The sequence below is a fragment of the Vidua chalybeata genome, chromosome 23, assembly GCF_026979565.1.
Source record: "Vidua chalybeata isolate OUT-0048 chromosome 23, bVidCha1 merged haplotype, whole genome shotgun sequence".
Lineage (NCBI taxonomy): Eukaryota > Metazoa > Chordata > Aves > Passeriformes > Viduidae > Vidua > Vidua chalybeata.
The window spans coordinates 4,145,456-5,286,676 of NC_071552.1; the positions used below are offsets into that span (position 1 = coordinate 4,145,456).

The 1,141,221-nt window shown below is 50.5% G+C and overlaps 7 protein-coding genes and 5 long non-coding RNA genes across 29 annotated transcripts in view; 5 read left to right on the top strand and 7 right to left on the bottom strand.

The window, feature by feature from the left end:
- Positions 1-16,353, bottom strand: part of JAM3 (junctional adhesion molecule 3) — a 32,336-nt gene extending 15,983 nt beyond the window's left edge. Inside the window, exon 1 of the mRNA XM_053963337.1 lies at positions 16,287-16,353. Coding sequence (XP_053819312.1) covers positions 16,287-16,338 — 52 coding nt within the window. The 5' untranslated portion in view covers positions 16,339-16,353. The remainder of the gene's footprint in view (positions 1-16,286) is intronic.
- A 35,983-nt stretch (positions 16,354-52,336) lies between these two features.
- Positions 52,337-91,868, top strand: IGSF9B (immunoglobulin superfamily member 9B). Of its 4 annotated transcripts, XR_008434657.1 has the most exons (22): positions 52,337-52,414; positions 60,047-60,244; positions 61,538-61,684; positions 63,121-63,272; positions 64,375-64,492; positions 65,341-65,482; positions 65,612-65,757; positions 68,106-68,248; positions 69,032-69,172; positions 70,371-70,487; positions 72,111-72,203; positions 72,307-72,457; positions 73,003-73,126; positions 75,830-76,005; positions 76,594-76,820; positions 77,655-77,739; positions 79,032-79,193; positions 79,920-79,965; positions 81,276-82,907; positions 83,274-83,599; positions 84,396-84,441; positions 91,037-91,076. XR_008434657.1 is itself a non-coding variant. In XM_053963375.1 (21 exons), the coding sequence occupies exons 1-21, from the start codon at positions 52,351-52,353 to the stop codon at positions 91,767-91,769; spliced, it is 4,410 nt and encodes a 1,469-aa protein (XP_053819350.1). In that variant the 5' UTR covers positions 52,337-52,350; the 3' UTR covers positions 91,770-91,868. The 4 variants fall into 4 exon arrangements, 3 of the variants coding, with proteins under 3 accessions (XP_053819350.1, XP_053819351.1, XP_053819352.1); XM_053963375.1 differs by lacking the exons at positions 83,274-83,599; positions 84,396-84,441 and adding an exon at positions 91,546-91,868 and having other exon boundaries at positions 91,037-91,158; XM_053963376.1 differs by lacking the exons at positions 83,274-83,599; positions 84,396-84,441 and adding an exon at positions 91,546-91,868 and having other exon boundaries at positions 73,003-73,114; positions 91,037-91,158.
- Positions 91,869-129,256: 37,388 nt separating this feature from the next.
- On the top strand, positions 129,257-466,623 carry OPCML (opioid binding protein/cell adhesion molecule like). 10 transcript variants are annotated; one of them, XM_053963647.1, is made up of 10 exons: positions 129,257-129,342; positions 173,388-173,579; positions 243,983-244,102; positions 360,220-360,304; positions 443,396-443,628; positions 452,876-453,001; positions 453,278-453,424; positions 453,502-453,622; positions 454,009-454,160; positions 463,731-466,623. In XM_053963647.1, the coding sequence occupies exons 2-10, from the start codon at positions 173,519-173,521 to the stop codon at positions 463,829-463,831; spliced, it is 1,146 nt and encodes a 381-aa protein (XP_053819622.1). In that variant the 5' UTR covers positions 129,257-129,342; positions 173,388-173,518; the 3' UTR covers positions 463,832-466,623. The 10 variants fall into 10 exon arrangements, with proteins under 10 accessions (XP_053819622.1, XP_053819626.1, XP_053819629.1 ...); XM_053963651.1 differs by having other exon boundaries at positions 453,290-453,424; XM_053963648.1 differs by lacking the exon at positions 129,257-129,342 and adding an exon at positions 168,168-168,222.
- LOC128799332 (uncharacterized) lies at positions 164,455-168,082 on the bottom strand. 2 transcript variants are annotated; one of them, XR_008434703.1, is made up of 3 exons: positions 167,885-168,082; positions 167,492-167,615; positions 164,455-165,163 (listed from the first exon to the last, which is right to left on the bottom strand). It is a non-coding gene; the product is annotated as an uncharacterized LOC128799332 (long non-coding RNA). The 2 variants fall into 2 exon arrangements; XR_008434702.1 differs by lacking the exon at positions 164,455-165,163 and having other exon boundaries at positions 167,396-167,615.
- On the bottom strand, positions 219,966-223,526 carry LOC128799334 (uncharacterized). Its single transcript, XR_008434705.1, has 3 exons — positions 223,322-223,526; positions 220,427-220,648; positions 219,966-220,160 (listed from the first exon to the last, which is right to left on the bottom strand). It is a non-coding gene; the product is annotated as an uncharacterized LOC128799334 (long non-coding RNA).
- LOC128799333 (uncharacterized) lies at positions 275,113-276,292 on the bottom strand. Its single transcript, XR_008434704.1, has 3 exons — positions 276,164-276,292; positions 275,467-275,640; positions 275,113-275,184 (listed from the first exon to the last, which is right to left on the bottom strand). It is a non-coding gene; the product is annotated as an uncharacterized LOC128799333 (long non-coding RNA).
- Positions 466,624-469,356: 2,733 nt separating the features above from the next.
- Positions 469,357-825,607, bottom strand: LOC128799329 (protein CEPU-1). Of its 4 annotated transcripts, none has more exons than XM_053963658.1 (9): positions 825,293-825,607; positions 608,126-608,210; positions 519,275-519,507; positions 497,088-497,213; positions 478,307-478,441; positions 477,348-477,468; positions 475,623-475,774; positions 472,701-472,733; positions 469,357-471,165 (listed from the first exon to the last, which is right to left on the bottom strand). In XM_053963658.1, exons 1-9 carry the CDS (start codon positions 825,366-825,368, stop codon positions 471,065-471,067), a joined length of 1,062 nt encoding a protein of 353 aa, XP_053819633.1. In that variant the 5' UTR covers positions 825,369-825,607; the 3' UTR covers positions 469,357-471,064. The 4 variants fall into 4 exon arrangements, with proteins under 4 accessions (XP_053819633.1, XP_053819635.1, XP_053819632.1 ...); XM_053963660.1 differs by lacking the exon at positions 825,293-825,607 and adding an exon at positions 609,166-609,198; XM_053963657.1 differs by lacking the exon at positions 825,293-825,607 and having other exon boundaries at positions 608,126-608,487.
- On the bottom strand, positions 758,831-759,997 carry LOC128799330 (uncharacterized). Its single transcript, XR_008434700.1, has 3 exons — positions 759,867-759,997; positions 759,117-759,201; positions 758,831-759,005 (listed from the first exon to the last, which is right to left on the bottom strand). It is a non-coding gene; the product is annotated as an uncharacterized LOC128799330 (long non-coding RNA).
- Positions 760,070-763,278, top strand: LOC128799331 (uncharacterized). The gene is made up of 2 exons (XR_008434701.1): positions 760,070-760,254; positions 762,689-763,278. It is a non-coding gene; the product is annotated as an uncharacterized LOC128799331 (long non-coding RNA).
- Positions 825,608-940,711: 115,104 nt separating the features above from the next.
- SNX19 (sorting nexin 19) lies at positions 940,712-964,481 on the top strand. Of its 2 annotated transcripts, XM_053963378.1 has the most exons (11): positions 940,712-942,580; positions 942,893-943,031; positions 943,527-943,627; positions 943,775-943,894; positions 944,151-944,278; positions 945,402-945,498; positions 945,737-945,923; positions 948,055-948,184; positions 959,099-959,283; positions 960,016-960,103; positions 960,898-964,481. In XM_053963378.1, the coding sequence occupies exons 1-11, from the start codon at positions 941,057-941,059 to the stop codon at positions 961,028-961,030; spliced, it is 2,832 nt and encodes a 943-aa protein (XP_053819353.1). In that variant the 5' UTR covers positions 940,712-941,056; the 3' UTR covers positions 961,031-964,481. The 2 variants fall into 2 exon arrangements, with proteins under 2 accessions (XP_053819353.1, XP_053819354.1); XM_053963379.1 differs by lacking the exons at positions 959,099-959,283; positions 960,016-960,103; positions 960,898-964,481 and adding an exon at positions 952,401-952,499.
- Positions 964,482-1,103,602: 139,121 nt separating this feature from the next.
- ADAMTS15 (ADAM metallopeptidase with thrombospondin type 1 motif 15) lies at positions 1,103,603-1,115,994 on the bottom strand. Its single transcript, XM_053963541.1, has 8 exons — positions 1,115,066-1,115,994; positions 1,110,757-1,110,889; positions 1,110,085-1,110,252; positions 1,109,410-1,109,693; positions 1,108,031-1,108,208; positions 1,107,753-1,107,934; positions 1,107,020-1,107,195; positions 1,103,603-1,106,613 (listed from the first exon to the last, which is right to left on the bottom strand). Exons 1-8 carry the CDS (start codon positions 1,115,978-1,115,980, stop codon positions 1,105,833-1,105,835), a joined length of 2,817 nt encoding a protein of 938 aa, XP_053819516.1. The 5' UTR covers positions 1,115,981-1,115,994; the 3' UTR covers positions 1,103,603-1,105,832.
- An 8,703-nt stretch (positions 1,115,995-1,124,697) lies between these two features.
- The window catches only part of ADAMTS8 (ADAM metallopeptidase with thrombospondin type 1 motif 8), a 17,799-nt gene continuing 1,275 nt past the window's right edge, over positions 1,124,698-1,141,221 (top strand). Inside the window, exons 1-9 of the mRNA XM_053963546.1 lie at positions 1,124,698-1,125,475; positions 1,132,556-1,132,795; positions 1,133,299-1,133,431; positions 1,134,285-1,134,452; positions 1,134,654-1,134,952; positions 1,136,469-1,136,652; positions 1,136,965-1,137,137; positions 1,137,400-1,137,575; positions 1,138,992-1,141,221. The exon at positions 1,138,992-1,141,221 is cut by the window's right edge and continues 1,275 nt beyond it. Of these exons, the coding sequence (XP_053819521.1) occupies positions 1,124,882-1,125,475; positions 1,132,556-1,132,795; positions 1,133,299-1,133,431; positions 1,134,285-1,134,452; positions 1,134,654-1,134,952; positions 1,136,469-1,136,652; positions 1,136,965-1,137,137; positions 1,137,400-1,137,575; positions 1,138,992-1,139,724 (2,700 nt within the window). The 5' untranslated portion in view covers positions 1,124,698-1,124,881 and the 3' untranslated portion in view covers positions 1,139,725-1,141,221. The remainder of the gene's footprint in view (positions 1,125,476-1,132,555; positions 1,132,796-1,133,298; positions 1,133,432-1,134,284; positions 1,134,453-1,134,653; positions 1,134,953-1,136,468; positions 1,136,653-1,136,964; positions 1,137,138-1,137,399; positions 1,137,576-1,138,991) is intronic.

Here is a 1,141,221-nt window from a genome sequence, read left to right on the forward strand (position 1 = left end):
AGCAGCAAGGGCTCGAGAGCTTCCAGCATGTCAGATTGCATCTCTTTCTGGAATATACTTCAGGCCAACTTCAGCTCAGAGAGAAGATGGAAAGAGTCGGAATTTGCCCCTCAAAATCAGGGATGAAGGGAAGTGCAAGGGGAGCAGAAAGGCAACGTGAACAGGAACGCTGTTATTACCATTCCCTGCATTCCTGAATTGCTTCTTCCTTCCCAACAAACCTGAGGCTGAACTGGAAGTCTTATTTCCCTTGTGTGAGCAACAGGGAACAGGGCATGGAGCTTCTGCCAGGGGACTGAGTCCTGCCCAGACCACCTCTCTGCCTTGCTGCCTGCCTCTGGGGTCAAGCCCTTCACAGATGCTTTGAGCTTCCAGTGTTCGGCTGAGTCTCCAGGAGGGAAAAACAGGGCAGGTGGCCTTGCTGTGTGGTTCTGAGGCAGGAGAGCTTCTCCTTACAGCTGCACCAAGGTTTTGGCAAAACAACAGAGGAGAAATCCCGGATCACTTCGCCAGGAATGTATCAAACCAGCCAGGATGTGCTCAGTGCTGGTCTTGCCATTTTCATTAACAAATGGGCAGCCTAATTACACCTTCAAACTGGGCTGGCTCATAGCCAACACCAGGGAAATCAGTGCAAAAAATGGGACATGAGGGGATGCCAGGAGGGCAGCTCATCCCCATCTCTGTTTAGGGCATGAAAACCCCAGGGATCCTGGCCAGGCCCCGGAACCCCGAGGAAGCCTGAGGGTCTCCCATGCAGTGCTTCCCCCCATCGTTTCCATCTGCCCAAGTGCTGTACATTTCTCTGCTGAGCCTCAGTCCCTCCACATTCAGCGTCCCCTTAACTCAGTAAGGATGTACAGTTCCAGTTCACTGGAGGAAAAAAATGAGGAATGGAAATCACAGGAAGAGCCAAGGCACACGCTATCTCAGGCAGCAGTGGATATGCCACTCTGTGACCTGTTTACCAGATGAGAAAGCCTTGCAGCAGCAAATCCCAGGAACAGAGATGGTGAGCACTGGAGAGCAGTGGGAACTTTGCACAGGGCAGATTTGAAACCAACCCTTCCTGCCTATTCCCACTTGCCTTCCATTGTTTCCTCAGCCAGCCCTAGGAACTGCCATGCAGGCACATCCTACGTTATTTCTCACTTCAGCAAGTCCCCTTCCTCCCCAAAGTGGCAGATGCTGGTACCAAATTAGTGCAAAGTAGGAGGGAACCAGCAGATAACTACCACAAAAGCCAGGGGCAATGGTGCTCCTGCTGTCCTCGCCCTTCCTCCCAGTAGGACTCTCCTGGCAGCAGACAGATGCTGAGGGATGAAATCCAGGACAGAGAGGGGTCACCGAGATGTGACAGGGATCTATGACCAGTGTCAGGAAGAGGGAATGAACTGCAATGGGAAAAGGGGCAAGTTCCTTTATTTCTGGCTCATGTGGGAATTTGACTCAAGGATTGCTGAGAATCTCAGAAGCCACGGTGACATTTTCCAGGCTGAGCGCCAGCTGAGGCACAGACTTGATCTCAGCAGGTATTTGACTTCCCTGGGAGCTGGGATGCTCGGTACCTGCCTGACCCTGGCTTTTGATGAGGACACACATCTCAGAAGCTGCCTGCAATGCAAAGACAGGAAATAAGCGGATATGCTATCAGCACCAGGCTTTGCAGTGCTCCTTAGTGTCTGGCTGTGTCCCAACCATCAATACAGAGACTTGCAGGGGTTTAGCCTATAATCCTCTATTCCTCTGTCTGTGACTCTAATCTCCTGATCCTCCCTTCTCCTCCAGCCTAGAGCTTGACCAGCAAAACACGGATCCAAGTTCTGCTTATTGAAGACCAACCATGTCATCTTCCTGTGGAAAATGGGAGTTGGGAAGAGAGCAGCAGTCATCCGAGCCAAGAGCCGGGAGTAGGCTGGAGAAGGGAACAGGAGAGGGCGTGAGCAAGCACACAGAGAAATCATTTATGACAAGACTGAAAGCAGCTCTCATTTTAAGAACATTTCCTCCAATTTTACAGTGTAATTTTTGCCTTTTTTTTTCCCCGCGTGCGTATAATTCTAGCCTCGGGTACAAACCACAGTTGTCTCGCTAACGAAACACGCACAAATGAACGCTGCAGGAGCCTGCTGCAGGCACCCGGGGAACATCCCCAGCTGCCTGTGAGCACACCAAGAGCTCACAGAGATCCCACTGCCGTCATTCCAGGCGGGAGAGCTGGGGCCGGCCTCCGCCAGGCAGCTTTGAAGCTTTGCAGCGAATCCGTCAGAACAAAGGACGCAGCCCCACAAGGGGGGAAAAGCGCTCAGCGAGCCGTGTGCAGGCCCAGAGATGTGATTTTAGGGGCAGCCCTGGATCACAGGAGCAGATCTGAAAAGACTTCCCTTGTTAACATCAGCCTGAGCAAGCACAGGCTGCCAACCTGCTCGGGGAGAAGCGCCGCAGGGTTCAGGGGAGATTATTTTCTTAGGAATTAAAGGGAGCCCAAGTGAAGTCACAGACAGATAAAGATGAAAAGCGTGACACACAGAGCTATTAGGAAGATGCCAGCATAAATGAGCAGGGGGAGAGGGAAGGGAGTAATGCTGTGTCAGAGCAGAGAGGACAAAACCCATCCTGGCTCATCCCAGCCTGGATTCCTGACCAGGGCAAGTCTGTTTAACAGAGCAGAAACGAGCCTTGGCACAGAGGGGTTAAAAGATCACTTGTCCTGGGGGAGTTGAATTAGCCACATATCTGAGAACCAACTTCTCCCAGACCCTGACTTGTTTTTCTCCTTAAACATCATCTGCTGCTATTTTTAGCAGAGAATTTTCTCAGCCGAATGCTCCCAGCGGAGTGCTGGTCAGAGGCCCTTTTCCCAGGGAGACACGGCCCCAGCAGCACGTGCTGGCCCCTGGTTCAGCTCAGCTCTGTGCCACTGTCCTGCCATCTCTGGGCTTCGTGTGTCACACTGCCAGCTCTCTCCTGAGGCATGGGGACAGTCCCCACCCCAGCCTGGGGCAGGCGTATTAAACAGCCTCAAAAAAACAGGAGAGGCTACAAAGTCAGAAACAGCTAAAAGGGGTAGAGTGGACTTGGTAACTTGCCTGGAGGCTTTATCAGCATGAATGGCAAAAAAGGTGGGAAGGAGATCGAAAGAAATTATTAGGCTGCCATTAATAACAGGATCTGCTTCTCAGGACTAAAATCTGTTTGGATTCGTTCCAGTTCCTCCGAGGGAAACCATGGAAGCCTTTATTGTTCATAAAAGTTGCGACTAAATTCGGACTGTATAAAGCTTAAGGAAATACCTCTCAGAGGACAACCCTGCTGAAAACAAATGAGGTAACTCCCTTCCTCTTCTCTGCTTTTCTTGGGGCCTTCATTCTTCCTTGGCCAAGACCCCAAGCTGTCCATCAGCCCATCAGCCCCTGGCTCCTGGCTGCTCAGCCTCCAGCACTGCTATCTGTCTGCCTGGCTGCAATTAGCAATGTGTCACTGGATGTCTGGGCTGCTTCTCAGGGAGGCAACGCTTGGAACTGCTTTTATCTACAGCTTGATTTAATACCTGCCTGCCAGAGATCAGCATGGAAATCAAAGGGCCAGATCAGGGCACACGGATGGACAAATTGAGTAAAGCAGGAGCAAACCCTGCCTTGTCTGTGCTAATGAGCAGCTCAGGCTGGGGGACTCGGGAGGACTGAGCTCTGTGGATGCTGGGGATGAAGCACAGCAGAGGCACAGTCAGGAAGGTCCCTGTAACAATGGCCCCTTCTTGGTCAGTGTATCTGTTCCCTGTGTGTCTTGGAGTCATGTCAGCGAAGCAAACAGATTGGGAACATATTTGCACTCCCCACAGCAGTACAGAAGCCAGCCCTGACACAGAGGAGCAAGCTGGGCCCTTGGCTGCTCCGTGCCTCGGTGCCAAGTTTCCAGCTCTGCTCGAAACCTGTGGCCGAGCCTGCTCTGGCAGGGGGAGAGGACAGGCAGGGTCAGGGAACGCTCAGCTCACAGAACCTGGCAGCTGCAGGACAGGGGAGCCAGGCTGAGCTCACCTGTGCTGCTCTGAGGCTTCCCAGGTGACACCAAACCTGGCACAGAGTGGCTTTGCTCTCCTCATGGCCATGCTGAAACAACTGGGGCCCAGGGCAGCAGGAGCCCAGACAGCACGCAGATGCTGCACAGGGCCTCGTCCCTGTGGCAAGAGCTGCCTGCAAAAAGCTTCCCCCAGCCCTGCAGGAATCCCAGGAGCCCCAGATTTCTCTCCTGGCCTTCCTGTACGCGTTCCAGCACATGGCACTTAACCTTTGAGGCTCCTTTGAAAACCCCAGTGCCAGCATTTCACGGATCAGTGTGCTTCCCCTTGCATCTGCCCCTGTATCAGATGCTGCCAGCACCTCTCTCTCTCCTGGCTCTGCTCCCAGCTGAAGGACAGACAATAGGCATTTGAATCCAGTCTCCACTTTCCCTCCCAAACAGCCCGGGGAGATGGCATATCAGAGACAGCACTGAGAGCAGCGCTGGCCAGCCAGCCACAAGTCTCTCCAGATCCCAGCCTGCCTTCCCTGCCCTCCCACACCCCATCCACCGCTGCAGCGGTCACTGGGCACCCAGGCCGGCTCTGCTGGGCAAGTCCTGCCTCCCTCCAGCTAGCCAGACCAAGGGAGTCTTCTCTCAGCACTCTGCTGCTGCCAGAATCGACTGGGTCGCCCTGGATTCCCAACCCGCTGGCCACAGCACTGGTCATGGAGCTCTCCTGGACCTCTCTGCCCTGCCAGCTCACTGGAAACACACTGGCCACCTCCTGGGCCTCTCTTGCTCACTCTTAGGAGCATCTACCTGTAATTAAGTGATCCGGGTTCCACCTGCAAGAGGTTCAACCAGGGTCTGGTGAGAGCTGTCCTGGATTCTCCTGAAGAACCATCTTCCATCTTTCTAGAAATAGCCCTGCTTCTGGAGCCATTCAGCCTGTTTGGCACCACTCCTGCTGCTTCAGAGATAACAACAGAGAGTGAGAAAAACCTGTCTAGACATCGCTTGCCTTCCATGGACTCCCATCGCCACATCAAAGCACCTCTTCAAACAAAACTGCAAACTGGCCGGGGAATACTCCCCAGCCCTCCTGTGCCTGCTCCAGCCAGAGGCAAGGACTCATCCCATCATGCTCTAGAGTTTATCTTTAATCCAGGCCCTTCTGACAACAGGAAGAGAAGTAGGATGAAAAATCTCATTACAGGCACATCAAGAGAAGTCACCTGGCGTCCCACTACCCAGGTGGGGGCTGCATCCCTTCTGCTCAGTGCCCAGATACAAGCTGAGATCTCACCTGTCTCCTCTGGGCAGGCTGCAACCCCCAGCTCCTCTCAAAAGCTGCCACACACTTGTCACACTTGTCCCTTCTGCTCAGCTGCCTTCCCAAAGCCGCGTGTGTGAGTGCTGGGCCAGCTTTGCTGCAAGCTGGGGATCACAGAATATCTTCCTGTGACACCCAAGGAAAGGGAGGTCAGCACCCAGCTCGTCCACCGAGTCAGTGTCACAGCAGGACAAAGGCACGGGAGCTCAGGGAGCTGCTCAGGATACCTTGAAACCAAGGAGAGAATTTCAGGTTTCCTGAGCACAAGTTAGTAGAAGTCCCTGCTGTGGGGAAGCACCTGGCACTGGCATCGAGCACTGACCCCACGCAGCCACCACGAGAGCAACATCTATCTCATTATTTTAATCAGGGTCCTTTGAAATATCTCCTGTGTGAGAGACAGCTAAGAAAATCCCGTCTGGCTCTATTCTGTCTCAGGCAGAAACAGCCTTTATTTAGCAAACTGCTGCTAACAGCTCTGTCTCATTAGTCAGTGTTTAGGGAACCAGGCTGCAATTGTTCTGAAGTCTGGCATTGCAGAAAGAGCCTTGATAATGAGGTCTGCAGGAGACGATTCCTCCTGACAGCCCCACAATGACCTAGAAATCCTACTTAATTCCCTGTCAGGGAAAAGTGCTGAGTAACAGCGAGGTGCAGAGGCACTGGGGGCTGATCCGAGAGGGAGCTGCAGCTGCTGCTCACACTTGGGGCTGGGATGCAAGTCCAGGGTGGCAGAGCCAGCCCTGCCCAGCTGCAGCAGCTCCCCAGAGAGAGCCTGAGGGGCAGGGACACGGGGCTTGCTGTGGGAACGTTTGTAGCCTCATCTGGAGAGACTTGGCACCACGCAGAGAGCTGGGAGCAGAAGTCCCTGATAACACAACAGGAGGAGGCATTTGGAAAATCAACAGCAGCACCTGGATCTGGGCTTCTCAGGGCACTGCCTCCTCTGGATCGTGCTCGCCTGCAAACTGTGCCAAAACCCTGCCAAGGAACTCCCTGGCTCAAGTGGCTCCACTTTTACCTCTGTTCTGTAGGTCTGGCATGGCTGGGAGCTCGGCAGCTCCACTGCTCCCAGCAGAGCCTGTGCAGTGTCCTGCTGTGGAGCTGCACCTGTGCAGCTGCACAGGAGCCATCCCCAGGACGTGGCACAGGCAGCGTGTGTGCCCTGAGGCGCTGGGGAGCATCTGACACGTTCTGCCCCAGCTACTTTTCCCCCATTCCCTCGGAGGAGCAGGCAGCAGGCTGGGGCAGGCTTGGCCCACAGACACCCCACTTTCAAGTGGTTTGTTCTCCACAAGCAGCGCGTGGATGTGGCCAGCAACCTCTGGGCTGGGTGGCCAAGGGCCAGCTGGGCCAGAAGGTGAAGCAGGGGGATGTAGCAGGAATGTGGGCTGGACACAGCTGACCCTGAAGACCACCCCCAGCACAGACCCTCACAGGCATGTGCTTGCCACCTGTTCCAGGCAGCAGACGAGGGGCTAAGGCAGGAATTCTGGAGCTGAATGCAGAGTCTGTTCAGGAGGGCTCTGGGGACTCCCACCCACGTGGGGCTGAGGGTGCTGTCTCGCAGCCCCTGGCACAGGAATGCAGCTCAGCCCATCACGTGCGAGGCTGCGAGCGCGGCGCTGTTTAAAGCGCAGCCCAAATGTGCAAAGGACTGCTGCAAAAAAAAAAAAAAAAAAAAAAAAAAGGAATGTGCAAATGAAATCACCAGCCGAAACAGTGTCTAGAGACAACCCCAGCCAAGTCCCTCGAATGTCAGCAGCAGAAGGAGGGCTCAGAAATGGAGAACCCAGCTCAGTCTGCTGGCACACACGGAGGATCTGCCTCAGAGACATGAGGAAAAGACATATGCTGAGAAGGGAAGGCCCAGCTTTATTTTACCAGCCTCTCTTCCCACCCAAGATGTGCCTTGCAAAGTAGGAATTAAATCCAAAGGTGCCTATGCATCTTCCTCACTGTCATCCCCTTATCAGTTATCTCCAGCCTGCTCTGAGCCAGGAGATGAAAGGATCCTAACACCACTTATCTTCCCACTTAAGAACACGCTTAAAAGCTTGCTCTTAAAGAGCAGGACACTCAAGCCTGGGGTAGCAGCTGTAAATTCTGCAAATGGGCTTCCTTGCGTGTCTTTGAAGGAGCTACTGCTTCTCAATGAGGGGCAAAGATACCAAGAGGGAACTTGGGAGGGAGGAAAGAGGGAACCCTTTATAGCCAAGAGTCTTTGCCTCATGTCCAGGACATGGAGCTGAGTGACAGATGTGAGACCTACGGCATGTGTGCCTCAGAAGTGACCGAGGATGAGCCAGGAATTGAAAAGCTCTTGGGAAATATGGAAGCAGCCAGAATCATGGCTTATTTGTCACTGCAAAACTGCGCAGTGTCACGGCCAGCAAAGCTTAGGGATGCCCTTGCACGCTGCAGGCAGAGCTGCTGCATCCAACCCTGCTCCAGGACCAAGCCTCAAGGCCAGGACCTCTCCCACACAGCCCCGTGTCTGAATTTGACCCTCAGCTCCCCTCTTTGTAGAGCTGCTTGTAACCACAGTGAACCTGGCTCCAGCTTGCTTTTGTCATTTAATAGCTGAGTCAAACTGTCAAAACAGCCAAAAAGGATCTGTTCCAAATATTTGCAGAAAGAGGAGGATCAAGGAGCCTGCAGCAGAACAGCAGGAGAACAGCCCAAGCAGGGAGAACAATCCCTATTGTGGACCAGCAGCAGGATGCTGGTGGGCAATGATCACGCCTTGGGACGTGGGCAAAGAGCCCTCAAATCCTCCCATGCCCAGGAATAAATTGGAATCTGGAGTCCCCTCTGCCCCCTGGCAAAGCCCCAGCCCTGCAGGACGATCAGCCCTGGTGGCAGCTCAGCTGTTGGCTCGGAGAAGCCAGGGAGCAGTTGGCAGTGGGAGAGGGGGGTACCGGCGTGCCTCGGGAGCTGCTGCCAGCCCCAGCACGGACTTCAAAGGGCTCGTCTCGCCCTGCTGTGTGGGAGAGGACAGCTGTGTGTTGGCCAGGCCCACCAGAGCATTTGGGGTTGGTACCTGGTGTAAGCTCTCCTCCAGCACACGCCAGGCAGCTCCAGCAGGCAGAGCTCCGTGCTGCCCTGAGATTTATGGGATGCTGAAAACTGGCCAAAATGAAGGGAAAACACCAGCTTCAGAAGGATGTTTACCAACTCAAACAGCCAGTTCTGCTTGAGGGAGAGCCCACGAGGCTCAGTAGGCGATTACAAGGCACTCTGCCAGTTCAAAGGCAACTCCATCAGCTCTGAAGGAGATAAGGCATCGCCTCCCTGGGAAATCAGAGCAGCCCCATCCACATCCACTACCTGCAACCTCAGCAGAGCAGCTAAAAGCAAAGAGGGAGGGAAACCAGCACCTCCTGTGCTGTGTAGGAGCCTCTAGATCAGCAAGGAGATCCGTGGTGGGTGAAGCCAACCTGTTCCATGGCTCATGTCTCCAATCCCAACAGCAAAGCATGGAGCAATCACACTAATAGGGGTGCCTTACTCCTTCCACTCTGCTGGTACCTGGATGCCTCAACAACCCCTTCTTCCAAGGGCTCCCAGAGGCTGGGCTAGAGCAGAGTTCCAGAGCACAGAGCTGGGACTTCCCTTTCCAAGATGCCCAGGAGCTCCCTAGCACAGAGCGGATGTTTTCCAGGCTCTAAAAATAACCAGCTCCAAACAACGTGGTGGGCATGAAGAAATATTTATCTTCAAGCTTTTGCTGAAGATCAGTCCGGAAGAAAAAGATTAAAGCAAAGGTTTAAGTGTGTATTAAAAATAGCTGTTGGTAAGTTCCCTTTGAGGGGATAAAAGCTATTTTACAGAAGCAGCAAGAGCTGCAGGACTTTGCAACACCTTCCCTGCCGTGTGAGCTGCCGGAAATCATTCAGGAGAGTGTCAGCAGCCAGAGCCTCAGGAGGAAGTCCATTAGCAGGCAGCAATCTCCTTAATGGACCCTGGGGTACGTGGGAAAAGCTGCTGTGGACACAGGGGTTCTTTCCAGCACCATGATTCACACAGCCAGTTATCATCCCATACTCCCAGGAATGCTCCTCATCTTTATGGCAGCCTGATAGCGCCATGAATTAATCTTTTGGGGAGCTTCCAGTGAGTTTTTGCTCTATCTTTCTCTTTTTTTTTTTTTTTTTTTGTCAGCCCCCAGCAAACAGCTGTGAACAGAAGCTGTTCTGTAATGCAGGTAACAGCGGCAACATCCATCAAACCTCTGTTTTCCAAGGATAACATCCTGGCAAAACAAAAAATGCTGTCTCCACGGGTGATTTTGGGGCTGAAAGATCTCGTCCATTTACACACAGACAAAATCATTAAGTTCTCTGCTGTGCAGCCGCCTCCACTCCAGGTCTGAGAGAACACACAGCCACCCTGGAGGGATGGAAAGTGGCAGGAACGTTTCCACTGGGAACAAAAAGCAGGAGCGCTGTGCAGAGCTCTGTTTCTCTGTTCAAAGGTAAGTCTGGCTCTCAAAAGAGCTCTCCTCCATGACCTTGCTTGCCAGCCTTATTCCATGTCACTAATGAAACACAACTCCCAGCTTCCCTTGGATACGTGGGATTTCCATGGGCTCCTTCAGCAAGCACTGAGGGACCTCATGGCTGTACATCTTGAGATTTACTGGGCAAGAGTAATTAGATGTCTCAAGGGGAGAGAGCAGGGAAATCAGGTGCTTTCAAATTTTAGAAGCATTTTACTCCCACCCCTCAAAACAGAGCCTAAAAGTGTCCTGATTTACATCCTCTCTGTCAAATACTGGCCACTTATATAAGAAATTGCCCAAAGTTTATTAAGGCAGGGATTTTCAGAGGAGGTCACGGGCATTAGAAACCCAGCCTAGTAATAGGAACAAAATCCCCTTAGATTTCAGTGGATTTCTCCAGCTCAGCAGAAAATCTTACCTAGGCCACTGAAATATATTTTTAATAGTGTGATTAAAAATCTTGAAATACTGCTAAACATTGTCCACTGCTGCCTTTTAGCCACATGCCAAAGATAAAGTCCCTGGCATGCTGCAGTTTTAAAGCTCAGTGTCTTCAAATGAGCCAGCTGTGCCCAAACGAATTAAGAGGACTCTTAAAAAACCTGCTGATCTCACATTTGTGTTGTAATAATCAGGTACACTGAAGGGAGTAGGTTCCAGCGTGTTCTGACTTTAGCTCTGAAATCCCTAGGATTTATGACTTAAAAAAAAAAAAGAAAGAAAACCTTAAGCATTATCTGAACACAATTTAATTTCATCTACTTCATCTATTGGTGCTCTGAAAAACCTTCATTTCCCCTTGTAACTGAGTCTTAAGCCGTGTGCTCCAGCCCACGAGGGGCACCACAGAGCCCAATACCTGGGATTATTTATACTGACAAGCAATTCTTGCATGACAGAACAATTCCCATTAATTTTTCGAGCTTATCTGAAGTACCTGTGGGCTGTCAGGTTACAACACGTATGTGGCTCAGTTTCTCTTTGATTAGCCAATGCCAGCCCAGAACTGACTGGACTCTCACCTGACAGGTCTCAGCATTTTACAGGTGAGTTCATGGGAATCCAACCCAACTGCGCTCTCAGGAGCTGGAGAAATTTCTGAAATATTTGTTGTTTTGGAGGATTTTTTTTTTTTTTTTTGGGCAGGGGGGAGTTGGAGTTTTTCTGTTTTGCCCTTTTTTTTTTTGTTTGTTTGTTTGGTTTTTTGGGGTTTTTTTTTTTGGGTTTCTTTTTTGGTTTTGGATTGGTTTTTTGTTTTGGTTTTTTTTTGTTTGTTTGTTCGTTTTTTTGTTGGTTTGGGTGCATTTTTTTTGTTTTGGGGTTCTTTTTTGGTCAACTCCCATTTATAAATTTTGCTCCTGCCTCTGCTGCTCTTTTCTCTGCCTGTTTTCTTGTCTGGAACATGCACCTAAAGCAATTCTCTCCAATCTCCAGCACAGCAGAGAAGCACCTCTGACAAGACACTGAGGAACTGCAGAGGAACTCTCCCTCCAAACCTCACTTTTTACATATTGGGGGTTTTTCCTAAGACATTTGAAGGCCTGGCTGAGGATGTTGCTCTGAAGAACAGGACTCCAGCTCCATTTGCAGCTGTCTTGGTGCTGCCCTCCCTGTGCTGGACAGCTGAAGTCCTGCCCAGGAGCCACACAAAGCTTCCTTCGAGGGGCAGCAAGGCCACCAAAGCGACAGCAGGACCTCAGCTGGCTGTCCCTGAGCAGAAAACACCTTTAAAATCCACCTCCCTCAACGTTTATCCCCCAAGGAAGCTGCCTGACCCCTGAAATGAGAAGCAGGAGTTTGTGAGAAGTTGATAATCCCTGAGAGCAGCATTCTGGTGAAGGCCAAGGAATGGACTCCATGAACCCCTTGCTGTCCTGCTCCCCACAGATTTATTTTGGTGAAAGCCAAGGAATGGACTCCATGAACCCCCCTGCTGTCCTGCTCCCCACAGATTTATTTTGGTGAAAGCCAAGAAATGGGCTCCATGAACCCCCCGCTGTCCTGCTCCCCACAGATTTATTTTGCTAAGTCCCAACAAAAAAACAATTGAAACTCTCCAAACCACTCCTCTCCCCTCAGGTTATTCCTGGTGGTGCTCTGGAGGGTCGCAAGCAAACAAAGGCCTGAGCTTTCCAGCCAAAAAAAAGTCCAGTTTTTATGTTATTATTTATTCTTCTGAAAAGTGAAACCTCTGATTTCCAGCAGGGAGCTGGAGCGCTGTGACCCAGCAGGTATTTCCTCTGCCCCAAGCACAGCTATTGCCAGAACTGCACCCAAACACCAATCCAGCCCCTTTGGGGGAAATTTCAGGCCGTGTCCAGAACATTCATTAGTGCAATTAAAGCCATTAGCTGGTTCTGAGGCCATGTCCTGACTCAGCGAGGGACTGGGGTTTGTTGCACACGCCCTGAACTCCTCCAGCACCCAGGAGTGATGTTTAGTGTTTAGATGGGGCTTGAGCTGTCTCATAAAAACATGATACTCCCTGGGGGTTCTGAGGGAAGGCAACCAGCCCTTATCAATCCGGAGGAGACGCTGCAGCTCAAATTCCCGTCGATAGAGAAGCCAGATTGAGAATGTAATTATCCTAATTAATTTTATATCTGGAACTCATCTCCTTTTGCACAAACAGCAGTTTCCAAGCAGGCCACCGGCTTTCTTTTTGCACAGAGCAGTGGTTTTATCTTGTTGAGGGGCGTGTTGGCAACACAAGCACTTGTTGTGCAGACAAGGACTCTTGAGGACTCAGGATCCTGCTGGCCTGTGGAAATCTTTGCCTTTGCTAACTCCCTCCCACCACTTCAGGCTGGCTCCGTAAGGAGTTCACGAACCTTCTCCGGATCATCAGGGCTTGATGCAATCAACTGTGAGGCATTAGCTCTAAATATACAACTGGGAGGCCAGTTCTGCTTCAACACACAAACACTCAGAGGATGAGCACAAACAGCAGAGGATGAGCGAGCAGCCAGCCCAATTTGCAAGAGAAACTTCACTAATAATCCAAGCAAGCTGCAAGGAAAGCAGGAGCAAGTGGGGACTGACCATTGCTTTGCCCTTTGGAGATGGCTAAAGTTAGGGGCAAACTGGCAGGAGGCCACCCACAGCTTTTGTCCTTGTTGGTGGAGCTAAATGCAGCAGCTCATTCTGCTTTATTTACTTGTTTAGGTGATTTTTTGGCAGCTCCAAGCGTGTCCCTGGTGCAAATCCTCCGTGTGTGGACAGATAATTGAAAAACAACTGCAGCAGGCCAAGAGACCCAGAATTCAACTTGTACAGGGAAAATAAATACTGAAAGAGCCCAAGCTCACAAAGCAGAGCAACATCGCAGTCCACAGACTAAAGCAAACACATTTTACTCTTTGGATCTCCTCGTGTTTCAGCAACCAAGAAATTCTCAGAAGCATTCAGGGCAAGAGGGAATGTGCTGGTGTCACGTTCTTTGTCAACAGCTGTAAAGGAGATGTGCATCCAACCACTCTTTGGTGGCGATGCCAGACCCTGCTTACCCAAAAAGGAACACCAAGCCCTTCCTAGGAATTTTTTGGAAGATGTTATTAAGCATCTGATTTTGGCAGGGCTCTCAAAGCCGTTTGTCCCGGTTTTTTACTGCCTGTTGAAAAGAAAGCAATACTACAAATACTTCCCATCAGAAAATACCAACAAGCAACTTATCATCACTGCAAGAGAGCTAACAACATTTCCACCGAGTGGTTTTTGGCACTGACAGCTGACTCAGAACAGTTGTTGGTAGCTGGGACAGATGGACTTCATATATTAAAAAAAAAAAAAAAAAAAAAAAAGGAAATGAGAACTTCTACTCCGTAGATTTTAAAAAGCCTTTTGCGAAATCCAACCTATTACCAAGCCCTCGGAATTAAATCAAAAGGAGATTTGAATATAATGAGCTTTAAAACTGAAATGTGCCTGGGACTTGCCCGTATCTCCCCATCAAGGACTACAAGGTATCAGCGTGTTCTATTTTCAACAGGAAACACTTCAGAGTTTTGGGAGGGTCTCCACAGCTCTGCCCTCAGCCCAGCATGTGAAATCCTCTAAAATCCAAATATTTGTTTCCACGGGGAAGCTGGCAAGGAGAGAGCTGGAGGTAGAAGTGATGTCAGCCGTGAGCCCCGCTCTCCATCAGCGCCGCCGAGAGCCTCCGCTGCTTTAATCATGGCCATGGCATTTCCCTGATGTGCAGAATCTTCAGAGGCTTTCAGTGCCTGGAGCTGGGAATGCACTGAACACTCCATGCTTCACTGGCTCCCCTTCCAGGGCAATGTTTTAAGGCCACCACCAAGAACAGGGGTTGTTCTGGCAGTAACACACAGCAGGAGGCAAGCCCAGCTAGAGCAGGTCAGACTTGGGATCTCACATCTTGGGAGCTTTGTCTCCTTCTTTTCATGCTTTTTTTTTTTTTTTTTTTTTTTTTTTTTTTTTTTTTTTTTTCTCCCCTAAGAGTTATCAGTTGGCACAAACACATCCTTCCAGTCACACTCCCATCCCACTATCCAGCACCAGCCCTGCAGGCTTCAGTACATGTCTAATTTTATGTACAGCTGGCAGCATAACCCTATTTTAGTGGGGTGCCCCCCAGTACCTCAAGTCAGGCATGGTGGAAGAAACCTTTTTATCCTCAACCTCACTCTGCCCCATCCTTTGGGCTTGTGACCCCAAATTTAAACATCACTGGAAATCAACACAGGATGAGGCACTTTGACTTTGAATTTAAAGGAAAGCAAAGCCTGGTTCCACTGGGTTCACTCACCAGGTAAATGTTCTCAGGCAGAGGTGTGAAACCAGTGGGGTTTGGCTGCTTTTAGCAACTATTCCCTGTCTGAAGAAACAGAGAAATATCATAGAGTTTGTTTCCATTCCTCCTATCTTTTAGGCCAGATTCAACAGGACACTTGGCCTTTGCTCATGTAACACAGGAAGGAAATGGGGCACCTCTCTACCCTGCAGCCCCACTGCCAGGGAAAGTCGTGTTAAATCCATGGGTTTTCCCATTCAAAGGGAGCAGCTGAATCCAGAGTTAGCACCGGGCAGACCGTGTGATGCTCCGGGATCAGGCACTCCTGATTTCTCCTGCTGAAGCTGTTTCTGCTCCAAACCACAGCAAAGCAAGTGAACACCAGAGCCTGGAGCGCGTGACAACCCTCTGCTTGTCGGGGATGAGTGTCAGAGTAATCTTCACACCCCTCCGCTGACTGACTGGGTGAATAATGCCCAAATCTCACTTTATTTGAGACCCAAAGCGACTCTGCGAGTTCTCTGGAGTCACTGGAGGACTGTTTTTTGTCCTTAGATAAACTGTTTGGAATATTTCCATTCACTTCTTTGAATGTTGACCCAAAACAGTGACTGGTGAGTGTGTACACACTCAGCCCCGTGTATTTTGGTACTCAGCTGTAGGCTGGTTGTCAGCCTAACCCCACTCCACCCCATCTTCTCCTCCTGCCATCTGGGCAGAGGGGGGGAGGACAACGCGAGCCCACCGGCTGCTGTCCCCCTCCTCATCCCCCCAGCTATTAATAGCCAGACAACAAATGAGCCCAAATTCATTCCTGAGCGGAATTAGCAAATGTTTTTGCAATTAAAACTGCAAACATTCATGCGGGGCCCCCCGAACAATAGGCGCCTGTGCCTGGTCTTGAATAGGCACTAGTGTCCGCCCTGCCTGCCTGCCGAGCCTGCACATTCCTGGCACCCTCAGCCCTGGACCCGCTCCTTGCTGAGCTGGGTTTTGGGATGTTTCCCCCCGTCCTGTGCGTGTCCCACGCTCCCTGCAGCATCCGGCGGGTCCTTGCTGCCGGCCGGCCCCGGACCCGTGTGCTGGCCCGTCCCCCATCCCGGCGGCTCCCACGCTGTCCCCGCATCCCCCCGCGCTCGGCCAGCGCATCCCTCCCCTCCCTTCCCCGGGGCGAGGGTCGCGGCAGCGCATCCCTGCCGGGGCAGGGGCAGGGGCAGGGATAGGGACAGGAGCAGGGGAATCCCTGCCCTTCCCCGGGATGGTGACTGGGACAGCGCATCTCCCCCTTTCCCTGGGATCCCAACCGGGGCAGCGCAACCCTCCTCCTTCTCTCACTCCAGGATGGGGACGGGGGCAGCGCATCCCTCCTCCTTCCCTGCCCCGGCATCCCGACCGGCCAGCGCATCTCCCCCTTTTCCTGGGATCGCAACCGGGGCGGCGCATCCCTCCTCCTCCTCTCTCTCCGGGACCGGGACAGGGACACCGCATCCCTCCTCCCTCCCTGACTCCGGGATCGGGACAGGGACACCGCATCCCTCCTCCCTCCCTGACTCCGGGATCGGGACAGGGACACCGCATCCCTCCTCCCTCCCTGACTCCGGGATCCGGACGGGGTCAGCGCATCGCGGTCCCCGGGTGGCGGGGCCGGCGGCGGGCGGTGCGGGGCGGTGCGGGCGCTGCCGGCCGGTACTCACCGAGCAGGGGCAGGAGCAGGAGCCGGAGCAGCTCCGGCCGCCGCAGCGCCATGATGGGGTGTGCGGAGCCGAGCCGAGCCTGCGCACTGCCCGGGCGGCGCCGGCCCGGGGGCGGGGGTGCCGCCAGCCCGGTCCCGGCTCCGCGGGGGCACCGGCCGGGGGGCGGGCCCGGCACGGCACGGCACGGGAGGGGAGGGGGCAAGCACCGCACCCCCGGGCAGGGCGCGCCCCGGGCTCGCCGCGTGGAAGAGGAGATAGTCTCGGCAGTGGGACCCCCGTGAATGGGGAGAGAGGATGGTCCCGGCAGTGGTCTCCCCTTGTGGGTGTAGAGAGGGGATGATCCTGGCAGTGGGACCCCCGTGAATGGAAAGAGGGGATGGTCTCGGCAGTGAGACCCCCGTGAATGAGGAGGGGACATGGTCCCGGCAGTGGGATCCCCGCGGGTGGGGAGAGGGGATGGTCCCGGCAGTGGGATCCCCGCGGGTGGGGAGAGGGGATGGTCCCGGCAGTGGGATCCCCGCGGGTGGGGAGAGGGGATGGTCCCGGCAGTGGGATCCCCGCGGGTGGGGAGAGGGGATGGTCCCGGCAGTGGGATCCCCGCGGGTGGGGAGAGGGGATGGTCCCGGCAGTGGGATCCCCGCGGGTGGGGAGAGGGGATGGTCCCGGCAGTGGGATCCCCGCGGGTGGGGAGAGGGGATGGTCCCGGCACTGGGATGTCCGGATGGTGAGAAGAGGGGCCATTCCTCCCCGTGGGACCCCCGCCGGATGGGAGAGATGGAGATCCCGATAGTGAGACCCCCGGCGAGTGGGGAGAGGGGCGGTCCCGCTAGTGGAACCCCCAGCCGGCGGGGAGAAAGAGTGATCCCACTCTTGGGACCCCCATGGGTGGGAAGAGGGGCTGATCCTGGCAGTGGGACCGTGACGGGAGGGAAGAGAGGCCGGTCCTGCCCGTGGAATCCCCAGCAGGTCGGGAGAGAGGGAGATCCTGGCAGTGGGACCCCCGCGGGTGGGGAGAGGGGATGGTCCCGGCAGTGGGACCCCCGCGGGTGGGGAGAGGGGATGGTCCCGGCAGTGGTGCTGAGAGGGGCCGGTCCCAACCGCTGGTTAAGCTCTGCGGAGAGAAGGAAACTCACCCCGAGTAAAGCGCCGGGAGGACTTTAATGTTTTTGAGCCAGGATATTAGCAACATTGTGGTTACAATTTTGCTCTAAAGGAAGTGTTTCCCCCTTGTATTTAACAAGGTCCCCTAAGAAGAAATATCGCTGAGAATTTGCCCTAAAAAGCTAACTCTCATTGATCTGTGAATTTCACTATAAACTTTCAACAGCTTAAAGTAAGCAAGAAACATAAACAAGCACCTGGGCAGAGAATGATGCTCTTGAGGAACTTCCTGAGCTATAGAATCACAGACTGGTTTGGGCTGGGAGGGATCTTAAAGATCATTTAGTTCCAACCCCCATGGGCAGGGACACCTTCCCCCAGCCCTCGTGCTGGACCAAATCCTTTCTGACACAGCCAAATGTTTGTTTTAGTGATTTTGCCCTGAAAAATGGCTTTGCACAGAGAGCATCCCGAGCTGCTGTGTGATCCTCAAAAGTGCCTCAGGATCTTTTTCTTTGATTAACAGAAAGCAACAGAAATTATCGGCGTGGGACAGTGACCCCGAATAGAGTGAGTTCTGTGTTAATGCTGGCTCTTGCGCCACTGCCAGCAGAGTCTGATGAGGATGTAATTAAGAAGCTGTTGAAGATCAAGCAGATGGAAAGAAAGCCAGAGCTCTCCTCTGCTCTGTAAACCAGCTCGGCAGAGCTGGCAGAAGTTAAGGGATGTAAAAATGTATTTAACCTGATAATGTAGCAGATCTAACTCGAGATGCTAATGAGTAGATTTAAAGGGCTGATCTGAGCCCGGTGAAATTAATACAGGGAGTCTCATCAAGTCTGATGGCCAGATGGGACATTTCCCTGAGGAGGAGGGGGAAGGAATTGCCTAATAAGGCTGTATGGCTTAAAACCTGACTCTGGCAGTCTTTGGGCTGGGTCCCTGTCGAGTAAGGAATCATTTTAACACAGTCCGTTTGGGCTGCTCTGACAGGAGAAGTAAAATGTGATGACAGTGAATATAATCAGCGATAAAGTGCAATCACTGAAGTGTCAGGATCCTCTTTAGCTTCCAGCAGCAGCTTGATCAGGGCAGAGAGGAGATGAGACAGAAAAGACAAAGAAGGATGGGAGGTCTCTAGCTGCACTGCAGGGAAAAAAAAGAAAATTATTTCGGTTTGGGTGATGCTTGGAGCAACCTGGTCTGGTGGAAAGTGTCCCTGCCTGTGGCAGGGGGTGGAACTGGATGACTTTTGAGGTCCCTTCCTACCCAAACCATTCTGTGCTGCTGTGGCTGGGGATGAGCCATGCTGGACAGGCACAGGACTGTGCCGAGGTGTGTTGGCTCCCCCAGGCCATCTGGGCCACTCAAGGGGGAGCTGGATCTGCTCTGAGGAGCTCTCCTAAGCCTTGATTCCCTTTGCCAGGCTGCTGGAGCTCAGCCTAGGCATGCCCTGAGAGTGTGCTTGTGAGTAATCAATGCAGGCAGAGGCTGGGTTTGGAGTCAACTGGCAGAGCAGATATCACCTTCATGGATAACACCAGGGCATGAAGCCTCGGGGATCATCTCAGACATCCATGCTGCACCTGAGGGATGTGCCAATTGCTGTCTCAGGCTGATACAACCGGTGCCAGCTCTTCTCTTTGTGCTGCCCCTGTGCTCTCACGGCAGCCAGGTCCTGCCTTTTCAGCTGCCATCGCCTGTGAGGAGCCCTATGAAATGTGAAACTCAACAAGCTCAAGGAGTCACAATAAATATTATACAGGAATTGTAGCGCCCATCAGCCTGGGACGGCAAAGCACTGCTGTGTAAAACATTGATTTTCACACACTGATGGAGCTCCCTTTTCCTTATTTAATGTTGAAACAAGTAACTAGAATAAAATTCATGCTGAGGGCAGCCCTGTGTGGCACAGGGTTGTATTCAGGAATGAGGGACCTCTTCCTATGATTTCCTTGTTGTTTGATGGGTTTTCCAATCCATGCTCCAAAGAAGAAGAGGAATCTGCAGGATGATAGGAAGGGAGCACAGGTCCTGCCAGGGAGCCTTCCCGAGCTCCAGAACAGCCTGTGTGGGGAGTGATGGAGAACAAAATGTGGGATAAGGCAGTGGAGCCTCACTCCTAGCTCTTGTAACAACAGAGGGAGGGTGAACAAGGACTAAACTGGGGAAAAAAAAATCCCTTAGGGATTTCTGAAGGTTGTATGGAGCGTGTGGTACATCAGGTGTTTGGGATCTGAAGGCGACTCAGAGAAAGTGGATCCTTTTGATGCTTGCAGTGCCTGGAGGCCCAAACTGAGTTTCAAGCCCTGCTGGGAAGAAGCTGCTCAAACCTGTAATAACAGGCTGCGCCTGTCACGATGGCTTTTCAGCAGCAGTCCACATGGCAGGCAGGAATGTGATTATCCCAGGCACCGGGGCTCCCAGGGCTCTGCCAGCGAGCCGTGCCATACCTTGTGTGAGGAGGAGCAGCCTGTCTGAGCCCTCAGGGCTGTCCATCTGGACCCTTCCCAGGCAGCAGCTTCTCTCCAGACCTCTTTAACTTCGATGCTGTGATTGTGGCAGGCCTCTGCTGGCCTGGGATGAGGGAGGTCCTGGCAGACTGCTCCACCAGAGAGAGGGTTTGGCTGCTCTCAGAGGTGGGAGAAGCAGCACTGGGGGGAATCTGTTCTGTTAAAGAAAAAACATTACACAAAAGAGGAAAATACCAGCAGATGTGATTTTGTTGGATGGTCTGAAGTGTCTCTAGAGCCACCTTTGCATGTGACAGATGGAAGGTCACAGGTGATGTGTAACTGGTGGCAGAATGGCCACCAGAGAGGAAAAGTCTCCCTGGAGCTGCACTGGAGTGAGCAGGAGATGTATCCCAGCCTTGGCTGAACAGGACAAATAAAATTTAAACTTTTGGGGAAGGTAGTTAACAATGTATGCAAGGTTAAATGTTGTTAATACAAGTAAAAAAATTGTGATTAAGCTTGGGTGTAGTATGTACAAGTAAAAAGTTGCAACTAGGCTTGAATGCTATAGATACAGGTAACAAATGTGGGAATAGTTATACTAACAGCCAAGTGTGATTGTACATGTGCAAGGGGGGTGGATCCAGGGAGGAGATGGGGTGGCAATCTTCATAAAATGACAGAGAAAGTTCCAGAATACATCACATCATGAGGCATGGCCACAACTCGAGCCAAGATTGGAGGAGAGACTGCCCAATGAACAACAAGAATGGCAGAATGATTGGTCTGGGATGACCCAAGTTATAAGCCAAGGGACTAGAAAATGTCACAGCGCGGATCTTGGGCGCTCCAATCCGCTGGTTACAGAGAGACTTTAAAAGGCCTGGGGTGTCTGACACCCGCATCTTTCCTTGGAGCCAGTTTCCCTGGAAACACCCCTAGATTACAATTATTTAGTTACTAAATTGTTGAAACAGTCTCCGGACTCGCCGGAGGCTTTGCTTCCAGTTGTTTGTTCTGTAATAACCAGGCTTATTTTTTTTTTTAATCAACCAGCCTCCTTTTTTGTTATTTTAAAGCTTTCTTCCTAAGCCTGTCCACAACAGGCCTGGTTCCCTTGGTGGGACAGGACCTCTCAGTCCTACCCACCCTGGGTAGGGTGTTTGGAAGGAAAGTCCTGCCTTGTCCCGGAGGCTTTCTAGGGTCAGTTTAGGCTCTGCAGGTATGTGTTTGTGCACATCACTCCTGATCTCAGGAGCCATTTACCCCAGATCGTTCCCAGCAGCTCTGGGGAGAGATGCAGGTGTCTGGCCTGTGTCCATCCCTTTTTCACACCCCTCCTGCTGCTCGGGCAGCTTTTTACGGATGGCCTCCGTGTGGAGGCTACAGTGCCTCTCACTCCTAGCTGAAGACAGCATCTCTTTTTTTGTCTGCTGGAGTCTAGACAAGCTGTTGATTCCCTGGTGTCACAGACCATGACCCCACTCCTACACCAGTCCCATCATTTCCCCCTAGTTCATTGCTCAGGCATATGCTCATCTATTTTGAATCATTTGTATGTGTGAGGCTGAGTGGCTCCTAATCTCGTCTCCCTCCCGGGGCGTCAGTCACACTGGCATGTGCCTTTTCTCTGTCTGCCTCCCTCTCTTTATGGACCATGGGTATTTTTAACTCTACCCTCTAATTAGAGGCAGTATTCTCGGGATATTTTGTGCTCAAGGGCTCTCATGTCTGTGGTCAGCAGGGCAGGCAGCGAGCACTGGGGACTGGCCATGCTTGGAAACCTTCCTGCTGAATAAACAGGGTCCAGCAGCAGAGCCTGGGACGTGGGGAACGCCTGCATTCCTCAGGGCTGCCTGCAGCAGCGTGCTGGGGTGACAGCTACACAGAGGAGCCAGCTAACCCCCAGGGACAGGGCCACAGCTGCCTGCTCGTCCTGCAGCACAGCACGGGGCCTGCTCAGAGCTCCCTGCAGCTGCCTCCAAGCTGCACGCTCATTTCTCCTGACCTGGAGCAGCCACATCCCTGGGGACATCCCCGAGCTGAGCTCCCTTACCCTGTGCTGGTGCAGGCATGGAGAAGACAGCAATACTAATTAGAGGTGGCCTTGAAGCAGGTGTCCCCAACCAGGACCTTCTCTCTTTGTCCTTCCAGCACGGAGCAGCACTGCCAGCCTGGCTCCAGCACCCTCCAGAGCCCCAGCCTGCTGGAAGCTGAGGTTCCCCAGTGCAGAGGCAGCTGTGGTGTGTGGTTGGTGTGAGCAGGGCTTTCCTCTCCCTGCCCAGCAAACATCTGGCTGGCCCAGGGCAGCCCCCGGGCAGCCTGTGGTGTGCTGCACATCTCCTGTTCACAGCCAAGTCCTCACTGCCCTGCCACAGCCCCCAGCAAACCCAGGCCAGCTGGTCATTGCACGTCACACTGACTGTGCCCTTGCCAAGGGGGTGGCACCAGCTCGGGAGTGGCAGGGTGGGTGCTCGGGCTGCTGACCCAGCTCAGGTCTCAGCACTACTGAGAACAGCAAGCCCTGCTTCCCAGGCTGGGGCTGCCTGGAAAAGGTGGATACAACTCCCTTTCCTCCGCTGGGGTGTGGGGCTGTCAGTGGGAAGGGGAGGCTTCCTCTCTGTCCTGGTCCCATGCAGACTCTGGTGCACAGCCTAATAACTGTTAGAGATAAGGCTCTGTCGAATTTATCTCTGTTCTTGAAAGACAATGAGGAACATAGAGGGAAAAACATTTGCTTCAGGACAGTGAGGATGTTCTGCAAAGCTCAGGGCTCCCGCAGTCCTGATCTCAGGCTGCTCATGCCCTGGGGCAGAAGGAGCTGCTCTGCTTCCTCAGCACCATGGCAGGAGGCTCTTCAAATCCAGCCTGTGCAGGTGAGAGCGGGCTCCTTTGGCAGTGCCCCTCACTGGCTCCCTGCAGACCCATCTCCCTGTGATCCCCTGTGCTCCTTCCCTTCCTGAGTCACTGTTTACCCTGGCTCCGAGGGCTCCTGCTGCTCTGCTGGGGCAGCCTTGTCTGCAAGCTGGATTTTCCAAGCCCTCCAAGGTTGTTTTGACATGCCTGACTAACAGTCCAGTGTCAGCCAAGGGTCTCCCACCACCCAAGCAGCACCTTGCTGGCCAAACAACACACGGCCCGGGGCAGGCAGCTGGCCATGCAGACACCCCCACACACGCACACACCTCTTGCACTGCTTCATTGTTTAATAAGTGCCTTGGGTTTCACCATCCCAGCTCTTCTCCACGTGAATCCCTGGATAAAGCTGGTTTTCATGGCTTTGATGGAAACCAGTTGCTTTCTGCATTGGCAATGTGCTCAAGTGCAGCAGTTGCTTGGGAAGGAGTCAGGGATTTAGTGCTAGTTTAAAAAAAAACAAAGTAACACTTGTTGGTCTCTCGAGTTCCTCTTGGTGCTTATTTCCCTGTCCCATCTACCTGATGGCTTATCCAGGTGATGGCACCCCACACCTTTGGGTCTGAAGCAGTCCCAGAGGAGGGCTTCTCTCATGAAGAGAGCTGCTCATGCTCCCTTGGAGGAGCAGGTATTCTTGGTCTGGGGCCTGGCTGCTTTAGGACTTTGGGACTTTCTGGAGAGCTGTGAGGCAGGGGGGATTGCTTTGTGTCACTGAGTGCCATCCTTGGTCCCTCCCTGGGCAGCCTGGTGGAAGCAGTGTCCTGCTGCCTTGCGGTGGAGTGCAGTGGGTTTGGAGGAGGAGCAGGGCCTTAATCTCTGCCAGTCGAGTGGTGCTTGCAAAGACGATTAGACATATGCCAGCTAATTCATAGTAAACAGGATGGAGGGAGAATTTGCCACTTATAAATGGCAGATGAGCAAGCCCATCATTGCTGTCACTCCCGGGTAATACAGGCTGACATAAGCCCAGTTTAGCTGCAAGTTTATCATTGCTAATCCTGCTGGCCCATGCCTCCCTGTTCCACCCTCCTGGCATCTTTCTTCCCCTTTCTGTTTTGTGTCTCTCCCTTGCTCCTGGTATTCCATCCAGTCAAACTCCTCAGCATCCCCCACCCTCTTCCCAATACATTTGTCTGCCAAGGAATGTTTTCCTTTCTCCTGAAAGTGTCCCTGTGCAGCTATAGGGAGATCTGTGGGGACATCTTGTCACCCCAAGGTTTTGGATAGACTTCCCAACCCCACTGCAGCTCTCATCACCTCCATTTGCCTCTCTGCCCCCCTTGGTGCTACTTCTTCACGTGATGCAGCATTGCAGCTCCCTTCCAGGTGTGCCTGTCTCCAATGTCATCGATGCTCCTGCATCTCCCACAGGTGGGGTTTGGGCTCAGGCAATGGGCTCAGACCCCCCTGGCTTCTGCTCAGTGCTGGATCCCACCCAGCCTGGAATTTATCCGATACTTTCCCCCAAACAGACACTCCCGTGGGCTCTGTGTGAGCAGCACCACAGGAAATTTTATCTTGGAACCACCCTGCTGTTTGGAGAGCCACGTGGCCAAGACAAACACCTCTGCTGCTGGCTGTGGGGGGGTTTGGAGCCCTTGAGGAGGTGGAAGAGAAAGTGAATGTCCATGTGGGAGAGCAGTGGCCACAAAACCTGGCTGTGGAAATACAAAGCTGGATGGCACCAGCCAGACGTGGAACCAGGCTCAGTTTTACCTCTGCCCCAGTGAAGGACTCTGGGCTCACTCCAGAGTGTGGCAATTCCAGCTGGGATGCAAATCCTGCTCCCTCTGTACCTGTGTGGGTGCTACAGGACAGCAGTGGGAGCCAGACCAGTGACATTTTTCCTGGAAGTCCTGTTGGCTTTCCTTCCCAGTGACAATACAAGTGTCCAGGCTGTCCTTGCTTGACCGAGCCACCCACGCAGAATATGTGAGGGTTTTTTTGTGGTACTCTCAGCGATGTCTCAGAAACGTTGCCCTGCTAGGCTCCTTCATTCAGTTCAACTCCCGCCCCCTTTGTGAGTGGTGTGTCCTGCCTGGCCTTCATCCCTTGGATTGGATCAGCTGGAGAAAGGAGGTCAGAGACAGGAATCCCATAAACCCAACCCCTCCCCTGGGGCAGGGTGATGGGAGGTGCCCTCAGGTGGTTTGGGGCAAGCGAAGGGGTCCGTGACCCTTTGTGCTGAGCGAGGGCAGAGCACATCCTTCCCTGGGGAAAAACCCTCCTGGGAGGGCTGAGGGTGCAAAGCCGTGGAGCACCTCTGGATGAATTTCTCCAGCCCAGGAGTTCCCCCTTGTGGCAGGAGGCTCGGGCTGGTGCGGGGAGCTGCCGGAGAAGGCTCTGGATGCGCTGCTATCTTCCAGACGATGCTCTGGGTGTGCGGTTATCACCCGCCAGGCTGCGGAGAACCGGAGCTGGGTTTGCCCTTCCTGTGACCACAGGCGTGCCTGGAAGGGCTCGGCAGAGCTCCAAGCTCTGCAGCTCCCGCAGTTTGCCCCTCACCTCACAGGGGGTGCTGCTCCAGGGCACCCAGCACCGGCTCCCTCTGCTCCCCGTCCATGCGGGCAGGCTCCGTGTGAACAGCCCTCGATCGCGGTGCGGGCACAGGGATGTGAGTGATGGAGAGCCCGTTCGTGGTGGGTGACCCTGAATTCACAGCTGTGCGTGTGACACGGCCAGGAGCCGAGTCCTGGCCCCTCTCCGAGCTGGTCGGAGCCAGGGCTTCCCTCTCACACGGGGAAAAGGGAGCGAAATGCTTTGCAGCTGCCTGCTGACGTTTGTGGCTGCTGCTGCAGCAGGCGGGCATGAAGAGGAGGCCTCCACAGGCTCCCCTGCCCCAGAGCAGGCTCTGAGCAGCCTCTGTGAGCCCCGTGCCCGCCCGGGGAGCCGAGGGCAGCTGGCTCCCGTGATGAATCAGCACCTCTCTGGATGCTGAGCCGGGCTCCTCTCGGCGCGGAGGCGACAGCGCCCGGGCGGCATCGATGTTTATTAATGACTGTATTGGGGATGCAGTTTAGTCACTGCTGCCACGGAGCCCGAGAGGCAGCCGCAGGGGGGGAAGCGGCTCCTCTGTCCTCGGGGGACATCTGAGGCACCCAGGCACCCGCAGCATTTAGCGCGCTGGTAGCCGGGTCCCACGGGAGCGATGTCACCGCCGCTGCTGCCGCTCCGCCTGGCACACGGCTCGCTGCCTCCGCTCCCTGCGGAGCCACAGCGTGAGCTCTGCTCCGGAGCTGGGGAAACTGAGGCACGGCGGGCGGCGAGGGGTGACAGAAGGACACGGCCTGGCCGCGCTGATCTGATGGGCAGCGGGGCAGCGGGCTCGTGCCTGCATCTGGCACATCCAGGGGGATTTATTCGTGCGAGAGGGCTGCAGATTTAACTGGCGACAACGCGAGCAAAGCCATTAGGGGATGAGGGGGGATGGTCCTTAAAATGCTGGGCAGCGTGGGGTGTGCTCAGGGTTTACAGTGGGGACGTTTTGGCACAGCGAGGGAGCAGTTTAAGGGCTGGGTGCTGTTATTAAACTCTGTGACGGGCGTTTTCCCACTCCGCCATCTGCAGTGCTATGAAACTTGCATGAGATTTGAGATGAAAAGTCTATTTCTTTGAATGAAGTTTTAATAAGATCAAATTGGAAAAAGCAAATAGTGCCTCTTCCCCCTCCCGTCCTGCCCCCCTTCCCTGACTGCTGTTGGATTTATTCTGGTGGAGGCAAAAACCCTCGTAAATGGGCGGGGGCCTGGAGTGGGAGCTGGGTGTTCAGGGGGTCTCTGCAGGGGATGGGGCTGAATTTGAGGGCTATAAAAGCTGTGGGGGTGCAATGGAGGGGCTGTCCTGGTGCTCGGGGTGGTGGGGAGTTCACAGCCCATATCAGGGGCACACACTGACACGGGCTGCAGGGACTAAATGACCTTTAAAGGTCCCTTCCAACCCAAAGACGGGGGGAGGCGAGCCCCTCCTGGTTGGTGTGCCAGATCCCTCAGGATGCTGGGAAGGGCTCAGGTGCGAACCCCTTCATTACCCCTCTCTTTGAAATATAATTAAGATGGGCTTAAGCTGGGTGGAGATGGGCTGGGGGGAGGGGGAATTCTGCAAGGGGCTGCTCCCGGCTCGGGGCAGCACAGAGGGCAGCTGGTGCCTGGGGGACCCGGGGACGCTGCCGGTGTGGGATGTGGCCAGTGTGGGACGCTGGCAAAAGGGAATGCTGCTGCTGTGGGATGCAGCCGGTGCGGGATGCTGTCGGTGCGGGATGCTGTCGGTGCGGGATGCAGCCAGTGAATGATGCAGCCGGTGCAGGATGCTGTCGGTGCGGGATGCTGTCGGTGCGGGATGCTGTCGGTGCGGGATGCAGCCAGTGAAGGATGCTGTTGGTGCGGGATGCAGCCAGTGAATGATGCAGCCGGTGCAGGATGCTGTCGGTGCGGGATGCAGCCAGTGAAGGATGCTGTCGGTGCGGGATGCAGCCAGTGAATGATGCTGTCGGTGCGGGATGCTGTCGGTGCAGGATGCTGTCGGTGCGGGATGCAGCCGGTGAATGATGCTGTCGGTGCGGGATGCTGTCAGTGCGGGATGCAGCCGGTGTGGGATGCTGTTGGTGCGGGATGCAGCCGGTGAATGATGCTGTCGGTGCAGGATGCTGTCGGTGCAGGATGCTGTCGATGAGGGATGCTGTCGGTGCGGGATGCTGTCGGTGCGAGATGCAGCCAGTGAAGGATGCTGTCGGTGCAGGATGCTGTCGGTGCGAGATGCAGCCAGTGAAGGATGCTGTTGGTGCAGGATGCAGCCGGTGAGGGATGCTGTCAGTGCGGGATGCAGCCGGTGTGGGATGCTGTTGGTGCGGGATGCTGTCGGTGCGGGATGCAGCCAGTGAATGATGCTGTCGGTGGGGATGCTGTCGGTGGGCACGCTGCTGATGGGAATGCTGCTGGTGGGAATGCCTCCGATGGGAGATGCCATCCCTGCCCGTCTCCGGGCGGGGCGGGGCCGCCAGGGGGAGCCTGCAGCCGCGGCGGGAGCTTCATCCCCCGCTGAGCATCATCATCATCATCGTCATCAGCAGCACCATCCTCCCGCCGCCCCGGGGCTGGGACGCGCTGCCGGGCTCCCGCGGGATGCTCGTCCCGGAGCTGCGGCTGAGCACGGTGCGAGTCCCATCTGCCCCAGCCCCCGAGTGCCCGGCTCCCCATGGCATTCCCAACGGGGCAGGTCCAGCCCCGGGGCCCCGAGGGATGCAGCGGGCAGCTTCAGCCAAGCCGGATGGTGAGCAGAGCTGCGTGGCCCGGTTTGTTCTCCGAGAAGCACGAAGCCCAGCTGGCATCTCCTCATTGCCTGGGGAATGGCTCACAGCACATGGCTGTGCCCCGGGTCCTGCCAGCGCCGGGATGAGCCAAACGCCCTGGAGCTGGAACCCAGGAGCTTGCCCTCTGCTCCTTCTGTACTCAGCAGTTCCCAGGATTGACAAATGAGACAGGCTCCAGGAAGAGGGTGGGCAATGCCTGACAGCAAGGGGAAACTGAGGCACAGCCCAGAACCCGTGCTGGGGACAGAGAGAAGAGCAGGTTGCAGCCCAGCATGGCTCACCTGGAGGTGCCAGCCTCAGGAGCTGTGCCCAGCTGTGCTGTTAGCCCTGAGCTGAGCTCAGCCCCGTGCCAGCCAGGCAGGACAGGAGGCTCTGGTGTTTTGCAGTAGCCCCCAGGCACAAAGGCCCCTTCCCCTGCAGACCCTCGTGGCCACAGATGCCAGGAGCCAGGTGTCCCTCTGGCACACAGGCTGTGACATGCCACTGCCCCGCTGCAGCCCCACCAGCAGTCAATAAACCGTTTCTCGGGTCTTCCTGCCTCTGCCAGCTTCTGTTCCAATACCAGAGGGCTGCCACTGCCCCAGCTGGGGGAGGAGTAAACAGGCACCTCCAGCTTCACCTCTTCCAGCAGCTGGGAAGGCCGAGGGAGAGGTGAGAAGGTACCTGGAGCTCAGGGAGTGTGTTAGCATGAGTGACATTCCTGGAAAAGCAGGCACAGATTTCATTTGCTCGGCAGCGTGGGCTGGATCCTGCTGCTGGATCCTCCACCATGGATCCTGAGTGCCTGAAGTGTCCGTGGAGGTGGTGCTGCATCCAGTGCCAGCTATTTTGGGCAGGTGTCAGTGCCCTGCTCCTCATCCTCCCCCACTCCACGTGCCCTGGCTGCTCCGTGGCATCATCCCTAAGCAGTGGGTGGCTGGGGACTGGTGCAGTCCCAAGGAGCAGGCTGAGGGTGCCGAGCAGTGGGGCTGGGAGGGACTGGGAGGTGCCCCAGGACTAGCAGAAGGACAGAGCAGGGTGAATGACAAGTCATGGCTGGCCCTGCCTGTCCCTGCCCACGGGGGTGGCCCCGCTGGGTTCCCCCTCTCCATATGGCTGTGGATGTCTGGAGATGCTTTTGACACCCTTGGATGGGTAATAAATAGAATCAGGCCCGCTGCCTTTTGTTTTGATTGATTCCATTTGTTCTGCATAAGCAGCTCCTTCCCCTTGCCAAGGCTCAGCTCCCGGGGAAGGAAGATGCTGAGAGATGGAGGGGCCCAGTCTGGCTCTGCTGGGAAGGTCCCCAAGGCTGAACTCTGACAGAGGGGACACTGAGGCCCCCAGCAGTACCAGGTTTTGGTTAAGAAGGGAAACTGAGGCTGGGAAAGGTGATGCGCTGTGCCCTGGGGATGCACAGCGAGGCAGGGGCTCCTCTCAGATCTAGAAGTTCCTTCTCTGATGCTGGGTAGGGATGAAGCCACCCAGACTGGCAAGCAAAGAGTGATCCAGTGACGTCGGCCACCCTGTGGTGCCACTGGCACAAAGGGAAAATGACTTCATAAATGAGCTTGGGAGGAAAATGTGCACAGGAGCCGGGACTCTTGGCTTCCTTTGCTGGCTTGGCTGGAAACAGCAGCCTCGGGCAAGTCTGGTGCCTCCCTGCCTCAGTTTCCCCAAGCAGGAGAGGCTGTTTATCCATCAGGAGCTGGGGAACCGGCAGGTTTGGGAGCAGGTGGGACGAAAGGTTGGAAGCTCAAAGCCGGGGGGCTCCTCCATGGGCTCCCTGTGGGGCAGCACAGCAGTGAGAACCCAAGCGGTGGGCGATGGGTGGGGGGCTGGTGGGACCCCAAAGCCATCATCCTGGTGGTTCCCCATGTGCACTTCTCCCTCACCTACTTGCCTGGAGACCTCCATTCCTGGCAGAAGGAGGGATGGGGTTAAAATAATCGCCCCACCCCGGTTCTGCCGTGCCCCCCGGGTGAGTCAGAGGGCCGGGGGTGCGTGTTCCTGCACCGCAGCTGAGGTGCTGCGTCAGGGGGAGCGGGTGTGGGCCCGAAGGACACAGCTGCCTCCTCTCCGCGTCCTCTCACTGCTCCTCTCCTCCTTCTGATCTGCCTCATTATCTCCTGAGTCATCATCGCTCCCACCTCCGCTGCAGCCACCGCCGCCCGCAGCCGGCACCGCGCGGGGCTGGAGCTGCCGGGGAGGAGAGGGAAGCTGCGGGCTCCTGAGTGTCACCTCTCGGTCTCCAAACGTGTCCCGGTCATTGGGGACGGAGAGCATCTCCCCTGCACGTCCTGCTGGGCGCTCAGATGGACACAGGGCAGTGTGGCTGCTCCTGCCCGGCACGGAGAGATCCCTGGGCATGGTGCTTGTCTTGCAGTGATGCTTTAGGGCTGGCAGTCAGGCTCCGGTGTGCCAGGCAAGGCTGCAAGCTGCTTCCCCAGCCCTGCACGTGTCAGGAGCCAGGAATAGCGCTGGTCTGCTCGCTGCTGCCCAAATAGGTCCTGATCCAGCTGCTGGCATCGCTGAGCACACGCCGGCGTGTTCCAGATCCTGGGTTTGGCATGAGCAGGCTGTGGTGGATCCAGGACACCTCTGTGCTCCCCAGAGAGCCCGAGGGGTGCTCAGAGATTTTGCCTCCGAAGGTGCTGGGATAAAGCAAGGCCGGGGCTGGCTCCATTTTGCTGCTGGGATGAGAGGCACAGCTCCGAGCTGAGCGGAAATCCGAGGAAGTGCCTCTCTCTCCCCGTGGCACTTGGCAGCCTCTCCGCAGCATTAATTCCTCTTGCTGCTACCAATTTGTGGCTTATTAATTCTCATTTGAGCTCTCCGGTTTTCTCTCGCAGCCGCCGCTCCGCTCCTCGTGCTGCCTCTGCTCGGCAGCCCCAAGTGCCCACAGTGGAAGTGCTCCGGGGGGATGGCAGCCCCCATGTCTCCTCTCGGCTGCGTGGGTGCAGCAGTTTAGGTCTCTTGTCAGAAGGTGTCTTCTCCCAGATCTGGGAATGTCTCCGTGGCTCGTCGCTGGCTTGACATGACCGGTGGGCTGAGCTGTGGTGGCTCACAGCCAGGCTCTGTCTCGCAGACTGTTCTGGAAGTGCCCTGCGTTAACCTGTCCATCACCCACAGATTTCTGCAGATCTGAGCCTGGGCTCTTCCCCCCATCCCTCTCTGCTTTGTGCTTTGCCTCCATGGCTAATAACTAGGTCAGGAGTCCTGGAGGCCAGGGAGCAGCAGCCGGGTGGGTGGGTGGTCATGTCCCATCTGCTCCCACTCCCTTTCTTCCTTTTCCTCTTGCCTTCTTGGCAGGGAGACCCTCCAGCCCCCTCCTCCTTCTCAGCACTGCAGAAGGGTGAGAGCTGCAATATCCATGGGCTGATGAAGACCTTTTTTCTGAACAGGAAGGCATTTTCAGGCAATAACTGGATTATGGCCCCACAGCCGGGCTGTCAGCTGTAGCCAATTGAGCCCTGGGCTGTGGAGAGCCTGTCCTGGTGGGAGCATCCCTTGGCTACAGACATCCCTGGAGCGGGTTCCCCACCCCCAGCACTGCTGTGGCACTGGGGGATCTGGTGGGGCACCTCTGGGGCGGCGGTGGCCATGGCCATGGCAAGTAGGAAGCGCTGGAGCTGCGTGGGAGTCACCGAGTCGGTGCAGAAGGTAACAAGCAGCTGAGTGACAGCTACGAGAGCCCCCCGGGGCCAGCCACACGCTGCCGGAGGGTCGGGAAATCAAAGGCTTGGGAAAGCTGATGTCTGCAGGCTCCGAGGAGAAAGGCTGCTCTCGAGAGGAAGGGCTCGGCTGGGGATGATGCAAAGGCCACCTGCTCGCAATGCCCTGTGCCAGCGAGGACCCGGGTGACATTGAAACAGCTCTGTCCCTTGAAGCACTCGGCTCCCAATGCCTCCGTTTCCCTCCGAGGGGGCAGAGCTGCAGCCCTCAAGGGTTGTGGGGGTCCCGAGGCAGCATCCGCTCATGCTGCCCCCCCCCGGGACGGCGCCGGCATCCCGCCGGCAGCGCGGGTGCCTCGGAACAGGCGGCCCTTGTGCGGGCGGCTCTGACCCCCCGAGGGGAGCGGGGAACAAGGGCGGCTGTGTGCGCCCATGGCACTGCCTGGCCCACTGCCCTGACACGCATTCCCGACACGGGCAGCGCTTTCCGGGCTGCCGGCGCTGGGATGCGCAGGGAGGGGTGCTGGCTTCTATAAGGGGCTTGTTGTGGGGTTGATTTTTCTTTTTTTTTTTAATCTCCTTCCCCCTTTTTTTTGTTTTATTAGCAGCCTTTGGGTGTCTTTTTGAGCAATTAATCTGGGTCATGACATTCGCTGAGCAGATCGGAGAGCCCGGGGCTCATTAGCACCCGGCCGAACGTCGCTGGAGAGATTTTCTCGGCAGCTCCGCGGCTCCGCCTGCTTGTTATTCTGGGCGAGTCGGGGGCTGCGGCAGCTCAGAGTCCCCTCAGCAGAGACCCCAGTGCACTGCTGTGGGCAGGGGGGCACTGCGGGGTGGCCGGGGTCCCCTCCTGCCGTGGCGGCGTGGCCAGAGCAGCTGGTGATGCTGTGCTGGCGCTGGGGTCCGCGGTAATCAGCAGGCGGCACGGTGCTGCAGGGCTCAAGGACTTTTGAGGGTCTCAGCTTCCCTGCTTCGGCTTTGGATTTACTTCATCCCCTGCCCATCAGCTGCTGGAGTCTTCAGAAGTGACCTGCAGCTGCTGCTGCATCGGCACCAGGAGCGGTGTTTGGTCCTGCTGGCCCTTTGGAGGAGCTGGTGCTGCTCTGCTCCCCTCTCCAGCCTGGGGAGGGGAAACTGAGGCTGGAGAACTCACCTGGCCCAAATCCTGTTGCCCACCCTGCCTGTCCCTGCCAGCAAGGGAGGAAGCATCTCTTCTTGGTCAAATCCAGCCCAGCTGTCATAGGGAAAAGGTCTGTGATTCCCCGGCAGGGAGTCACCTCCATCTCATGGATGCTTCCTCTGTGCCTTTGGCCGGATTTTGCTTTGGGTTTCCACAATGCCCCATGGCCATAAGCAGCACTCCAGCTGCAAGCCCCAGCCTTAGACCTTCCCAGGGTTTTCACCCCAAGCCTCAAGCCTTCACCCCATCCTGTTGCCCACCTCCAGCACGGCCCAGCCCCGTCCATAGGCCTGGGGAGCTAGAATGGCGAGGAAGCTCCCTGTGCCTGGCTGGCTGCAGCACAGCATATGTGCTGGGATCTGCTCCCTGCCTGCTGTTTATCCGCTTCCTTCGAGTTAACTTATGTTTCCATCGCTGCCCATCTGTCTCCTTCTCTTCCTCTCTTCTTTCCACTCCTTCCGTGCTGGCAGGCGCCGGCGGAGCGCGGGGTCCCCATCCCCAGCAGCTCCGGGCGACCCTGGGGAATGACAGGCATTCTGTTTCCATCCACTGCTCCTGTATCCCTGCGCGGCAGTTTTTGGGGGCATCCCAGTTTGGATGCACCCAAGGCTGAGCTCTGGCAGTTCCCTCCATCCACCACTAAATCCGGTAGGAATTCTGTCTGGAGGACCCCCTTCATCCATTAAACCTGAAGCCGCTGGGGCTGTGTGGGTGCCGGCAGCTCCCTTTCAGCCTTCCATTTCCTCCCTTCCTCCCTCTTCCTCGGCTCTCTTCACTCCCCAGGCTCAGCGACGTCGCTCCCATCCATCCTGTGCAGAATTTGCTCTTCAGATGTCTGTGCCTTCCCAGCTCGCGGGAGGGAAGCCCAGCCCCGCTCCCACCCGGAGCCCGGCTATTAGGGATACCCAGGCTTCTTCGGGAAACACAAAGGCATCAAGAGCCAGAGCCAACATGCACCTGCTTTTCTTGCTGCTTCAGAAAGCCCTTGTGGCTGCTGCTTCCCACTTCTCCAGCTTTTATTTATAGTCTGTCTTGCTCGCGCTGGGGATTTTTTCTTTCTTTCTTTCCCTCTCCCCGGCGCAGCTGAGCTGCTGAACTCTTAGCGCTGTGAGGAGGCTTCTCCCTCAGTTCCACTGCACGGCCATGGAAAAGGGACTGAGGGAGAAATTGGAGCCCCACAGGAGCATTCCAGATCCTCATCACCATGGTCTTCATCAGCGCTGGTCACTCCTGTGGGTAGCCGGGGGCTGGTGCACGAGGTCACTGCTGGTGGCCGTGACCCACATTTGGGGCTTTGCTGGGTGCTGTGGGCACAAGTGGCATCATCCTCACTGTGGCACCAGACTCTCAGGGCTCCTGGAAAGGACAGATCAAGCCCTGAGGAGGGACATCCCTCCAGCTGTGTGTGCTGCTTGTCACATCAGTTTGGTGACACCAATCTCTTGCCTGCTGGGAACTGGGTTGAGACCCAGCAAACTCGTCCTGCCCATGTCCCTTCAGGGAGATTGCGGACAGAGATGGGGCTGGTGTTCTCTTTGCCAGCACTGTCCCCTCCCCAGGGCATGGCAGGATGTCCCTGTGCCCAGAGGAGCCCTCAGCCAGGGGACACCAGCATCATCTGCCCGTGTCAGTGCCATGAGAAACTTGGGGACTGGTGGGGACCAGTGCACCAGCCAGTGCTGTTCCATGTGGGACACTGCCAGCCTGCCATGTCCCACAGGGAAGCCACCAAGGGCTGTAGAGTCACTGAAAGCCAGGCTCCACTCCTTTGAGCAAAACCACAATGTTCGCCACAGCCGTCTCTGCCCTCCCAGGGAGGAGGTGGCCAGGGGACACAGCAGGAAGAAGGGAGGGGAGAGGGGGCTGAGGACCGAAATAACAGCCAAAAATTACAAAATAAAATCCAATCACAAGGCGAGAGGCTCGCCATCTGCCGTGTGGGTGCCAGAGCAGGAACCACCCGCCAGCCCCGCGCCGCTGCCACAGCCTGGGTGCCACCAGTGCCAAGTGACTCCACACTGGGAGGGAAGAATGCTCTGGGAACCCACGGGGCTTGACCTCCGCACCCCAAAATGTGCCCTGGGGGGAAAGCCAGGAGTGAAACCCCTCCCTCCAGGGGCAACTGCTGGCAGGAGCTTTGTGCAACCCATGGCTACTGGGGTCAAACCCTTCGCACCTTGGGGTTTCCTAGAGAAGGAGGAAAATCCAGGTGGAAGAGGAGACTCCTTTGTTCCAGGGGAGCCATGTTTCCATGGCACCCAGTGGGAATGTGCTTCTCCACAGACCTGATGCCTCACGGGGTCCAGCAGCACGGTGAGGGGAGCCTGGGGTGCCCCTCCACCATGGCCATGGCAAACCAGGGCACCCAACCAGCAGTGCCTGGGCCAGGTGTCCCTAGACGGGCACAGATGCCACGACATCATGGGCAGAGGTGGCATCGTGTGCGAGTGCCACACCTGAGGTGTCGCCCCAGGACGCCGCCGCAGCCGTGGCTCTGCCCGGAGCACCGCTCCTGGCTAACGCCGCGTTCCCGGCTAACGCCTCATTCCAAGCTAACCTAACTCCGCATTCCTGGCTAGCACCGTGTTCCCGGCTAACACCGTGTTCCCGGCTAGCACCGTGTTCCCGGCTAACACCGTGTTCCCGGCTAATGTGGTGCCGGCGCGGGAGACAAAAGCGGCATTACTCACTGCCGGGGAGGAGCGGCTCAGAGCATTACTCAGCCCCGCCAGCAACTGGGTCTATTCTTTGTGCATCAACCTGGGGGACCGGGAAGGAGGAGGAGGGCAGGGGATGGGGGACTCATTTTTCCTACGGAGCAATGACCGCCCACTCCTCTGCAGCCCCCTCCTTCCCCCGGTGTCACTGGAGGGACGTCAGCGGGGCGGGATGCTCGGGCGGGGGCTGTGCCAGTGCTGGTTCTCCGTGTGCCGCTTCCTCAGGGCTAATTGGAGATGACTGATCCAAGGAGAAGGTGGAGGAGGCTCATGTGGCTGTGGGTCGTGACCTCCTGCACTCCTCTCCTCCAGGTATCTCCAGATGGCTGGCAAAGAATGTCCCCGAGCCCCCCAGATGTGGAGCACAGCTGGGGCTGGGGTTTTTGCTGAAGTCTGGTGGATCTGGGCACAGCTCCGTGAGGGCACTGGCATCATGCTGGTCTGGAATTCTCTGGTGTGGAATTTTCTGCTGGGCCAGGTGCACACATTGCCCCACTGCTGGGGAGGGTAGCGAACACATTGCCCCCCTCCTGGGGCAGTTTACTTCTAGCTTAGAGGATTTTTTAGGGAGATCTTGGTGAGGTTGATGCTGGGATGGATGGATGGATGGATGGATGGATGGATGGATGGATGGATGGATGGATGGATGGATGGAAGCACTAATGGAAGAGCACTGGAGAGGGGAAGCAGGGGTGAGGGATGAGCCGCTGGCAGATTTGTAGCCACGGATGCAGCTTCTTAATGGAGGAAAATAATCAATGTGGGCTGAAGGGAGGAAGAGGATTTTAAGTGGGGGGAGGACACTGCTGCTCTGTGTTGGGAGCATGGGCATTCCCATGGGTGACGGGAATGAAGGGGGACAGTGTTCCCAAGGGCATGGCCATGAGCAGAAGCAGAATGTGGGGTGGAGAATGGTGCAGGGGCAACAACTGCCCTGATAGGAAACACCTGGAGCCTTCCAAACCAGGGGAAACCCCAGCTGCAGAGCATGAAGCTTTAAATAGGGGAGGGAAAGCCCTTCCAGCATTCCAGCTTCTCTGCCCTGGTTCCTGCCCGTTTTGGTGACGCCGTGGCTCTCCTGGCCAGGTACTGTCAACATGGTTGGGCTGTGTGGTGGGGGTTCTGGCTGCAAGAGGATGTCCCCTCCCCTTGGAGGTTTGGTTGGGAAACCAGCCTTGGTGTGTGCATCAGGATAGGGCTGGCAGAGCCCTACCCCCAGCAGGACCTGGATTTCTGGTGGAGATTCTGCTTTGAGCTCCAGGGAATGCAACTTGGAGGGCTCTGGGCATGGAGTGGCTGCTCCTGTCTGTTAGGGGAGTCCTGCTTCTCCCCGGCTTTGTTCTGGGCAGAAAAACGTGCTGGTGTTGCTCAGTACGCAGGGAAATTGTTTCTTGCTCAGTTCCCAGGCACAAAAGGTAATTTTGGGCTGGACCAGACCTTTTCTGGCTTTTTCAGCGTTGCAGCTCCTATGTCTGTCCGCAGGGTCCGTGCAGAGCCCTGGCAGCTGTGTGTGTCTCCACGTGGCTTTGCAGGCACTAATGAACATCCCCCGTGCTGTGCTCCTCGCTCCCAGGGAGGAAAACCTCGTTATCCGGGGAGATGGATGCGGTGGCGTGTTCCCAGATACCCCGTGGCAGAGCCAGCCTCTAGGTCTGGATGCCTGAGTTACAGAGATGCCTGGGGAGACGCTTTTGTTCCAAAATCAGTAGTGAATTTAGGGGATTCGAGTCCCACCACCCTGCTGCAGGATCCCTGGGGGTCTCCTTATTCTCTGCATCCCTCATGTTGCTCCTCTAAATGCACCCTCAAGCCTCTACAAAGCAATTAAAACTGCAGCTACCCATAAAAATTAATTGTGCCGTGTAACGCTGCTCTCTGGCCAATGAGCTTGTCCCCACCTGACCCTGGGACCCCATCCCTATTGGAGCCCCTCCGAGGGGGGGACCGGGTACCTCTGCGTGTGGTTGCCCCAGCAACTGTCAGTCTCACACAGCATCCATCACACCCAACATTTCGGAGCCGTTATCGCGCCTCGGGTGCAGCGCTGATGGAGCGCTGCCGCGGGATCAGCGTCACCCGCCTCACCTCGCTCTTTATCTCACAGGGGTCATAAATATCCACAGGCTCCTGCGTGTCCCCCTGCTCTAATCCCCTCCTGGTGCTGCTCGTGGGAAGAGCTCCCTGAGCAGGGACCTGTGTCCGTAGGAGACTGGGCAGAAAACCAATTAGGAGTTTCCGAAGCGCGGTGTCGTTAATTGCCTCTATCTTTGCGAATTAATAAAGCGTCGAGGCCATTGTTTGACTCTGCCTGTGCGTGCGTGGCCTCAGGTGCAGCCTAGGAATGTTGGAGGGAGTCTGAGGGATGGGAAGAGTCGTGGGGTGATGGGTAGAGGGGAGCTGTGGGTTGTGGAGCCAGGAGAACGGCTCGTGGGTGCCCAGCTGCTCTTCCTGCTCCTTGCCCAGCGTGTCCTCGTAGGGCAGAAAGTGGTCTGAAAGCTGTCCCAGATCTTTCCTCTACCCATTTTTTCCCTCAGCCTTTATCCTGTTTTCCCTGTTCCCCAACATCTAACCTGGCTCGTGCTGGGGGATTCCTCCTCCTTTTCTGAGCCTGCACCACCATCCTTGATCTGTTGCTTTGCATCATCTAAGGACTTAATTTTAAAGGCAAAAAGATGCTGTTAAAATAGAGTTGACTTTTTTAGGGCTGCCTAAAACAAAGCAGGTCTGAGGGTCGGAGCTGCAGGTGTCTGGGGCTGGGCTGGTTTATCCCACGAATGCTTGGTTCTCCTTAATTCATAAGGCCTGCTCTCATGTTTTTACACAAAACCCCACGGTTTTGGCTCACAGCATCCCTCCCGAAGGGAAGCCCAGTGTGGGGCTGTGGAAGACACCCGCCCAGCTTGGAGTGATGTCCTCATCCAAGGTTTTGCAGGGGAAGCCTGGAATAAGCGTGAATCAGCCATTCTCTGAGCAGAAAGCAGAGTGAGCACCAGCATCCCCCCCCCCGGGGGCTGCCTGGGATGGCTCCCTGCCTGCTGCAGGCAGCTTTCCTGCAGGGAATGCATAATTTCCTTGGACCCCCTCAGGCAACCAGCTGGGAATCTCCAGATTCCCCAGTTTCGATGACAGCGTGGGGAATTTGGGAGCAGCGTCTCCTGCCCTGTCTCGCTGCTCTGGTGATAAAAGGCGAGTGACAGCCGTGGATGTTTTGGGGGAGGAAAACATGTAGGGCAGCGCTGCTGCAGGGAGGGGATTGCTCTGCCTTCCCTGCTCCCAGAGGATGCTCAGGCTCTGTCAGGCTCTCCCAGCTGACCAAGGATGTGTTGGTCCTTTCCCTGCCATGGCTTGCTCTCCAGTGGGACTGACCCCAGGGATTAGAAAGGTGCTGGAGGGTCCCTGCAAGTGTTTTCCTGCATCCTCCTCAGCTTTAGGTTGCAGGGATGCTCTGGCTGTGCCTGGAGCTGCATCTCCTTTCAGTGCCTCAGAAGATGCTCATATATTCAAATGCTTCGAGGAGCTGGGGCTCTGCACTTGTTCCCAGGAAAAGAAATAAAAAAAATCATCTGCTGGGATTTTCTTGCTCCCGTTTTGCTGGTGGGGAGTCGGGCCCGGGTGGGAGAGGGAAAAGCCGGTGGTGGTGGGGGAAGGAGCACGTGGGGATGGGGTGATCAGAGGAGGGTTCCTGCCGTCTGGGCATGTCCTGGTGAGATCCCAGCGCACGGAGCAGAGCCCGGGGGACCCTGCAGAGGCTGTGCTGCCTCGTGCAAGGCCACCGTGTCCTTGTCAGCGGGGGTGACGCAGGTACGTGCGGCTCCGAGCTCCGTGTCACCTTCCCCGCCGCGGTGCCGGGAGCCGCGGCCGTGCGGTGACCGGAGCGGTGCCGCCGGAGCCGCAGCACAGCAGGGAACCGGCATTTATTTGCTGCGACAGCTTTGCAACAGATTCCTTGGCGGAGCTGACTGCAAACTGCAATCCTAAACTGTCGGACGGCTCCTTTTTCCAGCCTGGGAGTGTGAGAAACAAATTTGTTTGGGTTATAAAAACATATTAAAAAGCAACACATTTTGTTTTGCAATATACATAGTTTTTCATGCCAATTTTTTTTTTTTTTTTTTAATGACTGCCATTCTAATCCCTTCCAGACAAAGACGTTTCTTAATAACTTTTTGTGGAGGTAATTGCTGGGGAGCCGTTTCAAAGTGGCAGGCAGGGAGCTGTGGGTTGCACAGCTGCAAGTGATGGCTGTGCATCGCTCAGGTACGGAAGGAGGAAGGATCAAAAAAAGCTCTTGGGTGTCTCTAGCTTTGAAAAGGTTCCATACCTGGTGATGCCTGACACCAGGATGTCTGGAACAACACAGAAAAGTGGCTTTTTGTTCATCACACGTTCCCAGATGGTTGGCGTCTTCATGTGCATGTGCTCTGTAGTTCTCTGGTGGTTCACTGGCTGCTTGGCTCTTCCCAGATCCTGAGTTTGGAGTGTCTGGCTCTGAGGAGCATCTTATCAGTACCAGCAGCTTCCTCTCCCCCTGGATCAGGGGATAGCAACCTCCTGACGGGCATCCAGATACCGTTCAGGACCTCCAGCAGAGGGTTTCCCTGGTAGGATCAATGTGTTAGGGATCCCTGGGAGCTGCAGGTGGGTTTGGATCCCAAACCACTTGGGGTCCATCAGCTCCTCATACCTGGGCCGGTGATTGTGGAACATCCTGGGGTGTCTCCAAATCTCCTTTGCAAATGAGGAGGTCCACGCTCGTTTTTCCAAGTCGGTGTCAGCTGCTCTTCAAATCAAGGCAAATTCCTGTGGGTTATTTTTTTAGAAATGGCACTGTTTGATGTGTAATTAAAATGCTCCATTTAATTAGACAAACACCAAAGAACCTTCAGAAACATGACTATTTTTCTATATTTACTCCTCTTCTGTTTTTCTTAGTGACTATAGTTCCAATTAAAACAACCTCCCCTATTAAACTGTTGGCTCTTAAACCCAGGAACTAAAAATACAGCACGACCATGAAGCTGCCCTCCCTACCCCCACATCTTTACCTTGGACTGCTGCCTCTGCGTTGCTTTGCTCCCTGAGAGCTTCTCGAGGCACTTGCTGGAGCTGGTGGTACTTGACTTTGGCTTTGCTCCATCATTTCTCCTACCTTGTGCTAAAAACTTGCTGCCTTTGGGCAGAAATATGCCCAGAGCAGCCCGATTAGGATGGAGGGATGGGTTACTATGGGGATGGGAAGGCATTTGCAGCAGGTTTTCTCCCACCCCATTAATCTGGGGAGCCTTTGGAGGTGGTTTCATCCCAAAAAGCCCTGCTTGATGTGCCTCCAGCTGGGAGCTGACACTTGCTGTGGTGGGGCTGGGGGGGAACAGCTTGCAGCCACCCCAAACATGTCTGTGCCATCCATGCGTTCGCAGTACAGGAACAATAGCCGGCCTGCCAAGCTAAACACGAGCTGTTCCCCAAGTTATTGGCATTTTGCGTTGTGCCAAGGGTCTGGAGAGGAGGCGGGTAAGCAGCCATCAGCTCTGAGCTGCAGCTCGGAGCTGGGAGAGGCGCTGTGAAGGAAACCCCTTCCAACCATCCGGGTTGAGGCAGCATCAGCAGCTGTGCCTGTGCTCAGGGAAACTGAGGCACAGGCCCTTGGTTTGTATGCGCTGGGCACCCCCAGGGGCACCTCCCTGCCCTGCTTTGCCCCAGCTGCTGAGCTCAACCCCCAGGCACTGCGCCTGGCTCTGTTTAACGGGGAGGTAATTTCCCAGAGGTGCCTGAAGTTGCCTTAATGCGAGCTGTCAAAATGATGTACAACTGTGCCGGGCTGCCTCGCTGCCCCTGCCTCTCCGGTGACAATTTTGTCAAAGATCCTTTTTGAGATGCTGTTTTGACGGGGTGCTAATGGCTCCTTCCTCATCAGGCGCTCGCCATGTCCTGAACGTGCCGAGTGAAAGCCGCTTGTTTCTGTGGTAATTAAGAAAAATGATAATAACAGGTTTAAAGGAGAGCAGCTGGGGGTCAGGGCTGCTGGGTTGTTGACAGCTTGGTGATGCTCACAGCCTGCAAAGGCCAGAGGTAGCATCTCCTCCGTGGGCTGGGATAAACCAGGTTTTTGGGAGCCTTTGGCATTACAAGATGCCCCTCCGAGGGTTTACTGGGATGAGGCAATCCCCAGAAATAAGGAGCTGGCTCAGCTCATCTTAATAACATGAGAGGTTAAAAATAAAAATCAATAAATACCAGATTATCGAGATGGGATTAATATCAATTTTAAACACTCCCCAACATCAATAATGACCCAGCGTAGTCCAACTAATGAGATTGGGGGCCTCAGCAATCAAGGCGGAGGATTAGAGATGATCAGAATAAATCCCAAATGATGAGGGACATTGCCCAAGTCTATCCTTGGAAGACCCCACTGGCATGGACCTGATCCTGGGGGATGCTTGGGGCTGACGTTGCTCGACCCCAGGGCTGGGTGGTCTGACCTGGATGTGGTTTTGGGCACAGGCTGCAGCTCTTGGTGCCTGCTTGGGGGTTGGAAAACACCGTGACACCTCACTTTAGCACACCATGGTCAAATCCCACCTTTCTGACAGCATCCGTGGATTCCCACCTCTACCAATGATGCCTCAGACTCCAAGCCTACATCAGGACACTGGGACACTTGGACATTGCCTAAAACCAGTTTGCCCACAGCCCTTGGATAGCCCCAACCATCTTCTCCCACAGCTACCCATGGTCTCCAGCTGTGCTCTCCCTTCCCAGTTCCCAGCTTAATCCCCAGGCGTGTTTTTAATGCCTCTGCATGTCTCTAAGCTCCTCTATACCCAGAAGCCAAATGCTCCTTGTAGGATTCAGATGTCTCCCCTGTGGATTAGATGGGATGGCTGCAAATTCCTTGTAATTTGCTCACACGGGGTCTATTATCTGCTCCTGAGAGGAGGGGGCTCAGGGGTGGCCCCCCTCTGTTTCCCATCTGTGTAACGCTTGGCCAGGGGGGATTTTAGCCAGTGATCCCTTCTCCAGGCTGTGATTCAATTATTCCCAACTGCAGCCTTGCTGGTGGCTACTGGGCAGCACTGGAATTTCTTCCTCATGTGGTGTGATGGAGGATGGCCCATCCCTGTGCCAGGCAGGGCTGGATCGTGTTCTCCCTGTTTGTGCAAGGCTGGACCAGAGCATCCCCAGCCCACCCAGAGCTGGACCAGAGCATCCCCATCCCACTCAGGGCTGGACCAGAGCATCCCCAGCCCACCCAGAGCTGGAACAGAGCATCCCTGGCCCACTCAGGGCTGGACCAGAGCATCCCCGGCCCACTCAGGGCTGGACCAGAGCATCCCCAGCCCACCCAGAGCTGGAACAGAGCATCCCTGGCCCACTCAGGGCTGGACCAGAGCATCCCCAACCCACCCAGAGCTGGACCAGAGCATCCCCAACCCACTCAGGGCTGGACCAGAGCATCCCCATCCCACCCAGAGCTGGACCAGAGCATCCCTGGCCCACACAGGACCATGGCATCCCTGTCCCGTGCAGGGCTGCCCCACTGAGCTCTCCCAGGTTAGCTGGCTCATCAGCTGCCCCTGTTGTTAAATATCACTGCTGCTTAACTCAGGTGACTGGGATGCAGGCTGGATTTGCTGATTCAGCAGGTTAAGGGAAAATCCTTTCTTTTATTGAGAAAGAGTGGGAGCTGGGCAGAAGCAGGGGAATTTTTGGGAGGGAAGTCCTTTCCTGCCAGGGATTTCTGGCTGATCAGGGCTGTGTGCTCCAGGAGTTTGATCCCTGCTGTCGGTTGTCTCGTGTCCAGCAGCTGGAGGACAACTGAGTCGGTGCTTTCAGGTCCTGGGAGGTGTTTGCTCTCTCCGTAGGGATGGAGAGCATCAAGCGAGGGCATCCCTGTGCCTCCCACATCTCGCCATGCTCGGAGGCATCCCCCACCCCCGAGGCTGCCGCCGCCTTCCCGGGCCGGGGAGCCCGGATTTGTCTTTCTAATGCCTCAGTCAATGGCATCGATTGGGCTGGAGCAAAGGATCGATCGTAATTTGGTCGGAGGGCCCCGGCGCCGGGTGCGAGAGGAGTAATTAGAGCAGCAGAGGCGGCGCGGGCTGGGAGGTCGGGACGGCCGCCGGAGCCCATCGCCTGAGGAGGGACAGAGGGACGGACAGGCAGCAGGGAGGGCGAGGGACTCCTGCTCTTCCAGCAGCCGGGATGCCCTTCCTGGCACCCAGACCCCCCACCCCAGGCTGGCAGGAGCAGAGGGGTTTGCACTGCAAAGGGATGGATGCTGAAGCTGCGTGTTTTCCAAACGTGCTTTCCCTCTCTGCTGGAGCAGCCCTTCCAGCCCCAGAGAGCAATTTTTTCCCAAACTGGGCAGAGGTTGGGTGCTGGAAGGTGCCTGCAAGGGAGGGAACCCACTGCACTGCCCAAGGAGAGAGCGATGGGGGACCCTGGCGGGAGTTGGGTCTTGCCACAGTCGGGCAGAAATGGGAGAAATTCCCCTGCAGCCAAAGGGAACGGCACCAGAGCCCCGAGCCGGGCTGCAATGCAAATTTCCCTGCTCTGCCTTGGCCTTCCAGCCTGCAGCTCGCTGGCAAATCCCACCCACACGGCTGGAGCCTGCTGCTTTCCCCAGCCCTGCCTTCGCAGGGGGCTGCAGTGAAACAGACTTTCTCCTCTTCCCCAGCAAGAATGATGGACCATCTGGATTTCAAATGCAGCTGCTTTAACTGGAAGCTGCTCCTTGCAGTGGGAAAGGAGGGGGCTCGTGCCTGACAGACACCCCCAGCTTTGTCCTCCCGTGCTGCCCATGGCCATGCTGGGGAACCCATCCCAGCCGGGCCCTGGGGATGGCTGCACACAGCTGGGCTTGGGAGCATCCCAGGGATGGCTCCCAGAGTTGGGTGGGTGGAAGGGAAGGGAGAGGAGGATGTAAACTTGGGGAAAGGTCAGGCATGCTATAAATAAGTGGCATCCGGGGAAAGAAATGTCAGCGACACACCAGTGCCCGAGATGGGAGGGAAATGTTGTTGTCTGGGGAATCAAATCCATGGAAATCAGGGCTGGGATGACAGGGGAGGGGGCTCTCCCTGAATCTGGTGGGTCAAAGCATGGCTGTCATGCTGCCCAGGTTTTATTGGGAGTGCTGATGCAGCCAGGTGGGATTTGGGCACACATCAGTCACGAGTCTCCCAGGCTCTCAGCACTTGGAAAGTTGTCCTGCTGCTGTCTGACAGGGAAAACAGGCTGGGGCTGTGAGGCTTTCCAGCTGCTCCACTCCCAGGACCATCTTCAGTGAAGGCTCAGAAATGAGGGAGAGCTTTCCATGGTCCTCCTGCCCAAGCTGTTTCTGGAGGATGTTGCAGGAGTGGGCGAGCACACTGGAGGGTTTTTTTTTGGGGGATGGGGGAGCATCAGCAAAGCAAGGTGCAGTACTACCCATGCCCACAGCATCTTCAGGGCATTCCCTGGAGCTCTGCCGGCCTTCCAGGGGAGCCAGGCGTGTTCCTGGGGACTGATTGCACATTTGTCCCCAAAGTGGTCTGACTCGCTGCCGAGTCATCTTCCCGCAGCCCTGTGAATGCAGGGCTGATTGCTGCCTGGCAGGGAGGGAGCCTGGGGAGGGGGAAGCTGACTGGGAGCCAAGCCCAGCTGCGGGAAGCGCTGCCGACAGCCGCTGCTCCCGGGCCGGGCTGGCTCGCCGGGCTGGTTTCAGTGGCAGCTGAGCACTGGCCAGCTCGTCTCGCTGCTTTGTGCCCGTCTCCATTGGAGGGATGGTTTTGGGAGCTGTGTGTCCCTGTGTCCCATGTCTCCAAGAGAACCCTGAGGGGCTGTCACCTCTCCCTGTGTCCCCTGGGAGTGCCGTGGCACTAAAGGGTGACCTGGGGGCCCCTGGACCTGCAGGCTGGTGTCACTGTGACTTCTGGATGGGGATGTCCTCCTCATGGCTGGCTTCAGTGTCACCTGCTCGTTGCACCTTCACCCCCAAGTCTCTCCTGATCCAGGGAGGGTTTGGGGATGTTGTGGTGATGCCCTGAGCTTGGGGGCACAGGGTGCTGAGCTGGGAGCCTCCAAAGCCACCTGTCCTGAGCACACTGTCTCCTTCAGCCTTTCGTTGTGGCACCTGGGCAGTGCCTGGAGAGGACACACGGAAGGGCCAGAGCCTCTTTTCACTGTGCCTGGATCCTGTGCACGAGCAGACAGCTTGGAGGGCTGTGGCCTCGGGCAATCCTGTTACAGGTTGTCAGGCTGTTGTTCCCGGGAGTTGAGGATTTGCCCACCTGCTGCGGGGCAGGGAGCAGCAGGAGGGGGCTGGGGCTGGAGGGACACGGGGGCGGGTTCCCTGAGAGGTTGGACTCTGCTTCCCCATCCATGATGTACCCCGGTTTGGGGTGTACCGGGGATGGCTACGGGAAAAGCAATCCAGCAAAGGACGGGTGGTCTCTGGCTGTTGGGTCCTCAGGGGCCACCCTGAGCCCCCCACCCGAGATGATCACTTTGAGGGAGGAGAAAAACAGTAACTGGTTCAGTCTGGGCAGGGAGGTGCGAGGCTGCAGACCCTGCAGCCATCATCTTCTCCCCTTGAACAAAGGCGGCTCTGAGGCTCCCCTGCCTCTTGGCACTGCACAAGAGATCCCTTCTCTCCGGCAGCAAAAGCCTTTTCTAAGCCCGGCCCCCCTCCTCGGGAGGGCTGCAGTGCTCTTCCCTGCCCTCGGCCAGCCCAGCCTGGCACCTGCCTGCCCGTGCCCTTCCTGGGGTGCTGTGGGGTCTGGCTCTGGAGGGGACCCCGACAGGCTTGTCCCCTCCTGCAGCAGGGCCAGCACACGGTGGTGGGATTTTGGGGGGCAAGGCTTTGATTGCAGATGGTCCCACATCCCGGGGACCCTGCCTGGAACCAACAAGGCTCCTGGGGAGGCTTGGGGTGACGACCAACCCCCCCAGTTAGGGTGGGACTGGGCTGAGGCGGGCTCTGGCCACGGACATTGGGGAGCCCGGCACGGCAGCAGAGAACAGGGAGAGGAGAAGAGCTCCTGCGCCGGTAATTACGGACGAGGTTGATGCCACATGATCCGGGGACGTCAGCAGAGTGTCACAGCTGATGACACGCTGCTTGTGCAGGGGCTGGAAAGGATGCCAGGGGGTGAGAGGTTGGAGCACCGGGACACGGCGTGTGCCCACAGTGCTGAGCCAGCCTGGCCGCCCGAGCTTCACTGAATCACCTCTCGTCCCCAGGCTGCCAGAGCCCAGCCTTTTCCCACTCCCTCTGGGAGCTCAGCTGTCCGGCATGGCCGGATCCCCGTGCCTCAGTTTCCCCCGGTGCAGGGAAGTGAGCAGCTGCCATGGCTCTGTGCCTCCCTCCCCCCCCCCAGCAAGGGGAACGGCACGCTCCTGGCTTTTTGGGGATGTTCTCGGGGAAGCCAAGGCAAAGTGTGGTTACTCATGGCGATGACAGCGCCGATGACAAGTCCCGCAGCCCCCAGAAGCACGTGCTGTGCCTGTGCTCCCGCGCAGGGAGGTGTGTTCCCGGTGCCAGAGAGCCCCAGTGAGTAATGGGGTGGGCGGCAGTGCTGGGGTGCCGTGGGGGGTGGTGCTGCCAGGCTGGAGGGGGCTGCAGGGTACGTTCTGTTATCCTTTTAGGATGGAGGGCTGACCCCCACCAGCTCCAAGAGGGCTGTGTCCCCCCATGGGGCAGCAGGATGGGGGGCTACAGCACCACACTGCTTTGTGTGAAGGGTGAGACGGGTCCCTGGGGAGCTCAGCAGTGTCCTGCTGCCCCTTGCTTGGGGGAGCAAACACCAGGTCACGGTGGCTGCCGTGGGTCTGGGGGCTCCCACCCACCCCCAGGCTGCAGCTGCCCCAGCCGAGATCCCGCGGAGCAGCACAACAAGGCTTCCCCTGGCTGGTGTTTGGACAGGGATGCTCCACGCTGTGGAAAGACATATTTAGGCTGGAGAAGCAGGTGATGAGATAAGGATGGGGTATCGCGTTACCACAGTCGGATCTTTCTTTGAGGTTAACAAGACAAGACAGACAATCGCTGCTGCTTGATCCAGGGAGTGCTGTGTGAGTGAGTCTATTAGTGGGCTGATGAGTAATTAGCTCTGTTGGAGACCTGCTAACGGGAGGAGAAAGTTGTTACCGTGACTCAACTGACCCCTCTTCACACAAGTTTAGTGTGTCTTTTCTGAAATACCACAGGTGGATCATTCCACGACTTGGATGTGCAGCCAGGAAGGCATGGCAGGATATTCCTTGTTTGCCATCTGGAGTCACGCGCCGGTGATGAGCCACCGGCGAGGGGAGAGGGGACGAGGAGGGAATGAGCCTAACCCCAGCTGGGTGTGAGGCGAGCCCATCTGCCTGCTCGTCCTTTGAGGGGGCTTGTTTTGGTCTTTCCGAAGAGCAGGCTCGCTGTGCATGCAGCGACACTGCAGGCTGGCACAGCCCTCCCAGGTTCAGCTCCTGAGTTTTCAGTGCTCCTGCGGGCCCCTGCCCTGCTGCTCTGCCTCGCTGAGGTGGCAGGGATGGGGTGGGCTCTCCTGGTCCCTGCACAGAGAGGGGAGGAGGTGACAGCTGGGCCATGTGGGATGCTGTGAGACACCAAGTCCCACTTTCGGAATGTGGGCCGTTCCCTCCGAAGTGCAGGAGGCAGCTCTCCCGGGAGATCAGGTGTTGTGAGACTCGTGACTCCACCATGCAAATGCTGGAGGCTGTGAATAATCATGTACTTGTTCAGGGAGACTCAGCCCCGTGTGGGTTGGAGCATCCCTCGGCCAGGTGGGAAGCAGCTGGGTCCAGATTCCTGCTTTCCTGGACTGGTCACCAGCAGTGAGGAGCTAGAGGGAGAGAGGCAGCAATCCATACCCTGGCAAGTCCCATTTTCAAGTCAACCCCTCTCCAGTGTTGAGTATTTTTGCTGCCCCATATGAAGTCTGATCCAGGTCCTTGCTGCTCCAAGTGCTGGAATTCCCTGTGTTTCCAGCCTGAGTTGTAGTTCATTCTCACTTTTCTTGCGGCACTTCCCAATCCAAAACCTCTGTCCCTGATCCTGAGAGCCAAGTCTCAGGGAGATGGCAGCAGGGCTCAGCCAGGGCTGCATATCTCCCAGATGAATGTGTGTGATGGGGAGAGCTGCATCCCCCAGGTCTCTGGTGCTAATCTGAGAACTCCTGCCTCATCTGTCAGAGCTGTTTCCTTTTAAAAAGCAACACGTTTTTAATCCCTCTCGTTAGACAGAGCAGTGGAATTATCACTGGGCAGTTGTCAGTGACCCAGCTGGGCACGGTGGGCTCTGCTGGCCGTGGCTGTGTGGAGGGCAAGGGTATGCCTGGGTCAGTAGCACAACACACAGGTACAGCTCAGGTCAGCAAGACGCTGCTGCAAGAGCAGCTCCAGCTGGGAATGTGGGGCAGGAGGGTGCCAGCTGCAGGGTGACCTGCACCCCACGGGAACTGCGGCGCTGTGCCCTGCGGAGATGGGGACAAGACATCTGTGTGGGTCTGGGGGCTGTGCGGCTGATTTGGTTCCAGCTCATCCCCGTGGCATGGAGGGCTGCCCGCCTGCCTCCCACGTGCTGGGCAGGAGGTGGCCATGGCCAGGGACTGGCGTGCTCCTTGCCTTGCCACTGATTCCTTCACCCGCTCCCGGCTCTGCCACCACAGACTGACGTGCAAGTACAAGGAGTGCCCTGCTCATGTAAATAAACCCAGCTATAAATAGAGAGGGAGAGAAGTGTGAAAACAGTGGGGAATGGATTTCATGAAACCAGCAAATTAGTCTGGAGAAACAAGGGTGTGAACTGACAGCCATGCTCCAAACCAAGCCCATATTTCCAGTTTCTTGAGGGATGTTGGTGGGGCCCCTGTGCTGGGCTCGGCTTGGGGATGAACACACTGGGATCAGGGCTGGGTCCCCCCATCCACCACGGGCTCCTGATGCCTCCCAGGTTGGGCTGTGTTACCATAGGTGCCATCAATGCCCTTCATTTTTTTTTTTTTCCTCTTTGAAATTGTGGCAAAACCAGGTAAAGACATGGAGATGATCTGACTGGTGACACGGAGCCTGGCTAGACCAGATTGTGTCGTCTCTGTCTGGCTGAGCGAGGGCAGATGGAGCCCTGCCAGCCTTGGGCTGGCTGCTTTGCAGGCAGTGAGTGATGGCTGGGAGTTTTTGGGTGCTTTGAAGGTGGCAGGACTGGCATGGGGAGGGTGCTGGACAAGGGGTTTTGCCCTCCCGGGGCACTCCTAACCAGACTTTCAGGAAATAGGAGAGCAGCTTGGAGAGCAGAACTGCCCCAGCACAAGGGTCAGCCTTGGCTGTGCCAACCCCCTGTGCAGATCTGCAAGCTTTCACTTCAGGCCTCAGCACTAGGAGCTGAGTCAGGCTTTTATGAGGTCTTGGAATTTGCTAGGGAAGCAAAGTGCCTGGGAGCTCGCGTGAGCTGGGGCTGGGCTGGGGGATGCTCTTGTCTCCTGCCCAGGGCCGTGCCAACATCTGATCCTCCAGGAAAGTAATTCCAGGCAGAAGCTGTGGGATGTTTCTCCAACTCCCACATCCTCTGCAAGAGCTGGGTTTTGGTTTTGTTTTTTTTTTTTTTTTTTTGCTTCTTTCCTGAACGTGCATGGGAAGAGGTGGGAAGAGCAGCTGCTCAGACCTCTTCCAATGGGCAAGGGGAAGACAGTGAGTGCTGGGGACAAAACGATGTGTCCCCCTCTGCGTGCGAGCCTGTCCCCTCCCGGGCTGGCTGTCATCTAGGGGAAGTTCAGTGGCCTGTTTTCCATGGCTGGCATGCTCCTGGGGGAGCCAGCCCGGCTGTTTGCCCATCTGGCATCGCCGGGTCTTTGCAGGGAGGATGGGTGGGCTGAGATGGGGGAGCACAGGGGCACTTGCTGTTTTCTGCCTGTTTTCCATTGAAACGAATCCCAACTCTCTCTTGTCAAGTGGGCTGTGCCCAGCAGGGGACAAGGAGCTGTCACAGTGGGCAAATGGTGTGGAGCAGGAGCAGGGGAGGTGCCACAGGTGGTGCAATGACAGGAGGAGGGGACACAGCTGGTGCTAGAGGTGACAGTGGCACTGAGCCAGTGCCAGGTGAATGTGACACCAAGCTGTGGTGGTGGCAATGATATGACTGAGCAGGGCAGGGTCCTGGCAGAGGTGACAGCAAGCTGGTGCAGGGGGCAGGTGACATGTCGGTCCCAGGCTGGTGGGGCGATGACCCTGGGCAGGGCACAGATGGTGGCAGCTGTGTTACCCTGAGCTGATGTGCCGTACAAAGCTGCAGTGGCACCAAGCAGCTGGCAGGGAGGTGACCCTGAGGTGGTGCAGGGTGGCAGGGACAGATGGCACAGCTGATGTGGAGCTGGTGCAGGGGGCAGGTGGCTCCTCCTGTGGTAGGGAGGTGACCCTGCCTAGTCACAGCTGTCACTGGCGTGTCAGAGAAGTGGTGTATGGCAGCAGGGGCAGGTGGCAGCTGGGGCCAGGGAGGTGACACTGCACCAGGGTGATGCTGAGCTGGTGTAGGGGCCACACCCAGAGACAGGGAGGTGACATTAAGGCTATGCAGGGGCACAGCTGGGGACAGGAAAGTAATGCTGAGCTGGTGCAGAGAATGCATCTGGGGACGGGGAGTGACACTGAGCTGAAAGTGATGCTGAGCTGGTGTAGGGGACACATCTGGAGACAGGAAGGTGATGTTGCCCCACGGCAGGGACACTTCTGGAGACAAGGAGGGAACAGTGAGTAGGTGCAGTGACATTTGGGGATAGGGAGGCAATAATGTGTCGGTGCAAGGGCACATCTGGACACAGGCAGGTGACATGGTACCAGTGTACGGGTCCATCTGGGCATGGAGAGGTGGCACTGAGTAGGTGCAGTGACACATCTGTGGACAGGGAGGTGACACTTAAACAGTGCAGTGACACATTTGGGGGTGAGGAGGTGGCACCGAGCTGGTGCAGGGGCACATCTGTGGACGAGGAGGTGGCACCGATCTGGCGCAGTGATGCATCTGGGGACAGGGAGGTGACACTGAGTAGGTGCGGTGACACATCTGGACACGGGGAGGTGGCACCGAGCCGGTGCAGGGGCACTCCTAGACACAAGGAGGTGACACTGTACCGGTCCAGGGCACATCTGGGGACAGGAAGGTGACACTGTACTGGTGCAGGAGCACAACTAGAGACAGGGAGGTGACACCCATCCGGTTCGGCGACACATCTGGGGACGGGGAGGTGGCACCGAGGTGGCGCGGTGGCACATCTGGACACGGGGAGGTGGCAGCGAGGCGGCGCGGGGGCCCAGGCGGGCGCGGGTCCCGGCGGGTGTCGGTGCGGGGAGGTGACCGTCCGGCGGAGGTGACCGCGCCGCTCCCGGCAGTGCGCATGATACTGCGGCGCAGGGGCCCCGTGCGCGCCAACCCACCTTGAACCGGCCCGGGCCGCGGCGGCGGCCAATCACCGCCCACTCCGCCGGGGCGCGGCCAATGGGCGGCGGGCGGGGGCGGTGCCGAGCCGCTAAAGGGCGCAGGCTAGGCTGCACCGCGCGGCGGAGCGCAGGTGCGGCGCGGCGCGGGGATGGGCGCGGGCATGGGCGCAGCGGCGGGCGGCCGGCCCTGAGCCGCCCCTCCGGCCCCGCCAGCCCCGCCGAGCCCTGCCCGGCCACGGCCAGCCCGGCCCGGCCCCGCCCCGCCCCGGCCGGGCCGCCCGGCGGGCGGAAGATGCTGCGCACCGGGGGCCGGTAGTACTATGATTTGGTATGTGGCCGCTTTGGTAGCAAGTGTGCTCGGCGCCCGCGGGCTGCCCGTCCAAGGTGAGTGCGGCCGCGGGGCGTTCTCCGCCGGGATGAGCCCGGGAGGGGCGCGCCGGGGTTTGCGGGGCGGCGGCGAGGCCGCCTTTGCGTGTCCCCCCCCCCCCCCCGGTCCTTCTCCCGGTGTACCGGATGCAGCGGGGGGGATGCGCATGGACCGGGAGGGATGCGCGCACCGTTGGGGGGGGGGGGGAGCATCACATCCCGGGGAGAGGGTACCGGGAAGGGGCTGGGGAGGAGGGTAGGAGGGGGAACTGCGGCTGCCAAGGGGGTTTGCGGGGTTCGCGTCTTCCCCGCTGCCGGTGCGGGGACCGAGCGCTTCCCGCTGCGGCGGGGCGCTGGCGATTCCTTCATCCCCCGCTGCCGGGGGGAGCCGGGAGCGCCCGGCGCATCCTCCCTCCGCAGGCGCTCGGCGGGGCTGGCTGTGACCTCCCCGAGGGCAGCGGCTGCAGCTGGGGAAGTTCGGGAAGCCGCGCTCCCGGTGCGGCGGAACCTCTGCCCGGGGGTTGGAAATTCCCTTTGGGAGAAGGCAAGCGGGTGCGAGTCCTGGCGGGGAGGGAGCACGGCTGCCTGAGTGTCCCCGTTGATCAGGGATGGGCAAGCTTTTCTCCGCATTCGGATTTCTTCTCTCATCCTGAGGAAGCGCCTGCGGCAGCTCCGCGGGGTGCGGGCAGCGTTTGCCCTTCCCTGCAAGGGTAGCCCGGCTGGGCAAGGAGAAATGCAGGAGGGATTCGTCGCCTTCCCCTGCAGCGCCCCGGCTGCGGGTTTGGGGGTGACTTTGCTGCCACCCCCCGCCCAGGAGAGGCTGCCCTCCTTCTCCCCCCACTGCAGACTGGATGCTCTGCTGTGGTAAACTGAGGCACAGGGTTGTCCAAGGTCAGGACGGAGACGGCAGCAAGGAATAACCCTGATTTTCCTGCTCTAGCTTCTTTCCCTTCAGCTGCCAGCCCCCTCCCATCCCTCCGAGCCACCCCTGCAGGTAGAAGGGAGCTGCCTGCCGCTGGTGCAGCACCGTTCCCCATCTCTGCCGCTGGCTCCTCACTGGGCACAGGGTTTTCCCTGCGTCCCGGTGGTCCTTACCCGGGATGAGACCCTGGAGCTGTGCCCTGGGTCACCCACCCTGCCCATGGGGATGCTCTGGCTGCCGGCAGCAAGCGATGCCTGGCTGGCAGCTGCCGCCTCTCCCCTCCCCGTGGTGTGGGGGACACTGCCTCGGGGGGCACGGGTGGGCTGGGAGGGGGCACGTACCGGGGTGCTGCAGCCCCCACCACAGCGCTCCTCGAACCCACCGGGTCACATCTGTGCCATGCCACAGTGCCTTGTCTTCCTCACCTGGCAGGCGGCTCCTGGAGGCGGGGGGCGTGTGTCAGGACGGGGCTGTCCTTTCGGGGGGTTCAGGATGGGGCTGCCCCATTTGGGGGTACGTAGCCCCTCTTACTGAGCCGTGGCCGGCTGCTGCCTGCCTGAACTGCGTGCTGCAGTGTGGTGAGGCAGTGTTTGCAGCAGCTGCTTGTACGGGGATGCTCCGCCGGGGAGAGGAGCAGAGCAGCGCGTTCGGCACCTGGGAACTTGGAAATACCCTGGAGCTCTGATGGAGCTCCGGAACTGGTGCCGGGGTGGGTGGGTGCCGGGAAGCCCCGGCACGGGGGTGCTGCGCGTGTGGAGCAGCGTGTACTTGATGAATGAGCGTGCCGTGAGTAATGCGTGGGTGGGTGCCGGGGGAGGGGGTGCTGCGGGCCGGCGCAGCCCCCGCAGGGGCAGGGAGCCCACGGGACTCCTCCAGCTGCTGCGACCCTTTGGTCCCAGCACTGTCCCGTCCCCAAGGGGAGTTGTCACCCCGCATTGCTTGGGGACAGGGCTTCGGAGGAGAGCTGGGGCTCACCGTGTGCCGGTGCCCTCGCTGGGGCTTTTCCTCTTGCCGTGGCCTTCCTCTCACACCACTTCCTCCTTGCCGGGCTGAGAAGCAGCGGTGCTGGCCCTGGGCAGCCTTCTTGCCTGGCTCTCCAAGGGCTTTCCAGGCGTTAATCAGCTCAGAGAGGGAAGGAGGATGCGTTATCCCCTCTTATGGCATGGGGGAGGAGAGCCAGGACGTGACCGCACCAGGAGTGGGTGTCAGAGGAAGGATCCGGCCTCCTGGCATTCCCAGCACTGCCGTCACACCGAGGGGCTTTTCCTCTCTCTCCCACGAGTGTGACGCCGTGGCACCACACAGTCAGTGGGGATGCTCGGGGATCCGGCAGGAGGCTTTGCCGAGGGAGGATTCGGCTCCGTTGAAGAGGTTCCCTGGGCACCGCGGCGGGCGATGCTCCTGGCACTGACCTTGGCCGGTTGGAGGGGCTCGGGGTGGCAGTGCCAGCGCTGCCTCCCCTGCTCGCTCGCGGTTTTGCCTCTTTGGCCGTGGAGGAGTCTGGACTGGGAGCCGAGGATTTGGCACATGTGGCTTTGGCCCCGCTCTCTTCTGGCAAGGGGATGGTTTGGCTCCAGGAGCAGCCAAGGGCGTTGGCCGGGCTCCCATTTCCATCATTCCGTGGAGGTTTTCTGCTCCTCTGGACCTGTTGGATGGGCAGGCGTGCGCGGGGCAGGGAGGGACGTGAGCGGCTTGGTCGATGACTTGGCTTGCCGGAGGGTCCTTGCGGCGATGCTTTGCCGGCTCAGTTGCCTTTTGACTTGGAAGATGCAGCTTTGCTGGTGATGGGTGAGCCCTGCAAGTTCCTCTCCAGAGCTGTGGCAGGGTGGCACAGCTCCCGTTCACCTCTGGTCCTCTGTCTTGGAGGTCGTGCCTTCACGCTGGATGAGAAGCCCTGCAGATGGGCAAGCAGTGGGTCCAGCCCCATGCTGTGCCGATGGAGGAGTCCTTCCCTGTCCCTTTCCCTGCGGTAGGAATCTCCCAAGCTCGGAGCCCTGAGCGACCAGCTGGCCTTTGGAAAAACAACTCGCTTCCTCCTGCTCCTCCGTGGAGAGGCTGGCGTTGGTGGGAGGGCTGCCTGAGCCAGGAACAGCGTGATTCAGGAGCTGCTGGCGGGCAGCTCGGAGCGCTGCCTGCATCCCAGTTTCCTGCTGGAGGGCTGTGAATGCATCGGGATGGTACCCACTGCTCCATGGGGAGGGTGGTGCCAGCCTGGTGTGATGTGGGGCTGGACTGGGGGCACAGTACCCTGGCAGCGCTCTCCAGATGCCAGAGGTCTCTTCTGGGATGGGTTTGGTGCTCCAGCTCCCACCACAGCTGCTTGTTTGTCCCCGTGGTGCGTGGAGGGAGCTCACGGGGAGCGCACAGGTAGCTGCTGGTCGTTGCTGGGAGATGATGCCTCCCACGAGGCAGCTGCCAACACCGGATGCTCAACACCGGGCTGGTGGAGATTAGAGGGAGGGGGCACAAGGGACCCCCAGGTAGGAGTAAGGTGACCTCAGGGAAGTAATTTTGTTTCCTGCTCCATCTCTGTGCCTCTCAGAGCACCAACCTGTGCTCCCACGTGCTTGCTGAGCCGCTGCCCAGCCAGGCACATTCCCACCTGTGCCATTCCAGGGAGCAAGGACCTGCTGTGGGGCTGCTGTGGGGCAGCATCCCATGCATGCATTCCCTTTGGGATGCCAGGGCAGCTGCCTGCCTGCGTGGGGAGAGTGGTGGTGGTCCCACAGGACACCCCTTGTGCCCAGGAATGGGGTTCTGAGTCCCCATCTTGCTGGGAATGGGGCACCAAGCCACCCCTCAGAGCTGCTAATCCTTCTCCTCCCTGGCCCCGTGTGACCTTGAGGCATGTCACTTGACCTGCGCATCGCCCTCCATCCATCTGGAAAATCGGGTTTAAAACGCAGGAATCGCACTGAAAGCCCAGATGCTGCTTTCCAGCTGGGGGAGGGGGTGAGGGCTGTGCTCCCAGCCCCAGGGCTTCCCCCCATCAGGGAACAGGCGGGTGCTTTCGGGGGGCTCTGGATACCCCAAGATAGGCAGAGGGGCTGGGTTTGTAATGGGGGGTGCAACCCCCACTGAGATATTTAGGGGGCTACAGTGGTGTGGGTCAGGCGATCTGCCGGCACCCCACACCCTGCCCTGGCAGTTGGGGTCCCTGCACACGTTGTCCCTGTCCCCCACCCTGGGCTGCAGTCTCCCCCCATCTTCATTTCATGGCGATGGCTGCCTGCTCTCCTTCCCTGCTGGCCTCCATATGCCATGCTGGTGGCGTTGTCCTCAGAGATCCCTGCCATATCCCGCCTCCACCGATGGGAGCGGGATGTGTCAGAGCACATCTCGTCTCGGCTCACCAGGGAGGAGAGGTCCACAGGCTCCGGGCCTTGTGCCTGCTCCCTCAGCCATCCCCATGGGGGCACAGGGGTGATGATGAGTGCCAGGGGTGTGGGGCAGTACTGGAAATGGAAGTGGTGCCTCTGTTAGCAGGCTGCAATGCGATGGTGGGTCAGGACAGGATGCCCTCTCTGCCCCAGGGCATGGGTGTCCATTGTGGCAGGAGGAGAAGCCTTCCCAGGCATTAATGCCTTTGGAAACCTCTCTGCCGTGGCCACGTCCTTCTCACAAAGCACCTGCAGGAAGGGTCCTGCTTCAGCGAGCGCAGCAGAGATGCTGGATGCCTTCAGCCTCACCGAGTCCTGTGGCACCTTCCACCTCTGCCCTTGGGACTGGATGAACTGGATGCCCAGATCCAGGTGAGGGTCTCCCCATCCTTGGCATCGCCATCCTGGGAAGCCCCGCGGTGGCACCGTCTCAGTGGCGGCAGCCTTCCCTCCTCTCCTTTTGGGATGCTGTTCAACTCCACCTCCGCATCTTGTATTCTTGCCTCCTGGCACGCGGCGTGCTTTTATTTTTCCTGGATCTGCTTGGATGACGAAGCCTGTTGATTACTTGTTTTTCTTTACGAGGCATCCCCCAGCTTCACGTGAGCCCCTGCACTGAGGCGGATTTGGGGTTCACTTCAGTGCTGCCGTTCCCTGATGTTGACCCTGTTTCCAAACTGCAGATTCAGCCTTGAAACCTCTCTGAACTTGGCTGGGAAAATCAAGTGGGTTTAAAAATACCCAGTCTATTTGTGCTCTGTTTCTTCTGGCGTCTGCGGGTTGTTTTCAAGCGTTTCCCTACAAATGTGGGGGTGAGAAAACACTTTGAATCGAGAGCTGCAGTCTCCATTGCTCGCTTTCCTCGTGGTCTGGACTTGGAAGGAAAACCTGGTCAGGGTTGGGACCCCGCAGGGTTGGTGGGTTGGGAAGTTGAGGAGACCCAAAGAGGGTTTGTGAGACATCTCCCCATTGCCTTCCTGGCGCTCTGGAAGTGGGGACAGGAGGGCACGGGGCGGGTGGCAGCTGGGGAGAGCCGGGGGCCGGTTCTCCGCCGTGGCTTCCAGTCGGCCGTGCGCTGGGGAGGTGATGCTCAGCCGTGCGTGCAATTCCCCACCGGCCTTGCGATCAGACACCGGCGCTGCGAGCTGCCGGGGATGACCTATTTTCCTGCGCCCGGGCAGCCCTGGCCAGGCGTGGGTCCGGCGGAGCGGCTGGCTCGTCCCCTCCCCGGGGACGTCACCCACTGCTCTGCCAGGGAGCCAGTCAGGGGATCCTGGCGTAGTGTGACTCTCTGGCACCCATCCCCAGGGTGTCTGGGTGGCCACTTGGGCAGCGGGCTTGCTCCAGCTGGGCAAACATTAGCATTCCAGGCTCCAGTTGGTGGAGAGGTGCCGGAAACCAAGATTCTGTCTTGGTAGCCCAGGAGCTGGAGCGCTGGAGCGGGTGGGGGGGCTTGGGAAAGGGGTTTGGGTGGTACCGCTTCCATCTTCTCCTGCTGGTGGGTAGAGGGTGTCACTTTGAAGGTGACGAGGTGCTGGGGACCTGCTCGCTCGGGCAAGGCGCCCGGGGAAGCACGTCCTTGGATGCTCTTGAGCAGCACGTGACAGCTCCGTCCCCGATCAGCGCAGCAGGACCACGGGCAGGGAGGGGGGCTCCAGCTCTGCAGCGCAGCCCCCCTCACCCTCCCGGCTGGAGGGGTCAGGACGGGTTCTCACAGCTCAGTGCCGGGGTGGCAGGGGAGGGCTGGTAGCGTCCCTGCTGACAGGGTGCGAACGGGAGCTGATCGGCGATGCAGCGCTAACGAGGGATGGAAAGGTGCAAGAGTGTTGTCGAGGCGGTGCAAAGCGTGTGCGGGGGTGTGCGTGCACACCGCACGTGTGTGCTCAGCGATTCCCCCCGCCCCGCTGGGGTCCGGGCGGATCCGTGGCCGTGCAGGACCCCCAGCTCTGCAGGGCCCCAGAGCGGGGCCGGGTGCCTGCAGTGGGTGTGCAATGCAGCATCTGCTCCTTGCAGATGGCTCACGGCTCTGCACCCCGGCGTCACCCACCCCTCTGCCACCAGCCAGCCCTCCCAGTTAAAGAGCCACTCGTGCCCAGTTTGCTGGTGGCGTGGGGGCTTGGGTGACCCTCAGGCTGTGATCCTCTGCAGGGACGCACCTTGTGCGTGCCATGTGCGAGCCTCGGCCAGCTCTGCCCGCTGCCCTTCCCGCGGGGACACTCGGCTGGTGGGCCCGTGGGGTGGCACATCACGGGCCTCTCGCCGGTACGCGCTTGTGCCAGAGCCAAAAATAGCCGGTGATGCTCGGCTCCCGCGGCGGGGAAGCGGTGATGTCACTCGCCGCCAATCACCGGCGGCCCCGAGGAGCAGCGCGGAGGAGTGGGAACGTGCTTCCCCGAGCATCCCTCCCCGAGCATCCCCCCCAGAACAGCCAGCGGCCGCGTGTGCCAGGAAAACGGGGGCCCTTCCTTGATGGGAAGGGCGATGTGGGTCTAAACCTGGTTTTGGGGACCCCCTGTTTGGCTTCCCCCCAGCCCTGGGTTTCCCTCTCTCTCCCTCTCTAAACGCCGTGCTGAGGATGCAGCTTTGCTGCTGCTGGCAGAGCAGGATGACGCCAGGCTGCAGCGAGCAGGGCGGCACAGCCGGGGTGGAGCAGCCTTGGAGCTGAGACCAAAGTCCCCTGTAATTAGCCAGCTGGGAGGAGCAGGGTGACAGACCCGACGCGCAGGTCGCAGACGGGTTTCAGGCTTGGGGCTCTCGGGGATGCCCGAGGACATGTGGGCTTGGCTGGAGCATGGCGGCTCCGGGGGCCCAGCCCACCCTGGCACCGGCGGGAGAGCTGCGTCCGTGGGCTGGCACAGCAGAGCTGTGGCCAGGGGTCCCTGCATGCTCAGTCCTGCCTGCTGGAGGATGCAGGGGCACAAGCTAAAAGCAGCCTTTTCCCTGCCACAAGGATACAGGGTAGCCCAGATGGTGCTGCTATGTGGGGAGCAGTGCTAGGCATACTCTGTGCCCCTCTACTGAGAGCAGGGGGTCCCCAAAACCCCTGTGGGGGTCACTGGGCATCACCTTTGCCCTGGTGCAGAGGTTGGGAAGCTGTCCTGGAGCATTGGGGTGCTGATGGCCACTGTCCTGACCCCTGTGGTAGCTGAGGGTGGCCTTGGAGATGAATGTAAGGACTTGGGACCCCCTGTTGCTTTTTGGGGCAAGGGCGACCCATGGGCTGCCCTTGTTGGAGACAGGTGGCTGGGGATGGGCATTACTAGTGCTGTTTTTCTTCTGGGCATCCTGGTTCAATGCTGGGGACCAGCAGTGGGATCAGCCACAGATTCTTCCTTCGCCCCCTCGCAGGTGCCCTTGGCTCGAGGGAGGAGCCCGAGTTCGTGACCGCTCGCGCTGGCGAGAGCGTGATCCTGGGATGCGACGTGATCCACCCGCTCACGGGACAGCCCCCTCCCTATGTTGTGGAGTGGTTCAAGTTCGGCGTCCCCATCCCCATCTTCATCAAGTTCGGGTTTTACCCTCCCCATGTCGACCCAGAGTATGCCGGTGAGTCCTGGGGGCGCAGGGGGACGAGGGGAGGGTGCCAGGTCCCGGCTGCGGCACGGCCTGGGATGCGCAGCTCCGCTCCATCCGTTCCTCCGTCGGAAACCACGCGGGCTCTGCCTCTCGTTGCTCGCTTTCCACCCAGTTGGTTTTAATTAAGCAGCAGCGTTAGGAAGCCAGCTGGGCTGCGTGGGACGGGAGCAAGCGAGGCAGAGAAACCCAGGGTGACGCGTGGTGGCGGTGGCTGCTGCTGCTGCCGCTGTGCCCCAGAGCAGCTGTGAGCCCAGGGAGGGGTGCTGGGGGACAGTGGGGATGGAGTCAGGGCCACGTGCTGGGCGGAGGTGACAGGTTGGAGCTGCAGAACTCATGTGGCTGCTTGCCAATGTGCTGCCTGTGACACGTGGCCGGTGTCCTCTGGTGGGATCTGTGAGCTGGAAACCAGCCCTTGGAAGGTTGGTGTGGCAGGACAGACCCGTTGTGGTAACTCTTTCCCTGTGGAATGCTGTCCCGGGAATCTTCCCTGGGTCTTATGGGACTCTGCCTGAATTGCTCTCTAAGAAATGCAGCAGCAGGGATGATGCACCAGCTGAGCCCTGCCAAACTCAGCTCAGCAATGAGCGATCCCACAGCCCGGTGGCCACTGCACCAAGGTGGAGGTTTAGGCTGCTTTGCTCCTGACCCAGTTTTTGGGGCTGTGCACAGGGTCAGCTCAGGGCAGCCCTGCTTTCTGGGAGTCTCCCAGGCGGGGAAAAGCTTTGGGGCACGCCTGTGTGCCGGCTGTGCTGCCGCCAGCCCCCGGCTGGGAGCAGAATGCCGGTGTCGCTGCGGGCAGACATTGCTCGAGGCACCTTGCCTGGCCCTGGCAGCTTGGCTCTGCCATCCCCAGATGGGCGAGTGTGTCACTGGCCTGGCACCACCGGCTGCAACCACGACGTGGGGCTCAGCCAGCCCCAAACCGGGACAGGGCCCACAGAGGGATGGGGTGTCCCCTGTGGTGATGTTCTGGGGGGTTGCTCTGGTGTCAGGATGGGGGTGTCCCCTGCAATGATGCTCTGGGGGCTGCTCCAGTTTGGAATGGGGTGGCCCCTGCAGTGATCTCTGAGGGGCTTTTCTGGTGTCAGGATGGGGTGTCCCCTGCAGTGATAATTTGGGGGCTGCTCTGGTGTGGGGATGGGGTGTCCCCTGTGGCCACGCTCTGGGGGCTGCACCAGTTTGGGATGGTTTGTTCCCCGCAGTGATGCTCTGGGGGCTGCTCCAGTGTTGGGGACATGGTGCCAACGCTGTGCTCTCCCACAGGCCGGGCCAGCCTGCATGACAAAGCCTCCCTGCGCATTGAGCAGGTGCGCTCCGAGGACCAGGGCTGGTACGAGTGCAAAGTGCTCATGCTGGACCAGCAGTACGACACCTTCCACAACGGCAGCTGGGTCCACCTCACGGTCAATGGTGAGCGGGGCGGGGGCTCGGCATCCCTGCGGTGCCAAAATGGGATTTCTGGTGGATGCTGGATGTCTGGTGGATGCTGGGCCTCAATGGCATCTGTGCCTGGCAGACACGCGAGCCTGAAGCCATCCAGGCTGGCTGATCCAGCCAGGGTGTGACTTCAAAAGGGACAAAGTTTTATTAGGGATTCCTCAGTTTAATTACGCGGAGCTTGTTTAAAGGAGGGACATCAAGAACCGGGGCTGGGAATGAATCTCCTCTCAACAAACAGATCAGAAAATCAAATCTTTGTTTTCTTGAAATTCAGATTTACTCAAATTACTTTTTCATTTTATTAAGGCTGTATATTAAACTAATTAACAAATTGTCATTCTCTGCATCAGGAGAGAGATCTTTATTTTTAGCCTAGCAGCAGGGTTGTGCCTCTCCTGCTGCAGTGGGGTGGCTGGAGAGATGTGGCCACTGGCAGCTCCTCGCTGGTCTTGCCTTGACCTTGTGCAATTAATTTAACCTTTGGGGGGATGGCTGTGCTGTGGCACAGAGCAGAGCCACCTAATTGAGCCCAATTAGTGAGCGGGAGCTTTGCAAGCAGGGCCGTGCAGGCCACCAGCCCCATCCCTGCCTGCTGCTTCCTGCTTTCCCCCAGCCTGCTAATGAGCTCCGAGGGCTTGGGAAGGAGGGCAGGAGGAGGAGGAAGGAGGAGGATGGTGGTGCCTGGCTCACCTCTGCCACGTGCACGGATCCTGCAAACGCCAGCCAGAGGGACTGGAAAATGGCCCCAGATGCCCTGTCCCTCCCCTTGGCAAAATGGGCCAGTTTTGGGGCTTTTATGCAGCACGGGGTGTGCAGGGGCTTAATAACAACATAATAACCATAATCCTCCCAGCCCGAGGAATTGCTTTCAGGGTGAGGGCTGTGGCTTTCCCCCAGCGCATTACAACGCTTAATTTTCTTAGGGGGAAAATAAAAATCATTTGGGGAGAAACAAAATATAATTCCTTTTCTTTTTTTTTTTTTTTCCCCAAGCAGATTAAATTGCCAACCTGTCTTCCTCTAAAGTGGGCTTTAACAACCGCGGGTAATTAGGGGCGGGCTGTAATCTTGCCAGCCTCTTTCATCAGGAAGGAGCCTTTCGATCTGCACTGCGGTGTTTTCCTATGTTTTGACAATAGCGAGTTAATGTGCAGCGGGGTGGGGGGAGGACGTGGTGCTGCTGGGGAGGAGAAGGAACAGGGCTGGGGTGCGACGTGGCACCTCTTGGTCCGTGTCCCCAGGGACACCGCTGTCCGAGCAGCCCCATTTGCCTTTGGGGTGGTCCCAGCCCTGCCGTGGGGATGTGCAGAGTGTCCCCTGTGTGCAGGCAGCAGCTTCCCCTCTGTCCCCGTGTGCCCCCAGACCAGAGTGGCCAGGGGTGACCCGGTGGTCTCCTGTGCCCCCAGCTCCCCCCACGTTCACGGAGACCCCGCCGCAGTACGTAGAGGCGAAGGAGGGCAGCAGCGTCACCCTGACCTGCATGGCATTCGGGAACCCCAAGCCCATCGTCACCTGGCTCAGAGAGGGAGACCTTTTGGGTGCCAATGGCAAGTACCAGGTAGGTGGGGGAGGGCTGCCGTGGGGACTCCTGGGCTGGGAGCTGGCAGGGACGGTATTGACAGGACCACGGTGGCGGCAGCTCCGCCGTGCCTGGAGCCAGCCGAGCTTTCTCAGCACTTCTCCTTGGTGAGATGCCCATTTTCCCCCACCCCATCCCTGCTGAGCAGCAGCCTGTAACGCTGCCAGCCCTTGGGTGCAGGCTGGAGACCCTCCAAGTGCTTGGGACAGCCCTGCTCCTGCACCTGACCTGCTCCCTGCAGACTCAGCCCAGGGGCCAAGACCCTGGAGATGGGGTGGGGGCTGCAGCCAGGGGTAGTGTTCCCCCGGGCAGGGACGGATGCAGCAGGGCTGGAGTAGGGCAGGGTTGAGCAGGGAGGATTTCCCCTCCTCCCCTCCCCTTCAGGACCCTTTTTGCATCCCAGAGGCTCCCAGGCAGAGATTCCCCCCTGAGCTGTAATTGGTAAATCAGGCATTGGAATCAGCGCAGGCACTAATGAGAGTAATTAGGAATCATTTGTTACTAATTGAAATAGAAGGATGAGGCAGAATGAGATGGGGGGGGAAGCCTGGCTGGGAGGCCTCCCTGTGCATGGGGGTGCTGCTACCCCAAAGGTGACAGTCCCTTGTCCATCCTTCTGCCGTGTCCCCAGGGGGAATCCATCTGCTCCTCTTCCAGCTAAGAGGTGGCCCCATAGGGAGGACAGTGGCCAAGCTGGGGTCTCCCCCTCATCCCCCAGCGATGGAGCAGGTCCTTGGGGGGGCAGGGAATGCTCCAGCAAGGCTCCTTGTGAAGCTCCAATGGTGCCGGGGTGCTTGGCAGGAGTGGTTTGGAGCCTGCTGCCTGCCAGTCACTTCTGGGAGATGAATGCGCTGGGATGGTTATTTATTTATTTCATGATTTTTTTTTTCCTTTCCCCTTGGCGTCGAGCAGAAAGGCGTGTGTTGGTTTATTAATATCCCACGTCTTGCAGAGCGGGGAAACCCGTCTCTCATCCGGCCCTAAAAGCGCCGGCAGCTCTCTGCCGTGGGAAGCAGGGAGGGTCTTTCCCTGTCCCCCTGGGGGTCCCTGCCCACGCTCCAGGGCCTTCCCTTGTTCCCAGGTGAGCGACGGGAGCCTCACGGTGCTCTCGGTCAGCCGGGAGGACAGAGGTGCCTACACCTGCCGGGCCTACAGCATCCAGGGCGAGGCTGTGCACACCACGCGCCTGCTCGTCCAAGGTGAGACCTTCCCGCTCCTCAGCATCCCCTGGGAAGCCACGATGGGGGGGATTCCACGGGCCACAGGGCTGTGGTGTCACCCTGGGGCGACCCCCCAGGCCTCTGTGCCTGGCACGGTGCTGGCTGCCCCATGGCTCTGCATCCAGTTTGTAGGATGGAGGAATCTGCTTAATTGGGGCGCAGTGGTGGCCATGCTGATGAGCAGCCAGGCCCTGATGGCAGCTTGGTTTTGTTTGGGAAACGGGGAAAAGATTGAGGCTGTCATGAAGCGCCTCGTCAGACAGCGGTGATGCATGACAGGCCTCCTGCTCCTTGCTCCCTCTCTTATTAGATAAATCTTTAATTAGGTCAACAGCTACCAGCAGAGAGAGGAGCACGGGGTGTCCTCTGCTCTGCTTTTGTGACAGTGGTGAGCTGCTGGCTCCTGGCAGTCTGTTCCCCCTGGATTTTTCCTGTGGGTGATATTATCCTCCAGAAGTGCTGGGGATGAAGGGAGGTGTGTCCTTGTGTGCCCTGGGAGAAGCACCATGGGCGTGGATCCCCTCCTCAAAACTGTAGAGATTAGGGACAGGGCTGGGAATAACAGGCTCACTGTGGTTCTCAGTCAGCCCAGAGATTAGGGACAGGGCTGGGAATAACAGGGTCACTGTGGTTCTCAGTCAGCCCAGAGATTAGGGACAGGGCTGGGAATAACAGGGTCACTGTGGTTCTCAGAGGATGGGAGCCAGCCCTGCCCCAGAGCCATCCAGCAGCTCCCAGCCAAAACGCTGTGATGGAGCTGAACCTGAGCAACCTTTGTGGGGACAGCTGTCGTGGTGGGAGTGACACCTTCCTCTTCCCCCCTCCAGGACCTCCCTTTATAGTTTCCCCTCCGGAGAACATCACAGTCAACATCTCCCAGGATGCGCTGTTCACCTGCCAGGCCGAGGCGTATCCCGGGAACCTCACCTACCTGTGGTACTGGGAGGAGGAGAACGTCTACTTCAAGAAGTGAGTTTATAGCTGGTGGGGCAGCGTGTTCTCCTCCTCCTGCTGCTCCTGGGTTGTACTGGGAGCTGGGATTGTCTTGGGTTTTGCCCCTGGCTCTCCTTGTGATCCTCCTCTCCTCTTCTCCTGCAGTGACTTGAAGCTGAGGGTGCGGATCCTGATCGACGGGACGCTGATTATTTTCCGTGTCAAACCAGAGGATGCTGGAAAATACACCTGTATCCCCAGCAACAGCCTGGGCCGCTCGCCATCAGCCTCTGCCTACCTGACAGTGCAGTGTGAGTGCGGGGATGGGGCTGGGATTGGTAACACCTGGCTCCCAGGCAGCCCCAGAGGCTCGCTTGTCCTGGTGTGACACTGGGAGAATCAGGCTGATGTGACAGCAGCCTTTGGATGAACACGGAATCATCCTCAGCAAAAAAGCTTAAGAGCATCTCCCACGTGGGTGTGGGAGGCAAGAAAACAAATGGTCTGAGCAGCCTGAGTGACACTGCTCAGCAGGGACCGGTGTCCACCTGGGCTACAAGTGTTTTTTAATTGGGCAAGCATCATCCCATGGCTGCTCCCTGGCTGTCCTCACCCTGCTGGGGTGAGGTAAGGGCTCTCAGTGCCAAGGTGTATTTTTTGGTGTTCATTTCGGGGGCTTATTCCTGTGAACGGCGGGGCCGTTCTGCGAGCTCGGTGTGTCACATTTTTCAGGCGGTAAGTGATCTAAACAAGCGGAGGAGAAAGGGCTGTAGCAGGAGCGTACTTCCCACGCTCGCTCGTTCTCCTGGAATCCCCGGGAGGTAATGGGTAGTGTGCCACCGGCATCCTGTGGCATTCCACAGTAATGGCCTCAATTGCCGCCGCTCCAATTGCAATATTGCTCGGCTAGGAAAGACTTTGGCGTTTTTATTTCATAATGAAAGACAGGCCTGAGCAAAGTGGGCTCTCAGCGTGGATTTTCCATGGCTGCCTTAGAGCTGCTGCTGCCTTTAGACCTGGTGCTGGTTAGTGGGGAGCTTCTGAGAGAAGGGCTGGCAGGTGCCTGTGGGGATGGATGAAGGGGCAGAGCAGGCAGGGGGACGGTGTGAGTAGTGCTGTGCCCAGGCACAGGCGGGATTTGGGGCTTGGATGTTCCCAGCTGGGTGACTCTTGGGAAAGCCTGTGGCCTCAGGCCATTAAATCTGCCCTGCCGCTAATCCAGGGCCGCTTGTCAGGGCTGATAGTTGTTAAAAATAGCTCTAATGGCAGGGAGAACAGGCTCGGACAATCTGCTGCTCAGCCAGGCTTCGGAACAAGGAAGGGTGCTTGGCTTTTGGTGCCACAAACCCTTTTCCTCCTGAGCAAACCTCATACACACGGGGGTGATGCCTCCGGAGGGGGATTCCCATCCTCCAAAAGCAGATGGGGACACAGCTCTGGGTCATTAGTGGGCCGGGCTGGCCCCTGGCCAGTGACCTAGTAGTGAAAGGCTCGATCCCATTACCCTCTCCCGCACTGCTGGAGTCCTTGATTACATTTCCTAAGAGGTGGAGTTAAGCAGAGGGGGGTAAAGCCTGCTCCATATGTGGCACTGGGCAATCTGGGTTATGGTGCCACTGCCGGGGGCATGCGGTTTTGGGGAGTGGTTGGGGTGATGTGCTGGGAGCAGAACTCCCAAACTCTGCTGGTTTTGCCCCAAGAAAACAATAATCTTCCATCTTCCATCCCTTCCTATTAAGGACCTTAATGTTTACCCCCCACTTTGCATCAGCAGTGCACCCCAAAACCCCCACCCCAAAACCCTTGCATTTATCCCTTAATGCAGAGTAAGCCCCATCAGGATTTTCCCATAACCTCGTGTTGCTGGTGTCTAGACGAGATTGTAGAAATACTCTTCTTATTAAAAATAACATTTTTTAAAAAAGCTTCTTATTAAAGAAAGTCTAGATTCTCTTCAACCCACTCGCACTTAATTAAAAAGCTCTTAGAAGTGCTGTTAATGACACATTCTAGACTGGAGGATTGCGAGACACCTCTCTGTGTGGGTGGTGCAGCGTGGAGGGGGGGTTAGATATGTATTTTAAGGTATTTGCATCTTGGAAAGGGTGAGGTGGATGCTGTTCAACATGACCCAGCCTCAATGAGGCACGAGTACAAGCAGATATGGGAGGTAAAGGACTCGTGGCAGCCTGGACACAGATCTCTTTTCCTATCTGGGTGTGTTTTAAAGCCTTTTAAGTAGTTTTGATTGCTTGTATGTAAAAACAGGCTGTGTCTTTTTACATACAGGCTGTGTGTGCTTGTATGTAAAAACAGGTGTTCATCACACCTGGCACATGCTGTGCTGTAATGGAGCAGTGCAGGCTTCAGCAGGATGCAAATTGGTGTGGAATTGGGAGCGGGCATATCTCCCATTTCTTCTTAAATGCAATCTTTAATGAGCCCCAGGTAGGAACACCCTGGACATGAGCAAAGCCTCCCAGAAATGCCAGGTATTCCAGAGGATTTATGTGTAGCAAACCTGGCTTAACAGCCTGTGGGAGCCAGGGTGGTGCTGCGTTTGGAATTCATTACAAAAGTGAGGCAGATCCTCTGAAGCCAGGCTGGGAGGAGAGATGGGCTCTCTCCCCATGCTAACGTGGTGCTGCTGCCCTCCCAGATCCTGCCCGTGTGGTGAACATGCCCCCCATCATCTACGTTCCCATCGGGATCCACGGGTACATCCGCTGCCCGGTGGAGGCAGAGCCCCCGGTCACGCTGGTCAAGTGGAACAAGGACGGGCGTCCCCTGCGAATCGAGAAGGTAACGAAGCCCCGGGGGAGGGGAGAGGGGGGCACAGAGGGGTTTGGACCCTCATGTCCTTGGCAAACACCAGTGAGCACCACCAGGCACCCTGTGGGTCCCTTTCTGTTGGGAGAGAAGAATCTCATGAATGGAATGGTGCTGCTTTTCCTTATCAGCTGTAGGCAGAGATAATTCCAGTTCTTGTATGGAGCCCACAGTGCCTGTGGACGTTCTGTGTCTCCCACATCTGATGCCTTCTTCCCCCTAAAGTCACCTCCTGATGGCCCTGTTTTATTTTCCCAATGGCAACTGGTGGTTAAAAGACCCTTTTAACAAATCTACATCTTCCCCTAATCATGGTTTGACAGTCAGAGCAAGGATATCAGCCATTAAATATTTAAAGAAAACGCTCAATATTTTAAATTTTTTGCTTAAATATTAACGATTTGAAGTTTTAATTCCATTTAAAGCTGTTGCTGCTGTGGCCTCCTGGTCCTTGGTGCCCTCAGCTCTCCAGGTGGAGATGTCTTGCTGACTCCAGAACAAGTTTTATTTAGTGTTAGATTCTGATCTTAAATCTTTTGGGCTACATGAAGGAGCCTGGCTGTGTTTGGACGGGCTGATGTTGCCCAAGTTTCCTCTCTCTACTGTTGAGGAGATGCTTTGGATGTTGGCAGTGGGATTGGGCATTTCCCAGAGATGTGACAGCACCCTGGGCATGGGTGGGGGCTTGGCTGAGGGGGAAATGAGGAGCTGTGGTGGGTGTTGGATGCATGAGCTCCCTGGTTCTCCCTGCTGCAGTATTCTGGCTGGAACCTGCTGGAAGACGGGTCGATCCGGATCGAGGAGGCCACTGAAGATGCTCTCGGCACTTACACCTGTGTGCCTTATAACGCCCTGGGTACGATGGGCCAGTCTCCCCCTGCCCGACTGGTACTGAAGGTAACTCTTCTGCCAAAATCCCATGGGTTTGCTGGGAGCAGTGTCCTCCTGTGCCAGGAGCAGCTCCCGGGGCTGTGTGGGGAAGAGCAGAGGCTCCAGGGTGAGGGCGTGTCTGTGCTGTGGTCGGAGAAGTGCTTCCCACCAGCACAGGCAAACCCCCGGGGCACCCTGTCTGGTGTAGCTGGAAATATCCTGCCAGAGCAGCAGCACGGGTTTTGACACTGGACTGGGGTAGTTTGAGGAAACATCTCCCTGGAATGTCTCCTTTGCCAACAAAACACTTAGCCCTGCTGGCCCGGGCTTGGGTTCAGGAGGATTTTAATAAATTGATGATTTGAACTCCACGTGCTCCTGGGGCGCGCTGAGCTCCCAGTGCAGTTCCCGGTGCAGCTGGGGTGGGAGCTGCTGCCTCTTCCCTCCCTGAACACGGAGTCCTGTGCCTGGGAGGGAGCCGTGGTGATTCATGGTGTCTCGCCGGGGTTCAGATGATAACGCTTTGTGTACCAGACACACACATCCGCTGGGGCGGCTGCCGGGGCGAGGAAATCAGGGTGATGGCTGATGTGATGTGGGTGGGTTTCTTCCTGTTTCAAGGAGGTAAAAAGCAAGATGCTGCTCAGCCTGAAGAAGAGAAGTTGTGTGGAATTGTCACAACAGCCTTCCTGTGTCTAAGGGGGCCTGCAAGGAAGCTGGAGAGAGAATCTTTGTCAGGAACTGTAGGGATGGTACAAGGGGTAATGTGATCAAACAGAAGGAGGCAAAATTTAGGTTAGAAATTAGGAGAAAGCTCTTCTCTGTGAGGGTGGTGAGGCCCTGGCACAGGTTGCCCAGAGAAGCTGGGGCTGCCCCATCCCTGGAAGTATCCAAAGCCAGGTTGGAGCAATCTGTGATAGTGGAATGTGTCCCTGCCCATGGCAGAGAGTGGAATGGGATGAGCTTTAATGTACCTTCCAGCCCAAACCATTCTGTGATTCCATATTTCTATGCTCCAGTGTGGTGGCTCTTTGGAGAGAATCTCCCTCCAGGTGTGTAATTTGGTGTGCATCGAGGCTCCTTAGCACACGTTCTCCACACAATTTTACTTGCAATGCCTCAAGCTTACCCAGAATGGGGATTGGGTTGGTCTGGCAAAGTCTTGCTTTTGGTGATGGGGGTTTGGACAGGCTGACACTCCTTGTTTTCCCTTGTTTGGCTGCAGGACCCCCCCTATTTCACGGTGCTACCAGGCTGGGAGTACAGACAGGAGGCAGGGAGGGAGCTGTTGATTCCTTGCGCTGCTGCCGGAGACCCCTTTCCCATCATCGCCTGGAGAAAGGTACCCGGCCTGCCAGACAAATCTGCAGTGCCTTTGGCTTTTGGTGAATTTTGCAGACAGAGAAGCCACACTCTGTCCCGGTAAGAACAAACTGCAGGTACAGCTGCTTCGCTTTGGGCTGAGCCACTGCCGTCCTGTCCCGCAGGTGGGTGGGGGAAGCCCGGCTTGTGGCCGCCGAGTAATCCCGGGAAACCGACACGGCAGCATCCACAAAGCTGAAACACTGCCCCCGCCCCGGCCCCCTCCTCTGCCTCGCCAGCACTGCCCACAGGACACCCTCCTCCTTGCCTGGCTCCCAGGTGGTCACCAGCAGGACATGGCAGTCGTGGCAATGCTGTTCTCGCAGCACACACCTCCTGTGGAGGGAGGGGATGTGTCACCGCAGCACATCCAGGGGTCTCTTGGCTCTGGACCAGTCAGCACCTGCTTTACTGCCCCAAGACTTCAAAGGCCCTGGGAAGAAGCTGTTTTAATGATCCTGAACTGGATATAAAGACTTCAAGATGTCCCTTGTCATAGAGCGGGGTGTGGTGGCACAGCCTGGGAGCAGTGAGGGCTTTGCAGTCCTCCTGCAGCCTTCCCCTTGCTTCCCACCTTTACTGCTCCCATAGGAAAGCCACTGTGCAGGAGACCTCCTGGGCTCTTTGTTGTGCTGTCAGGAACTTCTTTCCAAGCCTTTCACCTTCTTAGGGCTCTTGAGAGTGATCTGGGTCCCTCTGTCAGGGAGGGACTCCCAGTGGAAGCATCCCCAATCCTTGTGTCTTGAGCTGCTGCATCTCTGGGTCCCTTTTAGCAGCACGAGGAGGACCATGACTTGTATGTCACATTGCTAGTGACCTGCCTAAAGCTTGTTGGCTGTTTAGTCTTTTTCTCCATCTTATTTTTCTTTCCATGCCCTCACCACTTTCAGCCAGGTTTCTTTCCAATCCCACTTGTGTCTTCTGCTGGTCCTCCTCATTTTGTGGTTCTGGCTTATCTCCTCCAACTCCAGTCAAGGCTGGCTTGGGCTGAGCTCAGTTTGCCAGTGGCAGAAGCCAACTTCCTCCCTCCCCATCAGCCCGCCAGTGCTGACCAGTCTCTTGAAGAACTCCTTGCCTTGCACTGGTAACCCCACGTGTCCGTGGGCTCCTCTGCTTCTCCTTTTTTGCGTCAACATGTGGGTCCTGGTGTTGATCAGCAGAATCCCTCACATGAAGAACAGCTGAAGAGGACTCAGGACAACGTGGGATTTGCACAACTTTGGCTGATGGACATAGATGAGTTGTTACAAGATCCATCTTTCCGCTCGGCTTGAGAGATTCCAGGCACCTCCACGCACGCCATCCTCCCACATCCCCATGGGGCCCTCGCTGCCCAGACCTCTGATGTGAAGGGTCCAGCCTCTCATCTGCTGCTAACTGAGGCAGTTTGGGCATCTCCTGGGGCAGCCTATGCCTTCCCCATCCCGGGAGGGGGTTTGCTGGGACGGCCAGTGCCCCTCCTTGCAGCAGTTTCAGCTTTGGATGCCGGAGGTTGAGCCCCGGCGCGGGGCTCGGTGTCCGTGCGAGTGCCGTGGGGTTTCCCGCTTGTGTGTGAGTGCTGAGCAGCAGCCTCCTGACGCATGCCTCTCGCGTTGCCCCCCAGGTCCTCTCGGAAACGGGGGAACCGTCTGCCTTGCCACGACCGGAGAGACCAGATCCCCTGCCGGTGGCCGGCGGTGTCCCCTGGGCCGCGCAGGTAGCTTAGTGACCCCGCCGCCGCCTCGCCCTGCCCCACAACCCGCTGCTGAGTCGTGTTTTTTCTCTCTTTGCCTGGCCCCCCACCCCGCTCCTTGCCCAAGGTAGGGAAGCCCAGCAGGAGCAAGCACAACACGCTGCCCGGCGGGACCCTGCAGATCCGCTCCCTCGGCAAGGACGACCACGGCGAGTGGGAGTGCGTCGCCACCAACATCGTCGCAAGCATTACTGCCAGCACCCACCTGACCGTCGTAGGTACGGGCAGGGGGGGAAGGGGCCTGGGGAGAGCCCCCCAGGCAAGGCAGGAGATGGGACTGCTCCCCACAAGGAGAACTGTGGTGACAGGACAAGGGGGAGTGGCTTTAAACTGAGAGATGGGGGGTTTAGATGGGATATGGGGAAGAAATTCCTCCCTTTGAGGGTGATGAGGCCCTGGCACAGAAGCTGTGGCTGCCCTATCTCTGGAAGTGTTCAAGGTCATGTTGAACAGGGCTTGGAGCAGCCTGGTCTACTGGAAGGTGTCCCTGCCCATGTCAGGAGGGAGTAGATGTCCCTTCAAGTTCCTTCCAATCCAAACCACTCTGTGATTCTAAGAGCAATGTCTCCTTTAAATGTTATTTCCTGGTGGAGTTGCCTTTCTCTGTGCTGTTGTTCTGACCACCTGTCCTGCTGCCATTTCCAGCAGAAATGGCCTTGGCCATTGGCTGGGTGCAAGAGGAGTCCCCTTGGACCATGGCTTGGGAGAAGAGCCCTTCCAGCCCTGGTGCTGCTCTCCTCTAAGCTGTCCCCTGTCTCTGCAGGGACAAGCCCTCACGCCCCGACCAGCGTGCACGTCGTGGCCGCCATGACCTCAGCCAACGTCTCCTGGGAGCCCGGCTATGACGGTGGATACGAGCAGACTTTCTCAGTTTGGTACGGCCCTCTGTGAGTCATCCTGGCATGCTTTGCTCTCTGCTTCTTTTCCTTCCTAGCCGACCCGAGCTTCGAGCAGCGGGGGGAGGAGGGTGGGGAGGGTGGTGTGCCCAGCTCTGTGCCTGTGGGGCTTACAGGGCTGAGCTCCCTCGGGGCTCCTCGGAGAGATGGGTGGTGGTGGTGCTGGGATCGCGTAGTTCCCGTATTTCCTCTCCCTTCTGTGCTGGCCTCTGCCTCCGTCTGCCCCAGCAGGTTTTACTCTGCTTGTGGTACATGGGAGATGCTTTGCATTCGTGTAGCTGTGCCTCTGGCATCTAATTTCAAGATAAACTGTTTATGAGGCTTAACAGCCAGGGAGAGGATGGAAAATTCAACCTTTAGAGAGTGTGTCCTGGAAGAGCTGTGACTAAGCAGAAATGTTCTCTCCTTGCTCTGTGGCTCCCTGGAGGTGGTTAAATCCCAGCTGAGATCATGACCAGCCACTGTGAGATCCTGGCACTGGGGCTTTGCTCCCATAGCTCCTGTGCTCCCCAGCACCCAGGTGCATCCCACCTTCCTGCAGCAGGGGCAGGCTCAGCCCTCTGCCTTTCCCCTGGGGCAGGGGAAGGAGAAATGTAGGTGCAGCAAGGCTGGGGTTTTCTTTGGGCTCTGCTGTTGTCATCTTCTTCTAAAGAATCATCCTTGGAAATGTGGAGGGGGTGATGTGTTCCCTTTCCAGCCTTGGGCTGGCATTCTCCAGCCCTTCCTCTCTCTCTCTCATTCTTTCCTTGCCTTAATTTGCCCTGAGGCTGCTGATAGAGAGGATAGAGGGAGACGCTGCCTGTAATGATTTCTGCTCTGCTCCAGCCTGGGGCTGAGCTGTCTGTCTGGAGATGGAAAGAAAGAATGGATTGAACAGAGAGGGGGAAAATGAGGGAGCAAGCTGAGCAGTGCAGACCTTGCTTTGATGAAAATGTCCTTGGGAAGGAGTGGTTAAACCTCTCTGCTCTGGCTGCATCAGCAGCTGCTGCTGCTCTTGCTCTGCAACCTACTCTCGGATTCCTGCCTCCTTGTGGCTCTTCCAGACTCCACAGGGAGAGAGCAGCCAGCAGGGAAGGGTGCTTGCACCAAGCTTGCATTAAGGAATTCATAGGGAGCTGTGGGGACTTTGTACACGGAGGCAGTGACCTGTCTTGCCCTGACCCTAGGGTGTGATCCCTGAGGGATGTGCTGTTCCCTGGGCCCAGGGATCTGGGACACAGCTGGCTCATGTAGTGCCATCCAGAGTGCCATCGTGTGCTTTCCTCCCTGCTGTGGCTGCGGGATGCTCAAGCAAAACATGGCTCCATTTTCTCTGGATTCGTGCTCTCCTCCCGCATCTGCTGTTGCTGAGGCTGGAAATGCAAACCCCGCTCCCCAGGAGTGGCCAGGGCCAGCACAGCATTCCAGCTCCCTCAGCAAGGGGGTTCTCCCAGTTCAGTGCTGCATTTACCCCCTGCCTTCCCCACCCTCAGCCCCTCTCTTGTGTGCCCCTGCCCGCAGCAGTGCCGGGAAGGAGGGATGTGAGGGCAGTGGGATTAAGCACTGCAGGGACCTGCCCAGGAGAGGGGCTGCCCTGCTGCCCTCCTGCCTCTGCCACGGTGGTGAGGGATCCTGGGATCTGCAGTCCAGCTGGAGCTGCAGTGATCCAGAGGCTTTCCCTGGGTTTGGCAGAGGCACACAGCACATGCATGGCTCTCCACTGACCTGCTTGTTTCCATGGCTTGCTGCTGTTTCTCTGCCTCACTTTCTGCTCCCTGGACAGCAGCGTTATTTCTCTTTCCTTTTTTCCTGTTGGGTGGATTCACCTGGCTGTGTGCTGGTGGCTGCAGATGAGCCCCCTTACCTGTCCAGGACAGACCATCTGCACTAATCCTTCCCAATTCCTCCATGTACACCACCAAATCCTGCAGCTGAGGGCTCAGACTCCCTAAAACATCTTTCTAACACGAGCACCTATACTTGCAGTATAGCAGTCATGCAGTGGTGCTGCTTTGGGATGTGGGATCCTGGTGGGATTGATGGCTTGTGGAGGTGGCTGCATGCTCCTGGGTGGCACTGGGATGGCTCTGGGGGTGTTTTTCACCCTGGGTTTGTGGTTAGACCCCAGCAGAAAGGTTGTGTCCTGCACTCCCTGCCAGTGCCTCTGCTGCTCTGCCAAACCCTGAGTGGTGCCCCAGGGTGTGCTGGCAGCCCCCGACTTGTGCAAATGTGTCAGAGATGGGGATTTAGTTAAATGTCTCTCGTGGGATGACATGTACAGGGCTACAGCTGAGGGAGAACTTGGCTCTGGCTCAGGAGATGTCGAGGTATAAATGGGAACAGGGCCTGTCTCCTGCGTCAGCCGTTCCCTTTGCAGCACTCACCAAAATGCTCCAGCTCCCGCTTTTGCCCATGGGAATCTGGTGGAGATCGCGTCAGAGCGGGGCTGTTGGCACTGCTGTTATCCCTGACCCCGCTCAGGGCAGAGGGGAGAGCTGGTGGCAGTGCCCCTGAGAGCTGGTGGGACACGAGGGGATGGTGTCCTCTGCCAGCTCGTGGGTGGCGAGTGGCTGCCCCATGTTCATCCACATCACTGCTGTCAAACCAAACCATTGCTCGGGAAAGCTCCATTTTTGCATAAGAAATTAATGCTGCCTCTTTGTCCTCCCTGTCAAAGACACCTTCCCCTGAGGATGCTCCCTTTTCTCTCGGCAGGATGAAGAGAGCCCAGTTTGGACCCCATGACTGGCTGTCTCTCCCTGTGCCAGCTGGTTCCAGTTGGCTACTGGTGGATACCTTGGAACCAGAGACTGCCTACCAGTTCAGTGTCTTGGCTCAAAACAAGCTGGGCACCAGCTCCTTCAGTGAGGTGGTCACTGTGAACACTCTAGGTAGGTCCTCCTTGGGAACAGGGGAGGGCTGGGAAGGGATCTGGGAGGTCTGTGTGGAGAAGGGGCTTGCTCCATGTGTCCTGTCCGCTGGAGATGGAGATGGAGATGAACATCGTCAGCAATAGTTTCCAGCCATGTAGGAGATAGTTTGTGGAGGGTCCTGGATGAAGCTTGCAGACTTTGCTGGATGCATGAGGCTCTGGAAGGCTTGTCCTGAGAGACAGCATGGGAGAGCTGTACTGTGCCAGTCACCTTTCAGATCCTCCTTAAGTTCAGCTGGGATCAGGGGGTATTAATAGAGCACGAGATCACTTGTTACAGCTCAGAGCCTTTGGGCTCCCAGGTGGAGGTGGGAGGAAGCAGGAAGGCCTGGAATCACGGCCTCATTAGTCCAGTGCCTTTTGAAAATCCACTTTTCTATTTCTGTGATAAGAGACCAGACTCCCAAGACGTGCCCTAAACTCCTGGAATGTGGGAACAGCCACAGTGGTCCTTCTGCTGCTGCTGGGGGCACGTGTGGAAGAGGATCTCCTGTGCTTGCCCTGCCCCAGCTCAGAGGTGTCCCTGTCCCTTCTGCTCTGTCCCCAGCATTCCCTGTAACAACTCCAGAGCCTCTGGTGTTGGTTACCCCACCGAGGTGCCTAACAGCCAACCGGACACAGCAAGGCGTCCTCCTGTCGTGGCTCCCTCCCGCCAACCACAGCTTCCCCATCGACCGCTACATCATGGAATTCCGCGTGGCGGAGAAGTGGGAGATCCTGGATGATGGCATCCCGGGCTCCGAGAGCGAGTTCTTTGCCAAGGACTTGTCCCAGGTGAGCAGGGGCTGCCCACGCCACACCCAACTCAATGATCTTTTCCAGCCTTCATGGTTCTGTGATAATATTGCACCACCTGCTGCAGCTCCTGGGAAGTTTTGGAATGGCTCAATCAAGGAGCTGGGCAAGTGTTGGAAAAGATAGAACATTTTAATAATTTTAGTTGATGGTGTTAAGTAATCGCAATCAATATACATATAAATGATAGTGTGTTACTCTTCAATTACTCTTAGCTAGCATTTGGCAAAGTTGTTATAAGCTACTTTTGTAGCAACACAGCTTGAGAAAATGGCTGAGACTTAAAGTTTTGATAAAGTCAGTCTGATATGCTTCAATGAACAAAGGGAGAGAAGGATGTATTGTTGAGGTTGGAATGTAGGATTTGTGGACCACAAGGACATTTTACAGAAACCAGAAGCTAAAGAGATTAACCAAGTCTCAGTATACATTAGAAAATCCCTACAGGAGGAAAAAATTACTAAAAATATGCACTAATTAGCATAAGAAGCGAGAAATCAATAACCAATAGAGGATAGAATACTAATTAATGAAAGAGAATTGTGTAACTTAGAACCAATGAACAATGATTTTTGTTTGATGAAAGCCTATAAATAGATGAAAAAGTTTTGTATCTGTGTCTGGGTGGAGGCCAGAATTTTGGTTGGCCACACAAAATGGCCACACACCCCCTGGGCAAGTTAAAAAGCCTGACTTGCTAACATTAAAAATGTGTGGTTAGAGGGTTTTATTTACCTGGGGGATGTTAGAGGTTCTGGTAGGACGAGGCTGGAGGCTGTGTGGGGGCCCTGACAGGTGTGTTTGGTGTTGCAGGACACCTGGTACGAGTTCCGTGTGCTGGCGGTCATGCAGGATCTCATCAGCGAACCCAGCAACGTCGCTGGCGTGTCCAGTACAGGTGAGGGCTGGCTCCTCTTCTCCCCATGGCTGTGGGGCTGTGAGCTGGGCTGAGGGGAGTGCAGGGCTGTCGTGGGTGTGCTGAACACTGCGCTGACCCCAGGCTGCCCTGATGGGAGCAGGCGAGGACAAATCCCAGAGCCCCGCAGAGCCCAGCACGCGCCGGCTCTGCGGTGAGCCTGGAGAACAAAGCTCCGAGCGGGCACTGGCGCAGCCTGGGAGCGGGAATGAAAGGTGGAGAGAGGGAAACGTAGCACTGCAGTGCAGAGTCCACAGGGAAAAGAGCTTTGCAAGCAGGGAGACTGCAACGTGCTGCAGTTCGTGCGTGTTCCCTGCATATGCAGCTCGGAGAATGCTCCTCGAGCCGCGGGGCAGGCGGAGGAGGGTTGTGATGGCGCTGGGGAAGGCGAGGGCAGCAGGAAGGGATGGGGATGCGGCGAGCCCGGATTTTCTGGCTCTCGTGGAAAGCCCAGCCCGGCTGTGCTGCGATGCCGCGGTCTCTCTCTGCCCCCAAGTGGTGCCGGCGTGGTGAGGAGAGCTTGCTGCAGCCTCCCTGCTCGCTTCCCTTGCTCCTCACGCCCAGGTTTTCTGATGGGGTTTGGCAGGTGCCCGGCCCCAGGCAGCTGCTCTCCCAGGCTGAAAGCCCCGGCTCCATGGGGGAATGCTCTGATCCTGGATATGGCACAGGGCAGGAGCACCGAGTGTGCAGGGTGCACATCTGCACATGCCCCCAGCTGAGGTCTGCTGGGGATTCACATGTGCTTCTGTTTAGCAAGGGGTTTGGAGCCCGGTTTTCATGGGAACGCTGAAGTGAAGCACTGGCAAAGAGGTTGAAATACCTTGTGCTGCTGCCGCAGGTTATTCAGTCAGGAAGTGACTGCAGGTTTGCTGCAGTTGTGTCTGTTTAGACATAAATGTGTATTTGTTTGGTGTGGAGGCTTCTTCCCTGGGTGTCCATCAGCTAACACAGAAAGGTTTATCAGGTTGCTTTGGGCAATTGATCTAGTTGAAGATGTCCCTGCTTATTGCAGTGGAGTTGGACTAGACAGCCTTAAACAGCCCTTTCCAACTCAAACTATCTTATGATTCTGTGATCTGGTGTGAGACCACCAAATCCCTTGGCCCTGAAGCAGTGCTGATTGCTCTCCCTGGGTGGGCTGGCTTGGAAGCAGGGTCTTTACAGAGATTATCTTTCCTGGAGACTATCACTGCCTCCACCCTGTGGAACACTGTGGAGTTCCCTTTCTCTGTGGAAGGCAGCAGGTATAACACTAAACTGTGTTTTTTCCCCAGATGTTTTTCCTCAGCCTGACCTGACGGACGAGGGCCTAGCCCGCCCGGTGCTGGCTGGCATCGTTGCCACCATCTGCTTCCTGGCTGCTGCCATCCTCTTCAGCACACTCGCCGCCTGCTTCGTCAACAAGCAACGCAAACGCAAGCTCAAGCGCAAGAAAGGTGAGTCCATTCCCGGTGTGCTTCCTCCCTCCTTCCTGTCTCCCCCTCGTTTCTCCCCCCTGGTTGTGTTGTGGTCGTAACCTTCTTCCCTGTCTGTCTCTTCTTCGTCCGTGCGCGTCCTCAGGTGAAGCCCTGACTTCCTCCCTCGGCTGTGCCTGAAAGCGCTCGTGGTCGGGAGCGGGAGAGGCAGGGTGGGTGAAGAGGCGCCAGAGAAACTAGCCTGGGAATTCCGAGGGAGCTCTCCCACGTGGTGATAACTCCTAGAGCCGGGGATTTAGGGCTGGGCTGTCCTCTGGGATGCAGATGGGGGGGCACTGCTCACCTCCTCCAGGTCCCCCTGGAGCTGGGCTCTCCAGCTGCTCCCAGCCTGGAGCGGGCAGTGCTGGGCTAGAGAAGACCCCAAAGGAGACCCTGCTGCTCTGCTTCCCAAAAGCTGGGACTGCAGCCTCCATGCAGGAGTGGCTGGTAGGGAAAAGGGTGGCTGGGGAGCTGGAGAGGGCAGGGAAGCGGCTCCGTCTCCTCCAGCCTGCGGGGCTGTGGCAGCAGGACGGGCAGGACCCTGTGACGGGAGCTGTTTGTTGTCAGCAACCATTAAAGCACTGGAGCAATGAAACCTTGGCCTCTTGTTGAGTGTCTTTTGTTGTCGTGATGTTGAGTCTGTCTTGTCTCTGTCATGTTGCGCCTCCTCAGCGTTCTCTCTTCTTTCCCCTTTTTATTCTCTTCCAGACCCTCCTCTCTCGATAACCCACTGCAGGAAGAGTTTGGAGTCCCCGTAAGTATCTGTCTTAGCTGCAGCACCAGGCTGAGGGGTCTTCAAGGTGCCTCCCTCCTACAGTCATTGCAAAGCTCAAATGGAAATATCTCATCCTTACTTGGTTGCTCCTGATGAGCTGGTTTTGGGTGTTCCCTGAACTTTTGGGAGCACAGCAGTTCACAAGAGACAAATGGGCTTTGGAGCAGAAAGCAGCAGGGACAAATGCAGCAAACTGAGCTAAGAGATGACCCCGCTGGATCTGTGAACATTTTCCAAAGCTGGAGTTGGCTGATAGAACTCAATTCCACACCAGTTGGAAGGGGCTCCTTAGGACAAGGACTAGCCTGCTGCATATGGAGTCCTTCCTGCCAGCTCAGTGTAGTTTTTGAATCATTCTCTGTTGGCTCTTTTTTTTCCTGGGAAATTCATCTTTTCTCCTGAAGAATGCCCTGCTGAAGCCTTTTTCCACACATGCCCAAAGGTGGTGGATCGTGGTGCTGCAGAAGCCACTGCTCCTTGCAGAGCCCATCAAAAGCATGTGTAGCTGCAAATCAGCAGGAGCATCTTCCCGGTGGGAGTGCAAGAGTCTGGGATGTGGACACCTCATTCTTTGGCTCCTCAACTGTTGGAAAATGTCCTGGTGCTGGTGGATCTGAATCTTACTTGTTTTCAGTTCATCCACTGCACTGAAATAACCTGCACTGTCTGTTGAATCTGCTGTCTTTTGCCCCTCCATCCTGTTTGTCCAAGGCTCTCTGGATGGGGATGAGGGAACTAACCTGATGCTCTCTGCCTTTTGAGGTGCTCAGCCTAAAGTCTGAGTGTCGAGAATGGGCGAAAGATTTGGTCTGAAATGATCTGTCAGCATCTCCAAGTAAGAGGCTGAGTTCTGTGGGAGGGAACATTTGCCTGATGTCCCTCTTCTCAGGGCCTTTCCTGGGCATGGATAGTTCAGGAGGACATAAGAAACCCCAGAAGGAATTGGAAGTGAGCTCTGGTTGTGTCTTTTTTCCCTGTGGGGCTGTGGAGCTTGTTGGAAGGTCTTGGTGGAGCTTGTTGTGAGGTGTTGGGGTGTTGGTGGAGCTTATTGTGAGGTGTTGGGGTGAGCTTTCAGCCCTGAGTGTTCCGAGCTGCCCTCCCAAGGAGCAGGGATGTTGTGCACTGCTGCTGGCGAGACTCTGCCCCTGCCAATTTCTCCCAGAGGTTCCTCTTTTGAGAGCTGGTAGCACTTTGTTTCCAGGATCCAGAGTTGTTCTTCTGGGCGAGAAGGGCTCCTTTCCGCTCCGGGTGACCGTCCCCTCTCTTGGTTTTTCTCCCCTGTGGTCCAGGTTGTCTTCCGGCAAGGTGAGTCCTGAGAGCATCCGCACGCTCCGTCCCCCCTCGGAGTCCTCTGACGACCAGGGCCCTCAGGCCAAGCGGATGCTGAGCCCCACCAAGGAGAAGGAACTCTCCCTTTACAAGAAGACCAAACGAGCCATCAGCAGCAAGAAGTACAGCGTCTCCAAGGCGGAGGCCGAAGCTGAGGCCACCACTCCAATCGAGCTCATCAGCCGCGGGCCGGACGGACGCTTCGTCATGGACCCGGCGGAGATGGAGCCCTCCCTGAAGACACGGCGGATCGAGGGCTTCCCCTTCGTGGAGGAGACAGACATGTACCCCGAGTTCAGGCAGTCGGACGAGGAGAACGATGACCCCGTCGTCCCCACCTCCGTGACCGCCCTGAAAGCCCAGCTCACCCCTCTCTCCTCCAGCCAGGAGTCCTACCTTCAGCCACCAGCATACAGCCCCCGGTTCCACCGGGCTCTGGAGGGTCCCGGCACCCTGCAGGCCACCGGCCAGGCCCGCCCGCCGGCCCCCCGGGCTTTCCACCACCAGTTTTACGGTTACCTCAGCAGCAGCAGCCCCGGGGAGGTGGACCCGCCGCCCTTCTACATGCCAGAAGTCAGCCCACTGAGCTCGGTCATGTCCTCCCCACCGCTGCCCCCCGAGGGGCCCTTCGGACACCCCACCATCCCCGAGGAGAATGGGGAGAATGCCTCCAACAGCACGCTGCCCCTGGCCCAGACCCCCACGGGGGGCCGGTCCCCCGAGCCCTGGGGCAGGGCCGAGTTCCCCTTCGGCAGCCTGGAGCTGGCCCCCGCGCCGTTCCCCCACCAGCTCCAGCCCTGCGAGGCGGCCGAGGGCTCCCAGCCCACGGGCTGCCTTCCTCGGGGGCCACCACCTTCCTCCCTCCAGGTGGTCCCCGCATCCTACTCGGGCATCCTGCCCCTGGAGGCACCAAAGAGCTGGACCGGCAAGTCACCGGGCAGGGGTCAATCCTCCGTGCCCACTACCACCAAGTGGCAGGACAAACCTATGCAACCCATGGGATGTCAAGGGCAGCTAAGACATACCAGCCAAGGTATGGGCATACCCGTGTTGCCTTACCACGAACCGTCCGAGCCCGTCGGCCCCAGCGGCACAAGCACATTCAGCCTGGACACCAGGTGGTACGAGCCCCAACCCCGACCTCGGCCCAGCCCTCGGCAGGTCAGGAGGGCTGAGCCCAGTTTACATCAGGTGGTGCTACAACCTTCAAGGCTTTCTCCTCTGACCCAAAGTCCCCTGAGCTCCCGCAACAGCTCCCCGGAGCTGACTGCCCGCGCCCGGCCCCGCCCGGGGCTCATCCAGCAGGCGGAGGTGTCGGAGATCACGCTGCAGCCGCCCGCGGCCGTCAGCTTCTCCCGCAAATCCACGCCGTCCTCCACGGGATCTCCGGCGCCGAGCAGCCGTGGGGACAGCCCCAGCTTCCGACCGACCACCGCCTTCACCCCCGTGGGCACCGGCTTCTCCAACTCCCAGGGCTCCTCCCTGCCCGTGGACACCATGGATGTTTTCGGAGACATCCCTTCTCCAAGGAGGGCTGACGAGGAGATTCTCCAACCGGAGCCGACATCCACCACCACGGTAGCCGCCACAGGGTAAGTGCGTGAGCCCCATGGTGATCCCCCCCAGCCCCTTCCTGGCTTCCCCCACCCTGCCTTACCCACTCCCTCTGACTCCCTCCCTGCCATCACCATCCCAACTGGTAGGGTCTCTCTGGGCACGCTGCAGCATCCCTTTTGGAGACGGCGTCCCGCGGGCTTTGCTAGGCAGAGGCTGGTGCCACGGGCACGGGTTGCATGGCCGCCGCCCGAGAGCGCTGGGTTTTAGGCAGGCGACCTTCCCGGTCCCTTGGGAATCTGGAAGCGCCACGACTTGGGCTACGGGCCGTCTACCAGGTGTACAAAGACCTGGCTCGCTTAGGTAAGTGTCCTGGTGTCACTGGAGGTTGTTTCCTCTTCTAGCTGCTGGCTCTTGGCTTTCTTCGAACGTTAGGGCCGCCGCCGCCGCGCCTCTGTCTTCCTCCTCTTCCTTCCCGCGGAGTCTAGAGAGCTTTAATGCATGACAGAAACAGCTATCACGGTCACCGCCCCACCTGCAAAAGGGATGCTGCAGCCCCAGGACGCGGGCAGGGAGAGATCAAGGACTTAGCCACACCAGCAGCATGTCAGGAGAGGAGCAAAAATAAAAATAAACTAAGCCCAGCGGAGATCGGGAGGCTGCCGGCACGCTCAGATCCTGCCCTAAAGAGGGATGTGGCTGCACTAGACAGTAGCGGCTGGTTTTCCAGGTACCAGGGTTGCTCCAGGCAAAAGCGTCTCTCTCTCTCTCTCTCTTTCTCTCTATTTCTCCTCTTTCCTTCCGTCTTTCACAGCACCTTAGACCCCGTAGCCGTGCTTTCGTCCCATCCTTTCGTCTTGCTTCATTCTGGCTTCTTGTCTGGTGGGGTTGAGCCCCCTCCTCCGGCTTGTGGCAGAGAGGAGTCGGGGGCCGGGGCTCCCAGCCCCGCGGAGCCGGCGCGGTCGGAGGCGTTTGGAGAAGAGGCTGTGTTCTGGGGAGGGGGGAGGCAGCGTTTCACCCCGCAGTGCCCTCCGCATTTCACTCCCGCCCTCTGGTACCTGGAAGCGTTATGGCCTTAGCAAATCCCTCCGGCACTGAAGCGGAGGAAGGAGGGCTCAGGGGAGAGAGGATGGGGAGGGAGAGCAGCTGGATGAGCCTGAAATGACTTCTGTGTGCCTCTGGAAAACCCAGCTATGGAGCGATGCAGTCAGGGATGTAGTCACAGGTCCATGTCTCTAGCAGGGCATGCCAAGGAGAGCCAGCTCCAGGACAGAGCCGTGTTAGAGCAGCACTGTTGTCCGTGCTTTTATGCAGTGTATCCATTCGCTTTGTTGATTATCGTTTTTGTTTCTTCTTTTCCTTTCTCTTCTGTTTCTTTCCCCCTTTCTTCTCCAGCCTCGTTTCGTTTGTGTTTCAGTTTGGTTTCTTTCCCTCCTTTTTCCTTTGGAGTTGTTGACGTGCTGATGTGTTGCGGAGCTCGGCTCCTTGCGGGTGTTGATAACTGCTTTGTTTTTGATTAATCTCAGCTATCTGGGCAGTGTTGTCGAGACAAGCTTCTCCTCAGCTCAATAGGTAAGGGTGATCCATGTCCGAAAGGATGGTGTGGGTGCTGTGGAGGGTGGCCGGGAGCGGGGCATGACAGGGGACACGGAAGGGGCTTTTCCAATACCATCTCTTCCTTTAAAGGGGAATATGGAATGTGAAAACACTAGGAAACACCTCTGGACGCACAGTCTCTGTGGCTTTTGGGTTTCCCCTCCCAGCAGCACACGCTGCTCCCCTGCCTTCGGGGCTGGGGTTTGGGATGAGCCGAGCTGCCGTCTCCCTGGGCCACCCTTCCTTTCTTGGGGGGTGGTGACACACGTGGCACTTTTGGCCCTGGCAGGGTGCACAAGGGTTGTGTGGTGTTAGGGAGGTGTGTGTTGAGGGGTTGTCCCAGATGATCCAAACCAGGAAGAGTCCACAGCCACCCCCTGGAGCCAGGAAAAACAGCCACCTCTGGAGCCACCAGCTTTACACAGCATGCTCAGAGTGGGCTCCAAAAATCAGTCTCCAGCTGCAGTCCAGCACACGGAGAATTTTGTTTCCAGCAGTATCTGGATCTGTTTTCTTTTCCCAAGTCTCTTCAATCACAGAAAATGGAAAAAGTCTTTCTCTCAAGATGGATTGTATGCTTGGCAGCAGCAGAACTATGATCTCAGGCTGCCAGAAAGGTGTTTTTTCCTTCCCATCACAGGTGTAGTCATGGGAAAATCCTTGAAATTCTCCTTGGAGAAATCTTTGACTTCTTCTGACCCAGCTGTAATTAAACTGCACTAAACAGATCTTGAAAGACTCTTCCAAGAAAATTCCTCCTGGGCTGCCTTCATGGGGCTGGTTTCCTAGATAGCCATGGGCATTTCTGGAACTGGGATGGAGTAATCTGGAGATGGTTTTCAGACCGTAGAAGCAGAAGAATATCACTAAAGCTGCCAAATCCAGATGGAATAATAGTAATTTGTGACCCAGAGAATTGGCAACACTTGTTTGGCCATCAGCCAGGCTGGTTGTGAAAGCAGAGATGGGATTGTAGATGTGCCTGTTTCTAAGAGCATGGCCATACCCAAACTTCCTTAGGACAGGTCTTACAAAAGGTTAAGCTTTGCTGCCTTGGTTGGGAAGAGTGAAGGTCGTGGCTGATTCTCTCCAACAGCCTGAGAAGCCTTTTTGGGCTGGGAGAGAGCCTCGTGAGAGAGAGTTGGGATGCCTAGAGAAATCAGGGAGATGTTTCCAGGAGAGGGGAATTCCTCCAGCTGACCTGGAGGTTTGTCCTGGGGTGGGGAGAGCAGGATTGGTGAGGAGGGGGTGCTGGATGTGTGTGCTCCATGGAGGAGCCATCCTCTTGGCGTGACAAAACCCATCCTATTTGAGCCTCCAAATCTCTTGAGCACTTGGCCGCCTTCTCCTTCTGTTTTTCCTTGCTGATCCCAGAGCAGGGCATCCTGTGAGGAGCAAAGCTGGCACCAAGCCTTGCTGAGATCTGGGCCGTGCCAGGCTTTTTGGGAAATGGGGAAGCCCTCAGAGAGGAAGTGGCTGTTTGTTCTTGCTCTGTGGCACTTCCCTGCTCTGGCAGCATTAGGGACACGAGCAGTCATGGCTTTAGCACAGCAGAGGTGAGTCCAGGCTCGTGTCTGAGTTTGGTGTGGCTTTTGTTTAGATCCTGACTGGCTCCAGTGCTGGCTGCTGTGGGCTGATGGATTTTGAGAAGCAGGGTGACACTGCCCAGCAAGGTGGGAGCAGCCGTGTGTCCTACTCCAGGATGCTGCTGGGAACTGCAGTCACAGGGGCATCTCCAGAGTCATTATCCCCAAAAAGGGGAAAACAGACCAATAAATCTCACTTCAATAAGCGAAGAATCCCGTAGAGAACCCAGCTGAGTAATTTCTTGATTTGGGGTCATAAAATTGTCAGTGCATGCGGAGCACAGGGATTTTACACCAGACCAGACAGATTTCTCTATTGCAGCATTAGAAGCTGAGAGGAGAAGGAGAGGCAGCATGTGAGCTCCCTGCTGCAGCATGGTGGCTTTTACTAGGTGAAGCTCAGGTAATTTTTATGGATGGGCAGGGATAAATGATACAATTACTGAGCCAGCACGAGGAGTTCTCCCATCCTCTTTTCTTAGGATGCGGCGCGCATCTTGGAACAGGGAAAAGGGGGCTGTCGTCTCCCTGCAGAGGGAAACCCAAAAACCACAGACAAGGCACCAAGCTCCCCTGCCCCTCGGCACGGCAGCCTGCCCTGGGTGGCCTCCCCAGGCCCTCCTTGCCAGGGCAGCACTGCCAGTGCTGGGAGCTTGGGGGGCTTGGCAGTGGCGTAGCGTTGAGTGACGAAGGGACGTCGGCGCCAGGCGTGCGGGAGGAGCAGCAGCCCTCGCTCCCTGCTTGAAAGAAAACAGGTTCCCCTTTAAAGACTGTCCATGTGCTGATCCTCTGCATGTGTTCCATGCCTCCTTCCGCTTGGAGAAGTTGTGAGTCCGCTTGTCTGAGTGCGTTTTTCTTTTCTTTCTTAATTATTATTATTATTATTAATTTTATTGTTACTTTATTTTTCTTTTCAGTCTCTTTAATTTCCTTACATATTTTCTCACTCCTGTTTTTCATTTATCTTCCTCTCTCCCTTCCCCTTCCCCATGACTGTATCCCCCTCTTCCTGTCCAGCCCGGCCCCGTTTCCCTCGCCTTCTCTCCTCTCCGTCAGCATGGTGGTGAAGTCCGTTGTGTAGATGAGTTGTGGTGTCTGCAGACCTGTAGAAGGGCACCCCTTCTCTGGTGTGCTCCCCACTGTGACCAGCCCCTCCCTCCCTCCCTCCTGGCGGTGCCTTGGCAGCAGCAGCAGCCCTGGCCTGGGGCTGTCACCGCGGTTTCTCTGGCACCTCTTGTGCTGAAGGATCCCAAGCGTTCCGGGATGGAGGCAGCAGCCAGCACTGCCTCGGAGCAGAGTGGGAATCCTGACTTGCAGGAGCCTCGTGTAGGAGAATTGAGCTCTTCATGTGAGGAGGATGAAGGGTTGAAGGACACAGTGGGCTCCTTTCAAGTGGATACTCTACTTTATCCAAGTGGATGCTCTAACATGCCCGAACTATTCCTGGATGTCAATGTCTTGGCTCAAGGAGACAAAGAAACAGGGAGGGTGTGTTCAGACCTCCATGAGGTTGAATATATATGAATATATGTATAGGATCCTTGAATCTCCTGGACTCTTCCTTTATATGGGTTCTCCTTCTGAGTGGAAAGAGGTCAGTGATGATTTCAGGTGTCTTCTTCCTTATATCTTTGCTTTGTACATGGAAGGACATCTGAAGAAGAACACCTGCGATGTGTGTTGTGCTGGATACTTCTCCTCTACTTCCTTTTCCTGTCCTGGGACTCTTGAAGGTCCTTCAGTACCTTTGTGGCCTCTCCAGTACCTCCCAGTCCATGCAGTCCAGACACTTGCTCATGCAGAAGGGTTTTCCTTTGAAGACTCAAGGAAAACTGCTGCTCCAGGTGTTGGTGGTGCCTCGCAGAAGGTTGGCGCCAGGAGTTCACATGGGCTTCTCAAAGCTCCTTTGCTTGGCTCTACACTGAAGTTTCCAGAAGAACTTCGCCCACCTCCCTGAACATCTCATCTGTTGGTATTCAACAGCTCCTTCATGTGTGGGCAGCTGCCCAAAATGTGAACTCTGGGGGGCAGGAAGAGGCTTTTGGCTGAGCTTAAAATGAAAATTAATTTGGAAGAATTGGCGCCCTTTGAAGAGATAAAGGGTGGGTAGAGCAGATAAAATTTGGCTGCTGAGTAGCATCGTTTTGTCCTCTGTATCTCTTCCTTGCCAGAGGTCAGACAGTATTTATGGTGACACATGGGTTCAGTGCACTCACTGTTTATGTTTGTGTGTATAAATACGAGTTCAATTACGGAGAACTAGTGGAAATGAGCTTCAGGCAATTTCCTCATAATCCCTCATGTAAATCTGTTTAATTTTGTCAGCATGCCACAACAGCTTCTTCTTAGAAAGAAAAAAGAGTGGAAAGAGAAAGAGACTTTTACAGGCTGAGCTTTAATAACAGTGGCAAAAGCTGTCTGGGTGGTGGGAAGAGGTGGTAGAAGGCAGGTGCTGGTGGGAAGGATGGTGGCAGGATCACCAAGCTCGGTGCTGTCCAGGGCTTGGCACGTGTGAACTCTGTGGGTGATGGAGCAGCTGAAATCACCGTTTGCCAAGTACCTGCAGGAATGTAACTCATGTGCACCCCACAGAATGTTGGCTGTAAGTGGGAAAGGCCTCTCACTGGCCACTCAAGCAGGAATTGCTGCAGGCAATGCCATGCTGTGACCTGTGGGTCACTGTGGTCCTACCTTCAGCCAGCATGTGCATGGCTCAGTTGGTTCAGCTCAGAGGGCAGAGCTGCTGCTGGCAGCTTCTCTCACAAGAGGCTGATTGCACTTGGGAAGGCGTTTGAGCTCTGCAAATGTAAATGTTGTCTTCTGGATGAGGAAAAGCTTGGATCCAGCCAGCGGGACTCCCAGAATGTCTAATGAGCTGCTTCATCTTCAGCTGATGTGATGCTCTGCTGGGAGCTGGAACAGACTCTCTCCAGGAACTCTCCGCACCCTGACGTCTCTGTTGCATTGGAAAACATGAAAAGGAGCTTTTCTGTGCCCAGTGTTTGGGTTTCTGTTGCGTCTGCTGTGCCTCAGCTGCTTCTTCACCTCACGCTGCACTTCTCTGGGTGCTCTCCCGTGCTGCCAGCAAAACTGAGAAGCTTCGCAATCACACTCATCTTCAAAAAAACCCAAAAACCCTCCTGCTCCCCAAGGGGAAAAATCTCCTGGGAGCTCCTTGCCTGTGCGCTCCAGCTGAAATTTCAATGCTCTGGAGACCTTTGGGATGTCGGATGGGAAGCGCTGCTGTCACACTGTGCTCTGCAGTGGTGGCACACATGAGACCTGTGGGGGAAAGCCTGCAGGGTGTCTTCAGTGCCAGCCGGGCTCTGCCTGGACCCCAGGGGAGATGAGGAGCTCCAGACTCTCCGTGGGTGGGTGTACTCTGGTACCACAGCCTGGGACTGTGGGGTCTGTGCTCCAGCCCACGTCCTTGTCCCTTCCTGCTGCTCCTGCCAGCAGCCACGGTGGTTTTGCAATGCTGGATGGGGCACACCTTGCTGACAGACAGGGGGACATCATCCTCAGTGCTTCTGTGCCCAAGCAGGAGTCTGAAGGCACTGATGTTGCCTCTTGCAGCCAGCTGAGGTGGCTCCTCCTGCCCTCCTGCTGCCCGTGGCTTGCGGGATACGCTGATCCCTGCCCTGGTCACAGATGGGTGCAGGAGCTGCCATCAGTGCTGTCCTCTGTGTGGCTCCTGTGACAAGGTTTGGTTGCTGACCTCTGGTGACCAAGTTGTGAGAGCAGAAGAGAGTCATCTCCTCCTCTGAAAGTTTAAATCTCCTTTCCTCATTGGAGCCTGGCTTAAAGTGTTTGCTTTATCGCACTGAAAGGTGCTTTGTGGACGCTTCCTGTCTTCTCTGGACACCTTGTCTGCAAGTGGCTTGGGTTTATCCCAGATGGCCTCAGACTTCTTCTGTGGCAATAGAAGTTGGTGACTCTTGGAGGGTCGTGGAAGTAAAATGGAGAGGGGGAAGGAGATGGGAAAGCAGCAAGCAGGGGGGATGCTGTGATGTGCTATAGATAAGAGCTGGACTGCCTGCTCTCCTAAGGAAAAGGTTTTCCTCTAATGCTCTGCTCTCTACAGCAGTCATGCTTTCCAGGCCTTGGATGGGAAAAACAGGTACAGTGAAGGAAATAAAACAAAAAAATCTCTTTGCAAAGGGGAGGATACTGCACCTTGAGCTGGTTCCTGTAGAAGAGTTCCTCAGGGGGTACAGCTGATAAACTATCCCTTGCACCTGCTGGCTCTCCTGCAGGAAGCACCCCTTTGCAAATGTCCTCCTTGTCCTTGCAATGAAACCTTGTCAGTGTTTCCATTTCCAGCTCCCAGCCTCTCGCTGTTCCAGGAGCAGATGCTCCTGTGCTGTTGCGTTTCTGTTGTCGCTTCTCACAGGGACCTGGGAACGAGGTACCTCTCCCAGCTCTGTCGGTGTGTGCCCTTGGCGTCCCTGTCTGTCGTGTGGCCCCTGGTTTTTCTGGCTGTGGGAGCAGGGCCAGCAGGATCCTGCCTCCCTGCTGTTTGTGGTGCAGGTGTTGTCCGCCCCGGGTGGCTCGTGGTGCCCGTCTCGATGCTGCCGTGCCGCTTCTGCCTATCTCTTTCTCTTCTCTCTCCATCCCAAGGGGTTTCCTACCACTTCCCAGAAATGCCTTATCGGACATAGGATCTGCCCCGTCCTGTTTTGTTTAGCAGTGTTGGCATGGCAGGCAGGTGAGCTGGGGGTGCCTGTGCTGGACGTGGCACCGGCCGGGTTGCGGTGCCGCTCGAAAACCTGGAGGAGACGTAGGGGCACAGCGGGGACGCCTCACTTCCTCCATCCCGTGCTCTGGCACACCTGGCTGGCCCTGCTCCCTCAGCCCCAGGTTTCTCACCTCTTCCTTTTCCACGGCAGAGCCAGCTGGGATCGGCCGATCCCCCACCGGGGACGTCCAGCGGCCCGAGCGTGGCCGGGAGCCGCTGATGGCGCTTGTCTGCTTTTCCTTCCTAGAAAACGTCCATCTCCGCCCGGGGACACTGCTGCACCTGAGAGGCTCGAAGCTCTGAAATACCAGCGGATAAAGAAGCCCAAAAAGTCATCCAAGGGCTCCTCGAAATCCAGAAAACAACCCAGTGAGTGCGAGGACCCCACGGTCCCCAACAGCATTCCCTGTGTCCTGCTGTGAGCAGAGCTTGGGCAGATCCCTGCCGGCTCCAGCGCTGGGGTTCTCCAAGCCCGTTCCTGGATGCTGCCCTTGTTCCCTGCCTCCCAAAGGGATGTCTCCCCGGGATGCTTGCCTACAGGTTGTCCCTCCTTTGCTCCTCCAAACCGAGTCCTTTCCATGCATCTCCCATATTTAGTCATTTGTTTGGATTTTGAGTGTTAATTTCATTTCCCCTCTTGCCACGCTGTGGGTTCAGGGCCAGGCTTGCTGTCACCTCCCTTTTTCAGCAAGCAAAGCGCTCTGCTCTGCCTGCTGCTGGCCCCAGTCCCATCTGCCTTCTCTCCCCCCTTCCCAGATGGCTCTGCCTCCCAGGTTCAGCACCCTCCCAGCTCTCAGGTACTGTCACCTGACGAAGCTGTCTGCCTCCGCAAGAAGAAGAGACACCCTCGTCAGGACCCCTTCGCCCGGCTCTCAGCGCTGAAGGACGACCTCTGCCACCGGCAGCTCCCTGAAGACCAGACAGCCATCCTCAACAGCGTGGACCACGATGACACCAGTGGGCACGCCACCCTGCTCTAGCCTGGCGCCGGTCCCAGGAGGTTGAACAGGAGCGGTGGAGGGAGCTGGTGTCACACCACGGGGGGATGGAGGTGATGGGAAAGAGGGGGGGACGCCCCTCAGTTGTCACCTCTCTGAGGGGTTCGGTGGCTCACGGCGGGGACAAGCTGGGGGGACCCGGGGGATGCTTTGGGGAGAATGCTTTGGGCTGGGTGTTCCTCAAATCCACTTCTCCCCCACCCCAAACAGTTTGGGTGGGGTGGGAAGGGGGGTGTTGCACCTCGGTTTTGGAAAAGATCTCTAGGCTTCAAAGGCATGGATGGAGCTTTTGACATCTGCGTCGGCAGCGCGCGTTTAGGGGGAAAGTGTGGGATTGAGCAGCTGGCCCTCAATTGCCAGAAGAAGTTGAATGACACGGGGTGTAATTAAGTGACAAGAACCTAACAACCCAGGTGGGAACTGGTAATCCCATGAATCTGATTATGATAAAAACATGACCAAATAATCCCAGGAAAGCTGTAATTGTGAAAATCTCCCTGCCTCCCCCTTCCCAGCCTCCTTTGACGTGAAGGTAACAGCAGCAAAACCATCCGTGACATCTTGCCTTACCTATCTCTGAAAGGGAAAAGCCAGAAAGACCCCAAACCTTTGAATCAATGTGAGAAGTCACCATTTGTCTGTGTGCAAATGCACTTGAGCCTCGGTAACGTGTGCTTGATGCCGCGCGAGCGCGCAGTTACGGGGCTGATGTGATCTGAGGGTGTTTCCCCCTCCAGGTGTGGTGTGTGCCAGCTTTGATGAGGGTGGGTTTGATTAATTCTGCCCGACGCTCTGTGTATCTCAGGCAAATGTTCTTCAGCGCCGCGTGGTGATGTGATTTCTTACTGTGTGATGTGTAATCTCTACCGGTAACTGCAAAGCGGGGAGACGCAGACGTGCGAGCAATCGGGGTTTGGCTGCGTGCTCCCCAAAGCCTCCGTCAGCAGGTGCTGAGCCCCAGGGAGAGCATCTGGAAGTGCCCAGCTCTGCGGATGGACGTGGATGGCTCCGTGCAAAGCTAAGCCCAGCGTTTCGTGCCAGCTTAAAATATGTTGCTGCTGGTTTCACCGTTTTTCCCTTTTTCCTTCCTGCTCCAGCCTGGATGTGTCGGCTGTGACACCTGCCAGGGTTGTGTCCCTCCCTCTGCCCCCTGTTCCCCTCCAGTAATGCTGTTCTAACTCTTCACCAGAATGTATTTCCTCTTCAGAATAGGGTAGGTTAGGTGGCTGGTGGTTTTCTGGATTGCATAGGCCTTTTTTTTGGTTTGTTTTTAGCAGGCAAGGTGTGACCTGAGAACAGCTGGGCTCACTTTCCTGCTCTGCCTCCACTCTCTGACTGCGTGGCCTTGGGCAAGTCACTTGACCTCTCTGTGCCTCAGTTCTCCCATCTGTAAAATGGGGATAAGTCATATTTGAGCACTTTGGACAAGCACTTGGTGGCATACAGACTGCAAGTGCTATGTAAATGCTTAGTGCTAATACCAAGCAATCCCTACCTTTAAAATATTTAGATTTGTTTTTTTTTTTATTATTATTTTTTTTGTTTGAAGTGGTAAAATCAACCACTGCATCCAAGTTTGCACAGTTCTTCCTCTGCGGCAAAGTGCTAAACCCTCCAGCCTGCCTGAGAATAAAACACCGAGTGTTTCATGTAGATGTTCTTGCTTTGAGTGGATTCAGGCTGTAGAAAAAGTGTCAGGAGAGCTGGAGAGCCTGCAGGCATGTTTTTAGCCCCAGGCTCTCTATTTGCATATGAAACTTTTGTTTATTCCCAGGTAGAATTGCCAAGAGATTCTCTGCAATCTCGCCTTTAATTCTGCTTTGCCTTGGTTTTTGCTCTTGCTGCTGGTTGAGCCTACAAGGGCTGAGATGTTTGGAGGAAGACGTGAACTCTTGGTTGTGATCTGACTCTCCGACCATGCCACACTTTTAGGTCGGAGCCTGTTGATTGCTCTGCCTCCATAATACCTGGTTTTAGAGGTTGTGCTTCCTTTCCCAGCAGGATGCTCGGGAACCTGTGGCCACCAAAAGCAGAGCACCGTGTCTTTTCCAATCTCCAGGCCCTAAGTAAGGTTTGAACCACTGGACAATGAATCCTCTAAATCAATAACCAGATATTTCTGAGCTTTAACAACTTTCTCAAACCATCACCAGGTTTGTCTTGGGAAGGAGGGAGGGTCTGGCAGAAATGCCCCTCTCTTTCCAGCCTGCACCAGGGCTTTTTATTGACGTGACGAGTGACCTGACATAAGAACCTCAACTCTCAGAGTGAGAACTCAACCTTGCTAACAGTATGACTGCGAATTTCTTTTCTTTGGGTGTGTTTTTAGGGTTTTTCCCTAGAACGTGCTCGGATCTGAATTGATTTAATGCCATTCTCCCGCTCGGCAGCGGGGAAAACTCTGCCTGGCTTGGCCAACTTCAGCTCGCCAGTCACTCCAGCCGGGCTGCTCCTGATGGACAGGTGACCCTCGGGGCCGGGGGAGGCGTGGAGGCTCTGTGCTGCCCGTGCCGTGGCCAACTTGCTCTTCCTTTCGCTCTCATCGCCTCAGCCTCTTAAACAGAGGGTTGCTTTTCCATTTGAGTGCTTTCCAAATAATTTACGACACCAGTTTGGATGGGCCAGGCGCTGTCTTCAGGCTCTTGAGGTTGCTACCTCAGGACTATGCCCCATCCCATCTTAAGGAGCTCTAGAGGACTTGGAGTGCAGGGCAGGTTGACGGAGCATGCCGGCTGGCTGGGTCAGTCTTTTGAGAGTTGTTTTCCTTTTGCAGGTATTTTGAGCCACTGGGCTTTTCATGGTCTTCGACCTTTAGAGGCTGGAGCTGCAGCCCTCTCTCTTTCAGCCGTGTACCTGCCACGCTGCTGGAGTGGGAAATCCCGCCCGGGCGCCTCGTGGAAGCAGCTCCTCCCTAAAACCATCCTTAACTCCTTTCCCTGCTAGACCGAGTTACCTTCCGATAGACTCGGGCCGTGCTTTGGCTGACTGGCTCTCCTCTTGCTTTGGCAACCTCCTCGCTTCTCCCAGCCCTCTGGTTTCCATGCCCTTCAGGGTTGCTCCTCTCTCCTTCCGTGGACCTGGAAACATCGAAGCCGTGTCAGACGATGCCAAACACTTCCCCCATTTCACCCCCGTTTGAACTCCGTGTCGCTTTGGTGGTTTGCAAACACAGCTGCTGTCGCTGCTGCTGCTGCTTCTCCTTCATTTTTTATTTTTTTTTTTTCTTTTCATGCTGCAAAATATATCTTGATTTTTATCTTCCTGGGCCAAACTCTCTTATTTTCTAAGCTGGTCTGAGGTAGATGGCTCTTTCTGTATCAGTAACTGTACAATTCCTCCTTGCACGTTGTGAACGCGATGTTCCGTTAGGTCCCTTGGCAAATCCTGGCCCACGGTGAAAAAATGTCTCTGAATCACAAGGTTATTTGTCCCTGGGCTCTGCTGAGGTGTCAATGCAGGGGTGCCAGCCCAGTTTTGGGGGGCTCCTTGCTGATGCTTCTCCCTGTGAGGTGGCCATGGTGGGGATGCTCCAGCACCGGTTTCATGCCGCCTTGGGGATTGCAGGGTTGGGGCACCCTGAGCTGGGGAGGTGACATGGAGAAGTGGGAACAGGATGCCACTGAGATCCCGTGGAAAAGGGGTGCTCTGGGGTGCTGTCCCTTGCAGTCTGACAATGAGTCCTGGAGCAGGCGGGGGAAAAAGAGCAGGGGAAAGTGCTTTGCTTGCTTTTCCAGCAGGACTTGCTGAGCTCTCATCCACGTGCTTCTAAGGTGACTTTGCCATGCAGCCCCAGCAGCGTTTTGGTTCTGCGGTGTTGATGTGAAGGAAAATGCAAGTTAGTGCAAGGGGGGGAGAGAGAGCATTCAAGGCTTGTTTGTGGGGCCCCATTTCTGTGCCTGCCACTAACAGCACCCACAGGCACAGGGAGTGGTGAGTTTGTGAGATGGGGGAGCTGCAAGGTCCCAGGGTCCCTTCCCAGTCTGAACTTGGCGTGGTTTGCAGTCTGGCCCCTGAGCTGAGAGGTCTCCATGAACCCCCAGGGTGTCTGTGGGAGCAGGGGAAGTTTTTCCTGGGAGGATTCTCATTCCTGCTGCCCTGTGCTGGTCACCTGTGACTTGGAGGCTGCTTTGGGCCACTGGGGGACCCCAGGCTGTTCATCTGGTGTTTGTCACCTTGTCAGCTGGCTCAGTGCCACCTGCTTTGGAGGAAGGCTGGAGGTGATGCTGTTTGGATATATAAATGTAATGGGAATATAAAGGGAATAACAACTTGCTGAACCTGCCTCTGGGAGTGTTGAGAACGCTGGATTTGGGCTCAGCAGCCCAAGCACGGTCCTGGGCAGGGCTTAGTCATGTCTGGTGGCATCCAGACGTGACACACATTCCAGACTCATTTCTGCTCCCACCTTGCCTTCTGCATTAGGACAAAATCTGCCTGGCATTTTGGTTTCTTTTCCTGCTGCAGGCAGTGACGTAGATTTGGGAGTTATTGGAGTTTTGGGTTGGTTTCAGCTGTAGCTCTCGTCTGGAGGTATTTTTCCATGAGGCTGGACCTTCAGGGATTTCCACACGCCCCACATGGGCTCGCTGCAGCCCCAGACTGAAGTCAGGGCTTTTTTGGAAGGAAATCTCAAGGAACTGGAGTAAAACCCACTGTACATATGAGATATAAATAGATAGAGAAGCGTAGGACAAAGGTAGATAGGTTTGCAGAATTCAGTAGATTTGCATGTCGGGGTATGTGTGTGTCATGGGGAGAGGTTAGAGCCGTGCTGGAGTGGGGGATCAGGATGGGCAAAGCCGGGAAGGGGCTGGGAGCAGCTGCAGCCTGAGGGGAATTTGGGGGTGGCGTGAGCTGCTCTGTGGCCCTGCTGCACATGACAGATCGCTCAGTTTCATTATTTCATCCCCAGTTTTTAGCTTTGCTTTGTTTGTTGTCTGTGACTCACCCCTGGGCCGTGACATGATGGAGGAGCAGGAGGGACAGGTCCTGTGCTCTGCGTGTCCGAGGCACGTGGGGCGTGACACGGGACATGACATGGGAGGGGGATGTCACATTGCCTCATCTCTGGTGCCATTGCTTAAAGAAAAAACTGCACCACGCAAAAACCCTTCCCTCAAGTCCCTCTAGATGCTGCTCTCTGGTTACTCGTGTGAAAGCATTTTGCTTTGCGTCTGTTCTTCCCAGAGAAGCGTGAGTCAGAAGGGATGAGAGAGGGATACAGCTAAATTTGTCCCCTGAGCTGAGGAATGCAGCACTGGCTGTGCCAGCCAGCCCCAGCAGTGCCTCCTCGGAGGGACAAGATGTTCTCGACAGTGTCTTTTTATTTTAAACCTCATTAGCAGGTCTTTGAGGATCTGAGGCAGAGAGGGATTTAGTCACCAGTGATGCCAGAGCTGGTGCTGACCCCGGACATGGGGGCAGCTGGATTCAGGCTGGATTCCCACTCCTCTCCCAGAGCCACCCCTGTGCTGTCTGGGCATGGGGTAGCCCTTACAGAAAGCAGGATATTTACTTCCATTTCACCCCTTCAGCTTAATTCTCTTGGGTTTTTTTTTCTGTTTCTGAGTCTCTTGACTCCTCTCTGCCCCTGTTTGTGGGAAGGAGAGGTGGGAAGTGCAGTTGTTCCTGTCAGAGATCTGTCAGGGAATGCTTGATCCAGGAACTGAGGGCTGGGAAGCAGCGACCAGATTTGGCAACACTGGTGCCAGCAAAAGAAGAAACTTAACATTGCACTTTATTGCCATCAGTTGGCACATCCCCAAGCAGGGAGGACCAGTGTGGTTGTGGGAGAGGACTGGAGATGGGAGCCTGTTCCCCTGCCTGGGTGACTGGGCTGAGGGGGAGCTGTGTTTGCCCATTTTCCCCAAGTTTAGGTGTTTTGGCACAGCTGGCTGAGCTCTTTTCCTCGGCATTGCGTGGCAGCAGGACGAGCATCCCTTGGGGCTCTGACTGACTTTTGATACGTGCATGGATGGAGGAAGGACCTGGGGAGGGGGTGGGCAGAGGGGCTGGTCCAGGCTCGGGGGCGTTGGATGAGGCAAGCATGCTCTGTAGAGGTAACTAAAGATTTTTGTACTGGTTGCAGCGGGGTGGGAAATGCAGGATGGAGGGGCTGGCATCCCCCATGGAGGACAGTTTGCCCAGATTTTATATTTACCATCAAAATGACACTTTCCCTCCCAGGAGGGCTTTTATTCTTGTTCTCCTGAGGTTGCAGGGCTGCAAAAGAGGGTGCCCATCTTTCCCGGGTCTGAAAGCTCCTCACATTTCCACCCACTCCCCCCCCCCAGCACTTAGATTAAAATAAAACACAAAAAAAGAGACTTGAGCAATGAGCCCCAGTATCTCTATCTAAAGAAATGATATTGGTGTATTGAAACCGCATTGTATATAAAATTAAACAAATATATATTTACTCTCTATTTTAGAAGGGGGGGAGAATAAATATTTAAATTAATTCGTTAGTAATAGGTGTCAGAAACTTCTGTGCAGCATGAGAGAGGCTGTCAGAGGTGGGGAGAGTCTCAACAGCAGGAGCAGAGCGAGTATTTTTACATTATATTGCGCTTCAGCTTCTCTGCTTCTCCATCCACCTATAAATAGACAAAAATATATATACAAATATATATATATATATATATAAATTATATATATCTAAGTCACATAGCTGTTTTATTTTTGTATCCATGCCTAGTGCTGTTTGAGCAATATGGTGGCGAGGGAGAGGAGGGCTGGGCCAGGCTGGGGGGCTTGCAGCGCTCCGGGGGATCCGCCCGCTCCGGGCCCAGCATCACCACTGTTTGCTGTTTCAATAGGGAAAAAACACTAAAAAGGGAAAAAATCCTGGGATGGGGAAGCCTGGGCTCACTGCCAGCTTGCCCAGGGCCGTGGCGAGGTGGTGTTTCCACTGAGGGCTGTCTTGGACTTTTTTTTTCTCAGAGAAAAAAGACAAATTTCAGCTCCGAGGGCGCTCGGGGAGCATTGGGCAGCTGCAGCCTGGGGGTGGCACAGGATGGGGACACGCTGTGGGGACAGGGTCCCCACGCTGCTGCCTCCCTGGTCACCTGTCCTCACTGCCCTCTTAAACCTCGAGGGTTTCTGAAACCCTCCTGCAGTTGGTGGAGCCCCTCAGAGCCACCCAGGTGGCCACAGTGGGGTTCTCCAGGTCCCTGCACCCGGCTGGAGCGGGGAACCTTCTCCGTAGGGAATGTCAGTACCTCTCCAGGAGAGTCCAGGGCTTACTGGTGCTCTGGGGGCTGCTGGTGTCCACTGGGGCAGGATCTGGGGCTCTCCCTGCCTGGATGGGTGGGATTTGAAGCTCTCCCTGCCTGGATAGGGTGAGGGGCTCTCCCTGCCTGGATGAGTGGGATGTGGGGCTCTCCCTGTCCCTGTGGATGGGATGTGGGGCTCTCCCTGTCCCTGTGGATGGGATGAGGGGCTCTCCCTGTCCCTGTGGATGGGATGGGGGGCTCTCCCTGTCCCTGTGGATGGGATGGGGGGCTCTCCCTGTCCCTGTGGATGGGATGGGGGGCTCTCCCTGTCCCAGTGGGTGAGGTGGCATCGAGCCCCAGCGCAGTGGGGATGTGCTGTGGATATTTGGGGCTTTTCTGCCAGATCCCTGCTCCCTTCCCCCTGTACTCTGGGGGGACAAGGAGCCAGTTTGGGACTGAGCAATGCCAGGGAGCTGCAAACCACCCCTCTGCCTTTGCTGGGGCACGATTTGGGGATTGTCTTTGGGCAATGGCAACCGAGGCTTCACTCCCCTTGGTTTGTGTCCTGTGATCCTGGGCTCTGGGAGGGTCCAGGCGCTGTTGTTGGGGCTCAGATGTCCCCAAGGGGACGGTGGCACAGCCCTGGAGTGCTTACACCCCTCCAGAGGCAGGCAGAGGTCCCTCAGCGTGGTCATGCCATGTCCCCATGGCTGAGGCACAAATGTGCTCCCGGGAGCAGCAGCCCCGTGTCCTCCGTGGGTGTCACCTGTATTTTCCATGGTATTTCTCTCTCTTCTTCGTCGGGTCGGGGGGGCTGGGGTGGGGGATGTTTCTAATATCCAGCCGAGATTTGTTCAGCACCAATTCTTGATATCGAAGCAAAGCATGTTTGATGGGACTAACTTGCATTTATTAGCGGTAAATACATGAGTGAGTATTTTATATGTTAAAAAAAAACCCAAACAAATGAAAAAAAAAAAAAAAAAAAAAAAAAAAAAAGATGTCAGGAGAAAGAGAAGGGATGAGATTTCTCACCACTCAGTGTCCGGGCTGGGGGGCTGCCTTGCCCCCCACCTGTGGGGCTTTGGGTATTGCTGGGGGTGGGCAGGGGGGCGGGCAGCTTTCTCCTTTCCCCATCTCCCCTGGAATCACTTACAGAAAAAAAACAGGCAAAGGAAAGCTAGAAATGTTTACAAAGCACACTTCCCACAGTACCGTTAACCCTCTGGATGCCAAACAGACACATCAGGAGCTGCTCCCTCCCCCCTGTGCTCCGGGGGGCTCAGGGGTGTGGTGGCTCCCACAGCATCGTCCTGCTCCCCGTGGTTTCTTTGGTTTGGTTTGGTTTTTTTTGGACACCATCCCCGCTGCCTCCATCCGCGTGCACCTGCCCGGGGCTTGCTGTCCAGGGGGGTTTGCTTCTGCCCCCTCCCTCCCAGGCTCTTCCCGCTCGGCTGGCAGCTGTGGGAAGTGCCTGTCTCTGCTCGGGAGGTTCTGGCTCGGTGGGAGATGCTGGCACTCACTCCTTGCCCTCCCAGATGCACTTTAAGGCCAAACTTCCCTTTTTTTCTTTCTCCGGGGCTGGCACAAAGCAGGCAGGGGATGCTCCCGTGGCCCCAGGGGGTGCAGGACCTTCCACATCTGTGCAGGCTCCAGTCCCTTGGCATTTCCCATGTGGGGAAGCCCTTTGGAAATCGTGGGAATGCCCACGTTGCCGTAAGGTTCATCCTTTGGGCATTTGGGGATCGCACCTGCACGCCAGCTCCTCGGGGAGCAGCCCTGGATCCCCCCGGGAGCATCTCCAGCTCTCCCATGGGAGCATCGCTGGCTCTCCGGGGGGAGCCCAGACTTTTTAATCCCCTTTTAATAGGTTTGTAGACTCTCTGAACTCTCATAGACCTCCACAGGTAGCTCTTGATTTAATCCCCTCCTAACCCCATAGTGTTTTCCCCTAAGGCAGGATTTTCTTCTGGACCCAACGTGTCTCTCGTTGTGTGGGACAACTTTTTCCTCTTTTTATGAAGAATTTCTTGCCTCTGGATATAAAGACTAGACCATCCAACCTCGTTTCCATCTCTTGAATGTGGAGTATTACGATGTATAACACACGTTAGGGTGCTCTTTGGTGCTGTTTCAATGGTAACCAGTGGAACTGACTTTTTAAAATAACAATAACAATAAAAGAAACTTTAGTGCCACTGGTTCCATAACGTTCGTTGTCGTGACTTTTTTTTTTTCCTTCTTTTTATGGAAGTTTTGTTAGGGTTCTGTTTTTTTTTTTTTTCTTAATTATTTTTTAATTTTTACTAAACAGTGAGTAGCGATCAACTGCCGGGTTTCTGTGGTGTTGATTTTAGTGACTGGTGGCTGCTGTGAGCTGGGCGGGCTGCGTCACAATTTAGTGGGATTTGGGATCGCTTCATTTTGGAACTGCACACAGCAAAACGAGCATTTGATGGGAGCCCAGATGGCAACTAGAGGGTTAATTTTTTGAACTTTCAGGTATGTTCCTCAGAAGAAAATAAAAATAATAAAAAAAAAACAAACAAAAAAAAAGATAAGAGAAACAAAACACTATTTTTTCAGTAAGCTTTTTTTTTCTGTAAACGATTTACAAATAAATCTGACATGATGGTGCTGTACCAAAGCCTTATACGAAACTTATTCCGCTCTCTCTATAATCTCTCTGTATCTGTATTGTTGCTCTCGGCCTCCGCCAAGGCCAGGAAATGCCAGCAGGAGGGACCGATGGCCGCGCTCGGCATCGGCATTCCTGGAATTCCCCGGGATGGGAATCGTCATTCCCCGGAATTCCCGGCCCGCGGGGAGGGAAAGCCAAATTTCAGCATCGCTCCCCAGGCGTGCGATGAGGGGCACAAGTGGGGGGTCCCTCACCCCAAACTCTCCTTCCGACTGGGTGCTATCCTGCCCTGGGCAGGGATCCGAGACCTCGCCGGGAGCGCTGCCCGCTGCTCCCGGCACCCCCGCGGCGGCTCCCAGGGGCTTTTACCCACCGAGCCCCCTCCTCCGGGGGATTTTACATCTTCCAGCTCAGCCCGACCTCCGCAGTGCTTAGCCAAGGCAGACCCCTGGCTCTTGCCCTCTCCCAGCCCTTCCCCTGGGGCCGGCCGGGAGCTGGGGCTGCTTTGATAGCTCGAAGCAATAATCCCACCCTGCCAAGAAAGTTGGGTCCTTTTGGCTCTTGGACTGTTGTCAGTTAATGAGTAAATGCTAATAAGCCAACAAAAAGTGGAAGAAATGAGAGTTTGAAGCCCTGCCTTACTGGGAGTAGCTGGCCCCTCGGTCTCTGCCTGTTGGAATTTTAAGGCCTGCTGAGTACTTAATTTATCGCCGGTAACATTGCATGTTCATAGATTGACTTCTTGAGTTGATTCTTCTTATTTTAATGTACCCACTATAAGAAATTCTGGCAGTGTTGCAATGTTACGTACAACTAGCCATGCTGTAGGAGAATGATGGGTTTTGGAATCGATTAACTTGCTCCTCATGTAACATTACCCTGCTTCAGAAATGTTTTGTATTTTGATATAAATAAACATTTGCTAAAAAAAAAAAATCTCTATAAAAAGGCTCGGTTGCTGTCATTGATTTGGTCAGAGGGGCTGTGGGGAGGGGCTGGGCTGCCCCAGAGGTGTTTGTGGGGGACGCTGGGCTGTTCCTTGCCCTGAGCATGCCAAGTTGTGTTGTCCCCCTGGGATTTGCAGCATGTCCCAGCTGGTGCTCCAGGCCGAGGTGGATACTGGGATGGACACAGGTCCTGGCTTTGGGCAAGGAATAGGAGGGGAGACAGTCCCAACCCCATCTGCAGGGTGATGATGGACAGTGAGCCCTGTCCCTTGCTGTCCCCTCCCAAGCTCCTCTTTGTCATCCCCTCCCCTTTACCTGCTTCCTTTGGAGTTTTTTGCCATCTTTTTTCACGGATTCATCCCGCAGGAGCCCCAAGATAATAAAATCCCTGTAAAGCCGTGGAGCGTGTCCGGGACAGTGCGATGTCACAGTGTCCCCAGGCTGGCTGGTGGCCGTGCCACGAGGTGGCAGTGCCGGCTCGGCAGCTCCCGGCGCTGCTGGTGCGCTCGGAGGGAGAAGAGGCTGCCCTGACCACCTCCAGCATCGCTGTCCTCCGTGTGTCCCCCTCCAGGCCGGGATGGAGGGGATGCTTCTGTCTGTCTGTCTGTCTGTCCTCCTGCTTGCCCTTGAGCTACCCCCCAGCGCTGGGGTCTGCACGAAGCCCCCCCAGCCTCCCTGCAAGGTTTTTAGGGGCTGGAACCTGTGCTGCCCTCACACCCCTCAGCACGCTGGGGACACACGTCCTTAGGGTCATGTTAAGGGTTAAACCCCGGTCCCAGCTGCCCCCCCCCAGCGAGCAGGGATGCAGCTCAGGGCACTGCAGCATCTTTGGGGTGCCAGCTCTGGGGCTTCCCAGTTAAACCCGCTCCAGGGGGGAGCAGGGATGTGGAAGCAGGCTCTTCTCACATCCCTGTCCAGCTGCTCCCCAAAACTGGGGGCTGAGGCAGCCCCGGACCCTGCACACCTCTGCTCTGTCGGTGCAGGAGTCAGGGACCGTCCTGCCGTGCTCCCAGCACAGGTGGGAAGATGCTGGGCAGCTGTTCACGTGCTGCCCTCCAGCTTTGTTCCCGGCTTGGTGAAACCCTGCGGGAAGGAGGAGGAATCCTCCCAGCTGGATCTACAGGAGAAATGATCCATGCTGCTTCAGAGGGAGTGAGGGGGCAAACACAGGGTGGGTGGGCTGTGACTGAGGATTGTGCAGTTGAATTGATGCCTAAAAACAGAGGCCAGACAAAATGAAGAGAATAAAAAGCAGTTGTATTTATTGAAGGACCTTCAGGTACATTTAGTCCCCCACCCTGCCCCAGGGGCTAAATCAGAAAATGGACAATGGATCACAAGTTTTCACACTTTTATAAGTTTGGTCCGTTCGCATTTTGGGGCTTAGTCTGCCAATTACAGCTTCAGCTAATGAAGTCATTTACCCCAAGTTTGCTCCCCCAACTCACTTTTGTTTCCATCTCTCAGGCCTGAGGCAGTGAGGGGTCCTTGATTGCCAGGCCTGGAGAGGAATTGTTGTGTCTGCCCCAAATGGGGAAGCAGCAGCTCACACTGGGTGTGGAGTTTGGAGTTCTACACTAAAGAACTGCAGGTTACAAATAGATGGAAAATAGAAAAGCTGAAATCCTAAGGCACCAGAATGATGCTGCTGGAGCTCATGCAGGCTGTGTGGGTCACAGGGATGCTCCCTGGGCTGGGGGAGGATGGCACTGGTGTGCATGGCAGCTGTGGGCCCCCAGTATCCCCAGTCCCCCCAGTGCAGGTGGGCAGCCCAGCTGATGGCCTGGGGCACGGTCCCCTGGCAGTGCTTTTAAGCCTCCCAAGGACAGCTGACAATTCCTAAGGGCAGTTTGGATTCCCTCCAAGGGTGCAGGGGCTGAGAAAAAGCCTTGAGCTGCAATCACCGAGCCGAGGTGTTCCCAGCACTTTGAACACCCGGCCCCAGGTAACAAATTTATTTCCCCTGCCGGAGCCAGGCAGCATGCCCCTCCTTTGGAGCCCTAGACCTGGCTCCTGGCTCTCTCCCAGCCCCACTGGGGGCCAAACCTCTGCTGCCAGGACGGGAGGCACCGGCAGGAGGTGGCAGGGAGGCGAGGGGATGCACCTCCTGCTCCCGGGGGAGCTCCGTGCCCTCCACAGGTGGCTCTGGCTGGAGGCACAGTTTCTGCTATCAGTGAATTATTGATTGGATTTACCGCCACGGCTCTGACAACACCATTACTGCCTTTGACTTCATGTTTAAATCATCACTCCAATAGCTCTGAAAGACGAGATCTTTTATTTAAAGCACACTCAGTGGCTCTTTTTGATGCCCTGGCTCGATGTGCTGCTGGCAGGGGCGGGGAGCGCTGGGTGCTCGGCTGGGGGAGCGCAGTCCCTGCACCGGGGGCTTTGGGGACACTCAAGGTCACTCTGCCGATGGCAGAAGGAAAGAAACTTTCACCTCATGCTCCAGATGAAAGGCTGCAGGTAACAGGGAGCTGCAGGGGGCTGTGCCATGCCCTCTGCCCCCCATTCAGCCCCATCCCTGCTGCATCCACACAAATCCCTGCGGCTGGTGGAGCAAGCAGGGAGTGCCTCCAGGGCTCTGTGCCCCCAGCTCACCCTGCTGTGCTCTCCCACACACCCCCTGGCCACTGCTGTGTCCCTGCTGCCCATCCCCAGTGCTTCCCCAGCTCCCAGGCTGAATCCCAGACGTGTCTGTGTCTCCACAGCCTCTTCCCACCCTGACCTGGCTCGGGGGTGTGCAGGGCAGCTGTGCTGCTCTGGGGCTGCACGTTTTGGGGCACAGCAATGGGTGTAGCAGGCCAGGAGGCCAAAATTCCCCCACGCCCAGCTGTGGGGCTGTTGGGACGCTCGGTGCCAGCTGGGAAGCTGCACTGCTCATTCCAGCAGGATGACAGGGCTGCCTGCATCCCTGCTTGTGTTTTTATCAGCTTTACCATCCAATATTCCCAGGCTGCTTTGTCTTTGCTTTACATTTATCAATATTACCAGCTGATCCCGCAGTCCCCCTCCGTGGGTTTATTAATATTGCCCTCTGATCTGCGGGAAGCGGCCGTGCTTTATATTCCTGCCCCATCCCCAGCTCCTGCAAGCCCCCACGCCATGTTTAATTAGATTTTCTCCTTGGCTCAGGCAAACACAAATTGAGCTCCTGGTATCTCTGTGCTGTGCTGGAGCTGGTGCCTGGCTGAGGTGGACAGCATCCTCCACCACATTAATATTCGAGAGCTGGTCTCAGCATGGTGCAGTCAGGGGGGGTTTGCCTGGAAAAGGGATTATTTCTAACGCCCCACCCTGTTTTCCATGGATGACAATTAACTTGGCAGGGAAATATCTTTTCTTACTGGGTCAGGGTGGGCAGGTTGAGGATTCATGATTAGGAAGCAGCGCAGGATCCCTGGATCAGAAATCAGAGCTGCTGCTTCCCCCTCTCCCATTGCATTCCCCCCATCCTGCTGCTCTGGGCCATTAATGTCATTTTTCAAGGAATCCTTCTGGGCTTGGCTTTCCCCAAGTCAGTGGGGACCAGCGTCGGCCTCTCCCACTGCTCCATGGCAGCTTTTCCACATCAGAGGGAAAGAAAATTGTTTATGCAAAGTTTGTCAGTCCCTCCAGGCACGGAGGGAAGCACTGATTGTTCTCCAGCTATCTCAAATCTTTTGCCAGTTTCCAAAATTAAAAATTTTCCCTGTGTCTTGCAGACATATTTGGTATTCGTGCTTGGATTTCCAGACTTATTGTCCAGCAGCTGCATCATCATCATCATCATCATCATCATCATCATCATCATCATCATCATCATCATCATCATCATCATCATTATTATTATTATTACAATTATTATTACATTATATTTTATTTTATTACCCCCCCTGAAAATAAATAAATAATTTTATTTATTGGATTTCTCCTCCTGCCATGGTCTCAGCCTTTGTGTGTCCTCTTCTCCCAGGGAACACAGGATGGAATTTGCTCCAGGGATGCTCACACGGATGCTCATGCAGGGACCAGAAACCCCTCCTGGGGCTGGATCTGCCTTTCTCAGCTGTGATTCCATGGGGCAAAGAGCTTTCCATCCTGGCAGCCCGTGGTGCTGCTGGGCTGCAGGATCTGCTCCCCGGGCTGCTGCTTCTCCTTTCCCAGCCCTGCCAGAGGAATGTGCTTGCTTGAGTCAATAGGCAGCTAATTAAGCCATTTCTCTGGGAAAAGCAGGCACTCCTGGTGAGCTGTGCTGGCAGGATGGAGGAGGAAGGAGCACAGAGGTGGGGAAAGCAGGAGAAGGCTGTGGGCAGCCCCTGGGAAGGGAGAATCTCAGCTGGGAGCTGAGCAAGGTGGGTTCCATCCACAGCATTGCCTGGCAGGACCCTGCCAATCCCCAGGTCAGATCCTGGTCTTGCACGTGTGTTGGGGAAGGTGAAACAGGAAAGCCTTATAAATATGATTGCCTGGCAAAGGGTTTTGAGAATATGGAAACTGTAAACGAGAATGAAATGAAAGCCAGCTTTGAGATACCAAGCCTTGGTTACTGAACAACTGGAAAACAATGGTATGCTAAAAGTAATCCCCTTCTGATGGAACAACACCCTCTGCTTGCAGACAGCTCCAAGGGTCAGAGCAGACCCTAGCAGCTTGGCAGGAGGGGTCCAAAGAGTCGTTTTTAGGGCTTAAAATGTAACACAGTATGGTAATGCCATGATTCTTATAGGCTGTATGTAAATGCTATAGAATTTGTATCCTGTACTGGATTGCTTAGTGAAAATTAGAATATTCAGCACAGGAGAAGATTTATTGTATTGTAATGGGAACTTTGGTCTCTTACTCTTACTCTTACTCTTGCCCTCTCCTGCTCTTGCCTCTCTCTGTCTCTCGCTCTTTGGGGCCTGCTCCGAGCTGTGGCTGGCAGCTCTAAGCAGGGCCCTGCACCCACACCCTTTGTAATAAACTGCATGTTCCAAGAGCTGACTGCAGAGATCTCTCGTCTCCATCCATCCCAACCATCCTACCAACCAAGGCTCCGACACCCGTGCTGCCTGAAACAAGCCCTGAGGACGCTGCAGTGCTAAAATCACCAATAAACTGCTTTTCTAGCTGAGAAGTTGGTGCTGAGTTCTATAACACCCATCATTCTCACCCATACTGATGAACAGTGTTTATTCCCAGCTCCCCCTCAGCTCTGTGCTGTCCATGCAGGGGACCCAAATCCCATTTTTTCCCCCCAAACTCCCCTCTCCAGGCTTGCTGTTTGCAGAGCACGGCTCTGCACTGAAGCAGGCTGCACTCTAACTTTAAATTGACTTTTTTAGTGGAGCCCTGGGAGGTTTTTCTGAGGAATGCAGCTTATTCTTCAGGGCTTTTATAAGCCTTTAGTAGCTTAAGACACAACTAAGTTGGCTTTAATCCCTCATAAAAGCACGTAGGTTTTCTTGCCCTTCTCCTGCATCAAGGTCTTAGCCGGGTGCTTCCCTTCACTGTTGTGTTTGTCTGAAGGATGGGAAAGAAATGTCTGTGAAATTTTCCTTTTTAAAGACCTGGATGCTCAGATCAAACCCATCCAGGGGGGCTGTGGGCAGGAGATGTGTTCCATGGGACAGGGGGGATGTCTCATCCCTGATGTGATGGCACAAATCCTTTTGGTTCCATGAACGTGCAGCACCTGGGGAAATCTTTGGCTGGATCATCCCCCCAGTGACCCAGAGTGAGGGGGGCAGTGTAAAAATATGGAAAATAAGGATTTCTCCAGCAAAACAACAATAACCCTGCAGTGGGAGGGGCTGTGCAGCTCTGCCCCCACAAGGAGTTGCCCAGCCATGGGTGAGCTGGCTGATGCAGCATTAGACACACACAGAGTTTTATCCTTCACTCTGGAAAAGTTTCTTGGGTTCTGCCTGGGGTTTATTCTCAGAGACATGGCTTTTGTGAGGAGTGCTGCCTTGCAGGTTTGGAAATGGGTGGATGCAGAGCTGGAGGGGTCTGTGCTTGGCCGGGGATGGGCAGGAATTTATTCCCCAAGAGAATTCTCCTGGGCACTTGCAGGCTGAGCTGTGCCTCGTTCTCCAGCCTTTTCCAGACCTGGGGCTGTCCCAGGATCACTCTGTGGTGAGGTGTGTGAGGGTTCCAGACCCCAAAATGAGGATTTCTGCAGCCAGGGCAGCCTGTGGGGGAACGAACCCTGTGCTGGATGTTATCCCTGCACTGTGCCAGGGAGAGAAGTGTCTTTGAAAACCCCAAACCCCCAGGGAGCCTTTTGGGGTGACACCAGGGATTGCAGCAGGGACAAGCTGAACACAAACAGGGGGAAGGAATATTTTCTCACCCCACAGCCCAGAATGATGTGAGCTGCAGGAAGAGGTGGATCACACCAGTGCTGAACATGAAAACACAACTCTGCACCCCAAAACCACACACAACAGGGGCTTGTCTGCCAGTGGGGGAAAATTCGGGTCCCTCTGGGCCAGCCTGGCAGGAGCTGCCCCATTTGCATATTAGGGGTGAGTTTATGAATTATGCAGCCACCACAGCACGTCCAGAGGAATCGGCTGCAACATGGAAAGCATATTTATCTTCATGTCTTATTGATTTATTTTTCTTCTCCTGTTTTTTTCAAGATTGAGCAGCTGCAGCGAGGAAGGGAAAACCGCCCAGGCAGCCGAGGGGCTGCAGTGGGGCAGTGTCCCCTCCCTGCAGCCATCGGTCCCATGGGGTTTCTCCTCAAAGCTGGGAGCTGCTCCATAGACACCAACACGTTCTGAGCACTCTGATGCTTGCTTTGGTGGAGCAGGAGCCTGGGAATGTTTCAAAGAGTGAGTGGAATCATTTTTGGTGACAGCAAAGGTGCTCCTGAAGGGTGACACGGACCATGGGGTGGTGAGAGGGACAGGGACCAAGAACTGTCCTCTGTGGGCACCATCACAGGTCCTAGAGAGGAGCCAGGCTGTGAGGACACATCAGAACATTCGTCCTCGTCAGGGTAGAAATGCAACCATCCATTATTACATTGTCTCCATTGTCTCTTTGTCCATCCATCTACCCTTTCCACTCATTAACTCCACCATCTGCTCCTTCATTTATCTCCCATCCTGGCCAGTAAATCATCCCTGTCTTCTCTCTCCATCCATGCATGAGAGAAGAACCCTCCTCATCCCAGACCCCAGGGCCATGACCCTGCTTTGAGCTCAGAATTCAAGGCTCCACCCAGGAGGGAAGCTCCCAAATCCCTTGGGGCTTTATTTTGTCTCTTAGATGGCTCCAAAGCGCTCAGGGACTGCAGAAGGGAACTGGGCCTGCTCCATCCCCAGGTGCTGGACTGTGGGTACCATCACATCCACACCTCACCTCCTTCTCCTGTATCCATGGAAGCATCCCCAGGTGCTGGGCTGTGGGTACCATCACATCCACACCTCACCTCCTTCTCCTGCATCCATGGAGGCATCCCCAGGTGGTGGACTGTAGGTACCATCACATCCACACCTCACCTCCTTCTCCTGTATCCATGGAAGCATCCCCAGGTGCTGGGCTGTGGGTACCATCACATCCACACCTCACCTCCTTCTCCTGCATCCATGGAAGCTCTCAGCCCTCCCAGCTGTGCCCTTTTCCCCCCAGCAGCAAAGGTTGGCCGAGATCACAGAGCCAGCCGGCTGCCCAGATTCCCGCTCCCTGGGGCTAATTATGGAACAACATTAGATAAAAGTCAACATATGTTGTAAAAGGCACTATGTATCAGTGCCTGACAGCTCCTAACAATGTGCTCATGTAACAGCTGTCAGGCTGCAATGCTTGGAAATGAGGAATATGTTGATTTATGGATATCAGATCTGCCCTCACGTTCGCCGACGGCAGCGTGGAGCGGCGGCAGCGCCCGCCAGGACGGGCTGTTCCCCACGCCTTGGCTCGGCCTCCTGCTTTGCCCAGGGATGGGTCACTTCCAGATGTGCCCACGTTTGTGTCGCTGCTCCTACAGAGGAGGAAAATCCCCAAATCCTGTTGTTTGAGAGGCAGGAGGAACTGGCCTCTCTCCATGGGCTCGGACAGCAGAGAGGTTCATCCAGCTCAGGGAGGATGTGGAGCTGCTGGAGAGAGTCCAGAGCAGGCACCAGGATGAGCAGAGGGATGGAGCAGCTCTGCTGGGAGGAACAGCTGAGAGAATTTGGATTGTTCAGCCTGGAGAAGGGGAGCTGAGGGGTTTCACTGAGAATTTCAGCCTCCCAGTACCTGAAGGGGACAATGAGAAAGATGAGGAGAGATGAACAGGAAAAGGGGAATAGCTTCAGCCTGACAGAGAGTAGGATTAGATCAGATACTGGGAGGGAATTGTTCCCCGTGAGGGTGGGCAGGCCCTGGCACAGGGTGCCCAGAGAAGCTGTGGCTGCCCCATCCCTGGAAGTGCCCAGCTTGGTTGGACAGGGCTTGGAGCAGCCTGGGACAGTGGAAGGTGTCCCTGTCCATGGTAGGGGCTGGAACAAGATGATCTTTAAATTGCCTTTGAATCCAGGCCATTCTCTGATTCATTTCTATATAGGACTGAAGTTCATTTCTATGTTAATTGTAATATTTTATTTAAAATGCAATCAATAAATATTTGCTGGCCCAACCTTCTTCCCCCCTCATCCCTCCCTGTTTCAGGGTTCTGGCTGCTCAGACCTCTTTTCTTTGGTTGAACCGGTTGCTGGGTGTTTTCAAAGTCTTGGGCTCAGAGGGCAGCTTTAGACATCAGCTCACGGCCCCAAATCCCCCCTGGGAGATGTGGTGCTGTCCCTGCAGCTGGGGTGGCCTGGCAGGATGCACCCAGGCTCCGACCATGCTCCCCAAATCCTTGGAGCTGAGAGCAGAGGCTGCTCTGGGGTCAATCACAGCTATTGGTGCCTGTGTTCTTCACCTGCTGCTTCTCTGTCCCTTCATGACCCCCCTGCACTGTGGCAATACCCCAGGCCACGTTCCTTCACTTTCTGTGCCCTCTGGGGCTCTGTATTTTGGGGTCAGCCAAATTGGGATTTGGGCTTGAGCAGATTTTGGAATGTGGGAAGTGTGGTGAGCCAACAGCGGGGGGCAAATCCCCAAATCCTGCACCCTGCTCTCCTCCAGCTCTTGGGGTGAAGCTCAGATTTTTACTGCCCTATCCCCAGCTAGGATCTGGGGGGGGTGGATCACAGACTTTCCCACTGCAGCAAAAAGCAGAGGTGCCAGCCAGCTGCTGGCAGAGTTCGTTAGTGGCTCCCACTAATCAGCTTTGATGGGAACAGGGAAGGAAATTCCTCCTCGGCTTTATTAGGCACGCTCGGCTGGATGCTCCCAGGTACAGCTGTGCCTGAGGGGACCCTGATCTTGTTGCTGCAGTGATTCTGCTCAGATCTGTGGGGCTTGGGCTCATGTTTGGCAAGAAAAGAGCTTTTGGGAAGTGTTTTTTTTTGGCTCAGGTGGGGTTGTTGGGGAGGCAGGAGGGGATAAACCAGCCCCAAACTCATGTAATTTAAAATATGGGAGTGCATTCCCTTTCCTTCCTTGTTTTCAGCAACCCTCAAGGCTTGAGGAGCTGTGTAATGGAGATATTTCTTCCTGGGAATGGGGTGGGACTGGATGTTTTTGGTGCAAGCTGGGTTTGCTCCCCCGTGGGGGGTGGCAGCCTGGCCAGGGATCCAGCAGGACTCCGAGATTCCTCTTGGGAAGGCAGTGGATCCAAAATTAATTTGAAGTGGGGATTTTTTTTCAGCTCTTAATGTCAAGAGACATCATTTTAAGTTTCCTTTTCCAAATGCTGATCCCTAGCAGGATTTGCATTGCTCTTTAATTTATTCCAGCCATGTTTTCCTCTATGTGCACTCTGTTTTTCCTACATTTTGTGGGGCTGTTTTCCTGATTTTTTGACAAATATGAGTAAAGATGTGATCTGCAATCGCTCTATTTTTTTTTTTTTTTTGGGTGCTGGGGTCTCATCCCCTGTAACAACCCTGCCAAGCTCCCCCTGCTGCAGGAGGAATGTGTAAATCCCTGTAAAAGTGCTCATTCCATTGAAATTTGAAAATATAATAAAGCTGGTTATATCACTTTATAAAAAAATAATAAAAAAGAAGGTTAATGTCCTTCCTCAACTTGCTGCCTGTGTGTTTTAATCTGCAAAACAATAATGGAAAACTCCATTTATGGAGCTGCAGAGTGGGTTGGACTGAGCCTTTACAAAACCTCACATAAGACCAAATAAACTCCGGCTCCATTGCAATTTGCTCTTTATAGGCTGATATTTACCAGCCTAACAACTCTTCTACTTCCTAACTTGAATATATTTCATTTTTTTTAATACATATTCATTATTTACAAACTTGTTTCCACTCTCCAATTTCTGCTGCTTTGTGTGATTTCTCGTGGGAATTCCTTTAATATGCAGATTTCATAGGAAATATTTTTATATATAGATATTTTGGCTATGTAATTATCTCAGGTCTATTGTGTTTAACTCCAAATATAACTTTGCAATTCCCCAAAGGATGACTCTATTTGAGGTTTTACCCTCTTGGGGGAAGTTTTATTAACCGTAGGTGCATGTGTGGATGGGGGAATTATCCCAAATTCCTTGTGCAGGGCAAATCTGTGAGGAGGAGATGGGAAAGCAGCTCCAGGATGTTTTATTTTGCCTCAATGGAAGGAAAAAAATCTCTGGGAATCTTTGCCTTTCCCCTCTTTGATGCTCAGATGGGGAACAGGAACTGGTGGCTGCTGGAGGAGCGAGAAGCTCCCACAGACCATATCAAAAGCAAGTGCACATTAATGGGCTTTTTTTTTCCTTTTTTTTTTTTCTTTTTTTTTTTTTTTTAATGGGGTTTGGACACTGAGCCTGGGATTCATCCAGGCTGGACCAAGAGCCCTGTGGCATTTGGAATGCAAATCACCCAGCCATGCCTTAATCATTACCACCGGGAGACAATTAGGGTTAAAATATAGATTTTTCCACAACAAGGCCAAACTGTAGAGACATAAAAAGAAGAAAGTCTGGCTATGATTCATTTATATCAGCCTGTTGCTTTGAGGAAGTTGTTAGAGGCTGGGAAAGAGCCTAAAACCAGAGATCTGCTCCAAAATAGGGGAGAAAAGTGGGGTTTAGGTGGGTTCCCCCTCTGTGGAATTCAGGGCTGGCTGATCCCACAGAATTCCCCACAGCAGCAAAAAGGGTTGGAAACAGGGAAATGAGTCAGCTGTGCTGGAATCTGATCGAAAGTGCAAAGCAGAGGATGAGGGAGGTGAACAGAAAAGGCCATTTTTGCATTTTTATAATCTTGTGGGGTTTATGAGCAAGGTAAACTTAATAACATGGGACAAGAGCCTTGCTGAGCACTGCCCGGGGTTACACAGGGAGGGGGGTGAGGAAAAGGGCTGGGAGAGCACTGGGGGCACATGGGGGGCACTGGGAGCACATGGGGGGCACTGGGGGCACATGGGGGGCACTGGGGGCACATGGGGGGCACTGGGGGCACATGGGGGGCACTGGGGGCACATGGGGGGCACTGGGGGCCCCCAGGAGCTGGGGGTGAGCAGCTGGTGCCAGGCTGGGCTTCCCCTTTGCCCCCTTGGCTTTCTTCCAGGGATTTACCCAACACTGATCCCACTGGCGGTGTGCAACTGCAGGAGACATTATTTCATTTTTTTTTTTTCACAATTTCTGGCCTTGGAGGAAGAAAGAGGGGGAGAAAAAGAACGAAACAGGTTTGATTTCACCAGTTGTTCCCAATGCCAGCTCCCTGTGGTGTCTCCTTGCCCTCCTGTCCTGCCTCAGCATCATGACTGGGGCCTGTGGTGGGAGCCAGGCTCCCCCTGGTCCCACACAAGAATTTTCCCTGCCTTTCTCCTCCCTCTTGCTCTCTGCTTTCCCCAAATCAGCACGGAGGGTGAGGAATGGGGAGCAGCATGCCCTGCCCCTCCTCTGCACCTTGGAATGCCCTTTCCAAACCCAAAGCCCGTGGCCAGAGCCAGCACACAGCTTTGGATAATCCTTGCCCAGATTGTGGTACTGTCCCTGTGGGGAAAACCCAACAACAGCCACGCTCTAATCTTTAATTAGAGTTAATTACCCTTGGAAGCTTGCGAGGGGGCGGCTGGACATGGAGGGAAGCTGCTTTGTGAGTGTAATAGGGGGTAAAGACCTTTGGGGCTGGGGGTGCTGGTGGCTCCTGCTTTTAGCTGGATGAGGGGTGGGCACCTGTCCTGTCCCCTTGTCCCTCCTCTCCTGCCCCAGGGATGGGTCCCAGGTGATCAATGCTGGGTTTGCCTGGACTGAGGGGTGGACATCTGTCCTGTCCCTCTGTCCCCTCTACCATCCTGTCCCCAGGGATGGATCCCAGCCTAAGTCCAGCTCTCCACCCCCTGTGCCTGGTGGTGTGGGGGTCTGGGCATCACCACCCTGGCACAGGGGCTGCAGCAAGTGGCACACTGCTGGGGAGCTGTGGTGGCATGGGGACGTGGGCACTTGGTGGCCTCTCTGTCACCAGCTTAGGCTCTAACACTGAAAGCAAAAAGCAGGAACACACACGGTGTGTGAGAGTCCAGTGCTGAGCAGGGCACTCTGAACGTGGCACATGGGACAGGGCACACGGGACAGGGCACACGGGACAGGGCACACTGAACGTGGCACATGGGACAGGCACATGGAACAAGGCACACAGGACAGGGCACACTAAACGTGGCACATGGGGCAGAGCACATGGGACAGGGCAAAGTCTGCATGGTCCTGAGCGCAAGGCACAGGGTATACAGCACATGGCACATGGCTCATGTCTCACAGCCCATGACACAGAACCCATGTCACCCAGCCCATGGCGCATGGCACACAGCCCATGGCACATGGCACACAGCCCATGGCACATGTCACACAGCTCATGGCACATGGCACACAGCCCATGGCACATGGCACCCAGCCTATGGCACAGGGCACACAGCCCATGGCACATGGCCCACTGCGTATGACACACGCCACTCAGCCCATGGCACACAGTACCTGGCACACGACCCATGTCATACAGCCCATGGCACGCGTCACCCAGCCCATGTCCCCCAGCCCATGTCCCCCAGCCCATGGCCCATGTCCCCAGCCCTGTCCCATGTCCCCCAGCCCATGTCCCCAGCCCTATCACACATCCCCAGCCCTGTCCCATGTCCTCCACCCCTGTCCCATGTCCCCCAGCCCTGTCCCATGTCCCCCAGCCCATGTCCCCAGCCCTGTCCCTTGTCCCCAGCCCTGTCACACGTCCCCAGCCCTGTCCCATGTCCCCCAGCCCATGTCCCCAGCCCTGTGTCCCCAGCCCTGTCCCATGTCCCCCAGCCCATGTCCCCAGCCCTGTCCCCTGTCCCCACCGCTGTCCCCTGTCCCCACCGCTGTCCCCTGTCCCCAGCCCTGTCACACATCCCCAGCCCTGTCTCCTGTCCCCACCCCTGTCCCCTGTCCCCACCGCTGTCCCCTGTCCCCAGCCCTGTCCCACCCCCTGCCCCAGCACTGGGGGTCCCCGCGGGGCCCGCAGGGCTGTGACCAGCGGCAGTGACCAGAGGAGGGCGCTCTTGGCTCAGAATTGCCCCTCCCAGCCCCTGCCCCGCCCCACCTGCAGCCCCCCAAAATCCCCCCTCCCCCAGGTGCAGAACAGCCTCCCCCCGTCCCCCTCCAGCCCTGCGGCCCCCCCGCGCTCCTGACTGCCCCCAGCTTGGGGGGTTCGGGCAGGGGAAGGGGGGCTCCCCCCAGTGCACCCCGGCGTGGCTCAGTCCCCCCCCGGAGCAGTGGGGACCCCCCAGGTACCCAGGGAAAAGACAAAACCAGCAAAAGGGACTCGGTGCCAGGGAAGGGGCGTGAGTGTAATGATGGGAAAATAAGGGGAAAATAAGGGAAAGTAGGAAATCAGCACAACAAAGTTGACTAAAGCAAATATTTCCATCCCTGCAGGAGGGAGCCGGGCTGACTGGAATGCTAAAAACGCCCCTATTTGCATCTTTTTAAATGGGAGCCGATAAAAGCAAATACTCCACCGCCAATAATTATAATATTTTAATTGCCTTTCTTCAGGGCTTTTGTTTTTCAGCGAGACACAAAAGCTGTGTGTAAACTGGCAGAAATAAATATCCCTGCTGGCGTGGGTTTGGGTGAGATTCCAAGGTCCTGCGCGTGCTCCTCAGGACCTGCAGCACCCCTGGGGTTCAGCTGTGACCTGGGGGTCAGGGGGTGATCCCTGGGGAGATCAGGGGGTGAATTTTGCTCCCCTCTCCTTCCCAAATTCCTGGTTGCAGTGTCCCCCCATCCCTGTGCTGCTCTTGGGATTTTAGAGCACTTCTAGAATAATTTTAGTTTCTGGACCCCCCTCCCAGAGCCCAAACCCCCAGGGCAGGATGGGGAGCTCAGAAGGTTAGAATCAATGACCTAAGAGGTCTTTCCAACCCAAATGATTCCAGAAAACTCCTCCCCACTTCCATTATGGTATGAAAAAATGAGCCTTTCATTAATAAATATGTGCTTTTGGTGTTTGGGGGTGATGCATCCATGCTTTTCCCCCATGTTTTTAATTCACATCACATTTTTCACTTGTTAGCAAGGGCCCCAACCAGAGATTCCCTTGCTCTGGGGAATTTGGGATGGTTCCCCCAGCCCAGCACACCTGGGTGGGTGCTGCAGGTGGGCTGGGAGCAGCCAGCATCCCTGAGCCCCTGCAGGAGGAGGTTCATCCTGCAGAGTGGCAGAGCTGGAGGATGTGGAGGAGGCTGAGGGTGAGTCGTGGATGTCTTTATTTTTGGGTTTAATTCCTTAGCTACAATAGAAAGACTGGGGTTTTAAATAGGTGAATGGAGCTGTTGCTGTGTGCAGCTGCCTCCTCTCAGCTCTGCTGGTTCCGGAAAAGGAATTTTTGTGTTTTTCTCCCTCTGAGATGGAGCCACGTTGTGAAAATCACCCTCAAACTCTGCCGTGGGGTATCCGAGAGCTGCAGTGAAACAAACTCCACTCATCCACTCCTGATACCCCACGGAAAAATGATTTACAAGGAGCATTCCCCAAAATCACCCCCCTGCAAGTGTAGGGCTTGTGTTTAGTGTCACCAAATGTCCCTGAGTGTGCCCAGTATCACCCAGCTCCCCAGAGAGCTCCCCATGTGGCTCAGCCTGGGGCAGAACACATTAATGTCGATTTCCCAGAGGAATTAAAGTCTTTCCAAGTTGGGTTCTGAGCAGGACTTGCTTTGGTGGCCCTGGAGCTGCTCCAGCACAGAAGGGCTGGGTCCTGTTCTCCTTTGGGGGTCCAGGGAGTGTCCTAGGGGGGAGAAGGTCCCCCCATCCCCTGGGCACCCCCAGACTGCCAGGGAAGGAGGGAGAGTGGAGCTGCTGAGCCCTGAATTTGGAGTGCACCGAGGTGAAATCTCATTTTTCCAGGGGGATGGTGGGGCTGGATTTTCTGTTTGCTGCCCAGGAAGGATTTTTCTCCTGGTTTTTGTCTGGTTTGGCTGATGCTGAGGTGTTTGTAGGGTGAAAGGGGGGCTGGATTGCCGGGCAGGGGTCCTGGGGAGGGTGGGCTGACTGGGAAGAGTAGGAACAAGGTCACCCCTGTGGGATGGAGGCTCTCAGGCTGGGCTTTTGGGGTGGGAAGGAGCTGGGCCCAGCTGCTTCTGTGGGGAAAGGCAGAGAAAGAGGGAGGGAAGCAGAACAGGAGGAGCGTGGTTTGACCCAGGTTTAGCCTCCTGCTGTGTTGCAGGATTTGACTGGGATTGGGGGATCCCAAAAGTGCAGATCTTGAACCCCTCTTTGGGGGAAACTTCCCCCAGCCCCAGCTCCACAGGCTGTTTCCTCTGTCATTCAAGCTCCAGGCATAAATCCCGAGGGAAGCAGGGTTCATTGGCTCTGGTGCTCCTGGGATGACTTGTTTTATTTAGATTTTCATTCCTGGAGAGAGAATGAGACCTTTCCCTCCTCTTGTGAGTGTTTCACTTTGATATAATACAGAATTTTTTGCTGTTTTCTCTGTGCCTGGCCCCGAAGCAGTGGGGAAGTGGGGATGGAGCAGGAAGGGATTTTCCCTTCTGTTTTCCCAGCTGTCAGAGGGGGACACAGCAACATCCCCTGGCATCACCCAGAGCTGTTGAAGCCTCTCCTGGCCCTTCCCCATCCCATTTCCAGCCTGTCCACCGAACCAAGGGGTGCTGAACAAACAATCCTCAAACTGGCCTCTGTGCTGGGGGGCATCACCAGAGTTTGTTTCCTTGGAGTTCAAATTAATTTCCCTCCCTCTGGCTCCAGGGCTCTGCTCACAAGTGCAAATAAACCTCGGGCACGTCTCGCTTGTGTGCCCCAGGATCCACGTGCAACAAGATATTTGCAGGGTCAGGGACTAATAATTTAAACTGCTGAGCAAAATAAATAAGTGTAAAGCAAAACCCAAACCCAGAGCGCCACAGGAGCAGGCAATATTGTTTGCTTTTCAAATAGACACACGAAAAATACAAACAGTAGCAGGAGGGATACAGAGATTAAAATTTTTATAAAAACAAAATAGCAGCAATCCCACCAGGAAGCAATGTTTCCATTTTGTATGTGCATAAGATTAGCAACACTTTGCTGACTGCTACGAGCATCCCTCTTCCCCTCCTCCTGGGAAACTTTGACCAAAAAAAAAAAAATCTTTTGGACCAAAAGGAAAAAAAAAAAAAAAAACAAAAAAGATGATTGAGATTTCCTGCAGAAAATATTGACTTTTTAAATTGGATGTTGCCCCTGCTCTGGCCTAGGGGGCAGCCAGGAAACATTCCCTTTTTCTTTTCCTACACAAACCCTGAAAAGCTGGAATTAGATGCCTTCCTTGCAAATCTTGATGCGTCATAAACCTGAAATCCGTATGGAGGGAGGAGAGGGATGTGCTGGCTCTGTGACAGGGAGTTCTGAGCCAGAGGAGAGCGAGGGGTGCATCAGGGTGGGCACTGTGCAGCCACAGCTGATGCTCCTGCTGGGCTTTGAGTCTTCCTGCTGTAAATTGTGATTCCAGGGGTGTCACCACGGGGATTTTCAGTGGCAGGTCCCCAGGCAGCTGTGCCTGAGCACCACAGGGAGCCCTGCCCTGAGCCCACTGCCATTCCTGCAGGTGCTTTCCCTTGCTAAGGGAATGTTTTCTGCCCGATATATTTTAAGGATCTCCAAGTGTTTGACTTTTGCAGTTTCAAAATTGAAAAGAAAAGGCTGAAATCAGTGGTTTGGTCAATAAAAAGCTCCAATCTATTCCCTTTTCAACTTCACTTTTGCCATTTAATGCTTGGACTGGCCCTCAGTGCTCTGGTTTAGTTGACAAGGCAGTGATGGGTTAAACAGACTCCACGATCCTGGGGGTGCTTTCCAACCTAAATGATTCCATGATTTGGTCCAGTAACCCCTTGTCCAGGTGCTTGGAGTCGCTCCTGATTCCCCAGGGCTCCTCTCATGTGCTGTCATGTATGCAAAGTGAGCTTGGAGCTGGAATTTGGAGTTTTTTGGACCTGGCATGGCTGGTACTGACCACATCCCCAGCTCCCCACAGCCCCCCAGCTTTGCTCCCCTCAGACACCCCCATTCTCCCGGCATCAAACCTGAGCCAAGGCATGAGTGGGGTGGGAACTACAGGGAGCTGCAGGGGTGGCTTTGACAAGCAGATCCCACCACATCCTCACCTTCCCCACGAGCGTTTGTCACCGGCGGCGGCTGTGGGGGGCCGGCAGCGCCCGTGCCCACCCCCTGCAGAAGGCTGGAGCCAGCATTTGAATAATGAATTCTGCTTAAGACTGAAAGCTCCGAGATCCATCTGTAACAAGACTCGAAATAATTACAGCTGATGATTGCCTGGTACCTCAGCCAGAAAAAACAGAACAGATTTTGGCCGCCAGCAATTACAAGCAGCACCCGCTCGAGCACAGGGAGAACTTTCTGAGCGAATTCATGAATACATTTGTGCGGATCAGGAGCGGTGGGGATGGGGTTTGGGGTGCAGGAGTGTGGGGAGGAGGTGTCTGTGCTCACATGGATCCCTGAGAACTTGTCTGGGAGAGCAGTGGGTGTTCCCTTGGGGTGTGTGTCTGTCTGCAGCATCGTTCAGGGCTGGGAGGAGCAGGGAGCCCATACCCAGACCAGTGCTTGGGCACTGTTACCCACACCAGGATAAGAATTGGTGGGGAGATAGGAGAAAAACAGGGAAAAGTGTGGCCAAAACGAGACCCTTCCCCGGAGCAGAGAGACACGTGGAGGTGGCAGAAGAGGGAGATGAATTTTGGACCCTGCCTAACATCTTCCCCCTGTTCCTTTGGGTTTGTGGCTTCACAGGCAGGGGCTGAGCAGAGCAGGGTTGTTTCTCCATCCTCCACAACAGCGCTCCCCTTTGGGGCTGCCAAAAGCGCCCGTGCTGTCCCTGCTCAGATTTGCCTCTTGCATAATGGGGATAATTTATCAAATAGTGAATAATACGCTTCCCTTCTTCCATGTCTCCTCCACATATCATTTCAACTGACTGAAAATTGTCAAATTAGACTATTTTCCTTGACTGTTCCATTTATGAGCAGGGGCAGCCGAAGGCTCCGATAATTGCGCTGCGCGCTCTGCCAACGTCTTATAAAGTAACAGCGAATAAAATTGTTACTGCCCGAGCTCCAGGAATGCCCTCCTCGGTGAAGCGTGGGCCTCTCTCCTGAAACTGGATTCTGATGATCCTTAAAAGTCTGTTTTCTTTGCCTCCAGAGTGTGGCTGGCTGAGGCTGACTCGGGGAAACCTCCGCTCGGGGACTGTAAGGACGCGGCGCTATCGCGTTTTCCCATCCGCCAAAATTGCGTGTGCTCAGAATTGTCCCCGTGTAATGTGCCTGTATTAATCATTGCTGCCTTATCTTGTTCGCCTCCAATCTACAAGGATCTGCTTGGTTCTCCTCTGCACCTTAAATTCTCTTTTATCTCAACTGGTGTCACCGCCGAGCCCGCAGACAGCTGGAGCAGCTTTCCTCCTGCAGCTGGAAAATGCGGGTGGACTCCCTGCTCTGTCCCCATCCCTGGGTTTTCTGTGGGACGTGGGAGTGTTGTGTGGACTGGCTGGAGCAGTGTTGGCATTTTGGAGGATGTGACGGGTGTCTCTGCTCTGCAGCCATCCTGGTGGCAGGGATGATCCTGGTGGGAAGTGTGATCCTGGGGAGAGGGACGCTCCCAGCCTTTGGAGTGGCCATTCAAGAGCTCCAGAGAAATTCTGTGATGGGGCAGCCACGTGCTCTGTCAAGTTGTTTCCCTTCCTCCTGGCCAGAATGACCTCACTGACCCCCTGTTTCTGGAAGTGAATCCATCTGGGAATAGGAAAGACAAAGCTGTGAGAGCTCGTGCATCCCTGGGTATTTCCACAGGGTGTACAGCAAGGGCCTGGGGGCTTTTCCTCAGGGAATCTCTTGCACTTGCATTTCCCACCCAAGCTGAGGTGGATGCCAAAGCAGAAGCACTTTATCTTATGCCAGAGCAGCCTGCCAGCCCAGAGCAGGTACGCAGGGAGGGTTTGCTGGTCCTTTCCTATGTCCTGAGCTTATCTGATGTTGCCAGTGGGGTTTTGTAGGCTCTGTATTTCTGTTGGTATTGGGATGTTGGGATTTCTTCTTCAGTGATTCAGGTTATTTTCTCCCTTTCCATCTTTAGCACTGGAGCTGGTTAAATAAAACAGGAGCTACAAAATGCCTACTGAGTACAGGTGCCCAATTTGAATGATGATGATTCTGTTATAGAATCCTAGAATCTTTAAGGCTGAAAAAGACCTTTAAGATCATCGTGTCCAGCCATTACCATGTTCACCATTAAACCATGTCCTCAAGTGCCACATCCACGTGTTTTTTGAACATTTCCCAGGATGGTGATTCCACCACTTCCCTCAGTAGTCTTTTCAAATGTTTCACAACGTTTGCCATGAAAAAAAAACCTTTTCCTGATATCTAAGCTGGTGAAACTCGAGACCATTTCCTCTCACCCTGTCTCTCTGCACCACCCTGATTTGGGATGAAACGCGAGGTGCCGAGTCTGCCATCCCAAATTTCCCACAGCCTCTCCTGAAAATCTCCATTTAAACCCAGAATATAGGAGCTGCTTGGGCAATATAGACTGTGCAGCGTGGCTTAATGGGGCCCCAAATAAAGGGAACAGCTGGGTAATCAGTTCGAGTGGCTGCGAACCAGTTTACCGTGCATTAAGTATTCTTTGATTCCGTTTAATTGGGACATTGCAGAGACCCTGACGTCCAGTAATAAGGACAGTGGGAAGCTGATCAGACAGCTCGTTAACACTCAATTAATGTCGCTCTGTACCGCACAGCAGTAACTTTTAAAAAATGTATGTGCTCAGCCGAGGTGGAATGGGATTGCCAAGGCAATTTCCAGAGGGCCTGAGCCCGGGTTGCCACGCGGGAGCGGCGCTGCTGCGGTGCCCGCGTGCAATTGAAGTGGAATTAAAAGTTGAAGTGCAATTTTTTTAGGTGAATGCAGTCACTTTACACAGAGCAGAATCAGTTCATTTTTAATTTATAGGCGCAATTAAAGCGCACTAAGAATAAAATTAATAAATCTTTAGCTAACTGACCGTGATTCTTCTGAAAACTCTTTTTGTTCCTCCTGAAGTGGGTGATAGGGGCACCTGGCGTGCCTGGAATTATATTAACAGCCAGCTCTTCCCCTTCAGCCTTTCCTTGTCAATCCTCCAGGCTTTATTAATCCTCTCTGGATGTGCCCTGGCTGTGCTGGGGTGTTTGCCTTGCACCCACAGCTGAGCAAAGCCTCAGCAGGAGGTTTAATGTTGGCTTTGGCTGAGGGACCTGAGCTAGGAGGGTGAATTCCTGCCTGTGGGATTTGTTGAGATGCAGAGATGGAGCAGGGGGTGCCAGATGCCATCCTTCACCTTGCTCCAGGGATCTGTCACCTCTGCTAGGCCTGTGCACCACCTGAGAGGCAGAGGGACAAAGGGACATGGCCCCAGGCATCTCGGGGCAGGGAGTGGGGGCTATTGCTCCACTGGAAGCCCTGGAAAGGACTTGGATGGAGAAGTGTAGCCTGGCAAAGGAGGGAAGGAGCTCTCAGAAGAGGCATCTCAGCCTTCAACAGCTCTGTGGGGTTTTCCTGTGGCATGGATGGAGGAAGCTCTCAGTGGTCTGGGTTCAGCTTTTCTCTCTCCCAGTCAGTTTCCCATCATTTTCCCTCCGGCCAGACGGAGTCCATGTTTGGTATAGCATGGCTGGAGGGGTAATTGTCGTCTCTGCATTTCCCTAATGAGCTCTGGGTCTGCTAATGAGCCTATTGCTCCTCACAGAGGAGGTCTGACAGGGCACCTCTGCTCCGAGGGGGGCACAGCTTTGATCAGTTGATGTCTCTTGCCCCCTGTGTGGTCAGAGGGGGATAATTCCCTGCTGGCCTCTTTGTAACTCAGCTCCTCCAACCATTCCTTGCCATCAATCACAGATTCATTTAAGGGCCTGATTTCCTCCTTCTTTCTTTCCTTTTCTTCCCTTTTTTGTTTATTTTTTTACTTTTTTTTATTACATCTTCACACTCAGTCATGCAAAAAATTACATTATTTCAGAGCTTCGGCTGACTCTGGTCTCAGAGCACAGGGGCTGCTTAGCGCTGCCATCACCATTCAATTAGTCCTGTGCACAAAAGGGACACATGGAATAGCACAGCCTTGGGCTGACAGGGGCTCTGTCCCGTGCAGAGCACTCCGTGGGGAGTGCTGGAGCTTTCCCAGTTCGTCCTCAGCTCATCCTCTGCCCTCATCCATTGGGATAACGATGGGTTTCCAGAGGCTGAGTTGAGCCTGAACATGCCAAGAGATGCAGCAGGTGGGGATGGAGGTGTTTAGTGCTGCTGACTCCCAAACAGGTGCTTCGGTGCTGCCTCCTTTGCTGGCTGCGTGTCTGCTGCAAAATCCAAGTGGATGGAGCTGCTCTGAGCATCTTCCTCCTCCCAGGGGACAGAGCAGCCTCCTTGCAGCAGCAATCCCAGCGTGTCGGGATGGAGAATTCCCTCAGCTCTTCAGATGTTCCCTGGAGGATGCTGAGCTGTAGGAAGGGCCCCCAGCCCTGCTGTGGAGTCACCCCCCAGCCCAGAGCTGCATTCTTGTCCTGCCTGTGCAGCATTGGCAGGTGGGCTGCAGAGACGGGGGTGAGATTAAACACATGGCTGGAGCCAACTCGGGGAGGCGGTGTGAGCTTTTCCTTGCAGTTTATAGACCACAAAAACCTGCCTTTCCAACACTTCCCCTCCTTTGCTGTGGAAAGCCCCAGTTCTGCTGCTAAAACGTGGTTGGCAGGAGAGGCAGGTGAGCACACGTGCCACTCCCAGGACTCCTCTGGTCATCCCTTCCCCAGGGAGATGAAACACCACGTCACCTCTGTCATTCATGACCACAACCCCTGTATTATTAGGCTGGTGATGACTGAAGATAAATCTGTAGCTTTGAAAGGAGGGGCAGAGGGTAAAAGAAAAGTTATTCCTTTCCTTGCACCTCTGCCCTTGAGTAGGAGCTGATAAAATCCAAAGGCTCTCTTTGGATCAGACTCCACTCCAGCTTTGCCCAGGAACCACGTGGATGAAATATTAAGCACTGGGGCTGGAGCAGGTAGAGCAGGAATAATCAGATGAGTAGCTAAAGGTCTGGTATCCTGTGGGGACACATGTGATTGATCAGCCTTGCAAAAATAAATAACCTGGCCCTTTAGATCTATGTAGCAATTTTAAATTTTTAATAAATCTGTGTGTATGGTGAAGGATAAGTCGTCACCCTGCGCTCTGTGCCTCTGATTCTCTGGGTGAATTTATCATGCTCTCCCTTTTGGAGGCTTCACATCCTGCTGATAAACAGTTTAAAACTCCTGTCCCGTCTTTATCTCCTTGAGGCGTGACAGAGCCTGGCTGGGGATGCTCCATCTCTGAACAGGGAGAAGGGAGAGCCCAAAGCTGCTGCTTTTGGCTTTTCCAGCCCGTGGTACCCTCAGGTTTGCTGCAGGAGGAGGGAGAAGACCAGGAGTGCAGGGGAGGGGTATGGAATCCTCCAAAGCGTGTGGAGCAGAGGGACAGATAACACAGCAGAGGTAACACAGCGGCCTTCCAGACACGGGAAATGATGGCAAAGGTGAACAGCACCTGCAAACCAATCCTGGCTGGCTCTACAGAGCAGGGTTTGGGCTCTCTCCCCCTGCCTGCTTGGAGGTGAGGCACTTGGGAATGATGGAGCCTGGCAGAGCTGATCTGTTTCTGCTGGAAAGAGCAACCAAAGGCCTGAGAAAAGAGTTTGCTCCTCTGGGAGAGTGGAGTTGGAGGCAGAAGGATCCGGGTGCAGTTGAATTGCACATCTGAGAAGCACAGGACACATTTGAAGGCAAAAAATGTGCCTTTCCTGTGGCTTGGTGTAGGACTCCTGGGAGGGGCTGTGGGTGGCAGTGCTCTCCTGGCATTCCCAGAGCTTTGCCAGAAGTCTTTTGTCACTTCTGTGCCATTTTTGTGCTGTGCAGCTGTTCAGTCACATCCCTCTGTGTCCCACCTGAGCTGTGGAGTGAAATCTGCTGCCATCCCACCCCTGAACATGCAGGGGTCTGCCATCCTCTCCTGGTCGTGGTTCCAGCAGCCCTAGAGGAGGTCTCCCAGGTCCCTGATCTCTGCCAGGCTCTGGCACACCCAGCCCAGGGAACACACTCTGCAATGCCAGGGCTGTGTCCTTGCCACTGGCTGTCCCCTGTGGCCGGGGTGTCCCTGTCCCCCTGGGAAGAGCTGCTGTTAAGGACCACATCCCAACTCGGCAATACAAACTCCGTGCTTAGTGGGGACGCAAATCCGAGCCGGGAAAAATCCGAGCTGGGAAAAATCCGAGCCGGGAAAAATCCGAGCCGGGAAAAATCTGAGCCGGGAAAAATCCGAGCTGGGAAAAATCCGAGCTGGGAAAAATCTGAGCTGGGGAAAATCCGAGCTGGGAATACTTCTGGATTTTGTTTTTGCCATTGCTGTGGGAAAGCCTGTAAGATCTGCAGAGCCATGGCAACGTGGATGCTGCCGTTCCCCCACGCTCAGTGGGAACAACACGTCTGCGTGTGTCACCTGCGCAGGGCCTGCGCTCCTGCTGGAAGCTCGTGGTGGCTGCAATTAATTTCTACTTAAGCCCAGATAATTGCTGATTTTGGTGGGTTTTTGTTTTTTTTTTTTTTTTTTTTTTTTTTTTTTGGTACCGTGTGTCTAACAGCCATCAGTATTTTTAAAACTTGAGCTGCCAGCAAATTTCAGTCGTGGTAGAACCTCTGGAGGAGGTGCTGGTGCCTCACTGATGCTCTCAGTGGCTGCTGTCAAGGACAAGGCACGAGGAGGTGAGAGCTGAGCTCAGCTGGACACGAGCGAAGGGAAAACCTTCCCCTGCTCCCCTAACAATGTGGCACCGTGCTTTGGGCTAGGGTGGTGGATTTGGAACTTCCAGGAGGAGGTTCTGGTGATGCCTGGAGGTGTGGTCTGGCCACGATCATCATCGGCAGCGCCGAATGTCCCCCCAGCCAGGGGACAGTGGACAGCAAGCACAGCGCGGTGACAGGCAGAGGGAGCCCCAGGCTAGAGAGCCAGGGATGAGCAGGGAAAGGTGTCCAAGCCATCCAGGGGGTGTGCACAGCGGTGGGAGCCGGAGCTGCCGCCTCGGGGTGGTCCCAGCCTGGCAGAGCTGTGATATCCATCCCTTTCAAGCACCGCTGCTCTGCTCTTTAGGAAAACTTATTAAAAGCAAACATCTCCTGGCTCTGCAGTAATTGAGAGCTATCAGTGGAGCACCAGGATGCTCTTTAAAGCATTATGGGGGAGGAGAGAAGGTAAAAGCCCGGGGATGAAGGCCAGCCAAGAAGAATGAAATAGCATTTAACAGTGAGCAGGTTTGCCTTGGGCATCCTGGCAGGCATGGCAGCTCTAGGTGGGAGGCTGCTGGCACCCAGGTGTCATTTACTTTGATTTCCTGATGGTATTTTTAACCTTTCAGGGGCCAGGACAGCCAGCCCTGCTATCAGCACAGATGAGGATGGCTGTGGGGGCTTTGGTACCTTTGATGATCTACATTAATTTGTTTTCCCTCTTCATCTGAGGCAAACCCTGGTAACATTCTCTGCGTCTCTTCCTCTGCCACAGCTAAATGGGAAGCCAGGGATCTTTTTCTGGGGTGAATTTGGCCCTGTGAGCATTGCAAGCCTTCCCACTGGTTTTTAAACACTCTCATCAGCAGAGCCCAGATCTGGCAGCCAGATTCCTCGCTCAGGTTTAAACGAGGGATTGCCTCCCTCCTGTGCTCTGTTTGTTGTCTCAATTTCTCTGATCACCAGCAAAGATGTTTTTTTTAGACATTCTGCTTCTTGCAGATAATATTCCTCCTTGAGCAGACCTGCTTGGACTTAAATAGGCAAAGTGTTGGGGGCTGCGTGTGCAGATTTTGCTGAGCTGCTTGGTGGTGAAGGTGTGGGGCCCAAAATGCTGCTCCTGGGAGAAAAAAAGGATTTGCAGGGACAGTGGGTAGAGGTGAGGAGGTGGAGCAGAGCTGCCAGGGAGGATGATGGCTGGGGAGAGCACTGAGGAGGAAGGCAGTGCCTTCCTGAGGTGGTAACATCAGCCTGGAACCGTGCAGGAGAAAAGTTAATCCCAAGCATTCCCAGCATGTTGTTCTCCCAGTGTTTTTGGATGCCACAGTGCTTCTGGGCATGGCTTTGCTCTGCTGCAGCCCTTGAAAGCTGTTGTCCAACACCTCTCACTCCTGTATGGTTGAAATAATTGTGTGAGTGGCATCCAATGCTCTCTTCACTCCTTTTTGCATCCTCCCTCTTGTGAATAAAAGCCACTTTCATCTCCTGCCTCCTTTAGCATTTTCCATCCCATTCTCTCCCTCTCTCTTTTTTCCCTCCACAAAAAGCAAAATTTTTGAAAATGAAATGAGAGAGAAAGAGAGAAAAAGAAAGCTCAGATGCAAGTTTTTTTTTTTTTTTCTCATGAAAAGGAAAGCGTGGAATACAACAAATTAAATAGCCACCCGGTGAGAAAAAAGGGAGTGGAGTGAAAAATGGGCAGGGGGGGATAAAACCCAGATGAAAAAGGCAGGCTGGTGCTGGAAGATGCCAGACAGGTCTGGGAATAGAGGCATAGCATGGCGGTAAAATAATTGTACCCCTTCGGCTGCAGTCCAGCGCTGCTTTCTGCCTCGCTACCCCAAGCCTGCCATCCTCTGTTAGCTCCTGCAATATTTTATCCGCCAGCTCGGGCTCTGTTTCACCAGCGATGGAGAGGACTAGATTAATTAGGAGAGATCTCTCTCCCACAGCCAGCCCGGCTCTGCGGGGGGAAGGCTGGGAACTATTTAAAGGGATGAAGATGTACTGCAGCAGCTGCCATCTCTCTGGCTGGTAATGTGCTCGCTCACCTAGCTGAAAATTCATCTCCTTTTGCCCTCTGCCAGTAATTCCCAGCAAATAAAAGCTGGTGAGCTCCAGGTTGGGCTCCAAGGCCAGCTGGGCTGGGCTGGGGGTTTGGGGAGAGCTGGGGAGAGCAGGTGTAAGGGAGGAAATGGGAGCGAGATGTGTCTGGATGGAGCTTGGAACCTTGCAGAACGTTCAGAACCTGAACATTGCTCTTGTTTATGACAACACTGCCCGTCGTGGGGACGGGGCTGCAGGAATCCCAGGTATCCCCACAGCCAGCATGGACCCTGCCCAGCACTGCTCCCCCGTGTCTCAGCTCATTAAGGCCCAGCCCAGCCTTCGAGTGACACAGGTAATGAATCCTCTGCAGGGTGCCTGCTGGCTTTAATAAACTGGAATGAACTGAGGATGAGAATTAACCTGGCAGGATTAGCTCTCTCTGCAGCGGGATGCTGGGGACGGCTCCTCGCGGGCCGTGACGGGAATTTTAACACCTCTGCTGCCCGCACTGGCTCCCGGCTGCTCTTTGTAGAGCATTCAGCAGCTTAAAGCCCCTGCGAGGCCGAGGGGGAGCAGGCAGGGGAGCAGCACCCGGCTTGGATGGCGCCTGCTGCCCGTTTTAGTCCTGAGCGTGGGACAGGAGCGATGCCGAGCTCTGCAGCTGCCAGATGTGCAGCATCCCGGCCCTCCCGCTGCCTCCTGCCACCAGCCTCCGTCCTCCAGAGCAGGAGAGGAGCAGGGAGGATTTGAGAAGCCATGTGTGTGTTTGGGAGGTGTTTCAGGCAGCGCATGGGGTGGGTTTTGGCGAGGGCTCCCGGAGCCTGGCTGATCACAGCACTGTGAGAGCCTCACGCCTGAAAACCCTGCAATTACCCTGCATTTGCTGGGGGCTTCGGGCTTTTTATTTTCAGTAAATGGCTTTGTAATGCAGCCCCCCTGCAGGGCACGCTCCGTGGGACACAACACGTGCTAACAGCCACAGGGATGGCAGTGTGGGGATATCCAGGGGCTGTGCCGGGGATCCCGCACCACATCCAGGCCCTCGCCTGATCCCTGGATCAAGGATCCTGATAGGATCCAGGACAGGGGGCACTGTGCTCTTGCTTAGTTCAGCACAGATGAGGAGCTTCCCTGCTGTCCTGCTGTCGGCTGGGGTAGAGTTTAGTCCCTTCCTAGTCCCTGGTGGTTTGGATTTAGGATGAGCCCTGCTGTGACACATCACCCTGCTGCCTGTCACCCTCCCCTCCACGCCGTGGGTCCCTGGGCAAAGCTCATCCTGGCAGCTGGGTGAGCCCTGGTACGTGCCCAGTTGCATGAAAGATCCCTTGGGTTGGGGGGAAATGAGGGGAATGGCTAACTGGGACACACCTGGCTCCAGGGGCACAGGGATGCGGGAAGGTGACGAGGGATGGCACCACTGTCTGCCAGCCTGGCAAAGCCATCATCCAGGGAGCCCTGCTCTTTCCAAGGCTGCTTCACAGCCTGTGGTCTCCTCCATGGGCATGGCACATGCATATCAATGTGCTTTTCCTGCCTTACAGGAGCCTCTAAGAACAGACACGGAGTTTGAGAAACCCTTGATGGCAATGCTTGTAATTAGAATGTAATTGGAGTAATGGGGAGCCCAGGGGCTGATTTTTGTGGTTTTGCTTGTATTGAGGCTTGTGTGGTGTTTTGCACCTCCCCAGGCCTGGTTTGTGGGGGTTTAGTGATGCTGCTTTGGTTTGGGTCCTTCCTCCTGTCCATGGAGAGCAGGAGAGGAGGGGGACAAGGAATGGCAACAACTGACAGAACCAGAGGACACAGCCTCAAGCCAAGGGAAATACAGGCTGGATATTAGGAAAAGTTTTTTTACAGAAAGGGTGATAAAGTTCTGGAATGGCTGCCCGAGGAGGTGGTGGAGTCACCATCCCTGGGTGTGTTTAACAAAGCCTGGATGTGGCACTGGGTGCCAGGGTTGAGTTGAGGTGTTGGGGCTGGGTTGGACTCGATGACCTTGGAGGTCTCTTCCAACCCAGTGATTCTGGGATTCTGTGATCCTGTGATTGCAGGCAGGGAGCAAACGTCTCCTTGTGATGCCACAGCCTGGGTTTGAGGGCCACCAGAGCCATCTCTCATTGCTGACACTCAGGCTGGAACGAGCTCCCAGTCGGGGCTAGGAAATCATTTGGAAGCTGATCTGGATTTCCATGGAATGTCCTTGTCTGCTGAAGGGTTTCTGGCTTTTTCACCTCCTAGTAAGAGCGTGGATGTTTTTATCTCTGCATGGATGGTGTAGCAAGGAGAGAGTGAACACCACATGCCCGAGTGTATTGTCCCCAAGATGCTGAGATGGGGACAGTGCTCCTGTGCCTTGGCATGGGGACAAATCTGGTGGCAGCCACCAGCTCCAACACTGGAGGCTTGCAGGAACAAAGCCCAAGTGTGGAGCTGGAAGTGGATGGAACCTAGATAACCCAAAGTGTTTTGAAAAAGACAATTAATGGTGAGAGGAGACGGCTTTCAACCACTTGGATTTTCTAAGGTTAAACCTGGATATCATGAGGGTATATCCCAAATTCCATGCAAGGCTGGGCAAGGTGGCTGTGCCTGCCAACCTTTAGCCTTAAATCAAAGGTGCAGTCCTTGATGAGAGAGCAGCCAGGGAGATTTTTATTCCAATGCTGGATTTCAGGAACTCGCAAGAAGGTGTCTGTTTTTTCTCCCAATTCACTTTGTGAAAGAAGAAAAACAATCAAGAAAGCAGGGAGGGTAATGTTCTTAAATCCGCCAGGGCTTTAGGAAGATATTGTTTGTGCTTCTTGAATAATGGCTTTTGATATGTAATAATATTGTGTGGGGGTTTTTTTTGATGGCCAATATTACATTTATTTTAAACGATATAATCAGCCCTCGGCGTCTCAGCTGATTTAGTCAATTAAGTTTTTAACCTCATGTCTTCAATCTCGTCTGTGAGTAATTTAAATGTGGTGATTTTAATGAAAGTACATCTACCTGTTCATTTATCCACACACACCATTGCCCTTTGGATCTGTGGTGAGAGGGACAGGAGATGCCTTTTCTCTTCTGCATGGAAATGTTTAGCAGAGCTGAGGAGACAATGTAGTGATTGGCATTAGGGAGCTAAAGGGTTTATTTTTTTTTTCCCCAGAGCAATCCAAATACATCAGATGCAGCAATTCCCAAAATGACTGTAAATTAGGGCTTTCAGAAGGGACAGTGGGATTGCCTCAGATTCTGGGGTGGTGTTTTTTGCCCCAGGAGATGACAATGCTGCACCACCCAGAGCTGATGGATGCACAACATCTCAGATGCTCGTGCAGATGTTGTGCAGATAATTACAGCAGCTTCAGGATCAGGCACTGCTGGGGCTGAGATTCAGCCCCAAACCCTTCTGTGCTGTTGGGGAAACTCATGAGAGTGATGTCCTCAGGGAGATGGCTCTGGGGATGCCCTTCCTGGCAGGATGGTGGTTCCTGGGCTCCTGCAGCCCCTGGAGTGGCCTCGCAGTGCTCGTGGTTTTTGCCTCGTGCAGAATTCAAGCCCAGCAAACACAGCTGATGTTTTTCAGCCTTCACCAGCACTGAAAAGAGAAATCAAGATAAATGACCTGGGGCTGCTCAGAGCTCAGCTTTGTGTGCTCCTGGACACACTCGCTCCTCCCCATGGTGTTTTTTGGCTCACAAGTGAGTCCTCTGCAGCACCAGCACAGCCCAGGCTGGGGTGGGTGATGGGGGTCCTTGGGCACACACCCTGGAGAGATGGCTGCTCCAAAGGGGATGTCTGGGGCCAAGTTCTTTGAAATCAAGCCCAGAAGCAGCAGTAACAGCTTTTTGTTCCTATCTCATAGGATGACATACCTAAAATTCATTTTTTATTTGTTTTTGAAGTAAAAATATTCCAAAGGGGCATTATATGTGGTTTTCTCACAGAAGGCAACCTGCCTCCCCCTGAAAACACTTGTTTCAAAATTTTCAGTGGAAAATGTGAACAGTTTTTTGATAAAAGCATTTCTATTCATGAGCATAGCTCAGAGAGATTTGCAAGAAATAAATAGGTTTTGGCAGCATAAAAGTCTCTGTTGAACAAGGGGATGGGGAAGGTGTGAAACTTGATTTGGTATCGTTTGCCCATGGAATTTCAGCAAGTTCTTCAGCAGAAGTGTCAGGGGATATTTTTCCATCAAGCCCCTGTCCAAATCTCCTGGTGCTGGTGAGAACCACAATAGTCCTGTGTCAGTAATCACTTTCTTGGCTGTTGCAGTGCTCTGCTCCTTGGAGATTTGTTCCCATCCCACCCTGGGCCATGTTTGCTGCTGGCTGGGTGTGTTGGAGAGCTGGCCTTGAGCTCCCTCCGCATTTCAGCTGGTGAAGGTCGCTGTGTCTCACAAAAGCTGATTTCTCCTGCACTTCCAATAAACATTCCGCCTTATCAGTGCAGGTTTTTAACAAACTCTGTGCATATCCTAAAGCAGAGAAGGCAGGGACAGGGCCTGTGTTTGTCTGAAGCAAAAGAGGGGTTTTTATTTTGCAGCCCTCTTCCTGCTCACCTGGGATGGAGGTGCCTGGGGCAGGGCAGGTTGGCATTCTCCTGTCTGGTAGAATTGGTCAATAATTCCTGGCTGGGCATGAGTGATTAGCCTGTCAGGAATTCACCAAGGTCCAGTTTCCAGCGTGATCCCTGCTTCCATCAAATTCTCTGCCGCCGTAGGGAGCAGCTCATCTTGGAGACAAACCATGTTTGGGTGTTCTCTTACCAGGTTTTTGGGCTCTGTCCTGCTCTAACTCTCCGAGCTGAAGTTTGGCTCTCCTCTCCTTGCTCATCTGAGGCTCTTCCCCTCCTTGCTGCCATGGATGGGGTAAAATTGATAATATTTGGGAGTGTGAGCTGGCCCTGCACGTCCACACCACCTCCCCTCTTTATTCCTTCAGAGCTGCATATAAGAAAGCTCAATTTTCTTGAAAGCTGCCTAAAAAAAAAAAGGTATTTCCATGTCTGGCAAGGAAGCAGGAGGATGCAGGGATGCTTGGAGCTGCCTCTCTACCTCCAGCTCTTCCCCCACGTCCACGTGGATGCAGCTCCACTCCCCTGTGTGAAAGGGAGAGGGGAGGAGAGGCGCCTGCACCGCTTCCCTTTAAGCAGAGATTTGGCTGTGGCTCTGAAAGCAGAATTAGAGGTAGGGTTTAATCATACAAGCTCTGAAATATGGGAGATTAAATCTTTTTAAGGAGGGCAGCTAAGCACTTTATTTTCTGTGCAGGAATCTTCAGGGGGTCGGAGACCAGAGAACTGGATTTAAAGCTTTTAAATTACTTTTTTCTTCTTTTCTTTTTTTTAACAAGTTTTTTTTTTTTTTTTTCCTCCCACAATACATGGTTGGACAGGAAAGACTTTAAAGTGATGGTTAAAAAAGAGAGAGAGAGAAAAGATGGGTGGAATGGAGATGCTTGTTGAAAATAGACATTAATAATGTTGTGTTGAGTTGTCCAGGCACATTTAATCCTTAAAGCACACATCTACTCTGGGAAGTGATTTTTGTGGAAGGAGGGAAATCTTTCAGGTGCTCCTTGTCATTTCTTGCCACATTTGATGACAGGTTTACTCCATGGCAAGGGGATTTGCAGCCCCTCTCCTGCAGCAGCCCCCAGAAGCCCTGGAGGTGCTCGTGGGTGCCGGCAATGCCGGGTGCTGTGAGCCCCCTACCCGGGGCTCCAGGGGGATGTTTAAGCTGAGATTGGCATTCTGGCTGGAATTGGGTTTTGTTTTTCCCAGCCAGGCGCCGGCCCAGCCTTGCTCGGGGGAATTGGAGCTGTTTGGTCGCCTCTCACACAGCCTGCTCGGGGACCTTCACTTGTGTTTGTCTTGCGTTTTTCTTAATTTCACGGAGCTGAAGAGATCGATGGGAAGGTAGACCTGGGATTTAAGGCTGCCTATAGCACAACTCAGTGACTGATGACCCCAGCTCTGCTGCTGCTCTCCAGGCCAGGAGTTTGCCGGGCTGCCAGTGCCAGGGCCAGCTGATGGTGACATCCACACGAGGAATGTTGTGTGCGCCATACCCGAGTGGCTCATGGTGACCACCCTGGGAAAGGAGTGCAAAGTTGAAACCTCTCAAAGGCTGAGCTCCGCTCTGGGAGTCCTGCCTGGGCTCGGTGGGACCTTGCCGGGGGTGTCAGCAGAACGGCGCTGGAATCTCGGTGCCGCCGGCTGTATCGGCTGCTTGTTGCCATAGAAACACCCTGTGGCACCGCGCTTGTTTGGAACGAGGTGGCACTAGCGTGTTGGCAGGACATGCTGCACTTTCCCCACCTGGAGCGAGTGCCTTTGGCCACTGGAAGTTGTGTGTGTGGGGAAAAGAAGGGTTGGCTTGGGGGACTGTGCTGGAAGGGCTCCAACAGGCAGCGCTGAAGGCGATGGGAGAAGGTCCCCTCGGCGGTGCTCCGGTGCCCTCAGTGGTGCAGGCAGCACCCACTTTCTCCGCTCCAAAGGCTGCGCCACACCGCTGAAATGGTTTGTGCAGCCCCGGGTGTCCCTGCGGAGATCCCGCTGCATCCCTCAAGCAGCGGCAGCCTCTGCAGCCCACCCTTGCTTTAATGGCCCAATTCCACCGAGCAAATGAGGCAGCGCCTCCGATCCCTCCCCTCGGTCTGCCAGCTAATTAGCACTCCATTAACTTAACGAGGCTCTGCCGGCCACCCTGGACGTGGCCAGGAGAGGGAGAGGCGGGAGCCAGGCTTGGCTGGACCTGGGGGCTGCGGCAAAGCCTTTGTGCCTGAGCAGGGAGGGCTTTGCCCTGGGGTTTTAGGGCTGCCAAGGCTTTTCCGTGCCTTTGGGTCCGTGGTGGGAATGGCCACGACAGGGAAGGGTGATGGGAATGGCTGGTGCTGCTGGAAGCTCTGGGAATGAGTTGTGACGTTTTGTAGGCTGTGACGCTCCAGCATCCTGTACAACCCCCTCTGTGCCACTGCCCCATGGCCAAGGGGGAATGAAGGGGGTGCAGTGTCCCTCGGAGGAGATTCCCTCCCTGCTGGAAAGGCTCAGACAGCGGCAGCTCCCTGCCAAAGCTTTGTTTGTTGACAGAGTTAAATTTGCAATTTCATGGTTTGGTTACAATGAGTTTAGTTTATAAAATTCATGAGCTGTTAGGAAGTGTGGAGAGGAGGGGTGAAAAACGTGTGGGAGTCAGCAAGGACGTGGCTGCTGGCACATCCAGCAGGGTCCTCCTTTGGGGACCTCATGGGGCTCAGAGATGGGGTGTGAGAGCTTCATGTAGGACAGAGGGATGAGTCCCCACAGGAGGAGAGGTGCTGCTTTCTCCTGGTAACAACCACTGTGTCTTTACCTGCACAGTGTGCAGAGCTTTCCTTGCGTGGCCTTCAGAGAGCCACTGGAGAAACAGGAATCCTTTCAGGGATGAAGCCCAGTGTCTGTCCTGACAGGGGCTCAGTCTGTTCAGAGAGCCTGCTGCTGGTTTGGAGTTTGAATTTGTGGTTCTTTGGAGCTTTGGTTGGGAATCCACAAGATGAGCTCATTCCCTGGAATTCAGAAGCACTGTGACGGAGAGAGGCAGTTCCCTGGAGTGTCACTGCATGGGCAGCGTGCTCCAGTCCATCTCTTGTGAGATGAGCTGGTTGACACCCTCACATCTGACTTTTCCAGGAGATTTCTTTGCAGCCTGTCCTGTGTGTTTGGGGACTGACTCGGAAGCAGAGCAGCCCCCCAGTCCCACCCTCCTCCCTGGCTGGAGCTGCATCCTCCATCCCCCCAGCAATGGAGATGCTCCTCCAGGAGCCTGGAGCTGTTGATGAGCTCAGAGGGAATCAAAAGGCAGTGTCAGGAAGGATCTACACAAATATTAGCTAATTAACATGGAGTGCTGGGGAGCCCAGGGGGAGCAGGAAGGGGAGGATTCACTGAGGATACAAAGCCATGAGGTGCCTGTCCAGCATGGCAGTATCTGTGAGCAGGAGCCAGCAGCCTGTGTGTGTTGCCACTGCTGGGGCTGATGTTAATGTGACATCAGCAGGAGGCTGGTGCACTCCCAGATTCCTTACAGGTCATAAAACACCAGCGGATTCCATTGGAAATGTTAAGCTGTTGATTTTTGGAGTTTTCAAAAGAAACCTGGTGTTAGTCACTGCATGGTCTGTCACTCTGTGGGGTTGATCATGGAGACAGGCCATAAATAGACACCAAACCCCCCTTTTCCTGCAGTGTCTGTTGGGTTTTTGACTCCCCAGGACCAGTGATCTCTAAGGTTTGGCAGAATGTGCTCATGCTGAACACACGGATGTGCTAAGCAAGGCCCAGAAGTCGTTGGTGGAAATGGAACTGAAGTTCAGGGACGGTCACTAGACCTGACCCGGGCATCCAAAAATTGAGGGGAAGGTGATTCAAGCTGACTCCTGGACCTCATGCTGATGACCTCTCCAGCAACATTGTCCATGAGGAAGCCTCTCAGTTCCTCTCTGAGTTCATTACAGCCTTTGGGCTGTAATTAGCACATCCTTGGCTTAGTGAACATCTCCACTTGAAGCCATTCACGTGTGAATGTTTCCCTGTGAAGCTGCTGGACTTTCTGGGAATGCTCATGGCTCAGGTGAGGGTTTCTCTTTCTCAGCAAGCCCCAGCACATGGGTTATGTAGATATACAAGATGCAGGACCCAGGTGGGGTTCATGGTCCTTGGATTTGTACATGGAGCCTGTCTGGAAGGAAATCCTCCTCTTCCCTTGCTGGTGGGACACCTCTTTTCCATCCAAAGTGTTTAATCACCTAATTTGTGTTAAGGAGCATTGGCTTTTCATTTCCAGCTGTGCCAGCACAGAAGATGCTTCCTTTTTAATGAATCCTGGACTTGAAACATCTCCTGTGTATGTGTGGGGACATGAAAGCCCAGGGAGGGGACAAGACTTGAGGGAGCATCAGGAAATTGGGAGCAAGGGCAGGACGGAGCACAGCGACGAGACCACCCACAGATCCCGCTGCATTGTGTCCAATCCAGTATCCAAATTTCAGACTTTTAAGAGGATTATCAGGTGTCTGTTTGAATTACTCTGAAATGAACAATCACTCAGAAAATGTACATTCATTTGAAAGGTCAAGCACATCTGATTTCTGCCTTTGGTATGCGGGGGCTTATCCTTTCAACTCTCCCTTCCTTAATGAGATTCTTGTTTCAAAGAGTCGCGCTGTGCCCAGGATTTGACGGAGTCAAGTGTGCTGGAGATAGTTTTTGTTATCATGTTTACCCTTTTATCTGCCTGTCCTTTGAAAGCTCCCTGGCACACAATAAGGATGCAGCCGGATGGCCACTCGGGGCAGCTCTGCCAGCAAAATCAGCTTTTTAGGGGCGGAGAGATGGAGATGTGCTGGCGGGGAGCTGCAGCACCAGGAATTTTGATTTCTGCATGGCAAAGCATCCAAATGGAGAGAGGGTCTTTGAGAAGACCCCCATCACCAGTGGGGGCTGGGCAGGTACCAGGGTGTCATCAGCTCCCCCAGAAACCTCGGAGGAAATAAAGCCAAGTTGGGCTTGGCATGGCAGAGTTGTGTTTCTTGATTAAATTAATGTGTATTGATATTTCTCCTGTTGTTTTGACTTCACAGGCTGTTTAAATTCAGGCTTGTCACAACAAAATACAAAGGAGGTTGCTCGGAGATTGATTTTTTTTTTTTTTCCCCTTTAATCCTGTCTCTGAAGAAGAGTATTTTAAAATTTTATCTTTTCCCCCCACTATTTCCAGGTTGACAGCCAGGGAAGGCTGCAAACATTAAAACTGTTGCGCAAATAATTATGTTAAAATGCCGAGCATACATTATGGAGGAGGGCGCTCCTTGATTGTAACGTACGAATCAATTTTCTGCGTCACAAAATTACTGACACTGGAGTTGGCTTTGGTGATTTATTCCCTGGAATGACGATCCTGTGACTGCCTTTCCCTTGGAGAGGGTTTGTTTTTTTCTGGTGGGTGAAGCTTTGGTCTCCTCTTTGCTGTCACTGCTGTCTCCTCCCTGCCTCGGTGACAGTCCCCTCCGCTGCTTAAAAATAGCGGCTTTTATGCAAACTACGTCCCAAAGCGCTCTGCCAAGTTAAATAATGTAGTCACAAAACCAAATATTGAATAATGACTGAGGCAAGGATTAAGGGAGACAGGCAAGGAACAAAAGAGAGATTCTCAAGTGTTTTGAACACAAAATTGAGACGACACAGATGTGCAGTGGGCTTTTTCTCTGTGCAGCCAGAGGACACAGATTAAAGGGGTCCTCCAGGACTGTGCACACCCAGCCAGCTTAAGCTGCCTAAAGACCTCTTTAAATCCAACCTTTTCAACAAGCCCAGCTGGCTGGAGGAATTTCTGCTGGGGATAAATTCAGAGAATCATGGAGTGGTTTGGTTTGGAAGGACCTTGGGGGCCATCTCGTTCCAAACCTCTGCAGGGACACTTTCCACTAGAGAACCTCCCACTGGACCTTTTTAAATGGATTTCTGGGGAACATGGATTGTTCTTTTTTTTTTTTTTTTTTTTTTTTCCTAGTGGAAAGTTCCCATGGGAGCTTTCCTGTGCTTGCTTCTGGAAAGAAAACATAGTTTCTCTTGTTTTCCCTTGAAAGGCAGCAGCCCAGGCAGCGCCATCAACCCCAGTTCTTTACGTGACTCTGGTTTTGCGGGAAGATTTAAATAAAAAATGCCAGGGATGGGGGAAAAAAAAAATCACAGGCATGTAATTTCTCATGCAACTCGTGGGATTTTTCAAATCCACCTCAAAGTTGTTGAGTTGCAGTAACTCAGTGGGTAGCTGTTGGCTACTCATATGGTGAGAGAGGAACAGGCTGAAGGAATGTTGCACAAAAACTTATGTAAATGTCTTCTGTACAGCTCAGAGAAAGTCTAGGACTCCTTTAAATCTAAGAGTTGGAAATTCATCTGGGAATCCATAAATTCAGTAGATGTCTTTTTCTCAATAAATTCAGAATATTGGCCAGGGAAGAAGCATCCATGTTTCACAGAAGGAGTTACTGGACTTTCTGAGTGTTTCTTCTTTTTTTTTTTTTCTCCTGGTCCAGAAACAGTTGAAATGTAGCTCAGGATAAATTGCAAGGTGATGATTTACATGACAGGTGACACTGGCAAGCACATTATTCTCAGAGGAAGCATGAGATGGGATGTATTTACTGCCTGTCTGGGCAAATTATCCACTCTCAGATGTCTGGCATGTGCTTGTGTAGGAAATGCGTGTGTCCAAAATAGCTGATAAAGGGGATGCAGGGCACAGCAGTTAATAAATGCAACCCCCCCGTGGCTGTTGCTGCATCCCTCCTGCTGAACTCTCTCTAACTGAGAGATTTAGAGATGCTCTGAAGCTGGGAGTGAGGGAGTGCAGAGGAATTTCCTTGCTGCTGCAGAGGTGAGATGGACACAGCTTTGCTGAGGAAAGAAGGATCTGTGTTTGAGGGGATGTCAGTGCAGGGAGCCCAGTGTGTTTAGATTTTGGAGCTGCAGGAGCCAACTCCTTGTCTCCTGTTCCTTCCTGAGGTTATAACATCCTCCAGGCAAACTCCTCATTTGAGATCAAGCAAATTACCCTGCTACTGTTGCTTGGTCTTGTCAGGCTGGCTGTGATTTACTCTTAATATTTATCCCTCTTCACCTTATCTTTCCTACTGATGAGTAAAGCAGAATAATGAAGTGGTGATGTTAAACCCTGAGCTCATGCTATCCAAGGGGACTGCAGCTCACAGGCAGGGATGGATTGGGAATCTCAGTGCGGTTTTGGAGCCCTGATGTCCCCCATGGTAGCTGGTCATGACCCTTCCTGTGGAGACTGCTTTAGGCCATGTCTATTATGGCTTATTTTGTTTCCAGAAGGTTTTTTTCTCCCTCACCATGGGGAGGGGTGGGGAGTTGCAGGATGATTGCTTTTTATTTGTGTGTGTGTGCCCACAGAAAGCTTGGGATCTCATCTGGCTTTTAAGGATCTGCTTCTGTTACCTAGCAGGTATTGTAGGTGGATGTGTAAATGAGGATCCTTCTGTTTACAAAGAAATGGATATATAGTATAAAAACAATTTACTTGTAAAACACTCATCCTGCCTCCAGAATATGTTTGAATCTTAACACAAGACAAAGTAATTTAATCCCTCCCAAACCCATATGTTGTTTGCTTCTCATTTTTTCCAGCAAATTTTACCTTCATCAAAAGATAAATCAATTTGTAGCAGCTATCGGCAGCTCTTTAAGCTGCCGAATTGAACAGCTTAATTAGGGAAAATATATTGAAAGATCTGAGAGATGCTAACCCACTCAGCCTCCTCTTGGTACATCTGCATGGTCCTGCAGATGTGTGAGGCTGCAGACTCCCTCCAGTTTGCATTTGCTGCTGCTTTTTCGTGATGCTTTGTGGTGTGGTCATGGCATGAAAGGTTTTACTGCCCTTTAAAGCCTGGCAGGACTTTTCTAGGCCTTTCCCATTTGAGGACTTTGAAAATTTGTTCTCTTAAATTTTTTCTTTTAAATCAAAGCAATAATAATTTTAAAGATTCCTTCTTCTTCTTCCTCCTCCTTCCTCCTTCTTTTATTCTTCTTCCTTCTGTTATTCTCTTCTTTTCTTCTTCCTTCTTCCTTCTTCTTCCTTCTTCTTCTTTCTTCTTCTTCTTCCTTCTTTCCTTCCTCCTTCTTCTTCCTTCTTTCTTTTTTTTTCTTCTTCTTCCTTCTTCTTCTTTCTTCTTCCTTCTTTCCTTCCTCCTTCTTCCTCCTTCTTCCTCCTTCCTCCTTCCTCCTTCTTCCTCCTTCTTCCTCCTTCTTCCTCCTTCTTCTTCTTTCTTCCTTCTTTCTTCTCCTTCTTCTTCTCCTTCTTCTTCTTCTTCTTCTTCTTCTTCTTCTTCTTCTTCTTCTTCTTCTTCTTCTTCTTCTTCTTCTATTATTATTATTATTATTATTATTATTATTATTATTATTATTATTATTATTAGAGGGCTCTTCCCAAAGCACCAGGAAGCTGTCCAGTGTCTGTGAGCACCCCGTGCTGACCCCTGCCTGCAGCATGCGATGGAGTCATGGTCTCAGAGTTCTCACAGCCAAATAAATAGAGCAGGAATGCTTTGGAGCACCTTTCCCAAAGATCACTCTCGTTCAGCGCCGTTCCTGCGCGTTATTTTTACTTTAGAGGGGGATGGTGGGAAAAGGCGCCCAATAAAAGTACAAACTGCGTGAGTCAGCCTGAATCTGCTGTTGTGCCTCGTCCTTCCCATTAGCAAATACCACGGATGCGTGTGTGGGGAGGTGGGTATCCCCTCTTCCTAAATGACAGCTTGTTTCGGGCTAAACTCCTTAGTGGTGCTGCTCTGGTGAACATTCCCAGCCTTCCAGCCTGGCTCAGCCAGTGCTGAGCACATCCCTGCCTCTCCCAGATCTCCTGGACAGGGAAGTGGCTGCTGTTGATCTTGCCATTGCTAAGATGAGGACAGACCTCTGCTAGACCTGTGTTGGTGGGACAAAGCTGCTGTGGCCTCAGTTCCAGCCTTCAAAAACCTGCTAGGAAATGGATTTTGGCAAGGAGTTTCCTGCTGCTCCTGTTGGAGAGGATGAGCATCAGGTGAGGATTTCAGAGCTGTGTTTTGCAGCAAAGCTTCCAAACCTGACCTCTCTTAGGGCTCTTCCTTGGGTGATGTTTGGGTCCAGATTCCTAGAGATGAGCAGGCTCTGCACTGGCTTCAGCAAATAAGAGAATTTTTTTTGCAAAGGCTGAGAATTCACAGATCTGAACTCCCCAAGGCTTGTGTGATGGGCTACAACAAAAAAGCAATGTTTGGTTAATTTAAGCTTCAACTTGAGGTGCTGAGATAAAAGAGAGTTGATGTCAGGGTAGTCTTGCTTCCAAAGCAGAGTATTGTCAGCGCAGAGCGAAGTGTTCTCCATCTGTTCCCGTGGCTGTCAGGAGCCAATATTAGATAGCTCCACTGCAGGCTGGGAATCTGCGAGTGAGGGCTCGTGGCAAAAGCTTCATGTGGGAAGTTTCATCCCTCCTTTGCCTTGCCTTAGGTTAACTCGCACCCAAACCAGTCAGGCTTTGCAAAGCTGAGTGTTCCTGGTGATGTCTAGAACTCGTTTAACATCCTCCACGTCGCCCTGGAAGGACAGGGACCAAAAGGAAGCTGGAACATCAACTGAAGGATCTCCTTGTCATCATCCTGAAAATCTCCTAATGACCCAAGGAGTGGTTTCCTTGCTCTTGGAGCTTGTAACACATGACAGACCTTGAGGTTTTTCTTCTCCCACCTCGTGTTTTTTTTGTGCTCCGCAGCAACAGAGACGAGGTTTGGCTGCTGAGGGAAATGATGAAACTTAGAAAACGAGAGGTCTTGTGACAAGCTAACACCTCAGCTTGCTTTGAACTTGATAGTGAAATATATAGACACAATTTTTGTTGCAGGTGGCTTTTTCCACGGTAGCATGTGGGTATCTGTGCCCAGCCCCACACGTGTGTGTACATGCACAGTTATTCTTGCCTCAGCACAACGATTTCCTAACGATCTCTTACCCATCCAAGACAGATTGCTTTTCATGGTTCAGTGGCCGCAGCTCAGGCATCCATTTTAATCAATAAAACAGTCAAAAGAGAGAATAGATTTACTTGTTTCTGGTTTTTTACATTTAATTGAAAATTTTCAAGTGATTACAAACATAGCTATTGTATAGATTGCGGAGTTTAGAAGACAATAAGTGCCAAAAGAAAAATGTCCCCGGAGCCCAACCTCTTCCCCTCGTGATGCACAATAGATGTTGGTGGTTTGTGCCTGGCCTTGTCCTTTCTTCTCCTTCCTCAGGGTTTGCTAAAAGCGGGATGGATTTAATGGGGTTTTACCCAGACATCGCAGGGATGTCTGTGATGAGCAGCGTTAAATCCTCTTATTTGTCATGAGGGAGAATCTCCCTTCACATAGAATGTGGAAGTACCATGGGAAACCTGGAGATGCATCATCCTGTGAACCACTTGGTCACCCAACATGTGTGAGGATGGGCCATAAAAGCTCTCCAGATCCAACAAAAAGGGTTGAATTTTAATGAGAGCTGATTGAAAAGCAGTTTCAGCAAAAAAGAGCTTTTGGTCATCAACAGGGGAAAAAAATGTATAATTTCTGCCATGTTTTCATGTCCAAACCAAGCCCCTTCTTCTGAAGAAAACTGGGGATAAATAATTGGAGAATAGGAGGGTTTGGGGTATTCCCTAGTGCCCAAAGGTGCTGCTGTGGTATTTATCCCTTGTTAGCAGGTAGGTTAACCTTCCCCACAGGAGATTGCATTTGATCATTTAATCTGTTCAGTGTTGTCAATGCGAGTGTCCAAAGGTGGATGTGTTTGTGGGGGTACCACATACATAATAATCCTTTTGAGATTCGAATAAATGTGTGCATTTGTTGTGTGGTGTTAGGAAAGGGAACTCCTGGACACCCATGGTTTCCGAGCTTGCAGCTTGCATTGATGCCTGATAAACTTTGCCTTTCTTCTGGGGATTCTTTGGAAAAAAATAACAAGCCATGCTGTCTCTCTGGCTGTAAATTTAATAAACCTGGAAGCAGCACAGCAGCTGAACATATCAAAGCCATAGACTGCTAACTCCAGTGCAGGAAAACTTTAAAAACAGTCCTCGAGACCCCTGCGCTCTCTGCAAAATGAGATCTGAGTCCTCTTTAAGTTGTTTTTAATAGCTGGAATTACTGAAGATTGGTGTTTACCAGGGAATAGGTTTGTGAGGGAGCTGCCTGGTGGGTGCCCATGGTGATATCATTTCCAGTGGTATTCCTGGGATAACCTCCCGAGGACACAGGTCTCCTCACAAATTAACGCTGAACCCTTTGTGCCGCCTGGCTCTGCCTCCCAGACCGACAATTTCCTCGGTAGTTTTATTTTCATCTCTGATTTCCTTAGCTTCGTTGCCTGCTGGAAGCAGATTTGTTCCGGCATGGGCCAAGATGTGGCTCTGGAGGAGTGGTTGTCACCTTCCATCTGTCACAGGTAGCGCCCCTGTCACCTCGCAGAGAGCGTGGCTTTGTCCCCAACAGCCCAAACCTGTGGAGCAGCTCTTAGGAATCCAGAAATTCCTGGTTTGGAGATAATCCATCAGAGAAGAAAAGTGGCTCACGGGGTGGTTTTGTCCACAAAATGAAGCATTTTTGTCCTTTTTATCCCTGATATAATGTTGCAAGCTGGACAACCCCAAATGTTGGATTTTGTGCAAACCCACCCCGAACGATTTGCAGCAAAACTGATTTTGCTGCCACCAAAAAAAGTTTATCGATTATGGCTATTCCTTTCTTGGCAGCATTTTAACTCTTCCTCCCTATCAGTTTTATAGATTTTGTGGGATTTTTTTCCCCATTGCATATCCCTCACCAGAAGGAAACAGCCATTTTGAGGAAGAACAGATCCTTTTTGCAATTTTCTTTTCAAACGGAAAATCAAATTCTCCATCAGGGAAGGCTTCAAATAGAAAACTCTGACCAGCCCAAATTAGGGGGGACTCAATTTACTCTGGCAGAATACTTTGAGAGCTGCAGATGAAAACTGCAATTTAAGTGCCTAATATTATAATTATACACCGATGTGTTTTATTAATGGGATTGAATGCTGGTAGCTTTGTAGTAATGAGCTTTTTTGAAGATCCGTGTAATAGAGTTTTCTGATGGTGAGGACCCTGCCACACTGTTCCCTCTAAAAAGCACCTTGAAACTCATGGAGTAGCCAAGGACAGGGTTAATTCGTTGACTTGAGCAGTAATTAGTTGCCCTTCTCCTGGAGTAGCCCTTCCTGGAGGGGAAGAGAAACCCAAACCTTCGGCTTGCACTGCTGTGTGGATGATCTGGAATTTTATTGTGGGTGATTCTTGAGCAAATGAAACGTTGGGGGAGCCTTGGAGATGAAAGGTTTTGTCTTGACAAATTAGCACTTAGCAGATTGCTGGTATTAAAGAGCTGTGGGTTTGAGCGATGTGTACGGCTGCGCCTTTTTAACGCAGGAAAAATCATTTTCCCATTCTCTAACAGCATTTGAATGCACTTCTGGTAATAAATAGGGAGAAAAAAATGAAACCTTTGAGTCTTTTCCTGGGCCAGAGCATCCCCTCCCAGCAGGGTTAAGCTGGGTCAGTTAAAAAGATTCATGCTTACGGCTTGCATATTCCCTGTGGAAAAACCTGGAACAATCCTAACATGGGTTCTGAAATAAAGTCTTTAAGACGAATTTCAGTTTTAAACAGAATGTTGATATGGCATATTCTGATACTTTAATTTTTTTTTTTCTTACAGTGAATTTATCACAACTCGCTTCCCTCGGAATGAATTTTGGATAAATCAACAGCTTGTGTTAATTATATTAATAACCACATTAATTATATAACAGTGCATAAGAATTCAAGGCCTTCTAAGACTGAGTAGGGAGAGCAATGAAAATAAAATGGCAAATTCTAGAGCTGTTATACTGTGAACTCGATGTTTCTTACTTGGTGTCTTTTGACAGGGAAAAGTAACTCTTCAAAACCCACTACAATGTTCTTTACAAATCCTGCTTTCCTCTAAATACTTCCTTTCTATGCTAGAGCATAATTAGCTTTTGTCAACTTTTCTATGGGCAGTTTTCATTTTGCACTTTCTTTGAATGCTGTGGCTGCTTGTCTGGAATAGCTGAAGTTTTGTTTCTTCCCCTGTCATTTTTAGCCTGCAATTTTTGTGGAGACAAAACCTCATGTTTGGCCTCCCCTCACTAGTTAGGTGTCCTTGATGCATTTATTTAGGAAATGCAAAGCCAGGCAAGTGTTGCCCCTTCTCCCTTTGTTAATTAACCCAGTGTGTACAATCACATTTTATTTGGCAGCTTGACTGGAGGGCCCAGCTGCTGGGAGATGAGCCATGAGAGGGGAAACAGGAGCTTTGTGCTGAGTTAATATGTGGATTTTTGGAGCTTGTTGATGTTCCCTAGAACATCTGCTCCTCGGCACTTGCCTGTCCAGCTCAACCTGGATCCTTCCAGGAACAGTGGAACAAGGAGGGGTGGGGAAATGGGGGTGCAAATAGGAAAATGGGATGGAGAGTGAGAGACTTCCCCTACTGCTGATGGATGCTGGTGTCTGCATGGAAGAGCAGAATCTTGGGGACTTCTTCAGGACAAAACCTCCCTCCCAAGGCCAAGCAACCATGTCTGGCTTCCAGCACCATCCTCAGTGACTTGTGGCATGCTGGGTTTCGTGTGGGAGGGGTGGCAGGAGATGGGAAGATCTGTGTCCCGTGCGTTCTCCATCCTGTCCTGCATCCCTCCTGCCCTTCTCACTCATGGTCCCTGTCAGTAACGAGGTGGGAAGAGTGGGCAAGGAGACAGCTCCAGTGCCACCCTGTCCACCCCCACATTATCCTGCCTTATTACATTGTAATAAATTGAACCATTCCACTTCATTATTTCATATTTGAGGAGATTTATAGATTGTCCTGGTGGCTGAAGAGGCAGTGATTAAAGGAGCAGTGTGCTAATGAATGAGCCTCAGCACAAAGCCTTTTTAATTAATGCACAGCCCAGGGGCTGTAAACGCCTTGCTGATAACAAGCCTGGCCCATTCAGGACATGAACTGACAACTTTGCAGAGAATGAAGGCTTATGTGGAGACATGGGTATGGTATTGAAATGGCAATTAAGGCTAATAAAATGATTCGTCTGCCCATCCATCGCCCTCCTTCCCTGTGCCCGGCCCTGTCTCTGCCTCGGAAGTAATGGCAGGTGGAGATTTCATTTGGCTCCTCCAACCTTTCTTGGTGATTTAATTTACAGGCTGCATCTGTTCCTTCACAAGGCTCTTTCAGTCACATTAGAGATGGATTTTTACTCCAGGCTATTCTGAACTCGCTGGAAATTTCCCTGAGTCAGATTATTTTGCTCAGTGTTTACGGTTGCTTTTCTTTTTATTTCTAAAAAAACTTTTCTAATGGAGTGTCTTGCTGGGAGGGGAGGCAGTGAACTTGTTGGCAGTGCTGTGCATCCATCCACACGTTCAGCATTGACTCTGGGCTGCTCAGAGCCCTGGGATAAACAGAGTGGACTCACAGAGCTCTGGGAAAGAGGGAACCTGCCAGGGTGAATTGTCACCTTCTTTCAGGATGGCCTCAAAACTATTCCTGATTTTTGATGGGTTTCACATCCCCTTCCTGCACATCCTGGGCTTGGTGGCGTTGGTACATTGGCACACTGGAAAAAGTGACTTTGAAAAAGTGCATTAAGGAAAAAAAATCAATGCTTAAATAAACAGTGGTGACAAACTGGAGGTACTCGTTGTCCTTGGGAAGTTATGGGGCAGATGAGCAGCACGGACAGGTCATTGCTGCTCCACTGAATTCTGAAGAATTGCCCTGGTTTGTGCCACATCCTGTGTGGTGCTGCTTAAATGAGTTCAAGCCTGAGTCAACCTTGTGGAAAAACACCCTTGGGGTGCCCAGGAGCACACAGAAACCAGGCATCACTGATGCCTGGCAGCTCTGGAGAATTTGGGAATGCCCTAATCCTGTGAGTATCCCCTTGTGGCTTGGGAGTGGCGACCTCAAAGCCTGGCACCATCCCTTCTTCTCAAGGTTCAGCGTCTGCATTTTGCCTCATTGAATTCCTGGCAGGTGGAAGCACTATTTTTCAGAAAGGGATGTGGGAAGAGGAGGTGGCAAACTTTTGAAACAAAGTTAAAAAAAAAAAAAAAAAAGACCAAAATATAAATGATGCTGCTTGTGGCCTGCAGATTTAATGATATTTGCCCATTTGATTGATGAAGATGATGAACGGGGCTTTGTGGCCTGTTGAGGGTGAAAAGTCTAAGTACCAGGATGGAGAGTAAATCAATCACTTCCCTCTCCCGTGCCAGATGGGATCATCAGTTACCTGCGGATCCCGGCAGCGCTGTACATTACCCCGGCTGAGGGACGGCACGTCAGCCGTGGCTGCTGCCTCTTCTCCCCAGAGATCAATAATCCATGGCCAGGGGAAGCAACACCACAGAAATAAAACTGCTAAAACTCCTCGCCAACTTTATCCCTGCGTCCGGTTTTGTTTGCTACTAGACACATTCTGGCTCCATGTCTCACAGGGTTGGACTGGACACTGGCCCTGCAGTGCTGGGCTCTTCAGGGCAAGGTAGACATGCCTTAAGATTTTAGCCTTTAATGTTTTTCAAATCCTGTGTACTGCATTAGTGCATAACTCTAAACTCCTTATAAAGTGTAGTTAACGCTTCACATTTTAAACAAAACAATTCCTCTAGGCCTGAGATCCATGGACACCCTACAGCTTCAGGCCCCAAAAAGTATAAACAAAAGTGAATTGAGGAGGGGAGAAAACTGAGGGCATTTGACTTCATTACCTGAAGCTGTAATTGGAGGATTAACCCCTGATATGTAAATGGACCAAACTTATATCTGTCTGAAAAACTTGTGACCGTCATGCAAATTGGGTTTAGCCCCTCTCAGAGGTTTTTGACTGCCCAAGGTGTATCTATTGAAGGCCTTTAATAAATACCTACTCTTATTCTTTTAATCTTGTCTAGCCTCTGTTCTAGGTATCCACTCCAAGACATCAGTAGGACACAGGAGATGGAGCACATGGGGAAAGTGCTGGTGGTTTGTTGAAGAATAATCTTCTGTAGATGCTTGCAGTGCCCATGTTATTTTTTGCCCTTTTTTTTTTTTTTTTTTTTTTTTTTGGTGCGTGTGTGTGTATTTTCATGGCCTTTATTTAGTATTTGAGCACTTCCTCGTCTTTACATGCTGAAACCCACAGTGTGGGGGTAAAAAATGGTTCTTTGGGCAGAGGGGTTTGGGTTGCAGGGCTGTATCTCAATGCTGGACTCCTACAGCAGTCAGAGATCTCATTTCTTGGGCATTACAAGCCATGTCCTCCACGTGCCATCCCCATGTTACACCTGCTTTGGGCCAGCACTGTAACTTTATTATTTTGAGTAGTATTTGCCTTACACTTGGCAGAATCCAATGAATTATTTGAGGGTGTGTTGGTAAACAGGGTCTGACAAACAGTGGCTCAGAACCATGTAACAAGCTCAGGACTTGGGATGTTCATCAAAAGTTTTGGGGTTTTATATTTCCTGAGTTCCACCAACCTTGTGAGCAGAGCCAATGTGATTTATGGCTTTGTGTTATACTCCTGTGAAACTTGCAGGATTTTGATATAAAATTCTCCTGGCTTTAACTATCAGGTTTCACCTGAGCCCTGTTTTGGAGGCCGTTAATTCTTTATGTTGTCATTTCTGAAGACCCTTTTACAGCAGGAACTTGGCATTATATAGCACTTAATAATGGGCATGTTGCACTCCAGAGTAAAGAACATTCTGCTGTGTTCAAACCTCTTACAGTGATCACTGCAGCTGCTGATGGCCAGGACAAATGCACCCAGTGTTTTGCAATGTATTTGTGTAGGGAAGCATATTCTGCTCTGGTAGTTTTTGGGTTGTGATTTATGCTCAGAGGTGCAGCAGGACTTTCACACTCTCTGAGTTCTGTTGTCTAAATAAAGTCCCAAGCTGTGTCAGTGGAGAAGGAGAGCTGCCCTTGGGAGGAGTCCATCTCTCTTGTTGACTTGGTCCATTGACCTCCCCAGTCTATTATCAGGACTCATTGGAGAGCTGGCCTTAATTACCTGGCCTCAATATGATGAGTTTAAAGTCCTGCTCGGACAGAGAAGCTGTCACATGCAGAGATCCTCGCCAACCATGAAGAACACGGTGGGAAGCAAAGGAAGGAGGATGCTGTGGTGCCGCAGGGAAGGAGGAGCTGAGATCCTTGTAATGTGTATGGCCTGAGTTTTAAGATCTTAAGAAGGGAGATGTGATGGGCCAGGCTTGGCCCTGTCACAGCAGAGGCAGAACCAGCACGTTAAATTTACAGCCACAGGTGATGTGAAAACAGGAGGACGGGGTGAATTTCAGACAGGAACAGGAAAAAACAGAATCTCAGCACTGTTTTTTTTCCCCTGGATGTGCTGCAGATTCCTTCTGTGACCTTGAGGATGTTTTCAAATCTTTCTTTTCTTCTTGTATCTGGGCTTTCTAGGGCAGGGACCATCTCTTACAATGTCTACTTAATCGAGGTTTGCCTCTTGTTTGAAGTCTCTGGGCACTGCTTTTGATATCAATAACAATCATGATAGTGAGAGACCAAAGACAAAGGAACAGTTCCCAGGAAAAATAGACCAGTGGTGCTCTCCTGTATTGGTAATTCAGGGGTAAGGAATATAGATGAGTTTTGACAAGAAATAAGAAGTACTGGGGAGCTCAGACTGCAGTTCTAGTGTGGACTGAAATCTGATGTACAATGAACAAGCCTTCCAGACCTCCCTGTGCTCTTTTACCTGGCTGGGAGGGTAGGAAGGGAAGCACAAATGTTTCCTAAGAGGACCTGCTTGAATTCATAGTGCCTAGAGCAGGGTTGTGAGATGGGCCCTGAATCCAGGCAGGAGCAGAGGATTTGGGGAGAACAGTCTCCCCTAATAAATCCACACAGCACCTGACTTGCAAATAGGTGAAGTAGAGTTTTTCAGGTTGGAATTGCTGGGTAAATCCAGGACTTCTATGCAGCCCACTGCAGTCATTAGAGAGGGCCTTAAACTCATTCTCTCCTTTTCATTAGCATTGACCATTAGCTCTGGAGAGCCGTGTTATTGATATAAATGTCTTTGAAACCTCCCGAGCTTCAGGCTTTGACGGATTTCATAGGCTGGTTAGGGAAAGTGTTTCTTTTCATCAGTTTTGAATTTGTCACTATTTCAGTGGAATCAAACGGGACTTCTTGTGTTGCAAGGCAGGGAGGGTAGAAATACCAGATGTACTTTATCTCCCTCACTCATTAATTCACATACATTTATCATAAGACTTCCTATTTGTCTCCTTTTTAAGATAAATAATCTCAGCCCTTCCAATCCCTTGTCATATGCAGACAAGAATGATTTAAGGAGCTGGAAAAGTTCCATATGACAAGGGATACAGAGATTCAAGTGTTGAGTCTGGTCCTTTCATTTGTGGAGGACAGATCAGAAATGGACATGACTGGCCTGAATATCCTGGTTTCTCTGCAGATGTCCTGTGGCTAACACAGGGACAAGTGCATGGAAACACATCTGTCCACCTCATTTTGATGCTGGTAACACATTCTGGGCTGTGATAAGTTTGAATTTTGTACAGAATAAGCTACATTTGACAGGAGCTGTCTGTATGGCCTCTTAGTCCCGAACTCAGAAGTGGATGCTGAACGTGTTTGAGTCATTCCCTCTGCAGGAATTTTATAACTTGGCCGAGGTTGTAGCCGTAGTATTTGCTTAAGATCTGATCTACATCTCCTGTAATTGCAAGGTGTCTTCTGGAGGATTTGGAAGAGCTAGGCTGCCTTATTCCCTACTCCCTAATTTGAAGGTTATGCATCACTGTTTTCCCCCGGAATACAACAGTCTTTCCTGGGATACTCGGGAGGATCAGAGGAGGAATTGCAGCAGTCCTGTTTTAGGGTACTAATCCTCTTGTAAATCCCAGCATTTGTATATCTCTAATAATAATTCCTGGCACTTGAATGACGGTTTAAGCACACCCATAAGGAAATAAACACTGAGCTAATCCTCTCAGCGCCCGGGGAGCAGCAGGGTGAACAAGCAGTTAATGTTTGTGGCGTGGGTGGGGCTGCTCTCGATTCCCTGAGCACGGAGAGGGCCCTGGGGGCAGCTGATGCCAGGAGAGGTGTGGGGACAGGAGGCACAGCTCACCTGAGAGATGTCTCTGCAGATAATCCTCACCTTACCCCTCGCTTAGGAGCTGCCTGTGAGCTCAGACGGAACCAACTGCTTGAGAAATCTCTCCCTGCAGCCCAACCTAATTTGTGCTGTCAATCCCCCTCGCTTCCCGCGCTCGTATTTAGCACCATTGATTTATTGGATTGCAGGAATATTAAGAACCTCAAACTATTAGTCCTGATTATAACTTCTTGGCGGCTTCATCACTCCATGTGTCTTGCCGTGCTTGGGAGGAGACAGACTGGGCCCTTCCCTTGCTCCCAGCAGCTATTGAGCCTCAATTTACCACTCTCCTCCTCTCTGCCTTTCCCTGCCCTCCCAAACTTTCCCAAACATGCTTTCCTTACAACCACAGGTGTTTTTGGGAGGGCATGGAGGAATGGAATAACTTTCCCAAGCTGAGATGAACTCATGCACAGCAGAGCCAGGGAGCTGAGGTTGCTTTTGCCCTTGCCCCCGATGTTCCCAATGCACTGGATCACCCCTAATTTCTCCTCTACTGCTTCCCATCCCTTTGCTCCCTTCAGAGCTGTTAACACTGCCTTTTCTTTCCTACCTTCAGTGTCCTCTTTGAAAAGCTCAACATCTTTGGCCTCAGAGCAGCCTGCAGACTGTCTTCCCTTCCCATCCCTTTTCCAAGTCCTGGGTGCTTCCAAAAAGAAATGGGGTCATCCCGAGCGCAGATGGGAATGCATTTAGAGGAGTAAACACCACTTGCAATGAGATGCTGCAGTGACTCTGGTTTTGAAGCTGGCCTGGATCAAGAGAAAAACAGCCTCTGGCAGTGAGGGAGGGGGAGAGCAGGGAATTTGGGGTGAGAAAAGTGCTGAAAGGAACAGTCTGTGCTCCACACTGTGCCCGGGGCGTATGGTGTGTGCAGATGGACCAGGTCCCCCCGGGCTCCAGCTGGGGCCTGAGTGCAAGGACAGTGCTTGGAGGGGCTGTGTGAGCTTCCCCTGTCAGCACCAGGATTTTGGGAGTGCACTGAGGTTGGGCTGTGGGGCATGCAGCAGAGTTTGTGTTTGCTGGCTTTGCGACTGTCCTGTCTTTCTGCTTGGCTTTTCCCTCCAGTGGGAAGGTGTGGGCTCATAAAGGAGTCCCCCGAGCCTTCAGGCTGGGGTCACTGGGGTTTACTGCTCACTGGTACAGGCTGGTGGGTCTGTCAGCTTCCACATCAAAGCTGTGCTTTGCAACTGGGGCCAAGACTTCATGGGGGAAATGGCCTAAGAGGAGTTCATTTGTGGGGGAAACAAATAAAGAGAAATGGCTTTTAGCTGAACCTGAGAGTTCCACATTCTTAAGATCAGAGCTGCTCTTACCTCTGCAGTGCCCTCTAATTGATGCTGGTGCTGCCAAGGTCTCCCAGAATCTGGATGGCTGGGAGCTCCCTGCCTGGGGCTGCCAGCTGTGTGATGCTTTGGAGAGGGTGTCATGTCCCACGGTGACTGTAACAGGTGGGGGTAGAGGCAGCAGGATCCCACCACTCCCATCCCTCCTCGTCTGCATCCAAGCTGCTGGGAGTGATGTCCCCACTCCTGAGCCTCCTTCCCTGCCCTCCAGAGGCTCTGTGCTAAGATAAGAGCTCTGTCTGCAGCCCTGTCCATCTTCCATCACTCAGGGCCTCAGGAATATTTCAGAGGAAGGGTTTCCACTCTGCTGGCTTGAGGCTGGATAACGTCTGGGCGAGCTGCAGCTGAGCAATGGCTGGGGTGTGCTCCACAAGGACCTGGCCCTTTCCCAGGAAAGGCTTTCCATCACTGCTTCCCAGCCCTGTGGCCACGCTCTGCTTTAGCCTAATTACAGCACTGCTGCTTAATAGACTTCAGAGCCTCGACCACAGCTCGCGGCTTTTACTGCCCAAGGAGCAGCCACAGAGGGCTCCAGAATCACAGGGCATCCTCAGCTGGACAGGACTGTGGCAGCAGCTCGCTGGCCACAGAGAGAAACACAACTTTCCCTAGCATCAAGCTGGGAAAGGCTGTGAGAGGATCAGAGAAAAGGATGAGAAACAATTCTTATCTTCCCTTGCTGCACCTGGTTATTGTGAACATGTGGAATGTGTTGTGGAGATTTCTTTGCCAAAGGGTGCTTTCTTAATTAGCCAATGGTAATAGTATTTAGATTGGAAGACCAATTAGGTCCTACTGTAGTGAACTAAGGTATAAAAGTATAGGTTTCTTAATAAAGATTATTGATCAGCCTTCTGTAATGCATGGAGTCTATGCTAATGATTACCCAGCTGAGGACCCATTACTTAAATAAGGGCCCACAAGGCTCATCCAGTGCAGTTCCTGACCCTGCACAGACACCCCAACAATCCCACCCTGTCTCTGGGAGCATTGTCCAACCCGTTCTGGAGCTCTGGCAGCCTCAGGGCTGTGCTCATTCCCTGGTGAGCCTGTTCAGTGCCCAGCACCCTCTGGGGGAAAACCTTTTCCCAATCATCCTAAAATCCACCCTAACAGGATGGATCCTGTTTCACCACTCATCACTTCCAGGGTAGACAGCAGCATCACTTGCAGCTGCAGTTTTAGGTGCTGCTCTCACCTTCAGCAGACAGAAGCAAAGCACAGTCCAGGTGGATTTGGATACTTAAATTAGTACTGAGCAACTCCTCCATCCACTTCCAGCCCTCATCCTTTCCCTTCTCCAGCCTTGCTCCCTGCTCCTGCAGCCCAGATCTGGTGCAGGGATCACAGCAAACACATTACTCATGGAGCAGCCAGCCTGCTTAAGAACCTAAATTTATTTCATTTTCTAAACTGCAGCTGGGAAAAAATAAGAAGCCATTAGGCTGTCAGTTGTCAGAGCTTTACAGGAGCATCAACACATCATGTTTTTCTTTACTGAGACATTAAATGTGTCAAGACCCAGTGATGGACTGTGTGGATCAGATTCAGAGGGCAGAAGGGATGGTGAGTGAGGGCAGGATGGTTTTCTCTGCTCTCCCAGGCTCCAGAGTCTTGGGAACACTGTGCTTTCCCAAATGTCAGAGTCCTTTAGCTGCTTCACCTTAATAGAGCCAGTCACAGGGGTCTGCAGGGATGTCAGCAGGGAACTGAAGCTCAGTGCTCGCCCATCACTGGATGAAGTGGATGAAGCAGCACCACAGGTCTCTGGTGCAGCCCTTGTGGGGAGGATTTGGATGCTGCTGGCAGCCAGGAGCGTTTCTCCCCATTTTCTCCCCGTCAGGAGGTTAATGACTGCCTGACCACGGCAATGTGCCAGGGCAGGGAACTGACAGGCAGAGCAATGTGGAAATCGTGACTTAAGCTAAGGAGAATTCAATGTGAATGGAGGTTTTATTATTTCCCAAAGTACAGCTGAACCCGGGATTTTTATTTTGTTTTTCCTGCGTTTGTCAGATGCCCAGAAACTTCCCAAAGCCTTCAACATCCCGAGGCTCTTCCGAATGCAGTGTTTGGTCTGCATGTACACGAGAAGTGTGGCAAATATTTTATTTCAGATGCTGGCATATTTGCACTGGCACTCACTGCGTTCCATGTGAGTGATGAAAGGCCCTGTATAAATACGGTGTTTCCATTGGTATTGATTGCATTATGATTGCAATTACACTTGCAATGGAGCTGCCTGCATTATGTGTGTTATTAGATTGGCACTCATCATTAGTGCCTGCCTGAGACCACTTTCTTTTTCCTCGAGTCGTGTCTGACACAGCAGGAATGGAGCTGTGGAGGCAGAGCCAAGGCTGGGGTTGGGATGTTGGGTTTTCCTGCAGCACTGACCTGCCCAGGGCAGTGCCTGGGTGGTTCTGGGTCTGAGCAGCTCTTCCCACTCGTGCAGTGGAGTGGCTGATGCTCTCCTGGCACTGCTCAGTGCCTTCAGCTGGATATCCCCTCTCACATGGGGTGGTCGAGCAGCTCAGCTCTCCTGGCAGCTCCTGCTGCACTCCCTCCTGGTGTGTTGAGATCCCTAAAATTCCAAGATGCCATTTAAAATTCCTTCTTGCTCTCTGTGCTGACTTCCTCATTACAGACTCAAATTTCCTTGGATATACTGTGTAGTAAAATATCTCTTCTGTGATTCAACCTCTGTCTTTTTTTGTTTTGTTTTGTTTTTTTGTTTTTTGTTTTGTGAGATGAGGGTGCTGCAGGCTCAGAGGCGGTTTTGATATTTTCCAAGTCAATATCTCTTCCTGCTAGGAACAAGATGTAATCTGTGTGTGTGTGCCTTCACAGGCTCACACAGAGCAGCATCAGGCTCCTGGAACAGGAAGAAAGGGATGTGCATTCCCCAAACGCAGCAGGGAGCTCTGACATTGCCTCTCCCTGGCCTCTGAAGCTGGTGAGAGGATTGCCCTTTGCTCCCCTGCCCTGGAAATGTCATCCTGGCTGGAGAGGGAGTTCTGTGCCTGCTCCTCGCCCGGGGCCGAGGCAGCTCCGTGGCAAATTGATGAGGAGCAGATGCTTTGAGCTCAGGAAGGGTTTTCCCTGCCTGGGCAGGTGTTAATGGGAAAGGTTACAGGTATGATGGGGAGTGAGGACCAGAGTGGGAAGGGGCAGATGGATAAGGCAGGAGGTGGAAGGATGGGGGAAGGAGAGAGAAGCAGGATGTCTGTGCAGGGCTTTCTTCATCCACTCACTTAATTAGAGAGGAGACCCCAACCTGGCCACCCCTGAGCCTTTGAGGAGTGTGGGGGTTTGCTCTGGGCTCTGCCTCTGGCCTCAGCCACTGCCCCAGGGAATCTGCCTAACACTTGAAGAAAGCCAAAATAATTTTTAAAAAACCACAAAGGGGTAAAAATGGGGAGGGAGAGGTGGGCATGAGGAAGGGACACAAAATACACTCCCTCTCTGACAATCCACATGAGTTTGAAGTCAAAACATTCTGTGCATGTCTGTTTTTTCATTCCCTCACCACCTGGTAGCTATTATCAGATGACAATTTATTCCAGGCATCCTCTTGGGGAAAGATTTCACAAGCATCAAGATTTTAAATCCAGAAAGGGCCATGTTTGGCATGGTGTGTGTCTAAGCCAGAGTGTTTGGCTCCCCTTCTCATCTTGGGTTGTGCCCCTCGCTGGGGTTTTGTGTGTGTTCCACTGGCAAAACCTCAGGATTTGGCTCTGAAGTCCTGGATCCTCCACTGGCCTTTGAACCACCTCTTCTGGAAGAATCTCCAGCCACAGCTGGGAGAGGGAAGGACTCTTGGAGTTTGGCTGGGAGAAGGTGGGCGAGTTGTGCCTGGGCTCTGGGACATGCTAAAAAAGGAGTTTTATTTTGTGTAGCCTCAGGAGGTTTGCAAGGCAGATGGAGATGGCTGCAGAGGAGCAGGTAGATCGAAGGAGCACCTGTGTTTCTTTGGAAGGAGAGGATTCCCTCAGCAAACCTCAGCATGCCTCAACATGGCTGTCTCTGATTCAGGAGTTTATCACCAGGATAAATTAGTGCATCAAGCAGACACTTTTGTCTTTGCTTTTCCTTTGTCTTGGAGGCTTATTAGTCAAATTGGTAACTATTAGAATATTACTTTGCTGCTAATGACTTAGTAATAGGTTGCACTGGGATGTTGCAACTCCAAAAACTGCTGTATTTTATGGGAGAGGATGGCTTTTCCCTGTGCATTATGGCTTCCTGAGCTTTCTGCCATTAGAGAATTCTTCCCCTGGTGTAAAATCCCATCCCAGCTCCTCTTGCAGTCCCCCTCTGGACATGCTGCTTCCCACATTCCTAAAAGTGCCTTCCTGGTGCCGCAGCCAGGCGTGACACACGGGGCTGTGAGCACCTCGGTGCCTTGCCAACAGTGAAAATAGACTTGTCATGTTTCGTTTGGTTTGGTTTCCAGCAGATGTATTCACAAATAACTTCATTTGATGGCAATGATGGGGAAAGAAAAGAAAATCATCCCCATGATTTTCTGAATGTTATCCAATGATCTATAAAGCTAGGCAGAAATTTAAAAAATAAAAAGGGAAAGAGAAAGGAGGAATTGTGAAGAGTATGACAAGTGTGTCAGTGTTTCTTGAACACATTACAGCACATAATGCAGTTGGCTTGGGCTCCTAAAGCACTTCAGTGCTGGCTCCTGAGTGCTGAGCTGGGCTGTGCTGCCTGGGTTCCCAACACACAAGGGACACAGCATGCAACAAAACACAGGAAAAATCAGGCAGCCTTTAATGCTCCTAGGGCTGGAGTGATGATGTTTGAGGAGGGAGGGGTGTGACCAGATCACTTGGGTTGTCCCTTGTGCTGCCAGAGCCACAAACCCCAGGGTTTACAGGGCTCAGCATGATGGGATCTGCAAAATCCAGGGAGTCTCTGTCTGGATTTGCTTCTGGTCTGCTCCCGCTGTGAACCCAAATTTCCCAAGTGCGCTGAACACAGCAGGAGGAGCTGGGCAGGTGTGATGCAGGGGGAGTGCCAGCGAGCACCCCAGTGCCCAGGGTGTGCCAGAGCTCCTGTCCTGCACTGCAGCTGCAACAGAAACCTGCTCAGGTGCTGCTGGCCGCAGGCAGCCCCAGGTGTGCAGATCCAGGGTTCTGGGAGGAGCTGGGCCAAGCCATCCCTGCCCGCAGAGTGCCACTGGAGTGGTGCTGGTGGTGGTTTGTAACCTGTACAATCAGAGGTGCTTGGTCACTTCAGCCAAGCAGCTGCTGTTCAGCACCCCCATCGCTCTGGATTTTGGTTTGCTCTGGTTTGAAAGGTGGATTTGTTTTGTTGGCAGGCGGTGGGTGAGGAAGCAGTGCCTGAGCAGAGGGGCTGTGTCACTGCAATTCTGGATAAGGCAGCATGAAGCAAGAAAGGGGAAAATACAAGCAAATAATAATAATAAGAAAAGCAGAATAAAAAATGATGTCATGGGAAGATTTAATGCAAATTCCCTTATTGTCTTGACTGTGTCTGGTGACCAATTCCATGATACTGGGTTGGGTCACCAGGACTGGGGCTCTGAGATGGGACAAGGGACATGGAGCTGGGTTGCTGGAGCACTCCAAGGAGCCTGGTGACCATCTGAGGGCTTGTCTCCAGGTGCCTGGAGGCACAGTGCGAGGCTTTGTCTCTTGTTTAGAGAGAGCCTTGGCTTTTATAAGTTCCAAAATGAGATGGCAAATTGAATTTATTCATGAGCATGGAGGCTCTCTGGGGTTTCCTCTTTAATTCAGTAGACTTGCTTTAAGGGACTCTTTTTTAGCAGTAAAAGGATGGAGTTGGTGCTTTCACCTTTCAAGCTCCCTTTACTGGTGTCCCCCCCTTGCTCCCGAGTCCTGCAGAGTCTGTCCCAGCGCAGAGATGTCCCTTTCTGTGGTTCCCATCCCTTTGTGTGTGGGATGCTGTGCCGGGTTTTTGGGACAAGGCTCCGCTCCTTGTGCAGGGGTTTGGGAGGATCCCTGGGAGGGGGTGCAGCAAAGCTCACCCAGGACCCACCAAGGTCCTTTCTCCTTCCTCCCCATCCCCTTCGCAGCAGGAGCTGTCCGGGTGGGGCGATGCCTCCGCACCTGGCTGGCAGCTGGCTCGTTCCACGCTGTCACTGCCACCCCAGCTCAGGCTAATGGGTGCCACATGGAACGAGCCTCCCACCCCCCGGGAGCCCCGAGGGGTGTCCAAGCAGTGACAGGAAGAGTCACAGGCACAGGGACCTGTTAGTTGCTCTTTCATGGTTCAGCAGGCTCCGTTTCCACCTGCTGCTCTCCGGGGAGTCCCCGCGAGCTGCACAAGGTGCCGTGGGCAGGGAAAACAGGGTGTTTTGTGGGATGTGGGGTGTATTTGTGCAGGATGAAGGTGTGCGTTGGATTTGGGGGTTAAATATCCCCTCCCCAGGTTGTGGGAGATGCTTGTTTCGCTTGTTTCCCTCCCTTTTTCGTTGGCATTGCTGCTAAAAAAGTGAAGGTGGGTTCAGGGAAGGAGGGGAGCCAGAGGCTCTTTCAGCCTGTGAGCACAGCTTGGGCTGGCAGTGCTTTTGTCTCTTGTTTAACCCAACCAAGCACTGTGGGCTGATAACCTCAGAGGGCTGCGCGGCAGCTCTTGTATAAACCATGGAAATCAGGAGAATTTTGCTGTGGTTTAAGTTCATTATGAGCTGAATGTCAGCCTGGGTTTGTCGTCCCTCTGGGAGCGTCGGGAGCCGGCAGGTGGGAAGGTGCAGCACTAAAATTCATTGCCTGCTGAGCTGGCTGCTGTGTGTGCGCACACCTTGCGCTCCCAGCGAGTCTCTGGGGCTGTAAAACCCCGTGGAAGGAGGTGATAAACCCCCCGAGACTCCGGCAGAGCTGCACCTCCACAGCTGCTCCCGCGGTAATGGGACCTCCTGATGCACGGCGAGATCTTTACTGGGAAGGTGCCATTGAAGGACAACGTCTGATGATGTTTGGATCTTAAAGTTTTACAGCTCCCCTGCCTTCGAACAATGCCTAAAAATACTAGTGTATGCAAATTATAAACTAATTTAGATGATGGAGCAGGGGAATATTGCTCATACTCCCCAAGCATGGCATTTCCAATCATATCTTCGTTTCATTTTTAAGCAAAGAAATCATAATCTTGACATGTTTATCATTCAGTGCCTGCACCAATTATCTCTTTGGGTTCATTCTATAGTTCATAGAACTGATAGATTATGATCATGTTGTTAGGAGAATTGTGCAATCATTATTCCTCCAGCTGGAGGAGAAGTTGCAAAACAATTATAAAGAACGATTCTCCTTTGGATTGCTTTTGGAGTTCATGGAATAGGCAAGTTCCCATTACCAGGGACCAGGAGCTGCAAAGTTCCTGCCACTGGTGGGTTTGAACTCTTGTGATCCAAGCCCCGTGTCTTGAGATGCTCATTTCCTCCAGCAAGCTCCAGTTGTAGTTATTATTTTTTTATGGGTTGATATCAGAGAGATGAATGCCATTGGCTGCACGAGGGCTGCGACTTGGAATGATAATTTCCAGTTTAATTACAGTGCAGGGCGCTGGGGATGCACCAGTGGATACCTTTTGGGTTAGAAATTGAGACTCGAGGCTTTTGCATCCAAATAACCCAGTGTGGAATTTTGACTTCAAATCAGGGGAAGTGTGGTTCCCCCAAATTAAGCATTGTTTTCTTTCAAGGCCCTTAATGAGACTCATGGGATTGTGACCCTCCCAAAGAAAATATTTGCAGGAGATGCTGCTAAAGGAGTCCTCTGGGAATTTGGAGTTGAAGGCAGCGTGCTCCTGGGGGAGAGCTTTTCTTTGATCCCCAGAAGGAGCTCTCTAATCTCTTCCATAAACACACTTGGGCAGCTCCAGGGTGATTTGGCAGCCCTGCCTCTGTGATGGATTGTCCCCAGAGGACCACGCCGCCTCCCCGCTCCTCCCCACCCCAGTTCTCCACTCACACTATCGAATTTTCAAGTTACTTGACCAGAAGGCAGCAGAACCAGAAAAACAAATGTCTCGTCAAGACATCATTCCCATGCAAGCATTTTGCCTCCTTGTCTCTCCAGGGCTTTTCTTTCCCTCCTCATGTCCCAGCTGGTGTCAGGACAAGAACAAAGGGCCATCCCCAGTGCCTTGGCTGTGTGTCTGTGCTTATCCAATTTGGGGCTGGATGAAACCCCCTGTCCCCCAGGCCTTTTTGTTTTGCCTTCTCCAAGTGGTCAATATCGACTGCTCGAGCAGAGCTATTTATTTAAGAATGCACCTTGTCAATATTTATGTAGCCTGCAGCTGGCTGAGTGCTCCAGAGCTGTGTGGGGAGTGATGGACGGGCAGGGGGAACGCTCCAGCTGGGACGGGCTCTGTGCTGGGGAAGGAGGGAGCAGCCTTTGAGGGGCTCTGGTGATTTTGCTGTGCTTTGGAGCAGCAGTTTCCTCCCTGTGCTGGTTACACTTCCCTCCTCCTTCTCTGAAATTCTTCCTTTCCCTCTTCAGCCCCACTCTGGAGGGCTCAGATTTTCCTCTGGGGAAGGGAGAGGACAATCACATGCTTGCCACGAGATCCTCAGTTCCTTTTGGGAGCAGAACTTGCTTCTGCTGTTAATTACCTGTTTAAATTACGTGGCCAATAACAGAGAACCTTCAATTAGGTTATTCAGGTGTTGCACACCCAGGGAAAAAGTGTGAATGTCCTAGACCCAAGCTTATGTTTTAATATGAAAACTGTTTTTATATGCTGGGTAGAGGTGCCAAGAGTCCTTCAGCTTTAGAGGAAACATGGAGAAACTGGAATTATTATTTATTATTTTGCAACACCTCCCACCCCAAGCTCCCAGAGTTAACAGGCTCCCTGTAGCTCTCCACTGGCTGGGATTTAGTAGATGGATAAACACATTTTATTTCTTTAGAAAGGGGAAAAGTTGTTTACAAATTTTAAACCAGAATGGGAATGTTGTTTTTTGTCAGGACCATTTAATGAACAAGAACAAAATAATGTTTAAAAAGCCTTTGAAGTGTCCCTTTCAAAAGCAAAACTGAAGTGCTGGGGGGAATATTAAATGCCACAAACACAAGGTATTAATGCTTATTAATGAGCTAAGAGAAGAATAAAATGCAACTGAAAGCAGAAATTCATGCCTGACACCCAAACCTTTGTGAAGGCTCTGCCACATCTCCACAGGAGAGGGTCATATCTTTATTTAAAAACAAATAAAGCCACAAAATGTGTCTTTAGGGGAAAATCAGCTGTGGGGCTTCCAGATTTACATTGATGTTATATTAGTGGTGGTCAGGGGAAGACCCTTCTGGGTAGGAAACACTCAAGAGAACACTCTGAGGCTCTTGCATCTTCCTTAAGCAATATCACAAGGATGAGCTTAAGTGCTGCTATTTCTGCTTGACAGTGCTTTTCTCAAAGTGTGTTTGACTTTTTTAATATTAGATAGTGGCAAGGGTATTATTTTTGGTCAATTCTCCTTTTCCTTTTAATTATTGTAGCAAGGATGCAAAAAAACCCCCCTGTTTTAAAAACAGGTCCTCTGATGAGTCAGAGCAAGATTTGCTTGTCCTGAAGAGCAGCTCCAAGGAGATCACAGGACATATTTCCAATTACTTCATGGTCAAACCATTACAAAATAAAAATATTTCTAAGTGCCAGAGGAGGGAGCCAGCAAAACACAGGAAATCAGAACATTTCTGCCTTTTTAATATCTCTTTTCCTAATGAAATCAGAAGAAATTGAGTGGAGCAGCACCAAACTTTGCTGTCAGTTGAGAAAGTTGATGAAGTGGTGTCAGTGTGTGATGGATGAGTTGGGAACACTCACTTTAAAAATCAAAAGTCTGTGGCTCTGGGAGGATCGGGCTTTCTCCTTTCTGCTCTGCCCACCTGTTCCAGTCTGGTTTTTGCAGTAACCTCAGGGGTTATTTCTGGCCTTTTCCATGCTCTTACAGCATAGAACAATCCATGGGGATAGCTTGAGAATTTATGCTTGTCCAGGCTTGTCACTGCTCTCCCCACGAAGCAGAGCTGGATTTGGCTGATGGGCTCTCGGATGGGCCAAGGCACACGATAATTCATGGCCTCACAGAATGGTTTGGGTTGGGAGGGACCTTAAATCTCATCTCATTCCAACCCCCTGCCATGGTCAGGCACACCTTCCACCAGCCAGGTTGCTTTAAATCCCATCCAACCTGGCCTTGGACACTTCCATAGGTCGGCATACACGTTCTCCCTGGAAAAAGGAATGATGGCAGGGATAGTGCCAGCATGGAGCTGCAGCATCCCTCCCTGGGAGGACGTTGGGTTCGCAGGGGACACGTGCTGGAGTGCAGCTCATCGCTTCCATGGGGAATGTGGGGACCACGGTGCTGCCTGGAAAAGCTGGGGGAGGCAGGGAAAAGGACATCTGTGAGATGCCGGAGGCGTCTCTCCACCCCGCAGCGCTGCTGTGGGAGGCAGGGAGGGATGGAGAGAGCTGCGCTCTGCCCTGGGCAAAGCAGGCGAGCTGGGTGACCCCAAACACCCCTGTGCAGCCCCAAAACTCCTCTCCAGCACCTGGGATGGTTGGGAGCTGCCAGTGCCGCTCAGTTTTGGGCCTTGCCTTTTGGTTTGTGTGTGCTCCGTCACTCCACAAATTCCCATTCCCCGTCGCCTTGCAAAATGCCTGCGCCGCATATGAAATGGAGGAGATAAAATTACAGGATCTGAGAATTGGCCGGGCTCTGTGCAATATATAACATACCAGATGGTCCTACAGGATGCCTCTGAAATATCTGTGCAATAGCATTTTAAGAAACTGATATAACTGATCAGGCAGCATATGGAAAAGACTTTCTGTGCTGTGTGAGAGTGCGGTGCCCCCTCTCCCAGCACCTGCTCTGCCTCCCCAAATTAGGGGTGCCACGCAACAATGAGCATCTCCCTTATTTAATGGGAGATGTTCCCATCACACATCTGGGACAGGGCCCTGCAGCTGGGAGAGCACCATTCCAGTAGGATCCTGTAAAAAAAAAAAAAAAAAAAAACAATAGTTGTTGTCAATCAAGGGCAGAGTGAGAACACGGTGGTTTGGTGGCTTCTTCACAACAACAGCCTTCAGGATGGCCTTTTCCTGGAAGCGTCCCAAGGATGGGGCTGTTTGCACGGAGTTTCTGACCACCCAGGCTCCTTCCTGCTGCTCTGCTGTAAATGGGGTTTTGGTCACATATTTCCCACCTCTCAGTGCCTTAAGCAGAGGGCAGTGGGTTTGTGGGAGCTGACAGACCCCCAGAAAGCTCCTTCTGGAAGGGAAGGAGCACCTCCCTCATCCCTGGGCAGCATCACAAGCCCTGGGTCTCCAGCTGGAGTTTTGCCCCTGCTCTTCATCCTTTGAGCCACCCCAGTCCATCCAATTTTGGATGCACCTCGTGTGCTCATCTTGCCTGTGGTGTCCCTGGGCTGCCTCTTGCCCTGTGCACATCCAAAGCCTCTCCTGCCTGTTTGCTATTCCCTGCTCCTCTGCCTGGCCTCACACGTGGGCTGACCCCTCTGTCAAACAGAATGGACAATATTTCCTCTCCACAAGGCTTGGCTCATATTCTTTGAGGTACTTCGGGGTCATGGGATGAAAGGCTCCTTGCTGCTTCTGCAATGAGTCCAAGTCGAGCTAAGAATAGATCTATAAACAAGCCAGCAGGGAAGGCTTCCCTGGGGAACCTCTCAGGACTCTCAGAGAATGTCATTGCTGGAGTCATTGTCACAGGAGATGTGGACCCTGCTGAGCCCTTGCTCTGGGGGGTGCCTGCCTTTCCTGTGTGGGGGATGGCTCTCAGCAAATCCTCTCCCAAACTGCAGATTGCTTTTGGTCCCAAGGAGCAGTGCTGGGGTTGGACACCCCAAAGCTGAGGCAGGAGAGGGAATATTGCATCCAGTGGCTGCAGGAGCTGTGGTGGGCGATGTTGCAGGACACAGCTGGTGGGCTCCTGCTGGGATCTGGAGGGATGGAACCAATTTTCCTCCCAAACCTTTCTCCTTGGGTGCCCTGGGAGGGGGGTGAGGGCTGGGATGAGCTGCAGGGATGGGTTTTTCACCGGCACGTGAAATGCTCTGGCAGGAGGCTCCACGCTTGGTTGCTACCCACGCTCGTGCAGAGAGGTATTTCGAGCTGTCAGTCTGGCGTGCTGTCTGTCTGTCCACCCACCCAAGCATCTATAAAAATCCAGGCTGGATTAAATGTCTGTCAGAGCCCTGCTGCTGGAGCCAGGGCTCCTGATGTTGATCATTGTCCTGGAACCCAGCGTCCAGGTGGAGAGGGTCAGGATTGGAGCCCAAAATGTGCAGCCTCATCAGCTTGATCCCTGTTTCTGGAGTAATCTACATAAAAGCTGAGAGTGAGAACCTTGCAGAAAGCAGGCTTCCCTCCTTTGTCTTTCCTGACTGTCCTCTCTGTTATCTTGACGGCTTCTGCTTGGCTGCTGTGTTGCTCTTTAATCTGGAGCCCTCTGTTCTTACCTGAGCTACAGAGGCTTGACGAGGAAAGCCACTGAACTTGGAGAAAAATGAAAAGGAGCAAAGCTTAAAAAAATGTTTTCTTTTGCTCTCATTATTAAGAAAAAAAATAGAAAAAAAAAAAAAGAAGAAGAGAAAACCCAACCCCCAGAAGTGCACAGACAGTGAGCGATGCCTGGATTCATCCTTGAACTGTCTCCTGCTTATGGATCAGGGATGCATCATTTCTGCTCTGTTTTCTTTCTTTTCCCCCGCTCTTTTCCTGACATTCAATCATTTTGATCAAAGCCAAGCACACAAAAAACTCTTTGCTTTCAACCCATTGACTGGGAGAAGGAAGTACTGCCCCGGTCCTGAGGAGAGCACCTTTGGAGAGGGAGGGATGGGAAGCCTGGAGCAGGGAGGCGTGAGGGGATGGGGGGTGGCACAGAAGGAACTCGATGCCTGCGTGGAGATAATGTTTTGTACATGACAACAATGGGTAATTACTGTAATCAAAGATCTGTGTGAGGGTATCTTGTGTTTCATCGCTCCTGGCGCTGGCCCATCCTCCTGAGGGCTGAGGAGGGGATCAAACTCCCTCGCTGGCTTTTCCCACCACCCTCCTTCCCATGAGGATTCCTCCCAGGAGATGGGGTGCTCCAGAGGGTGGTGGTGTTTTGGGGGGTGGCTGGGAGCACCTGGGGTGCACAGGGGACGGGCTCTTCTCAGGAGTGCCCAGAGAGGGCAACGAGCACAATCAAAGTGCAAGAAGTTCTCTTTAAATGTAAGAAAAGCTGTTTCAGGGAAGTGGTGCTCCAGCACTGGAATGGGCTGTCCAGGGACACTGTGGGGTGCTGACCTCCTGGTGCTGCCACGTTTTCCAGGGCTCACAGCACATCGTTGGAGGTGCCTCATCCAGCATGCAGCAGGTAATGATTCTTGATGGGAATTAGGACCCTGTCCATCTGGCCCTGTTCTGCCATCTAACAAGAGGAGATAAGTGCACTTAACAACACACCAGTTCTTGTTCAGGCCCCTTCTTCCCAAGCCAGAATCAATAGCAGGTCTCTACAGCTTTTAGAGATTTAGATCCCATCTTTTCATCTCTCATTTTTCCCAAGCAGCATGAGCATGATTTCTCTTTTTTTTTCACTCTGTGGAAATTTTCCCATTCCACCTTTCATCTGCACCTGCGTGGCGCCGGCCCAGCCGGGGCTGCAGCTTGCACACCAGATAAGAAACCACACCATACCAGGCTCCCTGATCCCCATCTCCCCCTCTCTCCTGGTCAGGAGCTCTCCCACAGTCTCATTTATCTTCAAAGTGCTTTACAAACGCTAATTAATTCCCTCAGCAACCCGCTGGGGGAGGTGAGGCATCGCTGTTTGCCCTCAGCCACTGATGCCAGCACCCTCATTTCTCGCCCTCGGTTTCTTCCCTGCTTGCTGTGCTTGCCCTGGTTTGGAGGAGTGGGACACTGTCCCCATGGAATGGAAGGGTGGCAGGACAGTTGGTGTCTGTGTCACAATGGTTGGGGACCTGCGTGGAAGGAGCCTGACTGATGGCACTGCAAGCCAGGACCTTCCAGAGGTGAGCAGTGCTGCTTGCTCCATCTCCTCCCGAGCCCCAGCCTGCTTCTCCCTTGCCTCTTCCTGCTCATTTAGCTGCCTTAGGTCCGGCTTAATTGTTTTGTTCGCCTTCCCCCCGGGGCTGGGTGGATGCTGCTGGCCCAGCCTGGGGTAACTCGCAGTGTTTGCCCTTGGGGAGGCCTGCAGGGATGAAGAGGCACCTGGGGAGGATGGTCGGGTGGGTGCTCGTGCTCTCCCTGCAGAGCTTGGGGTGTTGGTGCTCAATTCATAGAACCACGGGATGGTTTGGGTTGGTATCATCTCATTCCAACCCCCTGCTGTGGGCAGGGACACTTCCCACTAGACCAGGTTGCTCCAAGCCCCATCCAGGTTGTTTATTCTTGCAGGAGCTCTGAGTTCAGAGAGTCTTTAAAAAAAAAAAAAAAAAAAAAAGGAAAGGAAAAAAGCTAGGTTTTTTTTTTTCCTCTCTCCTTGCACGAAATGCAAATCAATAGCTGTTGTATTCACATTCTAACAAGATGTCAAGGAGAAAAGGGTAGCCTTTCATTCAGCAGAGCACACACACACCCCGAGGGAGGGGACAGGCAGGAGGGAGCGGGGCGGGAGGAGGCTGCGGGGGGCTGCGGGGGGCTGCCTGGGGCGGGCACTGCCGAGAGGGCACGGGGGAGAAAGCCACAGGCACGGCCGGTTTGGGAGGCTTTCTGTTTCCCTGGAGCCCTCTGCTCTCCTTCCTGCCCATCCCAGAGCTCCTGCTCCCCATCCTGCCTACCTCAGCATCCCTTTCATCCCAACCCTTCTGCACCCCTTCGAGCCCATCCCAACCCTCCTGCACCCCTTCCAGCCCATCCCAACCCTCCTGCACCCCTTCCAGCCCATCCCAACCCTTCTGCACCCCATCCTGTCCATCCCAACCCTTCTGCACCCCTTCCTGCCCATCCAGACTCTCCTGCTCCGCTTCCTGCCGATCCCAGTGCTCCCACTTTGCTCCCCTACACCTCCCAGTGTGAGCAGACACCTCTCAAGGCACCGCACAGGCTCCTTGCAAAGTCCCAGCCCTGCAGAGAGGTGCCATCCAGTTCCCTGGCACTGGTCCAGGTGGGATGGTCCGTGGGGATGTGGGATGCTGGGGTTGGGAAGGAGAGTGGAGGTGGCCAGGGCAAGGATGGTCCTCAGCACCTGGAGGAGCAGGACAGCACTCTGTGGCATGAGGTGATCTGTGGCATGAGGTGATCTGTGGCACAAGATGATCTCTGGCATGAGGTGATCTGTGGCACAAGATGATCTCTGGCACAAGATGATCTGTGGCATGAGGTGATCTCTGGCATGAGGTGATCTGTGGCATGAGGTGATCTGTGGCACAAGATGATCTCTGGCACGAGGTGATCTGTGGCATGAGGTGATCTGTGGCACGTGGTGATCTGTGGCACAAGATGATCTGTGGCACGTGGTGACCTGTGGCAGGAGGTGATCTGTGGCAGGAGGTGATGCAGGACTCTGTAGGGATCACCTCTGGCAGATGGGGTCAGCCCAGTGGAGGCTGCTCTGGTGATGGAGCACCCGGGATGGATCAGGGATGCTCCTCACCCTGCTCTCCTGCGCTGCTCTGCCCCCTCTCCCCAGCTGTGCAAGCAGAGGGCGAGGAAACCTCTGCTTCACTGAAAATGTGTTATTTCCCCCAGAGACTACTCTGGTCCCAGATGTGAATATGCATTGAGACATCTGGGGAAAAAAAAATTCTGGAAATACACACAAAAATCATGTCTAAATGTGCCCAGCGGACCAGAATGTCTCCTCTCCGAATGGGGGCTGCCTGTCAAATTTAAATATGCATTTTAGATTCTCTGCTTGATATCGGAAAGCAAACAACCCCAAATATCCCAGAAAAGCTCCACCAGCTAAATACATATTTATGCACCTTTTTATTATGTGTCTTGGAAATCAAACAAATGAAACAGGCCAGTGCCTGCTTGGTCCTGCAGAGCTGGTGAGCAGTGATGGATTTGTTGGGCTGATCAAAGCACATTTGTTCCCATTTTGCAGATGGGAAGGTAAAGGCAGCAAGGTACCAAAGGTCTGCTCTGAGGTCACCCTCAGAGCTGTGTTTGGCAATTCGGGTGCCAGCCTAATTGGCCAAAATATATGCAAAGAGAGCAGCTCAGTGTGTGCTGGATTTGGGCAATAATCACTGCCAGGTGAAAAAAAAAAAAAAAAAAAGCAAATGGGAAAAGTGTGGTGGGAGAAAAAAAAAAAAGTAAGAATGTGTTGTTTTGAAACTTACCCAAATATAGCTTTTCAACTCAGGGTTTGAAAGCAGAGCAACATGTTTGTTCTGAGTCCATCAAACATTTCTGTTAATTAGAAATGATTTCTTTGTTCATTTCCTTTAGTTCCTCCAAGATAACTTTATTTCTTTTTGCCTGGGGTGGATTCAGAGCTTGCTGTGTGCATTTGGAGAATGAGCTGCAGCCACAGGGTTCAGCTGAGCCCCAAAGCAGCTCAGTTTCCCCTGGGGACAGATGTCTCTGTCCTGGGCTGGCCAGCAAGGATGCAGCCACATGCCTGGCAGCCCTGGGAAATCCCAAATGTCTCTTTGCAGCTGTTTTCCCAAAATACTTGTGAAGCAAAGGATAAATTTGCTTGGTGTCATCTGTTGGGGTGTCATTTAGAGGGAAATTCAGGACAGAAATATCCCTGTCCTCATCCCAGGCTGAAGGAGACACTCTGCTCACTGGTTTTTGCTCCATGTGATGGTTTAGCTCTTTCAGAGGTCAAACAACATAACTTTACTCTTATTAAAGGAATGAAATCCTTAGTAATGTTTTCTTTGGTGCTTTCCTGAGGATGCAGGAGATGGGATGCTTTCAGCAGATAATGTGGGAATATGGTTGAGTTAAAAGCTTTTAAAATCTTGTGGTTTGTTCGTGCAGAGTAGAAAATGAAGAAGGATTAATGGTTAAAAGCCAGAGGAGTTTGTGCTGGCAGTGTGTGCTTGGCTCTTGTCCCCTCTCTGGGTGAGGACATCCCTTCCAGAGCACAAGGGACATGGCTTTGTGCTCCAAACCCACTATTCCTGCTCCTCCCAGTATGGAAACAATGCCAGATAAGAGGGATGTGTGTGGACGGGGATGTGCTGGTATCGAGTTCTAACAGGTGGGTGAGACAAAAGGGAAAAAAGACCAGAGAGGAGGGAATGATCAGGGGTTTGTGGATTTGGATGCCAGGAGAGCTCTGGCCCCAGCTCTGTGGCAGGTTGTGGGAATTGGTGTTTGTGGATCCATCATTCTTCCAGGATTCCTGCACCCCAGTGCAGAGGGCCTCTCAGGCAGGTGCTCCCTGAGATGATGGTTTTATGCAAAAAGGAGCCTCGAGGGAAAATAATCCAGGTAAAATGGGGATCCAGGGATGGTAAGAACAAGCCCAGGTAGATGAGAACAGAGACTAAGGTGAGGAGCAGGTGAAACCCTGGGGTGTGGGATGTGGAGGGATGTGTGGCCACTGGTACCTGAAAGCTGTGGTGAGTTAGCTGGAAATCCAAAGTGTTGGGCTGAAAGTTCTCTTGGACTGGCCTGGAACTCAAAAAGAGACCTTTAACCCTGAGTTAGTGGGGAAAGAGATTGCTTTGAGAAAAACTGAAGGTTTAAATTTGTCCTGAAGCATAAAAAAAAACCCGATCTTACAGTCTGTTTTTAACAAAGCTGCAGTTAATGAGAAATAAGAAACATCTTTTTGTTTAGAAAATGTCAAAAATAAGTACTGTTTATTTTGGAAACTAACCTTTGCAACATTTCTTTTTTTTTTTTTTTTTTTTTTTTTTTTGGCAATGCAGCAAACTCTAGCCCTGACTGCTCAATGCCTTGGTCTGAAGGTGGCTGTGGGAGGGGGACATGGCAGGGGCAGCTGTCCAGGGGATGCTCAGGGCTCAGCAGAGGTGTGGGAATGTGCCAGGGAGGGGGGTCTGGGGACAAGTAGGAAAATTGTGGCATCCTGGAAGGAAGGGAGAGCCTGAGGAAAACTCCTTGGTATGGGATGGTGTTGGGTAGGGGGTGTGCAGGAGCAGGTACTATGAACTCAGTGTCTTTTTGTGAGCTGCTAAAGGGAAAAAAACATGTCTCCAGTTGGGATGCACGGGGAAGATTTGCTGCCTGGTTTCAGAGATTTTGTGTGAAAAACACCCACTCATGCAAAAAAGCTTGGATTGCTCCCTGGTTTGCCTCAGCAGTAGGAAGAGCTGCTGCTGCCTTCCCGGCGAGGGAAGCAGAGGGCAGGGTGAGCCAAGGGGCTGAAGCCCGGAGCTGCCCCACCAGCCAGCAGCAGGCTGGGGAAGAAAAAAATTCCCCTTTGCAGGCGGCTGGTGCACGAGGAGCTGGTGCGACCGTGCTCGTGTCCGTGCAGGGCTGCTCCTGCATCCCAGAGCTGCTCCCTGCATCCCGGGGCTGCTCCTGCATCCCAGAGCTGCTCCCTGCATCCCGGGGCTGCTCCTGCATCCCAGAGCTGCTCCCTGCATCCCAGAGCTGCTCCCTGCATCCCGGGGCTGCTCCTGCATCCCAGACTGCTCCCTGCATCCCGGGGCTGCTCCCTGCATCCCGGGGCTGCTCCTGCATCCCAGAGCTGCTCCCTGCATCCCGGGGCTGCTCCTGCATCCCAGAGCTGCTCCCTGCATCCCAGACTGCTCCCTGCATCCCGGGGCTGCTCCCTGCATCCCGGGGCTGCTCCCTGCATCCCAGACTGCTCCCTGCATCCCAGAGCTGCTCCCTGCATCCCAGAGCTGCTCCCTGCATCCCTGAGCTGCTCCCTCCATCCCGGGGCTGTTCCCTCCATCCTGGAGCTGCTCCTGCATCCCAAAGCTGCTCCTTGCATCCCGGGGCTGCTCCCTCCATCCCAGAGCTGCTCCCTGCATCCCGGGCACCAGCTGGTGCCGGGAGGGATGCTCGGGGGGGTCGATGCCTGCGTTTAACTCCCTGGCTGCGGAGTGAAACCCGCAGGAGAGCGAGTGTGCCTGTGTCAGTCAGCATCCTGAACCAATGGGTGCCCGGTAGGAGGTCTGCGCTCCCGGTGCACGCACGGAGCCTGGTGCTCCTTCTGCCAGTTGTGTGCGAGTGTGTGTGCGTGTGCAAGGGGAGATCAGACACACTGACTGCCTGCTCCCGTCTCTCCCCCTCTCTCCAGCTCGCTAACTCCGTCTCCCTCCCTCTGCAAACATTGGATTTAAACCTGCTCAGAATTCAGCGCAGACGGAAAGCAGCGGCGGCAGCAGCAAGCAGCAAGCAAAGCAGCCGCTCGCCTACCGCAGCTCCAAGATGTACCATCCTGCCTGCTGGATCGTCTTCACGGCCACCACTGCCCTGCTCTTCATCCCAGGTAGCGCAGGAAGCTTTTTCTCCGGCGGATGGGAGGGCAGGGGCTCGCAGGGTGGGAGAGCCGAGCGGGCTCTGCGCGCAGGGAGCCCGGGCTCCGCGCACATTGCGCACGAACGCGCGCATGCAGGCAGGCAGCGAGTTGCTCTGCAGCGGGGGATTGCCCAGTGCTCCCAGTGAGGGGGCTCCGGAGCCGTGCTGGACCCCCAGGAGGGCACCGGGCTGCCGGTACCTGAGCGGTGCCGGCACCTGCAGTGGGGCTGGCCGGGATCGCGCAGCAGCCCCCGGGCTGGGCAGGGTCTGTCCCCTCGGGCAACCTCTGCCTCGACATGATGCATGGGCTCGTGCAGTTTTTCCCCTTCAGAGTTGGGCACCCGCTGTGCCCTCCCTCTGCTGAGGGCTGTCATGCTATTCCCTGTGCTCCCCTCATCCGTGCTTCCCTGATTCCTGCCAGCCAAACTCGGTGCCTTCCCCTCGCTCCCTTTTCCAAAGTGAAAATGACCCCCCCGCCTCAATCCAGGCACTCGGGGGGGCCGTGACGGTGCCGCAACCTCGGTGAACTGAGCGGGTGGCTCCCGAAATGCGGGTTGGCCTCGTCCCCTCGGCTCAGGGGGAGATGCTGGGTTTGGATCCAGCGCTGCCTCCGTGCTGATGCTCGCGGGGCAGCGAGCGCTGCATCCAGCGAGGGCGATGGGGGTGGGCAGCAGAGCTGAGCGCCGGGGGGAGGAAGTCACCGGCGTGTTTTTGATGATGATGTGCACTTTTAGCAGCTGGGAAGATTATCATCCCTGTGCAAGCAGATGGGGACTGGGTGTCGAAGCTTGGATCCCATCTTAACCCAATCTGTGTTTTTCATGACTGCCAGCAGAATTCTGTTGGACCCGTGAGGGCAGAGAGAGGCACGGCTGTGATTTCAGCAGCTGAACCACGGGCTGTGCGGGGCTGGTGTGTGTAGCAAGAGGGTGAGGCTGGCGGGGGAGAGGTTACTTGTGCCACAGCTGGCGAACAGTTCTGCCCAGAGCAGTGCTGAACAGGAGGGTTCTTGGGTTAAAACTTGCTTGTGGAGGCTTGTGCCATGGGACCAGCCACATCCTGGGGTCCTGTGGAGCTGTCACACTGCAAACTGAGCAGATCAGTGGGTACAAGACCCCCTGGAATGGGCTGGGTACCCCTCTGTGGGATGGCAGGGGGCTGGAATGTGCATTAGCACTGGGGTCAGCCCTGTCCCCTGGGCTGAGCTTTGGCTGTCGGGGAGCAGTAGTGGAGAAGCAGAGCTTCGAGCTCCTCAGAAACACCAGAAACCAAAATGGTGCATCTGTAGTTTAGCACGTGAGCATGAGGGAGCCGTGGCTGTGTGAGCTGCCTGGCTTTGTGCGTGTAAAGGGGTTTTTTTGAAAACAGATCTTCAGCAGGACAGGGTGGGTGTGCCTGGGGTGAGGGCAGGCGTGCCTCAGCAAGGCTGTGCTGAGTAGAGCACTGGCTCTTTCACCCTGCTGCTGGACGAGGTTCTGTGGCTTGGAATTGCAGAGAATGGATGGAAGCAGCTGTGTGGGCCAAATGGGAGGACGTGTGACACTTGATGGGCTGTCATCGAGATGTCCTTAAGCTGCAGGAGCTGGCAGGAACCTGACAGGGCACATTTGCTCTTTGCCAGTGCCCTGCTCAGTTTCCTCAGGATGTGGCTGTTTGGGCCAAGACCAAGCCAAGGCCTGGGCTGGCTCTGGCCGCTGTGTGTGCCAGGGAAGGAAAAGGCCCCTGCATTTAAGCCCCTGGAAACTTGGGAGAGGCTTCTTGATCCACACTTATGCGGTTGTAGCTCTCCCTTTTTATTTCTATTAAGCAGCAATATCTGCTTTGGCTTTGGATGTCCCCTGAGCTAAACCAGCCCAGGACTCTGCCTGGTTGGGCTCAGCCCTTAATCCATCAAGCCAAACCCTTCTGCCTGCATTAGAGGAAGGGAAATACTCTGGGCTGCTTGGTGCTTTGCTTTTCTGCCCTGGATTTGAACATCTCCAATCCTTTTTATTTGTGCCTGGCTTGCAGAGGTTGGATGTTTTCCCTCCCTGCCCAACCTGTCCCAGCAGTGATTTCAGTCATGGTTTCACTGCCGTGGGCTGGAACACGAGTCATGTTGGCAAAGTCACGGTTGGCAGAGGGAAGGTGAATGGTCCCTGCTGTCCTTTGGAGCCTGCACCTTCCCAAAGTGTTTTTCTTGGGCTGTTTATTATTCACAGGCGTAATCCCAAGGGTTTTATGCAGGTGACTCTCCCCTGGGATATGCAGAGGCTGTTTCTGAAGTGCAAACTCTTTCCCTTTCCGTTTTTATCCGAATCCTGCGGGAGTTTCACACGGGGTGGTTAAAGTGAGAAGGGAACCTGCTTTTAGAAGGTGTAATTAGAGTGAAGGGAAACATCACAACTTGAAGGCTCCTGCAGAAAATAGCATCGCAAAGTTATTATTAGCTGTAATAGCTTATTTGCCAGTTTTTCCTCTTTCTCCTGCTCCCACCTCTGTCTTTCCCCTCTTTTCTTATTTTTGTTAGGAAGGATGCATTTTTCCCATTGGGTCTTGTGTCATCTCATTACCAATTTACTCTCGTGGAATCTAAAGACGTGAAAGGTTAATGCAATAATGAAACCCTGACCCCTCTGGTCATGGAGACTGTCTTAGTTTGCAGCTTTTTACTTCTTTGTAAGACAAGTTTCTATCTAAAATAATTTCGAAGCCTTAATGCTGTTGTCATCTGGAGCCTTGGGAGAGGCGGGTTCCTGGACATGGGTTGCTCTCTGAGGTGGGAAGGATGCTGAGGGTTTTTAATGAGTCCAGCACTGCAGGACAGGGAGGTGAGTGGGTAATTTAATTGCCAAGCTGTTGGCAAATGCTTTGAACTGCTGGGCATTGTGGGTGCTGCTGTTTTGAGATGAGGGTGGGCTGTGATGGAGGATGAATTTGGGGCAGAGGGGAATCTTTGTCTGAGCTGCAGTTACAGGGTGACATCATGGCTCTACAGGTGGCAAAAATCAATGCTCATCAGCCTCTTCAGACATTTATATCGCTGCCTTTGCAGGCTGGGGGAAATTACTTGTCATGGCAGTGGCCAGAAAATCTGGCAGTGCAGGGGGAGATGGACAATCCTGTTTTTCACTGCTCCAGAGCATGGGATCAAGGTGAAGCTTGTAGAGCTTGGGGTGTCCCCCAGTGTGCCGCTGTCACCCTTGCACCCAGGACCTGCTTTCTGCATCCTCCCAGAGACTCACTGTGACTTCATCCTTGCTGGGGCAGCCTGGCTTTGGTGGTGGTTGTAAAACCCATCTAAATTTACAAAATAGACATTGCAGGCATTACAAACACCCTCCTATCCCCTCCTGAAAGGGTCCCTGCTGCAGAAGCATGCTTTCCTACTGCCCGTGACATGACTTGTCACCTCTCTCCAGTGGGGGATGCTGGGCTGGTGGAGGGCTGCTGATCCCTGCGACTAAGCCTGAGAATAAGTACCTGGAGCACATTAGTTCTGCTTTAGTGTCATTTCAATATGAGCAAGAGGGGCTTAAAGGGATTTTCTGTGCTCTCCCAAAGGCTGGGGATAGGTGTGGATCAGGCACTGCAACCATCAGTCTTCCAGGAGTCAGGGAAGCTGGGGAAGGTGTCCCAGCAGGATGGGGTGTGAGCCCAAAAACACTCTGTGGTCTTCCTCTGCCTCTCCCTGAGGCTTGGCCTGTAGTTTCCCTGTCAGAGGGTGATTTCTCCATCTCCTGGCTCCCAGTACAGGGAGAAGGTTGGTGTTGGCCTCTTAGAGGATGTTTAAATTCTGCTGGGGTGGAACAGCACTCGCTGTCATTTCCAAACCATGTGGGGAGGGAGCGTGACGGGAGAGGAGGCACACACAGCTCTCACTCCGTGCAAATCCCCCTCGGTGCAAGTTCCCAGAACAATTTGCCCCGCGGGGAGTGGCTCTGGCAGCTGCCTTTCAGGATGCCCCAAAGTGCTGAACCTTGCTTTGCGTTTTCCAGCAGCTTCCCTTTGACAGCCTCTCCTTTGTGCATTCCGTGGTTGCAGACAGCCGGGTGGAGGAGCTTTTGCTGGTGAAAAACTGAAAAGAGAGAGATGTTTCAAAGGCACCGATGGGAGCTCTGTGCCTTAACTGGCGCCTTTGAAAATCTTCTCCAAAGGCTTGAATATTTGGTTATGGCGAATTTTGAGCTGCATAAACAGCTGTGTTCATATTTTACACTTGAATATGAAATTCAGAGTTTGTGCTTTGCTTGGTAAGAAACCAAAGTCCCTGAGAAGAGCTGTTGGGGTGCTGCGATGAACCCCGACAGGTTTGTGGGGGAACAGGGTACCCAGGAGGATCCTTCTGCTGCAGTCATGTGGGGATAGAGGAAAACTTGTTGGATTTTATCTGTAATCTCCTTCACAACCCTGGGGTCACCCTCAGCTTTGCAGCCCTGCCTTTTCCCTCCCCAGTTAGGCAAAGCTGAGCGCTGATCCTGAAACCCTTCTTGCCTTCTGAGCATCCCCTGAGATGCTCTCCGTTGCTGGCATGTGCAGAATGGGGAGTGACTTCAGCTGTCACACTCCTCCTTTTTGTTTAAACTTAAAAATAATAACAGCTTTGCTGCAAATCTCCTTGCCTCCCAGTCATCTTTCCCTAATGAAGGCACGGTACTTATAATTACCAATGCGGCAACAGCACATAACAGAGGTGGCTTTGACACTCGCTGCTCCGTGGGTGGGTTTTTCCAGGGAGCTCCTCTTCGTTTCATGCTTAGAGGGAAGAAACACTTTCCTGCCTGCTTCTCCAAAGTCCTGGGATTGTGTTTTCACCCTCTCCGGGTGACCAGGCAAGGTGGTTAGGCCGGTGGGAGTGGCAGGGGATGTGTCACCCTTGTGAACGGATGGAGACGCGAGCCCAGGTGTTGTGGGGGCTGAGTGGGAGCTGGGGGATTCTCCCTCTAGTCCCACCTTAGGTTCAGACAGTGTGGGATGGCTGAAGGCAGTGGTTTGGGATGCTCAGGTACTGCAGGGACCCATCAGAGTCGAGAGCCACCCCCTTGGGAGGAGCTGCTTTTGGGAAGTTGAACCTGTTGCCTGTGCGGCAGAGTCATGTGCGCCAGGGACACGTGTGAGATGAGGCAAGGAAGGGGGAAAAAGAGGAGATATTTTTAGGTTTACTTTTCTGTGAATTCAGCGCTAGTGAAAAGTGCTGGATTGACTGCTCTGGAGACTGAAGCGGGCTGCAAAGTGCAGGGAAGGGCTAGCCCAGGAAATCTTCCCTGTGAACTCTGCACTTTAGGATGGCATGGTTGGGCTGGACCTCATCAGCTCAGACTGCCTGGACAGCAAAGCCATGGGGGATGTCTGTAGTGTTGAGCAGAGCTGGTGCACTCGTGGGGTTTTCCAATGGATATGGGATTCCCAGGAGGGCAGCTGGGGTTACCTGTGCTCCACATGGCTTTGTCCTACGTGATTCACCCCATGGGCTGCTCCTCCTGGCTCCTCAGCCACACGAGGACCAGCTGACCCTGCAGCAGGAGGGTTTGGGCTTCCTTCTGGTACTGCCTTTTCCACTAACCAAGCTTCCCAGGCATGTGTATTCCCATGCTTTTTGCAGAGGGTGGAAGAAGAGGTCTTCACATGGGGCTTTGGCCCTCAGAGCAGCTCCAAACTGGTGAGACTGGGCTGAGCCAGGCTGTGCCCCACAGCCGAGCAGTGTCCCCCTGCCGTCCCCCTGCCAGCCCTTTGCCTCCTCTCTCCCAACTGTTTACTTCTGGCTTTTGTTTCCTGGACTTGTTGCTATGCGTGCAGCATGTGGAAGGAGCTCCAGCAAATATAGGCCACACTTTGATTGTTCAGCAAGCTGGAAAATGATGATTATAATTTTTGACAGAAAGGAAGGAGGGGGAAGGAGATCTCTGGGCTTTCAAATCTGCTCTGTCATAAGCAGGATCTTGCAAGGGCCTTCTGATGACTTCTCCCGCCCCAAAGGAAATGGCGTTTGCATAGCAAGAGGAGTTAGAGGAAAAAATCCTCTCTCTACAAGGACAAGGTGGCACTTCTTTCACCAAGCCTTCCACCCCGTGTGGCAGTCCTGTCACAGAGCATCAGCCATATGCGGTTGGTGTTGCCCAGTAATTGACTGGAAGCATCCAAGAGAAACCTTGATGCTGCTAAAAAAATCCTCCTTCCTGTTAGAGCAGCCCACGGGTGCACCCTTGGATTGCAGAGGTGCTGGCAGAGCAGTGCCCGCAGCGCCAGCCCCGGGGGACATGGGCGTTGAGGTCCTTAAAGCCAACCTGGAACTGTCTGGAAGCTCCAAAAAGCCCACAGACCTCTCCTAAAGGGGCAGCTCCATTTGGGGCCACACCAGCAGTGGACTTGTCTATCACAGTGCAGGGTGGCAGCAGAGCCCATGGAGATGTTGGCTGCTCCTGCCCTTTCCCAACTCACTGCTCCGTTGGCATCGGCTGCGCAGTCCTCGAAGGATCTCCCCGTTTATTTATTTTATTTAATGGCATTGGCTAATTTCCACTTCATTTTTTTTTTTTTTTTTGTGGTTGTTTATTTTAATGCGATCACTTCTAATGAGGCTAATGACATTTAGTCTCTGTGGCGGTGCATTTTAATTTGGTCACCGAAATGTCAGCGCACGGCAGCCTCCTCCTATCTCCCCGTGACAAAAGGCACCTCAGACAAAGGCACCCTGTCCCTGGCTGTCCCTCGCCCTCCTTATCTCCATCCTCCCAGGGATGGGCCAGGACTTTTGGCAAAGCCACCTCCTGCCATCCCCTCCTCTGCTGGCACCAGGGGAGAGGATTTGGCCACCAAGGGCTGCGAAGAGGAAAAGTGAGGGCTGCTGGAACCTTGGGATTTTCAGGCGAGCCAGCGCCATGTAATTAATCAGATGTCAAAAGCTCTCAGCAAAGTTAGCTTTGATTGGCAGGGAAATCTGTCAAATAGGTCGTTCTGCTGCCCCTGGTGCTTTTCTGTCTCACTCTGCCCATAAGTCTACCTGGCACTTTTCCTTTCTATGCAGGGGTGGGAACTTCCTAGAGCAAGGTAGGACCTTCCTGCTTGGAAAGCTGGACCAGCTTCTCCTTGCCTGCACCAGGGCTGGTGCCAAAGGCATTTCAGGGCTGGAAATGGGAAAAGCTGAGAGGGCTGGGGTGGGAGTCACAGATACTTGGAGAGGCTGAGGTGCTCAGATGTTGTGTGTGAATTTGGAGAGGGCTCTGGTCCAAGCTGGGGGGTCAGGAGCAGCCTGAGCCCCGGGGAAGGTGGCACTGGGATCACAGGTGGCTGCACTGGAGAAGTGGAAACTTCTCTACCTTGTGTTGTACTCAAATCTCTCAAGGTGCTGGACCTCAGAAGCCTGAGCCAGTTTGCTTAAGAATGAGTCCTTTTTTCTGCAATCTGGGTCCAAATGCAGCTGAATTTGATATGTTCTCCTTTGATCTGTTCCTCCCTTGCTATTCTATGTACCAGGAATGGATGAAGATTAAAGTTTGCAGTTTCTGAGCAAACTAGGTTACTCATCACTGCACGATACCCAATTACCTGCTGATACCTCAGGAGTGAGAAGGTATTGATCTTGCTTGGATTCGAACTTGTTGAACCAAAGACTCTGGATATTTCAAATCCGTTGTCGAGGACGTGTCATTTCCTTCAGGAATCAAAGAAGGATGCAGGCTGTGTTTTTGCAGCACATGGACTGTGGGAGGTGGGTCTCTCCTCTCTGCCACAAGGGAGATGACCAGTAAATGATAAATAATATTGTCTGTACTCTCCACAGCACAGGAGGGATGTAGACATAATGACTTTTGCGATGTGCATGAGAATAGCTTAATTTTGCTGGGAAGAAGTCCTCAGAAGCTGATTTTTGCCTCGAATGGGTGGGTTTTCTGTGCCCTCTCTGCTCACCACTTCTTTGTGAGCACTGCAGGATGCAGAAGTGCCTTTGATGGCATCCCCTGTGTCTGCCTTCCTCCTGTCTGTCGTGTTCCCAACCAGAAATAGCCCATCAATTCAAAAGAAACCCAAAAATTCTTCCAAAATTACCTGGTGAGACGAGGCCGGGGGGCCTGGATCAAAACCTTTATTACTGAAACTCGGTGATATCAGGCCTCACTCTTACACAGTGGTTGTTTCCAGTAGATCTTAAAATAATTCACGGAGAAGAGAAATTTCATTGTACCTGTTTTTGTAGACAGGGGAGCCAAGGAATAAAGAGGGAAAATGACTTGCCCAAGGCATGTGCAGAGACAAGTGTTAAGAGACGTGTCCTTGCTGTAGCTCCAAATCTGAAGTGCGTTTTTCCTTGTGAAACAGTGGAGTTCAGCTTCCTGCTTTGAGAAACACAAGAGAAACAGTGCAGGATCAATACACTGGGTGCTAAAATCCTTGTACTGGGCTGGCAGGGAGCTGGAGCACCACCAGACTCTTGGACCTGCACTTAGATGCCCCAGTTTGTGTCCTGGCAGGAAAGTCTGTACCACAGTTTAGGCAGTGATGTCTGGAAGAAGGAAAATGTGAATTCACGATCAGCCTGACTTTGTGAGATGAGGGGCACCCTCTGCTCCTCTCCAGGCTGGCAGGAGGGCAGCACGTGATTGATCCCCCTGCCCTTTCACATTGCATCTTTGACTTTCTTTGCCCTGAGGTTAGAGAGTGATGATCCCGGAGCTGAAAGGAGGAGATGAACAGAGGAGACATTCTCAAGCACGCTCTTCACTCAGCCCTTGGTCTCCAGATGGAAATGCTCTTTGGAATTTCAGGGAGAGCACGCATTTGTCCTGTCAATGGCAGCCCTGCCTCGGCTGCGTGCGCTGCGGCATCCGCCGGCCGCTGCGAGGCCGAGAGCCGCTGCCTTTGCCAGCCTCTCCGTGTCCTCGGGACACTTTATCTTTATAAAGTCGCAATAAGTGGACAGTATAATATATTTCACTTTTAATAAGGTGTTGCCAGTTGCACACACTCTGCAGAGCAATTAGTGTCAAAGGCAGCTAAGCAATGGCGGGGCGCCGTAATTCCGCTGTTTACCGGGCTGCAGGATTTATGGGCAGTGCTGGAGGAGCCGCGGCCACGGCTTGGCTGGAGGCACAGGAGGTGCCGTGCACTGGCTTGGAAGCCACGCTCCGAGCTGCTCTGAGTCGTGGAGCTCTTGGGAGAGAGGCAGGAATGAGCCACTGCTTTGTTTTGGTGGCCCCCCACAGTTCTCGGATTCGGAAAGGAGATGCTGATCCTGCTTGGATGTGCCAGCCAAAATTTTGGGCAGTTGCTCAGAATTCAGACTGAGAGGACCCCCTTGCTCTTTGGGTGTTGGCATGGGAGGCAGAGCTTTGCCATGTGAGGTTTTCCTCATTAAGGAAGGGAATCATAGAATCACAGAATGGATTGGGTTGGAGGGGACCATAAAGATCATCTCATCCCACATCCTTGCCTTGGGCAGGGATATCTTTCACTAGGCCAGGCTGCCTGGCTTTGAACATCTCCAGGGATGGGGAGAAGTCTGGAGAAATCTCCAGTGTCTGGATTATAGAGAGCCCCTGGGCTTGGTTGGCACATGGGCATTGTGCTGATGGTCTGACCTTGGGTGGAGACAGGACAGGAGAGGGGAATTTTCAGGTCTGGGGGAGGCTTTTTCAAATCCTTACATCCCGTGAGGTACCTGGGAGTATCCAGAGATGGTGGGGACCCTACTCAGTGGTTCTTCTTCCCATAAGAGTAACCCCATTTTCTGTCCTGGGATCTAGCACTTCTTACTTCAGCTTTTTAGGTTTTTTTTTTTTTTTTTAGAATCAGGGCATGTTAGGCAAAGAGCTCCAGTGAGCTCAGCTCAGGGAAGTGCTTATCCGTGCCTCCTTCCCATGAACTGAACATTCCTGCTTTTGTCTGGGGACTCTCTGATCATCACAGGCTGTACTGTGCAGTTTTTATAAAGTCAGTCCATGTGCTGATCTCACTGCTGAGGCTGTCAGGCAGTTCCACCACCTTGCCAGAACCCTCCTACCCAGATCTGACCAGGCTCGTGCTGCCACTCGTGTTTCCAGAGGTTTGACGTCCAGTCCTTGGCTGTATGGGAGGACAGAAAGTGGTGTCACACCAAGGGCAGTGTGGAAGGAGGTGCTGCTGGTTCTAACGGCTGGACTGGGCTGCAGATGCTGCAGAGTCAATCCAGCCAGGATCTGCTGCTGGGAAGCAAACTCAGTTTGTGTCAGATGTGTGGGATGTGATTCCAAGGGTCTGGAATCAGCCCGCTGGGGGCTGCACGCACACGCAGCCGCTAATGAGTGAGACGGCGTGCCAGGGATGCAGCGCTGGGTTCCACATCCCTCATCTCCAGGTGCCATCAGCTCTGCACACCTGAGCCTGCACCTCTCCTGGCATTTGCCACCCCAGCCCCTGGGGATGCCTTCGTGCCTGGAGGGATCAGCCCCAGAATTTGGTTTTTAGAGTGAGCACAGTTGATATTGCTGAGCCCATGCCCCTGCCTGCTCCCCCTTCCCCACCCCCTGATTCTCAGTTCAATAAAGTCCCAGTTTCTTGGGTTTGTTCTCCGAATTGAAAGCCTTCCATTTTCACACCTCTGTAATTGGTGCTATCTGTTGAGAGAAACTCTGCAACTCCAGCCAGCCAGGGTCAGGAGGAGCTGAATTGAATTAAAAGAAGCAGAAATTGGTTCGAGGTGGGCAGAGGGCCGCAGGGAGAACTATGCAATTTCTCTCCTCAGGGCTCCTGATGAGCAGAGCAAGTGGCAGCTTCCCATCTCTGCCCATGGGGGGCTGACACTGGCCCACCCACACCTTAATCTGCACACGGAGGTGGGCATCTCTCAATTGAAAACAAGGAAATGAAACCCAGCATCTCCTCCTTTTATCTGACCAGCAGGCCAGGGCTCTGCTCCTCTGGTTCCTTGGCCAGGATGCTGACAACTGCCACTGAAATGACCTTGCCATGATTAAATACAGCTAGAAGTGATGTTTTTAATAAAAAACTAAAGCAGTGATACAAGCTGATGGCTGGGAGATTTGAGGTGCCATGTGTTAATCCTACCTATATCTCAACCCCAGATTGAAAACTCCTTGTGCTGTTGGACTGAGTTAAGGGCGAGCATCCTGGCCTCTGGATCATGATTCCCCAGCTCAGTCTCTGCTGGCTTAGGCTGGTGTAAAACCACAGCAACTTCAGCCAAAGCCAGTGGATTTATAGCCCCGTGGTAAAGCTACGGATGGAGAGTGTGCTGGGAAGTGCCAGATCTGGAGTTGTCTTAGGGGAATGGATGTGATGCTTACAGCTCTTAAGGAGCTGCTTGGAAATTTTCCCACATTTTTTTTCCCCATGAAAAATGTTTTTTTTGTTATCTTCACTCACAGAGTGTAGGAGTGCTCTTTGCTTGGCTCTGGGAAGCTTGTTTATCTTAAGGATGCTGTTTCTAGGAGCAGAAGGAGACCCATCTGAGGAAGGGAGTGCTGTGACCTCTGATCCCCGTGCTGCCCTTATCCCTCAGCCCACACAGAGTTCTTCCCCAGGCCAGGCTGGGCTGGTTTTCTCTTTTGTAGCCCTTCTAGTGGGTGTATAATTAGTTTTTATAAGGGATTTGGCCCCAGGTCTTCCCCAGCCCAGCTAAATGCCCTTGGCTTTTCAGAACCAGAGCTGCTCTTGCTTTGGTGCTGGCTTGGTGAGCACTCAGAGTAGAGTGGATCCAACAGGACAGTGCAGAAAGGGGGAGATATTTCAAATGGTGAAATTTCAGGCAACAAGGGAGCAATTTTCCACCCACTTCTGAGCTGGAGTGAAGCCCTTCCCGTCTCCCTTTCTGTTGCTCCCCAGCTGGGCTGGCACCAGGGATGTGCCATTTATTAGAGGCAGTAAGAAGGCACGTGGCCAAGGTAGCCTTGGAGGATGCCAAGCGTGGTGCCCTGCCTGCCCAGCTGTTTGGAGGATATCCCCAGCCCCATTTCTCCCCCCAGGGGACTCAATGCTCCTGGCCTTGCTGTCCCCTGCTCCTGTCCCCAGGCAGCAGAGGGGACAGTGGCACAGCTGGAGCTGGCCGAGCGCCCTGAGAGCGCCCTGGCCCCCTGCTCTGCCTCTCTTGTAATTTATACAAGCGCAAGCCGATGTTCCCTTTTAAATTGACAAAGGCAGAGACTGGAGCCCGGGAAGCCCTCTGACCCCGGAGCCCTGGTCCATGAAAATTACAGGCGCTGTACAGCGCGTTTCCTCTTGATGTACTTGCAGTGGGGAGATGCTGGTTAATTTGCCAGGACTCAGAGGTGACCCGGGTTTAATAAAGAGGATTAATGGATTTGAGCTAAAGGTCTCGGCTGTTTGGAGCTGATAGCCTTCTCCTTCGAAGACACTCTGGCAAGGCACGGCTGAGCCTCCTGCGGGGAGAGGTGGGGGCAGCTCTGTTGGAGGAGCACTGCCGTGTGGGCAGGGCATTGCCTCGGGGTTAATTAGCAAACGCAGGTACCCCGGCCCATCTCCCGGGGCTGGGCAGTGCTGCTGTGAGGCTGCCAGCCTGCCCTGTGTCCTGCCTGTCATTCCTGCAGTGGAGCAAGGAGGCTGGTGCTGCCCTGGCATGTCCCCTTCCCACCTCCGGGGGACACGATGGAGCGAAGGGCATGACAGCTGGGACACAGAGCTTGTGCAATGCCTTCTGCTCCAGTTTTGGGATTGGATGCTGAATTTGGGCTCAGATTCCTTGTTTCATCAGCTTTCCCTGTGGATGGTTTAGGATGGCAGTGCCCTCCAACCAGTGGATGCCAACAGCAGTGCTGATCTTACTGAGAGGGGTCTGTGCTTTGTACCAAGTCCAGGGATTTACACTCTTCCCTGGGGAAGACAGGCAGGGTTTTAGGGATGGACATGGTCACACCAGCAGACCCAACAGTGGTGGGCAGCTGGGGAGCAGCAGAGGAGGTGACTCAGGACTGGACCCCTGAGAGCTGTCACAGCTGGGTGCAGGGATGGAGGGAGGATGGAGAGGGAGTTTCTTGCCTGGAGGATGCACATGTGAGGTGTGAGCAGTGAAAGGGCTGTGGAGGACAGGAGCAGCCTGAGGACAGTTTGCTTCAGCACATCCATGCTGCTCTGCTGCCTGGAGTCCTCCTGTTCTCACAGGGGTTAAGGACAGTCCTGTGGGAAGGATCCCACGGGGCTGGCAGAACCCTTGGCAGGAGTGATTGGCTGCCAGGGGCTGTGATGGGGAAGAGGCTGAGCTGAGCCCTGCCATACCCCCCTGCTCTGCCTTCCACTTAACGTTCCCAGCACGCAGAGAGCAATGAATTCCCTGTAGCGTCCCGCTCCCTGGCCCTGGAGTCTCTGGCGATATTCCCGTAATAAGTAAGTGGAGTACTTTGGACAGGAGCAGCCAGGGACTGGGCCAGTTTCCCTGCCGGGAAAATGCATGCACGATCAATGCAATCAACTTACCCTTCAGGTCCTTTTTGGGTTGGATGGAAGAGATGCTCTGACTGAAACCCATTTATTGAGTAGAGAAGGTGCAATGGAATTACAAGCTGTAGCTTTTATCAGCTCCTGGCTTCAGCCTTGTCTTTACCTTATCCAACAGAATGCTGAGTGTTATGAAGCATTATTCTTTTAAAACCCCATTATTCCTCATTTCAGAGGGGTGAGTAAGCACTCAGTGATTCATCCTTTGCCAACTACAGGTGGAAGTGTTCAACAGGAGGTCCTGGCATGGAGCTGGGTCCTGTTTAAAGTATTATTTATCCCTCTAGGGCTGGGCACTGACCTCTCTTAGCTCTCTTGCTCAGCAGGGAATTCCAAGTGGACAATTCCCTTGCAGAGCTGAGCATCAGGTCAGAGCCAAAACCATTTGTGCTCCTCCCAGTGCATCACACAGCTCTTTAGGACAGGAAGGGAAGGTATTTAATGTATCATGGAGAAATTAAGTCCAGGAGCTGGAATGGATGATTCAGCAAGTGCACTTAAGGGTGATGGGCTGTTGTAATGGATATAGTGGAAAACCTGGAGGGAATTTGTAGGGATGTCCATGGCTGCACAAACTCTGAACATCGTTAGGAATGAGGCCAAATTTTGCCCATCTGTGCATGTGTTTTGGTCACTTCAGGCTGATGCTGGCAATATTTTTTTGGTCTGAATAGTGCGTGACTCATGGGGAATTTCTCCCTCTATAAACAAGCCTCTTTTCGAGTAGCTGCTGAAATGGAAAAAAGGAAATAAACCCAAGAAACTGTGAGTTTGCTCTCATTTAATCTCTTTAAACCAGCCACCATAGAGGTCAGGGCAAAAGCCTGTAGGCAGATAATATTTAATGCTCACAGGGGGCCAGGACTTGGGGTTTATTTCACTCCAGCTTCCTCCAGCAAGAAGCATCACCTGCGTGCCATCCTCTTCCTCTTGGCACGCTGTGTCCCTGCCTGCCGCAGTGAAGGGTCCCTGATGTGACACGAGCGATCTGGCTAACGGCCCCGTGCTGCTTCCCTGGATCCGGGGGGCTGGGCACCGAATTTAGCTGAGCGGTAGCTGGGCAAAGACTCTATTTCGGTCAGTGCCGGGGACTCCGCGGCGCGCGGAGCGCAGCGCTCCGGCCCCGCAGCCGCTGCATCCCAGGAACGCCCTGGCTCGGGATGCAAAGAGCCGGGATGCAAAGGCTCTGGATGCAAAGAGCCACTCTGCAGTCAGGTCAGGCTCTTTCCGTGCTGCTCAGCCCTGTGCAGAGCTGTCCTCGCTGAGGACCTGGGGTTGCCACAGCGGGGCCCCCCCTCTGCAGCGGGGCCTCGCAAATGAGCGCGGCCACACCGGGGCTGCTGCCTTAATGCATTCAGCCGGCATTGTCTTCCCTGCGCTCCGCCTGGAATTCATCCCTGGGATCGCCATGTATTATTTAGCTCGGCGCTGGAGATGCGAGATGCTGTTTTCGGGAAGGAGCCGGGCAGAGCATCCCCAGCTCCGGGTGTTGCCTGGCAAGCGAGCAGAGCATCTCCGTGGTCCAACCCTCCAGCCCTGTGCTGCTTTTCCTGGGAGAGCTCTCATCCCGGGCAGCAGACCTAGCGCGAAATTGCTGTTCACCCCTGCAGCAGGAGATTTAATTATCATTAGCTGAGCTTGCACAGCTCCACGTGCTGTCGTGCAGCTGCAAGTTTAGCTGGGCCTTTTAAAAATCCAGCTGTAATATATATATATATATTTTTTCCCTCCCTTTTCTCCCTGTGTTTTTTTATTCTTTGCCTCACACAAAAGCTTTGCTTTTATGTTTTGGGTCAATTTGGCAGCCTCTGAGCAGAGTGCACGCTCAGAAAGGGTGGAAAATGAGTATTACAAGGATTGCAGCCAGGCAGAGCAACCTGTGGGCATGTTTAAAATGTGCAAGTCCCATTCCCAGGGATTGGGCAGTTTTTGCAGGATTTGGTGTTTATTTTATACCGTGTCAATTTACACTGGGGAAAAAAAAATAAAGTGCTAAAAAGTTCCCTTTTTCTTGAGAACAGGAGTCAGGATCATGGTGGATGTGAGAAGAAGGAGAGAGATCCCCAGGGAATTTCCCCCTGTGGCCTGAAAAAGTCAAACTCCCTGAATTGCCCAAGATTTCAATTGTTTTTTAAAGACTCCTACCTGTGGCTACCTGTGCAATGAACTGACAAAACCTAGCCCAATCTTCCACAAAACTGCTGCTTTTTAGGAGAACTTTGTTTCCATCAGCATTTCCTGCAAACCTCTTTTTTAATGCCAAATTTTTTTTTTTTTTTTTTTTTTTTTTTCACCAATATTTCCCCTTTTCTGGGAAGTCCTGGTCAAATCCCCATTTTGTGGGCCAAATTCCTGGCATGGTGACCTTTCCCCATGACTTTTCCCATCCCTGGCCTACCCAGCCCTGGAAGCCACTTTCCCCCCCATTGCCAATAAAGGCAAACAAAAATTAAATCTATAATTATCATTACTAATTCCACTTAATTAGTCACAAGCCAGCAGCCAAATTGGCTTTCTCATAATTATCAGATAAGCAGTAAGCACATCTCATAGATTATAATTAACACTGCTTAATTAAAATCTAATATACATACACCCTTTCCTCAACATATGCCTAATTGGGTTCACAAACAGAGGGGGTGTGAAGCCCCCGTCCCTGTTACTCCCCCAAAGATTTGTTGGATGCCACTTTTGTGTTAAGTTGGTGGCACATGGGATGTTCTTCCTGTGCTTTCCCACACCGTGACTCCCAAAAAAAGTGAGTGCCTGATGCACAGTGAACTCACACAAGATGCTGTCCCGACTTCACTATTTTTTCTTATTATTGTTATTGCTCCAGCTGTGACCTCTCCATAATCCCCTGTCGAGGCTGGGCTCTGCAATAATAAAGCAGCTTGAATAAATTACGCTTTCAAAGGCGAAGGCCGGATTTTGGAGCAAAGCTCTGGAAATTGATGTCTCTCTTACTCCTTCTTTTCCTGAGCAGCGGTGTTGGGAGATGCTCTGAGGCTGCAGTGAGGCTTTTTGTGTGGAGGAAAACTCTCAAACTTTCACTGCTCATTGATATTTCACTGAAATCTTGTTGATACCTCACTGAAATCTCATTGATACCTCACTGAAATCTCATTGATACCTCACGGAAATTTCATTGATACCTCACTGAAATCTCATTGATACCTTGTGGCAAGCACATTTCTCTCTCTCTCAGGATTTTTTATTGAGGTGCACAGAGAGAAATGAAAGAGAAAACAATTTCTATTTCTGCTCCGTGTTTTTCTCTTGTGTAATGTGTTTGGAGAATTGCTTACCCTGAGTGAGTGCTTGCTTGGATCATGGTGGATTGTTTGGTCCTGACAGCCAGTCGGATCCACCTGTGTCTGGGCTCTGGAGAACAGGGTCACAAGTTGTGAGTTAGTTAGATATGATAGTTAGAGAAAGTAGCATGTAGTATTTAGTATCCTCTTTTATATAGCATATTAATGTATTATAACATAATTATAATAAAGCAATCATTGAGCCTTCTGAAATGGAGTTAGACATCATCATTCTTCCCATTGGGTTCGCCGACATCTACAACAATACCTCACTGAAATTTCATTGATACCTCACTGAAATCTCATTGATACCTCGCTGAAATTTCATTGATACCTCACTGAAATTTCATTGATACCTCACTGAAATTTCATTGATACCTCACTGAAATGCTCTGGGTGTCACAGCAGGGATGGCAGGGAGGCCCTTGGTCTCCTCCAGGGCTTGGTTGAGGGGTTGATGCTCGCAGGTGAGAGCCCACACTATGGTTTATGTGCTGGGGGGGGTGGTTAGCTCTTCTTTCCCTGGATTTGGTGGAGGGGCCACTCCTGGGGATGAGGAACCCGGCTCTGAACCAGCACAGACATCGTAAGGGGCCACCAAAGCTTTGGTGCCCCCTTTGCAGGTGGCCTGATTTGTGAGCAGGGCACTGCCTGCCAGCACAGCTGCCACTGTCTGACCTTGGGGCAATAATTACATTGTGTTCCAGGTAGCTCTGCTCCCATTCCCAGATAAATTCTTGCCTGTTTGGCTGCCTGAGAGAAGCAGAAACTCCTGATAGTGCTGATTATTAATGAGATCATTTGCCTGCCAGTTTTTGCTGAGCTCATATCTGACTGGGGAGTTGATTCACCGTGGGAGATTTACAAAATGTGATTTCTGTCTCAGAGATGCTGAGCCGAGCTCCTTTAGCCGGGATGGAGGGGGCTCCTTCTCTGGGATTTAGTCCTGGCCAGGGCTCCTGGCCGCACTGCCAGGGCTGGAATCCCTCCCTCTAGGCAGGGCAGGGATGGGGCATTTTCCACACCAGTCCTTGGGGATCAGAGGCTTCCATGTCTGGAGATTGGTGGCAGTGGGCGATGCCAGGGCATCCCGGCATTCCATGATGTCAGCTTGTCTCTAAAGGCTGTAAATGCGGCGGCCGTGGAAAGGAAAGGCTTGGCACGTGTTCCAGCGTCGGGGGAGGATTTGCGGATTAGAGATGTGTAATTGTATGTAGTGCATGACAAAACAAAATAAGTGGCAAAAAGAACTCAGTCGTATTAGGAATTCAAAGCGAGCGTTAAGCTTTTCTACATTAAGGGAGGGGAAAAAATAGCCAGGAAAATGCACGAGGCAAAATCCCCTTTGCTCGGTGCTCCCGCTCCACGCTGAGGCACAGCCTGGCTGCGGGAGCTGCGGGATCTGCTCAGAGGGACGCTCGCCATCCACGGGAGACAGGGGCCAACCACTCCTGAAAACTTTTCCTTCCCAGCTGCCAGCCTTGGATGGATTTGCTGGCCGGGGAGAGACGTGCGTTTGGAAAACGAAGGCGAAACACGGCTGGGCCTTCCTGGCTGGTTTTCCTGGAAATGCCATGCAAGAGCCAGCTGCTGTGGGCTGTGGTGGTGGCTGACCCTCCTCTCCACCCTGTCCCCGTGCCCACAGCATCTCCACAGCCTCTGCTCGTGAGGTTCTCGCCCGCCCATGCGAGTCAGCTGGAAGCTTTTGTCCATGGGGATTTTTCACCATCATAAGATCTTCCCAGATTAAGTAAATAATTTCACATTAGCTTAATTAAGTCTAATAGACTCATTAGTTCACTCTTTGCCTGCGTTCCCAAGGGAGGATGGCCAAGAACCGTGAAGAGTTGCTGCGGAGAAATCCTGTGGCATCTTAAAGGCAGGAGCCAGCTATGGGAGTGCTGCTGCTGGGTCAGGGTTGGCTCTGTGAGGTTCAGGAATTAAAAATTTACATCCTCATGGTGGCTTGAATCATGGGTAGGTCTTTTCTGTCCAAAATGCTGCTGGGTTTTGGGCTGGCTGGTGGCTCAAGTGTGGCTGTGTTGGTATCTCAAGCAGGAACATGGTCCAGACCATCCCCTGGTGCCACAACTGCCTCCGTGTGCTTGGGAATACGTTGCCCTGCTTGGAGCAGGGTGGTTCCATCAGACCAGTCTGGCAGTGCCACAAGGGCACACTTCAGAATGAGTTTTTTGGTGCTTTTGCAGCATTTTTCTTCCTTCTCCCACTACCAAGAGGTTTCTGAGCCCGCCATGCTCAGAAGGGTGGAGAAGAGCAAGGGCTCCTGATTCAGTGGCAGGGTTGGGATGGTCCCTTTGGCTGCTGCATGGGATGGCAGGAGTGGCTCCTGGATGGTGATGTGGGACATGGAGAGATCGGTGGGGGACAGATGTTGAGCAGAGAAGCAGATGTGGGGGAAAAAAGGCTGTGGCTGCTGGCTGCCGTGGGCAGAGAATGATGGGGAAGGGAATGGCTGATGGAAGCTAAAATCTGTGTGTGTGCAGGTTCTGCCAGGGTGGGAATGTGTCTGTTTGCAGCAGGGGGAGATTTTGGCTTTTCTCTTATCTACTGGTGTGTGGTACTGAATTATACTGCGGCGTACAGGGCATTTTTATGATGCATTTTAAAGTTACATCAAGGGCATTGAGAGCATTTGGGTAGGTGACCTCTTTTTTGCATTTGCATAAATCTAAATAAATAAAATAAAACTGAGAGCGTGAGGCAGGGACCTGCAGATCTCTTCATTCCGGTGGCGTGTTCCCATCTCCTGCACACAATGCTGAGGAGCAGAAAGCACAGAAGCCCGAGGTAGACATCTGGTTTCCCTTTCACAAGTGTTGCCTGTTCTTTATTTATAAAGAAATTATTGTATTTAAAGCCAATACTCATCTCTTGTACCAGCAGAGAGCAGAGATAGATGGAGAGATTAGAGGGAAGTGGGTTGTGCATATAAATGGGGGTTAATTTGCTGACTCTTTGGAGAAGCGAAACCTGGCTGAGAGCTCCCGGGTTTGGAGGTTCCTGGGGGTGTTTTTGATTTCAAAAGCAGCGTGAGAGGAGCCAGTCCTGGCCAGGGGGATGCTGAATCACACCGTGCTGGGTACCGTCCTCATTCCTGCATGGCAGAGGGGCAGGATGGAGGGAGAAGGGGGAGCTGACAGCATCCCCTGGGCATCGGAGGGGACGACGTCTGCTCTCCTTGTGGTTTTGGGATTTGTCCCTCCACATCCCACCCACAGCATTTCTCTTTGCCTCACTCCATCTGGGCAGCAGGATTTGGTGCTGGCCGTGCAACAGCTCCAGCAGGGATGGGAATGGGAAAAGAATAGATTGAAACACTAAATATACCCAGCAGGAACCAGCTGGAGCCGGTGGAAACCTCAAACGTGCACATAGAGAGGAAGAACACAATGTTTCATTTGTTTTGTTTTATTTCACAAGAAAAATCTTCACAGCCCAAACTGTCACTTTGGAAGTAATTTGTGGCTGAGGATTTCAACACCCACTCCAATGATATTTTATTCTGACCCTAAACAAAATCAATAGCTTTTTTTTTTTTTCCCTCCTCCTTTTTCTTCTTCCTTGAGAAAACAGTATTTTTCAGCTCAGTGGAAGAAGAAAATAGATTCTGCCCAGTGTTGTTAAAAAGATATTATAACCAGTGTCTCTGGAAGTGTAAAAAGTACATGATCTAATGTGTCTGCAGCAATTTTGAAAGGCTGCTTTATTTAGGATAATGGAGAAGCAGCAGTAAACCTCATAATCTTCCTGGATAAGGAGTCCAGCAGGAGGGATCTGAGCCGCAGCGTTGTGCCCTGGCTGCTTTCCTCCACCTGTCGGAGCCAGGGTTGAATGCTGGATGAAGCCCAGTGAGGTGGTGGAACCCAGCAGCAGCCAGGGAGGATGGGGGGGCTCCTATTTTAGGTCTGTAAAGCCCCTGAATATGAGAGAGAGGCTCTGAGATGCAGGAGCATCCCTGGGAGGGTTTAGGACAGCAGGGGTGCTGGTCAGGGGTGACTCTGGCACTGCTGCTCTGTCTTTTCATGTTCCCAACCTCTGAAAGCAGAGAAGCCTTCAGCAATGTTGTCCCTATCGGTTGCCCTCCTCGGGAATTACAGAAAATCTTGTTTGTCAGAAGGGAGGCAAAAAGGAAAAAAAAAAAAAAAGAGGAGTCTGATGAATTTTAAAATAAATTATAAATTATTTTTTAATAAATTATGAATACATTTTCTCTGTCAGGATTTGAGGCTCTGATCAAAAAGTTTCCGAGTGTGTTCTTTCCCCACTTAGTCAAATGTAGATGTGTGCATTTCTGCTCCTGATTTTATTTTATTTTATTTTGATGAATTTTTTACTCCAACAACAACAAATACTTTGTTTGTTCTTGACGGGCATTGGGGGAGAAAAGTTCTGAAGCGCTGCTCAAACACTTCACTTGCAATCAGGGTGAGCGCTCTGAGGATGCTCTGAGCCTCCACAGCCCCTCCGGCGCTTGGCCAGGGAGAGGAGAGGCAGCAGGAAAAGGGGGTGGAGGATCAGGGAGGGTGGATGGAGCTGGAGCAAGGTGGGCTTGGTGTGCACCACCAGCCCCAGTGACACAGAGGCTGCTTGTGGTGTGAAAACAGTTCTTGAAGAGCTTTCCAAAAGTCTAAATCCTTTGAAGGAAGGAGATGCAGTGAGTGATGCACTTCCCTGCGTGGTTTGCATCCTCCTGTCTCCACATCCAAGCTTCCACATACCCAGGTTTGGTGTCCATGCCATGTTCTGGCTCTGCTCAGCTGAAGGCAAGGACCTGGCTCCTTACAGACACTTCTGCTGCCACCCAAAACTTCTGCCCAGCGTCACGTCCTTGGCCACTCGTTGGACTGGATAAAAGGGCTGTGATTAGCCTTCCCTTCAGAGGATGACAGGGCAATCACTCTTGCAGATTTTAATTAAAATGTTTAATTACACACAGTTCTAGCAGGCAGAAAAGTTAACACCAATCCTGACAGGTCCCCAAACTTGGGGTTAGTGGGAGCAGGGGAGAGGAGGAGATGGGCATGGAGGAGATGGCTTGAGCTGCCTGTCAGTAACATGATGGACTCTCTTCAGTGTTCAGGAAGGCAGGAGGTGAACCTGGTCACTGGGACAGAGCAACAAAGTCACAGGGAACACGTGTGTGCTGCTTATGCATTTCTCCTTGGTCCAGTTAGGGGGGAATGGCAGCTTCCTTGGATCTCCTGCAGCTGGAGGCTGGTTCATTGCTTTTTCCATAGCAGTGGCTCATCTTCTTCATCCTGCACACAACCCCAGGTCTTTCTCAGCAGCTCTTCTGCTTAGCTCATCCCCTCCCAGCCTGTTCCAGTGTGTGGGATTATCCTGCTCCAGGCGCTCAGCTTGGCACTCTGCTTGATGTCATAGATACTCTTCAATATTTTGAAGAACAAGCTGCTACTGTAAAAACAAATCCCTGAAGTCTGTTGAGGTGTTTAAAACTCATTTTCCATATGGAGGTCCCTGGGATAACAGTGCCTAAAGAGGCAGGAGAGCCAAGGCAATGGCTGGACTAATTGGCTCGTGTTAATTGTTAGTAACTAGGATGAACAGATCAGCAAGGCAAGACCTATCTGTGCTGGGTTTGGAGCCCTTTTTGTCCATTGCCTTGGAAGCACACGTCTTCCAGGCAGAGGGGCAAAAAGCATCAGCAATCAGTTCCTGAAATAATCTGTGAGGAAGGAAGGAGTGGAAAAAATAAAATGCAGTGTACAGCCTTTCTCCAGGGAGCAATTACCAGCCTGAGAAAAAGCTCTTGGTGCTACACTCCCTGAAACACCTTTCCATCTGTGTGTATCCTCTTCCCACAGCAGCAGGCACAGGAGAAGCCACCAACCTGGGAAGGGGCCACCCAGCCCCTCCAGAACTGCCCCCTGAGAGCGTGGAGCTCCTGCCTAAAGCTTCACCCTATTCTCCTTAGCCCGAAGGGGAAGGAAAACCAGGAGATCCCCAGGAATACAGGGAGCTGTTGGAGGTCTCCAGCCTTGGCTTGCTCGGCTTTTATCCCAGGATTCTGCTGAATCTCTGCTGCTGCTCAGCCCAGGGGGATTCCAGCCCCCTTCACTCCTTGTAATAGTTTTCCTCCCACTGCAAAATCCCATTTTGTCTGAGCTGTGTGAGGCAGCAGAGATACCCCTGGCTCTTGGCCCTTTTCTGTCCTGCTGCAGCTTGGGACTATCCTTACCTCATTGCCAAGATATTTCCTCCACGATGCACCACTCTTGTCTCATGATGTGTGTCCAGGAAGCCACACATCTCTTAACTTCACTAATGCCTATTAGGATTCAAGCCATTTTCTTTCTTTCTAAGTGTTTTAACAGACACTCTGTGTCCTGACATAACATGGAAGGTGCTGTGTTAAAGCTCCAGTTTTCCAAAATTTGGAGAAATGATGCCCTAGGAGGGCTGGGCTTTAGGTCTTCTAGCAGTGGGGTGAGTTCTTAATTTGAGAGTGATTGTTGTCGCTTCAGAGCTGGTGGCCAGGTTTACTGAGAAGCTGAGGAGCCTTTCAGCAACAGTAATAAACTCCCAACCCATGAGAAGCTGAGACTGCAGGGGAGTAGCAGGACTGAGAGGACTGGAGTTACCAGCTGGAGAGCGACATGGGCTTGTTATCCAGTTAACACCTCGTGGAGCTGGGGAACATTTAGCTCTGCTTAGCAGGAGCCCCGGGGTGAGTGGCCGAGGGTTTCACAGCTCATGGTTAGTGTGAAAAGCCGGGGCTCACCCCGAGCTGAGGAGGCAAACCCTGTCCCCTGTCCCCAGTCCCTGGCGAGCCCCGGTGCCGAGGTCGGCCTTCTCCATCTCCAAGGCAGGCTCCTCTGCTTCCCCTCTCCGTGGCGATCGCTGACGTGTTTATTTCTCTGATTAATGAACTCTGCAAATTAACCTCCTCGCTGCTCTGTAATTGCCATTAAGGCTTCAAAAATCACTTAAGCGTTTCCGGCGCCGGTGAGCCCATTCCGTTCGGCCGGCCAGCGCCGCGTGCTGATTGCAGGGAGATAGAGCCCGGCTCCTGACCTCCACGTTTACAATTAATTATTGCATTCAGCACCCAAATTACCCCCGCTCTCCACGTGCTCAGCTTTATCTCTCTGCACACACAGGCTTGGCTTTTAATTAAAGGTCCTTCAAATTAAATGAAAACAAATTCAATTATTGCCTCTCATTGGAACAGCTCACCGCAGACTCCTGACTATACTTCTTCTGTGGAGAACCTGGAGACTGCTGGTCTCCCATAATCCAGTCTGACTCAATTTGCCTGATCTGCTGTTTTCCTTATCATCACTTGAGCTGTTCTCTCACTGCCAGGTCAGACGTGGACTTGACTTGCAGAGAAAGCGAGTTTTAAATGGGCTTGTTCTCTCTTTGTGTTGTTGCCCTTCAAGGAGAAGATGCTCTTGTACAGTGTGGATGGGTGGGACCATCATCATTAGGCTTCATTTTGGCAGCAGTAAAAGAGAGAGGACCCCAAAAATGAGGGTTTGGCCTCTCTGGTGCTGGATACCTGAATGCCAGGTGGTGGGCTGGGCTCTCACCCAAGGGCACTACAGTGTTTAGAGCTCTTTGTTCAAGCATGGAGCCCTCCAAGCCCCAGGGCTTCTCAAAACGGGATATACCTCGTGTGCACAGGGGTGGAGTTTTTCCAGAAGTGTGACTTGCATTATTATGGTTGTGAAAGCATCACAAATCAGTGTTATTTCTGATGGCCTTTGGTTTGGCAAAACCCAGGTGGTCGAGAAGGTTTCACAGCAGGTGGATACCTTGGGAGAGCTTGGCTCAGATACAAGCTCTTGGCTGGAGATGAGCTTCATTTCACCCAAATCATGCCTTCTAATGCCCAGCTGCTCCTTCAAGTGATGTCCTTTCCTGCCTCCAGGCAGGATGTCTTAGCCAGAAAAGCATCTCTGGGTCCCCCACACATGAATGGTCTCCTAAAAGGTCCTTGCTCATCTCCCATGTGAAGGAGAGAGACAGAATATGGCTCTGGCACTGCTCTGCCAAGTGGTTTGGTCCTGGTTATTATTTTTCCTCCCTCTGTGCAGTTTGTGCCATCATCTGTGCTGGCACGAGCTGGCAGGAGGGATCAGCTCCAGCCTCGCTGATGCAGAGGGGGAAACAGTCCAGCGTGCGGAGGAGGGGGAACCAAAGTCAGCAAGCGTGCTCAACCCCCAGAAAGATAATGAATGTCTGGGGTAAGACTCTCTGGTGGTGTAAATTAGCAAAATATCCGCAGCGTTTTGCCAAGCAAGAGCAGCCGATGGTCAGCCTCATTAGCTTCACCTATGGAAACCCTTCCCTGGCTCCCCGGGGCAGCGTGTGCCCGGACAGGGCACTGGGCAGCGATGCCAGGAGCGGGTGAGCCGGGGGGATGCTCTGCCAGCACGGTTCAAAAAGCACCAGCCTGCGCTTTGCGGAGCAGCCAAACTCCTCGTAAGTCTCCCGCTGTGCCGAGCTCTCTCCGTGCCGCTCTGTATGGTAATCACCCCAGATTATATTGCTCTTTAAAAGGCCGCAGCGATCGCTTTTATTTTGCTCGCAGCCAAGCGCGGCTGCCTGGCGGTGATTGAAGGTTAGGCTGCTGTGACCGCCCGCTCCCCCGGCCCGGGGCTCGCCTTTCCCCTTCATCCCGGCCCTCCTGGGAGCTTTCCCTGTGTCCTTTGCTTACGGCCGCGCTCTCTGCTCACTTGTGATGTGGTAATTTTGTGACATCTCTTTTCCCAGCGCTGCGCAGGGTGAGGATGGAGGGTGGCAGTGCACTGGGAAGTGGGATGGACGCTTCCCGGCACCCAACCTCAGCCTGGGGTAGGGAGCATCCTGCAGCACCTCCCTGGAGGCATTGTCCCCTTTGCTTTTCCTGCCCAGCCTCTGAGCACTACAAGGACATCGTGGTGACACGAGCAGCCTGGCTGCCTTTCCAGTCCGCGGAGGGCTCCGTCTGGCTTTGCTCCTTTGGAATTCTGATAGAGAGGGAGGGAGAAGCGCCTGTAAATAACCGCGATGCACACGCGGGCTCTGTCCCTTGCGCCACTGCTGCAAGGGGAGACAGGAAGGCAGAGCCCCTGGGAAGGGCGAGATTCAAAAGCCGGGAGGAAGAGAGGCGAAGGGATGAGAGGGGAGGCGGTGCGGATGGATGCACGGGAGAGGAGTGGAGAGGAGCGAACACCGGAGAGCCGGAGCGAGCTCATCTCTGCTGCCCGCGGGGTGCCCGGGCTGAGCGAGGCGGCTCTGTTGGCATTTAATTTGTTGCTGGACACCGTGTCCCGCGGCTCACTCGCCCCCTCGGGGCGGCAGCAGAGCCGCTGCCTCCGGGTCGAGGAGCAGGGCTGGTTTCAAAGCCAGGCATCGCTTTGTGGTTTTTTTTTTTTTGGGTTTTTTTTTTTTTTTTTGGTTTTTTTTTTTTTTTTTTTTTTTTTTTTTTTTTTTTTGCCACCACCCGGCGTTTGGGCAATTATTAGTCTAGAGCAGTCGTGGAGGATTTTCTGCTTCAGTTCACGAGTTCCCTCTTGCTGCACAAACACTCTGGTGGGGAACCGATTTTCTCTGTGATGTTCCTGCAGCCGCTGAGATGTCAGCTTGGTGTCTGGGGTATTGCAATGAATGTCTCTTCCCCATCAAAACCATCTGGAGTGCTTTAATAACACAGGGTGAGATCCCAGGGTAGCGCTCCTGTTGCAGCTGAGGATTAAGATAGGATGTCAGAGTTTGTGTCCAAGGGAATCGCATTTTTCCCTTACCTGCAGCATCCTTCCGTCAGTGGATCTCGAGATGTGTTAATCCTGTAAGGCACAGCAGGGTCAACATCCTCAGGCTGGGGCTGGGGGGAAATCAGGGGAGACCTCACAGCAGCCTGCAGCTTCCTCGTGATGGGCAGTGGATGGGCAGGCATGGATCTCTTCTCTCTGGTGAGCAGGGACAGGACCCAGGGAATGGCTGGAGCTGTGCCAGGAGAGGGCCAGGGTGGATCTCAGGGAAAGGTTCTTCCCCCAGAGGGTGCTGGGCACTGCCCAGGCTCCCCAGGGAAGGGGCAGGGCCCCGAGGCTGCCGGAGCTGCAGGAGTGTTAGGAAAACACTCTCAGAGTCAGGGTGGGATTGTTAAGGTGCCTTTGTAGGGCCAGGAGCTGGACTTGGTGATCCTTGTGGACCCCTTTCCACTCAGGATATTCCATGGTTCTCTGAAATCACTTCTCTGAAGATGGGTGGCTGGAGAGGAGTCCTGACTCCCATCACTTCTGTGGCTACCCTTTGCTTTTCCTTAAATAAATGCAGCATAGGAAAGAAAATTCTCGGTGCTGAGCATCAGAGGGCTGCACCAGCTCCCAGGAATGCAGCTGAGGGTCTTATCAGGTTTGCTGGGTTTTTTTTTCCTAGAGGTTTGAAGCGTGTGGCAGAAACAGCAAGGTCAGAGTTCAGGTTTGACTGCAGTCAGGTGGAACAAAAAAAGTTATGAGGCGTTTAGAAAAGTGTTTGTTTTGGGCTTGCATTTGCCTTGTGAGGCCCATTACTGAGTGCAAGCCGTTCTCTGCAGCATGGTGATGGCAAAGTGTGGTTTATAGGCCTAATGGAGCAGATTTGTCACTGGAGCAAGGAGGTGTGACTCTACTCAAGTCTGCAAATTGCCCCCCTGTTTCTGCAGACTGCTGTTTTTTCTTTCCTTTTCCCCCTTTTCCTCCTCCATCCATCACCATTCTGGCTCGCCACAGTGATTTCCCCAAAGTCATCTATCCCCAGGCTGTGCCATTAACGGGCAGGCTTCGGCGTGATGGCTTTGTTTGTTCTTGGAAAACTATAAATATTGCTGGAGTAATGGCTTAGAGGATGAAGCTGGGCCATTTTGGGGTGTCTGAGTTCTGGAGGGCTGAAATGTATTTTAAAAAATGAAAAAAAAAAAAAAAATAGCCGATGCTATGAAAGGAGTGAAGGAATTGGGTGGGGTTTTGCTTTGTTCTCCATCAGACACTTTGTCCCTCCAGCTCCAAATGTTTGGCACTGCTGCAACATCCAATCCTCATCCTGCCCCATGTCCTGAGCATTCCCTGCCCTCAACAAAGCAGGGAAGGGCTAGAAGTATCCTAAAGAGAAAAGTTTAGTAGTTGTAATACGTAATTTGGCTGCCATTTGGAATTTACCAGAAGAGAGCCTCTTTTTCTGGTGGGTTGTTTTGTCTTGTTGTTTTTTTCTTGTCTGTGTGTGTAAGTATGTCCATAAAAAGTGCTATTTGGGATGAAGGCACAGCTTGTTTTAAGCCAGCTCACCTTCTATGGCTGCAATGTAGATGCAATTTTAATAATTAGACTCGGTGCCTCTGTCTCCTGGCAGAGGGATGTTTATGTGGAGCAATGTTCCCGCTGTGGTGTTTCAGCAGCTTTCTGAGCTTTAGAAGCGATAGGTCAAAATATTAAACAGGGTTTTATATTAAAAATGAGGAATTACTGGTCTGTGGGTGCTGGGGTTCCCACAAAAAGCTGTGGATGGGAGATGCTGGAGGATACCTGTCCTTAGGCTGGGTGTTCTCATCCCCGCAGTACCAAAACATCCTCTTTATGTTTAAGATGTCCTTACAGGAATTAGAAACAAAGATTACTTGACTTATCAACATTCCACTAGAGGCAGAGCAAGGTATTTCCTGGATTTCATTGTGTGGGGTGGTTTGGCTGGACTCAGAGGTTTGGCTGGATGACCTTGGAGATCTTTCCCAATCTAAACAATTCTATGACTCTGCCATGAAAGCTGGTAATGGATGTGTAAGAAATAGGAAATGAGGATTGGGCGATAACCTATTTTCAAATGGGAAAGAATCTGACTTCCCTGGATAACTTTCAAATGGTTTGGGATGGTTTTGTTGCTTGGGGCGTGGGTTTTCCCAGCCATTGAGGTCAGGAGAAGATGAGTGTCAGTGTTCTTGTGAAATGCTGCTCTTCTCAGCCTCCCTGAGACCTAACAGCTCTTTTTGCTGAGGGCAGAGCAGCTTGTCAGGGGTGAGAAACACAATAACCCTGGAAAAGGAGAACACAGGTGGAAAACACAGCCAGGATTTGGCTCCTCTTTGCTGACAGAGAGCAGAGGTTAATTGTTCTTTGCAGCCATCCCCACCCCTGGCTTCAGCAGCACCACGAGCAGGGCGACACAAGATGGATGGGGCTGTGCTGCACCTTGGCCTCCTTGGGAAGGCATTTTTGCCACGAGAGGTGGGATTACACACAGGGGGTTTTGCTTTTCCCATTCTCCCAAGAAGCTCCAGAGCCCACAGCTGTGTGGTGAAGCAGGGAACAAAGGGAGATAAGATGGAAAGAGAGTGGTGGCTGGGAATGAGTTAGACCTGTGATGGAGCATTTTCCTTGAGAGAGGCTGTTATTGAAAATTGTTGGCTGTTACAATGCACGGAGAGGAGGGATGAGGCAGTGGGGATGGAATAGTTTTGCGTGGGGAAACATCATGGAGCAAGGCTCTTAAAAGGGGCTTCTCAGCTTTGTCAGGAAAGCGAGGAGCTGGCTTTTGCCTGATCCTGGCAATTTTCCATGTGTACCTTGAGCCCTGGTGATGCCTGGGAGTGTGAGCCCTCGTGGCAGGGATGCACACGCAAGGATTTACATCACACTAAATAAAAACAAAGCCAGGAAAATCTTCCCACTGAGGCCAAAATGTTTTTCTGCCCAACCTGAATTCTGCCCAAGGCATGGCTAAGGTTAAATCTTTCCTTTTCATCCCTGTCTTCTGTGAAGACTGGACGACTTCGCTAAGTGTGATTGGAGCAGTTTGTTTTTAAGCTCCACATAAGCACTATGCTGGATTTATAGCGTTTTCATTCTTTTGGAATCGACCCACTGGGAGCCATTAAACTTTTATTGCTCTCTGCAGTTGCCTGGCCGGAGCGGGATAGAGCAGCCCTGCTGCTGGAAACACTCTGTCTTCAGCTGCCAGGGTTGTGATGCAGAGGAGGGACAGCAGGGAGAGGCCTCCCAGGGCCACCCAAGGATTTGCTCATCAGCTGGAAGACGCTTTGGATGTGGTGATGGTTGTCACAATCCTCTGCAAGGCAGAGGAAGTTCTACCAATACATCCTCCCCTGGGTCTTGCTGTTTCTCACCTCTCTTGACTGACAGTATCCCTGCTCATCCTTAAAAGCTGAGAGTGCAGGAGGCTTAACACTTATTTTTGTTGCATCCTGGGACTATCCAGGTTTTTAAGTACATGCTGTGCACCTTGCCTGTGCAGATGAGGACCTGGAAGCGTGTCCTCCAAAGGGTTTGTGTGGGAATGTTGGGTGGTGCTGTTTTCCTGTTTCATCCACAAGCCTCATGCCTAAATATTACCAAAAGGATCCTGCCTTTTTAGGGATGGGAAAAATTTATCACATGTGATAATGTGAGGGAGACAGAACATGGATGTTGCATCCTGAGCTGCCTGACTTGACACTCTCTAGGCACAGGGAGAGAGAAGAGCTGCCTGTGGAGGGCATTCTTCATGGAACAGAATTTCAGGGCAGGTGAGCTGAGTGCCTTGTCCAGGGGCTGGCACCCCTCCAGCCATGCTGAGGCTAAAGCTGGGGGAGATGTTTCCTTCCCAGAAGAGATGGGGGAGGTATTTCCTACCCAGGAGAGAGGGAGCAAACTTAGATCACACCCAGAAGATGGTCCCAGACCTAGATCTTGTGTTGTGGTGGATGAACCTCAAATGCAGCAGCTGAGAGAACTTCTGGATGGAAATTCTCTTGGCATTGCAACCTGTGGCTGCTATCCCACTCATCCCAGACCTTCACCACTGTGGGCTTTCCCTTCTTCAAGACAAAACATCCTTTTTGGGTTTGTCTTTCTGGCTGAACCTTCTGCAGCCCTTTCCTTGCATTCCTATGGGAGCCCTCCTTCAGCCAGGGCTCAGCCACCCCCGAGGCTCCAATATTCAACCCAAAACTTTGGGCAACTGGAATTCTGCAAACAAAAACTGAACATCCCAGCATGGCCACTTTTCCCTCCTGAAGGGAGGTTTGCATTATCTCCTTGTAGCTCCAGAAGGCCAGGCTGGGCTACTTCTGTCGGCATGTTTTCTAATTTAATTACTTATCCTTGTCTCAAATTGTTTATGGTACACTAGGCTATTAAATGTGCCATAAGCAAATGGCTCTTGAAAGAGGAAGAGGATTTATTTGTTTTAGCAACCACTCCAACAAAAGTCTATTTCCTCAGCTAATTAAGATTCCATTCGCTAATTTAAATGTTATGCTAATTAAAGCATAATTCTGAAACTGTAAAAAGGAACTTAAAAAAAGGGGGGGGGAGAAAAAAGAAGCAGAAAGTAAGAAAGAAAACTGGTTGGCCTTTAGAAATTACATTAAATTTATTGTGTTGTTGTAACAATGGTGAATGGAGTAATTATTTCATTTGCCTCTCATGTGCTATTCATGCTGTTGCTTTTATTCATTTTCCCCCCATTCTCACACTTCATCTCATTAACACCCCTTCTCTCCCCTCTAATGGGCATCATCTTGCGATGGCTTAAGATGAATTGTGAGCGTGATCCCTGTGCTTCCCAGAAAAGGGCCACACTGAGAGTATTTGAGCCTGTTTATCTTCCATCCCGAGCTGAGACAACGCTCAGCGGCCAAACTCACGGAGTTACATTGTGCTCACTTTAATTAAAATATAAATAACCTACTTTTGGGGAGAAATAAAGAGAAAAAACAACAGGAGCAAGGTCTGTTTTGGTTTGTGTTTTCTTTTTTAAATGTGGCTGTACGTGCAAGGGACTGGCTCCTTTTCTCAGCTCAGCTTCTGGCCTCGTAACTTGGGAAATAGAATCATTGAGCACTTCAAAAGAGATTAATTCACCGCAGACTTTACTAGGATAAAGTCTGGTACTTTCAAGGACAGGTTGAATGGATCTCTGGTTCCGTGGAATGTGTCCCTTCCCATGGCAGGGGGTGGAAATAAACGGTCTTTAGGGTCCCTTCCAACCCATGCCATTCTGGGATTCCATGATTGTTGAGCTGAAACAAATATATCAGGGAAAAACTTCACCAGAAGTAGGGAAACTGGACTTGCTGTTGTAGTTTTGGCTCTGTGTTGTAGTTTTGGCTCTCAGCTGAATGCCAGGTCATGGAGGTCCACTGCCCACCTTCCATCTGGTTGATCCCACCAAGACTCATCACCCACCGGAGCTGGCAGGCCTTGGGACAGCCTGGGAGCTGCCAGGCTCATGGGCATCAGAACCCCAGCCTGAGCATCAGCTCCTTGCTTTGATGTTTGCTTTGCCGGGGCCAGGGCGAGACTTTGAGCTTTGCTGGAGCCTCTGGAGGCCGGGATGAAAGGGCAGAACCATCCACAACGTGGAGAAAAACCGAGCTGCTGAGAGCAAGTGCCTGCACTGGAGAGGAAATAAAAGGAGAGAGGGAGATGAAAGATGATCATAAAGACACCAGGCTGGCAGGAGCAAGACATGAACCCCAGCAAAAAGGAGGTTGTAGCAGCCCCAGTCTTATCCCCCGGGATGTTATCCCAGCAGTTAGGATCCTCTCCTTTCTCCAGGTCCCGCTTTGCCCTGGGAGCCAGAGCCTTCCCACACTCCTGGCTGCTCCATCTTGGGAGAGAGAATTTGGAGAAAGTTTCTTTGCAGTGTTGGCTCGCTCTGTTCATATTATTAACACTAAGAAACAGGCAGGAATTTATTATATTGCTTTAATTTATGCATTTGGAGTTTTTTAAGAGAAAACCAATTAAGATTCTCTGATGAGCCCTCCAGCTCCCAGTGGCTTTGGGAAACACTTCCATGAGATGCATTCAATCTGTGGCCAATACCTTTGTGTGTGGTCCTGATAAACACTTTTGGGTGATGCTGAAAGAACTGCAGTATCTCCTCCTGCCTCATCTCCTGCCTCCCCAGCCCTAATCCTGCTCACTGCCATCGCTCTGCCCGGCAGGCTGAGTCCCTGGGAGGCAGAGGTTCAAAGCAGAGTTTGTGGAAAAGCCAGTGTGACATTCAAGGCACAGCTAGATGACTTTCTGCTCTTCTCATGCTGTGGATTGGGAGTTTTTAGTTGTTTCAGAGCTGGGGAATGTTGTCTGCATCAGCTGCTCTGGATGTTCCAGTTGGATGAAGGAATTCTGGGGTGTTGTGCCATACCTGTGGAGGGATAGGACTGAGGGATGTGTGTTCTGGCTCAACCCCTTTCCCAATCCCCAGTCTCTCTATCCATCCCTAGTTTCTCCCTGCAGCTGTGCTCCAGCTGTGGCTCATCCCATCTCCATCCTCGCTCTGGACCCACAAGCAGCACCTGCTTTGCCCGTCCAGGTCCGCAGATATATTTAAACTTTGATCTTGATGGGAAGTGACTGGTGCTACATTAAAGCCATATGTTTTAGAGGGAACGGCGAGGACGTGTAAGCTCAGTGATATTCACATCTAGAGAGAGCTGGGAACTTGTAGTGCCACCCACGCTTGGTATTTCTGCCGGCTCTGCGAGGCTTACACAGCTGGGGAAGGCAGAGTGGGAGCGAGATCTTCTGCTTAAGGGATTTTGTAGAGAGAGATGGATTAGATAGATTTGATGGAAACTGATAGTTTATGAAAATGAATTCACCTGCATCTCAATTTGGTTCTTGATGCCAGGAGACAGAGAAGAAAAGGAATAAAAAAAGGCGAGAGGGGGAGAGGGAAAACAATCCCAAGTTAATTAAAGTGCAGTTTTGATGTACTGTGCTGGGCTGTTTTCTTTTTAACTGTTTGGCAAGTGGGATGGATCCCTTCGTGTCAGCTTCCCTGAGAGGAGTGAGCAGAGGGGTGCTGCATCTTGGGATGTCTCTTCCTCTCCTCTGACTGTCCGATCAGAGGCTTAGGGGAATGAAGTGGGACTGTGTCAGAAGAAGTGAGGAGAGCCATGTTGGCCACGGGTACTCAGCAGCATGAAAAAAACTGCTTACGATGGCTGTGTTTATCTCCGAGTTTTTTAAAAAACACAGGGGTGTTTTCATCCCCTGACAGGAGTGGAATTAGCACTGCTCATTCAGCACCCAGCTGGAGCAAGCTGCCACCCCCACTGGCTGTCACACCACTCCCTCATGGTTCGGCCACTGGAAGCTTTGGGAGAAGCCAGATGTTGGGTGGGAATAAACAAAAATTTTACAAACCCCTTTTTTAACTTCCCTGTCAGCAGGAAGGTGACAAACCATAACATGGTGTTTCTCCTGGAGGCAGGGGAGTCAGGGAGGATCTTTCCATCCCAAGTCATGGAGTTATGAAAAGCTGGGGAGGAGATAGGACTGTCTCTGTTTTGCAGAGTGCAGGAAGAGTCCCAGCCTGCTTTTCACAGGCTTTGGATATACAAAGTGCCCCTGTCTTCAGTCAGACAGGGCACAGGCAAGAATTTGCAGAGAGCCTAACTGGAGTGGGGGTTGAGCTGGATCTTGGACCTTGGTTTGAGGATTTCCAGCTGACGGAGGTGTTGGGACAACTGGCTTTGGGTGCCAGGGGAAATCTGGCTTTTCCTTTGATCTGGGTGCTCCAACAGGGCTTTTCCTTTCTTCCCTGCGATGGAAAACTCTCTGAGCAGCCTCCCACCCCAGCAGCTTGTGCTCCTCTGTGCTGCCAGGGCAGTGAAGGTCAGACAGGTTCTTGGAGTACCATCAGAGCAGCAAGATCCAGGATCTAATCCGCGTTCCTCTTGCTGTCTGTTGATACTCTGATTGCTAAATAATTATTGGCATTGGTGAGCACAGGCAGCTCCTCAACTCCCCGTGGCTGTAGGGAAATCTCTTCATCTCTGTGCTTTGATTCCTTCATCTAGACAACAGGGATAATAATCCTTATTTTCTCTCTGTTTATGTCACTCTTTCACTGTAAATATGAACTCCTTTGGGCAAGAAGTGTCTCTGGGAACACGTGAGGAATAACCAGTGTTTGGAAGTGGGATTACCTGTACGAGCAGGACCTTTTTAACAGGGCTCTGTGCAGCTCCAAGGGAGCATTTTTCAAAAGAAGAAGGGAAAAAAGCCAACACAGAAAGTTGAAAACAAAACATGTGGGTAAATTAAGGCATGTAAGACTCGCTTTGGAGTGTGAGGGAAGCATTTCTGCCTGGTTAGTTTATCAGAGGGAGGTTAAGAGGTGATTTCGTTGTGGTCTACATATTTCTCTGTGGGGGAGAAGCTGCTGAAAATGGACAGATTTTTAATCTAGCAGCAGAGAGTGTGTCAGGATCCAGTGCTGGAAGGTGAAGCTGGACTCATTTACAGTAGAAGCAGTGTCCGATTTTTGAAGGGAAGGTAATTAATCATTGCAACGACTTACTCTGAGCCACAGCAGGGCTGCCATAACCCATGAGCTCTACACTTAAGAGAGACATTTCTGAGGGGCTTTCAGGAGCCACAGGGAAAGCTGGGAGCTGGTGCAGGATCCACTGGTGGCAGCACCCTGCCATCCATGGGATGGGGACAGTCTCTTGCTGGCCTCTCCCCTCCAGAAAGCTGGACAAGGGTTTTTTTATCCCAGTTTGGATGTCTGCACAGTGCTGGGGTGTCCCCAGGTGCAGGGAGCAACCATGGACACATTAAGCACCAATCACTGCCAGACCTCCAGGGATCAGCAGAGTCGTTGTGCTTTTTTTTTTTTTTTTCTTAATTCCTTTCAAAAGCATTTTTAAAAATCAATACAAATAAATAAAGAGGCCATAAATCTAGGAAGACACCCGCAGCTCCCTCTGGAGCCCTCTGTTTGGTGGGGATGGGTTGAAGGGTGACAGAGCATTGACCTGCCTGAGACAGATGGGAGGATGCTGGAGCCAATGTACCCCCTAAGGATGCAGGGGAGGGGGCTCCAGGGGGTTGCAGGGGTGAAGGGCTGCAAGATGTATATTTTAAGGTATAGGATATCCCCAGCTGGCCACTCACCAAGGGAAAAGCCTGGCTTTAGGAGCGTTTTGTTGACTTTGAGGCAGAGGTCAGGAATTGCTTGAAAAACAAGACCAAGCCGAGGCAGACCCAGCAGCAGCCCCTTGTCTTGGCTCCCCTGACCTCATCTGCTCAGACTTGATTTCCCCGTGCCTGTGTTTCAGCTCTGGGGGCAGGGGTCACTCTCAGCCTGAGCTATTTGTGCTGAGCAGCATCCCCTGCCTCTGCACAGGCAGGGGGAAGTGACAGGCTCATTTCTGCAGGGGAACCCATCCAAGCTCCCTCTCTTTTCATCTCAGCAGGAGGGGTGTTTCTTTGGGAACGGTTTGGGAAACATTCTGCGTGACCCTGGGAACTTGGGGTGGATAGTGAAGCTCCTTGTTCTGCTGCTGAAAGCTGACTAGGAAATCTCAGATGAAATGTGCAGTGGGTCATTTCCAGTGCTCATCCACGCTTGGAGGTACAAGCTGGTTAAAGCCCTTCCCAAGGGACAAAATATTCTTATAAAACACAAGATGCTGCGTGTACCCCTTCCCATCCAGGCCAAACAAATTGTGTGTTGGGCAAAGAGAGCACAGAAGGGTGACAAAGGCACTGTCCTTTACCTGAACACTGTCCTCATCCCTGTGGTGTGCAGCAGAGAAGCAGCTCTGCCTTGGCAAGGATCCTGCTGAGGGGGAAAATTTATGCATGGCACCTCCAAATTTGTATTCGTGGGTGCAAGGTGGGAGCAGCAGCATCTCAAGGGATCCTTGCTGGGTCCCTGGGAGAAAAATTCATCTCTGTGCGCCTGGTGTGATCTCAGCAGGTTCTGTGGCTCTCTTGTCCCCCTTCCCCCCATTCCCCCTCGAGGGGGGCTGGTTGTTTCTGGCACAGAGGGTCTTCCTCGGGCAGGTTTGCAGGAATTCTGCACTCCTTGGTAATCATGGACTGTCAGCAGCCCAAGGAGGGGAGTTCAGCTCAACACCGACACTGCAAGGAGAGATAATGGTAAATAACCAGCAGCTATTGGGGAAGGTTGAAGTAAAATAAATTGATCCAATTTTCAGTCTTTCTCCTGGGTTTTTAATTTTTTTTTTCTTTTTCTTGCTCTATCCTTTCTTCCTGTTTGTCTCTAGAGCAGCTCAGGCTGGTGCAGCCCCAGCAGGGCTGGAGAGCACTGCACTTAAAACTGAGGGGGCCCTGGTCTTTTGGTCTGCACCCAGGCCTCAAGTTTTTAGGTGTTGAAGGGGGAAGCAAAAAGTCAATTTGGCTTCTTGTCAAGGGATAAGCTGGGAAGGAAAACTCCTGGTCACTGCTAAATGGATGGGGGAGGAGAAAAGGGGCTCAAAACCCCTCCCAACACCTTAAATAAATGTTTTCCCTAGTCTAGCTGCCCACACATAAACAAAATGCATTTTCAACCTGTTCTTTCTCTATCCTTGACAGCACAGTGGCAGTTTTTACCAGAAGTCCTCGTGGGCTGTTGGTGGAAGTGTGGTGGTGGGAAGTGAAGGATGCCCGTGCCCCGCGGGGGCTGCGGGAATCGCTCCAATCGCTGCTCGCTGGCCTCTGCTTGAGGCTTGAAATCCATGTGAGAAAACCATAACAGCTCCCCACCTTGCACATCCTCCTCGTCAAAACAGAAACATTTCTTGCAGGACCTCATCCAGGACTTAAATACCTCCAGAAATTCCTCTGCAGCAATTCACTTTTCTGTGCTGCATCCAGGAGCTCTGCTGTCAAGCTGCTTTTCTTCCTTCCCAGCATCGCCTTCTCAACACTGCCTGCTGGCTTTGGGGACTGGGAGGATGCAATCCTAATTATCCTCGTGGTGTTTGCTGTTAATTCTTGGGATTACATCTTCCCATCAAGGAAAAGCAGGTGCAGTAACTGGCCCTGCTGCTGGCACAGAACAGGGGAACGCTGAGCCTTCCTTTGCAAAGTGTTTTTGGGGCCACATTGAGGTGCTAAAAACAATTCGGGTGCTTGAGCTGGGTGCACCTTTGGAGCTCTGGGTGCCTGCAGGTCATGCCAGCCTCTTTCAGCTCTGCTGAGTTTTCTGGGATTCAGGAATGACAAACATGCAGAGCACGGTGTAATTAAACACACCCTGTGCTGCCTCATTAAGTGGTTGCTGGGAGTAAAGCGAAAGCCTCGCTGACAGCCTGGCCTGGCAGGAGCAGGGGCCGTGGAGATGACTCAAGGCCAAGCACAGCTTGATGGCGAGCGTGTTTCCGACCCTGTGCTGAGCTGGGATCCAGAGCATCCGCAGCCTCTCCCCCGCCACATCCTGCTCAGCTGTCCGGGGCTGCAGATGAGAAATAAAATAAACAGCAATTTTCCAGCCGTGCAGGCTCTTTGAGCCCTCACTGCAAGCAGTGTGCTGTCTGCTTTTTCAAGTTCTCCTGCAAAAGCATGTCAGGTTTCCTTGGAAACTTCTGAAACTTCCTGTCCTTGGCATGAATCCTCGGTGGTGTTGAGGACATCGCGTGCTGCAGAGTGGGTTGAGCTGTTGAGCGGTGGTGTTGCCCTCCCTGCACCTGGGTGTTGCTCAGGGGGAGTTTTCAGGGCTTTTTGGGATGCTGTGTGTGGTACCCCAGGGAGAGCTGCCTGTGGGGACACCATTCCCATTGCAGGAGCTTTACCTGGATTTACCTCGCAAGGCTTCGGCCTTTTGAACCCTCCAGAATGACAAGGGGAATCACTAAATCAATATCATCAGGGAATCTTTTCAAACAGCAAGGTCACCTCCAAAAATAGGGAAGATGGAGAGGCTCTTGGACACCTTTTTACAGCTAAATTGTTCCTCAGCTCAGAGCAGGCAGCCTTGCTGACCTTCCCACCCTCCATTCCAAAGGAAAAGTCCAGGTGGTTCTCACGGCTGTGGTGAGTGATGCCCCAACCCTTTTCTTCTCCCCCTTTTGAAATCTGAATTTTCCATAAAGCTAAGCCGAGACCTCCAGTGAAAGGTGTCTTCTGCTGCACAGTCGTGGGGAGATGAGTAAAAAATGGTCCTCTCTATCTTCTTTAAGGCTCTTCTCTCGCCTTTTATTTTCCTCAAACCTTGGAGTGAAATTCCGTAAGGGCTCTGTGAAAGAGCGCTGACACAAGACTCTAATTTCAGGTGTGAATATGGAGACGTTTTTCATTAGGAAGCATATGGCGTTAAGGTTAAAAAAAAAAAAAGAGATGAAGTTTGACAGCCAGGAACAAAGCAATAAAATAATAACTACAGGTGGGCAAAGCCTCCAGCAGCGTTTGCAAACAACAAAACCAAGCCAGGGGTGGCTCAGATCTAAGTGTTATTGTTACTTACTAGAGTTAGTGGAAAATTTTTCAGGGGAATCAGGGTTGTTTTCTGACAGAAACTTGGGTTTTCATCAAAAGTGAAATTTCCATGGGAAATGTTCACCTTCTGAGGGAAATTTGGGCATGTGGTAAGAGACAAAGAAAGAAAGAAAGAAAATAGCAAAAAAAGATGTCAGAAAGCAGCTGAGGAATTTTTATGCTGAGTGATGGATGAAGTGTCCCCCTTCCCCAGTGCCAGTGCCAGGCAAATACAGATTGAGAAGGGCCTGCTGGGTGACTGGTGTTGGTCACCTTCAGCTCAGGGGGTGCAGGCTCCATCCCTGCTATCAAACACTGGACTCATCTCCCCATTAAAGCAACTTCATAAATACACAGCAGCTTCTCCATGCATAAGAAAATGTTCCCTTGATTCTTTCCTTTGGGACTTCGTGGAAGTTTTCTGCCTCCTCATCTCCTGATTTATCCTTAGCTCTTGAATGTGTTGCCTAATGGCATGAGATCCAGATTGGGATGTGCGAGAGGCAGCTGTTCTCTAAAACATCTTTTATTTCTCCTTCTGCCTAGTAAAACAGGGTTAAAGGTATTAATACTCCTGGTGAAATACTGGGGGAGATGCTGATTAAAAGTCTGGGATGGGAGGTGGATCTTTGCTGTGGAGTGTTACGTCTGGCCTCTCATCTCCCCTCAGGGCTTTGGGAGAAAGTTGAGCTCCGGAGCCAAATGTCATTGCTGAGGCTCCGCTTTCTTCTCTGCTCTTTGAATGCCAGGTCCCGAGTGGCCTCGCAATTTATGGTGAATATTTTATACCTCTAAATGATGTTTTGTGGGATTCCGCTCATCTTGCCTGCTGTGCCTCCGCCAGTCGTGGAGGATGGAGCCTTTGTTGTATGTGTTAAGCTTGACAAGGCGCCGTTTTTCCAAATGGATAATTTTGTTCCTCTGCTGTCGAGGAAATTGTTTCCTTCCTGGAGAGGCTGATCTGTGGCCTGAACGAGGCTTTGGCTGCCAGGAAGACGCCTGGGTAAAAGATGTAATGTGGCTGCAGGTGACCTTGAGATAAGGAATATAGGAGGCATTGCTTGTATTTTTTCCTAGTTGCATTTTGGAGCTTGTTTGTACTGGGAAAAGCTTCAATGCAGGGGAAAGTGGGGGTTACTGAACCCCCTCCTCACTGATCACTTCCCATTAGCAGGCAGGGCAGTGCAGAGAATGAGCGGTCTGAGCGGGGAAGAGTTTTCTCCACAGAAGAGAAAAAGAGCACTTAGAAAAACTGGAAAGTGGGAAGATAAATGGCATGGGAAACAAGCCACTAAAGAACTCGAGTCAGGAGATCAGATTGGGAATATGCTGCTCGTTTTCCAGTTCCAGCCATTACCTTCTGCTTTGAGCTGGCTCAGACAGGCTTGGTGCTGCGTTTCAGCCCAGGGATAACCGAGCTGGTCCCACCGTGTATCCCTGCAAGGCAGGAGCAGGATGGAGCCTGGCCAGCCTTGCTGGCTGCCTTGGAGGCTGGAGCATCACGCTCCACAAGTGGCTGCATCCCAGTACCCTCGGCGGACACGCTCCCACCACGTCTGCACAGGGCTGTGACTTTGGGGACCTGTGGGAGGAAAGGTGCCACAGAACCACCGGTTTTATTAACGCCGTGGAAGGTTGCCAGACATAATTAAAGCCGTGAGAAGCTTGGCGGTCTCCCTTCACAGAGCCTGGTACAAATATTTCTGTTGGGTTTGATCCATGCTGCTTCGGAGGCTCTTGGTTTCACCTCGCGCTGCCGAGCTGCGTGAGGTCTCTGCAAAGAACGTGGTGAGCCCTTGCCGAGGTGAGGCAAGGCAAGGCTGACGTGATGTGAACACTGATGAGGCGACCAAGTTTCCCTCTCAGCAGGCCACGGTTTGCCTGCAAAGTTTGGATAAATTGGATGGGAGTGAAGTAACTTGGAGAAGTCAGTTGAGTAGCGCCTTGTGTGGGATTCACCGGCATATTTCCCGCATCTTCTCTGTCTCGGGGAGGAGGAGTGTGGGGAAGAGCAGACTAAGAAGAGGAGGCAACCTTTCGTAACTGCGTAGAGATGTCTCTCCTCCTTCCCCACTCTCGCAGGAGCCATCTGCTGCAGCTCAGCAGGCTTGAGCCCAGTCAAACTGTTTTCCCCCCTGCCTCATAAATTGCTTCTTGCAACTTCAGGCAGGTGTCAAAGTCTTGGTTATAAATGCACCCTTCGGAGAACCTCTTTGCAAACATGGTTTCTCTGGGGACACAGAGTTACTTCATGGCACCTGTTGTTAGCTCCATAAAAATCCAGCTGTGGTAGGTGCCCAAGTTTCTCCATAATCACTCAGGAGATATGAGGGACCTAAGAGTTACTGCTCACTCTTTGCACCTCTCTCGTGGAGGAAACTTGGAGGATTTGCTTGGCTGGCCACCTTTTAAAAGGCAAGAACTTCCTGAGATGATACTTGTCGAGGTTTTAGGAGAAGATCTTCCCATTTGAGCAAAATCTGAACAGAGGGACTAACTTAGAGCTCTCTTCAGGCTCTTACCCTTAAATTTTGAAGGTGACTTTAATCAGCTCCTGAAGGAATTGTCCCATCCTTAGCAAACTCAAGGGGATTGAGATGATGATTTAACCACTGTACAACAGAAACATTTGGTACAGGACATAGTAACTATGATATCATCCTTGTGACAACAGATGACTCACCCCCAAGATGATGAGAACCTCCCCTGAATTCTTTAAAATCTTCTCTCATCCACACTGTCGAGCCCAGGCTGCTGGATCCAGCCTACAGACACAGCTCTCCTGTTCTGTGAATTAAACACACCCCAGAGCGCCACAACCACGGTTCGAGGGCGGCTTTCTTGAAAGCACCGCCGTTTTCCTCAACGGCACCTCCCCAGCTGCGTGCAGCAGGGTTACAAATGGAGAAAGGGGTGAAGAGCTCCTTCCATCTGTTGCCCACCTGTCCTGGCAAACCCGAGGGGAGGCGAGCCGAGGCATCGCAGCACCCCCCTGAGCCAAGGGGGCACAGCCGAGCGCACCCGTGGGAGGCGGCACGGGGAGGGTGTGGGCACGCGGGATATTTTTAACGCTGCTCCCTGAACGTGCAGTCGGCACTGGCAGAAAGTGTCAGATTGCCAGCCCAGCCAAGAATTCCGGGCTGGCGAGCTGTCGGGGAGGGAGCCGAGGCGTGAATTCAGCGCGCCGCGCTTTTTTCCAGAGGGTGCACGGAGAGGGCTGGAGCGTTCCTCCATAGAAAAGTGCTCCTGCACCATGCTGGGACATCCCTGTTTGCCCCATGTGTGTGCTTCGGGTCATCCCCTCCAAAATACCTCCTGTTCACCGGTCCCCTCCTCATGGCCACGCAGCGGGGTGGCCTCAGCCCGTCTCGGGTCCCTGAGGGTGTTTGTGTGCTGAAGCAGTGCCAGCCCAGCTCCTGTTTGTCCCCCACGGTGCCAGCCCAGCTCTTGTTTGTCCCCCAGAAGGGGACAGCTGACAGCCAGGAGTTGAATTCAAGCTGGCTGCTTCCTCTGATGCAGCAGAAACAGGTTTTGTGCTTGTTCCTGACCTAGAAACAGGGCCAGCCACCTCGAGGTGAAGAGCTCTGCATCCTCTTATCCATCCCTGGAGCCTTTTAATCTTCTGAGCTGAAGATCTTTTGATCTGAGCAGCTCTGTAGTGCAGGCCAGGCTGGCCAGAAGGTGTTGAATGTTTAAAAACCTTGGGCTGCTCTCACTACAGGGGAGTGAAGCAGGCTTAAAAACAGGTCTGGTTCCTCCTTTGTCTGCTCAGGGAATAGGGAGAGGACAAGGACACCTGGCAAACCCTTGGGTGCCAGGTAGAGGTGTAACATCCAAAAGTTTTTCCTGTGGTGTCACTCAGAGAAGTGCCTCAGGCTAGAGCAGCATCCCTGAGGCTTGGGGCTGCTCTGCAGCAATGGGACAGGAGTCAGGACTGAATTCATCCCTGCTAAACCTTTGATTTCCTTAGGAAACCCCTGCCTGGTTCCCAAACTGGTCAGCGGTGCCTGAGTGTCCCCAAGGGTGGAGATAAAAGCTTGGAAAGACCACCAAGGATCGGGGGCTGCTGTCCTTGAGGTTCTGGCAATGCACCCCCCTGAACTGTGCTGCTTGGGGGAGAATCTGACAACCGATGCCACGACCTTACAGTCACCACAGAATGCTCCATTTCCTGCCTCCCAAGCTGCACATCAGTCACCTCTTCAGCAGCCAGGAGGACGTTTTGGAGAGCTGTTATCCTCCTGTTCCTGGTGCACTGGATTTGAGCAGCCGAGATGTTTGTCTAATGCTTCTCCTCCTGGCTGCACATAGGCCCCATTTCCTGGCAATTCAGTGGTTTTAGGGGATGCTGCTGTGGCTCGAGGAGGGAGCCGTGGTCTGGCAGGGCACAACCTTGGACTCTGACCTCGCAGAGCCTTTGAACAGCATTTGCTGCCTAATGAGGCTTAGGCAGCAGCCTGAGAGCTGCGTGGCAGATCATTGCAGGAAAATCAGCTATTATTGGAGTTGCTGCAGATGATCTGAGCGATGATTTGCTCCTCTCTCAAAATACAATTAGTCACTTCCACAAGCTCAAAGGAGAGCAAGGGCCTGAACTATTTGTGGCTTTGTGCTGAGGGAGCAGAAGAGTGAGTCCTCCTGGTCTGGACAGCTCCAGATGAGCTTTGCCTCGTGGTGGCTTTTGTTAGCAATGCTCAAATTGAACTCTGTGTTATGTGTCTACATTTTTAGCACCCTCAGATTTGCAGCTGTGCCCTGGGTGTTGGGTGAGGTGCTAGAGGCAGAGGATGAGCATTGAAGGAGCCAACTGGGTCCATCTACAATATGACAGCAGCAAGGAAGGGGGAGAAAAAATTGACTTGCCAGAATCCAGCACGGAGAGGTTGTTATTTTGTTCACTAGAGTGGGAGAAAGGCTGTACACAGCTGTATTTCTTCCCTTCTCTCTGCCTGGTGGGGATGTGATGGTTTGGGCTCTGCCCCCAGGACTGTTTCTCTGCTCAGCAGGAACTAAGGAGCAGGTTTGTCAGCTGGCAGGTTTCCTCCTGGCCTCGCAGAGGTGTGCTGGCTGCAGCCTTGCTCCTTTGCAGGTGAGCTCTGCCTCATCAGGAGCCAGTACCATGCCAAGAACATGCTTCTGTGAGCTTATTTACAGTTTGGTACCCAACCCCGGGTGCCTAAAGGAGATTTCCTCTCTCTGCACGGCACTTCGCCTTTAAACACTCCTGCTTGCTGGAAGTGTGAAAGCACCTCAGGTCAACTGGTGTTTCTGAACACCAAAATTAAGTGCTTTTTCCTTCTATTGAGCCCCTGTCCTTAAAAACCAGCCTTGAAACTGCAACATATAACCAACACCTTAAGGTTGCTTCATCATCTTAACTTTCTGCTTGCAGGTTCTTTCTTGCTGGAGCAATCACTTCTCCCTGTTCTTCCCTCCCTGCCAACCACTGCTCCTACTGGGATCTCCTTGGGATCTCCCTGGAAGGGCTGCCCCACATCCCATCCCTGCTGAAACCTTGCTGCCCCTCTTCCTGCCAGGCTGTCTGTGCAAACAGGATCAGGGGAGTGTTTTGAGAATAACGGGGTGTGCTTTGGGCTCCCGAGGCTTTGGTGTGGGCAGCATCTTTGGCCTGTGTTTGGTACCGTGGTGAGATCTGCATCCAGGGAAGATTTGTAGGGCTCCTACTCCTCCCTGCCGTGGGTTAACCCCATGCCATGCCATGATGCACAACGCTGTCCCCAGCTCTCCCTTCCTCTCTGCTGATCAGAGCACTTGCTGTGCTTCAGGCTGTAAGCACCGTGCATTGTGAATTTCCATAAAGGACGTGTTGTGGAAGGGAATTATATTGTATATGCCGGCTGCGTGCTTCATTTTAAACTATACCCCTGTCACCAGGCAGCTTTCTACAGGTTGGTTGCAGAGTGAACAGCTGAGAACCTGTGGGAAGACCCAAATGGCACTTAAATTATATTTGCTCTTTGATTTTGAAGACATTTAGTACCATTTAATAGAATCAGAATGCAATTTAACTCTGCCAAGTGGGGGAGGCCGCCTCGGGAGAAGTGACACTGCCATAGCTGGGGAAACAAAAAAATTTAAGTGAGCAAAACAGCAGGGTCGCATTTACTATCCGGGTAATTATTATTAAATAAAGAGCAGAGTGGGACTGTGTCTGTCAGCCTCCCCGAGCACTCCAAATGGCATTAACCACTTCAGCGCCGTGGGATGCTCTGCGTTAGGGGCACTCCGGGGACACCCCAGGCGTGGCAGCTGAAGAGGCTGTTGATCGTCAGCCGGAATTAACCCGGGAGCGTTTAAACGGAGGCTGATTTTAGTGCTAATGGCCCCGGCTGGGCTCTCTCCCCCGAGCCGGCAGTAGCACTTCAGTGCCAATATTGTTTTTTCCACCAGGAGCAGGTTATTAAAAAAATAATGCAGGGAAAGGGACAGGAGCTGTGCTGTGCTGAGCACATCTTGGAGACAGCTCCACAGGGAAGTCTGGCTTTCCTGCCTCCCTGTCTGGCTGAAAGGATGATGAACACTTCTTGTTTGAGTTTAAGCTTTCTTTTTTATTCCCCTCCCCCGCCAAATTTATTTTTTTCCACCGTTTTCTGGTGTTGTTTGTTTATTTGGTTGGCTGCTTTGTTCCCGATGCTGTTGGGGGTTTTGCTTGCATTTTTGATTTTATTTTTAACCTTAAACTGTCCATTTCAGCCACAAGGATGCCTTAGCATTTGCAGCACTAAGTTCTCTGCAGTGAGGAGCAGTTAAGACCGGCCTGGCTGCTTGGCAGTGCTCTGCTTAATTTAAAGTTTTTGGGCAGGTCTCCAATGCAGCGAGACAACGCCGTGGGCGGCCGACTCCCAGCCGTTGTTCCCTGCCTGTTTAAAGGAGATAATAGCACTTCCCAGCCTCACCGGGGGTTTGCAGAGGACGAGTCTATTAAAGATTGCGAGGTGCTAAAGATGCTTTGCTGATTGGGGTATACAAGTAGCTGAGGTATCTGGTTTAAGGGAAGCTTTGCGGCTGTGAAATCAGAAGATTGTCTTTTTTTATTGCCTGGTACCTGGAAATCAGATTGAGTTGTTAGAATTTTATTTTTGCCTGAAAAAAAAAATTACAGTAAACTGGGAGATAACTTACGTGTGGTGATGATACATCACATTCCTCAAGCGTGTTTTGGCTGAAGCTTCTTGCACAGCAGAGAAACGCTCTCAAATTGCAGATGTGGTAGCTGAGACACTGAGGATCGAGGTGATGGGGATCCCCTTGACCAGAAGGACGTTGGAGCAGTTTTTATCCTGCCATCCAGCTGGGGAGCAGCAGGTCAACAGATCCCAGGATGTGTTGGATGGTTGGGAGTTGTGGGGAGGAAAGGTCCCCCTTAAAATGGCCAGCAGTCATTTCTGCTTCGTCCAAGCCATCCAAAATCCCTGCTCACAGCAGCTCTGGCTGTCAGTAGGGATGTGCAGGCAGAGGCTGCTGCTCCAAGATGAGTTTCCCCTGGAAAACCTGGAGCCCCCCATCGCTCCACTAGTATTAGGTGTGAATTTATGTCTGCATCTCTCAAACAGCTTGATATGTCCAATCCTCCTGGATAAAGGCAAAGCATTGAATTATTTCCAAAGGACAATATTTCATTTCCTATAAGTGCCTTAATCTCGTGAGTAAATATTACAGCTTTGTGCTATAATCCCTAAGCTGGTATATCTCTTCCCTTCCCAGTTACCTTTTGTGTTGATTTACATTTAATATGTTGCCATTAAATCTCTTTCTCTCCCTGAGGCCTATTATAAGTGCAGTATTTATTCTGTTGAGTCTTTTTTAGTCACATTTCTATTGTATTCTAATGTACTCACACAAAAGACTGCTGGGCACATTCCTGGGATATTTGCATCTTTTTCTTCCCTAATTTTGTTTGGGCTCCTGAAAACACGTGCTGGTTTGGCCCTGCACCCAAGGATTCCTCATACAGATGAGATTCCTTCAGGAAATCTTCTCTGCTAACTCCTGGGCTTTCCTGGTCTGCCAGTCCTGCTCCCAGGAGGAGCATCCTGCCTGGTAGAACTGAGCATCCTGATCTGTGGAGAAAAATCCCTGAATCAGCCAGGGAGATCTCCATCTCATTTCATCCTTGGGTTCAGGCTTTGCACGAACCACCTCATTCATTAGGCTGCTCAAGGAGAGATGTTCTGGAATTTGCAGGCAGGAGGGGGTGGTTTGAGATCTGGCTGGGGGTGTTTAAGGGCAGGACAGAGCAGGGCGTGCGAAGACTGCAGTAAGGTTTTGGGAGACAATGGGTATTTTTGGCTCCTTGATATAATGATGGGTCTTTCTAACGCTCTCCTGGGATATCTGAGGGTCTCTGCAGCCAGCTGGCAGTTTGGGGGGGAAAGGGTGGGGTAACAAAAGTTTTCCTGAGCTGGGGAACCTCCCCTGGGTGGTGGTGTGGGGGTGGGTGAGGGATGGTGGCAGGCTTGGGCTCCAGGAGGATCAGAGGCTGGGGAGGTGGGGGAGAGGGACAACTCCATGCCCTTCGTGGGGTGGGGAAACTGGGGGACATCACCCTCCTTTCTCATGGGAAGGGGAGGGTTCATCACCCCCGAGAGCAGCGTTCTCAGGGGCACAGAGGAAAGCAGAGAGCATTCCAGCTGGTAAGGGAAACCCCTTCCCTCTCCCTGCTCTCAGCACCTGCCCTCAGTGGGCACTGCTGACCCGCTCATTCCTTTATCCTGCCTGATTTTGGGGGACTGTGTCTGTGTTTTCCAGGCTTTGGAGGGAGGTGTGGGAGACTGGGGCTCTGTGCTGCCTGGGTGGCTGATTTCCGTGTGCAAATCCTTATATTTTCCTGTGTCCCTGTTCTTTTCTCTGCTGTCCCCTCGATATAATAGATTTGCTCCTCTCTAAAGTGCCTGGATCTCTACAGATTAAGGGTGCTCAGCAGAAGCTATTATTATTGTGATGCTTTTATTGCATAGAGAGACTGAGACATTAAAGGACTCCTTCAGCTGAGGCTTTTAGAGGTAGAGAAGATTGGCCAGAGCAGATTTGGGTGCAAACATCCACCCCAAGAGACAACCTGAAGCAGCAAAGAGCTGAGCTCATCTGCCTGGGTTGGAGGAGAGGCTCATGCTCAGACTGCAGATTTCCACCAGCACTCTGAGTGTCAGCTCTCCTCTGGAGCATCCTTGCCCACGGGAAGGAGGGATAAGCTTCCCTCACTCCCTGCCTTTGCAGAGGGTGGTGTTGAAAAGCAGGAGGTCCCACAGACTCTGTTCACTGGGCTGTAGTTAAACCCTGTCCCACCTGGCTGGGAAAATAAAAAAAATGATGCAATTATTGATTAATAGTCTTAATCAGGTTAAAAGTGTGCTCGAGCCTGTGTGTCTCTTGTCACCTCACCACCATCACCTCTGCTAGGGACAAGTCTTGTGGCAGAGCCACTGCCAGGTCTTTTCTGGAAACATTGGCATGGATTAAACATCCCAGAATAGCCAGCCTTTCCCTATGAGACTCGAGTCTGGGATTAAGGTTCTGCAAGATGCAAAAGCAAAGGAGCATGTACAAATATCCAGGGGTAGTGACAAAATGGCTGCATTTGAGCTGTGCCAATGAGGCGAACAGCAAAGGAAGGAAAAACAAATGTTGGCTGTTGGGGGACACGGGGAAACGATGCTTTTATCTCCTTTAAAATCACTCTGCTCTGTTTGGTTTTTAAATCTTTCTTCCACACTGGAGTCATTCTGCTACTACGTGCAAAGCTACCAGGGGAGTTGGGGGAAGAGGGAAAAAAAATTAATTGAATCCTTAGGTTTGAGTGATGGCTACTCTGAGAGCTTGTCAACCTGATGGTAAATCTTGGGGGTGTTAATTGCTCTGAAATCCCTTTCCTCTTGTCAGCAGTTCCCCACCTTCCCCGCAGTCCCATCTCGCTTGTTTGCAGCCCACGGTGAGCTGCCCGTGCACAGCTCTGAGCATCCAGGGGAGACTCGGGGTGAGAGGGAGGGATGCCTTCTCCTTATCCCTTTCCAATGGCTCCTGTTTGCTGATAAGGTTAATTGATTTCTTTTGCTTTAATTAACGAAATTCAATTTCCGCTTAATGAGAAAGATTTCGGTGTGACACGTGTAAATGGCGAAGCGAGGAGTGCCAGGCGAGAGGGGAGGGAGGGAGCAGCCTGTGTGTGGGCAGGCAGCTGAGGGAGGTGGGGTCCCTCATCCTGGGCATCCTCCTGGGGTCCCCAGAGTGAGGTGCAGCCCATTGCTGCATCCTCTGTGGTAGCCAGGAACATCAGCAAACATCCTCTGCGCTTCGGTGCACCTTTGACCTTTTTAGGGAGAATTGACCCTGAGATAGAATCATGGAATGGTTTGGGTTGGAAGGGACTTTAAAATTCATGTCATTCCACCCCCTGCCATGCACAGGGACACCTTCCCATATCCCAGGTCGCTCCAAGTCCTGTTCAAACTTAGACACTTCCAGGCATGGGGCAGACACAGCTTCTCTGGGCACCCTGTGCCAGGGCCTGCCCACCCTCACAGGGAAGAACTTCTTCCATAGATCTGACCCAGCCAGCAGCACGTGGGCTCCTTTTCGGGCCCTTGGCTCCCTTGTTTGTGCTGAAATTGGGATCAACAGGAGAGGAGCGTGGGGGGAAGGAGGATGGCAGAGAGCGAGTCACTTCTCATCAGGTTGATCAATCTTTCTGCTGTTGAAGCCTCTCAATGAGTTGAATGTGATTTTCTCTGCCTTACGCGCAAGGTGGAAGTCGATCGCTTTCAATTTTCAGCATGCAGAACTGGCACTCTGTCAAGCTCCTGCCTTGCATAACCATGATTGCTGCTGGCGAGGGCTTCCAGCACACCCCGAGCCGTGCTGGGAGTGGGGCTGGGTGTGGGCAGCACCCCCTGCCTGGGAGCTCCAGCCAGGCTGGCCCCTCTGTGACTGTGTGGGGCGGGCTGCTGGCAAGAGGAGGGTGAAATCTCTGCGTGGGGCTGAAAAAATGTTGGGCTGGGCTGTGAGGGGACAGTTGTGACAGCACAATGGACTTGATCACCCCAGGATTCCAAACTCAGAGCCCTGAGCCCGTTAAACTCACTGCACATCAGCCAAGGGCTCTGCAGCTCCGTGGTCTGGGAATGGGGTAGTACTGAGTGGCATCAACTTGTCTAGGACTGTGGAGAAGCTCTTGCTGCCTTACAAATTCCCATTTCCCATGAATGAATCCGGAAGGAGGATGCAACAGGTGCTGGCAAGGGGTTTGGGACATTGTGTGGGGCCTGTTGTCAGCAGCCTGGGGTGTGAATGTGGCCCCGGAGCCTCCTGCCTGCCACAGGGGCCAGGGGCTGCAGATAAGGGAAAGTGATTTCTGGTTTTAATTAACTGAGCTTTCATTTCAGGATAAACAAAGGCCGTGTTTGTGTGCTGACAGCTGGCTGTCCTTCTGGGTCAGATAAGAAGGCAAGTTATTGCCTCCAAGCTCTGGGAGGGACCAGGAGAGAGTCCAAGGAGTGAGAAACGTGAACAAATGCCGGGTGAACCTACACGGGCTGCCGGGCTGGGCTATTGTGTGTGTTAAATAGGGATTCTTGTGCCTATTCATCCTCCTGCCCCTGGGTAGGAGCTGCTGTCCTGCCATTGTCCCAGCAAATCCCTAAACCAGTGGCAAGCATGTTGTGGCGGGCGTCCAAGGTTTCTTCTGCAAAGCTGGAGTGCTCCCGGGGGCTTTGCTGGCTTTGGGAAGGATGGCTGCCCATCCCTGCATGAGCTCCGTGATTTCTGAGTCTCCTGGTGCCCTGAAGATGAAACTGTCCCTGGGATGTGTTCCAGGGAGAGGAGGGAATTGCCCTGAGGCCAGGCACTGGTTTGCTTTGGCAGCCCCAGGCTTGGCTGGAGCAGAGGCTCCTTCGGGAGGGTGAGGCAGTGCCAGGGTAAATGCCAGGCTCCCCAGCTCAGTATCCCCTCTGAGGTGATTAAAGCGTTCAAAATCCTGAGAAATGCCGCCATTCGCAGCCTCGTGCCCTAACCGACACAATCCATGGGGAAACCTCGGAATTCCATGGGTGCTCCCAGGCACCTGCTGCTGCAGGGAGGGAGGAGCAGTCAAAGCGGCGGAGGAGTGAAAACGCCTCTCCACAGCCGATGATTCAGAGATTCAGCCAACCTCCGTGGCACCTCTCCTCAGTCTGGTGGGGAGAGGGTGTTCCCAGCATGTGCTGCTGTTTCCTGCTGTGTTCTGGCTGAGCAGAGGCTGGGGAGAGCCGGATTTTGGCGAGGATGGGCACAGGGCACTGCTCCCTGTGGGTGCCAGACCCACGTGTGGGTGTCTGTGTGCACTTCTGGTGGATCCAAGCACCGGGACGGCACCTCCGGCTCTCTGGAGCTCTGCATGGCAGAAAGCAAACAGCTGGTTCGGCAGGGTCAGCAGATGTGCTGCACATCTGGGCAGGGGACAGGGAGCTGAGAGCCTCCTGCGCTGCCTGAGAGCTCTGCAGGTGAGGTCAGCTCTTGTCGGAGATGCTGAAAGGAAGATGGTGCTGGATGTTTTCTCATTTAGAACATTTGCAGGAGGTCTTTTGGTAGGTCAAAGTTTTCCATTACCTCTGTGAAAACTCCCAAAGCAAAACCTGAGGTTTTCAGGCTGTGGCTTTTGCACATCATCCGTTCAAAACTAAAGTAGGAGTATGTTCATTTCTTAGCTTAATTTTTTTCTGAACTTTTTCCTTGTTCTTTTTCACTGGAGACGCAAAAGTAAAAAAAACTTAAATGACTTTGTGGGATGTGGAGGGAAAAAGTTTGGTTTTCCTTTAATCTTTAGCAATACAAGTTGGCAGTTTCAGTCCAGTTCCAGTCTTGGCACATTTTCTTTTTGTGCCTAATTTGAGGTGACCGCTCTAAGATCTGCTCTGGTTTCACATTCCTCAGCCTTGTGTTTTTGCACTTCCAAGACTGTGTGATGGATCTTAAGGAGTCTGCATTATACAGCCCTGTATCCATCTGTTGTCCTTACAAGTTAAACAGCCTGAAAAAAAAAATGGATTAGAGCCTCAGCTCCTATAATGAAGCAGCAGTTTGTCTCCAGATCCTGATCCAGGTGTAGCAGAGCTAACGAGCCGGCTGGCCTTGAGAATCAGAGAACGTTAAATACATTTTTTTTTTGGTGGAGAAAAAGCTGGAGTGAGGAGGAGAAAGCAGCATTGGGAAGAAGGAGGGAGGGAAGGACAGCAAAGGTGGGAGAAATTGGGAAATGGGATTGGGTTATCCCTTCTGAGCACTGGTCATGGAGCCAGGGAGGGTCTCTGGTCAGGTTGGACGTGCAGATTGTGCCTGGTGTCATCTCCAAGGTGTCTTTGAAGCAGTTGTTGACCATCCAGTGGTGCCAGAGGTTACTGGAAACCTGGAGGGGAGGGGAAAGTCCTGCTAAAGCCATCTGGCTGCTTTTCCGATGAGAGGATGCCAAGGCTTGCGTGGGCTGAGCCGCTCAGCGTCTCTCGCAGGGTGGGGATTAATGGGAGGGACCCCCAGTCCCTTCCTGCTGCTTGCCAGGGGAGCTGCAGGATTATTAAGGCAGGTAAAAAATGCCGCCGAGAAAATGAGAGGAGAAGGTCTCATTCCATTATGTGGGAGAAAATATTCCCCAATTAAAGAGAATGAGCTGAAAGTGGGATGTGGAGGGGAGAGGGAAGGGGGGGAATCGTGCAGCTCCCAGCAGAAACAGTCACATTCAGTGGGGCTGATTTCCTGGAGCAGCAAGAGGATGAGGAGGATGGATGGATGGATGGATGGTTGGGTAATTTTTTTTTTTTTTTTCTTATGGTGAGGAAGGTTTGGTTCTGAAAGCAAGAGGAGAGGGAGGGGAGGCCAGGTTGATGGAGATCACGTTTCATTCAATTTGGAGAAAAGGAGAGGGAGAAAAGAAGATGAGCCTGAAATGAGGCTTAATTTTAATGAAGAAAAATTCTCTGCTAAGTAAGGAGAGTTGAAAGGGAGGGGAGAGGAGGGTTTTGAAAATGATATGAGCCTGACACACTATTGTGGTGGAGAGATTTCCTTTTCTTCCTTTTCCCTTTGGTTGGGAAAAAAAAAAAAAAAAAAAAAAGATAATAAGGACAGTGAAAGGTGGAGGAGAAAAGAGAGGAGAGATCTAATAAATGAGTTGCAACACCTGAGAAGAGGTGGCCTCGCTGCTGGGGGAGGTGGCTCAGGGGTCTGCTCAGCACTCCTGGATGCAGATGGCTTTTTTCCCTGTTTTACTCCCCACGGTGTGCCAGACCTGCAGGGGCAAGACAGGGCACAGCCTTTTAATTGATTTTTAACTCAGAAATTACTCCTTCAGTGGGTACCAGAGAGGCTTGAAGCACCCCAGGGGCCACCTGATGGATGGGGCCACAAAGAATGATGAACATGAGCCCTTTGCTGCTGCTTTGGGTGTTCTGTCTCTCCTGGGGGAGGATTTGGGGACTCGCTGCCAGCACGATGATGGGAAGGACAGATCCAACCCTGGGCAGTCATGTATTGTAGCTGGCACATTAAATCAAATCCCTTCCTGGCACCCAGGATGGATTTCTGGGCCCTTGGGACTTCACTGCACTTAGGATGTGCATCCCTGCTCATTCCCAGCTACTGATTTCCATTAGAAGTTGTTAAAAATACATGAATGGTGTCATTTGCATTATTTTCTTTGTCATCTAATTGCAGAACCTTGCACACAACTGAGGCCCAGTCACCACTGAGGGGAGGTTCACGAGGGGGACTGGTGCCAGCTGCTGCCTCAGTGGGGTGGTTGGCAGCACTGACCCAGTGAAAATTCCTTTTGCAGAGGAATTTTCTTGCTCTGGGCACTGTTTTGAGTGTGTCAGGAACCTCTTGGGTGGCACAAGTCTTTCAGATACGCCGGAAATATTTGGCTGAGCGTTTCTTGCTGTTGTCATTCTGGCTGCCCTTGGTTTGGTGAGAATTACTGGGTATTTCATAGATTTTTTTTTCCATCTGTTTCCCAGATTTTTGCTCATTCCCCAGATCTCCTGTCTGGCTTGTAGCTGGTGGGTACACAGGCTGAGAGCACCCAGGGAACTGCAGTTAAAAGCTCATCTCATCTTCTGCACGACTCACATTGCACAACTCGCTTGGTTTAAGGCTTATTAAAAGAACAACACATCCTCTGGGGATAAAGAAATCCATCTTGTTTCCAAATGCTTTTGTGGGGACAAATCCAAATGCTTGGCAATAGCAGGCCTGGGTGAAGCTCACATTCACTCATTTATTTCTTGCTCAGGTGACTTTGGCTTCATGCAGACTTCTTGTTCTTGATGAATAACACTTAGGTTCTTAAAGCAGTGCTTGTGCAAAGCTGCTGAAGAAATAGGAGGCAAGTTGCCTGCAATTGCTGGATCCTAATCAACAAGCAAACAGGAGAATTGCTCCCTCCCCTGTCCAAGCTGTCACCCTTCCTCTCCATGGAAGTGTTTGATGGTGCTCCTGAAAGCAGTGAAACGGTGACAATTCCATTTCCTGTACTCCACCATTTTCCCCCTTGCCAGGACAAAGCTGAGTGGGGAGTGCCAGCCTATTCTGGAGCAATTTCTGGAGGGATGTGGGGAGGCTGGGACAGTCTGGAAATCTCTGCTTCTGTTCTGGGAAAGTGTTCCCTTCCTTCTGATGGGGCCTGAAAAGGCGTTAGGAGAGTAACTGATCCATGGCTTCCGGGAGGCGGCTCTGAAATGGGCTCTGTAATCTCAGACTTTGGACCTTTTTTCTCCATAATCCAAGGCTCAGATCCTTGATTTGTTGTGTTTGAGTCCCTCCTGCTCCCCTCTTCCCCCAAATCCCTTCCCTTTGAAATAACACCTGCTCATATCCTTGTGTCTGTCATGGGGAGGCAGGAAGATCTTCTCATCACAAGGAAACGTGGTTTCCTTCAATCCCCCCCACTGCCACACATCCTCTTCCAAAATACTGCATAATGTCAGACTAAATCCTTATCAGAAATTTTAATGAGCAAAATAAAACCTGAAATCTGTGTGATTAAAATCAAATCTTCCCTCTTCTGCTCTGCTGGAGCTGGCTGCCAAAACAGAGGCACAACGCTGACAATGGGAGGCCCCTTGTATTTAATTACCTCCGGCTTCATCGGTGCTTTAGAGAGATGTCCTCTGGTCCCTGCTGGGGCTCTGGAGAACCTCAAAGAACAAACAGAGGGTGGTTAAAGTGGTATCCACTAAAATGTGCCCAGAGAAGTTGTGGCTGCTCCATCCCTGGAATTGTTCCTTCCAGTGGAAGGTGTCCCTGCCCATGGCAGGGGGGTTGGAACAAGATGATCTTTAAGGTCCCTCCCAACCAAAACCATTCTGGGATTCTGTGTTTGGTTGCTGGTCTGTGCTGTTGGAGATGACCCAGTTCTGGCTCCCAGGAGAGTCTGGTATCTCTAGAGATCTCAAGCTGGCCAGCGTTGATCCCAGGTCTTGTTTTTTCCTTCCCCCAGTGATGGTCTTAATATTTGTGGAGTTTTCCATGGGTGGTGGCTGCTCCTGGCTGCCCTGAGGACACTCCATCTGTCCACTCACCTCTCTGCCAAATTCCTTTTGACTTCCTCTGTCAGCCCTGCATCACCTGTGCTGCTCAGTGCCCAGCTGTCCTTTCCTACCTCCTAGAGAGCCCTTTTCCCTGCTTTGTCTGTCTTTGAAGTCACATCACAGTCCTTTGTGGCTGCTGTTAGGCACACTGTGCTGCCAAATGCCATCACCCAAGGGACCCCCTTCAGAGCCAAGGTGTGGCTCACCAAAGAGAGGAGAAAAGGTGAATCCTGATGGCTTTGGCTCTTGCCCACCTCCTTAGCGCTGCTCCAGCTCCACATCCTCTCTCTCTGCATGAAAAATCACCTTTCAGCCTCTTTTTAAAAAATATACAATGTCTGTAGTGCCTTTCAGCCTCCCTGGGCACTCCTTGCAGCTGACTTCCAGTCAGAGGTCCAAGCAGTGCTGCAGTGAATTAATTGACTTCCTTCTCTGTTTCTTTCATTTCTGGATTAATTCCTTGAGTACCTTTCAAAATCACCATCCTACTTTCCCAAAGTCTCTTGAATTATGTCTTCACCCGTATCCTCTGTCGTTTGTCTCCTTCCAAGAGGCTGTTTCATTTCATTTGTCCTTCGAAGGAAGCGGGAGCATATTTCATGAGCCGGAGAATTGAATCAAATAGAAGAGAGCAGGGAGCACTCACCTGAGCTCAGACCTTTCCCCACCAGAAAGAGAAAGAGATAATTAAGAGATACTCAGGAGGTGCAGCCAGCCTGTGTTTCTGGCAGGAATCCTGACTGGGTATCTCTGTCTGCTTTGCCCAGAATGCAGGATGCTTAAATTATCATAATTTAATGGCAATAATATGAGTATCCAGATAGGAATAACTGGAACGAATTCTGGGAAGCGAACGGGAGAACTTTGGTTGCAATGACCTTGCTGCGTCGTAAAACCTGATAAGCCATGGTGACTTGAGCTGGAGAGACAGTAATGAGGGGAATATATGCAGATGGCCAGTGTCCTCCTCAGTTCCTGTGACATTGTTCCCAAGCAGGTGGACAACGCTGCTGTCGTGACTTGTCTCGTGGACAGCTGGCTCTGAAATGGTGGCGTGACAGTGGGACACCGGCTCCTCAGCACTCCTCCCCTTTCTCTTTCCTTTTTTTTGGTGTGGTTTGAAAGGCAGGAGTAATTATGCCAAGATTAGAGTGTTAATCATCATTTGCAAATGGGGGAGTTGTTCTGAGGAAGCAATAATATATTGAGGGAAAGTATGGATTGACTGACTTTGAGTCTGAGAGGAGCCATGCAACTGCCATCCTTCAAGCATACGTCTCCTTGACCTCGTGAATGTGCTGTGCGATGCCGGGTCAGAAATCTGTAAAACTCATTCGAGAAATCCTGTTCTGATTAATGTCAGCGTGGCCAGACACTCCCCCCTCCTCCATAACCAGCCATGCAGTTTGCTGAACGTGCTGGGAGAAAAATACTCAGCAACTGGTTTGTGGCACAGGTTGCAGTGTGCTGCACTTGATGTTCTCCAAGGTGTATCCTAGGGAAGCTGGGCTGGAATAAAGCAGCTCCTCTCAGAAAAGCATCATGAAATGGGGTAGGAGTGCACAGTTCCATGCCTGCAGTCCCCTCGGTTTTGTGGGTTTTTGCAGGAAGCATTTTTTAATGAAAAAAGAACAGAAATTAGACGTCTTATTGACATTTATTGTCTATTTGCCCTCTTCCAGAAGTTAAAGCTCTCTGGGAGTGGAAATACAGATGCTCCCCGGAGGACCAGCATCTCCTTCCTCCTAATTTCATTTCACTTGACAATAATAAGATATAAACCCACAATTAAATCCATACTAATAGATACAGCTCCACAAAGTCACGGGGGCTGTTGAATTAAGGTTCAGCCCTGCCTGGTCCTGAGTGCCTTTCCTTTCTGCTCAGCTGCACTGGGAGCTCAAGAGTTTGCAGGCTCTCACGTGGGATCCTCAGCATCTTGCAGAGTTGTGGCTTTTAATTTTGCAGATCATCAAAGGCAAGCCAATCCATCAATTATCAACGCTCCAGCTTGATGCTGAGTAAATGAGAGTATTACGGTGTATCAATTAGCAGCATTGGATGCCCTGAAATGATAACAGAGGAGCTTTCCAGACATGCCTGGCATCCCAGGCTGCAAATTGAGAGAGGAGGTGCCCGGATGTGGCAAAAATTGGTGGGATTTTGGCTGTTGGGGAAGGGAGCATGCTGGGCTTGGGAGCTGGACTTCAGGGGAAAAGAGAAAGGGATGCTCCTGGGTTGGTCGAAATCCCATCTCCTGTTCAAGGGTTGTAGCTCTTGTTTTTTGTAGGTGGTTGTAGTGGTTGACTGCTGAGAATCTAATTGTGCTTGAAATGCAGAGAGATTTGGGATGTATGGGCGATTTTAAGGTATTGACTTCTGTAATTCCAGATCAGTAGAAAATCCAGCTAAAGGAGCAGCACTCCTGACCTTGTGTTCTGCAGTCTGTGCCCTCTTCTCCCTTCTTTTCCTTCACGTTCAGGGTGTGACATGAACAGGCTTATTGTAAATGTTCCTCTGGATTGTCCACAGCTGCAGAAGCCATCCCTAATTCCTCAGCATCCGTTGGGGAGTGTGTGTATGGCACAACAATGAATCCTGGTCCCTACACAATTCTCAGTGGTGGTTTGTCCTGCATTCCTCAAGTTCATCACCACCAGGCTCTCATTATCTGTTCAGATTGATGCACTTGTACTCCTTTTATTTATTATTTTTTATTCAGCACATTAAGTAGAGCTCAGTGAATAACACATTTTTCTGCTCATTCGCTGGATGACAAAATTCCTATAAAAAAAAAAAAGGAGTGAAAAGCTCAGCCCCACTCCCTGCAAACACCACTGTGTTGTTTAGATTTCATTTATTTAAATATATTCCCAAAGGGTTTGAATAAAACAGAAGGAAACCCTGTGATGGGCCTTTGAACCAAATGCTCTGCATGTTTTTGTGTTTCAGCATCTTTTGAAGTTGTTCAATTCTTCCCTTTCTGAAACAATCCAGTGGGTTCAACCCAAGAATTGTTTGGGGTCACCAAACTTTTGGTTTCGAGAGAAATATTTTTGATAGTTTAAGTTTCTCTTCCTCCTAGTTAATAAAATGAGTCTTGCAGCCTTTCGTGGTGTGAGGATGGAAGGATTTTGCCATTTCAGGTTTGTGTTGCGGCTGCAAGAAAATGTGGAATGGAACCAGAGTTAATAAGGAAGGGTCTGGAGATCCTATGAAGAGCAGAGAAGGAACTGGGAGGGCTCAGCCTGGAGAAAAGGAGACTCGGGGGGACCTTGTGGCTCTGCACAGCTCCTGCCAGGAGGGGACAGCCGGGGGGGTCGGGCTCTGCTCCCAGGGAACAGGGACAGGAGGAGAGGGAACGGCCTCAGGCTGGGCCAGGGGAGGGGCAGGTTGGACACCAGGAGGAATTTCCCCATGGAAAGGGATTAGAAGGGGCTGCCCAGGGAGGTTTGGAGTCCCCATCCCTGGAGGTGTCCAAGGAATGCCTGGATGTGACACTCAGTGCTCTGGGCTGGGGACAAGGTGGGGGTCGGGCACAGGTTGGACCTGATGGTGTTGGAGGGCTTTTCCAATGATTCCAAGAGTGATGATGCAGATATTAATTTACCAGCTGATGTCTTAATTCCTCAGATACATTTTGCAAACAATTCCCCCTTGAATTCCTCTCACCATTGGCTTTCAACATCTCTGTCTCCATGGGGAAATAGAGTCACAGTGGCCAAACTGCCCAGCCTCAGACCATGACTTATGGGATAAGGTTGCTTTGGCTTGCATCCAGCTGTTTGCAGCTGGCCAGCTGTGTGTGTGTGTGTAGGGATGTGCTGAAGTCAGCCTGGGAGGATGTTTTGGGACGTTTACGGTGACCTGGGGTGGCAGGAGCTGATGCTCCCTCCTGCATGTCCAAAGGCAGCTGGCAGCAAGTCCCAGACCTGCTGCCTTATGCCTAATATGTGCAATAGCTTTAAATATTCCAGGCCTGTGATATTTTAAAGGAGTATTCATCTAGCACTTCTCTTAACAGCTACAGCAGTGCACCTGAGGGATTAGAGCTGATCTTTGTCACAAGTGTTTAGTGCTTGATACACATGTTTATTATATATTTCAACTAAATTGGAGTCAATAAACTCTCTGCATAAATATAATGTCTCTGAACAAAACACACATCCCCTCCCCAAATAGGCCATTTGCTATGCAGGAGCTCTAAAGGGTTGCAGGGATGTCTGATTCTTACTTCTGTTGTAATTGGCATTAAAATATAATACCTTTCCTTCAAAGACAGGCTCCCATACTGTGAAAATGCCTTTTCTGTCCAGGCAGGGGCCAAATAATAGCAAATTATAAGCATGGAAAATATTTAGGGAAAAAAAAAAAAAAGGAGAAAAAGAAAGAGGAAAGAGGACTCTGAATTATCAGAGCTGATCCATAGCTTGCAGTCTCGTACAATTTGTCTTTTGAATACACCATACGAACCAGCTATGAATAAAATCAGTCAATTTAACCCAAAATCAATGTTCTTTTGTAGAAGTGCTTAAAATCTAAGTGGAAGGGAAAGCTTTGAAGCTGCCTATCCCTTGGTAAACGCTGCACTTACTCCCCATTTGATTTTAGCAGAAAATCCTTCTGTCTCCCAGTGCTCAGCACAGCACCTTCATTAGAAAATCTGATGAGTAATTAGCAAATGTGTGGAAAATGGCTAATTTTTTTTTTTTTTTTAAAGAAAACAGTGTTTTTTCTTGCCATGGTTGGCATGCATGGCTTACATGAGCCTCGTTGCAATGAGGTTGTGTCACAGCTCCCTTGGAGGCGTGTGGCCCGACAGGGAATTGTTGGGGACACATGTCTTCTGGCAAGGGCCACGCACGCCTTGTAGGAAGCACGGAGCTTCCTTTGTCTGCCTGGTGCCTCCAGGGAAAGCCCATTGCTTCTCCACCTTGGGAGAGCTGCCAAGGCTGGGAGTGCTGGCAGCCTTTGCTTCTCAGCAGGTTGGCAGGCTCGTGTCTCCACGAGGGATCCGGGCGAGCCAGGTTGGCTCCTGCTGCTGGATTAGAGGCTGTGGCGTGATAAAGACGTGCAAAGTGTTTCCCTCCCCTCCTCTGGGGAGGGAAGTGCCCGGTCCCTGGGATAACAGCACCATGGAGGTGCTGCTTGTGCTGCTGTGGCTCTCCTGGCCCCAGGCCATTGTCCCCTTGGCTTCACTCGTTGGCTCCTGCCAGTTTTATCTGAGCCAAATTTGCAGCCCAGGCTGGAGACAAGTCCCTGTGCAGTGCAGATGGTTGAAACCCCACTGAATGAGATGTTTAGAAATGGACGGGATGTCACAGCCAAGGAATTGAGCCTGACACATCACCGTGGAGGTGCCCAGTGACCCCAAATTCTCTCTTTTGAATCCCAGTCAAGAGTGCTGTGATTCAGCAGCTGTGATCTGCTGCTTGGAGGATTAAAAGGCTGCTTGGGTCTCACTAAAAGGATTTTGCCCATTTTGCTGTCATATCTTGGCATCCCAGACTTGCACATGTGCTTTCTTTCCCCTAAAAGAGATACCAACTCTACTGGGGATGAGACCAGGGAGCCTGGTGATGTGTCAGGCCTCCCTGGGAGGCCGTGGCAGAGCAGAGAGTGAACCCTCTTATCCAGAATCCCTGACCTTGTTTCCATCAGTAACATCTCTGGTCTTCCAACCTCTTCCAGCTACTTCTTACACTGAGGTCATCAGGGGGTTTGTATGATTATATTACAAGGTCAAAGGTGGAGCTTGAGCAGGTCCATGAGATGTTTTTTTTTTTTCCTTCTGTGGTGTCGGCTCTCCTGAAGATTCACATTTGGTGAGGTGCTTTAATGGAGTGAAGTCTTGGGGGTCAACTAAGCAATCTGCAGTCTTGAGGGGGAGGTGGTGGACCTGCTCTTGTCAGTCCTTAGGTATCAATTACTGACGTGAAAGGTTTTGTTCTCCCTCTTTGTTTTGATCAATTGTTGATAAATAGCTCAGTGCTTGTGATGGATGTTGTGATCAGAAGTTTGAACTTGCCCCAGGCCTGTCAAATTTGATGTATCTCAGATGTCTGCACTAATTTATACAAATGCTTTGCAGCGCTAGAAGAAATCAAAACCTTGAAAACACAAGAGTTTGCTCAAAAAAGAAGGAACTTTCCTTTCTTGTCCCCAGAGACCTTGTGTTATTTCAGGTAAATGTTAAGTTAATGCCTGGGAACCCCAGCCCCAGTTGGGGTCCTGCCGCCCAGCTGTTGTATCCAAGTCAGATTCTTTCTTTCAGAAAGCTGAATTCAAAATAAACACAGGTCTTGAAGAAGAAAATGGGAAATATCACGGTACCGTGGCTTGCAGAAGGACGTGCAGGTGGTTGATAGTGTAGCCATGAGTGTAACCTGGTCACCTGCGGCTTTGTCTTCACTAATCTCCTGCTTTCATTTCCCAGGCTGGCATTTCAAGCAGGTTAAACACAGAAATCAAAAAGAGCTCTTAGCTCTTGCTAAATTCCCTAAATAAAAACATTTTGTGCCTTAGCCTATTTATAGCTGGCTGAGTGAAGGTAGCACTCAGTGAGAGGGACATCAGGAGGTTAATATGCGTGCAGCTGGTTTGGCCAATTGATTTTTGTGACCATTAAATTCTGCTTCTGAGAGCTTTACATACACATTTCAGTTGATCCATCTTGGATGGTGGAGTGCTCCAAAGAGTGCTTGAAGCTTTGTTTTGCCTGGTTTGCAGGAAACAAGGTGTTGCTGGTGAAAGGTGCTGCAGATAAACTCACAAGGGTTTGGTGTTTTGTTTTTTATCTCATTGTTTTTGTGTTTTAATTGGCTGGCAGCTCTCCCCATGTCTCCCCCCACCCAGTCCTTATTTAGTTCAGTGTGTAATTCCGCACACAATGCGCACACGCTGAGGTGTGGTTTCAAGGTCTTTGCGTGTTTAGCAAATATTTCAGCCGAAACGATCTGTTCAGCTGTTACATTGATTGCCAAGATTACAGCACGACAACAAACATTATTTGGGGGATCGGAGACAAAATTACAGCCCACTCTCGGCGGCGTGTGCAGCGAGGAGCAGATGCACCGTTAATTTGGTGCTGCAATGGCCATTACCCGGCGCAGCGGTGTGGGATGCAGCAGCATCCAGCCAGCTGTGCCTGCCGGCGCTGCCACGGAGCTGCAAACCCCGCAAGGATCCGCGCCACGCCAGGGCCTTTTCTGCCCACCGAGGGCTGTAGTGGTGCAGGCCAAAGCAGAACAGGTGGTAGAGGTTGGCAGAGTTGTGTTGGACGGTTGGGATGCAGAAAGTGGCTCTTGAAACGGCGACAGATCCGCAGCCGGTCTGTGGAGTGTGGGGTGGTGGTGCTGGCCACGGTGCAGGCTGGGTTTTTACATGACAGTCTTGGACTGATGGAATGATGGCGTGATCATAAACTTGTTTATTTTGGAAAGAGTTGCGATGGGCAAAAGGGTGTTTGCTCCATAAGCTGGCATTGCGTCCCCTTTGGACAGGATGGGGCACAGTTGTGTTAGTTTGGGACTCAAACTTTTGCTGGAACCCAAATCCATTGGCTTGCAGATTGCCTGTGACTGAAGTTGGTGGAGGAATTGGGCTTTAGCTTGTGAATTCCATCCCTGCAGGATGTGAGTGCTGCTGGCACATTGACCTTGGAAGCAGCACTGAAGGTACAGGAACTCATCTGCCGTGACCCAGCCTGCCTCAGTTTCCCCATTGTTACAGTGGGGAGTGTCATGGATGTGTGCAAGGGGAGCGCCGTGGGATGTTAGCACGTTGTGACACGTGACGTTGGGGCTTGGGTATGTGCTGGCACCCACAGCACCAGGGAGGAGCCATCTGTGAGGGTGAGGAGAAGGCAGCAGGGTTCTGTCCCATGTCCTCCTTCCTGTGAGCACTCCCCATGCAGCTGAGCAGGCCGTGGAGAAGGAGGACACTTCCTTCATGGAAAGAAACAAAATGTGACTTCTGTGCCATCCTTCCCCACGGCTCTCACTGTGATGCCTCCCCTCAACACACGCTTTTCACCTCACATCTGCAAAGAGTAAAATATCTGCTCTAACATGGGAAGCTGGTGCATGCAGAATGAGGTCACTGCGCTTGATCTCATCATGAACATTTTTTTTTTATGGTTCAAAGGTGAATATCAACTGTTCAGTGGCCACCAAGGAGCTCAAAGGAAGGACATGCAGCCTGATATATGGCACTGCCTTTAAGTTTGGGGCTCTGCAGTCCCAAGGACAAGGCTGGTTGAGGACTCTCTGACCTTGAACGTGCTGCTCTGTCCTGCCTGATGCTCCCAGGAGATTTCTGGCAGAGGAAAACAGCCCAGCCAGAAAAGTTGATTGAATGACATTTCTGTCCTGATGCTGGCTACGGGGTCACCCTTCTTATTAAAGTTAGGGTTATTGATAGCACTTCAGGAGTCTGTATAGAGTTAATAAGTGGTTAGCAGATGTTAGAAGCATATTGCAGATATTAGTGGTAAATTGGGATAAATTCATCAGTGGATGATGCTGCTGGTGGCTATGGACATGAGCTGAGCACTGCCTCATCGGCTGAATATTCAGCAATCCATTACCTGCTAACTATTTGCCTTTATTAAGCCTTGTTTAACTCTCTGTTAACCAGCCAGAGTCCCTCTCTGGGAAATTTGGCCTGAAAAAGCCAAATCTCTTGACATCTCTGCCAAAAGCTTGGCTAGCGAGTAATTTGTACATCTGATTTCTGCCTTTGCTGTGAATCCCTCTCAGAGCAGCCTCCTCAGCCCATTTCTCCAACTTATTAAGCCTCTTTGTCCTTGGAGTGGTAGAGGCACAAAAAAGTGATCAAAGAGGAGGTGGAAGATCAAATATTAAATTTCTGAATGTTTTCTGCTAAGTGACAGCGAGGGAGCCAGGAATTGAGTGTCCAGTATTGCCGCTTTCAATGGCTTTCTCTTCCAAATGTCACCACGTAAAAATAAAACTGAAGGGAAAGGGAAAAGCCAAACAGCAAGAGGGACATATCACAGCTAAATGACACACACCCCAAATGCTGGAGTGGTTTCAGTGGCTTTTATGGGAGCTGCTCCCATCTTGGCAAAGTTAATGAGTAGCCAGTTTTCCCTGCCTGCTGGGTAATGTCAGGTCTAAAATACAGTAAAGCCTGTCTGAGGCAGCCACTCAAGGGAGCAACAAATACAGGTTGCAGGCAGAAACGGCTCAGAATTGCTCTCCATGGCCCTGGTCCACTGCAGTGACCAAGGAGCTTGTCTGCTGGACAGGGAAAGATGACAAAAGTGGTGTGGAGCTGTGTCCTTTGCTAGCCAGAGAGATGTTTCTGCTTTTCTCTGGTTGCCTCTGGTTCCTGGTGGCCCTGTCCCTCCACCCTAGTGGAGATCAGTGTGAGGGTGTCCCTCACTGGTTTTGTTCTGCATTGTCAAAATCTTCAGGCATTTGGACCCCTCAATTTAGCCTTGATTTGGGATTTGCACAGGGTAGAAAGCCAGGGAAAAATTCTGCTGTAAAATTATTATCTGAAATTGTTACGCAATTATTACAGACCTGCTACTGACATTTCTGATTTTCTTTGTCTCCTACCAAGCTGGCCTGTGTGACCTGGTCTGCAGCTCAAATTTCTGCTCTATTGTCAGTCTTATCTCTTATTAAGCCAATCATGTGCAGATGAACCAGCGTGACCCACATGGTCCCATAATTTCCCAGGGCACTCCTGGATCCTGCGCTGTGGCTCAGTGCTACCCCTCCTGAATCACTGGTGGCTATGGGCTCTAATTACCTGTGGTGTGGCCAGTTGGGATGTATTTGGAGAATTGATAGCTTGGCACAAAGATGAATAATTCTTGCAGCTTGGTGAAGGTGGGATGAGTTACAGGTCAGTCCCTCTCCTGCTCAGGGAAGGCAGTGGAGGAGAATGTACGTAGATGGGATTGGACTCAGCTTTCAGGAGAGGAACATCTTCGTTCCACAGACATTTTAGCAATCCTGCCTGGGGTTTTTAGCATGTCTGTGCAATATGGGAGTCTTTTGCACCTTGGGGATGTGCTCCCTTGCACTTACATGCAGGGTTTTGGGTCCCAACAGAGAAGAATATCTAGAGGAGAGCCCACAGGTGGCATCCAGTGCTCTGTCCTGGTAGGATGGCGTGAGCTGGGAAATATTTCCACAGGACAAAACCCAGACAGTGGCTGCTGACACCCCGGTGCTCATAAAACGGAGTTGGGAGCAGAGGTTTGCCAAATGTTGCCCATCCTTCACCCAGGAGGACGAGGTTTCCTCTGGGCCAGCTGCTGGTCCATCTGCATTTCTGCTGAATAACGGAGCTGGCTTGGGGGAGCGTGGGTGGTGGAATGCCGCCCGTTTCCATGGCATCTAAGTGCTTCTGCAACGCTCCAGCTCGGGAAATGGGGCTGTGTTATAATTCCCATTAGAGAGATGGGAACTGACGTGTGGGGAAGTCGGGAACCAAATTGGGCTTAGTGATGCTGTCACTGTTTTGGGGACACACATCTTTAAAAGAGGGACATGGTGCTTTGCAGTGGGGGTTCTGAAAAGCCAGGGATGTGCTTTTCCCATTTGAAACAGGTACTGAAGTTCAGGTAGGAACTTTCAGAAATGTTTTTAGGACTGCAGTTGTTTGTAATAACGGCACTGCCCTTCTCTGGCTTTTTAAACCATGCTGTGCCTCTTGTGTTTGCTTTCATTTGTTTATTTATTTATTTTGATAATCCCCACTTCACAGAAGGGATCTGCAGTGAAGGAATTAGTGGCCTGTCAAGGCAATTTCTCACCCTCTTCACCCAGGACATCTGGTTAGTTTACATTAGGGATACTTCAAAAAATAATTGTTTAGAGCCCACAATTCATTTATTATTCACTTCAAAATATTTGTGTATGACTTTGCCTCTTTTGAGTTTTCTCAAGTCTTAGCCAGTTGACATTTACTGGAATTATTTTGTCCCTAATTGCCTCTAGTTCTGATGAAAGAGAATTAAAAATATAATCAACATCCCCAAAGTATCTGAAGTCAGACAATTGCAGAATGGGCTCATTCCCACCAATCCTATATATCATAAAGACAGCTTTTTTTTTAATCTTCTTATTTCTTTATTGTTTATTTATACAAAGCTCATTGTATATTTTACTTTAGCATTTTTTATACATATTTCATCTGTTTCTCTACCACGTTCAGGATGTTTATATTAAATTTCATGCTCACTTATGCCCAAGCATAGTTTTTGCTTAACTGACTGACATGGCTTTAAGAACCATGGGTGGTTACATATTGTGTTTCCAATTTCACTCGGTTTTTTTATTATTATTTTGAGCCATTTCCAGTCATTGTAGCACGCTGCCGGTGTATTGCACAGACACTATTTAAAGTACCCATGTCTTGTTAAAAATAATAAAGGTTTAAAGTGTTATTCTTGCAGTATCTTTAGCTGGTAATGACCTTTCTATTGCCGAGCACTGAGGTAAAGAAAAGACACGGTGGTTCTTTATTACCAGAGGAGCCTAACTAAGCTGCAATTGCCAATGTCAAATTGCTTGCGAGCTGTTTGACCTCCTATTTGCTTCTAATTTCTGCAAGCTGTTAGTAAGAGCTGCACTAAATCAACCTGTCATTTGATTTTGCCTTTTGCAACTATCACTGAAAGATTTTATACTTATGAGCATTGCAGAGGAGCTGCCTGAAATGGCTTAAGAGAGAGTGTTGGAGTTTACAATGAATGTGGGAATGTTTGAGGATATAAAGGGTAGAAATTATAGGGTAAGGGCTATGGGAGGGGAGAGGAGCTGGTGCTTCTTTCACAGGAGAGATGTGGGAAGCAGCAAGGAAAACACGGACCTAAAGCAAGATGTCACCTGATGGGATTCCACATTTATTCTTACTCCGTGGTTCCGATTACGGATTTACACAATTTGTTCTTTCCCCTAAGTGCTGGAGCTGCAAAATCAAGCTGCATTCACCCTGCTTCTTAGCTCATCACTAATAATAAAGATCCTTCACCGGGAGTGGAGTTGACAGTTGTGCTGAGGACAGTCATCGCGGGGGCCGCACCGCGAGCGAGGACACGTTATTGTTCGGCGTGAACCACTGTTCCCACATTGTACAGCTCCTTCAAAGGCCTGCAGAACGCTGCTCAGTTGTTCAGATTCTCAATACCTCTGGTAGGGAGCCGGCGTTCAAGGTTTCCTGCAGCGGGGGAAATGGAGGCAGAGGGAGGATGAAAAGGGAGATGGGAAACAAAGAGGTGATCGTGATTCCTGTTTCCCAGTGGGGCGTTGGGACTTGCTCCATAGGAGACTTAGTCCCGAGCTCTGCTGTTGAAAGTGTCTTGATTCCCCTCTTTTGCAGCAGAAATGTGAGTCTGAGGAGTACTCGTGTGTTCTGGTGTGTGGGTGCTGGGTAATGGCACCAGCAGCTTCTCCTGAGCAGCTTTTCCTGAGCATTTTTAAGAGCCTGATGATACACTGATGTATCTGCACTTGCAAAATAGCAGCAAAAGGTGTTGTACAGAAAACTGCCGCTATTACAGTATTTACTGATCTATGTATGTATAAAACCACTGCAGAAGGAAAAGCCATAACAGGCCCCTTTAACAGGTATTTATAGCCAGGTCCTGCTGTAGTGTTGTTCCCATTCCTCTTCCTGTCTCCCAGGAGTGTTTTGAAGACACAGTTCTCCTTGGAAAAACAGCCCAGGGAGCAGTGTGCTTTATCTTGGTGTGGTCACTTGGCTGGATTTTGGGTGCAGGGTTTGCCTGCTCCCACAGGAGGAAAATAAGTACTTTAGGGAAACCTCTGTGTGCAAGGCCTGCTTCTTTCACAGCATCAAAAGAAGGAGATCAACAAAAGGCAGAGCTGAATAGCAGATAAAGCTGGTCAGAATAATTCCTGACCTGTTCCATTGTGAGGATAAGTGACGTATAAAACTGGGTCCATATTTAAGTCTGAGAGGCAATTGGTTTCCAGGGATAAGGCCATGCTCTGGCCAGCACCTACTGAAGTGTTGCTGTCTCCCCTAATTGGGCTGTTAAACCCTAGGGGAGCAAAAACGTGGTAATGACCTTCCTGGAAACAAAGCTGGAGAGAGGAGGAAGGATGGGGAAATGTCTCAGCAATCTGTGACCGAGTGCTTAGCACCAGGTGCTTGAATGTGGAGAAGCTGAGGGTGAGATCTGTCTCCAAAGAGATGGCAGTGTTGTGAAAACACACCAAAGTAAATCACTGCTCCCTAAGCAGAGCCAACCCCCATAAATCAACAATAATATCTCAGCCCTCGCTGAGCGCACGTCTGAGACACTGCACTCAGCTCCAGTCACCGCGTTACGAAGGAGGAAATTACAGAATAAGAGAAGGTGAGAATTAGGGCAATAGGACCACAGCTCTGTGAATATCAGATATTTTTTTCATAGTACTTCTGGACAATTGGGGTCAGATTGGTTTTGATTCTTTCTATAAAATCAAAGTAACACCCAAAATGAAATATCAGACAGTAGGGGGGAAAAGAGCCAAAATTGTTTGAAAAAAGAATCTCGCTCTTCTCCAGACATGCTTTTTATTTTTCTTGAAGTCAAAACCCATGCAGTGGGCTTGGTATAAATTCACTCAGAATTTCAGCAGAACCTGGGTCAGATTTCTGGTGGTGCTAGTTCTCCCTGGCTTGGGACTCCAAAATACATTGGAAAAAGGGCAATGGATGGAGGACCAGACAAACTTGAACCTCCTCCTCTGTGTAAGATGAAAAGGGTTAGAATAGCTGCTGGATGCTGTGGTAGAGGAGAGCAGGGCTGGCTGCTGCTTTGGTGGGAGTATCTTCACAGGAAGAACTGGTTTGGACTGCAAGGGGGTCACACGAGGCAAGGGGAAGGAGAGTATTAAAAGCTGATTTGATGCATGTAGCTGTCATGACTTTCAAGTAAGATGTGAAGAGATTAAGTAAGACATGAAATGCTGGAGTTTGTCCAAAGAAGAGCAACAGTACTGGGGAAGGGTCTGGAACACAAGTCCCGTGAGGAATGGCTGAGGGAGCTGGGAAGGCTCAGGGGAAACTTCCTCACTCTCAACAAGTACCCAGTGGAGCTAGGTGGGGATTGATCTATTTTCCCAATTAACAAATGACAGAGCAAGAGTAGATGGCCTTGAGAGAAGGTTTAGATTGGGTATTACAGAAGATGTCTTCACCAAAAGGGCTGTCAAGCATTGAACAATCTGCCCAGGGGGGTGGTGGAATCCCATCCCTGGAGGGATTTAAGAGACATGGATGTGGCACTTGGGGACGTGCTTTAGTGGTGGCCCTTGCAGTGCTGGGGTAACAGTTGGACTCGGTGATCTCAGGGGTCTTTTCCAACCTAAATGGTTTGATAATGAGCATTTCTTAGGAAGACAGACTTGCCCCAGGGGTTTTCCATGGGGCAGCTTGACTCGCCTGGCCATATTTAACCTGGGTGAGCAGCAGCAAAACCCAAACCCTGCTGCTCTGGGGCCTGGGGTGCTGTGGCTTTCTTAGCAGCGAAGGTGAGAAAGGCTCTGCCACTGAGTGATCTGTTCATAATAAGGTTCCGTTATTAATGCTCAGTAATGACCTTGCTGGGGCACAGTTGAGTGCCTTGTCATCTGTCCTGATCTTATTAGAGGCGTCGGCGGGATTTGGTGTGTGCCGGGTTCCTCTTTATCTCGTTGCTATCAATACCGCGCGCAGTCATGAGGGCCCCGCTCCCAAGGGCCTCCCATATGTCTAAAACCCTCTTCGTGACTTGCTATTTTAAGAGTCACATTTATAAGAAAAAAAAAATAGACAGTTACAGTAGACCAACAATGTCTTTCCTATCACCAGCAGATATATCAGAGATAAAGTACCCTGGCTCCTTCCTTTTGCTGGTGCCACGGAAGGGAAGAAATCTCGGTGATTCATGGGCTGGTGGTGGCTGTTGGCTCCAAGGCCTACTAATCACAGGTATTAATGGAACCAGCTGGAGAAGTGGGTCAGTGCTCGGCCTGAGTTAGGAGCAAAGCGTGTCACCAGGAAGAAAAACGAGGGGAAAGCTCAGAGATGATGTTAGCAGAAGGATTTCTGCAGACAGAGCTTGGGAGAGAACTGAGAGGAGAAAAGATTCTGGTATTTCCAGGGCAGATATGAGCAAACATCTTGTGCTGTTGTAAATGGGAGAGAGAGAATTGCTTGCTTGATTGTAAATTTAAAAAGATAGTGTGTTTCTATCAATAACAGAGGCTTAAATAATAGACCTTGGTCTGACTACCAATCTCCTTTCCCCATTTAGGGAGAAAGCCTCTTAGAGCAGCGAGGAGAGTCTCCATGCAACATCTTGTAGCTCTATCTATCACCTGCCTTATCAGTGGGTGTAGTACAACTTCTTGCTCCAAGTCAGCTTTTTCTTTGTCTCTTCAACCTCTTCTTGACTTCTATTTGTGGTTTTTAAAATGTTATTTCCAGGCAGGCAACACGATAGCTCAGACCCAAAGCGTTGCTCAGATCCAGCCATTGCAAAGGAGCTGGAAGCAATGCCGTGGGTGTTTGTGTGCGTGGTGAACAGGATCCACACCCATGTCCATCCCAGCATGGCTTTGGGAGGCTCTGAGGGTCTAACTAAGCTGAGTCGTCCTCCTTTTAGCCACTCCTTTGTCTAAAAGGGCTTGGTAGCATTCCCAGCATTTACCTGCAGAATGTTTTGTGTCCCATCACCGGCTTTCCGCTGAATTTGTTGAAGTGAGGGAAACCCATATGGTGGGGCCTTGCTGCACACTTGGAAAATGGGATTCCAACCAGGAGCCCTCCCGTTGCTGCCTCAGCCGAGCCATTTTGTGCCCTGCTGCCGCACTATTAAAATAAGCACGAATTGAGAATTAGTGCAGCACAGTGGAAGGGACAGGCAAAACAAGTCCGAGGCTCCAAACAACAAATTATTCTTGAATCAAACATCTCATTAATGGCTGCAGTGTCGCCACTCTGCTTTGCATAATTAAGTTTCATGGGGCGTTACAATTAACAGTTGTGCCGCAATGTAGGTAGGAACAATCTCCCGTTTATTTACCCTGGCTGTATCTGAAAGTGCTGTGTGGTGAATAAGACGCATTTACAAGTAGATTAGGGTGCATTCTGGGTCATAAATTGAGTAAGGCTGTAATTGCTTTCCAACAAAGGAGAGCTGCAAATAAGACAGGCCGCCTCTCTTTTTTTTTCCCCCCCTGAAACCCCTTTTTTTCCTGTTGATGTGTCTGAAAATTCTCATCCCCAGCTAAATAACACAGTTATGGCATTGAAAACCATGTAGAAGCCTTTTCAACTTGACAGCTCCTACTCTGTAATATTTCAAGGCATGTTTTCCCCCTTCTTCTTCTCCCTTCTTGAGTCTCTGCTGCTGAGACTTGTTTTAAAACCACACATTCTGGCTTTGTATATTATCAGTTAAATATCCGCATGTGCATCCATGATGGGGAGGGAGAGAGGGGAGATGCTTGGGTTTCAGGCACTTGGAATTAACTGGGAAAGAAGCCAAAATGTCATTAGAAGCTCTCGGATACGGCAGAATGCGAAGCACCTCCAGTCTATATTCAGATACGAAGGCAGGCCCAGGAATTAAACATTTATCAAGGCTGGGGGATTAAAGCCTGACCACAAATACTCTTCTTGGTGAAGGGCTTTCCCTGCGAGGAAGGAAGGATCTGGAGTGTTAGCAATGCCGATTGCAGGCTGTTGAGGAGCAGGAGAAGCTCTCGCCGCCTAGAAACTCTCTAGGCCAAATGAGCTTTTCTTGCTTCAAATATTTCTTAATCGTACTTTCTTATAGGATTATGAAGAGGCTGGTGGAGAATGTAAAAAAAAAAAAAAAAAGGGTTTTTTTCAGCCTCATGAGTATTTCTCGGGTGGTTGGTAAGACTTGGAGCCGGAGTAGCTCAAAAAAAGGAGAGAAAGATTCAGCTCCCAACCAGATCTGTTCATCGTTATACACTTAAGGAAAAGCTGCCATTTCCTGCTAAAAACCCATTTGTCTTGCAAATTTCTATAATGAGCAGATTTTGGAATAAATACCATGTAATCTGCAGTGACAGTTCTCTCATTTCTTTTTTATTAGTTCAATCTTCTCAGCATCTGAAACACGTAGCAGTGGAGTCTCAGAAGAGGTTTAGGCAGCTCTGTGGGAGTTTTTTTAACACCTTGGCACACAGCTCTGCCACTCGCTCTCCCATGGCATCGCTCCCCTCTCCGTTACCTTCCATTTATTTATTCAATTGTGTGTTTTAGCAGCATCTGTCCATAGCCCCAGGCAACTTTTTAGTCATTTAGAGTACACACAGCCGTGCATGAGCCAGACATGCCCTGTCCCATCATCCTCAATTCCTACAACAGCCTATGGAGCAACAGCTGGATGGGCACAGCCTCCTTCCTTGGTTTTCCACGCTTCCAGATGCCTGTGGAAAAAAGGGAAGGCCTTCTCATTTATCTCCAATTAATATTTATTGTATTCATGAGGCAGATATTTTGATTGGGGTTGGCAAAGGTGGAAATTCTTTGTCCTAGAGAAGGTCAGACTGGTCTTTCTGGAAGGAAAGTATGAATAGTTGTGTTTGTCCCATGTCTGTGGTCTTGCCTGGTGGGCTGGAGATCAGGTAGGGCATCCCCACATGGAATGAATTGCTGCAGCTAGAGCTTGGGAAAGATGGATTCTGAGCTGTTTTTTCCCACGGAGCATGGAATCAGGGCTGATGTTGGAAATATTTGGTGGCATTACCTGTTTGAGACTTCAGAGATGGAAAGGTTAGCGCCAGACCTTGACCAAGGATGGGTAATTTTGCTGTTGGGAAAAAAAAAAAAAAACAATGTAAGAAAGAGCAGGAAGCACCTCTCTGTAGGGATTTAAATTTTGGGATGTGAAGAGGCAACTCTTGCCTCTTGAACTGAGGCCTGTTCTAAAGGCTTGGGTAGGGGGGTTGGAAAAAGCCGAGACTGTGAGAGGCAAGTAAGAAAACAAACAGCTCATAGGATGGCCTTGTGCCCCTGTGCCATTCAAGCTGACCTTTATAAAAGTGTATTAAAACCTGGAGTTTTCCCCTTTGTGTTTCCTCCAGTCTACAAGTGAATTACAAATTCCATCACTTTTAAAATGCGTCGCGTTAAAATACTTGGTGAACTTTAACTTTTTCTTCTTTTCCCTCCTAGGTAAGTGGCATTTACTTAATGTTGAAGTACTTGAAGGTCCAGAGCGGGGATGTAAAACATCCTTGCCCAGTTGAAGGTGACTTGTCAGGTAAATCCAAATCTTTTCCTTCCTTTTTTCACCCCGTGTCCAACCCAAGCTGTTTCCTCTCCCTTTTGATGTTACTGAGGCTGGCTGATAAGCAGGGGAAGAGCATGAAGGTGTGTGAGCTTCATTTCCAGTTCATTGCTTTGAGGAGCTGAGTTGCAGTTTGGATTGGCAGCTCTGACTGTCTCCCTCAGGGCTGAGCATCGCAGTGCAGCAAGGTGTGAGGTTCAAAATCCCCTGGAAAGGTGAAGGTGATGCTGAGCCACGCTGTGCTCCATCCAGCCAAGTATTTCAGCAACGCTGGAAACTGTCACGGAGCCTGTTGCCATCACGCAGTTTTGGAAAGCTTCAGAGCTGTGTTTCCAGAAAAATGATGCTTGTGCTTGCTCTCACCTCCCTCTGACCTTTCAAAGCATGGTGCCTGCCTCTGCAAAAAAACTGTCACGTGCCTGACTTTGAAATATTTCTCTCGTACGGTGGTTTTCACACTCAATAGCAATTCAGAGCGATTTTCTCCCTCAAACCCTTTCAGCCCCAAACCCTCTGCGAGCTGGTATTTTCTTTGCTCAAAGAGTACCCCTTGTTTCCTACAGAGCCCCAAAAAGCTTGGGTGAGCCACAGCAAGAGCCACCCAAGGTTGGAAGCGATGTGCTGAGCCAGGTCTCATGGTGTCGTATAACTCCCGGCAGCTCATTCCCTGTGTGTCACTTTTCCTGAGGTCGCTGTATTATCTCACCCTGGCAGATGCAGCGAGGTAGAAATACAAGGCTATTTGCAATGCAGTTTATTAAGACATGTTTTAGAGGTGGTTTGAGGGAGCACTGGCTGGAAATGTTAATCATCATCTCTGACAATGTATTGACCTGCCTTCTGCCTTACCCCGCTGCCTCGGGAGCCGGGGGGAGCGTGGGCTGGGATATCGGTGTGCTCCAGCCGTGCCTCCCCCCACCCCCTCCTGCACCACCTCTCCTGTGCCAAGCAGGGAGCATCACTGCTGGCACACGGAGGAGAAACTTTTTACCTGTTGAGAAGCAGCTCGTGAGTGGAGAAAGCAAAGGAAAACAGGCACTTTTTTTTTTCTTTTACTTTTTTTTTTTTTTCCTTTGGAGCTGGCAGTGTTCTTGCAGGGAAGAGGGAGTAATCTGGCTTCTGTGGAAACAAATGATATTGCACGACTGCCTTGTTGCCTTCTCCTGCTCCGACAGAAAACGTGTCATTATTTTTCCCCTTTTGTTTTAGACTTCTGTGAACCAAAAGGGCTTGAGGATTTTAATGGTCTATCTCAAAGATTGAGAGGCCCTTTATATGTCAAGCCACAATCCCATCCTAGGCTGTACTGGCCTCTGTTTGATTTTATGAAGCTTATTTTGGATAGATGGTATTTTTATAGCTCCTGCCTTGCTTCACCGATGGCCATATTGATGTAGCGCTACAGGACAGGGCTAATAAATAGTTTATAAAACTGTAGGTTCATTCTCCCAAGTGATGTAGGGCTGTGTCTGAGCAGACTGCAAATCACCATCCCGGTGATGCCGAGCTTCTGTACGGCACAGCCCTGGGCACACCGTGGGGAGGGAGGGTTTAAAGCAAAGCACAGCTTGCTCCAGCTGAAACTGCTCCAAACTTCCCCTTGCAGTGATGATCTGTCCCTGCAGTGGATGCTGGAGCAGCCAGCTCTGTGCTGGGTCAGCAGCAGGAGCATCCCTGCCTTCATCCTGCCCATGGGCCCTGTGAGGATGCCATCACTTTGGGAAACTTTTCCTTAGGCTCCCTAGAGCCAATTGCATGATGTGACATTCCTATTAGCAAAATTTGGCTGGCAGCAACTTCCCTCATATATGGATCTTCCTGAGTCTTCAGGTGAAATGCCCAGAGTGATGCCAGTCTGAAGTGCCAGGTCACATCCATGACCTGTATGTGACCACGGTGTCAGTGAGGGCTGTACCTGTGGGCTTGGTAGGAGCTGGCTCAGGTGGAGCCCTTGGGAAACTCCTACCCTGTTGTTTTACTTCTAAATGTTCATTAAATGTCTTCCAGTCTGTTTTAAGTGCTGAGGTCTGGTTTCTGCTTGGCCTGTTCTTCCTTCTCCAGAAATGTCTTTTCCCTTGTCCCCGGGAGCAATGTGTGTGTGAAAACCCTCAGCTGGCTGCTGGCATTCTCCTGTTGCTTCCTTTTGGTATTAGAAATATGAGCCTCCCTCATTTCTCCCACTTTTCCAGTCTTAAGATGCTCAGGATGAAAAGTTGATGAGGTTTACTCTGCCTGGATGTTGGCAAACTCAGTTATGGGATCCTAAAAGGGACATAAGGCATCATTATTTGCCCATGTGGAAGCTGGGTTTGGTTTCTAGAAACACAGGAATTGATTCAAAAAAGGGAAGGGAAGCAGTGAGGGTGCGAGACGTACCCACACGCTTATATATTGATTTTTGCCATGCATCCCCTTCATGCTCTGGGCTGGCTCTGGAGGGGTCTCTGGGCAGTAACTATCCAAAAGAGCTGTCCTGTCACCACTAAGGACTTCATTCACTTTCAGATATTGCTCAGAAGGAGGAAAAAAAGCAAACCCAACTCACAGCCTTCCCCGCACCCACTGTCCACACCCCGCCAGCATTTGGCAAATGAGAAAATATTAAAGCCATATATTTTCCTGCTGTGCTCAGTTACCACGTTGTCCTTTTCTTTAGAAAGGAAATGCAGTTGGGAAGACATATGGAGGTGCTTGTTCTTCTTGTTGCCATGGGTATGTCTGTGGTGTCTTCAGACATGCGGCTCTGGGTGCCCAGTTTTGGCTTGGTCCCCTCAGCTCCACCACTGCCAGATGCTTGTCAGGGGGTTTAGGTCCACATTGCCAATTCCCTCCTTCTCTAAGATGCCTCTTGTACTATTTTAGGATAATTTTCCCTGTCAGCTCTATAATTTGAAGGTTAATTTGGATATTACTATTCTATTACTACTGCTCTGAGGCTCCTTTGTGGGTTACTAGGATCACTCCAGCAACTCGTATGTCTTTAGGTGCCACAAGCCTGGCTTAGGGACACTCAAACCGCTTTATCCAGGCTGATATTAAAGCACCCATAGCCTGCAAAAATGTGAGGGAATGGCTAGGCAAGAACCGGAGCGACTCTACAGAGGTGATGCATCCAAAATTGAGATCTCCTGAAGGACCTCTTGGAGTAAGTTTGGGCTTTTGAGGAATAACTGGATAAGTGGGTGATAGAGATACAGCCACATGCAAAGATGTATCGCGTTTGATGCCAGCTTGCACAAGGAAAGGTGGGAAAAGACACATGGGGCTGTCGTGTCTTTTAATTTGTTCCTTGAACCAGTCTAGGACAAATTGTCGTGTTGGTGTAGGAAACCTTAGGCTGTCCCTGCTTGTTTTGTTCCTCATTATAAGTACCTTACAGTTAACTTTAAAAGACTTCATTCTCCAGATAGCTCAGCTGAATGGCTTTTTTTTCCCTTTAGTACGGAGCATAAAAGAGAAGTGCAGCCCTTCAAGCTCCACAGTGGAGTTCAATGAGAGAGAGAGATTGAGAGTCGATGCATTTATTAGAACCATTAGGGCAGAGGAATGTGCACAGATACATCGCCAGCTCCATGCTTGGAACTGGCATTTTTTTCCCTGGATTTAGATTGTTCTCAGTCTTCCTGCGCTGATACAGGAAAGTCCCAGCATGGGATGATGAGATCAAGTGCACATTGGTAGCAAATGCAATTTGTAAAGCGTTGGTTGGATAAATGACATTGTGTATAAAAGAAATGTTGCAACACAGCCCTACTAATGCAGCCATGTGACACCAATTTAATGCATTTTCCCCATTAAGCTGCTTGTTCAAGACATCTTTCGACCATTTTGAGTGCAGCAGTGGTGTGTAAGGCCTCTATTTTCTGAGTATTACTCATTTTGCAGCTAACAGATGTCAGTGTCTATTTGTCCCTTATGGAAAAGTCCCTTTAAAGTTCAATAGGGATTAAATTTGTCAGGCTCTATAGAAACATAACAGGATTCTATGGAAATTACTCTGCAATCCTATAGAATGTAATAGATAATCTCCTCGTCTCTGGAGGTATTTTAACTCTTGCATAATTGCAGACCAGAATAGAAAATCTCCATTAAATTCAACGAGATGGTTCACAAAAATCCTATAGGAAAATGATAATTTTCTATTAAAATCAGTAGGATTTTTTCATCAGCACGTTGGTATTCATAGAGAGGTTTTATTCATTTGCCAATCCTACTAAAAAGTGTTTTGTCAGGAGGCTGATACTTGCTTTGTTCTAGGGAACAGTGATTTGTGCATAAACGATGCTTATGTCCAATGCTCGTATAATTTATGGCGAGGCACTAAATTCCCTTTCAAAATAACTGGAGCAGGATGAGGCTTTAAGCCCTGCGGGGAGGGGAAAAAAAGAGAGGTAGCCATGGATTTGGAGAAGGGGTCTGCCTGTGAGGACCATCCTGCTGTTGTGTTACACGGGTCTCTGGAGCCCACAGCGGACCCAGGCAGGGTGTTGTGATCACTCACGGATGTGCCACAGTCACAAGCTTGTCCCTGTCATCTCCCTGGCTCCGGCGCTCCTTATCTAAAGTGTTCAGCCCAGGATGCTGCAAATTAATGTTGGATTGAAGCTCTGTTTCTGTGAAACTGCCCGTGGCTGGTTTGAATGGCTCTGCTGTCTCCTGCATCAGCAGGCTGGCTTCTCGTGGTGTGGCCTGGGTGGTGGGGAGCAGCGGCTCCGCCAAAATCCAGGGCTTTGCTCTTGGAGGTCACTGCCTCTGCCGTGTTGCTGGTGGAGCTCAGCCAAGACCGGCTGGAGCAGTTAATTATGGAGAGAAAGCTCTGCTTGGCTGCGGGGGGTGAGAAAAGCCACCCCTTGAAAAGATCAGCCTCCTTTTCTCCAGCCTTGGAAGGTGCTGCTGTGCATGTTGATGAAGGCAAAGCACCCAGGTCAGCAGCGAAATGCTGCCTGCAGATGGATCAACCCCCCTGTCCGGGTGGCACTGCACTCAGAGGCCACCCCATGAGGGAGCTCGCTCAGAGGAGGGGACACGGGGGTGGGCGATGCTCTGGGGAGCAGGCAGGGCTGTGCCCATAACCTCTCTCCTGGCCGATGCAGGGAGGTGAGCGTTGGCTCTGCGGCGCTGACACGCAGCGTGATTGCTCTTCTCGCCACCGTCCCTTGTGTAGGAGGATGAGTCATCTTGGAGAAGAGAATTGTTAACTCCTTGGGGGGTATTTACAAAGGATAATTCTTCAAGGAAGGTTGCCTTGTTTTGGCAAGACGTGCTTAGAAGGACTTTCTTAGAGGGATGGTGAATTAACTCCTCAGCTGAACATCAGCTCCCTTGGTGGCATTGCAGTGGGGACAGTGTCCTGCCCTGTAGTTGTGGTGGCCTCAGCAAAGCACAGCTGGCCCTGGGCTAAGGGTTAGTGCAGGTTTGAGTTTCATTCTGAGGGCTTGCATCAGCATGCACCTAGCAAAACTTTGGGGCAGATCCCAAGGTTTTGGTCCATGGGTGAAACATGTCATGGATGCCTCCCTCCCTTGCAGTGGGGAACAGCTCAGAGAGAATGTCTGCATAGCAGGGGTGGCATCAGCTGATAGAGCTGAGAAGGTCCATGGCCAGGGGAAATTTAATGTCTCAGGGTAAAGGTCAGAATGTGCCTCAGGATGGGGCGATGCCAGGAGAAACCAGGAGCCAGCTCCAACTTCCAGTGCCTGGGTTCCTTTGCACTTCCCCGGTGCCAACGCTCACAGCTCAGACTATAAAAATCAATTGACACAACATATGTAATGGTCTCATTTACTGGCGAATAGAAATGTGTGTAAATCTGGCATTAAACATGAGTTTACACTGTTCCCCTTCTTGGGAGAGCAGTGATTGACGGCGCTGTGTAAATGACAGGAATATGCCGGTAGAAGCTGGGAAACATTTACCCTTCGGAGAGCCATGTGTACATTGGAGGATTGCCTCGCCTCGCCGGGCGTTAAACACATCTGGAGGGATCACTTCTTGCACGGATCCTTGCTGTTGCTTACAGTTAATACCTTTTGTGGAAAGAAGCAGTGTGTGGAGAAGGAACCCTGTCTTCTATAAATTATTCCCGGTGGTTTTGTCCTTCCTGAGCCATGCTGTTCCCTCCTAGAAGGTGCTGAAGCAAAAGCTCCTGCAAACCCTTCGTGTAGCAGCAGGTATTCTAACTCCAGAGGCTGGGAGGCTGCCCGGGTGAGTAGGGGCTGGCTTCTCTTGCTGTGCCCGTCAGCCAGCTAGTCCGAGAGAAAATTCAATAACAGCCATTTGAGATTAAATTCTGAGTACTTGAGCAATCCAAAGCCAGCGAGGAGTCAGTGTCTCAGCAGTCAGTCAAATGGTCTGGGCTGTCATCTTATTAGAAGGAAAGAGAAACTTTGATTTAACCCCAGACCCATAATTTTCAATAATGTTTCCCGATTCCCACTAGCTGTTACCATTTCATGAAATCTTTGGGTTCTAAAATTTGTGATTTGTGCTCACAGTTTGGACTTCCCAGGGAATTTTCTTTGACAGGAGGATCCATGCAAATCAATTACTGGAAGTAGGGGTGGAGAGCAGTGGGTTGTGTGGGTGTTGGAAGGGGATACTGGACCAAACTCCCTGGGATGAAATACAAAGGAGTTGCCATTTGCAGTGTCAGTGGATAATGATGTAGAAAGGAAAAAAAACAACCTAAACAACAGAACTTGGTAAAAAAACCTGACTAAAGTTCTTCCCAGCTCCATGGGTTTTACAGCTTTGAGTCCTGGTGTGGATTTAACTTCCCCCTCTCCCTTCCTGCTCCTCCTGTACTGTGTTCAACTGCTGCCATCTGATCACAGCCTTCCAAAATACTTGGAAATTAATTGGAAGGTTAAATACTATCTTGGCCTTTAACTCTGCTCCAGACTGAGTGAAGTAAAGGTTTTATTTCATCAGAAAGACATCTTCCTGAAGAAGGGGAAGTTGATCTTTTTCCGCTGGAATCCATTTTTCTTCTAATTGCGCAAAGCCCCGGCCCCTTGCCAAACATGAGAAACAAGCCTTTTATTTATGTAACTATACATTTATTTATATTATTGCAACTTCCCACCTTCTGGCTGAGGATGTTTTTTACCCTTGGAGGCGAGCTCGAAAAGTAATCCTGGGTGCTCTCTCCACGTTTTTCCTGTGCTTGGGAGCCGCACGGGCAGGCAACGCAGAGGTGTGAATTAGATTTCGGTGTCGCGGCGCAGGAGTTCTGGTTATGCCACCTTCCCTGTTCAATGCAATCCTTCCCCAGCTCCTCTCACCTCCTTCCCTGCTATTCTTCCTGCATTTATTGCCTTCATTTCCATAGCTCGTCCGGGGCTGCATTCTCCTAGCCCGCTCCCCTGTAATGTGTGACCCAGATAGCGCTTTCTTTCCGGACAAAGCCATAAACAATGACTTCCCTGACAATGTGCTCGACTGCTGCTCCACACTGAGTGGGGGCTTGGATTTAACATTAGGAGAATATTCTCTCGAAACCAGATTATCTCAGGTACTCCATGCCCCCTATTACCATAGGATCTGAGCACCTTGCGGCTTTTGAAGACGCTTATTTTCCCGTTAACCCTGTGGCGTTATCATTTTTTATAAAAGGCTGGGAGCTGAATCGTCAGGAGTGTAAGGAAAGCTCTGGGCACAGGGCCTGGAGTGGCTTTTTTAGTAGGATTGCATTGATTTTTGGATACTTAAGCTGGGATGAGTTACAGAGGCGGCTGGGCTGAGTGAGGTTCTGTGGAGTACTAACATCAGGACTATTTTGTGCTCTGCCCCTGCCATCATTTTCCCTTCACTAGGAAGAGCAGATATTCCCTCCCCAGCTGGTGGAAATCAGTGGAGTCCAGCTCCATTGCCATCCATGCAATTGCCCCATGTCTGTGAAAATTTGAGACCTTTCAGAAGCTCCAAAGTCCCTTAAAAAATGCATTCTCATTCCTGATGGGAAATGACCATCTCCTTGTTGGTCCCATGCACTGAAGATGTGCTTCTCCCACCTTTGCAGGGACAATAATTTACAGTACCATGCTGCTTCTTTATCTCCATTTATACTCTCTTAATGTGGTTGGGAATCCACAAATTCCCTTTTACGCTGTTCTGAACGTAACCTACTAAACCTTAATCATGGTTTGGGGAGTAGTAATTCTTTCTTTTATATGGCTCTCTTTTATTTTCTCTTATATGATTTTTTCCTTTAAGAAAAGATCATTAATCCATGTTTCTGAGCCTTCCCATCAATCTATAATTGAATCATATAAAAAAAGACTTGATTTTACATCCCTATAAGAAAGAATTCAATTCTCCTTAATGCCTGTAGATTTATAGGTCTAAATTTCCAGATTTCTCTTAATTTTATTTTACTTTTAATAACCCAGCTTGTCTGGACTTATCTAAATTATTAGTGAACCTGAATATGCTGTGATCTGAGGATATCAGTTATCTTTTCCGCAGAGGAAGAGCCAAAAGCTGAACAGGCCTATCTCTCCGGGAAAACAAAACCACTTCTGAGAGCTGCCTAACCTTGGTGTGTCGGGAAGCCCCTCTCACCGGCGCCTTCAAAAGGTGCTCGCTTAATTATTGCATTTTTAACACCGTCTTGCCCTGCGGGGCTTTCCCCTCTCAAGTCTCCTCTCTGCTATCACCTCTCCCTTTAAAGCACAAAGGGAGCAGAGCAAAGGGAGCACCGTGCCTTGCTGGCTTGTGGGGCTGAGAGGAAAACTCTGCTTTTCCAGCCCCGTCTCTGCCACCAGAGTCGCTTTTAAACCTGGGCTAAGTTGTTGCTGTTGCCTCGTTCAAAGCATCTTCTCCGTCTAATGCAGGCTTTGGCTTGTCTTGGATGGGTTATACCTGCTGGGGGTGCGTACCTGGTGCTGCTCCCAGTCCAGATTTTGGATTAATGCAGCTTTCAACACAGTTTTAGCACATTCAGAGGGATTTGTTTTGTGCCTGCACTAATGGGAAAGGGAGGGAGATAATTTCACTTTATGTCTTGGAGTCCTGTGCCAGAATCCTTTGAGCTGCAAAACACCACTGGGCTTTTTATTGTGATGTTGGGGTCCAGCTGGACTCTCTAGGAGTGTAAGGCCTGCAGACACACAATGGCTTTTGCTCATTTCATAATGCTCCTAAAAAAATATGGGGCTTGGATTGATGGAAGACCTCCAGTGCTCTTGGGCTTGCACCCTGATAGCTCAGGTGGCCCTGCTTTTAAAGCTAAATGGTGTCAGCTGAAATGTGATGCACTTTGACTGTCCTTGTGGGTGCTTTCCAGCTCAGGATATTCTGTGATTCCAAAGCAGCTTTTCCCTCACTGACATCACATCTCGGAGTTGCTCAGGCATCCTGCAGATCTGGCTGCTTCACCTTCTCCTTCCTCCTCCTCCCTGCAGCACAGGAGAAGACAAAGGCAGGTAATTGTGCTGTCTCTGCACACAGCAGATTCCAGCTGGGGTGTCCATTTTAAGCACTGCTTGGAGCCTTGACAGTGACATGTGTGTGGGAAATTGCTCTGAATTCCTCCAGCCTCCACTGTGTTTAACTCCTGGAAAAGGTGTTTGGAAAAGCAACACATCTGATATTTGCTCTGAGTTTCTTGCACTGGGAAGAGGAGCACATCCCAGGTTTTGCTGTCCGTGCATTTACCAGCCTCAATCCCTGCCTTTCCTTGCAGGCTCCCAGTCCCATCTGTTCGAGCTTTCTTGCACTGATGTGCTTTTTCTCTATTTTCCTTCCATGCCTGTGCTGCAGATTCCCCCTCTTTAAATGAGACTCGGGATCTGTTTTCTGCTCTCCTGCTGCGTCTCCTCGCTGTCCGTCTCTCCTCCCAGACATCCCCGCTCCCTTTCCCTCCCTCTGTGCATTCCCTCCCTTCCCTCCTTGGCCAGCAAGGGAGGGCTGGTGTTGAAAGAAGGGATTTTGGGGTGCTCAAGAGATGGGAGGATCACGAGTCATTATTGGGGTAGGTCAGCCCTCTGGAACCTCCTTAAAATGGAGCTCCAAAGTAGGATTAAAATCCTGGCCGAATTTCCCCTCAAACGGACCCCTTCTGGTGCTGGTGTGCAGGTCATGTGATTTCCAAAATATCCCAAGGATCCCCTGGCTCCCAATATTGTGTTACTAGGAAATCTCCTGGGTCTGTTGGAGCACTTGGAGGTAAAACTGCTGCTTGGAATGGCTGCAGACAGATTTGTGCTCCTTTTCATTTTATTCATTACTATTTCTTCCTCCATTCTCCTTGTTGCTTTCTGAGTTTCAGATGGATTATCCAGATTGCAGAGCCCAAACCTTGCCTGCCTGCCAGTTCCTTCTGTTCCCTTCCAGTTCATTTCTTACAGCCAATGTTGCAACCCTTTCTTTTCGTGGGGGTTTGAAGGTGCAGGAGCAGCTCTGGAGGCCCAGGTACCAGTGGGTCAGGGCTGTGGTCACCTCCAGGACACCAGTTTGACCCACCGAGGCCTCTGCTGGTGGGGGAGGATTTGTCTGGCTGCAGAAAGAGGCCAAGGCTTTGCAGGAGCCACTGGGGTGGTTTTGCAGAAGGTTTTTTGGGAGGGGTGTCTCGTGCAGGGATGTCTGTGCTGCTTCCCCCAGCGCAGTCTCGGTGTTTCTCCCTCCTGATCGGCCCTTCCAGGGTTGTGCTTGGAATGTTTCTGCCTGCAGCCATTCCTGAGCTTGCTTCCCACATGCCCACGTTCTCTTTGGAGAGCTCTAGGAAACAAAGTGGCTTTGGATGGTGTCTGTAAATTTAGAAAAGGAAGGGAATAAAGGGGTAAATCTATCCCAAAGTAACTTTATGTCCTCTTGTCCATCCAGATGGCAAACTGCTCCTGCCAGAGGCTGTCAGGACACCCCTGGCACACGGGAGTCTCACTACTCCCCACTAGTAAGTTCTCCTGGATGTCACTTTGAAAACTACAGGTTTGGAGACACTGAGTGATGTGGCAGTGAGGAGAAAAGAAAAAAAAAAAAAAAAAAAAAAAAGAAGAGTATTTTTCCCCCTTTCATTTTGGAAGTAGGTTCAGGAGTCTGGGAACGTGATTCCTCCCTTGAGGAGTTCACTCTCCAGCTCTCACTTTTGACTTAGCACACAGGGGATGTTTTCTTGCCTTGGAAGGGAACAGACATACCATTTTCTTCCTGTATTGATTAAAACCAACAAACATCCTTGAGTGATTTTGTGCTTCCTTAGGTGGAGGGAGAGAACAAAACCCAGGTCTTTGTTTGCTCATCAGCATCGTGAGGCTTTGCTCTGGCTGCCTGCAGTGCTGGGAAGGAAGAGCATTTCATAACTGCTGCCCAGTTATGAACTGGGGCCCACCAAAAATGACCAAAGAGGGTCTGCTCTGTGTTATAAAAAAATAAAATTACTTTCCTGGCCGGGATCAAAGGGGTCAAAAAGGCAATGCCTGTGGCCAGTCTGGGAATATAAGATCTGGTTTTCAGTCCCAGAACACCGGACAGGTCCCTTTGATCTTGGCTTGCCTCAGTTTCCCCCTCAGCAAACTTTGGCATGCTCATCGCAGCACTTAACCTTGTGCTTTGTACCCGGGGATGAATCTGCTTCTAAAATGCACCTGAAATGCATAATAGGCAGATGGATGTGAATTAGAGCACAACAACTTTTCACTCTCTGCATCTTCAACTCAAGGTGATGTCCCTGGGGATTTTACCACGGCTGTGAGCCAGGTTTGGGGTCCCAGCCCACGAGGACCCCATGGAGATGAACACAGGTGTTAAATATTTCCTGTGATCCCACAGCCCTGGCTCGCTGGGGTTCCTGGGGATGATGGATGACTCCTGGACAGGTGAGATTCTTTGAAATGTTCTGCTGGCTGTCAAGCCTGTCTCTTTCCCTGTCTATCCATCTCCTCAGAATAACTGTGTTCTGCACACGTGTTCTGCTGCTCCGTGGGGAGATCCTGGAGTGGGATAACTGCAGGACTGCATGGATTAAGTTATTAAAAGCGGTGTTTATGATGTTTTTTCCTCCTGAGCGTCTCAGAGCAATTTACTGAGGTCACTTTTACACATGGGAAAAGTGAGGCAAAGCCCCAAATTGTGCAGCAAGTCAGGAGCAATTTGGAAATGGAACCCAAACATTCTGCTGTCCAAGGTTGTGCTCCTTTCTTGGGCTCAGAAGAGCAAAATGTGCTTCAGAGTTCAGTAAAGAGGTGTGTGGTGGGCCCTGGGGGGAGGCTGGAAGCTGCAAGATGACAGAATCAGTCATCATGTCTGAGCGCTGATTCTGGCTCCATCCTCCTCCTCTTGCTGCATTTCTCTCGTCTGTGCTACCCCTCTGGGAGTCCAGCTAAGGATGGAAGAAATTGCCTGGAAAAGCCATCAGCCCACGATTAATTCCCTCCTGAATTGATGTTTCAGGCTCTGAGAGTTTGTATTAAGCCTGCAACTTTTGAATAACAATTTTGTTTTCCATCCAGAGTTGGTTCTCCCAGCTCAGAAGGCTCTTGTGGCACACCTAGGAACATATCTGAGATTTCAGCTTGATTTCCCTCCTCTGGTTGTCTGGAAGAACTTTTCTAGGTGTTAAGACATGGGGTTGTCCTCTCCTGACAGCCTTTGCTTTCTTGGAACTTCTCAGGAGCAGCAGCTCCTGGTGGGCAGCAGCTTTGTCTGCTGCTGAGGTGAAAGCACAAAAAGGACCAATGCTCCTCATCTCTGCTCCACACAAGTCCCTCAGGATATTCACCTGCCCCAAAATGTAACAAATCAACTGGAAGTGTTAATATTAAATATGGTGAGGAAAGTAGCAGCCTTGGTTTCAGAAACCACTGGGGACTTCTATTTTAAATTTAGGGTGAGTGCTTTGGTTTGTGTCTTATTTGGGTAACTTTGTACGAGCAAAGTTAGGCAAGAGTGTTTCTCTGTGCTGTGGTTTATTTGGCAAAAATCCTGAATATGTGGAGACTGTAGACATCGTTATTCTCCCTTTGAAATCCTGTTTTTTAATGGTTGGGAATAGCTGGGGTTACAGTCAGGACAGAGCTGGGGATCTGCAGCATTCTCCAACACCTTTTCTTGCTCTTTCAACTGGAGGTGTTGAGCCTCCCCTTTCTCGCTCGGGGTGACGTCTGCACTTTAATTAGCAACTGCCACTTCCCTTGCAGGAAAGTCCTGGAGAGTTTCATGGCAATGATATTAATGAACGTCTGTGGAAGTTGTTCCCGAAACATATGGCAATGAATATTTCTGTTGGGTTTGTGTTGCTGTCCCGCCGAATGCTGTGCTGGGGAAATGCTTCCCCGGTTTGCTTTGAAAGTCAAACACTTGTGCAGTCTGTAAAGTCTGCAGGATTTTTCCATAAAGATGAAAGGTGTGAAGGAAAAAGAAAAATTATTATTGGTGCTTAATTATTGTTTGGTTGTAATGACAGAAGACCAAAGAACAAAGTTTTTGCCTTCTGCTCCCTCTCTACCCCCTCATACAAGAATTTGGAGTCCTCTGTCATTTTCAGAGTTCCCATAAACCCCACAGATTATCCCAAACCCAGGGATAACCCAAACCACTATGTGTTTGGCCCTATTATGGTGTAACTTCTGGGGTGAACCATTCCCTGTGCCATCTGTTCTTCCCTTTCCCTGCAGACCCCAGTGCAGAGCAGAAGCCCCAGCACAGCAGGAATTTCCCTGTTGTCGTGGCACAGGAAAAGCTCTTTCCATGCAAACAGCCACTGTCTCCTGGCCTTGCTGCTGTGGTCCTTTGTCCAGGAGTTAAACTTCAGGGTTTTCTGCATCATAGGCAGGGTCTGACCCAAACCCTGGGGACACCAAGGGGTCCTGCAGAGGCAGTGCCTGGGAGAGAGCATGGGAGGGATTCCTGGGACACAGGGCACATCCCACAAATTTGCACCATCCCAGGTCTCACTGTGGGTAGAGCCACATCTCTGGTGATCTTGTGTTGCAAATCCAAAGGAAATGTATTTTCTGTCCCTTTTTGGGCTGCTGAGCAGTGGAGAGCCTCATTTGGAAACTGTGATGGGAAGCTTGTTCCAGAGGCTTGAGTTTCTCCTAAGCTGCTGTGAAACACTTGGGTCCCGGGAACACGAACACGAGTCTGTGTGACACTAACCAGCAGCCCCATAGCACTTTCAGCAGCCCCATAGCACTTTCCTGCAAGTCAAAAACTCCTTTAACCGTGGTTTAAGGTCCATCATCTGTTGGCTGATGAGCCCTGTGCGCATCACAGGATTCAGTGTGCATATTCAGACCCATAATTGCCTTTTGTGGGATCCTCTCACTCCTCCTTTATCTGGGATCTCTGTGCTGACATCCCCAGCCTGCATAAAAATTTAGCAGGGAAAAAGCTGTTCCCTGTGCACCAAGCCCACTTCTGAAAGATGTTGTGTAAGCGACTTGGCGAGCAAGTAACTTTTGCATTTAGACTGTAATTGGCTTTAAATTCCAAAGGTCCATTGCTAATGATATTCAGAGCGCTTTAATTAAAGGGACACTGTCAAGTACTTCCTTTATAGTTTTCCTTTCGCGCGTGCTCTCGGTTGTAATACCAATTTTTTTTTTTTTTTGTAAGCTTGAAGGTAATAATTAAAGTAATTCTCTGCTGATTTTGTCCTTTTCTATTTGGCAAACTTTGATCCATTATTATTTTTCAATGGAGATGAAATTAACATGGCCACTTTTGTTCCTCGATCGTTCCGGTTCAATACGGCCCCAGATTGCGCTGGGATCTCGCCGCCCTCGTGCCGGTGGCATTGCTTGGTGGTGACATTGATGCTGCTTTGGGGAGGGCAGTGACATTGATGCAGCTTTGAGGGAGCTGCTGAGGCAGCTGCAGGAGCTCGTGCTCCACCTTAAAGAGTCTCTGAGCTGTCTGATCCACTGTCGGGAAAAACCCGAATCTTTGGTGAAAGGTGGGGTTTAGAATTGCTCAAAGTGAAATGAAGATAAGCCTCTCCCTCACTAGGAAAGCCCATCTTTTGTATATGTAACAGTGTTTTCTGATGGAAAAAAATGTATTTGCAAGGTGTCAGCTCATAAAAGAAGCCATCTCATGATCTAAGTTACAAAGACGCTCATCTCTAAGCTGTCTCTTCAGTTTTCAACTCCAGATTTAAATTGGGGATGAATAATTTGTCTAGGACTTCAAACTCCCTGGCTTTCCTGCTTGTTAAAGAGGAATAAACAGGGCTGAGGGATGGCAGCTGCCTGGCCTACAGTCATGGGCTGCTGCAGCAGCTCCTTCTGCTCTGTGCTCTTCCCTCTCCACACATCTCTGGCACATTTTAAAAGTGAGGGATGCTCGTCCTGCCCGTGGCCTTTTCCACGAAAGTGCTGCCTTGAGCAAAACTGTGCTTGTGGTGTGAACATGAACCTCGCAGGGCATGAGTGGGATGGAGCAGGAATATTTTGCCTGCTCCAGACAGTGATGTGCCTCTCATTAGCCTTGGGACCCCATGAGATGGATCAGGAGAGAAACAATGACCGACCAAAACTCGTCTGCATTCACCAGACACTCTTTAGTCTTCCCTGGAGCAGCCAAGTGTGGAGAGGGCTATTTAGATCTGAGAGGATAAGGCAATAACCATTTTAAGAAAGATATTTGCAGTGGGTCAAATTTTAAACAATGACAGTGTTTCCACATGGCAGCCTCTGCCAATTATTGCTTGTAATTGCTTTCCTTCCAGTGCTGCCTTTGCCCTTTCTCTTTTACAGGAGCTGCCGTCCCCTGGCCACCCCATGTAGCTTTCCCCACCTTCTGCTGGGCTGGAACACATTTGCAAGTTTTTTTCAGACACTGTAAATGGCTCAATTGCATCTAGAGTGATGCAAAAGGGTTCCTGCTTTTCCTGAATCCTTGGTTATTTGGCAGCTGGTTACTGTGGCAGCATTGAATTCACTTAAGGTTCATGTTGAGTTGTGGCTGAGGCCTGAGTTGAGGGAACCAGCAGCTTGTGTTCTCCAGGCAGGGACTGAAGGTGCCAGGTGATGTGTCTGAGGGGGTCAGGGCTTTCTGGAGAGTCCTGTGGCACCATGGATAGGGAAGACTGCTCGGTGTTCTGGTGTTGTGGGTGAGCACACAGATCCTCACTGCAGTCATGCCAGAGGAGTATTTATGACAGACAAGGAAATTACATGAAGCTACACCAGGACAAGCCAGCTGGGCTTTGGACTGGGCTGTAAACACCCACAGCACCCTCTCTGAATCCAGCACTGCCAGGTTTGTGAACGCTTCCCTTGGTGGGTGAAGTGACAACCTGCCTCTGTCCTCTGCTGAGCCACCAACCCTCGAGACCACGCTCCCGTTTAGCCCATTAAAACTGGCTCTCATTTACCCTGCTGAATCAATTTCTAAGTCTTTAAATGGTACCTTCCTTGTGCTAATCATACAATAGGACTACTAATGAATGTCTCAATTATTTAATGTTTGAATCGAGCAATTATTTTCTTGAGGTAGAAAATTGAAGTTTTCAGGAGGAAAAAATACCATCTCGCCCCCCCCGCCTTTTTTTTTCCTTTTTTTTTTTACTGCTACATAATTAAGTAATTCTCTAGCCAGTGATTTAATAGCTACAAGATCAGGAGTGACATATTTTATTCATTTTAAGCAGGACTGTTTCTCTTTTCTCCTCTTTCTGCCTAGGAGGAGCCCTTACCAGCCTCTGGGAAGGCTGGGGAAAAGCTGCAAAGCTTTACCCTTGCCTCTGTCACGTTTCTCTCTGTGTTTAAAGATTTTTCTCCTCTGTGCTGAGCTGCTTTTGCCACTGGCTGCCAGCAGGTGCTTTCCCCGGAGTCCGTGGAGGGTTGTTTTGGAGGATGGATTTGCTGCCTGTCACCACCATCAGCTCGTGTCCCACCCTCTCCATGTGCTGTGTCTGATGCACTTGGCTGCTCCCATGTTTTTGGGAGCATATTTGGAGGGAGGAGAAGAGCTGAGGCATTGACTGTTGTTTAACTGGGAGCTGTTGCTGCACCAGTGGTGGCAGGAGCCCCCCAGGGAGTGCCCTGGTCAGGGGATTTATCTCCCTTCGGAGCAGACACCCAGCCCTGGCGCAGAGCGTTTGTCACACATCATCCCCGCCGCGCTGTCGGAGAGACACGCGGAGTGACAGTTGCGCTGGTGGAAACCTCTCTGCTTGTTTTAAATAAATAAAGAAGTTAATCACTAGGGAATTACCGTGCTCAGATGTTGAGACATCCTGGGAATGAAAAGAAATGTCTAAGGAACAAGAATATTTAGTGTCGACTGAGCGTCTACCTGAATTCCCCTTATTTGTGTGCATGTCAGCTGTACAGGGGTATTGGTGCTGGAGAGCAGAAGGGCTGGGTGGTTGTCTGGACAAATAATTCACCTTCCCTGCTTTTTATCCACTGGTGGACAGACTGTGGTTCCTTCAGAACCAGTTGCTGTAATTTCTGCAAGTGGGACTTATCTGTAGCTTGTTTGTAGGTACCTGCTTGGGAGTAGAGACTTCTGTAGCCATAAAATGCCCTGATAAAAAATGGTTGATGTGTGATATCCTTGTTCTCCTGCCAGAGCCAAAATCCTGGGCAGGCTGTGATTGCTCCCTCCTTGGATGGATGCAGCGTTAAGCTGCGCTCCTGGCCTGAGCGTTCATGACCACGAAGCCGAAATGGGCCTTCCTTGGCACCATCCTCCAGATTTCAGACAAGTTCCCAACAGCACGGGTTGGTGAGAGCGCTGGCAGGAAGGGAGCACAAATGTGCTGTGAATAGGCATCAACGGGAATTCATTAACAGCACCTAATTAGCAAATTCTAAGTGGCAGCGCTCGGCTGAGAAGCGAGGCTGGACCGATCCAGTCACGGTGAGCATCCCATCAGCCGGCTGGGGGTGAGGTAGGGATCCGGGAACACGCACCGCACCCTCTGGAAAAAGCCACTTTCGGGAGGAATGAGGTGTGACCTGCAGCGGCACATCCCCCGCCCGGCCGGCAGTGACAGAGCCGCTGTCTCCGTGACAGGGTTAAACTCCTGTGACGGTGAGTGATTACTCGCCAGATGACAAACGAGCCGAGGGCTGCCGTGGCATTGCAAGTAGTTTTTCAAGGGCTCGGTCTTTTGTTAAAGAAATAGTGACTTGTAATTATTTAGTTAAAACTTTGTGTCAGGGGCTGCTGCTTCTGCAGCATCACGTGTCTCTCGCCAGCATCACCTTTCCCACTCTGTTTGAAGCCCCCTTAGATCAACCTTGGTGGCCTCATCACCAACCCCCGGGGGTGACACAGCCCTGAGAGGTGGTGGCCACCCTTAAACCCAAGCAGGAGTGGTGGTGATGTCTTCACAGCCTTTCCCAGGTAGTTTCAGCTGCTGCTTTCTGGTGTCCTTATTTAACACGCACATTGTAATTAAGAAGAATTTCCTGTACTCCTCTGGGGCTTGCGAGAAATTTGAGAGCTGGAGGGTTTTGTGTGTTATGTTAACACGCTTGTTAAAAAGGAGAGGTCCCCTCATTGGAGCTGAATGGACCCCAGATACCAGCTGGGACAGCTGTAATGTTGGAGGACCTTTGGGAAGCACAAATATGGGATGGATTCGTGTGTGCAGGAGCGACTGCTGGTGGAAAAGGAGGTGGGGAGGTCAGGATCCTTCACTTTGGGTTTGATGAGTGAGCTCAGGAAGCCACATCCAGCATGTGGGTTGGCTTTACCCCATGGCATCTGGCAGGGTGGCTCTCCTTCATGGTTGGCACTGAATTTGGGGAGACCTGGATGCTAAATGTCCTGGCTCTCCATTCCTGGTTATCCTGGACCACTGGGCCACATGCACAGCAAACCTTCCCATAAAAACCATTGAAATCATTCTGCAGCCTGGGCATGGCTCTGTGTTCCTCTACCTGAAGGAGTTTCGCTGGTCAGTTTGGTGGCTGTGGGCATGGCCACAGCACCACACTGGTGGCCTTTGCTTCCCAGAGCCTCGTGAGAGGTTTGTGGCTGGGGATTCAGCCCATCCAGGTGCTTGTTGTGAGCTCTCTGGCCCTGGGGACTCCTGAGCTGTGGAATTTTGGAGCCTGGCCAGGAGGGCACAAATGTCCTGCTGGTCCAGGCTCTGTGCTGGTGGCCTGGCACCTTTCTTTAGCTGGAAACTTTTAGAGTCAGTCAGCACAGGCAGATGTGGAGTCACAGAATTGTTCAGGTTGGAAAAGACCTTTAAGATGATCAAGTCCAACCACCACCAAGTTCACCATTAAACCATGTCCTCAAGTGCCACATCCACATGGGTTTTTTTAACATTTCCAGGGATATTGGCTCCACCACCTCCCTGGGCAACTTGTTCCAAATTTACAACTCCTTCTGTGAAGAATTTTTCCTAACATCCAATGTAAACATCCCCTGATGCAACTTGAGGCATTTCCTCATCTGTCACTTGTTACCTGGGAGCAGAGCCCGACACCCACCTGGTTCCACCCTCCTTTCAGGAAGTTGTGGAGAGCAATAAGGTCTCCCCTGATCCTCTTTTTCTCCAGGCTAAATTTCAGCTGAAATCTCAGCACATTGCTAATGTTTGGGCAGAGGAAGGGGCTGTTTTTTCCCTTAAGTATCAGCTTACTTAGGTTTTATTTTTCCTTTCTTTTTAGTTCAGCTTTCCACAGCAGTTATTGACAGTGTTAGGAGCTACCCAGGGACAAGGTAGGAAAGAGAACTGTGGTGAGGCTTCACCTGGGACCAGTCTGCCCTTCCCCTCATGGTTCTGCTGCTGCAGTTGTGTACAGCTGTGTGCAGCTGTGCTTCTGCACCGCAGTCCCAAGACCCCGTTGTGCTGCCAGCAGGACTCCCACAGCTGCGCTGTGACAGTGACAAAGCCTAAATTTATGTGTTGTGACTTCCCCTGACCTCTTCTGCAACTGGTTCTTGCCTCTTGGCTATGAGTGACCCCATCCTCGACACCTCCCTGAGCGCCTCTGCTGCCGCCAGCGCCGCGCGAGTTCCGGAGTGTCCCCAGCCATAACCGTTACCAGATGTTGACACGTCTGGAGGTGCCATCGCCAGGGCTCCATCCCTCATGGCTCATTTCATAAGGAACAGTCGCATTTTGCAAAGTTCACTCCACTCTCTGAATCTCTCTGTGGCCTCGCTGTGCCATGCGCTGGCGTGTTGCAGCAGCCGCTTCCTGCGGTGGGGCGCTGGGATATGCACTGGGAGCATCCAGCTGTGCTGGGAGCATCCAGCTGTGCTGGTCTTGATGCAGTGCGACCCCCCCTGCACGGGGAATAACACGCTCTGACTCCATGTTGCAGAAGGTTGAATAAATTGCTTTTATTAAGCTAAATTATATTACATTAATACTATACTAGAACTATATCAGACTAAAAAGATACTAAAGAAAAACCCGTGACTGTCTCCAGACAGTCACGACACAGCTCTGACCCAGCTGGCCAATCAATCCAAACACCCATCACCAGTGTCCAATTAACAAATCACTCTTCTGTAAACAATCTCCATAACACATTCCACATGTGCCAAACAACAGGAGCAGCCAATAGAGATAAGAATTGTTTTCTTCTTTCTCTGAGCTTTCTCACTGTGTCTCACATCTTCCCAAGAAAAATCCTGGGAGGGAGAATCATGTCTCTCTCTGTTCAGAGAATGTGAATACCACAGTGCTGGGAGCATCCAGCTGTGCTCATTGTCTCTGTTTTGGGTGTCTGAGTGGTGGTTTAGTGGGGCCTGTCAAAGGGAGGCTGCAGTGACTTTGCCCCCAGCTGAGCTCCACAGGGAGCAGGTCTGTGGTGACACCACTGTGCACAATGGGCAGTGTCCGGGTGGACAGAGGTGACCTGTTTGCAGGGATAGAAAGGACAGCCTGGAAATCCACTCTGGTGCCAAAGAAAAAAGCAACACGTGTTTTTAAACATTCCCCACACGCAAGGCTTTTGCTTGCCTGTGTTGCAGTGATCTCAATTTAAACCCTAAATAGATGTGAATTAAATAACTTCTTGGAGTTGTCATTAAAGGCTTCTTCTCAGGTTTGTTTCTGTTTCTCCCTGAAGGTGAAAGCTGCAGGAGTCCCCAGTTATCTTAATTTCACCTTGAGTGTTTTTGGCTGCAAACTTGTGGTGTTTGGCTTCGCAGGGATGATAAAATCTAAGATTTCACTTGTGAAGGCTTCACTCTGCTGAAAATCCCTGTTGAATGAGGAGTGTGGGATCAGACCCCTCATTTAGATCAATGGTTCAGGAAGAAAAAAAAAATAGAGATGAACTTGGAGCCTCTGAAGAAAACCTGGTTGGAGGAGGAGGGAGGAGGGGGAGAGCTGAGTTAATGGAAGAGAGATATCTCCAGCCTGGAAATGGATGAAGGGAAAGGGAACGTATCTCACTTCGTCCTCCTGGGATTAATTTTGAATATCAAACGCCTGATCTCGAGCCGTTCCTCAGGCAGCCGGTCATGTTTCTGTGAAAGCTGTATTTTGAAAAGAATTTTTCTGAAGCTTTAAAACATAGGAAAGCAAAGCAAATGACCTTATCCTGCTTTGCATTATGTCACACTCAATGATATTCTTTTGCAGTACTTGCAGATAGCTTGACACATCGAGGCAGACAGCCCCTTATTATTAAATCTGTTTGCAAATGTGCTCAGATTGCCCTTCACATCCACCCCTGGTTATGAGCGGTGGCAGCCCGTGGCTGCAAATCCCAGGTCCCCACAAACACCCACCTTCTCCCCGCCTCCCCACCGAGCTTGTCAACACTTTAGGAATTAATAAAGTGTCCTATGAGAAAAGGAAAGGGCTTTCTTCCCCCGCCTGGCAGGGACGAAGGGTAATGCCTCCTTCCTGTGGTTCTTCTCCTGCACGGCTCTCTGGGCTCCACCCTGAGCTGCTGACCTTAGGAATTGCCTGTGAGTGGCACGGAGGGACCCAGCCCCTGTTCAGCTGTGTCATGTCTCCCCCCGGGTCACATCAGGCCAGCGCCGCTGCTTTCTGCGGTGGGTGAAAGCTGAATCAATAGTGCCTCACGCTGCTGAGCCGGGCTATTGCTGCGGCACAGCAGGCAATGCTCTCCGCATGCTGCAGGGATCCTGCTTCCTTGCTGAAGCGAGCACTGACAAACAGACGGCCGGGGGGGAGAGGGATGAGAGCAATTTGGCATTTAAACCCTGAGTGGTGACAAACTCCTTGCTGTGCCTGCCCTGGAGGTACCTGGTTCTCCAGCTGGAACTTTCCTGTCCAGTGAAACACCATCAGCATCTTTTCCTCTGGGGTTACTCGGAGAGAAGGAGAAAGGCTGTGCTGTTTGTTCTGATTTCCAGCCTTTTCCCGCTAAACCCTCTGTGCAAAGCATCCCCGTGGTCAGCATCACCTGATTTGCCTCCAGCCATGGCAGGGATACAGGGATGCCTGGCTTCCTCGGGAGCTTGGAGGGAAAGTTCTCCCAGGAGAAAACGGAGGGAGAATTTCCTTTTCTGAATACACGCCACTGGTAATTGGCCTCAAAGACATATAAGGACCTGTGATTAAATAAATACCAGGCTGGCCAAAGCCACAAATGGGTCAGACTCCCAGAGGTTTTTATTTAGCCTCTATTCAGAACCTAATGGATTTTTATCCTACAAAGGGGTCTTTGGGATTTGACACTTGTGTTCACATCTGATGCTATTGCAGCACACCTGATAATCCCTGTGGTCTGTGGAATTGCTCCCTGCACCCCTGGGAGCTCCTGGACGAGGCTCCCAGGGCAGTTTGGGCATTTCTGCTGAGGCACTCACTGTCTGTCTCTTCCAGATTTCAGTGTCAGTGAATTTGTGCTTTTCCGTATGGGAGGATGAATAAAAGGCACCACGTAAACTTGGTTTCTTTTGTTTTGAAATGATTTTCTTCTTTCTCATCCTCATGCACTTGAATGATCCACTCACAACTTTTTCATTAGGTATGGAAATGTGTTTAGGACCACATTTTTTCATTGTTATTTTCCTATTATCCTTACACACCTCTGTCTTTCCAATGCTGAAGGTGAAACTGCAAGCTGAGAATGTTGTTTTCTTCCATGAAACCACCACAGTATTTTCATTTACTGTTCTCTCTCCCTTTCTCTCCATGACTTGCTTTCTTGGCCACCACTGGCTGTTGATCAGATGTTTTTGTTAAGTTGTCCAGAGTGATGTGTGGGTTTTTTTCCTTCCCCTGAGTGGTTACAATTAAGTTAGAATCCATCAATGTGTATGAGTTGTTGGCAATGTTGCTTTTGATAGGCATTACCTTGTACTTGTCTGTATTAAATTTCAGCTGTCATTGTTTTCTTAATTGCCTGTGTTAGATAATGTTGAATTTCCCACAGTCCTCTCCTCCTGACTAAAATGAACAGCATTTGTATCACAAATGCTTCAAACTTGACACCTTTTTTTCTCCATGCCATTTAAAACTTCACCTTGGCTTGGCTGATTTAATTTGCTATCAATTTCTCATATTTTGAGGCATTCCTTTCTTTCCTTTCACTCTTTCTGTCCCTCTGCTGTCCTGTCAGCTTTGAGGGGGTTTCCTCTGTGGCAGGAGGGGCACACCTTGGATTTAGCCAGCATGGGTAGGGAAAGGCCCATTCTCCTAAAGGTGAAAGGGTAAAGATGTAGCCCAGGTGGTATAAACCCTTCAGGAGCTCTGGGATAAGGGTTTGGGTTGTTAAAGCAGGATTTTCTCAGCCCTGGTGACTCAAATCCAGCTAATCTGTGTGTGGTCTGTGTCCCCCTGGCCATATCAATGTCATTTTTGGGATCTGCCTGATGCAGGAGTGGGAGAGCCGTGGTTCACATCAGGTTTTTATTTTTCACTCTCCCACATCCCTGCTTTGTATGGATCTTGACAAGCTGCTGTTCTTCTCCAGCTGCTGTTCAGTTTCCTTGTTCAAATGACATCCCTTCACAAGGCATCTGCAGGAAGATGGTTTTCATCTTTGGAGCCTGCTGCTTCTTCAGGGGTACTGGTTATTATTAATTAAGACATTTTGAAGGACTAATAAATAATAACAGCTTTTCTTGAAAGTACTGTTGCCTCCCTCAAAGGACTCTGATAGATTAGAGAGGGGACACTTTATTTTCTAAAAACCACACTGTGCCACATCACGTTCATCCAGATAGTTTATTATAACTTTTAAACTCCTAATTTAACAAGTTTACTTACTGCTGAAGTGAGCCTTTCAAGTCTGGAATTATCTGTTCACTTCGAAAGCATGGAATGATCATTTCCATGCCAGCAAAAATTACTGAGTGAAATTGGGTGATAATTTTAGTCTTAATTTGGTTTTCAATCTATGAAAGTTTCTCGATATTTTTAAATGATGTGAAAGGATCTCCTCTATTCAGTGTTGCCCAAAATAGTCTACTGCAGCAAATTAAAGCATTTGGTAATTTGGCCTTTATGAGAACCCTGTATGGCTTTTCTCCCTTTGTGACACCTCTTTGAGGAAGAACTGGATGCCACATTAACAGGTTGGCAGATCAGACCTTCAGAAGGGGCTGGAGGACCATAAAGAAGTGGAGAGACCTCTGGCATTGCTCCCGAGGCAGATGAAAGGCAGAGAGAGAGTTTATGAACCCATCTGCAGGAGGAAGGCAGCAAACTTGCCAGTTCTGCGAGCTCAGTTGAATCCTTCCCAGCCAGGGTAGATCCAAAGTTAATCGCTCAGAGGTCTGATGGTATTTTTATCCCTGCATTTATATTTTATGGAACCATCTGGTCCCATTAAAGCTTTCAAAGTCAGCTTAGATTGAATTGAGTTTCCCGGGGACTGAGAAGAGGAGGAGTAAGAGTAGGTGGGGTGTGGGGATGAAGGAGGTCTCATTGCAGAGCAATCACTGACAAACAGACGGCCGGGGGGAGAGGGATGAGAGCAAATTAAATTTGGCTTTTAAACGCTGAGTGGTGACAAACTCCTTGCTGTGCCTGCCCTGGAGGTACCTGGTTTTCCAGCTGGAACTTTCCTGTCCAGTGAAACACCATCAGCATCTTTTCCTCTGGGGTTACTCGGAGAGAAGGAGACCTTGTAACTCTTTGTGGAAGCAGTGGTGGCAACTTGAAAAATGGCTCCACCAGCAGCGAGTGCCCTTCTCGGGCAGGAGCTGTGGAGAGTTGCTCCAGGACATTAAAGTCTCCAGCTGGCTCCCATCAACCACCCCAGCCTGGTGCTGTGCACAAAGTTGTCCAGGGCCTCATTCCCACATTTCCACCCCTCTCTCAACAGCTTTGCAAAGGTGGGAGTGATCTGCCCTCAGGAGAGGAGCTGCAGCCCTGGCAGGCACTGCTCCATGCCCGGGCCATCACTCCTGTGCTCCAGTGGTGCCAATCCTGACGGCAGAGCAGCTGCTGAGCCATCCAGACTTGGAGCTTTCCCCTCCTTGTTTCGATGTTTGCTCACTTGGAACCTGCCTACCCCTTCCCTGTCCTGCATGTTGCCTTTCCAGGGTTATGGTCTGGAAAAATGGGAGCAGAGAGGCATGCATGGAACCATTTGCCTTCTGTTCAAAAGCTCTGGTGGCTTTCCCAGCTCACACCGAGCCTCAGTGGCACCCAGGAGGGTTTGGCTGGGGCAGAGTTCTGCTGTGCCCACTCCAGATGTGAATGGCTACCATGCAAATCATCTGCTTTTCAGCGTGTTCCCAACCTGTTTGGAGATGGGGAAGGAATTTATGGGTGTTCTGGTTTTCAGGAGCACCTCATGTGTCACAGCAATTTGGGAATAAAAATCTTTTCCTTTCAGCTGCAAACAAAACTGGCTCTTGTTAGATGAAGCCAATGTTTCCCTACACATCTGAAAGGCACGAGCCACCACTTTTATTGATCACCTCCAGAGAATAACTTGTATTTGCTCTGTAAATGCTCCTGCAACCCCTTGTGATTTTTTTCAAACACCCCTAACTTGAATTCATCACTTGCTGCTGCCCAAGGATCTCACAGCACCGTTGGATGGCAACTCCTTGCTCTCCAAAGGATTGGAATGAGTGTCTGAAAAGCCCCTTGAGATGCAGAAGGAGATGCTTGCGAAGGAACCTGCTGTTTCTTGGGCAGAGTGAGACTTTTGCAAACCCAGGGCACCTCCTGTTTGCAGTAAGGGATGTTTCAGGGTGATAACTCAGCCCACTTTATCGTGGTCACCATTTTTCTTCTTGCCCCCAAGTGTCTCAGAGCTGCTGATAATGCCGTGGCTTTGGGACAGCTGCTCTTGAGCATGTTAGATTAGAGTGAAAAATTCATGGAAGTAATTTATTCATTGAATTCACCAGTCTCAGGCTTGGGGTATGTCTGCTGGGCAAGTTGTTATTTCCTTCAATTTATTAGTCGTGGAGTAATATGCCAATATACATTGAGGCTTCTGTGTCAGAAAACATTTGTAATTCAGAAATCAGGGCTGGCTGGTGAGCTCAGAGAGGCAGATGAGGGGTGAGGTCCTCCCCTGGGAGGTTGCCCTGAGCTTTTTGGGGAAAACACCCTTCGGAAAACTCTTTGCTGAACCACCCTGCCCTTGCAGCCCTGCTCTGTTGGGTGTGGGGGGTTTGGGTTTGGAAGAGGGGCTGAAGCTGTTAATAGCCTTAAACTAACGTGTGCACAGGGCTTTTCATTCACCCTCTGCTCCTCAAGGGCTGGGGGCATTGGAGCTCCTGTTATTATTTAAGTGGTTCTCCAGCTGCTCCTTCTCATCCTGTCATCTCCTTGCCTGTCTTTGATTAATGACTGGACCATCCATTCCAGTGCTTCCCTCTCTCCTTCACTTAATTCCCTATTTTTTCCCTACTTTCCCCTCCAATTCTGTTTTTTTCCTCACACAAACTGCTGATCTAAATGTTCAAAATAAATTATGCTGAATAATGGATGAAGGCAGCTGCATAATTTATGGTGCCACAGGGTGAGGCGAAGCCCTGTGTGCTCTTCCTCTGCTTCGTGCCCTCTGTGCCATCCCATGCTCTTTCTCTGAGCAAACTGAGGTGGTGGTGGCACCAGGTTTGCTGGTGGCTGCTCTTCAGGTCCCACTTTTGGTCAGAGAAGGGATTTAATATCGCAGGATTCCGCACCCAGGGGTGTTGTGGCCATAGGAGGTGAGAGGTGCTGATGTTCAGCCCATCAAAGGTCGTCCCTGCTGGGGCAGAGATAATGGGCTGAATTAGTTACCCCATGACCCCTCCTGCCTTTCTGCAACAGGATGGTGCTGCTGGAAAAGGCTTTAAAATCAGATGGAAAGGGTGGATTTCTTCCTTTTGGGGTCTTGCTTTGCCCCAAGTGTAAGTATATGAGAAAGTCTGGTGTTGGTTAGAGTGATTCATTCTGGCAGTCTGAGGCAATTTCTTCTGACTTTTATATTATATTCAGAATTTCTCTCCATAAGGATATCAGATATAATTATAATATGTTGAAATGAAGTACTTCAACCTTATCAAAAATAACATTTTGATAATTTTTCGCTGAAAATGTCAACACAATCAATAGGTTCTTGCAAATGTTTTCATTTCATTAAACTCAGCAGATTGTTCTGCTGGCATGTTTTAACCCACACTAAATATCCTTTTTTCCATATTGGGATGAACTTAGATAATAAGGTTACCTTTACAAAGCCACATGGTGATGAAGTAGAGCTTTTTAGCAGCAGCCCTCCATGTTCCTTATAAAAGGATGAAAGAGTGGCAGAGATGACTGAGACAGCGAGGGAAAGAAAAAAGGAGAGATGGAGAGACATAATTTTTCCCTCTCCAGGTTTATTATCCCATCTGTTTGCCTCTGTCTTCAACTGATGTCTCGTCCGTCAGCCACTAAAACCTAATTCTGTAAGAAATAAATACAACTTGAGTAAATTAAGTGAAAAGGCTGCACAGAACCCAATTACTCTCTGTCCCCCAGACACTCGGGAACAGAGTTCATTTCCCTGTAATGAACAATGTGCTGAGTGACAGCCTGGCAAAACGAGCCGTGGCTTCATCCAGGGGCAAATGTGAGGATATGGAGTAGTTAGGGATGGTTCTGTCCGGGGAGGTGGAGGTGTGGGGATGCAGGAGCCTTCCCCTAGGAGACTCCAGCTGCTCTGTCTGGCTTCCCAAGAGAGATCACCTTTGTGGAAACCATTTGTTGGTAAAACTGGGAGCAGCAGAGGTGGTTAAAGGTACCCCAGTGTTTCCTTTCAGTGTCTCCCAGTTTCATTTGCTTGAAGGTCTCGGTGTTGTGCAGGCAGGGCCATCCCCTGCCGGGAGAAAAGTTCACGACCATGGCAGACATTTGCAGCCCCTGGAAGGAGTTCAAAAAGAGGTAAACCCAAATGTATGTGGGATCTGTAAAGTGGTGAGGCTGAGGAATTAACCTGGGACTCAGGACTCAGCCCTGCTCTGTTGCAGCCCTGACTGCGTGACCTTCAGCAAATGGCTTTACAGTCTGCCTCTCTCTTCCCCAGCAGCACATCATTTTGTTCACTCCTCTCCTCTGATTGCAGGCAGCTTTGGTAAAAGATTTTGTTCCTCTGTGTGTATTGAACTTGGCACAAAAGCTGCTCGTTCCAGCTGTTGCTGTAATGCGTGTGGGGAGCTTTGTGAGGAGTGCTAGAGCAGGGCAGGAGGGAGCCTGCAACCTCCGCTTGGTTTTTCTTCTGTGCTTGTAGGACTAAGCCCAAGAGCTTAAGTCAAGCAGAGGTGAGAGAGTGTGCTGGCATTAAGATTTCATAGGGCAGTGGATGGGATGCCAAACTCGTGTAACACAGGGATCAATGCAGTTGCTGTGGCACTACTTATGCAGAGTTGATGGTGTCTGCTGTTACCATAAATGAGGATGAGCAAATTTTGCCTGTTCTCTTTGCCTCTTTGCATACACAGACTTCTTCATACAGCTTCCTGAATGTTCCTGTGGCTCCACAGGGATTACCCAGGATACTGGACTAGAAACTTATGGCTAGTTTTAAGCTGGGGCTGCCTGTGGCACGGCTGAGCCAGCACAGCTTGTTTGCACGAGCCATTGTGATGCAGCGGGTAATGACTGCTCGGGGAAGGAACTTGCAGTGCTTTATTATGCGGAATATCCAGGCAGTGAAAGACAGCTGCTGCTGCTCTGTGCAGTATTATACCCCCATAATCAATATCGGGGAGGAGGAACGGCTGGGCAACCTGTTCCCTATTATGGGCACTTAAGCAATGCTTGGGTTGACAAAGAACCTTGTACCAACTGCAGGCAGCACATGTTCAACATGCTCCTCATATATCAGGGAGTGATCCAGCCAAAAGCCCAGATGCTCTTGACAGCTAACTTTGGAGAGGAGCTGGTGACAAAGCAGCCTTTCAAACACAGGAACTTCCTTTTCCTCTGGATACTTGGGGATCAGCTTTGCCTGAGCCTTGAAACCCAGAGCAGGGAGACTGATGGTGGTGTGCAATTAAGTCCCTAAATATCACCCGAGCAGGTGGCTGGAGCGCTGAGATCTGATGTCAGGTGTGAAGGACCTGGAGCCAGGACTGCTGGGTTGTTTCTCTGGCGCTGCCACTGATTCATTTTGACTTTGAGCAAGTCATTTAATCGCTCAGTAATTAATGCTATTCATACAGCTAAATTGAGTACTGCTAGGTACGTGAGCTCTCGCTGCAGGCACACCGTGGCCATTCAAAAAAATCACAGCAACACCTAGAATAGAAGAGAAGGTGTTTGATTTCAAAGCGTCCTGGGCTGCCACTTGAATCCTTCTCATCATGTTCCTAAAAAGGGCCTGTGGCAGATCTCTGAAAGGCTCCACTTCCTTACTGCAGGAAGGAGTGATACCCACGGGCCAGAGCTGGGAAATCCATCACCTACCTCAGCAAATAAGTGTTAATGCAGTTCACAGGGAGTCTGGGAGGGATGGTAGTAGGAAACAGATGATTCCTGCTATTTTAGCATTGATCTCCTCCCTGACCCACTGGTTTCAAGCTGGCACAGCAGCCCCATGACCTTGGAGCCCATGCTGACGTGACCTCCTGCTCTCCTGGTCCGTGCCTGTTTAACTGAGGAGCTGCTGGAGTCAGTCAGAGCCAAGTGTTTGCAAGCAGGGCCCGTGCCTGGTGCTGAGTGTTTTTATTAGCTCAATACAAACTGCAGCAGAGCACTTATTGATTCCTGTGATCCACTGCCCTCAATAACATCATTTGTAAACTTTTGGGGAAGCGGGAGTGGTAGCAAAGGCTGCTGCATGATCCCAGTCACTGGGGCATTCAAATTACCTTTACTGAGTGAAGTATTTGCTGTCTAAGACTCCAGGCTTGGCTGGTGGGTCAGAAAGGGCTTGGAAAGCAGTGAGTGAGTACAGAGAGCTGCAGACTCTGTCTTTGCCCTCGACCCAAGACACGTGGCTTTGCCCAGGGGTTGGAGGCCACGTGCGTGCTGCTTAACCTCTGTGTTACAAGGCAAAATGAGAGACCTCTTGTGTTTTTATCTGCTCTGCCTTGAAGTAACGCTGCCTGGAGAGGCTTTCTTGTGCTCACTGTAAGTAAAATGAAAGATCTGTGGACCTTTAGCTGCAGGGCTTTGCTCAAATTCCCCTGTACTTATTCTTGCTCCTGGCAGACCCCTGTAATTGCACTGCGTCTCTCTGTATTTATGTAGATATATTATATATCAATCTGCTACCAAGTGCATCAATTTCTTGACTAAACCTGCTGTTTGGGAGTCCATTAAGGATGTTTTGTTGACTGGACGTGGCCCCAGAATGGAAGAGTTCCCCCTTTTCAGCTGTTGTGGGTGTGGGTGAGGGATGTGAGTGAGCTGAGATGGAAATATCTGCGGTTCTGCATGCACACAAAATGACTTCTGGGAAGCTGGGATAAGCATCTCCTTCCTTCAGCTTTTGAAAATGACAGATCTCTATCATTCAGAGGAGTTCTTCACCTAAATAGTGGCAGTAGATCCACGGAGTCCTCTGGGGGAGCAATGGACTTACTGCAAAGTCAGGACAGTTTAACTGGAATTTACAAACCCACCTGGGATTTTGGGTTCATGCTTCGTTTGAATGGGAATTTAATATCCCGCATTCCCCAGATGGCTTAGAAAGTTTTGCTGTGTATTTTCCAAAAGGAGGTTTTACAAAAACGTGGAAAACCACCAGTTTTTTGCCAGAAAAAAACCCATTGAATTTTGGATGGCTGGCTTTTAACTTATTAGCAGCTATGGGATGTTGTGGCCCAACAAAGGAAATAAAACTCCAGTTATCCCCTTCAGTGCAACTTTTACCTTCTAAAGAGATGTCAAATTGTCCAGTACAATTTAAGAACACATAAATCCATGTGTATTTATTTTTTCCTTGCTACATCTGTAGTAAAACTGTTTAGATGGTGGGACAACATGTACTTTTAGAAATGCTAAACTGCATTTAGAGGGAGGAGTTAGGGAAAGGAAGAAGGGGGAAAATAGTAGCAGAGATAGAGGCTGTGAATTAGCTGGGCTGGAGGGAACAATCTGGGCTACTGACTCATCCTTATTAGCCACACATCCACTTTCTGTCCCCAAGGCCACACTGCCAGGCCATTTCCATAGTGTTTTCTTCAAATATACCTTCCTGTGCCTCCAATCTCTCTCCTGGCTGGAGGTGTTGATGTCTGGAGAAGTAATTACTCCGGGGTAATGCTGGACTCTGAGATGGACTGGGAACCACCTGACATTGTCTTGCCTCTGGTCCTGCCCTCCATGGGGAAATTTTAAGCGGAGTGACGGCTTTGCACAAATTCCCAGCTGACGGGACGCGTGTTTGGGCTGCCTGGATGGTTGGGAATTCATTAGGAACTTTTGTGTTTGCAGCTGTCTCTCGGATTATATCTTTATTGATCCTGCCTGCCCATGGCCAATGGGAAATATGTGGAAATGATGAAGCTCTTCTGAAGGGGAGTTCATAATCTTGCTCAAACAAAGCCAGGCCCCCAGAGAGAGGGATGAATGGCCTGTGTGTAGCCTATTTTGAGATGATATGGCTATCACATCTTGTTCCCCTTGTTTTCCTGGGATAACATTCAATTACCCCTGCCAACAGCAGCTTCCTGTAAGGGTTGTTGAGAAAGCTAATTGCTTACCCCACTTACTCCAAATGAGAAATACAAGGCAGCTCTGAGACTGTGTGGGGCCAAGAGGATCACTGGGAACGGCACCAGTTTTAGGACTGCACAAGTCCCCTAAAGACCTGGTGTCCTGAGGAGGTTGTGGAGCTGGAGGTCAGCCTTGAGCCCAGCTCTGCCATGGCTTTGCTGCTTCACCACAGGAAATTCACTTTATTTTGTGCCAGGGTCTGAGAGAAAGGCCATGGATACTGTCTGGGAGATCAGGGAAATGCCAAGTTAAGCTGGAGTTTGTGCTTCCTAAGCAAGCAGTGGGTGGCCCTTCCTGGGTCTTGCTCTGGGGACACATAGGAGGGTGAGATGGTGGCTCTGTGGAGTGTAGAGGATTATTTGGGCTCTGCTGCCCTCCCTGCCAGGTCTGCACAGCCGATGCCAGTGTCAGCATCTTCAGCAGGGAAGCTTCTCGGCAGCCCACGTTGTTCTGAGCGAGCCTGGGCAGAGCTGTCAGCAGGTAACAGCTTTCACTCGCTATTTTGTGCAGCACCCCAGAGAGGCAGAGCCCGAGCAGCCCTGCATCAATTCCTGACAGCACCTTCCTGCTTGTACACCCGAGCAAGGAGACAACTTGTGAGACAACTGCACTTAGCCCCTGCCAAAGCCAAGCACCGGAGAAGTCCCTGATGTATTTAGAGAAACACACTGTCTTGCTGTGTCTGCTTTGGAGAAACCTTGCTAATCCTTCCTGAAAAGCCCAAAGGGGGATCCAGAGTAGCTTTCCATTAGCCAGACAAGCCCTACAAGTTCTCCAGCAAAATACATACAAGGGAGGGATGCTGCTGCAGGTGGAGTGACAGAGGGGAGGGGAGGAATGTGCTGGGCAGGGAGAGGGATGTGAGTGCCAGCATCATATTAGGAAAGGACTGGGAGATTTGGAAGAGGCTTGCAGGCTTTAGGAAGAACTGAAAGCTTTGCATTGCAGGGAGAGGCGAGAAAAAGTGGGGTTCCTCCCTGAGACTGCACCATCTTCCGGGTATCCCCTGGGGCTGTGAACCTTGGCCAGAGGTACCTGCTCTTTTCCCACTGGAGGAAGGCTCATTCCCAGATTCCCTAATAATGGATAGCCCTCGCTGCTGCCTGCAGCCAGGGTTGCCTGGCATGTTTCTCTGTGCATGTGCAAACAAGCTCTCCCTAACACAGCGCCTTTATGGCAGAATAACTCCATCCCTCGCGCTGGGCTGTGCTGTTTCTTGCTGAGCCAGTACAGCTCGTACAGGAACTGTGTGTACACAAGCCCAGAATGTGTGGAAAGCACTTATTTAGACTTCCTGCTGCATTAGAGAACGGATGGGAGTTCATTTCTCAGTGGGGCTGGCTGATCCAGCAGGGATGGGGGTCTACAGTCAGGACCTGGGACGAGTGCAAACTGCAAGGTCATTGATGCTGCTGTGCCCATGTAAATACTCTGCTGCTGCTTTGCCTCGTTCCTGCTGAGCATCCATCCCTGAGCTGCTGTCTCTGCCTTTCCCTGTCTCTCCCAGCAGCAGAGCCCTGAGCTGCAGCGGGTTAGATCCCACCTGGGATCAGGCTAATACGTGGTGCTAACAGGTTGTCAGCTCTGGGGCTGTAAGGGGATGTGTTTCCCAGGCTGAGGGAGCTAAATCCGGGTGGACGTGACTTGCATGTCCACAATTCCCCTCTTGAGTTGCAAGACTTGCAGGAGCTGAGAGTGCTCTGGTGATATCTGCAGGCATGGCAGAAAATCGTTTTCGGTGGTGGAAAGTGACTTTGCTGTATGGATAAAATCTTGTGAAATTACTCTGGGCTAAGAACAATTTGTTTCAGTCTCCATCTCCCAAGATACTGATGTTGGAAATGTCCAGATTTGCCAGACCTTCTGTCTCTGCACCCATTTGGAATGCTGCGTTCGGGTGTTTTTCTGTTGTTTTGCCTGGGTGTGCTTGGGGTCTCAGGGACAGGAGTTCCACTAAAGCAGATAAACGACTTTAAATAATAAGCACTTGCCAAAGTGTCAGGAGAATACCTGGGTGAAATTAAATTCCTGCTAAAGAACTGGGTGCATGAGTTCATATATGAGAGCATCTAGATATGTAGGTGTCACTTAGGTGACATGGTGCAAGTGTTCAAACCTGCCCTTCATATGCAGAGGACTGACACAGGCAGAGGAACTCAGGAGCAATATTAATTTAGATGGCTCTCCTTCCCATTCCAGGCCTGTTGTTATGGTGCTGTTGGTGTGTAATAAAAGACCTTTCAGTGCTGGGGGAAATCAAATAATCCTACACAAATGTGAAGGCATTTGGATGGTGATTGTCCTAATGAAATTGGTGATTCAGCTCTGGCTCTGTGTGTCCCCTTTCCTCCTCTTGAGGTGCTTTTTGCCAGCCTGTGGATTGATAGATTGATGCCAGAGTGCCTTTGTTATCAGGAACTTGCCATTAAGGGTTTGTGCATTGCTTAGAATTGAGACTAACCTGGGCTTTTCTGGCTGGGGGATATTTTGGGAAAGATTTATGAATTTTATGAGATGGACTTAAGTAGTAGATACTGAAGGCTTTGGGATGGTAAAAGAGTATTTATCTTGAAAAATAGGAAAATATTATGAACCTTGACATCTCTTTCACTCCAGAGGCAGCCTGTGAACTCTTAGAGCTGGAAAATTACATGGAGAATGTGCCACAGGGCAGTGTTTTCTATACTCTGTCGTGCCTCTTCCTGTCTTACACCCTCTCCTGGCTTGACAGGGCAGAAAAGACTGTGAAGGAGAGCGAAATGAATTTTCTGGGTTAAGGGAGTTCCAGATCTCCTTCCTCCCTTCCCACCAGCCCTGCCTGTGTCAGTGTCCTTGGCCCAGGCAGGGGGAGAGGGGATGCTCTGGCAGCCCTGGGCACTGGGATGCTGGTCCAGTCAGGTGTACCTGATGGTTCCCAGTCCCAGACACTTGGGAGAGAGGTGCCCAGGGCCTGGGATGATCTCTTGCCCGGGAAGGGTTTTGTCTGCACATCTCAGTCAGTCAGTGATTGACGCGTGTGCCAAAGCAGAAGCGTTTAGAGCCCCGCTGCGGTTTCATCTCTCCTAATAAAACGAGGAGCTTCCTTGTGGGTCTCCTCCAGCTCTGAATTCTGTGAAGCCCCATTTCAGCTCCTCCGTCATCGCAGAGCTCAAACCAGCCTTGTCAGAGGCAAGGGGGATAAAAAGCCACAGACCTCTCTTGTTAGAGACATGCTTCCCTGGCTTTCCTGAGGGCTTGGGGACTGCATTACCAACACTCTCCTAGAAGCAAATGCACTTTGTACAAACCATTTAACCTCTCCGTGCCTCTGTTTACCCTTTTAAAAAGGTGTAATACCCACAGAGATGCCGTGAGGATCAATTACTGTTTCTGTATTCTGAGATCCCTGGATAAAAGGGTAGAGAATTATCCTTGCCAGTCTGCCTCAAATATTGTTTTCATTAAGATTAACACTCTTCAGTAAACAGAATCATTCAAGCTGTATTAGGTGTTTAATAAGTAATATGGAGTTGTTATCCATCACCGTGTCTTTTCAGAGCGAGCTGCCAGGGAATGCTCAGTTACAGGGCTGTGGAAGTGAAGCATCCTGCTCTAATTGCTCGTTTGATTAGCAGCACTTAGGGTTACGTGAGGATGATTGGGTGGACATCATCAAAATTCTTCGTCTCAAGGGTGTAGAAGCAACAGAAGACACGGGAAGTACATCAGCAAGATCGTTGAGACTAAGATACAGAACCTCTACTCTGTCTTGCAGGCAGCCTCCAAAATTGGGGGAGAGGCAGCTTAGGGCAAATGGGGGGACTGGCAGAGGCCTGCAAATCCTGGTAAATCTTGCCAAATCTGTAAAAAAACTAAATAAATTAATCAGGTGGTAGGGTTTCCCATTGCCTATAGGCAGTACCTCTGCATCCTTGGCATGTGGTTATGGAATCAGGGCTGCTTTACACGGAGCACTTGGGCTCCACCAGAAACAGGGAGTCCTGTGGAGCTGCACTCCCACTCCCCATCCCTGAACTCTGTGGGGATGGTAGAATTCACAAAAGGAAGATTTCCTGGCCTGAGTTATCAAGTACTCCTTAATTTCTCCTTCTATTTAGCTGTTTCACATCCTCCCAGACCCTTCCAGGCAGGCACCTCTCAAATCTCCTCCTCACCTTTGGTCACTATCCTTGCAGCCCTGACCATGGGAACAGGTCTCTGTCTGCCCCATATTTTTGGCTTTTTTTTTTTTTTTTTTTTTCCCAGATGTGGCTGGCAGGAGCAAGAGAGCTGAAGAAAAATAGAGTTTTAAAAGTCAACAGCCAGAACTGGGTCCTCAGCTGGGTCAAGTAGTGTGCTGATTTACACTGGCTGAGGTTCTGGCCCATAATCTTTTGTGCTCTAGCATAAATATTACATTGATTTAAAATGAATAGATCTGTCTCAAACTTGGCTGAGCCTCCAGTGTAAATAATGCAGCCTTTGGAAGTCCACTTCCATGTTGTCCTTGCTGCCTGTGAGGACATAACTCTGTCTTAACACTTTGCTAACAGAAGGGATTTTCCTTGCCTCCAATTTTGCTTAGATTTGGAGGAATTTCTTTCCAGTGGGCTGGACTGGGAGGCCAGCAGACCTTGGTACATCTGGCTTAAAGATGCTGTCTTATTCCCTCTGCTCTGGAAAAAGCAGTGCTAGAGCTTCATGGTCAGTTGTGCTGGGGCATGTTCACAGTTGTTGATGGCAAACGTTGGACACTGATTTTGTCGTGTGCAAGCCTGGAAGTGATGGAGACATCACATCTTTGATTCCCAGAATGCCTGGAGTTATCCACCTTGGAAACTCAGACAGCTTTTAGCCAAGACTGACACGTGAATAATACATATGAAAACCAGTTGAGTTTGTGAGGAATTACCTTAGTCTGAAAGCATGCCCTGACCCAATTTGGGTGCAGCAGGCCTGTCTGTGGCTTGAAGAATGGATGGCATTCCCAATCCGTTCAGAGCCATCTCTGCTGCGCTCCAAGGCAGGCGTGAAATGACAGTGCCTGTAAGCCCTTGGCTTCACGTCTCTTCCCTGGGGAGGTGCGTTCTGAGTTATCAGTGCCTCGGAGTGCTGCTCCCTGCTAAGTCCTGAGGAAATCCCATTCTGCCCACCAGCCAGGAAAGGAGTCTGCAGGATTTCTACCAGCCTGGAAATAATGGGAGAGTAACACCAATTAAGAGGACAGGCTCAGTCCGACTCCTGCTGTTCCGCGGAGGAGATCAAGGCGGGTTTGTCGCCGTTTGAAGAGTGGCCTTTGAGGAAATTGTCAGTGAAGATGTTCTGAAACCGCTCCAAACGTTGCAAGTTGCTGCTGCTCGGATACATAGCAGGAGAGTGGAGTCTCCTCTGAAGAGGAACCAGCGGGGAGTCTGGGGAAGGGCGGCAGAGCCAGAGCCCCATGGGAGGCCAGGGGAACCGACTCCCAGGATGATGTGCCAGGATGAGAAGGTTAAAGCTGGTGAGAGCAGAGGTGAAGAAGGAAGAGGTTGAAGCAGGAGTTTGTGGGACTGGAGCAGGAAGAGCAAGGCTGTTCTTTGCCTTAAGCTGGGGATGAAAAGAGAAGGGCAGCGTTTTTCCCCTAGGATTGTCTCCTTTCTTATAGCCCCAATCTTCTGGAGAGGGCTGAAGCATGAGGAAGGACAGTAGGATGGTACAGGTGCTCAGACAGCTCTGCCCCAGGCTGGTAGTCCAGTACAGAGCCAGAATTTAGCTGGGGCATTGCATGGTGAAAGCTGTCTGGGAAGAGAAGAGGTGTAGGAACATTTCCATCACATCAGTCTCTCTTCATTGAGGGCCCATGAGCAGTTTTGGCTTTTGGGCTGACAGCAGCCTGGCACAGTGTCCTTAGCTGGGCCTCTCCAGCACTGTGTTGAGGGATGGAGCATGTGAGTGAAACCACAGGGTTTTGTCCGTGACACAGAGACCCAGCAGGCACAGCTGTCCCTGGGCTACCAAGCCATCTTCCCACCTTCTCCATCACCCAAGCTGTGGGGTTTCAGCAAGGGGCTCCTCGGGCAGAGTGTCAACCTGCAGCCCCTGTGGTTTGCAACCTTCTGGCTTGGATGGGGCTGCCTCGAGCTCCTCGGGTTCAGCAGATTTTTAACAGTCTGTTTTCTGCTTCTGCAGTGCCAGAGCAGCTTGATCTTCCAGTGCTCCAGCAAACTCCTGCCAGCCCCTGGGGAGCAAAGAGCCCAAGTCCTCCAACCCAGCACCTGGCACTGATCACCACCAGGATTTGGCTGCTCTGAACAAAGCCGTGCATCTCACAGGAAGCTTTATCTGAGCTCCCTTTGATGCTAACCAGGCTGCACCAGGTTAAGCTATTGAACTGCCTGTGTCAACTCCTGGCTCTGGGATCTGGCAGAGGGAATGCTCATGGAGGACAAGAGCAATGGCCATGTGCATCAGTGTCCGGTGTTTCTGCACCTCTGACCCAGTGATTTATTTAAACCCTTGTTACGGAGGAGGCCAAGCCCAGAATACGGCTCCAGCCCTCTGCAGGACTGAATTAAACATGTGCCATTGCTTCTAGCAGGTTCTTGCTAATTTTTTGTGCAGGGAGGGAGGAGGTAGAGCTCAAACAGATGGCCCAAGTATCACTCTTGCTGTCTCCTACCTCCTTCCTCCTTCCTCCTTCCTAAATAAATGAGTGGTTCACAGAGAAGTTTGGAGGGTGTAATGTGCTTTCAGGGAGGACACTTTCCAGGCAAGGCTGAGGCTGCTGAGGCTGCTGGGTCAGTGTGGATGTTGCTCTTACACCCTCTTCTCTTGAGACACCAGTTAATTTATGCAGCACTTGATCAGACTCTCATTTCTGGAGATTCAGCAGGGACAGCTAGCATGGGTATTATTTTATTTCCTTGCTCCATGTTCATTTAGTTCAGTAATTTCTTTCCCCCAGGAAAGTGTGGCTCAGATGAAGCATCTGGATTTTCAATAAGGTCCATCTTTATTTTCAGCTGGCAACAGGCATTTGGTTTTCCTGTGAAAAACAACCCCATCACCCCCCATTTTAAAGGACAGAGTTTTTTTTTATATATTGATGCTGGATTCTGTTGCTGAGAACAATATGTGGGAAAAGACCAGGATCACAAGGAGTCTCTACCTGTTGGGAAGGTGTTCAAAAGTGTCTTCCATCAAACAGGTCCATGACCAAGGAACATCGGTGGCTCTGCCCTGGGGTGCCAGGTGGGTGTAACCACCATATCCAGGGGTTTTTGGCAGAGAACAGGAGATCAGGCTTGGTCAAGTCCCACGGAGATCTCTTTGGATGGGGCCTGGCTGTGTCCCCTCCTGGCCATCCCTCCTGCCTGGAGCCTGCTGGATTGTCCAGAGGAGCACGGAGGCAGAGGCAATGCAGGGAGGGACAGCAGCTGCCGGTGGAAGAGAAAATGCTGACATAAATTAATCAAACGAGGCATCTCACAAGATTGAATTAGATCCTGATTTATGACTGCAGTGCTGCTGCTTCTGCAGTTCTGATGCTCCATGCTTATTCCTCACCCCCTGATTTATAGGGAGGCTCCTGCTGGAAGGGGGCCCCTGTGGAAGGAATGGATGGATGGATGGTGTTACCATCTGGGCTAATACCAGCCATCACATCCTGCTGCTCTTCAGGACTTCACCTATTCAATTGCTGTATCAGCTCATTTTTGAGGTGTTTTGGATGCATCACGTAGCTGTTGAAAGGATGATGCCTGGAACAGGAGGGAGCCTTTGATCCTGCATCTTGTTCATCCTCCACTTCCTCAGCATGCCAAGAAAACCCATACCTGCTCTTCCTGTGACCTGAAAGGTCTTTCCAACCCCTTCAGGTTGGGTTTGTTTGTGAGTGAGGCTGGTTTATCTTCTGAGAGATGCTTCTACTGCCTGGGATCCCATTCCCTTCATTTCTGTTCCACTCGGAGAGCTCCTGTGGCTCCTGGCTCCCTTGTCAAGCCTGTCGTGGGGAGCCTGATTTGTCTGGATGTGTCCAATACGTTCCCACACTGCACAAGCAGTAGGTTGGCAGAGCACGAAGTGGCTGAGCACAAGTGACTCCTCAGCCTGCGCAGAGGAGCCAGAGTGGCTTTGAGGGACCCTGGTGCCAAGGTGGCTTCACAGAGACTTCTGGGGACCTCGCCCCCAATGTGGAGGAAGCAAGAGAAGATAAAGGGAACAGGTGAAACTTGAGAGTGCTGACAGTGATCAGCTCCGAGCTGCAAGTTGGGGTGAGATTGCTGATGAGCAGGCAAGGGGAATCCCATGGACAGCATGGGAAACAGGAATGTGTGGGTTGTGTGGGATGAGTTAGAGGAGGAATCTGAGGAGAGAAATTTGGAGGATTTGGAGAGAAATTAATACAGTCCTCCCTTCCTTAGGGCTGTTTTTTTTTTGCCTACCACCCATATAGGATTCACTCAGCTTTATCCATGTAGGGACAGCATTTTCCAAAGAGCCAACCCCTTCTCTGGCAGTGAGCGTATCCCTTTCTGGGATGACTGAGGTGGGGAATTGGAGGACCTGGTTTGAGCAGGAGGGCAGTAGCCCTCGGCCTTGTTTGCAATGATGTTCCCTGGGTACCCAGCACCAGAGACGGAGAATAGAAACAGATCTTCTGTCTTCCTGCAGCGTATTGATTTTTTGATCCCTGCTCTGGCCTTTTGCTCATCCTTTTCAGCAGCTGGCGGTGAAATGAAATACAAGGTTTGAAAAACTAAAAATACAAAATGTGACAGCTTCATTGCTCCGAGTGATGGTATTTCGAGGGGACTCATGACCTGAGAAAAATGGAGGCAATGCCATCCCGGCCTCCCTCTACTCACGTGGTGAGGAAGAGAGCAGAGGAAAGGAAGGATCTGGGGCTTGGGTGTGCAGTTGTGTCACTGACGTGTTTGGCAGCGACCCTGCCCCTTCTGCAGAGGCACCTCTGGCTTGCTATGGAGGTTTGGGAAGGGGAAGGGATGTCTGCAATCCCAGGACATGGAATGTGTCATTTTTGTCCCTGCCACACGTTTACAAGGGACACATCATCCTGCTGTACCCGTGTCCCCGTCTGAGCAGGGAAGGGAGCTGTGGGACCCTGAGTGATGGGAACAGGGATAAACCTAGGAGCAGGGATAAACCTAACAGCCCATCGCTGTCGACACTCGGAGAGTGTTTTAGGGCTATTTACAGGCTTTTGAGTGGTTACTAATTAGCAAGTGCCGCAGCTCACTGCGACACGGCAGCCGGCTTCGTCGGAGAGTGCCCAGCAGGGTTTAAATTACTTGTCATTTGCCTTGTTTTGCTTGGCCATTTGAATGCTTGAGTCTCTCCTAATTGGCATCGTAACCGCTGGGGTGACACGCTCAGAGGCTCTTGATTGGATTCCTTATTTTTTTTTGGAGGGGGGGAAGCCTGGCAGATGCCACAGAAATTAAGCAACAGGGTTTAATTCCTCTGTGTTGTTCAAGAGACACGCGATGCAGAAGGGAGAAATCCCTTGGGTTTTCCATGTTAGGGTGAACTCAGCCTGGGATTTGGACGGTGCAGGTAGAGTTTAAGCAAAGGGAATTCATCCCTTCCCTTCTCCCTCGGTGCTGTGGGCTCCTGGGCTTCGGGAAGGTTCTGCAAAGGTGGAGGAGCAATTTGCACGCTTGGGTTGTACCAGCAGAGATGGATGGTTCTGGAAGGTGTTCCAGGGTTGTGAATGGCTTAATCTGTGTGTGCCTACAGGGAATTACACAGCCCAAACCCCAGGGCAAGCATAAAAACTTCCCCAGTACCACAATGAACATCACGAGGGCTGTGGGGTTGGAACTAGAGCGTAGAATCCCAGAATGGTTTGGGTTGGATTGGACATTAAAGACCATCGAATTGCAACCCCTCTGCCATGATCTTTCAGGTCCCTTCCAAGCCATCCCATGACTCTGTGACTGTAGGGGATGGCTGGGTGAGCCCTGGTGCCCATCTCCTACCTCTGGCTTTGCTGTGAGCTCACAGAGCCCAGGGGTTTGGGATCCCCATGCTCTTGGGCAGTTTCTGTGCCCACTGCAGAGCCAAGCTCGGCGGTGCACTGTTGTGGTTATTAAATCCGATGGCGATGAATGGGACATGACACCTGTGTATATGATTCAAATCGAGTCATCCCATTACACGGTGTAAATCAATAAACAAAATGTAGCCGCTGACAGCATTTACAGTTCCCCCTATTACTGCCAACCAGCCCATTTTCTGTGCATGAAAGAGGCATTTACACCCCATTTAACTGTGCTTTGATGCGGGATCCTGTTCCCGGGAAGAGGGGAGGCTTTGACAGGTGGCATTAGGAGAAGGGGAGATCTACAGCGCTCATTTGCAGAGACCTGAGCCGAGGGTTGTGAAACACATCTTCACCTGTTTGTGCTGTCCATCACCCTAATTGATGATGTGCAGGGTTGGCAAATAGAGCTTGGACAGGGGAGAGGTGATGCTGGTGGTGTTGGAATACAGCTGGCTGGCCTTTCCCGACGGATCAGGAGAGAGGGAATGTTGTTTTCCCTTTTGTCCTAGCTGGGGAATGGTCTTTCTCTCAAACTGAGTGTCAGGGAGAGAAAGGATGAGGGAGAAGCAGGCTGGGACACGCTCTGAGGGACATCGCTCTTAGAACACCTCAACTGTCTGACTTGATTTTATTTAATGGGCTTTGCAATCTGGTGATTAATCTGGTAATCACAGCAAATGTTACAGTCACGGCTAGCAATAAAAATATAACCTAAAGTAGATAAAACCCCTCTTTTTCTTCTATTTTCCATTTTTTTCCTCACTGAGAAATTGTCAGATGACATCTCTCCCCTTTATGAGAGGCGGCAGGAGGGAGAGGGAGATGCATGTGAGGGGAAAACCCGATCCTTGCTGCATCTCTGCAGGGCTCAGAAAACTTCCAGCTCCTTGCTGGTGCAGAGGGGCTCAGCAGTTCCTCCACCCTGAATTTAGGCAAAGTGATTTTTGGGGGAGGCATGGGCAAGGATTAGACCGCTGCCCTTGGAACTGCAAATTGATAGTTTTGTCTCGTTTCCTGGAACTCCACCAAATCGCTGGATTACTCCAAAAAGCACAAGAAAGGCCTGTCTTTTCCTCTGCCTGCCTTTGTTGTTGCTTGATTTTGTTGGTGTTTTGCCACTGCAATTGGCTACGTGGATGAAAAGGGCAGTTTTGTGACCAAGAGGCAGAGACGTGGTTAGCAAACAGCAAACGGGAGGAGGGATTTTACAAAATGTACTGCTTGAACATCCTTTTGTCAGCATAGAGACATAAATCCAGGCACATTTTTCACGTTTTCCTTCAGATTTCCACGAAAAATGTCCCTTAAGCCCCAAAACACGGCTTGGCAGGAGACAGCGCTGGTGTTGATTCTGGAGGAACAGCATTCCCATATGCTTTGTTTAGTCCAGATCTGCTTCCAGTAAATATCCTCAGCAGCCAGGATTGGAGTTCGATTCTCTGCCAGTCATCCTCATCTAAGACTTGCATTTATTTATCCTTTATCACTCCCTTGGCCGGTGTCCGGCGTGACTTCAGCCCTTTCTTTCCCCAGCTCCTCGAGCTTTTATCGTAACTGCCATGGGAATGGTGAGGTGAGGAGCCTGTGTCCCCTGGTTCTGAGGGATGCAGGGGATGGGGATGGCATTTCCAGACTGACTCGATGCCAGACCTGCAGGCTGGAGCCCATGGAGATGACAGGGAAAGGGCTGGCAGATAGGGAACAGTGCTGCAGCTCCTGGAAGAAATGGGAAAGGGGATGTTTCAATGCAACTTCTCATTAGCAAAGGTTAAATATATCAACCCAGGATGTTTCTTCTTATTAAAATGGTTGGGTTTGATGCTTCCTTTCTAATTAGGAACAAGTCAAGAAAGATTTTGAAACCTTTTGTGTTTGAGTTGTTTCCCCGTAGACTCGGGAGCAGTTGGTGTTTGCGTGGAAGGGCCTTGGGGCTCTGGGTGGGAACAGTGCCATGTCCTGGCCTGGGGAGGCCAACAGGAAAAAACAGCCTTGGACTTGATGAGTTTCAAGCCAAAAAAAGCTTCATGTGGGCCAGACAGCACCTCCAGACTCATTACAGCTCAGGGAAGGTGACCTGGCTCTCCTGCAGCCAGCGGGGAGGGGAGCTGCAGGTGTGTTTACCTGCAGGCACAGGGAACTTTGCACCCTCTGGCACCGAGCTGCATCATTAGTGTTGCCTGATTTCCCTTTGCCACCTTGGGAAAGCTGGTTTTTAATGCCTCGGTGTCCTGTGTGCCCTCCTGTGCCCTTCCCCGGGCTGCTGAGCACCATCTTTTAACTTTGAAGGAATTGTCACCCTTCTTACGCATCTTCCCCGTCTTTCCTTGGCTGTCTGTCACCTTTTGCTGCCAAATTTTCTGGACTGTGAAATGAAGCTTTTATTATCTTCCGAGAAGAGGGGGGCAGAAATTAAATTAGTGAAATTAAAAAGATGATGATGATGACGACTGTAACCTGACTTCAACCCTTTTCATTCCGCCTCACATAACGAGGCAGTCAGCTCTGTTCTGGGGCTTCTGCTTGGATTGCTGGAAAGAACCAAACTTTTACTTTCAAATTAACCTGTCAAATCATATATTTATAAGGGAATTGAAGGCAGGAGAATGAGGGTCCCGGATATTCCCACGCATCAATTAGGGGGGAAAATTAATTACAATTTACTGGCATTACCACATTAGAGCTCCCTTGATTAGAGAGCAACTTGCTCTGTGCTCTGGAAAAAGTTAAATTAAGGAGTTTGGAGGGAGGGGGTCCTGGGCTGGTTCTGTGGGCAGAACCTCCAAGAGAAGATACTTGGATTTGGTATCTCCTCAAAAGAGATCTTTTGGGATTTGAGTGCATTGGACACTCCCAAAATTGTTTGTTTGACTTTGACAGAGCACTTGGTTTGGGGCTGAGTGATCTCCAATGCTTGGTCAGGGAAAAGCTGATTCTCCTTGTCAGCACATCTCACCCCTTCCTGGTGCTGATGAGATCCCTGTTTGATCCCATTGCCAGGGAGTCCCAGAGACCCCATCAGATCTTCTGTGGGGTTATTCTGGGGGTTATTGAATATTTCATGGGCCAAAATTAGCGCTGGAAGGAGCCCCTGGGCCGTGGTTCCCCCGGTGTCCCTTGTGCGGCTACTAAATGGAGAAACCTGAAGTAATGGGACCTGGGGGAATGGCTGCAAAGCTGATTTTCCATGGGAAAGCCAATCTCATTCCTGCTCCAAACAGCCAGGCCATTAACAATTTGCTGCTGCAATAAAAGGCTGTGGCACGGGCAGAAGCCACAGGGTGAGGTGAGGCACAGCCAGGGCCCTGCCACGGGAATTCCCTCCAATCCCACTTTTTTCTGCAGGGCAGCTTTGTGCCGTGGAGGCAACAGCTGTGCAGGGAGAAGGTCTGCAGAGGAGGCTTTGATGGGGTCCAGGGAGGAGGAGAGGCAGATTGTGTGCTGCAGGGAGAGGGAGGGATTTCACAAAACTTTGAGGAGTTTGGGAACAGATGAACCTGGCACACGGCCACCTCCCAAAGCCTGTTGTGGGTTGTGGTTTTTTTAGTATTCCTGGCATTACCCACCAGCAGAGATGAAATTCATAGGCTCAGAAAGCCCAGATTCTGAGGTCGAAACTCAGGCAATGATGTGTCAAATCCAGAGTGGGAATGGAATTGTGTTACTGGAATCACCCTGGGCCAGAGTTAGCATCCCTGGGAGCTGGGAGCAGTGTGCCTGCACGGCTTTGTCCTTTGTGGGACTGCCTCTTTCAGGGAGCTGGGACGGGGATATTCAATATTTGCCCTGGGAAGGTGAGATTGGGTGCTTGGAACAATGGTCCAGCTACTGGGACCAGTCCCAGACTCCTCATTTGTCATCCCTTGCAGAACAAGGCTGGTTTATGGCCGGGGTGTGCCACCTCTTATCAAGGACACTGCAGCTGTGGCACGAGGTGCCAAGGATTGCGTGGGAAGGAGGGAGAGCCCAGGGCTGTGCTCTCACTCCCTGTGTGCCCGTGCCAGGGAGAGCAGGATCCAGCCTCGGAGCTGCTGCTGTGCCTGAGGCCATGCAGGCTGGGCAGGCTTGGGATGGATACACAGGTGGAGGGTGCTGTGCCCTCCCCATGAGCTGTCTTGGCCAAACCAGGTGTTCCTGGGGCTGTGCCCTCCGTGGATCTGTCCCCACACTGGTGACCAGCACTTGCTGCTGCCAGTGAAACCAGCCCTGAGCCTGTCTGAGCTGTCAGGAGAGCTCTCAGCAGCAGCTCCATGTGGATTTACACCTGGGAAGAATCCAGCCCTCCTCAGGAGCTGAGGGTGGGAGAGACACTGGGGTTAGGGACCCCAAAAGCACAAACATCCCTGTGACAAGCTGTTTGAAGACAAGCTGATCAGAGAAGGTGACAGCCCTGCCACATCTGGGAACAGTTTCTGTGTCCTCCTTGCTGACAGGAGGAGTTTGATTCCTTTAATATTTGATGTGTTCTGTCTTTTGCAATGTTTGTTTTTGACGTTGTGGGTTTCAACTTGTTTTATTTTTTTATTTTTTTATACTACACTGCTCCTCAGAACCAGCTGCCCATTTGCCATGGGCATGGGAGCTCTGCAGGAGCCAGGGGAGGGGCAGGCAGTGTGACAGCAAATGTGACACTCGGGGGCCTGGAGAGATTCCCGCTGCTTCTCCCCATCCACCTTTCCAGCTGGAGTCAGGGGGTGCATTCTTCCTATTGCAAGAAGAGGCAAAGGATGCTAATAGGACTTTTCATCCTCCTCCTGCTCCCCATGTCATTCTGCTTGAAGCTGAGGGTGGCAGCAGGGAGGTGATCTCCTGGGGAACTCTTGGACCATCTTGCCTCAGACCCCTTCTTCCCACCCTGGTCCTCTGCTTGGTCCCATTCCTGCTGCAGATGGGCAAAGCTCCCACCTGGAGAGCAAATTTCCTGCAGCTGGGATAACTTCTGCTCTCCTGATGGCTTTTTTTCCCCTCTCCTGGGACATCCCTGCAGAGGAAAACCTTCACATGTCTTGAAATGCTGAGCTGAGGGTCTGGGAGGAGAGGGCAAGAAGTGTGTGCTGAAGTCACCTGGGGGGATTTTGTGAGTCTCTGTCAGAGAAACAATCATGGAGGGTCTGGAGAAGCTCTGCAGGCAGCGGGACAGGGGGGCTGTGCGTTTTGGATGGGCTCCTGGAGCAGGACCAAGCTGGGGAACATGTTCCCCTCTGACAGGGAGCTTTGCTTGGTGATGTGCTGCCCACATTCCTGGCAGGAAGGCAGGAGCAAGGCCCCAGAGAGGACAAGCAGAGGCTGTCCCGGGCTCGGCGCTGGCAGGGTGAGCTCTCTGCCGTGCAAAGGCTTCCCCCACTGACATCAGTGTGAGTGGGTGCCACAATTACTGCAGGCTCTGACATCTGAAAGGAGCAGAGCCACCCTTGCTGTAATTCACTGCCACTCTGATTGCAGGGCAGAGCAGGGAAAAGTCAAATGATCCAAAAAAGCAAAAAGAGAAAGTGAGAAAGCCGTGCATCACTGATGGAGGTCAGGGTGGTGTGGGGCAGGACGGGAGGCCCAGCTGCTCTTCTGCCCTTGCCATGCCCAGGCAATGTTGTCCAAGCTCCAGTCTGAAGGTCTTGCCTTGGGCGTGGTGGGATGGGGAGGTTCATCTCCGCAGGATTTGGAGGTGTGGGTGCTGGTGTGAGCCAGGCCAGACTAGAACGAATCCAGGACGTTCGCTCGTGGGCATTTGCTTGGCCAAATTTCTTCTGAGTGGTTTGTGAAGGAGTGGGGCTGACATGGAGTTAGCTAGGCTGGGTGGAGATTACTGCTGCTTGGCTCGGGCTCAGGCAGACAAATCCTGCTTTCTGGTTGCTTTTGAAAGCCCAGCATGATGTGCCTGACAGCAGAGCTGTGGCTTGAGCCTCCTAAGCCGAGTAACTTGAATTTCCCCTTTCCCACTCCAAGTGTCAGCCGTCTCTGCCCGAGGGTGCTGGACAACCTAACTCCAGCTCCAGCTCGCTATCAGTGCTTTTGAGACTCTCTGCCTGCATTTCATGCGGATTTTGCTCCTGCCCAACAGCTAGGAGGAGGAGGACGAAAGCATTGCCCCACATTTGAATGCTTCTTTGCAGCCACTGCCTCTCCCCAAATCCCCACTGAGTGCATGGGAAAGGACCCTGGGTAGGCAACACTGCTCTCCTGCTTTTCCCTCCCTCCTCCTTTCCCTCCTTTCAAGGTGCATTTCTACATCTGTCAGATGCAGCAGCGTGCCAGCTCGGTTAATTACAGTCTGCTTACCTGAATTCCCCTGTGGAATTCCAGCTGGATAACAGGATCCTTCACTGGTGAGCCTTAAAGAATCACGGGCAGCCAGAACCCTCTGCCTTTGGGTGTAAATGTGGGTTTGTGATGCTCAGAGCTCTCCAGGGGAGCAGCAGGGATGTGGTGGTGGTTATCCCTAAAGGCTTGTGAGCTGGTGCCTTGCCTGATCACTCTGGGATGGGGCTGGCATCTGTCTGTCCAGGAGAGCAGCAAGCAGGGATGGTGGGAAATATGGTCCTTGTGAACAGAGCTGGAAGCCACGAGGCTCGCAGGAGGTGGATGAAAACACTTTGAGCTGCTCTAATGCTTAAGTGGACAAGATAATGGGATACTTTTTTTCCTTGTTGGCCCACCAGATAAGTCGTTAATGCAGGCGCTTTCCAGCGGCGCCTGTGATTTGCATGGATACAAAAGAGCGAGATTTTCATTATTTGGTGGGGCGCTGCTTGATCAAGGGCTGCAGAAGGAACTCGGGGCTGATTTGGTGCACTATTTATGGTCCTTCATTAGCAGCCGGCGGGAGCTTTGTCCCGCCTCAGCTCCGCATGTCTCCAGCGTATCGTTAGCACAAGAGAAGCATTTCGCCTGAGTCTTGTTGGATGATAAAGTTATCAGCCTTCACAGTTACTTTGCTGCAGCTGTGGGCCCTGGATCAGATGTTTTTGGAGGCAGTGGGTGTGATTTTTGTTTTAAAAAGCACTCATCTATCTCAGAATGATGAGAGGTGAGGTTGATGTCTTGAGAAAAGCAGCTTAGGAGGTGCTGGCGTGGGAGTTCCTCTCTCCATCACTTCCTGCTCCATCTCTGGCTCATTCCAGGCCAGTCAGGCAGAGGAAGGAGACCCTGATCCCCCCAAACCTCTCACTCATTCCATGCTGGCCTCCAGCTCAGCGATCCCTGGGGAAGCAGTGTGCTCCTGCAGACCCTGCTTAGCTCGTACTCTAAAGCAGCTTTTCTTTGCTCTGACTGATTTTTCTGCTCTCTCTCTCTCTCGGGAAGACAAAGTAATCTCTTTCCTTATTGACACTCTCGGCAGGTCCGCATGGAGAATACAGTCTGGGGTGATGCTGCAGCCCAGGAGCTGGGCAGTCAGGTCACTGAAACCCCATTATCTGGGATTGCAATTCCTGCTGCCTCAGACGGGTGAGAGCAGTGTCCTGGGACCACAGCGGGCTCTTTGGTAATGTAAATTACTCAGGAAGGGTTTCCCATGCTCTGGCATCCCAGATCTATAAAGAGCAGAGGCTTTGGTGAGCTTCTGTTAGGGGAATCTGTCCTTTCCACCCCACTCACCAGAGCTTTGGGGTTCAGGGCTGCTGGCAAGAGGGAGGATTTGCTATTCAAGGCACAGGGGCAGGAAAGCATAGCCTGAAAGGTGTCAGTGCAATCTCACTGGCCTTTGTGCCTTTATTTATCTGAAATCCCACAGAGCTGTCCTTCACTGCAGCTTGGATCAAAATTCATCTGATTGTGGTGTGGGTTTTGCACGGTGTTTTTTTTTCCTTAAAGCCCCAGTTCCTGTGACAGTGAAGGAATCTCTGTCTTTCTCCTTCCAATAAAGAAGTTTTTCTGAGTATTTGGAGGTGAAGCAGAGCTTTCCTAGGGAAAGGAAGCTGTACTTCCAGGCAGGGGTTTATTGCCCATAAGCAGCTGGCTTTCTCCTGTGCCATTGAGCTTGTCCGTGAGCTGCTGTGAGCCAAATCCAGCCCTGGTTATTGTGCAGAGTAATCATAGAAGTGTCTCATTTAAACTGGGAGTGAACCGAGGCCAAGAAATAACTCTCCAAAGAATCAGCCTCATCTTCTCCACCTGTCTCTCCTTACCCCATAATCTGCCTTGGGAATCTTGAGGGAGTGCAGTACCTGATCCTTCAACCCACAGGAGACAGGACCTGGTGTGCAAAGGGAGGCTGCCCAGGAGCCCCAATTTCCTTCTGGCTGCTTTGCCTTGGGCAGAGCCAAGGTGGGCTCTGGAAAGGCTTGCAAGCTTTCAGCAGGTGAGCGAGCACACTGGGGTCTGGGCAGGGCCGAGCCAAGCAGGGAGGGAGGAGGGAGGGTCGTGCGACAGCTCTCGGGGCCGGCCGGCCCTTCGGCATATGGAGCCGTTGTGCTTGGGTGCTTCGTTTTAAAGAATTTTCAAAGAGCCCGTCCATCTGGGCCCCCTCGCTGCTGCCGGCGCGGCGGGGCGCCGAGCAGATGGTTTGCAAACAAAACAGCTTCGGCTCAGGAGGGGAAGGAGACCTGTCCAAAGTGGCTGGAGCTCAGCCCCGGCACCGTGAGCAGGGCTCTGGCAGCGGCATTTCCCCGGGACGGGCAGGTGTGTGGCTGTGGACAGGCAGGCTCTACGGCTCTTGGGGGTGTTGGTGCCCCTGCAAACCACCTGGTGGCTGCACTGTGAGAGCTTCGATCCCAAATCCTGTCGTGGAGAGCTGGCTGGGAGCTGCTTGTTCCCTCTGCCTCACATCCCTGTCCTCACGTACAAACGCACGCGCTCCTGAATGCGGGATCACTTTGCAGAGGTCGGTGCTGAGCAGTTTAGGGAATGGCTGATCTGCTGCTCACATTACCTGAGCTTTCCTTGAAAATCCTTCAGCCATCCAGCCTCTGACCCTGAGATGTGACAAGCTCACAGCTCTTGCCAATAAAGCAGCGACTCGGTTTGAATAATATCTGACAATTACGTGCTGAGCCCCAGTATTATGCAATATTTATGCATGTGTCCAGACTGTAAAACAGTGATTATCTAAAAGGAGTAATTGTTTGCAGTCTTACACTGAATTTCTTTTCTTTGGCCTTGGAGAGCCACACTGTTAATCAGCAGCACACACAGCACTCGTTAAACGCTTCCACTGAAACCAGCCCCACCATTAGCCCAGCGGGGCTCTGAGCAGTGTCTTGGTGCAGTGGCACGAGGTTCTGTGCACGGAGCTCTATTTTAGCACCTCAGGCTGGTGAATTGCTCATGCCTGGGGAGCCAGGTGGGTGAAGAGGGTCCAGCACCCACCCCTGCTGGCCGAGCTTGCGTGGGATAACGGGCTTTGATGTGCTTAACAGAGAGGTGCCCGGGCAGGAGGGCTGAGCACAGGCACCCAGTGAGAGTTTTCACCCTCCCTTTCCCTCCTGGACACTCAACCACACTCCTGTGCCCTTGGAGCAGAGCAGTGATTGAAATCTCTCTTTGTTCCTCACTCCCTCTGCCACAGCAGCTGCCCTTTAGTTTTTTTTCTCCTCTTCTCTTCTCTTCTTTTTCCAAATGTTGTTGGCTGTCAACCTGGGCCGAGGAGGAAGTCAAAGCTGAAGAGACAAATGCGGGCTGTCACATCGCAGGGGTGGGGTGGGACAGAGAGGGCAGCCCGGCCTCCTGCCCCGTGGCCAGCGGGAGGAGGGACTGCCCGGCACACGGGAGCCCCCGGCACGCTGGGGCCATGGGGTGATGCTTGTTTCTGCAGCACAGAAGAAAAGCCTCTATTTTGAGGGGAAAAAAAAAAGCTTTTCTGTCCTTTTGGTGCTCTGCAGAGGTGGCAGCAGGGCAGCAAAATGTTTTCCAACTTGCATTCCGGTGACAGCGTGGTCACAACGTTTGGCACGGGATATATCCCAGCATAATTCCTGCAGGAGGCTGGGATTCGAGGTGGAGAAAGGCTCAGGGGACCAGGCAGTGGAGACGAACAATGTGCCTGGTCAGCAGAACAGGCAGTGGAGCTGGAGAGGCCAGGATTATTGCTGCCACAGCTTGTTAACATAAACTAATACAGGCTGCTGCGTTGGACACAGGGAGATAGGAGGGAGAAAAATGGGAAGCGTGTGCAGGAATAAGGGCCCAGATAATGAACCTGGCAATGAGAATGCAAAGCAAAACAAAACAGGAAGAAATGCTGTTGTTGCAGAGTCCAGGCTCTGTCTGCTTCAGCTTCTTGCTGCTTCTCAAAGACTTTATTTGTGTCTGGGATGGTGCTTTCCACAATGCTGGGGTCGCTGCTTCACCCCCAGAGCTGTGGGAAGAGAGGATGAGTGTCCTGTTTAAGGCCTCAATGGCACTAACATTGACTCAGCCAAGGTGTCCCACTGCCATAGAGGGGTGTGAGCAGGGTGATGCTTCCCAGCACCTCCTGGGACAGATCTTACAGCAGGAGACACATTATCCATGACCTGGATAGGTTGTGTGCCCTTCCCAGCCCATGCAAGAGTAGTTCCCTGCTGCTGAAGTGGAAGAGCCAGCAATGAAATGGCTTTTGCCAGTGGATTTTTGGGCTCCTGAAGCAAAAAGCAGAGCAAGGGCTGTAATTATTCCTGAAAAATTTGGGATGAGAGGGCTCCTTTGCACATCGTGACAAGGGAGGGATAAGTCAGTAGGAGGTGCAGGTGTCTCCCTGGGATGTGCTGTGGCAGAGATCACCACGCTGAGCTGTTGGGTTGCAAGAGGGCAGGGGATCTCCACCCCTCTTTTTTGGGTATGAAAAGCATGGAGAGGAGTTTGCTGCAGCTTGTGGGACCAGACACCCACCCTGGCAGCATGGGGCCAGCCCTGCTGAAAGGCAGCACTGGTTTTATGAGGTGTGCTGCCTTCTTGCCTAGAGGGTCCTGCCTTCTCACAGGTCCCTGAGCCGTGGACAATTCATCTGGTTTTATGGTGATGATGGAAGAATCCAATCTGCAGCCTGTAGCTGGAAAGTTCAGAGCCACGCAAGGCTGGTTGGGGAGGAGTGAAGGCTTTATTGATGGCCTGGGCTCCTGGATGTTGTGTGGGAGGAATCTTGTTAATGGGTCCCGTGGGCCATTGCCTCCTGACTCTGCCATATCTCCTTATTCACCTGCCTCAGCTCCAATTGTGTCTTTTTTTATTTTGACTTTTTTTTTTCTTTTTTTTTTGCCTTTTTCCTGCTCTCTTTGGTGTTGCAAGGGCTTTTAAAAATGCAGCAGGAGGGGAGGATGCGGGGCTGACCAAGGCACCTGCCAGTCCTTTCCCATCCTTCGTGATGTGTCCTTCAGCATCAGAGATCACCACAAAAGATGTCCTGGGCTTCGTGATGTGGCTCTGACAACGCAGAGTGATGGCCTTGGCTCCAAGGTGACCAGGGAGCTGCTGATGGGCTGCAGCCCCATCAGTCTCTTGTGTCTGTTAAAGAGGTAGAAGGATGATCAGTCACCGCTCACCTTCCTGAAATCATCCCACGGCCGTGCTCCGCAGCCGGAATTGTGCATCCTCATGGGAACAGTGGTGCTGCTGGAGTCTCCTGATTGGTGTCACAAGGTGTGCAGATCAGGCTCCACTTTCTGGCCCACTTTTGATAATTAATTGATAGTTGAAAATGTTTGACAAACAAACAGCAAACAGGAATCAAACCTGCTCACGTGCGCATTAACATTTCATGGCGCCTTTCTTGTTTGTTTGCTTTTAAATCACAAAACGCTGTGATACATTTTTAATCGAAAGCACTACTGGCTGTTGCCATCACTGTTCCGATAACTTCAGTGATGAAAAAGAAGTTCAATGCAGAAATGTAATGGGATCTTTTAGGAGGTGGGCGATGGGTTCGTGACAACCGTTTTCACGTCTACAAAGAGCATTTTTGTCAGGGAGAAATATATTTAAAAACATTCTTATTTGAGGAGCTCTCTGGGTGCTCTTTGATGGCTCTTGGCAGGGCACAGCAGCACATGATGAGCTGCTTGTGGTGGGAAGGTGGGGGGTGAGGACTGACTGTGTTTAGTGTCCCCAGGGCAGGGTCCTCAGCTCCTCGAGGGGTTGTTTCCTTGCAATCATGTTTTTAAATCCTCCTTAAGGTGCTCTCAGAAGAAAATCCTCCCTCCTGGCTAAACACAGTGACTTGCAGACAACAGCCTTATCTTGAAAGCTTAACTAAGGTTCCCCCTCCCCTCCTATGAAGGCAGAAGATGAAAGGCATTTGTTTGTGTGCATCTGTGTGGGAATGCAGCACAGTAAATAGTGGGTAGGAAATATTAATACAGGACTAAACCCATCCCTGGCATGAATCACAGGGAGGACATATGTTGTGACAACTTTCCTAAGGGGGTTCTGGCCAAGGTAGATACCGAGTGTTCCCCAGAGGGAAGGAGGAGGGAATGACAGCTCTTTTCTTTCCAAGACTGATGTAATTAAAGAGTTATAATGTCCTTTCACTTCATTGCCCTTGGCACTCTTGTGCACTGGCGTATTTATTTATTATTTTTTTAGCACTGATGAGTGACTAATAGGGTTTGTGTGAAGAGGCAAGAGGCCCTAAAATACAGTTCAGCACTGTGTAGAGAGAATGTGGGTTTATTTCCCTAGGATTGAGCATCTATCCATCCATCCATCCATCCATCCATCCATCCATCCATCCATCCATCCATCCACCTTCCCTGAGTGTGAGGTTAAACCCTCTGTCCTTCCCACTGTCACTTAACACATCAAACTTTGTCTAGAGAAGCTTATTTTAATTTAATAGAAAAATACATTATACATAATGCTCCCCATAATTTTCCCTCTGATCTGAAGTAGAATCTGCTGGTCTGCCCAACCCAGGCCAAAACCTGTGGATTTGTTGCTGCATGGTTTAAATAATAACAATACCAATAGCAATAATATCCTTTGCTGCTGTCCTTGAGTGACAAAGATGATGGAAAATGAAGTTGTAGATAGCTGGAGATGACAATGTGAGTATGTTCTACCCATCTTCCAGGTTATTAGCAGGTGTCAGTCACTGGAAGGAATCTAATAATTTCCAGACACAGCGGTGTCTCCAAACGTCAGCCGTGCTGCTGTGGCTGCAGAAAGCAAATGGTTTTATGGGCTCAATTCCCATTTCTGCTCAGTCTTCTGGTTAGAGAGGCTGTAATGGTGCAGTGCCCGTGGCCACGTGGCATTGTCCACTGCAGCGGGGTCCTGACATGCCACTCGTGGGTGTCACCATGTCACACGGACAGCACCCGCTACCTGTTGCTGCTGTGGAGTTGCACCGCCCAACCCTTCCCACCTTGACCTGCTAATGGCCCTTGCCCAATTATCCATCCTTGATTAATCTGGGCAGGGTGGTGATGGTGAGGCTGTCACTGCTGAGAAGGGGGGAGCACAAGAGGTCTGTTTGCTCCTCTCCCCATCCCCATGGATGTGTTGTGCGTTTCCTGAGCTCTTGTGGAGTAAGCCATGAAGGGATAAATTGCTCCCTTGGACAAACTGCTCCCTTGGAATCAGCATCCTGATGAGAATGGTATAAACAGGCACTAATAATCCCTTTCTGAGTGAACACGACACGCCCCGTGGGTGTCAAGGCTTGCTGCCCTGGGGAGGGCTGCTCCCACATGCCTTCCTGGAGGGTCCAGCCAGTCGGGAGGAGATAGGGAGCCACAGGAGTTCATTGTTTCCCAAGCAGGCAGTGCTTTGCGAGCTTGAAGTGAGCACCAGATGGGCAGAGATGATGAAAGAGGCATCGGTGTGAAAGGCTTCCCTCTAGGGTGTTAAATATTACATTCCCCGAGCCCGCGAACTGTTGAAACCAATAGAACTAATTAGGGAGCCGGTGCTGGAGGACGCGCTGTGGCTGGCGGCTGGAAGCGGTGCCAGATCCCACAAAACTCTCCCTTTGTCTGTCCTAGTGCCTCGAGTGAGCGTGGCAGACAGGGCACGCCATCCTTTGGGGGATAGCGCTGGAAAGGGAGCATGTCCCCTGTGCCAGGGCCACCTTCTAGCATGCACGAGGGCTGGGAAGAAGAGAGGACAGCTGACTCCTGTGCAGCAGGGTTGGTTTCGCCCCATTTTCATTTGCTGAGCAGACTGAGAGGCTCTCAGGGTGTTTGCACAGCTTTGGAGAGCTGTCCTATGGTCATGAAACTCTGCCAGGAGTTTCCAGGGGAAGAGAGTAGAGCAGGGCTGGGTGGGTTATAGGGGCTCTGGAGAGAGTGTCCAAGTCACCATCACGGCGTGCCTGCTCCTCTTTTCCGCTGACAAGCCAGGCTCTGTAAGCAGAGCACCCCGGTGACCCCATCAGCACAGGCTGACCACGAGGGTTTGGCTGCGTGTGAGACCCTGACCCCTGGCTATCACGTGCTGCTCCCCTCAACAGGGAGCCAGCAGTGCACCCCAGCTCCCCAAAATCCATCTTTCCCTGGATTTCTGTCTCTGCTGGGGGAGCTCCTGCCCCGGTATGCGGGAGAGCCATGAGTGAGGGTAAATCCATCCCTGTGCCCTTGTCAGGGTGGGGTCCTGTTCTCTTAATGGGCTTGTCCAGCCCATGTGCCAGCAGCTGCCCTGGAAGAGGGCAGGATTATCCAAGCCAGCCCGTGCCATCTGTGCCCTCAGCCAGAGCTGCTTCATCTCTGTGCTGCACATGCCCCTCTGCCTCTCCCTCCCTGGCAGCCCTTGCTCTGGAAGTAATAATAATAACAATAATAATAGCAATAATAAAAACAATAAAAGAAAAGGAATTAAGACAAGCAAACATAAAGATGAGTTGTTGCATGGCTCCTGTGCCGATTCTGATCTCAATGTCAAGGGAGCATCATTCCAGCCTAATGGCATCTTCCCGTGGAAGTGCTTTGTAGCAGTCATAAATAAACATGCCGGGTGAAAGGCACGATAACAAAAAAATGGAAACTGAGGCGCCCGGGATCTTTATTATTGAGCGGACAAAGCATCTGTGATTAGCAGGAATAGGGGAGAGGAGAGGATAAAAATAAAAGGTGGCCGATTGTGTTGCTGCCTTGTCCGTGTCAAGAGAGGATCTGGCTGTGGTAGGTTGACAGGTTGTCTGGATAAATAGTTTGGGGGCAGAACACACATTTCTGATGGAACTTTCTTTTTTACAGCCGAGATCAGGAGCTCCAGAGGTACTGTCAAGGACGGACGAAGCTCTATAAATCAGGACAGGCTTTTTTGTCTGTCTGAAAAGTCTTATCTCGGAGTTCGTCCAGGCAATTTTTTGAGGTCTCTCTGGCTTCCTCCCTTCTCCTTATCAGAGCGCCACAGCTTTAAATGCAGATAGATACCCTCTAATGGAAGCACAAGCCAGAGCCCTCACTCCTTGTAAGTGCCAGCTCGTAATTTAGTTGTGTGCCCTTTGGCACCGGCGCATCCATCACAGGGAGCGGAGGCAGCGTCACCTCCCGGGGCTGCACCAGGGACCGCGGTGGCAGCGGGGCTCAGCGCTGAAGGGACCCCAGCTCCTGCCCTCCTTGCTCAGTGTGGGACGAGCCACCTGTAAAATGGGCTGAGATCAGCGGGTTTTTTCACTCTGTGGTTGTGTTAAGGGGATTAAGGAATGGTAAAGAAAACCCTGCCCGGTGTCTGAGGCAGCAGGGTGGAGATGGGCAGGGTGGAGAGCAGCCATTCCTCTGAATTTTTTAGTTTTTCTCTTGCTGTACCTTTCCCCCTCTCACACTTCTTGTATTTAAACCAAATGAGTTGGGAAGGAAGGGTTGTTTTTTGGCTGGCCGTGATCCAGAGGGATGTCATGCACCCGGAATCAGAGCTCAGCGGGATGAAAACCCACATGGGGTTTGATGGGGGAAGCTGACAAGCCACCCCTCGGCTGTGGAGCCCTACCCAAACCTCCTCGAACCTTTTGAAAATCACTTGTCACCTTCTCTAACAAACAGTGCACAGCTAATGGCGACACTTCACCATTCCCGACAGCTCCAGATTGTTAATTCCCCCTGTTTTTCCCCCTGAATGGCGTTTTGCCTTCTGGCTAAAGCAGCGTGGCTGCATCAGCCCGTGAGCTCCTCACCTGTGGACGTGTGAAGGGGGTTTAATAGGTTTCTTCTCTTTGCCCCACTGGGCTGTGACCGGGAGGGGAGACAGAGCTGCCTGAGTCACTAATTGCTTTGGCCCTGCAACTCCCGAATGATGGAAAAGATTAAGAGGGAAGGAAAACAGCCATTCTATCTCTTTCTTGAAAAAACTTGCAGCATGAAAGGCTCATTAACATCATTAATGTTTCATTAACCTCTAGCCAGACAAATAAGCTGGAGGTAATTTAACAGTACGGGGAAAAAAAAAAAAGAAAGAAAATTAAAAATTACCCAGGTGTAGGTGACATTCTCCCGTTTACCTTCGCCGTGCGTTTTGGAGAGGTGCGGGCTCCTCTGCCTCCCCGCCCGGCGCTTGGAGCTCTGCCAGCGGCGCCGCCGGCTCCGGAGGGCTGCAGGTAATAACGAGCGGGGAAAGTCATTGATTGTGACAAAATGGGATTCATTTGAACACAGCAACATCTGAAATCTTGCAAAGGAACAGTGCTCCGCACAATGCCGGCTTTAGAGAAAAAAAAAAAAACTGAAAAAAAAAAAGAAGGGGGAAAAAATCGGTGGCTGCAAAATGACTTTCTTTGTTTGAGTAAAAGGCTTTCTCCCCTTGTTAATTTTGGTGGGGTTTTATTTGATTTTTATCTCTGCCCAAGTTTACATGCTCCACCTCCACCCTGCTCATCCCAAGTCCGTGTGGGTGTGTACACACCGGGAGAGATATATTTATACACATGCAAACACTGGTGCTTTGTGAGCCCACTTGTAACTCACTGCTTCCCTCTCAATTGCCTTCCTTTGAGCAAGACGTAGGAAAGAAACATTGTTAGTTCTTCCCTGAAACCTGAAAGTGTGTTAAAAATGTAAAAAAAGAAAAAAAAAAAAGGCAGTATTTTTTGGCTCTTTGCTGTGGTATAGTCTGTGAGCTTCCAGAATTGTCTGATTAATCTGGGTCGTTCATGAGCAAGTGAAAAGAGAGAGTTTCTGCCTCTAAGAGAGCAGAGAATAAGGAAAATCAGCCAAAGGGAGAGGTTTGTCCCCACTCCCAGTTCAGAGGGATGAAGGAGACTGGTTTAAGGTGGCTGAGAGTGGAACGTGCTCCTCATGGATCATTATCCCCTGATTTCCACTTGTTCTCCTGTCCCACAAACCAGACCCTGCACAACTTTGCAAGGTTTGCCTGTTCCTGGGTGATTTTTGCGTTGTGGAGTTTGGACCAGCCACTTTCCTGCTGTGATCTGTGGGGAAGGAGGAGGAGATCTTTGCTGCTCTGTTCACTCCAGTCCTGGATCTTCTATTTGCTCTGCTGGGGCTTTGAATAAGGTGCCTGATTTCCATGGCTCTGTTTTCCGTAGCCATAAAACGTTAATAACTCTCCCAGAGTTCAAATTAGTCCTCATGAAGAGCTTTGAGTGTGAAGTACAACATCAGTGTAAATTTTCCTGTCTTTTCCCACTCCTGTCCTGGGACAGGAGGTCTCAGCCAGGTGAGTGGATGTTTCCTGAGCTGAGGTTGGGAGCAGGCTGCTGTCCAGCACGAGGAAGGGATGGGAGGTGCTCAGTAACATTGAACCACCTGCTCTAGCTGCTCATACTTGCTTTCATCTATCCCTGCACTGCTCAGGGACTTCAAAAAGCTGCAGTCTTTAGCGTTACAGGAATTTTCTGTCTAGTGCCAGCCCTCGGTGTTTCACACGTTCCCCGAGCAGCCCGCAGGCACAAATAACCTTTACGTCCTGCTCTCCACTGTTTATGTAAACTTGGCTTCTGCTTGTTCCTGTCACACCGTGCCTGTGCTCTTTTTCCTCTGGGGATGGAGGGGGAGATAGAGCAGGGAAAAATTCCTGTGTGAACATTTCCTGGTGAAAAAGGGTCTCACCTACGTGGGCTTGAAGGGAAACCAGCAGTGCAGGTAGGACAGGAACTGAGGGCTGGATGTTTCTGTGCCTTCTGCCACGTTATAATTTTGTGTCTGACAAAAAGGATGGTGTCAGCACTGGGTCCTTGCAGGCAGAAGGTCCTGCTGCAGCAGCACAGCTGTCCTGGGGGTGATGGTTGGGGTGGTTGGATGCAGCCTCCAGCCTTGGCTCCATACCTGCTGCAGGCCAGTGCCTGGGGCTGATCAGCACAGCCTGCAGCTGCACACACAGATGTGGACCCACCTAGCCAGATGTGCAGGCAGTAGGTGTGATTCTCTCTTTGGGCAGGGCAGGCAGCTGGTTTTAAGTCTCTCCAAATTAGCCTGCGTGGTAGAAGACTCTGATGAATTTCCTGGGTGACCCTTCCTGGGTGACCCCATCTCGGGGAGTTAAACTGAGACTTCTCCTAAGAGGTGTAATTTGGGAGGTCTGTCTGTGTATGAGCAGTCATTAAGGGCTTTCTGAAAATTTGTGCCCTTTTTTTTGCTGGATGAGCCCTTTAAACAAGAAGATATTAAAAAATCGCTTGGAGAAATCTTGGTCTAGTTTTGCCACAGTGAAACAGCACAAACTGAACCACTATAAAGATCTTTTTTATTGCCATCTATCAGTGTTTGTATCTGTCTCCATCCCATCCTTTTGACAACAGTATATGAGCAGCCAGGATTTATCCTTCCCAACTAAATCTCTTTCAACCCATGCAAGAAACCCAGGAAATGATTTCACAAAAATATATAGTTCACCAAAATTATTCAGCCCTGAAGCGTTCAGGTTTAGGTCAGTGTAAATTTAGAATAAGTATTTGTTCTGGTTCTTATCTTAGTCAAGCTGATTTACCCAGGAGCAGCTGATAACTCCTTTTAAATTCACTACAGAATCATCTTCTTCCAAATGCTCATTCCCCACTTCTCCCCCCACGTCCCTGCCTGAGTTTGTTATCCTGGTGTTGCACACATGGGTGTTGGATTGCTGATGAGCTCTGCTGGATCCTCACCTTCATATTTTTCCAAAAGGAAAAACATGCATGGCATGTGCCTTGTATAGTAGAATTTAATAAAAAAAAATAAGAACAGCTTCCCCAACTTTTTTTTAGAAGCCCATGTTGGGAACAAATATTTGACTTGCTCAGGAAAAAAAAAAAAAAAAAAAAAAAAAAAAAAAAAAAAAAAAAAAGTGTTTATGTGGTTAATGATGTCTTTTCACTTGTTCAACTTTTAAGCAGACTTTTTTTTTTTCTCTCTGAACCTCAGCATTTCCTTCTTCGACAGCAAATCTCTTGAGGTGGAGAGTGCTTTGGAATAGAGTTATTTACCCATCTCTCTCTCTTTCTATGAACAGACTTTAAATGAGCTGAAAACCAGGAGCTGCAGGAACTTGTACTGGCTCCTGCCAGCTCTTCCCATCTGTATTTCCCTCATCTGCTCCTTGCTGGGTGTGGTGCAAGAGTGTGAGGGACTGCAAAGAGAGAGGTCTTGGACCAGCCACTCTCATCCCTGCTCCGTCTGCTCTCATCCCTGCATTCCTGCTGCCCTGCATTCCTGCCCATGCACTAGGATGCTCTGCATCCCTGTGCCAGGAGCTGCATCCCTACCCTGCATCCCTGCCTGGGCAACTGAATCCCTGCCCTGGTTGCTCTCATCCCTGCCCTGGTTGCTCTCATTCCTGTCCCAGGTTCCCTGCATTCCTGCCCAGGAAATCACATCCCTGCCCCACTGCTCTGCATCCCTGGGCCAGTGGCCACATCCCTGCCTTACATCCTTGCCCAGGCAACTGCATCCCTGCTCTGGCCTCTCTCATCCCTGCCCCAGCTTCCCTGCATTCCTGCAGTCCTGCATTGCTGCCTGTGCAACCACATCTCTGCCCTTCTGCTCTGCATCTCTGTGACAGTGACCCCATCCCTGCCCGGGCAGTCGCATCCTTGGCTACACAACAGCATCCCTGCCCTGCATCCCTACCTGCATCCCTACCTGCATCTTGTCCAGTCACCTGCAACCCTTCCTGGTCACCTGCATCCCTGACTGCTTACCTGCATCCCTGCTTGGGCACCTGCGTCCCTGCCCTGTGTCCCTGCCCTGTCACCCACATCTTGCCCAGTCACCTGCATCCCTGCCCTGTGTCCCTGCCCTGCATCCTGTATCCTGCCCGGTCACCTGCATCCCTGCCCGGTCTCCTTCATCCCTGCCCGGTCTCCTGCATCCCTGCCCCGTCGGATCCATCCCCGTCCCGCATCCCTGCCCGGGCAGCCGCATCCCTATCCCAGCCCTCCGCCCGCATCCCGGCCCCGCATCCCCGCCCGTGCCCGGGGAAGCAGCACCATCTCGCGTCGGTCTGGAGCCGGCACAGCCGCTCCCTGCGCGACCGCACCTCCTGGAGCACCGGGGAAATGCCGGCACTCCCCAGCACCAGCTCATCCCAGCTGCCTTATTCCGCCCTCTCAGAACGTGGATCCTACTTTCCTCCTTTTATTCCCCTCCTGTTTTTGTCAAGGACAGGGAATTCTGAAGTCTTCTGCTAACTGAGGGGATGTTGAGTGGTTCAAACGTGCATCATTTCTTTTTCCTAATCTTTCAGGACATGCGGAAGTGCCGAGGTTTATTTGCTGCTGCTCAGACTCCGTTTATATCACCCTATTTATGCCTGTGTGAAATAATAGCAGAATAGAATAAATTTAGAAGTGCTGTTCCTTTGAGGTGTGGTTTTTCAAGGGTATGTAGGACCCAGACTTTAGAGCAAGGAGTTGCTGCATCTTCTAAAGTAGTTTTATCCTTTCTAAGGCTGCTGACACCCAGAGATGGTGAGTTAAAAGGGTTTCTGGTGAAAACAGGACTGAGGACAGCGTCAGGCCAAAAAAAGCTCTTTCTGAGAGGTCTATTTCTAGCAGCGAGAGATGCTGAAAGGCAAAGCTGGTGCGTCACCGCTCCTGCTGGTCAGGAGTTGTGTGTGCCGAGGTGGGGAGAGGCTGCAGAGAGCAGGACTTGCAGCCCAAGGCCTGGAGGTGGCAGATCTGAGACTTAGCTGGGTAATTCCTTTCTTTTTAGAGCTGGCATAAGGTTTTTCCTATGTTGGAAACAGCCGAGTTCAATCCGACACTGAGATGCTGCTATCTAGAAATGATCAGCTCAGCCCCTGCTTGGGAATAATTTCATTTTAGGGGAAATTGAGGCTCGTTGTCTTTAAAACAGCAGGAACAGCTGCTCTATCCTTTGTGAACTGAAGTGTGTTTGGTGTGTCCCCAGAAGTTCTTGAGGCAGAAAGTTTGGACCATGCAAGGTAAGGGAGGCTGCCTGCAGCACTGGGGACTGGAGAGAAGAGTGAGTTTTTCCAGGCAAGCCTTTCTGCTAAAAATCTGTGGAAAAAAAAAACAAAAAAATCAAAGAAAACATTTGGAGAAACAAAATAGTGCAGCCTCCTTCCACCAGCAAGCGAGTTTTCTTTGGCTTGTTCAAATTGAGATATTTGCATTTGAAACACACCTACATATATATATATTTATTTAAGGATAGAGCCCAGGAAGGTGAAACTTGTAGTTTCAGCAAAAAGACTAAAATAGCCTCATGTTTTTGCCTTTATTTTTCCATTCTGGTAAGTAGAGTCTGTGATTGGCATAAGGCTACTTGGAAAATGCCAGGCTGGATCAGTATCATCCTTCTGGCAGCCAGCTTGGGTCGATGGAGATGAAATACAGCTCCCTCTGTGATCACCCTCTTTTCTTCATCGTGGCATTGTTGGAGAGCAATGGGATGGGGGTCCTTTAAAGGGGGATTTGGGGAGCTCTTTGTAACTATCCAGCAGCAGCTCTGCTAAGGCTGCAGGGAAAGGAACTCTCCATGGGATGTAGAGACTCTTCATGGGGTGCAGAGACTCTTTCTACAATGCAGAAACTCTTTGTGCAATGAGGTTTTCTGGCCAAGACTCCTCCCTAGGAGCTCTCCTGTGCCTCCCAACATCTATGGGATGAGGCAGGACCTCCCTGGACCCCACCAGGCACCAGTGCCAGGGATGTGGCCCTGACTGATGAGGGTTTCACTGCCAGAGGGCCCAAGGGCAGGAGCCAAACTGGGGCTGGATACTGACATTGAAAGTTGGCTTTTTGAAAGGCACAACAGCCTTTGCTTGCTGCAGAGCTAATTATTATGCAAATTCATGCTAATAAACTCTGCCTTGCATGTTGTGGAGAAGCTGCCTTTCCCGGTTAACATACCAGTAATGAGAGGTAGATTTGTAATTCAGATGCTGGTGGTAATATCCTAAATTACTCCGCGTTGTAATGGACTTTATTTCTTTCTCCCCTCGGCTCTCCCCCCAGTCCAAATGTCAATGCAAATCAGTTACAACTTTGCATATTTATTGCAGATGTATTTATTGTTGATACAGGGGTGAGACCCTCAGCTAAACAACTCCTGCTGGCCCTGCTGCGCTGCAGGGGGGCTCAAGATGTGGTTTTACCTGTCATGGTGCTTGGACGAGCTCCTTCCATCTCCCTTTTTTTTTTTTTTATCTCCCAAGGAACAGCCTCAGAGTGGCGAAAACATATGTTTATTTTTTTATTCATTAATTTCTCCGCATCTTTCCATGTGTGGTTTTGCATGACTGCTTATTCTCTGAGTTGGTGGAGATAACCAGGGAAGCACAGATCATTTGCGGACTAAGCTAGGATTTAGGCCTAAAGCTACTGAACCAAGGCTTAGATTAGATGGCATCAGGCCTCTGTAATCAGTCTCTGTAAGATTTTGGCCCAACTTTGTCATCTTAATCAATGGAAAATCATGCAAGTCAGCTCTGCTTGACATTTCAGCTGCTGTTGGGCCACTGCTGAGCCAGAAATGCCCTTCTGTTACTCAGTGTCCCATGGCACACAAATATAAAGCAGTTTTCTTTCTGCAGTTGTGAAACTATGCTCAGAAAATCCTGACTTGAGACCATCTGACAGGAAAGGAAAAGCAAAACCATTCCCACATTGCCCCTAGGCTGGCAGAGGAGGAGCCCAGGGAGTGTTTCAGGGTATTGCTGGCTGGGCAGAGGGAATGGGAAAGGACAGAATTATGTCCTAGTGGGTTTAAGCCTGGTATGGGCTTTGATCTTACTGGTCTTGTCTTTCTGCTTGCTCTCAGGCATGTTTTCATTTTCTTTACTTTCCTACAGGAGAGAGAGCCCCAAAGCTTGGGAATAACCATGGCTCTCCAAAACCTTTTCATCAGTATGGACAAATCAATGGATTAAAAATTGGCTTTTGGGGGAATATTCTCTGCTCCTGGCTCTGGGGGTGATGATTTGGGGAAGGCTCGGGGGTCTGAGCTTGAGCTCACCGAGCTGTTGCAGACACGCTGTGTGTGCACAAGGCTGTGCCTCCCTCGGGGGCCATGGGTTTCCTTCCCTGGGTTTGCTCCAGCCTGCAGTCAGAGCAGGTGCCCAAACAGCACAAGGGACTGGGGAGGCTGCTCTGGCTGAGGCCTGGAGCAAGTGTGTGAGTGGAGAGAGAAGCAGGAGCACCTCTGGGCCTGCCCAAATCTAACACAGAGGTTTTTGAAGCCTTTGAACATTTTTGCTTTGCTTCCATTTGCATTTGGGTTTCTGCACAGAGAGAAACCACCTGGGCTGAGAGGAGAGACTTTGAAAGGGACTGGGGAATGCTCTGCAGCCCTGCTTCTCTTCATCTCCATGGACCCCCTGCATGGACAAGACATTGGACACCGGAGTTTGCTCTGAATCACTGTTTGCCATTTATTCCAAGGCCAGGCTAAAAATTGTCAGAACCATCTCTTCCAGCCTCAAAATATCGATGAGTCACTGAGGAGCAAAGGGCTGCAGAGCCAGAACACAGCGTGCAGCCTGTGGTGGGTAATTTTAGCCTGAGAGTAGCCTCTTCAGCATTCCCAGCCTCTCTCTTCTCTGTGCCCCCCTCTGATGCGCCCTGGCCTCTCGCCTGTGCCTTGCAGGCAGCTGTGGATCCTGGGGCATCCTCCCTGCCCGCTGGCATGTGTGAGGCATCCCGTGGGACGCCGAGCCTTGTGCTGCACGGGGCAGGTGCAGCCCAGCCCCACGGAGGTGCGGGTGCGTGCGATCCACGCGGATCCGTGCGGGTGGCAGCGCGGTGAGGAGCTGGGAGCAGCGTGCAGTGCTGCAGCTCTTCCACACGGTGCTGACAAAACTCCACACAAGACACAGAAGGCTCTGGATCCTCACTCCGTAGGCCGCGTTATCCCGCCACCCTCCGTAGTGCTTGTAGCTTTCCCCATCCCACAAGGCGTGAAAGTGCCCACCGTGTGAACCCTGGGGCAGAATTAGCTGGACTCCAGGGATGCAGAGAAGAGAAGGAGATGCTCAGTTGGATGTTTAGGATGTATCTCTCAGCTCCCTGATTGTGGCAGGGCCTGGAGACCCTGGATGCTGCCCTGCTCCTCTTGCTCCAGCTGCTCTCCAAGCTGTGGGGTCGGGGGGACAAGGTGTGCTTCCTCCCGTTTTCAGGCCAGCAGGTGAGACTGAAAGGGCACATCCATGCTCGGGGGATCAGGACAAACCCCAAGCACTGCTTATGAGCTTTGGGTGGGCTCAGAGACAGTCAGTTCCTGGGTTTGTGGGGTGGCAGAAGCAGGGCTGCAATCTCCTCTCATTACTGTGTATGCTGCGCTTCACTCAGGAGCAGCCAACCTCCCACCGAGTGTCTGCAGCAGTTTCTTAATTGCTTTCTTAACTTCGTTACTCCTCTTCTATTGGCAGTGCCCTGAAGCAAGGAGTCCCCCAGGTGCACTTGCTCTTGCATGCCAAAATTAGCTTCTTTTATTTAATTTTAAATAAACGTAGAGTCCTTCGAGTGCTCCCAGCATCTGCCGTGAAGGGGCAGAGGGAACGGACGGTTAATTTTGCATGTGCTGCTCCTCAAAGACCTGCCTGTTACTTGGCCTTTAGAAAGTTTTTCATGTTTCTTGCAGCTGTCCTTGGTGACCCTGAGCGAGTCAGGCTCTGTGGCTACAAAATGAGGAGATGAATTCTTCATCTCTCCGACATGTGTCTGTCGGTACTGCTTAGAGCCAGCACTTCTCAGCGAGGCCATGGGGGTTCTGGTGGATGCCACTGTCACGCAGAGCTCTCAGCAGGGTTTAGAGGTGTTAGGCTAAGCCCTAGGCCAGGTTTTACCTGGGCAGAAGTGCAAGTTAGGACGTCAAGGTGCCTGGAGAGCCCTTCTCTACCACACTGTCCCCATATGACCTTGGTTATGTCATCTGTCTCAGCTTCTCTGTGTTTGGGATCATGATAGGATGAGATTAGGGTGGTAACTGGAGTAGTCCAGCACGGAGAGGGCAAGGAAGGCTCTCAGAAGAGTGTGAACCAGGAAGGAGAAGGGCTGGAGGTCTCCTCACAAAGTTTGCTGAGCTGAGGGCAGCATGCACGGGCATGTTTTACATAGGGTGCTGAAATAATTTATGGAGAGCTTCTCTCTTTCAGCAGAGGAGGTGGTCAAGACGAGCGAATAAATCTTTAAAAGAATAATGTTTTCAAAATCAGGCTCCTTGTCCTCGAACCCTTTGATGTATGAGAGCAATAGTAGGTAGGACACATAGTGAAATAAACATGAGATCTCCGTGGAAGAGAATAGCGGAGTGGAGAAAATATTAGTGTTTACATCAAAACTCAATTGGAGCACTCGTTTCAAGATGATAGTTTATTATATTGAATCCAATTTAGTCCCACAAGGATGTTTCTTCTGCGGGTGACACTCAGGCTCACTCCGTGTCTCCTCCTCCTCGCTGTACCTGGGCACTGCTGTCCCCACTGGGTGATTCATCCTCTCCCTCTCGCTGCCATCTCGGGATGCTTGGAAAAGCAAAGGGAGGAATTAATCAGCTTTTGGCCAATTTGCTGTTTCTTTCTAGGCTGCTGTCAGCTCAGGATGTCCTGACCCCATGCTGGGAGAGATGTGCTGGGAGATGAGGGGATGCAGAGGGAAGAAACCTGTGGTGATATGGAGAGAGGGTGTCATCAGTCCCTCCTCCCTGTCCTGAAGTGCTCAAAATCAAGCCATGATTAATGCATGGGAGAGGTTTGCTCCTGCTCCCAGCACTTTGAGGAGCTTCACACCTCTTTGCTGAGCCTGCAGCAGGTCACCAGTGGATTGTGTTTGCCAGTCTCCAGGTACCTTGTGTTGCACCATGTGAGGGTTGGGAGAAGAAAGGTGTGAAGGGCTTGGCATCCTTCCAGAGCCCTGATGAGATGGGGATGAGATGGTGACCCAGGGAAACCTGCCCCTTCTGCTCCAGCTGCAGCAGATGTGAAGGCCTGCAGTCCTTCCAGGTGTATTTAATGTGAATTTATTAGCACTGGGTGCACAATGGGGCTTTTAATGGCTCCATGACCTGTACCCGCTGAAGGGTATCTTTGGGCACATGATCCCAGAGGGCTTACCTGAATATTTCCTCCACACCAGACAGCTGAGGTGACATGGGACAGCCTGGCTGTGTGGGATGCCTCACGTCACCCCACAGCTGTATGGGAAGCCCTGAGCATCCAGAGCAGCACAGCTGGGCCAGGAGTCACTGCCTGTCCAGCTTATTCAGAATAATGAATGGAGAATATTTTAGTACCTTCAGGGCAGGTGGTGCAGGGAAGTCTATCAGTTTGATTACTCTTCTTTTTCTTGGTGCATTTTCCTCCTGGTTATGAAGAGCTGTGTCAGAACTCCCTCCTGCCAAGTACATTTTTTACCACTCTATTCACTGGCCAGGCAGTGTTTGGGATCTCATTTACTCTTGAATAATATTGGCTGTAATCCGTGCACATTGCCTGGGTTTGGTTGCTGAGATTCCCCAGGGCTGGGGCTGTGGGGGCTTGCAGGTGTGATTTGCTTTGCAGGCAGAGGATGGATGCCCTCAGCAGAGTTACAGGCCCTGTGCATGCCGAGCAGGAGGGGCTGTCCCTGGGATAGGTACCCATCCATCCTGGATACACGTGGATTGCAGGAGATCTGAGCCCTCATCTCTCCTCCCCTCCTCTGTTTCCTAATATGCAATTAGTTATATGTATGTAAATTACTGAGCGAGCAGAATCCATGGGAGATGAGTGAAGAGAGAGGGGAGAAAAAAAAACCCAATAATTTATTCTGGTGCAAATGTTTTTTGTGACCCTGGATCTCTTGGCAGCGCCGAGGTAGAAGGAAAGAGGAATCCGTGTAGGCACTGGGCAGCAAATGTGGAGCAAGGCTGAGATTTCCAAAGTCACTTGGGAGATTGGGATACTCAGTTCCCATTAATTTTAATGAAAAGAGGACATCTGTCTCATAGCTGACTTTGAAAATATCAGCCCAAACTTTGTCTAACCCTCAGTTATTTCTCCACCTGTTGCTCTCCTGTAACAATGCTTTGATGGCATTTAGCAGCAAAAGCAGCTCTTAAACATGTAGGCGCTTTCTAACCAGCTGCTAGGATGGATTTATAGAGACCTTGTTAGAGGCAGGACTCAGCTTTTTCATGGTTCAGACCTGCTGAAGGCAGCAGTGAGAAAACCTCTTGTTTGTTGTGATGATCAAGAGATCAGCCAGCATCTCGTTAATAAACCGTCAAGAATATCTCAGGCAGATTTTTAACTCATTCTCAGAATTTCCAAGAAGTGGATAACTCACATTCTCGCAATTCAACCCATTCCTGCTAGGGATGTGGTTTTCCTCAGGAACTGGTATCCCAAACTGGGCCCTGCTGCTCCTCTCAGCCCTGCTCGTGTTTACCTGGTGATGGAGTGTCTGTTTGCACACCCTGCGCCTCAGCACTGCCTTCTACCTGGCCTTTGATTTCTTCATCCTCTCTGTATTACTCTGCAGTTTTCTTTATTGAATTTCATCTCAATGATTTTTTTTCCCTGTTTGTCTAATTTATCACCAATAGCTTGAATTCTGATCCTCATTTATGGAGAATTCTAGGTTACTCTCTGCGAGGTCTCAGGCTCTTTCTTATTTATTATCCCCAGCACGACTGAAATATAAAGCAAAGAGACTGTGGCAGAGGAGGGGAAGCCATTTGAAATGTCTTCCTCGGTGATGGGAAGTGCTTGGCAGCTGCTCCCTGTGTCAGTTCAGCCAATGACATTTCCACCCCTGGTGCTGCCTGAGCTTTCTCCCCAACTTCCCTCGTAGGGGATGTCACAAGGGACGATGTCAAACACTTTAATGAAGTCAAGGTATATCACATCTGCTGCCTCCTCCCCTCCGATCCAGGAGACCAATTACACCGTCAAAAAAGGAAATTAAGTTGGTTTGACATGATTTGCTATTGACAAATCCGCAGTGGCTGTTCCTTATCACTCCATTATCTCCTCAGTGCTCCCAAAATTGATTGCTGTGTAATTGGGCCACGCGTCTCACAGAGTATAGGGCAAAATGTGCTCAACCCCTCGGGCAGCCAGGAAAGTGGAAGCAAAAAGCACTTTTCCTCGTGACTTTCATGTTCCCAGATCCATGTGTGCTGCCTTGGACATGCTGCCAATGCTGGGCAGGGTGTGGGGGCACCAGGATGGCTCCTGCCTTCATTCTTTGGGCACCTTTGGTAGGCATCTCACTCATTCGCGTTTTGGTGGTGTCCAAAAAGGGCTTTGCACTTGGTTATTTAGGGATTTATGGGTTCTCAGGGGAAGCTCAGCATTGATCCAATTTATCCCGTGGACTCCCAAATCCCTGGAGCCCTTAAGCAGATATGGAGGCAGCTGCTTCTGCAGCTCTGCCCTCACTGCGGTCTGCGTCCACCAACTCCTGTGTTTACTCTTCTTATGAGCACCACAATTTAGTTTTATGACCCAGCGATCAATTCTCCATCAGGAGCTCTGGAAAAGCTACTGATGTGTTTCCAATAAATGGTACGTCAAGGAAAATATATATGATCCTGTCCTGTCCCTGTCTTGTTTCCTTCTGCATCGCACGCAGCCTTTACAAACATTTCGAGGAGGCAGAAGAAGGGGGCTCGTTGTTTGTTTGAGGCATTAGGAATGAGGGGATATCGATTCTCCGGGGATGGGGGGATTGGTGGACAGGGAAATGCATACAGCAGTCACCAGCAAGGCTCAGACAGGGAGCGTGTGCCGTGGGTCTGCAAAGAGCAATTGCTCTGGAGGCAGAAATGAAACAAGTGTCAGGGAGAATAACTGGAGGCTGATGTTAATAATTAAGCTTTCTAATGAGAGCATTCGTTTTTCTCCAGTAGATGGATTCAGCCTTTCCCATCCTGGTGTTGTTGTGTACAAACCCAGCTCATTTTTTCACCTGCTCAGGACAAAACACAGCACAGGCAGAGATTGCTCCTCGTGCCTTCTGGGATGGACAAGCCAGATGAGGATGGGGACTGTTGTATGGGAATGGGAACTGAGGGAGGTTTTGTGGCCATCTGCAGCTTCCTCCTGGTGGGGAGCAGAGGGACAGCACTGATCTCTCCTCTCTGGTGACCCGTGACAAGAGGGAATGGCTGGAGCTGTGCCAGCAGAGGGATGGGTTGGATTTTAGGTGAAGGTTCTTGACCAGGCTCCCCAGGGAATGGGCATGGCCCTGAGGCTGTCAGAGCTCCAGGAGCATTTGGAAAACACAGCTCAAGATGGGATTGTTGGGGTTTCTGTGCAGGGCCAGGAGCTGGAATTAAATGAGCCTTGTGGGACCCTTCAAACTCAGTATATGTTATGATTCTATGATATTTAATATACTCCTGCTCTGTGGGAGCTGAGTCCCACCTCTGCAACCTTCCGGTTTCCTCGTCTGGAAAGAGAACTTTAGGAATCCTGGAGCTAGGTGAATTTTAATGAAAAAGAAAATTCTATAAAGAAAATAAGTTTTGCTGAGATCCACATCTGTGGTGATAGGAATGGGCTGGAAACAGGAGCATCTATTATGCCGCAGGTTTTTTTATTTCCTGGAGAAAATCCAAAGACATTCTTTGTTTGAAACTGGTACATCAAAACATTGCAAATGCAGTTTGGTACAACGCCCCGGTTTGATGAAACAAAGAAAAAAAGTCCCCATTTCTGAATTTCAGTGTTGTGGAACTGATGATTCCAGAAAAACCTTTCAACTTCTAACCCTATCTCAAGATGAAAACAAATGTTGAACTACAGAGATTTCCCAGAGGAAGGAAATTCTGCTTTCCTAACACCTCTAACACTTTTTGTTGTAAATAATTTTGAGCTCTACAGATGAAAAGCTCTTGGTAGATGCAAAATATTGCTGCTTTTTATTTTATTTATTATTCATCATGATAGTTCATGCCCAAAGAGGAATTAATATTCTTTCTTTCTTAGCTGCTGGGTCCCGTGAAAATTGCCCAGCTACAGAGCCTGGCTGCCTGCACTTGTGGAAGACACGGGAAATTCATTAAAGTTTCATAATTTCTGGCCTAAATTGTTCACTTTTTTGACCAGCTCTGCTGGGTCTGGCTCTGCAAGACCTGGTGGGCTTTGCTTTGCCAGGATGGGCCACTTTGGCCGTGCTCTTGGCACGTTGCAGGAGGGAGCGTGGGAAAAGGGGGCATCCTGTGGGAGCTGGGTTGGGAAGGGAGGAGGCAACTGATGAACTTTGCTAATTGCCAAGGCTTACAGATGGCTGGACCACGTCTCTCCCGACGCTGTGCCGGCTGGATTTGCTCTGGCACGAGGCAGACACAGCACCTGCTCCCCACCAGCCCCGGGGGCACAGGTAGCCAGGAAGGGGGATATTAAAAGGACATCTGGCAGAGCACCCGTGTGGCACAGGAGGGGAGGGAGCCTTCAATGAAGTTTCCCCAAATACGCAATTAATTTTGACTTAATAAGACATTTATTGTATAATAAACAACAACTGATTCTATGAAAAAATATTTATTGAGGATTTACGGCTGAGTAATGAATTTGTAGCTCAGTTTGCCTCGACGAGATTTATTTACATAGCAGTTAAACCCCAATCAATAATATGCTTTTAATAATCACTGTATTTAAGTAGTATTTCAACAATACACTGTAATTAGGCCATGAATTCTTCTGTAATTCTTTAGATTTAGTATACTTTGGGGTTCCCAATCTCTTCTGGATCGTGATGTGAGTGCTCCATTATTGTTAATTAAGTGTGTGCCAATCAAGCAGAGCATAAACCTCGCTGTGTGTGAGTGAATAGCAGTGCAGTAGCGGGAGGGAAGCAGTTCAGGCTTCCCGGGATAGAGAGACACGGTTTTGCTTCAGCATCCTTCACTTTGGATCAGCCATCACCAGGATCAACTCCTGGGAGAAGAAGGAGGGCAGAGTCCAACGCTACTGATGGGAGCATTCCTGTCCCTTGCGCCACACTGTCCTCTGATCTGTGCCAAAGAGCTCCCAAACAAGGCTGTATCTGCCTTTGAGATCAAAGTGCTGCTTTACAAATGTGTAGCTGTGAGTTTATGGAGCTCCTGGAGTCCCCAGGAGCTGTATTTGCTGGGCATATTTGCTCCTGGGCCAGGTGGTACCCAGGGTGCAGGATGGGGATGCTCATCCTGGTGCTGATGGTTTGTATTGCTGGGTATAGTTTGTATTGCAGGGAATGGATCCTGCTTTTGTGAGCTGCTGGTGAAAGGTGAGTGGCCACAAGGAAGTCTGGCACTTTGCTTCCCTCTACCCACGGGAATTTTAACTTGGATTTTTGGCAGTTTAATATTCCACTGAAAAGCGTGAGCGTGGAGTGGGTGCACTTCAGAGCATGATGCTGCAAAGTTTTACTCTACTCACAAGGCACTTGGAAGTCTTTCTAGATCAATCACGCTTTAAATGCACATTTTTCTCTGCTCTTGCCCTGTCTAATCTCTCTTTGTCTCAGCAATTGTACCTCCTGTCTCTGTCTGCAGCCGATGATATCGCTCCTGAGAAAGACATGGGTGTGTATATTTAGAAAATGTCTCCTGCATTGTTCTCCCACAAGGGACATGAAATGGCTTTGGGGGGGAAAAAAAGAAAAGCCCAAAATATGGCCCTTCACTGTCTTGCTTCTTTCTGCCTTGTTAGAACAGGGCCCGAGGCAGAGGAGGTGTCACAGAGCCACATGTGGAGCACGGCTGGCAGCGCAGGAGGGGATGCACTGAGGAATATTTACTGCACCAGAGAAAAGATTTGGTGCTAAAAACTTCTTTTCCTTTTTATTTGGTAAATTATCCTGTGCTGTGGTTCAAGTGTGGCTGGCAGAGGGGTAAGAGAGGCAGGGAGAGAAGTGAGGGGTGGCAGCTGCAGAGGAGATGGGGGAAAAACCTCCTTGGTGGGTTAAAACCTCCACGTGAGCTTTCCCAGGAAAGGCACCGAGTTGTGAAATTAAGCAAGACAGCAGGCAGGGAAGAAGGATGCGCCGTGTTATGGTAATCGCTCTTCTTAATTGCTTTGACTCTGATGACCACTCATTTCTTATCCTAACAAAGACATGAGAGCCATCCGCTCCGGACTGCAAAAGCAAATCCCAAGCAAAGCTCCTCTTGTGCTCTGTCAAGGACCCAAAGTTCTTTGTGACTGCCAGCCCCAGGGTGCGGCCGTGTTGGAACACTGTGGTGGCCAGTCTGGTGGTCATGGTCCCACAGGAGGCTGAGCCCAATGAGCCCAGAGGGATTTTTTTGGAGCAAGGGGCCGTGCAGGCATCCAGCACCTCCACACCTGCTCAGCTGAGGTACAGAAAACCAGGCAGAGCTGCTGCCATCAGTGTTTTACCAACCCTCTTTGAGCTGAATAGAACCCTGTTGCTCAGCTGTACAATTTGCACTAATTCCTCTGTAAATTCATGGTCTAAACTCACGAGGAGCAGGCAGAAAGGTGCCTGCTGCTTTTCGCCTGGGCTTGATCCAGTGCAGAATAATTGCGTTGACTGTTTCATTCCGTGCTTGGCAGTTCAGGGCTTAGAAATCCCCCACAAAAGAGCCCAGCACACAGAAACTTGACTCGGAGTCTAAAGCAAAGCTGTAACTGGCAGAGGTGCAGATCTTCAGGCTCAATCAGATGCATAAAGACAGGCAGGCCAAGCTGAGATGGGAATATGTTGCTTCAGCTGTGCACTGAAAGCTGCTGAAATTTTCCATATCAGAGGCTTGCTTTACAAAAAGGGATGGTCTGGCCTGGGGTTTGCAGGGAGGAAAACAGCAGTGGTGACGACAGCAGCAATAAAAAGCTCTCCCTGCTTTCCACACTGGTGGGAATTGCTTGTCTGTGCTCTTCCAGTGACTTTCCAAGCCAGTTTTCTCTGTGTACAAATCAAAAGCCTCAGCCTGTTTGCCTCTGGTGTGTCCCAGGCTCCAGCAGCCCTGCACCAGTGTCAGTGGTCACAGTGGAGCTGTGTGCCCATCCTGGCTGTGTTGCTGGTGTCAGAGCTCTGGGCTCAGAGAGGCTGGAAAGCAGCTGTGTTGTGGAGAGGGGCTGGTTGAAGCAGTTGTGGGTATTCATTTAATATTTTTTTTTTAATGTGGAATGGTGTTTTTTTGCATTTTAGTAGAATCCCAGACTAGTTTGGGTTGGAGGGAGCCTTAAAGCTTATCTCATTCCAGCCCCTGCCATGGACAGGGTCACTCTTCACTATCCCAGGTTGCTCCAAGCTCCATCCGCACTGGCCTTGAACACTTCCAGGGCAACACTCTGGGGAATCTGTGCCCGGACCTCCCCACCCTCATAGGGAGGAATTTTTCCTCATTCCCTCCAAAGTGCCTCTTGGTGATTAAACAAGCTCCTCAGCTACAGGGGAAAAATATTGCCCGTGCTCTGAGTTGTTCTGAAGTTCTTCAAAATGAGTCTGAGGAGGAGAGAAATAGCCACTGGTGCTCTGCAGGAGATTTTTAACCAGTCTGAGATACTCAGTCGGAGTGAGAGCGGTCATATTTTTGGGAGGGGAAACTTTGCTGATACCAGCAACATCTTTTCCTCTGGTAAGGAATAACTGGTCTGGCTTGGGAGTGCAATCAGGCAGCCCAGCTGGTCCAGGGATGGCCACAAGAGGACTTTGGCCTCCCTGCTGCATTTCAATTCCCCCAGCACTGCGGCAGCGATGGACACTCGGACACCGGTTGCATTAAACATAGGGTCAGTCATTTCCCTGCCTTCATTCTTTGTCTGTAATTCTGCATCTAATGGCAGCAATTAGTCACTGTCCAAGAAGGGATGAGCAAGCTCCTGGCTCGTCCCTGCTCTCTGACGGATCTGCTCCTCCAGAGGGATGGAAAGGTCATTAGCAGAGGGTTAGTTATTGATCGGCTTGGGGGAGAGAGAAGGTCCAGAGGTGAAGCTCAGCACCAGGCTTAAACAATGGGCCACAGAAAGGAAAGAAAAATAGGCTGGCAGCAGCCCCAGGGAGCCCCCAGCCACCGTGCCACAGATGCAAAGGACAAATTCTTATTGATTGGAGAGGTGTTTTTGGAGGTAGGTTATTTCTTTTCCCTCCCTAAAGCAGGGACCAATTATGGCTGTTGACTGGCAGAGACAAATGCCACAAGTACCAAGCCTGGATTTCCTAAGGCCATCCTGCTTCTCCATAAGGTGGGGTTGTAAAATCCCAGTGTGCTAAAAAGAGCAGCCTTGAACTGGCTGGGAGAGAGAACTATGTCCCAGAATGGGGGATGGGGCTGGTTTTTGCACACACTCCTCTGCCAGGTGGGCAGGAACAGCTCTGCAAAATGGCACAGAAGGAAACAAGTAAGGAATTGGTGGCTCTTGTGTGGGAAAGACTGAGTGCAGGCTGGAGAAGTAATGGGGTGCTTTGGGCAGTGGCTGACATGGAGGGACCTCAGAAGGATCTGGGGCAGATCCAATGCTTTGCTCAGCTCGTTTTGGGCACTGACTATAATTAAGTTGTTCAGCAGATAAATTAAGGCTGTTGCCAAGCTCTAGGAGAGAAGGACCTTTATGGTGGATGAAGGCCAGGCTCTCCTCAGGGCGGGCAGCTGGGGGGAGTCTGGTTCTTCCCGACCATCAGTCACACCTCAGGGCCTGTTGAACACCCTCCGACCTCCTCTTCCATCACAGCTGTGTCAAAAAGAGGGATGAAGTTATTGACCGAGTCAACAGGGCTGATAAATCACAGCCTCCAAGCCTGGCAGTGCAGGATACCCTCGGTCTGCTTGGCTTGGGCTTCATCCTCTGCCCAGCTGGGAGTCCCTCCATGGAGGTGGGGATGGTGCTCCTAAAGAGACAGCAGTAGTGATGCTTCCTGCTGCCAGAGCTCTTCCTTAGGGTCTCAGAAATGTGTCCTCTAATGCCTGACTCATCCTTTCCTTTTGCCTGACTAGCTGAGTTTCCCAGGTGGAAACTGGCTCTATTCCCTGAGTTGTCTCACTCCTGGAGGCTCCTTTCTCTGGAAAAGAGTCATGAAACCTCTGCTCCTCCAGGCCAAGGGCTTCACAGCAAGACAGGGCAGCAGTGAAAAGCTGATAAGCCCACCCAGCCCTTGCAGGAAGCAATACCAAGAACCTCTTGATGCTCCCACAGGCCGACAGCCAGGCTCAGTCTGGGTGGAAGCAGGGATGGGTTCACAGGTGGGTGGGAAGAAGGGAGAGCAGCAAGGCAGGATACCTGCACCCTTCCCATGCTCGTCCAGTCTCCACCCTGCCAGTGATGGAGTGTAACCCTCTTCTCTGTAGTGATTATCCTGTTCTTGGAGGCTTCTTTGACCTTCAGCAGCAGATGGATAATGCTGCGGGCAGGCAGGAGGAAGGCTCAGGAGCGTTGCCTTCAATACGGCTTCGCCCTCCTGATTTATATGGGGGAGCGAGCGGTGCTGATGCTCGCTGCTGCTCATAGATTATCTTCATTCCAGCAGCGCTCAGGCAGACAGCAGAGGTAAAGGAGAGCCATCCGCCACCCTATCCGTCACCTTCCCTCCGGCACTGGCGGTGGCTGCCGCAGAGCTGTCGCTTCCAGGGGAAACCTTCCCTCTCCATCAAACACCGCAACAAAAAGTCATATTCTGCAAACAGGTCCATGTATCTCTGGAGAGCTTGTCATGGCTGTGTCTCTCCAAGCCTCTCTGGAGGACAGGGAAGCAGGGATGGAATAATGCTGGAGGGGAGCTGATGGGCTCAGGGGAGCAGGAGGGTTGAGGTCTCTGTTCAGCCCAGGTGGTGTTGGGATTCATGGCTGTGTTTCAAGGTCTGGGCATCTCAGTTCAACCAGTGGAAGGTAAATTGAAGGCGCTGGGGACCCACTGTGATTTCTTGCATTGCTTTTATTTTATTTTCCCCTTCCTCACCTCTCAGGCCTTCATTTCCTGAACTGGAATTAATCTTAATCTTACTTACCCTCCTCCTAGGGGAGAGGGGAGGCTTGTTCTGTTCATGTCCGGAAAATGCTCTGAAATCCTCTGATGAAAGGTGTTGACAGAGCACTGAGGACTTCCAGGATTCACGGTTTTAGATTAACGGAGAGGTGGAAAGCACAAGGGGCTGAGGAGGTGGTTCTGTCAGTGTGGTGGGGCTCGGTGTGCTGGGGGGAGCTGGCAGTGGGATCCCTGGGAGATGCCCCCTACAAAGGACACTGAGAATCACATTTTTTGAACTGAAAGTAGAAAGTCTTGGCAGCCGCACCAGCCAGGAGCATCTCGGGAGGAGGGGTGGGAAGCCCAAAGGCAAGTTATACCTTTCTTCTCCCGCTGCCTCTGAGAACACATGAATTATCCAGCCTTCCTTTGCTGCCTGGAGACCAGGATCAAACCCAGGTATGCAGAGTGCTGGTGTTTGTGCTGAGGCTGGGCAGATGGGGGTGCAGCAGGCAAGGTGTGGGGCCTGCAGTGCTCCCTCTTGGAAAGCATTGTGTGCTTTGGGTCTGAATTGAATTTTAATTCTCCCTTTTCTTTTTTTTTTTTTTTTTTATTTAATATTGTAAAATAGTCAGACTTTAGATATCTGTACTTCTCTTTTTTTTTTTTGTTATCAGCTTTATGTAAAATGTGCCCAGTAGCCCAAACATAATGAGTGTACTCAGTGTGGAGCCAGAGGAGTGTTATGTGCAGGGAGTGCAAAGCCCAGCTCCGCAGGTTCCTGGTGCTGCACCTCCTCCTTGGGTAGCTCCAAACAAAGTCCTGCCACTGAAACCTCTGCAGGCTTCAGGACAGCTGGGAGGCTGCACATCCCAATCCTCCTTTTGCTTGGGAGAACCCTGTTTCTAACACCAATTTGATCAGCATCCCATGGCTGAGCAACCTGGGCTTGGTGCATTCAAAATTGCCCTGCAGCATAAGATGAACAAAATCTGAATGCCTGGTGAGCAGCAGTCCATCGTGCAGGAGGATATATTGCTCCAAATGGAAATAATTTCTATTGCTAGGGAAGAGAGTGGCCTGTTCTGAGCTATTGCACTGGGCTGCTCAGTAATTTGTGCAGTGCAGATGGGAGCACAGAGTCTTTACTGCGGGAGAAAGCTCGAGTCAAGTTGTTAAGGAAGAAATATAATCAGAAAGAGCCAGGAAACATAAAGATCAAAGTTGAGAATAATTTACATTTCATCAAGAACTCATGGAAAAAGGACAAGGAAAAAAAGCAAGCCCTGTAGGTTATGTGAGGTTTTCTGCAGAAGGAGTAGGATTCAGGAGCAAAACACACAGAAACTGACTTTTCCCTGTATTTTCAAAGTGAGAATTGACTGCCGAGCCACAAGTGTTACTTGAAGTGACATTTGTGGGCGCGCTGTGAAGATCCTCAGACAGCACAAAGCCTTGTTCAGCAGCAGCCATGTGTCACTTTGAACCCTGTGAAGCTCTCGCAGGCGCTCTAACAGCGGGGACATGGGATCCAGGAGCTTGGAGTAGATGACATTGGGGTTATCCATAAAATTTGCAGTTTTCTCCCAGCCTTTCGCCTTCATTTTTTTGTGGAGGACCACCATGCAGAGGGAGAAGTGGACATATTGATGGGATGCAATTTGTCCTCTTGCCCAGCTCCTTGGAATGTTCATGTATCATTCCTCTATCTGTAGCATTTTAATGCCTTTATAAAACGTTTCCTAACGACAGAAAGATAATTTGGCTAATGCAGCTCTGCACAATTAGGTTCCTCAGTTAACATCATGTTCCTGCATCCGATGCCCTTTCCTCTCGTAGCCTATTTTTCATACCCTGGGTAAATATGTTTAATAATCAATTGGCATGTTATTAACGCACAATAACGATCTCACTAAATCGAAGCTCAGGCTTTATTTGAGACACTTACAGTAAATATTGACTGTTCTGCAGAATTATGGCAGAGCCCTGAGCAGTCTGTTCCAATGGGAACAGGATCCATTTTTTAATACCAGTTATTGATTTTCAGCAAGCAAAGTGCCTTGAGACATCTGTGGTTTTCCTCTTCCTCTCTGTGAGCTGTTGGGAGGTGATGGACATGCACCAAGGAGATGATTTCTCTTTGCTCCATCAGTAGTGCCGTGGCTGGGGGTGGGCAGAGCTGATGGGCGTTTCTCCCTCTCCCTTTGGAGGTCTTCCCAAGGCCAAGGTCACTCCCATCCAGCAGTGCTGGCTGTGGACAGGTCCCTGCCACCCGCCAGGGTGACATCTGCTTGCTGCGAATGTTCTGGTTTAATCTTCTGCCCTTAATTGATGCTAAGTTAAAAAAAAATAGGATTGTTTGGACATTTGATGAAGCTTCCTGCCAGCTCCCATTTTCCTGCTGTCCTGTGACCTGTCCACTCAAAGGCTGATGAGAGTTGACACTCACTTCTCCCAGCGCATCCCTGGATGATGTGCCCCTGGCACCTCCACACGGATGAGCCAGCTGATGTGGGGGTGACATGTTTACAGCCCTGCTAAGATCCACTCTCTCGTCCTCCGTGCTCCTTGTGTCTCACCAGCATCCTTTTAATCAGGGCCACCCTTTAGGAGGACTTCTGTCTGTGCTAATTCCCGTCCCCAGGAGTGAGGTCGGTCATCCTGCTCATGCTGGTATTTGGTGATGGTCCCACCAGCCCCATGTGTTAGGCTGCTTTTCCCAGAGGAATGGGGCTGGCTTTCCCCCAGTGCTTACAAAAGCCATGGGAATAGGAGATATCCCCATCAGATATGTCCATTTTTCACTCATGTGGGAGAGGAGGGAGATGGAAATGAGTCACATCCCATGCAAGGTCTAGTAGTGAATGTCTTGCCTCAGAGGGAGCAGGTAGGGTGGGTTTTCCCTGCTGTTATCTTGTAGGAGCCCTGTTTTCTTCCATGGAGAAAGGTTTGAAGGGCAGGGTGACTCTCAGGGCTGACAGTTGCTGTGTGTGATGGACAGCACATGGAATTCCTCAGGAATGACTTTGCAGATCATTGTCCTAGTGAGCAAATTCATGTATCAGAGGTAGAGAGGGACAAGGAGTTTGTCTGTGCTAGGTGTGTGTGCAGGGATGCAGGGACAGCTGTGCACACTCTGAAGCCAGAGGAGCTTCCAGATGTGCACAAGCTCTTGTAAATGGCTGTGGTGCCTTGTTAAGGCAGGAGCTGCTTGCCGAGCCAGGAGTTGGGGAAAGGGCTGTGCCTTGGCCATAGCTCATGGAGATTTGAAGTCCATTGGCGTGGCTGACTGTCTGTGTATATTTATGTAGAAGACTTTGCGTCCCTGGAAGGTGCTGCTGCTTGTTATTTTGACTGATTACAGGAGAGTGACTGTACTACAATAGCAGGAGCCACTCATTAGCTTTGGCGTAGCACAGAGAAATCGGCAACTTGCTCCAGCCACATCTGCCCCTGGAGGTGAATATTAAACAGGAATTGATCCCGGGTAATGAGAACACAGCCCAGGCTGCTGTGATTAGCACTGGTTGAATTTTAAATAGTTAATTATTTCAACAGGCAAAAGGAGCTGTTTGGGGGTGGGAGAGTGTGTTGTGTTTGGGGTGGTGGCTGTGTGTGAAGGGGTGAATGTTGGTGTGGTGGCAGTGAGTGTTTTGGGGATGTAGGTGGCTCAGATTTGGAAGGTTTGTGTGCATATGGTGTGAGTATGAGCAGGGTACACCTGGAATGCTGCCTGGGGAGTGCTGGGTGGGTCTTTTATCCAGGTGAGAAGGTAGCTGGGTGGCCCTGTGACTTCTGGAAGTTCATGTCTTGCAGCAAACCAGTTTTGGGCAGAGTTCAAAGAGCTGTGCAGATGAGGGTCTGAGGGCACGTGTGTGTGTGCTGTCCCAGCTGAGTGTGCAGGGTCCATTTCCAGTCTTTCCAGCCTCAGGACAGGAATAACCTGAGGAAGCAGGTCTGAAAAGTTTTGATGGGAATGCATTGAATCCCATTTTTCTTGCATTACCCCATCTCTGCTCCCTTCTTCTGGAGCGCTGCAGAAACAAAGGGAAGGTGAGAGAAGTTGGCAGGTGCCAGGGGAAGGCGTGCTGTCTGCCTGGAGACAGGGGAATTATCCAGCTTCAATAAATACCTTTCAAAAAGAGAGGAAAGAAAGAGAATTTCGCCCTTCTCCTCACCCCACGCCTCCCAAAATACCAAATCACCATGATTAAAAATTGACTCAAATGGACAAGCAGGCCCAGTAATTGATTGTGGCCTTTCATTCTTGCAGCCACACTTAATTAACCTTTAGACTCAAATACCAAGCACTGCTTAGACAGAAAGGTGCAGGCAGGAAGGAAGACGACAGTGCCTGTTGGGAGGATCCCAGGCTCTGAGAAGTCCTTTGGGGTGAAGATGCCTGGATGATGCTCTGAGGAAGAGCAGGCTGTGCAGTAACACAAGGCTTAGATTTGGAGGTTTAGTTCCCTTTACCAGACTGTAGAAGGAAGAATAACCCCTTCCCAGATTGTTTTCCCCCAGTGTATTCCAGCTCAGCTCCCTTTCCTGTGCTGTTGCTGATATTTATTGCTTAGAACCATTGACAGGAGCTGACACCAAGTTGTGCTCAGCTGTAGGAAAACACCAGGCTGAAAACTGCACAGATGGGTTTGTCTTTGTGTGTTGAGTGTTACCTTGTAGAGTGAGGGCAAAAAATGCAAAATGTGTGGCAAGGAGTGCTGTAAATGGACTCTCAGGTAGTAAAAACTCTTAGTTGAAGGATGCTTTTTTTCCCAGTGGATTTCTTGTTAAATCATTCTCCAGAAATAAAAGAAAAACGTGGCAAGCAGGGATTCCTGTGGCCTTTTGCTTAGGGAAGGGTTCAATGTCCGTTGTTTGGTATGAGGCTCTGAGATAGTCAAGGATAAATATCCTGTCCCAGGGACTGTGTGGGGCTTGGTCCCCCCACAGTATTACCTCCTTGTTGGACCTCCCCAGGGTATTCTCTGGGGATCCCTGAGGTGGAAGACCAAGTTTGGGTGCAAAATGAGTATTTTTGTCCGTTTCAAGAGCTGCCTGTCTGCCACACATCCCAGTTTCCCTTCAGCCGTGGATGCTGTGGTTTTATGCTTGGGAGCATTAATGCAGAACTCTTCTGGCCTCCTTACAGCACAAGTTGTCTCTGCTCTGTGCAGAGCAAACATGCTTTGACCTGGAAAGCCACTGCCAGCAGCAGATGGAGCAGACCTGCAGGCCCAGCTGCTCCGTGCCTTGCCAGGTGCTGGGGATGCTTTGGTTTTCAAATGCTTTTGTTGAAAGACACTTCACGTCTGCTGTCAAATTGGGGATGTATCAGAGGAAACTTGGGGTGAGGCATCAAAATGTGTACTCTGAATGAGGTGACTCATTTCAGAGGAGACAAGGATGAACAAGGAGGAGGCTCCGAGTGGTGGATCTAAAAAAGGTGACAAGTCTTTGATGGTGTATCAGTTCTGGTTTTTACATCAAGCCCTGGTTCAGCATGAAAACAGGAGGGCTGATTTGGAGAGCACAGCTGAAAGCCAGAAGCGTGAATACAAAATACACGGCGTGATAAACAGGGAGGGCTCCTGTCGTAACAATAGCAGCTCTTGAATGTCCATGGGAGATCGTTTGCTTCCAGATATGTAAATGTCCGAGCTTGTCCAGGAAGCTTGATCCCATATTTTTGGATAGGGCAGCAATGGCTGAGCTTGGCTTATACTCTGGGCTCTGTGGCAGGACTTGGGCTGGGTCCTACCCGCAGCTCTTTCTGTATTCATCTCCCTTCGACCGAGGGCCTCGGGAGGCTTGGAGACAAATTGCATTTGTGCATATCAGATGGGGACTTTGGGGGTTTGAGCAGGAATTCTCTGCCTTTTGTCTTTTATCATTAGGAGTCAGGGATGGAGGTGACAACAGAGTCATGTATGAATGCAGAGTAAACAAAGCTGCGTGTGGGTGTGATGACATGTTTCTTTTGTCCTTAATGTATTCATCCTCTGAGTGCTCCAGGGTTATGCATTTAATTTGTTGTGCAATTGGCAGCTTTAGAAGTACTTAAGCATCCAGCTATCCTTGCCCAAAAATAACTGGAAAGCAACTGGGGTTGGATTTTTTGTTCAGGAGGAGGTGGGCCAAGGAGACAAATGTGTTCTGCAAGTCAGGAATGCAGCCCAACCCTGGCAGGTCCACCATGGTTTTCTGGTTATTTGGGTCTTTTCTTCATCCCTTCCACAGTTTGAAGCAGTTCTGGCTACAAAGAGCTCTGAGGGAGGAAGTGTAGGCTGGTGGTTACAGCACCAGCTCAGGATTTAGGTGATTTAGGCTGAACCTCTCATTTTGCTGCTGTCTTTCTGTGTCACCTAAGTCTCTCTGCAGTTGTAATATCACCATTTCTGCACAGGGGGGTTGCAAGAGTAAATATATTAAAGATTGGGAGGCATTAAGGTGCTGTGGGAAGGCTCCTGCAGAGAAAGAGAGCGTGCACCTGCAAATCTCAGAGGCTCAGAGGGTCGACAAAAGCAGTCTCAAATATATTATTTTGAATATCTCATTATTTCTGAGTCTGCTGGAAGATTTTGAATTGTCCTTGGCAGGAAGGAGACCTTCCTTGTCAGGTGATAGAATCACAGAACTTAGGTTGGAAAAGACCTCCAAGATCATCGAGTCCAACCTGTGACTGATCCCCGCCTTGTCAACCAGACCAGAGCACTGAGTGCCACGTCCAGTCATTTCTTGAACACCTCCAGGGATAGTGACCCCACCACCTCCTTGGGCAGCCCAGTCCAATGCCTGACACTCTTTTCAGTGAATAAATTCTTCCTGATGTCCATCCTGAGGTCCAGAGCAGCGGCTTTGATTTCCCTCCCTTTGTGCTGTTGGGTCCTGGTGCTGTCTTTCATAAAACCAGGCCCAAGGTGGACCTGTCCCCACGGCGCTGGCAGTGCAGGCTCTCTGTGGCACTCTTGACTCGGAAATTGAGGATTTTGGGCTAGTCTGGATGCTTGGCACTCCTCAAAGTCGGGCTCAAGGTGCTGGTGCCTAACATCATCTCCAGGTTGGTTCAGCTCAGCAATGGGGTGGTCCTGCTGCAGAAGGGACTCAGCAGCAAGCCAGGCCTTGGTGCTCGCTGTCAGAGCTGCTCCTGCTCCATGCTGAGCAGCAGAACCGCTCAGGAGCAATTTCTGAACCCTCACAGATGTGTTTGGCAGATGATAACGGGGCTAAACTTTTTGTTTCAGATCCTACAGAAGTTCGGAGCTGAAAAACCTTGTGAGCCCAGGGCCTGAACCCCTAGGAAGATTAAAATTCCCTACCCCTACTTCGAAAGGCACTGAGAGTCTGTCTGGCAAGACAGGTTCATTAATAAATTAATAGAATAATCAGCGGGGCTTTGTGTGTGTTTTGCAGATAAAAAACTGGTAACAGCGTTCTTTGGCTCTTTAATGGCTGATAAGAGCCAACTATCTGCTCCATGGCGGGGCTAATCACAGAGATAACAGAGGTTAAATCAACTGCGGGGCGCTGGCGAGAGGCCGCGCAGAGGCGGGGATGGATGGAGGTGGGAGCTCAGGGGTTTTAAACATGATGAAAGGGAATAGCAGCAAAGTGAGCGAAGGGAGAAAACCAGCAGCAAGCTCCGTGGATATTTTTAGGAGCACTGTGCAAAGACCACGAGGGCTGAGCCGCTGGGAGGCTGATGCAGTGGGGAAGTGGCTGGTTGGGGTTCAGAGAGCTCCATCTGCTCTTGAGTCTTTCCATGGGGGTTTGGACAAAGAACAGGTTGCCCAGAGAAGTTGTGGCTGTCCCATCCCTGGAAGTGTCCAAGACCAGCTTGGGTAGGACTTCCATTGGAGCATCTGCTCTAATGGAAGGTGCCCCTGCCCATGGAAGGGATGATCTTGCCCAGGGAATGAGATGATCTTTAATGTCCCTCCCAACCCAAACCATTCCGTGAGTCCACAATCCTATGAGACTGGTTGCCAGAACCTTCTCTCTAAGATAAGAAGCTGGGGACAGCGGGGGATGTGTTTTTTAGGAGTCCAGTAAGAAAGAGGTGGAATACACTGTGTGCAGGTTCCCAGGCTGGTGCAGAAAAGCCAAGGTACTTCATGGCCAAGGGTCCAACAACCAAAAGTCCGTGCAGAGCCAAGTGTGACCCTCTCTAGGAGAATTTCAAGCTCCATCTTAACACCAAACCACCCCCAGTCATTCTTAGCAGCTCTCCTGCCTGGCATCCCAGCCCAGCATCCTCCTCTCTGCACCCTGGGAGCCAAACACAGCAGGAATGAGTGGCAGGTGGAGGAGACCAGGTTGGACAGCGCTTCCAATGCCTTTCAAATCCAGGAGTCTCCTGGTTTTTCTGAACAAAGCCCACAGCCTATCTCTTCTCTGCAGGCCTTCTGCACCTGCGAGTTGCAATGAGTGGGAGCAGCCCTCGGGTTTGCAGGCGGCAGAGCTGCGAACACGCGATGGCTTTCACAGAAGCGTCGCTTTACCTTCATAAATTACAAACGTGTGCACTGAAATATTGATGGGGATACGAGAGGGACCCTTGGGCTTGCCTCAGCAATGCAGCAGCCAAGAGCAATCAGGATTCAGGGCATGTTTTGCTTTCTGCAGCCTCCTCCATGGAGGTTCTGAGGTGTACCTGGCATCCAGGCACCTCTGCTTGTGTGTCCTCGTGTCACCTCCTCAAGAGCAGGCTGTGGAAAGTGGCCATCAGGCCTGCCATGGGAAGTGCTTGGCTCTGTCTTTCCCTGAAGGACTATTAATTTATACAATATTTGCTTTGTTAAAGGAAGGACGTTGTCAGGTGGCTTTCAAGTGATGTGTGAAAGTGACTCTAATAAGATGTTCTGGGGAAGCCTGCAGGCAGCCCCGCCTCTCCGCCAAACTTCTCCAGGCCTTCTTTGAAAGGAGCAGCAGCAACCTTGATCTTCCTCTCCTCCTCCTCCTCCCCCACTAGCAGAGGCAGTTGCTGCAGGCGCGGGGAGACGGGGGATGGAGGCGCCGGGCCGAGTGGGAGGGCCGGGGACTGCCAGGGAAGAGAAGCGAGGAGGAGACAGCACAGAGGGGTGGGAGTTTTCTTTGGAGAAGCAGCTGCAGCTCTGGGCTGGTGCTTGGCTAATCAGTGCAGTGTGGAAGAGACTGTAAATGAGATCTGGATCTTCCTCTCCAAAGCCTTGCAGGAATTCTCCAATGGGGATGTGCTCTCAGCATCCTTAGGGTGGAAAAGGAACCCCAGTACACCATCACCACCAGCTTGTCCTACTCAGGCTCTGCAATCGTTGATGGATTTGGGTCTCCCTGTTGTCTGTGGTGCAGTGTGCAATTAAACAGAGGTAACTACTGCTGTACCCCACCTTTCTCCCTGGGACGGCACTCGTGTATAGCTCTCCCCTTCCATACCCACAGTACTGCCTGCCACATGTTCTCCATCTTCTCCAACACCAGGGTGAAGAGTTGGGATTATATAAGGTGCTTCTTGCTGGCCCATCCCCTTTTGTTACAGGAGAAAGCCAAAAAAAAGAGCCCCCAAATGAAAAGCAGCTTCTGGGCAATGAAGTGTCAGGACCGGTGTGGGCAGCCCTGGGGTGTAAATCTGGGTGTGTAAAGCTTCCTGGGTAAATTGTGTTTTCAGGGATTCTTTATTGTTTTTGCAAATTTTGAAGGAATTAGGTATTGATTAACCCATTAATGCTGTGTGCTGCTATCCCACCTGTCATCCCAGGGGCTCCAATCCCATTACAGATGTTAATGAAGCGTGATCACAGGGGGATTTGCGTGGTGAAGGGGTAAACTGAGGCACATGTCCAAGCTCAGCTGAGACTGGCTCATAGAACTCTTTCTCCTCTTTCTCCTCTTTCTCCTCTTTCTCCTCTTTCTCCTCTTTCTCCTCTTTCTCCTCTTTCTCCTCTTTCTCCTCTTTCTCCTTTTCATCTCCTCCTCCTTCTCCAGGCCCCAACTGCTTGGAGCAGAGCAGAGCTGTTGATAAAACATCCAAACCATTAGAACACAAGGGGAGATCAGAAATGGGACATAAAAGGTGATCCCTCGCCTCGCCTCCCTCCATCCCCAGAGGGATCCCTGCATCCCTGAGGGATGTGAACTTGTGGAAAGGACTTTTAGGTAGTTCTGGAAAATAGGAAGAAAAAAAAGAAAGAAATAACTACAACTAAAAAGCACAAGAAGGTGAGAGAGGAGCCCAGTTCCTGCATGGGGCAGTGGTGTGAAGGTGCCATCTGGGAGCTCAGAGCAATCTCTTAAATCGGGGTAAGGAGCCTTGACACAAACTCTGGCAGTGACAAAATGCCTTTTTCCCCTTTTCTTTTTTTTTTTTTTTTTAATTTATAAGGATTCTGGAGCTCTTGGGAGGCTTAATTAATTAGTTAAGATGTTTTCCACTGTTATTGTGCCTCCCCTCAAAGGCTTCTGACAGTAAATTCTCATCAAGTGGAAGATCTAATAAGTGCCAATTATTGAAGTTTGCTAATTGCCAGCTAATAATAATGCTGATTAATAATGCTTTTAACACCACTGTTAATTTCAAATGTGGGTACATGTGCTGCAGCATCATTGATTTAAATTGTCATTTCTTCTGCTTTGTGGCTAATTGGGGTAAAAATCAGGTTGGTGGCATTTTTTTGTCCAAAGAGCACATTGTTCTAACCCTGGAAAAACAGGCAAAGTTTTTTAAGGGAGATATTTAAAAATAAAGGAATAAGCTCGGGAGGATAATGCATCGCGGAGAAGCGGTTCGTTCATTTCCTTGACAAGTGTAATTTAATTTTAATTATTTATGATTCTTCATAGCCCGCTAGAAAATGTTCTGTAGGATATTTTGTAAAACTAATGAAGTCTTAGTAATAGGAGACCTAACTCGAGCCCTGCGCGGAGCCGCGGGAAGATGCAGCTTGTCTCCCTCCTTCTGATTAATCCGTATCATTTCAGGGATGTTTTGCATGATTATCCTTCAGGAATCCCACCCAGGCAGGGCTGCTGCTACTCCAGTTGCGTGGAAAGTTCATCCCAAAACTTTATTCTGGTTTTGCTGGAAAACTTTTTCCTTTTGGAGCTGTAGTGATGGGACACTCCAGCGAGAGGGGAGTCTTGTCCTCATCAGAGCATCCCACATCATGCCATGGGATTTGTGATCCCACTGGATTGATTATGAAGTGGGGTTTCCCTCTTAATTATTCCTGTTTTGATTTCTGCCCCTAAATGCACCAGGGGGTAAAGAATCATAGAGCAAGGAGGGGAAGTGCCTTGCTTTGAAATTCCCCAAAGGAGAGCAATGTGTGTTCCTGCTGCAGCATCCCTCGGGGTTTGGGATGGGCAGGGATGTCGGAATTCCCAGCCCCTGAAGATGGATCAGGGTTCAGGATGGGCAGGGATCCTGGAATTCCTGGCCCCTGAAGATGGATCAGGGTTCAGGATGGGCAAGGAACCTGGAATTCCCGGCCCTTGTGGATGGATCTGCTGGGCAAGTGTGCCCACAACAGCTAAATTTAAATGTTAAAAAGCTTTTGTTCATTACTGGTGGCATTTCCTCCCCCTCCCCATTTGTCACTTGGAGCGGAGCTGTGACTCTTTTAATATCAAACAAATAATAAGCTCCCTCTAAAGTGATTTTTCTGACAAGGAGCTCAATATATTAAACTTTATCTATATTTTAATAGCCAATTTCACACCAAACTGCCTTCTTAATAATGTATTTACCACCTGGGGATATTATTCCAACCCATCTGGAAAGAATTGGAAATTAACTGTCCCTAAACTGAGTCTGTGTGTGCTTTAGATGCAGCGGAGATAACAGCGGTGTCATTCCTAGGGGAAGTGGGGGAGGAAGCTCATCGTGCACCGAGCAAAATGTCAGCATCAAAGGCAATAGCTGGCAGGGAAACGAGTGCTCTCCTTCCTGCGCCCAGAGCCCAGCCCCAGCCCACCTCTGAAATATTCAGCCTCTCCCAGGAAGAGCTGAGAGCACCTCAAGAGCCTCTTCTGGGCTGTAAGAGAGGAGGGGTTTGGTTTCCAAGGATGCAGCATGGATGCAAGGCTCTGGGGAACAGCAGCATTGTGCCCAAGCTGACGCTGGTCACCTGCCACTGTGGTGTCAGTGGGCACCCAGGGGAAGGGGAAAAGTTGTGTTTTCTAAGCTGGTGCTTCTAATGGCAATTTTTCCGGTCAAGCAGTGTGTTTAACTTGCTCCATTTTGGTGTGGTTCTCTCTGGATCGCTCTGATCCCATCTGAATCAACACTGAAGCCTGGGCAGATTGCAGCCTCCCCCTCTCCGTGTGTAGGTGTGTGTTTGGAAAATATCCCTTTGTTTAGTCTAAGATGCATTTATAATTACTGTTACTATTCGTTTCCTTCCCACTGTTGCAAAGGGTTGGAAAATTCAGCTTTCCTGGCACTGGGTTCTGTGTGAAAAAAACACCAATTGTATGTAGTGGTTTTGGTTTGTTAATTTGAGATTTTGAGATTTCTTGGTTATGGGATTATCCAAGCCCCAGCAACCTGACCTTGAGCAGGGATGGGGCAGCCACAGCTTCTCTGGGCAACCTGTGCCAGGGCCTCACCACCCTCACAGGGAAGAATTCCTTCCCAGTATCCCAATATAAACCTGCTCTCTGTCAGTTTGATCTATTCCCCTTGTCCTGGTACTACAGTTCTTGGTAGAGACCCTCTTCAACTTCCTTGGATACTCCCTCCAGATACGGGAAGGAGTTTTGACTGTATTTCTTATCAAATTAGGGCCTGTCAAGGTCTGTCTAGGTGATGTTACTCATTCCTGGCTGTACAGAGCATTCCTTGCAGTGAGGGGACATCAGGGATGGCATTGCTGGGACATGCAGTCCAAGCCAGAGCTGAGCTTTCCTTTTTACCCTCAGCAAAAATTCCTTCCTGAGCTTCCTGGGTGTGTTTGCTGGGAAAGACCGGCTGTGAGGTCAGGCTGTTGGTTTTTATGCCACACCTGGTCTTACATCACTTGGTGACGGCTGATAAGAGACTCACAGAGCACAGATATTGCTTCCAGCATCTCCACAGATGCACAGACCCCCCACACACCGCACCCCTCAGCAGAAAAATCCTGAAGAATTCCATTGTTTTAAAGTTTTTCTTGAATGTTTCTGTGTTAGGAGGGTTTTGTTTATAATTCATAAATTTCTACGAGACATCACCCTCACCAAAGCAGATTAATTCTTGCAGTGTTTCCTTTTCTTTTTAAAATAATTAAGGGCAGCTGCTACTTAAAGTCAGCAAAAGCATCCCAGTTTTAGATAAAAGTGCCTTGTGTTTGTTGTTGTAATGAAGTAGTTTGACACGGAGATGAAAGTCTCTGCTGTTTGTGTTGTAAAAACTGGTTTTGACGCCATTTTTGAACAATGTCAAACTGTTTCCTTACATTTTGAACAAGACACGCTTTGATCTAGGGAAAAAAAAAAAACTACAACCCCAAGATGTTTCAATCAGAATGGAAAAGCAGCAGCCCTTAATGATTTTAAAATAGGATCAAATGTTTCAATCATTATGTTATGTCACATAATGACACCCTCGTAGCTGTGCTGTGTGATGCTCAGCGTTGCATTTAGCATCGGGAAATGTTGTAGAAATAATTCAAAATAATCTAAAATGCTGAAATGAAATAGTGAAATTGCAAAGCGGCTCCTTAAAGCGTCAAAGGAAAATTCTGGTTTCTGGCAGTTTCGGAGTTGCTGAGCTCATCGGAAGAAAGTGTACGGCTGCTTTTGGGTTTTTTCATTCCAAATCCGAGCAAAAACAAAGCGTGGAGGAGTTGAAAGCACCTTGTGAAATGGAAATTCTGCAAATCAACCCATTTTAGCTGTGATCCCCTATCTGTGGCATGAGGGGAAGAACTGGGGTGGAGGAGGAGGAAAAGGAGTGTGACTCTCCAGTCTGCAGCAGTGGCCAGCCCTGTGGATCAGGGCTGAATTGGTTTGGGAAGGGGTTGGGAAGCAGAGAGGTGTTTGCGCATCCCTGTGCTAAACCAGGTGGGTTTGGGCTGCTTTTTGCCACTTCTGGATTTCCCAGTGGAGGTGCCAGCAGTGAGGGATGGGATGGAGGCAGCAGGGTGCAGGTTCCTTTCAGCGTGGTCCAAAGGGCTCGATCCTGTGGCACCTGGATCTTTGGCTGTTGGGAGCAGGGGGCTGACAGTCACCTCTGCAGCCCCCAAACCAGGCACTGAGCACATGACAGCCGGGTCAAGGAGGAGAGGGAAACAAAGGCTGCTGAGATCCTGACAGGGGAGGAGATGAGTGCTGACAGTTACCTGGGGACCCCGAGATACCAGAATCCCTAACTTAATCAGACAGATAACGGGAGCAGCTAGAGATGAGGCAGCAGCAGGAACTGCTGAACAATAGGAGCCAGCCTCCCCGGGCCCTCGTGCTGCGACTGAGATAATAAACTATATAAAAATCTGTCACTATGCGATAAGTGATGAATTAGAATCAATTATATGTTTAAAATAATAGACATCCCCTCGGTGTTACTCTCTAGAATGGTGATGGCTCCTGCCTGGGCTTGGCAGTGCTGGTGGCACTTGCTGGCACTGTCACCACCGGGCCTGGGACACCTCGTGCAGGCGGCTTTGCAGCGCCAGGGAACTCGGCGTGGTGGCAGCTGAAATCAGAAGTGACAGCTGAGATTTTGGCGTTTAATTTTGCATCTCCTCTTGGTCCCAGCAGAGCCACGTGTGGTGTGTGGATGCAGCCAGAGGATGCCATGCCTGGTGCAGAGGTCTCCAGCGTGCTCCTCGTTATTTGGGGTTTTTAGAGATTTACCATTTTTCCTGCATTATTGGCTGTTCCACATGCGTGGCCTCGCTGCTGCTCCCTGCCTGGAGAAGCAATTTCCAAGCAGCTGAGTGCTGTTGTGCTACATAACACCGCTTGAGTTTGGTTTTCCTCTCCCTCAAATGCCAGGAGGAGAGACAAAGGTGTGAAAATGAGATATTAACCCTGTGAATCAGCCATCAAGTGATGCGTGTGTTTGTGAGGCAGGAGGCAGAGGGTCCCAGCTGGATTGCCCTGTTAATGCATGGTGAATGTGAAGCTTGGCAAGTATTCCCAACAAAGCTCTTGTGAGATGGTGGGATGGCTGTGCCTGTCCAGCCCAGTACTAAATTTGAGTTGAAAGCAGAGCCATTGTCCACAGAAGCTGTGGCTGCCCCATCCCTGGAAGTGTTCCGGGCCAGGTTGGATGGGGCTTGGAGCAACCTGGGACAGTGGGAGGTGTCCCTGCCCGTGGCAGGGGGTGGGATGAGCTTTAAAACCATTCTGGAATTCTGTGATATTTGGTTTTTTGACCATGCTGCTTCCAGAGGAGCTCAGGAGAAGGACTGGGACTGGGAGGAACGTCCCACCTGGAGGTTGTGGGTGTGTCTGTGAGCTGGTCTGGTTGGGAGATGGACTAGACGACCTTGAAATATCCCTTCCAACTAAAGGTCAGATTTGATGATTTGGATGTCTTTTCCAACCTTAATGATTCTGTGACTCTAAACCATAATTCTGTGGTCATTTTGGTGAGGATCAGAGCTCAGTCCTCGCTTTTCCTGCAGGAATTGCAGTGCTGTGATGTGTCACGGATGTGCTGCAAAGGGTTTTAAGACACTGGGCTCAGTCTGGGTCCTTCCTTCCTCAGCACATTTCCAAACCCAGTCTTTCCAAACAAACCCAGAACCCTGCTCAGGTGTTCTCAGGGTTTTGCAAAGTTCTATATTGCCCTAATTAATTTGACATTTTCCCCACTGAAGGCAAAAGCTTTTTGCTGCCCTCTACATCCTGTTCCTTCTGCAAGCTGGGGAGTTTCCCAGCTCCCTTTGTTGACAGAAAGGAAAATACTCTTTGTCCATCAGAAGTTGGATTGGAAACCTGTGCCTGGGCTGGTTTGCTTTATTATTTTGTTAAATAGCACAACTTGCAGCCATAAAGCCCTGGAAGGCTGTGCTAAGCAGGGGCGCTGGGACCAGTGCTAATGGATTGAAGCGAGCGGCTCACCAGCCACAGGGGTGCCCTGGGATTTCCCTTTTGAATCTTATTTACATTCGGACTAACTATAGCTCCCAAGCTTGGCTATAAATAATTTCTGGGAAAGAGTTGTCTAATTAAACGTACAGCAGCAAAGAAAGTACTTTTAACCACAACACTGGTGTCCTAATGAACGTAATCACTGGATGGGGACAGCTTAGGAAACAGAACTTGACATCTCCCCGTGGAGGCAGAGAGATGGAGGGGGAAACCTACTTGGGGAGAATTCCCAATCAATATTTAATTGTGCAGCGTGTAATCTGGCTTAGTATTTTTTAAAATAAAATGAGAGCCCCACAGAAATTGGAGAACCTTTAAAGCAGATTTGAGGAGGGGGAGTCTTTCCGTTTTTTACAGCTGTCTGGGGAGGGAGCAGAATCTAACAGCCCTCACAGGCATGTAAATTGTTCTGTGCTTGGTAAAAGGGCCTGGATTCAGGCTTTGGCCAGGGATTTACAGCCTTGCCCCATCCATCACAGTCTTCCTCCTTTCCTGGGGCCTCAGTTTTGTTGTCTGTAAACAAGGAATACAGGAATTCCCCCAAGCCTCACAGGTGTCCAGCTGTAGCTTGCATCTGGAATGCATGTGGAGAATGAGAAGTCATCAAATTATCCTCAGTAATGGGTAGCCGTAAAATTCACAAGGGCATGGAGTGACAGGACAAGGGGGAATGGCTTTAAGGTGACAGAGGTTAGTTTTAGATTGGGAAGAAATTCTTTACAATGTGGGTGGTGAGGGCCTGGCACAGGCTGCCCAGAGAAGCTGCCCCATCCCTGGAAGTGTCCAAGGCCACGTTGGACAGGGCTTGGAGCAACCTGGGATACTGGAAGGTGTTCCTGCCCATGGCAGGGGGTTGGACTGGATGATTTGAAGTCCTTTCCAGCCCAAACCATTCCAGGACTCTCTCTCAGCCCTGTGCCACGGTGCTGTGGAGGTAAAACACAGCAAGAGCTGGTGGGTGTGTGATGGGCAGAGCTCTGTGCTGGGGGCACATAGAGAGGTAAATCCAGGTCGGACCTGAGGCAGCAGAGAGGCTCCTGGGCATGGCCTGATGCTCAGCTGGGAGGTTTTGGCTACACATAGGAGTAGGAAAGGTGTAAATGCCTTGGGACAGGCTGCCCACTGGCAGGATGGATCGATGTGTAGCAAGATGTGTCCCCACCTCCATGGAATGTCATAGTAGGTGCTGGTGAGCCACTGGGAAAAATCCAGTGATAATGGTTGGACTTGGCTGTCTTAGAGGGCTTTTCCAACATGAATGATTCTGGGAAAAGTGATTCTGTGAAGTAAAGGAAGGCACCCCACAGTGTTTGTGCTTCTCACAAGACTGGGACACAGAATTAGGGAGCCACCAGCACAAATTCACACACCTCCAGCTGGAGCAGAGGTACTGATTTGTGCTGCTGGACCCACAGTCCCCTCCAGCGTGGAGGAAGATTCGGGAATAACAGCCTGGAATGCCTCTGCCGCTGGTTTGTGTGCTGGTGGCCCTGGCAGGGACGTGCAGCAGAGGGATGCCGCTGTTCTCTGCCTGCTGCCGCTCAGGCAGCACTGCTCGCTCCTTCCCCCGGGAATTCACTCCGGCTTCGCTGCGATTAATCTCATCGGCCACTGGATGTCAATGTTGCCTCGTCCAATTACAAGTGAGAAACTCGTGGATCTTCAGAAAGGAGGAGAAAATGCTGCTGTCAGAATCTCGCAGGTTGGATGTTGTTTTCTTCAGCGAAGTTGGTTATTAAACACCGTAGAGCCGTGTACGAAGGGGAGGAATCAGTCACTGCTCTTGTTTGGCTCAGCCGAGGCGGGATTTGACCTCATCTGCATAAAGACTAAACTTGATTTGGGATGAAAAGCCTTAGCAGAATGAAAAGCTGGATAAAAAACCATATCCCCTTCCTTGAGGTACAGCTGAGGTGTTGGTGGTTGGCACTGCACCCTTACATGGGGTTCAGCAGGACAGGGATGTGTTCCTGGGTGCAAGGGAGCTTGGAGGATGTGTACTCAGAAAACCCAGTTCTGGAAGGGGAGGATTCTCAGGAAGCAGATCTGGATTTAAACACTGCAGCTTGGCCTCCTCCCCATTATCCATCTTCCAGCCAGGAGTGGGGAAGCAGCTGTATCCTGCCAAGATCCATGATCAAGAACGCCTCTCCCCCACCTCCTTCCTGCTTTCCACAAATATTTTAAAGCCAAGCCCTGGGCTGGGAAGCAGGTGTCTGTCTGCACACCCAGATGGGACATCTGTGGCAAGAGCAAGATTCCTTGGGAAGTGGAAGGCCTGAGCTGGAATGGAGGTCTGTAGGTATGGTCTGGTGGGTTGAGATGCACCTCAATCCTCTCCTGTGCTGTGAAACCATTCAATATGGATCTTCCCACAAAGAGAACCTGAGGGTGCAGAAGTTCTGGGTGTGTCTTTTGCTTGGCTAGAACATCTCTGGCAGCAGGATCTGTGGAGAGCTCCCTGCCCTCCCTCACACCTCTGCAGCAATTAAAGTCAGGACATTGCTCCCCAGAGCTGCCAGCCCACTGCCTTTCTTTCCCAGCTGCAAAACAGAAGGAAAATGGATTTGTGTTTTCCATCCCTTTGGAATTATCACACCCCCCCTTTCACGTTGAGTTCATTTGAGCACGTTAATATCTCAAGTTTAATGATAAGTCTAACGGAATTCATTTATAAGATAAATAAGATGTTATTAGTACATTAGTAGCAAAAAATGTACAAGGACACTGCTAATCTAAGGTGAAAATGCCTTCCTGCGTGAAATTTAATTAGCAGATTGTGTTCTATTAGTGACTTTTATGGGGATTTCATGAAAATGAATACAAATATGATCCAGGCAGCCTCTCTTGTGAAATGAGAGCCTCACTAACCTACCCTCCCTCTCTCCACCAGGAAAACACGGATGTGTGTCCTATTCCTCTTTGAAAGGGAACTTTGTGGAGGCAGAAAGGCAGCCTGTGGCCACCCTGCAGTGTGGGGACGTGGCTGAATGGTGTCACAGAATCTGAGTGTGCTCACAGTGAGTGAAACAGGCTGGGGGACTCAGAAATATCCCAGCTTTTCCCTCTGCCTGAGCAAGCAGCTGGTCAGAGCTGCTTTTCCATTAAAAAAAAAAAAAAAAACAGCAATGGTTATGGAGCTCTCCTTCGTGCTCGGAATTTTCTCCTTAGCCAGATGTCCTGCAGCAGGCAGCAGTGGTGGCAGAGGATGCCAGGTCCTGCCAGGGTCCATCGTGGGGATGCAGTGTCACAGGTGCAGTGTCACAGTGCCATGTGCTGGCATCCCTGCGCATCCCTGCAGGCACGGGGGAGCTGCAGGGAATGGAGCCCATCCAAGAACATCATACATATTTTAAGGACTTATGGTCCCCCAGCAAGCCCGAGGGGGTTGTGCAGCTGTCACTGCCAGGCTGGGCTGGAGTCACACTCTGCAGAGATGCTCTGGTGTCCCTTTTCTTGCAGCTCGTCTTGCAAAGCCAGCAGAGCAGGGACTCTCTGGAGGAGCCATGGAGGTGACACTGATGCATCTTCCTTGGTTTCATGCTGAACACCAGCACTTGGGGTGTTTCTGGAACTGGGAAACATTCCCATGCTGTGGTTTCAGGAGCTTATAGATGACTTGGAAAGGAAAAGTATCTTGGCATCAGCAACAAGAAAAGAAATAAATGGAAGGCTTTTCTGTTCTCAGTCTTTCCTGGGAAGACTGTCTTTCATACCCTCCTTTGGGAAGAGTTGTCACTGGCATCACCTCCTCCACCTGATCTGGGACCTTCTGGTTCCAGTCCCTGTGTGTGACTAAGCGAGATACAATAGAATTCCAGGATGGTTTGGGTTGGAAGGGACCTTAAAGTTGATAAGATGGTGTTGGGTCATAGGTTGGACTTGATGATCTCAAAGGTCTTTTCCAACCTAGTTAGTTCTGTGATTCGGTGTTTCTGTAAAAACTTTCCTGTTCCACCCCCTGCCATGGGCAGGGACACCTTCCACTACACCAGGTTGCTCCAAGAGTGTCCAACCTGGCCTGGAACACTTCCAGGGATGGGGCAGTCACAGCTATCCCTCAGCGATGCTGTGCTGGCTCCTTGCTCTTGGGGACAAAACCCAGGCTGAGGTTCTGCCTCATCCAGAATCATGGCAAAACTGCTCTGGAGTGGCCAGGAGGGTCAGACAGAGTTATGAGCTGTCCCTGTGATCTTTGTTTGAAAGGACTTGGGAAGGTGTTGGAGCTCCAGAGGAGCAGAGAGAGCCCTTGTGCCCTGAGAAGTAGCACGGGAGGGTCACCTCCCCTTAGCAGACCTGCCCCAGTCATTTGTGTTCATGCCAAATGACTCTGGTGGCCCAGCCAGGATTTTGAAGCTGGGGAGACGTCATGAGTTACTGGAGGAGGCATCTGCTGGTGGTTCCAAAGCTCCTTCCCTGCCATCTGTGGGTGCAGGATCTGGCTCTTGCCGATTCCTGTGCTGTACAGTGAAGCAAATGCACGGGGAATCATTATTCATGCAGATGATCCTCACAATTCAATAGAGGTAATTAGGAGAATGATGGAGGAAATTAGCACTTTCTGCGGGTTTATTAATATTAATAAAATGATTCCACGGTTAAAAATAATAATAATAATAATATTCATAAAATAAATACATAACTGCAGAAGAGCTCTGCCCAGCTACTAAACACTAGGCTGCTCCAGGCAGGAATCAGCAAGCAGCTGGAGTCAGTCTGCTGGCTTTTTGCCCCCTCTAAAGATGGAATCATAGAATCTATTGAGGCATATTTGGGGTAATTTCTCATTTCCCACATTTATCTTCCACATTAGGGAGAGGAGCTGAAGCTCAGCAAATCCATAAGGCTTTGAGGAGTTGAGGGACTTGCCTTCAGTGCCAATGGTCTTGAAAATAGGATGTTTTCTGAGAACTGCTGATGGGACAAGGGTGAAGGCTTCAACCTGACAAAGGGCAGGGATAGATGGGATATTGGGAAGGAATTCTTCCCTCTGGAGGCAGTGAGGCCCTGGTACAGATTTCCCAGAGAAGCTGTGGCTGCTGCATCCCTGGAAGTGTTCAAGGCCAGGCTGGACGGGTTTTGGACAATCTGGGATAGCGGAAGGCGTCCCTGCCCCTGGTAAGGGTTGGAACAAGATGGGCTTTGAGGTCCCTACCAACCCAAACCATTCCATGATGATCCTGTGATTCTGTGACTGAGGAACATTTGAGGTCATTTCTTGTTTCCCGCTTTTATCTTCCACATTAGGAAGAAGAGCTGAGGCTCAGAAGATCTTCAAGGCTTTGGAAAATTGAGTGGCTTGTCTTTAACATGCTAATGCTCTTAAAACCAGGATGTTTTCTGAGAGCTGCCTCTGATTCCCGTTGTCCTCTGGCTGCTTCACCTGCTGTGTACTGCTCCTAGCAGGAAAAGCATCCTCACATCTCCGCTTGCCACAGAGTTGGTGTAACGTGGCTATGGGTACCCATTTCCAGATTGCTCCCTCTGTTGTGTTTCCCCTTCCCATTCATGTTGATCCCAGCAGAGGACCATGGATCTCTGCCCCCATGTGCTGTGTACCCTCGGGGATGCTTTTCAGCTCCTGTGCTGCTGGTGTGCCAGATGTGTCTCAGGATTTGCACAGGGTGAGGAGATTATCAAATTAAAGACAGCACAGAATGCTATTAATGAAAATACATGACAAATGTATTTAAACATGTAAATATTTAATTAGAATTTTTATTGTTAAATTCTTGCTACAAGTGCTTTCTGAAACCCCCTTCTTTTTGTGGTGATCAAGGCTGCTTCATTTTCTTGCATGCTAAGGGAGGATTTGGGGTAAAGAAGGGAATAATTGTACCAAATGTCTTCTGAAGAAGGCAACAGGACTTTCTTTGGATGCTGGGTGTGGGATGTGCCCTGGCTGGACCCATGTCACCCATCAAGCCAGGCTTGTCTAGGCTTGATTCTTTTAGAAAGGCATTAATGGGGTATTTGCAGGATCAAAACACTTCATGGGCTGGGAGGGACACCTGGGGATCTTCAGTGTCAGACTGAGGATGTTTCTGAACTCTGAGGAAGGCAGCAGGCTGTCAGGAAGGGCAGAAAAAATCCCAGATGGGCTGATGGACTTGTGGCTCCTCCATCCATGGGAGATGTGCAAACCCAAAAAACTTACAAAGAGAAGGAGCTCAGAGCCTCATGGAGCTCCCAGGCTGTGTGCTCCCTGCCCTTTCCTCCTTGGAACACCTCTGATCTCCCTGCTCGGAGCACTGGGGAGCAGCTCTGCTTGTTTTGACTCTGCAGGGAGCTGGGAATACGCCAGGAACAGCTCTCCTGGCTGACCCGATTGCGCCGGCACTCCCGAGCTAGAGATGCCAGTCTGGTGGGTGGTGCCAATTCCCAGAGCCTTCTCCTGCTGTCTTTATTAAATGGGAAAAGATCAGAGCGGTTGAACCCTTTGCTTTAATGAGAGATTGCATTATATTAAACGGTAATTGCAAAAAAATCAGTTTCTATAATTAAAAGGAGACCTCACAGCCAGGCATGGAGGTTTTCTGCAGCTCCAAAGATCTCCATCTTCAGCATCTTAGTGCTGGGAATCTTCATGTTCTCTGAATTTCTGGGTTGCTTGTGGTCAGCAAGAGCCAGGATGGGGACTGGGATGGGATTCCCTGTCCCATCCACTCAGGAGCCATGCCCAGGGCTGTATATCCTGCACTCCAGTGGCAGAGCTGGTGAGGGGAGGCAATTATTTCCATTCCAGAGAAATTTGCAGGGCTGGCAGTTTTAAGGAGGGGGGAAAGCAACCCTATCTCCCAGCTTGTAAATTAAGCAGATCTGGTTTGGAACTGTCACCGCAGGAGAAGAAATATGAACCCTCTGGGGTCATGTATGCAGAGTAATTTTTCTGACTGTAACTCTACTTAAAAGTAAGGATATGATGGAAATGCTTAGAGCATTTTAAATGGACCCAACAGAGATCTGCTTCAGCTCCAGTGAAGTCTGTGCAGACTTTATTGGGTGTTGGCTTACTCTAAACTTGCTAACACCAGAGTTTAGTGCGTGACTGAGAAATAAATTGGTTCCTTCTCCTTATTAACTGAAAATACTCTCAGATGAAGGAGAAAGAGCAGCCTTATTTTAATATTTTGGTGAGATTTAAGGCATGAGAGCAAGGAGGTTGGTAATGTTGAGGAGAGGCACTGGGGTGCTTTTTCCCCACCTTGGATCAGGGTTCTCCACGCAGGACTCAGGATGGATCAGGTCTGCAAGTGATGGAAACCTCCCAGGGGTGAAGCTGACCTTGAAAAGCACCAAGGATGTCTGTGTGATTGTCAGGCTCACTGGCCATGTGCAGGAATACACGACAAGGCTCGTTTTAAGGAGTGTAAGAAAAAACTCTCGAGAGAAGCTCGACATGTAAGCCCACATGAGCCTCCCCCGGGAGTCAGTGAAGGCACTTCCAGTCCCAATTCTGCTCCCAAGGTTTCCCCCCTCTCTCTCTAAAGTGGCTGAGCAAAGCCAGCCTGGTGAGCCCTGTCAGAGAAGCCCTTTGAAAGGAGCTGTGACCCTGAAGCTGTGCATGGGTGGTGTGTTGGATTCTGGGACATGCTGCATTCAGGGAGTTCACTTAGGGGGAAGAGCAGGAGAGATGCATCATGACCTCTCCCTGGCATGCACGCCTTGGGAATGGCAGGGTTTTCCTCCCAGTTCTGAATTTGAATTCCCTGTTCTAAAGACCCCTCTTGGCTCTGCGCTGCTCCAGCCCCATCGGTGAGACATTTGAAGGCTGGTGCGTGTTGGTTTCTGGCAGGTGGAAAAATGAGTGTGCCAAGGCAGAAGCAGGAGGATCCCAGGGGGTGGTGAGCAGAGTGATGGCTGCTTTGCTCCTTGGTGCACCCTTTGTGAAGTTTTTGGAGCCATTTGGGACACAAGCGTGTTGCTGCAAGGTGCAAACAAAGGGAGAAGGAAGGATTTGGGGCTCACCTCAGAGCAATGAGCTCCCTCTGGGTGGGGGTGCTCCCACCTGCCTTGGCCATTCCCTGGGGAGCAGGATGGCTGAACCAGACACACCATCCCCGGCAGCAAATGCAGTTCCCTTGGGTTTGATTGGAAGGATGCAGACAGGGCAGGGTGTGCTCCATCGTGAAGTGGCTCAGAGCAGAGCCAGCCTGGCCAGGTGGCCTCGGGACAGCTCCTCCTGCTCTGGGGTCAGGCATCCCATTCAGGGAAGGTTTTTAAGCACCCAGATTGCAGTGGGCAGAAACAGGGAATCTGCTGCTTTTCTGCTTACTTAGGAGCATAAGGAATGCTCCAGATTATCACCCCAGAAGGAATTAATAAAGCTGGGCTTGCTGGCTGATTGAAGACTAGGCAGCTGTGAGTGCATTCCTATAGGTGTCCATGAAATGGAGCCTGTAGATGTTCAGGATTGAGGTGTGATAGGAGGAAATCTGGATGGAGAGGAGAGTGACAGCCAGCCCAGCTTTTCCTTCTCCTCCCTCATCTCCCTTTCTGCCTCCCCTGGATTTCTGTGGTGTGAGATTTTTCACCCTGTGCACTGGAAACAATATCTTGGAGCAGCTTTAGAGCCATTTGTTTTCCCTTTAATTGGCTAGTGGGGAGAAAATAACGAAGGGAAGTCATGCAGGGGAAGTTCTCATCGGTGCCATTTTTGGCAACAGAGTCACAACATCCTAAATTTATTTATTTAATTGCATTATTAAAAGTATAAATAAAAATAAATCCAGGAGAGCAGCCGGATCTATACTTTGCATCTCTAAAATAGAACCATAAATGCCACGGAGCACTGGGGGAATGATTTATTAGCCTGTTATCGTGAGTGACTGGGACGCTTTCGATGGAGTCCTTGCTAATTTCTAACAGCTGCATTAAATCACAGATGCTATCAGCTATTATAAAATAATCACCCAGCGCTCTGTGAACCAGCACGAGCCCAGGGTCAGTGCTGGAGCCCTGGATTTGTTTCACATCTCAGCCCCTCTGTTTCCTGCGAGGGTGGGGAATAAATAGGGCTTGTAGCAGCCTCATTTTATCATCCAGGAGTTGACAATAAATAAAAACCTCTATAAAACTTTTCTCTATAAGGAGTTTTGACCAGAATTTGCAATGAGAGGAAACCTGATTTTGTGCTGTGTGATGTCAGGACTCCTGGGTCCTGTTTCTAGTTCAGAAAAGGAGCTGAGTTTGCTGATTTATGGGGCAGAGGAAGGATTTCAGGGGTTTGGCTGCAGACAGGGCTGAAAGGAAGGGAGCAGGTCCTGGCAGTAAGAAACGTTTGTCAGCTCCTCCGCCTTAGCTCCTCGCTGCTCTTTCAGACAAGTCACTTAAATTTCCCTGCAGCTCGACTGCCTTCCTCTCGTTTGACAAATAACGTGTGTGTTTATGTGCCTGGGCTCCGGAGGGGGTTAATACTTGGCCTGGAAATCTCTTTAGAAGTGCCAATTTGTAGCGACAGAGAAACAACAATGAATAGAAGAGCCTGCGAGGACCAGAAGAAGCGAGGAGCGGCTGCTTATCAGGATGGTGGCTCACAGAGCCAGCTGCAATAGCAGGGGTAGTTGTAAAGGGTGAAGGAGATGGGAAGGAAAAAAAAAAAAAAACCCACAAATAAATAAAAATAAAGCAGTTAGGAAGAAAATGCAGCCCATCTGCAACACTTGTATTTTTCTCGGCAGTTTTGCTTTATGTTGGAACAGCTGCTTAACATGACAAACGCTAGCTTTAATAATGAGGAGGCAGAGGAGATGCAGGGATGGAGCTCTCCAGCTCATCCTGCTCTCTCATGCTCTTCCTTGGGCGTGAACAGCCCAGGGCAGGCTCACCCTGGTGTCCTGCACCACCTTGTCCGGCTTGGGAAGATCAATTTGGACCCAGTACCTGCTGTTTTGGAACAGCTGTGGTTTTGAAGCGCTGTGTCCTGTTTGAATTGGTGGGGTTAAAGGGGTTTTAAGGAAGAAGGAGCCTCAGGGTTGTTTGTTTGTGGAGCAGCAGCTCCTGGTGACAACCTAGGCTGCTCCAAGCCACGTGTCCATGGGGAACAATGCCTTAGAGGGACCTGGGGCTTCCAGGATAGCTGTGGGCAGCTCTCTTATTTCCCCAGAGGTATTTGGGTTCCTTTGTCTTTTCCTACCTTGTAATTCTCTCTGCAAAATGGGATAGTGGCTTTGCAGCTTGCAGGTTGTTTCCTTCCTGCGGTATCGGGGATTGTCGGGTTGTCAGCAGCCTGGAGATAGCAGGGATTGCTGACAGCAAGCAGAACTCAGGCAGAGCTGTGCACAGAAACCTTGCTCAGCCTTTGAAACCGCAGTCAAACTCTCCCCCAAGGTTATTCTTCCTCATAAAACACTCTTAGTTTTGTTTGCTGCAAACCTAGATTTTAATCCCAGCATCCAGGCAGAGCTGGGCTTTGAAGAGAATTGGGTTGGAGTCAGAAGTGAATGGCTGAGGCCAGGCTGACTGAAACAGATGAATTAAAGGTGACCTAGGAAGATGGAGATGTTCCCGTCCACACCCCGGCTGTGCCACTTGCATATTTATCTCATTGTGCCCGATCCCACTGGGAATAAATCAGCAGTGAGACATTCAGGGAGCAGCTCTGCTGCCTCTGAGAGCAGAGACCTGCACCAGCATTTACCCACAGCTCCCATCAAACTCCCAGGAAAGTTTTCCAAAGCCTGCAGGAAGCAAGAGCCTTCCCTCACCTAATGGTTTTCTCCCCCTCACTTCAGCCCTTAGAAGCAGGAATTTCAAAGTTGAAGAAACATCACCTGCACTGGCCACAGAGGGGAAGACTGAAAATACTGAGAATTTTTATTTCTCCTGGGACCTGCAGCATGAGCAGCCCGGGTAGTTCAGACAGGCTGTGAACAAGTGTTCAGACCTTCACCTGCATAACACAACTGCCAAACCTGCCCAGCAGCACCTGGAGACAAGGGGAGTGTGGAGGGTGAGGAGTGGGAACAGGGCAATTTCCTCCCCAGTTCTGCAGAGATCCCACCCAGCTCCCTGCAGCTCCCAGCCCTTCCAGCAGCAGCACAGGCAGGAGCTGGGAGCTCCCAGGAGCTGCCCCAGCAGTGAGATGTTCTGGAGGCTGCTTTGCTTGCTTTGGGAGAGCCGGTGTGTGTGTGTAGGTGTGAAAATCCCAGAGTGGTTTGGGTTGGGAGGGACTCTCAAGATAATACAGTCCCACCCCCTGCCATGGGCAGGGACTTTCCACTACCCCAGGGTGCTCCAAGCCCTGTCCAACCTGGCCTGGAGCATCTCCAGGAATGGGGCAGCCACAGCTGCTCTGGGCAGCTTAAAACGAGTGGCAGGGCAGGGCTGCCCCGGGTGGTGCTGAGAGCCCGGGGACATTTGGGATTGTCTTGCCCAAGCAGAGATGACCATGTTGGAGGGATGAAGGTATGTGGTGGGCAGAGGAGCACAGTGCTGCACTTCAGGGCTGCAGGGCACAAGCCATTCCTTCAGGGCAATACAGGTTTTCAAGCCCCCATTTACCTCTATGGAATCAGTCAGGCATGTTTTGCTCTTTATCTTGAAATCTTGCTGCTTTGGCTGCTCTGCTGATATAAAAGGTTTGGTTTGGGCAGGCAAACCCTGCTACCCTGAGTCTGAGTGGAGCTCCAGGGTGTGCAGTCACTCAGCTGTGCATCACACGAGGACAGATTTGCTGGGGGGACACCTGGTCCTGCTGCCCTGACCATGGGAATTGGTGGTGCCAGCCCAGCCAGCTCCATGAGCAGAGAGGTTCTGGTGCCATCCAGGTGTGAAAAAGAGCAGCACACACCGAGGAGGATGGGAATATAGGATTTTCCTTTCTCTAACCTGTGCTGGGGATGCCATTTGGAGCCTCCCAGGACAGCCCAGAGCTGGTGTTTCCCTCTTCCAGCATGGAGTGTAGGTGGCACAGCTGCTCTCTGATCATTCCTGCAACTTTGTATTCTGTAAATAAGCCCCGAGGCTATGTGATGGCTTCGTGTTTAGAAACAGGGTAAACAGGGCAATGTGATATCTATTTATTTGTTCTTTTATTAGTTCAGTGCAGAGCTCACAGAATACTTTGTGAACATCTATGAAATGAGCCTTGTAATGTTCCCAGGAGAGGGGAGAAGCATTCCTGCTCCACTTGGCGGGTGGGGGAAGCTGAGAACTCCCTGTGTATCCATGGCCAGGGTGAGACCGTGGTAGATGCAGGGGTGGATCCCAGATCCTGCTTCACGTTTCCAGTCTGTAATGGCTGGTAGGGTTCAAATGCATATTTCATTCCCAGGCTCAGCATCTGTGCTCCAGAGCCACTTTTCTGGTGTTTCTCCTACTCCTGGACTGATTTGGGAACGTGATTGTGCCTCCACACCTTGTCCTAGGGAGAGGTCATTAAGTACTAAAGATGGAAAAACCTGTTAAACACAGACTGCCCCAAGAAGCTGTGGCTGCCCCATCCCTGGAAGTGTCCAAGGCCAGGTTGGACGGGGCTTGGATAGGGGAAGGTGTCCCTGGCCATGTCAGGGGTGGGACTGGATGTTCTATATGTGGGGCACCCACATCTCTGGAAATGACCAATGCCTCTCACCCTCACATCCTAATATCCAATTTATCTCACCCATCCTAATATCAAATTTAAACCTGCCCTCTGTCAGGTCAAAGTAATTCCCCCTTGTCCTGTCACTGTCTGCTTCCCAAGGATGTGGGAAATTTGGGACAGGGCTCCTGGAAGCATCTCTTTGGCAGAGACTGTGCACTGTGATGGGTTTTTTGTTGTGCTGTTTGGTTTGGTTTTGTTTTTTTTCCAAGACAATGTCCTTGGTGATGCAGCCTGAACTTTGGCTGTTTTCATATGGAAATGTTTTGGCAATGAAGCAAAATGTCACATGTCTGTAATGACCCCCCCATCCCTTCCCTCTAAAGTTGGGTTTTCAGGGACAGGGACTGCGCAGGAGTTGAAAATTTGCCCAAATGTACTAAATACCATCAGAAATTGCAACAAAAAAAAAAATCTTGGCATCGCAAAGAAAATCTTAACATTTTGCTTTCCTTAGAAAAAAAATGAAAAAAAACTCCTGAACCATCCTGGATGGTTGTCAGATATGGTGTATGAAAATTAAATCTGTGTTTTTCAGGCTTTTTGGGTGATGTTGTGATGGTTCTGCTGCCCCTGGGTGTCCCAGCCCCTCCGAGCTTTGCTTGAGCAGCACCGTGTGTTCTCAGAGCTGGTGTTCTTTATTCCTTTAATATTTGGTGTAAGGAGGAGGCTGCTTTAACTGCTCCAGGTGGGTGTCTGCGGAGCTGCCTCCGTTTTGGATTTCATTTGTCAGGTTTACACACTCTTTAAAGGTGCCATATGCCGGGGTTCAGCCGGGGATTGTCGCTGAGCGTTAAGTGTAGAGTAATCCCATTAAAATCCCCAGGGATTGCTGTGGGTCCTGCTCAACCACGACCTGCCTTCCCACGCTGTAATCCTGACTGCAGGCTGGGTTTGTGTGGCCTTGGGGGGATTTTGTGGAAGAGGGAAGGATTTGTGTGTGAATTTAGGGCACAAGGATGGTGTTGGAGGGGCTACCTGGGCACTGACTGCTAAACCAGCCTTGAGCCAGTTGTAAATGAGGAGCTCGAGCCTCCAGTCTGGATTTTCTGCCCTTGGAGCTCGAGCAACATGATCAATGTGAAGAACAAGTCACATTTTTTTCCCACAATTACCTCAGCAGGTTGTTGTTTTTTTTTTTTCTTTTGCTGAATTCGTGCGATAAAATGCATTAAATGTAACAGCACGGAAAATAAAAGTTCCGTTTGCAGAGAGAGCCTGATCTAGTATGAAGATAAAACAAGATAAAACAACTGGAAAAATTAAGTGGGATAAATAAATTCTGCTGGGAAGAGGCCGAGGTGAGAGAGGGGGAGGTGTGTGTGTGGCAGTGGCCTGGCAGTGGTCAGTGCAGCTGTGAATCCCATTCCTAAGGTTCTCCACCTGGGAAAGGGGTGATGCCTTGCTTTGTACCCCCTCCCACCAACTGGTGGGTGCTCAGTTTTGTCCCAGGGCAGTGAGATGTGATTCTCCCTGCATGGGGAGGGTGTGCATTCCTCCTGCCTGTGCTCGTGCCGTCTCTTTTGGGTGAAGAAGTGAGAATATTCGGCAGCAAATGGGAAAAACACAAAGTGGGGCGGTGGGGTGTGGGGGAAGAGGTGTTGGGATGGATTGCCAAATATGCCGGGGAAAAATTAGCAGCTGCAAGTGTGCAAGAGAAAGGTGGAGAAGAAAAGGGGTAGAGACAGATGGAGAGAAGGAGGGAGAGAAAGAGGAGGTGGGAGGAAAGGGAGGAGGGGATAATAGTGTGGAAAGAAATTAGTTAAAAATCTTATAGCCCCAAGCCCAGACACCATCTGGATGGTGCAGGGTACCAAGACACAGCTCCACATTCACCATGGAGGTGTCACATATGTCTTGGCCAGGTAGGGTGGCCAAGATGCTCAGGATTAGAAATTCCCCATGCCCCAGGAGAGAAATGCCTTAAAAGAGCCCAATTTTGTGAAAAAAGTGCCTGTGGCTGTCTGCCAGCAGGGGACCAGAGAGGAGCTGTTGTTGTTGAAAATCTTGTCTGGGGTTTCCAGAGGGAGATCTGGAGAACTTCCACTTCCACTGGTGCTGGAGGGCGAATCCCTGGAAGCAAAGATTACTCTTTGATTAAACAAGCACAAGGCCTCCAAGGATTGCTCTTCCCTACAGCTCTGCCAGGTTTTTGCTTTCCTGGGTGCAGCATTAACCCCTTCTGTTTTGAACAAGGCTGAACAGCTGAGAGACAGCAAAGTTCATCTCAGAGAAAGGGAAAAAACAGGGAAAAAAAGTTCTTTCTCATTATCTGTACCTTAAGATTTAGTTTTCTTTGACTGTGACAAGCACATGCTTTGTTGTGCCCACTGAGGGAAAAGCTACTGTCCTGGGGTGAAGCACACCTCTGTGGTACAGCTGTGTCCACGTTTCCGAGCATTCCCCTACCCAGGCAGGTTTAAAAGGAGTGAGAAATGGTTCTTGGATCTCTTTTGGAAGAGGCAGTGTCCCAAGGGAGGAGGTGGCACTTGCTGGCCAAGTGTGTCCCAGTGGTACTGCAGTCACTCCATCCCTCACTGCACTGATCCCAGGGGAGCTGGACTCACTCCCTGCTGCACAGTGAGCATTTCAGTGTGCCCTGAGCTGCGTGGAGAAAAGGGGAATAATCTGGGAGCAGGAATGAGGCTGGGGAATGAAACCCAGGGTGGCCATCCGTAGGTCCCAGTGGCTGCAGGCTCTTCCCAGTACGATGCTGGAGCAGGGCTGTGGCTGAGCAGCCTCATGGCCCCCAGGCTCTGGCCCCTCACTAATTACTTCCAGGCCTGTACTCCTGACATTTGCAAGCTCCTGATTAGAGCAACGAGGGAGAAATCTCGGAGGAAGAGGGAGGCTAAACTGCACCACTAATAAAAGCCGAGATTGACAGTGGGCTGGGAGGCGACAGCCGGGGAGGTGCAGGGACTCGTCCTTGCCAGCTCAGTTTCTTCCTGAGCCTCTGGATGATGAGAGAAGGTCAGGGCTTGTTAACGTCACCGTGAGGAGCAGGATCCGCACTGCCATATGCCTGGTGCCCCCAGGGCCTGTGCCAGCCTTGAGTCCCTCTCAGCGAGGCGATATTTTTAGCCATGGACCTGAACTGAAGCCACCCTGCACAACCTCAGGTCTGCAACTGTCTCGGTGCAAAAGTGCCTCTGCCTCTGTGTCTGCTGACTTTGTGCTTCATGCAAATTTTGCAGCCCCCTGGGTTTCAAGTTTCTTCCCCTTGCTCTTTTCTCTCCCACGTCCCATTTCGCTCCCGTCATTTGATGGCAGCGCAGTCACTGGGGAGGTACCGTTAACCCCAGCAGTGAGACTGGCACATATTTGTGGTGGGGTGGCCCAGAATACCAAACCAGGAGAGGCAGCTCTGGTTCCCTGGGTGCCCACAGTGGCCTCTGGGATGAGCGTGGCTGAGCCATGTCTCCTGCAGTGTCCTGCACAGCCATTCCAGGCTGTTGGGTCCCTACCCAGTTACATAAATATGGATCACATTCACTTCCCAGCTCTCTCTCTCTCCCCTCCCTGATGCCCCATATCCCCTTACCTGTGTGTAGCAGCCAGTTTAGTTCTCTGTCTGTCCATTTATTCCCTGCCTTTGCATCCGTTCATGGGTCCATGGCTCTGCAGCCTCCTCAGAGTCTCTTTGTGAGGCAGACAGGCTTTTTTCCCCTATAAATCTTCCCTCTTCTGGATTGCTCTGTCTCTGGCAGGCTTTGTTCTACACTCACTCTACGTCTACAGCTTCTGTCCCAAGGGGTAAACACTATTTTAGCCAGCAGAGCTTGCGGTCCCTGCAGCATCCTTGTCCCCTGGAGCTAATCCTGCTGCAGGGTGAGGCTCAGCAGCGCCTGTGGTCTCACTGCTGGGGTCTGCCATGGGTTTGTGCTGGCTCCTGCTGCTCCTTCCCTTCCAGCAGACATGGCTCCTCTGTGCCAGAGTGGAGCAGCTCAGGAAGGAGTAGAGTGTCCTTCCTTTTCCATCCTCCCCCCAAAGAATCCCTGGCATGGAAGCAGCCAACCTGCACATTCAGGGTTAAGCCAACTTTTCAGCAGCTGAAGAAGCTTTCTGATGGAAAGCTCAGCCCTGCTTTTCTCCGTGCTTCCCTGGGTTCCCAGGCTGTCCTATTTATCCAGGCTACAGCGAGCAGCCCTCTGGAGCTGGTGCTGGTGCCAACACACATCTCTGCAGTGCCAGCCTGTGGCTAGTGGCTGTTGAGGGTCACTGAGTCCCTCTGCCACGTACAAAGAACCTGCTCTGCTGAAAATTGGGCTTGGGATCACTGAAAACCCCTTGCAAAACCCCTTTATCAGTTCTAACAGCTGTGTTTGCATCTCTGGATGAGGTCGGGGTCCTGAATTAGTTAAAACTTCTTTGTTGGTGGTTATTTCCCTCCTCCAGCCCCTGGAAGGGACAGGTTCCCTGGGATATATCAGCAGAGGAGGCAGATGTCCTTTGGAGGAAGGCACCCAGCCAAGGTCCAGCCTGGCTTGGGCTGAGGAGCTGTGTGAGGAAAACTGGCAGCGTGAGGTTCGTTTTCTTCTGTGAGCACACACAGATGTGTCCGGATGGTCACCAAGGTCTTGGTGCCTTCAGCTGCTCTTTGAATAGATAAATGATGGTCTGTGGGTGTCTCCAAAGGGGGAAATTTGTTGAAATTGATTGATGCTCTGTTGTGAGTGGCAGGGTGGGTTTCCTAATTCAAGGTCCTCAGTGTCGGGAAGCAGGGACAGGACAGGAGATGCTCTGGAGCTGTCTTTCACCATCCCATGGGGCAAAGACGTGGAGACAGGACCCTGTTTCTCACCGGGAGAGAGAACTGGAGCCAGTCCCCCACAGGGATATGCATCAACAGGTGGAGGAAGGGAAAGATGCTGCGGTGGGCAAGGGTCTGGGCAACCTGCTGCTCTTGAGGGCAAGCTCGGGGGTGCGTGGTGCGAGAAAAGCCCCCTCTGCAGCAGGGCTGAAGCGCGTGAAGGGTTGGGGGGTCCCTCGGCTGGTGGCAGCCCCGGTCCCTGTGCGGGAGCGCGGCGCGGCGGGGGTTAATGTGCGTGTCCTCCTGCGCATCCCGCCCCGCTGCCGCCCGCCCGCCCGTGTGCGGGGCTCGGGCCGTGCGGGAGCCGAGGCGCCGGGCAGCGCTGGAGCCGCTGCCATGACAACCCCGGGGATGCTGCCGGCCGGGGCCGGGGTGCTGCTGCCGCCGCCCCCCCGCGTCCCCCCCGCCCCGCGGCGCGCCTGAGCCGCAGCCGGAGCAGCCACCGGCCCCGCGGGGGCTCCGAGACCCTCTGGACAGAGCTGAGGAGCATCGGGGACATCGCCTGCAGCTCCGCGGGGAAGTTTCGATCTTGCGACAGAGCCGGGATTCTGGGGAGCTTTATTGGGTTTTTTAATTTTTTTTTTTTTTTAATTCTCCTTTCCCTCTGTGATTTAAACAAAAGAGCAAGAGCCGGAGAACAGCCCAGCCCCGGCCCGCTGTGTCCCCCTCGGTGCCGATGCCGCCCTCCCTTTCCTCTCACAGACACTCACGTTTCCTCCGTGGGTTATAAACTTTTGATGCCAGATCTCCGCAGCGCCTGCCCAGCTGCAGCTGAAAGTAGCGTCTCCAGCAGCCACACATCTGTGACCTTCATCTCGTGCTCCGCACCTTCTCTCCTCCTCTTCCTCCTCCTCCCCCCGGCCCTCCCGTCCTCCTCCCTCGCCCGAGGACAGCGGGACTCCCTCCGATGCCGCTCGGCAGGCTCAGCGCTCGCAGCCAGCCTTGCCGGGGGCTCTCCTGATCTCCGTGGAGCTCCGCAGCGCTCGCCCCGGTGGTTTTGCTCCCCCCCATCCCTCCTCTCCACCCACCCCTTCCCCCTTTTCGCCTTGTCGGGTGTGTTTTTTGCCTGTTGGAAAAGTCCCCGCTGCCCAGGATGGGGGTCGGTGGGTGCTTGGCCCTGCCCTGGAGGTGCCTGGTCGTCCTCTGTCTCAGGCTGCTCTTCCTTGTGCCCGCAGGAGTGCCCGTGCGCAGCGGAGATGCCACCTTCCCCAAAGCCATGGACAACGTGACAGTGCGGCAAGGGGAGAGCGCCACGCTCAGGTAGGAGCAGCTGGACCGGGGCTTTGGGGAGTCGGGGGGTCCTGCTTGCGGCTTTTGGGGGATGCTCTGTGCCCGGCGGGGCTGCCGGAGGGTCCTGGGACCAGCTGGAGACTTTGCACGTGTCCCAGGGGCTTGTCCCCATCGTGGCAGAGGACACTCCGGGTGGCAGCTTGTCCCCGTCGTGGTGGGGTCACCCCATGCGAGCGCTTTTGGAGGGACGGATGCGCCGGTGCTTTTCGGGCTGCAGCGCGGGGCTGGCAACCTCCTGGGGGGGCTGCGGGTGCCAGACGAGGAGACGACACAGGGGTTTAGGTGGCAGACAGTGAGTTAGTGCTGCGTGAAAATCCCAAAGTTGTGCCTGCGTGGGAGGGGAGGGGGGTCCGTGCTCCTGGCACCGGTGCCAGCCTGCACTGCCAGCGGCTTTCCAGGGCTGCGATGCCTCCGAGGTGTCAGTGTTTTCCTCGATCGCTTTATAGTCTCTGCACGAATCCGTTAATATCAAATCAATCTTTTACTCCAGGGGTGCATCTTATGAATTCTGATGGATGCTTTCCCTTACGTTGTTTGCTGTAGGAGAAACACAGGCGGCTGATATGCAGATGGGTCACTCCTGTGCCGCACAGCACAGCCGAGCTTCCCTTTCATTCCCTGAATGAGTTACAGGTGTACGCGGTGCATCGCCAGGTAGCACGGCAGCTCTCCACAGGCATCGCAGCAGCGGGGCCAGAGGAGCAGGGAGCAGCCCAGCCTTTTTTAGGACGGCAGCGGGGAGGCAATGGGGCTTTGGGTCGTGCTGTGCGTGCTTCAGACAGCCCCGGGAAGATCTGAGCCGGTTAATCCGGGAGCTGTGGGACTTGAGGAAGGAGCTCGGGGATGGTGGGACGTGAGCGTGGAGCAAGAGAGCCCGGAGGAGTTTGTCTGCTTTCTCTGCACCAGCGAGCAACGTGTGCCCCTCACCCGAGTCTGGCTGCTCCCTCGCTCAGACCCGGAGGAGCAGGGCTGCAGCAGAGAGCAGCTGCTCTTCCCGAAGCCAGGCTCGGGGATGGCACAAGCAGAGCCTGTCGCGCTCTCCGTGAGCAGCCGAGCCGGCTGAGGAGCTGCTGCTGCTTTGAGCAGAGGCTGCTGTGCTCACCTGGCTGGCCGGGCAGGTTTCCGTGCCTGAGATGGGCTTTGTAGGGGGAAGTGTTTGGTGGTTATGGGAATCAGGCTCTGGCTGGCTCTGTGGGTTCCGTGCTGCGGAGGGAGGTGTTGGTTGCCTGTCTGCCCTCTTCCCACCACGCTCACTGCCAGACTTTGGGATGTGTCCCTTCTCCTTGGTCCCTGCCAGGGACCTGCTGGGACATGCTTGTCATCACCCCGTGTTCCTGGGGGCTGTGGCACAGCTGGAGAGCAAAGGGCTGTCTCCTTGTGCTCTTCCTAATTGAACTGCAATGATGATTAACCTGAGCTGTGTGAGCAAGGCAGTTAAAAGAAGGACAGTCCCCCAGAGAGGCGCCTTTGGCCCTGGTGCTCTTTTCCTCGCTGTCGGAACTTGTCTCCGTAGTGAAGTGTGGGCTTTGGGGCTCTCGGAGGCGATGCTGGTGGCAGTCAGAGCAGGATGGGTGCCTGTGCCTGCTCCCTGGGGAGTCCCTGCAAGTCCAGCCGAGCCTGCTGCCAGCAGAGGGCTGACTTGGATCTCCTTTTTTCTTTTTTTTTTTTTTTTTTTTTTTTTTTTTTTTTTTTTTTTTTAATTTCTAATCTTCTGTCCCCCTTTTCTGTGCTGTTAGCAGGGGGAATGTTTGTGAAGCAGCCCTGGAGTGGTGGGAGATTTTAGCCTTCCCATAAGAAACTCTGCATCCCCCAAGTGCTGACACTTAGGGGAAGCCCCTGCCCCAAAAGCACCTGGTTTTATCCATTTCCCCCCTTGGAATCTGCTCCTACCCAGGCTCTCCAGTGCATCTTTTCCATGCTCTTACCCCCTCCCTTTTCCTCCTCAAGTCCAGCTTTCCCCTGCTGCAGGCAGGTTTCTGCCTCCAGCTCCCATTTGCTCCCAGTCTGCTCCATCTTTTCTTGCACTGCTGTTTCCCAGTGGTCCTTCTCTTCTCTCCTCTCCCTGTTTCCTGCTGCTGCCCCTCTGCAGCCTCTGGGTGACAAGTAGTTTTCCATCTTCCCTTGGGATCTGGAGATGGGCAGGGAATTGCACACAACAAGCCAAAGAGGTGGCATCAGTGCGGGGTTGAAGGCAGGAGGACAAAGGTGGAGCATCTTGAGGATGGGGCTGATGTTTATTTGCAGGCTCTGCTTTCCTTTGAAGAGCCAGGCAGGGGGAAGTGCCGTGGGAAGTCTTTCCCAGTGAGTGGTGTCACTGCTAAATGGTGTTTTCTCCTGTGCACCCACAGGAGGAGGTGGTGGTGTCCTCTGCTGTCCTCCCTGCAAATGACACTTTTCTTGGGGCTCAAACCAAGGAGCTGGGCTTGGAAAAACTGAGAGGTGTAATTCCAGTGTGTAGCTCTTGCGGAATTAGCCCCAGTCCTGCTAGGTCTGGATGGCCAGGTCCTCTCCCTCATCCTGGTTGTGAGATGGGCTGAGCCTGCAAATCTCCCTGGCTCCTGCAGGGTTGGTGGAAGCTCTCTGCTTTCCAAGATCAGCCCCTGAGCCACCCCTTGCATTACAGAAAGGAGCTGGGAGAGAGAGCGGACGTGCGTGAAAGTGGTGGAGGAAATCTGGAGGCTTTTCAGGCTGCTTGTGGGTTTCCTGTATTGGATTTTGGGCGCTTCCATTTCCAGCTCTCCACCCTTTTTCTGAGGGAGGCTCAGCATAATCCTTGCAGAAACTCAGGCTCCATCTACAGGCAACTTGCAGGTCATCTTAGATCAGCAACAAATAATTTCCGTTTTAAGCAGAGATTGTTGGTAATTCACTCCTTTTTATTGTAAGAACAATTTCCATAATACTCAGGCACCTTTCCTCTCCTGGGAACTAAAGGCAGTATGGAAATTTTCTGTGTACTGTTAAAATAAACCCAAACTGCCTCTTCCCTGACTCAGGAACACAAAACTCAGGTGTTGAGATGGCAGGAGTAACTGATGTTTCCCACCAGTCTGGGATATGAAACAGAACAAGGAGCACACTGGGAACCACCAGGGGCGTTGGAGATGGTCACTTTTTAATCTCCCAGCTGGGATTTGATGTGGAAACAAGGATTAAATTCCTTTTTTTGGGAAGAATGCCATTAAGTCTTGGCTTTCTCCACATGCTGCTCATTGGATTCGTGTCCTGGGTTGCTGTGGGGGCATCACTGGCAGGTCATGGTTGGCCAATCCCCATGGGTTGATCCTGCCTGGAGACTTTGGCTGGGTTTTATCCCAGCTGCATCGGTGGTGGAAGCATCTCCATGAGCCGAAGGGGAAACTGTGGCAAATATTCCCACGGTGTTAAAATGGGGATGGAAATGGGATCGTCCCGCTGTGCCGCCAGCAAACCGACCTTTACAGCAGCCATCAGTACAGTTCATAAAGACATAAACCACCAGCTGCTCAAAATTTCAAGGCTTTATAGTTTTATCTGTATTTAAGAAATATTGTTGGGTTTCGTTAAGGGAGAGAGTGCATTTTAGAGGTTGAAGGGATTAGCTTGGATATGGGGTGTGCTGAGTTTTCTCTGTGGCTGTCACTGCAGGGACACCAGGACTTAAGGAGGCCCCTCTGCTCTCATCCTCAGTTTCCCCATTTCTAAAATGACCCAACAGCAGTGGCTTATCAGTGATGATTAGAAGAATGGGTACTCATAGGTGATGCTGAGGCAGGTATAGCTAGGCTTTTTTCCAAACTAAATAATACAGAGCTGCTTTATCTCTGTATATAAGGGCAAATTTTCAAGTCAAATCCCCTGGGCTTGTCTGCTTCTGGTGAACCCATGGCCTTTCCTACTGCCTGTCCATGAAGGAGACCAAGAAGTCAGGCTAGCTTTGCTCATTCGCATCCAAGACTCCGTGCCTGGCTGTATTCTGTCAATTAGCCAGTGTGAGAACGATTCCAATTAAAAATAAAAAGCCCGAATAAAACATCACGAGATGCTGTTCTTCCATTTATTTTTGCAATTATGGTTTTAATTATTTCTGACAATGCTGCTTTGATTCTTCTTTTTTTCTTTTGGTGTAATAACCTACCTCAGTCTATTTTCCAGCACACTACGAGACCTCAGTAAAATACAACCAGCAGGAGCAGGCTGCAGGACCACAGTCTCCAGGCATAGGTCTGGGAAGTCAGAAAATCACTTTTTTTTTTTTGCCTCTTTTTCAGTCAAACCGCTGATATTCTGTGTACCTACCCGTTAATGGGGGTTGTGACACTCACCTGTCACCCTGCAACAGCAGCCACGGACCCGGCAGAGAAAAGAAGCGTTAATGCATCCACGTCTCTGCTGTTAAATCCTTGCTGGGGAGCGGGAAGAGAGTCGCCGCTCTTTGTGTGCAAATGCTAAAAGCGTGGGGATTAGCGCAGAGCAGATTAGTGAGGACTTGCTCCATTGCTGCCCCTTCCTCCCCCCTCCTCTCCTACCCAAAAAGTTTTCTGGAGCAGCTAAATATATACCTGCCGTTTCCAAGGTAGAGCTCGCTGCGTGGCGGAGCTGTAATTGGCGACTCAGGGAAATTACAGCCGTGGATTCTGGCATTTGGATCCTCCTGGCTGGCATAATAATTTCTCCCTAGGTAGCTGGTATTTAACTTGTCTTATCTGCTCCTGATAGTTGTAATTACAGTGCCCGCTAATTTCACTGTAATATTGCAGCCACTGGAAGGGTGGTTGGAGAAAGGTCAGGGGGTTGCAGGAGAGCTCCTTCCTCCCCAGCCTGCTGCACCAATGATGCTGCCAAAATGCAGATGCTGAGCCCATGGAGCTGGTACCCAATGTCCTTGGCTGTGCCCCTTCCCACCTTGGTGGGGCTGGAGCAGCCTCACAGCCCCTGCCACACTGTTGTCCTTGTTGGCATCAGGGAGGGACGTGCTGGAGGGAGGTTTAAGTCCCGGTGTCCTTTGCTGTGGGATGAATGTTGGTCTTCAGCTCATGTCAGGGCTGGCTGGTTTGGGTGAGGTCACTTGTTGGGTTGTGCAGTGAGAGGCTGATTGTCACGGATGTTGGCTGGTCCTGGGCTGGCTGTCCCTGGAGCTACTTGTCCCTGAGGCTGGTGTTCCTTGTGGTTCATTGTCCCTAACGCTGGTTGTTCCTGAGATTGGTGTTCCCTGCAGTTTTTTGTCCCTGTGGCTCATTGTCCCTGAGATTGGTTGTTCTGGGGTAATTGTCCCTGAGGTTGGTGTTCTTGTGGTTCATTGTCCCTGAGGCTGGTTGTCCCTGAGGCTGGTTGTCCCTGAGGCTGGTGTTCCCTGATGTTGGTTGTCCCTGATGTTGGTTTTCCCTGAGGCTGGTGTTCCCTGTGGTTCATTGTCCCTGATGTTGGTTTTCCCTGAGGTTGGTGTTCCCTGAGGTTCATTGTCCCTGCAGTTGAGTGTCCCTAAGGCTCGTTGTCCCCAACACTGGCTGTCCCTGCTCCAAGAGCATGGTCCTGCTGTGCAAGGGGAAGATTCAAGTCTGGCTTTGAGGCGATTCAGGGCTGGCTTTGGAGAATTCACCTTCAGCCAGCAAGGCTTGGGCTGCTGCCTGTGCCAACCCCTCTCCTGCTGAGCCAGCACCAGGCAGGTTTTATGTGGGTCTAGGGCTGGGCTCAGTGTCAGAGAGCTGGGGAGTCCTGCTGACACAGGCTGGAACCACAACCCTGGGGGTTTGCTGCAGAAAATGCTGGTTTGGAGAGCACAGTGAGCTGGTGGGGCTCTGCAGAGGGAGGAGGGGACCCTCACTGTCACATCTCCCAGGGCCAGGATTCAAACCCTGGGAAGGTCCTCTTGTCTAGCAAAAAAAACCCACCCCCTCCCATGCTAAGTTTTTAAGCTCCACTAGGCAGAAATATTCCCAAGTGGTGATATTTACCTCCTGGGGATGAGACTGAACTGTTGGTAATCCTTGTGCTATAGGGTACAGAGATCTTTTTGCAAGGATAATAAACTCCCTGGTAATAGCTGTCCTTCCCCTGGATCACACACACTCCTTCAGGAGCTCAGGGCTTTGTTTCTGGAACAGGATTAGGTGTTAACGGTGCAAAACCAAACGGGGGCACAGTGGCTGTCTTTCACATTCCTGCTTTCCTAAGAGTTTCTCTGTTCCCTTGACTGTTCTCACAGTTTGCCTCCTCCTTGCATTCCTGAGCCCTAAACCACGGATGCTTTTTACAACAGCTGGACATATTGTTTTAAGTGATAATCTTTAGATACTGCAGACTAGCAGACAGTTCATAAGAAATATCTGATTCAGTGACTATCACTTCTTCCTCTGTCCTTGTGAGCAGCCTTTGAGGGTTAGGATGTGCTGGTTTTTTGTCTTTTTTTTTTTTTTTTAATGAGAAAAATAATTTCCCCACAGCCCCTGTCAACAATTTTTAGCCTGTAATGGGTTGTTTACTGCAGGTTGGATTTGATATGTAGGTCTTGTCTTTCCTGACAGAACCCTTCAAGGTCACCTCTTTAGTGCAAAACAGTCACATTTTATATTTCTGTTTTCCTATGAATATTTCCCAAGATTTGCTTAAAATGAGTTGTTTCCATGACTATGCTCACTTGACGGACTTGTTCCTTGGGATACAAATGGGTCTCCAAGTCTGTTTCTCTGTGGAGGGGGAGGATAATGAGAACAACATCTGTTGTGGTGTAAGCTGTAAATTTAAGATATTTTTTCTCATCCTGTAAAAGATCAGCAAATTGTGCTGATGCTGATGAGGTACTTTGTGCCATCTCCAGTGCTGATGGGTTCAGAGTGGGGACACTTGAGGACATGTCACACATCTTGCTTTTCTTCTCTTGGTGTGCCAAGGCTTGTGTGTGGTGTCGCCTCCAGGCTGGAGCTGGAGACAAGAGGAATGGGATTCCAGAAGAGAGAAAGTGGAAGAAGAGAAAAAAAAAGTTGGGAAGGGGGAAAGAAAAATGTCAGGTGGAAGAAGGGAGTGGGTAAAGGTAAAACCAGGGCATTGCAAAGGGTGCACCAAAGAAAAATCCACGACTGGTAACTCTCAGTGTGTGAAGTTCAGCATTGAGGGATGAGCTCCTAAAATAAAGCCCAGCAGCCAGCACAGAAATGTGGGGGGTTTGGCTTCAGCCAGTTGGTACCCGAGTTCCAATGGGATAGCGTATCCCTCCACTGGGTTTTTTATATCTTCTCCGTCTGTGTGCATGTGTTCATGTGTGTATATATATATATTTATATAAAAATCTAACAAATTTCTAACCCATATAAATCCAATTACCCATGTTTTGCCTGCAGGGAGCGAGGGAGATTAATGTTTGGTATTTTGGCAGGAATGTAAAAAGAAATAGGTGGTAATAACAATGAAGGCTCATAAAAAGGAACCGATAGTCGTGTCTGTGCCCGGAACTCGGCCGTAATTCTCCTGGGGATTTGTCGGCACAGTGCCCTGCTCCCATGGAGGGGCAGGAAAGAGCCAGGAGTGCTTCCTGGGCACTTGAGCATCCATCCTGCCAGTGAAGGTTCCATTAATGCGATAATAATAGAGGCTGATAAAGAGAAATGGTTTATGCTCCCAGGGCACCTTCTTGTGACAGATCCTGCTCTGTGTCAGGGCTCGTAGGAGCCACAGGAGCGTGCTCCTCTTTATTCCTGTTTCACTGAGAAACAAATCCCAGGAGAGGAGGATGAACATGGAAGGAGAAAAGGAAGCTTAGCTCTTCTCCACCCTCTATGATAAGTCCGTGGTGGTGCTGGTCCCTACAGGTCTGTCTTGGAGTGACAAGGCCTGGAGAGTTTCAGGCAGGAATTGGGAGTGCCAGAGTTGTGCTCTCATCAGTTTTTCTCCACTCAGAGTCCTTTTCTGCAGTGTCTCCTCCCTTCCCTCTCATAAACCCAGGCACCTGAGATGCCTTTTCCTGCAGCTCTCACTCATGGGACAGTACCTTTTTTGGAGGATCATGGGTCACTGCAAGCCTGTTCCCATCTCATCATGTCACTGCTTGACCTCGTCCCCTCGTGCCCGTGGCCTGTCCTGTGTGGTGCCCGCAGTCAAAGAGGCTGTTGTGGCAGAGTGCTATTGAGTCACAGCTTTCTCTGCACGTTGCTCAGTGTGTTTGCTGTGGGGGCATTGCTGGCAGGTCATGGTTGGCCATCCCAATGGGTTGATCCTGCCTGGAAACCTTGGCTGGGTTTTATCCCAGCTGATCAGAGGGGTGGAAGCATCTCCACTGAAGGACTGCAGGTGATTGTGCAGAAGGTGCCTTCCAGGCACGTCCACTCCCTCAGCTTCAACACTTGGGAACCAGTCACTCATCATCCTCTCCTGACACCCTCCCTCTGGTGTCTGGGTGACTACCCTCTGCTGCTGTTGTCCCCTGTGTCGTGGGTGGCACCTGTGCTGCTCCTGAGCTGTCACCCACGGTCACGTATTAATCACGGTTCAGATATTGTGTCCCTACAGCAGGTTCTGCCTTCTCCGCAGGCTTTGCATCAGGCTCCTTGCTCTCCGTTTATTACCGCCACCAGTTTTATAACCCACTTTATCAGATGACTTTTTTTTTCCTTTCTTAAAGAGCATAACCCATGAGCAACTCATCATTTCCGAGAGAGGGAGAGTGCCGTTAGCGGGAGAGCAAGGGCTCCTTGCTCGTACCTGGAATGAGGAGCCGGCTTTACCGTCGTGTTGCATTTAATTCAATCAAGGCAGTTAAAGCCAAGATTTAAAGTCCTTTGTGTGATCACAGGAGTTGCTCTGATGCGGCAGCAGGTAGAAGGAAAGATTGAGCCCATTTCTGAGGAGACTCGGAGTAGCTGTTGGAAGCAGCCAGGCCTGGGGCTGACTGCGGCAGTGGCCACGGTGGGAAGCTCTTAGCATTCACAGCGCGTCCCATCTCTGTCTCTGTCACCCTCCCTGCTCCTTCTCCTCATCCCCATATATTCCTTTAAGTAGAATTGATTCGTTTGCCTTTTTAATTTTTTTTTTTTTAACTGGGGGGAGGGCTGTTTTTAATTAATATTCTTAACTGTATGATAATTGCACTGACTGGTCCCATCGCTGTCTGAGTCACCCTCTCCTCCCTTGTTCTTGCGGGAAGGCTCTTTGGACTTAATTATAGTTAGGGATCCAGGGCTAGTGGGAACAGCAGAAGTCTTGCAGGATTTTTGATGAAATGATTGCTGTGGGGGAAGTGGCTATTTCCTACCCAAGCCATAGATTGTGATGCTGAGACAGTGTTACGACCGTCTGGTTTGGCCACCTGCTTTTACACGGGCTGCTGCATCTCATCCTGCATTTCCCACCTGTGCCCACAAATCCCTCCTGGACACCCCAGCCCTTGTTTTGGGGTGAGAGGAGCCCAATTTTTCAGTGTTGCCCCTGCTTAGAGACATCCCATCCTTGTGGGAGTGTGTCTTGGAGCAACCCTGAGCCCAACACCGGGATGTTGCAGGTCATGGTGGGGAATTTTGGAGGGATAGTGGAAAAGCTGCATGGACTCAGCAGATCTTTTTCATCTCTGGTTTCAGCACTGGTGCTCACAGACAGCACTGCCACCAGAGCTCAAATGCAGCCCAGGCAAGAGCTTAACAAGCTACGAGAGCTGTCCAGAAAGTTATCCTGACACCAAGTGACAGACTCTCAATTGATATCCTCTGGAGACTTTAAACTCACTTCTGCGAGGTTTCCAAAGCTGGTTTTGTCTCATACCTGAAGAATCCTTTATCTGCTACGATGCCTCCCCTGCCTTGTCTCATTGCTCTTGACGTGTCTTTGTTGCCTGCTGCAGCTCGGGTAAACTCCACTGCAAAACTGTTTAGGAGAGGTTTCTCTCAGCCTTTGCCCAGCTCTCTTGCTGGAGTTCTAATATAAATCACCTGGGCTGATGCTGTTCCTGCTTGGCTCTGCAGGAAGTGGCTGGAGGGATGTCAGGACTGCTGCTGCTCATCCCAAAGGGTAGAGAATGTTCCAGACCCCTGGGAAGGGCAATACAGTGGTTGGTGTAGTAAAGTGAGAGAAACTACTGTAGGAGATAGCTCACCTTCCATCCTGGCAATGCTCTGGAGCAAACAAACAAAATCATTTGTGATCAGCTGGAATGGACAAGAAACTGTGGCACAGCCAGAAGAGCTTTTCTTGTTTGTCAAGGAGAAATTGTGTCAGACAAATGAAATCTCATCTGTACCATGGAGTAAGGAGCCTGGTGGGCAGAGGGGAAGCAGGAGGCACCTCAGATGGTGACCCAGGCAAGGCTGGAGCTGCTGCCTGTGAGCGAGTGGGAAGCCTGAGGTGGGAATCACTGTCTGGGATGGCTGTAAGGGAGCAGGCTGGGAGTTCTAAGGTGCTTCTCTGCCTCTGAGACCCAGTCCAGTCTTAAATCCATTCCCAGCTGGTAGGAAAAGCCACCTTTGCAGAAGTTTCAGGCTGCAGCTGGCTGGTAACATCCTGCTGGATGGCACAGAGAGCTTGGGGAGCTGGCTTTATGCCCTGAATCTGCCTGTGCAGGAGTGTGCCTGTTCATAGCATCATTGTGCTGCAGGACTGGCATTTTGGGATGCCACCAAGGACTCTGGAGGTTTCTGAGGTAGAGATGTGCAGTTGCTGATGTCTCGTTCTAGACCCCATCCTGAGGTGCCCCAAGTGGGAAGGTCCATGATGGAGTGTATTGATTTTCCTTCCAAGCAATGGGGTTTTCTAGCCCGCTGTAGGAGGGGTGCTGGCCTCATCCTGCTGCCTCCTGCTGCCTTTTTCTGTCGTGTTCCCAAGCAGCAGCACTTTCCCTCCTCTTCCTGCTGTGGGTGTCATGCTCCAGCACTCATCAGAGAGCCAGCTGTCTCTGGACCCCTTCCCCAGTCATGTCAGACCCCCTGTGTACAACACAAGCTTTTAAGAGGCAGCTGGGGCCTGCCCAGACTCTATAACTGAGGCTGGACACTCTCAGCGGTGCAGTTGAGGCATTTTCCTTGATTTTGCTTTTATTGCCTGGTAATTCAGCGATGGGGCCAGCCCATCTGCAGGAAGCAGCTGTGTGCACTGAAAGTTGTTCTCCCTGCTACATCTCTCTCCTAGCCCATCTCCCCAAGCTGGGAGCCATCCAAGTGGCCAAAACCAGACAGTCCTGAGCCTTGGGCTCCCTCTGGGAAGAAGCCCTGACAGAATCCTGTGCTTTGTCCTGCGATTGCTGAGCTTGCAGCGGTTTTCAAGACTGATGCTGCACTTAGCAGGGTGCTGCCAAACACATGAAGTCCAGCAGGTTATTTCCCTTCAGAAGCCATTTATCTTTTCCCTTTTAGATGCTGGGCTTCTGTCTGTCATTTCTGGTTTTATCTCTCACGTGGGAAGGAGCTCAGTCTTCCCAACCCTCCCACATCACTGGTGCAGGGCATGGGGTCAGACCCCATCCTGGGGAGGAGAGGCAGCTCTGGGGGCAGGTACCGTGGAGAGGGGGTGCCAGGGCTCTATTGATTTCTTTGCCATTATTATTATTTAGGGAAGTTTGCCCCAAACTTCAGCTTCTTGTGTGTGTCTTCCAGTTGGATGAGGCTGCCCTGTGGGCTGGTGGGATTCCAGAAGGTTCTGGGCTGGGGTTTGAAAGTTTTATTCCAACAGGGAATTGACAACTTGTCTTTCTTTTTGGGTGGGGGTTGCATGGATTGAGGGGAAAGCTGAGATGCAAAATGTCAGATAGGAGGTTTAGGAGTGCCTTGGGCTCTGCCACCACTGCTTGCTTGACCTCACTTCACCCGAGGCTCTGAATTTCCAGACTTTTTGTTCCTTTGAGAGACTCTAAACTTTGCAAGCTGCCAAACACTTTGGACACTCCCATCCAAAAGTTTCCTACAGTAACAACACTCTTTCTCATTAAACACTAACTTAATAGAACAGGAGAATGCTGTGTGATGGATATTAAACTTTAACAACTGTGTATATCTATTACCTTGCTGCTAAATCTTTATATGCCTTAAATAATCAATTGATATTTAATTAGCATACAGTACTATTACTGCCTTCCTAAATCTATAATGATAAACCAAGTTACAAGTTATTGGACGTTAATTACTATCTGATGATTAGAAACAGCAAGACATTTCCCAGCCTCATCCCAGATATAATCCAGCGTGTCCATGCACACTGCTGAGCCAAGCCACGCTCCCTGTCTCTTAATAATCAATGGCTGTTCAACATGCAATATTTGTCTAATTAGCACTAAATTAAATCGTCATTGACAACACTTCAGGGTAAGAGATCTGCATCGAATATGATGGATTAGACACGGAAGGGCTGTTATTGTAAGCAGGAGATGTGTGTGTCACTTGCTTTGCTTGTCATGGCTGGCACATGGCTCCCTGTGACTGTCAGCCCGCTCCTGGGGGGACGGTGATGGAGCGGTGCCTGGATGTTGGATTGACAGTCCTGGAGACCCTGGGTCTCTCTTTAATCGAGCTGTAGACATGAACAGCTCTTCCTAGCACCCTCCTCTGCTTCCAGCCTGCTCTCACCCATGGATGTACAAGTGCCTCCACCAGCAGGGTGGGTTTGAGTGGGAAGAGGGCTTTCTGTGCCGGGGCTTTCTCTGCTGAGATAGGGCAGATGTTTCTTCTGCATTTTGTGCTTTGTGCAAACTTTTTGGGAGTGTGTGTAGCCTCTGTTTGGGCAATGAGGTTGAGAGAGATCAGAGAGTTCCAGAATGGTTTGGGTTGGAAGGGACTTTAAAGCTCATTTCATGTCCCACGGGCAGGGACACCTTCCAGTATTCCAGTTTGCTCCAGCCTGGCTTTGGACACTTCCAGGGATGGGACATCCCCAGCACAAGATGTTTGCAGCCACAAGTCTGAGCTCACAGCAGGGACGCTGGGGGAATTTGGAGGGGTGTGGGTGTGAGAGCAACCCCGAATCCTGGCGTTGCAGGGAGGAGTTCCCTCGGGAGCTGCTGTCTCGCACATGGCAGCCCCGCGCCGCGGTTTGTCAGCATCCATGGAAGCAGTTTTGCGAGAGCAGCGGGAAGGATTGCACAGCCGCCGGCTCCTTGCGAGACTCAGCCTGTCCTTCACACTCAGCGTGGATGTAATTAACTGTGCTGATGGGATGTTATGCCAACAGCAAAGAAGAAAACACCAGAAAATGAGTCAGGAGCGATAGCAGGGCTGTTCAGCGTGGAGAGGCGGGAAGCGGCAGCCAGGCGTGCGGCTCGGCTCATGTCCTGCCACACGGCAGGAGCTGGAGCATCCTCCTGCAGGGTCTGGCTCTGGAGAGGAGCAGTGGAGCACAGAGAGCCTCTCTCAGCATCTGCCATGGCTTTGCTGTGGCATTCAGGGGAGATGCACAGTCCCTGGGAGGTGTTTCTGTCCCTGGATGTGTGATGGATGTGTAACTTCAGCTCTCAGTTCCTGCCTTTCAATCCTTTACAAGGAATCACTCTCCTTGCTGTGTCAGGGATGCTTTTCAGCACTGGTTTTCCTGTCTCTTCAGGGTTTTACAGGTGGTAAAACCTCCTGAAGCCTGAGCAGCTCCTTGGCTCCTCACAGGTCTCTCTCTGTCCCCCAGAAGTGCAGAACTGGCTGGGTGGTTGGCAGGAGCAGGGATGAGAAAGAGGAAAAATTAAAAAAAAAAAAAAAAAAGACTCTCAATTAGCAATTGAAATTGTTCTTAAAAGAATTTGCCTATTCTGCAAGGAATGTTTAGTAATTGATAGCAATTTCTAGCAATTAAATACAAATTAATTCGTGCTACCGAGAAGCAGTTTATTTATGGCTCTGTATTTATGGGCACTCCTTCTCCTTAAAACTATCATCGTTGCTTTTGATAAGTAATTAGAGTTTACTGAATAATTTCCCAATGTAGGTATGAATTTTAAATAATTTTTAATACCGTGCAAATGTTTCATTGTATTGCTGAGTGAGGGATTATCATTATTTATATTGTAGTAGGGCCTGGAGGCTGGGACAGGCACTGTGCGAGTGTATAGCACAGAGATAGTCCCTGCCCAAAACAGCTTGCAGGGAGTTTTATGTCAGCAGAAGGATCATGAACGTGCTTTTTTAAGAAACAAAAGTTCTTTGGAGTCATTTGCACCTGTGTAGCACAGGCTGCAAACGTGTTTCTCTTGAGTAGGGGGAAATAGTAATTCCCTACTAGTGATAGTAATGGTTAACCACTATGAGGAGGAGTGGCAAAGTCCAGAGCATGAGGGGGTGAACAAACCCCACGTGTTTTGATCAGTTAAATTACAGATTGTCTGAGCAACTTGGGGTAGCGGAAGGTACCCTGCCCATGGCAGGGCTTGGAACAAGTTGAGTTTTAAAGTCCCTTCCCAACTCAAATCATTCTGGGATTCTTTTTTTGAAGTGCCTTTTATTTGCTTTGTGGCTTTTCTAAGATGATCTCAGACCGTGGTTGCAAACCTTTAACTGTGTTCCTACAGCTCCACACATGCACTTCAGCTCTGTACAAGGTGAGATCTTCATGCAAGGCCATTTCCAGGACTGGCAGATTTGAGCAGAGAGGGAAAAGCAACAAATGGTGGGAGCTGACAGTGTGACACCAGACACCGAGAGAGCTGTGGCCAGAGGAGCTGGTTTTAGGAAGGCTGTGTGTCCCAAGCACCTTCCATCAGGTGTGTGACTCCCCTCAAAGCATCTGATGGATGCTCAGCAGGGCAGAACTCATGTCAGGGATGGTGTGGGAGGGAGAGATGTCTTCTGATGCCTGATTTACAGATGGGGAAGTCATCTTACAAATGCTGGAAGCAGGAGTTGGCCAGGCTGGAGGGAACTGCTAATTAAAGCACATGGTGACAGCATCCATGCGAGGAGGATCCTGGAGAGAGGGAGAAAGCCAAGCCTGGAGAGCAGGCACCACGTTCAGAAGTGAGCCTGGGAGCTGGCAGCAGCATCTGGGCTTGCACTGCCAGGCAGGAGTACACTCCAAAGCACAGACTTTGTGCCCTAAATATCTTTTAGGGTTCCTGAGGTGAGTGTTGCTTTTATGGAGGGTTAAACTCGAGCCTGGGAACCTTGGAGAATTAAATATCCCACAGTGTTAATGTGTAGGAACAGATTTGGGATTTACCACATGCACTTGTATTATAGCTGACGTGCCCATGGGCTGTTTGAAACTTTGAGGCTGTTTGCATCCTTTGGAACATCACAGAGGTGCCTGACCCCACTGCTGCTCCCATCCCCTTTGTCACCTGAAGGTAGCAGGGTCAGCCCCCACCTCTGATTCAAAGTCTGTGCTGATCCTGCCTGTGGCAGCACAGCCTGTTCTGGCTCATTTCTGCCTTCATTACTGAGCTTGATTAAACGGTACTTGTACAGCCAAGGGTTGGGAAAACACACAAAGGGACTTTTCTACTCATCTGAGGCACTTGGGTACCGTGGAGACAGATGCTGAAGGGAGAGGGAGACGTGGAGAGACATTGAGGTCACGGTAATGAGATGTAACCCATTAGGGCAGCGTCCTTCTGGGATCCAGGTGCCTCCAAGGGAGGGAGAGGGTTCAGACAGAGCCCCAGGACATGGAAAAGGCTCCCTCTGAAGAAGGAAAGAATGAACTGAGGAGCTGTGCTGTCTGAGGGACAGCGTTCTGTGGCTTTTGCAGAGGTTGTGGCTGGGAGAAAGCGATGGTGAGACTGTTTTGGCCTCAGGTTCTCACGTCTGTATCTTGTTTTATAGAGTCTGTGTGTGCAGCCAGTGATATTATTGGCACTGCTGGAACACACGGAGCTGCATTTAACCAGCACCTCCTGGGCTGAGCAGCTGCTGTAGCATCACGGGACATGAGCAGAGCATGTTAAATCCTAAGAAAGGCGTTGACTCCTGTCACCTCTCCATGATTCTTAAAGCAAGATGTTGTCTCCCAGATCAGATCAAGCTTGTCTTTGGGGGCTGGGAAAAGCTGTAGCAGAAGGTGGTAACTCTTATTACAGGGCAGCAATGGGTGAGTTTGGCCAGCCCCGAGGATGCCAGGTCTGGGACTGCCCACAGGGTCTACCCTGAGCGCTGATGGCTCAGCAAAGACAGGCCTGGGAGTGACTTCTGAAGATGAGGAAAAACTTCAAACCAGCAGGCTTATAGTCTTGAACTCTCCTGCTCTGGGCAGTCTTCCCTTAGATATTTCAGCCCAATTATTTTTGTGCTGTCCTTCCCATGCTGGAGGAGTGCAGAGTTTTCCTCCCTGCTCGTCTGCAAACCTCATGGTGTGCTTCATTTGAACGTTTTCCTTTTACCCATTCCCTGCTGCTGCCAGGGTCTGGGGCACGATGGTGCCTTTCATCCCTCCTTCCCTGTGATGATTCAGAGCTGGTGGCTTTTGGCCTCTGCACTATGGGTCTCTGGTTTGTTATAAGCTGTTGTGAGGTGGTTCGTGGTGCTCTGGTAGGCAGAGGAGAGATGCTGGGGACTCTTCTGAATTAATGAACTGCCAGATTGCAAGGGAGGATGCTCAGAGACACCCCGGATCTCTCTGGGAGGTGTGTGTCACCCCCTGCTCTCACTCTGTGATCTGAGTACCAGGCTCATGTGTGGACTCAGGGATCTTAAGAGATGGTCGAGGCTTTTAACTGTGGGCTCTGATGGCCCTGCTCTCCCTTCCAGCAACTCCAAGAGCTCCTGTAATTAACTGCACATCCCCAAAGTCACTGCCTCTCTGAAGCTTCAGGACCTGCCAGTGCTTCTGACTGCTCCAGTGGCCTGTGAGTCTCCAGACAGGGGTCAGCAAGGCAGTTGCTGTCAGAGGAGCTCAAAGACTCCAGGCTGGAGAGGAAGGAGCACTTCCCCACCCTTGAATTGAGGACTGAAGCACCCACAACCTCCAAGGGGTGTAAACAAGGTTTGGGCTCTCAGCAGCCATGAGGTCACTGGATGTTTGTACTCAGCTCAGCCGGGCAGGGCTGTGGTAGGTGCCAAAATCACCGTGTGGTGAGAGAAATGACAGTGGTGGCTTTACTGAGGATGTGGTGAGGACAGTGCCCTTGTGGGAGGTGAGTGCGGGGAAGGAGCTGAGCCATCCTAATCCCTTCTGGACTGATCAGAGTTAAACTCCTGCAGCAGGATTGCTCATCAGTGATTCATCAGCCTGAGCATTAGGGCGGTTCTCCCTTGCTGTCTGCAGAAATAACACTGGGGAACAGGGGAGGGGGATGTGTCACCCCCCAGGGAGATTTGGGTGCCTCTGAGGTGTCACCACATGGGAAACTGACCAAAGCTGGGGGGTTGAGAGAAGGAGATTTGCAGACTGGAGGCAGGGGTGCTGCTGGCACGGTGGATCTCCAGTGTCACACTGACCATGTGTGGACAAGGGATGCTCCAGCCATGGGTGGACACTGAGGTTTGGGGTGCAGAGGTGCCTGCCTGTGGCTAAATTTCACATTTTAGAGCAGAGAGCTTGAACCTTCTCCTGTTGCTCGACTAAAAGCAGTGCCTGAACCATACAAAGCCCAGACAGAGTGAGTTTGACAGGTCAAAGCCTCCCTGTCTTTACTGCCTCTTCCTAACACCAGCCCGACCCTCCAACAAATAAAAATTCCACACACGGAGCTGGTTAAAAAACATCAATTAGCTCTAAAACAATTATTTTTTTTTCTTTGAAATGCCATTTTATATATGCAATAACACAACACAATAATCCTGGGTTATTTAACAGAGCATTTACCATGAAAACAGTCATTACTCTTTAAACGCTGCTGACTGTACAAGCCTCTTAACATTAAAAGGCAAGTGAGGCAGAAGTCTTGCCATCAGAAATGCCACATTCTCCTGAATATATTAAAAACACTGGCATTGGGAAGCTTGCTGCCAGACTGAGTGGCTTTTCCCGTGCTGGGAAAACTCTTGAAATTCTGGGGCAGCCCATGGAGCATGGGGGTAATGTCCAAATTTGGATTTGTTTAGGTGTAGGTGTTCGTTGGAGGGGATTAGATGGGTGGAACCCAACTTCACCATAGTCCCAAGCCTTCTCTGTGCCCCCATTCCTCTCCTTTTCAGCCCCAATTGCACCAGAAGAGGTTCAGATTGGACATCAGAAGGCTTTTTTTTACAGAAATGGTGGTTAGACATTGTCAGGGGCTGCTCGGGGAGGCAGTGGAATCCCCATCCCTGGAGGTGTTCAAAGAAGGACTGGAGGTGGCTCTCAGTGCTCTGGGCCAGGTGACAAGGTTCAGCCTCAGGTTGGACTCAATCTGAGAGGTCTTTTCCAGCCTAAGTGGCTCTTAATCCATGAACCCAGTGGATTTAGCAGGTTTAACAGTCTCCATAGGGCCTATCTTAATGCATTGATAAAGACATTTTTTGCAGCTAAGTCAATAATGAATTTAGTAGTAAATTCTGCATTTCCCCCCTTTTGAGGTTCAAGGGAATTGTGCTGGATGTATATTACTTGCTTATTTATTAGACCTCTCCTCGTACCTGGCACGAGCCCGAGGGAGCAGATGGAAATACCATTCTCAGGCTACCAAAAGCCTTTGGTTTAAGCAAAATAGTTGTGTTTAAAGATTAATTTAAGACGCTTTAAAAATTGAGCAGGCCATTCATTTTTAATATTGATTGATATTATTATAAAAGATTCAGCTGCAACTCTTCTCACCAGGACCTCTCTTGGCGCGCAGACAGCGCGTTTGTCTGCGAGGGACGTGGCTTAGTTATTTTTAATCTTTGATACTTGTTCTTGTGAAATTTATGGGAAGCATCATCTCGTATCTGGCACATCACAGCATCCCAGGCGGGAGCTGGGAGGGCCTGGGGAGGAGGTGAAGTTGGATGAATGGCTGGTGGGGGTTGGAGCCCATGTCTCTGCTGGATGGAGGGAAGAGCTTGGTACATCTTATTCCAGCAGCATCGTAGGACTGGGAGCAAATCTTCTTCCATTAAACTGGAAGGAGCTGTGGTACAGTAAATGCTGGGGACCTGAATCGGCAGAAAATAAAACCTGCCCAAACAGCCAGGATGTTTGATTGTGCTTCTTGGAAACCTCTTATAGTTGTTTTTTTTTATTAAACATTTTTCAAAGTGAAGTGGAAATGAAATACTGGCAGAGCGCCCAAGCCTGGGCACCTCCTTTGCATTGGCATCCTTTGATAGTGTTTTGTTGGCAAACTGGTGACACAAGGCAGGCACCCCAGTCCTGGAGGAGCTGAGTTTGATGCTGAGGAATAATTTTCTAAATTGCATTTATTTCACAGGCGTGAAAGGTCACAAAGCGAAGGGAAACAAGAACTGTATTCAATTAGACAATTCGATCAAAATAAATCTGTCAAGATGGCATTCCTGCTGAGGAATCAATTGACTTGGAAAATGAAGGCAGCTGCTGCTGCTGCTGCCATTATTGTTGTTATTATTATTATTATTATTTTAAATTAGCTCCAGTACCTGACACGAGTACCTGAGCCGAAGTGCCCGAGTGGCTGAGATCATCTATCACTCTTATTAGATATTAATACGTCCTCCTCCACCTTGCATTTAGTGCCCTGTTAATGGTCAAGTGGCCCCAGAGTGCTTCATGGGAGGCTGATGGGAATGATTAGTAATGAGAAGGGATGGTGAGGTGCTTTTTTTTAATTGTTTGGGTTTTTTTTTTTTTTAGCCAGAAGGTTCAGGGAATGAAAAACCTGGTGAGATGGAGAAGAAGCAAGGACACACATGGCTGGTGTGCTTGCTCACACACAGTTCTTGGTGGCTCTAAATTACCCTCAGTAATATCCCTGCGTGTTTCTTTTTGTTCCAGCAGAGAAGCATCCAAATAATTGAATTTCTGGCTGGGGATTGGTAGGAAAGGGGGTTTTCTCCCCATGTTGGTGCTGCTTCTGCTTCTCTGGGTGTGCTGGCTCTGGCTGGCTTGGTAGCACTGGGGTTGTGCCCATGCCTTGAGGGGCAAAGGAGTTTGGCAAGAGGCACTACAGGAGAATGGGGTAGAGGGACATGATCCATCAGGTCGGATGCTGAGGAAAGGCTGTTGGGCAAAAGCTAGCATGAGATGTTCTCTTAGGGAATAAATGGTTTTGCAGAGGAAGAAATCCTCCCATTGGAGAGAACTGGAAGCCTCCACAGTCCTCTCCATCACCTGAGCTATTTAAAACTTGACTTGATAGAGCACTGGAGAATTACAGCAAAGCAACAGGCCTGCCCCAGCTGGATGAGAGCCTGGAGAACTCTGACAGATCCTTCCCAGCTTTGGCGCTTCCCTTTCTGCTGCCGTCAGCCCTTGGCGGCTGATCCGGCGTCGCCTCCCGGGGATGTCCTGTCTTTGAACAAGAGGGAAATCAGATGTGAAGGTTCCCAGGGCTGCCAGGCAGCAGAAGTGTCTCGGAGTGTCTGGGCTGCCTATGATGGGAAAGGTGATGAGAGAAGTTTCCTTCATCTTTTACCAGCTGGGGTGTTTTCCTTTGTATCAGGCAGCGTTAAAAAACCCACAGAAAAGAAAGAAAAGGCACCAGATGTTTAAGGACAGATTTTATCACAGCAATGGATTGCTCTGCTTGCCAACTGCCTTCAGCTTGGTGCAGCTCATCAAAGAGCCTCTTCCCGTGCCTTGGGCAGCTCTGCCTGGATACAGCTTGTGGCCAGGAGGCTTTGCCCAGATGGGTCACCTGAGTTGGCACCAGATCCTCCTCTCTCTGGCTCAGAAGGTGGCTGAAGCATTAGCAGTAGGTGGCAGAGAGGAACAGGGTCCTCCTGGACATCTGATAGGTACCAGCACTTGGGTTTGGTGCTGACACCATGCCCCAGATGGGTTTTGAATGTGTGACTCCATCATTCTCCCTAAAATAACAGAATTTTTTCTGTTGGAAAAGCCCTCTAAAATAAAGTTCAACCATTCCCCAGCACTGCCAAACCCACCACTAACCCATGTCCCCAAGGGCCACACCTGCACATCTTTTAAATCCCACTGCTGCCCTGGGCAGCCTGTGCCAGTGCTTGAAAACCCTTTCCATGGAGAACTCATTCCTGATATCCAACCTACACCTCCCCTGCTGGAATGTGAGGCCATTTCCTCTTGTTCAGGTCCTGCTGCCCTGGTCCTGCCTGGCCGTCAGACCCCTGTCTGTGCCCTGAATGGGTGTGACTGTGCCCACCTCGAGACGCTGGGGCAGGGGACGTGCATTGGGAGCCAGGCTGAGGATGGACTTGCCTTTGCCCACCTGTGTGTGCAGGTGATCCAGCCGGGATCACGCGGGGGCAGCGAGGCAGGACAGGGACCTCGGCTATCGCCTCCTCCTCTCATGGCTTGAATTTTTATTGACTGGTGATGACAAACTGGTTTATGGACAGATCTTTTATACCCGCTAGGACTCGGCAGTTATTTTTGAGATGATGCTTTGCCTCAGAATCTTCCTTCCTTCATCCTTCATAAATCTTGAGCGAGGCTGCTGCATTCAGACCAAGCTTAATATTCTTCTTGCAGATCTCTGCACCAAAATGGCTCTATCCAAGCAGGGAGGGGTTGGCAGATTCCCCTCCACCCCTTTGCTCTGCTCTAAAGCCTATTAGGGTTTGTAAAGGGTGTGGAGTCCTTGGAGGGGATAGGACTGTGCTGCCTTGGGGGTGTTGTGTGAGGCTCCAGGGCATGGATATGAACCTCTTCTCTTCCCATCAGGGTGTAGCTTGTGAGGAACAAGTTGGAGTATGGAGGTGGTGGTACCACCAAGGGAAGAGCCATGTGGGCAGTAATGGGAATAAAAGAATTAAGGAAGGGATAGAAAAAGATACTTATTTTGCAGCTGTGTTGCTGTTGTTGGCTTTTTTTTGAGTGAAAAGCAGAGGAGAAGGAGTTCAGCCCCCTCATTTCACCTCTCATTCACTAATGCCTTCAGTTGCAAAGGACAGATCCCATTCACTTGGCCTTTCTCCTCTCCTCATTAACTCCCATGACCTTGAAGCTGCGGCAAGAGCAAAGCATTTATCCCAACAAAAGGATTATCAAAATAAATAACCAGAGTTCTCAGAAAGGTCATGTCCCTCGCAAGCCCGGGCTGAGGCAAAACCTCTGTGCTCAGCTGAGTTTGGGCTGGCTTTTCTTCCCAGTGTGTCGGGTGATAAATCCCACTTGTGTCACCTCACCCCTGAGCGCCGTCCTTCTCACAGCAGAGCTGGAGAATATTTTCCTGGGAGCTGCAGGAGTGGGAAGTGGAGCAATGTACTGTCCCCCAGGGATGTCTGAAAAGCCCCATGGTACCCTGCTGTTGTCATTGTTGCTGCCCTTCCCAGACCATTCCGAGGATCTCCCAGTGGGATGTGACCAGCAGAATGAGCCCCCAGGCTCCCTGCTAGCAGGTGACTGGAGGAATCCTCCTTTAGACAGGCTCCTTAGGATTAAATGGATCCTGAGGAGTTCAAAATCAAGGCAAAAGATGCCGATTATTAAGAAAGTGTTGGATATAGAGAAATTAAGGACAGTGTGATGTGGAAACAAAGGTACAGGTGTCTTGGAAGTGGTTGCTACAAATACACACACACACCTGTGTGTAGGTGTATGCATGCATAGGTGGTTCCCAGATAAGCCCTAAAAGTTGTTACTTCTAATCATGGTGTTAAAAATAATAATATTCCCTCTAATTTTCACATCCTTTGGGATTTCCCTGTGTACTGCACTGCTCTGGTTTAGTTCAGGCTGAGCTCAAGGGACAGGGCTTGCCCTCAGCTTATCAGACAGCACCTTCTCTAGCAGGTGGGATTTTTTTCCATGTTTCCTACAGCAAACTTGTCTCTGATCATCTTCCACTTCCAGTCTCTCTGCAACAAAGTTAAATTCATGTTTGGTGATGCAAATGAACGCGGCTGCTTCCAGGGAACCCTTGGGAGGCTGTCAGGAGCAGGCTGGCGTTGCGCACCCAAGCCTGCAAACCCACGAGCTGAGCTGCTGGGAGTGCAATACCTGTGTGGAGGAAGAGCAGAGCTGCCTCGCTGCAGGAGGTTCTCACATCCAGGCTGAGATCCTGCCTGGGATCTGAGCTGGCTCGCCTGCTCCGCGCTTCCCTTCTGCTCCTCTTGGTTCATGCAGCTGGGGAATAAAAAGCACCTGCCTTTGCTGCCGCTGCCTGAGTGAAGTGTTATCAGGTTTTATTCTCCCGCCTGTCTCCCTTTTTCACACCTGTGTATCACAAAAACGTCTCCTATCATCACATGCCCCGCGAAACTCTCCTGGAGCGTTTATCTGTTCGAGAGCAATAGCGGAGGATGTGATTTTGAGGCTGGCGTCCTCCCTCTGCCTTTCATCCCTTCTCTTTGACATGATAGAGCATCTCCGAAGTTGTAAAGAGCATCTCTCTTTGTGTGGGTGCACCTGCTCCGCGCGCGCCGTGGGCGGGGGTGCTGTGAGCAGGGCGAAATCGGTGAATAATTTACCACGCAACCAAAAGGACCAGTAAAGCTTTAAATTATTAACACCGAGTTCATTTCAGAGGAGAGATGTTGGAGCTGTTTGCTTTGGCTGCGGGCTCTGCCTCTGAGTTGGGGTGGCAGGAGTAGGAGTGGCTCTGGAAGGATTCTGATGCTGTGGTCATGTTCAGGCTGGAAAAGCATGGGCCAAGGAAATAAATAATTTAAAATAACCAGATAGGTGTAAGGACAATCCCAACAGCTTTAATTATATAAGCTGGTGATGCCCTTCCCTGGGAAAGAGATTAAAAAATAATGACCTTTTGTTGCATTGCCAGAGAAACGGCATTTTCTTTCATTGCCTCCCTAAATTCTTTAGGAGGCAGAGGAGCGGGCGATTCCTCTCTCCTTCCAGGAAGCTGGCGTGGGGCAGCTCCTTCCCAACCCAATCCAGAGATGTTCCCACACACATTTAACCTGCTGATTCTTTACCTGCATCTTTGCGCTGCTGTGTGATTCCTCTTGAATTAGGTACCACAAGCCTGGCCAGCAGCTGCACCTGGAACCCAGGTGCTCACCCAAACCACCAAAATTCCAGCTGTTTTTGGCAGGTGAAGGTGCTGCCCAGCAGGTCAGATGCTGTTCCCCATCCAGGCAGCATTTGGTGGGATAAAAGCTGAATGTGAACCGGTGCTGAACACGAATCAAGAGCTGCCATTGAAGGAGCTTTGCCTGCTTCTCTCCTTTTTTTTTTTTTTCCAAGCACACCAAGAGCTGGGAGTTAATTCTGGAATCGTCACTTGCACAAGGATGTTTCTGGCAGGCTTGGGGTTGCTAAGTGTAGTTAAGTGCCTCGAGCATCTCCAACTATTCAGCTCCTTGTTTTTTTTTTTCTCTATGAAGAGAAACTTTCTGAAGAGCGAAGCGAGTGCAATCAGCCGTGCTAAATAATCCCGTAGGGTGCTGCAGGAGGTGCCGTCAGCACTGCTGTGTGGGCTGCCTGGGCTGGCTCCTTCCCCAGTTTCACCCTCTCCATCTCTCATCTCCTCTGGATCCTTTTGCTGGCATCTGTGAGAGCAGGGAAGTGCTTGGAGCTGGGTGTTGGTAGACCCTCAGGAAGGCAGCAAGGAAGGTGCACTCGGTGCCTCTGAGATGCTTCTGGACTCAGAATCCTCTTGCTCCTGATCGTTGGACTGGGATGTGCCAGGATGAAGAGCTCCAGATGTCTGTGGCACCAAACAAACTTAAACCCACTCATGCTCTGTAATTCCCTCTGGGACACTGGGAGTGCATTGAGGCAGCAGTGGGGTTGTGTGGAACAGTGCCCTGCTCCTTCTCTGGAATCAGGTGGTTGGTACCACTGAGGGCTCTGGAGGAAAGAGCTCATTTCTGGAGTGATGTGATTTGCCTCTGGTGTTTTCAGGGAGGATTTTTGTAACTGTTTAAACCTGGTAAATTGCTAATTACTTAACAGCATGTTTCTGAGAGGAGCATAAAGAGAAGGCTCCAAAGCTTCTAAGTGGTTTTTAACAAATACAAATTTCATTTTCTATTAGGATCTTGGAATTGGTTTCTGAGGTGGTTAATGCTGCTTTTTGTAGTTGTTTTGGGTCCTGTTTCTGCGAGCATAGGAGCCGGCCCTGCATAATGCATGTTGAACCCCAGAGATGATTCACTTTGGTGGCTGCTCTCAATCCTGGCTCCTGTTGTAGTCCAGGGGGCCCCAGTTAGACTGAGCTGGGCTGAAAAGCCTTGCTGATGAAGGATCATCCCTGTCCTAAAGCTGCACTCATTTTCACCTAATTCAGTGCAGCAAATTCCCTCTTTTTCCTCTCTTTTTTCACCCTCTAGTCCCGTTTCCAGTGGTGCAAGAGGGAGTGAAAGACCCAAGGCTTTTTCTCCTTGCCTGCCTCTCATGCTGCAAAAATTAATAACAAGCTTCAGCTCCTGAGCCTGTGTTCCCAGTAGCTTATTTATACCTGTGTTTAGTGTTGATTCAGCTGCCTCACATGCATCACTCAAATTCACAAGAGCTCTCATAGAAAGGAGAGATGAAAACCACCCTATCCTGCTTCTGCCTCTCTTTCTTTTCTATTTTCTCTCTCCTGCACGCTCGCAACACTTGCCTCCGAAGTTTTGAGCACCAGGAAAAAGAAGCTGTCACCGAACATGTTTCAGAGCCCCTGTGTGAGCTCCCTCTCCTGCTTAGGCCGGGCTTTGCAAAGCGAGGAGCCGCGCCTAGCAGAGCCCTGCCCCTTGGAGAGCCTGCTGCCCACATCAGAGGAGAGAAGGCCCAACAGGTGCCTCCTCGGCCATTCCAAATCTCCCACCGTCGGCACATTTGTGTTAGATATTGATTTCTGTTTAATAGAATAAGCCAGGAGAAATCACACTCTTTGTTGGCGTTCAAAGGATAAACCATAAAAGCCATTAAGAAGTACTGTAAGCGGCGGGATGATTAATGAGACTTTAGGTGCATTCCACTGACTGCTCCCAGATAATGTCTTTGAAAGATCCCGTTGCTTCTGGCTGCAATTCAGAGCTATTTATTTGCAAGGTGAAGCTCTGAGGAGCAGCGCTTCCAGCCCTGCCTGATACTGTTAAGGAGACAAACTGGTTGCCCCCGATTTCCCATCTCCAGAGGGATCTTTTTGCATTGTGGTTTTGCTCGTCAGCCTTGTTGAGATACTGGGGAGGACAAGTGAAAGATGCGGTGTCTGTCCTCAAATCGCTGCTCTGTGCCTGTGGTGAGAGGCTGCCTTAGGGGGAGAGAGCCATGGGCTTAGGGATCATAGGAAGGAAGCCCTTTTTGGGACATATTGACCCTGTTTGGATTGTTTTTAGGTCTGTTTTTCAGTTGTTTTTCCTGTTTTTTATGTCTTCCTGTGGATCCATGTCTCTGTCCAGGGGAGCTCGCTGGCAGTTGGGCTGTCTGTGATCCTGGCAGTGCTTGTACCCCATAAACACCTCTTTGGTTTCAGTCTGGGCAGAGCTCACAGCAGTGTGCTTCTGCCTCCAGTGCTGAAATCCCCCAAAACCTCACTGCTGGGTCTCTGTGGGGGTCAGCATCCCACTGTGAGCCCCAAAGTGTGTGCATCAGCATCCCATGGTCACCCCAAATCTGTGTGGGTCAGCACTCCACTGTGAGCCCCAGCAGACCTGGGAATGAATATTTCTTTCAGCCCCTTTCATGAAATCTCCATGGACTTTTGCTTCCTGGGGTTCCTAAATTGGGGTTTTCCAGGACCCCCATTTTTCAGCAGATGGGCTCTTGAGGACAAACTGAGGAATGGTTTCTCTTACTGGATAAAACCAGATGGGCAAAGAGAATCTCAGACCCAAGGTCTAATCCATTCTTTCTGCTTTGTTTTTTCCAGCTGTACAACTTGCAGACTTGAGGGTGTGATGTGCAGAGTATGGGGGGGCTGGAGGTACAGAGCTGCTCTCCAGACCGGGGCCATGCAGCCCCACATCCCAACTTCCCACCTGCTCTGCCAGGTTTCTCTTCTCCCTGGGGAGGTGGAAGTTATTGGTGTCACTGACAATACTGTTTCTAAACCGAGACAATCTGCAGTGAAATAACAAGCAGAACACGAGGAAAGAGATAAGCTGAGTTAAAAAAAAAAACAAAAACAAAAAAAAAAAACAAAACAAAAAAAAAAAAAAAAAAACAAAAAAAAAAGCAAAACAAAAAAACCCCCAAAAAACCAAACAAAAAAAAAAAAAAAAAAAACAAAACAAAACAAAAAAAAAGAACCTGCACTTGAAAATTAATTTTTTTTAATCTCTGAGGAAAAAAAAAAAACAACCCTTCCCTGTGGCAGAGCAGGATATGGGAGGCAGGAATTTTCTGTCAAGGGAGCCAGAGCTGCCAGAGTTTGTCATCAAAAGTAATAACAACCAAATTATGATTGGCAAACTGTCATTGAGGGGGTAATGAGGATTTAATCCGGTGCAGCAGAGGAGCAGGAAGGGGGAGCAGGCAGTATCCCCTCGTTAATGAACAGCAGCGCTGCTGGTAGGAAGGGAAGGACCCAATTCTGCTCTTCCCTTCCTCAGTGGTCATGCTGCAGCGACAGCATGAGACAGAACCCACCTTTCCTTGCAGTGGATTGGTTTTTCCCGTTAAACTTGAAGATAAAAGTCAGCTGCTAAATTGCTGTCACTGTTTTAATTCTCCCTGTCTCGCCACCTCCCCTCTTCCCCCGCTACCTCCTCCTCCTGCTTTTCTCCTTTATTTTTGTCTCCTTCTTTCTCCTTTCTGTGCCTCTCCTCCATCTTTGTTTTGCTCTGTCAATCTCTTCCTTTATTCTAAAGCTCCTTTCCCTTCCTCCGCTCTCCTATCTCCTTTATTCCCTTTAAATTCATCGCTGCTTCTCTCTCCCAAGCCCTCCTCCTCTCTCAGCATCCTCTCCATCGCCGCCAGGCTTTGCAGCCTCTCCTGGGGGCCCTCCGCTCCTCCGTCTCTTCACACAACTGATTTATTGGCTCACTTGGAGAAAATTTGGGCTGGTATTTGTGCCTCCAAGATACTGCCAGCAGCTGGGAGTGCACTAAAAGGGCACTGGGTTTGTTTTCAGGATCACAGTCAAGTGCTGTGGTTTGGGCTGGGTGAGCTCCCCTGCAGGTCATATTTTTGGAGAGGTTTGAGGGTCTTTTGGCTTTCAGCATCCTTTCCCTTTCATACCTGCCCTCCAGACATGAGTTCTTGAGCAAGGTGCTCCCCAGGCTTTGCTTCTTGCATACACTCAGCACTTAATAAGTAAAACTTTGTACTAAAAACAGCGAGTGGAGGGATGTGGGGGGGTTGGGAGCCCCGGGGTGGGGGATTTATAATGTTTATGAGCTCTGGGTTTGCCTCTGCCACTGACTGCTGCCGGAGATTTAGCAAATCCTTTAATCTCTCTCCTTCCTCAGTTTCTCCAGTCGGTTAAGTGAGGATAATGAGCCATAACTAACTTGCAAGCTGTCGTGGGAACGATTTAATTAGCGGCTGATCTTGCTAGGTGCTGTGGGGCTTTGGTTCCATGGTACAGGAGTGTGGATTCAGGCATGAGAAGGCTCCAAGGGGCTCAGGACCTACAAGATATTTGCCTGCCTAAATACTTTTGGTGATCCAAGCCCCAGCTCATATGGCAGCTCCTACAGAATTTTCTCCTGGGGTGGTGATGTCCCTGGTCCCTTGTCCAGCTGTGCCCCACAGCAGAGAGCAGGGGATGCAGAGACATCAGCTCTGCTGTCCTTTGCCATGTGTTCTGCAGGCAGTCCCTCTCCATCCCTTCCTGCTTGCACAGGGGTTAATTGCCTCGTGCATCTGCCAGCCGCAGGGCTTCCCAGCCAGCACCGCTCTTCCAGGAATAGAGGCTCTTGGTTTGCAGCTCTCTGTCATAAATCCAAAAAAAGGAGAGAGAAAGAAGGGAGGAAATCTATTCCTTCCAGCTGTCTCTGGCTTACGTGGCCAATAAGATGCGCTGGTTTCATTTGGAGTGGGCGGAAGGAGAAGCAGAGGTGGTGGAGGAAGAGAGGTAAATACCAGTACAGAAACACTCCTTGGTTCCGGGGATCAGCTGTGGATCCTCACATGAGTATCTTCCACCCTTCCTGCTCATTATCCAGTGAAAAAATCCTGTTTTCCTTATCATGATGCTTGTTGCTTCCTTTGGATGATCTCTGGAGCTTGGCTGCCTTTCCATCCCAGGGTGCAGAAAACACTGCACTTGTGAGATCCAATCTGCCTTGCTTAGGGAGTGTGTGCGTTCTATTATGCCCAGTGGTTTTTGGTTGTAACCACATGCCAAAGAGGCATGACAGGGATTTGTTCCTGCCCCCTTCTCCGTGCTGGGGCTGCACATGCTCCATTCCAGAGGATTAGCTGACACTGAAGCAAAGCACATCCACTGGCTTCCTTCTTTCTGCTTTAGTCCCTTAACAAATGCAATTATATTTGTCGTGCATCATCTTTTTTCTCAAGATGAGCCCATGCTCATCAGTGCTTACAATCCCATCCTCTTCTCCCTGGCCAGAAAAGCAGGGGAATGGTGTTCACATAAAAGCCTTTGAGAAGCAAAAAAGCTCATGAAATCTCACCCTGGAGTGACCTTTCTTCCCCTTCCCTTGAGCAGGCAAAGGGCATTGTGTAACCCATCCACCCAATCCCATAAATCGTTTTTACAGACATGTAAAATATTGGTGAAAAACACTTCATCCCTTTAAAGAGAAAAATAAACAGCTTCTCTCATCATTATACAGTTTCTAGGAAGAAAAACACAGTTGGTATTGACAAAGCTTAAAAAGGTGGGGGGGAGATGGGAGAAAAGAGAAAAACCCAAACTCGAGATGCTGAACTTCTCACAAAACAACCTGCCTTTGATATTTACAGATGTGTAATTTTCTCCTTGTTGGATTTGGTGTGAACTTGTCAGCGGTGCTGCGTGTGGGCACGGGGAGGCAAAGTCCTCCTGTTTGTTGGCTGAAATTGCAGTGAGAGCTGTTGAACATCTTGGTCATTGTGTCTGTCAAGAGAGCAGTTCACTGCACCCTAAAAAGCTGCTTAAAGGGTGTTTATTTTCAGAACCACAGAATTTAGGTTGGAAAAACCTCCAAGATCATTGAATCCAATCTATGATTGATCCCCACCTTGTCACACAGACCAGAGCTCTGAGTGCCAAGTCCAGGCCTTCCTTGGACACCTCCAGGAATGATGACTCCACCACCTCCCTGTGAAGCCCCTTCCAATGTTTAAAAACCCTTTAAATGAAGAAATTCCTCCAGATGTCCAACCTGACCCTTCCCTGGTGCAGCTTGAGGCCCTGTCCTCTTAAGGGTGCTTTAAATGTCCTCCCAGACCAAACCTGTGGTGGTTAATGAGGAGACTTGATGAGCTTAGAAGTCTTTTCCAACCTCCACAGTTCTCTGATTGGGGTTGGCCACCATTCTTTGAACAGCTTTGAAGGTGAACCTGCACAAGGTATGCGACTTCCAAACTGCTGTATTGAGCTGAGCTCAGCGCTACCCTGAGTGCTCAATGCAAGGTGCTCACCTGGAGTTTGCACCACCAGTAGTCTTTTATCACTCTGAAATTCCCTTTCCATCAGCTGGGCTTGATTTCAAGGTGTGAACTTGGCTTCTCTCTGTGACCTGCAGTTGGCTGTGCGCTCTGTTACGTTTCAAAGTACTCTGAGAGCTGTAGAAATGTGAAGCCTTGTCTTTTGCCATTGAAATATTTTTATTCTTTCCCCTTCCTGGGTTTATTGCCTTTGAGTTACGCAGGTGCCTTTGAAGTAGGGATGGATTTTAGCCATGGAGTTTCATCTCGAGGTGTAGATCCTTGCTCAAAGGAGGGAAACGTTCACTACATTTTCTTTTCCCATTCAGCCTATTACAGAATTGGAACCAAGCTGTGAAATTCAGATGTAAATTCCTCCTAAGCCACCACCAGACACGGTTTGATTGCCCAGCTTTTTAAGCTGGTGAGCTCTGATAATCAGCATGGAAACTTGGGAATGGCTTCTTTGGAGATAGGAGTGATCACTTATTGTCATCCTTCTGCATCCAGAATGGAAGCTGAGAATGGGGTTGGTGGGAAGACACATTTTTTTCCATGTTCAGCTTCTGAAAGCTAGCCTGTTGCTATGTTTTTCTCCAAAATGTGTCTGCGATGGAAAAGAAATGAAGGATAGAAAATTATGGAACCCAACTGGGATTCTGGTGGGGGAAAAAAATCTGTATGATGCTCCACTACCACTCTGAAAGCATCTGAGGTGCTTTGGGTCCATGGCATCCCCCTCGTTGTCTTTGGGTGAGCACGATTTCCTCGTGGCCTTGATGGCAGAGCCGCCCTCGGTGTCTAATTGGCCGTAGTCGCAGCTCCCGGCTCGCTCCATTTATATCCACAAACGGGGATTACTGGGAGCCAACCAACTTCAATGCCAGCTGCGGAGGAACAGAGGGGGAGAGGGGAGAGCAGGAAATGAGCCGTGCAGATGTTGGAGATGTGAATTAGCCTTTCAGAGTGTTTTCCATGGTGAGGCGGCGTGGCAGCCGAGGTAAGAGGGAGCAGGATGCTGACAGCATCCCTCCAGCAATCCCTCATATTTACCGAGGGATTGAGATGAGTTTGTTCTCTTCTAGCAGATTGAAGGCTGCAGAGACCTCAGAGGCTCCTAAGGGTGCATGGCAGGACTTAATAATAAAGAATGAGTCAGGTCTTCAATATTTTACATGAAGATACCAGGCTTAAATAATAAATGAAGCAAAATGAATCAGGGTGTATCCAAAGGGGGAGGAATGGATTTTCCAATGCAGGGAGCTCAGGAGCCGCTTGGCAACTGTCAACATAGAAAGGAAATGAAGTTGTACCTAAAAAGCAGCCAGAGAGGAATCTCTAGATGATGTTCCTCTTCCTTTAAACACTGTAATTTGTTTTGGGATTTTGTGCTGAAGGATTCACTGCTGCCCAGAAAGAGCTGTCCATGACCAAGAGAAGGATTTCTCATGGAAAAGTTGTGGTGCTTCAGTTCCGATCTTGTCTGGTGGGTGGAAAAGGTGAGGAAAGGCAGAAATAAAAATGTAATGGAGTTGAACATCTCTAGTGATGCTGGGTGGATGAAAATTCAAGCTGAGCTCTGGAAAAGGGCAGCTGTCTGAGGCACAGACAGAGACTTCCTTTCTCTGTCCCCCTTTTTCATCCCTTTCCATCCCATCAATGCTGGAGTTCCTCCAGCTGATCCCTGCCAGCCTTGCATCCTGTGGAGGGTAGGTTAGACCCATCACATCTCCCTTTGTCTTTGGTACTTCTTTGGAGCAGACAAGCCCAGGCATGAAAGCACCTGGACTTATTTCCATTTAGATGTTTCAGAACGGCCTCGTGTGCTTAGATGTTCATCGTCCTTTGACTTTCAGTGGGCTTTGCCTCTTGGAATCCTTTGCAGATCTCAGCTTTAAGCCTTGCGGCTTTCCTCTCCGATGGGGCTCCGTTTAACCTTTCCTCTTGTCTGAGGGAAGCACATCACATTAGCCCATGCACGCAGATGGAAAATTGAAGAGGACCTTTGCCCTTTCCCTTCTTCAAATGTAACAACTCAGGGATCCCCCATAAAGGCTGGATTTCCCTTATGAAGCTGTTGTTGGCAAAAGACCTACGAGGTAATTGGAAAAGTAGCCAGGTTTGAGATTAAAGTTGTTCCATCAGCTGAGACATTCGTCAAAAGCTTCCCCTCTGGCTGATTTACATAATGCTCCCAACCATTTCGGGAGGAGTGTTGGGAAACCCATAATGCAAATAACCCCTGAGCCTCTATAATCAAATGCCTTCACCTGATCCAAGATGAGCCTAGAAAGAAATTTGCCACATGTTTTACCCAGCTCAGCAATGTCTTCTCTGCAGACGGAATTGTTAACAATATTCCGACCTGTTGGAGCACAACATTGAAACGTATAGAAACAAGACCTGCAGCCACGTTCTGCAATTCAATCTTGTCTTTATTGCGGTGGTGGAGGTGTGCTGCATATTAGCGAGGAGTTTTTTCCCCTGACTAACCTTGGCCAGGTTTCATTACCCACTCCTGGCTCTGCTGGGCTGTCCGTCTGTGTGGGTCTGTGTCTTGTTGATGGGAAGGTGACCACCTTCCCATCCTGCTGGGGATGGCGTGGTGACCAACATCAGCCTCCATATGCTTTGTCCTACTAATGTATAGAATCATTTAGGTCGGAAAAAACCTCTAAATAATCATTGAATTTGAAAGGCTGAGAATATTGGCCTTGTTCATCCTGGAAAACGTAAGGCTTCAGGGTGACCTAATTGTGGCCTTCTGCACCTGAGGGGAGCTGATAGGAAAGATGGAGAGATACTCTTTACAAGAGTCTGGAGTGACAGGATGAAGGGGCAATGGCTTCACACTGAGAGTAGGTTTAGACAGGATCTTAGGAAGAAATTCTTGGCTGTGAGGGTGGTGAGGCCCTGGCACAGGTTGCCCAGAGAAGCCATGGCTGCCCCTGGATCCCCTGCCCTGGTCCAAGGCTGTGGATATTCTCAGTTCAGTCAGAGAGAAAAGAGAGAGAATTCTTCCAGGCCTAGTCTGGGAAATTTAGGAGAAAGAATTCAAACAATTGTTATTTCTCTTTCTGTTCATATTGTTTATAGATATGTTCTACCACAGTGTGCTATTTATAGTGCACCAATGGTGTGAAAGGTTTTCACTTTGAGACCAATCATATTTCACCTTAGTGATCCTGGTTGTAAAAGAGGAACGCTACTTGTAAATAAAGATCATTCTTTGCCTTCTGAAGATGGAGTCTCTTCATTTCCATCCCTGTCTCAACAGTGACACAAGGCCAGGTTGGATGGAGCTCTGAGCACCCTGGTTTAGTGGAAGGCGTCCCTGCCCTTGGCAGGGGGCTGGAACTATCTTATCTTCAAGGTCCTTCCAACCCAAACCATTCCACGATTCTATGATGCATTAAGCAAAATGCCCAGCTTGAATTCCCATCAATGGCCAGATGGAGTCAGGGATGATGGGAGAGGATGTGCTCTTAACTTCTCTGGATTATGGTGATGCTCAATCAACTTCTGTATCTCCACACAGAATTCTCCCTGCTACAGATCTGTGCTCTAATCCTCTCTTCTTTTTTTCCCCACTTTTATCTTCTGGAGAAGAACATTATATCTCTTACCCGCTTGGTAGTTTCTGTTCCTCAATTGAATTATACAGAGGGTGCACTCGAGTGATTTTTAAATCTAAATGAAAATGTAAAGAACCCTTTGCCAGAGTGCCGAATCCTGCAATAAGGCAAATTGTTTGACTTCTTCACACCCCCATCTGGCCCTAATTGATTCTTGTAACCCAACTGTGATTTCTAACATGTTCTAGGCAGAGAAATCTACCGGCACTAATTCAACACGGTGAGCACTGGTTCGGTGTTTAATGTGACGATGAGATCAACGTCCCTTCCGAGGGAGTCGGCAAGTGCGCCTCACCCGCCCAGCCACGGCCAAGCAGCAGCTCCAGGGCAGGCTTTTGCCCAAAACTTTGTTTTCAAAGATGGAAAAATATTTTTTTTTTCATCCCTCTCTTACTTTTCCCCCCCTTGAACACCTGCAGCTCTTTCTTTTCCCATAGAAATCCCATGGGAGGAGGCTGCTCTTTCGGGAGCAAAGATTAAAAGCATTTTAGATGAGCCTGTGTTCGCTGTACCCCTGCTTGTGAACCCTAGGATGTTTTGGCATTTGGATTCAGCCTGTGGCTTGGGCAGAGGTTGAATCCTCTTTCTTGGCAGCAGCTTTCCCGAGCCTTATCCCTGCTGTGCACAGCAGGGATCCAGGGGCTGTCGTCCAAGGATGCCTTCACTCAGAATTACAACTTGGATCCTCTGGAGTCATGCTATGAGTAGAAGGGTGCTTTTGCTTTTATTATTTTTTTTTTTAACTATGCTAAAAATATTGGCTTTCTGGATATCCTTGGCTCCTTAATAAATGAGCTGAGAGCATGGACCTCTGGGTCTCATCCAGCTCTTGTGTTGATCTCTTCTGGGAATAGCAGGAGGCCCCAGAAGGAGTTCAGCCAGGTCTTTGGAGCCACAGAGGAGCCAGCCATAATTTCTCTATCTCTACAGCTTTCTGGAAGTGTTAACGTTTATCTCTTTGCTCTGGGCTTTCAGTGTCAGGGAATTGGAAGCCGTTTACCCTGATCATCGTATTTTAAATGAGGAGTAAGGGCTGTGTTGGTGGGAATATTGAGCCACAAAGCTTTTCCCCTGGAGTAGGGTGAATCATAGGAGAAACCCTTGTGGAAGGGGGTTTTCGTGGAGAAGAGGTGGATGTCCCTGCTGCCTCCTACAAGTGTGTAAGAAATGCTTTGTGGTGTGGTGATGGATGTGGGACAACACTCCCCCACCTTAGGCTAGGCATCGTGCAATGGTGTGCAATCGTGCAGTCATTGTCTTGGTGCCTCATTGCTGCATTTTCCCCTTCCCACCTCCTCCCTGAGACATTTCTAGCTGCCAGCACTTGGTTGGAACAATGTGGCATTTTAGGGCTGAATGTGATGAGACTGGCAGGCGACAGGCAGCTCGATGGCAGTGAGTGACGGGGAGCTGGGCTCCCAGTTGGAGATGACAGGTCCAGCTGACACCTCGCCATGCGTGTGGGCTGCTCCTCAGCCGTGCTGGGGGGAACAAACAGCTTTTTATTTGTCCAGCAGTTGTTGTCTCTTCTGTGTTGCTACACTTGCATCTCCAGATGCCATAAGATTAATCTTCCCTGGCAAGGTGATGGTTGGAAGCTCCTTCCATTCTGGATGAGTTGACACCAGGAAGGCAGCGTGGGCCATGGAACATCATGCTGGCCATGGAACATCATGTTGGCCACAGACAGCACTTGGCTTGTCCAGGCAAAACCTGGGCTCACCATCCCAAAAATTGGGCTCACAGGGATTTATTTGTGTGCTGGTAGCTGTGTGTGATGGTGGGTATGGCATGGATGAGGGACAAGCTCATCCTCTCCCAAAGCAGACCTTGTAGCTCCAGCTCTGGAGTTGTTTGCTGTAGCTATGCTAAGATTTAAAAAAATAGGAGAAAACAGATGTTGGAATCAGTGAGATGAGATTTACATATATAGAAGGGCTAAAAAGCTTCATTTTTGTTTGGTTTTGTTCCTCTTTGTTTGCTTTCTTACTTTTCGGAGTGTTTTCCCATTAAAAATTCAAGATATGTCTGTCTTCTATTTTCTGGGAGGCTCAGAGGACATCTGGAGAACTTGTTAGGATTTTGTTGTTTGAGACACGATTTCTTTGGAGGCTGAGGGGTAGCTCTGGCTGTTTGAAACCCCACTTTCGATGGTGGATCGTGTTGTCACCTCCTTTTGGAATGCTTATTTTGGAAAAAAGCTCGTGAGAGAGATGTCCTTGTTAAACCCTGCACCATGAAATAATGGCTCAGAAAAGCTCCAGTTTGGGGGAACCTCTAATGAGCCACCCCAGGAGGCACAGCTCTGTATTCTTGTTTTGTCTGAGGTAATGGGAAAAAAGAAGAGGCAAGTCAAGTAGTGAAAATATTTTTAAAGTTCAAAAAAATAAGAGAACAGGCAACCTCAGACCCCGCCTGTCTGTATGCACTGCTTGTAAGTCGGGGAAAAAAAAGGCAGCACCCTGCTTTTTTCCATTAAGCTTCTTCTATAATGTATTAATAGAGAATTATATCCTCGCTATAGGATTATTAAAAAAGAAGGGAGATAAAAATGATAGAAATGAATCCGTGTGCTATTATGTGGATGACAATAGATACACTTAAGCCTTCCAGCCCTGACCTTGGCACATGTTTCATCTCAACTCGCGGAGAGGCTGAAATTGATACGCTGACACTTATCATTAATATGAAGAACCATCATCTTCCCCCAAGAGCACGAGGGGATGGGAAGCATTTTGCCAATGCTCCAAGGGGTAGAGAAGGGCCTCTTTTTGTCCCAGTACAAATCCTTATGTCCCACTCCCTGATTTTTCGTTATCTTTTTAAATTAAACATGCTACCAAAGTTTCTTTGTGAGGTGTTCAGCCGTGTGCCATCCTCCTCTCTCCCCCTGCCCTATGCTTCCCATTTGATCATGGACTGGTTTGACAAGGAAAAGCCCATTCAAACCTGTCCCAAATGCCACCTTAGCAATGTGAGGAGACCTTCACTCCAGATTCCTTCCGTTTGGGCCACATGGATTGGTGCTAGAAAAAAGACTGTGGGAATGAATGAGACCAAAACTGAGTTGATTTTTTTTCCCCCCAGATATTTAGCAATTTGAGTCTCCCCACAGCTGGATACTGCTGTGAACTTTCCCCCCAGCACTGTGAATCCCTTCCAAAAGCACAGCAGTTGGCAAAATCCATAGCCCCCATATTCTCCTGCAGCATCTCTTCCCATGACTGCTTGGGGAAGCTTGGATAGGGAAATTTGTTTTACAGGAGCTTCCTCTGTCTCTGAAGTTGGAAGGAGGGCAGGTTGCTGCTGTGGATTTGTGTCCACCAGGAGCAAGAGCAGGTCCTCCATGCTGGCTGGTGCCCCTGCCTCCCAAATATTCCAACCTGGGATCTCTTCCTCAAACTCAAGCTGCCAGACATTGCTGCCATTTCCCACAGCCCACTCCATGTGGTGGAGACAAAAGATTTCCACTCTTCTTTCCTTCCTCAAATTAAGTCTGTTTAGCCCTTAAGCTCCTGTGAAAATTGAGAGGGAGAAAGAGCTGTGTAATGTAGTGACAGTTGTGCTGTGTTCCTGCTAATGCAGATATCATTTGATCAGCGTGATCCTCCACAACCTCTTCCGAGGATTAATAATGAAGAACGCTTCACTGGGATGAAACCTGAGGAGCAGCAGATTTGGTTATCCGAGCGCTCCAGGTGGGAGCCAGCTGCGAGCAGAACTTCCAGGGAGAGGGACTTGTGGTGGGTGTCTCAGAGGGAGCTGTGCTCCTGAGATGCTGCTGAGGATGCAGCACGTGAAGGGACACAGTGGGAGGGAGGGCAAGGCTGGCAGCTTTCCTTCCACCTGAGCACAGAGCCTCCCATCACCTCAAAAACAGGGGACTGGCCATGGCACCTCCCCATCCCTCCACTTTCAGCATCACCGTGGGATGTTCTTGTGCTGCTGGTCGTGGCCGTAGTTCTGAGTGACCAACTGGGGTACAACATCCAGTCTGGTCACAAAGGGATAAAGCAGGACAGCTGGGAGGGCACGCAGGAGGAATTCTCTCCAAAGCCCTCAGCGTGGCAGCTCCGCTGCCTCTTAACACTGTGTGTGCCTCTTCCTTTCTCTCTTTGTCTCATTTTATTTATAACTCTGGTTGGATTTTTTTAATTATTACTATGATTGCTCCTGCTGAGCTGTAAAGGCAGTAAGAAAAAAAGGAAAAAAATAATACTAGGGCAGCCATATCAGGCAAATTGAACTGGTTTGTTATAATCAACTGCTGCTGCTGCATCCTTGGCTTTCCGTGACTCTCTCCCCACAGTCCCCATGTACATATAGATGCTCTCTCTCCTCTCAATTTCAGTGTCAAGAACTTTATTGGCATGACAAGATATAGTGTGTTTCTGGAGTTAATACAGTCTCAAGTGTGTATGTCTGAGAGAGGTTTTCACAGTAGTAATTGGGTTTTATACAGTGTGTCCAGTTCTATATTCGGTGGCTGAGGTGCAGCTATATCAGGAAGCCATTTCTGCCACCTCTGCTTGAATTATGCAGAGGATTTTTTCCCTCACTTTTAAGGGTGAAATAGAGGTGGTTGTGCAGCCAGTCTGCTCCTTGCCCCCACTGCTGTGTGGCTGGAGGGGATCCCTCAGCTCAGCCTTGTAGGGTGAGGCTGTTTTGGCATTGCTGTCATGCTCGTTTCTGCTCCATCCTCCCCATGGAATCAGATCAAGGGCATCCAGTGGGATTGTGCCTCCAGAGTGGACCAAGGGTATATTTATCCTCTGTGCTCAGATGTGGCTTGGTCGAGGTGCTAGCTGGGTGCTGCTCTGGGAGAAGAGATTCTCATTGATCATGGAATTCCAGAGTTGTTTGGCTTGGAAAGGGCCTTAAAATTCATCTTGTTCCAATCCCCCTGCTGTGAGCTGGGACACCTGCCACTAGACCAGGTTGCTCCATGTCCCATCCAGCCTGGCCTTGGACATCCATATGGATGAGCTTGCTCCCTTCTTCCCTGGCTGTGTCCTCTCTTCCCCCTCCCCTGCCTTCTCCATACCTCCCCTTGCAATCCTCTTCTTTTTCCTTGCTTTGCTCTCTATTTATTTCAAGATTTCCCTTGTCCCCCCATGTCCCTACTTCTCCCCATGGGGATATATCCTGGAGCCACATCTGGAAACACCCAGCAGAGAGCAGGGTGGCACATGGGCTGTGTGCAGAGCTAAGGGACAAATGGGACCAAGAACAGCCAGTCCGTGCAAAAAGGAACTTTTGCTCCAAGAGGCAATGAAAGGCAGCAGAATTGGAAATTATTTTATTTCAATTAGATTTTAATTAGCTGCTGTCTCCCAGCTGCTGGATCAGTCAGCAAATAATTGAAAAGCAAAAATATTTGCATGTGGTGCCTGGAAGAAAAGCTGCTTCTGATCTGTGGCAGAGAGGCTTTGGGGAGATAATTCCCAAGGTCAGCTGCTCCTCAGTGGCAGTTCAGTGTGGACAAGTTTCTTGAAAATAACCCACTGTAGCCTCACACTAATTTTACAGTAAATTAATGCCAAGCCGGCATTTGTATGGATTTAATTAGCAGGCAACACAAACTTTTATAAACCTTTTGCAGTGGCAATTTAAACCTGATTGCAAAGTTATTAAAGGCAGCCATGGCAGGCTGCTTCCAGGAGTCTGCAGGGACCTAAGGCGGGGGGCTGCATGCTGTGTTGGTACTGCTGGAGCCTTTCATGCCATGGTAAAACAGAAGAAACCCTGCTGACTCGCTGGAGATGTGCAAGGCTCAACCAGGTGAGCGTCAGTGTGCACCACCTACCTGGCGTTTGCTCTGTGGTCAGATCAGCCTTGCTGGTCATTCCTCCTGCATTCCCCAGCAGGTTGCATCCTTCCAGGAGAACTGTTGGCTCCCAAATCTCCCCCAAGTTGCTGTTCTGCCCTTCTCCAGGCGGCTGCCGCATGGTTTGTACAGTAGCTACAGATAAAAAAGCCACCGCTGTCCCCTCAGCACAGGCAGAGCTGTTTATGAGCAGGGCTGTGGCAGTAACGTGTGGCGTGCTCCCTGAAGAGAGCTGCTGGAAATCATGAGATCATGAGTTTCACAGTACATATCTAGAGCTGGTGTCACAGATAATTAAAATAAGCGTGTTAGGAGCCTCGCTTGGGCACGTGGATTACAGCTCCCGTATTTCAGGGTGGGCATGGGTGGCTTGAAGCATGGAAGAAATAGCCCTGCAGCAGTTGGACAGGCTGGATGGCCGTGCTAAGGATATTAAAAATATTTATACAGTCTGGAATGATGGGAGTTCTTTTGAAACGCCTGCAGAACGAGGTCATTTCTTATTTTGCAAATAATTGCATTTAAAATTTACCTATATCTCTATATGAATGTGTGTGTATATATAAGGGAAAACACAATTCTTGGCAGAGCAGGCTTAATTGTCAGCCTGCCTTAATAAGAAATGGGCAATAGCAGCATTTAATTACAATTGTGGCTAGTGCAGGACACCTCAGCAATCAGGCCGATCCTGTCCTCCATGCTTCCCTCCTCACTTGTTGGAGGACAATGGCAAGTCATTAACGAGCTATAATGGGAAAAGCCGTATCTAATGATTACATTCTCTTAGCGAGGCCGGGTGGGTGAATAACCACCGGGGTACTTTTTCTTCCCTTTTCTCCTCGCTAATAGCCTTGCTGGAGCCGCTGAAGCCTGGCCCAGCTGCCGGGCCACTGACTGCTCTGCTTGGCTCCCGGTGCCAGTGATTGAGTGCCCAGCCCTGTTCTGCTGTCTGTTGCACTGTGTAGATCTGGAGTCGCTCCACGGGCTTGCATTTGTCTGACATAAATGGGAGCAGAGCCTGGCCTGCTTCAGCTCCCTTCCCTGCTAGCTGGAGGAGAGCTCTGATTAATGATTGATTGCTGGTATTAATTTGCTGCATGTAAGAAGTGTCCAAGGACAAGGCTGAAATGGCTCTTGCGTATCCAAGGGGAGTTGGGAAGAGCTGACGGCTTCAAGGGGAGCTGTGTGCTGGCAGACACCCTCCCTAGAGTGGCTGAGAAACAGGAATCCCTTTGGGAAGGTTTTGAAGTGGCTGGTTAGTTGCTGTGAAGTTATTCTCTCCGTAGCTGCTCTGTGCCTGTACCCACCGCAGGTCCCTGGAGACACAGCCTGGTTTCCAGAGGTGCTGTGCTGGTATTTTTCCATATGGGTAGAAACTGCTGGGTGTCCAGCATATTTAATGTGGGAATGAGATGTTCAAGGCAAGCTCTGAAACTCCAGGAATGCTGGCACACATCCTGTGGGTTGTGTGTACAATGAAGATGGAATGCTGGCATTGTTGGAGAAGCAGTTTTTGAGGTTTTGGTCAGCAAGGGCCCAGTTTTTAGGACCCCTGGTCTTTGGAAAAGTGGCTGCAGAGACCCAGACCCGTCCCATTTCGGATTCCTTGGTCCCTGCTACAAACTCGGATCAGCGCAAGGCGGGAAAGAGAAGAGGGGAGTGCTAAAAAAGTCATGAACACAAAAGTAGATTATCTGAGAGATATTTCTAGATGGACGTGGGTAGGAAAATGAGAGGGGAATGCTATTTGCATCTTGCAATTAAAATAAATCCGAACAGGAGAGAGGATGGTAGTGCTGAGTCTGTTGATGTGTCTGATGAAGCAAAGCTGATTCACCTGGAAGCTGACACAGCTGTGTTAATGTGCCGGCACACAGCAGCTCCTGCCTGCCTGTGAGTCAGCCTCCACAGGGCCTGGCCTCACCTGGGAGTTAGAAAAGCTGCTGTCTCCCCTTTGACTGGAGGTGGTTCCTTGCTGGGCTCCCACGCACACACCTAGCTCTGGCTGCAAAGGAGCAGCACCCACCGGGGAGAGACGTGGGCTCTGTTAACTGTGTAAGCATTGCAGTTGCCACTCATTACTTTGTTTTGTGGGACTCGGGCAGGTGTGCAGAGAAGTGGGAGAAAGGAAGGACAGGGATGTGACTTTTTAAGTGCAATTGCAGTGATTTACCCATTTGCAGTTGGGAGCACAAGTGAGTTGGGAGGCAGGGGTTGAATGCTGGGGAGCAGCAGCAGTGCTGCTGTTTGGTATCAAAAGGGGGAGTGAAAACCCTCAGCCTTGGGAGTAGAGAATTCTCCTGAACCCCCAGCATGCTCTAAAAATACCCATTGGTAATCAAGCTCCTGCCGCTCGCCTTTGTGTCTCCCTTATTGCTGGTGCTCATCAGGCCCTCAGGTATAAATAGCAGAGCTCTTGACAAAGCCACTCATCTCTGTTGTTTTGATGTCCCAAATGCTGTGGTGCTGCTCAGTGTCACAGGGACCACGGGATGGCTCACAGCCAGGGAACCAGCTCTGCCACAGACCCTCCTGGGAGGGTGGTGCTTGGGCACCCACTCACAGGGCAGTCCATGGGAGAAATGCAGGGCTGGAAGGAGATGCAGCTGTGTGTGCATGCAGGGAGACAGACTCGATGCTGCTTTTTTGGAGTTTTTCTATTGCCCAAGCTAGAAATGACTGCTTGGTCACTGGGTATTACAGAATCATAGAATGGCTTGTGTTGGATGGGACTCTGTGGATCATTTCCTTCCACTCCCTGCTATGGGCAGGGACACCTTCAACTATCCCAGATTGCTCCAAGCTCCATCTAACCTGGCCTTGAACACTTCCAGGGATGGGCAAACCTGTGCAATGGCCTCACCACCCTCACAAGGGAAAATTTTTTCTTAGTAACTCATCTAAACCTTCCCTCTTTCAGTTTAAAGCCATTAGTTCCTGTATCCTTTCCCACCCCGTATCCTTCAGGCTCAGGGACTTGAGCCCCTTGTGTAACTCTCAGAGTAGCAGGAGAGGGAAGGGGCAGATCTGCAGATCAGCTCCTCTCCCTGTGCAGCAGGGCTGGGCGTTTGTGGAGCCCAGAAGAGCTCCTGGAAAACCTCCGAGTGCTGCCTGGGGGACCCGAAGGAAGAGAGGGAGATGCGATCTCGTTTTTTCCAATATGTCAGAAGTTGTTACAGAAAAGAGACCAATCGATTGCTTTCTGTGTCCACTGCTAGACAGAACAGGAAGGAATCAGATTAATTTGCAGTAGGGAAGATCAAGGTTAGATATTTGGGAACAGCAGTCTGGTGCAAGCATGGTAAAGTGCTGGGAGGGGATGGGGAGATCGGTGTGTCTCATGACTGGGGGCTCTAAGAGCAAATTGGTGCTGGGGATGGAATGGGGACAGCTGGTGCTGCTCCATGGAGGGCTCTGGGACAATCTGTAAGTGGTGGCTTCCCGGTATGATATTGTCCCTCCCTGCCAGATGTGGGCACAGTGACGGAGGCTGCAGGGATACAATGCTTATTAAGCAATTACTGGGGGAAGCAGAGAGGTGTCTCCAAACTGGCTGTTCTGCAGCTTTCCTGTGCAAACTGTCTCGCTGAAATCCAAATGTCATCTGTCATCAGCAGCTGAACAGCCTCTCCGAAACCTCTGAGTGGGACGTATGCACTGGTTCATTACAGCTGTCATCCTGCTGGTGCTTGGGTTTATTTGTGGTGGTGGTGGTGTTGTTCACAGAGAGCCTCTGCTGTGCTTTTTGGACATGAACGCTAGCTCCGGGGGCTGGGAGCTGCAAGAACTTCCATCTGCTTGCTCCGAAGGCAAAGGCTGTGTCAGCACCCACCACGGCTTCCTGAAACCATGCAAGGATGGAGTCAGAGAATTGATTTAGGATGGAAATAACTTTTTAAGGCTATTGAGTCCAGCTGCTAGCCCAGGACTGCTAAGCCCACCACTAACCCATATCCCTAAATGCCACCTCTCTGCATCTTTTAAGTCCTTATGGGGATGGTGACTCCACAGCTGCCCTGGGCAGCTTGTGCCAGGGCTTGACATACCTTTTGGTGAACAAATCTTTCCTGATATCTAAACTAACCCCTCTGGTGTTGCCCTGGTCCCGCTCTGTAAGCAAAAGCAGCAGCCTTCGTTGCATCCTCCCTGTTCACTTTTTTGCAAGGACTTGGAGAAACGGGACCTTGGCGGAAGGATGTGAAGGGGATGGGATGAGGAGGAACAGGGTGGATTTCCAAAGCTGAAGTCCTTATGGGAGATGTGGCTTGACTTTTTCCTATGCCCAGTGGTGGTTTGGAACATATTGGCACCCCAACTATGTCCCCTGGTGTAGGTGTCCAGCTTACAGCTCCCTCCACTGAACCAGAAGCTTTTTTTTCTTCCAGGAAGGAATTTCTTCAGACCCTCCAGGGAACCATAGAGCTCAGCATTCCCCTGTCACAAGAAACTTGCCCCAAATCTTCCCCCACGGCCTGTTGCAGGGTTAAAACACATTCCCCAGTGCAGTCAGAGAGGGGACCAAATGTGGAGCCAGGAAGGAGGAAGCCTAATGGGTCGGTAATTAAAGGACATGCCAGGGATAGATGGATGAATGGAATGGAGGGAGGATGTGGAGGGGCTATAGAAACACATTAATACATGTATGAGGAAGGGAGAGATGGATGACAAGATTAATTTACGATCGTTCCTGTCTATTATTATTCTGAGTCAGACACTCAGATCACATTTGGAAAGTCTCCAAACCTGCCCTGGTGCCATAAGGTTAATACAAGGCCAGTGGCTCAGTGAGATCCCCTGGGCTCGGAGCCGGATTAGACAAACTCCAGCTGAAACCTAAGGTGGGCAGATAGGGGAGCACGAGATAAGAGGGTGAGCAGAGGGGTTAGAGGGCTTTGTGGCTGGGATTAGCGAGTGATGATACAGGCTGGCACCATCTCCGGGTCACCAGAGGAGTGTTATCATCCGGGATGGTGGCAGTGCAGAACCCCTGACTTATTTTAGGAGGAGGAAAGTAGTGCCTTGTTGTTTGTGTGATGGGATGAGGTGAGCTTGTAGCTGGTTGTACTCCCTGCTTCCTGGGCTGGCTGGATTTGACCATTGCATCTCAAATCTCTATCCCAGAAGTGCCTCAGCAGCTGGTGGCTAGCAGGGGTTTTGGAAATCTTTGCTGCCCAGGGGCTGCTGACCTCCTGCTTGGGATTTTTATAGGTCTTGGCTAATTCTCGGGAGGTGGGGAGCAGTGAAGGACTTTGTAGGGTGTGGATCCTGAGTTCAGACCCTCAGGAGAGGTTGTTTTGCTGTTTGCTGTAGCTCAGGGGCAGAAGCTGCAGTGGTGCCCAAGCAGTGATAGGGCACATTCCCAGCTTCCCTGTGTGCAGGTTCTGTGCCATGGAATGACCCTTTCTCCTTTTCAGGGTTAAACAAGTGGCTCCCTGGCAGCTTCACGCCTCGCCCATGTGGCTCAGAGGCGGTCTGCAGCCTTGTGACCCATGAAGGGAGTTCAGCAGCTCAGGAAAGAGAAGCAGCACTTCACAACAAGGGCTGAGCAGGAGACTTGTTGGAAACTGCAATCATTAGATGTGGTCCTCCTTGGAAACCTTCTGAGCGTTTTCCTTCCCCTCACTCCTCGTCTGAAGTACAGCTCTTTGCTTCAGCTCCACAGGCTGGGTGGGCTGAGATGGATTTCCCTTTCAAATCATACAGACGGGGCAAAGACAACCCCAACCAGCTGGAGCGAGGGTGTGCAGGCAGGGAAGGGAGTTGGGAGGGACGAGGGTGCATCACCTTTTGTTTATTCCTTGCTTTAATAATCGGCTGATTAAGTTGCATTTTTATTTGGTTTCAATGGCAATCAGATTGAGAGCTGTAATATCCACTCACACCTCATAATTACCATTAATTTCTCCCTCTTGCGAGGCAGGGCTGGGGTTGGCAGAGGCAGCCAGGAGTGGGGTGAGTGGGATCCCAGCACTTGGCATATTGATGAGCCGAGGCAGTGCCCGCTCTTTGGCCGGGGGCTGAGCCGGAGGAATTGGAGAGGAGGGAGAAGGGGTGAGGAATGGGGGAAAATCCACCTTAAATCCCAGACAAAGGCAAGCCCAGCAAAGTGTCGGAGTCAGCACAACAGGCTGTGTGAGTCTAATTACCATAACGATGTGAAAGAGCCCAATCAGCAATCTGGGGCTAATCTTTCATGTATTACAGGTCTCTCTTTTTGGAGCGCTCCACAGCTAAATGCATTTTTAATGAAGATATTCCTAGACTTGCAGATAATTTCCCACTCTTTACAAGGAGGGTATCAGAGCTCATTAAGTGGGTTGTTCTTCTTTTATATATATATGTATGTATGTATCTGTGTGTGTGTGTATATGTATATATATCCCAGTTGTTCAGAAAGCCAACGTCAGTGCGACGGGAAAGGGAAGACATTCCCTGTCTCAGGGAGGAAGGGATGTGGTGGGAGGACCGGCTCTCACCAGGAAAGTTTGCTCTCTGCATCTCCCATGGGTTTGCATGCTTTCCCCCCTCTCTGTTGCAGCCAGATAGTCAAATATAATAAACAAGTAGTGGGAGTGGGAATTGGGGCGCTCGGAGCAGGATGGGTTGAGGTGAGGCCAAAGCTTCTGCAGTTATTGCAGCCTTAGCCATGGCTGTAGAGGGACTGTAATCATATTATTGCTCCGATGGTGATTTCTCCTATCGCTTCCTAAAGTGCTGTCAGATGAAATCTGGCTGGAAATTAAGGGAGAAGCTGTGGCTGGCCTGCAGAAGATGAGATATTTGGGGAGGGAGAGGGGCTGTCTCCTCCCGCTCCCCAGGATCTCAGCAGATGCTTTCATGGGGAGCAGGGAAAGAAAAACAGGGAGATTGCCTTTAAAGCCTCAGACAGCTGGCTCCTGACAGGAGGAGAACGCAGAGGGTGTGTTTCCAATTATCTCTGTAGATGGGGCCAAATCCCTGGAGGGGACGAGGAACCGTAAGTCAAAATGAGATCGAGGAATTGGCGGAGAGAAACTGGAGCGATGATGGGTCTCGTCCGAGAGCGGCCGTGTGGGGAACGTCACGGTGCTCAATTATAACCTGCCTGAAGGGAAAAGGCTTTGAACTCGAGGGAAGAAGCACTTGCTGTGAGCCTGTGAGCAGGAGGGGGTCTGAAATGTCTCTGATGCCATTGGATCGTTGGGTTTTCTCCTGGGCTGTGCATTGCCAAGTCTTTATTTGAGCCTCGCGGTAGTGCTGGGGGCTCCTTCCCGCTTGGGATTTAGCTCGTAAACCTAAAAACTGAAAGGCCTCTGGAGTGTAGAAGTCTTTGAATGTGCTCTGGAGTTGGGCTGGAGCAGTGATGTGTTAGATCTGGTCCCTCACTTTTGGGTATGAGCCTTGCAGGAGCTCACTTTGTGGCTGAACCAGACTTGCCTCTTGTGTCTGGATGCTTGCTTTTGGTGGCCAAATTTCCAGCTTCTCTTGCATCTCCTTCCAGCTTGCAGGGAAGTTTGGTTTGTGCTTGGATTTATTTCTGGTCTTGTTCCTTCTTGCTAGTGGGATTACAATCACGTTGAGGAGGCTGGGGGAGATGAGGGATAAAAGACTTCATTTAAAGGCAGGACCAGAGATTTCTGGAGAAAATGCCATGCTGAGGGTGCTGGGAGCAGCTGCTTGTACATCCTAAGGGAATTGCTTTCTTCCTCAGCCTGTGCCAAGGGCATCCAGAAGGAGACTGTGGGTGGCAAAGGGTTAAAGAGGTAGAGGAGTGAGAGGAGGACAGCAGAACTTTGCAGGGATGATAAACACCACCAAGGATGATTTTCTCTCCACAGAACAGGCCATTGATCTGTGATTAGAGGAGCTGAAGCTTTTATAGTCCATCAGGTAGGAAATCACATCATTGTGGGTTCAGAGGTCAGAGAAATCGGGGAGAGCATGAGGAGAGAGAAGAGCTGACAGAGCCTCTTGAGGGGTTTGGAAAGGCAAGGAGGATGTGAGGATGCAAAGCTTTGAGGGTCCTCAAAACATCCAAGAGTCTTCAGCTTGGTTTGGCTGCCCAGGTTGTGACAATAGAGACTTTCCTGACTTGGGTGCTGAGTATAGGTCTGGTGTTTTTTTTTGCTGTGGGCAGCTTGGGGTGACCAGGTCTGAAGTCACAGCTGTGACCTCAGGATAGTTTCTCCCATTGGTCCTAGAGATGCTGCCAGACTGGATGTTAAAAACCGTGAAAGGCTGATGTTTGTCCCAGGAACAGCCATGTGTAAACATCACCCCAGTCCTCTAGCTGATAGGGCCGTGCTCTCTGTCACCAGAAACACCGGCTTCAAGCGACCCTTCTGAGTTCATTCCTCCACTTGGAGATGATCTTCCAGCTCCTCAAGCTGGAGTCCTTCAAGACTGAAATTTCACTGGGGCTGGGCTAAAAATAGCTTGTGGAGCTGGTGCTCATATTGCTGCACTTCGATACTGCTCTGAGGAGTGAATAGATTATGTGTGTGCCTTGGTGCCTGCTGTAAATAACTGGCTGCTGGAGCCAGGTGGGTATTATGGATTAATTCAGTAATTGGTCCATACGGAGCATCTACTTATAATATCAATTTTTCCATGTACCTCTTAATATCTTGAAAGGAGCTTTAGGAAGATGCACACTCATAACAAGGAAAGGAAAATTAGGAAGAACTCGTTTAGCAAGAGGATGGAGGGGAAGGTCAGGAGATGAGCTGTCAAGTAGGCTAGTAAAGGGTTACTCTCAAACAGATCGATCACGTGTAATTTGGCCTGCTCTGAGAGAAAAAGGAATAACAAAGGTAGGGCAGATTAAATAGAAGACAAAGGGAGAGCCTGTGATTACAGCCTCTCCTGTCCTGCTTTTCCCCAGCTCTGTGATGGCAGCTGTACCACTCATTTTCTGCCTGTTATTTTGCCTCTGGCCTCAGCCCCATGGCTTCTCAGCGGGGTGTTTTAAAAATATGATATGATTCCTTTGCCTTCTGTGTTTGGAGACCCATAGCAGGCACTGACCTTTCAAGTCTCTTTGTGATTAAAGCTCTTATTAATTTCCTGTGGGGCTGCAGACACTCTGAGGCAGTAAAGTGTTGGGAGTTCATTAACATGTAGGGCTTTAATTAGTTGGCAAGAAATCCCTCTCTGTCCCGATTTGACCAAGGGAAAAAGAGGAATGATGGTAAAAAAAAAAAAAAAAAGTAGAGAGAGAAAACGATGTTGAAGTAAAAATAGTTGCAGCAAACATCTTCACAGTAGGACCAGATTTCAGGGCTCACAATCTATTTATCAGGCACTTTAGACCTGTGTGCATGTTCCCCATACAAACCATCAGCCATGGCTCTTCACAGATGGATGTGGGGACAATCATCCCACTGGCACCCAGAGCAGTAAATAATAGTGGCAGGAAGGGAATGAGCAGAAGGGTTTGAGAAACAAGCCAAGTGAGCCTGTGTAGCAGCTTCTGCACAGCCTGATGCTGCCATGGGTAGCACTGCCTGTTCTGCTCTCCCAAATTTCACTGGAGGTACATGAGGATTGCTGGAAAGCCGGATGCAATTAGCTTTGGTGTGATGAAGCTTGATTCTTCTCCCTTCTGCCTTTTCAGTAGTGCGGGCAGCACCCCTGTTAGAGGAGAGAGAGGTGGAGCAGAGCCCAGTGTCAGGCATGGCAGCAGCCCAGAGGTGCTCCAGCCGTGGGAATGCACCATCAACACGTGGTCCTGGTACTTATTTAAACCTTGGGTGGAATGATGTATGTTTGATTACCCGGTTGATCTATTTGTGACAAGTGTTAAAACACATGTGCATTGATTTTCTTTGAGGAGCGTATTTCTAAGGGTAATTTAATAGTGGTGTTGAGCATAGCTCTTACTGGCCAGGGAAGAAGTGGAGGGAGGGAAGGGGGGATTAGATGAAGAAGAGAGAGACGCTAATGGCGTTTTCACAATGCAATTGCTTAGGTCAGTGAAAAGCTGTCACAGTTTAATGCACTCGCTTGTTGGGGATGTTATCATATACAGGATTAAGCCATTCCAAAACATGAAAACAAGAGCAGCTTGTTAGCGAGGAAGCTGTTAAAGAGCTGCTGTTGCAAAGTTATGATCTCTGTTTGGAGGGAGTTACACTGTGCCTCTCCTGCTGCCAAGACTGCGGGGATGCTCTTGTCTTCTGGGACCAGCTGGTCTTCATCTCCCCTTTTCCTGGAGGAGCTGCTCCTTGGCATTTGATCCTGGATCCTGAGAGGTCATTAGGGGATAGGCTAGAGCCTGGGTGAGGGTAAATCCTTGTGCATCTCATGGCTTCAGGCTGAGATGTTTGGACGTGCCATGGTGTTGTGATCAACAGCAGCAATTCAGTTTGGGGCTCTCTGGGCGTGTTCCCCATCTGCCAGGGACATTGAGTCCAATATCCACGTGCCGTCTTCTCAGAGCCTTAGTAGATTTGCTCTTTGACTCCTAATGAGGAGTAAAAAAATTTCTACTGGCTCAGACTGGGATCTATAAGTCAGGCTGGGCTTTTCCAGGTGAAATACTGTCCTTGTTCATATCTGTGCAGTCTCCTTGCCTCCTGTGGGGCTGCAGAACCAGTACTTGGATGGCAATAACACTGCTCATCACACAGCAGTCAGGGGAGGCTCCGCTCCCTCCTTCTGGGCTGACTCCACATGTCTGCCAGGAACAGAAAGCATTACAAGCTTGTGTGTGTCACCCCAAATCAGCAGCTCCAGCTCTCGATATGTGAGGGGAGCTGCTTTGTGGAATAGGATGGAAAGGCTCTGCCATCTCCCCATTGCCACATTTCATAGTGGGTTGTATTTTAGTCTCTCCCTGTGCTAGCGTGTGAGCTCCTCTCCATCATATGTAATATTTAGTTCTTCATCTAGTCTACTTTCAGTTGTTGAAAACCATGGAGCATCTCCTCCTTCCTCCTGGGAGATGGTTGCACTGCCCTGTAGATCTTGGCATCAAGAACTTCTTTGATATATGTACTTGACCTAAATTCTCTCTCTTGCAAATAGCCACAGTTTTTGCCCTCTGGCCAAATCCCACCTCCTAATATCCCCTCTTCTTTAGAGTGTTTACACTTGAAATACTTATGGCTGCAATAATACAGGTGCCTTTATATGTGTTTTAACCAGGCTATAAATCCTGCTGGTTGACAAGGTTATTGTTATCTGGCTTCTGCCATGACCCACTGTTAAAATGCATGACATAAATTACACAGAACGTATCATACAAGCCATTTTTCCTCATATGAAGTCTGATAAATATTAATGGCCCATTGCTATAGCTTTGTACTGTGGTAGGATTGGAGTCAATGAGGTTGATCTGAGGCATGATAATTGCTGGTGGACATGGACCCCAGGCAGCTCTGAATTAGCTGTCTCTCCAAGCACTATGCACTTCTGGAGCTCTGAACTCTGTCTCCAGGGGGTTAATTTTGGCCTCTTTTCTCAGATTCTGTATTATAGAGGGAAGACTCAGGTCGGATGAGACAAGTCTACCCAAAACTCTTCCTGTTGTGATTTGTCCTCACTTGGGTTATCTATAATATTAAATACTTGCATTCATTTTTGCACAGATGGCAAGGCAGCAGTGCGGATGTCACCTCTGTCCCCAGGCCCACATCACTGCTCGTCCCTCATGCCCTTGGGACCCATTGCCCATACCTTCCCTTATCTCCCCAATCTGAATTTTCAGCGCCTGCCAGCTGTAAATGGCATTTTATCCGCTGGAAATGTGAATCCGGTCAGTGGCGTCAGCTCTGTCACGCTTATCAGAAATGCATTATCAGGTGGGGATTAGACAGAACCTCATGCTCCTGTTGCTATCCATGCCAGGCGAATAATGAATAATGAAAATTCCCAGGACCAGAGACAAACACACTTGACAGGCAGGGAAGCGCCTGCACTGCCTTTCACTCACTTAAATGTGACAAACGTGGCTCCTTCAGAAATCTTTCCACTCCATTCACCATGGCTTTTTTCTTCCCCTCTCCTGCTGCCTCCCCATTCTCCCAGCCCCTTCGCCCCTGTGCCATGGAGGAGGATTCAGGAGGTCAGTCCCACCCTGACTTCCACCCAGCCTCACGGAGACTGCCTTGTGTTCACACGTGGGTGCTGTGTGCTTTGGGTCCTCACCTGCTCTGAACTTTGCTATTGCAGCGTCTCTCCCCTGTTGTCAGTGAAGCTTTCACAGGAGGGCAGAGCGTGGCAGAGACATTGCTCTGCCGCACAACCCTCACTTCCATGGCCGCAGTGACTTTGGTGGGGATGACAGTGAAGGGACTGTGTCTCTCAGGGTATCAGTCCTGCATCCTTCAGTGCTGATCTTCCCCAACCTTTATGGTTTTGCTCCCTGCTTCTCTCCCAGGCACTCCTGACCTGTCCAAGCCATGTTCTGCACCACAGATACTCTGATTATCTCGAGTCCTTGCCCTTTTCTCAGGGTCAGTAGATGCTTGGTTTTATTCTGTCTCATACCTGCCCTTCCTGAGCTGTGGAAAGAGCATGCAGTTCCCTGGGGCTGACCAGCCTTTCTTGGATTTTGAGGTGTGTAATGCAGAAGAACTGAACTCTTTGTCACAGTCAGTGTAAGAATGAGAGCAGCAGGTCCTACTGTGACATTCCTGGGCTCAGAGAGAGCTTTCCTGCCATGGCTGTCCTCCCTGTGCCTTCTGTCTGCCTGTTCTGTATGTTTCCCACGCAGGGGCAGGGGGATGTGGGTTCCATAGTGATGCACACACTGGTGCAGGTGGCTGTGAGCGAGCTCCAATTCTCCCAGGTCCCTGGAGGCACTGGAACTTTCTCCAGGATGCTGCAGCTGACCTGTGGAGTGGGGCACTGCTCAGAGAGAATGGGGCCAAGGAGAAGATGTTTGTTGCTGACCAGGTATGGGATTTTTCCCAGGACTCAGGTCTGTCCTGCCTCTTGTCTCACGTAAATCAGCCATGGCAATGCCATCTGTAAAGGCTGTCTACACGAGACACAACTACAGCATGGATTTTTTTTTTTTTTTCCTGCAGTTGTCATCTAGAAGCAGGCAATAAATTTTATGGACCAGGGTTTATTGAGCACAGAGGATGAGGAATTGAGCTGCCTGGCTTGAATCTGAAGCTGATGTTCTGGAGGGAACAAGCGCTTTCAGATGAATGCTTCGATCACTCACTGCCCACTTTCCAGAGGAAGTCAAATGTCCGTGTCCCGTGTCGACATTTCCGGGGGAGCGGAGCCCCAGTGCCCGTCCTCCCCTGCCTTTGCCCTGTCTATCAGGGGTGACATCTGTCTCCTTCCCAGCCTGCCTCTTTAAAAAGCATCCAGGCTGCTGCTGGGAGGACATCTTGGCTTGGCACCGGTGGTGACAGTCCCTCTTGACGCAGTCTTGTTGGCCGTGTTACACCAACTCCATGACTCCAGCTCTTCCTCCCATCCACCCGGCGGGGAGGGAAGGAGCTGTGAGCCTGCATCACATCTGCTGCGCAGTGTGAGCCTTTGCCAGTGAGACTCCTGCTCATTAATGTCAAACTTATTTTAGCAAATAGTGCACATTTCCTCGTCCTGGGGAAGGGGCTGATGCCAGCAGCGATCGCAGCAGCTCCGGAGGAGATGCAGCTCCAAAGCACTGGGATTTGGGCATGGGGTGGGAATGTGCTGGGGAGTGTGGGCGTGGGGTTTGCTCCATGCATGAAAATGATCCTGGAATGTCATGTCTGGGACTCTTGGCCAAACATTGAGTCATAAAATCATAGAATAGCCTGGATTGGAAATGATATTAAAGATCAAGTTCCAACTGCCTGCAATGGGCAGGGACTGCCCTACATCCCAGGTAGCTGCAAGCTGTGTCCAACCTGGCCTCGAACACTTCCAGGGATGGCACATCCATAACTTCTCTGGGCAACATGTGCCAGAGCCTCACCACCCTCCCAGGGAAGAATTTTTTTTCTCTATATCTAATCTAAAACCGCTCTTTGTCAATGTGAAGCTGTTTCCCTTTGTCCTGTGACTCCATGCTCTTGTAAAAGTTCCTCTCCCTCTTTCTTGTGGAACCCCTTTAGTCCTGGCCATATTTCCACACTTGTGAAGCCAGTTGGTGCTACTGGCACAAACAAGAACAGATGGGAGTTTTGAAGGCCCCACATACACACAGGTTGTACTTCTTTGGCCTTTTTCTGCAACAAGAGGTTTATTTGCTTTTCTCTTCAAGCACATGGTTCTTCTCACATAGAGGGAAGCTGGAGGAAAAGGCAGAGAGAGCCCCAGTCCTCTCCTCTCTCTGCCGATGCTGCAATATTCAGTAGCTGATGCTTGTGGGGGGATTTGCCAAAGCACACCTTGTTGACTGTTACCCTGATTCCCTGACTATCCCAGAGCACAGATGAGCTGGTCATTTATTGTTCACGCTAGGAAAAGAGAGCTCCATCTCTGGTGATGTTCACAGGGTCGCTTCTGTAAGCTGAGACAGCTCATCTGTTTTAGCAGAGCCAGTATTTCAAAGATTGCCACTGTTAGCTGGCCATTATCGTCCCCATTTTTCATACAAATCAATTCAGGCACAGAGCACAAGAACAGTACATAACAAGGAGCCAAAAAATAGCCAGAGGTGCTGGCACCAAGCCCTGGGATTGAACTGGTTTGACAGTGATGCCTCTGAAGGCATCTGAGGGGACCTCCTTTCTCTTTGTCCAGTGTCAAGGCCGTTGGTGCTGGCTTGTGCCTTCACTGCAGTCTAGATGTGGTTTTATCCATTGGGTTTTAGGAGAGTGAGTTCCTCCTATAGTGCTAACACCACATTATGGAATAAGAATGGTTTGGCTTGGAAGGGACTTTAAAGCACATCTTGTTCCAGCCCCTGCCATGGGCAGGGACACCTCCCTCTATCCCAGGGTGCTCCCAACCCCATCCAGCCTGGCCTTGGACACTTCCAGGGATGGGGCAGCCACAGCTTCTGTGGGCAACCTCTGCCAGGGCTTCAGCATCCTCACTGTAAAGAATTTTTTCCATCTATCAAACCTAAATTTCTGAAACATCTTTAATGAAATGCCTTTAATTCTGGACTTATTTTCCCTCATGGGACAGTTGCAGTTGACGTTAATGGAAGTTATTTATTCCCATTAATGGCAGCTTCTCTTATTGTGCTATTTTTGTATAAACTGCCCTGAGGGTCATGAGCAAGGTTGGGTGACTGCTCCAGGCAGTCCGGTGTGCTGGGATAACCCAGAGAACATGCTCCGTCTTGAGCTCTAGTTGGAGCCACAGGAAGAGCCCTTGGAAACCTGAAAAAATCTGGGAGTAGAGCTTGGAGGAAAATTTCCTTTTGGGTATCTTTTTCCCACCAGAAAAAGACTGCCTTTGTCAAGAGAGACACTGACGTGGGAAACATCTGTTCTGTGCTAAAAAAAGGGGGAAAGGCGGATAGAGGGAAAAACTCGAGAATGTGATTTCCCCCTCCCCTCTGCTTGTTAAGCAGCAAAATAGAAACAAGAATAATTGTGAGCATATGGGGTGAAAAATAATAAACAGGCGAATAAAGTAAAATGATGTTCTGGCTGGGCAGCCTATTTTTTTGGGTTTTGTTTCATTTGTGGATGTTGGAATTGGTATTGTGGGGGGATATGTTGTCAGTAAAACAGGCAAACAGAGATCAGTCAGATGAAATTATTTGTGAGGCTGAACACACAGGAGGCTGAACATGGAAATAACATTGCGTTCATGGGAGCTCTGAGCCTGGGCTGAAAGAGCGGTGGCACTCATGACCTGCTGGCTTGGTGGTTGTCCATGCAACCCAAAATCATCCCATTTATGTAAATGGAGCCTCTCCTAACCCGCTCCAGTCCTCTGGGAGGAGGGGGTGATCAGGGAGCAGGCTGTGGTTGGAGGCTTGCGTGAGAGATGAGCACTAGACTGGAGTACTCTTAGCAGATGCCAGCGCTGAACTTTCTGCCTCACTTGAAGCGAGCGGTGTTATTTCTCCTCAGCTGTAGAGGAGGGGGCTGAGTGAAGGCAAGAGCAGAGCTGCGATCCTGCGTAAGCGATAGCACGTCAGGCGGAAACAAACTGCTGCTTCCACTTCTCCCAGCCTGATGCCTGAGCAGTGCCTGGGATCATCTCCCCCTCGCTTTGCTGAGCTTGTCTTTCCTCAGGGTTGATGCCACTCTGTGTGTACCGAGACAGGGACAAGAGTGGTGGTGGCAGTGAGGACGAAGTGCGGTGTGCGGTGTTTGATCTGGGGTTCGGTGGGAACGTTTCCTGCACCTGTTTGTCACTGTCCCTTCTCCTCCTGAATCTGTCTTCACAGCCAGAGAGGACAGAGGGAAAGGGAAACAATCCTGCAGGAATCAGGTATAACATGATAGGCCTCCTGAATTCCAGCATGACAGTGACAGCCATTAGCGAGATGGCCTTTGCCAGCCGGGAGCTGAAGCTCTGTCGCCTCTAGCCCACGTGCCAATCCTGCAATCCATGTGTCTTGTCACAGGGTGTGCCCATGCCTCATGATGGCCGTTCCTCAGGTCTCCTTGGAGAAGCAGAAGGCGCCAGGGGCATTAGAAGGCCCAGGACACTGCGCCTGTGTGAAGGACGGTCATGGCCATGTTGCCCTGCGTGCACCGAGGGCACACGGGCGCTGCGGTGGCCAGGGCCACGTGACCTGCAGAGTTCAGGTGTGGCTGCTCTATGGAGCCCATGAAGGTGGGGCACAGGGCACTGCCCAGCCCCCTTGCTCTTTGGTCCAGGTCTCCAAAAACCAAGGAACAGGATCAGTTTCCCCTCGTGCTTTGCTATCCCTCAGGTGAGCTCTCCTCCCCAGAACCTCCACACTCAGATTCCCAGCTCCAATCCCAGCTTGACAAAGCTTCTTGTTGGGATCGTGGGTTAGGATTCTCTCCCTTCCTGAGGGCTGGAAACTTGCCTCTGGCCACCTGGTGCGCTTGCCTTTGGATTTGCAGCTTCTCCTGCTCATTAGCTCATAAATAATATGGACCAGCAGCGTTCAGTGCTAATTAATTTTGTGAACTGAACCAGGGTGAATGGGGTAATTGCCCGTGGCATGTGCAGGCCGCCAGGTGAGCCCTCCTGCTTTTGCCCTCCTTGTTTACCAGCTCCTCTCTGTTTATTTTAAGAAGCATTTGGTCTCTTCTCCATGTGCAGAAGAAAAGCCATGTGATCCAGCCCAGAGAGAGCGCAGCAGGCGCTGAATATTAAATTAAAACACATCCTCGCTTATACACAAAAAAACCCCAAGCTGGAAAGGTTAAGAGCTAACAGAGATCCTCAGAACAGTCTCTGTCTGTTTGGAATGAATTAATCAGACCATTAAACAAATCTTTTAATCTAAAGTATCCCTTTCATTTCAGTACTCTGTAAAACAAAGTGACTGGAGTATTGAGGGAAGAGTTTGCCATCACTGTGCTTTATTTGTACTAGGGAGGCGGGTGGTGTGATGATTTTTTTTCCCTCCCTGTCTTCCTCTTTTGGAAACAAAAGCAGGGTTAGAAAGAGCACATGAGCCGGGACTCAATGGGCATGGAAAAGGCTGAATTCCCGTGGTTCACGAGGTGTTACATCATGAGCAGAGAGTGGGTTTTTTATCTTGGGACGCAGAGCAAGCACGGGAAGAGGCAACATCTGAACTGGAGATGAGCAATATGTGGAAATTATGGAGTGTTGAAGTCTTGGGATAGCAAGGCTGGAGCAGGGGAGGCAGGGAGCATTTCTGAGGTCTTGGAGCCCAGAACAAAGAGGGAAGCTGCTTCTGCAAAGGCTTAGTGGAGTTTATCCACTAGAGACGGGTCTGGGGTGTCACAGAGGCACTGGTAGATGCTCAGAGATCTCAGCTGCAAACTGTGCCACAGGCTTTCCTCAGCCCCATATCCTCTGTTGAGGGAAGGGTCTAGGAGGGTTGTACGTGTGGCAAAGAGCTCAGAAACTCTGTGTGCTACCTTGGACAACTCATATCTGCAAGGCAGTCACTTTCTGCAGTGCTGAGCAGCCCTGGGGCCTCTTGAGTTGTGTTTTTAAAGGCATTTGTGAAGTTGGTGGTGCTTTAAGCTTCCCATTCCGTTGGCTCAACTGGGAACCAGTGCCTTAGCACCCAGCTCTTTAGAGTGGCACTAAAAGCAGCTCAGAACTCTGTGAGGATGTGCTCTTCCCCTATTCTTTACCCTTCAAACAGTGCTTGATGGCATTTTTAAAGCCATTCCTGGTTTTTTTTTTGAATGTGTGCAGGAAGACCTAACCTAGTGACCTGGGCACAGCTCATGTGTGTGTTCCCCTCGCCACTCCATATTGGAACTTGCACCTAAAGACTTGAGAAAATGTTACAATCACCCTCACATGTGCAGAAAGGGGAGAGGCAGAGAGAAAGGGAAAGAGAAACCCAGGTAAAATCAGGCAATCCTGTTGCAAAATCAAATGTATCCTTTTTTTTTCCCCCTTATTATTTTTTCTCCCTTTTAATACACTCTTCAAAGCTTGCTAAGATTAAGTGCGCGATTTATCTTCGCCAAGTTTGAATTTTAAAAGGAACAGCCAACTGTGTGATCGCATTATTAATATTTATACCTCGTCACAGAATGTTGACAGATTAATTATGCAATATGGTATAAAAATCAGCAGGCAGCGTGGGAGGGCGGTGGCAAAGTTCATGTATTAATAACACAGCGGGGTGGCTCGCACGCTCCCTGTGTGGCTCCCTGTTATCAGCACCTCATCCCGCGCCCAGCGGAGGCACCTTCATCCCGCTGAAGGGATGAGGATGCTGACAGCGAGAGGGGAAAGACCAATGGAAAAGGCTGAGGAATCCCAGCTCTTTTGTGCTGCTCCAGGAGCCTTTGTTGGGTCAGGGAGCAGGTGTGAGGATCTTCACAAGCCTTCTTGGCCTGAAGAACACCAGGAGGTGGCTTTGTCAGTGGAGATGCTGGATCGGGAGTTGGGAGTTTGCTCCAAAGTTGTCTCTTTCATCCTGGCTCATCCCTCCACCCCACCAATTAGTCCTTCTCTTAACGAGTGGTGTCAGCCTGTCTTGCCAAAATTGCTTCTCTCTCACCTGTCTGTCGTGGCTGGTGCTGTGCCTCTTCTGAGGTCCAGACCAGCACCAGGCATGTTAGAGAAAGGTTTAAATCATCTTTAGTGGACAAATATGAGATGGATGATTGTACAGGGAGAGGCTTTTCCTTCCCCAAGAAGTCAGCTTGGGTCATTGGGCACAGCATCTGGAGATTTATGTAGGGAAAAATAGGAAATGGAAATTGTGTGAGCCCCAGGGGTGGGAGCAAAGTCATCTGAGAGCACCCTGGTGTGGTTTGCTGCCCAGCCCTGACTGGAGAATTGAAGTTTGTAGATGTTGTGAGAAGCATCTGTGGGGGATCTCTCAGGATCTTCTCTGCTGGGTTTCTCATACAAGTGTACATCCTGTGAGCCTGATCCTGCCCTAGGGCCTCTATCCATTGGCATCCACTTCGCTGAGATGGATGGACGGATGCTAAATTAAGGTCGGGTGTGTGGATGATTCATGCCAGCCAGCCTGGCTGGACTGCAGAAGTCTGTGGCTGGGAATAAATCCTTCAGCGTGGAGCTGATAACGTTTGCCATGGGCAGAGCTGCCTGTGCAGCTGGCACAGCTCAGCTGTCCCCTCCGGTCACCCTCGGTGTGAAGGAAAGCTTGCCCTCCCAAAGCCCTTTGGGGTTGCTATTTCCATCTTAGCCTCTCTCTGCCTAAGTGCCGCTCATTTGGATTTTTTTATTAATGAATCTTTTTCCTCAATGTGTCTCAGGGGGATGTTTGATATGAAACGATTTGCCTGATCCTTCTCAAATAATCTCGAGCGGCGTCTGGGTCAGGCTGTGGGGATGCACTTGGGCTGTTAGAGGGTTCTTTGTCAGAGAAGCCCTGGATCTTAGAGAGGTAGCACAGTACATCTCTCTCCCACTCTCCTCTTGCATCCTGCTCCTGTTTGGCCCTGGCACAAGCTCTTTCCTAAAAATACCCATCCACGTGCAGCCAAGCTATGGAGAACTGCCTTTGGGGAGATGTGCAGAGGCATTTCAAGACAGATATCCCAGTTCCAATGAGGTGTTTAACCTGCCAGACAACAAAGAAAGTCGTTTAAGGTGGCTTTTGAAAGCCTTTCCAAGGATTTGGCTTCTCAATTTCCATTCAAATGAACTTTCCCTGTTCCCTTTTGTGCAGCTTCCTGATGCCTCTTTTTACAGCCTCGGCCTTTCAATCTTATTTAAAAAATGGAAAGAACAAAGGCACAAATGAGTGAAGCACTTCAACAAATGGTTGAAGTAACAGATTTTCCTGGCTTTCAGTGCAGGCTTAGAGGTGTTTTGGGACTTTGCTCCATGAAATTGGGGTCCTAAGGCTACTGGTGCAAATCCCTCCAGCTTTTTCACCCCAGAAGCAAGTCCACATTGATGGGAAATGTTTTGATCTACGTGGAGCAGGTTCTCATCACAGCAACTTGAGTTACAAAGGGGTTTTTTCCTCCATTTTTGTGTGTTTCTTTTCTAATTGAGATGGAAACAAAGACAGAAGCCTCTGAGTTGTTTAGAAAATGTTTTTTTTCTGCTAATGGCAAGGTTGATCTCCTTCCGGATGGCCAGGCAAGATTTGTCAGCATTATCTGTCAGTGGCCCTTAAGTAGATGTGAATCTGGAAATGCAAAGGATTGGCTGTTAGTGAAAGGAGATTGGGAGCACAGGGTGAGGGGAATGGCAAGGAAAATCCAAAACGCCAGCGGATAGAACCGTCCCCTGCAGCTTCCCAATCGGAGCTGGAGCTTCCTCCGAGTCTCCTCCTGCCTTTCCAGATGATAAACGTTGGATAATTGATTTATTCCGGCCGCGTCCCACCTGGCTGTCGGCTGTCCCATTTGCCCCAAGTGCCTGCAGCCGCTTTCCTGCCTTGCTCCACTGCTCTCCCACCACACGAGGACACGGTGCCTTGGCAGGCAGCAGATGGACAACCCATCTTGTAGGCATCCAGTGCAGGAGGCTCAGTGCTGGGCTCTTTGGAGGCTGACAGCTCCCAAGACCCTGGAATGTTGTGAGGAGCAGTCGAGAGACGGCTGTTTGTCGGTGGGAAGGCAACTTTTGCTGGCTGAAGGTCCTTTTCCAAGTAGCCCTCAAGGTTAAAGTTGGATGCTCCTTCCAGATGGTCTCCATCTGATGCATCTCATTACAGGCTTCAGCTGCCTCGCGTTCCCGGCCTCCCAGTGCCAAGAATAACAAGGAATGGAAGCCAGCAACAGCGATGGCTGCTGTTAGAAGGCTATAAGATGATTTAAGGGTCAAGACAAGACCATATGGCCCATCAAGGTCCCATCGTAACAACCCGGAGGAATAGAAAACACCTTGTGTTAGTTCACCCCTCCTGCTTCCTCTCAAGGCTGTTTGCTGTAACCTTTGTGAGAGCGGTTCCCCAGCTCCACCCTGCTCTGATTTATGCCCTGAGCTGCTTTCCAGAGCCCTGTGGGTCCCCTCATGGGGTGTCCTCCCTGGTGGGCAGGCAGGACGAGCAGAGGCATCTTGGGATCTGTGGTTCCAGGCTCAGTCTTCCCTCATCCTGCCTGGTTTAGGAAAAACTGGGAGACCCTGTGTGTGCAGCTGTGAAATGGGGTGTTGTGTGAGAGCCCTTTTGGCACCCAAGGGTGTGCTGGAGCATTTACTACTCCTGACAGCATTTCTCATCCCTGGATCGATGTGAAATGGCCTCTTGTGTCATTGATGGCTCACACCTCCACTGCCTCCAGCCCCCTCGGCCCTCAGCCAGCCCACCTGCTAAGCTGGATAAGCCACATCTGGTTGGTCTTTCCTTGAGATTCAGATGCATCTGGAGGGATCTCAGCTTGTTGTCTTCTCAGTCTGGGGCTTTTCCTTGGTTCCCCTCTGGACTCACAGCCTTCCTTTACCAAATTCTGCTAAAATAACAGTCATTTCCATGGAGGGAGCACTCTCAGAGCAGGAGGGACCCCTACCCTCAGTTGGGAAGAGGGACTGTCTACATCCCATCACTTTAATTCCAAGGCGAAGTGCAGTATCTTGGCACAACCAATCCAAGTGCTGTGGCTGAGCAGATAAATCTGCATTTCTGAGAGGGAGTCGATGCTTCCTTGGAGTGTCAGCACAGGGCTTGGCCTGCAGCAGGCTGGAGGCAGCGATGTTCCTGTTCCCGAGGATTTTCCCAAAACGGCAGTGTGCGTGGGTGTCTGGGATCATGTGGGCAGCCACACCTTGGGGCTGTGGCTCCTCACCCTGGTGCTGTGTCTCTGCCCCACTTTGGTGACGGGACAGCCGCATTCCCTGCTCGGCTCTTGTCCCGCAGTCCATTTCCCCAGGGAACACTTACAGCGCTGACCTTAAAGAGCAATTTCGGGCAAGCACGGAGCAGCTCAATTGTTCATAAACCTGACATTTATGTCTCAAAGATTCTTCCTCTGCAAGATGCACTGCTCTTTATGATTTTATCAAATAAAATGCCCCTTCACCCCCAACCAACCTCTTTCTCCTTCCCTGATATTTTTGTAGGGCAATCATTGTGAATGGAGAGCTTGAAGGCATCTGTTTGTCCTTAATGTCATGGCAGGGCAAGGTTTAGAGAGATGCTTGTGCAGGCATTAGCAAGCACGGGTGGGTAGGACTGAGCTCTTGTCCTCTAATGTTGGTAATTACTGAGCAGGGATTAAGGACTTGCACTGCGTGCACGTAAGAGAAACTGAGTATTAAATGCAAACAGATCAAACCACCTGATGGACCTGCAAAGTTTATTCCTGGGATTTTCACTGCTCTGCTACAATGCTCCCTGGGCTTTCAGATCATTTCCCTGCTCATCACGGTGTGGCATGGTTTGAAAGCAGCAATGTGGTGTTGTCCCAAAATAACTGCTAACTGGGATGTAGAATAACTAGCCAGGATGCAGGAGTGCATCTTCAGCTTCAGACTTCCCATAAAAAGCTGGAGCAAAGACACCAGCTGTGGCCAGAGGTACCTGTGTGAGAGCAGCCTTTGGTCCTGTCCCAACTCCATGGGGACAGCAGTGACCTGAGACAGGGCTCTCTGCTGCTCTGTGTCATCAGGTTCCCCAAGGGGGAAGTTGTGGATACCCCATACCCAGAACTGTTCAAAGCTGCATTGCACTGAGCTCTGAGCAGCCTGGTCTAGTGAAAGGTGTCCCTGCCCACAGCAGGGAGGCCAGAATGAGATGAGATTTAAGGTCATTTCTAACCCAAACCATTCCGGGATTCTGTGATTTCTGTTTTCTGTGATTCTGTGTTCTCCCCTTCCTCAGTGCTGGTCCTGTCTCCCAGCTCCTTCCCAGTCACCACACAAGGAAAGCCACTGGATGAACAAACACTGCTTACTCTGACCAGGGCATCCTCTATCCACTCTATTAATACCAGCTCCACATGGAGGGCTTGCTACCCTGGAAGTGTTAATTAGCTTCCCCCCTCCTCCCTCCCATTATTTTTCTGCCTCACTCTTTAGAAGGTCTCTGAACCAGGAGATCAATGTCTCCAGCTAATCCGCTCTTCAGCAGCTTAGAGAAGCACCACAGAATACTCCGTTTAATTCTCCTCTAACACCTTTGCTAATCATCCTTTCCAGCCCCAGAGCCCCAGGCAGGCGGGGAGGGGAGAGTCCGGATGGGAAGCACAGCAGGTGCTCATTTACACGGCAGGACCTGCACGTCACAGTGGGAAGAGCAGGGGTGCAGGGGGGAAAAGCAGTGGGAGGGAGAGGAGGGGAAGATCCCTTGGGATGGGAAGTTTGGCATCAGCGTGCAAATGGTTTGCATGCTATTGGAGTCACAGAATCATTTAGGTAGGAGAAGACCTCCCAGTGGTGCCGCTTCCCATCTTGTCCTCTCCCTCTGTGCTGTAGACACAGGTTGTGTTGTGAACCTGTGCAGATAAAAAGGATAACTGCTTCTCTTGGCCTCTCCACACAGTGCCCTGGAGTCTGTAAGGGATTGTCAGGGTGGGTCAAACCCCTGAAGCCTGGGGTCTGGACTGAGCTGTCTCTCTGAGCAGTGTTCCCTGTCGGCAGGGACACGCGGGAGGTCCCAGGAGTGAGCAGTCACATCCCGCATGCTGCCATGGTCCTCTGCAGCAGGATGTCATGGAATCATGGAGTTATGGTTGGAAAAGACCTCTTAAGATCAAGTCCAACCATCCTCCGACTTTTTGGCTGACTTGAGCTGGGGGCTGTGGGCACTGGAAGCTCTGCCACTGCCCCTCCAGCTCCCTGTGCGTGCCCATCCTCCCCTCCGTGGGACCAGGACTTCTCTGGGGTCACTTTGGCTTTCACAACAGAACTGCACAAATAGCCTGGGGTCACTCTGAGAGTCAAACAGAGTCACCCATGGGTGACAGTTGTGCTTTGACTCCTTGGCTCTTGCTGCACAAGTTTACCAGAGGCTGTGTGTCCTCTGTGGAGAAGACAGTAACCTGGATTTAACTGTGAGGACCTTGCTAAGCTTTTCCACCTCCAACTGCTGTGATCCAGCTAAACAGCTGGGAGCAAAAACCCACGTGGAAGTGCGAGTGCATGCTAATGAGTCGTGTTGCCAAAACCAGAAGGAACCAACTCTACAGGGATTTGGTACTTTTATTTTTTTTCCCCTGCTTCCCAAGTTCAATAGCAGTGAATTGCATATTTCTCTGAGGCTTCTCAACAAACAATTTACAGTGTAAATATATTTGTTGGCATGCAAATCACTCTGCATTATGAGTCTTGATTAATATTATAATGTGTTGATGAAAGCCTCTAAGTGGTTCTTGGAACTAAGGTTCCTGACAAAGATCAGCTGTTTGGGTGCCCAGTGTTTGCAAAACATTAGATTAGGGTGATTTTTTCCTTTGTTTTGGTTTCTTTCCCCCATGTGTGTTGTTTAATGGGTTGTTTCTTTCCTCCCTCCCTCTGTTTAAGATGCTGAGTGCAAAGTGGCAGTGGCTCTTCAAACCAGGCAATTAATAAACCCAATCAAGCTCTTCCCCACGCTGCTGCCACCCTTTTCTGCTCCTTGCCCCTCATGTAAGAGGGATGCTGTGGGGGTGGTCCTCAGCCCCTGCTCCTGGAGATGTTGGGGAGGGACAGGATAAAGGGTACAGGGCTATCGGCCATTCCTGTGTGTGCCAGGAGCCAGGCTGGGACATGGAGCAGCAAGTCCGTGTGTGGATGGAGCTGTTGACTGAGCAGCAGAGTAATGAGGCTTGATTGCCTCTGGAGCCATCCCAGGGGCTTTGTTCCCCTGGAGCCTCTCTGGTCTGGAGGAAAATTCATGGTCATTCCTGTAAATGTAGCACCAGGAGGCTCCTTCCCTAGAGATTCCTAGCACTTTCCAGGACGAACATCTTTGGTGTTGTACCTTCCCTGACGGAACAGTGCCGTGAGGAACTGCAGGGTTCATCAGAGGGTGCTGAGTGACCCCCATCCCCCCTTCACTGCTCTTTCCCTGACTGCATTCCCAGCTCCATCCTTCATGACAGCTCCTGGAGCACCTGGAAAACCTTTCCCTCTTCTACCCCATTGTCCTCACCCAGAGCAGGCTGCTGTGGGTGCTGGGTTGTCCCTGGGGAAGGGGATGTGTTTCCAGCCCCTCTCTGGCACTTGCTTGTGGAGACAGGAGACATGGCAGTGACAGGCTTTGAGCACCACCCTCCCCACTCCAGCTTTTGTGACGGCTGCTCTCATTGCTATTTTCCTTCTACCCTTCGGAGCTGAGTTCCCAAAGGTGTCAGGACAAATGCCACACTCATCAGCATGGCTCTGCCCAGGCAGGCAGGAGCAGGGAGAAAAGGCAAGAAAGGAAAAATAACCCTGTTTAGCAGGCAGCAGAGCAGGGTTTAGTGACAGCCTCAAGTCTTGATCTTTGTTAAACTGCTGTTTTGCTCAGAGACTGACAGAGAGCACCATGAAATGCAGAGTGTTCAGCTTGTACCACTCCGGAGAGCTGTGCAGGTTGCGTGTGGCTCTGCTGTGACGTGCCTGGCAGGGAGCACACCAAGGGGGCACACTGAGCTCCCCTGCCCCAGGAACAGACTGGTTTGGGAGAGCATCTCCCCTTTCTGCAGCTTCCCATGGTGAGCCCACTCCTGGGTTGGCTCCCCTCCATTTCTCTGCAGTCCCAAGTGGTTTTCTGCAATGGCTCGTGGTTCATTTGGCTATCCCCAGGGAGAGCAGGATGGCAGAGCCTTCCCCACCCTGCTCATTGCCCTCTGAGCATGGCAGCTCGTGCTGAGGTCTCGGAGCTGGAGCCGAGCTGGGCTGGGAAAACACAGACACTTAAAGGAGAGACAGAGAGAGAAGGGGGAAAGAGTGATGAGCACACGTGCTTTAAAAGAACACACTGCCTTTTTTTCCCTCTTCCTTTTCTTTTTTCTGAAAGCAGCTGTGCCTTTTTCCAGCACTTTTAACTGGTTGCCAGGGAAACAGAGCAAGGGAGAGTGGAAAGGTTAGATGGATATTGGACGAGGCTAATGCACTTGTTTCAACCAAGAATTGACAGGTGCTTAGGACACCGAAGGTCCTGATAACTCCTCATTTGTACGGCTCCTTTGCAGAGCCTGGAGTTCCTCCCTACCACCGTTAATTGTGTTTTAATCATTTGCAAATTATAATCCATCTCCATCAGGGGATCTCTAATGGTGGCTTTATGGAGCGCGTCCGCATGTTCCTCAGCCCTTCTGGGATACTGGGGATGAAATATTGGGTACCTTGAGCCTCGTTGGTATGAGTGGTCTGACTTGAAGGGACTTTGACTCCAGAAGAGGTCCTGATGGCAAAGGTGGGAATTGCAGCTGGGTGATCCAAACATGCTGGGAAAAGCACTGGAGGGAAGCCATGTGTTTGTGGCTATCTGGTTCTCCCAGGAAAGGGGCTGGCATGGGAGAGGTGGTGATGCACAAGTCCAGTGAGTGAATCCCCTAGTCCACAGGGTCATCCCCAACCCTGGTCCCGGTGTTGGCAGAGCCCTTGGCATCTCCCTGCTCACCAGCAGCTCCCATCCAGCCCCACAGGGCTGCTGGGGCACATGGTCCCAGCATGTTTGCAGTTCTACTTGGCTTTTTCACCTTCTTCTGGGTTAAAAACCAAAGACAAATGCCTCACTATGGATTTTTGTCACTATTGTGATGCTCAGAGGGCTTTTTCCCTCTGCTTCCGCTTTAGGTTTTGTTTTTGTTTTGTGTCTGTCTTGTCTAAAATAGCAGCTCCATCTAAGGAATAACCAAGGGGCCTGAAATTTGGCTGTTCAGGATGAGCATCACATCTGGTCTGTGCAAAACACAACGAGCCAGAAATGGCTACAGAGTAGTAAAGCTCAGGCTCTGGAGAGGCAGGAGTGGCTGCTGAGGCTCTTATTGCATTTGGGGTTTGTTGAGTTTTCCTGGGGAGGGCAGAAGGGCAGTTATTATAAAAAGTCAAGCTTAACCCCACTTATGTCTGTGGGTGGGGAGGTGGAAGGAGTGATGGGGTGATGCTGAGGGCTGGGGGACCCCAGCTCTGCCTCTGGTACCCTGAGCCTCACCCTGCATCTCTGGATGCATCAAATGCTGATGGATAATGGGGTTCCCTCCTCTCTGGGGTGACCTCAGGGGAATCTGCCTCATCCTGCCCACCCCTCCAAAATTCCTGGCTGAGTCCTTGCAGGCCAGCTCACAGCCAAGCCATGGAGGATGGCAATCCATCTTTTTCTGAGCTGGGGAGGGAACAGAGTGTAGTCCTTGCCCAGGGCTGCAAACAGAACTGCTCACTGCTCCTTCTTGTCAGCAGCTTCCCAAGCCTGCCGCCTCTCCATCACTCCTGAGTGATGGGTACCAGGCCAGCACAGAGATGCACAGCACTCATATCCCTATTATGACATTTTCAGTGTCACATCTGAGTGTGAGGGACGCGGAAAATGTCACTTCAGGTATTAGAAAATGACTGTGCTTTTGCCACACTGTGGTTCCTGGTCCAAAGTGCTTTTCCTCCCATCAGTTCCAGCTGGAGGGGCCTCTGCCTTTGACTAAGGTATCTGTGCTCTGGGGTTTTTAGTGAAAAGTGTGATTTTAGTCATGGTGCAAGGAGCCAGGCTGACAGCCCTGGGCCATGCAGCCACTCCAGCTATGGCACAAATGCTGAATGAGTTCCACATCTCCTCCATGCAGGGCTTTCCTCTCCCCAGCTTTCCTTTTCTCCCTCTTCTCCAGACCACTGGTGGCACACTGCCCTGCCAGGTCCTTCACCAGCACCTCCCCTGCTTTGGAGGGGACCTGTGCTAATGACAAGAGAGGAGTTCAGTCCTAATCACCAGCTTCATCAGGGGTGATGTTTAAACATCCGACACATAAATGCAACTGCTTTTCCCATCCCTTCCCTGCAGCACATGGAATTGTGACCACTACGGGCTGCTGTGGGGCTGCCTTGCGCCCATGTGGGCTCCAGAACTGATTCCTGGTGTGTAGAGACCTGAGCAGCTCGAGTGGCTCCAGTCTGTCCTAGTCACATGGCCTCATCCCTCTGAGAGCAGGAATGGCTCTGGTTGGGCAGTGCCCACGGTGCCAGGGCAATGGGCTCCCCAGCAAGCTGGCATTATACTGCCTGAAAGAGAGATCAGGAATAGGAAAGGGAGTGGAAGAAGAGGAATGATTTATGAGGCTTCGCTTGGCCAAGCAGGGCATTCTCAGCATATTCCAAAATAATTTAGCATCATCTATTGTGCCTGCAGCGGGAGCTTGTTGCGGAAAACGAAAGAGAGCAAAAAAAATCCGCCACATAAAGAAGGCAGAAAGCCCCTTGATGGGATGGTTAGAGCTTGAAGTTTCTTTTTTCCTGAGGGCTGCTGTCTCCTCTCCCCAGTTCTCTCTGTAAATCAAACTGCCAGTGTCGGATCGGCGGCTCCGTCTTTCCTGCAGCCGCTTCCCCGAGGCCTCCCTGTGCACCGAGGGGACGTAATCACCACCTAGAACAGCTTGAAGGACACAGGCGCGGGAGCCGAGAGGACGATTTGTAGTGAATAATTTAGTGGATGAATTTAAAGCTTTTGTTCTCGTCGCAAATTACCTGCGAACTGTACGGGAAGGTTTTGATCATACAAATTCATTTTACATCGCCTCTCTCTGCCAACAGACCCACCTACCCGCTTCGTTTGGGTTTGAACCAATGCATTTCTCCCTGCACACCGATGTGTTTTGGGGGTAGGTTGGACCTTTAATTAACCCATCATTTTGGTGCCTGTGGTTTTAATTACCAGCATAGGATTGCCTGTCTGAGTTGTGTTGAAGATTGGAGAGTGATGTTTGTAAATAGGAATAATTTGTGAAGTTTGTTTGTGTACCGTGGGGTGTTTACACAGACTTCAAAGTGTTTTGCTGGAAGGAGGTGAGATGGGCACAGGGCTGGGATGCCCAGGCAGGGATGAGTGCCAATGTCAGCATCCTGGGATGCACTGCCAGGACATTGTGCAGCTGGAGAGGGACCCCTTGTTGGAGAGGGGCTTTTTATAAGGGTGTTGTAGAGACAGAACAAGGGCGGATGGCTTTAGGATGACAGGATTAGATGGGATATTGGGGAGGAATCCCTCCCTGTGAGGATGGGGAGGGCCTGGCACAGGGTGCCCAGAGAGACTGTGGCTGCCGCTGGATCTCTGGAAGTGTCCAAGGCCAGGTTGGGCAGGGTTTGGAGCAATCTGGGGTAGTGGAAGATGTCCCTGCCCATGGCATGGGGTTGGAATGAGATGATCTTTAAATCCCTTCCAGCACAAACCGTTCTGTGATGCCCTTTCCTCACCCCGGCGTCTCTTTCACACCCCTGAGAGGCTTTTCCCTGTTTTTGTTTGATGTGGACAGTTGGATCCAAAGTTCTCTACTTCCCCTCTGCTCACTGCCGAGTTTGTTTGGGACTAGGGAATTCAGCAAAGTGCATGTGAAGGAGGCTGCAGCCTGCCCAGAGACAGCCACGTGAAATGAAGTTGTATCACTCTCCGAGATCAAATTATCCTTCTCAGCTTTCGGGGAGAGGACTCCGGCAGCCCCATGCGAGAGCTCACTGCCTCCTCCTCAGCTCAGTTTATATCCTGGTCCCCCGGCAGACTGCAAATGCTCCCTCATCAGGGCCTGCTCTCTGTGCTAATGGCCCTCCATAAATAAGCCCCAGGAACAGCGATAGAGAACAATCATAAAAGGCAGGCGCATAAATTAAAGCCGATGTTATAATAAACTAGACAAGCCCTTCATTGAGGGTTTTATGTTTCTCCTTGAGTCGGCAGCTTTGCCAGCAGAAAATTATTTCCGTGTGCCTTGGCCCAATCCTCTGTCTCTCTGCTCTGTAGGTGCACACGAGTGGGTGGCAGAAATAGCTGGAATCACCATGTCCCTTGTTTGGCATTCCGGGTATTAAAGCTGCAGGGATTTCTCGGAACAGCTCTCAGCATGTCCTTAGGGTGGCAACAAGACCGTGGATTTACTGATGGTGGCTCTGGCCACTCCTTGTGCCTACAAATGAAATGCATTGGCTCTGGGTGGTTGGAATTCCCGAGAGATCAGCCCTGCACCTTCAGAGAAAGGTGGAAGTTGTTGCACTCACCCCAGTGAGCTGCAGTCAAACCTCCTGGAGGGAGATGCTGGTGCATAAAATAGCAGCATCTTGGAATGCGTGGTACCTCTGAAAGGCTGCTCCTTCCCCTTTGCCCCAGAGCATCTCCCTGGTTGGAAAAGCATGCACCAGTGGCTGGCACGCAGGCTCCGTGCCGTGGCTCCGGAGTGCCTCAGGAGTGCTGGATACTGCACCGAAACTCCGGCCTCCCCCGCCGAGTTCAGAGCTGTCTCTCCAAATCACATCCTGGATGACTGAAACTTGGTAGGGTGAGTGGGAGCGGCAGGCAGAGCTGTGTGCTCACAAAGTACAACTTCCCTTCCTGGAGTTACCCAGGAGACTCAGCAAGTTGTGCCCTGTTCATGGAGCCGGTCAGGAAGGAGTCCCTCTCCAGTTCTGTGACACACCGTGACACTAGGCAGGGGTCTTTGGCAAAGTTCATGTCTTGGTCGCCAGCTCAGCTTGCTCCCAAGTCCTTTTTGGACACTTTCAATCTAAGATGATGACCCTGCGAGTGAAGTGCACGCTACTGCTCCAGGCTCTGAGCTTGCTTTCATCCTGTCCACCCATCCTTTATGGTCTGCACAGTGAAATCCAGAGGCAGACAGATGTGTGTTGACAGGGAGGTGTCACCCTGTGCCTCTTGCAGGAGACTGTGTGGACAAGGAGGAGAATTCCTGACATCCATCTCCTCAACTGAGGTTCAGAACAATTTGCAGGCACATTTTCAGCTCTGATTTGGATACATGCCCAGCCACATGTCCAGCTCTGTGCAAGGGATTCCCCCCTTGCTGTGCGGAGTTGCATCCATCTGGGGCAGCTCAGAGCTCAGACACATCCCCTGGGTGCCCAGCACATCTCATGCTGGTGTGGGAAGGTGACAGCCAGGCAGATTATGTACATGGTGGGGTGGGATGGATAAACGAAGAAGGAGGAGAGGAGGTAGAAAAGGAGGGATGGAGAGAGAGGGTGAGCTGTAGGCTCTGCTGTCTGCTCTGTGCTCCCCTGTACGCTCTGGCCTGAGCTCCCCCTCGTGTTCAGCTGCACATATTTCTCCATTGCTCTCCTGACTCTTCTCTCCCAGTTATTGCAGGGATGTTCCATCTTTCTGGCCATGTTTGCATTGAAGAAGCCGGAGCCCCACTGTGCAGTCCACTGGCTGTCAGCTTAATTTCCCCACAACCGAGGCATCCCCCTTCTCCCCAGTGTGATTGCAGCACCTCCAGCCTTTCTGAATATTCAGCCCAGAGCTAGATGCTCAGACAAGCTGCATCAAGAGCTGGAGATCCATACTTTTGATTGTGCAAGGAGAGGCATGTGCCACAGACGTGCCCTGGAGTGTCTCGCCAGGTTCCCTCGAGGGAGAGAGGAACCGTGCTGTGCCAGTGCAGCATCAGTTCCCTCCAGAGGCTGGCAGGCACTCTGTGCCACTGCCGCCGCTCATCAGCCCCTCGCTGGTCTCGTGCAGGGTCGTTTTCTGCTCCATTTCCTCCCTCAGCCTCCGGATTCCCCCTCCAAGCTCTCTGTTTTCTTCTTCATCATCCCAGCTGGGATAGAATATGACTGCAGCCACAAAGAGCTGAGATTGCAGCTGCCCTCGGGGCTTGTTTGCCCACATCACCTGTCGGATCAGGAAGCCTGGATGTCCTTGGAAAAATATGTATTTCAGGCTGCCGGGGTGCTAATTTGCAAGGCCCATTACTCAAACAAAACATTAAAATGGCCGTCCATAAAGCAGAGCCTTTATCCATGCCTCCCCCTCGGTCTGTACTCCCCGCGCCAGGTATAGGCTTCCTGTCAAGCCCAAGAGCCAAAAGCAAAGATTTATAGGAAGGTTCCTTGACTCCGACCTGCATTTTAATTATGTCGCCGCCAGCCTGTGCCGAGAATAAACTCGGTGGCTATTGTGTTACCCTCGCTTCTCATCTCCGGATGAATGCCCCGGGAGAGACGCGGGTTTGTGGCATCCCCAGTGGGAAGCCTCTTGTATTCCCACGTCCTTTCCTCCCCGCTTGCCTGCACGGATCAGCAGAGTGGCTGCCTGGTGCTGAAACACTGATGCACACGTGAGGCTGGGAGGGAAGGATGCAGGGAATGAGTCCTGTGCATTACTGTGCCTCGGTTTCCCTTCATGTGGGAGCTCTGTCCAGCCTCCCCCAACCCGCTGCGTGTGCAGGGAGTGTGAGAGCTGGTTCTGCCACAGCCACCTCGGTGCTGCCGGGGCAGGAGGCACCGAGCAGGTCTTGGAGCGGTGCCGGAGACCAAATTGCTTTTTGGAGAGCACAATTTCACGCCGGGAGCGGAGCCGTGGCACCGTGGGGAATTGAGGAGCCACGCTTGTCAGAGAGGAGATGCGCAGAACTTCGGAGCCGGCTTGTTTATTTTGCCTGTGTATTTATGAGCGGGGGTGTGTATAAATATTGCTCGCCCGTGCCAGACGATGCTGGTGTCGTGCTTCGTGCGGGTGCAAAGCTTGACCTGGCACTTCCTGGCAGGAACGATGCATATTTATTAGCGAGGCGATGGGTGGGAACGGCTCCCTCGCTCGCTGGCGTGGCAGACACTGGCTCAGAAAAACGGGGGTTATTAGTATTAAAATAAATAAAAGCAAAAGCAGCTCGGCCACCACCGCGTCTCCTGCGCTGACTTCATGAAGGAGCCAACTTCTCCAAGGGCAGGAGAGGGGTTCATGAGAGGATGTTCTTGGGAAGTTCCTGCCTGCATGGGGATTGACTCTGTAAACTCCGGGTGCCGGAGCACATCCTCTGCCTCAGTTTCCCTATTGATAGCAGTGACACATTGAAGCGATGCAAGTCTCAGCCTGGCAGGGGAGTGCGAAATACTCCCTTCATTAATAAGCACAAAGTGCTTTGATATTTTTAGATGGAAGTGCCACATATTGATATAATATTACTGTACCTCGTTTGACTTCTTTTTCGATTGCAAGCCCCCTCTTGATCCCGTTACCTGCAGTAACAGTTATCTGGCTATATTTTATCATCTGAATATTTCAATTAAATTACTTTAAGGGAAAAAAAAAAGCTGCAGCCTAGGCTGAAGTTGGAAATGATCACTGTATCACTCCAACTTCCCTCCATTCCCAGAAGGTTAATTGAAAGGCAGCCATCTTGGTGACGTTTAGACAAATGAGGATAATTATGTGTTCTCCAGCTCTTTGAGAGGTTAATTGCTTAGATGTATGAAGACTTGAAGAACAAAGAAGGAATAAATCAGAAGCAGGACTATGATCTGATAATGTAATTTGGGATATTCACGTGCAACTCAAACAAATAAACCCCCTAATTGCATGCAGTTGTTCGGCCCCTGGGGTTACCGAGATCAGGCTCCTGGTTCTCACAGATGCTCAGAAAGGAGGTACCAGCAGGAGAGGTCTTCATCTGGCTGGTGCCCAGGAGTGTCTGTTGTCACTTCACAATGATGACGACTTCTTTATCTGGCACTGGAGATGACTTCTTCATCTTCACGGAGCTGTCACCTGGCTCCTTAGTGCCTGAAGCATCAACCCTCATCCTGGCAGAGCAGTGGTGGGTGGAAATCAGATGGGTCAGGGAGGCATGGGAGCAGCGAGCCAAGGATTTCCTCTGGTGGGTTACTTTATTTTGCCTAATTGCTGGTGAAATTCCTGCAAATTGGCAATTATATTTCTGAGCTGATGGCTCACCCAGGTCATTTACAGATCTTGCGTTTGGCAGGAGCCCTTTATGGTGTTCACCATGAAATACAGCGGCAGAATTTCACTCTTTTTAGAGGTTATTAGTTCTGTCTGCAAGGATTTTGCACCTAAATCTTGTGGCAGCATTATCCTGAAGGTACCTGATTTTTTTTCCTTTTAATTCATGCTGGTGGAGCAGTCTGGGAGTTGGTTTGTCCATCTGTCAGCCCCTTCATCCTCTTGGGGTGGGATACTCACTGGGAGTGACTTCTAGGTGTGAGGGTTGTGGATGGAGTGAGCTGATTTGCCCCTCAGCTTTCCCTGCTCGCTCTCGCTGCAGTGAATGGTGCAGTGTGGAGCCAAGACCTTGTAATGTTGGAGTTTTATGGAAGTCTCGGGGTTGTGTGGAACATCAAGCAGCCAAATACTGCTTCATTTTCCAGCCATGAGGGTCAGGAATACTGCTTTTTTTCTTTGCTGAAAGCTTAAGGGTAAAACATCTTCATCCAGCATCTCTTTCCCCCTCCGTTCTGTCTCTGGGGAAGTTGGAATTGATTTCAAATGAGCGAATGCCTCCCCACCCCTAACATGTGAGGAGCCCTGAGCCTCGGCCTGTGAAACACCGGCGAGAGGTTTTTCCGTCAATCTGTCTGGAATTGCAGTTTAATTCCCTGCGTTTGCTCCCGTATTGTGCATTAAGATACAGTGAGTTTATCCAGCAGTCCAGCTGTTTTGAAGATAATTACTACAGAACTCAACCTGATGTAAAATAATCCTCCTGGGCAAGCAGCCAAGAGCTTGAGACTTATCCTCCAAAGACTGAAACCTCTCCATTACCCTTAAGAGCCACAGAGATAGTGGTGGGCATCTCATGACAAATATATTTTTGGTGGTAATCAACAGCAGGATGTGAGAAGAGGTTTGCTTTCTGCCCGACTCTTGGGGAGGGTGGTGTGGCCAGATAGACCAGAGAGCACGAGGCCCACATGTGATGGAGACATGGATGGCTTTCCTATTAAAGGGCCCTACATGCTTTTGTTTCCCACAGGAACCCCTTTTGGGGTGACAATGCCACCCCCTTGCCACATTTCCACTGTGTCCTGCACTGGGGTGGTTGGCTTCAGACCAATTTCCCCTCCTTGCAATGCAGGGACAAGTGTCCAATGGTTTTGCTCCGGCTCCTTCTCTCGTGGATGTGCCTTGATCCAGGTTTTAATCAGCCTGCAAGCATCCTTTCTTCTTTTGCAACTGTGGGATGCTGCCAGTGCTATGGCCACATCCTCCTGGGTTGAAAGTGTCCCACTTATCCAGCTGAGATGGAGATGGTCACCAGTCCCGTCAGGATGGCTGAATCAGAGCAGTCAGAGCCTCATGTTGCCACACGCTAATTACCGCCACTTAACTGCATGTCCAGCTGTGACAGCCAAAGTTATTCCTCTCTCTCCCTGCCTGGGCAAATGAATGAAAAAACATGTCAAAAAAGCAATAGCAAGGAAAAGTCCAGCCCTACAAACCCAGAACAGGCGTGGAGGACTTGAGGTTCTCAACTGCTCAGCTCTGCTAGCAATGAACTCAGTGTTTTCTTTGCTGCTTTTGATTGAAGAACACTGGAAATCAGCCGGTTGCAGGTGCTGTATTGTGTGAGATTAGCACTGATTTAGGCAGGGTGCAGGTGCTGATTGAGCAGGGGGCTCTGCCTACATCGGCAGAAAGCAGGGGAATCTCCAGATTGCACCCTTGAAGGGTGCTGATAGCATTGGTGGGTTTTTCCCTGCAGGGATGTAGGGCAGGGCTCAGACAGGGGAGTTTGCCTTTCCTGGTGAGAAAACAGCTCTCTGCCCATGTTTCCTAGGACAGGTACTGATGCCTTGATGGTAAATGCTGCTGCATGGTGACTGTCTTTTTGGAGAGGAGCTGGGAAGATGTCCCAGCCTTCTTCAAACCACAGGATGGCTAAGTGACCACGGAGAAGTTTGAAATCAGTGCCTGGCTGTGTTAGGGAGAAAGTGCAATCATTCAAGTACCATTTTGGGCAAGGAAAGATGCTTCTCTGTACTTCTTCCAGTTTCTGTGGTTTTCCTGGCCTGGCTGCCCCTGCTCGGTGCCTTCATTTTCATCTCTGTCTTTGTGAGATGAGGTGTGGCCGCCAGCATTGACTGACTCTGATGGAAGCATTTACGTGCCACCTGCTCTATGAACATTCCCATTGATTTGCTCTATCCAAAGGCCTTCCACTTTATTTCTTTTGTTGCCACCTCATATTTCCTTATGAAGATTTCTCCTGAGCTAATAACAGGTGTTGGCTTGGCTGTTGGGGCTTAGGCTAATGCCTTCTGACTTTCTCTACCCCATGGGGGGAGCATCCCAGCACGTGGAAATGGATATTAATGCATTGTTGTGTCAGAAGCAAGGGAAAGTCAGGTGGGAGCTGGGAGGAGTACCTGACCTCGCCCGGCCCCCTTCCCCTTGCCAATGATGTTGCCAGGGTGAGGTGTGTCCCTGCAAGCTGGAAGTAGAAGCAATGAGGAGTGAAAGAAGGGCTTTGCGAACTGCAGGGAAAGCCTGGCTCGCTTTAACAGAGCTGACTGTTTCTGGATTTGCTCGATGTGGAGCATTAATTCAGAAAATCCCTTGAATGGCTTTGGGGAGAAGATGTGATCTGTCAGTGGGGGCACCATGCAGCAGCTCACCTCACTGGGCATTCCTTCCTTCTTCAAGCTACGATTGCTTTTAAAGCCGTCTGCAGCACAGCTATGCCTGTCTCAGCTTTAGCATCACTCTGTGCCACCTGCAGTGGTACCCAGGTCCACCCCTGACTCCAGGGGGGTCAGACCCCCCTCCTTGAATTAATGTCAGCTCAAGCTTGGCAGCGACCCCTTGGCAGCCTTTGCATGCCCTGGGTTGTCACAGAGACCACCCAAAGCCCTGTGGATGCTGGATGCAGAGCAGCCAGTGTTTTGTGTGACATGGACCCCTCAGGGACTGCATAGTGAGCATTGTCTTGACTTCTGATGCCTCGCGCAGACGGCTCCCGCCCTCCTCATCATCTTGTTATCATTCTAATGTCTGGGAGCTGCAGTCATGGACCAAAACACCATTAAACTATCTGAAATGGAGCAACTCGACAGCCTCTGCCCTCACAGGCTTATTATCTTTGCAGATGGATATTTTATATTTAGCAGTCGCTAATGTATCAATTTGGGCTTTGATTTTTCACAAGGAGCAGCTTCTATTCTGGTGCCTGCTGGTGGGCAAACTGCCACTGCAGGGGAACCGCCAGGGACAAAGCCTCCCTGTCAAGCCCTGAGCCTCTGGAGAGGGCAGAAGGGTCCCATAGCCCTTGGAGGGCTTTGGGCAGGGGGTTGTTGGCAGGGTACAGGTTTTCAAGTGGCCTGGAGTGTGTTTGAACAGCACTGGGAGCACTTGGGGAATCGGAGCAGTAGCAGTAGCGCCAGGCAATTAATTAAACTTGCAGAGTCAGAGCCAGTTGTGTGTGGCTTTGCAGGAGGCAGCAGCTAAGTGGTGTACGGCAGGGAGGGAGGAATGTTATGGAAGAAAGGAGAACTGTTTGGGCTGGCCAAGCTCTGGTACATCCCACGCTCCTTGTTTTCCCACAGGGGATATGGGTGTGGTGATGTATTGGGACATGCTGAGTGGTTGGTGAAGGCTGGATGGGTGATGCCATATGGTGCAACACGAGTTCCCTCTGTCCTCGGGGTGCTGGGGTGGTGTGGGTAGGGTGTGGAGCTGTGCCCTCTGTCCTCAGGGTGCTGGGATGGTGTGGAGCTGTGCCCTCTGTCCTCAGGGTGCTGGGATGGTGTGGAGCTGTGCCCTCTGTCCTCAGGGTGGTGGGTGGTGTGGAGCTGTGCCCTCTGTCCTCAGGGTGCTGGGATGGTGTGGAGCTGTGCCCTCTGTCCTCAGGGTGCTGGGATGGTGTGGAGCTGTGCCCTCTGTCCTCAGGGTGCTGGGATGGTGTGGAGCTGTGCCCTCTGTCCTCAGGGTGGTGGGTGGTGTGGAGCTGTGCTGTCTGTCTTCATGGTGCTGGGATGGCATGGGGATGGTATGGAGCTGTGCACTCCCTATCCAGCCACTGGGAAGGATGGGAGAGAGGGGAGAAGGGACACTGCAGGTGCCTCGGAGAGGAGACAGAGTGGACAGGACCATGATGAAAGACAAAGTGCCTTGTGCCCTCCACCCCCCAAATAAACAGCGTGGATGGCAGTGATGGAAGCTCAGGTGGCGCAGTCCTGCCCTCGGGAGCTGCCATATGACACCTGCCATCACATGGCACAGGTGCCATTGTCCCTGCAGATAATGTGGCAGGTTGCATTGTTGGGAGAGGATTAGAGAAGCTGCAGTGTTTTGATGGCCTGCTTCTCATTTGCATCTTGAATGAAGTGGGAGCACAGCCAGGTTCTGTTCTTTTGTGTTTACTTCTGAGAAATGTGTTTATTTCCGATGATTACAAATAAATCTCCTCTGCCTTTGCTCCAGCCGCCCAGAGTAAAAAACATCCGGTGCCCCTTAACTGTGTAGCCAGGGTGAATATTGGAAGTGCAGGAGAAATCCCATTAGGAGTCCCTGGCAAATGTAATTAACAATTTCTTCTCAAAGACAAGGGTGTTTGTTCTGCCCCTGTGACAGGTATTTTTGGTTGGAGGCTTCCCAGGGTGAAGCACACCCAGTCGCTGTCGAGGGGCTTCACTCCTGATCTGGGTGAGCTATTTTAGCCTCTGAAAACTGGGTCAGCCGGCAAGTTTGCAACTGGTTTTGGCATCTCCATTTGTCATCCTGACGAGACATGTTACCTACAGGAGAGAGAAGCAGTTTGGGGTTGAAGGGCCATAGAGGAGTTTAAAAGTAGAGCATCGTTGGTTTGAACAAGCAAACAGGAGAGGTTTGAATCCTAAAATCATCAATTATCCTTGGCTGGAAGGGACACACAAGGATCATTAAGTCCATGTCCTGGCTCTGCACTGGACAATCCCAAAAATCCCAGCATGTGTCCAAACAAATGGACAACAAATTTGGGTTGATCCATCCCCCCAGCCTTTTGGCAAGGAGAGGGACTGGTGGTGTTGGCTCTTCAGGTATAAACATGTTCCCTGGGTTTCTTAGGGTGTGCATCAACTTCTTGGGGTCCCACGCATCCCATTCCTCAGAATATTTTGCACCCATGCAGAGGATTTTGCAAGACTTCCTGTATGGTTTCATCTCTTTTTTTGCTGTTTATCCCTCCAAATTACTGCCAGAAAACTTGTGCTGACCCTGGACACAGTATTTCCCTTGCCATGAGGGAAGCATTGAGGGCAGTCCCAGGCTTCTCCTTCATATTCAGCTGAGTCAGCAGTGCAGGAAAGGTCGATGACGTGGCCAGAGAAGGCAGGGGATGAAGGGGGAGGGTGTTATGGCTCAACCCACACATAGGAGAGGCACTGTCAGTGTTCATTGATGGGGCTGGGAAGGAGCCTGCTGTGGGAGCTATGTGGGGTCTCTCCTAATAGGTGCAGGAGGAGGGAGACGGGCGCTGTGTGCCACCACACACAAAGAGCATGTCAGCGGAGCTATCTGTATTGTTGACACTAAGTGAAATAATTCCACGGCAAGCTTCAAAATTAGCATTTAAGAATGAGGAATAGGGGCAATTAGAGGGGAAACAGCACAGCGCTGGTGCCCCCAGCTCCCACCCTCATGCATCTTCTCATGCTGCTGTGTTCAGGTTCATCACCCTCATCTCTGGTGGAGCACTGGGATCCCTACAGCAGCTCTTGTCCTCCTGCAGAGTGAGGGAATCAATATGGGTCTCAGGAGATGAAGCCTTCAAGAGCCACATGTATCATTGTGAACACTGGGGGCCGGAGCTCCAGCGAAGCCTGGCATCCAAAGCTCCCCAGCCACTCTGGAGGAGAGCAGCAGTGGCTGGAGGCACTGAAAGATTTCACAGATGGTGAAAAGTCTCTACTCAAAGGCAATGAGGGTATAAGTCGGATGCAGAGATGGAGGAGCTGATGGGACTGGTCACATTGTGCAAAGAAGGGATGTGGGGAGGAGCTGGGATGCAGCGTACGCTGGGGGCTGACAATATCATTCCCGAGATATTCCCCTGCCTTGCTGATGGGCTTTCTCCAGGTGAGCTGCAGAGCCAGGATAAGTTTATTTCCCTCCCATGTGACAGGCGTTTTATTGTCTTTTGTCCCTTCTGGACTCGTAAGGCAGTTTCTGGAGATGGATACGGTGCCTTCAGGAAACTGTTAATGGGGGTTTGTCTTTGATTTTAATTAGATCCCTTCAAGGCAAAACCTCCTGGCCTGCTTTATTATCCAGCTTTGACAGAGCTTGTCTGCTTTATCTAAACACTTTGCAGAAGTCTCTTTACCTGTTTGCTTACTGGAGACATTATCATAATCCTGGTCAATTGGAAATGGGGAGCAAAGACGGCTCAGCAGACAAGTGAGTGTCGTCAGCTTAGCAGCTAATGGAGATCACTTTCCCAGACAGGTAAAGAAGCTGATGAGGTGCTCCTTGTGCCAGAGTATCCGTCAGTATTCTCTTTGTAGTGCCAATTGGCAGGGCACGGGAAAACTGGCAGTGGGAAAGTGAGGGTAGCTGAGAAGGTGCCTCCAGGAATGCCATGTGCTCTGTGCCAGCTGATGGATGGGGCTTTTCTGCTGGTGGTGGTTCTGACACATTCCCAGGAGGCACAGGAGGGCTGTTTTTTTGTCTGGTTGTCTGTAGCTGCAGGAGACAGTCTGGGCTCTGGTCTGGAGAGGAGCATGATGCTGCACAAAGCAAAGGGACTTGGTCCTAAATTTGCTATTGAGTGGCAATGACTGATGAGGGGGCTTGAGGGATGGGAAGGAGGAGCCTTTACCTCCTTGCTTTTGGCATGGGTTTGTTACAGAGGTCTCCAAATTGCTGCTTCCTGCTCATTCCAAGTGGTTTTGAGGGCAGTACCAGTCACCAGCAGCATGGACAAGGCAAGGTGATGTGGTCCTTGCCCTCCCTCCTGTGAGTGTCCACCTGGGGCATCCCTGGGTGCTCGTGCAGTGCAGCTCTGCGATGTAAGTGTGAGCTGTAAATGCAGAATGAACCACCCCAGTTCTCAGGCGTCCTGGACTGGCCCCAGAACTCCTCAGGAAGCACATCCCATATGCAGCAGTCGAAGCTGGGCAGCAACAGTCAAACGTACTCAGCGCCAGCACGAGCGTCTCATCCCTGTCACTTCAAACCCGAGTCCTTGTGCTTCACCCCTAATGAGGGGACCCGAGAGTACCTCACAGGGCTGTAGTCTGGATATTTATATGAGCGCAGACATGCAAGTTGTCTGTTTTACATATTGCTGCCCTGATTTTTCAGTGCACGCAATGAATAATTTACAGAAGCCGTGTGTAAGTATCTCTTTATTATTCATTATAATGAAGTGAGACAGCAGTAATAGTCCACTAGACTGGAATCCCCCAGGGCCGAACTTTACTCGGCTGTGCTTAGCTCTCCCCCAGTTAATTTGAAGGAAGAGTGGGCTCGGCTTCCTGACAAGGACAATGCTGTCTGCCGGCACAAGGCTGCCCTGGTCCGGCAGAGCCGAACTGGCGCCGGGGCATGTCTGACACCAGGCAGGCTCCCCTCGTGCCGGCGGTGCCGCAGCAGGGCCATCCGTCTTTCCCAGCGTCCATACGTGATGTGGCTGGCAGAGACGTACAGCTCCTGCAAAGGGAAAATTACTTGTTTGCAGGAGAATATATGGCTCATTCCTCTGAACCGAGCACCCGCGGGGACCCTCAAACATGCCAAGTATCGCCCCTTCCCTGGGCCCGATTAATAATCTCGATCGAGGTGATGCTCTGCAATCTCAGCAAGGGAGGCATATAACACCCCCAGAGCCTGGGCAGGAGAGGCTCTGCAATGGGGACGAAGACAGGAAAAGCCTCCCAGCTGCTCTCTGAATTTACAGGCATGTGGAGAGGGACTCACACGAGTTCCTTGATTGACTGTAGGTGCCTTTTCCCTATGATCTTGGCTGCACAAAGCTGCGGCAGTTCTGCCACTGCTGGCACTAGCTCACGTCTAGCTTGATTTTCCCTTTTTTTTTTCGTGTCAAGAGAAAGCTTCCCTAGCCTGGTCCTCAGATGGCAAAGGTGAAGCTCCCAAGAGATGCTGGACTCTTAATTTAACCAAATGCTCAGAGCTTTTGCTGCAGATACCACGGCAGCAGCAGAGAAGGCCACACGTAGATAGATGGAGAAGGATCTATCAAAGAGCATGAAAAAGCCATGTTTTCCAAGAACATTTTAATTTCCTTCCCCCCCATCCCATTCTTTGCCAAGTGTAACTCAGCGCTGTGGACCAGAGCTGCCGAGCTCCTGCACGTCTCAGAGCAGGGAGGGTGGGAGCCAGGCAGGAAATAAATAATGGAAACGACCGCGTTGTGTTTTCAAGGCACTTGTAGGATTTACAGCTGCTTATCCAAATGTTCCCTTCCCTTTCCCATGTGCTAGCTTGGCCGTCTCCGGCTGTTTCTCTTCTTCCCCTCTCCCTGTGCGTGTGCTGTGGCCCCTGTCCCCAGCAGTGGGGGTGTTTATCACCCCGGGGATGGCTCGAGGGCTGTGCCGACAAGCTGAACTGTCAGCACATTTTACAGCTTCATCTGGAATTCTCAGTGCACAGTGAAAGCAAGGGGGGCTGTGGAGGTGGGTGAGAAGGAGGTTAGAGATGGTCTGCCTGGCTTGCAGAGGTCAAACAATGGGAATTTTGTCTGTGGTTCCCTAGTTGTGTGTGAAAGAAAAAGGGAGGTTTTATTTCTGGCGGGCCCACTGTTTATGTGAAATCTCACACGATGGGGGATATGGAAACAGGGAGCATGGCCACAGCGTGCAGCATCTCCATGCTGGCAGAGCTGGGGAGTCGCACTCCCATCCTGCTCCCATCCCTTTTTGGGACCCGGGATGCTCTGTGTGTGTCCCGTTCCAGGTGTGTGACCCTCTGTGTGTCCCCTCCAGGTGTACTGTGGATGACCGGGTCACGCGGGTAGCGTGGCTGAACCGCAGCACCATCCTGTATGCCGGCAATGACAAGTGGTCTATAGACAACCGTGTGGTCATCCTGTCCAACACCAAGACTCAGTACAGCATCAAGATACACAACGTGGACATATACGATGAGGGCCCCTACACCTGCTCTGTGCAGACAGACAATCACCCCAAGACTTCACGCGTCCATCTCATCGTGCAAGGTAGGTCAGAATGTGCCTCATGCTGTTGCTGGATGGTTTGATCTGGAAGGCTGCCTGGACTTGGGAAGGGTTTGGAGGCTCTCTTGGTAGTTGAGTTGAAGCCAGCATTAGCTGCTTCAGATGTTGCATGGCATGGGAACAGTGGTGTGGACAAGTGCCCACCATACCAGGGAGGAGATGAGCGTGCATTGTCTCAGCCTTGCTGTGTTGTACAGTCATCACATGGGGCAGAGGACACCTGAGAGCTGGCAGTGGGGCTGCTGAGCTCTTCTTTATTCCCCCTTTGCCTGTCCGTGCTGCGAATTTGACCTGTCTCCACTGCTTGGAACCATGTTGCTCAGCTCTCTCCATCAGGGATTCGTTATTAAGCTGCTCAAGCACGCATTCGAAGATGCTTCAGGAGGGCCAAAAGCAACATGCTGCCAGGCACAGAGGAGGAGCAGAGACCAGCAGCACAGGGCTCCATGGTTTTGGGAGAGAGGTCAACATCACTGTGGGGCCATGAAGGGCTCTTGGCACAGGGCTTCATAGGCAAGTATCAGTATAGCAGATGCTGTTGGGCTGCAAAGCAGTGTCCTGAGGCTCTTCTGATGGGGGGATCCAGGTGCTGGCAGATCAGAGGGGCCAGTAGCTCTCTGATGGATGGATGCTGCCTCTGGATTCTTGCGGCTTTGCACCAGCTACCAGCTTTTGTCCGGTCTCTAGATTAATTTTTCAGAGTTAATGTTAGTTCAGGTTAGATAAAGATAATGAAAGTTTCCTAATCCTCTTAAAGAAGATTTATTTGGCTGAGTAGAAAGCTCTCGGAATACAATAAAGCGTGTATAAAACCAGGACCTAATCTTTCCTTTAATTTCAAACAGCTGATGGGTATTGATTTTGCAATGAGCAAATCTGAAAACTTTCTCAGCCTCGACAGTCTTTGAGAAGCCCCCAACAGAGTTATGTATGCATTTATGTACCTTTCTCATTGGCTAGAGGCAGGGGTTGATTGTGGTCACCCATCCAACAGGTTTTCCTGATTGTGGTTACCCATCCAACAGGTTTTCCTCCTGGTGGCTGCAGGAATGTATTGGGAAACCCCAGGTAGTGTGCACCAGGCTGTGGTGAAGAAGGGGAGTGCTCACCTTGGGAAGAGGGGGGAGCAGAGATCCATTGGAAACATCCCTCCATCCCCTTGTTCGGAGCTGTCCCTCTCCTTCTTTCTGAGCTGTGTGTGAGCTGTCCATCTGTGAGGTTTAATCTGTTTATCCTGTCTGCTCTCTAATCGTGCTAATCCATCCAGTCAACACCGGTGAAGTATCCGAGTGCTTTGCACCTAATGAAATCAGGTGAACTGGCGGCGATGCTCAGCACCCACTGCCCTCACCCCTTTCTCAGGGTGATGCAGGCACTTGCCAGGCACAGCCAGGTGAAGGTGAGAGAGAGTTTGTGTCCAGAGTGACAGTCTAGTGGTGAGGCATTCCTAACTGTGCTGGGGAAAGTTTTTTTCCTGGTGTGAGCAAGTCCTGTTGAATTGCTCCCACCACAGTGATGACTGTGGTTCTCAGCGGTGTCACTTCTGCACAGCTGGAGGGAGGCGAGAGAGGAACTGGGGGTGCAGGCACAGTTCAAGTGGTCCATGCTGAGCAGTGTCTGTACTTCCTTTTCAATGTGTTAAGCTCAAACCACACTGTTTGCCCAGCTGAGAAAATCCATCTGTAGGTGCCTTTGATGGTGGTGATGAGAGAGGCAAATCCTCCTGTGCTCTGTTCCCGGTTCAGCCTGGGGAAGAGAAGTTTGTGTGGAGATGCCATAGCAGCCATCCAGTATCTGAAGGAGGCTACAAAGAAGTCAAGAGGGACTCTTCATCAGGAATTGCAGTTAAAAGGAATAATGGGTTCAAACTGAAAGACAGGAAAATTAGGCTTGATGTAAAGAAGAAATTCCTTCCTGTGAGGGTGGTGAGGCCCTGGCATAGGTTTCCCTGAGAAGCTGTGGCTGCCCCATCCCTGGAAGTGTTCAAGGTCAGGTTGGAGCAACCTGGTCTAGTGGAAGGTGTCCCTGCCCATGGCAGAGGACGGAACAAGATGATCTTTAAGGTCACTTCTAACCCAAGCCATTCTGTCATTCAGCTCCACTGCAGTTCCTTGGTGGCTAAATTGTTCTTTTTGTGAGGGTGAACAACATGCAGTCTTTTGCTTAGTGCTGAGAGGAAAGGAATGATTTTCCAAAGATGGATTTAGTCCTGGCCTATTACTGCAAGCAGAGCGCACACTTTACAGGGATGGCAGCACAGCCCTGTTTCTGGCCTCAAAATTGAGGTTTAGGTCTGTCTTCTGTTTTTTGCCCTCACTGTTCCAGCAGGATGCCAAACAAGCAGCAATGACCAGTTAGCAACTATATTCAGGTCAATTAATTTCTATTTGTATTTTGCAAAACTATAAGTTGGCCGGAGAGAGTATTGATTCTTTGTGCCCATGTTCAATTGGGTTTTAATTGTGCTACTGAAGGGCCCAGCCATCCCTCCCAGCAACCCAGCAATAAATCTGCCAGGGAGTCGCCGTCAACAGTAAATGTGTCTCTTAGTAGCACTATTAATATGTCTCTTGCATTGGTTCATTGCAACAGCCGTTAACAGGGTTTATAAGAGCGTAGATGGCAGGAAGCCAGAGAGGTTTTTTTTGTCTCCCTTTTCCTCTTTTTGTCAGGAGCTGCCTCATGACGAAGGGATGATGCTTTTAGAGATATATGTGGTGTTTATGGCACGCTGGTGTGTTCTGGGGAGAGTTTGGGATTAAGAGAGAACAGGCATTTAAGATTTTATAAGCAGAAGATGAGCCACCCTGTCGTCCTCTTGTCATAAAGGCTGGAGTGGAGCTGAAGTGGGGTGGACCTTGGTGAGCTCCTGCTTCTGGGGTGAGCAGTGCAAAGGCCACTTCTCAGAAAGGGGGAGAGGGAGAGCTTCTGGGAGGTGCAGGCTTGCAAAGAGGAGCTGGGAGACCTTAATGGCGTCATGCTCCAGGATGGTTTTTGGACTGAGGAGTGTGGCAGACCGTAGGCAGGACACAGCCCTGCCTTCATGGCTTGGGCTGCTCCAGGTTGTACTTCAGCCTGAAACGTGGAGCTCAGGGTCAGTGTTTTGGTGGAGGCTGTGAGCTTGGGATCCCTTGTGGTGAAGATTTTGGGGGTGAACATTGGTACTGGCCATCCCTACCTAACAGTGGTCTTTGGTATTTCTCAGATGTCCTCTGTTTCTGAGTCATTTGAAGAACCCTTCCCAGTACTGCCTTAATCCTACTTGCCATACTGAAGCCTCTCCCAGCTGTTGGCATTGTTTCTCTCGTTTCTGGTTGGCACAATCCATTTGCTATCCTGATGTTTGCTGCTTTCCTCACCCTGGGAACCAGGACAGGGTTTGAAGGGCCATGGCCTTTGTTTACAGGGTGTGTTACCCAAATGCACCCAGGGATGCTCTCCTGGAGCTGGTCCTGTGTCTCACTCGCCACCTCTCAAAGCAGCACCAATGTAGATGTAGCTTCTCCATGAGTGTTTCAAAACCAAACTGAGTCTTTTATTTTTCCCTTGTGATAACAACTGGCTCCTTAGGGCTCTCAAAGGGCCACATTTGAGACCTTATTGAGATCTTTTTTGATCTCAGTTGAGATCTTTTTCTCCAAAGAGAAAAGGTTGGATGAAAAGTTGCAGCCAGACTCCTATCTCAACCTTCCTTCCTCCCTGAAGGGGCAGAGGATGGACAAGAGAGTGAAAACGGCCAAATGAAGGTGATGCAGGAGCAATGTGATAGTGAATTCAAAGACAAAGCAGCCCAAAGAAAATCTGGAAGGAATAGCAAAGTTTGAAGAAGGAAGCAACTAGAGGGACAAAAAAAAAAAAAAAAAAAAAAAAAAAAAAAAAAAAAAAAAGGATGAGAAGAAAAGCCCAGAGTCCCTAGAACAAAGGAAAGAGAGAAGGAAATGTGTGCACACAAAAAAGCACCGGAGCATCAAAAGGGCAGGAGGCAGCAAAGGGGAGAAATGAAAGAGCAATGAAAGAGTGAGGGCAGGGAGAGGGGGAAGGTCTGGAAGGAGGAAGAGTCGGACTGGCAGGCAGAAAACAGCACACACTGCCCAATGGGAACTGTCCCTAATTGCCACTGTCCCTAAATTGCCTGCTATGCCATGCCAACCCAAAATCCAAGTGGGAGAATGGGAAAGGGACAGGATGGGGTCCACCTGACGGCATCCTTGGGCTCCCAGTCTCAAAGCTGCCTGAAACTGGTGAAAAGGAGTTATCAGGATGTGCCACAGGGACCAGCAGCAACAGATGATTAATTACTGCAAAAAAACAAAACTGGGGAAGAGGAGGGAGAACTGGTGAAGTTGTTTCCCCATTATATTTCCGAACAGAAAGAACGTTTTAGCTCGTGCACAAATAGCTCCCTGGGAAGCACTCTCACTTCCTAATTGTTCATAAATTTACTGACAGGTGGTTACACAGTAGGTATAACACTGTGAGTTTTGGTTTTATTGCTTTCCCTGTCTCAACATGAAAACTTGGAGAAAAAGGAAGCACTGCGAGCAGTCGGGTGACTCCACCTGGAAAAGGGTGCTCAGTGCCTGTATTTCATTTTTCCTTCCTGTAAATCCCGCAGAGAGTGGGATCCCACAGAGGGTGTTTTACTGGGGGTGAAAAGGGGGTGTTCAAGACCCCAAGCAAAGGGAAAAGGAAGATGTTACTAAAACGGAGCGTCTGTAGAAAATGTGAGGCCATGATGCACAGCTTGCTTGGCAGGGAAATTTGACAGAAATCATTTTGTTGACCAAACCGTAGCTTTTAGAAGTGCTTAATCCATTATCTCAATAAAATCAGCTCTGATGAGCCTCTCAGACTGGGCTGTCACCAGAACGGTTCGATCAGAGGTGATCATCATCACTGCCGAGAAGCAACATGTTGTTAAAACTCTGGATGTCACCTCCTTGCCCCAGTAACTTCCCCCATGGGAACATTGAGGTGCATTTGCACAGGGTTACTCTGTGTGTCCTTATAGGTATCTCCTGCACCACAAAATCAATGAGCTAGAGAGAGGAGAAACATTCATTTCCACCTGCCAGCCAGCAGCTGGCTCTCAGGTGCCCCATTTAAGGACATCAGCCCCAAACAGGAGCTGTTCTGGGGAAGGTCTTGTATTGCTGGTGCCTTCAGCAGACACGCAGGGGCTGGAGGAGGCCCCGGTGCCACCCTACTGTGCTTCTCATCAGTGAAGGAGATGGAAAGCACAGGCAAAATGTGAGTTTTCAGCATATTTGCCTCCTTTGTGCTGACTTTCTGTACGCTAATGAGACCTTGCACAGTGACACCTCTGACAGCCCCATCCTGCCTGTGCCGGGGAGGCTTGTGCACAGCTGGAGATGCCTGGGGCTATAGGCAGCCGGGGTGCTGGGAAGGGAGGCAGTGTCATCTCCTGCAGGCATCCGACCCCTGCCAGGGTGGCAGTCCCTCTCCCTGCTGGTGACAGCACCACCTGTCACAGGACACAGCTGGACACTGTAGCTGGAGAGGTGAGGGAGCTGCATGAATGCTGCATCTCCCCAAAACAGGAGGTGTGGGAGAGGCGATGGAAAGGGAGGTGCCAGGGCAGAAGCACAATGTGCTGCAGGTGTGACAGTGTCCATGGAGGCTTCAGAGCTCCAAAGATGAGATGTCCCTCTCTGCTGTCCCTATGGGGACCTGTCCCCCAAGTAGAGGTGGACAAGTGGCTGTTGCCTGGCAGTTTGAGGATCCCATGGTTATCCGTCATCTCCCCTTATCAGCAGTGTAGGAAGACATCTCTTTTAATGGATTAGGAGCTAATGATGTGGAGGAGGGACATCAGCTGCATGTGTCAGCCACTGTGCTCATGCAGGCTCTCCGCTCCGAGGCGTGCAGCAGTAATGATCTGGCAGCTAAAAATAATCCAGGGCCACGGCGGCGAGTGGCTCCAGTAGGGATCGGCGCTCCGGAGCAGCCGGGGATGAGTCAGCCTGCACACGGTCGTGTGCGTCACCGCCATGTGCAGCCACCGATCACGCAGCGATTCCCGAGGTGCTGTTTTTTCCCCGCATGGCTTAGCAGGGAAGAGGCGTCCCTGTGGGCAGTGACCATCCCTCCTCATGCTTGGGTGTCTGGTAGTGGCTCGCCAAATCCGAGCTTTCCTGTTGCCTTTGTCCCCAGATGGGACAATGAGTACAAAACCAGCACTGGTGCCCGGAGCAGATGGCGGGATGGAACATACTGGGAAGAGTCCCACAGATATCCCGAGTGTTACACAGGACGTGGCGGTGTCACCAAGGTGTGATCCCATGACCCAGTCTGGGAGGTGGGGGGAGGGACAGCACCTCACAGTCCCCACAGATGGTGGCAGACACTGGGACGTGCCTAGGTCCCATGGAGAGCGTGGATTGGCACATCAGGCAGTGCAGGTCTCGAGTGGTAAAGGATGGAGATAAATCACGGGCTTATTGTTATTGAATTTAGTGGCATCGCTTTCACATTCAATTTCTCTCGCCGGCTTTCCGAACAAACAAGAAATTACAGTGCAAATGTATTTTTTGGCTTACCAAACCCTATGCATTAACTTCCCTGTGATTAATATTACGCAGGGCTGACGAAAACCTCTGCGCGCCGCTTGTCGCTCCGGTGAGACCATGCCGCTCGTCACTTCCTCGGGATTTATTCTTTATTCAATTTGCTTGTAGTTGTAGACTTCTATGAGGAAGGACTATGGATAAAAGGGGATAGAGATGGTGTTCTGCCCTGTTTTTCTCACTGCAGCTGTATAGAGCAGAGGGAGGGAAATGTAGAGAACCAAAGGTAATTTAGGGAAAGGAATGCTGTCAGCAGGTAAAGGACTAGGAACAGCACCCACAGTCATGCTGGTGGGCTGCAAGGCATTAGCAGGGCTGCCTGACCTGGGAGGGGACCGAGTGAAATCTATGGGGGCTGGGAGAGCCTTTGGACTCCACGCCCAGCACCAATCCCAAGCTGTCACCACCTTGAGACAAGGCAGCTTTGGTGGGATGTGCTTGTCAGGGCGGCCATGCCTTGGCCATGCCTGTCTCATGGTATTGACAGGGTGTGGTTGTGGGCTGCCTTTATCCACATGTCATGTTTGCCATCAAACTCACCCTGCCTGCATCCCTAAGTGGCTCTAGTTTCCACCCGCTCCTCCCATGGCAAACCAGTGTGTCCTTGAGACATCATCCTTGACAGCCCAGTCAGTGGGATCTATAAAAATGTAATCAAGGTCTTTTGATGTCCTTCTTCAAGTCCTGGTAACCTTGTAGGCAACAATTGCAGTCACAGGTATCGACCTGCCCAGTGGGGTCCCCATGTTGTCCATGGGTGTCCCTCCATTGCAGGTCCCTGCTGGCTCACAGGGGCATTCCTGATTGGATTAGGGCAGGCAGTGCAAGCACAGCCGTGCTTCCCTGGCCTCTGGATGTTCAGTAAATGCAGTTCCCCACTGTGAGACCCGCTGGCATGTCTGTGTCAGCATCCTTTGCTAAGGGAAGGGCTTTCAGGCTGATACATGGATTTGTATGGCTTGAGGTTTTCCAGATGGGAGCACTGGGACTGTAGTGGTTATGGGTAGTGGTAATTTTTTCCACAGGAGTGAAAGTGTTTCTGTGCCCAGGTGGGGGACAGGCTCACATCTGTGCCCAGAGCACCAGTTTCTCAGTCTCATGTTGTACTCATGGTTTGGGACTCAGGAAACAGGAAAGGGATGTCAGCCTTGAACTGGAGGTGTCTGGGAGGGCAAGGATAGAATGATGACTGTGATTTTGCTGATGCCCTGCACCACACACGAATGCTCTAGTCCAGCATCTGCAGGCAAAATCACACAAGGAAGAGACAGGCCACCATCTGGAGCAGGGGTGGCATCCCAAGGTATCAACATCCACTAACAACGGTGGTGTCATCTCGGACCAAAACTGCTCACAAAGAGGGATGGTTTGCAGAGCTCAGGAGCAGATGAAAAATGCCCAGTTGTGGGAAGCTTTGTCCTGGATGTTCTTGTAGTTTTCACGTGTTCCTGGTACCAGTTTGAGGTGCTGTTACTGGAGGGAAGAGGTGCAAGGATGCTGGTAATATGGATAAGTGTTATCTTGTCTGAGTGAGGAAGGGCCATTTACAGCCTTCCTGGAGCTCATTGTGGCTGCGCTGTCGGAGCTGGCCAGTTCTGCTCCAAATGTTAACTACGTTTTCCAGCAGTTGCCGGCACACACTTTTCATTTTTGGATTGCTGCTTTCCCCTGAAGGACTCAGACAATCTCCCTCTGCTATAACAGACTGTACTTCTATATTAATGTGTCAAGTTGCTGGGAAATTTACTGCTTTGCAGAACCCATAGGGCTGCAAAACCCTCACTGCATCTTTGCCATGGCTCATCCTGCTGTGCTGCCTCCCCCGTGCTAGGAGAGAGGAGAACCTCCCTGGGAGTGTGAGGAGAGCTTCCCTGGGGGTGTGAGGAGAGCCAGGCAGCCCCACTTTCCCTTGCAGGCAGTGCTGATGCTGGCCACAGTGGTTTTCAGGTGATTATCCTGGAATCCCAACGCTGCAGGAGAGCCCTGGGTACGAGGGTTGGGCATCTGATGCCACTTGACCTGGGCTTTCAGCATGTTGTGTGCTTGGGGAGGGGGCACAGGGCATCCTTTCTGGCCTTGTACATATGGTTTTTCATTTGGGGAGGGTTGTTAAATGTGGCCTCATTTGCTCCCTGGGGTGCAGACCCTTTAGGGGGTTGTGTCCGACAGCCCAAAGTGCCAGGAAGCAGCATCGGCAAGTGAGCTTTAATTGCTTTTTGCCATGGCCAGGGATATTTATGGGTACGGAGATTGCCAAGTTATTTATTAGATGGAGTATCTGGGGATAGAGCAATATAAATCACCCTGGCCGGTATTGAAGGAGCAGACGCTCAGTAATTTAAACAGCTTTAATAAATATGCTAAAATATGAGCCTTGTCACAGGCCATAACGAGAGCTGGTTATCGGGGTCTCGGCCATGGAGTGGGGGGGCTGGCACAGTGAGTGGACCCCTCCAAACCCCAGATCCATGCTTGGCTCCAGTCCAAGATACTGGTTTGGAGGTATGGAATTGCTGACTGGACAGGGCAATGGAGTGGACACCAGCGTCACACGATGGGACAGGTCTCATGGCTGGGGCCTCCCACCTGTACCTGACAAGCTGGTGTGTTGATGTGTCTTTGGTGGCCTTTATGCCTTGCAGTGCCCCCCCAGATTGTCAACATCTCGTCAGACATCACCGTGAATGAGGGCAGCAGCGTGACCCTCATGTGCCTGGCCTTTGGGAGACCAGAGCCCACCGTCACGTGGCGGCACCTCTCCGGGAAAGGTGAGCCCTTGCTCGGTGGAAGAACTGCCTGGGTCTGAGGAGGGGCCATCCTGGCCTGTGTGGGATGCATGGCTGTCCCCATAGAGGTGGTCAGGGTGGCATTAAGGTGACTCACAGTCAGAGGTGCTGACCTTTTGGTGTGGCCTGGGATGGGGCTGAGGATGCTTGTCAAGTGCTTCCTGGGTGAAGGGGATGTCAGATCCCCAGGCAGGGGGTGTCGGGGCAGGGGCACGGGGAAATTCCTGGTGTCCATGGGTGACGGTGCCACACGTTCAGTACATCCCCCAGGGCAGACCTTTGTGAGTGAGGACGAGTACCTGGAGATCACGGGCATCACACGGGAGCAGTCCGGGGAGTACGAATGCAGCGCCGTCAACGATGTGGCCGTCCCGGACGTGCGGAAAGTCAAAGTTACCGTCAACTGTGAGTGCAGGGCACAGGGGAGTGGTGGGGGGGTGGGTGCACGTGGCCCAGTGTGACACAGCAAGATGTCTCTGCAGACCCGCCGTACATCTCCAACGCCAAGAACACGGGCGCCTCGGTGGGCCAGAAGGGCATCCTGCAGTGCGAGGCTTCGGCCGTCCCCGTGGCAGAGTTTCAGTGGTTCAAGGAGGACACCAGGTGAGGGGCTGCAGAGGGGGTGGAGGATGGGAAAGTAGCCTTGGGCTGACAAGGTGAGGAGGTAGAGGGGGGTGACAGTGCCTGAGGCCATCATGTGGAAAAAGGCTGGGGTCAACTCATTTTGGTGGGTGCTCAGCTAAGGGCTGAGGATATCCCAGAGTTGTTTCTCCCTGGGATGGTGGCTGTGGGACACATGGGTCAGGCTCGGTTATGGGATGGAGAGTGGAATGGAGAATTTTTCTTCAAACCTGCGATGCACAAGTCCAGTGGGGGAACATGTGGGTGTATAGTGGTGTTGGCTGGTGGGAAGCAAAGGAGTGCCCAAGGAGGGGCAAGATCCACCCCAGCCCAGTTCTCCCAGCACTGCTATCCGTGTTTCTCTGCAGGTTAGCAAACGGGCTGGAGGGAGTGCGGATCGAGAGCAAGGGCCGCCTGTCCACGCTGACCTTCTTCAACGTCTCGGAGAAGGACTACGGCAACTACACGTGCGTGGCCACGAACAAGCTGGGCAACACCAACGCCAGCATCATCCTCTATGGTAGGTGCCTAGTTTTTTACAGTAAGGTGAGGTTACAAGGATGAATAAGAGAAGGAGAGTGAAGAGGAAGCATTTGGAGAGGAGGAGGATGAAGAAGAGGAAGAGGAGGAGGAGGATGAAGAGGAGTTTGAAGAGCATGATGAGGAGGATGAAGAGAAGGAGGCTGGCAGATGGCCAGCGGTGGAGTGATGGAGCAGAGCTGGCTGTATTTGGTGTTCCTGGTCCATCGAGGTGCCAAACAGCACAAGCCCCGAGCAGTAAGGCCCTGCCAGAGGATGCTCAGAGGATGAGATCTGTACCAGCCCGACACTGGGTGCACAGCACAGTTGGCCACAGTCGGCTGAGCCCTGGTGTTGCTGCAGCACAGGGGTGAGCAGGGAGCCTGGGACAGGTGAGAACACGCTCTGGGTGCACGGTGTGGCGGTTTTCCCTTGTTTGCTGCTGGCAGGACTGCCAGCAGTGATCACGTTGTACTGGCAGTAGCAGGACGGGTGACATCAGCCTGGGTGATTCAGGTGGCCAGGGAAGGAAGGTGTCTGAGGAACGGTGTCATCAAGGGCAGCTGTCACTGAGGCAGGTGACGTGTACCTGTGGCACGTCCCTTTGGCATTCTGACAAGCCGAGAGAGCTGTCACGATCCAAGGGTGAACAGCAGGAGCCTGCCTTCCCCCACAGGAGGAAGAGGATGGAAGTCAGGTAGAAGGCTCAAAGAGATGTTGAGAGGGAGAAGAGTTTCCATACTAGCTTGGAGTTTGGATGGACAGTGGGAGCAAAGCTTTGCGCTGTAGGGGGGGCCTGGGGTTGCTTGGTGTTTTGGGGTGGTGGGAGGGGCACGTCTTTGGCTTTGGTTGTGGGGCTGGCTGGCCCACTCAGGTGTTCTCCGCTCCACTCTGCTCTGTTGTGTTCTGCAGGGCTGTGGTTGGGTAGGGGCTGGTCCAGGCCTTTCTAGTCCAACCAGTTCTCCCCTGCCCTGGCCTGATTTCTTCTCTTTGGGTCAAAGCTCTGGGTTCTGTTCCCTCTCCACTGCTTCTGTTCTCTTCTGTTTTACTTTTTGGTGAAGAAATCTTCCCAATATCCAGTATAGTGCAGTATAGTATAATAGACTATATATAATATGATACAGACACAATGTTGTACATATTATTATTAATAATAATATATCAATAATAAATATATATATGAAAACAACTGTTATTCATATATTTAATAATAGTGTCTTGTTGACATATATTATTATATATAAGCATATTATTCTTTATTATGTATTATACTCACAGTATATAAATTACAGAATATCTAGTATGCATTATTCGTTTTTACATAGTACAATATATAACTTACAATGTATGTAAGGTATTTTATATATACATGTTTTAGGGGTTTAGCAGTTACAGTGGCACTGCTGAATTGATGGTTGGATTTGATGCTCTTAAAGGTTTCTTCCAACCTTGATGATTCTATGACTGTATGTAGTAAATATTGTATTTATGATATTTAGTACAAAAATAAGTACATTACATTTCCAATTCAGTTTTCCCAATATCCATTTTTTTCTGTTTCCCTGTCCTGCTGGCAGTCTTACACTTACTCTTTCTCTGATGTGAGGCAAAATTACATCACCTAAGTCTCTTTTTTCCATGACTTGAAACCAGACTAAAGAAAAAGTTGCAGTGGAGGTAACTCCCTCTACTCAGAAGGGGACTGGATTAGGGATTTTTGGTTTTGTTCCAAGCTATTACGTGGTTATCTTTTATTTGACAGCATCTGTTTTCAGGCATTTTTCCTTCTCTCAGCAGTTAGTGTTGCTCTTTACACACTCCTCCCGTGACAGCACAGCAATCCTCTCACAATGGTTATTAATTGATGCCAACATGCAGAGAAAACAAAATTTCACCTTGTTTTAATAAATTAATCCCACAAACACGTCCAGCAGGCTGAAGTACATTAGAGGTGATTGCATAGATGGCAAAACAGGGATATTAAAAATCATCCATAAAAAGTGAGACGTAGGAACCCAATCCTGTGGCTCTCCTTGCCTTGTAGCAACTCCTGTTAGTAATGCCCTGTTCAGTGGAATACTAACATTCCTCTAATCCTTGTTTTATAAAAGGAAGATTAAGAAAATATTTACTAGTGAGACAGCAGGAAAAAGCATTAGGAAGGAGAAGTTAAAACTTAAGATGTTCCATTTGTTTTCATGTGGGTATTTACCTGCACCAACAGTGAAGCCTAAATTTGTCTTTGAAAGGATATTGGCACATCCTTTGGATATTGCTGTGTGAACACTCAGGATACCTAAAGCTATTTTAAATTCATAACTTTTAATGGAGAAAAAGGCAAATATTCATATTCTATTTCCCCCCCATCTTTCAAGAGTATATTGAGTGAAACACACTGGAACAGTGAGGAGCAGGCCATGGAGTGAGCTCAAAAAGGAATTTAAGCAGGTGGGATTCCATCCCTTCTCAAGGATTGCGCTTTTTTCATTTTGTGAACATGTTGTGAAATTCAACAGCTTGTCTGTCAAAACTGCAGCTTCTTGGAAACACAGGGGAGAGTGGAAAAGATGGGCTCTGTGGAGAGCTTCTATTTGGGTATGTGCGTGGTGTTTCTTGGACAGTCTCTACCAGCCTCTGCCAAAGGGGAGAGGAGCACAAGTGGTTGAAAATCTGCTAATTCTTTTATTTAAAGACTTCATGTCTGGGTTCACTTTTTGATGAGCATGTTGCATTTTGTACTTGCTATTTATATATGGAGATAGGGAAAAAAAAAAATCCAAACCTGGATCTTTACATCTCTTGTGCAGCGTGTCCTTCAGTCACCAAGGGAAATTCCCCCAAGCCCCCTTTCCAAACTGGGAGCTCTGGGACCTTTTATTAGCCCTTTCCATTGAAGAGCTATTGGAATAAAGAGAGATGTAGTTGTTTTATAAAAGATGCCATCTGCATTTTTCCAGTGTTCAGGGTCTCATTTCTAGTATGTAATCTTTTTGATTGATGATTGGGTGAGTTAACTGAAAATAAGTTAAAATACCAAGTGTTAGATGTGATTTAAACCAATTATTCTATAGAGAGATAAAATCTTTTCATGCTTTATTGTGCACTCTCTTAAGAATCAGCAGCTTCAGACTAAATACATAAAAGCAAGGGAAAGCAATTATGTCTTTAAGAATAAGAGCCCTGATTCAATATTTAAAGACTGCTTAACTTAAAACACTTAAAACACAAGTCATAGAATCACAGAATGATTTGGGTTGGAAGGGACCTTAAAGCTCATCCAGTTCCACCCCCTGCCATGGGCAGGGACACCTTCCACTGTCCCAGGGTGCTCCAAGCCCCATCCAGCCTGGCCTTGGACACTTCCAAGGATCCAGGGGCAGCCACAGCTTTTCTGGGCAACCTGTGCCAGAGCCTCACTACAAATATTTGAATTTTTCAAAAAGAGAGTCAATAAAACATATGCAAAAAAAAAAAAAAAAAAAAAAAAGTAAGAAATAGCATCTTTACCCTGTTTACCTATTGCTGTGGAGTGTCTGTGATTGCAGTGATTTTCTGTGTTTATTTGTGCACACAAACCAGTAATCTGACAAAACTAGGAGATATTAGGAGTGGAAATTAGTAAGGAGAGGAGAAGGAGGCAGTGCTGTATTCAGGGAGTATAAATATATCTGAACCAGGTCTTTTGTACAGGAGAGAAAGTCATTACCCCACATCTACTTTTGTGCATTAGAGGAACTTGGAAGGGCAGGTGAATCTGTCCAACTGCTCTTTCGTGTCTGCCACCAGCAATGCTTTTTGGCTCAAAGGAGCAGCTCACACCTCATTTCATCATTCTTCAAGTTGCCACCTGCCATTATTAATACCCCACAAAAAGGCTGAGATGTGTAAGCTCCAAAGTTGCTGCCAGTCTGGGGAATTGCAATTCCCAGCTTTATTTTGCTTCAGGAATGTGCTGGTGGACAGCCCAGGGATTGGTGGTCACACACTGCTGTGCCAGGGTGCCACAGCCAGCCCGGATAGAATCAGTGGAGGGGACAGAACACTGTTGGGTGGGGAATTACAAAGGCTTCCATTCTCTCTGGTCAAAAATAAAATGATTTTTTTCCTGTTAATTGAGTGGATTATGCTGTGGGGATGTTCTGGGTGGGATCAGGGCAGGTGTCCATCAGGTGGCTGGTGCTGGGGCTGGCTGTGCTGGTGCCCCATGACTCTGGACTGAGCCATCTGTCCCCTCAGCATCTTCTGCTCCAAATACCCCTCAGGAAATGGGAACTCTTCTCTGGAGCCAGGCTGGAAGAGCTGGGACTGTTCAGCTGGAGGAGAGGAGGCTCTGGGGAGACTTGAGTCCCTCCCAGTGCCTAAAGGGGCTCCAGGAGAGCTGGAAAGGGCTAACTCTTGGGGTTTATTGAGGTTATTTGGTCATCTAATTAGCATTTGAGGTAACCTGGGACAATTTCTGTAGAGTACTTTATGGTTACTTTAGATCATTGGGTTACTTTGGCTCAATCAATTAACATTTGGGGTTACTGTAGATCATTTGGGTTACCAGAGGTCAAACTTCTGTCCAGAGCAATTTGAGGTTACTTGAGGTCAACCAGTTAACATTTGGGGTACTATAGGTCATTGGGGTTACTAGAGGTCATTGGGGGGTTACTTGAGGTCAACTAGCTCATATTTGGGGTTACCAGAGGTCAAACTTGCTCTGTCCAGAGCAATTTGAGGTTACTGGAGATCACTGGGGGATTACTATAGATCAATGGGGGTTACTTGAGGTCAACCAATTACTATTTGGGGTAACTATAGGACATTTGGGTTATTAGAGGTCGAACTTACTTTCATTTGGGTTACTAGAGGTCAGACTCACTCTTGACAGAGCATTTTGGGGGTACGTTAGGTCATTGGGGTTACTTGAGGTCAGCCAATTAACATGGGATTATCTGAGGTTGCATTCCATCTCTGAGGACCATGCTGGGCTTTGCTGAGTTCAGCCTTTTGTCTTGTTCCAGTATTTGAGGTCAGCAGCTCCAGCAGTGACACCAGAGCTTGGACCTGAGTTTGTGACCCTGTCACGACTCCTTCTGTTCCATTTCACACCAAGGAACCCCCGTGTGCTGTTGCTGTGTCACACCTGCCTGCCATGGTGCAGTGTTGTGTCAGACCCACCCTCAGCCCAGCTTGCCTGCTGACTTCGAGCTCCCTTGTCACCATGAGTTGCTCATGCCAGGCTCCCTGGCCCTTCCCTCTGCCCCCTGGCTCCAGCTGTGCCTCCAAATTCCACCTCGCCCATGTCCTGTGGGCACCTGCCCTCTTGGCCTGTCTGCACATGAGCTCCTCCTGCATTCAGCTTTTTTGGGAGGAGATGCAGACCCTGAGAGATGTAGCTCCATCTCTTCTGGCTGGTACCCCTGGATCTCTGTGTCCCTCTGTCCATACTGACCTTTACCTTCTGCAGCTGCAGATCTGGTGAGATGTTTCAAAGACACCAACACAGTTTGAAACCTTAAACCAGGCTTTATTAGACAGTCATTAACATGACACATCACCCAGGGTTAAGCTTTAATCATCAACACACAGGTAAATAATTAGTCTTTAATAAACTTAGCTTAAATTAGCTGTGAGTCTCAAATGGGAGCACTTTCATGGGGGGCAGGGGTTGTGCCATGGCACTGTGGTTTGGGCAGCTTGGGAGGTGAGGGGGAAGAGCTTCCTTCATGTCTTGGTGAATTAAGCCAGAGCTGAAGTGGGATAACTTCTTTTTCCTCAGTATTCATCAGTTTTCTCTTCTTCTCCATCTTCCTGTGAAGGGATGAGGGACAACTCCCTCCTCTTCACTGAGTTGTTTAGTTTTGTAGGGTTTTTCCCAGCACAGTCCCTGTTACCCTGTGGGATTTCTTTGCCTTCACCTACTATCTTCTCTACCTACTACACATGTATTTTTTTTCTCTTTCATACTTTTATTTCCACTTGGCCCCTAAATTTCACATGTGCAGTTGTCTTCCTTTGTTTAGTACTTACTCTGTGTTTTCTCAACTGTTTCAAGAAATGCCAATTGCTGACTTTGCCATTAGATGCTGTAAATAATCCATATATTATACTATGCTATAAAATGCTTACCTACAGTCACTGCTCACATTACCATAGTGTTCCAGGGTCTGTGTTTGTGGCAAGCTTTAGATCTTGCTCAACTTGTGTCTCATTTTTGTGTGCAAGAAGCCACCACTTTCTGTTCCTTGCTCTGTGCTGGGTGGCTGTTGAGTCACAGGGGTGAACATCCCTGTTAGAATCATAATTTGAGTTGGAAGGGACCTTTTAAAGGTCATTTAGTCCAACCCCCCTTCAATGAGCAGGGACAGGCCTTGAAGGACCATGCAGCTACCTGAGGGAAAATATCAGGAAAAATCTCATCCTGGGGAGGTTGCCAAGACTTACTCTAGGTGCCTCTGCTCTCAGACATGAGTTACTGGACTCCCCCCAGTAGGTCCCCCAGACTTCTTTCAGTTATTGCTGTCCTCAGACATCAAGAATTGGACTGACTTTCCCCATTAGCTGCTGTTGCAGACCATGAGAAGCAGAGAGGAACTGTTGTCTTTTCCCGAGCCCTCTAGGAAAGAGAGGCTCCAGCAGCACCCTGAGCATGGGCATGTTCCCTTCCCATTTCTCCTGAGTACTGGAAAAGAAAAGCAGCAAGAGACGCATTCTAAATCCTTCATCTCCATGTGTCTTCATCTCACCTGGAGAAGGGTGAATGTTGCAACAAACTGGGAGGAGTGAAGTGGAAGGCATGAGACTGCTGTCCTGGACAGAAGGAAGGCAGGAAAAGAAATGAAAAGGGTTTTAATTTTTTTTTTTTTTTGTGCATGTGAACAGACTGCAAAGCTCTCTAAGCATTTGTGCTGTTCCCATGGCTCACACTGGAGTTGAGAGTGCCTCCAGTACAGGCTAAGAAAAACCATTCACCATAGACCTGCTGATTCCTTCTGACCTTTTTATTGATGATCTTAAGAGAGAAAAAAAAATCCCAACCTTGCCATCTGTACTCAAATCAAGGTCTCAAAAAATCTAAGGTTGCCTCAAGGAGAAGGAAGGAAATTGCCAGGAAAGGAAGAAAATAGCCAGAAAAGTGGACACAAAATAAATCAAGAGGAAGAGAACTAAAAGCAAGCAATAATAAATAACTGCAATAATAAATAAGCTGAGTAGGGGCAGCCAGAGTCCAGGTGCACAATGCCCAGGCACTGGGGTTTGAGCAAAGCAGAGCCAAAATATTTGCTGGGATGAGCCTCAGTTGAGTTCTCTCCCTGTCCTGGTGGGAGCTGTCCTTTTCCCATAGAGAGTGACAGTTCAGAGAACACACAGGAGTCACAGGCAGCCTGTGATGAAATGAGCCATCTGCCCTGATTTTGTGATCATATCTAATTACTACTTTATTTTGTCCCTGTATCTTTATTCTTGTCTCTTCGGTACAGTATCTTTACAATCTTTACAAGGCCAAGCTGTCTGATACTAGAATATGTTCCACAGAAAAGAATAAAGAATAAATTTAAGAGAAAATATTTGTTTTATTTTTTTTCTAGTAATGACCCAGCATTTTTTTTATTTCCTCTCTGAATTAGGTGACTTATCTATTTGGGAGCTCTCCAACTCAACCACAATGCAATTACTTTAGGATAGATTATGAAATTTCTGAAAGTGTCATTAAATCAAAGCCAATAACCAGTGCAGAACTGTGAACTAGAAAATAGTGATAAGAATTAGTCACACATTAAAATCCACATCTATAGAGATGCTAGAGAAAGGCACCGATTTAGCAGTGTTTGGGCAGGTGTAAATACATAAAAGTTTAAGGCTAATCAGCACTTAGTATTAAATCTGCAGAAATTTTCACTATATTTATGATTTTGGATGATGTGCTGAGCTGCTGCCATTGGTTTGAGGGGTCAAAACCAAAGAAGAGGGAGCAGTAACAGGTCTGAGGGAAGCCAAGCTAAGAAGCCCTTTCTATTCTACCTGCAAAGGCTCTACCTGCCCCTAATAAATGTGGGTTTCCACTTTTCATTTCACAAGGTCTATCCAGCAAGGAAATGTCTGATTATGGCATAGCAGTTCTACCCCTCTTGGATGATCATGTGCTCTTATAATCAATTTTGTTTGAGCATGGCCATGACACAGCTTCTCGCTCATCACTCAATCTTCCCATCATTTCCTTCACCTTCTGGCAGTGCTTGGATTTAACATCTCAGACTCTCCTTTGCCTCTTCCTGAATTAAGATAAATGCTCACAAAAAAATCAGTAGATAAAAAGACAAGGAATAACACTATCCTGAGGAAATTACTGTACCTGGATATGATTTCATAGAATCACAGAATGATTTGGGTTGGAAGGGGCTACAGGAGACCTGGGGAAGCCCTTTCGATAAGGGCATGGACAAGGGGGAATGGATTTAAACTGAAAGAGGATTAGTTTAGATAGTGGGGAAAAAAAATCTTCCCTTTGAGAGTGGTGAGGCCCTGGCACAGGTTGCCAAGCTGGGGGTGCCCCATCCCTGGAAGTGTCCAAGGTGAGGTTGGACAGGGCTTGAAGCAACCTGAGATAATGGAAGGGTTCCTTGCCCATGGCAAGGGGTAGGACAAGATGGTTTTTAAGATCCCTTCAACCCAAATCATCTTGGGATTCTATGATGAACCCATTCCAGGAGACTGCAGGCCTGAGAGCATATTCGCACATGCATAAGAATCCCATTAACTTCACACTTCATCCATGCCCTGAGTTTTGATGCTAAGACAGCTGAGCATTTCTTTTTCTATATCTTCCCTTTCAGAATGCCAGCACTGGGACTCAGACCTGTGACTTCCCCAAATGCCTCACCATGGCCGTGGGGAATGCGGACAGACCCATGGCCCTGTGGCAGAGTGTGTGGTGGTTGTCTCTGCTTCCTTCACTCTGCCCAGCTGTCTCATCCCATCCTGACTGCCCCCCTGTGTGCCCTGCAGCCCAAATAACAGCCCTAACAAAAAAACCCCAACAAATCTTCACTCCAGCAGTGTAATCAGATGGCCAGACTCCTCTCTGCCTGACCTGCCTGCCAAGAACCCCCCAGCACCCCAAAATGCTCCTGCATACCTGAGAATCCACATCTGGACAATGCCATTTCCTGAGCCAACGATCCTTTGTTTCCAGTCACGAGTTGTGCCACTCCAGAGCACCAAGGCCTCTGGTCCCGATGGCTCTCATATGATTGCATCCCCAAGGAGGGCAACTTCAAGCACGGTGGGGCTGGTACCTGCCCAGGGCATCCTCATCCTCCTCCTCATACAAGGACTGTGCCTCCCTTAAGTGCTCTTCAAGCTCTTTGCAAACCTCCTCACCTCCTCCTCAACACTGACAATGTCCAAATGATGGACAAATCCATCGCCCCTCCAAGGGGGATCACAACTCCCTGGTCAGCTTAGGGGTGGAATGTGAAGGGGAACTGCGGGGACAACGCGGAGGTGGGTTCCCTTTGCTCTATCTCATCACCTCAGAGCTGGCCCTAATGCTCTCCTTCGTTTTTCTCCTCTCTCCTCCATACAGGGCCCGGAGCGGTGCACGATGGTGGCAACGCGGCATCCAGGGTGGCTGCTGGCCTCTGCCTCTGGGCCACCCTCCTTGCTCGCCTCCTTCTCGACTTTTGATAAGGGAGCGGAGGGTCCCGGGAGGCCTCGCCGCACCTCTCCCCCACCGCGGGCTCGGCCGCCGCGCCGCCCGGGGACTCCTCTCCACCGGACGGGCGATGCACCGGAGGACGGGCGGCGGTGCCGAGCGTCCGAGGATGGCCCCGTCTCCCACGTGCCGGGATCGTTCTCGCCGCCGGTTACGCTGTACAGACCCCACCACGTGCCACCAGACTGTCACCCGCCACCATCGCCCCGGGGATGTGGCCTGGCACGGACGGTGCCCCCTGTGGCTGCCTCATCTCCAACACCGGGGGCATGGAGCCGTCGGGGCGGGTGCTGCCCAGAGCCTTCACCGGGATGTCCGTCTCGTCATCTCACTAAGCCGCCTATGCCCAAAAAGACCCCAAGGTTGAAGCCTCCTGGCTCTGCCTTCAGCCCTCTCGGTCCTGAATGTCAGTTCTCGTCGCCAAAGCTCCTCCCTAAGCACCCCGATGTCGCCAGCCCCCCATCACCTGCCTCTGCTCCTGACAGGATGCTTTCTGGCCCTTTGGGAGAGGGTCACCCAACACAACCAGTTGTCCTTCAAGGGTCATGCACTTCCCACTACTCTATTCCAGCTGGCATCGTACCCCTGTGCTTCCCACTAAAACCCCCTCACTCACCTTCCTGAGGACACAAGGCTGCTTTCCCAGGATTGTGAGCCCTGGGGACTGCCACCAGCCCTCCTAGAGACTAGAGCCTTCTTGCTGCATCGGACAGCCAGGCCCTCACTCATTGCTCCAGATCCCTGCCCACTCTGCTGCTGCCCCCCTGATGGCAGAGTCTACCCCATGGCTCTCACCTTGATGCTCTGCCAGCACTTTTTGGGAAGGTTTCTGTGGGCTTGTTTTCCAAGCACTTTCCAACCTGCACAACAAAAGCACAGCATCAGCAGCGTGGGGCAGAGCCTCTGAACAACAGATCGAAGCACCAGCTGACAAGGCCCTTTTGCTACAGCTCTGACGTTCATGACCGTCTGTATCTCTGCCCCTCATGGGGCCCTGAGCTGCAATGTCTTCACTCTGCCTTGTCTCATGCTCATCACGTGTCCCTGCCTGAGGAAAGTCTGATGTGTCTGACCCTGTGGAGGAGGCCTGGGCTCTGTCAATTTGCTGTGCTGGCACAGCAGGGACAAGGATGGCTCCAATGCTCCCTGCTGCAACTTGCCTGTGACACCAAACTAGACGCACCCAGACTCTGCCCTCTCTGCTTATTCTAGCCACCCTGGGAGCTGCCACCCATGGTGGTGGTAGCCATGCCATCTCCCTGCATATGGAATTGTGCTCCTGATAGCCTCGTGCACCATGGACCTCCTTGCCTGGTACATTGTGGCAGCCCTAAGCCTTCTTGTCACTCCATGGCCACCCAGGAAAGCTTTGGTGCCACAGTCTGGGGATGGACACTCCCATCCTGCTCCTGAAAAGTCAAGAGTGGCACCGGAGCCTATTGCTGCAACAGGGAGACTCGACTACAGCAAGGCACTGAGCAAGCACACAGAGTGTCCCCTGTCCTGACCCAGCACCTCCCCGTGCCTTGTCCCTTCCTTCTCCCTCCATAAGTGAGATGACTTAAGAACAAAGGCCACGCACACGCTGTCTTCCCCCTGCAAACTCTGCTGCTGCCCAAGCCTGCTTTCTGTGGCTGCAAGGAAGCTGGGGTGCCAGCCCTCAGCACACAAGATGGAAAAACCACCCTGAGCCAGAGGCCATGATGGGCCACCACCGTGTCCTCTATGCAGCCGTGCCCATCCTCATCCCTGTTCTCAATGGGCTGCCCAGGACCTGCTACAAAATCTCAGTGGATGCTCCTGCCCACCCATCCTGGATGTTCAACATGTACCGTGGCTGATTGACAAAAAACGCCTGGCCCCAGGCAGGGGCTGCCCCAGTGCTGGCCTGAGGCACTGGCTTACCTGGTGGACGGGGATCCAGTACTGCCTGGGTGAGTCCGCGTCCTGCGGTCCCTGTGGTGCTGCTCTGCTTCTCCACTGGCATCCAAGAAAGGTGGCACTGTCAGCGATCTGGGTCCTATCCCATGGCCCCGGGCATGTTTATCACGTGGGGATGGCACTGTCTTCAGCCAGCACGGCAACACGCACATCTTTCCCCACATGCCCGCTCCAAAATACCGTGGGTGCGGGAGACACCTTGCCCTGATGCCTTTACTGCTCCGCACTGCCCCACAACCACCCCCCTCACTGCCACCCCGTGCCCTTTCCTTGATCAGCCCCAAATTTCTCTGTCCCCACAGCAGAAATGCTGCAGAGTCACAGGGCAAGAGGCCACGGCAAATCAGAGAGTGGCGGCGACGAGATGCCACGACGCACACTGAGGCTGGCAGGCCTGGTGCCAGGGCTGCCCCCATCCCATCCTTGTCCCTGGGTCGGGTGGGCTCCCCTGTACCCTGCCGGGACGGCATTCGACTTTCTCGTGCCATGTAACGTGCCATTGTGAGGAACGTGTTGGCTGTCTGAGGCCGGCCCCGCCGCAGCTCTGCCGGGTGGCAGACCCATTTGTGACCACTGCTCTCCATGTTCGGATGCCCGGGGGGTGGCCGGGTGCCCAGGGCGGGGGCAGTGTGGCTCTTGGGTCTCTCCTGCTGATGGCCGTGATGGCCGGCCTTGAGTTTCTGTCGATCATTGTATTCCAAGGGTGGCTATACTACCTGAGATTTGTGCATGTTACATTGTAGTTGTAACCTTTTCTAATTCGGCAAGAATAAGAGATGGTTGTGATTGTGCAGTGTATCAATAAAGTTTGACGAACTTTGTACCTTCGGGGCTTTGCTTCACGGGTCCCGCGCACCCCAGGGAAGGGATGCGGTGCTGGGCACCTGCTGAGCTGAGCTGGGAGGGCTCCTGAGTGCCTGGGACCTCTGCCACTCCTGGGGTCCCACCCAGCACTTGGCTGGACACTCTTTTGATCATCCCCTGTGACAGTGATGCTTGAAGCCCCACAGCTGGGGGCCTGCTACTGTGTGGGCCACCCTTCACCCCATCCATGCATCTCCCCTGGGAATCCACCAGTGAGTGTCGCCTCCTGCCCACCTCTGTCTGCCGATGAGCGATGAGCACGCACCTGTTGACGGAGGCCCTGCAGGGTAAGGACTGTCTTAGTTCTCATCACTCACCTACGTTCCGTGGAAGCAGCGTGATCGGGGGCCTCTTTTCCACGACTGAGACGTTCCTAGTATCTCCTCCATCATCTTGCAACAATGCTCACTCTGACAACTAAACCTGCCCCCATGAAGGGATGCCTGTGCAGACAATGCCCTCACAAGGTTTGCTTCTGTCATCATCTGGCAGTGTGTGACACAGACCAAATGTCTTCATCAAAAGATAAAAACCTTGAGGGCCAGGAGCAGAAGATCCGTGACCCTCAATGTCTCCCTTACATGGCTATAATCTCAGCAGACTGTGCCCATCACTCCCAGGGGATGCCTCACCTTTCCACACCATCAACCAGGAGAAAACATTCAACAAGCTCTTCTAGTGTGAGAACTGCTGCCAGGAGACTGGGGGCAGTGGGACTGTGACATACCATCAGAATTTTGCTCACTTTGAGACCTCCCTTTGTCTTCCCCAGTGTGGGATTGAAAAGCCCAGTCCCAAGAGTTTTTCTCTGAACCCCACAACAAGTAAACAGCTCCATCCCAGCTCTGCTATGAGCTGCTGTGACCTTGCACATCAGGAACATCTCTGCTGTCCCCCTCGAGTGACCCCAGCAGACAGGTAAGTGCTTCCCAAAACTCATCAACCTCCTGAGGGAAGGGATCTGGGAGGGATGTGTCACCTTGCCCACTTTCCTCAATGTCACCTGCAGTGAATCAAGCATTGGTGACCTCCATGGGACACTCTGCTTTGAGCCTCTTCCAAAAACTCCCAATCCATCAGGGAGCCAGGGCTGATTTGATGTAACTACAGGTGCCACAAAGCAACACTTACCCCTTGCATGTGGCCCCTGGGGATCCTGCCACAGTCTGAGCTTCCCTAATGTTTCCCATCTTCCCATGCCAGTTCTGCCTGATACCCAGTGCTGGATGTGCCTCCACTAGAGTGAATACCTACAGATGCCCAAATGCTCCTGCTCATGGCACATCCTGATGCCTCGTCTGCACTGTCCCCATCACAGAGCACAGGGAGGTGATACAGCCCCTCTCTGCCTTATCTGTGATATCCTCCATCTCCCTTTCCTGCCTTGAGAGGGATGTTTCTCCATGGCCATCAGCAACGCCCAACCTGTTCCTAAGGACAAGAACCTCAGCTGCTACATCCAGAGGGAGGGAGGACATATTTCAGACCATGACCTCCATCCCTCCCCAACACCAAGAGACACCCTTACCTATGTCAATAAATTATTACATAAATGCATCCATCGAGCCGCCTCTCTCTCTTTAACTTCCTCTTTGTCTGCTAACTTGGCACTGGACACTCCTTGATCTCTCACCTAGAACACCAAAAAAGTTACAATTACAGAGAGGAGGTGAGGGAGAGAGCCCTGGATCCCTCCCCATTACCCCCAAGCATCTGGGCATTTCCCCTCCTACCAGATTTGCTCTACTGTGGCTGGCTGGTCCAACCTGGGAGTTGCAGGAGCTGCATAAAGACCCAACACCATCGTCTCTGCCATCCTGACCCTGCTACCTGTGCCCAGCTGTCCTGTCCCCACACTCTCAGTACCCTGTCCCTTACTTGGATGTGCCACAAAGCCTGAGTATGGTTCTTCCCTTACCCCATGTCGGTATCACCTGGACACTGCATGTCCCACCTCAAAACAACACCTTCCCATCCTTCTTTTTCATGCTCATCTCTTGGGTTACACCATAGGGTCAAGAAATAAAAAACGCTCACACAAAACGGTGACGCCATCAACAGCAACCAACTTCTGATCCTGCAAATGTGTCAGGTGACCTGAAGAAAGCGGCACCCTGGAGGCTACAGTTGAGGCTGAGGACCAAACTCACTAAGCAACCTTCCAGCATCACCAAAAACCAAGACACTGACCGAGATAAGGCTCCATGGACAGCAAAATGCACCTACACCCAAACAATCCTGCTGTGCTTTGCCTGCATGCACCACTGCATGGGGGACCCTGTTCTCTGCACCCACCTCACATCACTCTCTCTCTCCTTCCCACGCAGGATTCACTTCAGCTGCTCCACAAACATCCCCTGCAATGCCATGCAGCTGGGCTAGAGAGCCACTCTGTGAGCTTAGGGGCACCGAGTGGAGTCCTGAGCAGGGAAATCAGGCACAGCTGTGCCTCAAACTCTATCTACTCACCAAAGCCTTACCTGTGACAGCATTCCTGCTGAGCTCATCGGTAAGGTCCAGGGGTCGTCTTTCCAATGCTCTCCTTGCCTACTGTGGTGACTTGGTGCTCCCACCTGCCACCCCCCCTCCAGCATCCCTCCCCACATCCCTCCCCGTTCCTGGTGGCGCAAGGGGAGAACGCGGAGTGGCCCTGGCCCCCGCGGCAATGAGCACCACAACCAGACGGAGCGGCCACATGGAACAATCGTTTTAATGGATAGGCAGAGAGAGCCCCCTCGCCGCCTGCCTGCCCGCGCCCGGGCCCCCCGCGTGCCCCCCGCCGCCGGCCGCAGGGAAGGAAAGGAAATTGAAGGAGGAAAACCAATTGCAGGAGAAACCCCCGCTGAAATGGACGGCGAGGCAACAGGTCCTGCACCTCAGCAGGGGCCGGTTACTTCGTCTTCTTTTTCTTATTTCTTTCATGTTTTTTTTTTTTATATATATATATATATATACACACACACATACACACGCACACACACACACACACATATACATATATATATATATATATATATATAAAAATATAAAACTGAGCTATATAGATTTCCCTCTGTCCCTCAGCTCGCTTTATTCCACCGCAAAAAGGCCAGGGCCACGCAGCAAAAAGCGACAGAGAGGGGCCCCGGTCCCCTGTGACCCTTTGTCCCCGGAAACCCGAGGGTGGAAAGGCGAGGGGGTTCAGGGATGTGTGGACCGAGACGCTTGTCTCGTTGAGAACCGATACACACCTAACTCCATATACAGCATGCAGTAATGGCAGCGGAAGGACCCTGCTGGGAACTGTGGCTAGAACTCTAACAAAAAAGAAAATTATATATATATATATATGTATATTTATATATACTGTATATATATATCCCATAAAAAGATTCAGTATCTCCCTCCACCTCAACGCGCGGCGAGTGTCGTCTGTGCCCTCGGCAGGAACTGTCCAGACGACCGTTTTTGGGCCGGTTTTGGGGGTGTTTCAGCACAGGACTCCTCCTCCTCCTCCTCCTCGCTGGACTCACAAACCTCCTTGGCTGCTCGCCTCCTCGACAAACAAACTTCTCTCCGCTTGCTCCCCCTCTCTTGGATTGTTTTTTCTTTTCCTCCTTTTTTTTTTTTCCTTTTTTTCCCCCTCTTTTTTTTTGCATTTCTGTTTTTTAGGAACTAAGAGTTCTAGGCTCGTATCAGAAAATACAATTAATAAAATTAACCATGACTCAGAATCCCTTATCATTCACGATGTCCGCGGATGGTATGATGTAAGCGTGGCTCGACGCCGGTCTCCTTCCTCCCTTTCCTTTCGTGGTGGTGTGGTAACTGTTGAAGATCTATATATCTATACATATATATATGTATACATGGAGATATATCTATATATATATGTATATATATTCTGAAACACAAATGGTGGCACAGTCTATGAGAAGACGGGGAAATCTTGGCAAAGGAGAAAACCAGTGTGTCTGGATGGAGGGTCCCACGGGAGGGAGCAGGCGGGCAGCGGCAGTGAAGAGGACAGGGCAGGGGACAAGTGCCACACTCCGATGGCCCCATCCATCCTCTGCGCTGGCCCGTGACAGAGAACGACGAAAACAGGGGGAAAAAGTGGCAGGGGACAAAAACAATAATAGGGTGAAAAGAAAAAAGACTCAGTCGCATTGCATCTTCAGCAGGAAGCCTTGGATTATTAATTTTTTCCCTTTTCTCTCCATTCCAAATTCCCGTTGTGGGTTTTTTTTTTGCGTGTTTTTCCTCTCTCCCCCTCCCCCAGGTGGCCTGGCCGGATACTCTCTCAATTCTTATGATTATTTTCGGAAACGGTGAACACTTCTTCTTTTCTTCCTCTCCTTTCTGCTTGCACTCACTGGCCGTGGTCGTCGCCGCCGCTACTCCGCGGGCCAGCTCTCGGGTCAAAACTGGCGGGCGAGGTGGGCAAGCGGGAGGAGCAGCAGCCACGCGCAGCCGCTTCGCCGCCACGCGCCGTTGTTCCCGTCGTGCACTGCGCCAGGGCCTGCGGGAAGGGACAGGAACGCCCGCCGTGGTTGGTCACAAAGTCAACAAATAGCAGAAACCATGAAATAAAGATTTAAACCAAAAAGAACAATCATGCTATTTGGGGCCCTGGTGGTGTTGCACATGGTGGGATTGCTCTGAGAGTTCTCTGGGTGTCTCCCTCCATCCGTGCTGTCTCAAGACCATGGGAACAGCCATCCCTCACCCCACAAATGCTGATTTTTGTGACAAGATCCTCTGCGGTCAATATTTCAGCCTGAAGTTCCCATCCCAAGCCCGCTTCCTGTGCATCACCACCATCTGACCTCCCTCAGCCCCCTTCATCCTCAAATTCATCCCAGTTTTCCAGCCACACTTGTAGAGGAGATGACAGTTTTTGCCCAGCACATTCTGCCCACCCCAGGGTGACCACCCTGTTGCCCACTAGCATCCCTTGGGAGGGACAGTAACCACCTGCCCACCTTGCAGAGACACCACCAGCAGTTCTACATTGAGGACTTGGTGTTTTGCACCTCTTTAGAGTCTCTGTGGGGCTCAGTATGGGCCCAGACCACCTCAAGGAGATGGGATGAGGAGAGTAGTCAAGAAAAGCCAAGCCCACCCATCTATTGGGACCACAAGAAGTGAGGAGTTCAAAGCTCACTGTGGGAAAAGATGTGGCGGGTGTCTCAGCCAATGGCTTTCACCAAAACACCCTTTTTTTTCACCAAATAGTTGGCCCAGAAGAAGATTAGGGTGGAAAAATACCTCAGGAAGGCATCCATGCTCATGTCCTGTGGAAACAGGGCTGACCACAAGGTCTGATTCACTTTTGAAATCCCAGGATGTGTCCCCTCACTTCAAAACCTGACCAGGGCACTGAGCATCAGTAACCATCTGGTTTCCCACCAGTAACACTCTCCAGTGCATTCAGACACCTCACACCTCACAAATCCAGGTCTCACACGCTACCTCTACAGACATCTACAAGTCATCCCAAGGACTGACCACTTGATTCATCACAAATCAAGCCACCCCAAAATCAAGATGACACTAAGCCAGTTGGCCGGACAGTAAGATTGCACAGCAGAGAGCTGGCTGTCCTCACCAGAAATAACACTAAGAGGGGGAGCAAATGCCTGTCCACCCCTATCTCATCCCATAAAAAAGGCACTAGAAGCATCCCAGAGGAGGGAGGACCTGCCACAAGGCCCAATTACACAGTAGCACTGGGAAAGCAGCCCAAAGACATCCCTGCTGTGCCCCGGCAATGGGGAGGGAGAGGGACACCATGGGATGGGGACAGGCATGCAGAGGTCACAGACCACCACCAGACAGGCACAGGAGGCTGGCAAGGAGGGGGCAGGATGGGAGGGTGGCTAAGAAAGCCCTAATTCATCCCTACACCAGTGAAAGCAATGGGGATGTGGGGCAGGAGATCCAGGGGGTGGGTGTTGTGGCTCCCACTGAGATGAGTTGTGGTGGGAGCCAGAGGGACCCAAGGGGAACAGCAGGGGAAGCACTGGCATTGTGGGGGACCCCCAAATTACTGACCTTTCCAGGGTGTCAGAGCGGTAGTTGTCTCTTCTAAAAATTAAAGAACAAGGGAAAGTTAAGGCAAAAGGGCAATGGAAAGTGCAGGCTCGAGACACCTCCCTCAGCCTGCCCTCGACCTGGGGTGGGAAAACCAGTGGATGGGGTAGAAATGGGATCTGTTGCCCAAATCACACCCTACTGCTGTGGGGCCATGGTCTCCTCATCTCTGAGATGAGATGAATATGGGACCTCAGACCTGGCAAAGCCTGTAGTCTCACCCTGTGCAAAAGGCAAAGCACAGGGGCTGGGATATGGGGATGCAGAGGGTTCAGCTCTCCCCCATCCATCTTGCTAATCCTGCAACATCCCAAAAAGATTTATGGTTTGACAGCCGCCTCTGGGAGCAACATGGACTGTGTGATGGGTGAGAAGCAAAGGGTTGGTTTTTTCTCCAGCTCCACAGAATGATGTGGTTTCCCTGAGCACTCTATCACATCCCAGACAGCACCAAATGAGCCGCTGAATGAGGCGGCCGGTCTGGAATAACGAGTGCTACATGTTAAATAAAGCACTAGTTGACCTCCATGAAAAATTAGATTAAAAAAAGGATTAAAAGATGAACGCTACATTAGCCTCTCGCACAATCCCAAAAAGGCTCATGTCACAGTACCTGCACAGATTAAACCTCCATTTGTGGGGGAAAACCTCCAAAACTCTCAGCTTCAGGGAAAAGGGGCCACTCACAAAATTGTCCCCCAAAACCTCAGAGAAGAGACGTTTCTCATGCACAGGTAGTGCAGCCACTGCATCCACTTCCCTCTTATCTTGCATTAAAGAAATATGTCAATAAATAAAGACATATTAATCCCCAGATTGAAGACACCGGTTGCTTAGGCATGGGTGAGCTCGGCCCTATGATGCTTGGGGCCATCACATTCCTGGTAATTAGGGAGAGGTTGTTCCTGGGGGTGCTGGGGAGCCCTGCAGCAGGAGATGGGGGGCCCTTGCATGTCACAGTCTCCTCAGGGAACTGTCACCCCCCCAAAAGGGGACTCAATTATTAAAGACTGAAGGGATCATTCAATCAATGCAGCCTTTATGGAAATTATGGGTGGTCAAAGGACTTTGATTTCGCTCCCTGATGGTATTCACAGTCAGACCACAAAGCTAAGGGGAGATCATAAAATAAGCTTAGACTTTTGCAGGATGCTTCCCTGCCTCCCACCTGACACTGCCATCACAGCATAAGTCCCACAGACAGGTTAGAACCTGAGGAACCAAGAGCTCTTCAGCAGGGAGATGTCATCTTTACTTTTAGGCTGTTCATCCAGCCTGGATCTGCAGATGCCAAACTGAAGGTCCCCACTAATCAAGAGTTTAACCTCATAAACACATTGGAAGGCTACAACATCACAACTAAGAATGTGGCTCAGGCTATGTTGGGCACTTAGCACGGCCACCCTACGCCTGCAGCACAGGTGAAGCCAGGCCTGGGTGGCTTTGCAGTGCCAGAGGTGCTGGTATCCCTAAAACATGGGGTTATTGGATTACCAGGAAGGCTGGCAGGGAAGAGAACTGAGATAGTTCCTAAGCAATGGTAATGATGGCTTAGCACAAGTGAACCTTCATCACATACAGTTTGGACTTTACTGGGGGAGTGAATGGGTCTGAGCATCCAAGATGGGATGGAACTCCTCTGTAACAGCTCAGGGGAGCCTGGCACAGCTGCCAGTACCAGTGGCAGGGGAGGAAGAGCCTGTCCTGTGATGCCACCCTGACCCCACAGCTGTGGCCCATGGCAAAGCCTGACATCCCCTACCATCCTTAAACAAACTGCTCCCTTGGAATCCATCCAGCCCCTCCCCAAGACATGGACAGCACTTCCCAGGGTCTCCACATGCCTCCCACTGCCCCAGCACACTCCAGAACCCAGAACATACTGTGGAACTGCTCCCTATCCCAAGATGCTTTGTATGGCTGGGGCACAGACTGCCCTGAGGGACGTGGGGACAAGGAAGGCTCATCTGTCACTCTGCTCTGCTCCCTCTGACCGTTCAATACCAAGAGACAAGGAGATGACCAGGCACAACAACTGGGTGGCAAGGAGGAGGACAATGTCAGGGAGAGGTTGGAGGTCCCCAGTCCCCACTTGTCCTGCATGGTTCAGCTACAAGAACCACAGACCCCATACCCCAGCAGGAAAATACCTCCAGGCAGTGCCCAGGGATGAAATCTGTCATCAATTTCTGACTCCTCGAGAGCATAGCCCCCACTCTGGTTTTGCTGCCACCTGAAGAGGTCTGACAAATACGTCAATCAATCACAGCCCTTCCCATCCATGAGCAGTGTCAGCATTGCTCTCATCCCAGCTCCAGCATGCCTGGGAAACAGTCCTGGGACAAGGGTACAAACCTTCTCCTCCTTCCTGCCCTCCACACCTTCCCATCTCCCTTGGCACCTCCAATAAGGATATATCTGCTTGGCAGGAGCAGAAAACATGACCTGGAAGGTGATGGAGCAGGGAGCCTGTTTGTTCTCACATGGCAGTGGGGCAGCAGTGACACTGAGCATCTCTCCTCCCTGCCATTGACACAGGGGGGATGCCTTCACACAAAGGTTCTTCTAGGTACTCATCACAGCAAGAAGATGGAAACCTGCAGCCAGCTCCTAACTTGGTATTCATGGCAGATCCCAAACACAGTGACAAACACCTCTGAATGGTGGGAGACATTGGACCTGAATCAGGAGGCATCTTTGGAGGTTCTCCCCATCCCAAGGACTCACCACAACCTCCAGCCCACATGTCAAGGGCAGAAAGGATCGGCAGCAAATACACATCTCCCCCAAAAGACACGGGAGACCCTTCCCATGTCTCTGCCATCGGTGGTGTCACTGTGAAGCCATTCCCCCTTCCTGGCTGATTCCCTCAGCCCTACTCACCATAGAGGATCATGCTGGCATTGGTGTTCCCTAGCTGGTTGGAGGCTACGCAGGTGTAGTTGCCATAGTCCTGCTCAGAGACGTTGAAGAAAGTCAGTCTGGAGAAGAAGGCTTTGTTCTCCACTTTCAGCCCTTTCTGTCCTTCAGCCAGTCTGGGAGAAAAGAGGAATGGGAGGTCACTGGTTTGACGTCAGGAAGGGAAGTGTCTGCTATTTTCCATACCCAGTTATCCTCTGGTTGTGCCTGTGAGTGGGGACATGGAGCTTGGGAGAAGAGGGAGAGGGGAAGGTATTGGGAGAGATAAGGAAGATGGATGCTGCTCTGTTGGGTCTCCAGCTGCCAGCCCATACCACCCCCATGCTGAACAGAGGCATCCTCACTGCTGCAGAGTCATGGGATGTTGCTGGGACCCTGCCAAATGCTGTGCAGAGAGAGGGATGCTCCCATGCCTGGGGAGGGAATGTGGGAAAGGCTCATTCCCACCCTACACAAGAGCCTGGTTTCCCTCTCATGTCCTCAGTCCTCTCTGCTCTGCAGAATGCCTTCTGTGACCTTCCTCTTCTCTCATCCCTGCATGTCCCCGATGAGTGCTGCAATAAGCACCCATCACAGCAGGGAGGTTTCTCAGCCAGCACAAATGCTGAAGCATTAACCAAGTGCTTGGGCTTCCCTGAACTGGTGTGCCTGTCCTGCTTAGCTCCTGCAGCTCTTACTTGCTAATTCCTCATGGGAAGTGCCGGATTCCCATTATGATCCACGCTGGGTGCTGATCAGGCGGGCTGAGCCCGCTCCTGCCGCTGCTCTGCAGGCCCTCGTGATCTGACCTAGTTCTGAGCGGAGCCTTTCATCTGCCACACAAACATCCACAGCTTTGTACACTCTGCTGCTCCTTTCTTCTCAAACCGGGTGAGGCAGCAGACCCAGACTTCCCTCCAGCTTCTGGAGCATCTTTTTTGGTCAAAATACTCCTCCTTATCAGTGACTACTGTGGCTTGTCCTCTGTTTGGCCACACCATGGCCCCTCTGGGCTTTCCGGGGATAATCAACACAAAAATTGGTTAAAACCCCTTTGCCTGGGGTCAGAGAGAGGCAATTTCTCCAGAGTGGAACCTACCCTCAGCTGTGCTGCTCCACTCCTCATTCCCCAGCTGTGTCCTTGTGCTGTTGCTTTGGCAGGACACAGAAGTTGCTGGTTGATCTAAAAGGTCCATTTTCACCCCAAAGCAGGGCAGGCTGTCTCTGGGGCATAGCAAACCCGGTCTCTTGACTGACACCACATTTCTTTTGCTTTTCCAAGAGCTGCCTTCTGGCCAAAGCATTTAAAGAGATGACAGAGATTTCATCCACTCTTAAGTGCCTGGATTTGTGCTGCCAATATCCATTTTGGACATTATGCTTCACCCAAGCAGGGATTTACCACAACACCTTCAAACAGAGGCACGGGCAGCAACAATCCTCCCCCAGTGGGGACTGAAAGAGGTTCCTGGGAAAATCCCCTTCCACAAATTTGATGAGTTAAATAAAGAGCCTTTAATAGATCCTGGGTGGTGGCAGTTCCAGATGTGGATGCTGGCTGCCTGATGGAATGCCTGGATTTGCCCCAGACAAGCACAACCTGCCTGAGTATTCAAACCAGACTTGTGCCAAGGGTTATGACCCAAAACTGCTGCACTGGGTGCAGTGGGGTCAGTGTCTTCCCCCCTGTTGTGCCCCCCAGGCTCTTACCGCTTGTCATCTTTGTACCACTGGAAGTTGGCGGAGGGGACAGCGGAGGCCTCGCACAGCAGGATGCCCTTCTGCCCCACCGGCACCCCGGTGCTCTTCGCATCCGAGATGTACGGCGGGTCTGCGTGAAGAGGGGAAACCTGGGGTGAACACCCAGCAGCCTTTGGGACTCCTATCTGTCTTGGTTTACAAGGCAGGTGTCTGCCAGGGAAGGCAGAAAAAGCCTCCCTTGGAATGGAGAATGTAAACCCCCTCCCTCCCTCCCTCTGAACTGTTAAAATCGTGAAATCAAGGGGCTCGCTGGCAGATATGGGAATAGGAATAACAGTTCTTTACTAGTATGTGTAATAAAGCAAACAAACAACAACTACGGCATTATCCCTTCCCCTTGCTCCTCAAGATCTCCTTTCTCTCCCTGCACGTGGGTAGGAGCCAAAATCATCTCTGAGCCCATGCTCAGCTCCTGCCACTCTGGTCCTGCTGTCCAGAGGTTTTCAGGTTCATGGGGGTTCTCTTCCAAACACAACAGAACTCCAACTCATGACTGTTACATGTCCAGCTAATGGAGTGACCAGAGAGGGGCTTAGGAGGGCCTTCATGTATGTCTGAACATGAAATATGCTGCCTTCTTCCTCTCTTTCATTTTTTCTAACAGAAAAACCAAAAGTTCTATTTACTGCTCACTTCTCTCCTCTCCTCAGAGGTTATCAGCACAGCATTTCTCCATGGGCAGAAAACCCAGGTTGATGGAGACAGCTGAGGAGGAGGTGGTGGAAAAAAATGGAGCTCGAAAAGAAGAGGAAAATAGGGCAAAACACCACCTGCTCAGAAAAACTGCTGCCGTCTGTCTCGCTCTGCGGCCTTTGTGTGCCTCACTTCCAAGTGCCACTCCCCTGTGGGGCAGCATGGTGACCCTCTCCAGCCCCACCCCTGTCCCCTGACGGCCCCCTGGGACTCACAGTTGACGGTGACTTTGACTCGCTGCACGACGGGCGCTGAGACATCGTTGGAGGCGCTGCACTCGTACTCTCCCGACTGCTCCCGCGTGATTCCCGTGATCTCCAGGTACTCATCCTCGCTGATGAAGCCCACGGCTGCAGAGGCAGAGACAGAGGCTCCTGAGTGATGGGGAGGCACAACAAAGCTGTGCCCACTGGCTGGTCACCATCTGTGAGCATGTCACTGTGCACTAGGACACCCAGCCTGCCGCTCCCAGCCCAGAATGCCCTAGTGCCTGTGCCCCTCCATTCCAAGAAAATCATTGCCAGAAAGGTTTCCGCAAACACTGGACTGCTCCAGCAGCTCTGGCCTCACTGAGAGCATCACTTGCTGGAGATAATGTCCTTGGGGTGCTCAGGGTGGGCAAAGTGGGCAAACCTGCACCCTGCAAAATGACCTGAGCTCATCTCTGCACATCCCCCCTGCTGGGAGATACCTCCAGGCTAACTCAGCTCACATAAACACCCTTCTCTAATTTTTCAGCTTCAGTTAATTCACAGCAAGTCTATTCCCATTAGTGGTGGTGCCAACACCTCCCTTTAGCTGAATCACCTCATCCCTGTGCCACCCAGGCTCATCTCTGGGGGGGGGCGCTGCACTTGTCCCCCTCTTCCCCATCCAGGCTGTTGTGCAACTTCCAACTTCTTGTTTCACTCAAAGCCAGAAAGATGCAATCAGTGTCATTTCCTTCACTCTGGCATCTTTCAGCCCCATTCCTTGCAGGAGCTCTCTTTATTTTGACACACTCCTGGAAAAACATACAGTGCTTGTCTGGCCGGGAGCAGGTTGGGGCACAAGACTCCCCAGGTTCTTCCCCCAAACAAGCAGCAAAAATTACTTTTTACAGCCCCAGAACAGGGACAACTTCTCCCTTTCCTGTTGTTTACATCTCCCCACTGGATCTCCTGCAGCCAGGATGCTGTAATTACTGCACGGAGCATCTCCAAGCCCTGTGTCACACTTAATATTCCTATAAATTTTAAACGGTAGTCCTTGGTACATATGTGTGGCAATTGGTGTCATATTTTAATTAGGCTTGCCCTACACCATCTGAAATTAATAATAGCTCGAATTACCAGTGTAATTTATAAATTAACATTGCTGCAGCATTAGGAAATAAATTAGCTCTGGACAGCTGTTTCTGGGAGTGAGTGCCAATGGCAGAGAGGCCAAGCACAGGTCCCTGGTCCCCAGGGGGATGCCGTGAGCTCGGCCAGCCCTCACTTCCCACCCGGATACTGCTGTCTGTGCCGGCGTGACCTGATGGGCCACAGCTCGCTGCGCTTGACTGGTCAACCGTGTTCATCCTGCTCCTAACAAATGCATGCCAAATCCACACATGGGAGGCTCCCAGCGGGGCACACACCGCTGCATCCCACGGGCTGATGCTTTTATGGCATCTCTTCCCACACTGCAGGAATAGTGTGGTCAGACTCCACCACCCACCATGGAAAGACCCGAGCCAGCACTGATGGTGTTCCTGTAATGCCCTGGAACAGCTCGACACAGTGAGCACCCCAGGCATCTGCCAGGATCCTGCTGCTGCAATCCCAGGTGCCACTATTGTCAACTCAAACTAGTGCAAATATGCTCAGCCGTGATGAAATCCCACCTTGGCTCTCTCTCCCTGCACCAGAACTCGCAGCTGCCACCTCCACACAGCATCCCCAGGACTTTGCGTGTCCACTGCTCCCTGAACCAAGGACCCCATGCATGCACATGTGTATCCTACCTTCCCAGGCTGACCTAACTGGGAAGGCAGCCCCATGAGCTTTGCAAAGGAGTGAAGTGACTTTTCCTGTTGATGAATTGCTGACATCCACCAGTGTCCTCAGCCCTGTGCTGAAATTCCCACCCGAGTGGCTCGTGGTGCAAACCGCTGAGCTCATCAGTACTTAGTGCAACTGAAGGGTGAGATATGAAGGCGTTACCCCAAAATCAATATCCTTTAGAGACAAAAAAATTACAGCTTTACATCCAGCGGCCCTGCAGCACTGCAAAAAAAAAACGAGAGAGGGGGAAAAAAAATTCCTTTTCGTGGCTGACCTAGAATCGGCTTCTCTGTCGCACAGCGCTGCCTGCTGATAAAGTAAGGACACAGCTGGTGGCCTTCAGAAGTTCTGTGCACAAATCTGACTCTGGGCTGTGCAAAGGCTCAGATAACACGGCTTCCCAACTCACCAAAGGCCCTTTCCCAAGTTCCAGAGTCAGCTCATACATGGCAAGAATTAGCTTTTGCCATAGTCAAGCCATAATTGTGTGCCTGGTTTGATCAGGGGGCAAAGCAGCTTGAGTGCATTTTGTTCCCCAGTAAAAGACTTCATTAAAATAACTGTGAGGGTCAGATTTCCACCTGCAAAAGCTCAGGAAATTGGGGGATGAAGGTTTCCTCTGTGCCTGCGTTGCACTGAAGTCTGAGATATGTGCACGGTAATCAGCTGATGGAGAGGCAGAGCCTGAAGTTCAGGAACTCAGGGTCTGGCATCCTGGGAATTTGGCTGCAGCCAAACAGAGCCTGCCCTGGACTGCGACAGGATGCTCTGAACTGGATACAACTCCTATTTCTGTCCTGTGCACAACCTGATGTGAGTCATGCTCAGATGACAATAGCATTAGGGATACCATCCCTGCAAGAGGCTCTGGCCCAGGGATGCCTCCTTAGTGCCAGCTACAGCATCTCAAATATTTAGGTGACATAAAGAGCCCCTGCCAGCTCGTAAAGCAGGTGACACCAGGTGACTAAGACAACACTCCTCTGCCACCTCCTATACAAGTGGCTTTGCAGGAAAACCAGATCCATAAAGCTGCTTCACTCTGTGGGACCACACCCTGGAAGCACCTGGAACTTGAGAATGCTCAGGGCAAGGCTTGAGCAGAGCCCTGCAGTTCCAGGAGCTCTGCCAGAGGTATCAGTCCTTCTCTGCCTGAACTGATGGTGAGAACTTTCAAGGCTGTCTCTGCTTGGGCACAATTAGGAGCTGAAATATTGCAGGAATTAATGGAGAGCTCTCTCATCTCCTCGGGAGCTAGAAAACCAGCACAGCCAGCACCCATCATTATTATTATTAATACTAATAATATAATACAGGCTAGAAATGGAATGGCCGTGGACGACACATAAGTGTAATCCTTGCTCATCAGCCAAGGATGATGAACTAACCCAGTGTGAGCCGGGGAGATGGAAAAGCAGAGCCTGAGTCCTTGTGCTCAGTGAGCAGGAGGCTGCACACAGACCACCCCTCACTATTTGGGACTTGCTCTGCAGATCTCTGTTAAAAGCCTCAGGGAAGGGGAAGTTTGACCATCACGGCAGTGGAGGAGCCACAGAGGAGAGGTCCTGTGGCACGGAGCACCAAGGCAAGCCCAACAGATGGCCAAGCTGTGCTTGGGGTCCCACACAGCATGGATGCAATGAGGTGTGGGCAGATGCCTCCTGCATCCATATTCCTCCCTCCATGCCTTTCTCCTTCCCTCACTTCTCCTTGTTTTCCCATCCTGACTCATCTCCCTTCTGACTCCTCCTCCCCATTTGCTTTCATTGAGCCTCTGACTAGATAATAACTCACCAGAAAGTGAACACATGTTCCCAAATTAATTACATGCCACTGTCCCCTGGCTCACTGTTGCAGCCGTGTTCAGGTCTCTAGGACACTGCTCACAGCTTTCCCTGGCTGAAGGCTGCCTGTGATGCCATTGAAAAAGCTTCCTTGGAGCTCTTACCTGTGTCCATACCAACTCCCTGCACCTCAGATCAAGCTGAGCCAGCCCAGCCACCCAGGGCTGCAAGATTTTCACCTCTAAAGCCCTAAGGCACAAGCTTAACAGTGATCCCACAACAGGTCTGGTCTCTGGGTGCTCAGAGTCTCACCAATGATCCCAAAGCACTGCCCTGCCCTCTACACTGTGCTGCTGCATTTTCCAGGCACTGATCCCAGTGGCCAGGATGAGCCAAAGAAAGAGAATATTTTATGGAGATAATTTTATTAAAATGTTTACAACAATGCAGATATTGACATCTCACTTCAATCAATAGCACAATTTATTGTCCTTCAAGGTGAACATTAAGCCAAGCTGCCCATTAGTCAATATTTACCTCCAAGGTCTATAAATCTTTATACTGGCTTCAGCGGATGTTGACAGCAGCTGATTCCAGATAAGTAAAAGTAAGAGCGTGAAACATTGCTCCTTTTGGAGGTGAAATAGTAACTAGTTAATTACAGTCCCTACAGCAATTCTCAACTATCAATTTATGGCTACTTCTGGCAATAAAAATTAACATTGTGCAGACTCCTGGCTCCGAGTGACGCACTAAACCCGAGAGCCATATATTTCAAACGTCACCCCGATGCGGCGCTGATAGCCATCCTATAACAGTTTATGGTAAATAAATAAAACACACAAAGGTAATAAGAGAATTGTTGGCACCTGAGACCTGCTTCACCTCTCCTTCATGCAGCAGCGAGAGGAAAAGTGCAGGATTGGAGATTGAGTAGAATCAGAGCAGATGGGGAAGTGGGCAGGGAAGAGAACCATCCCAAATGCCCCCAAATCCCTCTCAAAGGAGGCAGGACACAGCCCCAGGTGGGTGGGTAAACGAGAGCTAAGGCTGCCTCCAGTACATGCCTCAGCCAAACTGGGGGATGCACCTGCTTCACCTCTTATTAACCACTATTACCCTCTCCTGATGGCTCAATTAACGTGTAAGGAACAAAGTTCAGGCATTTCTGAAATTCCCTTCCCCATTTTTGTTTGATCAGGTGAATGACCCCAGCTAGGGCAGCTTCTCCTCCATGCACCCCCTCTTTTCAGCCCCCCTGTGCCAGCTCGAAGCTGCCACGCTCCAGTGGACAAAGATTAGGGATAATTAACCTGCTGGAAACCATCCAGCGCAATCATTCAAAAAATGATTTTTTTTTAAGATTTCCCTATTGACCCAGACAAACTCCTTTCTTCCTCTTGTGAATATTGCATCTCTGAACCTCAGGCTCAAGCCCATTTCTATCTGTGACCCCCCCTTAGCTGAGCAGCCCTTTTAGGAAGCACACCTACGTGAGGTACGGGGTACACACCTCCTGTTCTTCATGTTCACAAGCCTTCAGAAGCGGGACCGTCTCCCCAGAAACGGGCACACAGCATATCAGAGTCTGTGTCGTGCTTACACAGGGCCAAGCCACTGTTTTTGAAGTTTCCTGATGACAAGGAAGGAAATCTCTCCTCTGACATGCTTTTCCATGTTAATTAGCATGTTTCCGTGGCCTGATGTTGTGCGAAGCCCCAGGGGATGGTGCACTCGCTGTCTGGCACTGCACAGCACTCAGGGATGTGGGAGCTTGGCAGGAGCTCACTCCACTGCTGCAGTCTGAGGTCCCTCCTCATCCTCATGCCCCAGGGGTGGTGACCGTCACCAGTTGTGTCTGGTGTCACCAAACAGAGAGAAAACATCATGTTTTCCTTACTCAGACCCTTTATTACATAGGGTTTGGGGAACTCTCACAGCTCCTTGTGCACGGCAGCACAGGTTTTGAAGGAGAGGGGTGGCCATAAAATCCTTAACATGAAGTCCTTCTCCTCCACTGGTATCAGTGTCCCCTCCTCCCTGGGGCTGTGGGAGCCTCTCCTTGCCTGTGGCCATGCAGTACTGTGGCTTTTCTTTCCCTTCCAACATTTTGGGGCATAGGTGAGCTGAGGGTGCCTTGAGTTTTGTTCCAAGATACAAGGGAGGACCTGCCCAGGCCTGATTTTGTGCTGACATGAGCACAGGTGACTATTTCTGAAGGTCCCATCTCTGGGACCACAGGGTCAGGACATGGGGATTTTGACAGGCACATCCCAACACGGAGGCGTCAAGAAGGCAGGAAAGACATTCTTCAACTTCTTGCTCAATGCAGAGCTAGAGCTACGACAGGACCCACACTTGTGGCTCCATTTGCTCAGTGTGCCTCTGAGATCACCCTTGGAGGGGATCATATCTCATACAACAACTCTGATATTTACTATTAGGTGGGCACGTGCCACACATCTCACTAGTCACAGGGACAGGTGACCTGCAGAGACATTCCAGATGCCACCACATCTCCTGGTCACTCTGCCTGTGGTCACACAGAGTCAATATATTGGCATTAACTCCAGGGACAGCGAAAGCAAGGCACTGGGGCCCTGAGCAACCTGGTCTAGTGGAAGGTGACCCTGTCCATGTCAGGGCATTGGAATGAGATGGTCTTCACAGTCCCTTCCAACCCAAACCAGTCTCTGACTCCTTGCCGTGCCCTTCCCTGCGGTGTTCTGGGGACACCTGCCCACTCTGCTCGCCCCACCGATGCTATGCAGAGCAGCCAAATCGCCTGAGCCATCCATTACAGCACCATTGTGAAGAGTTTTTAGCTTAAAAGTCCTTGAAAGTTTCCCACTGTGACTCGTTAAACAAGATCTTTTTCACTTTCCCTCTATTCTCCGCTAACAATATTTATACTCATTTCTTTTATTGAAATCTATCTGCCGCCTGTTCTATTAAAGCCACCTGAGTGGCAGCTCCTATTCTCTGGGAGCCTGCAGCCCATCTATTCTCCAGACAATGAGGTACAAGCAGTCTATCTTCTATTGTGCTTCCTGGCCTTCGGCTCTCAAATCTTCCATCTCAAAAAGGCATGTCAGAGACGCCTCCATGCAAAAGATTGGAATCCCGGGTTGTGGGGGCTTCCCAGCGTTGGCTGGGCTTGCTGCCCTCCCTCTCTGGGTGAGCACCTCCAGGGAGATGCTTCTGTGGCACCTGTGATCCCTCAGGGATGTGTCTCCCCCATCCCTGTGCATCCTTAGCGTGGATTGTGGCATCAGCCAGCGCACGGCTCGCTGCTGCCGGGATTTTTGCACGTCTCAGACAACTTATTTGTTACCAGGAATAAAAGAGGAGCATTAAACCTTTTGTTTGCAAGAAGTAGTTCCTTGGGAAATAAATGGATTATGGAAATTAATATTTAAAGAAACAAAACAAAACAACTCAGGGACCAACCACCCTTGAACGAGGCTCTAACTCAGGAGTAAATGAGTCGAATAAAGAATGAGCTCTTTTATTTCAGTGAGAGGGAGAGCTCAGAGGCAGCTCAAGGCTCGGCAAAGTGGCAGCGACTGTCTTCAGCCTCTCCCAGCCTCTGCCTTCTCCTGGGAGGAGGACACTGTCCCCAAGAAAAGGTCCAGAGGGCATGTATTACCCTGTTCGAGCAAATTAGCAATGGCTACAGTTCACAAAGACCTTAAATAGTGTCAGATCTGCAGCAAAGATGGGTGCAGGGCTCATTAGAGGGCTGCTGTTCTTAATGACACCCATTATCACCAGCATGAGCTGGATCCCTTTCTCCTTGGCCCTGGAAAGGCAAGGGTGACCCTTGTGGTGACACTGGGAGGGACTGATGCTCAGCAGAAGCTGTGACTGGCATGGAGCCACTTCCCATGGAGCTTTTCTGCCTCCTTGCAAAAACAAATGCAAAAGGTACATGAAAATCAATGTTGAGGCTGCCACAGAGCCAAGCCCTCTCCAGAGAGCTCCTGAGGAGATAGCATCTCCCAGCAGCTCCTGCCCGGGCACCAACACTGCTCCTGGCACCACTCTTCCTCCCATGGTCTCTTTCACAGCCCAGAGCATTCAGTCAGGTGCCCAACACAAAGTCCTCTCTCCTTCTTTTCCTCACTCCTCCTTCCTCCCTGTGGTTTTTTCCCCGTAGCTGCTTCCAAGGTGAGAGAGGACAGCGTTGCCGGAATGAAAGATTCTCCTGCATGCCCTCTCCCAGCAGCGGCCCTAATTCATTTTTCATGGCCCCTTGCAGTGACAAAAGCCGCTGCTTCTCTCTTGTAAGCGTGCGCCATGCAATAAGTCAAAGCTGATGTGCATTTTCCCCCTGGGTGCCGAAGCTGTGCTTTTGATTTAATTTGTCCTGTTGTTTGGCGCTCAGCCTTTGCTGGTGAGTTCCTCTGGAAAGGTGGGAAGTAGGGCCCCATCCATGTGGAGGGGCTGCCTAACAGATGGGGTACAGTGGGTAGTGGTTAAATAATTTGTTGCAATGCTACCAAGATGTTGGAGAGCGACAGATGCTGCTGGAGAAAATCGCTCAAACACGCATCCTGTTTGTGGGAACGCTGCTCCTCCATTAAATCCTGTCGCAACTTGGCTCCTCTGGAGCTCATCCCATTTCTGGCAGCTTCCTCGCTGGCTCTAGGAGAAGCGATGGTGCACAGGGCTTGGCGAGGAGAGCAAGAACCAAGGTTGCTCCTGCCTGTTTATCTGCAGGTGCTTTGCAAAGAACCTGAAAAAATTCCATGGGAGATCCACCACATCCCTTCCCAGCAACTCCATGTGACCACACTGCTGTGCAGGAGAAAGCATTCCCAACCCCTGCCAAACTCGAGGCACCTTGCTTTCCTCTGGATTTGTGTGAAAAAGAGCTGCTGGCAGCCAGGACCGAAGGGTCCCTCTGGCTGGAAATTTAAACCCCAAGGCTTTCTCCACAGGACAAGCTCTTAAGAAGCAATTGCAATGCAAAGCATTAAATGGCTGTAACCTCGGTTAAGCCGTATTTCAGCCGCATTAGGGAAATATCCCTCAGATGGGAAGCAAGTGGCATAATGGCATTAGAGTAAAAAAATAAGCATCAAGTGTCAGCTAAATCCATCTCCAGTGCTGGCAAGAAGTCATGGGGATCTGGGAAACTTTCCCTTCTCCACACATATCCCAGCAGGCAGCTCATGGCAAGCCCGGACTTTGTTGCTGCCACAACTTTCTGCAAATGGGGGATATTTTTCCATCCCTCTTTTTCCCCTGGGACCCCCTGACCACTCTTCAGCCCCCGGAGTCATCTGAATCATGGCAGGGTGAGACTCGCTGTCGCCTCTCCATCATCTTTATCCCGTCTTTATTTTTTCAGACACGCTATTTTCCAGCCCAGTGGCCTTGCTCTGTCCCTTGTGTTTTATGGCACTGATGTCTCCATTTCTGCAGGATCACTCACAATATTGTGGTTTATTGAGAAAAGCCAGGGAAATGCAGGGGTGGTGAGTTGGATGGGTTTGGGGCTCTGGGGGGCTGGTGAGGATGCCCTGGGCCTGGAGAGGGGGGATAGGGTGGTTGTGACAGGAATTTCAGGGATGTGTGACGCTGGGTGGCTGAGACTGGGGGACTGGAGGCTGGGCTGAGGCCCTTCCTTGGAGCCCATCATCCCCTCCTCAGGCCTCTGTGTAGGTATTGGCCCTGCTACAGGAGCTGGCAGGGCAGCGAGAGGCACTGCTCTGCAAGGGAAATGCCATTTTAAATAACAGCAGTGTGTCACAGGAAGGGGAAAAACCCATGGGCTACAGCATTGCTCTGGCTTTAAATTATACCGTAGAAGAATAAAAATAAAAGAGAGGAAGACAGAGAGAGAGAGGCCAGGAGGAAAAAGAATTGCCATTGTTTTACCAAGCAGATGGGAAAGTTCAGGGGATCAGAAAAAGACTATTATTATCTTGACTCGACCGAGAGAAGATGGGAAAGGAAGAGGCATTTTTTTTCCCTGCAGTGAGGAGTGCTGTGGCTGAAGTAATTTCAGCAAAGAGTTGGAAGGAAATGATGCCATCGGCTCGGGGCAGCGCCCAAGTTACTCCCACAGCCTGGGCATGCCACCATGGTTTGCCTTTTTGTCCCCTTTCCCAGCAGTGACAGCACATCCCGTGCTACTATTGCAAGGCCGGGGAGGGGTAACAAGGGCACACATCTCTCACCATCTCCAGCTGCATCAACGTGCCAGATGTACCACCAGATGTGCCCACTGCCAGTAGCACTGCAGCTGTGGGCACCCCTCCATGGCACTGCTGGTCCCACCACTTCCCAGCCTCGGGGCATGACCACCTGCCACAAGTACCCAAATTTCTGCTTCCTTGTCCCAGAAACCCATTGCTTGGCTACAAGCCATTAAATACCCTAAATACACAACAAATTTCCTGCTGGCTGTTTAACATGAACAGAACAGGATTTTTTTTTTCTTCTGAAATGCATGTGAAAAATCCTTTTTCTGTGTCTGCAATGGTGCTACAGCTCTGTGGCTGTAGCTTCACTGCTGTTCTCCAGCTTGGTACGGGGCAGCTGAGCCACTCTGGCTGGCCAGCACGTTCCAGATCCTTGCCCTTACAAGCACAGCAGCATTTCTCAGCCTCACCAGAGACAAGGAGATTCTTTTTCTACCCATATTCAGGCCAGGGGAAGGGCATCGCCCTGAGGCCCCTGGCAGTGACCGAACACAGACATCAACAACTGATTTACAAACTGGGTCAAACACTGGTGCAACATCTTCCCTGACAAATGCCAAGGTGATAGAACAGGGAAACGAGGAGGTGAGTGTAGGTCAGTCCTGTCAGAATATCCTCTGCCCACCACATCCCCCCTTGAAGCTTCTTTGCCACTCAATTTCCTCCCTTTCCCTCTATCCTCACTTTCTCTCCTCCTCTTTTCCCTCTTCCTCCCTCTGACATATGGTCTTTCCCTCAGTCCCCCCAATTTGCATTGTCACCTTTCCTTCTCTACACTCACTTCTCTCCTGCACCCCTGGGATACAGAGAGGGGCTGGCAACCTGCCCTGCTTAATCCCGGGGCCACTGACTCCTTGGGCACTTAATATTCACGACAGAGAGAAACATTTCATGGCGAATTGGACGCACATTCAACTGGAAATGGAAATTTTATGACTCTTCTCACTCCGTGCAGCAGATTACACCAGCTGAGAAAACATGGAAGCAAATGAACAACCTGTGAACTGTAAAGTATATTAATAATGAAATCACAGCCCGGGAAATGAAGGCTTTATTCTGTTTATATTCTGCTCCATTAATGGAGAGTGCTTGCAGTAGCTCCGCCCCATTAGCCGGCAATCTGCGCCCCAGGAAGAGCGCAAGGATGGTGGGGGAATGGTGGCACAGGCCAAAAACCTCCTTCCCACTGGGAAGTTTGGCTCAAAGCATTTTCTTGTGCTGCCTCCATCTATGGACAGTGGGGGTGAACGAACATGGGGGTTATCTTTGGTGCCCTACCCCGTGCAAGCTTGGGAACAAGGTTATGAGGCAAAGAATGGAGCAAATGGTGATGTCAGGAAAAAGAAAGAACAAATTTGGGTGGAAATCAGGTCCAACACCACAAGGAGCCACCCAGCAAGGAACTGGCACTGGGAAAAACGTCCATGGAGAGCCCCACGTGCTTTCTCCTTGGGCTGCTCATTCCCATCTCCTGCCTGCTGTGTTTGAGCATCCCCATCTCTCCAGCATCCTTCCCACCCCTGATCACCACATCCCATTTCTCCAGGGATGGAAGTACTTGTGCACCCACAGCCCCAAAGTCACGTTGATGGCCACAAACTGAGCCAGGCCGGCAGGACTTGTAGAAATAAATATTTCAGTGCTATTACCCAGTACACAGCCCTGTCCTTGGCTCAGCAGACCTGGGCCACGTGTGACCCAGCCCAGCCAGGCTCTCTCCTTCCTGAAAACAACAGCAACAGCTTATGCAAAGCACATCACGGGAGCTAAAAGGAGCCAGAGCAGAGTTTTCTATAGCTGGAGCGACCTGGTGTTGACAGAATGGGGACGCATTTCCACAGCTCAGATTTTTATAATAATACCTCAGGGGAGTCGCTGGCAAAGTTTGGCCCAAATATAATTAGTTTGCACAGCTATTAGGGGCTGATAAAAGGTTTTAATTTGCGTGGAGATCTCTGGAATCTCAGACGCTCCTGTCCCTTGCTCTTCCCCAGCCCAGCTGAATGAAAGGGGAGTCCCAGGCAGGGAGCGACACAAAGCCACACATTTATCGGGGAAATAGGGAGTTGTGTTCAGCAATAAAAAAGAGATGGAAAATCCAGCAAGCTGACATTGCTGGTGTGTTGGGTTTTGTCTGCTTTGTCCCACCACGCCATTAACATATCCTGTTCTTCCTGCAGGGAGATGTCGTGCAGAGCACAGTTTAGGGCATTTGTAACTCCTCAGTGGGTCTCATCTTTGTGGGAAAGGTGGTCAGAGACCACCTTTCAAAGGTATAAGGCACAGGAAAATATTTGGGGATGCAGGCAAGGTTTCCTGTTTTTTCCCCCTATTAGGGTAGCAGGTAGTTTCTTCCCCAAACTGTGACAAGGAGCAGATCCCTCTCTGCCTCTGGCAAACTGGGAAAGTGTGACATTGCAAAGCTGCATTTAGGGACTGTCTTGAAAGCAAGAGGCTTTTCCCCCCCTTTTCTTAAGGGAAAGACATTGCCTCATTTGTAGCTGGAAGAGGTCTTGTTATTTTTGTACCAAGCTGCATATTTTAGAGGTAGATATGCCAAATATGCAAAATCAGCTCCAAGAGTTCATTTCCACCATGCAGGGAACCAAAAATATTACTTTTATACACATAAAAGTACATAATCTTCCCATTGCTTTGAAGAAGCAGGAGGAACTAGGGTGCATCAGGAAGGGAAATGCTAAAAGAAGCTCTCCACATGTCACGCTAACCAAGTTTTAGTCATTCCTTGGAGAAAGAACAACCTGGAGCCCATGCCATGATTCCACCAGATTCTCTCTCCTGCTGGGTCAGATCCCTCTCCCATGGGAGCTGATGGGGAAGCTGTTGGCACTCAACAGGCTGAATATGTCCCCTGATCCCTGTCAGGATCTTGCTGGTGGTCATATGGATCCACACTCTTCTCAAGCAACCCATGGCAAAGCCAGTTGCCTCCATCACCACAACCACACAAAAAACACAGTGTCCATCTCAAAGTCCATGACCACTTCACCCTATTTATTTCTCCTATTTGTATATCCTACATGATACAAGCAGAGCTGGACCACTGCTGACCCTTTGCCCGGCTGCTCCATCTGGCACATGTTGATTAAAGGAGTATCAAAAGTGGTGGCAGATTTACAGGTTAACAATGATTAGTGGAGAGCACCGCAGCCAAATTAATGCCAGCTATAATGTAGTTTACCTCATTAAACAATGCACACCAAGATCCTGTCTGTTGTAAAACAATTGGTCTCTGAAGCCTAGTGTTCATCTTCCAGGGTTGCTGGGAGATAATAAATGGGTAATATTCCGGCGATAATGGTAATGGAGTCACGGCTCAGAGCTAATATTATGGCAAAGCAGTAATTATTTCAACAGTAAACAAGGGGACGGTTGAGCTGCCGACAGGATTGGAGCCAGTTGAAATGCTCCAGTTAATACACTGGAGCCCAGGCCTGCAACTGCCTCTAGGAAGGAGGACAAGGTGCTTGGCCATCAAGTGTGTCAGTTGAACCTCTGTTGAGTCACCCAGACCCCAAAAGACAGGAGGGACAGATGCAGTAAAGTGAGGTGGAACAGCATGCACAACATGGTGGCCATCCCAACCCAACTCATCCAAACCCATCCCATCCCATCCCAACCCAAGCAGAGCCAGCAGCTCAGGCTGGGCTCTGAGCTCCATCACACAGCAGGAGCACTCACTTCCCTCCTTTGACACATCACTCATCTTGGCTCAAAGCAAATCTTCAAAGCAGAAAAGAGGCAGAGCAGAGACACAAGACCCAGGATGAACACAGAAGGAGCCTTACACGAACCATCTGCTCCCTCTGAGAGGTATTTCCCTGCTAAAAGGGCCAGGAGAGGACACGGCTCTCTGGTCTTCCATTAACGAGGTGACGTGAGGCCGGGCTAATGGGAGCAATCTCACAGCACGTGCAGCTGATCAGGGCAGGAAAAAGGCAGCAAGAAGCAGGAAGAGATTTTCCCACCCAAGTGGATCCCCCGTCTCCCTGTGCCTCCCAGCTGGGCTCCAGATCTGGTGTCCAACCTATAAATATCCTCTGCCTCCTCTCCAGGGAGGACGAAGATAGCAGACAATGTGCTTAATGGACAAACCTCTGAGATGGGAGGATGTCTCCCCTTCCCAGGGACAAGCACCTCTTCAAGCTAGATATTTTTTGCAGATGTTTGTCCTCTTGTTTTAAGCCTTGCCAAGAGCCAGGGAGAATCAATATATCCAAATATACCAGACTTCTCCCAGAGTCCCTTTGCTGGTTTGCTGCTGATGTATAGACAGATGATCTCATGAGACCTCTGCCACATCAGGCCACCGTGTCTCATCTATCTTAAGTGTGTATACGAGCTGTGATTACTGCTGCATCTGAGTGCCTCACGTCTGGAATGTGTTTATCCTCCTGCAGCTCTGTGAGACAAGGGACTGCGATTGTACCTCTTCCAGGGAGGCTGCGGAGGTTAAACAGGCTGATCATGGGGGATATCCTGGATGTGGCCACATCAGGATCCTCTGAGCATCTCCCCAGTCTCTACCTTGTAGCACTGAGGGATCACCTGCTCCACAAATGACAGCTCAGCCTCAGCTCACGACTCCAGCTTTGCACGGGATCCAGCTTTCAGCACCCAGCTTAATCCTGAGATTAATGAGGGATTCCCACCACACAGACCTCTCGATCAGACCTCTTACTAGTAAATACACCATCAGCCAAACCATAATGTTTTCCTACCCTGGCAGCCACTGTCTTAAGCCTCACACCAGAATCCATCATACTACAGCAATAATCAAAAAGCAATTAGATAAAACCATGGCAGAAAAGTCCATCAAGGGTCATTAAGGATGACGACTTGGATGCAGCCTCTGGCTCGGGATGTCTGTGTGTGGCAGAGCGGTGCTGGATGAGCCAGTGGAGGGATCCACATGCACACCCCCAGTTTTACACCCTTTCCTTGTGCCCCTGGCCCTGTCATAACCCCACTTGTCTGCCCACACAGCCCTCCCCATCATGACTGCTAAACTGCGTCTGCTTCTCCTGGGACAGAGGCTGCTTAGCCTCCATTCCTCCTGGAAGATCCCTCACTTCAATTCCTTGGCACATTTCCCAAGCTTAATGTGAGGCATGACTAGTTTTGTGTCTGCAGCACAGATAAATATCCCCTGGATAGCTCAACGTGGTGCCACTCTCTCTGCCAGTGCCTTGGCGTCACCCTGAGCCCGATGGCCCGGCGTGCTGTGCTTTTTCCCAGCCAAGAAATCTCAGCCTTCATCCACCGAGAGATGAAAACTGGCCTGACAATATGACAATCGCCATGACAACATCAGTTACCCCCCAAAAATAAATAAAAAGCCCAGTAACTATGGAAACACCTGAGTGACCAAAACCAGACTATTAACTAGAAGACCTCACCGCAGTTTACAGACAGCCTCAGCACTGAGGCTGGGGACTGTAATCCAGCCAAAGACTTGGAAACACAGACGTGCTTGGCACCTAAGGGTGCAAAATGGATGTTTATAGGCACAAAGAGCGTTGCCTTTCAGACCTCTTAGTCCAGGTCTATGCAACTTCTACCTCCTCTGGGCCTTCATGCCAGGTGTTACATCCAGGCCACTGTTATCCATGTAATTCTCTCCCTCTTTTGCTCCCTCCCTTCACCTTCAAGATGCTTCTCTTAATTGCCATCCCAAAAGTCTGAGCTGCCCCATCCCATGCCAGATCTTGGCACCTCACAGCAATTTCAGAGAGCTGAGTTTTGAAGCCCCAGTGCCTGGCAGCTCTGCTGGTACTTGTGATGCCAGCTGGAGCATCCAAGCCCAGGACAGAGCCTCAAAGCTGTTGAGCCTCCTCTGCTGAGGCAGAAAAAGCTGTGACTCCAGCAGCTTCACTTCTTTTTCCACCTCGATCTGTTCAGCTGCATTAACAGGAGTTGCTGTGAGTTAATACAGCATTACTTGGAGGAGAAATAAAATAAGACAGAGAGAAGTGAGGCAGAGGGACAGAAGACAGACTGTATCACACCTTATTTGGACTGGCCACAGGCTCACAAAGCTCTTCTCCAGGGCCAGCAGCCTGCTTTTGTTCATGCAGGAGGATGAGAATGGGCACAGATAGGACCAAGGTCTGAGAACTGATGGAGGCACCAACAGGGCCAGCATGCCTGCATTTCACAAAATCAGAAGCAGAAAACTCTCTTGCTAATGGTCACTGAGCTCTTGAGTTATACCATGAACTTGGTCTACTCATCCTAGCTGCAGGAACTCCTCCAGCCCCCAAACCAAAGAGAGCTTCCAAAATGGTCTTCATGACTCCTAGAACATGGCAACAGCTGCAGGCAGGAAAATTCAGCAGAGTTTACCAGCCCAAGCCACTGAATTCAAATTCATTGGAGCAGAGACAGAACAGCCAAGCAGTCAGAGGAGCCTGGAGTGGCTGGAAAAGGATCTCAAGTGAGATCAGTCACCAGGGAGCTGGGCTGCTCTCAGTGTATATCCTCTGAAAGGCCTGCCCATGCACTCCCTGGTGAGAAAACACTCTTATTTTCTCCATTTCCCACCAAGAGGCGCACTGTGTGCTTGCAGGTGCCAAGGAAATCATAAAACCCGTGAAGTGCCTTTGCACAGAGCAGCACTCAGCAGTGTCAGCTCGGGCACTCGTCCTTCAGCTCCTGGTGCGGCTGTGCCTGGCACACACAGCGCTGGCACAGCCTGTCCCAAGCAGCTCTGCTGAGAGCCACTTCCCCACCCGCTGTGTAAAACCTTAAATTATGCACCAGCATTCTCTCAAACAATTCTCCCTCATCCCTTTTCTCCACCACTTCAAGAGAGATGGAGGAAGATGGTGAGAAGGAACAGGAGGCAGCTCGCTTGAGACTTCCCATGGGATGAGTAGAAGAACAGCAGCCAAGAGGGGCCAGCAGCAAGCTTTGGGTTTTGCTTGCCCCTGGCACTCTGAATTAGAATGTATCCTACATCCCAGATCTGCTATAGCACCTCTATGCATTTTCTCTGGCTCTCATTTCAGTCCTCACACTTCGATCTTCATCTTTGCTCTGTGTGGTGAATGCAAAATGGAGAAGTAGAGGTTCCCCTCGGTGGCTTGGCAGACCTAGAAACGGAGGAGCTGCCCATGGAGATGGGCAGCCATGGAAGTTGTCTTGGGCCACTTCTGGGCTCATCACCCTCCATCAGCAGGAGACCAGGCTCTGGTAAATCTCTGTGATCATTTGTTCCTTTGAGTTTTGAAAGCAGAATGCCTAATCATGGCCAAAATCAGGAAAGAGCTGCTGCTGCAAATTACACAGCGCCACAGGTAATTTCTGATTAGCTCACTCTTCCTCTCCTGGTGCATCCTCAGTTTCCATAGCAGCTAAGTCCTAAGTAAAATGGAAACATCTGGTTCGAGCGCATGTAAAGATTCCCTGGGGAAAAAAAACCTGCTGGATGGCAGCAAACACAGAAAATAGCCCTTGTGAAAGACAGAGGCAGCAGGAGCTGGGAGCCTGGTTAGGACAGGATGGATGGCATGTGGGAGAAGGCAGCAAGGGGCACATGAGTGGGAGACAAGGGTTCCAGGGAGCAGGAGGGGATGTAGGAAGGAGAGTGGGGCTGTGGAAAAACAAGATGCTTGTTGAAAACAGGTACTGAGGAGGCTGAGCAAAACAAAAATATGTTGTCAGGATAGACAAAGGGAAGGGAAGGAAGAAGAAGCTTCAAGGTGGAAACACATGGGCTGCCTCAACCATAAATGCTGCCTGACGGTGACACACAGTGACAGCAACTTTGATTCCATAGAGAGACGCTCAGGGATGGGGAGGAGCACATGGATCCATGCCCAGACCCTGACCAAAGCCACCAGCTCAGAAGCAAGACCACCTGCAGTGGATAAGCCAACATAAGTAAGCTCTGGGGGAATGGTTTGTAGAGGCTCCTGTCAAGGGAAGCGACTGAGATGCCACCAACTCAGCTCACTCTGCCTGGGCTTTGCAGAGTGATGGATCTGGCCCAGCCATTCGCTCCAGCACAGACAAATAGCAAAAAATCAATGGAGCTGCAGTGAGACACCGCAGCCCTCGTCAGGAGCTGAGCAGGGAGAGCAGCCACGGCGCCATCCGCCCCTGCGGCGGCTCCTTCGGCTGCCGGACAGCCTGGCTGGGCGTCCCCGAGGAGAGCTTGAGGCAGTTGTCTGGAACAACAGCCCACGTTGGTAAAACCTCAGGGGAAACACGACTGAGGTGGAACTGAAGCGCTTAGACAGGATCAGAGCATCAGAGCCAGGCATTGCCGCTTGGCCGCACGGCTCATCCCACCCAGAGCCTCCGGATCTCACCCCCGGCTCACCCACGAGAACCTCGCAACCGCCTGGGAATAACAGGGCAGCAAAACGCAAAGCAAATGCCAAAAAGCAGCTGGGAAAGGGGGTTGAAATTATACGGTCCTGCACGCCTGGGAATTTGCTTCCCAGCAGTCACACCCACACAGTTCTGCTGAGGGTTTGCTTACCAATTAACAAGGCCACCAATTAATGCTTCATGTGTTTTCCTGCTCATTTGCACTATTTACAATCCTCCTTTGAAGCAACCTGTAAGAATTGCCTGAAAAATTTTCAAAACATGGCCAAACAAGCACATTCAATGTGCAATGCGAGTGCCCCATGCAGGAACTCCATGATCCTTGTGTGTCCCTTCCAACAGAGAGTATTCCCTGATTCTATAAATCTCTAAGCACGACAAACCCAACCTGGCACCTACAGCCAGTCCTCTGCAGGACCAAAACCATCAGCTCCTCTTCCCAACCACCAGGATGGATATTCCTCCACCAAAGTCACCAAGTCCTGTGTTGAGTCACATCTTTTTGGTGCATTTCACCTTCTCCTGGCAACAGAACGAGCCACCGACCCCTCCCCAGACACTCACAAAGAGTGCTGTGCCCTTCCCAAAATATTTCTGGTAAGGTTTGGTTCTTACCTTTGGGTGAGATGTGTCTCCAGGTGATTGTTGGGTCTGGCCTGCCCGTGGCTATGCAGGTGAGGCTGACGTTGCCGCCCTCGTTGATGGAGATGTCAGAAGAGATCTCGGTGATTTTTGGAGACACTGCAATGATGCAAAGAGGAGAAGAAAAATGAAACTGGTTCTGCTTCAATTCAAATCTTAGACTGTGGGTGAAGGAGGCTGAATTTCCATCCTCCCTCTGCTTTGACAATTTTTGCAGTAGCCCATCAGTCTCATCTGACTTGGCAGGAACAAACAGGGAAAAGAGGGGGCAGAGAAGACACAGCTGAAGTGGGAAGAAACTGTAGCCAGAGGGGATTCAGTCATTTTAGGGAGGCTTGAGAAACTCCTCCGTGGTGTGAGACAGTATTTCTTCCTACCCCACTTCCAGCATTCCTTGTGTCCTCCTAGCCATGACAAACCCTTCCCAGTAGAGCTGCATCTTCCCAAGAAAACACGAGTCACCCCCTTCAAACTCCTGCAGCTTTTCCTGCAGCTGTGCAGGCTCTCTGCCAGGCCCTTATAAGCACAGGAGCACCCAGAGGATCTGGGCATGAAGAGAGAGTCTGCTGTGGAGCCTCTAGGGTCAACAACCCTGCTAAGGGAGGGAAATTCTGTGGGGATGAAAGCCATCCCTCTGCATCAGCACTGCCACCCAGAGCACTCAGGAGTGAGTCAGATACAGGGGGTCCAGGCCCCGGGAGGGGACACAGGTACAGGATGGGGGTGATGAGGAGGAGGCTGGGAAGGGAAGAGGAGCAAGCAGGGAGCACTCAGCTCCTGCTGCTGTGTGAGCAGAGGACATGATGTGGCTGCTGGCATGGGCTGGGAGATCTTCTGGTGGGGATGTAGGATGGAAAATCATCAGCTGCTGTTATCAGCCTCCACCTGCAGAATATAATAAAGACTGTCACCTTCCCAGGTTTATTTCCAGGCTTTCTCCGGAGCCTAGCAGGCACTGGCACCCGGCTGCAGCGCTTTGCAGGAGAGCCACAAATCACCTGCACCTTCCACCCTTGCTGGGAGAGCCAGATTCATCACCCCACTCGGGGCTGCAGCCCAACACCCCAAATCCTGACTTGGACCCCACTCCCGAGCCTCCCTTCCCTGCCTCTCCCCACCTCCCACACCTTCCCGGGCTGCGCCAAGCCAGAATGACTGCAATGGCCTTGCACGCAATGCCTCTGCTGCGCAGGTAAGTAATTTATTGATCCGTAAAGCACTCCAAGACGCTCTGGAAGGGATTATGTCATGCCAGTGCCGTGCAATAAAATAAAAAGTGATGGATTTTTTGTGAACATGATGGTGATTTAGGGTTTGTAGTTGGAAGTGTAGTTAAAGTACATTTTAAGTGGAAATCAAGGTGGGTAATGAATTATTCTCTGTTTTGAAGGGCTTCTGGGAGTTCATTTTTTTGCTGCTCTGGGCACGATGGCTAATCTGCTAATCATGCACTGGAGAACAACTCTGGATCAGCTGCTCCCAAACAGAGGGGGCTCTGGGGCAGGACAATGGAGGGTACAAAGACAACACCTAAAGAAATATTAATATGCTTCAGTGTCACTAAGGGGACAGCACACTCCTCATGGGACCACTCAGAGCTGGGAATGCTCTGCCCATGGCCAGGTCCATTGAGGAGATGCAATTAATTACAACATCATCATGATTTCCCCACTGTGTTCCTGCTGAGGCTGGGACTGCCAGCCAGGAAATCCGTGTGTGCACTAAAAACACAGAGCGTGTGGCCTCCACAACAAAAATAGGCCAAGGGGGTATTACCATTGTCATTTTGGAGGGGTGGGAAGAGCCAGGCGGAGGCGCAGTGGTCGCCCACCTTTGCCTGGGAAGCAGCAAGAGCTTCCAGCTCTAAGTCCTGAAAAAAAGGAAAGCAGTATCCATCATCTTTAATGCGCTGTTTGCTGCATCACAGAGGAACCTTTCTGATGTTTTTAACTGCTGAATCCACATCGACCCAATTCAGCTTGTTTTGCAGCGGCTTTAAAAAAAACAGGTCAGACTTTACACTGCTGCTCTGGGACTGCACAGACCCATTTGCACCCACCCAGATGAGAGACAAAAATCAACTGACCAGGTTATAAAACATAATTAAAACAATTTAAACTTGATTTTGATTGATAGGACAAAGGGGAATGCCTTTAACCTGAGGAGGGTTGATCTAGAACAGGTATAAGAAGTTTTTTACAATGAGTGTGGTGAGGCCCTGGCCAAGGTTGCCCAGAGAAGCTGCAGCTGCCCCATCCCTGGAACTGTTCAAGGCCAGGCTGGACAGGACTTGGAGCAGCCTGGGGTAGTGAAAGGTGTCCCTGCCCAGTGCAGGGGATGGAACTAGTGGGTGTTTAAGGTCCCTTGCAACTCTAATCTTTCCATAATTCTATAAAAAGCAGTTCAAACTGCTAACGCAATAGGGGAAAAGTTCACGATACTCAGACAAACTCAGGACACTTTGAGGGAGATGCAATTTACTGTGCCCCATCTGGAATGAGAGGAGGCAAGAACATCTGGGAAGCAAACCAGGGAAACGTCACTGAAGCTGTTAACTAAGTCTGGAATTGTCTATGCAGTGGTAGGATTTAACACGGTCGTTATTGTATGCTAATTAAATATTTGAATATTTTACTGCACAAACTATTCCAAATGCCTTTCTAGAGACACAACAGGTGTGTTGAAAGGCTTTTGCCAGACTAGGGAGGGAAATCTTAATAAATAAATGATCCAAGTATATATTTAATATTATTTAAGAGCCACTGGCACTTCCATTCCCGCTGCATTAAAGGACTTCCACCAGCACTTGGCATTTCTGCAGCAGTGGGGCAGAGGAGACATTTCCTCTGCCGAAAGCAGGACACAGATGGAGCTGTGCCCCTTTGGGAATGAATAAATAAATAAAGCTAAGTAAATGCAGGCTTCCCAGGCGGGAACCCTCTCCTTGTGGGCAGTCCTTTTGTGTTCAGCATCTCTCTCGCTCAGAAGTGATTAAACATGGCAGTGTTGGCCAAGCTGCTCCGGTGACACTGCACAGATTTCCCCACAGGCTGGTGCTTTATTGATCCAACTCTTTCTTTTTTCCCCCTTCATCTTTGCCACAGTTCTGGGAAAGGTCTCTGGGTGCTCTCAGCCCCCCACAGGTTCCCAGGGCATGCCCCCAGCTTGCCCCAGTGTGGTGCCCACTTGCTCACAAGGAGTCCCCAGGACAGAAAGCAGCTTGCTTAAATATTTAACCAAAGCATATGGTGAGCTCCACGTTTGAGGGTGTTCAGGCAGGTGATAGATGTCTTTCTGGATCTGAGCATATGTGCCTGCCGACACACATCTATTCCCTGGCGCACAGACACCCTCCTGCCACTGGCACAGACGATATCCCTGCTCTGCTTTCACCTCCAAACACCCGTTCCTGCCAGAACAGGTGTGCAGCTCACAGATCTGATGCCACAGCAGTGCTGCACACAGATCTTCACATTCTGAGAATGTGGTGGGGCTCCCCAGGCATTTCTGCCACCTCCTCTGCTGCCTCTCCCATGGCACCCACTGCAGTTCTGAGGCCTTCCCTGATTATTCCTCCAGCTGCCTTTTATAGTTCATCCCAAACTGCATAAACATCACCAGCTTTGCCTCCTTGCTTGGGCCCTGCCACCTCCATTTCCATCATCATCACCTCCCCACCCACCTTCCTGGCATGTACTGACTGTGCTGCTTGCCTGTGCTGTCCTCCCCCTGACCCCGTGCCCCCACCTCTGTCTCCTGACACCCCAGCACCCCAAATTTCAGCCACGCATCAGGCTGAGTGGAGGGTGCATCTGGAACAACCTCTCCAGCTCGGACTGGCAAGGGGACTTCAAATCAGGTTGCCTATTCCTTCTTCAAGGAGTAATTGCATTTTTTTGCCTTAAGCACCCCCTTTATACCCAGTTTGGGGTATATAGTGCAGAAATGCGGCTGTGACCTTTCCAGACCAGCAAACACCTTCTGGTGTGGGAGTGAAGTAGAGCAGGTGCTTGCCCCAGCCAAGGGGTCTCAGCCCTTGGCACAGCCTGGGAGAGAGTGGCTGTCCTGGAAAGCCCAGCCCTGCTTCCCCTTCATCTTCCAGCACGAGCAACATCTGCTCCAGATCAAAGGAAACAACAAAGAACAACTATAAAAGTGTCTGGAAGAAAGAAAAAGAGGGAGAGTCAGACTTGTGTTCTGCAGGCGATCTGTGATGCGCACTGGCAGCTTCCTGAGCATCAGCCTGACGCTGCTCCTGCTTTTTGTAACAGCTTCTCACTGCTGTCACACTCAGACTTCCCTGTGTTTTACGGAGTTTGCTGCCACGGGTTCTGCCGCTGGGATTCAGTGAGGGGGAGTCCTGGCTGTCCTATCCCTGCTCCCAGCAATGCTGAGTCAAACCCAGCCCACCCTCTGGACACTGAGGGTCTGCCAAAGGCAGGGACCCAACACCCAGCCCCAGGACTCCTCCAGGCTGTAACCAGAGCGTTTTGTAGCTGCCAGGTCAGGAGAAGGTGCAGTGCTGGCTGCCACAGCGCCAGGCACTTCCGTGGTGCCTCCTCCCTCTTTTGTGTTCCAAAGCTTTCTGCCTCCAGGGAGCAAATTGAGAGCCCTGCGCCTTCAATTACAGGTGTATTATAATGGGCTTTTAAATCAGTTTGTGCTGCTCTAACACAATTATAGTTAAGAGAAAAGCAGAGAGGGCTTTGTCTTTCTGTCATATCATACTTCCATCATTTCATCCTTCCTTCATATCATCCTTCCATCATATCAGGAGCTGTTTTGAGCCTGTCCAAAGGTGTGAGGAAGGGCAGACACAGCCTCAGAGCCTGCTCAGTCACAAAGGTTTGTACACAAACCCCTTGTGGGTGCATATCCTGCTTCCCAGGGCTGCCTGGACCCTGGGTTGGCACCACTACCCCCTTCCCAGGTTCAGCACAGCTTCGCTGAGCGACTGATCACCCTCTTCACAAACCTGGCAGCAGCCAAAGCCATGAAGAAAGACGGCTGGAAACAAAGAGGACATACATAACGACCTTAATAAGCAATTAATAAATAACTAATGACAATTGCTCGTTCTAAGGCGAGGCGTAATGAGATGTGTCATACGGCACCGAAATGTGTCTAAATGATTTCCCCAATAGGTAACGGCTCCTGTTGCAGGGAAGCTTGGAGGACACGAGATTTTTTTACGCCCGTCTCTGCAGCAGGTTATACAGCACAGCATCATAATAACTCAGAGGAGGAGGGGGAAACAAGACGTTCCCAATCATTCATTAGTAAAGTATTTGTGAACGCGGGTATAATTCACCGCATAAACAGCAGGGTTTCTGCAGACAAACTTTATAGCTAAGTGCCAAAAGGGAGCCCAATCTGATTCCACTTACGACAGCATAAATCAGCACTACTACTGCAGTCAACAAGGGATACACCACAATAAACGTGGCACAATAGGAGAGTCGGGGCTCAAGCACAAGGATTTTTCTCTGATTTCTGGATGGGTCCTGGTCACGAACGAGCCTGGATCAAAAGCAGCTCCCTAAGGAGTCAGGGTGCTGCCTCACTAGATTAACTTTCCTGTTTTCAAGACTCCAAAGGGATCTGCATCATTTTTCCTAGAAAAAAAAAAAAAAAAAAAGAAGAAAACACCTAACACCAAGCCCCACACCTGTGGGGAATCAAACCAGAGTTTTTTTGCGTGGCTAATAATAAGCAGCTTTAAGAGGAGGCAGAATCCCTCCCTCAGATTTGGGAGAGTTCTGTGTTCATGTTACAATGCCTGAAGGAAGACGTGGCACTGCTCTGGACTTCGTTGCCTTCTTTAAAATGAGTCTAATGATGCTGAGTGAAAAGAAAACAAAAAAAAATATATAAAAAACAAAGTTTTTCCATTATTATCCTTGAAGAAATGCAGCCAAACAAGGAGTGTTTGGCAGTTCAGCTCCCTGTCTAGACAGATCTCATTTTCAACTCCACACACGCTGCATGGATCTAGTTTCCAGTTTTTGCACCCCGAGCCACCTGGGATTTCCCCTGTAAGCCAAGCAACGCCTCATGAAAGGCAGAAAATTGAAGGATCTCGAATCCTTAAGACACCTGCATCATTTTTCTAGCATTATTGACACCTCTCCTCAAGGCATGACAGCCTCTCTCACAACTGCCTCCACGGTGACCATCAAAGTGACAGTGACTCTGTCACACCCTGCTCAGGGGACACAGGGTCCCCAGTTCCTCTCGTTCCACTGGGTACCAGTGAAATCTCCATCAGACCCTTGGGAAAATCCCTGTGTTGGGACGAGCCAGAGTGTGCTGACAGCACCCCAGAAAGTTTGAACACGACTTGTGCTTAATACAAAGCTTGTCAAACTCATCACCTCAAAATGCTGAATGTCTTTATTAGATTCCTTTATCTCCCCCCAAGATCGGAGGGACACGAAGAGATGATTCTCAGCGGAGATGTCATCATCCAGAAACTAATTAAAGGCTGCACGGGAAGTCGGGCCACGCACACTCTGGAGAACAAAACGCATTAGCAACCCGAGTCGGGGAAAATATTACAAGTGAACTTCAGATCAGAAAGGGTGAGCGAGGGATTTCACAGCAGCTCTCCTCTCCCCATGTTTCCTCACACTCATCCCTACACTCCCTCGTCCTTCATAGGTGACCCCAGCTTGGGGCTGATTAGGACCAGCCTGGGACCTGGGGGACACAGGCCAACAGGAGATCTTTTCCTCCACCCTGGGAGAAAAGCATGATTTGTGGAATTTCCTTTATTTTATTTTTAATCATAGAAAAGCATCCTTGCTGTGGGTCAATAAGTGCAGAGAAGGATGGATGAATGCTGGCTCTGCCAGAGTGCTCCTGGCAAAACCCTTGGTCTCATTTGGTCCCATCTCTCCATCAATGTAATGACAAGAATTTTTCATCCTTGCAGGCTCATGAAAAAGACAACAACATATGAAATAATAAGACACCCAGAACCTATGGCCACAGGAACTGGATGTGGGGGCATTTCCTTATGGGGACAGATGCACAGATCTAGTTTAGGACGTGGGTCTCAAGTGGATGTACCTGCAAACAGCCCTTCCCAGTCAATCTGGAGTCTCCCGTTCCAACAGACAGCAAATATCCATGTTATTGCTCATCTGATCCATCAACACACTCTGTCCTGCTACATTCTGCACAAACCCCCAGCTCCCCTCCCCACAACCAGCCAGAGTGCCCATGCCCCACCCTCCTGCTCCCCACTCTGCTGCTGGAGAGCAGGGGGGGTTCTCCCTGTCCCCTCCAGCTCTCTGTCCATGCAGAGTGGGCATCACGCCAAGGGCTGAGCTTGCCGAACCACCCCTGTGCCACTTCACTCCTCAAAAGGGACCTGACAGGAACAAAGGAGCTCAAACATCCTTTCCAAAGATAAATCAGATGCTCTAAAGCAGCCTGCATCTCCAATGAATATAGGGCAGGTGTCTCTGAAGTGAAGTATTAGTTAAAATGATGCTCTTTAAATTACATTTCGGCTATTTCAGGCAGACAGGTTGTGTGTGGGTTGGGCTGGGTTTTTTTATGATCTATCTAGAGGCTTAAAAAGACACAGAGAGAAATAAATCTCCCTTCCATTAAAAACACACTATGCTATTGCATATTTGTTCTTATCTCTGCGCTCTCGCTCTTGTGCTCCCTCTCCCCGGGCTGGAGCACAAAGTAAGTGTTTGTGATTACACTTCCACCCTGACACTCAGCTAATTCGAGGAGCTGCCAGCCCGTGCCCAGGCAGAGCGCGCGGCTCGCCCACCCCTGCAGGAGGATGAGCTGTGCTTCCCCAAATGCCGCTCTGCACCCGGTGCCTTTACTTCAAAAGCCATCGGGATTTGTGGTGTTAATGTGAAGCCATGCAAAAGCCCCAAGTTTTGATTGAGTTTATTTGGATCTTCTGAGTCTATCCATGCCCTTTTTGTCTCATTTATCTATTTACATCCCTCCATTGTCAGTGCTGCCTGTTCCCAGACAGCCCCTTTCCTCCCATCCTTCCTGAGCTCCAGTTCTTCCAGGTGCCCCTCGTGCTTCAGACAGGGCTTTTACTTCTGCTTGGGCTTCTTCCCATCTTTGCCTTTGACTCCAGTTAAAAAATTAATGGATCAGGCAGGGAGCACAGCCCTGTTATTGTCTGATTAGGTGGTCTGGAGGCTGCTACTTATGCCCAGACTCTGCTTGTCTGGGAGAGCAGAGTGAGAGAACAAAGCTTGTGAAGTGGGAGAACAAAGCTCATAAAATGGAAGGTCAGCAAGGTCTAGCAGCTCAAAATGAACCACAGGTGAGGTGATCCATGCCTCCATGTGCTGCCACTCCTCCTATCCCCGTGGGAGCACATCTCCTGTGACTCATCCATCACTCCAACAGAGGCAGGTCTAACATCCCAAAGATGCCCTGATCCATTCCTTACTCCTCTTTGTCATTTCTTTACATCCCTGATTTTTCAGGCTGTCCTTCTTGGGCTCCAAGAGCCCCCCAGCCTTCCTACCCCTCCCATGGAATATTTCTGGTCCCTCATCCTATCCCAAGGCACATTTCTAGGCACACTCACAGCTTTCCCAAGCCCAGGGGATCATCTCAAAGCTTGGCCAAAGGTGCCAGGAACAAGCAGGAGTGCAAATACCGATGATCCAGAGTCTGTGGGATGATGTCCTTCCTAAACCTTCAAATGTGGTTTATCCCTATCATCAAAACTCTGGGAGATAAGGAAGCATTATTATTCCCACTTCACGGATGGAGAAATGGAAGCCAAAGATCAAATGGGACAGAAGTGCCTGTTCAGATCAACGCTCTGCAGCACCTGCCTCTCAGGCTCTGTGGAGCTTGGAAAACCACGTTAAAAAGGCACAGGGAGAGTGAGGGCGGCTGCCAGGGCAGGTATTTCCATTGGGCTGCACAGAATGAGAGCTCCACAGTTAAGAATCAGTCATTAGGCCACTGAGACACAGCTGTGTATCCCTGTACATAAAGGGGCAATTAAAATTCCAATCCCCAACTTCAACCCAACCAAGCAACATTTTAGAGAGCTAAAGGCAAAGGCAAAGGAGGGAGCGATGGTCCCACAAGGGAAGGATATTGATGCGCCTGGAGAACGCGGGGGCTGTTCTCCTTTCCCATTAGGACTGCTCCTTCATTTCCTGTTTCTCCCAAACAAAGCCCTCGAGCCTTCTTCTCGGCCACACTCGTGCCTCCGAGAATGCCAGAAAAGCCACAGGGAATTATCCCCGCCAGAGCATTCTTAATTTCCCTATTTGTCTTCCTAATGCCCAGCCTCATCACCAGCACCGTCTATTCCCCATGTGCTCCTGCTTTACATGGATGGACTATTTTTACCCCATTCTTCCTATGCCTCTTTTTCCTCCCATTTAATCATTTTGGAGGCTTTTTATCCACACTTTCCTTTCCTTTCTTTCCTCTTTCCCTTTCATTTTTAATACCTGTGGTTCTCCGATTCAAAATCATTACTGTTTTTAACTTGACTCGAGCCTCTTAATTAAGTTACTTTCCATTATTTTTTATCTAGTCCATTTGTCTACATCCCCCGCACCCTCCCTAATTCTCCCTTTCCTCCCCAAGGCAGGCTGGGTATGAAATCTTACATTTCCATTTGGCTAACAATCACTTTGAATTTTTAAATGCTATTAAATTGGATCACACCAGTCACTGGACCGGAGTTGTCGAGCTGTGATATTTACTCGCGCCAGTCAAAGGGAAATGAAATTGTGGCGGCGCAGGGGGGAGGCGATGGGGGAGCCCAGATTTATTCTGCCCGCGGTCCTCACAAACAGGCACAATCCCCTCGGATTTCTGAGCGAGTTCAAAGGAAACTCTCACGCTCAACCATGAATGTATTGTAATGTCTTTAATAAATCAATTACTTGTTGGCAGGGAAGTGTCACTGCATCTCCAATCCTTGTAATCACCTCAGCCTTGCTGTGTTTTAAGTGCGGAAAGCCCACGGAGGTAGACGGGGAGCCAGGAGCGTTGTCGGCGTAGGGCAAAGCACAGAAAGCACCACTTTGTCTTGCCAGGAAAGGCTAAAATGTGCAGGAAGGATTTGCATCACGTAAAAACACACACTCAGAGTGACCCCCAGCTCCAGGATAAGGACACCACGGTGCTGGAGGGACTTTGTAGGGCTCATCCTTCCCAGGGTAACTCCTGAGATGCAGGAACTTGGAAGGAATGACCACAGCAGGTTCCTGGGAAATGCCTAACCCAGGAAATCAGCCTGTGGTGATGGGAGCAGCTCCTGCTCCTTCCTGCCCAGTGCTGAGCAGGGGTATATTGCAAAGCAGTGTTTTCCCACTGGCCCAAGAGCCAGACAAGCTTCTGCTGCACTAATTCAGACCCTGAGTTTTGTGCTTCTGCTCCAGGAGGGTACCATATTTCAATTTTACTAAAAGAGGTCTTTTCCACTTAAAAATTTGCTAAAGGGAGCAAGATTTGATTACAAAGCAGCCCTGGCCAAATCCAACCCCTCCTCCTCTCTCTGTGCCGACAACATCCTCCCCTCCACAACAACAATCATCTGAGCACAAACAGACAACAGAGCTTTTCAGAAAGTAATGAACTCTGGTCGGAGCCAAGGCAGGAAGGGTTTAATGTTCAGCGCAGAAAGCTTGGCGAGGCCATCAATTATATAGCCCTGCTGCTGAAGGAGCAAAAAAAAAGAGAGTATTTCAGACAGACTCGGCCAAAAAGAAAAGATAGGGAAGGAAATCACTGTGAGAGAGATTTAATTTCACAAGCAGGGAGAAGTGTTTGCAAAAGAGGAAGAGGATCAAAGGCTGAAGCTCTCGGGCTGGCTGCGAGGAGGAGGGATTACAAGGACAGCAAACCATGGAGGAGACATCTCTGTTGATGCCTTGTGTCAATGCTGGGCCAGGCAAGCAGAGCCTGGGGCACAAACTGGGGAGTCTGTTGGCTGTGGGGGCCCAGTGGGTAGGAGACTTGGGCAGAGAGGAGGGTGGATTGAGACCCGTTCATCTTATCTCACACAGGACAGCAAACCAGCGCAGGGTCTGTGGCCTCTCCTGCCTCGTCCCAAATCCTACCCAGGAAATGATAAAAGATGCTACCAAAAAGGAGAGCTGAAATCATTTGGGCATCTCTACTACTGAAAAATCACAGAATGCCAGAATGGTTTGGGTTGAAAGGGACCTTAAAGGTCATCTCATTCCCACCCCCTGCCATAGACAGGGATATCTGCCACTACCCCAGGTTGCTCCAAGCCCCATCCAGCCTGGCCTTGGACACTTCCAGGGATCCAGGGGCAGCCACAGCTGCTCTGGGAACCCTGTGCCAGGGCCTCAGCACCCTCACAGGGCACAATTCCTTCTGTATGAGGGTATGGATACACCTAAAACAACAAGACTTCCCCACCCCGTCCCCTGCACGCAGTGGGGCCCTGCTGATCCCTTCCAGGAATCCAGACATAGACTAAGGAAAAAAATCACCTCCTTTCTGGAGGACAGAGGTGGTTTCACTGCTGTCTCACAGCAGGCATGGAAAACCCAAACCAGAAATATTTCAAGACTACATTTCAATATCTTATTTGAACAGCCACATTTCCACATCTTTTACAAAGATCCTTGCCTATTTGTTTTCCACTTCCTGCTTCTCCTTGTCTTTCTAAATCTCTTTCTTCTGAATTGCACCACCAGAACAGAAAGGAAAACAAAATCACATTTCTCCCCATGTTTCAATGCAGCTCCTTCCCATTTTCCCCCTCACCTTCAAAACCCAAGCAAGAGCAGTGTGAAGAAACCCACATTTTCCACCCAGTTTCCCCCTTTATTGCCCCAGTGACCTCCCCCCAGCCTGTCCTCAAGCCTGGAGATATTTGCTGGAGGTTCTCTAGCCCTCAGAGGTGGCAGAACCGGGCAGCTTTTTGGCAGCTGTTCCCTTGGCCTCTCCTTTATCTCCAGCATTGTGTTCACATCTGCTTCCCCCTCTGCCTCTTTCCCTGCTGCTGGGAGTCTGCCTTTAAATCACTGCTCAGCACAGCAGCTGCCAGGCACAGGTTCCATGCCCCATTTGGATAGGGGATCCAAAAGCCGTTTGCAAACCTCCCTCTGCCTTTTTTCTTCTATAATTTTCTTAATTTTTTTTTTTTAATCCTCCTGAACCTGCCGGTGCTGCCACACTGCTTTCCCCTCCTCCCTTTTGGCTGCAGAGCTCTCTTGGCTCTGGAAGTATGTTCAGACACCTGGTTGCTGGCAGCATGGGCTTTGGCAGCAGCTGGCAGCGTGCAGCTCTCCGATAGGGAAGGGGGGGAGAGCAGGGATCACGGTGGGGGTCAGAGCTACCCACCGTGGCTATCAAGGAAGTGCTGGTGGCCACTTGCACTGCTCCTGGCTTTTTGGTGGCTTTCTACCATGCACATTCATCTGACTTTGCCTGCAGCTGTGGCCAAGGCCATTTTTGGTTTTGCAGAGGATTTGTAGGGTAAAATAGCACATATTTGTGCAGCATCACTCCGGAGCTGGGAACCATTTAGGACAAGGCATTGCCATCTGTGGTTCCCGTCCTCAGCAGAGTCCTGCTCCCAAGCAGGGCAATTTTGGCAGAGCAAGGCAGCAAACCCTAGGGAGCAGAGCCAGGCACGTGGAAGGCTGGATGCCTCACTGCCACCTTGCCCACGCAGTGGCTCCAGGCTAAATTCCCATTCCAGATTGCAATTTCTCTGTGCTACCAAAAAGAGAGAGGGCTATATCCTTCCGGCAGCCAGTCATGTACAAAATTCCCTGAATAAAATTGGCTGATTCCTCCCCACCATCCTTTCACTCAAGGTCTGTGCAGGATTGCAGGCCAGGATCCCCATGGATGCCACCTTCATGGCAAAGACTACACCAAACAGACAAAAAATCCCTTGGGAAGAGCCCTTTGCTTCATCCTCTGTCTCTCCAAGCCTCTGCAACAGGTTTTTGCTTCTGGACTTGCCTCCAGAGAGATTGGCCAGAAAAATCAGTTCTAAAGGCCAAAAAGAAGAGCCAGATTAAAGTATCAACTCTGAATTTATGCTCAGGACTTAAGGTTTAATAATGCAACAGAAAATCAATATTTAATAAAGCAAATGATGGAGAAAAACAGTGAATGGGAGATGAGCTGCTGCTCATGTTTTCAAACATGTAACCCCCAGAGGAGCAGGGTTGGCAGGATGGATGTGGAACCAGATTGCCACAAAGAGCTGGCACACAAGACGCCCCAGGTCCCAGTGATTCCAGCTCCGGTGTCAAGGGGAGCTCACAGGTCTTTTACTAAAGGACAAACAAGGAATTACTGTGGTGGTCAGAATCCAAACACTCATGGAGAGGGATCAAATGCTGAGGCACGAGGGGAGCCGAGCAGCTGCTGCACTGAGCAGGCCCAGACTGGGGCTGGGCTGGAGGAACGCGGGCAGGCAGCAACACCCCCCGATTCAGGTGCCAAAGAGCTGCCTGGGGATGGAGATATAAGAAGCTGGGAGGGAGCACAAGGGCTAAAAGCAGAGGGAAAATTCCTGCCTGCTGAGCAGGAGAGGAAGTGGATAGTTCAGGTGGGTAAGTGGGCAACTGGGCCAGTAAGCATGGCTGGCAGGTGGGGTGGCACAGCAAATGTGCGTCCCTGAGCACAGCAAGCACACATCCTGGGCATGGCAGGATCCCTGGGCACAAACCATACATCCCTGGGCAAAGCAAGCCTGCATCCCTGAGCATGGCAGGAGGGCATCTCTGGGCATGACAACTGCATCCCTGGGCACAGCAAGCAGACATCCCTGGGGACTACAAGAGTGCATCCCTGACCGTGGCAAACCTGCATCCCTGGGCACAACAAATCTGCATCTCTTGGCAAAACATGCACATCCCTGAGCACATCAAGAGCTCGTCCCTGGGCAAAACAATCATGGATCACCGGACACAGAAAGTGTGCATCCCTGGGCATGACAAGCATAAATCCCTGGGCACATCCCTCAGCCAAAAGCACACATCCCTGGGCATGGCAAGTGTGCATCCCCAGGAGCGCTGGGTCTGGGAAGGGTGAGGGAAGCTCTGCGGTGCTCGGGACAGATCAGCAGCTCTGCCTCCCTCCCCTGGAGGCTGAAGAAAACTGCAGCGAGTCCCTGCATGGCACAGAGGTGTCACCTGTGCCTTGTCCCCACCACTGCCTTTCCAGCCCTGATACAATGCTGCCAGCCAGGAAAGGAGGAATTTTGCCCATACCCATGCCAGCGATGGCAGGTGCTTCTTGGGGTACATGGCTTAGGGTGCACAAAGATCTGTGCCCCACCTCACAAAGTCTGGGGCTCGGGATAAATCCTCTAGGCAAAGGAGACTCTTACTTGCACAGGAATCAGTGCCCTTGGATGAAACCCCTCCTCTGGCACACTGCGTGTGCTGGGTTGTCTGCCTGGCCCTGCAGCACGGCAGTAATTTGTAGCTTGTGCTGGGATCCTTCACATTGAAAGATGACATATAAATATAAAACGTTATCACTCCATAACAGCCACATGCTATAAAACGCCAGGCAGAAGGATCTGGAACTAGATGGAGGCAGTGCTTTAAATCCTTCCCTGCAGAGTTACTGCCGCTAAAACAACAGACCTGCTCCAAAGAGCTCCAGCAACAGAGGGAGAAGAGGACAGACCCCGATAAAAACACCACAATTGAGGAATTAGATGAATAAGTGATGGGATTACAGCATGACCTCCCCATGTTGACAGCCCCAGGGTAGCAGTAGCACCGGCGCACCGGTGACGTCTCCTCCCATTCATCCCCTGCTGTGATTTTCGGCAGATGCTCGGTGCTCCTGTAGTAACAACAAAGCGGCGGTACCAGTGTTACACTACATTGGGCTGACTCTGCTCCCGCGGTTACGATAACAATGCTGTTACTGTAGTAACATTACAGAGCCGAGGTCTCACTGTTCTACCCTTAATTTTATTGTCGTAAGATTAAATTGCAATAATGTTATTGAGCTGCCATTAGTGTTGCCATGGCAACAATAACATTAAGGTAGCGTTATCGCATTACAGTGGTCCAACCGTTCCACCACAAATATTTTAATGTAGTAAAACAAAAGAGATTACTGCAGTAACATTAAACTGCAGTGACCTCATTAAACCCCCACTGGCTTTATCACAGCGCTCGTCTGGAAACCGCACGCGGCAGTGGGAGATGCCCTACGCACATCCTGGGTGCTGCTGTGCCACCCCTTTGGCTGGTAAATCCATGGGGAAGAAAGGGGACGTGCTGCACATCTGGAGAGCCACACACAACTCCAGTCCTCCCTGCCTGGAGAGCTGCTGGCACCGTGTGCCGCTGGCCTCCCAGATTCACCCGCTCCACGGAAGGGATTAGCGGAGTCACTCTTGAATGGCTCTGGGTGAGGCGGGTGACCTCTTCCTGAAAGCCTTTGGAGAGGTTGGCTGAACGGGGCTGCTGGGAGCTCGCGTGCTCAGAAAGGCTCAAAGAGGAGCAGACTCTTGTTTTCTAGAAGAGGGGTGATGCGAGCGTGACCTCTGCAGCTCTGAGGGAGTAGCAGAAAGAGTTCCACTGAGCTCTCCTCGCTGCCACAAAAGCGCACACAGCTGAGCCAGGGAGGATGGAAATAGTGGAGCCGTGGGGATGTCAGAGGTGGGAATGCCCCCAGCACTGAGGCACAGGACATCTGGAGGGGACCACAAAAGAATTCTGTCAGTGCTGCTTGAGGGAACCCAGTGACAAACAGGACTACAGCATTAGCACTTCACTGGGGACACAAACAGGAATTAGCCACAGCCTGGATGTACACGAGAGAGAAAAACAGGAAGGAAATGAAACCAGTCTGTGTGTCCTGTGAATCACTGGATCTCCCTTCTCCTCTGCTCCAGTCTCCTGCCAATTAGTTCTCCTTGGGAACAAAATACATCCTCCCATGACTCTGGCAGTGCCTGGCCCACTTCATTGCTGGGGTGCCAGGCAAGCCTGGAGGGGAAAGGTTTGAAATTGAAAAAGTTTGATTTAGAGTAGATACAGGGAGGACGTTTTTTAAAATGAGGATGGTGGGGTCCTGGCCAAGGTTGCCCAAAGAAGCTGTGGCTGCCCCATCCCTGGAAGTGTCCAAGGCCAGGTTGGACAGGGCTTGGACCCCCCTTGGTAAGGGGTCTTTAAAGTCCCTTCCTACCCAAACCACTCTGGGATTCCATTACTTCCCTTCATCCTAAACTCCCTATTACCGAGTTGCCCTCCTTCCAACAATGTTAACTCACTCGAGCACAGTTCACTTCTCCATCTCTCCTTCTCTTTACACCAGTGGGCTCATCCACTGCTCCAGGAAGGAGCAGCATGGTGGGACACACCCCCAGTGGGATGCAGCATGCCAGGCTCTCTCCAGCAGCAGCAGGGACATGAAACTGGGGCAGCCTGAAGCTGCAGCAAGGGCAGAATGTGAGCCCAGAGCAAACTCTTCCACAGTACAGACTCTGGAGTCTCTTTTCCCTCCCTGCTCCCACCCCATGATATAATTGCTAATTAATAATAACGTTTAGCTCTCAGATAGCGCTTTCCATCTTCAAAGACCTCTGTCGACATTAATGAATTAATCCTCATCAACCCCCCTGTGAAGTAGGTGACAATTATTATCTCTGCCTCACAGATGTTAAACTGATTTGCAAAGAGGTCAAGTGACTTTGGGGAGGCTGGAGGAGCCTGGCCGGGTACGAGGCCACTCCACAGGGGAACATGGACAAGCACATCCCAGAGAAGCAGGGCTGGGATCTGAGGGTGTGGGGGAGATGGAGAGATCCAGGGGCAGTAATGGATGTGGGACCTGCAGAGATGCTCCCCGAGGGCAGAGCAAAACGAGGATAAAGAGCCAAAAACTAGGCCAGTGCGTGAGAGCGTGTGGGAGACCTTCAGTCCTCCACAACAGCCCTGATACAAAAGGCAAGGATGCTTTGACAGAGGGACGGTGATCAGCAACAAAAGAGAGACGGGGAAGGAACACATCAGTCAAAGGAGCCGAGAGCACAGGCGAAGCGAGGGAGGATTTCCATTTCGTGCTGCTGGTTTCCTCCCCTCCACCACTCTGGGGAGGCTCTCCCAGCTCCCCCACACCTTTTAGGAGTTATTACCTAAACCTGCTTTTGCTTCTAGAAGGAATAGCTGCTCCCACGGGGGGAAATGTGTGGATACATCAGTAAATCCATACCGGAAGCAAGGGGAGCATCTTGCCCAGTGTGAAACTCCAGCCCATGGCTTCAAACGTGACCAATGTCTGCACATCCTCTGCCACTGGTGGGCAAATCCCTTTTCCCTCCTTGCTCCCATAACCGGGAATGTGCAATGGTGGCATTGTTGGCACAGGCTCAGCCTCACAGGTAAGGTGATGATGACTACAGGGACTGAGTCTTCCTCCCAGCAAAGGCACTTTGCAGGCACCCAGGCAGCAAAATAGCAACAAAAAGTTCTCCTTGATGTCCCACGAGTGAAAGGGGCTTGTGACATCAAAGGAAAATTAATTGGGCAGAGTTTGGTGGTTGAAACAAAGTCGGCTTGGGCGCCACAGCCCCACCGGTGGCTTTATCTCTCCAGCACAGACCTTGGCAGTGCTGCTCCCCACGTGGGGACAGGTGCCACCAGCACTGCCACCTCTGCCCCCCTGCCACCTGTGGCCACAGCCCCCCGACTCTGCCGAGCAGGTAATTAACTCCCAGACAAAGGCGGGGATTTGAAGATTAACCTGGCCTCAGAAAGGAGTGGGGAAAACTCATTTACACCAAACAAAAGAGGAGGGGTGATTAGTTTCTCCAGTGACAACAGCAAGAGCCAGATAGGGCCAGGGAAAGTGATAAAGAAGCAGGGAAAGGGCTAATATCCCCCCAGTTGCCTGCTTTTGCCTTTTTTTTTTTCCTTCTTTCTTTCTTTTTAAGCACTAAAATTCCACCATTTTCTATCATGCAAATTCGTTTGCCTAAGTGAGATTAAACTCTGGCAGGCTCCGTGCCTCCTTCCCCAAGTCCATTTCCCGCACTGAGATAAGGCCAACTTCCCTTAATGCATCTTACAAGGCAGTGGGAGTGTTTTGCAGGCACGCATTGGAGACGGCTTATTATCAATACAAATAACAGCTTTGCAGATATCGTCCTTCTCCTCCTACCTCGCCTCTCTCCTTTAAACCCAGGAACCCGGAGAACGGCTTAAATAGCTGAAATGTCCTGCAGGGAGCAGGGAGAAAGGGGAGACTGTGCCTGAGATGCTGCTGCAAGAAGGAGGATTTGCTGAGGAAACCAGAGTGGGATAGAGGAGAGGAGAGGAGAGGAGAGGAGAGGAGAGGAGAGGAGAGGAGAGGAGAGGAGAGGAGAGGAGAGGAGAGGAGAGGAGAGGAGAGGAGAGGAGAGGAGAGGAGAGGAGAGGAGAGGAGAGGAGAGGAGAGGAGAGGAGAGGAGAGGAGAGGAGAGGAGAGGAGAGGAGAGGAGAGGAGAGGAGAGGAGAGGAGAGGAGAGGAGAGGAGAGGAGAGGAGAGGAGAGGAGAGGAGAGGAGAGGAGAGGAGAGGAGAGGAGAGGAGAGGAGAGGAGAGGAGAGGAGAGGAGAGGAGAGGAGAGGAGAGGAGAGGAGAGGAGAGGAGAGGAAGGAAAAGCATCGCTCCTCAGAGGTCAGTGGGACCTAAATCCTGTTTCTTACTCTGGGTTTCTGCCCCACTCCAAGTTCACAGCTTACCTGTTGCATGTGGGTCTTCCTTGGATTTTGCTTCTTTGGGATTTACTCCCAAAAACATCTCACTCTCCCCAAGGGCCAAGGCAGACTCCTGCAAACACAGGCAGTGCTGCTTTTTGGTGCTTTGTCTGGTCTTATGGCAACTCCTCCTAAGAAGGAATGAGTACTGAAGGAATGGGAGCACCTTCCAGACCCTGCAGATGACAGAGATGCTCCCTGTGCTGCTCATTTTAGCTCTGTCTGTAATCTGGATGCATTTGTCCAGGAGAGATCCAGGTGCTAAGAACCTCCTTGTGCCTTTGGCAGCTCTGTTGTTGGCTGACATCAGCTTGGCACCAGCAGCCTGACCCCATTTAGAGCAGTCCCCAAAATAGCAGGTCTGAACTTTGGTGCATTCGGTGCCAAGGGTCTGCTGTCTCATTCCTCAGCTCATTTGCCCCACACTAGCACAGAGGCACCGACCTGCTATTCCTGGATCAGCAGCAATCACCTTTTCCCTTTTGTACCAGGATTTCAAGACTGACAAGTGTTTCTGAAAGCCTGGCCAATGAGGAAAGGTGGGAAAAACAGAGCTTGGATGGTTTCAGAAAGAAGGCTGCTAAGGGGCACTAGGATAACAACCTTCCCAAAAGCAAAAGGTTATTACAGAGGACACTGATCAATTGTTCCCCACATCCACTGGGAATAGGCTGAGAAAAACTCCACTTCATTTGCAACAAAGAAGGTTTAAGTTAGATATTAGCTATACATTTTCTAATTAAAAAGGTAGCAAAGCAGTAGAATAGATTGGCTGGGGAGACTGAAGAACCTGCTTTGTTAAAGATTTTCAAGAATAGCTTTCACATGTGCTTGGCAGCGAGGTCTCTGCCTGGTTGCAGGGGGACGGGATAAATTAGCTCTTGAGGTGCCTTTTTTCCACCTATTTTGGGATCTTGGCCATCCAATAGAGCCAACCTAGAAATAAATGTGCAGCTCGCCCCTTGCTGCAGTGTGGGCATCCTCAGTTCCGGGTGTTCCTACCTCATTGTCTCCTTGGGGATCATTCCTGACCCTCGTACCCTGAAGGAACACCCTTCTCCCACCCCTATCCCTCTCCTGCTTTTGGCTCTCCCCTCTCCCACAGCTCTGCTTCCTTCCAGCAGCTCTTGGCCAAAACCACAGATGCCCTCCATGCATGGCTGTTTCCCAGAGATATCCCCTAAACCTGGGGAGGAGGAGGGATGCAGGAATGGGCTCAGAGTGTCTGGGCCTGGCTGATATGCACCCATCCTGCTTGCCTGGGGAGCAGCGGGCTGCTGAGATCCTGGCTGGAAGGGGGAGAGCTCCTTGTCCCCCGGCAGCCAGTCCCTTTGGAGAGCGCAGCCTGCCCCAGGGCATGATTTAATTGCATCCTGAGAGGCTGGAGTGCTCCTGTCTCCAGAGCCGTGCCCCCAGGCCCTTTCCTGGTGCAGCAAGGGGGAACTCAGGACCTGCTTAGAGCAACCTGTACACCTTCCTCTTCCTGGCTAAACCTGTTAAAAAGGAGACACCCCCTTTCCCACCTCCTCGAATCACCTCTCCTTTCCTATCAAGCTGCAGGAAGGGGCAAAATGTCGCAGGGCCGTGTGCTGAACTTGGCACATCCCTGAAATCTGGTGCTGGGCGACCCTGCTTTCCTAGGAGGGGGAATAAGCACCACCTCCCATAAGCTGAATGTTGTTTTGGACAGGATTATTCCAGAATACATATTTATAGGGCCCATTTTCCAAGGCAGGAGAGTTAATCCTGGCACCACAGCCCAATTTTCATCGAGGTCATTAAGGCAGGTTTCCCTTTAATTGGACATGATAATTCACTTTCATGTCCTGCTCTGAGAAAGGGCTGGGTGAGCCAAAGAACAGCTTTTCAAATTAGGGGGCTCGCTCTCCAGAGCTGGAATTTCTGCTGGCAGCAGGAGAATCTCCAGCACATTACAGGACTGAGCCCATCACTGAATCATCCCATACTTAACTGCTGCAAGGAGTTAAGCTCTGACCTTTTCCTGCAGTACCCAAATATCTCTTCCTAATGATACTGCAAGACACGGGAGGGATGGGCCTGGATGTCTGGTGATACAGGAAATTTAGGTCAGGAAACGGGAATCAGAAGAGAACAGATAGAAATTGTCCTGCATCACCTCAGCATCTGATAGCGACTTCAGAACTTGCTGGTGATCGACTTTGGCTTAAGAAATTCAGGCAGGTAATAAGAGATTGCAAGATAAACAGCCAGAACCAGGGCTGGCAATGCATCCGCTTCCCCTCTGCACTTAATGGAGATGGAGAAAGTCCGGCTCTGGTTAGTCAGCCTGATTGCTTGAAGAGGAAAAGGAAAATGAAAAGGGAGAGAGAGAGAGAAATAAAGGCCCTGTGTCTGGGTTTTTCCCCCACTTCTATTCATTAGGCTGTCAATAGTGCTCAGGCCTGGAATATCGACGGTGGCTTAGCTCAACCCGACTCTGTGTACAAGACCAATGCCTTTTTAACCCAGCTTGTTTCCAAATCAATACACCCATCAGCATTCGAAAATTAGCCCCAGACGAGATTCCAATACTCAAGCTGGTGTGTCATGTTAAGAGGGCTCCCGGCCAAATCACAGAAGAAGCAGCATGGAAAAAAATGGTTGCTAGCAAGGGATTAGAAATTTTCCATTAATCTTCCCCCAGGCTAAGAGCTCATCAGGCTCCGTGTGTCCCTCCAAGAGGCTCCTCCTTGTCCAGCTCTTGCCCAGGCACATGTGCAAAGGATCGATATTCCATGAATGTCCATCTGCTTGACCATCACATGTGGCCACACCTGTCTGTCCCCTCTCAAGAAGGCACCCTATGCTGGTCTTTCTCCTCCTCTTCCTCCTCCAAAAGTACAGAATTTCAACATGCAAACACATATTGTTGCTAGGCATACACACACTCCCGCAAAGCACACAAATCTGCCAGCTCTCTCTTTTCCCCCAACACAAGTTTTACTTCAAGCACTGCCTCCAGCTTGGAAAACAAAAAAACATCAAAACCCAACAACAAAAATAAACAGCACTGCGGGTTTGCCAGTGACTGTGTCGGGAGGCAGAGCTGCCTGTATCAGAGCCCGGGGATTATGTCAGCAAAGTTGGATAAAACCAAGCCTGACAGAGTTCAAGAAGAATTTGGAGAATACCCTCAGACACATGGTGTGACTCTTGGGCATAGTGCTGTGCAGGGCCAGGAGCTGGACTCCATGATCCTTGTGGATCCTTCTGGGTCCAGAGAACTCAGCAAGTTCTCTGATTCTGTGAAAGTCATTACCCAGCTTGGGACGATCCAAGCTTGTGGATCAGCCTCTACTTCTGCACCAAGCTGTGTCAAATGTTCAACATAGGAGCAATGAGAGGAGAAGACATCAGGGCAAAAGGAACAGGAAGCAAAGTCCCAAGCCCTCTACAAACTCTCTTCTTCTTACCTTGCACGATGAGATGGACACGCGATGTCTTGGGGTGATTGTCTGTCTGCACGGAGCAGGTGTAGGGGCCCTCATCGTACACGTCCACATCCTGGATCTGGATGCTGTACTGGGTTTTGGTGTTGGCCAGGAGCACCACCCGAGGGTCCAAGCACCACTTGTCATTGCCGGCATAGAGGATGCTGCTGCGGTTCAGCCAGGCCACTCGGGTCACCCGGTTGTCCACGGAGCACCTGGGGAGAGGCAGAGAGGTGACCCATCAGTGTGCTGCTCTCGGGCGCTCTCCCTCCCTCCCTTCCAGCCCTCCTGGTCCTCCTGGCACTATTTTTAGCTTTGCTGTCAGCAGCACTTTCAGAGACCAAGTGCTTTCAGTGTCCAAAGAGGACAAGGTCAGCGTTTCCCCTGCAGTGCTCAGGGCACCAATATCCATCTAAACTAGTGGGTCCAGAGATTTGACCAACAGCTTCACAGAGTTTTCAGATGCAGGGAAGTCAGAGCCACCCAGCACCACCCTTTCAGTCCTCCATTCCAATTTATTCTTTTGCAAACTCCCAGACAAACAGAGCTGAGCCCAAACCTCCATCTTGAGTCCACTTGGAGGTGCAGGTTGTTACTTCCTGCCCAAATCCATCACCTGTCATTCTCTCTGCAGACTTTCACATCCCTGCAGCCACACAAAGAGATGCAAAGTGGTGCTGGGAAATCTTGTGCTGCATCACAAAGGAGTGAGGAAAATTTATCTTTGGAGAAAGCCAGCTCTGACACACACCTCTAAAGAGAAACCTTGAGCATCCAACCATTTGTCCCCTCTGTCAACATTTCCTTCTGTACCCATCACCTGCACCGCTGTACCTCCCTCACTTGTGCACCTCACCTGAGCTGAGCATTTCACTTATCCAGGGATGCTTTGGAGGTGGAAATCCTCTATATTCAGCCTCAATAAGCACCTGACTTCGCCCTGGAGACAACACAGTGCAAACCTAGAAATGATTTTGATCCTGAAGGAGATTATTTTCCTGTCAACATTACCTGGGATCAGTCTAGCTCCTCCCAAAAGTTTCTGCCAGTCCTGTGACCCCCCCATCCCCATGTTCCCAAGCCAGGTTTGAATCCTCCTATTGCCACAAGAAAAGCATCGAGACCTTCTCTAAACAGCAGAAACCTGCAGCCCCTACAGCCAGCTAAACCCCTGCTTCTGTCTGAGAAATTTTGGGATTACGGAGCCATCGGGATTTAGCCACACTTTGCTGGATGCTCCAGAGCATAATGTCCCTGCATAAAACCACTCAGCATAAGATCCACTGTTTATATTCTTCCCCAAAGTACTTCATTACTTGTGCAGTGGCTGGGATGCAAATTAACTTCAGAGGCACCGAGAGGGAGCCTGGCAGCTTCTGGGACGTCTCACTCAGGGTGACTTCAAGGAATGTAAGGAACTTAATGGGCTCCATGTGCCAGACTGCACTGAGAGGGGAGGTAATGGCAAGGGTGGGTGTATCTGTGGCACGTGGACTTGTTCTGGACACTTTAGGAAGTGTGTCCTTCCTCTGGCTGAGCTGTCTCCTTGCTGGGGGTCCCTATAGCCCCCTTTGGGTGGGGAGTCACATTTTCTCCAAGGTAACAAGTAATAGGACAAGAGGAAATGGCCTCAAGTTGCACCAGGGAAGGTTTAGATTGAATATTAGGGAATATTTGTTCACTGAAAGGGTGGTCAAGCCCTGACACAGGCTGCCCAGTGCAATGCTGGAGTCACTGGAGGGATCTAAAAGCCACATAGATGTGGCACGTGGGGACGTGGGTTAGTGGAAGACCTGGCAGTACAGGTGAATGGTTGGACTGATCTTAGAGGCTTTTCCAACCCTAATGACTCTGTGATGGAAGACTTCTCTTCCTGTGTCCATTCCTGATGCCAGGGAAGACACAGGGGACAAGTTGCCTCATTTCATTCAGCCTCTTTTTGGAACCTCTTTGGCCCCAGTGATTACAGGAGAAGCCAAAATAACCCACCCAGCCTCAATACTCAGATTTTGGGGGTTGGGGGTGACAGAGGAGATGTGTTGTCTGCAGCACAGGACACCCCTGATTTGCCAGTACCCAACTCCTGCTCCATCCTCCCTCCCTGGTGTGAAAAACAGCCAATAAATTAAACAATTTTACTACTGTTCCATAATGATATTACGATAATAATAAATTAAATGTGAGCAGATTTTTATGATCTACATTAAAAAAAGCAATAGATTCAGTCTGGGCTGAACACCAAGAACTTGGCTCTTGCTCTCAGCTGCATTACAACTTGAGTAAAAGGCCTGAGAGTTTAGTTGCACAAGTTGAATTAAACTGGAGATTTCTTCCCAGAGGATGGGTTTAGTCTATTGAACTCCAAATCTCAGCTCTGCTGCTAGACCTATGGGGCACGAATAAAATGAAGTGGTTTTTTGGTGTTTGGCTCTGGTACCATGAAATAGGCTCCTGTGGTGGTGGTTCTGCACTAACACAGGGGTGTCCAGGGCTGGGTGATGAGAAACCAGACATGACTTGAATTTCTCAACCAGTCCCCTCTGCAGACGTTACCTTGAGGAACTGTAAGCAGGCTGAACTAAAAATATATATTTCCTCTCTCCTTCTCCACACCAGTTTTCTTTATGAAATGCATCAGCTTGGAGATCCTTGGATAATAATGGAGCCAGACAGTGTGCAATCCAAGCATTCCCTCTATCATATGGACATTTAAGTGCTTTTGAAAAGCAACGGGGCTCAGGTAACGCATGAGGCAACAGTGAAATAAGTGCTTTCGCCCTTCACAGCACCCGGACACAATCTCTCCTTATCATCCAGATATGCTTCCCTGTCCCTGGGATCGGCAAGCTTCAAGCTGTTACTTTATATTCTTCCCTGCCTCTTAAAGCTCCTGAGCCAACATATATATATATATATATATTTATATATATGTATAATAAAGCACAGCTCCTGGGAAAGAGCTTTTTGACCTCTGGATGCACTGGGCTATTTAGGGATTGGCAGTTGTGCTCCTTCCTGGGCTGCTCCCAAGCACTCTGCTCCTCCTCCTCCTCCTCCTCGCACAAGCACCGGTCGGGGTCGCCGTGGCCGAGGCTCGTCACAGCGACCCGATGCTCTTCCAGCCCCTCCATCTGCTCCTCCTTCCCTCCTGCAGCAGCTCCTCTCTCCAGCAGCCCGGCGCAGGGACAGGGAGCCTCCTCTCCCACACACAGGCAGCTTGGCTTTGGCCAGGAAGCCACGCTCCAGGCACAGGTGGAGAGCAAAGCCACCGCCAAGCCCACAGCCTCCCCTCTGCCCACCCTGCTCCTGGCAAAGTGCAAAGACCTGGGATGCTTCCTCCACCTTGCTGGAAGCTCTCACTTTCCCTCTCACCCCATGATGTGCCAGGGAAGGAGGGGAGGGAGAGGTCCTTGGGGTGCCGGAAAGCAGTGCTTGCCTCCAAAAAGATGATCTAAAAACAATTAAGCACAGATGAGGTAATTTTCTCTCTCAAGTTCTTTAATCCTTGTTCCACTCCTGCTCAGACAGCAAGGATTTCTCCTCCAGGAAGATGAAATACTGCTGTGTGCCAGCACAAGGTGGAGATGATGCTGCTGGATACTGCTGCCTCTCTCTGCTGTTTCTTTCCCAATAAACCCAGAGTCCCAGACCTCGGGGTTTCTCCTCTGGGAGAGGTGAACACTGCCTAACTCACCACTGCTACATCATCCTGGGGCAGGAAGGGATGGTTTATAGGGAGATGCAGCTCCTCATGCTGCACCAGACCCTCTGCTCCCTGTGGCCTCCGAGGGCACCTCAAAATGAGCACAAATTTGGGCATTTTAGACACTTACACACACTGAGCAAAGGTGAGAGCTGTGAATATCTGTCCTCCCCACCTGCCCCAACCCACCTGCTCATCCCTTGCCCTGCACTCCCCAGTTAATGACATGTGGTGGGTGCAAAGGAATATAGGCTGGTGCTGCCCCTTCCAAATCTGTCAACATCTCCCACAGCCAAAATTTCCAGGCTTTGTTATCCACCCTGTTCTATCAAGTTGGTCCATTAGGGACTGGCCACCCTCCCCCAAAGTGGTATTCCCAAACATTTCCACAGCCTGAGGGTTGAGCTCATGCATCCAAAGGGCCCCACAGGTGCAGCCAACAGCCCACCTGGCTGCAAGGACAGCACTCAAAGACAAATTGGAAGAGGGAAAGCAACAGCACAAAGATTCTGCCAGCGAGCACAAAGATGAGCTGGGCTGGAAATGCCAACAAAGGCATCAGTGGGGACAAAACAGCCTCATAAACAAGTACCAGGAATAAACAAGCAGCAGGGTGCTGATGCTGAGTTCCCTGACCACTGATCCCACCTGTGCTGACCCAGCCCCCAGCACCTCCCTGCGACTCCAGAGAAGACACAGATGGCACACACCAGAAGTGACATGCCCTCCTGAATTTCTCTCTTTGCTTTCTCGAGTTTGCACACAAAAAAATGACATGAGAGGAGGTGGGCAGGCAGTGGGGGGAAGGAGGTTTTTAATTACTGAAGTGTAGTAATTGGCACACAACACTTTTTTGTTGCCTCTTATGCAGATTGCTGGTGTTCCAGAGGGCTGGGCTGGAGAGCACAGATTGTCTCAACCCAGCAGGACACACAAGAAATGAATAATGTTAATTAGAACTGAAAAGAGCTCAGCAAAATTACCAACCTGATTGCTGCTTTCATTGCAATTATCAAGGTACAAGCTCCATCATGGGGAGGCAGAATGGGGCTAAGCCTGGCTCACCCCAGCAAATGTGGAGGCCCAGCCTGGGCTGTGACCAAACCGACCCTCCCCAGGCTCAATTATCCTCCCATCACCCCCTAATTTTCATGGCATGCCTACCCTAGAGAAACCACCTTCCTAAATCCTGGCCACTTGATGGAATTTCACAATGGCATTGATCCGAATCCTTTAAGACATTGAGTCCAAGCATTAACCCAGCACTGCCAAGCCCACCCCTAAACCATGTCCCTGAGTGCCACACTCACCATCAAGCATCCCCAGATGTCTTTTCATTTTCTTCCCTGTCTAACTCAGCCGTTCCCGCACACTTCCAGATTTTTAATCAATCTCACACCAGCAATGTTTTGTCTCTGCTATGAGCTAAACCAAGCTGGAGATCAGGAATAAGTTTGGGGTTTATCTTAAAATTGGGTGCAAATGCTCCCACTGAGGCTGGGTAAGATGACTGGAGGCTCTGGGCCTGCCTTGTCCCCAGCTTCTCATGTCCCAGACATCACCTTCCAGGCTCTGCACCGTCAGCCGAACTATAAATGATCAACTAAACCAGCCCGCCGCCGGAGGCAGAGCTCCACATCTTCAGATTTATTTCTGTGATTATCACATTTTATTGTTATTTATTAGGATTAATTAAAGGCTGGGCTGTGAACAACTCAATCCCAGTCAGGCACGGTCTCACAGACTTTCCCATGATGTCTAGAAGAGAATTTTGGCCATCAATTCCTGAGCAAAAGGAAAGCTGGGGCCAGATTGCGCCATGCTCCTTGGGACAGGCACTGCCCACGATCCTGTAAGGCTGGCATGCCCATTCCATGGACAGCCTGAGGTGTGGCTATCACATAGAACATGGTCTGGAAGCTTTTCAACTAATAAATATCGAGCCAAATCTCTCATTGTTACAGCCCAGTCTGGTTTCGCTCTCTTTGCTGCATTGGGCTAAGTCACGCACCAGCAATTTCTCCCAGTCCAGCCCTTCTCCAGCAGGATTTACAGCATCTGCTCCCTTTCCATGCACACCCAGCCTGTGTTTGCTCACACACCCTCCCTGCAGCACCGTCTGCTCACATCCACAGGGCCAGCCAGTGCTGCCCAGCACACCAACCCCACACAGCACACACTGAGAGTGTGTGTGCACCCACACACGTGGGGAACAGCGTGTGCTCCTCCAGCAATAATCCCATTCTGCTGGAGCAGGGACTCCCAGCTCAGACCATGGAGCTTGGATGGCAAGGCTGGATGCGCCGGTCACAGGCTCCTTGCAGGAGACATTCACAGTGGAAGTTGAATTGTTGGATTAAAATGTCTGTAGGTTTGGTACTGCTGAAAGCCCCCAGTGCTCAGTCAGGGACTCTAATGGGGGCTGGAGGCTCAGCCCTGCTTGGGTGAGTGGCTGTGATCAGGTTCTTGGCATTCCCGTCCTCACCTGCTCCCCAGGACCAGCCCAGTCATCCTCGCCCTCACTGTGAGTTTGGCTGGAGGGCATCCCTGGAGCTCCCACTGATGTGACACCACCAAAGACACAGCCCAAGGAGGTTTTCACAGCACAGAGTGGCTCACAGGAGCAGGAAACCTCTTCCCTGCATGGGGAGCCTGGTTCCTGTCAGGCAGGAACTGACCCAATGATTAACTCAGCAGTGGGGTCTGGCAGGAAAGGGGGGTCCCTGCTGGGGCTGGCGCCTTCCTCCCGTCCCCCCTCTCCAAAGGCTGCAGAGTGAGGAGGTACCCTTGGATCAGCTGCCACCCCAGCGCCTCTTCAAAATAACACTGAGCTGGTCAAAAGGAATGCTCAGAAGTGGAAAATAAAACCCCTTTGTGCTTCCCCCTCTCTTCCCTGCCCAGACAGTTCCATGTTGGTTGTTGCAGAGGGAGTCAGGGCCCTAGACTAGGAAGTCCTGCCTTTCCCACTGGCTCATGCAAGTTCCTGCCCTTCATTCCTGCCCTCTGCAAGGCTTTAAAGATATCTGGCACCTCCTTGCCGGGGAGTGTGAGTTAACTCATGTTTATAAAGTACCTGATCTCCTCAATTGAAAGTTTATACATGCAAATGATTCACACTAATTACATTAATAATAATACTGGGCTCAAAAAGATCCGCCTTGGTTCACTGCCCGGGATTTGCAGAGCTGCAAACAACTCCCAGTGTGCTGCCTTAGACACGGTTATTGGCACATGCCAAGGAAACAGGAGGAAACCGGACTGGGAAGGGAAGAAGAGCTGCAAAAAGAGCTGGAGCTCCTGCTGACTGAGCATCAGGCAGGGTGGGGAGCAGGCACAGATTCCATGAATACCTCTGCCTGCATCCTGACAGTCCTGGGAGATCCCTGTGCCGGCCCCAAGGGCTGGTGCAGAGTGGGCATATCGTGATGCAGCCGGCAGGAACAGCTCGTCTGGAAAAGTCTTTATCTCTCTGCAATGCAGCAGTGCACCAGCACCTTTCCAAGTCCCTTGCCCGGCTCATCCAGCCTTTCTATTTATCCTCCTATTGTCTCTGCTAACAACAGGGCTCAGCACACCTATAGCATCTTCCATCTCGGCATCTCGGAGCGTGCCACAAAACATCAATGAGGGCAGCGGCTCGCAGCGCGCGGCAGGAAGCGTGTCCCTAACTCCGGCTGTGGCTGGCTCCAAGGGGCACCACTGGAGTGAGTTCCTGGCCCATCTGCTTGGGTTCCCGTCCAGAAGTGCTAATGGCACCGGGCACGGGGTGACACCAGCACCAAAATGCCTGTGGGCAGCTGTGTGGAGACACGGCCGGTGTCAATGACACGGGTAATGACATTTACAAATGACATGGGTCCCACCAGGGAACCCAGAGGTGGGATCCTGTGCTGAGCTGTGGGACAGTTATTCCTCAGGGTTTTCTCCTTTTTTGCATTCCCCAAGCCCAAGTAATGAACAGGAGGCTCCTGGATGCCAGCAGGCAAACAGCCCTCATTGAAAGCCACCCCTCCCCTGGCAGTCTTCCAGGGTTGCCTACAGAAGGATCCTCACTCCATCAGCCCAGTCCAGGACCAGGCTCTGGCAGCTTCAAATAGAGGTGTGGAAAATGCCACGAGAAGAAAATGATCTCATCCTCTCCCCTCAAACGTTACAGAGCAGTGTAAACCCTAGAAAACAAGGTCTCCTCATCTGAGGACGTGCAGAGAAGTTGTTTTCTCTCTCTGCCTCCAAAAGAACAAGGATTTCTCTCCTTGCTCTGCATTTCTCTCTAGAAAAAATGCTTCTTTACCAGCTACTAGTCCCAGGCTGAGCCACTCAAGGCACCCCAACTCCCCATCCTTCAGCCCCTCGGCAGCTCCTGCTCTCCTCCTGCAGGCTGCATTCCCAGCAGCCAGTGCCGATCCCCGGCGCTGAACTCGCCCAATTACGAACTGCGCCCCGGAATAAATCCTGGTTCTGCTTTGCCAAGTGACACTAATGGCCCTGGAATAAAGCGATGCCATCCACCCCAACGGGCTGCAAAGGAGCGCGTTTAACTATGCACACAGGCAAGGGACTGCTGAGCTTAACTGCACTGAAAATGTATTCCAAAGGAAGCCATGCACTTAACTTATCACAAGTGGGAAATTATCACTGAAGTGGCTTTTCCTTAGAAGTTGAGGCACAAAACAGGAACGGTGAGGGGTGAACGCTTTCTGCCAGGACTGCAGAGAGAGATGGAGGAGGGAATTGGAGGTTGCTGGAGAATGCTGTGAGTCCAGGGGCTCTGTGAGGAGGAGCAGGGGGCGAGAGGGAGGGAAAGGTGCTGCAAACAGTGGGCTGCAGGGCACTGATGGGGTCAACACAGGGAAATCTGCCCAGGGAAGGGCACAGGATCAGGAATCAGATTTTCAAGGCACTGGCAGAGGTGTTCTGGGGAGCTGGGGGAGCTTGAACTGTCACTGCCTTCTGCTGACCAGTTGGGTCTATGTAGGATCATGGAAGGGTTAGAGTTGGACAGAACCTTAAAGATCATCCTGTTCTATCCCCTGCCATGGGCTGGGGCACCTTCCACTTGAGCAGGTTCCTCCAAGCCCCATCCAGCCCAGCCTTGGACACTTCCAGAGATGGGGCAGCCACGACTTCATGTAGCAAAATACGCTGCTATTGTACATATATATATATACCATATCTATATATATCCACCTATATATTCTCTATCTATATATTCTCTATCTATATATTCTCTATCTATATATACCATGCCATCTCTATAATTCTAGCCTGGCAATAATTGCAGGTTACCACATCACCTTCCTACACCAGCTCTCCCTCACGCTCCTAATTGCATCTTCACCACGACACCCGAGCTCGTCATGCTTCTGCTGCCAGAGGGGGAGAGATGGGGAGAGACAGAACAAGGACAAGCAGCAAATCCTTAAAATTAAAATAGAGAGGTGGTCCTGGCAACTCAAAGCTGAGTAGGAGGAGTGGGGCATCCCAAGCTTTTGGAGATGAATCCTGAAGCCTTGCAGTGCTGTGCTGCGTCACAGGGTGATTCTTCTTTGGCAGAAGAGCACAAGTAGTTGAGAGAAAAAGCTAAACTGTGCCTCTTGCTCTGATGTTTCTCCTCAGAGAACACAGCTCCTTAATAAGAACCTGCACAGCTTCTCACAGACACATAAACCCCACCACAGAGCCAGATCTTCTCCCACTACCTAACCAGAAGGTGGTTTGCTACATAAACAAAGTTCAAGTGCTCGTCTCATGACGCATCACAATGGGGTGGGGACTTGTGCCTGAAGAAGAGGCTGGAGAGGCTTTGACATAGCAAGGCAAGTGGCAAACCAGAGGAAGTGGAAGGGAGGGGCAGGAGGGATGTCAAGGAAGGAAACATGATGAAGCCAAAGCAATGGGACCTTCTCCAGCCATGCCATGGCACCAAAGCCCTTTCCTCATTTATAAAATAGCACTAGTGAGACCAGAAACAAAAGAGGCAGTGAGGGAAAGGACCCTTCCCAGTAAAGACACCCCCCATCCTTCCCTCTCCCCTTGAGGACATCATCCTTAAAATATATTTCATTTCACAGCTGCATTATGGTACCACAAAATCCTGCGAATCCAATTTAAGAACAGATTACCTCCTCACTTACTTCATTTGAAGCAATTACATGTTAATTTTCATTGAGACCAGCCTAATGCATACCAATCTGATGCTGCAATCTCATTTGAATACTTGAGGGAAAGCTAGTTGGGCTCTGGGCTCTGGAGGCTCATATTTAAAGGGCCACTTCACATTTCCTTTCCCTTTTCCCCTGGTTATTTACATCCTCATCACACTTGTGGTGCTCCCTCCCTCCCTTCAGGGTGTTCCCAACAGCTGCTGCCACTCCTGAGACAAAATAAAAATGCCCAGTAAGTTTTGCAGTAATGCTGCTGTGTCCATCACCAGTCCAACCCCCAAGGCACGACCTTCCCCAGGCCAAGATTCAATATCCAGCCACGTTTTTCTCCACCAGTGAGTAACATCCCAGCATCAAAGTCACTGGGAAACACGTGCTCGTCTCAGCAAAGAGACTCCTCCTCCTCCTCCTCCTCCTCCTCCTCCTCCTCCTCCTCCTCCTCCTCCTCCTCCTCCCAGGCCAGGAACAGGCGTTTCTGGCTGATGGTTATCTCCAGCTCCCTCACACTCACTCAGAGTCTCTCTCTCTGCAGAGCCGTAGTATCGATCGTGTCTCGGACACCAAGCTTTGAGTAATTAATAATGCCAGGAGAGTGTGGATCTTGCTCGGGGTTGAGGCGGGGAGGCAGCTGCCCCTGGCTGGCTGCACGCATCCCGGTGATAAGCATTCATGTTGGAGGCTGCACCTTAATTAGATTTTTCAGATTGCAGAAGCCCTGAGACACTTGTGCAGACACCATATAAATGTATATTGCATTGTACTGTAATTAATCCAAGGTGATGGAGCAGGAGCCAGGGATTCACAGTGAGGCAATCAGCCTCAAAACTTCAGCACATCATCGGGCTCAAGCCCACCCTGTGGGCCAAACCATCTGCAAACCAGGAAATCTCCCTCTTCACTCACCAGAGACACATTGGACAGCAGGAACATCCCAGAAGCCAAGAGTTTTCTGGTGCCTCCTCCCCAGACAAGGCTTCCACCATTAGGTGTACATCTTTCCTTCCACACAAGCAGTTCAACAGCCAGAAAGACAACAAAAAGCACTAAAGACAAGCAGAGATTAATTGCAGCAACTCCTCCCCAAAAGAAATAATCGATTGCATCAGGCAGGTGTCTGTGCTGTCCCTGAAAGCACGTGGATGTCACAGCCATGGGCACCAGACATTTGTATTCCACATTGGACAGCCAGGATGCTCCACGAGCACTGATGGAAGTGATGGGGTGAGAGAGTTTTGTTGGAGAAAATCTTTGGAAAAGGAGTTTGTGCTGAGGATAACTCAGGGAAGGTCCAGGAGGAGATGAAGTGACAGATGAAGAACTGCTGTCTGAAACATCACTCAACCTCCTAAAGCCTCCTGTGCCTGTGCAAGTCACCTGCCTAGAGCAACGGGGAGATTTTGCTTGCTGGGAGCTCTGGGACATTTTCCTGGCTGTTATGAGCTTCCCTAGAAAACAGAGTTGCACAATCCAGGCTTGGATAGCGCAGGGCCGGTCACAGAATCGCAGAATCACAGAATCATGAGGTTGGAAGAGACCTCTAAGATCATCGAGTCCAACCTATGTGCCCTAACACCTCACTAGACTACAGCACCAAGTGCCATGTCCAGTCTTTTTTTAAACACATCCAAAGATGGTGATTGGACCACCTCCCTGGGAAGACAGTTCCAGTACTTTTTATTCTTTCAGTGAAATTTTTTCCCCAATATCCAACCTGTACCTTCCCTGACGTAGCTTGAGACTGTGTCCCCTTGTTCTGTCAGTGCTGCCTGATGGAAGAGACCGACCCCTACCTGTCTACAACCTCCCTTCAGGAAGTTGTAGAGAGTGATAAGGTCACCTCTGAGCCTCCTCTTCTCCAGGCTAAAACAGGTCCGTGTTCCCACAGGTATTTGCCTGCAGCAGAGATGCTCTGCTGACCTTGAATACACCCAAACCTGCAGCTGAGCTGGGTTTGCACCCGACCGCCTCACCCTGACCCTGCTCCCTCCATCCTGGGGCAGCCAAGGGGTTTCACACGCACTTGGAAACTCTTGTAATTTCTATTAATGCAATCAAACTGCTGCCTATCGAGTTCAACAGCCTTTGCCTGCAGGAAACAACCACCAGCACACCGGACCCTTTATGCAGAGCCACTGGATGAGACGCCTGAGGAACATCCTGGCTGCTCCAAGCCCCACAGTGGCTTGTTCAGAGGGTCCCAGGACACGGTGGCTCAGCCTCCTCTGTGCCCACAGGGTAAAAAGCCCTTTGGGGAGGGAGGGAGCTGAGCTGGGAACCTGCTCTGCCACGGCACCAGTGGGTTTGGGAAGGATGGAATGAGTCGCAGGGCCCCAGGGCGTATGGTGAGAAACCAAACAATCAGGATTCAGGGGAGGAAAGGCAGTTACCTGGGCAACAGTGAGCTGCTAATCCATCTGCCACCCCGCAGGACTGCCCAGCTGCTCCTGCACTGCCGGGGAGCCCCCAGAGCAGACTGCAGCTCCACGGCATCACGGGGCTTTTCCCGACCCGATTCCAGGCTGGGTGGGGACCCAGAGGTGACCCCACACTCAGCCCTGCCCTGATGCAGCCCCTCCCCAGCCACGGCAGCTCTCAGCAGAGTCAGCAGCTCTTGCTGCCTGAATGGTGGTGGCCATCCCCAAGACACAGAAGGAGCTGATGTCCCACAGCTCTGTCCTGCCCTTCCCAAGGGTCTGGCCATCCTTTTTCACTGCTCCATCTCCCATCACGCCCAAAAGCTCCTCTGCAGTGAGCAAGGAAGGAGATGCCTCTGCTGGCAGACATGGATGCAGGTGCCAAGGTGACACAAGGACACAGGGGATGCGGGGGATGCCAGCCCTCAACCACGATGTCACTCTCTTGTCCCACAGACACCCCCACCCCTCTGTGGTGACACGGGGCCCGCAGCAGCCTCTGCTCCCCACCCAGCTGCTTTGGCAGGTGGAGAAACACCAGCACTCCAGCTAAAACAACAGTTTTGGTGGCTTGGGGATAGGATTTCAAAGCACCCAGAGAGACTTTGCCCGTTTCCTACTTATCCAACTCAGTCCCTGTACAAGCCTTTGAAAACATGTCCTTTATAGTTTTCCATTTTGATGTCACATCTGTAAGAATATATGGTGGGACTTTTTTCCTTCTTCTTCCCCTCTTCTTCTTAAGAGATATCACACTTTGAACTCTAATTTTTATTTATTTTCATTTCCTAGAAAAGGACTGATTCCCCACTGAGCAGAGATGGAGGAAGAGAAAAGGGGGTGGGGAGGAAGCCTTCAAAAAGTGCCTAGATTTAATTTTTTATCAGAGGAACAGAAAGAGAAATTTGTTGATGATCAAACAGATTCAAGTACCTTAAAAGAAAGCGACTGCCGGTAAATGGAAACTAGTTAAGGAATTACATGAAAGACATGGGAGACGCTTGAGCAGCAGAAGAAACGCTCTAACCAAGTGAAAAACCAAACCCATCTGTCCCAAACCACTGGAGCAGTGACGAGCAGGAGGTGAAGTGTTTGCTCTGCAGCAGCAGCAGATGATGGCAGAGCTGGAGGTTTGCAGAGGTTTGAGCCGGCCCCGTGCGGAGGGAGCCCAGCGCCAGGAACCAGCACCCAGCCAGGGTTTTACCTGCTTGCCTCCCTGCACAGCTAAAACAAGTGGAGGCAGGCAAATAAAGGGCTGCATCACTTTGAAAAACAGCACCCCGGGGGCTCTGTGTTTTGCTTTTCCTCCTCGGCACATTCCAGCTCGAGTGCGCTCGGTTTATAAATTCGAAGGGAGTGGGATTGTTTGGGTTGGGTTTTTTTTCTCCCTTTGCTTTGGGTTTAATCCAACGGCAGCACTTTAACTCTCAGGCTGGCAGCTGAAAAGCCGGCAGAGCGGGGCAATGGGATGTGGACAGAGTGATTTAGGGAAGGGAGGGGCAAGGAGAAGAGGAGGAGGAGGAGGGGGTGAGACCATGGCAGCACCAAGCTGGCCTGCAGGAGTCAGAGGCACAGAGAGCTGGGGAGAAGGAGCCGGATCCATCTCAACCCTAACAAGCCTTGCCGAAGCCCTGAAGAGGCCAGATCCTATTGCTTCCTGAACTGTGACCCGCCTGGCTTAGCTCGGAAATCTTTTAAATAGGAAAACAGAGCCGGCATTTGCTTTCATGCAGAGTCAGTGGTGAGCAAAGCCCAAGGGTTGCATTAGATTAGCAGCGGGCTCCTCCGAAGGCATGGAAACTTTGATCATTTAATATGTATGCACCGTGTCGGAGCGCACAGGTCTCCAAACCCCAGTAAATGTTTTATTAGGGCAGCTCTGGCTTTTATGCCCAAGCCTCACTCCTTTTGGACTCTGGGGATCTTGTTGTGATTGGAAAGACACTGTTCATCATCTCCCTCTCTCCCAAACAGGGCTGTGCAGCTCTTGCCTTGCTTTTCCCTCGGATCTCACTCAAAGTGCATTGCAGCCCAGGAGCCTGGAGGGTGGCAGGAATATCCCGAAATGACCCCCTGCCTTCCTCAGAGATTCTTGCAGCAAACCCCAAGACGTGAACTCTGATGTCAGAGCTGATCACAGTGGGAGCAAAGGCTCTGCTCTTCCTCCTCCATCACCACTTCATGGACTCAGGGACATGGTTTAGTGGTGGATCTGGCAGTGCTGGCTTAATCCTTGGACACAATGACCTTAGAGGTCTTTTCCAACCTTTCTGATTCTATGAAAGTGTCCGCCAGGCCTGCCCAGAGCTCCCAACCCCACTAGGACATGGCAGAGCCAGTCACCTTCACTGGGAAGCCACCAGGCAGGAGCCTCTCTGGGGAGGAGATTTCTGACTGAAGCACTGCAGAACCAGCCCCAGGCTCCCCTGAGTGCAGAACATCTCGGCGTTGTCAGAAGCACTCTTTGATTTTATTCTTTTAATTTGCAAATGACTCGTAGTTGCCAAAATTTGGAAACTATTCATTGCCAAAGTGATTATTTGTTGTTGAAAATGTCATTTTTGTTGGAAATTTAGAAGAAAATCCCTACTAAACAGCATAGTTTGCCCTCCCTGCTGCCACACTCAACTCAAAATGGATATAACCCTGCTCAGTACTGGATTTCCAGCTTCCCAAGAGCTGGGATTCGGATTAGGAATCAGTGCATGGAGAGAACGGGGCAGATACAATCTGCGTGTACAAGGACTGTGCTTCAAAGGACACTGGGCCAGGACCATAAATCTGAGTGCACAGTCCTACAAGAGACATTCTAGGGGAAAATTACACCGCTTGTAGAATTAAATCAGCCCCCCCTTTTTTTTTCCCTGATTGTAAAAAATATTTACATCCAAAATAGACAAGAAAAGCCTAGTGCCAAGAAAATAGGGGATTTTTATAGATCCTGTTTCTGCAAGAAATTACCAAGACAACAAGTCACTAAGTTCTGAGAAAGGATTTGACATTTTCCTGAATAAAAATAGCACCTGAAGTGGCATCATTTAGGATTACACCTTATGGGCAAGTGCTGCCGAAGCAGCCAGAGTATAAAACCCTTCCCATGGGTGGAAAAATTCACCTGTGGGATCCCACCAGGGATGCTTCATTGTTTCCCCTTTTCTATAGGATTTCACACAGAATTTCCACAGAATCCTCTTGGTTTTGTCACTATTAAGTTTGATTAGATTTTTTTTTTTTTTGCCATAAAGGAATTACAAGGACCAGGAATTGTCATGCTTCAAGGCATGGACACATCATCAGTTCGGAATGACAATGACCCTGCGGTGCCATCCGGTGCTTTAGGGGATTTCTGGATTGAGCAGAAAGCCAAGCTCTTTCTCCCAGGTGCAGCCATGTGTGCTGTGAGATTTGTCTATAAAAGCACACTCCAAAATTCCAACCCACTGGGCCAGTGCTGCCGAAAAAAGAGCGAGAGGGGTGGGTGTGGACAGGTACCTGGTGGGAAGGCAGCACCTGGTCCAGGCAAGGATGCATCTCCAAAAACACATTTTCTGGCTGTTCTACCTTCCACGTTTTCTCTTAAAAGCACAAAAAACACCCACGTGCACATGGTAGCACACCATGACAAAAGGAGACCGGATGCCAAGAAACACGGGGGAAAGCCTGGACATGGAATGACTGAATGAGGACACTGGGATTTTGGACAAGCATTATGACCATGACAGCTTTCTGCATTTTCTACCTCCAGCAGCAGAAAGCCCTGAGGTGCGTGGAGAAGAGCAGATGATGAGGTGTTGCCACAACCACCGCAGCACTTACGGGAATGCTGCCATGGCTGCATCCCATGGGACAGGATCCGAGCCCTGCCAGGAACACGCATCCATCTCCTGGAGCTGACAGTGGGACACAGCCCAGCTGCACCTCTCCTCTCTGGGAGAGATCCCATCTCCACCAGGTGCAGTCCTCCCCTCCCAGAAGTGCTAATTAACACCCGACCCGTGGGTGACTGACGATCCCTGCCAAGTGCCAGGTGCTGACCCAGCGCAGCCTCCACGCCCTGGGATGCTCCTTGTGGAGCGCCAGGCAGGCAGAGGGACAGCGAGGAGCAGGAGAAGCAGCACAATGCTGGAGGATTGGAGAGCCAGGGAAGGGAAGGGTTGAGCCTTCTGCTGGAGGCTCTGAGCGTTGCTCTGTGCTCTCCACAGCTCCTCTGGTGAGGCCGAGCTGTCCCTCTGCCCCCGCTGCCTCATCCCTGCCAACACCGACTTTGACCCTCTTTATCCAGATGGCCCAAATCTTCCAAGCGCTGAGGCTCCTGCAGTTTTCCAGGAAAATGCCCAGAGGTCTCATTATATCCAAACCCTCCTCCTCCACCGAGCCCAGCTAATTCACTCCTTCCTCACTGCCCGTGTGGAAATCAGGGAAAGGAGGGATCAGGAGAGAAAGGTGGGGGATTTCATCTATCCAGGGGCTTCATTTCTTCAAGTTTTGAAACCTAGAATATGAATGTGTTTATTTTTAAATCAAAATTCAAACTAATTATTAGCAAGAGGCTTTCAAGTCAAATGTAGGTCATGCAATGTGATGGGGGATAATAGCAATTGTTTCAGCTTCAGGAAGCACAGAAGTAGTGGATTCTCAGGAGTTGTCCAGTTTGGTTAAGCACTTTTAACACAAAATTGGGCATTTTTGACTTGAGCCTGGCCACCCTCTTCTCTGGCACCCAAGAAGTGCTGAACTGGAGTCATGGGGTGCCCACTCCATCACCCAGCAAGGGTTTGCAGAGGCCTCAGTGCAGAGGGGTGAAACACAGCCCACAGCACACCCAACTCACACCAAAGGATGAGCTGGACCTGATAGTTGCAATATTTAAAGATAAGAAATAAAATTATTTAAATGGGAATGTCAAAACCAGGAGTTTGGGATGTACATTTTATGCTACTCCTTCAAACAGAGGTGGGAGGACAGCGAGACCTCCCCCTTCCTGCATCTCAGCCATCAGAGCTGACTTAACCCACTGCACAAATGAACCAGTCTTTTCACCCATTTCTGCTCTAAGAAAAGCCTTGAAAATAAGAAAATCTTGTGATGTCAAGAGCTGTGAATCCTCAGCAGCTTTTCCTTAGCACCAGGTGCTTGTGGGCAGCAAATATCAAAGCCAAAGCCTGGGGATGCAAAACGCGGCGTTTACACATAAGAAAATGTTTGGCAGCAAGAAAATCTTTGTGCTACACCCAGTTGGAGGGAGCAGGATTAGGAGGGAACTTCTCCACACCAGCCCAAGGTGCCTGAGACAGCTCAGAGCAAACGTAACCTACTTGCAGACAACCACGATCAAGGCGAAACAGAAAAGCTGCCAATTAAAAACACAGAATGATTTCAAACAACAAAGAAATCCGTGGACATTGTTTGATCACACATATTCTGCACGAGAAGAAAGAAACACCAAAAAAATAGAGGCTAAAAATAGGCTGGGTGCTGTGAGCCAGCTCCCCAGCCCAGCAAAGACACCGGCTCCGGGGAGTTATGCAGCTTTACCCGTGCAGCCGTCATTGTTGCTAAGTTCTGAGCTCTATTCAAACTTGCAAAACGTTTTCTTTTCCTGCAAAAATACAAGAATCTCCCCCCGCCCTCCCCATCTTGGAGCTCATCTCTCCTAAAGCAGCTCACATGATGATGATCAAAAATAAGCCCTCCAAGCCTAAGCTCACTAACATTCATTTCTCTCCTGCTAATGCTGGACTTCTTACTGTTAATCCTTAAATATATCCTTAAATAAGAATGACAGTACCTGAAGCACCTAACAACCCTGTATCATAAACAGAGACAGCCTCTGCATTCCTAATTTAGCTTGCCACAGAAGAGCTGACACTAATCCCAGATCCTGAGTCCCGGTTATCTCACACGTAAATGCCATCGCCTTTCTCACCTTGACATTACAGAGCAGCCTGAACTTTCCTTGTTCTGCTCAACTTTCAGCTGCTTGTTTGTTTTTTTCCCTTGTTTTGTACAAAAGCTGACCCATGTCAAGCTCAGCCTCTGGGACTGGGGATTAAGGGGAAGTGTCACCTTCACCCTGTGTGGCTCATTGCTGCAGGGACACGAGCCACGAGTGACACCGGCAGCAGGAGACTGCGGATGGAGTCTGCACCAGGCAACAACCTGCAGTGAAAGTGCCCAAATCTCCTATTGAGCTCACAGTAACAGAAAAGAGAGCAGTGGGTAAAAGGCAGGGGAATGGAGATGACCACGCTGGCTCATCCCAGCCACTGCACAAAAATCACCGGTTTTTGCAATTTCTACGTCTAAGGCTCCAGTTTTCTAAGTGCTCCAGACCAGCACTGAGAATCAGGCATAGAATCACAGAAACCCAAAATGGTTTGGGTTGGAAGGGAGGGACTTGAAAACTCATCTCATTTCAACCCCCTCAACATCTTCCACTAGCCTGGGTTGTTCCAAGCCCTATCCAGCCTGGCCTTGAGCAGTTCCAGGGATGGTGCAGCCACAGCTCCTCTGGACAGCCTTTGCCAGTGCCTCCTACACAGCCTGTGAGTAAATGTGATTGTTCCCAAAATACCAGGAACCTGGGTAAATGTGTGCACTTAGGAGGCAGGAAAAGAGCGTTTGACATTTTGCAGGGACTCCAGAAAGAAAGGAGAGCGAAGCTTTACAAAGCAGAGCTCGCCCATCATTCCTCAGTGGATTTTCGTATCTCTCCAAAAAGGCAATCTGAAAACAAAAGGCTACGAGGGACTGCAGCTGGCTCCCACAGAGCAGGCACCAAACCCAGCCACTCCATGTGATCTTTAACAGAGAAAGCACAGAGGAGGGAGGATTTTAGCAAATTGCGGCAAGGAATTAACTCTGCATCAATTTGGGGGCTTGTAGAGTAATTTCTCCCCTCAGCATGAGGGTGAGCACACTGCAGCTGCAAGCCAGCCACAAGCCAGGGACAAGAAATATCACCAGAGAAGCGAGAAGAAGCATCAAGTGCCAACAATAAGCCAGGCACAAGCCCTGAAGTTTATTGCAAGCCTCCCTGGACCCAGGAGGGCACCGTGGGCCAACTGCAAGCTGGTGATGGGAAGGTGCCAAAGCTCATCATCCTGTCAGAGCCGTCAGCTGGCAGGGCTGCTGTGGCACGCCGGGGTTGGTGGCCCCATGCCACGGCCAGGGGACAGGCAGTGTCCCTCTGCAAAGCATCTGCTGTGTCGGAATAATGAGTCAGAGCGAGGGCTTTGCTGCTGCTTTCTGCAGATTTGCATTGCATGAGCTCTGGGCATCCCAGAGCCAGGCAGAGGGATGGGGCTTTGCAGCCCAAACTGGCTCCTCTGTGCTTCAGTGCACTGGCCCACACTGTGCTGGGGGGTGGGTGTCTGCCAGGGGCTGGGCAGTCTGACACCCAGAGGGTGGCTGGGCACTGAACAGACTCCTCGGGGACGTGGTCACAGCCCCAAGCCTGACAGAGCTCAGGAAGTGTTTGGACAACACTCTCAGGCACAGGGTGTGACTCTTGGGGATGGTCCTGAGCAGGGACAGGAGCTGGACCCAGTGATCCTCATGGGCTCCTTCCAGCTGAGCAGATTCCATGATTCTGTGATCCTGCATGCTCCCTGCTGAGTGCTGGGGAGCATCCTGGACCCATGCTGGCCTCAAAGCTCTCCCTACCAGCTCCTCATGGAATGTGGAAAACACTAGCACGTCTTGAATGGCAAAACAGGGTTTGGCACTGCTTTGCCTCAAAGCCTTGCTTTGATTTTCATGCCATGGCAAAACCTAAAGGATAATGCCTGCCTTGCTCCCAGGTAACTGGAGGGACTGGGGGTTACACAGTGCTCACTGCAGAGCATGAAATCTTCCAGCCCAGAAATGCTCAGATTTAGAGACAGATGGATGCCCCCAAGGCTTACACACCTCTGTGGGACAGGGCAAGCATGCTCCAAAGAGCAGGTGCAGCCACAGAGCAGAGCCCCAGGTTTCCAGGTTTGATTCCTATCACTGAGATAAGCAGCTGCTGCAGGCTGGGAGCAGGTTCAGCTTTCAGGCTTTTGCTCAGAGCTGGGATTTTGCTTTGGGCCCATCCTCAGCCAAGAGTGAAGCAGAACAAAATCACTACAAGAAAGCATTTGGTGTCTCTGTTTCTCTGGACAAGGTCTGGTTCCCCCCCTCACACACTCTGGTGGCTTTGGAAAATAAAATCCTGCCCCTTCTGTGTGCCAGATCCCACGTGAAAATGGGAACTGGCAAACGGCTCCAGCTCTCACCAGCAATTTCTGCTGGAGGAAGGAGACCCAGATCTAAGTGTGTCTGGGCTGCAGACAATTTACATCCCACTTAAAGGCTCTGAGGAGGGAACTGGGGACTGGGCTGTGTTTGGCTTCTGTTGGACCTGCTTTCATCCTTGGATGGATGGAGCCTGAGGAGCTTTGTTCTATGCAATAACACATGAGGATATTTCCTGGTGCTGCCAAACTTTACAATACGACCAAGTATTCCATAACCTTTCTTATTTTCCTTTTAAGCCCCAGCTCTCACTCATGTATCATTATATAAGAAACCCTTGGTGCTCCTCACTCTTCCCATTCAAAAATATATAAATCCACAGGAAAAAAAAAAAAAAACAAATCAAACAAAAACGACCCAACAAAGCAACAATGAAATCCTTCAAAAACCACCTCCAGTCACCAGGCACACAGTTTGAAAAGCAAGAGTGTGGATTTGGAATCCTTAAGCTCTGCCATGCTTACTCTGCACTGCACAAGAGCCCCTAAGAAGAACTCTGGCTCCTTCCTGTCTTTAATCTGCCGCAGCAGGCACAATAAACAACTACAAATGGAATAACAATATTGGAAAAGGGGGCTGGGAGGACAGAAGAGGAGATGCTGTAATGTAGAGAAGGCCTGAGAATACCAGCGAAGGCTTTTAAGAGCCATACATGCTAATTATGGTGTTAAAAATCTGTCAGTCGAAGGGCTGGATATTAAATGGAATTGGCTTGAGATGACAGGGCTGAACTGGATTTTTAAAAATTATTTATTAAAATGCTCTGGATACAAATGAATGTTCTTAGTTCAAAATGTATTATTGTCTCTCTGGCTTTGATCTGCAGAGCACTTTGAGCGATGAATGGGAGAGGTTGTCAAATTTCCCTCTGCACCACTCTCCAAGTGACTCCACAGCCCTCGCTGAGAGGCTGCTTTACAATTTCCTCCAGCAATATCTTTCCTTACATCCTCAGGAAGATCTGCACCAGCAAGGCCATGCCCCTTGTTCTGGGGTGAACTGTTTGGGACAAAGCACCAGCACCTGGATGGGGCCAATGGGTGGGATGGATGGAAAGCTTGCTGAAGTCAGGATGAGGCTGCTGACAAACTTGGGATCTAAGAGCCAGGAATGAGGTTTGCCCAGAGGAAAGTATCTTTGGGAAGGACTCAGCTCTCCCCTCCCTTCGACTGCAAGTGGCCACTTGGCCTGTGCACTCCAGTCTGGTGGGAAATAACCGCCCTATTCAGTCATTTGGGATCTCTGTCCTTGTCAAAAAGACAAGGGGGAAATGGCTTAGAATTGAAGGAGAATAGGTTTAGATTGGATATTACAAGGAAATTCTTCCCTGTGAGATTAGTGATCTCCAGCACAGGGTGCCCAGAGAAGCTGTGGCTGCCCCATCCCTGGGAGTGTCCAAAACCAGGATGGATGGGGCTTGGAGCAACCTGGGAGAGTGGAAAGTGTCCTTGTCCATGGCAGGGGGTGGAAAGAGATGATCTCTAAGATCCCTCCCAACTCAAACCATTCTGTGATTCTGTGATTAGGAAATCAGAGGCTGAGGGGTGTGGTCCATCCCCAAATCCATGGGGTGGAGAGACCAGAAGCAGCAGCACTGCACTTTTCCTTCCTGTAGCCTGGAGGAGGTGGGAACCCCGTGCTGATGTGCAGGCTGCCCGGGAGGCTCCAGCTGTGCACTGTGATCCCTTCCTAATGACAAACCCCCACCAGTGCAAACCCAGGTATGCATTTTTGGCCAAATCCATCCCACACCTTGTCTGAGAATCGCATTCCTTGTGGCCAGGGAATTGTTTTCCCCTCTCCAGCTCATCCATCACTTGCAAATTCACCCATCGCCTCCAGCAGCTCCAGCGCTTCGGCTCCCTACACAGTTCACTCCACTTGGCTCCCAGGTCACCTCCTTCCTTCCCGCTTTATCTCCTCTTAGTTTTTATTTTCTAATATTATTTTTTTTTAACAATGTCTGTACAATTTCGCTCTCGATAACACGCGAGTTAATTAAGCCGTGATCTCCTGGAGACAGGTTGCTACAAGGAGATAAGCAGCGGCTTCTGTTCGCCATAAACAGCTGTGCTCCTCTCCAGCTTCTGGGGATTTGCTGCTTTTGTACAGAAGACAAAACAATCACTGCCAATTAAACCTGGACATCGTATTTTCCCCATCACTGGCGAGTCTCTTGACGTCACCTTTCCCCATGATCCTTGCAGAGGAGTGAGGGTGCAGCGCTGTAAAGTGAGACTTAGGGGAAATGAATACCTGAAGTTGTAATAGGCCAGATAATGGCGTGAATTCAACGCAGGGCACGGCTTGAAGGACAAAAGCCACTGCAGTTCCAGCAGAGTTGTGCTAATGTGGCCTTGGGGGGTGGGTGACACCGAGCCGATGGGTTTGCAAGGGGTGTGGAGGGACAGGTCTGGAATTTAAAAGGTCTCAACACACTTCAAGATATGGTCTCACATGAAAAAGACGAAATTCAGTGAATGAGAAAGGAAAAGTCTAAGCAAATTAAAGCAAGACCAAACAATTTTGCTGTGCTCAGTGTGGGAGATTTTTGCTCAGCTCTTTACCTGCCACTCCTTGCCCACTGCAGAACCAGTGATTTTTACCACTTTGCACTGATTTTGGTAATAGGACAACACCAGAACTCTGGTATGGACCCAGGACCATAAAATGGGAACAAGCACCTTGAGATCACTCTGCACCCAAGGCTGGAGGACACTGAGATGCAGCAGTAAGGAGGGACCTGGAGATGCACAGAGCTGCCACTGCCGAGGCAGGGCTGGATGCTAGACCAGAAAAATCATCCAAATGGCACAACCTGAGACTTTTTTACTTCTGGATGCTCAGTGACCTCCTCTAGGTCTTCTTGTTTTCAACACTGATGTGCTGCCTGCACACTTATCTTGAAGCTTGGTTTCATTCCTTTACCCCTTCAAATCTGGTTTAAAGCTCTGCTGACCCCTGCACAGAGATCCTTTGAGGCAGGGGTACCTCATTGTGGAGACCAAAAAACCCCAAATTCTGCCCATGATTCCAGGCTCAGAGCCAGGTACTGATCTGCTGGCTCTTTCCATTTCTTCCCTCAGCATTCCCTCTGACTGGAAGGAAGCAGGAGAGCTCTGCTTGTGCTCCTGATTCCTTAACCAGTCATCCCAAGGCCACAAGTCTCTCTTGATTGCCCTTGGACTTCTTGCTGCAACTTCATTGCTGCCTATTACGAATGACATGCCAGGAGTTGCTCATTAAACACAGTCACTCAGTCTTGGGGAGGAAAGGAGGTGGGGGGGTTCCTTTTTATTCCCCTTGAATGTGGCTTTAATGATTTTAAATCCCTTCAACCCAATTACAGCTCTGTATCCTGATTAGGAACTGAGCTATTGTGCACTGGAGCCATTATCTGGCGGCCCATAGAAAAATTAGTACCTGGAGAGGCTGCACTGGGAAATAAATCTTTTCCTGACATTTTAGGACCAATTCTTGGCCAATTAGAGCACACTTTGCCATGTAGGTAATGTGTATCCAAACTGCTCTCCCTGCTGAAAAGGGCAAGCAGAGAACAAGTGTAATCCATGCAAAAGAGGAGGAAAAATCACCTGCTGCCAACGAACTCTCCAGTGCTTCCCGACAAGTTGTGTGCCCTCAGCAGAGCTCCATCTGACCCCAAAGCCATGGGGCATGGAGCAAAAAAAGCTGCTGCTCTTAGTGCCACCAGCCCCATCCACTCCTCTCCTGTTGCCTGTCCCATCTCAGCCCCGAGCTTGAACTGCAGACCCTGAGCTGTGGGTGGCTACAGAAGGATGGATGCAAAGCCAAAGAAGGGGACCTGGCTTGGGATGGGCATGTCCCAGCGGGGTCCTGAGGCATTTCACCCTGCAATGGTCAATGTTTTGACCATCCTGACAATGAGGACATGACCAATGGAGCTGAGAGACTTTACACAAGCGGTGCAGAGACTGATGATGGCTCCAGGACATCCCAGAAAGGACAGGAAAGACCTCAGGTGGATTTGAGGAGGTTTATGTTCAACCTAGGGTGGCATGGACCAGAAAACTTGCTCCACCAGCCCCAGCCCTGCAGCAAGAAATGCAGCCCTCATTGCAGGACTTGGACAAGGGGTGCAGACAAGGAGGACATTGAGGGAAAGACAACTTTCCAGGAGGAAGCTCCTTTTGAGCCATTTCTCCTTTGCCAGCACTTGTTCAGTTGGTTTTGGACCTCTCTGTCCCCTCATCCTCCACCCCTCGGCTGGAACTGTCCTAACAGAAATTCACAAATTGCTAAAACTTGCAAAGAACCACTCACTCAAGTGTCCCCAGCTCTCCCATGGCACAGCATGAGATGCTCCCATTGCCCCTTGTGCACTCTCTTCTCCCATCCCTCTCCTCTGCAGTGTTTCCAGGGCAACAGGGAAAACAAGGGTTTAAACAAAACTGAGCCCAAAAAAGTAGAATATGCCAGGCCTACCCCCTCCCAGCAGAGCAGAGGGATGTGCTCAGTGCAAACACCTGCCAAGGAAGCTCAGACCAGTGCCAGAGGGCAGGTGGGCACCAGGTACAGCAATGCAGGATGCTTTGAGGATGGATCTTTGCTTCTGGAGTCAGAAATCCCAACCACATGGTGCCTCCTGGCTCTGGGAAGGTCTCGTGCTACACCCAGAGCAGGTCTGGGAACCTCTCAGCCATGGGTTGGGTGCACTCTCTGATCATTGGTGTCTTGGCCAAGCTGGGAAAAGCCTCACTCTGCCTTAGGGATGAATTTGGAAATAGCCATTAGTCCTGACCACCCTTCCAGAAGAAAAGAATGGAACAAAGAGCTGAGAGCACAGCAGGAATCTGCTGCCACCACACTGGGACTGTTCCCACCTCCCCCACTGCAGAAACCGAGCTCAGCCAAGACCCAAACTCCCAAAGCTCCTACCACCTCTGACCACGAGACAGAACCTCGAGTTACAAAAGGCAGCTGAGCATTTATGATGTATTTCCTCTTGGTTCTACAGCGAGATCTCGGCGGGCAGCCCTGGCTGCCACCAGCACAGTGGTCCAGCTGTGCAGGCACTAATGGCACAGCTGGACTGAGCCAGTCACTTGGCTAATTAAACTGGTGTCTCGGGATGCCTTTTAACACCTTCCCTGCTCTCCCTCCCGGGGAGGCAGCGGGAGGAGGGATGGAGGGTCTGTGGGCTCACGGTGCACCCAGGGAATGTGAACATCCAGGATGGATCACACCATCCCCACCGTGGGGTCAAGTTAATGGTGCGTGGGCCTCTCGACGCAACTTTTTGTCTATAAAAATACTAATGGCGAGCAGTTAAATTCATCCCTGGTGAGAAGATGATCATAGTTAATGGAATTAATGCAAGGTTTTAATTTGCCTCTCGCTGCTTGGTCCTAGCAACTCCCCAGCCTCCAGCACAAGTGCCAAGAAGATGATGTTTGATCTTCCCTCCCCTGGTACTCGTGTACTTCTCATCCTATTCACCATCTGGAGGTGGGAAAACCCATCAGGCCTCCCTGCTCTGCTGCAGGACTGATAATCAGGAGGCCTGGTGCTGCAAACACCAGCTCAGTCTCACCTCTGGAGGTGCAGCAGCAGAGGCTCAATTTGTGGACCTCAACACGTGGTCCAGCAGCTTCTGGGAAAGGACTGAGGTAAGGAGAGGTCGGCATGGAGGGATCCCATGACCACAGCAGTTACCAGCACCTCCTCTTTGTGCAGGAGCACCCAGCCCTTGTGGAGAAATAGATCAACATAGTCCTAATTTTGGGGTGCAAACTCAAACCCAGAAGAGTTTGGGGCTGCTGGGATGGCTGGGACACCAGGGACAACACACAGCATGGCAAAAAAAATCATGGAAAAGCTGCAAAACAAGTAAAGAACCATCCAGGAACAGTCTGATCCAAATAGACTGGAACAGCAGAAATGGGGGGAAAGGAAAACAGTATTTAAAAAAGCAGCAGTGTTGCTGAAATGAGATTAGAACAGTAACAGGTTCCCTCCTGTGCCAGCTAAATCCCCATTAAATCAGATTAATGCAGATGGTCTTTATGTAACTGACCAAGACGATAGATCAATATTGTTGTTTCAGTCGGGGAAGGAAAAAATTTGTCCTGTCTGACAAAAACACATCATTACCCATCTACCTGCACCTTGCTCAGGACTGCCCAAACCAGGCTGGCTGGGTCGGTCTGGAGAGGACAAACCATCCCAGCTGGCTCATCCCAGTACCTACTGCCACCCTGGTGGGGAAAACCCTAAGTGAGATTTTTCCTCTCTTGGAGGGAGAAAGTTTGGGGTTCTCCTCTTGCCAGGGCTGTGAAGTTCCATGTCCCACAGCAGGACCTTGCAGGAAGTCTCCCAGCAGCCACAATTGCAATCCATCCAGGAATTTTCCTGTGTCAGCAACACTGAAGAGCTGCATTCCACCCAAGTGCCATCTGCAGTGACATTTTGTATTATTCCCCATTCCTACTAAACCTGCTCCCACTTTTGCTGTGGACAGAATTCCCTCTCCCTGCAGGGCAGGTGGGGGACAATGCAAGAACTCACCCCTCCTAGCCCTCAGATCCACCAAGAGAATAAAAAGGGAAGAAAAGAGGCCAGAGAGCAGGGGAGCCTGGGATTATTTTCTCCCGAATCCATTATCCAGGGGCCTGTAGCACAATTAGCACCTGGAGAGGCTGCACAGAGATATAAATCTCTGTGACATTTCAGGACCGATTCCCCGCCAATTAGAGCACCCTGGCTCTCCCCATCAGCAGCCTCACCACCACAAAGGCCAAGCCCAGAGGATGGAAAAATCCATCTGGAGAGAAGACAGAGCAGTGCAGGGGGGCTGGAGCTGGGCCTCTCCCCTGCCAGCCTGGTCCATGAGCCCGTGGTTCTCCTCCTGTGCTCCTGTATCACACCACGTGGAGGGAATCATTCCCCTCTGGTTGCCCAGAGCTCAAAAACCCATCCAAAATCCCAGCCCAAGCTCTTCCCGCAGTTTGGAGGAGCACCCAGGAGCTCTGGCTCCCTCCCTCCATCTCATCATTAGGGATGGATGAGATGCTCTGTGGAAAGTGCTATTTTTGTCATTCAATCCGGGTTTGCAAAGGGAGAAGCACCATGGACACATCAATTCACCCACTTTTTGTTCTGGATTTTAACTCCAAACTCTTCTGTTTAAAACAGTCTTTCCCTGCAGCCTTTCCTTTACATTTGCTTTATATCAGCCACAAATCTGAAAGCTCAAAAGCAAACACCAGACTTCTTGGGTTTTGCTGAGGCAAAAGAGTGAAATCCAGTCAGAATATTTTCTCAGATTTTAAATCCACTGACATTTTGAAACATTTCGTTCGTGAGCCGAGTCCCAACGATTTTTTTTTTTAATACCATCAATCCAAGCACCACTTCCAACCTCAACTGCCTTTTCCAAGCTACTTGCTCTGCCCTCTACAAGAGCAACATTCCTCCATCCCTCCTCCTGCTCTGAATTGCTGCCTCCAAGTGCTAAAATTCCAGAATATTTGGGGTTGGAAGGGACCTTAAAGTTCATCTCATTCCACCCTCTGCCATGGGCAGGAACACTTTCCACTAGACCAGGAGGTTCCAAGATGTGTCCAACCTGGCCTTGGGCACTTTCAGGGATGGGGCAGCCACAATTTCTCTGTGCCAGTGCATGAGGAGGCCGAGCTATAAGGATTCCCTAATTTTATAGCAGTAATCCTGCTTTCTTAGCTTTGACATCCTCCCACCAAACCCACGGCAGCGGGGTTGGGAGAGGTTCTGGCACGCAGAGCTCAGCCTTGCTGCGGAATCCCCTTCGGTGCTCACAAAGCTAAAAATAATCATAAATTTCTTCCCCAGGTAGTGTTCTCCCATCCCTGGGGGAAATCAATCACAGCATCAAAAGGAAGGCAGCTCTAAAGGGCTCCAGCAGAGCTGCACGCACTCAGAGAGAGGCACCAGGAGGTGAATAACAGTAGCAAACCCTGCAGTCAGCAACCTCTCCCCACCTGGATGTTTTTCTCTTTTTTTTGTTTTAACTTTTAATTATTTTTAAAGGTTGTTTGGTGTTTTTCAGACTTGCTCAGGATTGAGTGGCAGAAATCTCAAATTTAATTTAATTAGCACCTCCTCCCTGCCTGGAAATGGCTTTTCTTCAAGTCTGACAGTTCCACCCTTTGACTGCTATCGCCTCCTTCCCTCTGTGTTTCCAAGGGACCTGGAAAAATCTTGTTCCCTGCTTTATTTGTGCTCCAGCCTCAGCAAAGACATGCTGGAAGCTGCTGGGATGGAGATGGGATGCAGAAAGCCCAGCAAGACTGGAAAGATGCAGCACACACATTGCTTTTTCCTTCTCTGTACCCTAAGGAGATGCTGATTTAATTGTATTTATTCCTTGGCAATTGGTGGCAGACATGGAAGTGACAGTGGCATTAGATGGAAGGCAGATAATAAATACCAGCGTTAAAAACAAACCCATGTGTGGGTGCAGGCACTGTAAATTGGCATCTGTGCAGGACAAGAGCCACATCGAACAACATCCCATGGCAAAGCTCTCCATGTACAGTGTTAATAGAGCAGGAAAGGCACATAAAATCCAAAGATTCCCACTGCCTTTACAAGCCCTGTGTGTTGAGGGCACAGGTAAAGCTCCCAGAGCAGCAGTTCAACGTGCAAATCCACTTGAACAAGCACAAAAGGAATAACCTCCCTGTTCAGGTGTCCTTTTTCCCAGGAAAAGGCATCCATGCAACACCCTCCTTCCAATAAGGGGCAGAATTGACACTGAATACATCCCTCCCACAAGCCAGGAATTTGTTATTCTAAATATACAGTAATTACTCATCACTGGAGAGAGCAAGAAGACCCTGCACGGCCACATGAATGAGCCTTGATTGGCGTGGCAGGCTCGGCTGCACTGTGTCCTAACAAGTGTGCTGTGTTTGCTGATGGGGAGATGGGCTGGCTTTGGGGGGGCTCCCTGGGAGCACCAGACTGGAGATTAAAGTGCCTTGAGGCTCCCTGGGAAATCAGCACGGACCTCACCTGCAATCAGGGACACCGAGGTTACGCTCGTGATTAGCTCGGAAAAAGCATCGGCACAGGGAGGGGAGCACTTCCAGCTGCCTGTGTGCCTGGTCTTCATGCAAGGTGGTTTTGGATGCAAGACTTGATTTCTGGCTGAGAAATGGACCTCTCTTCAATCCTTCTGCCTCAGTTCTGCTTTGGGGAGCTTGATGTCACGCTGGGGAGGCGGGCTTGCAGTGTCTGATGATAAACCCACATTTCTAGGGGGAAATTGTGTGTTTAAAATTGCCTGCTTTCAGAGAGAAAGGAAAAAGAAAAGCCAATCTCACTCGACCATGCCCTTGGCCTCAGCAGGCGCTGTTTAACCCCTTTGCCACCCAGAGTGTTTTACTCTGGGGTAGCAGAGTCCCTTATAAGTGTTATGGTCACTAATAAGTGTTATAATCACATATCACAGTGACTTTCACGGTGGTAACCACTAAGCTGGGACTGGATCTGTGCTGGGAAGCAGAACAACACCAGGATCAGGGATTGAACCTCGTCACAGCACGATGGAGGGAAGGGACAGCAAGTGGGGATGGAGCCTGCATCTCTTCACTTCCAGGCAGTCTCCTCCACCAGATGCTCTGTGCCTCCCCAGCCAGCACTAAAAAATAAGAGAGGGACAGGTGATACCTTCATGGGCACAACAAGGGGTGACAGACCTGAGGCTGATGGAAACCTGTAATATGAAAAGAACTTCCTTACTCTGCTGGTGACCACACTTTGGAACAGGCTGCCCAGAGAGGAGTGGAATCTCCATCACTGAGATATCCCAGAACCATCCACAATGCTGTGCCATGTGTTCTGACATGACCCTGGAAGGTTGAAGCCACTGTGATTCCTCCCAGCCTGACCAGTTCTGGGACATTCAAAAGCAGAGATTCTCAGACATGCACAGCAGGAGCAAAGGGAACATGGCAAAACCACATCTCATCTCTTCCTTGAGCTACTTAGAAATGTGGTACTCTCACTTGCTTCCTTCTTCTTCTGCTGTCCAACACCCCACAAGTCCTGACCCCACTCTTCTCCTGGTGCTGACCCTCCCATCTCCTGTTGTTCGGGCACACACACAGCATTGTCCTTTTTAAACAGAATCTGCTACCCTGCAATTACCGAGCGTGGAGAGGAGGACGGGAGCTGTATTGACTTACAAAGCCCACACGGCTGGAACGCAGCCCAAACAAATCAATGGCATATTTAGCCAAATAAACTGCTCTAGCAAGCTGATGACTCCAGACCTCCACTGGTCTGGAGGATATTTTACTGGAATGCCTGGTGGTTTGCAGCTGGAGCAGTTTTAAAAGCATGAAGCAAATGAATGTATTGAGAGACAAGGGGAAAGGTGTGATGCTCAAAGAGAGCAGGTTTAGATTAGATATAGGGAAAAAATTCTTCCCTGTGAGGGAGGGGAGGCCCTGGCATAGGGTGCCCAGAGAAGCTGTGGCTGCCCCATCCTTGGAAGTGTCCAAGGCCAGGCTGGATGGGCTGGGAGCACCCTGGGATAGTGGAAGGTGTCCCTAGATGAGATGAGCTTTAAGGTCGCTTCCATCCCAAACCATTCTGGGATTCTGTGATAACATCAGTGCTATGAATGTGATTTCCACATCAGCAGAAGGTTCAACCAGTTGATGTCCTAGAAGTTTAATCAGACTTAAATTATTACATGAATCTGTCCATGTTGGCAACCACCCACGGTTATTTCCTCTTTTCTGTGAAAATCTGATCATGAGAAAGGATTGGCGACACTGATCTGGGGGTCACAGCTCTTGGATAAGCACAGATGGGAAAGCAAGAGTGCTGAAGAAGAGAAGCTACCAGAGAACAGAGATATGAAAGAGGAAGTGGGAACACAAGTAGGTGTAGCTCTGCTCTTCCAGAAAAGCCAAGTCTCTTTGAAATAGCAAACCAGGTCACTTTTACACCCCATGGCTCCTACATTCAATCTTTAACATCCTGTTAAACAGCTGGGCTGTTTGCACCCCAAACCTGGCACCCTTCCCCAGAAAAGTCAATCCCACCACGCAGACTTGTACAGCAGTCTGTGAATGAAGCCAGGCTGCAATAATCACTGTACAAGCACCAAACAGCTCCTTGAGCAGTCTGGATCTGCTCTTCCCATAGCTTTGTGTCCAGGGAGCAAAAACATTTCCCACACAGAAGCCACAAATCAAATAACCTGAGTACTTGAGGTCCTTTTCTCCAAACCTTAGAAAAATGTATATATTATTAAACAGACACATGTCAACAGGGAACATAATTTGGACAGAAAGACCTGAAATGTTTGTTTTGCAAAGTGCTTTTGGAAATGGAAGTTTTCCAGGTTTTTTAATTTTTCCTTTTCTTTCACTCTTGGCTGAAACTCTTCACCACGTTTGGCAGGGCTTCACAGATGGCGCTGGCCGACCCACAACTGAATTTTTCAGAGAATAAGCTATTTGTCCAAAAGAAGACAACATGCCCAGATTTTCTAGGTTCCAACCCTCTCCCACGCTGCTCTTCCTGCCACTGCAGCCGTCAGCTCTCCCACCCTGCAGCAGAGGCTCCGTGGGGAGGTGAGGAGTGATTCCCTCCTCAGGAGAGGGAGGCAGTGGGCCAGGAGCATCCCTGGCCAGGAGCATCCCCTGCAAGGCCCATCCCTTAAAATAAACATCTTCTGCCACGAGCAGTAGATGGCACAACACCACCCAATGCCTCCCTGCGCTTTCCTTCTCCCTGTGGGAATGAGGAAGGATATTTGCACCCAACAGGGCTTTTTCCTTGCTGAGCAAGTTCTCTTGGTCTCTGCAGCCCACAAATAGGCTGCGAAGCTTGGCCTGGGTGCACGGGAACAGTCGTGATTTGCAAGTAAACAAATGTGCTGGGTAAGATTTGCTCCATCGCCGGGCAAATCCTCTTTGAGTCTGAGCCTCTGGAAGCAGAGCCAGCGAAGGAAATTAATCCCAAGAGCTCCAATTCAGCAAGCTCAGCACTGAGTCAGCCTGTGGGGGGGATGCCCAGGGGATGTGGGTGCTCATCCATCAGGACACACCCCACTAGCACGCTCTGAGCACCTCCAGGAGGGCTGGGAGAGGCGTTTTAAGGATACTTAGGAACCTCTTTACAGCCCACAGCAGGAAAAAGGAGACAAAGCACTCAGCCCAAGAAGAGACCAACATCCCATGTTTCTGCAAGGGATTCCAGCTCCCTTCCCTGCTGCAATCCCAAAGGCAGCCCAGCTCCCTCCTCACCCTGCAGCCCCCCAAAAGCCGTGATGCCACAGCCTCCAAAGGACAAAGGGGATGGCTGGCACAGGGGAGCAGAGGGACAGTGCCCTGCCCTCCGCCTCTCCTCAGCTCCAAGACTCTCTGATGGACAAAACAGCCCCCAAACCTAATCCCAATCTCCTTGCTGAGATAACACTCAGCCCCTGATCCCCAACTAAGGAACAAGGAGTGTTTATCCATGCTGCTGATGGGAAATCTGGGTCCTACACACACACAATGAAATCCCTGCTTAACTTAAACTCCCTGAGGCTTTTGGGGGCAAAAACAAGAAAGAAGACAGAGATTTAAGGCCCTGGAAAAGCAGGCAGGCACCCAGCGGGATTTTCAAAAGCATGAGAGTCAGAGGAGAGGGGAGAGTCTTTCTGGAGCTGACCCTCAGCTCCACCAGCACCCCACAAACACAGCCCTGCCTCGATCTGTGACATCATCACTGGGAGCAACACGTTCCTACAGCTCCTTCCTATTCCTGCGTTATCCTCTGATAACACAGAGAGGAGCAGGGATTTGCAGAGCTGGGGGGAAGTCGCCACATGGCCGTGTCTGCAGCAGCTGAGGAGCGAGCTGTCGGTGTTTGCTCACAAACAATATGCTCGTCAGGATCTGGCCTCGTCTCTCAACTAGAAGATTTCCTTATGGAAGTTTCTCCACAGGGAGCAACGCTACAGAACATGCATGGTGGGATCGGTCTGGCATCCAAAGCTCCCAAGGAAAAGGCATGGCCAGCGTTCTAAACACCTCCTCTCCATCAGATCTGTCTTCCATTAACTAAATATTGCTTAATATAATTAAAATATCTTTCCCTCCTTGCCTGTAGTGCCCCGGTGTTGTTACCCTGCTGGTTTTGTTCTAGCAAAGAACCAAAAAAAGTTTGTTGGGTTTTTTTTCTTCACACTTTCATTTACCAAAAAAAATTTATATAAACTAAAAATCTCTTTCTGGTTGTTTGTGACTTTTCTTCCTGACAGGTTCACACCTCTGCTGTCCCTTCAGAGGATGCATCAAACACTTGTGATGTGCCAAGTGACCTGGAAGGGGCCCCAGCTGGAGCTGTGACATGATACCCAGTGCTGGAGAAGCAGATGCCGCCTCCTTTTCCCAGGGAGCCCAACGGAGCCTCAGTCACCTGGAGAGGATTGCTCCCAGTGATTTTATAACTGCCATGACACAAAGCCTGAGGAAGCAGGACGGTCATGGCAGGCACCAAGCAAATCCATTTATTTTTTTAAACCCAAAGGACAACTTGGCTGTGGAGCATGAGCACAGCCGGGAGCTCAGCCTGGAGCTGAGCACCCCCCATCCCACTGCTGAGCCCCCCAACTCTACCAGCAAAGTCAATTTACTGCTCGGGTTTATTTGTTGGGAAGGAAATTCCCCATCCATGGAGACATGTAGGGAGAAGGGTCATCAATCTGCCAAGCTGCTGCCCCCAAAGCTTCCCCGGGGCCGCTCACAGGCAGAGGGGTCGGTGCTGCCGAGGGAGCCGCACGCAGCTCCTCGAGTGCCTGATCAGCTGTGCAGAGTTTGCACAGCCTGGGAGGAAATGAGCTCTTCCAACTCATCCCTGCCATTGCCAGCTCTTCCTTTTAGCCCCCTGCCTGTGCTCCTTAGAAAACCTTTGCCCATAAAGGCAGTGGAGCAGTTCTTGTACTATCCAGGGATCCCGAATGTTGCTATTTCTGGCAGTGTCAATAAAAAAGGGAAAAAAGATGCTCTCGTGGGTGCTACAAAATTCACCCCTTGGGGCTGCACGCAATTAATCTGAATTTCTGAAGTTCCCAACTCTCCAACCACCTTCAATCCAGCCTGTGGCTTGTTCAGCTTCCAGTTTCAAAGAGATATGGTGATACCCCTCAAGCAGCAACATTTCTCCTGCTGTGAAGCACAACAATCCACACAGGATGGGTTTTCCTCCAAGATATGGACTGGGAAACCAAAGGGACCTGGGGAGCCTAAGGCCATGTGCTGATCCCCCCTGCTGCTGTTGTTCAGCATCCCATAATGTCATGTCCATTTGCAGATTGCATTTTATTGGTTTTTATTTGGCAGCCTCGCTTGACTCTGCCCTTTAATTTATCCATTATACATCCTGATTAATTGGCCGATAAAGCTCTGTCCAGTTTTTTAAAACAAATTCCCAGTCCATTTGCTTTTAGTGGAACTGCGAACAAGCAGTTTAACTCATTACATGATAGCGCTCGTGCCTGGGGTTCGCTCTGCAAGCAGAGATTTCAGGATCATACATATGGAACACGGCTCTGAGCTGCATTAATAGTCCCTCCGAGGCTGGGGCTGGTTAAGGAGAGATCCCACAGCTCTCCTGGAGGTTCTTTTCCCAGGAGAGTGAAGCTTTCCTCCCCATGCACTGATGCCAAGTTGATGATTAGCTCCCACAAAACCAACTTTTGCACTTCTTTTATTTTTGGCTTCATTGCCCAGCTGCCCTGCTTTAGAAGGAGCCATCTCCAGACTCCCTTTCTTCCTGTACACCCTCCTTTAGGGCTAGAAGAACATCTCCCTAACCCAAAACATCTCCAAAGCCATTGCTGGAGCCTCTGTCATGGCACAGCTCTCCATGGTACCTCCATCAGCAGATTCACGGCTGCAATCCCTCATTCCCAAATACCCAGCACAAACACCTCTGCCTGAGCAGCACTTCTGGGGGAGGATTCACATCACCCATGGCAGATGCCTCCTTGGGCATTCCTTGCTCCCACACCGCTACTTGTCGTGCCTGAAAATCCCCAAATCCCTGTTTTTCTCAGCACCCAAAGCCCCCAAAGTAAATCCACCAGCACCTATTCCAGGTGCAAATGAGGAATGACACATGCAGAGAGGGGAGCAGGGGAGAAGGGAATTAATCCTGCTGGGTTTGTTCTTCAAAAGCATGAAAGAAAGAAAACTAAGGGGAGAGCAAACACCATTCTCCTGAATATGAAATCAGGAGTGAATAAGCGATAGACTTCCACAGGACACCCTAATTCCTGTCCATCAGCCTGGCTGCCTTTTCTCCCCTCCAAATGTTATTATCTCACACTCTCCTGGCATGAACAGGACTGGGTGCATCTCTCTGTCTCACCAGCTCAGCTGATAAGCTTGACAGACCTGGCCATTGGTGACAGCATTCACATTTCCAGTGGATAAAGTGCCATTTACATGAGGCAAGTGCTGGTGATTTTCCATCAGCCGGGACAGAATGAGGATGGGAACAGCTTGTAAGCTTCCCTTTTATTTTTTTTTTTCTGGTTTGCTTTTTTTATTGTTGTTGTTGTTGTTTTCTTGGTGGGTTTTTTTAAGGGCAAAATCTGGACTTTCTCCTCCACTCACATTTATAAACATCACCACTAACAAGGCTCTGGCCCTAATTAAAATTCCCAACATGCCAGAGTTTGTAAAAATCTCTGTCCCAAAGCAAAATAAGCTCAGGGAAAAGTCTGGCAACCCATTATATCTGGCTGTTGTCGAGGGGATTAGAGGGGAATTTGGCACGCTCCCCTTTCCCTTCCTTCGGACTCATGCCTTATATTTTTCAGGGACCCTTCTTTAGCCTGCACTGCTTTCTCCTGGAAGAGCAGGGGGCTTTTTAATGTTCCCTTTTGTCTTCCCATCACTGCTGTTTTCTTTGCCTTTTACTTGACAAATCGTTGCCTTCTTTAGGCAGGAATTCCAGGGGCCAGTTCCCACAAGGAAAACTGGGGAGCTGGGAAAAATGTGAGGCTGCGACACATTCCTTTGCTATCAATCTCCTCCCACCAAGGCCTCCCTCCTGCCCCTCCTCAGTCCCTAAGGGGGAGACTGGCCCAGCTGACCTCATCTTGTCCCTTCCATCAGGGATGAAGGGAAGAGGCTCTGCTAGACATGGAGCTGTCCCCAGGGATTGCCCTGGGGGATTCAGCTGTGTGGAAGAGCTGCAAACCTCACTCCAAAATCCCTGCTCGGTGCTTTGTCCCCTCTCCAGACAAGTCACGTCCCAGCAGTCACACCACCAACACGAGGAAAACTCCATCCCCGGCGAGTGAGATGGAAGCAATAAAGATCTCTGACAGCACTGATAACACCAAGGTCACCAGCTAAGGGCATGCTCTGCTCTGACAACCCAGGCTTTATTGACTTAATTAAAAAAATAAAATCTCTCTTTTTTTTTAATCTTTTTTCTTTTTTTTTTTTTTTTTTTTTGGTTTCTAGGTTATCCACAAACTTCTTGCTGGCCTGTTTCAGACCAGCAGTCCCAAAGCCAGCGAGGTGGATCCCCATCCAATAGCTCTGGTAGTTAATCACTGCCATGTTTAGAGGACACCATAGCCTTGCCAAGGATGGGACACTGTGGAGATGACAACTGGGCTGAGCTCAACAGGACCAGCCTTGGAAGTTCATGCATGGAAATGCTGGAGAAAAGGGCAATGCAAGGACAAAAAACCCCTGGCAAATGTACATTATGACTGAGGAAAATATGGGAAATCCTCTTAGAATCTTCTCTTTACATTATATTTGCAGGAAGACTCCACTTTTAGGAGTTTTAGTAGCAGAATTCTAAATCTACCTATTGCTCTACATCTCTATCTGCCTTCCTGATAGGAAAAAATATCCAGATAAGGGGAAATTCACACACTTTTGCCATTGATATGTTCTTCTTAGCTGCCCACAAGCAGCAACCAAGCAATTACATGAAGGACAACAGGACACAGCCATGCCATAGGTGATGAATTTTGGAAATGGAATACAACCTCAGCATCAGGAGAGGGAGTAGCAACAGGGGAGGGGAAAATAGGAGAGATTTCACCTTGTTTCTGCCCCATTTTATCTGCTTGGACTCCTGCCCAGTACTGGGGACAGCATGGAAGCTCCAAGAAATTTTCCAAGGCATTCACCCCCAGCTTTTCCCTGACAGCATCTGCAGGGACTGCCCTGATTTCACACCTAAATCCCTGCTGGAAAGAGCAACACCTCCTTCCCAGGAATGCCAAGGGATGCCGCTGGGTTTCCAAGGATATGATAAGCCCAGGTCCCTTATCCAAGCAGAGGCTGCCCTCCCCAGGGTCGGGCACAGCTTGGGTGGGAGGCTGCTGCCCACAGGAGCTGAGCAGCAGCCGTGGTGCCTCTTTGCCTCTGTCATTAATCATAAGGACACAGGGAAGGGTTACAGTTCCTCCAAGCAGGCAGCGAGCCAGGCATGGAGGAGGAGGAGGGAAAAATGAGACCCCTTTTGCCTTCAGAGATAATCCTGGAAATGCCAGAAGCCAAGAGAAGTCTTTGACTACATCCCAGGCTCCATCCCCTCCCTTGAGCTGCCCCAACAAACCCAGGAACTGCAGCTACCAAACCAGAAGTGGGAGAAGTCTTCCTCCTTTCTTCATCCCTGCAAAGCTCCTCCCAGCACGGCAGCTCCAGCCTGGCAGGAGGCTGCACGGGGAGGAGCCCACGTGCCTTCACATCCTCCTCTCCTAAAACCTTCCCGGGCCAACCCCTCAACATCTGCCGTGCTGCTCCTCCTGCCCCTCACCTGCTGTTCACACAGACATTCCCGCCCGGCTCAGGCCACCAGCTGCACTGGATTTTTCCAGTGCCTCCTCCTCCATCCAACCCTGCAGACCATCTCCATCCCCACGTCCTCCCGCCGCCGGACACAGCAAGAGCTGGAGGCACTGCAACAACCCCAACCCTCTTATCCAGCTGGAAACTCAGGATTGGGGATTCAGGATGCTCAAGCTCCTGTTTAATTCATCCCAAGATCTGCACAAAGCCCTTACCTGGCAGAGGGATGGTGCCCTAATATCCCAGATCCTGGGAGAAAAAGCTCATTTACTGCCATTTATATTAATTCATACAACCTGCTCCTCAAATCCTAACCTGCCAAAAGGATATCTTGGGAATTCACAAACCTTTAGGGATACAAATATTGCACGGAGCACGACAGCCTCGCAAACTGTGCATGATAGGTAAGAAAATCAATTCTCAGCCTCATCAGAAAAGACTCCAGAGCCCAAGTCAGCTCCAAAGCTCCAGTTTTCCTTGGATTGCACTGCAAAAAACAACTCCTCAGAGTCCAAATTCACAGCCATGCCCCCAACTGTCTCCCCAGCAATTCCCTCGCAAAGTCTTTCTTCCTGTCCTGGTGCTAAGGAGGGTTATTACTCCTTCCTCCCAGCATGCGACAGAAATGTTTGTGCAGAGAAAAAAAATCCCCCAAGTCAGTACATTAATGTCCTGCAATGAAAAATAGATCTGTCTAAATATGCTCAAGGTAATTCAGAATACATTTGAGGTGATTTCAGGCTCTAAAGTCTGCCTGTAACAGCATTTCAGGCTGTGTTTATCAGTGCTTTCCCCCTGCACTTGCATCTTTTTTTCTCCCTAGTTATTTTTAAAACATTTGCACAACAACAGAACCTAATGATCATGGCTAAGGGTAGGAATCAGCCTCCCAGCAGCCTCTCCCAGCTCTGGAAATTTTACCTTCCCATCTCTCCAACCCAAAGCCTTGCCTGCTGCAGGCTGGGTTTGAGCTTAGGTCAAGGGGAAGGGTCCAATCCCCATCCTACAGCTGCAAATCTGCAACAAGAGTCCTGAATTCAGCCAGATTTCAGCCTGGGCAATGTGCAGTGATTCAGAGTGACAGCAAAGGTCAGGTGGGAACTTTGTCTTTATAGCACAAGCAAGAGGGAACACCTCTCCCAACAGCTAAAGCTGAGGATGCTCCCCGAGTTCCTCCAGGATCAAACCCTCCTCTGGTTTCAACCACTCAGCCTCACACCTGCTGAAGGATGAACTTTCCCAAGCCAAAGGGTGCACAGGGTTAGGATGAATCCTGAGATTTGCTGCTGGGATACATCCCATGGGTTCCTTTGGAGAGACAGCTCTGGAAACTCCTCCCAGCCTTCTCTGCTCATTCCCCACAAGGAGATGAGAGCTGGACAGGTCACCCAGGGTGAGCAGCCATCCATCCTAGACATGACCCATCAAACCACTGCTCCCAGGAGCACATCCCACTGTAAAAACAACATTCCTTCTGTGAGAGCTTTGGGAAACAGCTCCGTGGTCCCCCCCAGGCTGCTGAATCTCATAATTTGTGGAGGGGGCAGAGTTTGGCTGCAGGGCAAGGAAGTCCAAGCAGAAGCAGGTATGGAGACGGATGAGGGGGGATTGTCCCTGCAATTCAAAGAGAAATGGGAGCCTTGGAGCCAGTTCAGATGTTTTACCTGGGGCAAACCCACCTGGTGCAGATCCTGCCCTGAGAACGCTGCGGCAGAGGAGAGCACAGTGTGCCGGGCACACTCCAACACTGCTCTGAAGTACCAGCTTGGAAAAGAAACAAAGAGAGATGGCTTTGGGCTCAAGAGGACCCATCTGTTTTCAAGGAGTATTTATTTATTTATCAATTAATGTATCTAGTTTACCTTGTGCTTTTGCGCCATCTTGAAAACAAGGAGTCATAATATCCCTCAAGCAATTCTGCCCCTTATCCATCTGGTAAACAGCCATTCTCTTTTATTTTCCTGGCTTTTTTTAAAGCTTTTCAGTTTCTAACAGAGCTGAAATCCACAATTCCATGACAAGGACATCACCATTAATGATGATAGCAGGAATAATAACACTGCACTCGCCTCGTGCCTCCGCTGGCAGATTTCAACCCATTTCACAGTCACCTGCGAGCACCCATCAGAGGAGCCAAACACGGGGCTAATTTTAGGAGTAAAAACTTGTAGAGAGAAGCTGAGCTCTTCTTCCAGTCCCAAGACAAGGCTTTAGCAGGGTTATAAATAGGATGCAGCGCTGCCAGCACCTTTTCTCCCGATAAATACAGGATGTCACATGTGTGTACACGCGGTGACATTTTCCCAAGCATCTCGCAATTAAAGCCTTTCTCTGGCTTAGCGCTGGCTCGGTGTAATCACCGAGAGCTTTTCCAGGGCCAGTCTGGCATTTGCCAGCAGAGGGAACCTTCCCATTGCTGGCTGGGAGACAGAGGGACCTTCAGAGCTCCTCTGCAGCAGCCAACATCGCTCTGCTTCACCCAGCTTTGGGATCACAGCACGCACAGAGATCACTTGCGATCTTCTCAGATACCCCAGTGCATTTTGAGTGCGTGCAGAGTCTGCAAATATTCCATTTTCTGCGGTGTGCACCTGTGGCAAATCCACCCCCATGCCCAAATCTTGCAATTGCAAAAATCCATTTGCATCTCCCTGGGACACATCCCTGTAGATCCCACCTACTGCTCAACAGGAACTGGCACCAAGACCCCCCAGAAGCCCCCAGAATCAAATTCAGCCTCTCCCCTGGCTCAGGGAGAAGCTCACACCCCATGGACAGGGGGGTCTCTGCCTGTTGGGGAAGAGGGAGCTGCTGCTCAACCTCAAATGGATGCATCTCCAAAGCATATCCCACATCCATTATTCACGCTGCTCACCCCGTGCTATAAAACATTCATCCTGAAAAGTTTTCAAATAAAATAGAGCCTCTAACCAAATGACACACGGGGTTAAACTAGATCTATTTCCCAGCAAAGAAACCCCATTAAATTATAACATATCTCTATTCCCCCCTGGATGACGGAGCTGGTGCTGCAGCTGGAGGCAGGGCCTGCACTGGAGACACGCAGGATTTACAACCACAAACCCTCCAACAGTTGTTCACAGCATCAGCTCCCTGCACATTAGAAACACTTCCCATTCCCATCTCCTGCATGGATTGTACTTTGCAGTTATGAAGTTGTTTCCACTTTCTCCTCCCCCCCGCTCCCTCCTTCCCTACTATAATATTTAGTCTGCAGCTCTGCTTATTTACATACTTAATTTCAGTTCTGTTTGCAAACACAAATTAGTTTTGTGCAATTACTTTGTGCATGGACATGGAGTTTATCCGCTTCAGCAGTTTAACAACACGGGAAGTGACTGCACAGGACCATATGGCTCCCGATATATAATCACAATATTACCTGCAGATTAGTTACATAAGGGCTGCCAGAGCAGCAGTGCAGGGCAAGGAGATTGAAGGGGAAAAAAAGGGGGAAAAGGGGAATGGGAAAGAAGGAGAAAAGTGGGGGAGGTGAGAAGGGAAAAAGAGGAGGAAGGGAGAATGGAAGGGGAAGGGAAAGAGAAAAGGGGGAAAGAGAGGAGGAAAGTGCAAGAGGAGGAGAAAGGGGGCAAAGGGAAAGAAAGAGGAAAAAGAAGAGGAAAAGGGAAAGGGGGAAGGGGAAAGAGAAAGGAGAAGGGGAAGAAAAAGAAGAAGGGGAAGGAAAGGGGGAAAAGGGGATAGAAAAGAAGGGGGAAAGGGGGAAGAGGGGGAAAAGAGGGGGAAGGGAGAAAGGGGGGAAGGGAAAAGGGGGAGAGAAAGAGAGGAGGAAAGTGAAAGAAGGGGAGAAAGGGGGGAAGGGAAAAAGGAAGGAAAGAGAAAAATGGGGGAGAAAGGAAAAGGGGAAAGGGGAAGAAAAGGGGGAAGGGGAAAAAAAGGGCAAAAATGGGGAAAAAGAGGGGAAATGGGGAAAAGGGTATGGAAAAGAAAAGGGAAGGCAGGGAGAAGGGAAAAAGAGGGGGAAAGGAGGAGGGGGGGAAAGGAAAAGGGGGAGAGAGAAAGAGAGGAGGAAAGTGAAAGAGGAGGAGAAGGGGACAAAGGGGAAGAAGGAGGGAAAGAGGAAAAAGGGTGGAGAAGGGGAAAGGGGGAAGGGGAAAGGGGGAGAAGGGGAAGAAAGAGGGGTGGAAAGGAGAAGAAAGGGGGAAGGGGAAGAAAAGGGGGAAAACAGAAAGAAAGGGAAAAGGAAGGAAGGGGAAGGAAAGAAAGGAGGGGGAAAGGAAAGATATGGGAAAAGAAAAAGGGGGGGAAGGGGAAGAGGGGGGAAGGGAAGGGAAGGGAAGGGAAGGGAAGGGAAGGGAAGGGAAGGGAAGGGAAGGGAAGGGAAGGAAGGGAAGGGAAGGGAAGGGAAGGGAAGGGAAGGGAAGGGAAGGGAAGGGAAGGGAAGGGAAGGGAGGGAAGGGAAGGGAAGGGAAGGGAAGGGAAGGGAAGGAAGGGAAGGGAAGGGAAGGGAAGGGAAGGGAAGGGAAGGGAAGGGAAGGGAAGGGAAGGGAAGGGAAGGGAAGGGAAGGGAAGGGAAGGGAAGGGAAGGGAAGGGAAGGGAAGGGAAGGGAAGGGAAGGGAAGGGAAGGGAAGGGAAGGGAAGGGAAGGGAAGGGAAGGGAAGGGAAGGGAAGGGAAAGAATGAGGAAAGGGTAAAAACTGGAGGGGAGGGAAGAGGGGAAGGGGAAAGATGGGAGGAAGGGGGAAGAAAGGGGGAAAATGAAAGAAAGGGAGAGAAAAGGAAAGAAAGGGGAAGGGAAAGAAAGGAGAAAGGAAAGGGCAGGAAAAGGAAAGAAAAAGGGGAAAAGAAAAGAAAGAGGATAAGGAAAGAAAGGAGGGGAAAGAAAGAAGGAAGAAGGGAAAGAAGAGGGAAAGAAGAGGGAAGGAGAGGAGAAGGAGCAGGGAAGGGGAAGAAGGGGAGAAGGAAAAGGGGGAAGAGGAAAGGGTGGGGAAGGGAAAGGGGGGCAAGAGAAAAGAAAGATGGGGAAGGAAAGAGGAAAGGTGGGGAAGGGGAAGAAAACTGGGGAAATGGGAAAGAAAGGGGGAAAGGGAAAGAAAGGAGGGCAAGAAAAAGAAGGGGGAAAGAAAAAATCAGACAAAAGGAGAAGAGAAAAATTCAAACAAAAAGGAAAGATGGAAAAGAAATAAAAAGAGAAGAAAATCAAGAAAGGGAGGGAAAGGAGAAAATAATACAAAGAAAAGAAAGGAAAAAGATTCCCTGGCTCCACAATGCTGGCAGCGTGGGAGAACAGAGCTATGCAGGAAATTGATTTTATGACAAAAGTGAAAAATCAGGTGAAAAATTGTTTGAGTCAAATTAAATATTTTGTTCAACCAGAAAATAAAGGTTTTGTTTCATTGTCAGGTGTTTTCTGGTTTAGGTAGCAGGTTTCTCTGACCTTCATAACCACAGTTTGTTACATTTAGGAAAAAAAAAAAAAAAAAATCAAAACCCAAACCAGTAATTGAAACAAAAATACAAATATTTTTCTGGAAAATGAAACAAGTTTTCTAGATGTTTTTTTTTTTTCCCTTTCCCTGACCCAAAATCGGTGGTTTGAGCTCTGTTCAGTAATAATTCCAGTCAACCCACACCTGCCTTTTCCAGGGAACGTATTATGACCATGAAAACCTGTGATGGGATGCAGCAGATGGAATTTTTAAGCACAACTGTGAGACACGCAGGGTATTGGAGAGGGGTTTGCAACTATTTCCCTTTCTTTTTCCAGCTTTTTTCATGAGTTTCTTTTAAGCTCAAATTGTGAATAGGCAGAGTTTGCTGGGAAGGATTTTAACCCCCTGTAGACATCAGTGGCCCCAAATGCCTCCCAAAAGGGGTCATCAAGGCTGGGTTGGACAGGGCTTGGAACAACCTGGTCCAGTGGGAGGTTCCCATGGCAGAGGATGGAACAAGGTGGGCTTTAAATCCATTTCAACCCAAACCATTCTGGGATTCTGATACAAAAGAGCTCCCGGGGCTGGTGACCCCACAAGGGGCAGTGGGATTTTCTCCCTCATCCTCACTCCTGGTGCCATCAGGACAATCTGAAGTGGGCAGGTTTCCTAGGGACGGTGGGGTTCACATCCCTGTGACGGAGTCTGAGGGGTGCTGGCTCCTCCACAGCTCATCCCCTGCCCCTCTGCAGCTCAGGGGGATGAGGGGATGGGGGCAAGGGACCCGTTGATCCCAGGAGCACCCGGGTGGTGACAGTCCCCCTGCAGCAGCTCTCCTACCACAGCTCCATCCCCACAGCCCATCTAACCCCATATCAGTATTTCCATACAGATATTTCCAATGTTTCTCAAGGCTCCTGCGAGTTCATCGCATTTCCTGCTCTGTGTGAGGACACAAATTCATTCCACATGTGCTGAGCAGCCTCAGATCACCAGGCCTGCAGCACTGGGAGCCCCTGACCTACACAGGCACATCCCAGGTGACAATTCCCACAGCCTTTTCAGGGCTGGGCATCCTGAATCCCTTCCCAGATTCACCTTTTCCCATGAACATCGCAGAAACCTGGTTTTTATTTAATTCCCCTCTTCCCCTGCTGCTTGTAAGACAGTCTTTATTTATATAATACATTTCACATCCAAGACATCGCTGAGAGCTCTACACAAATATTAATTACCAAGCCCTGGGTGGTAAATTATAAATATCCGTTCTCTCCAGATTAAAAAAAAAAAAAAAAAAAAAAACACAACATTTAATAAAATAATAATAATAAAAAAGACTGCACTGTGGCACATAAAATGCTACATGAAGGAGCACTCCTTAGCTCCAGGGCTTCAATAAAACACACCAGAGCCCAGAAAAGTTAAAAGAGGGGATAACTGAGGGTCAGGCCACCAAGCTGGTGATGCACAGGCAGCTGGGCATTTGCAGCCTTGGAAACACAGTCAGAGGAGTCAGGGAATTCAGTGCTAATAATGATGGGTGGGAGCAAACCACTGGCAAACATCTGGCAGAGGGGACTCACAGCCCCTGAGCACCTCTGCTGTGCCTGGCCTTTCTGGAGCGGCTGGGAAACGCTGCCCTGTGCCATCTCTGCTGATGCCACCCCACAGGCAGAGCAGGGCAGCATCCCCTGCTTGTCTGGCACGGGCCATGCCCAGCAGGAATTCTGTGCTGCACCAAGTGTCACCGTCCCGACAAGGCGATGATGGACTCGCCACGTACAAGGCCAGGTGTAATAAGGCAGCAGCTGCTTTTGGATTCTGCTCTGGGATCTCTCGTCCTTGCAGAGCACATTTTGGGGTATATTTGACACTCCTTCCTCAGGAAGAAGCAGCCACAGCTGACAGCATTGAGCAGGGCAGAGATAAGAGCCTGGCATGGTAAGAGACCCAGGGTCGGTTGTGCTTGGCCACAGAATGAGACAGTCCCTGGTCCAAACACAGAATCACAGAATTGGAGCTCGAGGGACCCACAGGGATCACCACATCCAGCTCCTGGTCCTGCAAAGGCACCCTAAAAATCCCACCCTGTCCCTGAGAGCAGTGTCAAACCCCTCCTGCAGCTCTGGCAGCCTCGGGGCCGTGCCCATTCCCTGGGGAGCCTGGGCAGTGCCAGCACCCTCTGGGGGAAGAACCTTTCCCTGATCTCCAGCCTAAATACCCTTGCACAATGCAAAACCACAACTAAGAAGAATGCCACACACATCCAAACTCCAAATCCTTCCGGCTGCCCTGTTGTGATGGAGCAGGACCGTGGGAAGCAGCTGCATGTCCAAGATATGTATCCACCTTCCACTAGATAAGGAGGAAGAGGTAAAGTTTCCTCTCTCAGTCTTTTAGCTCCTACCCAAACACACATCAGACCACGCTGATGCTGCCGAGTCCCCAACACCTCCGTTCTCCCTAGCAGCTCTTGGGGCCTTTGCAAGATTCAACAGATCTCTCCCAACAACTAAAACATCCTCCAGGCAGAGTAAACCTCCCAAATCCCTGACCAGGAGCAGTTTGCTGCAATTCTTGCTCTTTGCATCCTTCCCAACCCTGCTCAGCTTCAGACCAAGCTCTCAAATACTTCACTTCCAAGCTGCAAATGGCACAAACAGGGCAGATCATTCGGGGCCTGGAAATACTTATTTATGAATACTTTTTCTCTTTAATTTTGATTTTCTTCATTGCTGCCTGCTGGAATCACAGAAAAGGACAAAACCCAGCTTTCGGGGTGGGAGAGGAGCAATCAGAGCCAGTGGAAAGGACACGCCGGGAAGTCAATGAAGATGGGAAATAACATTTACCAATGCAGGGCTCAGCAGGCCCAGGGTACTTGGCCTGGCTCTTTGAACAGTGTGTGCTCCTCTTTCCCTTTGAGTGCAGCTGCTCCCGAGGAAGGGAACCTGAGGATAATAACACTGGGATGATCCCTGCAGCAGCCTCACAGCACTGTGATTTCTGCTTGCACTGCTGGCAAAGTCCAACTTTAAACACAGGGGGTGTTTGATGACTTTCCCTGGCCACTGCCTCCCTCCACACCAAACCCCAGTGAGGTTTTAAGGCTCCAGAGCAGCTCCCTGGCCCCAGCCACAGCTGGCAGCATGGCCAAGCACTCTGCAAGGAGCAGGCAGGAGGCTGGACACAGCTCTTCTCCTGCTGCCCTCATCTTGCACAAAATATCAAGCAGAAAGAGGCAGTGGCTCAGTTTGCCACCTAATTTCAAAGGCTGGTGCCTCCAGCTGCCTCTTCAAACCACCCTCCAAGAGGAAGGCATCTTAATTTGGCATTTGTTTAGCAAGAAAAAGCACAAGTCCTAGGAAAAGCTTTGAGCAGGATGTCGTAACTATTTACTGCTCACCCACACTGGGCTGCTGCTGCAGCGTTATCCTCCCCAGCACACACATCCCATTCCCAAGGAGCCAGTGAAGCACAGACATCTTCAGAGGAATGAAATGGAGAGACACAAAGAGAAGGACAGGGGGGAAACATCTCCAGCTTAGGAGACTGTTTGATTGTAAAAGACATCTTTTATCTAGGCACACAAAGGGTAACCATTAATTCTCCAACATACTGGAGGTTGGACATGGAAAAACCTCACTCTGTCCCCTCTTTCTGCCTCAGCTCAGTGTCTTGGAGGAAAGATTTTGTTCATTCTGGCTAGCACCACTGGGGTAGAGCAGATGGAGCACACTGGGCCACCAAAGTGCCACCTCTCCTTCTACTTGTCCATAGTCCAGGACCTGGACAGCTCCACAGCTGCCAAGGAGCAAAGCAGGATGTCCTATAGACTGTGGTGCATCAAGACATGCAGGGAGCAATAGGATCACTGTAGCCATAATGGTTTTCTCCCAGTCCTGATTCCCTCCTCCTCCAGCCCCAGCTGTGGTCAGTGGGTCCAATTTCACAGCTGCTCAGTTCCAAATTGGACTTGTGCTTCCCAGCTGTCCTCCCACTCCTGCATTTGTTTGCTATCAGCTTTAATTAGGAGAAGTTTCATTGCCTGACACATCCAAGCCTCTGCTCCAGCTCCTCCAAGGCCATCTTCCTCACCCACTCCATGCTGAGGGGTTCGAAGGCTTGCAGCCACTGCCTTGGATCCATCTCCTTGTCCCTTGTCCTGCCAGCCAGGAATCAGCGTGGAGTGAAGGGACACAAACCCCCACCTCAGCCATGGGCACCTCAGCCAGGTCTCTCCTGCCTCTCTTGCCGAGCCGTGATGCAGAACTGAGCTGGAGAAATCAAAGCTGATTCCAATCTTATTATCCAACACGGCCCTATCAGCTGAGACAGCAACATTTATCACATTAATAGGAATGATAGAAGAAAACTGGGATCCTGTCCAACAAGAGCACTTTATCACATGTTGCACTGTCTTACAAATCCAATTATCACCAGCTGAAGGTCTTAACGGTCCTCCAAGAGTGGCTCTGGAAATCTTAAAAGACTATAAAAGCACTTGTCCAGAGCCTTCAGCATCACCTCTGCCAGGGCTTGGGGAGAAGCATCACGTCCTATTCAGGAGACTGGAGCAGCTTCATCCCAGCAAAGGGAGCCATGTCTCACTAGGACATTGCTACCATGGCCTGGGAGAAAGAAGGAGAAAGCCAGCCCAGCTACATGACTCAGGGAAGAGAATCCCACCAGCAATGGAGCAGGGATGAAAGCACACCCCATCCCAGGGGAGGGGGAATGCCTCAGGATGCTGCCCAAAACCTGTGGGATTTATCCATGCAAAGCCTGCGGTGCCATTCAGTGCAGGGGGAATAAGGCTTTGCCCCTCTCTTCTCTCTGATCTTCCTGACCAAGAACAGCAGCAGGAGCAGACCTCTCCAGGCACAATCCCAAAGGATCTGCTGCTCCCTTGGCCTTCTGGCCTGTCTCACTATGAAAAGACTTGAGCAAAGCTTTTCTCCACTCTCAGTGAATGAGGAACAGTCAAACCCAGCATCAATCCCCTTATTTCCCTTCAGCCATCAGTTACTAAGGTTGAATTCCAGCTTGATCCTAAATGATTTTTTCCCCATTTTCAATACTGCAAGCAAAGCAAAAGGCAATAAAATTTACTTTTTTCTCCCTCTCATGGCTCTAATGATCGTATCTTAAATAATTTATCCACTCTTCTTCCACACTCATGCTCTTCCCTCCCCATTTCCCAAGCATGCTTCAGCATTCCTCCTCCTGCCCCACCTCAGCAGGTCAGGAATGATGACCAGGGGAATTTATCACAGCAGGACAGCTTTTCATGTCATTCTGCTCCATTGAGCAGCCAGAAACAGCTTCTTGTTGCCACCTCCAGCCCCGTGCAGTCATTGCACAATTCCCCAGGAACGAGTGACAACTCCAAAGCCACCGTGAGTTACACATCTGGGCACCATCCCTGTGTTCCAAAGGCTCCTTTGAACTGCAGCAGGATGCTGGGACTGAGCGAGCGTGATGACAGGAGAGGGACAGACGAGGTGCAGGGCAGTGGAAAAGCCCAGAGCTGGCTTCAGCCACGTGAGGAGCAGCAGAGAGGAACAAATTCTGCTCTTGTTTGTGCTGGTGTGGGCACAACAGGGAGCATTTGATTCATTTTGGACTGCCTTCTGTGAGGGTGCAGGGAGCTTGGAGAGGGTGTGGAGGCACCTCATCCCTGATGGGGATGGAAGCCAAACCTCCCTGGGCGAGAGGTCCCCCTTGGCTGATTGAACCTTGGAGGGGTCTTGACAGCTCTGCCAAAATCTGTCCCTCGTCCTGTTGCCATCAATACGGGCAGATATGTGGGATGAAGGCAGAATACCAGATAAAGGCAGAGACCCGTGTTGTTGGAGCAGAGGCAACACAGACTCAAGGAGAGAGAGCTAAAGCATCCCTTGGATCCTGCCAGAGGAGATGGTCCAACATCAGGGCAGAAGGTGGGGACTATGGAAGGGGCACATTCTGTATCCCTCAATCCCTACAACTCTAGACAGATGCAGCACAGCCTCTGATCAGACACCAAGTTTATGGGCACAGAGGCTTTCCTGGCTGGCTGTTCACCAGCTCCCATAAGCACAGCAGGTCCCTCTAATCTGGATTATTCCTGCCTGCAGGAATCAAGCTGCCACAAAACGAGCTTTACCCTCGTGAAGCCCATGAAGGCAGAGCAGCTGCCGCCTCACATAATCTCTGCCGCGCCACGATGAACTGATGCCCCCCGACCCCCACGTGGGAATGTCTCTCCTGATTCCATTTCCAGGCATTTTTCCTGCTAAGTAAAGCAACAGGCAGGCAAATTACCCCGGTTCTCTACAGGGTCCCCCCCTTTTGTGGCCGTGGCACAAGAGAGCAACGTGCTTATCCACACCTGACTGGCATTACCAGTGCCGGGAAACAAGGGTCTCCATCGTGCTGCTCGTACATATTTAAAGTGATTTAATGGTTGTCATTCATTATTAACCACGGTTATTAGAAAGATGCCTAGGAACACATGGAGAACGGGATCTTTGCCTGGCTAGACACTGCACAAACACTGAGCAGAATAAAAAGATCTCTTCTAGGAAAAGCCCTGCTCTGATAAAACAGCAGTACTTGCAGGAAATATTTGGATTTTGGGGGCAGGGTAAAAAGAAAGAGACACACATATTTCATAAAAGCTTTTCCAGTTTTTAATCCTGGTGCATTTCATGGCTGCATTGTCCCAGCAGGACTTGCTGCCCTCTACTTACTCACGCTGAGGTGGCCTGGGAGCCCCTGTGAGGGGCACAAGCTTCACTGAACAGGATGTGATAAAAAAGATTCTCCCTCCCCCCGAGCATCACCCTCCAAAAGACTCCTGGCAGGGATAAATCCAGTCAATTCACAAGGCAGTGGGGAAAAAAAACCACACATTTGCAAAGCGCTGTCGATGTTCTGGGCATTAAAGAGACATTTTAATAAGCACCATAATGGAAATTTATGTCAGGGTCCACAAAATAATACAGATGGCGGTTTATGCAGCCCTTGTATTTAAAACAAAGTAAATTATATTATCCTAAAACAATAGAAGAAATTGTAAAGCACACAAAGAAATAGAACATATCCAGCTCCTTCTCCAGCAGGACCCAGCATCCTACAGCTGGATGCTGCCCCTTACAAATCCCTCTGTTGCCTTCACTCATTCCTAATTAAAATAAAAGGAAGCTCCAAAGGCTTGGCCCACAGAAAGGACCCTCTCCATGAGTGTACAGTGAGGAGATGGATGACAGCAAGGAGCAGTGGATGAGTGGGGGGATGGAGGGAGAGAAAATAGAAAGGGGGGTGGGGGGCAGAAGCAAAGAAACGATCAAAAAATAGGATTTTTGAAAGCACAGCTTTAATCTTTTCAGAAATGATGGGGATTTGGTAAAGCTGAGATGCACGCCAGGAATCCTGGAGGCACAGCTGGAATTGAACACGGGAGCCATGTCCTGGCACAGCATCCGTGCCCGTGCCAAGAGCACGAGGGGCTCCCAGATCTCCCACTCCTTTCCCTGCTCTGGAAGGGCTGAGGGAGGTGGGGATGGACTGAGGAACAAGCCCCAGTGGATGTCTTTGCAATTCCCTACTACCTGATTTCCTCTTGTAAAATATCTCCCACATCCTTCATTTTTCACAACTGCGGAGGAAAATAGGAGGAAAATCCCAAAGCTCAGCCGCTGCTCATTTTTAAGCCCCTCGAGGTTTTGCTTGGCTTTGGGAATTGCAGAAGTTGCCTTGGCTGGGTGTTCAGTGCACTTTGTTTTCAGCCCATAGAAGCATTTACCAGGTGGATTTTCTTCCATTTCCACAGAGCCCTGCACACCGAGGCTGAAAGCTCTGCTAAGAGGAGCTGTCAGGGCACATTATCCAGAGGGGCTGATGCCTCTGGAGAAAGGAAAGTTGAAACTATGAGTGAGAACGAGGAGAGGTGACCGATGGACGAGATGTGCATTAGAGGGACAAAGGACACCATCAAGAAGGACACCATCAAGGATTTTAAAATCCATTTGCTGCTTAGTTTTCCATGGACTGAGAGCTGCCAGGCTGCTCCTTTAGCAGGCAGGGCACTGAGCTTTTCACCTATGCTGCAGCCACCATCCAGTGGCATCCATTGCCTCCTGAATTTGTCTTTCCAATTGGAAAGACAAAAAAAAAAAAAAAAAATCCCAGTCTAAGTTTGCCCTTTAGCATGAGTTCTCCTAATTCTTTTGAGCATCAGGCACAGGCTGGGATAAATTCTTCTTGGAGATTCTCTCTGCTGATCCCTGAAGGGCTTGAGGATCTCTGTACTCACCACTTACAGATCCATGTTTTGGTTAAATTAATTTGAATAAATTGAAATTTGATCCAAGTGGCAGCACAACAACATTCTTCAAAACTCCAAGCCAGGTTGGACATGCCCTGAGCAACCTGATCTAGCAGGTGGATCCCTGGCCATGGCAGTGGGGTTGGAGTTAAAATATCCACAATGTCCAACCCAACCATTTTAGGATTCTGTGAAAATTCCCAGTGCATCCTGCTGACTCCATCACTCCATCAGAAAAGCAACAAAACCAGAGCTGGTGCTGCACCTTGTGTGCTGTATAAAACAGGCACAGATGCCTGCCCTGATGCCACCTTCCAACACCCCAAATGAGAGTGTGTGGACACAAAACTGGCCACCCCAAAACAGGGTGATTGTCACAGCCACTGCCACCCAGGCAGGGCGCAGTGAGAAACACCAAACAACCACTTCTGGGGACATTTGTTACAAACCTTCATGACTGAAAAACCAGCCTGTGGCTTTGAACTGATTTCAAAACCCTTTTGCATTTGTTTTTCCAATTTTTACAAGCCTAATGTAATCACAGAGGGTCTCATTCCCTGTGTTAAGTGCCCAGTCCCTGCAGACTGAGGGAAGGCATGAGACAGAAGCAGCCAGGAGGGAGCATGGCAGCTTGTCAGGGAAAAATGTGAGCAGAGCACTTGGCTGGGGAAGGAGGAGGAGGGCAGCAGAGGTGTCTGCAGGGCACAGCTCAATCCTGCAAGTCACCATGTCTTCCCCCCTGAGGCCCCTGTCATCCCTCAGCTCATTTTACACCGGTGCAGCGATCAGCAGCAGTTGGAAGTTTAGGTTTTTAATGCCTGCAGCCTCAGCTTCCCCTGGCAGAGTTCAGAGGAGTCTGAAAACCTTCTCAAAAGGCACTGAAGGGGTCCCAAATTGCACAATGCAGAAGGAGCAGGGAGAGGCTCGGAGCAGGTGAAAGAAGCTGGTTTGGTCACCAGAAGTTACGAGCATGGCAGGACTAAGCCCTGTCCTGGCTAATTAACCCCTGCAATCAGCACGGGGTGGTAGTTCAGTGAGGGTACCCCAGAAAAGACTAGCAGGGCACAAGTGCCAAGACTGCTCAGTGAGCAAATCAATCATCCATGGCAAAGCTGAGGCTGCCCCATGCCTGGAAGTGTTCAAGGCCAGGTTGGACAGGACTTGGGGCAACCTGGTGTAGTGCAAGGTGTCCCTGCACATGGCAGGGGTGGGACTGAACCTCAAGGTCCCTCCTAACAAAAACCATTCTGAGATTCTATGAATTACCACCCAAAGCAGCCATTCATCCTCTGCTTCTCCATCCACCCCTCCCTCCCTCACTCCCTCCTCAAATCCATCCATGTCACAGGAAGTCCTCAGAGGCAGCACGAATTGGAAAATCTCTTTGACAAGAAGTGAGGAGATATTATTGGCATTACCAAGTGATCAGAACGACTGGGCCACCTTTGCTATAATCCATTTATTTCCCTACTTTTAGAGCTTTTGATCTCTTCGACCTATTGGATACGTATGGATCGACCTGAGCAGGCACAGGAGGAAAAATACACACCAGGTTGAATTTCTACACCATGCTGCAAACGAGGGTGAAGACAAACAGCTCTGAGGAGCTTGATTTGGGGAGAATAAATTAGAGCTTGCAGGCAAGGCTGTATTGAAACCTCAGGGTCTAAAGACTGTTGATGGTGATGATCCAACAAAGGAGTATTCATCTCCTCCATGCTGGAGCTGCCTGAGCATCCTTCACAGTAAAAAACCCCAGACCTGAGCAGCAGGGACAGCATTACCCTGACAATGTAAACACATTAAGAAAGCAAAGAGTTACAAGCTCAGATGCCAAGTGGCGCAATCACGTCCGAGCTATTTAGCAAATAACGTGGAAAGAAGACATGATGGATAAAGACAAAATTAATGACTGAACTGGTGCTCAGTGATTATCAAGAAACTAGTGATGAGGACCTGATTACATTCACAATGGATAATAAAGGCTTGCCCCAATCAGTAATATATATACTCAGGGCTTCAAAAGGACTCATTTCCAACGCGGGGGAAAATTATGGGAGAAATTGGCTGGAAGGAAAAATGTCAACAGAGAAATGTGGGCTCGTAACACAAAACTTATTAGAGAGCCAAAAAGTCAGGACTCCACAATCCAAAAAAGACAATTTTGGCTAAAAGCCCTATTCTTATTGCTAAAGCAGCAATCAAGCATAACACAAAAATAAAAGAGGAATAGACAGCAATCAATGTACATTAGGAGTTATGAAGCACATTGATAAGGAGAGCTAAAAACACCACGGGGGAAGCAATTGCTGCCTGCCTGAGGCACAGAGGGGATTTAACAGCACTGCCCCCAGCCCAGCCCAGCCCAAGGCAGCTGGGTTAGAACTGGTTAGAGCACGGTGCTAATATCACTGTGAGGTTCTCACAGCTGAAAGGAATCAGCAGGAATAAATCACCTTTGAGGCTGCTGGAGACCCTCTGCAAATCCAACCACGCCATTCTCCCCTCTGCAGCTCCGTTCCCAGCTGGGTATAAGGACAGCTCCTGTCCCCACTGCTGCTGTGACCTTTGTGCAAAGCCACCAGAGCACCCACACCCTTGTCAGCAGGGATAGAGCCAGACCCCCAACAATTCCCACCAGCCCCAAATTCCCAACCAGCCCCAGCACCAACAAATTCCCAACCAGCCCCAGCAGTCTGAACACAAATGCCCCCACTCTGAGCCCTGTTTTGACCAAGAACTCTTCCCCCAGTTATCAGTTTGAGCCTTTTCTTGTGCAAGGAGTGAATTTGTCACTAACCAGCACCAGGGTACAAATCATTTTGGCTGATGTCAATACCACAGCGCTGATATTGGGGAAGGAGCAGCTTCCCAGGACATTTTGTCTTAGGAACTCCAATCCCAGCTAAGTTTTAGCCCAGGTAATTACATCTAATCTCCCCAGTTGCTCAAGCAGAGGAAAATACCCTCCTCCTACCCGTCCCTGAGCGGCTGAGCTGGAAAAGCTCTGCACTGACAAACAGATGTGCCAAGCCTGGATATTATTAGAACGTCTTTCAAACAATTTGTATCCCCAGAACGGTGGTAAAGAGATATTGTATGGCAAATAAATTAAAGCATTTGGCCATAAAGCCAATAACAGAGGGAGAGAGAAAGGAGTACAGACACTGGAGGAGAGGGAGGTTTTAAATGAGATTAAAGAAAGATGGAAAGTCAACAAGAAAAGAAGGAATCCTAAAAAAGAAAAAAAAAATAATATTAAAGCAGCAGCAAGGATGCGCTTTCTGGGATTTGTGGATCTGGCTCGGACAAAAGGTCAGCCCATTCATGCCAGTCTCATGAAAAACTCTGAGATGAGAGGTTAAACCCTCACAAACACCTGAAGAAACAATAATGTTGGAAAATAGAAAACCAGGAGAGGTGAGGAGCGAGGGGAGCTGCTCCGGGCATTCTCGTGCCTGGCTGAACCACCTCACTCCCCGCTCCCACCTCTGCCAGAACACAAGGCCCAGGTAGATTGAGCTCTTGCACGACTGCTGCTGCTCCAGAGTCTCTGGGATGGCTTAAAAAACCTTTTTATTAAGCCAGATGGAGAGAGGGGGAAGGGGAAGGGGAGGAGGGGAGGGCGATACATCTATGTGCCAGGTGCCAACAAGGGGGAAGGAAGAGAAAAAGAGAAATCAAGCGTGGAAAATAAGAGAAAATGTAGTCAGAGATATAAAGCCTGTCAAATTGGCTGCAAACAGTAACAAAAGCAAAGGAGAGATAGTTTTCTCTTTAACAAATGCTTTGATCAGCTGTAGTTGATATAATTACTATATAAAGCTACAGCAAGACAGAAATAAGACACATTTATCTTCACAGAGCAAAGAGAACCTTTCTGATCGCTTCCTTTCTTTCCCAAGCTGTGACAAGCAGATTCCAGGCTGGAAGGTCACACAGCTGAGATTTGGCCAGTCCCTTTCCGAGGGGCTGTGGGACCTGAGCCTGGTCCCTTGGGCTTGGCTTTGCTTGTCTGAGCCCTGGGAGCCAGCACAGCTCCCGCCGGTCACACCACGGGCAGTGCCCTGGGCACAGAGCCGGGGAAAAGGGGAGGTCACAGCAATGGAGGAGGCCAGTGATGCGGAGTTTTGCTCCCTGTGGTGAGGACTGGCTCAGGGGAAGGCTAGAAATAGCCCAGAGGAAAAGGAGATGCCCATGGGAATGAGAGGCAGGGAAGGGCTCAGGCACAGTGCACACCCAGCCACCAAAACCTGCCCTCACCATTCCCAGCTCGGTGCAGAGAGCAGGACAACAGCCAAGGAAATTTCCATGACAAACCCAGACACCCCACGTGCTGCTGCAAGCATTCCACAGCACCTGCTTTGCCTCCTTCCTCCCATGGCACTGACCTTCACCACATCCCTCTCGCCATCACAACAGCAGCCCAGGTGAGACTGCCAGAACCAAGAAATATTCCCCTGCCCCAGGAAGACAGGGAACTCATCCCAAGCATTCCCATTTTCAGGTCACACCACACCCAGAGGTCTGATTCTGTAGTTTCTAAGCATCACATTTAAATTTCAACTGCTCTTATTTATTTCAGTCTAGCTAGGTAATGTTAAAAATAAACACCACAACAAGCTATTTCTGTGAAATATTTCCCTCTTGACAAACTGACATTGCTCACTAGAAATACAATGCAGTCCAAAAACGCTGCCAAAGCCCTCCAGTCACAACCATTGCCATGCACAGGGGGCTGTCCCTGCCTCGGTGACATCTGCTTGTGCACAAAAAGCAGGGACAGCCCTGCAGTGCCACTGGGGGTTGAGTGTGGGACATGAATCACCTTGGAATGACAGGGTAGTTTGGGCTGGAAGGGAGCAGAAGGGTTATGGGGCAGCGTTTGGTGGGAGCAGGGAAGGTGGGAGCAGGGCTGGTGTGATTGTGCAGGGTGAGGGAAGCAGCAGAACAGCCCAGGGGAGGCCAGCGCAGCACAGGGCTCAGCAGCACGCACCGTGTCCTCCAACAGGACAGGCAAGACGTGTCCCTAAGGACAGCAGAGCACACAGGTCACCAGGGATGGTGCCCACACGGACACCAGGAGCACCCGTGTGTCCCCGCACGCAGGAAGGGGGAGCGGGGCTCCTCTCCCACATTCCATGCAAACCCCTGATTTATTTAGACTGGAACAATTTGTCGTCGGCTGTAATTTTAACTACCTCCGTGCTGAGGAGCCAATCAGGGCTTGTGCTCATCGAGGCTTTTATGAGTTCCCATAAAAGCAGCAAAATGAAAACTCAGGGGCCCTTAAAATATACTCCGCGGGTTTGTGCAGTGCAATTGGAGGCTTTTATGACTCCTGTCAGGGCTTTTATGACCCTGTAAAACTGTGCAGCGGCCCAGCCTGCGATGAAAAGTGACCTCAGATGTCTTAAAAGCCTAAATGGTCCTGTACATTTACAAGATCTGCTGGCTGAATCCAGGGAAGCCCTGGGGGACGTCACCCAGGCGCAGCTCTGCTGCTGGGGAGGACACGGCAGGAGGGGCAGCACCAGAGCCTCATCATCACCCTTAAAAACACAAACCCCATATTTTTCTTAACATACAGGGGGAAAATAAGCAGTTTCCCTCCTGTCAAGACAGGGCACAGCCATGGGAGTTGTTCTGCCCAGCCACGAGCTCCCTGGCTCCACATAACGTGATTTGCAAGCAGCCGGGACGCAATCCTAGCGGAGCTCTGGAATAAGTGAGTTTGATGGCATCACACTCTCTCATTTCCCAACACAAACACCACTTGATTTAGCAGAAGCAGTAGGGTTTTGATTCTCCCCCTTAAATGAAGCCAAGACTGGAAGATTAGGGATGCAGCAGGGAGGCAGAAAGAAAACCCACCAGGCAGGCAGTGACAAAGAAGCATTAATAAACTGCACGAGGTACCAAATGCACGCAGAAACAGAGGAAAGAAAGGCAAAAGGATAATACAAGATCCAGGAATGTGGCCAGAGGTTGCAGGATGCTCAGGATTGGTGCTGGGAGCCAGGGCAGAATCACATTGGGTCACTAAGCCACAGAATGACAGTAAATGATGTAAATAAAACCAGTTGCACATCACAGAGGGCATTAACAAAACACATGCCTGATCCCATAAAAAAATAAGCCATCTCCCCATGCTCTCCTGAGCAGGAAAATACACCACAGTCTCTTCAAACAAGAAGAGTTGCTTCATGCATGAGAAAAAATGTGAGTATATCAGCACAGGAAAACACCCAGTCTCCTCCAGGCCACATCCAAATATCTGTTTTATTGCACTGAGAATGTGACTGAGGAATCCCATCTCTGCCTGGGTCACACATTCAGCCCTGTCCAACCTGTCCACTGCCAGGGACAGGGATGGGGGCAGCCTCAGCTTCTCTGGGCAACCTGTGCCAGGGCCTCCCCACCCTCACCAGGAAGATTTTGTTCCTAATATCTCATCTAACCCCACTCTCGGTCAGTTTGAAGCCATTCCCCCTTGTCCTGTCCCTCCAAGCCCTTGCAAATAGTTTCAGTCTGTATCAGGATCCCCTCTGGGTGATGGTGGGGCAGCTGAATTAACCATTTTTCTCCCAAAACTCTCATTTTTTTAATATAACCCAAGCTCAGATGGCAGAAAATAGGTCCTGATTAATATCAATATCCAACCAATCCAATTTTCGATGGATATTTTATGTTGTCTCCACCTCCCCCCATCCCTTCGGCAGCCTTACAAGCTTCAGCAGGATGCAGGAAGATGCAGTGAGGTATTAATTCCACAAAACAAGGGTCAAAACAAAAATGCCAGCAGATTAGTAACATGCCAGACTTGCCAAAATTCTGCAACCCATCTGGAAGTGTTCCTAAGCAACTTTGCACACCCAGCAAAACACAAATCCCACGGTAAAGCCGGTGTGGAGCGTGCAGGTTATTGCAATTAACATTCAGGGCAAACACATGCAAAATCAGGGCAAAGTGAAGAAAAGAGAAGCTGTCTTTATTTGCCTTTCCATCTCCCCTCTTCCCCCTCCCTGTTTTTTTATATTTTTTTTAGGAACAGAGCATGGATGTGGAAAATAGCCTATTGAGCCCACTTCCCCGCCTCAGAGGAGCTGCAAATGTGATCCTTTGCTAGCTCAGACAAAATCTGCCATGCTACATTAGGCTTGATAGCAAATTTGCTACTTGCAAGCTTTTATCAAAACTGTATATCTTAAAAATCTTAATAACACCGAGCTTTCCGTCGGCCTTCGCGGCTGCCTCCTTCCACCCCTCCGCATCCTCTCCCCGCCGGGCGCGCGGGGCTCTGCTCGGAACCAATTCCCAATTTGGAGCTCAGCAATTTCAACCGCGGAAAAAAAAACAGCGAGAAGGGCTGGGGTGGGGGAAGAAATCAGCCAGATCTCCGTGGCTGGGATTTATTCTGGTGTGGAGATGCCCGAACGAGGCCGGAACGCTGCCTCCATCCCGCTTGTGACCTATTTTGAGGACTTACAAGTTCATTTCTGAATGAACAACCATCCACAGGCAGCGGAACAAATGTAACACGGCCTTCAAGCCTCTCCAGCCACGTTCCCCGGCGGCTCTGAAGGTGCAAAGGCTGGTCAAAGGTGATTTTTTCCTCCCTGAAATTGCTTATATAGAAAAGCCTTTCTCCTCAGCCAGTGTGTGCTGTCTAACAAAGGCTCTGCGTATGCTGGAACCCCAGTCTCATGGGGCTGCTGTAATAGCTGGGCTCCTTTACCCAACCACCTCTTTTAATGAAATTTATAGAAATTTAATATCTCTGAGACCTCTTTCCTTCTGTCAAATTGGGTAGAAATTGGCCAGGAATTGGCCAAAGGGCTCAGAAGCTGCAGAGGGGTAAGAGTGGGTAAGGCAGACAGACAGGGACCAATGATTGCACAGACTCCTCTGGAAGGATCCAAACTAAAAATCAATATCTTTTTCTTTTGTCTCTATGGGTTTGTATTTCTTTTTTGGTTTTGCTGTTAGGAGGGTGTTTTTTAACACAGCAAAATTCCACACGGAATGTTTCTATGGCAAATGCATGACGGGAAGTTTTCAGCCAGCATCGCTGGGGGCTGCAGGACACCCGTTAGAACAGGGATGCTGTAAATCACTCCCTCTCCTCAACACTCAATATCTCGAGTTTTCCCCAAATCCCATTCCCACGATGTCTAAAATCACAAGACAGGTGATGGAAAAGCAGAGGTTTTGTGCCCAAGAGAGGCACAGAGCCCCTATACATTGATCTAGTTAGAGGATCAAGTCCACAAACTGGAAAAAGACACTTTACCTCCCTAAACCTCTCCACAAAACACCAGTGTACTCAGTGAACAAGCTCATTCAGCCTCAAAATTGAGAGAAAATGAGAAAAACTTTGGTGGAGCTGTTTAACCCCCTCTTCCAGAGTCATCTCCAACTGCAGGCACTCCATCTAGAGCCACATTGAACAGGTTTTTTGTTTCTGGAGTGAATTCTATCACCCAGCGACTGCCTGAGCCAGCTGGGAGCTCAGGGGTTTCCTTGAATTATATTAGAGGGATAATCTCCTCACCCTGGCTCAGGAGGGGGAGTCTTAACTCCATTACTAAAGTCGACAGAGCAGATGGGCGCAAAGCTTTCTAGGAAAATGGATGCTCTGCAGAATTTCACGAGCTAAGCAGGGCAAACACGAAGGAAGCCATCCCAGACTGCTGAAATGCAGAGGACTCTGCTTCATTCCTAATGGAAGTTTGTTCAGGCTTTAGCAAAGGGCAAAGCCTCACCCTCTGCAAGGGGCAAGATGCTCTTGCCAACTACAATATCTGGATTTTGTAGCTCGCCCAGCTCCAGCTGGCCAAATCCTCAAATAATACTTAAAGATATTCTCTGAGGCCGGTCTGGACACTGAGAGCTGATGCTGGAGCTCTCCAACACTTCCTGTCTGAGGGGTGATGGAACTTTGGCAGGCTTCTCTGAAATTAAGCTTCCAAAGGGTGGCTAATGAGATTCCTTCCTCTCCTTTCAGCCCCTTCAGAAATGCCTGGTTTAGGGGGAGACCTCATGGACTAGAGGATTTTTTTGGTTCTTCTTATAATTCTAAGGAGGGAAAAGGTGCTGAGGATTTCCTTATTCTGTTGCAGGATTTATTTCAGGTATTCAAATGCCCAAATCCACCCACCCTGATATTCTCCTCAGCACAGAGCTGCCAGTGTCTCCTTCCACTGCTCAGATTGATAACTGAGCATGAAGCTGTCGAGTCTCTCCCAGACAAGGCACCGAGAGGAGTATTTTTCCTGCATTAACCATCTTACTCCTCCGCTTGACTGATTAGTTACTACGCAGGATCCTCTGGATTTCCATTAGGAAGGAAAGTGATGACAGAAGCCTCTACTTCTGGTTAATTTTGCAATTTGTCACTTTTCTTACGAAGCAAACAAAGAAGCTATCTGCAAACACACCGCACCCCTCTGGGAAAGGCAAAGGTAGCTACAGTAGGCAATTCCCAAATTCCACACAGAAAGGGATTCACCCCAAACTCCGTTTCCTTGCACCATCCCTCTTGGCTACTTCAGCACGGCTGTTGGGGTCACTCAGTGCCTCTCTGCCCTCCATCCCCCAGCCCTGCTCTGCACGCTGCATTCCCAACGAGGCTCCGGTCACAGCCCCGCTCCTCCAGCTGCACCGATTCCCTCAAGCACAGTGACCAGATAAGACCTTTATCGGTCAATTCTATTCCACAACAGGAAGAACACGGAGTGAAATTCAAAGAGGTTGGAGTCAGACTTCATAAAAAGGGCTGATTACCCACTTCACGAACCGGAGCAGCAGCTCCCTGTGCCTCTCCGGATTCTCAGTGTTGACTCAGACAAGGGATGCTCAGCCCCGTTTCCTTCTCCCTCTTTCCCAGCCAAGTGACATCTCTGTCAGAGCTGTGGAGGCTCCCCAAACCTGTTGCTCGCTGCTTGGACATGCTCAGTGCAAGGTGTGGAGAGAGGTGAAATACAGCATCTCTGTATTCCAACTGCTACCAGAACTCCAGCAGGGAAGGAAAATCCTGGAGGAGATGAGATCCCCTCGAGTACCTCCCATGGGAGCTATTTCCTTGCCTGGCTGCACTGCTGTGCACGTGTCACAGGGAGCTGAGGACGTGGTGTGGCACAGCCCTGCATGTCAGCTGCGAGTCTGGCTTAGAAATGAATGGTTTCTGCTATTTCCCCGAGGAGAGAGGAGCGAGCGCTCCCCGCACACACACAAAATCAATAAGTCGTTGGGTCTCAGGGAACAGCTCTTTTAATTACAGCTCTCCCCTGAGCTGGGCGCAGGCTTTGCAGGTTGGCAGCACGATGGGAAACCGGGAAGGACAGTCCCTGGGGGTGTGCAGGGACCATTGGTGATGCTGGAGGTGAAGAGGGAGAATTGACCATTTCTCCCAGCACATTCCCAGTCCTGCCTTGGCACTCTCCTGATCCAGCCCAGCCTCACCTCACCCCGGTGTCAAACTCCAGGCAGGCAGACAGACACATGCTGCTATTTATCATACAGGGACTTAATCCAAAGAACCTTTTGCTGCTGGCTTTATCCATCGCATTTATCTGCTGATCTCTCCCATCTCATCTCGCATTCCGTGCAGCCTCCCCGGAGCTGCAGCTGGTTTGTGAGCAGCAGCATAAAGCCTGATTTAATACCTGGGAATGGGGAGCAGTGCCCTTTTCTAGGGAGCAGCAGCTGGGGCGAACCTTTTGCAAAGGGTATCAGGATGCTGCCAGTCCTGTCATGGTTCCCCGAAAAAGCAGGCACTTGTCCCAAAAAACTGCCAGGAAAATGGTGAGACCTTCACCCTAAGTCACCCTAAGTCTCCCCTGGATTCAGCCAGCTCCCCCATCCCTCCTCCCTCTCGCCTGCTCCTTCTTTAACTCCGTTTCCAAGTGCTGAGTTACTATCAAGGAAGGTTTAATAGGATCCTGGATTTTAAAGCCACTGGCAACACAGTCTGGGCCTTTTATGGTTAGCAATGAATAAAAGAACTCAAATCACCGTTTTTTTTCTCTCTCTCTTAACAGTCTCTGCCTACAAATTAAAGTCATTGTGCTTCTTGCTCTGTCTCACTCCTTTTGTCTTCCTCCAACACCATCTGAGCCCATGCAGGACTAGTCCAAGATGTGCCCTGCTTCCCACCCCCAGTTTTTATTCATTTTGCAATATTTACCCCTTCTAAATCTCCCCCTTACTTACTCTCACATCCATTCCATCTTTTTGTATTCCTATCCTTTCCTCTTTTTTTCATTGCCCCACATTATCACGGGCGCAATGACATATTGGAGCCCCACTGCAGAATGAAGCCCTTGACTCTTTCCCTAGAGCTGGCAACCAGCCCTTCACGGTAGAAAAAGCCAAAATTGCTACTATCTTGTCACCAATTCTGGTTATTTTTAGCACTCTTTCCCTTAAAGCGCCAGCTCCCCAATCATGTGATTACGACATGCATCTTATCTCTGATCTAAAAGTTTCGTGCCCTCACAGCTGCCAGAGAAATGCTGGGAAAGATGAGTCAGACTTTCAAAAACCGGCAAAAAGACTGGGCTTAACTGCATCTTGCTGAAACCATAACTCAGGGGGCACCTAACCCCGCTTATTAAATGTTCCTAATTTTTAATGCAATGCTGGAGAGAATTAGCCATTCAAGCACTGCCAGGTGGCTTCAGAAGTCTCCCTGTTACCTCACTTAATTAAGACAGCACAGAAGATCTTCATATCCTTTGGGTGAAGCGCTGGCTCTGTTGGACATTTTTTCATTAGCGTCACCATAAATAAGATTTCAAGCCTTGGCATTTACCACAGGAGCGGGATGAAGAAATCAACGTGAAGACAAAGCCTTTTGGTAACCACAAGTGGATTTCAAGGCAAACCCGACTCTCTTATCTTCGCATTTATCTTTATCCCATTGATACGGTGCTATCGATGGCCGGCAGCTATCTGATGGCACACTAACAGCTCTATTTGCAGCTCACACAGCGATAGCCCCGCGCCCCCCCCATCACCAGCAGATTTTGTATGACAAGAACGTTGCACGACCTTTCCTTCCACTTTTTCACCCGGCCTGGATTCATCCTGCATGCAGAAATGACCAGCTAGCCTTAAAGAGCACCTGCGTAACTGGGAATTGGATCATTATATAAGCCAAAAAACAAAACAAAACAAACAAAAAAAAAAAAAAAAAAAAAAAAAAAAAAAAAAACCAAAAAAAAAAAAAGCCTCAAAAAAACAAGAGGGAAAAACTCCTGATCTCCACCTTATCTCCCCCCCAGTTCCTGCCTCCCTGTCTCATATTTACCCTTCTCACACGTGCTTACAATTTTCCCCTGTTCGGCACAGAGAGATGCACTGAATGACAAAGGATATTTAAGTAAACATTTTACCATCCTAATGTTATTTATTATTAATAATATACTGCTAACTCTGCCCTTGTAGGCACCTCTAGGAGGGAAACAGTATTTGCAAGTGTCCATATGCAGATTCCCTATGGACACCATGCTCCCTCCCCGTGCCAACAACAGGAGCACAGCCCTGCTTGTCTTCTCTGGACTTCGTGACTGTCTCCATCTTTCTTTTCCATGGAGGATATAAGTTGAATAAATGCTTCTCTCACCCCCACACAAAAGAAAACTCAATCTCCTCGCACAAGCCCCAAAATATATTTTCCCACCTTGTGACTGAACTTGAACCTCCTCCACTTCACACGCCTGCCAAAATAACCCCGAGTCGAGCAGTTCAAATTAAAGCAACAAGAGCTGTGTGTTTGGCCCCCCTGATTTCAAATGACACACTCGAAAATAAAGAGCCATTTTTGGCTTATTTTTCCCTGCTTTCCCTTTCCCCCGGACAACTTGAGAGCTCTTGTATGAATGGGCAAATTATTTCAGATGGCTAAAAAGGCATTATTATTTCTACAGGGAAAATGCACGTGGAATTTGGTCTGGCTGCCATGGGAAAAGTGATCCCATGTCTGACTGACTGTAAAGGCAGATCCATGTAGGATATAAACACTTCAGGGAAATCAGAGCAGCACAAGGGCTTCCTCCAAGCTCCGTGTGGCTCATGGGGGCATCAGCACCAAGGCCACTGTGGCAGCTCTTGGTGCAGGGGTCACTTCGGGTCCCTCTTCTGGGACCACAACCTTTCCCAAAAAGTCACCAGGAATTTGGATCTGGGCTCCACAAATATTCCCATTCCAGCATAAGAATTTGTTGAAAACAGAATATGGTTGTACACAAGGACAGCTGATGCCTGACATTTATCTTCATGACTGAAGACAGCAGACCACAGAACATGAGAGGCAGAGTTAGTTATCTTCTCCTTAGCCATGACTGGCAGTAAATGTCAGCAAAGATTAGTTATTCTGTATCATATCCATGTCACGCATGTTTTTAATTCTCCTACTGCTCTAGTACTGTCTCCACTTCCAGTTGTAATAAATCAAATGTACTTGCTCTGCGTGAAGAAGAGTTTCTGCAGTTGGGGAAGACCTGCTGGTCACCCACTGTACCCACTTTACATGTCCTCAGCCCAAACAGAGTTCCCTGCTCTGTATCTCTGATCACAATGGTTTAATTTTTGTTAAAATTGGAATTAAATCCATTTGCTATTATTGCATCTCCTTCCCTCATGATGGATCTAGCAACACATGGTAATTAATGAGTTGCTTCACTCGGCAGTGAAACGCAGCCAAGTCTGGGGTGGAAGTCACAGAGTTTAACAACTTGATGCCACCTGAGTGGCAATTCTGGACAGTCCCAGAAAGCCACCAGTGAAGAATGTGGAAAGAAACAAGTCTGGAGGACACCAAAAGTATTGCCTTTGCCAGCAGAAATAAACCCCAGCTCTCTGGAATGTGGTCAGCATTCAATACTTCGGGTTCAGCTCGTTGCAGCGGGGTGACCTGTCACGAGGACAACAAACCCGCCGTGCTCTGGGGAGAACACACATTAATGCCCAGTTTAAATCCCAGCTCTGTGACTGGGCTAGTGACAGCTTTGGAGAGAGCCAGCTCTGCCAGGGCAGCAGGGCTGGAAGGCAGCCTGCCTCAAACTCCCTGGGCATCAGAGTGAGCCTTTCCTTGTGCCCAAGCCACCCTTAGACCCAGAGAGGGGCTGGAAGGATTCCATCCCACCTGCTCATCCATACCTGAGCTCTTCCTCTCTGTGCATGGCATCACCACCCCTGGACATCGAGTCCCATCTCTACTCAAGGTACAATGAACACAAGTGACACCGTATCTTTACCTTTTGCACCCTGCTGCCTGATCTCTTTGTTTCACCCCACCTTGCAGAGGCTTTGGTGCTCTCCTTTTGGGGTCCAGCTCAGGCAGGCCCTCATTGCAACCAGCCAATGATTCCAACCCAAACCCAACTCCAACTTTATTCCAAGGTGGTTTTCATCTGCTCTTCACTTCATCCCCTGATTCAGTGCTGGGGTTTGCAGCCAGTCCTGCAAGCTGGAGGAGAAGGCAGCAACATCTCCTGAGGGCACCAGGTCCCTTCCTAATGGCTTTCATGTCTTCCTGTACCTTTAAATAATTGAAATCTCTTTGTTGCTAAGTACCTCCAAGCAAGAGGGCACTAAAAGTTTTAAACCTCTCTGGGGACGCCAGGACCAGGAAATCTACACAACTCACAAGATGTCCTGCCACCAAAGAACCTTGTCTCCTGAAACGAGACTGACTGTGCTGCTCCTTGGAGCCATTCCCGTAGTGGTTCCTCCCTCAGGGTGCTTGTCACTACTACGGGAAAGGCGTCCTCCTTGATTCCTAACAGCGTTCTCAAATATGGTTTAAAAAATCATTCAGCGTAGAGCATGATGCCTACAAAGTGCTTCTCCAGAGAGAAGTGGCAGCAGGGTGACACGAGGCTCCTGTCAGCCCTACAAAAGCACAGCACGCAGCTACACGGACGTGGCTGGCCCTTGTAGGAACTAGGCTACGTTCCTAAAGCACGAGGAGCATGGAGGGCCAGTCAGACCTTTCTGCCCCGTGAATTCCCCAAGGGAAAGAACACCTAAAAGGCATTTTTATGTCCCATAACAGGAAGGCAGCTCTACAACTGCAAGGGGTGAGGACCTTGCAAGCAGGAGAAAGGCACAGCTCAGCTCAGCAATGGGGCAGCTCTGGGTGCTGCTGTAGTGCTCACCATCAGCCCACCCTGAGCTGCTGAGGAGCAGGAAGCCAGCAAGGCATCGCTCAGAAATCAGATCTAACAGCTCGCCCTCAAAGCCTGCATGTCTTCAGAGATGTGCCTAATTAAATAATCTTTTCATTTCATTTGAAGACGGCAGAGTGCTCTTAAAGACCCTGACAGCTTGCTGATGATCCCGAGGTGGTGGGCACACAGTCCCTGGGTTGCACAGGGATCAACACCAGACAGGTGCCTGGGCACAGCAGGATCTCGGACAAATGACCCCAGACAACTGTCCTGTGCTTCAATCACCACTTCTGATAGCTAAATCCCCATGCATCACTCCTGATGTAAATAACCATCCATTTATAACTCCTTGTAATTACCTGCCTATTTCTGCGGCCCGCCTTCACAAGGTAGTCTCTCTGCAATTATAGTTAATTGCCTTGATTGCTACTGCATATTTGAAGAAAGTGCAGAAAAAAATGCCTGAGACAGGGTAGTTTAACAAAGAGCCATATGGTGACCAGAACAGAAAGAGTTAACATTTGAAGCTTCTGATTTATTTCTCATTCCTGTCAAAATAAACCCTGAGGATGTGAAAGCCCTTCCAGAACCACTGACACAAGTCTTGACCATTTCTGTAATAACTTGTGAAACTTTCTTTGACCACAAGTCCCAAGCTGCAGGTGGAGCAGCCCCTGCCCAGTGTTCTCAGCATCACAGGGATGACGCAGGTTTATGTCCCATTACCTACAGTAACTGCAAATATCCTTTAGCCATAATCATGGGACTCATCTGTGCCCAGGCTCTGAATTTTCCAGGGCTCTGAGCTCCATCATTTAGCAAATTAGGCAAACTCCAGGGACAGCTCCACCCCTCCAAATCTGAGCAACCACTCCCCAGGTCAGGATGCCCCCTGCTCTGCCGTGGGACTTGAGCCCAGGCTTCCACATGGGACCAAATGTCCACCACGAGCCATCGGTGTCCTCGTTTGCCCTCAGTCCATTCTCTGCTATCCCGACCTTCCCGTGCCTCAGGGATCTGGCCAGTGCCGCACGCCCAGCTCCCGGAGCTGCACCGTCAGTGTTACAATCCTCAGCCAACGGGAAGGTCAAGCAGAGCAAAAGCTCCCACCGAGCCACAGATCCTCTGCTCACCTTCCTTCTGAAGGGACATCAATTACTCGGGCTGTCAGGATGATAAGGCAGCCCGGCCTCCACAATAAGGAGGATATTCCAGCTAATAACTTCCCATTAAGCTCCTCAGAGCTGGATGTTTTCCATGCTTTTCTGCAGGGCTGCTGCCAGGGCTTGTTTGCTCTCCTTACCCAGCTAACTCTTGAAGGGATATGGCTTGAGGCACTGTTATAAAATGAGCTGTCTACCACCAGTCGTGCTGGAAATCCCTGGCAGAGCTGGACAGAGAAACCACAACCTCTGAGTTTTTGCTCTGATCCCAGCTTAGCCTTTCTCTTCCAAAGGAAGATGACAGTATTCAACACAGAAGATATAAACAACAAAATTAAAAAAAAAAAAAAAGAAGTAGAAGAATCCTCTTATCCATCACTTCTGACCAGTTTATTGCCTGCAAGCACATTTCTAGCATGCGGAAGGGATACCAGGAGAGGATGGTTGGGGTGTTATATTTCACTTTTTCTCCCCTTGATGTTCACTAACCTTCAAATGTCCTTCCCCACAAAGTGAGAGGTGAATATAGAGGTGAATCTCAAGTTCAGGGTTAGTTTATGATGCTGACCTGAAGATCCACAGTTGCATCCCTTCACTTTTTCAACACACCCTGCACCTTCTCCTCATCCTTCCCAGCAGCTTGTCCTCCCAGGGCCAAGAACCACATCACCACACACACCAGGATGAGAATGGACCCTTCCTTCCCTTCCTAATTCCAGGTGGGAAGTACATCAGGGATGCTCTGAGAACTACCCCAAAGCACTCCTTGTCCTGCATTTCTCAAGAGCGCAGAACTGGGCTGGTCTTGTGGGGGTTACCTTCACCTCAAGAAATTTTCTTGAGGAAAAAGAAATCTCTGTTCCATTAATGCTTCATAAAAATTTTACAAGGTTTCTGCTAAAGGAAGGAAAACAAACAGAGATGATGTCGGCACCCAAGCACTCTTGAAATCAAACATTCTTTCTCTAATGCATTTTTTTTTAAATAGTACCAATCAGGAAGGCAATCAAGCACGAAGCCCACAGCTCCCAGTGCTTCCATTTCCAGCATGTGAATATTTTCCAGCTCAGGACATTCACTCCCAGTGCTTCCACACAACCACATGTCCCACCAAGTCTCTGGAGCAGCTGGTGAGATGAACACCAAAAAACCACCCAGAAAGCCAAGGACAGCACATCCTTGACAGGCTCCTGATTTGGAAGGAATTCATTAACTTCATTCCACCAGCATCTAGGACTGGGATGGGATCGATGTGCATGGGCACTGTGGGTGTTTTCCAGGCCCATGGGGATAGGTGAGGGAGGAAGCTCCTGTCTTTCCCTAACAAAACAGGAAGCTTTCCATGCACCACAGCATTAACAACTCTTTCATTAAAATCCAGAGCCTAGACAGTTTTTCCAGCAGGGAAAAAACAGCACAGCTAGGATTGTAATGAGAAGTTTGCCATTAAATCCACAGCTGAGGTCTGGTCCGGGCAGAGACATTTGGGAAGCGGGTACCTGAGTCAGCTCGAGACCTGTCTAATCAGTCTGGGAAAATGTCAAAGGTATTTCTGTAGTGTTCACTGGCCAAAAAGACCCAATAATCTCTTTTTCCCCCTTGTTCCTTTGTTTTTCTGAGACCTTCTCTTTTGCTGCAGAAATATTCTGCTGTAAACATAGATGGCTCCCAAAAATCAGGCTTCTTCATAAACTGTATATTAAAAACCAACCCCCCAAAGAAAACTCTGCAGCTGAATACAAAACATAGTTATTGGTGAGCTGCACAGTGACAGTGATGAGGAACAAACCCACCCAAAGTAAGGGGGAAAAGAAGTAAATAAGGGAAATATCAAGGAAAAAAAATCTGCTGAGAACTCAGGAGACATTAATTGTCTAAGATCAAATGTGTATGGATAAAATATACATAAGGCTCATCAATCTACATCATATAGACAGACACAATGCTAAATTATTTTGCAAAACTTGAAATTAAAAGCTGTATTTTCATCCATACATGGCTTTTGCTCTCTTCACCTGCCAGAGGTTCTGAGAAAGGAAAATGTCTTTTCCCCTGAACAACTGCACAGAGATTTGGGATAATCCCCAGGAGATGGGAAGGATGCAGATGATGAAATCACCAGCATCCCACCTCTGCAGTGAGATCCTGCCTCTTGCTACCTCAAGCCCCTCAGCTCTCACCTCCAGCCTCTGTTAAACAGATGCTCATTCCAAGCAGAGGAATGAAACCCATTAGACACTTTGAAGGAGGAGAATCCCATTTCCCAGAGCCTGCTAACACCCCAAGAATCCACACTGCACCCCACTATTCACAGCCTGGCTGTGCTCCATTCCCAAGGGAGCAAAAAGCATCTGAGCTGCCAAATAAAGCCAGAGGAGATGTTTCTTCCCATCCATCTCCCCCCTGGAAATTTCACAGAGCTCTCTGGGGGTGTCTAAGCTGGTTAAATACATGGGGGGTCTCCCAAAACACACTGGAGATAAGTCAGATTAGGGGAGCTGCATTTCCACCCCGTATTTCTCAAACCCCTCTGCATCCCCGAGGCTGCAGCCAGAGCTGCTGAGCATTAGCAAGGAGCAATAGGAGAGAAACCCACAAGCTTAAGAGAAAAGTAAAAAATAAAATAGCAATAAAGGCTTTGCTGTCTCCGTGGCTGGCTCTGGAGAGGCCAGGAGGTTGGTTAATGGATGTCAGTTCTGTTTCCATTGAAGAAAAGAAAAATCAATGAAGCCTCTTAGGCAGGCAGGGCACAGCCATGGCCCTCGTGCTGCTTTGCCTTCTCCTCACCCACAAACGGAGCTTGGATCCACATTTTCCAGCCTGGGAAGCAGAGCCAAGCAGCCCTATGGGTTCCCACAGAGGCAGGAGAAACAGGAGCATCTGAAATCTAATCCTCCACGCTGCCTCTTTACCTGCAGATGTTCACTCCCATGGATTTCTGCAGCAACGGCTGTGCTGGGGTGGGAAGATCCTCGGCTCAAACTGCCACATTGGCAGAGACCCCACTGCAGATGCAATTATAAAGCTAAAATGCTCTTCCCAACTACTTCTGGGGTTGAGTTTTTTATTGTACTCCTGTGGTTTTGCCACACTGACACGAGCAGCACTTTGCTGGCAGAAGGGACCCGCTCTGGGTGGTCTCCGTAGAGCTGGAGTTGGATTTTTCCCTTTACTGCCTCTGTTTCAACCTCTCATGCAGAAAAGATGCAGCTCAGACATTTCATTAGCACTAAAAAGAATACTAATGAACTTGCAGGTTGCTGGGTGAGGCACCTAATGACAAGCCACATGCAGAATTGCTTAGCTGAGTCTCCTGGAAGTTGCAGGGATGAGATTTAAATGGACTCAGGATGCAACAACTCACCAAAAAAAAAGCCATTTCTTCCCCTATTTCTGCTTAGTGCAGTACCAGGTGTTTGCCTGCTGCTCAACACCCTCATGAGACTCTAATACACCTGATCAATGTTAGATATTTCCTATTCTGATCCTGTGACTTCCTCTAAATGCTGGGGTTGGGATTTATCACCTCACCAGGCAACTTCAGCCATTTGGACCCTGTTTCATAGCAAATGGAGAGAAAGAGGCACTGCTAGGACACAGTCTGTCCGACCTATTTTAGACACCTGCCTTAGACTGGGATGAATTGCACCCTAAAAGGGCCCATTGCTCCCCAGTGGCTGCAAAGGGGGACTGGAAAAACATGCTCAGACACAGCCATCCATCATCTCAGACACTTGCAGTTACAGGAGCAGGTATCCCAGACTGCCCCTCCTTTTCTGGGCTCCTATGGAAATGCTCACAGACCAAGTTTTTGACAGAATTTTTGTCAGTTCCTTTCCTTTTTCTCTCTTCCCCCTTAGCCCATGTCCTCCTGTAGTCAACAAGAGACAGGACTCTGGGAGATGGATTGGTCCCTCTCTCTTCCCAAGACCTGCTTGGGAAGTGATACCTAATTTCTGGATGCCAAAATTTCTGGATGGATCTAACTAGGAGCACAGAATCACGACAGCCATGACAGAATCAAAGCATCCTGGTTTAAGACACGAATGATGCAGTCTCTGACAGGAGCACACTGCTCTCCCAAAGTCTTATCCAGGCTGAGAGAGCCCTCCCAGCCCTTGATGGAGGAGCTCTTCAGCAAAGAGCTGCCTGAAAATACGGCTGCAGCATCTTGGGGTAAGGATCAGAGCTTTGGAAAAGCGTGGATGGGGCTCATATTGGACAGGAAGCCATGCGTCACCAGAAATAAAATATAAAGAACCATATCCCACCTAAGGCAAAGTCCATCTCCACCGAGGAGCTTTCTACAGCACCAAAAAATAGACTCAAATCTAATATCTCTCATGCTGGGGAAAAGTTGGATGTGGATCCCATTTTCCGAACTGCCTTGTCTCCAAACAACATTCCCTCATACATTTTTAGCCTTGAGTCCTACTGGGATGAGCTTATTCAATCGTGCTTTTCACCTGCACACCTCTGTCTAGCAATCTTCCCCAATAATTCGTGAAGCCTTTGGCCAATTTTAACTAAATTTGACAGAGGAACAGATGGCTCAAAGACATTAAGTACCTGCAAGTCTAGTGCAGATAGGCAGCCAGGTACAGGAGAGGGATGCTGCGAGTGCCCCACGGAGGGAAAGGCCACAGGAAAATGAGATTCATCCTCATCTGAACCTCAGAGAATCCACTCAGCACAAAGCCTTTCCAAACGTCCTCACCACAGGCAGCAATCATTGACTCCTACTTGGATTAAAATGAAGTAAACTTAAAAGAACCCCAGCTTTATCAGCCTCCGTGCCAGTCAGAGGATGGATTTTGCATATGAAATCAGAGCCTGTGTGACAACTCAGACAAAGGAGGAAAACCAACACGGAAGGAAAGTCAAGTTGCTGCCGGCACCAAGGAACTGCAGGAAATCTTGCACCAAACCTTCCCACATCCATCCAAGGGCCTCAGATGCTGCAGGTGGAGTGAGGGAACGACTGATGCAGCAAATTTTAGGTGATTCCTGCACCAAATTTTTCTTGGCTCCATTCAAGATATTTCTTGCATCAAGGGAGGGCACAAAACACACGATCTCAGGGGCCCCGGGCTCACCCGGCACGCCAGACGCCAGTAATAGAGCCGCTCATCTATTTCCCATCAATGTATCTTCTTAATGAGGGAAGATGGCTTTTTAATAAATAAAAGCTTTCACCAAAAATAGCTGCACGGTCATCTATAATCCCCTGAAAACTTCTAAAGGTCTAAAGTTGAGATGCAAAGCACAGAGCAAGAGTTAGTGGGGGGTGGTGAGGAAATAGGGCAGCCACTCCCAAACCTTTACAGCCAGAAAGAAATGCAGAACACCTTTTCTGCACACACCTGCACATGCCTCACCCTCCCAGCACTAGAGCTGCGTCAAAAGCATTTTGCAAACTAATATTCCCAAAATCCCAGAGCTTAGGCAAGTACTTTTGTTTCTATTTCAGTGCAGGGGGGAAGGAGGCAAAGAGCAGCAAAATGACTTCATCGGAAAGGGCGAGCTGGTGGCACAGCGAGGACGGAGGAGGCAGCAGCACCCCCGAGCCAAAACCAGGGAGGGATTAGGCACTGAGCCTCGTGGCCACCACCCCTTTCGTGTCTATCAGCACCATCTCCCCTCTCCTCCAAGTAAAGCAGATTTGTCCACAAAATCAGCTCCGGGTGGTGCAGCCTCGCCCAGCAGGTACAGATGGACTCGCTGATCAAGATGGATCATTTGGCACGTTCCAATGACCCGGGCGCAACCGCAGAACAGGCTCTTTGCTCAGGGCCCTCTCCAGGGCCGGGGCATCGGGGACAAAAACGAGAGGAGCCTCCAAAACAGGCAGGGCCCCCACATCTGGCCCCTCCAGCTCATGTCCCCCCTCCCCACCAAGGTCTGGCTTGTTTGCCTCACCAAAGCCCCCTCCTCACTCTCAGACAAGGTTAATAGGGTAGAGAGAGAGCATCTGTTTATGAGAAGGTTATCAAGTGAAAGGCAGTAACGCAGCCTCCAAACCAGCTTTTCATAGCCTCTTACTTATTATTTAATTTGGCTCCAGTACGTGAAATTAGGCTAATGGCTGTTAAGTGGTTAAGGCACGCACATTGTCCATCTGCCGAGAAGGCTCCAGGCCGTTGTTCTGTTTCAAAGGCTAAGGAGGAAAAATAATATGAGAGTTGCATGCTGTTAGTTTGAGAGCTCATAAATGCATTTTTTCCCCTCTTTCCCTCGCTTTTATATTTCTTTTATCTCCAGTGCTTTGCCTGTTGCAGCATTAGGAACTTCTGGAAAGCGAGTTGCCGGCTTTATTATTTTTTTGTCAGTGCTCTTGTGCCTTTTTTTGCCTTTATTTTTTTTTTTTCCTAAGCGGAGGGAAGGGTGAGCCAGCCTGTTCCAGCAATGCCACAGCCACCAGCTGTTGCAGTCTTCCCATTCAGCCGAGCTCAGTGCAGCATCCCCCATTTGAGAGCAGGAGAATTAAACACAAAGACCTGAGCTTTTGTCTCTTCTCCTTGACACCAGGATGGCAGCTTCTCTCCACCAACACAACATCAGCTCTGCAGTTTTCCTTACGCACAATCTGGAGCGCTCAACCCCTCCCCACCTGCACTCCTTGCTGCATTTAATGAGCAGTTCCACACATTGCATGGAAGACGTGTGGTTTCCTATACATTTTAAACCTTAAATGATGCAAGCCCAGGCTGGAGCTCCCTCTTTGCTTGAGTTTTGCACATAACCAGCACCCACACGGATTCTCGGGTGTCTCGTACTAGAGCTGAGCTCGTTCTGTCATTACTTCAGAGGAATAATGAGGTCTCTCAAGCTTTACTGTTTTCATGGGACTTGTAGGAATGTAACCTCCATGTAAAACCTGACCAAAACCAGGCAGTTGATTCACAAAAGCCAGCAGGAATGGTGAAGGGGAAAAGGGACACCTGGACATTTCTTCCATGAATCCACAAAGAAGGTGTGAATGACTTTAAGGGAGATGAGCTACAGACAGCAAGGCTAAACTGCATGTCAAACCTAGCCAAAAATCCTTGGAATCATGGGATCACAGAATGGTTTGAGTTGGAAATTTAAAGGTCATCCAGTCCCATCCCCTTGCCAGAGGCATCTTCTACTATCTCAGGTTATTCCAAGCCCCATCCAACCTAGCCTGGAATACTTTCAGGGATGGGGCAGCCACAGCTTCTCTGGGCAACCCATGCCAGGGCCTCAGCACGCTCACAGGGAGGAATTTCTTCCCAATATCCCATCTAACCCTGCCCTCTCACAGTGGGAAGCCATTCCCCTTTGCTCCATCAGGCAAGGGAAACTGCTTTACCTGACAGCAGCCCTGGGATGGAGGGGGCTCTGAGGAGGGGAACTGCAGGCAGGAAAGGGAAGGAACCCTCCAGCCACTGCAAAAAAAAAAAAAAAAAAAAACAGGAGCCCAAAGCCATCTCTGTCCCCTGTGTAGGAGCTGAGCTGCCTCTGAATGAGGTTATTTATGGGGACACGAGGAAGGAGAAGGCAGCTGACGAGCAGATCTCATTTTCCTCCATTACTGCAACAACCCCACTTGAAATCCAACTTTATTTCTTCCTTTCCAAGCCAGGGAAAAAAATAAATAATTGAATGCCACAAACAAAGTCAGCCTTCCATCCTTGTTATCCCCTGATTTTTGCCAGAGGTTAGCGGGGTGGTTTCAGACTCGCAGCAGGGGAAACAAGCAGCAGTTGGCAGCACCAGGAGAAAAGATTGGAGCATTTACCAACAGGCTTGTCCCCTCAGCTCTCCCAAAAGGAGCCCCCAGTGCTGCTTTTCCACAGAAACACTTTTCCAGGGTATAGCTGTGGCATCCAGGCTTGCCAGCTGCTCTATCTCCCCTGGCTTTATCCCTGTGTACTGCCTCTCTCACCAGGTATCTGCATGAATTACTCCTTCCCATTTGTACCTTTGTTCACAGGGTATCTAAATATAAATACATATTTATCTTAACAAAAAAAAACTTTATATGTTTTACATTTTTTGCATATAAATATAGATGTTTATTTACATATTGGGGGTTGGCACTAGATTATCTTTATGGCCCCTTCCAGCCCGAGCATTTCTATGATCCCATGATAAACACACACAAATTTGGTCTCTGCGTGTGCCGATGGCTGACACGCGCAGAACGAATTGTGCTCAGGGAGTGTTTTGTTATAACACTCAACCCCTAAATTCCCAGCCCTATACTCATTTTGACACTGCTCTCCTGCTTTCCTGCTGAACCTGACCCAAAACACACCATCCAGACTGTGTTTTTTGGGGGAAAGATATGAGGAAAACAGGAAATTAAGCTGCTGGTGCTGCCTGACAGGAGGATAAAGCGGCTGTGTGCTGGAATAACCACCAAAGTGAGATGCTCAGCCCATGTCCTGCAGCTCTGCACCTGCTTGTGCTGACAAATAACTGCCTGACATGCAGAGCATTCTGGGATCATGGAAGGGAGCAGGATCCACAGAAAACTGCTCAGATTTGGTCGACCAGAGCGGGAAACTCGCGCTGGTGCAGCAGTTTCCGGGAGCGAAGCGAGCTCGTGCAATATTTTTATTTGACACTGGCAGAAGCCCTGCTCCGACACATTTTTCCCTGTTCTGCTGCCAGCGCTGCTTAATTCCTGTGGCAGGCTGGCGGGAGCGGTGAAGCGATCCTAGCAGAAGTCTGACACCAGGAGAGTTCTGTGTGAATAGCATATCCTGCAAATCTGCAGGATAGAGAACATCTGAAAACCAGGTTAAGGGATAAATACTGACAAGCCCTGACTGGAGAACAGAGTGTTCATTCAAACACCTGCATGAACTGGAGGATTGTTATGGTTTTCCCTCTAAACGCTGCTGAACCAGGTGATAGAGTCACAAGGAAAACCAGAAGGAGGAGGCAATTCAGAACCTCCAGCCGGCCCCTGGAGCGTGGGGGGCTTCCATTTGAAATTGGGGGAAGCTGGCAGGGCAGGGTTTGCAGGAAGCATCCTTCAGGGAGTCCTTCCTGTTACCATGCTGCCAGGGAGCACATGCAAGGAAGAGAAGGATTACAGCACTTTGCTTCTGATCATCCCTGTTTTGAAGGGTTTTTTTGGCCTTAGTCGCCAGCAATTTTGGCAAGAGGTTTCCCAAGCACTGAGCTGGCAGTTGTAGGGAAGAGGGTGGCTTTATCCAAGACATAAAAATCCAGGGAGATGGCTTTGAACTAAAGCTGATGCAGGAGAAAGACAAAAAGGAAATATCCTCGTGGGCATAGCAGCTGCTTCAGAGACAGCAGGGAAAATTTGTGGAGAGGAGGCTGAGCTCAGAGAAGACTTTTTCCCAGACTGCAGGATCACAGTGTGGAAGGAGGAGACCTGAGGAGAATAGGCTCCATATATTTCCTCTGATTCCTGTAAGAAAGGGAAGCTTTGACCCCCTCCTCTCGTCTCAGAGGAACAGGGAAAGAGGACACGCTGCTCACAGCCTGCAGCCTCGCTGGTGGGACAGGAAATTGCTCTGCTCCTGCTGGGATCTGCAGCCTCGGCCTCTATGGGGAGTGATGGATGAAAGGGAGGGAGACAAGGAGGAAGCTGTGTCTTAAGGCTCTGCAGCAGCAAATGGCCTCAGCGATTAGAACTGAGTGGGCAGCTGTGTATCACTCTGGATTTTCTGCCTGTTTCATCACTAGCAGTGACTCAGGAATATTCTTCATCGCCCTCAAGCGAGGATATGATCATTTTCTGCCACTTGAGATGAAGCTAATTTTACAGCAGCTTAGAGGGAGAGAGATGTCATGTGCTGATTCCTGTACTGTCTGCATCACCCAGTGCTGCAGCACGGCCAGGCCTTAGGTGCTGACAGCTGGAAGTTAAAACACCCTGCACCAGAACAGAAAATCCAGGGAAAGGGGGTTTGGAGCTGCAGGGCCCAGAAAAATGAGAGGAGAAAAGCAGTACAAAATCAAGAATTCCCAGCAATGAGAAACCTAACAGCATCCCTTCTCCTGGTTCATAGAATCCCAGTGTGGTTTGGGATGGATGGGATCTTCAAGATCATCTTATTCCACCTCCTGCCATGGGCAGAGACACCTTCCACTATCCCAGATTACTCTAAGCTCTGTCCAAGCTGGCCTTGGACACTTCCAGGGCTGGGGCAGCCACAACTTTTCTGGGCAATGTGTGTGCCAGTCCTGTTCATTAGTGGGAGAAGCATCCTGACTGCCTGGAGGTGTAGAATCTTCTCCTGATAGGACAGGTGTGTTGAGCAAGACCAATGGACAGAAGGCAGATCTCAAAGGGCTGATCCCACCACTCAAATCCAACCAGTCCCAGAGACTCCAAATTTCCCAAAACCAAATCCTGATGAGTGAATAGCCCACTTTTCAGAGAATCCCAGAGTGGTTTGGATAATGGAAGTAACCTTAAAGCTCATCTCAGTCCAACTCCCTGCCATAGGCAGGGACACCTTCCACTAGAGCAGGTTGCTCAAAGTGAAAAGCGTTCACAATGCTGGTACCAAATCACTCCCTTGGCACATCAGATCCTGGGTCTGGCTGAGCTCCCCCTCTGATCCTATCAGAGCTTCCCACGAAGCCGGGATGGGATGGCAGCAGAACCAAGTGCCACCACTGACACTGCAGCTGGACCGCCCGGGCTCCTGGCTGGGAACCAGCCCCACAGCCAAATTCAGATGGGTTTTCTTGCTCACTGCTCAGGCCATTTATTTATTTTCGAGATGCAAAAGCTGCCTTCTCACCAGGCCCTGGCAATGCCTCACCAGGCTCCCTGTGCGAAGCCACGGTGTCCCAGCCACCGCCCAGCATGTGATTCCTTGACAGCCCTGGATTCGGGAGCTAACTGGCAGTGGTGGCTGCCTTTGCAGGGGAAACGGAGCAGTACTGCCAGCTTTTAGTGACAAAGGGAGTGTTTATAACAGGCACGGTGACAGCTGTCCGAATGCCACATTTATTTACAAAACGTTCGTTAAATTACTGACAGTTGGCGCTGTGGAGAGAAGCTGAGAGGAAGAGCTGACACGTCCCCGGCGTGCTCATTCGGCAGCCCCACGGTGCCTCTCAACAGCCTCCCTTTCCAGCATGGGTGGCACAGCTCAGGGCATCACCTTCTCTCCTTCCCTTCCCACCAGTCCTGCAAGGGGATCATCCTGCAGCTCCCACCAACACCAGAGAGTCAGAGCCATCAAGGTGCTTGGAGTTCCTCCTAACAATGCACAGCCACCAAACCTGCAGCCTTTTCTAGAAGGACCAAGAGGATGTTGATCATCCTGTGATCCCTTCAGAAGTTCAGATTATTTCAGGCAGTGCCACTTGAACGAATGGAGGTCACCAAGAGCACCTCTGTATGGCCAAAAATGTCTGCGTTGTTTTCAGACTCACAGAGGTGTCTGAGGTGAAGGCCCCGTGTCTGCTGAGCAATGTCAACAGTCTGCAAGCTGCTGGCTTGGAACCAGCAAGGAAATTGCAGCTGCCATCCTCCAGGAGACAAGGACAACAGGAGAAATTTAGGAGCCCAGCTGACATGCACCAGTGAAAGCGTCTCCCCTGACCAACCACCTCCATGACGAAGCAATAACCACCCAGGATGGGACTTTGACTTTCTGAACACCGAATTGTTCAGGCTGGAAAAGACTTCTAAGACCATCAACTCCAACCATTCCCCCAGGCTACCACTCACCCGTGTCCCCAAGTCCCACGTGCATGTGGCTTTTAAATCCCTCCAAGGATGAGGACCCCACCACTGCCTTGGGGCAGCCCACTCCAGTGCTTGACAGCCCTTTTGGTACAGAAATATTCCCTAATATCCAAACTAAACCTCCCTTGGTGCAATTTGAGGCTGTTTCCTCTTGTCCTATCACTCATTACTCGTGAGAAGAGACCGACCCCCACATCCTGCCCTGCCACAGAATGCAAGAGAGGGAAGAGACTCTTCAATTCCACTGGTCCAGGTCAACAAGATACCTTTGGCTCCTCGTGTTTGTAGAGGACTAAATCACATCACACACACCATGAGGAACCTCCAAACTGCTCCCTCCCAACGCTGACACATTTTGCCCTGACTCCCACACTGTGGAAGTTGGCAGAGCAAGCAGGGTCCTGACGTGGCTTGGCCAGCTGGAAATTTGGCCTTGGAAAACATCATTCAAAATAACCTTTGTCTGATTCAAAACAAAGCAGCTCTTCCACATAGCAGTAACAGCAGAGATGAAGTTTGATGGAAAAATTGACCCAAGAGGTAAAGCAGTTTTGACGTGAGTAAGGAAAAATTTCTTTTCAGCTAAAGGGAAACTGACTGTGTCTAGAAATCCTTCCCTTCTGAGACTGAATGAAATCAGAATCTTGCTATTTCCTATAAAACACTTTTCAACCAAATCTTGCTTTAGCTTCATCAGAGAACTTCTTGTAACATTTGAGAAGATGCTTCACTGCACTCACAAACTCAGATAAAAGGAAAGAAATACTATTTTTCCAAGCAAACTCAAACCTGCCCTCTCCCCCACAAGGGAATTCTAAGTCAAATCCTTTCCAGTCAAGGTATGCAAGAAAGAAATGGATTGTTTAATAAAAATATCTGGGTTTGAATTAAAAAAAGAAAAATTATTTTCTTATTTAACAAATGATAAAAGTCTGAAATTTTTGAATGAAAATAGAAGCAGGTGCTCTCCCAGTGCCTGCTGAATAGTAATGGAAGAAAAAGGACTTGGAAAATACTTCCTTGAATTTTCACCTCAGTCACCTTTCCTTTGAGCTCATCAAGAGCTTTCTACTGGACTATAAGAGAGGAAAAAGGATGCAAGATAATTAAAAATTATCTTTATGGTTTTTAAGGTTATTTAAGGAATAAAGCCCTACACATAAATAACTGAATTTGAAGGACTGAAGGATAAGAATCCAAATATGCCTTCAAATATTAGTGCTGTGCCTATCTGTAGTTCCAAAGTACCTTGAGATTTGGTAGTGTCTCCAAGCCTGGAGCTGCCCTGCCCTCCTTTCATACCTTTGAGAATTTGCTTTTCTCAACAGCTTCCTCTCATGCTTCTTATTAGAGATGTGTAAAAACCGTGAGGCTGAAAAACACGCTGGTTTTGCTGAACTGAGGATGTGAAGCTGCGAAAATAATGATCCCACCATGACAAAAAAAGGGAAAAAAGAGACTAAAAAATCCCAAGTAATGAATGTTTGGATCATGGCCGGGGCTCTCCATGTGTCTGATAAAACAGACACAGGTGTCAGAGCCATTTATGGTTGCAGGCACAGAGCCGGACAAAATCTCCCATCTCAGGGAAAAAAATCCTGTGATATTTCACCAGCTGCTCATGTTGGAAGGTGGTTTTATCCCTTATTTACTCTGTCCTCATTGACATGCAGAGCTGGACTCACTCCTCTCCTGTTTGACCCTTGTTGTCCTTTCCTGTTCAGCACTGTCCCCAAAGGTGTCCCCACCTTCAGACCAGGTTCAGCTCTCCAGACCTTGTCCCTGTTCTCTCCCTGATTTTTCCAGAGAAGAATCCAGCTGTAAAGTCAAGTTTGCCCGCAGATTTTCCATACCCACCCATCTGCCTCCTCACTTTGCACATAAAGTAAGGATGTTTCCCAGCGTGACTGTGGTGGTGACAGCCAACACCACTCCCCAGCAGCTGAAGAATCCTTATTTAAACCAGGATTTTTAATATCCTCACGATGGAGATGCTGTCGGCGGCTCAGCAGACGCTGCAGCAACCAGACAGCCAAGCCTGAGCCTCAGACTTGGCTCCTTCACAGCCTTGCACCTCCGAGAACCAAACCCAAGGAGAGCAGAAGGTATTTCCCACTTGCTTTGCAAAGGTGCCACATGCAACAACGAGCAAACCCCGAGGAGAAGGAATTCCACATTGCTATTCCACACACAACCCGCTAACAGTCTGCATATTGTAGCAAGACTGAAATGCTGTCTTCCAACCTGATCCCCAGTCCATTACAGTTGGGATAAAGACGCGTGGTGACATTAATGAGCACTGGATCAGCCCCTTTGCTGGCATAAATCTCTCCGTCGCATCACTGGGATTGCATTTTCCCCATTTGCCTGTTTGTTTGGCTCTGGATTCTCATTACAATTTCTATTAGCCCAGGCTCCCACTGATGTGGTCGTAGATTAGTTCCTTCCTGATTTTTTTCTTCTGAAGGAAAATGAGGGTGTCTGAGCTCAAAGTGGCAGGTTTTGGCAGGTCTGGGGGGAAGAAAACAACTCTGTCTGATCAAGAAAAGGATTTTTCCAACGGCATAGATTGGAGTAACTCCAGTGAAGCCAACAGAAGTGACAAATACTTGGGTAAGCTGAGGATGACCCACATCCCCAAGCCACCTCTGTTAACACACACGTGGGGCTGCCAGCTCAGGACTGCAGTGCCAGCAGCAGTGTGGCCCAAAGGGCTCTGCCAGGGTGGCACTGGGACAGCACATCAGGACAGCCAAAGGCTAGAGGTGAGGCCAGGTGCCATCCCTTGGATTGGCACCCACAAGTACTCGAGTCTGAGGCTTACATCAGCTCGTGGTTCTGGTGAAGCAGCTTCAGAGCAGGCTTTGGGGCTGTGAGCAGCCCCACAGAGGCATTGCTTCCCCAGGGCCCAATATCCCTGATTTTACTTCAGCTCCCACCTAACCATCCACCCTCCCAGCAGCTCTGCAGTACCCCAGCCACACACCAGGTACCCCCAAAATGACAATTCCCTGGCATGTCCAACCAAATAAAGCTCTCAGTCCCCTCTTCAAACCCCAAGCAAGGGCAGGACATGGGTGGACACCCCTGGTGCCCTCCAGTAGGGCACTTTTAGCATTTTCCTTGCAGAGGGATGAATCCTGCCACAAAGAGAGTGCAACGCAAGCAGATGACTCATGGAGCAGAGAAAGGAAGCATTGCAATTGCTGTGCACGAATCAAGACATTTATAGGGCCTGGGAGGGCACCTAACGTCACACGAGGAGCCGAGGGCAGGGCTGACAACTGGAAATTCTTTTCCTAAGCCTGCCTTAAGCGTTAGAAACCCCACCCCAGCATGCCTCCACTGGCCACCTGTGGGGCTGCTCTGGCCTCCCTTCCCCATCCGAAGGTAAAGTCTGTTTGACTTCAGCCTTTCCAGATGTGAGATGCTTCAGCCAGGGTGGAGATGACAGCTCCAAAAAAGCTCCCACTTGTCCCCTAGGAGACCCCAGCTCCAGTGAACCAGAGGCAGCAGCTCCACAGGAAAGCTATAAAGGGAAACCCTCCTCTGGCACAGCAATCAGGAGCTTGTCTCATCTCAGATGGAAATTGCACTCAGGGAAAAAAAAAAAAAAAAAAAAAGAATAATCCATGCATATGACAATTTTTTTTTTCACCACTTTAAGCTGATTCCATCTCCGAGATGGGAGAGAGGTGGCAGAGATTTGCTGACATGTCACTTTGGTAATAAACTCCTCTTTCAGAAACGTGCCATCGCCAGCAAAGCAATCGGCTCGTGAGCTACAAACCCAGCACGTGGGGCTCCTGCAGCCTCTCCCACGGGCATCCCCAGGAATGTGGGGACAAAACCCTGACCTGGAGGACCCAGCAACAAGGGGAAGAAGAGGGAGGTGGGGTGAAGTGGCACCATGAGGGATGCAGAACACGCTCTGCTCCTTCCTCACCTTAATGCAGGAGGGGTCACCACAGCCCTGAATTTATTCCCTAAACTTCAGGATGAAAAGGAGAGGGGTTTGAAGGAGAAGTGCAAAGGTGGTGGATACTGGAGAATTAGGGGAATTAACTTAGGTTAAGACATGAGTGTGCAGCTTAGCTCCATCCTCACACCATCCCCACACGACTGCTGGAAGCTGCTCCCAGCCCATCCCAGGTGCTCAGAATTCCTTTACTGCTCAGGAACTGAGAAAAGCAAAGGTGTGGCACCTTGGCCTCTGCAAGCCCCAGCTGTATCTCCCACTTTGGGCTTGGGAAATAGGCAGGTAAGCAATCAGGAGTCTCTAAAATAAATAACTGCAGCAGGATGAAAACTACCAGGTACTGGGCGTGGAGACCATCAGAATGGGATGGCTTTTCCACAGGTCTGAGCCCTGGAGAGGCAGATGAGCACTGATCTGGAAATAAGGAATGTGGTGGTTGTGCAGGGAAGGGGGGGAGTTGGCTGGGCAGGGCAGGAGATGGGAATACCTAACTTGGGGTGTTCTCAGCTGGTGGGACAGGGTGGACAAGCAACACTCCCTCAGTGGGGTTATTGCAGCGCAGAGTGGGAGTGGGAGCCTGGAGCAAAATGGACACAGAGCTGGGCAGCCATCAGAGAAGCAATCAGGGCTGGCCCCTTTCATCATCATCATCCTCTTCCCTGTCTGGCTTTTGTTACTCACACCAGGAGCCCAGCCCGGCGCTGGGCACTGCTCTTTGAGCCCCCCTGAACACCCCATGACTCAGCCAAGGCTTTCCCAGGCACAAACAGCCGGGAATGGGCTCCTCTGGCCTCCTCCCCCCACAGGATTTCTGCACTCATTGACTGCAAACCACAAAGGCAGCTGCCCAAAACCTCAGCGAGAATCACCCTCGCTCAAATGCTGGCAGGAAAAGCACTGGGGGAGACACAAAGGCTCCCCCAGGACCTGGGTGCAGGAACACACCACATTTACCCATTGGAGATCATCCCTATTTTTCTGTTAGACAATGAAAACACAGCAAGACAAATTCCTGTGAATAAAGGGGAAAAGATGGGGCAGAAAAGAGTCACAGAAAACAGGCCCATCTCTGAAAAACAGTCTTTTCTGCTTAGCAAACAAGCACTTTCTGTTTGCACCCATCAAACAAACATGCTTGATTTTGTTTTGTTTCACAGCCAAGTCATCATTTCTCTAAAATTATTTCAAGAGCACAACAGGGGCCAAATAAATTTGCAAAACGGGCTTAGGTAAAGAATGACAGAGCTCAGTGACAGAGCTCACAGCCCTTTTCAAAGGCTGAGTGGAAACCACAGGAAACATCAGGGTTAAAAAAAGCTTTGCCTCATGTTTAACTCAGATTTGACTTTTGGTGTTGGGATCAAAGAGGGGAACAAATGAAGGCATTGCATCACCCTGCCAAGGAAACCAGAGGAGATGGAGAGAGGAGCACTGGCGGATTCAGGGGACACCATGCAGGCGCCTGTGCTGCTGATGGGAATGTCAGAGCCTCACCACGGAAAGCGCTGACTGATGCCAATTAAAGTGAAATCATAATCAAGCCGTTTGTTTTGGTGCCCAGAGAGCTGCTCCAAAGGTCTCAGCAATGCCTGGACTCGGTTCAAGCTCTGCATGGAAGTTCAGGACGGGCCCTCTCCAGCATGAACCACTCGCTGCTGGTGAGGGCAGAACTGCCTGGACATGGTGGGAGGGGATGAAGATCAGCCTCATCCTTGTGATCTGTGCTTGGGGTCACGAGGAAGGACAGAAAACTCTGACCTTCACCTGCACACAATTCCTCAGTGTAACCCTAAAGGCAGGACCAACACATCCATCAGTGAAAACACGGTCCTGTTGGACACAACACCCTTAAACCCTTTCCCTATTCCTGCAGGCTTTGCTGCTTCCAGGAGTAAATCCTACCCCTTCTATCCCACACAGCAGCCCTAACCCAACATCTAAAGCTTGATTTAAATTTAAATCAGTGATCTAAAGTGCTGGTACCTGTGACATGCCTGTACCCTGCTACAGAAACATCACGAGATAGAAGGAAACATCTGAACATCTCCAACGTCTCTGGCCCTAAACTGATTCCCTCCAGTGGATTGTACGGAGCAAAGCCTTTACAACAGGGAAGTCTCCTTGCAGCTCTCAATCCAGCTTTTTTCCCGGCACTGAATTCGCTCTGCTTGGAGGGACAGAGCTGAAAAGAGCCTTCTTGGCAGGGCATGGCTGCTCGACAGCAGCTTGGGTTCCTCAGCACCTGCCACCCCAATAAAATAACCTATTTCCAACAGCCAAAGCCTCTCCCTCGGGACAGGACTTTCCAAGTGCTCCAGAGAAACAGCAAGTTCTGCTGCTGAGTTTTCAGCTTGCTCTTCCCTTTTGGCATCTGTGAAACACCAAGAAGGGACCTCTAGAAACATCTCTCCTTTCAAATCCTTGGCTGCAGCTCTCTGTCCTCCCACCTTGCATGGAAATGAGTGGGATTGGATTAGACCTGATTTTTTTTACCCTTCCCTCACTGCCACCCATGCAGGGTTGGGCAGGAGGTGGCCAGGAGCACTGCTGGGGTCTGCCAGAGCCTTTGTAGCAGAATTGCTATTCTGCACAAGTTAACTCCTCCACAACAGATCGATGGGCACACTGGGCTGGGAGGGGAGCAGGCAGGAAGATTCATGCTTCCTTGATTTCCTCTGGTTTTCATGTGCTCTGCTGCTCCCAGCTCCTGCCACGGTGCAGCACGACTGGGACTGACCGGGGGATGCAGCAATGTCCCACTGCCTGCTGGGCCAACTGCTCCCACCTCAAACCAGCAGGAAAACACCTCCAAATGCCCAGGCACAACCACACTCCTGCATGTCTCTGTCACCACAGCAGAGCACCGAGCTGGCAGTGGCAGCAAGCCGTTCATTTCCAAGAGCAATCCCCGTTCCAGGGGCAGGACAGCAGGAATGCCATCAGCACAGTGGGAACAGCATCTGCACAGGCAGCACATCCCAAAGCCCACGTGCCCCTCTCCTGGGGCACACCTGTATTGACGAGGGGACACAGACATCCCTTGCCACCAGAGCAGCTCCCAGCTCTACTGGGACGCACCCATGGCAGCTCTGGGACGATGGCACATTGCTCTCCTCCCTCCCCAGAGCCACCTCCCGGGGCAGGATTTGTCCCCCTTCTTATGAAGCCTCCCTGACAGGAGAATCCCTCCTGCTGACTCACCCAAGCTTCCCTTTGTTCTCCTCCAACACCAGCACCCACCCAGTGCCAGGGCAGAGCACCTCAATCCGTGCTGTGGATCAAGATCCCTGATCTATGCCCAAAACCCTGTGCAGGTCCCCACAAGGGCCTCTTCCCATAAGTTTGCAGAGCACCCACCCAGCTGCTGCCACCCCGTGTGTTTCACTGCCCAGACCCCTCCCTCTTTGACAGCAGGATCTGCAAGATTTTTGGCACTTGGGAGAACACAGCCATTCAGGAAAGAAAAGCTACTACTTTTTTAAGCTAAGCTCAAATTCCTAAGCAAGACACTCCGTCCTCCATCCTCTGCCACCCGTTTTCCAGCCTCTTTGCTCAGTCGTGCCATGATGCAAGACAAATCCAGAGGAACGGCCACAACACAGCTCCCACCCTCCCAGGAGCACTGGCAGGGGGGGGGACACAAGATTTGGCTGCAAACAACTGAATCGCAGGAGAATTCCTGCTGAAATTCCTCCCGGGGCTTTTTTTCTGCCCTGGCTTGGCCCCTCTCCACCGGCTGGCGTGAAGCAGGAGTGCGGTGTCACCGCACACACCCAGCTGGCCCCGCAGATGTTGGTGTCACCTACGCGATGCTCCGGAGGAGCAAAGTCGCTCCCGAGCATGCCGGAGTTGCAAGCGCCGCTTCCCAGCGCTGCAATTAAAACCCGGCTTTTGATTTTTAATGTCCCTATCGAACATCCTCTGGGATGACTGCGCCCATCTGCTGTGAGGACAGGGACGAGTGTCTGGGCATAAGATGTCCCAGAAATTATACTGAGCAAAATTATGGATTCCTTGGCAGCCCCCGAACCCCTCGGATCGCTGCTGCAGGAGACAGGACCCTGGTGCAGCGCCCAGCCCCCATTTCTCCCCTTCCCAGGGAGGGAATGCTGCCAGGGAGCAGCAACCCCTTGCCTCTGGAGCAAGGGGATTTTTAAGGAGCCGAGCATTAACCTGCCCGGAGCCAGCCCAGTCCTGCACTTCCGTATTCCAGCGGGTCTGGACCTGAGATAAAGGCACAAAGCCACACCAGGGGGTCAACAACTCCCCCTTTCCCCAGGCTGGGGCGGTCTGACATGGATGGAGACACTCCGGGCACTGCACTCCAGGGGCAGAGCGGGATTTATCTGCACCGAACGCAGCCGAAGTGGCCGAGCCACGGTACCGGCAGCAGCTGAGCCCCTGCCTCGTACTGCTGTGGGGCAGGACGCCAAAAGGGAATCACATTCCCTTATTTTTCATCCCCCACTAACTTTCCCGAAGACAACTGGGAGGGCTGAGCCCAAGCCCAATCCCCTGGCACGCCAGTCTCTCAGCTCGCTGCCCGGTACCATCCTGTACCGCCAACCGGCACGGCGCATCCATCCCCCGCGGGGAAACTGAGTCACGACCCCAAAGTCACCACGCAAGCAGGACCCCCCGACCCCCCAAAGCCCCGGTCCAGCTGCTCCTACCTGAGCGTGGCGCTCTCCCCTTGCCGCACTGTCACGTTGTCCATGGCTTTGGGGAAGGTGGCATCTCCGCTGCGCACGGGCACTCCTGCGGGCACAAGGAAGAGCAGCCTGAGACAGAGGACGACCAGGCACCTCCAGGGCAGGGCCAAGCACCCACCGACCCCCATCCTGGGCAGCGGGGACTTTTCCAACAGGCAAAAAACACACCCGACAAGGCGAAAAGGGGGAAGGGGTGGGTGGAGAGGAGGGATGGGGGGGAGCAAAACCACCGGGGCGAGCGCTGCGGAGCTCCACGGAGATCAGGAGAGCCCCCGGCAAGGCTGGCTGCGAGCGCTGAGCCTGCCGAGCGGCATCGGAGGGAGTCCCGCTGTCCTCGGGCGAGGGAGGAGGACGGGAGGGCCGGGGGGAGGAGGAGGAAGAGGAGGAGGAGAAGTGGCAAAGGTGCTGGGCGAGCCGGTTCTTCGGGCAGCAGTCCGAGGCTCACTTGGGCGAGGAGGCGCCGGGGGGGGCCCGGCTGTACCCCACTCCCGCACGCTTGTCCTGAGGCGGGGGCAGTCCAAAAACCAGTAAAAACCCCAAAAAACACCCCCGTGGCGAGCTAGCAAAGGTGTCCAGGCGCAAGAAGGCGCAGCGGGCAAAAGCCTTCGGGATGCCCTGCAGCTCCTCTCCTCCCGCCCCGCTGCCGGGGGACTGGTCCAGGCGGGATGCAGGATGGGGATGAGAGGACGGCGGGATGCAGAATGCGGGGATGTCAGGCTGCCGGAGCCCCTGGCTGGCCTCAGCGGCGGGCGGGGGGGACGCGGGGGGGCGGCGGCAGCAGCACCCCGGCCCCGGCCGGCAGCATCCCCGGGGTTGTCATGGCAGCGGCTCCAGCGCTGCCCGGCGCCTCGGCTCCCGCACGGCCCGAGCCCCGCACACGGGCGGGCGGGCGGCAGCGGGGCGGGATGCGCAGGAGGACACGCACATTAACCCCCGCCGCGCCGCGCTCTTCGGGGGGATGCAAGACCCCCTTCCTTTCTCCTCTCTCCCCCTGCGCTTACCTGCGTCCCGCAGCCAGCACCGCACAAGCCTCCCCTTTGCCCTCCTCTACCTCTGCACCTTCCCCATCCCAGGCGGCAAAGTCACTGTGCAGGGGGGGGAAACTGAGGCACAGGCATTATTTCCCCCCTTCCCCCCCAGCCAGGTGATGATGAGGAGAGGCAGGACCGTGTCCTTCTGGTCCCCTGCACCTCACAGACACAGCGTGAGCTTAAGTGGCAAATTCCTCCCCAGCCACAAGCACGGTCCCCGTGTACTTTTTATCAGCTCATAATTTAACAAATATCACATTTGCTTATGCCGAGTAATTCCTCCTTCCCTCCGCTAGTGGCTAAACACATTAATATTTCCAGGCACAATTCCATGCTGGCAAAAAGGTGCTGGGGAGCATCCTCAGAGCCACGAGTCCTGGAGGCAGCAGTAAAATCACAGCTTTTGGGGTGCTGCACCCCTCAAACCCCTGAGCTTTCCTTGTTAGGGAAAACAAGGTCTCCCCCTCTGCTGTGCCTTACCCAAAAATCCTCCCTCCATTCCCCCACCGTGTGCTCGGCAGCTTTTGCACGGCACCAACGTGGGGTGGTTTTTTGTTTTTTTTTTTGGTGGTTTTTTTTTTTTCTTTTTTTGGTTGTTTTTGAGTTTGCTGCTGGCAACCTGAGCTGGATTCAAACTGGTGACCTAGATGTGAAAGGATCCATAGCCCGTTACTAATCCCTGGAGTCTCCGAATCCCCTGTAAACTACTGCTTAATTCACTAACTGTGCTATTTAATCTCTAAAACATTATGAGCTGTGCTGGCCAGAGGAAACACTCCATCAAATAAAGCTTTATTATTATTGTGCATGCTGACTGGCCATACGAGAAGGGGATTGCTCTGCAAGTCTCTCTACTTTTTCCTTGTCTGAAGGTTCTCTGCTCCTTGAATTTAGCGCTGGTGGGACGTGCTGCCTCGAGCCCTGTGCTTTCCCAGAGGAAACAGCAGCTTTCCCCAGCTCTTGGCAGAAGGACTTTAATCCCCGCAGTGAACTCGGCTGTCAGAACTGGCAAGGGAGGGGGGAACGCCGCATTCAGCAGATCCTTTGGGGCCACAAATTACATGGGAGGGGTCTCTGAAACCTCACTGCGTAAGGAGAGACCGTCAGAGGCAGGGGAAAAAACTATCCAGGGCTGTGTCATCGCACCTGGGTGTACAAGACAGCAAAGAATAAAACACAGCAATCCTGCTGATCGCTGCAGCATCCAGGCACCCCTGGCGGGATGGGGACCCCGCTGGGATACCTGCAGGACCATCACACAAGAACTTGCTCTTTGTTGGGCCGCTCCTTTGAATGGGCAGAGACCAACTCCTGTGTCAGCAAAACCAGAGGGATTCCAATAACCACATCCAGTTAACCTTTTAACACGGAATTCAGCCCCGGATCGCCAAGAGCATCTTAAATTACGAGCGGAAAAAAACACCTCCCTGCACTGAAAGCAGGCGAGGCTGGGGCAGATGTGACCTGCAGAGCTGTTTCAGCCCTTGCCAGGGCTGAATTTGGCCCACTGTTAGGAGATCATCAGCAGCATTGTTTGAAAATCCCAAGGAATTGACATCCAATATGCTCCTGCATACTAAAGCCCGGCAGAATCCCTGGTCTCCCTCCCTCTCTTGCATACATACAATGTACATATAAATCAGCCTGTCACAGCTCGTCTCTTTTCTGACAGCTGTAATTGCTTCGGACTATAAAAATATCTATAGACAATAAACACAACGCGGGAAAACAGCAAAGAGAAAACCAAATCAAGGTTCCTTTAAATAATTCAGTTGCTCCAGCAGCAGTGGAGCCAGCAACTGAGTCCAGCTGTGAAGGTTCAGCAGTGAGAGAAAGAGAGCTTTGTAGCCTTCTCTGGGGATGAGAGAGTCTTTTTTCCTTCATTGGGTTTTGACCACAGCAGCAGCAGACTTTGCTGCACACGGGCTGAGCCCATCTGAGCACCAAACAGCCTCTCGCTTTCAGCTTCTTCCCTTTCTTCCTACTTAGGTGAAAGTCTTTTTTTTTTTTTTTTTTTTTCTCCTCCTCATTTCGAGCAACAGGCAGGAGACAAACAGAACGAGCCAAGCACAGCACACTCGAGGTGTATCTTTATCTCCGTATCCACCTCGCTGCTCTCCTTTCCAGCAAGGCTAAAGGCCCCCCTCTCCTGGCAGAGACCACAAGCAGGAGCAGCAAGGGCTGGGCCGGGTGGGAAGTGATGCAGCGGCAAGGATGGAGCCAGGAGAAGGATTTTCCCCGTGGGAAATGGCAGCTGGAGGGGAGGATGCTGAAAGCCTGGATGGAGAAGGGGTCAGAAGGAGCAAGGCCCTGTGGGTTTGCTTCCCAAAGGAGCATCTCTGTCGATAGCTGGGGAGGAGGAGGTTCAGAGGCAGAGCAGGGAGCAAATCAGTCCCAGAAATGTCCCACAGGGAAGAATGATGGCATTTGGATTGCTGCAAGGGACCCCGACTCCTTCTGCAAGGTCCCTCCCAGCAAACACTGCCCCAGTCTCAGGTTTTTCATGCAATACCAAGCCTTAAGCAGCTAATCTGCAGATCTGAGTGGTCCCAAAGGCCGATAATCAGATGCAAATTCGCAGTTCAAGTTCCTCTATCAAGGGAAACAACATTGCTGCATTTTTTCCTGCTTCCTCGGAAGTATCCAACATGACTCTATCTTCTACTTTATTGTAGCTTCTTGCAGGTCCAAGTTAAAGATCCTCCCATCCTGCAGACCTGTCTGCAAACCTACGTCCATACAATCCTACACCTCCCCACACCAATGGATTTCATTCCTGGAGAACAAAAAACTACTTTCAATAAGTAGGTCATAGCAAGGCAATTCGTACAGCCAGATTTTCCTTTTAATTCCTTTTTTCCCTTTTCAGGGAGTTGATAGATGGCAATCTATAGCCCCAAAGTGGAAATTTATTTTTAATCTGAAATGGCCAAATATGATCAGAAACATAATTTATGCTCGAGACACTCTGGTTCCTTCCAAATGAAAACACGATTTTATAACGCCAGCCGTGCTACCGCATACCACATTATCCTCCAGTAAGCTCCGAGTTGCACAAAAAGTGCTTAATTTCCTTGGCATTAGTCAGGTGAATGACACACGAGTCCGGGGGAGCTTTTTCTGAATAACTGCTGAGCCCTCCGTGTCTACAGCCATTCACGGAAGCCACAAAGGACACGGGCTCCAGCTCCGCTCACTGCCTCGTTTGTCCTCTCGTTATCGGTGGCCCCAATTAAAGAACAATGATTGGGAGCCTTACTTGGCCGGAGCCGTTTTGAGCCCTTCTCGCCCCAAAGGCATTCCCGCTCCGAGCTGGAGAAATCGCCTGTTCAGGGCTGTTTCCAGGGCAGATTTTGGAATGCAAGCCGCATCCTCATGGGCGCTCAGCCCTCAATCCCTCTCAGGCACGGACTCCCAGCACCCTCCTCACGGTGCTTAAAAACAACGCAGGAGACCCCATTAATCCCTGCTAGAGATGCTGTTAATATTTAACTGCAGTTTAGATAAACTTACAGTAACCAGCCTATTAAATTTAAATAAAATGTGCTTTTGGGAGCCTTCCCCTAAAGCCACGCCGCCCTGCTCTGCCTGCACTTTGCACCAAGTGCCTCGCAGTAAAAAAAGGAACATTTTGTTTGCCCTTTAAAAAACTGCTGGGCTCGGGTTTGTCGCTTGCTCTCATCGTGCTCAGGGACTTTGGAATTGTCAAGCACAAATTAACTCCTTCCAGGGCACCCCCGGCTGAGCTGCAAAGCCTCAGCCAAGGGGCTGGAGGAGCAGGTGCCCTGGAAAAGGCTGCAAATCTGTCCCAAACTGGTGCTGCAAACCCAGCACGGGCCTGATCTCCCTGCACCATCTCACCAGGTAACCCAGAGCGTACCCCCGGAGGAAAAGGAAAGGCAAAATGCCCCACACAGCTCTGCCAGCCCTAAAACACAGCAGCAGCCTTGAGGATACTCAATATCTCATCACTGTCAGTGTCCAAAGCCAGGCTGCAGGGGCTTGCAGCAACCTGGGCTGGTGGAAGGTGTCTCTGCCCATGGCAGGGGGTGGGATTGGATGATCTTTAAGGTCCCTTCTAACCCAAACCATCCTGGGATTCTTTGTACATTGCAGAGGGGCCAGGCAGTGCTGCAGCTGGGACATGAGGTCAGGAGGATGCAAAGCAGCCCTCAAGGCCTCACTTTTCCCTTTGGATTAGCCCTCTCTCCCACAGCCCTCAGTGTCTGGGCCTTTTACAGCAGCCCAGTCAGGCACACACATTTATGAAGTGACACCTCTGCAGGTCCAGGCTCCAGGTTAAACATCTATGCAGAGAGTTAAAAAACTGATCAAAGAGCTACCAAGCCACACTGGCACAGTGAGAATTATGAACTGGGATTGATCCTTGGCACAAATCAGTATTGATTTTCTATAAATCTGTTTCTCATGGCTTCCTTGTGAGCTTATGCTGCTGTACGAGCAGCCCAAAAAACTTCTTTGATACAGACACTGCAGCCCCAGTAGTGTTTGATTAGCTCAGGTGCCAGGGACAGTGATGATGTGGGATAAAGCCATGTCATTATCCATCTAATGGCATTTGATAAGTGTGTGACATTAACCCAGAGCTCTACGACTCAATCCCTGCAGTCAGTGAAAAGGGGAAAAAGCTGAATGAGCTGAAAAGCAAAGCCAGACACTCCTCAGATCTCACCATGGGTATTTGGGAGCTCCAGCACGGCTCCCTTAAATGTGAAAACACAAGGTTCTACCCCCTCTGAGGCTCTGCCCACAGTCTGGGGGCTCTGTGCTGGATAATTGTTTGGAAAAGCAGCTCCAAGAGTTGCTGTGCCTCCTCCTGGGATGGTCCCAAGGCAAACACACTGAGCTAAGCCTTCCCCAGCCCATCTGGATATCACATACATCCTCAACTGCAAGGAGCAGCAAAAACCTGGCTGGTTCACCCCCTCCAGCTCAGCTTCCTGCCCACAAACCCTTTCTGAGCAGAAAACTGCTCAGTCCCTACAAAACCAGGGGAAGCAGACAACAGGGGAGGAGCACATATCTCAGTTTAGAGAGCCACATGCAATAAAAAGCAAATACAAAGAGCAGAGCCCCTAAAATCCCTCTTCTAAAAGCACTGAGCGTGCTCAGCTGTGCTGGGTGAAAGCCCAGCCCACTGCCAGGTGTTCTGCATCCTTGGAATCAGCCTCTCCTGGAGGCACTGATCTCCCTATTGCCTGCACCTGCCTCCAGACTGGGATCAGTCACCTCCAAACCAAGATTTCCTTTCTGAGTCCGCACCAGCCGCTGCCAAAAATGGGCTTTTTCCATTTTCACCTCAAATCAGCACCCATCTTTTGCCAGCCTGCTTCCCTGAAGTTGCCAAATTGCTCGTGTACATTCCTTGGGAAAAGCGTCCAGGCCCATTGCTGTCTGTATCAATTTGAGTTTTGCCACTGGTCCTCTGACCCTCATGGCTCTCTGCATCCAAGAATAATATTAATAATAGTCCTACCATTAAGCAAGATGCTTGGTTTGAATCTGAAGATTTTGAGAAATGATCTCATAAATTTAATTCCCGGGGTACCATCTTTGAGCGTTAACAGGCACAGTCACCTCTGAATTCTGGGAAATGAGAATAATTACATGGAGATCGACAAGGCACAAATGCCAAGAATTCTGTTAACCTTTAATACTGCAAAAAAAAACTCTCCCCTTGTAATTATCTCTTTCTTTTGTCTTAAATGTTACTGATGAATATTTAGTGGGCTAAGCAAATAAAAGGAGGCTGAGGGGTGCAAGGAGGTGCAGTTCCCTGTGGGGTAAGTCTGAAAACCTCACAGAATCATTGTGGGTTAGGGGAGGATGGGAGCCCAGGTCACAGAACTGCTCCATGGGACAATCACACCCCCGTGGTGACACACAGCCATGACAGAGCCAGCAGAGGGGAATTTGAGTTACACCAAAATCCAGATTAATTCCCAGCATTGCTGCAAATGCACCCTTCACCCAGGTCCGTGAAGAGCGATCCCACAGCCCCCAGTGGGATGGGTTCAGGTGCCCTTTCTCCAAACAGAACTTTGTCTGGGAATAAAACTTCCCAGGTAAAAAACACATCACCTTTCAAACACATCCTCCCTAGGGCTGCAAATGGCACTGCCCTCTTGCTGCACATGGAGCCTGATGGAAAGAAGATTTTCTCCTGGTGTGAACTGCATTAATATCTGTCAGAGCTCTGGCATTTCTGCCTATAATGATGAAAAATATGTGCCGAGAATGCGGGGTGCTCTCAGCATCACCTCCCTCCCCATAAAGTGAAATTAGAAGCAGCTGCTCCTGCTCCTGTCCTCTTTACAGCCCTACAACTTTATCTCGAGAAGCTTATTATTTGGGAGATGGCATGGGGATAAGGGAGCCCCGTGACCTATCCGTATTCCAGCGGTGCCTGCTGCAGACAGGGCTCAGCTCTCCCCTCCCCGGAGCTGCAGACCGGTGGAAAGGTCACTCTCCTCTCTTAATGTCGTGTCAGAGCCACCGCTGAGGGAACAAGGCAAAGAAAAAGGCACATCTCCCCCACTGGGTGGAGAAAATCCAGCTCCGTCCTGGGAGGAGTGTGCCAGCAGGAGCTGGTCAGGCTCTATCCACCTGCAACGCCAAATGCTTTCGGAGCGCTGTCCAGGAGCTCTGGAAGAGCTGGAAGGAGCTTCCTCCTGGATTTGAAGATGCTGCTCTCAACCACATCCCACCAGCAGCTGGACCTGCTGATTTGGATGGGCAAGGAGGCAGCAAATCCTGTGCTGTGGAGGAGAGGGATTGCTGCACACCCCTGTGCTTGTCCCAAAATATTGAAAGCATCAGGGGGACAGAGGATATCCTACCCATGAGTGTGCCAGCTCCAGATCCCAAATTAACCAATACTTTCTGGGCCACTGAGGCTGTGAGCTGGCCCACCCAGAAGCCCCAGAGAGGCTGGGTGTCATGAGAGAGGCCAGAGCAGTCACAGAGCAAGCTTTCCTTCCAGCCTCAAGGCCAGAGCTTTACACATTCCCTCCTCCCTCATTCCAGGAGGAATGAAGCCAAAGCAGTATTTATTCACAGAAGACTGGGGAGAAAAATGAAAGAGGTGAGTTCATTAAGTCCAACACCTCCCCCTCCCAGGAGGGCCCTGCACTTGTAGAGGGAGGAACACTGTTCCAGCCCAGGACCAGGGCAGTGGGCAGCAGCGAGGGCTGCAAACCTCCCCGAGAGAGGTGACACCACAACCACCTCAGACCTGGGGTCTCAGCAGCTCCAGCCAGCCCCCCCAGCTACTCTTGACCTCAGAACGTGGCAGATGTTTGCACTTTTCCCTTTCCCTTTCCCTGCCTTCCACTGGAGCGAGGTTTCTGGTCTCCAAGCTGCTTTTATGCCCCTTTAAAAGGTTATAAAAGCTGTCTTTATATTCCAATAAAGGGATGTAAAAACAACCTTTTTCGCAGTTCAATAAACGCGGTTAACTTTTCCCCCCATTAATACTTTTTGGCCTCAATGCCATGTGCACGTGTGGGCTGCTCCAGGACATGGAGGAGGGTGGGGCTTTGGACATCACATCCCGAGGCAGGAGACAGCAGAGCATCCAAAGAGAGAAGGACCAAGGGGCTGTGCTGGGGGCACCCAGCACCCTGCTGGAGGGAGGTCTGATGCCAAGACACCCAAAAAGGAGAGAGATGAAGATACAACCTCACTGGATACTGTGCTGGTGCATTTACTCCAAAGAAAATTCCTCCTGGAAGCAGGTGTGAGCTCAGGGAAGGACTGTACTGTAGCATGACAACAATTCAAGGGATGAACTATAAATCAGGGGGTAAAGAGTTGCTCAGCAGGGTTTTTCCTCTTCTTGCAAAGGCCTGTGGATGTAAGGGATGATGAACTGCAGCTACCCTGGTCCCCATCCTGCACAAACCAGCAGCTGCAGCACCCAGGGCTGTGCCACCTCTCTCCTGGGTGACAAGGGACAAGTCACTTCACCCGCACTGCCAACCCCCTGCTCTTGGCAACATCATTTAGACCTTACAGGCCGTGGGTCAGGAATTGTCCTGTCCAGAACAACAGTGCCACACGAAGCCTGACAGGTCCCTGCTCCCCATGCAGCCTCCAGACACAGCTCTAATTATTATTTACCGTTCGTGCAGCCATCCCGTGGCTTGCAATCCGTCTTTCTCAAAAGCGTCCTTTTCCTTGGAAGAGGATCTAAACCTGTCCTGCTGCTCGTCCAACAGCCTCTCCAGGCATTAAAACAAGGAGGTTTATTATTTTTGGTGACAGCCTGTTCTGCAAGGTGAACACAACTCGTATGAATCAAACCGACTTGGATTTCATACATCATCCCCCAGCAGCACCAACGTGAAGGCAGGAGGGGTTTGGCTGCCGAGTGCAGAGCGAAGCAGGGAGTTTATTGGTGCTGATCTGTCAGTGGTGGGGAGCCTCTGGGGTGCTGGGACTGTGGCTGCTAGAGGGAGAAGAGTGGGGGAGATGTGAGTCTATAAATAAGGCAAGCTGGAGAGAGCAGCTACCAGGAGCTGGAGTTGAAGCCCAGCAGCCAGGCAGTGAGAACCTTTCCAACTGTGTTCCCACTCTCTGACCTCATTTCTCCCCTTCCTGCCCCTGCACAGGTACAGTGGGATGGGGACTAAACTCTGACCGGGGCAGGAGCAGGGCAGATGATCTTGTCATAAAATCCTAGGATGGTTTGGGATGGAAGGGCCTCCCACCATGAGCACCTTCCACTGTCCCATGTTGCTCCAAGCCCCGTCCAACCTGGCCTTGGCCATTGCCAGGGCAGGGGCAGCCACAGCTGCTCTGGGAAACCTGTGCAAAGGCCTCACCACACCCACAGTTAGGAATTTCTTCCTACTATCCAATCTAACCCTGCCCTTGGTCGAGGGGCTCCCTGCCCCCAGCACGCACCCTGTCCCAGCTCACTCCATCCCACCCAGGCTGAGCCCGCCCTGCCACTTCCAGCTAATTAACCCAGCTAATTGCCTTTGCCAGGTTCCTTTTTAGGGCGGTGGGAGAATGATGAGGGTGAAGGGAGAGAGTGAGCATCCAGGGCTCCCTGGGGAGTTCAGAAGCATTTACAGTCCCTGGCACAAGAAAATCCATACTCATCTTGGCTGTGGGAGGCAGGGCTGCCCTCCCACACTCCTATTAGCAATTCCCAATCATCTTTTATTAGGCCTGCATTGATTTGCTGCTCATTTCGGTGGGAATGAAGAACTAAGAGCCTCAGCCTGGCCTCAGCTGAGGAATCCAGGCACAGAGCTGATGGAGCCAGGGGAGATCTTGGGGGATGCTGCCCTGGGTTCAGCTGTGCCATTACACAGTAGAAGCAGAGCTGTCCTTTCAAAACAGCCTTTCACATCCCACAAAGCTGGGAAGCACGTGAGGGAAAGGGATCAAGGGTAGAAGGTGCTGAGGCTCCCCCTGGTCTGTATTTAGGGTGCTCCTTTCATACTGGGGAGGGGAACATTGTCTAGCAGGGATTCCTTGGAGAATTCAGCTGGATCCTACACTCCAAGCCCCAACCCTGCAGAGCAACTCAGGCCAGTTATTACCCGCTGGGAGAAACAGTCTTCTAACACCACTGTAGTTTCCAAGCCAACATTTCCACGTAGCTTGTGAAACACAAATTCTGTTAGGAATCGTCTAAATATTTTGTTCTAATAATGCCATAACACCAGCGTACCCATTAGCACATACACGGGAAGGACTATTTGAATATCAAAACAAAGCAAATTTACAGGCATTTTTTTCCTCTCCTGGCAAAGGCATCTCTGCTAGTTATCAGTTTCCAACTGTTTGCACCACAGCTTTTCCATGCGTGTCCCTGCTGTCATCAAACCTGCTGCTCCCTGCACCCCGTGTCCTGAGATAACCTGAGCTGTGCAGCCACGGCTACAAAAGAGCCTCACACCCCCCAGGGAGGAGAAGGGCTGAGAATGACAGGGTGGCAGAGGAGATGGTGGGAGATGCAAATCTCCAGCTGTTTGAGCCACAGATAAAATCCCTCTGCACCCAGCAGCTCCGCCTCATCCCATCATAACGCATCACAACAACATCTACCTCGTCCCATCCTCATCACCCTCAACACCCACCTCATCCCATTATTGCTCTCACCTCATCCCATCACACACCCACCCCTTTCAATCACGGCACCCACCTCATCCCATCATGGCAACACCTCACCCCATCCCAATGCCCACCTGATCCCATCACAACATCCACCTCTTTCCATGACAGCACCCACCTCATCCCATCCTAGCACCCATCTCATCCCACTATTGCTCTCACCTCATCCCATCACAACATCCACCTCTTCCCATCACAGAACCAACCCCATCCCACCACGTCCCAGCAGGCTGAGGTGGGAGGATGCACTAAAAGCCACGGTTTTGTTGCATTTAGAGTTAATGATATGTTTTTTTTTTTTTTTTTTTAGGATGGCCCTGCATTTCGAAAGCCAGAGCCACTCTCTGAAACACCCCAGGAAATATGAAGCCGGGAGAGCGGATGCAGAGAACAGCTCACAATGCCTGCGGTGAGGTGGATGAAAGCCGAGGGCTGCATCCTTGGATGTGCCTCACTTCAGACAGAGCGGGAGGAAATTCAGACACTCTTAAAATTCTGCCCCAGATCTGCCAGCACTGAAACTTTCCCTCTGCTTTGAACCAGGCAGTTGAATTGTCTCCCTGGGAAGGGGCTGCCTCCAGGCAGTGTGCAGGAGGTGATGGAAGAGGATTTTGGATACGGGCACTGCCGGGGGGTGGCCGAGGTGATGCTGCAGGAGTGACTGTCACCCACCTGGGCGATGCTGGGGCTGTGGTACCCAGGATCCTGAGTAAAACCAGAATAAACTTTGCCACCAGGAAACAAGGGTTTGCTTCTACACACGTGTTCTGATGCCAGTTACGAGAATGTAAGGAGCAAATTGGGTCTGATCCAGAGGGCCTGAGAGCAGCAGCTCTTAAGGATCCACTGCCCATTTTTTCCCCCTTCTTGCCTTTTTTCTCCCTGTCTACCTCCAGGCAGTCAGGGGACAAGACAGGGAGATGAAATCTGGAAGCCCATGAGATGTGAAGTCCTGTAAGGAATGTGCTGATGGATTCCCCTTTCCCTGCCCATCAGTGGATGCTGGTGTCACACAGCAGACAGAGGTGCAGGAATTCCATCCCACGCTGAAATGGGGCTGTTACAGCCCTTGCTGGCACCTGCTGTGCTTTTTGCCTGGCATCAGTGCACAGCTCACAACCAGAGCGGGCCAAATTCTTCCCTGGGGTAGCTCAATTAAAGTCAATGATGGTACACCAGGGATGAACCTGGCCCACTGGCCTGAGCTGGAGTCCACAAGTCCAGCTGGCAACTCAGAGGCAACAGGAAGGATCCCTGGCACCAGGAGCAGCGCTGGGAGCTGTGGTCAGCATTTGCGAGTGGGAGAGAGACTCAATAAACCCAGGGCTAAGTAAACCAGATCTGTAATAAATAACAACCAGTGTTCCACCTCTTCCAAATGCTATGGAGATCCGCCCAAATTGTTCTCCCAAGCCCCATGAGCTGTGGGGACATTTCATTAGCCCTGTTACACTGACAGGGAAACAGGCACTGGGAGCCTAATAATAATAAAAATCCATTATGTCACAGTGCTTGTTGTATATCCCAAATAGCAGCTCCAAAAGGCAGGGAAATAGCTGGGCTGGTTTTACTGGAGTCAGAGGGATGGAAATGTGCAAGGAGGGTGGTAATTAACTTCAGGTCACTCATCAAGATGAAGTTTGCTGTGTGGTGCCACCAGGCCACATCCAGGCTTGGCTGAGGGCCTCGAAGCTGCAAGCAGGATGGATCAGGGAAAATGCTGTTCCACAGCTGCTAACTGAAGGAGAGTCAGGGAATTCAGAGAATCCCAGAATCGTTAAGGTTGGAAAAGCCCTCCAAGATCATTGAGTCCAACCTGTGACCAATCCCCACCTTGTCCCCAGCCCAGAGCACTGAGTGCCACGTCCAGGTGTTCCTTGGACACCTCCAGGGATGGGGACTCCATCACCACCCTGGGCAGCCTCTGCCAATGCTCAACAACCCTTTCCATGAAGGGATTCCACCTGATGTCCAAACTGAACCCCTCTGGCACAGCTTGAGGCTGTGTCCTCTTGTCCTGTCCCTGTTCTCTGGGAGAAGAGGCTGACCCTCACCAGCCTGCACCCTCCTGTCAGGGAGTTGTAGAGAGTGAGAAGTCCAACCTGTCTGCACCTGGGCAGAGGCACCTGCAGCAGCTCAGATCCCTCTGCCCATCCAAACCCATGCCAACAGACCCCAGGGAGGTCCCACCAAAACTTTAATGTGGCCTTATGCTGAGCTTGCAGGGTGTGATTGCCCAGCAATTGTGGTGTGATTGCACCACAGCTCCGCTTCCCACACCCGCAATTTTCACTCTATTCTGACAACTTCAAGGCTCCATGGCCGCAAATTAATTAAGGTGTAAGTGCAAAATCAGTGGTGCCACTGAATGTTATAAATACCCTTCCATGGTGACTAGGAAGCCAAAGCCACAATTTTGGAGATGGAGGTAACGTTAAGAGCTGAAACATAGTGAAATTCCAGTTATAGGGACAAGTGGGAGGTGGTGAGGTTATCCAAAAGCTCTACCATGGTGTAATTACACCGTATTCATCAGGTAATTACACCCTGCCATTATATGCTACAACTCTCCGTTCCGTGCCTAATCCCATGAGGTAGGTTCAGAGGGATAAAAGGCAGCAGCAACAGACACCTGACTGCTGCAAGAAGGAATGATGGACGTGCACTGACAGGGACAGCAAAAGGAGAGGAGGTAGGAATGGAAATGCTCCAGGTATCCCGAACAATCACTCACACCCGGAGCAGCCCCACTCTCATTCCCACTCTCTGATTCTCCAGGGACTCACACCACGCAACGGGGAAGAGCCAGGCTCGGCTGCTTGGGATCTACTGAGGAGGTAAAAGCATCCATCAAAAGCCAATCTGCTTTGGGAAAGCAGAGAAAGAGGTTACTCCAGATTAATTTTTCACTTCCAAAGCTTTATGGGGAGTTCTGAAAGTGTCAGGTCGCTTCAATATTTTCTGAACAAGAAGCTCAGCGCTGGTTCCAAACTCCTCTGTTTGGATTGTCAGGTAATTTGTACCCAAACATTTCAATTAAAAATTTCTGTTGGCTCATCTGTTTGGGTTTTTCCTCTGGGGAGAGAGATGGAGGACTTGGAGGTTTTGCTTATTTCCAAATTTTCTGTCATTTTGATGCTTCATAAGCTACTTTAGGGTTGAAATTTAAGAAACCATTGCAGGGAGAGCACCCAGCCCTGGCTGAGGGGTGGGTTCACCCCTACAGACCTTCCCCTGCCCTGTGGCACATCTGAGTATTCCAGGGTCCCCAGGGCATTTTTTTCTGGCAGCAGGGCACTGGTGGAATCCCACCCCTGGAGGAATTTAAAAGCTGTGTAAAGCTGGTTAAGTGGTGGGTGTGGCAGTGCCGAGGAAATGGGTGGACTCAGTGATTTTACAGGGCTTTTCCAACCTAAATTTTTCCATTCCATTGTTTTCTATTCTATTCTATTCTATTCTATTCTATTCTATTCTATTCTATTCTATTCTATTCTATTCTAATTCTATCTTCTCTTCTCTTCTCTTCTCTTCTCTTCTCTTCTCTTCTCTTCTCTTCTCTTCTCTTCTCTTCTCTTCTCTTCTCTTCTCTTCTCTTCTCTTCTCTTCTCTTCTCTCCTCTCCTCTCCTCTCCTCTCCTCTCCTCTCCTCTCCTCTCCTCTCCTCTCCTCTCCTCTCCTCTCCTCTCCTCTCCTCTCCTCCCTCCTTTTCTGTTCCATTCCATCCTATTCCATGATTTCCAGGGCTTTCCTCCACCCAGACCAGCACAGGTTTCCTGTTCCACAAGGCTGGGTAAACATCCAATGGGATAAATCCCACCCTGCTCCATGCCTTATTTAACACTACCCCATTCCCAAGGCAGCCCAGCCCAGCCCTGATGTTCCTCACAGGTCTCCTACTGCTCCCTCCTTCCACCTGATCTTCACTTTTCCTGGTGCTATTTGCATTCATATTTCCTCAGCAGATGGGCACAGGAAGGGATGGACAGAACCGTATCCATGGTGGAATTCAGCAAGGTCTGGAGTAACCCCAGCCCTTCCCGTTGCACAGCATGCCAGGAAAATGAAGACAATTCCCCTTTGGTGCTCCCGAAACAGTTATGCAGAGCAGATGTGGGCATGGAAATACAATCAGATGGGACATAAACTGTGTTTTTGCTGTTTTTTTTTTTTGCTGTTTGGGTTTGGTTTTTTCCTTCTTTTTATTTGTTTTAAGTCAAGCTGGACCAAATTCTTTATCATCTGCTCCTGCAGAAGCCGCGCAGGATTTGTGGAGCCACGACAACAGAGAAGGAGCAAATCCCTGTGGGATGCCAGAATGCATCCCAAGGGAGCAACTCACGGAGTTGCATCCATGTGGACTGGCTCTAATCCCTCTGGGTGCAGTTTCATCCACTGAAATCCATCCTTTGCAAGGTGCCAGCACAGCTGCCAAGGGAAATAAGGGCCGAGCCATTGCTGGAATGATCTTACAGGAATGATCCCCATCTCCATTAGGGACTCAGCTAAGCCATGGAGCCTTAAAGTTGATTATACCTTTCGTTAGGAATGACTGAATGATGTTTTAAAGCTGGAAAATGAACTCGCAGCTAAGAGGAAACACTTCCTTGGCGAGGCCGTAGAGTAGGTTCCCCATGGAATAGATGCAGCTGTGAGAGTCAAAATTAAATTGATATTAGAAAATTTCCTGAGGGGGAAAAAAGTCATCTGGTGCCTGCAGAAATGGCATCGTGCAGAGAGCTGACTAGGAAATGGAAAGCTGCTGAAACTCAAATATATATATGTGTGTGCGTATATATATGTCTATATATGTTTAAATAAAAAAGAAAATATCTTCGAACTTCCTCATCTCAGCAGAAATTTCCAAAAAGTAAAATTTTTATGGAATAGATTCTTTTTCCCCCCATTTACCTAATGCAAGGACATTCCAGCTAACTCCCAGCTCCTGAAAGTCATCTGTGTCCTGTAGATGGGACAGAATATGGCAAGTTACTTTCCAGTGGGTTTTAGGGTTTGCAGTTTTGGGGCTTTATACTCCCCACTGCCTCCCAGCAGATCTCTCTGGCCAGCAGTGACAACTCCTGGCTTAGCCATCCAGCAACTAAACCACTGAGCTCCTTCCAGGCAATCACCTAGATTTAGATTTGCCCAATGGTAAATCAATTTCTCTGGATAAAAATAAAAACTATCCCAGGAATTTCACAATAAAGGCACTTTCTGTGCAGAAATGTACATTGATGGAAGACCAGCGGGCTCTGACCAATCTGGTCTAGTTGAAGATGTCTCTGATCACTGCAGGAGATTGGATTAGGTGAGCTTTAAGGTCCCTTCCAACCCAAACCATTCTGGGATTCACAGCCAGAATTCCAAAGGTGGCTTTCTCCATGTCTCCTCGCCATGCCCTGATATCCGTTTGGGAACGGGCAAACAGAGCAAAGCAAGAAGATACAGATGCAAAAGCACAGGTGGAAACAGGAAAATCCCTCTTGCTTGGGCCTCCCTTGTCTCCCTCCATCCAGACAGAGGCACCAGGAGCCTGCACATTTCCATTTGAACCCGCAGGGAGAGCAGGGACAGCTCCAGCCACATCCACAGCAGGAACCTTCGGATCAGATTAACAAAAAGCCGCCAATGCCGACGGTTCCTCTGCTGCTCCCGCCACCTGCTCACAGTTCACTCTAACCGCCTCCAGAAAGGGACACACATTCCTTCAGCATTCATCCAAGGAAAGGTGGAGGCTCCGTGGGGAGCACAGCCTGGGGGCAGCTGGAAGGACGCTGCCAGCGCCCACCCGCCCCCACCCCGCGGCATCGCTCCCGGACACGCTGCTCGGCCCAGCCCAGGGACACATCCACAGCCTTGGCTCTGCCTCAAACATCATCTCTCCCTTACTTCCTTAAATAAAAGCTTCCAGCATGGCTGGCTCCCTCCAGGAATGTGTAGAAGCTCCCTGCAACACAGGGCTAGCTCTCCATCACCACAACCCAGTGCAGCGCAGCACTGGACTCCTTTAAAATTCCCGTTGGGAACATCTCCATAGCTCTGCTGCTCCAAATTAGACCCCTGAAAACCTTCATTTTGACCTCTAAAATAAAAGCAGTCATAATTAAGATGAGCTGAGTTTATTAGCTGGCAGATTCCAGACATATTTCCATATATTTTTGTGCAACCCCAGCATTTCAAAGCTGCTGTTCACCCAAAGCCTGGATTCCTCTGCAATTGCACGGTGCTCGTAACATTAAAGAAAACATCAATTCTGATGAGACCACTGAGACCTGCAATAAAAACAGGAGGGCTGGTTGTACCACACACATCTGCTGCCAGCATCCTCCTCCACACCTGACTCCTGCTCTCCAGGCTGGAATCCAAAGGGGTCACAACACCCTCAGGGAGCCCCACACCAGCCACCCATCTCTGACTGAATAGAACCATTCCCAAATCAGAACTCAGAGGATGGAAACTCCAAACGTGTGCTCCCAAAGGCAGCTTGTGAGAATCTGCAAGGTAGCGGGGGATGGCATGGGGTCAGAAAGGGAAAAATCAGTGGCAAAGAGGAGCCAGGACCTCGAGTCCAGGCTCTGAGAGGGAAGATAATAAAAAGGCATCATCCCTTTGCAGGCAGTGAATTGTTGCTTAAGCCCGAGGATCACTGACAGCCCTCTCATCTGAACGGAGCAGTCAAGTGAAGACGTTTCCCAGCCATTAAGCCGAGCGATAAAGCACCCGCAGTAAAGTCAGGCAAGTGGAATTTACCATGGCACCGTACAGATTGTAGGGCCAGGAGAGAGCTGGCTCAGGTCAACAGGATGACCTCTTGAGTTGTCTAGAGATCCTTCCCTTCATCACCTCCATTAACATCCCATCTCTGCGCTGTGGCCGGCGCCGGTGCTCCCTCCCTGGGGACCTTCCCCCTTCCCTCCTGACTTGGGGGCACTCTCTTAATAGGCAAGTAGAAAAAATTTCCCTTCATTAGATCCAGGCCATTACTCCTTGTCCTACCACCTTTGGAGACCAGGAATAATTCTTTTTCTTCATTTCCAACATTGCCCAGAAGATCTTTAGAGATTGTGAAACCTCCTCACGAGGTTTCTCCTCCTTTGCTAGACTATAATTTAGGGCTGAAATGGGTCAGGTCAGCCTTGTGATGCGCCTGCTCTGAGAAGTCACCTCCACCTTCCAGGGAAGGAGTTTTATCCTCCCAATGACTTTTTTTTTTTTTTTTTTTTTTTTTTGCTCAAATCTGCACAAGGATCATCCTGCTCCTCCTGGCAGCGATGCAGCTTTAAAGTCTCTGTTACCCACAGAAGCTGTGGCTGCCTCATCCCTGGAATTGGTCAAGGCCAGGTTGGATGAGGCTTGGAGCAACCTGGCCCAATGGAAGGTGTCCCTACCCATGTCAGGGAATGAGATGAGCTTTAAGGTCCCTTCCCACCCAAGCCATTCTGTGATTCCCTGATTCTGCAAAATCCTCTTTGGTTATGATGTTCAATAAGGAAATTAATAAATTTTGAACAATGACATGCAGCCAGTAAGAGCAATTTGGGGCAGTCAGGGATGGCAAAAGTTCCTCCAAATCCCTCTGATCTGAGATCTCAGCCATTCAACTCACTTCAGGCAGGTTTTTGTTTGGGATCGATGACCTTGTTTAGACCAAAACCATCCAAGCCCAGCAACCTGCAGCACAGAGGATGTTTTCTTGCTGTTGGTTGGCTGAAGATATTCTTATTTATGCCTTTTTCTTTTTCCTAGCAGAGACAGCAGAATAACCATTGGGAAGACAATTCCCAGGATGATTTCTGCCTTGTATCAGAGGAGCCAAAACGCACAGATGAAAAGTCTGCAAATGTTTTGCAAGGGAGCAGTAGCCCTTTTGAAGATGGCTGATTTCCCAGCACAAACATTTCATCCAGCCCTGAGAGTTCTTTGCAAAACAGTTTGAGCCCCACAAAAAAAACAACCAACAAGAAAACCCAAAAAACTGTCAAAACATTGTGAAGGAGACTGAATTTTTCTGTTCATTTCAAAAGGAACCATCAGCACCCAGGACCAACAGACTGGTGGGTGCATAACAGTGCATGGAATTCAGGTATTTGGTTTTTCTGCCTTCTCCATGCAAGAGCCAAGTGGTTGCAGTGCTCCTTGTTGGAGGGACAGTACAGGGTCACCTCATCAAAGCTTCAAAATTAAACAAGCAACGTCTCTATAGCCAAAAAGTGCAACCAAAAAAAGCGCAACCAAATATCATAGAAATCCAGAATGGTTTGGGATGGGAGGGACGTTAAAGCTCATTTGCTTCCAAATTCCTGCCATGGGCAGGGACACTTTCCACTGTCCCAGGCTGCTCCAAGTCCCATCCAACCTGGCCTTGGACATTGCCAGGGATGAGGCAGACACAGCTGCTCTGGGCACCCTGTGCCAGGGCTTCCCTACCCTCACAGGGAAGAATTTCTCCCCAATATCCCATCCATCCCTGCACTCTGTCAGTGTCAAACCATTGTCCCTGGTCCTGCCCCTCCAGGGTCTTGTCCCCAGTCCCTCTCCAGTTCTCCTGGAGCCTCTTTACACCCTGGAAGGGTTCTGAGCTCTCCCTGGATCCTTCTCCTCTCCAGGTGAGCACCCCCAGCTCTCCCAGCCTGGCTCCAGAGCTGAGGGGCTCCAGAGCCTTTGGAGCATCTCCATGGCCTCTCTGGATTTGCTCCAGCAGCTCCACATCCTCCTGCTGTTGGGTGCCAAAAAAAACAACAAAAAAAGATTTGATGCTATGCTGCTTTTTCCTCCCTGCCTGACTGCTTCCCACCCTCTCCCCTTCCCTTCTGCAGCCTGTCCTGCTCTCCCCAGGTCCCGCTGACCCCCACAGCCCCTCCCGGCCAGCCCAGGCCCCTCGGCCGCGGCCCGTCCATGCGGATGGCTGCCGGCAGCACGGGGGAGGCTGTGCCGGGGTCTCGCCCCATTTCCTCCTCTCCACCTGGCTGCTCGGCCGGCTCCTGCCAGGAGCAGCGAGGCGATGGCAGCGGGCGGGAGCGCCGGATGGATGGGCAGCGACCGGCAGCACAGCCAAGCTGCACGGATGCTCCCAACAAGCTCCTGGGGTGCCTGCCAGCCCCTGGCCCGTGTGCTCCCAGCTATTCCTGGCACCCCCATCCCCTCACCCGGCTTGCCCAAGCACCAGCGTAGTGCTGGGGCGTCATCCTTCTTGGGGAGCAACAAAACCAAACCGCCAGACCATGCTCAGCAGGAGGAAAATGGATGTTATCACACGCTCCTGGCTCACTTGCCAAAAACCAGGCTAGAACCAGGCTGATGTAGCCCCAAGCCTGCAGTCCCTCCTAGGACTAGCTCTAGACATGACCTGTCCCTGTGCTGGCATGGGTTTAACATCCAAAACAGGCTGCAGGCGCCTAAGGAAGCACATGAACCCCTCTTGCATCCAAATCTCAGGAGACATCCATGCCAAGCTGTTGCCCATCCCTCGTTTCTCTGCATTCCAGCTCTGGTTACAGAAGCCAGCTGGGAGGGAGGGATGCAGGGAGCTGCTGCTTTCCAGCCAAGCCAGAACGCAGCTTTGGTGCTTCTGAGCATCCCCTCCCGGTGGGAGGATCCGTACCCTGGGTGCAGCAGGCTGGGGGATGATGGGATGCAGCAGCTAATTTGCACTAATGGTCCCAGAAAGGCAGGGAGAGCTCTCCAGAGGAGAACACACTTGAGCAATAACCTAAATAGCTCCGCGTTTCCAAGCAAAAAGTCCTTGAGGAGGGAAGAGAGGCCCTACAGTTGAATGTCTCTCCCCACCTGCACTGAATCCCCATTGGCTGGGGATGCTGGAAAAGAGCTACCCAGGCAGGGAAAGACATCAGATCTGCAATGTGAGCAGCAGCTCTTGGAACCGTGGCTGGATGTCCAGCGCTGCTTTCCGTGCCCGCTTGGGCAGACTGAGGCAGTCCTGGGAAGAGCCCAGCCCGGAGCACATTTGGCTCCGTCGCCAGCCCAAGGCAAAAAAGTCAGCCCATCTGTGCTGAGACAGGTTGATATAGAGGGTGAAATGCCTAAGTAAAATTCCACAACAGGGCATTAAAAAGATGTAATAAAATATACACGAGTTATTAAATATTGTCATCAAGATGAATCATAAATCAGAGATTTTATGGTTTCTGATTATAAATTCCATTTATTCTGTAAGCGTTTAAAGAAAGAAAAATGGAGATTCAGTAAAGATTTAAGCCCAGCCATGATGCTGCTGATATTTCACTGTTGCTTGTAGATGACATGGCTGGGGGAGCCCAATGTTGGGTGCACAGAATTGTCTGGAAGGATCCTCTCGTGCCATGAAAAATTCCAGTATCCTTATGGACACTACTACAGAGTTCCTGTACTGAAAGCTCTCCTCCCCATCTCCCTCCTCACCCTGTTCATGGGTTGTAAGATGCAGCTGACTTTCACAAAGAGAGACATCATCATTTCGGGGAAAGGAAGGCTAAAACCAGCAAGTGTATGTGGGAAATACCTTTTCCCCTCTTCAAATGCCAAGAGAAATATCAAAGAAATTGCTTTCTTGGAAAGACTCAAGGGTTCAAATAAATTGTCAAGTGCCGGGTGCCAGCACTTCCCTCCTCCTGCCGTGGCAGGACCGTGAGGCTTCTCCTGTAGAGATGCCACCACAAAGAAATGTCAGGAGATATAAGCCTTAAAGAGATTTCCACAGAAAACAAGCAAAGAGACAGCCTGTGCCATCCCATTCTGAGGAGGATCTCAGCCCAAGCCAGCCTGAAGCTACCAAAATTCTGCTCTGGTATTCTACAAAAACCTGAAAACCTTGGTATTCTACAGGCACAACCCAGGCGTGTCGACAGCCCTGGCTCTCTCTCAGCAATGACTATTTCCTTCATTTAATGCCCATTCCCATTTTTCAGCATCACAAAACAGTGCTAGATTGTTCCTTGTCCAACCCTAAAACAGGTTGACTCAGTCCCCAACCCGCATTTTTCAGCTAAAACAAAACACACACCTGATGTATGGCTTTGCCCGGGCTGTTTCCGTTCACTTTAATCCATTCACCATCCCATTACAGTTCATTTCCAGGGGAACCAAAGCCCACGGACACAGATCCATAACCCCAACCATTAAATCCCATCTCTCAGATAGGCTGGGTGGAAGCTGGACCACAGGGCAGATCCTGTTTAATTAGGACTCATAAAACCAGCTCAGTGCTGCACAGGGGAGTGGGGCTGATTTGCAGCTGCCTTTAAAACGGAGCAGGGTTACTGCTTCAGCAGTTTTCCCAGCCAGTTTTATGGATGCAACAATAAAGCCCAAAAAAAAAAAAAAAAAAAAAAAAAAAAGAAGTTTGCGTGCCAGGAGTTTTAGTGCTGAAGCATCTGATAACGTCACGGCAGCTTGTCGTGGGATGGAGGGAAGGAGAGCGCTGGGATGAGAGTGGAAATGTGGATGAGCTGCAGGAGGGAGGCAAACCCAGCCTTGCTAAGCCACAACAGCTCCTCAGCGGGGAGATAAGACACGTTTAAAATGAGCTGTGCCGTATTTCCAAGCAGCCTGTGTGAAGGTTTATGTCTGGCCAGATGAAGCAGTGATGGGCTGCCAGGCTGGGGTTTATGAGGCGCAACAAGGAGGGCATGCCATGAGCCTCGGCTGGGGCGAAACACTGGGATGTACAGAATCCCAGAATGGCTTGGGATGGGAGGGATTTCATCCCATTCCACCCCCTGCCATGGGCAGGGACACCTTCCACTATCCCAGGGTGCTCCAAGCCCCATCCAACCTGACCTTGGACACTGCGGGGGATCGGGCAGCCACAGCTGCTCTGGGCACTCTGTGCCAGGACCTGCTCACCCACACAGGGAAGAATTTCTCCCCAGTACCCCATCTAAAGCTACTCTCTTTCATCAAAACAAATTAAATAAGGCTTCTTTATTTCTTTTCTCAATTTATGAGTACAAATTCTATCATCCCCCCCACTGCCAACTCCTTCTGAGCTTCTCAGGCTGCACCTGAATTGCTGTGCTGGGGTTTTACAGCCTAGTGCATATCTCTGGACAAGCTCTCCCAGCTGTTTGCACATGAAACCCACCAGACAAGGAGCCAGGCTGTGGAAAAGGAGCAGGGATGAGCTTGTTCCTGCTGCTGAGCCTCCAACATGCAGCCTGGCCCTGCACAAGGTGAGCTGGTTGTTTGTGCGAGTCCCCATGACAGCCCTGAGCAGAGGCACGACAGTCCAGGTGGGCTTTTGGAAAGATGAACTGGCAGATCAGAGAAAAAAACGGGGCAAAAAACAGCACACGAGGTTTCTGGGATAGAAAAATAAGAGAATGAAAGCCTCTCTCTCAATGCCAGCCAGGGCAAATCAGCACTTCCCTTCCTGCCTCGCCGGCTGCGGCTTTGGGTAAAATGTGATGAAGCAGCTTTATGCATGAAAGAGGCCAATTTAAAAGAAAAAAAAACAGGGCAAGTGTAAGGAAAAAGAAGAACAGAGCGAGACTGATGGGGTCAGGGCGCTGTTAAGGATGTCAATACCCATCACTCACCAGTAACCTTTCTGTAACTTCTGACCCCGCTGCGGCTGTCGCGAAACCGCAGCAAAATTAAAACAGAAATGAAGCAGCATCAGGTCCCGGCGAGAGGAGGCAGCTCCTGACAGGCAAGGTAAGGGCCTGACGTGGAGACAAGGAGGGGGCACGGCGCCGGCCACGGCGTCCCCCGCGCTCCCGGGAGAAGTGTGAGGGATGCAGGATGCGGCGGCAAGGGGAGCGGGTCGGACACGCTCTGCGGCACAGCGGGACACGGAGCAGGGGGATGAGGCTCAGCTGACTGCAGCGCACTGGAGGAGGTGAGGATCGCCCCGGGGAGAGAGGAGGGACGAGGCTGATGTACCCCAAGAGCTGAGGCTGGAGGGGGGACAGCAGATCGCTACAGCCGGTGGGGTTACAACACCACCACTCTGTGCTTTGAGGGATTTCTGCAAAGAAAAGGCGATTTCCTCAGGTTGCAGGTGGGTTTTCACGCAGTCCTGCATCCCATCCATCCATAAAAGTAGTGAAATAAGCAGCAAACCTCCCTCTGAGAGGGCTGGAGCTGCAGCAGCACGATTCTCCCCTCTCCTGCTGCCCCCGGCTCTCTGTGCAAATTTGAAGCATGTTCCAGATATGGGCTGACCTTTCCAGAACACATGAAAAGGCAAAAGGAGAGGTGGAAATGCACAGAAGGGAAAATGTACCTTGCAATGGAAAACAGACCATGCATATCCCACCTAGCAAAATGGGAAAAAATGGGGGAGGAAGGGGATCTGGCCTGGAATCAGTCCCGAATAAATCCAGGTCTTCTTGAAGCTGTCCCAACCCCAAAGGGTAGGTCCCAAGGCAGACCCTGAGCAGATTTATCCCAAAAGCACATGGCACTGGGGTTTCCCTTGCTGGGGAGCATCCCTAAGGCTCATCCACAGTGATCTCCCAGCTATTTAACCCCAGAATCTGAGGGGGATAAATACCCCAGATCAGCTTATGGAGCAGCCAGTGGCCAGCAGACCACGGCAAAGTCTCTCCAGCACTGTTTCACCCATCTCATGCAGCTTGCAGAGCATCCTTCTCCCTCCCCATCACACAAATACCTGCCTTTCTCTTTTGCCAGCCTCTCCCTCAGCCTGCTGTTGTGAGGAAAGGAGGACAAGCTCATCCCCCGGTGCCAGAGGTTCTGTGCCGCACCAGGCACAGCCCTGGCCAGGAACAAGCACACAGAGGGAAGGCAATCGGGAGAGCCACGGGAGATGCTGTCACACACACACAGCACTGAACCTGCTGGGAGCCTGTGGATGCGTGTGGATGGCAAGGACACCGATTCCTGGGGTCCTGCCTTCCCCATCACGGCTCTTTCAGCTTTAAGCTGGGCCAAGGTGAGGGTTCCTGCGCTTGTGGGCACGACCCTCCCTCCGCCTCCCAGCCCGGCACAGCGTGCAGGATCAGCTCAGGCTCCTCTCTGCAAGACGTCCAGAAGCTGAGACAGAGCTGATCCATCTTCCCCGCTGAAAGAGTGTAAACAACTCAGCTGCAGGCTTGGAGTGCAAGAGAGGACACGCAGTTGGAAATTTTAAGGGCCAATTTACTAGGTAATTTACTAAACACGCTAATAATTGACATTGCAAGCACCATCCCGCTGTCCCCAGCTCCTGCCTAATATCCGTAGCAGGAGGGAGAAAACAGCTTTCCCTGTCCTCGTGGCTCTGCAAAGCCTCCTCTGCCAGCCAGATCCTGGATGCCATCTGGGCAGCTTCGCTCTGCTCAATCCCAACCAACACAACAGCAACCCTGGCAGAACCCATGCTCCTGATTAGTATGCATATTTCTGAGCGCTGATTCCACCTGAGGATCTGTGCAAGGGAAAGGTGTGTTGTAATTACCACCTCTTCCCTAGCTGTAATTAAAGACAAACTGAAGGGAGTTATGCCCAGGCTTTCAGTTTCCCTGAAGCTTTTCCCCGTGCCAAAAAAACAGCTCTGCAGGAAAATTCCCAGCAGCTTCTTGGAGAAAGGCAGCGGCTCAGCCTGGAGTTGCAGCTTGGTTTAGATTATGGTACTTAGACTGGGCTGTTCATCCAGACACAAGGAGAGGGCTGGAATCCAGGTATCCCACATCCTTTAGCCACCTGCTGCAGGAGGGGATGAACTGCTCTCTCTGTGAGGAACACAGGTCATGGAAGAGTTTGTATGGAAGGAACCTTGAACACCATCTCTTCCACCCCTGCCATGGTCAGGGACATCTTCCACTGTCTCAGGGTGCTCCAAGCCCTGTCCAGCCTGGCCTTGGACACTTCCAGGGATCCAAGGAAGCCACAGCTGCTCTGGGGAACCTGTGCCAGGGCCTCCCCACCCTCACAGATAAGAATTTCTTCCCAATAACCCATCTAATCCTGCCCTCTGGCAATGGGATTACATTCTCTCTTGTCCTGTCACTCCAGGCTCTTTTCCATCGTCCCTCTCCAGCTCTCTTGAAGCCTCCTTGGTGCTGAAAGGTCTCCCCTGGCTGGCAGATGACCAAGTTAAACCAGACCCCCATGATTTAAGTGACTAAGCTCGGGTGTGGTGAAGCCCAGCACACCCAGTGGTGGCATCTCTGCACCAGTGAAGTTACATGTTCAGTCCTGTTCAACAAACCATCCCAGGCCATTAAATCCCTGCACAAATGGGAGGGTTTGGGCTGTTTGTTTGGTCAGAAATGCTGTTTTGTTGAAATTTAAAACTTCCCATGGGAACAAGTTGACTTTGACAAAGTCACGTTTGTGCTTTTATTGCCTTGATTTGCTTCATTTTAATTCCAAGCACTTCTGCTGGTTCTCAGTGGTTTATATTCCTACCTAGCAAATCTTTTGGAGATATGCTCTGCTTCCTCCACTTCTCCCCATTGAGAAACTCCACTTGCAGGGCAGGAAATGAAATTCTAAATTCAAAATGCAGTTCATATTCAACAAAACCTCTGCATAATTGAGAGGGATTCCAAATCAATGCAATCCTGGGCACTGTGGGGAGCACCCACAGCTGGGTGCCCAAAAGACCAGTGAACATCTTTGAATTTATTTCTGTCCTGCACCTGGCTGGATCTACACGTTAGAAATGAGCATGAAAATCTGATGAGCAGTAAATAATTCTGTGCCCTCAAAGGCACAGGGGTTTCAAGAGCCCTCTCACTACTCTCTCAAGAAAAAAAAAAACAAACCAAAAAAACCTCTCAGGGTCCACAAAGGCCTTTCACATTGAGCATCTTCAGCCTGAAAAGCCCTTCAAAGTTGTCACTCTCAGCAAGCCAGGTCACAGTTTGCAATTAATCATTCACTTGATTAATTTTGCCTCCTTTAGCCTGTGAATCCCTGCAGGCACGAAATACTGCCGGGGTGAGGAAGCTGTGGGTGGGCTGTGAGTGCACCAAGTCACAGCCAGCCTGGATGTGCCTCGGGAGCACGAAGCCAAACCACCCTTCAGGAGGGGCCAGGCATGGACACAAGGTCAAAGCTCTTGCCCAAATGCCTGGGCAAGCAAATTCCTTCAACAAATTCCTCTGGTGGGTGTGATGCTGAGACATCGCATCACACATCCCTCCTCCTCCTCTTTGCCTTACACTCAGCCTTACTCTACTCTCTCCAGTGGACCAGCAAAATATTCCTTTCAAATTGCTATGAGAGGTTTTTTTTTTTTTTTTTTTGTGTGTTGGTTTTCTTTCTTTTCTTTCCATTAGGAGACATGTTCATTAGGAAAATATCAGAAACCTCTGGGGCAGCTTGTGCTTCTAACTCATTTTCCAAATGTATAATGAGCCAGGAGTAAATTTTTTAGGGTGAATTTAATTGACCTTTGCAGTGGCATTAGGCAGATTGTCTTAAAGTCTATTAGAGCGTAATGTAACCTGGTGAGATTTTAGGGAAGGGTATTGGAAAAACCGACAGAGTTGGACTGCTCTCCTCCCTTCCTCCCCAAGCTTTCTTCACAGAGGAAAAGAAGGATGGCTCAAGAATAGAGAGGGATGAACAGCAGGGGAGAGAGTGAACAGACGGGGAGAGAATTAAAAGGGAGAAGTGAGGAAAAGAGTGGGAGGCAGAGAGAGGGGAGCAGCTCCAACTGGCCCTGGGCTGCTGCAGGTTTGGCTGCTCAGGGACGGGCAGCGGCAGCCACCGACCGACCAGCTGGGCCATTTGCTGGGTGACACGGTGCCAGCTTCCAGCAGCTGAGGATCAGGCCCTCCGGCGATGGAAGAGATCCCAGCTTTGCAGGGATGGCTCGCGAGCCACTGGTCCCACAGGAAAACGTGGATGACAGATGCTGGGCTCGGAGCTGCTCCAGGTGCCACGGCCAGGGACCTGCACCTGCTCGGGGACACCCCTGGGGTCATGTTAAGCTGTCCCTGCGGAGGCTGGGGGAGGCTGGTCAGCTCCACATCCCGGCTCATATCCAGGAGGAGATGTCAGACCTCCAGTAGTGCTAACAGGGGCTCTCCAGGGGCTGCTGAGAAGCAACGAAAGGTGAAAACTACGGAATTTCACTCCAGTGCAGAGAAACAGCACAGCAAGAAGGCATCAACCTACAAAGCCATGCCCTGCACACACCTGTGACTCCAGTCTTGGGCTCTCAGGGCATATTTGAGACCCAAATGCACTGTGGTGTCACCCCATAAGGCACATGGAGGCTCCAAGCACCGCAACAATCCCATGTATAGAAATATATAGAAAATTAGAGTCACAGAATCCCAGAATGGTTTGGGCTGGAAAGGACCTTAAAGCTCATCTCATTCCAGCCCCTGCAGGGACACCTCCAACTAGACCAGGTTGCTCCAGCCTGGCCTGGAAAACTTCCAGGGTGAGGAGTCAACAACCTCTCTGGGCATACATATTTATATATTTAACGTATACACACACACATATATAAATACACATAGATATATACAGATATATGTATATTTGTACATATGAATATATGTACATATATGTGTATATATATGTATATATACATATACACATATATATACTTTTATATATATATATATATACACATATGAGGAGTTAAAAAACCAGCCAGCCCTTACACCAGTAGCACGTTTCCATCCCCAGACTGCAATTCCTGCCTCCTTCTAGCAGCTGTGGAGGGGAGGTTCCCGTTCAGGGTGAGCACCTCCAGCCCAAGCCCCACCTGCAGCAGCACCGGGGCACAAGGGAGTGGGAACAGCACCTCTGCCCTGGGCACTCACACAGCTCTTGGATTGACAGGAATAAAATTGCAGCAATCAAAGGCCTCGGGGCAAAGCTGGGTGCCAGGAAGCTGGCACGGCACTGCTGATCCCACCCTTCCCTGTTTCACAATGCCGGCACACTAAGCCCAGGTTGTGTTTACAGGGAAGTGAAAACCTCCGCCTGATGGGACCCCGGGATTGCGGGAGCAGGGTCGGATCCCACGGAAAGGGCTCTGGCTCCCAGGACCATCCTGCTTTGCAGCCGCCTCTTGAAGCCCTGCCGGACGCATTCCAATTTTCAGAGCTCTGACCCGCCCTCGGCACAGGGATGCCCCGGGGAGATCACCCCGGAGCGCTCACCTCTAACCTGTCAGCACTAAAGAACTACTTTTCATTCGCTGTTTTTGCGCCAGCCTATAAAGGAGGGCCGGCAAATCAGCCTGGGAAAATCTCGAGGCTGTGTTTTGAAACATCACTTGTTTTGCGTTTTTTCTCCCCCACCCAGCCCTGATAATCTCAGGCACTCCCTGTCCGTGCAGGGGTGGGGGTATGAAATGCCAGGCTCATTCCAGCCCACACCATTCCCACTCGGCGTGGAGCAATCCTCCCTGAACTCATTCCCAACTCTGATAAGAAAATGGGGTGCAATCCCTAAAGATGGGTGAGCAACGCGACACTGAGAGCCCAGGGCTGAGCCCGCTACCCCCGGGCTCGGGCTGGTGCCCTGATGTTGAAACCATCCTCCCTCCTCCTCCCTACAGCGGAAACAGCTCCGCCGGGATGCTCCGCTCTCCACCAGAGAGGCAGCTCTCACTTGTTATCCTCCTACTGCGACATAAATGAGATTCCAGCATCCCAATTTCCAGTTACAAATCCTCCACCGTGTACTGACCGGTGCTAAACGTGCCCGTGGTGCCGGCGAGGCTTTGCTCCCGCAAAGGCTGACGCACCAGCTGGGATGTGGGGAGCCTCAGGATGCCCTTCCTGCAGCAAACCAGCCACAAAAGGGTTACCCACCTGCTCTCCTTTCCAAACTTTGCTGCTTCATCCCCTGAGAGGCTGCAGCGAGGGAGAAGAGGGTTTCAAAAGCGAGCGAGAAAATGAGAGAGAAAAGGGGAAGGTTTCAGCTGGGTGCAGTGAAATGGAAGGCTTTGTGTTTTCGGAAATTAAGAGTGTAAGGGGTCTCTTTGTGCTAAATGCTCTGGATGGGATGAAAGTAAATAGAGCTCAGCTGGGCAGGGGAGTTTGGGCGACATCGAGAACAATTTTTAGCCCTGTTAGATATTAATTTCCCATACATCATCCCCCTGTCCTCTGCCCGTTTGAAGTGCTCAAGGTTTCAGCTTCAAAGCGCACCATGCCGGCCACTCGCACAAAGCTCAGGATCCGTGGGGAGCCACATCAGCAGGTTCCAGCCCTGTGTCCCAGCAGGACCCCTCCCTGCACTGCCACCCCCCCGGGCCAGCCCCGGGATGTGGCAGCTCGTGCCACCGCACGGTGACATCCTCGGGCCTCTGCTGCAGGAGGGAGCCGGGGGTGGGGGAGACAAGGCAGAGCAGATGAAAGTGCTGACCCACTTTGTGGCCCGAAGTGCTCATTAAAACCCAACCACATGTCCGTGTGCGCCTGGAAAAGCCGGTGGGGTCGTAAACCCCGTCCCTGCCTCGCTGTCACTGATGAAGCACCTACCAAAATCAATGGCGCTTTGTTGGGTTGCATCAGCTAACGAGGAAAAGGCCATTTATTGTTTCAGCGGGGAAAGGCTGACGCACCACAAAGAGGGCCCTTTGCCTGACTCAGAGCAAATATCTGCGGCTTTTCCAGGGTGATTTGCCTTCGACAAGAGGCTTCTGTCCTCCAGCAAGGCGCCTGGGCTGACGGTGGTCCCGGCTGGGAGAGGCAGCGACGCTTCTCTGGATCCCCAGTGAGGGATTCGCATCCAGCATCACTGATGTCGGGGTTTGCAATTTCTGTGGATGCACAGCACAAGCACAGAGCAAGGCAGGCAGAGCTATTCCAAATTTTCTCCTGGGCAAAGCGAGGCACGGCTGACCGAAGAGCAGGAGGCAGAGCCCAAGCTGAACCAGAGCCAGGCCAGGCAAAGCCCAACCATCTGCCTACTGCAAAGCCAAATGAGCTGAGGTTACTTGATTGAAACAGCAAGTGCATAAATATCCAATAAAATAAACAACAGCCATAATTAATAATAAAATAAAAATAGCCTTTCCTTTCTGCTCCTGCACTCTGCAGCCGCAGAGCTCAGGGCACATCACACGCCAGAGTAACAACTAATTATAAACACCAATTACGATGATAATGAAATAATCTACCTTCCAAACCTGCTTGCCATTAATTTTCCCTGGCTGTAAAGAAGGTTGAGAGCTCACACTGGACAGAGCAAGTGACATGGGTGCACCCTGCCCTGTGCCACAAACCAGCCTGACGAGGACGGGGGACAGAGCCATCCTCACACCCCGAGACCTTCCTGCAGCAGTGACTTCCCCAGGTCATTGCCCAGAGAAGTTGTGGCTGCCACATTCCTGGAAGTGTCCACGCCAGGTTGGGGTTTGGAGCACCCTGGGGTAGTGGAAGGTGTCCCTGCCATGGCAGGGGGTGGAATGGGATGAGCTTTAAGGTCCCTTCCAACCTAAAGCATTCTATGATTCTATGAAAGCCACACACTCTTTGGGGTAAAACAGAGGCAAAGCAGCACAGCAAAGATTTATCTCCTCTCTCAGTAAATTGAAGCTTTTCTTTCACAGCACCATCAGCAAACAAAAATAAAGGGGCTGAAGGAGGACAATTCGGATGAGACACTGAGAAGCAGCGTTTATCCCTTTCTAGACAGTGACTCAGGGAATCATGTGGGCACTGACTGATTCACAAGCTAGCAGTTAAGAAAGAGCCTGAGTGATGAAGTGCCTGAGGTTTGCACTTCATTGCTCTCCTGAGTCAGAGCCAGCACCTTGCTCCCGATCCCAGCTTATCCTGTGTCAGACTGTGGGGATGTCATTGCCCATTCCATGTCCCCGATCCCAGCTCATCCCATGTCAGGCTGTGGGTGTCATTGCCCATTCCATATTTCTGATCCCAGCTCATCCCATGTCAGACTGTGGGGATGTCATTGCCCATTCCATGTCCCCAATCCCAGCTCATCCCATGTCAGGCTGTGGGTGTCATTGCCCATTCCAGGTCTCCGATCCCAGCTCATCCCATGTCAGGCTGTGGGTGTCATTGCCCATTCCAGGTCTCCGATCCCAGCTCATCCCATGTCAGGCTGTGGGTGTCACTGCCTGCCCCATGTCTCTGTTACCCCCATGGCTCACAATGCTAATGCAGAGCTCTGTTCCTGTGTGACAAGGACACTTTGCTTCCCAGCTCACATCTTACCTGACCTGGGAATGTGCGCTTTCAGCCCACAAAGCCAAGCCTTGTCCTGGGCTGTGCTCCCAGCACCATCAGCACCAGGTCCAGGGAGGGCATTGTCCCCCCTGCTCCACTCTGGTGAGACCCCCCTGGAGCACTGTGTCCAGCTCTGGGACCCCAACATCAGCAGGATGTGGAGCTGCTGGACAAAGTCCAAAGGAGGCCACAGAGATGCTAAAAAAGGCTGGAGCATCTTTCCTGTGGAGACAGACTGGGAGAGCTGAGAATTTCTGCCTGTAGAGGAAAAGGCACTAGGGAAAACTTAGAGACCCTTCCAGGGCCTAAATGGGCTCCAGGAGAGCTGGAGAAGGACTTTGGACAGGGGCCTGAAGTGCCAGGAAAAGGGGAATAGGTTCACACTGCCAGAGGGCAGGGATGGATGTGAGATTGGGAAGGAATTGTTCCCTGTGAGGGTGCTGAGGCCCTAGCATAGGTTCCCCAGAGAAGCTGTGGCTGCCCCTGGATCCCTGGAAATGTCCAAGGCCAGGCTGGATGGGACTTGGAGCAGCCTGGGATAGTGGGAGGTGTCCCTGCCCTTGGCATGGCCTTGAAACAAAATGATCCTTAAGGTCTCTCCCAACCAAAACCTTTCTGGGATTCTTTGATCTTGTTTTTGATTACAGAGGAACCTGGCTGGTGCATTTTATCAGCAAGGATGGCAACCAAACCCCTCCAAATGCTCGTCTCCAACCTTGCAGAGAGCCACCAAAGCACAGCACTTGATCCAAACCAGAAAATTCCTGGGCTGCAAAGCTGGAAAAGCAAAAGCTCTGCATGTCAGAGAGGGTCAGAAGACCCACATGTCCCAGCCCCAGTGGTTCTGAGCAACATGATGTGCTGTAAAGCTCAGGGCTGGCTCTGGCACCAAAGGTGAGCAGAGCCTGTAAGATTGATTTCTTTTTGTTTTCGATTGACGGCGTGTTTGCTAGAAAATGTCATTTTCAGGAACCGAAGCTATCTGTGGATTCAAGTCAGGTTTAGCGAACAGTTTTCGCAGAAAATAAATAGAACGGGGAGAGGAGGGAGCTGCAGAGAAGTCAAAACATCTCGTGGATGATGTTTCTTGTGTGTTACATTTCAATCTCTCACTTGAAATGTCATTGTCATTCCAAAAAATTGACATTTATCTAAAAGGTTAAAAAAAGGCTACGCTGAGTGAAGCATATGGGTCGGTTTCCACGTTTGCATAAACTGTTTCATTAGGATTTGACAGAAACACTGGGCTGACGTCACTGAAAGAAACCCAGATCCACACTTTTCTCTGAGGTGACCTCAAGGCGATGTTGTTTCTTTGCCCTGGCCACCAACTAAGCTGTGAAAAAGAATTTTAAAAGCCACTATTCACTCAACATTGGCAGTGCTGGGGTCAGGAGAGTGAGTGGAGCTGTTCCCACAGCAGGGAATCCTCCAGACTGGTGCAGGTGTACAAATCCCTTGAAAAGTCATCGCAGGTTTTGGCAGCTATGACAGAGCTAAACCAGCACGAGTCCATATTGAGCTAATGGAGGATCCTAAAATCCAGGAACGTGGAGAAAACACGGATGAAAAATGAAACAACCAGCACATCCAAGGAATATAAATTGTCCTATTCATCCTGAATTTGATCTCAGATCCCAGGAAGCCCATGGAAATGTAACAACCAGCCACCACCAATTTAATCCTTCAATTTAATCCCATGATAATTATAATGCTGTGCTTCCAGGCTGGAACAAACAACCCCTCCCTGAGGCAGAAAAGACTTTTTCATTGCTCTCTGAAAGAACTGGTCAAAGTCCTGATTTTCTGAATTTTCCCCCAGACTGATGTAATGCAAATAAAAATTACAGGGCCTGGGGGGGAATGACTGACTGGAAAATAGAGGGAAAATATTTCTGGGAAATGGTCAGTCAATGGGGGTTTTGTGATACAGCAATCTGAGATTTCCAGTGGGAGGACCACTGGAGGGGGAGTTCAGCCCAGTTTTGGGAAGATGCTTTCCTTCCCCTGCGTCTCTCAGGACTGGGAATGTGGATCCCCACAGGGAAAGGATTGAGATGCCCAACTCCTTCCAACCTCATGCCCGGATGGTCTCAAATTCCCACAAAGCACAGCTGAGGATCTCATCCTCGCCCCTCAGCTCCCTGCAGCCAGGCACCTGAGACGGACTTATTTTTACAACATAATTCAAACAGGCTCTGCTTACAAATTAATGGCTTTAACAACTTGAGATCTTCCCAACAGCAGCCAAAATTTGTGGAATTCCAGAATGGATTGGAGGGAAGAGAATCATAGAATGGTGCAGGCTGCAAGGGACCTTAAAGATCATCTCATTCCACCCCCTGCCATGGGCAGGGACACATCCCACTGTCCCAGGTTGCTCCAAAGCCTGTCCAGCCTGGCCTTGGACACTTCCAGGGATCCAAGGGCAGCCACAGCTGCTCTGTGCCAGGGCCTGCCCACCCTCACAGGCAACAATTTTTTCCCAATATCCCATCTAGACCTGCCCTCTGGCAGTTGGAAATAAACCCAGAGCAAAGGTTTTAGCAGTCAGAGTGCTGGCAACACTTCTGATCTGGATGTCAGCTCTTTGGCAGCTCCTTTTCTTTTCCTTTTTAATTATTTAGTTGTTTTTATTTTTAATATTCATTCATTCCTTTTTTAAAAAAGCTCCAAGAAAGCTCCTTAGAAAAAGGCTGTGTATTTTTCTACTCTGTGCTTGGATGACTCTCAGGCCCCTGACAGAGAATCTATAGGTGCTAACAAATTACAAACGGATAATTAATCACCATAATTGGGGATTGGGTGGCTTTTATTCACTTCCATCTCCTCTGTGGTGTTTCTTCAAAAGAAAAGAGGGGGGGAAAAATCCAGTAGAGAAGGGAAGAAAAGAAATCCCGTAAGTCTAAATGGGCTGCACAGATTTATGGAGAATTAGTTTACTCCTTGGGACCCTGTGACATGAGAGTCCAACCAAACTCCATTCTTGGCTTTATGATGTTTTCAAGCCCCCTCAATGCAATTATTTCCTTGTCTCCCTACAGCCCATCCATTATTCTCTATAATAATATGTTTTCTGAAACTCCTTTCCATAAACAAGGAGAGCAGGCAGCGAGAAACCTCATTGTTATTGATATCATGTCACATCACCAGTAAAACGGCTCCTGCACAATGGGCTGAGAATGGAGATGGTTTCAATTGAAAACATCCCCACCTTTTACATCCTTCCAAGATAAATGAAGCCAAGGCACTGTGACGTCACACGGGGAAATTTAACCCCCACGATTGTTTTAGGGACAGGGTTGTGACAATCAAACAAATCGCTGGTAGGAAATGGGTCCCTGGCAGAGTTTGTTTGCTCCTTCCACTGGATCTGGCCCCACACCATCGCTCACCAGCCACAAAACTTCTAAAAGCAAAAGGTTCCAGGCTTGTTTGCCCCTTGAACCCAAAATTATGCAAGGAAATCAATAAAATGGTGCTTTCACCCAGCATATGATGCTCAAAAGTACAAGCACCACGAAGCTCTTGTTAAAATAGCAACAATCCTCAGCCCCCAAATCATCATCCTAGGGGGTTCAAGACCACAATTCCCTTTATAACTGATAAAATCACAGCAACTGTGAAGTATAACTGGCAGTTTCAGTGTCAACATCACAAACCAAGATTTGAAATTAGTTTAATTAGCTAAAAGTGATGCTTTTATCAGTGATTATCCAATGTAGGGCTGGATTCTGGATTTGGAAGCCTGGAAGACAGAGCTCAAGCCACACCAATGCTGTCTTTGCACTCAGACACATGGATCGTGCTCATTCAATTAATTAAAATAGTCCAATTATGATCCTGGCAACATCAAACAAGGATTAATAAACCTTCTACATATTCTAGGTAAACTCAAGTGTATGTCTGACCCCCTGCCATGCCCCAGAGATCATCCATGTCTCTAAAAATTTCAGATATGTCTTGAATCACCCTAAACCTTAAAAATTAATTCATGGGGTGAGGATGATGGGATCAGCCTATTAAGAGATTCAAGAACAAAGATTTCATATTAAAGGATCAAGGGGGAAAATCACTCATTTGCCACAAAAAGAAAAATAAGAGCAAGAACACAGCTGGAAGCAGCCCCGTAGGGTGAGGTAACTGATCCCAGGGCTCTGCATCCTTCCTCATCCTCCTGGTTATTCTGACATTTTCAGCAATATGAGCATCCAGGCAGTGCATTTTCTCAGGGAGCAGATTTTTATCATCCTAATCATGGTCTGGGACCAATACATGGAAGCATTTACTGGTCCAGAAAGCATTTGTACTGTTCCAGTAACTAAGCACTTTTGAAAGACTCTTTTCCACCTGATTGTAGGAACTGATAGCTCAGGAGCCGCTAGCGAGAGATTGATGCTTCATATGTTTGAAAGCTCAAACTCCAAGCAGAGAATATTGCACTGGTTTCTGGCTCTAGTGGTTTTCATAACACCCGGCAGCAATATCATGTCAGAACAGCAGCTGCCAAATCTGGTCTTCAATTACTGCCAGCTTCAAGTTCAAGGAAAGTGAAATCCAGGGGTTTGGTGCAACCTGATGTAAAATGCAGCTCTAACAGGACTCCCTTTGTCTTTTCCCCTCTCCCATACATATTTCAGGAGCTGCCAGGTGTCTGCACCGAGTTAGAGATTGTGGACTTCAAAGGTGTAGATGGTTGGAGGCATCCTGGCCACACACTGCTGAAATAGGTGGGTTAAATGGTTTGGACAAACAAAACCTTAATGCTTTCAACCTCAGTCAAAGGAGACCTTCAACCCTTCTCCTCACTCTTTTCCAGCCTGCAGAGTGTAACAGTGGAAAATAGGAGGTTAGGACTTGCTTTCCTTCTTGAACTCATTTAGCCCAGAAAAAACAAAGGAGATTTAAGATGTCTTTTGGGGAGGGCAAACTTGTTGTTCACAGAAGCTGTGGCTGCCCCTGGATCCCTGGAAGTGTCCAAGGCCAGGCTGGACGGGACTTGGAGCACACCAGAGTAGTGTAAGGTGTCCCATGGCAGGGGGTGCAACTACATTACCTTTAAGAATCCTTCCAACCCAAGCCATTCCATGGTTCTGTGACCTCATGGCTTTAATTTGCATGTGCAACAGCACTGGAAATTACAGAGCAGGATTCTGTGGCTGTGGAGAGATGGGTCCATGCTAACCCTGTTGCCCCCTCACTTTTGAACCTTCTATTCCAGGTTCTCCCACCATTCCCAACAAGAAGATTTTGGCAGATAAAATCCACCAGATTACACACATTCCTGCAACACGGAGAAATTCCAAGAGCAGGGCTGTAGATCCTTCCCCCTGCAATGACATGTGCAAACGTGTCCTGAGCAATTTTGGGAATTAAATTATATCCTTTGTGGATTGTGCAAAATCTCCCAGTAAAAAGTTTCATTTAGTGTCACATGAGCAACCTGTGCAGAGCATGAAAGCAGGTGGTGAGGATGTGCTAAAATCCCTAATGCTATCACTTCTGCAAACAAAATTAATGATTTTCAAGCCCTGGAGCCATCAGATTTCACTTCCACAGGGACTTGTGTTGGGTGAGCACCAAGTTCTCTCAACCACGTGGGAATTTCATGCTCCAGTGATACAAAAGATGGGGGTTAAGCACACGGGGAAGCTACGTGAGGACACAAGAGAAAGGCCATGATGAGTTTCCATCAATCCACAATGTCTAAGGCCAGAAAAGACAATCAAAGCTGACAGCCTGGAGAAGCCAAGCCATGCAATTTCACCCTGTGAGCCCTGGAGCAAACACAGGGATTATTCCCATGGCAAACACCAGCAAACCCGGTCACTTCTTGCTGATGCGCCGGCTGGGTTTTAGCAGGACAATCAGTCTTGCTTAAAAGACTTCAAGTGATGATGAATTCACCATTTCCCCCACATAATCAAGGGATAGCTTGGTTTGCATCTGGCTCCTATTTTACCGGAGTTCAAAGATGTATTACACAAATGGGCCTGGATTTAGGTCATGTATCACTGACATCTCCATCCGAAGGGAAAGGCTTTGCCAGCGCCTACAAGAAAAACTCCTCTTCCTCCAAACCTCAGTCCTCAGTGCCTGGGGCAGAAGCCATCCCAGCTGAGGGCTGGTGAAGGCAACATGTCCCTGTGCTGCCTTAACACCAGTCTCCAGCCTGAGAAGCTGTGGAGAACTTTCACATGCTTCTTGACACCTCCATTCCAGTAAGAAATCCCAGAATCCCTGAATGGTTTGAGTTGGAAGAGATATTAAGGATCATCTATTTCCAACCCCCCTACCATGGGCAGGGAACATCCTGCCGGACTGGAAATGGGATGAAGACCCAAAAACCTGCTGCAATGGCCAAGTCTCACCCAAAGCATCCTCTGGGTCTGATCTGGAGGAGGGAATAAACCATGGGCAAAATAAATAAATAAAAAACCAATCTCCATTTGGAGGCACTAAATCCCCACTCCTTTCCAGATGGCTGGGAGATTTCTCCCAGGTGGTAAATATATTATTAGGAACTCATTTCACCGTGAAATTGACTATTCAAAACACAGACAGAAGTTAATATATTAGGACAACCTGTCTGAAAAGCTCACATTAGAGGGAATTTATTTTTGTTTAATATAAAACGTGGCAGTACACACATGGCCATCCTCGAGCTGCTCCTCAGCAGAAACATGCATTCAGACATTGGGGAGGTCTCCTACAACAGGACAAATGGCACTGGATAAAGTCCCTGTCACCTTTGGGGCAGCCCAGCCATCAGGGACACCAGCACTGAGAAGTGGAACCTCTGCTATGAGTGGGAGGCTTCTCCAGGTCTCACTGGCCATCTCAATGCCATTATTCTGGCACTCCTCAGGAGTCCAGTGCTTAGAGAAAACCAGAGCAAGGTAATAATAAAGATTTACTGCTCAGGGACATCCTTCCACTGAGTCCGAAGGAAAAATCCAAGCAACATAGCAAGGACATGAAGAATGTCTTTCACAGACGAGCCCTTGATCTAGTCCCCCACTCAAAACAGGAGCAGGTTTCAACCTGAAGTTGAGCCTAAACTTCCTCCAGGTTTAGATTAATCCTACATCTTGAAACTATTTTCATTTACAGACCAAATCCAAATCCAAAGCTGGAACCTCCCATTACTAACTCACACCTAATGCATTATTTCTTATTAACCACTAATAAGATGCCTAAAGTAACAGATTTTCTAAAGTATTTCCTAGTTGAGTCAATTGTTTTGATTGTGTAATTATTTAAAAGTATCCCAGATATTTTTTAGTGAGGGGGAGCAGCATAATTTTGCAAATCAGTAATGAAGAAGGCTCAGAGGGTCGACAAACAGTTTGTATGGTTTAATTTGCTTCCCAGCCTTTCTGTCAAGGAGCTGCAGCTTTGCTTTGGCATAAGATCTGCCTGGGGGAGGTCAAGGAAGGTGACCTTTTTCTTCCCACTCAATAGCAGAGGATGAGAGTCTGAACTGCTGGACACACACCGACTTCAGAGCGTGTCTTCATTAGAGGCCACACGATATCTCTGAAGTCTCAGCCCTTCTAGAAAAGCATGGATGGGAGAAACTTCTGCAAGCCGTGGGTCTATTAGACTACAACTTACTTCACTTTAATTTGGCTGCTAATGAACTCATTTTAAGCTAAATGCCTCTGTCTTGAGTAAAGTGAACTCTTTGCTGGCCTTTGGTCCAGGACAGGCATGGTGGCTCGACAGCCCCCTCAGCTGAATGCTGAGCTCTTCAAAGAGATGTCCCAGGATTCCTGCACTAAACAGGTCCTCTTGTGCAGCATTCCTTGGGAAGTGGGTGCACGATAGCCTGGACAAGATCCAGGCTGGGCAAATTTTCCTTTGAGAAGGGAAATTGGTGGAAGGTGTCCGAGGGAGAAGAGAGCATAGGAGTCCAACAGAAAACATGTGAGGGGAAAGAGTTATCCCATCCTGGAAAAAGCTGGACATTTCAAAGAGCCATCACCTTTTCCGAGACCTCGGAAAATTTCTGCCTAGAAAAATACAACCCCCCTACCACTCCCCTCAGACCAACCCAATTTATCAGGAGCAATCTTTAAAACCCAGTTTAATCCTGCCTGCTCAAATCTTGAGCAGCAAAGCCCCTTGAACCCTAAAAAAGCCACTTATCTGCAGGGATAAAATTCATGGCCGCCCTTGGCAACCAAACCTCATCCAGCAATGAGGCTGCAGACTTGGCCTCTGGCTCTTTGTCTCAGTCTCTCTCAGCCATTCTGCTGCAGATAAATAATTAACCACACGTTGGAACAGGGACCTGGGCACACATCTCCTCCATCCCAGCTGAGTGCCTGAGCTGATGGGCTATAAAATCCCCGCTGGCCCAACAAATATTTATTCATGCAAAATGGAGCAGCTTCTATGAAAGAGAGATGGAGTCGTGTGCTCTCCTTGTGCTCTTCAGAGGATTCACCCCGGAGCAAACACTGCCGAGGTGGAGATATGGGTTTGTTGGCCAAACTCAGAATGTTTCCATCTCTTGGCTGAACTCCACATCCTTCCAAACTCCACCATACAAGGAAAAATAGCTGTAATCATTCAAGAGCAATTTTTATTAATAAAATAGGGAAGGCAATATTATTAATAATAAATATTCATAAAACATGGACAAGGAAAGCATCCCCATCTGAGGTCCTCGAACCTGCCTGTTTGGAGAGCTGAGTTAGAACACACAATGGGATTCATGGAGCTCTCCTGTGCAGGGCCAGGAGTTGGTCATGGATAATCCTTGTTGGGGCCTTTTAACTCAGGATATTCTATGATTCTATGAGTATTTAACATGAACAGCCGTGGTGACCTCTTCCAGTGGCCATCAGGGCCACCAACTAATTGCCAACTCCACCAGTCCTTGAGGATGCCACGAGACACTTGGTCCTTTAGGAATCCCTCTAATTAAAGCCATCCTTCCTCAATTTTCCAGTCCATGTCAGAAAATCAAATTCCTAGTCAGAATTCCTCTTTCTGTGGACTGTCCTTCTGTTTTGATTCTCTTACATCTCCCTTCTCCAGCGGAACAAGGGATTATTGTTCCCATCCAATGAGACCTTTTGCACACATACAGGAACACACCTGAAGTCCCTGCAGGAAGTGACACCTTGGTAGCTGACATAATGAGAAATGGTCCTGGGAAAAGGTCCTGCTTTTCTTTTTTTATCAGTAATTCATTCAAGGCACCAAACCCAGCTGTTAGGAGTGGCTGGCATTCGCTTTACAAAGAAGCAAGGCTAAAATAAACTAAAATACAAAACCCTTCCTCTGTGCATACATTGCTTTTGCAAATCTGAGTGCTAATAGTATTTGACATGTTGGTAATCTGCGTTTTTTTACCATAATTCATTTAGAGTGGTTCTGCTTGATTATTGTACATTTTACACTGCGATGCACAGAAAATGTTGTTGCTTTTTTTGCCTCCTTAACTGGTTTTATTCCTTCTAGAAATCACTCATTCATACTACTCACATTTGAGACTAGAGAGGGAGGGAAGAAACAAAGCAAAAATCAAAGACAAGATAGGCAGCAAGAGAATAGGAAATAAATGAAGAGAAACAAAAGGAGAAAAAACAAAGAGAAGGGAAAACAATCTGAGAAATTATGCAAATAGAAGAAAACAAAGCCAAGAGCCAGAAGGGCAGAGAGAGGAGCCAGTTCCTGTGTTTTGGGATAGCACATCCTATTTCTGTCCAGAGCTTGGGGCAAAGGACAATCTAACAGGTGAGGACTCAAATGTATTTATTTTCCATGGAGTTGAGTCCCCTTTAACAACCCAACGTCTTCTCCATGCTCAGAGTGTTTGTGTGGCATTAGATATGATGTTCTTATGGAAATCTCTGCAGTTGGAAAAAAAGCTGGGAAGAAAATAACTGTTCCCACTCTATAAAAATTTTGCCCTTTCCCATGTAGGGAAGAGGGGGAAAGAAACCATAAACCAAAATTCTCAAAATTACTCAAACTCAAGGAAAGTTGGGCCAAAGTAAACATGACCTTTAGATTTCACTTTTTTTTGCTTATTAATTAGAAGAAAAATTCAGCTATGCTTCAATCTTATATTTTGAGCCAGAAAATCACTTGTTTTCCTCAAGGAAAAAGAAATTATATTTTAAAATCTTGCAAAATGTTATAATTTTCCTTGTATTTTTAGTTCTGCTCAAACACTCCTTTGAAACTGGCCTGTTCTCCTGGAAAGCCACTTTTCCTAAATCTGCATGTGTCAGTTTAAGAAGAACCAGCCACCTTCCATCATCTCATTTAAGGCCATTCTCCCCTGTAGTGACAGAACAAGGGGGAATGGCCTTAAGGTGAGGGAGGACAGGTTAGATGGGATATTGGGAAAAATTCTTCCCTGTGAGGGTGGGCAGGCCCTGGCACAGAGTGCCCAGAGCAGCTGTTGCTCCTCCTGGATCCCTGACGGTGTCCAAGGTCAGGTTGGATGGGGCTGGGAGCAGCCTGGGACAGTGGAAGGTGTCCCTGCCCATGGCAAGGGGTGGGGCTGGATGGAGTCTTTATCTCCTTTCCAATCCAAACCATTCCATGATTCTCTTCCCTGCTAACCAGCCACGGCAGAAGGGAATTCTGTGCCAGCACCATGAATCTCAGCCCACCCTCAACTCCTCACATGCAGAACAGGGAAGGATTTGCTCCCTCAGCTCCCAGCATCTTGGGATACGTGGATGGAGAAGAGACAGTAAGAGTCCACTTAGGTTCATGACCAACAATACAGACCTGGATAATCCACACAGCTTCTTGGCAGCAGGAAGGAGCTGCTTTGCTCCCAGTCCATCACTCAGGTTATTATGTCTCTCTGAGGGCTTCAAGCTGCCTGGAATCCCCAGTTAGTTAATAAAGAAAACGAGAGATTCAACAATTGTTTGTGCTTGGGCTGCCGTGTAAAGGCTTCGTCTCTCAGCAATGAAACAAAAGGGGACTAATAACACCCCGTGCTGCAAAAGCAAGTGCCAAGGAAGAGACAGAAATCAATTATCCGGGTGAAATTCAAAGGGAGAGGAAGTGGAGAACACGTCCACATCAGCAAACAGCACACATAATCCCATTAACACGGACGCTGTCTCCCTTGCGGGAGCGCCGAGCCATGGAGAAAGATGATAATGAAAATAAACAAACAAAAAGTCGCCTCAACTTCCCACATAAGGGATGGTGGGATGGATGGATGGATGGATGGATGGATGGATGGATGGATGGATGGATGGATGGATGGATGGATGCCATTAGGACATGGCAGAGGGCAAAAGGGGAGCTGAGGGGAAGCTGGGGGGATCAGAACCCTGAATTCTTGGGAAAGCCACCTGTCCCTGTCACCAGATGTTGTGAAGGGCAGCTGCACGCAGTGGATGGTTAAACCATCACATCTTTAGTGCAACCTGCAAAACACAGCCTCACCAGGCTGAACAAATCCCAAGGAGGGATGAGGATGCCCCAAGGATGCAGTGCTGCTCCCTATGGCAGGGACAACCCTCCCAACATCCTCCTCCACCCCACTCTGCGGGAACTCGATGCTGGGCTGGTAGCCTGGAACTCACAAAGCCAGAAGTCAGCTGTGCCAGTCCCCCCAGAGCATCTCTCCTCTCTTCATTGACTCACCAAAAACCTTCAAACTCCATCTCTCACAGTTTTCTATCCGGATATCCCATCCCTGGAAGTGTTCAAGGCCAGGTTGGATGGGGATTGAGGCAAGCTCGTGGAAAGTGTTCCTGCCCTTGGCATGGGTGGAACAAGTTGAGGTCTAAGGTCCCTTCTGACCCAAACCAACCAGGGATTCCATGATAAATCGAGGCAGCCCTACTGGGTTGCACAAAATCATCACTGAAACCCATTCAGTCTCTTTTTTTAACAAAGGCTGCTCTGGCAGAAAATGTGTCACAAGACAAGGAGAAACCCAGCCCTTCCTGGAAAAAAAGGTGGAAAACTGAGCCAGCTGGGATATCTGCCTGCCATAAACTGGACTGCAAAGAGGCCCACGTGGCTCTCAGGGACACGGCTCTGTGCTCCAGTGACACAAAGTAGGCAGTTGTCGCTACAAATCCATGTTTCCCACGTGGGGCATTTAGAGCCAAAGTGATTCTGGCACAATTAGACCTTCTAAAAATGGGCAAATTGGTGCTGTAGTACCAGTGTAACCACTGGGATTAGGGCAATCCCAAGTGCATCTGAGTTTTGTGCTGCATGAGGGGATGGCCACAGTATTCCTGCAAGCAACCATGTATGAAGTTCTCCCCTGCAACCCCAAATCCATAAAAACCCATCCATTTTTCAGGAATTGTGCTCTGTGAGGCACTCCCAGAAATTCTCCCAATGCTCTTGCCCTGGGGATGGATTCAAGGAGCTGCAAAGAGGAACTGTAAGAAAACAAACCAGCATCAACCCTTCTCTATTCTCTTGTCATTTCTTAAAGCTCGGGGCTACACGGGAACACAGATGACCCTTGAATCCTGATAAAACCATCCCAAAATGGGTCTGCAGCCTCTTGGATGCCTGCACCCCTTCCAGGCTTTCCATTTGCTCCCTTGCTTCTCCTCATGACCTTCCCCTTCAGCCCTTCTCTATTCTCTTGTCATTTCTTAATGCTCAGGGCTACACGGGAACACAGATGACCCTTCCACATCCAACAACATTTCAAATCCTTGTGACCCTCTGTTTTATCTTGGGAACCCATCTGGGCAAGGACAGGTTATGCATAATTGTTGGTGCAGCCCCCAGCCAACTTCCCAGATGAAATTTATTGCTCCGACATAACTCTCTCATACCTTTTTTCCCCTGAGCATCTGCTGCTGGCAGCTTTTGGAGATAGGACACTGCACTGATCTGGCATTGCAATCCCAATTTCTTCTCAGAAAAAGGCTTTCTGAAGTCTGTGAGAGTTAATGGGAAATGGAATACACAACATCTTCCAAGGATTTGGGATCAGAACCAAAATGAGCTCAGTAAGTCAAAAAAAGTCTAAAAAAGTCTAAATCCTTTTCCCCTTGTCCCCACAGCTGCTCTCCCTGACAGAGCCCCTTTGCCTCCAACTCTGGCTCAGATATATGGCTGCTCTATAATTTATAATTGTCTCCAAAGACCACAGAGAAGTTAATAAATTTAAGGGGGGAAAAAAAGAGTCCTTTTCAAGGATAATTTTAATATCAGGCTTTTCATTTAGGGAAAGAGCAACTCAAATTAATTCCTGTAAATACTGTCTTTTGCCTGCTCCACTTGGTCCATCTGTCCCAGGAGCATCTGCAGCCAGGGACAGGGATGGAGAGTGACTCCACAGCCCCAGGCAGACTGGTGAGACATCCCCACAACGAATTAAAATACAAGATTAAAATTCAGTCACTTAATCCCCTGCAAAGCCTCTTAAGTTTTTCTATCAGGGTCAGCTCACTTGGTTCTTAGTCAATCCACCTCTGAAAATATCCCAGTTTAGGTCCTTCCATGACTGTCCAGCAGGTTGGAATGAGGGATGGGATTAAAGGGAACAGGGACCAAGTGGATGGAGGTAAATGCCATGTAAATAACCCTCATTAGGGAGCAAGGGACTTGCATAAGCTCCTCTTTCACATCCATCCCCTCCTTGGGCTGCTCCTGCATCCTTCCCCCAGTCAGCTTTTCCCTTCTCTTGCTCATCCCTCAGTTTCTCCATGATAAAGGATGAATTATTCCGGGGGTGAGCCCATCAGCCTCACTGGAGGCATTTTCCCCAGAGACAGGTACTCTGTGCTGGGGGATGCCAGAATGGCTTTTAGCTGCAGTGGGTGATGGAGAGTTAAATCCTGATAAAACCATCCCAAAATGAATCTGCAACCTCTTGGATGCCTGCACCCCTTCCATGCTTTCCCTTTCCCACTTGACTCTCCTCATGGCCTTCCCCAGGCTCTTACCAGCAGCTCACCAAATCCCAGGGGTGCTATCCTGGAGAAATTTGCTTCCTGGAGAGCTATCCTGGAGGATAGTGTTACAGAGCACTGCCAGGAATTGGAAGGCCTAATGAAAACAAAACCCCTTGGACAGTTTATTTAGGCTGGGCTCTCTGCCCTGCCACATTCACTTTCTATCATCTCACAGCCCCAAATTTCCCTTCTTCTTTTCTCCCCCTCCTCACTTAACCAAAATTAGAAGGGAGATGCTGAGCTATTAAGGCAACTCCTGCACTAGTCCTGCTCCTGACACGTCCAGCTGACAACAGGAATCTGCATCAATGGAGCACTGAAGCTGGAAAACCAGCCTTGTGCCACGGGACACGCCGAGCCCCATCTACCAGCCTGTGCTTTCTGGAGAAAGCCCTTCCCAGCCCGGCTGCCAGGATGAATCCAGCTTCCTCTGCTCTGCAACACTGCCCCAAAAAGCACTGGGACCAAGGCTCCTCCAAAGCTAGGAAATAACTGGATTCATCTCCCTGAGAGAGTAGGAGCAGCACAAACTCTCCTTGCCTGAGCCAAGGGCTGGTACCACCCGGAGCTATTCTGCCTCGCAAAGGTCCCTGTGCACACAGTTATAACCACCAGCACCCGTGTATTTATGTGTTCACACACACCCAGACATGCAGCTACTTTGCAAAGTCCAGATGATCCTACAGCTGTATTTTAATATTTCAATATCAGGGTCAGAGTGAATCTCACTGTCTCCCTCTTATCTTCCCTCCGCATACCAGTGCTGTCAATGCCATCGGCAATTTTACATGTAAATGAGCCCATCCATCACTCCCTGCTCTGCAGCTCCTCACTTCCAAGACTACCATGGAGTTACACCATTAAATCTCCTGGCTTTACAATATACATCATGACATATTTGACATCAATCAGCTGTGTCAGTCCGCTCACTGTAAACCATAAACTTGTTCTGCATTCCAGCTCCGTGCACAGTGATTAAAACCTTCTCAGCCTGGTTTCCTGATTATGGTGACAAATGACAGTGTCTTCCCTTCTGACTCAACACTCACCCAGCCTCCCCTGAGCACCCCTGCCCTGGCCAGCTCTCATCCTGAGTTATCCATGGGCACTGCTCACCTCTCTGTCCAGCTCTCTGGCCTTTCCCATCTACCATTTCTGAGCCACCTCGTCCGTCCATCCATTCATGTCTCCATCGGCACACGTGTTTCTCCTGCAGCTCCACCCCATCCCTCATGTCCTCCAAAGGGCTTCTGGTACAGCTTTGACCACCTCTAGAATTTAGGTGAGGCATCAGAAGAGACATTTTTGGGCATGACTGTGACCTTAGTGACCTGATTTAGAGGGTGGCACTCCTGTCTATGGCAGGGGGTTGGGATGAGATAATCTCTAAAGTCCGTTCCAATCCAGTCCATTTTATGATTCTGTGACCTGAAGAGATGTAGGTGGGTCAAGACAGTTACCCAAAATCATCCTTCATGTGCTCAGCCAACACCTGCCAGCCTTACACAAGCTTTCTTTATACACATTGAATGCATTGAGTGACTTCAGGCAGACATTCCATAATCCTGCTTCACACAGCATTGTGCTTTGAGGCACCTGAAAAAAACCCTGTTCCAATTGTCAGGACGACTGATCCTTCCATAATCCCATTTGCTTCCTGAAGAATGAGCAGCTCTGCATGATTCCTGAGGCTGTTAAGTATCAGGTCTATCAAGTCAGGAACCAGACTTCACACACAAATGCAAGTTTGAGAGGTTTGCTTCAGACCACTGAAATTTTGCCTTCTATTTCATTTTTGTCTTTCTCTGCTGGGAAACTCAGGAAGAAGAATTGAGTTGGGCAAGTCTAGACTTTAATATGTGTTCTGAGGACATGTTTTTTATCAATCTGCCTAAAATTGCAGTAACTCAATACTTCAACATCACGGGGAGAGACTCTTTACAAGAACATGCAGTGACAGGACAAGGGGAATGGCTTCAAACTGACAGAGATCAGGTTTAGATTGGATATTGGGAAGAAATTCCTCCCTGTGAGGGTGCTGAGGCCCTGGCACAGGGTGCCCAGAGCAGCTGTGGCTGCCCCTGGATCCCTGGAAGTGTCCAAGGCCTGGTTGGATGGGGTTTGGAGCAACCTGGGATAGTGGAAGGTGTCCCTGCCCGTGGCAGGGAGTTGGAACAGGATGAGCTTTAAGGTTCCCTCCATCCCAAACCAGTCTGGGATTCTGTGATATTTTTTATCACTGGCATACTTTTCAAAAAAACCAGCCTTGCTAGTAACTGAGGGCCAAGACTGAAACCATTATGGAAAGTGTGATCACATCTTTAAAAACACAGACTTGAGCAAAATGCCAACACCCCCAAAGACAACATTTTCTGGCTGGGATCCTCCTAGATCAGGAAATTGAGGCATTTGTGAAACAAACCCCAAGAGACTGCAAGAAGCCACACACAAGGAGATCATTTCAGCTGTCAGCCAACTCATCTTGCTAGAATTTATTCTAGCATCTTATCATTGCCGTTTCTTGCACCAGAGAAACCAAAGTTTTGCCATTGCTCCCTCCCATCAGAGTCGGGGTAGAAGCCTCATTAGGACCAGCAGGATCTAAAACAGACTGCTATGTCCTATGCTATCCCATGGGGCTTTTCCAGGTGGCTGTTCTGCCACCACATCACCTTCTGAGCACCTGAATAAAGAAATAATAGAACATCTTGAGTTGGAAAGGACCTAAAAGGTTCACAGAAGTCAAAATCCTTGCCCTGCACAGAATCCCACCTGAAGACAGAAGGAGCCTGAGGTGTAGCTCAGAACTGATGTTGTTCCCATCTAGAGTCTTGTAAATGAACTCAGAAGAAGCACGGAAATCATGGAAGAAGCCAGACAGGCAGAAGAGAGAAGAAGTTAACAACTCGCTTTCATTCTTGGGACATCCACAGAGAAATGATCCCTCCTTCACTGAAAGATGAATGGGCAGCTGTACAGGTTATGAGGGAGGTTTTATTGCAGATCAATAAATCTGTGTCACAAACCCCATCTGGAGGGAGTTTTAATTTAAAGAAAAGAGTGATGAACGCTGAAAGACAATAAATCAAAAGTTGTGAAACCCCATCGGTATTAACCTTCTGTCAATGCAAGCACAGACTCTGGACACGGCTGGGGACAAGAGTTTGCTGCCCCCATGGACCTGAGATTAAGGAGCATCAACAAGGATCAAGGAGGCAAGAGAAACCCAGGATTTATGACTGTGCTGCTATCAGAGCTTAGCAGGTGTCATGAGGAGATGGTTCTCAGATCCAAATCGGAGAGAAAACCAGAAAGAATAAACCTGGGAGAATTCACGGCAACAGACTTGAGACAGGTCTGACAGAAGAGGGGAAGAGCAGTGATTATCTCAGATCTCTGCTCAAAACACACGGAAAAGAACTTCCTCCCAAAGCCCTCCTTTCCATCATGTGGCTTTCTCCATCTGGCTCAGCTTGGAAGCAGAAGCCAACCCAAACTAACCCAGATCTGGTCAAAGACAGTGACAAGGGAGGCTCTAATAAAGTCAAAATCCTTCAGGGAGAGATTCTGGAAGAATCCCCAGGTCTCCAGGTGGGGATTCCAAGCCACACCTCATTACCAACCTCTCTTGGAGGTCACCTGGACAACTTGGCTTTGCTCATCAGAGAGGCTCCAGCTCCTCCCACACTGACTGAGGGTGAAATCAGGTGTGCAGCCCTTCCCACACCTGAACCCCTCACCACTTGCCCAAGTCCACCTGCCAGTCACAACACCTCTGGTTCATGGAATGACACAATCATGGAATACTTTGGGTTGGACAGAAATCTTTCCAGCTGGGAGGTTTCCAAACATCTTAAACACCAGTTGCTTTTAAATTTTGGAAACCTGCACTTAAATTCCCGAGCCGTGCTATTAATCTTATCTTCCATTAGGCAAACGAGAGCTTTTTAAAAAATCCAATTTACTTTTCCCCGTATACACTTCAGGTTAACTTTATTTTTCACGTTACTCAGCTTGAACTAAGCAATAATCATTTCCAGATTAATGATGATAATTTCAAACACTTTTCAGAGCAGGCATCTTAATATCCTCTCTGACCAGCGAAGAATTTCCTGTTCTACAACAGGATTACATTTAGGAAGATTAAACACATTTCTGTTTTGCTGGAGGCAGTGGGGATGGGGACTTGGTGAAAGACTCTCAGTGGAAATCTCCATCCAGGACAAGTTCAGGAATGCAAAACACATGCTGGTTTTTTTTTTTTTTTTCTTCCCCAAAAATAAATGCAATTAATTTTTAAAGGCACAGTGTTGTAGCAGGATATGGGAACAGCCATTCCAGTGGAAAAAAATCACAGAATTTTGGAATGGCTTAGATTGGAAGGGACATTAAAGCTCATCTTGCTCCAACCCCCTGCCATGGGCAGGGACACCTTCCACTATCCCAGGCTGCTCCAAGCCCTGTCCAACCTGACCTTGGATGCTTCCAGGGATGGGGATTATCCTCGCTGAGCAACCTGTCCCAGGGCCTCTGTATTCTGACAGTGGATTCAAATGCCACTTTTCATCCCTAAGTCCATTCATTTAACCCCAAAAAGAAGTGTTACCCCACTAAAATGGTTGTTGGTTCTGCAGGTATTGGGGCAAGGGGAAGACCTACCAGGTTTGGACCTTGGAGCTGGAAAGTGCCCTCAGCCCTACCCTGCAAAGGGGAAACTGAGGCCAAGAGAGGGGATGCTGTGGTTTAGCTGATGTTTAAATTGAAAACACAAATTAAATCCCAGAGGATCCAGTCAAGACCGCTGAAAGGGGCTCATCCCAGGGGGCTGATGTCGGCAGGATTAGAAAAATCCCGCTACTGTATTCAGTCCTGCTTCTAATGGATTCAGCTTCCTTTAAAAAGACAAATACAATAATGTGAGAGGATATTTCACATTGTTCTCAAGGGCTTTTTACAGGCTTTGAGCCATGAAAACAAGAGGGAGAGCACAGCAGGCACTTCAGCAGCAAAAGGCAGGCTGATGAGGTGACGGAAAACACGGAGCAGTTTGGATGCACAGTTGATGCTCCTGCAATTCAGGAGCTGATGAGAGAAGAAAACCCGAGGGCTAAGTGGAAAAACAGCACAAATGTGATCAGAAACACACGATGGAGCTCCCTGAACTAAAATTACCCTTATTTCTGCTTTTCCCCTGTGCCCCAGCTTGGACCTGCCTCGTAAAAGCCACAACCAAAACCCTGCCAAAACCCTGTTGCTCCCATGCTCTGTCCCACTCTCATCTTCCTCTGAACAGGTCAAACCACAGCAGACATTTCTGCACTCCAGCACAACTGCCTTTCAGACGTGTAGGAGGAGACGCAGTCAGGAATTCAGCAGCCCTCACTAATGACTCGTACATTCACTGAGCTGATAACGCTCCCATCCCTGAGCCCTGAAGTTTCAAAGCAGCGATGTTTCCCCAAGCTACAGCTCAACATGCCTGGAGCCATTCAGAGCAGGATGACTTGAAAAATAAGCAAAGAAAAATATTAAAAACCTAACAAATCCTTCAGTCAGATGTGAATGAGCATCATTAAGGCAGGAGCAGTCTGTGAGTACAAGCTCATCATCATCAGTGTCATTTTATCAATGGAGGCTCCTTTGGGACCCCCATTTTTCCCACAGCCCAACCCAAGAGAGTGAGAAAGGAGTCATTTTTTCCTGCTCAAACCCAAGAGAGCAAGAAAGGAATAGTTTTTTCCTGCTCAAACCCAAAGCTTTGACAGAGAAGCAGAAAGGAGAGTGAGAGTGAATATTAGCACACCAGCTTTTTGGGTCACCATTAAAAGGATCATGTGAAAGGAGGTCAGATAAATATTTAACATGGTTATTAATATCTGCTCCTAATTTCTTGCCTCCTCCTCCTGTTCCCAGCTCCTCCCTTCACTCTTCATCTCTTCATCTGACGCGGTTGATCCCTTTTAAGAAGGTCAGTCGGGATCATAGGGCAGCGCTGGCTGGCAAAGGGGGCAGAGAGGGACAGTGGCACCCTTCCCCTGGGAGCACAGCCGGAGTGGGGCTGGGGCTGGCACTGCCTGCCGAGGCAGCCCTGACACCCTTGGCTCTCCCCTCCCAAGAGCGCGGCACTGCTCAGCCCCAGCGTCACCGTGTGCGGGGAGTGATGGGGAAACAGAGCTGGAGCCCTAAACATGAGCATGCAGAGCTGCTGGAGCAAGTCCAGGGAGGCCACGGAGAAGATCCATGGGTTGGAGCTCCTCTGCTCTGGAGCCAGGCTGGGGCAGATGATTGGGAGAGGAGAAGGCTCCAGGGAGAGCTCAGAGCCCCTTCCAGGCCTAAAGGGGGTCCAGGAGAGCTGGAGAGGGACTGGGGACAAGGGTTGGAGGGACAGGACACAGGGAATGGCTCCCACTGCCAGAGGGCAGGGATGGGTGGGAGATTGGGAAGGAATTCTTTCCTGTGGGGTTGGGCAGGCCCTGGCACAGGGTGCCCAGAGCAGCTGTGGCTGCCCCTGATCCCTGGATGCGTCCAAGGCCAGGTTGGACAGGCTTGGAGCAGCCTGGGACAGTGGAAGGTGTCCCTGCCCATGGACGAGATGGACCATAAAGTCTCACCCAAACCAAACCATTCCATGGTCCTTATGCAGTGGTGGCAACTCACCCTTAGAGACGTGCACACACACACACAGGGGATGAAGAGCTTGTCCAAAATTCCCAGCAGAATTTTCCCAGAGCAAAGAGCAGGGGACATTATTCCAGCAAAAAGGGGTGTTTGTGAACCCTCAAAAGGCCTCACCAACACTCACATCATCAGAAAACCAAACATGAGCCCAAAACACACAAACCAGATCCTCCCCACAGCTGCCAACTCTGTTGATGCACTGCCAAACTCACAGCTGTGGGTTTTCCCTTGTTATTCCATGGGGAAAACCAGGATCAGGTTCCATTTTCTACCTTCCTGAGCCACTGCCACTGGGACCTGCTGGTGCTGGCAGGCAGCCCTCGGCAATATACGCCTTCATCAGTTTGGGATCTTCACAGCTGCATATGATGGTTGTTTTTTTTTTTTTTTTAATTTTAAAACCTTATTTACAGATTTCTCAACAAACACCTGTGTGCACTCCTTTGCATTTTCCTGTCCTATACTGCCATCCTGCCATCATTTCTTAAGACAATATTCCCTCAGGAAGAAAAGAGACTCACCTTATCCAATTTTCCTATACAAACAGCCCCAAAAATGCTCCAGGGTCTTTGGGTTGTGACCCCTGCACCTATTTCCTCCTTTGAAAAGGATGCCAAGGGTTCACCCCTTTCATATCCCCAGAAATTCATTTCTCCCAATGTCCTCACCCTGTTCACTGGCTGTCAGGCTGACGTGGGGAATTTACAGCTCTGTCGAAGGAGCGCTGCATGACTTAGGGCCAGGTCTGGGTGGAAATAAAAGGATCCTAACTTGAGCAGAGATAAGTCATCCTGCACCACACTGAGCCCAGGAAAAACAACAGTGAAAGAAATAATTGAAAAGGTGGAGAAAGAACTCCCTTCTCTTGTTTGGATTTTGGATAGACTCTGTTACAGAGAGAGGCTCCCAAGGGAAAAGCCAGCATCTCTCTACCACAGGGCTGGGAGATGTGGGATCCCCCCCTCCTCCAGCACTGCTGGTGTTCAGCTCTCAAAGACAGCCTGTGCCCAGAAATTCCAGCTCAACATTTTGCTCTGAATTGTGGAAAAAAATCCAGGACATGGTAAGAAACCAGCAGAGGGTCAAGGAGTGAAGTGCTCAAATACCAGGTCAGGCACTGATTCCAGCTCTCGGCACATCCCCACCCTGAGCAGGCTTCAGGCCCTCAGTGCTCCAGTGGCTCCAGGTCTTGCTTATTTCACACTGTTCCAACCTGTTCCAACCACAAAATTATTCACCTCCTCCTCAACGTTTTCTGGTGCTTCCCACACCAGTGTTAAATGCTCTGGAAACTTCCTCACATCCATCTTTGCAGCCCTCCCTGTGTCTCACTATTTTCTCTGTTTTACAACTGGGAGCAAAGCCCCTGGTGCTTTGGTGCTTCAATCTCCCCAGGTAACCTTTACCAGCAGGAGAGGAGGAAATAAGAGCACCAAACTCAATGGAGCATCCAGGGGGATGAGGACAACATTCAGGCAGGGATAAATAAACAGCTCAGACCCACACCACCAAAGTGCAGGGTGGGATATTTACACACTTGCATTCCACGTCTAATTTAAGAGCTGATGTCCCCTGGCAAAGCTGAGTGGGACAGAGCTGCTTTTCCAGGAGCTCACCAAGGAGAAGACTGCCTGCAGCAGAACAAGGGGCTCTGCCAGGAGAAGCCATTCCTGATGTTCTGCAGGATGGCTTTGAGGTTCCTGGAGGGAATGCTGTGGGAATGGTACCCTGAGGACCCCAGTGCTCCACCCCCAGCATTCAGACGTCTCTTGGGACACCCCTTGGTTCTCCCAGCTTGATTACACCAGAGGGGCACAGCAGTCCTAGCATCCACACACCAACAGCCCCGTTCATGAAACCAGCCCTCCAGATCTAATTTCCAGCCTCTTCTCCCTCCCAGCCATCCTTTTCTCTCTCCAGACCTCGCTTCTCCCTCCCTTTTTCAGAGCACAAAAGGTCTGCTGCTAAGCAGGGGTTGCCATGAAAACAAGACAAGAGTTCGGGTGGGGAAAAGCGCCCACGTACCATCCTCTTCTCCCAATATAAATAAATAAGGGAGGGGAACAAAGATAGATGTTTAGTGTCACTTGAGAAGAGCATGGAGCAGAAATTATGGCAATTTCCTGTAACTGGAATGAAATGCCCAACTTGCCAGCTCGCAGCAGGGCACTGCCGTTAATTCCAACACTTGTGCGGGAGCCGCGTTCCCATTAAAGGGGCCAATTTCGAGTCCATTTCTCTGATCAACAGACAGCTCCAAAACTGGGGCTTGATAGATTTGATCAGGGCACAGTTTGCACAGGTTGTGATTCTGGCGAGGAAAACTGCAAGGAAAAATTGTGCTCAAAATCCTGTGGGGCTGGTGAGGGGCTGGGAGATGCCCCTCACCCCGGCACCATCCCGATTATCCCAGGCGGATATTGCTGAGCAGCAGCGTGCCAAGGGAATTGGATGGATTAACCACTGTAAAAACAAAAATGTTATTTAATCAAAGCATAACGAAGTCCAGCTATCTCCTGCAGGCTGCCACAGGGATTGGCAGAGCTTCCTGCAGCCCAAGCTCGGGACAGTTAAGCTGCAGAGGAGCTCTGCTATCCAAGACCTGATTCCTGCAGTTTTCTCCTCAGCACTTCCAGATAAAGGATCAATTCCTGCACAGTAAATACCCCGGGATATGTGGGGGTGGTGTGAAGGTGCTACACCAGGGTGCCCACAGGGATATTGCAGACAGACTGATGGATGATTGCCAGCCACAGCATGGAATGACCTTCCAGGAGAAAGTCCTGGAGCTCCAGACTGGAAAGGAGGGACTGCATGGAGAAGGTGGCATCACTTTTTCTGCCCTGCCCCAACCTAAGGCAGCATCTCACCAGCCCTGCCTGAAAATGAGGACTCCAGTTTGCCTCATTACACTTCTGGGACAGGGATATTTGGGAATGGACAGCCCCTCCTCAGCCCCTCCCCAGTTTGTCCTATATCACAGCCCTGGAACAGGGTTATTTGGGAATGGACAGCCCCTCCTCAGTTCCTCCTGTATCACAGCCCTGGGACAGGGATATTTGGGAACAAACAGCCTCTCCTCAGCCCCTCCTGTATCACAGCCCTGGGACAGGGATATTTGGGAATGGATAACCCCTCCTCTGCTCCCCATCCCACAGCAAGCCATACCCAGTCAGCCCAGGACACCATCCCTCCTGGAAAGGGCTGTAATCCCCCTTGAGATGGGGAGCAGGATCATAACTCCCACCACGAAGGATGAATATTCATTCTGGCACTAAGCCCCCTATCAGGACTCCCAGGCAGGTGGAATTAAGACTGGATCCCCAGAGAGTTTTGTCTCATTCTCTGGAAGCAGAGCCCTGGCTTGGAGACACAATAACTCACTTAAGGAGAGCTAATTCTCTCTGCCAGGGGATTGGAAGTGCAGTGGGAAGGCGACACTCAAATGACAGCCTGGCAATGCCACTCGTGTCTCTCCTTGCCCACACTCCGGCACAGCCACAAATCCCTGTGACAGCTACAGGTTTGGAGGTGGGATATAAAGAGAGACAAAGTATTCCTTGCTATTCCTTTGGAGCCAGGACACTCGAGCAAGAAACAAAAGCCCCTTTGCAGGCTTGTGCCAGGCTCCCCAGTGCCGGTGCCTAATGAAAACATTTGCAATTACAATGATAATATTATGATTTTAAAAGGAATTAGATTTTGCTGACCTAAATATTAACCATGCAGAGAGTCAGGGCTATGTGGACTTCTACAAAGAACATTGCACAGTTCTTTTCCAAGAATTTACAGGAGCAGGGGATAGGAGGGGAAGCAATACCACAGGAGCCCACAGTTCCCGTCACCCCCAGGACTGCCAGTGCAATGTGCTGCCTCAGTTTCTCCACCTTTAAAAAAAGGATGAATGGAAAATAAACACCAAGAGAATGGAATTTTTTTTTCCGTTTAAAAAAAAAGAAACGGCAATCATCAGCAAAAGATGTTTTCCTCATCTGCCACTGCAGAGTATTAAACTGCTGAGCAGTTGTGACAGGTGCTGTAACAGCAGCATTCATTATCAGGTTGGTTCTGTTCAGTGCTCCTCACTCACGTGCTCCTCCCTAGAGACTGCATTGCTCCTGCTTTACTCCAGCCTTACTCCAGCTTTACTCCTGCTCTATTCCTCCTCAGACACAGCACTGATTATGATGCCTCTTAACTCAGTGATGGACATCAGCATCGCCACAGTCCCATCCTGCCAGGCCCTGTGAGCTGGAGTGTCACAGAATTGTCACAGAATCCCAGAATGGTTTGGGTGAGAAGAGACCTGGGACTCTTCTCATCATCCTCATCCTCATCAAACTCCAGCCCCCCTTCCACTACCCCAGGCTGCTCCAAGCCCTGTCCAGCCTGGCCTTGGGCACTGCCAGGGATCCAGGGCAGCCACAGCTGCTCTGGGCACTCTGTGCCAGGGCCTGCCCACCCTCACAGCCAAGAATTCCTTCCCAATCTCCCATCCATCCCTGCCTTCTGGCAGTGGGAGCCATTCCCTGTGTCCTGTCCCTCCATCCCTTGTCCCCAGTCCCTCTCCAGCTCTCCTGGAGCCCCTTTAGGAACTGGAAGTTGCTCTGAGCTCTCCCTGGAGCCTTCTCCTCTCCAGGTGAGCACCCCCAGCTCTCCCAGCCTGGCTCCAGAGCAGTGGGGCTCCAGCCCAGGAACGTCTCTGTGGCCTCCTCTGGACTCATTCTGACAGGCTCACACTCCATCTCTCCCTCCAGACACACCCAGCACCACCTTCCCCCTCCATAACCCCCCTTCCTCAAGAGGCTCGTGTCACCTGAACCATTTCTGAATCCATCTGTGCCACTGGAGATCACTGCCATCTGCATCAGCTCTACGTGTGACCTGCTCTGCCGTCACACACCTAGCAGCAGCACCCTGATGGAACAGCATCCACCCAGATCATTTGGACAGCACAGAAAGTGGTTTGTGCCCCTTTGTCCTCAGTGCATGACTAAAATAACAGTTGAAGATCTCTGGGACTGCATGGAAATGTCAGGAGAATTCAGCTATTTCCCATCCATCTCTGGAGGAGAGCAGATCTCCTCACCAGTGGGCTGGCAGTCCCTATTTTCATGGATGAAGGGAGGTATAAAACACCCAAGCTCCAGCCTGCACATGGATAAAAATGAGTACAAGGTCTGCTGGTTCTGCTGCATCCCTGGACCTGGGTGCTGAAGACCACAGCCTCTATTTATCAACAGATATGAAGCTTCTCCTCCTCAAGACACTGCTTCCCACACTGAGCAACTGGTGGGGGATTGAAAAGCAGCTCAGTCTCCATCAGGGAGGAGGTTAATTATAGCTACATCTTCCTACCACGGACACGCTGCAGCCGGGGGCTGATGAGAAACCTCTTCCTTTCCCTTTGGATTGTAAAGATGAACATATTTAATCCCTCCCGTGCTATTCACAGAGCCCTGCGAGCCCGAGAAGATTCATGGCTGGTTTTTCACAGAGCTGCTCTTCCTGCTAACGATGCCCTTCCCACTAATATATGCCGGATGGGATTCGCATTAGTCAGGAAGGGGCACCATAAAATGGAAGACACGGAAGAGTAGAGGAGCCTGCAGGCAATAAAACACCTGAGAGGAGCAATGCCACCAGAGAATCAAGCCTTGGTCCCCCCAAAAAGGCTCTGCCCTCTGTGCTGAGCCACCCTACTGCCAGCAGAAACTCTTCCTCTTGGTGTACCAGGAATTTTATATCCCCTTTCCAGAGGCTGCAGGAGGTACAGGATGATGATACAGGTGGGAAGTTCAAGCCCATCCCCATTCCTGGGGATGTCAGGGGATGTCAGCATCACCTGGGATCACCCTCTATCCCAGCCTTCCTGAGCAAAAGCTGAGGGGGGAATAAAACATCCTTTTTTTTTTGAAATATGTGTCCCAAGCCTGCAGAGGGTGGAAAAAACAACAGGAACAGGCAGAGGCTTGTAGGCACAGCCAGTTTGGATGCTGAAGGTGCAGGTTGTGACACAAGACTGTCCCCAGCACTGCAGGGAATAGTCCAACACCTGCGAGAGGACAGGAATTCCCTTTCTGTGGCCAGATGGCAACAGCAACAAAAATACCGTGCCCTCTCACAAGAAAAGAAAAAAAAAGAGCAAGAAGAACCACGAGCAACCTTTAAAAAGGTGTATTGTTTCTTTTCGCTTTTTAAATGGCATCATATCAAAACAGCCTATAAAAAATGAATCTGAGTGTGTTTTGTAAATTATAGATTAGCCAGGAGCAATGCTTCACTACAAAGCTCGGTGCCAAGTTGCAATTCCAGCAGCGTTTCTGCTGAGCCTGCTGGGCAGGAGGTCACAGCAGTCGTAGCAGTGTGTTCTCTCTGTATTATTATTATTCTGATGCAGAAATAATACTGGTGTCTACACAAGGCCAGTGAGTAGGGAAAGAGAAGGTGGGTGGTGGCGGATGGAAAGGAGCAAGGATGGGGCTAAAATTGTCCTTTATTCCCTTTATCTTGCCCTGACTAACTGAAGGTACATGTCATACACAGCTGGGTGGAAAAGAAATCTCTCCTCTACCTTCCCCCTTTGAGTCCATCTCTGTATAATCTGAGAGATTCTTGCAAAATCAAGGCCTTATGACTGAGTGGGAGGGAAACTACTGCTCTAAATACATAGTTTCGGGCTCTGAAGCTGAACAAATGTCTGTATCTCTGGGTTGTGAGCAATCCTGGAGACGGAGTACACGATGTGGTACCCGAGTGGAGCATCACTAACGTGATCTGCTGCGTTTGGGGTTTTATTTCACTCTTCTCTGCAGGTATCAGACTGAAGAGGTTAATATTAAAGGCACCTCATGCCTTTAAAAAGAAGGTCTGAAAAATAGCTAGATTTGGGGTTTCTGCTAATTTCTAAGGAGCTTTGATTTCTCCTCCTTTGTTTGGCTATTCTTTTTGAACACCGGTAGCAAAATTGGCCAATTACCATAATTGGGTCACCCCTAAAGACTGTGATAGACACCCAGGGCAACCTACCAGAGAGAATCTGACTTATGGCTCATTATTAGCGAGAGCTTGACAGGTTATTTCAGTAGCAGGCAGCAAAGGCAGCAGAGCAAAGGCACTGGGGAGAAGCTGGGGGTCGTGCAGCCGGCGGGGCCAGAGTTGGCTCAGTCACTGCCGGTCCCACAATGTCACCACGGGCACTGCTCTGGGGCTCAGGATGGGGGCACAGGGTGCTCCGTGTGGGGCTGCAGCTCAGCTGCAAATTCAGCACAGCCCCTTCTATCCAGAGGCTGGCTGTTGCACGTTCAGCCTGTTGCACATTCATCGGTCAGTGGTGACTCGTAGGTGACACCAGGATCCCAAACACCAGAGAGCTCCACTTCGTCCAGAGCTGGGCTTTGCCTCAGTTTTTGGAATTTTTTTAGTATTATAAGGTTGGCTGGTGGGTTTTGTGTTGAGGAGACTGACTACCAGATCCTGGTCCTTGCCCCTCTTTGGCCTCAGTGTTCTTGAATCTAAAAGGTCATAGAAACACAGAATATTCTGAGTTGGAAGGAACCCACAGGGATCACTGAATCCCACTCCTAGCCCTGCGCAGGACAGTCCCAAGGATCCCACGACATCCCTGGGAATCAAGAGTTTGTCTTTACCCATCTGGGGATGAGTGAATACACTCACTTTTTAACCACAGCTCATAGGAGGAAAGAAGGGAAAATTGATTTCTTCCTGAACTCTTACAAGACTCCCTCAAAAATCCCAGCTCCCAAGCCACAGCATTTTGCCCCACCAGCATCAATCCTGGATGAATTTCCTTCCTGGGATTCCTTCCAAAGTGGGATCCTGCTTCCTCTTCCTGCATCACCACTATTAGCACTCAGCAAATGCATCTTTATCCAAACCAGGAGCAGCCAGACAGCTCCGCCAAGGAACATCTCCCTCTCCCCGAGCTGCTGAAGGACTGTGGAATCAGGATGGAACAGATGTTTTAAAGACTTCATAAATCCGTGAAGATAAAAAAAACACCCACCCAGCACTTTCTAACAACCCCCCAGTGCTGACGGGCTGGCACATCGGAAATAAATACAGCCACCCACAGAAAGTCAGATAAATCTCTGCATTACATTCCATATATATATTTATCTATATATATTTATATATTTATATTTATATATATGAATCTGTGCATACATAGATTTATATATATATATATATGTGTGTGTGTGTGCACATATAAGAATACTCAAGTTTTTTAAAGACTAAAGTTGCTAAATTTAGATGATTATGACTAAAAAAACATCTTCCTTCCTCTCTCCCGTCTCTTCTTTTCTCCCATTAATCTCAGCAGCTCCCCCATTGCTTGTGTACCCCTCTGTCCCCTCCCTCCCACGGCTCTCGTGACTCCCCAGCTCCCCCCCACCGCTATCATCTCCCCCACTAACTCCTCACCAAACTCCAATGAGTTTTTCTAATTAGAGTAATTAATTTTCTGCCCAAGTTAATAAGACTGTCTGCAGTTCAGAAATAATTGGGCTTCCCAAACACCAATATTGCCTCCCTTTCCCCCTCTCTCTCTGCAGTGAGTGACGAGAGGGCTCCTTAATAACTCAAATTCTCTGTTTTTCACCCGATGCTTTTGCGTTTCCAGAGTTATTTAGTTTTTCCATTAACACTCCAGCACTAGCCTTCCCCTGCCTGGGGCACACAGGAGGGAAGTGGGTGCTGAGGGATGCTCTGGCATGCAGGGCACCCCTTCCAAGAGGCACTAAATCCCTTTGGGAATCCACAGGCACCACTCCTCCCATGGTACCAACCACCAGGTTAATTTGCCAGCTTTGCTTTCCCCCTGCAGAGTATTCTGGAGCTGGGATTGATTCGGGTGCCTGTTGCTGTAAAAGGACATTTTGCCATGAGGAAACTCTCCATTATATCCCCCAGGTAAGGTTTTTCTAGAAATAAGCCCCTACAACACATTCCATGAGAGCCTGAGGAGCCTTTCGTCTCTCTGGGACAGATTTGCAGGCGTTCCTTGGGCACAAAATGGTGATGCCCCAGAACACAAACCCTGCAGCCCTCAGGTTCTCCAAAGCCTAAGCTGGCCAGAATTTCCATGCAGGCACCACATTTCACAACATTAACCTGGATAATGTATTTTCCTGGTGGGAAGGGATTCAACAGCATCACAGGTACTGGGGCTCCCAGGTGGGGCTGGACCACATGGGATCAGCATCTCTCATCCTTGAGCCTGAGCATCCCACAGGCTGAAGTTCAGAGGTCAGACAGGACAAGCCTCCAGATTTAGCAGCCAAAATTAAATACTAAAGCAGGTTCAGGAAAAAAAAAAATGTGCAGAATTGTGACAGCACAGGAAAAAATATCTCCATTTTAAAAGCATTAATGGAGCAGGCAATTCAACAACCTTCACCCGAAAGCACCCAAACACTTCGACTTTATAAAGGAAAATGGTTCAGTGACAGCAAAGTTCAACATTTCAGTGAAGAAGGCCTGTCAGGTTTGGAGCAGAGTGAATCAGGCCATCAGAAGAGGCAAATTCACATCAGCCCTGACTCATCGCCAAGGCAGAGAAGAGCAGAAGCTTTGTGTGGTTTTTATCATACAGACCTGGACCGAGAGATCCCGGCTCACCGGGACGGGAGGGCTGGAACAAGGATTTCATGTCCTGACACCCTCAGAGCGTCTCCTCCAGGTGAAATTTTGGCTGGTGCCACCCAGAAGGTCAGAGTAGATTAGAGCAACGAGCTGTCCTGGCCTTAATTCCCTGAGACGGGAGTCCTGCCTCTCACTCCCTCCGCTAATCAAATAAAAGAAAGAAGATAAAATGCCAACCACAAACGAGAGATTTGCAGCTGGAGGATCTAATTCCAGGAGTCTGCAGGCCATAAAAAGAAGGGATCCATTAGCATCCACTTACCTGCCATGATGAAGTGACCGCGATAAAGTGCACAGGATTAAATAAATTTAAGTGAATCCCCTGACGGCATTTTTATGGGATTGAAAGAGGTTTTATCCACTCGCAACCTCTATCCTCGGAGGGAACTGATTCAATAAAAACCAAACCCACTTCATCTAGCAGGGAGGCAAAAAAAAAAAGACACAAAAACTCTGCAACGTTTACAGAGTCACTAAAGCAGTCAGGGAAAAAAATTAAATATAGGGCAAATCCCTGAGTGGGAGAAATGCGCAGAACTCTGCTGCTACAACTCAGCTCCATCATTTTAACTTCCAACTTTTAATGCTTTCACTCCCTGGGGCAGGAGCAGTCGGTCCCTGCCGCCAGGCACCTTGCAGCTCCCACAGCATTTAGAGTGGGGGGAAAAAAGGGATTTCCCACCCTTTGCTCTATCACCAGAGATTCCCTCCTCTATCCCTCCAGCTCAACACCTTAATTGCCCCTGGTACTCAACTCCAAACCAGCCTGCATATCCAAATTCCCGGAAACCTCCTCTCCCACAGCCAGGCCAGAAATAGGTCTGGCTCCCATCTGCCCATCAGGATGGGAATTAGTTCCTTCCCTGCTCCACTATTTTGTGCTGAGCTTTGCAAAGGGACACTGCTGCTGCTGCTGCCTGCAGATAACATCCTGCTGCTCCCCCAGGATGGAGATGCCATTTGCCATCCAAGAGCCTCCATCTGCTGCCACAGCCCGTGCACATCCCAAACACTGACATCCCAAACACTGACATCCCAAACACTGACATCCCAAACACTGACATCCCTAACACTGACATCCCAAACACTGACATCCCAAACACTGACATCCCAAACACTGACATCCCAAACACTGAGCATCCCAAACACTGATATCCTAAACACTGATATCCCAAACACTGACATCCCAAACACTGACATCCCAAACACTGACATCCCAAACACTGATATCCTAAACACTGACATCCCAAACACTGACACCCCAAACACTGAGCATCCTGAACATCCAACATCCCAAACACTGACATCCCAAACACTGACATCCCAAACACTGACACCCCAAACACTGACATCCCAAACACTGACACCCCAAACACTGAGCATCCTGAACATCCAACATCCCAAACACTGACATCCCAAACACTGACATCCCAAACACTGACATCCCTAACACTGACATCCCAAACACTGACATCCCAAACACTGACATCCCTAACACTGACATCCCAAACACTGACACCCCAAACACTGACATCCCAAACACTGACATCCCAAACACTGACATCCCAAACACTGAACATCCCAAACACTGACATCCCAAACACTGACATCCCAAACACTGAGCATCCCTAACACTGAACATCCCAAACACTGACATCCCAAACACTGACATCCCTAACACTGAACATCCCAAACACTGACATCCCAAACACTGACATCCCTAACACTGAACATCCCAAACACTGACATCCCAAACACTGACATCCCTAACACTGAACACCCCAAACACTGACATCCCAAACACTGACATCCCTAACACTGACATCCCAAACACTGACACCCCAAACACTGACACCCCAAACACTGACATCCCAAACACTGACACCCCAAACACTGAGCATCCTGAACATCCAACATCCCAAACACTGATATCCCAAACACTGACACACCAAACACTGAGCATCCCAAACACTGACACCCCAAACACTGACACCCCAAACACTGATATCCCAAACACTGAACATCCCAAACACTGACATCCCAAATACTTAACATCCCAAACACTGACATCCCAAACACTGACACCCCAAACACTGACACCCCAAACACTGATATCCCAAACACTGAACATCCCAAACACTGACATCCCAAACACTGAGCATCCCAAATACTGACATCCCTAACATTGACATCCCAAACACTGACACCCCAAACACTGACATCCCAAACACTGACATCCCAAACACTGACACCCCAAACACTGACATCCCAAACACTGACATCCCAAACACTGAGCATCCTGAACATCCAACATCCCAAACACTGACATCCCAAACACTGACACCGCAAACACTGACATCCCAAACACTGAGCATCCTGAACATCCAACATCCCAAACACTGACATCCCAAACACTGACATCCCAAACACTGACATCCCAAACACTGATATCCCAAATACTGACATCCCAAACACTGATATCCCAAACACTGACATCCCAAACACTGAGCATCCTGAATGCCAAGTATCCCGAACATCAAGCATCCTGAATGTTGAGTATCCCAAATTGTGAGCATGCCAAATACTGAGTGACTTGAACACAGAGTGTCCTGGACATAGTGCATCCCAAACACCGAGAATCCCAAACATGGAACATCCCAAATGAATCCCAGACACTGAACGTCCCAAACACCAAGCATCCCACCCCCGATCCCAATCCAGAGGCAAAATAACACTGCCTGCAACCTCGAGCCTTTTCTCCCATGTGTTGCTGTAGCCTCAGTTTCCCCAGGTGGAAGCGAAGTGTGGCACAGAGGGCACCGTCCCTGCCACCTCAGCTCTGACACGGAATTTGCTTCCAGCAGCATGGCCTGGGATTCGGTTTGAGGCTGCCAACCCCTGGAAAACCCCACAGGCTTCAGCCAGACCAACCCATTCCTGAAGAAGAGCGACACCACTCCAAGTCGTGCTATTTGCTGGGAGATGCAGACGAGCAGAAGGAGCAGATCCCAGGACAGGTGTCGGACACCTTTGCTGTTCCAACGGGGACATTTGGGATCCTTTCCACTCCAAAGACAGAGCTGAAGGTCAGCAGAGCAGTGCTGTGCCCTGCCAGAGCCACAAATCCTTCAAGCATCCCTGGATCCCTTTTTGGGGTTGCAATCAACCCCACAGCACCCCATTTATCTGCCCCTGGATCTCCCTCTGGATGGATTTCCCTCCCAGCAGGGCTTCCAGAGGGGTTTGGCTCCTCCTACCCACATCCATCATGCACCCATCCAGCACTCCCAAATTTATCTGCCCCAAATACATCACTTAACTCCATCTTTGAGAGCCTCTCCGGTCTCTCCTGAATTACCCAGGGGGTTCAGAGCGACGGGGCTGGGGAAGGAAAACCTCCCGTCTTTAGGAGCTCCAAAACAGACTCCAAAAGCCCACGATGAAAAATAATCCACAAATCTGGACCCAAATAACAAATGATATAAATTCCTATCAGAGGAAGGAAAATAAGGATTAGAAGCTCCTCGGAACAAAGCCATTTTCCTCTGATGTACATGAGAGTGGGGGAAAAACCATTTTAATTACTGATCAAAAATAAATTACTTGCATTTGCCAGGGCTTTCTTTTTATTATTATTATTTTCGAAATTACTTTTGTAGAATGACTTAAACTTATTAATATATTTATAAAGAAAGAAAACACCCATAAATGCTTGGAATACCAAGCCAACAAATTAATTAACATCAAATTACTCATGGTTACTCCAGCTTGATACTAAACATTGCTCCCCTATTATGTGGAGGATGGACAAAAAATCTCTTGCAGCTGTTAATTATTTCAATTATTAATTTTACTTAATAATTCATATCCCTTTTCCCGACCCCCTGGAGTATGTTACAGTATCTACATTTCTTCCTCTCAGTCTCCATTTCTCCCTAACTCCACTTTCAGCGAGACAATCCATCACTCCACAAGGTTACTGGCTTAAGGAGAGAGGGGTTTTTTATTATTATTATTTTATTTTATTTTTTATAATTGACAGTCATTTCCTCTGAGAAATACCCCCAGTAAATACCTGCTCTGGAGAAATGATAATAAATCCTTAAAGGTGAACTTAGCTGCTTTTCCCCTCATGTGCTGCCTTTAAAGAATAAAAAAGTAATACGTCTTAAAAAAACCTAAACCCACCCTCTGAGAGCCCAAATCCTCCCTAGTACATACATGGAGAGTGAATTACAGATAAATCCACTTGAAAGTCAAGCAGGGAGGATTTTTTTAAGCACCTTTTAGGGCTGGATTAAGGTTCTCAGCATATCCCAAGGCTCTGCTCACTCCATGGACCCTTCCCAAGTGTGTTCCCAAGCCCAAGTAGCAGCAGAGAAATGGAAACTGAGGCACGAGGAAATGAAATTTATTTACGAACTTGTATTGCTCAGGGAAGCTGTGGCTGCCCCGGGATCCCTGGAGGTGTCCAAGGCCAGGTTGGGGCTTGGAGCAGCCTGGGAGAGTGGAAGGTGTCCCTGCCATGGCAGGGGGTGGAATGGGGTGAACTTTAAAGTCCCTTCCAACCCAAACCAGTCTGGGATTCTGGGATTGCCGCATCTGCCCATCACACAGAGGAGCTGGAGCTGCTGGGGCAAGTCCAGGGGAGACCACAAAGGTCTTTTCTACAAAGACAGGCTGGGAGAAAGTGCTCAGCTGGAGAAGAGAAGGCTCCAGGAATACTTAGAGCCACTTTCAGTGCCTAAAGGGGCTCCAAAAGATCAGGAGAGGGACTTTGGACAAGGGATGGAGGGACAGGACACAGGGAATGGCTCCCACTGCCAGAGGGCAGAGATGGATGGGATATTGGGAATTGGGAATTGTTCCCTGGCAGGGTGGGCAGGACCTGGCACAGCAGCTGTGGCTGCTGCTGGATCCATGGAAGTGCCCAAAGCCAGGTTGGACACTGGGGCTTGGAGCAGCCTGGGATAGTGGAAGATGTCCCTGCTCCAGGATGGAGCTTTAAGATCCCTTCCAACCCAAACTGTTCTGGAATTCTGTGATTCCCACACCTCCCTGTCCCATGTGCTGTACTGAAGGGATCCCTTTTCCACAGGCATTCCTCATTAGGTGAACACAGCCCTTAAAATACAACAGAATTTTTTTAAAAATGATGCAGTTGCAGGCTTTTCCTATTTTTCCCTCTTTTCTCTCTGTTTTTAAGTGCTCAGCAGCTGCCTTTTGGAGCTTTTGCGCTTCACCACCCTGAACAGAGACTTACTTCAAAGGGAAAAGAAAAGTTGGGATTTCATCAGGACTCTCTATCAGCCAGAGCATCAGGAAAATTGCCTTTGCTTTGGAAGCAGGTGAAAAAATCTTGCATGAAGAAAGGTGTGAAGCTGCTGAAAAAATCCCTGCAACCCTCAAAGGGAAAAGCTTGGGAAAAATGGGGATGGAGGGGGGAATTGAAATTTTAAAAAATACATCTTCAGATTCCTGTACATCTATTTTTCCATAAAAGAGCTTAACCCTACAAAACCTCATTGCATTTGGGGCTGCTGGGGTTCAGGAGTGTCACAGAATTTGGGATTGATCTGCAGCTGGTGCCACCAAACCAGTTCCAGCTCATGGATGCACACGGCCCTGCACGCTCCCGTGTGCCTGAGTTTATCTGGAAATTAATTTCCAGATCAAAAGGAGCCCTTTTAATGACAGAATACAAATGGGGGTTGGTGGAGGATGGAGAAAAGGATGAAAAAACTTGGCAGCCCCAGGATATTTCTTGCTGTCAAGGGGATCCATAATTCTGATATGGTTTTGGGGAGGAGAAAGGAGGAATTTGGTTTTAACTCTGGGGCAGAGTCCCAAATTTGATTTCAGAAAGGAAATGTTTAAGGAGAAACAAAAGCTCCACACTCCAGCACACACACAGTAAAAGCCTCATCTATTAATCTTCTCCCTTGATCTAGAGGAGAGAACTAAAACGACACTTGGTGCTCTTTGCTGATCTCTGGAGGGCGAATCAAATCCCAAATGAGGGGAGCAGCAGCTCCAAAAGAGACACGCTGAAAAATAAACAGGAGGATTGTTGGTTTGGGGTTGGCTTGGGAAGGAGAGAGGGGAGAGGTCGCTTTCAAAACATGGGTTTTTCCTAATTCATCCCTTAAATATGGTGAGTAACAAAATCTGATTATTTTGGTGGGTGGCCTGAATTATTATCTGGGTGGCCTGGATGGCCTTTACATATTTTCCAATGGGATAACAACAGTTTAGAGCCTCAATCTGACAGCTGAGTGCCTGATCCTGTTATTGAGCCCCGAACGTTCCTGGCCTTTCTGTGGCATTGCTCTTCTGGGGATGCCCAAGCACTTGGGAAGAGCAACCCAAGCTTCTCTCCCACCCCTGTCAGGCAGCAGGTGAAAAATCAGTCCCATTTTGAACAGCTGGGGAAACTGGGGCAACAAAAATGGGAAACAATTTGTCCATGCTGGCTCAATAATGTGCTTATAAAAGGAATCCAAGACCACTTTTCCCATCTATCCACTAAAGCTCCCTCCCTCCCCGAGCAGCTCTGAATAACTGTGTCACTTTTCCCGCAATTTGCAGAGGCCACATGCTGTTCCTCTCTTCCCCTCGCTCCCACTGATTGGCATTTCCATCTCCACGCCGTGGTGTTTTTCCATTCTCCGAGGGAAACGTGGCTCTTAAGGGGCTCCTGGCTTGTTCTTCAGCTGTGAAGGGGCTGGAAAGTGGAGGGCAAAGCCCAGCAGGCACAGAGGGAGCAGGCACAGCCCCTGCTTGGACCCAAACCTAAAGGAAATCTGCATTTTCCTCCCTTTTTCCCCCTCTTTTCCCGCACACCTTGCAGCACTGCAGTGAGTGATCCCATTCCTGCAACCATCACCTGGCCACACCCCTGACTTCCCGCCACCTTGCTGATGCAAGGAACTAAATCCCAATGTTTTCTCCCTGGATTAAACCCCAAGGCTTTGCCTTTTCTGCCAGGCCCTACCTCACTGGATACAACCCTAAAAAAGAATTATCCCAGCATTTTCTGGCCCTCTAGCACACCAACCCCAAACCTGCTCCCTAACCTCAGACCCATGCACTGCACCAAGATCATCATCCAAACTGTGCTTTTCCAGCACACACAACAACAAACTGAGGTTTTCCAGCACACTCACCTCCTCCAGAGCCACCTTCCTTTAAGGAAAGGGCTGGGGTTTGTTAGCTGGGTCTTTTTTTTTTATTCCCCCTCTTTCTCCTCTTAGGCCTGAATGGTTTAATGAGCGTCCTTTTGACCTAGGAAACTTAGTTTTAATTTCCATCCCTTTATCCAGAGAACAATGTGTCCTGGGGGCATCTTTGAGCACAATGTACACTTTCATCATCAAAACAAATGCTAGAAATACCCATCTGCCACGGTATCAGAGCGTGTTGGCTCACTGAGCCGGACACCGCTTAGGGGACAAGGGAGGCTTTTACTCTTCTCAAAGTCATGAGTGCTCCCTCTAAGCTCTTTAGCATTAGAAATTCCTGTGGAGACGAGTATTAGAAGCTCCATTTCTTTTTTCCCTAGTCAGGAATGATGGGGGATGGAGGGTTCTTTGGAGAGTTCTGCTCCGACAAGGGAGGAAATAAGGGAGGATCCTCTGTCACTCATCCCGGCAGGTGCCTTGGAGGGGCTCAGGAGTGGGTTGTTCCCAGGAGATGCTGCTCAGAGGGAGGGATGGAGCAGCAAGCTGGGTCCAAAGTCAAGGACTCAGCTCTGAGCTGAAGGTTACACAGAGTGGGCAAGTATCCAGCAGGGCTCAGCTTTCTGTCCCCAGAAAGGAGTGACAACTCGCTCTGATTTTTTTTGTCACAGAATCTCAGAATAGTTTGGTTTGGAAGGGACCTTAAAGATCATCTTGTTCCACCCACTGCCATGGGCAGGGACATCTTCCACTAGACCAGGGTGCTCCCAGCCCCATCCATCCTGGCCTTGTGCACTTCCAGGGATGGGGCAGCCACAGATTTTCTGGACCCACTGTGCCAGGACCTCCCCACCCTCTCAGTGATTGCACTCCTGGGTCAGGGTCTCCTGCTCCACTCAACACCCTCCATTATCCAGACCTTCTCCAGACCTTCCCAATTTCCTCCCCCCCAGCCATATTCAAGACCATTGCATGCCTTGACACTCAGCTTTTTAGGATTTGGCCCTTTCCCCAAACCCACCCTCAAAAGAGGTTTGCCAGCTACAGCCTCCTCTCTGTTCCAGACTGGAATAATTTGGAATAAGTTATAATAATAGTAAACATAGTACAAACAACAACAAATCAAACCTGCTTTGTTACTCCCCAGGCACACACATTTGTCTTCCAAGCGACAAAGTAATCACATTTTTGGTTCTAATTTATGACGTGCATTTCAGTCGGTGCCTTGGGGCGTTATCACAAGTCACAGCCCCAGTACGCAACAGGAGGAATCCAGGCTCTTAAATCCTCACCTCCTTTAGCTTCTCCACCTGCCAACAATTCCAAAGACATCCTTTCCTCTGTTCGAGCTGATTGCAGCAGAGCCCAGGGATGGTATCCCAGCTCCACAGGGAAGAACTGAGCCCGTGGGGGCACCAGCACCATGGAAAAGGGCATCACAAAACCTACTGCAAGCCAGGCTGTGTTTAATTTCCTAAGGAATTTGAATGGAAAAGCCCATTTTTACCTATTAGCTTTTATGTTCTCCCTTCAAACAGCTTCAAAACATAATGTCCATCATTTCTGTTTATGGGATACTGACACACACACAGAGAAAACATTGGAATGTGGAAAAATACAGAGAATTCTTCTCTCTGCCATGAGTTCTTCCCACCAGCCACCAGTCGCCCAGACAGCAGCTGGAACACGTAGATGAGGGCCAGCTGCAGGGAGGGATGAGCAGCTGGATCTCGGGGGAAACTGGGGCGTGGCTCAGTATCTTTGCAGCTGAATTTGGAAGGATGGAAGGGGAAGGTACAAGGCTCCTGGAGCAGTACTGTTCTACCTGCCCAGCCCCTCCTTCCACTCTGAGCAGGCATCAGAGCTTCCATGAGAGATCTCCATGCTCAGAGCACTTCCATAGGGGAAGACAGAGGTTTTTCCCCCTCTTTTGACCAGGAACTCTTGATGCTGCTGGGATTTTCTGACAACACAAGCTGTCAGTTTGTGCATAACCCACTGAAGCTCAGTCACATCTCCATCACACCAGAATAAGCACTGAGCCTTTGCTGGGAAAGGGGAAGGAAATGGGATGGGGGCTGAGATTTCCTCCCCAAGATAACACCAAGAGAAATCTCTGCCACAAAGCAGAATGATCACATTTCTTACCAAGGAGCACAAGCCTTTTGGCAGGTCAGGGATGGATCTCGGGAGCTGACACGTCTCTCTGCTGTCTACAGCTGATGAAATGTCAAATGAGATGGAACAGAAAGTGAGACCCATCTGGGAAAGCTCCAACAGGCTGATTGATACCAGGAGGAGGAGGGTGAAGTGGCTGAAGCACCACAGGGACCTGCTGCTGGTTGCTCCCACACTCAGCAAGGTGATGCTGAGGGACACTTTGGACATGGCCAGCCCGGAGCATCTCTGTGACTCCTGAGCATCTCTGTGACTCCTCCTCCTCCTCCTCTCCCGCTGACCAGAGGTGGGGGGAGCAGCCTTGGTAATTGCCAGAGCAGTCAGCAGTGACAGCAGTCATAGTCCTCAACACAACTAGCAATGATCATTAATTACTGTCCTTATTCATTAGTGTGAGGGGGGTCCCTGGGCAGGCTCCTCTGGAGCTGACAGGTGGCTCAGGGGTGAGTGGGCCCAGTGCTTTGCAGAAGAGCTGGTTTTCAAAACTCAGATTAACGCTGGGTTTTCAGCAGCACAAGAACAGGGGGAGGAGGGAAATCCGTGCCTCTCATCACTGGCACCTCAAATCTCTGCACAGTCCCTGGGCCGGGGCTGCAGTGGAAATGGGGGAGGGATAGAGATGAGCTGGAGGAGCAGCAATGCACCTCGGGGGCACTGAGGGGGGTGAAATGAAACTACATCCCCCTGAGAAATGGGAGAGCTGGTAAAGGGGAGAGAACACATCCCCTGACCTTGCCCACAGCATCTGCATCCCATACAGGGATTAACACATTTAGGGAATTTCCAGCCTGACCCTTGAACTGTGACAGCTCCCCCAGCCCAGCAGAGCATGAGTCACTCCAGAGCAGAGGGTGACCTTTGAGATGTGGGGGATGTCTTTTCCCAAAGGACCTTATGGAATTCAGTCCTGAATTCATGGAAATCTCCTTTCAGCCTAAGGAGAGACCTTTTGTTGGAGGGTGTGGGAAGGCAGGCAATGAGGCAAGGCACAAGATCCACCACCCGACCAAAAAGCCCCGCTCCCAGAAAGCCAGACACACACAGCCACGGGGTGCTGTGTTCCACGATACCCCTTAATAGGATCAGCAAAACAGGGCCAGCATATAAAATACAGCTGCTTTGGAGATCACAAAAATACTTTAATCTGCAGTGGCTCCTCACCTCTAGGGGCCTGTGAACTGGTACACTCTATCTGCTTATTTAGCTGATCCTGTTAAAAAGCTATCAGAATAAAGCAGAGAGGGGAAAAGAAAGAGAAATCTTCGTTGTGTGAACTGAGCCAGAGAAAACTTTCCCTCTAGCAAGACTCTGGCAAAAATCCCAGTCCCACTCCACTGGTGCTTTGAAATACAAACAGAAGATCTGCTGGTCCTAAAGAGCGTTTCCCACTGCCCCGGGGCTCACTGGCCATGGAGAAGTCCTGGAGATGCTCCTTGGAGAAGCAGGGATGATCTTTACAGCCTGCACAAGAAAAATTAGGAGGTGAAGCAAAAAGGAGATGTGAGGAACAGGAGCATCCTGATGCAGAGAAGCGTGCAGGTGAGTGCCTTGGAAGGAATAAAGCACCACGGATTTTGTATCCCACCTGGAAATGAAGCTTCCCCCGTCCCCATCCCTCTGTCAGAGCTGGAGCGCAGAGCCCACGGGCAGTGGCAGGAGGATTTTGTCACACATCAGGAGAGCTGGGAATGGGGGAGTGCTGCCACACTGGGGAGGGATGCTCAGCACAAGCCTGATAGAGACATCACCCAGCAACTGTGCATAAGGGAGAGGCAGGAGCTGCCTCACACAGAGCTAAAACCAGGGGGAAAAGCCACAAATAAAAGAAAATGCAAAGGCAAAGCAGAAAAACAGCTTTTGTCTGCCTTAAATAAGTTATCCAGCTCTGGTGGGAAGCAGGAGGGGCAAGTTCCTGCTCTGTAAGGGACAGAGGGTCTGCTGCCCACCAGGTTTGCTCCAGCTGCTGTCATCCAGCTCCTACCAGCCTGCTGCTCTCGGCTCTTTTATTCAGGATCCACAGTTTGGTCAGCTTTACTCGTCCAAGGCAATAAAGCAAAGAGCTGAGTGAGGTGTGAGAGGCACAACAAGGTGGCAGGGCTGCCAGAGCCCTGCACAGACCTGGGATCATTTCATGGGAAAACAGAGCCAGCATCTCCTGCTGCCCTGCATGGAGCCCAGCAGCAAATTTCAGGGGGAGAAAAAACAAAAGGCAAATCCCAAAGGATACATACAGGATTCCTTAATTTCCTGTGGAGAGATGGGATCTGCAGGCCGAAGGACCAGCAAAATGTGACGGCCCATTCTGCAGAATGCCTGAAAGAGGAGAGTGCCTTATCCCCTTGGACGCACTGGACAACACCCAAACATGGCTTCAAGCCTTCCATATCACCCTGACAAAATCCTCATGTTTCCTACTGACGCTGTTGAGCCAGGGACAGGCGAAATGGCTCGCACGGTTTCAGAAGGCAAAATGAGCGTTTATTCAAAAGCACTTCTCTCTTTTATAGAGAACATCGTGAACATTAATTCCATTGGTCTTAGAGTAAAAACATCTCACCTGATTGGTGCACTGGACTCAGGTCAGTGTGGCAGAACAGATCTATGAACAATGTGAACGGAAAGCAAGACAATAAAATTGTTTACATTCCTCTCGGACTTCTTCCCAGGCTTAGCCTGGCAGAAATCTTTCTCTTTTTCTCTCTGACTGAACTGAGAATATCCACATCCCACTTAGATGGAGTCCGGGAGCCTCAGGCCCAGATTCTAGACCTGTGTCAGCAACTCATGCTTCTCACAGACAATATTCCAGACAATCATATTCCTTGGACACTTTGGAGAAACTGAGGCGCCCACCCTGAAACCATCAGCACACCAGCAAATAAACTTCATCTTGTTTGAATCCTTAAAACCAGTAAATCTGCCTTAAGGAGAAGGTTAATAGCAATATTTCAGGACAAGTGAGATTTTGGGGTGCAGCTTGTCTGGTATGACCCTAAATCCCTGAAACAGAGTTGGAATTGGTTCCTAAATGTAACCACAATCTTCCTGCAGGGAGATGCGCTGCAGAACATCCAAGGAGTGACCAGGACTCATCCTGCCTGGTGCTGTCCCATTGCTGGGCCAGGAGGCTGCTGGAACTCGAAGCCAATTCAGCCCCAGCTGGTGGCCCCAGATGAGAATAAAATGGAAAATCCTGGCCCTGGCACTCACCACACACCACGTGGGAGCCGGGGATGGCAGCGCCGCTGCCTCCAGCCCTGACCTTTATTTTCCATTAATGGACCTGAGTGAGTGTCAGCTGTGTTTGAAGCTGCATAAAATGAACTGAAAATAAGAGGGATAAACAGCAGCAGTTAAGGCTCTTTCCCCACTCCCACACTCTCCCCCCGTTTTTTTTTTTTCTTTTTTTCCTGGAGCAGTGCTGAACCAACTGTAGCAAAGTTATTGACACACAGCGAGGTGCTCGCAGGCACAGCTGACTTGTTGGGAACCAGCTCCCTGCTGGCTGCCTAAGCAGGGAAGACAAACCCAGAGGAAAGCGGCTCCACGGGGGGAGCTCTGCGAGGCCCCACGTGTCATAAAGCATCTGGTTCAAGTGTGAGCAGGACAGAGCCAGCCCATCCCCCTGCAGAGGAAAATGGAATGAAAAATGAGTGAGGATCACTACAGCTGAAAAGGGAAGCCAAGGAATGGGAAGGCGATGCTAAGAGTTGATTAACTGTGTATTATATTACATATACTATATATATTATTAATTCTCATTATTATATTTACATATATTGTTATTATATTATCATATTATATGTATTACAGTATAATACTGACATTCCATACCCTGAGCAGGTGTCATCCATCCATGGATGCAATTTTCCACCCTAATTGAGGTATTTTGCCCCTCCCCCACTCTTATAGGGTACTGATCATCACCTTTTTAGTGAAGCCTATAAAGAAAAAAAGATCCTCTTTAGGAAGAAATTCTTCCCTGGGAGGGTGGTGAGGTCCTGGCACAGGCTGCACAGACAAGCTGTGGATGCTTTGAACACTTCCAAGGATACCTGGGAGTGTTCAAGGCCAGGCTGGACAGGAATTGGAGCATCCTGGTCTAGTGGAAGGTGTCCCTGCCCATGGCAGGGGGTGGAACTGGATGAGCTTTAGGGTTCCCTTATAACCCCATAATTCTCACATATGGTGCCCATAAGCCTCACACCAAGGAAGGAGCAGGAGCTGGAGGGCTCCAGTGGGAAATAACACCACCAGGAGAACTGTCATTTGGGCTTTTACACACCCAGATTGCCATCAGAGGGAAAAAAGCCAGCCCAAAACTTTTAAAAACATTAACCTTCACTGGTATTTGCAGAGCAAACAGGGAACTCACACAAATTAAATGGCAATGTGTTGCCTCCTTCTGCTATTCCGGTTTTAGGAATGCAGGTTTAGGATTCCGGTGCATGCTGTGCTAGGCTGCTAACCCTTTAATTCTTTAAATCCAAGCTCATCTCTCAGCCAGGCCTTTAATTTAAATTTCTCTGGATAGCTGCCCCATGTTTAATAAATAACTATTGACTATTTAAAGAGCACCTGGGCTGAGGTTTGCCACCTCAGGCTGGGTACACACGTACAAACACACAGTGCCTATTACCTCCTTATTAAACCTTAGTCCTAGGCAAGAGCTTAATAGCCACTTGCTATTTAATTAGCCAGAGAGTTCAGGGCTTATTGGGGGGAAAAAAAGTAAATACCAGCAGGACTGTAGTGCTGACAGCCCTGGGAAATGGCTCCTCCTTTCCTTTTGCTATCCACAGAGGAAATGGCCATCCATGGCCAGCAGCAGGGAGGGATCACAGAACCCCAGAATGGTTTGGTGGAGACAACCTTAAACCTCATCTCCTTCCACTCACTGCCATGGGCAGGGACACCTTCCACTGTCCCAGGTTGCTCCAAACCCTTTCCAAGCAGGCCTTGGACACTTCCAGGGATGGGGAGGCCACAGTCTCTCCGGGTGACCTGTTCCAGCATCTCAGAGACGCAGGGAGGACAGGATGGTGGCTCCCACTGTCCCCTTTGATCCAGCACAGTGGGGGCTGAGAAACCAGTGAAAAAGCCCCAGGCCACCACCCATGGGGCCACCACCACAACCAGGACAAGGGTATCACCCACAAAAGCAGCCACTGGACTCCCATCTATACAAAATTCCAGCCCAGAGTTGTCACGTGTGCGTCTCACCAGCACCGGCCCTAAATCCCCACGGGAGCACTTTAACTCCTGTGCTTTGCAGCAGGTGACACGTGGGACTCCCCTTCCCCCAGAGTCAGCATTCCCATAACTCACACTGCATGCCAGATATTCAAAGGTAAGCTTCCATCAGGATCCAGCAGGATTTATCTACACAGGCTCCCATTAAGGGTAATAAGATGAAGGCAATCAGCCTCATACATTCCACTTTGGCCAGTATAAATTCCTTCACTTCATTAGATGTCTGCTGGAGTCATGGCAAGGAATGAACAGGGATGGGGGAAAGAAAAAGAAGGGGAAGAAGAGGAAGATAAAACATGCCTAGGCTACTTCTAGCTTTGCATTTGTTGGGAAGGTGGTTGGGATTAGAGTTGTGGAATTCCAGACTGGTTTGGGGTGAAAGAACCTTAAAGCTCATCCAGTTCCAGCCCCTGCCCTGCTCAGGACAGCTCTCACCAGACCAGTTTGCTCTAAGCCCCATCGAACCTGGCCTGGAACATTTGTAATGATGGGGCAACCACAGCTTCCCTGGGCAATCTGTGCCAGAGCCTCCCCACCCTCACAGTGAAGAATTCCCTCCTAATATCCCACCTGACCCCGCTCTCTGTCAATTTAAAACCATTTCCCTTTGTCCTGGCACTACCTGGATTCGTGGATTCAGCAGCCACCAGCTGGGAGGTTTCAAGGGTTCTGTTACACCCTCTGGCAGCATTCCCCTCTCCCAGTGGACACCCATTCTGGGGTGGATTGGGGATTATTTTGGCTGTTTCTCTGCAGGATTTCTCTCTGCTCATTTGCTCCATCCCAGCGGACGTTGCCATCTGCCAGCGCGCCACCCGACAGGAGATTTTGTCAGCGCCACGGTCGGCGTCACTGTGAAGGTGACACTTTCCAGGGGGCTGGCTGTGGTTTGTATCTGCTTTCAATTTATTCACAGAGCAACTTAAAGTGAAGAAAAAAAAAAAAAATTCAAACGCAACTAGAAGAGACTTTGTAAAAGTAGTCATTACAAAACTCGAGGATTTTAGATGTTGTTATTGTTCCAGTGAGCTCCAGAGATAACGGCTGAAATCAGGGCCCTGCTGTGCACTTCACAAACAGCCAAAAACCGTACCTCCCTTCAGGAAAGGGCTGGTTTTGCTCTAAGTTGCAGCAGACAGAGGAGATTCAGTGCTAAGCTGAACGTCAGATGTCTTATCAGGCACTCACACCAAGAGATGTTAACTCTGAAACCTACTGATGGCGAGCTCAAAGTCACCATGGTGTGTGAGTCAACTTGCTCAGCTACTCTCTGGCTGTGCCTCCCTCAGCCTCCTGCTTCTTCTGCAAATAACAGGCCCTTAGCACCCCAAAAACAGCCCAAAAACAGCAGTCAGGCACCATCAATCCCATAAATTAACCTGCACAGAGCTGAGCGGGACACAATTAGCATGGCCCAACATCCTCTGCATCATCAGGTTCTCCTGCTCCTCCTCCTCCCTCACTGGCTAGACACGGGGTCTGGACAATCTTTGCAAAGCTCCAGAGCCATTGAGCCAAGCCACCACTTTCCTGACATGACATTTGTTATCCCTAATTACCAACTTGGCCTCATTTTAAAGTCATTTGCACTGATTACTCTGACTGCTGCCTTGGGTAGACAATGACTTAGATTAACTAATCACAGCACATGGAAAAATATTTTAAATGTATGTATATTCACCAAGATTCCTTTAATGTCCTGCTTTGCTGCTTCTTGGCTTAAACTGATGCCCACTTGTTCCTCTAATCTGACACAAGCTCAAAGAGTCTCGTGGCATCAATCCGCTCAATTCCCTTCAGAAATGTGTAAGCCCTCAACGAAGCCCCTTCTTAATCCCCTTTTTGCCTGTGATTACAGAGCTGGTGTCTCTAACTCAGCCTGGATCAGAGTCCCCATGTCCCCACCAAGCTGCCTTTTGTTCACCTGGCTCTGTGGTGTCGCTCCTGCAGTGTCACTAAGCACACAATCACCTCCCCTGACGCGGTCTGGGACAGGGCCTTAATGCACTTACAAACTGCTCAGCCTTTGGGGAAGTTTGGATCCACATATTCGAGAGTTTCAGGAAAAGCAGCAGACAAGAGAATTGTAATTTAAACCCCAAAAAAAGGCAAGGAAGTTGAAATTCTGAATCCAATTCCTGATTGTGGCCAACCCACAGTAGAAAATAAATTCCCTGGATAAGCGCTGCTTTGAAGAAGAAGCTCAGCACCTCTCCCATCCCTCTTCCACTCTCATTTTATCCCCCATTAAAACCATCAAAACCCCACTTCTTTCTCTGGAGGTGATGTCAGTTCTCCTGAGCTCAGTTTGAAAACTCATGGATACCTCTGGCTCCAGGACTTGCATTGAGACATCACAGAATTACAGCATCATGGAATGCTTTGTGTTGGAAGGGACCTTAAAGATCCACCTTGTTCCAACCTCTTGCCGTGGGCAAAGACAAATTCCACCAGACCAAGTTGCTCAGAGCTCCATCCAACCTGGATTTCTCCCCTTTCCTTCCATGATCCTCGTGTAGGTGGGAACAGCAGGGCTGTGGTATTCACATTCTCTGAACAGAGAGAGACATTATTCTCCCTCCCAGGATTTTCCTGGGAAGCTGTGAGATGTAGAAAACAATTCTTATCTCTATTGGCTGCTCCTGTTGTTTGGCACACGTGGAATGTGTTATGGAGATTGTTTACCTAAGAGTGATTTGTTAATTGGACACCGGTGATGGGTGTTTGGATTGATTGGCCAGGAGGGTCAGAGCTGTGTCGTGACTGTCTGGAGACAGTCACGGGTTTTTCTTTAGTATCTTTTTAGTATGATGTCACACTGTGACACGAAATAACTCACAGAAGCAGGCTAGATGTAAAAGGAAAGAAAAAGAACTCAAAAAAGCAAACTTTATTTTCTGACTCCACTATATATACAATAGCAAAAGTGACAGTGGATTGGAGGGTGAAACTGCCACCTCTCCAACCACTCTGGGCAAACCAACAGTCTATCCATTTTCTCTACCCACAAAGAATGCAAAACAATCATTATTTACATAAACATGTGTGAGAAAACTTAGTTAAAATATGTAAATATTAGAATGCATAAGAACTTTGAGAAGAACTTTAACACTCTCAAAAGAACAGGGCAACAGTATGATATAGTTCTAGTATAGTACAGTATTAATGTAATATAATTTAGCTTAATAAAAGCAATTTATTCAGCCCTCTGCACCATGGAGTCAGAGCACGTTATTCCCCACACAGGGGGGTCACACTGCTTCGATGCAGGGCTATGGGCATCAGGAAGAGGCTGTGGACAAGGGTGGACAGACAAACAGCCGGGCACGGCTCTCCCTGAGCCAGCATTTCTGCCTCTGCTTCCCGCTGGGATGGACTGTGGTGCTTTAGCATGCAACAGACTCCTTCCAGCCTTGGCTTCGGGAGGAAAAGCAGCTGCAAGAGCCAGGGCCAGCTCTGGACCGGAGGAAACATGCCTTAGGCACAGGTCGTAAACACACACTGCTCCGAGGAGGAGGAGTGAGGAGGAGCAGGAGTGATTCCAGCTCAGCATGGGCTGATGGCAGGAGAGCAAACAAATGGCTGACCAGCAGGAGCCTGCTCTGCCCACGGCTTGTGGGAGCCAGGGAGGGCTCTGGCCAGCGCTGCCAGGCAGCTGCTCCCCGAAAGGGAGGGGAGAAACCCCAGGATCTATGATAGCCCTGTAATACTGGCATCAGGGGAGGAGGAAGGAGAGGAGGTGATGCTGCTTTGTTGTTTCTACAAAGATGCTCCGTGTGTTTGCACAGGGGGAAGGGACAATGCGGAGCTGGCAAAGTAACCCACCCCTATAAGGAAAATCCCTGAGGATCCAGGCTGGGGATGCAGTGGAGATGCCCTGGGATGGGTGGGGGTGGCACGGTGCCCATGAGGTGTGCAGTGACTTCCCACACAGCAGGTTAAGCAGGCCAGGATGAGTCCATGCCTGACAGCACTGGAGAACACTAGAGAACATCCCTCTCCACCCCTTCTCCATCCAGCCTTTCACCGTTCCCATTCCCAGCCCCAGCAGCAATTCCCAGTGCTGCAATGAGTTCTCTGAGCCTCAGAGACCTGCAAGTGGGGCTGGAGGGGGCTCAGTGTGAGCCACAGGTCTGGGGGGATCACAGAGCAAGGGAGGGAGGAGAAGAGCAGGAGGGCCAAGCTGAACCACCTGCACAGCCACCGCAGCCTGGACTGAGGATGCTCAAGGCCAGGGAAGAGTTGCAGCTGCAGAAATCATGTTCCCCCAAATTAGCTCTTCTTTTTTCCCAAATCTTCAGAAAAAAAAAAAAAATACTAGGGTGAGGGCCAGGAGGTGGCAGAGTGAGGGCAGGGAGGATGGCAGGATGAGGGCTGGGAGGATGGTGGGTGAGGGCTGGGAGGATGGCAGGATGAGGGCTGGGAGGATGGCAGGATGAGGGCTGGGAGGATGGTGGGTGAGGGCTGGAAGACGGCTGGTGAGGGCTGGGAGGATGGCAGGGTGAGGGCTGGGAGGATGGTGGGGTGAGAGAGGGGAGGATGGCAGGGGAGGGAGGGGAGGATGGTGGGGTGAGGGACGGGAGGATGGCGTGTGAGGACCAGGGGCCTTTTTCACGGCTCGTTTTCGCCATCTAGTGCTCAGCTCCCTCTGCCGTGGAAAACCAGCCAAAGCCGCGGATTATTTCACAGGTACAGGGCTGTGCAGAATAAAACCCCGCTTTTCCAAGTCAGTTCAGATCCGGCCCCAGTGCACCTGGAGTCCCAGAGCACAAGATGGTTATAAATTATCATATTTGGGTCATTTTGGAGTTCTTGTTTTTTTGGTTTTTTTTTTTTTTTGGTTTTTTTTTTTTTTTTGGTTTTTTTTTTTTTTGTTGTTTTTTTTGTTTTTTTGCAAGAGAACAAAACCGAGCCATCCCAGATTGGCATAGAACAGGTGCAGGGAGAACACAGAGCTTTCAGTCCATGAAACCTTGCTTTCTTCTCCTGCTTCCCATGCTTCTTTTCCTTGGCTTTGAGAAATTACTCTGTGTGCCTCAGTTTCCCCAAGCAGTGGAAAACATCTCTCTTTAACAACACAGAGAAAATTATCTCTTGTCATGCCTCATCCGTATGCTGGGAACCACGAGGGAGGGAAGTTTGCCAACATCTTTTTGAAGGATAAACACCTGAGTACGGGATGTTTTCCATGAGATCCAGAAGGCATAGGAAAACACAAAGGAAAAGCAGATTTTGATGTCCATTAGCATGTCCCACATCAACCTAGACATTTGCTAACTCAAAAATACTAAATTTGATAGGGAACACACAGCGAGTCCGAGGGGTAAAACACTGGAGCAGGTTGTCCAGGGAGCTGGTGGACTCTTCATCCCTGGAAGTGTTCGAGGCCAGGTTGGATGGGGCATGGAGCAGCCTGGTTTAGTTGCTCTTGGCAGGGGAGTTGGATTAGAGACCTTTAAAGGTCCTTTCCAAGCCAAAATATTTTACAATTCTACCATCCCCTCTGGGGAGGAGCGCCACGGGTGCTCTGAGATGAGCAGGAGGAACAATCTCAGCCCCATGAAGGGCTGCAGCAGGAACCACACAAGCCAGGAAATTCACAGAATTCACAGAATCACTGGGTTGGAAAAGACCTTAAAGATCATCGAGTCAGCCCCAACACCTCAACCAAACCCTGGCACCCAGTGCCACATCCAGGCTTGTTTTAAACACACCCAGGGATGGTGACTCCACCACCTCCCCGGGCAGCCATTCCAGAACTTCATCACTCTTTCTGTAAAAATCTTTTTCCTAATATCCAACCTGTATTTCCCTTGGTGCAGCTTGAGACTGAGTCCTCTGGTTCTGTCAGTTCCTGGAGAAAGAGCCCAACCCCACCTGAGCACAGGCACCTTTCAGGAGCCGTAGACAGTGAAGAAGCAGAGCTCAGCTCACCACGCCGAGCGCGTTTCTCTCTCTGTGGGGTTGCTCAGCCGCTGCAGGCACGGCAGTGCTGCCTGGGGAGGGTGCTCCCCACTAGCCCCTGATGTCCCCAAAGTGCCACCAGGCTGCTCTGCCGTGCCGCAGGAGGCATTGCCATCTGCTGACAGGCTGCAGCCCTGCAGGCTCCTGCAGCAAGCCCTGCCTGCTCCCCTCCAGGCGCTGGGGATGGAGCCCAGCAAGCCCGGGGTGGAATCCCCCACTGCAGGCAGGATGGTGCTGCCGGTCCAGGATCTGCCCAGCTCCGTCCCGGCAGGGTAAAGGCAGCCTCATCCACCAGCAGTGGCTTCTACTCACGAGTGAATAATCAGCTTATTACAGATTCAGATAGAAAATCATAATATTTGCTAATCACAATATTAATTTCTTGCTAATTGGCTGCCTGATGGCACAGGCAGAGCAAGGGGGCACCAGCTGGCTGCCGAGGCAGGGCCTTCCCTGGCTGCTGCACGGTGCCGGAGGTTTTGGCTTTCTCCAACAAAGTCAGGTGCAGAAGTCAAGTCCCCAGTCAACAGGACAGGAGCAATTCGCAGCCTTTCTTGCCGGAGAGACCCTCACCCTCCGCTTAAACTGACGGCAGGAGGAGAGGAAGGGGCTCGAGGCTCGGGCAGAGAAACTGAGGCATAAACCACCACACGACAAGGAATAGGAGAGGAGTAAAGCAGAGGACCCAGAAGCTCTGAGCAGCGTTTTGACACTTGCACCCTCTTCCTTGGCAGCATCCCATCACGAAGCCAGCACTGGCACTCCCCATCCCACTCCAGGACTGTTCCCGTGCTCTCTCCCTCGGGGACAGGGCTTTGGGGAGGGAGAGGAGGGGGGAGGCACTTCACAGGTAACCCCTCTGCACGGAGCCTGTGCGACATTATGCAGGTTGGATGCCAGGCAAGGCTGATCACAGAGTCATTGCTGCTGCTGCTGCTAATGAGGCCCTTAGGCTAATTAAAAAGACGAGTAGAACACAAAAACATAATGAGGAGCCAGTTTATCAGTCAATCGGAGGACATGAATACGCCAATAAAAGTTTGAACTACCTCCTTGCTGCCAGCATCCCGGAGCTGGCCCAGCCCAGGGCTGGAGGGGGACCGCTCACCGAAATGGCTTTGTGCTTCCCAGCTCCTGGCTGAGGACAAAACGGGGGGAGGCGAGGCCGGGAAGAGGTGTGCAACCTCCTCTCTCCTCACCTGCCATGCGGCTGCTGTTCGCGTTTCCTGCACAGGGGATGGAGAGCTTGGAAAGCAAAGAATGAGAGGGGCTTGTGTAGCTCATCCTCCTTGGAGCTGGAAGTACACAAGGACATGGGGAGATTCCTCCGACCCAGCCCTGTCACCTCACACTGGGCACCACACTGTGTACCCTCCGGAGGACAGCACCGACGTGTCAAGGCTCTTCCCTGGCCACCACCAGCTCCATCAGTGTGCACAGAACTGCTCGGATCCCTGCCTGGGCTCGCCCTGCATCCCTAAGGATGAAGGATGCTGTGGGAGGCTCCCTCTAGCCAAGTTGCTCGGGCTGTGCTCCCTCCTCTGGCTTTCCCATTAGCCTCTAACCAGGCGGAACGAATGGGCAGGAGAGGCTGCAATCCCGCTGCCAGAGCATTATTCTTCTTATTAATATTATCACTATTATTATTATTATTCTCCCTATGGCAGGCTCTGCCATTGAGAGCTGCAAGGGAGCCATGGGGTCAACAACCTGGTCCAACTCTGAAAGCACCCAAAAACCATGGAAAGGTCCTGCCTGGCCCCAGCTGGGGGGTCCCAGATCACCCACAGCCCCCACCCGGGCACGCAGCTCTGTTCCCTGCACCTCCAAGCCGAGGACAGAGCCAGGTGCTGGTTTTTGGGGTGGTTTTGGGGGTGGTTTTGCTGACAAACAAAACGCTTTTGCTTCTGTGGGTTTCCTCGCTCAGCTCTCTGGCCCAGCCTGTGGATGAGCCAGGAAATCTCAGGGGTGTCTTTGTGATAAACAAATGTAAACACTTAAACCTAAACAGCAGCAGCTGGAGCTGCCGTGTCTGGGCACCCCAGGGCTCCCCCGGCACGGCTCCAGGGGGATGCAGGGGAGGAGGAGCGATGCTCTGCGGCTGGGAGAGAGCTGCAGGGGGGTGCGAACGGGAAGGGGCAAAGCAGCAGGAGAGAGGAGGATGTGGGGAAAGAAGGGGAGAGAGAGGATGTGGGGAAAGGAGGAGACAGCCAGTAAAAGAGGAGTTTGGGGAATCACGCTCCCTCAAGCCTATCCATGGGTGTTCAGACACTGCCTGCACGTCCAGGCACCTGACTCCCCAAGGCAGCCCCTGATTTCTGCTGTGCCACACGTTCCCTTGCAGGAGAGACATTCCAGATCTATGATGCTCCTCCCGGGCTGCGTTCAGTTCATCGCAGCCACGCTGATGCTCTGCAAGAGGCGTTTCCTGGGCGGTCCCTGTCCCCAGGGCTGGGGCTGCTCTGTCCCCCCTGCTGCTCCCCACACCCAGACACTGCACTGGCAGCGGCCACCCACTGGCAGCACGGCACAGACTGGCTCTGCCTGCAGGAGATGCTCCCTGCAGTGCCCTCCTTCTGACCAGATGCAGAGATTTCCTCTTATTCAGCATGTTTACAGCACTCGCCTTTCGTACGACCCTAGAACCTTCATGTAATTAATCCCACAAGCACACAGTCAGCCCCAAATACACCCCTGGGTAGCCCAGACAGGCCAGAGCCTTCCTGCTGCATCTTCCTGTACTTAAAGTGGGATTACAAAAACGAGGGAGAGTGACTTTTTACAAGGGCATGGAGTGACAGGATGTGGAGGGATGGTTTTAAAATAAAAGACGAGAGATTTAGATTAGATATTAGGAAGAAATTCTTCCCAGTGAGGGTGGTGAGGCCCTGACACAGGTTGTCCAGAGAGGCTGTGGGCTCCCCATCCCTGAAGTTGTCCAAGGCCAGGTTGGACAGGGCTTGGAGCAAGCTGGGACAGTGGAAGCTGTCCCTGCCCGTGGCAGGGAGTAGAACGAGATGAGCTTTAGAGTCCCTTCCAACTCCAAGCGTTCCATAATCCAGGATTCTGTGACCCCCAGCTTTGGGGGGAGCCCCCTGTCTCCTTTCGAGGAGCCCCTCTGCAGCCCCAGCTCCTCTCCCCTGGCTGCCAGGCAGGCTCTGAAATGGAGCTGCTAATTAAATTACACTGCCAGCCAAAACTGCTTCGTCAAGTAAATAAATAAATAAAAATTAGAAGGTCATCAAAGCTGTGTTTGGAGACCATCGCATTAGCATACATCTGCATAGTAATGAAGGGAAAAAAGGGCCATTTAAAGAGAGCTGGTAATTTACCCAGCCAAGTAAACTTCATTACCTTTAAGTAGCGCCCACGACAAGCACTAATTCACACCTTTAACGACCCTGGCACAGATGGCAGAGAGGGACGGGAAGGCAGGGGCAGCCAAGGTGTCCCGGGTCCCCCGGAGGCTCTGGTCAGTGCTGGGGGTCACAGCACCACCCCCAGCACCCTCAGCACCCACCCCGGCCCGGGGAATTGGGCTCAGGAGGGTGTCAGCGCCAAAGCTTCGCCATCTGGGGGTGCAACAGCTGGACCGTGGCAAATGGAGGGGCTTTGCTTCAGCTCCTGCATCCCACGGGGGCTGAGATCCCTCTGGAACCCCCCCAGAGCACAGCAAAGCCCCCCCACCTCCGCACCAGTGCCACCAGTATCACCCGTCTGGCACCGCACCAGAGCCCCCAGCGGCAGACTAGGGAGGAAAACGAGGAAAACGGGGCTGTCCTTCTGCCTTCGGATACTCCAGCACCCCGCGCATCCTCCCAAGCATTTTACTCCACGGCGGAGCCTTGTAGTACCGGTCGGAGCCGTGCGAGGCCAGCACAGCCCCGCGCTCCCGTCCCTGCCTCTCTGCAGCATCCCATTTCTCCAGGCTGTTGTGTGTATATTTATTTCCAATGAGGTCAGGAGTATCAAGGTTGTAAAAGAACATATTTCCCCTTCTTTTCTTCCCAGATCTCGTACGAAACGCTTCCGAAGTCAATTATCTGCCGGCGGCTGAGCTCCCAGCTTGGCTCTGCCTTGCAGCTCAGCAGACACCCCATGGGGGGCAGAAACCGGGCTGGGGGATGGAGGAGAGATGGGAGGAGGGAAAACACAACGTCCTGGTGGGGATTTCAAGCCTCCAAAATGATAATTCCTAGCAAAAGACAACCAGCAGCACATCAGCACTCTGAGAGCCGGCGCTGGCACGGGAATTCCAGCTGGGAAGGCTGCACGTGCCTTCCAGGTCTTGCTCCCACCACAGCACAGAGCTCAGGCCCAGCTGTGTGCAGAGGTTAAGGCGTCACCTCCTGGTAGGTAGGAGGGGAAAAGGCATGCAAGCATCCCCAGGGTGTGTGGCTGTGCCCTGAATTAGGACAGGGCTGTTTGCTCAGACAGTTCTCCTTGCAGAGATTCCCCCCTTCCCCTCATGGCCTCCTTGAATTCAGCACATTTTATTAGGATAAGGGCTCTCCTTTTCCTATAGGCTCCATCCTCAGCCCACCGAAATCAAATATTGCTTTGTTGGACTCACAGAGCTCCAGAGAGGGGCTCAGAGGGGCAGAAAGTCACGGCAGGAATATTGCAGGGCACAACAGCCCACCTGGGAAATTTAGCTTCAAACCCCTCTCAAAATCAAGCCAAAACCTCAATGTTCCTTCAGGCCACACCCCAGCCATCCTAATGGGTGGAACATAGGCCACTGTTCCCACCCCAGTGATGTTCCCATCACTGTTCCATCTTGGGGTGCCACCCAAAGAACCAGCTGGCCATGAAGTCAGGACGGCATCTTCATTCCCTTTTTCCAGGACAACATCCTCATTTGTTCCTTCCCTCTTTCCTTTCTTTCCCTTTTCCCTTCCCTTTCCTTTCTTTCCCTTTTCCCTTCCCTTCCCTTCCCTTCCCTTCCCTTCCCTTCCCTTCCCTTCCCTTCCCTTCCCTTCCCTTCCCTTCCCTTCCCTTCCCTTCCCTTCCCTTCCCTTCCCTTCCCTTCCCTTCCCTTCCCTGTATTTTTCTAAAGAGCGCTTTTTTGCCATGTCTCATTTCATTCCTCATCAGATGCTTTCCCAGAGAATAATCCCGGCTTGTCAGGCAGCCCTTGCAGAAAGGAGTAAATCCTGTTTGATCCATTCCTGTGCACTTTGAACATGCAGAGAAGCACCTGAGGCAGAAACACAATTCCCGGGTGCGGGGGGGCTGCCGGGCTCCTTAATTACCCGGCCCCGGAGTACTTTAGCTCCGGTGCAAAGCGCTTTAACACGGCTGTTCCTCAGCTTATTTCCAGCCTCTTTCTCTCTCCCTTTAACTCAAGCACCGGCATAACGAGCCAACAATTGGCGGAAAACAATAACAACGTTTTTAAAAGACAAGGTCGGGGTTATTTCTTTTCTCTCTCGCTTTCATGAGACAATAGCGAGGATGATGGTGGTGATTACCGGGAATTTCATGCTGTGATTGAGGGCCTACAATAAGCGGAGATCATTCATTGTCTGGGTTCAAACTGAAGGAGGGGAAATTTAGGTCTGATACAGGAAAGAAATTGTTCCCCGTGAGGATGGTGAGGCCTCGCCACAGGCTGCCCAGGGAATTTGTGACTGCCCCATCCCTGGCAGTGTCCAAGGCCAGGTTGGACGCGGTCTGGAGCACCCTGGGATAGTGGAAGGTGTCCCTGCCCATGGCAGGGATGGGACTGGATGAGCTTTAAGGTCCCTCCCAACCCACCCAGTCTGGGATTCTATAAGAAGATTCTATTTTGACATAAGGAACTGTATGAGAGACAGGCTGACACTGCATGTTCCTGCCTCTAGGAAAAGATGTTTATGGATTTGTCGCAGGCTGCGTGCACGGCCAGGGCTGGCTAACCAGGATCACCGACAAACTCCTTAACTAGAGAGGGCTTCCACCTCACTTTCCACGGAATATTCCCACCCCCACAGGTTAAGCAGTTGGGACGTGGACCCCCGAGATGGAGACCATAAAGACATCTTAAACTTGTGTGACTGAGTCTGACCCAGACCCAAAAATACCCTCTCGGTGCACAGCTACCCTCGGGCTATGAGAGTTGTGTCTCGTTAAGCAGACCCATCTCAGAGCAGCTGGAGCCGTAGGAACGAGTTCGAATTCGAGACAGAGCCTCCGAGGCAGCACAGAGATTGTTACGGAGTGTTTGCATTGCCACAGTGCGCGGCTGGCCCCATTACGGCCCTTTCTGAGCGCCTCGTAATTACCGATGTATCCTGCAACCCTCAGCGAAGGCAATGTTCCACTGTTGCTTCCCATTAACAGACGCTGATCTGCGAAGGCGAGGAAAAGGGTTTGCAAAATAACACTGAAATAATGCTGGAAATGCTCAGCAGGGTTTGCAAAAGCATCTGTGTGAGTACCTGACTTGTTCTGCTACTTGCATAAAATCCGCCCAAGGCATCAAAACTAAACGTGGTCATCCATGGCACAGACTTAAGGTCGTCCAAGAAGAGCATCAGAGGGAAGCAGAGTCCCAGAAGAACATCACATCCACCAGATCCATCCCACCCACCCTGGCAGCTGCTTTGCGGGGGTGACAAGGTGTCATTGGTAGCGCTGCTGTATTAAAATGTGACACGAACGCTGCTTCTCCTTCCACCTCTCCCCGGATTCCTCTCCCCTGCCTTCTCCCTCCATTTCTCTCCAGATTCCTCTCCCTGGCCTTCTCCTTCCATCCCTCCCCGCGGGTACCTCTCCTTTGCCTTCTCCCTCCATCCACCCCTCCCTGGATTCCTCTCCCCTGCCCTCTCCTTCCATTTCTTTCCGGATTCCTCTCCCTTGCCTTCTCCTTCCATTCCTGTCTGGATTCCTCTCCCCTGCCTTCTCCTTCCATACCTCCCCCTGGGTGCCTCTCCCCATTGTTTCCTCCCTCCATCTCTCCCGGATTCCTCTCCCCTGCCCTCTCCCTCCATCCCTCCCCCCGGGCACCTCTCCCCTGCCTTCTCCCCAGCCCCAGCACACGCCCCAAATCCTTTTCCCCATTTCTCATGACAGGCACTGCACCAGACAAAGTTGTGTTGCAAAGTAATTGCACCTGGAAGGCAGAGCCACCGCTGCGCCCAAACACCGGGCGCTGCCTCTTTGAAATCTGGGAGAAGAGCTCTGGAATACACTGGGAATAAAAACAACAAAGAAGAAAACTGGGACAAGCTGCATTAATACTGTGGAGGTGGGAGCAGGCAGTAGCTGGAGAGTGGGGGTGGAATGATTCTCCTTATTCCCATGTGAGATTTATAGACATACATATAATATCTATATAATTTTAGTATTTTTTAAAGATGTTCCTGCTTTTTTCCCCTCATTAAAATCCAGCTTCATTTCAGCTGCTGTACCAGTACCTCCAGAGAAATCCAAGCCATGGTTGTGGCTCACAGAGATGTCCCTGAGCCAGTTTTAGGACTTCTCTTTCAAGAAGCTGCAGTGACCCAGCAATGGAGAGACTGAGCTGGCCAAAACTCATGCAGCCATAACCCTGCAGTCCCATGTGCAGAGTGACATAGATGAATAATCCAAATCCTACTTCTTAATTTTATTTTTTTTAATTACTATTATTTTTTTAAACCCCTAAGGGTGCGATTCTTTGGATTGACATTTCTTCTGGCTCTGGGCTCTGGGCTGGCAGGCACCCACAGGCAGCAGTAGGAGATGGATGATTAATACAAACAGACAGGGACACCCTGGAAATCTGTGCTGCCCCCTGGAAATCACCCAGCTGCTCACCTCGTGCATCACTTCACTAAGGTGATCCTGCTTGGAGCCCAACATAGCACCCGCATTTCTTTTTATAATCCCTTTTATTTTGTTTCTTAAAGCATCTCACTTCAGTAATAACTTGGAGAGATGTCTTGGGATGCCAAATAACAAAATGCATTTCCGCAGAGGCTTCATAATTAATGTTTGCATCGTTTATCTTTCATGGAAAGATTATTCTGACTAACGAGGTTCTGGGCCACTAATTCATTACAGTGCCTTGTCACTTCCTGCTCCTTCTTATTACCCAGAAATAGACTCATTAGTCAGAGAGCAATGACAGGGAGAAATTGTGTTCGTTAATTTAATTCCTCTTCTCTCCCTTTCTGGGTCGGTGTTTGTCCGAAATCGGGGATTAGAAGGGGAAGGAGGAAATAGGACCTGTTGCAGTGCTCGGTGCTTCCCCCGTGTTTTCCATCGTGTTTGGGGGCAGGAAGCTCAGTCCATCCCTTCTCTGCAGCAGCAGACACATCAGGGGTGGCTCATCTGCCAGGCTTTAGCCTCAAAGCTTTTCCAAGGCCTGGGAAATTGAATTAAAGTTGAATTTTTCCCATCGGCCACACTCAAGAGATGGAGGGAACCATCCACCCCTGACTTAGCTGGAGCTGAAGCAAAGCAAAGCCCCTCCAGGTCCTGCTGAACCCAGCCCCTTTCCACTGATCCCTACAATAAACTCCCCTTTGGGGATTCCCCACCTCGGTGTGATGGAATTACAGCTCCATATTTCATGATTATCCATTTCTGTTTCTGTTATCACTCACTGTCCTGCTCCCAGTGACATTTCCAGCTAGGCATCCTCAAAAAACCACAAGAATCATGGAATATCCTGAGTTCAAAGAGACCAACAAGGATCGTGGAGTCCAACTCCTGGCTTCTTGGGACACTCCAAGAATCCCACCCTGTCTCTGGGAGCATTGGTTAAACATTCCTTATACTGGGAGCCTTGGAGCCATGACCATTTCCCTGGGGAGCCTGTTCCAGTGCCCAAGGGGGCTTTTTCCCAAGCAGCAAACAAAGGAAAAAAAAAAAAAAATGTTGGTCAAGGAGAGGGAAATGCATCCCAAATGAGAAAGGAAAGAATTTACCAGTCGGGGCTGGGGAGGAACCACTTCCAGCTCCTCCTTCCTCATGCAAGGCAGAGGTCCAGGGACAGGCAGGGGAAATTAAAGGAGCAAAAGCTCTTTTATCCTCTCCTACGTGTCCTAAACCCTGAGCAATTTGTGTAACACCTGCAGTATTTAACACATTTAATGCAGCAGAGCCAGCACCCAGCAGGGCACCATGACAGGGAACCGGCTCAGAGGCATCTGCTGCCAGGGCTGCCCAGCAGGGAAAAGGTTAAAAACCCTTGGATTTACACAGGTTTGGCAGCTCGTTCCCGGTTTTCCTACAGGTAATTACAACAATTGTGGGGTGTAAACACTTTAGAGAGATCAAAAACTGGGGTGTGTATGGGAGAGGGATGAGGGCAAGCAAGATCAAAGGAAAAAATATTAAAATCTATATAGTGCCGCTTCCTAATTCCTGTGAAGCCTGATAGCGGGGCTGGAGGGGTGAAGGAGCAGCCTCGGTGCTGCGTTAATCTCCCAGCCCATAAATTCCCACATTTTTGGTTAAATCATACACGGAAACCTCCATCCAGCACCACGCCAAACCCAGCCCTGGCCAGCGCCGCGGGCCACCTTTTCTATTCCTGACACCAAACCACGGAGGAATGCACAAGCTCATCTTTTTGGGAAAGAAATTGTTTCATTTCTTGCTTTTCCAAGCGGGACCCGAGCAGGAGCTCCGGAGCTTGGGACTGCTGTGACTTTGCGGTCCCCCCCATCAGCGATGCTCTAATCTGCGCTCGGCAGGAGGATCCGCTTTTCCCTGCGGGATGAGCTATTAACAGTTGACGTTTAGTTTAAACAAAGCCTTGAGATTGTCCAAATATTTGCCTCAAACACACTTTGTGTTTTGCCTCTCGGCTCGGCTCCCCTCGGGGGTGTTCCGCTCTGGTTTTCCCATCCATCCCGGGTCTCCCAGGCCGCCGGCGGGAGCTCGGGACTCGCCGGGAGCGCAGGGATGGATCGCAAGTATCACCCGATAAACCGCGAGTTTACGCATCGACTCCCTCCCTCTCCCTGAAACAAAACATCAAAGTGAAGGGGAAATTATCTTCTTGGAGCAAAGTGGGTTTTAAGTCATTTACTTTTAATTTTCCCTTCTATCCTGCAAATCCGAGCAGAGAAAAAAGAACACCAAAGTTCAACACGGAAATATGAACACTGACTTTTTTTCAAATCCTTGTTTTCCTCACAGCTGCCCCTAAAGAGGCTCGATTTATACTTTTAATATAACTAATTATTTGTGGGAATGTGCATCAGCTCCTGCACACTTTGTCTCCTCCCCATGCCTCCATCTCTGCTCCTCCTAAAACCCCCACTGGAGCAGCAAAACATGCTTGGAAAAGGGTTTGACACTTCCTTTTGGTAAAGAAAATAAGCAGCTGAAAAAACAAGAACATGGTTTAAAAAATATTCCCCCCACAGCAAGCTGCTAATGAAGAACAGCAGTCCCAGAGAGTCCCAGGGAGCTGCTCATCCATGCAAACCTGGGGTAGGATTTCATGGAAATAACAACTTCCTATAGAGCTGTGATCTCCACGGCCTGCATTTATTCTTTTCCAGCCTCTTTTCCTATTCTGCCTCCCATTTGAGTCAAAAAAATGTAGATTTCCAGGTTTCTTTAGCTCAGCCTGAGCCGGGCTCTGGGATAACCCTTGGAGCATCAGCACCAGCGTGTGCAGGGTGGGATTCACTCAGTGGTCAATTCAGTTATGAGGAGCAGAAATGGAGATGAAAAATAAAGAAAGAGCTGACAGCAAAGGTTAGAACCCGCTGCTCTGCACTCCTCTGGGCTCCAGAGGAATGCTGGGAGGAGAGATGCACTGCTGTTTGCTTAGGTTGGGATTTTTGCTGTGGTTTACAGGTATTTTTGTCTCTCCCAGACTCCCAGCTCAGCCCTGCAGCTGCGTTCCTGCTCAGCAATGCCCTGTCCCGCTCACGTACACGTGGTTATAAAGTCATCTTGCTGCAGAGAAAAACGGGGCAGGAAACAATAATTCTTCCCCAGCCATTCCTGGATGGTGCCCAGGGTATTTGCTGCTGTAATTCAGATTTTCTTGCCAGGCCAAATCTTCAGGAGAAGTCAGCACACTCACAGGAGATCAGCTTGGAACGGCCCCCAAGAAATTACCTCATTCCTAGCATCAGCAAAAGCAGCTCCTAGTAAATGATCCCAGATATTCACTCAGTGTGGTTTCCACAGAAAGACAAGGGTCTGTCACTAGGGGCTTTTAGGGATGGGAGGGATGCACAAGGAGATGTCCAGTGTCATTGCAATGCACAGGAGTTCAGAGAGCACTTCCATGTGCTAACTGGATCCATATCACGTCTGTGGTGCTTTCCCCCACACCAAAGCACCAAAACATCATCCAGCATCGTTAATAAAAGGCTGTAAAAACACCAGTGAGCCATCATATCCATACACCTGACCCTCAGCACATCCACTCCACCCAAATCCCACAACAGCACCCAAAACCAGGCAGGGAGCCCCATGCCCACAGTCCTGACTGCCAGCACAAGCTTCTCTTCCTGGCAGTATCCACCCCTGCTTCCCTACAGCTGCTGGGAAGCTCCTTCTGGGGATTTTCCCTATGATTTTCAAAAACTGGACACACCAGAGGATTTTGGGATGGCTGGATGTCCCCGAGGGCTGCACCACTTCCCTGGACTGGTGGATAGTCACCTACCTGGACAGCTTTTGGATGCTTCTCTCCTGGTGCCACTGGCTGCTGTGCCTGTGTGGCTCCTTCCCTGCATGTCTTATCCCCCCTCTCTAAAAAAAATAATCCAACTTTGCCTCAAGGATAAGTAGAATAAAATGTCACTTACCTATTAGGGGGAAAAAAGAGAAGAAAGAGGGAAAGCATTACACACGTATTCTTTGAAATCAGGTCAGCTTAAAGCTTTGAAATGGCAAAAATTGAAAGATATTTTCCTCCCACTTCCCTTCCTCTCTTTTTTCCCAACTCTTTTAAAGGACTCTCTACTTTCAAAGGTTTCCCTGAGTCCAGTTTTCCCTCTGGTACAGTTGTTTTTTTTTTTTATTTTTGCTCCCTGCTCAGCCAATGCCCACCTCCTCCAGGAAAGAGCTGGAGAAAAGCAAAATAGCAAATAAAGGAGGCGAAAGCAGAGGCTCACAGCATGGTTTAGGATGGAAGGGACCTTAGAGATCTTCTGGTCTCACTGTCCCAGGTGGCTCCAAGCCTGGTCCAACCTGGCCTTGAACACTTCCAGGGATGAGGCACCCACAGCCTCCTGTTCCATGGAGGAATTAATCTCTGGTGGCCTCATCTCACACATCCCATGCAAGGGATGGGAAATCCAAGCACAAGGGGAGCTCTGGAAATCTCGCCGCTCCTCCTGCAGCTCAGGACTCGATGAAGGACTTTCTCCAGCTCTTTCCTGAACAATTTAAGGCAAATTCTCCAATCTGCATCCTTTCCAGTGCTATCTGCAGCCTAACAGGCCCTATCTCTACGGAAAGCTGAGTGCCAAAAAGAGATATTTGTTATTAAAGAGCAGTTTTATCATCCCCATCCATCTGCCTGCCCACCTTTACAGCACATATATGAGCTACGTATAGAAAACTTCAGATGTAGGAATGTGATGTACAGCCCCACGTGCTCCAAACGGGAAAGGGAAGAAATTTGGTCTCATCCCTCCTGATCCTTCTCCAGAGCATCTCCAGCCCCATGAGCTGCCTGGAGGGGAACACTGAGGGTGTATTTAGGATGTGGTGGTTATTCATTCAGGCTGAGCATGGTGCTGACAATTCCCACCAGGAGCAGAGGGAACAGCTGGAGGACCCCTGCATCCATCCATATGCCTCTCCCATATGCAGGGAGGCAGCAGCAGTGACAGGGAGTGTCACACAGCACGGCTGGGAGCAGAGCACGTCCTGCTGCAGCCTGGGCTCCTCTGCAGCCCTCCATCCCCGGGCCCTGCTCCTTCCCGGGCAGGCTGGAGAGCAGCACAAGCACAAAACCCCTCCTGCCTCAGCCCGGCTCAGCCCATGGCTCTGCTGATGGGTTTTATTGCAGAGCACCACACTGAGACAGCCCCTGCTTGGAACAGAGGCTGGAGCACCGAGCGCTCCATCAGCTCCATCCCTGCAGCCACAGTGTCACACTCGGCTGCCAGTGCTTCATCCACACCTCCCTCCTCCTCCTCCCCTTGAGGGATTTACAAATCCCCCCCACCCCAACCCTGCCTGCTCTCACACTTCTCTTTTGTGGGTACGTGAGACATAAATCCCTTTTTTTGTGGGTACATGAGACATAAATCCCTTTTTTTTGTGGGTACATGCACATGACATGATTTATGTCTATAAATCCCTTTTTCTTCCCTGCAAACACCTGAACTGGAGACCCACTAGGAGCATGCTCTAAGTGCTCTGCAGCCCCAGCCCAGAGCTGGCAAATGAACCCTGCTGTAATGAATTACTGGTTTCTCATTCTAACACATCCTAAAATACAGGCGTGGTGACAGCCTGCCTGCTCCTCATCCCCTTAAACTCTCAGGGGTTTTCTCTAATGCCATCCTAAAATCAGGATTTCTGTCAGCCTGCCTGCTCCTCATCCCCTTCAGCTCCCGGAGTTTCCTCACTTTTAGCTTTAGGAGCAGAAGAGGCTGTGATGGGTTTCCCTCTCTCTCGCAGCCTGGCGAGGGTTTGGAGCGGGGAGGTGAAGGCAGAGGTCAAGCTCGGCTTCTTCCCAGGGCAGGGACACCGAAGGCACGGAGCTGCAGCAGCGCCAGGCTGGGCACAGCCATCGCTAGATGGGGACAGAGTCCCACCGACGCCTGGACGTGCCCAGCTCCCCCAGTGCGGGCACCGGGATGCTCCAGCAGGGCGGGGGGACCACAGCCCCTTGGAGCCGCCGCAGCCACCCCTGCAAAGAGTGGGAATGTGAGAAAACCCTCCTGGGGAAAGCAGGGTGAGAGTCAAAGCCTTGCCAGCAGTTTGTGTGCGTCCTCCCGCCGGGTACCGCAGCATCCCCCGCCGATCCCATTCCACTTCTCCAGCGAAGTGCTTGGATTCATTATCAGCTTCCTGAGATCTCCCTCGGCAACAACTATTCCTTTGAGAGGAGCTCTTGCTCTCCCTTCTCCCTGCTTTTTAGCAAGTTTTCCGATGTATTGGGGGTTTCTGTTGTTTGGGATTTTTTTTTTTTTTTTTTTTTGCAGGGAGCATATTTATTGATTTTTCACACTGGGCAATGCAACACATTCTGCACCTGTGGGGATCTTCATTTGCAGGACCCACCATCCCCTATGGAACAGGAGGGAGGGCTGAGGGATAGAAAATGCATGACAGCTTTAAACTGTTGCTCCTGTCACCCAGCAGGACATAGGTCCATGGCAAGCACACAAAAAGCATTCCTTTTTTTTCGTTTCATACTAAAAAAAAAAAAAAATATATATATATGTGTTTTTCCAACTGACAGATTTTCCTGGTTAAAATCCTGTCCAGGAGAAAATTACTGCAGGTGGCTCTGGGATGATGTCTGGTCTGCTCAGATTGGCACCAAGGGCAGAGCCAGTGGCCACCCTCCCCATGAATAATTGAAAATCCACATTTCTCCCAATTCTCTGCTTAAAACATCCCATTCCAGCCACAGCAGAGTGGATCCTCCCCAAGCAGCAGCATGGAGGGATGCTGCATCCCTTATTGCTGCTCTTCAAGCAATAACGCCCTTTTCCAATATCTGTAAATACATTCCAGGGTCTAGGATCCCCTTCAGCCCCCCATGCTCCATCAGGAGAGGTGTTCTGGTGCTTTTCACCCTGTCCAGGTTTGGAAATCGCCCAATTCCAGCATGATGGAGGGGAAGGCACAGCTCTCATGGCTCCTCAGAGCTTCCCTCCTGCACAGCAGGATTAGGAGGGGTTTGGAAGACACCAGGAGGTATTTCACTAACCCAACACTCCTCTCCCTCCTCCCAGCCCCTCTTCCTCCCCAATATCACAGGTATCAACCCTCGTCCTTGTTGCATCTTGTTGCATTAATCCCTCAAGGCAGGGGAGTGGGAAAAAAACAATAATTGTTTTAAAAATCCATACAAAAAAGAAGGAAAAAGGAAGGAGGATTAAGTCAGAAAAAGAGGGATGTGTGAGATGTTGCTATTATTGATGCCAGCACCTTGATCCCTCCCCTGCAGTTTCTTCAAGGCTCGGAATGGTAAATAAAAGGGGGATAACAAATTTGGGCAAGGAGGGCTCAGGCACTGGAGCAGGACAGGTCCCAGTGTCCAGGGACAAGGAAAAGCCATGTCCACGGGACACAGCCCTGGGAAACTCCGAATTCCTTCCCTCTCACCGATACTTTTAATAACCAATTAATATTTAGTCAACAAGTAGCAGTGCTAAATCCGAGGAGATGGATTTCGCAGGAGGGCTATTTCATGTTAAATGAGCACTGACTCATCAGCAGCATTTACTGGGGATTATGGATTAGCTGCATGCCCACTATCCATCACCACAAATCCAGCGGGAAGGCAGCTGCCAGCGGGGCCAGCACGCGGCTGTCCCGTGGTGGGGGAACACCTGGGGAACTTTCACAGCCTCTCCGAGGGGCTCTTCTCCTGCACAGCCCTAACAGGAACATTCCAGAACAGGATGGTGACCCCAGCCCATGATTCCAGACAGTCCCCCCACCACTAAAATATGGAACAGCATGGAGCTGGGATTGTGCAAGTGGACATGCAGCCTGAGGGATGGAGGGGAGGAGAGCACCTAATTATCAGTCCCTGAAAAACCGGGCACGCAGCATCCCAAGTGTCTCCCTCTCAAAGTGTGTTTTGCCAAGGCTGGGTTGGTCGTGCAAAGGAACAGAAAATACAAGATGGGTCCTTCCATACCTGGAAGTGTTCGAGGCCAGGTTGGAATCAGAAGGTGGTTTGGAGTCAGATTGTCTTTAAACCTCCTTCCTACTGAAACTGTTCTAGGATCTTAGGATACAGGAGCACAGGGCTCCTGCAGACAGTGTGGGAAGCATCACCTCTCTGATGAGAAGGGAAAACTCATCCTGCCCAGTCCTGTCTCTGCTGAACAGCAAAACCTGCTGCTGATGCTCCCTCTCCCCTCCCAGTCCAGCAAGAGACCCCCAGGCAGTCCTGCCCTCCCACAAATCCACTTCAGGCTCAGCTCAGGCTGGTTTTGTTCATGGGGAGCCCTCCCCGATGAAAGTTATTCCCTGCTGATCCAAATGGCAGTGGCCACATGGCAACTTCCCCCTCGCACCCCATCCCTTTGGGATCCCTCTGGGAGGCAGGGTGGGATCAGGGGATCCGGGCAGGGCCCGGCTCTGCTCCACCGCTTATCAGCGTTGCTTCTGCTGGAGGAGGTGATTAACTCCCTGACCTGCCAAGCTTTAACGCGACCTCCGAGAATAGATAGAATCTTGTTATCTTGTAATGAGTTTTATGGCTTATTTCAGTACATTTTGGCCATGTTTCTCCAGTGATTAAGGCAATTATCAGCCTGTGCGTTTCAGGATTATGAATTATGGAGCCTCTGAAAGGCTACAGAGATTTAATATCTCTCAGCGTCCCTCTGCCACACTTCCAGCACTTAACTGGCTCTAGACTCTTTCTGTTTGGAGTATGGGAATGAGGGCACAGCAAAGGAATTGTGCTCACAGCTTGTTAGCGAGACCCAGCCCTTACAGTTAAAACACAGAATATTTAACACGGCATGACCCGGGGGTGCAGGGCACAGCCCTGGGGCACCCCCAGCAGGGACACAGGGGGTGCCTGTCAGGGAATGGGGAGCAGAGCCTGGGTGTCCTGGCCCTTGCAGGAATGAGGCACAGATTCCAGGTTTGGCCACGGGCTGGGATTTGGGGGATGTGATTTAATCCCAAGCAGAGGCTGGGGAAGACCAGTCCATCTGAGCTGGCCCATAGTGATTTCGGGGCCCAGCGTCTCACCTGGCTGGGGACACCCAGTCCTACTTGTGGCCCTCTCCCTGGAGTGCCCTGTCCCATCTGAAGCTTTTTTAGAAACCTAATGCCACTGAGCAGCTTAGGCCTGGACTACACCCACGGGATTAGCAGGGAAGGGACATTTCCTGTCAGACCTAACTGGCCTTGGCCCTGCTCGGAGCTGTCCTGGGCAAAAGGCACAGCCAAGCTGGAGCCATCCACGTGGACAATGGCAGTGGCACCTTGATCTCCTAAAAGGTTTCAGAGAACCTCAGGGAAAGGTATCAGCATGCTTTTGTGGAAGGGGAAACTGAGACACGATGTGTTGGGAATGAAATTCCCTCTCAGCCTGGAACTCGAGGGTGGGACAGCCATGAGCAAAACAAGCCTGAGCTGAGCCTGAACTGGATTTGTGGGAGGGCAGGACTGACTGGGGGTGTCCTGGGGGGATAAGGAAGAGAGAGAGCATCAGCAGCACGTTTTGTGTTCAGCAGCCTTACCCTGGGCATGACACCAAAGGGCAATCCCTGCCCAGTCCAGCTCTCCACACACAGAGGTGGGTTACACCAAATCCATGCCCAGCACCCTCCTGCTTGCAGGGCCTCCCTGCCCAGCCCAGAGGCACAAAGGACATTTGGAGGCTCTTGCAAACCCCCAGATCCCCCCTAAATGTAAAAATACTCTGTTTGCCCGTCCCTGGCTGCAATGGGGACAGCTGAGGCCAGGCAGGGCCAGGTCCTGCTGCCATCACCCAGCCTTAGCACCATCCAGATGGAGCCTTTTAACGATCTTGATCCACGCTTGGTTTTATTTTTATTTTTTGCTCCCTGAAAATGATCACTAGAACTTGATGGCTGCTTGGGAAAACACAGACGACAGCAGAAACCTTTTGGTGCGAGAAGCTGTGCTGGCTCAGCTTCCTCCTCTCCCCCTCCGTGCGGATGCGGGTGCTTTTTCCAAGCAGAAAAACGAAAAATATTAATTTTGCATAGAAATAAAATTAAGCTTTTGGAAACGAGCTTCAAGAAATAAAGCCATTGCTTGAGTTAATTAAGAAGTGATTATACTGAAAGGCTGTGATAAAAGATTCACACACCGAGCTGCTGCCACAGGCTGGGATGCGGAAAGACCTGGGCATCATCCTGGGGAGGTGATGGGGAAGAGCAGCACCTGGGCTGGTCCCAGCCCTTGCTCTGTCCTCTTTGCTCTGCTCCATCTGCTCCCCTTCCCTCACCCAGCGCCTCTCCCAGCGCTGGACTCAGCGAAGTCATTCCACAAAGCAGTGGATACAAAAGATATGCAAAGCCAGGCTTCCCCCAAGGGGTGCAAGTGCCTCTGCCCTCCACGAGATGACAGATAAAATCCCCTGTTACTGGAGGAAGGTAATTTGACATAACAGCTGTTCTGACATTCTCTCCCTATGGATATTGCCTGCAATAAGAATGCAAATCAGCACTCTTTGCACTTCTCCTGGAGAGCAACTTTCACCTGAGAGCACTTCCAAAACGTGAACTCATTACCACCCGCCTCCTCCGGAGCTGCTCTGCCCGGCTGCCTCTGCCCTGGCCACAGCCTCCCGGGAGCAGAACCTGCACCCTGCTGACCAGAGCAGCAGGAAAAACAGGAAACTTGTCTTGATCTTGGCAGTAAAACCACTGTTCATCACCTTGCCTCAGTTTCCACCTTGTAAAAACCAGGATCAAGATGCCTGTGGTGGTAAAAGTGCAGGAGATGTAGAGACGAAGGTTGCAGGCAGCAAGAGCATGGGGTGGCTTCTCAGAGAGATGCTTTCACTCATCAAGCACCATTTCTCCAAGTCAAAATGAAGCCACCCATCTACAGACCCTTCCCTGGGTGCTCCCATCCTCTGGGATGATGGGCTGTGCTGGTGTCAGACCTGTTCCAAGGAGGAGGACCCTCCTCACCCTTCCTCCCCATCCCTCCCCTGCCTGGACACAAGAGGCTCCAAACCTCAAGTGAAAAGTGCCCTGCTGCTCTCTGTTTGGCAGCTACTAATTATCCCTGGAATTTATGGGCTCCCGGGAAGCAGGAAGATGGATACTTAACTTAACAGCAGCTTCTGATCATTTGCCATTCATTCCACAGCATACCTGGTTGGCAGCTGACCTCTGTGGAATTAACCCCGTCCTGCACCCACCCCACTGCAGGCTGGACTCCCCAGATTTGCATCACAGCTCAACAGGAGAAGGGAAAAGATCCCAATCTCCCCCACTCCAGATGGGAGCCATTCAGCCTCCCCCATCCACAGGGACCCAAAGCCACGTCCAGCATCCTGCCAGCCCCCCCTCATTGAGCATGCAGGGGGGCTTGCTCCCTCCTGTTGATGATATTTTACTTTGTATAATTAAACCTTAATGAGAATAGGGACCAGAGCTTCCCCAGCGAGTCTCCTAACCTCTGAACGAGGGAGCCACTCGGATTCCTAATTAATAAACACCTATTGGTATACAAGGCAGAGCTCTGAGCAGGGGCCAGCCCAGCAGCCCCCATCTGCCAACGTCCTTCGGCGCTTCCCGGTGAGCTGCAGGTTCAAATTCCCCAGGCAAAAAAAAAAAAGCAGGATTGATTCCCAGGTGGCTGCTCTAAGTCCTCAGCTACTGGATTAAAACACAGTTATCACCACTCCATTGCTTCTGTCAATCTAGACCCGATTTTTTTTTCCCCTCCTGCAGTTGAGCATTTTGATTAATTCAAATCACATCACTCCCAGACAAGTCACAGGATTTACTATCCACTGGAAAACAGATGTACAGGTGGACTAAGGCTCCTCCACGTCCAAAGACTCAGCTTTGAGCTACTCTGGCATATGGAAAACCACCTTAACCTTAAACTCAGCACTGGGGAGCACTGGGGAGCCAGGCTAGGCTGGAGCAGTCCCATCCATCTCTTCAAACAAGCCCTGCAAAACAAATGTCACAACAAAAGGGATGTAGGACTGCGGAGCGTGCAGCCCCCTCCAGCCTGGAGGAGATGCTCCGAGGCATCCTGAAATGCAGGGTTTGATGGATGGAGGAGGGATGCTGGCAGCGCAGGGATGGGGTTTGAACTTCATGTTGGAAAAATGTCAATTCTTCCATCCTGCAACACAGAATATGGCTCTGGCTCAGCCTGACCAATTAAAGGAAACCTGTTAGCAACTCCTGTGTTATCATTTTCACTTGAGTTGGTGGAGCAGCAGCTATTTTTGCCTAGACAGACACCCCCTAAGGTGCTTCTCACCACCAAGGCAACAGTGCTCCTACAAAACAGGAAAAATTTTAAATCCCCCATCCCACATAGGAAACCAAGCCCCAGAGAGGAGAATTTGACAAGATTTATGGCAGAGCAAGAAAGGAAAATCAGGTTTCTTGAGCCCCCCCCCAAGGACTGGGCCATCCTCACTCTCCAAACCAATAAAACCCCCAAAAAGGGACACACTTAAACAGGCTTAACCCTCCATTAAATCAGTTCAGTCTCACTTGGTAATTTACCGTTGCAAGCAAAATCAATTTTAGCAAAGGTTAAACTAGTTCTGTCTGTATTAGGGTTTGCACCATTTAAAATAAATTGATTTTAAATCAATTCATTTGATTTTGTGCAAATTTCTAATACAAGCAAAGGCATCACTAAGCTCAGTTCAGGTTTGGCCAGTTGCTTGCTTTATTTCCTTGCTGGTGCTTTCCCAAAAGATGTCAAATGCCAAATTAGGATGATAATTTTACGGAATGATGAAATCTCCATAGTTAACCCAGCTTTAAATAGCGATCATTCTTTATAAAATCATGATACTCCTCCAAAAGGAAGCAGCATTGCCCCAAGTTTTCCAGGCAGCACAGAAGATTCCAACTTGCTTTTCCAAAGCAACCAAAGGAGAATCAATACACAGAAAAAAAGCTTTTCATTTTTTTGTTCCCCATCCTGGGCTACTGCCCTGCCCTCTCCTCTTTGGTGGTCCAGGCTTAGATCATGAATGGGCCCAGGTGTGGTTTCAAAGCATCTTTAGCATGATGAGGACTTAATAATAACCCATCCCTTCAATTCCTCCAAAGGCCTCTCCGAAATGAGGCCATGAAAGCTCCCTATTGACTGCCTGTCCCATCACAGGGTGGAAAAAGGAATAAAAATAGCTTGAGATAAGTGCAGGGAAAAAAAACCCCACCAAAGTCCCCTCCCTTTGTCGAGCACAACTGACCTCTCATCCCATGAAGAATAACCCCCAGCAGACTGCCAAAAGCTTGGAAGAAGCAGGGAACCATTTGATTTTCACCCCCGTGGGCTGCATAAAACGGGGAGGCAGGACCTTTTGTGTGCATCACCATCTGTAACCCAAAAATTCCCGGAGCGTGAGGAGCCATGGAGGCAGCTGGGGGGGACAGCAAGGCAAGGGCTTGGATTGCAGTCCTAAGGAGCAGGGTGGGATGAGGGTGGAGGAGAACTGGGATAGGAGAGCTCTACTCTCATCCCAAGTGACCTGAGACCTGGATTCCCTGTTGCTATCCCTTGGGAACTGCAGGAACCACCTTGGCAAAGGTTTCTCCCCCAGCCCACAGAGGCTGGATGATTCCCTGGAGCAGCTCATTCTTCCTGAACTCTGCTAAACTCCCAGCTCTGTAATGCCTTCGGGCAGGAGGTGACACAGGGCAATCACATCCCTACTAAAATTTTACTGTGGATGTAAAATTCCCCTGTATCAGCCTTAATTTTGTCAATTTTCAATTCCATAGGACATTCCTTGGATGCTGAATTAAGTGAGAGCCAGGAGCAACTGCAGCTCAGCTCCCCTCCAGCAGCAACCCTCCTGTGAGAGAAGCTGTGCTGGAAGTGTCCAAGGCCAGGCTGGATGGGACTTGAAGAAACCTGGGATAGTGGAAAGCGTCCCTGGCCATGGCAGGGGAATGAGATGAGCTCTAAGGTCCCCCCAACCTCAACCATTCTGGAATTTTATGAGTCTGTTCACACTGAAAAACACTTCAGAGAAGAGCTGAATATCTGGCAAACAAAATCCTGATCCCAGTGTCCTGGTCCTCTAAATCCTTCCACCTCTCCCATCCCCAGGCATTCCAAAAGGAACTATTTACAAGTTCTATATTTTATGGCTGAGGATGCAGGGGGTGATGTGCAGAGATTGGTTTTTCTTTCCCAGCTCTAAAAGATGGAGAGGAAAAGGATCAGAGGGGAAGGGAGAGGATTTGTGGATTTGGAGGCGGGAGCTGAGGAGAGGACAAGGCTGGAAATTTCCTCCTGGCAGCCCTTTTCAAGAAGAGTATTAGAATTTATTTTCAATTATACACAAGAATAAGCTGTCTGCAGTATAGTTAACTTTCAATTTCAACCAATTTTCGACACATTCAATCACAGATGCCTCAGTGATTAAGAATCTATGTTGCAAAACAATTCCCACTTTGCAACAATGCAATCAAACAGATCTACAACTCATAACCCATTATCCAAGAGTTTTTCAGCTCATTGGGGAAGTGAAATGGGATTCACCAAGCATGCCCTTTTTATACCCAGTGAGCCCCCAAGCTCATTTGCAAACAGAGCTGCAAAACAATCCACACGGGGATGTTTTGTTTTTTTTTTTTTTTCTGGTTTGTGTTGCTTTTCCGCCCTCTCCGGAGATGCTGAAGTGCAAGGCTGGGATGTGAGATGCTGTTGGAGAGGCTTGGAGCTGTATGGGAAGGCAGTGGGGGGCTGGAGGGGGGCTCTCCATCACCCATATGGATGAAAGAATGGGAAAGGCTTTGGAAAAGGTGCTTCATTTGCAACTGGCTGCTTTTCCCCCACCTTTTTTTATCTTAGAACAATGCTGTGACTGACAATGACATGCAACAGGTCACGGCCAGCAAGAGGCTGGAACCCCTCCCACGCTGGGCTTGCCCCATCCTGCTGCTGCTCCTGGGAAGGAGAGGGGCCCCCCCAGGATTCACAGGGTTTTGGTGGCTGCAGGAAGTCTGCCCCCACAGCCCCAGGAAGTACTGGATAAACTGAGCCTTTCTAGGCTTACCTAAAAACAGAGGCCAGACAAAATTAAGAAAATAAAAAGCAGTTCTGTTTATTGAAGGGCCTTCAGGTACATTTAGGGCAGACAAAGATCTCCCAGGGGCTACACCCAAAATTGGACTCATGGGTTTCACACTTTGATAAGTTTGGTCCATTTGCATATTGGGGGTGAATCTGCCAATTACAGCTTCAGCTAATGAAGTCATTTACCCCAAGTTTGCTCCCCCAACTCACTTTTGTTTCCATCTCTCAGGCCTGAGGCAGTGAGGGGTCCTTGATTGCCAGGCCTGGAGAGGAATTGTTGTGTCTGCCCAAATGGGGAAGCAGCAGCTCACACTGTGTGTGGAGTTTAGAGTTATACACTAAAGAACTGCAGGATTACAAATAGATGGAAAATAGAAAAGCTGAAATCCTAAGGCATCAATGCCACAGGGGCTGCAACTTCAAACCCAAGATGTTTCCTCTCCAGAGACTATTTTGAGTAGATAAATATGACTCGGTATCTGCACAGATCCCCCTCCAGGTACTCCTGCTCCTAGAAGTGCCACTGTGCCCATCTGCTATTCCACACACGGAGCACGACTGTCCAGCCCCGCTCACAGGGACCTCTCCAAAGGCCATCGGAGCCCTCTGGGAAGGGACACAGCACAGCTGATGATGCTGGGAATGGAAGGGCTCAGGCTGATGGGAGAGGGGGAGGATTTTAAAGCTCGCTGAGCCTGGAGGAGAGGCAATAAAGCAGCTGAAGGAAATTACTTTCCTGGGTAAAGTGTCGTTTTGTCAAGACCAAAGTTCTTCCTGGGAACGAGTTGATTTTGAGTAAAAACCATCAGGAACAAAAAAAAAAGAACTATGAGGGCCCAGGTGTTTGAATGACACACTTTGGAAAGGCAAAGTGGAAGTGCCACAAAACAGCTGCACAGACCTCAGATTGCCTCCCTGTGCTCTTACACTCTGTGGAAAGTGCACTGAAGACACCTCAAATTCCCTGATTTGCGCTGATTTGGGATTTGGGATCCCTGGAAGCAGATGGATGTACCCACTAAGGGATAGCCCTGGCAGAAGTTGGGCTCCCCATCCCAAGGGACCCCACCTGCACCCCCTGCACCAGCTCCTCTCTCCCTTTGATACTGACAAATAACAATTTCAAACTGGGGAAGACACCTGGGAGAGCCGAGGCACTTGTTCTACAAGATAATTAGAGATTATTATAATCGAAATTTCATTGCCACATCAAACTGTGTCTTTTAGCATTAATTAATCTCCTCTCCCAGCCTCTGAGCACTCCCAGCTCCCGCGCTGTAGGACAGCAGCTTGTCAAACACACCAAAGACTTGCATCTCATTACCTTATCAGAGGGGGTGAGTGGGGAGCCGGGGAGCAGCACTGACACATTCCCCAGCACAGCCAGGGACGTGAGGACGCCTGCAAAGCCTCTCCTTGGATTGCAAACTTGTCAAACAAGGCACGCGAGGGATCCTCATCCCCTCACCGCGCCCTCCTTCCTCTACCTCTCGCCCCTCCTCGATAAAAGCAGGCCTGGCAAAGCAGGCTTTGTCCCACGGCACTGTATGACCTTGAATAAACCCTAAATGAGAACAGAGACATCCTTGCAGGGCATGGAGTGCTCATTCCTTGCTCTCCTTAGGCTCCCAGAAGTTGGTGCAGCCATGCTGCTATCCCAGTTACGGTGTAAAAATTCCCGTTTCATATCCCATTCCCAGCCTGGTGTGTGAAACTTCCCTCCTTCAGGAGGTTTGGGGAAGGTGCGAGGCTAAATCCAGTTTTCTACACGAGGTTCACAGCAGCTGTTGGGTGAGACCAGGCAAGACTGACCTTGAAGAACCAGACAGAAACTGGACCCAGCTAAGGGCAAATTCAGACCCTTCCCAAAAGCTCTCAGCACCTCTGAAAAAGCCCAAACCAAACAAAAATCCACCTTCAAGGGGAGAACACTCAGCACAGGAACACACTGCATCCCTTTTAGCAGCAGCTGAAGGAATTGGGCCCCCCCAGACCCCCAAAACCTGGCCAGGGCTGTGTATATATTGGTGCTATGCATGTTCTAGTCATTGATTCTCCACTCCTTCCATAGCTCAGCTGAAAATAAATATTCTCTCCCTTGTTTCCACCTCTCCACTCCCCCTTTCCCCATTATTGGCTTTCTGACGGAAGGCTTTAATTTATTCCCCCTGCCATATCTTTGTGTCGCTGTTTTCCAGCGCTTTACACCATATATTACCCACCGTCCTGTGTCATTTAACTCCACAAAGCACTCTGAGATACAGTTTGCTTGAAGGATGCTGGAGCCATTAATCCTGATTCCACAGCCCTGCAGAATGCCCGTGGCAATGCCACTGTGCACACACACAGCCCTTCTTCCTGGCTGCTTTTACAGCCAGATCTCCGTTGAAACCCACCCCCAGCCCTGATTTAGCACCAAGTCAGTAAAATTAAACCCCTCCTGACCGCTCATGCCTTCTCCCCATTTTTATTGTCCAGGCAGAACCTCGTGGGTGCAAATGGTCCCAGCTCCAGGAGACTGCTGAGCAGCTGGATCATGGCAAGCAGAAACCAGTATGGGGAGGGGAATACCAGTCTCCTTCATCCCAGAAAATGGGACAATGAGATGATGAAAAGCACATCAACCACAGCAGATCCTCTCCTCGGAGCCGCTCTGTGCCACGCTGCCTGCAAATTGCTCACCAGAGGGAGAGCTTTGATGAAAAATAGAAAAGGGGGGGAAAAAAATTTAACGGAACGAAAAAATGTCATTTATTTTATTTATTTATCGGAATATTTCCACGTGGGGAGAGGAGGACGGGCATGATTATTCATCGGATTCCACACGGCAGGCTCCGCAGGGAAACGCCGCCGTCGCGCTCGCATCCCTGCGCCGCCTGACACGTCGTTAGGGTGCATTAATTGTGCCAGAGTGAGAGATGAGAGAGAGCCCCTGTCTCAAAGAGCTGCCAGTCCAACACAGCACCCTCCCACCTCTGCAAAGCCAGGAAGGAGCAACTCCAGCTGCAGGAGGCAGTCACTGGACTGCCCAGCTATCCCGGCTGGAAAAGGCAAACAAACCCCAGCCCAAACCCTCGCGCTCCTGCTCAGCACAGAACGAGCGCTAACTTGATTTAAAATCATGTCTGTCTTCAGCATCACTGACACACAGAAATCTGTGCCTTCCATGGCATTTTCCACACGCCTCCAGAACTGCAGAATCATGGAATGGCCTGGGTTGGAAGGGACCTTAAAACCCCTCTCATTCCAGTCCCTTCCACAGGCAGGGACACTTTCCACTGAAACAGATTTATCTCACCCGGAAGGATATTTTCCTGTTGTTATTTTGCTGATGGGGAAACTGAGGCACTCGGGCAGCAGGCTGGTTTTCCCCAGGCCATGTGATGCTGGAGCAGCAGCGTTGTGGCTCCTGCCTGCTCCTCCTCTCCCAGGCTGCTCTGGAGATGCTGCATTTCAATAACTCCTGTTTTTTCTGCTGCACGCACGGGATTTTTAACAGCCTTCCACTGGCACGGTGACGAAGCTGCAAGGTTTGTGGGGAGAGCTGATATCTTTCATTGGAGCAGCTGAGGCAGGTGGGAAAAGCCATTTTTATGCTGAAAACCCAGATCTGATTGAGCTCTGATGAAGGGATGCTGCATTTGTCCACCTCCTCTGGCAGCCTAATAAAACCTCGCTCCCACCAACTTTTTAAAACAAGGAAGCAGCAAACAGCTGCCAGCCCCCACCTCCTCCATTCAAACATCCACAAAACCCCTTGGGATATGCAAATACCTCCATGATTTCCCAGAAACCTCACAAGCAAGAAACTATTGCAAGGCCCTGAACAACAGGATGACCTGAAATTCCTGCTGGGATTCAAGCATAACACTCACAAGTCACTTTCTTTGGAGCTAGTGGGGATCAGTTTTTTTTAATTTGTGGGAGAAAAGGAGTTGTTTTGGAAGCCACAAGCACTTTGTTGCCATTACTGAAGCCAATATAATGGCCCACCTGGAGACACACTCCCCTGCACACAGCTCAGCATTCCTGGGAATCGGAAGGGAAGAAGTCTGTAGAGAGCTGGTTTTGCGGTTTAGTTATTTGGGTTTTTTTTTAAAAATCACTATAATTTAAAGGCCAAAGCTCTAACGAGTGCACAAGGGCAAGAGGCGACAAATGCCTCGGTGAAAAATACAAAATTACCATTTTAATGGATGAGTGTTGACTCCCTGGGTCTCCCCGGGGACGCCTGTTTGATTTCCTCAGCTTGTTAGCACAAGGATTTGACACAAGCGATTAATGCTGAGTTCATTAAGGGGGGGTGAGTGCTTTTTTGCTTTTCCACTGGATTCATCATGGACAGAAAGGCTGGGGGAAAAAGGGGATCAGTGGTAGGGAGCTCCTGCCCTTGAGGATGCAGAGATTGGAAGCAGCTCATCACACCAGTGCCCAACAGCATCGGCCCCAGAAATGCTGCTCATTTCAGGGCTCAAGCGTCAAATCTCTGCCCTCAGCATCCTCACACGCTGGGCATGGCAGGAATTGCCCTCCTTTGTGCCCTCCACCATCACAACAGAGACCAGCTTTGATCCCAAAGCCTGAAAATAACCAACCTCCATATTCCCTGGCAAGATCCAGCCCTGCAGAGGGGAGAAACTGAGGCAGAGTGCTGGGAACGGCTGACCTTGCCCACAGGCACCTGGAGCCACTGTTGGACCAGAGTCACCAGCCTCAGGGACACACATCTGGCCCTTGTCAGAAGGGCAGGGCAGGCACCGTGCCCACGGCTCTGCCATCCAAACTGCCCCTGCAGAGGGGTGGATGGATGGATGATGGATGATGGATGGATGGATGGATGGATGGATGGATGGATGGATGGATGATGGATGGATGGATGGATGGATGGATGTTGGATGGATGGATGGATGGATGGATGATGGATGGATGGATGGATGATGGATGGATGGATGGATGGATGGATGGATGGATGGATGGATGATGGATGGATGATGGATGGATGGATGGATGGATGGATGGATGGATGGATGGATTATGGATGGATGGATGGATGGATGGATGTTGGATGGATGGATGGATGGATGGATGGATGGATGGATTATGGATGGATGGATGGATGGATGGATGGATGGATGTTGGATGGATGGATGGATGGATGGATGGATGGATGGATGGATGGATGGATGGATGGATGGATGGATGGATGATGGATGGATGGATGGATGGATGGATGGATGATGGATGGATGGATGGATGGATGGATGATGGATGGATGATGATGGATGGATGGATGGATGGATGGATGGATGGATGGATGATGGATGGATGGATGGATGGATGATGGATGGATGGATGATGGATGGATGGATGGATGGATGGATGGATGGATGGATGATGGATGGATGATGATGGATGATGGATGGATGGATGGATGATGGATGGATGATGATGGATGGATGGATGGATGATGGATGGATGGATGGATGATGGATGGATGGATGGATGATGGATGGATGGATGCAGGCGGATGGATGTAGATGGATGGATGCAGGGGGAAGGATGGGCTGCATCCAGCCCTGCTCTTCCCACAGGCACTCACAGCACAGCTGCTGTCCCCAGCCATGAGCATCTGTCCAAAGGGGAAAATCAGCATCCTTTAGAAGGATGGCAGAGCAGTGCCAGCCAGAGCCAGAGTCCAAGCCAGGCCACAACTCCATCTGACACTGCAAGGTCAGCTCCTGTCCCCTTCCCACCAGCCATGGCACCTCAGCTCCCGGGGGAGGCTCCCTTTGACACAGCTGGGAGATTTCAGAACCTTTGGAGAGAAAGAGCAAGCAGGGATGAATCCCCGTTTCCCAGGGGACACTTGGAGAGCCAGGGCTGCCTGCTCTGAGCCAGCAGCTCTCCGTAGCCCAGCTGCCTGCTTCCCCCTTCATTCTGATAAAGTCCCTGCTCAGCAAGAGCAGTTTGTTTGGGGTTTTTTTGTTGAGGAAGCACAAGCAGAGGTGGAAGGTTAAGTCCACTCCGGTGCTCTTTGCTAGCTCTCTGGCTGATTTGGCAGATGAATTCCTGCACAACAGGCAGCTTTGAGGAATGAATGCAGCTGGTGCTGGCTGGCTGTGCCCTATCCTCTACCCCTGAGATGAACACAAGGCTAGTGATCCAGAACCATGAGCTGAAACCCCAGGAGCCCCCCTGCTCATCACTGATGCTCCCACAATTTAACCAGCGGATGTAGGTCCACTGTTTTCCAGCTCTGCACCAGAGAGGAGCAGCAAGGCAGTCATGGGGAAGAAGTGGATGCAACTAAAAAGGACTTACTGTTCATTTTTCTTTTAAAAATAAAGCCCTTCCTCGCTTTCTCTGGCTCCTTCCCTCAATCCTCTCTCCTCAGGGTTTTTGGCTGAGTGCCGCTCCCCAGGCATGGGGCTGTGATTTTATATCCCATCACCTGGGGCAGGGAGCTGGGAAGATGCTTCCCAGTCACAGCTGTGCCCTGCCACATCAGCTTATGTCATCGGGCCATTGCTAAACCATCATCAGCTTCCTGCAGAATTTCCTGGCCCTGTATTCCCCAGATGCCCACAGATCTCTCCAGGTCCTCAGAGGGAGCACGAAGACGTCACTGGCTGCAGCGATTCCTGGTTTCTCTCCCGGCTGGAGAGGCTTTTATTTTAGACAGGCGATGACTTTGTGCTGCACTCTGTGTTTTGCAGCACTCTGCTGGTGTGGGCTGGGCTGGAGTTCCTGGCTGGGGTTAAACCATGGCATGCAGGGGATGGACACGCTCCCAGAGCTGGGATGTTCCAGGAACAGCGCTGGCCTGCTCGCCCCCAAGCAGCCCTGCTCTGCCAGTTCACAATCCATTCCCCCTGGGGGAAACTCCCCTCTGCAAGGCTCCCTGTCCTCGTACCTGTCCTGCAAGGTGTTCTCACAAGAGGTGCTGCTGGCATGGGCTGGCTTAAGGAGGGAGGCAGCCCCTGCCTTGCACCTGGACACAACACAGATCCCCAGGGAAAGCAGAGGAGGGAAGGTCTGACAGAGCTTCCAAAACCCCCTGACTAATGAGGATAGCCAGGATGGAGAGGGACAAGGGGCCCCTCACACTGGGGGTGCAACTCAGCAGCCCCAGCACAAAGATTGGCTCTGCTGGGAGAACACCAGGATCTGAACCTGTGCATCTCAGGGTAGAGATGCACAAACCAGCTTGGAGCAACCTGGCCTAGTGGGCCTGAGATGAGCTTTAAGGTCCCTTCCATCCCAAAACATTCTGGGGTTCTGTGAAACACCCATTTTGCCCTCAGCTTTGCCCAAAACCCACAAACAAAGCCCATGCCCAAGCTCTCCACAACCCACAGCTCCCCAGGAGCTCGGTTTGGGGCAAACTGGTATCCACAGCCAAGCCCAGAGGGGCAGATGCAGGCTGGCCCAGCGGGTTGGATGCAGGAAAGCCCTGATGACAAATGGCATCGGCACCATGACACCAATTAGCTGCTCTGTGAGGTTAAGACAATGCGAGTCCCGTCCCTGCCAGACAGAAGATGCCAAGGGAATGTGTTCTGAAAGGTTTGGCCTCCTTAGCATCTCTCCAAAGTAATTCCACTTGTAACTCATAAAGCTTCCCCAGCCGACTGCGCGGGGCTTGCCAGCTCCTGGATGAGACAGACATTTGTATGAGATATACAAAGCCATTTAGCTGTTCAAAAGCTATCAGCACTTACATGCAAGGTTGAAGCAGGACAGATTCTGCTGTATTCAGGGCATCAAAGGGGATTATCCAGGAAATGATAACAGATTTTAATTTAGATCCTCCAAGATGGGTATTGGGGCTGGGCAGGGAGAGGTAGAGAAAGAGAAGGGGGGAGGTTTTAAGGCAGGGAGGGGGAGAAAAGAAAAATAAATAAGCAAGGAGAGATAGCTGATCACAAAAGTTGTGTCCACATGTTTACCATGCTGACCACGGAGCTGTCACTGCCACGTCGTCATCCCCGCACCCACCCATGCTCCTTTTCCCTAATCCTTCACAATTCCAGGGTGAACACTGAGCTGCAGCCCCTCCACACCAAATATTGCCATTTTCCTAGGCACAGCATCTATTCCTGCTCAGAGCTATTTTTTTTTTTCCAGGCAGGAGCGGAAGAGGCTGCCCATCGGGCTGTGACTCCAGCTATCAGACAGTCTATCAGCGGCTTCTGGGTACATTAAGTTCTCCTTTGCAGCGAGATCTCAATATTCCTGTCCTCCCAGCCTGATTTTCCATGCAGATTTAAAGAGCTTTACACAATGAACACCTCTGCATCTCAGACATGCTTGCATTTATGTATTTTATCTAATTTGAGGGGCAGGGTCTGAGGCTTTCCACACAAGGGATGGATGGATGGATGGATGGATGGATGGATGGATGGATGGATGGATGGATGGATGGATGGAGGTACCTCCAGAGATGCTCAACATCAGCGCTCTGTGAGTTGCTTTTTGGAAATGCTGGAGGCCCAGCTCAAATTTGAACACTCCCGCAAAATCAAAACATTTCATTAAAATCCTAAAAGCAGCAGCTTTGTCTTTTAAACTGTTTTAATTGAGGATACATGGCAAATCCTTCCAGACTGAGGAATAGTTTAAGTCAATCCCAAGCCTTGTTTTCTTTTTAGAAGCAGCTCCTTGCCTCATGTCCTCTCCTGCCACATGGCTTCTTTGCAGGTTTTGCCTTTCTATTTCCGACAGTCCCAGATGGGATCTATGAATAAAACTGAAGAGGAGCTGGAGATTGGCTCCGAGTCATTAACGCAGCAAATATAGACTCTGCTCAAGATCTAAGGCATGGGGGGAGGGGGAAGAAAAGCTCCCACCTCTCGTCTCGAGGATGGATCCAGGCTAATGTGGAATGACGTATCCCTGCTGACAGTAATGGAGCAGAGGGGACAGTTCTTGCCTTTTAATCCCCAGATCAGTTCAGTGTATGCAGTGGATATACAAAATGCCTCTGGCTATGCATGACACAACTTTCCTGCCCAAAATGCTCATCTCCTGAGGCTGCTCTTGGAGAAAAAGCCCAAATATCCCAAAACAATCTGTTCAGTGACCCGTGTCTTCTTCCCTGTGGAAAGATGTTTTATACATGGAGTTCTGTAGGAATCAGAGATCACAACAACAAATTCACGCTCTGGTTTGACCTGGTGTGCCCAGAGACCTTGCATCATACCCACCCCCAAAACAGTTGCAGGAATATGGCTTGGAGAGGAGATATTTATCCAAGAGTACAAGAGGATAACTTGGAGTTATTTTTAGTCACATTGATCAAAATCCTGGTATTTAGTCAAGAAAATTTATTGGGACAATTTCTCACCCTTCATTATACAATTGGGCTGGATGGATCAGGGGAGGGATCCCCCCAGAAAAACCCAAATTCCCCCCTTTCCCAAGCCAACATTCAGGACAGGTCTGTGCATGGCCTGTACATGCACTCAGGTTAACAAAATGACCCAAAACCAAGAGGGATGAGCCCAGTGTGACAACCAGGGTGTCACCAACCTGGATGGAGGACAGTCCTTCTGCTTCCAGGTCATCCAGGCTGACCTGATCAGGTCAACATTACAAGATCATCAACTGATGAAAACCTCTGAAAACAATGACAGACACCCACCCACCCTTCAGCCGTGTCATCCAGGGACAAAATCCCTCATCCCTGCACCCCCACTGCCTGTCCTCATTTCTCCTTCTTGGCAATTAAAGCAATAAATAAAGGTGAAGGAATCTCATTCCATTTTTAAGGCAAAAAGGAACAAAAACAGTGAGTGAAGGGCACCGCTGGGAGGGAAGGGGCTGTAATTAAACCCTCCCCCTCTTTATGTTTTCGCTGTTTTTCTGAAGGCCTGACTAAAACGCCCTTAAAACCTTCCTCCACAAAAGCGGGAAAAAGAGCCCCCTTCCCCTCCCACCACCCGCCACTAAATGGAATGAAATGGATTTTTCAAATGTCATGCTAGTATCCACTTAATAATACATTTTCCTATAGACAGGACAATAATATATATTTTAATCACTTTTCTACAGGCAAATAAACGGCATGGAAGCCTGGCCTTCACTGGCGCTTGGAAATTATGAATTTTTCAATAACCTTTTCTATTATTCATCCCGTGTTATTCCGTAACATTTCTATGTGAGGAATGTGCTTGCCAGACACTTTATGAATCTCTTCTTTTATTTATTAAACAGCAAGGTGTCTCCCTGAAACCCCTCCTCCCTCCTCTGGAAAGATGTCAGCAGAGCCTGAGCAAGACTTAAGACATAGATAATTACACCTTGGGTCATTAATAATTTCCCCTCCTGGCCACGTGAGCAGCTCCTGGGATGCAGCTGGCTCAGCCGCAGGTGGGTTTGGGGGCGGATGCCATGAATAAAATCCAAAATTTAGGGAAGAGGACAATGGGGTGGGTTTCAGGGGTATGTCCTATAAAAGCATCTTTATATAGGGAGGGATTCACCAGTGGCACAGCACAATTCCCTGGGCTCTGGTGGGGATAAGCCAAATTAGAAATCAAGGCTGTGGCCATGGATTTTGGGTTTGGGAGAAGCCAGCTCTGCATCCCTGGCTCCTATGGGCACCCTCCATGAGGGTCTGCACTGTGTCCTGCTGGATTGGATGGCCAGAGGCTCAAAAAAAGCCTTTTTCACACCAAAACACCAGTGCCCCACTGTCCCTCATCATTTACATAGTGACCTGCTGCAGGAATGACCCCATTAACAAAAACAAAGTCCTTTTTTATGTACGTGTCCACCTCCCCTGAGCAGAGGGACCAGCGCGTGCTCCGGCTTTGCCGGGACGTTGGATGCTGAGTATGGCACAGGAAGGGATCCAACAGGGAAGCACCACTTCCAACACCTAATACCAGCTTAATTACGGGATGATATCTGTGACTTACGTCCCTGCACAACGCTGAGAGCTCAGCAGCTGACGGCAAAGGTCCTCTGAGGAGACCCAATTAGGAATCCAGATCCGACGCTCGAGAGCCGAACGCACGGCAAAAAGAAAAAGCAAAGGAGACGACAAGGAAGCAGACCTGGGATTAATCTGAGCGCTGTGCTCATGGATACCCATGAGGTAATGGTTAAAAGATTTATAATTTGAAGGCAATGACCTCGTGGGGGAAGAGTGGGGGTTCTCTTCTTGCAGCAAGCGGGACCTTATTATTTTGCAAATGACATCTCCATCATGAGGCAGAGCCTCTCGCGCTGAAATACAGATGAATAAATGATACATAGAGGAGCTTTATGCAGATTCTTGGTAGAGATATGAAGAAAAGGGGGAAAAAAAGAAAAGACAGAAAATTAAGGCATAGATTTCCCACAGTGTTCCCGTTCCCATCCCCAAGGTTCAGATAACAGCGTCACTTGGGAATTTAAAAAAATAAAAAAAAAGAAGTAAAATAAAATGATCGAAAATACTGCCTGGAGCTCTGCACTTAAGAAAGAAGGAGAAGGAATTTTAAAATGGGATGCTGGATCTTAAAGCAGCTTTGGCAGTGCTCTCAAAGCAGCCAGAGCATCCCTAGGCATGGTCCTGGTTCAGCATCTGGGGACCTTATCCCACACATGGAGAGCTGGAGTTCATGGGACCAGCCAGACTCCAATCCAAGCCATTTTTTCCTCAGTATCTTTCATTAGCCGATCCCTCCTGCCTGCCACAAGGACGAGAGGAAGGACATCGTCCCAGCCTGTGGCCAGGAGCCTGTTCCATACCTGTTCAAACACTGATAACTCCTTCTCCAGCTGCCTCAGGTGGCTGTGGGCTGACACTTGGCAAAGGATTTCACCGATAACTCCTTGTAATCAGGATGGGAAAACAGCCCCACTGAACCCAACAAAAAAATAGATTAAAATAAAAAAAAAAAAAAAGCAGCTGTGAGAAAGGGCCGGTGACAGGGACTGTAATGGATTTTCAGGGGCGGGAAATGCTTTTCGTTCAACTTTTTGTTGTTGCAGCAGGGGGCTGGAATTGGAGGAATTGATTGCAGGGCAGGGATGCAGCTCAACATGCCGAGGCCAGTGTGCCTGCTCCAGGGGCCTTGCCAGACAGCCTTCAAGGAAAAAAATCATTCCTCTACTGTTACTGATACTGTGATAATGTAGGGAATCCACAAGGCAGAGGCAGCATCCTACCGCAGAAAGAAACTCAAATAAAATAAGGAAAATCTCTAGGAAATTCAGTATTTTCTATACCCTGAGGATGAGGAGGAGAAGCACAGAGAAACACCTGCTAGGTGCCATGCCCAGGATGGCAAAGGTCATGTCTGAAGCACAAACCCTGCAGGTTTTATGCCAGGTGTGACCGTAGGCAGTGAATCCCAGTGTCCTCATTAGCCAGAATTCCTATTTCATGCCCAGCGCTGGTTATTTTTAAACCTGCACATCTCACATGAGCAGAAGACAGGCAGCTCCAGTCAGAGAAGCAAGATCCATGGACAGTGGCAGCATGGGATGGGTGAAGGAACAGGAGAGCAGGGCTGGGACAGGACACTGTGAGAAAGGACAAGAGCAACAGTCTTGGGGTTCAGTGTGGATGGAGAACACCAGAACTGTTCCAAGACAGCCAGGAAATTTGGGGGTTCCCAGCTCCTGTGAGGGCACTGAGCTGCTGGCACAGGGTGCCCAGAGAAGCTGTGGATGTCCCATCCCTAGAAGTGTTCAAGGCCAGGTTGGGTTAGATCAGGGTTAGGAGATGGATGGGGTTGGGTTAACCTGGTCACCACCTGGAAGGTGTCCCTGTCCATGGCGGGGGGTAGGACTGAGATGAGGTTTAAGATCCATTCCAACCCAAACAGTTCTGGGATTCTGTGGTTGTATGATCTGTGGTCAGCAAGGTTGGGAGGAGGGAACAATTGCTTAGGAGGGATTTCCAGGTGGAAAGAAGGGGTGGCTCAGAGACAGGGGAAGGGATCACCATCCTCATGCAGCACCATCAGCATGAAAGGCTGACCTGAGTTTCCCAATCCCACAGGAATTTCTGGTCTTAAAGGCAGAGGCTCACAAATGCACCCACCTCTGCAGCTCTGCCAAAAGCACCAAGGGCGACCCAAAATTGAGGTCAACCAGATCCCAGCCCATGGCCTTGGCTCCCTGTTTTTGTCCTTGGCATAAAGGTTCTGGCAATCAGGTCCAACCCCAGCTGGTGGGAGGCAAGGGAGGGCTTTTTGGACCATGTGAACCTCGTGAGAACCAGAATCTCCAGTAAAATGGAACAAAGGTATCAGCATGCTCTGCTGGCCAGCTTCTCCAGAAGGATCCGGTGGGTTTGGCTCGGTGGAGGTACCAAAAGGAGCAGCCACGTTTTCCAGTGTCCTCAACAAGTTGGCTGTTGAGCCTCCGAAATTCAGGAATTTGTCCAGCAATCCAAGTGGAGCACTTTGGGAAACACAGACTGAACTAACCACTTGGAAAACAGTTTCCAAGTCTCTCTGAAGCTTTCCCCTGAAATGACAGCTCCAACTTTTTAATGGCACCCAAAGCATTTTCAGCCTGGTTTCCTGAGGAAATGAGCCTTACACACCAGCAGTGCCTGCCCGGCTGTTTCCTTTCCCCATCTCCAGTGATTTCTAAACCTTATAACCCATTTCAATAAAATCTGATGGAAGGACACATTTATCTCCAAGATACAAGTTTGGGGAAAATAGGGAACTAGTCAGATGAAAGATACTATTAAAGCTTTTACCCAGAGAAAGGCAGCACTGTGAATTCAACTTTTTTTAAGCATCAGAAAATCTAGCATGAGTTTGCTCTCGAGACACAGGCACAGGGATCCAGGAATAATTATTTCTGCTGCTCATGGAAGTAGCTGTGTGTGTTTTTTATATGTATGAAATCAACACAGGAATATTTGCCTGGATAAACTAATCGAAATTGCTTGTTGGATGAGTTCACCGGCTATAAAACCCTGCAGTTACAAGGTATAATTACAGAAGCTTTTATTTTCCTCAACAAAAAAAGTCTTCATTAAAACAGAGTTAAGGTTGTAAACAGATCATTAATTTACAACAACATTATCAGATGGGTTACAGTTATTAAAAGAGCACACACTGAAGAGCCAGAAAACTGAGGACTGAAGGTTAAAACCAGCTGAAATTTGGAAAGCTGAGTTTCATAAATATCCCAGCCCCAGCCTGATCAGTTGCAGGGATATTGCAGCAAGGACACCTGGAGAGATCTGCATTATGGATGGGCTGGTGGGAGGCCCAGCAATGCCGGAGACGCTCCCGGAGCAGGCACGGACACGGAGCTTCCCGGGAGACCTCTGGAGGTCTGACACTGCCGAGACCTGGTCTAGGGGAAGGTGCCCCTGCTCGTGCCAGGGGGTTGGAACAAAATGAGTTTTAAGGTCCCTTCCAACCCAAACCAGTCTGGGATTCTCTGATTTGCCCCACTGAACGCCACAGGGACCCCAGGAGGCTGAGCCTCACCCTGGATGACACCTCCTGAGACCTCTTTGGGCTGCAGCTCATCTCACATGGATCATACCCCAAGGCACTGAACACAGAGGGGTCTGCCCAGCTATCCCAGCCCCACCTGGAACCCTCGGGGTGCCCAGGTGTGCCCCAGAGCAGTGAGAGCCACAGGGACCACACCAGGGAATGCCTAGCAAAGCCACACTTCTCTTCTGAAGGAAAAGCTCATTTAAACTCTGCCTTTGGAGAGCAAAGGCCAACAGCACCATGGAACCACAGTGAGAAGGACCAGGATGGGATTTCACTCAGGAGCTCAGGACCTGGCACCTCCCTGTGCTGCTCCATTCAGGCAAAGGTCTCTTCCAGGCAGCAGAGCAGAGCTAACAGCAAATGAGGGCGAGCACACACAGAGCAGGGGGATCACAGGAATTCAGAGAAAATTGGGGTTTTCAGCTGTTTGCTTTCCCTTTCAGCCTTGGGTTTGCATTCCTTTTATCCCTTACTTTTATTGTAAGTACAGAGTATTAGCTCTCTCTCAGTAGCTCCTGAAGGAGCCAAGAGCTGGAGTGATGGACCCAGCAGGGAAGGGGCAAGCATCCCACGTATCTCCAGCTCCAAGGAAATCTGTGATTTGGTGGCTTGCCATAAAGCAGGATGCAGGCACAACCAATTCCCTCACAGCCGTGACTTGAGGCCCCCTTCTTCCCTTGAAACCTGCCCCAGGTTTGCTTTCAGCACATTGAGTGGAGAGAGAGAGAGAGAAATACAATCGTGGAAAACCTTTTAAAGCCTGCACAGCTCTCCCTTGATAGCACATTGTTAAAAGGGATGTTATTGCGAGGGGACACTGTGAATCCATACAGTCAATGCTCCAGAACTTTAGTGGCAAAACAACTCAATAGCCTCAATTGACTGCATGAAATTCTATCATTTTACCACTAGAAAGAAAAGAAGGCAGGAAGAAAAAAAATAAATAAGAGAGTACATTGCGTTTGTCTTTCGTTAACTCCCTGGGCAAGAGCATCTCAATCCCTGTCCTTAGCACAATGTGAGCCAACTCCTAAGTGGCTCCAGTAAAAAAATAAAAAGCTAAATACATCCCAAATGCACTCCCACACTCCAGAGCAACTCTCCTGACTACCCCAAAAAGAACAGCCTCGGCAGCATAAAGACACAGCATCAGCCTCAGGCAGCTGCCTTGATTACCACCTTCCCTCTGATGAAGATGACGCGGGATATGATTAAAGATGCTCTGAAAAGACACACAAGTAATAGAGGAGAACTTTTTGCCTCCTTTCCCCAGCTAGGTCACTAGGTGTTCCTCCTCAGCAGCTGATTTCTTATTCCAAATTTGTCCAGACCCTGCTCTTCTTCATCAGCTGAAGAGCTCCAAGACCGCCAGTGCCTCAACTGCTCCTTTCCCACTGATTGGGCTTTGTGGCTCTTGGGAAGCTCTGCCTGATGGCAGGAATCTGTGTGCACCCTCCACCAACTTGTGCTTAAAGGAGCTCCAAGGCATCAGGGAGGGTTCAGAGCATCACAAAGAACCAGCAAGTATTACTTTTGTAAAGCAAAACCCCTGCTTAGCTTCTTTTAGCCCATTTTTCTCATGCTGTACACTCAGGAATTCAGCTGCTTTCGCCACAGACACTCGGAAAGATGCCAATCACCCCGAGCTGCCCTCAGTCCATCCCCACGAGGGAGAGAAAAGACGTTTTTATTTCGGGTAGTGCAATCCAGCAGGAAGGTCAGGGGGCTGAGAGAGCAGGCAGGCGCCTGGCTGCCTCCCCGCACTGCAGTGTGACTTTGGGAAGTCATCGCACTCCGCCGGGTCCCCTCCCATTTTCCTTCTCTGCTGCCCTTCTCTGCCATCTGACACACGGGCTGTTTCCTTGTCCCCCGTCCAAGCCCCAGCCGCCGCAGCGCTCCCTGCAAATGCTAATGAGCAGTGCCATTGCAACCTGGACCTGCAGGGCTGAACATCTGTGCTTCCACAGAAACCTCTGGATTAGGGCTGGAGGGATGGAACAGCACAGCCAGCAGGGCTTTGCCTCGGTCCCAAACCATCCTCTGCACTTAGAGTTGCTCATCCCAAAATTCTCCCTCCGTTCCCATCCGTGGCAGCGCATTTTCCACTGAGACGGAGCACGGGATGAGTGCAGGGATGCCAGGAGGGACTGTGCCGACTTGTGCAGCCTCCTCTGTGCGAGGCAGCACCTGCCGGGATGTCTCATCACAGCCAATTGATATTCTACTGAGCATCTTTGGAAAAATAATCTGCAAACAAGACGCTGCAGGCTATAAAATCACTCCCTCTCCTTCGCTTTAGTTCGCAGCTTAATAAAAGCATAACACAAGGTAGCCGAGGAAACCGCCGCACTTTGCCCAACCACATCATCCCTTTGTGTATTATTAATCGGTTTCAAGTTGTACCACGGTTTCCTGGGGTGGGAAGGAGAAGGGGGCTCCGGTTGTGGAGGAGACTTGTCTTTGCCTTTCAAGATTCGCTGCTAAAAGTCTCACTTAACAGAGCAGCAGAGAAAGAGTGGCACTCACACCTCTGGCTCCCCACGATGCTCACGGTGAGGATCGATGGGAGGGATCATTTGTGGTTTATCTCTGCTGAAGGACACAGGCGCAGCACTGAAATGGAGAAGTTTCAGACAAATGGGGTGGAAAAAGCATTGTTGGGAAAATGGGGAAAACACACCAATTTTTGAGAGCGGAATGGGGCCCTAAGTGGCACCCTGGTATTTTACAGTAGATGTCTCTCACCCAAAGCTTTCCAACTCACCCTTGCTTCACAAAATCATGGAATTCAGTTTGGAAAAGACCTCTAAGAGCTTTCTGGCTCCCTGATGGGTTTGTAACAGCTCAGTGCAGGTGTCTCCTCCCTGATCACAACGCATCACACAGGAACATTAATTCTGAGGTCTGCAACCTGTTCCCAGACCTCCACATGGGTTTGGTTTCAGGCACAGGCAGAATCCTCTCCAAATGCTCCCAGGATGGAATCAGCAGCTCCCCAGACGCTTCAGAGTGAATTGGAGAGTGGCTCTGAGATGCCGAGTGCTCCCATCTGTGGATTTCTGTATCACCTGGATGAAGAAGGGTTTTATGGTGGGGAAGACAGGCACAGAGCATCCATCAGAGCCCCAGGAGCAGCACGGGCACGAGACCAACAGGCTGCTGCAGAGGCTTCCGATCATTTTTCCACTCCCACTAAAAAAGTACAATATATTGTCTATTCGGGAGCAGTTTAAGTTGGTTCATTTCACACAGTAAATTAACCTGATTTCTTTAATAGGGGATTTTTATTTGGTGTCAAGCCCCAACTGTTATCCCAAACCCTGCACCCTGGGACTCCAGCTATTAAACCTTCTCCCTGGACAAGGAGCTGGAAGCGCTGCTGGAGCAGCGGGTTTGGTGTCACTCAGAAATAAATGGCTCAATCATTTCTAAACATCCTGGCCATTTACTGCTGCCACCTGACCCAAGAGATTTCTCAAAGCAAAGTTGCTTTTTAGATTTACCAAATGAAAAACAAGGTATTGGAAACCCTCCTGGAGTGCAGACTCTTCCCCAGCTCCTGTGGGGATGCTGAGGGCAGCTCCATGCATGGAAATTCACTGTAGGATGGGATAAAGCACTAAAACTCCTTGAATACCCTGGCCAGGGAGAAAATCAAGGTTTTCTTTTCTGGAGGGGCTCAGTCCTGACTTCCTTTCACATGGCTGCTGCAGTCCAGATGGGAGCTCAGCTCCTGTGCTGGAAATTGGTCTCTCTCTGCACCAGGGATGAACCACAGGATGTGGCCAGGCTGATCTAGGTTGGGCAAATAACAGCACGGACCAGCAGCCCAATTGCTCCCCCACTTCCCTTCGGTGGCTACTGGGGCTTCACAGCCTTTAATGGGACCAGAACCAGTGGCCAAGTTGGGAGTCACCAGCCCTCACTCTGCCAGCAGAGAGGCACCATCTTTTGGGATTAAAAATATCCTGAGATTTTTAATTCCTGAGAGGTGAAGAGCAGCCCAATGGCAGTAAGGGTGTAGTAATTTTTTAAACTTCCATGGAAAACGCCAGCTCAACGTGGCACCCACAGCACAGAGCAGAAACTGCCTGTAAGGCAGAGCCCAGCCCCGAAGGCAAAATTCCCCCTCTCCAGTGAATCCAGAGCCCCTTCTGCCCCTCTCCCTCCTCGTCAAAGCCTCCCATCCCATCCTGGCAGCCGTCATCTCGATATCCAACCACTGTGCTCCAATCCACGCCTGGTTAACCAGGTGACAAATGCCCCCAGTTAATTTTTCTCCTCTCCCATATCTGGGGTGCTGACATTTTGATATTTCCCGCTGAGATTATCCTTCACATAATGAATTTTCTCCCCAGCCCCTCCTTCCCTCGCGCCTTTTGGCTTTGCCGGCGCACACTCTCTCTCAACTGTGCCGACGCCAGGAGCATGCCCGACACAAGATGAATCGCCCGGAGACTCCTGCTGCATCCTTCTTTACACTTCACATCTTCCCAGCGCCGATGAGAAATAGGTTTTTTCCTCATCCATCATAAGTCAGCGTGACAAGGCTGTCGTTCTCCGGCACCGCTCCGCTGTATCATGCGCCTCTCCGTCCCGCTTGGCTGAGCAACCCGCTTCCCTGAGAGCATCTGGGACCTTTCTGAAGTGCTGTCGGTTGGATCGGGAATTTGGGCACTGACAAAAAGTTATTTCTGAACATTTCCAGCCTCCAAATTGCTCCCTGCCTCTTGGGCTGTGCCCCAGTAAGATCCTGCCCGGCTCAGGCTGTGTTAATCCTAAGGAGGACTTGTGTGGAAGGGGAAACTGAGGCACAGAGGAGCTTTGTGGCTCCCATGAGGTCTGACTGTGAGCCAGGAACAGCTATCCACAAATTCCGCCTTTTATCCCAGCACTGCTTCAACAACCAAACTCCAAACCTGAGCAATGGTATCAAAACCAAAGGGATAAAAAAGGTCAAATTGTCAATTCTCATCTCTTCAATAAACTCCAAGTGTTTCATTTCAATTTTCCTCCTGTAGTATCAGTCAAAGAAAGGAGAGGATTCTGCCTCAGGTACAACTTGATATGGATACTTCCCTCTTTTTGATATGGGATGTTTTTCCCCACAACTTCCACTTACTCAGAAATCCCTCTCAGACCTGCGATAGAGGGAATTTGGAGTGGGGGAGTCACCCTACTATGAATTCAGCCAACACAAAGCCCAGCAGGAAGCTGGAATCTCCTGCCAAGCTTAGGAGCAACCCTCTGCTTTCACTTCCTGCTGAGCATCCATCCTTGTGAGTCTGGCAGCAGCGCCAGGTGGGGAGCTGGAGTGAGGATGTCAGGGAAAAGAGGGGGAATCAGGAGCAGGCAAGGGTCAGATGGCTCTGTGCTGCCTGCTGCCACCTGACCCTGCATCCAGCTTGTTTCCATGACAATAGCAGGCCATCAACTGGCCAACAACTTGGAGACAACTCCAAGCCATCAAAAAGAAATGGCATGGAAAGCTGTCCAACAGAGACAGAGAAGTGACAGCTCAGCCATCGGGATCAGACCCCCACGAGCACCTTCCCTCTCAGCTCTACTGTCCATGCCCAGATAATTCCTTGCATTTTGGGGTTTTCCCTAAAAACAGCAGCAATGCCTTGGTGGTGGTGAGCCTGCAGGCCTTCCCATGCCAGATCCCTACAACACCTGCTCCCCCCAGGAGAGCCACGTGCAGTTTGGGGAGCCAGGAGTGGAGGAGGAGCATCCCTGAGTCTCCTGGCAGAAGGGAAGAGCTCCCAGCCGTCCGCCCTCCTGTCATTCCAAGACAAGCAGCTCAGCCGGGAAAAGGAGATTTAACTGTGTTTGCTTCAAAACCCCAAAATGAGTTCCCTCCCATCTGCCGGGAGAGATTGATCTCCTAAGTCAGCCGTAAATTGCCCGAAAACTCCCTTGGAGCATTTATGCAGGAGAGGGATGAGGCCGGGAATTGTGTGCTCTCTTAGGTTCACATCCTGCAAGGACACTGCCTGGAAGCAGGTAAATTATCCTGCTTGGATATAACAATTTCAGCTAGTTAATTAGTTTTCTAATTTCTTTTATCTGCAGGTAAAGATCTTTCCACCCCAAAATGAGAATCCCAGATCCCCAATTCCTTATTCAGCTTCCTAAATAATGTTGACTCGGCATAAGGACGAGGAGGAGACCCCCTGCCATCACTGAGGTCACGGATATCCCCAGGACAAACTTTGCCCCTACTTAATGTCACTTTTGGGCACTGGACAGCGTCACAGGGGAAGAGGAGCCTCTTGCAACAATGATGGGAGTAGCAAAATGCAGAAAATTTGGAATAAATAGTGAACATCCAATATCATGTGTGTTTGCAGCCCAGCCAAATCCAAGATATCCAACTGCCAGTACTTCAAAAGTACAAATGTGAGATTTAGAGATACAGAGATATAGAGTTATAGAGACATATATAATCTTTTTTTTAAACTCTCAGGCTCATTAGTCCAGTTCAAGCTGTGTTGCTCCACTAGAAAGGCTCTGATGATGCCAGTTTTATTCCCTACTGGTACCTTAGTTTTTCCTTTAATTTTTGCAAGTCAAAGTTTTCAAAGAGAACTGCTTTAAAATCCCTTTCTATAAATCCATTTTAACTAATTCCATGCAAACTCATGGAAGGCGCTCTCAGTATTGTTGATCCCAAACCTTCAGCATGAGTTTAGTCCTTAAAAATGAGATTGGAAAATATTGGGGTTGCTTTTTCAGCCTTTTAACCTAAATCCTGCATTTGGTCCATATTTTTGAGTTGCTTCTTTCCTCAGCGGAAGAATTTCAAAATTCCACAGCATTTCAAAATCCTACGGGTATTAGCAAAGGTTGGACACTCAGAAGCAGTGGGAGAGGAATCCAAGTTGTCTGAATTTTGCTGTGGCATTTCCTGCTGAATGCAAACTGCAAAATAATTGGTGACTGGAGATGCTCGTGGCTATTCAGAATGGCAGGATAAAAGAATGATTCTTTTCTGTGAACAATCACCAAACAAATCACTCCTGAGCATATGCTCAGACAAATTAGAAGGAAAACCAGAGAGGTCCAAACGAGCCAGTCATGGTACACAAAATGCAGGAGGCAGGAATTCCCAAATGAATGGAATGGATGCTGCTCAGCCCTGCCAAGCCCAGGAAAGGGGCAGAGGGTGAGTGGGAAGGTGGGAAACAGAGGGGAGCAGTCGTGGGTGAGTCTTAAACATAAAAAGGACGTGGAGCTGCTGGACAGATTCCAAAGGAGACAACAAAGAAGCTCCAAGGGCTGGAGCCCCGCTGCTCTGGAGCCAGGCTGGGAGAGCTGGGGGTGCTCACCTGGAGAGGAGAAGGCTCCAGGGAGAGCTCAGAGCCCCTTGCAGGGCCTGAAGGGGCTCCAGGAGAGCTGGAGAGGGACTGGGGACAAGGGATGGAGGGACAGGACACAGGGAATGGCTTCCACTGCCAGAGGGCAGAGATGGATGGGATCTTGGGAAGGAATTCTTGGCTGTGAGGGTGGGCAGGCCCTGGCACAGGGTGCCCAGAGCAGCTGTGGCTGCCCCATCCCTGGAAGTGTCCAAGGCCAGGTTGGATGGGGCTTGGAGCACTCTGGGATAGTGGGAGGTGTCCCTGCCGTGGCAGGGGGTGGAATGGGATGAGCTTTAAGGTCCCTTTGAACCCAAGCCATCCCATGACTGATGATTCCCTGGCTCTGATTCTGGCACTCACATTCTGCAAACACTCCTGGGATATTCCTAAACCAGAGCCTGCTCTGCCTCCACCCCAGCAGGAAATGCCATAGAGCTGCATCAGCACCACAATCTGAATTTCATCTCCCTCAGGACAAATGCAATTGCTGGCGCTGCAGGAGCTCCAGATGAGCCAGATTTACATGTGGGACATTCAGAGTGTGGTGAGATGTCCCTGTAACCCACGTAATTCCTTCCCTGTCCTGGCAGGTGACACACACCTGAGATGGCGACAGCACTGGCACTGCAAGACCGAGAGGGAGATTTAGGAATCCAAATCCATTCACTTTCAGATAAAAATCCCTTGAAAAGAAGCCATCTCTCTGGATCTCACAGCAGAGAAGATGGACACCAGTGAGCTCGTCTGTCTCAGCTAAGTCAGCTCCTGTCTACCACCTCCCACCACATTCCGTCCTCACCTGGGTGCAGGCTGCAATTCCCAGAGCTTCCCAGTGCTCCCCACCTTGTCTCCCACCACCAAGGCCTCTCAGGGCCAGCTGTGAGGGATAAACAGCTGGAGACAGACATGGGGAGGGAAAGTACCTGTGAGGAAAGTGATGGAAGCTGCCATGTGTCACCGAGCTGCAGCCACTAAGGCTAATTGAGCCTTCAGGCCCTGCTCCTCCCATGATGGGAGCGGGTGAGATTAATGAACAGAACCAACCTTTCCCTTTCTTTTATGGTTCTTTTTTCCTAGCAGTGTCTGAGCACGGCAGCAGAACCAGGATCAATAGGTGGGAAATGTAGGTAATAAGTGGCCTTTAAGAAGACAGCTGGGACCTGCATGTCCTGCTCAGCTACAAATCCCAAACCTGCCTGACAGGCATAGCTCTGGCACTCAGGTCCCTGGGCTGATGTAAACCACGGGACAGAGGCCAAGTCTAAGGACTGAGTTCATCCCCCAGTCCCCACATAAGGAAGGAACACAGCATCTGTTTCATTGTGGGGGGCAGCAGGAGGGATGGCTGGAATGAGATCCCCAGAACATGGAAGGCTGCTTATATATCCATCACTTCTGGGAACATGTTCAAGCTCTGCCACACCACACCCGCTCTTAGCACCCACCAGTCAGTTTAAGATCAATATAATTAATGTTTGCAAAAGGGCCCCTGGGACAGCTTGGGGTTTTGAAGCACCCTTCACCCCAGACTGGGAATGGTTGGAGAGGGACTTTGGAAAAGGCAAGGAACAGGTCAGAGGAGAATAGCTTTGAACTGCCAGAGGGCAGGTGAAAAGAAGTTGCTCCCTGTGAGGGTGCTGAGACCCTGGCACAGGGTGCCCAGAGCAGCTGTGGCTGCTGCATCCCTGGAAGTGTTCAAGGTCAGGTTGGACAGGGCTGGGAGCAACCTGGGACAGTGGAAGGTGTTCCTGCCATGGCAGGGGTGGGATTGGATGAGCTTTAAAGCTTTCCAACCCAAAGCATTCTGTGATGATTCGATGATGATGGCAGGGAGGAAGAACACGTTCTGATGGGTCAGACCTGTGAGCAGCATCACATCCAGCCAGAGCCAGACAACATAACCACACGAGCTCCTCAGCCTTGTCCTGGGTGCCCCCAGCTCCTCAGAGCCACGGATGGTGGGAGGTGGTGGAGGTGGGAGGGCAGGGCAGCCCCCAGGAAAAGCTCCTACTCTGGCTGCAGCTTGGGCCCCCACAAGGGAGGGCAGAGGGTCGGGGCAGCAGGGCTGGGATGGCAATCCCAGTTCCCACATCACACGGCACTCCAGCTGGGAATGCAGGCAGCCTGGGAGCTGTGTGTGGCCTGCAGCGCTGGTTATTATGCGAGTCAGGCAGCTCTGGTGACAATTAGGCATGGCTGCGAGGCGGCGCAGGTGGCTGCCTGCACCTGGGGCTGCGCTGCGGGAATGCGGGGCTGCTGTGGGAGAGCTGCTCCCTTTGCTGCTCCCTGTCCCATTGCTCTCCCGACTCAGGGCCGCAGATCACACCAGGACCACATCAGGTGTGCTTTATTGAGGCTCTTCTGCACAAAGCTCAGGCACGTTTCACCGGAGAGCAGCCCCTCTAAGGAAGCCACCTGAGACAGGAGAAGCACTGCCCGTGCAGAGGGGATGGACTAATTCATCTCCTGGCCACCAAAAGCATCCCAAGTCCTGGCTAACGACCTTTCCAATCCTGTCGAGGCATTAATCAGCTTGGAGTGCTGATTTCACACGGCTTCTGGAGGCTGGCAGGCTCCCTGGCAGGAGCATGGCCGTGGACTCCTCCAGACCTCTTTCTCTCCTCATCAGAGTTACTGTTTTGGGTAATGATGAAGCAGGGGAATTGATTTGAAGCCTAATGAATAATCAGCCACCATCAATAATTGTAATCACTAATCTGGTGCAATTAGAGGCAATTATAGTAAATGCAATTTCCTCCCGAGCTGCTAACGAACTGCAAAAATATGAATTGACTTGAACTAGCTGCCTGTGATTTATGCGGCCGCAAGATCAAGGATCCCATTACACCAACAAAGGCTCTTAAAGGGACATGGAAGTTGCTTTGTCCCCCTTTTCCACCCCACCCTCCCAGCAAAGCCACCAAACTTTGGCGGGAATCCCAAGGTGGCACCATAAAAGAGATTAATCCCCTTTTTTCTCTTCTTTCTCTTCAGTGCCACATCCAATTCCCACATCAGCTCCTGCAAAGCGAGGATAACACGTGTGAGGAGAGGTGCCACACGCCAGGTCCGTGTGCGTGGAGAGATTGCCACCTATTGGCACATCCACGGGGACGATGGAGGAGGCAGCAGCACCTCCAGATCCTCCAGGAGCACCCGGTTCCTGTCGGTTTGGAGATGAAGCAGCGATTTCCAGCTCCCTGTTATCCTCCCGGTGCCGTTAAAAGCGCTGTTTCAAAGCACCCTTTAATTTCAAGTGCCCGGGAGGACACGCACCAGCCTCAATTGGAAAAGGTGTTAAGCACAAGAGTGGGATCTTAGGAGAGTTTTTGAGATGAAAAGAGAGCTCACGAGCACTTTTTTCCTCACAAATTGCAACAGAAACGGAAAGATCTCGAAGAAAAGCACAAACCACTTCCCAAAACTAAAGAGCTGAATTCCGTGCCAAGAATCAAATTGAAAAGCACCAAAAGGAACAATTTCAGGGATTTGGGGCAGATCCCAACTTTTTGTAAGTTTGGGAACTCTACAAAATCGGATTTTGTGTAGAAAATTCTCGATCTTGACAAAGGCTCTGAAGAAACCTGGTCTAGTGGAAGCTGTCCCTGCCTGTGGCTGGGGGCTGGAATGAGATGATCCTTGATGTCTCTCCCAACCCAAACCAGTCTGGAATTCCATGCTCATGTGGAAATTCATTAATTTCCATTCCCAAAGCCCATTTGATGACAAGCTGTGGGGGAACAGCTCTCACCAGGCAGGTACACACATCAAGGGGCACTGCATTTCCATGGTCTGTGCATTCCGAGGCTGTGAGACAGAAACCACTGGATCAGACATGGAAATGAACCTGCCTCCATGAGCAGCCCCACACTTGATTCCAGTTATTATTCTCCTCAGAGTCAATAGCTTCCACTCTCCTGTCCATAAATCTTGATATTCACCTCCCCAGAAATCAATAGCTGCCTATTATTGGTGTGTAATTGTTACAAAAATTTAATCAAGGGTCAATAAAAGAAAGGAACAAGTCTATTGCAGCAGCAGAACTTCCAACACAAAGTATTTCACTGCCCAATTATCCTCTGCTCCTGACTTTTGCTAATATTATTTATTATTCAGGCAACTACAACACCCAGAAGACTCAATCCGAGCTGTGAACGATGTTCCTGCACAAGGAACAAAACTCCCACTGTTGCCCAAACCACTTGCAAGGCAAAGCACCAACTATATTGTACAGAAAAAGGTACAAACTGCTGGGGAAATGATCACTGCAATAAATCTGTGCCCAAAACTAAGGACCAAGTGAGCGTTGAGAAATTAAAAGACAAATGAGAGACTCGTTCCCAGAGGAAACACAAGTTGGCGGTAGCTGGTGGAAGCTGGAGATGTTTTTTTCTAGGTGTATTTTGGAAATGCAAATTGGGTTTCTGTGCAAAATTGCTGCTTCTGTGTAGATTATTGGATCAAATTCACCTTAAAGTAAAAAAAAAAAAAAAAACACACACACAAAAAAAAAAAAAAAAGAAAAACAAACAAACAAAAAAAAACTATTAGGAGAGAAAGGGATTAAAAAATCCTTTGTAATTTCCACCCAAATCAGTTCCAGGGGATTGTTAGCTCTCCAGCTCTTCATTTGTCTTGCAGTCACAAAAAAAAACAAAAAAAGGGGAGGAAAATAGCAGGGACATTAAAACAAGTCCAAATGTCTTTCAAAATATGAATGATTGTAATTTTTTACCTGTGCCAGTCCCACTGACAATTTCTGAGAGGTTTGAAGGGGTGAGAAACTTTCCCATGGCTGCCATGTCCCACATTGCCACTTGGAAAAAAAATCACATTTCCAGGTTTCTGATAGGTTTGGAGATGCTCTAACCTGGAGATCTCTCCTGCCTCATTCTCCACTTGCCTTTTGGGCTTTAAAAATCAAATTGTAAAGCTTCCTATATATTCAGCATGTTTATTCCATGCAAAACACAAGGAAGTGTGTCACAAACTGCTCACAGGCTGAAAAGATTTGGGTGCATTTAAGAGGAACTTTGGGGATTTTCCTAAGCAGTCAAGGGTCACTTTTGCTTCTCAAACTCCCCTTCCATTGATGTCTGCTCACCTTCCACCCCTCAAAATGCATGGAAGCTAAACAATTCCAAACCACAAATTCCCATAGGCATTTTCCCTCAAAACAAAGCAGAGGCTGCATTTGTGCTCTAAGGTTTTATGCCCAAGAAAGGATCTAAATAAAGCCATCACATGAAACCCCCTGAGAAAACATAACCATAAAAAAAAAAAACACCACCAATACACCACCTTAAACAGATAAAATATAATTATCCAGCAACAAATGGTGCCAACACTCCAAAGAAGCAGGAGGAGCACAGGCATCCCCAAATCCACTGAGATTTTCTATTACAAAACATTTTTCCCCCCCGTGGTGCAATACAAGTAATAAATATGGAAATCTGTAAAGAAAGGAAAACCAAGGACTCTGCTGCAACGCGGCAGAATGCAACGCGGGCTTGTAAGGAAATGAGGAGCTTTATTCCTTTGCTGGGCTTTGATGGGCTCATGGTTTTGGGATATTGCTGGTCGGGGGGATGGACACAGCAGGTGTAGGGATATATGGAAAGTAGGAGATGGAGCAAAGCATCCTCACCTCCACAAACCCACCCCATCCCTAATCTATAGGTCTGGAGCTTCATTCCACTATCCCAGTCGTATTTTTCACCAGTGACTTCCACAACCCAACTAAACCCTGATTAAAATCATATTTCCTTGGATCATGCATTTCTCACTTTGCCATTTCCCCAAGAACTCTGTCATATCCTCCTGCCAGGCTGCAGATGGTCAAACCCCCCAAAAAAACCTTTTTTAGAGCTGCTCCTTACTGCACATATCCAATCAAACAAAGTCTCCCAAATCAGGATTACACCCGTAATTTGCTGCAAGTTGGTAAAAACTTGGCTTTATTTCAAATCAGATCCGAAGCTGAATTTTTCTCCAAATGTTTTGCTGCTGGGCAAGTGGAGCATTTCATTTGCACACAACGATTTCTGTTTGCTTCAGTTTTCCCTGTTTCCCAATTCTACATTGCGAGATGCAATCAGAGGAGGGAAAATAAAGCAATTAAAGGAATCGCATGAGATTCCCAGACGGCCACTGATACCAATCAGCTTCAAGAGGGTCTTGGCACCCAACCTGCAAAATATTTGATTTTCTGGAGTGGGTTTGTTTTTTTTTTTTCCTTTGGTGAGTGGAGCTGGCGCTTGGATCCACTTTTGCATATAAAGAATGACAAGGAGGCTCTAGAGAAGACCACAAGTGGCAACTGAGCTCCAGCTTTTTGTGATGTTTTTCCTATTGGTGCAGCCTGGATTTATTCCCCAGAGCCTGAGGATCAGGTTTAGTCCTTCCTCAGCCTCTTGCTCTTTCCATGTTCATCCCTACCTTTATCTCCTCCTCCCAGAGCTCCCGTTTACATCTCCGTGTAAGCAGCCATGCCGGTAATCGCAAAGCAGCTTATTTTTAATTGTGCTGAAACCAAATTGTTATTTAAACTTCAGATCTTGCTTTTCTCCCCCAAGACCCCTTTAATTCCTCCCAGATGTTAATTATACTGAATCACAAAGCTGCAAAAATCTCAGGCTGGTTGAAGAAAGAGCCCCTCTGGCCTGATCCTGACGGGAAATCAATGCCACCACCGGAGCCGTATCATCTAAATCCATGCTAAGCTTTGGGAAGGGGAACCATGAGGACAACACTTCCCAAAGTTGTTGGACTGAGGTGATTTTAGAGGTCCAATTCCTATTTTTCCATGCAACTCTCAGCCTAAGCTCCATTAATTTTTAGTGAAACCTTGTGGTTTGCCAAATTTCCTCAGGAATTTGGAGCAAAGCCTCCAACCCATCAAGGCTGTTGTATCCTGGGTGTCTACACCTTTGCCCTTATGCTTGACCCCCAATTTCTTTTCCTTTGGAGATGATGAGGAAGGAGGAGATGATCTGGAGACAACAAGAATTTTATCTGGGTGGATTTGGAATAATTTTCATCTTTGGAAATACATATTTGGAATATACAATTTCATATTTGGAACTGAACAATTTAAACGGAATTTCAGGCTCCTTCCACCATGACATATTGGTCTAGTGGATGGTGTCCCTGCCCATGGCAGAGGGCTGGAACAAGACAATTTTTAATGTTCCTTCCAACCCAAACCATTCTAGGACTCCATGATTCCATGACATTAGTGGTTCACACAGGATAACACTTTTTTTATTACAGCTGGACATGGGAAGCAGGACTTGCACCCAACTTCATCACTTCAGATGTGGTTTAGTGTTTCTGCTGCTCTATTACCTTGCTGTTGGGATTGTTTTTTACTTTAAATACCCGTGATGTTAAGTTGTGGCCTTTTGGTGCTGACTTGATAACGCTTAGGATATGAAAGGGAATGTGAAAAGTGCAGAGAGAAAATTGTTCTTCCTTCTCCTTCCCACCACGGCTCAGCAGCAGATATAACCCATAACAAATTGATTTGTTAGAACGAGCGAGACAGCACATGGTATTAAGAAATTATGAGTTATTAGGGAGCTTTAAAAGCCAAAAATGTGATACCTATAAACCACTGCTCTGAGCAGATGCCAAACCCTTTGGAACTCACAAAGCACGCGGCTGCAACGCAGGTCCTGCAATCCTGCATCCGGGCTAAAAATACCAGAGAACAGGGCCAAGCTCCATTTTTAAGCCCTTTTCCATGCCAAACCCTCAATAGGGATGCTCCAGCTCTGATTTCCCTCCTGCTCATCACAGCTCTTCACAAATCAAAAGCATTCCCAATTTATTCCTCTCCTTTCCAAGCTCCACACTCCTCTCATCTGCTCAGCCTCGCAGAAAGCTCGTTAAACAATTCATTGCAAGCGCCTGGAATATAATGAGCAATGGGAGGGCTGGGAAGGCTGGTGCCAGCAGGCACACGGGGCTCTGCATTCCCAGGGGCTCTGCACCCTCAGGATGCTGGGGGTGGCCCCAAACCCCACGTCTGGAAGTGGCCATCCATGGCTCCAGGTGCTACGGAGAGGCTCGTGTCCCTGGGCAGGTGAGTTTAGTGGTTCCTCTCCCTCCTGCTGGTAGGGGAGAAGGTGCTTGGAGAAAATAAGAATAAAAAGAAGGCTGAGGAATGCACAAGAGCAGAGTGAAGCCCAGGGGAGCTGGGGCACGGCTGAGAGAGAGCAGCCTGACCTCCACTGAGAGCCTGAGCAAAGTGCAAATAAACCACTGGCACAGAGCTGGCGTTCCCAGGATGCTCCTGCATCCCTCTGCTCTCCTCCAGCCACAATCCCAAATCTGCTTATCCCTGGGGGAATCACCATCCCTGGAGGTGTCCAAGGAGCCCCTGGATGTGGCGCTCAGTGCTCAGGTGTAGTTGACAAGGTGGGGATCAGTCACAGGTTGGCCTTGATCTGGAAGGTCTTTTCCAACTTTAAAAATCCTGGGATTCAGCAGCTCTTTAGCATGGGGGGGTTCTCCTGGGGAAGGCTGTTCCTCTCCTGCCCCACCATGGACACACAGCCCCTCCTGGTATCCAGCCAGGCATCCAGCATTGCCTCTCCCAGCCTTCCCAGGAGATTTGAGCCCACTCCATTCACACAACATTAACCCCAGCACAGCAATCCCCGGGCGAAGCAGGACTTTAGCCTAATATGTATTTAAAAATTGAACGTATGTATCTATTTCCAAATATCCGCCGTGCAGACACACGGCTAATCCACTTCCAGACATTTTACCAATTATGCCAGGGTCTTCTGCACAGCCCATTACCCCGTCGATGTTACTAAGTGCTGCATAAACAATCCTCTGCTGCGTGGCTGACACTTAAGCGGACAAGTGGAAGCCAATTGCAGCAGGACAGCAAATGGAGCCGGAACAGTGGCAGCAGCAGCTCCCCCGCTGTGAAAGCCATAATCACCAGCACATCTGGGCTGCCTTCCCACACAGGAATCGGCTGCAAGGGCCACCTCCGCAGAAAACTCGCCTCCTCCCCGCTGGGGATGTGGTGAGAATGCAATTCCTGCACCGGGATCTGCCACCCTGCATCGCTCAGCTCCCCCCAAGGCTTTCCTGGGACTGAGAGAAAACGGGGCTGGAGATGGAAAACAGCTCAGCACCAAGTCAGCTCTGCTGAAGGGGAGTGAGCTGATGAGCTGGAACTGGCATCTCCCCTGTCTGTCCATCCATCCTCCCCTCTGGGGAGAATACAGCAACTGGATCCCCCTCAAAATGCAGGTTTAGGGAAAAAAAATTAAAAAAAGAGAAAAAAGATAAAAGTTTCATATCACAGAAGCATGAGGATTTTTTTCAGAAATACTCCAAGTGTTAGAAGCAAACTGCTACAGCCTGGTGGGGTCAGAGAAATTTGGAGTTTGCAGGAGGTTGGGGACTTTGCAGAGCTCGTGCATGTGATGCTACAGATCCAGTGTGAGAGAGGACACCAAGCAAACCTCTGCTTCCTGGGCTGGCCATGTGGGAAGCACTTTCCATACATCCCCACACACACGAGTGTGTGGGAGCAGAGCTACAGCAAGGTCAGGAGGCAAGAGGAAAGCCTGGCAAAGGAATGGCTCCATTTTGCCCCTTCCCTACCAAACCCATGGTCCTGCTCCTCACAGCAGCTCCAGGATGTTGGAGGAGGCAGAGGGTGGTGGGACCATGTCCCCCTCTCCATCCACCTGTGGGTTTGCCCCGGTGGGGTGGCTGAGGGACGTGTCCCAGGACAGCCTGTCACCCTCCATCGCTCCCACAGCCCGAGCAGAGCCAGCACGCCCAGTCCCCAGCTCAGGGACCTGGCACAGGATACCCCAAATCCTCACAGGCTGCTAAATGCAGGGAATCCCCCAGCCCCACTCTCTGCCCCTTCTCCAGGAAGCAATTCCCTCTTTAAACTGGAACCAGTCCATCCTAACTCTCTGGAAGCTGGGCAGCACCTTGATCTTCCTGGAGAGCCCACAGAGCACCTGTCCATCCCCACACCGCCGGCTCCAAATGTCACCATGTGCTTTCCCCCTTCCTTTCCCTCCTCCCTATTGTTTTTAAAAGCAGTCAGACTGTTAATTAAAAAGGCAGGAATCAATTGCCCTCATCTCCCCATCAGAAGCTCCTCTGCATGCCGGGATTAAAGCTGGCTTCTACTTTAAGTCAATTAGAGATAAGGGGAAGCTGACATTTCTACAACCCGCCTTATCAAACTGCTTGAAAACTGCTCAGATTAAAATGTAAAAAGATTATTTCCTCAGCTCTCTCTGCCTCTCTTGCCTTTCTTTTTTAATAATTATTCATAAGAAACCAGACAAACGGGTGCTGATAGTCTCAGATAGCACTGCTCCTGCATAGGGCTATTCTCAGGATCATCCAGGAGCATCCTGTGGGATACTGAGATCCCCCAGCACCCCCAAAACAGGGGGAAGGAGGCAGAGAGTCCTCAGGACTGCAAAACTCAATCCCAGTGAGCCACATCCTGACTTCCCATCCAAGAGCTGCAGGGAAAGGGTCAAAACCCTGGTCTGGATGCCATCCTAATGAGGCTTTGCTGTCCCTAATTAGCCAGAGGCAGGAGGAGGCTGGGATGAGAGGTGGGATGCAGGCCAGGGACCCAGCACAGGGCTGGAATGATAAATACAGCTGGGGACAGGGGCAGGGACACTGCTGGCATGGCCCAGGTTCGTCAGCAGTGCCGGGGAGCTGCATGCACACGGTGAGAATGCAATTCCTGCACCGGGATCTGCCGCCCTGCATCGCTCAGCTCCCACCAGGGTGTTCCTGGGGCTGGGAGAAAATGGGGCTGGAGATGGAAAACAGCTCAGCACCAAGTCAGCTCTGCTGAAGGGGAGTGAGCTGATGAGCTGGAGCTGGCATCTCCCCTGTCCGTCCTCTGAGGAGAATACAGCAATTGGATCCACCTCAAAATGCAGGTTTAGGAAAAAAACTAAAAAAAAAGAGAAAAAACTATAAAAGTTTCATATCACAAATGCATGAGGATTTTTTTCAGAAATACTCCAAGTGTTAGAAGCAAACTGTAACAGCCACTGAGGGATTTCACTGATGTTTTTTGTATTGAAGAAAAAAGAAAAAATCTAATTTCAGCCCCAGATGCAGGAAGCAGAAAGCTCAAAGCTCTTTATTCCTCCAGGCAGCAGTGCCACCCCCAAAGTCGCCAAGCAGAAAATCTTTACGTCACAAACAACAACAGAGATGTTCCCTGGGCTGATCCATGTCCCCAAAACCCCCTGATCCCCCCAGTGCAGTGAAGCTCTGCCAGGGCTGGAGCTGCCCTTGCAGCAATAATGCTCCAGGTGGATCCAAGGCAATGGGTTACTGCAGCAGCAGCAGCTTGGGAAAGCCAGGAGTTGGATTTTGGATTCACGTCAGAAATATCCCCTGCAAAGGGAGTGGGAGATGAGAGCACAAAAAAAAACTGGGGGAGGGGGGGGGGGAAGGGAAAATAGTAAAAATAAAATCAAAGAAAAGATGGGAAAGAAAAAAGGGAAATGAGAGAAAACTGAGAAAAGAGAGAAAAGAGAAAAGAGAAAAGAGAAAAAGAGAAAAGAGAAAAGAGAAAAAGAGAAAAAGAGAAAAGAGAAAAGAGAGAAAAGAGAAAAGAGAAAGAGAAAAGAGAGAGAAAGAGAAAAAGAGAAAAGAGAAAAGAGAAAGAGAAAGAGAAAAGAGAAAAGAGAAAAGAGAAAAGAGAAAGAGAAAAGAGAAAGAGAAAAGAGAAAAGAGAAGAGAGAAAAGAGGAAAGAGGAAAGAGGAAAGAGGAAAGAGGAAAGAGGAAAGAGGAAAGGGGAAAGAGGAAAGAGGAAAGAGGAAAGAAAAAGGAAAATGAAAAATGAAAATGAAGGGAAAAGAAAAAGGGGAGAAGCAAAAAGGAAAAGAGAAAAAAAAGAAAGGATAAAAGAGGAAAAAACAGAAGGGGAAAAAGAAAATAGGAGAAAAAATATAATAAAAAAGAAAAAAGGTAAAAGCAAAAAAAAATACAAGAAAAATGAAAAAAGAATAGAAAAGGTGGGGGGAAGGAAAAAGGGAAAAAGGAAAAGAAGGGAAGAAAATAATTGGAAAAGACTGATGGGAAGGAAGGGGGGGCAGAGGACAGGGACCAGCAGCTGTCCCAGCAGGACACTTGGTGCATCCTTTGCTTCCACCAACCTTTGCAAAACCACATGAAAGGCAAAACCCAGATACAAAGCAGAGCATTGTCTCATCACTGGAGAAATGCCATGAAGTGTCTGGACTACCCTGATCCACACGGGACTCACAGATCCCATTCCCCCTCTGCACATTCCTGTGCCCGAGCCTCAGTTTCCCCGTCAGCAGAGGAGGTGGAATCCTTCCCACTGGCATAAGGATTTCATTAACTTAAACCCTTCAAGATTTATAAAGCACTTGTGATAGCTCCCATGTAGGAAATATTCCACTGTCACTGCAAACGTCAACTGTAACTTATTAAATCTCTCTCTCTTAAAAAAATAATAATATGAGATTATATCCCAGGAGGAAGTTTTCCCACTAGACTTCTCTATTCTTATAAAAACGATCCGGCATCACTTAACGGCTCATAAATTCCATCTCCCATTAAGCAGATATTAAACACGTATTTATAAAGGTTTAAACAGATCAGTTCGCTTAATTTTCAGTTTGCCTTTAGGCAAAAAAATGTTGTGTTTGAATTGGGAGAATTCCTGCTGGGGATGATGGGAGAGGATCCCTGAGACCAGGGACCTCTTCCCAGCATCAGCAGCACCTTCTGGCCCTCTGGAGCAGCACTGATGGACAAATCCATCATGGAAAATATAGGATCCTGCACTTCAGCAGGTCAGAGATTTAAAAATTAAGTACAGGGCATAATTCTCTCATCTACTTTAAAAAGGGAGAAAAATCAGTTTAAGTCCCCAGGCAGGTGCATGGACCAGAGCTTTGAGACATTGCAGCCCAGCTACCAACCTGACTTACACCAGTGCTACTGATATTATTCTATTATTCTTCATTATTTAATTGCTTTTTTTACATCCAGGTCTTTGGTCAGTCTGTTCTAACACCATATTCCAGTACTGAGTGACACATCAATACTGAATCCCAGAATGAGATACTGGGAATAGCAATATTCCTAATGGGACAGGTGGTGACACTGAGAAGGTGACCTGCAGCCACAGGCTGTGGAAAAGCCTCAGATCCACTTATTCCAACCAAAATGTATCATTTTTCCTTGGAAACAATGGCTGGGACCACCACCTAATGCTGTATCCATCCCAAAAAAAGCACAGACAGAGCAAGCAGTCATCCCTGTGAAATCCCAGAATGGGATTCAATGGGAAATCTCTCTGAAGAGCACCTACAGAAAATACATAAAAACAGTCACTGAAATTCCACATGGTCAAATTAATGCTGGTCTCTCCCAGGATTTACAAAGATTGCTCCAATGCCTTTACTTAAAGCAGCCTAAAAATTGAGGGGTTTAGACCTGCTCTGTGGCTCAGGAATTGCTTTTTGGCTCCTTACTGTGAATTTTAGACAACAAATACAGACACAAATTCTGTAGTTCTCATGGAAAAGGTTTCCCTGTTTGTTTTAGGCACACAAAGGCTGGATTTGCTGAGAAAATCAAGGGTTTAAAGCTCAGTAAATAGCAGAGAAGGACACTGTGACCCAGGAAAAAGAGCCAGGAGGTCTCCCCAGTGGGCAGCGAGTAAAGTCAGAGCAGAGAGAGCAACCTCAGATCTTCCCATCTCACCCACAACCTGCCCAAACCAGCTCCCAAGCGGAACCCCTGAGCATGGAGAGCAGAAGATTTCCAACGGCACAGGTCTGCTGGGGAGCAATTAGAGAGTAAGGACATGGAGGAGAAGTGAAATCAATTCCGTGGGCATTTTCCCCACAGCAGGCACGGGGGAGGCGGCTGTCCCAGACTCCTTCCTGCTGCATATTGAGGGGGATCAGAGCGGGAAGCAAAGAATTAAATGACAAGCCCTGGGATAGGTGGTGACTTTGAGAGGGCAAACTCCTGCCACAGGGTGTGGCAGAGTCTCATATCCCATATTCCAAGAAAAAATTATTATCTCTTCCTTGAAACCAAAGGAAGTGTTTGTATCCATTCTGTATCCATGATAAAAGCAAGGACAGACCAAGCAGGCGTCCTTACAAACCCCAGCGATTTGGCTGAGGCATGATGAGCAAACCTCGAGCCAGTTTTCCATCTCTAATCCTCTTGTTGCTTCCAAGACATCCACAAAAGGCTTTTAAATAAAGCAAACACAACTCCATTATTATCGTATAAAGCAATCTGTGAACATAATATTCCTGAAATGCTCTGTGCCTTCAGTTGGAAATTTCAAGGTGTGACGAAAATTGAGTGTTCCTGTCTTGATGAGTGGGATACAACAGCAGACAGCTTTATCTCCTGAGGGGGTAAAAAAGACAAAAAATGTAAATTCTCTTTTATATCTGAAATACTTTGAAATCTGGAGCAAAACCTGGGGCAAAAATCTGAAGCTGTGAATTTCCTTCACATCACAGAATATTCCAGGAACGGAATATTCCCAGTGATCAGTGGGATCACTGAATGCTTTCATTTTGATTTCACTGGTTTTTATTATATAAAATAAGACAAAAAGAGAATGCTGGAAGAGTCTTCCAGTGCCTAAAGGGGCTCCAAGAGAGCTGGAGAGGAACTTTAGACAAGGACCTGGAGGGACAGGACACAGGGAATGGCTTCCACTGCCAGAGGGCAGGGCTGGATGGGAGATTGGGAAGAAATTCTTCCCTGGGAGGGTGGGCAGGCCCTGGCACAGAGTGCCCAGAGCAGCTGTGGCTGCCCCTGAATCCCTGGAAGTGTCCAAGGCCAGGCTGGATGGGAGTTGGAGCAGCCTGGGACAGTGGGAGGTGTCCCTGCCCATGGCTGGGGGTGGAATGGGATGAGCTTTAAGGTCCCTTTGAACCCAAACCATTCTGGGCTTCTATGATATTCCAACCTATGGAACTTGTATCCACTGGTGACACTGTGCAAAACTCCAGTGGAAAAGATCTTACCAGATATTCTGATTTCACTGTAAGTGGTGGTGGAAAAGCCTTTTGCCACAAACCCAATGCCTGGTGCTTCCCAGCCCTCAAAGAGGAGAAACAGAGGAGCCTCTCCGTGAAATTCAGCAGGCAGATCCACACTGAGGTAGGAAATGAGGCCTCTCTTTGCACAAGGCATGATTAACCTCTGACACCAGGTATCATTAAACAGAAGAGCTTAAAAGGCAACCATCAGGCTGAAGGACTTATGTGAGCAATGAGAACCTGCACAGCTCCACGGCAGAATAGAACAAGCCCTTGTGTTTTCAGTGAAAGAAACTTCTCCAAGTGGGATGTGTTGGCAGTGCTGGGCTAATGGCTGGACTCAGTGATCTTAGAGGTCTTTTCCAACCTCAGAGATTCTGTGATTCTGTGATTGTAACTCTGCAGCCACATTCTGAGAAGCTTCTTGGACCTTCCCCAGACTCCCATTTTTCAGAAAAGAGGGCAGGGGATGAGCTGGCCCACTGATCCTGCAAGTCCCACGCTAGTCCAAAAACCATGAGTACTGAAAAATAAATGACAAAGCCCTCGTGCTCCCCTGACAGGGTCGCTGGAAGCGTGGCACTGACTCGTCCCTTTTAATGAGTGTTAATGCTCCCTTTCATTTCTGTGGCCATGGGATGCCAACACATTTATCTGTTTTATGCGTCTCCGTTCAATTTCAAGAGACATTTCTTTGGACATCGAACATTGTAATTTGCACTGGCTCCCCATTGCGAACGGCTGAAGTTGGAAAAATCACCGAGTGAGTGATCAAACACATTATAAAAATAGTCAGGCAAATGCACCACTATCTTCTTCTCAAGAGCCATTTATAGGGGCCAATCCTAAAGCCATTGAAGTCAATGGAAAGACTCCTGCAGAATTCAATGGGGTTTTGATCGAGTCCTTATTGTGCTATCCATAAGAAATAGGTCAGATATTTATATATAGTCTTGAAATGTTGTGTGCCACCACGCTGGCAGCTTGCCTTTTGAGGCACAGCCTCACTTCTTGCCGTACCTGCTGCAAAGCTGAGGACTTTGCAAGTCCAGCTTCCGAACCTTTCCCCCTTTGGCACCGCTGCCATGTTGGCTTCCACCCTCAGCTGTCCCTTCTCCTGCACAAAACCCACACCAGCACCTTCCTCCTCTGGCCTGGGAACAGTTTCACGTCCAGCCTGTGCTCCCTCTGCACATGGGTAACGCAAACCTGAGGTGGAAAATTGCTCCTGGAATCCACATGTAGGGAATAACAGGGGGTGTGGAGCTGAGCAAGAGCCTGCATCATTTAACAAGACCCTGTTACCAAACCAACCCACCTAAACGGGGGCAAACACTCGTGAGCACGAACTATTTCAGCTTGAAAAGGGCTTGTTCCAGCCTAGCCTTAAATAAGTTCCAGATCAAGTTGAAGCAAATTGAAGCCCTTCATCCTCACATGTTTTCCAGCTTAAATATATCGGGTTAAATTCATATAAACAAGGAGATGAGTCTTGTGCTGTTGGCACAACCTTCATCACACACACCTTGAGAGCACAAGTGCAAATCAACCACCTAATTCTGCATTCAGGATGTGCTGTTTTGTGATGACTAGGGAAGGGGCTTGAAGCAGGTTTGGGGTATATTATTTCAACTGAACACAAAGGCTTCCAGTGAATTAATTGTTATTTGTTACCAAAGTGACTTCCTTCTGTCCCAGTTTTAGTTTAGATGAGGCTTTAGAACCAATATTTTCTGGGGAAACAAACCTCACCTTTCTTCATCTGACGCACCCATTGGTTTTTGAGTACTGTGAGATGAATAAAAGCAAACCTCAGCCCTTCAAACCATTATTCATAAGTGTAAATTTATACAAGTGAATCATCCCACTGGAAGTGGTAATACCTCTCATGTACTCCAAGTGAAATACATGGCTGTTTACCAATTAGTCGGACTGCAGTAGGTTTAGTTGCTGTAGTTCCACGTTAATTATTTATAACACTTTGCAGTACCACCAGTAAATGTACAGTAGCATCTTCTTTAAAAATAATGAGACCTTAGTCCTGTGCAAAGTCCCTGCAGCAGCTGTTATTAAAACTTCAGTGAAGCGAGAGAAGAAATGGATGTTTTTGCATCTGCAGCGTGAGCAGCAAACTTCTCCTGCCTTGGATTTAGCCTTTGCATGGTTTCATCCTTTCAGGAAAAATCAATGGGGAAAAATAGCAACATCTAGGTTTTCTCTGGCCCTTTTATTAAAAAAAAAAAAAAAAAAAAAAAGACACTTTGGGAATGTGTCACTTTAATGACTTGTCATTTTAAGCAGCCAAGGACCAGGAAATGGGTGAGCAGCTCTGAGGTGCCCTAATGGAGCTTAAGGTAGGTGCTCTTGTAGGATCAATTTGACTGCGGATAAGTCTTACTTTTTGGCATGGATTTGATGAATGCTGGGCATGGCTTAAAGATGAGATAATCTGCTCAATTTATTCTTATTATTTATTTGCTATCCTTGTGACAAAATGAATTATGTTTCTGCACAGAGCCAGAAGCGGGGATAAAGTTACCATTGGGGAAGAATATGTCACTGTAATGGGATCTTTGCTTTTTTCCTTCCCCTGAATGAAATCAGCACACTGAAAAAACGCTTCACACATAACCTAAAGGAATCATTTCCAGACAGCAGAGGGGTAAACTGAGCCTTTTTGCTTCACTGTACAAACACAATTACTACAACAGCAGCTTAATACAATTGTTTATACAGATGTCTCGTGTTTCCAACAGCCAGAAAAATCCTTGTCTTTCTAGGAAGCGATGCAGGGCTCAGCAATCCTGCTGTGGGGATGTCCTTGGGAAGAAGAGATGTGGATAATGGGGCTGTGATTTGGGGGATCTTGTTGATCTCCACTTGCCCCAGACCCTACTCTTTCATCCCAGGTTGGCCTCCCAAATGTAACAGTTGAAACTCACAGAATCAAGGAATCATTTGGGCTGGAAAAACCCTCTAAGACCACTGAGTTCAATCATTTACCCAGCACTGCCAAGGCCGCCACTAAACAATGTCCCCAAGGGCCACATCTACATGATTTTGCAATCCCTCCTGGAATGGGGACTCCTACATTGCCCTGGACAACCCTTCCCATGAAGAAATTTTCTCAATATTCATCCCAAACCTTTCTTGGCACAACCTGAGGCCATTTCCCCTCCTCCTGTCCCTGTTTCCTGGGAGCAGAACCCAACCCCCCCTGGCTGTTCCCTCCTGTCAGGAGTTGTGCAGAGCCACAAGGGCCCCCCTGAGCCTCCTTTTCTCCAGGCTGAGCCCCTTTCCCAGCTCCCTCGTCCACTCCAGACCCTTCCCCAGCTTTGCTGCCCTTCTTAGGACGCATCATTGGACAACCCATATGAACAAACATCTCCACCATCAGCAGATGGCACATAAACCCCCTGGGCATAAAGCCAGGACAGAATCATCAAATACCCTGAGTTGGAAGGGATCCATATGGATCACCAAGTCCAGCTCCTGAGTGGACTCACATTTTGCTGTCTCCTTGCCATAATGAGATGCTTGCCTTTGGCTCGCTTGCCTCCACTCCCCACCCTCATCATCTTTCCCTGCCATGCAACTCGCCAGTGGGTAAACCCAGCAGCAGCAACAGTCTGATGTTCTACATCCCACAGCCCATTAATTTACTATCAAAGGGATGTTACGAGGATAACGGCGTTAATGATGGAGCCTTTGGATGTCTGATTGTTGGGCAGCCGAGGGTGCAGTCAAGGAACGTGGCAGACAAGTGCTTAAATTTGCTCCCTACACACAGTGCCGTGTATTAACCCTTCATCAAGGCTTTGTGTTTATTTTCCCTTGCATAAAGGAAGGGCACGAGCCCTTTGAAGAGCTGAGCTGCAAGAAGAACACACAAGGTTAAAGCCCTGAAAAGTCCTGATCAAGGAGCCGACTGGATTACAGCCAAAGCTGCGGCAAATTTCTCTCTTTCTTCCCCGACAGGGATCTAAACACAAAAGGAATAGGTTTTTGGGGGGAATTCCATCTAATTCCATCAAATCCTTTTTGTCATTTCTTCAGCATCCTTTAAACATCTGACAAGGCCAATCGACCGCGCCAGGCACGGAGGGAATCGCAGCACTGGGGCTATAACTCTAAGTTCATTAAGCGTGAATTATTATTTGAGCCAGCCTCAATTTTCGCCAGCAGAATTAGACATTCCTAAAATAATGTCCCTGACACATGCAGAAAATGGGCTTTACGGCTCTCACCTTGAACTCCACCAGAACTCCCACCTCATCTGTTACCCTTCCACGGGCAGGAGACGGAGCGCGGCGCTGCGGCTTCACCTTTAATTATGCCAGGTATTTAAGGGCTAATGTTCATAGAAGAGGAGTATACGAGGCAATAAATGGCTTTTGCAGGTGATTAAATGCCCAAGCAGAACAGAGGCACTTGATAAGTGCAGAGGCCGTTTGCTCGATTATATTCCCAGCGCTGTGAACTTTATTCCTGCTTCCCGATGAGGAAGGGGAATATTCAAAAAGAGAAAGGAAAACATCAATGGACTGAGTTTTACATACCAAATATATATATTACACATACGTAATTCACGTATTTTTTTCTTCACTTTACATTGAGGTTTGCTCTGTCCAAGTGCAACAACTTCAGAAGTTTAAATGACAGGCGAAATGTCACAAATCACCCGGATCAAGGAGGATTTCATCCCAGATTCTTGCTGCAAGGGATGTAAGTCACCTCTCCCTACAGCTCCTTTCCACAGAGTGAACTTGTGGAGCAAGGGGAATTTAAAGGTTTGCAAGGTTTGCTGATGCTGTTGCTTCCCCCAGGGACCAGTGGCCAGCGTGTGAGGTGCCAAAGGCTCAGGGAAGCTCTGGGGACAATAGAAGAGGCATAAACCATAGAAGAACCAAGTCTTTTGCACCAAAAAATTTGTCTCAATGGGTCTGGCTGAGCCTCTGCTGGCTTTGTACAGTGGTTGTGTGGAGAAAGATGTCAGCTTTACATCAAAATTTTGATTCTTATTGAGTACTTAAATTCAATTTGGGGCTCTTTATATAATGTTGCACCGCAAAAGTCTTTATTTTAATGTTTATTTTCTTCGTAATGATGAGGAGTCTCCAGAAACATCTTTGTATCAGCAATTCCTTGCAGTTGCAGCCACTGCCCAGAAGCTGCAAAAGCAGCTCTAAATCCCACTCTGGCCATATGTCCAGCAGCACAAAAAATCTGTAACTGTATTTCGCATCGGGTCACTTCCACCGGCGTGACTAAGGACATCAGCCCCATGTGTTAGGAGATATCCATTCCTTCCTGCCAGTGCCTAACCAGGAGATTTTCCTTGCCATAAAATCACACACAGAACCCTCCTCAGTGCTTTAATTTCCTCACATCTTTGCTGAGCCCAGAAACTTGCCTGGTTTTTGCCAGCAGCACATTTTGGAGCTGCCCCTCTGCAATCCCCGGGAACGTGTGAAATCCCAGCACTCCATGAACACAGCATCGCCCATCCCAGTGTCTGGAACAGATTCTCCACATACAGCAGATTTGGCCTGGTTTTTCCTTCCTCTCAGTTAATACTGATCGTTATCTCTCCAGGAGGACACTGCCATTGCCACACACAAGGCCACAATCTAATTTATCCAGTTCCTTTTCATAACTCCCAATGCTCTGTTATTAGGGCAACTTTATATTTCTCTTGCAGTCAGAGGCCACAGCCCCAGTCACCCCGTGTTTCAGACCATTAAGAAGTAAGTTAAACAACATTAGACCCCAGAGGAAATTTGAAGCCCACGACTGCTAAGCTTTTGCTGCAATGAAAATTGATCTATTTGTCTTATTTTCCATTTCCCGTCAAGTAGAGAGTTTGCAGCTCCTAACAAGGCTTGGCCATGCACAACTTTCACATCCATCGTATTCTTCCTTGGTAAGGCGTACAAAGCTTCAGACTCTTCCATGCTCAATTGTTATTTAAAAAAATCAATCAAAATATTTAATATAAAGTTATTGAATGACAAATCGTGCTAAGGTTCAACAAGAGCATAGGAAGGTCAAGAGCAAATGGACTCAAGTGATACCAAGGGAGGTTTAGGTTGGATATTGGGGAGAATCTCTACACTGAAAGGACTGGGACAGGCTGTCCAGGACAGGGATGAATTTGACATCCCTGGAAGGATTTAAAAGGCATGTAGATGTGGCACTTGGGGACATAGATAATGGTAACCTTGGCAGCGCTGGTTTGGTTGGACTTGGTGAACTTAAAGGGCTTTTCCAACCAAAATCATTCTATGATTTTGTCTTCCTTCTCCTCCTTGTTTGTCTTCCCCCCATGAAATCCTTTCTACAAATAAAACCCAAAGATCATCACTACAACCTAATTTTTCTTCTGGATGGGAAAGGAGCATCCTATTCTGGTAGGGACTGGAATAAAACAGTTCTCTGCAAGCCAAATATTAATCTTTCTTCTGCCTTGCTTGCACTCACTGCTGAGCTCTTTGTTGTCAGTGTTTGTTTCCTACCTGCAGAAATGGATGTTTCTGTTGAAATCCCATTGTTTGGGATACATTGCCAACAATGCCCAGAGCCAGATGCCTCAGGAGGTGGAAAACCCCTTCCAGGGCCCATCCTGGTTTGCAATACTGACCTGAAGATGCATTTTTTCCTCTCCTAAGTGCAAATCCTCGATCTCCTGACTGCTTGTCAAGCAAATGGATTTAGTCACAGCCAATTCCAGGAGTAAAACAGAAAAAAACCTCATCTCCTTCTCCTGCTTCTCACCTTAGGGTGCAGTGCACCCTGACAGGTTTGGGCAGGGGATGGAATATCCTGGGGTTAAAACAATGGAGAGAGCAGGACCTACCAAAATATACCCACACACCACTGAAGGTTTGCAACACAGAGCCACAATTCCAGATGATTTCCTACAAAGTCTCACTCCAAAGAGTAAAAATCAAGGTGACAAGACCGGATGAATTTGTCCAAGGGACCTATCTCCTCTGGCTTTTCTAGGAAGAAAGGAGAATGGGAGATGCAGCCCTGGCTTTGACAGGACCTGACACTCAGTGCTCTGGTCTAGTTGAAAAGGTGGTGGTTGGTCAAAGATTGGACTCCATGACATTGGAGGTCTTTCCCAATCTAACTGATTCCATGATTCTGTGATTTGGAGAGTCCCCTGGTCCAGGAGAGGACGTCCGACCCATTCCCAGCAAAACCTGTGAGATGTTGCATTGATTTGATCCCAGTTCCAGGACTTTAGGAGCACAGAGAGCTGCAGTCACTGCTCCAAGCAGAGAAAAGCGTGGGATTTTCAGAATCTGGAAGAATTTGGAGCAGCCTGAGCTAACACACCACTTGGTAAGTTCAAGGGTTGCTATCCTCAGCAGCTGTCTCACCACCTCTCCTGGCCCAGATGTGTTGAGGGAGGATGGAACAGCATGGGAAGCAAATCCTGAAGTGCAGCAGATGGTCCCAGCTTTGCATTAATTCTCTGCTGGAACTGGTGCCAGCTCAGGAGCCCTTTTCCATGATGTCCCCAAGTCCTGGGAGCAGAGGCAGCTGTGATATCCCTACCAGGGACAGCCACTTCCTCCACCTCCTCCTGCGGCTGAGACTCTGAAAAAGCTACTTTGCTGCTATTTTATTTTCCCCAAACATATCAGTCTCAGAGAAGATATTTTCTCCCGTCACAGATTTTCCCTCAATAAAATGTGACATTTTCCTGCCTTCACCTATTTATTGCACAACACGAGCTCGTTCTCTGGTGTCGATTTACATGCAGAACTTTTCAAATTTGTTTTATTTTTTAATTGGGAAAGGAACTCTGCTGCTTTGGTTGCATCCTGACAATTTAAAACCCTGGAGCGAGCTGTTTACAGACTGCCAGATTTCTGTTTAGCGCTCTCCACGTCTCTCTTCAAACCTCAGTCTTCCTTGATAACCTTGGAAAAATCACAGGGGGATTATTCAAGGAGTTTTTATTAACTTGGACCACGCGTTTCCCCTCGGCTCAGCTGCCTGCAAAGTGGGAATAAGGAGAGCTGCTCTATTACCTGTGGGGCAGCTCTGTCTCTCACAATCAACCTGTGCAGCGCTTGGCATGAGGATTCCTGACGTCAGGGTGGGACTTTTGGGCAGCTGTAGGAATGTGATGACAAATAAGATTTGTGAGAGAGGTAGATGAGATCTTGTTAGCTCTCGGGCAGAGGTGATAATAGATAAGATAAAACCGACATGCCCACGCTGCTGTAAAACAAGAAGGGTCGGGCCACTCTCCTGTACCAATTTGCAGCAGAGTAGGTTGAAACCCTGGAGAATGTCCCAGGGAAATAGGTGCTACTCTGAGCACAGCGTGGGGAGCTGCTTATTTACTGATGGCAAAAAGTGTGGAAGCAGCTGCAAGGAGCCATCAACCTGTGATTGCCCTGGAAAATAATCCCGTCTCCCTGCGTTCCCGCGATCAAGGCTGGAGGAAAATCAATCCGGAGCTGAGATTGGATACACTGATACAATATTTATGGCTTTGGCACTCGAGCCAGGCACTGCCTGCTGAGGAGGGGATGAAGTGCAGTTCCTGGTGTGTCCCATGGGTGCCAGAGTGATGTTCAAATGGAGTGGGATCCATTTGCATCCATGGAGCCTGCCCTCTCCGCCAGCCCTGCTCTAGCCCAGGGATTTAGAGCAAGACCATAAATACATCACTGTCCCACAATTCCATCAACATTTCCATGGACATGAACACAAAGCAAGGAACAGGGTTCCAAAGACATGATATTCCTGCTCTTCCAGTGAATTTCCCTGACCAGGGCAGGTGTTCTGTGCATGGCCACCCTGTAGTGACCACTGGCAATGAACCCCTGTCCTGCCATTCCACAGACTTGATGGTCCCACTGGCCTGGGCCCAGCACTGGAGCTGGCTGGGAAAGGCAGCTGGGAGCTGGGATGTGACCTTCACACTGGAACCTTCCAGCCACTGTGACACAGGAGACACAGGCAGGGGGTAGCAATGGAGGGGAGGAACAAACGGATCCTGCCAGAACATTCCCAGGTTTATGAGGGCTTTGCACTCCCTTTAAACCACTGTGAACACCACTAAGCATCCAACTCCTTGCTTTGCCTGCTGAGAACATCAAAGAGATGCTCATCCTGGCACACACATGCACAGGGGAGGGCGCAGAGGGAGCAAGGAGGGTAAGTCCAAAATTCCAGACACCAACCCTAAATTCTACCAGAAACAGCCAAACCACCCCTGCCCCATCAGCCCAACCACCAGCCCAGCAACACCACCCAGCCAAGCCATGGTGATGCTCCAAGAGCATGGAAAACAGCAATGGGGCATCCGGCCAATCCTTCCCAAACCAGGAAGGATTGGCACCACTCCCCCTCCCAAGTCACCAGCCCCCTCCATCTCCAGAATTTATAGGGCTGTCCCAGTGACACACCGTCTCCATGAGTGCAGAATGGCAGTTGTAAAAAATCCCATTTGCCAGCGTATTAGAATCCTATTAGCGCTCCCGATGGAGAAATAATGCCGGCCCTCCTGGAGGGATTAAAGGGACTAGGACTCAGCCTCCACAGTTTTATGGCCCTCTCCCCCATTTGCTGATCAAACTGACAGATATAAAGCTGAAGGCGAGAAGTGTCCTTGGCCCATAAGCCCTACAGCGAGAAAATGCCTTTGAAGAAACATGAGTGCCAGTAAGGAGACTCCAGTGCTGCCAGGAAAGGGAAAGGGGCCACTCCTTCATCCTCACAGCATCCTCTCCATCAACCCTAATTCTGGGGTAGAAAATGCACAGGGACAGGGAAGGGGAGGCCAACAGGGCAGTTCCTCCCAGACACATCCCTCTGCAAGGCAGGGTCCTGTGGATAAGGCCCAGCAAACCCTGACTTGTCCCTTGGCTGTTTAAAGGACTTGTTTTCACAACACGGGAGGTTGTGTAATTACTGGAAGGATCACTCATAAATATCTGTTGATTGTCTGGGAATGATGCAGGGGAAAATGGCTATTTCATCAAATACCAAGCCCCATCCCCAGAACTGTTCAAGGCCAGACTGGATGGAGCTTGGAGCAACCTTTGTGGTGGCAGGTGTCCCTGCTCATGGCCGGGGGTGGAACAAAATTATCTTTAAGGTCTCTTCCAACCCAAACCATTTTTTGATCCTCCCTTACACCCCAAACCAGCTGCAAATACATTTCACGTGCAACAGGCTCCTCCAACACATCTCCCTGCAAAATATCCTCCTCTTCCACAATATGATTTTCCTTCTTTTTGTAGCCCTGGGCACAAGAATGCTGAGCCAGAGCAGGGCTGAAAATACCTCAGCACAAGGAAAGGTTGGGTTTTATTCCCTCCAAAGACACACACAGCACACAGATGCTTCCAGGGCATGTGTGCTGCCTTTTGGGGTCTTCAGGGAATTGCCTGCCCACTGGGAGCCCCATGCAGAGGAGTCAGTGTGGGGCTGCACTGGGAAGCCCTGGCAGCATTCCCAACTCTCTGGGTTCACCAGTGCAGCGTCCTGGGGAGAATAAATAAATAATTGCAGACTGCTAGCTCAGCACTGCTGTAAATAGTTCATGAGTTCCAGAAGATTTATTTCCCTCTTCTCGCCTTAACGAGCCCACAGCCGCCATGGAGGGATGGGAATGTTCACAGTCTCCAGCCACCAAGCAGGGCTACCAGGGAGCCCTGTTATGCACACACTGGCGAGTGGGATTTTTGGGGACAGCACACACAGACCCACTGGCATCGGCTCATCCGGCATCCCATGCTTGTGCTCCTTCCCAAACCCAGGATTTATAGGTCCACATGCCAATGAGAAAATGCTTTTTGCTACCCTTGAGGATTTGTTATGAGGTCCTTGGCGAGGATCCCAAGTGCTGCCTGCTTTCCCCTTGAGATGGCTCTATCCACCAGCCATTAGGGAGACACTTCCCATGAGATTTACAGTGTGGTCTCACACAAACCCAGGAGACCCAGCCGGGCTCCCAGGGAAACAGTCTGTCCTCAAGGGATTTGCAATGCCAAGAGGACACGGGAAGTATTAAGAGCTAATGAAGAGGTATAAGTGTGACAGCCACCCCGGGGACAAACACAGCTGAGGACTACACAAGGAGGCAACTATTCATCCAAGCTTTCATTCTGAGGTCCCTGCTTTATTTCCAAAGCAAACTTGGCCAGACGGAGTTGTTCCAGGAGAATTTCTCCCATGTCACCTCTCCCTTGGAGCCATCTAACAAAGGGACCAGCAAAGTGTGTGAGCTCCAGCAGGCACCCACCCCTCCTCACAGCAGCTCTGGTGCTGTAAAGGCTTTATCAATCCCCAGAGCCATCCAGTCTCCCCTGCTAGGTCTCTTTATTATGTGCCTTGACATTTCCAAGGGTTATATTTCCGCCTGTGAGAACCATCAGTCCAGCAGCACACAGTAATATATGGAGTAATAGAGTCTCAGCACAGCAGGTTTAATCTCATATTGCTGAAGCCCCTGGTGTCCTAGCTGAAGTAAGTTTGTCATTAGGAATTCCTTTCTACCGACCTTGTTTTGTTTGGGGTTATTATTTTACCCCTAAAGAGAAGAGAAATGCTCAAGATTGATTTATGACTTTCCCATTTCTTCCAGTGCAATGCAAACTGGCAAGCTCCAGGCAGGAGGAGAGGAGAGGGAGAGAGCCCAGTGGTTGCTGCCACCGCCAGCCAGCACAGCCACACCGTGCCACCAGCTGGGTGACACCTCAGGGACCCTCCTGAGCACTGAACAGGGTCAGAGCCCTGCGCAGCAACGACTCCACAGCTTCACCCCAGCAGATTCTCCAGCAGAGCTCGGAGCCACGGAAGATTAATGATCAGCCCTGGTGCATCCACTAATTTAGTGGAAAAGGGGCAAGGCAGGGGAAAGGAATATAATCGGGATGTTTTCTACAGTGCCAGCTTGGATTTGGAGGGACAAAGCAGCAAATAGGGCAGCAGAGACTGAACATTCAGAATTCCTCTGTGTCTTTTTAGGGCTATCCAAGGGAAAGGGGTTGAGCCCTAAAAGCTGACAGCATTCAGTGCAGATCAAAGTTATACTGGAGGAAATAACCTGCCTGGACAGGAGAAGGACCCAGGAGAAGGACCCAGGACTCCCTTGCCCATGGATCATGTTCCTTCATTCTTTGGAGCCTCAAATCTACCTCCCTACCCAAACACAACACTTGGGAGAAGACACCAGTATGAAATCAGTTCGTTTTCTCTGGGTATCCCAAGCATCTGGGAAAGATCACAGAATAGAATTATGGAATAGTTGGAGTGGGAAGGGACTTTCTAAATGTAATCTGGTCCTGCCTGTGCATCCCAGCACCTCCCCACAGTTGACACAGCCGTGGGAGTATTTCCACAGGAGCCCAGAACATGGTTTGAACACGTGTCTCTAGATCCCTAATGTGCTGTGCCCTGATGGCCGTGAGGATTTTCAGGCTGTTACACAAAAACCTGGATTACATCAAGCCCAGTAATGGGGCTGGCAGCCTTCTGCAGCCATCTAAGGGCAAGAGGGCCCAGGGGACAGAGCAGCTTTGTGCTCTGCTGCTGCGTGGCTCCAAAAAGGGGGGGATGAGGTGGAGAGAGCTGGGACACGGATGCACGTGGCAGCGCCAGATACCAGCCTGAAAGCCCCACACAGAGAGGCTGCCCCGCTGTATCCAGCTCCAGCTGGAAAGCAGAAACACCACCACAGCCTCCAGTTCCTCAGAGCCTTTCCCAATCTCCTGGGACAGATGAGTAACACTGAAAGGCTTTATCTCAGACCCCCAAAGCGCAGGAAAATCGGGGAAAGTGCCAAACACACCATTCCCAAATAGAAGCACCAGCTGAATGAAAGGACTTGGGAAGCCTGTCCACACTCAGGGCCTTGGGAATAGGTTTTGCTCTGTTGTAGGAGCTTTGCTCCTTGCTGCATTTGATTGCTGCTTTCCCCTGGAGCACAGTCATCCCTGAGATCGCAGCTTCATGGAGGAACGAGATAAAAAGGTGCCAGGAATGATGCCAAAACCCCTTAATCCATCCAAGGCTAGCTGACATTTCCCAGCTGAAATCTCTGGCTCTATCAGAGCAGGAGATGCTCTGGCAGGTACCACATAGCAAATCTGAGGACATGGACACAATGTGAGGCTTCACTCTGATGTCCTGGCCATGCCAAGGAGCTCAGCTGGCCTCTGCAATCTATAGATTTCCATTTGGGAAACTAATTGTGGAAGTTTAGGGGTGCTTTGGGGGCCATCCAGGTGCATCTAAGCAATCAGGGACTTGCAGAAGTCCTTTGGGGCAACAAATGCTGCTGGAAAAACCCAGTGGGAGTTTCGGGGCAAACCCACTGCAGCTCTGCAGTGGCTTTTAAAGCCCCCAGGAACCAGCAGGTACAAGCTGGAGAGGAATGAGGTTGAGCTGAGGGTGGCACCCTCCCGTTCCTGGGATGTGCACCCGCTGTGTGCTGTGATGGCAGCTCATCCTGGCTGTCCATGGCAGCGGAAGGACACCACTGCCTCATGAATATGCAGAGGCAGGGTCAGAATTAACATCTTTAATGAAATTAAACTCAGGCGAGAGGGTTCTTTGCCTGACCACGGCTTGGGAAGCATGGGAAAAAGCTGTGCTGGAGAGAAGCAAGCCCTGGAGACTGCCTGGCACAAATATCCTTCCCTCCTCCTGGCATCTGCCCTCCTCTCCCAGCCCTATCCCCATCAGGAGCCACGGAAAGATACCTATGCCAAAGCCATGGGTGAAGAGGTCACTGGGAGCATAAGGACCAAATATTGAAAATATGTTGTATCTCCTAAACCATGAGGATCAGATCCAGTCACACTGGAGCAGCCTGGCAGTCCCAAAATAGCATGGCTGGGATCTCCAGCTGAGGCTGTGGACTCCTATGTTCCCCCAGATATCAGCACAGCCTGTCCCTCTGGCAGGAGAAAGGGATCCTCTGTCACCAGCAAACCAATCCCTGCTATATTGATTACATTTCAATTAGCAGAATTCCCGTGGGATGGTGGGCTGGGTAGAACTGGAGAGGCCATGACAGGGCTGGTGGGGCTATTGAGCCTGCCTTGCAGAGAGAAACATCCCAGCCCAGAGGCACTTCTTGTGCCTTTTGCCATAGCAAGAATCCCTGGAAAAAATGGCCTGAAGAGTCGGTGTTATATGAGAAGAGCCCTATGCTACGAATCCCAGCCGTGCTGCCAGGTCCTCGTGCACATTCCTATTTCTCCAGCTCCTTGCTTCCTTCCCAATCCACTCATTTTTATGCTAACCAGGATGGCAATCAGTCCTTCCCATGGGTGCAGGGACCAAGGCTCAGCCTCACAGCCCCATCTAAAGCAAGAAGGTTTTTTTCTGGTGCAGAAACGAGCCCTGTCTTTCCTTGCCATGTCTCCAGTGGCTAGGGCAGTGCATATCCCACTGCCAGGAATACACTGTTTAATCTACACAGCAGCCCTTTCAGAGGCTTTAACTCCATCAATAAGACTTTCCACAGGGAAGTAATTTCAGGATCAGTGACTTCTCTCACACAGAACATCCTCACCCAGCCCTCAGATATTGCAGCATCACACCAATGCCTTTCCCACAGAGGTTTGGGGCTGGCAGGCACAAACCCCAGCTCTCTGTGGGGTTAGGAGACCCTTATGGCACCGAAGGAGGCTGAAGTTTCTCCCTGTCTTTTGTCAGGTCAAATTTACTGCAACAGAAGAACATTTCAGGAGAGATTTGTCATTGTTTGTGGCAGTTTGGAAAGCTCCTAAATATGCTCTGTGCAATCGTGAATGTAAATTGAATAGAAGCAAAAGCAATTTGCAAGGCATTAAAATCCCTCTGCAGGTTCCTTTGAAGTGATCGATGTCTCAAACCACGATGTTATCTCCACGTAACTGAGCTGGGCAACGCAATCCAATCCCTGAAGTCATTCCCTTCTCAGGTAACTTATCAGCCCATGGACCACATTCACTCCCGACCTCTGCTGGCATCGCTGTGCCTGCAAAGCACTCCCCTCCCTATCTCCTGGGGCACCTTTATCGCAGAGGGAGAGAAGGCAGGGATCTGGCATGGCCAGATTTTGGGATGCACACTCCTGGCCTGGCTGAGCTCCCTCCCAGCAGAATTGCAGCCCCTGCAAAAAAGGACCAGGGTGGCTTTTGCTCCCATTTCTGCATGATGCATCAAAACCAGGTTGCAGCGCTGGGTGTGAAGCTGTCAGCCTTGAAGAAGCACAGTTCTCAGCCCTGTGCAGAGTGGCCTCACTGATACTCAGCTCCTCCATCCCACTTGGACAATCTGCAGCCGGAAGGGAGTGATCGCTGCAGCCCTGCTGCCTGCAGGAGTGGCTTTTTTGGGAGGATTCTCATCACACCTGGTGCCTGGCAGATTTCCATGTGCTGTGATCCAAGCCCCAAGGCAACACGTGGAATTGAGATTTGCACTCATCAAACTCCTGGACCATTCCCACAGCCTGTGCATCTCCGCTGTGAAAAGGTGTGTGTCCACTGGATTAAGGATTATGGAGATTTAAGAGCTTTTATGAGTTTTCACAAGATGGGAATTAGCAAAAAGCCCAGAGGGCTCCAGCAGCAGTTGTGCCAAACTGCTGCTGAAATGGCCACTCTCCATGATGCTCTTTTTATAGGGATCCCTGGATCCTGGATCCCAGTCCCTGAGAGCAGGCAAAGCACCTGCATGAGAAGTTGTGGATGCCCCATCCCTGGAAGTGCTCTAGGCAAAGCTGGACAAGACTGGGAGCAACCTGGACACTTGGACAAATGGAAAGGAGAAATCACATGGAGAAAGAAGAGCTTTAAGGTCCCTTCCAACCCAAACCATTCCACGATTCTGTGAGCTGTGAGGCTGCTCCCCACCACTCCACCTGCCAGGAGCAAAGGGGCCGTGAGGGGCAGGTGTTGTTGGATGCACCACGGGAAGCAGCAGTGATGAGGAGAAAACAAGAACTGGGACAGAACAGACAAAGATTCATCAAGCCGAGGCTTCCGCCTCCCCCGGTGACCGCTGCTCCTGGCATCCCGGGGCACACGGCTGCAGCAGGCAGATAGGCAAGGATTCCTCTGCAGGAAAAGTTTCTTCTTAATCATATTAGCTGGAGCTGGGCCCATGCCCTGCAGCAGCAGGTCAGTATCTATTTCAAAGCTTTCGTTTATGAAAATAAATTTACTGTTAGCGCTGCAGACCTCTGGCGCATGTAAAAGCAGGAGGTTTGGGGAGTGGGTTTGGAGTCCTCAGGCAAGAGGAGAAAGCAAGGAAGGAGGGAGACAGCAAAGAGGGAAGTGAGAGAAAGGGTTAAAGCTCCCTCCTTCCCTCCCAGCCCAGGCAGAGGAGCTGCTCTCAATCAGTGTGTGATTGCAATCAGCGGGAAGGTGCCGTTTGCATTAAACAGAGCAGACAGGGGAAAAAAAAGACAAGACAGGCTGTGCAATCTGAAAAATTTATGTAAAAATCACAAACAACAATAAAAACCAGCTTTTTTTTTCTTTCTTTCTCCCTCTGCTTCTCCTTGTTATTATTTTCCCCAAGGGCAGAGAACTGGGACGGAGCGGGGAGCCAGTGCTTCCAGGTGCTCCTGTGCCATACCTAAATCTGCCCTACATCAAACCTTGCAATCAGTCTCCTTTACTACTAATTTTGCCTCATGTTTTTTAATTAAATTTGCCGCTTCCTTCAAATACCAGTCAATGAACCATCCACACTTCCTCCAAATACCCTTGAAAATGTGGAATCAAATAACTAAGCACAATGATACCCAAAGAAATGTCACTGAAGAGGCATTGCCTGGAGCATGCATGGCCGCAGCAGGAACCAGGGAGGAGAATTAGGGTAAAACACAGAAAACTTGGCCACAGAGGATTTTCAGCGAGCTCAAACTGCAGTAGCAGCATCCAACCTGCTCGTTAGAACTTCAGGGAAAAAAGGTAACGACAATCCTGAAGATGGCACTCCTGGGCTACCCTTCCCAAGCCAATCTCCCTTCCTGACCCTCCCCAGCCAGAGGGTGCCCGGCACCCTGAAGTGGGATGGTCCAGAGCGCGTCCAAACTCTCCAAGGTTGTCCAGGTTGGGTGGGAAATGTGTCTTTCCCTGTCACCCTTCCACAGCTACTCTTTGGTTTCAAAGGTAGCTCCTGACATGGGATTTGAGGCCGAAGACCAAGGAAAAGCAGGCTGAGAAATTTCAGGAGCAGCAGTGTGTTCTGTGAGCAGGCAGAAAAAAAGGGAGAAAAAAGACTTTTCTTTCATAGATTTGACATTTGCTGCTTTTTGGTTTCTCTCAGCAGCATCTCCTGACTGTGCACCACAAGACAGGGGCCCCCGTTCCGTTTATTCACCTGGATCCCCTGTGCCAACCTGGGACCAATTTATTGCATCCAGACTCAATGGCAAGCGGATGAGCTACGACAGTTTTGCTCAGCGTTTCTCTTTGACAGCTGAGGCTTGTTTGAACCAGCAGCTCAAAGGGAAGGGAAAGGGCCTTTGAAGCCCCCCACGGTGTGGGACTGCGTGAAAAAGGCCCCTGAGCCGCCACCGACTCGGTAACACCCTCACTCCCTTTGTGCCGGGGCTCTCTGGCTCCTCCCTGGAGCATTGCTGAGAGCTCAGAACTGAGGCCACACAAGTCCTCGTTGTTCACGGGAGACTCTTCCCACCCTGAGCAGGCGAGAGCTTTGTGTGGAGCACACAAGACCAGCCACACCTCAGCTGGGCTGTCATCCTCCCGCCAACAAACCTTCCCAAGCCATCGGCCAACAACGGAGAGGCTCAGGCCACCAGCAGCAAGACCTGGAAATGGAGGGGGAAGGCTTCTGGGAGCAGCTGGAAGCAATTTGATCAATGATACGGAGCAAGAGTGAATCCTAAGAGGGATTTTCTCTTGTGGGGGTGAAGACCCAACCTCAGCTACATCTGAACCTCCTCCACATTCTCAGGTGCCTCAGATTTGGCATTCCAGCTCAGCACAGGGACATTTTCTGCATTTAAATGGCCAAGAGTCTTATCCCCAAGATGAAGGGCGATGGTGGGAAGGCAGAGTTCCAGCCTTTGGGGGGATGGCAGGAGGATAATCAGGCACATTTTTCCTCTTGTCCTCACATCACCTTGAGCACAGTGCCTTCCTGAAGCAGTAAACCCAGGACACCGCTCGGAGCAGGGCATTCCGAGGGCTGCAGCGATAGGATCAGGCAGGAATGCTGGTAACCAGAGGCTTTATTAGGCTCATTTATTTATTTATTTCTCCGAGCAGGAGGTGTTAGCCTAAGGTGAGTGAAGAAGCGCCGGCACTGGGAGACAGGGTAATATGTTATGGAGAAATCTTCTCGGTGTGAGCAGAGGGCTGGGCTGGCTGCTCCTGTGCTCTATGCATTATTTATGGCCCTGCTGAGCGCTGCCAGCCCCTTTATCTGCCTTCCGAGGGGCTCGAGAAGAAAATGAATCTTTGACTCAGCATTTTTTATCCCAGCCAAATGAAAGAGAAATACACACACACACATATTATATATATATATATACATATATATTTATATATATATAAACTGAATCCGCTCTGGGGAGGTGACAAGGAGCTAATCCAGCTCCCTGAGAGGCTGCAGGTACTGGCTCTGGGTGGCTCAGAGTGAAGAGATTTAGCTCCTACATAAATTGTCTGCAGCTCTTCCCCTTCTGCTGACCTCCAGAGCCATGTCTGTCCGTCTGTCCGTCCTTAGGCTGAGCACAAAACCAAAGCCCAGCCTTTGGGAGAGCTTAGGAAGTGCTTAACATGCTCCAGGTGCTGCCATCAATTAAATAAATCTGCATGATGCATCACACAAATAAATAAATAAGTGGAGATGACTGAAGAGCTCCATTTTTTTCCCAACTGCACATATACACATGTGTACTTAAAGCCAATTTTTCAAACAATAAAACACTTGAATTTTTTTCCGCATGAAAAATTCATCCTGTCTCACAGCCATCTAAAAAGCAAATAAGCAAACAAACAAATAAATTCTTCATGGCGAAAAACAGCACCCAAATCATTCCTGATGATCTTCACCACACAGACACAATTCCCAACCAGCCCTCGACACCGCGGTTCCTCCCACGGTGGGAGTGAAGAGCAGGTGCTACATCTATGAAAATACAACAGTGATAATAAAATTGTGGGGCTTCTTGGAGAGAGGCAAGGAGAAGCGAGCCAGTCCTTTCCAGAACCCAGCAGTGTTTTTCCTGGCTGCGTGGATCTCCCTGCTAGCACAGGGACCCATCCGAGCCCCGTCCTGCAGTGCAGCCACTGCCACCAGCTAATTATCACCTCTTCCTCCCTGCATCCAGGCTCTTTAAAAATAGTTCTTTTAATCAGGGCCGCCTCCCCCGCCGGGAGCCCGTGTGCAATCCTGGCACCGGTTCCAAATGGGTGCCCCAGATCTGTTTTGAGCTCCCCAGGGCTGTGCCAGGTGCCCACCATGGGACACCCCAGCACGGTGCGAGGGCAGCTCGAGCTGCCTGAGCACCAACGGGGAGCGATTTTCCTTCCTGCAGGAAGGAAGCTGCAGTGCTGCTGGGTCCTGCAGATGAGGAGCCGAAGGCACTCCCGTCCCTGTATCCAGGTTAAACCCTGGCGAGAGAGCCCCTGAGAAGTGATGCTGAAGCCATCTGCCGGATGTACCATGGGGATAAGCTGCTTCCAGGCTCTGCGAGTGGGGAAAGAGCTCCTCCTTTCTCTCCTTTACAGCCCCACTTAGAAATTCTCACCTGGCACCTCCTCTCCATGGTAAAAGGTGGGAGAAGGGCCAGGCTGGACGGTGGAAAGTGTCCCTGGACATGGCAGGGGGCAGGACAAGATGAGCCTCGAGGCTCATCTAACCTTCTAACACGAACCATTCTGTGATTCTGTGATAAAATGGGTTCCTCATCCCAACTCTCTGCAAGACTTTTCCCATCACAATGAGAACAAAAGCCAAAACACCAAACCAGGTTTTCCAAACCCCAGTGTGAACACAGGCACGGCGCAGCCAGAGATTAACCAATCATAGAATCCTATGAAATAACATAAAAACCACTGTATACCACGCTTAAAACATCAGAAAATACCATCCTTAAAAACAACCAAATGAACCCAAAAGTCTTCCCTGGGATTTTTTTTTTTTTTTTCGGAGGGCAGACGGTGGTTAAGATGCTAATATAGAGTCTTCTTCACCCTGCCACCACCCTCCTGGGGTGACAGAGCCCCAAACAGCCATGCCTTTGGCTCTGGGACAGCTCTGCTCTACCAGCTGGTAGGAGAGAAAGGTCGACCAAGTGACAGCCAGCACTGCTCACGGCTGAAATCCATCACGAGACAGGCAGAGCAGCCTGGGTTTTCTGGTTTGTTTTTGGGGGTATTTTAAAGACATTTGCTGCCTATCTAAGCCTATCTTAGCATAGGAAACACAACCTCTGCCACCGACCCGGCACGGAGGGGGCTCACAGAGGAGACGCGTTCGTTATCAAAGTTCGTAAAAGCCTTAAAATAATTGAAAAGGTAAATAAAAGAGAGGCGGCGAAGCAGAACGGTTGGCAGTGCCTCCTGCTCGTTAGGAAAGGGGGGCACTTAACACTACACAGACAGCAAATTAGCCTTTAATCATCGCCTGCCTTCGCTGGGTTTTATCTAGGAGTGAGTTTCAGCCCAGGCACCTCCCTCGTGCCGGCAGCCCTGGGGACTCCAGCTCGCCTCCTGTTTATTCCCCAGCTGCTTTGTTGTCTCAGATCAGCAGAATAAGGGAGCCGTGTCGGCAGAAGATACTTCTGTGCAGCCAGCGAGAAGTTCACACAGAAAATTGATATTCACCGCAAATTATTTTGGATGATTTACTGGAATGAATTAACTCACAGCAACGCAGAGAAAATTCCAGCAGTGCTGCTGCCTGCCTCCCACCACCGCCGGCACCACAGGAGGATTCCAGCCTCAGCCTTCTGTTGTGAGGATGAGGATGAGGATAGTGGGAGCTTGGAGAGGGCCCTGGGCAGGCTGTGGCCCGGGAAGCTCCGACAGGGTTGGATTTGCTGCGTGGATGCTTGCAGAGCCTCCAGGTTTGGGCTGCAGCCTGGCAAACCAAACCGAGCCAACGCAGTCATCCCAAGTTGCTCATCTTGTGCCCAAAGCAGCATGGGCAGCCCGGAGAGGGAGGAGATTCTGGCCCCTGGTGAGACCCCACCTGCAGAGCTGCCTCCAGTTCTGGGGCACCCAGCAGCAGAAGGAGCTGGAGCTGCTGGAGCCAGTCCAGAGGAGGCCACGGAGATGCTCCAAGGGCTGGAGCCCCTCAGCTCTGGAGCCAGGCTGGGAGAGCTGGGGGTGCTCACCTGGAGAGGAGAAGCTCCAGGGAGAGCTCAGAGCCCCTTGCAGGGCCTGAAGGGGCTCCAGGAGAGCTGGAGAGGGACTGGGGACAAGGGATGGAGGGACAGGACACAGGGAATGGCTCCCACTGCCAGAGGGCAGGGATGGATGGGATATTGGGAAGGAATTCTTGGCTGTGAGGGTGGGCAGGCCCTGGCACAGGGTGCCCAGAGCAGCCCCTGGATCCCTGGCAGTGCCCAAGGCCAGGCTGGATGGGCTTGGAGCAGCCTGGGACAGTGGGAGGTGTCCCTGCCCATGGCTGGGAGTGGAACAGGATGAGCGTTAAGGTCTTTTCTAACCCAAACCCTTCCAGGATTCTATAATTCGATTTTGATTTTCTAACAGGCAGCAGGAGGGGAGATGTCTTGTGGATGGCACCTCTTGCAGACCGCAGTCGCTCATGTTGGCACCCTGGGGAGTTTTGAGAGGGATAGGAGCACCCAGGGAGGGCAGGGGCTTGTCTGACCCCAGCTCAGCTCTGCTACCTTCCTTCTGTTTGCAAGAAGCAGAGATAATGGCACTGATTGATCTTTTTCAGCTCTTTTGAAATTGCAGGATAAAAGACTCTGGGCTTAACACCGGGAAAAAGGAGCGTGTCCTGCTGGGACAGCTCTTCCCTTTGTCCATGCCCTCGTGATGGTGACTTCTGTGGTGCTCCCTTGCCACCAAAGAGGCACCCTAAGGGATCCTTGTGACTCACACAGGGCTCAGCAGAGGCTCACACTGAGCACTGGCATTTAGGGATTGCACCCGGCCAGCTCTCCTCCTACCGTGACTCCGCTGACTTTGACGGGCTTACAAGAGGGATGAACTCAATCCCTCAATCCTGGATTTCCCTCCCACCACCTCCTTGGCCCTAAACATGAACAGTCAGTTTTTTTGGGAAGAGGGAGCCCTTGTGCACCAGAGGCTTCCTCAACCACCCACCCACAAATGGCAAAACCAAGACAAAAAGATCCCTCCACTCCTTTCCTTGGCTGGAGGAGAGGAGGATGAGGCTGGCTGCACATTTCCTCCATCCTGGGATTGCTCATAGCCCTGCCTAGTCCCCTGAGTAGCTTAAAGCATCTTCAGGGATCCACTGCTTTACACACTGAGCCCTGCAAAGCCAAGAACAGTGAAGGACACTCGTGACAACCGCGTCCCCGTCCGGGAAGGAGCTCAGCATCCCCTGACGGAGGATGCCCAGAGGCAGCACTGCCCACCACAGCCCCCCTTTTCAGGGGCAGAATATGGGCTCCCATCCCTCCTCCAGCACAGGACCCTGTCCCAAAAAGCAGCACTGATTTTCATCCTCCATGACTTTCACCCCCAGTCATCCTGAGGTACAAATGTCCATCAGGCAGGAGTTATCCCATATTTACCCTCCTGCCTGCTGTCTCCTCCCCACAGGGCACCCAGCCCTGCCAGGCTGTTTCCCCATGGTCAGTCCATGTAATAGCCTGTACATAACCACCTAAATGCTGCAAACTCTTTGAAATAAGCATGGAAATTGGTTTCCAGGCTCCAGCAGTTTCTAAATAATGGATGTTTAGGATAATAATAAAAAAAGAAAAAGCAAGTGACATACAAAGTGGATTCTAGAGGGGAAAAGAAAAAAGGTGGAGCATGTTCTCAACAAAAAATCGCCAAGAAAACCTGAAACAGCACAGAGGCACCTAGAAGCTCTGGCTGCAGCTGCCAATTTAACCCTGTGCTCTCAGAGTGGAGAAAACCTCATTTCCCTGTGCTCCCCCAGTAACTCCTCCTCACTTTATATTCTGCCTCGCCGCAAATGTAATATATTCTGTCAATGCAAAATTTGGGCTGAAAAATGTGCTGGCCTTGGGGGGATGTCTAGATTGGATTGGATAGGAGAGAGGAGATGAGAAGGGTGTGTGCCGAGAGCAGTTGGGCGCAAGGGATGGAAGGGAACAGGAAGGCATCAACCTTTGGCTCTCTCCATTAGCCAAAAGACATGCCAGGCTACTGCTTTAAGCAAAGGTCAACTAAACTGCTCATTCCTGTTGGCAACACCACCTGCATGACTCCATTTCAGCCACAAAAGAGAGCACTTGCTCAAGTCCATAAAAACTCCTCAATGCTGGGCCCACAGCTGGAGTGTGCAAGATGGGCATCTCCCAGAGGATCATCAGCAAGAAGGAGGTCCCCATGATCACAAAAATGAGGATTTTGGAGCCTGGGAACAGCTGGCAACATGGGAAGGAGGCTGCAGTATCACTATAAGGAAAACCATGAGAGAATGGAGGAACAGTGAGTCCTTTCTCACCGCTCCTTCAAGAGGAGGGAATTCCCTTTTCCTCTTCAACAGACATCCACAGCTCCGTCATCAAGGAACACCCTTCAAGGGAAGGGATAGTTTAGGAGAGCTGAGTGATGCTCCCCAGAGCAGCAACAGCATCTGCCCACAGCAAGACCATCAAAACAGCTTCTGGACACCCCGAGGGCAGCGGCACCGACAGGGATGGATGTTTGCTTTAATTACAGCGAGTGTGTGTTACCTTTACACATCGCCCAAATCACCACCCCTGCGGCATAATTCACTCAAAGGGGCTTTTCCACCCGAGTCAGCAAAATGAAGAGATTCAATTACAGCCTTTGACTGGGCCTGCTTATTGTTATTTATAATACAATACATCCCGGCTGCTGCGGAGAGAGATGTACAGGTCCTGAAATGTTGGCTGTCTTGGCAGTTAATTGAAACGCCGGCGCCTTGCTAGGATTGCTTGTCCCGGCCTCCCCGACACCGAGCAGTGGCATCTACCTGCTGTACCCTAATAGAGAGGCACTGTCACCAAAGGACACCTGTGGCAGGAGCAGACCTCTTAAAAGCCGCCAACTCCTGCGCTCCAAACCCAACAGCCGCCGAGCTACAATGGGGGGTTTCAAATGAATCCTGGAAGAGCACTTGGAGGAGAATGGCTCTATTTTTGAAGAATGACACAGGGGGGATCCACAGCCATTTCCTCTGAATGGCTGCAGACCCAGCTGCACTTTATAAGCAAAGTGATGGATATTTTTTCTCCCCTCTAGCTGCTCCGTCTCACTCCATCTGCGATGAAGTCGTGCTACCTGAGTCCTTTGTGTCCCTGCCTCTGGATTAGGGAGAGGATGCCGAGGTGGAAAAGGAACTCATTAGCTGATACCAGGGGCACAAAGTGGGAGGAGAAGTGGCTTTCCCTCCTGGAGCAGGGCGGGATTGACTGGGCTTGTGGGAAGAGCTCGGCTCCATGCCAAGGACTTCACAGCTTGCCTGGATCAAGGCACAGAGGGATAATTTCCCAGGCATGCAGCATCCAGTGCCATCAATGTGGGCAGCAAACACCCAGCAGCACCTTCACAAACACACACAAACCTGAACCAGCATTCATGGAATCATAGGACAGTTTGGGTTGAATGAAATCATCCCATTCCGACCCCTGCCACGTATAGGAACAACTTGCCCTAGACCACATTGCTCAGAACTCCATCTCACCGGGTCCTGAACGCTTCCAGGGATGGAACAGCCACAAGTTCTCTGGATGTCCCTATTTTATTTTGGTGGAGAAACTCAGCCCTGCGGCACTCACAGCCACATGCTGGGGAGAAGAGGAGGAATAAGAAGCCTGGGATGTATCAGCACCTGCAGCCCTTTGCCGGGCTGTCACCTTCTCCTGGGTGCTCCATGGAGAGGTTTGGGACTGCCACAGGAGCTTCTGCGTGAGGATTTACTGGCAGCCAGAGCAATGAATCCAAATTTGCTGTGCCCTAGAATCACAGAATCATTTATGTTGGAAAAGCCTTCTAAGATCATTAAGTACAACCATTCCCCCAGCACTGCCAAGGCCATCATTAAATCATACCCCAAGTGCCACATCTACGCCTTTTAAATCCCTCCAGAAATGGGGACTCCACCACTGACAGCCTATTCCAGTGCCTGATATCCCTCTGGATGAAGAAATTTTTCCTATTGCTGATAAAAGACAGGATGCTTTTGGCCTTCTTGGCCACCTGGACACTTGCTGGCTCGTATCCAGCCTCCACACAAGTGCCCTTGTGCTTCCCCCAAAGTGCCACCAGTGGATGCAAACGGCTGTGAAGGAGTAGGGCTGGCTATGCTGGAGGGTCCATGGGGCTTCTGGGACTGTCCTGGATCCAGCCCCTCTCCTAACAGGGCAGGTGAGGCCTCTAACTTAATCCATGAATGGGAATAATGCTCTGATGAGCCGTGCCAAGAAGGTGGGAATGTAGATCCAGCCAGCCAAGAGCCTTTCTTTGATGGTTCATCAGCTGGAAACCCTGGAGGAACTCAATGGGTAGCAAATATCAGGTGGAAACAGAGGCAGGGTCAGTCAGGAGGAGAGACTTTTTCTGCCAGCAGGATGGTGAGATAACATCTTTCCTACCAAGCTTTCAGCCCCAACTGTAAACACTCAACTAACCTTATTATTATTATTTTATGTGCCTATAACTTGCTTCAATGACCTGAAACAAAGCCGTGGTTTTCAACGGCAACCATCTGAGTGCCTCCGATTTTTTTTTTTCCCTTCCACTTTGCAAAACGTTCGTGCTCCTTTTGGCGACGTGGGCTCTGCTCCAGGCAGCCCTTTCCATGGAATGCTGCCTGCCTGCTGCCTGCCTGTGTCCCTTCCAGCCAGCTCCTCGCTGCCTTTTGATTGATTGATCGGCGTGGCAGCCTAATAAGCGATAACAGCACATATGACAAACTAAACAACCATCTAATGAATTGATTGACATCCGAAGGATTTGACTTGATGCACAACCCCAGTCACAGATAAGGTTAATGAGGGAGAAATTAAAATGTAGCTCAATGGATAATGAATACAGCATGTGCCTTGTTGGAACACATGCCAGATCCATCACTCTGAATCAAGTGGTGGTAGCAATTTCCAAATTATTTATTGCACCCCTCATCCTCCTGTCTCGAGGGAAGAGGCACTCGGACTAGCCTTTGTATTATTTTTGTGTGTATATATATATATATATATATATATATATAAAACTGTAGCTCTCTATCCGTGCATTGTGAGGATCCATAGCCAAAGAAAATTGCTTTGAATTTCGCAATTTTCTGGGTTTTTTTTTTCTTTTTGTAAACTCAATAGCAAAAAAATACAACAATCCTGAACCTGTCATGCCATTTGAATCATAATAGCTACAAATTCACTCCTCTGAATAAATGGAGAGGCTTATTTATCAAATATATACAAGATGTCTGTCTAGTTGTTAACACACAGAGGTATGAGTAGGCAGAGGAAATCGAGAAAGTTTACATATTCACTGCTGTCTCCAGGGACCTTCCTTTTCCTCCTACTTCTTATTCACTCTCCCTTCCCCCAACCACATCTCCAACTTGCTTTGACTTGCTGTGGTTTTCCCTTTTTTTTTTTTCCTTCTTTTTTTGCCTCAAATGCGTCTGGCTGACAAAACTTGGGCTGTCAGAAATGATCAAGAGATGAAGTTGCCAAGGAAGGGGAGAGAGATTTGCATGGAGATGCATTTCCCTGTGTCTCACTGCCTGCATGACAGGGGATCTCCTAGGAGGAGAGCAGGGGACTCTCAGTCTGCTGGAAATATTTGATTATTGCGTGGATTTATTTCTACTTTAGGAAAGGGGAAGCCAGATTCACCAGAAATGGGTCTCTACTGGTTCCCAAAGGGACAGGCACTGGTGGGAAAAGAAGTCAACCAGCATCATATGGGCTCTCTGCATTATTCATTCCTGAACCCCAGGGTACTTGGAGCAGTGAGCAGGGGATCTGCTGTCCAGAGGGGGATGAGGAGTAGACAGAGACTGAACAAATGGCTTCACACTGACACAGGGCAGGTTTAGACTGGATACTGGGGAGAAATCATTCCCTGTGAGGGTGCTGAGGCCCTGGCACAGGTTGCCCAGAGCAGCTGTGGCTGCCCCATCTGTGGAAGTGTCCAAGGCCAGGTTGGACAGAGCTTAAAGCACCCTGGGATAGTGGAAGGTGCCCCTGCCTGTAGCAGGGGGTGGAACAAGTTGGGCTTTAAGTTCGTCCAACCCAAACCATTCCATGATTCCACAAAATGCAGAGCCTGCACCCAGCTAGAAAACACCAGCTAGAGCCTTTCCCTGCAAACTATGGGGACTCCTGTGGTTCCAGGTCCTGAACAATCCACCAGGATGCCCTGGCTGCTGTGCTGAGTATCAGCAGAGGAAATCACCCCTTCAACCACCTCTTGGGTGAACCTAAAAGCCAGGGACAACCTAATGACCTATCTCCTCATCAGCAACCTGAGACGGTGAAGCCAACAGGTCTGAACTGTGTTTTTCACCAAATCCTTTAAAAATAGTGCCTGTCTGTTGTGGGAATGAATCCCCTCAGCAGCACAGAGGCAAAGCCATTGCTTGGTCCAGGACTCCTGTCCCTCTCCAGTGTCTCCCCAGCAGAGAGCCCAACACAGACAGAGAGATGGATAAAACAGCATCCTACAGCTCCCAAAGGCAGCCTGAGGTTCAACCTCCGTGGGCGTGTTCAGAAAACACCTCGAGGGCTCCCTGACCTTCCATGCCACGTGTGGGACTGCGTGGAAAATCCTGCTGTGAAAAGCCAGTGTCTGTAAAGGAGACAGAGCAGTCCTGCAACTTTATTGGAATAAAGGGAGAGAATCCATCGGGGCACACTCCCGCAGGGTTTTCTCTCTCGGGGTTTCAGAGGGCACAGCTTCCTTTTCTCCTAAACTCCCAGCAGCATGTTGCCCTCTTCCTTTCCCCATTGCTGAGGCGCTGGGAAGGTACAGCTCTCCCGAACCACCCATATCCCCCCTTAAACCTGTCATTTCCCCCCAAAGTTCAGAAGTTCAGGCTTGTGCAGTCTGTTTCAGGAGCCAGGCTTCTGGGCTCTGTAACAAACCTGCTGTTTGAAGTTGGTGGAAACATTCAGACCCATTTCCAAGCCGTTCACACCCTACCCTCAGCCATGAGATTGTTTGTAAGGACAAACATCTTCCCTCTCAGGACCAGGAGGTCACTCCAGATGCCCCCCCAGAAGATGTCTGTGCCATGGAACGCTTTCGTTTCCCACCAGCAGGAATGTTTGCAGATGAGCAAAAGCTTCCAGAAGGCTCAAGTGAAACATCCACATTTTTTAGGTGCTCGTCTGAACCCATTAGCACATCTTAATTGCTATCAGCAGAGGAACGCCAGACTTCCCCACGTCTGCCGAGTCTGCCTGCCTGCTCGGGGATGAAGCACCGGCGCACAGCCCTGCAGCCTGGGGTTCGCTCTCCTCTGCGCACAATCTGTCCCCGGGGCCCCTCAGCTGTTTGCAGGAGGAAGCAGGGAGAGGGAAAGCAGCCAAGGCTCATCTTACAGCCCTTCTCTTGGTGAACGCCGGGGATCGCCCCAGGGTTTGCCAAAACACGCTGAGCCCAGAGAGGCGCCCCATTCCCAACGAGCCAGCGCCGGGGACATCCCACACAGCGACCCTGCGTGCCTGCAGCCCTGCGGGGACATGTGGAGGTTGCCCGAGGACAGAGAGGCTTCCCCAAATCGGGGAGGGAGGTGGGAGCCAAGGGACAGACTCTCCCTGCCACAGGTGCTGGGAAAAACTTGGAGCTGCTGCAGAGCATCAGTTAATTTGTCATCATGGAAACAGCCAGCCCGGGTCAGCGGTTGTTGGCGGAGGAGTCGGGAAGTGCTACTGGTGGTGATCTGTTCTTTTTCCTTTTTTTTTCCTTCCTTTCTTTTAAGGAGATTTTTTTTTTTTAAAGAGCTGCCTTGATAAGGAATTTACCAGGGCAAAAATGAGATTACACAGGAGCTGGGAGTAGCTAAAAGCAGCAGTTTGCTGGGGACACAGAGACTGCTGCTTATACTATCTCTCTATCATCATATATATCCTTCTATCTAATCTATCTAGCACCATATATACCCTTTAGCTCGCCAGCTCCCACAATCCCTGCCCTCTATCCATCATCCACCTATTCATCAACACACATCCAGCTCTATCTACCTAGCCATCACTATAAATATCCCATCCATCCATCTCCCTCAATCTATCTCTCATCAGAGAGACCCTTTCCCTACCTACCTGCCTATATATCCACACACACATCCACACACCCCCCCTTGTCTGTCCATCTGTCACTGGCAGAGCTCTCACCTCCTCTCCCCCATCCCTCACCACACGTATCCTCCTATCCACCAGCCCATCCATCACAGCCTCTTGCTGCAAGGGCCTCGGTGCCTCTCTGCTCCGTTTGCTACCCGAGGGCACCAGATATTTCCCTGTGGATCATTGGATCCACAGCCCACCAAGCAGCAGGACCTCTTCTCCCACCCCCCAGGAGCCCCGGAGAGGGGATGGAGTGGGTTGGTGCTGGGAAAGGTGCTCTGAGCTCCTGGAGGAGACAGCGCTGGAGTGGATGTGGAGTGCTCGCACTGCTGAGCTGGGCTGGGCTGCACCTGCACATCCGCCAGCAGGAGGAGGGAGCAAACTCCTGGTCAAGGCAGGAGCAAACCACGGGAATGCACAAAAACCAGGCACACAAGCTCCTGGTCAAGGCAGGAGCAAACCACGGGAATGCACAAAAACCAGGCATGCGCTTGTAAGGAAGGTGCTGAGCACCTTCTGCAAGGTGCAGCAAGGATTTAAAGAGAATCCTGATCCCCACACTAGCGAAGAGCATCAGTGCCCTGTATCCCCCCAGATCCTGCCTAGCTCTCTGGCAAGTGTAAGAGGAGAGGAATTTTCCTTGCACAGATCCATATGACACCAGGGCTTCGAAAATGCCATATTCCCTCCCCAAATCAGCCACTGACCTAATCACACCATACCTTAGCCCTCACCAGCTGCCAGGCTGGCACAGAGCCTCCAGGCTGGAGCCAAAGGCAGCTCAGGCTCGGGATGGTGGGGGGAGGATGCTGCCGAGTGGCACCGAGCCACAAAATTTGCCAGAGACAAGAAAACACCCAAGCAGTGCTTAAAAACTGAAAGCTGTTACTTTAATTACGGGCTTTCTGCTTTATCACCAATAGCGTTTCACACACATTCATCAGCAAACCTGGTAATAAATCAATCGTGGGTAGCCAGGAGCTGCAGTCTGGCTCCTTCCCTTTCTCTTCCCTGCTCCCTGCGAGCTCTCACACCATTAGTATGCAGTCCGGCACTGCCAGTCAGTGCATTCCTCATCGGCTTTGGACTGGAGCTGGTATCAAGCGGATGCCCCCAGCACAGATTTCACACAGCCAGCCTTGCCTGTGCGGAAGGCAGGCGCTGGTGGAGGAGGTGGTGGACGTGCCTGTGTCTCTCAGGGCACGTGAGCAGTCCTGGCTGCACGCTGTAGGGATATTTCTGCACCCACAGGGAATTTCAGGATGGGAGGAATACACGGATGGGGCAGGGTACTCGTGTCACACACCTGGCTGCAGGCATCAGCTGCTGTGCATGTTCCCACTCCGTCTGCTCCTTGTTTTGTGCCCAGAAATCCCAATGGCAAGGCCAGGGTGGGCTGTGTGGGCACATTGGCTGAGCAGAGGGGTGGCAAAATCTCAGCTACAAAACCTTTTCCATGCATGGACACTGGTCCTGCAGCACAGCCCACCTGCCAGGACACCTGAGGCTGGCAAGAACCACATGAGGGTGTTCCCTGTGCCTTTGATGTGCCTTTGCACTTGAGACAGCCATGAAAAGCCAGCTCTGCTGCCTGTCCCACACCCAAAAAAGCCAAATGTTCCAGTCAGCTGGGATGGTGCAACATCCAGTCATGCTGCACTGGAGCTGCCAGTGTTATCCCTGCACACACCAATTCCTGGAGAGGATATTCCATGTCCTGACTGTCCACAACTCACAGGAAGGGCCAAATCCTCCTGTCTGGATCTTGCTGGAGCAAGATTCAACAGTGGAAACTGAGGCAGACCCTTGCTGAGGTCTGTTCATGAGCTGTTTGATACCTGCCCTCTCCTTGACATCCCGCTGTCCACTGCAGCAAAACCAGCAACAGCTCTGCTGCTGAAACAGAAATTAAACAGCTCCAACCCTTTCATTTCCCTATCACCTCTGCCACCTTCCCAAATCTATTTTCTCCTCCTATTTGAGTGTTTCTGAGTTCACTCCATTGTGGCAGAGGTGCTCCCCTCTCCCCATGCCAGTACCTGCTGTGCCCATCAGCCGTGTAAGGGCTGCACAGATGTGCACACAGCAGTCCAGATGTGCACGGCATGTTGCCAGGCTGCCGGGGTGATGATGGAGAGGGAGCAGCCTCCCACTTCCCAAAATGAGAAGATGGGCTCCCTCCAATTGCTGCTGGAGCGAGTGTGCAATTCCAATTGACCTTGAACACTAATTGGCCCTCTAATTAACACTCAGCAGAGAAGCAAAGGGCCAAGACTCTTTCCAGAGGAGGTGGCCAGGGAAGGGGAGCAGCCATCCCTCCATGCTGGGTGTTTCTGTGTGGATGAAAGGACACATCTCAGTGTTAAACCAGGAAAATCCCTTCCCTGAGGCTCATCCTTGGGAGCGGGAGCCAGCTGGACACTCTGGGGCCACAGTCCTGGGGAAAGCATCCCAAGGCAGAGAATGCTCACTGCAGAGCCCAGCACACACCCTGCCATCCTCACAGAGCCCCACGCAGGATCACAAGCATCTTCCTGGGATCTCTCCCAGCCTGTTCCCTGCAGAGATCGCCTCCAGCCCTGCCTGTAGGGGTTTGCATCTCTGTCGTGCACTGTCTCCCCCATCACTCCCTCCATATCTCACCCTCCCACACCAACACACACGTTTCCCTCTGCTCATCCCCTCCTTTAGCCTGGCATCAGGAGCTCCAGGACTGACATTTTCATCTCCAGGCTATTTACAGGAGGGCACATCTGAGGAAGCGGTCACAGGTGATTTCCCCGCGCTGCCGGCTCCCGCTCCGCACGGAGCCGCAGGGGGCAGATTCCTCACTGCAGATATCATTAATTCTGCAAATCCCCAAATCCCACCCTCCTGCCACCCTCATCCTGAGGAATGCGGAGCCACGACAGGCTGAAACTGGCAGCAGCCAGAGTCCTGCAGGCGCTCCTGCTGTCCTGCTCTTCCCTCCACAGCCCCAGGGGCTGGATCCTGCCTGGTCCACGGGCAATTGGAGCAAACAGGGAGGGAATAAAACCCTCCATGGCTCTGCTTCCCAGGCAGGGAATTGCTGGGATCACTCCTGATATGGATTCAGCAATGGAGGCACTGAATTCTGGGCTGGTCCTGCTCTTGCGTGGGGTGAGGCTGAAGAGCATCACTTGCAAACCTAAACCCAGCCCTTAACGCGCTTTCTTCCAAAAGATAAACTGATACCAAGTGATTGCAACCACCAGAAACTGAGGGAGATTCATCTGCTGTGATTCCTGCCAGGAGCTGCCGGTGAACTGGAAAATGATGTCACAGCCTCCTCTTTGGAGCTGCTCCTGCCAAAGGGACACCTTGAGCTTCCAGCTCAGGTGAGCTCCATCACTGTCTTGCATTTCTCAGGTCAGAAAGGAGGTGAAGTCGTTCCTGCAGCCACCAAGCTGCTGCCCTGCCCTGGCTGGCACCAGCTGCCCTGAATCCTGATGCCACTGCTAAATCCCCACCTAGCAGGGATGGTGTCCCAGAACAGCTGGGCTGGCCAGGATCCGAGGAGCTGGCATCACCTCCAACCTCGGCAATGCTCAGACTCCAGACCAGCACACAAACAAGGCCCCAGTAAACCCAGTAAAACCCAGTGGCCCTGGCTCACACCTCACTGCAGGAGTGGGATGGGAATGTGCCATCCCGGGGAGCTCCCAGTTCCCAGCCTGGCAGCACACCCAGGAGCTCCCCAGCTGCTGCTTTCCTCACTCAGTTGCCTCCCTGACCATGACTACTCCTTAATTATTTAATGTCTGCAAGACACCTCGAGACTTTGCATGGGAAGGGAGATGAACTGCACGACCTAAAATTGGTCTTTTCCATCTCAAACTCCTTGCATTTTATCCTGGGATGAAAAGAGCTCTATTAGGCAAAGTATCAGTATTATTAGATTTCCTTGGAGCCCTAACAAACGGATATTAGATTATTACTGCAGATGCATTTCTAAGGCACTCATCACCAGAGTATCTGAGCATCAATTACACAGATTTAGAGATAAAAAATGCTTTCCCCTGGAGAACAGGGTACAAAACCCCTTCTCTTTTTGCCTACCTTCCCCATCTTTTCCAAATACATTTACCTCCCTCCCACTGCCTTCTGCAGAGCTGGAGCTGCTTACGAGGAAAGCTCTCGGATTGATGGGCAACCCTGCAATCTTTGAAACATCTGAAGCAGCAAAAGCTTTTTGTAAAGACTGGCAGGAGTCAGCTGAAGAGATTTCAATGTGCAAATGGACATAAAAAGATGCAAGAGGGGGAATGAAACGTTGGATTTATTGTTCTAAGGACAAAGGATTTGCTATTAGATGAGATGACCCCATGGCCTGGGTCCAGCACCTACAGGTCACAGTGCACAGAAAACCCATCCTGCTTTTGGGGTGAAAGGGAAAAATGGAAAAAATTCCGGTTTGACTGTGCTGATAAGGTCTCTGATAATTCCCTGCCTTACTATTGCCATTATGCTAACCCCTAGCAACACCACAGGAACTGGGCTGGATATTGAACACACAAATCCACGGCTGGAAGTGCTTAAAGGCTGAAGAGAAAAGATCAAAGTTTGAGAGGGGAAAACACGGAGAAGGGGCTTGGCCAGGATCACACAGCTGGGACCAAACTGCTCCTTGTCCCCAGGTCCCAGCACACACAGGGACCATGCCACATCACCCTTGCCTAACTCATTATTTCTTTCTCTTTCAGCTGATCTTGCTTCCAAAAAGACTAAATATCACAATTAATTTAATTGCAATTCGTGTTCTTTAATTTTAGCTGCTGGATCCAGAGATTGTGATTTGGCCTAATTTCAGAGCAAAGCATCAAATCCATTCCTTTCACCAAACCAAGCCCATTCCAACCCATAGGTAAATACTTCAGGACTACACCCAGGAGGTGCTTCCAGCCCCATGACGACCCCCTGAAAAAGCTGTCAGAAGGGGCAAAACCCAAACAGAATCCCTTAATTCTCTTTCCAGACCAGAATCCCATCCCCAGTGTGGGTTCACGCCACCTTGCGAGCCCAGCCCAGCTGCTTGGCTCATCCCAAAGCCCCTCCTGCATGGCTGGTGGAGACAAAGCCACTGCTCCAGCCAGCCCAGCTTTGTGTGTTGGCCAGAGAAGCCACTGGGCAGGGAAAGCAGGCTGCAGGGAAAGCAGCCCTACTTCAGAGAAAAGCTCTCAGAAGCACCTTCTGCTTCTATCCACGGGCAGGACTCAGAGCCAGGAGATGGGTCTCCTCCTTCCATCCTAGCTGTGCCCCACCAGGACCAGGAGTTCTATGTGTCACTCTTGGAAAGCACCTTAAAAATCATCTTGTTCCACCCCCTGCCATGGGCAGGGGCACCTTCCATGAGACCAGGCTGCTCCAAGCCCCATCCAGCCTTGCCTGGAAGACTTCCAGGGCTGGTATGTGTGTAGCCCTTCCAGTGGACAAGTGCAACCTCCAAGCAGTGCAGCTCTTGGCACCCAACAGTCTGAACACCACTGGGATGGACCAGATGTCCCTTTGTGTGAGAGCTGCCAGCCCTGGGAGCGCAGTCTCCAGGGTTAAACACTCTGCAGGGTAACTGGGAAGGCCCAGCTGATGAACAAGATGATTTGGGGGTAGCCATGATCCTGACTCCTGCCCTACAGGGAAAACCTGCACAGCAGTGAAGAAGGAGAGCCAGAGCCCAGCTCTGGGACATGTTAAAGGGAGCTTGGGGTGGGCAGGACCCAATGGAGAGGGAGGGAGCATGAGCAGGGGGATTTGGCTTTGTTAGAGCAAGGCATGGTGAGAAAAACAACCACAAATCCAAGAAACAGAGCACTCCTCCTGCCCCAGCAGTGCAGGAGGCTCACAGCAGCATCCAGCCAAGGGGCTGGCACAGAGGGATGGACCCAGCACTGACTGCGGATGCCAGGCACAGCCAAAGCTCAAACATTAAAGAACAAAACCCATCACCCTCTTCAAATGATTTCACAAGTTACAGGGTCAATGCGCTTGGTCCTCTCTCAGGCAGAGACACAGTTTGACCTTGTGCTGCTGCCCTAAGCACGGCTGTAAAGGCACTTTCCAGCCCCAGCAAGGGTCAGGCACCAGCAGCACTTCTGTTCATCTCCCAAATCCCTGCCAGAGCTCAGAATAGAGCCTGGGGATCTCATTGCTAAAATCCCCCAGGATTGCAGGTCTCCTCCCCATCAACCCCACACAATTCCATCACCATCTTCACTGCCTGTGCTGGGAAGGAAAAGATATTCCAGCACATCACCTGCCCTGCACAGATTTAAAAAGAAGAGGAGGGAGGTTTCCCAGAGGTTCAAAGACCCATCTGTTCCTCCTCTCCTGTAGCTTCCCCTCCATCTCAAGTATCTTTCCATGTTTCAGGAGCAGCCTCAGAAATCAATGCTCACTGAATCACAGTTAGATCCTTTGGTTTATTTATTATTTTCCCAGCTTGAACTCAAACCTCCTTCCACATGGCGAGAGCAGGGGATGAACCACGCAGTGTTTCACAAGCACAGGCACTGCGGGAGGGACGAGACAGCAGCGAGGCACGGGAAGGGCAGGAGACCTTCCCTCCCAGCACATTGCTCCAGACACCTCCATTCCAAAGCCCAGAACAGTTTGGATTGGAAGGGACATTAAAGCCCATCTCATTCCAGCTCCCTGCCATGGGCAGGGACACCTGCTGCTATCCCAGGTTGTTCCAACCCCAAATCCAACCTGGGATGGGGCAGCCACAGCTTCTCTGGGCAACCTGTGCCAGTAAGGAATGACCCAATGCAAGTCAGTGATCAGATGACGGATGCAAGATCTGGGAGGAGAAGGTTGTCTGTGCGTGCCTGGTGTTGAACAAGGGTTTTTCTGAGTATTCTTCTGGATTTTGCATCACTTGGGCTGTACTCAACACACCGGCCCTGCTGCAATTCTCTGGTGAAGGCCGGATGAAGGAAAAAAGCAGGCAGTTATCCAAAATCCCTGGCAGCAAGGACAGAGGGACACTAGGGCACATGCCCTGCTCTGATCCCTTCACCAGCAATGTCTCTCCATCACCTTTCTGCTCATAATCTGCCACATTTACCCCAGCTGAACATCCAATGGTTTCAGGTCAAGGTTGGATGTCAAAGATGTTGGAAGTTCATAGAAAACATTTTTGAAACAAGGAGGCAGGACTGGTGGGATTCCACCTTGGCTCTGCCCGCAGCCACATTGGGCAACTCAGAGGAGTTTCCACAATGGGCACCAGCTCCTTACAACCCCCACCAGAGGGATCCAGACCCACAGGGGCTGTCCCAAACCCCTGTCCCCCAGAGCAGAGCCCTCCCGTAGCCCTGCGCTCGCCGCTTCCCGGCCGCGGCTCACCCCAGCCAAGTTAATTGCAAAGACGGCAGCGCCGGCGCAGAAAGCAACCAGCGGGGCTCCCTGGAAAAGCCAATTCCCACAACACAGAGCTGATGGGATTTCTGTGTGGAAGAGGGCAGAGAGGGGCAGGGGTGAGGGAGCTGAGCGTGTCCCAGACAATCGCTCCGCTGGCGCTAACGCGCGGATAAATAGCCAGTGCCGACATCTGCTGAGAAATACCTTTCCCGCTCCACACTGAGAGTTGCAATCTAATAATAATCCAACTGCCCCCCCTCCGCTATCCTTCTCCATCCCTCCCCCACCCAATTACCGAGCCTGACATTATCCGTCATCTTCCCTTTGTGTCGGCGAGAATCCAAACGCAGACGCCGGGAAATTAATAATAATTGTTGTGTCAAAATGCGGGATGTAATCAGGATGCGGCGTGGAAGCTAATACAAACACAAACAAATGGTATTTATCCTCCCGAATGATCCCTCCCCTCCCTTCCCTAAGGGCCGCTGATGATAATACTCATGGAGGAGATGAATCAGTGCTAATATAGGGATTAGGAATAGATCCCAAACCCCAGCCTGGGCTGCAATCAAAAGGAGCGCTCTTAATTGAAATTAGAGCTGGGATTTCGGTGCCTCTGCAGAGATAGGTTAAGCCCATTGGGGCTAAACAGAAGGGAAAATAAAAATAGCATCTTTATTCAAGAGCAAGAAGGTGGGAATGAGAAAAAAGATCCTCTCTGGCTTCGACACACCTGGTTTGCTCAGTCTTGGCTTTGGAGCTGGGTTTTGTCCCAGCGCCGATTCCCGCAGGCAGGGCAGAGACGAAGCTCCCGCTTCTCCCTCAGGCATCTCTCTGCCTTTTCAGCTTGAGACGGGTTCAGAAAGGATATTTCAAGATCAAACCACACCTCCCGTGCTCTTTGGGAACCCAGGGCAAGCTGAGCTCAGGGTCCTGTTCCTGATTCTTTCCTGAAACTTTTTACCGCTCTGCAAGTGAAACGTGCTCTTTCCCCCGATGCTCCCACCAGCAAAGATAAGCGTTCTCACTTTCATTCCTTTTCTTCAGAGGCACAAAAGGAGAGGAAAAGACCACCTGAAAAAAGGCACAACTCCTGCTTTTATTGCTGCTTCATTGTCCACATCCCTCTGCGCCCCAGGGCCACCTGGACCGATATCCTCAGCAGCAGAAACACAATTTCATCATCCCACCAAACCCATTTGAACCATTTATTCAGAGGGGCTGAATTCTTCCCAAATCCCAGTCCCAGGCAAGAGGGATGCTCAGGAGCCAGGTGCTCAATGGCAGCATCTCACTTTCTCCCTTTCCAAAGGTTTTGGTGAGTAGTGACTCCTCTTCCTGACTCTCTCCCCGCCCTGTGCATCACCCTGAGTGATCCCTGTCCAAGGATGCTACTCAAAGGAGTCTAAAACACATGAGAAGCAAAAAATAGGATCCAGGCACGGATTATTCCCAGGAGCACATTAGCAATTCCTGTGCTTTAATTCCAAATTAGATTTTATGTCTAAAAACAGGTTTCTAAATTCTTGGCTTGGGCGCTGTGCCACAGTCTGTGCCTTGTGCCAGCACATACAAATCCAAACTGAAAACTGGCCCCAAAATAAATCACCCAGCTCCAAACCCTCATGCTGCCAAAGGTTGAGGTTTGGCTCTGACCTTCACCATTCTCGCTTCAGCCTCACACAGCCCAGTTGTGCAAAAAACTTTTGTGATTTTCTTCTTTTTCCAGCCAGGAAAATCCCATCTCCAATGCTGAGAGACAGAGAAAAAAAAAACCTCTATGAGCAGCACAGACTTAATTCATCTCCTCAGTGGCAGCAGGTCCTTGAGGGCAACTCAAGGGCTTGCAGGTCAGGAGAGACTCAGTGGAGTATGGCCAGTTAGAGATGACTTAGACACATTCCCATTCCCTGTTTAAACTCTCTGTGTCTCCACAGTGTCCTCTCCAGGAAAAGCTGGCCTGACAGCACACAAGTGTTCAAAAACATGAAGGAACAAGTGGTGATGCTTTTCCTCACTCCAGGATGGTGCCGTGGGTTTTACCAGCCTGTCTGCATCCCAGCCAGACTTGGATTTGTACCCCGAGGCTGCTGACAGCTCTGAGGACCCTCAGCTCACTAGATGGTTGTAACAACCAACATACCAGGAAGTGATGGGTTCTGCAGACACCAGAGCTTTGAAGACCACCCAAAAATCCTCCAGCAGCTTTTGTTTGTTCCTTCAATTACAGGTGCACCAGGATTAGCCATAAGAGCAGACTCAGAGAGCAGCTCCCAGCTCCGAAAAGCCTGGCTCATCCCACACTGAGCCACTGAATCCAGTACAAGTCTTGAGCCCAGTCCAGAGATAAATTGATTTTAAACACAAGCACGGTGTAGAAATTTGGCATTCTACAGCCAGATGCCTTTGGAGCTGGTTTGCAGCTGGGCAGAGGCGCCCAATCAGGACTTTGGGCATGTACAGCTAAATGAGCTCCCCATGCTCTCACAGCAGGAGCAGATCCATCCCATCTGACTTCTGCTCCTAAAAACTTGGCTAGCTGCTCCAAGGCAGGAATCTGGTTCCTCCACCAGTAGCAGAGGTTGATGCCTCTAAAAAAGCCCAATTTAAGGATGATGTGAAGGGCACCTTGGCACTGCCTCTCTCCCTGCTCTCCACTGGACATGAGTGCTGGAGCACAGCCTCCACACCACAAGGATGTGTAGCATCCCAGAAAGGTTTGGTTTGGAAGGAACCTTAAAGTTCGTCCTATTCTACTCTTCTGCCATGGGCAGAGACACCTCCCACTGTCCCAGGCTGCTCCAAGCCCCGTCCAACCTGGCCTTGGACACTCCCAGGGGTCCAGGGGCAGCCACAGCTGCGCTGGGCACCCTGTGCCAGGGCCTCAGCACCCTCACAGGGAGGAATTTCTTCCCAGTATCGCATCTAGACCTATCCTACTTCGGTTTAAGCCCATTCAATTCCCCACCTAACAAGACTCAGCAGAAAAGCAAAGACCTGAGAAGCCCTTGTCCCTGCTGCCACCTCTAAACACATGTTTTATTCCCAAGCTGATTTTCCTGTCTGTGAAAGGCACATGTCCGCCCTGCCGGCATCCGAGGCTGGCCATTGTCCAGGTCCTCCTCCCGGCTCTACCAGCCCCTCACCAAGCTGCAGTTGTCCCTACATGACCCCTCTCAAGTCACAAATTACGACAGCAGAAGAGGAGCCGGGCAAGCCCCGGCGGCTCGGCGGCAAACCCCGCACCCGCGGCGGGGCTGGCGGCAGGACCGCGGATCGGTGCGAGCGCGGAAATTCATTCATATGAATTTGGAATATAATACCTGACACAAGATGTATCACTGCTGCCATGCTGCAATCCCAGATAAGGACACAGCAGTAACAGATGGAGGAACAAGGCACTTATCTTGTTAGCTGATGGATTTATCTCTCCTCCCCCCACCCTTCCCTACATATTCCATAGCGTGCAGAGAGCCGCGTTCCCCGGCAGAGCAGCATATGGAGCACGAATTGATTTCTTCCTAACACCCCCTCCACACTTTAATTCAATAAGAGCTGGAGTGGCGGATAAACAGCTTGTTGTGCTAGGAAAATTTCAAAACAGTCAAGAAAATGTCAAACTGTCTTTTTTATGAGTGTCTTTCTTTTTTTCTTTTTTTTTTTTTTTTTTTTTCCCTTTTTTATTTCTTTTTCCTTTTCACTTCCTATTCTCCTCGGATGTTCAGCGAGGAGCTCCACGTCTGAAGTGAGCAGTCCTTCCCTGGCAGACACCTGTACATCTCCTGTCAGGCCAGTCCATGGCAAAAGGTGGCTTTGGTCCCATCCTTGGATGGGAGTTGGGAACACAGAGACTCTGAGTAGAAGATTAGGCAGATGGTTTCATCTGGCAGCTCCCTTAATCTCATTACTAGAGCTGGTGGAAGTTTTTTATGTGATCTCTCTTTCCTTCTCTACCCATTCAAAATGCCTTGTCTCAAAAAAAAAACCCCAGACATGTTTCCTTAGTGGTTTCTTTGTTAGAAACAGATAAAAAATGTCTTTAAAAAAACTATTCCATTTTTATTTTTGGTGTCCTCTCCCTCTCTATTATTTAGCTCTGAAAAGGAGGAATTATTAGAGAAGAAGAAAAAGCAAAATTGGATGTTTTCTGGTCCTTGCTTAAAAATATGGAGCTCTTTGGAAATAGCAGGGACATGTTTCTGAAGACCATAAGGCACCTTGTGTGCTCTTGTCTTGCCAGTAAACCCAAGCAAAGGCTGCAGCCATGGAAGTTTATTTAGGAATGTGGAAATCCAGCCCTGAGGGACACCAGCATGTCCCACACTCAAGGGTCCTTGCTGGCCTCCAGACCTCTCCCAAACACCTTGCTCCTGTTATTCCTCACACAGCTGCCTGTTTCCAACCAGCCAGGAAACTGAGCTCCCTCCCAAAGACCCCAACCCATCACTCCCCTCCTTCCCAGCTCTCTCCACACCTCCCTAGCTTATTCTCCTAAGGAATCCTCATGAGATAAAACCCTTCAGGACTTCCTCTCCCATCCATGCATCCGTTCAGCAGCTCAGTTCCCTTCAACTTCTCTGCAGGGCAGAGACCAGCAGAGTCCCAGAGCTCAGCCTGGTACCACACGTGGCCTGAGCCATCCCTGGCTCTCAGCTCCCAGAGCTGGTGAAAACCATCTCCAAGTGGGTTTGGAGGAGGAGTTGGAGCAATGAAGGCCACTCCAAGAGTCTGCTCTCATATTTTGAATGAATTAACATGAGCATAGGGAAAGAAAAGGGGAATGTGCTCCCATGTATGACCAAATGGAAACCAAGTGGATTCCCAGCAGGAAGAACAGAAGACCTCACTTAAGTGAAGGAACAAAAATGTGTTCCCTAAGAATTGTAGGAGCTGCTCTGTTTTCTTCAAAACTTCTCCTACAGAGTCTCGGCATGGATTCAGGAGTGATTGTCCCTCAGGGGACATGCTGTGCACCCATGGATGGCCTCAGCACACTGGTCAGAATACGATCACCACCTTATCCCGCATCACCAGCGACAGCTTTTGGAGGTCAAACAAGGAACTGGCATCCACAAAGCCCACCCCAGGACAGTGGCATCCACTGGGGAGCAGAAATGAAGACAGACAAACCCACGGGACAGGCAGCAGCACGGGCCTGGGGCTGCACATCCCTGCGGGGTGGGGAGTTACACTCCAGCAGCACCCAGAGCAGCAGCAGCGTGGGCTGGGCACACGCTGGGCATGAGCTGGGATGGTTTGGGGTGACAACGGACCCGCAGGAGGGTGTCCAGGGAAGGAGAGCTGTGCCCTGCAGTTTTTCACCTCCCGCCATCCGCCTGCTGCTGCGCTGGAAGGCGAGAGCTGCCTCCCCACCCCCTCTGCAGCAGAGCAGTGCAGAAGGCTGCAGGATCCTGCAGGGAGCCGGCGTGTTTAGCATGCAGGAGAGAGTGCGGAGCAAAGCCCTGTCTCGTGCCACGGAGCAGCCGGCCGGGAGCAGCAAATTGCTGCTGGAGGGAGCCAGGTCCTTGGGGAATCTGCAGCCCCTCGCTGCTCCCCCTCCTGGGTGCAAAGCAGGGATAGGGTTTGGTGCCTAATTTACCTCTGCCTCAGTTTCCCTCTGTGAGAGAATGCCACCACCCATCTTGCTACGGCCCCAAACCGTCGGGGAGGAGCAGCAGGGAACTCATCCCTCTGCTCTAGAGGCATCACCTCCTTGCTCCATCCCTTCCCCTGCCAGCTTGCACTGGGCACCCAAAACCCCAGTGATGGTGGCAGCACCCAGGCACCCACGGGTGATCCATAACAGCACCGGGCACCCACAGAGGATGCGATCAAACACCCACAGGTGATCCATAACAGCACCAGGCACCCACGGGTGATCCATAACAGCACCCAGGCACCCACGGGTGATCCATAACAGCACCAGGCACCCACAGGTGATCCATAACAGCACCCAGGCACCCACGGGTGATCCATAACAGCACCAGGCACCCATGGGTGATCCATAACAGCACCAGGCACCCACGGGTGATCCATAACAGCACCAGGCACCCACGGGTGATCCATAACAGCACCCAGGCACCCATGGGTGATCCATAACAGCACCAGGCACCCATGGGTGATCCATAACAGCACCAGGCACCCACGGGTGATCCATAACAGCACCAGGCACCCACGGGTGATCCATAACAGCACCAGGCACCCACAGGTGATGTGCCCCAGCCAGCACCCACCCCATGCCACAGCCCCACACTGAGCTCTCCTCCTCCACTGCAGGCTGGGGCTCAGCCCCTCCAAGCCTTACCTGCCACCAGGGTCCCCTCCTTGTCCCTTCCTCACCTCCCTCCATGGCCACAGCAGGGAAGCAGGTGACAGCACACCAGCACCAAGGACAGCCGGTCCCCGTTTGATGCCGGTGTCTCTGGTCAGGTCTGAACCCCCGCACCCACCTTCCCCCCAAAAAGGACATGGAGAGCCCCTTCTCCCCCCACTCAGGACATTTCAAACCTGTCCCTTTCAAAAGAAGCTCTCGCCAAGCACCCAATTACAGCTCAGTGACTGAGGATGAAAAGCTGCTCTTGGAGCATCCTGTTTTCTCTTTATTTTTTCCTCCTTTTCAAGGTTCCTTTTCCCTCCCTTCTCATGAGGTTAAAGAGCTAAAGACCAACTCAGAGCCAGATAATAGAGTGACAGCGCCTCATAAAAAAGCAGCCGAAGCTTTGGAGAAAGCTGGCATACGGCGCATTAGGGATTTCTGTCGCGGCAGCTGGGAGTAACAGTGACCCTCTGAACTCAATTTGCTCCACGGCTTGAAAACGAAGGAAAGCCTTTGGACTGTCAAACTCCTCCTTTGGCTTCCAAGGGTGGCTGCAGACTTTGAGCGAGCTTTTAGGGGCCCAGCGTGCCCCACACCCTACAGCAACTGCCCTTGCTTCATATCTGGGGCTGGAGGTGGCATCCCCAACCCTGCAGGGATGCGGGATATGGTGCAAAAGGGAGGATAACGCACGGGATGGGAGCGACACCGAGCTGTGGAGATGTGGATTTGTACATTACAAGGACTCAACAGCCGGCCTGCCCCAGCCCAGCAAGAGCAGAGGGACAAGGAGGGGACATGTGAAAGGTCGGTGCTGCATGGGAAGAGCTCAGTGCTGCTGCACAAACCCATCACTTTCCCCTCTGCCTTCCTCTTTTTCCCTTTTTTTTTTTTTTTTTTTTTAATGAGTAGAAAATTCTTCCCACTACGCATTAGCGCCCAACGTAATGGCGCAAAGCATTTTTCATTTATCATCATAAGGCCAGTCAAACGAACCCCCTAATAACATAAATGCAAGAGGAAAGCTATTAGAGTTTATTTGTGCAGTGGCTTTGAACTCGTCCCCACTGCTCCACCAGTGTGACTGGAGGGGCTGGATGGAGCTTGGATCTTTAGGACCTTTCCTTACAGAACACTGCAACCCTGCACGTGCTGCTGTACTGGCTGAATTATCAAAATACCCAAACACCTGAAACCATCCATTGCAAACAGCCACTGCAAGTCCTCCAAATCAGGTTGGACAGGGCTTGGAGAAACCTGGGGTAGTAGAAGATGTCTCTGCCCATGGCAGGGGGTGAAATGAGAGGGGCTCTGAGGTCCCTCCCAACCCAAACCAGTCTGGGATTCTTCAAACTCCTTCCCTTTCCATAGTTACGCTGTGCTAAAGGCACAAGGGAACACACCTGGCTGTTGCTCACCTGCAGCTAAAAATCTCCAAATCCTTTGCCTGTTATTCCTCCCATGCAGACCTGAAAACAGACATTTATTTTACAAAACCTACAGTGCCTGGAGTCCCTGTCCCAGCTCTGCACCTCTGCCAAGAACTATCAGAGCATCTCTGCTCTGCCCACCTCCTCCTCTGCCCCACCCCAGACTGTACAGCTTTGGGAGACCAGTGCCATGAAATAGCTCTACACATGTTGGTGAGGCTCATGCAAGAAAACTTCCCTACAAATAAAAAATCCTTGGAAAATTTAAGTCATTCCTCTATACAGCTCTTTGCTTTCCTTTGCAGCAGCAATCCCCATCCTAGGGTTTCACCACAAGGACAAAGAGGAAACAGCCTGAGGTTGCTCCAGAGAAGATTTAGGCTTGATATTAGGAAAAATTTCTTTATGGCAAGGGATGTCAAGCCCCAGAACAGGCTGCCCAGGGATGGAGCAGGGATTGAAGACATGTATGGTTGTGGCGCTTGGGGACACGGTTTGGTTGTGGGCTTGGCAGTGCTGGGGGAGTGGTTTGGGTTAATCCTTGGGTGATCTCAAAGGTCTTTTCCAACCTAAACTATTCCATGATTCAGTGATCTTTCGCTGCTGCCTTGCAGTTCTATCCTCATCGTTCCAGGTCACTCCCCTCAACATCCCCCATCCCCAAGATCTCCCAGCATCAACAGCTCTCATCCCACAGCAGCCCCGTCCTGGAGAGCCATGACAAAGCATTTAATTTTATACACAATAATTTCCTCATTAAGCTGAAATTAAATGCGTATTTCAAAACCTACGAGCGAGAGCAAACTGCTCAGTCTTATGCTTTATTAAACAAAAAAATCTTTGTGTGGAAAGAGGTTTGGTGCCAAATTACAGCCCTGCTGATGGGGCTGAGCTATTCCCAACCGTGTCAGGATGTGTGGTGCCAACAGAAAGGGCCCGCACTGCAGAGGGAAACAGTGGCACCAGCCTGAAAAATTACTTTACTCGTTAAGTTAAGAAGCCTATTTCACTCATCTTCAACAAATTGTCAGTTTAGCAGTCAGAAAACTTCCAGGGAAGAGATGTTGCAAACCAGCAGGAGCCCCTGTGCAAGGGACTCCTTCACCAGGCTGCCCATTGGAGCAGGGAAAATTCACTGATACTAGGAAGAAGTGTTCTGTGGTGAGGGTGGTAAAACACTGGCACAGGTTTCCCAGAGAGGTGGTAAATGCTTCATCCATGGAAAGAGACACAGTTAGGTTGGATGGGGCTTGGAGCTGCTGGTTCCCCACTGCTCCACCACTGTGTCTCCATGGATGGAGCTTGGATCTTTAGGACCTTTCATCCAAAGTTATTCCTCAGCTAGCCAGAGCCTTTCCTTACAGACCACTGCAACCCTGCACATGCTGCTGTGTTGCATGGATTGCCAGAATAAATACAGAAATACCTGAAATAAGCCATTGCAAACGGCCACTGAGATGTGTGGGAGCATCCAAGGCCAGGCTGGACAGCACTTGGAGCAGTCTGGGATAGTGGAATGTGTCCCTGCCCATGGCAGGGGGTGGAACAAAATAAGCTGTGAGGTCCCTTCCAACCCAAACCGTTTTATGATGGGATATCAAAAAATCCAGGCTCATTCCAGGCATGGATATAGGGGGGGACAGCAGATCCACTCTGTGGTGTAGATGGGGACAAGGTGCTGTCAGTGAAGCACGTCTGGAGGTGTGGAGGAGTATTCCCTTACCAAAGCCAGCAGGTAACACCAGGGATCAGGCCAGACCAGCCCATCACCCGCCCACAGCCAGCAGCCATCTCCCCCTCTGCTCCCACAGCCCTGCAAAGCCATAAAAACAACCACAGATAAAATCGAGATGTGTTTCACGTGCTCCACCCCTGCCTCTCAGTTTGCAGTCGATGGGCTCTGGATCACAGACTCTGCAAAGGGCTTCCCTGGTGCACAGGTGCAGCAGGAGCCAAAAGGGGTGGGAGGCAAAACTCGGGTGGAAGGAAGATGACACGAATTGAGAGAAAGGATCAGGGCAGAGCGGGGCTCGCAGGAAGGGAAGACAATAAAACCCAGCGAGGCAGACAGAGATTAATGAGTGTTTCCCAGATATGATAATTTCTGGACATCCATCAAATTTAATGTGCTCCTGGGCTAGTGAGAGGCACTGCAACTCTCTGATAGAGGGGAAGGGACCTGGGGGCTCGGTGGGACCCAGGCACAGCCAGCCCACCCCACAGCACCTCTGCCTGAGCTCGTGGCTGATGTATTTTCCATCAGACGTGTGTGATTGTGCCTCCCTGCAGCAGCACATCCAGCTGTCACAGCTGGGCGCTGGTGACACATCCCTGAGGACACAACAGCCTGTTTTGGGAAGGCGTCTGTCAACGAGCCCATGTGCTCCCTGCCAAGGTGTCAGCACGTGGGAACATCGCTGTGGCACCCACAGCCCTGCTGCCACCAGCTCCTGTTCCACCACTTCCACGGAAATGCCAAATTGCATCTTCTGTGAGTGTCTGCTCAGCCTCCCATGCTCCAGAGAGCAGCTGGGGGGAGGTTCAGCCTCCAAATCCCTGTGTTTAACACCAATCCAACACATGAGCCAGCCAGGGTTTAACTTCACCTTGGCTGGTGCCAGCACAAGCAAAGTAACACACACTTATGGTTCTCAGGCACAGCTGGAGGGGCAAATCCCTTATTCTCACTAGAATTCAAAGCAATAGGATTGTTTGCCTGAGTTATTTCAGACTGGGCCTGTTGTTGCAGTCTCAGACTTCACTGGGAGTCTCTTGATGCCATCCAGCCACTCTGCAACATCTCCTCATTTGCATCCAAGCCCTGCAGGAACCACCCCTGAGCTGCCACGGCCTGGCCTTGCTGCTTTAAGAGAGCTACCACAAATCCCATGGGAAAGGAGACTCCCACATGCTGTCTCCACAGAATCCACTCAGTCATTGAATCCCAGACTGGTTTGGGTTGGGAGGGACTTTTCAGCTCATCTCATTCCACCCCCTGCCATAGGCAGGGACACCTCCCACTGTCCCAAGTTGCTCCAAGCCCTATCCAGCCTGGCCTTGGACACTTCCAGGGATCCAGGGGCAGCCACAGCTGCTCTGGGCACCCTGAGCCAGGGCCGCAGCACCCTCCCAGGGAACAATTCCTTCCCAATATCCAGTCTAAACCTCCTCTACTTCACTGAAGCAGATGGATCTGCTCCAGCGGCCACCAGCACTCTGTGCTGAGCCCCTTGGCTCGTGACTGCAGCTGCTCCCCAGCTCTGCTCTCTGCTCCCAGACAGACCTGCAGCTCTGGAGCCAGAGAGCTCACCCTGCACTGCAGTCCCCATCAGCTCCCCACCAACATTTGTGTGCTGTGCAGAATTCCTTATTGACATTTAAAGGTCTTGGACAACCAGCCCTACACATCTTTGTTAGGGAGGACGGGAATCACTTCACCCAAATCTGCTGCCTTAAAGTTCAGAGTCAAGTGTGAGATGTTCTTGCCTGGTTCAGTGACAAGCAGCATGTCCAGGTGCTGTCATGGCCACCAAACATTTGTGTTCTGGGGCATTGATGCAGAAGGTTTGAAAAAGGGAGCCAGTCCTTCCTACACATGTGGAGATGACAGTCTGGTCAGAGACAGAGAAAGCCAGATAAGCTTTCTGGTGAATTGGTCTGGGAAGTTTTAGGGAGGCAGAGAGAAAGAATGGTAAACAAACGGTAAACAATCTGCAGGTGGTGTTTTGAACAAGTTGTTTTTCTCATAAGATGTTTTACCAAAGGGTGACTTCTTAATTAGCCAATCATGTGAAATGTGTCAATTAAATGACCAGTCAGATCCACCAGTATGGGAACAATGTATAAAAGGAGGGGTTCCAATAAACTCGGGGCTTCCAGCCTCTTTAGCCTCCTGACCTCGAGTCCGTGTCACTTATCCATTCCTGACTCAATGGTGACATCCATGGACCTGGACACAGATGTGCCATGTGGTTTGGACAAGCAGTGAGGTGGCCAGGATGGCAGCAAACTACCCAAAATCCTCATCTGGAGCAGGACAAAACCAGGAGACATCTCCCACCCTACCCAAAATGTGCAAGCATGGGATATGGAGGGGCTGAAAGCAGAGGGAAGCCCTTCTTCCACCAAGCACCAAGGGACAGAGCCAGGACAGACAGAGCAGGGTCTGGCAGGACAGTCTATCCCTGTCCAAGGGAAGTGTTTGGGAAGGCACAGGGAAAAGCCTGAGGTTTCCTGCCTAGGAAACAGGGACTTCAGCCTTTAAGGAGGAAAGTAATTTTGGGTGAGAGTGGTGATGAAATGATCGAGTTCTCAAGCAGATGGAAAGCTGTGGAATATGGATAACGGACGTCAAAAGCCAGATTTCAAAAAATTGAGGAAGCTGGTAGATGGGTTCTCCTGGGAAAATAATCACAAAGAAGGGGAGAGCTGGCAGTTACTGAAAGAGACTTTATTACACACACAATAGCAGGTTATCCCCGTGCAAAGGGAAGGTAGGAATCCTAGGAAGAGGCTGCTGTGGCTGAATTCTGAGCCATTCAATGACCTGGGAATAAAAAAAGGAATAATGAAAAAAGTATGGAAACAAGGGCTAATAATTAAGGATAGGTATAAAAGAGCCACAATGGCATAGAGGGATAAAGTCAGCAGCACTTACATGCAAAACAAGTTTTAATTAGCAAGAGATATGAGAGGAGAATAAAAAGGCTCTTGGATTTGCTCAAAGGAAAAGGAAAAGGAATGTTGAGTCCGTCACTAAGCAGTCAAGGAAAGCATGTGGCAGAATCCTCGGAGCTGTGTTTGGTTGTATCCATATAAAGGCAGGTGTGTGGTCAGCAGACAGCTCCAAAATTCATGTTCACAGGAAACGGCTTTCAGACTGGAGCAGGGGGAGAAGATGGGTTAAAAAAAAAATTAAACTGGCGGAGATTGAGGAAAGTCTCTAGAGAGTGATGAAAAATCGGGCAGAAACGTCGCTGAGCCATCAGCACTGCTCTTTGGGAGCTCATGGAGGCCAGCAGCAAGGGCAAGAAATCTTCATATCTTTAAGTAAAAAAACCCAGGAGCTGTAGGCAATCAGTCCAGCTTCAATCACTGGGAAGATACTAAAACAAACGATGAAACTATCATAGCTTGTAAGGCCCGGGAATTTAATAAAGTGAGAAAAAAACCCCACATCCACCACCAACACGAGTTTGTCAAGAACAGATCATGTCAAACCAACCTAATTTCCGCCTTGACAGGATAACTAGACTTGGTGGATAAGAGGAAAGCTGTAGACATGATATACCTTGACTTTAATAAGGCTCCTGATGCCAGTCCCACGCGGCACCTCCGAGGAAAGTTGAGGAAGCGCGGAGTGGATGTAATCGCTGAGGCTGGGGGCAGAGGGGAGGAGGGATAACAGCCTGTTGACAAAGCGCTCTCAAAGAGTGCTTATCTATTATTTACAACCATGCCAGGAGGCCAACCTACAGCAGGATTCCTCTGGGTCTGTCCAGCCCTGCTCTCTCTCACATTTACATTTAACTGCTTGCGTTACAGAGCCAGGAGAGCGCTTATCAAACTTTGTAGGTGATGCCCTGCCAGGAGGAGAGGGGCTGGAAGAGTTCTGAGGGTAGGGCCAGAATCTCAAATCTCCTCTGGAAATGAGCAATAGGAAATCCAAGACAGAGAACTGTGGTGTGATACACTCAGAAAACATCATGGATAAAAAGGACAGGAAAAACCTAAGGAACTGGGGTGTTAGAGCTGCCCACAAATTATGGAGGACTCAGCCAGGCTACAGAAGATGGCAAATTTTACAGGAGTGCTGTAAAAGGCACAAAGGAGAATCGTTTTGCTCCGCTTGGTTTAATGCAAGGGCTCAGCTGCAGGACTTCAGCCCGACCTGCACACCAGGCTCTCAGAAAGGCGAAGGTCAAGTCACTGCAACTTAACACGTTATCACCTCCCCACTGACCCGTGCTGACACTCTGCCTTCTTTCCCAGCACATCTGGCTGCCCAGAGCTTGCAGCTGGAGGTTCCCTTTCTTCTGAGATCAATCTAAAGTGCGTTTGCCACAGTGCAAGACACACAGCTCTAATCAATGTGGAGCAATTGATTGCATGTCCCAGCCGGGACGAGCCGGGGTGAATCCATGGAATAGCAATGAAACGGGTGAGAGATGCAGACAACTCCAGAGAAAGATGAAAGACACAAGGGTTTGCTTTGTCACTAACAGAGGGGATGGAGTAAGAATTGACAACTCTCTTCCCTTACATAAATATCATACAAAGCAGGGGAATATTTGCACATCCCTTCAAAGAGACAGAAGAAAAAAACCACTAATTTGCAACAGGGATTTTGTTTGGGAACTTGGAATAACTTTGAGGCTCATGAAGCCCCTGCAGAAGGGCTCTATCGCCAGAGGGCAGCTCAGTTTCCCATGAAGCAGGTCCCACATGTGCCCAGCTCCAGTGGAGGGTGACATCAGATGGGATACACCCAGTCCTAATCTCACAGAGGTCATTTGTCACCAGACTGACATAGGAACCTCTCAGGGTCCACAAAACTGTTGCAGCAGCATAAAATCTGGACCACAGACAGTGGCAAGTACCAGTCCTCTCCGTGACATCCAGGAGATCCATCTGCGAGCTCCTGCTCACCAGTGGGAGCAAGGGCTCCACTGTCTCAGACAGTGTGACCCCACAAATCACAGCAAGACACACTCAGCACTTTTATTCTTTATTGTTACAGTTCAGACAGCTCCATTATTTATCCAGATTACTTATTCATGTTCCATTTCCAGGGACAGCCTGCTTCAGTGGATAGAGCGATCATCACCTCTCCCCTCCACTCTCCCCCAGCTCTTGTCCCACTTTTTGTGGTATTTGGACACACCACAGTCTGTGTAAGAGCATTGACTTTAACTAGAGAATGATCCCATCCATCCCAGGCCCTCCCTTGCACTGCTCAAGGGTTCTGACAAGGGGAGGATTGAAAAAGCACAGCCCAAAATGACAGCTAAGCCTCGGACAGTGACTGACAGAAGCACTGAACGTTTCCCGAGGCAACTCAATCAGAACAGGTTTTCTGGCCATCATTAGAAGCTAAACCAATTCAGACAAATATCACTCCTACCTGGAGGGACAGCAAGGGCTCATCATTAAGAGCACGGTGGCAGCTGGCCTGGATTAAACAGAGCTATCCAATGTATTTCCATCTATCGCCCTCATTTCAAGGCTGCACTTCAGAGGGCACAAGGACCTTCACGCTTTTGCAAAGATTTGAAGGCTGAAAGGTTATCATGATGTGCTGTCTCCAGGCTTAGATCACACCCTTTGCTCTCAGGTCAGACCCCAAGCACAACTCTACCTCCCACACAAGTCCCCTTCACCCAAGCTGAGTGGGATTGGTGGCTCCTGAAGCCATCCAGACCTGGGAATCACATCCTCCTTCTGCTGGAGGGCTCAGCTTCCTTGTCTGAAGAGCTGGCATTAAAGTTTCACCCCTGTGAGAAAGCATTTAGAGGAGGAAAAGTATTTATAAGGGCAAAACATATTACTGCCAGAACTTGTGACTGCTCCTCTGCCAAGCCCCAGGTGGATCCTGCACCTCCAGGTACCATCAGCATCAGCTCAAGCCCACATCTGTAACATCTGTCCTCTCCACCACGTCTCCCTGTGGCATGCACAGATTCCCCAGGAAAAACACTGAGGTGAAAGAAATTAAAAAACCCCTCAGAGCAACTGAGCGAACTCCCTAACAAAATGCTTAACTCTTGTGAAATCAAGGGAGGGTTCTCCAAGGAGCGGTTACAGGCAGAGCAGCCGCCTAACGAGGCTGCAGACAGCGCTGCAGACGCACATTCCTGGCTGCAGACAGCAGGGGCTGCACCCCAGGGCAGCGGGTGCTGAGCACCCCGGAGACGCGGCAGAGAGGAGGGCACTGCCGGCTCCGAGAACCAACGGTGCTGAACAGAGTCAGAAAGGAATCCTGGAAGGGTTTGAGATGAAAGGAAATTCAAAGCTTATCTCTGCCATGGGCAGGGACACCTTCCACCATCTCAGGTTGCTCCAAGCCCCATCCAACCTGGCCTTGGGCACTGCCAGGGATCCAGGGGCAGCCACAGCTGCTCTGGGCACCCTGTGCCAGGGCCTCCCCACCCTCACAGGGAACAATTCCTTCCCAATATCCCATCCATCCCTGCCCTCTGGCATTGGGAAACCATTCCTCCTTGTCCTGTCTGTCCAACCCTTGTCCCCAGTCCCTCTCCAGCTCTTCTGGAGCCCCTTCAGGCCCTGCAAGGGGCTCTGAGCTCTCCCTGGAGCTTTCTCCTCTCCAGGTGAGCACCCCCAGCTCTCCCAGCCTGGCTCCAGAGCAGAGGGGCTCCAGCCCTTGGAGCATCTCCTTGGCTGAGCCAGAAGCACTCTCAGCAATTTTTAGCCATTTGCTCAGTATTTTACCACTCTTACCTATATCCTTACTTATAAAAAACACAGGGCAAGAGCACAGATAGGATCATCTACCATAGACACATCCTCACATGGCCCCCACTGACCTCCCCCCACCACCACCACTTCCAGGTCATCACCTACCAGCCGACATCCATTTCCAGGCCACTTGTAGAGAGCTGCAACAAGCGCAAAGTGCTAAGAAATCACATTCTGAGTGCATGAAAACCCCCAGCTCCAACTTCCAGCCTCTTCTCCGAGCTGTCCTTTGAGGTGCAGAGCGGTGGCAGAGGCTGAGAGATGCTCTAATCACTGCATCTAATTTCAAACGGTGTGAGGACCCTGTTATGCCTTGGGATAAATGAGGAAGGCTGCCACTGAAGTAAAAGAGAGGTAGGCACTTCAGAAGCTGGAGTTTGGCCTCGAAAAAAAAAAAAAACCCACTAAAACTGAACTGTTAAAGTGCATTTAAAATATAATAAAGCAGATTAGCAATCAAACCAAGCCGCTCGCTGGGGGACTGATAAGTGGGGAGGGTTCTGGAGGCACATATCACCACTGAAAAAAAGGCCAAAAAAGCCTTGTTTAGAGTAAAAATTACTTTTGATCCAAAAAAACGGCATGGAAAGGCAGTTTTGCTCATGCATTTTCCATGAGAGAACAAGCCCAATCAGGCTTGTTTTAAGCAGAGATGCCGAAGCTCCCACCTGGAGTGTTCTGTGCTGGGAGGGACAGGAAATTGCCCGGTGACTCAGTGTCATGATGTAGGCGACAACCTTGTGCCTCTCCTGGATGCTCAAAGCACTTTTGACTCATTCAGGGAGTCACTTGACCCAACCCCATCCCAACCTCCTCAACTATGCAGTGAAGGAGCTGTAAAAGGAGCTTGCTCCTTCACTAATCCTCCTGGAGTTGGGTCTTGGGAGTTTACTTAACATTAAAACATTAAAACAGCCATGAAGGAGGCACTTCTATCCCAAAACATGGAGTAGCCACTGGGAGGAGTCAGCTTTAGGAATGGGCTGGGGGAAGGTGTGTGGGCAGGCGGGGAGGATGGTGAGAGCTCAGCCTCTGCCTTCGAAGATTTTCTCAGCCATTCTCGACGCAAAAACTTCCGAGACAGCGAGTGTTGGGCTGCAGAGGCTGAAGCACTTCAGCACTGCAGCACTTTGCTACAACTCCAAACCTCTCGCTGCCTTCAGACCGAGGGATCAGCCCAGGGTTTGACACCCACCAAGGTTCCGTGTGCCTGGAGGCCAGCAAGGGATGAGCCAGGGCCACCTCCTCCGAGACCTCTTTCTGTCTCACAGTGTCCTGAGCTCTTGGCTTTGCAGAAATCCTCCTGCCCAAGACTGCCCTGCTGAGCTTATTCCCAACCAGATTCATTGGCTGGATTTTGTCTGGAAAAGCTGGAAAATAGAAGGCATCTCTTCTTGGAAGCTTGTACAGTAATCGTCTTGCAAAGAAGGGGTAGGTGGTTCATGCTTGACCCAAATTCCACATGTATCAGTCCAAAACGTGGTTCAGGTTTATTAAATCTCTAAATTCTCTGTAAACAGCTCAAGGGACACCTCCCTCACGCCACCAAACCCCATTACAGTGTCAAACCAGCGCGTGATCAGAGTCAGAAGGTGCTCACCATGCCAGGGCTGGAGCTCAGTGCTCCAGGGAAAGAGGGTGGGACATTCTGTCTCCTATGGGACCTGGGGCCCCACCCATGCAGGGGAAAGGAGTAACCCCCTTGCCCCTTCCAGCTCATGGTGTTCTATGATTCCAGGATAACCACAATGAGGATCCCTGCCAAATCTTCCCAGCACAGTCTGGGTGGCTTTTCCAAGCTGATCCCCCCACCCAGCGCATGCCATGTTCACAGGGTGCTCAGCTCCCTCAAAACATGGGGTGCTCAAGCCTTGTCTCTTCAGCTGGGGTCAGGGAGACTGAAACCACAAGTGTATAATCCTTTCACGAGTTAATTAAAGCACCCATCCACCCTTCATTCAAACCATTAGCCATGGCTGTTTACAACTAATTATTTGGAACCAAATCAAACAAACAAAGAGAAGACACAGGAAGAAGAGAGAAAGCCGAGCAGAGGCAGAGCACTCCTGCAGCAGGACTTCAGCAGGGCTCATCCCTGCCTTCCCAAAGTGAGGCACAACCCCTTTTAGCCAACACAAGGGTTGCTGGAGGTGAGGACCCTGCTTCAAGTTTGGGTCTTACCTCGAGCTGCCTCTGTGACCTTGGGAAAACCTCGCTGTCTCTCCTTGCTGCACTGCCAGCCCCTCATGCCATGACCCATCGCTGTGCTGTTCCCTGCACACCTTCCTTTGCCCTTGAAGTGTGAATAAGCCACAAATAATTGATTTACACAGCACAAGAGTTCTTTGGTGAGACACTTGGGTGTGCAGGAGCCAGCACTTCCAGCCCCGACCTAGCCCCAGCCCCAGGACTTGCAAAACATCTGCAAGACCTCAGGTGAGCTGAGAACAGACCTTTCCACCTGCACAGAAAGCCTGGGAAGGGCTCCTGAATATTGCAAGGAGGGCAAGCGGTTCTCCTCCCACTCCAGTGGAGGCTGTGTCCCCAGCTGAAGCTCTCTGCCCTAGTTTATCTCCTCTTGTCCATGATCTCTCTCCTTGCTGAAAGCTTCATTTCAGTGCAGGTATGTGAGGGGAGAAGGGGAGGTGGGGATCAGGGAACCATCCTTTCTTTTCTCTTCTGATTTCCCTTGCATTTTTTTCCCTCTCATTTGCTGCCACATCTACACTCCTCTTATCCCCAACCTCTGTCTCCTCCATGCCCTCTCTGCTCCCCATCAAGACAGGGTTTAATGTCTTTCCATCTCTTCCTGGGTAAATTGCAGCGAGTCTGCCGGCTGCTCGGGTGGAACACACTGTTTTATATGCGCCATAAAGGGAGAGAACTCTGTAAACAATATTATTTTTAATAAAATCCAAGTCTTTGGCAGGCCAGCTGCTTTTGTGTCTGTCTTAATTTAATCAGACGATCAGCTCTCTCAAGCAGCAAGAGGGAATGAAAAGCATTAGCAAGGAATCAGGGAACTGGTGAGGAAGAGACATGATTTCCATCAAGAGCTTTCCAGCCCAGTGTGCTGCTATGAGAGCAGGACCAAATTTTTGGGAAACAGATTACCAAAACAACTTTGTCAAGGTGCAGGAAGGACATGGGCACACCTGGGCGTAACACTCATCCTGTAGTGCTTGAAAAAGAGCTGCTATGAGCCATGAATAAACCCAGGCTAAAAGATTTTTCCAGTCAGAGCAGACCACTGTGATGTGGGAAGGTGTGTGACATAACCCACACTCCCTAGGATGGGAATTCTGCCCAATTTGGTGACCCTCCAAAGCTTGTACCCAGGTACAGCCACCCAAACCAGCATCCATCAGCTCCCTGTTCATGGCTAAAATCCAAACCAACCCCGTTTGACAGGTCGAAATTCAAAATCAAATCAATATAATGATAGTACTAGGGATTAAATATTAAATTCTGCAAATATATCCCCAAAATCCAGTCAAGGCTAGATCCAGGCTGGATCCAGGGTAAAAGCTGCCTCCAAAGAGGGGAGGGGAGGAGATGGTGTTGGCAGCTGGAGCAAGGGGAGAAGGAGGGCAGCCCTGAGCAACCCCTGACACACAGCATCATGAGCAGCAGCTGAGTTTGAAAGGTGTCACTTACAGACAGCCAAAACCTGGCAGAAACAGCTGATTTTGTGACACTTCTGTTCTTCAAGACCAAGTAACAGCCAGTGAGCATCTGCCGTGGGCAGACAGCTCCTTTCCCTGCTCCAAAGCCTCTGAGCCAGCAGGCTCAAGACTTGGCCGTGATGTCCTCTGAGCCTAAACCATTCCAGATGTGATTCCTGCCTCCTTCTCATAACTCTTTGGGGGGTTTTTGGCAGCTAGAGCAGTCCAGAGCACAGGGCAGGACTCCCCTGCTATGGGACTGATCAAGGGTTCCACTCTTCCACTCAAAGCCACAAATCCTCCAGAATAAAAATCCTCCAAAATCTGAAATAATAAAAACTAATTACAGGCACAAAGTAAACAAATTAATTGATGTTTACTTGTTTACCCAGTCACCAAAAAATTGTTTAATAACTGAACACGTATTTTTAAGATATTAAACCGTGCTAAGGCACAGCCATAAATATCCCCAGTAAAGCAAACATGGTGCTCGGCACTGCAAAGGAATTAAAATTAGTATTTAATTACAAGAAATCGCTCGAAGTTCTTTTGCTACCATTAATCACTTTCAATTATGAATGTAATTATAAGTCATCTTTTCTCTTTGGGTGGTCGCTGCTGGGACCTGAAGCGGTGACCCTGTGCTCCAGAAGGGAGAACCCCACTTTGCCCACCAAATGACAACTCCTTGCTGGCTGTGCCAAGGGATGGATCAATTAGTGCCTTCACCAAGCTCCTGAGGAGCCAAGGGCATGAAAACAACGCGAGGGTGAGGGGGAAAACTGAGTTACTGCATTCCCTCTGCCTGCACTGATTGTGCACTACCCACCCGTGGCAGAAACAGAGCTTCCGAGCCAGAGAAATTGATGTGAAAAATCCTCAATGTCCTCAAATCATTAAAGGACGAGATGATAATGTTATCTCTCGCCACGAGGCAAATCAAAGCCTTGAGAGTTCCTTCCCTGCGACAGGGATCGTTGCAGTGGGGACTCGTGGCAGCTCACTCCGTGCAGGCAGTGGAGTGGAGGGCACAGCCAAAAACCGACCTCCTCCTCCTCCTGGCTCTGCCCTCCCCCTCCACCCCGGCTGCACCACGGTCAGCATCACCTCCTGGCAGTTACAGATGGAGCATGCCCACTGCAGAGGAGGTTTTCAGCTATGGATCAGTTCTCTGGGGAATCTATATCAGAATCTGTGGAACATAATTAAGGAAAGTAAATTCATTAGCCATAAGCTCTGGTTGTTTTTTTTTTGGTTTTTTTTTTTCCTTTCTGAAGGAGGTGGCACTTTTCTTCTGGGCAACTTGCAAATCAAAAATGAAAAGCTGAAAACTCCCTCTCTGCTCACTGTTCAGCCTCCTTCATCAGCTCAGGCTCTGCTCAAAGAGTTTGGGATGTGGAATTCAAGCCCTGGCTGCAGGCGGTCACTGAAATAAAACCTTATGTGGAGGCAGCTGCTGGCAGAGCATCTCCAGCCTGGGACACCCCTGATAACCAGGACACACCACCATGAGCTGCTGCCTTGACTCCTCCCAAATCCCCTCAGCCTCACAGCCTGCTCCTGGCACTGCACAGCACCAGAGAGGACCAAAACACAGAAGACAATGTGGAAGATCAAATGGAAACGTTCCCTTTTGGTTCCCTTGGTACTTCTTCACACAGAATGTGATTAGACTGCCCTTATCTTGGTGGGAACAGTTGTTAGCAATAATGAAACCGTCCAGTCCTTTTCTTTTTGAAATCCAGCCATATCCTTTGGCTCCAGGAAACAGGGGCAGTGACATGTGCTGTTTTCATAAAAAGCACAAGACAGCATATTTCATCACAGTAAATTCCCTTCCCTCAAGTGAAGAGAGAAGGAGAGAGATTTCAAGGGCAAGAAAAGTTTCAGCCAAAAGAAGGGGCTGAGCTGAACTTCTGCCCATCTGACACTTCCCAAGAAGTTGGCTCTTCACAATCTGAAGTTTGGATGACGACGACCCTTGTTGCTTTTGTCTCTTTCCTTCTGCCTTGGCTCCTGTGAGAACAGGAATCATGCACTGAATTTCCATGCTGACACAAACTCCAAGAGGATGACTTTCTGTGAGGGAAAGCCCAGCCTCTGGAGGACAGACACTCCACTCCATGTGTCAGCCAAAAGTCCAAGGAGGAATCACGCCAAAACCTCCACATGTCTCTCCCAACAACTACTCGTGACCTGCTTGGAGTCGGGACTACTCTTGCCAGGTCGTAAATCAAGCCAAACGCATCCTCGCCTCATCCCCTTGGACTCTTCCCCAGCCCAAGGCCCAAATTCCCTGGTGGGCCTTCCTCTCAGACCAGAGGATGACAGAGGGCCATGTTTCCACCCGAGTGGACAACACACTCAGGTGTTGTGACTCAGCACCTGAATTAACCAGGCCCCATCCTGCGCTGCCTCCTAATTAGCAGGCAGGATTTCAGCGTCCTCCGGTCCTTGGCTGAGTCCCCCCTTCCCTCTGCTCCTCACTTATTCTGTTCACTGAACTAATTGCCAAGCGCCTGCACCCTGGGTGTCTGCTGCTGTTGGAGAAGATTAGTATTTTTACAGAGGGGGAAAAAAAAGATTAAAAAAAAGATTGTGTTTTTTAAAGCAGATGAAAGGAGAGCCCAAGGAGATGTGCATTTGACTCTCAAACATGCTCCTTCAAGTCTCCCTCAGCAGTACTTAAAGGCGTTTCCAAAGCAAGACTTTATGAATGCTAAATGAACCCGGTGCCTTGTTCCTCTGCCACAAGAAAAGAAAAAAAACTTATCTTTTATATACAATATTTCCTTTATGGCTGACACTGCGCATCACGCGTCGCTACCACTTCAGACAGCGACGCTGACCTTCACAAAGTCACAGGGACACCACGGGCTCCCTGGGCTGGAGGAACACACAGCTGGGCAGGGGTCAGGGAGCCTGGCTGGATCCAGGCAGACACCAGTGGATTCACCTGCTGCTTTCCAGGAAGGGTGAGGTGAGAGCAGCACAAATGGGGAAATGTTCCAAGTCTTGCTTTCCATCATGGTGATCTTGGATGACCCAGCCGATCCGGGGATGTTGGTTGGTGTAGCACCCTCCAGAAGGGTTTCTGAGGATGCAGCTTGGTCAAGATGGGATGGGGAATGATGAACCAGGAGGGGAAGAGCAGCAGCCCAGCAAAGCAGACACAGAAGAAAACACTGTCTGACTGTCCAGCCCTGAGAACCATCTGTACCAGCGCCTCCACATCACCAAGGGGTACTGGTGGGGTCCTCATTTGGGTGTCCAGCACCCAAACTCTCCCTGATTCCAAAAACAATGAGGAAAAGCACATCAATGCACCCAAACACCTTTGGCCATCTGGGTGATCAAGTCAAGGCCACCCAACACCTCCTAATGGAGCAAACGGTCCAACCCAGTGCCAGGACCGACCCCCCCCCCCTCACAGTGTGGATTTCCAGCAGGACCTCCTTTCCCTACCTGTGAAATGGGGAAGAAGTGCCTTTAGCTTCTCACAAAATACTCTGAGAAGCTGGTCCATGCTCTAAGGAAATCACCCACCCAAAGGAAGTCTTGGGAGATTTAATTAGCTGCAGTCTGTGCTGTTTGAGCTTGTTAGGTGCTATATAATTGCTAAATATTATTATTATCTCTGCAGGTACAGCAGTTTGTTAGGATAATGATAGTGATTGACATTTCCCTGGCATCTTTCATCCCAACCAGATCCCGTTTTACTCTATTATAAGACACTGTTCTGCCTTGACTCTCCATATGTCTCCAAACTGTCAACAGGATCATAACCAGCTCAGCATTGCCAAAAGAAACAAAGGCAAAGTGGCTCATGGAAGTTCATGGGATGCATCACAAGCTGATCAAGTTCAACTTCATGCTTAAGAGCTCAAATTGCACAGGTAGGTGTGGTGTAGACAGATCTACAGGCTCTACTTCTACATCAACATGGACCAAAGCTGCAAGAAGTGGTCCTGGAAGCCACCACAGCACCCAAAAACTTCCCTTGTCCATCCCCATCCCCTTTTCCTGGCAAGCAGCAGTGGGTACCATAACCCAACCACCACCATGAAAAATACATCCTAGGGACAGCAAAGCAGAGAGGCCACCAAGTGATTAATGGGAGACTATCAGTTTGGGATAGGTCTCTAAATTCTCATTAAGTCAGGTGCTGAGGCATTGCACATTAATCCAGAACATTTCCCCTTCGGCCCAAACAAATAAATAACTTGTGTATAACTCAGGGAGAACTGGGTGGAGCCATGTCTCCCCCGCTCTCCGTCTCTTTCCAACTAACCAGTGAATAAAACATCGCCCACAAATCTATTAGGCTAATTTTAAATCCTGACAATTTAGCAGCACTTCAGCAAGATAAGAGCCATTTATTAAAAGCCACAGTTCATTAAGCCAAATGCTGCTGGCGTATTTACTCAGAGAAATGGGCCTGGGCTCGGCTCTCACCCAGGCCAGAAGTCTCCAAAGGAGCAGGGGTGATCCTGTTTCACCCAGAAAGAGAGGCCACCATGAATCTTTGCCCTCCTCGAGCACACACAGGGCTGTGCATGCTTCCCACCAAAGGAACTGGGTGTCCATGCTGCCTTCTCCCCTCTTGGATGAACACAGAGCAGAAATCATGGGAGGCTCTGCAGCTTTGGCACCCAGAGCTATGAGAAGTCCCCACAGCTCACATGGGGCCTCACTTTGCACCACCACACCATGGAACTGTTCCCAAAAGGATCAACACCCCAGTCTGGATCAGGATTGCACCACTTTGGAGCCATTCCCATTGGTGGCAAGCACAGATTGACTTTGGAGAGGGATGGCTGCTTCCAACCACAAGCCAGGAGGGGGATACTGAAGAGGAACTGCTGCTTGCCAAAGGTACCAGATTGCACCCAGAGCTTTCCTTCCTCCAAGCTGCCTCTTGACATCTCTGCTGATGCCCTCTGCTGTGACCACGACAGGATTTGGCACACACGAGAAGGGCTGGAGGCTTCCAGGGCTCTGGTAGGAAAGAGATGGACTCACCAATGGGAGCAGAGTTCCCTGCTCTCTGGGAACTGGGGTTTTGTTAACCTTCACAAGGGATGAGTTGGATGCTCCACCCAAACCAAGACACCACAACCCATAAAGCCAAACTGTGCATGAGCCCACCTTGGATCTAAAAAACCTGCCCAGCAAAGGTGTGCCCGAGCACAAGCTGGCAGAGCAGACGTGACCTTAGCGAGCTCTGTGCCAGCATGGATAAGCTTATTCCACTGGGGAACCACGTGCCACATGGGACTGGAGGATTTTTAAGGTCCCTTGCAACCCAAGCCACTTCAGGATTCTCTGTGGTTCGGGAGGGAAAGCGGTGAGGGGCTCGGTGGGATGGAGCCAGCAGGGAGGGAGCTGTGCCAGCATCGCTGCGAGGAGCCGGCGGCAGAGGGCGGTGGAGAAATCCCATCTGGCAGAGTTTGTGAGTGGAATTCATTCCAGCGGGAGACATCCAAGAGACTTTATCAAGTGCAATTGTCCCACTGCGCCTTTCACCTGCACACACTTGCAAGACAGTCTGGAGTGACTACAGAGTATCCCTTTACAGTCAGAGCTGAAAGGAGCATTATAAAGGTGAATTAACATTTTAAAAGAACGTAAAAAACCCAGAACTGTTCTAATGATGATTAATGGGAAGCTATAAGGGAGGCCGTGACCTCCTGGTGTCATTAAATGGATTGGCAGGTTTCTGAGCATTAATTATAAATAGCCACAGGAGTTTGAGTGCTTAGCAGAACGATGATAAATCCATGACACAGGCACAGGGACAAGGAGCCAGGAGCATGGGGGAACACGTGCCTGTGTGTGCACACACAGCTCAGCCTGCAAGGGAACACGGGTTTACACGTGTGTCACACACAGGAAAGAGGCAGACAGCCAAAAAAAGGTGGAAATGAGTCCGTCTGAGGATACTGCTGTGTTTGGGTGGATAGAGAAATGGATAAATGATAAATTAGGCACAGCCAGTCAATCACATTTTCTAAATGTTTTATATCCCAAAAGCTATAAAAGCAATATTCCTTTCTGGCCTTATTGGAGCCATTTCTGGAAGGCAATCACATCTGTTTCCTTGGGGATTTGAGCTGAACTGTGCCTTGGCTTTTTTTTTCCTTGCCTTTTTTTTTTTTTCCCCCTCCCCTTTCTATTTACTCTCTAGCCTGTTACCAAAGCAGGGTCAGAGCATGCATACAAATAGGGAGGAGGAGTGAAAAACAAACAGCCCTGAACCAGTGATGAACAGACAAAAAGTGATTGCAAACTTCTCATGGCAAAGCCACAGCTCCAGTAATCACGGGTCACACAGATTTTGGGTCAGGCAGCTCCCACGTTGGTATTTCCTTTGTTTTAATGTGCATCATTCCACAGTTGCATTGATATTATGGAGATCTACATCCTGGGCCACTGCTGTGCACCACCTTGGATGTGCTGAGCTGCCCAGCCTGCCTGGGATTTGCACAGTTCTTCTCTTCCAAGGTCCCTTGGAGAGACACTCATGGATTAAAGCCCAAATCCCTGTCTGCATCCCACAGGGGCCCAGAGCCTCAGCCACAGCAGTATGTTTGCTCCCTAAAGCAGAAGGTGGGTTTTTGCAGGAGTTCCTTGGGAAGAAAGGATCAGCTAACCATCAGAGCCTGCAGATGGAGGTGGGAATAAACAGGGGATGAATGGAGCAAGGACCTCGGGCTCGTTAATGAGCTCTGCCAGTGAACCACAGCCACTGCAGAGGGGGAAAGCTCCTCTCGCTGCCAATGACAGGAACAAAAGGCTCTGGGTGAGATGCCAAAGGGGCAGTCCCATCCCTGGGCATCCAGACACCCCCTTAGCATTCAGGAGAGAGGCTGACCTGGCACAGCTCTGCACCAGCAGCCACATCCCAGCACCCAGCTGAGACAGCAGCCCCAGCATCCAACCATGGAGCACTTCCACTGGGACTGGGATCTCCATTTCCTCCAGCACCTCTCTGAACTGCTGTTTTATTTCTACCCATTCTCTGGGGAAGCAAAAGCACAAGCCAACCCCCCCACCACACTAAAATTTAAAATATTCTTCCTGTTTAGATTTAAGTCTCATTACCATGCAGGGCCCTCCTGTATTATTTCAACTGATTGGAATATGGTGGCAAAGGAATAAGTTCTCCATACAATTTTCTTCTGATCCTATTAGTTGCAATACAATTACAGTGAATACATCAATTCTTCGTCCCAGCAGCTCCTGGAAAGAGCCACCTATTAAAAGCTGGCTTATTAATGGAATTGTACTTCCAGGATTAATCGGGCCACATTGGCCATTTCCATTTCTCACTCCACAAGTGCTTTTGTTTGCTTAATAGGCTGAAGTAACTTGAGAATGGCACAACTTAGAGCTTCCCCATTTGCTCTGCATATCACCAGCAGATTTAATATCACTTTCCTTGCCGGCATCTCTCTGGGATAAAACCTGGCACGTGCTGCCAAGGAAATCCACCCTTCAGGGTGGGGAAGGGTAGAAGGGGCTTTCTGCCTTTGGCAGAGCCAACAAGGGCAAATTCCTCATTGATCCAAGGCTTTAAACCCAAAGGGAAATGGCAACACCAAAACAATTTGCCAAAGCCTGCTGGATGAGAGCCACTGGAGTATCATCCCATGAGCAGTTCAAAAGCTTCCCAAAGCCCCTCAGAGCATCACCCCCCGCCCAATTTGATGTGGAGGATCTCCTCTGGCCCTCCCCAGTCCCTGCCCAGCCAATCCCAACCACAGGAAGCCAGTCCCATTCCCCAGCATCATCCCTGCACTTGGAAGCAAGGGCGCTGTTTCCCAGCACAGATATTCCTGTGGCAGCAAAGTCACTGCATGTTGAAGCACAATAATATAGTATGACTTTTCCCTTTAATGGAATTTTTCTAGCCCACTAGGAAAAAAAAGACTCCATTAGCCATACTACAAAGGCTCCTACTTATTAGTATTTTAGAACAGTGGCAAAAACATTTCTTGAATCTAATTATTGCTGACAAATATGAAAATTGAAATCAAAGTTAAATTTTCAGCTACAGTGCCTCATTCGGCCGCGGCTCGCCCGCTCCCAACGATTGCATCAACACATTTATTCTGCTGAGCAGGCTCCCAGATTGGGCCCCCCCATTCCCTGCAGCCCACCCCTCCATCTTCGCAGGCATTAACTCTGACATATTCATCTCCACAGCCAGGCCACGCAACCAACTCCATGTTTACCAGTTGTACATTGCCAACGGATCGGAGCGAGGCTTCCAGGGGCTGGAGAGGAAGGGAATAGAGCTTGCTGCTTGGAGAAGAAAGGGATAGGACTTGCTGCTTTTATTTTTTCTCCTTTTTTTTTTAATTTATTGTTATTTATTTCCAACTTCGCTGTCTCCCATCCCCTCCCAACCTGATCTCCAAAAGGGTGATTTTGATTTCCACAAGATAGAGGATGTGGAAGGGAGGGGAGAATGGAGAGAGGGGGGAAATAAGGAAAAAAAAAAAAAAAGCCTTGTCAACATATTTCCTTTCTCCTACCTCCCCCCAACATACTGTAAAAATCAATCCCCTTTGTCATTTTGCTCTGCTTGTGTGAATGTTTAATGGCTGTCGAGGGAGATAATGATTGCTGCTAGGAAATTCATTTCAGATTTGCTATTTATAAAGTACTTGGTGCTCAGGTGGGAAATTAACATAAGGAAGGGGGAAAGGGACCAAACCAGGGAAAAAAAGCAGCAGGAGAGGAGGGATGAGATGCTGCAGGGCTGGTTGGAATGGGATGGAGCCCAAAGAGAATCTGCATCTGGTCCCACCTCTCCTGGGACAGAGTGAAAAGGTTTGCATGGCACTGCCAGCCCCTTCCCACCCATGGATGCAAGGACACAGAGCCAGGACTATCCCCCAAGTGCCTGGGGGCTTCATCCCCCAAAATCCAGTCCACCAGCCCCAGCAGCACCAATGGTTTGTGCCCCAGCTCCTCCTCCAGCCCCTCACCCTTTGGGTTGACCCCAAACCTCCTCTGAGCCCCCTCTCCCCTCAAAGCCCGCCAACCTGTTGGATTTTTGAATCCCAAGGGAATTCCCATCTGCGGTCCAGCCAGACCCCGCAGCACCAACGCTGCCATCGAGCTGCTAATTCTGTGTCTCAGAAGTTGCTTTTCACTTTCTGATTTTTCAATAATAGGCTTGGTATGAATCCCTTAAGCTTCTGAAATAAGCTGAAAAACGCTTTTCCAGCCATTTACATAAACACAAGTGGATCAGAAGGAATAATCATAGTTTATGCATTATTTGGGGGCTTTGGAGATGATTTCTAATGTGGTGTCAGGTTTTGAAGCCCAAAACATACAATGGGAAGCACTGACGTGCAGAAAGGCAGCACAAAAAGTAAACAATAAATAATACAGGTTTTTTTTCATGCTGTCTCCAATGACAAGGCAGTTTTGGCTCTGCCACTACCCCGGCCTCTAATGGATCACGGATCCTGCTCCTCGCCAGCTTTGTTCCAAAAAGAGCTTCATTAAGAGAGATGTCACTCATCCTAAATCCAAATTCACCCCGTGCCAGCCAGCCCTGCCACTCTCCTGTGCCTTGGCCCACTATCAAAAACCCCAGTGCTGGCTTTGGGAATTGACTTTGGAAAACTAAAAGTCTAACGGAGGCACCCTCTGATCTCTAAATACCATCTGTCCTGTAGAAAGAGAATAAAAGCTAAAAACACCCAAACCAAGCCAGGAACGAAGTGCTATTCACCAGATAACTCCTCCAAGAGGGGAAAAAAGCCCCAAACACCAAAAAAAAAGAAAGAGAATATTATGGCATTAATGAACCTTGCTTTGCTCTGAGGGCCTGTCACGCTTCCAGTGAGGCGGGTCAAGTTTAGCTTTCAAACCACTTCTTTAAATCAAGAATTCCGTTTCTAGTAAAATGGAAACATTAGCAAAGGATCTGTTTTGAAGAAATAACAATACAAAATGGAACAAGGCTGGAGACTCCAGGCTCTTTGATACTGCTGGAACACGGCCTTTGGAACTCTTTTTTTTTTTTTTTTTTTTAAATCACTTCACAACTTTGTACATAAAGCTTCAGCGAGCTCCAAAGAAAATGCTTCAAAAATCAATCCTTACTTTTCCCAGAATTTACTTTCACTGGGAATTTGTTATGGTTCTTTTTTTTTTTTTTTTCATTTTGGAATTAGAAAAAACTGAAACATTCTGCTTAGTTTCTAATATTACACAATTTCCTGTGGTATTTCCCACTCCTTAGCAGCTGCTCTCTCCCACCGTGAGTCACTGGAGGACACGATCGGCCCTATGGACTGAGCATTTGTGGGTTTCAAAGCTCCTTTCCAAGCTAAATCAGGGTTTCCAGGATCAGCAGCGTGCAAGGAAAATACACGAGTCCCTCAAGGCTGGGTTGGATGGGGGTTGGAGCAACCTGGTCTGGTGGAAGGTGTTCCTGCCCATGGCAGGGGGTGGAATGAGATGAGATTTAAGCTCCTTTCCAACCCAAACTCCACTGGGATCTTTTTCTGTAATTTCCAAAAAAAATCCCTGACAAGAACCCGCCCTCATCCTTCCTCCAAGCCAGAGCCACCGCTTGGTGTGAGCCACAGCTCACCCAGTGCATGGAGGTGACTTCTCCATCCACCTCCAGAGGGTCCTTGCTGCTGCGCTGGGACTTCTCAGTCTGGCAGCACCTCCATCCCCATTATCCCTGTGGGAAGGCAGAGGGTTCCACGCCAGCTGCCAGCAGAGCTTTAAAGGGAATACTCCGACCACCAGGAATCCAGGCACAGTGGATGCCCAGAATCCTGACCTGCCCATGCAGCTCCTCTGAAGCAGTTCAGAGTCGAGGCTCCTTTTTTTCACTGCCCTGATTAGTAAGCGAAGCATTACTGGGAGGTGGAGGAAGGGAAAGTCAGAGGGGGGCAAGAATGCCAAGAACCAAACAGTGTCTTTAGTGGGAGCAGTCAACAGGACAAGGGGACCAAGAGGTCAATTAATTTACAACAGCTTTCAGCATTAGACATATTAACTGTTAAGCACATCAAAAATCCATGCTCTGCCTCCTGGCAGCAGAGAACAGAGCCCGGCAAGGCAGCACCTCTGATTTATTATTAACCACGAGCAAGGTGCCTGCTTGGGAAGGAGGAGGGAGGGAGGGAGGTGGCTGCTCCTCCGGGCTGCCAGCCATGCTCCAAATGTGCTGGGAGCAGCAGGGACACAATTCCTGCAGGATGCACCCATGGAAGGGCTGGAGGGGTTGGGGTGCCGTGACAAAGGGGTCACTCTTTGTGATCCTGTTTATTTGTAGAATCACAGAATGGGTTGGGTTGGGAAGGGACCTTAAAGATCCTCTTATTCCAACCCCCTGTCATGGACAGAGACACCTTCCACTATCCCAGGTGGCTCCAAGCCCATCCAACCTGGCCTGGGACACTGTCAGGGATCAGGAGCAGCCACAGCTGCTCTGGGCACCCTGTGCCAGGGCTGCCCACCCTCCCAGGGAACAATTCCTTCCCAATCTCCCATCCATCCCTGCCCTCTGGCAGTGGGAGCCATTCCCTGTGTCCTGTCCCTCCATGCCTTGTCCCCAGTCCCTCTCCAGCTCTCCTGGAGCCCCTTCAGGCCCTGAAAGGGGCTCTGAGCTCTCCGTGGAGCTTCTCCTCTCCAGGTGAGCATGCCCAGATCTCCCAGTCTGGCTTTTTTTTCCTATAAAAGCTTCTAAAGGCATGGAAAGCCCACAGGCCAAAGTGTGGGTGCTGGCTGGCAACGGGAGACAGAAGCATGGCTTGGACTTCCACTATAAAATCCCCAAATCTGGCACCTTGCTCATTTTGGCTCCTGTTTGAAACCAAGAGCTCAACTCTAAGTCCAAGTCACAGCTCCAAGTGTTTGCCATGAACATCAGAGATGGATCAGGTTTGGGTCCTGCTGAGTCTAATGGGAGATTTGTCACTGCCCATCAAAGGAGAATGACCAGTAATGCTTAAAAATCCCATTTCCTCTCTTTAAAGCTTTTGTCCCTTCAACTGGAGAACAAGCAAGGAAAGTTTTGCCCTTTCTTACCCCTACTAAAGTTTGGGAAGCAAAGACAAACACAAATGAAGGTCTTTTTCTGATCCCCATGGCCAAATATTTGCTCCTTATGTGGTGTTTCCCAGGCTGAGGAAATCTGAAGTTCACCTCCACTGTCTGGCTGGAGCTTCCTGGGAAGAGCTGTCCCCATCCACTCCTGGTTTATCACAGAAAACAGCAAACCCGGCTCACTAACCCAACCTAGATCTGTCAACTGATCAATTTCTTCCCCATGGGGAAAAAATAAAATGGGGAAGGAAATCACAATATAGGGATTTTTAAGTGAAAACTGCAAGAAAAATACACAAAGTAGACACTTCTAATATCAAATGCACTCATCTCAAGCGTAAGTCAAAGGAAGATGGAAAAACCACGAGCCAGGGTTATTGTGCTGGTCAAAATTCCTATGTGGAGAAAGGAGAAGTAGCTTTTGTGAAACACAAGGATATCCCAAAACTGCAGCCTCCAGAGCACCAGTCCTGTACAGAGGGATGGTCCCTAGGATGGCTCAGAAGTTCAGTCTTACCAGAGGAGGTTTTTTCCAAGCTCCCAGCTCCCACCTGATCCTCTGCTTATCAAACTGATATTTACCTCCTTTTGACCCATGAAGATCATCCCAAATGTGGGAAAGAGAGAGCAGTTGTACACCAACCTGGACTTCCATAGAATCCCCAAATCTGACACCTTTGCTCATTTTGGCCCAAAATTTGTAACCAGGAGCTCAACTCCAAGGCCAAGCTGCAGCTCCAAACCTTTGCCATGAACATGTGAGATGGACGATTTTTTCCTCCTGACAGACCCACTGTAGATGGCCACAGGCACCTTGTTCACGTGTGCTTCACAGCCAGTAAACAACTGCAGGTCCTGAAATTTGTGTCAGCACTTACGGGACCTCACGCATCTCCAGTCCACCAGTGGGGCTCCTAAACCTGGTGTAGCTACTACACAAACCTACTCCAGCACCTCCTCCCGTGCTCTAAGGTAATTTATTACACACGATGGAGTTTCCATTTCATTTTGGTTTTTTACCACTTTGATCTCCACCTGTTGTGGTGGAGATCTCTCCACAACCACAGCGTAGAGCAACTACAACAACTTTACTCCTCCTTGTATCCTGCCAATCCACTGCTGCGTAACCAGCTCAGTGCAGGGATGCTCCCAGGGAAGAAGCAGCAATCCACACCTGGAAAACCCCACCTGCAACTCCACCACCCAAGCCAAAATCCCAAGCCCCTTTCCAGCATTGTGGGTGCCACCCAGCGTTTTGCACAGTGCAACTGCTTTCCAAAGGTCTTCTCAGGTTCCTGCTTGCTCTGATGCATCTTAAAAATGTGCCAATTAATCCCACGTGGTGGCCTGATTTCCAGAGGTGCCGGTACCTCCTCAGCCCCGCTGAGAATCAGCAGCAATGACAGATGTTCAGCCACGCTCCAAATCCAGCCATCGAGCAGTGCATTCCCCTCCTTTTATGTACTGCATATAACTGGGTTATCTAATCATGTACGTATTGATTATTACTGTTATTACCTATTAAAAAGCTATTTTCTGCTGTTGGGGTGAATATCACGTTTTATTGACCTGCGTGATAACTATTAACCACATCTAATATTTTTCCCGAGGACCAATAAATCCGAGCATTCACAAAAAGATGTCGATACACGTAATTTTTCTTATACACATTCATTAGTGCAATTACCTCCTGCACGAGCTGCCAGGAGATTTCCCCTCACCCCTCCACTGAGAGAAAATTCTCACAGGATTTTGGGGGTAGCATTTTTTGGGGAGTAGCATTTTTGGGGGTAGCATTTTTTGGGGAGTAGCATTTTTTGGGGGTAGAATTTTTTGGGAGTAGCATTTTTTGGAGGTAGCATTTTTTGGCATAGCCCCAACCCAGATTCCAAATCCTGCCCTTCCTAAGGGGAAGCACCCAGCCTCTCCTCCCTGTGGATGTGTCTCTGGGTCAGATCCAGCCTTTCCATCACACACCAGCACAGCCTGTCTCAGTTTGGGAATTATCTGCATCCCAGCCACATCGAACGAGCGAATAATTCTTTCAGATGAGGAACACTCTGTGTAGGATGTTGACACATGCTATTATTTTACATACCTATTTCAGCTTGTATGCTTATTAGAATAAGGTCTTTATGCTAATTTGTAAATCAAATTCCCATAATTCTTGGCTTACTGATGTTAAAGGCCCAGCTAAATCTTCTATGACCTTTTAGCCTGGTTAATCCTTTTATGCGTGGCTGAGTGAAGAGTTTTCTTGTCTCTTCCACTCCCCAGTGCTGGGGTGAGATTTTTGCCTCTTCCTTAAGAAATCCAGGTGGGCTGTGGGTCAGGGACATGGGGCACACGTGAGGACACCCCTTTTCTTTGAGCCAGGGAAAGTGGGAAGAGAAAACGCTGCTGCCTGGGCCCTGTGTGAGGATATTTTGGATTTTCATGGCTGCTATTTAAAAACCACACAGAAGACACAGAGCAAACACAATGAGAGCTGTGTTGCCAAATTGCCACTCACTTTCCGACGCCCGGGGCTATCCCAGCCCTCTGCAACCTCCCCTCTTCCCATCTCCTTTCCCAAGTTGTAGCTGGACATTTTCTGGCTCCATCCTTCTTGTGAGTGGATGCAATGGACACCTGCAGCTCCTTCCCAAGAGGATGCAGGATCCCAGAAATGCCCCAGCCTCTCTCTTCAGCACCAGCACCCAACAGCTCCCTTGGTGTCCAGCCACACTGGACATTTCAGGGTTCAGGGGGACTCAACAGCTCCCATTTTAGGGCCACAATTCCACAAATCCAACAAATTTACAACATTTCTGCAAAAGTGAATCTGCACAACTTGGAGGACCCACAGATGTTTGCACAAATGCAGATGGTCAAACGCTTCTGAATTATCCCACTTCACACTCCACTTTCCTTTCAAGCACACTCACAAACCACTTTTGTTATTGTTTGTTTGGCTGGAAATAGGGAAACGACCAGAGGGTGGATGAACCGCTGCAGAGGGCAGCACACATCTCCGGAGATATTTGGAGCAGGTTTGTGCAAAACAGTTTTCCTGCATGACAATTATTTTCATGTTTTCAAACGCAAGCCAGCTCCACTTCTGGACACCAAACAAAGGAGAAAACTTATGAATTCCAAAAACTACTGTAATCACAGAAGAATTCATGAAGCAGAAGCACATTACTGCTGATTTTCAGTACTGCATACTCATCTAAATATTACCTTGGGGTGGATGAACCCAAATTTCTCAAAACTCTCTTTAAAAGTTTGCGCTAAAATACAAATTTATTTGTAGGGTGTGTTTGAGGGTTTTTGTAATGACTCTTAAATACAAATATGCAAGAAAAAGCTCCCAAGGGGACTCCCTTCTTCCGACAATGCAGCAACTCCCAGCCCAAAAAAGGCCCCAACTTTTAGCTGTGAAGGCTGCCCTGGGCAATATTTCACCTGGCTCCCCACAGCTCTGCCCTGGGCCCTCCCCAGACCATGGAGTAACGTGGGTCCCTGCTTTCCCTCACTCCAGGAGTGACTCAGGGACTTCTGGCACCACATCAGATTCCTGAAAGGCAGGGAATTGGGGGATTTTGGGCTCAGGGAGTCAGCACATTCCTCCCCACTGCTCTGCTGCCCAGGAGAGTTATAAAAATAATAAATAAAGAAATAAAAAAACAACTACTTTTTGATCTGGAAGCTTTGATAGGAGCAGGGAGAAGAAGCACGAAAGGATGACCAGAGGCATGGAATAAGACTGCAAGGAAGCCGAGTCAGGAGCCCCAAAGCAAGCATTAAAAAATAATAAAATAATGAAATAATAAAATAAATGAAGCACAAATTGTGGGCAGGAGAAGTGAGGAGGGAAAGGTGCAGCTTCATCCCTCTCCTGGGAAGCCCCGACCCTTCACAGCCCAGCCGGCTCCCTGCAGAGGGGGCAGCCAAGGGGGCCGGGGCTGGAAGCCGCGGGGAAGCCCCTGGGATGCCGGAATGCCGGAATGCCGGCACGCCAAGCGGGAAGCAGCAGCCCTGGGAGAAGGAGAGCGCTCGAGGAGGGAGAGCGGGAGCAAGGCGAAGAGGAGCGATGCCTCGGCGTGTGATGTGCATGTTAAGCAGCCTGTGCCGGTCGATACGGCACGGGGGGCTCTCCCCCCGCAGGAGCGGGCCCGGCCTGCCCAGCAGAGAGAAGTTTGTGGTGGGAGACACCAGTCACCATCCCTGCCCACACCGCAGCCCCCAGCCCCACACCCGCTGGGCTTCCTGAGCCCACCCGAGTCCTGCTGCAGCGCACCTCGGCACACGGGGGACGAGGCTGGGCTGCTTTGGACATCCCCAGCCTTCGGTGGGCACCTGGGAGCAGCGCAGAGGTAGCTGGATCCGGCTGTGGAGAAGGAGGTGCATTCACCCCCTCCGGGGTGCATCCATCCTCAGGAGAACCCACATCGCCCCCGAGGAGCGCCTGCATCCCTCCGGGGCGCATCCGTCTCGCCCAGGAATACTCGCACCGCCCTGGGGGTGCATCCAAGCTCCAAGGAGCGCCTGCATCCCCTGCCGGGGTGCATCCATTTCCCCGAGAAGTGCCCGCATCCCGCCCCGGAGCCCCGGTCCCAGCCGCCCCCCGCGCACGGCGCAGCAGCATCCCCCTGGCGCATCCCCCGGCGCATCCCCTGCGCATCCCGCGCTCCCGCGGCGGCCCGGGGCAGGATGCGGCTCCATCCTCTCCTCCCATGGAGGAAACCCCGCTCGCACAGCCCCTCCAGATGGCTGCGAGGAGCCTAACGCGAGCTGACAGGCTCGGCGCTCCCGGCCAGATGGGGCTGGCTCCTGCCGCCTCTTTCCCCCTCCTTTTCCCATCGCTTTTTGCTCTTTTTTTTTCCCCTCGCACAGCCCCCCGCTCCCCTCCAAGCACCATGCCCCGGCTGAGGGGAGGCAGCCGTGCTGATCCGGGACAGACTGGACGAGGACTTCCCAGCTCCCAGCCCGGCGGGAGCGGGGCTGCACCGAGTTTTTCGGAACGACCTTGCTGGAAAAGCAAAGGCGTGGGGGGAGCACAGAGGAACCCCAGCACCCCCCCACCCCGTGCCCCCCAGCCTGTTGGATCATTGATCCTGCCAGAATCGTGCTGGGAAGGCAGAGTCCTTCTGCACCCGCAAAAATAATCAGGACGCCAGGGGAGAAGTGTCCCCCCCGCCGCCAGCCCGGTGCACCGGGAATTCCTGCGCCGCACCCGCATCCGCATCCCCCGCAACTTCACAGCGGGCTGGGGACCCTTTCCCAGCTCTGTCCCCGCTCTGGAGGGATCCTCATCCCCACTCTGGCGGGGATTCTCATCCCTCAGCCCCTTTGGAGGGTGCTGCTGTGGGACCGCGCATCCTCCGCCCGCCCGGGCTGCGTCCCCCGCGGCGTTCCCTACCTTGGGAGAGGAGGAGCGCGGCCATCCCGGCGAAGATCACCCAAGAGACGGGGTGGTGCATTTTGGCCTGGGCCATGTTTTCCTTCTCCTTCCCCACTCACTGCCGGGCGGGGAAAGGTTTAAAATCCAGCGTTTTCCCGGAGCAAAGCACAGGAAGAGGGGCGGGGGGGGGAAGGAAAAAGGAAGGGAAGGAAAAAAAAAAAAAAAAAAGGAAAAAAGCACCGAAGGGTGGGGGAGGGGGAAAAAAACCCAAAAGAAAAAAAAAAAAGGGGGGGGAAGGGGGTCGGAAGGGGTTGCAGGTGCGAGGACAGGCGCTGCGTGCCCGCCGCTCCGGCCCGCACACGCCGCCCGGCTGCAACACGCCGCCGGCCGCGCACGCAGCCGCCCCCGCGCAGCACTCATTGGCTGCGGGGCCCCCCCGCGCCGGCACCCGCACCCTGCCGGCACCCGCACCCCCTCACCCCACCGGCAAAGACACCCCGGGCACCCCACCGGCATCTGCACCCCCTCACCCCACCGGCAAAGACACCCCGAGCACCCCACCGGCATCTGCACCCCCTCACCCCAGTGGCACCTGCACCCCCTAACCCCACCAGCGCCCGGACCCCCAGCACCCGCAGCCCTGGCACCATCGGCACCTGCAGTCCCCAACTTCCCCCCGGCATCCACACCCCCGAACTGCCCCCCCATGCCGGGCATCTGCAGCCCCCTAACCCCACCAGGATCTGCACCCCCCTCACCCGGCTCCCCCCATCCCTCAGCACCCACATCCCCCTCACTGTTGGCAGCCGCAGCCCCCAGGCTTCCCCCTGGCATCTGCACCCCCTCCCTCTGGATCTGCATCCCCCCAACTCCGGCATCCTCCCCAACTCTGGCATCCAGCACCCACATCCCCTGGGCATCTTCATCTCCCTAAATTCCCCTGGCATCTTCACTCCCTCACATTTCCCCTTTAGCGTTCATGCCCCTACTCCATCATCTGCACACCCCCACAGCACCCTTGCAATCCCCCCCAAAGCTCTTCCCCTCTGAGAAAGGGGGTGAATCCCTCCTGGAGCAGCTGCAGCGATGCTGTGACTCAGTTTCCCCACCTGCACGATGGTGGGAGGGATTCACACACACACTCCCGTGTCCCACCTGCCTGGCCCAAAAGGGAGAGGGGCACCTGTTCCTGGGGGGCTGATCTCTGCAGGACAGCCCCAACGAGCCTCTTCCCCTCATGCACCTAAACCCATGTGGAAATGGCTCTAAAAGCAAAGTTAATAAGGAAATTCTCCTCAGTTTGGAGCAGAAACCTCCTTTTAGTCCAGATCAAGGGGGGGTTTCTGTGCTGTAACCACACTCCTCTGATTCCTCACACCAAGCCCACCTCCTGCTCTGAGCAGCATCTGGGCCCCTTGGACCCAGTTTAGGATTGAACACACTCCTGTCATGTCAGCTCCTTGCCCATGCCAACTACTGGCCCCTATTTCACAATACCAAAAATAAAATAGACTTTTCTCCAGTTCAGGATTCCCAAACCAAACACATCTGTCCACACCACAACCCAGCATGACACCCACATGCCCACACAGAAAAGGTCCTTGAAACAAAAGCCTTAAATTATTCCACCCTTTGTCCAATAAAAAGAATATCTGAGGCTCGGAACCCCCAGAGCCCCCTTTAAAACAATCTAAATAAAAACTATCACATTAAATATTATTTTCATAAATGATAAGGATGTCTCATTTGATTGCTCGAGGTGACTCACAGCCCCTTCAAACAACATTATAGCCAGAAAAAAAATGACAAAGAGGAAAAAAAATTAAAGATATTCTGGCTTTTTGTATTTATGCCTCCTCAGAGGCTTCCAAAAATCTGAGCTGTTCACTTTGCAATTCAGAAGAACACTTGGCTGCGAACTCTTGGAAATCCAGCTGTGTTTCTCTCTCTATCACCCAGGGACTCTCTGAGTCAGATCCAGGCCAGTCGTTGTGCTGCAGGAAGGTGACAAAGCACAGGTCCCTCTGCTCCAGCCCCATCCACAGATCTGACAATGATTCAAATGTCAAACGCTGGGAGGGGTTGGCAGCTCGGGCAGGGCGTTCCCTCCAGCCCTGTTTGATGCCTGCACGTCCCTGCCACCAGCCAGCCAAAGGGTGACACTGTCCCCAGCCACAGACAAGATGCATTTCAACATCCTTGGGTGCTCCCCAACACCTCCACTGCTGAGATCCACCAAAAGTGGCTGCAGACTGCTGCAGAGGGCTCTTAGCTCTCCGTCCTTTCCCCCTCCAAGGCTTGGTTCAATCCACAGACCTCGAGGCCATCCAATGGATCCAGGGCTCTCTACCACCACTTTGTCCACCACACCCTGCCAGGGCCTCCACCACCTCCCAGCTCATTAGGACAGGAAGAGCTAATGAGCACAGTAGTACTAATGACCCAGTGGTGCAGCAGGACACTCCTTCAGAAGGAAATACAGGGTATGGAGGATTTAATCTTGTCATGATGTCAGGGTTTGGAGTGTTCCTCCAGCACAAACCCACCGCCCCAACGACCACCAGCTGATGGAAAACCCCTGGAGAGGGGGAAAGATTCCTAACCCCATCCCATCTCAACCTCTCCGCTGCTTCCCCACCATTCCACCAGCATAAATTGCCTACAATGAGATACCACACAGCAATTTTCACCACCCTTGGCAATGTTCCTTTGACCCCAGCTTGCCGAGCCCGTGACTGTGCTTGGAGCAGCTGGAAGTGGTCGATTAGGTTGGTTTGGTTTATTACCAACACATTATGCTTTAAAAAACACAACTTCCCTGCCTATTTGCCTAAGCAGGGAGAGCAGTTTCTAAGTCAGCCCTACGCAGTCGCTGCTCTTCCTACAGATTTGCTCCATGCATTATTAATCCACACAGCGCTCGTTCTGAGCACGGATATTTACCCGATGCACCAGAACAGCTCTTAAGGAGCCTTTGGCTTGTGGCTTTGTGGAACATCAACTTTTCATGTTGAGCAGCAGGTGATGTTCAACAGAATGCCTTGCAATAAATGCCTAATATCTCCATTACACTCCTCCATATCTGTGTGCTGGGCTGATAGGAGCATGCAGATAGCAGGGCTGCACTCCTGAGATAGGGATGGGGGGAACAAGTTATTCATTGGAAATCACATATAAATATATATTTGTACCTGGTGTTAACCAGGGACACCATCCCTCCATGCATATCGAGATGCAGAAGGCTCCTCTCGGCAGAAATTCCTGTAAAATTTCTATGAAATTCAATTTTTTTCTGCCCCTAAATCTGAATAAAAGCCCAAAACACAACACCTTGGCTAAAAGTCTGCAGGATAAAAAAAAAAAAAAGCCCTGATGTGCTGCTTTGCAAGGAAACCTCTAACTGGCTCTAAAAGAAGTGCTGTGACCTTGCTGAGCAGCACTGCATAATTTTTAATAGACATTTTTTGCTGGAACTGACATACTCCCAGGCGTGGTTTTACTTCACTAAGATTTTTTCCAGAGGGAAATGCCATGTTTCATTGGATTTTTTTTCATCATCCCTCCATTTACATCCCTGTAATTACTGTGTGCATTACAATAGCATTGGCGTGCCTTTGATAAGATCCTGGTTCCATTATGTTCAACTCCGTGTGTACACCCGGTAAAAACAGTCCCTCCCTTGAGCTCTTCAAGTCAAAATAGAGAAAGCAGAGGAAGGTGTTGAGACAAGAGCAAATTGCTTCTCATTTTAGGGCTGGAAAAATCAGACTTGGAAAGGCTAAGCCACCACGTGAGGCCAGGGAGGGAATTTCCGGCTGTGTCACGAATGGAACAAAAATCTCCCAGATTTTGAGGCTTGCAGGGCTCACCTGCTTCCCCATCCGAAATTACTTCTGCTCGTGGCTCAGCAGTGCAAGGGGAGAGTTAAGGCAACACTTCCACCGCTCTGCCAAAAACACCAGCGATGGATTATGTGCAAAATGACCCTTTTTTTCTTGACAAGGGGGAGAATTTGTAAAGCTCCGCACATAGCCCAGCCCACGTGTCCACACAAAGGCATTCCAGCACCCCCGTGCCCTGGCGTGCAGGGGACACACGGAGCCAGACAGACGCGTGCCCACGGGTGCCCAGCTTTGCTCCCTTAATTACACCTCCTACGGGTGAGAAAGATAAGCCCAAACGGAGCAGCTGCATGAAGGGAGGAAGCCTATAAGTTATTCATAAGTTCAGGCTCAAGCTCCTCTCTTGCTTTCACTCCATGACACCTTCAAAACATATTATTCATCTATTTTTTCCTCCTCTGGGAAGGGAGATGGTAATTGTAGTAAATATATCACTGCCAAGTCATCCTCGCAGCCTCCGAGGCTGCACGGCGCGAGGGGTAGGGATCTGAGGCAGCAGATTTGGGATGCCTGGGATCCGTGAAGGGCATCCTCAGGCTGCTAAGCACTGGGGAAGAGCCTCCACCATCCCATCCTTCGGGATAAAAACCCCACAATGCCCAGTGAGCATCTGCAAGTTGTTCGTAAGACTTTTCCCCATCCAGCCCAGCGGAGCCGAGACTGGGACACCAACTCCCTCAGGAAGCTGCATGCCGTTTTCATCCCATCCTGGTGGCATTTGGGTCAATTTTTGGCTGTTACTGGCTCACAAATTTAAAAAAAAAAGCCACTCTCACCAGCATTCCTGCCTGCAGAGAGCCTCTGGAATCAAGAGCCACAGCTCAGAGGTTTTGTTTGCCCTCTCAAGGCTGTTCCAGACAGAATAATGCTCCTGCCAACTGAAGCAGCTCTCCTTGAGCTCGAGAGGTTAGTTTTTCTGAATGCAGCGACACGGATCCTCGCCTCGGCCCCATAGCACAGAGGATTTGTTGTGTTCCAGTGCAAAAATAACCCTGAAAGCAACATCTATGGCCCCACCAGGGAGGGGAGGGCTCCGGCATCGGCGCAAGGCGCCTGGGAGGGGAGAGAGACACGGGGCATGGATTTTATTTGTCCTCGATTCCCAGGGAGGTCATTTACTGCAGTGCCCCTGGCACTTCCCCAGCCCTTTCTAGCACATTTGATTCTTGTGAGTTTTCTTAATCTCATCTCCTTCATTGGTTATTGCTCTTTCAGTGCTGAACTCAGCAAGATCGCTTGTGTTTAGAGAAAGATTAGCGCTGAGTACATTAAACACGGTAATGCCATGTACTGTAGGGCACCGGGTCACTGCCCCAGCTCCCCGCGCCCACAGCACCTTCCCAAATCCCAGGCCTCTGCCTGAGGCTGCTTTTAGCCACATCTGCAGCACCTCTGGCATCCCAGCACCTTGGGATAAAAACCCCAGCAGCTCCAGCACGGAGCACACCTTGTTTCCCCTTCAAGTTGAAGCTGGAGTTGGACTTGTTGGGATCACCCCACCCAAATCAGGACGTTCTGTGACTCTTTGATGGCGAAATCAGTGCTGAGGGGCAACGTGGTTTTCACAGCAGAAGAAGCAGAAAGAAAGGGTGGATGGAGAAGGGTCTGGATCAGCCAGGCAAAGTGCCCACGTGGACACGAGCCAGCACCATGCAAGAGCCACCCAGAGCCCTGCCAGGCTGAATGCTCCCAAACATCTCAAATCTGCAAGCCCAGAGGGAGCAGTGACCTGCATCCCTGCAGGAAGGCGATGCCCACAGCGCCCTGCCCTTATCCAGTGCACACGGATGGGGCATCTGTATTACCTAGGGAAATGTTATTCTCTAGGAAATGTTATTCTCTACATAAAATTCCACATTTCAAGCAGCACAGAAGCAAACCAAGGCGATAAGAGCCTCTGGAGAGCTGCTCAGTGGCCATGCTCTGCTTGGTCTCACTATTTCCTTCATTCATTCCCTTCCCCCAAACAAACCATTTTTCTCTGTATTCCAAAGATGTAGCAGGGATGCTTCCCAGCACCCACCCGCCGGGACTCGGGGACTCGTGCTGCCATCAGTCCCCATCCCAACTGGACTCTTATCGTGGCTCACCGCCTCCTCTCCCTGCGTTCCAGCTGATTAAAAGTCTGTTTACCTACGGATTACAAGGAGGCAACAAGTCCATGTGGGAAGAGGCACCGTTGGATGGGCAAAGTCTCTGCAAACAGATGGCTCGAGGAGATAGTGGCTGTTTGCTGCCGTGTGCGTGCTGCTGGGCTTGAGGGTGACACAGCCCTGGCACATCCCTACCTTCCCTTCCCTTTGTTCCCCTCCTCAAGCTCCCTCTGTGACTTGGGGAGTGAAGGCAAAGACTCAGCCAGCTGCCCAAGTCTGTCCTGGAAGGTGTTGGAAGATATACTTGCCCTCCAATTTTTGCGTTTCTAATCATCTCTTCCAAACTGACAATGGGATATTGAATTTTGAGGGGGAAAACTCTTGTGCAGCTCTTTTCCAGCTCCTCTGGAGCTTGAGGTCACACTGAGGCGGCTCAGCAGTGACCCACCACACCAGCTGGACTGGTGGCAATAAAGAAACCTGCAGGCACCTTGATGTCTCAGACAATCCCACCTCGAGAGAGCTCTTCAGGAGCTAGGAACAGACAGAAACCCACCAGATATTATTTATTGATGAATATTCTCAGCTCTGGAAGGTGCAGCAGTGGAAACACCTTTGCTGCAGTGCTCAAAGCCACCCAGCATCTGCTCTGCTCCCGGGAGCCGGAGTGACATCTCCAACTGCAGCCCAGCCTCCCATCACCAGTCAACCCCTGGCAGGTCTCAAACACCACATCCTTTGTACTCCAGATGAAGGGGAAAATAAACATGCACGTTACAAAACACTGGCTGTGATGAAAGCACCATTTGAGACCTTGCAGACTGTCTAGGGATTTTTTTTCCCATCTAATTCACATCTCCCACTCTCCATCTGCCAAAAGAGAAAGGCAGGTAAACCCTGGGAGGAACGGGATTCGCATTCCCCAAATAACCCTCATTTGCAATTTTAGCTTCTCCCGCTCATCCTGCCACCCCAAACTAATTGCATTCCCCACACCCTCCTCCTCCTTCTCCCCCATCCCAAGCTTTAAAAGCCCATGGCATTATACAGCAGGCTCAAAGCACATTCAAGATTAGTCCTGCAACCTGCCTGGCAGAGTTAGAAAATTGAGTGTGGTAGGAAAAAAAAAGGGTGGGAAAAAGGGAAAAAGAAAAAAAAACTGAAAAAAAGAAAGAGTCAGCTCTTGTCAGGAGTGTGGTAGTACAAGGAAGTAATTTTTCTCTCCCCGTTTCAGCTGGACGTTGCTGTTTATGTCTGCTGCATCCTTTCTTCTCCACTCTGCAGCTGTAGCATTGGAAAATTGGAGAGGGGAGGCACGGTGGTGAAGGCAATAGCAATTGAAATTGGATCCTATTGAATTTTCAATAGGACACCAAAATATATACATATTTCAGCGTGAGATTGCATGGACGTGTAAGTCAACAGTGGAATCTGTGAATGGTCGTTTGCAATAATTACAGTGGGGGGAAATCATCAGAATAATGAGCAGTTGCTCCCAGAATATTCAGGGAAATGAAATGCCGACTGCTGTTTATTAAACAGGGCTTTCTTTCCAGTTTAGGGTGTTTGGGGTGGAATTAGATGGCAAACACACGGCATGACTGAATGACTGGAAAAACCTGGGATCACTGATGCTGCTCAAACCGCCTCATTCATTCCCGCCATCCCTTCCCTCTTTCTGCCTTTCTTTGTGGTTTCTTTACCTTTCCATTCCCTCCCTCCCAACCTCAGCAGCCTCTGGAAGGGGCTGTCAGGCAGCTCTGATGCCACAGGAGGAAGAAGGATGGTCCCTGCCCTCCAGTCCCCCCATGCACACCGAGGGAGGCCAGGGCTGGACTGGAGCAGCCAGCAGGAACAAAAGGCAGTGAGGTGGGATGGCACTGAGAAAGCCAGGAACCAGAGGGGCACCCCTTAGCAGCTGAAATTTTCAAAGCTTTGAAGTTTTGGGTTGTTTTTTTTTTCCCCACCAATATCCTCAGAAAGATGCTGCACAGCCCACCCACACCCCCACGCCTCCAACACTGCCTGGCACATATTTAACTTATTGTTTTCTTTAACAAGACCATAAAAAAAAAAAAAGCCTCTGCAGCACAGCAGAGAGCCTGAGCACAACTACCAGGTTTGAAATATCCACTAAAAATTAGCAGGAAGCGCACACACTTATATAAAAACCAGGCAGATTCTGAAAACTTACATTTAGGGAGAAATTATAATGTGTCACCTAATGGACATTTTGTGACACTTGCTTTGTGAAATAGGAAATAAATCATCAAAAAGGAAGCCTCAGAAATGCAGGACCGAGAGAAAGCTGGGGGTTGTTGCTGCTGTCCCCACATCCCAGAGGGGATTTGAATGAGGGTGTTGCGTTTGGAGAGCAGGGGGGAGCAAAAAGAGGAGCAGGAGGTCACTGGGGATGGGAGATGGGAAGCACTAAGTCCTTATAATTCTCCCCCTCCTCCCAACTCTTCCCAGCTGCTCATGCATCCTCCCAGCAGCCGGATCGACTGAGGAAGGAGACATGAAGTTTTAAGGAGATGGAAGTGCCTGTGTGTATATGCACATGATTTAGACATCTCAAAAGATTTCACACTGTATTTCACATAATTCACATTTCTAAACTTCTCCCTTTGCAATGCAGGAGGTGAGCATAAATGAGACAGGTCAAAAGCCTTATAAGCTTTGAAACAGCTCCAGGTTTTCAAAATCATATTTAAAATCTCCCAGTTCTGGATGGAACAGGGTTACCTAATGCCAGCCAGATGAAACCACGCTCCCAAAAACCCACTGTGCAGGCACTTCACACCTCACAGCCAGAGGATAAACCACCCTCAGTGCTTTGACAAGGGCTCTGTGCCCTCCAGGCACATGTCATCTTGCAATCAGAAAACCTCAAACCTGGAGAAAACCAAAAGCAAAAATAAGGTACCTCAGAGACGCCTTCTCCTCGAGGTGATGCAGCATCCAGCGTGGCCAGGAGAGTTGGGGTGGCTTCAAATCAGCCTGGTCCTGCCTGCAAGGAGAAGAGGATGTTCATCCCACACAAAATGCAGAGAATTGTACTGTTTCTTGCTATTTTAGTCACAAGGGGAACCAATAAAACTATTTGGAACAATTTTTTATGAGCATAACAAAGTGGCCTAAGGATTCATGCAGGAACCCTCCCTGTTGCACAGAATCCAGAGCTGGGAAATGCAAGAAGCTCCACAGCAATTTTGGGAACTGATCTGGGGGTAACACTGTCCACAAGCACTGAGCACCCTCAGGTCACAGCAGGATTTGTCCACAGGGATGCAGGAGAAGTGCCTGGCTTAAGACATGGACGGAGCAGGGAATCCTGGCTGTGCCCCAAGAAAAACAGGGCCCAAAACAATCAGATCAATTGGGAAAAAAGACAGACTGACTCTAAATGTATAGACTATAAAATAACACCAGAGATCATTGGGAGCTCTGCCACATCCCTCCATCCTAACTCACAATATCTCTTCACACTCTGCAATTCACTGGCCTCTGTTTCTCTGCACCACCTCTGCTCTGCAGCAAAGCCAACTGCCGGCACTGGGAGAAAAAATAAAAAACCTTAAAAAACCCACAACAAAGCAAGGATCCAACACCATAAAAATAAATTAAAACCCCTAGAGGACACTGAGGAGAGCTGTGGCTTCTTTGACTGCATTTTCCAAGGTGCTGTTTAAACACAGACAGGGGAAGGTGCATAAATACATCAGCTCAGCCCTCTGGCCTGCAGAAGCGTTGGCAGAGCACAGAGAGCACCAGGAGCTGGGATAATTGTATTTTTGTCTCCCTCCAGCCAGCACAGCCACAGCCCTGCCTGGGATCTGCTCCTCCAGCCCCACACGACAGGATCTCAGCACTGACCTGCTCCAAGCTGGAGAGGGGGGATGAGAAATAACTGCTCAAGGTGATATCAAATTGCCTCCCCAGATCACCCACTCCTGTGCAAAAAGGGTCAGGGTTGAGTTTTCCTGGCCCTCCCTGCTCCAAGGTGTGGGTTTGCATCCTGTTCCAAGCCTCTCCATGGCCAGGGACACCTTGCACTAGAGCAGGCTGCTCAGAGCCACATCCAGCCTGGAGCAGCTCCAGGGAGGGGCAGCCACAGCTTCTCATCTCTGCCAGGGCCTCACCACCCCCACAAGGAAGAATTGTTCCTGATATCCCGTCCATCCCTGCCCTCTGGCAGTGGGAACCATTCCCTGTGTCCTGTCCCTCCATCCCTTGTCCCCAGTCCCTCTCCAGCTCTCCTGGAGCCCCTTTAGGCCCTGCAAGGGGCTCTGAGGTCTCCTCACAACCTTCTCCAGGACTTTCCTCCCCTTATCATGCCACTCCAGACCTGTGTCCAAAGTTCCTCTTCAGCTCTCCTGGAGATGAAGCCCGCCCCAGCCCCTTTAGGCACTGGAAGGAGCAGCATAGAATCCCAGAAGGGTTTGGGTTTGAAAGGACCTTAAAGCTCACCCAGTCCCACCCCATGCCATGGGCAGGGACACCTTCCCAGGTCGCTCCAAGCCCCATCCAAACTGGCCTTGGGCAGGCACGGGGCAGCCACAGCTTCTGTGAGCACCCAGTGCCAGGTCCTCACCACCCACCCAGCTGAGAATTTTTCCCACTATCCCATCTAAACCTGTCCCCTGTCAGTCCAAAGCCATTCTGCTTTGCCCAATCTCCCCACCTGGATGACCCAGAGGAATCAGCCCACGCACAGCACGTGGGGTTTGGGCAAAGCCTGCTGCTTCCTCCAGACTGGCCTGGTGGGAAGGTGAGCTTGGGAATCGCTGGCACAGACTCAGGCAGCACCGGGGGAGGATAACCCAGGGCTGCCCTGGTGCTGCCCATGACCACAGCCTCCCTCCTTCCCTGATTCCTCCTAATGCCATAACACTCAGCATAATAAATATTGTTAAAAGCAAAAGCCTCTCTGGAGACTTCGGGTCTCGGGCGCAGGTGTTCAGGCTGTGGTAATTGGGTGAGTCATTCATTAAAGGAAATGCAATTTAAAATCTATTACATTCTTTAAAACACAAAGCTTTTGATTTGTCCCACCCATTTCTGGCTCAAGCCCAGCAGTATCCACGGTTTTCCTGTGCTTATCAGGTTATTTCTGCAGTGGAGCAGCACGACACAGACTTCACCCTCTCCCATCCCCTGAATCCTGCTGGCTTGTGAAATCTCCCCTCAGTTTTGCAAAGCCCTTTTAATTTCTAATCTTTATCGAATAACCAAAGAGGGGAAGCTGGAGAAACCTGGAAGGTAAAAGAGGATACATCACCCCAATCTGTGAGGATAAATTGGATGATAAAACACAGCTCGGCTGAAGGACACAGGGAAACTCTTGGCGGGGAGAGAAAGGAGTTTGATCAAAGAAAATGCCAGGTGATTTCTCCCAGCAGGGAAAGACACTGCAATAACCAACAACCAAAAAGTTAAAAGACAGACAAATTAAATACAGCACAAATGTTTAGCAGCAAAGGTGATTAACCTTTAAAAGCCACTACCAATGGCAGCCCTGGGTTCAGCATCTCCCGAGATCCTTAAATCAACCCTGAACACCTTTTCAGAAGATTTATGTTCGACAAACACCAAATCCAAGGCTCAGGAAAGAGGTATCTAATGACTTTCCAGGGCCTGTTTATGTGATCTAAAAGTCCCTTCTGGCCCTAAATTCATTGCAGTGCTGCCGCTGATCCTCAGCTGATCTTGGGAAGCAAAATCCAGCCTGGCCAACCCCGAAATCAAGACCCAAAGTCAGTCATTGAAGTTATCACAATTGCCTGAAATTCAAAATAAACCAAAGGGGAGAAAGGTTCAATCAAACCTTCTCCCTCTGCCATATCCTTCTCTGCAATTGCTGGTGAATTTTGGGGAGAATAAAGCACAAAATGGTGGCTGGAAGAGATTATCCTTGAGAATAATTCAGAATATATTGAATTTGAGAATATGACTATTGAGAATAATCTTAATAAGAATAATAAGAAGAAGAGTAGAACAAACTTCTAGGTCTAATTTTTCAAATCCAGACAAGAAATAAGTTGACCCAAGCAGCTGCCCTGGCTTTGCAGGTACCCAAATACTGTTGACAATGAGTGGCTCAGTGCCATTGGTGAGGAAGGTACCAGGACAGGTTGTCCTGCTCCTTGGGCAGAACAAGCAGTGACAGAAAAACCACTTTAGAGCAGTGTAACTGCAACAGCAGTGGAAGTTCTGTGTACACAGACCTACTGGCAGAGGGAAAAATCACACTTCCAGCCAGCAATATTAGAGTGGCAAACATTCCCAGTGCCAAGGTCTGCTGTGGCTCCTTCTCTCTGCCTTTTCTTTCCAAGAGGATGCCCTTCATTTGTTCTTGCCCCGAGCTCAGCGATCCTCAGGAGTCACTGGAGCTCTGTGGAGCTCTCCTTGTGGTTACTGTGCACCATCCCAAAATCCCCCAGGCTCCTGCACAGTCTAAAGACATCACTGTGGAGGGGGAGGATGGTGCCCAGGACACTTCCATGGTCACAGCACTGTTGTAAACACCCAAATCCAGCACGAACACGGCACACGGGTCTCACCTGAGTGTTAAACCACTTCATACAGAGCCCAGCCCAGCATCACCTCCTGTTTAGATCACTGCTGATTTATGTCAGCAGCCACTTCCAGCACAGACCTGGTCACAGCCCCCATTGCCCCTCTCTGCTCCAAGATCATGGAATGGTTTTGGATGGGAGGGACCCTGCAGCCCATCCCGTTCCACCCCCTGCCATGGGCAGGGACACCTTCCAGGGGACCAGGTTGCTCCAAGTTGGATTGAGAGTCTCAAACCATTGTAGCAGAGAAGCAGCTGCACTCAGAACCCGTGCCAGGGCCTTTCCACCCTCACAGAGAAGAATTTATTCCCAGTATCCCATCTAACCCTGCCTCTGGTAGTGGGAAGCCATTCCCCTTGTCCTGGTACTACACTCTCCTGTGAAAAGTCACCATGTGTTTGCTCTGGGATCACTTATTTTTCCAGCAAAAGCTTTCCCTGCAACACCAGTATTCCTGTCTTCTCCTGAGCTGGGCTCTCTCCAGGGAATTTCACCTCTCTGAGCCTCTACCACTGCTGACCCAGGCTCAGACGTGCACGAGCTCAGCCAGTGGGAACGTGGACATTTTATGGACAGGCCTTAATGGAGAGCCTGGCAGTGCTGGTTAATGGTTGGACTCGATGATCTTAGAGGTTTTCACAACCTTAATTATTGGATAATTACAGGATTTAGCATTTGCCTGGCTGCCTGTGTGGCACAAGCAATAACCTGGAATTCAATGGCTCCTTCACCACACACCAGGGTGAAACCTCAACAGCAGCATCTTCCTTCTCCAGCAGTCCCAGTATCCCCAGTATTCCCAGCTGGTGACTGCTTTTCCCTGCCTTGAGCCCACTTCTGCCTTCACTGTCCCGACAGAAGCTCCACTCACACTCTCAGCATTCTTGCAGGACATTTAATAAGATCCCATTGCTCCAATTTCCAAGAGAAAAACTCTCCTGACTTGCTCCTGGAGGCACTGGTGGAAATCAGTGATGTCTTCTCCACCACTAGCTGGGAGGGGGCTGCATTTACCCATGGAAGAGCAGGGCCTGGAGTCAGCAGCATCGCTCTGATCCAAGCAAGGTCAGAGATGGTGCTTTTGGAGAGCCACCAAAGATCTGACACTCCTCATCCCAAGCCCAGCACTGCTTATCCACAGCCTGACTTCCAACAAAACCACAGTGATGCCTTTTCCTTGGTCTTGAAATTAAGAGCCAGACACACTTAAGAGATAAAAGGTTTTTACTTCAGTATTTAATAAGGATATTTATGGTCTTAATGATCTTTATGATCTTAACAGTTCACCAAGGTGGAATACGCCGAAAATGCACACGCACGGTAGATTGCGTATACAACTTTATTGACTTTGCAACTTAGCATATCTGACAAAGGTGCTTCAATGAGAGGCTTGAATGAATAGTGTGAAGTCTCTTTATCCCAAAGTAATCTTCCCTAGATGGGCCTAATTTTAGTTTACAGTTGTATTCTAGAGGGGACTCTGGTTTCTCAAGATAGAGTAAGGCTCTCTGGCTCCCAGTTGTGAGGATGTTTGATCTTTTGGGCTAACAGAATACCAGGACTATGCTAAATTATCAGATTTAAGGAGTTACACGTGTTCCTGTTAAGGGCTCTGAGAATACATAAATGGTTTATAAAAGTAAAGGCAGAACATTGCCATGGCATCAAGAGGATGTCACAGCTCTGGTCTGTGGTAGGAGCCTGTACCACTCCCGTGGTACCCAGCGAGGCTCCAAGCCCCAGCCTGCATCCCCCTGGCTGCCAGCTCACCCTTTGCCCGGGGATGCAGCCCTGCTTCCCATGGATCCCAAGGAAATCTGGAAGCAGCACCTGACTCTGACCTGCTTGGAGCAGCTTCTGAGCAGTTTTCTGGCTCTGAAAAAACCCAGCGAGGACTTGGCTGCTACAGCACACTGTGAGGGAGCAGGGAAGAAACCCACACATCTCCTTGTCCTCTTTTTCCCTGTCCAGCCCGAGGGCAGGGGGACAAGATGCCCCTGTGAAGAAACAAAATCCCAGCATGGAAAATCCCCCAGGGAACTTGGCTTTCCCAGGAGGAGGCAGGGAGCCACAAGCTGGTGCTGCTCATCAGCTCCTGCTGAACGTACCGAAGGGGTAAATTAAATTCATTCATCTCATCCCAACTCACAATGGCAACGTTTTCACCCAACACACACATTTCTGACAATCAGCTTAATTTACTTCAATAATAAATGAAAAAAGGAAGTTTTCCTTTATAACAGAAATCAGGACCAAGTGCCACAGTGCTTTTTGTGTGGATTTTTTTTTGTGGTTTTTTTAAAGCAAACTATTCAACTCGTTCTCTTTAAATAAAATGATTCCTTTATCTATTATTCATTTGAAATACAGAAGGAGGACACAAGAGACTGGAAATGCATGGTTTGTTTCTGACACCTCTGGAATAGTTTTTAGGAAGACAAAATGCACAGAGCTTAGGGGTTTGGTAGTTAGGAGCCCAAAACTTCCATTTCCTCTGGTTTATGATTTTATAATGTTGCCCATCACTCTGGTGTCTCCATGCAAATCTTAGCTGGCTGAACCTGTGTTATTTGCATGCTGGGATTGCTCAGGACCAGCAGGTTTTGTCCTGATTTATACCAAATCAGGATTTATACCAAGCCGTGGTATAGGTGACAGCAACAGCCAAAAATCCTCCAGCTTCAGTCAGGATGTTCCTCAGGGAAACACTCCTTGGGACTGAGCTCCTGAAATGTTGGTTATTCTCTTTTTTAGGGGTAGCCTTGCACCAGGTACCCAGAGCAGCTGCAGACCTGTCTCCTTTCCATCCCGACAGGCAGGCTTCACCTTCATCCCTCTCCATATACTTTTAATATAAATATATCAGAGTACTCAGGGCTCTCTTTATCAATGGAGAGAGACCAGCTCCTCCAGAGGGCAATCCATCCAGCCAGCCTGTCTGGGAGGAGACAAATGGCCTCTGGAGATGCCCATTTCTCTCCACCGACTAGGAGGGAGCCCAAGGCGACAAACCCCAAACGTTGACATCCAACTTTTAGACAGTCAAGTCAGAGCAGATTAATCCAACCCATTACTGGGGCCTTTAATTTTTGCTGGCTTGATTTACAAGTGCTTGCTCAGCGCGTTGAGTCCCAATGTCACAACAGGGAGGGGGGCCCTGAAGAGTTCTTTGTCCTCTTCCCACCTTGGATGTGACCATCAGTACTCTGCCACACACCTCACGGTATCAAATGCAGATAAAATAAGAATTATTCTCGCTGCAAACTTTCTCTTGGAACTCGAAAAAGTGAAAATGTTCAATTAAGGTACATTGTTACCAGAGTTTGTAACACACTTGGAGACGACAAGCTCTTTGGAAAGGAAGAATGTATCATTATCCTCATCTTGTAGGTGGGGAAATGGCTGAGTCATGAATAAAACACAGCTTTGGAGCCATTACCCACAGTCCTGTCCCTGTGGAAGCCAAGGGCATCCTGCCCCACAGCACGGGCAGAGCACTGAGGGAGGGGATTCTCCCCCTCTGCTCTGCTGAGACCCCACTGCAGTGCTGAGTCCAGCTCGGGGGTCCCAGCCAAAGGAGGACCTGGAGCTGCTGGACAGAGTCCAGAGATGCTCCAAGGGCTGGAGCCCCTCAGCTCTGGAGCCAGGCTGGGAGAGCTGGGGGTGCTCACCTGGAGAGGAGAAGGCTCCAGGGAGAGCTCAGAGCCCCTTGCAGGGCCTGAAGGGGCTCCAGGAGAGCTGGAGAGGGACTGGGGACAAGGCCTGGAGGGACAGGACACAGGGAATGGTTCCCACTGCCAGAGGGCAGGGATGGGTGGGAGATTGGGAAGGAATTGTTCCCTGGGAGGGTGGGAGGCCCTGGCACAGGGTGCCCAGAGCAGCTGTGGCTGCCCCATCCCTGGAAGTGTCCCAGGCCAGGTTGGACAGGGCTTGGAACAACCTGGGGTAGTGGAAGGTGTCCCTGCCCATGGCAGGGGGTGGAACAAGATGATTTTTAAGCTTCCTTCCAACCCAAACCCTGCTGGGATTGTCTGATTCCAGCAGCAGCAGGATGAGGATGGCTTTGCCCAGCATGGCAGAGCTCTGGCACTGCCCACGTGCCCTCTCTGCTGCAGCTGCAGGGCGACAGCATCCCAAGGACAGCTTCCAGCCCTTCCTCGCAGCAGCTCACCACGCTCCTGTGTGGGACAGGCCTGCCTGGAGCCCACACCACATCCATCTCACATCCTAACTGGGTGCCTCCCGGGGACTAATTAGGCTCAAGACCCCAATCAGTGCTTGTGGGTACATTTCAAGCTGCCTCCCACCGCTTCTGTGAGATGAATCCAGCCCTTGGCTATTCAGATTTTGTTAATTGCAGCTATTCCAGAGGCACAATGGAGCGTTTTGTATTCCTGCAGCACTGTGTGCAAGCAGGTGGATCCCATTACTGTCGACTGACAGCACCACATCCCTGCCCTCCCCACACCACGGCTCCCACAGGTGGGAGCCTCCAGCTGCAAGGAGGAGGTGGGCTCCTGAAGGAGTTGTCTTGGACAACAAAAAAAGCCTGGACATCTCCTGCTTAACACAGGAGGTCTTGCTGACACTCTGCCCGACCTGTTCACTCAGCTGAAAATTGCAGACTCACCTCTCTCCAGCTGGGAATGCACTTCCCTGCTCTCAGGGTAATGAAGTCCAGGTCCATAAAGCAAGGCACGCAGAGCTGGCCCTAAGTGCACCCTTAGATCACCTTCCCAGGGTTTTTGTCCATCTACCCACAGGCCACTTAATTAAAAGTTCATTTTTCCCTCAGCAGTCCTTGCTGAGCCAGGGCAGAGGGGAGCCTGGAGCACTGGCTCCTCCAGGGCAGCCCGGGGCACGGCTTGCTCTTGGCCATGATTTCCCTGGGCTGGATGCTTGAAGTGGCTCCTGGATGAAGCTGGGAGGGTTATTTTGGTTTTCTTTTGCAGTGCAGACCCATTCTTCTGGAAGAAAATTTTACCACTTCCCAAGGATTTGTGCTCATTCCTACATCCATGAGAGCACTGCAGCTGAAGGAGGGTGGCAGCAGAGCTCTGCTGGCAATCCAGAGCCTGGAGAGGCAGTGATTTACCCCCAGGGGGGATGGAAAAGTGAAGGACAATGCACCGGAGAGCTGAACACGGCAGAAACAACAAAACCCACCTCTTCTCTTCACTTATCCCGCTTCCCACCCATTCCACCACTTCTCCTCTGTCCTTTCCCTGCTCCAGCATTCCCAACTCCTTGCCCCAGCTGGGCTCCTCCATCAGGGTCCCCATGGGTGGCACACGGGGGCTCCAGCTCGGCTACTGATCAGTGTTTGGGGGGCTCTTGGTGAACTTTGGCTGCAAAGGTCTCATCAGGGTGCCTTGTCTGCATTACATCGAGTAATGGAACACATCCATCTTCTCCCTCTCGTCCACAGAAGCAATGGAAATGGGGCTGAGGAGGGGAGAGCAAGAAGCAGGAGAGGGATAGGGGTGGGAGAAGGGTGTTCCTTCAGGGTACGAGGGTCAGGAATGATCCCCAAGGAGACAATGAGGTAGGAACACCCGGAACTGAGGATGCCCACACTGCAGCAAGGGGCGAGCTGCACATTTATTTCTAGGTTGGCTCTATTGGATGGCCAAGATCCCAAAATAGGTGGGAAAAAAGCCGTGGAAATCATTGGCACCTCATGAAGAGAAACCCTGGGGGTGTGTGGTGGGGTTTGGGGGCTTTCTCAGAGGAGATGCCAGAAGTTTCATCTCTATCTGCACTGGTGATGCCTTGGAGTGGCTGCCTAGGACAGAGGCTAGGCAGAGCTAAGAGAGTAAAGTGGGAATTTATTGAAGGCCTTTAACAGATACACCTTGGGCAGTCAGAGCCTCCCAGAGGCTACGCCCAGGATGGACAGTGCCCACGAGTTTTTCAGGCAGATTTAAGTTTGGTCCATTTACATATCAGGGGTTCATTCTCCAATTACAGCTTCAGGCAGTGAAGTCACATTACCCCAGTTTGCTCCTCCCCAATTTACTTTTGTTTATCATTTTTGGGTCCTGAGGCTGTGGGGTGTCCTTGGGTTCCAGGCCCAGAGGAATTGTTTTGTCTGACCAAGATGTGAAGACAGGAGCTGACACTTCATGTGGAGTTTAGAGCTGTGCACTAATGCAGCACAGGATTTGGAAAATACAAAGGCTAAAGTCTCAAAGCATCGCTGGCAGCAGCTCCTCTGGGATAATGTATTTAAGGGAGAGCCCTGGCCCTTCACAAGAGCCCCAACCTCCCCTTTGTGCCTTGCAGATGTTTTGCAGCTGGATGCCAAAGGAACAGGGGAAGGGACTCAGTACCCAAGGGGGGTGTGGAGCTTCTGAAGCCAACGTTCCACATTTAATCAAGACTAAACAATCCCTGCCACTCCTCTGAGAGTGGCAGCAAACATCCCCAGCCTCACAGGTGAGCAGTAATCTCAGGAAAGTCACGCTCCAGTACCTTCTCCTTAGCCCTGCTGAAGAAACATCCCTTATTACAGAGCTCACACACAGGATATCATATCTTTCTCTCTCTCCTAAGTCTCAATATTACCCCAGAAATTAATATTTTCTGCAGAGATTAAGACCAGGAACTTGCAAGAGCACTTAAAAAAAAAAAAAAAAAAAGAACACAGCAAAACAACTGCCCCCCAAAAATATTTAAAACAGTACTCTCACAAGGACGATAAAAAATTAAAAATAATCAATATTCCCACAGCAAGAAGCCAACAATTTTTGAGAACAATTTTTGAGACTTCATCTAGTAGCACCACTCTGGATCCTCATCTCCCAACTCAAGGCTGCATTTCCCAAGGCGCTATCAACTCCCTGGAAAAGGAGCCACCAACCCAGTCCAAACTCAACCTAACATGAAGAAATTCAAACATTTTGCCTCATACGAGGTTGGAAGTTCTTAGGGAGGAGCAGATCTGAGACTCAAGAGCAGCCTCTAGTTTCAAAGGCCAGTACTGTGCTCTGCCCTGGACCCTCCCCAGCTCCAGGAGGTTTGCTGACCTCAAAAGGTGCAGTTGCCATTCTCTTGGAAGCAAAGCTCCTTTTTGTAGCAGTCCTTCCATGTTATTTTAGCAGCTGCTGTCTTCCAGGCTGCTGGAGGAGGAGATTAATGCTTTAATTATCCCATCTGAAAGGGGAGGCTGAGCCTGTGGATGCTATACAGCACTGGCTCCTGGCACTTGTGGATCTAGAGGGACTACACACTAAAATCGAGCTGGAATCCAAGTGAGGAATAAAAGTGGAAAAATAAGTAAGACAGCAATCAGAATAATGTACTTTTAATGCCCAATATCTCACAACCAGCTGGGGCTAGAAATTAAAACTTCCTGCTTGTTGCAAGTGGGGGTTCCTGTCTTGCAAAGACTTTATCTCTCCCTTCTCCATCCCTGGTGTTGCAGGAGGTTCCAGATGCTGAACTTTCCTGCCTTTGTCCCATGCTCTGGAACATCTGTAAGCACCTGATCATCCTCCTTCCTCACCCAGACAGCTCAGGGGTGCATCCAGCTGCTCCTGCATCCCTTCCTTGGACACAGCCAGCGACATCACACAGGTCTGCTGCATCCCCAGCATGGACAGGGATCTAGGAGAGGACAACCAAGCTGGATTCCTTCATTTTCCAGCAGTAACTCCTCCATCTCCTGTGGCAGCTCTGGGGCTGGCTGATGACACAGCTGGAGCATCATGACTGGTTCTGCATCCCTGCCATTTCCCTGTTTTCCTGCTCTCCTCTTCCACTCCTTATTTTTCTCTGTCTGCCTTCATTCTCTCTCCACCTCAACCTATTTTTCTCTCCTCTCCCTGCTCCCCACCATCCCTCTCTCTGCTCCCCCTCCCTCCTACTTAGGAGGAGATCAATATACTGGGAATGCTGACTAGGGAATTAAATCCAGCCAGCCTGTCTCTTTGAGAGACCTCTCACTAATCAGCTTGGATGGATTCCTATTCCCCCCTCCACTGGCGAGGGAACCTGCGATGAATTCCTCCATCCCCGGTTCCTGTCAGCCTGCACACAAGGAGGCAAATGTCTCTCTCATCTGCTCTGCACTCGGCTTTTCTTCTCTGTGTCTGGATCAAGCAGGTTGGAGGCAATAGCAGCACTACCTTGCCTGCTTCTATTTTCTCTCTGAGCTGTGATCCCGACTGGAACGCTGTCCAGGAGTGAGTAATTCCATCCTCTCAGCTGTGGGCTCCGTCTCTAGCACGTGGGGCTTCTGTGGTTTGGCACGTCTCTTCTCAGAGCACAGCTGAGAAGGAGAATGGTGCAAATCAGGCTTTTCAGGGGCATGTTTACTGTCCTCCGTGTCTGTCAAATGAGGAGTTCCACAGGAATTGTGCTTATGGATGTGCTGCCATGCCTGCCTCGCTCGGGGATGTCTTCTGCCTCGCTCTGCTAGAGGGGATGTTCAGGCAGAGACTCCCCAAAAACCAAGGGCAGGGCAAAGGATGGAAATCAGGCAGCCCAGCTCACACAAAACTCTCTAAACCCAGCCTCAAACTGCAAAGGTTCTGCCATAGTGACTAAATCCTGCCTGGATTTGTCCCACAGAGATTTTTGCAGCTCTGAAATCTGCTTGTGTGACCCCAAACCACAGCTGACACATCCCACTGCCTTTTCCAGCTATTTTTTTATCAGTGAGTTCTGAAAAGGTTCGGTTGGGAAATGTCGAAACGTTTCTTTTTGACATTTCTGCTTCCTGACATTCCTGAACTGCAATGTTTAACTTGGGCTTTTTGGGCTCAATCAAAGCAGCAGGTTGGGATTTGGTTCCTGCAATGCAGGAGAAACATGGATACACAACAAGGGATGTGGTGACCGAGATGGAAACCTGGCCCATGAGGCCCGTGATCCAAAATATGATCCCCTGGGCATAGCAGAGGGATTCACACATCAGTATTCAACTCAAGGAAAATTTTGGCTCGCTTTGATGAAAAAAGATGTACCAATTTCAGCTGCCCAAAGCTGATCTCGCTAGAGCCCTCAGAGCAAAATTATATGGAAGGGGGGGGAACACCAAGTCCTCATAAACATAATTAAAAACAAAAGTCAATTTTGTAGCCTCCCCGTGTTCCTCAAACAGCCAGTCCCATGAGCAGCCCCGCTAATGAAGCCTGGCTGCCTATGGATCGCTGTCTCACGGCTCAATTCTCTGATGTCTAATGAGGTGCAAGCTCTGATCAAAGTTTTTCCCCACCGCTGGGGAATTCATAACAATATGCTCATCTGGGAACACACTCATCCTCCGAGGCTGCACAGATGAGCTGCTGCTGCTGCCTCTCCTCCCAGAGCCGCTCTCGCTGGGTGCTTCCTCAGCCCCTCACCAAGCTGCCCGCATCAAATCACAACCTGTGGGTGCAATCTGGTTGAAAAGACTCTGGAAAACATCACAGGCACTCCCAGAGAGCCCCAGGGAAGGAACCTGCTTCCCCAAAACTGCAGCTCTGAAGAGTTTTCCAGAGACTTCCCAACCTCTGATGCTGCATGGTGGGCACTTGAGCTGTTCACACAAGAAGGGAATGTGCAAACAGTGATAGGCAGATCGTGATAGAACTGGGGCAATGGTTTTAAACTAAAAGAGGATGGATTTGGATTAGGTATTAGAAGGGAATTCTTTCTTGTGAGGATGGGAAAGCCCTGGTACAGGTTATCCAGAGAAGCTGTGGCTGTCCCATCCCTGGAAATGTCCAAGGCCAGGTTGGAGGAGGCTCTGAGCAGCCTGGGACAGTGGAAGGTGTCCCTGCCCATGGCAGGGGGTGGGACTGGGTGAGCTTTAAGGTCCCTTCCAATACAAATCCTTCTGGGATTCTATGTTGCAGCAGCAGGACAGAGACCTCCTAATCAGAACTCGGTGCCTCCCCACCATGGATCCAGCATTTGCATCACCCCCTTCTCTCCTAGAGCCATAAGCAGTAGGAAAGCTGGAAAGAAGGACACCAAAAAAAGAATTTAGGTGTGTGGGTGGAGAAGAGATGCTGTTTGGTCCGAGGGGAGGCAGGCAAGGAGCTGTAGGAGCTCACCAGCTGCTGGTCCTTTATTATAACAGAGGATCACGACTGATGCAGAAGTAATTTCCGTGCATGGCTGCCTACGCAGGATGCAAGTGAAGTGAACCAAACTCTGCGCTGACATGTGTACGACTACGCCTGTGCGCTTAAACATGCATGCAAACAAGCTCTGCTCCTCCAAACCCTCCCATAGGCTCATCTCTGCATCCAAATGAAGCAAAATCAGTGTTTACCAGCATTTCCAGAGCTCACTGACAGCCAAAATACAAGATTTCAGCTGTTGAGGCCCTCCAAGGATTATCGTGTTTGTAGTGCTGGGTTTTTCATCAGCCTTTTCAGTCGCTGGCAGAGATGTCAGAGGCAAGCGGGACTGAGCAGGGCAGGACACGCCGTGCCTTGATGTGTGCCCACTGTGCCCAGGACAGATGGGTTCAAACACACCAGCGGAGTCTGTGCAAGCCCAGCCCAGGAGAACCTCGGCAGATCAAGGGAAGAGAGAAAGAGAATGGAAACAGAATTGTTCCCAGTCACAGCCCCAGGTCTGTGTCACGGGTGGGAAGATGCACAGGGCAGTGGGAAGATGCAATTCCCTGCTCCATCATTCCCTCTGAACCCAGCTCACAGGGACATTGCTCTGGTATCATTTAAAGAATCCCAGGATGGTTTGAGTTGGAAGGGCCCTCCAGGACCATCTCCTTCTCCCCACCTGCCATGGGCAAGGACACTTTCTACTAGACCAGGTTGCTCCAAGTCCTGTCCAACCTGGCCTTGGATGTTTCCAGGAATGGGGCAGCATCAAGCCAGCCACTCTGGGATTGTTTGATGACAAAGCCCTGGTAAGATGCCTTGAGCAGGAGCTCAGGAGCTCACTGCTGCAGGGGCTGGATGCCTTTGGCTCAATACAAAACAGACTGAACGCCCCAACCTGTGGAATCAGGGCAGGCTGAGAGGTCAGGGGAAGCTGTCACTGCCAAGGCATGAAGGGATGTGCCAGTCCTTCCTGCTCCAGCCAGGGCCACAGATGCTGGCGGCTGTCAGTGTCCAGCCAGGGGGGCAGATGGCTCTGCCCTGATAGGTGATGGCTGCGCTCCTGCTCCTTGAGTTGGCAGCCTCTGTTCACTTCCATCGCCACAGCTCTGTGTGAGCTGAGCCCCAGAGCCCAGCCAGCACTCAGTGCCCACACTCAGTGCCCTCACAGACCCCTCCTTGCAGCCGGGGCTGCTCCCCATGCCAAGGAGTGGTGAAGGAGGCATTACTGCTGCCACTCCGTCTGCCAGGCTGGGGACATCTCTGAAACAGGCATCCCACCTGGCCCTCATCCTCTTCTTAATTACCAGTGCGGGTATTAAATTGCAGCCTTTTATTCATGGACAGGTGTGTGTCTTTGTCAGAGGTCCCTGCTTAAATCATCCACCTCATCTCCAATAACAATGTTAATGATGCTCAGAGCCAGCGCTGGACTGTAAAACATATTTCCCTGATGTTTGTTCAATAATTCTCTGAGAATTAAAAACATCTATTACCGGCTGCAGGATGCTGAGAGGCCCCTGGAGCAGAGACCGGGCTGTAACTCACCGGAGGGGCTCATCTGATGCTGCAGATGCCGTTATCCGAGTCCCAGGCTCTGGCACTCCAGGGCATTTGACTCAGTACCAAGGTGTGGGCACAGCAGCACAATCACAGCACAGGATTGAAGGTTATCAGCCATGTCCACATCCTTGATGTGCTCCAGGAGTGCTCATGGGGCACAACATCTCCAGCTGCCCTTTACCACCCCACTACCATCGTTGGCACTGTTGTTATCTCAAAGCAATGGAGCCTTATCAAGGCTCCATTTGGCAAAACTTTCCAAAACCAGTGCTCTTGCTCTGCATGGCTCACAAACTCAGTGGGAAAAAGGAGGGAGAAAGCTGCTGAGGGAAGGAAAACATGTAAGGAGGGAGGATGACAACGTGCCACTCAGTGTCAACTGCAGGAAAGAAGCCCAGGTGTCCCCAGCCACATCACCACACTGCTAAAAATACCCAGTCATCACCCAAACCTTCAGCCACAGAGTGTGTGAAAAAGCTGCCTCGACAGAGACCGTGCCACAGAATAGTCCCCATGCCTGTCATGACTTCTGGCAGCTCGGAAATGTTGTTTCTGGAAAAATATTTATCCTGTTAATGAAGCCGAGGCAGCAGCGGAGGCCCCAGAAGGTCAGAGCAGCACTCACTGCAATCAACTCCCTTCACAGTGCCTGCTGAATGGGGCTCTGATTGCAGATGCCAATCAGAGCACTCAATTTCCCCTGCCTATTTGGGAATTAAAACATAAAGGCCCTTTCCTAGACACTGCATTTAGGGGTGGTTTATATAACATAATCTTGTGGGCAGAAAGCCAGATGGATTTGGAGGGTGGGATACTGGAGCTGAGTGACTCCATGAAGATACAAAATACATCTTAAGACACGCACTCCAGGGAGAGTTGGAGAAGGGGTTGGGTGCTGCAGTCCATGGAAATCCCCCCAGCGTCACCTGGAACCTCCAGGACACAGGGTTTTCCTGCAGCTTCCTGACCGAGCTGTTTCCAATGGCCACCAGCCAAGATGCAGACTGCTGGTTTGGTTCTGCTGCTTGTTATTTTTAATTATTATTGGTATTTCCAAGCATCTTTGCGTCTCACCCAAACAATGAGACAGTTGGATGATCAGCAGGCAAGAGGAGAAATGAAAACAAACTAATCCAGTCCTGAAAATACGCTTCCGATCGTAAAATTCACAACGCTCAACGGCTGCGGAGCGCCTGGACTCGTCCCGCAGTAGGCGCTCACAATTTCCATTTAAATCATTGGAATTAAAGAGCAGTACGAGTTAGAGCATCTGTCTCAAGATTTCTGTGCCTTCCCATGCCCCCACGAGCACAGCTGTTTGGATCAGAGACAGAGGAGGGAGCTACAAATTCACCGAAGGCTGATGGAAATTATGGAGATCATCTGCCTGCGCATTCCCAAGTGCAGGGGGATGAGATGTCATCACACTGAGCCGTGTCCTGAGGGGAGATAGAGGTGACAGGGAAGTCACCTTTTGCCCAGGGAAGTGGCAGAATGACCATCCTGGGAGGTGCTCAAAAGGAATGTGGATGTGGCACCAGGGGACATGAGTTGGCAGCACCGGAGGAACGGTTGGACTCGGTCTTAAAGGGATTTTCCAACCCTACTGATTCCATGATAGCACACAGAGGGCCAGACTTCCACTTTTTCCAGTTTTTTTTAGCAAAATTCAAAGAAGAGTCAAGCAGGAAAAGGTGTCAGGTCGCTACTCATTCAGGTGATATTCAGGAGATAGGAAGGAAACATTCCAGAGCTGGCAAGCCAACTTCAGCCGGCCACTGGACTCATCCGCTCTGCATCCCGGGCTGGGATCCCAGGGCAGTGCATGTCACCCCTTTGCCAAGGCTGTCCCTGTTCCTTGCATGCTCAGAGGTGTATTGGTAAGCAGGCACTGATCAAATCACTCGGGATCTTTTCCCTTTGGCTCAGGTATGGAGTTTTTCCTCATTATACTCTTAAATCAGCAAACTCCTCCAGCCCTTGTCACCCCGGGGAAGTGAGGAGCTGCAGGCAAAGCTTTTCCAAGGTGGGCAAAGCCACCCAGGGAGCCCGAGGCCATGCCTGGGTTGGTTCTGATGTGGGATGTGGGATGATCCAGCTGAGAGCCAGTGCTCAGATAAGAGCCACCTTGTTGGGAGGAGAAAGAATAGTGAGTGCCCCAGGCAGCCCTTGGTCTGGGGACACCACGGGGCTGTCTCAGCAAGCCCCACATCCCAGCTGGAACTTGGGAATGTGCAGCCTCCCATGTGTGTAACCCTCAGAGGCACATCCAACCCACCCATCATTTCCATCCTCTTCTTCACAGCCACACGGAGGACAGAGGGGATTTAAGAAGGGAAAGAAAAAAGAAAAATCCCAAGGAAGTAATCCTGCTTCCTCCAGATTGCCCCTTTTCCCCAGAAAGCCTCCCTGCTCGAGCTCATGTCAGCACACGGCTCATGCACCTCAGAGCTGCTCTTTCCAGCTCTGCTTTGGTGACAGCAAAACACAGACATTTCAACCCCCCCACGGACCCTCCCGGTGTGTTTCTGCTCATTCATTCCCTTCCCTCACAGCCCACCAGAGAACACATCTGCTCCCTGATCTTGCCACCGCATGGAAACGCTGCTCTCAAGTGCCTCTACTCCAAAACAAGGCTTTAATTACAGGAGAAGAGAGCCCATCAGATCTCTTAATTTAGCATCTCTCCTTATTAATTAAACCGCAAGACATTTAAAGTAGAAAAGTGTTGGTGGGCAGCTAAAATCAGCCCCCCGGTGGTGTTTTGGGAAGGTAAAGGATCCCCACGGTCCTTCATTTCGGCCCCGGGGGTTGGAATGAGCAAAGTTTTAGCTCCAGCTATTTTTGTGCAAATAAATGTCACCAATATGTGGCTGCCAGTAGGGAGCAGCACGGCAGCTCTTTTAAATACTCCAGGGAGCATGGAACAGCGCTGGAGAAGTGCCCCTCTGGATCCTGAATCCCTCCTGGATCCCCAGGATATCCAGCACATCCTGCCAGCAGCCCCTAAAGCCCTCCACATCAAGTGAGAGCAGGAGAGCTGCAGCTCGCTGAAGCTCAGGAAGGCACCTCACCCCACAGCTCAGCGCCCTCCTTGGAGCTGGGATGGCTGCTGGGGGATGGCTCCGGAGGTGCCGTGACAGCCGCGTGAGCCGACGCAGTTCCCAGCCTGGCACGAGCCGCGTGGCACTCGGGATCTCTGAGCCGCTGTTTGTGCGTGGGCATGGGAGCGTTTCTATCTGCGCTGGCTACTCATCCAGCGAGCAAATATCCCCTGCCTGAAGCAGCCTCTGTGTGTGCAGATACCAGCGAGACCCACCAGAAGAAGGATAAAAAAAAAAAAAAAAAATTAAAAAACCCAACCCGAAACCCAAAGCCTTCCTCCGGCATTCATCATTTTAATTAGCGGAGCTGTGCCTGGAATCTCAATGGGAGATTATTCCATAAAGAGAGCCAGGCGGAATAGCACAAGTGGCTCCTCTCACTTCAGAAATGAACGGAGCTGCCTGGGAAATTATTAGGAATATTATGTGTCCCATTTCCAGACCAACACGCACATCCTGGGGGCTCACCCGCCAGCAGCCGGGGTGGTTTCAAGCCGGATGACATTTCCAGCACCGGTGTCCTGCCAAATCATTCACCCTCAGGGCTTGGTCCTTCATCCCCATCTCGCTCTTCACCCACCCAGACTTGCCTTATTCTGCCCCTGGCATGGGAATATAAACATTGGGAAGCGAAGGAGGCTTCAAGCACAGTCAGCCCCACAGCACACACAGCAGGCATCATCCATATGGATACACCAAGGAAATTAATAAATACACAGACACCAATCTTCTGTGCCCCGAATGTCCTCAGATAATCATAAAAACCATGGGAGTACATAAAAACTTGCTGTCTTTTGCTTGCAGTTGCCTTGTTCTCTCTTATAAGGGTTAAAAACTTCCTCTGTGGAGATTAAAGCCATGATTTCACATTAAATACACCACAAGCTGGGAATGCACAGCCCTGACTGTATTTGTGCATCTGCTCTGAGCACAGGCAATCCTCAGGGACCACTTCTGCTGGCCATGAAGGAGGGATAACGGAATGGCAGCACAACCCCACATCCAGCATTCCCTGTAAATTGTTATGACCCACCCAATTGCCTGAATAAAGAGGTAGTGAACAGGAAGCTAAAGAATCACCCCAATTTGTCTCCCCTAAAAGCCTCCTTGCTGTAATCTCGTTTCTTTATTCAAGGCACCTTGGCTTGTTGTACAGAGCCACTGCTCTGCCTCCGTGAGCAGCTTTGGAGCTCTTTCCCTATCACTGAGTGGAAGTTACTGGAGTAGGGAGCATTCCAGGCATGCGGCGTTATTGCTCTGTGCTGAATTGGAGGCTACGAACGTGTTCACGTCCACTCAGCCTTCTGAGGATGAAATAGAAACGAGGCAGCACCGGCTGGAAACTCAGCCAAAAAGCCCCTTGCCGAGGTTAAGAATTCCAAGGGTGGCAATGCTGCTCTGTGAGATTTCACACGTGGTTTTCGGGAGCTTGGCTGGCACCTCCGACAGAAGCGCCAACGTGCCTTGAGGCAGCCTGGTGCTCCAGAAACATCCCAGGGCTCCAGAAACATCCCAGGGCTCCAGAAACATCCTAGGGCTCTGGGATAGGCAACCTGGTGCTCCAACAACATCCTGGCACCCAAGCAGCATCCCTGGCAGCCTGGTGCCCTGGGAACATCCCAGGGCAGCTCCCACAGCACCCCTGGCAGCCTGGAGCTCTGGCAGTGCCTCCATCCCCTCTTCGCAAGGCAACGGGGAAGCCATCTACTCCCTAAAAAACCTCCAAACCTAATGGTGAAAATGCAAATCAGAGCTAGTTCTGCTTATTAAAGCAATTCCGTGGCAGAGAGGACATTCCAGGAAAAGCTGCTTTCTGGAGATGATGAGTGCAATTTGTAGATCGTTATCGCTCGGATAAAATCAGAGGACTTTAAAACAATTGGAAATGTTGAGTTTAGACCGTCTCCCCTTGGGATATAATATCTGCTTTAATGCTGCTGTGTGTGAGTAACGCTGGAATTGCCAGCAGTGATACATTCCCACCGCGGAGAACAGAGCCGGGATCTGCGGCTGTGGGAACAAACCCTCCCAAACCAAAGGAAAGGCATCATTAGCCAGAGGCAACGGCGCTTTCATCCTCCCCTTGGGCGGAGAAAAGCCACCTCTGTCCCCTGCAGCCACTCTTTGGCAGCACCTAAGTGGTATTCCGAGACTTGAAAAAACTTATGGGAGGAACCAGAGGTGGGAAAAGCCTCGGAGACCTCCCACAGGGAAGGCAGAGGCTAAGTAAGGTAAGAGGGATGCCTTAGGATTTCAGCTTTTCTATTTTCCATCTATTTGTAACCTGCAGTTCTTTAGTGTATAACTCTAAACTCCACACCCAGTGTGAGCTGCTGCTTCCCCATTTGGGCAGACACAACAATTCCTCTCCAGGCCTGGCAATCAAGGACCCCTCACTGCCTCAGGCCTGAGAGATGGAAACAAAAGTGAGTTGGGGGGAGCAAACTTGGGTAAATGACTTCATTAGCTGAAGCTGTAATTGGCAGATTCACCCCCAAAATGCAAATGGACCAAACTTATCAAAGTGTGAAAGGCTGTGAGACCATTTTTGGGTGTAGCCCCTGGGCTTTGTCTGCCCTAAATGTACCTGAAGGCCTTTCAATAAACAGAACTGCTTTTTATTCCCCTAATTTTGCCTGGCCTCTGTTTGTAAGTAGTCACAACAAGGCATCAAGACAAAGAGTTTGACCCTAAATTGAGAATTTATTCAGAGGCAGAAAAAGCTTCTCAGCACAGGACCTTGTCTCGCTCCAACTCTTCCCGCTCAGCACTTGCCACCATCCTCCATCCACAAAAATCATATCTCTGGACTGAAGCCAGGCTGGAGCAGCTAAGAGGACTCAAAAATCACATCCCTCTGACTCCACACCCGGTCCCTTGCCCCGAGTAAATCTGTGATGCCCAAAATCCATCCACTGAAAACGCAATCAGCGAGGGCAGGTCGAGGCTTGGCGAGCCTGGAGCTATTTAGGAATAACCACGGGAAGCTTGCCCACCTGCCTTTCCAAAAGTGAGCCCATTAAACCGCGGGGACAAGGGATGCTCACGGACGATGGCAGCGCTTGCATCGTCTCATAAATATTTAACGGGAAGCACTCTGGGAACAGGAATGTTATTAAGGCTGGTGTCGTCTGTGGCTCCAAATGTGGCCATACATCAGATGCTGCCAGTCTGGTGTGTAAAACCCTCTCAGAGCAGCCGCTGGCAAAGCAGCTTCTTCACGGTGGGGAAAAAAAAAAAAAAAACTTAGAGAAAGGGGAAAAAAATAAGGAAAATAAAGTAAAATCCCAAGTTGTGGAGCCCTGGGGAGCTGCGTGTTGAGAACGTTTGAGCGATACCCTACCAATAGATCAGACCTTCACAATCACCGACAGCCACACAGGCAGCTCCAAGAGGGGGAAAAAGGGGAGGGGGAAAGGCAAATCCCAGTCAAACAGGATGCATTGGCTGAAAAGCAATCCTTGGCAGCAGTTTGGAGCATAAACACATTGTTGGCTGTTAGTTTTTCCCTCCTGCAATGGCAAATTAATACTTTTATTGCTGCTGAAGATGCTCTAATAACATTTATTCCAGCACTTTATGCTTTATTAAGATGCTTTTGACTTCTTTTAGGTTCTGGTTTTATTTTTCTTTGGACTATTGATATAATTTCTTTCCTCACCACCCTGACAACCCCAGAGGGATGGAAAAAGCCTGTTCCAGCTGAGAGCAAATCCATCTAAGGCCCTCTCCTGCAGGTTAAGAGCCAGACTGGGCTCCCAGTCACCTTTTGGAGCACCCAGGAATCCTGGAGCAAACCAAGCTCCTGCTTGTTGAAGTCAGCAAGTTTTTCCAATATTTGGGATCAATCCCAAGGGCCCAGAGCAGTGTCCTGCCTCATAATATGAATTTGAGTTCACATCTTTGGAGCTCTCAAGCTTCTCCCTGTTTGCTGCTGGGTTCCCTGGTGCACCCATGTTACCAGCAGGGATAAAAGGAATAAAAACAAGGGATCCAAGGACACACAGCCTGGAGGAGCCCAATTCTGTTTGCATCCTGATGCTAACATATCACCTCAACCCCCTAATATCCTTCTGAACTACACAGACCTTGCCAGGTGCTCCTTTCCATTCCAAAACACCGATAATTCCTTTCATTAGGCTTCCACAACCTGGTTCCTCACTCTCAATGCAAAATCAGGGATAGTTACAGAGGCTGCTGCTCATTGACCATCTGAGCAATGACTTATGAAGTGTATTTGAATAGGAAATAGGACTATTAAGGCACTTGGCAATATGGCAGGAGCAAAAGCAGCTCATCAGTTCATCATTTGGTTTAAAAAAAATTGAAAATTATTTTCATTCCCTAATCACCATAATGAAAACCTGGGGCAGGGATGTGCGTGTGGAAGGGAAGGAGCACTGCCAGGATGGGCAGGGAAAGGGGCTTATGAACTCTCCCCAAAAAAGTGGCAAGACAACCCTGAGTGCAAAGGCTGGGGGGATGGATCCTGCATCTTCCTACCCCAAATACCCTCAGTGCCTGCAGCAGGCAGCTGAAGAGTCCCTGTTTCACATGGAAACCTCTGGAATAGCCAAGAAACCCCAGGAAGCACCATGGAATGATGAGGATGGCGTGAACCAAGGCTTGCTCCCTCCTCACCCATTTTCCATGCTTGCACCCCAAAACACCATTGCTGCCCTCATGACCATGAGCAGGCTCAAGCAATCCCAGCCCTGCTTGTCAGTCCCGAGTTCATTTAATCCCTGCATGTGTTTAATTCCCTACACCCTGGCATTTCCCTCCTCTATCACTTTTCACAGCCTGTCAGTCCCCAAATCCTTTTCCAAGCAGCCACATGCCACAGCTACTTAGGAATTACGCCAGCTCCAGCAGTCATTAGGCACTTCCCATGTCCTACAAGCAGCTGTGAACATTCCCAGTGCCGAGATTCGCTCACGCACGGATCAGCCGCGAGCCGAGCGGGATGGGGAGCAGGGATGGCACCCGCCACGCTCCTGCCTTCAAAGCTTTCAGGTTGTCAATGTTGTGGGGTTTTCCGTTAATATTTCAGAAGTTTCCATTTGTTTTCCCTGCTTGAGGAGGCTCAGCACCCAAGCAGAGAGTTGTCATTGCCCATTTACCCCACCGTGGCCCCTGCTGAAGGTGATTCACCCCTTACCCTGACCTTGTCTCCTGCTCCAGAGAAAACTCTTCCTTCCGGCTTTCCCTGGGCAGCCAGAGGTGCCGGCAGCTGCCTCCTGGGCTGGACACACCATCGCTCTGATTGCAGGGTCTGCAGAGGGGTTCAGACACCTGGAGATGGGGACGCAGTGCCTGGTGGCATTCCAGCACACACCAGCTGGAGATGTGTGGAAACCCACAGGACATAAATGCATCACCTGCTCAAGTGCTGCCTGAACTCCTGGTGTCTCCGTGTCACTCTCAGTGCTACATCACCTGTTTTAAGTGCTTTTCTGCTAAGTCTGGGGCTACAAATCACCTGTTTGACTTCGGATGGTACCACAAGAGAAAAATCATCTTTCCTTCCTTTTGCCCAACATGTGTTGCCGGTAAATCTCTGCAATTTTTTTTTTTTTTTTTTTTTTTAAACAAGGAATCATAGAATCCCTGAATGGCTTGAGTTGGGAAGGATCTCAAAGTTCATATTGTTCCAAGGGATACCTTCCACTAGACTGATTTTATAGAGGGAAACTGAGGCACGCCAAGAACACAGGACCTGCTCACACATCACTCTACAAAGACCCACATCCCTAGCTGGGAATGTAACCATGAAAACCCAACAGAGGGGTGGTGGGAACACATTGCTGAGACCCTCCCCTCCCCAGCAAACCCAATCCCATGGCAATTCCCATCCGGACAAGCTCCATTTTCCCCCCTGAAGTCATTAGAAAAACCCACGAGGGCAGCGAGGGGAAGTCAGCACTCGCCCTTCGCAAGGTCAACAAAAATCCCTCAAAATGTCATCGAGTTTTGCGAGTCCTAAATGAAGCAATTGCTTAATCTACCTGGGGGATTGCAGCTATTATATCCACTGCCGTAAACAAGCCTCAGCTCCAGCTCCGAAGGATTGCTCCGGCAGAGAGGAGCCGAGGCTAAATTGACAAGTTGTCTCCGCTGCCCTTGAAACTCAATTTGCCATCGCTCACCTCATTTCAAATTAGCACAGAGAGAAACCTTGTTGGCCGAGCTGCTCTTTTGGGGCTCTTACACAAGAGCCCTGCTCCACACGCTGGTGGTTCGGGGGTTTATTCTGCTGCAACAGGAATAGGGAAAAAATGGAGATTAAATGCAGACCCTCGAATGGGGTCAAAGTGTCCAAGGCCAGGTTGGATGGGGTTTGGACAATGTGGGATAGTGGAAAGTGCTGCTGGCCATGGCAGGGGGTAGAATGAGATGAGCTTTAAGGTCCCTTCCAGCCCAAAATATTCCATGATTCTATGAAATTAGGGAGAAATTCAGCCTTTTACCAACAAAACTTCAAAAGGTGTGTACATCCCTAAAATCCTTCCCTGAAGACTTAAAAGGCACGAGTAAGGAGCAGAGCTCTGCACAGAGATGGAGTTTATGCTGCTCCAAGGCACCATCTGGGACTGTGATGAATGCTCACAGTGGGTTGGGATGGCTCAAGGAAGAAGAGATCCTCCAGATCTGTGTGCAACTTTTTTGAAAAGGGCCCTGAATAGAAATGGGCTCGAGCCACATTTGCAACAAACGTGTTCAGCATCCAGGGAATTTGCTTTGTATTTTCAAAAGAGGAGTTTTCAATAGCTGTGATTTCAGGTGAAAGTTTCATATCAGTGCTGGATGTATGGTATTAAAAAAAAAAAATCAAAGGCAGTATTATTAACCTGGAGCCTGAAATGGTCTTGTTTTCACAGAATCACAAGGTTGGAAGAAACCTCCAACCCAGCCCCAACACCTCAACTAAACCATGGCACTGAGTGCCACATCCAGGCTTGTTTTTAACACATCCAGGGATGGTTTTCATACCTCAACCTAGATCTGGTAGAAGCTGCTGCTGCCACTAGTACGCTTGCACCAGAACTTATTGCCAACAGCCCCCTGCCTTCAGAGGGATGGGGCTAATTCATGTGCTGGAACAGGAACAGGCCTGGTGCTCTGGGGACAGCCTCTGCCACGGGATGGGGGATGCAGCGGAGTTAACACGGACATGCAACCCCCAGAGGGGCTGCAAATGCCATTGCAACCACCGCCAGGAGTGACCTGCCCCAGCGCCTCTCCTGCTGCCACTCACGTGGGCTGGCAGTTATCCACCCATCCTCAAGAAGGAGTTAAAACCTTGCTGGGATCTCCCTCGCTGTTCTCAGGAGAAGCACCAACTTCTCTCACCTCCAGGAAGCTCAAGCCTCGCTCTGCAGCCCTTGGAAAGGGACACATCACAGATCCTCCTGAGCTGCAAAGGCAGCTCCTGAGCCTCAGGGAAGACTGAGTAGCCAAGCAAAGGAGGAAAAATGCATTTCTGAGGAGATCTGGAGGGTGAGGATGCTGCTCTCTGAGGCTGGGGGCACTCAGTGCAACCAAATCCTGCAGAGCCCGCGCTGCAGCGGGACCGATGTGACAAAGCCATGTCACGTTTGGTCACCCGCAGCACGCAGAGCGGCGGCGGGCCTGACGTGGCAGCCATCTGCCCTGGCTGCCTGCACAAAGGGCCCCTTGACAGCTGGGCCGGCCATGGCCTTCGGCCCCAGCGCCACAGCCCGCGCCGCAGGCAGCGCCGCCGTGGGCAGCACAAGGGGCCTTGTGTTCCCCGCTGCTCCCTGCTGCTCCTGGGGTGGGAGGGGGATAAAGAGCCACTGTTGGCTGTTGCCAGCTGACCCGTGCCCACCAACAACCGCCTGCCTTTCCCACCCCCAGATCTACTGCCCTGACCCCCCAACCCTGCTGAGAGGGGACACCAAGGGTCTCATGGATGCTGGAAGGAGGCAGGTGCCAAGCTCAGGTCTGTGATTCAGGCTCCCCAGGATACCAGGACAGCAGCACAAGCACTTCCCTCGAACACCACGGCTTTGATGATTGTCCTCACCTCGACACCTGCAATAGCTTGGAGATTCTAAGAGCATCAGGTGTTAAAACAGCACTTGTTAAGAAATTTCTGGCTGGTTTTGGTTTCTCAGCACCTAATCTTTCACAGAACTAGCATTTGCTTTCCAAAATAAACAGCAGAGCATGGAAAAAGAGGGAAAGCAAAAATGGAACTAAGATCTCCCAGTAAATCCCAAGCAATTTGAAGGTGGGTACAGCATCTGGAAGGGATTCAGCCTGGGGGCAAGGCAGAAAGTTGAGGCCAGTTGGTATCATCCCACGTTTCACCCACCCTGAGTTAAACCAGAGCCTCTGTGCTGTTCTCACTCAAAGCCCCATGTTCTCAGCCCCATGTTCTTGCTCCAGCTCCCAATTTTCCGATGCATTGCATGAACTGCTTCCTTTGGATGAGCTGTGACTGCAGCACAGCCCAGCTCTTTGGCATAAAAACTTTTCCCCTCCACTCACCGTCTCTAATGTATCCCCCATGCCTGGCACACAGACTTGTCCTCACCCTGCAGCTTCTGGTGTGCCAGTGGCCTTTGCTCCCAGCCCGCAGGGTGTTATCCATGTTATCTACACCAGTGACTGCAGGGGAAGGCAAAACTGTGCCTGCTCTCATGGATGACACTCCTCACCTTCTGCCACCGTATCTACTGACAAAATTCAAACCAAGTGAGCAGATGGAGAAGCGAGCGTGAAATTTTTCCCCCCACTGCTCCCATTTGAATCAGCCACAGGTGATTCCCATGCCCTGCCAGGCACAGGAGATGCCGAGCTTGTGGGGTAATGGGAACAAGCAGGGATGGGGCGTCGTGTCCTGGAGCAGTGGACACCCAGGGAATAACAGAGCAATCCATCGCAGAGCACTGAGCACACAGCTCAGAACATCCTGATTAGCTGGGGGACACTGACATTAGGAGAAGCATTTTCCTGAGCAAATTCCCTTCTGAGTGCTTCTGGCATAGGCAGCAGCTTAGCTGGGCAGGGAGGTTACAGCAGGGCACTGACACCCAGAGAAAACCCAGGCTCTGCCAAAATACATTGCCCCCTGACGCCCTGCCTCCTCGTGGGGCTTCTGGCCCTGATCCCACAGCAAAACCACCAAAATCCTACCTGGAAAACACTCAGGAACTCTGTACTCTCACACCCCATGGCAGCCCCATGGCTGCCTTTCCCTTATCACAAAAAATCCAGGGCCAGATCCATAAGCAGCATCCCAACCCCACCCCCCCACTGAAACTCCCGCTGATTTATGTCACTGAGGATCCTCCTACAATCCAAACCTGAATCAAAGCACTCCTGGGAGAAGCCCTGTGCCTCCCCACCAGCAAAAAGAGCTTTTGACCACAGTGTGTGGTGTAGAATTTGACTTTGAGTGACTACCATAAAGTGTTTTTATTTTTAAGCTGTTTTATGCCGTTTCCCCAGCTCACGAGGAGAGCACCTTGGTGTCAACAGGACTCTTTTGTCTTTGTAAGCTATTTTGAGGCAAAATATCTGTAAATTACTTCCCCAAACCTCCGCACAAGCAGATCATGCAGAGAAAATAGGCTTTGCAGGAATGCAGTAAATTGTTTCTGTCACACAAGGAAATATAACCAATGGAAATCGTTATGGATGAGTCATTATGAGAGGGACCGAAAAAATTAACCTTCATCCATTTCCTTCATCTCGCAGCGTGTGCGAGGGTGTGCACGGGAGAAGGAAGGTGGAGAGCACCTGCTAAGTGAGGGCACGGAGCTGGGGGAAAGGTGGGATGTGCAAGCAGCTCTAGGCAGGAAAAACCTGACTCTTTGGGAGAGGGCGCAGGATTGGGGTGCTGCAGAAGGAGAGGAGCATCAGCCCACCCCCGAGATGGAAAGGGATGCTCCAGGGTGGGAGACATTTCTGCTCAATCCCATTACGCAGGAGGGGGATGCTCTTTTCCAGCTATCATTACGCATTGATTTTGTCCATCCCTGGCCTCAAATCCCATGAAAACCTCAGGGGGTGAGCTCGTTTAAGGAGGAAGGTGAAGCCAAATCTCAGTCAGCATGAGCTCTCTCCCTACTGCCACCACGGCACATCCCAGCACACCTTTTCTTGCCTGATCCTCTGTGACTCCAGAGTAAACACACAGTTTTCTACTTGACAGAGGTTTTTTTGTTAAATGCAGAGAAAACAGAGAAGGAATGCAGCAGTGTAGGCCAACGAGCTCTGCTTGCGTGGGAGAGGTGGCTCTGGGAGAGAAAAGCATCAGCTAGAGGAGTAAGTGTGAATCCAGCAGAAGAAAACATCTATTCCTACACATTTGGGATAAAACCCATCAGTAGTAACTCCACCTCAGCACCACCCAGCTCTGCTCGAGCCCCTCACCATTAACCAAGCGCTGTGCACACGTTTTGCTCCGTACCTGCACACATCCCCTGCAGAGGTTACAAAAAATAAGAAGCAAATCCATTTCCAGAGTGGCAGATAACGATTCCTCCGGCCACGGCGTGCAAACAAGGCAGCAGAAAAGGCTCAAGTGTTAAATGTTCCCTAATGTGCAGTAATTGATTTCCATGTGTGCAGTAATGGATTTGGTCACATCATGCAACAATGGATTTGACATGGGTTCTTGCTGATATTATAAACATAGTTAAGTTGTTAACGCCATGCCTGGGAATTAGGCATTTAATAGTGCTGACCCCGTGGCCCAAGCCAGCTGGCCAGCACCAGCAGCCACCAAAATCTTCAGGGCTGGTTCATGCTCAAGGACACAGTCAGCAATTTAACGGCTGAAAGCTGCTCGGAGCTGAGCAAAACGCATCCCGAGTTCTGCTCCATCCATTTGCTCACATCTGCACAATTCCTGCCCAGTCCGTCTCTTCCCCTGGCTTTTTGCACGCCCCAAGGTGTTGAACTCCCACCCCAGGATGGGCAGGAGCAGTGGCACAGCAGCTCAGGCTGGTTTGGGTTGGAAGGCAACTTGAAATTCATCTAGCTCCAGCCTCCCAGGTTGCTCCAAGCCTCGTCCAAAACAGCCATCAAAAGGTGTTCAGCATCATCTCAGTCCCACTAAAACTTGGTTTCAAAAGTTTGTTCTGCTTCCCATCACAAGCAGAGTGATTCAGACCTGCAAGGCTTCACATTCAGCCCCTTGAGCCCAGCTTGTCTCATCTTGGAATCCTCGGATGGTTTCGGCTTGAAGAGATCTTGAAGAGATCATGAAGCTCATCTCATTCCAAACCTCCCTGCCATGGGTAGAGACACCTTCCATTACCCCAGATTGCTTCAAGACCCATCCAGCCTGGCCTTGGACACTTCCAGGGATCCAGGGGCAGCCACAGCTTCTCTGGGAAATCTGTGTCAGGGCCTCCCCACCCTCACAGCCAAGAATTCCTCCCAATATCCCATCCATCCCTGCCCTCTGTCAGTGGGAAGCCATTCCCTGTGTCCTGTTCCACCAGGCCCTTGTCCCCAGTCCTTCTCCATCTCTCTCAGAGCCCCTTTAGGCCCTGGAAAGTGCTCTGAGGTCTCCCTGGAGCCTTCTTCTCTCCAGGTGGAGCAGTCCCAGCTCTCCCAGCCTGGCTCCAGAGCTGAGGGGCTCCAGCCCTCAGAACCCCTCTGTGGGCTCCTCTGGACTGGCTCCAGCAGCTCCACCTTCTTCCAGGTCTTTGTCTCCACTAAAAATCATCTTCCACATCCCACAGCCCAGTCATTTACAGCTTCCTGCACCTGTTGCAAGTGCTGGTGGGAGAAGTCATAGAACTTAAAAAAATTCATGGAATTGTGCAATGGTTTGGGTTTGCAACTAACCTTAAAGATCCTCTTATCCCAACCCCCATCACCAGCACTGCTCCTCCTGTTGTAGGAAACACCAGCTAAAGCCCAACACCATCTCCTGTCAGCTCGGAGGGACCACAAGGCAGTGGTGGAGGGCTGGAACTGGTTCCTATTGGGTATTTACAAGCCTTGCAGCAATGTTAAAAATCTATTCTTTTCACTTGGGCACTGCAGCAGCGCTCGGCTTCTGTCAAGAAGTGATTGGGCTCCTGTCCGCCAGGGACACCGAGTGATTGTATGGAGAAAATTGCATCCAGCAGTGGGGGATTTAAGAGGGTGCTTGTTCTCAAACAGGGCTCCAGTTAATTAACTCAGAGGAAGGGGCTGTTTGGAGTTTGCTTAGTGTTTTCTGTGTTTTCCTCGGTGCATTGAATTCATTGGCGGCTGCCTTGGTTTGTTTCCTTCTCGCTTTTCTGTTTGTCTTTAAGACTCTTTGCGAGATGATAAAGCACAGGGAAGGTATTTACTCGGCAGGGATTAATTGGCAAGCAGGCAGGAGAAGTGGTTGGGCCAATCCCCAAACTCCAACCCTCCTGCTGCACCTGCCAGCACAGGGAATGGAAAAGCCTCCTGGCCAGCCCAGTGCTTGTAGGATTTTGTAGCACACAGGTGTCAAGGCCCACCAGAAGCTGTAGTAGGAAAGGTTCTCAGGGATGGAACTTTCACTTCATATCTTCCAGCTCTGCATCAAGCAAAAAATGGGGGAAATTAGCAAACATCAGTGTTGTGGGCATGAGAAGTGTACCAAAACTGGGCGTGCAGCAAGCAGGAGCAACGCTGAGCTCTGAAGAAACCAGGAAAACCTTTTACTGGGATTGTGGCTTCTGCCTGAACAGGCTCAGTGCTGTTTCATGGGGTATGGGAGAGGCTGCAATACCCTCCACTCCTCCCTCTAGGCTGTAGTCACCCACTAGGACAAGAAATTCCTCAAGACATGGATAATTTCATCTTTTTGACAACAAACACAGAAGGATTTGATGTCAGGTGGAGTCCCACCACAGACTATACCCCAGGAGAGAATATTCTGTGTTTAAAGAGAATTAGAGATTGGTGTTGCACACAGAGAGACTGTGGTGCACAACTGGTGGAACCACGTGGTGGGGTTTCAACCAAAGGACACCTGGAGAAGCACCACTGGGATGTCTGTGACTGCTGAGGAGAGCAGGTGCCCCCCATGGGGATGGGATTTGGAGGAGCACATCCTCCAGCTTGTAATTCCCAAATTTCCAATGGAACCATGTTCCTCAAGAACAGATGGAGATGAGGAAGCCAGAGATTCATGGCCTGTGGTGGTGACCCAGAACACAGCACCACCTCTTCTTCTTGGAAACCTGGGGCCCCACGGCTCCAGGGGCGCCGTCCCCAAACACAACCACAGCCATGTCCCCAACCACTCAGCCCTGACTTTTCCTTCAGACCAGGACATTTCACAGCCCTGCTGCCATTTCCAGAGGTGAGAAAGGTCTCCTTCTTGCCCTCAGCCCTAATCTTTCAAAGGAATTAAACTTCAAAGCAATCTCACCCAGCAGAACAAGTTTTGATTTATGAGTTGAGGTGACAGCTGAGCTCCTCTGACACAGGAGATGGGAAGCATTGGCTGGATGGGGTCAGTGCCAGGAGGAACCTCCACAGAAACCCCAGCTGGAGCAACCACCACCTCTTTGTCCTTGGGAAATTCCAACCTGCCTTATTTTCTTCATTAACCAGGGAAAGCAAGTTTCCCACCTCCAATAATTTTTTTAAGGGTTGACCTGATCAAAGGCTTTGTTTTCCTCTCATAACATCGCTCCCTACGACAAATTGCAGCATAACCTACACGCAAAACTGAACCAAGGGGATTTGGCTTCATTGAAATAAAACATTTTGATGAAATTTTAAATGAGAAAATGGTGATGGCCCCCACAAAATGATTTGATTTCGGTGAATCTGTGTTTCCATTTTGAAAACTGATTCATTAGAATTTTTTTTCCAACCAGCTCTAATCAAAGTGCTCTAGGCATTTTTGAAAATTTCAGTCCCGAGCTTCAAAACAATTTAATTTGTGTTATAAAGCAGCAAAGTTTATGGCACAGAGATACAGCGAATGGAAGCACTTTTTGACTTTGCAAACACTTCAAGTTTAAGAAATTAAATTAATGGTAATGTGGGAGAGTAATTTCAAAAGTTTCTTTCCCGAAGTACAGAAAGTATTTTTCAACTCATCTGAAGGCAGACTTTATAAATATAATATAAGGTTGTCATCTCCACGCTTACAGCTTGCTTTTCACTACCACCAGCTCCATTTAAAGTTTCTTCAGGTCGTGAGCAAATGAAATAAAAGAACTCATTTCTGTTCGTGAAAACTCCAGTGACGGGATCATTATAGAGAGCATCTCCAAAGGGAAAAGGAAAAAGGGAGAGAAAGCAGAGGATATATGGTAAAAATGGAAAGAGAATGAGAACATCATGGGAAATGCTCATTCCAACAAGGGCCCCATTCAAGCGCTCTTGTCTTTCCTTCAGGGTTAGTTCATGTTTCATTACAGATTAACACAGCATCTCTTCTCTCCAGCCTCTCACTGGAGATCGCTCCATCCATTTAAATAGATTTCAAAAGCCAGGCTTGATCTATGCCAAGCTGTAATTTCGGATGGTGGCGTGGCACTTAATGCACTGCAGCCTTTGCAGAGAGAAGGTGTGTGAATTGCTTCCTCGATGTGATAAATTCATTAGATAAAGGAACCCGAGATAACAGGAGCAGCACTTGGAAAGCATCTGGTGGCACGGATGTGCAGGGAAGGGGGTCACAGCATGGCTCTCATGGTTTGCATTAGAGCAGAGAACTGAACAAAAGAGACTTGTACAGGGGACTGGAAAGGACCTTTGGGTCAAGCACTCCTACTTTTTCCTCTCTGAGATAACCACATAATAATTCAACAGCTGCTTGAACCTGTGAATGCCATCCCATGGAACACATCTCTAAATGCCAACCAGGAAGACTGTGGGAAAAATGAAATAAACTGCCCCTAAGTAGAGGGGAACCCAGATCTTGTCTGCAGTGCTGCTGGTAGAGATGCAAAAACTGATACCAGAAATCTGCTGTGCTGTGCTGGCTGCAGAGGATGGGGCAGTAGGGAGAAACACAGCCACAGGCAGTGTAATCCCTGCTATCCCACCAGCTCCTGGCACTCCCACCTGCAAGCACGGGGATCTGGTAGCTCGCTGAGCCAGCCCTCTCCAGCATGCTTAAATTCAGCTCCACTGCCACAGGGAAAGGAGCACAGCAGGCTCCAAGGATCTGCTCTGATGGTTTGGCCCACAGAGAACCGGGACAAAGAAATGGGAGGATGCTCTGGCAGCCACATAAAGGAGGCTAAAAAACATTGGAGGTGGGAGCAAAGCAATGGGGATCAGCAGGGCATCACAAAGCAGGAGAGTGAAAAACGGGACGAATGCTCTCATGGAGGAGAAGGGGAAGGAGCAAGGAAAGCCAGCAAGAGATCAGGGATGCTAAAAACTGGAGGGTTTGGAAGGTCTAGCACCATCTCCAAGGGCATTGCAGGAAGCCCACAGAAAAGAGAAGCCTCAGAGCGGGGCCCTGCAGCTGAGTGAGCTCTGTGATCAGAGAGCAGCAGGTCAAGCTCAAGCTTTTCCAGAGCCCCCTGCCAGGATGACAGCCAGGAACAGCTGTATCCTCCCAGCTCTCTGCCATCCCCGAGGTTACCTGATCCAAACCAAACCTAATCAATACAGGGAGGAGGAACTCGGCATGAGGAGATTACCATGGCAGGAGAGCTGCTCGCAGCCACGGAGCTGGCAAAGCCTTCCCACAACAGCAAGTGAGCTGCCAGATGGATTTTGATCTCATTAATCTCTTTTGGGGCCAGCCGGCAGCACAGGGCTGCCGTGGGCGAAGCGGCACGCGACACCTTCCTCCAAAACCTTGGAAAAAGGGAAAGATTCCACATAGAAATGTTCTCCCACTCTGAGCACTTCAGGCATCCAAGTGCTGGAAATGGGGGTCACATATGGCCAGAGGAGCTGTGGCTGCCCCATCCCTGGAGGTGTTCAAGGCCAGGCAGGACAGAACTTGGAGCAATTCAGGCTGCTGGAATGTTGTGTTGCACTAAATAATTTATTTAGTTCCCTGGAAGGCATCCCTGCCCATAGGGAGGGAGTGGAGCAAGGTGGGCTTTAAAGTCACTTCCAACCCAAATCATTCCTGACTGCACAATTCTATATCTGTGCTATTAATTCATTTATCAGTTCTGCAGCTCAGAGCTTATTTGGATTTCACATAAGGTAATGAGGATCCTGCAATCTCTATCCAGGGAAAGGTCTTTCCTGCACTCACTTGAGGCTGTATAAATTAAACATTCTCTTTGGTGCAAGAGGTCAGTGCTGTCCAAAGGAAAATGTACCAGGCTGGGACCTGGCCTCCCCACGCTGGTACTGGTTCAGTAGATAATCTTGAGGGTTTTAAACACCTCAATTCATCCTCTCTGCTTTCTCCTAAGTAAAATAGGGATACCAACCAGAATTGAGGTTTCCCAGTGAAAAGCATCCCATGATCATTATTTTAGATTGAGGAACATATAGAAGGGTCTATAGCAAAGCCTGAGACATCACAAGGGTGGGGATAACTAACCTGGAGCTACAGGCATCAATAAATCAGCTACAGTGCAGGAGCAGTCCCAGCTTTGCGTAGAATCATAGAATGGTTTGGGTCTGAAGGATGTAAAACTCACCTCAGTCCAACTCCCTTGCCATGGACAGGGGCACCTTCCACTAAACCAGGTTAAGACTTGGCATTTTAAACACTTCCAGGGATCCAGGGGCAGCCACAGCTTCTCAGGGCAGTCTGTGCCAGGGCCTCGCCAACCTCACAGGGAACAATTTTTTCCTAATATCTAATCTAAACCTACCCCCTGTCAGATTGAAGCCATTCCCTGCTGTTCTTTGCCACTGGACCAGGCCAAGAGTGAAGCCGGGAGCACCACAGCACAGAGAGGCCACTTCCAGCTGTCACCAGATGGAAAAGAACCTATTGCTTTCTCTCACTGAGGGTGCTCCCACCCCTGTGCTGCACTCCCTGACTGCCCAGCGCTGCACACCGACCTCTGCCAAGCACAAGCTGAGCTTCAAAGCGATGCAAATCCATGGATGTGAGGGGCTGCTCACACTCAGAGCACTCCGAGTCCGGGGCACTTCGGTCCATGTCAATTAAGGATAAATTTAAGCTAATGAGAACTAAGTGTCCAGGCAGGGCTTTCCATCGATTTGGTTAAACCAATGTAAGAGAGCAAGTGCACGTGTGGATTTGGGGATGTGTGTGTGTGGATGGCTGCACTGCTCTTTGGCAGTTTGCCCCCAAACCTTGCTTGGTTCATTCTGGAGGTTTTTCAGATGAAAGCCCCACATTTGCAGTGTTTTGTTTTGTTTTCAAGTGACGCTCACACGGCGCTTCCAAACCCTCTGTGAAACAGAGCCACTGTTTTCTTTTGTACAGAAAAGTTGGGAGATAAATTGCAGATGATTCAGTAAATAACTCAGCCTATGACCTTGATGCTTATTGATTCCTCAAGCTGTTTATCTTTCTTGTGTGCTCCCCAGCAAAAACAATTATCACTTAATTATAAAGCAGCTTGGCTTGAGGGAACCACCAATTGGCTGGCACAGGATGAGTTCATCCCTGCACACCACAGAGCCCCGACCAGAGCGACTGCTTAGGATTCAGAGCCACAAACTTCATTATTTTCTTCCTAGCTCATGTTTTTCCCCTCGTTTTAAAATCACTTAAGGATGTTTAGCCAATCCGGGTGTTTGACTGCCCGAATATTTGCGATGGATGGGATCGAAACAGCAAGTGCCAGCACTGGGAAAAGGGAAAAAAAAAAAAAAAAAAGAACTAGAATGACAAAAAGAAGCACGAGGAAAGGTTATTGGTCCTGGAAATAAAATACCTGGGCTGTTCTCTCCTTCAGTGACCTTGGGTAAAGCTTTTTCTCTGTTGCCTCCCGTTGTCTCTGTGCAGAGCTGTGCCAGCCGTGTGCAGAATCCGGCACAAAGGATCCTTCCTGCTCTGGCCCGAACTTTCCCAATGCCACTGGGATGGGGGAAATGACAGCTTGCCACTGCTGCAGCCATGCATGCATTTGGAAAGCACTTAGAGACATCCATTAGCATGGGAAAGGGAATTATCATCCCCAGCCCAAGGCAGGAGGAGGGAAAGGAACCTCCCCCTTCACTAGAAATGAAGGATTTGTAATTTTAATGCACTTTTGAGCTGTGCCATCCCGTGAGTCCACAGAGGGATCTGGACAGGCTGGAAACTGGAGCAGGTCCAGGGAAGGGGCTGGAGCCCCAGGAGGGGCTGAAGGGCTCAGCCTGGAGAAAAGGAGGCTCAGGGGGAAGAACCTTCTGGCTCTGCACAACTCCCTGACAGGAGGGGACAGCCAGGGGAGCATCGAGCTCTGCTCCCAGGGAATAGGGACAGGATGAGAAGAAACAACCTCTCAAGTCGTGCCAGAAGAGGTTTACGTTGGATATTGGGGGAAATTTCTCCATGGGAAGGGTTGCCCAGCCCTGCACACGTTGCCCAGGGCAGTGGTGGACTCACCATCCCTGGAGGGATCTAAAACTCGCGTGGATGATGTGGCACTTGAGGACGTGGTTTAGGGATGGGCTTGGCAGTTCTGGCTTAACAGTTGGGCTCAATGATCTTGGAAGTTTTTCCAACCCGAATGATTCCATGACTCACGCTCCAGACTCCCTAAACATTCCTGTGCCCTGCAGAAGCACACGACGTGCAGCAGAGACACTTCATTTCCCAGCACTAGATGCTCTTTAGCTGCCAGATCCCCCAGAGCTGCCCTCCTCCTCCCTCTCTACTCCCACACACAGCCTCCACAGCAGCAAACTCAGTTAGGGAGCTGCGGGACGCTGATGTGATCACACCGAGGGATCCAATGCAATAAGAGCAGCAGCAGCCAAAAGCACTAAAGGGACAAACATCGTTACACGCCGTAAAGAGATCGGGGACAGCCAGCACCTCCCGGGCCCTGCCCAGCTGCCTGGGGACACCAAGCCTCTGTCCCTGCCGTGAGCGGGGACCAGAGCAAAGCCACACGATGGCACTGTGTTTGCCAGAGCTCGCCAATTCCTGCAGGCTTTGCAGCAGTGCCTGGACCTGCCGGAGCCGGTGCAGCATTTCCCTGTGCAAAATAGCTCGGGTTTTACAGGAAAACTGCAAAGACCTCACAAGCCACTGCCAGCTCAGCACAGAGGGCTCAGGAAAGGCTTTGCAGAGCATCCCTGCCCGAGTGCTGGGGTCACCTCTCAGCAGCTCTGATGATCCCAGCTCCAGCCCTGTCTCTAAGTGCACCAAATAAATTCCATTTCAGCCCAGGGCAGAGGGGCTCTCCATCACATTGTGGGCAGGACACTGAACCCCAGAACCCCAGAATGGATTTGATTGAAAGAGACCTTAAAGCCCATCTAGAGACACCTCCCACTGTCCCAGGCTGCTCTAAACCCTGTCCAACCTGGCCTTGGGCACTTCCAGGGATCCAGGGGCAGCCACAGCTGCTCTGGAGAGCCAGTTCCTGTGTCCCACCAAGCACTCACCATAGTTACTAAAGTATTTTCTACTGTCTCTATTTGGGACCAAAATCTCCTTTTATTCATCTGGGGGTACTCCAAGAGCTTTTATGCCATTAAGGAGCTCCCAGTAAAACCCAGCACATGGATCCAGCTTGTCTGCAGTGCTCGGGCTGTTGGTCTTAATTAATTCCTGACTTAGAATTGGAGTAGAAAGGATTGCAAAGAGATCAGACCACAGGTTGACATCCCCATTGATAACAAGCAGAGCTGCCCACAATGACCCCTATTCCTTACAGGAATTTCTCCAGCCAGGTATCACAAAAAAAAAAACATTCCTACACAATTTTTGGTGATGATTTTTAAAAATCTTTAAAGGAGTTTAAGGACTGAAAATAAGCAATACCTCCCCTCCAACTCCTCTTTCCTAAATGTCTCCCATGCAAAACCATAATACTCCCCATCCCAGCGGCATTCAGCACATCCACGTTGTGCTCATCACAGTCTGGATACAGCTGTGCACCTTTCCAAAGGTACAAACATCCTCTGCATCTGCTCGTCAGCTCTTCAGCCACGTGGCAGGAGGATATTCCACATCCTCACATTCCCACAGACAGAAGTTTTATGGCCCTGTGTTGCCCAGGGAGCAGCCAGGAGCAATCCAGGATATACTGTACCCTTGCAGGAGGGGATTGTCACATTAAAAAACCTCTAAATGCTTAAAAGGGTTTTCATTTAGAGTCTCCTGCCGTGAAGTGTCTTCAAGGGCCCCAGATTTATTATTTCATCAGAAGATCAGAGAGGGGAAGTTTGTAGGAGATCAAACAAATAGGAATGCATTAGGAGAGACAGTAGGAGAGGTTGGAGAAACTGTTGGATTAAATAAAGTGGGACAGAATCCCTGCTGACCAGGGAGTGGCTTTCCCTCACAGTTCCCACCCCATGGACCTGCCCAGGCACCACCAGCTATGGAGAAGGCAGCAGGGGCCTGGGGTGGGGAGTAAAGCCCCTGCTGGCAGCAGGAGCCACTTCCCATCCCTGATTTCTAAAGCAAAGGGGAGTATCTTTCCCACTGGATTTCATTATAGATCAAAGATTTGGAAAACATGCCAAAGGAGCTAGTGCAAGGGGAAAAGATGGATCTTCTGGAAAAAAAACGCCCTAAATGGGCCTGAATTTGCTTCTCACTCTGCTGCAGAATCCATGGGTTTATTCTTGCTCTGTGCCTCAGTTTCCCCACTCCATGAGCAAGGCTCACAACCTTCTTTTCCACACTTAGAATCATAAAAGGTGGAATTGAGCTCTTAGATCAGAGCCCAGCCATTAACCCAGCCCTGCCAAGGCCACCACTAACCCATGGCCCTGAGCACCACATCCACACACTTCATTAAAAGGGAATTCATCAAATCATTCCCTCACTTCCAGGGACGGTGATTCCACCATCCCTGGACTTGACAAGCCTTCCAGTGAACAAATTTCTCCTGATTTCCAATTTACTCCACGGGATGCAGACGGAGCTGTTCAAAGCTGGGGGCAGTGGCCAGAGCAGCCCTGCAGAAGGACTCTGACAGGCTGGAGGGGTGGGCAGGGTTTGGCAGCAAGGACAAATGCAGGTCCTGCCCCTGGGGAGGATAATCCTGGGCACCAGAACCGGCTGGAGGTGACCTGGAGAGAGCTCTGCAGAGAAGGGAGACAATGAGCTGTTCCTGAGCCAGGCTGTGCCCTGGGGGCCAGGAGGCCAAAGGGATCCAGGGATGCATTAGGAAGAGCATTGCCAGCAGGTCAGGGGAGATCCAGCCCTTCTGCCCAGCCCTGGGGACACCTCTGGCTGCTGTGTCCAGCTCTGGGGACACCTTTGGCTGCTGTGTCCAGCTCTGGGGACACCTCTGGCTGCTGTGTCCAGCTCTGGGGACACCTCTGGCTGCTGTGTCCAGCCCTGGGGACACCTCTGGCTGCTGTGTCCAGCTCTGGGGACACTTCTGGGTGCTGTGTCCAGCCCTGGGGACACCTCTGGCTGCTGTGTCCAGCTCTGGCTCCTCAGCACAGCAGGGACAGGAGCTCCTGGAGCTGAGCAAGGGCCTGGAGCATCTCGGTACCCAGGAAAGGCTGAGGGAGCTGGGGCTGCTCAGCCTGGAGAGGAGCCCCAGTGAGAGGGGCCTGGATGCCCTGGGTGTCCCTGGGTGTCTCTACCTGTCCCTGGGTGTCTCTGTCTGTCCTTGTGTTCCCTGTCTGTCTCTGTTTGTCCCTGTCTGTCCCAGTCTGTCCCTGTCTGCCCCTGTGTGTCCGTGAGTCTCCCTGGGTGTCCCTGGGTGTCTTTGGGTGTCTCTGTCTGTCCCAGGCTTTCCCTGCATGTCCCTGGGTGTCCCTGGGTGTCTCTGTCTGTCCTTGTGTGTCCCCATGTGTCCCTGGGTGCCCCCATGTGTGCCCATGTGTCCCAGTCTGTCCCAGTCTGTCCCCGTGTGTCCCTGGGTGTCACTGGGTGTCCCTGTGTGTCCCAGTCTGTCCCTGGGTGTCCCTGTGTGTCCCAGTCTGTCCCTGGGTCTCCCTGGGTGTCCCAGTCTGTCCCTGGGTGTCCCTGTGTGTCCCAGAGTGTCCCTGTGTGTCCCAGGGTGTCCCAGTCTGTCCCAGTCTGTCCCTGGGTGTCCCAGTGTGCCCCAGGGTGTCCCAGTCTGTCCCAGTCTGTCCCTGTGTGTCCCAGGGTGTCCCAGTCTGTCCCTGGGTGTCCCTGTGTGTCCCAGGGTGTCCCAGTCTGTCCCTGTGTGTCCCAGTCTGTCCCAGTCTGTCCCAGTCTGTCCCTGGGTGTCCCTGGGTGTCCCTGTGTGTCCCAGGGTGTCCCAGTCTGTCCCTGTGTGTCCCAGTCTGTCCCAGTCTGTCCCTGGGTGTCCCTGGGTGTCCCTGTCTGTCCCAGTCTGTCCCAGTCCGTCCCAGTCTGTCCCTGGGTGTCCCTGTGTGCAGGAGGTCAGAGCAGAGCCAGGCTCTGCTCCAGGCCCAGCAGTGGCACCAGAGCCACGGGCAGGGATTGATCCCGGGAATTCCCCTGCACAGGAGGCACAAGTTCCTTCCTGTGCAGTGACTGAGCACTGGAACAAATAGTCCAGGGAGAGTGTGGAGTGTCCCTCACAGGAGGTGTTCCAGAGCTGCCTGGACACTCTCCTGTGCCCTGTGCTCTGGGACAGCCCTGTTGGAGCAGGGAGCTGGGACCAGATGAGCCTCTGTGCTCCCTTCCCTGACCCGTTCTGGGATTCTGCAACATCAGCTGCTGCTTTTGGCCCATTTTGGGGTTTGCTGCAGAAAACAGCAATCCTCCCGACCCCGCTCCGGAGCCTCGGCTCGGGCCCGTGCTGTTGGGATCTGCTGTTTGGTGCCACGCTTCCTGCAGCATTTGTGAGTTGAAACACGTCAGCCTTTCTGTTTCCTTGCCCCCCTCCCCAGCCCGTGGCAGCTGAACAGGCTTTGGAGCCTTCTGTTCCCCTCCCACCCCCAGCACCTCTCGGCTCCTCGGCAGCTGTCAGCTCGCACGGCTTCATCTCGGCAGATCAGTGGGAGGACATGAACACACACCAAATATATATAGAAATGTGCACAGGAGGGCTCTGCTTCTGCTCACACGTCTCGTGGGAGCGGGTCGGGAAATGGGCTGCCAGCACCTCCTCCCTTAAATCCTCATTCACAAGAGAACGTCACACCTCCGGGGTCAAGCCACACTTGAGTTTTAATTCATTAAGCTAACTTCTGTGCCGGCTGAGTCTGCAGTCTTGAGGAAATTGCTATTTTATTGGGGTGGAAATGGGAAAGCTTCGCTTGCTGCTACCGGAATCTGGGTTCCCACCAGCACCTCCTGAGCCAGTCTGGGCTCAGGGGCTTCACCCAGGGGTGACAACTCCGACTGCCACTAAATCTCTGTACTCACAGGACCAGCTCTGCCAAAAATCTCCCCTTGAACAAGCAGCTGTAGCCTCATCCCATGTGATTCAGGGGGATGGACAGTGATGCTGCCCCCCAAAACAAGCCAGCCATCTTTTAACCTTGCAGAAGTTTTTAATGGCCTGGGACAGGCTGTGACATCCCTGAGCAGAGCTGGGAGACACAGGGATGCTCCAGAACATTCAAACGAGGGGAGACAGGCAGCAACATCCCTGGGAAGGGCTGGGAGACAGGGATGCTCCACAGGGTGATGGAGAGCAGCAGGCAGGAGGCAGGGAGGTGCTGTCACCAAAATACCAAACACAGTGTCTCTGAGTGACCTCAACCTCCAGCTGCCACACAGAAAACATAGAGAAAAAGGAGAAAAAATAATGTTTTCACTCCTGGCAGCTCAACAGAGACAACACCTGCTTCTGCCTGCTCCAGACTCAGCAAAACTTGGCTTCCATCACCTGATCGTGTACACGGCGAGCCCACGCAGACACACAAAAATCAATGCACATCGATCCCTAAGCCAGGAATTCATAAACTCCTTTAAAGGTCAAGGATTGATTTTTCACTTTCTGTAAAAAGAAGAGACTCCTGCCATCAGCCTCCTGCCCCCATCCCCCGGCTCATCCCGTGCCTCCCTCCCTGGCAGCTCCGCACCAAGGCAGGGACACCTTCCCCATGTGCACAGTCATCGTGGAAAACATAAGTGGCACATATAGAAAAATATGTTGCACTTGTAGCTGGCATCTTGCAGTAACAATGTGTTTGTAGTAGGCATCTTGCAGGAATTCCTGTGTTTGTTTAACTCCTGGCTTGCTGGAGGTGCTGTTTTTAAGAGTCTTGAAGAGAGAGGAGCCCTTGCAGGCAGGAGCAGGATCCCTTCCCTCACTGATGCCCAGGATCTCACCAAGCAGGCTCTGACTGATTAATGTGAGGGCCCCCATTCCTGGCTACTGTCCCTCCACGGGCCCACAGAGACCTCAAATCATCTCACCCAGCAGCCTGTGGCAGCTGCTCCCTTGGGAGGACAGTGACAGCCTCCTCCTCTCCAAAGGCTGTGTACGTTGAGTCTCGTGCCACAAAGACATCCTCATCTGCTGGACATTCCCAGCTGATGGACATTCCAACACACCAGCAAGGGGCTCAAGCAGCCCACCCCAAACCAAGCCAGGCACTCTCCTCCCCTGCCCCTCAATTTGCCCTTTTAAGCCGCAGTGGGCAGTGACACCTGATTGCTGTCACAGAGCTGGTCTCCATTTCAGGCTCCTGCTGTCCTTTGCTAAGACCTGGCAAATCAATCCTCCAGGGAATTATAACCACCCTGTTGCCTGGATTTCTGGCCCTTTTCCCTGGCACATCTCCTCACCAGGCTGGAAGTCCCTCTGCCCAAAGTCCCCTCTCCCTCCTCACATCATCACCTCCAGTCAAATCCCTCATTCCTTTAGGTTCCGAGCAGATAATTCCAGGAGTAACCACATTTTAGAAGCCTTTCCATCATCCCTGTCCCTGTCCAACCCTGGTCCCTCTCCACAACACCTCCCAGCCTGCTGCTATCCACAATTCCCACTCCATCCAGGTGCAGGATGCAAAGCTTCAAAATGCAAAGAGCCACGCCATGACTTATTGCTCTTTGGAGGAACAAGAAAACAGATTTAAACAGTGCTGGATTTAATTGATTTCTTCACGTTTCCTCAATGGAAGCTCAGCAGGGAAAGTCAGAAGCACAATGGATGCAGAGGAGCAGCTGTGGGGGGGCTGTCCCACACCTTGGCACATAGGCAAGGGTTTACATTTACTTTAGCAAGCATTAAGGCTGTCTTAGAAACCAGAAAAGTCAAGTTTCCCTGCAAAGCTTAGGGAAGCACTAAAAAAAGCAGAATTAAATGCTCCTCTGCAGATATAAAGTGTTTGGCATCACAAGTCTGGAGTTCCCAAAAACTTCTTACTAAAACTTTCCTCCCCAAAGAGGAATTCGTGGCAAAAGAAAACTCACAAAATAATCTGGTTTATAGCAAAAAAAAAAAAAAAAAAAAAAAAAAAAAATTAAATATCTGTATTTGAATAAAAAACACAAGTGCTTCTTTCTGGCCAGTGCCAACAGGCTCTGCCAGTCCTTGGCTGGTGCTCACGGTCCCAGCTTGGCTCCACATGTCCCTCCAAACATGCCCAGTGCCACAGCATCACAGCCACGCTGGGAGATGGTTGTGTTACAGGGCATGAAAAGGACCATCAGCTCTCCCCACCCGCTTCGGGAGGGATTTTTAATGCAGAGGGATGCTCAGAAATTGAGGGGGGCATAACCACCCCTAATGAGCGTAATTAGAATTCCGCAGCTGCTGCTGATGAGCAAAGCACGGGTAAGGTGAAGGGGCCAGGATTTGATGCACTGCTCTGTGACTGCTGCAGATCCCAAAACACTGCTGGATCCCCAGATCCCAAACACTGCTGAATCCCCAGATCCCAAAACACAGCTGGATCCCCAGATCCTAAACACTGCTGAATCCTCAGATCCTAAACAGTGCTGAATCCCCAGATCCCAAAACACTGCTGGATGTCCAGATCCCAAAACACAGCTGGATCCCCAGATCCCAAAACACAGCTGAATCCCCAGATCCTAAACACTGCTGGATCCCCTGATCCTAAAACACAGCTGGATCCCCAGATCCCAAAACACAGCTGGATCCCCAGATCCTAAAACACTGCTGGGTGTCCAGATCCCAAAACACAGTTGGATCCCCAGATCCCAAACACTGCTGGACTATTTGGGGAAGAGGGCAGGAGGCAGGTGCACAAAGGGCAGATCCAGACCAATGCAAGCCCTGCCCCAGCCGCTCGATGGCATTCCCAATGCCACTGGAAAAAGGGAAGGAAAGATCAGCAAGACGTTTGAGCCAGGGCACAGGAGATTTTGTTAAAAAAGCCTTTCCGAGCACCACAATGCTGACAGAGCAGCACAGCTTGATTAGGAGAATCACAGAATCCCATAAAGGTTGTGTTGGAAAGGTCCCTAAAGCTCATCCTGTTCCACCCCCTGCCATGGCAGGGACACCTCCCACTGTCCCAGGCTGCTCCAAGCCCCATCCAGCCTGGCCTTGGGCAATTCCAGGGGTCCAGGGGTGCCACAGCTGCTCTGGGCACCCTGTGCCAGGGCTGCCCACCCTCCCAGGGAAGAATCCCTCCCAATGTCCCATCTATCCCTGCCCTCCCTCAGCTTGAGGACATCTCCCCTTGTCCCTGGATGTGAAGGATGCTGCGGAGGAAGGACAGCCACAGGAAAAGCCAGCTCAGTTCCCAACTCCAGCATGTCTTCCCACATGACCTTGGAGAAGGCATTTAATCCTTCTCTGCCTCATTTTCTTGGAGTTTTGCCTCAGAGGACTTTGGGGCTGGACTTTGTCTTACAAGGGGTTTGGCTACACTTGAATGCTTATTTTAAATTCAGTAATTGCCAATTAAATCAACATGCTTAGCATATTTTCATGGACTGTGTTCTTTTTTTTTTTTTTTTTCCCAGCTAAACATGTTCACCTTAATTAAAGGAGTCTGCAAGTCATTGCAAAGCCATCATGTCCTGCCAGTTCAGTCTCAGCACTGAAGCATTTGTATGCCCACGAAACCAATTTTGCATGATTGGCATTAAGGGATGGGACCTTCTGTTCATTAGGGGCTTCTAAGTGCCACTAGGCAAGAAAATTAAATCTGATTCAGATGGGAGGAGAAGGATGGATGACAAAGACAAGAATTTTCAGGGAAGGGAACAGACTGTTTTACACTGCATTTAGAGAAGATAAAACATACGGGGCCTGTTCTGAGGCAAAAGGGCGAGGTCTGGGCAAAGCTGGCCACAGAAGTTACATTTGCAGGTCTATTTATAGCTTTTGTGCTTTTTAGCAAGAGGATGTGATTGCTGCATTTATGGTTTATGAGGCATTTGCTGTGTTTGGGATGAGATTCTCAAGCCCTGCTCCCCAAACACAGGAGGCACCCACGGGGGAGGTCACTGACACTTAAACTGATTTCAGCTCCAAGTCTTCTGTCACATTGAAAGGCTGAAATCTGCGAGTAAAAGAGGATAAAGGTGATGAAACAAACAACAAATTTACCTGTTTTTCCAGGAAAAACCAGCTCACCAGCCCACCCAAGCTCACACCTGCACAAGGTTCATGCCATGGCAGTCTGGACCCAGGAACGTGCCCCTCGCTCTAAATGATGCAGCCCCTTGTTACCTGTCTGTGCTTGGAACCCCTGCAAGGGTCCAGTGGGGAACTGGGCTGGACTGGGAAAAGGCCAGACCCCCACCAGACAGACCAGTGAGGCAAATGGACTGAGAGGTGGGAGCAAGGGATGGGGAAAGGGGCTTCAGCTCCGTGGGGAGGACGATGGGCTGGTACCTGGGGGCTTCTGGGGGAGGAGAGAAGCAGAAATCCTGCAAAGGACCCGGCTGGGATACAGGGACACACTTGGCACATGCACCTCCATCCCAACCCCCTGCAGCCTTTCCTGCCAGGAGCTCACACAAGCATTAAGTAGAATTCTCTTAACAGCAACAGTGACAAGCTACAAGCATGAGTCTGTGCCCCCAAATCTGCCCCAAAATCCTTCTGGGACCACCTTCACCATAGGGCTGCTGGAGTCCTTTAAGGTAAAACCACCAAAACTTTGTGGGAAAGCAAAGATTTTTTTTTTTTTTTTTTTTTTTTTTTAAGATTTGTTTCAGAAAAGCTGTCAAAAATGTTTAATTGATGAAAAGCTGGATTTCCAAGGAAAGACATGTTTGAGAAGTGACACTGATAGCCATGTGAGTAGAGAGTCTGGGGTTGAGTGTGAGGAGTGGGTGGGAGCACAGGGGAAGAACACATTAGAGTTGCAAATGCAGAATGAAACAAAGCCCTCCATCATCTTAAAATCTTTCCTAAAAGGGAGTTTTACTTTTTGACCTGATCAAGAGTTCACAAAGAGCAAAAATGCCAGGCCTAGCTGAGAGTGGCAGAGAGGTGTTTTAGTCCCTGAAACACCCATTTTTGAGGTTCCAGGCAGGGATGATGTGACATTTCCCAACAGGAATCAGGACTGGAAAATTAACCTCTGTCCCAGTGCTGGCTGTGTCCTGGATTTCAGCTACCCCTCTCTCTGAGCACCACAGAGCTCATGGCTCTCACTGCCACAGAGCTCAAAAATGGATTCCTTGTTCCTGTACCACCTCTTTGAACAGGAGGTGCTCATTTCCAGAATTCCAGAGGGAAGTGGGATGAATTTCTGCCATACAACTGGTGAGAGCTAGCAGCCAGACATGGTAGGATACTGAATCCTGCAAACAGGTACCAGGAGAGCTCAACTCCAGCTTTGATGTTGTAAAACTGAAGTTAAAATGAGCAAGGGAACGCAACAAGGATAGAAATGTTCCCTGGTATTTTCAGAGAAAAACTTCTTTTTTACCCTCGTGGCTTATAAATCATGCAGCAAAACTACAAAGCTAGAGATTGCTGTGTTTGACTAATGGGGCTGTGCTTTCCTCGGAGAGGAACGGCTTGACCTCAGGATGTCAGCATTAAATAAGACAAAACCATCAGGCACACTCCTCTTCTTTAGTCAGAACCCTTGTCGCCGTGCTTCACCCATTTCAAAGCGCCTCATCTCTGCAGTTGTGTCTCTCAGGGGAGCCTGTTTGCTGTAGGACACCCATAAAATTTCAGGAGCAGGTGCAAGTGCTGCCCTCCACGCTGAGGCGCATCCCCCAGAGCTCAGATTGCACAGACAAATTCACGGAGCAGCAGGTGGAGGTGAGGCATGGCCCCAGGACTGGGAGCAGTGCCCAGGACAGGGATCACAGCCTTTGGCACGGAAAGAGCCTCCACTGCCAGCTGTGGCACAGGCTGAGTGTCACCAGATGACACAAGGAAAAATGACGCACCACAGCCTTGGTCACGATGAAGAGACTCATTTATTTTCTCTGACTCCAATCTTCTATAGTTCTCCAAAGGTGCCAGTGGATTGGAGGGTGAATGTGCCACCTCTCCAACGACACTGGACAAACTACCTGTACATCAAATTTCTCCTCCTCTATGAAAGAATGCAAAACAATAGGTTGTTTACAGAAAGTTGTGTGGGAAAGTTCTCTACAAGAATGTAAACTCAGAAGGCTTTAGAAAACTCTTGATAATCAGGGCGACAGGCTGAGCAGCTCTTCTTGGAGGAAACATCAGGTTTGTTGAGTGAGAAGGAGCAAAAGACTTCCAGAGCTGCCTGTAAATAATCAGGATCAGCACGAAACCATGCCCAGCACAAAACCCTGCACCAAAAATCCTGCAGTTACACCATAAAAGCCAGGAAGGAGCAGTAGAGTCACTCTGACATCGAGGAATAAAGTCAGTGTGCCATCACAAATTGGCAAGGAATAAAAGCATGTGGGAAATAGTAAAAGTAAGAAGATTTTTAGCTTAATAATGATTAGATTTTAAGCTTAATAATGGTGCATTATTAATAGAAAGCAGACAAGCAAGCATTGTGGGAAGCAGGTGTATGTGTGCTTTTAGTAACTGGCTAGAACAACTGTCTGTGAGCTTCAGCAATGTGCTATTGGCTAGAAAGTTTTTTGAATATTCTGTAACAGAGAAATCTTTGGCTGCTGCTGCTGTACATGAGTTCTTGCCATCTCTCTATTGTCTCAGCCATGTAATGAGGCTGATGCTGCAAATAAAGCTCAAGGCATGTACCCCAGCAGTCCCGTCCTGTTGGTGAATGAAAGAGAAAAAAATAACCACACCAACACGAGGCACTCTGCCACTGGGGAACAAAGTCACCCTGCCATATACCACAGTCCCAATGCTCCACATTCCCAGGTCCTTTCCCATAAGGATCTGCCAGTTCCCCATCTCCCAAACAGCCCAGCTGGTGTGGTATGAGCCTGAAGGGCTGTGGGGAGGAGACAGAGATGTCCTCCAGCTTGACGTGGCCAAACACCCACCCAAGGGTGGCTCCTGGGGAGGCCAGGTGTTCAGTGCCACCCCTGTGACAGTCAAGGCTGGTTCTGGTCTGGCAAACAGCTGGAAAACAGCTGGAGGAGGAATGAACCTCAATCTTTGCAGCTGAAGGAAAAGGGTTAAGCTATTCCTTGATAGTCAGTGGGTCTTCACGTGGAGAAAAAAACAAGCATCAAGGTGATGCCTGGAGATCTGCAACACCCTGGTCTAAATCTAAAGCTGGTCTTAAGAGCTCTCCAATAGCACAAAATGAGATAGTTCCTATTTAAAATCTTTCCCCTCAATTTTCCCATGCAGGGAAGACATCCAGGATGTTTGGCCTCCAGATAAAACTCCAAAGAACAAGCACCCAGCACAACAGGTCAGTTAAAAACATGCACCTGTGTTCCTAGTGCTGAAAACATGAGCAGAACACTTGATCCAGCTGAAACACCCTGCTTTCAGATGGCTTTTTTCTTCCAAAAAACACCCTGTATAGCTGCCTTTATAGAAAACACGCACCATTTGGAAACAATTTGCCTCTTTTTTTTAATTTCTTTTTTCCTGGCTGAAAACATGTGCTGAGTCGACCGCTTGGGTCAGCACAAAACCACGTTTGGGGATGAATAAAGTAGTTGCTGGGAGCAATTTGCCCAGCACTGCTACAGGCCAAATTGGAGAGTTAAACTCACAGGCACTGCAAGCTGGCCCGAAATTACTCCATGGACTCCGAGGCCATTTGCTCCGAGTAAAAAACTAAATATTATTTACCAGGAATAATGCAAGAGGATGGTTGTGTAGCCCAGGCAACCTGGCTGCTGCTCCAGTGCAAGCACTGCAGGGTGAGGTTTGGAGGAGGGAAAATTCCTGCCTGATTTTGGTGGGTGTTTGGAGCTTGGGGACGGACCACATGCTCAGGTGCTTGTGATGAGGGAGAGTTTGGATGATGTGAAGTGGAGGCATCACCCTTGAAATCACCTCTCCTCATCCCTGCTCCTTGCTCAGCCCCTCCACGCCACGAGCACCCACAGCAGGACTCAGTGGGAGCTGCTCCTCCTACAAAACCATGAAGAAACTCCTTTGAGGCCACAATTTGCCCATTTTTAAAGCAAATATAAGTGTTCAAAGTGCATCAAACCTCAGGCAGGGCAGCAGGGATGGAGAGGGAAGGTCTCCTAGGAACTTCAAAGAGAAGGGATGGGTTTCTTCCCTACTTTTAAGAGGTGAAGCCAAATTCAGGAGAACGCCCCTCCTCTCCAGTTGATTCTCAGCCCTTATTTGTGGTACAAGAAACCCAAACAGGATGTGCTGAATCACCTAGGGCTGGGGAGAAGATATCATTTTTAAGCAAAAAAGAAGTGAACACAAGCACAGTTCCAATCGCTGGCCACAGGTTATTCAGTTTAGGTCTTTTTCCCACATTTGTGTAAATTACTGAAGGAAAAAATATTACAGAAAACAGTTTGCTCAAGACTAAGTTGCTGGTGGAATAATTGAATATTTAGCAAACCTGCAGCCAAAAGTGATGGGTAATTTTGAAATAGTCTCTTACAAGGATCAATTTTCAATCAGGGCCCTTCTGAAAATCAGGTTCACACAGAGGTACCTTAAATAAAACCTTGCAAAAAAGTCATTGATGCAAACTGAGATTCTCAGCCCCTTATCAACTGTGACTCTTTATTTTCTGAGTTTGCCATGGTCATCTGGAGGCATTTGGGATCAATTCTGCTTCCTGATTTTTAGATAACCAGAGAGAAAAAATTCCAGTACAGGCATGGAGATGGCAGTGTCCCAGCTGCAGGCCCTTTGGAGAGGAGCCAAACACGGAGCCATGAGGAGGAAAAGCCAGCCCGACACAGAGCCTGCGCTGGGTTTGGTGTGTCTTGCAATGAAGCAAAGGAGCTGGATGCTTTAGTCTAGATCAAGCCAGCCAGATTGGGAAGGAGGGAGCGAAACCCCCCGAAAATGAATTCTCTGCGAGACGCAGCTTGCCAGGATATCTGCTGGGTGACACCTCCTGTAAACTCCAGAAATGCAAATCGCAGCCGCGCGGTCCCACCTCTGCGGAGAGACCGAGAGGCGACGAGCAGGATGGCACCGAGCAGTGCCCAGAATCCCAATGAGGCTCCCCAGGCACTGCTCCTGCAGCCCTGGCTGATGGTTGGGGTGCATGGATGGCTCACACCGGGTGTGCAGCAAAGTATCTGAACAACTTGAGCCTCAGCGTGCACCAGCCATCCCGCTTGTAAGTGTTCTTATCGGAATTTTCTCAGGGCCCTCTGGAATACATCGAGGTTACTAAGACATAAACTGTGCTAAAATAAGAAAGAAGAAATGAGAAACCAAATTCCAAGACCACAAGAACTCGATAACAGGGGGCAGCAAAGCACCTGGACTGTGACCAAACACATATTCTGCGAGGTGCGCGCAGGACACATGGACAAGACAAACGCACCAGTGAAGAAGAGCGTGATCAGCGTGTGCAGTAGAGTTAAAATCTATAAATAAGTGCATAAAAACAATAAATGGTTTCTGCTTAATCATACTGGTCAGCTGTCCAGGAGCCCTGTTTCCTGCACGGGTGTGCTGGTGGTGCCCTCTGGGGTGCTAAAGAATTCTGTGGCTAATGCCTGGTTGAGGCATCCAAAATCCTGCGGCGCGCGAGGGGCGGGTGTGAAGATCACCTGCAAGGGGCTGCCTGGCACCTCCTAAGGCTGGCAGGGAAAAAGCCCCACAGATTGTGAGGACAGCAATTCAGGACCTCCATATGGCCCTTCCCATCTCCAAGGCTCAGCTTCCTGCTGAAGCAAGGGTAATGCTCACCCACAGAGGAATCCCTGGGCTGTTTGCACCCACCAAGCTCCTGGAAAGCCCAATATCCTGGGAAGTGTCCTCCAGGATATTCTGAGCGCACAGCTCAGCTAATTACACAACTCACCACCCTGACACCCTTTTCCTTCTAGTCCCACCTAACAACATCCAGACCCAGCAGATCTCCAGCACCTGGGTGTCAATCCTTTATCTTCTTTCCTGCCTGGGTCAGGGTTGGGATGGAAAGCGCTCCAGACGGTATTTTGTGTTCGGACTCAGATGTTTATTATTTCTTATCTATAGCACAGCCTTACAAGCCGTGAGTTCCACAGCACTTCACTAGCAAGATACAAAATGGCCCCATATCTATGTCTACACAGCTTAGTGAACACACCAGTGCTGGATTAATGGTTGGGCTCGATTTTCCAACCTTAATATTTCTGTGATCTCCTAAGCCCCTCCATCAGCCACACAATGGGAGCACCGTGCTCTGGTGCTGCCTCACACCAAAACTCCAACAGCTCCTGCCTGGCACAGTGAATCCCATCACTGCCTCTCCAAAACCATCCCCATCGCTGCTCCCAGCTGGGTCCCCACACCACCACGTGCCCACCAAGCCATGCTGGAGCACAGGAGGCCAAGAAAGCGTTAAATATTGCAGCAGCACAGAGCCAGGTGGGAACCCAACCACTCCATCGCTCCCGCACCGGCCCCAAGGAGACCAAAACCTGACTGAATGACTCCGGCAATTAACTTCCTGAGCCTCTAACCCAATTCCTTTTAAGGTAAATTTGCTCACGTTAATGGAAAAGGGTATTTTGGTTTTCCATCACCTGCCAAGTCATTTAAAAAATTGTTTTCCCCCTTCTCCCCTCTGCATTCACGACTTAATTGCAACAGCTCTTTGACAGCAGATAGGTTCCAGTGGGCTGCCACTCCAGATGTCAGGAACATGTTAGCAGGAAGGGGCCCTGTAGGATATTTATGGCTTTAATTCCTCGGTAGAGGGTTTTGTTCTGTCATGCGGTGACACACGAATTGCTACTCATTTGATCCTGTATTTCCACATCAGTGACACTTTATGAAGGGCTCCTGGTTCTCTGCACTGTCTCCAAAGTTATTGGTCCCTCTCCTGCCAGCGCTGGCCTGGACAAGCTGGTGGCTGAATTGCCAAAAGGGTGTTGAGCAGGAGCCCCCCTGTGCAGGCGGTTCAGCAGGTCTCCCTCCTGTGCAGCATTGGCTGAGGATGAGAGAACTGAGAACTCAGAAAAAAATACCCAAAAGCAGCTGAAAAGCAGCAGCAGAGGTCACTTACCTCCTCCTCTCCTCTCCTTTCCATGCCCTTATCCACAAAGCTGAGGCATTCACAGTGACCCCCTTGTTCAAGTGCCTGCAAGACTTTCCCAGAGTAGATCCCTCATCTCATCCACAGCCAGGAGTCTCCAGTCAGGATTCCACAACCCTGAGTGAGCCAAAACCACCAGGCCCTCCCCGTGGAGCTACACCTGCAGCTCTGGTAACAAACAGCAAGTGATGCATGGCCCCAAACAGACCATAAATAGATGCAGGATCAAGCCCCAGCTCCAAACTGCCGGAATATTGGCAGCTTGATCCCAGATGTGGGATCAGCAAGCACGTTAAACAATTACTTTTCAGCAGCACCGCTCTCCATCATCTCACTCACACACCAGCATGTGATGAACCACTCCATAAAACAGGGGAAGCTGAAGGGAAGGGATTCCAGAGAAGTTGTGGCTGCTGCATCCCTGGAAGTGTTCAAGGGTTGATTGAGGCTTGGAGTACCCTGGGATAGTGGAAGGTGTCCCTGCCCATGGCAGGGGGTGGGATGACACAAGCCTTAAGGTCCCCTCCAACCCAAACCAGCCTGGCATCCTATGATTTCAGTTTGGACTGGAAATGGGTTAAAGGAGCAGATTTGCCAAAAAGAAGAAGAAAAACCACATAAAAACCCCCAGTGTAGTATGGGCACAGCAGAAGTGGCCAGGTTTTCTGACAGAGGGGAGGAGCACCATGTGTTTTGGGGTGAAGTTTCCCGCAGCTCTGCTGGAAACCCTGCAGCCCCATGCTCACACAGATCCTGCAGGCTCAGGAAGCTGCTCCCACTAAACCGGGACTGCCTGGCAGCCAACACAGCCCCCAGCTCGTGCTCCTTAGTCAAAAGCCACCCTTTAAATTAAGGAGCATCCTGGGAGACAACAGATGGTGTGTGAGGTGTGGCTCAGGCAGGACTGAATCCCATCCCTCCCTCCCTGGGCATCAGGGGCAGGAGTAGGGTGGGACATGGACCCAGAATGACCTGCCAGTGCAGTGAATTCCCATCATTTTTCAGCTCTGAACAGCTTGAGAACAGCAATACCAAAAAAAAAAAAAAAATAATCCTGTGGATTTCTATTTGCAGTTTATACACAACAAGAACAAGTGCATACAAATACTTTCATTATTTTGTCAATACAATTAGCTCGGGAAGCACCAATCTGAGCCACCACTTCCCTCGCCCTGTTCCTGGAGGAAATTGGCTCTGCTAAACGCCACAGTTTGATTTTCCCCTCTCCAACATGCACATTTGCAGGCAGATTGGGCTCTCCCCCCCTTCCCCAGAAAAGCAATCTTGCTGGAGCATTGAGATTTCTCTGGCTGATGGAGACACCCTCCTGGGAAGCACACCGGGGGTCCTTCCCTCCATCAGTGCAGCATCCCTGCTATTTGCTTCCACCAGGCAGTTTGCCAGCAAGCAGAGGAAAATGGGAAGGGGAGCAGGGAAAAAAGGCCAGAGAGGATGGAGGATGACAGCACAAGCCAGCCTCGCTCTAGGGCTCCTTGTAGCACATCAAAAATCCTGCCGTTACACCATAAAAGCCAGGAAGGAGCAGTAAAGTCACTCTGCCATCGAGGAATAAAGTCAGTGTGCCATCACAAATTTGCAAGGAATAAAGGCACTCTGCCACTGAGGAATAAAGTCACTCTGCCATCACAAATGTGCTCGGCGGTTTCTGACACGTTGACTTTGTCACAGCCCGGATCAAACGGTGTCCGTGCCCGTGGCTGCAGAGGGAGGGAGATCTCACCTGCTTCCCCAGGGGCAGCGTCCTCACAGAGCTCAGCACCCTGTGGGCACCGAGGATATTGAATAAACGTGGGGAAAATCGCTGCAAGAGGACATCACCCCCTTTGCAGGGGAGAAGTGGTGATGGCAAAGCCATATAGTTTCCAAAAAAGGGTTTGCAAAGGGTTTGCAAAGAGCCCCAAGCTCAGGTACAAGGAGCTTCTGGGCTCTCACAGGGGTTTCTCGTGCCAGGGAGCTGTGATGTTAATTAACAGCATTGCTGCTCGGTCTGTGGGGAAGTGATGTCAGGACAGGACAAGGGGGAATGGCTTTAAGCTGAAGGAGGGGAGATTTGAATTAGATACCTGGAAAAAATTCCTCCCTCTGAGGGTGCTGAGGCCCTGGCACAGGGTGCCCAGAGCAGCTGTGGCACCCCTGGATCCCTGGAAGGTCCAAGGCCAGGCTGGATGGGCTTGGAGCAGCCTGGGACAGTGGAAGGTGTCCCTGCCATGGCAGGGGGTGGGGATGAGATGAGCTTTAAAGTCCCTTCCAACCCAAACCATTCTGGGATTCCACGACAGCACAGCAGCCCCACTGGTCCCCCCAGCATGGGCTGGCCCCACACACCCCCTTCACCATTCGACCCCTCCAGACATGGAGCCCTTTCGGGGCTCTTTGGCTTCCTTTTCCCTCTCTTGTCCCATTCACACAAACAGTCACGCAGCCTTTCCTCTTGCACAGGACATAGAAGAGCCATTCAGGCTTGGGCTATTAATTAAAACCCAGTAATGCTAATTTTACTGCCAACTTGGAAGATCCTTACTGCATTTTATTAGGTAATTGCCACTTGTAAGGGGTTTAAATTGATGTCTTTATTAGACGATGCAATACAGGATAGTTATGATAATAGTTGAAATCATATCCTATAAATGTTCAGCCATCTCCAGATGTAGCTCCAGCCTTTTCCTCTGAGCTGAATGAGGAATTGCTTTGCCCTGAGAGACCCTGATCCCAGGGCAGACATAATCCAAACCAGAGAAATCCTGTAAAAATGATACATTTCTGGCATGTGTCTAAGTGGGGAGAAAGGGAAAGCCACAGGGCAACCAGAACCAGCCTCTGATCACCCCAAAATGTCACATTTGCACCACCTTTTTGTGTTCTCTTCTGATCTCTTCTCCAGCAAGGAAAAACCAGGCACCTGCACTGCTGAGTCATTTCAAAGCTAAGCTATAAAGCCAATGCATTTTGTCTTTTTAGAAGCTTTTTGTTCATTCAGGGAGTTGATTTGTGTCAATCTGCATCTTCTGGGTCTCCTGTGTAGGGATAACTTATTTCCCAGCAGGTCTTGCACACCTTCTCCTCAACAGAGACTCTTGGAACATGGTTACCCCTGACACCCCGAGCACCTTTCAGCCGTGCCTTGGACATATGGGACATCCAAGAAAATCCACAGAATTCACAGAATAACTGGGTTGGAAGAGACTTTGAAGATCATTGAGTCCAGCCCAGCCCCAACACCCCAGCTAAACCCTGGCACCCAGTGCCACATCCAGGCTTGTTTTGGTTTTTCCATCCTTTCCCTGGGAAGAGGCACATGGGAGTGATGTTCCCTTTTCCTTGAACACCAGGTCTGTGGAAGAAGGGATGAGAGGGACCAGCTCTGCAGGACCACCCCGAGGACTGAGGGCAATGCAAGATGTTCCCATTGCAGTGGAGAAGAACAAAGCCTCGTGACTCCTTCCCAGTAGGAATGCCAAAATATCAGTTTCCCCACTCCTTTCTTCAGCTCAACCAGGGAATGTGAAATAAATAACCCCAGCTTTAAGCCCAGGGATTTTAGGAACTACAGCATTTTGAGAAGAGGCCTGGGAGTCAGCAGAGCTCAGAGGCAGCGATGTCCATGCCCACAGGGTTTGGGGTCCTGCCAGTGCTGGGAAGGAGCTGGGGAGGCGATGCCCGTGTGGGTGGGATGGAGCTCCCCCAAAATGAGACATCCCAGGAGGCTCCTGCTTGAAGCTTTGCTTCCCCACACACCATCAGTCTCTGCCTTCAGTCCTTTGTCCTCCTCCTCACATCCCTGCCCACGAAAGCTGCCTTTTCCATCCGATCTCTCCACACCCCAGCTTCCCTCCACATCCTCTTGTCCACCCTTTTCTTTCCTAGCTTTCCCCATTCCTTTGTTCCCTCACCTGCTCACCCTTCACAAAGATTAAAGCTGAGGATTTTTTTTACCCCTCTCTTTGGCAGAATTGCTGGCCTGCACTCCTTGGGAGGAAAAAGCAACTGCAAATGACATTCGAAATCCCCTTTGCATGTGTGGAAAGGGGAAATGGTGGCTCCAGGAAGGGGGGGACCAGCACTGCCCCAACCTCAGGACAAAAACCAGGCGGTGAAATAGCCTGGGGAGAATTGTTTTGTGTTTAAATGAGAGTACTTAATTCCCAGGATAAAGTAGGAGAAGGAGATTTAGTGGTAAATGTAAGGGTTGGGGGGATGCTGAGCCCAGCCTTGGTGCGCCAGACTCCCTCAGCCAAGGGATCTCAACTGCCAGGCACAGGGAGGAGAGAGCAGGGGTGATGGGGAGCAGGAGAGTCGGGACTCCAGGGAAGAGGAGAGCAGGGGCTCCAGGGAACAGGAGAGAAGGGATTCCAGGGAACAGGAGACAAGGGATTCCAGGGAACAGGGGAGCAGGGATCCCAGGGAACAGGATAGAAAGGATTCCAGGGAACAGGAGAGAAAGAATTCCAGGGAACAGGAGAGAAAGAATTCCAGGGAACAGGAGAGAGGGGATTCCAGGGAACAGGAGAGAAGGGATTCCAGGGAACAGGGGAGCAGGGATTCTAGGCAGAAGGAATGCCAGGGATTCCAGGAGCAGGAATGACAAGGAGCAGAAGCGCCCATGCTTACCAGGCAGCAATGACTAAGTTTAAAAAGCAAACTCAGACAAACCCAGGAGGGTTTGAAACCTGGGAAATTACAGGTTCCCTGAACTAACGAGGACCCAGGGCTTTCGTTTCCCATCAGGCTCCTCACAGGTTGCAGCAGACTCGACCCTGACTGATAAATTTACAGTGAAGGAGAAAATAAACGCTGGAAATAAGAGGATTCACCTTCTTAGAAGTTTAAAGCCTATTACCAAAATAGGTGCATGGTGTTGCCATTATGAATGTCATTCCTAACACCTCCTGATTTCCCCCTTCCCGCCTCCTCCACTTTCACACCGAATTGTTCAAACTATTAGGGAACAAAAGGAAGCTGCCTTTTAAATCTCATTCACTTGGGCTCCTTCCCTGATAGATGGCTTCCCCTCTGAAGCTCTGTTTCACATAAAAGCATCTCAGCACGGTGCTGTAAATCTGGTCTGCACCAGCTTTTATGGGAGGCTGGGTTGGGTCCATGATTAAATTACCATTTATTTATTTGTTTGCTTCCAATATTTTTATAAAACACCACTGCTGCTCAGACTGGAGGGCTGGCATTCCTAAATATGTGTTCAAAGTGGGCTGGATGGAGCAGAGGCACTGCAGGCCCCACCTCTATCAGGAGGAGGCTGAGCTGAGCCGATCCATCAGTGGGATCTGCCCTCCCCAACCCAGACCCCATGAGGGATGAGGAGGATACAGGATGTGGAGCCAGGAGCTTCATCCCTGCAGCTCCAGAGTGCCCATCCAGCTGCTCTGCCTGCTCTGTGCTCTCACACTCTGAATAATTACACATGAAATTATTAGTGCCAGCTAATAATAATTACGAGTTTAGTAACTACCTCCAAGGCAGGGAAACTGAGGCACAGAGTTTCACTCACCAAAGTCCTTACAGTAAGGGAGGAGCAGCTTTGCCCTTATCTCTACCCCACTGCTTTGAGGCAGCATGTTCACATCCATTGCAAGAGAAGGGGAATCAGGTTTGGGATTTTACCAAGTGTTTTGCTTCCCTTTCAAGCTTTTATCCTTTCCATTTGTTGGAAAAGGCAAAAGCAATCTTTCAAACAAAAGGTCAGTTGAACCAAAGACTGCTTCCGTTCATAATGGAGATTTTTTTATTTTCATTTTTAGACCAATTTTTCCCAGACAAACCAAGAAAACCAGCCAAATGTTTGAGATTTCCCTATGAAAATCCTTGCCTGATTCTTGTCTCCATCCAAGGGTTAACACTGGAGAAATGGGGGTATCCCAAACTCACTGTGAACCTCTGCCCCAGATTGCCAAGTCAAGATGTATCCATTTGCCATGGCAGTTGTCTTCTGTTAAGTGAGCACTTTTCCTTATCTCTTCCACAGCCAATCCTCCCTCAGGGGAGACATCTGCTGATAACGGGCCATTGAATGTCACTGGTGACTGATAAGAACTGTAACATCCCATTGTGGGATGCTCCGCCCAGAGGGAGGAGCCAAGCATTCCTACCTGGATACAATCTGGAGTTTCTGGAACACCAGCACGGCTTTTCCTGTGCTGGATTTCCCAGAGGAACAGCTGCCTCCTCCACTGCAGGAAGATGAGCTGCACCCTTTTCTACAGGATCCCTGCTCCAACAGAACCACACCCGACACTCCAGGAGGGCTGCAGCCACAATTCCCAACTGGACTGCTGCCAACATCCTAACAGGGTGTCAGGTTGTGTTCTGACTCTGTCAGTGTTGTTCTGGTTCACTGCACTGTTTATTTTATCTATTTTCTTCCCTAATAAAGAACTGTTATTCCTGCTCCCATGTCTTTGCCTGAGAGCCCCCCTTAATTTCAAATTTATAACAATTCAGAGGGAGGGGGTCTACATTTTTCCATTTCAAGGGAGCCTCCTGCCTTCCTTAGCAGACACCTGTCTTTCCAAACCTAGACAACCTCCTGGATCAAAAACAACCCCTTCTTCTCCTCATTTTCATGCTTTACAGATTCCTGCAGCATGGCACAGATCCCAGTCAAGAGCCAAGCCCTGCGTGCCCCAGGAAAAGCCTTCCCTCTCCCCCACCCGCCTGGCCTCACTCACCCAGCAGCTCTCCACAAAAACCTTCCCTTTGCCTCACAGGGAGTTTTACAGCCTCCTGCCCCCTCTCTTCTAATAATCAATATTGATTTTACTGCCTGTGCTATTATCCCAGCTTAAAGATTTATTTCCTTGCTTTGCAGCGTGTGGTTTAGAGCAGGAGCCCTTATTTCCCTCCTCCTCGGGATCATTACCTTGCCCCGGTGCTCATTCCATATTGGAAAATAATCATCAGCTCTTAGGAGAAGGCGTTTGGGTTACGATCAGGGGACACGAGAGCACGAGCTCATGGCAGGCCCTTGCACTTGCTCTTCATCCACTTGGTTTTATTTATTTTTTTAAATCGCTTTATTTCCATCAGCTCCTGCGTTTTAGGCTTTTCCTCTGGTCCTGGTGCCAGCTAACCCTGTGGCACCACGGGTCTGCCAACCCCTGCACCCAATTAGCAGAACAGGCCATGTGAAACACACACTTGACGTTGATATGATTTAACATTAATAGCCAGGTTTCAAATATTTATTACAATGGCTGTTTTTAATAAATATTTCATGAACACCAATTTTTATCCATTTTTTCCACCTCTCTCCCCATCCATTGCCAGCTTTGTGGGCTTAATTTGCCTTAATGAGAGCAAAAATCACTCTGATAAATTGCTCCTTTGCAAATGCACGCGACGTGAGAGCAACACTTGGCTGAAATATTTGTCGTGAGGAGATGAGTGCTGCAAACAGACTCTGGGAGTGAGGAGCACCCAGGACAGGGCTTGGAGCAGCCTGGGCTCATGGAAGGTGTCCTTGCCCATGGCAGGGGTGGAAGGAGAACTTTAAGGTCCCTTCCGACCCAAACCATTCTGGGATTGTGCTGTTTTTGGGACCATAAAAGGTCCCAGACTTAAGCTGGAGCACAGAGGCAGCTTCACTACATAGGATAGAGAAGAAGATAAGGTATCTCCAACTTTTATCACATATTCATGGGAGTATCCACGATCTCCCTTGCAGGAAGAGCTCCTGTATGTTTATGCCCCGATCCCAGGGAAGCCTTGAGTTAATACACTGAGGCTCAGCATTAAGAGGTATTGAACCAAAAGCTTTATCGAGCACATGCAGCTAAAGCTGAGGCTTTTCCCAAAACCAACCCAAGCAGAAATCCTTTCCCTGCAGGCACCAGGCTGGGAGGATCCTCAGCATCACCCCCAGCCCACGGCTGTGCCCAGCCCATCCTCCCCTCCCCTGGGAAGCACCTGTGCCTCTCAGTACCCGACTCTTCCCTCCCAAATGCAGCAGGGGTTTATTTTAGGAGCTTGGCTGGCTCGGCCAGCTCAGCAAACAGCATCTGGGTTTCTCCCTGCTCCAGTATTCCAGGCATGGGAGACAATTAGAGCTGTCTAATCAGCAGTGCCAGGGGCAGGGCTTTCATGTGAGGACTCTCAGGAGGGGTTATTACCATATGAAGCATCCTTGGCTCAGCTTTGCTCAGCCACAGCTTTCTGCCCCTTCCTGCAGCCCCAAACCAAGAGGAAATCCAAGCAGGGATGTGCAGGCAGAGCCACGAAAGGTGCTTAAGAAGCAGAGCTTCACTTTGTCTTTTGCTGCCGTTTCATTTCTTTTGATGTTTCGTTTTCCTTCCCTCCTTAGCTTTATTTATTCTTTTATATTTATTTTATAAGGCACATTTTGGTGCATATTACAGCCCTCCAGCTTTCTCGCCATGCACACTGCTCTCTTTAGGATGCATCCCTGATGCACAAAGTGGGGATACAAACCCCATCCCGTAGCCAAGAATTCATAGCAGAGGCAATGTGGAAAAAATCCAAACAAAGCCAGTTTGGAAAGGGCTTGGAGCAACCTGGTCTCCTGGAAGGTGTCCCTGTCTCAACTGCAGCAGCTATTTCCAGCAAGAACAGCAACTTTATTATCCAAACTAAATTGTGTGGAATAAAAAATAAATATATCAAGCTTTCTCCTAGAAATCCTCTTCTCAGCAAGCCCAGAAGGAGACAATATTTATTTATACCAGCTAAAAAAAAAAAAAAAAAACATATTGGCACTATCTCATGAAACCTCCCCTCCTTGGGAGCTCATTTCAATAATCCTGAAGTTTTGAGTGGAATGGAACAAAAAGCATCATATTGAAGAAATCCCTCTCCAATGGGTCAGAGATGCAAAACACAAAGGGATCTTTGCCACACTAAGTACAAATAATCCCCCCAAAAAAACAAGGCAATGAGCATTTGGGATCATAAATATGAATAGATGAAGTGGAAGCTGACTACATTGGTTTTAATGAGAATTATCTACAAAAAGGTAGTTTTTTACCCCTTCAGCAATTCAGTATTTTAATGCCTTGAACTTCCCCTCCCCAATCTCACTTTTACCAGGTGTGCAGAAAGTTACCAAAAACATCAATTGGGAGATGTCAGAATGAAAAATCTCAGCATTTCACTTCAAAGCAAAGTGTTCTGCTTCAAAATGTCGGTGGTTTATAATTCAATAAGCCGATTTGAAGCATCTTATCTGGCAGTCCTCTGTCAGAAATGGGAAAATCGACTTTTTCTTCCAACAGTTTTGGTAAAACCCTATATTTCTTAGGCCCATTTCCAGTCACATTCAATCACCTTTTGTTTGCACGTTAACTCTGCTGAGACTCTTTGTAGAAAATCTTTTCCTGCTTAGGAAACAGGAGCTTGTCTCTAGTAAAATCCTACAATACTCTGACCTAAAACAGTAATAAACAAGATTCCTGGAAAAACACACCCAGTGCAGGAATATCATTTATTGCTTAGGCAGGTGATGCCACGCAGGAAATATCAGCCACATATTTAGGGTAAAGTTTATGTCTGGTGTCCATTGTTCAGCAGAACAATTGGATTCTTGGCCAGCCCCAAGGCACTGGGGGGATTAAAGACAACCAGTAAAACCAGTTTCATGGTTTCTAACAACAAACCACTTCCCATTGGGAAAAAAATCACGTGGAGACACAAACTTACAGCAGGAATTAATGTCGGGGATGAGAATTGGGGAACTTCATGGAGGGAAAATCTGTTTTAAAAGCCTTTACAAAGCCCAGCTTGAAATCTAACAGCCAAAATCTTCCCTGGACGGGATAAAATGTATAAGAAAACCAGGAATGACAGCAGCATCCCTGAGCAGCTCCCTATGGGCAGCAGCATCCCAACTGCAGGGGATCTCTCTCCACATATTAATGAAGAGCAAAGTGACCAAAATGGATATTTGTTGCAGCTGCAGAGCATGACTCCATTTTTTTTTTTTCCCCCAGCAGATAATCATCTTCCCAGGGTATTTTCTGCATATGCACACGTGCAGAGATATGAGGAAAACCTGTGCTCTATTTCATAAGCTCATCGAGATTCTAATCTTACAGCAAATAAGGCATGGCATCGAGATGGACGGTATTACAGGAAAATCAATATTGATTATTAGGAGCAAAGATGCGGGATGGAGCTGACAGTTAAAAATCCTTTTAAGATCTTGGGAGAAAAATGACAGCTCGACACAACAAATACAGCAGTGCTGATTCAACAGCTTCATCACCCAGGGGATCAATGGGGCTTTGGGCAAAGTCTGGGCAGATGCAGGAGCCTCAGCCGGGGGGAAGGCAGGACAAAGGTGCATTATTTTACACAGGGGGAGCACCGCAGAATCATTAAAGTCTGTAAAATGGGGTCCAACCATTCCCCCAGCACTGCCCAGCCCACCACTAACCCTTGTCCCCAGGTGCCACATCCACGCAGCTTTTAAATCCCTCCAGGTATGGGGACTCCACCGCCACCCTGGGCAGCCTTTTCCAGTGTTTAACAACCCTTTCCATGAAGAAATTTTCCCAGTATCCAAGCTAAACCTCCCCAGGTGCAACTTGAGGCCATTTTCTTTCATCCTGTCACTGTGCCCTGGGCGCAAAGCCTGACCCCCACCTGATTCCAGCTGTAGAGAGGGAGGAGGTCCCCTCTGAGCCTCCTCTTCTCCAGGCTGAGCCCTCCCAGCTCCCTCACCAGATTTGCACTACAAAAGGGATGTGGGAGGGTTGGGATTTTTGAGTTTCAGCTGCCTGGACACACAAGTCTGTAGGAACTCCAGGCTGAAGGAGCAACAAGCAGGAGAAGCTTGTTGCCTCACCAGGCAGGTGAGGTTCAAGAGGAGTCACTGGTGCTGGCCTGCAGGGTCAGCTGATAGCTGTGTATCCATATAAAACACACCTGTGCAGGGAAATCCACGGATTTCCTCTCCCTGGCCAGGCCTAAACTTGTCCTGTGGGAAGAAAAGGACTTTCCCTGCTGATTGCCTATTGCACAGGGAGCAGAGAGGCTTCTCCTCCCTTCTCTTGTTTTTCACTCTGGTCAGTGGACAATCCAGCCTGGCCTTGGGCACTGCCAGGGATCCAGGGACACCCACAGCTGCTCTGGGCACCCTGTGCCAGGGCCTGCCCACCCTGCCAGGGAACATTTCCATCCCAATATCCCATCCATCCCTGCCTCTGGCATTGGGAAGCCATTCCCTGTGTCCTGTCCCCCCATCCCTTGTCCAAGGTCTCTCTCAGCTCTCTTGGAGCCCCTTCAAGCCCTGCAAGGGGCTCTGAGCTCTCTCCAGAGCCTTCTCTTCTCCATGTTTTCCCTCCCCTTACAAGCACCTGTTTTCCACTCTGGCCACAGAGACAATCCAAAGCATAGGATCTCTTCCAGGATTTTGGGCAGGATTTTTGGAAGGATTTCCCACTCTCAGTTATGAGCCTCAGGAATCACACGGCCACATCCCCCTCTTTCCTTGCTCCCCTCCAGCCGCGCTCCTGCAGCACATTCCTGCGCACACACACACACACACACACAAATATCAGTGCTCCTGTTGCACTCTGCTTATCCTGCCTTATTTTTGTTATTAATTTATCCCTTGTTTTTATTATTAATTTATCCCTGCACCCCATGCAGCTGCCTCCCAACCCGCGGGAAGCAGCGCGAAGGGGCTGCAGCTCAGAGTGCGCAAACACGGAGCTGGGAGAAGGGGAGAGGCGGCTCTGGGAGACACAGCCGCCTCCCCGGGGTGCCGTGGTGGGCTGTAATCTAACACGACGTCAGCAGGGCACAGGTGACGGTGACATTCATTATCGTGTCACCCCCAAGCCGCTTGCCAGCACGTTGCGCGTTCTCCCGTCATGCGGCGAGCGCTGACAAACCCCATTCCACAGAGCTCGGAGCCTCACGGAGTGCTGGGCAGGGGTACCACAGCAATGAGGGTCACTCCCAGGTGGAGGTGATGCCTTAGGATTTCAGCTCTTCTATTTTTCATCTATTTGTAATCCTGCAGTTCTTTAGTGTGTTAACTCAAAACTCCATGTACAGTGTTGTGGTATTCACATTCTCTGAACAGAGAGAGACATGATTCTACCCCCCAGGATTTTCCTGGAAAGTTGTGAGACACAGTGAGAAAGCCCAGAGAAAGAAGAAAACAATTCTTATCTCTACTGGCTGCGCCTGTTGTTTGGCACATGTGGAATGTGTTATGGAGATTGTTTACCTAAGAGTGATTTGTTAATTGGACACCGGTGATGGGTGTTTGGATTGATTGGCAGGTGGGTCAGAGCTGTGTCGTGACTGTCTGGAGACAGTCACGGGTTTTTCTTTAGTATTTTTCAGTTTGATATAGTTCTAGTATAGTACAGTATTAATGTAGTATAATTTAGCTTAATAAAAGCAATTTATTCAGCCTTCTGCACCATGGAGTCAGAGCGTGTTATTCCCCCTTCAAGGGTCACTGCTTTGATACAGTGTGAGCTGCTGCTTCCCCACTTTGGGCAGACACAACAATTCCTCTCCAGGCCCGGCAATCAAGGACACCTCACTGCTTCAGACCTGAAAGATGGAAACAAAAGTGAGTTTTGGGGGAGCAAACTTGGGTAAATGACTTCATTAGCTGAAGCTGTAATTGGCAGATTCACCCCCAATATGCACCTTCCACTGTCCCAGGCTGCTCCAAGCCCTGTCCAGCCTGGCCTCGGACACAGCCAGGGATCCAGGGGCAGCCACAGCTGCTCTGGGCACCCTGTGCCAGGGCCTCAGCACCCTCCCAGGGAACAATTCCCTCTCAATATCCCATCCATCCCTGCCCTTTGGAAGTGGGAAGCCATTCCCCCTTGTCCTGTCACTCCAGGCTTTGTGCAAAGTCCCTCTCCAGCTCTCCTGGAGCCCATTTAGACACTGGCAGGGGCTCTGAGCTCTCCCTCCAGCCCTCTCTTCTCCAGGCTGAACACCCCCACACCACAGAAAGGCTCCTCAGCCCAGTTTGCTGTGCCACCCTCCCCTAGCAGAGAGGTGGGGTCACTCAAGACCTCAGAGGCCCAGTGGGGCTCACACGAGGCCCTTCAGGGCTTGTGCCTCTGGTGCCAAAGGCAACAAAAGCAGCAGGAATGAGCCCTACGATGAGTCAGATTGGGCAAATCAAGACCTTCAGTGCTTCTGGTCATACACCAGTGGGAGCCAGTTATGTCCTAGGAAGCCCCAGGGGCTGCCAAATTCCCAAAGTCTTTATGAAAACAGGTCCCCTATCAAAGATGTTATTTTTCAAGCAATAAAGGAACAAATTAGGGAATTTGGGATTTTTCTTGCCTCTCAGAATTCTACAGCGGGGACTCACCTTGCTCAGAGCCCTGCAGAAACAAGGACCTGCCTGCTCAGAACACTTGATCCCAGCTGATCCATCACCACCTTGATCCTGACTCCCACAACTACACGGAGGAGAAAGCAGCAGCTGAGCTGGGAAAACAATAGGGATCAAGTGGCTCAAAGACAAGATGTGCTCATGGTGCTGAGCTGATGAGGCTCCTCAGTTCATCACTAATTGGGATGGATGTTTAAAATAAAATAATGCTGCCTAATCACCCGGAGATCCTCCCAGGCACAGCTATGGCATCCTCTGGGATACTGATACCTTAAAAGTCACCTTAAAGGAAGCAGCACTGGGATCATCCTCTGCCTAGTGAATATTTGGGCTTTTTAGTTGATTATTTAGAGGCAGAAAACACAAAGTTTTCCCTGCAGACACCCAGCTTGCTGCAACAACTGGGGCTTTTTGGGGGACTACTGGGACACAGCCCTGCTCCCTAAAGCTGCAGCTTCACATGCCAGACCCAGCAGTTCCTCCTGGGATAACGGGAAGCCATGCTGCAGAGACATCGGGGGACACGCTGCTCACACCGCGGCTGCATCGATCCCGCCCATCCCTTCTCAGGGACACGCTGATGTCACACCCCAGCCCCGAGAGCAGCTGGATGGATCAGAGCCAACCCTCAGAGGAGGATCTGCCCTCTGGGCTTCGGGTAAAGACCAAAGCAGCTTCCTGACCTGCTGGAGATAAGCACCCAAGGACAGCCAGAGAGAGCAGGGATCCCTGCAAGGGATAACTGCCCCATCCCTAGTGATGCCTTGGGAAGGCTGCCCTAGAACAGAGGCTGGACAGAGTTACAGAATAAAGCAGGGATTTATTAAAAGATCTCAATGGATGCACCTTGAGCAGCACAAGAGCCCAGCCAGGGCTGCACCCAAGATGAACCAAAATGGTCCCAAAATGCACGAGCGCTCCCAGGGGCTCTCACTGTGATCAGCTCTGCTCCATTTGTATGTTGGAGCTGTCCTGGCTTGTAAGATAAGCATATATTCTATTTGCCAGCTGTTGGCAGTTTTCTCATCTTTTCCAAGAGCAATGTCTCCCTCTGGGGAGATATCTGCTGTTAATGGGCCATTGAATGGCTCACGGCATGACTGATAAAGTTATATCATCCCATTGTGAGATGCTCCCCCCAGAGGGAGGAGCCAAACATCCCTACCTGCATAAAATCAGCATTTCTTGAGACAGCAGCTCAGCCTCTTCACTGGATTCCCAGAGGAAGACCAGGCCCATCTACTCTATCACCAGACCTTCAGAGAAAACTACACCCTTCTATGGGACCATCGCTTCAGCAGCATTTCATCTGCCACTCCAGGAGCAGGAGGAGCAGCCACCATTTAACTGGACTGACTCTATCAGTAGTTTTGTTTGTACTAATTACATTTTTTTTAATTTAGTTTTTTCTCCTAGTAAAGAACTGTTATTCCCATTCCTATATCTTTGCCTGAGAGCCTTTTTATTTTGAAATGGTGGTAATTTGGAGGGAGGGGGTTTACCTTTTCCATTTCACGGGAGGCCCTTGCCTTCCTTCACAGATTACAATTGTAATTGTCCAGTTACAGCTTTAGCCCATGAAATCCCATCCTTCTTGTCTTTCTCTCTTCAATTCACTATTGTTTATGCTCTTGGGCCTGAGATTTGGATCATTTGTCCTTGGTCCCCAGCAAGAGAAGAAATTGTTTTGTTTCCCTGCTCTGTGAAGAGAGCTCACCATCCCCTAATATGAAGCTCAAAACTACACACTAAAGCAGCACAGAATCTGAATAATATAAAACGTAAAACCTGAGGCATCATTAGATCCCCCAGCAGGATCCCAGCCACCCTTCCAGCCATCCCAGTGCCTCCAGAGTCCCTCCCTCCCAGCCTCAGCACATTAACTCCACACCCCTGATGCCCTCCAGCCGCCAGGATTCCCACCCCAGCTCCATTTCCAGCAAGGCACAACCTGAATCTTAACCATACCCTAAGGAAACCCCGTCACAAACCCCACCTGCACACTCCATCCCAGAGAAACTCCTGTCCCCATATCCTGTCTCTCACACAGCCCTGCTACAAGCAGCACCAATGATGAAGTTGCAGCCAACTTTTGCAGAGTTCAGCCGGAGCCAGCTGCCCTCCGTGCCGCCAGCACGATCCACCTGCGGTTGCCGGCTCAGTGGGCGTGAAGGGGCCGCGTGGAATACAAATGGACTCTTTCACTTAGCAGGAGGCAGGTAATTTCTTTTGTCCCCGCTGATGCATTATTGATTGTGATGAATGTCAGAGCAGGAGCCTGTTCCAAAAGCCATTAAACAATAATTTCATCTCCGGAGGGTAATTGATTGTCAGAGGGAGCAGCTTTGCCAGTCGCAAGGTGGTGGTGACGGGGAATGTTTGTATTTGGGTGGGGACAGAGAGAGTCTTGGGCAAACTGCATGATTTATTAATCAAACATGGAAAAAAGAGTTGGGAGAGGGAGTGCGCTGGAAAGAAGGAGCCAACTTCTTCCGAGCTGCTGGGCAAGGCTGAGAACCAACCTGACCCCAGGTCAGCTCCGTCACGCTTTGGAGAGCATCCCTAATGGCACTTTTCTGGGGCTGCTGGGCTCCAGTGACACATCCTAACGCTGACCTGTCACCTCCCCGTTATTCCAGCCCCTGACCCGCACATTAAAGTGCTTTTCTGACACACCTCAACTGCTTCCCTGCCTCTCCATTAATGCACTGCCAGCACAGCCAGAGTGGTGAGCAATCTGCACCCCAAAGCCCCCAGCTCTCCCCCTCCAGCACTCCTCCAACCCAGCATGGCCCTTCCGCTGATTTCAGGGAGAAGCTACATCACATCCCCATGGAGGGAGCACAGGAAGAAGCAGGAAGAAGGATCTGGATTTGGGATTGGAGGTGCAGTTTGTGGCATAGAGCTGGAATGCAATGAGGGGAGGGGGGAAGGACCCTCCCATCCCAGAGGAGAGGGACAAGCCCCAGAATTAATCCCTGCTGGTTAACAGTCATTTACCAGCATTTAGAGACACAGCCCTGCAAAGGGGCATGGGGACATGTCCCCAGCCATGCCCTGCCTTCCAGGAGAACACAATGCATCACCCCTGTGTCTGTCTGTCTGTCTGCCCACCGGTGGCAGAGGAGGGCAGGGATGGAGCAGCATCCTCACCACATCTCCAGCAACAGCCACAGGAGAGACAAATCCCTCTGTCAGGAGAGGAGAGGGAGTTTATCCGTCTCCTCTGCGGCACATGAGAGGTGGATTTATCACGGATTTCCCTTTCTCCCGTGCTTTATTTAGTAGTTCATTATCTTGTCAGCTGGAACCGGCCAGCTCCCACAGCACACTCTATCACTCCCAAATCCCTGCAGGAGCCACTCAAGGTAAAATGACCAGCTGGACCACCTGAAGGCCACATCTGACCTGGGAGAGGACAGTTCCCAGCAGTGGGGAATGGCTTGGAGCGCTGAATGAGAAAGGAATTCCTGTCCTTTAGGTGTGAGGATACAGAACTGTGTAAGCAACTCATCATTAAACACTCTCCCTCTGTCAGGATAGTTTGAAAACAAAACAAAAAAACAATAAAAGATCAAAACCACAAGCAAGTTGAAAATTAAAGTCCTTCCAATAGCGTCAGGCAATGCTTTCTGCCTTCATATCAATCACAGGGCCTGAAAATGTCTAACAAAAAAGGTGATTCTGTCCCCACCACAAAACTCTCAAAGGAGCAAGAAACAGCAGTGAAATGTCATTTCTAGGGAAGAAGGAGTAATGCAGCCTTCCACAGCCTTTCCATGAGCTGAGCTGTTGCAATGCACAATTTTCCCAGCATATTTGCCAGTTTTCTCCATAAGAGGTGGTTGTGATCAGTATCTACAAGTAGGTGCCAGCCCAACAACAGAATCCCAGGGTGGTTTGGGCTGGAAAGGACCTTAAAGATCATCTTTATCCCACCTTCCACTATCCCAGGGTGCTCCAAGGTCCCTTCAGCCTGGCCTTGGTTGCTTCCAGGGATGGGGCAGCCACAGCTTCCCTGGGCAGCCTGTGCCAGGGCCTCACTGCCCTCCCAGGAAAGGACTATTTGCATATATAAACTCCTCCCACTGCCATAATCATCTTCCACCTCCAGGCTTCCAGAGGAGGTAGGAGCTGCATCACCCTACAGAGGACACAGACGCTTCCTTGACTTTCAGGGCCAGACCTTGAAGAAGTTCAGTACAAATCTTCTGTGTTTATTTGTTTCCATTTATTTTCTCCATTACTTTTCCCGCGATCAATACCATTATTTGAATAAAAATGCACTATGTACAAGACAAATGCCATACAGAGAATACCAATTGAACATGCTGCCTTGAAGTGAAGCCATCGAGAGGGAAAGTAATTCTCCTGGGGAGCGGGAGGCCATCAAACCCTGATACCAGCACAGTGCTGAGCCGCGCTCCTCACGGAGCGCTGAAGGGAACAAAGAAGAAAGGAAAGCAAAGAACCAAATCCCCACTTCAAAAGCCTCCCCGTTTCAAAGCCTGGCACGAACATTAACTGACTTGTCTTCCCAACACCCATCTGTGGTAGCACTGTTGTTTTCTCTGCTGCAGGAGCAGCTCAGTTCAGGCCCCAACCTGAAGCTTTGCGGGCTCTGTGGTTTGAGGTTTGCAGCAGCCAAGTGAGCCCCTGGGTGCCATCCTGCCCTGCCCTGGGAGCTGGTGGGCAATGCCAGCATGGAAAAGGGGAAATACAAGCTGTTTCTTCCTCCATCTAAACCCTCAAGTTTATTAATTATTTTATAGCACCTTCCCCATACCTAAAGGGGCTTCAGGAGAGCTGGAGAGAAACTTTGGAAAAGGGCATGGAGGGACAGCACAGGGGGGAATGGCCTCCCACTGCCAGACATCAGGGCTAGATGGGATATTGGGAAGGAATTCTTTCCTGTGGAGGTGGAGAGGCCCTGGCACAGGGTGCCCAGAGAAGCTGCGGTGGCCCCACCCCTGGAAGTGTCCGAGGCCAGGTTGGACAGGGCTTGGAGGGGTGCTCCAAGCACGCCTGGGATAGTGGAATGTGTCCCTGCCCACGGCACAGGGTGGGATGAGGTGAGTTTTAATGTCCCTCCTAACCCAAACCTTTCTGGGATTGAGCTGTGGCAGATCCAGTGGGAGATCTCACATGGAACAACATCCATCCTCACGGCGAGTCCCTGCCAGGCAAATTCCAAGACCTGCACTACCAGGGTGCTGCCCTGCATTGCAGGAGCACGAGACACCAAACCCTCCTTGCACTCGACACCGGCAGGAAATGCCCGGGCAGGGTCTGAGCCCTGGGCTCCTCTCCCAGGCATCTCCACACCCATTCCAACCCCTGCTCAGTTTAGGAAAGCAAAGCACGGCGGCTCGAGGCGCTGCTTCCAGCTTGGCTCTCACTGCTGCTCTTAACCCCAGCGACCTTTCCAGCTCTGCCCTGCCAACACAGAGGAAAACAAGCCACTTGACAGGCTCCCTTCTGCTCCAGAGGAACATTTCCCCAGGAAAGGAAGATCAAGGAAAGCACCAGTTCTCTGTCTAAAAGATGAGGAGATATATTCCAGCTGACATTCAGCACTATCAACATTTTATGAGCTTTGGAATCCAGTTAGTTAGCCAATATTTTACTTAACTCCAGTTTAGATTTAAAAACTTGACCTTCTCTGAGCGTGTGTCTGTGTCACATTTCACTCAGCCGTGTGCAGCTCTGTGTGCAAAGTACCAGGTTATTTATGCCCCCTTTTTATTGCTGCACTGTTATTTGTTCATTTGTACTATTCAAAAATCAATAAAAAGATGGGGGTCCCTGAACAGGCGCTTGGGGCACCCACATGGCTCTCCAAGGTGCTTATCACACATAGCAAGTGGCAAATCACCCAGAGCAGCTCTTCCCCTGGCCAGGAGAGCTGTAAATCAGGGCACAAAGCAGCCCTGGTCCTGCTCCTCTTGGGGAGGGACTAGCAAATCGCTTTTTAGCTCAGTGTAGGGGAGCAGTTTGGATGTTCACACACAGATCAGAGCCCCTTCGTGCCTGGAACTGCCAGGAAAAATCACCAGTGTTTGGTCATGGAAAAGGTCTGAGCACAGGGCAAAGCAGCAATTTCAGCTCCAGCAGCAACAAAACACACGGAGCAAGGATAGAGATCTCCCAGAGGGAAAGGGAGCAGTGGGACAATCACCCAAAATAGCAGAGCTGGAAGATCAAAAGTATCAAAGGTGGAAGATCACCCCAGGAGTGTGAGCAGTGGGTGACAACAGCAGTGACAGGACGCCAACACAGTCACCTGGATCCTTTGCCTCCTCTTTGCAGACAGAAACATTGCACTAATGAGGCTAATTAACTCCCCAACACCTGGCTGGACATGCAACTTCTCAGAAGATGCTCCTCACTCCACTTGCCTCTCTGGGATCACACACCAGACCCAGCAGTTCCCTGATCACATCTCAGCACAAGCAGCTTGTGGTAGGCAAATAACCCCATCCCCCTCCTCACACCACCTGCCTAAAGTAATACTGGATGAAAGAAATGTGTTTTAATAAAGAAAATTGATTTAGTTTGGTTTTTTCATTAACACGTCGATCAGGAATGATTTATGGCCACAATTTGCCAAATTATTCCTCTATTGATCAGCCCAGGGTTGTTTTGTTGTAGGTTCAGTCAATTAGGAGTAGCACTCGGGTGGGCAAATTAATCAGTCTTAAGTAGATCCCCCCCGATGGAGAGGGGCTTGGCAAGCCCTGGTGCCAATGCAAAACCTCACTGAGCAACCCCTCTGAGGTGAGATTCCTCCTCACAAAACAGCCAGCAAAAGGTGCTCAGCACCTCCTCCTTCCCAACAAACTCAGGGTTCAAAACTTTGTTCTGCTTCCCATCACAAGCAGAGCGATTCCAACCTAAAAGGGTTCAGCCCCTCTGAGCCCAGCTTGTCTCATCTCAGAATCCCAGAATGGTTTGGATTGGGAAGGGACCTTAAAGCTCATCTCATTCCAATCCCTTGTCCCTTCCCTTTCACCAGGCTGCTCCCAGCCCCAGTGTCCAGCCTGGCCTTGGACACTGCCAGGGATCCAGGGGCAGCCACAGCTGCTCTGGGCACCCTGTGCCAGGGCTGCCCACCCTCACAGGGAACAATTCCTTCCCAGTATCCCATCCATCCCTGCCCTCTGGCAGTGGAAGCCATTCCCTGTGTCCTGTCCCTCCATGCCTTGTCCCCAGTCCCTCTCCAGCTCTTCTGGAGCCCCTTCAGGCCCTGCAAGGGGCTCTGAGCTCTCCCTGGAGCCTTCTCCTCTCCAGGTGAGCACCCCCAGCTCTCCCAGCCTGGCTCCAGAGCTGAGGGGCTCCAGCCCTTGGAGCATCTCCGTGGCCTCCTCTGGACTGGCTCCAGCAGCTCCAGCTCCTTCTGCTGCTGGGTGCCCCAGAACTGGAGGCAGCTCTGCAGGTGGGGTCTCACCTGGGGGGGCAGAGGGGCAGAATCCCCCCCTGCCCTGCTGCCCACGCTGGGGATCAGCCAGGACACAGCTGGATTTCTGGGCTGCCAGTGCCCAGCCTTTCCTCAGCACCCCCAGTTCCCTCTCAGCAGGGCTGGACTCCAGCTGTTCACTGACAGCCAGGCTCAAGGGGTCCCTTGCTTCCCGACATGCAGCTCCTGCTCTGGACAGACCCTCCCTGGCTGCTGCCAGCTGGCATCAGCAGAACAAAGGACAAATTACAGGGAAAGCACCATCCCCACGGATCAGCACGGGCAGGGAGCAGCAAACGCAGGAAGAGCAGATGGCCACGTCCCCACGGCAGAGCAGAGCAGCCCAGCCCCTGCTGGGAACAGGGAACAGGCACACACTGCCAGCAAACCTCCGAGCGTGGCTTGATGCTCTCCTGCCCCCTGCACCCCGTCCTGCCCCGCGGCAGCGCTGATGGACGGGGCTGTGCCCTCTCCTTATCTGCTCCAGCTCCGAGTGGGGCTCGGGAAGCCCAGGCTGAGGCACGCAGGGTGTAATCACACGGGCTCATCTCTGCTCCCAAACCCAGCTCTTTAGGGCCATTTAAGGCACTTTCCGTAATCTCAGCGTTTGCAGCAGCGCCAAATAAATCACAGCACAAGTCCCCCACCGGCAGCCACAAAGCTGCTCCCTGCAAATGCTGCTCTTCCCGGGTTTTCCCCGTGCCAGAGGGAAGCACCCCTGCAAATGCTGCTCTTCCAAAGTTTTCCCCCCCATGCCAGAGGGAAGCATCCCTGCAAATGCTGGTCTTCCAGGTTTTTCTCCTGTGCCAGAGGGAAGCATCCCTGCATCCCTGCAATTTGCATCCCTGCAAATGCTGCTCTTCCAGGTTTTTCCCCCGTGCCAGAGGGAAGCATCCCTGCTGCTGTGCTGAACCCTACAGGAAACACATGCTCGGGGCACAGAGTCCCTGGCCGAGCACCCCGAGCGATGCTCAGCGTGGGTGAGGGCTCGTCTCTGTCTTTGCAAATGTCAGGGCTTATTCTTTCCTGAATGAGATATGGATGTGGCAGCATGATATTAAATTACAAGTCAAATAGTACAAAGGCTTTTAATTACACGCCAAACACAAGCTGCTGTCAGACAGGAGACACTGGGCTCGATGGCCCATCAGGCTGTTCCGCTCTGGCAATTCCTATCTAGCCGGTAAAAGTCCAGGAAATTGGATCGGTAATGGGAACGGGGGCCTTTCACCTCCAGCCCAGCCATTCACGTCCAGCCCGGGAGGGAGAAGGAAAGTCATTACCAGCCTGATGGCCGGGCAGCATCAGGCTGGAGGGAGTTGGTGGGGCTGCAAGCCACAAGGAAAATGAGGAGTGGGCGTCGCCCTTGAGTTAGGGACGGGTGAATGAGCGACACACGGACTCTGGGTCTCCGCAGAAGGCTAACCTGAGTTTAATAGAAACCCATTCAGTTACACACCGTTCCAATACAGGTGGACCTGATTGGTCATTTAATCAACATCCCTCACACCATTGGCTAATTAAGAAGACACTTTTTGGTAAACATCTTATGAGAAAACAACTGTTCAAAACACCAGCTGCAAGATTGTTTTAATTCTTTCTCTCAGCCTTCTCAAAACTCCCCAGAACGATTCCTGGGGAAGTTTATCTGGCTTCTCTCTCCAACCAGACTGTTGCATCCACAAGGGGGTTGTAGCCCCTCTGAACAACAGCAGTTAGGTGTGACAAAGTTGTTGGGAGCTGGAGAGAGCAGCCCCTCAGCTCCCAGCACTTCCTGCCAGCAGGGATCTGCAGAGCATCTCCCCCGAACCCTGGCTACAGCCTGAGGATATTCCTTCCTATTTATGGAAAACACTGGAATATTTACACTCCTCTCCCAGCAAGGGTGCTGCAACACTTTGGTCCTGCAGAGATGAAGGACACACTTTGATGCTGGCTGTTTTTAACAACCTCTCACTGCAAAACCCACCCCTCCTCAAGTCACGTGCTCGCGCCCTCTCAACACCCCGGGAGGTGGAAAAGCTCTGAATTTGTGAAGGGCAAGGAGCCACAGCAGCAAGAGATGAGGGACTTCACGGCCACCACAGAACTGGTGGGCAGCAGAGAACAACCACGTTTCATCCTGCTCCATGAACAACTTTCCTCCTTGTTCCAAATCCCCAGGCAGCACAGCTCATACCGGGGATGGTGAGACAAGGAAGGGCTGAGCTGCCTTGCCAGCGTCATTTAGCCAAGGTGTAAATTGCAAAAAAAGGGGGGGAAAGGCCTCTGAGTGTCATTTTTCTTTGGCATTTTGCAGGAATCCCCATGCTTTGGTACCCAGGCTGTCGGATCTGCAAGCTCTGCCTCCAATCTGTAAGGCTAATTTGTTCAACAGCTTTGTTCCCCCTTGGGAATGGGGGTCGCTGGTCACAGAAGATTGATTAAGCTTTTGCTGCATCACCATTAATGAAAATCAACACTAATGAGTGTTTTTTATGGCAACCCCATAAAAAGCATTAGGACAGGTAAACACAGGAACAGCCAGGCAGATCAACAAGGTCCTGTGCTCCTACAAGCTGTGCTTGCCTTTGCCAGCCCCTCACATTCCTTGCAGATTTATCCACAGGATTATTCTGATCAAAGTCCCAGTCAGCCCCTGGTGAGAGGCACGGTGAATTTAGATTCCTGGAAAGCTTTGGGTTGGAAGGATCATAAAGATAATTTAGTTCCACATCCCAAAATGGGAAGGGACACCTTGCACTTGACTAGGTTGCTCCAATCCCACCTAAAAGAGCCTTACATACTCCTGGGGGTGGAGCAGCCACAGCTTCTCTGGGTTTTATCTCTGCATATTGGGAATGGGATGCTTTCATCCTTACCTACACCCTTTCTGTCCTCAGGGGTAAATTGGACTAAACTGCCACCAGGTTTTTTGGTTTTTTTTTTTTTTTTTTTTTCTGAAAACTCACTCCTCACAAAACAGGCAAAAAGCAGGAATAGAAGACAACACTGAGCCAAGGATTTGGTTCGTGAGACCAGCCAGCCTCCAAGAATGGAGACAAACATCTGTTTTAGGGCAAACAGCACCAGACCAAAAACCTTCCTGGCTGCCCTCTGGGCTCCAAAGTGATGCTCAGTGAGAAATCACAGATAATCAAATTGTTTCCTCCTTCCAGCCTTCAACTGTGGCATCAGGGCTTCAGAACCAGCACAGCCATAGCATGGAAATGCCTGGCAGGAGTTTTTTATTTCTTCCCAAGGTGCTTCAGCCCTTCAGATTTTCCGAGCCATCCTTTAGAGGTTCCAGATCTAAACAGGATGATTGCAGGAGGCTTCTTGTTACAGGACATCATTAAAAATAATGTATGTGCTTGAACTGCAGTCGGCAGGGCCACGCCAGGGATGAGCGAGGGGAAAGGAAAGTTCTCTGATCTTGGAAAGAGAGAACAACCTATTAAAAAGGAATTTAGTTCTCATGTAGAGCTATCAAACCCTTGGAAAGCCCTGCTCTCTGCCTCCGAGCTCTTGTACGCTTCAAGGACAGCAAAACTCCAGGTTTAAGCCCTTCGACTGTATTTGAATATTTAATTTTTTTTAAAGTCAGCTCTTGCACTGCTTTGGCACCAACTCATTTGACCAGGAGAGCTGAGGCCCTGGCAGCTCCTGCAGCTTCAGTCAGTGATAGTATCTTCCCCTGGAAGCACCAGCACTCCAGTGGAACAGAAATAATCTCTTTTGTTAAATATACACGCACCAAAAAAAACTCTTCTAAGGCTGAAACTCCTACTAAGGTTTGACAGAGGAGAGATGTACAAGGCGCCCAGCTGGGAATTCCCTCCTTGTCACAGGGATGACAGCGAGGAGGCAGCTCAGGGATTTCTCTCTCAGCCTCCCTCCCTCGCAGCACCCCCAGCCCCTGCATGAGCAGCACCAGCACCTTCTGCATTTGAAAAGGCTCCTGCAGACACCACTGCAGACCCCACACACATCCCGAATCCTTGGGACTGCTGTAAGAGCTGCTGTGAATCTTTACTGACAGAAGAAAACCCCGATTTTTCACTGCTCAGAGAAGCTGTGGCTTCCCCATCCCCGGGAGTGTTCCAGGCCAGGTTGGACAGAGCTTGGACAGCCTGGGATAGTGGAAGGTTTGGGATGACATGAGGAGGGAAGATGAGATGAGCTTTAAGCTCCTTTCCAGCCCCAACCATTTTGGGATCCTGTGACTTTTGATAGGGACAAACGAGCTCCTGCACAGCCCTGCACCCAGCCCCTCATTGCTCCAGTCCTTCTCCACATGTTCCCAGTCTCCCCAGGAAACAGAGCCACTCCTCATCTCCCCAGCCTCCAGCTCTGCACACCCCTTGCACAGATAAAACCCAGCAGCACCCTCTGTTTTATCACACAGACTGTTTTATCGATACCACGAGCCCCGTGCACACAGCCCCTTGTATCTCTTTGGCCTTAGCAAGGTGTTTATTATTCATGCACTCATTTGGTCCTGCACCAGCTGAGAAAAGTGGAGGAAGATTAATTCCTGAGGAAAAAATAAAATAAAATAAACAAGTGGGATTGCTGCCTTTTGGTTTGGGTTTTTTTTTTTAGGGGCTCTGATCCATTCAAAGAGCTGCCTTCTCCAGGCCTCCCGTGTCACTGCTGATTGAGTTTGTTCCCTCCTCACCTCCTGGTTCTGTTAGAGTATCTTGTCTCCTCAGTATTACTGTCGCACTTCCTTTTCATATGCCTGAAATACACACTATTGTGCTCTGACTTTTAGTTTTTGTGCAGGGATCCCTTTCATGTCTCGTCTTCTGTAAAGTCCTTTTTTCTTGGCAGTCAAGTGTATGAATGTTTGCTGCCAGGAGATTTTGCTTCTATTGTATTCCAGACATATTATAAGGGTTTTTTTCTGTATTGTTTTTTTTGGTTTTTTTTTTTTTTTTTTTTTTTTGTTCTATATTGTCTGTGAGGTGTTCCATGGTTTTTTTTTTCCTATGCTAGCATGACTTTTTCCATGTGGATGCTGCCTGCCTTGCTCTTTGCCCCTGTGCACACGGGAGCAGCATCCTCAGGAATGAGCATGAGAAGGGGTAGGAGGGCAGGAGCTGGAGCAGCACTGCTCAGGGACACAGTGGAATTATCTTTCCCCACATTACACATGGTTTGTCACCATCATCATTCCCTTTGCAGAACTGGGACAGGGAACAGCAGAGTGGTTCATGCCACGTCAGGATGCAGCTGACCAAAAAAAAAAAAAAAAGGCAAAATAAGATTTTGGTCCCAGGGTCCATGAAAGGACTTTAAGGACTTTTCCACTAATCCTGATCTAAACGGCCACTGGATTTTCTTCTGCTAAAATTCACCTCTTCAGGCAACTTCACTGGCAGATTTCAGTCTTAAGAACAGTGAAGTCCAGATGAGCAAAACAAAAAGGGAAAATGTGTTTTTAGGAAAGCCAAGGGCAGGAGCCTTTGGGAGGCAGAGCAGAGCTCAGGAATCCCCATCCATCACCCCCCCATTTGTCTCCCCAGTCAATCTGGGATACTGAACCCAGTAAAAGGTTCCCCAAAAGATGGATCCCCCAACTGGGAGCATGGATCACATCCCATTTTCCTCCTGAACTAGAGCAGGGATCTCCCAAAGGGCTGGTGAGTTCTGGCACAGGCTGCCCAGGGAGGTGGGGAGTCCCCATTCCTGGAGGGATTTAAAAACCCCATCCCCCATCCAGAACACACATTCTGGTCACTCAGCAATGCCAAAACTTCACCCTTTATCTCTCTGCCAAGCTGAAAGAGTCCTTCCTGCAGCTCAGCCTGGTTCCCCAAGTTGTGCTCTTCCTCACACCCCTCCTCTCCAGGGCAAGGACAAACTCTGCAGCCCCTTTAATCAGCGTACACAGCTCCACCAGTACAACCCAGTCACGCATCAAGAGCAACAGCCTCAACGCATGGGGTGTTTCTAATCCTCCAGAAGTGGAAACATCAGAAAACCCAGAGTTGATACAACTTCAAACAACTCTTCTGGGGGCCTGAAGTCAGAACAGCTTCTAGAGAGATTAGTTCTCCCGTAACACGCTCGTGACCAGGCTTTCTGATCTCTATCAGCATCCCTCAAAGAGCAGCTCCTTTTTCCATCCATTCTTTGGACCCCTCTCCTCAACTCTTTGACTAATTATAGTTTGTTGGTTGTTATGGCAACTACAGATTTCTCTCAGTGTCCAACTTTCACAATTTGGCTGTAAATTGCAACAGTGGACGAATACAAATAGAGTTTTAAATCCTTCTTTCTTGCCAACCTTCCTGGTAAATCCTCCCACAATGCAAGAGCTGCCCCGCTGGCTTGATGGCATTGAGGTTACCCAGGGAGCCTGCAGAGCCGGGGCAGCCTTCAGAAGGGCAGGCTAGGTGGGGAATGGCATCATTCCAGACTCCCAGCACACTCCCAGCCCAAAGGGTCACGAGCAGGACTCCTCACTGAGCAGACATTCATGTGCAACATCACCCACTGCACCTCACCCCTGCTGGGACACTTTTCCCCACAGATGCTGAGGAACAATTTAAGCCAGACACACCCCAGGAGTCAGGCTAAAGTCAATTCCACCCGTTCCAGATGAGGATGGATGCTCCAGCACAGCCAAGCTTGGGGTCGCTTTTTTCAGCTGATGCAAAAGCAGAGCTAGGAGGCCAAACCAAGGGCTTCCCTTCCCATTCCCCCTTTGTCCTTATCCCCTGGTGCACACTCAGATAATGGATTTACACAGCTCAGGGACCTGAGGCTGACTCCAGCAGCAGGTACCAGGTCACCCTGCCCTGCCAAGGAACACAGTCCTGCTCCTCAAACATCTCACCCCAAGGAGAGATGGATGTCTCTGGGTCCTTCCACAATATTTTAGTTAGAGACAGTGAAAACACTGCTGTGGACTCCATTTCTTAACAGACACAGTTTTCCTCGGCTGGGATGGACAGTGAATGTCATGTGAGCAGCTCCACCAGAGTCTGGAACCCTCCACTGGTTCAGCTCAGTGTCCCCTGCACAGGGACGGAGCAGGGGAGCAGCTTTCCCTCAGCACAAGGAATCAGCTCTAAAGCAAGCACTGCACTCTGCTAATTTCCACCCATATCAGCACTACAGGGTGAACAGATGGGTAAAATGAGGAAAAAAAAAAAACTAAAATTGTCCTGAACTTACAGAGATCAGCAGCACCCTCCTGAGCTGAGATCCAGCTCCCAAGAGCACGGAGGGTTCCAGTCAGAGGTTTGGCAAATTAATATGCCCCACACACTGCTGGGTTCTGCAGAGTAAAACATTCCATGCCTTACACTGCATTACCAGCCAGAAAAAAAAATGCAGATCTCATCCACTCATGACCCGCCGTTATCCATCACACGTGTCTGGTCACGTCTCTCTGAACCTCAGATATTCCAGGAAGGATATTCTGCTCCCTGTCCTCAAGGACCCTGCAGCCAGAGCTTTGCAAGTGATGAATTATTTTGGCTCAGCCATGAAAGCTACAAAGACTGTCACACACCAAACCAAATCAACTTTCTCCTCACCAAAACTAAATATGAGATTGATGGGGATGAAATCCCGTGAGGGTAGAGCAAGCAATTTGGCTTTCAGGTATGTGATGCAATGCAAAATACAAAAAACCCCAAAAGATGGATCCCCCAACTGGGAGCATGGATCACATCCCATTTTCCTCCTGAGCTAGAGCAGGGATCTCCCAAAGGGCTGGTGAGTTCTGGCACAGGCTGCCCAGGGAGGTGGGGAGTCCCCATTCCTGGAGGGATTTAAATGCCATGTGGAAGGGGCACCTGGGGATGTGGGTTAGTGGTGGCCTTGGCAGCACTGGGTTAGTGGTTCCACTCAATATCTTAAACCAAACAAAATCATTCTGTGAATTTTCCACCTCTCTGCTGGGTAGAACTCACTTTTCTTAGGAGCGCATTTAAGTAACCCATGGAAAATGGGAAGCCCCATAAAGTACCACCAGCAAGTCAGCAGCCCACAGCATAAACAGGAACAATCACCTGCCTGCAACCTGCAGCCTCCCCTGGATATTTGTGGTGAAGAAATCCAGCTTTAGGACAACAACAACAACAACAACAAAAATTCCCAATGGGTGTGCCAGGAGTGGCACAAATTCTTCCCACTCCCCCCAGAATGGTTCATCCTTTCCCTGCAGTGCTCTGGAGAGGAGGAAGTTGCTCTGTGACATCCATGGAGCGCCTGCTGATGGAGAGCTCTGTTTACCAGCTGGGGAGGGACCTACCGTCAGCTCCCGGCGTGTAGGAGATCAATACTGTAATTGGGGCTGTTTGTAGCACATGAACTATCGTAGCAACTGGGGCAAGGAGTGGGGAACAGGATGGACTGGCTTAGCAGGGCCTTGCTGCCCTCTGCTGTGCTGATCCGGCCTCCTGTGCAGCTTTTGGGATGGGCGGTGGAGATGGGATTGCATCCCAAATGCACCATCGGGGAGCACTGCAAACCCCACTGTCCCCCCTCCTGCGCCAGGTGAGCCCCCCACATCCCCTCTGCAGGCAGGTAAAGGGCTGGATTCCTCCCTTTTCAATTTCAAAACAGATTTACACACAGCAAATCTCAAATTGGTTCCAAAGAGGCAGGGAGGAGGGAGGAGAAAACCCAACAGTTGCTTGGATTGGGAGGAAACAAAGGAAATGAAGAGTTACAAGTGGCAGTGATCAATAAAGCACCAGGAGCCTGACACGAGCCCTGCACTCAGCCTGGGGCAGCAACCAGGAGCTGATGAGGGGAACCCGCCTGCAGACAGAGCCCTCCCGGGGGGAGGGGACAGTCGGACATTCCCATGTCACAATTCCTGAGCGGGCCCACCAGCCAGGCTGCCAGAGGGAAGGGGCATTAGCTTCATCTTAGAGAAAATAAAGTGATGGAAGGTCCTCTCTCTCTCTTTCCATCCCTGGAAGTGTCCAAGTCCAGGCTGGACGGGGCTTGGAGCAACCTGGTCTCGTGGGAGGTGGGGGACAACGAGATGAGCTTTAAATGTCCCTCCCAACCCAAACCATCCTGTGACTCCTCAGCTTCTCCCACCTTTCAGGATGCCACAGCAACTCATGGCTTTGGACGTGCTGAAAGAGCCCCAGATGCTGAGGTTTTGGCCAGCCTGGCCGTTCAGACCAAGGCGTGGTTTTACCCCCAGCCCAGCCGGGAGGTGCTCAGGTGCTGCATGGGCACCGTCTGCCATCTCGTGGGCAGTGGAAGACTTTTCCCGCAGGGCTTCTTTCTCTCCTTTGTCCTTATCAAGCATTTATCCCGTGTCCAGGCGTTCCCTGCTCCCCCAGCACCACTTCATAGGTCACTGAGCTGCCTGTACATGGAGGGGAATTATTCATAGGCCAGTATAAAATATTAAAAGCAGAGTTGTATCGACATATTCTTTGTATATTCAACACTTTTACCAGCAAATTACCCTTTCCGTTTTTTTTTTTTTTAAACTCTGCTCCTTTGGAGTCTTTCCTGAGCAGCCTGAGGGCTTGCTGCTGCATCTTGCTGTTTAATTGCATCTTTACACTCCCACACACTCTCCAGTTGGAACTTTCTGGAAGCACAGAAATCACCTGGGCCAGCAGGCTGTAAATTTCTGGTCTTCTCCAGCAAGGAAAATCTTCAGTCCAGCTTCTCCCACCTGCCCTGCCCTGCTCAGCAACTGAAGATCAAATCCTGCTGCCAGTCCTTGTGAGAAATGTGACCTCTTTGGTATCACACAAGGTCTCCTGTTCTGCCCAGGAGAAATCCAGAGGAAAGCATCTACACCACCACTTATTCCAGCTGCTTTGGTTGCCTTTCTCCTCCATCCCCAGGAGCCACTGAATGGAAAGCCCTCAGCTCCAAGTCCCAAACCATCCCCAAACAGCATCCCAGACTGCTGGAGCAGGCTGGAGTCACCTCCACTTCCAACACAACGGGGTCTGACCCCACCTTCCCTCCCCTCTGACACCTGCAGCCTCCCAAGAAGGATTTGAAAAGGGGAATAGAAGGAAGAAGGACGAGAAAAAGGGGATGAGTGAGTATACCAGGCAGCATTTCCACAGGAATCTGCAATGCAGATGGACTTGGAAGAACCAGTTCAGCCCCAGCAGCACTCGAGGGATGGGTGCAGACAGCACTGCTGGCTCTCAGCGGGATGGGAGGGGGACAGCCCGGGAAGGAAGTGGCACCAGCGGTCCTGGGGAGGTTGGCAGCTTTTTTACAGCTGGGATGAAGAGTTTTCCTCCTCCTAAGCAGGCCGTGGAAGTGCTCCAGTGCAGGTTTCACACCGCGACAGGTGGAGACGCAGCCCCAGCCACTTATCGGAACATTAAAGTTCTCCTAAGCCGCCGAGTTAATTCCTCAAACGCCCTTTCAAAGGGCTAGATAAATACAATCTGGGAGCATCTCCGCTCCCTCGGCTCACATATCTTTAGTCAGGCAGAGAGATAACATTTCATACAGATTGAGACAGTTTAAGCAAAGGTTGCTGGTTAACCTTTCCAGCAATGGCTTTTCCTGTGCTCCGGTTTCCCTCCCCAGCGAGCACAACCAGTGCGAGCCCAGCTCCTGTCCCAGCACTCCCAGTGAGTAAAGGGCAGGGTGCTGCCTCCCCCATCCGGTGTTTCCAAGGCATCACCCGTGTTTTGTCAGCTCTGTGACACTGATGCTTCTGTGACAGATGAGGAAGGCCATGGTTGACTCTCACAACTGAAAGGCAAATCTGGATATGATATTATATATCTCATGTATATAGGTTAAGAGAAGTTTTATAGATTTATAGTTATAGTTTTACCCCCCTTGCGTTGTTACCTGGGTTTGGGACATTTGGGAGGGTGGGATTGTCACTATGGCAGCACCTGACTCCAATCAGGATTTAAGGCAGTGATCTCCACCCCTGGACAGCAAAGAAGGAGTCGATGGACAGAACTTTGGGAGGGGCTGAAGGGTTAAAAGGTGAAACCTTCATTGTGTGGATGAGCACGTGGTGGGGAAAAAAAATCCTTTGCTCCCAGCGCCATGATATTTTCTCCATTCAGTCTTCTGTTGTATTTTTTGATAAGGTTTTAATAAACTTTTTAAATTTTTGAAAGTGAGTAGCATTTCTCACACTTCCAAAACAGAATGGTGAGTGTGGTTACTCCATTGTTACACCCAGTGTAGTTCACTCCAGCTCAGCTGCCAGCTTGGCTTCACCTGGCTCTTAGTGGTTCACACCAAGGGAACATCCATCTCTCCCAGTGAAGACCAGTCCTCGCTTCAAGGAGGTGGAAGTACCCTCCCCAACACTGCTGGCACCTCACCCTGGCAGTGGAACTGTGGACCACCCTGACTTTGAAAGAACTGGGCTCCAAGGTGAGCCCCCACGCTCTTCCCAGGTGCAGCAGGACACTGCAGCCTCAGCGTGGCCTGTGGAGAGCTTCCTCTCAACAACATCCAAGCACAGCCCAAACCCAGCTCTGAAGCCTCAGAGAGCTGAGTGTGGGAATCCAGGACATCCCTCTGGCTGCCCTGGCTGTCTCAAAACCACCTGTGGCTTCGATTTTAACCCGTGGAAAAAACTGCCAACTCTGTGTGAGGAATTACAAGCCACGAGGGTTTGAGTAGTGTGGGAGTTGAGTTAACACAGGGTGAAAAAGTGGAATTTTGGGGCTTTTTAGAATGGGGATCAGGGGTACAAGATGGAGGGATTTGGGTGTGTCCTGACCTTCTTCTCCTTCTCCTTGCCCTCCATGTCTCGCTGTGCTGGTGACACTTTTCTGTTGGTTTCAGGCACAGACACACTGTCCAACATCAATGACAGACATTGGCACGTTATTGTAACCATGGCACACGGAGTTTTTGGTATAAAATGTGAACACTGCCCTGAGGGCAGACAGAATGCCATGGCCGAGCTGCTGGACAGAGCTCAGCAGGGCAGAGAGAGAATGTTCTAGAGAAGGGAAAATGAACAACCTTGAGAAGCCGACCCTGCACATTCAGACTCCTCCTTTGGCTGCACGGGTGGGAAATGAGGACTTTTACACTCTTGGGGTCACCTCGACACCCAGACCCTGAGAGCTGAGATGGGGTTGGAGTGAGGGTTTTAGCAGAAACTGTCAGCCACAGGGCCCAAGCAAGACACAGCCCCATCGCAGACTTGGCTGGGAGGGCTCCAAGGGCAGCAGAACTGGATTCCTTTATCACTCATCCTCACCACAGGAGCTCCCGGACAAACAGGCAGCACCAGAGCGAGGTGGGGAACATCTCCAAAGCCATGGCTGGCACGGGAAGGAAGGAGGAATGCTGGCAAATGACAGAGCCCTTATCTTAATTACAGGCTTATTTGCATTTAAATGAAGGTTATTCTATAATTACCACCAAATGTTTTGTGTTGCAGCTGAAATACCTCTCCATGGGCTGTCAAGCTCCTTCCCATTTTCATTTTCATTTTCTCCTGCCATTCTTCTGCTTTCTAATCAGCTGGCACACGCAGGGAGGGATCCACACGGCCCAGCAGTGCCAGCCCACCCCTCAGAGGAGGCCTGGGTACCACCCCAGCCCCGCATTCCTCGCAGGGAGAGGGAAGGGATGCAGCTCCCTGGCTTCTCCCAGCAGCATCACGGGCGATGAGCAGCTCTGAAGTTCAGGCACTGGGGTTTTGCAGGCTTCAAGATCAAAACCAAAGAGTTTTCTCTGTGCACACGCACATTAACTCATTAATTAACTCAAACTTGTTGCACCAGGGTGCTGTGAAAGGCACAAGTGTGAGAAAAATCTGTAAGAAATCAAATTCAAGGGAGAAAAGGGATTTGAAGCAAGAGCAATCTCACACAGCCAGCTCAGAAATTCCCTAAGCACGAAAGCAGCATCCAAGGACATCTCCAGCTTTTCCTGTCCTTTTGCTGTCCATGGTTTTTCCTGCAGGCAGGATGGACACACACCAGAGCCCAGGAGCTGTGTTTGCACTGGAGCTCACACTTCCTGGCAGGAGACAAAGCTCTCCCATGGAGAAAATAACACCCAATTACATCATTTCGAGCAATCACAGTGAACAAACCCATGCAAATGGCCAAATTAAGGCTTGAAAGGAGCCTTCTGCCATTTCCTAAATTGTTATACCTTTCATCAAACCCCTTTAACAATCTCTCTGAACCTTTTCTCTGTCTAGCCAGGAGATCCACATTAACCAACCAGCCCACCCAGGGCTGAACGCGACAACAGCAATTACAGACACAAAGTCTGCTGTTTACGAGGGAGTAGAAATGAAAATAGACACTTATCTCTCTTTAGACCCATCACTTCTCTCCCTGCTCAATCCTGCACAGCCTCTGCATCCCCCTGCCAAACTCCAAGTCTCTGCCTCCATCTCATGGAGAGAGTGGATCTCTTCAGCTTCACTGAGTTACTTTTTTTTTTTCTTTTTCCTTAAACCAGACAAAACCCACCCCCTCTCCCCCAATTTCACATAGCCCCAGGCAGACTTACAGCATGGAAATTTTTAGCCTGAACAATTACTGCTTGGCAGAGAGTTAACTCGCTGCAAACAGGATCCTATAATGGGCAGCCTTGGCTATAAACAACTTGCCTGGCTTCATTTGAAGCAAGTTCATACCTCAGGATAGATCTCCCCCCTCCTTCCTCTCCCGAAGTCCATTTCACAGCTATTTATGTTTAATAAGAGGCAGCACCAGCAGCATGCGAAATCAGCAGCACATCCATGCAGGTTGGGTGCTGGTGCCCACACTAAACCAATTTATCCTCTTCCTCCATCGCACAGACAGCTCAGATTTAGGGGCAAAGAGCCCCAGTCCTGACAGGACAACCAGCTCCTCTTCTCCCAGCAATCCCAGCAAGGGAAACAACCACAGATGCCACCACTTGGCCTCACATCAGAGCTGCGTTTCTGCTATTTCCAAGGGCAAATGCCACAGCTGAACTGTTTCATCCTCACTATCAGCCCCCAGACGCTGCTGGTTTTCCACAAGCAGCCCAGGAGACCCTGGGGAAAATGCTATTTTTACAGTCCAGTCACCCTAAGTTGCACAGCGAGACTAGAGCAGGGATGTTCTGAGGTGCTGCTGGAATTCTGAGTGGGATATTTTAGCTGCAGAAGCCTCAGCCCATGAAAACTCCAGCAACTCATCATCCAATAACATCCTTACAAAATCTGAAAGGCCATGCTTCCTTTCCCTCCCCCCAGCAACAGTTTCATTAGCCCACACGGATGCCCAGCTCTAAACTGCATCAAGGGAAGACAATCCTGCAGCCCCGGCTCCCCTGGCAGAGCAGCCTTGTCACAGGAGTTGTCACAGGAGCTGTCAGGACTGCGATGAGCCTTTGGACAGGGACTGCTGGGATGGAGTCACGGGCTGGTAATTAAGTGACAGCGTTTGCCTGGCGCAGAGCTGGAGCTGGGAGAGGAGGAAGGATCCACTCCAGGAGGTGCTGCAGACGCTGGGAGGTGCATTCAGCTGCAGCACGGAACGCTGGGTGCAGCTCAAGGCTGGAAGGGATCTGCTCAGGCAACACAAGATCCTCATCTCCCACCCTGGAGGAGAATGGCACCTAGTCCTGTCCGAACTGGTGACACAAGGGAAAAATAAAAAGGCAGGAAAGAGCCACTTAATACAAGTTTTGCTACTTCCTGTTGTGAAAAAAAAATCACAATAAAGCAGACCATCCACTGTGTTAGAGTCTGGAGGCAGATTAATTTTTTTTTCCCCCAGAAGTTTTAGAAGGTCTTTCAAGAGCAAACCTCTGAATTGTCCAACCCATCTAAGTTTGGGGAAATACCTGTTTTTATATAATTTGCTGTAATGCAGATTGTTAACGTGTCATTGTTACGTGACATGACTGCTGGTGTCATTTTGGTGTATGGATTGATTTGTGGTAGAAGCAGCCAAGGATGCAAGATCAAGCATTTGGAGATGCAAAGTTCTGTTTCAGACCCTTCTTTAAGGCACTGGGCTGCACAGAAAGGAGCTTCCCAGTGTTCTGTCTGAAGCCCTGGAAGAGCCCAGCACTGCAGGAATGCCAGACCTCCCACCCTGGAGTCAGTGCTACTCTTCCCCTTTGCTGTCAGGACTTTCAGCACAAAATGAAACTCTTCCAAGCTTCTAATCTACTTAAAAATCTTCTCCAAACCTTCCCTCCTCTGGAAAGGAAAAAAAAGCAAAAGAAGCAAGAAACATCACATCTCTCTTCCTTCTCCATCTCCCTCCCCTCTGCCTTCAAGTGCTCCTTGGAGTGTCTCTGCAGAATCATGTTTATATGCAGTGAGTGCTGTTGTTAGTTAATAACATCGCGATCGCTGAACCTCCCTAATGAAAGAGAGAGACAACATAAACTGTCATTTCAAACAAACATGCAATCAGGGTACCAGCAGCTCTGAAAATATTATCTTGCCCAATTTCACGGGCTTCACACAAGAAATGGGCTGCTTTCATGGAGATTCTGGTGCGTGGCTCCTCGCACACAGGACTGGGGAGCAGTGGGGACACATTAAAGCCATGAAATTGTCTGGGCTGTGAAGGAGGAATTGTTTTAACAGCTGCAGCCAGGAAAGGACAAATAACAGCAGTGATTATATCTTCATTGCTCATCGTAACCAATGCACCAGGCAACTTGTAATTAGGCTGTGAAAGGCTGAAGGTTTGATAGCGAAGGCTTTGAGCTCATGATTAGACACAGCACATTTGTCCTGCCCCACGGCCACCATGGCCCCTTCAAAAGGGGAGAGCAAATCTCTTGTCAGACTGTCTGAGTGCTGAAAATGCTGCTCAACCTGCAGAAAGCTGTGCCCAGGGGTCTGTGGCTGCACACTTCTTCCTCCTCTTCCTCACAACCCACGTCACAGAAGCCCCAAAGGGTCTGGGTTGGGAGTGACCCCAAAAATCATCTCATCTCACACCCATGCCATGGCTGTGACACCTCCCACTAGAAAAAATTGCTCCGAGCCTGTCCAGCTGGCCTTGAACACTTCTGTCTCCACAGCTTTTGAAAAAACTCCACTTTCCAGCTCTGGGGTGATCTCCAGCTGACAAAGCTGATTTAGAGCAGCTGATCAGCTCCATGTTCTGAAGACATCAATAATCCAAAGTGTCAATTGTCCTGAAGAGCCACAGTGATGATGGCAATGGTCCTTCCAATGCAGAGGTCCTTTCCCTTCCAGGTTCAAAGACCTGCTGAGGGCTCGACAAGCCACTGGGGCTTGGAAACCTTGGGAGGGCACGGATTGTCTTCCTAGCCACAACCCACCTTGTTCAGAGCCAATGGAGGCAGCAGGAATCCTGCCTAGCTTTACCTGGAACTGCCTTACACAGCCAAAAAATCATGGGAGCCAAAGCCAGAACAGATTCACCTCACATGGTCTGGCCCTTGGATCTGCTTGGACAAGCTGGTACTTGTTTTTTATTCCAACCAGAATTAGTCTCCCGACAGTCTGTGCTCCTGCACAGGCTTCAAGCTGAACAGAGAGCAGGCAGAGCCAGAGCTGACACCTTCCAAGGGCTTTCCCGCGGCTCTTTCCTCCATAAACATGAGGGATCCCTCTGGATTGAAAGATGAAACCTCCTGTTCCTCCTGATGCCATCACCACCAAGTGATGCCATCACTTCCAAGACAAGAGGTTCGGGGGAATGCAATGAAGGAGAAAAACTTAGAGAAAAAGGACGGAGTTTTCCCTTGGAAAACATTTCTTTTTGGGCACCATTTGGGAAAAAAAAAAAAAAATTAGGAAAAGCCAGACTGCACTTATTTACTGGTCCCATCTCTGGCCATCATGGGATTGAAGGAAAACAGGGAACAGCCCAGCCCCACCTTAATACCTATGGGAAGGGACAGGGTAAGGGAGGTAAATCACAGCAAAAATGTTCTTCCTGTGAGTAAAAAGGGGGTTAATTTGCCCTCACCCCAACATTTTAATCAACACCCACACACTGACAGGACCTTGTGGGAGAGCCATGCAGGAGGTGACAGCACTGCCACCCAAGCCTGGCAGCCAAATTCAAATTGTGTTTGAAAACTCTTCTGACATTTAAGAAAAATCAACAAGCATCTCAAGTGATGAGGGGACCAGGCATCTAACTGGCTGAATGTCACATTTAAAGCTGCAGAGATAGCAGCTGCTTTATCTCCTCAAGCAGGTGGTTGGACTGGTAAACAAGGCACCGAGGGTCAGATTCTGCTCTTGCACCTGCATTTCTCCATTGGCAGCGACTCTGGATTTGCACCAACAGACAGACAGAGTAGGACTGGAGAGTCTATTAAACTTTAATACTTTGAGCATCAACGAGTGTGTTACCAGCCCCCTGCCTCGACTCCCAATATCTCTACGGGTCACAGCCACACCGGTAAAAAATTATTGATTTAAATTGGCGGTGCCCTTTTGGAATCAGTTGTCGTTCTGACTGATGTACAGATATGAGCAAAAGGACATTTGAGGCATTTTAATGCACTTTTTACTGCATTATCTCTCATCAGGATCTTCGCTGCTTCAAGGAAATGACTCACATAGCAAGTAGAAGAACCCAATGTAATTAACGACCTGGCAACTCTATAATGATCCTTTCTACATAAAAAGGTCTTCCCTATGCTATGAATAGACTTCAAGTAATTTATTGCGAGCCATATAAAGAAGAGACTGCTTTGACCTTGGGGATTTCAAGTTGTGGTGGGGTTTTTTTAACAACCATAATTGCAAAGAATATTTTAAGTGATAGCCCTTAAAGAAAAAATTTTAAATGCAATGTGAAAAGTGAAGAATCATCACAAACAGCCTTCCAAGAGAATATTAACAAGGATCCTCTGAATCATTTGGGGATTTCATGACTAAACAATAGATTCCTTCCATTTCTGATGGGTGTTACTCTAAGCCTCAATGAACTGAAAAACAGGTGGGGTTTTATTCCCTCAAGTAGCTCCCAGGAAATTATGGCTTTGCAGGAAAGCCCATGGGGAAGCCAAGAATGAGCAGTTTCACTGCATTCCCCAGGCTGTCCCATGAAGCTGATCATCTGCCTTTTATGAACCGAGCCAGGATGGCCCATCATTTTCATAGAATTATAGAATATCCTGAATAGGAAGGGACCTCCAAGGACTGAGTCCAGCCCCTGCCCTGCGCAGACCCCCAGCAATCCCACCCTGGGCATCCCTGGCAGTGCTGTCCAAACTCTCCTGGAGCTCTGGCAGCCTCGGGGCCGTGCCCATTCCTTGGGGAGCCTGGGCAGTGCCAGCACCCTCTGGGGGAAGAACCTTTCCCTGATCTCCAACTCGGGCACAGCTCCAGCCGTTCCCTCTGGTCCTGTCCCTGTCCCAGAGAGCAGAGATCACAGCTGCCCAATAGGAGAAAGTTGCAGACCCAGACGGGGTCTGACCTCAGTATCTTCTCCAGGCTGGAGAAATGCTACATATCCAGCCCACACACCCTCCCCCTCCACATTCCTGCTCCTGCTTTCCTTTGCTCCCCATCCTGAGCTCCCTCTGCTCGCATCAGCACGCGACATCAGAAGGAGCTCAGCTACAATTTACTGCGGCAGGACTCTCGGTAAATTGTTGGCTTTATGTCCAGCCTGATTGCTTCATATTGGCTTTTACCTTTTGCAGTGAAGCCTTTACTCTCTCCCTCTCACTCACGCCTTCCCTGCCCGTGCGTGTTTCCTGCTTTCCCCTCGTTTCTCATTTCATCTGCCTCGTGCGCCTTTCATATCCCCCAGTCCCCTGCATTTTCACAGGGACAGAAGCATAGGCAGGTGATTTAAGCAGGAGTTGAGTTCAGTCTATCAGGGCTCTTTTCAAGGTCTTTGAGAGAGGCAGGGACACCTGGAAAGGGGTCACATCACACACCGGATTAGCTGTGGCAGGACATCTAACACGACGTGCTAGAGCGACTTCCACCCTTTGAAGTACCCGGAGCTGTTTTGATTCCTTTCCCAGAGCTTTGGGGATGTCTCGATTACAAGGAAACATGTTGAGCAAAGGAATAAATCTGGCCCAGGAAAGGGTAAGTTGCAAGTTTGACTGGAAACAGCTGGGATGGAACCACTTTCCGTCAGAGAAATGAGATTTGTTGGAAGAGAAGCACTTTGCAGAGTCAGGTCTTTTTCTGCAGAAATTTCATTTCACAGAAGAGGGAGAAAAAAATCACATCTGACAACTTTGAATCATCCTGCTTTGATACTCCTCAAATCTGGTATTTGCATTGTTTCAAAACAACTTTAACCTCAGTCTTGTTTTCCCTCAATTGTTTCCCTGTTGTGCTTTTGCAACAAAGACATAAATAAGGTAATGCAAACCCAAGATATCTTCCTGCCTGTAATGTTTTAAAGGAGTGAGGAAACGCAGCTTTTTGCTCCCATTCAAATCAAAGCCAGCACCACCAAAACTCACAGCTGAAGGCAGAATTTCACTAGTGGCAGGGCATAAAAATGTGTTTCAAATGTATTTCAAAATTGGATGAGGATAGAGTCACCCTTTCCATCAAGTGGAAGTGCTTGAAGTAGTCAAGAAGCATCAAATTGATGACAGCAAAACACCATTTATTCACCTCTTCTAGGCTGTTGAATCATATTAAATATACAGGACTAAATTTTCATATGATTTAAGCTTAAGTATAATTCTCACATTTAATTAAAGAGAAACAAAGCAGCGACGTGTCGATACTCGCTATTTCGATTTCCAATCACTTCAAATGCTGGTAGAAGTGAGAAGGCTCAAAAACATCTTCAAGAAGAAAGTTATTCCTCCCCAAAAAAAAAGAAGAATAAAAGTCCTCTGCCATCCTGCTTCCCATTGACTACCAGATCACATCACTCTCAATCGCTACCATAGCTCACATTAAAAAATTAAGTCCATAACTGCAGAGAAGCATCTACCCATTTCTTTTATAGCTTCTTGCCACAACAAGCAATACATCTCCATTATCCCAGCACTCTCACCAACACACAATAGATCTGAGCCAGCATCATAAATAACATTTCGTGTAACGAAGTTACGCTGAGGAGAGCGGGCATAAATTAACACTCAGCCGTGTAACTCTAAATAGTATTTTAGGCCTTGTCAGAAACCAATTATGCAAAATATCCTCCTCACGAAGATCTGCTCGTGATACTTCAAAGGATTACCTCGTTTCCAGCACCGTGGTCAAGGCACGGGGATGTGGATTGGGAAAGGAGGGCTTAGCTGGGGGGTGCTCAGATGATTAAACCCTCTGAAGTCATCTAATTACTGACATCATGGCTCGAAAGCATCTGTGCACTTCCAAACAACGTTTTAATTTGCTGTTTGTAATGAAGACACTTCCACTCAGAGCCGAGCCCATTATCCCAAGTCAGTGAACATCCTGAAGCAGGAGGGACTACCAGGAATGAGATTTGCTAGGTTCAGTCAAGGATAATACCAGTAAAGCTTGTGCTGCCTGTACCTTTACACTATTTTGGGCATAACCCAAAGGAATTCAACATCACCTTATTCCAGCCAGGAATGAAGATTGAACACCTTTCTCAAGGTCACACACAGGCGAGTGGGAGAGATGGGGATAAATGAGAAGCATCTGTTATCTTTCCATCCCAGGTTGGCTATCCAAGACTGGAGCTGGTCAGAAATCCCTAACTGGCTGTAAAAATCTTGGCTGCTTTCCGTTCAAATGAGGAATGGGTCTGAAAATCCCTAAGGATGTTTACTGAAGTCCCCAGCAATTGTTTATCAGCACGGATTTAATTGTCCCAGCAACCCTGTCCCTAAGACACCAGCAGCTGGGGTTTTAATCCTCATTATTATGATCCTCCTTACCTCATGAAGCAGCCTTTCAGATCTTTAAATTTCCACGATTCTCCCCAAAAAAACAAAGGCCAAGCACAGCTCCCGCTGATCCTCGGGCACCACATTGGCTGCTCACACCTCCCTCAACTCCAAGAGTTTGCTGCAAATCTGATGGCAGATGTGATTTCCAGCTGGGTCTATAGACCGACCACAGCAGGTTCATTAATAACAATTATTAAGTGCTTTATGTTACAAATTAGGCCTGTAGGAATACAAAAAATATCCAGCCGGTTGGCTTGCAGGCTCTTGTCAGGAAGAACTGTAAATTCCCACTGTCACAACAACATCACCATGACAAAATGGGGATAGGAACTCGTCATAAATAAGGCTTCAAAATAGCTAAATCATCATTGGGGGCAAGAATATAAATTAATAGTCAGATGAAGCCCCACGGAATGGCTCAGATAACAGCTTCCATTCATCAAGCACACGATTTTCAGGAGCTGCATGGAAAACATCTTCCTTTTGCTGCCTCCCAGCACCCAGAAGTTGCAACCACACAGGTCCAGGCATTTTGCTTAAAATATATCGCAAATCCCTGCCAATAACCTTTGGAAATTGATAGATCAGGCAAGAGAGGAGCTGTTAAAATGGTAGAGGGAGGAAACAAATCACTCCCAGTCACGTCCTTAAGAACATCCACAGTTCCTCAGGCAGGCTGGGAAGAGTTGCAGCCACCCAGGCAGCCAAACAGTGGCTGGAAAATGCAGAGGAGCAGGATGACAAGAGAAAAAAACCCCAGAAATCTGTTCCTTTAATTATTTTATTCCCCATTTCATTATTTTCTTCCCCACATTAAGGGACAGTCTGTCCTGCAGAGGTGATAGGGAAGAGCAGAGAAGCTCCATACTCCTGAATAAGGCTCAACTCCTGAATATGTGGCACCATGGCACCAAGAAAGAGGGAAAAAGACTCAAAGCTGGAAGAAACCAAATTTTTTACCTCAAAAAAATGATGGGAGAAGCTTTTTACTTCTCCTTACCCACCAGTCCCCACAAAGCAGTGCTTCCCAGGATGCTGCAGAGGACACAGAAAAAGGATCCACGCGCGCAAGAGATGCCGAGGCCACAGATCCCATCAGGGATTTCTTAGGAATTTATTTTCACTCGCTTCTGCCCAAGGCTGGATGCGAGGCAGCAGAGGAGAGGGAGCTTATTCATCCCGTTACTGGGCCCTTGGGGCATCCAGTTCCCCCCACCATGAAAATTTTAATAAAACCGGTGCATCGACTTTCAATTAGAAGGCCGTAAAACGGTTCATTTTCATCTGTTTGTTGCACAGTAACACAGATCCTCGGGAGAAAACAGCTCCTTTTCCAGACTGTCTGCGACGCAGAGAGCATTAATTGAATATTCTGTTGAAACCACCTTCAATTAGTGCCTCTGAGTTCTGCATGACATTCATCACTGCAACTCGCCCCGCTCTGCATGCGGCACGTTTGGGGTTTGGTGATGCTCACATCACATTAACTCACAGCATTAGCCCGAAAATAACAATTTTATTTGCTAATGAGATGCTAGTTGGGGTAGGGCAGGCTGCTGCATGAGGCAACACCTCTGTGGCATGAAGCAAAATGGGTTCCCCAGCCACTAAATTACCAGTATTGATTATAAATTCCTCATCTAACCCAATCCATAGCATTGCTCTTCCACTCTTGCTGAATGGAAAAGATGAGGGCAACCCTATGGTTGTTGTTGTAGCACAGACACAGTTCCTTTCTTGGAGATCCCCCCCCAGAATTAAGTTCCATTCACATCCCAGATGGAATTCAAGCTATAAATGATTGTCCTGTGGATCCTGAAGCACCATTAAGGTATAAATTTCCTTTTTTGGGCCACAGTTAAGGCAAAATTCAAGCTGAGTGTGGGCCAAGAGACAGACACAAGGACAAAAGGTCCACTCCAGGTAGCACTGCCAGCTGCAAACCTCCCCCACATAGAAAGACAGCTGAAGCCACTCATCCCAGGGTTGATTTCTCCCAAAAAACAAAAGTTTTGCAGCAAACACTGTCGCAGACTCATCCAGTTCACTGAGCAGAAGTTCCCACTTCAAACCCCAAAACTGTGACAAGCTGTGATGCTGCTCCCCCTCCTTCAGCATGGAGCAGAGATGCTGGAAAAGATATTCTGGTGGAAAGGTGCTTTCATGACTCAAAAAAAAAAAAAAAAAGGCATATTTCCATTTTGTATTCATCTCTGCTGACTGGGGGATCTTTTCCTGATGAGTCCTTTCCACTCATTCCTGCAGCTGCCAAGGTCTCTCCAGACACTGATGCAAAAGGCAGAGGGGAGCCAAGGTGTCTGCCAGGCAGCAGGAGCTCAGGATCAGAGTCCCCAAGGAAGGACAGGGCCAAGGAGTGCAGGGATGGGCATTTCCACGCCTGACACGTGGCTGTGCATCCCGCAGGGAGCGGGAATGGCTCAGCTGCTGCAAAGCAAGGCTTCTTCACAGAATCACTGAGGCTGGACGAGCATTCCAAGATCGAGTCCCAGCCGTGCCCAGTCCCCACCTTGTCCCCAGCCCAGAGCACTGAGTGCCACCTCCAGGCCTTCCTTGGACATCTCCAGGGATGGGGACTCCAAGCCCCCCTGGGAAGCCACTGCCAATGTCTAACAACCTTTTCCATGAAGAAATTCCTCCTAACACCCAACATAAACTTCTCCTGGTGCAATTTGAGGCATTTCCCCTTGTGCTGTGCCTGTTCCCTGGGAGCAGAGCCTGACCCCACCTGGCTGCCCCCTCCTGTCAGGGAGCTGTGGAGAGTGAGGAGGTGCCCCCTGAGCCCCATTTGCTGCAGGCTGAGCCCCCCCAGCCTCTCCTGACAGAACTGACTCTGCCATCCCTTCCACACCCCTGGACACACTCCCACCCCTCAGTGTCTCTCTTCCAGTGAGGGCCCTGTTGTAAATGCAGGTGAACCCGGTGGGAAGAAATGCTGATGTCTGGCTCCAGTTCAGAAGGCTGAATTTCTTTATTATAACTATGCTATAATACATTCATTTACTATTTAAAGGAGATGCTAAAACTACTAAACTAACTGCCAAATCTAACTCACTCACAACTCTCTAAGTCCAGCCACAGGTGGGTTGGATTGGCCACCAGGCTCAAACAATCCTCACCTGAATCCAACCAAGCAATCACCCCAGGTAAACAACTCTCCAAACACATTCCACATGGGAAAAACAAGGAGCAGAAATAGAAATTGTTTTCTCTTTCTTCTCTCTGTGCTCCTCTATGAAAAAATCCTGAGAGAGAGAAGAATGTGCCTGCCACACGGGGCCAGCCCTGGACAGCTCTTGAGGCACCTCCCCAGCGAAAGCCTGATGCTTGAGCTCTTTGAGCCAGGTCCCATAAGCTCTCAGAGAAAAGTATCACACCCGAGATAGCTCAGCTACCTCAGGTGGCATAAAATTAGCAGGATGGCTTCTGAGACAGTGTTGGAAACAGAAAAGTTTTAATAAAAGGCAAAATAACAAAGCTCTTTACGGGGAAAAACCTGAGCAGGGCAAGAAGTCCTTGCTCCTGCTAAAACACCCCAAAAAAGTGATTATTTCCTTTGTTCTCTTCTTTTTCTAGTGAATTACCTAGGTGGGACCTTTTGGCTCCTGTCCAATTGGGTATCCTTAAGTCTGAGGTGAAGTCCCCAAGGTCCTATGAGGTATCTTTTAACCAAATGGAGGAGAGAAACTTCTGGGCTTTTTTACCCTTTTTAAGGAGACAAAGGCTAACTTGATCATTCCATCAACAGGGGGCACATTCCTACAAAAGCCCAGCCAGGCAAGGAGGATCCATCACTTCCCTGGGGCACAGCCTCAGCTTGCCCAGCTCGAAGAGAGCTGGAGCATTGTAAAAAGAAGAAGGAAGCAGGTTTTGTGAGCATGTTGTCATTTACGAGAGCGCACTGTCACCTCCTGAGGTGACACACTGTGTTAACAAGGTGATATTAATAGGCAGATCCTCCATGCAGAATTTCACCCACGGAACAGCAGTGACGTTTAACCTTGTGCCAAGTGCGCAGCAAGCTGATTATTTTAATTACAGGGTGGGATTTTTGGTTGGTTTTTTTTTTTTTTTCTTTCCCCGTTGCAGTTCCATTATGAGCTTCAGCCACCTCACTGAAAAGCTGAAGGGAGGGGGGGTCCATGGCAGCATCCAACATCCACGTGCAATTTGGGGTTGGTCACCTGGCTGAGCACCACCACGTGGGCACTTGAGGTCCCCTCCCAGCCCCAAATCACTGCTCAAGCCTCTCTGTGCAACACTGCTGGGACATTTAATGCTCAGTACAGGGCAACTCACACTTATTGCACACAAAGCATCTACATTTACACCAGAGCTTGGAGTTGGGCTTTTGGATTCCACTAAAGCCATGGAAAAACCCATGTTTGCTTCACAAATAAACCCAAACACAGCGTTTTTTGAGAAACCCCACACAACAGCCAACAAATAAACCCAAACACAGCGTTTTTGAGAAACCCCACGCAACAGCCAACAAATAAACCCAAACACAGTGTTTCTGAGAAACCCCACACAACAGCTAACATTTTTTTTTTAATTGTTCCTTAACTTCCTATCTGCAAATCTGCAGAGCACTCTAACATAATCAGGTCCTCTGCACAAGGGATTAGCAGGCTTATATCCCGTGGATCCAATCAGCAAAGTCTATCAGCAAAACATACTTATGTTGATACAGCTATTATAATCTGCATAATTCTTCTGAGTTCACATACTTAATGGATAGCAAACAGAGTCATTACTGCTGCAACTTCCATCCGTAGGATCTCTACAAGCCATTCACTGCAGTGGTTTTTATTATTCATAGCTTTAGTTATTGATTTTCAGCAGAAGATACATGCTTTTAAGCACCATAAAAGCAAGAGAGGAAAACAAATAGCACTATTCCAAGATTAATACGCCACTCATAATAAAAGTACGGCTGTCACATCGCGCCGGGTTGAGCCTTGACAAATTCCATGCAAAATGGCTGAGTCGCTTAAGCAGCTCGTTAAATAATTTAAAGGCAAGTTTTACTGGAGGCAGGAAAGTTCTTCCCCAAATCCACTTCCTTCGATTTATGAGTCTGGAGTGCGTTAATCAACCCAAGCTGATGCTGCATCCCAGAAGGGCACAGACCGTGCGCAGGGTTTGAGGGACACGGGACAGATGTCGCTGTTGGGTGAGAACGTGGCACAGACTCCAAGAAGGTTGGTTTGCACAGCAGCAGCTTTAATATGAAAAACTCTTTCTTTTATAGACTGTTCTGATATATTTCACCTGATTGGCTAATTAACAAAAACACCTTTTTTATAAACAATCCTTGAGAAGAACAGGAAACCAGAAAGTAAGGAAAACACCATTGTAGCACACACATTTCTCTCTCTCTCAGGATTTTTCATGGAGGAGCACAGAGAGAAGAAAGAGAGAACAATTTCTATTTCTGCTCCGTGTTTTACCCATGTGGAATGTGTTTGGAGAATTGTTTACCTGGGGTGATTGCTTGGTTGGATTCTGGTGAGGATTGTTTGAGCCTGGTGACCAATCCAACCCACCTGTGGCTGGACTCTCAGAGAGGGTCATGAGTTGTGAGTCAGATGTGGTAGTTAGAAAAGTAGGTTTGTAGTTTTAGTATCTCCTTTATATATTATATTAATGTATTATAGCACAGTTATAATACAGAAATCATTCAGCCTTCTGAACTGGAGTTGCACATCAGCATTTCTTCCCACTGGGTTCACCTGCATTTACAATACACCACCTGCAGGTTGTTTATCATATGTTATCATTGCTTCTCTACAACTCTCCAAAAAGTCTCACAAGTCCACTGTGAGAAAACTTATCAGGTGTTGTCGCTCTCTGACCAGGCTGCCACATCCACAGATACAGGATATGGTGAAGTGTGATCCCTCTGTGGAGCAAGGATTCCCAGGCATGGGGCAGCTGACAAGCTTGGATGCAGTGATCATCCATGTTCAAATGATGGACACCAGGAATCCTCAAGGTGGGGCACATAAACCTGGAAAGTGCAAGGACAACTCATCCTTCCCCTTTCCCTGGGACTGATTGATTGATTGATTGATTGATTCCCTCCAACACAGGATTGATCCCAAACATTTGATTATGACCCAACATCCTCCCAGAGACAGGACTGGCTGTGAAGAGACTCCACTCCTTGCTCTAATGGATTACCACAGCAAATTCCTGGAATCATTTAGGTTGGAAAAGCCCTCGAAGATCATCCTGTGCAATCCTTGAACCCAGCGCTGCCAAGGCCACCGCTAATCCGTGTTCCCAAGGGCCACACCTGCACAGCTTCTAAAGCCCTCCAGGGCTTTCTGGGCTACCAAAAAACAGAGGCCAGACAAAATGAAGGGAATAAAAAGCAAATCTATTGATTGAAGGGCCTTCAGGTACATTTAGGGCAGACAAAGCTACACCCAGAAATGGATGACAGGTCACAGGTTTCACACTTTTATATTTTGGTCCATTTGCATATTGGGGGTGAATCTGCCAATTACAGCTTCAGCTAATGAAGTCATTTACCCCAAGTTTGCTCCCCCCAAAACTCACTTTTGTTTCCATCTTTCAGGCCTGAGGCAGTGAGGGGTCCTTGATTGCCAGGCCTGGAGAGGAATTGTTGTGTCTGCCCCAAATGGGGAAGCAGCAGCTCACACTGTGTGTGGAGTTTAGAGTTACACACTAAAGAATTACTGGTTACAAATAGATGAAAAATAGAAAAGATGGGGACACCACCACTGCCCTGTTCCAACCCTTCCAGTGACTAAATTCTCCCTTATATCTGACCTAAACCTCCCTGGCACAGCTCGAGGCCGTTTCCTCTCGTCCTGTGATTGTTCCCTGTGAGAGCAGCCCCCAGCTCACCACTACCCCCGTTCTCCCTCCCCTGGCAGACAGAGCTGCACCAGCCAACCACTGGGAGATCAGAGCTATCAACCCTTGCAAAAAAATTCCCAGATTCAGGATGTTGTGGGAAGAACAGCTTCCAGAGCTAAAGAACCCTTTCAAAATCCACTTCACAGGGCAGCAAGCACAAAGCTTAGCTCTGAACTGCCAGACCACGGCAAAAAAAACCCAACAACACACTTACTTGTTCACTTAAAGGCTCACTTAGGAGGCAGAGAACCTACCAAATTACAACATTTTCAGAGCAGCTGGGGTCCCACCGTGGTCCTTTTTGTTCCAGACACTGTGCAGGCTGTCTCCATGTTAGTAACCCTGCTTCCCAAGGAGGCATGAAACAAGGAAAACACCCACAAAAAGCAAATGCAAGGAGCCAGTCTGCTTTAATGCCCGGGCAAGGAGGGCTGTAGCTAGAGGAAAGCCCTGCAGTAAGTTGTTTTTGATGTAGGCACCTAAAGGACTTTAAACAACTCTCCAGGGCTGTGCTGGAGTTGCTGTGGAGCTCAAGCTGAGAAAATCATCCCAAAAGCTTCACACACCCCTCTTAATTCCACAGAAAATTCTGGTGTCAGTCTTCCATATCCAGCCTCACAGCTCTTATTTTAAATAACCAGCCCATTTATGTGCAGGTCTTCAGGAGAGACCCATCCTCCAAACAGCACAACAACACGGGCAGCAGCCCCAAAAGTCACTACAGAAAATGGTCAGGGAGAGGATTTATATTGCCCCACTTTCCCCATCCATCTAATTAAGCTGCTCCTGCTTTTTCTGTGGTGGGGGGAAAGGGTGGAGAGAGCCCTGGGATGAAGCTACACCTTGCCACACCACCGCAATTGCAAGAAGAGAAATTGTACTCTAAGCCACTTCCCTCACAGAAAACTGTTGCTGAAACAAGGGATTGCAGCTATTTTTCCTCCTGGGAGGAGCTCTGGGTGATGGCACGCTCAAGCCAGTTGTTTCCAGCTAAGTTCTTACCCATCCCATTAAAACTCCCCTGTGAAAAATTTTCTTGGTGAAATTAAAAACCTTTAATAAAAAGGCAGCAGGAGACAGAAATAAAGTAAAGGGTTAAAAACGGTTGGGTGTTTGGTATTCAGCTGAGAGTACAGTTGTTTTCAGAGATACTCCTTGAATACTCTCTATTACATCAGCTTGTTGTATATTTACATTTTTCTATAAACTAGTTGACATATTTTAGGAACGACTTTGCATGGCCCCTCTTTGGGTCTGTTTTTTTAGAGCATGTGTGGTTTTTAGGTTGTGGTTTTGGTTTGTTCTCTTTGCCACTTTCAGTCTGGGCTTTTAGGTTTTCTTTAGATGGTAGATGCTGAGAGTTGGCATATCAATTTTGTATACATTTATTGGATGTTATTTTGACTAAACAGACAGTTCACTCATAACTCCATCAACTACTACTACAATTATGTCTAAGTTTTTGTTAGTAGCAGAAATAAAAGTAAAACTATTTTAACATTACATATATAGCACTTATCTTAACATTTGCAAAAAGCCAACAATATAATATGGATTTATAACATCCCCCAAAGCAGCTTTGCAGCCCTTCCCAAGAGTGAACAAAGCAAAATTCAAACTGAGCAACTTAAATAAAAACATTTAAGGACCCCCCAAACTCCTCCTTATCCCCACCCTGTGCTTTAATGCCCAGGACAGAGCAACTCACACATATTTTACATAAAACATCTACATTTAGGGCTCCCACCAAAGCCATGGAAAAACCCACGTTTGACCTGGATGAACCCAGGTTTTTGGGAAAGGCAAAGCACATCAGGCAGGTGTTTTTAGCCCCAAAAATCAGTGGCAGGGGGAGAACTCTCCTGCTGGAGGGTTCCAGGAGCTGCCTTGTCCAGGGCACAACCCCTCCTGAGCTCTTTGCTCCTCGTGCTCTGCAGTTCTCCATCCATAATTAGCTGTCGGAGCCCTGCGTTGCACCTGCTGTTAATTAAACCCTTAATTGGCCTCTTTTCCCAGCCCAAGTCGGGAACAGCAGCTCCCAGAGGGTCCTTCATGTGAAAAACGCCAATAGGTTTTAGAATTTTTAAAAGTTTAATAATAATAAAATGGTCATAAAAATAGTAATACAATTAGAGTAATAAAAAGCAAATAATGTATTATTTTATAATATAAATAGATTATATATTAAATATATATATACAATATATAATTTTATATTATAATTATATAATTTAATATGATATTAGAAATAATATATTTTATCTATTATATATTTATAATTATATAATCTATAAGAATTATATAATATAGATACTTTTTATAATCTATAAAAATTTATAAATTTTCTACCTTACCACAACTTACCTACTTTATTCTTTAACTCTGTCCAGCCCCTGTTCTAGCTCAGCCTTCCCAAGGCCTCACTCCTGCTCCAGGATTAACCCTCCAAGAAAAAATAAAAAGCAAAGAATTACAGATGTCTGGATGCTCCCGGGCACCTAAGCCACGACAAGCATGTTTTGTGAACAAAGGAATAACCCTTAAAAACCATACACTGTTGCATATTATACATGGTTATGCATACATTCTATTTAAAACAACAAACTCTGCCTGGGATATTTCAACTCCTTTTAATCCCCACGGCATCTTCGAGTCTGAGCAAGGCCTGAAGAAATTAGCTTCTTCTGATAAAAAAGCCATCAATTCCTCTTCTCTGGAAGATTGAGGTGTTCTGGGACTGTTATCTCCAAGCGAGTGTCTCATTCCTTTAAAAAAAACCCCACACACATAGTTTGTATTTTAACTACAAAACTGCATTTACCACACGATCAAAATGTTACTACAGCACTCCTGATCAATACAACACAACACACAGAGCATTCAGTGGAATATTTGTGAAAAGAAAACATGCGTTTTTCACGCTTCACACGCAGGAAGAGTCAGAAGCTGCCCGGGGACCTCTCCCACCCGCGATAAAGAAGCCACTGGGGGAGCGGGGCGTTCGTCACCGCTGGAATTGTGGTGGGAAAGCGTCGGCACCGCTCTGGCAGCTCAGCACCCCCAGCTCTGGCACACGGGCAGGGCTGCTCAGCTCATCAGACACTCACAGCGCTCCCAAACCCCTCTCGGAGGCGGGAAGGAGCAGCTGGGAAGGGCTGCAGGTAAAGGGGAAACTGAGGCACGAGGTTTATTAACTGCAGCGTGCCCAGGAGAGGAGGGTGTAAATCTCGAAATCTCTTGGAGGGTTAATTGCCGGAGTCTCCCCCAGATTGGGGTGACTCTGGGTGGTGGTAAAGTCTCTCCTCCAACCCGTGCCTTCAAAGAAAGACTCAGCAGTCTTCAGTCGTCTGGTCTCAAGGCAGTTTATTGCACGTTATCTCAAGGCACACAGACTCCCTGACATTGTCCCTGGCTCCTTCTCCCTCTGCGTCTCTCTCCGTCTCCCTCCGTCTTCGTCTCCCTCTCCCAAGGGGCTGGTGCCATCTCTTATATCACACATTACATATTAGATGTTTCTAGTTTTTCCCCAATGCCTATCACCTATATTGAACAGTGACTTTCCACTCTAAACCAATCTGTGAGTGCCAACACCACCAAGAACATGGGGAATAGGAAGAAGAAAGAAGGAGGACAGGGCACGCCCAAATCCCTCCATCTTAGAACCTCTGACCCCCATGTACAAAACTCAGACCCCTCTGTACAAGGCCTGAAACCCCCCTGTACAGCACTCAAAAATCCTTCCTTTCACTTTGTGACTACTTCTACTATAATATCTAAACTTTTGTGATTTCTTCTTCTTCCTGCAAGGTTGGTAAATTGTTCCATGGGTCAGACTCAAGACCACAGGGGTTTCCTGCTGCTTGCCAGGGTCTCAGAGGCTTCTGCCCTGGACCCAGAACATCCAAGAGTGTCTGAGGGACACCTTGGGTTCCAACAGTTAATCCTGGAGCAGGAGTGAGGCCTTGGGAAGGCTGAGCTAGAACAGGGGCTGGACAGAGTTAAAGAATAAAAGTTAAAGAATAAAGTAAAAAAAAAAAAAAAAGTAAAAAAAGTTAAAGAATAAAGTAGGTAAGTTGCGGTAAGGTAGAAAATTTATAAATTTTTATAGATTATATAAATTATATATAATATGTATTTTATATTATATAATAATATATATAATAGATAAAAGATATTATTTCTAATATTACATTATATAATTATAATATAATATAAAATTATATATTGTATATATTTTTAAATATATAATCTATTTATATCATAAAATCAGGCCTAGCTGTGTTGTATCAAAGGCTAGCCTGTCAAGCTGGCACTTTGCAAGCTCCCATGTGAGAGCAATCCTGGTGTGAGCAGTTCGTTAATATAACAATCTATTCCTGGCTGAAAAACAACCAGCACCTACATAAACAATAAACCTATCCCATGAAAACCGGTGAAGAGAATATGCTGTTCTTCTTCTTATTATTAATAATAATAATAATTATTATTAATCTGGTTTTATAGCGTACAATGGGACACTCCGGTGAGACCTCCGGCCCGCTGGGGGGCGCTGTGGGGAGGCAGCGCCGGAAGCGGAAGTGCGGGCGGAAGCGGCGGGCGGAGCCGGCGGAGGGCCCGGGCGGTGAGTCGGGGCCGGGGCTCCCGGTGTGCCGCCTTCGGCTCCGCGCTCCCGGCACCTGCGGGCTGCGTCTCGGTGCTCGGTGAAGGGGTCTGGGCGGCGGGGCTTGACGTACGCGGTGAGGGAGCCGTCCCCGTGCCCGGTGAAGGGTCCGTTCAGTCGAGTCCCTGTGGATACCCGGGCACAGGTCCCGGTGTGCTGGGCTCTGTGAGCCCCAGTGCCCGCTGAGGGACTGGGCTTGGCGGGATCCATGCCTCTCCCCGGCTCCCGGTAAAGGGCTGTGCAGTGCCCAGCCCCAGCGCTCGGCGAGGGTTTGGGGGGGCTCTGCTCGGTATTAGTGCCTGATGTGGGGGGCCCGGGAGGCCGCGCCCCGGAACCCAGCCAGGAGTCCCGGTGTGCTGGGCGGTGTGAGCCCCGCTGTCCGCTGAGGGTCCCGGTGTGCTGGGCGGTGTGAGCCCGCTGTCCGCTGAGGGTCCCGGTGTGCTGGGCGGTGTGAGCCCCGCTGTCCGCTGAGGGTCCCGCTCTGCTGGGCGGTGTGAGCCCCGCTGTCCGCTGAGGGTCCCGGTGTGCTGGGCGGTGTGAGCCCCGCTGTCCGCTGAGGGTCCCGCTCTGCTGGGCGGTGTGAGCCCCGCTGTCCGCTGAGGGTCCCGGTGTGCTGGGCGGTGTGAGCCCCGCTGTCCGCTGAGGGTCCCGCTCTGAGGGCTCTGACCCAGCCCAGGGAGGGCTCCGGACCTGCTGGGCTCTGAGTGCCACTTCCCGCTGAGGTTTCGGGGTGGTCGAGCCCCCGATCTCCGCTGGAGCAGCCCGTTCTGGGCCCTGAGGAGCCCTCGAGCCTGCTGAGGTTCGGGCTGTGCAGCCCCCTGCCCACCCATCCCGCTGTGACAGCTGCCCCTGCCCACCCCGCCATGCCGGCCCAGGGCCCCGCGGGCTCCCGGCGGCCGCTGCTGGCCCTGCTGGTGGCCCTGGGCTGGCTGCTGGCCCTGCAGCTGCTGCTGGACCTGCGGGCGCTGGGGCTGCTGTGCGGGGCGCTGGCCGTGCTCGGGGGCTGGCTGGGCCCCCCGGCCCTGGGCCCCCGCGGCCGCCGGCTGCGGCTGGAGCGGTTCGTCAGCTCCCTGCGGGCCCCGGCCGGCAGCGCCGCGGACGAGGGCCGGCTGCAGGAGGAGATCGCCAGCACCGTCCGAAAGGTGGTGCGGGATTTCGTGGCCTCCTGGTACCGCACGGTGAGCAGAGAGCCGGCCTTCGAGGCCGAGGTGGAGAGGGCCATGCTGGGGCTGGCCGCGGAGCTGCGGCGGCGGATGAGGCGGGTGGACCGGCGGGCGCTGGCCCGCCGCCTGCTCCTGCTCTGCGGGCAGCACCTCCAGAGCTTCCTGCGGGCACGGGACGCCCTGAAGGCTGAGCCCAAGGGCGGCCGGACGCTGTGGAGGGAGTACAGCCGGCTGGCAGGGCCGCACCCCGCTCTCCTGAGCCCCGCGGCCGAGGTGGGCTGCGCCCGCGCCGCCGTGGACGCGCTGCTGCGGGCGCTGGTGCCGCGGCCGCACCTGGAGACGCGGACAGGACGCTTTGTGGTGGTGGAGCTGGTGGCCTGCAACGTGCTGCTGCCGGCCATCAGGAAGATGTCTGATCCCGACTGGATCAACCTGCTGCTCATCGGGGCGTTTTCCAAGAAGCCCCGGGGTGGGAAGCCCCACCCTGCACCCCCAGCGCCGGATTCCTTGCCTTTCCCGGCGCAGACGGACGCAGCTCCCGCCGGGCTACCCCTGTCCCCGAGGGCTGCCGAGGGGCTCAGGAGAGAGGCCGGGGCTGCTGGAGAGGAGGGAGAGGAGGTGAGCAGGTCATGCCATGCAGAGGAATCCTTCCTGCGCCCCCAAGCCCTGGGATCCCTCTTCCCCTGTGAGGGTTTGGAGCTGGAATCCCCCGCGCCTGACGCGGGACAGGACGTGGAGCTGCTGGCTCCTTCCCCGGCTGGAGAGCTCCTTGATGAGCTCCCCCAGGACCCTTCTGTGCCAGAGGGAGCACCTGCCTCGGAGGATGGCACAGGGGACCTGGACCATGGCCCTGGCCCCAGCTCGGATGCTGGCCTGCTTCCCTCCTCTGCTTTGAGCTCCTGCCCTGACATCCAGATCGAGCCAGCGGTTGAGAAGGAGGAGGAAAGCCCAGCTGTGCCCAGGAGGTTCTCCTCACAAAGACCCTCCAGCCTGGGGAGAGATCTGGGGGCAGCAGAGGGCCCAGCACAGTTTCCCCCAGAGCCTGGGCAGAGCCTGCCCCTGCTCTCATCCTCCCCAACAGCGTCCATGAGCACCTTCAGCTTCGAGCCCCTGAGCAGCCCCGACGGGCCGGTCGTCATCCAGAACCTGCGGATCACCGGGACCATCACTGCCCGGGAGCACAGCGGCACCGGCTTCCACCCCTACACCCTGTACACCGTCAAGGTAAGGGCTCCCCGGGCACTCAGCCCCTTCCCACATCCCTGCTGCCGCCTGGGCTGCTGCATGCAGCTGAGGACTTGCTCTGTGTGTGTGTCCACAATAAATTTGTCTGGTAGTGGGGCACTGTGGCTATTTGGGATTCCTGTGGGGCTGGTTGAATCTTTTCCTGCTTTTGTTCCATCACGACTGGTTCCTTCCTCTTCAGGGAAGGGTTGACATGAGGAATTGCTGGGTGGGGCCTGGGGATTGAGGGGCGAGCAGGGAGCGGGATTGTTTTAGGATGTGTCAGGATGATGCCTTTGCCTTCCTCCTCAGTATGAGACAGCCCTGGAGGGCGAGGCCACGGGCAGCCTGCAGCAGGTGGCTTATCACACCGTGAACCGCCGCTACCGCGAGTTCCTCAACCTCCAGACCCGGCTGGAGGAGAAGCCGGAGCTCCGCAAGTTCCTGAAAAGTCAGTGCCTGCAGTAGCTCTCCGAGAAAATCCTTCTCCCTCTTGTCCCATTCCCTGTTCCTCTGCTCCTTGGGTTTCCTGCCCTGCTTGTGCAGCTCTGGATGCCGGGCTGTGTCTCCTGCCCACATCCTCCAGTGTTCTGTGCAGAGCTGGCTGGAGGAATGATTTATCTCTTCTGGAAGTAAATTCTAGTGTTTCAAAACATTCCTCTTCCTGTTCCACAACAGTTGGCTTTGCAGTTTTGCACCATAATAGTGGATAGAAACACTGGTGTCTGTGTATTACCTTGGGCTGATGGCAGGCAGTGTGTGGGCATAGCCTTAAGCATTAGAGCATTAAGGTTTTAATAAAGACTAAAACCTGTATTTAGATTCTAAAATATTAATTTTTAATCTTGAGAATGTTTCAATTTTAAGATCCAAAAGTGTTTTAATTTAAGGTTGCTGTGATTTTGCAGTTTTATCAAGCTTGCCAGTGGGTTTGTTTTCTTTGTAGACATCAAAGGACCAAAGAAACTGTTCCCTGATCTGCCATTTGGAAACATGGACAGCGATAAAGTGGAAGCCAGGAAAAGTCTGCTGGAATCTTTCCTGAAGGTGAGATGTTTGCATGCCCCTGTGAGCTAAAAGCAGAGCTCAGGACAGCTTTGTGCAGACAGTGGAGCACACCTCGTCTCTTCCATGTTCCATGGTCAGGTTGGGAGCTTGACTCCGAAATGATCTAAATCTCATCTGTCCTTGCAGCAATTGTGTGCAGTGCCTGAGATTGCAAACAGCGAGGAGGTGCAGGAATTCCTGGCCCTCAACACCGATGCCAGGATCGCCTTTGTCAAGAAGCCCTTTGTTGTCTCCAGGATAGACAAGGTGGGAAAAGTGGGGAGCTGCTTACCTGAGCCCTTTCCAGCTGCCCCCAGAGATGCTTCCTAAGCTTCAATGTCTCCTAGGAGCCAAAACACTTTGGAGCTGGGCTCAGCTTGCCCAGAAACCCATAAAGCTACGGAGGGTCAGAGTTTGTGTTAAAGAACCTATTTAATAGAAAATCCAGTGCAAGTCTCAAAATTCCTGACTATGTAAGTAACAAGGATCATTCCAGTAATTAAAGGCAGTGCTGGCTTTGCAGATTGTTGTCAATGCCATCGTGGACACCTTGAAGACAGCGTTCCCCAGGTCAGAGCCCCAGAGCCCCACGGAGGATCTGAGTGAGTCAGAAGTGGATGGGAAGTCCCAGACAGACGGGAAGAAAAGCAAGTAAGGGCTCCCTCAGCTTTGCAGAACAAGGAATTAATGCATAAACTGAGCCCATGGTGGGGAAGAACTGACTTGGTGCTTTATGTGTTGGGTAGTAAATTCTGTGTTGGGTAGTAAATTCTGTCATACTCTAACTGAATTACTTCCTCCTTCCTTTGCTGAACACAACTGTTTGAGCTCCAGTTTATCTAAAGGGTTTCCCAGGAATGCTCAGGTTTCCACAGAAGGAGGTGCTGCCATTTGCCAGCAGAGACACTAATGGTCCTGAGGAATTGCTTTTTAACCTTAAATATATGCAGGGAGTGATTGCAAAATACAGCTCCAAATTATCTACCTGAAAGTTCCCTCCTGCCTCTGCCGTGTGTTCCACACAGTGGCCTTGCCTAGAAAACATTTAAATAATTATTTATGAGTAATATTTAAGATTGTTTCTTGTATGTTCCTCACCAAATGTTGGTGCTGCTGGCAGCGCCCAGTCTCATTGTGATTGTCTCATCAGTGGTTCTTCTCTCACCAAGGAAGGGAAGATTTCTGCACAAGTTTGGCTTTTTCTTTCCAAAAAGTGATGGTTTGCTGGAAAAAGCTGCTTTGGACAGAAAGACAAATTCAAAAAGTACAAGTTTAGAGTAATTTTGGCTGAAAAGGACATTCCTTAACGATAAGCATGCTATTTTACAATTTGTCCCAAAATCCCAATGTCCTTTCATAGCCTTCTTTTTGTCGGTGTTTATAATTGGATTTCACAATCCTGCTGAGTGTATTTCATCTCAGAGGCTTTTCTGAACACTTCCCTGTGTGTGCTGCAGTGCTCACACCTTGCTGACATCTGCCTTCATTTCCCTATCAGCTTCTGTGTAACAGCTCCTTGTGGAATGCTGGAAAACCTTGGCTCAGCTCAGGTGTACATGAGGAAAAGTGCTTTAATGCTTTTGCTGTGTGGTTTCACTGCCATCTCTTAGTTATCCTGGAGGCAGATGCTTTTTTTGAACCACTTCAGGTCTAATCAGATTTCTTAGCTTGGATGTGGACAACAGTAACAGGTCATGGGGCTTGGCTGAGGCTGGAAATCTCAAGACTCGCAGCTTGCAGAGAAAATTGACTGTGCCATGGCTCTGCTTTTCAGGTCCAGGCTGAGGTTCTCATCCAGTAAAATCACTCCAGTGCTGAGTGTGAGTGAAGCTCATGACAGGATCGTGTACTCCATCAGGGAGGCCAATGCTGTAAGTTCAGATCCTCTTGTAATCCTTTCACAGCCCCAGTCACTGCCCTGTTTGGGAATAATCAACATCCACCAGGGCTGTGGCTGCTGCAGCCTTGTTGCCACATGCCAGCTCTTGGCAGAAGGACAATAAGCAGCCCTGGTTGTGCTGTTGGCTACACCTGGGTGCAAACCAGGAGGTGGGAGGTTGTCTGGGCACTGTAGACCCCAGGCTCTGTGGCACTAACACACTTTTGTAGGTCTCTGGCACCCTGTCGCTGGCTGCTATGGAATCCTTCATCCAGAAGCAGGAGAAGCTGCTGGAAGCAGCCCCCAGCAAAGCTCCTGAAGGCGAGGGAGGCAGAGAAGCCAAGGAAATCTCTGTGCAGGAAGAAATGGATGGGCTGAGCACAGTGGAGCGAGGAGCACATCCAGACACTGACTCTGGTGAGCTCAGCCCCTCTCTCAGTGCTTGAATTTCTCCCCCTTGGTACCACAGAAGCTCCAGCATCTGCAGGTTCAGCTTGAAAAGTCTTCAGGACCTGCTCTCCTGCCTGTTGCACCTTGATAGAACAGAAAGCAGATTAGGTTTTCCAGTGCTGTTTGCTGATTGCTCTGGGCATTGTTGCTGGTGGGAGCAAGTTGGATTTTGGCTCAGTTGTGTCACTGCAGATTCGTTCACCTTGGTGTGCTCAGCACAGTCACTGCACAAAGAAGGTTCTTAAGGACACACTGCTTAAACTGCCAATGTTCTAAAATCAAGCTCTTACAAACTGAAAATGGGCCAAATTACAGTTTCCTGGTAGCTTCCAGTTAGCCTGAATATGTCCATACACTATAAAAGGACCTTTTGAGATTAAGTTCAGATAGATTTGATGGGAGCAGCACAAATGTAATCTCAGTTCAAGGAATGATGTTCCCTTTCTGCTTCTAGAACCCTCCTCTGAAGCACAGGGCTGCCCCAGAACAGTTACAAGATTATCCTGAACACTTGCAAAAATATGTTCTCCAATCTTTTTCTTGGAAAAAAAGCTGTATCTGCTGGAACTTCCCAAAAAACTTCTCTCCAGTGGTTCAAGTTTGGCAAGCTCTGACTGAAAGCACGTGTTTGTGACAGGATAGGCCTGGTTTTCTGTAACCCAGCCTGTGCTACCAGCTTTGCCTGTAATCTTGGAACACATGCCCATGGTTCTGGGGAAGCAGAACTGGAGTTGGAAGCCAGGGTTCTCTACAGAGCAGGCCAAGTTTGCTGAACTCTGGGGGAAATGGAATGTCAGTGATCTCAAATGCCTGCAGGTCTGGGATGCTTCAGGCTGGGCTGGCAGGGTGAGAAGAACAAATAAGAGGCAAACCCATGTCCCTATCTGCTCATGGAGTGACTTCTGGGAAGGGGTTGGCCAGCAGCTCTCTGAGGAAGAGGGTTTGGATGCTGTGGGAATAAACAGCTTGCTGAGGATGCTCCCTGTGTGAGGCTGTGGGGAAGCTGAACAGCCTGCTCCAGACTGCACTGGAAAGTCAAGTCTCAGGGGAAAAAGCAAATGGGCAGTAACTTATGCATGGCCCAGAGCAAGAGGTGCCAAGTGCCCTGTTTTTTCAAAGTGAAGCCCTGGAATTAATTAGTCCAGCTTTTAGGAAGAGGAAGAGCAGAGGAGGAGAGGTGTGGGGTCCAGAATCCCTTCTCCCTTTATTTCCAGTAGTAAATTGTGAGTGTAAATTGTCTCTGTAGACAGAGAGGTTGGAAGATGAGGAATGAGGGGGGCCAAATTAGGAAAAGCTGCTGCGCAGGATCTCACCTGGACAACAGAGCCGAGGCAGCAGCCTCAGGTCAGGGTGGTGGCCTGGGAGTGGCAGTCTGGGGCAGTTTTGTGGCACATCAGTGAGCTTGTTCAGCACAACACCTCAGGGCCAAACAGCATGAAAGTAATTCCTTAGTGAGTAGAAACTGTTTTGGCTGAAGGCTCTGACATCCTCCTGAGGATCAGAGGGAGGTTTGGTGTCCCAAACATGGACATATGACAGCAGAGATATTTGGGTAGGTGTGTGGGTTTGTGTTTTGACTGGTACATCTGGTTTATCCAGATGTGTTTCATCCCCCTTCCTGCCAAGCCTGGGATCTGCCACACGATGGCAGCCCGCAGCCACCAACAGAGCCTCGTGCCTGGAAAACTGCTGGAAGAAGGGAAAGGGATGGGGAAGACCAGGATTATAGTCCTCAGCACTGCACCTCTTCCTGGCTACAGTCACCACCTGCTTTGTCACCTGTTTTGGACACGTGGCCATCCCTGTGCGTGGACTGGGATTTGATAATCCCACTGTTTAATCCCAATGATAATCCCACTGTTTAATTGAGAAGGGACTGAGCCTTTGGTGCAGCCCTTGGTGGGAGACTGGGGCTGCCCGGATGAGGTGGAAATCAGAGTGGGGAGGGCAGGGTCCCAGGCTGGCAGGGCTACAACAGGTCATCTGTGTGTGGACAAAGGGCCAGGTTGGGGAGAAAAAAATGAGTTTGGGATGATGCTTTTCACCAGATCTGCACTGAAGTGGTTTCTTCATCTGCCCCTCCTCTTCCTCCTGGCAGACTCCGAGACAGCTTTGGCTGACCTGGCCCTGGACGTGCTTCGTCTGGTGCTGGTGGATCACTGGAGCTGGCTGTGCACGGAGAACATCCAGAAGGTCTTCAACCTGCTCTTTGGGACCCTTGTTCAAAGGTAAGGCCAGAGTGACCAACCTGGCTGCTCTGTGAGAGGCATTCCCTTTGGAGTCATAGTTGGAAGCGGAGCTCGTGCCTGGATGCAGAAAAATGCTCTGTGTGCATCAGCCAGCAAGGTTCTGTAAAGCAGGTGCTCCATGAATGTGGAGAAACACCTTGGAGATCTGCACCAGGAGCTGTTTTCTCCATGAGCAGTGGTGCAGCTCTAATGGGCAGCCTCCTGTCCTTCGAGATCAGGGAAAGGGCAGATCCAGCCCTGGGAGTGGGAGTCTTGGCTCATGCAAGGGCAGCAGTGCCCAGCTCTGGGGCTCTCTAGGGAGGATTGGCCTCCTGTTCTGTTGCTGCCCAGGGCTTCAGCTTGTTCCTTCTGCAAAAGTAGAATAAACAGGCCCAGGGAACAGCGACTTGTCCATGACAGCTCGGAGTGTGGTCTCTGCTCTCACTGCTGCACCCCTCGCTCTGCCTGTGCCTGGGGCAGGGACCCACACATGGAGTAGGGACAGGCTTCCTTTCCAGCTGGGATGGACTTGCCAAGCTTTCCTGGGGCCAGGGCCTCTGGGTGGTAAGGCTCAAGGCCAAGACACACAAACAGAGAATTCCTGTTTTTTGGTGTAGGTTGGTGACTATCACTAGCTGAGGATGTGGTTTTTTAGAGCACAAGGAAAGCCTTCCCTGAAGGGCTTGGGAGAGTCTTGCAGCAGTGCTTTTCCCACTCCTGCACCTTTTCTTCTCCTGCAGGCATCCAAAGCCAGCATCAGAATGTGCAGGGCAGCTCATTATACCCGAGCTGGTAACCTGAGCTGCCCTCAGCAGAGATTGCCAAAGTGCTTTGAGGTCAGGGACTGCTGTCCTTCAGTCCTGGTCTGTTCCTTCAGTGGCAGGAGGTGGGGGCTGCTCCCACTTCTCCAGAATGGGCTCTGGCCTCTTGGGAACAAGCTGCAACCCAATCTGTGTGTGTAAGCACAGAGGTATGAGAGCTTCAACAGGCACATCATCACCTCCTAATAAGCTGTGTCCTGGTCACCCAGGGAGCCTGCAGCACCCACACGTGGCATTGGCATTTTCCACTAGAGAAGTTGGGATACACACAGCACATCCTGGCACTGGAAGGTGGAGGAGCTCCCAGAGTTCTGCTGGTGGATTAGAGTGAGGAGGAATGTGTTTGTAGCTGCTCCACTTGAACAGGTCAGAGTGAACCCTCCTGTGCTGCAGGCAGAGTTCTGGCTGGGGGTGATATGGGGGAGCCCTGAGACTTCTTGGTGTCCCCATCAGTTCAGGGTGCAACAATAACCTGGTGAACAAACCCTGTGTCCGTGCTGAAATCCACATGTTGAGGCTGGCTCTGCTCTTGTTCTGGGACAATCAGGAATCCCAGGGGACAGAGCTGCACAGTGGGGACTGACCTGTCACCAGGAGGATGGTGTTGCACCTGGATTGCTGCAGGGAACATTTTCCTCCCATTTCTGCTGCCTGTAGTTACCTCCACAGTGCAGAAGATTTGGGAATGGGGAGCCTTCCTGCTGTTTGCCATTCACCCTGTCTCTGAGACTTGTACTCATTCCTGGCCCAGGTGGTCACTGTAGTCCTGAGCAGACCAGAAGGTCTCCAGCTCAGACCTGCCTGTCTAGGGACACAGCATTGACTGACATTTCTCATCTGTTTAAGTATTTACAACTTGATAACTGCTCAGCCAGACCTGGCACTGCCATTCTGGCTTGCCCTGTGTCTGGGGGACCCTTTACAGGTGGAGAAAGTACCAGAAACTCTTCTGGGATCATCTGCTATTCAAGGAATTGATGCTCCTGCCTCTGAGAACAGGCAGACAAATGTGGGACAGCAGATGGATTTGTGCTGTGTCTTCAACCATTGCTGGTCACAAAATATGAGTGGGCATCATCCCTTGAAGGGATTAGATCCTTCCCTTTTCCCGCCAGTGGCTGGTTTAGGTGGTAGGGGATGAAAAGGAGGTGTCCTGGCAGTGTTTGGAGGTGTTGCTGCTGGATACTCCTCTGCCAGCTTGTATTTGGAGATCAGGTGCTGCTCCTGGTGCCTTCTTGCAGCTGCCAGATGTTGATTCTGCTCTGGTGTGAGACACTCAGTGCAGAGTGATAGAAATGACCACAAACAGACAAAACTCACACCAAGAACAAGATCCAGCTTCTCCCAGGAGCCAGTCCCCCTCTTCTTGGAGGACTTTCTGCCTTGAGCTGGCAGTGCCATCAGATGATTGCTGTGACCACGCTGTTACTGATGGTGGGGCCTCCCGACCTGCTCCATTCCCTGTTCTCTGCAAGGAGCATCCCACCACACTCCTCCTTCCCCCTTCTCCTGAGCTGGGCTAGCTGGAGCCAGGCACCATCCATCTCCCCACCTGTCAGTTCGGTGGCAGTGGGAGAGGAAGGCTCCATGACCGAAAAAGGGATTGTTGAGTAAAGGGCGGCCGTGTGTGCGAGCGTGGTCTGCACTGCGCCCATCCCATTATGTAACAGGGAGTGATCCTTTTTTGGAGCTGAAAGGAGAGGCGGATGGAGGGGAGGCGGAGGGACTGGGAGTGGGAATGACCCTGGGGCCGGGGATTGCTTCCAGCAGCCTCTCTGCATGCTGGGGCCGTGCCTGTAAACAAACCCGCTGCCCTGCTCCGGCCCCGCTCCGCTTCTGTCCGGCTCCGCTTCCCTCCCGCGGCCTGGAGAGGATCATCTCTTCCCTTGGGAGGCTGCAGCAGGAACCTGCTGGCAGAGGCGAGGACGTGGGGCTATTCTGGGCTCCGGTGTTCAGTGCAAGAGCTAAGAAGCACTTGGAGAATCTGGGTGCTTTTTAGAGCCTCGTGAGTCAATGAGGTGTTAAAAATACGCGGCAAACACGAGAACCACGCCGTGCTGTGACCCCACACCCTCCCCTCAGTTGTCCCCACAGCGGCCACAGGTCTGGGGTCTGCCAGTGCCCTGCAGAGCTGGGGCCAGGGTGACAGTCACCACCTCTGCTTCCCCTTCCTGAGGAGAATGCCAGCACCCCAAGGATGGACCTGGGAGTATTTGAGGGGCAGATCCTGGTCTGTAAGCTTTTCCTGGCTCCTTCCCATGCAGCACAAGAAAAAGCCATGGCCACAAAGCACTGAGTGGGGGGAAGGTGTCTCAGCACACCCCAGCTGTCTGTGCCCTGGAACCTGAGCAGGGCTGGGCACAGAGTCTGTGCTAGGCTCGGAAGTGCCTGTCCCTGAAAGGAGCACGTGGAACTACTCAGGCAGCTTTGCTGGTGTCGTGTTCCACTGAGCATGAGTTAAAATAAATGCAAATCATCCTTGCCTTACCCACGAGCTCAGCACTGCTTGGCTTGCTGTTTGCCTTGATTCATTCCCATGCTCCTCCATGTCTCCTCATCCCTTGGCCAAACTGGAAGATTTGAGGAGGTTATATTCCAGTCTGTGTGAGCTGTAGGTGGAGTCAGGAATGCTTTGAGACTGGTTGCAGGTGACTATCATGCTTTTGAGACCTGGTTCTTGCAAGTTCATGCTGTCACCTTGGTGTTGGGCTCTCTGCTGGTGTGTTGCTGTCAGGCTGAGTGTCACAGGCACTTGTAAGTCAAGGAGGCCTGGAGCTTCAGAGAGCTGCTGCCTGGGTGCTTTGTTCTGATCTTCTCTTCGGTTTTCTTTGATCTCTGTGCCAGCAGAACTGGCACAAAGACCCTTGGCAGCCACCTTGATCCTCTTGACTGGAAAGTGCCACCAGCAGAGAGTAATGCCTGACCCTCTTCAGTGTCCCTGAGTAAACCTGGAGCAGCCAAGCACCCCTGGGCTGGCAGTGCTGGGAGCACAGTGCCCATGGGCAGGGAGTTGTGCCAGCTTGGAGCCATGGAGGGGCCATGTCTGACAGCTGAGACGGTGCTCCCACTTCCCTGTGGCTTCCTGGCTGGCAGGTACCACTCCAGCCTCAGGCAGTGCCTCTGAGTTTTGCTGGCAGAAATGCGATATCAATGCAGCTGGGGCATCTGAATCCACTCATTCTCCTGGTTCGTTACCTGGGGAGTGGATTTGGGCATGTTTGATGAGGATCTTTGCAGCTGCACACAGAGGGGCTGTGCTGGCAGGCCCAGGTATGTGGCAGCAAAGTCCCTGTCCCTGAAAACAAGCCTAAAAGCAGTGCCGGGGTTGGGAGTTAGGGGAACCAACCTCATGGCATCTTACTCCTCATTTCTGGATTTGGCTGTTTGTGTTGTAGCCGTGTGGAGCAGCAGGAACTGCAGCCTGTGGTATGTCAGTAAAAGTGATTTCAGGACTCTGTGTGTCTTCGTGTGTATATGTAAAGTAAATAAAATCAGCTTGGAAATGGGCCTCGATTCAGTTGTCTCCAAGCACCTGGAAATTTTGGATCTGGCTTTGAATCTCTGTCCCAAACAAAATTTTTTCCCCTCTTCTAGAAGCAGCATTCTTCCAAAAACAGCCACTAGAATGAAGCCAGCACTCCATGCTTTGATAATAATTGCAACATTATTCTAACTCTGATTCTGTTTCAACAGTTACACGTGCCAGCTTTCTTCCTGGATTTAAAAAAGCTCAACAACTTCCTATTTCAAATAGAACAAAGAAGGAAAGGATTGAATGGAAGTAATGTCTCCCTGTTGGTTTTAGTTTTCCCTGGTTTTAGAAGGGTTAATAGTGGATTTATGTATTTTGATTCTGAAGTGGGCTAATGAAGCAATTGTTCCAAGCAGGGCCTGGCTGAGGCAGCCTGGCCTCTCCCTGGGGCACCACTGAGAGCTTAATTGGCTCAATAAATACTAGAAGAAGATGTTATCAAAAGCCAGGATGCTTCGTGAAAAATCAAGGAGGTTTGGGGACGATTATTTTAATCACATACCTTTCTCCCCCTTCCCTGAGCCCCAAGGCATCTCAGGAAGATCTGCGTTGGGAAAAGCAATGGTTAATTCCCTGCAGGGTGAAGCCACTGCAGTCCTGTGAGTTTCCATGATTTCTTCTTGCAGCAGGTGTGTTTTGAAGGAGCAACACATAAAATGGCACAGAAATCCCGGCACCAAGGGTGATTTCCTCCCTGCAGGGACGAATGATTGCCTACAGAAGAGAATAATTTCTTTTCCTTCCTCTCTGCCCCACAGTAAGATGTCCTGCACACCCACATCTCCCAGGGTTTCTGGCTGGGTCAGGCAGAGGGAAATCCCTCTGCCCAGGATGTCCCCAGCCGGGTCCAGAACAGGTTGTTTGCAACTCTAAACATTCAGCAGGGGAAGAACATATCAAGAAGGAGAATTTACTTTGTGCAGAAGTTTAAAAGGCCTCAGGATGCTTTGTGTTCTTTCATTTATGGAGGGTTTTTCCTTTTCTTTCCTGTTTCCTTCCTCAGCACAGGGTTTACCCATGGCCTGGACAACTGTGAGGTTGCTTTGAAGGTGCTGAGCTGAGCGTGCTGCACATGTTTCTGCTGTGTGGAGAAGGTGGATTTAGGCCCAGGTAGCAGGTGCTCAAAGCTGAGCCTCAGAGCCAAAAGTCTCCATTTGTGTTTTTCAGTTCTTGCTGTGCCCACTGCAGCTGTTGCTTCATTTTTATACATGGTTTCCTCAGAAAGGTTTTGCAGTCAAAGCACTGAAATGTTCCTCCTCTTGAGCCCTTGAGTTAAGGATAATCTTGTGCATTATCTGAGGAGGAATTTGGGGAACAAGAACTGGTAAGGCAGGGATGGTGTGGTGATTTAAGCACCACTTTCTTAAATTCAAAGCCATGCTTGAATGCCTTGTGTTTTCCAGATGTTGCTTTTTTTTCTTCAATCCTTTTCAGTACGTTGGTCCCAGAGGCCTTTTTTGAGCTTCTGGAAGTCCACACTGTATTCCTTAGGGCAGGAGGACCATGTTCTGGGGTGGGCAGCAGTCAGTGTTGAGCTGGACATGCTAGTTCATGTATATTTGTAGAGCTGTTTGTATTTATGCAGCTAAAGCAGAGAGACTTTCTCCTCTTTGCCATCTTCTAGCCTGGCCTCCAGTTTGTGTTTATCTAAATCCTTAAAACCCCTGGGTTTGAGGAAATCACAATTGCTATTGCTTCAGATTTCAATTACAGTCAGCATATTTAACTTGACTGTTCCTTAGCAGAAGTGATCTCAGTTTTTATCCTCACCTTCATGGCCAAAACGAGCAGAGCTTTACCCACTTCTGGCAGGTGGGTGTAAATCTGGAGAGTATTACATCTCTTTCTTCATTCTTAGTACATCTTCAATGTCCAGACTAAGAAAATCCAACCTGTCCAGGCTTTACTTGCTGAGCTGAGCTCTCTGGATAGTCCAATCAAGTGAGTGGATCCAGCCAGGTAAAACCAAGCCCATTTACCTGACTCAGCCTGCCTTTCCTCCCTCCTAGCAGCCCTTGTTGTTTCTAGGAGCCCAAGGAAGGCCAAGGTTTGCACCCCCCAGCCCTTGTTTTTCAGTCCCAGGGCCTTCTTATCCTAATGGACCCCTTCAGCTGACCTTGGAGTTCCAGCTTAAATCGTGGCATTAATTTGGCTCTTTTTAGCAGCCATTTCATCCCTCCACCAGCAGCTATTTCAGACAGAGGTGCCTTACAGCATGGGCAAGTTATGCCCCTTCAGATTATCTTCCAGGCCTCAGTAGCCTTTGCAGTCTGGCTCTTTGCATTGGGCACTATCAAAGCATTCTGAGCCCAGGAGGTCACTTTATCTATTTCTGAAGTGTAAGGAGATGGTTCTGTGATGGGTTTATTTTTTCTTTCTTATTAAGGCTATTTCTTCATGAAATAGCAGAATGAAAATAGTAACTCATCAGCCATCCAAAAATAAAAAAAAATTTAAAAGATAGGTCTATTTATGTTTCTTGGTGGATTTATTTCTACCTGGGAGCAGTGTGTGTGTGTGCTTTGAATGTGGCACATGAATCTCAAATGCTTAGGCCTTTAATAGCACAAAAAATCATCTGTGACCTGCTGGTGAAGGTCAGCCTTGAACCAGCAGATATTTGGAGTTCCTGAGGAGTTAATCCTGATCCTGGTGCAACAAGTCTGCATGATGGAAAGGTCAGTTTGCCATTTTCTGGGGTTTACTCAGGTAGGAATTTTCAATAAAGTTGGTGTGACTCTCTCTGTGTTGCAGCTACAGGTGTGGGAGTTGAGGGAGCATTCTTGGGCCAGCAGTTGGACTTGACTTTCCTTGTGGGTCCCTTCCAATTCAGGATATTCTGTGATTCCGTGAATTACTTTGCTCCTCACAGTTTAAATGCTGCTGGTGCAGCCTCTGTGTGTGTTGGAATGGAATGTGATTCCCCAAAACGGGTGTTGATGGTTGACTGTGGTTGAGGGGAGGGAAGAGAACTCTTCATGACAGGTCACTGTATTCTGAGAGTTTCTTTTGAAGCCTCAGCTGTACTCCCAGAGTGGATTTAGAGCCACATGGACCAGTCTTGACAGTTCTCCTCTGTTAGAATCTGAAATGTAAAGAACTCTCAGAACTTTGGGCCTGTAAGCCAAAGCTTAGAATTAAACACAAAATTTGATTGAGAAAATATTTGATTGAGAAAAGGCTTCCAAATTTAGGTGCTAGAAGTGAGAATGTGGATTTATAGTTTAAAACAAAGACAAATTAATTAGAAGAAAGTTTGGAGTTTTAGAGTTTAAGATATAAAAACAGAAGTAGTTAGAAGGGTAAACAAGGAGTTTAGAATGCAGTACTGTAGGTTTGTGTGTCATAACATGATTAGCTGAGAAAGCTTGCACTGTAGCATGAGTGCGTAGGATAAAATATTTAAACATTGAATCAAAAACATAAATATCCTAGTTGGCAGTGTTTTATAGGTCAGTAAATCCTTAAAAGATCTTGTAACTAAAGGTCTTGTGACCTTCTGAACCATACAGTAAAGATGTGATCCAAACTCACCCTTCCTGCCTATGTAGAAGATAAGAAAAGAAACCACATCATCAAAACCAGTTCAGAAATCCTGTCTCTAACTCATTCAAAACTCCTTCAGAATCCCCATACTGCTCTTCCCAGTGCCTTTGGAATGGCTCCACACACTGTCAGACTGGCAGAAGGGAGCCCAGAGCAGAGGTGCTTTAGTCTGTGTTCCATTTGCACCTGCCTGTGGTTTCTCCTTCTTTCTTGTCCCATTTCCTGTTTAGTTCCTTGACTTTTCCTTGTAAACTTTGTGGGTTTGGGTGCTCCTTCCCCAGCTGTCTGAGCACCATGTAATGGGGCAATAATAGGAGTTTGTGTGGAGCTGTGCACAAGACCCATGGAGCCATTCCCAGATCCTGCCCTCTGCTTCCCAAAGCTGCCAGCCCAAGGAAGAAAATCCATCCATGGTGTTTCACAACGGAGGGAATCCAGACCTGTGAGCACTCGCCTGCTCACAGTATGTGCATGTGTGATCACATTTAGAGGTGTTGCTTGGGGGCCTTGTTGCCTAATTCTGGTGTTTTTAGGGACATACATGGGATGGAAACAGGAGATTGTTTCTTTGGGGCCTTCCAGCATTTGTCAGTTCCCAGCTTGCTCTTGAACTGTCTGGAAACGTGTGCTATCCTCTATAGGTTTAACTTTCTCTCTGTTCACTATTTGCTTGATTTTTTTCTATTTTAGGAATATCTCTAAGAAAAAAAAAAGCTTGTTCTTTGCTTTCTGCAACCTTTTAGAGGCTGGAAAGTTATTGATTTTCACACGCATAAAGAAACTGTTGCTGTAATGAGTTTGGAGTCAATGTTCATTCTGATCCCCCTTGGTGCAGGGTTCACTCTGCAGCTCTGTCCCCAAGTCTCTGAACTTCTGTTGCTTGTCAGATGTTTTCTCAGCTAGGGGAGCAGGTTGTGTAAGAAACCATGTTAATGAAAAACCATGTTAATGAAAAACCGTGTTAATGAAAACTCTTGCCCCTAGAGAAGTCACAGTTTAACACTTTAATTTGCTTGGGAATAGCTGGAGGGTTTACCGTGATCCAGAGTGTTAAAATCTGCTGATGGCTGGAGATTAAAACCCTTTTAATTGTATTTCCAACATGGCTTTTCCCAGGCAGGCCTGGGATGTGACATTTTGTCCTCTAAGTCAGGTGGAAGGTTTGCACCTCTGGCATTGTCTTGTAGCAGCATCCATGCTCTGTGTCCATGGCGATGCTGAGCACAAAGGATGTGTTTCCCCATTTCCAGGGCTAGTCCTGGGAGCACTGGGAACATCACCTGTGTCCCCTGCTCTGAGATATTCCAGGCCTTACCACTGCACTGAGGCTCCTTTTCAGGTTTTTTAATGTCCTTTACCTTCCAGCTGGCATTTCCTAGGTGTGCATCCCTCAAGAATTGCTGTTTGCACCTCATTTCCTGCTGCCAAAGGGATCCTCACACTGCAGCCCTGTCCCACGTGATGCCAGCCCGCTTCCTTTGCCCTGCTTACCTTTGGGCGTTGCTATTCCCACTGCCCAGCTGTGTGGGGAAGGACACCCTTGGCCCGAATGCCTCGCCCAGGAAGAATGCAGACAGTCTGGCAGAGCGCAGGTTAAATAAAGTTTGCCTTGGCAGGGCTCTTGGATGTACTCGGAGCTGCCGGGGCGTAGTGGTGACGGAATTGCAAGCACGAACACCAGCTGCCAAGAGGAACGGGTCTCCTGGCCCTGCTGGCTGACTCCTGTCCTCTGGGAATCTTGAAGAACTGGCGACATCCCAAGCCTTTTCCCTTCCCCAGCGCCGTGCTGACACTCCCAGCTTTGCTCCGGAGCCTCCTGCCAGTGAGGCCAACAGCACCATCAGTGCAGCACCCTGGGTCCTGCTAAATCAGGGAACCATCCTGTGGGATTCATCCACGGCCTCTCCTGATTCTGAGGGCAAAGATTTTAGGCAGTGCAAGTTCTGACTGACGGCTGTGGCTTGTGCTGTAACGTGGGAAGTGATTTCACATCTGGGAAAGAGGGTCCCTCCATGTGGTTGATTTAGAAATTGTGCCTGGTCTGCCCTTGGGTGGTGGGGACACATCATCCAGTGCAGCTGCAAACGCCTCCCAGCCCTTTGTGGAGCAGGGATTTTGGGATTTGCGGGTGGTTACTGTAGAAAGGGCACAGTCCTGCCCCAGCAGGAGTGACCATCAGCAGTTCTGTTGGATTCCGGATGGGAACAAAAAAATTCCTGGCTGTGAGGGTGGGGAGACCCTGGCACGGAGTATCTGGAGAAGCTGTGGCTGCCCCATCCTTGAAAGTGTCCAAGGCCAGGTTGGATGGGGCTTGGAGCAATTTGGTCTAGTAGAAGGTATCCCTGCCCAGGCTGGAATGAGATGAGCTTTAAGGTCCCAAAATCAAACCTTTGGGGATTCTATTATTTCATTGCTTGCCATCAGTGGATGGAGCAGGACTGGACAGCAGGGCAGCATGGACAGCAGGATGAGAGGGGGGTGAAGCATCAGGACATTCATGGCTTGTCATCCTTGGAGTGTGTTTTGGTCTCCAGAAAAGACATCCTTGCCTGTCTTGGAAGCAGAGGCACTGAAGAGAGGAGCAGAGGCTGCCAGAACAGGGCTCATGTCCTTCCAGTCCTTCCTGGGGTTGTTTCTAGTTAAACACCAGTTCCTCCAGCTTTGTCTCAGATTGTGCTTGGAGATAACTTAGGAGCTTCAGGCCAGCCGTATCCCTGAGCTGGGCTTCCTTTAGTGACCAGTGATTCACTTGGCTTCCTGTGATTAGCAAGGTGATGGGGATTTTTATGGCCTTTGCTTGTCCCATTTGTCAATAACACAGGGAACATATCTCACTTTTGGTGTGTGGAAAACTCAGCTAATTAAGACTTGTGGAAATCTTAGGTGTACAGACATGAAAACTGCACGTGAACAAACCCAAAGAAGCTGATTTAATCCTCTTGATGGGTGAAAATATCCCAACTGGGTCCCAAGCTGGACTTTTCCTGACCTTTCTCCCTCTCCCTGTTCCTGCAGGTGGCTGGAAGTGCAGATGATTACCCTGACCTGCACCCAGCGCTGGGTCCAGTACCTCCAGTTGCTCCAGGAATCCATCTGGCCTGGAGGAGTTTTACCAGCAGTGCCTAAACCCCCCAGGACAGAGGAGCAGAAGAAGGCAACAGCAGAGCAGGCCCTGCAGAGCCTGATGGGGATCTTGCCCAGTAAGTGTGTCCCAGAGACTTGTCAACTGCCCTTGGGATAGGAAAGCAGCTGGGGAACACTCCAGTGCACTGCAATCTCTGGAAATGTGCTTAAATACAGAGATGGAGGCTGCTCGTGCCAAGGCACTGGGAAACCTTCGTGACCCTTGAGGTTTGATGGTTTCCTGCAAGCAAAACCCAGAGTTTTCCAGTTCTGGATAGTTTGTGTAAGGGTTTGGGAAGCAGCCCAGCTCGGAGGGAAGGGATGTGAGTCCGGGCCATTCCCGTATGTAGCCAGGCCGTGATTCAGTGCTCACAGTTCTGAGCCACCTCACCGAGGCAGGGCTCAGGACAGCTCTGCTCCCCCCTGCTGCCAGAGGGTCCCATGGTGAGGAAAGTCACCATGCAAAGCCTGTGGCTTTTCCACTGGACTGAAATCCCAAGCCCAGCTGCACTGGATTTCCCTCTCTTGAAGTTTGACACAGGGACCTTCGGCATTAAAGCAGCTGCTGCCTAATCTGTGTGAGTGCAGTCTGAACTTTTAACTCCTTGCTGTAGTGTAAAGGGCCCTCACTGTCCTTTGGGAATGAAAAAGCACTGCTGCTGTGTGCCCTTCTAGCCAGGAATGCTTTCCTGGCACTCCCTCCTCTCCCAGCCCCAGAGCACCATCATAAGCTTTGATTCAGCACCCACAGGAGAAGACTGACCTGTGCAAGTATGCACTTCTTAAAGCTTTGTCTCCAACACTTACAGATGTGATCCAGGAACTCCTTGGGACCAGTAAGTGTCGGATGAGCTGGGCCCTGATGCTGGAGTCGCTGAGCCAGCCTGTGATAAACAGGTATGTGATTGTGGTCTTGACCCTGGTGGCTCTGAGAGCTGTGCCCAGGGGTTTGCCAGTGCTGCTTGGCACCGAACACATCCAGCTTGTTATTCCAGACTTGCAATATCAGGGGGCATCTGCATGTCCAGGACCTCAGTCTGGCTGCAGATTATTGAGCCAGTCATGTTAGTTATGTTGTTTGGCCTGCTTAGTTAGTGGATGTCAGGGAAGTAAGGCAGATCCTGGTTTAGTTTGGTTCTGGAGGAGCTGCAGGTCTGTGTAGGGGGTGTTTCTGTCTATTCCCAGTGCTGTGAGTCTGGAAAACGAGGGTTTGGTGATGGGCAACAGATTAATGAGGGTCAGACTGGACATCAGGAGATATTTCTTCACTGAAAGGGTTGTTAAACACTGAAAAGGGCTAGCCAGGGTCGTGTTGGAGTCCCCACCTTCTGAGGTGTCCAGGGAACAACGGGACGTGCACTCAGTGCTGTGGTCTGGTTGACAAGGTTGGGGATTGGGCACAGGTTGGACTCGATGATCTCAGAGGTCTTTTCTGCCTTCAATGATCCTGTGATCCTGTTAAACACATGTTTTGCTCCAGAAGATGCATTTGTGTTTTCTGTGCTGCTCAGCAACTTCAACACCCACTGGTTTGGGGGAGGTGAAAAAAAGCTGAACCACCTCTGGAAACATTCCTCTGGGGACCTGATATTGTTCCTCTCTCCCCTGGAGCATTGGAACACTCTTTCCTTGTGCTGAGCTTTGCCTCCCACGCCCTGACCAGCCTAAGCTTTGTCTTTTTTCCATTCCAGGCACCTGGTGTTTTGCCTTCTGGACATTCTGTTGGAGTTCTTGGTTCTGAAGGGCTCCAGCAAGGAGCCTGAGGCTGCAGTTGCCACACCGTGTGCCTGCAGTGGCCCGGACAAAGCTGTGCCAGCACTTTAACCAGGCCTGGTGCCCCAGCAGTGGAGGAGAGAAGCAGCCACAGGCATGGAGTGATTGGATTTTCAGCCTTTCCTGAACGTGCCTGGGAGCTTCCTGTAAGGAATTTCTCCAGCCAGTGCTAAATGAAGCTGCTTCCAGGCCTCTCTGTTTCAGCTGGGTGGTGGATCAAACCCAGTGTGAGGGGCTGAAGATGCTGTGCAGCATCTGTTCCATTGCTGACCTGATGGAGGGCCTGGAATGAACCAGCCTGACCAGCTGGAGAAGGAACCACAAACCCTTCTGAACATCTCTAACATCTACAGCCAGAGAACGCAGGAGATCTGCTTTTGTGGCTTCAGGGCCCACCTGGCACTGAGAGAGTTGGTGTGATGGGACCTTGCTGATGAATATTTCTGCAGGACAGGTGAAGGCAGGTGCAGTGCTGTCCCTGCTGTCAGAGCAACCTGCCCTGTGCCTGCTCTGCACCATCTGTGTCACCAGAAGGAAGATGGGGAAAGGATGGAGTGTGGAGATGTGGTCCTGAAGCTCAGCATCCAACTGCCCAAATACCTGTGAGGTGAGAGCAGGGGTCAGAGGTGCTGCCCTGCCTTAGGGACAAAGATCAGCTGCTTCTCCCTGCACTGCTGGAGTTCTCCATCAAACAGTAGGGTGCAGGCAGGCTGTGATCCTGGGAAAGAGACTCTCCTCAGGCTAGGGAGGAGTGCTGGCTTGGCTGGACTTTAGGACTCGTTTATATTGTGCTTTCTGAATCACCTTGTAGTCCCTGGGACAGTCACCTGGAAGGCACAGGCCAAAAGAGCTGACCCATGTGGGACACAACCAGCTCCCACACAAACGTGGCTGTCACAGGAAGCTCTGGAAGAGGAATGAGTACCTTGAGCCCAGGGGGAATCCTGGATGTGTGTCATGGACAGCCAGTGGCTTAGACCCCAGCAAAGGGCCTGGGAGCACTGCCTGAGCTCTGCTGTTCATGGCTGTGTCACTGGGCTTGGCTTAGCTGTGCCTGCTGCTGCAGCAGCTCCGTGCAGGGCTCTGGAAAGCTGCTCAGGTCATGGAACATGGATTTGGAGCTGCTTCTCCAGGTTGCCCAAGACTTGAGTGGCTTTGGGAGCACTTAATGTTGCTCAGCAGTCAGGTTCCTGGGAGTACTAAAGGACTCAGAGCCTGCACCCACGACAGTTTGGTGACCTGCTTTGGTGTATTTTCTGGCAGAAACACGGACTGAGCAGTGCTGCACTGGGCTGGTGAAGGTGTTCTCTGCAGATCAAAGCAGGCTCCACCCAGGGAACCACGCAGGATCACATGTGGTGTCTGTGCTGCTGTACCAGATGGTTTCATCTCACAGAACCATGCAATACCAGGCTGGAAGAGACTGCCTGCAGTTTCTTGGAGCTGGATGCTCCTCCATGGCATGTTTGGAGAGAAGGCAGTGTAACTCCAACATGTCTATCTTGCTCTTCCCAAAGGAGCTGCTTAATTATGGATACACAACTGTGTGAGCTGCTCTGTGCTTGTGTTGTGTGAAAATACAGGGAGGGATCATTTTGCTGCAAGCAAATAGATTTTTAGGGAGCTCTGAGGACATCCAGGCAGAATCCAGTGTCATGAAGCAAATCAATTCTGCATCACTATTGGAGCCATTTCTGAGCAGGGAGGCTCCAGAGATGGTAGATTGCCACCTGCTTGGAGAAGAAGGGAGGTGTGTGTTAAGTGGTTTAAGAGTAGATGAGGTGGAGAATGCTTTGGGATAATCCCAAATGACCAAGCAGCAGTTTGGGAAGCAGGATTCAGATAAATCCTCGAATATCTGCTTGGAGCAGCTGCTTCACCTTGTCTTTCAGTGCCAGGCTCCTGTTCCCCTCCTTTTTCCTCCTGCTTCCATTTGCCACCCCAGCTGTCAGCAGGGGGACAAGGCACCCTGAGCCAGAGGTGATGCAGCAGAGCCCTGTTGTGCCTGGTGGCTTCCCAGATGTTCCTGCTGTTCTTGTATGCTGTTGATTCCTAATGAGCTGTGTGGCTTTGGAGCTCCAGGACTGTGGTCTGTCATTGATTAGGGATAATATTAAGAGGCTTTGCTGAAGAGGATCATGGAGTGCAAATTATCCACTGCGTGCTCCAGGTTAGGGCAGAAGTCTGAAACAGTCCCTACATACACTGGATGTGGCACTGGAAGGATGAGCTGACACTTCTCCTTTGCCAGCAAGCCCAAATTCTCCCTGCTTTCAACCTCCACCTCTGAAATTGTGCAAATGACTGAATATGCAGTCCTCCAGATGGAAATAATTCGTGATTACTGCCAGTGTGGGAGCTGGTGCTTTGCTGGGCTGGTGCAGCAATGATTTGGGGATGTCCCAGCAGCAAGGTTAAGATACAAAGAGCTGGGACAGAGAGAGAGAAAGGAGATTTACTTATGTGCACTCTCAAGGCAGTGTGGGAGTTGGGAACAAGCCTAAGGAGTTTGAATTGCAAAATGGTTTTTTACTCTGCAGAACCCCCTTTCTTGTCTCAGATATGAGGGGTTGGAGCCCTTTCTCATGCTCTCACTGGCTGGGCTTCAAATTCCCATCCTCTCCTTGGGAGACCTTAGTGCAGCCTTACAGCTGAGGTGAAGTGCCCAGGAGCAAATAGCCCCTCTCTGCATCGTGTTGTTAAGGAGTAAAACAAATCCCATAAAAAGCTCAGCTTTTTTTCTACTCTTGAGTTCTTTGCCTCACTGTGATTTTGGGATTAAATTGAGCACAATGGTGGCAGATAGAAACTTCTGCATTCAGGTGGGCTGAAAGTTTATTTCCATTGGACTAAGACTAGAAAAATTGCTCTGGTAAAACAAACAAAGTTGACAAAAAAACTTAAGCTCACTCAGTGTGTCATATTCCCAGCAAGCTCCTTTTTGTCTGCAGGAATTTGTAGAAGGAATTTGCAGAAGGCTCCAGCCACTTCTCTAAAGGGTGGGTGGTGAGAGCAGGCAGATTTGATCTCAATAAAGAGTTGCAGCCTTGTGTCACGTTAGGTCAAGAGCAGTACCTGCCTCAGGTGGGTGCTCAGCTCTCCCTCTCCACGTCCTGCGGCCGTGTGTGATCTGCCTCCAGCCCACCACTTGCTGATTTTGTAGAGTGCTCCCCTTCCCACTGCCTTAGTTTCCCACAGCTGACTGGAAGCTTCCTGGAAGCAGGGATTGCTCCTGTGTATGACTGAGTGCAGCAGTGTAGAGCTCCAAGGCCCCACTCTAAGCTAAATAACTCTTTAACTGTGTTTTTAGGGGGGAAAAAAGTCCCACCATGCACTGACTCCCTGTCCTATTTCCTGTACTCAACCCTTTATATCAGCCATTTGTGGAGCTGTTGGAGTCTGTGTGGAATTGTGCTGTCTGGAAAACCTGTTGAATTGTTAAATGGGGAGCAAACCTTCACTCCCATGTACTTGTGTGCAATAATACTTTATTTCAAATTTACTTCTCTGTCAAGAGTTCAAAATCTGCCTTTGGTCTCTTAAGGTAAAGAACAAGTGGGGAGGAGGCTGGGTGTGAGTGGGGGGGGGGGGGAGGTGTCTCCCAGGTGTCACAAAATGCATGAGCAGGGCAGGGGCAGTGGGGGTGGGACAAATTTTCCCTCCTGGCACACAGGGGGACTGTGCTCAGACATGGGAAAAACCAAAGTCCTTAAGCTTGGCCAGGAATCAGAACAATTTCCCACCCCATCAGCATTGCTGCTTTCTCCCTGACACAAACTCCTTGATTTAGGCTCTCCAGGGAGTCTAAAACCAGGGAAGCAATGTGGATTATTTGCCTTTCTTCTGGCAAACAGGGAAACACTCCACTAGAAGCAGGGATTGTGCAGACCCATCTCCACATCCCTTGGGCAGTGCTGCTTAGGAAGCTTTCCTTGCTGTCAGTGCTGGAGCAGGAAAGCTGCTAAGCTGTAAGGAAATAAAGAATGTCTGAAAGTGAGGAATTCCACATGAAATTTGTAATATTATGTCAAAGGAAAAAAAAAAAAAAAAAGGAGGAAATAAGAAAAACCTGATACAATGAATGCTTGGGTCATGTATTTTTGTGGATTAGCTGTGCCACAAAGGAGCCCGTGCACCCTAAGAGCTCCATTCCCTGCAAGCCAGTGAACATTTGTACAGCACATGATGTGGGATCATGGCTGAAGCCAAGTTCCCTGGGATAATATCCACCCCGGGGTAGATTGGGCCATTTCCAGTGTCAACAGCCAGAGGATTAAGCATTTATCTCTGCAGAACAGGATAATTAATACCAGATCAAACTCGGGGCTGTGTTGGAGCTGAGTTTGTGCCCGAGTGTGGTTTCACCGCGAGCCGTGGGCAGTGGGAGGATGTTCTGGGGGCTGCAAGATGCAGGCACTGCCTCGGGCTCCTGGAATGGCACTGGCATGCCACCAGGCTTCCCAAATGAAGCTGAGGGTGAGCTCTCCCATCGTGGCCTCTCAGGTGGGTGTTCATTTTTCACCCTTATCAGCAAGACTGTTCCGTCCAGCCAAAAGTTGGAGGAATGAAATCAGGGTGCTGTAATTTGCCATCTTCTGGGTTTAAATGGAAAATCCAGGTTTTGGCACTTCTGGCTTTGTTGAAATAAATGAATATCATTATCCTGGCCACAGTCCAGGTCAGGTAATTATATTCTTCCTACCTTAATGCCACTGCAGCCCCTGTCTCCACTGGATATGCTATACTCTTTAATTCCTGTCTGGAACTTGCTTATTATGTTACAAAGTTGGTTTTTTTCCCCTCTCAGTGGAATTTGTGCACAGAGCACCAGCCAGGCCCCGGCACTGTGCTGAGCTGCTAAAACAAGGAAAAGCTGCTTTGGACATCTATTTGACTGTGCCTGGTGTTCTTCTGGAGCATCTCTCCTGGTTGTAAGGCTGTGGAGCTGGGAAGGTGGGTAACGTGGAAGATGAGAGAACTTGATACAGCCCTGGTTAATTCAGTGCCTGCTGGAAACCTGCTTTTCTCCCCTGAGGCTCTCCTGAGGCTGGTGACTGTGTTCGTGGGAGAAACTCAGAACTCATGGGTGTCTTATCTTCCTCTCCTGTCATTTCTTCAAAGATTTTGGGAGATAAAAATACATCCTTGATGGGGGAAAAGACCTCCTGCCTTCACGATCACTTGCCATGTGCAAACCTTGCTGATCAGGCAGAGCAGCCCAGTGTTGGTTTGAGGCGCAGCCCTGAGAGCCCCCATTTCCTGCAGTACCTGAGCTGGTTTGGAGCTTTCCTGCTGGAGCACAGCTCCTTGTCTGTGTTGGTGGCTCCTTGGCCTTTACATCTCTTGCAACTAATGCATTGATTTGGTTTTTTTATTTTTCATTTTCCTTTTGAAAAGTATTTAAAGTTCCCTTCTTTCCTTATCCTTTCAATGCCCCTCTTCCTCTCCCAGCCTTGCTGACGGGTGAAAAGGTTGCTCAAGCAGTACTTGAGGACAGCATCCCGCAATTCCACGCACTTCCTTCCTGTTCCCAGGCCCCTCCACTCTGCCCCGGCCCTCGAGGACAAGGAGGGTTTGAGGGGCAGCAGGGGTGAGGATCAAAGCCCCTAAAGCACTGTTTAAAACACAGAGTGCCCACTGCTCCTCTGGAGTGTCGCATCTGGCAGAGCCTCATTAACCTTCTGCTTCCCCCTCCTACTCCTTTGCCCCTGAAAATCAACAAAGCCAAACATAACAAGTTGCCTTGCCTGAAGCAGCCTGAAGTGTGTGTGCTTAGTGTGAAAAAGCAAAGCCAAGCCATTGGCCAGAGCCCCTTTTCTGTGCAGGCCACTTCACATTTATTACACTCCAAGCCGGAGCTCTTTAAGCCCCGATGCTCTTTAGAGTTGAGCTCTTTAACTTTCTCCCTTCCTCCCCTTGCAGGCTTCATTCTCCCCTTGTTCCGCTCCTTCCGCTCCCTCCGTTCCCTTTTGTCCTGTGAGAACGAGTCTTTTAATCCCCTTGTACTGCAGATTAAAGCTGTTACAGCCTCCCCAAGCTGACATTTTCTCAGAGAGGCTCACAGCCAGACCTTTATGAGAGCTCTCTGTCTGGCTGCTGCTGCCTTTCTTCTCGCCACACTAACCTCCATCCCTGACCTTTCCCTGAGCAGGGAAAGGCTGTGGAGGGCAATCCCATGTAGGCACTGCCTGGGCTCAGCAGGGCTCGGGGTGCAGGAAATTAAGACCCATGGAAATTAAGAAGTAAATAAAGAGAAAGAAAAGACGATGGGAATTAAGAGAGAGAACCAAAGCAACATTGGGCGTGTTTGGAAAGCAAATGCTGGGCTGGGGTCTGAGTTTGGGAGTCAGCCTGTCGTCGTGAGGAGCCAGACCATTAACCTGGGACTCATTTCCAGAGCTCACCTTCCAGCACCTAAGGGAGATTCCAGGAAGGCTGAAGAAGGGCTTTCCACAAGGACGTGTAGGGACAGGATAAGGGGGAATGGCCTAAAGCTGAAGGATAGAATTAGATTAAATATTGGGAAGAAATTCTTCCCTGGGAGGGTGGGCAGCCCTGGCACAGGGTGCCCAGAGCAGCTGTGGCTGCCCCTGGATCCCTGGAAGTGTCCAAGGCCAGGCTGGACAGGGCTTGGAGCAGCCTGGGACAGTGGAAGGTGTCCCTGCCCATGGTAAGGACAAAATGAGCTTTAATGTCCCTTCCAATCCAAACCATTCTGGGATTTTTTTTAGGATATTTGTGTTACCTGAAACCCAGACTTCAGTTTGCATTTGTTCCAAGAATAATGGATTCAGACACCCACAAGTGCAGAGGTAGATGCTGTTTGTGAGCTTACAGGGGATGAAGTGACTTCTGCTCCTGGGGGTTCTGTCCATGACAGCAGATCTCTTACTGTTTGTCATCAAATAAATGACTGTACTCACCTCTGGGACTGCAGAGTGCATTGATGTGCTGGTCCTTGTCTTGTGCACATCATAAAACCACAAAGGATCAAGGTAACTTGCCTAAAAGTGTGTGTTCTAATGGCAGAAACATCTTCCCCTGAGGTTTCTGTCTCATCGTCAGCCCTGCCGCTGCTAAGTGTCCTGCAGGTGTCCCAGAGTTGTTGGCAAAGCACCAAGCAAGGTGCAAATCTGGTCCTGAGATGCATTTCCCAGAGAAATGGTGTAGAGTGGCCCCAGGCAGGCCCCCTTTCAGGTTTGTGTCCAATATATGAGGAGGCATTAGGGAAGGGGACAGGTATCTAACACGCTTTCCGAGCAGGGAGGGGACAGGCTGGGCTCTCTCAGAGCTCCTGCATGGACTTGGCCTGGTTAATCTGAGCCATCATTTCACCCAGGTGTAAAATGGGGTTTTTACCTGACCCAGAGCTGTGCAAACATCCCAACAGTGCCAAGCTCTGGGTGCTGAGCTGCTCCACCTGGCCTGAACTGGGGAAAAATCACACAATACCCGTGACAAGTGAATACATAAAGGTCAGGTTTGCTTCTGGGAGACTTCACCTGCATCCATTTACACCTGGATCCTGTTTTACCTCCCTTGTAAAAGGACAGAGATTTGATTTATCTGTGAGAGCAGAGTCTCCACATGTCTGGGCTTAGGAGATGCTTGAAGGGTTGAGTCCACCAGCTTTTGCTAAAATAGATTGTGGCCACATATAAATAACAGACCAGAGAGATGTGGATTCCCATTCCTGGAAGTTCAAGGCCAGGCTGGACAGAGCTTGGAGCAAGCTGGGATAATGGAGGGTGTCCCTGCCCATCCTGCCCATGCTGGGGCTGGAACTGGATGACCTTGGAGGTGCCTTCCAACCCAAGCCATTCTGGGATCCTGTCAGAAGTTTTCCTCTGGGTGAGGGTCCGTAGCGACACAGAATCCCCAGGCAGGTGTGAAGGAAAGATGCTGCATTGCAAAAACCAGGCCTTTTTACACTTAGCCTATGATCAGTTACATAGCTTTAAACCATAACAAACACAATTCAACAGCCACCATACACCACAATGTGAGCACATAATGGTTATGGAACTTGTTTTTCTACCTCCAATGCAGCTGAGTCACTTTCCCTTAGTCCTCTTCAGCTTAGCTGAAGTAGCAGGCCTGAGCCATGATTTTACAGGGGTAACAAGGCCCTTATTTTATAAGGCTTTACCTATATGCAACATTTTTCCATCCTAACTGGTGCTGACAGGACAACTCGTGGCACTTGTGCTCTCCCATCCCGTGCCCGAGCAAATGCAGGGGCTTCTAGGGGCAGCAGCAAAACTGCTTGCAAAGCCACTAATGAAAGAAATGCAACTTTCCCTTTTTGGGAGCTCATTTCAGGGCAGAAGCCTCCCGGCAGCCCAGCTTGCTGATAATGAAATCAAACCAGGAGCTTGCCCCTGGAGGGTCCGGACGTGTGAACCACTGCCATGTCGAATCCATATGAATCCTCCTCCAGGAATCCCCAGCCCTGTAATTACTGCTTTTCTAGCAAGCAGCCTTTTCTTTCTCTTTGTGTGGGCCCTCTCCCGCCTCCCTCTCCCTCCGTGAGCCCATAATAAGAGGATATTTGTAATGAAAATCGCCGGGCAGCAGCGGAGAACAAAGCAGGGCACTGGGTGGGGATATTGGAGGCGCTGGGCTCCCACCTGGGGCCGCTCTGTGCTGGGACAGCGCGGTGGGCACGGGCTGGGCAGCTCTGATTAACCTTCATCTGCTGCGAGGGCTGGGAGCCACGCTGGGCCCCGTTCCATAGCTACCCCAGCTCGCTCCCAAGCGTGCAGCCTGATGAAGGGACAGTCTCCCCAGCAACTGTAATGGGTTTTTGCACCGTGCCCTCTAATCTGGGGTAGAAATGTCGCCGCCGTCACACCCCAGGCTGGCAGCTCCCAGCCCCGGCCGTGCTGGTGAGCGCATATCCAGCTTCAACCTTCTGGTTGCTGGGGTGAAAGGGCCTCTTCATCTCCACGGGGAGAGGCAGATGAATCCCTGGCTCCAACAAGGAACCTGCTTTTTTTTTTTTTTTTTATGCACCACTCCCACCCCCCCATCCGCTTCAAGGGCTCTTTATTATGTCTTTTAATTCCCGGCTGCGAGTGGGAGGGAGAAATAAGGCAAGGGGGGAAAAGCCCTCACAGTGGGGAGAGGCCCCAGTCACCAGTGTGTGAAAAGAGAAGGCAGCGTGGGGATTAAAAACATCAACTTCATGGGAAGTGATTGATATTTAATAGCTTCACTTGATTGCTGCGAGGCTGAGACATGCACAGCGTGCCAAGGGCAGCTGTGAGCCCTTGGAGAAATCCACTGGACTTCCACTAGAAGGACTAGAATTCCACTTACCTGGGCTCGTGGAAGGTGTCCCTGCCCATGGCAGGGATTTTGGAATGAGATCATCTTTTAGGTCCTTCCAACCCAAATCATTCTGGGGCTCTGTGATAAGGGATGCCATTTCTGCGTGTCTCGGGCACTCCCAGAGTACAGGATGGGGTGAAAGAACCACGGGAGGTGAGCTGGGGTGACATCAGGTCAGGTTGGCAGGTCAGGGGCTCATCCTCTCTGAGCCTGGCTGGCACAGGGTGCAGGACACAAGTCCTGGCACAGCAGACAGAGCTGAGCCCCCCTCCCTCCCACGGCCAAGAGCTCTTGTGTCTTGTTTACTGCAAAAATGCTGCTGAATGCCCTGTCTGTAAAGCATTCTCCAGTTTGCTCGTGTTTGCAGCCACCCTTAGAGCATTAGCTCTGGGTAATCTCCTCTCCTCAGCAGATGCTCTGGTGCTTATCTGCCTCCTGTACAGTCAGGGCCACTGGAGGAATTCATCTGTGTGACAGGAGCGTGCTCCTGCACCAGTAGGGATTTCAGCACGATTTTATCTGATTAGGCCAACAAAAAGCCTTGGATTCTTCCCTCATCACTAGTATGCACGTGCTGCAAACACCAACACCAAACTGCACGCTGATTCCTCACCCAGATCGCCTCCCCTGCCCCTCTGGGTGCAGCCAAGAGAGGAAGTCACTGTTGGAACTGAACTCTGAGAGGATGGAGATTGCTTCTCCTTGCTCCTTTTGTGACAAAGTGATGAAGACACTGGAGCTTTCCTGGCATGACTGCTGGGTGGTTCCCAGCACTGCACTTCATCACTATCTCAAAAGCCAACGTGCCTTTGTTGTACCAAGGCTGCTCTGGGCTCCAGTGCTCCATCAAGACCATTAAGCTTTTCCTTTCATCCCTGCAAGTGAATTCTATAAACTGCTTTTCTGGCTGCCACCCTCAACACGCTTCTAAACACATCCTTGCATGCTCCAAGAGGTTTATCCCAGATTCATGGGAACCATCTGAAAATCCCCCTGTCCTGTGAGGCAGACACTCACAATGTTTTCTGGCAATGTTCCTGCCAGCACCTGCCTGGAAAAGCAGGATGCATTCCTGTCCATGCCTTGGCTCTTCTGTCTCAAGGAAAACAGCGTGCAGGGAATAAACAGCCACACTGCCCCACAATTCTTTTTTAAAGGCTGTTCTTGTCCCAGTGTGCTCCATCAACAAAAATAACCTGCTCCACCCTCCTCGGCAAGGTTCACCTGGAGCCCAAAAGCCTCTTTGGAATGGTGAGTACCCAAGTGCATCACAAAACAAGGCCTTGAAAATAACACTGATCTCTTTTTATCTCATTCCTTTTCACGCCAGGCTGACAATTCCCAAGCCAAGAATGTCACTAACTTCTCATATTTCTCCTGGTCATTTCTGCCCTGAAACTGGAATGCAGCCACAAGTGGAAAGGGGGTTGGATGTCCTTGTGTCAGAGATCCAGATTTGAGAGACATTATCTCATCGATAGTGGACAACAGCAAGGCTGGCACGCCATCAGGCAGGATATTCCCTGGAAGGTTCAGTGCACATTGCAAGGGATATGGCAAGGCTGAAGTCCAGTGTGGAAAGGTCCTGGCAGCCTTGGAAAAGTGTCTCCATGGAGCAGGAGAGGAGCATAGGCCAGGGAGGCAGAGGGTGCAGGAAGGCTGAGAACAGTTCCACAGCACAATGATTAGGAATGAAAAAGTCAGATTGAATGGAGGGAAGGAGGGGAACAGGACTGAAATCTCTGCAGGAGCTGAGGAAACTGGGTTTGTTCAGTCTGGAGAAGAGGAGGCTCAGGGGACACCTCATTTCTCCCTACAACTCTCAGACAGGGGGGTGTGGTGAGGTGGTGGTCAGGCTCTTCTGCCATGTCTCAAGTGAAAGGAGCAGAGGAAACAGCCTGAAGTTGCAGCAGGGGAGGTTCAGGTATCTGAAAAGTTTGGCTGAAAAATCGGTCAGGCATTGGAACAAATTGCCCAGGAAGGTGGTGGTGTCAGGAGGTGGCACTTGGGGACATGGTTATGGGGTGATTAGGATGTTGCTGGGTTGGTGGTTGGACTCTGTGATCTAGCAGGTCTCTTCCAACTGTGATGGTTCTGTGAATTTATGCAAAATCTGCACTTCTTTGCTGTGGCTTGAGAGGAGAATTATGTGGCTGAGGGAGAGGAGCACACAACAGGGTCCCTGAAACATCCGGGTGTGAGACCAGCGTGAGAGAGCAGCACTTACAGCCCTTCTCTGGGGTGGCAAACACGGAAATAAAGCTACATCTAAAGCTCCTAATACCCTTTCAAAAGCTCCTTATGCTGGTATTGTCCTTGAGAGAAAGTTCATCTCTTGTGCTTGGCAGCAGCTGTGTTTAGCCTGGAGTGCAGCACAAGCACTGGCAGATAAGGTGGCACCGGGAGGTTTTGCAATCTCTGAGCCCTCTGGGTCCTTCTGGGGGAAAACTTCAGAAGGACCCGATTTCATCATGATGCAAAATTAGAAAATGGTTCACGTAGGGAAAGAAATCACATGGGAAAGAAGAGGAACCGCTTCATACACTCATCATCCCCTCCAGCACTGTCCCAAATCCCATTAAAGTGCCAGCTCTGATCCTGCAGGTGTGGAAGCCTGGCAGGCACTGGCATAATTGCAACAGTGTGTTTGCAGGGAGCATCCTCCTGAAGCAACCTTAAACTGCCCAAAAATGTGTCAGTTTAAGCCTGTAAGAGCTGTGATGCGGGCCCCAGCACTGCAGGGACAGGTGGAGACACCTCCCCTGGCTTTGAGCACCTCAAGAGGGACCCAAGCTCTTCACATTATTTTTGGGGAACTAATGAAGTGGACCTGGGAGCTCCTAAATCCGTGTGTCGTGCTCCACAGGGGCAGTCTGAGCTCTCAGATCCAGCCTTGCCCACCCCAAGGATAAATCTTTGCGTGCACCTTATCCCCATGTGGATCCTGGGTGTTGTGGGTGGACTTGGGAGTGGACATGCCATGTCCTGCCGTGCCCAGGAGTGGTTTCTCCAAAATTTTTTGTCTGGGGAGCAGGCAAGCTGCAAAGCTGCGTTTGCCCTCACGGCTGTTCCCAACCCTCCAATTCAAGGGATGGTGGGATGACAGAATTGTTTAAGTTGGAAAGCACCTTAAAGCCCGTCTCGTTGTGCCCCTGCCGTGGGCACGGACACCTTCCTCTACCCCAGGTGGCTCCAAGCCCAGTCCAGCCTGCGGAGAACATCTGGGCTGCTGTGACCCGCCGGCTGCAGGATCCACGAGAGGGAGCTTCGGGGTCATCCCTAAAATCCTTTCCCAGGCCGAGCAGTCACAAGATGGTGCTGTTGTCTCGGCCATGGCAGGGACCAGGGCAAGCCCCTGCGGCCAGGGGACCCTCGGGAGCCGCACCGTGCCACCACACAGCCTGCAAGCTCCGTGCGGGACAGAGCCCGGCTCCTGCATGGGAGCTTCTCCCAGATTTGAGCCCGTTTCCAGCCCTCCTTCAGGGCAGTCCCAAGGCTCTGCCTGGTTTTTCTCAGGAAAAGCTGGTGGACAAAGGATTTAGAGGAGAAACACGCCAGCGAGCGTGGCTTCACATCCAACCTGAGATAACGCCCTGCCCTCGGGATGAAGGGTCTGTGTCCCAGAGGTTCCAGCATTTATTAGGGCTAAAATCAATCTGTGGAGCCACGAACGTCACGGTGAGGGCTCCTGGGGGTGGGGACATGGCGGGGAGAAAATACAGAGGGGTGAGGGTGTCCCCATCCCCAGGGACCACCAGCTCTGCCAAGTGACAGGCATGTGGCATGTGGAGAGCCCTTGCTCACACTTCCCAAGGGGAAAGCTCCAGCCTGGGCTTGAGGAAGAGTTTCCCATGAAAGATTCCCTGAAATTGGTACATTCCCACGAGGGGCTTTGATTTCAGTGTATTGGCACTTTCCGATGAGAACCCATCCCGTTGGAAATTCCCACCCAGCAGAGAGGAGCTGCCTGGCGGATCAGGGGAGGCATCCTGCCGCACGCAGCGGGAATTCAACACCAGCGGAATCCTGTGTCTGGATAAAGGGGGTGAAGTGCAGCCAGCACTGCTCCCAGCGCAGGGAAGCTGTGCAGCCCTGCAGCTGAACTGCTCTGCTCTCCGTGGGCTGCTCCTTGTTTTCCAAACACTCTCCTCTAGAAATTCCTCTTCCATCAGGGTGATGCTGCTCGCAGTGCAGGCAGAGCAGCACAGGCCAGAGGCAGGAGCAGCTGGGGCCGTGGAGGCACTGGGAGCACAGCTTTTATCTGAAGATAAAGGGGCTCCATAAAATTTGAAATAATGGGGGAAACCAACATAAGCAAGTTCAGCTATCAGCAAATTTAGGCACTAGGAGGAAGTTCTTTGTTGTGAGGATGATGAGGCACGTGTTGCCCAGAGAAATTGTGGCTGTGCCATTTCTGGAGGCGTTCAAGGCCAGGTTTGGACAAGATCAGCTGCAGCCATTGGGAATCGAAGGCTAAGATGTGTCCAAGGGCAGGCTGGACAGGCCTTGGAGCACCCTGGGATGGTGGAAGGTGTCCCTGCCCTTGGCAGGGGTGGCACTGGATGGACTTTAAGGTCCTTTCCAACCCAAACCATTCCATGTCTCCATGACCTGCTCTCTAACAGGTCTGGTTATTCAGTGATGCTGTTTCCACATCCCCACCACTCCCTAGTCCCGTGGCTCAGCTCTGGAGGAAATTTCTGGGTGTGCTCTTTTTTTTTTCAACTTTGGGGTTCCTCTAGAGCAATGACAGGTTCTTGCACCCCTGAGGGATCTTTCTGATGGACCATGGGACATTGCTGTGAGGGGGGGCACTGAAACACCCTGGACTCACCTGGAAAAATGCCCTGGGTTGGTTTCTGGCAGTCCATGAGGAGTTGCTGAGGCAGGGCAGGCAAGGCAAGGTGCACACAGGGAATGGGGCAGGCTGGCTGCTGGCCTTGGGAAAGACAGTGCCCTCCTAAGGCTTCTCTCCCTTTGTGAAAAAGCAAAAGCTGGCCCTCTACTCTTAAAAGTAGCCCAACACTTGGCTCTTGATGCTTCTTTTGACATCATCAGTGGCTGCAAGGGAGGTGCTCACCTCAGGTGTCCTCGCACAGAGAGGAGGGGAGGTCCCCCCACCCTCCATGTGCTGCTTTCAGGAGGGTTTCCAGCCCTGCCCGTGCCATGCCTCGCACTCCATGGGTCCTTAGTGGGATGGAAGTGATGGAGCCAGAGAACTGAAACCCCAGAGAGGTCACCAATGCCCCCCTCTCTGCCCAGGGCCTCCTCTTCCTACACCACGCTGGATTCTTCCGTCATGCATCAACTTCAAGGCTGCTGCACAAGAGCAAAGGAGAACAGACTCCAGCCATGAATTTCCCCAGGGCTTTGTCCAGTCTGGAATGGCTTCCCCGGGAGGGCTTTCCCCAGCCCTCCTGGGACAATGCCCCAGCGCCTGCTGCAGCTCTGATGGAAAGTGTGCCTCTGCTCCCTGGCAGGTACTTCATCTGGGCTGGGGGCTTCCTCCTCTCTGCTTGTTTTCCTGCTGGTTGTCTCTCCAGCGAGTCCCTTTGAGAGGCCTGCACTTCTCAGATGTTATGTCTGGAAGTTTGCTCTGTTTTTTTGGCTAAGGGGCCCAGGGTCTGGAAGTAGAGAGGCTTTTATGGGAACCCAAGTCCCCTTTTGACACGACTTCCTTGTGCTTAAATTTCAGGTTGAGTTACAGGCTCGACCAATTTCTGGTTGGATATCTTTCATTGTCAGAGGGGATTAGGGCAGTGATTATTTACATGCACCTCTATTACACAGAGTCTGTTTCTTTTCTTTCCTTTCTTTTTCCCCCAAGTAATTCCACATAATATGCAAGCCTTGTTGAAGCAGCCCCATAGATGGGGGAGAGGGAGTGAATGAGGCTCCTGCTGTGCAAAGTGAAGATCCCTGACCTGGGAGATGCCTGTGGGGCCGATGGTTATGGAATCCCAGAATTGTCTGGATTGGAAGGGACCCTAAAAATCATCTCATTCCATCCCCCTGCCACAGACAGGGCCAGCTTCCATTGTAAATGCAGGTGAACCCGGTGGGAAGAAATGCTGATGTCTGACTCCAGCTCAGAAGGCTGAATGATTTCTTTATTATAACTGTGCTATAATACATTAATATACTATTTCAAGGAGATACTAAAACTACAAACCTACATTTCTGACTACCATATCTAACTAACTCACAACTCGTGACCCTCTCTGAGAGTCCAGCCACAGGTGGGTTGAATTGGCCACCAGGCTCAAACAATCCTCACCAGAATCCAATCAAGCAATCACCCCGGTAAACAATCCTCCAAACACATTCCACATGGGAAAATCAAGGAGCAGAAATAGAAATTGTTTTCTCTTTCTTCTCTCTGTGCTCCTCTATGAAAAAATCCCGAGAGAGAAAAGAATGTGCCTGCCACAACCTTCCACTAAGCCAGGTTGTTCAGAGCCCCATCCAAGCTGCCTTGGTGCTTTGGGAGAGCATTCTCTTCATCCTCCTCCTCCCACACGTGTCCCAGGCAGGCAGGTTCCCCTGGAGCATCACCCTCTCCAGTGCTGCAGCTGGTTCCAGCAGAGGCTGAATGCCTGGCACGCTGGGCTGCTGGTTTGATCTAGGGCAGCTCCTCTGGAGCCTTGGCTGTTCCCCAAGAAATAGGGAGATATTTTTTTAGAACCCAGCGTGCATGAGTTTTAAAAGGGATTTTTGATAGAAGTCCCATTTACTCCTTTATTTGGCTTGGGAGGCTGCAGTGGAACAGATTTCTTTACATATCCTTGAGTGTTATTTGATTAAGGTTATGGCTGCTAATAAACACTCCAGGGCTATTCTCCATCCCCACCACTTGTAATTCAGGCAAACTGTTGCCTGCATGGGACTACACCTTTTTTATATCAGTACAAGGGACCAGAGTGCTGATTCTGCTCCCCTTTCATCAGTTCGCCAGTGAATTGCTCACTTTGATTTATTCCAGCTTTATAATGGAAGGGAAAATAGAATTGGGAGGAGCGCCAGGAGCATTTCTGGCACAATAACCAGTTTACTTCCTTTTCCTTCACTTTGCCATTTAGAATCACAAGTTCTTCTATAAAACAGCTACGAGAAGAGCACACGTTGCCCTGGAGTAAGAAAAGTTGAAGCTGCAGAATCAAACGAACAGACCCCAAAAACCTGTTTGGAATGTAGGAGAAGCAGGTCCAGTGCTTGGAAAGGCAGAGGGAGGAAAGGCAGAGGACTCTGTTCTACCTGTCACCTAGAAAACGGGTCTATTTCTTAGTCTGCTTTGGTTTTGCTATGTAAGTAAATATTTTTTAATTTTTCCATGAAGGAAAAGAGAGGAAGTGGTACAGACACCTGTGGTACCAGCATTGCTGCAGCTGTGGTGGGACATCTCAGCACTCAGGGAGGGTGGGGAGTGAATCTCAGCCAAAACCAGCGAGCCCTGGGCTAAGGAAAGAGAGGGCCAGGCTCTTCTAGGGGCACACAGCATGTCTGGAGAGGAGGAAGCACAGCCTCAAGACTCAGAGACTCGGACCCTGCCCAGTGCAGTCACCAGCATCTGGGGAATAACCAGGGCACTGCAGACATTTAAAAAACAACAACTGCGCAGTGAAATCAGGACGTGCTTGGGTGTACCCAGATGGAACTGCAAACACACACTGATGGCCAGGTGGGAATCCAGGAGAGCACAGAGAGCCCCCTGCTTGCTCCCAGCTGTTCTGCTCCCCTTTCCCTGCAGGCTGGGGCTGGGGTGGCTTTTCCTGGCTGTGCAGCAGCGTCTGTCCACAACAGCCCTAACAAGTCCTTAATGAAAAGCTGTGTGGGCCAGTCCCTAATTACAGCCATCAGTTAAGCTGTCAGAGGGAGCCCTCGGCCTCCTTGGTTCATTATTAGATTCTGGGCCTTGATGAGCTGCAGTCAGGCGTGAAAGGGCAACCTGAGCCTGTGGAGGTCTCCACTCCCCCATGGAGCTCGGGGGGCTTAGGACTAGACCTGGTTTTTCAGGTCTGAGCTTTACCTAAAGCTGAGAGTAAGGAAAGGAGGAGCGATTCAGAGGCCTTTTCACATTTTCTGGCCTTTTAGAATCTTCAGGCTTCAGCATTTTGAAGACAAGCAGCTTTTCTGCATAAACTCTTAAGGAATTGCAGCTCTGTATGTTCAGCCTCACTGCAAATGGGATGCAGGGATGAGTCCAAGCCATGGTGTCTTTCAGCCACATCTGGATTTCCAAGTGTCCCAAAGGATGGTATTGGGGGGCTATTTCTCCACATCGTGGTCCCTTTAAATTCACACCAGACTCAGTGGAAAACAGACATGCAGATGATGGGGTTTAATGACAACAGCACCAGTTTATTTGAACCAGGGTCTTTATGGGGAGATGTTTGTTTTCTCAGGCCACACATTATTAACTCACCCCTAGACTTTATTTTTATAGTCGCATTGTGAGAAACTTCCCACTTCTCTCCCCTTTTCTCCACCAAAACACTCTGGCTCTGGAGTGGTGTGTAAGGCATCCCAGGCTGCTGCTGCTCTGCTGCAGGGGATGAATTCCCACTCAGCAATCCTGCTGAATCCCACAGAACCCTCTTTCTCACTGGGAAAGTCAGACTGGGAACTTCCTGCTGCTCTTCAGACAAGATAAGCTACAGTCATTAGGCATCAAGGCCTAACGTGTTCCAAGGCCAGGCTGAACAGGGCTTGGAGCAACCTGGGATAGTGGAAGGCGTTCCTGCCAAATGGAACGGGATGAGCTTTTGGAATTGTCTGCCCAGGAGGTGGTGGGGTCACCATCCCTGGGTGTGTTTAAAACAAGCCTGGGTGTGGCACTGGGTGCCAGGGTTTGGTTGAGGTGTTGGGGCTGGGTTGGACTCGATGATCTTGAAGGTCTCTTCCAACCTGGTGAGTCTGGAATTGTGTGATTGTGATTCTGTGATTCCATGATTTGGTGATTCTGTGGTTTGGTGATTCTCTGATTCCATGATTGTGTGATTAAGGTCCCTCCCTTCCAACCCAAACCATTCTGGGATTCTAAGATTCTGTTCCCTCTTGGTATGAAGGGGTAATAATATATTTTTTTTTCGTCTTCCCCATTTACCAGCCCTATTCTTATTCCAAATCCCCTTTCCCCAGCTTCTCCTCTCCCAGGACAAGTCTGTCAGTTGCTGGATGCCTGTGCTGGGAGAGAAGATCCCATTTGCCAAGAGCTCCAAGTGAAACATTTACAGGACCTTGTTCTGGAGTATTTGGTGATGTTAAACCAGGAGAGAAAGGCTTTTTGCTATTCCTTCCTCGATTCCAGAAGTGTTGAAATAATGAATCATGGCTGTGCATGAGGTGCTGGGAAAGGGATGGGCTTTGGACAGCGGCTTCTCCTCACCAGGTTTCCCACCTGTGACTTTCAGCCTGGAGAAAAGACTTTTAGCCTGAAGAAAAGGAGACTCAGAGGTGGCCTTATCACTCTCTACAACTTCCTGAAAGGTGGCTGTGGCCAGGTGGGGTTGGGCTCTTTCTCCAGGCAGCACTGACATAACCAGAGGTCACAGTCTCAAGCTGTGTCAGGGGAAATACAGGCTGGATATTAGGAAGATGTTTTTTACAGAAAGAGTGATAAAGTTCTGGAATGGCTGCCCGGGGAGGTGGTGCAGTCACCATCCCTGGGTGTGTTTAACAAAGCCTGGATGTGGCACTGGGTGCCAGGGTTTAGTTGAGGTGTTGGGGCTGGGTTGGACTCAATGATCTTGAAGGTCTCTTCCAGCCTGGTGATTCTGGGATTCCTCCCATCAGTCCCAGCCTTTTCCTGACAAGCAGGAATCTGAAACGAAGCAGGCTGCTCTGGAGGGCTGGCAGAGGTCGGGGGTCTCTGCTGAGGAGCTCCACACAGCTGTTAATCACCAAGAATCTCTGGCTCCCAGCAGCTGTCTGCTGTTTATCTTTGCCTGGCTATCTCCTGGCCCAGCCCGCGAGCGCAGGCTGTGCGGCCAAGGCAAACACAGAGGGAGCTCAGAGCCCTTGCACACAGGGGTGTGCACGTGTGGGTGGTGTGTGTGCACACGCAGGCTGGGCCTGTGTCCTGCTGCTGCAGCTGGAAGTGCACATCAGTGCTTTGTGTTCATTAAATGTGCTGTTCTGTGGTGAGTGAAGGTGCACGAGTGTGGCTCAGAGAAGTTCTCTTGCTCTCTGAGCCTTATGGAGCTTTTGAGATAAAGTGGAAAAATACAGAACTTCCCCAATCTTCCAGCATCAGTCACACAGAGGCTTTAAAGTGCATCTCAAAGGCAGTTCCCTGAGCCATCCCTTTGGGAAAGGAGGAGGAGGAGGGCTAACAAAGTAAACTGTACCACCTGCAGAAGAGAAGGAGGGTTGACCCTATGGCTCCAATTAACCTGTCCTCACAGGTGTGGGAGGGCACAAGGTCATATAAATCAGGCTCAGGAGAAGCTGAGTTTTCCCAGGAAAGATTGAGAGAGGCAGCTCTTGCCTGTTTGATGTCCTTTTTGTGGCAAGAAACTTGCACTGACCTCTGAGATTAAAGGCTTGAGGAGTAGCAAGGAGAATGTGAGTATGTTATACCCTGATTTTTCTGAAGGCTTACCCATCTCTTTTTCCTTGTTCCCAGGTCCTTTCTGTACCAGAGCATCCTGAGCTACCACATGACAGCAGAGGATGTTCTGGCTGCATCTGAGTTGCTGTTTGTGTGATAAGGGAGGGTTTAGCTGAATTTATGGGTGGTGGAAACCAGCTGGAGTTTTCTTTACTGAATTTTAACTGCAGGTGTCCAGAGAAGCACAAGGTTGTGTTGCTGAATGTTGTGAAGCTCCCAGCTGAAGGCTTTGTGGTTTTTGTTTACCACACAGCTGGCTGGGTGTTTAATACTGTTTTGTGAAGAGAGTTTGAGCTCCTGCTTGCTGCTGACCCTCCCCTGAGGCTCCAGGGGCTGCCAGGCACTGAGCGTTACGGGCCCTGGCTACGCAGGATGCTGTGAGCCTTGGACTTCTCTGAGCCTGTGCAATCCTGCAGTTCTCACTCTGAGCTCCTCAGGGGCAGCTGCAGGGGACAAGCTGCAGTGCTGGCTGTTGCAGAGGGTGTTTTTTGGGAGGTGGGAGGCTGGAGCCTGTGCTGAGCTGTGTTTTGTGCTGTGCACGACTGAGTGAGGGGGTGTGAGCTTTTATCCCTACTCTCCTCTTGCTCTGTGAGTACAGTGAGTGCTTTCCATGGACATTGTGCAACAGAGGCCAGGGCTCCTAAAGCAGCTCTGCTTTCTTGGCTCTAAGTGCCCAGTTTTCCTTCAGGTCCAGCTCTGGTATTTATCAATTAACTTCCTCCAGATCCTGGGAACAGCCACAGCTGTCCTTCCCTTCAGCCCAGAGCACCCACTTCCTCCTGCCTTACCTCATCCTGCAATTACTGTCCCTCAGGGCACCCTGGGCTGCTGCAGCCTCTCCATCTGTCCTGTCTTCTGTGCATGCAGCAGAGCCTCAGAGGAAACAGGAATGGAAGAGAAAGAAGCCCAGGAGAGGTGCTGAGGCAGGAACGTGCTGTGCTGTGAGCCTGAAGAGAGAGGGGGTGTGATAGATGAGGAATGCCAGGGTTGATTCTCACAATTAAAAGGCAAATATCATGGATATATGTTAGGAGAAGTTTTATAGATTTATAGTTATGTTTTACCCCCTTGTGTTGTTATCAGGGGTGGCCTGGGTTTGGGGCATTTGGGAGGGTGGGATTGTCACTATGGCAGCACCTGACTCCAATCAGGATTTAAGGCAGTGATCTCCACCCCTGGAGAGCAAAGAAGGAGTCGATGGGACAGAACTTTGGGAGGGGCTGAAGGGTTAAAAGGTGGAACAGCCACTGTGTGGATGAGCACGTGGTGGGAAAGATCCTTTGCTCCTGGTGCTGTATTATTTTCTCTATTCAGTCTTCTGTTGTATTTTTGATAAGGTTTTAATAAAACTTCTACATTTTTAAAAGTGAGTATCATTTCTCACAGGGCTGAGCTGGGGCTGTAAGGAGCTGCCAGGAGGCTCCTGCTGGAGGCTGAGTGAAGAAAAGAAGTGGAGAGGCTGTGGTGGCTCCTGTTCCCACCTCAAACGAGAAACCCTTGGGCTCTCCAGCCTTTGCTGTAGGTGAGAGACTCCTCCAAAGGCAAAGCCCCTCTTTCTGGAAGGAAAAGGACAGGAAGGGAGGAGTTCAGCTGGACCAGACTCTCCAATAATGAACTTGTCAGCTGTTAATGAGCTGAGAGGATGGGGCAGCCCATGGATTTGCTGGACTCTGTGTGCAGTGGCTGCTCCTCTGAAAAGCCAAGAGTCTCCTGATGAGCAGACCCTTCCTTTCCTCTGTGGAACACTCCGAACAGGCTTTTTGGGATTGGCACACACCAGGGTGAAAAAGAGGAGTAAAAATCTGCCCAGAAACACCGCTGTGCCCTGGGGACCTGTTGGTGGAGACAGCTCAGGAGGCATCCCCACGGCAGGCACAGCCTGAACTCCATCCCCTCTGCTCTATGGCCCCTGCAGCCTTTGCTCCAGGCTGTAAAGGGAAGCATCACTGTAGGAGCGAGGGTGGGTGGGATGCACAGAGACGAGGGATCTCTGCAGCCAGGGCTTGGAACTCGGGTTTATTGCAAAGGGCATGGCTGCAGGGCCCTGCTTGGAGCTGCCAGCCACAGCAGACCCGAAAGAGCAAGGGACCCAAAAGAGCAAGAGGGAGGAAGTTCCCCTTACAATACAGTAAATCTTCTGTGCTGAATATTCTAATTTTCACTAACCAGTCTAGTACAGGATACAAATCCTATATCGTTTACCTACAGCCTATAAGAATCATGGCATTACCATACTGTGTTACATTTTAAGCCCTAAAAAATACTCTTTGGACCCCTCCTGCCAAGCTGCTAGGGTCTGCTCTGACCCTTGGAGCTGTCTGCAAGCAGAGGGTGTTGTTCCATCAGAAGGGGATTACTTTTAGCATACCATTGTTTTCCAGTTGTTCAGTAACCAAGGCTTGGTATCTCAAAGCTGGCTTTCATTTCAGTCTCGCTTACAGTTTCCATATTCTCAAAACCTTTTGCCAGGCAATCATATTTATAAGGCTTTCCTGTTTCCCCTTCCCCAACACATCACCTTTGGCTCTGCCTCAGCAGATGTGCTTTGAGCAGAGCTGACAGGTCAGGCCTCTGCAGTTCCCTTGGAGCTGGCACAGCACAGAGGGCTGTGGGGATTCCTCCTGGGAGTCTTGATGCCCAGGGTGGATCAGGGCACCTGTGGGACTGCTGCTGGGGTGCTGTGGCATCGCGGCCTGGCCCCCTTCCCATGCCAGAGGCACCAAAAATCTCGAGGGAAATTCCCAATGTTATAAATGAGTAATGAGATCATGGTTTGCTCTCACAATTAAGGGGTGAACATCATGTGTATGTTAAGAGAAGTTTTGTAGATGTGTAGTTATGTTACTGTAATATGTCTTCCCCCTTGCATTGTTATCATGGGATGGCCTGGGTAGCTGGGGCATTTGGGGAGGGTTGGCTTGTTGCTATGGTAACACCTCCAATCAAGATTTTAAAAAATTATCTCCAAATTATCTATGGCAAGTCTCAGGGTCTACTTGTCTCTGTGTGTTGGGCTGACCCCAAGAGTGTAAAAGTCTTTGTTTCCCAGCCCATGCAGCCAAAGGAGGAGTCTGAATGCTCAGGGTCGGCTTCTCAAGGTTGTTCATTTCCCTTCTCTAGAACATTCTCTCTCTGCCCTGCTGAGCTCTGTCCAGCAGCTCGGCCATGGCATTCTGTCTGCCCTCGGGGCAGTGTTCACATTTTATACTAGAAATTATGTGTATTATATTTACAACATTGTGCCAGTACCTATCATCTCTGTTAGACAGTTTGTCTCTACCTTAAACCAATAGAAAAGTGTCAGCATCACACCAGGGCATGGAGGACAAGATGAAGTAGAAGAAGGTCAGGACACACCCAAATCCCTCCATCTTGTCCCCTTGAACTCCATTCTAAAAGCCCCAAAATTCTACTTTTTCACTCTCTGTTAATTCAACTACCACACTGCTCAAACCCTTGTGGTTTATAATTCCTCACACAGAGTTGGCAGTTTTTCCCACAGGCTAAAATGGAAGCCACAGGTGTTTTTGACTTCATGCCAAGGTCTCCAAGCCCCCTGCCAGGGTCTGGAGCCAGCCAGGGCAGCCAGAGGGGTGTCCTGGACTCCAACAGGCAAGGGACAAGACTTTAAGATGCTCTAGAAGTATAAAAAGCAGAGCATCCATTTTAAAGAAGAGTATGTGGCTGGTAGTCATGGGGCTCCCAGTGCTGTAATTTTTCCTTATTTAGTCCTTTTGTCGTATTTTTTTGTTAAAGCTTAATAAACTTTTAAACTTTTAAAAAGTGAGCAGTGGTTTCTCACACCAGGGTTCTGTGCCTTGGTTGGGCACTGTGGAAGCAGTGGGGTGCAGAGGGAGAGTGGCCTTGCCCTGGCCCTGCACAGCCCTGCCAGGCAGAGAAGAGGGAAAAGGGGGCAGCAAAATTATCCTTGGTGCTGCCTTCAAATTCCTGGTGCTGCCTTCAAATTCCAGCCAGCTTCAAGTTCCTGGTGCTGCCTTCAAATTCCTGGTGCTGCCTTCAATTTCCTGGTGCTGCCTTCAAATTCCAGCCAGCTTCAAGTTCCTGGTGCTGCCTTCAAATTCCAGCCAGCTTCAAGTCCTTGTCCTGCCTGCTGGAAACAGAGGGGCTGGGCAGACCTGCCTGGAAGGCTGTGGAGCTGCAGGAAGGTGATATGCTGAGAAAATATAATTTTCTTCCCTGTCTGAGTGCTGCTGCTCTTCCTCAGCTTCCCTCGACATCGCCTGTCACCATCCCCAGTGCTGGTGGCATCCCAGCCTGTCCTGTGTCCCCCTGTCCTGGTGAGGGGCGTCTCATGCAGGGCCTGGTACTTGGGCACTGCCATGGGCATTTTTAGCCAGTTTTCTCCCCTTCCCTTGTTTTGTTGGGAAGAACAAGCCAGAGTCAAAACCCAGCTGCTGTCAGTGGGGGTCCTGTGGGTATTTGTGTCCTGAAATCCAATTTTCCTTTCTGAGGTGTTCAGTTTTGTTGCTTCTGGCCCCCACTTATTCAGGGAGCAGGTATCCTGTTCTTGTCCATCCCCTCCATGTCCCTTGGTTGATGTTTGGTGTTAGCTGAAGACATTTGGTAGCCCACTGTGCAAGTCACCATGGGAAGACAACATTTTCCCTGTGAGTTACACAGGGGCATTGTTCCCTGCTTTAATGTGCTCTTATTTAAACAAAATGCTGTTTCTGAATAAGTTTCTGGCGTTTGTTGCAGAACTCTGTTGTTGAATAGGATTGGGATTTTTTGTAGGGAGGGGATTCTGCCTCTGAGTTCAGGTTGTTGAGTTGGGCAGCTCTTACAAGCAGAGCTTGTATAAAAACGTGTGTGAGCCCTCCTAAACCTTCTTGTAATGCCATGAACTTCAGTGTGGCTCTGATGGTGCTTGGAGGGGGGAACTTCACACTGGAGTCACCTGGCACTGGTCCCAGCCAGGATGGAGGTCACTTCTACTGGCCTGAGCTGCATTCTAAACAATCACTTAGGTGTGAAAAAATCCACTGCCCGTTCCCAGGGCTCCTTAGTCCCCACCCAGAGTATTTTTAAAATATTCATAATGAGCTGTCATCTTGGCCAGGGCTCACTTGGCCACTAAGGGCTGGTGGTAACAATGAGACCACAAAGTGCAGGCAGAGGCAAAGGAATGAGGGGCTTTCTGCTGGTTTATTGTTTTCCCCTGCTCTGTCTTTAGCTGTTTGGAGTCCTGCAGTGGTTTCCAACAGCTGGCCCAGCCATCATCCTGATCGTGTTGCTCTGTGCTTTGCTGAGCTGGGGGGACTTGGCAGCCCGGCAGCTGTCCCAGAGCCTGAGCCATGAATGAGCTCAGAGGGGAAGGAGAGGCTTGGATGGGAGAAAGTGTATTAGTGGTGGCTTTTTTTCCAAGTGAGAGGCTGACAGAGTTGACTGGATCCAGGCACAGCCTGAGCAGGTGCTGTGTGTGCTTTGCCCTCCCGTGTTTCTCCTCCCCTGTCCGTGCCTGGACCCCTCTGGAGCACCTGGGGTGAGAGGTGACCACAAAAGCTCCTCAAATTGGCCTTTCTGACCACCCCATCCCTGCCCTGGGAGCTGCCATGCAGTTCTGCCAATCTGTTCCAGTGCTGATTCCCAGCTGCTCTTGGCTCTTCCCACTCTGATGCCCCACACAGATCTGGTCCTTAAGCTGTGCTTCAGGCTTGAGTGCAACCTGCTGACAGCCTGTCAGAGGTTTCATGCTGCAAATCCCAAGTACCATGGCTGCTTAAAAAGGGGTTTGGAGCAAGATCCTCAGCATCCCTTACAGCATCCTTCTGTCCAGAGCAGCACTGTCCCCTGATGTCAGACCAGACCTAAGAGCTCAAGCTGGTGTGAGATTCTGAGGATGTTTTATACCATGCACGAGGTAGGGATGAGAGTTCCAGCCCTTATTTCATGCTCGTGCCCTCAAGCCCATGTCTCAAAATGATGTGGGCTGTGCTTTAAGTTTCCTTAAAATAATCCACCCAGACCCAGTGAAGCTGCAGCATGGTGGGAGGGTGTGACTCCCTTCTTGTGGAGCCTAAAACACTCCATGAACATGGTGACCCCTCTCTAAAATGTGGCTTGCAGAGCAAAATCCCACTTGTGAGTGGGTGCGTGTGAAGTGGGGGCAAAGCAGAGAAATGTGTTGTGCTGTCTTCCTCGTGTGACAAGAGTTGGGCAGAGCACTCCAGGCTGCTCCTGCTTTTAAATAGCTCCTCTGTAACTGGTTTGCTGCCTCCAGCACCAAGGGCAGTCCTGGAGCCTGCTGGGGGCTCCATTTGCAAGGCAATTTCTGGAGATGGTGACGATGTGGGGCAGGATCCCACAGCACAGGGTGGGGAAGGCTGAATCCCCACCTGGTGCGGGGGGATCCTGCCACACATCATCACCATCTCCACAAACTGCCTTGATCTGAGATTTAATAGGAAAGAAAACAAGGGACTGCTTTGCTCTTCCCTAGATCTGGACCATGGCAGGGTGTTCCCACTCCTGCTCTGCTGTTCCCCTTTCCCACCAAGCCTTGGCTCCTCTGGTGTCTGATAGAAGCTCCCTGTGGGTTCAGGGTTGGCTGCTCTGCCTTGATCTCATCCCCTGGCACCTGGGAAGCTCCTGACCTGTGTTATTCCTGGCCTGTGTCTCATCTCTCCATGGTGATGATTGTTAAAAATAGGTGAGAAACTGCTGTAAAATAGTTGATAATTGTTGAGCATGCACTGTTAGTTTGGTTATTATGTTGTAAAAGGGGATAAAAGGGGTAGTTGTAAGAAAGTTTACACCTAAGTTTACTTAGTTTACACCTAAGTAAAGTGCACCACCCCCAGCGAAACTGGACAGAACTGTCATGGGCCAATCAAGCACCTTAAACCTTCAAGCAAATGAAGGATCCAAACAGAAACAGATCCAGAAGGACAAAAAACAGGATAAAAAGGGGGTATCTGATCCAGTGAACCCGTGCCACTCCACCTGGAACGTCAGGGTGTCTTCGTTTGAAAAGACAGGAGTCCGTGAAGGAAGGCAAGGGCCTCCTGTGAAATGGAAAAGGTAAACCCCCTCCCTCCAAATTACCACCATTTCAAAATAAAAAGGCTCTCAGGCAAAGATATGGGAATGGGAATAACAGATCTTTACTAGGAGAAAAAACTAAATTAAAAAAAATATAATTAGTACAAACAAAACTACTGATAGAGTCAGTCCAGTTAAATGGTGGCTGCTCCTCCTGCTCCTGGAGTGGCAGATGAAATGCTGCTGAAGCGATGGTCCCATAGAAGGGTGTAGTTTTCTCTGAAGGTCTGGTGATAGAGTAGATGGGCCTGGTCTTCCTCTGGGAATCCAGTGAAGAGGCTGAGCTGCTGTCTCAAGAAATGCTGATTTTATGCAGGTAGGGATGCTTGGCTCCTCCCTCTGGGTGGAGCATCTCACAATGGGATGATGTAACTTTATCAGTCATGCCGTGAGCCATTCAATGGCCCATTAACAGCAGATATCTCCCCGGAGGGAGACATTGTTCTTGGAAAAGATGAGAAAACTGCCCAACAGCTGGCAAATAGAATATATGCTTATCTTATCTTGGGGCCATCGCTGCTCAGCAGACCCAGCGCCGGCGCTGCAGCATCCGCGACGGGAGTGCTCCTGCTCAGTGCATTGCTTTAGGCCTTTCTTTTTATTACAATAAATGCTGAAATGACTTCTAGTGCCAGGAGCATGGTCCCATTTATAACAATGATCATTTGGGCTCATCCCCCAGAATGCTTTGCTGGACCCCTCGGTTTAGATTTGTGCTGGTTTCTGCAGGTTTTGTCAAGGACGGTGCTCTGTGTGCCATTCACCCTTGGGCATGCCCCATCCTTCCTTCTGTTATTTCACAGCACAGCTGCCCTGCTGTGCTGCATCCTGCTGTGAGGTCAGGATCAGCTGTTTGTGCTGGGACAACCCCTTTGGTTTTGGCAGGGGTGGACTGAAGGCCAAGATGTTGGCTGGTTTTGGGTTTCTCAGGGTTGTTTTCCTCCAACCTCTGCCCTCAGGGAGCACAGAAGAACCACGAAGTGGGGCAGTGGTAAGCACAGGACTGAGACCAGCCTTGGCTGTTGATGCCTTGAGATTTTAGTCTTTCTCTTTTCCAAATCCTGTGCTGCATTAGTGCACAGCTCTAAACTCCACATGAAGTGTCAGCTCCTGTCTTCACATCTTGGTCAGACAAAACAATTCCTCTGGGCCTGGAACCCAAGGACACCCCACAGCCTCAGGACCCAAAAATGAAAAACAAAAGTGAATTGGGGAGGAGCAAACTGGGGGAATGTGACTTCATTGCCTGAAGCTGTAATTGGAGAATGAACCCCTGATATGTAAATGGACCAAACTTAAATCTGCCTGAAAAACTCGTGGGCACTGTCCATCCTGGGCGTAGCCTCTGGGAGGCTCTGACTGCCCAAGGTGTATCTGTGAAAGGCCTTCAATAAATTCCCACTTTATTCTCTTAGCTCTGCCTAACCTCTGTCCTAGGCAGCTACTCCAAGGCATCACTGTAAGTGAGGGAACAATCAACTTTTTCTACCTTAATGCTCATTGCAGATGCCAGGCCTTTCCAGGCAGATGCCATGCTCTGGCAGGGAAGGGGCCAGGAACTGGCTCCAGACTTGGAAAGCCAGCCAGTAAGTGTGGAAAGAACACTTTTGGGTTCATTTAGATACCAGTGCCCTGCTGCTCTTTGGAGGGCGTTTGTTACCTGGCACTTGAAGCTACAGATTTTTTGCTGACAAAAAAATTTGCAAACAAATTTGTGCACCTGAAAGGGCTTTTTAAGCTGTGAGAGGAGGGCTGGGATGCTTCCTAAGTCATGGAAGGGAAATGGTTGGGGGAGACAGTCTTAATTATTTGACAAAATGTGGAACTGCAGTAGTGAAATCCACATTAAATTAAGACAGATGAGTGCAGAAGGAGTTGTTGGAGGAGTTGGCTGTGTTTAGCACAAGAGAGCCAAATCTGTGTTCCCTTGGTTGTGTCTCAACACCAGAGATGCCTTAAGCTGCCTGGCACAGGGCTATTTCTGCTAAGATTGAGTTGAAATAGGAATTTTCATGTGGTGACATTGGACTTTGAATGAAGGCTTTGGCTCTGTCACAGTTTTTTCTGCACTGAGAAGAGGCAGCTCTGGCCTCTGCTGCTTTCTCTGACAACAAACCCGATTTTGAGGTGTGCAGGAGAGCACTAAATCTCAGCTCCCTGTGAGTTATTTCCTTTGAGCTCTTGATTACGCTCTAGCACATGCACCCCTGGTCTGATCCAGGATGGATGAGGTTCCATCCATTTCTTGTGAATACCTCATGGATCTCCAACAGCTGCGAGCAATTTATTTTGGGTGCAATCAGTTAACGTTTTGGTGAAGTGCTTTGAAGATGTACAGCACCCTCAAACGCTGAGCTTTGTTTCATTATTATTACTATTTAACATCTCTGTGCAGCTGAACTACTGTCAGACATCCTCACTTAAGAACAGGTTTTGTGTCTGGATCTTTTCTACAAAGGCAGATTTTTGGCCCAGGGGATGGTGCGGTGATCTAATAGAGTTTGCAGTTACATACTGCCTGTCATCCCAGTCTCCCAACATGCTTTACAAGCACCACTTAATTCTCACCATTTGGTAGGGCAGCCTGGCAATCCATCATCTGTGATTCCATGGTATCCATGCAGAGGCTGAGGGGGACAGGGTGACCTTTGTGGGGTGAAACTGGGAAGAATCAGACCCAGATTCCCCAGAACCTGCTCTCCCCATTTGTGGGGTGAAACAGGGAGGAATCAGACCCAAATTCCCAGAACCTGCTCTCCCCATTGCACTTCCACTGCCCTTTCACTGCATCCACACCACGGCCTCATAGGAACCTCTCCTACTCCTTGCAAAGGGATCTGGCAACTGCTCTCTATAAATATTCTTATTTTGGATCAAAAAGCCCAGAGCTGGAGTTTGCTGCCATGCAAAAACCTTGTGCACTGCAGAGGTTGGAACTGAGACATCCAGGGTAAAGAGGAAAGCAGGAATGAGCAGCTCCTGAATCCATGTGAAGTTTGGAGTGAGGTTTCTGTCACCGAGGGATGGGTTGTTGTCTTTGCTTTCCCTTCTTGTGATGCCACCTGGAGACCAGGCATTGTGTTATTTAATTCCATTTCTGGTCAGCAGGACAGCTGGCAGAGCTCTCCAAGGAGCTGGTGTTTGGGATGTTGTGGGAAATCAGTCTGACCAGAGGCCACCCAACAGCCTAAATCCCCCTCCTGGGAGTGGGGAGGGATTGAGCCAGTCCCTCTGTGTCAGAGCAGGGCAGCTTTCCTGTCTATCCATGGCTGTCAATCCCCCTTTTCACCAGAAACATTAAAAAAATCCCTTTAAAACTGAGGATGTGATACGAGGAGATGGAGCTGTGGGATTCCATCACATCTTGGACATGAACATCTGGAAGCTTTGGAAAGCAGTTCCTCCTCCCGCCCCGTGCATCCCCCAACCCAGCCCAGGGACAGCAATAACATGGAAATGAAATCAATTAACCGCCTCTGCTGTTCTGACAAATAAAGAGCAGCTCTTCATGGAGGCCTCGGTGTTGTTTCCCCACCAGGAGTCCTTTAAACAGCGTCGTTAGTGACTTATCTCTGCTGGAGCTGATGGGAGAGACCCCACGGGTCACTGCTGTGCTGAACATCTGTCTGCAGCTCCAGATGTTTGCACCCTACGTGGGGAAACTCCTTCCCTCAGCCACACCTGGGACACAGGATTTACAGCTCCCTCCAAGGCTCGGGGATTGCACAGAGCGAAGTTTGGGGTTGTGGAAAACACGTTCACTCTCCTGTGAAAATGTAAAAGTTTAATAAAGGACAATGGGAGACAAGGGACACAGAGCAAAGGCACTCAGCCAAGAGCACCCTGTTACCTTCAGGGACACCCCATAAATGCCTTTTAATGACATCAGCCTGTTGCATATTCATAAACCAATATGCATAGTAAACTTTTCCCCAAACTAATTTACATGTTCCAAGAATTGTTTAGCCTGGCTCCTCCTTGGTTCTACCTTTTTAGAGAATATGGTTTCCTTGGTTTTAGTCCTTTTTTATCATTACCTCCAGTTTTTGGGCCTTGGTCCACACTGCCTTCAGGTGAGTGCTGATGGGTGGCAGATCTGTACAGGTGTCGTCATCCTGTGTCCATTGGATGTTACCCCATCCCAGCAGGCATTTTAACACAAGCACACTGAAATCAGCTATTGCACTGAGCTTAATTGCCAACAGAAATAAAAACGATATCTTTATAACAAAGCTACTTTAACACCACACATATAAAATCCATTTTAATATTTGCAAAAAGCCAGTATTATAAATGTGTATCTACGACAGGGTGACTGACAGCCTGAGCCAGGGAAAAGCCCTGCTGCTTACTCACAGCTTTGTAAACGCCCTGCTCCTCACAGGGAAAGCTCTTCCTGATAACCAGGCAGTGGCAATGGGTGAAAAGTGCCCTAAGCAGGCACTTAGGGCTGCCCTAAACAGCCCTCAGTGGGATTGGGAATTGGGCTGTAGATCCCCAGAGTCTTGAAGCCTCTTACCCACGCAGCCGATTTATCCTGCTAATATTCTCATTAAGAAAACAATTTTATCTGCACCTAAAGCAGGGAATAAAGAGGCCGTTACTGCCCTCGAGTCTCCGTGGTCCCAGTGTCTCCAGCTGGTGCTTTACTGGAGTCTGAGTTGCTCTTAAATGCACCCTTGCTCCCATATCACCGGCTCCAGGGACCAGAAAGGGGTTTCAGATGACTGAATATGGCCCTTAACAAATGCCACAAAAGTGCGTCCTGACGCTGTTGGGCCAGGGACAGGCGCAGGATTTCAGAAGGCAAATTCATGTTTATTCAAAAGCACTTCTCTCTTTTATAGAGAACATCGTGAACATTCATTCCATTGGTCTTAGAGTAAAAACATCTCACCTGATTGGTACACTGGACTCAGGTCAGTGTGGCAGAACAGATCTATAAACAATGTGAAGGGAAAGCAAGATAATAGATTGTTTACATTCCTCTTGGACTTTTTCCCAGGCTTAGCCTGGCAGAAATCTTTCTCTTTTTCTCTCTGACTGAACTGAGAATATGCACAGCATCCCAGGGAAGGGATGCAAAACATTTTAACCCCGGTAGAAGTCCACACTTTTGGACTTGCCTTCAGTGTTCAATCTACAGATGTGCCAGCTGAGGTTGCCCAGGTTCCCTGTCTGTGCCAGGTTTGTGTGTGAAGTTATCTCCTGCAGGCAGTGCTGTGCAGGGTCAGCTCTGCCCAGAGAGCTGAGGTTCAGGATTGGCAGCCTGATAAAGTAAACCAGCCAAAAATTTGCCTGGAATTCTAAGGTCTGGTTTAGGGCTGTTAAATTTGAAACCAATCAAGCCAAACTTTGAAACCCATTTACTTTCTGAACTCTTCTTTGCTTGTTCAAATACTGGGAGGGAAGCCAGCTCTGGAAATGAAGTCACTTTTGAAAATGGCTGCTCTCCCCAGAAGGAGGCTCTGAAAATTCCCATTGTAATTTAAAGTCATTTCCCCCCTCCTCCACACCCCCAAAAATATGATGGACTTGGCTTCTGAATCAGCCCCTCCCATATGTCCTCAAATTAAAATAAAAAGGGGGAAGGGGGAGAAGACACTGGCACTGCAAGACCTTTTTTATGACACCAATTTTATTGCATAGGATCCAGCCCATTGACAGGCTATAAAAGTTTATTGGAAGCAGATACAGCCCGTCAATGGGCTGACCAGTGCCCCTGGCTGCTGGAGAAGGGATGTGGGTTGTGGCATTTTCTGCACTTTGACTGGGTCATCCCTGGGCAGAATTCCCTGCAGGGAAATGCCCGTTGGGAGCCGCTGGCACAGGGTGTGAGTCAGCTCCCACAGCCACGTGGTGCTGACAAGCTCTGTGGTGAATCTTTGGGGTGAAACACACGGCCGAGGTTATTCATGCAAGCAGGACTTTCCCTGGCAGCCGTGTTAAAAACGGGACCACGCTCCCGGCACTAAAAGTGATTTCAGCATTTATTATAATAAAAAGAAAGAAATTTATTATAATAAAAAGAAAGGCCTAAAGCAGGCGGCTGAGCAGGAGCGCTCCCGTCGCGGATGCTGCAGCACCGGCGCTGGGTCCTCTGAGCAGCGATGGCCCCGACGTTCCAGGTGGAGCAGCACAGGTTCACTGGGTCAGATGCCCCCTTTTTATCCTGTTTTTTGTCCCTCTGGATCGGTTTCTGTTTGGATCCTTCATTTGCATGAAGGTTTAAGGTGCTTGATTGGCCCATTTCAGTTCTGTCCAGGCTGGCTAGTCTCGTGTGGGGCTGGTGCACTTTACTTAGGTGTAATACAGTACGTCGAGTACCGTATTTCTGACAACTACCCCTTTTATCCCCTTTTAAAATATAATAACCAAACTAACAGTGCATGCTTAACAATTATCAACTATTTTACAAGAGTTTCTAACCTATTTTTAACAGCTGGATTGCACTTGGATAAAATTCCCATGAATGCAAGGGCAGCTACAGATGCATCCTCAACACCGGCTGAGAGGTGTGTGAGGTCTGCAGAAGAGGAGCATCCATCTCACAGAGCCCACCAGAAAAAGTGCAAACCAAGGTTGTGCTGTTACTCATGAACTTGGAAAGGAGCTTTTTTTTTAGGAAAATGGCTCTTGGTTCCAAAGGAAAGCTGTTATTAATTCCTGTGTGCTTTTGCAGGAGACCTGGCCCACCTGTGGCACGAGTTTAACGTGCCTTGTAAGTGCAAGAGCCTTGGAAGTGTTGGGGACTGCCCACCAAATGTGCTGCCTCGTCCCTCGGGGGCTTTGGAGTTTCTCCCAGCAGTCCTTGATGATTTGGGTTGATTCACCTGATGTTGTGATTTTTTGGAAATGATGCTCATTTCCAAAATATTTAAAAGGTTTATTAAAACCTTATCAAAAATACAACAGAAGACTGAATAGAGAAAATATTACAGCACCGGGAGCAGAGGATCTTTCCCACCATGTGCTCATCCACACAGTGGAGGTTTCACCTTTTAACCCTTCAGCCCCTCCCAAAGTTCTGTCCATCGACTCCTTCTTTGCTCTCCAGGGGTGGAGATCACTGCCTTAAATCCTGATTGGAGTCAGGTGCTGCCATAGTGACAATCCCACCCTCCCAAATGTCCCAAACCCAGGCCACCCCTGATAACAACACAAGGGGGGTAAAGCATAACTATAAATCTGTAAAACTTCTCCTAACATATATCCATGATATTTGCCTTTCAATTGTGAGAATCAACCCTGGCATTCCTCATCTATCACAACAACAAGGACAAATTTTGCCTTTACCTGCACTTCCGTGCCTGTTCCCCACTTTGTGCTGAGCTGCTGCAGCAAAGTTTGTCCAAAACAGAGTGAGATCCTCAGGGGGGGCAGGGTGCCAGATCTGCAGTGTTCCCAGGGCAATGAACTCAAATAACTCTTTCCCTTTGAGACACTCAGCGACCCCCAGCAGGACAGGGCTGTGTCCCCCTGCCAGACCCCTCACCTTGCTGGCCTGTGCCAGTTTGGCTGTGCTGTCAGCAATCATTTTCTGGGGGAGCAGCATTAGGTAAACCCCTGTTTTTGTATCCACAACAGTGTTGCATCAAGGTTGCCGCGTGTCATTTCATCACTCTGGCAAACGACGGGCTCAGGGCTTGGAGTGTGGAACCTTATTTTTTAATAAAGGAAAAATCTTTGCACTTTTTATTCTGCAGCTGTCAGCGATCTCACTTGGCTCGGCCCTGGAGGAGTTCAGCTGGCCCTCGTGTTAAGGAAAACCAACAAATTAGTACAGATGTTTTTCTGAGAGCTACGGGGATCAGGGATCAGTGATTTAATACTGCCTGATATTTGATAGGGGACACCCAGGGAATAAGTGTTGGAAACCAGGAAGTAATATTGCTTGAAATCAAAATATAAATATGTTCCTAAAGGTTTAGGTAATTTTTCGCAATTTCCCCTTGTACAGTTTTAAATGAGGTCTCTCCTTCTCCTCCTGTTTTTCCTGCACTTGTTCATGTGGGATTCAAAAAGCCAGGGAGTAAAATGGAGGCTTTCGGGGGGGGTTTTGAAGAATCATAGGATTCCAGAATGGTTTGTGTTAGAAACTACTTCAAGGTCATTTTATTCCACCCATTATCATGAGCAGGGACACCTTCCACTGTCCCAGGTGGCTCCAAGCCCTGTTCAGCCTGGCCTTGGGCACTTCCAGGGATCCAGGGGCAGCCACAGCTGCTCTGGGCACCCTGTGCCAGGGCTGCCCACCCTCCCAGGGAACAATTCCTAATTCCCAATATCCCATCCATCCCTGCCCTCTGGCAGTGGAAGCCATTCCCTGTGTCCTGTCCCTCCATCCCTTGTCCCCAGTCCCTCTCCAGCTCTCCTGGAGCCCCTTCAGGCCCTGCAAGGGGCTCTGAGCTCTCCCTGGAGCCTTCTCCTCTCCAGGTGAGCACCCCCAGCTCTCCCAGCCTGGCTCCAGAGCAGTGGGGCTCCAGTCCTTGGAGCATCCCCCTGATCTCCTCTGGACTCACTCCATCAACTCAACATCTTTTTGGAGGCTTTAGCACAGCTGAGGAGCACACACTTAAAAGTAGCCTTCAGTGCCAGAGGTAGAACTTTACCTTTGGGAAGCATTCAGGCTTCGGGATCCACCATTCATTGTGCCCTCCCTGCTTCTTCCAACCCTGAGAACTGATGAGAATCAGGATATTCCATGATCCTGTAACTCTCTGAACTGAGTTGGACCTACAAGGATCATCAATTCCAACTGGCCTTCAGCTTCAAGCTCCTGCCAAGATACATCCTTAGGAAGGGACAGCATGGAGATGGGAAGTCACTGTGGCACCACTCTGCTTGTTGACATGCCAACAAATTATTTTTCTGAGGGCTTTGAGGCATTCCTTGATTCCTGATGGTCCAAAAGGCCACATGTCCATTGTCTTTCAGCATTTAATATTCATGCTGGTTTTTATACTCATTCTATTTCAGTGTTTATATTCCTATTCATACATTTCAGCATTTTATATTCATGTACAAGATGAAGTCATAAGGGCTCTGCAATGACCATCAGGGGGATTTTGAAATAATTCCCCGGCCCTCTCTCTGTCCCTGGGATGCTCAGGGTACCCCAGCTGTCTGGCAGAGAGGAGTGCATTGCTCAGGACTGGCAATTTTGGAGTGAAAAATGACTTTTCTGCTCAACTTGCTGCTGCCCCACTTGGAGCTGGCAGGGCCTCACAAGCAGGCATGAGACGGCAGGGCTGTGGCTGAAGATTTTTGGGTTGGAAAACTGGCTGGCTCGTGAAGGTCACACCACAGCTGACCTCCCAGGCTGCTGCAGGGCCTTGGGCAGGGCAGTGATGCTGCTGGAGCTGAGGTGCATCCTCTGGGTAATGGGGAGCTCTGGAGCATGAGGAAGTTTGGCTGCTCAAAACCCATTGCTTCATTCTGGAAGATGACACAACCAGCAACTCTTTCCCCTCACATCTCCCTTCTTGCCCTTGGGCAAGAGCCCAAACCCTTCCTGATGTGTAATGGATTTACTGGTCCCTCACCAGCAGGATGTTGTTCTGTCCTGGTCTCGTTGCTGTTTCAGTGTCACAGCTTTTGGTGTGTGCCTGGAAACATCCCCAGTGTTCATCCTTGTGCTGCAGCTCGTGGATTTTGATTCAAAGAAATGAACTTTTTATGACTGTCATGTTGAGGTTGCACTGAAAACAAAACTAATTAGAAGCCAATGGGCTTCTTGGTCATGGAAGTGTTGAGCCAAGGAAATCCAGAGCAGGGAGTGACAATGTCCTGCCCTTCACACCGGGGAAATTCCTGCTGAAATTCCTGCTGTGGCTGTTCCTTTCCCTTTTCTTCTCCAACTGTCCCTGCCTGCAGCACACAGAGACTCAAAGGTCTCTTGCCCATCTTACCCCAGGATTCCTTGGCTTGCTGGGATTCTGTAACTCTTTTGGTAGTCCTTCTACAGGGATAGGAAGGCTGGGGTTTTTGTAAGGCCTCAGTTGGCTTCCAATTGTATAAACTCTGTACTCTTTTTACATCCAGCCTGCAAACTTAAGGAACATGCTCAACTCTGAAACAATTTCTCAACTTAGTGACAAATCTGCTTCCTATAAACCCAAGCTGTTGGCATTTGCTCTTACGCTCCTTTAATGCTTTATTAATGAAGTTCTTTTACAGCTGTTCCATTATTTCACCTGGGATAAGAGTCAGGGTCACAGGTGGATAATTATGTGGGTCATCCTGTTTCTATCCTCTTAAAACTCTGGCACAACATGAGCTTTCTTCCAGCCCTCAGTGTTCCAAAGACTTATTAAAAGTCAACATTAACGATCCAGAGCACTTTCTGGCCAGGTCCCTTTTAAATACGAGTTCTCTGTGCTTGCTGATTTCAAAAGACCTCATTTACTAGCTGTGGTTTAACATCCTCCTTAGTTACTCTTGGATTAGGAGCTATTTCATCATTGCGTGACACCAGCAAATCCCATGGCTTCCTCCCAAATCCCGAATGGCTGGAGTACCTTGGAGCTCTGGAAATGCTCCTGTTCTCCCTGGCTGAGTTGATTGTACTCCTTTTGTCGAGTCAATACCATTGTTAGAGGGGTTTGTTCCTCCAGAGTTACCTGAGGTGGTTGTGCCAAAGGGAATGATGCAGGAATTTGCTGTTTCCAGGCAGGGACATCATCACCATGGGGTGAGGAACTGCACGTGGCACAAAGCACCAGTCCAGGGGCAGGGAGAAAAGGAAAGAGGGGCAAGGAAGCTTTTCTGCAGAGGAGATTGCCCTAGTGAGAGAACATTCTTGTCCAGACTCAGGAATGAGGGAATCCCAGAATGGCTTGGGTTGGAAGGGACCTCAAAACCCTCCTTGTCCCACCCCTGCCATGGGCAGGGACACCTTCCACTGTCCCAGGCTGCTCCAAGCCCTGTCCAGCCTGGCCTTGGGCACTGCCAGGGATCCAGGGGCAGCCACAGCTGCTCTGGGCACCCTGAGCCAGGGCTTCACCTCCCTCACTGGGAAGAATTTCTTCCCAATATCCCATCTAAACCTCTTTCAGTTTCAAGTCTCTCCCCCTTGTTCTATAGAAACGCCCCAGAGGAAACCTCTGGGACATGTGAGGGTGGGATAGGGGCTGTGAGTGTGGCCCTTGGAGAAAGGGCTCCTGGATCACAGCAGGATGATGATGGGGTGAAGGCAGAAAGTGGGAAAAGACCTTCTGGGTAGGCACTGAAGGGACATCTGTGGCATTACTGGCACAGGAACACATAAAGGGGTAACCAGAGAGAAAACCAGACTCAGCTGGGTTCTCCTGGAGACTCTCCTTGGAGAGGTGCTGCTAACGTGGGAATAAAAGGGTGAGAAGGGCAGCAGAGGAACAGTGGTTTAGCAGTGAGCCAGGGAGGCAAGAGCAGAAGAGAGGCCGAGTGGAAGTCAGCCTTTAATTGGTGCCTCATGGATGCAAGAGCTTGGATAAGCCGTGGAAGAACTGGCATTGCACAGCTGAAGCAGGAGCTCTCCAGGCTGGGAAGGGTTGCAGAAGTGGAAGGCAGGAAACCCTTGAGCACAGACAGGGAGTGGGCAAAATGGTACAATGTGGGTGTTGAGGTCTCTCTTATTCCTGGACAACTCAATGTTTCCTGCTTGAAAGGGGAAGTAGGATATGAGCTGGTGTGGGATGCTGTCTGGCCAAAAGGGTGAGCAGGATGAGTGCTCCCTACGTAGGTGGTTGTTTAAGGATGAGCTTTGTTTTGGAAAAGTATCATGGAGAAACAGCTGCTGGATCACTTCTGCTTCTGCTTTATCACATTTGTGCTCTGAATCTCTGGAAATAAAGTGCCATATATGATGTGCGAGATTTTTTTGCTCCTCTTGGTGGGTGAGAAGCAGCTGAGCACAGAATGGGAGCCCAATAACCATCAGCAATAAGCAGAGGTGGCTCCCAGCTTCCTCTAATTATGCCTTTCTCTGCCTCAGACAGTTTAAAATTAGCCTGTGTGCCAATTCCGTGTTCCTGCACGGAATCTCCTGCAGAGATTTTAAGCTTTGTATTGCAAAAGGTGAGCTGTTCAAGAATAAAAAACTTCCAAAGCTTCCATGCATGCTTCTGTTGGCCTTTCTGATCCCGCATCAATTGAATATGTGCTGCCTCAGGGTTTAACCCATCAAATCGATCCAGAGTTTAAAAATCTGAGCAAGTTCAGCATAAATAGTACCCAGATTCCCATCAAACTGCTCTGTGAACATCTTGCAAATAAACATGTGTCAGTGCAAAGAAACTCTACACCTGTGACCTGTGTTACTTGTGATGCCTCCAGATTTCTTTTGAAATGGAATCCTTGAATTGTGTCATTTTTTGCCTGGTGTTTACTCAGGTACTTGCTATGACACAGAAGAAAACAAGTCAATGTCAAAGAACTGTGGCTACTTGTGGTGATTTATCCTCAGCCAGATAATTTAATTGTCTTTCCTGCTGGGTAACCAGATATGAGGATGGGGAAGATGTCTTCAGCTTGCAGGTTGTTGGCACTGTTGTGGTCCTTTCCCTGCCCTGGGAAGCACGGTCAGGAGGCTGCTGTGAAAAGGTAGAAGTGAGCAGGAGAAAACCAGACACAGAACAGTTGCTGGTGGTTCGCTGCCAAAACAGCAAACTTAATAAAGTGAGATTTTGCCAGGCATGGAAAAAAAACCAACCCCACTCAAACCCAAAGTGTTTCATAATCCCTGAGGCTGTGGATGATAGGAGAGGGAATACTTGTGTCAGTGCTGCCAGTCAGGGAGGTGCTGCTGGAGGATGGGATTAGCTTTGGAGGTGGCTGTTGCAGGGGAGAGAAACCCCCTCCCTTCTGGGTGGGGAACAAACCCCTGGATGTAATTTGTCATGGATAAAGTTTGCACATAAATCACCAGGTGCATAAATAGAGGAGGAAGAAACGCTGGCCAGGGAAAGCTCTGCCTGGGAGGGTTTGGAGCTGACCTAGGCTTGGGTCTCTTGTGGCTTTTGTACTGCAAATAAAAAGATAAGTATCGTGCTGGGAAGTATAAACAGGGCTCTCAAGCCTTCAGGCTCCACATTAACGTGCTGTCAGCTGTCTCTGGGAGGAGCTGGTAGAAGCTGGGATGGTGGGGATTATCTTTAAGTGTTCTGGATGTGCATACTCAGGTGTCGAAGTCAGCAGCATGTCCATATTCATCCCTCCTTAGATTTACAAATGCCTTCAGGAGTGATGGAGAATAACAAAGTTGTGCAGTGCCCGTGACACCTTTCCTCTCTCTGGAGACTCCTCTGGGAGCTTTGAACTGCTGAAGGGGTGAGGAGTCTTCAGGCTTTGGAACAAAAGCCATTCCCAAGTGGCAAATTGTTCCCAGTGCTGCGAGCCCTGGAATGAGTCTGGCACTTTAACGGGGAGCAGCTTCCACTGGGAGCCAAAACTTCCAGGAGAAAAGACTGAGAAGCTTGAGCAGGTCCAGAGGAGGCAACAAGGCTGGTGAGGGGCTTGGAACACAAGCCCTCTGAGGAACAACTGAGGGAGCTGGGGGTGTCCAGCCTGGAGAAAAGGAGACTCAGAGGTGCTCTTGTCACTCCCTACAGCTCCTGAAAGGTGGCTGTGGTCAGGTGGGGTTGGGCTCTTTCTCCAGGCAGCACTGACAGAATGAGAGGACACAGCTTTAAGCTGTGCCAGGGGAAATTTAGGTTGGATATTAGGAAGAAGTTTTTCACAGAAAGAGTGATAAAGTTCTGGAATGGCTGCCTGGGGAGGTGGTGCAGTCACCATCCCTGGGTGTGTTTAAAACAAGCCTGGATGTGGCACTCGGTGCCAGGGTTTAGTTGAGGTGTTGGGGCTGGGTTGGACTCGATGATCCTGAAGGTCTCTTCCAACCTGGTGATTGGGTGATTCTGTGAGTTCCATTTCAGGAACAGCAGCTTTCAGGTGAGGACGTGGTTAGGTGGGATTTGAGGTCAGAGCAGACCCAAGTCATGAAATTACCCAGTAGCACCGAGAGCATCAGGACCTGCACATTCTCCAGTTTGCTCCTCATGGCTTTGGAGGGCAGATGAGTTGGGAATTGGGAATTGGGAACTGGGGCTCCCCACGCCTCACTCTGCCAGTTTGGAGCCTGTGGCAGATGTTGTAAGGGAGGATGTGCATTCCCTTTGTGCCACCGACCCGCTGTGGGTCCGCTCCGACTCATGTGGGAAATTTGGCAATGTTGTGTTTGGGAATGCACTACCCAAAAGCTGGGATAGGTCACCCTGTTACAAAGATTTATTATGTTCAAGGAAAGCACCTTTTCTGGAATGTGTTGGGTGTTTCAGCTTTGGTGTAACCACTGGAGTGTTCCCACAGGATTTTAATGATGTGTTGTGGAACAATTTGCAGTGTCCCACGTGCAGAAATTCAGAAGTCTGAGCTGGGAGTTGTCATAAACCAGACTTTGTTGTCAAGAGTCTTGGGGATTTATGAAACTGCAGGATGTGATGATAACGTGAGTAGCTGCAGAGCTCTTCCCTCTGCAAGATAGCTTTGGGCTCCAAACCTGGATGGTCCCAGAGGTGGGGGAGGTGCAGGGAGAGGAGCTGCTGAAGTCTGACACGTGGGAGGTACGGGTGTGGGAATTAGGATGCTGAACTCCTTCCCAGCACTGCTGCAGTCCGTGTGTGACTTCTGGGTGAGCCCCTCTGAGTCACAGGAACCAGTGATAACGATAATCCTTTGCTCCAGTCCTGTCTGGCTGCTTCACCAGGCTCCAAACTTTCTGGGAAGGAACATCCTCTATCATTATCATTATTAGCCTAATTGTGGTGCCACAGTCACAAACTTTATCATCTGTTCCTGTGTTTTGCTGAACTGTAATGAAACAACCACATTTTTGGTAATGTGCAACTCTACCCTGACTGAACAGGAGCTGAAATTGAGAGACAGGCTTTTATTGTTCTCCATAACAACTGATCCCTGGCTCTCCTCAGGTACTCCTCACTGCAAAATGGGATGGGATGTGCTGGTTTGCCTTCAAATCCACTTGGTGATGGTTGCTGGGAAAGCCAGCTGAGATTTAGGTGTGGATTCAGGCAGATTCCACTGATAATTTCTCAGCTGACCCCAAACTGACCCATAGGTGTTCCCAGGTGTTTTGGAAGACCAGGAATGCCTGGAGGCGTTGGGAGGCAGGATGAAGCAGTGATGTTCCAGCACACAAAAGCAGAGTTTCCCTGAAGGGAGCGGATCAGAGAATTTCCCTGCAATGAGAAGCTCACCAAGGAGAGGCCGTGCTCTGCAGGGTGCCAACATCCCCGTGTTCCTTATGAAAAATGTAAGCAAACAAAAAATTAAACCAAATTACGTTTGTTTCCCAGGCCTTTGTTTATACAGGGACTGAGCCTGGCTTCAGCTGTTGGGATTTGGCAAGGGACAGAGCACAGTTCCAGCTGAACCCAGCTCTGCTCTGAGCCAGGGAAGAATTGCTGCCCAGAGGAAGAGAAGTGCAAACCAGCAGTTATTGAAGCACTGATGGATTTTTAGGTATGCAAGGGCATCTGGGGTGTCCGCATGCTGTAGGCTGAAAAAAAAAAAAAAGTGTGGGGGTTTTTTTATTTTATTAAAGAATAAAATTATTTTTCCTTTTTATTTCCCTCTGCAGGTGGTTGGGGCTGAAGCACCTCAACATTTCACAGAATATTCTGAGCTGGAAGGGACCCACAAGGATCATCGAATGCAGCTCTTGGGTGGCATCACTTGGCACTGTCAGCTGAGGAACCTCCTTGGCTGTGAGGGTGGGACAGGGGTCAGATGCTGGGCAAGGATTGTTGGTGGGGTGGAGAAAGGTGTGGAAAAGGTGAGTGGAAGATCTGAATGGTCAAGGGTGGACTTGTTGATAATATGGGTGTTTTCTATATGAAACTTCAGCTGAAAATGGGAATCTAAGAACTAAACTAGAGGGGCTATGTTATATAGAAAGAAATAAATCAAGTCTAAACTTTTTAGGGGGGGGGGATAACTTTATGATAAACCCCCCAAACTAAGACTTCCTGAGTCAGCAGCATATGTGAACTCTCACTAAAATTGGAAGATCTCCTCCAAGAGGGATCAAAGGGAAGGAGTCTCATCTCTGCTGCCTCTGCAGATCTATTTGCCTCAAATGCACTTTTTAAAAAACACAGAAATATCTCGAGGAATGCTGCCTTTAAAAACAAGTTACTCAACCTGGGAACTGCATTTTGGAGGCTGGTATCGAAGCAGATGCCAAGTTTCCCTCAGTGCTGTCCATCCAAACGCTGTGTTTAATTTTACAGACTTTCTGGAGCACCAGGGGGAAGAGCCATAGGGAGATACTGCAAGAATTTCATCCCAAGTATCCAAACACCTCATTCCTAAAAGTAGCTGGGATGCTAATGCTGGTTTCTCTGTGATTATTATTTATATTTGATTATATGTGATTATTTCAGGAAACCTAGTGATAGGACAGGGACTAACATGTACAGAATAAAAGAGGGGAAATTTACCTTAGATATAGAGAAGAGATCCTCAGCTGTGAGGGTGGGCAGGCCCTGGCACAGGGTGCCCAGAGCAGCTGTGGCTGCCCCTGGATCCCTGGCAGTGCCCAAGGCCAGGCTGGACAGGGCTTGGAGCACCCTGGGACAGCAGAAGTTGTCTCTGCTTATGGCAGGGGGGGGAATGGAATGAGATAAACTTTAAGATCCCCTCTTACCCAAACCATTCTGGGATTCTGTGATTATCACAGATAATCAAAAACTCTTAATCTCCCAGTGCTGAAATATCACAGCAGCAGCATCTTGCTGAATGTTGTCACCAAAGCATTTGCAAATGGCTTTTCTAGTCACATATTTGCAGCTGGAGCCCATCTGTTAGATGAATGTGCTGATGAAAGGTGAACAAAAGAGAATTTCTGTGCTTGGATGCACAGGTAGGACCCTGCAGCTGAGGTGTCCTGTTCTGAGGAGCTCTGTGGTAGCTGGAGGCTGTTAGCTGGGTTAGGTTTTGGGGTGTACCATAAACTCAACCCCTGACCTGTGTTTGCTTTTGTCATAGCCAAACAGATGAACTGTGCAGCAAAATCAATCCTTGTGCTTGCTGAGGAGGTGAACTGTTACACCCTGGATCCACATGGATTCTGCATCCCCATCCCTGGAAGTGCCCAAGGCCAGGCTGGACAGGGCCTGGAGCAGCTGGGAGGGTGGAAGGTGTCCCTGCCATGGCAGGGGGTGGAGCTGGATGATCTCTAAGGTTCCTTCCAACCCAAACCACTGCTGATCCTATTCCAGGATTCCAGGTGTACTCCAGCTCTGGGGCTTTGCTGCAGGCATTGCCTGCTGTTTGCTGCTTCTCCTGCCCCCTCCTCCTCCCAGCCACTGGCTGCAGTTTGTATTTCCCCTTTATTGCCTTTGGCTCTGTCACGATGGGCGGTGCAGTATTTTTGTTCTTCACTTAATAATCTCTTGGCGGCTGTTGGACATCATTTCTCATTGTATTGGTGGAGGATTAGCTGAGATGATGGGAGATATTTCCTGTCTTAGCCAGCGGGATGGGCTTTGCAGGGCCTGTGCCTTCTTTTCACATGGTGTAATGCTTTGTTTGGGAATGTGCAGAGATGGGAAGAAAGCGCAGCCCCTGAAGCACGATCACTTTTATTTGTGGCAAGAAGCCACGGAACAGGCAAAATTACTGGTATTCCCAGGCTGGGCAGACCTCAGGGCTGGGGTTGAGGTCACTGGTGTCTGTTCATGCCTCTGCATTGTGTTGAGGGAGCAAATAGATTCCCTCTATTTATCCCAACCTTGTGTTTACCAAATCACAGAATAGATTGGAAAGGACATAAAAGATTAGTTTGTTCCAACTTCCTGCCATGGGCAGGGACACTTCCCAAGTGTCAGGCTGCTCTAATCCCAATCCAACTTGGCCTTGAACACCTCCAGGGCTGAGGAGTCCCTTTAGTTGCAGGTTTTCCTTTGGAAAGGGTTGGAGAACGTGGATGCTCCTGGTACCATCTGCTTCATGCCTGCAGTTGTTAAGGGAAGCTGCAGGGCTGCTTTCAGGAAGTCTGGGAGAGGCTGTGGCTAATGAAGGAGCAGAGGGAATGTGGCCATCAGTGTGGGTGCAGAAATGTGTTTGCAACCATCTCTGCAGGGCAACGGCAAACAAGTGTTTCTGCAAAAAACAAAGCAATCCTGGAGAAAGGTTGGATTTCTGGGAAAGCGGTTGGGGAAGGGTGGGTCTGGGTCCCGGTGACGGTATGAGGGTGTTATCTGGCATCACTCAGTAACCACAGCCCCTCTCAGGTTACTGTTTACTGGCCCAGATGGGATCTCCAGGGGAAATTTTTTCTCCTGCAAGAGCTCCTCAGCTCTCAGGACCAAGCCTTGTGCTCACTCTCTCATCCAGCTGCAAGGCTTCAGTGACTCTTGAAAACCCCCGGGGCTCTGTCTTCCTTCTGCTGTGTCTTATCAGAACACGAGGTATTCTCCCTGCCCCAGTCTGGGCCCTGGATTTCTGTCTGCCAGCACTTCCGTGGCTCAGCCAGGACAGCTCTTGGCTGCTGAGATCAGATGCCCAGCGGGGCTGCTGTGACTGGAGAGAGGTTTAATGTTACACTGGAGACTGTAAGTGGAGACAATCTCAAGGCAGAAGAAAAGGACTTTCCCGGTTCCAAGGAGATTTCGTTTTCTGGTAATAATAAGTGATAGGTGTGGGGGGAGGGATTGGCTGTGACATGATCCCTCTGCAGTGCTTTGCAAAGACAACGGCTGCAGGATTCTGCCAATTCCGAGTGTGGGATGTGGTACCAAATGCTGGAAACCCAGACAGCTCAAGAGTGGAGGAAGGAAGTTAATGGTTTCTGAGAAGCTGGGGATAAAAATGCCCCACATTCCTTGTGGTTTGTAGTTTGTGCTGATTTAGTCCCTTGGTATCAGCTGCTCCAGTGAACGTGCCTTGGGTTTCACTGGAATGCACTGCTATGGGATTGGCACTTCAGCTATCCCAGGAAAACCACTTAAAAAAAGCTCTAATTTCTCTTTGTGGCAGCTTTGCTTCTGTGACAGATGAGGAATGCCAGGGTTAACTCTCACAATTAAAAGGCAAATATCATGGATATATGTTAGGAGAAGGTTTATAGACTTATAGTTATGTTTTACCCCCTTGTGTTGTTATCAGGGGTGCCCTGGGTTTGGGGCATTTGGGAGGGTGGGATTGTCACTATGGCAGCACCTGACTCCAATCAGGATTTAAGGCAGTGATCTCCACCCCTGGACAGCAAAGAAGGATTTGATGGACAGAACTTTGGGAGAGCTAAAGGGTTAAAAGGTGAAACCTCCATTGTGTGGATGAGCACGTGGTGGGAAAGATCCTTTGCTCCTGGTGCTGTATTATTTTCTCTATTCAGTCTTCTGTTGTATTTTTGATAAGGTTTTAATAAACCTTTTACATTTTGGAAGCGAGTAGCATTTCTCACACTTTCTTCCACTTTTATTTTTGTAAGGAGCAAGCACAGGCCCCATAAGTTTACTCACAGGAGTTGTCTTTGATTTTCAGTGACTGAAGGTGGGGAGGAACTTGTGAACCAGTCAGTGAGATCCCTACCACAGTGATGTGACTCCTAAAGTACACAAAGTGAGACTCTCTTGTCAAACTCTCCTGGTGTGCTGCTCACATCCAGCAGCAGCCATGGAAAGGAATGTCCTTTAGTCTGAGTCGTGAGTGCCTTATCCCTTAACTGCCTGGAATTATTAAGGCAGTTAATATTAAAATATTAAATATGTATTACTATTTATTAAAATATTAAGCAATTTAATTTTTAATTATTTTAAGCATAATATTAAAAACAGGACTTGCTGCCTTGTTCACAATGACTTGGTGGAAAATCAGGGCCCAGAAAAAGCAAATTTTGAGGTATGATAACCAGCAGAACCTGCCTCTCCTGCACATCTGCCTCCAAGGGGTCTCCATGGAGCCCTCCCAGCCCAATGTGGAGCTGATGGGACCTCCCAGCAACCTGAAAGAAGGTAAAGAAACAAGGAGAGGGGGATTCTTCCCAGCAGCCAGAACAGTGAGCAGCTCCCACTGCTTCCCAAGACAAGGTTTGTGTATCAGAGCTGGGTTTTTGGACATCTGGCCTGGGCTAGGTGTTTATAGCTGAGCCAAGGGAGGAATAGGTGGCTGAAGAAGTGATCAAGCTCCTCAGCCAAAGTCTGGCAGACCATGCTTGACGTGGACACTGAGCAGCAGAGACACCCTGAAGGCTCTCATCTCTCAGAGAATAATTAATAATTTGTCTCTGAGAAATATTGCAAAGGAAATAGCTTGGGGAAGGGAACGGGAGCTAAACTGTTCTCCAAAGCTCCTACTGACACTTTTAATCAGTGCTGCTCTGTCTCCCATTGACAGTTTTTGAGAGACTACTGATGGCTCTTCATGCTGCTCCGAAAATCAGCTCTATTAGGAGTTAGAAATACCAGCACTCTTCCAAAGAAGCTTATTTTTATTATATTCCCAGCCTAATACTGGAAACCAAAGAGCTTTAGAATAGCACTGGCTGCAACTCCAGCATTTCCCTTGAAAGAAAGTAAGTTATGGGAAAAATCCCTTTTTTGACAGCCTTCCACAAAAAAAATCCTAATTTTCCCACAGGAAACTTGCAAGTCGTGGGTAAGTGGGGTTTTTTTCCTCACTTTTTTGCTGTCTCTAAGTTTTTCCAGCTTGAGCTTGATGTTTCCAAGTGTTACTCTTGTGAGCTGGCAGAAGTTGCACAAGGGCAGTGACGGGTGAGGCTTTTCCTCTCTGCCCAGGAGAAGGAGGTGGAAATCCACCATTAAAAAAATGCAATTTTGAACCACAGTAAACTTTCTACATCGTATTTTTTTCCTGAGGTTTTCTGGGTGGCAACAACTGGCCCCTGAAAGGATGGGGTGACTCACAGAGGCTGTGTTGTGGTACCTGGGGGAACATTTAACGTAGTTCTGCTCTGGGCTGCAGTGGATGTGTTTCCTGAGGTTCCTGGGGATGGGTCCTCAGCCACAATGGGAACATGCAGGTGCTCTCCCAGCAATACAAAAGGCATAGGACAGGTGGATAAATCATTCCACTTATTTATTAATAAGCCTTTTTATTAAACAACCTTTTGCTCTATCTACATCAGGCAGTGTCAGAGCATCAAGAAAGGGGAGATTGCTCGGGGAAGATGTTGCCAATCCTGCAGTCACCCTGCTCTGCAGCCTCTCTGGTTTGGGTGAGAAGTTTTAAGCAAATAAAGCTGTTTTCTCATCTCCAAGGCTTTGGACATGCACTAGGAGGGGTGACAAAGAACAAAGGTCCCAACAGCAAGAGCATCTCAGCGTTGGGTCTGGCAAACAAACAGATCGAGGATCCCTCGCATATAGAATGCTAACAATGTTTGAATTTCTGTGGGGTTTTTACTATTATTATTGTAGCTGCCAAGAGTTCCTTGCCAGCTTTCTGTGTTTTGGTTATTTTTAATCCTTGCTTGTTTGCCTCTCTGTCCCAGCCTTCTCAGGCTTTTATGACTGAACCCTAACCCCTCGTGCCCTGCAAACACATGCTGCACGGCTTTGCTCACGTGAGGCAGCTTTGATGTCAAAATCGAGTTAAGTATGTGCTTTAGTGTTTATAAGATGGGGTCCTTAGTTGCTTAACCCTTGCCCAAGAAGTTTAGTTTACCATAGCTCTCCCAATAAATCCCTGTCTGCTTCATTTCGGAGAACAGCTCCGTGTTTTCCCCCACCTCTGTTGAGAGACACTACAGATGTGTGATACTTGGCACTGGGGTCTTTGTTTTTTTTTTTTTTTTTCCCTTTGTTTTTGCTTATGACTTTGTCTCTGGGCCTCCAGTATCATGTTTTCCCTCCTCTATGGCTCTGAATAATCAATTTGGAAAGGCAGGAAATAAATCAAAGGTTCAGATAGTAATATAGAAAGAACGAAGGGAAAAGCAGACATATGGATTTCATCACCAACGGAGAATAACATGTATAATAATAACAACAGAGTGTAAATGAGTGTATGTACTCACAGGAGGCTTTTCCAAAATGATTGTTTTTGTACATGATTGGGGAAGTTATTTTGTGGTTGGAGTTCTTTGGAACGATCGTATCCAAGCACTGCCTGAACTCTTTCCCAGCCCTATTTTTTACAGCAGTGGGGCAGCAGTAAAGCTTTGGTGTGACCAGCTGCACCTTGGGAAGGGTTCAGCAGTTCTGGGGACTTCCCTGGAGAAGACTCGCTCGCGTGCTCAGCAGTGATGGTTTCCATCCCCGCGTCCCGTCAGCACCGTGGCCTGGAATCCACTGCCTCTCCCCTAAACAAAATTAATCAAGCGTGCAAGAAAAATCCCTGGCCAAGAAAAATGATGGAGAGAACATTGTCTGGTGGTGTAAAGCAGCCCCAGCTTTGTGTTTGCTTTGAAAGCAGGGATGCCTGTGCTGGGCCCGTGTGCTGATGGACACGGTGGGTGTTGGACCACAGGGACCCTGCCCTGGGACGTGCAGGGTTTGTCTTGAAAGCAGCACACAACTGCTTTGTTTTCTTTCCCACAGAACAGGAATCTTCTTTGCTTAGATGTTCTTTCCCTCTGTGATAGAAGGGCAAGGAAAATGCCCTTGGAAAAGGGATGGAGGGACAGGACACAGGGAATGGCTCCCACTGCCAGAGGGCAGGGAGAGATGGGAGATTGGGAAGGAATTGTTCCCTGGCAGGGTGGGCAGCCCTGGCACAGGGTGCCCAGAGCAGCTGTGGCTGCCCCTGGATCCCTGGCAGTGCCCAAGGCCAGGTTGGACGGGGCTTGGAGCAGCCTGGGACGGCGGAAGGTGACCATGCCCATGGCAGGGGTGGAACTGGATGATCTTTAAGGTCCCTTCCCACCCAAACCATTCCAGGATTCTGTGATTAGTCAGAGCTGTCAGCTGGAGCTGCTGTTGCCAGTGCTTAGTTTGAGGTCAGTGATGCTTTAGCTAAAGGGGAATTGGATTTAAAGTTTCTTCACCCCACCTCCTTCTCAGTCATCTTCTCTACCACTATCAGTGCACAAATATCCTTCCTTTTCCTCATTTCTCCAAAATGCTGTATTAGCTGATATGTTTTTACTAGTTGGGTGGTGGGTGTTTAAACCCAGACAGCTTTTTTTAAGATCTCCTGGGATAATCCCACAGCCCTTACACCACCAGAGGTGAGAAACCAATCTAAGCCAAGGGTGAGTTGTTCCTCGTGTTCCTCATCTGCAGATGGAAAATTAAGATCCAAGCCCTGCTGAGGTTTGCTTACCATGCTGGTTACTAATCTCTTCTAGAGGGATTTTGGTTAAATGTTTTTCAGTCCTTGGAAATTCCTGTAGGAAACTGAGGTTTTTCTACTGAAAAATCTTAGGGGAGGAATATGAACACTTGGATCTTGATGATTCTTAGGTCAGGTATTCTGATTTACAGTCAGAAGCTGATGGAGCATCCTAAAAAATGGTGTTTCTGAGTTCTTGCTGCTGTGATGTGGATGTGAAGGAAGTCAGGATCCTGCAAAAGCTGATCAGATCAGGCAATGAGTTCTCCCCAGCTCATTTCACAACCCTGGCCTTCCTTTGAGTACAAATCCAGCACCTTTCACCAGCAATAAAAATCACACGTTTTTCTACTTTAGTTTAGTTTTGAAAAGGAAAAAAAAAAAAAAAAAAAAGGCACAAAATAAACTCTTCCTGGCAGAATCCACCAGTTGTCCTGTAGCTGCATTTCATTGTGAAACAGCTTTTCCTAATCAGAGCTCTGCCCTGTGTGCCACTTCAGGCTGGAATGGACTGCAGACAGATGCCAGTGCCTGATCTGGGCTGGGCTCTGGGTGCCAGCAGAGCTCAGGGGTTGTGTGCCCACCCTCTGGGGCAAGTGGAGGGTACAAAATTAGGAAGAGAAACACGTGATGAAGTGTGGGTCAGAAGAGTCTCTGAGTTCCAAGAAGAGAATCATTTCCAGCCTGAAAAGCTGCCTGGTCCTGGCTCTGACTTGCTTCTCAGTGATGCTCCTCTGGATCTGGAAGGCAGAGGATCTGTGCTTGGAGCCTTCACCCCGGGTTTGGGGCCACCAGGGGTGTTTTCTCTCTTGCCTTTTTCCCAACCTGGAAATGCAACTCGAGATCATTTTAGTAAGGAGGTAATATAAAAGTGGATCTTTATTTGAAGGCCTTCAGGGCAGTTATGGAAAGATGTCCATAAAAGCCCGCCCCCACAGGAGTTAGGACATTTTTAAAGGTTTTAGGAAATTAGCATAATTGGTAAAAAGCACCAATTAGGAGGACAAGTGGTGATGCAATTTCCCCCCAGGTCAAGCTCTTTCTTTGGAGTCTCCCCCCTGGTGCCAGCTGAGTTTTGTCAATGAAATGCATCTCAAAGAGTTGTTCTCAACTTTAGTAGCCTGGAAGAACCAAGATAGCACAGGGGCCTTGCACCCCTGGGGTTTGGAGCTCTGGAATTTGTTTTGTCTTTGTGCCTAGGGAAAGGCCATGGAAAATTACTGGGAAAACTGGCCACTAATGCAATAGGTGACAGAGCTCCAAATATGTGTGTGAAGAATACAGAGAACACAGAAAAGAAAAAAAAAAAAAAGGTAAAAAAGGGCTTCACTCTCAACCTCTGAGGTCAGGTATTGCTTGCTGAAAGCTGTTACAGAACGCAGCAGTGCTGCTGCTCTAGTTAGACTCAAAGGCTTTTCAGCAGAGCTGGGGATGTTCTTGTTGCTGAACTGGGCTTGTTTTGTCAGGTTTTGCAAGTCCAAAGTATTTTGCTGAAGCAAAACTTCTTTCTCAAGACTTTTTCCAGGCTGTTGTAGTTCCTGGCACTATAGGATAAAACCATCTGAGGAGGGAAACAGACGCTTTGGATGAGTTTTAGTGATGACTAAACTCGCATGACTCAGTTCAACTCGGGCAGAGGGTATCTCACAGAGTTGTAGAATCATGAAATGGTTTCGCTTGGAAAAGGCCTTGAAGGTCTTGTCCCATGGGCAGGGACACCCTCCACTATCCCAGGCTGCTCCAAACCCTGTCCAACCTGGCCTTGGACACTGCCAGGGATGGGAATCTCACCTGCTTGGTTTTGACCCTGCAGTGTGAACACAGGAAACAATTCCTGAGGCATGGCTGCAAGGTGGCCCCGATCTGGAATACCTGCAGTGCTGCAAGTCTGGCCTCAGCCCTTGGTTCTGTGACAAAGAGAGGTTTAAGAACACCTGGATTGCTCTAGCCACAGGCTGAGTGGGTTTCTCTTACAACTCCCAATGCCATGTGTGCCAGGCTGCCTTCTGAGGTGTGGGCTAAGGCTGCATTGGGTGTTTATCACAAAAACTGTGTTCTGTTGCTGTGCTTTACCCAGAGAGCCCTTTTGAAGTCCCTGAGGGGATGGGGACCTCAGTTTGGTTTCTGATACCATTAACCATTCACTCTCTGATGTGGGGAATCACTGGAGCTTGTTTAATTCCATCACAGAGCAGGAGAACACGGCTGTGTCAGGTGAGGTGGGCTGTGAGGCTCCTCGTGTTTCTGATTCACCTGAACTGAAGCAGTTGTATTCTCTGCTCAGGCAGAATCAGCTGTTTATAGTTTTAGCACCGTAATTTCACATCACTCTGTGCTTCTGTGCATCAAGCTCTCAGCTCCTGTTAAGTTTCACTGGGTGTCTGCTAATCAAGAGCTTGTGCCTCAGTTTCCCCACTCAGATGGCAATTAAAGCTGCTCCTGCAGCTAATCAGGCCTCTTTGCATATTTTCCATGCTTACCTTAATGCCATAACATCACTAAACCCAGAGCAGAGAAACCCTGAGCCTGAAAATCCACCAAGGTCTTGGTGGATATCTGTGGCTTTGCAACCCCTATCGCTGCAGTCACCAGCATCTGAATATTATTAAAATTATTAATATTATGAAATATGAATATTAAATGTAAATTAATATGTGAAAAGCACCTTCATCAGTCTATTCTTCATCTTAAAAAACCCCTCCTGAGCCCTGGAGCCTCTCTTCCCCTACCTGCAGAAGAAATTTGTCAGAGCAGAGGGTGTTGTGTGGGAAGGAGACTGTTTTGTTGCCATGTGGACTGCAGGGCTGGTTGTTTTGTGATGACAACACGAGCTAAGCGAGACCCTCCTGGGCTTTTCCCGAGTTGCACTGGCACCGTGTTGGTCTGAGGAGTAAAAACATGTGTTTGTGTTTCTGCTCAGCGAGTGTGACTCACCAGGAACAAGGGAAGATGTTTGTGGTGATGAGGTGTAACTTTTATGCAGTTTCTTCTCTGAATGCAGCCACATTTTAAAGCTTCTTTGCATGCCTGAAGAGCAGCTGGGCTGAGATTGGGGAAAACCACTGAGACTAGAGTGGTCCAGAGCAAAATTCTGGAAAGCAGCAGTGAGTTGGGAGTCCATGCCTTGGTTTAGGCACAGCTTTAGGGATGCAGGAGTGTGCCCTGTGCTGGCAATCAGTGAGAGACAGATCCTCTGATATTTTGGAATGTGATCCCTTTGGTCCACTCTGATCTGTTTATGTCAGTAGAGCACTTAGATAGAAGCTCTTTAATCTCCCAGGGCTTATGCACATACCTCACAACACTGCAGATGGGTTGGATAAGCAAACAGCAAAAACCAAACCCAACCAAAAACTAAAAATCAACTCAAGCAAAGCCTCTTTAAGCAGTTCAGAGCACACATCCCAGGAGTGCTTTTGACCATCCTGCCAATGCAATATATGTTTTACAGTCCTTTTAAAACCTGGGTAGAGTAATTGAGCTCTGTGCATGTTTGCACTGGGAGCAGGGCTAGAGAATTAACCCTTGCAGCCAGCTCAGGGTCACCTCTCCTCTTTTCCTAAAGGTCAGATTTCCTGTGGCCTTTCAAGATTTCCAAGAAACATTCCTTCTCCAGGATCTGTAATGGGTCTTTTCCAAGCCCTGAGCCATGTGTGACCGTGGCTCTAGGGGATTGTCTCAAGTTACAAGATGTGCCTGGGGCTGTGTGTTCTATTCACCATCTGTCAGAGCTGGGGCAGTTCTCTGCTGTTCATGGGGCAGTTTTTTCTTTATTTCTCCCACAACCAATCCTCGCTGCAGGAGACCTCTTATGTTCATGGGCCATTAATTATTAATTATTAATTATCTTCTGTTCATGGCCAGTGAGTGTCCCTGCATGGCTGAGAAAATTCCATCATCCCATGGGGAGAGGCTGTGCCCAGGGGAGGAGCCAAGCATTCCTACCTGGATACAATCTGACCTTGGAACAGCACAGCAGCCTTTGCCCACTGCATTCCCAGAGGAGCAGCTTTCTGCCCCACTGCATTCCCAGAGGAGCAGCTTTCTGCCCCACTGCATTCCCAGAGGAGCAGCTTTCTGCCCCACTGCATTCCCAGAGGAGCAGCTTTCTGCCCCACTGCATTCCCAGAGGGAGCCCAGGCCCATCCATACCAGCCCTGGAGCTTCAGAGGAAAACTCCAGCCTTGTCCAGGATCCTGCTCCAGCAGAAGCACAGCTGGCACTGCAGGAGGGCTGAGCCCCATGGAATGGCACTGCTGCCACCACCCTGACCCACAGGCTGCCAGGGCCTGCTCTCACTCTGGCAGTGTTGGTTTGTATTACTGCATTTTCATTTTATTTTTATTTTCTTCCCTAAAAAGGAACTGTTAGTCCTGCTTCTCATATCTTTGCCTGAGAGCCCCTTAATTTCAAAATTACAATAATTCAGAGGGAGGGTGTTTACATTTTCCATTTCAGGGGAGGCTCCTGCCTTCCTCAGCAGACACCTCGCTTTTCAAACCAAGGCAGGGATGGCTTGGGAGAGCTCTCACAACTCCTGCCCCTCATGCTGGCAGCTCCTGGTTTCTCCCTTGTCCTGACTATGTCCTATTAGCAAGGCAAGAGGAAAGAGGTGATCTCAGCATTGTGAGCTGATCCCAAATTCTTTTTGTCTCCAGTGTGGCTTGGTATCCTTCAATTCTGTAGTTAAATTTTGTGGGGAGAGGAAAAATCTATTAATCTTACTTGCAAACTCAGAAATTAGTGAGGATGGAATGAACTGTGCTCCCTGGTTCATCTGGTTATTCCCTAAAGCATGAGGAGTGATAAAAAACATGTTATTTTTCTCCTAGCTCTCTCATTAATAATGCTGAAATGGTGCATTTAATCCAAAGCTTTGGTAATTGCAACTTCTGGACTCTAATCTCAGGTTTTATTAGAGGTTTTTATTTGTGAAAGTGGTCAGTGCTTTTGGGTGCAGGAGCCCTGTTGTTGGCTTTCTCAAAACAGACACATGGCGGGATTTTTGGGGCTGTCCTGTGCAGGGATAGGATTTGGACTGGATTCCAGAGAAGCTGGGGCTGTCCCATCCCTGGAAGTGTCCAAGGGCAGGTTGGACAGAGCTTTGGAGCAGCCTGGGACAGTGGGAGGTGTCCCTGCCATGGCAGGGGGTGGAATAAGATGATCTTTAAGGTCCCTTCCAACCTAAACCATTCTGGAGTTCTGTGATCCTTGTGGATCCCTTCCAGCTCAGGACATTCTATGATTTTAGAGCAGGTTTGTGAGGATTCTGATCATCCCAAGCCCAGCTGCCACCTCTGGAACACAGGCACTGAATCCAGTGCCACCATCACACCTCCCGTGACTCCATATTCAGCATCCCAGCGCTGAAGTCCCCAAATGTGCTGGCTGCCTTCTCAAAGTACGGGCTGGAAAATCACCTCTGTGTGCCTTGGCTCCTCCCGGAGAGCAGGGAGGAATCGTACCTACCTCATAGCAGAGTTGTGGTCGATAATGTTCGCAAAGTGCTTTTTAATCCCCTGCTGAAAGGCTCTGTGAGAGTGTGAGTTATAATTATTACGTAAACGTGCCTCATATTTTCCTGCCCAAGCCTTCAGCTTGCCACAGAGATGTTTTCCCAGTCTTTATGTGGATGCCATTGGGTTTGTAGCTTCCTGGCTCGCTGTAGGAAGGCACAGACTTCCAAAAGAGAGAATTAAATCCTTTTCATCAGCTTGGAAAGCCAAACCAAACCCCAAACCACTTTCAGTAAAGCTTTCCAGGAGGAGAATTGATTATCCATCAGCAGGGAAGAGATGCAACTTCATTAAGGACGGGTGAATGGCTCCAGTTCCTGCCTGCAGGTGCCCACGTTGGGAGCAGGGGCTGGGCCCATGGGTCAGCCAGGTCTCCTGGAGGGAGCAGAGACAGCTGAGCAAACATGGGCTCCTCATCGTGTCAGATCAGGCTAAAATAAACCATGAGGTCATGCCGGCATCACCGTGGCACCCTGAGATAATTAAACCAAGCCCTGGTTCCCCTGCAGCCCCCAGCCCCAGCTTTGCTTACAGGTGTGTTGTTATTGAGCAGCTGGTGTAACAAATCCCTACCAGTGCCAAGTATGAAACAGCTCAGGACCTGTCCAAAACTAACACAGCCCAGCCTGGAGATGGAGTCCAGGGGGTGCAGTTCTCCCTCCTGGAGATGAAAACAAATCGTAAAGGTTAAAAGGCAGGAATTGGGGCTGTTGCTGTCTGCAAACTGAGGAATCTCTGTGCCTCTTCCCAGGAGGAAAGGAGTTAATAGGTAGCCAAGGTGAAGGTTTAAAAATAGAGCTTTTTGCATAGCTATTTGGTGATGTCTCTGGCACTTCTGCTGCCACAAATCCCAATGTGTTCCCAGCAGGTTTTTAATGATGGGTGTTTGCAGGTTTTTTATGATGGGTTGGTGGATAGGGAAAATGGGCTTTGGAAGGAATTTCTTTGGGGCACTGGAAACCAGGTAACAGACTGTGTTGGGTCCTCAGTCGTGCTGGCACAGTCCCAGTGGAATTAACAAGGTGGGCTTGAAACTGGGAGGACACTTCATGGAGCCCAAGGTGTGTGTGAAGTGATGGGTGCCCCAAAAAGCTGTGGCTGCCCCTGGATCCCTGGAAGTGCTCAAGGCCAGGCTGGATGGGGCTTAGAACCACCTGGGATAGTGGAAGGTGTCTCAGAGTGGAAGGGGATGTGCTTTAAAGTCCCCTCCAACCCAGACCATTCTGTGATTCTGCGATTCTGTGATTCTGTGATTCTGTGATTCCCTTCTTGCATGAGGTTGTTCTTATTCTGCCTTGCTGAGAGCCATGCCTCAGTGCAAGAGTGATGGGGTGATTGTCCCATCAGACAGGATATGAGCACTAATGGCCTCCAAAATCTGGCCACAGGGAGCCACTGCTGGCTGGCTGAGTTGAGTTTTCTGTTGCTCTGAAATTGGGGTTTCTGCTGAAATGAGCCATTCCTAAGCCAACAGCAATCCCTGGGCACAGAGCAGAGGCTGTGGCTGACAGTAAATGGCAAAGCTGTTACCGAAACTCAATTTGTTCACTTCATGAATGCTGCTGCTTTCATTAATACAGGTATCCCTATTCCAGAAAGGGATTTCACAGTCCCTGCTGTGGCAGAATTTCCTGTCTTTGCCAGTTTGGGTAACTGTCTCACAACACCATGTTTTCTGAGATGTACAAAGCTCCTGCAAGGCCCTAACTATTTTGCTTTCAAGGAACATTTCCCTTGTGATTTTTAAGACACTGAAGGACTGCTGTGTATTTCTTTCACATTTTTTCCATTTATTTTGAGCACATCTTTAAAATCCTGTTAGAAGATGTGCTGGGGAAATACAGGGTTGGATAGGAAACGGGATTAGCCCCTTACAACTTCAATAATCTGGCTTTAGTTTGACCTAGAAGATTTTATTTACTATGCTCACAGAACAATGCAGTGTTGCAGAGCTGAGGTCTGATCTTCCCACCCCATTTTCTCCACAGTTCCATTCCTTTCACTTTTCCTTATCTACAAGAGCAGGTGCAATGAGTTCTCCAGAAACAGTTTGATCCATGAGGAAGAGCTGGGCTTCAGCTCCTGCTTTTCAGAGGAATGTGGTGTCCCATTCCCTCTGTCCCTGTACAGACAGGTCAAGTGAGCAGGAGAAAAAATCGGCCCCCAGCACAACTGGGACTCCTCTGGAGCAGCTCTTTCTGCTCTCATCCCTAACAGGCAGCTGTTCCATTGAAAATTGGGATTTCTGAACTCTCTGGCTTTGGTCCTGCTCCCATCAGAGAGAACTGGCTGGGGAGGGAGCCTAGCACAAGATCCAGTGCTCCACTGGCACTGTCCTCACATGTTCTGCTCTCTCTGACATTCTTAAGGAATAAAAGATCGTGTCCTGCCCATGCCAGAACTTTCAGGAAGATTTTTTGGAAGGTGCTAATCCAAGGGGGTCAGAGCAGACAGGAGGAATGTGCAGACCCCAGGCTTCCCAAAAGGAATGCAGACACGAACACAACACCACACATTAAACCAATACTATCCACAAAGACTCTTCCTCGGTGTCCTGTGTCAACAGCTCCTGGTGGGTGCTGGGCACAATCCTAGAAGAAGGATCAAACATCTTCCATGTCATGCAACAAAGAAGAAATAAATTTTAGGAACAAATTTTTCCCCGTGAGGGTGGGGAGGCCCTGGCTCAGGTTGCCCAGAGATCTGTGGCTGCCCCATCCCTGGAAGTGTCCAAGGCCAGGTTGGAGGGGGCTTGAAGCAGTCTGGGAGGTGGAAGGTGCTACAGCAAGGCCTGGCTGCCAAAAAAATGGAAGAGATGAAGTGGGAGATGTGTACACAGCCCCCAGAGACCAGAAATTAGAGTTCTGTGAAAAGCACAAGGAATGGGAAATGTCCTGCAGAATGGCTTTTGTTGTACCTGTGGCTTTGGCAGCCTTTGGAGTGTGTACCCAGGATCAGAAGACCTTTAAAACTCAGATTTGGAAGGATCAGGATAGACACTAAGCATTTCCCAAGTTTTAGGCTAGAGCTGTAGAATTTAGGTGAGGATTCTCAACTAAAAATTAATTACTCCTTATAGGATTAATCCTGGAATCATGGATGTGTCAGGACAGGATTTAGGTGTGTGTGGGACATCAGCTTGTTACAGCTGAAGGACTTGGGACAAACTGGCCATGGCAGATCCTTGCCCTGGCTAGGAGGGTCCCTTCCAACCCAAACCACTCCATGATTTTATGGTTCTCTGAAGTTGTAGTGGAAGCCTTCCCATGATGAAAGAGAAAAAAATGTTGGCAGCCAGAGCGTGAAGGACAGGGCAAGAAGATTTATGCACATTACCTAGGGCTTCTAAACAACTGAATTGTTCAGGGATGGGATTTTAAATCCACAGAACGATGGAGGTGATTTGTCTCACCAGGCTGGTGAAGGCCTTGGAACACAAGCCCTGTGAGGAACGACTGAGGGAGCTGGGGGTGCTCAGCCTGGAGGAAAGGAGACTCAGGGGTGGCCTTATCACTCTCTAAACTCCTGAAAGGTGGCTGTGGCCAGGAGGGGTTGGGCTCTTTCTCCAGGCAGCACTGACAGAACCAGACTTAAGCTGCACCAAGGGAAATTTAAGTTGGTATTAAGAAAAAGTTTTTTACTTTTTCCTAATATCAAAGACTGATAAAGTTCTGGAATGGCTGCTCAGGGAGGTGGTGGAATCACCATCCCTGGGTGTGTTTAAAACAAGCCTGGATGTGGCACTGGGTGCCAGGGTTTGGTTGAGGTGTTGGGGCTGGGTTGGACTTGATGATCTTGGAGGTCTCTTCCAACCTGGTGATTGGGTGATTCTGTGAGTTCCTGAGCTGCTGGTTGAAACTTCATTCCTTGGGAAATGAGGAGCAAGCAGAGCAGGAGCAGAGGGAACCAGATTTGCTTCACTTGAATGAGGAGAAGAGATGGTCCAGCTTGAAACCACTTGGACCTGACTCCCTCCTCCGTGTGGATTCCCTGAACAGGAGTGCCACAGACACCTCTGCTGGGAGGACTGCTGCTGTCTCCTGTTGTCTTCCCTTGGAGGAACACATTCCCCTCAAATCTGAGATAAAGGCCCTGCTGTTTAAATGGTGTTTGTGTTGCAAACACCCAACTCTTGCTCCGTGAGGAGAGTTTGGCACTTCTCCTGCTCCCCCGCTGCCTGACGGGTGGGAATCCGCGATTCGGGGTCTGCTCTGCAGGGCTGGATTTATTTTTGGCGACTGGCCTCTGCTGTTGACTCGATTCCTGCTCTGATCCTGGAGGATAACTCTCTCCTAGGCTGCTCTCAGAGGGAACTTGCATTCCTTTCTTATCTCCCACCAGCATGAGTTATGCTCTCAAAAATTAGTCCTTATTTATTAGCATGGTGCAGCCAAAAGCCATCTCCAGGATTTTCAGTTGCTTGTGCAAAAATTCCACCTCCCTCTTTTAACTCCCCTGGAGAGATTTGTTGGGAATAACCTCACCTTTCAGGGAATCAGATGCTTCTCCAAGGATGTTGACTTCCAACATGTTTGGAGACAGTGTCCCAAAGAGGTTAATGGATCCACTTCATCTGTTTTTACTTAATGCAGGACTGGAACTGCATCTGGAGAGCTGTGAAATAAACACAAGGGCCCTTAATTCTCCTGAAAACTGTAAACTGAGGCAGAAAAACTGGGATTCTAGGGGCGGGGGGGTAATTTCGCTTTCTTTCAAATTCAAAACAATCAGAGGAAATTTATAGTCGGGTTCTGTTTTGGTGCTTCCTAAGGAAAGGAGAGGAGCGTGAAGCACAAGTGCAGCCCCATCTGCCTCATCCCCACCCTGCAGGACAAGGATGTGGAGTTGAAGAAAAGCAACAGCAGACCCAGCTGGACAAGGATGAGTTTGACTTTGGTTGAAGTCTGAGGAAGGCTCTGCACTGCTGATGCCCAGAGGTAAAGAATTACAAAGGCAATGGGAGGGACCACAATCAGCAGGGAAAGCAGGAAAGGCACCGAGGGGGATCAGACAGCCTGAGAGGAGAAATGCCATATCAGCAGCTCCCAGACACCAGGGCATCACCAGGAAAAGCAGCAGCAATGCAGAGGGAGGTTCCAGTGCATTTAGTAAAACCGGTTTAATTCATTAATAAATTAATCAAATGAATTAATTCCAGTGCAATTAATTCCTGTTTAATAAATAAATAAATAAATAAAATTTATTAATTAAAATAATAAAACCACTGCAAACCAGTGGAACTCAACTATTGCAGAGCTGCATCTCTGAGCTGAAGTGGTCAGGAAGTCAGTCCCAAAGCAGGGACAGAGCAGGGCTTGTGTTCCCTCTCCTTTTGCTGTCCTACATCCCTGTAACCCTGATTTGTGGGAAATCGCTCTTGATTTGTGTATCCAAGAGGAAGGAAGTGGTCTCTTGAGACAGGGTCAGATCCTGGATCCAGCCTAGCTCGATGTGTTTGCAAACCACTCAGGGAATGTGATAAGTCCCTGGTTTTATTCCTTGCTGACAGTTTTCTGAAATATCTGCAGGTGTGTAGGGCTGGATGGGTTTCTGTGCCTGTGGCTTCTGCTGCAATTCATGGAGACTTGTCTGGGATGTGGAACATCAGGGTTTCACTGACTTGGCTTTGCTGGAGAGAAGAGATAACGGAGGGCAGGCATGTTTTCTTAAACCAGTCAACAAGCAGTTGTGAAGAAATTAATCAATCATCAGTCTCTGAGCTGCTAACAACTGGAAAATTCAGATTATCTGAGTGGTTTTTCACAGACAAGACATTTTTTCATTGCAGTGCAAAGAAACACGGGCAAGACATCAAGTTACAAGACAGAAATCTCACGTAATGGATAATGGCCCATTATTGACATAGGAACTGGGATGGTTTTGATAAAATAAGCCACAAAAATTATTTTCTGGACATACAATTTGAGGAGTTTTTTGAAGGAATGTGGTTATTATTTTTCCCTGTCTTCTTTTCGCTTGTTCCATTATTGAACAGGAAGGGAGTGCATTGCAGGAGGAGATTCAGCATCCCTTTTGCTCAGGAAGGCTGTCATTGCCTGCACCCCAAGAGTTTTTCCCGTAAAACATCTGGTAGGAGCCTGGGTGAGGTGGTAATAAAGGAAATCACATCCTCTGTGGTGAAAAATTGTTCTGCACATGTGCTGTCTTGGGCCAGTTCTCAGACAAAAAAAAATCCAAGTTCCCTATGTTGTTGCTGAGAGGTAAAATGATAACTGGATACAACTTGGGGGATGCTTTTGGTGTTTTCAGGGGATGCTGGACTGAAAAATTTGGAGACCTTGATGTGCTTCCTCCCTAGTGCGTGTCATCCTGTCTGTCATGGTGTGGAGAGAGACACACTTTGCCTTCTCTCATCTCCATTTGGTGATTTTTTGGGATTTTTTTCCATCTCAAAACCATGTTCCAGCAGTGTGCCTGCGTGTTTTGAACGTGAGGAATCAGGGATCACACTCAGGGCTGCGCTGATCCCAGCAGTCCCATTTTTGTGGTGCATTTTGCTGCCAGTTTTCTTCACCCATTTTGAAATCAAATGGTTCGTGAAGACCTAAATTAATTTGAGGTGGGAATGTTAAGTATCATTAAAAGTGATTAATCTCTTGCTGCTGCCAATCCCACAACCATTTCTGGAATCTTCTGGCTGGGTTTGTAGGTTGAATCCTTGAGCTTTTGGCAGCCTGGAATTGAGTGAACAAGGTTGTTTGTGTTCAATTTCCCTCATTGGCTTTGTTGTTGTTGGTTTAGGGCAGGAGGAAATTCAAGTATGAAATTAGGGGGAAAGGTAAATCTGGATGGGATTTGTACTGCAGTTTATTTGGATGTGTGATGTTACATAGAAGTAAACTCTCAGAGTACCTTTATCTCAAAGTTTACAAATACAAATAAGTCCTACACAAAACTTAGTACATGATGAAAGATACAAATATACACAAGGAGAGTGTTTATTTGAACGTGCTCTGGGTTGCTCTGTTTGTATTCAGAAGTGGCTGTTTCATTGTAGGAGGTCCAAAAAGTTAATTCACCAGAAAAAATGGAGTTTTGGAAACAGCAGGAAAAGGACTGGAACTATTTGGGGATCTGGTTTTCAGTTTCTTTATTCATTTTTGGAAAAAGTTTGTTCTGGCTTGAGCCAAACCAAGCTATTTCTGAGATCTTCATTTACCCAGCTCTGATGTGCAACCACATACCAAGCCAAGCTCCATGAATTTCTCAGACTTTCAATTTTTTTTCCAGGGCTCTTTTCCTCCCCACAGCCCTCCCCAAGTGCCTGCACTGCAGCTCCAAGCCATGGCCAGGTTTCCCTGGGATTCTGCTGGGTTTGGAGATGGTGAGTGTCTTGGTTTGAAAAGCCAGGTGTCTGCTGAGGAAGGCAGGAGCCTCCCCTGAAATGGAAAATGTAAACTCCCTCCCTCTGAATTATTATAATTTTGAAATTAAGGGGCTCTCAGGCAAAGATATGAGAAGCAGGACTAACAGTTCCTTTTTAGGGAAGAAAATAAAAATAAAATGAAAATGCAGTAATACAAACCAACACTGCCAGAGTGAGAGCAGGCCCTGGCAGGCTGTGGGTCAGGGTGGTGGCAGCAGTGCCATTCCATGGGGGCTCAGCCCTCCTGCAGTGCCAGCTGTGCTTCTGCTGGAGCAGGATCCTGGACAAGGCTGGAGTTTTCCTCTGAAGCTCCAGGGCTGGTGTGGATGGGCCTGGGCTCCCTCTGGGAATGCAGTGGGGAAGAAAGCTGCTCCTCTGGGAATGCAGTGGGGCAGAAAGCTGCTCCTCTGGGAATGCAGTGGGGCAGAAAGCTGCTCCTCTGGGAATGCAGTGGGGCAGAAAGCTGCTCCTCTGGGAATGCAGTGGGGCACAAAGCTGCTCCTCTGGGAATGCAGTGGAGAAGAAAGCTGGTCCTCTGGGAATGCAGTGGAGAAGAAAGCTGCTCCTCTGGGAATGCAGTGGGGAAGAAAGCTGCTCCTCTGGGAATGCAGTGGGCAAAGGCTGCTGTGGTGTCCCAGAGTCTCAGATTGTATCCAGGTAGGAATGCTTGGCTCCACCCCTGGGCACAGCCTCTCCCCATGGGATGATGGAATTTTCTCAGCCATGCAGGGACACTCACTGGCCATGAACAGAAGATAATTAATAATTAATGGTCCATGAACAGAAGAGATCTCCTGGAGGAAGGATTGGTTGTGGAAGAGATAACGAAAACTGCCCCATGAACAGAGGATAACTGCCCCACCTGTACCACCTGTAACTGCCCCACCTCTGACAGAATACACACCCCGGCCACATTGTGCAACCTAAGGCAGTGAGCTGGACTCATCTGAACCCATTGGAAGCACTTTTTCTTTGCTTAGAGCTCTGTGGAAAGCACAGGCCTTGCAGGTCCTGCTGATTTCTCACACATGGGCTGCCAGTGCTGCAGCAAAGTCCAGCAGAACTGCAGTCAGGGAATTGTTGTCCTGGTAGGGAGGGGGTTTAGAAACTGCAGCAGGGTGGGCAGGGTGAGATGGCGTTGAGCATCTAATTGGGATAATTCTCAATCTAATTGAGAATCCCAGAATGGGTTGGGTTGGAAGGGACCTTAAAGCTCATCTTGTTCCACCCCCTGCTGTGACACCTTCAATCATCTCAGGTTGCTCCAAGCCCTGTCCAACTTGGCCTTGAACAATTCCAGGGGTGAGGGGTCCACAACCTCTCAGGGCAACCTGTGCCAGGGTCTCACAGGGAAGAATTTCTTTCTAATCTCTAATTTATACCTCCCCTCCTTCAAGACCATTCCCACCTGTCCTGTCACTATAGGCCTCATAATGAAAATTATTATTGCTAAAACAATTTTCATAATAATTTATAGTAATAATAATGAATTATTATTAAAAGATGCGCTGGTGAGGATCTGAATGCCTTCACAGAGGGAGGGTGGCGTGCCTGGAGTCCCAGTGTCACTGCCATTCACACTGAGCTGTGCTCCCAGTCCAACCCTGCAGCCACCAGGTGCCAAAGTGCTCCTCTGTGGAGGCAAATCCTGGAGGCATTTGCATCCCAGGAGTCTGGGATCACTGTGCCTGCAGCCTTTCCCTTCCCTGTCCAGGAGGATTACCCATGTGCAATATTCTCCATTTCTCTCCCCTCACTGCCTCCTGCACCCCACCCTACCCATTTTAAAGCTTATTCCCACAGCTGTAGGCTGCCTGTGGCCAGGAAATTCCCAGGGAATTACTCTCCTTGCTACCTTCCTGAGGAGTAAAAGCTTTTTCCCCCTCCAAAGCTTTTTATGTCTCAAGAAGTGTCAGGATTTAAGAGCAAGCAGCTCCTGCAGCTTCAAGAGGCAGCTCTGCTTTTATTCCTTCAGCCTCATGGACTGTTTTGTCCTGAGGTGTTGGGGACCGAGGACAGTGTGTGTGTGACATGATGAGAGACTGGGGGGAGTGGAAGGATAGAAACTTCTACAGATACAGGAGGGTTTAGTCTGCAGCCTTGGAAGGAGCTTGGATTGATGTAGAAATAAAGTACACAGAGAAAAATCATAAACTTATGTTTCTATAGTTGTAAGAATATGCCTTAAGTGAGAAACTGTATTGGGTAAGATAGTGAAGGGTTTATAATGTAGGAACCTGTACTGATAAGATGATGAAGGGTTTGTAATGTAGGAACCTGTATTGATAAGATGGTGAAGGGTTTATAATGTAGGAACCTGTATTGATAAGATGGTGAAGGGTTTATAATGTAGGAACCTGTATTGATAAGATGGTGAAGAATTTATAATGTAGGAACTTGTATTTGGTAAGATAGTGAAGGGTCAATAATGTAGGAACTGATGAGATGGTGAAGGGTCAATAATGTAGGGGTGTGGTTGTGTAGAATAAGCTAAGAATTTAAGAAGTTATAATAGAAGCATATGTGTGGACGTGAGACAGAAACCCATTGGATGAAGGTATCCACAGTGCAGCAGAATTAAGTCAAGGTGATCAGTTAGAAAAGCAAAATAAACCTTGTGGTGACTGTCTATTGGGTTACTGGTTTCTATATTGCCTTGTAACAAAGAACTTGTGGCTACTTTGAGCTATGGCCAACTGCTTGCTCCTCTAAAATCTCACAGGCTCTGAGACTGATGTTTATCTGAGCAATAAATTGTTCTTAGCCCAGAAATAGTCCCATGCCTTCATTACTGGTGGTGATAAGGATGAGAGGCCTGTGGAGCAGAGGGACGGGGTTACAGCCCCACAGTTATGGGATAGCCAGGGCCAAGGGCCAAGGGGTTGTGTCATGGAAGAGCCAAGAGCTGGGCTCGAGCCTTTCCAGTGCTGGTGACTCACTCACTGACATTTCTGGCCACTTCCTGGGCTGGCAAGGGCAGAGGGAAAAGCCCTGGAGCTGCTGCTTGTGATGCTCCCAGGGCTGGGCACAGGGCTGCAGGAGAGAGCTTTCACAGAGGATGCCTGGTGCCTTCTGCTCCCTGCTGGGAACAGTCGTGGCCACTATTCACACTTTTAGGCACTGCGGTGCTCATAGGGATAACTTGGAGTTGCATCTAGGAAAGGATGAAAGGTCCATGTCTCATTCTTCCTGAGAAACTGTGGAAAAGGATGTTTCAAAACACTTTATGCAATCAGTGCAATCTAAAAATTTCCCAGTAGTTTCTCATTTAAGTCTAACAGATGTGTCTTTCCTATCTGTTTCCCAAGGACAATTCTCTGTATTCTCTTTTTTTGTCTGTTGTATTTGCTGTTCTGTGTTTCAGTAGGGAAAATATTGAGTATGGCATTTAGGAATTGGCTTTTAACTCTCAGCACTGCTCACTGTGCAGAAAGAGAAGCTGTCTCAGCTCTGTGTGTTCCAGCAGAATGGAGCTAACACCATCTGAAAAGGTTAAATGCTGCTTGTCTGTGCAAAGTGAAGGGGGAGGTTGTTTTCGTGGTGGATTTGGGGTTGTTTTTGTTGTTGTTGTTATAGTTGTTTGGTTGGGGTTTTGTTGGTTTTATTTAATGCTGTGGTGCTTGGTGTGATGCCTGAGATTGTACCTTCCACCCTGTGCCTCCTCTGCCTCTGGCACCTGCAGTGTGTATATTTTAGAAGCTAATGAAATTGGAAGTATTTTCTGTCATGCCTCTAAAATAGACTTAAAAGCTCCACTTAGATTTAGACTTCTCAAATTTGAGAGTAAGGAGTTGAAGGAATCGGAACTACACCTCTTGGGTTTGGTACGAAATCCCAATTTTCTTGTTTTTCAACAGCAGATGTGCTTTGAGGTTTGGTTTGCTGGAGGGAAAGCACTTTCCATTTTTAAAACATCTTTGTGCTTTCTTTTCCACATAGAGGAAATCAGGAGAAAAGCAGGAGGAAAAAACAGTTTAAACTTGTGGGCAGGACTATTTCTGTAGCGGAGAAAAAACCCACAGGCTTATGACCAAAGGGAGAATTCCCTTCAGAAACCTCCACCATGGCAATGGTGCCACTCTGTCCAGGTGGCAGCTCCTGTGTCATCTCTCTGATCCTTTCTTTGCCAACATCTGGTCCACAGCCTCTGAAGTCACCAGGAATTTTGCCCTTCATTTCCCAGGCTTTCAAATAACGTTTTGTACTCATGCAAACGAACGTGAGCATTAAATATCCTGTTAAGTCTGCTTGGCTTTTTCCATCAAACGTGTCATTTAAATAACCTAATTAAATGAAGTCCTTCCATTTTAGATGATGTTTAGATGATGCATATAATTGCCCTGAGAGTGCAGCCATCCAGCTGGCAGGGAGGTTGTAAAAGAAGTAAAAAGATGTAAAACATTTTAATAAAAACAAGACCCTCCTCGGGTTTGGACTCTGTAAAGGGATGGAAGGCTCATGCACTGCAAGGGGTTTGAAAACAGCCCCGGGCTCCAGGGAGCTGTCAGGGCTCTGAGTGCAGAAATCTGACCTTTCCTGTCTTGAATGTTACCTCAAATTCATGGGATGTTCATGGAGTCAGAATATCCTGAGTTGGGAAGGACCAGAGGGATCATCCAGTGCAGCTCCTGGCCCTGCACAGACACCCCAACAATCCCACCCTGTCCCTGAGGGTGTTGTCCAAAGGATCCTGCAGCTCTGGCAGCCTCGGGGCTGTCCCCATTCCCTGGGGAGCCTGGGCAGTGCCAGCACCCTCTGGGGGAAGAACCTTTCCCTGATCTCCCGCCTCACTCTCTCCTGATTCCTGAAAGTTAAAGGATTTTACCTCTTGGTTGGCACCCCAGTGCAGCACCCCTTGGGAAGGGATGTGTCCTGCTGCTTTTACACCTCGTGCCTAAAGGATGGTGACCCCTGGGGTCCTCCTTGCACACTCATCTTGGAAAAGAGCCCTTTGGGAACGGAGGAGGTTTTCTCCCTGCCCTGAGGAAGACAGGCAGGTGTTGCTCACCATGTCCTGCACCTGGGGATGGCTCCTGGCTCCTGCTTCCCTCGGGTGCATCCATCGTGGAGCAGAGCGCCGTGAGGAGCGACTCCCTCTGCGAGGCAGGAGTGGCTTTGGGCAGGGGCCAGCTCCATGTGTGCAGTATTTCCATGAACTCAGGGAGCCAAGCTGCCGGGCTCGGGGCCCAGGCCGCGCCGCAGTCACGGCGCTCGTCCATCACGGATGTCAGCGAGCCGCGACCCCGGCGTGCAGCTCCCACCTGCTCTGACAGTGGCAGTGCCTTCCCATGACGTGATGGCTCCAGGGACAGCACCAGCCGGCCCTGAGCTGTTCCTGAGCTCATCCTGGGGCTGTGCTGAGGATGCTCTGAGTAATGCCTGCTGCTGTGAGCCTGCAGGCCTGGCCCCACGCTCCTGGGCACCTGCTGCCGTTCCCCGCGCTCTTCCCGCCCGGGAGGTGACAGATCCCTGGCTTGCTTGGATTAGCTGGAGTTTCTTCTTCCAGGCATGCAGAGAACACACATCTGCTCAGCAGGGACACGCTTTTCCAGGAGCCTCTTTCCTGCACTGTGATCCCGTCCCAGCCGGAGCAGGGAATCCTCAGAGCCTCGCTGTGCTGACACATCCATCCTCACCACAACAGAGCAAATCCTGCTCGTTGGAGTTTTTTAATCCTGCTCCAAGCTACAAAGCGCTCAGTGTTTCCCTTTCCAAAGGATTTGGGCCACATCAGATCCTGCAGGGATAGGGGCTTGCACACCAAGAGCCTTGGAGAGGGATGCTAGCAGAATGGGTTCCTTCTCAGCTGAAGTAAGTGAGATCCCACCCAGTTGCCACCATGCTCCCACCTCGCATGGGACCCCCTCTTTCCTACTCCTTCCCAGGATCAGAAGTGCCCACCAAGGATTGTTCCGTGTGTAGACCTTGACCTTGTCTGCTCAAGCAATATCTGAACATCCCCAGCCCTCAGACTTCAGGAAAACAATCCCAGCACAACCTCTCCATGCTGTCACTTCCACTTACAGACCATGGGGGTGATGTTGCTGTGGTGGTTTTTAGCCACACTGTGGTCTGGGGCACCTGGGTCTGGAGGAGGGACCTTTCTCCATCCACAAAATCCTGCTGGATCCCTCCGGGAAAGGACAGCCAAGGCAATGCTGATGCTTCCCCACTGCCTCTTTGCAGCCTGAGTTGTTTTATTTTCCTCTTGCCCCCTCTCTCCTGCAGCACAAAAGGACATTCTTGTACCCAAGTATTTTTTTTTCTGCATATTTGCAGCATGAGCAAAGCAGGAGGGGTGAGGGCAAGGAAGGGGATTGAAAGGTTTGGGAAAAAAAATCTCACACAGGGCTTGGTTTACAAGGGACAGCTGAGTGTATAAACCCTGTCTCCAAAGAGGGTTGTTAGGAGCTTTTCTGGCAGTGTTTCCCTTCCTGCCCCCAATTTCTGGCTAAGCTGCTCAGAGGGAAACAAGGAATGAGAAGGAGGGGGAGAGTTTTTGAATGTTCCAAAAGTCAGAGCTGAAAAAGCCCCTTCTGTAAGACCCAGAGAGGCTCCTGGAGCTGAGCAAACAAACCTGGGCGAGTGACTTGGGTGGGTCAAGTGCTGCAGGTGGGGGTCAATGGTTTGTGCATCCGAGACATCATTATTTGATAATGGAAATGCTCCCAAAGAGGGACAAGCATCCCTGTCACACAAGGAACTAGTGACTGGGGAGAGAGGGATCCCAAAGCACCCCAGGCACAGAGTGCTCTGTAAATTCCCTGTGGATCCCCATCCCAGACAGTTCTGTTGGGGGCTGATTTCCCTTGGATGGCTCAGGACACAGCAGAGGCGGGGGGGCAAGGTAAGATGCATTTCCTGACAGATCCCTGGTAATGCTGTCTTCCCTCTTCTCCCCCTGCACTTCTGTCTTAGGTTGCACGATGTGGCTGGGCTGTGCATTCTGTGCCCATCTGTCAGAGCTGGGGCAGTGCTCTGCTGTTCATGGGGCAGTTTTTTCTTTATCTCTCCCACAGCCAATCCTCCCTCCAGGAGATCTCTTCTGTTCATGGGCCATTAATTATTAATTATCTTCTGTTCATGGCCAGTGAGTGTCCCTGCATGGCTGAGAAAATTCCATCATCCCATGGGGAGAGGCTCTGCCCAGGGGAGGAGCCAAGCATTCCTACCTGGATCCAATCTGACCTTGGAACAGCACAGCAGCCTTTGCCCCCTGCATTCCCAGAGGAGCAGCTTTCTGCCCCACTGCATTCCCACAGGAGCAGCTTTCTGCCCCACTGCATTCCCAGAGGAGCAGCTTTCTTCCCCACTGCATTCCCAGAGGAGCAGCTTTCTGCCCCACTGCATTCCCAGAGGAGCAGCTTTCTGCCCCACTGCATTCCCAGAGGAGCCCAGGCCCATCCACAGCAGCCCTGGAGCTTCAGAGGAAAACTCCAGCCTTGTCCAGGATCCTGCTCCAGCAGAAGCACAGCTGGCACTGCAGGAGGGCTGAGCCCCCATGGAATGGCACTGCTGCCACCACCCTGACACACAGCCTGCCAGGGCCTGCTCTCACTCTGCCAGTGTTGGTTTGTATTACTGCATTTTCCTTTTATTTTTATTTTCTTCCCTAATAAAGAACTGTTACTCCTGTTTCTATATCTTTGCCTGAGAGCCCCTTAATTTCCAAATTACAATAATTCAGAGGGTGGGGATTTACATTTTCCATTTCAGGGGAGGCTCCTGCCTTCCTCAGCAGACACCTGGCTTTTCAAGCCAAGACAAATTCCTTATCTGCAGTGTGACTGAGACTCTTGATATTTCAATAGTTGGGATCACAGCACCCAAATCAGGAGGCTCCAGTCTATAGACATGGAATTGAAAATGCAGTTGGCTCTTGCTTTCTGTAAGTCCTGTTCATAAAATTGAGCCATGCCAGCTTGCCTCACACCAATAGAAGATTATTTCTTATCCTCGGGCTATGGGAAGTGAAAAGCCTGGTGCTTGCACAGGGCTTTTCTTCTGGTATTGATATTATCTCTGGATTTCAGCAAGTCTGTCAGCCTCATGATAAAATTAATTTTCAGGTCCGTGGTCCCAGTGTTTGATTTGGGAGTAGTGCTGAGCAGCACGGCGGATGCAGGAGGGTCTGGATGCTGCCCACCACCCCCACTAAATAAAACTGTTCTTCAAAACTGTTATAAATGAATATATCCCTGATTTTTTTGTTGTTGTTAGGTGTCCCACTATAACGTGTTTTCATCCTGTCCCAAAGCAACCCTAATGCTGTGAAAACACTGCTCCTAAATCTGCATTGCATTTGCATCTGGTGTGGGTGCACCCACAGGTATGTGCACAGCACCTCAGCTGAGACAAGTGCTTATTAGGAGCACATTTGCTGGGAATTCCCAGCCCTGTCCACATGGATCCCTCATTAAACACCACAGGCTGGAGGGAGGGAGGGATTGCTGCCTCGGGCTCTCTGCGAGATCTCTCAACACCATATGCAATAAATATGGCTTTAATAAGCAGTCATTAATGAGTGGACAATAACAGCTTTATTAAGCTTAAATTAAAGGCATGCTTGGGAACCTTAAGCTGAGATTATATGGTGTAATGGAATATACTGGAATTTGGCATTTTTAAGGCTCCTTGGAAGCCGGTGGGGGTGGGGGGAAGATGCATTCCCTGAAGCCTGCTGCTGCCCTGGGATCTGTTGTCTCTGGAGCTCATTTCGGTGCTGGAGCACCCTTGGGAGGAGGGATGCAGTGGAAGCACAGCGAGGTGCTTGGTGCAGGGGGAGAAAACTGCCTGAGGGTCCTGCAGTGCTGCCTGAGCCTTGCTTGCAACAGGAGCTTGGGAAGAGGGAGAGGTTTCAGCCCTGCTGTCCTGCCCATGGAGTGGAGCAGTGCCTGTTCCCCTCAGCTCCTGCAGCACCCCGAGAAGGGAGGTTCCTTCCCTCCTCCAGCCTGGCAGTGTTTGTGTCCTGAGCTCGGTGTGTCTCCGTGGGTGGGCACTGCCTTTTCCATGCTGCTCTAACTCCTGGTGGGAGCTGCAGCCCCTCGAATGCTCAGATAAACCACTGCACTTGGTTTGTCTGCAGCTGCTTAACCCCTGCCTCCCAAAACCATGGGGATGGATTCCATGCCCGGGGCTGAGTGTCTGTGGAATTGGCTTGGAAGTCTGGGATCAGGTGCCTCTCGTGTTGTCCTTGCATTAAGAGAGAAGTGGGTTTGGAAAACAATCCAAGGGCCAGGCGTTGCTTTGGGACCCAAACGAGCAGGCAGGAGCGAGGGATGCCAAAAAGGAATCCTACTCTTTATTAGATGATGATAAAACCATGGTAAAATAACAATAACACCTAGGCACAAATATCCAGAGTACATTAAGCACTGGGGTTCAGCTGGAAAAATCTCAGGACAACCTACAACAAACTCCCAGGCCACTGGAAAGTAATTTACTGCATCCTGTCCCACTGCAGTTTAACCACCCCTGCATCCTCCCAGCCACCCAATGACTGCTCAGCTCTGCAATTTGCTTTCTTAGGTGGGTTACTTTCCATTTTGTGCTGCCTTCTTGGTACAGCTTGCTCTTGCAAATCGGTTTTCAAGCCTGCAACCATCAGCTCCAGTCCTCCCCAGGAATATCCAGCCCCTAAATGCATCTCCCTGGCTGTACACAGTGTTTGGGTTGGTCTCTTTGGGCACAGGTCAGTGCAGGTGAACTCAAACCTCTCCTGAATGCAGACTGTGCCCAGTCTCCCTGCACAGGAAGGCAGGCCAGCCTTGCTTCAGCCGGTTCTTCCAGAGTCCTCGGGGTAACCTGGACATGACTCGGCCTCGGTGTGAATCACACCTCCCCCAAGCCCAGATCATGGCACTTGCATCAGCTCTGTTCCCTTAAATCCACTTATGTGTCCCTCTGACCTGGACTCCCTGAACTCCCTCTGCTCCTCTCCTCTGCCTCCTCATCCCCCCAATCCCAGCTGTATCCCTGGCCAGCCCTTGCTGCCCTCTCCCAGCCTCCCTTACCATCTGCATTTGTTGCTTCATTTACTCTCCTGCTATTTTTTTCCATTTTCTTTTGAGAATTCACATCATTCCCAGTTCCCTCTGCTTACTATAATTGGATGACTGTGTCTCCAGTGTTTTAAAGACAAACTGTGCTTAGGAACAGGATTGTTAAGTTGAGCTGAGCCAGCCCAACATGTGTCACACACACGTGTCCACACTCAGGCCTGACTGATCCCTCTGCCAGCTCAGAGGACACTTTGAAATCAGTGATGATGCTGTGAGATGAGACTGGGGCAGTGAGGGGGCTCTGTCTGTTCCTTCTGACATCTGTCAGGACAAAATGAACCACAATTCCTGTTTTATCTATTCGAGCTTGGTCTTACAGGCTCTCATAGACAAAACATCATACCCTTGATAGCTCAGCTATCTCAGGTGGCATAAAATTAGTAGGATTGCTCCTGTGACAGTGTTGGAAACAAAAAGGTTTTAATAAAAGGCAAAATAAAAAAGCTCTTTACAGAGAAAAACCGAGCTAAGGCAAGAGGTTCTTGCTCCTGCTAAAACACTTCACAAGAGTGATTAACTTCTTTTGTTCTCTTCTTTTTCTAGGGAATTGCTTAGGCAGGACTTTTTAGCTCCTGTCCAATTAGCTACCCTTAAGTTTGAGGTGAAGTCTCTAAAGTCCTATGAGGTGTCTTTTAACCAAATTGAGGAAATAAACTTCTAGGCTTTTGTCCTTTTAAAGGAGACAAAGGGTAACTTGTTTACTCCCTCAACAGGGGGCACATTCCTACAAATTCTTCCCTGAATTTGTCAGCTCCTTGCCAGGGATGGACAGGATCCAGCAATAAGGATTTGTTGCATTGGTTCCCTGAATATTCCACTTTATGGAGAAACTGGTTGTGTATGTTTTAGTACCAAGTGCTGATCTGAATTGGCTGGAATAGATAAGATTTTTCTGCACAATATTTCAGTGTTTGATGGGTAGGACAAGGAGTAATGGATTCAAACTGAGAGAACATTTAAGTTAAATATAAGGAAGAAATTCTTCTTTGTGAGGGTGTTAAACACTGGCACAGGCTGCCCAGAGCAGCTGTGGTTGCCCCATCCCTGGAAGTGTTCAGCTTGGAGCAACCTGGACTAGTGGAAGGTGTCCCTGGAATTTTTTCACATGGGTTCCTGTGCTTGAAACTGGGCTGTTTTCCTGGTGTGCTCTAAAATGTGGTGGATCTCTATGGGTTTTTACCTTTTCAGTGCCAGCTAAAATGTGGGTGTTAAATCCAGCATCTTCTTGTGGACTTCCCTACACACAAAACAGGCAAAAAGCACTTTATTTCAGAGCCTATTTGATGGGGTCTACTTTGCTTGTAATGACCCCAAAATCACAAAAGTGCTTGTTCCCCTAGCCCGGCAGCCAAAGAAGTCTGGAATGTGTGAAGTTGCATTTTCAAGGTTTATTCTTTCTTATCTATAACATTCTCTCTCTGACCTGACGAGGTCCATCCAGTACAGAAGCCATGGCAGTCTGCCCTGAGCCCTGGGCAGCTCCCACATTATAAACTCAAAATTCCGTGTTGTGTGTTTATATATTTGTGCCAATTCCCATCACCTATGTTAGACAGTGAATCCCTGCCTTAAACCAATAGAAAAGTGTCCCCATCACACTGAGACATGGAGGACAAGATGAAGGACAAGAAGAAGGCTAGGGCACGCCCAGATTCCTCCTTCTTGTACCCCTGAATTACATTCTAAAAAACCCCAAAATTCTACTTTTCCACCCTGTGTCAATTCCCCTATTACACTACTCGAACCCTTTTGGCTTGTAATTCCTCATATAAGGTTGGCAGCCTCTCCCATGGGCTAAAATCGAAGCCACAGGTGTTTTTGACTTCTTGCCAAGGTCCTTGAGCCCCCTGCCAGGGTCTCAAGACAGCCAGGGCAGCCAGAGAGATGTCCTGGACTCTGACACTGATTCAGCAAGAAAAACTACCTCCCATCTCTGCATTTTACAAGCTTCTTTCTCCTGATATGATAAATATTTGGCTCCAGCAGAAAAGCCTGAGTAGGGAATGATGTCCCCAAAGAGCTTTGCCATGTACAAATGGCATTAGACTCTGAGCTTTGGAGCCATCCACAAAAGCAAGGAGATAACAAAATCAATTGTATCTACAAAAACATCCTGGTGGCTGAGGCTTTCCCCCTCCAGTTGTATTCTGGATCAATGGGAGTTCAGTGAGGCTCTGAAGTAGCAGCTGGAGGCTTCAAAGACATCAAAGCCCCTGCGAGGGTGCTGTGCAAATACCACAAAATCCTTCTCCCTGCTCTGAGAGGGAGCAGGTAGGAGAAAAGGGGATTTGCAGCCACTTTCTTCTTTCACCCTGAGCCTGGAAACCCTGGTTTGGTGTCAGGAAGGGACTGGGTCTGTAGGAAGAGTGGCTGCTGCCCTGCTGATGGGCTTCCAAAGGGTGCCAGGGCAGGGGCTGGCTGTGTGACCAGGTCCTACAGTGTGAAAGCACTCCCAGAGTGTCACCCTAGGTACCTCCATTAGGAATAAAGGGAAAGGAGGATGTCTGGTTCATGAGTGGCTCTTTCTGAGCATTCTCATGCCTTTAGGGCCATGCTTACTGCAGGAAGAGCTGCTCCAGCCTTCTGCATTTCCTTGGAATTTGTTAGCACAGCTGTAAGCAGGATTTCATTCCTCGCCCAGAAAGGGCAGGGTATGTCCAAGGGTTTCCTGGCACAGTGGGCTTCACTGAGTAAGGCTGAGCTGGAGAAGTTACTCGAAGTCCTTCCTCGTGCAGTCACTTTGCCATGACAGCTTCCAGAAGTGTTTTCCTCAGCATTAATCACTCTGTTTCTTCCCGATGGTGTTGTGCAAGCCCCTGGGTCAGCACACGGAGCAAGGGACATGAGGATCAGGACCTGCTGAAATGTTCCATCAGCAGCCTCCTCCCCTGCAAACATCCTGGAGCACTCTGCAGAATCCAGACCTGGAGAATAAGGATGCCTGAGCAGAGGATGGAGGCTGTGGACCTCAAATGGCGTAGGAGAACATAATTTAGGGCCAGGCTGCAGTTTTCTACCTCTCTGATCCCTCTGAGGAAACATCTCCCCAGTACAGAGCTGGGGTTTAAATCTCTCCTCAGAAGGGAACTTCCTAAAGCAAACCAAGGTTGTGAATCTTGGTGGGACTCAAACCTTTGGCTCCAGCGTGTCTAGGGACTGGAAAGCTGATGATTAGATAACTGCAAACCATCCCCATTTTACAGCTCACACTGGCTTTGATCACAAAGGGAATGAAGCACACAAGGCTCCTGGAGTGGAGGGGAGAAAGGGGGTTGTGATTAAATGAAGCCTCACATTATTGAAGCTGAAGCACCTGAACTTGCTGCAGGGTTTGCTTCTGGTTTGGGCAAGTCTGACTCCCTTGATGCCTCAGTTTCCCCAGTGCTGTGGCTTTGCCAGTGCCCCCCACCTGCAGAGCTGCTTCCCAGCTCAGGAAGGACCTGGAGCTGCTGCAGAGAGTCCAGAGGAGGCTCCAGGATGAGCAGAGGGATGGAGCAGCTCTGCTGGAAGGAAACGCTGAGAGAATTTGGATTGTTCATCCTGGAGAGCAGAAGCTTCAGAGTGAACAAATTGTGGCCTTCCAGTGCCTGAAGGAGCCAACAAGAAAGAGAGAGACAATTTACAAGGGGTTGGAGTGACAGGACAAGAAGAAATGGCATCAAGCTTACAGAGAGTGGGTTGGAGGGGATATTAGCAAGAAATTCCTCCCTGTGAGGGTGGGCAGCCCTGGCACAGGGTGGCCAGAGCAGCTGGGGCTGCCCCTGGATCCCTGGCAGTGCCCAAAGCCAGGTTGGACAGGGCTTGGAGCAGCCTGGGACAGTGGGAGGTGTCCCTGCCATGGCAGGGGTGGCACTGGGTGTTCTTTAAGGTCCCTTCCCACCCAAACCATTCCAGGATTCTGTGGAAGTGTAACTTGAGTATCTCACTCACACCTTGCTCTGGAGGGAGTCAGCAGGGACTGGGGCACCATCAGGGGCACCGGGTGGGTTTTGGAGTCTCTTTCTGGTGAAATATGATGGTCCTGCACCTGCAGGTCCCTGCTCCAGCCCCCAGCTCCAGCACAGCTCCGTGCAAAAACCAGGCTCTATCACCAACCCTCCCCACATTTCTCTGGGGCTGTTTTTCCTTTGGAATAGGGGAAAGAAAGGGACAATAAAGGTCTTTAGTTGCTTTTCTCTCAATACCCTCGGGCCATTGATCAGAATTTTCAGCGAGTTGACTCTCAACTGAAAAATTTCTTCAAGTCAAGACTTTTTCTGCCCTTGAAATACATTGATTGAAGGTGTTGGTCTTTTTTTGCAGCAGATAAACCCAGAGAGGGGAAAGAAGGGATAAACAAAAGGAAGAAGAGGGAAAAAATACAAATGAAAGAGAAAAATTGAGTTTAAGCAAGTCTGATGAAGCTTGTCAGGGTGGCAGTGAAATCCCAAAGCACTGCACCCCCAGCCCCAGCCCCATCCCAGCCTCTTTGATCTCTCCCGGTGCTGATGTCCTTATCTCTAGGAAAGATATTCTTGTTTCCTGCCTTGTTAAGGGCTTGGGAAGTCCATCCCAGTCTGAAGTGGTCTCCAGAAGTGGTCTCCAGCTTGGGCTGCTGTGTTTTGCCTGGTTGCTAAGCTTGTCTCATGCATGGTTAATGCCTGATGAGATCATGGTGCCATTTAGCATTTCGTGGATAATTCAGGATTATTCATTAGAAAAATCAAGAACAAGCAGGTGTATTCATAGCCCGCCTTCATGGAAAAAAAGAAAAACAACCACCTTGGGAAACGCCATGAATTATTCAGTGGAGACCAAAGGGCTGCTTGAGTTGGGGGAGCATGGGGAGATGGAAATTGCTTTTCAGAACAGCTAAATCTAAAGCTTTTTAGGCCATTAACCCTGCAAATGTGGGTGGTTGAGTCAGTCTTAGTGAAGAGAGGCTCCTGTCTCCTAAGAGAACGCTAGGAAGGCATTTGGAGAAGGGTTTTGTGTTTATATCCTGTGGTGGGTGAGTGGAGGTGACAGCAGAGGAGCTGCAGAGCAGGAGCAGGTGCTGTCTCTGGAAGCACAGAGGTCTTGTCCTCCCTCCTTTGCAGGGAACTGAGCTGGATTTGTCCAATCTGCAGGCAGAAGGTGTGGGATAAACTCAGGAAAGCTTTAAAGAAGCTGTAAAGAGCTGCCTGTTCTGCAGGGTGTCAGCCCACATGGTCAGGTCCTCCCTCTCTCACTGCCTCCAACTGCTGGAATGTTCCCCGGGGACAAACTGGCCCTGGGACATTCTGGTGGTCTTGTGGACAAGAACTGCACTTGGATCCTTGGCCAGGCAGATGGAAACCCCAATCTTGAGTGTCTCTGCTTTTACAGAGATGCCTGAATGTTGGATCCTGGCTGCTGAGAATTTCAGGCTTTCTGTGCTGACAGACTCTGACCCCCAGGAGAACACTGCATTGACCTGAGGCTGTGGAGAAGCTCCCAAAATGGAATGACAGAACTGGGATTGTGGGTGTGGAGTTTGGATAGAAGTGTGTGATGTCACAGGGAGGGAAACTCAGAGTTTAAGGGTTTAGAATAAGTAATATATATGGAGCGAGATGGAGGTTTTAGGGTGGAGGCTGGTCCTTCTTCTTCACCTTCTTCTTCACCTTCTTCTTCACCTTCTCCTTCTCCTTCTTCTTCTTCTTTACCTTCTTCTTCACCTTCTTCTCCATGGGTTTGGTTGGTTTTGTGTAGTTGGACAGAAAAGTCCACATTACAGGCCATGGGTGGTTGGTTATTGGGTTAAAAGTAAAAATAATTTAGGTGTCATTTCTTAATTGGACAGTTTAGCCTTAAAAAGACTTGTAGAGAGAAATGGGGCTCCATTTTTAATTTGTTAGAGTGAAGTGCTGCAGAACTCAGGGTTTGTGAGGCTGTAACAGAGATAAGAACTGATAAACATCTGAGTCCAAACAAGAAATGCCATCTCACACGTTTAACCCCAACCTTGGCAAAAAAGAAGCAAAGAATCCACAGCTGAATCCAAAGTGAAAGTGCTGTCTGTCCAGGAAAAATATTCATTTGTGATGTGTCCAGGGAAGAAAGGGAAGAGTTAACACCTGTTGGGTAATAAAAATAAAGGATTAGTGACCAAAACTTTATTATCATTCACTGCTCCAAGTGGTATTTCTCAGTTTTCAGGTTTTGGTCATTTTATTTCCCAATAAAACAAGTCAAACACTTTCAAGGAAATCAGATGCTTTTGGTGAGCTTTTTCCAGTTAAATCAGAGTACAATCTTCCCTTGGAAAAATGGTTCAATGGACATTATTCAAGCTGTCCTAGCAGGGATTTCTGCAGTTCAGCCTGAAGGGAGGAAGTTCTGTAGGACCATGGAGCAAAGCAGAGCTCAGGAACTCCAGAGGCTGGAACTCCAACTCCTGCATTTACTGTTGAATTGTCCCAGTGTTGTTTTGTTTGGAGTGTCCAGACTGTAAATCCCAGGGGCAAATCCCAGCCTGGGGAGCTGGAGCTTTGCCCCTGTCTGCAGGGTGGGTTATTCCTGGGGGTGAAGGGGAGCACAGAAATGCTGTGGGGTGGGTGGGTGCAGGGGAATGGGAAGGGAGCAGGAAGGGCCGTTTTCCACGCTGGGATGTGGGGCTGCAGCTCTCCCTGCACAGCAGCACGGGCTGATCTCATCCTCTGCAGCTGCCCAGAGCCATTTGGAGGTGACAAGCGTAAAAACTTGGCCTTTATCAATTCTAGAAGCTGGAGATGCTTAAATTTTCCACGCTGATAGCTCAACCTTAATTGCTGTTCCTGTTTTCACCATTATTTTTTCTCCTTCCTCAGAAGGAAAAGCTTCAGGAAACCCCTTTGGCTGCAGTGGAAGGGACCAAGGTGTGATGCTTGGCCATTCACCTGGAAGAACTCATCTTTTATTTCTTTAATTTAGATCTGTTTATTTCTGGTGAGAAATGATATTCACTTTCAAAAATTTAAAAGCTTTATTAAAACCTTATCAAAAAATACAACAGAAGACTGAATGGAGAAAATATCACAGCACTGGGAGCAAAGGATTTTTTTCCCCACCACGTGCTCATCCACACAGTGGATGTTCAACCTTTTGACCCTTCAGCCCCTCCCAAAGTTCTGTCCATCGACTCCTTCTTTGCTCTCCAGGGGTGGAGATCACTGCCTTAAATCCTGATTGGAGTCAGGTGCTGCCATAGTGACAATCCCACCCTCCCAAATGCCCCAAACCCAGGGCACCCCTGATAACAACACAAGGGGGTAAAACAAAACTATAAATCTATAAAACTTCTCCTAACATATATCCATGATATTTGCCTTTCAATTGTGAGAGTCAACCCTGGCATTCCTCATCTATTGCATTTCTTTAATTTAAAGTTTCATCACAGAATCCCAGAATGGTTTGGGTTGGAAGGGAACTGAAAGATCATCTCCTTCCAACCCCGTGGGCAGGGGACTTCCCACTAAATCCAAGTTCGCCTTGGGTACTTCCAGGGATGGGACAGCCCCATCTCTGTGCTGGTTTTATTGAAATCTTGAAAACCATTTGCAGGAGGAGAAAGCTTCCCTAAAACAGAACAGCCTTTTGGGGCAATGTAAAGGAGAGGAGGGAAAAAACATGGATGAAGATCCTGCTCATCCTTGGATGAGAGATGCCAGCGCTTCCAGTGGTTTTTCTTCCTGAACACCCCCACTCACCATGCCCTCTCTGAATTTTAAATAAACCTACAAACTTATTTGGTGAAATATATTACTTAAATTACTTTTCTCCATGGGCTGGCTTGCAGCTCCCCAGGTCTTGAGGGGGAAATATGTGTAGGAAGGGAGAAGGGGGGTGACTGTGTCTGGATTTTTTCTGTGTGCCTCTATTTTACACCCAATTTGTGCAGGGACAGATGCTGAAATAAATGCACAGAAAATAGAAGATCTTTCCAATCCCTTTCTTTCTTCATGAGTTTGTTTATGCGAACCCACCATATACATGTTCTCATTAGAGTAAGGTTTAACTTCTCTTTTTTCTTTCTGACAAATAGTAAATTCACTAAAAAATGTGGTGGAGAAATGACTCACAAATACCAGTCTCATTTGGCAAGTACATTTTAGCCAGAAGGAGGTTTGGGATTTCGGTTAGTTTTTTTTTTTTCTTTTTTTGATGTAGAAATGTTTTGCTTTGACATTTTTCAAAATAAACCCTTTTGACCCTTCTTTTTGTATGGAGGATTTTCATGAAGTGACCAAATTAAGAGAATAAAATGTTCTACTAAATTAAAAGAATAAACTATCAAATGAAAAGAATGAATCAAAGTGAAACAGAATGCTGTTTTAAATCAGTGAAAATATTAAGCTGACCCAGTTTTATTTATATTTGGAATTTTTTTTCTGAAAACTCTCCCAAGAGCAAATTACTTTTGACCCAAACTGCAAGTTTCTCCTGCTTTATTTTTTTTCCCTTCCTCTGCTTAAAACCACTGAGGTCACAAACCTATTATGTTCAGCAAAAAAGCTCCTCTCAAATTATAGCCATGAACTCTTTGCTTTCTGATTTCTCCAAGGCAAGCCAGCTTGCTCACACCTATGTATTTAACTTCTTTTCTGACTGGGCAAACCCACTTTGAAGGCAGTAACGAGTAAAAAAAATTATAATAATTAAAAATATTATTCCTGGTTATGGGTGCTACCTTTAAATTAGTGGCGTTCTGGATGTTTCTTGAATGTTTTGAATGAGGCTTGGAGCTGATGGAGTGGAAGGTGGTTGGACCAGAAAGGTCCTTTCTACCCCAGACCCTTGAGGATTCTAGGAGTTTTTGTGGCTCCCTGCTTGCCCCAGGGCTGGTTTGGAGGCTGTTGGAGCATCCCACCCCCAACCTTCAGCGCAGAATTTTGGGCAGTTTCCTCCAGGCTGGAGCCCCCAAAATTCCCCCCAGGCCCACCCAAACCCACGCCTGCTTTAAATCACTCCCAGCCCACAGAAGGGGGTGATGCCAGCCCTGCAGAGCCTCCTGTCCACACACATTTCACCTCTCCACAAAAAATTTCCCCTCCCACCTGGTGCATTTTGGGGCTACCTAAAAACAGAGGCCAGACAAAATTAAAAGAATAAAAAGCAGTTCTGTTTATTGAAGGGCCTTCAGGTACATTTAGGGCAGACAAAGATCTCCCAGGGGCTACACCCAAAATTGGACTCATGGGTTTCACACTTTTATAAGTTTGGTCCATTTGCATATTGGGGTTAATCTGCCAATTACAGCTTCAGCTAATGAAGTCATTTACCCCAAGTTTGCTCCCCCAACTCACTTTTGTTTCCATCTCTCAGGCCTGAGGCAGTGAGGGGTCCTTGATTGCCAGGCCTGGAGAGGAATTGTTGTGTCTGCCCCAAATGGGGAAGCAGCAGCTCACACTGGGTGTGGAGTTTAGAGTTACACACTAAAGAACTGCAGGTTACAAACAGATGGAAAATAGAAAAGCTGAAATCCTAAGGCATCATTGCTCACTTTTAGAGGCCTGACAAGGCCCTTACCTTGTCCTTCCCTGCCAATTCCCACAGGCAGGAATTGGACACGAGGGGTGAGCCTGGCCCTGCCCAGCTCACCCAAAGCTGGGATTAGCAAACCCCAGCCCATCTGTCCTCCCCACATTTCCAAACTGTGACAAATGCTACTCACTTTCAAAAATGTAAAAGCTTTATTAAAACCTTATCAAAAAATACAACAGAAGACTGAATAGAGAAAATAATACAGCACCAGGAGCAGAGGAACTTTCCCACCACGTGCTCATCCACACAGTGGATGTTCCACCTTTTAACCCTTCAGCCCCTCCCAAAGTTCTGTCCATCGACTCCTTCTTTGCTCTCCAGGGGTGGAGATCACTGCCTTAAATCCTGATTGGAGTCAGGTGCTGCCATAGTGACAATCCCACCCTCCCAAATGTCCCAAACCCAGGGCACCCCTGATAACAACACAAGGGGGTAAAACAAAACTATAAATCTATAAAACCATAACTAGTTATAGTTCTATATATAATCTAAATAGTGATTATATTTAATATATATGTTATATTTATATTATATACAATAATATATAATTTATATGATATATATAGTTATAATAGTTATATATAATAGTTATATATAGTCTAGTTATATATATACTCTATATAACTATTAATCTATAAAACTTCTCTTAACATATCCATGATATTTGCTTTTTAATTCTGAGAGTCAACTCATCTATCACCCAAACTTTACATGAAAACAGCTCAAAGATTGCTGCATAAACTGGAGCTGCTGCTCTCATGTCATGAAACCCCAACCCCTGCTCGGAGCCAGCTCCAGGCCAAACCCCCCCGTGGCATCTGCAGCTCTTTGAGGGAGGTTTAAGCTCTTTTCCCCAAGTGCAAGGACCCTCAGAAAACCTGGCCTTGCCATAATTTCCAGGAAGTCTTAAATTCTGCCCTCTGCAGAGGTTTCCCAGGTCAGGTATACAAAGCCTGACCTGTGTGAATAATGGTTTCTGTGGTTTACAAGCAGCTCCTAAAAGCTTAATAATTAAGAAAGTGCTTGTGGCTCAGTCCAAATAATTCTGTTGATTTTTCTCAGCTAGTAAAAAATCTGAAGTGTTTCTTATCAAATCAAGACTTGTTTTGGTCCGTAGGGAATTTTTTTTTTCCCGTTTCTGTTCCCATTCTTTCAACTAAATTTAAAAGGTGAAAATTTAGAAGTGGTAATCAACTTGGAACTGGAAAATCATAAGCATGAGAGGAACCAGCCCGGTGCCTAGGTTGGTGAAAAAGTTCAAGGGACCTATTTTTACTCCCTCAAAATCATTTCCTTTTGGAACAATTTGAAAAAACAGCCTGAACTTGTGCTATTTATGAATCTTCCAGAATGTTTCAGGGAAAAATGGCTTATATGTCTAGCCAAGGTAAGTCCAGCCTGCCTTTATTTCTCCTTTCAGGTATCAGCTATATTCCAGTGGATGCAGCAAACCCAGTGTGGAAGGGTGTCTGTGAGTGCTGTGACACCCTTTTTTTGGGTGATTTTTCTGGCCTTTCCTGTTTTTCTGGCTAGACTGGCAGGAGAAGAGCCTTCTGCTGGGGCTGGGAAGATGAAAACAAGGGAAACTTTTACTGGTGGCTCGAGGCATCCAAAAAAAATCATTTGTGTCGTGATTTGGAGCCCGGAGGTGTGTTTAGTAACAGGCAGCTCAATGGGTGCATTCATCTGGGAGCACAAACCCTGGGCAGGGAAGGGCTCTGGGATTCTCAGAGGGGAGGTGGAGGTGGCACAGCCAAGGAACTGCCCTGGTCTCACTCCTGCTTTATCTCTGCCCTCTGCTCAGGTGTTGGCGCAGCCTGGGAGGAGGGAAATGGAGCCAGACCCTGCCAGGTGTCCAGGAAGGAGCACATGAATCCCTGGGCTGTGCAAGGAATGCAAACTAGGGTTAAATCTGGATCAGCTCTGAAGCAGAGGAGCTGTTTTACCTCTCTGCTCATGTGGAGATGTGCCAGGCTGCCATGTGCCATCCACAGACATTGCTGCAGGTTGGAAACGTGCAGGAAAAGTGGGCAGCCACATGAACATGTGGTCATCTTTCCTGAAAATTCATGTTTGTAACCCCTGCAGGCTGTAGGGTTCCTTTTCCAAGGATAGAGGGACAGGACACAGGGAATGGCTTCCACTGCCAGAGGGCAGGGCTGGATGGGACATTGGGCAGGAATTGTTCCCTGGGAGGGTGGGCAGGCCCTGGCACAGGGTGCCCAGAGCAGCTGTGGCTGCCCCTGGATCCCTGGCAGTGCCCAAGGCCAGGTTGGACAGAGCTTGGAGCAGCCTGGGATGGTGGAAGGTGTCCCTGCCATGGCAGGGGTGGGATGGGATGAGTTTAAGGTCCCTCCAACCCAAACTATCCCATGATAATAAAGGCAGGATTTGAATTTGGGCTCCATAGGACACTAGAGATGGAACAATACCTGATTGTTAGAAGCCAGCTGGAGAGAAGTCCTGCACAGAGCAGCCTCCAGGTGAGATTATCTGCAAGGCAAAATCTTCCCAGTGTTCAGCTCCTTGGCTGGAGTCAGGTGAAGGGAGAGCTGCATCCCTCCAACCCCCTGATAGGAGCAGAGGCTTCGTTTCAGCTGAATTTAAACTGAACTATCACCAGCCCCGTGTGAACCCTCACTCAGAACATGTTCTGTCTGTTCTGACCCGGCCCCAGAATGTGCCAGCTTTGATTTATAATCACCTGTCTTTCTACCAGCCTAAAAATAAAAGAGGGAGGTGCCTTGGGAAAGCACCAGGAGCCTTTGGCACTGAATGGAACCAGTGAAGATCTGCAGTGGGCTGTGGGATCTTCCTTTAGACCCACTGGCTTCTGCAGCACAGCCACAGCTGCAGCTGGCAGGGATGAAGGGATTCATCTGGAGATGGGAACAATTTGCCATTCAAGCACAGGGAGGGGGAAGACAAGATGTGAGGGATCCTAACGGGAGAGGGGGGAGAAATTATTTTCAAATGGAAGTTTTCTGTTAGAAATGTCCAAACTGGATATTTTTCTTCTTGCAAGGTTTCAAAAGGAAGCCTGAAACCTTTTAAAGAGAAATATCAAAGGAAACACTTCTTTTTCTTTCACTGACATTTTTCACAAAACTGAAATATATTCCTTGACAGACCACAGAGTGATCCAGATCCTCCATCCAAATGCAAATGGACATTTAGGAGCACTTACCAACATATCAAAGAGCTCTAGGCCAGGCCTTTCTTTTTACTTCCACTGCAGCTGCTGCCATTCCTGTCAGGAAATGTGAAAACAGAGCAGGGAAAATTACTCCTGGTGTGGTTTTTTTGGTGCTAATGCTTTGGAAGAGCTGCTCTACCTTCCTTTTTCTGAGTTTATTTGCAGGCTAAAGTGGCTGGGCTCAAGAAAGACTCTGGCTTTTTCTTTTGGGAGCCTTTGGTAAATTTTCTCTGAGGGTGTTGAGGAGGATGGGGTGGGAAGCCCTGTCAGGTTCACATTGCACCACTGGCAATCCCATATCCCAGCAAAACCAAGACCACAGCAGGATGGAAAAGGACAAACAAAGTGACAGTAAAATGTCCCAGTGGTGCCAGATTGCTGGAAGGGGGTTCAGGAATGCTGTCCTGGAGGAGGAGATGCAGGAGACCCACACAGGCTGCCAGGTGCCATCCACAGGCATTGCTGCAGGAAAAATGGGCAGCCACATGAATATTTGGTCATCTTTCATGAAAATTCATGGAAATAGTGTGCTCTCAGACAATTTTTCCCCTCTTAACCCCCACTATTTGTCAGAGGGATGCTGTGACTTGGAAATAACTGAAGGAGAGGCTTAAAGCACAACGTGGGGGTTTATTCTGAGGGACTCCAAGGGCACCCGAGGCTGTAACAGGGAAGGTTTGTGCTCTGTGGGACTGGAATGGGAGCAGCCTGTAAATCCTCTCCCAGCACACCTGTAGGGAAACATCAGCAATAAAATATCCTTCTTTCCTTCCCAGGGATTGCCTTCTGCAACTCCTTATCAGCCATGTTTGTCCCATTCTGAACTCAAGCTGATGCTGAATTATCTTTGCTGTGTTTGATAAGGATTAAGCAGAAGTTGTTCTGAAAATCATGGAGATTGTCGTTCCAGAGCACCCATTTCTTGTTAATTTTACCTTTTCACACAAATGAGATTAGAAAGACCAGAAAATGGTTCTCTTTTAGGGAAGAAAAATCCAGTCAGGAGTTTGTGTCAAGTCTTATTTGCTGTAATTTGCCTGATCTTGTGCCTGATGTTTTTCCCAAGTACCAAAAGGGGAGCTGGGTTTACTGAGGACTTTTTCCAGAGTATGGAATCTCCTTTGTTTTATATCTGTGTGTCTATATATAAACGTATATGTGTGTGTGTGTGTGTGTGTGTATTTTATATTATTGAGTGTGTTACAGCACATCAAACCCACATCATTTTTTTCCCCTCCTAAGGCCATATCTCTGGAGTCCTGATTTTCTGAGCTATTCCAAGAATGCTGCTGATGTCTGTGCTGTGGATGGATGGAAAACTTTTGTCAATGGCCTTTCCAGCTCCTCCGTGGTGGCTGTAACATTTTGGTAGCCCTTAGCAGCTCATATCAAAGAAGGATGGGAGCATCTAAGGAAAGTCCTAATCCTCACCTGCTGTGTCCACGTGGAGCAATTCTTGCAGGAGAGGAGAAGGAGATGCTGGGCAGAGGTCCTTAAATCCACACCAGTTCACAAAGCCTTGCAGCGATATGTGAGAATCATTCCTGGGACAAGTTTCCAAATTGTTTAAGAATCTAAACCCTAAATCCCCTTAGGATTAAAGGCTCTGAGGCATTTGGGAAAATGTTACCCTTTGGGAGCCAAAAAGAGTCGTGATTTTAGGCTGCATCCTCCAACCTTAGCAAAGGATTCCCTCTGTCATCATTGCAGCCAAACCCTGTCTGCTCTGGGCACTGAAATTCTTTGCCTTTTCCATTCATCTCTATCTAAAGCTGTATCTCCCCAGCAATGATCCATTACGTGGGAATTCACTTCCCAGGAGGAGTTCTCATGCCAGAAAACAGAATATTTCTGGCTTTTCTCTGTTCATTTTTTCAACAAAGGTCTGAAAAACTTGAAAGAAGAAGAGGGGGAAAATGTTAAACTTTGCCATGGGACATAATTTCCTGAGCGGGCTGGAGGCGTTGGATGGATCCAGACCTGTGGTTAACCTTTCCCAGTTTTCCAAGGTGTTTGGGGCCAGGATATATTCAGGTCACTGCCTGTACACATGAGTACCCTGGGATAGTGGAAGGTGTCCCTGCCTGGGGCAGGGGCTTGGTACTGGATGATCTGTAAGGTCCCTTCCAACACAAACCATTCTGGGACTCTGGGATTCTGAGACTCTGGGATTCTGAGACTCTGGGATTCTGGGATTCTGAGACTCTGGGATTCTGGGATTCTATGGAATTGTTTTGGGGGGAAAATCAGGTTATCACAGCTGCCTGTTTCTCAGGTGTTGGGTTGGGACAGCAGGAGCAGGTCTGGATACCCCCAGAGAGCCACCCAGGATATCACAACCCCTGATGTCACCTCATGGAAGGGCCGGGAGATGTTCCTGCCCCAAAAACCCACCCAGGATACACTGGGACGTGACCAGAAGCCTGGGAAGCCTCTTTTCCCAGCTCCACCAAGCTCTGATGGTAAGGAGGATCTGCTTTTATCTCTGTGGGTATTAACGCCACTATAAACTCCCTCACACGGGAGTTCCCATAAAAACTGAGAGGTGGGACTCCCAAGGAACGGACACTTCTCAGCTCTGGAAACAGTGCAGAGGGGTTTTTGTAACAGCTACAACTGTAATTTAAAGAGAGAAAGAGTGGTATTCCAACTATTTTGTCTTTAAAAGGAAATACTGAATAACTTATGGATAAGACATTAACCCAGGCCTCGACCACTGCTTGTTAAAGAGCCCTCAGCGCTATTTGCAAGAGGGAAGGTGGAGGGTGTTAGTCTTGGATTCCTGCCTAAATTCCAGCTTAAGGAAATGCATCCCAACTACCCAAAGTCCCACCTGCGTTTTTACTGGGTCTGTATTCCCAACCATGGATCAATAGGTGTGAATTTCTCTGCTGTGAGTGTGTCTTCACCAGTGAGAAAACAGCTAAAGCTGCAGGATGAGGCTGGTTCAGCAGGGAATCTGGCATTCCTCCTGCAAAACCCTTGCTTTTGGGGTAGGATTTATGGTTTGTATCTCAAGCTTTTATCTTTGGCTTGTTCAGAGGTGGAACAGGTCTGCTGGTGGAAACCTGGGACGATTAATTACCAAAAATAGAGGGGGAAAGGGACCAGCAGGGCTGGGAGGATCCGGGATCCCCACTCCAGTCACATCCCAGAATGGTTCCTAATGCAGAAAATTCTCTTGGACCCTCACATCTACTCAAGACTGGCCTCACTGCCAAAACAGTGTTTAATTATCCTTCCAGAGGTTGTTATCACTAACAGCTCATCATTTTAATGGGATAAATATCCATCCTGCAGCAGGATCCAGCGTGGCACAGCCCAAAGATGGCCACACTGCACCCACAGAACAAAGTGATCCCTGTAAAACAAGTTAAAAGCAGTCCTTCTGGATGGAAAATGGGGCTGTTTGAAGACATTTATTTTATCTTTCTTTGGTTTTAAAGATCACACGTTAGCAGCGTGTGAAAAGGCATCATTTTTCTTCCCTGGAGTTATTTATGATCCTAATCCTGCTCCACCCTGCATGTTACAGATTGTGAGGATTTCAGTGAAACCATTATTGCTTTAAAAAGCAGATCAAATCCCATTTTCCCACCCTTTTTCCCACCTCATCTTCTCTGCACGCCAGCACGGGCACATTTTAATGGCAGGCATCAGTTTACCTTCACAGCCATTCCCACAAATACAGTTCAGGTTCCAGAGCATGCAGGGAACTGTAAATTTGAGGGACACTTTGTATTTGGATTTAAATATTTTTCACACTTTGGCAAAGCACGTTTCACCTTGTCTTCCTGAGTAATGATGTGCTGTCCTTTGCTATCCCAGTTTTGTATTTCAAAGCCACTCCCGATGTTCCCAAACGCTCAGGGGGGTGGTGCTGCTGCTCTCCTGGCTTTGCAAATGACAATCCCAATGTGAAATGAGGTTAGGATGGATCTGGTTATGCCCCTGGCACAGGGAACAGTGGGGTTAACAGGAGAATTTATTATTTGATGGGGCAAATTAACTGTGAGCATGCTGAGGCCCTGGCACAGGGTGTCCAGCAAAGCTGTGACTGCCCCATCCCTGGAAGTGCTCAAGGACAGGTTGGATGGGGCTCAGAGCAACCTGGGATGGTGGAAGGTGTTCCACGGGATAATCTTTAAGGTCCCTCCAACCCAACCATTCTGGGAATCTCTGAAATAGCAGAGGAGGAGCTTTATTGAAACAAATGCTGGTGGGACTGGAAGCAAGGGGGGTTTTCTTGGCTCTGTTGAGACCTGTGGCAAAGCCTGTGCTACTTTTGAGAAAGCTGTAATTTAGTTTTAAGGTTTTTGTGGCATCTCAGGCAAAGGACTTGGTGGCTGAGCTGAAGGAATGGCTCCCCAAGAGCCTCCAGTCTTGGCTCGTGCTCAGCTGTAGTAGGGTAGGAAGGAAATTTAATTCCTGTTGTTCCGTCATGGGGACAGCCCCAGAACCCATGTCCCTGAGCAGTCCAGCTTCCATCTCAGCTTCAGTGGGAAGGTGTTTCCCATCCCCCTGAAGCCCTGCAGAAGGATATCCCCAGCTCATTAACTGTTCACAGCCGGACATCACCAGGCAGCGGACAGTGCCTGCCCAGGCTTTCCCATTCCCACTCCCACTGAATTCCTGCTGGATCAGTGCTGTTCAGCTGAAAAAAAAAAAGAAACAGGGCTTCATGGGCCCAGGCCTGGCTGGGCTGGCTGGGGAAGGGTGCTGTAAATGTCTGGAGAGAAGGCAGTTGTATCCATGAGACACACAAGTGCCCCTCTTCCTCCTGCTGTTTTCCTTGTTTTGGAGCCATCCTGTTATTTGTAAGAAGTTGTCCATGTTTGAGTCAATCAGGACTCCTGTCCACTGAGGGAACACATGGAGCAATCCATTCCAGGTGGGAAATGTCTGAATTCAGGAGAGCCCTGAGAGCCACAGCACACGGCAAAGCTCGTAAGGAAGCACAGACTGTGCTGGGGTGAGTCGGGGGGAGCTGGGTTTTACATCCTGCCCTTTTGCAGCCAGCACATCACAGGGACTTTGTGTGACCCAGGGGACCAGGCAGGTCCTACAGGTGTGGGGTTGGAGAGGGGAAGACGCTGATGATGCAGGTGGAACTCCCAGGATCAGGATTAAATGGCACAGAGAGACAGGGGAGTAACCCAGAGAGGGGCTGTGCAGGCAGGGGTGGTGCTGGTGGGAGATCTCTGGGCACATCCCTGTGTTACTGCAGGGCAGCCTCATCCCAGCTGTGTGCAGAGGGCACCAGGGGCTGAAAGAGCTCCAGGGGCTGAAAGGGCTCCAGGGGCTGAAAGGGCTCCAGGGGATGAAAGAGCTCCAGGGCTGAAAGGGCTCCAGGGGCTGAAAGAGCTCCAGGGCTGAAAGGGCACCAGGGCTGAAAGGGCTCCGGGGAGTGCAAAGGGCTTCAGGGATGAAAGGGCACCAGGGATGAAAGGGCACCAGGGACTGCCAAGGGCGATGCTCCTCAGAGCAGCAGGAATTCTGAGCAGGATTTCATGATGGCATGAGACACCACATGATGAGATTCTCTGCTTGGAGCTCCTGGTGTCCTGCTGCTTATTTTTCATGCACACACCAGCCCTGAGATGGAGGAACTTCCAAAGACCACGGATGGGGCACCTATGGATGGTGTCCCTGCCCATCTGAGGGAAGTTCTGGCCCAGTGGAAGCATGTTTACTTCTTAAACTGGAGCTCACACCTGAACCTGGGCTCCTGGAGGAGTTGGTGTGTTCAAGACCTTTGGGCAAAGCACAGTTTTTGGTGAGTCTGAGAGTCTTGAGCATCCCATGGGATGAGAGACCTGGTACTCTGGATACCCATGAGAGGAGGGGGATTTCTCTGCACGTGGGAGCTGGAGGTGGCATATTTAAGGGCAGCTTGAGCTGTCAGTGTGTCTGGCACAAGCTGACGTAGCTTTCAGACCAGAATAGGTTTCCATTTTCCACCTTCCAGGCAATCACAGAGGAAAGAGATTGTCTCATTTTCTCATGTACATATATCTCGTCTCCCAGTTGCCGAGGCAACACTGTATATGTTTGCAGGCTGGAAGGATCTGGGGATGGAAAATGAAGCCAGGGAGTGGACTGAGGAGAGAAGTCCAGCAGGAATTTTCCCCATGACTTTTGTGGCCGATTGGCTAGCACTAATTTAAACTGCTCTCCAGGGATTAGTCATCAAACCTGAGATTTTCATTTTTATTATTTTAAATCAACCGCAGTTGCTCCTGGGAGGCTGTTTTTCATGTTGAAATTAACCTCGTGGAGATGTAGCCGGTGGGGGCTGCAGGATGGGAGCCAGCAGGGAGGGTAATTCCATAGAAACACAAACAAGGTACAACATCTTGCTCCAGCCGGTGGAAAGCTGAGCCCCAGGGGAGCAGCAGCTCCCTGGCAGTGCAGCCTGCTGCTTCCAGCCACATGGATACCTGCATTTTCCCCTGCAGGATGGATACCTGCATTTCAGTGCATGATAGTGGTGTGTCTGCAGCCCCAGGGCTTGTTTTTTCAGGATGCCTCAGGCACAGGGAGAAGCTGCTGCAAGGATCACCTGGGAAAACCCTGCAGGTAGCTCCTCGTGCCAAGGAAGCTCCTCATTGCAATTGAGAGTCCAGTGGCACAACTGAAGGTTCTTAGAAGTTTCTTGTTCTCCCAGGTCTGGGAGCCATCATTTCCTGATGGATCCTGCTGCCACTGTGCCACGGCCTCGAGTTTGCACTCAAGGTGGACACTGCCCCAGATTTGGAGCATCCCTTGGGCAGGGAAAGGGAGTGAAGCCCAGGGGATGTGGGAGCAGTTTTGTGGATGCCTTGAAGAGCTGAAGAAGGACATTGTTGAGAATAATTAGTTTCTTTACGTTCAGTCCTGCTGCACTGCTCAGAAAGTCACAGAAGATTCCTGCCTGCTCCAGAGAGGTTTTGGGGGATTGTGCCTTTTAAATTGTTACTGATTTGAAGGTTTATTTGTATTACTGTGAGGGTGCTGAGGCCCTGGCACAGGGTGCCCAGAGCAGCTGTGGCTGCCCCTGCATCCCTGGCAGTGCCCAAGGCCAGGAGCACCCTGGGATAGTGGAAGGTGTCCCTGCCCATGGCAGGGGGTGGAACTGGATGGGCTTTAAAGTCCCTTCAAACCCAAATTAATGCCAAAATACCTCAGGTTTTAACTTTTATATTTTCAGACTCTGTGCTGCTTTAGTGTGTGGGTCTGGGCTTCACATGAGGGGATGGAGAGCTCTGTGCACAGAGCAGGGAGACAAAACAATTCCTGCTCCAGCTGGGCACCAAGGACAAATGATCCAAACCTCAGGCCCAGGAGCACAAACAGCGTGGGCTGGAGAGAGAAAAACAAGCAGGATGGGAGTGCCTGGGCTAAAGCTGGAATGGGACAATGAACTGCAAGGTGCAAATGGAGCAGAGCTGATCCCAGTGAGAGCCCCCGGGAGCGCTCGTGCATTTTGGGACCATTTTGGTTCATCTTGGGTGCAGCCCTGGCTGGGCTCTGGTGCTGCCCAAGGTGGATCCATGGAGGAGATCCTTTGAATAAATCCCTGCTTTATTCTGTAGCTCTGCCCAGCTCTGCTCTAGGCCAGCCTGCACAAGGCATCATTTTGGGATTCTGCCCTGCAGCCTGAACAGCCCTGGCAGGGACAGAGCCAGACCCACACAGGCACCTCCCACCCATCCTTCCCATCACTCTGTCCCCCAGTCTACCTGGCACTTTGACTCTCCATGGACTGTGTGTGATGAAAAGGCCCCTTCAGCTCTTCAAACACTTTGGGGGTTTCCTCCAGCAGAAGTGACCTTTTCTCTACCTCTACCCCTGCCTGTAAAAGGCGATTTGTGCTGTGACTTCAAAACCCCTGGCAGAAGGTTGGTATTTCTGCTGGGCAGCTTCCCCTGGCTTTTTTCATCTTGAGCAAATAAATAAGGCAAGAACTTCACAAGGAAAAGGGAAGCAGAGGAGGTGGCAGTGCCATTCCTGTAGGAAAGCTGGCATTCCCCACCTCTTCTAAATGAGGTTCAGAGAGGACATCTGGGATGTGGATTTTTAATCTCATCCTTTGATTTCACTGCATCGAGGTTGGTTTTTGCATCCTTTTTTGTCAATCACTTGAGAATAGACAAACTGCCCAGGAACTGGTGTTCAAAAATCCTCCTTGCATGTAACACAGGATTCACTAAGGGTGGGTAAGGAGATGCTGATGCTGAAGTTGATGCCTTGTGCAGGCTGACCTAGAGCAGAGCTGGACAGAGCTACAGAATAAAGCAGGGATTTATTCAAAGGATCTCCTCCATGGATCCACCTTGGGCAGCACCAGAGCCCAGCCAGGGCTGCACCCAAGATGAACCAAAATGGTCCCAAAATGCACAAACGCTCCTGGGGGCTCTCACTGGGATCAGCTCTGCTCCATTTGCACCTTGCAGTTCATTGTCCCATTCCAGCTTTAGCCCAGGCACTCCCATCCTGCTTGTTTTTCTCTCTCCAGCCCACGCTGTTTGTGCTCCTGGGCCTGAGGTTTGGATCATTTGTCCTTGGTGCCCAGCTGGAGCAGGAATTGTTTTGTCTCCCTGCTCTGTGCACAGAGCTCACCATCCCCTCATGTGAAGCCCAGACCCACACACTAAAGCAGCACAGAGTCTAAAACCTGAGGCATCAAAGTCCCCCTGGGATATTTCTCCAACCTCTCCCTTCCCCTCTCTGGTCTCTGGGCCCTTCCCTGCTGGTGACACTTGGCTTTGGGGCAGCTGCAAGGGGGCACGGAGGGGTCTGTCCGTCTGTCCTTAGGGAGACCAGGCTGCGCAGGGTGGGGATGTCTTGGAGCAGCATATGGAGGGTGCTTAGAGCCAGAGTGTTTTCAGCTGTTGGGAAAAAGGCTGTAAAATGTGATTCCCACCATTCCAACCCTCTGGGTTTGGACTACATCAAATTGGGTATTTTGCCTCTGGCACAAACCAAAACCTGATGTGCCAGAGGATGGTAAAGCCTTCTCTTAATCCCTTTAATTGCTTAATACCACAGCCAGCAAGGAAATGTGTTCTGATCCCGTTAATATTTGCTGTGAAAGAAAAGCTTTTGTAATTGTATCCATAGCTTAAAACCCCCTGTTCTTCCCAGAGCCTAAAATCACACCCTTCCCTCAGCATCACCAAGAGCAGCACCTTCTGCAGGTTAATGGGAGAGGTAGAAAATGCTCTTTTCTGTCTTAAAACCCCCAAAAAATAAAAAAATAAAAAAATAAAAAAATAAAAAAAAAAAAAAAAAAAGAAAAGAAAAGAGGCGAAGCACAAGGTCCAGCTCAGCAGGAGGTGGGAGCAGCATGGCACTGGGAAGCCAAAGAAGGGGCTGCCCCAATTGAGGGGATGCTCCAGGGAGCTGCCTGGCTCCCTGCCAAGGTTTTTAGCCCCTCCAGTTTCCAAAGCACCACACTTCATCCAAAGAGGAAGAGAGGGAAAGCTGGGAGGGAGGGAGGGAGGGTGTTTCTGGTATTGAGCAGCAGCACAGGGCTATTTCTCTCGGCAGCTGACAGTGTAAATGCATTTCCTGGCAGGCAGCTCGCTCTGTATTAAAATTCTTGATGAAGATTATTAAAGTGTGTTTATGAAAAGCCTGCGAGTGCTGCTTGGACTCCAAGCTGCCTTTTCAGAATGACATGTTTGGGTGCGGGCTGAGTGCTCAGGGGTTATTAAAACCAGGCTGGCCAACCCCACCCCATCCACTGGCTCCAGGTGGGATCTGCAGCAAACTGGATGGTCCCAGTTTGCGCAAAAGGGAACCAGTGTGGGGCGACTGTGGCTGCTGCAACCCCTAAACCATTCCCCAAAGCCTTGCTGCAAATGTATTTGAGTGTGTTACATGATTGTGGGATGGGCTTCTGTTCCCCCGGGCGGCTCAGGGTGGAGTGAGGTGCACAGGGATGCTGAGGAGCCACGGGGCTCTGGTCACTCCATTTTGTCCCCTGGCACGGCCCACGGGGCAGCTGCAGTGGCCACCCCTGCCCTGGTGCCAGCAAAGCTTCTGGGAGATGTTCCGTGCTGGAGACAGCCATCAAATTCCAGACACAGAGCAATGTCCCCGTGGCAATGCCACCTCCTCTGCTGGCACCTGGAGGTGCTGTCACCCTGCCATCCTTGGCCCCAGCTCCCTTTTCCCTATGCTCTTCCCTTCCCAGCCTGAGGTGTGGGAGTTTTTTTAATGTGGGAGATCAGGTTGTATATCTAAATATATGTTCTTACAAAAAAAAAGTTTCCAAGAACAATGGTGGAAAGAACCCAAAAATGTGCTAAGGAGGATGAATGCATTAGGATTGGAGTCCAAGGAAAATATCAGAAGGGTGAATCAGAAAGAAAGAAAGGAAGAGGAAAGAAATAGAAACGTATGGAGTTCTTAAAAAGCCATTTTTTCCTTTTAATGTTAATGGCAGCTTTTCAATTTGAGCTTTGAGTGCTGGAGAAATGTGTCCACTGCTGCTGCCTGGAGCTGTGCTCTGAGGGGATGCAAAGGCATTGTTGCAGTGACACATTCAATCTGGTTTCAATCCAGCCCCATTCAGAAATATAGAATAGTTTGGTTGGAAGGGACCTTTGGAGGTCACATTCTTAGAGGAACATCCCTTAATTCTTTGGGGTCTTTCTCTGGGGTTTCCCTCTTGGCTCCTGCTACCACTGGCTCATCTGTAAAACTTCACGCGTGTTGCAGAGTACCCAGCACATCCTCCTAAACCTGGGGGGTCAGAGACAGCGTGTCCTGGGCAAACCTGAGGTTGTTCTCCTCCTCCAGCAAGTCTAAAGCTCTTCCCCTTGGAGAAAAGTGAATCCCATCTGATGCCAGTGATTTTTGTAACTGTATCCATAGCTCAAAACCCCCTGTTCTTCCCAGAGCCTAAAATCACACCCTTCCCTCAGCATCCCCAACAGCAGCACCTTCAGCAGGTTAATGGGAGAGGAAGGAAATGCTCTTTTCTGTCTTAAAACCCCCCAAAAATAAAAAAAAAGAGGCGAAGCACAAGGTCCAGCTCAGCAGGAGGTGGGAGCAGCATGGCACTGGGCCATGGCAGGATGGTCCTGGTGCCATTCAGGCCATCCCCATAGTGCCAGGACAAGGGGGAAAGGGTTTGAATTGCCAGAGAGCAGGTTTAGGAGGGATATTGGGAAGGAATTGTTCCCTGTGAGGGTGGGCAGGCCCTGGCACAGGGTGCCCAGAGCAGCTGTGGCTGCCCCTGGATCCCTGGCAGTGCCCAAGGCCAGGCTGGCTGGGGCTCAGAGCAGCCTGGAACAGTGGAAGTTGTCCCTGCCTGTGGCAAGAGGTGGATCAGGGTGAACTTTAATTCCCTTCCAGACCATTCTGGGATTCTGAGTGTTGATTGAGCAGCCCAGCAGGATGATATCTGTGGGGGATGCTGAAGGTGTGGCACATTTCTGGAGCAGGGCCAGCCCTGTGTCCTCTGCAGGTGCCATCACCCTGGGCTAAGGCTGGTTTTCTGTGTGTGCTTTTGGTGTCTGGTGGTTGCTTCAAACTCAAGCATCAGCCTGGGTGTCCTGGCAGATCTCTGTCTCCTTTTGTGCTTTAGGAAGGCAAAACCCAAGTTGTCTTGTCCCTTATCTCCTCCCTTTTATTGTTGGGTCTGTTCCTTTACTCCTCCTGCAGCTCAGACCCCTTCCCACATTATCAGAGGTTGCAGCCTCAGCAGTGCTGATTGCTGAGGGCAGATGAAGAGGCCAGAAAACAAATATTGTAATAAAATCTTGATTTTGGTTGCATGAAACGGGAAGAATGAGGGTCAATGAGGATGGAGTGGTGGCTGCAGGCAGAGGTGGGAGGAGAACTGGGACACCGAGCCCAAATTCATACCCTGGTGACTGTGACATCCATCAGGGTTAAAGACAATCTGTGTCTCATTAATCATCTGATGTAAACAGAGGGAGACTCACTGGAACAGAGCGGTGTCACTGGATGAATGGCCTGGAGTTGGAAAATAAACATTTCAAGCTCTGTCTCGGCGTTTATTTTTGCTAAATGCTTTCTCTGCACCCGAGTGTTCTGCTCACAGTGGGGAAGCGCTGCCCCAAGTCCATCCCCAGGAGCAATGCTGGAGCAGGGACTTGGGCTGCTGGGGCAGGAATGCACCAAACAGAGTGCAGGAAAGTCCACAGCAGACTGCCCTGGGTGCTTTTATGCTTTTATTGTGAGCTGAAGGGTTTCTCTCTTAGCATCCCCTGGGTTTTGGCAGGTGGGAAGTGCAGCAGCATGGTTGGGCTTGGGCAGGGCTGCATCCCTGGAATGCCAGGCTGTGGTCAGCTGTGACCCAGGGAAGTGGCACTTGTGTGCTCTCCACCTTCACACACCGCTGGATTTCCACAAACCACAGCTGTTTTTTCTTCAAACCTCTCATTGCTGTTGGGTTTTTTTCCCTCCCCACTTTCCTCTGCACAAACCCACCAGGTGCAGTCTGGAATCCACGCCCACCCCAGTATGTCTTTATTCTGATTTATTAACGTGGTTACTGTATAGATGATTAGAGACATATCTGGGGAGATTTTAGCACCTCAGAGCAGACGTGTAGCTGTTACAGAGCAGTTAATCCTTTACAAATATGGTTTTAATCATGCCACATTTCACACACGAGAACTGTCCTATTCACTGTAATGGATAGCTGGCAACCTCAGTATAAAGAATTTAATTTCAAGCTATTTTTTTTTCCCACAGTCTCATTAACTTCTGCTGCTCAGGAGATATTAACAAAACCACAAGAGCACGGCTCAGCTCCGATATCCAGCCCTTCCACATCCCACCAAGATCCCAGCTGGTGCACTTGCTGTACAAGGATCTCCACAGGGAGAGGGATTTGCTGAGCCCTGAGCAGGTGAGTGTGTTTTGCTGCATCAGGGGACCTGTTACCTGATTATTTTTACCATATCTCATGCACCTTGTTCCACCTTTGCCATGCTGCCTGTTGGGGTTGCAAGAAGCTGGAAATACAACATATCTCCCCTGCTGTGGCATCAGGAATAATAAATTCCATCAGAAATGGCATGTTGGGCTTTAGGTTTCTGCTGGTGAGAAGAAAGCAAGCCCTTCCCCCAGCTTAGCTATGCTTGGTAGGAAAATAAATGACATAAACGCTGGCTTTTCCTGTGCCTGCTGACTTGACATGCCATCCAGCCCATCAGCCACTCCCCAGGATGGGCTGGTTACAGGAGAAGACAGGTTGAGAAAAGAAAGAATTTCCACTGAATTAAATTATTTTAGCTGGAAAAATAAACTCTTGGCGCAGCTCGAAGGCAGTGCCTGCCTGGTGCCTCCCCAGCTCAGCAGGAGACGCTGCCATGCAGCAGCAGGGCTCCCTGCCCTCCCAGCTGCTCGGTGCTCAGCCAGGGAAATGCAGATGTGTGGGACCCCTCAGTGCCCCGGCACCCCCTGGCCCTGTCCCCAGTGTGCCACTCATCCCACGTGTCCCCAGTGCTGGCTGACAGGGAAGGGGCAGCAGCCCTTGCCTTGGGAGCGCCCTGGCACGGAGCCGCGACTGCAGCACTGCTGGGAGCCCTGCCTGACCCCCTTTTGTGTCTGGGACTCCACACTGGGGGGTTTTGTCCCCAACACCGCCCTGCCCCGCTGCCCCAGCCCCCCGGGCAAGCGGGCTGCCAGGGAGGACAAGGAGACATTCTTTGGAGAACAGTGGGAGATCTCACGGCGGGGCAGCCAGCCCTTGGCCGTCGCCCACACTGCCCTCCACACCTGGGTCACGCTGGGCACTGGCATTTTTGGGACTGTCTGGGGCACCACAAGTGAGCTGAGCACAGAGGAAGGATGAGGAGATGGGGTCAGGGCTCGGGGATCGTGGGCAGCAGCCAGGGAGAGGTGACATCCCACCAGAGCCTTCTCCAGCAGCGCTGCAAGCCCAGGAGCAGCCCAGGCAGCGAGGGTTAAGGGCCTGAGCTATTCCCTGCTGGCTTTGCAGTGTCCCACTGACACCCCACGTGGTGTGGGAGCCCCCCAGCCCCACGTGCTGTTTGTTTTGGAATGAGGGAGGCGTTGTCTGCAGTTTTCCACAGTCCATCTTCTAAACTTCCCCGTTGCTGGCCTTCATCACACCCAGCAGCTCCCAGCACAGTCAAATATTCTGGTGGCCAAGTGCTGCTTCCATGCCTGACCTCCCCACAGTGGAGGATGTTGGTGGGTGGGTGGGATGCTGGGGGAGACCTCCCTTTCCTGCCCCTCTGCCCGTGATCCCTTCCAGCACGGCTGTTTCCACTCTCCCTTTCCATGAGATACTGCCCTGCCTTGCTTCCTGTACCTTCTGCAAAGTAACAAGCTCTGAAACGCTGCCCAGAGACCATGGCACGGAGTGTGGAGGGCACCAGGAGCCCGGGGAGGATGCAGGTGGCCACAGGGGTGAGTGAGGATGCCCAGGAGTTGCTGTGGACAGTGTGGAAAAAAAGGAGGGAAAAACCACTTAGCCCAGCTGAGGATGCAGTGCTCTCCATCCACACAGCCCTTTCCTACGTGAGGTGACATCTTTACTGTGAAAAAGTCAAAATGTGCATTTGGCACAGCTCAAATCCCAGCAAGAACAAGGTCTGGGGAAGGGGGGGAATCGGAGTGAAGCAGGGCTGGGTGGGTTAATGTTCCCCTGGCTGCCTGGGGCTATCAAACCCTGTCTTTGGGCTAGTGCTGGGCTCTGTGTAGGGCAGAAGGTGACACCCCATCTGGGTCAGGCTTAGGAGGGCCAAGAGCAGCTGATGTGCAAAATCTCTGGGACTTTTTCCCTTTTCTCCCGTAACAAAAACCTCACCTCGGGAGTTTTTCCCACCAGCCTTCGCAAGCAGGAGCTTCCCCGAGGGTGGCTGACTTTCCACCACTGCTTTCCAGGGGATTTCTCCCCCTTTTCTCCAAAACTCCTCTCCCTGCCTGCGCAGCTGCGCAGCAGGGATGGTGCAGGGCCAGCTCTCCCCACGGACCTGTCCCAGCAGCAATAAAGCTGTCGGCAGCGGCGGGGCCGGGCGGGCTCGTGCTGGGGATGCGATTTGGGAGGCAGAGCTTCCTCTCCATCCCTCCATCACCACCCCACCGTGTGCCAGGAGACAAAGCCGGCACTGATCGCAACAGAGGAGCGGCGAGAGTCAGCCAAGATGTCTGGTGAGGAGGAAGAGGCTGTCTGTGAGCACCGAGGGAAGCCTTCCACAGACCCTCTCCAATCCAGCTACCCAATGACATTCCCAAATCCAGGAGCAGGACAAGAATTATCTGGATCTCCAACAGAAAGAGAAACATAACACTAATCCTAACCCTAAGCCTAAAACTAACCCTAACACTACCACTACATCTATCCCTAAACCTAAACCAAGTCCTGACAGTAATCCTAACCCTAACCCTAACCCTAACCGTAAACCTAACCCTAACCCTAACCCTAACACTAACCCTAACCCTAACCACTACACCTATCCCTAAACCTAAACCAAAACCTGACAGTAATCCTAAGCCTAACCCTAAACCTAACCCTAAACCTAACCGTAAACTTAACCCTAAAAGTAATCCTATACATACGCATAATCCTAACCCTAATACTAAACCAAACCTAAACCCTAACCCTAACCCTAACCCTAACCCTAGTCCTGACAGTAACCCTAACCCAAACCCTAACCCTAGCCCTAACCCTAACCCTAACCTAAACCCTAACCCTAACCCTAATCCAAATCCTAACCCTAATCCTAACCCAAATCCTGACCCTAATCCTAACCCTAATCCCAATCCTAACCCTAATCCTAATCCTAATCCTAACCCTAACCCTAATCCCAATCCTAACCCTAATCCTGACCCTAACCCTAAGGACCATCAGCCCTGCACGTGCCAGAGACATTTTCGCCCCTTCCCAACGTATCCTTGCACTGTGCATGGGGAAACTGAGGCAGGGGGTTCCCAGAGGGGATGTCCCACAACCCCTCAGTCTCACCAGCAGAATCCCTCAGTCCTGCAGAAGGTGCTATGGAAATAAGGAATTTCCATCCTGCCAAAAATTCAAACATTTTGGACTGTGGGGGTCATCTTTAAATAGAGAAGTTTGGAATTCCACCGACAGAGGAGAAATTTCCTGTCGTCTTTACAAGTCAAACGGAATACAGGAGGGGAATAAGGCACAGCACAAGGCACTGACCCTCCCCAAACACAACACTCTCAGAACCCTGAAGAAGTGTTCTCTGAAGAGGTTTTCATCAAACCAAAATGTGCCTGCAGAATGCTGTCTGGTAAATCTCCATTCAGCTGGAAAAACACCGTCTAGCTTTTCCCCTTGAAGTTATCTCTCTAGACCTCATACAAAGTCTCATTTTTTCACTCCTTTCCGAGATGGGCTCCACTTCTCCATCTCAAGGTGCCCACAAATCATGATTCTTCTCTTTTTAAAAAATTTCTTAAATTTCCTTCCATTTAAAAAAAAATTCTTTAATTTCCTTCTCTTTTTAATTTCATTTCAATTGCCTCTGTTCCTGCTGTGGGTTTGATTCACTCTCAGATGTCTCGGAGCTTCTCAGTGAGTTCAGGAACCAGAAATGTGTTTTCATATTTGGCACTGCAGATGCTGCTGAAATGATTCAGCACGTGAAATAAAGCAACCATCAGCATGTCTGGAAATTCAGAGAGAGGGAAAACTGGGATAGGGATGGGATGGGACGGGATGGGATGGGACGGGATGGGATGGGATGGGATGGGATGGGATGGGATGGGATGGGATGGGATGGGGTGGTTGGTGTCGCTCTCAGCCCACGAGGCTCCTGGGAAGCTGTAAAGGGATGGAGACAGTTGTGTGTAGGGAAGCGGCTCCTGCCTCGTGCCCTGCCATGTCCTGAGACATGAGGGCATCACTTGGGACCTTTCTGCTTCAGTGCTTGTCTCTCTGGCACATGGTGGGATTTTTGGAATTGTCCTGTGCAGGGCCAGGGTTTGAGCTCGATGATCCTTGTGGGTCCCTTCCAGCTCAGGATATTCTGCAATTCCACTCTGTGTTTCCTGTGTTATTTCTGTTCATCCTGGTACCCAGGGAATGCGGGGGTCAGGAGGAGCTCTGGCCCTTTCCAGAGGGCTTGGCGAGGGATGAAGAGGTATTTCTGTATCAGCTGGAGTCACTGGGAGCTCCAGGCTGACTTTCTCATGGGAAGAGCAGACTTGGCCAGTCTGAGTGACCCCCCCGTGTGTATTTGTGCGTGTGATCCTGACATCTCTCCCCCCCATGGCAAACACTGGCCCTGGCCAAGCCCCTGCTGTCCATCCCTGAGGCCTTGGCGATGGAGGGGAACCCTCCAAGGTGGGTTATGAGGAAGGAAGGAGGGGTCTGGCAATGACCAGAGGGGGTGTGATTTCACATTTCCCCTTGAGGCTGAGGGTGCTTGTAGGGCTGAAGAGCCCGGTGAACCCAAGAGCCCCCAGTGCAGCTGACAGCTCGGCTGGAAACAGATACAGTCCCATCCTGCCCTGGTGTTGTTGTTGGCAGGCAGGCCTGGGAGCCTCCAGGTTGCATTTGTCAGGAAAATTGTTCTCATCTGAACAAACACCACCAGTTGCTGCCAGCTGTTCCAGTGCCCCAGCAGAGGACTCACGTGGCTGGCCCCTTTCCCCAGCCTGGGCTACTGGTTTGACTGGCAGGCCAGAAGGACTTGTCTCTCCCTAGGGGATGATTCCAGGGGATGTTTTATTGCTCCTCCTCCCTCCAGCTTCCATCCAGGTGAAGGAATGGGGTCAGCCTGGACACCCTGAGCACTGCCCTTCTGCTCTGCTCACCTGTGACACAGGGAAGGGTTCCGTGGCAGGGGTGCACTTCCCAGAGGGTGGGAGGGTGGCAGGAGGGTTGGAGTGAAAATTCTGCAGTCAGCACCAGCTTTGCCTCATGGATGCATCTGTTTGTGCTGGCTTCACGCTGGAATGATCAGTGTCTGTCTCTGTGCAGGCTCACGTGTGAGTGCTGAAGGACAGGGCCAGCTCCACCCCACAGAGCTCACACCAGGGAGTACCCTCTGACATCTGCCTCTCTCCAAACACGGTCACTTTTAGCCCTTCTCTATGTTTTTTCCCGAAAAGCAGCTCCTGTCCTGGCTTTGGGACCTGCCCTGCAGAATATCAGCTGGGGGTGGCAGTACAGCTCGTGTCACTTTTATGAGCTGCATGAAACCACAGGCCAAAGTCTCTCCCACAGACAAATCCATGGGTTCCTCCCCTCCCTCAGCCCTCTCCCTGCAGGCAGGACGAGGTTTCCCAGGGCTGCAGAGCATGGCTGTGCTGTGAGCAGGGCCACACTGGCAGATGTGCTGTCCCCGTGTCCCCCAGCCAACCTAAACTGCACCGAGTGACCCAGGAACATATTTTATATTGCATTATAATGTAATCTTCTCTTCACAGAGCTGCCTGCTGGGTGTCTGCTGCACAGGAATTTCTGTGCCCTGAGAAGAGGGTGCCCCTGGAGATCTGCCTGGTTGGTTGGGGGAGAAAATTTCTTCTCTCTGTCTTGGCCAGATCACAGAGCAGAGCTGTGCTTCTTGGCGTGCAGTGGGAACGTCACCAGTATGGGATGGGGTTGTCTCCATCTCTGTTCTCTGGCCAGGTTCGTTGCATGGTGGGTGTTTTAATGGGAAACCTTCCCTAAAAACCCTGCCTGGCTGCAGCTCAACCCAGCCCTTACTCCCTGCTCTCGTATAGCTTCGATCTGTTCCTAATTGCCAGGAAAAAAAAGCCAAACCCCACCTGCTTCCTACCACCCACAGGCAGCCCCCCAGGCCCACTCCTCCACTCTCCAGGTTTAAACTCACCTCTTATTGCTACTCTCTCTGTAAGACACTTCCAAAGTGTTTCCAAAGTGTCTGACAAAAATAAAATACCCAAAAACCTCCCTGAAGGGAAAGCCTGCAGCTCTCAGGGCGTGAAGGATGTCTGTGGCTTCAGAGCATCTCCACCTCTCTGGGAACCTCCTGGCACCAAGAGATGGAAGGGGCAAGAAAAGTCCCAAAACTACTTCAAATGTGAGTAATTTTTCCTCCTTTAAAGCCCACCGTGGGTCTCTCATCAGTGCAAGGAAATGCATCTGCGTTCCTCTTTTACTGCTCGCTGCTATTTGGTGATTAAAAAACGGGGCAGCTGGGGCCACTCATTGTTGACCTGCAGGAAAGCAGGAGGCTTATAAAAACTCTGAGTGCTGCAAGAATTATGAGGTAATTAAAAAAAAAAAAAAAATCAGGCCAGAGCTGGGACCACGTCAATAAAAGCAGGAGGAACTGATGTCAGCCCCATGCAGGATGTGGGGACTGACGGCTCTGCTCCCTGCTCCTGGTGCTGAGCCCCTGGTGCTGCTGGCACCTCCTGGTTCCCATGGCAGGGATTTGGGAATTCAGGACACAGAACAGGTTCTGGGGCTGGGTGGGCTCTTTTTTCCTTGGTGCATTCACCTCTCTCCCTCTCTCACGAACGTAAATCCCGTGTGAGACCCAGCAGTGGATGTTTTATCAAAGCAAGATAAGAGCCACCAAAAAAGCAAAAATTAATAGTTAAAGGGATAAGGATGGATTCCAAAGAACCATTTTGGGGTTAAGAGGCCTGGTTTTAAGGAAGAAGCATATTTTGCTGGCCACAGGGTCATAAGGATTAAACCAGGGAGGAAAGACTGGGTTTTGTTTATCTAGAATTTATCTAACCCAGTTTGACCCAAGACTCAGCTTGCCTCCTCTGGGAGCAGCACACGGGAGGTTTTTGGGAGCAGCCACCCACACCTGTCCCCACCCCTCAGTCCTGCAGGACACAGATTTTGGGTGTTCAGTGCCAGCAGTGCTCAGCTGTTCTCCCAGTGTGGCCCTTCCAGGAATTAAAGCCCTGCCTTTTACACCCCACCAAGCACATTCCCATCCCCACAGAACCCTCACGTGTCCCTGCAATCACTGCAGCAAAACCCCTCTGGGCCAGTCAGCAGAGAAGGGAAGGTTTCCCCTGTCAACTCTCCCCTAAAAATTTCTATCTTCATTAATACATTTTCCCTTTTTGGGACCCACTTGGAAGCAAAGCTGTGACTTCACCCTTGAGAAAATGTCAGTTTTTTGCTGTTTCCAGGGTCTTTATTCAAATATAAGGCCTTAATGGGAATGATATGGGGAAGAAATCCAGCCTCACTGCTTTGTTTCCTGAATATTTCCATCCCAGCTGATGGTATCAGGTTGGTGGGTGTGGGTTTTTTCCCCTTTTATGAATGAACATGATACTTTTGCAGAAAGTGTGAGCTTGGATGTTTTCAGCCTCGGATTTTAGCAATCATTAATAAAGCCTGCAGTGCTTTCTGTAAGCATGAGCCAAAGATTTGGGATGTAACAGCTTCCTAGTGGAAAAGGGGATTGTTTTTTCCCAAACCATAAGGTTTTGCAAAGATGACACCTTGATCTTGATAAATTCTTTTCACTTTATTTCCAGCTTTTTGTCCTCCTCTTGTGAAAAAAAAAACTTGCCAGGTATATATTTAGATATATATTTATCATAGCGATGCCTGCTTTAAACAAATTGTTAATTAATTCAATGGAATATTTCTGCCTGGTTAAGAGAGAAAAAGTGCAGCTATTTGTCACTGAAAGGGATTTTGCTGGGAGCTCCTCTAGAAGCCAGGCCGTGCCCAAATCAGGCGAGCACGTGAGATTTGCCACACGCCCCTGCTCACCCCCAGCCTGGGCAGTGCAGGACATGGGGGCACCCAGGGATTCTGCAGATTCTGCTGCTGCCCCTGAACTCAGGGCAGCCTCATCTCTACCTTGTGATGAATCCCAGCTGATTTTCCAGCCTGAGCTGCCCAGACACTCATGCTGGATTATAGACTGGAACTTTTACAGGCTGTATGTGGGGTTTGTGGCTTCCTTTCCCTCTCTCTGTCTCCAAAGTCCGTGATTCTCAATAAATCAACCTCTAGCCTGAGCTGAGTCTTGCTGTTTTAAGTTTAACTAGATTATTTTTTTGCTGATAAGCCAGACTTTGAATTCTACCCAAGATCACGGGTTGGGGCCTGTAATATCATGGAGGAGAGACTGTTCCTGGTGATCTATCACATGCAGGGGGAGCAGCATCAAGCTCTCAGCTTTCCCTTAGATCAGCACTTAAAGGCACAGCACTCATGGAGCTGGTGGGAGGAAAGAGTCAGGGCTCCCACCAGATACATGGAAAATGGACTGGGATGACAGGAAAATGTTGTTATACATCTATTTATTGCACTGTACCAGTGCCAACAACTTCCTAAGGCTTTGATCCTGACTTCACTCCAAATTTCTCCTCTTCCGTCCAAACAGACCCAAATCCATCCAAGGGTGGGATTGAAGTGGAGCAAAGCATTGAGACAACCTGCTACACCCTCTTGTTGTTTCCCTCATTCTTCTTTGCCATCACCCTAACACCACAAAAATTTATTTTCCTGGACAACTCCAGGCAAATGTGTCACATTTTCAGATCCATCGTGATCCCATCCTTGTTCTCCCAGCCAGTGCCTGAGCTCCTCTCCCAGTATTGCTGTTGACTTTGGCTTCCTCCTCAGAGCTCAGCCCAGCTCCCATCACATCCCACAGAGGTGTCCAAGTGTGTTCCTGTAGGATTAACCCTGTAGGAATAACATGGCACAGGCCACCCTTGTATCAGGAGAAGGACCAGCCCTGCCCTGGGCAGAGCAGCTCCGGGAGGGGCTTTACTGGGATGGGGTGGGAGGTGCAGGAGTCCTCCTTGAGGCATGCCATGTGCTCACAGCCTGAGGGAAGAATGGATTCAGCAAGGTTAAAGGTATTCCTGGTGAGAGCAGCAGGGAGGAATCTCAGGATCCATGAGACACGTGCGTGGTTGTGGTTTCCAGACCCATTCTCCCTCTGCTAATGCCTGGTACTGGGCAGCCCAGTCCCTTCCAGCCCAGTCTGCCCCTGGGCTGGCTGTGATCCCCCAGCCTGACTCATTTTCCCAGTTTAGCCACACAACCCCCATCCCTGCAGTCCCAGCATTCCCCCAGTCCTGGATGGGGATGGCACATTTTTTATCTCACTTGGCCCAGCAGGCCACAAATTCCTGCAGTGCTGGGGCTGGGAGGCAGCTCCCTGTGGCACACACATCAGTCAGTTTGCTGTGCTGGGGGAAATCTGAAAGCCCAGCTGGGGGCTGGACATCAGCCAGGGGCTCTGTGGGAAGGCAAGATGGAAGACACGGTGAAGCTCTGTCTTCATGGGAATTTGTCTTGCTTTCACTTTTTTTTTTTTTTTTTTTTTTTTTTTTAATTTTTCTTTTTTTGGGGGAGGTTTTAAACCACCACAGTGCCATTTTTGTTTCTGTGCAGCTCAGGGAGGTCAGTGGCTGGGAGCTGGAGGCATCTGTCCTGTCCATGTTGCCTTCCTGCTGCAGCACCAGCACCTTGCCCTCGGAGATTTCTGCAGGAGGTCAGTGTGCCTGGCACAGGCTGGGCCCAGCTCAGGTGTGGGCTGTGCTCCTCTCCAGTGAATCACGCTGCAGGGACACTGGCAGCAGCCTCTGTGGGATTTGGGGGGTCCTGGATTCCCTCCCAGCTCTCCTGACTGCAGCCATCACTTTGTGATCGAATTCCCAAGGTGAATCCCTCAAGGAGGGGGGGAGCTTCACCACGTATCTGCTGATGGATGTGTGTTTTCCATGGCCTTCTCTGCCTCGTGGCTGCTGGATAGTTATCTGAGTGATGAATTCATCTGCACAGGGACCCCTGAATCGTGGGGCAGAGGGAAAGCATCTGTCAGAGCAGCTCGGCATGAGGGAGAAGGAATAACAAAGAGGAGAGGGGTGGTGGTTGCACATCAAAGCCATGTCTCCGTTTTCCAAGGCCATATTTTTCCTAGCCTATCTCCTGGATTCCATCTGGCCGTGGTGAAAGCAGGCACAAGCCAGTGGTCTGGTGTGTTCCAGGCTCTGCAGGGAGAGACAGAGTTTGAATCCCAGCTATGCTGGGCGTGTAACTTTCCTCATTCCTGCCCTGCCAGGGGTGGTTTTCCCATGGGGTGGAGAGCCCTGCTCTTCCGTGGCAGTGCTGCAGCTCCACTGCACTGCCCAGGGGAATGTGACAGGGACATCGGTGTCACAGCTTGGGGCACACACAGAGCCCTGTGTGAAAAGCCCTGGCTGCCTCCAGCCCTGCTGCCAGGCTGCTCTTTCAGAGCTTGCCGAGCTCACAGATTGCAGCAGCAGGGAGAGAGCTGAGACCTGAGCCCTCATCCCTGGCCCTCCCTGTGCCTATGGATGTGTAGGTGTGGGGTGCTCTTGAGGGCTTGCACAGATGAGGATCCTTCTGCCCCTAAGCCCCCCGGGACACGCTGCCTGCTTGGATCTGGGAGCCTTTTCTCAGGGCTGAGTGGCCCAGCAGGAACCTGAAGTTCACAGAGTGAGACCATGGGCTCTACATCCCCTGTAAGGAGATGCAGGCAGGGATCTCTGTGACAGCAGAAACCCAAATACCCCTCAGGAACTGCAGGATGGCTTCAACTTGGATTTATTTCAGGAAATTAATAGCATGTCTCTGATGGAGTGAGGGATGGAACAAATCCAGGACAGGGATGCAGGGCCAAGCACTGCTGGGATGTTAGGAAGGTGCAGGTAGGTATGGAGAGTTTTTTGGAAAGAGATCTGGACCCTGTTTCTGTGCTCTATTGTTCTGAAAACGAGCCCCTTTCTTTTCTTCCCAAATCCAGGGTCCGAAAGTGAAACCCCCATCCCAAGTGGTCCCACAGAGGAGTTGTGGGGAGCAGCCTCTGGCCTTGGTTTCTCTGAGCTGTGTCCCAGGGCAGGCTGTGTGACAGCCAGGCCTGTCAGAGAAAGCAAACCCTCATCACCTCACCCCTTTGGGCTGCCAAATCACAGGGCTGCCATCAGAAAGCTCAGCAGATCCCCCTGGACCTCCTGGAGATCATCTGAGTGGCAAAGCAGTAGGGAAAAAAGCAGGAAAATGGGTTAAATTTCTTCTTCCCCACAAGCTCGAAGCGTTCATGGCGGGACCTTTTGCCAACATTGTGCAATGCTGGCTCACGTTTTGCTTGAACTTTAGTCCTGCTTTAATCCATGCCACAGTAACCTCCAGGGCAAGGAATGTTGCTGATTCCTGACTTAAACTGTGATCAAAACCTTTCAGCTCCTTCCCAGGCCATTGTTGTGTGTCCTGTCAGCATTGTCCCCAGGGCAAGGGCAGCTGTGTACCTGGATCAGGAGTGTTCCTCCACCAGAGCCAGCACTTCTCCAGCCCTGGAAAGTGATCCTGCAGATGCCTTGGAAAATCAGCATTGTCCCCGTGACTTCCAGTGCCCCAGAACGACAATGTAGTCTCAGATGTTTGTTTGTTTGCTTATTTTGGCAGGAGGAAAAAGGGCCAAATTTAAGTTTAGGGAAATGCATCATGCATCCTTCATCTGGCGCTGTGGCTCAGGCTGGGAACGTCGCTCCCCACTTCCTTCCCTATCAGTTAATGAGGTGGTTAATGAGGGAAAGGACAGCAAAAAGCACCAGCCACAGATCAGGCATTACTGCTGCAGTTGTTCAGAGCCTGACTCCTGGGCCAGCCAGCTCCAGGAATCCCGAATTTTAGGAGGATCCATGTACTCACCCAGCTCATCCAGGTGGGAGGTGCAAGGTCTGGTTTGGGGGATTCTTCCAGATAATTTGACCCATGACTCCATTCTCTCAAGGCAGGAGGTGGAGCACAGTGTGAGCCCACAGGCACCAGAACAGGCAGGGGTGGCAGATTCCGCTTTTTTGGGGATGATTTGGAGCAGGAGAGAAGAAAGCCAAAGGGTTCACACAGGCAAGGAGGGTGTGCATGTGCTGCCCAGATTTCAGCCATCCAAACCCCCTGTCCAGGCAAGACCAGCCCTCACCCAGCCCTCCAAGGCCACTTTTTGTTGGCAGTGATGATGAACTGCATGTAACAATCTCTGCTGGCTCTCTCCTGGAAGAGGCCTTTGCTGTCCCACCCTCCCACCCCTCCAGAACATTCTCCAGGGACGTCTCCAGCCCTGCCAGTTCTCCCAGGATTTCTCAAGATTATCTGTTTCTCATGAGCTCGGTTGTCTGCAGTCCAGTGTCCATCCCAGCTGGAGATGGACAATTTGGCAGGAGGGAAAGTGATGCCAGGTGTTGGAAATGGGCTCTGGTTGGGGTTTTTCTCCCTTAGTCATTTGGGGTCCTTGTTCAAATGCAATTTATGGAGAGGAGAGGAGAGGAGAGGAGAGGAGAGGAGAGGAGAGGAGAGGAGAGGAGAGGAGAGGAGAGAGGAGAGGAGAGGAGAGGAGAGGAGAGGAGAGGAGAGGAGAGGAGAGGAGAGGAGAGGAGAGGAGAGGAGAGGAGAGGAGAGGAGAGGAGAGGAGAGGAGAGGAGAGGAGAGGAGAGGAGAGGAGAGGAGAGGAGAGGAGAGGAGAGGAGAGGAGAGGAGATGAATTTGATCTAATAAATCCCCAAGAACTGAGTTTTGGTGGATTTACTCATTCAAATCCTGTTTGTGTGCTGCAGGTTAAACCAGGATGTCCATGTTCTGCAGGCTTGCAGAAAAGTGGGAATTCAGCCTGGAGGAAAGAACCAACACAAATAAAAGCAGAAAACACCCAGTTCCTACAAACCCTCTGTGTCTGTCTGAATTAAGGCATGCACCCCCTTCCTCCCTGGCCCAGGAAGGACACACTGCATCCCCTGTTTGTCACCCACCAAAGCGTGGCACCACCGTCCTGCCCGAGGCTGGGCATGGCCGTTGTGATCCACACAATGGGGATGGACAATGAATGGAAAATGATCTCCTGTGTTGAGCTGAGAGCCAGCTCTCTGTTCCCCAGGCAAGTTCCCAGCTCCTGGGTGAAGGGAGCATTCCCACCCCAGGAAATCCCTGCTTTGATCTTCCTAGCGCTGCATTGCTGCTTCTTAAAGCTCCTGGATAATTCAGTACTTTAAAAATAGAGAGGCGAAGGAAAATATTCTTTTAAAGCATTATTTACTGGTGGTTCTTGAGTAGTCTCCCACAAAATCTGCTTGTAGGAGCATGGCCAGGAAACAGAGAGGAGGGAGAGCCTTCTGGAACATCCAGGCTGTTGGGTGATACTCACAGGAGCTTTGTATTTTCCTTAAACCATCTCAGCCACTTCTTAGAATGGTGAGGGCACAAATCCATCCAGGATTTGTAGACAGCACAAGTCCATCCAGGGTGTTTAGAGGACATTGGGCTTTAGCTTTTTCCATTACACATTTTGCATATTCCAGAACCAAAGAACCCCAGAATGGTTTGGGCTGGAAGGAAACTCAACACTCATCCCATTCCTACCAAGGGCAGGGACACCCTTCCCTAGACCAGTGCCTTGGCTTAAAAAGCCAGGTGTCTGCTAAGGAAGGCAGGAGCCTCCCCTGAAATGGAAAATGTAAACGCCCTCCCTCTGAATTATTATAATTTGGAAATTAAGGGGCTCTCAAGCAAAGATATGGGAATAGGAATAACAGTTCTTTACAAGGAAAATTAAAAATACAAATGCAATGGTACAAAAAAAAACCACTGCCAGAGTGAGAGCAGGCCCTGGCACCTGTGGGTCAGGGTGGTGGCAGCAGTGCCATTCCATGGGGGCTCAGCCCTCCTGCAGTGCCAGCTGTGCTTCTGCTGGAGCAGGATCCTGGACAAGGCTGGAGTTTTCCTCTGAAGCTCCAGGGCTGGTGGAGATGGGCCTGGGCTCCCTCTGGGAATGCAGTGGGGCAGAAAGCTGCTCCTCTGGGAATGCAGTGGGGCAGAAAGCTGCTCCTCTGGGAATGCAGTGGGGCAGAAAGCTGCTCCTCTGGGAATGCAGTGGGAAGAAAGCTGCTCCTCTGGGAATGCAGTGGGGAAGAAAGCTGCTCCTCTGGGAATGCAGTGGGGCAGAAAGCTGCTCCTCTGGGAATGCAGTGGGGCAGAAAGCTGCTCCTCTGGGAATGCAGTGGGCAAAGGCTGCTGTGCTGTTCCAAGGTCAGATTGTATCCAGGTAGGAATGCTTGGCTCCTCCCCTGGGCAGAGCCTCTCCCCATGGGATGATGGAATTTTCTCAGCCATGCATGGACACTCACTGGCCATGAACAGGAGATAATTAATAATTAATGGTCCATGAACAGAAGAGATCTCCTGGAGGGAGGATTGGCTGTGGGAGAGATAAAGAAAAAACTGCCCCATGAACAGCAGAGAACTGCCCCAGCTCTGACAGATGGGCACAGAATGCACAGCCCAGCCACATCGTGCAACCTAAGACAACCAGGTAGCTCCAAGCCATGTCCAACCTGGCCTTGAACACTTCTGGAAATGGGACATTAGCTGAGTGATAGAAGGGGTTTGGGGAGTGTACATGACCACGGACTCATGAGCATGTGATAAGGTTTTTCCTAGCTGATGCCAACCCAGAATTGTTACAGATTCCATCCCGTCCTCGCCCAGGCTGCAATCCCTGTCTGCCTGCCTCTGTGATGCATCCCAGGTAACGTGGAGCAGGGAGCAGCTGTGGGAAAGGAGCAGTAAAGAAAATAATCTGGCCGATTTCTCTGCAGAAGTGCCAGGAGGAAGGGGCTGAGATGAGGGAGATCCGAGTCCTCTTCCACCCATCCCCTCCAAGGGTCTCATGGCCTCACCAGCCAAATTCCAGTTTGCACACTGGTGCAGTCTGGGTGACTGGGGGCGGCTCTGGTTTGGGGATAGTGAAGGCAGGACAGGATTTTTGCACAACAACTTTATGTCAACTGCCAAACCCATTTTCTCAAGTTTTCTATTTATTTTCTAACATACTTTTGAGGGATGGCCAAACTTAAAAAACTTTAGCCCGAAAGGAATTGTATCCAAAGAATTTATGAGCAACTTAAAGAGAGAAGGCAGTGAGAAGAAACTGAAAGCCAGATGTAACTGCAGTTTTAGATGGCTTTTAGTTTAGTTTTAGATTTTTTAGGGGCTCTGACAGGGAACTGTTGGATTTTTGCAATGGGTATTGAGGCAACTGTGAACTTTTGATCACTTATTTCTTGGTTTTCTGCCCACATCCAAAAGGGAGTATCTGACCATCTCGTTAACCTCTTGCTTTTAGATGCTGAGATGAGGAAGAGAACAGCAGGAATCAGCAGAAATGCTGTGAAGACAAGGATTCAGGAGCTGTGAAACACCCCGAGCAGCACAGAGACCTGCTCTGCTTGGATACACATGCCGGGGAAGGACCTGCAGAGAAAGCAATTATTCAAATTAAACAGGTCAGCAAGGCCTCGTGTGTTATTTACTTCATTACACTCACACTCTGGCATGAAGTGGTCTGGGAGCTGCAGCAAAGCTTGGCTCTGCTGAGGGAGGATCAGGACAGTGGTGAGCTGAGGAGGAAAGGTCCTCTGCTCACAGCAGGGACAAGTGGCTTTGCATGGGGACAAAGCAACCCCCCAGGAACTGGAGTGAGCTCCTACAACACCAGCAACTGCTCCTTCAGCAAGGACATCTTGGTTGAACCTCTGTCCACCAGGGTGGGCTAAGGGATGAGGCTGAGAGATGCTCATGGCTCAGGATTTCCCCGTTACAAGGAAGGGCTCAGATCTTCTTAAACTGGCACCATTTTTTAGGGAGAAATCAGTAACAGCACCGCTATGGAGCACAAGGATTAAATAGAAAATCTCAACTAAACCAGGACAGAGGATACTTGCACAGCTTCCATGGAAAATGATAAGGGATAATTAGGATAGGGCAAGGACATCAGCATCCTCTGCTACTTCTTTTCCTCTTCTTTGAAGAAAGGCAGAATCACAGAATCACAGGATGGTTTGGGTTGAAAGGGACCTTAAACTCACGCAGCCCCCTGCCACGGGCAGGGATACCTTCCACTGTCCAGCCTGGCCTTGGACACTTCCAGGGATCCAGGGACAGCTGCTCTGGGCAACCTGTGCCAGGGCCTGCCCACCCTCACAGCCAGGAATTCCTTCCCAATATCCCATCTAACCCTGCCCTCGGACAAAACCCATCAGTCCATGCTGACACTTGGGCAGCACCCCTGGCTATTGTGGAGGTGTTGGTGCCAAGCTGGGCAGAGCAGCCTCCTCCTCCTCCTCCTCCTCCTCCTCCTCCCTCCCTGCCCTGTGCCCCGTCAGTGTCAGGCCCTGGTGCTCTCCAGTGTGTTCAACTCCACGCTGTGTTCTGCCAGAGACTGTTATTAAGAAATAAGGCTCTGCCTTTTCATCATTCCTCCGAGCGTCTGTCTGATGTCATTCTGTCTGGCAACCGAGCCATCAAAAAGGCTCCCCTGGGAGAAATTTCTCAAACAAACAGCCAGCAAGGAGAAAAATAATAACCCATTAAACATAATACGATGCAAAACCCCACAGCATCTTCCTGATAGACGTGAAGGCAGCGTAACCCTGACTCCAAGAACAGAAAGATGCCCAGGGCAGGGATGTGCTCAGTGCTTACCTGGGTGATTGTCCTTAATTGAAGCTGTTGCAGAGGCTGAGATCATGAGGTTCAAGCCCAGGAACAAATTTAGGCCATCAAACCTGCTGCCATCACTCCCACCTGCAGAGCCTTCCTGTGTTCCACCAGCACACGGGGACCTGCAGATCAAGCAGGTTTAGCTCTTCATGGTTTTTAGCAGTTGGGTTGTTGGGGGTTTTTTTTGTTTTTCCATTGTATGAGGCATTTGTGTGCCTGCAGAGCAAATCTTGGCTCTGCTCCTCCATATCCATTAGTTCCTACGTGTTGCAGGGTGACAAACCCCCAGCTGTGGGCCCCTGGAATGTGTGTAGGCTTCTGGTTTTGGCAGCTCTGATCTTGATCCAGAGATCTGCTCACTGAAATAGGTAAGACTGAAGGAAGTTCGTGCAACCCCATGCAAAACTTCAGCCCCCAAACTGGGGAAAGAGTCCCCAGTGAAAATAAGTGCCTTATTTTCAAAATAAAACCAACCAAACAGTGACTTGATTCTGGATTTGGATAAAAACGTTAGGAAGAATGGGGTTTAATAAGAGAATCGTGGAATCACAGAAGGGTGTGGGCTGGAAGGGACCTTAAAGACCATCTAGTGCAGCCCCTGCCACGGGCAGGGACACCTTAATCTATGGGAGCAGTGTTGGAAGAGGGGCTGCCATGGAAAGGGAGTGTATTGCACTGATGAAAAGCCGCCCATTTGAGCTGGAGCCCAGCTGGATAATCTTGGATCCATTCCTCACACATCTGTAGCTGTGATTCTCCTTTCCAAGCTGCTTCTCCTCAGAGCACTTCACAGAGGTCATTTCTCTTTGCAAGCCTTGTTCCCTCTTGCCTTGCAAACATCTCTGCCATTTTCTTCCCTCCTGCTGGGAGGTTTCAGGGCCTTCAGCAGAGCCCCTCTTCATTTTTCCTGGTGAAACCACCTGCTCTTCACTCAGCTTTCCTGGGAAACTTCCCACCAGCAGCTCCATTGTATAAAACAGGTCCATTTTCATCACCAGGACTCAGAGCTGAGAGCGGAATTTGCTCCTGCTGACAGCCCAAGGCTGGGACAAGCAGCCCACAGCCCCAGAATGAGGTGTTGGTGGTTTCTTTGTGGTTTCACAGGGTCAGTGCTGCAAGGCTGAAATGAAATCCAGTGCTGGAGCTTCCCAACGAGCAGGTCCAACAAATCTGGGAGAGGGTGTTGAGAAGTACATCCACCTTGATGAAACGCAGCAGGATTGCACCCTGCTCCCTGCAGGACCTCAGCCCTGGCTGGTGGGGTCTCATGGGTTTGGGTAGTGCAGCAATCTCAGTGCTCACATTCACTCTTTCCACTGTTTCCCAGGGTGGGAAAACTTTTGGAAATTCCTAGGAAATGCCTCTTTTCTCCTGCTGCTTGAGGTCAATTTCCTTCCTTGCAGCTTGCAATAAAAGCAGCAAAGTGCCAGTTAGAACAGCACAGCTATTTCCCAGCTATTTCCCAGGAGGTCTCTGCTTCCCTCCTTCCCAGGGCAGTACCCTGTGTTCCCTGACACCATCTCTTTCCTTTGCAGCAAGAGGGGAAACTGAGGCACAAACCTTCTTTTTAGGAGGAGACCTTCTCCAGACCTCTGCACAATCTGAGGAGATGTGTCAAACACCCCTGTTTGCCAGGCAGGGATTTGGATTTGACTGTCCTTCCATGCTTCAGCGTCCCCTTGAATAGAGATTTTCTCCGCTCTGGGATCCTACACAAATGTCCCTTTCCAGCTCTCTTAGGTCTGACCCTCACTCCCAAGCCCCCCAAAACCCCCCAAAAAACCCTTTTTGGGTCTCAGAGGGTCTGGTACCTCTCACACTTGGCTCAGGAGATCTGTAAAATTTTCCAATCATGTCTTAAAAATAGGAAAGCAACTTTTGTTCCCTCTCTTCCCTGGTCTTGGCAGGGAAGGTGGAACGTGGGAGATGGAGAGGTGCAGCTGCCTTTCAGGCCAGCAGCTGCTTTTGGGGCTGGGCTGGATAAACGTGCAGGATTTCCAGCCAGCCCAGCATCCCAGGCAGGGATTCACTGGAGCAGGGCTGCAGGGAATGGCTCACCGGGATAATGCCACATTCATCCCGGGTCAGGAGGGATGGATGGATGATGATGGATGGATGGATGGATGAATGGATGGATGGATGGATGATGGATGGATGGATGGATGGATGATGGATGATGGATGGATGGATGGATGATGGATGGATGGATGGATGGATGGATGGATGGATGGATGGATGGATGGATGGATGGATGGATGGATGGATAATGGATGGATGGATGGATGGATGGATGGATGGATGGATGGATGATGGATGGATGATGGATGGATGGATGGATGATGGATGGATGGACGGATGGATGATGGATGGATGGATGGATGGATGGATGGATGGATGGATGGATAAATGGATGGATGGATGGATGGATGGATGGATGGATGGATGGATGATGGATGGATGATGGATGGATGGATGGATGGATGATGGATGGATGATGGATGGATGGATGGATGGATGATGGATGGATGGATGGATGGATGGATGGATGGATGGATGGATGATGATGGATGGATGATGGATGGATGGATGGATAAATGGATGGATGGATGGATGGATGGATGGATGATGGATGGATGGATGGATGGATGGATGGATGGATGGATGGATGGATGATGGATGGATGGATGGATGATGGATGGATGGATGGATGGATGATGGATGGATGGATGGATGATGGATGGATGGATGATGGATGGATGGATGGATGGATGGATGGATGGATGATGGATGGATGGATGATGGATGGATGGATGGATGATGGATGGATGGATGGATGGATGGATGGATGGATGGATGGATGGATGATGGATAATGGATGGATGGATGGATAAAGGATGGATGATGGATGGATGGATGGATGGATGGATGGATGGATGGATGGATGATGGATGGATGATGGATGGATGATGGATGGATGGATGGATGATGGATGGATGGATGATGGATAATGGATGGATGGATGGATGGATGGATGGATGATGGATGGATGGATGGATGGATGGATGATGGATGATGGATGGATGGATGGATGGATGGATGGATGATGGATGGATGGATGGATGGATGGATGGATGGATGATGATGGATGATGGATGGATGGATGGATGATGGATAATGGATGGATGGATGGATAAAGGATGGATGGATGGATGGATAAAGGATGGATGATGGATGGATGGATGGATGGATGATGGATGGATGGATGGATGGATGGATGGATGGATGGATGGATGGATGATGGATGGATGGATGATGGATGATGGATGATGGATGGATGGATGGATGGATGATGGATGGATGGATGGATGGATGATGGATGGATGGATGATGGATGGATGGATGGATGGATGGATGGATGGATGATGGATGGATGGATGGATGGATGGATGATGGATGATGGATGGATGGATGGATGGATGGATGATGGATGGATGGATGGATGGATGATGGATGGATGGATGGATGGATGGATGGATGGATGATGGATGGATGGATGGATGGATGATGGATGGGATGGATGGATGGATGATGGATGGATGGATGGATGGATGGATGGATGATGGATGGATGATGGATGGATGGATGGATGGATTGATGATGGATGGATGGATGGATGGATGATGGATGATGGATGGATGGATGATGGATGGATGGATGGATGGATGGATGATGGATGGATGATGGATGGATGGATGATGGATAATGGATGGATGGATGGATGGACGGATGGATGATGGATGGATGGATGGATGGATGGATTGGCGATGGATGATGGATGGATGGGTGGATGGATGGATGGATGGATGATGGATGGATGGATGGATGGATGGATGGATGATGGATGGATGATGGATGGATGATGGATGGATGGATGGATGGATGGATGGATGATGGATGGATGGATGGATGATGGATGGATGATGGATGGATGATGATGGATGGATGGATGATGGATGGATGATGGATGGATGGATGGATTGGCAATTGATGATGGATGGATGGATGAATGGATGATGGATGGATGGATTGGCGATGGATGATGGATGGATGGATGGATGGATGGATTGGCGATGGATGATGGATGGATGGATGGATGGATGATGGATGGATGATGGATGATGGATGGATGGATGGATGGATGGATGGATGGATGGATGGATTGGTGATGGATGGATGGATGGATGGATGGATGGATGGATGGATGATGGACAGACTCTGCTTCCTACCAGGATCTTCTCCAAGTGACTCTCCAGCCATAAGCCATGTCACCGGAGCACCACTGCTACCATCAAGGTCTTCCTCCTTAGTGGGGAGACAACATCACACATCTAGAGAACTTGTGGGAAATTTGGATTTCTTCTTCCTCTCTCCCCTCCCTCCAGCCACCCCTTTCCTGCTTCTCCGCCCAGTGCAGTGGGAAAGGAAATCATGCTCTGAATTTCCATCTGAGCACAGCATAAGGCAGCCCCAGGAGTGGCCCAGCACTCTCTGATCTCTCACTCTCCAAAATCAAAGCAAGACAAAAGCTCTGTCTCCTTTTTCCCTCTTGCCAAAGGCTAGAAATCCCATCAAGATCCAAAGCGTATCATTCCAGTGGGAGATTTATACTGGGGGAAGGGGCAGAAGTGGTTATTTGATGATTGTGTTGGGGTTGTTTTTAAAGTCCTTAATATCTCCCCTCCTTATTTCACTGTACAGCACAAATCCCCTTTCCAACACATGCACAAGAGCAGAGCAGGGCCGTTCACACAGAAAACAGGTGATAAATCACAGGGCCATTGATTCAAACCATTCCAGGGAATGGGAAACACATGGACAGCCTTTCTAATTAACTGTTTGATATGGCTGCGGTGAGTTTGGGTGTAGTTTCCAATGTTTTGCATTCGGCTTGCCTCAGCCCTCTCCATGGTAACTGCAGTTTACCAAAAAGTGAGAAAATCCTGTGTTCGAGGGGGCTGAAGTGACTTGGTACAGCTCAGCTCAGCACATGAACAAAAAACACAAAAAGAATTAAATACGGTGTTCGGTCCATGGGAATATTCCTTTCTCTTTCCAGATGGAGAAACAAAACAAACTGAATGGTTGCTTTTAGTTCCCTTCTTTATCTGTAAATCTGCACTTTCTGTGGGCTGTGGAGCGCTCAGACCATCCCCTCTCACACAGGGTGAGGAGCCTGATCCACCCTCTTGTCCCCCTGCCAGCTCTCCCACTGTCAGAGGCACCCAGACAGCCCCTTCATCACCCCTTCCACTCAAACCACTCAGCAAAAACCCCAACAAGTGTCAGGATGTGGATGTGCCGAGACCCCTTTCCACCCACAGAGCTCAGCAGATCTGTCTGTCTGTCTGTCTGTCCCAGGCAGCACACATTTATGGGTTTGTTTTTATTCCCAGGGTGGCTCTGGGTGTCACTGTTGGGGTCTGGGGTGCTGCCCCAGCAGGGTGGAAGGGCTCTCCTAAAAGGGGAGAAACCAGGAATGCCAGGATTTAACCCTCATTTATGCAGCCAAAGTAATCAAATCTCTTGATTAATGGGTAATTAGCAGTGAGAAACTCTGCTGAGGACTCCAAATGCTCCAAGAGGTGTTTTGAAAGGAGAGCAGACACGAGGATGGGTTTGGAAATAACAGCAGGATGGGGGAGGGTGGGCTGGGGGCACAGAGATCCACCCAAGTCACTGAGGATTGGGTTCAGCTCACCCCAAACCTGCTCAGGCTCAGCCAGTCCCACCAACACCTCCAGAGTAGCCAGTGCATTAAAATGTAATTTAAAAAGGAATAAAGGTTTAATCCATCTGGTTTAAAAACAGACTTTTCCCATATCCTGCTTTTGGCACGTCCTCCCAGCTGGGCCCTTGCAGCTCGCTCCGTGACACGGGCACAGCTGCTGGAGGCACCGAGCAGCAAACGGGCCTGGGATGTTAATATTTTATTTTTTATTAGCTGCTTTTTTTTTTTTTTCCTTCCCCCCCCCCCCCCCCCCCATTTTCCCCTTTCTCCACCACAGCTCCCTTGGGGCCCCAGTGGAACACCTGGCCAAGCCACTTCTGGTTCCATTTATTGGCAGGTAATTTATTTGGGGATCAGCAGGGAAAAGTGACCCAACAACTTACTGGATGTCCATCAGCAGACCCACGTTTGAACGTGGGTTCATTTGGTGTTTGGGGCCTGATCCACACTTCCAAGGGAGTCAGATCTCCCCTTTAAGATCCAGGGCTGTTAGATCTCAGTTCAAAAACACTGGGGGAAATTAGTCAAATAAATACTCTGGGAATATTGTTACATATTATTCACTCTCTGGGAATATTTGAAAGCATTATTCACTCCTTGTGCATATTATTAGAGCAGCTCCCACTCAAAGGATATTAAATTGTAAAAATCAGTGGGTTTCTTGATCCTTTTTATCTTTTATGCTTTCTTTTCCTGCCATAGCTTTCTTCCAACCTTTATTTTTTAATAAGGATAAGGGAGAAGTACCCCAGATCCCAGGAAGAAACTTGTCTGCCATCCTCCCCGGTGGGTTTTGGTGTTGTAGCAGGGAGCTCAGCTCATTGCATCTGAAAGGTGCCAACAGGCTAATGCTCCCTTGTCAGCAGACTCTTCCAAACCCTCTAAAGCCCTTCCAGTGGCCATGGACCCTGTAGAAATTCTGTTCCCCATATTTGGCTAAAATTATCCGGCTTTCAAAGATATAAATTATTTTTTTTTAATTCTTTTTAACTTGCACAATCAAAAGCACAGGCTTATTTTCCCTTTGAATAAAAAAGCAGAGGTGTTTTCCAAGGAGACATTTTGGGGAAAAAAAGAATGAAAATTTTGCAAATTTTGCAGCCAAAAACAATTGACCCTTCTCCCCAAGGAAGGGTTTCATTTACTTCTGGCATTGCCACACATACCAGTGCTCAACCCCATCATGCACAGGGCTGATCACAGCAAGAAAAATGAAACAGGATTCTGTGCGTGGGCTTTTGGGAATGGCCAGAGCCTGGGCTGTGCAGGGAATGTGTCAGGGAACCACCAGCAACAAATCCTGTTGGTTTCCTCCTGCCCTTAGACCAGCAAGACCCAGGAGCTGGCAGATGATCCCATCTTGTTGGCTGAGAAATTTCCAAAACACTCTGAAAAAAAGCAGTTTTGCCTGTTCCTGGGTAGCACCTGGGGATCATGTGCGTTTTTACAGACTCAGCCTGTGTGCCAGCCCCCCCAGACGTATTTAACAGCTTTGTTGAACTGTTAACACCCTTCTCTGCTCTCAGGAATGTGTCACTGCAAGAGCAGGAGCAGCATCCTTTGCTAAATCTGTGATGGAAATGCTTTTTCCAAACTGACCCCATGGAGGTGGGACTGTGGTGGGGAGACACCTCTGCTCCCAGGGGTGCTTGGGGAGACAAATCTCCTCCCAGGAGCAGGTTCATGGCCTACAGAAACACTGTCTGGGTTTGAAAAGCCAGGTGTCTGCTGAGGAAGGCAGGAGCCTCCCCTGAAATGGAAAATGTAAACCCGCTCCCTCTGAATTATTATAATTTGGAAATTAAGGGGCTCTCAGGCAAAGATATGGGAATAGGAATAAAAGTTACTTATCAGGAAAATAATAAAAAAAAATAAAGATGAAAATAAAAATGCAGTAATACAAACCCCTGCCAGAGTGAGAGCAGGCCCTGGCACCTGTGGGTCAGGGTGGTGGCAGCAGTGCCATTCCATGGGGGCTCAGCCCTCCTGCAGTGCCAGCTGTGCTTCTGCTGGAGCAGGATCCTGGACAAGGCTGGAGTTTTCCTCTGGAGCTCCAGGGCTGGTGGAGATGGGCCTGGGCTCCCTCTGGGAATGCAGTGGGGCAGAAAGCTGCTCCTCTGGGAATGCAGTGGGGAAGAAAGCTGCTCCTCTGGGAATGCAGGGGGCAAAGGCTGCTGTGGTGTCCCAAAACCTCAGATTGTATCCAGGTAGGAATGCTTGGCTCCTCCCCTGGGCAGAGCCTCTCCCCATGGGATGATGGAATTTTCTCAGCCATGCAGGGACACTCACTGGCCATGAACAGGAGATAATTAATAATTAATGGCCCATGAACAGAAGAGATCTCCTGGAGGGAGGATTGGCTGTGGGAGAGATAAAGAAAAAACTGCCCAATGAACAGCAGAGAACTGCCCCAGCTCTGACAGATGGCAATAGAACACACATCCCCATTTCCAACCTAAGACAAATGCACAGATGGATTTTAATGCACCTGGCAAAGGTGGGAAGGACTTTGGTCTGTGCCAGGAGATGCTGGAGGTCAGCAGGAGCTGCCCAGTATTTGGGGCTCCTGCAGGAGATTTCCTTTCCACCTGCCTGACATCAGATTTCACAGTGGATTTTCAGCTGTAATAAGAGCAGCTTTTCCTGCTTATGACCAAATCCAAACAATTAAAAGGGGAAAAAAAAAAAAAAAAAGAGAGAGAGAGAAAGAAGAAATCCAAGCCAGGAATGAAATTGTGCTCTCATATCTTGGTAGGGCTGCGGGGTGGGTTTCAACTCTGCTGTCCTTTGCCTTTTATTTCCAACTGGGGAGGATCCAGTGGGACTGTGGGATGAGGAGACTGTTTATAGAAACAAACAGACCTGTCAGACATCTCCTCCTCCTGATGGATATTTGTTTGGAAAGAGAGTGAGCTCTCAGTGATGGTGGACATTCACTTCTGCAATTCCTTCCAGCTTTCTGGCTTACTGACCCCGTTAAGGGCTTATCCATTGATGGTGAAACAGTTGGGAACTGCAAAAGGAGAGTCCCCTCTGATCCCAAGGGCTGAGTGGCTGCTGCTCTCCTCTCCAGCACGGACCTACTGTCTGACCCTGGCCGTGTCTCATCTCCTGTGTCTCCTCTGCAGGAGATGCCCTGTGGTGCTCATGGATGTGCTGCCATCCCCAGCCCAGCAGCCTGGGGAAAGCCAAGGATTGGTATCTTTAAGACAGTAGCTGCAGGGATGTTTTTGTCACAGGCTCTCTCTGTGTTCCTGTGTTTCTAAATACTGAGCCCTTTCAATTTCTTGGGAAAGCATCTGGTTTCCAGCACTGGGTCTCTCCAATCTGTCATTTTACATAAATATACAAACATCTCTTTTTTGGATGATGGATTAGGGCTGCACTCTGGCTCGGATCACACAGCCCAGACTGGAAGAGGGGCTTTGAAGCATGAAAATTTCACGTTCCTGTTCTTCCAGCAGAACAGTGCACAGGAGAGACATCCTTGCTGGGAATCAGAAACCCTGGCTCATTTACACTGCTCCAGCATCACCCCCTATAACATCACACTATTAATCCACCTAAGAGGCATCACTGCCCTCTGTTTCCTGTGCAATCAGAGGGAGCAAGTTGGGTCTCACGTGGATTTACACAGGAGAAGGAGCTCCTGGCTTTGGGGAGCCATTGAACCCCTCACTCTCACAGATCCCGTGCTTGAATCCCACCAGCAGAGTGCTGCAGTGCCAGCTCAGTGCAGGCACAAACTGCCTTCCCAGCAGTTGTATCCCTTTCCCGATATCTCCATCTCTCCACACCACAGGGATTTGGGTTGGAGGCTCCTTTGCAAGGGGAGCCTTTGCCTGCAGGACTCAGGACACGGCTGAGAAAAGCCTGTAGTCTATCTCCCAAAACAAGCACGAGGGCTGCTGTGCTGGGTCCCAGGACCTTTCACCTTCCCTGTGAGAAGGCTCCACTTGGGAAAATATCAGCCCCCACTGTGATGATTTTTCTGCTGATTTCCTCACTGAAGCCATAAATCAGCATTGCCAGAGGCTACCTGCCTGTTCCAGGGACTGATGGAGCCAGCTGCCAGGAGGAATTACCAAGAAGCAAGCTTGAATCTGAAATCATTGGTTTAGGCCTCAGAGCAAGCTCAAATATTCAGGTGATTTATACAGGATGAAGAGCTTTAGGTCCTTTGGAGTCCTGAACTGCCAACAGACCTGCAAACCCTCCTGTTTTCAGTCTCCTGCTCACTAAGGACAGCACCAATGTAATGTTCTGAATTCACCTTTTGGTCAGGTTTATGGATGATCTCCTGCCCTCAGTGGCAGATTTTGCCTTAGTCTTCTGCAGAACAACTTTTTACCCACTGCATGCTGCTCATCCTTTTCTTATCCCAATTTTAATGTTTATTTTAGATATTGTCCTTGTGTAACACTCACAGAAATCCTCCTCAGACCATGGATGAGGAGCAAGACCAGATGGAGAGGGGCTGTTTGGCTGTTCAGCAAAGCAGAACGGGCTCCATTAGGAAAAGGACATTGCGTGTTGCATGGAAATAAACAGAGTTAATAAATCAGGTGCCAGCAGATGGTGCTCAATAATTTGCAGCATCCTGGCTGGGATGAGCTGGTCCATTCGCAGCAAAAGGAGGATTAAAAAGCATTTGTTGCACCAAAAGAACCACAGCAAGCTGAGGCACAGTTTATTGCTTCGTGCTGACTTTATTTCAAACACACTGTGGTATTAACCAGAAAAGCACCTTTTTATTGACCCTGCTTCTTTTTTCCATCCCCAAGGTTTTGTTTGGTCAGAAAACATTTGGAGGAGGAAAAATAACATGAAAAAAGGACATTGCAGTTCAGTTGCAAAAGAATCCCTCAGTGGCCTGGGAAGATAAAACTCCCAACGGTGTCATTGGCTTTGTCTCCCCTGGATGTGCTACTTCCATCTGCTGCAGAGGATGCTCTGGTTTTTCTCATGTGCAAATGGAAAAGGATGAGGCACAATGGTTCAGATGAGCAAGTGGCCTTGAGGCAGGAGGGGAAGGTTTTCCTTTCTTCTCTTTCCATGGCTCACAAGCTGGCGCGTTCCTTTCCAAGGCCAGCTTGGATGTGCTTGGAGCGACTCGGTCTAGTGGAAGGTGTGAGGGGCTGGAATGAGATGAGTTATAAAATCCCTTCCAACCCAAACCATTCTGGGATTTTGGGATTCCTGGATATCCCGTTGCCTGGGACACCTGCATGCCTGCCCTGTCCCTGCTCCCATAACCTCCTCTTGGAATGCCCAAGGTCACACAGGAGGTGCCTGCTTTGTTCTTCTCTGTTCCAGTCTCAAGTGAATATTTTACAACCCTCAGATATTGCACAAGAGAAGGTCAAACCCTCCTCCAAACTTCCCCTGGGTTCTGGACACAGGGATCAGGTGGGCAGGGTGGGCACCCATCCCTCCAAAGGATGCTCCAGCTTGCAGAGCACCACAGGATAAAAAAGCTGCAAACAACTTTGAGCAGAAATGCACTTCTTGGACACAGCTGGTGCCCGACCTGCCAGGAAAAACAGTGTTATCCCAGGGGAACAGTGCCATTAGCTCATTTCCCATCAGCACAAGGAACAGCCAGTGTCAATGCAACTGAGATCAGGCAGCTTGGGGCACCCTGTGGGCATCCCATCCCCTGGATGGCCCAGCATCCTGGCTGGAGGCACGGCACGGACAGCAGGTGCAGGGAAGGAGGCAGGAAATGTTTATAAGGCTTAGGAGAAGCTGAGGTTTCTGGCAGGTTCCCGACACAGTCAGTTTGGCCCAGAGCTCTCTGCTGTATAAATTGTGGAATTAGAGTCAAATATGAAACTGGAGCAATAGGCCAAAGGCAGAGCTGGCAGCTGGGAGGTCAGGTTTAACTTCGTGTGAGCGTGTTCCAGCCAGGCTTTCCAAGGAGAGAAAGGTGGGGAGGGGGCAAACAAAAGAGGGGGAAAGTGCAGGGAACTGGGGATGGAAATAACCCCCAAAGGAAGAGGGATGGGGCAGCAAGGGAGCAGAGAATTTGGTTCAGAGACTGTGAAGTGGGAAGCAGCTGCAAAGAAAAGCAGTCTGGGAGATGGGGAAGGCAACACCTTGAAGGGAATTGTGTCCCAGGTGAGTGCCACCAGAGCCAGCCCTGCTCCTTGGTGACACTGGGGGGTGGCACTGGGTGACACCCGGTGCTCTGTGGCTCTGCTGCCCTGCCAAGAGGAGGGTGTTTCTCCATCCCTCTCTTATTACTGGCTTTGCTCAAGATGCAGCTCTGCTTTTCAGGATCGGGACCGTGCACTGGGTTGACCTCCAGCGTTTCCCTGCCGTGTGGTTTGGATTAGCTGACTCATTGTTTATGGCCAGGCTTCAGGGCTGCTTGGTGGGGCCAAGACGCACAAAAAATATCATCTGTGTTGGGCACAGAGGGTGATTTTGTCTGCAGAGCATCGGTGCAACGTGAGATAGGCAGGAGAGCAGGTTTTTCCTGTGAGTCTTGAAAAAACCTGTGATTTTTCATAGGAAATTTCTTACGTGCTGCAGGTAACCCCTGGGACCGGGGAGAAAAACAGATTTCCAGCATCAGAAACCTTATCTCCATCCTCCCAACTCTTGTTTTCTCTTTCCAGTCATCCAGACGTGCTGGGGATAGAAATCAGATGTGGTCTGAGTAGACATGAAGAATTCAAGTGGGGAAAATTGTACCAGGTGGATGAAGCAGGAATCTGGGAACAGACACTGATGCTGTCTTCTCCTCCTCAGCATTAACTACTGAGGAGCCCTTCATCAGACACCTCAAAAGCTCAGCTGTGAGGGGCCAGGGGGGTCTCATCAACTTCAGCAAGCCAAGATTTCACTTTTTGGAGGCCACACAGAGCATCAAATCATGGTGGGACGTGCCAGCAGCCTGCAGCTGTGCCACAGCAGCTGATGCTCTCCTGGTGCCATTGCTCCCAGAGGATGGGATGAGATTCCAGGTAGGGATTTGCTGAACAAACTCACTCCTGTCTGCAACATCAAAGGATGTTTGGTGTTTGTTCCTCGTGGAATGTGTGACCTCAGAGGCAGCTCAGGGCCGTGGAAGGAGTCAGGTCCACGTCCAGATGTCCACGGGGTCTGTGGGTGTTTGGATTGCAGATTCCTTCCGGCCCCAACCCCGTTCCCATTGGAACTTGCAGGTTTCTGTTGACTTCACCATGCTCCAAACACCGAAAATTCAACAAATGCAGCTGCTGTCACCGATTATCCCCAAACCTGCTGGCACAAGGTTCCTCATAGCCAGGGAGGCTGTCACCCGTAGAACTGCCATGCCCTGGGCAGGGACCCTGCCCTCACTGCCCTCCTTGGTGTGCAGACATGCACCAGCCACCCCAAGCATTGCTGGTGAGCAAATGCTGATGGCCTCGGGCCTAATTAGGGTTCAGCTCATGACTGTAACAAAGGCAAAGTCACAGCATTTGGATCAGACCATATTTGGGCTCCAAACTCCAGTGCAGAGCTGTTCCCAGTAATTTGCCTCCCTGCAGACCATCCATGAGTCCTGGTGTAGAGCAAAGGGCTTGGCAGCTCTCCCGGAGCCCTTGAGCACCACGTTGTGTGTCTCATCCTGCTTTCCTTCCCTGATGGAGCAGCAGTGGGAGCTCCCTGTGGCCCTGCTGCCATTTGCCACCCCAGACAGATCCATTCCTCTTCTGGAAGATGCCTTCTGTACCCTGAGCTCCTCGTTTGGTCTTGCCAGGCTTTAACATGGAGTATTGGTGCTTGCTGCTCAAACCTACAAGGTGTGCTGGAATAGGAGCAAGACTGTGAGCATTAAAAAGCTTCCTTAGGTTGCAAGATGTGTCTGCAGTGTGTATTCTATTCACCATCTGTCAGAGCTGGGGCAGTTCTCTGCTGTTCATGGGGCAGTTTTTTCTTTATCTCTCCCACAGCCAATCCTCCCTCCAGGAGATCTCTTCTGTTCATGGGCCATTAATTATTAATTATCTCCTGTTCATGGCCAGTGAGTGTCCCTGCATGGCTGAGAAAATTCCATCATCCCATGGGGAGAGGCTCTGCCCAGGGGAGGAGCCAAGCATTCCTACCTGGATCCAATCTGACCTTGGAACAGCACAGCAGCCTTTGCCCCCTGCATTCCCAGAGGAGCAGCTTTGTGCCCCACTGCATTCCCAGAGGAGCAGCTTTTGCCCACTGCATTCCCAGAGGAGCAGCTTTCTTCCCCACTGCACTCCCAGAGGAGCAGCTTTTGCCCCACTGCATTCCCAGAGGAGCAGCTTTCTTCCCCACTGCATTCCCAGAGGAGCAGCTTTCTGCCCCACTGCATTCCCAGAGGAGCAGCTTTCTTCCCCACTGCATTCCCAGAGGAGCAGCTTTCTTCCCACTGCATTCCCAGAGGAGCAGCTTTTGCCCACTGCATTCCCAGAGGAGCAGCTTTCTGCCCCACTGCATTCCCACAGGAGCAGCTTTCTGCCCCACTGCACTCCCAGAGGAGCAGCTTTCTGCCCCACTGCATTCCCACAGGAGCCCAGGCCCATCCACACCAGCCCTGGAGCTTCAGAGGAAAACTCCAGCCTTGTCCAGGATCCTGCTCCAGCAGAAGCACAGCTGGCACTGCAGGAGGGCTGAGCCCCCATGGAATGGCACTGCTGCCACCACCCTGACCCACAGGTGCCAGGGCCTGCTCTCACTCTGGCAGTGGGTTTTTTCTGCATTTGTATTTTTAATTTTCCTAGTAAAGAACTGTTATTCCTATTCTCATATCTTTGCCTGAGAGCCCCTTAATTTCCAAATTACAATAATTCAGAGGGAGGGAGTTTACATTTTCCATTTCAGGGGAGGCTCCTGCCTTCCTCAGCAGACACCTGGCTTTTCAAACCCAGACAAAAGCACAAGTGAAAGACTTTGCTGTCGACTTTATGCCCTTGACCCCTGTGCCACCACTTCACGCTGCTCCATGCCACCCAGAGCTCTTGGAGACAATGCCCCATTGACTCAGGCCAGTGGAGAGGGCTGTGCTGACCTTCTGCAGCGCCACACGGCCCCGAGCCACCCTTGGAAATGCCTCACACAATGCACAGCCTGTGCCCGCCGGCGCATCGGCGCACCGACACGACGTGGGGCCACCAGCAGCACAAAAAGGGGCTTATGGTGCTGGGGGACAGCCGTCCCTTTCTCAGGGGGATGGACGTCATCAACTCCTCACTGGAAACAAAATGCCCTTTAAAAATAAAGCAAAGAGCTGAACTGGCCCTGCCTTGGGCCTGGATCCTGCCCGTCCCCCCTTGTGTGGCCTTTCCAGGGATGCCCTCCTGAGCTGATAACCCTGGCTCAGGCTGGCCCAGCCCCGGGAGAAGGGAATTAGCACTTCATATTTCTAACATGCAAGGCTGGAGCAGAGATCCAGCCAGATGCCATCCAGGCTACCAAAACTCCTCCTGCTTCTCGCCAGCAGCCCCAGTTTGGTTTTGTCTGATCCCTTTTTCAGCATCACCCTCAAATCTCCCTCTTCCTGGGACTGCTGGTAGCAGAATGTGAGGGAATGGGGCCAGGTAAAATGCTGAGGAAACCTCACATTTAATATAAAGGTTCCTGGCTGTGAAATTTGGGCAAAGTTTCCAAAGGACTGGGAAATTGCTGGGGTCTCCATCCCTCAGCATCATCCTCGGGGTCATGCAGGGGCCTTGTCCTGGGCTGTTGTTTGGTTGTGCTCATTTTTTTGTTCTTTAATACCACATTATTTTTATAGAAGCCTCTTTCCCAAACATACCCTATAAAATCTTCAAGCAATGTCCCCTCTCCCTGCCCCTTCTTCCCCAAGTAAATATTTTTAGCTCTCATAAACACAAGCCATTAAGCACTCAAGAGAGAAAAGCAGAGTTCTGGGGAGGCACCACTATAGGGGCAACCCACGGTCCCCTTGTTAAAACACAACCCAAAACCCCCACTATTAGGGGGTCCCTGCACTTGCAGAGGTTCCACACCTCCAGAGGTTCAGCACTTCTGCCTGGATGCCCTGGGGTGTGTTTAGGACTCACCAAATGCTCAACCCAATTCCTGCTCCCCTTTCTGGGGAGATGGGAGGAGGCAAAGCTCTGCAAAGCAGGTGCTAAACTGGGATTTTTTTCAAAGGAAAACAAAAAGGATGAGGCAACCAGAGCTTAGGGGGTTGCAGTGATGCCCAAAATGTCAGAGAGCTTGGAAAATTCTCATCACTAGCCTAAATTCTCCCAAGACTTTGCTGGACACCATGCAGGAGATGCTGTTTGCAAAGAGGCTTTGCTGTCTCTTGATTCTGGATTGTGTGATTTGATCACAGAATACCTGTGAGATAAATTCCAATAAATTTCCTAAATTTAATGGAAAATTCACCCTTCTTTCCCGCCCCCTAAAGTCAAAATGTTGAAATTTGGGGAAATCTGAGCAGCCTCGTAATTTCTGTGTGTTCTGCTGGAGGCCAGCACCCCTGACTTTATACAAATTGCACAAGGGACCACAAAGGAGATAAATAAATTCCCTGCAAGGATCACTCAGAGCAATGCAGAGAGAAATTCTGTCCAGGTCCTGGCACTCAAGCCGGGTTGTGCAACAAGCAGGAGGGCTGGGATTGCACTGATGAATGCAAGATGTCCCCAGGGAAGGGACATCCAGAAAAGGCTGGAGCAAGGCAACACTGCCAGGAAAGGACAGTGGGAAAGCCTTTGATGACAGCAGAGGTGACTCTGCTTGGGTGCAAGAGTCCTTAGAAGAAGGAAAGGGGTGAGGACGTGGGTTTGGGACAAAAGTGGCTTTCAGTGGATGTTTGGGGTCTGAGTGTGGGGCTCAAGAGCTGGACCCACCAAGGCAAGGTTTAGGGACAAGGGCTGGGAAGGGGCTTAGTGGCATGGCTTAAACAGAGCAGGATCAGAGCTGGGCTCCTGTCCAAGGTTCAGGGCAAGGCAGAACACTCAGTTTCCCAAGCTGCCCAAGCCTCCTGGGTCTGCAGCTTTGCAGCCTCCCAAGATCAGATTCCCAGGATAGATTCTTAGTGGCAGGAACACAAAGCTTCCCCAAAGGGCCCAAATCCCATCTGCTGAGCAGCCTCCTCAGGCTATTTGTGATATTTAGATCTCTGAAGAAATCAGTGAACAAGGAGGAATTTCTTCCTGCTTTGATGCTCCTGTCTCCCTCCTCCCTGGGGAACGTCCCCTCTCCCTGCTCCCGTCTAAGTCCAAGGTCAATCCATCCAAGTTCCCACAATCCACTGCCCAGAAAAGCCTCCTGCTGGGAAACCATCCTCCTGCCATCAGGTGTGATCAGACCTGCTTTCCTTCTCCATCAGGCCTTTATAGGCTTTGTTAAGATGGGATTTCACAATTAAGGAAAATAAGGGGGTTTTGAGCTCTCCTAAACTCTGAGCAGGAGCATCCCAATTTTGGCAAGTCTGGAAGGTTTTCCTAATTGTCCCTTTCCCTTCTGCTTCTTTCTCACACCTTCACTTCCACCTTCATAGGGGAATTGTGTCATTGCTGAGGCTTTGTGGGCTTTGCTTTCCAAAGGGAAAGGGATGCTGAACACTTTATCTGACCCAATGGCCAAGCCCTCAAGCATCGTTTTCCATCTCATGCAGTCCTGAAATGGGAGAGGTCTCATCACCAGCTGGTGCAAAGGGGGATGACATCGACTGGGAATGATATTCCTTTCCCTCCTTCACAATAAAATCCATCCATCCTGCCGCACTGCTCATTTTCCTCTCACCTCTCCCTGTTCCCTGACCCACGGATCCAAACCCCTGCACTGTGGATTGGCTTTGCTGTGCCTGCACCAAGGCAGTGCTGGGCTTGGGAGGGGGAGAATGTCAGCTTGTCCTGAGTCACAGAAAAACCACACACATCCATTTTCCTGTCTAGTGGGCTTTAAACAAGCCCAGTGTGAGTAAACATGGGAGCACAGATTGCTGAGCCTGTACAAACACTGCTGCACACCGGGTTATCCCCGGCAGATGTGAGTGGTCAGCAGGCAGGGGTGGGCCAGGAGGGTAAAGGGAGAGGTGCAGTGGCCTCTGGAGCTGGGCCTTTCTCCTGGGTGGGGTGCAGGAGGCAGCAGCTCCAGACAAAATTAAGGGAATAAAAAGCAAATCTATTTATTGAAGGGCCTTCAGGTACATTTAGGGCAGACAAAGCCCCCCCGCCCAGAGGCTACACCCAAAAAATGGATGACAGGTCATGGGTTTCACACTTCGATAAGTTTGGTCCATTTGCATATTGGGGATGAATCTTCCAATTACAGCTTCAGGTAATGAAGTCATTTGTTGCTGCAGGTCCCCAGCTGGGTAATAATTAGCATTGACTCCATGATTGCAGAAGGCTGATCAACTGCTTTATTATATCATTTTTATCTTATGCTATACTTATTAAGATATTTAGTAACTCTTCTAGCAAGTTTGATATAGCTTTGACTTAATTGGTTAATCAATCTAAATACTATCTAATGTCTAATTGAGAAATTACCTTTGGTAAACAAATCTTTATGATACATTCTACATGTGTATAACAGCAGGTATAACAAGTGGAGATAAGAATTGGTTTTTATTCTTTTCTCTGATCTTCTTACAGCCTTCTCTGGGAAAATGTTTGGGAAAGTTTGTGCCTGCTCTCTGTGGTTAGAGATTTGCTGCTACAGTAATTTACCCCAAGTTTGCTGCCCCCAACTCACTTTTGTTTCCATCTCTCAGGCCTGAGGCAGTGAGGGATCCTTGATTGCCAGGCCTGGAGAGGAATTGTTGTGTCTGCCCAAATGGGGAAGCAGCAGCTCACACTGGGTGTGGAGTTTGGAGTTATACACTAAAGAACTGCAGGATTACAATTTCATAATTGTTCCCTTCCCTTCTCTTTCTTTCTCACACCTTCACTTCCACCTTCATGGGGGAATTGTGTCATTGCTGAGGCTTTGTGGGCTTTGCTTTCCAAAGGGAAAGGGATGCTGAGCACTTTATCTGACCCAACAGCCAAGCCCTCAAGCATCATTTTCCATCTCATGCAGCCCTGAAACGCATGAAAAATAGAAAAGCTGAAATCCTAAGTTATCAAGAGCATCCCCAAACCCACTCCCATGTGCCTCATTTGGCTCTGACTCTGCTCAAATCCCCCATGGGGTGTGCTGGGGTGGAGATCACCTTGGCAGGGCACGCTCTGGGCAGGCTTTGCTGATCGTGGACGTTTATTATCCTCAGCTGAGCTGAGGCACGTGTAGGAAAGCAGCCACGATCCTGGAATAATGTTATCTTAGCAAATGGGTTTGTTATGGTTGTCGGCTTCCTCTAGGAGCCTTTCCTAATCTGGGAAAGCAGCGGGCCCAATGCAGAGGGAAGTTTTTCATTATCGGCTCCGAGGAGTTCGGAGATGAGAGATTAAGGAGAAAGGCACAAATCCGCTGTTCCAGGAAAGAAAAATACAGGATTGCTCTCTGGTAAGATGTGAAAACGCCTTGGAAAGGCTGGCTGCATCCAGAGCAAGGCATTGGCTCTATGTGGATTGTACTGTTATATATTATTACATGTTGTATATGCTATGCATTGTATATTGCATATATTATATATCATATAATATTATTTATTATTATTATAATAATAGCAAACAGGAGTTGAACTTGATGATCCTTGTGGGTCATGATTTCCAACTCAAAAAATTCTTTATTGCCGTGATCATTGTGTTGCATTATTAGATATGATGATGACAATGATTGTGGTGATGATGATGATGATGATGATGACGATGATGATGATGATGATGATGATGATGATGATGATGATGACGATGATGATGATGAATCTATAATGTGGCATTTCCAGCCTGCACACCACAGGCACACCCAAGACCTGCAGCCTGGCTGGGAATCAGGAATTTCTCAACATCATGGGGTTGCACTCACCAGCTTGATTTTTTTTTTTTCCTATTTGGGAAAAATAACAGCAGAGGTTTTTTGTTGTGTGTTTTTTGGTTTTGGGTTTTTTTTTTTTTTTTTTGGTTGGTTGGTGGTTTTTTGTTTTGTTTTGTTTTGGGTTTTTTTGTTTTTGTTTTTGTTTTTTTTGTTTTTTTTTTTTTTGTGCTGCGAGATCTCTTTTTTTTAAGAGGCACCTGCAGAAACTGAAGGTGATGGGTCAAGAGAGGAGTTTTGTTCATCTCCTGCAGCTGGATGGCCTCTGGCCAATGTGATTTCTTGTAAATACAAGTTTTTCTAGTGAAAAACTCCGTACATATCTTTTGCTCATTATCCAAACTTGAGCCTTAGCACAACTCTGATGGGTTTGGATTTTTTCCAGCAGGAGCAGCCATGTCTTGAGCAGGGATTGAGCCTCTGCAGCCTGGATTTGAGCAAGAGCTCAGGTTTAAATGTGGCTTCAGAGGTTGTTTGGCACAACACCCTGCAGTCAGGGGAGAGGAGGTATCTATCTATATCTACAGATAGATAGAGCTATAAAGATATAGCTATAGATATAGATATAGATATAGATATATAGATATAGATATAGATATAGATATAGATATAGAGATAGAGATATAGAGATAGATATAGATAGATATAGATATAGATATAGATATAGATATAGATATAGATATAGATATAGATAGATATAGATAGATATAGATAGATATAGATAGATATAGATAGATATAGATAGATATAGATAGATATAGATAGATATAGATGTAAACCAATTTGGGGGACAAAAAATTCCCCAAGGAACACTAAAAGGAGAGTGAAAGCACACGGGATGCAGAACCAGAAGGTCCCATCCCAAGTGGGTTTCACCTCAATACAAGCAAATCTCACTGCTGCTCAGGAAGGATTTATCCCCAAATGTTTGGGCTCACTAACCAGAAAAAGGAGGATTTAAGGCCTTCTCCCAGACATCTGTGCTTGTATCTCTCCCAGTACACTGCTGGCATCCATCAGGGGAGCTCCACGTCCCCTTCCCATCTGTCCCACATTTTCAGCCTCTCCACACCACAAGGGGAATGTTGTTGGGGAGTTTTTGAATCTCCTTCCCGCTCCAGTTTTATCAGTTGGTTATTTATTTGGGTTTATTGCCTTCCTTGTTCGTTTTGTCATTCCGTTTACTCAGTCCCCCAGGCTGAAATGAGGCACCGAAAAAAAAAATATAGTACAAATAATTATTATTTGCATGTTCTCTAGAACAAGCCAAGATTCTCTGGGGAGAGGGTGGATTTGCCTCTGTTTGTTTCCTCAGAGGCAATATTAAACGGAAAAACGTGGAAAGGCGGCTGGAAGAGTTAACCCTTCCCAGAGCCACGTCTCTGCACCATGGAGAGGGGGCTGAGATCCTCCAGCAGCAGCATGGAGACAGAGGATGAATCAGAAACAGGTTCCCTGGTGCTTTTGGCTTCCCACCAAGCAGAAACAATGGAAAAAACAAAAGGCAAGAGGAATCCTTGGCAGGGAGCAGAACAAAGCTCTGCAGTCTGGGCAAAGCCAAGGGCAGGGTTGTTCTTTTCCCATATAAACACACACTTCCCCATCCCAAAAAAAAAAAAATATATATATATATACATATCTACACCCCCAATGGCATTGTTAGGCGTGAATCCCAGCTGGATGTGGTGAGGGATTTGCAGGCCTGGGTGGCACGTGGCGGGCTGAGTGCCCAGCTGGGCGGGGTGCCCTGCTCAGCACCACCCCAGGGACCAGGACCAGCCCTGCCCGCCCCGGGGGCAGCTCCCAGGGGAATATTTGGATGCCTTTGGATCACTTTGTACCAACTGTGGGGCTTTGATTTTTCTTTACTAGGAGGAAACAAACCATTGACGCCTCCAGCTCGTGTGACGCACTAATTCTGGGAAATTTGGCTTTTTCAGACACAAATAGGATCTGAAACTTTAGCCAGGATTGGAAAACCAACACTTCCAGCAATCCTTTGGATGCATAAAAAAAAAAGGAAGGGAAGGGAAAGGAAGGGGAAGGGGAAGGGGAAGGGGAAGGGGAAGGGGAAGGGGAAGGGGAAGAAAGGAATTGTGGAAACTTGTTTATGCTGAAGACAGAATTTCTACAATTAAGAGCAGCTTAATTTAAACTTCTGTGCTTCCCATTTTCTTCAATATGCCAGGTCCTTGCTCTTGAGGACATGGTCTAAGGACTGAAAGGAGATGTGCCATCAGATGTGTCATCACTTTTCACTTCTCTTCCTCAAACACGGAAAAAAAATTAAATGAAAAATTAAATTAATTAAATTAAAAATAAATTTTTAAATAAAATCAAAAATTAATTTTAAAATTTAATCCTTTTCAAAAAACTACACAATTCAAACAGTTTGATACACTCCAGAAAAGCTCACTGTGAACAGCAGAACAGGGATTTTCCTTCACTCTCCCCTCTCCTTCTGTCAGCCCCTCCAGGGATGGAGTAGCACAGCAGGCACCAACTCACAGAGGGGCTCTGGCTGCCCTGTGCTGCTCCAGGGATTGGAGCAGCCAAACCCACCAGGATTCAGGTGGGATAACATCTGCTTTGCATTAGCATCTCCCTCTTGAGGTTTCTCGTGTTTTTATTCTTTCTCCTCATTTCCCTTTCTCTCTGCTCGCTCTTTTTCTCTTTCCTTTGGGAGAAAACAGCTCAGCCCAGGTTCTCCCTGTCTTTCAGTGTCCCTTTTCCCCCGTGTTTGTTTTTCTACTTAATATATCCTCACCTCCAAAGTAAGTGCTGAAGCCCAGGGGTTAATGGGCAACTTGGGAAAACTGTAATCAAGGCCATTCCTTGCCATGACGACCCTGCATGACCCCAGGTACGACCCCAAACCCCAGATCTCACCTCCTGAATCCTGGGGGTGTCTGAAGATGGATGAAGAAGTGGCTTTTCATCTCCCTAATTCCATGAAACATCTAGCACTGGGATATTGGTTTTTTTATCCCCAAATTCCCTGAGATTCCTTAAAGATGCCCAGATAGGCCATGCTTTGATGGACTCAGCCTACTCCTCATCATCCTGCTGTGTCTTTCCCTGCATCCCTGGTCCAGATGTCCTTCCCTGCTTCTGCCTGGCTTCCTGCAGCTGGGGCTGCTCCTGGGCAGCACATGGAGAGCACAGAGATCCTTAACTAGCTCTGTCACGATGATTCTCTGCAGTGAGCACCATTTGGAGATGTGTTTATACTCTCCAGACCTGGATGCTGCCCTTTGAAAACACTCTCAGTGACAGAGTTGCAGAAAAGGCCCACAGTGCACAATTTGAGTGGAGGGGAGGGATATATTTTGGGTATTTTCTCCTCTCTGAACACCCCAAAGGCTTTGATTCAGCCTCAGTGGAAGCTTCCAGCTTTGCTTGCAGGCTGTATTGAGCAGGGAGGTGCTGAGGTCCCTGCTCAACATTAAGACTGTGCTTAAGGGCTGAAAAAAATGTGCAGGTTTCCAAGTGAAAATAGCAATTAAATACTGAAACGTGGCCCTGAGTGCCTCAGCAGCTCCAGGGCAGTGTGTTTAGCCAGCTCTGACCGTGCCCAATGCTTCAGTCACCTGAAAATGTCTCAGATGCTCTGACGAATCCCTGTGGTCTCTATTTTTTAATTTAGAGCAAAAAGCAGCTGTTACAGCAAATAATTACCTTTACATCTTGATTGCACACAGTGTTGTTCCCTTCATAACTCCAAAACATTGTTCCTTGAGGACTTATATTTTCAGGGCTGTCAATCCAACACCTTTCACCAGCGCTAAATTCATTTACAAGTGGGGGGAAAATAAAGAAACCTTTAAAAAATAATCATGGCACATTAAAAAACCATTTGGGAGCCCATCCACCTCCCAGGCTTGCTTGGCTGAACTTGATATTAATTAGGCTAAATCCAAAGGCAGCACCTTCCCCAGGAGTTGGCTGGAAAGCTCTCACCACTCACCCCATGGCTGCGATTTCCAAGGGTTTTTACCTAGTTAAGGATTATAATCTTTAACAGCTGCCTGATTTACTCAGCTCATTCCCTCGGAGATGCTGACGCCGTCTCGCTCCTCCTGCCATCACTTCTCCAAGGATTTTGCATTTATAGGAGTGAAAGTATGTGATGGAGACCTCCAAAAAGACAAAACCCCCCTCCTGCCACTGGTCAGTAAGAGGTGGGAGTTTGTTTGCCAGAAATCCATGAGCCCTGCCTGCCAGATTAGTGTCGGACAGACAAACTTGGCACTGACCATGTTGGAGAATTAGAAAAAAAATTTTACAAAAAAAGAAATAAACCCAAACCAGCAGAAATGCTTGTGGGAACGTGTCAGTTTGCTGGCTGAGAGGACAAGAGGGGAAGTTTAGTCTGCTGCAAGGGCCGGGGGGTCGGCACTGCCGGGGCCTTGGCATCCCTTCCAGCTGGTCCCACACCGTGCTGGAGCTCGTCTCTGTCCCAGTCAGACGAACTGTCCAGGCTTCCTCTGCCTGCCTGACCAGGATTCAGACCATTCTCAGAGGTTCCACGGTGGGGAAAAGCCTTTCCTGCTGGAGGAGCAGGATTTTTTGCCAGATTCAGGAAGAACCAGCCGTAGCTGCGTTACCGAGGCGTCGGTGCCGGGAGAGCCGATGGAGGAAATGGGGAGAGGGGCTGGGGTCCCTCATCCTGGCTCCACGTCAGCATCTTGGTTTGCATCCCCAGCTCGAGTGAACATTCCCCTTTTCCCAGGCACAGCACAGCCCTTCCCAGTTTCTTTCTTCTCCCAGGAGAGGTTTTCTGCAGGACATGTGTTATCAATTAACTCCATTAGTTCAACGTACGTCTGGTTTTGCTTTTGTCTCCTGGCAAAGCCCAGTAATTATAATTATTATTAATAGTGATGGCAGTAATATATATTTATGTGTGTGTGTATGTAGAGATATAAAAATAGCAAGGCAGCATCCCAACCCCAGGGAGCTGATCCACGGCCACGTCAAAGCCCTGGACCAAAACAGCAGATGAGGCAGGAGCATTTCCCTCACCCTCCATAGTTTCTCTCCCTTACACTCCAGGTAATCCTTTAAAAAAAAAAAAAAAATTAAGCTTCTTGTGTTTCAGCACAGGACAAACGTAAACAAGCAGATCTGCAGGCGGTCCCGGAGGCAGGACTGAGTTTTAGCTCCCTAAAGACATTTGGTGTGCTCTGCCCAAGCCATCTTCAGCTCTCCAGCTCAGCCAGGGATGGATTTGGACCAAAATGGGGATTCCTGGCCATGACTCCTTGGCCTGAGGGGATGGGTCTCATGCCTATTGCTCCGTCAGATCATCCTGACCTTCCCTTCCCTGCAGGTGAAGCACATCAGTGTCCCCTGAAGGGAAAAGCAGCCAGCTCAGTCTTTTATTAGCTACTGGAGTATCCAAACACAATGAATTCACAGCAAAGAAACAATAAAACCTTTTAGTGCTGGAAAATGAGGAATCCAGAGAAGCCTCGAATGCAGCATCTCATGACAGTGGCAAAAGCCACCCCTTCTTCTCAGAAAATCTGATGCTCCACATCATTCCTCCTGCACAAGGAGCCTGTTCCTGGCGTTGAGGCTTGATACAGATGCTGGACAAAATCTGTGTCACCCATCTATTGCCCCACTAGGCCATCACCAGCTTTCCCTGCCTACACACCCTCTTTCCCTTCCACAGGGTGATTCTGGCCTTGATGCTGGGTTTATTTCTTCCTCACCAGGTAAATATATTTTTTTAAATTTATATATATATATATATATAAAATGTAATGTTTATATATAATAAATAAGAAAAATCCTAATAAAAATATAGATGTATACAAATATATATTATTTTATATTATATATTATATTTTATATATATATAAATATATACCAGGTAAATACTTGAGTATTATGTGAGGTTTTTGCCTCTCTGGGTAATCTTTAAGGACACCTGGTTAAAAATGTGGGGCTGTCACCTGGAGGAGCAAGGTGATCGTTTAAACTTAATTTTCTGCTCCTGGACAGATATTTGAGGCAAAAGCTATGGCTATAATGGGTGGAAATCTCCCTCCTTGCTCCCAATAAAGCCATTTGCAACTCTTGCCTTTGCAGGGTGGGATATATTTGGGGTGAAAGTGAACTTTATTGTGAGGGGAGGCTCCCTGTAGGAGCTGCTGAGGGGGAACATGTCTCTGTTTCTTTAGGATTAAACATTAGGGAGAAATTCTTCCCTGTGAGGCTGGGGAGGCCCTGGCACAGAGCAGCTGTGGCTGCCCCATCCCTGGAAGTGTCCAAGGCCAGGCTGGACGGGCTTGGAGCACCCTGGGATAGTGGAATGTGTCCCTGTTTGTGGCAGAAGGGGATGGAATGAGATGATCTCCATGGTCCCTTCCAACACAGATTATTCTGGGATTCTGTGATGATGGAAAGCAAACTGAGCTTTCCCCCCAGTAAAACACAGGAAATTTGCCAAATCATTCAAACAGAATGGGGGAATAAATTGCGTTTGCTGAGGGTAAATAAAACCCTAGGCAACCTGCTGAGAGCTGGAGGGGGTGACATGAGGCCTCCCTGAGCTGGCACGTCCCAGGAAAAGGAAGGGCTTTATCTCACCATTGGCCCCGGTGCAACAGGGAAGAGGGCTCTGACTCAGGCAGGGTGTGCTGAGAATTTTAGGAGGAACACACAGACAGGGTTGTTCCAGGATGTGAGAGTGCTGTTCCAGTTTACATCAATCCTTTTAACTCCATATTCCTGTCACCCTGACAAAAGAACATCCTGATTCAAGCCTAAGGCAAACCAGCCTCCTTCAATGAGCATCCCCAGTCCTCTTGGGGCTCACAGGGACTGATTCACCACAGGGCTCCTTCAGGTTGGGCTTCTTTTTTACCAGTAACCAATCCTGTAGCAGAACCAAATCAGAATAAACCTGTTGGGCATATAAAGGTGTTGGTTTTGATGCCTTAGGATTTCAGCTTTTCTATTTTCCATCTATTTGTAACCTGCAGTTCTTTAGTGTAGAACTCCAAACTCCACACACAGTGTGAGCTGCTGCTTCCCCATTTGGGGCAGACACAACAATTCCTCTCCAGGCCTGGCAGTCAAGGACCCCTCACTGCCTCAGGCCTGAGAGATGGAAACAAAAGTGAGTTGGGGGGAGCAAACTTGGGGTAAATGACTTCATTAGCTGAAGCTGTAATTGGAAGATTCACCCCCAATATGCAAATGGACCAAACTTATAAAAATGTGAAAACCCATGACCCATTGTCCTGTTTTTGAGTGTAGCCCCTGGGGGGGCTTCATCTGCCCTAAATGTACCTGAAGACCCTTCAATAAATAGAACCACTTTTTATTCCCTTAATTTTGTCTGGCCTCTGTTTTTAGGTAAGCCCGAAAGGCACCAGTTTTGTTCTTTAGTTAATGAGCTGACACTATAAAGGGGTCAGCATCACAATAAAACAAAGAATACCCTGCAGCCACCAACAAAACAACCCTTGCAGGACCGTGTCCCCCCGGGTGTAACTTTAAATACAGATTTATTTCAGGTTTGCTACTGACGCACAAACAGCAGAGATCGATGTTCAGTATACATGGTATACACAAAGCAGCCAGTGCCATCGGCATCTCCGTCCTTCTGCTGCACCCTCAGCAAAAGAACCACACACGAGGAATCCCTCCCCTCCTCAGGAGCGAGGCTGACAATTTCTCGGTGGCTTAGGAACCAGCTGTGGGATGGCAGGACACCAAAGGGCAGCTCCTCAGAGCTCTGTCCCCAGAGGGAAGCGCAGCGGGCTCAGATATGCAGGAAAACCCTCAGAAAATGGGTGGTATGTTCATGGGAATGGAGACCTGGAAGGGATTTCCTAAGAACATTAACTCTCGTTCCCTGCTGTGCAGAGCAACCACAACATCTGCTCCTGGCTCTGTGGAGCAGCGTGGAGACCTAAAACATGATTGTGTTGAAAGAGGCATTAGATCGATCCTCTAGGAGGATCCCTAGGGAGGATGAGCCCGCAAATATTGTCACAAGGAGTTTGTGAGCTGCTGGAAAGACCTAAGAAGGGAACTCTCATGCCACCTGTCCCGTTTCTTGTCATTCTCACCTTGCTCACAGCTGGAGACCTTCTGGAGCCACCCAAGAGGCAACGGAGTTTCCTTGTTGTACCTCCAACAAGCATGGCAGGCTCCAAGCCTTTATTTGCTGAGATGGCATCTTCTGCCTACCCAAAATGTGTGTCTCATCCCTAAAATACCTTCCTGCTGATCCCAGTAACTGCACAGCTTGACCCAGAAGCTTTGGCTTGCTCACAGTCACAGCTCGTTGATTAAGAGGCACCTGCTTCAGTGACAAAACAAAAAATTCAATGGTGCCTGATGATTTGACCTGAGCAAGAGACCTCAATGATAAATGGGGTTTGGGAGAGGTAAAACAGCCTCTGACCACAACAGGCATGATGCTACTAAACCATCAGAGGTGCAGAATAACCCCAGAGGTACAGAACAACCCCAGAATAACTGGAGGGGGAAACTGGTTGTAGATGCTTTGCAGCAGCAAGAGGTTTGACAGTCCCTCTTTCCCTGCATGCCTGAACCCCGCTGAGCCCCTTTTTCCTCAGGAAAGCCAAAGACCCAAATTAATCTCCCTCTCCCTCTGCTCAAAAGGGATGCCAGGGAAGTGACCCCAGCTCTGATAGAGCTCAGGATATCTCAGAGAAGCTTTACACAGAGGAAAAATACCCCAGCCTGATTAAAGGCAGGAGGCTATGGGATGTCTGGGCATGACATACTGGTCCCATTGAGCATTGAGCACCATTTCCAGAGCGAAGCGAAGTCTCAGTGACCGGGGGAGGCTGTGTCTGACCCTGTGGAACTAAAACACAGTTCCTTGTTGCTTTTTTTTGGAATGACAGCTCAAACCTCCACAGTGATCCCTTTTAGCCCTGAAAAGCTTCAGGTGGGCCAGGGTGTAAAGGAGCATCTGGATGTTCACACAGCCCCATCCCAAAGCACCATAGGAAACCTCGGGCTGGTGAGATCCCCTGGGAGTAACACCAGCCCTGCTATGCAAGGTTTACATCCACCAGGAGGGGAGAAAGGAGGTTAAAAAAATACAGAGTTAAGCACCATAAAATTTACACTGGTCAGGTCATAAACACGAGGAGAGAATGAAAATAAAGCCACCACCTTCCAGCCTGGCCCGGGGATGCTGCTGGGACAACAGAGTCCCCACCAGCAAACCCTGGAGGCATCAGTCCCAGCGCCTCATCGCACCGGTGGTCGTTGCATTGGTAAATCCTTTTGGTCCCATTTAGCATGAGTGTTGGGGGAGTCCAGGGAGAAGGGAGGTAGGGTTGGTCCTGGGAAGGTGGGGGGAGGCTTCATCTGTGCAATTTAGGGGCATCTCCCTGCCTGTACCACAGATCCACCACAGGCAGGGATGATCCTCCTCGCTTCCATCTGTCCCCCCAGTTCCCAGCCTCCACCGGTGGTTTCCGTGTCGTTCAGTGGCTTCGAGGTAGATGTTCATTCCTGCTCTGTCTCCAAGTGACCTGATTGGTAAAAGCCCTCTCTCCCAGGTGCATGGGGCTGTCCCCACACCCAGGTCCCTATTTCCCCCACTTTTTTCTTATTTTTCCCCCTTTTGCTATGTGCTATGGACATCTCCCCCACTCCCATCCTCTGGCTGCTGCTTGGCTGAGCCCAGCCATAGGAACACCATGCCCTTCCTTGCAGGCACCCCTTGACCTGCTCAGCACGGCCTCAAGGTGCAGAAATCCAGCTCCTGCGGCTTCCTCCGAAAATTGCAACTCTCCCGGGGCAGCAGGCGCCCCGTCGGCACCAAGCACTTCAACGCCCGTCTCTTGAAACCCCGACCACAGCTCTTGGAGCAAGAAGACCACGGTCCAGCTTCCCAGGCCGGGCAGGGCTCCCCGCACAGCCGGACGTCGGCGGGGCGCTGCGCCGCGTCGCACTCGGCGGCCGGCTGGCCGTAGGAGTCGCGGCAAGCCACCGACCGCTTCTGCAAGCCATCGCCGCAGGTGACGGAGCACGCCTCCCAGCCGCCCACCGCCCACTTGTAGGACAGGCGTTTGTAGCTCGGCCTCCCGCCATCCAGGCGGTTGGACAGGCTGAGGACGCTGTTGTTGAGGTCCGGCGGGGCCTTGCCCTCCTTCTTGTAGGAGGACTTGTCCTCCTTGCTCTCCTTGGGGAGGTAGAAGGAGTAGCGTACCCGAGGAGGGGTCATCTTTCCCACGGAGAGCACCTCCAGAGTCAGGGGTTCCTGGATGGGCTTGAAGGCCTGGAGGCTCTCGACGGCGGTGCCTGTGCCGCTGTAGCGCAGGACGCTGCCCTTCACCATCAGGTCCCTCTCGACGGCCGAGACGATGAAGTGGCCGTTCAGCAGGTACTTGCCCTGCGCGTTCTTCAGCGCCAGGTAGTTGTCATCGCTGATGAGTCCTTTGTAGCCCCGCTGCCGGATGTCGATGTTGGAGGCGCCCGCGGGGATGACCACCACAAAGTTGTAGCCATGCCTGAAAGAGAAGAGCGGGTAGGGCAGGACATCAGGCACAGGGACATGGTGCATTACTTCAGCCCTGAGGTCCTCCCACCCCTACATTTGTCTTCTTCCTGTGAAGATCATTTTGAATCTCCTCGCTGCATTGAGTTTTGTCTAGGCTGATGACACCCAGTTACAGGAAGATGCTTCAGCCCCTCTGGCTCAACAGCACTCCATCAGCAGAAATCAACAGAACATTAGATGTGTCCTGCTGCTCCTTCAGAGCCAGCCCAGGTGTCTGTGCAGTGATCTACACGAGCACCAGCAGATTTTGCTCAGGATGGATTTATCCCGTCACCATCTCCACAACCTTCCTGCATCCCCCACACCAAAACACCAAGCTGGAGTAAGTGAAGCACACAGGGTAACCAAATACTCACATGGGCTTGGTGAACAAGCCTGAGACCTTCTTGCAGCTCTTGTTGTCTCCTCCGCAGACACTGCATTTGTCAAACTTCTTCTTGGAGCCCAACTTCCCATCACAGCCCGCCTTGATGCATTTGCCCTGGACACAGACCGAAGTGGAGTCCGGGGAGCAAGGGGTGCCATCCACAACCTAAACCAGGCGGGAAAAACAAGCTGCTGCATTTCCCTCTCACACCTCCTGAGGCATCCCAGCTGTGTCCATCCCACCCCAATCCATCCGACAGGAGATGCCAGCAGGCACCATGTTGCTCTTTGCTTGTGTTCTGCTTTGCAGGCAGGATTTTGGGGTCTCTGAGAGAGATCATCCCTTTTCTCCCATCCTCAGAATTTCCTGCCCTTTCCATTGCTGGGAACAAGCTGCACAGGGGACACTGCCAACACCATCCCGCTCAGTCCCATGTCTGGATGTCCCCCCTGCCCTGGCCGATGCTTCCTCAGTACCCAAACTGTCATCCTCTATCCCAGGACCACAGGAATATGCCAGAGGCACCTTTACAAGAGGTAAAAATGACATCTTCCAGAGGAAGACCCTCCGTGGACCAGCTCCAGCACCAAGCTGATTCATACCTGACTGGTGGCACCTCATCTAACACCAACCACCCACCAGACAAGGAAAATCTATTTATCTCCAGGTGCACTGGAGCCATCCCACAGTCCAGGCACTGACCCTGGGGGTCTCTCACCAACCTTGGGTGCCAGCACATAGAAGTAGCCGGTGCCGTTGGCCCGGCAGATGAGCTTGCACTTATCCCGGGGCGAGACACCGGAGTATTTGGGAACCCAGGAGATGGAGGCAGTCAGGCGGTTCGTGCTGTGACTGTAGCCGTTGAAAGCCTCACACTGTTCCTCACGGAAGCTCTTCCCTGGCACTGAAAATAATAGGGATGTGGTGTTAGGCACCAGCCTGCACCTCCAGCTTTAGTTTTGTGGGGTTGTTACAGGCCAAGCCGAGCTCCAGCCCTTACCTGCAGCAGCACAGGGCTCCAGGTTGCAGGAGCGGTACTTGACGCGGATGCCCTCGCAGTAGGAGCCCCCGTTGGCTGGCACGGGGTCGGTGCATTCCCGCCTGGCCAGCTGCACCCCACCACCACAGGTCCGCGAGCACGGCCCGTACGGCGACCACTTGGCCCAGCCACCGTCCACCTGCAGGGAGGGACAGCGTGAGGTGCTGCACACCCATCCTTTCCACACTTGGAGCCATCCCCTCACAAGTGAAACCTCCAACCACCCACAAACCTTCCTGGTAACGGGGATCTGAGGGGTGGATCTCTTCTCTGTGGTGACCAGTGAGAGGACCCAAGGGAGTTGGTCTGAAGTTGTGTCAGGGGAGGGTTAGGCTGGATATCACTAAAAGGTTCTTCCCCCAGAGGGTGCTGGGGCACTGGAACAGGCTCCCAGGAAAGTGGCCACAGCCCCAAGCCTGACAGAGCTCAAGAAGCATTTGGACAATACCCTCAGGTGTGCGGTGTGACTCTTGGGAATGGTCCTGAGCAGGGCCAGTAGTTGGACTCAGTGACCCTTGTGAGTCTCTTCCAACTCAGCAAATTCTGTGAAATTTGCCCAGGGCTGGCTGGAGCAGAGCAGCAGCCTCACTCCTTGAGAAATACATGATACTCAAGGGATCTCCAGCTCTTTCCACATCAGTGTCCCCATGCTGGGTCTCCACCATCAGGAGATGGGGGATATCTCTGCCAGCGCCTGCTCAGAGTGACCCTGTAGGGTGTTTTGAGGGCTCCCAGCACAGGTACCCATCCTGTACTCACTGAGTGACTCTGTGAGGTGTTTTTGGGGGTTCCCAGCACAGGTACCCATCCTGTACTCACTGAGTGACCCTGTGAGGTGTTTTTGGGGGTTCCCAGCACAGGTACCCATCCTGTACTCACTGAGTGACCCTGCGGGGTGTTCTGGGGCTCCCAGCACAGGCACTCACCCTGTACTCACTGAGTGACCCTGTGAGGTGTTTTTGGGGGCTCCCAGCACAGGTACCCATCCTGTACTCACTGAGTGACCCTGCGGGGTGTTTTGGGGGGCTCCCAGCACAGGCACTCACCCTGTACTCACTGAGTGACCCTGCGGGGTGTTTTGGGGCTCCCAGCACAGGCACTCACCCTGTACTCACTGAGTGACCCTGCGGGGTGTTTTGGGGGGCTCCCAGCACAGGCACTCACCCTGTACTCACTGAGTGACCGTGCGGGGTGTTTTGGGGCTCCCAGCACAGGCACTCACCCTGTACTCACTGAGTGACCCTGCGGGGTGTTTTGGGGCTCCCAGCACAGGCACTCACTCTGTACTCACTGAGTGACCCTGCGGGGTGTTTTTGGGGGCTCCCAGCACAGGCACTCACCCTGTACTTGCTGACGTTGTGCCTCTCCATGCAGGCTCCCTTGAGGCAGAAGCGCCCGTCGCCGCAGGCGGTGCCGTCGGCCCAGGGGAAGTGGCGGGTCTGGCAGACGATCTGCCCGCGCGCCTTGCCCGTGCACCACAGCTTGGCGCAGTACTGCATGTAGGGGCAGGGCTTGGAGCCCACCCCGAAGGCCAGCTCGCACTGCTGGTTCAGGCTGTAGCTCGTCCCCGGCAGGTCTTCGGGCAGAGGGATGGGTTTGGCAGGCTGGTCCAGCAAACAGTCCCCTGCAGGAGTGGGGAGAGGGGCTCTACCGGGTCCTGGGTGGACCAGAGTGGGGAGGGAAAGCACTGCCGCAGGGAGATGAGGAAGAGATTGGGCCAAAGCTACCCAAAGGCATGCCCTCGATCTTGGCTGTATCCCAGATGCAGATGATTCCACCTCCTGGTGATACCTTGGAGCTGTGCCAGCAGCCTGAGTGCAGATGTCACTGCTGGCGACACCCAGGAGGTCTGGACGCTACAGAAACCTCCCATTTCCTTCTAAATTTGTTTACAGAGCCAGGAGAGGAAGAGCCCCACAGCCAACTATCTTTTCCCAGTAAACACCTGCAGGGATAGACCCTGTTCCTAGGGAACGGGGACACGGGCAGGGGGTGAGGGGCACAGCAGGGCTCACCATGGCCACTGTCCAGGAAGTCGGTGATGATGGCAGCACTGCAGGCTGACCAGGGGTTGGCACGGTCGATCTGGATGAGGGTGGGGGACATCATGTGGTTGGTCTTCAGCCGGCCAAAGACCTCCTCACAGGCCTTCACGTTGTCATGGGGCATGTTGAACACGTGGCCTGGGGATGGGATAAGGGAGGCAGCATGAATAACCCAGCACAGCACAAGGAGCAGGAAACCCCCCCCCAGCTTCTTTCAGGGCAGACCCACAAGGATTGCAGCTGTGGACAGCCCAGAAGAGTCAGCAAACCTTCCAGCTCTCTCCCAGATGCCTCATGCACATGGAAAGCATAAGGAAAAGGAAGGGCAAATGAAATTGTGAAGAGAAGGTGACAGGTGACTTCAGCACTTGCCCCGCTGTCTCCTCCCTCCCAGAGGCAGGTGTGCCCTCTGCCTGTTACTTCAGGACTCCTGAATCCTGGAAACCCAGCTGTGGTAGCAACCATGAGAGCAAAGCCTTTTGCTCCCTCAGCAGCCCTTTCCCACCTGGCTCAGGGGGAGTCTTGTACCCAAGGCAGAGTTTCCCTATCACCAGATACCCAGAGGCTGAAACCGGGGCTATTCTGAACCCTGGCAGCTCCTGGAACTGCTCCTGAGAGCAAGAGGAGAGCTGGGAGCCTTACCCAGCTCGTGGGCGGTGGTGAAAGCTGAGGGCAGCCCATCGTCCTCGATGACGGAGCAGCTGCGCTTGGGGTCACACATGGTGCCCACGTCTGCCATTCCCAACGTGTCACAGGTGGTGGCACCACACAGGTCCTGCCAGGCACAGAGGGAAGGGGTTAGTCCTGGGGACAGCACAGGTGTCATGGTTTCCCTTTCCCACCTCATCCCTGGCCCCCCACGGGGAGCTACTGATGGGAAGAAAGCCCAAAGGGATGGGAACCACACCAGGATACAGAGGCAGGAAACCTCAGTCCTGACCCAGCCCAGGCTGCAACGGTGTGTTTGCACTTAACCCCAGCACCAGGGATGTGTGCAGCATCCTGCCCTGCCTTCAGCAACAGCTTTTCCTTCCCAAACAGCTCCTCTGGCCAGGGTGGAGCTGGTTTTATCACGGATGAGCCAGTCTGGTTCCCTTTGTCTTAAGTGTCAGCTCAAGGTGGGTGGATGGTGACACATCTGGCCTTGGACTCAGGGCTGAGCCACTTCTCAATCTCATTTCTCAGCTTCTTCCAAGGAACAACAAAGCCTTGGACCAGGTCCAAAGGCTTCCAGAGTTAAAGAAAGTGCTCTTGTCTCTCTAAGACACTCTGCAGCAACCCTTCAAGGAGCAACTAAGCCCAGGTGATCAGAGGAGGAACCAGCTTAGACTTCCACCCCTAAACTGAGGAGAGCCAGATCCTACATAGATGTTGCCAGGAGAGAGGCTGGCAAGGGTCTCACCGTAGGCAGATCTGCCCTTCCCCAGGTGCTTGTGCTAAAAGAAGTCCATTAAAGACACGCTGGTGCTGCAGCCTGGCAGTAACCTTGTCCCAGGTGCTCCCTTCCCCTGCTGGGGTGTGGTTTGGTTTGGGAGGGCTGGAGCATCCTCCCCTCCCTTGGTGCTGCCCCAGAGCTGCCAGGGAGGCCATGCAGCGGGCACGGAGCTGTTTTCCACATGAAAAGAAAAGTAAGGGACTCGCTGGGCGCTCCCATGCTATAAATAAGTGTGATTCATGCTCAGCACTCGCCCAGCCAAAGCGCCTGGGTTGCTCAAAATCCTGCAGGAGCTGCTCTGCCAATATTTCCAGCAAGGTTTCCAAGCTGAAGGCATTCCCGCGCAGGCAGGTTCAGCCGTGGGTAAATAACAGTCCTGATGACTTCAGAGAGCCCCAGCCAGGGCCGAGATGGCTTTAACAGGAGTCCTGGGGCTACGGAGTGTGGAGGCACAGGCAAGACCGGGATCTCCAGAGAGGTGACGTGAAGAAACGTCTGGGTCTGCTCTGGTGGTGGAAAACCCCATCATACAACCGAGTTCAGCACTTTGCTCTGCAATTTTCCTGACCAGCTGGGGCCCTGCTGCACCCCTGACCCATCACACATCAGCCTCAGCAGGGAGAAGAGGTGGCAACCCCACGCTGCATTGGCAGTGCCACCACTGCTGGGCACAGGTTGATTAATGGTGCTGGCAAGCCCAGGGGCAGAGTCCCAGCCCCAAAACACCACCAAGACCCAGTGCCATCGCCACGCTGAGCCAACCCAGGGCTGCAGCTTGCCCAGGAGCCCCTGCCCATGCTCTGACCAGCACTGGGGTTTGGGGGCGAGGATGGGGCGTGGGGAGGAATGTCACAGCCTCACAGCCCGCAGCTCCCCGCTCAGCGCTCTTTGAAGAGTTCTCAGTGCTCTTTGAAGAGTTCTTTCCTCGCCAGCACAGCAAGCTTTGGCTCCTGGCCCAACACCTGCAGTGACACACTGACCCACTTCTCGCTCTGAACCTCGCTGGGATACACCACCAGCAGCTCTTCAGGGGCTTTTCCCTCACTCCTCACCACAGCCTCCTCAGGACAGCCTGGGCATGCCAGGCAGCATCTCTGCACTTCAATGAGAGCTCCTGATCCCCCACCTGAACACCTCCGTCAGCCTTGCCAGGTGTTGAGGCTGCTCAGGAGGGGAGCAGAGAGAAATGGAAGAGGTTTAGGGTGGGAAAGCACCGTGCAAGGAGCCGGCTCTGCCTCTGCTCTCTCACTGGTATCCCCCCTGCTGGCACAGGTCCAGGGAGGATGCTTGGTCCCCCAAGGGGCTGCAGGCAACCTGCTCAGTGCATCAGCGCTCCTGCCAGCCTCACCTTCCTACATGGGACCTTCCAAGGCTTTTTGTCATCCCTCGTGAACTTCTGAAGACGTTCCACAGGTCAGTCAGGGGGATTCCTTGTGCATTAATTCACCTGCTCAGAGTCATAAGCACTCTCCCTGCCACAGAGGCTTTCTGTGTGCATCCAAAGCAACTCCAAAAAGCTGAGGCTTGAGCTGCAGTTTCCAAATTCCCCCACAGCATCAGCCACGTGCTAGGCTGCAGCCAGATGTTCCTTCATGCAACTTCCCTTTGGTTTTACTGCAAAGCGAAGATGTGCAGCAAACGTTTGCTGGTGTGACATGAGGTCCAGGAGGGGTGGGAAGGATGGACAAGCCCTTGGCCATGGTGTGCCAGGATATTTCCAGGAGGACAGCTGAAGGCTGGGTGCTCTGCAGGACCCTCTAACAAGCAGTGGCTCAGGTAGGAAGGGAATCTGCACCCACCAGCTGATCAGGACTGAGTTTCCCAAAGGCAAATCCATCATTCAGCATCACCAGTGTTGTAAGGGAGCAAATCCAAGCAGTAAAAGAGAGCCCCATTCGTCAGCAACTCATCATCATCACAGTGAAAACTGCCTATCAACCAGCTTGGAGGTGAAATTTAAGTCGGGGGCTTATGTAACAGCTTTTTGGCAGGAAGATAAGCTTCAGAATGTCAGGGGACCACAGATGGATGCACTCAAGGAAGGCAGATGTCTCCCTGACCGTGTGCCTTTGCATCGAGCTTGCTTTGGGATTTCAGGAATGGATGGTTTAGCAATGTGTAAAAAATGCAGCCCAGACGTGATCCACATCTTTCGAATCGCTGGGACCGACTCTGTCCCACGTGCAGCTCCAGTGACCTCACTGGGCTTCCACCAGGGGAGGAGCTGCCTCGTCCCTGCAGAGGTGTCAGCAGTGTCCTCCTCTTTGAGCTGCTCCAGCAGCCTGGACTTCCATCCTGTCTGTGCTCCCATAGGATTTACAGCTGGCCCAGGGTGGGGAGAACAAGAAGACACACAGGACAGGATCCTACACGTCCTGCACAGCATCATTCCTGCTCCAGGCCTTGCTGAGCCCAGGCTAGGGACAGCTGAACTGAGCTGGATGCTATATCCTTCCCACCCACCACAAGTGCTTGACCTGGAAAAATATTTTGGGAATGGTCTCCCTGCTGCTGAGGGGAGTTCCTCACCTGTCCCTAATCCAAAAACATCTGGGCAGGGATAGTGGAAGGAGAAAATGCAAGGAGCCTTTTCTGCCAAAGGCTGCTGCAGCCAGGATAAGACGTGACTGTCCCCTCCAAGCTGGGCTCAATCTCCTCCCATCCCATCAGGGATTTTGGGATGCAGGCACTGGGCTGATGTCCACACTAAGACTACAGAGAGGAAGGAACAATGGGGAGAGGCTGTGGGAGCTTCAGTGTCACCCAGTCTGTGGGGGTGGGAGGATGCAGAGTTCATCCCACACGCCACATCACCACGGAGCCATGCCAAAGGCAGCTCCAAGCCTCTCTCCCACCACAGGGTTGCGGCCAGCCCACGGCAGGGGTGGCAGTGCCTCTCTGCTCTCCCCCACTCGAGGGCTGCAGTGCTGGCTGAATCTCTGGTGCTTCACTTCCAGCCCTGAACCGGGTCCATGCAGTGCAGCCAGTGCTGAGGAGAGGTCCAGGTTCTCAGGAGAACCTCATGCATGAGTCAGAGGAAGCAGGGAGAGGTTTTTTCTTGGCAGGTGGCACTGTGAGCTCTTCCCAGCTGGGGAGGGGGAAGCGGGACAATGCTCCTCCTCTTCTGGGGTCAGACCTCTCATTTCAGGGTGCACACCAGAGCCACAGGGCACTCGCTGCCAAGCTCCTGCATGGAGGCAGGAGATAGAGCAGCAGGTTTCTGCCCATGGGGCAACCTGCCTTTGGATACCTCCCAGCCTCATTCACCCCACAGCAGGGATTTTTCCAGGCTGCTAGCCAAAACCTGCCCAGGGGATAGCAAGGGCTGGCCCGAGTCGGCTTGCTCCATGCCTCTGGTCCCCCCACCCCAGCATCTGAGAGCGGAGGTTCCCTGGGAAAGAGGGATCAGCCACAGGCACAACCTCCCCGTCATGCACACAGGTGGCAGAACGCCTTAGCCCAGTGCAGGGCACCGTGACAGGGGGGAGCAGCTCCTCCGGGCCCCCCTGCACCCACCTGCTTGGTGAAGAGGATGGCGGTGTCCCAGTACTCGGGGTGCTTGTCGCTGACCTTGTTCCACTTCTTCTGCCAGGCGCAGAAGTTGCGGAGGGTGAGGGCGGCGTTGCTGGTGACTTTGGGCCCCTTGTCATCCTGCCCGATGAGGAGGAACTTGACCACGGAGATCTGGATGGGGTTACGGATGCTGGGGTGCTTGTAGAGACGGGCGGCCGTGGCCATCAGGGTGAGCAGGTAGTGCTGGAGGTCATCCCCGTGGAACTTCACCATCGACTCGTCGGCCACCACCAAGGTCTCCACGTAACGCGGGACCGAGGCGAAGCGCTTGGCGCGGCCGCCTTTCCCCCCCGCACGCCCCCGGTACTTGTCGAGCGCCTGCAGCACGCCGGGGGTGAGCCCGGAGCCCACGGCGCAGCGGGATGCTCCGGCCCCGACGGGGCGGCCGGGGCTGCGGCGCTGCAGGCGATGGAGTCCCTCGGCCGCCCCCCCCGCCAGCGGGCTGATCAGGTACTCGGCTCCCCGGTAGCCGAAAGCCCCCCGGAGCCCCCCGCAAAGGCTGAGGGCGGCGAAGGACTCGCGGTCGGCGTTGACATCCCCCGAATAGAAGCAGTGGCGGAGAGCGGGGAGCGGGCGGGCGGCCGCCCCCAGGTAGTGGGCGGCGAAGGCGGGCGCGATGAACCGGGCGTCGGGAGAGAGGTGGAGGTAGAAATCCTCCCCGAAAGCCGAGAGCTGGATCACCAGCGCCTGCCCCCCCCGGGGAGGCTCGGCCGGGCCCCCCCTGAAATAAGCGGGCCCGTTGATGTCGGGGTCCAGGCGCAGGGGAGTGACCAGCGCGGAGTCGGGGTCCGGGGGTGCCCCCGAGCTCAGGCGCAGCCCCGGGGCGCCCAGCAGCAGCAGCGGCAGCAGCGGCAGCATCGTCCCGGCGGGCTCAGGCCGGCCGCATCGGGGTTCGGGGGAGGCGCGGGGGGGAGAAAGCAGGACCCGGCCCCCCCCTTCCTCCCTCCCTCCTCCTCCTCCTCCTGGACCCGCGGAGGCTGGAGGAGCGGAGCGGCCCCGCCGGTACCTGCTTTGCGGGGCGCACCGCGCTTTTATAGAGCGGGAGCGGGGCGCGGCTTGGCCCCGCCGCAGCCACTCCGGGGCGGGGGCCGGAGCCGAGCGGGGCCGAGCGGGGCCGGCGGAGGAGCCGAGCGGAGCCGGGAGAGAACCGCGCTCCGCCCGGGGCTGCCGCCGCCTCCCCGGGGCGGAGCGGGGCGGGGGCGCGGCACCGCCGTGAGGACGGGAGGGGATGGAGTGATGGGGTGGGATGGGGTGGGATGTGGGTTTGAGGTGGGGTGGTATAGAGGGTGGCATGAGATGGGGTGAGATAGATGGGACTGAGGAGTGGGATAGGATTGTATGGGACGGAATGGGATGCTGGGGTTGGAACAGGATGGAATAAAGGGTGGGGTGGAATGGGATGGGGTGAGGTGAGATGGGACGGGATAAGGGGTAGGATGGGACAGGATGGGATGGGAATGGAATGAAGTGGGATGCGAGGGTGGGACAGGATAGGATTGGGGTGTTGGATGGGATGGAGTGGAAGGAGACCCTCTTCACTTTTATTCCTGCAGCAAAGAGGGAAACTCTGCATCCCCCAGGGATGCTCCCACCTGCCAGGCTTCCTCCTACCACTCTCCAGTTTTTCTGGATCCTGCTCTAAGTGTAGGGATGGAGCTCTGTGACCCCGCAGGGACGGGGCCTCTTGGTTACAACAGGGGTGTGCAGGAAAGATAAAAGGTCATAGAATCATTGAGTCATGGAACAGTTTGGGTTGGAAAGGACCTTTAAAGGTCAGCTACTCCAGCCCTCCATCCTCTGCTCCGTGCTGGTATTTGGGACAGTTCAGTGGAGTGGGGAACCTGCTATTTGGCAGCTGAGGGCTCAGTTCCCATTATTTGGGAAGATAAATGTTTTCCACAGCCCAGGGGTGTCTAGCATGGAGATGCAGGCTGTGCCCCTCCATGCACCTCCAGACCTGCCACCCCAGTGCAACACTGCCCCACCAATTCCTGCATTCACACCGGGGATCCCTGTTCTCCCCAGTAAAGCAGCTTCCAGTGCATCCCCCTCCACCCACCCCACCCTCACCCAGCGGGGGGCAAAGGCGATTTCCACTCTGAGTTCAGCCTCCCTTCATCCCTCACCACCAAAGTGCACTCCATAAGTGCTAACGTCTGCAACACCCCCTCCTCTGAGACCTGTGTGGAGCATATGGGAATTGCCCACACCCAGCAAATACAGGATCACCAGAACAGCGTGGGGACGATGCTGGGGCAGTCAGTGCTCCTGGGAGGCAGGAAGATCTCGCTGTGGATGGGATTTTTGGAGAGCAGTGAAGAGTCCTCAGCAACAACCTGTAGCTGAGGGACAGATTTGTCAGCACCATAAGCACCACGGTTTGGTTTAGTGATAAAATTAAGGCTTCTCGTGGACAAGCTGGCTTTGATGTGATTTCAGCAAAGGCTGAAACCCTTTGAAATCCAAGCACAGCTGAAGAATGTGTGCATGTATGAAACAGAATCCAAAGTTATTGCCTAAGGCACGGAGCCCACAGCCCACAGCCCACAGCCCAGCTTGTTTTGCTGCCAGTGCATCCCCGTGCTGTGGTTTGCTCAGTCGTGTGCCTTGCAGCTGAACTTGTGACCCAAAAAAAAACGATTTGACTGTGCTGGACTGAGGCAATCGGGGATTTTGTCTGCTGGCCAAAGCGCAACGTGCCCAGGGATGTTGGTAATGGGCAGCCCAGGCAGTGGAGGAGCAAGGGAAGAGACATCTTGAGCATCTTGAGGTGCCAGGAGGGAATTTCTCCTCCCCACAGCTTTGCTCTGTTCAGCAGGATGAGTTTCTCCAAAGACCACAGCAGCATCTGGAATGCCACAGGCTCCCAGAGCTGCCACCAGCTACCTCAGCCTAGAGGTCATCAATCTCAGAGGCAGCAGCATCAGCTGATGGACCAAGACCCAGCAGAGTTAGTCACTGCTGCCCCTGAGCTCCAGCCCCTCCATCTGGGAGCTCTCATCAAGAGGATGAGTCAAACCAAGCTGGCAGGAGCTTTATCTCCAGCCTGGAGAACATCTGATTGCCTCCTGATGGGGAAAGGCAGGCAGAAAATGTGAGTGGTTTGGCTGTGCCTGGGCTGAGAGCCACTGGCTCCTCCAGGCACGGGACTCGCTGTGTCCCGTGATGCTGAGGCTGTGCCATGGGCTGGAAGCACAGGGATGGATCAGCTGGATGCTCCGTCCCAGCTCCCCAGCCCTCGCTCTGAACAGCTGGGAATCACCCACCCCAAGGCAGGTTGCTTTGGGATAGGTGATTCCCATCAAACCATCAAACCTGATCAAACCATCACTGCCCTGCCCAGGGTGAGCAGAGAAGCTGTGGAGCACAAGAGCACACACTGGTCACCCTTTCCAGGCAGCTCCAGCGGGTACAGGAATGTTCCAGAGCACTCCATAAAAGAAGGAGGAACATTTTTATTTTAGTTTTCCTCTTGCTTGAGGACGTGATGTGATTTTTCTCTCTGGGGACAAACCAACAGCTGCTTGAGCCCCACACCTGAAGGCAGGAGCTGGACCAGGTGACACCTTGGTGTCACTCCAGGTCTTTCCAGGTGCTGGGGGCTGAGCCTGGCTGCTCCTCACCCCCTGCAGTTCATCTGGGTTGGATGGAAATGGGATGAATGTGTGGGACTTAAAGGAGAGCACACAAAAAGCAGGGAATGGAAATGGAAGATGCCTTTGGAACATTCTGAGCAGCTACAGATAATGAAATATATCAAGGGATGTAAGGTGGGTTCTGCTTCTCCTTTGATTTTTGTCTAGAAACCACTTTAAGGTAAAGCCTATCTCACTCAGGCTTAAGCCATTGCTCACTCTGATCTTGAAATATCAGTGTGAGCTGGCCTGCAGTGTGGATTTTCCTTCTCCCACCTTCCTCTTCCTTCATCCCAAGCATCTCCAGTAAGCACCAAGTTAATTTGTCTCAGTTATTCATCACTGTGATGCAAACGTATTCATTTTAAAATACAAAAAGAGCAAAAAATAACCATCTCAAACTTCACATATCTCTTGGACGTTCCAGTTCACCAAAGAAATTGTTTTAAATAGAGCATCTGAGAATTTTAGGCCAAAGATAGAGCAGAAAGGTGGTTCAGGCAGGGGAAACTGCCACTCAAGCAGCAGATTTTGGCTACAAGGTTGGCATTTAGAGGCTTGGGCTCACCCAAAAGTTTGGGCTGTGCTCTCCCAACTCCCCATCACCTGGGCAGGAAGGAAGATCTTCTCCAGGGACTGAGGATGAGTGCAGAGTGCATTGTTAGTTGGCTTTCCAGGAAATAAAGGCTTGGAGAAAAAAAACTTAGCTGGGTCTATGTAAGGTCATTGAGGGTGAGATACTGAGAAACCTGAGCATGTGGGGGACTCAGTAACCTAAAACCTGGCCCATCCTTGGAGCAGGAAGGTGCTGGATTTAATGAGCTTTATTCTGACTGGAGGATAGGACAGGGGGTGGGCAGGGTGCTCCTCCTGGGGTTTCCCACACTGGGATGGTGGGAGAAGAGGGATCTGTGCTTCAGAGGTGTTCCTGCACACATCTCTGCGTCCCGCCACAAAAACCAGAGCAGCCTGCTCCCCCTGTGCACAGGAGACACAGGAGAAGGATCCCTGTGCCTTGTTCATCCCTGCTGCCTTCTCACAATGTCCTGACACAAAATGTCACCTCTGCAATCTCGGAGGGTTCCCAATGTTGAAAAAAAAACTATGTAATTCCTGTTTTTAGGCAATTTCCAGCTGCAGGTCCTGGGGTTGCTGATAGTTCATTCCCTCTGAAAGCATCCAAAATCCCCTCTCCTCACTCCCCTCAGTATTTAAGGCTTTCCATTCCCTCTGAAAACATCCAAAATCCCCTCTCCTCACTCCCCATGGTATTTAAGGTTTTCTCCTGTTTGAGGAGGAGAGACACAGCTTTTCCCACGGTGTTTTAAAACAGTACATGGGAATTTAGGAGAGCCAGATGACAGTGCCACCCATCCCAAACCCAGAGCCACGAGTTCCTGTTCACCTGCAGAGATTGATGGCCCAGGACTCACAGCTCTGGACTGTTCCCACCTGGGGCAGGTCCATCCTGGATGGATTTCCTTTCTGGGATGCTGCTGCCAGGGACACGGACAACAAAGGTGCACAAAGCCCCTGGGTAAGCCTGAGGGGTCACTGAAATGATCCACACCTGGAATAAACTTGAGGGGACAGAGATTCCACAGGGCAGCTCTGGAGGGTGCTAATCACTCAGCAAAACCATTACAAAGTTCATCCATTTTCATCAACCCCCAAACCATGTGAGACTGGAATAGAGAGGAAGGAAGATTTTATTATTATTATTATTATCATTATTGTTGTTGTTGTTGTTTACAGAGTATTTTCATTCTAACATGCCATATTTATTTAGAGAATTGATGGGCTGTGCCATAGGGAAAGCAGCCCTGCAGCAGGCTTGGAGGGTTTTAGAGGGTTTTAACCCAGAGCAGGAATTTGGAGTCTCAGGAAGGACCAGGCTGGGGTGCTTTGCTGTCCCCTCCTTGCTTTGCAAACGGGTTCACATCCAAATTTTCAGCTCCACGCTGAGTTTTAGTTTTTCCTTTTTACCCTCAGTGCAGAGAAAACACTTGGGACAATTATTTGTGCTACTAATGAAGCAGCTCCAATCCCCAAAAGGATCTTCTCACTGATGTTCTGGTCTCAGGACAGCTTGGAAGCCCCAGGACCCAGCCAGGAAGCAGAGAAGCAGCTCCCCAGGGAGGAGGCTGCAATGCTGGAAACAGGATTTAGCCCTTGGTTTTGGAAAGCCAGAAACCTGTTCCCTTGCACCTGGACACAAGCGGGGCTCCAAACCCACCCTGAGGCAAGGCTGACCTCTAGTGCCACATCCTTGCTCTGGAAATCCAAGTATGAAACGGAATGAAGGCAAGGGATGATGGCGTTACAAATCAAAATGCAGATAAAAATAGAGACTAAATAAGGAAAACAGAGAAAATTATAAGGAAAAAAAAAAAAAACCTAAAGATGGTTTAAAAATTAGAAATGGAATTCGTACAAATTAAATCACAGCCATGGCTCTCAGCACCAAGGGCACCAAATCTCAGAGGCAGCAGCATCAGCTGAGGAATCAAGACCAACCTGGATGTCCCTGCCCCTCTCTGACTCCTAAAAATCTTCTTTTCCCACGTTTAGGGGACCCAGGAGAGTTAGCATTTGCCCAGCATCACTCTCACAGCAGCCAACCCTCTGGTGCTGCTGATAAATCATCTCCAGGGATGAGCTGCTGCGTTCAAATACAGCTCTAAGGGGAAGGAAAACCCTTTTTAAATGGGGTATTCAGGCACCAAACCCTAAATCACCACCACTTTTAAGGCAGGAGGGCCCTCTCGTGGCTGTGGCCATGGGGGAAGGGGAGGGCAAAGCAGCCACCACAGGTTCAGACTGGCACATTTCCCCTCTTAATTCACTCCCTGGCTCCAAATCAAGCCCGGATCTCCCCTTTCCTCACGGGAGCAACCATTTCCCTGAGTCCCCCTTAGCAACCTCCACAGCCGGGATGGTTTCACTGAAGGTAACTTGGCAGGACACTGGCCAGGACTCTGATTTAAAGCCCAGCTGCTTTTCTGGTAGACATTTCCGCCCACCTGATCACTTTAGATGAAAACTATCGGAAATGTTCCCTTTGCTATGGGGTGGGGTTTGAGCTGGCTGCAGGACCCCTTCGCTCCCACTTTCCCAGCAAATTCCCAGCGATGGATTTAGGGTTTCCCTGCGCAGCGTAGGGCAGCACTGACATCTAGTGGTCTCAATTTTGGGGCTTGGAGCTGCTTCATTAGTAGCTCAAATAATTGTCCCAAGTGTTGTCTCTGCGCCGAGGGCAAAAATGAATAACTAAAACTCAGCGCGGAGCTGCAAATTTGGATGTGAACCCGTTTGCAAAGCAAGGAGGGGACAGCAAAGCACCCCAGACTCCCCCGAAAAGGGGCAATTTCGCTGCTGCAGAGCGGGAACAGCAAGCACAACGCGGGTCTCATCCTGGGAGCCAAAAATCCCTCGGGAGCGGGGCGCCGGGCAGGAGCAGCCCCTCGGGAAGGGCCGGAGGGACCCGCCCGCTGCCCGGCCCTGCAGGGCTGGGGACACGCGGAGGGCAGCGGGACAGACGTTTCCAGGCTGTTTGATCAAAAGGGTCTTTAAATCCCGGTGACTGCGGAGTTAATGGCTTTCGCATGCTCGGGCAGCCCCTGGAAATGGCAGCGGCGGGCGAGGTTTGGTGACGGCGCATCCTGCGAGGGGTTAAGAAGCAGGAACCCCCAAAAAGTCTTGAGGTTCCTCACCCTTTGCTGGGAGGAGATGCTGAGGGACAGCCAGGTGAGGTTTTGCTCTTTCCCAGCGCGTCTTTGGGCTGGTTCGTAACGAGCCCGGCGAGGCTACAAGAAATTCCAGCTACTGTTTGCAGAGCGAGCCGCTAATGAAAACCAGCGGTGCCTCCAAGCTAAGATGCAAGCGTGTCCTCGCAGATCAAAGATGCAGCTCCGCGAGCGGAAAGCCGGGAATAAATTACATCCTGTTGCCTGCAGCCTTACCTGTCCTAGTTCAGAGCAGGGGCAGCACCTCCCTGCCTCCCCTCCCGCGGGAAGGCGAAGCCCGGGGAGGTGTTGGCACCTTCCGTGGGGTTTGGGGTTGGAGGAGGCAGAGTCAGGGCTCACTTTTGGCTTCTGCTCCTGGCTCTGTGCTTTCCGGCTGGTGTTAAAACACAAGCTGTCCCCAGCTCGATGAAGCTGGAGAGGGGGGAAAACCCACCCGAGTCAGTGGAAAGAAGCAGCTCCAGCTGCAGCCTGAGCTCCCTGCCAGGAGAGGAGGGGGCTGCTGAGGAGACCAGCCAAGGCTCTGGGTTTTGGACCCCATTAGATATGGAGACATGTCCCAGACCAAACTCCACTGTACCTGGGCTTGCTTTCCTCCCTTCCTGCAGTTATCTGGCCACCCAACATCTGGATTTTGTGTCCCCTTCCACACCTGTGTCACTGTCCACCACAAGCATCCAACATTGTTTTTAATTATTATTTCCCCCTCTGCTACGGTCACAAACCCCACACTTTAAAGAGGAGTGACCCCAGGCAGCTGCTGTTTGGAGCCAGGGCTGTGTGTTCACTGTAGGTAGGGATGTGGCTTTTAAGAGGAGATAATAATAGAGAGGGGGATGTAAATACATCCTGGAGTAAAGGGAGAGCAGCCTTTAACCCCACTCCTCATTACTCAGCACTGGCCAGACTCTGGTCTCCCAGGAATCCTGAGGTGCCTAATGCTGCTTGGCCCTTTCAATTCTTTTTCAGATTAGGCTGAGGGGGGGAAACCAAGTGTGGAGGAGCTGGTCCCTGGACTGGCACACCCAGGAAGGCTAAAGGAGCACAGCCCAAGCCCTGAGCGTGGGCTTCTCCCTGTAGGAGGCTTAACAGGATGGATCCACCACCCCCAAACTGCTGCGAGGACGTCCCAGGATGTTCCAGTGCCGCACAAAGGGCGCTCCAGAGGCCAGGAATTTCATGAACTAATGGAGAAGTAGGGCTTAAGAGGAAAGAAGGAGTAATATATACGTAGTGATTTCCCTTCCTCCGTGACAGCCAGTTGTTCCCTGTTTCTGAGTGGGTTCCCAGCCAGGGACAGAATGTTTCTGCCCATCTCCTGGTGCTTGCCACGCTGAGCACAGAGCAGCTACCTGGATTTACAGCCTGAGACTTTTATATTGCTGCAGGGTTTTTCCTCACTGCAAGGGAATTCAGTCTGAAATGGGGTGAATGAAGGGTTTGTTAATGAAGTCACACAACACACACACAGAGAAACAAACAAAGAGCAACAGGAGGAGCTGGCTGCATTGTATTATTCTCATAGGTATTTTCCACAAGTCTGATTTAGCCGGTTGTCTTATTCCAGCTGGAGGAAACCCCATGTGGATCCAGCTGTTGGTTCAGAGCATGGAAACTCCTTGTACGTGTGTCCTGTTGGAGTTTTCCCTGGGGCCCAAAGCCCTCTCTGTCCCTGGCTAAGGGAAGGACATGGGAACCTCCCGAGGCACCTTCTGAAATGAGATGCTCTCCAGCTGGCATGGGCCCGGTGCTTTCCAGCTGGGAAGGGTTGCTGAGAATCAGCCCTCTGGAGTAAACCCTTCCATGGTGGTGGAGGGGGGAATGTGCCAGCCCCTCTCCCGGGACAGGACCCCCAGAGCCTGGGAAGGATCAGACCCGTGCGGGCAGCGCTGGGGCTGAAGAAGGGGTTAATACTGGGAGAGCAACAGGCTGGAGTTGACACTTGGAGGCAGGCGGGGCTGCCGGCGCCTGATTGGCCTCAAATCGTATCCAAAAGCGGGTTGGGGCTTTTTTAGATTTTTTTCCCCTTTTTTTTTTTTTTTTTTTTCCTTCACTGCTTCTTCGTCGTCTTCTTCTTCTTTTTTTTTTTTTTTTTTCTTTCCCTCGTTTGGGGGGATATTTTTGATTTTTTTTTTTCCTTTTTTTTTTCGGTCGAGGTTTTTTTTTTTTTTTTTTTTTTTTTTCTCCCTCTCTCTCTCTCTTTCACTTCTCCTCCTCCCCCAGGCTCCGGCTGGCAGGGGAGGGGAGTGGGGAGAACAGCGAGAGATCAAAAATAAACCTCTTATGTCAAAGCCGGGGGGAGAAAGTATAAATACAGCGGGCTCGGCGGCCGGCGCGGAGGCTGCGGGGGAAGAGCCCGGGGGGCGCGGGGCCGTGCCGGGATGGGGCGGCGGGCGCTGCTGGGCGGCCGGGCCCCCCTCCACCTGCTGCTGCTGTGCCACGCCTGGGCGCTGCCGCCGCCGCCCCCGCGGGACGCGCAGCCGGTGCTGCCCGCCCGCCTGCCCGCGCCGTCGGGGCAGCTGGCCCTGCGCCTGGCCGCCTTCGGCCGCGCCGTGGTCCTCCGCCTCCGCCCCGACACCACGTTCCTGGCCCCCCGCCTCCGCCTCCAGCGCCTGGGCGGCCGCCGCCCGCCGCCGCCGCCGCCGCGCCGCGGCTGCTTCTACGCGGGCGCCGTCGAGGGCAGCCCCGACGCGCCCGCCGTGCTCAGCAGCTGCGGCGGCGGCCTCAGAGCCGCGTTCCTGCTGGACGGGGCGGCCTACGAGCTGCAGCCGCTGGGGCCGGCCGCGCCCGGGCCGCCCTGGGGCCGGCTGCACCGGCTGCGGCGCCGCGCGGCCCCGCCGGGAGCGCGCCCCGCCGGCAGCGGCGGCCCCGAGCCGCTCCGCAGGGCCCCGCGCTTCGTGTCGCAGGCTCGCTACGTGGAGACGCTGCTGGTGGCTGACGCGTCCATGGTGCGGTTCTACGGGGAGGACGTGGAGGTAAGGGCTGGCGCTGTCCGCCGTCCCCCCTGCCCGCATCCCTCTGTCGCCGCTTGTCCTGTCTCTCCATCCTTCCGTCCCTTGCTGTCCCCGTCCCGGCCGCCTCTCCGCCTCCTCCCATCTCCGCTCCTGCGCTCCCGCTGCCTCTCTGTCGCCTTCATGCCTCCGTCCTCCCTACACATGCATCCCTTCATCCCGCTCTGTCCCGTCCCCATCCCCGCTGCCTCTCCTCCTCCTCCTCCTCCCAAATTCACTCCTCCAGCCCTACCGCCTCTCCGTCCCCTCCGTCCTGCCCGCTGCCGGGTCCCCCCTCGCCCTCCCGATCCCGCCAGCCCCGGGACACCGGAGCCAACTTCGGGTGAGCGAGGGACCTCGGTGCCCACCTTCGCTCGCTGTGTGGGGGCTGTCGATCCCCGGGGCAAAGCTGCACTGCTGATCTGTGGGGTTCGCTCAGTGTTTGGGGAGCCTTTCCCAGTCCCAGCATCCCTCCCAGCGAGCCTGTCTCTGCACACACCGGGCACTGTGATGTCCCTTCAGCCCGGTGTCCCCAAAGGTGGGGACAGGGCGGGTTAATGCCCTTCCTGCTCCGAGGAAAGAGCCGCGCCGCACAGCAATGGGCTTAAATTCCCTTCCGAGTGGGAGCCGGGGCCAGATAGTAAATAAAGCTGGGGCTGAGTAATGCGCGGCCCCGCTCCTGAGCCACCTGTTAGCAGCTGAGCAGATGGATGAGCAGCCACCAGCGCCGGGAATTCTCACCCTCCTTAAACACTCTCTGCAGAGACCCTGCCCCCAGCAGGCTTTTGGGGAGACCCAGGAGCAGAGACCGAGGTGCCTCAGCCCCCACACCCATCTCCAGGGCTGTCCATGTCCATTCATCAGCACCAGGTCATTTTTTCATGCCTCTGGCAAAGCCAGCTCCCCAGCCCGACCCTGCAGGGATGGGTGCTCCAAATTCAGGTTTGCACCATTGGAAATGCTCTGAGGTCTTTGCAAGGGATAATTGTGCATTGAAGTTGCTCCTTCTCAGGTTGTTTGGGCTGGGAGAAGAGTCCTTGAAGCTGGAGCTCAGCAGGGAGCAGCTGGGAATCTGAAACCAGGGGCTGCACTTTGGCTTGGCTTTGCCACTTCTACCGACTTTATCCTTCCCCTAGGGGCTTCTCTGCTCCTAACAAAGCAGTATTTTAATTCCAGCCCTGCTCAGGCCAGGCTGGACCTTGGCAAATGCTAAACCTTGGAGCTTCAGAGGATTTCAGCTGCTCAGCATTGCTCTGTTTTTTGCCCCTTGCTTGGTTTTGCCACCCAGCCAGGCTGGCAGGAGCAGGTAGCAGAGGGTCAGTGAGCGAGGGGTGATGCACTTGGAGGTACCCTGAGTGCTCACAGTGCTCAGAAAAAAAGTTTGAAGTGGAGTAAGCTGAAATATTAAGCAACAGACATATAAATGGTGGTGGGAATTACTCTCCCTTTAGTGTGGAGTTGGTCTCTGATTCCCCAAGAGGGCAGAAAAAATAACAGAGTGAACCTTCTGCACCCAGCTGGGCACCTGGTGGTTTGAAAGCAACACCCAAGGGTGTCTACATTGCTGGAAATAAGGTGATCTATTTGCACTGGGGAAAATCCTGATGATGCCCAGCTTGAGCTGGGGAAAAAGCAGCAGCTCCCTGTGTAAATCCGTGAAGGCAGCAGCAGAGTAAATGGCACCTGCACTTGACCAAGGGGCTGGAACTCGGGCACCCTGCCCTGGTTTGGCTGCCCCAGCCCTGGGCTGGGTGATGCTGCCTGGTTGGTTCCCATTTTACCATCATTTCCTCTGCCCCTAGAGCAATATCTTTGCATCAGCTCTCAGGGAGGGGAAGGAAACCTTCAAAGAACTTGTTTTGGATGAATAGAGTAATAGCATATTAAAATATTTGGGAGAAAACTTCCACCAGCCCTGGTGTAGCAGCTAAAAAAACAACAACCAAAAAACCACCTGCTGTGTTTCTGTGTCTTTTGTTCTCTGGAACAAGAATGCAGGGAGCAGCACAGCAATCTTGCTTCTCCCTAAATACCTTTCTTGTGGGGCAAAAAAGCAGTGGCAAGTGCTGGTGAGATCTAGGAGAGATGCCCAAGGAGTAGAAATGTTGAGTCAGAACAAACCATATTTATATAATGACTTTTCTTCCCGTAACCACACTTTAATTACCAAATATTTATTAAAGGTCACCAGCATTGTTTGTATTCCCAGTTATTTTCTTGCATAAGTTGTAACAGCTCGAGCAGAAGAGTCACCCCAAGATGCACTCAAGCGTTGAGAGTTATAATCAATGCCATGCTTGTGGTGGGAAAATGCTGTTCATGATTTATTTCCCATCAATTTGAGCCTTACAACTCAGCTGTTAACCTAATTTAGACAACAAGGGCTTATTCTACATTCATCAATACTTTTATGTAAACCAGGAGGGAGTGGTGAAGTGAGAGCAGAACCAGACCTGAAATTTGGAGGTTTAATCGTTGTTTGGGCTTGATGATTGCAGGGGATGGGGGATCTGGGGGGACATCAGCAGCAGGACAGTGCTGGGCAGTAAATCCTGGGGGATGTGGCAGGGTTCAACCTGCAGGGACTGGGAGGAGCCCCATGATGTGGGGATGGGAGCGAGGCTCCAGGCTGGACACGGCAGCTTTTGCATTTTTCTTGCAGTGCTTGAAAACAAAGGGACTGTGAGCACCACTCACAAAGTGAAGTGGGGTTTTGAGCAGGGGGAACTGAGGCAGGGGACGGGGCTGATCCTGCCCGTGTGCAGGAGGGCTGAGCACCTGCAGCTGGGCTGCACTTGTGAGGATGCTCTGCATGCCTGGGGAACGTTTGCCAGGACACCTAAAGCACCAGGCAGCTCCAAAACCCAGCTGCAGCATCCCCAGCCAGTTGGCAGCCAAATGGGATTCCTGTGGTGGGATTTCTCCGGTCTCTTGGTGCAGATGAGACACATTTCCAAGCTTTCCTCCGCAAGCACAATGGCTGTGATCCCCTCTCCCTCCTCCTATGGAGCCCTTCCTGCCTCCCAGGGCTGGTAATCACTGAGGACCACAGCAGAATCAGATCAGTCTGGAAAAGCTGGGATTCCTTGCTGACTTCTGTGTTTTTTCCAGGCAGATTGATGAGGTTTTAGGAGTGCTGTTGCAAACCCTTCCCTTTAGGACCAGACAGGAGTGCAGGGCACGGGTCCTGCTGCCAGCTCTCCCACTCCCACATGGACTGGAGGTAAATCCAAAGCCACCCTGGAGCCCCAGGTCCCCTCATGTCTGCCTCTTAGGCTTGCTTTAGGGTATTTTGCAGTGTGAGTGGGTAAATTCGCTTAATCCCTTGAAAAAAGAAGCCAGCCCCTCCTAAGCCCATCCCAAAGGCAACTGGAGTGGGATTAAAGGGGATCTTTGCAAAGGGAATGCAGCGTGGTGCTGCCATCCACCAGCTTTTCCTCTGGGATTTGTCCTTTGAGGGTGACCCTGAGCCTGTATCCTCTTTGGGGCAGGGGTGGAGGACCAGGCAGCCTCCCCAAATGTTCCTCTGGCTGGGGCACTCGCCTCACACCAGGGTATTCAACAGCTGCTGCATTTCAGGGCTTCAGAATGAAATGTGCTGGCTCCCAGCGTGTAGCACTCCTGCTCTGGGATGCTCTCAGGATGGGTTTTACTCCATCTCTGCCTCTGTGGAGGTGGGGACAGTCTGGATGTGCCTCAGTTTCCCCTGCCCTGAACAGGGGTAATTGCTGCTTTTGTGATTCAGCCCCAAATATCCAGCAAAGAGGGGAAGAGAAGGGAGGGGAAAATCATGTGGCAAACAGAAGAGGGATGGGCAGAGAGCCTGGCAGGCAGGAGGGCAGCCAGGCTGGCAAGGTGTGCCCCTCACCCCTGGCTTGCCCCCCATTTCCCTTGGCTGCCTCCCACATTTTTGTGAGGGAGTTCTTGGCCCGGGCTTGAAGCCACAGGAGGAGGCTGGCAGGGCAGCCAGCAGCCCCTGGGCACCCACGCCAGGCAGAGCTCACAGATGGAGCCCTGGGGGAAAGGAAAACCTGGGATGTTTTTACCAGTAGATGTTTAAAAGCTGGGCAGCCTTTACCTCTAACCCTGGGCTTGCTCCCTTCCATCTGCCTGTGCTCCAGAATCTCAGCATTTCTTTCTTTTTTCCCCCCTCTGCTGAAATGCTGGTGTTGAGGGAGAAAGCAGGGAAAAAGCCCAACCAAATCCAACCAACAAGCAATCCTACAGCCCCAGGCTGGGCTGGACACTGCTCCCCACACACTGGGGAGCAAGTTGGGGGAGGCAGGTTGTGCTGGGGTGCTCTGGGGGTGCTCCCTGCTGTCCCTCTGTCCTGGGTGGGTCCAGCAGCATTCAGTCATTCTGTGCATACCACAATAATAGTGTCTGTGTAAGAGCAGTTTCACCCATCAAAATAATAATAATTAAAAATAAATGCCAGGCTTCAGCTTCTGAGTGGTTCCCATGAAAGGGAATGTAAGCAGAGACTTTGCAAGAGCCTGTATCAGAAAGCTCAATCCTTCAATGAGGGCAAAGACAGCCACTTCAGTTCCCCTTGCTCTGATTTGTATTTATTTTTGCTGTCCCTCTGCCTGTGCTGTTTGCTGCTGGAGGGCTCCTGTCAGTGCCTGGCTCAGGGCAGGGCTCTCCCAGACACAGTGGTGCTGTGACAGGAGGGATCTCGGAGCTGCTGTGTGGCAGACAAGAGTCATCCCTCCTCATTTTTAGGGAGAAGTGGGTGGAAGTGGATATTGAGAGCAGAGGGAGCCCAGGGTTGCAGCTGGGGAAAAAGGGGCAGGAGGTTTGTGGGGCATCACCCTCCACAGTGCCTTGACATAAATGCAGTGCCTGGGGCAGCAAAGGGATACTCCATGACCCTCTCTGGTTCACACTGGTGTCCTCTCCCCCCAGAGCAGGTAGGAGGCTGATTTTCCAGCTGTGTTTACCAGACATCCTGCCAGATCTCCCAGGATGCTGGCTGGAAATGGCAGGGAAGCTCCTTGTGCCTGCAGGGCTGCAGTGCCTGGCAAGAAGGCAGAAACCAGTGTGTTTGCAGCCCTGGGCTCCTCAAACCCAACCCAAAACACTGCCCTGCACCTGATCCCAATCCCCACATCCTCAGCCTCGGTGCTGGGAAGGAAACCCTGCAGAAGGCAGCGTTCCCTCCTGGGTGGATGGTCAAGCCAGAGCCGGTTTGCAAAGGCAGAGGGAGGATGGGACCAGCGGGATTCAGCCCTTCCCCAGCCAGTTGTTGGCCAAAAGCACTCAGCTGGCTCTCCTGAGCCCTGAGGATCCGTAATTTGCTTTTGGCCATGGCTTCAAGCCCTTGGCTAAGCCAAGGCAGTGCAGGTGGATTGCTGCTCTCCCCAGAGCAGTCAGGGTCCATCTGAAACCCAACCCATTCCTGCATAGGCCAGGGATGGGTATAAATAGACTCCAGATGGTGGAACAAGTGGATTTGACCTTTTAATCTTCACTAAATAGCTGTTTGTTCGTTTTGCTTTCCATCTTCCCTTTCCAGACACAGGGAAGGTGGACAGATGTTTTCCAAGTCCCTCTGTTCCTACTGCCGAGAGAGGTTTTTGGCTGGATGTACCCCTGAGGATGTGAGGGCTGGTGTCCTGGGGGATTTGTGGTATGAGCTGAGATCTCCCAGGTCAAATCTACTGCTATGGACAGAAACCTCTAGTGGGTTAGAAAAGGATGCAGATTTATTCCCTTGGAAATGAGGGATGATCCCAGGATGAGCAGCTCCAGCGCAGAGCATCCTTCTAGATCTTCAAGGGCATAATTTTAAGAAGGCTTTGTGATATTTTTAGCAAGGTTCCCAATGGACTTTCCCCACAGGGTGAACAATTCCCCCAAGTTTCATGGAGCAAGCACTTGTGGGGATCTCGCCTCAATTTCTTGCCTCTGCGGTGACTTCTCCGTGACATGAGCTGCGTGCTCCGGGCTGGATGTGAGTCATGGCGTGGAGGTCTGGCCAGTCTAAATAAACCAGTCTATCCCCTGCTCCCAGCAGCCTCGCTGGGGCCTGCCCTTGGATAATGAGCCGGGAAGGACTTGGGATATGTCTTGTTGAAACAAAACATCTGTTTACGTGGAGCTGCCAGTGGCAGGATAAAATATGGCAGAATAATTTAAAATAGCCACAAGTGCCCTGGGCAAGTGCCTCTTGGTGCAGCAAATATGCTGTATCCCACTTAACATCTCCCTCATTTGCTAAGAAAACAGCATCCTGTGTCTCAGAAAATGGCATTGTCCTGGCAGTACCATGATGGATGAGCACACAGAGTCAGCTTTGCTGAGGAAATGTATTTTGGGTGAAACTTGGCTATCAGAGAGGGCTCCCATCAAGTCCTTTCACTTTAATTAGGCTCTGAATTGAGACCGCAGGGTGTAATTTGTCTGGGGAGGAGAGAAGGCACTTTCTCTTTCCCAATACCATATTGTGTAATAGCTGCATTTTTTACTCCTGACTCGGGGCCGTGAGCGATGCCAAGCAGAGGAGGAATTTTGATGCTCTGATAAGATGTTTACATCAGCCTAAACATCGCTGGCGCTTTTGACATATTAAGTAATCCCTGGTCATCACCAAGCAGGGGATGCTGCTGGGCAAAGTCTTGGCTGTCAAAGTGGTTTAGTCCCAGTTTGTCACCAAAGATGCTGGGTTCAAGCCCTGTGACCAGCACAGGCAGAAGTTTTACTCCAGCAAGGTGTGTGTGAGTTGGTTCCTGCCCTGGGGCAGTGAGGGCACGGTTAATGCTTTGGGAATATGCAGAGAACTCTCCAGAATGCTGAAGTTTTCCCCAAGGAATTTCTTCCAGAGGGATTTCTAGGTGCAAAGGGTTCATGGGAGAGGAGACGCAGCGTTTGGAGGAGGGGATGCAGGGCTTGTCCACCAGCACAAGGTGTAAAGTATCACCTACAGGAAAGGCAGCACTGAGTCCATCAGCCCATGGTCTGGATGTGATGGGCTTCATAAATGAGGCTGATTCTTTTGAAACAGAAACAATTGCCCGGTAGCAGAGTTTTTACCCAGGCTCTGCCTGCACATCTCTTCCACAGAACCACATCCTGACCCTGATGTCCATGGCAGCTCGCATCTACAAGCATCCCAGCCTGAGGAACTCCATCAGCCTGGTGGTGGTGAAGGTGCTGGTGGTGGAGGAGGCAGCGGCGGGGCCCGAGGTGTCCGACAACGGCGGGCTCACCCTGCGCAACTTCTGCAGCTGGCAGCAAAGGTTCAACCCCCCGAGCGACCGGCACCCCGAGCACTACGACACTGCCATCCTCCTCACCAGACAGGTCAGCACCCCAGGGAACGCCCTGGTGCAGAAAGGAAAGGGCTCAAGGCATCCATGGAGGGGGAGAAGGGAATTGATCATGGAGGGCGATGCCCCACCGTGCAAAGAATGCAGCAAAGCAGTTTGGGGGTGGTTTCATTTGGGGTGCAGACCTGTTGCAGTACAAGCTGACTTGTACTGAACGTGAATTTGGCTATGGATAAGAAACCCAGCCCAGTTCCATAAACCAGGCTCTGGGCTCACTGACAGAGGTCTCAACCAATAACAGCTCTCCTGAAATACAAGCAGTTGAGTGGTTCAGCATCTGGAGGGTGTAGAGATTAGACCAATGGCTGTTTAGAGCTGGGAGCTTTGAATTGCCTATAAGAGCAAGCCCTGAACAGTAAAACAGGCTGTTTGGCTGATGGATAGTTGCTCACAGAGATGGGTTGCTCACAGAGATGTTGGGGCTGAATGTGGGGCTCCCTCCCCCTGCTGACCTCTGCCCCTGCCTGGCACAAACAGGACTTCTGTGGCCACCAAAGCTGTGACACGCTGGGAGTGGCGGATATCGGCACCATGTGCGACCGCAACAAGAGCTGCTCCGTGATCGAGGACGAGGGCCTGCAGGCAGCCTACACCCTGGCTCATGAACTGGGTAACAGGGGTCCCTTCCCAGGGGAAGTCTGCTTCTTCCAGTCCTGCTGCTGGGAGGGGTCGTGACACAGCCCAGCACCAGCATCTCCTGGCTGGGGATCACCCACTGAGCCTTGGGGAGCTTCTGGCACTGACAAAAGCTGGCTTGCACCAGCAGAAACACTGAGTGCCCAAACTGGTGTAAATTGGTGCATTTGCACCAGTTCAGAAAGCATTTCTTCACTGGACGGGCTCTCAGGCATTCACAGGGGCTGCCCAGGGAGGTGGTGGAGTCCCCATCCCTGGAGTTGTTCGAGAGTGCCTGGACATGGCACTCAGTGCTCTGGGCTGGGTGACAGGGTGGGGATCAGTCACAGGTTGGACTTGAAGATCCTGGAGGTCTTTTCCAAGCCTATCAATTCTACGATTTACCTGTTGTGATGAGCTCAGGCATGGGATCGAGCACATCTCTGCCTTGGTTTGCCATTCCTGCACTGACTAATTTTTGCCCAGAGAAGCTGTGGCTGCCCCATCCCTGGGAACATTCTAGGTCAGGTTGGACGGGGCATGGAGCAACCTGGTCTAGCTGAAGGTGTCCCTGTCCATGACAGGGGATAGAATGAGATGAGCCTTAATTCCCTTCCATCCCAAACCATTCTAAGTTTCTAAAAATTTGGGCTGCTTTGCCCTGCACGCAGCAGGCTGTACCACTGAGATAGACCAAGCAGGGTTTTGTGCCTTCTGATTTATGGAAGCAAGCAGCTTTGGCAGACACAGGAGCTGAGGGGTACCTTACAGATGGTCCCACACACCATCTGCTGAGGAGCAGGGGCTGGGCTGGGGAGCTCAGCTGTGCCATGCCCTCTGCTCCCCAGGCCATGTGCTCAGCATGCCCCACGACGACTCCAAGAACTGCGAGCGGCTCTTCGGGCCCCTGGGCGAGCACCACGTGATGGCTCCGCTCTTCACCCACTTGAACAAGACCCAGCCCTGGTCTCCTTGCAGCGCCATGTACCTCACCGAGTTCCTGGATGGAGGGCATGGTAAGGCTCCAGTCAGCTACATCACCACTCAAAACAGCCTTTTCCTCAGCTCGGGCTCTTTGCCGTGCCTGGAGGGGGTGTGGGGTCAAGGGGGAGTCAAACCAGACCATGGACAGAGGTGTGGGGTGCCCTGCTTGGTGCAATCAGTGGCATCAAGCCCTGAGAGCTCCATCTCCAGCCTAACTGTTGAGCCTTGCCCAGGTGACTGCCTGCTGGATGCCCCGGCCGAGCCCGTGTCCCTGCCTGCCGAGCTGCCCGGCCAAAGGGCCCTGTACAGCCTGGACCAGCAATGCCAGCAGATCTTTGGCAAGGACTTCCAGCACTGCCCCAACACCACGGAGGAGGACATCTGTGCCCAGCTGTGGTGCAGGACGGGCAGTGGGGAGCCCCTCTGCCACACCAAGAACGGCAGCTTGCCATGGGCCGATGGAACCCCCTGCAAAGGCGAGGGGCTGTGCTGGGATGGGCGCTGTGTGCAGCAGGATGCCCTGAAACCCCAGGTAAGGGGACGCTGGGGAATGGTGGTGTGGTGGCTGCACTCCAGGCACCCACCAAAGCCTCCCTCTCACCCCCCTCCACAGCTGGACCGGGAAGGGTCATGAGTTGAGATAAAGACTGAGAAATTACTCACCACTCACCATCACGGGCAAAAAGGCTTAAGTTAGAGATGTTAATTGAATTGATTAGTAACAGAATCAGAATAACAAGAAGTAAAATAAGACATTAAAAACACTTTTCCCCCATACCTCCCTCCTTCCCAGTTCCCTTCTCTCTCCAGTGGTGCAGGAGACAAGGAATGAGGGTTATGGTCAGTTCATCACGGGTTGTTCTTGCTGCTGCTCAGGAAGAGGAGTCAGCGTCCTTCCCCTGCTCCAGCATGGGGTCCCTCCCATGGGAGGCAATTCTCCACAAATTTCTCCATGAGTCCTTCCCATGGACACGTTCTCCACAAACTGCTGCAACATGGGGCACTCTTCCACAGGGTCAGTCCTTCCAGGACAGGCTGCTCCACTGGGTCTTCCACGGGCTCCCAAGTCCTTCCAGCATGAGATCCTCTCTCCACAGGTCCTGCCAGGATCCTGCACCAGCTCAGGTTTCCCACAGGGTCACAGCCTCTTGCAGGCATCCCCCTGCTCTGGTCTGGGTTCCTCCATGGGCTGCAGGTGGATCTCTGCACCCCCATGCCCTCCACGGGCTGCAAGGGCAAAGCTGCCTCACTGTGGTCTTCCTCACAGAATTTTGGGGGAATCTCAGTTCCGGTACCTGGAGGAATCCTTGCCTTTCCTCCTGCACTGCCCTGGGTGTCTGCAGAGCTGTTCCTTTTATATTCTCACTCCTCTCTTCTCTGCCTAATTACATCTGCCTAATAACTTTTTTTCCTTCTTCTTAAATACATTATCCGCAAGGTCAACACCATCTCTCCTGGGCTCGGCCTTGGCCAGTGGTGGGTCCATCCTGGAGCTGGCGTTGGCTCTGCTGGACACGGGGGGAGCTGCTGGCAGCTGCTCACAGCAGCCACCCCTGTAGCCCCCCCAACAAACCCCGAAGGGGCTCGACCCTTTGGGATTCCCAAATCTCTGACCCCACCCCTGCCATCTCCTTGACCGGCTTTGGATTGGGCTGATTTATTTCTGGATGTCTCTCCTTCGTTAATATTTATTTCTGGCAAGTCCAGCTCATGGACAAAAGTCTGCTACTGAGCCGTGGGCTGGTCTGAACCAAAACAAACAGTGCAGATCTGCAATTAAATCATGACTTTTTGCCCTGCTGGGGAAATTAGCAGCAGTTTCAGAGTCAGTCAGCAAAGTAGTCAAAGCCCAGCTTAACTTGAAGCATGTGAACAGGCCGGTGGCAGTCGGTATTAACTTTGTGTGAAGTCTGTGCCAAAGCGCTTTTCTGGATCAGGGCTGGGGGAGATTTTAGCATTGCTCCAGCCTCGAGCTCGCTCTGGGAGGGAGCAGCTGGGGATGGGCAGGCTCAGAGATGGGCTCAGCAGCTTCTCCTGGCCTCTTGCAGCCAGCGCTGGACGGCGGCTGGGGCCCGTGGAGCGCGTGGGGCTCCTGCTCCCGGAGCTGTGGGGGAGGGATCCAGTTCTCGCACCGCCACTGCGACAGCCCCAGGCCCCGGCACGGCGGCAGCTACTGCGAGGGCCAGAGAACCAAGTACCAGTCCTGCCACACCGAGGAGTGCCCGCCGGATGGTAAGGATGGCAATTCCCAAATGCCCGCTCCGCTCCCGCGCCTGCTGCTCCAGAAACCTTACAGGGATTGCTCTGCTCTCCCTTGGATATTCATATCTGGGGGGAGCAACAGCTTCCTGCTGGGGGCTGTGACCTTCTGTGGCTGATGGAAGGAGTGTGGGATCCCTCCTTCGTGACATTCCTCCTCTGCCTGCACACTCACCGTGTGCTCTCACTATCCTCAGCTCACTCCCACATCTCTGTGATGGCCAAGGACAGCAGCTCCTGCCAGCTTCCCATGGATTTTGGGCCATGTTTCACCTTTCTTTTCAGGGAAAAGCTTTCGGGAGCAGCAGTGTGAGAAGTACAACAGCTACAACTTCACTGACCTGGAAGGGAATCACTTGGAATGGGTTCCTAAGTATGCCGGAGTGTCCCCCAGGGACAGATGCAAACTCTTCTGCCGAGCCCGAGGGAGGAGCGAATTCAAAGTCTTTGAGGCCAAAGTAAGATGCCTGGAGATGAGACTCTTTAAAGATAGATTCTTGGTGATGAGAATCTCCAAAGATAGATTCCTGGTGATGGGAATCTCCAAAAATAGATTCCTGGTGATGAGAATCACCAAAGTGGGATTCCTAGAGGTGGGAATCACCAAAGATTCTTGGTGATGAGAATCACCAAAGTAAGATTCCTGGAGATGGGAATCACTCCTGTTTACCCCATGTCAGAGCTCATGCCCTAGCTCCTCCTCTGCCTCCCCTTTCCCAGGTGATCGATGGGACGCTGTGTGGCCCAGAGACCCTCTCCATCTGCGTGCACGGGCAGTGCATCAAGGCTGGCTGTGATCACGTCATTGGCTCCTCCAAGAAGCTGGACAAGTGCGGGGTGTGCGGTGGCAATGGCTCCACTTGCAGGAAAATATCTGGCTCACTCAACAGATCCAAGTGAGGCCCAGGGAGAAGGTTCTGCAGGGATGGGCTGTGGGAGAAACACCAGCATCCTCTCTCATTCCCCTTTTCTGTCACTAAAGTTGTAGGCTAGGAATTTATTAGGACCCAAGCCAGCATCCTCAGCTGGCTGGCATTGCAAGAGCCTGGGCTCCTCCCCAGACTCTGGGACTTAAACTCAGTTTATTTTGAGGCAGAATTATACAAGCCAAGTAGAGCTTATTTCCTATAATAATAACTGGTGTGACGGGCTCGGTATGTCACTGCAAATAAATCTGCCCCAACAAGTTTACAAAACACATTTCACACCAGTGCAGTGAGTTAGACACATATTCAAGGGCTGATTGTGATAATCTACAACTTTTCCCTGGGCTTGGGGGTGAATTTGAATCCTGGGACAAGGGCACTGGGGCAGTCACTTCCCTTACCCAACATCTCCATGGCTTTGCCAAAGAGCAGAATTTAAGGCTTTTGTTGGAAAACCATAACAAAAGCCCAACCGTCCAGTTCCATGCAGCGAGGTGACTCACACAGTCAAATTAGATTTCCTAAATTATTTCCTTCCAGGGAACAGCTGAAATGGGGCTTCCACTCTCCTATGAGTTGTTTGTGGTTGACTAAATGGAGATTAGCACAGGAGCTACAGCCAAGAAGAGATCCCATTAAGATCAGGGTGAGGGAGGCCAGGGTGACGGAGAGCAGAGTTTGACTCAAAGGCTTTTTCCAAAATACTCTGAACCTAATTACTGACCACAGCATCCACCATGGGGATCCATGGAAAATGATCCTGTGCTGGCCCCACAGTGTGAGTCACAGTGCTGAGGGCTCAAGTGAAACCTTCCACGTGCTGTCCTGGGAGCCGTGGTGCTCCAGGGATGGGCTTTGGCTGGCTCTGCAGGAAAACGTTTCCCTGGCATGGGAATGTCCTCTGATTCCTCCAATGGGATTACTTCTGCATTGTAGTGGTGGCTGAAAAACCCTTCAAAAAGTGAGCTGAGAGTGCAGAGACTCCATCCTGTTCTGTTGTTCTACATCTATATCTGTATCTGTACCTACATCTATATTATCTCTATATTATCTTTGTCAATAGGTGATGTCACCCTTCAGCATAACCAGTGACAGGCTTTCAATCCCAAACACTTCACCATTTCCAAATATAGGGAGCAAGGGGAATTTCCCACCTAGGCTGGTAATCACAGGGCTGTTCATTTGATTGCATCACTCATTTTCATACGTAATTCAGAGAAATCATCCAGCTGAGCTCACATCTAGAACATCTGCAATATTTCTAACTCTTGAGTGCTCGGGGTTACAGAGGGATGGCTTCAGAGCTAGGATCCTGAGTGCTGTTCCTTACAGGAGTGTGCTCTTAGTAAGGCTTGAGAAATAACTGTGTCCCTTTGCCCCGTGCAGATACGGCTACAATGACATCGTCACCATCCCCGCCGGAGCCACCAACATCGACATCAAACAGCGCAGCCACCGAGGGCTCCGGCATGACGGGAATTACCTGGCCCTGAAGACCCTTGAGGGCAAGTACCTGCTGAACGGAGACTTTGCCATCTCAGCCATGGAGCAGGACATCCTCATTAAGGGCACCATTCTGAAATACAGCGGCTCCATGACCACTCTGGAGAGGCTGCAGAGCTTCCGACAGCTCCCAGAGCCCCTGACCGTCCAGCTGCTGACGATTGCCAGCGAGGTCTTCCCACCAAAAGTCAAGTACACCTTCTTCATCCCCAAGGACGTCCCTTTCAGCAAGCAGAAGGGCAAAGAGAAGAAGTCAGTCAACGTCATCCGACCGATGCTGACCTCCCAGTGGGTGCTGGGTGACTGGTCCGAGTGCTCCAAGACGTGTGGCTCCGGCTGGCAGCGGCGGACCGTGGATTGCCGGGATGTGGAGGGTCAAACCTCCTCTGCCTGCAACAGATCTCTCAAGCCTGAGGACATCAAGCCCTGTGGAGACGTGCCCTGCCCTCTCTGGCGCCTGGGTCCCTGGTCCCCCTGCTCCCAAACGTGCGGCGAGGGCGTGCGGACGCGCAACGCCTCCTGCATCGATTACGCCGGGAAAATCACCGCCCCCGAGAAATGCAGCTCGCCGGGGCCACCGCCGGCCACCACGGCCTGCGTGCTGCGGCAGTGCTGAGCCACGCTGGGCTGCTCGGAGTCAAGGGTGCCACGGGCTTCCACCACACTGGGGCAGGACAGCAAGGGTGCCGTGGGCTCGCGCGCCAGACAAATGACCGCTCTGCAGTGGTTCGTCCCCACCCCATCGATGTCTACCTCAGAGGGGAGAATAACGGCAGCAAAACAGGGAGGAATCACTTCTTTTCCTTTCTTTCTTCCTTTTCTTTCTGGCTGGCTGCTCGCAGGCAAGTTGTAACTTAAAGGGAAAAATAAGCATGTCTGTAGGGTGTTTCCAAAGAGCTGTCGTTGAATATGGTAGCAGATTGCTCTTGTAGGGTTTGCTGGGGTTTGGCACTGGAGAAATTGTGGAGCCTGGTTTTGCCGTCGCCCCATCCCAGCTGCAGGTCAAGGAGGTCCAGGGTGGATGTCTTTGCTGATAAAACTGGGATCTCTTCACAAAAGGCATGGAATGGGTTGCCATCCCCTCCCTGCAGCAAGTGTGGGTGTCCTTGAGCATGAGGAGTGTTTTATCAGGTGTGGGTTTCACTTGGGAGATAAATTGCTCGTGTGAATGGGAGAAGGAATAAGCTGAGAGCCACATCCTGGCATGAATCAGGCAGGAGGACAGGTGAGAGGTGGTTTCTGCTGGATTTATAATCTACAAGGCGACAAACCTCTGTCTCCAAAAACCCCCAGCATCTGTGGTTATTCCTAGAGCTGTTACCCCACACCTCTGTTTCCCCAGCTATAAAATCAAGGCTTAATTACACCTGCTCTGTCTTACAGGGCCACTGTGAGGATTAATTAATTCCTAATTCTGCAGTGCTCTGACTGTGAAATGCCCATTGTGATGCCCTCTGGAGCAGGCAGTCTGGTGTGCTGGCATTTCCTTTCCCATCCTTGGCTTTCAGTCCCCTGTGGGCTCATTTTTTCAGCTCTGCTGTAATTTTGGAGATAATTCGCTAGCCTGGTTTGCAGCAGGGATGAGCCCAGCATCTGTAGATCATGCCAAAGGTGACCAGTGCTGCTCTTCACCTCTGCTTTCCTGGGATATTTGAGAATGCTCAGATCTGGTGCCAGCTCCAGCCATGCTTGAGCAGTTCTCAGTCCAAAACCAAGCCTGGCAAGGCTGGAGCTGCTCTTTCCCGGCGGGAAGCAGCCCCAGCCCTCTCCCCAGCCCAGCTGCTGCCTGGCCCCAGTGCAGATGGCTGTTCAGACCCTGAACTTTGCCCTTTCCAAAGCAATCATTGGCCGTGTGCTGGCAGCAGCCTGTGCCTGGGGAGCAGGGATGGAATTTGGAAAGATTTTGCTCTTGCTGGATGAGCAATTCAGTATCTCCAGGCTCCTCTCATACCCTGCCTTGGCTTCCTTTTTGGCAGCAAAATGTTGAATTTCCAGTAGGATCTGCCTTTTTTTCATAGGAAGGGGAGGAGGGCTGGAATTTTTGATGTTTCAGATTCCCCATTCACATTTATGAAGCAAATCCTTTTCCTTGTCCCTTTTGCCCGAGCGAGTC

Bases quoted from the DNA above. Each gene is read 5' to 3' on its own strand.
- LOC128799329 (XM_053963657.1), bottom strand. From the start codon at position 608,292: ATGGGGGTCGGTGGGTGCTTGGCCCTGCCCTGGAGGTGCCTGGTCGTC. The intron at 519,508-608,125 runs GTAGGAGCAGCT...GCCTCTCCCCAG, and splicing joins GGGGAGAGCGCCACGCTCAG to GTGCTCCGTGGACAACCGGG. The intron at 477,469-478,306 runs GTGAGTCCCAGG...CTCTTCACGCAG, and splicing joins AGTCAAAGTCACCGTCAACT to ACCCGCCGTACATCTCGGAT.
- ADAMTS15 (XM_053963541.1), bottom strand. From the start codon at position 1,115,980: ATGCTGCCGCTGCTGCCGCTGCTGCTGCTGGGCGCCCCGGGGCTGCGC. The intron at 1,110,890-1,115,065 runs GTGGGTGCAGGG...TGTGCCTGGCAG, and splicing joins CCATCCTCTTCACCAAGCAG to GACCTGTGTGGTGCCACCAC. The intron at 1,109,694-1,110,084 runs GTGAGCCCTGCT...CCACTCCTGCAG, and splicing joins CTTCCTGGACAGTGGCCATG to GGGACTGTTTGCTGGACCAG.
- IGSF9B (XM_053963375.1), top strand. From the start codon at position 52,351: ATGATTTGGTATGTGGCCGCTTTGGTAGCAAGTGTGCTCGGCGCCCGC. The intron at 52,415-60,046 runs GTGAGTGCGGCC...GCCCCCTCGCAG, and splicing joins CCGCGGGCTGCCCGTCCAAG to GTGCCCTTGGCTCGAGGGAG. The intron at 61,685-63,120 runs GTGAGCGGGGCG...CTGTGCCCCCAG, and splicing joins GGTCCACCTCACGGTCAATG to CTCCCCCCACGTTCACGGAG.
- SNX19 (XM_053963378.1), top strand. From the start codon at position 941,057: ATGCCGGCCCAGGGCCCCGCGGGCTCCCGGCGGCCGCTGCTGGCCCTG. The intron at 945,499-945,736 runs GTAAGTTCAGAT...ACACTTTTGTAG, and splicing joins CCATCAGGGAGGCCAATGCT to GTCTCTGGCACCCTGTCGCT. The intron at 959,284-960,015 runs GTAAGTGTGTCC...CAACACTTACAG, and splicing joins CCTGATGGGGATCTTGCCCA to ATGTGATCCAGGAACTCCTT.
- OPCML (XM_053963647.1), top strand. From the start codon at position 173,519: ATGTACCATCCTGCCTGCTGGATCGTCTTCACGGCCACCACTGCCCTG. The intron at 244,103-360,219 runs GTATTAATGGAA...TTGTGCCCGCAG, and splicing joins CCAAGGCCTACTAATCACAG to GAGTGCCCGTGCGCAGCGGA. The intron at 443,629-452,875 runs GTAGGTCAGAAT...TATGCCTTGCAG, and splicing joins CGTCCATCTCATCGTGCAAG to TGCCCCCCCAGATTGTCAAC.